General features: G+C 41.5%; 10 protein-coding genes, 1 long non-coding RNA gene and 1 pseudogene across 42 annotated transcripts; 7 read left to right on the top strand and 5 right to left on the bottom strand.

Moving 5' to 3' along the window:
• Positions 1-20,206: 20,206 nt before the first annotated feature.
• Positions 20,207-55,810, top strand: LOC138757943 (uncharacterized). The gene is made up of 5 exons (XM_069926128.1): positions 20,207-20,293; positions 36,325-36,492; positions 54,014-54,113; positions 54,841-54,971; positions 55,074-55,810. Exons 2-5 carry the CDS (start codon positions 36,334-36,336, stop codon positions 55,347-55,349), a joined length of 666 nt encoding a protein of 221 aa, XP_069782229.1. The 5' UTR covers positions 20,207-20,293; positions 36,325-36,333; the 3' UTR covers positions 55,350-55,810.
• Positions 55,811-60,715: 4,905 nt separating this feature from the next.
• Positions 60,716-131,661, top strand: wdr32 (WD repeat domain 32). Of its 2 annotated transcripts, none has more exons than XM_069926127.1 (7): positions 60,716-61,336; positions 61,493-61,606; positions 101,035-101,232; positions 112,646-112,848; positions 118,292-118,378; positions 127,061-127,206; positions 130,909-131,661. In XM_069926127.1, the coding sequence occupies exons 1-7, from the start codon at positions 61,101-61,103 to the stop codon at positions 131,275-131,277; spliced, it is 1,353 nt and encodes a 450-aa protein (XP_069782228.1). In that variant the 5' UTR covers positions 60,716-61,100; the 3' UTR covers positions 131,278-131,661. The 2 variants fall into 2 exon arrangements, with proteins under 2 accessions (XP_069782228.1, XP_069782227.1); XM_069926126.1 differs by having other exon boundaries at positions 60,717-61,336; positions 118,262-118,378.
• On the bottom strand, positions 83,065-137,836 carry LOC138757945 (uncharacterized). The gene is made up of 3 exons (XR_011354002.1): positions 137,299-137,836; positions 96,333-96,384; positions 83,065-83,860 (listed from the first exon to the last, which is right to left on the bottom strand). It is a non-coding gene; the product is annotated as an uncharacterized lncRNA (long non-coding RNA).
• LOC138757941 (diacylglycerol kinase theta) lies at positions 137,435-298,563 on the top strand. Its single transcript, XM_069926125.1, has 23 exons — positions 137,435-137,941; positions 159,804-159,883; positions 164,783-164,885; positions 171,173-171,258; positions 172,892-173,017; positions 186,662-186,815; positions 190,099-190,182; positions 194,407-194,507; positions 212,354-212,571; positions 215,039-215,129; positions 220,882-220,936; positions 230,782-230,843; positions 235,141-235,291; positions 242,739-242,777; positions 244,992-245,107; positions 261,091-261,242; positions 267,650-267,798; positions 274,949-275,130; positions 281,135-281,235; positions 281,959-282,105; positions 283,936-284,047; positions 287,342-287,494; positions 294,972-298,563. Exons 1-23 carry the CDS (start codon positions 137,623-137,625, stop codon positions 295,077-295,079), a joined length of 2,889 nt encoding a protein of 962 aa, XP_069782226.1. The 5' UTR covers positions 137,435-137,622; the 3' UTR covers positions 295,080-298,563.
• Positions 298,564-310,892: 12,329 nt separating this feature from the next.
• slc49a3 (solute carrier family 49 member 3) lies at positions 310,893-335,570 on the bottom strand. The gene is made up of 10 exons (XM_069926124.1): positions 335,387-335,570; positions 331,602-331,760; positions 328,688-328,907; positions 328,018-328,094; positions 327,774-327,911; positions 322,679-322,795; positions 317,569-317,721; positions 316,134-316,291; positions 314,063-314,163; positions 310,893-311,239 (listed from the first exon to the last, which is right to left on the bottom strand). Exons 1-10 carry the CDS (start codon positions 335,483-335,485, stop codon positions 311,100-311,102), a joined length of 1,362 nt encoding a protein of 453 aa, XP_069782225.1. The 5' UTR covers positions 335,486-335,570; the 3' UTR covers positions 310,893-311,099.
• A 4,302-nt stretch (positions 335,571-339,872) lies between these two features.
• Positions 339,873-375,325, bottom strand: LOC138757935 (uncharacterized). 3 transcript variants are annotated; one of them, XM_069926101.1, is made up of 3 exons: positions 375,243-375,325; positions 341,256-344,657; positions 339,873-340,982 (listed from the first exon to the last, which is right to left on the bottom strand). In XM_069926101.1, exons 2-3 carry the CDS (start codon positions 343,195-343,197, stop codon positions 340,948-340,950), a joined length of 1,977 nt encoding a protein of 658 aa, XP_069782202.1. In that variant the 5' UTR covers positions 343,198-344,657; positions 375,243-375,325; the 3' UTR covers positions 339,873-340,947. The 3 variants fall into 3 exon arrangements, with proteins under 3 accessions (XP_069782202.1, XP_069782200.1, XP_069782201.1); XM_069926099.1 differs by lacking the exon at positions 339,873-340,982 and having other exon boundaries at positions 341,013-344,657; XM_069926100.1 differs by lacking the exons at positions 339,873-340,982; positions 375,243-375,325 and adding an exon at positions 368,297-368,616 and having other exon boundaries at positions 341,013-344,657.
• Positions 375,300-543,079, top strand: LOC138757936 (polycomb group RING finger protein 3). Of its 19 annotated transcripts, XR_011353999.1 has the most exons (15): positions 375,304-375,443; positions 438,275-438,361; positions 449,192-449,329; positions 461,348-461,465; positions 465,380-465,476; positions 471,420-471,475; positions 484,520-484,630; positions 490,009-490,097; positions 495,580-495,717; positions 496,331-496,411; positions 508,577-508,754; positions 512,521-512,653; positions 537,887-537,962; positions 540,511-540,604; positions 542,870-543,079. XR_011353999.1 is itself a non-coding variant. In XM_069926104.1 (13 exons), the coding sequence occupies exons 3-13, from the start codon at positions 433,922-433,924 to the stop codon at positions 508,622-508,624; spliced, it is 969 nt and encodes a 322-aa protein (XP_069782205.1). In that variant the 5' UTR covers positions 375,310-375,443; positions 399,736-399,770; positions 433,848-433,921; the 3' UTR covers positions 508,625-512,513. The 19 variants fall into 19 exon arrangements, 16 of the variants coding, with proteins under 16 accessions (XP_069782207.1, XP_069782204.1, XP_069782206.1 ...); XR_011353998.1 differs by lacking the exon at positions 537,887-537,962 and having other exon boundaries at positions 542,870-543,078; XR_011354000.1 differs by lacking the exons at positions 537,887-537,962; positions 540,511-540,604; positions 542,870-543,079 and adding an exon at positions 520,995-524,689.
• On the bottom strand, positions 542,234-633,345 carry LOC138757939 (complexin-1). 5 transcript variants are annotated; one of them, XM_069926121.1, is made up of 5 exons: positions 630,435-630,486; positions 591,183-591,244; positions 588,016-588,128; positions 550,276-550,451; positions 542,234-544,268 (listed from the first exon to the last, which is right to left on the bottom strand). In XM_069926121.1, the coding sequence occupies exons 3-5, from the start codon at positions 588,044-588,046 to the stop codon at positions 544,074-544,076; spliced, it is 402 nt and encodes a 133-aa protein (XP_069782222.1). In that variant the 5' UTR covers positions 588,047-588,128; positions 591,183-591,244; positions 630,435-630,486; the 3' UTR covers positions 542,234-544,073. The 5 variants fall into 5 exon arrangements, with proteins under 5 accessions (XP_069782222.1, XP_069782220.1, XP_069782224.1 ...); XM_069926119.1 differs by lacking the exons at positions 591,183-591,244; positions 630,435-630,486 and adding an exon at positions 633,297-633,345; XM_069926123.1 differs by lacking the exons at positions 591,183-591,244; positions 630,435-630,486 and adding an exon at positions 631,169-631,265.
• LOC138756328 (protein BUD31 homolog) lies at positions 599,371-599,876 on the top strand (annotated as a pseudogene).
• Positions 633,346-662,896: 29,551 nt separating the features above from the next.
• gne (glucosamine (UDP-N-acetyl)-2-epimerase/N-acetylmannosamine kinase) lies at positions 662,897-746,837 on the top strand. 7 transcript variants are annotated; one of them, XM_069926096.1, is made up of 12 exons: positions 662,897-663,192; positions 685,011-685,190; positions 692,496-692,947; positions 702,092-702,244; positions 711,232-711,444; positions 716,000-716,087; positions 718,628-718,838; positions 730,498-730,627; positions 731,753-731,974; positions 740,554-740,736; positions 741,583-741,696; positions 746,354-746,837. In XM_069926096.1, exons 2-12 carry the CDS (start codon positions 685,027-685,029, stop codon positions 746,587-746,589), a joined length of 2,166 nt encoding a protein of 721 aa, XP_069782197.1. In that variant the 5' UTR covers positions 662,897-663,192; positions 685,011-685,026; the 3' UTR covers positions 746,590-746,837. The 7 variants fall into 7 exon arrangements, with proteins under 7 accessions (XP_069782197.1, XP_069782194.1, XP_069782196.1 ...); XM_069926093.1 differs by having other exon boundaries at positions 663,182-663,263; XM_069926095.1 differs by lacking the exon at positions 662,897-663,192 and adding an exon at positions 663,245-663,283.
• A 9,449-nt stretch (positions 746,838-756,286) lies between these two features.
• On the bottom strand, positions 756,287-808,630 carry LOC138757933 (clathrin light chain A-like). The gene is made up of 7 exons (XM_069926090.1): positions 808,613-808,630; positions 808,032-808,182; positions 800,710-800,753; positions 786,900-787,008; positions 785,022-785,133; positions 779,458-779,493; positions 756,287-756,746 (listed from the first exon to the last, which is right to left on the bottom strand). The coding sequence occupies exons 1-7, from the start codon at positions 808,613-808,615 to the stop codon at positions 756,575-756,577; spliced, it is 627 nt and encodes a 208-aa protein (XP_069782191.1). The 5' UTR covers positions 808,616-808,630; the 3' UTR covers positions 756,287-756,574.
• A 23,912-nt stretch (positions 808,631-832,542) lies between these two features.
• nansa (N-acetylneuraminic acid synthase a) lies at positions 832,543-851,541 on the top strand. Its single transcript, XM_069926089.1, has 6 exons — positions 832,543-832,723; positions 844,372-844,587; positions 849,074-849,173; positions 849,246-849,400; positions 849,941-850,207; positions 851,233-851,541. The coding sequence occupies exons 1-6, from the start codon at positions 832,592-832,594 to the stop codon at positions 851,422-851,424; spliced, it is 1,062 nt and encodes a 353-aa protein (XP_069782190.1). The 5' UTR covers positions 832,543-832,591; the 3' UTR covers positions 851,425-851,541.
• Positions 851,542-865,493: the final 13,952 nt, after the last annotated feature.

Here is an 865,493-nt window from a genome sequence, read left to right as displayed (position 1 = left end):
GTGTGTGGGGGGGGTGTGTGTGTGGGGGGGGTGTGTGTGTGGGGGGGGTGTGTGTGTGGGGGGGGTGTGTGTGTGGGGGGGGGGTGTGTGTGTGGGGGGGGTGTGTGTGTGGGGGGGGTGTGTGTGTGGAGTGTGTGTAATCCCCAGGAGGACCAATGACCATCAGGGGTTCAGCCATTTGGTGGGGTGGCTGGAAACCCTGCCATGCTGCTCAATTGTGTCAGCAGAGTGATCCCCTCAGAGAGAAGATAGGGCACCACGTGGTCTCCCTCCTGAGGAATGGAGTCGTGGAAGAGCCCTATGGTTACTGATATCCAACTTAGGCACCAGTGGGTATCACATCCGATTTAAGTAATGAGGATGCCCAGAAAGAGAGGGAGGGAGAATCCCTGCGACATCACTGTTGTGCAGTACAGGAGTCAGTGCAGTCGCCCAGTGCGAGTGACCAGTGTAGAAATGAAAGTCATGGAGGCAGGTTCTAAGCTGATTGAAATGCAGCAGCTGCAAGCAGCTCACTGGTCTGGCTGGTAGCTTGATCCAGGCAAATTCCAAGCCATTGTCCAGTGGGGGGAGGGGAGGGAATCGACACATGGTTGCAGGATGGGTATGTGTGCATGGATGGTGATGACCATGAGAAACTGAGAACTACGACACATGTCCTTCCCACCTCCCCCCCCCCCCCATGTGCCTGAGCCTTTGCAAGCCCTACCAGTGACCACATGGTCCCAGGTCTGCCATGAGGGCTCCCTGCCAACTGTCCAAAATGGGGAGGTAGCTGAAGATGGGGGGACCTTTAGGTGGGCATGTTTGTGAAACTACGGAGTCCCGGACTACTTTGCTAAGGAGCTAACAGGGTGAGGGGACTGATGACCACCAGTGGCCAGGTGAACACCTAGCCATACCATTGCCAAGGCTGTGGGACGAGATGGCCCCCAAAGTCTACCTCTCTCATCGGGAATGGGTAATGACTGCATTCTGGGCCAGGTTCCCTGCCTTCCTAGAATGGGTCCTGCATGGCAAGCCACAGTGACACACCATTGGCGTGGAGACATAGATTGTTAGGGAGAGGACACTGATCGTGGGTATCTACAGGGGTACCTATGAGCACGACTTCCCAGGGAGCACAAAGGTGACTGGTGCCTTGGTGGGCTATTCAGTCACCACCACACACCCCAACTTTACTGGGGTGGTCATCTCCCTCATGGGCTGGCGACCAGGAGAATCGTCCAGGAAGCCATTACCCTCCTGGAGGAATCGGAGTACACTGGAGCGGGGAAGCACCCGCTCAAGTTTGCAGGGCTGAGGGGAAGTTTGGCAACATCACCCTGCTGGTACCTCACAGAGATATGTATGCTCTTTGGAGAGAGCATTGTGAGGGAAAGCCCCATGGGGGTGGAGCTTCCTATGCGCTGCCTTCTCTGACCTAGAGCAGTCTCCCCTCTGGTCCTCCCCCCACCGTAGATGGCCTCTGGCTAATCTATCTTTTGAGCTTTCTCTTCTCGATGTGAGGGTTTAGAAAATGATCATCAAAACAGACTGCTACAACCCCATCACTGATTCCTGCTATCAGCACTAGCTGTTTAATCAGCAACAAGCTGTTGTCACTTATTATGCACAGAACTTTCAAGCAGACATATGACAGTTGTTGCCAATGAAACAACCTCAACAACAACTGCACCTTTTATGCACATTCTGAGTGCGGCTTTAGTAATGGACCTAGTCCTAGTGATTTTTTTTTTCTCTCTCTCTTTAATTGCATCCTGAGCTGTGGTAATGATGTCTTTCAGCATACTCAGGATGTTACACTTTCTAAGTTGCTTGTTACAGATCAATACTACCAAAGAAATATTGTATGTATTTTGTTTCCACTCAACAAAGACAGTGTCCCCACCAGCCCTCCCATTAACAGAAAAAAAATACCTTCAGGAGCTTTTATTTAAAACTACTAATTTGGCCAACTTTCAGTCCTAACTCTTCCTGGCTATCATTACAGGGAACCAACACAGGCATTTATGGCATCCACTTAAAAGGAACATGAGCAGGAACGGCATCCTGGTGTCAGATGATAGTCTGAATAAACAGGGCACTTCCATGAGAATACAGATACACACTAGATGCACGCTTGCCAACTAGTCCCCTGCCTCACCATGGTATAGCACAGCAGGCCTCTGGGGTCTGTGCTGAGAGAGCACCCATATGTGAAGCCAAGAGAGGGCTTTGGCACCTTATGGATGACCTTGCACTGCCAGGTTGCAGATATTAGTGATAAAGGTGCGCACACATTCCAGTTAAGCTGGAGAAATCAGGCCTGCGAGACAGTGAACAGAAAATTTTCATTCTCTTCCCTCCCATCTCACACTGGGGAGCAGTTCCTGCATCATCAGGAACATAACAACCCTGTTTGGATGGGGTTTGGGGGTGGGGGGGGGGTGGGTGGAGCTGGTGAGGCATTGTCATTGAGTTTCATAATGTACCTTGTCCACCTTATGGAAGGCACTTGTGTATAGATCAATCCACTTGATTGCATCATTTTACTTTTATAAGACGTTACATAGAATTTGCTGTCTAGAAATAAGTTATTGTGTTTGTAGTGATTGGTGAGTGATGTAACTTCCAAGGAGTGGAATGTTATATGTGGATTGTGGAGGGTCACGTGACCTCCCTGCCAGAAACTTTTTGGAACTTGCATCTCCTGCCAATCAAGGTTGGACTCCGGCCACCATTAGTGCATACCTTGCCAGTGGCTCATTTAAATTGCTTAGGGTCATCATTAGCTAGATGCCCAGCTCAAAATTGTACAAAACATTGATGCATAGCACATTTGTTTCTCTCTGCCCTATGCAAGGTTGCTACTGTAGACATTGCTGGAAGTTTCATGGGTCAGGTATGCACTACACTCAAGCTGAGCCATAGTACTGAGATAGATCAGTGCTTGCAGAGAGCTGTACTCCCATTGGTACAGGGATCCAGGAGTGTGTGTGCGTGCGCAAGTCCTTGTCCGTAGAGTGTGTTCACAAATGCGAATGTGTAGTGTACAAGCAGTCACTGGTATTGGAGTCCAACCTGAGTCTGATGTGAATGTTTACATAGTTGTTATGTAATGTATCATTTGATGTTCTCCCCTGTTTGTCTATGTGTTCATTAAAGTTGCCTGTGATTGTAACACTCATGTCCAGACTCGTCTCTCTGTGAACCAACCAAACACAACAGTATGCTGTCTTCGCCCAGATTCCACCTGAAGTATCAGCAAATTGGCTTATGTAGAGCCATAGATAAATACAACAATTGGAGTTGGAAAAGGCCCTGATACAAGGTCTCAACCTGAAATTTTGACTTCCATCAGCAAACAATTACAATTTGGATATACAGCACAATAACAGGCCCTTCTGCCCATGAGCCCATGCTGCCCAAATACAGGTACTCCTGACCTATGCTACTTACATTCATCTGCACATATGACTGAATGTTTTTAAAAAAAGAAAAGATATAAAATTTACGAGGTTTATGTTGTAATTCACAAACTATGACAGGAATACAGGGCCTGTAAGAGCCAAAATGTGGTACTTGATAGTTGGCATCCTGGGTTCCATAGGCTGGGTGCAACCATCTGATTCCTGTGCACATGTGCGAGTCTTCAGTTGGTACGTGCGTGAGAGTTAAGGGTGCAAATTCAATATTGTCTATAAATTCAGTATATTCAATAAATGCCCTGATATTGAATTTGCACCCTTAGCTCTCACACATGCGCCAACCAAACTCCAATATGCGCACCCACCACACATCGTGCATGCCCGGGAGGAGTCACGTGATGGAGTAGTGGCTGATCGGGGAACTCCAGCCCTCTCCAGAAAAGTTTTAAAAATAAAACACAGGCACAAACACAAAAATTAAAATAAATTGAAAGTAAAGGTGGGAAGAAAATGGCAGCGAAGAAAGAAAAGTCAAAAGCAACGGGGAGAAGAAAAGACATCGGAAGAAGAAGGTGAAGGCCTTACCTGTTCGAGGAGACCCGCCGCGGAGAGAGAAGCCCGCTCCCTCAGGTCAGTCGAAGTCCCGAGCTCAGGACTACAAAAATGGCTCGCGGAGCCAAGCAAAAGTGTGCAACCGCGCGTGACAAAAAAAACACTGACGGGAGGGGGGACCAGCTGAGGAGTCGATCTCCACAGCTGAGAATGACAGCTACTGCACAACAAGAAGAAGAGAACATAGAAAACAACGAGAACAAGAAAGAAGAGAGTAAAAAGAAATCAAGGAAACAACAGATAATCAACCCAGAGGAAGAAGAAGAACATAGAGAAATGGAAGAAGAAGGGAAGGGCAAGACAATGGATATTTTATTTTTAAAGAATATATGGAATCAGTAAAAGAATGGCAAGATCTAAACCAGATATTAAATAAAATCACAAAAAGCAATATACCAAAAAAACCCAGAGATCTTCCTCCTAAGTAACATAAAAAACAAAGAATTTGGACTTGATTTGGATGGTGCACAAAAAAGATTTGTTATGATAGCCCTAGCTGTAGCAAAAAAATGTATTATGTCAGCCTGGAAATTAGAAGATAACTTGAGAATACAACAATGGTATATAGAAATGAATAAATGTATTCCATTAGAAAAAATAACATGTAATTCAAGAAATAATATTACAATATTTGAACAAATATGGGAGCCATACATGAAACACAATAGAGAAAACCTACCGGGGACATCTATCACCTAAAATGACAGAAGGTGAAGGGAATGAAAAGAATTGACTCAGTGGAATTTCTTGTTTATTTTTATTGAGTGACATTATTTGATGGGTTTAATGTATCTTAGATTCTGAACTTTAAATGAATGGGAGGGGAGGTAGGGAGGGTGGGAGGGGAAGAGGGGGGGGAGAAAATGACATTGTATATATTTGAAAAGGAAAATGTATGTATCTTGATCAATGTGGTTTATAGTGTGAAAAATAAAAAAAATTTAAAAAAAAAGATGGCCATGCCCAGCCTATGGTCCCCAGGATGCCAACTTACAAAATAAGTACGCACATTTTGGCTCTTATGTGCCCTGTATCCCTGCTATAATTTGTCAAATACAACATTTGATTAAAAAGTTTGCTTTAAGACTTCAGTACTGCATGCAGGCAAAATTCTGACTTGTGTCCATTTTGAGATATGGCCGATCCTTCGGTCCCAATTACGGCCGTAAGTCAGGGGAGTACCTGTACTACCCAATTAACCTACAACACCCATACGTTTTGAAGGGTGGGAGGAAGCCCACGCAGACATGGAGAATGTATAAATTTACAGCGCCAGATTTGAACTGGGGTTACTAGAGCTGTAACACCACTGTGCTACTGCCTTGCTAACCATGCCACCCAGATATTGTAGATGTAGGTCCACAACAAAATGTCGCTGGAGCAGAAAAATTAATGGGAGACAAGATGAAGAGGAACTAAATTAATACTTTGCATCAATCTTCACTGTGGAAAACGCAAGCAGTGTGGTTGATGTTGAAGGGTGTCAGGGAGGGGAAGTGATTGCAGTCAAGATCATGAGAGAGAAGGTACTTTGGAAGCTAAATGGTCTTATGGTAGATAAGTTTCCCAGACTGATGGAATGCACCCTCAGGTTCTGAAGAAGGTAGCTGTAGAGATAAAGGAAATACAATGGATGTTACATGTTTAGATTTTCAGAAGACCTTTGACAAAATGCTGAACATAAGACTACTTAACAAGAGCCCATGGTATAGAGCATTGGCTGATTGGCAGGAAGCAGAGAGTCAGAATACAGGGATCATCATCTGGCTGCCAGTTACTGGTGTTCCACAGGGGCCACTTCTTTTTGTGTTGAATATTAATGATTTGGATTATGGAATTAATGGCTTTGTATCAAAGTTTGCAGATGATAATGAAGGTAAATAGAGGAGTGTTTTTTAAAAATATTTTATTTATAATTTTTCAAATTGAAATATTGTCAACAATCCATAATAATAAAAACACACTACATTTTCCAATTATATACAAGCTTCACTGTTGAGTCCAATTTTACCTCCTCCCTTATCCCAATTAATATATCCAGAAACAAAATTAAATAGACAATTACCCTGTAAAGAGAAACAGCAAGAATACATTAGTCCTTGTCCCCTATTCCTGTAGCATTTTCCCTTTACTTTCCAGACATATTAGTGTCTCAAGAACCAAAAAGTAAAACAAAACAATTATATTTAAAAAATTTTATGAAAAAGTAAAAACAAACTCAACAAAAAGACAAAAATCGTAGGATTCGTTGGGACCCCACCACTGGCCTCCAGGTCTTTATATTTTTGTGACTCAACCTAATTAAAATGGATGGATGGATATTCCCCCATTTTCACCCCCCCCCCCGCCCCCCACCAAGGAAGGGGTAGACGGGAACAGACAGAGCGATGAAGCACAAGGGACAGTACTATATCTTTGCACCTATAATAATTTTAAGGAAGGTGTATTATTTCCTCCTTAAGTTATAGGTAATTTTCTCTGGGGAACACAGCTCTGCATTTCTGCATTCCAGCGCACAATGCCTAGATGAGAGTCCAACTTCCAAGTGTTATGAGCCCAGATGACCCCAAAATCCAGCAGCAATGGAAATTCACCAAGACAAATGGTTACTTAATCAAAACTTGCTTTAATTATCTTTTAACATGGAAACAGGATCAAACTTTAACTTGTTACTTGTAACTTAACCCACCTTAACCCCTTCTAATTCTAAGCATAAGTGTATGTAATGTATGTGTAAGTTCAGGAAAGTTCTTTGATTCACAGTCCAATCTCACTTCTCACTCCTCCAAGTTCATTGGTTGCAGGCAATTCTTATACTGTGCACAGAATTTAACATGTATAAAGTTCACCAGGCTTTGGTGCTTGAAAGGTAAATGGTTACTGCTCAGGAAGGTTCTTGTCGGTTTTCAGAGAGATTTGTTGCTCATTGGACACCCACAACTGATTCCTTCTGAACAGCCATTTTAGTCTCTTGCCAAAGAAACTTGCCCCATTAAGGTTTTCCAGATGATAACCTCTTTCTTTCGGTTCACCACAGAGTTCCTTTTTATTTCCCTTATTTCAACTGAAACATTGTGCAGCCAGTCAACTCCACAAGGGCTTTGACCAGGCTGAACTAAGAATTCACAACCTGTCTTCAAAATGGGGTTTTTCCACAAGTTTGCCAGCTTGTCCTGTTCCAGTCCCAGCTGCTGCTGCTGAACTGTGGAACTGAATTCTCTCTCTTGAGAAAAACCACATGACCCTCTTAAAACAGCAAACTGCACTCAGATGGACTGTGGCTCCGGATCTAATCTGAGTACGTTCATCTGTTGCTTTCCAAAACAATAATCCATTACTCCACAGCATGTCCAATTAACACCTACTTGTGAAGTCCTTATAGGCATTCTTCAAAGTTTGTGGAAAGGCACTTGGAGCCTGGACTATTTGGCTTGAGCAGAGTTCTGGCATTTAAATAGGATCTGTTTTGAAGTGTTTGTATATGACCTACACTATCTCCTTTTAAAACATATCTATATACAATATAAAATATAATCTACAATACAAGAAACTGCTATGAACTTCCTGGCCACTGCCAAAACAATCAACACAACTTGGATTTGAAATTTGGACAGCCTCATCATATGTTTTATGTCCATGATGTTTCTCACAGGAACAACTCTGGGTCCTGTGGAAATCCTTTACCTGTGATTTTTTTTCTAGGTCTTGGCCTAGTTCTACCCAAAAGGACCTCACCTTGGTGCGTGACTTGGTTGAGTGTACAAAGGTTCCCATCGCTATGCCTCACCTCAAACTTTGATCTGAAATTTATGACTTAGCCTTGTTCAATTTCTGTGGTGTATCGTACAACTGGTGCAGAAAATTATACTGCACCAGCCTGCATGACACAGGTTTAACTAGGACCTTTTATCAATCTTTACATCTAAGTCTGTCTCCCAACTTTGTCTAGAATTATGAAGGCCCAACTTCAGGTTTTCTGCTTGGAGTAAGGATCAGGTAGTGTTGAAGAAACAGGGAAGCAGCAGAAGGACTAGACAGGTAAGGAGAATGGACAGAGAAATGGCAAATGAAATACAAGCACTCACAACCTGTCTTCCAAATGGGGTTTTTCCATAAGCTTTCCAGCTTGTCCTGTTCCAGTCCTAGCTGCTGCTGCTGGCTATAGTAGTGCAGAACTGAATTCTCTTTCTCTCTCTCTACTTGCAAAACCACATGACCCTCTTAGGACAGCAAGTTCCATTCCAGACATCCTACAGCTCCGACATGTTCTTTCACCTGTTGCCTTTTTGTAATCAACAATCCATTAGTGAAGTCTCTTGGGCACTCTCCAAAGCTTTTGCAAAGGCTAGCATGAGCAGAGCTCCAGTATTTTAAATAAGATCTGTTTTATGTGACCTACACTAAAAAAACTTTCCCCAATTTATCTTCCAAAATCATATCTATATACAATACAAATGCAACATAATCTGTCACAGTATGCACCACAATAAGCCACCCCCAACCCTTTACTGGCACATAATTTGTAATTGACTCCAGCATCATCTGACACGTGACCTGGAGTGCAGCTTGGGTTCGTTCCCAGGGGAAAGAAGACCCAGCTGATCCATGAGTTGCACTCCATATCTCCAGCTGGCCAGAAGGGCTGGCTCAGGTATGTCCAAAATAGGGCAGGTGTTTAAAGGACTCAATGGAAAGATGTGTATTCTTTCACAGGGATCAATACAAGGTATGTGCTCAGTGTGGGTGGTCTCGATCATGATTGGCAAATGTGGTGGCTTCCAAGCAGGTTCCTGCCAGAAGGGTCACATGAGCCTCCACACAACACCTCTCATCACTTTCAGCTTGCTGCTCCCACTGAACAACCTCTGGAGCATTACGTCTTTCAGGCTTAGCTGCTCTTCAGGAGCCATAGCTTTGTTTTGAACAATGTGCTAGAGCTTTGTCTTTAGTCAGCTTTGGTTCATTACTCTCAACACAAGCAGTTCCCTCAATGCTGATCTTGCTGGGCTCCCACTGCTGTTTCATCATTTTCTTAAACAGCATTTGTAAAATCAATCTACTCATTTGACATAAACAAAGTCAACTTTGGAGACAAAGCCTTCCAGTCTCGACATAGGACCAGATGCACTCTCAGTGGCTGCATTCTGGTTCTTTGTTGTTCCCTTACAATTACAAATCATTTGCTTTTTCTGCCAATGGGTGGTTCTTAATTTTGTTCATTGATGCTGCTTGATTTGATGGGTTGTGGGAGACTGGCTCATGCAGACCAGGTATCAGAACAGGATTTGTGAAGGTGCTGAGGGCAGGCGAGGGCCTGGAGTGCTGAAGGCTTCCTGATTGCATTGAAGGTTTAGATCTGGAGCTCGGGTTGCCAATGGTTTGAACTGGAGTCTGTGTGGCTGCAGAGGGGAATCCTTGGACAATGAGTCTGAATCTCACCGACCATCAGTGGAAAAAACCTGTCTGCATTTATTCTGCTATCCACCTCATAATTTTTCTTTTAAAAATATTTTTATTGATTTTAATAAAGAACATACAAACAAATAAGGTACAATTCAATAAAATAATATGGACACTTACACAAACTAAGATATTCTGTATATCACTAACATAAATAAATTGTAAATCATATGCATAATTCATATTCTGAACAGTATATACCTTTTTTTAGAAAAAAAAAACTCTAATAATGCAAAAAAAAGAGAAAGGAAAGGATAAAAATACAAACCCCTTAACTAACCATTTTGCCAGATTCTATATATGATTGATATTAAAAGAAAAATGAACGTTTAAAAAAAATTTAATATAAAGAATTTGAAAAGATACAAGTCAGTCAATTTAATTATATTGGAGTAAAATTATCAAGTAAGATAGTGAATCATAAATGACCCTCAAAACTTCTGGAACCTTGTATCTGAATTATTAATTGAATAACAAATCTTTTCCATGTTCAAACAGGACATGATGTCATGCAACCACTGATCATGAGTAGGCAGGGCAGCATCCTTCCATTTAAGTAAAATCTCATGCCTCACCAAAAGAGAGACAAAAGAAATTGCTCGACTCTGAACCAGAGAATCATTCCCTAGTGTTGTACCGAAGAGGGCTATCATCGGACTCTCATAATTTTAAATACCTCTATCAAATCTCCCCTCATTCTTCTTTGCTCCAGGGAATAAAGTCCTAACCTCTTTAACCTTTCCCTGTGACTCAGTTCCTGAAGTCCAGGCAACCTCCTGATAAATCTTCTCTGGACTCTTTCTATCTTATTGATATCTTTCCTGTAGTTAGGTGACCAAAAATGCATACAATACTCCAAATTTGGCCTCACTAATATCTTATATAACTTTAACAGAACATCCCAACTCCTGTACTTAATACTTTGATTAATGAAGGACAATATGCGTAAAAGCTCTCTTTACAACCCTATCCACCTGTGATACCACTTTCAGGGAATTACTGTACAAATCCGATTATCTGAAATGGACCAGGCCTATGTCGGATTAACTTTTTTTGGAGAATGGTCATTCTTTAAAAAACAGCCCAGTAGCAACAGCAAATCACTTGTATCAATGTTTAAACAACAACAAAAGGAAAGGCCTTTTAAGCATTAAAATGTTTAATTCTCACTAAAAAAAATGGTGGGCACAGCAGATCTCCAACACATTCCCAACACCGCCGCCAATTTCCAGGGAGGCTTCCCAGGCCAGTGGAATACCCAATGGCAAGTTGGCAGGCTCCTGTTCCCCTGATCACCAGAGCACCCAAGCCCGACACCCAAGTCCTGACTCCAAATCCTCCCCTAGGCCTACAGCACACACACACCGGGGATTTCGGTGTGCCTGTGTAGTAGTAGGCTAAGGGGAGGGCTCGGAGTCAGTGTCCAGTGTGCTTAGGAGGAAGGGAGGGAAGGGGAGAAAATGCCACTGAGCCCAAGGTCCTGCTCCTGCTCAGGAGCCCGAAGTCCTGCTCCTGCCAAGGAGTTCGAGGTCCTATTCCTGCCCGGAGCCTGACATCCCCACTCCTGCCCAGGTGGCCATTCTCCTTGATGAAACCGGGGCAAGGGATTCTCTGACCGCTTGCAGATAGGAGACATGCAGTTTGAGAGGGAGAGTTGGAGAGAAAAGTGAATAGAGGAAGGTAAAGAAGAAATGGAAAGAGAGGGGGGGATTAGTTACCTAAAATGAGGACAATTGTTTAAATTTCATGTCAAGTGAATTTTTTTTTTCAACCTGAGTTGTCAGTTCGGCTCCGAAAAAAATTCAGATAAATGACGATTTCTGATTTGCTTTGGATATCCTCATTTATCCAAAATTTTAAAAATCCCAGATCCCTCTGTCCTACTGCACTCCTCAGTACTCTACCATTTACTGTGTATGTCCTTTCTTGATTAATCCTTCCAAAATGCAACACCTCACACTTGTCTGCATTAAATTCCATCTGCCATTTTTCCAGCTGGTCCAGATCCCTCTGCAAGCTTTGAAAACCTTCACTGTCCCCAACACTTCCAATCTTAATGTCATCTGCAAACTTGCTGATCCAATTTACTGCATTATCATCCAGATCATTGATATAGATGACAAACAAGAATGGTCTTAGCACTGATCCCTGAGGCACACCACTAGTCATAGGCCTCCAGTCTGAGAAACAATCATCCGCTACCACTCTCTGACTTCTCTCGTTCAGCCATGAATACCTAGCATCTGAATCCTCCTGACTAACCTCCCATGCCGGGATCTTGTCAAAGGCCTTACTAAAGTGCATGTAGACTACATCCACAGCCTTTCCTTCATCAACTTTCCTGGTAACCTCAAAACTCTACAAGATTGGTTAAACACGACCTACCATGCAAAAACCATGTTGACTATCCCTAATTGCATATCCGATCTCTTAGAACACCCTTCCAATAATTTACCAACTACTGACATCAGGCTCACCAGCCTATAATTTCCAGGGTTACTTTTGGAGCCTTTTTTAAACAAAAGAACAACTTGTGGTACTCTTCATTCCTCTGGCACAACACTCGTGGCTAAGGACATTTAAAATATTTCTGCCAGAGCCCTTGCAATTTCTACACTAGTCTCCCTCAAGGTCCGAGGGAATATCTTGTCAGACCCTAGGGATTTATCCACCCTCATTTGCTTTAAGGCAGCAAGAACGTCATCCTCTTTAATCTGTATAGGTTCCTGACCTCACTGCATGTTTTCCTTACTTCCCACAACTCTGTGCCCTTTTCCTGAATGAATACTGATGGAAAGAAAAACATTTAAGACCTCTCCAATATCTTTTGGCTCCATATAAAGTCAACCACTCTGATCTTCAAGGTGACCAATTTTGTCCCTTATTATCCTTTTACTCTTAATGCACCTGTAGAAACCCTTGGGATTTTCCTTCACATTGTCGGCCAAAGCCACCTTGTGACTTGCTGATTTCTTTCTTGAGGTTTTTCGTGCATTTTTTATACTCCTCAAATACTTAATTTGCTCCATGTTGCTTATACCTGTTATACACCTCTCTCTTTTTCCGAACTAGATCCCCAATATCCCTCAAAAACCAAGGATCCCTATGCCTGCTAATTTTGCCTTTGATCCTGACAGGAACATATAAACTCTGTACTCTCAAAATTTCACCTTTGAAGGCTCTCCACTTACCTCACACATCCTTGCCCGAAAACAATTTATCCCAATCCATGCATTCTAGATCCTTTTTTAATTTCCTCAAAATTGACCTTTCTCCAATTTAGAATCTCTACTCAAGGCCCAGACCTATGCTTCTCCATAATTAACTTGAAACTGGACCCAAAATGTTCCCCTACACATAATTCTGTCATCTGTCCTGTCTCATTCCCCAATAGGAGATGCAGTATTGCACTCTCTGTAGTTGATACCTCTATATATTGATTTAAAAAACTTTTCAGACTACATTTGACAAACTCCAAGCCATCGAGCACTTTTACAGTATGGGTGTGCCAGTCAATATGTGGAAAGTTAAATCTACTATCACAAGCTTATGTTTCCTGCAGCTGTCTGTCTGCTATCTCTCTACAGATTTGCTCCTCCAATTCTCGCTGACTATAATATAACCCCATGAGTGTGGTCATACCTTTCCCATTTCTCAGTTCCACAGTAGAAGAGCCCTTGGTCTATCCTGCCTGAGCACAGCTGTGATATTTTCCCTGACAAGCAATCCCACTCATCCCCCCTGTTCTATTGCATCTAAAGCAATGGAAGCTCAGAACACTGAGCTGTAAATCTTGCCCCACCTGCAACCAAGTTTCACTAATGGCCAGTCATAATTCCATGTGCTAATCCACATTCTAAGCTTATCTGCCTTTCCTACAATACTCCTTGCATTGAAATAGATGCATCTGAGAACATTTCCACTACATTCAACCCATTGACTTCTAACAGCAATTTTAACATAATCTTTTCCCTCCTCCACTCCTCAATCTGCTCTGGCACCCCTCCCCCTGCAAATCTAGTTTAAACCCACAGGAGCAGCACTAGCAAACCTCCTGCAAGGATATTGATCCCCTTCCAGTTCAGGTGCAAACTGTCCCATCAGAACAGGTTCCTCCTTCCCTGGAAAAGAGCCCAATGATCCAGACACCCAAAGGCCTCCCTCCTACACTATGTTTTTAGCCACATGTTAAGCTACATTATCCTCCTATTTTTGACCTCACTAGCATGAGGCACTGGTGGAATCTTGAGATCACTACCCTGGAGCTCCTGTCCTTCAACCTAGTGCATAACTCCCTGAACTCTCCTTGTAGGACCTCCTCACCCTTCCTACCCACGTCATTAGTCTCTACATGGACCACGACATCTAGCTGCTCACCCTCTCTCCTGAGAATGCCATGAACTCGATCTGCGATAGCTCGGACCTAGTACCAGGGAGGCAACGTACCATCTGGGATACTCAATCTCTTCCACAGAACATCTTATCTGACCCCCTAACTATGGAATCCCCTATTACTACAGCTCACTTCTACTTTTCCCTTCCCTTCTTAGTTGAAGGACCAGACTCCGTGCCAGAGACCTGATCTCCATGACGTCCCTGGTAGGTTCCCCCCTCCCCCCCACCAAAATGGTACATTTGTTATTGAGAGCAACAGCCACAGGGATGCACTGCCTGCTTGTTCCCTTTCTCTCTCCTATCATCCATCTACCCTCCTCCTGCCTCCTAGGTGTGATAGTGTCCCTGTAACTCCTGTCTATCACCCCTTCTGCCTCCTGAATGATCCAGAGATCATCCAACTTCAGTTCCAGTTCCTTAACTCAGCTTCTCAGGAGCTGCAGCTGGATGCACTTCTCACAGTGTCTTCAGGCTCCTGTACCTCTTTCCTGGTGGTAGCAGTGAGAAATGGGCATGGCCTGGTGATGAGGCTCCTTAATGATAGAACTGTCTTCTTGATATGCTTGATAGAATGAAGACTCATGCCCTTGATGGCACTGGCTGAGTTTACAACTCTTCCTGTCCCTTGCATTGGCATCTCCATACTAGACAGTGATGAAACCAGTCAGAATGCTCTCCAAGGTACACCTGTGGAAATCTGCAAGAGTCTTTGGTGACATACCAAATATCCTCAAACTTATTACAAAATATAGTCACTGGAGAGCCTTCTTCATGACTGCATCGACATGATGGCCCAGGATAAGATCTTCAGAGATGTTGACACTCAGGAATTAGAAGATTCTACCCTCTCCACTGCTGACCCCTCAATGAGGACTAGTTTGTGTTCTCTTCGTTTCCTTTTCCTGATGTCCACAGTCAGTTCCTTAGTTTTGCTAATGTTGAGTGCAATGTTATTTTTATGACACCACTAAACGAGCTGATCCATTTCACTCCTGTACGCTTTCTCATTGCTGTCTGTGATTCTGCCGACAAACATGGTGTCATCAGCAAATTTGCAGATGGCTTGTGAAGTGTGCCTAGCCACACAGTCATGGGAGTAGAGGGAGAAGAGCAGTGGGCTAAGCACGCACTCTTGAAAGTGCACCTGTGTTGTCGGTGAGGAGGAGATGTTGTTACTGATCCTCACTGATTGTGGTCTTTCAATGATGCAGTCAAGGATCTAATTGTAGAGGGAGGTACAGAGCCCCAGGTTTTGAATCTTATTGACTAGTACTGAGGGGATGATGGTGTTGTAAGCTAAGCTGCATTAAATGAAAAGCAGTCAGATGTACATGTTGCTGTTTTCCAGGTGATCCAGGGCTGAGTAGAGATCCATGATTGCATCTGCTGGGGAACAATTTAGCGAGAGGCAAATTGCAGTGGTTCCAGGAGTTTGGTTAGGAGTTGGCCATAACCAACCTCTCAAAGCATTTCATCACATTAGAGGTGAGTACTACTGGGTGAGAGTCATCAAGGCAGCTCACCTTGTTCTTCTTGGGTACTCGTATGATTGATGGCCATTTTGAAGCAGGTGGATACCTCCGACTACAGCAGAGATTGAGAATATCTATGAATATTCCAGCTCAATAGTTAGCACAGCTTTTCAGTACCCTGCCAGATACATCATCAGGGCCTGACACCTTCCAAGGGTTCACCCTCTTGAAAGAGGTTCTGACATTGTCCTTTGAAACAGATATCGCAGGGTCACCAGCTTCTACAGGGATTGCCACTGGCACAGTTAAATTTTCCTTTTAATAGCAAGCAGCTCATCGGAGAGTGAAGCATCACAGCCATATATGATGTAAGGCTTTGCCATGTGGAATGTAATGGCCTGCAAGCCCTGACTTTGCTGGTGTGTTAATGATTCTGTTTATAAATTCACTCAAAGTTCCTCTTTGCTGTTGGGATAGCATTCCATAGGTCGTATCTGGTCTTCATGTAGAGATCTGGACCATCGGTCTTAAACGCCATCAATCTAGTCCTCAGCACATTGCAAATCCTTTGTCTCATCCATGGCTTTTGGTTGGGGATACTCATGGGCACACACATCCACACTAGTCCTGATGAAGTCAGTGACAGATGTGGGATTTTCATTCAAATTTGAAGATGAATCTCTTTTGCCTCCTGCAATTATCTAGGTCCCTGCACCATCTTTGCCACCAATGCCTGACCCTGCACCCTGATCTTCTCTGCCCCATCTAACTCCCATCTCCGACCAACCCAACCTTACCCCTCATCTTTTCCATGTTACATCCAGAAGCCACTATCTACCTGTACACCTTAGGTACTTCCTTTCTGGTACTTCTGGTCTCATCTCACTGTTGCTGAGCTTTTGTAAAGAGCATTTGAGAAATATGAGAAATAACATCTTGCAATTAAAAATCATCTTCAACAAAGCAAAATATCCCAAGGTACCTCCAGAATCTCAATGAAGCAAAATCTGATCATCAGGATTGATGACAAAAGTCTTGAAGAATAGAGGGGTATAAAAGTAAGAAGCTTAGAAAGGGTATTCCAAAATTTTGCTATAGATTGGCTGATGAACAGCAAGAAAGAAACCAATGGTACATGATCTCATGCTTGCACATTTTTTCCTGATAGTAGAGAGGGGTACTGAAGACATTGTGGCTGGGGTGAGATGTCTTTTAATTTGTTGGCTGTTTTTCCAAGGGGAATGGTTTGTGTAATGGTCCAAATCTTGCACTCAGTGCTCTGGAGTTATGTGCAGAACAGTTCTCGTACCATAGTAATGCACCCTGATAGTATGTTTTCAATGGAGCACCTGTGGAAGTTGTTAATGTATGCTGGTAACAAGCCAAAATTTTTTCAGGCTTCTGAGAAGTCGAGGTGCTGGTTTGCTTTCTTGGCCTTTGTATCGACATGGATAGACCATGGCTTACCCCCAGTAATGCAAAGTTGTCCACCATCTCTACCTCATCACCACTGAGTGAGCTCCACCTCTTCTCCAAAAATCCATAAGCAGCTCTTTGGTTTTGCTGACACTGAGGGAGACATTATTGTCCTGGCACCAAGCCATCATCTCCCTTTTCTACTCTGTTTTATCATGAAGAGATCCTGCCTTCAACAGTGGTGTCATCTGTGAATTTATAGACAGAGTTGGAGCTGGGTTTGGCTGCACAATCATAAGAGTGACTGAGAACTGAGAATATAGCCTTGTGGGCCCCAGTAATGAGGATGATCACAGAGGAAGTGCTGTACCAAACCTCACTGATTGCATTGGAAGTCAATGCATCCAATTGAGGAATGATGCCAAGATCAAAATATGGGAAGAGGCAAAAACCTGCAAACAAAATGGTCTGATGATCGGACAGAATTTATGGAAAGAGAAACAGAAGTAATAATAATTAATAATTTCAACATGCAAATATTACGTTGATTCTCACCCATATTCACCAGCCAACTCATGCTCCATTCTCTCAAGCTTCTGCCCATTTCTTGCCATTTCTGACCATCTATTGCTGTCTAATCCACTGTATTTAAATTTTAAAAATGTAGACATAGAGTACAGTAAACAGACCCATCTGGCCCACAAGCCTATGCTCCCTAATTACTCCCAATCAACCTGTAACCCTATTTCATTCTGAAGAGTGGGAGGAAACCTAAGCACTCGGGGAAAACTCACAGACATGGGGAGAATGTACAAACTTCTTACAGACAGTGGTAGATTTGAACCCAGGATGCTGGCTGTTATATGTGGATTGAGGAGAATCTCGTAGCCTAGTTGGAAGTCGCATCACCTGCCAATCAAGGTTAGGCTCTGCCCACCTATTAGTACATACCTTACTGTTCATTTGAATGATTCAGCGTCATCATTGACCAGACACCCAGTTCAGAACAGTATAAACTCCAACACGTGCAACAGTTCTCCCCTCTTGCTCCCTAGTCCTGACCAGGAATGCTGCTCTAAGTCAGGTCACTTAAATGTGAACATTGCTTGATGAATCATTGGTAAGGTGTGCACTTCGAGCACAACTATTGAGATGCACCTCTGTTGATACAGGGAATCGGGAGTGTGTTTGGAAGTCCCTGTCTGTGTGTGCGTACACGTGCGGGAGAGTGTGGTAGGGTAAGCAGCTACTGGTATCGAGGACCCTTGTGCCTGCTTACACCGATATAGTTTTTGTCTTGTATCATGTAGAAGATACACTGGTATTGGATCGGATAGTTACTTACTATTAAGTAGTAAGAAAGATTAAGTATCGTTTGACATCTTCTCATTTGTTTCCTCTGTATACAATAAAGTTACCTGATTATGACACGTGTCCAGACTCACCTCTCTGTGAACCCACCAAACCAACACTGGGGCTGTAATGTTGTTGCACTGTATTTCGCCACCATTTTGTGCATTGCTCCAGTTTTCCAGCATCTGCACCCATTTTCTGCTCCACTATGAAGTTTCTTCAAGGTCTGCAACTCTAAAGAATTTGCCTCTCCTCTTTGATGAGAGTTCTGCGAGAGCTTCTCCAACTGCTCTTCCTCTATGATCCCTGCTGCCCTATCATCTACTGTCCTCACAGATTGCATGTTCCTCAGCTACTTCCTTCCATCACTTCCAATACATAAACATGGTGGAGAAACTCAGCAGTCTTTTCTGTTTCCCAGTGAACACAGACTGTTGGAGGAACTCAGCAGGTCGGCCAGTATCCATGCAAGGTATCAGACAGCCAATATTTCCAGATTGCAGCAAGAGAGCAACAGCTTGAATAAAAGGGTGTGTGGAGGAAGAGGAATACAAGCTGGCAGGTGTTTGATCAATGTGGGGCCGGAGTGAGCAATAAAGTGAGAAGGTGGTTGGAGGAGAAAGCCTGCAGAAGCTGGAGTTGAGTGCAAAATACAAATGTGCTGGAAAAACTCAGTACATTTACTTCCTGCAAATGAAGTAAAAGGTAAACAATGTTCTGGGCCTTAGCCCTTCATCAGGTAGAATCAAAAACAGACAGGAACCTCTTCAACCAGAAGGCATTAACATTGATTTGTCCAATTTCCATTAACCCCATTCCCCAGGACTCTCTATTTCCCTCTCCCTTGGTCTCCCTTACTTTAGCTACCCAGAGAGCTACTCTCTTCCCCCCTCACCTCAGAGATAGGCTACATCAGCAAGTGTATTAAGGATGTCACCAAGATCAAATGCTTCACAACCAGCACATTTGTCTATTGGACTCAATCCCAGAGTCTGCAAGCTTTCTTCTGCAACCACCTCCTCCCTTCTTTATTCTTCCATCTGGCCCCACATTGACCTAACACCTGCCAGCTTGTATTCCTCTTCCTCCCCACATCCTTTTATTCAAGCTTCTGCTCTCTTGCTGCAGTCCAGAAACATTGGCTGTTTGTTACCTTGTATGGATACTGGCCAACAGTCTGTGTTCACTGGGAGACAGGAAAGTCTGAAGACTTTAAGCCCTTTCAAACTGTCATGTAAAATGGATTAACTGGGCAATTTGCATGGTTAGCGAACCAGTTACATGGTGATTTGAAAGGATCCAACCAAGTCAAGCCGGTCAGAACCCAACCAGGTCCCTGACCTGCCTCAGAGGTGATCAGGGAGCCCAGTAAAACTTAACTGGGTGTCCTGGATGGGTGGTTTGAAAGGGGAAATGACCCAGTTACTCTGGTGATGTCAATATTTGCACGCTCGCATCACATGGAAACCCTTGGCTGAGGTGCCGCTGCAGTGATCGGGGGAGAGTGGGGGGGGGGGGGCCACGATCGGGAGAATGGGGGCTGCGAAGGGGGGAGAGTGGGTGGCCGTGATTGGGGGGGGGGGGGAGGAGAGAAGGCGCTGTCGCGATCAGGAGAGAGAGGCCACTGCCACAAGGGGTGAAAGGCTGCTGCCATGAGGTCGCTGCCGCAGGTTAGAGAGAGGTCGATGCTGTGGAGTGGAGAGAGACCGCTGTCATGGGGGGAGGTTACTGCCGTGGGGAGAGAGTTCACTGCTGCGATCATGGGGAGATGGGGGGGGGGGGGGGTGATGTGCTACTGCTGCGAACGCTGCTCTGGTTCGTGGTGATGGCTCAATGCAGGAGTGCAGATGCAATGGCCGATTTCCTTACTCGTAATCCCCCATGCCATTGGAACTGCTCTGCCTGCGGCAGTTTATGGGTAAGGAAGATGGCCATTGCTACCGCACTGACCCGTTGCCATGAACCAGAGCAGGACGTCGTGGCAGCAACCCCACCTCCACTAAATTCACGGGGGGGGGGGGGGGTGGCGAATTACGGTGAGGAGTGGCAACTGATGGTGGGGGGGGGGGGGGTTGTGACTGACGGAAGTGTCGACTGTCGAGGGTTGCAACTGTTGAGCGGTTGCGACTGACGGAAGTGGCGACTAATGGGGGTGGTGAGGCGGACCGACGGACGGTGAGGAGAGACTGTCTGCCGATAGTTCCAGGGAGTGCTTGTCGCTTTACTCATCGTGGGTGCGCGATCCCCCTAAAATCGCAGGATTGGCAATTTAGCAGGTGCATCCTGCACCCTCGACCCAGTAATCGCACAAGGGTCCCAGGTGGGCTTCTGGGGTGCTGCAGTTTGAAAGGGCATTTTTTATTTGTCGTCATTGTTTAATGCACTACTGTGCTGGAAGCAAAGGTGCATCACCACCGATTCGGGCCTGAGGCCTGGACCCTTCGTCAGGTCCAAGGCGCCACCCCAACCTGACGAAGAGCTTGGGCCCGAGACGTTGGTGACATATTTGACTCCGATGTTCGCTATGGGACCCGCCGAGATCCTCCCAACACTTCTGCATGTTATCGGTTTCCTCGAACGACCAATACTCAACGTCAGCTTCCCGCCCTCAGCGCGGCTCAATCAGAATTCAGATCGACATGAGCGGGTGTTTTTCACGTCCACCGGATGGAGGGGAGGGGGAGTGGGGTGTCACTTCCTGGTGGACTGAAGTGTGTGGAGAAGATGATGTGTGTCATGAGCTGGGACAGGCTCGCTCGCGGTTTGTGGGTAAGTAGCGCCCCGACGGCGGGGTCCAGTTCGCTACCAAACACCAGATGCAGGAAAGCTGCTTCTGGGTTCGTTGCCAGCCAGGGTGAAAACTGGTCCCGAGGGGAAGGGAAAGGAGAGGGGAAGAGGGAGGGGAAGGGGAAGAAGAGGGAGGGAAAGGGGAAGAAGAGGGAGGGAAAGGGGAAGAAGAGGGAGGGGAAGAAGAGGGAGGGGAAGAAGAGGGAGGGGAAGAAGAGGGAGGGGAAGAAGAGGGAGGGGAAGAAGAGGGAGGGGAAGAAGAGGGAGGGGAAGAAGAGGGAGGGGAAGAAGAGGGAGGGGAAGAAGAGGGAGGGGAAGAAGAGGGAGGGGAAGAAGAGGGAGGGGAAGAAGAGGGAGGGGAAGAAGAGGGAGGGGAAGAAGAGGGAGGGGAAGAAGAGGGAGGGGAAGAAGAGGGAGGGGAAGAAGAGGGAGGGGAAGAAGAGGGAGGGGAAGAAGAGGGAGGGGAAGAAGAGGGAGGGGAAGAAGAGGGAGGGGAAGAAGAGGGAGGGGAAGAAGAGGGAGGGGAAGAAGAGGGAGGGGAAGAAGAGGGAGGGGAAGAAGAGGGAGGGGAAGAAGAGGGAGGGGAAGAAGAGGGAGGGGAAGAAGAGGGAGGGGAAGAAGAGGGAGGGGAAGAAGAGGGAGGGGAAGAAGAGGGAGGGGAAGAAGAGGGAGGGGAAGAAGAGGGAGGGGAAGAAGAGGGAGGGGAAGAAGAGGGAGGGGAAGAAGAGGGAGGGGAAGAAGAGGGAGGGGAAGAAGAGGGAGGGGAAGAAGAGGGAGGGGAAGAAGAGGGAGGGGAAGAAGAGGGAGGGGAAGAAGAGGGAGGGGAAGAAGAGGGAGGGGAAGAAGAGGGAGGGGAAGAAGAGGGAGGGGAAGAAGAGGGAGGGGAAGAAGAGGGAGGGGAAGAAGAGGGAGGGGAAGAAGAGGGAGGGGAAGAAGAGGGAGGGGAAGAAGAGGGAGGGGAAGAAGAGGGAGGGGAAGAAGAGGGAGGGGAAGAAGAGGGAGGGGAAGAAGAGGGAGGGGAAGAAGAGGGAGGGGAAGAAGAGGGAGGGGAAGAAGAGGGAGGGGAAGAAGAGGGAGGGGAAGAAGAGGGAGGGGAAGAAGAGGGAGGGGAAGAAGAGGGAGGGGAAGAAGAGGGAGGGGAAGAAGAGGGAGGGGAAGAAGAGGGAGGGGAAGAAGAGGGAGGGGAAGAAGAGGGAGGGGAAGAAGAGGGAGGGGAAGAAGAGGGAGGGGAAGAAGAGGGAGGGGAAGAAGAGGGAGGGGAAGAAGAGGGAGGGGAAGAAGAGGGAGGGGAAGAAGAGGGAGGGGAAGAAGAGGGAGGGGAAGAAGAGGGAGGGGAAGAAGAGGGAGGGGAAGAAGAGGGAGGGGAAGAAGAGGGAGGGGAAGAAGAGGGAGGGGAAGAAGAGGGAGGGGAAGAAGAGGGAGGGGAAGAAGAGGGAGGGGAAGAAGAGGGAGGGGAAGAAGAGGGAGGGGAAGAAGAGGGAGGGGAAGAAGAGGGAGGGGAAGAAGAGGGAGGGGAAACCAAGGCCCAGGTGGGAGATGAGGGCTGGGAAGCGTATTGCAAACAGGAAGGTGGGGAACAGTTCTTCCAAGTCAAGCAACACTTGTGAACCTGCAGGGTTACCTACTGCATCTTGTGCTTCCATTGGGAGATCGCTTTGATGAGCATCTCTGGTCTGTCTGCTGCAACAGTGTGCATCTCCCAGTGGCCACCCTTGTCATTTCCCCACTCCATTCCCTTGTTCATACATCTGTCCATAGTCTCATGCACTGCCAGACTGAATCCACCTGCAAATTCGAGGAACAACATCTCATCTTCCGTCTGGTCACCCTCCAACTGGATGGCATTCACACTGACTTCTCTGCTTTCCCTCAAAGTTTTTTTAGTCCACTCCCTGTGAAGTCTGTGGCAACAGGTCAAATAGGACAAGGAAATCTGATTATATCCACTTGCACACCTTTAGCTCATGAACTGGTATTTCTTTGTGTTGAAGAACCTTGGGAGAAGCAATGAAAATAGCAGGCGAGCAGTATGCTGTCATGGAAACCCATCAAATTAAACCACAATACCTATCTTTAGTATATATGAGCTTCATATCTGTAAATATATTGTACTTATTCCTTAAATTATAAGTAATTTTTTCTAACTGGATAGACTTTTGAATTTCTGCATGTATCCTGTTGACACCCAAACATGAGTCCGACTTCTAAGTAACTTACTTGCCACCGCCAATACTATTTTCACAAACTTTGATTTAGTGAAAATTTCAGTTTCAGGGTTGCCCCTTCCACGTTCCCTAATAAAATAGATCAAGATTTTCTGGGTATGAAATATTAGTGATTTATTCTAATGATTCCTCTACTTTCACCCAAAAAGATCTCATTTTTTGACACATCATCTAGAGTGCAAAAAAACTACCTTTTATACCACACCTAAAACACTTATTTGATAACTCCGATTTTGTTTTATGCAACTTGTATGATGTGATATATAATTGATGTATAAAATTATATTGTACCAATCTATATCGTACATTGATTGTATTGGGCATATAGTCTCTGCACAGATCCATCCATGTTTGTAATACCCAAATCCTGTTCCCATTTCTGTTTAGGTTTATAAAGTCCAGATTTACAGGTTGCTTGTTGTAGGAGAAGGTACATTGCAGAAGTAAATTTCCATACTGTCCCTTGTGTAATAAGAGTTTCCACTTCACTGCATAGGGGTAACAAAATCTTTGATCCTAATTTGTCTCTTAAAAATCTTTTTATTTAAAAATAGCAAAAAAGTATATTTCTAGTTATTCTGTGCTTATGCCTCATTTGAGTAAAGGACATTAATTGTCTTTGTATGTCTTCAATAAGTCTAACTCCTTTTTCGGACCACAATTTCAAGAATTTGTTATCTCACAAAAAAGGTATCAAATTGTTCTGAAACAAACAGGTATAAGATGATCTACCTCCTTTTGTTCCAATTTCCCCAACTATCTTACCCCAGATATCTATTAAATGCTTCAGTAAACATGTATCTTTAATTCCTGTCATCAATTTTGAGTTCCATTTGTAGATGAAGGTTGTAGCTGACTTTTCTCCAATCTTCCCCAGTATTTTAAATAAGATCTGTTTTAAAGTGCTTGTATGTGACCTACTGTAACAAACCTTTCCCAATTTGTCTCCCAAAAACCCATGTATATACTCTGTCACAGTAGATAGCATTGCAATTGTGCCTAACCACACAGGGTGGGGAGTGAGTAGAGAAGTAGGCTAAACACGCACCTTGGGGTGTGCTTTTAATGTTCATCAGAGAGGAGGAGATGTTGTTTCCAATTTGTGCTAACTGGTTTTCTGATAAGGATGTCAAGGAACCTTCCCTTCTTGCTCTGATGGACTGCTCTGTTGCCACAAAAAGGCCTGTCTGCACTAACGTAATGTAATCCCACATTTCCTTTTCACTCTGGTAACACTATGGTAACTGAATATTTATTATCTAATTCATTTAATGTATTTTTTTAAATTAAGTACCTGTTTCGCTCAGCAAATAAAAATGTTAATGCATATGTACATTGTATACTATATATCATAATAAACTCGTCACAACAAAATCTGGGGGAATACAGCAGTGGACTGAGTGAAGCACAAACACAGTTAATTAAGCTTATCTATTTCTCTGCAGCCCCATCATTTCTAGTCTTGACATTGACTACAAGTTTTCAAGCTCCCTCCTGTGTGCTCACTCATCACCCCTTTTTATGCAACCCACTATCATGGCATTTTCAACAGATTTGTAAATGGGTTTTTTTGTCATACTGAGTCATGCAGTCATTGGTGTAAACTAACTAGACCAGGGGACTAAAAACACAGCCCTTTGGTGCTGTGGTTGTGATAGTGATTGTCAAGAGATGTTCTTGCCAAACCTCACTGATTGTGGACTGGAGGTGAGGAAATCCAGGATCCAATTATACCATGGTATTGAGGTCCAAAGTGTTGGAATTTGTTGATCAGTTTTGAGGCGATGATGGTGTTGAATGTCGAACTGTAGTCAATAAAGAGCACCCCATGTATGTGTCATTGCTGTCTTAAGGCATGTGGATTGGTACAATATCAGATCAAATGAATCCATGAGCTCCAACAGTTATCAGAAAGAGGACAAAAGAAAAAGTGCACTTGTCATGGCTTAGAAAATATTTGTGGCTTGCTGTATGTTGGAGAGATGTCTCTTCTAACTGTTTGGAAAGAATGCAGTGTGAGATATTTGGGATGGTTAGAAGAGTGGCTGGCCAACCAGTGGATTGCTCCAACCAGCTGATGAAGGTTAAGGTCATAGAATATCCAGCACAGAAAGGATCCTTCAGCCCAAGTCATCCATGATATCTGTGATGTTTATCAATTTGCTGCTTGTATCACTCTATCTAAGTACCTAGCCAAATGGCTTTGAAACACTGTCTCTTAATACTTCCTCTAGCATTTTTAATATATTAAAAAAAAAACAGCGGTGCTGCCGGGCTGCTGTGAAATTGCGGAGAGCAGAGACAAAGCCCTTACTGCAGTCTAACTGCCGTCGGCCTGTTAAAGGAGTCGACGGTGGTTTATTTAAAAATCCTGTGACTGCGGGATCTGGACCCAAGATGGCAGTCCCTATGTATGGTAGTGGCCATGAGGGGGTTGCAGACAAATAGCAGATTGGCACAGGGCACAAGAAAACAGGGAGACCACCACCCTATGGGATGATAACCATGGCAGATGACCAGTAATGGGCTGTGAAGCTGAAGAACACACAGGTGGCGGACTGTTGGTGACTTGAAGCAAGAAACCCACACAGGCTACATGCGGGCTGCTGGCAACTGCGGTGAAGGGACACACTGGCACTGGCTGAAGGAGTACCAGGTATCAGAACTAGGATGTGAGAGGATGCCAAGTGCATCCTGATTGTGTCAGAGGTTTAGATCTGGATCTTGGGTTTCCAATGCTTTGGGTGAAAGGCTGTGTGTGGCTGTGGGAGCACTGAAGATGAATCCATTGACACTATGATTCTGGGGGCATAATTGTAAATGACATTGGGAAATTTCTGTTGATTATGAATCTTTGTCTGCCTTACAGTAAACAAAAGTAAATTTGATATCCTATTACATTTTCTGTTTTATTACATGCAATAAAATAATCTTGACAACCACAGTAATCTCCCTGATAGTATCAATTAACGATAAGAATGCGGATCATGTGATGCGGTGAGAGTAGAAGGAGGTGGAATCCTAGAGCTCCCAGGTTTTTCAGGAACAAATAATGTAAAAACCTCAAATGAAATACCAAGAAAAGGACATTGGAAGAAACCTACAATAGATAATGACTAAAAAAAAGTAACCGTAAATGAAAACATGAAAAAATCTCCACCGAGGCGAGAGATCCAGTCAGGGATGCCTCGTGGCCAGAAAAATGGCGGGGCTGCCCCAAGGCCCGAGGAGGGAGCTACAGCTTCAATTGAAAGACCCAATAAACAGGGAGGACGAGACTCGGGCGAATATAGTGCTATTGCCTGGCAAGTATACAAAGAAAGATATACTGAAGCCCCTGGAGATGGGGAGAAGCGGAAACGCCAGGTTGGGTGCCCTCGCGGTGTGTGTGAGGCCTGAGAAGAAGTTGGTGGCTGTAATGGGCGGCACTGAAGTGCGTGGGGAGTGGACAGACCCAGGTGGACAAGGTACAGGCCGGTCCAATATAACTTTTTGCACCAGTTTACATAATGCTGCAGAAAATAAACAGATCAAAACCAGAACACTATTTCATTGGCATTTAATTTGTCTCGATCAACGAGACAGGGTTGTCCTCTATCACCAGCTTTGTTTGCTTTGGGAATAGAACCTCTGGCTCAAGCTATAAGGCAAGTTCCTAGCATTAAAGGAATTATAATAGGTGAACAAGAGTACAAAATTAATTTGTTTGCAGATGATGTGTTGATATATTTGACATACCCTAAAGATTCTTTAGAATCTTTGCAAAATTTGTTAAATCAATATGGTATATTTTCAGGTTAAAAAGTAAATTGGGGAAAAAAGTGAAATATTACCTATATCAGATGAAGATTATACAGATTGTAGATGAATTGCTAAATTTCGATGGTGTAATAAAATTAAATAGTGTTTAATAATTAAAAATTAAATATTTAGGAGTTATAGTGAATAGAGAATATCAAGATTTATATAGTTTATATCGTTGTTAAATAAGATTAAAGCTGATTTACATAGATGGAAAGTTTTACCGTTGATTTTAATTGGGAGAGTCAATTGTATAAAAATGAATATATACTTCTGCATACAATATCTTTTTCAGTCTATTCCAAGTATAATACCAAAGAAATTTTTTACGGAATTGACTGAAGTAATTCGACTATTTTTGTGAAAAGCTAAATTGTCAGGAGTTTCTATGCAAAAATTAACATGGCGGTCGGTATTACCACATTTTCAAAATTATTATGAGATGGCACAATTGAAATTTATTAATAGGTTATTTGATACTGAACAACCACCTATGTGGGCAAAAGTTGAACTGGATCAGATTTTTGAAAATTAAATTAGTCATTTTTATTGCTACAAAAATACAAATTTACCTGTATTGCAACATATAATGGATATTTGGTTCAAGTGAGATCAACTTATAGGATCTAAAGGAAAAATTTCAGTAAAATCACTGTTATATCACAATAAATAAATTTTTCTTTAAATAATCTTTATTTGAAAAATTATGAAATGAAAGGAATAAGTATGATACAGGATTGTTTTGAGGCAGGTACATTTTCTACATTTAATAGATTATGAGAGAAGTTTGGTATTTCACCAAATTCTTTTTTTGCTTATTATCAAGTTCGAGATTTTTTTACCAGGTCAAACAAAATTTGAGATGTTAATTGCAGATAAAAGAAATAAGGGGTTTATATCAGATATGTATAGGTTAAAATGGATAAAGTTGATGTATATAAAATGAAGGAGAAATGAGAGAAGGATTTAGATATTTTGTTTTGAGAAGAATGGTCAAATATGTGTGTTGGCAGTGTTACAAAATTACTCAATGTGAGATATATGGTTAATTATAATTTTATACATCAGTTGTATTTAACTCCTGAAAAGTTGAAGAAATATGGATTTAGCTCGACAGATTTGTGTTTTAGATGTGGGGAACAGATAGGTACTTTTATGCAGTCTGTTTGGAGATGTGGAAAAATTTAAACTTTTTGGGGAAAACTTATAAAGTTTTTGAGAGATTTATTTAAAATTGATCTGCAATTGGATCCAATTATGTGTTTATTAGGTTATATGAATATATTAATTGCGAGGTTGCAGATGGACAAATCACAACTGGCTTTTATATGATTAGAGTTAGCAGTAACAAGAAAATATATAGCTATTGCATGGAAAAACTAGTTGAATATACAAAGATAGCATAATGAATTACAATCGTGTTTATATTTGGTAAAAATAATTATAATTTGCAAAATAATAATTTTTTTGTTAAAATGTGGAATTTATATTTAGAATATATGGCCATAGATCTTAAGTAAATGATATGTACAGAGCTGGCATACCAAACAGTTAATATTAAATAACCGGATAAAAAATTCTTTTTTTTAAAGGCTCCGAGGGAGGGGGTTGGGTTGGGAGGGGATAGGTTAGATGATGGGGGGGAGGGGAGTTTTGTTTTCTTTTGTATGTTTTTTTATATTTATAATTTTATATAATCTTTAAATAACATTTTCAAAAAATAAAGAACTCTCAGACGGAGGAGTCACGTGATGGAGTAGTGGCCGGACGGTGAACTCCAGCCCTCTCCAGAAAAGTCGGGAAAAACAAAGGAAAACACAAAGGCACAGAAATAAAAGTTAAAGAAAAGTGAGTATAAAGGTGGAAAGAAGATGGCGACAAAAAAAGAAAAATCGAAAGCAACGGTAAGAAGAGAGGAAGAGAAGACAACGGAGGAAGAAGGAGAAGGCCTTACCTGTTCGAAGAGGCCCGCGGTGGAGAGAGAAACCCGCTCCCTCAGGTCGGTAGATAGTGGACTACAAAAATGGCTCGCTGAGCCGAGTAAAAGTGCGCAACCGCGCATGCAAAAAAACACACTGACGGGAGGGGGGACCAGCTGGGGAGTCGATCTCCACAGCCGGCAACGACACCTGCAGAACACCTGCAGCAAGAAGAGAACACAGAAGACAATGGAAACAAGAAAGAAGAGAAGAAAAGGGCAACAAAGAAACAACAGATGGCCAACCCAGAGGAAGAAGAAGAGGAAGAGTACAGTGAAATAGAAGAAGAAGAGAAAGGCAAGATAAAGGTTGTACTTTCTCTTATTAAAGGATACATGGAGTCATTTAAAGAATGGCAAACACAGGAATTTAATGATTTAAGAAGAAGAATAAACAACACAGAAGAGAAAATGAATAAAATAGATATGACCTTAACAGAAATGGGAAAGAAAATGGACAAGATGGAAGAGCGGGCAGTAGCAGCAGAAATGGAGGTAGAAGACTTAAAAAAGAAATTGGAGGAATCTAATAAAAAAGTGATAAAGACACAAGAACTGTTAGCTCAAAAAATAGATATAATGGAAAATTATAACAGAAGAAATAACATAAAGATAGTGGGCCTTAAGGAAGATGAAGAAGGCAAGAATATGAGGGAGTTTATAAAAGATTGGATCCCTAAGACCCTAGGATGTCCAGAACTACAGCAAGAAATGGAAATAGAAAGGGCACATAGAGCATTGGCCTCTAAACCACAACCACAACAAAAACCAAGATCTATTTTAGTAAAATTCCTAAGATATACTACAAGAGAAAAGGTACTGGAGAAGACAATGGAAAAAGTAAGAGAGGGCAACAAACCACTGGAGTATAAAGGGCAAAAAATCTTCATTTATCCAGATATAAGTTTTGAACTCCTAAAGAAGAGAAAGGAGTTCAATACAGCAAAGGTGATTTTATGGAAGAAAGTGTATAAATTTATACTAAAGCATCCAGCGGTATTGAAAATATTTATTCCAGGACAACAAAACAGACTATTCTCGGACCCAGAAGAAGCACGAAAATTTGCAGAACAATTACAAAAATAGACTGAGGGATGAAGACGGGTAATGAGAGTAAAAATGATCACGATTGATATGTATGTGGGTAAAGAGGTATAAGAGTGAATAGATACAATGTGCATACGTGAATGTATCTGTACTCAGAGGAAAATATAGATAGTATAGACAAGAATTAATAAGGGAAGGTAATGGAATAGAGAGAATAAGGAGGGAATTAAAAGAGTGACCTTTGTTACATATGAAAAGTGAAATCTTTTCTGGGGGGGCTGGGTGGGGGGAAATAGCGGTCACTGCAAAATCAGTTGACGCTTGCGAGTGGATTCGCAAACCCAAATGGAGAGGGGAGATGTGGTTGTCCGACAAGGGATAAAGGACAACTCAGGAGGGGAAGGGGAGATTGGGGATAAAGAAGATATAAATAGGAGAATAAGGAAAATGTTGGATGTTGTAGGAATTTTGTCTTATAAAGAGTTGAAAATAAGAAAACAGAAATGGAAAAGGAGGAAAGGTAATGATGGAAAAACGGAAAGAGAAGATAAACAAAGTATAAAATGGCTACGCTGAACTATATGACTTTAAATATTAATGGAATACATAACCAAATTAAAAGGAAGAAACTACTAAATTTACTGAAAAAGGAAAAAATTGATATAGCATTTGTCCAAGAAACACACTTAACTGAATTGGAGCACAAGAAATTAAAGAGAGATTGGGTAGGACATGTAACAGCAGCATCGTATAATTCAAAAGCAAGAGGAGTGGCTATATTAATTAGTAAAAATGTGCCATTTAAAATAGAAGAGGAAATAATAGATCCAGCAGGGAGATATGTTATGATAAAATGTCAGATATATTCGGAGTTTTGGAATCTACTTAATGTATATTCACCTAACGAAGATCAAAAGTTTATGCAAGATATCTTTTTGAAGGTAGCTAACATGCAAGGGAACATACTAATAGGAGGGGATTTCAACCTGAATTTGGATCCAAATATGGATAAAACGGGGGAAAAAATTAACAGAAAGAACAAAGTAACCAAATTTATAATTAAATCAATGCAAGAAATGAAACTTTTGGATATATGGAGGAAACAAAACCCAAAAGAAAAGGAATACTCATACTACTCGGCTAGACATAAAACATACTCAAGAATAGACCTATTTTTGTTATCAGCTAGTATGCAGGATAGAGTAAGAAAAACAGAATATAAAGCGGGAATACTATCGGACCATTCACCCTTAATATTGACAGTAAAGCTAGAGGACATCCCTCCAAGAATGTATAGATGGAGATTAAACCCCATGCTACTTAAAAGACAGGATTTTAGAGAATTTATTGAAAAACAATTAAAAATGTATTTTGAAGTAAATACGGAATCAGTGGAAGATAAGTTTATACTATGGGATGCAATGAAAGCATTCATTAGAGGGCAAATAATAAGTTATGTAACCAAGATGAAGAAGGACTATAATCAAGAAACAGAGCAATTGGAAAGGGAAATAGTAAACATAGAAAAAAAATTAGCAATGAAGGAAGATACAACTAAAAGAAGAGAAGTGGCGGATAAAAAAAATAAAATATGAAACATTACAAACATATAAGGTAGAGAAGAATATAATGAAGACAAAACAGAAATATTATGAACTGGGTGAAAAAACGCACAAAATCCTAGCATGGCAGCTTAAGACAAAACAAGCTAAGAAAATGGTATTGGCATCAAGGAAAAAAGACAAACAAATTACATATAATCCAAAAGAAATTAAGGAAAACTTTAGAGAATTCTGTGAACAATTATACCGAACTGAAAACGAAGGGAAAGAAGGGAAAATAGATGAATTTTTGACTAAAATTGAACTACCAAAACTACAAATAGAGGAACAAAATAAATTAACAGAACCATTTGGAACAGTAGAAATACAAGAGATAATAAAAAAATTACCAAATAATAAGACACCAGGAGAGGATGGATTTCCAATAGAATTCTACAAAACATTTAAAGACTTATTAATTCCGCCCCTCCTGGATGTAATCAACCAGATTGATGAAACACAAAGCTTACCAGATTCATGTAAAACAGCAATAATTACAGTAATACTAAAACAAGGGAAAGATCCACTCTCACCAGCGTCATATAGACCAATATCTTTGCTAAACACAGATTATAAGATAATAGCTAAACTATTAGCAAACAGATTAGCAGAACAGGTACCGAAAATGGTAAATTTAGACCAAACTGGATTTATCAAAAAAAGACGCACAACAGACAATATTTGTAAATTTATTAACTTAATTCATGCAGTAGAAGGAAATAAAGCACCTGCAGTAGCAGTTGCTTTAGACGCAGAGAAGGCCTTCGACAGAGTAGAATGGAATTATTTGTTCAAAGTATTGCAAAAATTCAGTTTACCGGAGAAGTATATTAATTGGATTAAAGCATTATATAAGGGACCGTTAGCGAAAGTGACAGTAAATGGACATGTATCAAAGCAATTCAACTTAAGCAGGTCAACGCGGCAGGGATGCCCACTATCACCTTTATTGTTTGCGCTAGCTATAGAACCACTAGCAGAATTGATAAGAATAGATAATAATATAAAAGGAATAAAAATAAAAGACAGGGAATATAAAATCAGTCTATTTGCGGATGATGTTATAGTGTACTTAACAGAACCAGAACTATCAATAAAAGAATTATATAAGAAATTGAAGGAATATGGAGAAGTGTCGGGTTACAAGATAAACGTAAATAAAAGTGAAGCAATGCCTATGAATAATGCGGATTTCTCAAAATTTAAGAAGGAATCTCCATTCAGATGGCAAATGCAGGCAATAAGATACCTAGGTGTACAAATAAACAAAAATCTAGGCCAATTATATAAACTCAATTATAATCCACTAATGAAAAAATTACAGGACGATTTAGAGCATTGGAAAGATCTACCACTAACACTGATAGGAAGGATAAACTGTATTAAAATGAACATTTTTCCAAGGATATTATACTTATTTCAGGCACTGCCAATACAACTGACAGAAAAATTCTTCAAAGAGTTAAAGAAAATAATAAGGAAATTTTTATGGAGAGGGGGGAAACCGAGGATAGCACTAGAATTAACAGAATGGTATAAACAAGGAGGCTTACAATTGCCAAACTTCAAAAATTATTATAGAGCCGCACAATTAAGATACCTATCAGACTTTTATCAAACAAGGGAAAAACCAGACTGGACGAGATTAGAATTAGATAAAATAGGGGAAAAGAAACCTGAACACATATTATATAAATGGGATGAAAAATTGGTACAACAGAACTTCTCCAGTATTACATCATCTCCTCAATATTTGGAAGAAGATTCATGTAGAAAGAAATAAAACAAATTATCAATTACCAAAACTAATATTGACGCAAAATAAGCTACTCCCTTTTACAATAGATAACCTTTCCTTTAGAGAATGGGGAAAAAAAAGGGATTAAAAGAATAGAAAATTGTTTTTCAGGAAGTAGATTCTTATCCTTTGAACAAATGAGAGATAAGTACAATATAACTGGAGATACAGCGCTGGCATATTACCAACTGAGATCCTACTTGAAGGATAAATTAGGAAGCAATTTGAGTTTACCAGAGGGAAGTAACCTTGAATATGTGATTACAGATACAATGTTAATCAAAAGATTTATAACAAATATGTATATTAAACTGCAAGAAAAGGAGAATGAGGAAACAAATGGTAAAACTAAACAAAAATGGGAACAAGATTTAAATATAAAGATAAAAAAAGGAAACATGGGAGAAATTATGTTCTGGAACGATGAGAAATACAATAAATACGAGGCTACGTATGATACAATATAATTGGTTACACAGACTATACATTACACCTCAAAAGTTAAATAAATGGGACCCAACAGTATCTGATAGATGTTTTCGATGTAAAAAAAGAAATGGGAACAACAATTCATGCAATCTGGACATGTGAGAGAGTAGAAAAATTTTGGGAAGATCTCAATCAGATATTAAATAAAATAACAGAAAACAATATACCAAAGAATCCAGAGATCTTTCTCCTAAGTAACATAAAAAACAAAGAATTTGGAATTGATTTGGAGGATGCACAAAAAAGATTTGTTAAGATAGCCCTAGCCGTAGCAAAAAAATGTATTATGTCAACCTGGAAATTGGAAGATAATTTGAAAATACAACAATGGTATATAGAAATGAATAAATGTATTCCATTAGAAAAAATAACATAGTTTAAGAAATAATATTGAAATATTCGAACAAATATGGGAGCCTTACATTAAATACAATAGCGAAAACCTACCGGGGACAAACATTACCTAAGTTGATGGAAGAAGGAAAGAAAAGAATGGACTCAGTAGAATTTCTGGTGTATTTTTGTTGAATGACAACATTGTCTGACTGGTTTAATGCAACCTAGATTGTATATCTAAAATGGATGAGAGGGGCGGGGTGGGGGGGGTGGCTTGGGAGGAGGGAGGGGGGGGAGAAAAAGTCACTGTATATGTGTGAAAAAGAAAAAGTGTATATCATGGCTAATGTGATTTATGGTGTGAAAAATAAAAAATTTTTAAAAAAAAGAACTCTCAGACCAATGTTTCAGATGTGGTGTTGCAACCGGGATGTTGGTGCACACAACCTGGTCATGTGCCAAGGTGAGGCCCTTTTGGGTAGATCTGGCCAAGTCCTGGAGAAAATTATAGGCAAGCGATTTCCACAGGACCCAGAGTTGTTCCTGGTGGGAAATATAATGGATGTAAGGCTTACAATGAAGCTGTCCAAATTTCAATTTCAATTTGTGTTAGTTGCATTGGCATTGGCCAGGAAGTGCATTGTGGTAATTTGGAAGTCCGACTCTAGTCTTAATATTGAACGATGAAACAGGGAAATGCAGAGCTGTGTTCCCCTTGAGAAAATAAGTTATAACTTGAGAAACAAATACAGTACCTTTCATAAGATCTGGCAGCCATTCATGCACTGCATTGGTTTCCCCATTCCTTGCTGCAGCTTCCTCTCCCTCGCCCTGATCCTGATCAAGGGAAGTTAGGAATGGACATTGGCCCATAGGCCACCCACTGAGCTGTGAGGATCCCTGTCCTTTGTTATTTATTTTCCTGCTGTTAAAGTCTTGTTGTTGTTGATTGAAGTTTGAGTGAACTGTTTTATTTTACATGTAAATAAAATATTCAAAAAATATTAATGATAAGAATGTGAAGTTCTGCATTTTGAGAGGTTAAATGTAAGAGGAAAGTTTATAGTAATGGGATGTTGCCTGGATGGGAGAGGAGTGGCTACAAGAAGAGGGAGTGCAAACGGATTGTTTCTCTGGAGCTTTGGAGGCCGAGGGGAAACCTCGTCTCGATTTAAGGTGATAAGAGAGAAGATCTGAGGAGATTTACAAGGCAAATTGCTCTTGCACAACCATGGTTCCAGGAACGTGCTGCTGAGGGTGGATAGGTGATGGTCGAAGTAGATATGATGTCAACATTTAAAAGGTTTGACACATAAACAGGCAGGGGTGGAGGAATGTGAACTACATTCAGGCAGACAGGAACAAGATTAATTTTAATTGACATTTTGGTCAACCCACAGTTCCTGTGCTATTTTATGAGCATGAAGAATGGGAGTGACTTATTTTCTATTAAGTATCGACAGCCATTCTTGGCTGTATGATTTTGTGCTGTATCATTCCACGACTCAAAATATGTACTATTTACTTGTTTTGTGAGAGATTCATTTAATAACAGTTTGGGGTTGTGATATTGTCATAGATATGTATTGCTGTAGCCAAACTGCTACTTCGTTTTAAAAAAACTTACACTGCAATAATATTTTAACGTATGGAAGGAGATTATAAATATGAAAGATATATAATAAATAGTCACAGTTACAATAGTATTTAGTATCTGTAACAGCAGCATCAGATTCTGTGCTATTCAACACATTGTTCCATTTTTGCAGCATTTATTCACTGTCCCCAATTCCGAAGTAGCTGTGAAGCAGTCATCTCAGTTTATGCATTGTGATTATAGGCACACATCGAATAATTTCATAGCCATTTTTCAAATTATCTATTTTTATGACACATTTGAAGGCTTTCAGAAATTTCCCATCCTTTGTTGACAACTCTCTAAATTAATAGAGCTGTATATATCTGAAGGACAACAGGTATGACGTTCCTTATTATGTTACAGCCTGTCTTAGAGTCACAATGAGTTCATTCTCCCATTCAATACATCATTCTAAAATCTGACACATTTTTGGGAAGTAGTGTCTTTAAAACTCTGCACTGATCCTGTTGAAATTTTGCTGGCTATATGTTTTTCTCCATTCTAGTCTTTCACAATGGGATCAAGATGGACAAGAGGAAGAACTGTTGCTTGCAAAGTGAAATATAGCATAAAGTCTGGGAACCCTACGCAACCAATCAGTCGATATCCTGTTCCGTACAAAAAGGACCTGCCGTATGATATTGTTGAACTGATGGAAGAGGTGGAAACCAAGGTGGGTTAATTTTTAATGCTACATAGAAATAGGGAGAAACAATTCAGCTCTAATTCCATTCCATCATTCAGTTAGATCACTGAGTTGTAACTTGGGTTAGACTACATTTCACTTCTGGTTATCACATTATAGGGAGAAATGTAGGACCTTTGTGGACATTGGGTCTGCGAAATTGTTGCTTGAATTAGAATGTATGAGCTGGAAGGAGAGGTTGGACAAACAGATAATTTTCACTGAAGCATCAGAGTATATACAATTGCTAGATGCATAGATAGCGTTGGTGTTGATCAACAAACACCATGCTGCGTATCCTGATGCCTTCTCAGTCATTGCTGGAGATCAACCTTGAAGAAGGTCCTCCCAAACTACCTGTGGTGAAACCACAATTGTACGTATTTGTCATATGTAAATTGCATGATCTTTCCTGGTTGACCCTGCTCTCACTGGCCAGCTTGTGACTCCTCCCCTTTCTTCCCCAGAAAGGCTGTCATGCCATACACTTGCCCTAGTTCGAGTCCTGGTCAGTGTGAGGGACCAACACATGGATGCTATCTATCTTTTGCAAATAAAAGCCTTCAGTTTTGGCAACTTTAATTTTTGTGTAATTGATCATGCATCGCTACCACCAGCATGTTTCCTGTAACACTAGGAGATCGGACACTCTCAACCACGGTGACACAACCATCAAGGATACCAACCACACCATTCCACACTTGAACTTTGGAAAGTTGAACCATGCATCTCCTTCCTGCATGCAGATAGAAACTGAAGAGCACTACCAACAGGGAAGACTGCAGAGAGATGATCAGCAGAGGTAGAAAAGTGACTTTGTGACTGTCTGGAATTTAAGGACTTGGTATTGGATCTAAATGAATGTATCACCAACTTTATCACAAAATGTGTGGATGAGTGTGTTCCTACTAAGACTAACTGGATGCATCCTAACCAGAAGCCATAGATAAACCAAGAGATGTGTAAAACCATTTAAGAGAAAATCTGTAGAGTTTAAATAAGGAGATTCAGAGATGTGCAGCAAGACCAGGTGCCTGAAAGCAACAGTTCTGAACCAATCTGGAGTCTCAGGTGTTCAACAGGTATGGCATGACTTCACACTTGCAAAGTGAAAAAAGGCAGTATCATGAACTGTGATGCATCACTTCCAGACGAACACAGGGCCTTCTATGCTTGCATTGAAAGGGAAAACAGTGACAGACTCTAGCAAATCTCCACAGCTCCTGGTGACTCTCCTACTTTCTGCATCCGGCACACATTTTCAGGAGGCTGGATCCTAAAAGCTTCCAGCCCAAATGGGGTGCATGGCTGGGCCCTTAAAACCTATGAGAGCCAACTGGCTGGAGTCTTGGGACATCAATATCATGCTGCAATAGTCAAGATGTCTCCACTTGCTTTTAAAAGATGTCTATTATTTGGATGTACAAGAAGAGCAAGGTGATATGCCTCAATGACTGACAGCCAGAGGCCATGACATCTATCATTCTGAAGTGCTTCAAGAGGTTGGTTATGGAGCACATAAACTCCTGTCACAGGAAGGACCTGAACATTGATTTGCATATTGTCCCAACAGGTCAGTAGTAGATGCCATCTCATTGGACTTTTATTGTGTTAGATTACCAAGATCACAGGAGCACCAACATTCAGCTATTGTTCATTGACTGCAGCTTGGCTTTCACCACCATCCAACCAGAAAAACTCATTGGCAAACTATATGTCACTGTCTGTCCCTCTGCAACTGGATCTTCAGCTTCCTCATTGGTCAGCGTGGAGGAGGTGATGTTGCCATCAACACAGGTGCCCTCCGGAGGAGTCACGTGATGGAGTAGTGGCCGGACGGTGAACTCCAGCCCTCTCCAGAAAAGTCGGAAAAAACAAAGGAAAACACAAAGGCACAGAAATAAAAGTTAAAGAAAAATGAGTATAAAGGTGGAAAGAAGATGGCGACAAAAAAAGAAAAATCGAAATCAACAGTAAGAAGAGAGGAAGAGAAGACAACGAAGGAAGAAGGAGAAGGCCTTACCTGTTTGAAGAGGCCCGCGGTGGAGAGAGAAACCCGCTCCCTCAGATCAGTAAAAATGGGACTACAAAAATGGCTCGCTGAGCCGAGTAAAAGTGCGCAACCGCGCATGAAAAAAAACACACCGACGGGAGAGGTGACCAGCTGGGGAGTCGATCTCCACAGCCGGCAACGACAGCTGCAGAACACCTGCAGCAAGAAGAGAACACAGAAGACAATGGAAACAAGAAAGAAGAGAAGAAAAGGGCAACAAAGAAACAACAGATGGCCAACCCAGAGGAAGAAGAAGAGGAAGAGGAAGAGTACAGTGAAATAGAAGAAAGGGAAAGGCAAGATAAAGGATATACTTTCTCTTATTAAAGGATACATGGAGTCATTTAAAGAATGGCAAACACAGGAATTTAATGATTTAAGAAGAAGAATAAACAACACAGAAGAAAAAATGAATAAAATAGATATGACCTTAACAGAAATAGGAAAGAAAATGGACAAGATGGAAGAGCGGGAAGCAGCAGTAGAAATGGAAGTAGAGGACTTAAAAAAGAAATTAGAGGAATCTAATAAAAAAGCAATAGAGACACAAGAACTGTTAGCTCAGAAAATAGATATAATGGAAAATTATAACAGAAGAAATAACATAAAGATAGTGGGCCTTAAGGAAGATGAAGAAGGCAAGAATATGAGAGAGTTTATAAAAGATTGGATCCCTAGGATCCTAGGATGTCCAGAACTACAGCAAGAAATGGAAATAGAAAGGGCACATAGAGCATTGGCCTTTAAACCACAACCACAACAAAAACCAAGATCTATTTTAGTAAAATTCCTAAGATATACTACAAGAGAAAAGGTACTGGAGAAGACAATGGAAAAAGTAAGAGAGGGCAACAAGCCACTGGAATATAAAGGGCAAAAAATCTTCATTTATCCAGATATAAGTTTTGAACTCCTAAAGAAGAGAAAGGAGTTCAATACAGCAAAAGCGATTTTATGGAAGAAAGGGTATAAATTTATACTAAAGCATCCAGCGGTATTGAAAATATTTATTCCAGGACAACAAAACAGACTATTCTCGGATCCAGAAGAAGCACGAAAATTTGCAGAACAATTACAAAATAGACTGAGGGATGAAGACGTGTAATGAGAGTAGAAATTATCATGATTGATATGTATGTGGGTAAACAGGTATAAGAGTGTATAAGTATAATGTGCATACGTGAATGTATCTGTATTTAGAGGAAAATATAGATAGTATAGACAAGAATTAATAAGGGAAGGTAATGGAATAGAGAGAATAAGGAGGGAATTAAAAGAGTGACCTTTGTTACATATGAAAAGTGAAATCTTTTCTGGGGGGGCTGGGTGGGGGGAAATAGCGGTCACTGCAAAATCAGTTGACGCTTGCGAGTGGATTCGAAACCCAAATGGAGAGGGGAGATGTGGTTGTCCGACAAGGGATAAAGGACAACTCAGGAGGGGAAGGGGAGATTGGGGCTAAAGAAGCTATAAATAGGAGAATAAGGAAAATGTTTGATGTTTTAGGAATGTTGTCTTATAAAGGGTTTAAAATAAGCAAACAGAAATGGAAAAGGAGGAAAGGTAATGATGGAAAAACGGAGAGGGAAGATAAACAAAGTATAAAATGGCTACGTTGAACTATATGACTTTAAATATTAATGGAATACATAACCAAATTAAAAGGAAGAAACTGCTAAATTTACTGAAAAAAGAAAAAATAGATATAGCATTTGTCCAAGAAACACACTTAACTGAATTGGAGCACAAGAAATTAAAGAGAGATTGGGTAGGACATGTAACAGCAGCATCGTATAATTCAAAAGCAAGAGGAGTGGCTATATTAATTAGTAAAAATGTGCCATTTAAAATAGAAGAGGAAATAATAGATCCAGCAGGGAGATATGTAATGATAAAATGTCAGACATATTCGGAGTTTTGGAATCTACTCAATGTATATTCACCTAACGAAGAAGATCAAAAGTTTATGCAAGATATCTTTTTGAAGGTAGCTAATACGCAAGGGAACATACTAATAGGAGGGGATTTCAACCTGAATTTGGATTCAAATATGGATAAAACTGGGAAAAAAATTAACAGAAAGAACAAAGTAACCAAATTTATAATTAAATCAATGCAAGAAATGCAACTTTTGGATATATGGAGGAAACAAAACCCAAAAGAAAAAGAATATTCATATTACTCGGCTAGACATAAAACATACTCAAGAATAGACCTATTTTTGTTATCAGCTAGTATGCAAGATAGAGTAAGAAAAACAGAATATAAAGCTAGAATACTATCGGACCATTCACCCTTAATATTGACACTAAAGCTAGAGGACATCCCTCCAAGAATGTATAGATGGAGATTAAACCCCATGCTACTTAAAAGGCAGGATTTTAGAGAATTTATTGAAAAACAATTAAAAATGTATTTTGAAATAAATATGGAATCAGTGGAAGATAAGTTTATAGTATGGGATGCAATGAAAGCATTCATTAGAGGGCAAATAATAAGTTATGTAACCAAGATGAAGAAGGACTATAATCAGGAAACAGAGCAGTTGGAAAGGGAAATAGTAAATATAGAAAAAAAATTAGCAATGAAGGAAGATACAACCAAAAGAAGAGAATTGGCAGATAAAAAAATAAAATATGAAATATTACAAACATATAAGGTAGAGAAGAATATAATGAAGACAAAACAGAAATATTATGAACTGGGGGGAAAAAACGCACAAAATCCTAGCATGGTAGCTTAAGACAGAACAAGCTAAGAAAATGGTATTGGCATCAAGGAAAAAAGACAAACAAATTACATATAATCCAAAAGAAATTAAGGAAAATTTTAGAGAATTCTATGAACAATTATACCGAACTGAAAACGAAGGGAAAATAGATGAATTTTTGACTAAAATGGAACTACCAAAACTACAAATAGAGGAACAAAATAAATTAACAGAACCATTTGGAACAGTAGAAATACAAGAGATAATAAAAAAATTACCAAATAATAAGACACCAGGAGAGGATGGATTTCCAATAGAATTCTACAAAACATTTAAAGACTTATTAATTCCGCCCCTCCTAGATGTAATCAACCAGATTGATGAAACACAAAGCTTACCAGATTCATGTAAAACAGCAATAATTACAGTAATACTAAAACAAGGGAAAGATCCACTCTCACCAGCGTCATATAGACCAATATCTTTACTAAACACAGATTATAAGATAATAGCTAAACTATTAGCAAACAGATTAGCAGAGCAGGTACTGAAAATGGTAAATTTAGAGCAAACTGGATTTATCAAAAAAAGATGCACAACAGACAATATTTGTAAATTTATTAACTTAATTCATGCAGTAGAAGGAAATGAAGCACCTGCAGTAGCAGTTGCTTTAAACGCAGAGAAGGCCTTCGACAGAGTAGAATGTAATTATTTGTTCAAAGTATTGCAAAAATTCAGTTTACCGGAGAAGTATATTAATTGGATTAAAGCATTATATAAGGGACCGTTAGCGAAAGTGACAGTAAATGGACATGTATCAAAGCAATTTAACTTAAGCAGGTCAACGCGGCAGGGATGCCCACTATCACCTTTATTGTTTGTGTTAGCTATTGAACCACTAGCAGAATTGATAAGAATAGATAATAATATAAAAGGAATAAAAATAAAAGGCAAGGAATATAAAATCAGTCTATTTGCAGATGATGTTATAGTGTACTTAACAGAACCAGAACTATCAATAAAAGAATTATATAAGAAATTGAAGGAATATGGAGAAGTGTCGGGTTACAAGATAAACGTAAATAAAAGTGAAGCAATGCCTATGAATAATGCGGATTTCTCAAAATTTAAGAAGGAATCTCCATTTAGATGGCAAATGCAGGCAATAAGATACCTAGGTGTACAAATAAACAAAAATCTCGGCCAATTATATAAACTCAATTATTATCCACTAATGAAAAAATTACAGGACGATTTAGAGCATTGGAAAGATTTACCACTAACACTAATAGGAAGGATAAACTGTATTAAAATGAACATTTTTCCAAGGATATTATACTTATTTCAGGCATTGCCAATACAACTGACAGAAAAATTCTTCAAAGAGTTAAAGAAAATAATAAGGAAATTTTTATGGAGAGGGGGGAAACCGAGGATAGCACTAGATAAATTAACAGAATGGTATAAACAAGGAGGCTTACAACTGCCAAACTTTAAAAATTATTATAGAGCCGCACAATTAAGATACCTATCAGACTTTTATCAAACAAGGGAAAAACCAGACTGGACGAGATTAGAATTAGATAAAATAGGGGAAAAGATACCTGAACACATATTATATAAATGGGATGAAAAATTAGAACAACATAGAACTTCTGCAGTATTACATCATCTCCTCAATATTTGGAAGAAGATTCATGTAGAAAGAAATAAAACAAATTATCAATTACCAAAACTAATATTGACGCAAAATAAGTTACTCCTTTTTACAATAGATAACCTTTCCTTAAGAGAATGGGGAAAAAAAAGGGATTAAAAGAATAGAAAATTGTTTTTCAGGAAGTAGATTCTTATCCTTGAACAAATGAGAGATAAGTACAATATAACTGGAGATACAGCGCTGGCATATTACCAATTGAGATCCTACTTGAAGGATAAATTAGGAAGCAGTTTGAGTTTGTCAGAGGGAAGTAACCTTGAATATGTGATTACAGATACAATGTTAATCAAAAGATTTATAACAAATATTTATATTAAACTGCAAGAAAAGGAGAATGATGAAACAAATGGTGAAACTAAACAAAAATGGGAACAAGATTTAAATATAAAGATAAAAAAGGATACATGGGAAAAATTATGTTCTGGAACGATGAGAAATACAATAAATACGAGGCTACGTATGATACAATATAACTGGTTACACAGACTATACATTACACCTCAAAAGTTAAATAAATGGGACCCAACAGTATCTGATAGATGTTTTCGATGTAAAAAAGAAATGGGAACAACAATTCATGCAATCTGGACATGTGAGAAAGTAGAAAAATTTTGGGAAGATCTCAATCAGATATTAAATAAAATAACAGAAAACAATATACCAAAGAATCCAGAGATCTTTCTCCTAAATAACATAAAAAACAAAGAATTTGGAATTGATTTGGAGGATGCACAAAAAAGATTTGTTAAGATAGCTCTAGCCGTAGCAAAAAAATGTATTATGTCAACCTGGAAATTGGAAGATAATCTGAAAATACAACAATGGTATATAGAAATGAATAAATGTATTCCATTAGAAAAAATTACATATAGTTTAAGAAATAATATTGAAATATTCGAACAAATATGGGAGCCTTACATTAAATACAATAGCGAAAACCTACCGGGGACAATCATTACCTAAGTTGATGGAAGGAGAAGGAAAGAAAAGAATGGACTCAGTAGAATTTCTGGTGTATTTTTGTTGAATGACAACATTGTCTGACTGGTTTAACGTAATCTAGATTGTATACCTAAAATGGATGGGAGGGGGGTGGGTGGGGAGGTGGCTTGGGAGGAGGGGGGAGAGAGAAAAAAGTCACTGTAAATGTGTGAAAAAGAAAAAGTGTGTATCATGGCTAATGTGATTTATGGTGTGAAAAATAAAAATTTTTTAAAAAACACAGGTGCCCTCCTAAGGCTATGTGCTTGGTTTTCTTCTCTGTTCATTTCTGACTGTGTGGCCATGTTTGACTTCACTCAGTCTACAAATTCACTGATGACACTACCATTGTTGGCTGAATAAAAAGATGAAAAAGAAATTGGACAGGTGCATGGATGAGAAGGTTATGGTCTGGTCCAGGTCAGTGGGACGAGAGAGAAAAATAATTTGGCACATACTAGAAGTGTCTGTTTCTGTGCTGTAATGTTCTGTGGTTCTATGACAAGTCAGAATACAAATAGATATCTTATTGGGCGGTGCTAGAACTACAATCTTGCTCTCAACATCACCAAGGCCAAGAAGCTTATAGTTGATTTTCGGAAGGGGAGGACAAGGGACAATGCACAGTTCGCATTGATGAGACAGAGGTGGAGAGTACCACATTGGAACTTTCAAGTTCTTGAGGGTTCATGTTTCAGAAGACCTGTTCTTGAGCTAGCAATTCAAGGCAAATATGAAGAAATCACACTAATGCTTCTACTTTCTACAAGGTCTCAGGAGATTTGCATGAAATTAAATACTCTATCAAACTTCTACAGGTGCACTATGGAAAATATACTGATGGGTTGTGTCACCATTTGGTTTGGGAATTTGAATGCCCAGGAACACAGAAGGCTCCATAAAGTACCAATTTGAATTAGGTCTATCCATTCATGTCTGCATCCTCAAGAAGCAGATAAATCCCCAGGGCCAGATAATCTACATCCAAGAGTGCTTAAGGAAGTAGCCCAAGAAATAGTGGATGTTTTAGTGATAATTTTTCAAAACTCTTAGATTCTGGATTAGTTCCTGAGGATTGGAGGGTGGCAAACGTAACCTCACTTTTTAAGAAGGGAGGGAGAGAGAAAATGGGAAACGATAGACCAGTTAGCCTGACATCGGTAGTGGGGAAAATGCTAGAGTCAGTTATTAAAGATGCAATGGCAGCACATTTGGAAAGTAGTGATATTATCGGACAGAGTCAATATGGTTTATGAAAGGAAAATCATGTCTGACGAATCTCATTGAATTTTTTGAGGATGTAACTAGTAGAGTGGATAAGGGAAAACCAGTGGATGTGGTATATCTGGACTTTCGGAAGGCTTTTGATAAGGTCCCACACAGGAGATTAATGTACAAACTTAAATCACGTGTAGGAGATATGGTATTGAGGTGGATAGAGAATTGGTTAACAGACAGGAATCAAAGAGTATGAATAAATGGGTTCTTTTCAGAATGGCAGGCAGCAAGGCTCAGTGCTGGGACCACAGTTATTAACAATATATGTCAATGAGGGGAATAGAAAGCAGCCTCTCCAAAATTTGCAGACGACATGAAGCTGGGTGGCAGGGTTAGCTGTGTAGAGGATGCTAAGAGGATGCAGAGTGACTTAGACAAGTTGGCTGCGTGGGCCAGTGCATGGCAGATGCAGTATGGAGAAATGAGAGGTTATCCACTTTGGAGGCAAGAACAGGAGAGAAGATTATTACCTAAATGGTGTTCGATTAGGAAAAGGAGAGATGCAACAAGACCTGGGTGTTGCTGTGCACCGGTCATTGAAAGTGGGCATGCAGGAACAGCAGGCAGTGAAGAAAGTGAAAGGTATGTTGTCATTCATAGTAAGAGGATTCGAGTACAGGAGCAGAGAGCTTCTACTGCAGCTGTACAGGGCCTTGGTGAGACCACACCTAGAGTATTGTGTACAGTTTTGTCTCCCTATCTGAAGAAAGACATCCTTGCCACAGAGAAAGTGTAAAGAAGGTTCACTGGATTGATACTAGGGATGGCAGGACTTTCATATGAAGAAAGGCTGGATCAGCTAGGCTTATACTCACAGGAATTTAGAAGATTGAAGGGGGATCTTATAGAAAAGTATAAAATTTTTAAGGGATTGGATAGGCTTGATGCAGGAAGATTGTTCCTGATTTTGGGTAAAACCAGAACCAGGGGTCACAGGTTAAGGATAAGGGGGAGATCTTTTAGGACTGAGATGAGAAAAAAAAATCTCTTGGGAGAGTGGTGAATCTGTGGAATTCTTTTCCACAAGAAGTAGTTGAAGCTGGTTCTTTATCTATATTTAAGAGAGAGTTAGATTTGGCCCTTGTGGCTAAAGGGATCAGGGAGTATGGGGAGAAGGCAGGTACTGGGTACTGAGTAGACGATCAGCCATGATCAAAATAAATGGCGGTGTAGGCTTGAAGGGCCAAATGGCCTAATCTTGCACCTATTTTCTGTGTTTCTATGTTTAAGACAGCCAACATCATAAAGGACCCCCCCATCACCCCGATCACAACCTCTTCTTAATGCTACTTTTGGTCAGAAGCTTGAAGACACACACCCCTAAGTTCAATAACAGTTTCTTTCCAAGAAGCTGTCAGACTTTTGAACTTCCCTCTGTTATACAAATGAAGAACTGCTCTGACACCACCAAAATGTCTGTACTATTGCTTCGTCAATTTTTTTGCACTGGGAAAACTGAATTTAAAAAAAAATATATTATTGTTTATTTTTAATGCATTTATTTTGGCTCCTCAATAGTCAGCAGGAATTGGAGGAGTAAGTGTGAAGGGTTATCATGAAAAGCTGTCGGAAAAACTTATCCCTGATCTCTCCCCTAAACCTTTCTCACTTCACTTTGTAGCAATGTTCCCTGGTGTTTGCTATTCCTGCCCTGGGAAAAGGGCACTGGCTGTCCACCTTGTCTTTGTCTCTCAGAATCTTGTAGACCTCCATTGTCTCCTCATCCTTCTGTGCTCCAAAGAGAAAAGGCCCAGCTCTGCTAACCTTGTCTCATGACACGTACTTTCAAATCCAGGCAACATCCTGGTTAATCTCTGTACCCTCTCCATTGCTTCCTTATCCTTCCTATATTGAAGTGACTAGAACTGATCACAACACTCTGTGTGGTCTTACCAGAGATTTGTAGAGATGCAGCATGAACTTAATCCCCTATGAATGAACCCAGTGTAGTGAATGTCTGCCAATCTGCCTGTCTCCCCTCTGGCGAGCCCTGCTGTACTAACATTGGCTGTGCATTATCTCTACTGTTAAGAACACTCCCCTTGGATATAACTATATGCATCTATTGTCTTTCATTATTGTACCATGAGTTTCTGCTAATAAAAGCCATGATTATTGTTTGACCACATCCTCTTTGTCTACTTCATCAACTGGCACTTCAATTTTATTAGCAGAAATGGATGCAGCACTCAAGCCAGAATGGCTGATAATCGACCAGTCTGCCCCGAGGGCCAGAGAAATTTTCAACCACTGGATTGTTTGTTTCAATTACTAGATGGCTCGAAACAACGTGGTCGATGAGGCAATACAGTGGGGCCACCTGAACTCTGCTGGGTGAGGTCCCTTTCGCTGTAACGCAAGGAACTAGCACTCTGGCTATAGCCTGGGAACATCTAACTGCTTACTGTGCAGCACCATGTAATGTGGTGCTTGCTCAACACCAGTTGCTGACTGGACGCCAGAAATCCAGGGAAAGTGATGCTCCCTATGCACTGGCTCTCGACTCACTGGCAAATGAATGTGATGTCAGGGCAGATGATGTGCAACAACACCGCAATGCCTTGAAGCTGGATGCTTTAGTCAACGGGATTGACTCCAGTTAATCCGACAGAGGCTGCTGGAGACGGAGCCCTTAACCTACGATCGGGCAGTCACTCTAGCCAAAACTCTGAGAAGTGCCATGCGGTCCAGTGAAACCGAAAAGGAAACATCCAGGAGTGCTGGAACCCTGAAGGAAAGAAAAAGGCGAACTCCTGAAAAATGCTACTTCTGTGATAAGAGCTGGCACCCCAGACAGAAGTGCCTGGCTCGATTTGCTACCTGCAGCTATTGTGGGAAACTCGGCCACTTTGCTAAAGCGTGTAAGGCGAAAAGTACTCCCACTGATAAGAAGAGAAGCACCAAGAAAATGCTTCCTGGAGCTGCAGGAATGGAAGACAACTGTGAAATGGGGAATCTTCAGTCGAGCAGGCTGAATCGACTTCAAGTGAGGGCGAGGTGAGATCCCCTGTGATAGCTCAATTGACTTCAAAGCTTGGGGGTTGTTACGGACTGGAACGGACGACTATGAAGGGGGAGGTGAATGATGAGACTCTTGATTGTCTAATAGATTCAGGGAGTGCTGACAACTACATCCACGAGAGAGTTGCCAGAGCCTTAAATTTGCGGAGATATCCAGCGAACCGAAAAATATCGATGGCTTGTAGTGAACTTACAAAAACTGTACGGGACAAGTGTAAAGTTACTTTAAATTTGCAGGGACATTGCCTGGCTATGTGTGGTTCCTTATTATGCCGGAGCTCTGTGCCCCTGTGGTACTGGGGTTAGATATTCAATCTCAGATGAACAGTGGTGTTAAATTTCAGTGGGCCACTACCCACACTAGCTACTGCAGTCTGTCCAGATTAAAGATCAAAGCTCCCTCCCTTCTCAGTGATTTATCCCCCGAGTGTCGGCCGATTGCCACTAAGAGCCATTCTTACAGCAAAGAGGATTGTGAGTTTATCAAAGCTGAAACCCAGAGATTGCTTAAAGAGGGAGTAATTGAACCTAGTAAGAGTGTGTGGTGAGCCCAGCTGGTAGTTGTGAAAAATCACACTAAGAAATGACTGGCTATTGACTACAGCCAGACAATCAACCGTTACATTAACCTGGATGCCTACCCCCTGCCACGCATCAATGAAATGATTAATCAGATAGCGCAATACAAAGTGTACTCCACTATTGATCTCAAAGCAGCTTACCACCAAATCCCCATTTAAAAAAAAAGACCCTCTACAGCCTTTAAGGCTGATGGAGGGTTATACCAGTTTAAAAGGGTACCTTTTGGAGTCACTAATGGTATGTCAGTGTTTCAGTGGGAACACTGATAAGATTGTTAGGATGTATGAGTTACAGGGAACGTTTCCCTTTCTGGATAATGTCACTAACTGTGGGAAAACACAGGCTGAGCATGACAACAAGTTAAAGAAATTTTGAGCATCAGCTAAAGAACTCAACCTTACATTTAATAAGGGCAAATGTGTGTTCAACGCGACAGAGCTACCCATTCTGGGCTACATTGTCCGAAAGGGCGAAATCCGCCCCGACCCGGAAAGAATGGCCCCCCTTAAGAAGTTACCACCCCCAAACACAGCAAAAGCCCTTAAAAGGTGTATGGGATTCTTTTCCTACTACTGCAAATGGGTTCGGGACTATGCCACAAAGGCACACCCTCTGTTTGACACTAAATCTTTTCCTCTCTCTCCAATGGCCTTGAAGGCTTTCGAGAGAATTAAAGCTGTTATTGCCAAAGCTGCACTCTTGTCCATTGATGAGGATGTCCCATTCCAAATGGAAACTGATATTGTGCCTTGGCAGGAACACTTAATCAAAAGGGCAGACCCCCCTCTCCCGCACGTTACACGGACCTGAACTTAAACATCCTGCCATTGAAAAAGAAGCCCAGGCTATTGAAGCTGTTCGCTACTGGAGACACTTTTGAGTCGGGAGAAAATTTACTCTCGTCACTGATAAGAAATCTGTAGCCTACATATTCAATACTAAACACAAAAGTAAAATCAAGAACGATAAGATGGCACGCGTGTGAATAGAACTCTCAACTTTTAATTATGAGATCCAGTACAGACCGGGCAGGTTAAATGATCCTTCTGACGCATTGTCACAATCTGCTGCTGGTGCTCAGCTGGAAAGGCTAAAAGAGATCCATAGCAGACTGTGCCACCCAGGAGTCACGAGATTCTTCCACTACATAAGGGCTAACAACCTTCCTTACTCTCTGGAAGAAGTCAGGAAACTGACTAAAAGCTCTCCTGTTTGCGCAGAATGCAAACCCCAATACTTCAAAGCTCCAGAGGCCACTCTCATCAAGGCAACCCGACCTTTTGAGAGGATTAGGTTAGATTTTAAAGGGCCATTACCTTCCAACAACAAAAATGTATGTTTCCTTATTGTTATTGACAAATATTCCAGCTTTCCCTTTGCGATACCCTGTCCTGACATCTTGTCAGCATCTGTCATTGTCACTTGACAGAATTTTCAGCATTTTTGGTTTTCCCAATTACATTCACACCGATAGAGGCTCAGCATTCGTGAGCGCTGAACTGCGGCGAGCCCTGCTATGAAAGGGGATTGCCACCAGCCATACCACGAGCTACAACCTGCAGGGCAATGGGCAGGTTGAAAGGTCTAATGCTACAGTCTGGAAGACTGTTAATTTTGCTTTAAAAACACATGGTTACCCTGTTACCCGGTGGCAGGACGTGCTGCCTGAGGCACAACATTCTATTCGGTCTTTATTGTGTACTGCAACAAATCAAACACCTCATAAACGTATGTTTGCCTTTCCTAGGAAATCAGGAACTGTGATGGACTGGCCAGCCTGTTTATCTGAGCCTGGAACCGTGCTGCTGAAGAGCCACGCTCAGGCGCGTAAAGCACTCCCTAGTCCAACCAGTTCAGCTACTGCATACGAACACCATCTGCGCTCATGTTAAATTCCCAGACGGGAGTACTGACACTGCCCCTTCCTCGCACCCCTACTTAGAGGGAGCCTGAAAGGTTGGACTCACACCCCCCCAGCCTGTGACCCCTAGTAAGCTTCAGATGGCCATGCTGAGGCTCCACTGCCTCACGCTAGCGATTCTGGAGCGGGTCCAGAAGCCAGTCCTTCCCACATTACCCGACCCAGGACCTGTACCAAGGTTGCAAGGGAGCTACCTGTTTTGAGACGAAGCACCAGAATTCATAAACAACCTGATAGGTTGCCATATTCATAAAACATCTCATTATATTTTGATTGCTTGCTAGATACTGACATATTTTGGCTGTTAGAGTATCTCAAGGCCAAACATGGTATCCATGTGTCGCTTGCTTCAGTCTTTCCTAGCAGCTGTCTTTTTGATTTTAACCCTTCTTCTGCCAGGGGGGAGACTGTGGTGAATGTCTGCCAAGCTGCCTGTCTCCCCTCTGGCGAGCCTTGCTATACTAACATTGGCTGTGCATTATCTCTACTGTTAAGGACACTCCCCTTGGATATAACTGTATATGCATCTATTGTCTTTCATTATTGTACCATGAGTTTCTGCTAATAAAAGCCATGATTATTGTTTGACCACATTGTCTTTGTCTACTTCATCAACTGGCAATTCACCCAGCATCCCATACGTCTTCTTAACTGTCCTATCAACTTGCTCAGTAACCTTGAGAGATCTAAGGATTTGGACCCTAAGGTCACTCTGTTCCTCCACACTGTAAAGTATCCGACCATTAACTCTGAACTCAGCCTTCTGGTTTCACCTTCCAAAATACATCACCTCACATTTATCCAGATTGAAATCTGGATAGCAGTGGTTATGATCTTTGAGTCCTCTTTGGCCCCAAGGGAGGTGATGGAGGATTGGAGAAATGTATCCCCAGTTTAAAACATGGATAAATCCTGGGAATTATAGACCGATGAGTCTCACGTTGGTGGTGTCCAAATTATTAGAGAGGACTCTTAAGGATCAGATTTATGAGTATTTGGAGAAGCAAGTCTACTCAAGGATAGTCAGCATGGCTTTGTGAAAGGAAGGTCATGCCTCACAAGCCTAACTGAGATTTTTGAGGAGATAACGAAAATAATTGAAGGTCTGACAGTAGATGTGGGCTACATGGATTTTAGTCAGGCATTTGACAAGGTTCCCCATAACAGCCTTGTTCAGAAAACCATGAGGAATGCGACCCATGGCACTTTGGCTGTGTGGATTCAGAATTTACTTGTCTGTAGAAAGCAGAGAGTAGTAGTGGATGGAAATATTTTGCCTGGAGGACAGTGACTAGTGGAGGTCCGTAGGGATATGTTCTGCATCCCCTGCGTTTTTTGAGTTTTATAAATGACCTAGATGAAGAAATGGAAGGATGGGTCAGTAAGTTTTCAGATGATGTGATGGTTGGAAGAGTTATGGATAGTGCTGAAGGTGTCATAGGCTACAAAAGGATATAGACCGGGTGCAGAGTTGGGCAGAAAAATGGCACTACTACTCTCTTCGGTCTATAAATCCCAGGATCTATCCATGTTTTAAACCAGGGATACATTTGCCATTCTCCAATCCTCCGTCACCTCCCTTGGGGCCAAAGAGGACTCAAAGGTCATAACCACTGCCCCAGCTATCTCTTGCCTCACCTCCCACAGCACCTGGGGTATATTGCAGCAAGCCCCAGGGACATCAATTTTAATGTTTTTAAGATGATCCAACACTTCCTCTCCCTTAATCTCAACATTGTCAAGCCTGTTCAGCCCAAAGGTAGCAGTGAGAAGAGATTGTTAGAAGGTCTGATAATGTTAGCTGCCTTCTTGAGGAGGCACCTCACATTGATGGTTTTAAATGAGTGGAAGGTCAAATCCTGTGATTGTCCTGGCTATGTTTCTTGCCTTGTGGAGCTTCTGCATTCCTGGGCACAAATCCCAAATCAGGCTCACAATCAGAATTTTTTTCTCCTGAAGTCACAAAATTCATTGTTTTGTGGCAGCATCACAGTGCAAACATTCATATAAACCACCTTACAAAAATAAATAAAAATAGTACACGAAAAGTCAAAGTGAGGCAGTGTCTTTGGTTCATTGATTATTCAGAATCCAATGGCAGAGAGGAAGAAGCTGTCCTGTGCCACTGAGTGCTTGTCTTTAGGCTCCTGTACCATCTTCATGATGGTAGCAGAGTGAAGAGGGCATGGCCTGGGTGGTGGGGGTCCTTGAAGATAGAAGCTTCTTTGAAGTCACCTCCTCTTGTGGATGTCCTTATTGAAGTCTGGTGCCTGTGATATTGTAGGCCGAGTTAATAACTCTCTGGAGTTTTTTTTTCTTGTCCTGAGAATTAGCACCTCCATGCCAGTCAGTGATACAACCAGCCAGAATGGTCTCCACAGTACACCTGTAGAAGTTTTCGAGTCTTAGGTGACATACCGAATATCCTCAAACACTACAAAGTATAGCCACTGGTGAGCCTTCTTCATGATTGTATTGATAAGAAGGCTCCAGGACAGTTCCTCAGAAATGTTGACTTCCAGGAACTTGAAGTTCTTGACTCTCTCCACTACTCAGCCCTTGATGAGGACTGGACTTGTTCTCCTGACTTCCTCCTGAAGTCAACAATCATCTCCTTGGTTTTGCTAATGTTGATTGCAGTGTACTGGATGTGATGTCATGCCGGTATACTTTCCACAGAGCCCCGTAGATGTTTGATTAAATATTCAGTGACACACCAAATCTCTTATTTCTCCTTTGAAATTTTGATGCATTGGTGTGCCTTGCTCATGGTTGCTTTGATGTGCTGGCTCCAGGAGCTGTCTTCTGGAATGTGGAGACTCAGAAACTTGAAGATTCTCACTCTCACCAACTCCGTCCATTCAATGCAGCCAGGTGTGTGCTTCTTCCTAAAAATCAACAATAAGCTCTTTGGTCTAGGTGATATTGACAGCAAGATTGTTGTTCTGGCACCACCCAACCAGGTTCTTAAACTCAATCCTCTATTCTAACTCATCACCTCCACTTATTCACCAACAAAGGCGGTGTCGTCAGTGTATTTAGTAGATTGAGTTGGAGCCAAACTTGGCTCTGCGCAATCATGAGTGTACATGTTCTATTTGTTTCTCTTGCTCAGGCAGGCATCTTAGTTGGGTGAGTAGGACAAAGGGCCTGTTCTCATGCTGTTCAACACTAATTCTATTTTATTCGACTTTTAAAATGTTTTTAACCTACAGATATCTTCAATATTTTGTTTTACAGGGTGGGTTTTTGCCAAATATATTCAAAGCACTTTCCTATCGGCCTATTGAGTTCAGGGCATTCTTTGCATACTACAATGCTCTCATGAACAAAGGAACAGGTATGATGAAATAATTAAATAACATTCACCAGTAATCAAAAGTTCATGTACCTATTTTTCCCTTGCATTCATGGTTCCTTATCCATTTACTTTGATGCCTGATATTGACAGTCTTCCAATATACAGTATTTGCATTTTCAGCTCTTTACACACTGAGATGACAAAATAGCACGCATGGGTCATGTGGAGAGAGCAGCAATGCACTGAGATGGAAGGGAAGTGGGGTACAAGTCTGCTGGTTCAGCAGTGTGGGTGGATGGTCGCAGAGGAATTCTTAACCAGTACTGTATAGTAATCAGTGGGTTAACAGAACAGGTTATGCAACTGAATTTAATATTTTTAGAAAAATCAAGAACTGCATAACCTATTGAGTATTTTGTTTTAAACTTTCAGTACAATTGTATCTTTTTAGAGAAAACTATCAATAATTGATGTGAAGCGAAGGGAAAAATAGTATTGCATTGGGTACTTTAGCAAAGATCTACGGCAGGTAGGATAGATCTCAATATTGTGTGTGTATAAATATGCCTGTTGTTTGGTGAACTCTCGACCAACAAATGAATGTTTTTTCTTCTTTGTGCCCACTCTGCTGGAACTGATATGGAAATAGTTTAAAACCAGTTAATGTTTTGGAGAAATCTTATGCAGAATTGGAGTGATGAATAAAATTGTGGATAAGAGATGTCTAAATGTTAATCCCCATCTTATGTCATAAATTTGTCTTTAGGGAATCTGAGCAAAGCGGACAGGGAACTCATTATTGTAGCCACAAGTGCAAATAACCATTGCCCCTACTGTGTCATAGCACACAGTGCCATCCATCGCTTATATTCCAAAAATCCAATTCTGGCAGATCAGGTGAGTAATAAAATATTGTATTTGAAATTTTTTTAAAAAATCTGTAAACTTGGCAAGTTGGTGATTTTATTTTCCCTCCCCCCCCCCCCCTTTTCCTTTCAGGTTGTTGTGAACAGGCATTTGGCTGATCTAGACGATCGGCAGCGGGCCATGTTGGATTTTGCTCTTGCTGTGAGCAATGCAGAAAACATCAGTGAAGACCATTTAAAAAATTTGGAGAAACAAGGATTTGACAAAGAGGATGCCTGGGATATTGGTACAATAACAGCTTTCTTTGCAATGTCTAACCGTTTGGCTCACCTCATTGATTTACGTCCAAATGAAGAATTTTATACATTGGGAAGATTGCCTAGTGGTAATGAAAAACAGGAGGGTTAAGACAAAGGAACCTGATTGCCACCTTGTTTCTGATTGCATCCAGATGCTTATTTTGAAAATAGTAAGCAGTATTTAAGTTTGAAATGAAAGTTCTGGAATCCTCATTTTCTAGTTCTCAGGTGTGCAAAATTAGAACTAGAAGCAAATCTTAGAGGAGGTTGTCATGCAAATTTATCCAGGATACCAAATGCGGTCTTTGAAAGTAGAACATAAACCATTGTGATTGTGCATTTATTGAAAAAGAACCAAAGGGAATGGCAGTTAATTGGTGGGATTGAACTCCATTTTGTATTATTTCTTGTACATTTACCAGCATGTAAATTATATCAATTTATCTGGATACCTCTTCCATAATTTCTAATAGAATAGTGAATCTGATGTTCAAGGTGAATCAAACTAATCCATGAATTTATTTCATCCTTCACATAATTGACCCGAATAAATTGCTGTTGGTTTGTTGATTCATGCTTAAGGTAGAACTTTTTTTCAGAAAGTTCTAACCACATGCAATTTTGATTTTATTGGCATTCAAGGAAATTTAATTTATATGAAATTTTAGTGCAACAATTTAATCTGAAATACAATGTGCTGCATTGTTAGACAGAATCAGACACACACAAGGTAAAGAGTGTACAACAGGCTTTAATCCACAAAGACTTCCACAGAGCCAGGCTGGCTGTGGCTGCAGTAACTCTGTGTGAGGCCTCGGGAGGCCGGTGCAGGCTTATATCCCGGAGGGTGATCGACACCTGACCGGGTGGGGCTTGATCCATTCAGGCTGACTGATTGACAGCCGGCCAGGTGTTGTCCTGTCCCCTTACACTCCAGCAGATACAGAGGCTGCCCCCTGCAGAAGGCTGGTGGTGTATCACCACATTCACACCCAGCTTTAAAATTGTCCCGGAGGGGAGGGGGGCAGTTACAAGGAATCGCACCCACTATGTACATACAATATTTACAGGTTGAGATGATTCGGCGGCCGCTGGGTTCTCTGTGACCGTTGTAGGATGGGCTCCTGGTCACTGGTCAGAGGGGAAGGGTGGGGGGCTGGCGGCAGGGGTGTGTGTGGCTGGTATAGTGCCGCATGGAGCGGTGGCCAGCGCGGCCGGGGTTGACGTATGTAGGTCAAATTGGATGGGTGGGGGGGTGGGTTTGTCTCCTAAGGCTGAAGCGGTCCCCTGATGGTCAAGGAGTACCTGCGTGCCCCATAGCTGCCTGGGGACGGGGATGTATGGCCAGTCAGCGTCGTCCTGGGTTGGAGAGTGGCGTGGTGTGGTGGGTGCTCCTGCTAGTGCCAGGTCCCTGGTTGAAACAGTGTCCTCCCTGCCATTGCCAAACCTAATGTAAGCGTAGTTATGGTTTGCATGAAGGAGGAAAACCTGCTCTACCAGGGCTTCAGCCTTGTGTGTCCGTACATGCTTACGCAGAAGCACCAGTCCCGGGGACGTGAGCCATGCTGGGAGTGACATTCCAGTCGTCAACCACCTGGGGATTGAGAACAGACGTTCGTGAGGGGTCTCGTTGGTAGCCATGCACAGCAGTGACAGAATGGCGTAGAGCGCCTCGGGCAGGGTGTCCTTGCAGTTCTCAACGGCCAACCCTTTTGACCTGAGAGCCAGGAGGACTGCCTTCCAGACCACCCTATTCTCATGTTCCACTTGCCTATTGCCTCTCGGATTATAGCTTGTCGTGCGACTGGTTGCGATGCCCCTCGCCATCAGGTACTGGCGCAGCTTGTCGCTCATGAAACTAGACCCCCAGTTGCTGTGGATGAAGGCGGGGTAGCCAAATATGGTGAAAATCTGCCCCAAGGCCCTGATGACGGTGGCCATGGAGGTGTACGGACAAGGGATGGCGAAAGGGAAGCGTGAGTACTCGTCCACTACCATGACGAAGTTGTCATTTCGGTTCGTGGAAGGCAGGGGCCTTTTGAAGGCAAGGGTGACAATCTGCAGGTGGCACTGGAAATCCAGGCCCAGGAGGAGTGCTGCGCAGAGTTTGGGCATGATCAGGAGCCTGAATCCCGTGTAAGTCTCCCCTCCCACCATTATATCGATCAAGCAGGTGGTGGGGTGGACCTTTAACCTTAGGGAGTAGGCCACGCTCAGGTGAATGAAGCTCTCAGTGCTACCACTGTCCAACAGGCACTTTGTTACCTGCCCGTTGACTTGCACGTCCATCATCGAGCGCCTGAGATCGTGGGGGATGACCCTGGTCAGTGTGGTGGCGGCCAGGACCATCTTGGAGTTGGAGTCGTCGCTATCGGAGGGACAGTGAGCGTCGATAGGGCGGTCTGGTCATCGCCCATGTTGACCATGTTGCCATCAGTCGCTGGGTGCAGCATGCAGCAGCTGATGGCAGCTTGAGGCGTGGGGAGTGTTGGTAGGGCGGCCTGGTCATCGCTCGTGTTGACCACGTCATTCTCAATGTCGTCAGGGGCCCTCCGTGTCGGGTGCTGCCTGGTCCAAGATGGCGGTGGCACGTGGGGAGCCACTGCGTGGCTGGCCTCCTTCCCCAGCTGTGTCCGCTGCGCCGGGGGAAGTGACGTCATCACGGCCGGCGGCAGTGGTGTCATTACATCAGCCGGAAGTGACATCACTGTAGTTCTCAGTGAGCGGCGCCGGCAAGGGCGGGGGCTGGTGCAGATGCTCGTGGCACACACAGTGACGGTCGCTGGCAGGGCCGGATGTTGCGCAGTCGAAGTCGGGAAAGGGGGAAGTCGTCGTGGGGACAATGGCACACTTCTGTAAAGTGGCCTTTCTTGCCACATCGGGAACAATACTGGTTCCCAGCTGGGCAGTTTTTTGGCACGATCGTCTATCTGACCCACACCAGGACCCACAGTACTTATAGGGGCGCCAGGCACCTGCCGCAGTGACGTTCTCCCCAGCTCGGCCTGGGATTGCAGCTGCAGTGTGAGTGGGCCGTGAGGGAACCTGGAATCGAAGGCTTTGACGTGCAGGGCTGCTGCTTCCAGGGTTTGGACCACTTCTACAGTCCTGGTTAGGGCATAGATGTTGGCTTCCAGCAGCTTCTGCCGGATGGCCCTTGAATGTAGCCCTCAGACAAAGGCGTCCCAGATCAACCTCTCAACCTCCTCTACATCTACCCCGGGTTCAGCCAGACATATAACCATATATCCATATAACTGTTTACGGCGTGGAAACATGATCAGGTCAACTTTCGTAGGTGTCCCAGGTAAGACTCAGCCGTCTCCCCGGGTTGCTGGGCTCGGGTGTTGAGGAGGTACCTTGCACAGATCACATTCATGGGGGGCTTGTACAAGTTCTCAAGAGTGTCCATTGCACTCTTGTACGTGGAGCAGCCTTTGTTTACCTGGAAGGTGCGGGGACCCAGCTTTGACTGGAGTAGGACCAACCTCTTCCGATCGGAGTCCAGGATGTCGCCCTCGTGTGCCTCGATGATTGGCTCCACTGCGTGCTGCCAGATCTCAAAGTGTGTTTGGGCTTCTGGGTGGCGTGGGTCGACCTCAAAGCTCCCTGCACTCAGGAGTTTTTCCATGGAAGCCGTGGGAAAATTTTGTGGATTAAATTGTGGTGCGCTGTTAGACAGAATCAGACACACACAAGGTAAAGACTGTACAACAGGCCTTAATCCACAAAAACTTCCACAGAGCCAAGGCTGCAGCAACTCTGTGTGAGGCCTCGGGAGACTGGCTCAGGCTTATATCCCAGAGGGTGATTGACACCCGACTGGGTGGGGCTTGATCCATTCAGGCCGACTGATTGACAGCCGGCCAGGTGTTGTCCTGTCCCCTTCAACTCCTGCAGGTACAGAGGTTGCCCCCTGCAGTTGGGCGGTGGTGTACCACCACATACAGGAGCCAGCTAAAAGGGGAAAAATTTTGGAAAAAAAAAATTCCTTTAATGGAACAGAAAATGATAAATTGGGTTCTTTCAATATAACTATGGTGAAAATTATGTAAATAGTAGCATGACGGGAAGATGAACGTGGTGTTTGCAGTGTAAAGGGCTTAAGAAATGTGTTTTTTTTTCCCAAGATGGAATGTTTTGAGTAGATAAATAGTGATAGGTTCTTTGAATTAACACTTTTTCAGTTCAGGTTCTTAAGAAAAGTGGAATGCCTCAAAATCTCTTATGGATAAAATGGCTTCTTGCATGTAGTTGCAGAGAGGTGTGAATTTTTGAAATAAAAATAACCAATGATGGAAGAACTTGAAGATTTGAAAATAATGTTGATGTCAATTTCCATTTAAACCTGAATTGGTATAAACTCATTTGGTGCATTCTGCAATTGATGCTGGCACTGTAATGTACATAACTCAAAGTTGAAGTTTCAGTGCAATGTGTAGAATAAATTAAATAAGTCGTAAATGCAATACCAGCAAAAAGATTCTCATTGTAGTTCGTTTCATTATTTTACATCATAAACTTTTTGAATCGATATGCAGAAGTATGTCTGTTTTGGTTAATCCAAAAAAAGGAGGGGGGCAATCAATTAAAAACATTCCAAAGAAGACATTTCTGGTGCTTTTTGGTTCCTTGTTTGGGGTGGAAAGAAAGGTTATGTTACAGATTTTCTCATAAACTATTCTAAACTGATGTTCAGAACTACTGACACTTGGTTAACAAAACATATTTGGGAGTTGGGCCTGAAGGAAAAGGATGATGGGGGAATGAGGGATTTAGGATGTTGAGGTGGTGCATGGGGTCAAAGGTGGACAGTGGATGTTCAAAAACCCGCTCAGCGGGTTGGGGGGGTGCCTGCCTACCATGATGAACCTCTGTGCACTGCCACTGTCACACTTTCCCCTGCCCCCGATGTAACAGACAAATGCGCTGCTTAGATTGTGTGGAGACTAGTGTCGCTGGTGCTGCAGGTGGTGGTGGGGGGTCACAATACCACATTTGGGGGGGAGGCAATGCCCCCCTTGGCGCTGGCCCTAGTGCGTAGGTAGAAAATGTCTGTCAACACTTTCTCATCTGAGATGGAGACAGAGAAATTAAAAGGGAGTGTGTTGCCAGAGATGATCCAAGTGACTGAGGTCGGGGTGGAAAAGTTGACGAGGTCATTGTGGATGCATGAGGCAGCACCAATATTATCGTCACCGTAGCGGAAGAAAAACTGAGGACGCCTATTTCAACTTTCAGCATGGATCGCGGGAGGTGAAGGGCGATTGACCAATAGGGAAGGTGAGAAGGGAAGGGCGACTAACCAATAGGGAGGGTGAGAGGGGAAAGGCGACTAACCAATAGGGAGGGTGAGAGGGGAAAGGCGACTAACCAATAGGGAGGACGAGAGGGGAAAGACGACTAACCAATAGGGAGGACGAGAGGGGAAAGGCGACTAACCAATAGGGAGGGTGAGGTATGAAGGGGACTGACCAATAGTGAGGGTGAGAAGTAAAGGGCGACTGAGAAGTGGAGACACGAGCTGGTGCCAGACAAAGAGAGGGTAGAGTTTAAGTGTGGGCTTGTTTTTGTGCTCAGTTGAAATTCATCGCCGCCCCGTATCCTTTTACACATCCAGTGTCATTTTGCGGTGAAGGTGAAGTAAAATGGGGTAGAGGAGGGAGATGCAAGGCACAGGCACCGATCGAAGGCAGCGGTCGGGCAACGTGCGCGGAGAGAGAAGCGTGGAATGAGGTGCCACTGACGGACGAACTTCTGGCCACAGGACGTGGAACCTTTGTGGGGGGGGATCGGGACACAGGGAAAGACTGAGGGGAGGACCGGACGTCGGGCGCTTCTGACGGTTGACGACAGCACAATGAGTGCGAAGCCGCGGGTGGGCGGCCGACAACTGGCCCAGCGTGGGCGAGCTGGGGTCTTCTCCTGGCTCAGTAGCCGCTCGATCGGACGCGGCCTTGGGCCGCTGGTGGACCCAAGCCGCGAGGCCTACTGCATCATGACCAGTCTGTACAGCTCGATGAATCCGGCCGATGCGGTGACCCTCGGCACCAAAACCCACGGCGCCGCCTTCAACCTGGAGTACTCGCCCGACGGGTAAGAGTGGCCGCCTACTGGCCGACAGAGCACGCCCGGCCCTGGCTGAGAGCGAACAGCCCGGCCCTCTTCGCTCCAGCTCCTATCCGCCCGCATTCCTGAATGCCATCGATAACTGGAGAATCATTTGGTTTCTTTCCTGGTTATTCTCTGCAGATCAGTGTTGACGGTGGCGTGTGAACAGACAGAAGTTCTTTTGTTTGACCCAGTATCTTCAAAACATATCAAAACTCTGTCTGAAGCTCACGAAGATTGTGTTAATAACATCAGGTCAGTTGGGGATCATTGATATTATAAATGTGCCATTTTTTTTAGCAGTTATGTCTTTTGTGTAAAGCTGTTTCTTGTTAGCATTTGCAATTCAATGCCAAATGTGTTTTTTTTTAATATAAAGCTAGAGAATTATACTTGAGAAATGTTAACGTTGGGCATATACTGGCGATTGTTCATTATTGCTGTGTTGTACTTAGTTTTAATCCAAAATAAGCCACTGTTGCTGCCATGTAAAAGTCTGCTCAAGGCAATTTTAGCAACTGGGTATGAAGATGAATCACCTTGAGAATTTGCTGTATGGAGGAGCAACAGGGAAACAGACTGCAGATGCTGGAATGTTATCCAACAATGAAATGCAGGAGGAACTCAGCAGGGATGGGGTAGAAATGAGCATCCATTACAAATAACAGGCCCTCAAAAGAACCTGGATTATATTTGTTTCCATTCTGTCCCTTGTATGAATGCCATCCCCTTCTCCAAATTCCACTGGAACTGTTTCCAAATTGAGGTCTTTCACTCTTGGACATCTGAAAAGTAGATTTTCCCCTTGCTGTCATTGCTAAAAACCCTTACCTGTATCTCCATTTCTCTTACTTCTGCCCTTACTCTGCCCCCACCCCCCCCATCCTCTCCCTGTGCACTTGCTGCAGGGATTCGTTTTTCAGACTCCCTCATCTGCTCTTCGATCCTCACCTACTCATGCTGTAATCACAGAAAGAGCAAAACTTGTTCCAACATCTTCCTCCCCATCACCTACTCACATCAGTGTACTCTGTGGCCTCTGCATTGATGAGACCAAATGCAGTGTCAGCTTCATTTGCTCTGTTTATGAGTCTGAGCTTAACATCCTCAATCATTCCTATAACAGCATGTCTGCCCTTGGCCTAATCCATTGTCATGGTCTGCCAAACATAAACTTAAGGAACAGCACATTATACTCTTTCTGAATAGCAACAAACCAAATGGCTCGAACTTAGTATTTAAAAAAAATTTGGTAACCCCCATCCCCATCTAGTTCCACTGTTTCCATCTCTACCTAATCTGTAGTTTCTCACTATCTTATTCCACTCCTTCAACCCATCTCTCCATCCTTTAACAACTTTTCTCCTCACACCTCTTGATACTTTCCACATTTTCTTTTCCCACTTTATACATATAATTTTACCCGCGTTCAATTTTAGTGAAAGGGTCTTGAGCCTAAATGTTAACTCAACATGGATGCTGCCTAACCTGCTGAGTTCCTCCAGCAAAATTTTGTTTGTATGAGGTTGGATCACTTGGGATCTAAGATGAGCTAATTGATTGGATTCAAAATTGACTTGGAGGGAAGAGGACTGTCATAGCAAGTTGTTTTTCAGATTGGAGACTTACTACCTGTGGTGTGCTGCAGAGATTGATGCTGGGTCCACTGTTATTTGTCATTGATATTAATGACTTGGATGACAATGTAGATGGCACGTCAGTTAAGTTTGTGGATGACACCAAAATTGGTGGTGTAATGGATAGTAACATGTTGGAAACTTGAGAAAATCAGGGCAGAAGTGAGTGTAATTTCTTTTACTAAGAAGGTGCTTGGGAAGCTGAAAGTGACCTGAACCAGATGGACTACACTCCTAGATTCTGAAAAAGGTAGCAAAAGAGATTGTGAATATATTAGTAGTGTTTTTTTTAATGTTAAAGAATCACTAGACTGGAAAATTCCAAGTGTTACTCAACTCTTTAAGAAGGGGAAAGTGGCAAAAGGTGGAAAATTATAGGCCAGATAGCTGAATCTCTGGTTGGCATTGTTTTAGAGACCATGATTAAGGATAAGGTTTTGGGGTTCTTGAAAGAATAGGATAAAATAGATCAGTCTACTGACAAGATAGGCCAAACCCAGCATGGCTTCCTTCAGGGGAGATCTTGCCTGACAAATCTGTTGAAGTACTTTGAGGGAGTAGCAAGCAGGATAGACAAAGGAGAGTCAGTAGATGCTATTATTTGGATTTTCAGGAGTCCTTTGACAAGGTACTGCACATGAGGCTGCTCATCAAGATAAGAGTTCATGGTATTACTATGGGAAAGGTACGAGCGTGACTGGCAGAAGGAAAAGAGCAGGAATAAAGGGGGCCATTTCTGGCTGGCTGGCTGCAGGTGACTAATAGTGTTCAGAGGGGTCAGTGTTGGGTCTGCTAATTTTCATGTTGATATTAATGATTTGGATGATTGATGGTCAGTGAAAGAGCAGGTAGTGTTGAGGAAACCGGGAGGCTGCAGAATTACATTAATTAGAATGAGCAGAGAAGAGACAAATTAAATACAATGTTGAAAAGTCTATGGTCATGGACTTTGATAGAAAAAAACAGTTTTTTCTAAATGAGGAGAAATTTGTAAATGCCCAGATCCAAAGGAACCTGGGAGTCCTTGTGCAGGAAGCCTGAAGGTAAACTTGCAGGATGAGTCAGTGGTGAAGGAGGCAAATGTAAATGCTGCCATTCATTTGAAGAGGAATAGAATATAAAAACAGGGATGTGATGTTGAGGCCTTTATAAGGCATTGATGAGACCTCACTTGGAATATTGTGAGCAGTTTTGGGCTCCTAAGTGCTGATGATGGAGAGGGTTGAGAGGAGATTTGTAAGGATGATGCTAGGAATTAAAGGGTTATCATTAAGAACATTTGACAGCTTTTGCCCCATACTTATTAGAATTTAGGAGAATGAGAGGAGGGTCTCAATAGCCACTTTTAGGTGTCCCAATGATTACCCGCCTGGAGGTGCGGTTAGCGGAGTTCAGCTGGCATGTTTAGGTGGCCACGGAATGGATGGCTTTCTGGCACCTTAACGTGCCAGCTGACTGCTAGCCGTCCAGCAGTCTGACAGCTCGCCTCCCCACTGCCTGACAGCTCGCCTCCCCACTGCCTGACAGCTCGCCTCCCCACTGCCTGACAGCTCGCCTCCCCACTGCCTGACAGCTCGCCTCCCCACTGCCTGACAGCTCGCCTCCCCACTGCCTGACAGCTCGCCTCCCCACTGCCTGACAGCTCGCCTCCCCACTGCCTGACAGCTCGCCTCCCCACTGCCTGACAGCTCGCCTCCCCACTGCCTGACAGCTCGCCTCCCCACTGCCTGACAGCTCGCCTCCCCACTGCCTGACAGCTCGCCTCCCCACTGCCTGACAGCTCGCCTCCCCACTGCCTGACAGCTCGCCTCCCCACTGCCTGACAGCTCGCCTCCCCACTGCCTGACAGCTCGCCTCCCCACTGCCTGACAGCTCGCCTCCCCACTGCCTGACAGCTCGCCTCCCCACTGCCTGACAGCTCGCCTCCCCACTGCCTGACAGCTCGCCTCCCCACTGCCTGACACCTCGCCTCCCCACTGCCTGACAGCTCGCCTCCCCACTGCCTGACAGCTCGCCTCCCCACTGCCTGACAGCTCGCCTCCCCACTGCCTGACAGCTCGCCTCCCCACTGCCTGACAGCTCGCCTCCCCACTGCCTGACAGCTCGCCTCCCCACTGCCTGACAGCTCGCCTCCCCACTGCCTGACAGCTCGCCTCCCCACTGCCTGACAGCTCGCCTCCCCACTGCCTGACAGCTCGCCTCCCCACTGCCTGACAGCTCGCCTCCCCACTGCCTGACAGCTCGCCTCCCCACTGCCTGACAGCTCGCCTCCCCACTGGCCGCCCCAGCCCCATAGTCCTATGCCAGGGGACTGTCAGGCAGCGGGGAGGGTAGGTGTTGGCAGCGGGGAGGGTAGGTGTTGGCAGCGGGGAGGGTAGGTGTTGGCAGCGGGGAGGGTAGGTGTTGGCAGCGGGGTGGGTAGGTGTTGGCAGCGGGGAGGGTAGGTGTTGGCAGCGGGGAGGGTAGGTGTTGGCAGCGGGGAGGGTAGGTGTTGGCAGCGGGGAGGGTAGGTGTTGGCAGCGGGGTGGGTAGGTGTTGGCAGCGGGGAGGGTAGGTGTTGGCAGCGGGGAGGGTAGGTGTTGGCAGCGGGGAGGGTAGGTGTTGGCAGCGGGGAGGGTAGGTGTTGGCAGCGGGGTGGGTAGGTGTTGGCAGCGGGGTGGTTAGGTGTTGGCAGCAGGTCGCCAGCTGACAGTCAGCCTGCCCACTGCTTGGCACCTGAAGGCTGCTAGCAGCTTTGCCTGAGCTGGTTTCAGCTGCAATGGGGAATACTCCGAGCAGGATATTATACCTACTGGTAAAGGGTAGGGTGAGTAGACCTCGTTTCAAATGGCCACCTGACAGCCGCACAGGAGTATAATGTGCGGCTTTACAGTCGGGTATTGTGGGCATCTGAAAGCAGCTATTGAAACATTTTAAATGTTGAAAGGGATGGACAGAGTAGATGTAGAATGGTTATTTCCCATGATGGGAGGGTGTAGGATGAGGGCACAAGTTTAGGACTGAAGGACTTCTGCTTAGAACAGAGATTCAGAGGAATTTCTTTAGCAAGAGGGTTGCTGAATTTGTTACCATAGGCAGTTGTGCAGGCCAGACCACTGGGTGTATTTAAGGCAGAGATTAATATGTTCTTGATTAACCGGGGCATCAAAGGTAATGGGGAGAAGACTTGGCAGTGGGGCTGAGTGGTTAAATGGCGGGACAGACTCAATAGGCTGAATAATCTATTCTGCTGCTTATAGTCTTAGTTGATGTCTTTGTGGCCACGCTTGTGGATGATATGAGGATGGGTGCAAGGATGGGGTAATATTGAGGAAGCAGGGTGTTTGCAAAGGGTCAGACAGGTTGAGAAATGGGCAAAGTGGCAAATGGAATATGGTTTTGGGAAGTGTGTGTTACGAACTTTGGTAGAAGAAATCAAAATGTAGACTGGGTTGGGCAACCTTTTACCATGTGTGGACCGGATGGTGTGTCAGTGGTTGAACAGTGGGCCACGCTGATGCTACCATAAATGAAATAAATACTGAAACACAGACATTATGTAATGTTTGTTTTCAATTGTCTCTGCTTGAAGTAGGTAATGTACAATGTATGAACATAACTGATGATAATTCATCAAAAAAAATCTGCAGGAAAAAGTTCAAGCAATGTGATCAACTATATTCCTTCCAAAAAATTACAATGATGCATTTCAGGTCAGGGAACGCATCTTCAAATCTGGAAATGCACCAAATAGTCATTAAAATGACACAATTAAAAAAACATAAAAGTCAAAAAGTAGAAAAATTAGTCACATTGAAGACAAAATAACTAACCCAAAACAAGACCCAGCTCAATCTGAGGGAAACTTGATTTCGTTTGTTGTTTGAAAGCATTTCGATATTGGGTGATGTAGATGTTGATACCAATACCAAGGCATCATCTAACCGGGCATTAGTTATTTTTGTTCTCAGATGGTTTTTGGTGTAATTCATTTTTGAGAACAGTTACTCGCACATGCTTGTACTGCCAAACAGACTGACTTGATGCGATGCGACTCTGACTTGATGCAATGCTAATTTGACTGAGTTTAACTTTTTTTTCAGTAGTTGTATTAGCAGGCTGGGTGCACATGGTACTTTTGCATTGAGTCTTAGGCCAGATAAATTTGGATTGTGGGCCGTAGGTTGCCTACTGCTGGTGTAGACTTTTATAAATGGAGAGAATTTAGAAAGTGGAGGCTCACAGGGACTTCAGCAAGATTTTCTAATGCTCAACTTTCTGGTTGAGTCAGTGGTAAGGAAGGCAAATGCAATGTTAGCATTAATTTTGAGAGGACTAGAATATAAAAGCAATGTACCTATCCAAATTTTTCTTGTCATAATTGAGCCTATGTTTACCAATTCAGCTGGCAGCTTATTATATACTCCCATCACTCTGCACAAAGAAGTTATCCATAAAATCGCCTTTAAACTTTCCCTTTTCACGCTTAACTCATGTCCTCCAGATTTTTATCTTTTGTTTTTATGGAAAAAGCCTGCTTGCATTTGCTCTATCTACACCCATCATAATTTTGTATACCTCTATCAAGTCTCTCCTTATTCTTCTACATTCCAGGAAATAAAGCCCTAATCTTTCTCTATAACTCGGTTCTTCAAATCCAGGCAACATCCTGTTCATCTCCTCTGCACTCTTTCAATCTTGTTGATATCCTTCTTGTAGTTAGGTGACTAAAACTGCACACAATGCTCCAAATCTGGTCTCATCAATGTCTTGTAAAATTTCACCATAACATCCCAACTCCAATAGTTTGATATATGAAGACCCATATGCCAAAAGCTCTCTCTGTGACCCTATCTACCTGTGACGCCGCTTTCAGGGGATTGTGTATTTGTATTCCCAGTTCTCTCTGTTCTACCACATTTCTCAGTGCCCAACTATTTACTGTGTATGTCCTACCCTTCAATCCTCTGATACCTATGGCTAAGGATGCATTAAATATATCTACCAGGGACACTGCAATTTCTACACTAGCCTCTTTCAATGTCCAAGGAAATATCTTGTCCAGCCCTGGGGATTTATCCATCCTCATTTGCAAGCACTACCTGTTCGTTAATGCCAAAAACTCTCTATGACCCTATCTACCTCTAATGCCTCACTTCCACAGACTTTGGCAGTTTCCTGAGTAAATACAGATGCAAAAACCATTAAAGATCTCCCCCATCTTATTTGGATCCAAACGTAATTGATCTTCAATAGGACCAATTTTGTCCCTTTCTATCCTTTGGCTTGGCTTCGCGGACGAAGATTTATGGAGGGGGTAAATGTCCACGTCAGCTGCAGGCTCGTTTGTGGCTGACAAGTCCGATGCGGGACAGGCAGACACGGTTGCAGGGGAAAATTGGTTGGTTGGGGTTGGGTGTTGGGTTTTTCCTCCTTTGCCTTTTGTCAGTGAGGTAAAAGCCTGTAAAAGCCTTTTGGATTTTCCCTTTCCTTCACTGCCAAACCAACTTGTGTCTTTAGCCTTCCTAATTTCTTTCTTTTTTTTTGCATTTTTTAATACTCCTCCACTGCCTCATTTGCTCATCTGTTATACACCTCTCTCTCTTAGCCAGATCCCAATATCCAAGGTTCCTCATATCTCCTTTGCTTTTAATCATCTTATTCACTATAGGTCAAGGGGGTAGCCACGGGTATCCGCATGGGCCCCAATTATGCCTGTCTTTTTGGCTATTTGGAGCAATCCATGCTACAAACCTACACAGACGAGGTCCCTCAACTCTTCTTCCACTACATCAATGACTACTTTCATGTACCCATGAAGAGCTTGGTCATTCTCGAGCAACACTCTCCCTTTCCTCGATCTCTCCGTCTCCATCTCAAGAGACAAAATCTCGACAGACACCTCTACAAACCCATAGCTACCTTGACTACACCTCTTCCCATCATCTCACCTGTGAGGATTACATTCTCTCAATTCCTCCAAATCTGTCGCATCTGCACCCTGAATGAAGACTTCCATGGCAGGTCATCAGAGATGTCCTCCTCCTTCAAACAAAGTGGCTTTCCCTCTACCACCATCAACTTGGCACTCACCCGCATATCTTCCATTACTCGCAAATCTGTCCTGGCTCCTTCCGCCCCCACGCGCAACAAGGACAGGATTCTTTGTCCTCACCTACCACTCCACCAGCCTCTGTTTCCAACACATCCTCTTCCACTACTACTAAATGATGCCATCAGTAGATGGATCACTCCCTGTGATTCTCTTGTTCACTCCTCTCTCTCCACCAATCATCCCCTTGGGACCTACCCCTGTGACTGCAGGGCATGCTCCACTTGTGCCCACACGTCCTCCCTCACCACTATTCGGGGCCCCAAACACTCCTTCCAAGAGAAACAACATTTCACTTGTGACTCAGCAGGGTCATCCACTGCATCCAGTGATCCCACTGTGGTCTCCTCTATATCAGAGAAACTGGACGCAGACTGGGTAATCGCTTTGTTGAACGCCTCGGCTCCTTCCGCTGCAAAAGCATGGATCTTCCAGTGATCACCAGTTTCAGTTCCCTTGCTAGCATGTGTGTCCATGGTCTCATGCACTGCCAGACTGAGACTACCCGTAAATTGGAGGAACAACACCTCATCTTCTGACTCGGCACCTTACAACCATGTGGCATCAATATTGACCTCTGGCTTTCGTTAACCTTCCCCATCCCCCTTCCACCACCACTTCCTCTATCGCCTTCCCATAGCTCTATCTCTCCCTTGTGTCTTTCGCACAAATATGATGCTTACCTTGTCTCTTATCATTTACGATTAACACCTTTTGTTGGTCTAGGTTTCTCACCCAGCCAGCATTATTTGAATTTTGAGACTTTCTGAGATCCGGCTTCTGACTTATTCTGCCTGGTTAGCACCCCACTCGCAAAAATAGCTTGAAAAGATCGCACATGGTCAGCGTATTCCTTGAAGAAGGGCTCAGGGCCAAAACATTGGCAATATTATTTTTACCTGCAATGGACGCTGAAACTACCGCTGAGTTCCTCCAGCATTTGGTTATGTTTTTACTAAAATCACAGTATCTTCAGACTTTCGTGTTTCACTTGCCTTTAATCCTGTCATGAACTCACTAACTCTCAACTCTCAAAATTTCACCTTTGAAGGCCTTTCACTTACCATGCACATCCTTGCCAGAAGCAACCTGTCCCAATCTATGCTTTATGGATCCTTTCTCATTTCTTCAAAATTGCGCTTTCTCCAATTTAGAATCTCAACCTGAGGACTAGACCTATCCCTATCTATAATTATCTTGAAACTAATCACATTATGATCGCTGGGCCCAATGTGTTCCCCTACACATACTTCTGCCATCTGTCCTGTCACATTCCTGAATAGGAGATCCGTTATTGCACTCTCTAGTTGTTACCTGGATATATTGATTTCATAAACTTTCCTGAACACATTTGACAAGGTCGAAGCCATCCAGTCCTTTTACAGCATGGGAGTGCCATTCAATATGTGGAAAGCTAAAGTTACCTACCATCATAACTTTGTTTCTTGCAGCTGTTTGCTATGTCCCTACAGATTTGCTTGTCCAATTCTTGCTGACTTGGGTGATCTATAATACAACCCCATTAATGTGATCATGCCTTTCCCATTGCTCAGTTTTACCTGTATAGCCTCAGTAGACAAACCCTCTAGTCCAGGGGTGTCAAACTCAAATTCACAGGGTGCCAAAATTAAAAACTTTGACTAAGTTGTGGGCCAAACTAAATATTTATTGAAAATTTTCAACAATATCTGCATGTTTTCTCTTCTTTCAACATGTGTAATGTTAAACTTTTTCTTATTAAAATAAATGTTTAATAATAGTTTTGGTTAAACTCTTTCCAGAAGAAGCATTAACAAATGAGAAATAAAATATTCAATAAATAATATTTCTCTATAGCCTTTAAGCTCCTTTTAAATGTATTTTTTTTAAAGGCCAACAAGTCAAAAAAATAACAACTTGCTTCAATGACAAACAGGTTTGTCTTTTAAAATGATGAACATATAGTCTCCCTCCCACCTGTCTTGAAAGGTCCTGTTTTCTGTCTTTCGTTTGGCCATTTTTCGTAAGGGGTTTATTACATGTGAGTTGGGCGACAGGTCACAGATGCTAATGAAAGTAAACAGAGGAGGTGGGGGCGATTAGCGGGATGACGGGCCGGCGCCAACGCATTTGCAAAGCATTCTGGGATTTGTAGTATTAGCTGTGCATGCGCTATACTGGCGCGGTGGCCAGTATCATTTGATATGATCTTGCAGGCCAAATATAATTACATTACGGGCCAAATTTGACCCGCGGGCCTGAGTTTGACATGTGTGCTCTAGTCTATTCTGTACGTGTTGTATGGACGGTCATGTGACTTCTCCAGTGGGAACCTGATCAGAAGCCACCACATCTGTCAATCAAGGTCAAGACCACTAATGCTGAGTATTGGTATTGTAATTAGTCTTTTAAAAAAAAAGCACACACATCACTAGGTGCTTTCAAACTGTGTTGTAAAATGGGGTTAACTGGGCAAATTGCCTGGTTAGCACCCCACTCGCAAAATGGCTTGAAAAGATCGCACATGGTCAGCGTATTCCAAAGTCAACTGGGTCCCTGCCCTACTTTGGAAGTAGTCAGGGAACCCAGTTAAACTTACCCAGAATGTGTCAACCAGTGGCTTGAACAGCAAAATGGTTGACCTGGTTACTTGTGTGCTAGCATCACAGGGAAACCCTGTCTGAAGTGTCTGCGGTGATCAGGGGGAGAAAGGGGTTGCTACCAGGTTCCAGGGTGAGGGGGTGAAAGGTCGCTTCTGTGATTGGGGGGGGGTGCCACGAACAGCGGGAGAGGGGTTGGCTGCTGCGGGGGAGAGAGGCGAGGGGTCAGCTGCCGTGGGGGAGAGAGGAGAGAGGTCAGCTGCCACGGGACGGGGGGAGCATGATTGACGGTGGGAGGGAGACTGACAGCTGGTGGGGGGGTGAACGGGAGAGACTATTTTGCGTGACGATATACTGGGGCTATCCCCCCCCTCAGCTTAAAAGGTGCTGGAGGCACCTTTACCCCACTAATCGCACCTGAATCCCAGGAGGGCTACCCGGGTGCTGCAGCTTAAAAACACCTGCTGCTCTGTTAATCGCTTGCCCTATTTTGGGCATACCTAGGCCAGCCCCACTGACCTGCAGGCATGTATAAAACCCAACACGTGGAGCATCTGGCTCTCTTTTCCCTTAGGGAAGAACTTGAACTTCACACCAGGTCACAAACCAGAGCTCCTTATCGTATCCAATTAACACTTTTTGTTGGTCGATATCAAGGTGTGCGTCAGTAATGGATGTGGGGCTTTTGTGATGCATCATTTTACTGTTTCTTAATTAATCTTGGTGCCATACTGTGAGTGAGTGTGATTCCCCGTGACAAATTTCCCTAATGGGAAAATAAAGACTTGTTACAACTAATCAGTATCCAGACTCGTTGCTTCTTGGACCTCTTAAACTTGTTCCTTACACAATACATCTTCCCATATGGATGGCAGAGGGAAGAAGCTGTTTTTGTTCCATTGAATGATTGCCTTCAGGCTCCTGAACCTCCTTCCTGCTGGTCATGGCCTGGGTGGTGAGAGTCCTTGAGGGTAGAGGCTGGTTTTTTTTAAGAACACCACTTCTTGTAAATGTCTCAATAGAGCAAAGACTGATGCCTGTGATGGTGCTGGCTGAGTTCACAACTCTCTGTCGTCTCCTCTGTTGGCACCTCCATACTGGACAGTGTGCAACCAGTCAGAATGTTCTCCATGGTACACCTTTAGAAATTTGCAAGTGTCTTTGATGACGAACCAAATCTCCTCAAACTGGCACGCATTCTTCATGATTGCATCCACATGGATAGATCTTCAAAGATGTTAACACCTAGGCATTTGAAGTGTGACAGAGTATTTAGAGGTGGTTTGGGAGGAATTGTTAGAGCAGCTTGCACACACATTTTAAAACACAGAATTTTTGCAGGACTTTTGCTGAGTGCTTTTTGTAGAAAGCAACAAAGTAGCAATGGCAGCAGCTTGCCTGGGAAAGCATGTGATCTTTGCACTCAGAGAGGTTGGGAGTGAGAGAGAAAGAGACACAGAAATCTGTTCCAGAGGGACAAGCTGCAAACTTTGGAAGGCTGCCTGGTCAAAGGAGAAGACTGGTGGTCTGAAAGGTGACCTGAAAGAAAGAGGATCATCTGAAGGGGTCAAGTTTCGTCAGCAAGACTGATTGAGAAGGAATCAGTTGTTGATGTCCTGGAAAAGGAATCTCTCCCTGAAAACTAGCATGAACCCTCCTGAGAAGTAACCATTTCCCTGTTAAGCACCAAAGATTGGTGAACTTTGTCAGTGCTAACTTCTGTGCACAATACAAGAATTGCCTGCAACCAGTGAAATTGAACTGTGATCCAAAGAACTTTTCTAATCTTAAACATACATTACACACACCTGCGTTTAGTATTAGAGGGGGGATTAAGTTGGTTAAGTTATGTTAAAGTTTAATTCTGTTTTCTTGTTCAAATATAATTAAAAGCTAGTTTTGTTTAAATAACCCTGTGTTATGGTGCATATCTTTTTACTGCTGGTTTTTTGGGTCCTCTGGACTCTGTAACAAAAGTTCTTAATCCTTTCCACTGCTGACCCCCTCGATGAGGACTGGTTGCATTCTCCTGGTTTCCCCTTCCCAAAATCCACAACCAGCTTACTTTTGCTCACATTGAGTGCAATTAGCTGATTGATCTCACTCCTATCTGCTTCCTCATTGCTGCCTGTGATTCTCCCAACGACCATGGTGTCATTGACAAATTTGTAGATGGCATTTGAATTGTGCTGCATTATTGCGTGTCGAGAGTGAGTAGAACAATAGGCTAAGCATGCATCCTTGAGCTCCAGTGTTACCTTGTGGCTCTTGAACTCAACCACCTCCCACTGACTAATGAAGGAAAGCACACCATAAGCCTTCTTAACCACCTATTTAACTTGTGTGGCAGCTTAATTAAAAGTTCTGTGGATTTGGACCCCAATATCCCTCTGTTCCTTCACATTGTAAGGAAACATTGCATTAAACTTGTATTCTGTCTGAAGGTTCGATCTTCCAAAGTGTATCACTTAACATTTTTCGCAATGGAACTCCATATGTTGCTATTCTATCCGACCATGCATTCTGTCTATCTGCTGTTACTGTATAACATTCAACAACCTTCCACATTACCGACAACATTTCCTATCTCTGTGCCATTGGCAAACTTACTCACCCACTTGTCAATTTTCTCATTCAAGTCATTTATATAAATATAAAGATCATGAAGAACAAGAGTCCAAGAACAGATCCCTGTGAAACAGCATTGGCCACTGACCTCCTTCGACTACTATACTCGGCCTTCTGTGGACAAGCAAATACTGAATACATGTAGTTAAGTTTTCATAGATCCCTGCCTAATGACTTTCTGGACAAGCCTACCATGGGGAACCTTGTCAAAAACCTTACTAAAATTTGTGTACACCACTTCCACTGTTTTATCTTCATCAATCTGCTTTATCACCTTGAAAAACTCAATTAGGTTCATGAGGCATGGCCTACTCCTCAGAAATCCAGGCTAACTATTCCTAATAAGACTACTCTAAATGTTTGCAAATTCTGTCCCCATGAATCCTCTCTGATAGTTTGCCTACCATTGACATAAGACTCATTGCTTTTTAGTCCCAGGATTCTCCCTATCTCCTTTCTTGCCATCCTCCAATCTTCTGGTTCCCCTCCTGTGGTTAAGGAGGATGCAAAGATAATTGTCAATGCCCCAGCATTCTCTTCCCTTGCTTCCCATAGTAATCTAGGATATATCTAGCCCTGGGGACTTGTCCATCCTAATGTTTTTCAAAAGTTTCAACACGACCTCTTTCTTAACCTTGACATGTTCCAACACATTATCTTGTTCTATGCTGACATCTTATTCATCAAGGTCTCTCTCCCTGAACACCAAAGTGAAGTATTTATTGATTATCTCCCCTATCTCCTCCATCTTCAGGCATATGTTTCACCCATTATCTCTCAGTAGTCATACTCTCAATTTTGTCATCCTGTTCTTTGCTTGTGTGTAAAAACAGAAATGCTGGAGGAGCTCAGCAGGTCTTGCAGCATCCATTGGAGGTAAAAATGTATAACCAACATTCAGGCCTTACTTTCTTCAAGGAATGAGTATAAAAGCAGTTAGAGGTCTGAATTAAAAGGTGAGGGAGAAGGGAACAATGGGCAGTGGGAGAAGTACAGACCCAACAAATGAGAGGTGTTAATTGAATGTGGTTGGGGCACAGGAGAGAAGAAAGGTGAGAATTGACTGGAGGGAGTGTTTGGCTCTGGAAGCAGGGCTGGGAGTGGGGGGAAGGAAGCAGGAAAGAGAGAGGGAGATGACTGCATTATAATTTTCAAGAGCCCTACCTGCTTTTTGCTTCCTCAGTCTTGTGTATGTTTCCTTCTTTCTCTTGACCAAATTTTCAGTTTTCTTGTCAACCATGGTAAGGTTTGATAAAACATTAAAAAATTTGTTGAGGTTTATAAAATAGGGGCATAATTAAGTTATATAACAATTACCCTTTTTCCAGGGTAGGGAAATTAAAATGAGAGAACTTAGGTTTTAGATGTAAGGTGAAAGATTTAAAAGGGATCTGCAAGGCACTTTCATCACAGAGTGATGGGAACATGGAATGAGCTGCTGGAGGAGGTGATAGAGGCAGACACATTTATAACATTAACAAGTCATTTTGACAAGTATATGATTTGCTGGGATCTGGGATAAACAAGGGTAAATGGAACTAGCTTTGATCAGCTTGGCCAAGTTGGGCCAAAAGGCTCGTTTCTGTGCTGTACATCTAAGTCTATGACACTATGATTGATAGGATGGATATTATTAAGCTGGATAAGGTGCATAAAAGATTTGACAGGACTTTATGGGACTCTGGGGAGGGGTGGGGTGGAGCTCAATTAAGGAGAGAATGATAGTGAGTTTTTTTTTTCCCCTGAAACGAAGAATGCTGACATGTGCTTTAAAACACAAAGTCTGGAGTGGGAAATGTACGTTGAATGGTCACCGTACTTCTTCCAGAGTAGCGGAGTTCAAATCTAGAGAGTATAGGGTTAAGGTAAGAGGGGAAAGATTTATAAGGGTGGAGGGAATATGGAATAACTGTCAGTGGAAGTGGTAGAGGCAGGTACATCCATAATGTTTAAAACTAATTTAGAAGGTACCTAGAAAGGATATGGTCCAAATACAGGCAAATGGGAGTAGATCAGTTTGAAAACCTGGTCAGCATGGAAGAATTGAATCCACAGACCTGTTTCTTTGCTCTCTGGCTACTCTGGTGACCAAATCCAACTCCCTGAGAGGAGTGGGGTTGATAAATCCAAAGCAGAGTAACCACATCCTTTTTCTACCGGCATCCCAGTTAATTGGCCATGCAGTGTCTGGGATAGGAAGTCGTTTGTGCTGTTTCCACTGGGCCACCTTTAACCGGGACATTGACTGCTTTTCTATTGAACACAACTCATCCCTGAGGATAGGAGAGTCTATACCAGGGGTGTCAAACTCAAATTCACGGAGGGCCAAAATTAAAAACTTGGACTAAGTCGAGGGCCGAACTAAATATTTATTGAAAATTTTCAACAACATCTGCATGTTTTCCCTTCTTTCAACATATGTAATGTTAAACTTTTTCTTATTAAAATAAATGTTTAATAATAGTTTTGGATAAACTCTTTCCAGAAGCATTAACAAATGAGAAATAAAATATTCAATAAATAATATTTCTCTATAGAGGATTTGTCAAATGTTGCTAGTGTGCTGTCGAATAGTAAAATCTGAGGGCTATTGAGAATGTGGGAGAATAACATGATTCCTGAAACAATCAAATGGGTGACCGATTGTGGGCATGAACTCTAGCAGGGTTATTTGCCATGCCCTTTTTCCATTGGTACAGATATCCTTTGATTTACACACTTTTCAAGTTTTATGCCTAATGAGCTTGTATCCAGGTGCAGGACCATTTTTAACCAGGAATATATTTATCACTGTGACATAAAACTATTGGAAGATCGTTTTATCCTGAGATTAAAGTTCATAATACTTACTCAGGCCTGTGTGCGGGAGGACGGGGTTTGCGGGCGATCGGGTTGGACAACGACAGTGCGGGGGCATCGGCTCTCGCTGCAGGGCGGCATCTCGGCGGATCAGCAGCCCCGTCACCGTGAGTCGTGGATCGGCCTGCGGCAGGGAGGGGGAGTGGGCAACGGTCCTGGCGAGGTCAGGCCCGAGGCCTCCGGTTCCGGGCGCTGGGAAGCGGCCTTGGCTTCCCCTGACACCGGCCAGGCCCCAAAACCAGAGTCCACGGTGAGACCCTGCAACGTAAACAGAGGAGGTGGGGGCGATTAGCAGGCTGACGCCAATGCATTCTGGGATTTGTTGTATTACTGTGCATGCGCTATACTGGCGCGGCGGCCAGCGGGCCACCTCTAATACATTTTTGAAATTATCTTGCGGGCCAAATATAATTATATCGCGGGCCAAATTTGGCCCGCGGGCCAGGGTTTGACATGTGTGGTCTATACCTTCAACCGGAAATGGATAACTTTCTGCTGTCCTCTTGGCATGCTTGCTGATGCTGTGGATCTGGGAAGGGGTTGATCTGGGAAACCCCAGCGTGCTGATTGTTTTCTTTTTCCACTGGAACCTGACCCAGTAGAAAAGGGGCTAGTGATGGATTGATGGTTAAGAGACTAGAATTGGAGATCTACTGATGGGTTAATGGATTTTGTGCTGAAAGGAGTTACTAAACCATATGTATATAGACTTATATGTATGCAGCTGAGAGACCTATCACTGACAAGGTGTGGTGCCAATTTTCTGAAAATAGAACTTTGCCCTCCACTGGCATTACTGTTGCAGAGAAATGAACAGTTACTTTGTTGCGGCATTGCTCAGTATGGATTGAGTCACTGAGGCAATGTGTAGAGATTGTGTTTGAGACCTGATGTTAGTTCAGTTGGATTAATGGTATGGTTGCTCTTCAGTAATATCTGGAGCCCAGGGTTGCACCTTTTTTGGCTTGGTGATGTGGCCATTGCTGGTGACTGGCAGTGACACTCCATGTGTGGACAGTTTGCCTGTGTCTGGTTTCTGCATCACCCTTTGTTAGATATGATGGAAGTTATTGTACCTTCTCTTTGCTTGCACAGCTTCCCCAACCTGGAGATATCTGGCCATGGAGCTTGGCATATAGAGAAATGTTTGAATTGGGGTGAGCTGTGTAACCAAATGAAAGAGAGGATGATAGAGCAGCTTCCATCAAATGGTAGTGAAAGAGGCAGTAGGATCCAGGAGATCTGTTAATAAATGGATTACCTGGTGCTATTCCCCATTAATGGCTGCATTCACTGTAGCAACAAAGATGTTGCCCTGATTGCTGAGTCTTCGTGCTGAGGGCTGTCTGCCGCAAACCGGCTAAAATGTCAAAAGCATCATGCCGCATGTTGCCTTGTTACTCAACACCAACCCATGTGGCAGTGATATCACTCCTAAATTGCTTTCAGAACTCTTGGTTGCAAATACCTGGCTTGAGTGAATGAGTATCTCTTTTAAAATGCAGTTAACTACGTATCTATGTTCAAACTCGAGCACCACAAGAAATCAGTGTTCTCTGGCGGAATACTAGTGTACACCCCCCCCCCCCCCCCCACCACAGTAAATATAAAGAACTAATCTTGGCCAGACTGTAATTTCAAAATACAATATTGGTGTTGTCTGGTGCAACAGTTATAATTGAAGCTGTTTGACCTTGAAATATTAGTACTCTACTGATATGCTGTATTCCCTCTGGTTGCTGCCTATGTTGAGTCTTTTTAGCATTTTCTGTTTTTAACTTGTATTATATTTAAATTGTTCTGTTTTTCATTTACTTTTGAAGTTTTAGAAGCAGTCAGTGTTGGCATTTGATTTGCTATTAAAATTATTAATGTGTGCTTCAGTGAGTTTTAAAGTTACCTCCTTGGTTCGGAATTAAAGCACTAATTAGTTCAGCCATTTTGCATTTTTGTTGTAAAGAAACAAATTTCAGCATTAGTTTTTCTGTTGAATAGACCGTGATAATGAGCAGTCAACTTGTTTGTTATCCCATTGGAGGACTTGGAGGCAATATTTATATTGTGGGGCGAAGAGGATCCATACATCATATTTCCCCAAAGATACTTTAAAAATGTATATTTGGCATAGAAAATATTCAGACTTCAACCATTTGATTACCAGCCATCATGCTTCTTGTTTATTGTTTTTATTTAATTATGGTCCTATCAAATGCTGTGGGGCAGTTAGATATGTTAATAGTGCTACGCCTTGACTGGTCAAAGTTGAGAATGAACATTTGAGATGATATTGAGAACTTCAGCCAGTATCGGGAATGCATAGAGATCTTGCTAATTCAACAGAATGAACAGACTTGCTCACAAAGCACTCAACACCCTGCCCTGTTGGTCACCATTGCCTCAATTTGTGTCAGTGTCCCACACCAGCCCCTCTATCCAGTGGGAATAAGTCATCCTTGATCTTGAGGGATTGTTTATGAGAAAGCTAATAACTACATGTAAGTTGTTTACATTGTTATGGGTAATCAAGCTATTCCATCAACAATTCTTTTTGCAGGAAGGCTTTTAATCGGCGTATCATGTGTCACATCAAGTGCTTAATATTTCCCACATCTTGCATTCTATCTTTGTACTGCATCTCTCTCTTTCATCTATGCCCATATTGTTTTGCTCTAAATCCTGAGTTTTTTTTAATGCAAAATTGAAGGAAGAATCTTCTTGCCATTGTGTTTTAGTGGTCCTTATAGTATTATTTTCTCACCTCAACTGCATATTTCTTGGATTTATGCAAAAATTCTATAGGTTTAAGAATTCAACTTTTTAATCATCCAATCAAATAGGTAATTCCCATGTGACACTCTGGCCCTTTTTAAGTTCTGCTACTTAAATAATGCCTTGTGGAGGTGCTATATTTAATATGGCAGAACATAAAAATGTTGGAAAGTCAGCAGGTCACTAAGCATCCAAAGAAAGCAAAAAGCAGTCAATGTTTCAGATCTGAGCCCGACATCTGCTGAATTTCTCCGTCACTTTTGTGTCTGCCCTCGGCCCCACCTGTAGATTTCTTGTTTACCTCCAATTAGCTGTATTTAATATATTTTTCTTCTTCCCCTTTTTAGGTTTCCCCATGCAATGCACCATTCACCGTTTGGGAGGGCATGCAGGTGACCTGCTCCTAGGCCTCTGCTGATGTTTCTCTGTAAGTGGCTGCTGGAAGGTGCATGAGAGAGAATATTTTTATTATTATTGTAGCATTCCCTTAGGGAAAGCCACCAAGCATCTCCCCTTTCCTTGATGCAGCCAAATCAAGATCTTGCTGTGTTGAGTGCAGCAGGTGTCAGAGTCCATGCCATGCTCTTCTATGGCACAGTGCATTGCTGCACTAAATATATTAGTACATTTGGACCAGTACCTTGTGATTCAGGGTCCAGTCCTAATTAAAATCCCTCTTGGAAACCTGCAGTTCAGGTGTATACATTTCTTTGCAATACCAATATTCAGGGAACAAAATGCCATGCAAAATTATAGTGTTGGTTATTCATTCAACTGTTTTGAATACAGTGCAGCTTGTGTATGAACCAATATGGAAAGATCACTTTAGTCATTGCATTTTCCTGTGACACTTGATTCTTAACATCCAGAAGTCCATTCATCCATATTTTGAATGAACTTGGTCTTGCCATCCAACATCCCTGGGTGAAGAATGCCATGGATTCACCACCCTGTACATATAAAAAGTTCTCCTAACCTCAGCCCTAAACAGCCTATCCTTAATCTGAAACAATGTTCCTGGTTCTGGATGTTAAAGTTAGTGGCAATATTACTCACTGTCTCGCTCTAAGGATTTTTTTAAGGATACATCTTACAAGACCTATGCTTAAGGTTAGGCAGGGGATGGTGTCTGGAGAGTTTTCTACATGTAGGAGTAGGGTCTGGAATGAGCTGCCAGGAGTAGTAGTGGAAACAATACAGTAGACATGAAATTATAGACCAGTTAGCTTGACTTGAATGGTTGGTAAGATGTTAGAAAAGGACTTCGTTTTGGGGTACTGGAGGCACACTGTAAAATGTTTGCATGACAAACCTGCCGGAATTCTTTGAGAAAATAATTTGAGGGTCAGTCAAGGGAGAGTTAGTGGTTGTTGATTTTCAGTAGGCTTTTGACAAGTTCCCATACCTGAGGCTGCTAAAGAAGATAAGAGCCTGTAGTATTGAGGAAAGATAACAGCAGGGATAGAAGATTGGCAAACTGCCAGGAGTTAGAGAATGATGAGAAAAGGAGCCTTTTCTAGTTGCCTGCTGGTGGCCAATGGTGTTCCACAGGGCTCTGAGCTGGAACTGCTTCTTTACACGTTATATATCAATGATTTGGATGATAGAATTGATGGGTTTATGGCCATGTTTTTGGACAATACAAAGATAGAGTTAAGGAAGCACTAAGTCTGCAGAAGGTCTTGGACAGGTTGGGAATTAAGCAAGGAAATGGTAGATGGAATAAAGTGTGGAGAAGCGTATGATCATGCACTTTGGTGAAAGGAATAAAGGTGCAGATTATCTCCTAAACAGGCAACAAGTTCAGAAATTGGAGCGCAGGGTGTCTTGGCAGTCGTCGTGTCCAGATTCCCTAAATGTTAACTTGGATATAGAGTTGGTGGTAAGGAAGACAAATGCAATGTCATCTTTCAATTTCAGAGTGATGGAATATCAAAGTATAGATGTAAGGTTGAGGCTTTAGAAAGCATCGGTTGGACCACATTTGGAGTATTGTGAGCAGTTTTGGGCTGTAGTATTGAGGAAAGATAAGGAAGGATATGATGCCAATGTAGAGCTTCCAGAGGAGGTTCACAAGAATGATCCCTGCAATGAAATTGTTATCATGTGAATGCATTTGATGGCTCTAGGAGTGAACTCCATGGAGTTTCTAGGAATGAGGGGAATCTCATTGAAATCTACTGAGTATTGAAGGGACGTAGAGAGGATGTTTTCTCTGGTGGTGGAGTCTGGGACTGGAGGGCACAGCCTCAGAATATAAAAACATCCCTTTAGAACAGAGATGAGGAGGAATTTTTTACCCAGAGGGTAGCTAATCTGTCGACACTGTGGAGGCAAAGTCATTGGGTACATATAACACGGAGGTGGAGAGTACACTGTCCCTGCAGGATTCAAGGATGCCACCATTATCCTGGTGATCAAGAGAGTGATGGTAACGACTAAATGACTACCACCCAATAACACTGACCTCTAAGATCATGAAGTGCTTTGAGAAATCTCATCTTCCAGTGACATTGGACCTGTTCCAGTTTGCCTACTATCCAAACTGGTCCACTGTTGACGCTGTAGCTTTAACCCTCTATTCTCTCCTAACCCAGATGGAGAACAATGTCTCGTATGCCATGCTTCAGCTCAGTGTACAACAAGATCATACATCAGAGGCTGGTGGGTAAAATGTCCTTGCTGGGACTCTCCGCAACTAGATTCTAGACTTGTTGACTGAAAAACCACAGTCAGTCCAGGTTGGCAGCAAAATCTCAAATTCCATCATACTGAGCACTGCTGCACCTCAGGGGTGTGCGCTCAGCCTGCTACTGGAAATGTTGCTGACTCATGACTGCACTGCCAGATTCTCTTCCAATAGAATCATCAAGCTTGTGGTTGATACAATAGCTTGCCTCACTAGCAACATTGATGAGTTGTCTTACAGAGAGGAGGTTGAGTGATTCATAAAATGGTGCGAGAACCTGAGTTCAACGTGGAGAAGACAAAAGAGATGATTGTAGTTTACAGAAAGAAATGCTGACAAACTTAGCAAGTCCTGCAATGTTCAATTAAACATGAAAATTTGTAAATGCTGTGAAAATTTGTGGACTTCGAGAGGACAATGGCTGGAAATGCCAGTTGATGAAGTAGACAAAGACGATGTGGTCAAACAATAATCATGGCTTTTATTAGCAGAAACTCATGGTACAATAATGAAAGACAATAGATGCATATACAGTTATATCCAAGGGGAGTGTCCTTAACAGTAGAGATAATGCACAGCCAATGTTAGTACAGCAAGGCTCGCCAGAAGGGAGACCGGCAGCGCTTGGCAGACATTCACCACAGTCTCGCCCCGGCAGAAGAAGGGTTAAAATCAAAAGGACAGCTGCTAGGAAAGACTGAAGCAAGCGATACATGGATACCATGTTTGGCCTTGAGAATACTATAACAGCCAAAATACGCCAGTATCTAGCAAGCAATCGAAATATAATGAGATGTTTTATGAATATGGCAGCCTATCAGGTTGTTTACGAATTCTGGTGCTTCGTCTCAAAATAGGTGGCTCCCTTGCAACCTTGGGAACTGGTACAGGTCCTGGGTTGGGAAATGTGGGAAGGACTGGCTTCTGGACCTGCTCCAGAATCGCCAGCGTGAGGCAGTGGAGCCTCAGCATGGCCATCTGAAAGCTTACTAGGGGTCACAGGCTGGGGGGGTGGGGGGGTGGTGAGTCCAACCTCTCAGGCTCCCTCTGAGTAGGGGTGCGAGGAAGGGGCAAACCAAGTGAGGCCAGATCTCTTAGGGGTACAGTGTCAGTACTCTCGTCTGGGAATTTAACATGAGTGTAGTTGGGGTTAGTATGCAGTAGCTGAACTGGTTGGACTAGGGGTTCTGTTTTACGTGCCCAAGCATGGCTCTTCAGCAGCACGGTTCCAGGCTTGGATAAACAGTTCCTGATTTCCTAGGAAAGGCAAACATACGTTCATGAGTTGTTTGATTTGTTGCAGTACACAATAAAGACCGAATAGAATGTAGTGCCTCAGGCAGCACCTTCTGCCACCGGGTAACAGGGTAACCATGTGTTTTTAAAGCAAGATTAACAGTCTTCCAGACTGTAGCATTAGCCCTTACAACCTGCCCATTGCCCTGCGGATTGTAGCTCGTGGTACGGCTGGTGGCAATCTGCTTTCGTAGCAGGGCTCGCTGCAGTTCGGCACTCATGAATACTGAGCCTCTATTGGTATGAATGTAATTGGGAAAACCAAAAATGCTGAAAATTCAGTCAAGTGACTTAATGACAGACGCTGACCAGACGTCAGGGCAGGGTATCGCAAAGGGAAAGCTGGAATATTTGTCAATTACAGTAAGGAAATATACATTTTTGTTGTTGGAAGGTAATGGCCCTTTAAAATCTAAGGTAATCCTCTCAAAAGGTTGGGTTGCCTTGATGAGAGTGGCTTCTGGAGCTTTGAAGTATTGGGGTTTGCACTCTGCGCAAACAGGACAGCTTTTAGTCAGTTCCTTGATTTCTTCCAGAGAGTAAGGAAGGTTGTTAGCCCTTAGGTAGTGGAAGAATCTCATGACTCCTGGGTGGCACAGTCTGCTATAGATCTCTTTTAGCGCCTCCAGCTGAGCACCAGCAGCAGATTGTGACAATGCGTCAGAGGGATCATTTAACCTGCCCGGTCTGTACTGGATCTCATAATTATAAGTTGAGAATACTATTCGCACGCGTGCCATCTTATCGTTCTTGGTTTTACTTTTGTGTTTAGTACCGAACATGTAGGCTCAGATTTCTGATCAGTGACAAGAGTGAATTTTCAGTTGGCAAGAAAGTATCTCCAGTAGCGAACAGTTTCAATAATAGCCTGGGCTTCTTTTTCAATGGCAGGATGTTTAAGTTCAGGTCTGTGTAACATGCGGGAGAAGAATGCCACAGGTCTGCCCTTTTGATTAAGGGTTCCTGCCAAGGCACAATCTGAAGCATCAGTTTCCACTTGGAATGGGACATCGTCATCAATGGACGAGAGTGCAGCTTTGGCAATATCAGCTTTAATTCTCTCAAAAGCCTTCAAGGCCATTGGAGAGAGAGGAAAAGATTTAGTGTCACACAGAGGGCGTGCCTTCATGACGTAGTCCCAAACCCATTTGCAGTAGTAGGAAAAGAATCCCATACACCTTTTAAGGGCTTTTGCTAAGTTTGGGGGTGGTAACTTCTTAAGGGGGGCCATCCTTTCTGGGTCAGGACAAATTTTGCCCTTGTGGACAATGTAGCCCAGAATGGGTAGCTCTGTCGCATTGAACACACATTTGCTCTCATTAAATGTAAGGTTGAGTTCTTTAGCTGTTGCTCAAAATTTCTTTAACTTGTTGTCGTGCTCAGCCTGTGTTTTCCCACAGATAGCGACATTATCCAGAAAGGGAAACGTACCCTGTAACTCATACGTCCTAACAATCTTATCCATTTCCCTCTGAAACACTGACACACCATTAGTGACTCCAAAAGGTACCCTTTTAAACAGCCTCAAAGGCTGTATTGGGTCATTTCTTTTTTTTTAATGGGGATTTGGTGGTAAGCTGCTTGAGGTCGATAGTGGAGTACACTTTGTTTTGCGCTATCTGATTAATCATTTCATTGTTGCGTGGCAGGGGTAGGCACCCAGGTTAGTGTAACGGTTAATTGTCTGGCTGTAGTCAATAACTAGTCGTTTTTTAGTGTGATTTTTCACAACTACCACCTGGGCTCGCCACGGACTCTTACTGGGTTCAATTACTCCCTCTTTAAGCAATCTCTGGGTCTCAGCTTTGATAAACTCACGATCCTCTTTGCTGTAAGAACGGCTCTTAGTGGCAATCGGCCGACACTCGGGGGATAAATCACTGAAAAGGGAGGGAGCTTTGATCTTTAATGTGGACAGACTGCAGTAACTAGTGTGGGGGATGGTAAGTGTGGGTAGTGGCCCACCAAAATTTAACACTACACTATTCATCTGAGATTGAATATCTAACCCCAGTACCACAGGGGCGCAGAGCTCCGGCATAATAAAGAGCCACACATCAGCCAGGCAATGTCCCTGCAAATTTAAAGCACTTGTCCCGTACATTTTTTGTAAGTTCACTAAAATCCATCAATATCTTTCGGTTCGCTGGATATCTCCGCAAATTTAAGGCTCTGGCAACTCTCGTGGATGTAGCTGTCAGCACTCCCCGAGTCTATTAGACAATCAAGAGTCTCATCATTCACCTTCCCCTTCATAGTCGACTGTTCCAGTCCGTAACATCTCCCCAAGCTTTGGACTCAATTGAGCTATCACAGGGGATCTCACCTCGCCTTCACTTGAAGTCAATTCAGCCTGCTCGTCTGAAGATTCCCCCTTTACACAGTTGTCTTCCATTCCTGCAGCTCCAGAATGCATTTTCTTGGTGCTTCTCTTCTTCTTATCAGTGGGAGTACTTTTCACCTTACACACTTTAACAAAGTGGCCGAGTTTCCCACAATAGCTGCAGATAGCAAATCAAGCCAGGCACTTCTGTCTGGGGTGCCAGCTCTTATCACAGAAGTAGCATTTTTCAAGAGTTCGCCTTTTTCTTTCCTTCGGGGTTCCAGCACTCCTGGATGTTTACTTTTCGGTTTCTTGCATTTCACTGGACCGCATGGCACTTCTCAGGGATTTGACTAGAGTGACTGCCCGATCGTAGGTTAAGGGCTCCGTCTCCAGCAGCCTCTGTCGGATGTAACTGGAGTCAATCCTGTTGACTAAAGCATCCAGCTTCAAGGCATTGTGGTGTTGCACATCGTCTCCCCTGACATCACATTCATTGCCAGTGAGTCGAGAGCCAGTGCATAGGCAGCATCACTTTCCCCGGATTTCTGGCGTCTAGTCAACAGCTGGTGTTGAGCAAACAGCACATTCCGTGGTGCTGCATAGTAACCAGTCAGATGTTCCCAGGCTATAGCCAGAGTGGTAGCTCCTTGCGTTACAGCGAAAGGGACCTCACCCAGCAGAGAGTTCAGGTGGCCCCCTGTATCGCCTCATCGACAACGTTGTTTCGAGCCATGTACTAATCGAAACAAGCAATCCAGTGGTTGAAAATTTCTCTGGCCCTCGGGGCAGACTGGTCGATTATCAGCCATTCTGGCTTGAGTGCTGCATCCATTTCTGCTAATAAAATTGAAGTCCCAGTTGATGAAGTAGACAAAGACGATGTGGTCAAACAATAATCATGGCTTTTATTAGCAGAAACTCATGGTACAATAATGAAGGACAATAGGTGCATATACAGTTATATCCAAGGGGAGTGTCCTTAACAGTAGAGATAATGCACAGCCAATGTTAGTACAGCAGGGCTCGCCAGAGGGGAGACAGGCAGGTTGGCAGACATTCACCACAGGCTGGCCCATTCTCCATTACATATCAATTTCTCTTGTGGAGAGAATGGAGAGCACAAAAGTTGTGAACTTCCTTGGTGTGCACAAAAAGAACGATCTATCCTTGACCCACAACACTTCATTATTCAGGAAGGCGTAACAGCGCCTACACTTCCAAAGGAGGCTATTGGCCTCATCTTGACAACATTTTACAGGAGCACAATTGAGTGTGTCTTGTCTGGCCGTGTCATTATGAGGCATGGTAGCTGTAAAGGATTGGACTGGAAATCAAAGAGAGGATCATCAAAACTGCTGAAAAGATCATTAGGGTCTCCCTTTACTGAGAGCAGTGCTTAAATAAGGTTCAAAGAATTATCGAAGACCCTTCCCATCCAGCACACAGTTCCTTTGATCCACTACCATCAAAATTAAGACTGCCAGGCTAGGCAGTAGCTTCTTCCTGCAAACTGAGATTGATGTACAGTATTCTGTAACTGTAAATCACCCCAAATTATTTAGATATATATCTTAAATTGAATCTTTATGTGAATATAATGTGTGTATGTGTGCATACTTTGGTCTGGAGAAATGTTGTTTTGCCAGGCTTTGTATGAATAATCAGATAATAAACTTGAATTTGAGATAGGTTCTTGATTAGAAAATGAATCAATGGTTAAGAGGAAGAGGCAGAGAATGGGGTTGCAAAGGATAATAAACTAAAGAAATTGTTGAAGGTAGGGTGATAGATGTGGTGTACTAGATTTTAGTAAAGCATTTGGCAGATTCATTCAGAGAATTGTGAGGCATGGAACTGATGGAACCTTGGTTGTGTGCATTCAGAATTGGCTTGCCTCCATAGAGCAGAAATAGTAGAGGTCAGTGACTGGTGGATTTCCACAGGGATCTTCTCTGGAACCACTACTCTTTGTGATTTTTTTTTTTAAATAAATTACCTGGATGAAGAGGTAGAATATTTTGTGGATGTGCAGAAGATTAGGTTAAAACAGAATTATAGACAGGATTCAGAGTTGGGCAGAAAAATGGCAGATGGAATTCAGTTTGGAGAAGTGTGAAGTGATGCATTTTGGAAGGTCAAACTTGGTTAATGGCAGGATTCTTAACAATGTGGAGGGACCTGGAGAAATCTTTGGATTGGAACCTGGAGAAATCTTTGGATTTGGACCCCAAGGGTGCTGTGCAGGTTAAGGGTAGTTAAGAAGGCTTATGGTACGTGGCCTTCATTAGTTAGAGGATTAAGTTTAAAACCTCTATAAAAATTTGGTTAGACCACACTTGTGAAATTTTGTTGCCTCATTACAAGAAGGATGGGGAAACTATGGAGAGGGTGCAAAAGAAATGTGGCTTTTGAGGCAAGGTTAACAGACGGTTTCCTCTTTGGAGTGAAGAAGGATGAGAAGTGACTTACAAGAGGTCTACAAGATTATGAGAGGCATGGAGGGGGTGGACAGCCACCATCTTTTACATAGGGCATCAATAACAAACCCCAGAGGACATCTGTCTAAGGTGATGGGAGGAAAGTTTAGGGGAGACTTCAGGGCATGCTTTTCCACAGAGTGTAGTGTAGCGCTTGACGTCCTGCTTTGCGGAAACTGCCAAAATGTTTGGCCTGGAAGTCAGCCTGAAGAAAACTGAGGTCCTCCATCAGCCAGCTCCCCACCATGACTACCAGCCCCCCCACATCTCCATCGGGCACACAAAACTCAAAACGGTCAACCAGTTTACCTATCTCGGCTGCACCATTTCATCAGATGCAAGGATCAACAATGAGATAGACAACAGACTCGCCAAGGCAAATAGCGCCTTTGGAAGACTACACAAAAGAGTCTGGAAAAACAACCAACTGAAAAACCTCACAAAGATAGGCGTATACAGAGCCGTTGTCATACCCACACTCCTGTTCGGCTCCGAATCATGGGTCCTCTACCGGCACCACCTACGGCTCCTAGAACGCTTCCACCAGCGTTGTCTCCGCTCCATCCTCAACATCCATTGGAGCGCTTACATCCCTAACGTCGAAGTACTCAAGATGGCAGAGGTCGACAGCATCGAGTCCACGCTGCTGAAGATCCAGCTGCGCTGGATGGGTCACGTCTCCAGAATGGAGGACCATCGCCTTCCCAACATCGTGTTATATGGCGAGCTCTCCACTGGCCACCGTGACAGAGGTGCACCAAAGAAAAGGTACAAGGACTGCCTAAAGAAATCTCTTGGTGCCTGCCACATTGACCACCGCCAGTGGGCTGATAACGCCTCAAACCGTGCATCTTGGCGCCTCACAGTTTGGCGGGCAGCAACCTCCTTTGAAGAAGACCGCAGAGCCCACCTCACTGACAAAAGGCAAAGGAGGAAAAACCCAACACCCAACCCCAACCAACCAATTTTCCCTTGCAACCGCTGCAATCGTGTCTGCCTGTCCCGCATCGGACTTGTCAGCCACAAACGAGCCTGCAGCTGACGTGGACTTTTTACCCCCTCCATAAATCTTCGTCCGCGAAGCCAAGCCAAAGAAGAAAGAAGAAGAAGAAGTGGGTGCATTGAATGGTGAGGCAGACTCGATGAACTGAATGGCCAATTCATCTATTTATGTTGTGGTCTTAAGAGAATTCTAGATAAACACATGAAGGAAATAGAAGTATGTGTATCATGTTTGAGGAACAAAGTTTATGTTTTCATTGAACATCATGTTTGGGCAGACATGGGCTGTTGTATTGTTCTATGTTCTTTTTCCTTTTGTTGTCAACTGAATTTCTCTTTGTTTCGGAAACCTGCCATCCCTGGAAGCATTTGTGATGCACAACATTACACTCTCTTCCAATAATAACATTTATTTGGGGAGAGACCAAAGCTATCAAAGAACACAGGAGAATTGGAACAGTTGCTAGCCAGCTGAGCTACCCTGCTATTCCAGTATGATCACGGCTGATCTGTTCCAGGCCTCGACTTTGCTTGTGCTCTCGGTTATTTTCTCTTTTAAAAATGCCATGCTTGGAACTTTTGTAGTGGCACATTTTCTGGGTGTTACTCATAACAATACCCTAATATGCTTCAATTCATTTAAAAAATGCAATCCATTTGTTAAAACAAGTTTTGTTTCGCATGTTGCCCAGGCAAGACAACGAAGATAAGTGTGAGGTGTTACATTTTGGTAGGGCTAAATCAAAAGAGGGCATCCAAGGTGAATGGTTGGGTATTGAAGAGTGCAATAGAACAGAGGGATCTAAGAATAATTCTGCATCACATGTGGTGCAGAAAGCTTATGGTATGTTGGCCTTTATAAATCAGAGCATTAAGTATAGGAGCTGGGATGTTATGTTAAAATTGTATAAGGCATTGATAAGGCATTGGAGTATTTCGTACACTTTTGGTCACCAAAGTATAGGAAAGATATCAACAAATTGGAGCAAGTGTTGAGAAAATTTACTAGAATGTTTCTGGGGTTACAGGGCCTAAGTTATAGGGAAAGGTTAAATGTTAGGTCTTTATTCTTTGGACTGTAGAAGGTTGAGAGGGGACTTGATTGGGGTATTTAAAACAATTAGGGGTATAGTTAGAATTGACATGGAGAGGCTTTTTCCTTTAAGAAAGGGAGAGATACAAACAAGAGGACATGAGTTGAGAGTTAGGAGGCAAAAGTTTAGAGGAAACATGAGGGAGACTTCTTTACTCAGAGTGGTGTGTGTGTGTGTGTGTGCATTGAGCTTCTAGATGAAGTGGCAGAGGCAGACTTGATATCAGCATTTAAGGAGAAATTGGATATGTATATGGATGGGAAAGGAATGGAGGGTTATGGGTTAAGTGTAGATCAGTGGGGTTATTTGGGAGAAAATGTTCAGCATGGTCTAGAAGGCCCAAGTTGGCCTGTTTCTATGGTGCAATCAATATGATTATATGGTCGTGCAATAATATCAAATAATTTAACAAATCGTTTACAAGGGAGGACTTAAAAGAAAAAAATAGCATACCTCCAGTTTTTTATAATTAAATTTTAAATACCTTAATTCCACACTGAGAAAAACCATTAACGTACACTGCTGAAAGCAGACTGGGCATGAAAAATATTTGAAGCATCGAACTAAATTTAATTGATGGATGGTGAGGATATTAAAGTGACAGGGTCATCAATTTCATTCTCATACCAGCATATTGCAAGTGCAGGAACAGATCAGAATTCAAAATTGAAAGTACAGATTCGAACCATCGTAATGTTGAAAACTCATATTAAATTATCCCAGTATAGAAAGAGATAATAAATATGAAGGATAAATAAATATTCACAATTGCAGTTAGTTCAAAATAAATGGTGTTTCAATATTGCTAACAGGTCCTGGGTAGTGAGGGAAGATTCAAGGGCCTGATAGTGGATTAAAAACTGTTCATGAACTTGGAGGTGCTGGACTTCAGGCTTCTGTACCTTTTGCCTAAACGTAGCAGTGAGACTGTGAGCAGGGAGATGGGATCCTTTATTATGTTGGCTGTCTTTTGATGCAACATCTCACGTAGATGTCTTCAATCGATGGAAGGTCAGAGCCCATTTTGGGTTTGAGTACTGTTACAAGCTCAAAGGACCCCACAACCTAGCAGCCATAGACATTCACCAAGACCAGTGGCTTTCAAAATGAAAGTTATTTTCAATCAACTTCAAACATGAAAATAGAATCAAACTTTAACTTAACTCTATTCTATACTAACCCAAATTATCCCCTTCTAATTCTAAGCACATGTGTATGTAATGTATGTGTAAATTCAAGAAAAGTTCTTTGGTTCACAGCTGGTTGCAGGCAATCACCATACTGCCCACAAAATTTAACATGTATGAAGTTCACCAGGCTTGGTGCTTGAAAGGTAAATGTTTACTGCTCAGGAAGATTCTTGAAGGGTTTGCAGAGAGATTTATTGTTCCAGGATTTCCACAACTGAGGTACCACCACTAGTTACCTCAGGGTCTCGCTGATGAAATTTGCCCCATCAAGGTCTTCTAGATGGTAACCTCTTTCTTCAAGGTACCACAGAGTTCCCTTCCTTCCTCTATTTCAAGAGAAACATCAGACAGATAGCACTTCCAGCCATCTACTGCTCTGGAACTTGCTTTCATCAGTTTCAAACAGTTTTTACCTGGATTGCACTTTTCAGTTACTTGTCAGTGTCGCACACACTGACTGACTGAGCTGTTAACTCAACTCTCTCTCTTTTCCAACTGCAACTCCAAACAGAGCATGTGACTCGTGTCTTGCAAAACTCCCACCTTCTCCAGCAAACAACAGGAGTTCTTTCTTATGCTCCATCTGTTGTTATCTTGGGTAGACAATCCAGAATTGGCCTTTCTGTGAGCACTTTGACTCCAGCAAGACAATGGTCAAGCATTTTGACATCAATTCAGTTAACACCTACTTGTGAAATGTGCTTACATTCTCCAGAGATCTTACAATGTGAATTCTTCAGTCTTTCAAATAAAATCTGTTTTAAAATGTGTGTATGTATGTGACCAACTCTAAATCTTATAAATTCTCCACAAATATTAATATTGTTACAGTACATTTGGAACTTTCTGCAGACTTTGCATCCTTGTATACTGGGATATCCATTGAGGTATTACAGGTAATGATTTAGAAATAAAAGATAGGACAGGTACAATCTCTCTGAGGGGGCTATACTGTAAGCCCCACTCTCAATGACTTGAGAAATGGAGGAATAGTTATGTAGTGAATAACAAAAGTCTGCTGATGCTGTGATTGTAGTAAAAAGACAGAAAAACTGGAGGAAATCAGCAGGTCTCGCAGCATACATATGAGGTAAAGATATATAACCAATGCTTCAGGCTGTGCCCTTCTTCAAGGTATGAGTTTTTTTTTAAAAAGCAGGCAGGTACCTGAATTAAAAGGCTGGGGAGAAGAAAAGAAAGGGCAGGGGTAGGAGCACAGACCAACAGGCAAAGAATGATAATTGGACATGGGTAGAAAGATGGGAGGAAAGGTAAGAATTGATCAGGGAAGGGGGTGGCTCTGTGGATGTAGATCTGGAAGAAAGGAGACAAGGAAAAGGAAAGAGAGAGAGAGACACACATACAGAGCTAAAGGAAAGGAGAAATAGGGATAGTAAGGGAGGGTTTGGCTAATGGAAACCGGAGAAGTCGATATTAATGCCATCTAGTTGGAGAGTGCCCTCTTGGAAGATGAGGTGTCCAACCAATTTACAGATGGTGTGACAGAGTATTTAGAGGTGGCTTGGGAGGAATTGTTAGAGCAGCTTGCACACACCCATTTTAAAACAGAATTTTTGCAGGACTTTTGCTGAGTGCATTTTGTAGAAAGCAACAAAGTAGCAATGGCAGCAGCTTGCCTGGGAAAGCATGTGATCTTTGCAGGCTTTGCACTCAGAGAGGTAGGGAGTGAGTGAGAAAGAGACACAGAAATCTGTTCCAGAGGGACAAGCTGGCAAACTTTGGAAGGCTGCCTGGTCAAAGGAGAAGACTGGCAGTCTGAAAGGTGACCTGAAAGAAAGAGGATGATCTGAGGATCATCAAGTTTCGTCAGCAAGACTGATTGAGAAGGAATCAGTTGTTGGTGTCCTGGAAAAGGAATCTCTCTCTGAAAACTAGTAAGAATCTTCCTGAGTGGTAACCATTTCCCTGTTAAGCACCAAAGATTGGTGAACTTTGTCAATGCTAACTTCTGTGCACAGTACAAGAATTGCCTGCAACCAGTGAGATTGAACTGTGATCCAAAGAACTTTTCTAATCTTAAACATACATTATACACACCTGCGTTTAGTGTTAGAGGGGGGATTAAGTTGGTTAAGTTATAAGTTAAAATTTAATTCTGTTTTCTTGTTCAAATATAATTAAAAACTAGTTTTGTTTAAATAACCCTGTGTTATTGTGCATATCTATTGCTGTTTATTTTTGGGGTCCTCTGGACTCCATAACGGTGGAGTCAGTCTGACAGTGCATGAGACCATGGACAGATATGTCAGCAAGAGAATGGAACAGGGAATTTTAAAAGATTGCCTCTGGAAGATCCATGCTATGGCTGCGGTCAATGAAGTGATGTCCAAGTCTGCATCCATTCTCTCCAATGTAGAGGAGACCGCAAAGGGAATACTGGATGCAGTATATTACTCCCACAGATTTACAAATGAAGTGTTGTTTTACTTGAAGGACTATTTGGGACCCCAAATGGTGCTGAGGGAAGAGGTGTGGGCGCAAGCTCGGCAGCTCCTGGCATCACTCGGGTTAGTGCCAAGGGGTGATTGGCAGGAAGAGAGCAGTAGATGAGGGGGTCATGGAAGGAGCATTCCCTACAGATGGCAGAGAGGGGAGGAGAAGGGAAAATGTGTCTGGTGGTGGAAATAGCAGAGGAGAATATGTTGGATGTGGCTGCTGGTGAGGGGGTTGGTGAGACAAGGGGAATCCTGTCCTTGTGTGTGTGGGCGGGGGGTGGGGGTGGGGCAGGGCAAATGCACGGGTAATGGAGGATATGTGTGTGAGGGCCAAGTTGATGGTTGTAGAGAGGAAGCCATGTCTTTTGCTGAAGGACAACTCAGATGATCTTGCATGGAAACATCTCGTCCTGGGAGCAGATGCAACCGAAATGGAGAAATAGAGAGAAAGGAATGGAATCCTTAAAGGGGACAGACTGTGAAGAGGTGTAGCTGTGGGAGTTGTTGGGTTTGTAGAAGATGTCTTTCGAGAGTTCGTCTCCCGAGATGAAGACCGAATGATTGACAAGGGTAGCATTTTGGACACAGTGACCACAATTCCTTGACCTTCAGCATTGCTATAGGAAAGTATTTAATTGGGGAAGGGATAATTCTGCAAGAACGAGAAAATGAACTGTCCTCAGGGAAATGCACAGACGTAATATGGAGGATGTTTAGAGTCCTGAATAGGTTTGCCCTACTGAGACAGGAAAAAGATGGTAGACTAAAAGAATAATGTTTGATAAGCAAGATGGGGCTAGTTGTGAAGAAGGAAGCATGTATAAATTTTAGGATGTAAAAGTCAGGAAGGGCTCATGGGAATTGTATGATATCCAGGAAGGAGCATGAAAGGACTTGAGAGAGCTAGAAGTGGGTGTTGTAAGGGTTTGTGTGAATCCCACAGGTTAAGAACCAGACCAAGTTCGAGGTACAAAGCACATTTATTTTGGGGATGCAGGTGGAGCAACAGGATCAAAATGCTTAATGAACCTAAACACACACACACAATACACAAGGGGTGAATATACACCGGATAATGAGGAAGAAACGACAGAACTGGTGAAATGATGCAAATACACATACAATCAACAGTCAGAATCAAGGTGATACTACGTGCCCCACCCCTTGTCCTGTATGGACACGGCTCTAGCTACCTAACTTTGGGACTTGCCCCAACCCAATGCAAAAGGTGAATCATGCCACGAGGGGTCAAAAAGAGGGAGAACAAAGGGAAGCACGGTCCTTTATAACCCTGCAGCAGGTTTTGGGGGGGCCAATCACTTGGGAGCAGGCTGGGCCCCATTGGCTGCTCTGGCCAATGGCTTGAAGCCAAGTGCAGGGGCTCAACAGGGGTCAGCCCAGGTGATGCACCTGGGCCAATTGGCTAAAGGTCGAGGCTAAGACCAGGCAGGCTGCCTGGACTCCAGCACCTGATAATTTAGATGGACCAATCGTGGGGGTCACCTTGATGCCTTGGGGTGAGTCTGACCTTGAGTGTCCTCCGAATAGGAGTGTGGCAGCGCCACCATGTGGTGGCTACAATCTCTCCATTACAGGGGACAAGTAAGATTAAAGAAAACTCCGAGGTGTTTCGATAACAGCATTGACCATAGCTGAAAAGCAAATAAAGAATACACTCACTTATTTCTTTCAGCACACCATGAAGTTGACTTTCTTTTATTATACACTAGAGACAACATTGCATGCTTCAACTCCCCAAATACCACCCAGCCAAACTCCTCTGACCTTCTCACTACCACGTGGGTCACTGGTGATCCTGACACCCATATACTAACATTTAATGCGCCCACACATGCACGGTATTACTTGCGCACGTCGCATCACTTACATCATCAGCAGCAGCCAACACATCTTCCGACGATGGTAAGACTCTGACAGTTCTACACCAATGAGAAGAACATAAGGATGATTAGAGTGCAGGTTTGATCCATTAGGTTGAAAGGGAGAATGTGTGCCTGGTGGAAGAGGTAAGGGAGGAACTAAGTATATGCAGTATGTTGCCTCAGTGCTTATTAGGTACCTTGATGAATATGAGTTTAGATAGGAAAGAGAGGAAGAGATTTCTGGGGATTTGGCGATGATATTTACGTCCTCTGACAGCAGGAGCGGTACCAGAAAATTGAAGAATGACCAATCCATGTTTAAAAAAGGTAAGAGGGAGAATCCTGGGAATTATAAACCAGTGAGTGTTGCATCAATAATGGGCAAACTATTGGAGATTCTTGGGGATAGGAGTTATGACCATTTAGAAATGCAGTATTTAAGCAGAGGTTCTTGATTAAAGTGAAACACAAAATTTGTAAAAGTTGTAATAACACACCAAAATGCTGGAGGAGCTAAGCTGGTCTTTTCAGCGTTTATGGGAGACAAAGATGTATTACTGACATTTTGGGTCTGTGCCCTTCTTCAAGGATTAAGCCAGAAGCAGGAAATCTCAAAGTCTAAGAATTCAGACAATGGTGGCTGGTGGAGGAATCCAGACCAACAAAAGGTGTTAATTGGATATGATAAGGGACAAGGAAAGAATTTATCATGTACGAAAGGAGACGGAATGGAGAGAGAGATAGGGAAAGGCGACAGGGAAGAAGGTTGGGGGGGGGGGGGCTAGTTTTAACGAAAGCCAGAGGGTATGGATAGGAAGAAAGGTGAGAATTGATCTGGTGGATCTGTGGCTGCAGATCTGGAGGAAAGGAGACCGAGAAAAGGAAAGGAAGAGAGAGAGCTAAAGGAAAGGAGAAATAAGGATAATAGGTGAGGATTGTGGCTTATGGAAAGTGGAGACATCAACGTTAATGTCGTGTGGTTGGAAGGTACCCAGTTGGAAGATGAGGTGTTGTTCCTCCAATTGGCAGGTGATCTCAGTCTGGCAATACATGAGATTATGGACAGACATGCTAACATGGGAATGGGATGGAAAACTGAAATGGGTGGCCACTGGGAGATCCATGCTATTGCGGTGGACAGAGTAGAGGTGCTCAACAAAGCGATCTCCCAGTCTACATCCAGTCTCTCTGATGCAGAGGAGATCAAAATGCAAAAGCGATAAGGTACCAGAGGCAGTACATAGCCCCTGCAGATTCACAAGTGAAATGTTGCTTCACTTGGAAGGACTGTTTGGGGCCCTGACTGGTGGTATGGGTGCAAGTGGAGCATCTCCTGCAGTCACAGGGTAGATCCCAAGGGGACATTTGGTGGGGAGAGTGGAGTGGACGAGGGAGTCATGGAAGGAGAGGTCCCTGCAGAGGAGGGAATATGTGTCTCGTGGTGGGATCATTTAGTCGGTGGCGGAAACGGCAGAGGAGGATGTGTTGGATGCGGAGGCTGGTGGGGTGGTAGGGGAGAACAAGAGAAATCCTGTCCTTGTTACACGTGCGGGCTGTGGGGGTCAGGGTAATGGAGGATATGCGGGTGAGCACTGAATTGATGGTGGTAGAGGGAAAGCCATGTGGTTTGAAGAAGGGCATCTCTAATGATCTGGCATGGAAGTCCTCATCCTGGATGCAGATGCGATGGAGATGGAGGAATTGAGAGAATGAAATGGAATCCTTATAGGGGACAGAGTGGGAAGAGGTGTAGTCGAGGTAGCTGTGGGAGTTGGTGGGTTTATAGAAGATGTCTGTTGAGAGTTGTCTCCCGAGATTGAGACAAGAGAGACTGAGGAAAGGGAGAGTTTTTGCTAGAGATGACCTGAGTGAATTTGAGGTCGGGGTAGAAGTTGGCATCAAAGTGGATGAAGTCAATGAGCTCATCATGAGGCATCACCAAAGGAGTCATTGATGTAGCAGAGGAAGAGTTGAGGGGCCTTGCATGTATTGGCTTTTAGTATGGATTGATCTATGCATCCAACAAAAAGTTAGGCAGTGAAAAGGTTCTTGACTGGCCTGGCCATCAAAGCTTATGGGGAGAAGGCCAGGCAGTGGGGCAAAGTGAGAAATGGATCAGCTCATGATTAAATGGTGGGGCAGACTCAATGGGCTAAATGGCCTATTTCTGTTCCTCTTTTGTGGACATTATTCTCGGGAATAGTATGGTTTTATGGGGGTCAGGTCGTACATCAAGCCTAAAGAAATTGATGAAAGTCAGACAGTGGGTGTGGTGTATGTGGATTTTGGTGAGCCATTTGTCGTGAATCATCAGATCCATGGAACTTTGCTTGACTTCAGAATTGCCTGCTTGCAGAAACCAGAAGGTAGTAGTAGATAGAATGTATTTTGCCTGGAAGTTGGTGACTAGTGATATTTACAGTAATCTGCTCATGGAGCCTTGCTCTTTGTTATACTAAGGTAGGTGTTATGGATCATGTAGAAGGTTGCCATAGGTTACAATGGGATATTATAGACTGCAGAGTTGGGAGGAGAAATGGCAGATGGAGTTCAATATTGATGTCTGAAGTAATCCACTTTGGAAGATAGATGCTGAAGGCAGAGGACATGATTAATGGCTGGAGGAATAGATAGACCTTGGGGGGTGGGGGGTCAAGATCCATGATTCTTTAAGGTTGTGCAAATTCATAGTATGGTTAAGAAGGTGTGTGTTGTGCTGGCATTCACTCAGGGTTTTAGTTCAAGTGTGGTGAGGTAATGTTGCAGCTCTACAAAACTGGTTAGACCACACTTGGAGCGCTTGACGTCCTGCTTTGCGGAAACTGCCAAAATGTTTGACCTGGAAGTCAGCCTGAAGAAAACTGAGGTCCTCCATCAGCCAGCTCCCCACCATGACTACCAGCCCCCCCACATCTCCATCGGGCACACAAAACTCAAAACGGTCAACCAGTTTACCTATCTCGGCTGCACCATTTCATCAGATGCAAGGATCGACAATGAGATAGACAACAGACTCGCCAAGGCAAATAGCGCCTTTGGAAGACTACACAAAAGAGTCTGGAAAAACAACCAACTGAAAAACCTCACAAAGATAAGCGTATACAGAGCCGTTGTCATACCCACACTCCTGTTCGGCTCCGAATCATGGGTCCTCTACCGGCACCACCTACGGCTCCTAGAACGCTTCCACCAGCGTTGTCTCCGCTCCATCCTCAACATCCATTGGAGCGCTCACACCCCTAACGTCGAGGTACTCGAGATGGCAGAGGTCGACAGCATCGAGTCCACGCTGCTGAAGATCCAGCTGCGCTGGATGGGTCACGTCTCCAGAATGGAGGACCATCGCCTTCCCAAGATCGTATTATATGGCGAGCTCTCCACTGGCCACCGTGACAGAGGTGCACCAAAGAAAAGGTACAAGGACTGCCTAAAGAAATCTCTTGGTGCGTGCCACATTGACCACCGCCAGTGGGCTGATAACGCCTCAAACCGTGCATCTTGGCGCCTCACAGTTTGGCGGGCAGCAGCCTCCTTTGAAGAAGACCGCAGAGCCCACCTCACTGACAAAAGGCAAAGGAGGAAAAACCCAACACCCAACCCCAACCAACCAATTTTCCCTTGCAACCGCTGCAATCGTGTCTGCCTGTCCCGCATCGGACTGGTCAGCCACAAACGAGCCTGCAGCTGACGTGGACTTTTTTTACCCCCTCCATAAATCTTCGTCCGCGAAGCCAAGCCAAAGAAAAAAAAAAGTTGCCATATTAGGAAAAATGTAGATGCTTTAGAGAAGGAGCAGAAGAGATTTACCCGGATGTTGCCTGTATTAGAGAATCAATATGAATCAAGGTTAACAAAGATGGGGCTTCATGCTTCCGAGTGACGAAGAATAAGAGGTGACTGAGTTGAGGTTATAAGATTGGGGGGCATAGATAAGGTAGACAGCCAAAAACTTTTTTCCTAGAGTGAGAATAGCAAATACAAGCAGACATCTGTTTAAGGTGAGTGGAAGAAATTTCAGGGAGATGTCAGTGGTAAGGTTTTTACTCAAAGTGGAGGGGGTCATGGAATGTATTGCTGGCGCGGTGGTGGTGGCTGGTGCAATAAGAAACCTTCAAGAGACTTAGGCCAATGGATGAAAGAAGAGAGTTATGGGTGTGAGGTAGGGAAGTGTTAGATTGTCGTGGAGTATGTTTACATAGTTTGGCACAACACCATGGACTGAGGGGCCTGTGCTGTAATGTTCTAAGAAACAGCAGCTGTAGATACGAATAGATCTGGATTCATCACTTTCTGTCCTCCCTTTTCTCCTCATCAATAAAGAATAAGAATTCAAGGAGATTTTACATCCCAAAGGTCATAGAAATTGTATCTTGATTTGTTTCATTACTTTTATTTAGTTAGTGAATGAGAACTTTATCCATATGGTCATGATTTTTTCATACTCACAGAATAGTTATTTCACATATTCGTCACCCACTGTGTAAAAGGCATTAATCTTTTGAAGATTTGTTCTTGAGTTCAAATATGTGTTGTGGAGTTTGTATTTAAAAATGTGATTTTTTTTTGAGTTTATGTTTAAATTTGACAGTGTGCATGCAAAAAATTTGAATGGCTTTTAAATAGATTAAGTTGCTACTACACTATACTCAGATGTTTTTTGTTTTGTGTTTTTTAAGTAAATCAATGTGTTTTATCATTTTCTATTAGGTTTCTTGATAACAGGCTGTTTGCAACTTGTTCTGATGATACGACAGTGGCACTGTGGGATTTACGGAACCTTAACACAAAAGTTTGCACCTTGCATGGCCATACTAGTTGGGTGAAGAATATTGAATATGATACTAATACAAGGCTACTGGTAACATCAGGATTTGATGGAAATGTAATCACGTGGGACACAAACAGGTTGGTCTTTTGCATGCTCTACAATAAAGTTTTGTTTGCTGAGAAAAATCTGTGCATCTTTGAGAGGAGATCTATACCCAAGATGGTGTAAATTAATGGTGTTGTGTCTGATGGCAACTTTTTAGGGAAGTAAACTAATTTTTCGGGGGAAAAAATGGATTTTGCTGAAGATTTCCTTAACTTTTTTTCCCCCCAGAGCCAATATCTTAAAATTTATCACCTCTATTCTGTTGAGGTTAACTGGTGTTGATTTTTCAGTCAGCATTTTTACAATGCAATTTTTTTTCTCTCTGCTGTTTGCAGATGTGTGCATATTGATGTCACATAGCCTGAAGCTGCCATTATTTTGTTTTGGTAATGCTATCAATGGCTTATTTACACCAATGGTACACTCATCCCTTTTTATTTTCCAATGTTCTCATCTAGTTTCTTCCCCCACCCCCATCCCAGATTCTACCACTAGGTTTACCAGGATGTTGCCTGCTTTAGAGGGCATGAGTTATAGGGAGAGATTAGAGAACTTGGGTTGTTATCTCTGGAGCATTGGAAGCTGAGGGGTGACCTGATAGAGCTGCATCAAATCATGAGAGGGATGGATAAGGTGGACAGCAGAAATCCTTTCGACGGTGCAAAAGTGTCACACTTGCATTGAAGGTGAGGGGAAGGAAATTTAAGAAAGATGTATGAGGCAATTTTTTTTTGCACAGAGTGATGGGTGCCTGGGACAGGCTGCCAGGAATAGTGGTGGCTTTTAAGTGGCTTCTAGATAGACATGAATGTGAAAGTCAGAAAGGGATATCCATCAAGTGCAAGCTGCAGATTTTTTTGGGGTTTTTTTTTGCCCGAAAAAGTGGTCCAAAAAATTTGATTATACAAGTTCTATGGTACATTTGAAATGAGAGAGGGAAAATTTTAAGAGATATGTGAGGAATATATTACTTGTTAGTTGGATGAACTGATATTATCCACATTGAATCCATTTGAAATTTTTCAGGTCACCTGCCAGTTGCTTTTAAAGCCACTCATGTTCTCAATCTCTTTCAATTTTTGGATGTTGACAGATTGGAGGACTTTATTAAGGCAATATTGGATTGGCTGACTTTATTTTCTCTTGAGTGAAAGAATTGGAGGAGTGAGATGAGAGCCACAAAGAGGGGAGATAGATACATGGATACAAAGGAAAGCATCAAACAAAAAGCTAATGCTTTTTGTCACCAAGAGTAGTGGGAAATTGGAAGATTGGGAGAACTTCAAAAAGCACCAAAGAACCAGCAAGAAATCAATAAAGAAAGGAAAGATGTGTTACGGAAGTAAACTAATACAAATAGTACCAATTTTTTATTTAATATAAAGCGAAAAGTGGTAGATAAAGTGAATGTTGGTGCTTTGGAAGATGAAAAAGTGTATAGAACGTTACAGTGTAGTACAAGTCCTTCAGCCCATGATGCAATATTCATCACCCACTGCGTAAACGGCATTAATCTTTTGAAGATTTGTTCTTGAGTTCAAATGTTTGTTGTGGAGTTTGTATTTAAAAATGTGATTTTTTTTGTGTTTTATGTTTAAACTCAACAGTGTGCATGCAAAAAATTTGAATGGCTTTTAAATAGATTAAGTTACTGCTACACTATACTCTGAGATGTTTTTTGTTTTGTGTTTTATAAGTAAATTAATGTGTTTTATCGTTTTCTTTTAGGTTTCTTGATAACAGGCTGTTTGCAACTTGTTCTGATGACATGACAATGCCATGAGGCAACCTATGCAAATTTACTTGATAATCTAATCCTTCCTTGTCACATCCATAATCCTCTATTTTTCTGACATCCACATACCTTTCTAGGAGTCTTTTGAGGAGCCTCCATCACCACCCCTGGCAATGCATTCCAGGCACCCACTAGTCTCAATGTTTTTTTAAAAAAAACTTCTTTTGACACTTCTGCTGAACTCTCCTCCACATCTTAAATTGGTGCCCTCTAATATTTGCTATTGTTGCGGGGTGGGGGGGAGGGGGGGTGGAATAGATGCTGCTTTTCCACCCTTTCTCAGCCCCTCATAATCTTGTGTACCTTGATTAAGTCTCCTCTCATTCTTTGTCACACCAAAGAGATAAGCCTGAGATCTGTCAATTTTGCTTGATAAGACATGATCTTCAATCCAGGCAGCATCCTAGTTGATCTCTGCACCCTCTCTAAAGTGTGAACATCCTTCCTGTCATGAAGTAACGAGAACTGAACACCAGTGTGTCTAACCAGAGTCTTATAGAACTGCAACATTACCTCAAAGCTCTTAAACGCAATCCCCGAATAATGAAAGCAAGCACATCACACTACCTAAAATTAATGGGTAATGCAGAAAAAGCCAAGACCTTAAATGACTATTTTGTGATTGTATTCACGGTGGTGGACACATCTAACATGTTAGAGAGATGTTATGGATATGGTGGCAGGTGAGGAGCTCAATATTATCATCATCACTGGAGCGGTAGTGCAGAGTAAACAGTAGGCCTGAAGATACCCAAGTCCCGTGGTCCCAAGGGACTGAAGGAAATGCCAAGTTATAGTAGAAGCATTTGGTAAAAATTACTAATATTCTTTATAGCCTTTGAGTAGGTCCCAGCAAATTGGAAGATAGTAAATGTCACACCACTGTCTGTAATTGGGAAAAGGCTGGAAACTCTCAGGAAGGAAGTGGGACATATGGATAGAAATTGTTCCATCAGGCAAAAGCAACAAGAATTCAGCAAGTACAAGTCATGTTTGACAAACTTGTGAGAATTCTTTGAGGATATAATGAGAGTCGTGGATGTTGTGTACAGTAAGATGCTCATCATCATCAATAAGACAAGGTCCATGGAGTTGGGGGGGGGAAATGTATCAACATGGATTTTTTTTCTTTGGCTTGGCTTCGCGGACGAAGATTTATGGAGGGGGTAAAAAGTCCACGTCAGCTGCAGGCTCGTTTGTGGCTGACCAGTCCGATGCGGGACAGGCAGACACGATTGCAGCGGTTGCAAGGGAAAATTGGTTGGTTGGGGTTGGGTGTTGGGTTTTTCCTCCTTTGCCTTTTGTCAGTGAGGTGGGCTCTGCGGTCTTCTTCAAAGGAGGCTGCTGCCCGCCAAACTGTGAGGCGCCAAGATGCACGGTTTGAGGCGTTATCAGCCCACTGGCGGTGGTCAATGTGGCAGGCACCAAGAGATTTCTTTAGGCAGTCCTTGTACCTTTTCTTTGGTGCACCTCTGTCACGGTGGCCAGTGGAGAGCTCGCCATATAATACGATCTTGGGAAGGCGATGGTCCTCCATTCTGGAGACGTGACCCATCCAGCGCAGCTGGATCTTCAGCAGCGTGGACTCGATGCTGTCGACCTCTGCCATCTCGAGTACCTCGACGTTAGGGGTGTGAGCGCTCCAATGGATGTTGAGGATGGAGCGGAGACAACGCTGGTGGAAGCGTTCTAGGAGCCGTAGGTGGTGCCGGTAGAGGACCCATGATTCGGAGCCGAACAGGAGTGTGGGTATGACAACGGCTCTGTATACGCTTATCTTTGTGAGGTTTTTCAGTTGGTTGTTTTTCCAGACTCTATCCATCAACATGGATAGTGGCTTGGTTAACGGACAGAAAGGATTGAGTTGGGATAAATGGATGTTTTTCTGGTTAGGAATGAATGGTGAATAGAGTGCCGCAGGGCTCCATTCTGGGCCTGCAACTGTTTTCAATATATATCTTAATGATATGGAACAGGGGACCAAATGTAGTTTATCCAAGTTTGCAAATGATTCTTAAGATGAATAGAAAATCAAATTGTGCAGAGGATATGGAGACTTTTTGGAGAGATGGGTGAGTGGGTGAGGGTCTGGCAGATGGAGGACAATGTTGATAAATGTCACCCACTTTGAAAGAAAAAAATAGATCAGATTATTACTTCAGTGAAAGATTGCAGCATGCTGTTGTACAGAGAGACTTGGGAGTGTTTGTGCATGAGTCATAAAAAGTAGTTTTGAAGGTGCACTAGATAATCAAGAAAGCAAATAGAATGTTGTCCTTTGAGGGTTTGTATTTGAGAGCAGCGAAGTTGTGCTGCAACTATACGGCATACTGGTAAAACTGGACTTCCTTACTTTTATTTATTTAAATTTGACATCCAGCATGGTAAACCACCCTTCTGACCCAGGAGCCTGTGAAGGGCAATTGGCAGGAAAAGTAAATAATGTTGTTATTAAAGATGAGGGAAAACAGGGATTAAAAATTGGGAAATCTCTGAAATTCATATATTTTAATGCCAGGAGTATTGTAAAAAAGGTGGATGAGCTGAAGGTGTGGATTGATACTTGGAAGTATGATGTGGTAGCGATTAGTGAGACATGGTTGCAGGAGGGATGTGATTGGCAACGGAATATCCCTGGGTTTCGTTGTTTTAGGTGTGATAGAGTCGGAGGGGCAAGAGGAGGTGGGGTTGCATTGCTTGTCAGGGAAAATATTACAGCGGTGCCTAGGAAGGATAGATTAGAGGGCACATCCACGGAGGCTATTTGGGTGGAACTGAGGAGTAGGAAAGGAGAGGTTACACTTGTAGGGGTGTATTATAGACCACCCGGAGGGGACCGAGACCTAGAGGAGCAAATCTGTAGGGAGATAGTAGATATTTGTGATAAGCATAGGGTTGTAATTATGGGAGATTTTAATTTTCCACATATAGATTGGGAAACACATTCTGTGAAAGGACTGGATGGGTTAGAGTTTGTGAAATGTGTGCAAGATAGTTTTTTACAACAAAATGTAGAGGTGCCAATCAGAGAAGGAGCAGTGTTAGATCTACTGTTGGCAAATAGGATGGGTCAAGTGACGGAGGTTAGTGTTGGCGAGCACTTCGGGTCCAGTGATCATAATGCCATCAGCTTCAATGTCATTATGGAAAGAGAGAAGTCAGGGCCAAGGGTTGAGATTTTTGATTGGGGAAAAGCTAGATTTGAGGAGATGCGAAAGGACTTGCAGGGTGTGCATTGGGACAATTTGTTTTATGGGCAGGATGTAGTAGAGAGATGGAAGTCTTTTAAAGATCAGATTTTGAGAGTGCAAAAGCTTTATGTTCCTGTTAGGTTAAAAGGAGGGGCAAAAGGTTTGAGAGAGCCGTGGTTTTCAAGGAATATTGGAAACTTGGTTCGAAGAAAAAGGGAGGCGTACATTAGATATAAGAAGCATGGAGTTAAGGAGATGTTTGAAAGATGCATTGAATGTAAGAGGAGTCTTAAAAGAGGAATTAGGAAAGCTAAAAGAAGGTACGAGGAAACTATGGCAAGCAGGGTGAAAACTAATCCAAAAGAGTTCTACAAATATGTTAATGGTAAGAGGAAAGCTAGAGACAAAATTGGTCCCTTAGAAAATCAGAGCGGAAAACTGTGTGTGGAGCCTAGAGAAAAGGGGGAGATATTGAACAGTTTCTTTTCTTCGGTATTCACTAAGGAGAAGGATATTGGGAGATGAGATAAAAAAAGCAAATTGGGTAAATATGGGGAATATAGAGATTACAAAAGGTGTAGTTTTAAGGCTTTTGAAGAATATAAAGGTGGATAAGTCTCCGGGACCAGACGGGATCTTCCCCAGGACATTGAGAGAAGTGAAGGAGGAAATAGCAGAGGCTCTGGCAGTAATTTTCCAAATGTCATTAGATATGGGGATAGTGCCGGAGGATTGGTGCATTGCACATGTGGTTCCGTTATTTAAAAAGGGTTCAAGGAGGAAGCCTGGCAACTATCGGCCTGTAAGTTTGACGTCTGTGGTAGGTAAATTAATGGAGAAAATTCTTAGAGATAGTACTTATAAACATCTGGATAGACAGGGTCTGATCAGGAGCACTCAACATGGATTTGTGGGAGGAAGGTCATGTTTGACCAATCTGATTGAATTTTTTGAAGAGGTGACTAGGAATGTGGATGAGGGTAGCGCAGTGGATGTTGTCTATATGGACTTCAGTAAGGCCTTCGATAAGGTACCACATGGAAGGTTAGTTAGGAAGGTGCAGTCTTTAGGTATAAATTTTAAGATAGTCAAATGGATTGAACATTGGCTGAAAGGGAGAGGCCAGAGAGTGGTAGTGGATAATTGTCTGTCAGGTTGGAGGCCGGTGACCAGTGGTGTGCCTCAAGGATCTGTATTGGGCCCATTGTTGTTCGTTATATACATTAATGATCTAGATGATGGGGTGGTAAATTGGATTAGTAAATATGCAGACGATACTAAGATGGGTGGAATAGTGGATAATGAAGAAGGTTTTCAAGGATTGCAGAGGGATTTGGTCTGCTTAGAAAAGTGGGCTGAAAAATGGCAGATGGAATTTAATGCTGATAAGTGTGAGGTGCTTCATTTTGGTAAGAAGAATCAGAATAGGACATACGTGGTAAATGGGAGAGCATTGATGAATACAGAAGAGCAGAAAGATTTAGGAGTAACGGTACATCGTTCCCTGAAGGTAGAAACTCACGTGAGTAGGGTGGTGAAGAAGGCTTTTAGTATGCTGGCCTTTATCAATCATTGCATGGAATATAGGAGTTGGGAGGTGATGTTGAGATTGTATAAGACGTTGGTGCGGCCTAATTTGGAGTTCTGTGTGCAGTTCTGGTCGCCTAATTATAGGAAGGATATAAACAGAGTGGAGAGAGTGCAGAGAAGGTTTACCAGAATGTTACCTGGGTTTAAGCATCTAGAGTATAGGGAGAGATTGGACAGATTAGGTCTTTATTCTTTGGAGCGTAGAAGGTTGAGAGGGGATTTGATAGAAGTATTTAAGATTATGAAAGGGATAGACAGAGTGGATGTGGTTAGACTATTTCCGTTAAGAGGAGGAAAGATTAAAACAAGAGGACATGAGTTAAGAATTAAGGGGCAGAGGTTTAGAGGTAACATGAGGGGGAACTTCTTTACTCAGAGAGTGGTAGCCTTGTGGAATGATCTTCCGGGAGAAATAGTGGCGGCGGAGTCAATTGTATTATTTAAGAAAAGGTTGGACAGGTATATGGATGAGAAGAAGATGGAGGGTTATGGGCATTGTGCAGGGAGGTGGGACTAGAAAGGGGTGTTTGGTTCGGTGCGGACTAGAAGGGCCTAATGGCCTGTTTCCGTGCTGTAATTGTTATGTTATGTTATGTTATCTAAATATACCCAATTAACCCTCAACCCCCCCCTCCCCCCACTCCATACATTTTGAAGGGTGGGAGGAAACCGATTTGCCTGGAGAATGTACAAACTCCATTCTAATCTATCAAACACCTTTACAACATCTAATGATAAAACCATTGCTAAATCAGATTTCTTCTGAGAAATATGAATTAAACTAATTAATTATCTGCAGAATACCATTTTTTAACAAATCAAGATTTATCTAAATGAATTAAATTTGGTAAATGTTTAGTCAACCTATTTGCCAAAACTTTAGCTACAATTTCGTAATCAACATTTAATAACGAAATTGGTCTATAAGATTCAGTCTTTAACAAATCTCTACCTTTCTTAGGTATTACTGTTCTAATTGCATTAGAAAAAGACTCCAGTAAAGGATGAACTTCCATTGCTTGTTTCAATACCTCCATTAATGAAGGTATTAACAAATCTTTAAGTTACTTATAAAATTTAAATGGAAAACCATCTTCACCTGGAGACTTACCATTTTGCATAGCATTAAGAACATTAATAACTTCTTTAGCTGTAAATGGGGAATCTACATCTTCATGATCTTGGCAATTTAAAGAAAGAAGATGAACTTCAGATAAAAAAACTATTAATCTTTACTTCATTCTTGGATTGAGATGTATATAAATTAGAATAAAATTCTCTAAAGGAATCATTTATATCTTCAGGTTTATAAGTAATTTTTGAATTTCTATTAATAACATTAATAGTTCTTGAACTCTGTTCTGTCTTCAATTGCCAAGCCAATACCTTATGAGTGCTCTCCCCCAATTCATAATATTTCTGTCTATATCTCTGAATTAATTACTCTGGTTCTATAAGTCTGTACCAAATTATAATACATTTTCTTATTTATTAAATCTATATTTTTCCTTTCAGACAGGCCTCTTTGCAAATCTTTATTTATTTTTCCAATTTATCTACCTCTTTAAGATCTTTCTTTGGCTTGGCTTCGCGGACGAAGATTTATGGAGGGGGTAAAAAGTCCACGTCAGCTGCAGGCTCGTTTGTGGCTGACAAGTCCGATGCGGTACAGGCAGACACGATTGCAGCGATTGCAGGGGAAAATTGGTTGGTTGGGGTTGGGTGTTGGGTTTTTCCTCCTTTGCCTTTTGTCAGTGAGGTGGGCTCTGCGGTCTTCTTCAAAGGAGGTTGCTGCCCGCCAAACTGTGAGGCGCCAAGATGCACGGTTTGAGGCGTTATCAGCCCACTGGCGGTGGTCAATGTGGCAGGCACCAAGAGATTTCTTTAGGCAGTCCTTGTACCTTTTCTTTGGTGCACCTCTGTCACGGTGGCCAGTGGAGAGCTCGCCATATAACACGATCTTGGGAAGGCGATGGTCCTCCATTTTGGAGACGTGACCCATCCAGCGCAGCTGGATCTTCAGCAGCATGGACTCGATGCTGTCGACCTCTGCCATCTCGAGTACTTCGACGTTAGGGATGTAAGCGCTCCAATGGATGTTGAGGATGGAGCGGAGACAACGCTGGTGGAAGCGTTCTAGGAGCCGTAGGTGGTGCCGGTAGAGGACCCATGATTCGGAGCCGAACAGGAGTGTGGGTATGACAACGGCTCTGTATACGCTTATCTTTGTGAGGTTTTTCAGTTGGTTGTTTTTCCAGACTCTTTTGTGTAGTCTTCCAAAGGCGTTATTTGCCTTGGCGAGTCTGTTGTCTATCTCATTGTCGATCCTTGCATCTGATGAAATGGTGCAGCCGAGATAGGTAAACTGGTTGACCGTTTTGAGTTTTGTGTGCCCGATGGAGATGTGGGGGGGCTGGTAATCATGGTGGGGAGCTGGCTGATGGAGGACCTCAGTTTTCTTCAGGCTGACTTCCAGGCCAAAGATTTTGGCAGTTTCCGCAAAGCAGGACGTCAAGTGCTGAAGAGCTGGCTCTGAATGGGCAACTAAAGCGGCATCGTCTGCAAAGAGTAGTTCACGGACAAGTTTCTCTTGTGTCTTGGTGTGAGCTTGCAGGCGCCTCAGGTTGAAGAGACTGCCATCCGTGCGGTACCGGATGTAAACAGCGTCTTCATTGTTGGGATTATCTTTAAGATAATCTTTCTTAATTTGAGTAGAAAAACGTATTATTTGACTTCCTAAATAAGCTTTTAAAGCATCCCACAAAATAAATTTATTATCAACTGAATCAGTATTACTATCTAAATATTCTTGAATTTGATTTCTTATATAGTTACAAATATCAACATTTCTTAACAACGAAGAATTAAACTTCCGTCTATAAGATGAATTAATATTTTCAGAACCTAAACATGACATCAATAAAGTTGAATGATCTGATAAAATCCTAGCCTTATATTCTGCATGCATAACTTGTCCTTGTAACTGAGCTGAAATTCAAAAGAAATCTATTTTAGAATAAGAGTTAAACCTCAAAGAATAAAATGAATAATCCTTTTCCTTCGAATTTAATTTTCTCCAAATAGCAACTAAATTCAAATCTTTCATCAAAGTTAAAATTTAAAATATTAAAAGTTAAACTTCCATTGGATCCAATGTTATTTTTGTGGGGAAATATTTAAAATGTTTACTTTAAAATTAAGGTTAACTATGTATCAAATTGCATTTTTACGATCAGCTTTAGCTGTTTCAAGGAAATGTGTAGCTATTACAGGTACACAATCCTTTATCCGGACATCTAAAATCCAGAAAGCTTCAAAATCTGGCAAGTGTGGAGAGAGACGGCAGTGCAAGTCGGGCAGGCGTGTGGGGGAGACTGGCAGTGCGAGTCGGGCGGGCATGCGGGAGAGACCGGCAGTGCGAGTCAGGCAGGCATGGGGAAGGGACCGGCAGCGCGAATTGAGCGGGTGAGTCGGAGGGAGATGGCAGCACAACTGAAAGGGGGTGTGGGTGGATACGGCAGCACAATTCAGGTGGGTTTAAATCTGGCTTTCCGAAATCAGGAAAAATCCAAAATTTGGCACTGTCCCCCAAAGGTTCTGGATAAAGGATTTTGTACCAGTACTTGGAAGTCTGATATGGATTTTTGGGGATGCAAAGATGGCATATTGAAATGAGATCTTATATTCCTCTTGAAAAAATAATTTGTAGTTTACAAGTGATAAATACCACTTTTTTTTAAAATATGAACCCCTTGTCTACATGTTGGTTTGAAAATTTAATATCTCAATAGCTCATCCTAGTGATGGATCTCTGTTTATGGCGGTTGATTTGAATTTATATATCTATTTTATAATCTTTTCTTTCTTATGGGTACTTGAGAGGGAGGGATTAGGTTTATATATATATATATATATCTATATATATATATATAGATATATATATATACATATATATATACATATTGTCATACCCACACTCCTGTTCGGCTCCGAATCATGGGTCCTCTACCAGCATCACCTACGGCTCCTAAAACGCTTCCACCAGCATTGTCTCCGCTCCATCCTCAACATTAATTGGAGCGACTTCATCCCTAACGTTGAAGTACTCGGCATGGCAGAGACCGAGAGCATCGAATCCACGCTGCTGAAGATCCAGCTGCGCTGGGTAGGTCACGTCTCCAGAATGGAGGACCATCGCCTTCCCAAGATCGTGTTATATGGCGAGCTCTCCACTGGCCACCATGACAGAAGTGCACCAAAGAAGAGATACAAGGACTGCCTAAAGAAATCTCTTGGTGCCTGCCACATTGACCACCGCCAGTGGACTGATATCGCCCCAAACCATGCATCTTGGCGCCTCACAGTTCGGCGGGCAGCAATCTTCTTTGAAGAAGACCACAGAGCCCACCTCACTGACAAAAGACAAAGGAGGAAAAACCCAACACCCAACCCCAACCAACCAATTTTCCCTTGCAACCGCTGCAACCGTGTCTGCCTGTCCCGCATCGGACTTGTCAGCCACAAACGAGCCTGCAGCTGACGTGGACATTACCCCTCCATAAATCTTCGTCTGCGAAGCCAAGCCAAAGAAAGAAGTCAGTGAATTGAGGGTTATGGGTGGGGGGGGGGGGGGGGGGGAAGGCAGATGGGTGGAGCTGACTCCACGGCCAGATTGGCCATGATCTTACTGAACAGCGGAACAGGCTTGATGGGCCAAATAGCCTACTCCTATTTATTATGTTCTACCTCCTATTCGTTATTCAGTACAGTAAAACCTAGCTCAGTGATGTGACCATTTGCAGTTACAACATTTATTTCTAAAGGCATTAAGTTGATTATTTCTTTCATTTTGTTTTTCTGTTAAAACAGATGCACAGAAGATGGCTGTCCACATAAAAAATTCTTTCACACACGTTATTTGATGAGAATGCGTCTTACACCAGATTGTTCAAAAATGCTGATATCAACGTCATCTGGTTATCTTCTGATTCTTCATGACCTTGATTTAACCCAATCTCTGGAAGTATCTGCTTGTCGTAGTTTGAGAGGAAAACGTTCTGCTTCAAGTACAGGTTCGTTCAGTGAGCATAAAATGTGATACTTGCATAAATATTACGGTATATTCATAGAACCTGATTTTATGAATCAGTAAAATAGCTTTCAAATGTTCTAGATAGACCCATAGAACACTACAGCACTGAAACAGGTCCTTTGGCCCATCTAGTCTGCTTTGTCTCATTGATCTGCTCCTCATGGTCCTCAATACCCTTTCTATCAACGTACCTGTCAAAAATGTTTTTAAATGTAAAAATTGAGCCTACATTCATCACTTCAGCTGGCAGCTTGACCCAGACTTTCACCACTCTGTGTGAACAGGTTCCCTCTCAACTTTCCCCTTCACTCTTAACGCATGTCCCTTGGCTTGTATCTCATTGAACCTCTGGTAAAAGCTTGCTTGTATTTACTATATACACCTCATAATTTCATACACCTCTATCAAATCTCCCCTCATTCTTTCATGCTCTTGGGAATAAAGTCTTAACCTGTTTAACTTTTCCCTGTAACTCAGTTCCTCAAGTCCCAGCAACCTCCTAGTAAATCTCATCTGCACTCTTTCCATCTTATTGATATCTTTCCTGCAGTATTTATTATTGAATAGTGCGCTATGGAAAATGTATTAATTTACAAATCATTTTCACTAAAATTTTCTGTTCTCTGAAGATGTTCAGAGGATGGAAAGGTTGCTGCTGTGGTAAAATTGTTCAGAATTGAAAGGAAGAAACCCTGATGTAGTTTGTGGGAAATTTGATGGGAAAAAGTAGAGAGTCTGAAAGCAGCGTGAGAGCGTACAGTCAGTCAATCTCGGGCAGTCAGTATGGAATTGTGAAAGAAAGGTAGTGACTGACTCCTGAGTCAGGAGAAGTGGCCCCTGTTCATACCAACCATCATGTTTGTCACATTTATCTGCATTAATTTTATATTTGATTCTGCCATGCTCATTTAAGTACTCGTCAAGATGCCTTTTAAATATTGTCAGAGATCCTTCCTCCAATATCTCCTCTGGCAGTTAATTCCATCTATTAACAACTCCAGTTTATCCCTCAGGTCCCCTGTAAACTTCCTCTGTCTCACACACTAATGCTCTCTAATTTTAGCCAAGGAAACAAACACTGGCTATCTCTCTTAGTGATGTCCCCTGTAATTTTGTGCATCTCTATTATGTCACTTCTTAGTCTCATTTTGGTCCAGCGAAAAAAAAATCCAGACTGTTCAGTCTCTCCTTGAACTCAAGCCTTTCAATGCAGACAACATCATTCTGAATAATTTCAGTTTCCTCTCTAACTTAATCAAGTCTTTACTACAGTCTGGTGACCTGAATTTCACACTACAGGAACTCCCCAACTTGCATCCATAATTGGGACTGAAAGATCCGTCGTATCTCAAACTAGATGATAACAACTTTAAGCTTCCTAAATTTGTCGATCAATCTTGGCGAATATTTCCACATTCTGGTCCATGTTTACCTTGTTGGTGTCCTGGGGTCCATAGGCTGGGCGTAGCCATCTTGATTCCTGTGGGCAGGCGCAAGTTTTCAGTTGGCGCATATTGGAGTTTGGTTGGTGTATGCACGAGTTAAGCGTCCTAACGAAATTGAATTGGTGCCCTTAACTCTCGCTCGTGCCAACCAAACTCTATTACGCGAACCTACCGCGCATGCACTAACTGAAAAAACTCATGTATGCGCACAGGAATTAAGATGGCTGTACCCAGCCTACAGACCCCAGGACACCGACTGGCAAGGTAAGTATGCACATTTTGGCTCTTGCATGGCCTGTATCACCCTGTTATAGTTTGTCAAATACAACATAATCTGTGTAAGTTGTATATTTTTTCTTTATTTGAAAAATATTTTCAGTCATGTGTGGATGAACATAAGTCGCTTAGGTAGCAAGTTGAGGAAAACCTGTACTCCTAGTTCAGTTTAGCCAATGTTTTAGAAAACTAACATGATGTCCCAACTCTTGTATTCAGTGATTTGGCTAATGAAGGTAAGCATGTCGTATACCAGTTGTTTTTCAAACTGCCCCCCTAAATTCACATTCCACCTTAAGCAATCCCAAGGTGATATGGGATGGGAAGGGAACGTTGAGAACCTCTGCTCTAGACTCAATTGTTACTGAAATATTTTGCTTGAGAAAAATTGTCATTGGCCCATTTCCTTTGGAATTATGAAACCGTGCACATGAGTCAACTAGGTACGATTAAAACAGTGGTTTTCAAACTTTTTCTTTCCAATCACATATCACTTTAAGTAATCCCTTACTAATTACAGAACACTTATGACATGGGGATTGCTTGGGTAAGGACACAATCGTCCACAGATGTTTTAATAAAGGATCAGTAAGTTTGTCATTGGCAATAAGGTTGGAGGTGTTGTCGATAGTGGGCAAAGTTATTGTAGGTCACAGCCGGATATAGACACGATCCAGAGTTCATCACAGAAGTGGCAGATAGAGTGCAATCTTTAAAAGTGTGAAGTGATGCACTTTTAGAAGACCGAACTTAAAAGCATAATAGTTGGTTGATGGCAGGATTCTTATCATGTGGGCTAACCACTGTAGCCATCAACAACAGTTGGCCAGAATGTTTCTCAAAAACCCACAGGGTGGGCGAGATCGATGGGCCTCCGCACCCCATTGCTGGTGGTAGTAGCATAGTTGTCCCGGGGTGTTAACTTGCCTTTCCACTGGCCTTGATCTCGCCGGGGGTTGTTCGTGGGGCTTGTTGATGTGATTTATGACACCACTGGTGTCCTTCTTCACTCTCCAGAGCATGTCTGCCTGAGCTGTTACCCTTCGAGGATCGCTGACATCCTTGTCCGTGACCAAGAATCGGAGATCCTCAGGCAAATGCTCTGGAAAGATTTGCTCAAAGAGCAAGCAAGGCTTGTGGCAAGCATCTCGCTCATTAAGGCAGATGGGGTCCTATCCCCCAATCTGTCCATGTGCAGCAATTGGGCAGTGTGCTCGCGATGGGAAAGCCCAAAAATGTGTGTTAGTAGCTCTTTGACGTCCATGTATTTGCCTTGCTCCAGAGGCTGCCGTAGGAAATCTTTGACCCTTGTTGCTGTGTTCTGATCGAGGGCACTCACAATGTAAAAGTAGCGGCTGTCGGCAGTGACACCAAAACGTTGGAAGCCTAAGAGAGACCACGTGGATGGTCATCTTTTGGTCCAACTGCCGGTTGGACCTGTCGGGGTCACCAATGTAGTGTACATGCTACGCAAATGTGGAGAAGAACGACACGCACACTAAAGTCTTGGAAAATGAGGCTGGTTTATTGTTCTGGCCATCGCACTTTTCTGGGCCCCACGACATCGGAGTGCTGTCCTAAGATTGGTTGCCATTCCCGCCAAAGTTCCCCATCTTCCCGCCGTGTGGAGGTCACCTGGGATGACAGCCAGTGTCACTCCCAGGTACGTGCGGTCATTGTGTTCATCAGCCATTTTGCGGGCTGGTGCATGTTTTTGCACGTGGGCTGCTGCACGATCCCATGAGTGTTTGACATTTTCACACTGAGTAAAAGATTCTAATGGCCTCCCCTATCTTTGTCTCTCACAATTATATGAGCTTCCATCTGAATCCCTTCCCCACCCCATCCTCTGATGCACCAATAAAAAAAATCAACCCAAGTTTTTCCAACCTCTTTTCGCTCAACAACCTGAGAACCCTCTTCTGCACTCTCTCAAAGGCCTCCACATCCTTCCTCCATTGTGATGATCCTGATTGCACACAAGAGTCAAAATGTGGCTGAGCCAAAGTTTTGCATTTCATGACCCAACTGATGAAGGCAAGCATGCCGTACACCTTCCTTACCATCCAATCTGTTTGTGTTGCCTCATTCTGGGAACAGTGAAACTATCGTACAATCCCTTGGTCATCAGCTTTTCTTTTTTTTTCACATTTCAAGTTTGTTGTCATTTATAGTGAGGCAAGTGAAAGGGTTTGTTTGTTGCTTTATCCAGAGAATCTTGTAGAATAAAACACAGACTATCAAGTAGAGTTACAGAGAGAGAAATCAGTTCAGATGAGGAAGGGCAATATTTTACTCGCTTGTGTGAGGTTTGATAGTCGTGGGAAAGAAACAAATTCTGCTGGTACTTGATTTCACACCTTTGAATCTTTTTCCTGACAGGTGGGTGGATGTGTGGTCAGGGTGGGATGAATTCTTTAGTACATTGGCTGCTTTTCCAAGGCATCGGGAGGTATAGGTGGAGGATTGTGTGATGGTGTGAGCATCAATGCTCTAAGTGCTCTGCAATTTACCATATAAATTATTTGGTGTATTTGACATTCCAAAGTGCAACACGTATTAAACTAGATTAAATACCATATGCTATTTTTCCATTTAAATTTCCAACTGAACTGTATCCTTTGACAAACTTCTGCACTATCCAAACTTCACCAATCTTCATTTGATCATTGTCAATCTCTTGGTCAAATGGGTTTTTCTTGCATTTTATTCCCAACATTTTAAATCTTTGCCTCTTGGTGCTTGAATTCCACTGATGGGAACACTTTCCTTGTTTACTGTATCGAACCTGTCATAATCTTGCACACCTTGATCCTTGCTCCAAATCTAATCCCAATTCCCCCAATTTTATCCTGTAACTAAAATCTCTATATCTTTAACTCTTTTTGACACTGTGAGTCCAACTGAGTTCCTCCAGCATTTTTTTTTAAACTACAATCACAACATCTACAGACTTTCATGTTTCAATTAAATCCCATGTCCCTTTAATCTATCCATAATTGTGGAACAAAACCCATTGAGCCTGAAATAAAATAATTTCCCAACCTTCAAACATTTTGTCAGATTTCTAGCATTTGTAAGGTTTTTTTTTAAATTTTCAATTGCAAGAATGTGTTTCAGACTTGGAAGTATTGAGGAGCAAAGGTCTGGAATAAAAGAAAATGAGGGAGATTTAATTAAAGTGCATGAAATTGTGAGGTACATTGAAAGGGTAAACAGCATTGATGTGATTTTTCTCAACAAAAACATCAGAAATGAGTGGGTATAGATTTAAACCAATGATTGGAGGTTTGAAGCAAGTGGGGAAAAAAAAATAATTTCGCTTAATGAACAGTGAGGGTCTGGAAATCACTCTCTGATGTGATGGTGGAAGCAATAAATCTTCAAAACTAAACAAAACTAGATGAACCTTGAGTTGTAACCTGCAGAATAGGAAGTCAGGTTAACCTGAAGCCCGTGCCTGACAAAAATGGTTCATATGCTTGATGGGACTTGCCAATGGTACTGCATTGTTTTTTATTCATAACACCAGGATTATGTCTATCATGTTTCTCATGTTACATATTTCTCAGATCAACAATCATCGTTTATTAATTTATGAAGTATATCTAAGAAATAAAAGAGGAGACAAATTGGGGACCTGCTATTAAAATGCCTATCTTTTTTCTCTAGATTTGACTTTGTCTTCTTGCAACTTGCCAGGTTTACACTCCCAAAGTCATCAGTCAGGTACAACCTGGAGCTCTGAGAAAAATCCATCACAGTCTTCTGCACTTGCTGATAGAAAAGGTAATAGAATAAATAAGAAGTGAGAAAATATTTGCTATTGTAGGTCCTGTACTGTAAAATATTGATGCTTTTCCAATTATCATTGCAGTTTCACTGCATTGCCTTTCATTGAAAATGTTCCAAGTATCTCTTCTTTGAGTGCATGTTCACATGCCTGAGAGTTGAGATCTGAACCTTAGAGTGGCAGAATGGTGCAGTCAGGTAATGATCTTGATTAACATCTGTCCAGGTGACAGCTTGGTGTCCTTATTGATATTTTCATGTATTTGTCATAGAATAGATAGAATTACTTTAATAGATATAAAGTAATTAATGGAAATATGAGAATATATAAATTTGTAGATGACACTAAACTGGGTGGCAGTGTGAGTTGGATGACTTGGACAGTTAAGTAGAATGGGCAAATCGTTTTGTTCAGCACCTTTGCTCTGTATGCTGCAATACCAGGGTCTCCCAGTGGCCAACCATTTCAATCCTGCAACCAACTCCCATGCTTACATGTCTGTCCTTGGCCTCATGGACTGCTAAACCGAGGGAACCCACAAATTGGTGGAACAACACCTTGTATTCCATTTGGGGACTCTCCAAGCAGATGGTGTCTGTCTCTCCTCCCTCTCTCTCCAGGAGTTGTGATTTCATATTGTCATTCTTGAAGACATTGGTTATGATGGAGCACTTGGAATTGTGCTAGTATGCTGAAAAGGATACAGAAACAATTGACAAAGATGTTACAGGGACTGAAGGGTGTGAGTAGTCAGGAGATGCTAAATAAGCTAGGATTTTTTTTCTTGTCATAGTCTTTTTTTCCCTGGGTAGGGGAGTCGAAAACTGGAGGGCATAAATTTAATGTAAGAGCGGAAAGATTTAAAAGGGGCCTTATATTCATGGAGGTAGTTAAATGTGAAATAAGCTGTCACAGGAAGTGGTAGAGGTGAGTACAATTAAAATATAAAAAAATATTTAGCCATGTACATGGATAGGAAAGGGTTAGAGGGATATGATCTAAATGCAGGCAAATGGCACTAGTTCAGGTAGGCACCTTCGTTGGCATGGACAAGGTGTGTCGAATAGCTTGTTTCTGTGCTGGGAAACTCACCCTATCTACATGGACTGGTTTATCAATATTTAAATCTTATTTAAATTGTGGACATTGCTTAAGGACCCTCGGTATTTAACCTCAAATTGTATGTGGAACTGAACATTTTGTGATCACTACTCCCACAGGGGATTCTTAACCACATCTTTTTTATTAATCTTACCTCATTGCACATTCAACAATTGGGTAGGTGGGAAGAGATTCTGGTTTCTGAGATTCCATGTAATTGTTTATTGCAGGGAGAATTGATTATAAAGTTAATGAGGTTACACAGATTCCAGGTGTGATCTCTTCAGAGTCAGAAATGTACAGCATAGAAACAGGCCAATCACCTCAACATGTCCACACGAAGCAGAAGCCACTAATCCCATCAAGCACTAGGAATGTAGCAGTCTATGCCTCATCTGGACATTTAAATGCTCTCAGCAACTCAACCCAGGTACTTGCCACTCTCTAAGTGAAAAAAGGTCCTCTTATATCCCCTCTGAATCTCTTTTCTTTACCATTAACCCATGCCCACTTCTTTATTTACTTCTGGAGTTTGGAGAGGTTTCCTGCAGTCTACCCTATCTATTTCATTTTTATTATCACATGCACTGAGTTTCTTTTGTAAGCAAGATTCAGGATTACTATTGTCATGTAATACTGTAGAACATGTAATATTCCTCAAAATTGCCCTGCCTGTCACAAGACAAAGTCATCATTAGTGTTGCCCGGAGCCCTTACTGTGTCTCCTCCAACACTCCTATAGCCTCTGCACCCCCACAGACTTCAGTTCAATCCATCAGCAACCTAAGCTCCAGATCCAAACCTCCAGCACAAACAGGAAGTCTTCAGCAGTTGAGGACCCTTTGGGAGCCCTTCTTCCCCTCAGCACCCTCTCGAATCCTGGCTCTAATACATGGTTCCCATGAGCAAGTCTCCAGCAGCCCAAAGCCTGTTTGGGTTTTTCAGCCACTGGGTCCCTTGCTGGTTCACTGCTGTGGTTACCATCCTGCAGTTCAGCTAGTCATTCAATACATTGTACAGCAAGAAAAGCAGTGCAGAATTTTAGAGAGAGATCAGTAAATGCTCAGCAAAGGCAATGAAATTTTGTGTGTATGATGTTCATTCAGTCTGATAATGACAGAACAGAAACTGTCATTGAATCTGGTGGTATGCAATATCACACGTGAATTTTCTTCTGGAAGTTTGGGGGGGGGCGGGGTAGGTGAGGAGAGTGTGGCCAGGGTGGGATGTCTTTTAATGTGTTGGCTACTTTCCCAAGGCAGTAGGAGGTGTGAATCGAGCAATGGGGTTGGGGTGGGATCTGCATTGGTTTGAGATGTACTACCTTCTCTGATCTCTACCCTTTCTCATTGTTCATCAACATTCCTTACTGCCCAACTATTTACTTTGCATGTCCTTCCCCTATTTGATTTCCCATAAAGTATCAGCTTGTTAAAAACTAAATTCCATCTATCAATGGTCTGCAACCTTCCTAACTATTCACATTACCACTGGTTTTTGTCATCAGGAAGGTTAATATTTATATCTCCTCCATTCATGACCAAGCTATTGGTATATATCACAAACAGCAAAGACCCAGCACTGAGCCCTATGGTACATCACATACTCCTAAACAGAAAACACCAATCCACAGCTATTCTCTGCCTCCTATCACCAAAACAATGTTGGAATCCAATTAGCCAGCTGTCTTGGATTCCAAGTACCACTTTTTTTTCTTTTGCATTAACTGTGAATGTGAATTTTTGATCCTTTATTCATGATCTCTTTCTGCACTGCAAATATTTTATGTCTGCTATTGTAGTTGGTGTATCTTATGTACTGGTTTGGCTGCAGCAAGAAAGAATTTTGGTGCATATCTACATTGTTATTGTGTATATTACAATAAACACATTACCTTGTGCACCACCCTACCATATGGACCTTCTCAGGTGACTTTTTAAAGTCCACGTAGACCACATTTACCACTCTGCTTTCATCAATCATTTTGGTGATTCAGGAAAAGGATTGAAAGTTTAGTGGCATAGTTCCAAGATAACAATCTCTCAGTATTATTTGATGAAGGGGATGATTGTTGATTTTAGGAGAAGGGGCAGAGTCCTCACCCTGTCCAAATTAATAATGCTGAAGTTGAAAGAGTAGATATCTTCAGGTTTTTTTTAAATATTTTATTTTTGATTTTCCAAAACTCTTACAAATCCAAACAACACGATTTCTTTCAGCAATAGTACATAACATATAGAGTTTATTCACCCCGCCCCTCCCTCTCACACCCTATTAAAACAAAGACAAGATTACCGAATTTTCACTTATAAATTGGGTAAAAATATTTTTGTATAATGCACACACGCATATAACACATGGGTGTAATATTCTAAATTCTGACTGGCAAAAGCAATTTGCATTTAAATGGGACATTTGACAAAGCACATGCCAGTGTCTGCCACAGTTGATCTCCCACAATTAGCACCCAATCAATTTCCCCCAGAGGTGTCAATCTCCAATTATATAAATGATATCCTGCTGCAACAAATTACAAGCTTTGGAGAGGAATCAGTTGATAGATTGAATGCAGGCTTCATATAACCATTTACGGAGCGGAAACAGACCATGTTGGCCTTTCAGATTTGAGCAGGATTTTAATTCTAATGTTGTCTGAAATCAGAGGAATTTTATATATTAATCTCCTCCCTCATGGATGGGTGCAGTGCTCTAGCCAGAATGTCCTGTTTATAGGAATACCATGAGATTCACTACAAAGAGATATTCCCAAAATCAAAATTTTCCATGCCCACTATAAATTGTGCCCATTCTTTCATTGCCACTATTATATTCTCATACTCACTATAATCTTCCCACACTTGCTATAAATTGCCAGCGTGTCTTTCCCACGGCCGCTATTAATTGTGCACATTCTTTCAATGCTGCTGTTATAGTTCCATGCTCGCTACAAATTGCCGGTTTGACTTTCACGCGCCTGCTATTAATTGTCAGTGTTCTTTTAACATGTAAAAATATTCTCATATAACACACATACGCATGTAATGTGCAGGGCTGGGGGGGGGGGGGGGGGGTACCTGGTTTGTAAAATGCGCATATAAAGTAATACAGTATATAAATTAAACAAATACAATTAACCGAATAGCAATAAAGTCATAAACCCTTAAGGAAACTTGAGAAAAACCCAAAGAGACCTAAAATAAAGAAAAGGAAAAAAAATACAAGAGCACATCATCTGTGCCACGACTTATTGATCTCACTCATTGATCTCAATTATTTCACTACTGGCTCAAATGGTTGTATTTTCTTTATTCAGAAGGGGTATAATTATATCTGCATACCAATGTGTTGCAAATAGGGTTGCCACACCCTAAAAAGTGTCCTATTTCTTCCTTTAATTGAATATGATTTTCTCCAGCGGAATACAACTCTGAATTTCCATATTCCATCGTGTAATATTTAGTTGGGAGTCGGACTTCCACGTGACTGCTGTATGCTTCCTGGCTACTGACGAGGCGACCTTCACAAACTGAATTTGGTATTTGGATGTCTAAAACTAATGTCCATAATGTTTCCCAGAAGGTACAATTCCAGATCCTGTGGAAAATCCACCTTTGTAATTTTTTTCAGAATGCCCCCTATGTCCTCCCAGATCAATTTTAAGTTTATTGGTCTTCCCAGAAGGATCTCATCTTTGTATACAGCGATACCTAAAGAACATTTCCAAAAATTCTGATTTAGATTTATGAAGTTTTTGTGGTGTGAGGTATAGTTGATGCTGGAAATAGTACTGCACCAGTCTGTACCTGTACACATGTCTAACCAGCACCGCTTGTGGTTTGTTGTGCCCAAGTCTGTCTCCCACCTTTCCCTCAATTTGTGTAAGCCTGGCTTCGGGCCCTCACTTTGGTATAGGAGATACATCATAGAGATGAACTTGCGTGCATTCCCCTTTGAATTAGAATCTCCATGTCACTACACATGGTCCTAAATTATCCCTTAAGAATGATCTTAGCTGAAGATAGCAGAAGAAAGTTCTATTAAACAAATCATATAGCTGTTCAGATGATATAAGCTGCTCTTTCTCATAACAATCCTCAATACACCTGATCAAGGTTTCCAGGATCTTATTACCTAAAATCACGGGTATTAATTTGTTCTGGGTCAAGGGCACTTTAGGAGATATCCTCACTTTTATTCCGATACATTGATTTATTTTTTGCCGTGTTTTAATATGAGGTTATCTGTTTTCTTTGATATCAATTTAGTATCCCATTTATAGATAAACTCTCCTGCTATCTTTTTTCCTACTACATTACCACCTCCCTCAAAGAATGAGGTGATGAACCTTGACTGGGCTGCCCAATAATATATTTTTTTAAATCCGGCAATTTTAGACCTTCCGATTTATAATCCCAAGTCGACTTTTCAATAGAAATTCTAGCCATTTCACCATTCCACAAGAACTTTCTGACACATCCATTGAGCATCTTAAAGAAGTCCTGGGGCAATGGAATGGACAAGGACTGAAATAGATATTGTAGTCTTGGTATCACCTTCATTTTAATGTAATTAACTCTGCCCACTAAAGTTATGGGCAGGGTTCTCCATCTACCAAAGTCCTCCTCAATCTTCTGGAACAAAGGGAGATAATTGAATTTATATAAATGACGTAAATTCTTATCTACTTTTATCCCCAAATATTTAATGCCCTCTTGCAGCATTAAGTTGGTATTGTCTATAATCCCCCTTTGCATGATTTCACTCTTATCCAGATTTATCTTATATCCAGAGATCTTGCCATAATCCTCTAGTGTGGACCTCAGCCTGGCCAATTACCCATTTCTCCCCAGGTCAGTCAAATTGATTTTATGCTCCTCCTGACCCACTTTGAACCCCTTTATGTCTGGATCCTGTCAGATGGCTTCTGCCAGTGGTTCAATAGCTAGAATAAATAATGCTGGGGACAGAGGGCATGGCATCCCTGCCTACTGGAGCTACCCAGCAGGAACACTGGAGATATTTCCCCATTTTAATAATTTTAGTTTGGAGTTTATGATAGTGTCCTTAACCAATTGTCCCAATCCAAATCTTTCCAGTACTTTGAATAAGTCCCAATCCAGTCTGTCAAAAGGCCTTCTCTGTGTCCAGAGCTACAGCCATGCCTGAATCTACCTCTGACTGTGCCAGATGCGCAATATTCAGTAATCTACATATATTTTCTGCCGATTGTCTCTTTTGTCCAAATCCATCTTGATCTCGATTTATTAACTTCAGTAAATATTGTGCCGATCTATTGGCCAATGCTTTTGGAATAATTTTATAATCTGCATTCAATAATGAAATAGACCTATTCCACCACCTTCATATTAAGGGGCATTAAAAGATCCTCAAACTCTATAAAATTCAGCAGGGAACCCATCTTTCTCCAGTGACGTTAATCTGCAATAAGCCCAGGGCTTTCTCAGTCTCCTCTCTAGAGGAGGGGGCACTCAGCTCCTCTCGTTCATCTTGATCAAACTTGGTAGTTCCAATGTAAGCAAGGAATTATCTATTTTAGTGGTGTCTTCCACTGAAACTTTTTAAATGTTTAATTTAATCATCTTTGGTTTAGATGAAATCTTGTCTCCCTCCCTTCCCCCCCCCTCCCCCAATTTGAATCTCATTGATTGTTCTTGAGACCTCTTCCACCCTCACCTGCCAAGACTTTTATGGTCCCTTCCCCCCCCACCCCCCCCCCCAACTCATAATACTGTTGATTAGATCTCAGGATCATTTTATTTAATCTTGCATGTTGGCATTGAGTTGTATTTGAGCTTTTTGTTCATTAAATTCCTATATTTATCCTCAGAGCCTGATTTTTTTTTTGTAATTATTTATTGCACTATGAACCATTTCAACCAATATATTTACCAATATGTAAAAGTAGAAGACACATCTTTCAGTGTCATCTTCTTCTCTTCTCTGTATCTGTATATCTTCATCCTTCTTTGATGAGCTGCTTCTGATTCCTTGCTGGGCCTCCAGCTGCTGTGTCTCCTGCTGTTGGGCCTCCCGCTGCAGGCCGACCCACTGCTGGGCCTCCCGCTGCAGGCCGACCCACTGCTGGGCCTCCCGCTGCAGGCCAACCCACTGCTGGGCCCCTGCTGCAGGCCGACCCACTGCTGGGCCTCCTGCCGCAGGTCAACCCCTGCCGGTCGCCCCGTTGCCGCTCATCCTCTTCCCGCCCTTCATTCTCTTTCTCACCACTCTTCTTCTTTCTTGTTTGCTTTCCCCTAGCTGAACGCCCGATACTGGGCGCCTCTCAGCTGGCCACTCCTCAGCTGAGTCCCCCTCCCACCGGCGTTAACCTTTTCTTTTACTTGTGCACTGCGCAACTTTTCTTGGCTCTGAGAGCAATTTTTGAAGTCCGCCGGTCAGGAGGATACCGCTCCTTTGGGAACTCAACAACTTCGGAGATCAGCCGCTCCCCTCCACGGTGGCTCTCTGCTCTGACGTGCAGGTAAGGCCTTCTTCTTTCTTCTCCAGTGATTTTCCTTCTTCCCTTTTCTCTGTTATTTTTACTTTCTCTCTTTTGGGTGCCATCTTCTGTCTCTTCTCTGTAACTTTATCTTTCTCTTCCTGTATTTTATGTTTATTGAGCTCTGTTTTTTCAAACTTTTTTTTTCTCTGGAGAGGTCAGGTTCCACTTGACCAGCCACTACTCCATCATGTGACTCCCCTCCAGAGCCTGATCTTTGATAGTCTTTTTCCAAATCATTTATTTCTTTCATATACCTTTTTAATACCTTTGGTATATCCAATTATCTGGCCCCTTAAATAAGCCTTCAGTGTATCCCATAGTAGGAAACTATTGGCAGAAGAGGCTCAGTTTGTCTTACTTCAAGTTCCTGAAAATAAATATGATCTGACCTGAGCTCAAATGTTGACATGACAGTCAAGCAAGTGCACCAACATCTCTACTATCATTGAAAACTCAGGATGTTCAGTATGTCACCCCTGTACACAACACCTTCTAAAGGTGCACCATCAAAAGGGTGCTGTTCTGGAAGATTAGAAGAAGTTACAGAAGGTAGTGAATACAATTCAGAACATAACACGAGCTTCCCTCCTCTCCAATCACTCCATCTACATCTACTGCGTTGGAGAGGCAGCCAACACATACTGAAGCGCCCATCATACCCCAGACACACTCTCTTTTCCCTCCTCCCATCAGGGAGAAGGCTTGAGTGTGAAAGCACACATTAACAGCCTTGAAGCCGGTTTCTTCCCCACAGCCATCGTCCCTGACCAAACCCTGACAATGTTTTCATGCTGGTATTGATACTAATTAATCTTTTCATTGCAATCCTAGACGTGGTAAGTTGTGCTCTTTCAACAGCAGTATGAATGTTGGAGAAAATTATCAGAGTGTTTGAAGAAGAAACTTTCTTCCTATATGAGGTGTTTTGTGACAAATAAACTTAAAATTGATTTCCTCAAATAACAATTTAATTAGCGAGATGGTTTTGATAAAGTTTCTGTATTGGGAGAATTCTGCATATTGGAAATTTTTTAAATAAAATAATTGTGTTTTACAGTTGGAAGTCCAAGCAATAGTCTTGAAGTTTTAGCACCACAGATTCCTGCAGAAAGAGATCGAGGAAACTGTATTACATCATTACAGCTTCATCCCAAAGGCTGGGCTGCATTAATTCGGTGCACAAGCAACAGTGATGATCAAGAGGTTCGTGGACTAAATGTCAGATGTTTTAATTTGATTAATAGTACATCACAGTCATGTTAGCTGTGTCCAGATTGTGTACAGGTTTCTCTGAGGCCCACCCATAGCAGGTGAGATAGTAGGCTTTGATTCCCAGATTGTGTCATATTATCTGATTCGCCTTCCTGAAGGGTTTGTTCATGCCATATAACCATATAACCACTTAACAGCATAGAACAGGCCAGTTAGACCCTACTAGTCTATGCCATAACAAATCCACACCCTCCTAGTCCCACTGACCAGCATACCGCTCCAGTCCTCTCCTATCCATGTAACTATCCAGTCTTTCCTTAAATGTAACCAATGATCCCGCCTCGACCACGTCTGTCAGAAGCTCATTCCACATCCCCACCACCCTTTGCGTAAAGAAATTTCCCCTCATGTTCCCCTTATAATTTTCCCCCTTCAATCTTAAACCATGCCCTCTAGTTTGAATCTCCCCCACTCAGAAACTGGGAGCTCACAGTCCAGGGGCTGTGATAGCTCACGAGGTGCTTCATCTTTTTCCCTTCAGAAGCATAGAAGGCCTTGAGCTTGTTGGGAAAAGGTATATTGCAGTTAATGATGCTCCACTGCTTTGTGTTATTGGATATGAAGGTGTGCAAGCTCTGCCACACCTATAGAGCATTTGTTTGAGACACTATGTTCAGGAATTGTCTCTGCATTGGTGTCGGCCTTCCAGAGATTGTACCTGGACTTCATGTATTTCTGAATCTTCTGATAAGAATGCTCTTGATTCATCCATGGATTCTGGTTAGGATACATCTGTTAGTCTTAGTAGGGATACACTCAGCCATGGTCTTTCTGATAAAGTTAGTAACCACTGTGGCACATTCATTTAGGCCTATCGCTCTGCTCAAACGTGGTCCAATCTTCTGACTCCAGAGAGTTGCGAAGCCAGTTTTCTGCCTCCCAAGACCATCTCTGTACAGTCTTCACTGCTGGTTCTATGCACTTTTGTTTCTGTCATTTGTGCAGGAAGGAACACAACCAGGTGGTCTGACTTTCCAAATGGAGCAGTAAGCATCTGTGATGGTAGTATCGTTGTGATTGAGAGTATTCGAACCTTTGGCGTTGCAGGAGATGTGCTGGTGGTAGTATGGGAGTACCTTCTTTAAGCTGGCCTGGTTTCAGGTCACTGACATAACTCATGGGCCATTGACTGAAATTTTAGAATCATAGTAGAGGACTGAAATGGGGTCTTTTGGCACACCTCATCCATACTGACTGTGATTGCATCCTCTGGTGATTCAATTTGCCCACATTAAGTCAGTATCTCTCTATACCTTTCCTATTATCTTCAATGCTTGCATCAAAAGATAAAACAACGATATACCCTTGTGAACTCCCACAGGCCCCGGCAAGTCTTTGCTCCCAGTCTCCGAGGCTGTCATGAGCAAAACCTTCAGGAGGTTGAATCCTCAAAGTATCAGGCCCATATGAGACACTGGTTGAAAAAGGCATCTAATATAAAGATCCTGGTCACTTTGGTCACAACCACACTCCTACCTTCAGGTAGAAGGTACAGATGCCTAAATACCAGCACTTCTGGTTTCAGGAATTTTTTTTTTTCCAATGGCTATTTGACTCTTCAACCTTTCCTTGTTCCACTAATCATGGACTGCTCCAACATCACAGACAACTCTTTGCGTTATTGTAATGCCACTGTTTTATTGTGGTAACTATGAATATTTATTAACCTCTTTTTTGTGTATTTGTTATCTTTTTTATTTAATATTTTAATAAATTGTTTTCTTTTCATGAAGTATCTATTTGGCTGTGCCATACAAGAATTTTGGTGCATATGTCCATTGTTCAATGTATATGACAATAAACATTATCATCCAAGTATATAGAACAAGAAATAGGAGCAGGAGAAGGCCGTGTAGCTTATTGATCCTGCCCTGCTTTCTCATAAGATCATGGCTGAACTGGTCATGGACTCGCTCAGTTCCAACAACCTGCCTCTTCCCCTTAACCCTTAATTCCCCTATGATGCTAAAATCTCTGTCTTGAAACCTTTAAGGAGGTTGCCTCTACTCCTTTCTTGGGATGAGAATTCCACAGATCTGTTATTCTCTGGGTAAAACAATTCATTCTTATCTTAATCCTAAATCTACTCCCCTGAATCTTGAGGCTTTGTCCCCAGAAATGTCCAAAATAATTTTAAACATTGTAATTTTATTTGCCTCCACCACCTCCTCTAGCAACTTGCCACTCTGTGAAAATTTGTCCCTCAGATCTCTAAATTTCTCACCTTGAACTGTGCTTCCTAATTTTACACACCCCTTGCCAAGGAAAAAGAATCTGACTATCCTATCTATCCCCCTCCTAATTTTATGAACCTTCATAAGGTCACCCGTCAGTTACAATGAAAATAAATCCGCCTATCCAATATCTCCTTATAACAACAGCCCTGAATTCAAGAACCTGGTGAATCTCTTCTATGCACTCTATTGCTACCAAATCCTTCCGCTGGTGGTGACCAGATAACCACACAATTCTCAAAATGCTGCCTGATCGATGTTTTGTACAGCTGCAACATGGCCCAACTTGTATATTCCATGCCACACCCAAGGAAGGTAATCATACAGATGTCTTTTTCACTATTCATCTGTGTAATCCCTTTCAGAACTATGGACTTGCATCTCAAGGTCTCTGAGATATCACTGCTCCTCAGACAACTCGTTTACAGTATATGTCCTACCAAAATTTGATGTTCAAAGTGTATTACCTCACTTGCCTGGATCAAATTCCATCTGCCACCCTGCCTAACTTTCCATCTGATCTGTGTCTTGTTTTGTTAGATGACGTTCACTATTAATGATTCCACCAGTTTTTGTGTCTTCTGCAGTTTTAATCAAACCACCTACATTATATTATAAAGGACTCTGCACTGATCCTGCAGTACACCACCTGCTTTTTTTTAATTAAAAATTAAGACGTTTATGCCCACGTCAAGTTTAAGTTTACTATCATCGATTGCACAGATACAACCTGATGAAACAGTGTTCTCCGGTCCTCGGTGCAGAACACCAAGACACAACTAGACATAACACATATAAAGACAAACAATACACATGCATGACAAGTATTTCACCTATACAAATAAAAAATATTGTTCTGTAAATATTAGTCTTGGATGGTTAGTGTGAGCGGTTCCTTTGGTCATGCAACAAAACCTAAATAATATTTAGTGAAAGTTTAATAAATGGCAAGTATAATTCCATGAAGGGTTCAATAAGACAGTCACTGCTGCCATCATTTGTTTTATATTTTCAGAACATGTTCAGTTCCTCCAAACTAATCCCACTAACCTACCTCTTCAACCTTTTTCCATTTAATAAGACTTGACTTGTAGCCTACCATTAAATTCCCTTCTTTCCAGCCACTTACTTTGTCTTTTGAAATTCATTTTATTTCAAAATGTTTCCAGTTGGGTTAAAAATTATTGACTTGAAAACTGACAGACGTCTAAAGTATTTCCAGCATATTTCATCTTCAGATTTCTAGCATTGGCAAAGTTCTATTTCAGTCCTTTTTTAGGTTGTTTTAAGAACATGAAAGAGGACCTCCAGATGCTGCCCAACCTACTGAGTGTTTTTCCAGTATTTGTTCTTTTTATTGGAGAAGCCCGGTAATCATTTGTGTTTGTTTTTTAACCAGTGGACTTGCATCTATGAATTTCAAGATGGGCCTCCAGTTCGGACATCCTCTCCTCGTTGCTCTCTTTGCCTCACACACTACATTGAAGAAGCAAACGTGGGCCGTGGTTACATTAAGGAACTCTGCTTCAGTCCAGATGGCCGACTGATTTGTTCACCATTTGGCTATGGAATTCGCTTGTTAGGCTTTGACAGCCATTGCAATGAATTGTGTGATTGCTTACCAAAAGAAGCAATTACATTGCAGGAGATCAGAACTATTTATTCACACAGTGATGTAGTGCTTACAACAAAGTTTTCACCCACTCATTGTCAGCTCGCCTCTGGGTGCCTTAATGGGCAAGTGTATTTATACCAGCCCAAATTTTAAATAACCAGGATTATTTGCAGGTTGCATTGAACACAAATATTCATAATTAGTTTTGATCTGTAATTAGTGAAACATTTTGCAATTGTTTTAAGATATTTGATGTCATCCTTGAATCCAAGTGGCCCTTGGTTTACAGTGCACTACAGTAAACCAGTATTTGTATGTTATGAGACTTAACTGATGGGACAGTTTTTCTGCAGTAACTTCCTGTGAAGAATAGTCATTTTCCAATTTTGAGTGATTTCTAGCTACTGTTAATGTGGAGTTATATCAGCAATTTGGGTAAAATTTGTTAGCTTTGTTACTGTATATATAATCTTGCAAATGCAGTTTGGTTGTTGAATAATAAAATGTGTTAAATAAAAGCATTGGTACAAAATATAATAGATTTGACCTTGCGCTTAATTTCCTGTTTAAATGCAATATTAACCTAAGTATTGACTAACATTTCTACAGTGAGATAATGAACATAAATTATTTAACAGAAGATGCAAATATACTTTCTGAAATATTACAATTTTAAACACTGGTGTTAGAACAGCATGATATCCTTGATATTACCAATTCACATCACAATTGTTATTATATTTTAATAAAGTAATTAGAAAGATCTATACTTCATAATGTCTGTTTTCTTGTATTTGAAGCAAATTTTAATACCAAAGCTTGTGAATATTAATAGTTTTGATGTAGTCTGCATCAAGGACTTGACAAAAGCCAATTGCAAGTACACTGATCCAAAAAGGTAAAAATGGGTGGGATCCATGGTGAATTTTATTGTTTGCATTTAGAATAGAAATGGCCTACAATGTGCCAAACTGTACAAATCTACTCCACAATCAATCTAGTCCTTCCCCACCCTTCACAGTCCATAACCCCCTATTTTTGTTGCACCTATGTACCTATCTAAGAGCCTTAAATGTTCCTATTGCATCAGCCTCAACCACTGCACCTGACAATGTGTTCCACTATTGTGTGTTTATATAAAACAAATAACTACCTCTGACGTCTCCCCTAAACATAAATAGATGTCTTCTGATATAGGCCACTGCCTCCCTGTGAAAAAGGTGCTGTCTATCCACTTTATCTGTGCCATTCATAATCTTTGCACCTCTGTTGGGTTGCCTCTCATCCTCTTGCTCCAAAGTGAAAAGCCCTAACTTCCTCAACCTTTCATTTGAGACATGTTCATCCAGGCAGCATCCTAAATAAATCTCGGCACTCTTTCTAAAGCTTCCCCATCACTCCTATAACAAGGCAACCAGAACTGAACACAATACTCAAGTACGGTCAAATCTGAGTTTTATAGAGCTGCAACATTACCTTACAGTTCTTTAATTCAATCTCCTGACTAATGAAGGCCAGCACACCAAATGCCTCAACTTGCATGGTAACTTCCTGTCCATCAATTCTACTTGCACATCCTTCTGTCACAGAAAAGCAGCCAACAAATTAAAAGACCCATTTCACCCTGATCACATTCCCTTTCCACTTCTTTTAGACAAAAGATGCATGAGTTTGCAAATCAGCACCACCAGATTCAAGAACAGTTCCTTTCCTTCTGTTATCAGGCTCCTGAATGCACTGCCAATAGTCTTTCATTCTACCAAAACACCATAGTGTGAACCTTGTACTCTTTTAATTACGTTTCTCTGTAAGGAACTTGGATTGGTGGATAGCCAACATCTTCTTTCCAGGGTGACAATGGCCAACACAAGAGGACATCTGTTTCAGATGAGTAAAGTTTAGTTAAGGTGCCAGAGTTGTTTTTTTTTTGCACAGAGTGGTGGGTGCCTGGAATGCATTGATGGGGTGGTGGTGGAGACATACAAACTTAGATAGGCACATAGATGTAAAAAAAGTAGAGGATTATAGGTATGACAGCAGGAAAAATTAGATTGCTGTGGAGTAGGTTTCCATAAATTAGCACAAGATTGTGGGGTGAAGAGCCTATAATGTTCTGCAATGTTCTAGGGAGCCACAGAACATTTAAGAGGTGGGGGGGCTGAACAGACTGGAATCCTTAATAAGGAGGACCCAAGATATGTTGGGGGACATGAAAACTGAATGGATTAAACTTTTTGGGGGGAAGGCAAGGAAAGGACCTTACTGCTGCATAGTTATCAAGCAATGAGATTTTTTTCAAAGTTGGAGTCATTTGGAGAAAGCCAAGAATTACCTAGATAAATGTGGAAAGTTAACAATGTTTTTAGAGCATTCTTTGCTTCAACATGATTGTGTTTGACTGACGTGGAACCAGCTTTGGGTGTAAATTGGCTTCCAGGTAGTTTTCCTCTTTTGCCCTATCACCTTCATTTCCAGGGCGGAAAGGTTTTGCTCCCTATTTCTCGTATCCGCAAGTGCCTTCATTTTGCTTCGTTATTGTGATGGATAGCATCTGTCTCCTGCTAGCTTTTATTGAACTTATGTCCTGTTGATAATTTTCCATAAAATTTAAGATGATTTTTGAGCTTACCCTTGCAAGAAGTGCTTTTGTTTTATAATAGTTATTTTTTGTTACTTTCAGAAATATTTACCCACGAGTTCCTCAGCAAAAAAAGAAGCATTAGCAGTATTTGGTGGAATACTTATTGTATGGTTTCATTACATCTCCGCAAAACTCTTCTCTGCCCATGTGTTTGATATGTTTGAATACATTTTCAAATGAAACCCTGAGACCAAGCAAGCTGAAAAAAAATCATTGAGTCTGTACATAAAAAGAAGAAAGATAAATCCTTGGATTATTTCAAAACCCTTTGATATAATTTTGAGAGAAGGCCAATGCTCAAACTGATGATCACTGAAACGTCAGAGAAATTAGAAAAGGGTCTTCTTGCAATATGCAAGATAAGTGATTGATAAAAGTGGAAATGCTCATAACATCACTGAGTCACTTTTTCCTTTAGTGTCCATAATAATATTTGATGACATGAAATTAAATGACAAAGAAACTTTTCAGGCAACTCCTTAGTAATTCTACTTTCCAGTGTCCAAGGGACACTTAAAAACAATTTGTCATTTCATTATAATCCAAGAAATTTTCTTACAATTAGACAAATCCACTCTGCAAGGGAACAATGCTCTTTTGGCTTCTGCCAGATTCTGGAATGGAAATGAGCTGATGGAAGAGATGTTCATCAGAAGGATCCACACAGATACTAAGGGACTTACTATTTTCAAAGAAGTTAAGAATTACAATAAATGAAAACAGTATTCCATTCAAGAACATAGCTGCCGGTGCAACTGATGACGCTGCTTCAATGGTTGGACGATCCAGAGGGTTCACCATGCACCTGAAAAATGTTTTAAGGGAGCCATAGCCAAAAAAAAAGGTTGTCCATCAACTCACTAAGGTTCGGCCATAAGTGCGAATGTCTGAAACACATCAGCCCAACCATGATGCAGCTTTTTACTTTTCTACCCTCTCACCTGTGTTCCTTCCCCTGCCTCTGTTATAGACTTTGGACTATTTTATTTTTGACTGAGGAAAGGACTGAACCTAATGTGGAGGATTTGACAGCTGTTAGGAGCTGTAATAGTGCTGGGCTACCACTTTGACAGCTGTCAAAGTAGAGGAACAACATGCTGGAAGTCAGTGGGCTCGCAGGAGAGCAAGCCTGTGGGTTTTAACCTTTCCACAAATGGGGAGAGCTGGAGGCACACGCTGGACAGTTTAAAAAGCCCAGCGCTCTGGTTTTGAAGAGGTTAGTCAGTGGATTTGACTACAGACAGTCGATCTGACAGTGCATGTTCACCCGGCAGCTTCAGCAAGCCACATGCTGAGGTGCTTTGTTCACGGATGCGAACATTGCCGTCTGGAGCTGTATGTTTCAGTGGGAAAAGGAAGACTGAGCTACTTTGTCCATGGGTGTCAGCACTGTTATCCTGACAGCAGTTTGGGGAACTCTGATCTTCGGAATGTGTGTGGGACTGACTAGTGCCTCTCCTGTCCTCTTTCAAGAGGAAGACTTTGTGTGACAGGAGACATAGGACCACTCATGCCAGGGTGGTCAAAGGAGAAGACTTGTGTGACAGGCCACTTGTTAACCCTAAAGAGGGCTTCGGAGGAGTGAACCTCGTGTGGTGTCTAGGAGGTCAAAATTCCTAGATGAAGGAAGTAAAGGTGGTTGTTGCCACATTCGAAACTCAAGCAAGTCTCATGTTTCCCTTGGGCAAGGAAACCAGCCTGGAGACCAGATCCGTGAGTCGTTCCTTCTTGACTGACAGACTTGACATGACTGACTTGGGGGTTTTGTTTTGGGAATTTTATTGATTTGAGCTTAGTCTGGGGTTTTTTCCCCCACATAAGCTGTATAATAATCTATTGTTCGTATAGAGTTGCCATTAAGGCTGGTGTTCGGGTGTAAAGTTTATTGTTAATTCTATTATTGTTAGTTTGTTAAGAAATTTTGTGTTAAACTTAACCCATTCTTTTATGTGTCTCTCATTTGCTGCTGAGGAGTGTAACACTCTTCCTCTCTTACCTTTTTATTCAGTCACCTGCCTATCTTTTGCTCACACAGGCCTGAAATAGTGGTTCCCTTTTACTTCCAATGGATACTGCGTGCCATGTTGAGAATTGGTATTTAGGGCAGTGGTTGCACTATAGCTAATGTGGCTGCTTTGGCCAAACTCGCTTAACGTAAGAGCCACAAATGATAAATTTCAGATGTTTGACAGCCACGAGCAGGAAAAAATAATGGATTCATGTTTTTACTCTTGCATGCACATTTTGTATAAATATTAAGAAATACATATATGTAATATTTATTCAAGCATGTAGTATCAGTGCTGCACAATTGCTCAGCAAAAGAAGGAGTAAAGCACTCTTTCCGTCCAATAGCCTACAGGTCATCCTTGGGCAAGGTATCGTAACTGCGTAACTTCTCAATCAGGGTCAAGTGAAGCCATGGATTGCAGATAGTGGATGGTTTTTACAAACAGATTCTATAAATAGGAATTTATGGTTGTAAAGTTAAAAACACTGGGCAGATGTATCTGCTGATGAATGGCCAGGGTTACCAGTCCAGTATGGTCACTGCAACTGAAGAAGGCAACAGGAAACCACTTCGGTATTTTTCCCATGTAATGACTTCCCATGAAGTCAACGTCGACTTTGGTCTCAGTTCAAAGATGGAGCCTTCTCCAAAGGAGAACAAGGCAGTCATCAACTACAATTCGGAGGGTGAAGAATGGAGAGACATGATCGCCTATGCCAAACTGCAAGGTACCTGAATGATAATGTAGTTTTTAAATTGCTAATTTGTATTCGTTTCAATAATCAAGTGTGCTCATACCGTATATATTTCTGTAAAAGTTGATTTTTGTGTACCAATTTTTGGGGTAAAATTTAGTCGGTCGATTATTACATGCATGCAACTGAGTCATTCGGATGGGTGAGAGGCCGGGTCATTGGGACCTCGGATGGGCGGGAGGGCAGCACAGGGCATTGGGAGCCGAGGCGAGAGTCCCCGTCGGAGCATCAGGTGCTCGGATGATCGGGCACCCTAGATCACACTTGAACTTCGTTAATTTCACTGCCGGCATCACGGCCAGGTGTGCCCCGATCAGGCGATCGCAAACCGCACCCACTGATTCGACCCTTGTGAGTTCCGGCTTGTACAATTCCTGTCTCATTCATATCAAAGAGCGGCCCAGACAATGTCAAATTGCTTCATGGTTGGAATCATACTCATTCAGGAAAGTGAAAAGTATTTGACCATTCAATTGAATGCAGCAACAGCTACACTGCTACTGAAAGAACACAACCAGATAGATTGAGCTCAGTGAGCAGAACTGATTTATTGCAGGCTGTTGGCCGGACTTCAGCCTGTCGCCATTGTCCAGCGTGAACGTAGACCCCACCGAACCAGTGATCGTGGCCCAGCCCAAGAAGCGAGGTCGCCCAGCTAAAAAGGACATTGGCGCCGGTTCGGGGGGGGGGGGGGGGGCTGTGTGGCGGCACACCACTAGACAGGAGAACCGCTAAAAGACTGAGGTGCTCAGTGATTGATTACTCACTTGCCATGGGATGGCCCGCTACTGATCTGCACGTTTGTGTGTTGCATCCCTAGTGCTGAGTGTTGCGAGTCTCTGCCTCCTTCACCAGTCACAGGAGTTGCTGGCAGGAAACAATCCACTGACACTGACCTTGTCCCACCGCGGGGCCGCTTCTGCTTTAGGTTCACGGGACATCGCGAGCGCGCAGCGGGTGTCCGGCCTCCGCTCGCCGGGAGCGCGCGGGTTTCCTCGGTCTGGAGTGTGCGGCGGCGGGATGCCTGCCTGCCTGCCTGCCTCCGCTCTCCGGGAGTGCGCGGCCCGGGATAACCCTCTGCGCAGGTCCGGATGTCAGCGAGCGGCGCTCCAGGTCAGGGGCGGTGGAGCGGGGCGGTCGCACTGGAGCCCAGGCAACGGGCCGCCCCGCCCGTGGGAAGCACGGCTCGACCAGGACGCAGGCGGATGGCGGAAAGCCGCGCTTCGCTGCCTCGGCTCCAGGGGCCGCAGAGCGGCGGCGGCAGTCCCAACTGCACTCCGCAGGTGGGCCGCGGCCAGGGACGGCTCTTGGGCTACGGCCACCGCCTGAGGAAGGTGACGCTGACCAAGCCCACCTTCTGTCAACACTGCACCGACTTCATCTGGGGACTTGGCGGCTACCAGTGCGACCGTGAGTCCGGTGCTGCAGGGAGACGGATCGAAGGGGCTGTGGCCGGCCGGGTAGCAGGAGGATAGGCCGGGGGTCCGCGGTCGGTAGAAGAGGGTGGGTGAGCAGGGCGGGATAGACCGAGTGTCCGCGGGGCTAGATGCGAGCGGTGGACTAGTCGGGTCGAGTGTCCGTGGGCGTGAAGGGGTAAGGACTGATATTGTGGTCGTTCTGCATCTGGTACCAGTGGCCCTGAGAGCAGAGGAGAATCTCCTCAGTCCAGAGTCAATTGAGATTTAGCCTATGTTAGTTTGGTGCATTGAGAATAATTAAAGGGTTACATGGAAATCCGAGAGGACAAGGAACCAAACGGATCGTTTCCTTGGAGGCAGGTTGAGACTAGCAGTCTGAATTTTCTGTGTTCCCAAAAGAAAAGATAAGACCGCCACTGGTTAAATAAGATTATTTATTACAAACCTTGGAGCATTAATTGTTATTGTAGAAATCTGGCTTGATCAGTTTTTAAAAATATATTTAAATTATCATTTATATCAACATTCCAATTGCGGTGCAGTATTCGTTTGCGTGTATATCTGAGTGATATTGCAGACACTTAGTAGACAGTGAAACGACAAGCAGTTATTTATTTTCTAAGAATAGCTTATTCATCTAACCATGTATATAATTTAATCAAGTTTTTGGATTTGGGTATTTTCCTACAAGCATTTATTGAACAGAGCTAATTGCCCTTGTGAAGGTAACAATGAGCCAATCCTTCATCCACTGCGGTGCTCCTGGTGAAGCTACTCACACAAAATGGTTGAGAGGGATTTAGCAGCAGTGCAGGAATAGAAACATTTCTGTGCGACTTGGAGGGTAACCTGTGGGTGGTGGTGTTTGGTAATGCCATTGGAGGAGCCGAGGATGGTGATTGGTGCACACCTTCATCAGTGGGGTGTGGGTGAGTGTTTTGGTTGGTGAATGATGTGCTAATCAGGCAGGTTGCTTTTTCCTTCACTATTTCAGTTTTTGCATGTTGGAGCTGCGCTCTCAGGCAAAAGTAGAATCAGTGGTGGGCAAACTCTTGGAGAGGATTCTTATGGACAGGATGGTGACTGATGGTGTTCTGGGACCCCTCTTGATATTTTCAGAAATGACTCGGGTTGTCATGCAAGTTGATATTGGCTTACGTTCTGCTGGCCTTCATTTGTTGGGGATTGAGTTCAAGAACCATGAGAAAATGTTGTAGCTCTATAAAACTCTGATTAGACCACACTTGGGATATTGCATTCAGTTCTGATTGTATCATACAGGGAGGCTGTAGATGCCATAGAGGAGATTTACGAGGATGCTGCCTGAATTGGAGAACAATTTTATGAAGCAAAGTTGACAGAGCTAGGGCTTTTTTCATTAGCACAACCCAAGATGAGAGGAGAATTAATAGAGGTATACAAGACTGAGACACATTGATAAGGTGGACAAGCCAGTACTCTTTTCCCAGGGCAGCAATAGCAAATACCAGAGGACGTTTGTTTAAGGTGAGTGGAGGAAGGTTTAGGGAGATGTCAGAGGTATATTTTTTTGCATCTGGAATACATTGCCAGAGGTGATGGTTGAAGCTGATACAATATAGACATTTAAAAGACTCTTGGATGTAAAAAAAAAGTGTTATGTGTGTATTCTAGGGAAGGGTTGGATTATTGAGGAGTAATACACAAATTTACTGGAGAAACTCAGCAGGTCTCCCAGCATCCATAGGAAGTAAAGGGTGGTATCCAATGTTTCGGGTCTGGAACCTTCTTCAGATGTAAGCAAAAACAGGTAAGCGCCTGAATAAAAAGGTTGGGGGAGGAAGTGCCAGTTGATGAAGTCGACAAAGACGATGCAGTCAAACAATATTCATGGCTTTTATTAGCAGAAACTTTTGGTACAATAATGAAAGACAATGGGTCACAGTTATACCCAAGGCAGGTGTCTTTAACGGTAGAGATAATGCACAGCCAATGTTAGTACAGCAAGGCTCGCCAGAGGGGAGACAGGCAGCTTAGCAGAGATTCACCACAGAAGGGCCAAGGGGAAGAGCACAGGCTAACAGGTAAGATGTTATCAGCAGATACACAGATAAAGGTGGGAGAATAGAAGAGAAAGGTGGGGAGCTGAAAGAAAGAGAAAGGGTTAATGAACATTGAAGAAGTTAATATTAACTTCAATCTCCAATTTCTGTTTAACCATCCCCCTTGAGTCTCTTTCCCTATCCAGTTGTTCTGACCAGTGAATTATAAAGTTGAACCATAATCTCCCTGCTTTGGTGTTAAATGGTCTGATGAAAACCATATGCCTTCTTATTCAAGTTATCTAATTTAGTACTACCGTCTAGGATCTTTGAGCCTACACTAGGGTCGCTCTGTTAGATTTTTCAAATCTATCAGGTCCAATTCTCCCTGCCAAACATTGCCAATCTGAGCTTTTTTATTGGCCTCTATTTGGTCCATATCCCTGTCCTTTCCTCCCCTTTTACCTATCTGGATTCACAGCATCAAACAATCCTTTGGCTCACTTCATTCATGCTGATCAAGTTGGCATTCTGGGCTCATCCCATTTGGCAGCATTCAATCAGCATCAGAATTTATTGTCATGAACAAGTCACAAAATTTGTGTTTTTTGCGGCAGCGTCACAGTGCAAACATTCAGATTATGAACCATCTTACAACAATAATATAAAAAAATTTAAATAGTAGTGCACAAAAAGAAAGGCAGTGTCTTTTGTCCATTGATTATCCAGGAATCTGAAGGCAGTGGGGAAGAAGCTGTCCTTGTGCCTCTGAGTGTTCCTCTTTCGGCTCCTGTACCTTTTTCCCTGATGGTAGCAGAATGAAGAGGTCATGGCCTGGGTGGTGGGGGTCTTTGACGATAGAGGCTGCTTTTTTAAGACACTGCCTCATGTAGATGTCTTCAATGGAGTGGAGTTTAGTACCAATGATATCACATGTCGAGTTAACAATCCTCTGGAGATTTTCCTTGTCCTGAGATTTGGTGCCTCCATACCAGACAGTGATGCAATCAGCCAGTATGCTCTCCACGGTACACCTGTAGAATTTTTCAAAAGTCTTCGGTGACATTACCAAATCTCCTCAAGTGCTTCACAAAGTACAGCCACTGGCAAGCCTTCTTTGTGGTTGCATCAACATGGAAGCTCCAGGACACATCCTCGGAGATGTTAACATCCAAGAATTTGAAGTTCTTGATTCTCTCTGCTACTGAGCCCTTGATGAGGATTGGGTCAAGTTCCCCTGACTTTCTCCTGAAGTCCACAAGCATCTCCTTGGTTTTGCTAATGTTGAGCGCAAGGTTGTTGTGACACCACTCAAAGAGGTTCTCTATCTCTCTCCTGTACGCTTCCTCATTGCCTTTGAGTTTCTGCCAACGACTGTGATGTCATTGGCAAACTTGTAGATGGCACTGGAATTGAGCCTGGCCACACAGTAGAGCAGTGTGCTTAGCATGCATCCTTGGGGTGCGCCTGTGTTGATAATCAGTGAGGAGGAGTTGTTGCTTCCAATTTGAACTGACTGTGGTCTTCCAATGAGAAAATAAAGGATCTAGTTGCTGAGGGGGAGAACAGAGGCCCAGAATTTGAAGCTTTCTGACTAGCACTGAGGGAATAGTGGTTTTGAAGGCTGAGCTATAGTTGATAAAGAGCAGCTGTATGTATGAATTGCTGTTTTTGAGGTGTTCCAGAGCTGAGTGGAGAGCCAGCGATATTGTATCTGCTGTGGAGCAATTGTGACAATAAGCGAATTGGAATGGGTCCAGATCTGTGTTTAGGTGCTTGTTAATTCTGCCCATGACCAACCTCTCAAAGCATTTTATCATAGTCTTTATCCTTGTAAATCTTTCCTATACATTTATCTGTCTGAATGTTAACATATCACAAGGTTCTATTGCTTCCCCCAGCAGCTTATTCCTGATGTGGACAACCCTTTGAGTGAAAAGGTTAGTCCTTGGGTAGATTTTAAATCCCTACCCTCTTATCTTAAACCTCTACCATCTAGTTCTGGAATCATCTACCTTGGGAAATTAACTGAGAACATTCACTTTCTGGCTTTTGCACTCGTTTGAATTTAGAAGAATGAGAGAATTCACTGAGACATAAAATTCTGATAGGACTAGACAGGTAAAATGGAGGATGTTGGGGACATCCAGAACAAAGGATAAAAGGTAAGCGATTTAAATCAAAAAACTGCAACATTGTTTAGGCCCTTTGTCTCACAGTTATGATAAACTAAACGATCAATATAAACCTTCACACCCTTACAACCAATAACCATCCATTTTTCTTACATTCCATGTGCCTATCTAAGAGTTCTGTTTCACCAACCTCCTCCACCTGTGATAGATTATAAATATGTTTTTGGGAGATAAATTGGGGCAGGTTTTTTAGTGTAGGTCACATACAAACACTTCAAAACAGATCTCACTTAAAATACTGGAGCTCTCCTCAAGATAGATAGGCCAGCTCCAAGAGCCTTTGCAAAAGCTTTGGAGAGTGCCCAAGAGATTTCACTAATGGATTGTTGTTTTGAAAAGCAACAGATGAAAGAACTCGGAGGAGTAGGTTCAGAGCCCCAGGCTGTCTGGGAGTGCTGCTTGCTGCTCTAAGAGGGTCATGGTTTTTGCAAGCAGAGAGGGAGTCAAACAGGGTTTTATCTGAGAGAAAGAGAATTCTGTTCTGCAGTTTTACTGTTCAGCAGGAGCTGGGACTGGAACAGGGCAAGCTTGTGGAAAACCCCATTTTGCAGACAGGTTGTGAGTTCTTAGTTCAGCCTAGTCAAAGCCCTTGTGGTCCATACAAGAGGAGGGGACTGGCTGCCTAATGTTTCACTTGAAATAAGGGAAACAAAAAGGAACACTGTGGTGACCTGAAAGAAAGAGGTTATCATCTGGAAAACCCTGATGGGGCAAATTTCTTCAGCAAGACACTGACGTGGCTGATTAAAAGGGATCAATTTGTGTCCAGGCACAACAAATCTCTTGGAAAACCAACAAGAACCTTCCTGAGTGGTTGCCATTTACCTTTCAAGCACCAAAGCCTGGTGAACTTCATAAATATTAAATTCTGTGCACAGTATAAGAATTGCCTGGAACCAGTGAACCTGGAGTGAGTGAGAAGTGAGGTTGGATTGTGAATCAAATAACTTTTCTAAACTTCATTACACATTACATACATGTACGCTTAGAATTAGAAGGGGGTTACGTTAGGTTAATTAAGTTAATAGTGATAAGTTAGTTTGATTATGTTTTCATGTTTAAAGATCATTAAAAGCAACTTTTGTTTAAGTAACCATTTGTCTTGGTGAATATCTATTGTTGCTGGGTTTTTGGATCCTCTAGGCTCGTAACACACCACTTTCAGCAATACATTCCAGGCACCCGCCACTCTCTTAAAAAATAAAATGCCCATGACATCTTCCCATAACTTTCCTCTACTCCCCTTAATCTAATGTCCTCTAATGTTGTCTTTGTTGCCCTGGCAAAAAAAAATGCTGGCTGTCTCGCATAATTTTATTCACCTCTATTAGGACTAAGATGAGGATAAACTTTCCACTCAGAGTTAAAAAGATGTAGAACTCCTTACGAGAAAATATTAGCAGTCAGTTCAAAAGGAGTTGTATGTGTTTGTAGCTCGAGATCGAGGGATACAGAAAGTAAGCAGGAAAAAGGCACTGATGTCATGTGATTAGCCATGATGATACTGGATGGTGGAGAAGGGCTGAGTGGCCTTCTGCGCTCGCTTCCTTTGATTCTACAATTTAATGTGTCCTTTTAGCCCTCCTAATTTCCTGTTTCTTTATTATTTCTCAGGACCCTGTCAGATTTCAGCTTTTTCTCATCAGCCGAGGTTCCTGAAATTTGTGGTCTTTGTTTTTTCTCCTCACTGGAATTCAATAGTGCTGAATTCTGACAGTGGGCTTTAGGCAACTCCCACATGACAAATATGCATGTAAGCAGTAACAACTGTTCCCAGTCTACCTCTCCAGCTCCTGCACAACATGGTTTTAATCAGCTTTGCCACCATTTTGCATTTTCCCCCAATGTCTAGTGTCATCATTATCTAGAACTGAAAACGTGTGAAGATCTTTGGCCAGGTTTGGATTATCACCTTGTGTTGATGTTGAAATCCACTTAGAATTATCCTGTAAAACCTATTCCTTCTTTGAAGGTTCTGTGCAAATATAGATTGAGCAAGTGCAGAAGGCAATGTCTTGGAGATGGTGTCATCTAAATCACACAACATGGAAAACAAATCCAATATTATAATTATGAAGAACTCAGTAGGTCACGTAGCATCTACAAGAAGCAAAGGATAACCAACGTTCTGGACCTGAGCCCATACCTTAATTAAGGATTTGGGCCCAAAATGTTGGTTACCCTTTGCTTCCTAAGGCCTGCAGCACGTTTCTATATTGCACTACAATCAACAGCGTCTGCAGACTTTCCTGTTTGACCACATAATTATAATCAGTCTTGCCTCAACTTTTAAAAATTTCACTGGCCTTAACCCAACACACCCATACTTGAAATGATGCAGGTAATCTTTGACAAAGGACACAGACACAAGTTCTGACATATCCATTCTGACACATACAAATACTGTAAATTGTAGAGTTGGGTGTAGCTACCAATTCCATTTTTTTGAATATTTTATTTTTGGTTTTCAAACATATCAAATATACATCTTATACATAAAATAAAATAGTCTGCTTACAGCTTGTACATAAAATGTTAATTTTTTCATAAATATTTATATTAATATAATAACATGTTATTTCATCAAATTGACTCAACCAAACTCAAGTCAGAACAAAATTTTCAACAGTAAACTGCGCACCCCACCCCCTCCCCCCCCCCATCACCCCCTTCCCTTTTACACAAAATATGGATGAATATTATGTTTTTTCCATCCACCGTCAGAGCTTACAATCTAGATTCTGTTAAAAAGATACAAAATCAAGGGAAGACCATGGATTTACAGCAACATTATTGTACTTGTATCCAACATATTTCAAGTATGGTTGCCAGATTTTGAGGAATGTATCATATTTGTTTCTTGTATGTGATCATTTCCATAGGTATACAACTGTCCAATTCTGATATCCATCGTGCCAGAGCAATCAGTGTATTTGACTTCCATGTAACTGCTACACATTTCTTGGCTCCTGCCAATGCAATCTTAGTAAAAGATATTTGAAACTCTGTGAGATTATTGCTAATATCTATAAAATTTCCCAGTTGATATAGTTCCGGATTACCTGGAAAATTAAATCCAGTAATCCTTGTTAAGACCTCTGATATTGTTTGCCAGAAAGGATTAACTTTCGTACATGACCATACAGAGTGGAGAAATGTTCCTTCCTCTATTTTGTATCGAAAAGATTGATATTTCTGCTTTTGATTTGTGTAGTCTTTGTAGGGTCAAATATAATTGTTGCAAAAAATTATATTGCACAAAGCCACACCATGCATTAACAGCCGCGGTACCCCATCTTTACAACATTCAGACCAAGATTGTTCTGCTATATTTTCTGCCAGTTCTGCTTCCCATCTTTCTCTTGATTTATGTGATCCAGGCTTTTACTCTTCTATTTGTAGGGGATAATATATTTGTAGGGTATAATACCCTTCCATAGTGTATGTTCCAATTCATTTATTCACAGAGGGGTCATGTCATTTTCCCCAAATTTCTCTAAGAAAGGCCCTTAACTGCAAATAACAAAGGAAAGTGCTGTTTGGAATTCCATAGAGTTGATTCATTTATATCAGTCCACGATGTGACCCATATATTTAGAGTCCTATTTCCCATTATGATAGGTAGCATCAGATTATTGCATAATGGCGATCTTAATGAAATTCCAGTTTTCCTTCCTATATTATCATTAATATCTTGCCAAATTTTTATCATATAAATCAGTACGGAGTTCGAAGTCTTTTTCCTGATTAATTTTAGGTTTCATTTATAAATAAAATCTTTAATCACTGTTTCATCCATTCCTTGCAATCCCATATGCACCCATTTTTGTAGGTTTGATTCAAAGAAAGATGCCAAAAACTTTAACTATGCAGCCAAATAGTAATTTTTTTAAATCCTAGTTTATAATCCCATGTCAGTTTTTTCCAATGCTATTCTTGGTACGTTATTATTCCATAGAAATTGTCGCAGTAAATTATTTATGTCTTAAAAAAAACATTTTTGGTAGATGCAATGGCATTGACTGGAACAGACATTGAATTCTTGGTATTATCTTCATTTTGATATAATTAGGTCTCCCTATTAACGTTAGGCGCAGGTCCTTCTATTTTTGTAAATCCTGTTCTATTTTTGCCAGCAGGGAGGAGTAATTCAATTTATACAAATTATTCAAAATATTATCAAGCGTAATTCCCAGATATTTAATCCCTTCATTTTTCCATTTGAGTACTCTGCTTGCTTTATATCATTCAAAATCATAATTTGTTAAAGGTAGAATTTCACATTTATCCATATTTATTGTATTCCCTGATACTCTTTCATACTTTGTTAACATTTCCTGTCATTTTTCCAACGATATCCCGGGATCAGATATATACATTAGTATATCATTGGCAAACAAATTTATTTTATGTGGCTCTTGACCGACCTCAAAGGCTTTGATTTCAGGATCGTTTTTGATTATTTCTGCCAGTGGCTCTATCGCCATAACAAATAATGCTGGGGAGAGAGGGCACCCTTGTTTACTTGATCAGCTTAATGGGAACGTTCATGATATTTGACTATTAGTTATTATTTTTGTTTGTGGTTTTTGATATAATGACCTAATTCAGTTAATAAATCCCTGTCCTATACTGAACTTTTCCAATGTTTTGAACAAAAACAGCCATTCAAGTCTGTTGAATGCTTTTTCTGCGTCTAATTATACTGCTACATTAGGATCCTGTCTTGATTGAGCGAAATGCTTTGTAAACAGTCTCGCCAAATTATTTGAGGCTTGTCTGCCTTTAACGAATCCCACTTGATCTGTATGTATCAATTTAGGTAAATATTGTCCTAACCTTTTTGCCAGTGCTTTTGCTATTTTATAATTTGTATTTAATAGAAATCTCTTTTTTTTGGCAACATAGTAATTATTGCCATCGAGATAGAGTCCAGTAATGTCTGTGATTCTACTGCTCGTTCTAGTATGTCCATGAATAACAAGTCCATTAACAAGTGCTTAAATTCTTTGTAAAACTTGAGTGGAGATCCTACTTCGCCTATGTCTTTCTTCGATTGAAGAGTTCCTAATGCTTCCGTTTCCTCCCTCATGAAATTTAAATCCAATTCTTCTCCATCATTATCATTCAATTTCGGGAGCTCCACACGGTCGAAAAATTCCTCTATTTCTGTCTCGTCTCCCGGCGAGTCGGATTTATATAAATTCTTATAATATTGTCTGAATATTTCATTTATTTCTTTCCGGTTATATGTAATTGTATTATTTTCCATCTGCATAGAATTTATAGCTCTTGCTGATTCTGCAGCCTTCAATGGCCCTGCCAATATTTTGTGTGCCCTCTCTCCTAGTTCATAATTTTTGTGTTGGATATTATCTTTTCTACTCTGTATGTTTGTAAAGTGTTATACTGAATTTTCTTATTTTTCATTATTCTTTATTTGTCTTGTTCCCCTGTTCTTTGATATTCCTTTTCTAATTCTCCTATTTCTTTCTCCAATTTATTCACTTTGGCATTAAACTCTTTTTTAATCTTTTTTGTAAATGAAATTATTTGTCCTTGTAAGTATGCCTTAAGGGTATCCCATATCAAAAAGCTGTTGTCAGTTGATCCTAAATTTGTTTCATAAAAAAATTCAATCTGTTGTCTTATAACTTGTTTAAAATCCTCCCTTTTTAATGACATTGTGTTCATTTGCCACCTATACATACTTTTTTGTTTCTCTGGTATTTGTTATTTTAAGGTTAGTGGTGAATGATCTGAGTGAAATCTGGGTAGGTATTCTGTTTTCTCTACTCTATCCTTCAACCTTGACAATAACGAAAACCAGTATATTCTTGTATGTGAATCATGCATTTTAGAATAAAATGAATAGTCTCTTTCCATGCGATTAGATTGCCTCCATACATCCATCAAATTTAAATCTTTCATATATGAAAGAGTTAGCATAGCTGCCTTAGCTCTTGTTACCGTTCTTGCTGACTTATCAAGTATTGGGTCTAGACAAAAATTAAAGTCCCCTCCAATCAACATATTTTGCCTTCCCTCCATTGCTTTTAAAAACACATCCTACATAAAGGCCTCGTCGTCGTAATTTTGAGCATAGGAATTCATCAATGACCATGATTCTGAATAAATGTTGCCATTTATCATTACATAGCTGCCCGCTTGATCTTTTGAAATATCTTCTATGACAATTGGAAAGTTATTGATTAAAATTACCACTCCCCCACTTTTGAATTAAATGATGAAGAAAAGACCTGCCCCACCCACAATCATTTTAGTTTTTCATGTTCTACTTTCATAAGATGTGTTTCTTGGAGAAATACCACATCAGCTTTCAGAATTTTAAGATATGTAAGTATTCCCTTCCCCTTGACCAACCCATTTACACTGTTAACATTATAACTAATGAATTTCAATGTCTTATCCATAGCAACATTTTGTAAATATTGTGCAAATAAATAAATATGTAAACTGTTTCATGATCCTTGCCCTCTCATTAAAAATTGTGCAACCTCCGCTCCAACGTTGATGTAGACAGGATGTCCATGAGGCCCATGAAAAAAGCCTGCAGAAACCTCCAGGGATGAAGGAGGAGAACCCCGCCTTAAAGCGCCATTCTTAAAACTAAACTCCCCTATTGACACCATTACCCTTCTTAAGCCAGAGTTGAACCATGCTGTTACCTTCAGTATCTTTCCATTTTATGAGCTCCCTGAGAGCCATAAATAGGATGAGACTTTGACACTTCTTAATATAATTATGATAACCTTCACAAAAAAAACTGAACTCGGTGCTTAAACTATCTTATTTACATGTTTTTTTTTCTTTTTTTTAACAGTTAATTTTTTTTGTCTTTCTTTTCTCTTCCTCCTCTTCATAATTGTTGAATTAAGTCTTCCACTTCTTTTGTTTTAAAATATCTTCTATTGCCTTCTGAGATTTCCACTCTCAAAGTTGCTGGGTACAACATCACATATCTGAAGTTCTTTTTACGGAGTTGCCTCTTGACCACGTCGAACTCTCTCCTCTTTTGAATTACTCCATTACTGAAATCCTGAAAAAAACAAATCTCTGTATTGTCCCACTTTACTGGAGAGTGAGTATCTCGTGAATGTTTGAATGCAACTTCAGAATTGTCTTTCTGTCTTTGAAGCTTGGTAGCCTTACCAAAACAGGTCGAGGGCAGTCTTTATCCATTCTTCTTGGTCCAAGCGTTCGGTGAGCACGTTCAATGTGGACACGTTCGGCAAGTTCATCAGTGTGAAGGAATTGAGGAATCTTGTTTCAAAGAATTTCACAGCATCTCTGCCTTCTACAACTTCTCTCAGGCCAACTATTCTCACATTGTTTCTCTGACTGAAGTTTTCCATACGATCAATTTTATCTAAAAGGAGCTGCTTGTCTATTGCCCATTGTTCAGCTTGTTTTTTCAGGTCTTCAATCTGTCCATCATGTTTACTGAGATCTTTCTCAGTGCCATCCATTCTTTCGGACAGATCATTTATTGCTTTACCTCTATCCTTCACTGAAGTAATGAGCTCTTTCATGGCATTTTCCACACTCATGAAATGTTGTTCCAGTCCTTCAAATTCTTAGAAAACTGTTTCCAATTCTTGCATTTGTTGAGAGGTCAAGGCAGCTTCCCTCGCACTATCTGTTGAAGCTCCTTTTGTCATTGGTCTTGATTTTTTTTTGCATTTGATCTTCAATACTTCTTATTCATACACATTTTTTTCAAGCAAAAATTCTAGTTTAAGCATTTTTTAGTCGTCTCTTACAATTTTCTCGAGGAGCTTGGAAAAACACGTCCACTAAGCATGGCCATGCCCCCTGCCAATTCCATTTTTAAAGCTGCCAATATTCTCATTCTTCTGGTCATAGAATTTTGTTGTTTTAAACTTAAGAAGAATGAAATGCTGGAAATCTTTGACATTCTCCAAAGAAAACAATTCAGGTTTCTCTAATCTATGCACCATCTTCTGACCGTCTCCAACGCCTCCACATCCTTCCTGTAATGTGATGACCAGAATTGCAGACAATATTCCAAAATGGTCTAACCAGCGGAGAAGATTGGTCCTCAGGAGGAGGAAAGTCAACCATTCTCAATTTCACATCAATCCTTTTGTTGTGGAGAACATAAAGTTCTTTGGTGTCCTTGTAAAGGATGACTTATCCTGGACCCACAACACCTCCTCATCAGAAGGTGTATCTACATGAGGAGAGATTAAGGAGGGTAGGGCTACCGGCTCCTATCTTGACAACTTTTTACAGGATCACAATTGAGAGTGCTTTGTCTGGCAACCTCATTGGTATGGTATTGGTATGGTATGGTAGCTGCAAAGCATCAGACTGGAAGTCAATAGAGTAGATCACTGGGGTCTCCCTTTCCTCTATTGATGATATTTACTGGAATTGTTTAAATAGGGCCCAAAGACTCTTTCTATCCAGGATGTAGTATCTGACCCACTATCCTCAAGGAGGAGGAACAGCAGCATCAAAATCAACACTACCAGGCTGGGAAATAGCTTCTTCCCACTGGTTGTGTGGTTGAGGAACAGTATCCTGTAACTGAATAAATCACCCTAAAATATTTTTATATATTTTAAATTGTATCTTTATGTAATATGCAATTATTATGTACTGTGTATGTGTGTACACTGTGGTCCAGAGAAACACTTTTGCCTAGTTCTGTATGTACAATCAGATGATAATAAACTTGATATATTAGAATATTGTGTTCAATTTTGGTCACCTTATTATAGGAAGAATGCAAAAACTTTGGAGAAGGCACAGAGGAGATTTACCGGGATCTTGCCTGGATTGGAGAACATGTCTTATGAGACAAGGTTAACAGAGCAAAAGCTTTTCTCTTTGGAACAAAGGAGACTGAGAGGTCTCCAGATTATGAGAGGCACAGATAGGGTGGACAGCTAACACCTTTTTTTTTCATGGCGGGGGTTGCAAACACCAGAGGACATCTGTACAAGATGAAAGGTGCCTGGAATGCATTGCAAGGGATAGTGGTGGAGGATGGTACAATAGGGACATTTAAAAGGTTCTTAGGCAAGCCACATAGATGCAAGAAAAGTAAAGGGTTTTGGACGTGAGGTAGGGAAGTTTTAGATTGTTGACTTGGTTTATATAGCTTGGCACAACATCATGGACCGAAAGGCCTGTATTATGTTGTAATGTTCTATATATGTACTAAGTGCTATTTGAGAATTCTTGGTGAATAACCAGTCCATTTTTCCTATCAATCTGTGTGGCAACTTTAAGAGACCTATTGATTGTTCCTCCACACTTTTAAGAATCTTGCCATTAACCATGCACTTAATCTTCAAATTTGACCTTCCAAAAAGCATCATTTCACTTATCCAGATTGAATGCCATCTGGTACTTCTCTGCCCAATTACTCAAAGAATTCCAATAGTTAGACAAGATTTCCCCTGCAAATATCCATGCCAACTTCAACTTGTTTTCCCGTGAGTCTCCAAATACATGGAAAACTCAAACTTATAATGGGGTCTAACATCTTATCAACCACCGAAGTTAGGCAACCCGGCCTATAATTTTCTGTCTTTTGCCTCCCTCCTTTCTTAAAGAGTGGAGGGCCATTTGCAATTTTGCAATCCTTTGGTTACATTCCAGAATCTAGTGAATCCCAAAAAAATCACTGTCAATTCTTCCACAATTTTTTCAAGTCTCTCTTTCAAAACCCTGAAGTGTAGTTCAACTGTTCAAGGTCATTTATCCACTTTCAGACCTTTCAATTTTCCCTACCCCTAATACCAATTACACACACTTCTGCTCTTTGACACTTGAAGTTCTGGCACATTGCTGGTGTTTTCCACAGTGAAGACAGATGCAAAATACTTAAGTTCATCAGCCATTTCTTTCTCCCCCATTATAAACTCTCTAGTGTTGTTTTCCAGTGGTCCAACGAATACCTTTGCCTCTCTTTTGCTCTTTGTGTGCCTAAAGAAGCTTTTCACATCCTCTTTTATCTTGCTGGCTGGATTACTTTTATATTAGATCTTTTCTCTCCTTATTGCCTTTTTTAGTTACCTTCTGTTGGCTTTTAAAAACTTCTCAATAATTTTTGCCATACTGTACTTTTGTTTTTATGCTGTCTTTGACTTCCCTTGTCAGCCACGGCTGCTCCTCATCCTTGAGGTGAATTTGTCCTGTGCCTTCTGAGCTAATCTCAGTAACTTCAGCCACTGATGTTCTACTGGCATCCCTGCTAGTGGCTGCTTCCATTTTCTTTTGGCCATCTTTCTCATACCGCTGTAGTCCCCTTTATTCCACTGTTATACTGACACTTCTGATTTTAGTTTCTCCCACTCAAACTGCAGGGTTAAGTCTATCATGATCACTGCTTCCTTGGGGTTTCTTTACCTTCAGCACCCTTATCAACTCTGGTTCATTACATAATACCAAATTCAGAATGATCATTTCCCTGGTTGGCTCAGCCACAAGTTGTTCTTAAAAAGCTGTCTTGAAGGCACGAGAAGATGCTGAAGAAAGCTCCATGTTTCCTGATAAACAGGCACCCTGCATAACCGTGGCTGAGGTGAGGAAAACCCTATCCAAGGCAGTGGGACCAGACAACATACCTTGTCAGGTACTGAAGGATTGTGCAGACAAATTGACAGAGGTCTTCACGGACGTCTTCAACACCTCACTGCAGCAGTCCATAGTTCCTGCAGGGTTCAAGAAAGCCGCCATCATCCTGGTCATCAGTGCTTCAATGACTACCGCCCTGTGGCACTGACCACCATTGTGAAATGCTTTGTGTGTCTGGTGGTTGAATGCATCAAAGCACACCTCCCAGAGATGCTGGACTCATTTCATTTCACCTGTAGAAGGAACCTATCCACAGATGATGCTTTAGCCTTGCCTCTTCACTCTGTCGTGTCTGGTTGCGTGTCTGCATGTTTTGCACCGGGGACGGAGAACACTGTTTTGTCAGTTTGTACTTGTGCATCAGATGACAATAAACTTGACTTGATTCTAAAAATTCCTTCTCTTGTGATCCAGCACCAACATGGTTGTACCAATCAGCCTGCATATTGAAATCCTGCATGATGACTGTAACATTGCTTTTTATCCATGTCTTCTCTATCTCCCTCTGTAGTTTGCACATGACATCCTGGCTACTGTTTGGAAGCCTGTATACAACTCCCATCAAGGTCTTTTTTACCTTTACAGTTTCTTTACTCTACCCACAAGGATTAGATACCTTCTGATGCAATGTCTCCTCTCTCCAAAGATTTAATCCCACTTTTAACCAGCAGAACCACCCCACCTCCTCTACCTACCTTCATGTCCTTCTGATACACTGTTTCCATGGATATTTAGTTCTCAGCTAAGATTTTTCAACCACAACTCCATGATGGCCACAATGTCATACCTGCCAACTTCAAGTGAATTACCTTATTTCTTGTACTGTGGGCATTTAAGTCCAAGACTTTGGGTGCTGTATTCATCACCCTTTTGTTTGTTTCCAAAGCACAATTATAAACTCTTAATCTTGCCCTTGCAATTTTTCCATATCGCCTGCCGTTCCTTCTCATTTACTTGTGTATTATCTGCTCTAATCACTGCCCTCTTCCCATCCCCCACTTGCCTGCATTGGTTTAGATTCTTCCAAGCCCCTCTCATCCTTGCAATATCCAAGTGTTTCTTAAAGGAAGCTAACGTACCTGCCACTATCTCTTTGTTTGGCAACTCATTCCATATGCGCACCAACCTCAGTCTGAAGAATTGTCCTCTCACATCCATTCTAAATCCCAAGCTCTCACCTTGTAGTTATAATTTTTTAAAAAATTAGATGTATAGCACAGTAAAGGCCCCATGCCACCCCCAAATACAGCAATTAACCTACAATCCCTGAACGTTTTTGAAATGGGAGGGAACTGGAGCATCCAGAACAAACAAACCCATGCAGACATTGGAAGAATAGGACGGCACAGTTGGCATAGTAGTTCGTGTAACACCTTTACAGTGTTTAGTGATCAGGACTGGACCAGCATTGTCTGTAAGGAATTTGTACGTTCTCTCCATGTCTGTGTAGATTTTCTCTGGGGTCTCCGGTTTCCTCCCACCATTCAAAACATAGTGGAGGTGTAGGCTAATGGGGTGTAAATTGGGTGGTATGGACTTGTATGTCTAAATTTTAGCTCCTTACGGACAGTTCTATAATAACACTGAAAACTGTTACATTAACTGTGCCACTCTATCTCACAACATCCGGCACCCCACTTAGGATTCTGGGCTAGATTAAATGCCACTAAGTGAAACTGACTTACCAGAAATCCCAATGATAAGAATGCAACTCGTACAGAAGTACAATTGTTACTGATATTCAGATGCCCCAGAACATTGTTAACTCCTCAAGAGCATTAACTCCCTCATTCCCAAATGTATTCTAGGACAAATCCATTTCTCTCAAAAAATGTAATCCCTGAGGCTTTCTGCTATTCTTGTGCATTCCTTGTCACGCAGATTGTTCCCACTTGGGTTCAGTTCTTTCAGACCACTATTTTTTGCAATGGCATCTCCCAGCTCATTTCTAGAGTATTGCTGATCCTGTTGTGGCTTAGGTTTAAGATCTGCAACCTGAGTGGATCACTTATATATTTAGCCAGATATTTAATAGCACAATGATCAAAATTATTTCCAGAAAGAACAATCTTTAGCAGTATTGTATTTCTATGACCATGGTGTTGATTACTTTGGTCTCCTTGCTTCCCAGTTGGCTATTAGACAAGTCAATGTCAATTAGATATGTATCTCTTAGGTCAGTTTGTTCCTCAGCATCAGACGTTTCTTCAATTGATTTCCTCACAGGAACTGCTGAAAGATGGGGAAAAAAATTTGCAGACTTCTATTTGTTCCTTTTTTTATGTGCTCAATCCTGCGTTTATGAGCAATTATTTTGTAGCCCACACTGCTTCTGGTGGTATGTTGGGCAACCTGCTACCCCTGCCGCCAAGTTGCAGATTACCACCAGGTTCTAAATTCACCTCTCCTTGTTCCTTTTGGCCAGCACAGAATGCACGTGCCCTCATGTATTAGGTACCCAGACTCAAGGAAACATACTGTCACTAGTGACCTTGTTGTGATTTATAGACCTCAATAATATGGGCTTAGTTTTTCTAGTCTCATGATTACTCAGTTTCCCCAATCCAAGCGACAACTTCATAAACCTCTTCTGCACCCTTTCCAACTTTATATCTTACTATATCGACAGACATAATTTCATGTAATCAGCAATCTTAACTTGTCACAAACATCCTTGTTCAAATCGTCACATGAAATGAACTGACTTCATATCATTCTAATCCTTTCTACCTCATAGCCCATACCCCTTTATTTTTCTTACATCCATGTGCCTCTCTAAGAGGCTTTTAAATATTTCATTTGTACCAGCCTCCACCATCACCTCCAGTAATGTATGGCAGATACCCACCACTCTGTGTAAAGATAAAAAAACTCATCCCTGACAAATCCCTAATATGTTCCTATTTGCTATTTTCATCCTGGGAAAAACACGTTGGCTGTCCACTCTATAATCTCTGCCCCTTATAATCTTACATGTTAAAGTCACCCCTCATCACTCCAAAGAGAAGAACCTTAGTTCAGTCAACATTGCTTTATAAAATGTATTCAATCCTGACAACATAATCTCTAAAGCTTCCACATCCTTCCTATAATGAGCCTACCAAAACTCAGCACCCTAATCTGTATGGTCTAACCAGAGTTTTATCAAGCTGCGACATTACCTCGTGCTTGAAGTCGATATTACGGCCAATAAAGACCTGCGCACCATGTGTCGTCTTCTCCACCCTATCAAGTTGCACAACAATTTTGAAGGATTTGGACCCCAAGATTCCTCTTTTCCTCCACACTGCAAAGAATCCTGCCATTAATCATGTACTTTCAAGTTCGACCTTAGAAAGTGCATCACTTCACACTTTTTTGATTGAACTCTATCTGCCACTTTGTCGACCAACTCTACATCTTGTCTGTATCCCACTGTAACCTATGACAACCTTCTGCATGATCTACAACACCTCTTAAATCTTGCATGTTATCTGCAAACTTACTGATCTGCTTTTTCACTTCTTAGTCCATGTTACTAATTAAAATTGCAAAGAGCAAAGGATCCAGAACAGATTCCTGCGGACTGCCACCAGTCACTGACCTCCAGGTAAAATGTGTTCCATCTACTACCAGTCTCTGCCTTCTGTCAATTCTGCATCTAAGCAGCCAAAATCTATAATTCCCAGGATTCTCCCTTGTTGCCTATCTTAAGTACAGTAGCAGTCCAAAAATCCAGATGTCAGAAATCCAGACCATCAGAGAATCTGGATTGTTCGAAAACTCTCAAACTTTTTAAATTTCATAATCTTTTGAATGTGTGCATGCATAGGCACCACAGATGCATGGTGACACAAGCAACCATATTAATTTTCTGTAAAACTGCTCTTTTTGATAAATGAAGCATGCTGTATTTGCTAATGAATAAACTATCAAAATTTACCTGTTCATCTCATTATTCTTCTATAAATTTGAATTTTAAAAGTGCTGCTGAGAATCTGGAAAATCTGAAAATTTGGACTGACTCAATCCCTGAGTAGTCAGGAATTTCAGACTCCTCCTGTGAGGGACTATTCACAAATATCGCTGTCCCTGGTGAACACTGAAGCAACATATTAATTTAGGACACCTTTCCTCCTCCACATTCCCCCCCCCCCCCACCCCTAACTCCTCTACCTCCAGGCACATATTCTCTCCTTTAATCCTGACCAATCATACCCTATTCCAGTCATCCTTCTGTTCTTCACACATGCATAGAACACTTTAGGGTTTTAATTATAAAAAGCGACCTAGTTCCGAATCCTGAGGCATTCCATTGGTCATGGTCCTCCTATCTGTAAATCTTTCCACTACAACCACTCTGTCTCCAATCACAAAACCAAAATTTTATCCAATTGGTTACCTTTCCTCCACTACCATTTGACCGAACCTTCCATATCAACCTACCATGAGGGACCTTATTAAACACTTCATTAAATCAATATAAATTACATAAACTGTGTTGGATTTATCAACCCTCTTTGTCACATCTTCAAAAAATTCTATCATTTGAGAGATATAATTTCCCATGCACATTTCCATGATTTTCTCCTGGCTATCCCCATGTCAATAGATTCTATCTCTCCAGTAGTTTCCCTTCCACTGATGTCAATCTAACAGGTCAGTAGTAATCTGGATTTTCCTTGCAGCCTTTTATAAATAACAGCACCACATTTGCCACCCCCAGTCCTGCAGAACTTATCCTGTCCTTGGCAATGAGCTAAAAATTTCTGTCAAGTCCAACAATTTCCTTCCTGCCTTCCCACAATATTCTAGGATGCACAGGAGATTTATCTAGCTTGTTACTAATACTGCAAACTCCTCTTCATTACTGATGGAGATGTCCCTTAAGCTATATTCCGCTATCTCCCACACTTCACTCTTGCCTACCTGTTCCACTGTAAACACATTCACAAAATATTCATGTGAGCTCTTCCCTTATCTCATCTGGCTATTCACATTGATATTCCTCCTGATCCTTCAGGAGTCATGATCTATTTTCATTCCCTTGCTGAATACAAGTGCAAAAGACTCATTTTCCATTTCCTCTAGCTCCAGCTGTAAATCCCCTACTTTGAATGGACCCACCCTTTTCCAAGCTCATTTCTTGGTCCTAACGTACATAAAAAATACCATGGGATCTTTCTTATCCTTTCTTGTCAAAAAAATTCCATGGCCCCCTTTAACCTTCCCAATATCAAGTTCTTTACTGATTCATTTATATTCTTCAAGATCCTTGTCTGATTTCAGCACCTTAATCTTTACTTTTCCTTTATTTTACCTTTTGCCTCAACTCATAATCTCATAATACAAAATTTATTGACCTGTCTTTTTATCTTTTAATTCCTTTGGGTTCTAATTCAAGATTGTTTACCAGAAAAAGTTTGGATTCCTCCAAAGGCCTTCAGCACCTGACCTCGTCTCAGTCTTGGTCAAAACATAGACAAGAGCTGAAAGTGAGAGTTACTGCTATCAATATCATGGCAGCTTGTGATGGAACCCTGGAGTCAATGGGAGTAGGGAAGCAAATCCTCCATGGGGTGGAATCATCCCTCACAAAGGAATATGGTTGTAATGATTCATGTTAATCTACTCAGCCACAAGATATCACTGCAGGAGTTCCTCAGGGTCGTGTCCTAGACTCAACTGCAGCTGATTCATTGATGACCTTCCTTCAATCGTAAGGTCAGGTATCAGGATGTTTGCTGCTGATTGCACAATGTTCAGCACCATCTGTGACTCCTCAGATAAAGAAACAGTCTACCACCAAAGCTGGACAACATCCGGGTCTGGGTTGATAAGAGGCAAGTAACAATGACACAAGAGGCATCTGGCAATGTCGATAACTAACGAGAATATCCCACTATCACCCCCCTGACATTCAGTGAAATACCATCACTGAATCCCACACTCTCAATACTATGGCATTATCATTAGGATGAAACTGAAATGGAGCATCAATGTACACAATGCAGCCTCAAGAGTAGGTCTGAGGCTAGGAATCCTGTGGGAATAATGCACTTTTTAATTCCCCAAAGTCTGTCCATCAAGAACAAGGTTTAAGTCAGGAGTGTGATGGAATACTCAACATGCCTATATAAGTACAGCTTCAATAACACTCAAGTTCAACAGCGTTCAGAACATAGCAGCTATGAAGGCAACTCAGCACTACCTTCTCAAGAGAAATTAGGAATATGAAATTGAATGAATAAATAAAAGATTCATCGTACACAACCATTCACTGACTCCACCTCAGTGTGTATCATCTACTGGATGCACCTCACCAAGATGTCTTCAAAACCTACCACTTCTCCAGCTGGAATGAGAAGGGCAGCAAAGACATGACACACCACCACCCAGAAGTTGCAGAAGCCATGCACAATCCTAACTTGGAAATATATTGTGTTCCCTACACAGTCGCTGGATCAAGCTCCTGGTCCCTCCCTAACTGCATTGTGGGCATAGCTACACCACATGGACTGCAGTAATTCAAAGGGCAGCTCACCATCCACTTCTCAAAGGCCAATTAGGAATATTCATTTAACTGGTGTCTCAAATTATGAATGCCATATCCCTTGAATGACTGAAAAAGAATCATGATTCTCTTCAGCATTTTTGGTGTTTAATAATTCAGATATACAGCATTTAATTTTTTTTAAAATGTAGACATAACAGCACAATAACAGGCCATTTAAGTCCGTGCCATCCAATTTACACCCAATTAAACTATATCTCGGTCCATTTTTAACAGTGGGAGAAAACCAGAGCCCCTGGGGAAAACCCACACAGACACAGGGAGAATGTACAACTCCTTACAGACAGTGCAGGATTCAAACCCCAGTCTCGATCGCTGGCATTGTAAAGACATTGTGCTAACCACTATGGCAACTGTATCTGCATAACTTTGCTTTTTCATTTGTTTGGTACATGTTTTCTTTTTCAAACTGAGCAGGAATATAGACATTTTCTCTTGCTTTTCATTTCACAGTATGTAATTTCATGTGCCATGAGAAGTGCCTGAAGAATGTGAAGACTCTCTGTTCATGTTTGCTACCAAACCATGTAAAGGTAAGGAAGCCTTTCACCCACTGCACCACGTCGCCCTAAAATGGGGTGACTTTCCAGTAAAGGGTTAAAGTTACAACTGCCCATCTAAATCCCTTTTTACTCATTTTAATACTCCTGCTTCTCTTGGATGCTTCTTCCAGCTAATTTTCTACCCTTGACATTTTCATTTCCAATTGAATGAATGGAGACCTACAAGATTTTGAGAGGCAGAGGTAGGATGGACAGCTAACATCTTTTTCCCAGGGCAATAGTAGCAAACATGAGAGGACATCTGTCTAAGGTGAGGGAAAGAAAGTTTAGGGGCAACATCAGGAGTAAGTTTTATACACAGGAGCCTGGAATGCATTGCCAGGGGTGGTGGTGGAAGGAGGCTGGTACAATATGGACATTGAAAAGACTGTTGGACAGGTATATGGATGCAAGAAAAAGAGGATTATCGGTGTGAGGTGGGGAAAGTTTATATTGTTGAGTTGGTTTGTTTAGGTCAGCACAACATGATGGATCAAAGGGCCTGTAATGTGCTGTTATGTTCTATATTATAATTGCCACCTCAGGTTTCTCCAACCTCCTTGCCTATTCTAACTTTAATTTCCCACCCCAAACACTCAGCTCTCCACACCATCTCCAATGTTACCATTAAATCTGGAGAGAACAGATGTGCTACTGTGGTCTGCTGAACTAACCAGATGTCTGATCTCAAACAGCATGTCAAATCTACCCCATAGACCAAGACCCCACAAACCATCATCATAATGTTATCTCCTAAACCATCGTGGATCTCCTCTCTTCTTACGTCCATTGCTTCCATCCTGATAGTTCCCCAAACATCACCCGTTTCTATCTACTACCCAAAATTCACAAGTAGAACTGTGCTGTTTCTGCCTGCTCTTTCAAACATCCTCAGACCTTGATACCCTTATCCACCCTTACTTGGTCCTTTTCCACCTCTGTCCGTGATATCTCGCGTGCCCTCCACCTTTGTGAAAAATTCAATTCCCTAGCCCCTACTGCTTCATCTTCACCATGAATAGGCAAATATTTCCCATCTTTTTCAAACACTGTTTAGTCTCCCTCTACCAACATTCTTCTCTTGGTGGAACATCACACCATCAATAACTTCTTTTTCGATTCCTCCCATTTTATCCATATCTAGGGTGCAACATTGGCACACGCATGGGCCTGAGCTATGCCTGTTTTTTTGGTAAAGGTTCCATTATTGTCATGTAATACTACATTTAGAATGTAACATACATGAAATTCTTTTAACTTTTTTCTACCGTAAGGCAGACTGAGAGTCGCCACTTTGTCCAGCACCGTTCACATAAACCTACAGCATCTGGTGTTCCTAGGTGGACTCCCCTCCAAGAACTGACCACACTTGAGCTTATTTAGCTTCCGAGATCATCGGCATATTTAGACTATTTGGCTTTTATGATCAATCCATGTTTAAAACCTCATCCAAAGCTACTCCTTAACTCTTTCTCTGCAACATCACTGATTGCATGTGTGCTTCGACCACACTTGGGGTATTGCATGAAGTTCTGTTCCCCTCATTACAGGAGGATGTGGAAGCTTTAGAGAGGGTGCAAAGAAGATTTAACAGGGTGTTTCCTTTTGCCTTTAATGGAGAGCCTGTCTTGTGAAGCAAGGTTTACTGAACTAGGGTTTCCTCTTTGGAGCAATAAAGGATGAGAGGAGACTTTTTTTCCCCCCCAGTGTGACAAGTAACAGAGGACATCTGTTTATTTTGAGTGCTGGAAAGTTTAGGGGAGATGGCAGGTATTTCTTTTTTACACAGAGAGTGATGGGTGCCTTGAATGCCCTGCTGGGGTGGTGATGGAGGCTGATGCAAATGGGATATTTAGATAGGCGCATGGATGTAAGAAAAAATGGTCTTTGCCATCCTGGAAAAAGGGTCCTGGCTGTCTACTCTATGGCTCTCGCGATCTTGTACACTTCTATTAAGACACTTCTTATCCTGTGTGCTCCAGAAGTCTTAGCTTGCTCAACCTATAAGGCATGCTCTCTAATTCAGGTAGCATCCTGATAAATATCCTCTGCATACTCTTCCTATCATGAGGCAATCAGAACTGAACACAATAGTATAGCCTAACTAGAGTTTTATAGATCTGCAGCATTACTTTGTCGCTCTTTTTTTTCCTCCACACTGCAAATAATCCTTCCATTAACTATATATTCGAGCTTCAAGAGCATTACTTCACATATCTGGAATGAACTCACCTGCCACTTCTTTGCCCAACTCTGAATCCTGTCTGCACACCATTGTAACCTGCAATAACCTTCTGCACTATTCACAACACATCCAACCTTTGTTTCATCTGCAAACATACTAACACACCTCTCCATTTCTTTATCCAAGTCATTGATTAAAAATTCTAAAGAGCAGGGGTCCTTGAATTGATCCCTGCAGAAAATCATTTGTTCCTGACATCCAGGTAGAATAGGTTCTATCCACTATCACCTTCTACAAGCAAGCCAATTCTGAAACCACGCAGCTAAATTCCCATAGATCTCATGCCTTGTGATTTTCTAGACATGCCTACTATAGGGTGACCTTGTCGTAGGTTTTCTAAAATTCACCTACAGTATATTCAATGGTCTATCTTCCTTAATATGTTTTGACACCTTGAAAAATCAAATTAGGTTCTTGAAGCATGACTTGCCCTCACAAAGCCATGCTAACTATCCCTAATAAGATGATGCTTCTCCAAATGCTTGTAAATCCTGTTCCAAAGAAACATCTCCAATAGTTTGCCCACCACTGACTTACTAGTCCATAATTCGCAGGATTCTCCCTCTTAACATGAACAAGGGAAACCACATTTGCCTTCCTCTATTTCTCTGGTCCCACTTCTGTGGAAAGGGAGGACACAAAGATCATTGTAAGTGCCCAGCATTTTATTCCTTTGCTTCCAGTAATAACATTAGATTTATCCTGCCCAGCCCTAGTGTTGGAGTGTTCAGAAGCTCCAACACTTTCTTCACCTCAACATGGTCCAGCATATTACCTAGTTTTATACTGACCTCTCATTCATGAAGATCTCTCTCCCTGGTGAACACTGAAGCAAATTATTCATTAAGGACCTCTGCTAACTTCTCCACCTCTTTATTCCTGAGCAGTCCGACCCTTACTCTAGTCATCCTCCTGTAGTACCTGTAGAATATCTTGGTGGGGGGTGGGGTTTCTTAATCCTGCTTGCCAAGGTCTTCTCATGCCCCCTTCCAGCTCTCCTTTCCTAAATTCCTGGCTACCTTGTAATTCTCAAGAGCCCTGACTGATTTTTGCTTCCCAAATCTTAGGCATGCTTCTTTCTTCCTCTTAACCAAACGATCCATCTCTCTTGTCAACCATGATCCCTTTATCCAATTATCTTTTTCCCTATCTCAGTAGGACATATCTGTCCAGAACCCCATGGAAGTGATTTGTAAACAACTTTCACATTTCTGTTGTGCATTTCTGAGAACATTAAAATTTCTGGTCTTGAATAGCTTACCAGTTATTTGAAGAGAGTGACACCACATTCTGAAAGCGCAGCAGCCTAGCATGTAACCAGTCATGTGCTTAGAATTTAGTGTCTTTGAATGAGACCCCCACTTGTTTTTGAAATTCAAGAGAGCGTCATAGAGCTCCAATCCTTGCATCGTAATGTTCACAAATCCAAGAACTAATCTGGTAAGATTATTGTACTATCGCAATTTGGTCTATCCTTCCTTTTTAGGAAGACAATATTCCAGCCACTGTTTCACTAAAGCCTTGTATAACGGCACTAACATATATAGACATACAGCTGAGCACACAGAGTCCACATCAAACATTAGTCTGTCATTCACACAGATTATATTCTAATCTCATTTTATTCTCAACTTTCCGTGACCACTCTTGTCCCACGGATTCTATCACTCACTGGCAAACTCAAGCAATTTACAGTGGCTAATTTAATTGCAAAACTACATACCTTTGGGATGTGGTAGCAAAATAGAGCACCCAGGGAAACTTATGCAGTTACAGGAAGAATATGCAAACTCCACATGACAGCACTAGAGGTGAGGATTGAATCCAGGTCACTAGAGCTATAAGGCAGTGGCTTTACTACTTGCACAATGCATGCTGCTAAGCTCTCTGCCAAGAAGGCAGTGCAGGATAAGTCGCTGATGATATCTAGGAGAGATTTGGAGGCACAAATGGCATCAAGGGGTTGAGGAAGAGAGATGTTAGAAAAGTCTCGGCAGGAAAGGGGATCAGACATGATTGTATTTAATGGTAAATGTATTAATTTATTTCCCCAGACATCTCTGGACTGACTGGCTGTTCTCCCTCGAATGTAGAAGGCTGGGAGATTACCTTTTTGAGGTTTAAAAAATTATGAGCAGCAAATATAGGGCAGATAGTCCATTAGACCATAGCAGAAATAGGTTATTTCAGCCCATCAAGTCTGCCCCACCATTCAAGTTGATCCATTTTCCCACTCAGCCCCACTACTTGGCTTACTCCATAATTTTTATACCTTAGCTAATCAAGATCCTATCAATCTCTCCCTTAAAATCCTAGTCAGAGTCTTCCTCCTCTGATGGGGAAGTCTAAAACCAGAGGGCATAGATTTTGAGGGGAGAAATTTAAAGGATATCTGGGATTGTGGTTCAATGGGCCTGTACTATAATGTTCCATGTTCTTCCTGGAACTTGTTGGTTAGACATGATCCTTGCCTACCGTGATGGGACATCAATGCTACCTATCACCTATCAGCTTGTGCCTGAAAGTTACTTGCTAATCTTTTCTCATCTTCGGGTATCAAATTTCAATATGGCTTGTTTAAGTTTGGATTAGGATCCTTTCTGACATTCACTTTTAATTAAGAACTAATGATCTCATTGTTCCAGGTTCCTGTGGCACACTGCCTTGGAGTTCCTGCTCAGTACAAGAAGAAATTTTGCACAGTCTGTAGAAGACAGTTGGAGGAAAATCCTGCAATACGATGTGAAGGTATGGAAATAATGTTAAGCAATACAATATTTGATGCAGGTCCCATTCTTTTTGATGAGGTGATCAGAACTCAATGCAAGACTCCAGGTTTTGTCTAAGGGTCTTTATCAAGCTGCAACATCGCAGGTCTTAAACTCAATCCCCTGGCGAATGAAGGCCAGCGCGCAATACATGTTCTTATTCACCATATCAACTTGTATGGCAACATTGTGGGATCTATGGACCTGGATGCTACGATCCCTCTGTTCCTCCACACTGTTAAGAATCCTGCCATTAACCATGTACTGCACCTTCACGCTCACCCTTCTAAAACGCATAATTTCACTCATTTCGGGATTGAATGGCATCTGACACTTCTCTGCCTAACTCTGCATCCTGTAGTACCTGATGACAACCTTCTACACTGTCCAAAACACCTCCAAACTTTATATCATTCTGTAACCTTACTGACCCACTCCTCCAATTCCTTAACCAAGTAATTTATAAAATTGTAAAGATCACAATACCTAGAACAGATTTACCTTGAGTCACTGACCTCCAAGCAGAATACTGTAAATATTCGTGTATAATGCAACCCCCCCCCCCACATTTTTGAGGAGAAAAATTTTACGCCCGTGTATAATACGATTGCCTGCCTGAGTTGCGCTGCTGTCTACCACCCCCCCTCAACCTAGTCGCGCTGCTGATAATGAGTGGTTCAAAATGAACCATCATACTACCCACAGAGCTTTAATTCGTTGCATCTCTGGCAGCGTGAGTCGAGCGGGTGGGAGACCGGCAGCACGAGTTGGGTGGGCGGGAGACTGGCAGCATGAGTTGGGCAGGTGGGAGACCGGCAGCGTGACTCGGGTGGGCGAGGGGGGAGAGACATGCCAGCGCGACTTGGGTGGGCGAGGGGGGGAGACCGGCAGCGCGACTTGGGTGGGCGAGGGGTGGAGACCGGCACCGCGACTTGGTCAGTGAATTGAAATCTAGATTTATTTATTCATCATACTAACCACAGCTTTCAATGGTTGCATCTTCAAGTTGCATAGAATTTATCAGCAGCTGACAACACATTGTTAAACCTGGCAGAAAAAAATTTTTTTAAAATTATAACCTCATGTATATTGTGATTTTCCCCCCCAACCCCACCCCTACTTTGAGTTCCAATATCGGTACAAAATCTTTTGCATTATACTCAAATATTTACGGTAAGTTCCATCTACTATTACCCTCTACCTTTTGCAGGTAAACTAATTCCATATCCAAGCACTCAAAATTCCATGGATCTTGTGCCTTAAATCACATAACATTGCATTAGTTACTACATATTAATACAGACATAATGTGATTAGTCATTTATATGTTTTTAAAAAAAAACACAATCTCCCCAGCCACCCCAATAATACCCTCCCTCCTCCCTTCCCCACCTACAAAGAAAGAAAAAGGAGGGCATCATCTACTACAATCACATTTAAACTTTTTGGCTACAGGAATGGTACCACCTATCGGAGCGGACCGAGAAATCAAATTCTAACACCAATAGTTTTCAAGCAAGGGCTCCAAACTTTAGTAAAGAAAAGATATTTATGTCTTAAATTATATGTAATCTTTTCTAAAGGAATACAGGCTTTCATTTCATTATGCCATCTTTTCATACCTAAAACCAAGTCAGATTTCCATGTAATAGCTAAACACTTTTTAGAAATAGCCAGAGACAACCGCAAAAATTCAATTTGGTACATGGTCCATTTCAATCTTTAAGCTATCAACTTAATATCTCCTAATAAAAACAACACTGGATGAAAATGTAAATTTACTTTTAATATCTGTTGCAAAAACAATTTAATTTGCAACGAAAAACTTTTAACCTTAGTTCAGATCCATGTCGAATGAAAAAAAGTACTTAATTCTTAGTCACATGTAAAACATAAATCTGAAGAACTAAGTTGAAAATTTTTCAATTTATACAGAGTCAAATAAAATTGATATAAAAAATTATATAGCACTAATCTATAAGGTACATTTATTACCTTAGTCCTACTATCTTTACACAAATTTCTCCAAACATTTTCAGCAATCTTTCTATCTAAATGTGATTCCCATTTCATTCTTGATTTATGAACATGTGGTTTGGGCATTTTATTTTGTAACAACTCATACATTTCAGAATTTTTTTGAATCGTCTTTAGTAAGTAATAATTCTAAAGAAGATTGTCTAAGTAATTTTAAATCATGACCCAATTTTTCTAATAAAATTTTTTAATCTGATAATAACAAAAAAAGGTATTCAAAAGGATTTGAAATTTATCTTTCATATGATTAAAAGACAAAAATTTCCCTGCTTCAAAGCAATCTTCAATTTTTTTAATTCCCATTTGGTTCCAAACTTTATTCTGATATAAAGGTGTTTTCATTGAGATCTTCCCTTTCCCACCTATCTGATGATCAATTTTATTCCATAGTTCAATTAAATGCTTTAAAATTGGTGGGTCTGCACCAATTAATAATTTTGAATTCCATTTGTAAATAAATTCCATCATAGATTTTCTATCAATTTTGTCCAGCTCTATTTTAGCCCAAACAGAAGATTTTATTGCATCAAACATTGCATTAATAAATTTCATTTGCGCCACTTTATAGTAATTCTGAAAGTGGGAAAGTTATAAACCTCCCAATTCAAATTTCCAAGACAATTTTTCCGAAGATACCCTATTCATCTTTCCTTTCCACAAAAATTTTCGTATAACTAAATTTAAATCCTTAAAGAAATTTTGCGATATTAAACAAGGAATAGACTGAAAAAGATGCTGTACCCTTGGAAAAATATTCATTTTGATACAATTCACTCTCCCCATCAAAATAGTAGGTAAGTCATTCCATCTATTTAAATCTTTTTTTAGTTTTTTTTCAAGTAATGGAACATAATTTAACATATAATTTTTCTAAATTTTTATCAATTCTAATATCTAGATATTTAATCTGATTACTTGTCCACCTAAATTGAGCAACCTCTTTACATCGATCATAATTCCCTTCTACCAATGGCATAACTTAACTTTTATTCCAATTAATTTTATAATCAGATATTATGCCAAAATCTTGCAACTTTTTATACAATACAGCTAAAGAATTCTGTGGATCTGTTATATAAATTAGTACATCATCTGCAAAAAGACTAATTTTATATTCCTCTTTATTTACTGTAATTCCTTTAATTTCAGCTTCTTGTCTTATCAATTATGCTAATAATTCAATTGCTAAAATAAACAATGAGAAGATAAAGGACAACCTTGCCTTGCCGACCTTGTTAAAGGGTTTAAAAACAAGGAAAGTTGTTTGTTAGTAACCACTTTAGCCATTGGACTACTATATAAACCCTTAATCCATTTAATGAATGTTGACCCAAATTGAAACTTTTGTAAAACTTTAAACAAATAGTTCCATTCTAATCTATCAAAAGCCTTTTCTGAATCTAAAGACAAAACTAACACCGGTTTTGTTTATTTTTGAGCGCTATATATTAAACTAATCAGTTTTGCTATATTATCAGCTGAATATCTATTCTTAATAAATCCAGATTGATCTGAATGACCAATTTAGGTAAATATTCATTTATTCTATTTGCCAAAAAGTTAGCTACAATTTTGTAATCAACATTTAATAAAAGATTCTGACTTTAGTAAGTCTTTATCTTTCTGTTATCACTATTATCACTGCATTTGAAAAAAATTCAGGTAAAGAGCATGTTATATTAGCTTGTTTTAATACTTCTATTAATAAAGGCATTAATAAATCTTTTAAAAAAATTTAAAATCCAGATGTAAATCCATCTTCTCCAGGGGATTTCCCATTTTGCATAGAATTCAAAGCTTTGATAACTTCTTTCAATGAAAATGAAGAATCTAAATCTTCTCGCGCTTGACAGTTCAAAGATGCCAATTGAAGCTTATGTAAAACATCCTCAATCTTAACTTCGTTATTTATTGATTCAGAAGAATACAATTTAGTATAGTATTCTTTAAAAGAATCATTTATATTCTTGTGGTTTATAAGTAATTCTAGAGTATTTTTTAACAGCATTAATAATCCTCAATGTTTGCTCTGCTTTCAACTGCCAAGCCAACACTTGGAGCTCTTTCTCCCAGATCATAATATATTTGTTTAGTCCTGTCAATCAGTCTTTCCATCCTATAAGTCTGAATTGAGTTATAATGCATTTTCTTATTTTATAATTCTAACCTCTCTTTCTCTGATGAGTTTTTCTGTAAGTTTTTTCCAAAATTACAATTTCCTTCTCTAATTTATCTACTTCCTGTAAGCACTTCTTAACCTTAGCTGAAAAATTTACTATCTGTCCTCTCAAATAAACTTTTAACGCATTCCAAATAACAAATTTATTATCAACTGATTTAAGATTAGTCTCTAAATATATCTGTATTTGATTCCATATAAAATCACAAAATTCTTCATTTCTTAACAACAACTTTCTGAATGAGTCTACCACAGTGGACCTTGTCAGATCCATTTCTAAAATCCACATACAGCACATTCTCTGCCTTACCTTCATCAATTTTTATTGTCATCACCTCAAAAAACACAAGCTTGTGCAGGACGACCTGCTCTTCTCAAAGCCAGGCTGCCTACCCGAGAAGTCTATTCTTCTCTCAATGCTCGTAAATGTTTCTAAGAGTCCATTCCAATAGTTTGCCCTCCACTACTTAAGACTCACTGGTCTATAATTTCCTGGATTTTCCCTCTCACCTTAAATAAGGGGACTACATTTGTCATTCTCAGTTCCCCTGGTACCTCTCCTGCAGCCAGGGAAAGGATGCAAGGATCATTCCAATAACCTGGAATATATCGCATCTGGTCCTGGGGACTGAACTATCCAAATATTTTTAAGAAGATCCAGCACTTCTTCTTTCTTAACCTTGACATGCTCCAGCACACTACCCTGTCCTCATATTTATTAAGATCCTTCTCCCTGAATCAAAATATTCATTTAGGAATTCTCCTACTTCTTCTGCCTCCAGGCATCTGTTCCCCCTTTTTTGATAATCAGTCCTAACCCCACTCTAGTCATCCTTCTGTTCTTCACATACATGGGGTACAAAATGGGGTTCCTTAATTGTACTTGCTAAGGCCTTCTCATGACCCTTCTAGCTCTCCTAAGTCCTTTCTTAAGTTCCTTCCTGGCTACCTTGTAATTCTTATGAACCCTTCCTGACTTTGCTTCCTAAACCTTATGTATGCTCTTTACTTTTTTCTTGACCAGCTATCCCACCTCTTTTGTCGACCATGGTTCCTTTACCCTATATTAAGTATATTACATTTTATGTATTATTTTTCTTTGGCTTGGCTTCGCGGACGAAGATTTATGGAGGGGGTAAAAAGTCCACGTCAGCTGCAGGCTCGTTTGTGGCTGACCAGTCCGATGCGGGACAGGCAGACACGATTGCAGCGGTTGCAAGGGAAAATTGGTTGGTTGGGGTTGGGTGTTGGGTTTTTCCTCCTTTGCCTTTTGTCAGTGAGGTGGGCTCTGCGGTCTTCTTCAAAGGAGGCTGCTGCCCGCCAAACTGTGAGGCGCCAAGATGCACGGTTTGAGGCGTTATCAGCCCACTGGCGGTGGTATGTATTATAAAGTATCAATAAAATAAAGTATCAATAAAAGGAAATTTGATCATCTTTTCCCTGTCTCAGTGGGAAAAACCCTACCCCACGTAAGTGCTCCCTAAAATTCTTCAAATTTCTGCTGTTCACTTCTTTGAGAACATCTGTTCCTAATTTATTCTCCCTAATTCCTTCCTAATCTGATCGAAATTAGCCCTTCCTCTATTCTGCAAGAAAAGCAGCCAATATCATAAATGATCCCCATCACCCTGGTCACGGCTTTTTCTTGCTGCTGTCTTCAGTCAGAAGGTACAGAATCCTGAAGTCCAGCACCTCGATGTTCAAAATCAGTTTTTATCCAGCAATACTTAGGCTCTTGAAATTACCCGTATAACCTTATTCTAACTATAAACTTATCCAGGACATTTCCAAACCTTTTCCAGTGTAAATTAGAATTGGTCTGCAATTTTAGAAATTCCAACAATTTTGAATCTCTGGGGGAAAAAAAAATCAAAGATAATAGCTGAAATGCAGATGATATTTAAAACTGAATTGATGTAAGATGGAAAATCCATTTGTGACATCGTTGAAATTGAGAGGGAGGGTGCGATATCACATCTGATGATAGAATGTTGTATTTCTTTTATATGTGATTGGCTAATTCATGAAATGTTCTCTTTCTGAATTGACAGTGTGTGAACTACATGTCCATGTTGATTGTAGTCCTTTTGCCTGTAGTGACTGTCGACTGTGTCATCAAGATGGGCATCATGATCGGGTGAGTGAGCGAATTGGCAATTGACATTCCCATGGATTTATTTTATTGATATCAAAAGCAGAGAATTCTTGTTTTTTTATACCTGTAGATAAGTGGCAGGATAGGATAACAGCAGTCATTGATGGAACAGTGTTGGGAAGTGTAAAGATTCATGCCATGCACTTTGCCAGAAGGAATAAAGGCTTAGACTATTTTCTAAATGGAGACAGAATTCAGAAATCAAAGATTCAAAGGGACTGGGGAGTTCTCTTGCAGGGTTCCCTGAAGTTTTAACATGTCTGTTGAGTTGATAACCAGGAAGGAAAAAGCAATGTTCACATTTTTTTTTGAAAATAAAAGCAAGGATGTTATAAAGACTTTGAGGAGTTAGTCAGACCACATTTGATGCATTGTGAGCAGTTATGAGTCCTATGCAAGTATATGCAGGGAATAGATGGATATGTGTCAAATGCAAAAAACAAAGTTTTAGTTTAAATTGGTCATCACATTTGGTGTAGACATCATGGGCCAAAGGGCATATTCCTCTGTTGCATTAGTCCATGTTCTATGACCTTTCGCTGTGGTCCCTTCCCCCTCCCAACCTCCCTTTCACTGTGTTCCCTCCCTCAGTTTGAGCTTTCATTATTGGGAGGATGACAGGAACAGCAGGGAAGTGGATTGCACTGAGGTGAACCAGAAGAAGGGATGAAAGAGTGAGAGGGAAGATGGGAAGTGTTTTGACTGGGCATGGGTGGGGAGGTAAGAAAATATTGGCAGGATTGGAAGTGAGAGAGCTGATTGGCAAGATTGAGAGAGTGTAAGATTTGACTGGTTGGGGTTAGTGTTAAATTTCTAATTTTATAACATTGAGTGACCTAAACCATCACATTTCTTGGTTTAAAATCCACCTTATGTTCTGCTGTCTTGTACTACAATATATTTGTTTTCAGTGCCTTGTGGTCGTCTGGTAAATTAATTGTTTATTTTTAAACCTGTTTACAGGAAATAATCTCATCAAATAAATCTTATACTTTAAGTAGAAATATTGCAAAAAAAATGTCATCAAGCTGAAAAAAGGCAGCTGAAGATTTTGATGTACTGGCTACCTTGACCTGATTTCTCAAAGTGTTCATGAGGGCTTTAAAGATTTTTTTGTGTCAGATAATTGTATTTGAGGAATGATTAGGCTTTTGATATTGCTCATTCATTAAAAATACTTCCAAGTTAACTCTGAACAGGTATTGCAATTGAAGTTCATATCTTATATTAAAAAAATCAGTTACCTGGTTGAGAAATTTAATATGAATTTGCAGTGAGAGAAGAGGGCAGCACGGTAGCATAACGGAAAGCACAACATTATTACAGCACCAGCGACTCAGGTTCAAATCTGGCACTGTCTGTGAGGAGTTTGTACGTTCTCCCCATGTCTGTGTGGGTTTCCGCTGGGTGCTCTGGTTTCCTCTCACCCTTCAAAATGTACACATGTTATAGGTTAATTGGGGTATTTTGGCATTGTGAACTAGTGGGCCGAAAGGGCCTGTTACTGTGCTGTATGTCTATATTTTAAAAAATTAAATATATCTTTCAAAGTGTAAGATTAAAGTCAATTTATTTATTTATTTCATTCTCCCTCCTCCCTTCCCCCTCCCCCCAGGAATCATATCACCACCATTGGAGAGAAGGGAATCTCTCTCCCAGTGCACGCTGTGATGTGTGTAAGAAGTCATGTGGGTCCTCAGAAGTGTTATCTGGCATTCGATGTGAATGGTGTGGGGTAACAGTAAGTAAACAGTTTGATAAGGGGTGATGCTTGGTATTAATTGCTGTAAAATAATGATAAATCCTTGGTACTTACAGCCCTTGGTGTGGTCATGCTGACCGTATAGGTTTACTTGAAAGTATTTCCTTTATTTCCAACATATGCTGAAAATAGGTTGCGCCTTGGTGAGGCATTAAGTTTATTGCCCAAAATTCTTTCTTACTGCAGCTGAACAGATACTCGTAAAGAAAACCTATGATAGCATGGCACAGTAAGTGAAGTGGTTAGCGCAACGCTGTTACAACACCAGCAACTAGGACCGAGGTTCTAATCCCACGCTGTCTGTAAGAAGTTTGTTTGTTCTCCCCGTGTCTGCGTGGGTTTCTCCTGGATGCTTCTGTTTCATCCCACCCTTCAAAATGTACAGGGGTGTAGGTCAATTAGGTGTACAGTTTTTGAGCAGCACGGGCTCATGGGCCCAGAGATCCTGATGCGTGCTGTATGTCTAAATTAAAAAAAAATAAACTAATTGAATTAAATTAAAAGAGACAATAAATACAGTAAAAATCCCCATTATCCAGCATGAACATGGATTATGGATGTCGGAAATGTGAATTTTCTGGTTGACCGAGATTTACTCTTCCAGTGCCTAATTACTACACCTGCATTAAGAATAGACTTCTTAAAAGACAAGTGACAGTGCAAAATGTAAAGTAATTTGAAAAAAAAAACAGTATTGTCTTTAATTATGTAAAGTTCACTTGAATCAAGTAATTCCTGTGTCTTACAAAATTTAAATTTGAACCCCAGATGCTGGCGCTGCAACAGCGTTGCGCTAACCATTATAGCAACTGTACCACCGTCATTATTAACCTATCCCTCCACCAAGTTTACAGAAAAACCTTACTAATATACATAATGCTAATAAAAATAAAGACTCTTACTGGGCAAGGACCAGAAGACACTGGACACTTGCATGGAGGCGAGACGGGTTGCCTTGGTGAAGATGGGTGTAAACATTCAGCCAGTGGAGCGCCCAGTTGTGCCCTGACCCCAAGCAGCTTTTTGAATAAAGTTGCATTAGAATGAACGATGAAGAGCCAGCCAATGCTGCTCGCTGCCATTTCATTCTAATGCAACTTTATTTAAAAAGCTGCTTGGGGTCAGGGCACGACTGGGCGCTCCACTGGCTGAATGTTTGCACCCATCTTCACCAAGGCAACCCGACTCGCCTCCATGCAAGTGTCCTGGTCAGGCCTTCAGTACACCTTTCTTGCGCTGACAACCCAACTCACCTCCACACAAGTGAGGACAGTGAAAGGAATGTATGCGCATTGAGGGGCATTGCAAGTTCAGTGGGGCAAACCTGCACATGTCCAACAAAGTCTCAGCGCTCCCCTAAGGGGTCAATCCGCCCAGTCGTACTTATTTATTTCCTAGATTTTTTTGGCTGGTTGTTTGAGTTTCAGATTGATTGAATTCTGGATAATGGGGATTTTACTGTATTCATAGTAATACTAATGCAAAAAAAGTGACTTGCAGTGGTGCAGACAGTCCAAAATTGATGTGCCAATGGGAAGTGCAAGAGTCTTATTACAATTGGAGAGAAACTGTTCTTAAACCTCAAGGTGCTGGTTTTCAGGTTGGCAGGAGTGAGAAGAGATTGTGACCAGGATGATGGGGGTCCTTAATGAAGTTGGTTGCCTTCTTTATCTGCACCTCACATAGATGTCTGCAATGGATGGGAGATCACATCCTGTTGTGGACTTTATTATGTTTGTTATCCTTCTGTGCTCCTGGGCACTTGAATCCCCAATCAGGCTGTCTTGCAACCAACCAAAATGTCTTGATGTGCTGGCTGGCTCCAGGAAACATCTGATATTTGGACTCCCAGGAACTTGAATTGTCTTGACTTTCTCCACTTCCTTCCCATCAGTGCAGAAAAGCAAATATTCTATTGCCCTCTCTTTCTTAAAATCAACAATATGCTCCTAGGTCTTAGTGACATTGCGAGCAAGATTGTCATTTTAGCACTACCCAACCAGTTCTTTTATTTATTTGTATCATTTAAAAAAATGAATAAAACATTAATCAAATATCCATGTCCAATGATTCAAAAAAAGTATTTTTGTAATTTTTCTCCCCAACCCCCCCCTCCCAAAAGTAAGAAAAAGAAAGAAAGGAAATAAGAAAACACCTACTGTTTTATATACAACAATATTAGCATATACAATCATTGAATATTAATGTGATTTCTAATTAAGAGTGGATAAGGTAGAAGAGGTGGATGGAAAATTATTCATAAAAGCCATATATGGTTTCCAAATACTATAAAAATTTTCAACTCGATTCCTTAAACTATATGTAATTTTTTCTAAAGTTATACAATTTTGCATCTCATCATACCGTCTACTTAATAGGACTTCCTTACCATCTTTCCATGATACCGCTATGCATTTCTTTGCAGTTGCTACAGCAATACTTAAAAGTTTTTCTTGGTATTTATCCAATTTCAATTTTGTATTCTTTTCATATATATCTCCAAGTAAAAATATTCTTGGGTCCTTTTGTATCTTTATCTTCATAATTTGCCCTAATAATAGACTTACTTCATTTCAAAACCTTTCCACTTTTTCACAAGACCATACTGAATGCAAAAAAGCCCCTATTTCCTTCATACATCAAAAACACTTAATTAGAATTAAGTCCATTTAACTTATATGGAGTATAATATAATTGATGAAGAAAATTATATTCAACCACTTGATATCTAACATTTACTATATTCGTAACACTTGACATAATTTAGACCAAATCTCCTCTTGAATTTCTATATTTAAATCTTTATCCCATTGCATTTTTGATCTATATCAATTTTTTTTCTTTGTGGTTTCTTGTAATTTTATATATGTCAGTATACGCTTATCTTGTGAGGTTTTTCAGTTGGTTGTTTTTCCAGACTCTTTTGTGTAGTCTTCCAAAGGCGCTATTTGCCTTGGCGAGTCTGTTGTCTATCTCATTGTCGATCCTTGCATCTGATGAAATGGTGCAGCCGAGATAGGTAAGCTGGTTGACCGTTTTGAGTTTTGTGTGCCCGATGGAGATGTGGGGGGGCTGGTAGTCATGGTGGGGAGCTGGCTGATGGAGGACCTCAGTTTTCTTCAGGCTGACTTCCAGGTCAAACATTTTGGCAGTTTCCGCAAAGCAGGACGTCAAGCGCTGAAGAGCTGGCTCTGAATGGGCAACTAAAGCGGCATCGTCTGCAAAGAGTAGTTCACGGACAAGTTTCTCTTGTGTCTTGGTGTGAGCTTGCAGGCGCCTCAGATTGAAGAGACTGCCATCCGTGCGGTACCGGATGTAAACAGTGTCTTCATTGTTGGGGTCTTTCATGGCTTGGTTCAGCATCATGGCAGAGGTCGACAGCATCGAGTCCATGCTGCTGAAGATCCAGCTGCGCTGGATGGGTCACGTCTCCAGAATGGAGGACCATCGCCTTCCCAAGATCGTGTTATATGGCGAGCTCTCCACTGGCCACCATGACAGAGGTGCACCAAAGAAAAGGTACAAGGACTGCCTAAAGAAATCTCTTGGTGCCTGCCACATTGACCACCGCCAGTGGGCTGATATCACCTCAAACCGTGCATCTTGGCGCCTCACAGTTTGGCGGGCAGCAACCTCCTTTGAAGAAGACCGCAGAGCCCACCTCACTGACAAAAGGCAAAGGAGGAAAAACCCAACACCCAACCCCAACCAACCAATTTTCCCCTGCAGCCGCTGCAACCGTGTCTGCCTGTCCCGCATCGGACTTGTCAGCCACAAACGAGCCTGCAGCTGACGTGGACTTTTACCCCCTCCATAAATCTTCGTCCGCGAAGCCAAGCCAAAGAATATATGTCAGTAATAAATCACTTAACAATAAGTGTATCTGTTATTATTTCTTCAAATTGACTGTTTAGGGAGTCTCAAATCTGCTCACAATTGCTTTTTTAAATAAATTTTTAATTGATAATATACAAAAATTGTATTATTATTATTATTATTTATATTTTAGTTGATCAAAGGTCAGAAAAAAAGATCCTAAGAAGCAATCTTTTATCCTCTGTAACCTTTACTAAACCAATTGTCAAATAAAGAATTATTCAAAGTAAAAGGAAGAAGTTGATTTTATTTCAACAATGTTTTTGGTGATTAATAATTTTTAATTCCTCTCTCAAAATGAATTCTGTCCCATATTTTAATGTATATTTTAATACTGACAGATCTTTAGTTCACTATTTAGTTCTTTAGACTCACTATTCAATTTATACAGAATTTACTCTGGAATAGTTTCACCAATTTTATTCATTTCTATTTGAACCCAAGCTGGTTTTTCACCCCATTGATAACTGAAAGACAAAAATTTCAATTGAGCTGCTTTAAAATAATTCTTAAAATTTGGCAGTCTAAGTCCACCCTGATCAAATTTCCGCATTAATTGTTCTAAACCTATTCTTGACATCTTGCCTTTCCAAAGAAACTCGCATATTATTTTAATCAAACTTTGAAAAAAGGATTCTGGTACATGAATGGATAACGATTGAAATAAATATTGCACTCTTGGAAAAATATTCATTTTAATACAATTCACTTGTCCTATTAATGTTATTGGTAAATCTTTCCATCTTTTCAAATCCTCTCCCAATTTTTTTTAACAACGGCAGATAATTTAACTTAAATAAATTATTTATATTTCTACTAATTTTAATTCCTAAGTATTTAATTGCTTCAATTTGCCATGTAAATTTCGTCAGTCTGTTACATTGAGAGTACTCCATATCCACATAGGCATCACTTCAGTTTTATCAATGTTAACTTTATAACCTGATACTAGCCCATATTCTTTTAATCTCTCATTCAACTTATTTAAATATATTTCTGATCTCGTTAAATATACTATAACATCATCAGCAAATAAACTAATTTTATGCTTATTATTACCTACTTCAAATCCTTTAATTTCATTGTCAATTCTAATTACTTCTGCCAATGGCTCAATCGCTAATGCAAATAAAAAGGGTGATAATGGACAATCTTATCTAGAAGATCTTTCTAGCAAAAAAGGTTGTGATATTTGTTTATTCATAATCACTTTTGCCTTTGGTTGATTATATTATCCAAATTATAAAAGTATTTGGAATCCCAAAAGCATTAAGTGTTTCAAATAAAAAATCCCATTCCAGTCAATCAAATGTTTTTTCTGCATCTAATGCTACCACTACAGCGGGAGTCTTCCTATTTTGAGCTGTATTTATCAAACTTAAAAATTTAACTATATTATCTGCTGCTGTTCTATTTTTAATGAAAACAGTTTGATATAAATTCATTAATTTTGGCAAAAATTCAACTAATCTATTGCCTAACAATTATGATACAATTTTATAGTCTGTATTCAATAATGATATAGGTCTATATGAGGAAGGTTGTAAAAAATCTTTCCCTTCTGAATTACAGTTATTAATGCCGTTTTAATGGATTCTGGTAAATCATGAACCTCTTTCATTTAATCTAATACCTTCATTAATATAGACATTAATAACTCCTTAAACTCTTTATAAAATTCTGGTGAGAAACCATCTTCAACTGGTGCTTTATTATTCTGTAGTGAAATTAGGGTCTCATGGACCTCTATTTCTGAAAAATTCTCAATCTTTTCATCCTCCTTTAACACTGGCAATTTAATTTGTCTCAAATAATCTCTTATTTTGTTATTATCTTTCATAGATTCTGAATGATAAAGTTTTGCATAAAATTCTTTTAAATTATCATTTATTTCCTGTGTTTTATGTTATTTGACCTGATGATTGTTCTAGAGATTTCTTCCATTTTTAATTGCCTTGCTGAAACTTTGAGCCCTTTCACCCAACTCAAAATATTATTGTAGTGATCTCATTATGTCACTCTCCACTATAAGTTTGGACAGTATTGAGTCTTAATTTCTTCAACTCTAGCAATTTTCTCTTCTCCTCATCTTTATGTACTTGAATTTCCTTCTCCAATATCATTATCTCTTTGTCTAATTGAATTACTTCTTTCATATGTTCTTTCTTAATTTTTGAAATATAACTTATTATTTGACCTCTCAAATATGCCTTCATAGAGTCTCATAATATAAACACTTGCAACTGAATCTTTATTACTGTCTATTTTTTTAATCTGTTTCCTCATTTAATCACAAAATTCCCTTTTCTTTAACAAAGTTGTATTTAACCTCCATCTATAACCTACCTTTTTTTCTTCTTCCAATGAAATAGACAAAATTAAAGGTGAATGATCTGATAGGACCTGCACTTGATATTCCACTCTTCGTACTCTATATTGAAATTGTGTAGAAATTAAAAACCTATCAATCCATAAGTATGTTTGAAATCAATAAGAATAAAAGGCATAATGTCTTTCATTTGGATGGATTTTTCTCCAAATATCCACTAAATCCATAACTTTCATTAAATCTATTACCTTATTTTTCACCACTCTCCCGATCTATCTAATTTAGGGTCTAAAAAAAAATTTAAATCTCCTCCCAATGTAACTTTCCCCTTGGCATTTGATAAATTCATAATAACATCTTGCATAAATTTGCCATCATCTACATTTGGCGCATATACATTCATTAAGGTCCAATGTTCCGAATAGATCTGGCAATTTACCATAATGTATCTTCACGCTACATCTATACTAGTATCTGATACTTTAACTGGTAAATTTTTATTAATTAATATTGCTGTGCCTCTAGCCTTAGAATTAAAAGATGATGCTATTACTAACATAACATAACATAACAATTTACAGCACGGAAACAGGCCATTAGGCCCTTCTAGTCCGCACCGAACCAAACACCCCTCTCTAGTCCCACCTCCCTGCACAATGCCCATAACCCTCCATCTTCTTCTCATCCATATACCTGTCCAACTTTTCTTAAATAATACAATTGACTCCGCCGCCACTATTTCTCCCGGAAGCTCATTCCACACGTCTACCACTCTCTGAGTAAAGAAGTTCCCCCTCATGTTACCTCTAAACCTCTGCCCTTTAATTCTTAACTCATGTCCTCTTGTTTTAATCTTTCCTCCTCTTAACGGAAATAGTCTATCCACATCCACTCTGTCTATCCCTTTCATAATCTTAAATACTTCTATCAAATCCCCTCTCAACCTTCTACGCTCCAAAGAATAAAGACCTAATCTGTCCAATCTCTCCCTATACTCTAGATGCTTAAACCCAGGTAACATTCTGGTAAACCTTCTCTGCACTCTCTCCACTCTGTTTATATCCTTCCTATAATTAGGCGACCAGAACTGCACACAGAACTCCAAATTAGGCCGCACCAACGTCTTATACAGTCTCAACATCACCTCCCAACTCTTATATTCCATGCAATGATTGATAAAGGCCAGCATACTAAAAGCCTTCTTCACCACCCTATTCACGTGAGTTTTTACCTTCAGGGAACGATGTACCATTACTCCTAAATCTTTCTGCTCTTCTGTATTCATCAATGCTCTCCCATTTACCACGTATGTCCTGTTCTGATTCTTCTTACCAAAATGAAGCACCTCACACTTATCAGCATTAAATTCCATCTGCCAATTTTCAGCCCACTTTTCTAAGCAGCCCAAATCCCTCTGCAATCCTTGAAAACCTTCTTCATTATCCACTATTCCACCTATCTTAGTATCGTCTGCATATTTACTAATCCAATTTACCACCCCATCATCTAGATCATTAATGTATATAACGAACAACAATGGGCCCAATACAGATCCTTGAGGCACACCACTGGTCACCGGCCTCCAACCTGACAGACAATTATCCACTTCCACTCTCTGGTCTCTCCCTTTCAGCCAATGTTCAATCCATTTGACTATCTCAAAATTTATACCTAAAGACTGGCCCTTCCTAACTAACCTTCCATGTGGTACCTTATTGAAGGCCTTACTGAAGTCCACATAGACAACATTCACTGCGCTACCCTCATTCACATTCCTAGTCACCTCTTCAAAAAATTCAATCAGATTGGTCAAACATGACCTTCCTCCCACAAATCCATGTTGAGTGCTCCTGATCAGACCCTGTCTATCCAGATGTTTATAAGTACTATCTCTAAGAATTTTCTCCATTAATTTACCTACCACAAACGTCAAACTTACAGGCCGATAGTTGCCAGGCTTCCTCCTTGAACCCTTTTTAAATAACGGAACCACATGCGCAATGCGCCAATCCTCCCGCACTATCCCCATATCTAATGACATTTGGAAAATGTCCCTACCCAATCTCTTTTAAGTTTTTCATGTTCCTTTTGTGTCAAATACATTTCCTGTAAAAAAAAAAAGCTATGTCTGTTTTAATTTTTTTCCATATAAACCAAACATTTCTTCCACTTTTATTTCATTCTGAATCCCATGGATATTAATACTAATAAAATTCAGTTTATCTGCCATCTAATCTTGCATAAAATCTAATGCTGTCCAACTTTCCACCTCCATTCCTCTTATATTCAAAATGCTAACTAAATATTTCATGATGGTGTATTAAAGAGAAAGAAAGAAAAGAAACAAAGAAAAAGATAGAAACCCTACTCCTTCCCCCCCCCCCCCCTCCAAGGCATACATTGTTAACACCCCTGATCTGTAGGAGTTGTGATCAAAAACCACTCCCATTCACTAGATTCCCTTGAGGCCAGGCTCATATTGTACTCTCTCTTATGCTTCTAATCTTTTTAATCTCACAATTACAAATTCAATTTTTTCATAGATCTAGCGGGTAAAATCTTTCCTCCCTAATATTCTCTCTCCTTCAAAACTTGTATCATTTCATATATACACTCAACTGCAATCTTTCTGCTCCCTCTCTCTCTTCAGACATCTCTCAGTTCTCGTCTCATTTTCTCAGGCAGCGAATCTTGAAACACTTTCACTTCATTGGGTTCCATAATAAAACTGTTTTTGCCCTTTGGAACAAAAAATTTCAACACTGCTGGATACCTTAAAATAAAAGTGTAGCCTTTTCTCCACAGCACATTTTTAACAGCATTAAATTCTTTTCTTTTTTTCAATAAATCAAAGTTTATATCAGAATAAAAGAAAATCTTATTATCATTATAAATCAATGGTGATTGTCTCTCCTTCGCTTGCTTCGCAGCCAGCTCCAAGATCTTCTCCATAACGAAGTAGTGACCAGTATCGAATGTGGCTTTTGATCTGACTGTGGTTTAGGTCATAATTCTGGATGAGCTCTTTCAATCTCAATATCCCCTTGAAATTTAATTACCCCCAAAGTTTGTGGAATCCAACATTGTAAAAATCTCTTCATATCTTGTCCTTCATTGCCTTCTTGAAGTCCAACAATTTTTATTTTATTTCTTCTGCTGAAATTTTCTAACATCAATTTTTTTAGTTAATTGATCTTTTGTTGCGGCCGCTTCATCTTAAACTTGCTTCATTTGTTTTTTAACATTTTGGATTTCAAATTCATTACCTTTAATTTTTTTATTCCATCACTTCAAATTTTTTGTCCATTTGCGACAGCATTATTTTCAGTTATACTCTCATTGCAATTTTAACTTCCATTGTTAACTGTAGCAAAGATTGCTGGAAAGTATCCATATATTTCTTCATTTCTGTTGTGGATATATAAGACTCTTATTTTCTTCTGTCTTTTGGTCATAACTCTCTGTTCAACATACATTTCTTCTTCCTGCTCCTCTTCTTGATTGCTCGAGCTGGAGACTTCTTGAGCCTTTTTTAAAATTGCCTCCATTTTTTTCTGTGCTTTGCACATGTGCGAGGAGTCGCACATACTCAGAGTCACTTCTTCACTCGTGGCAGGCGACCATTGTCAGGGGAGACCTTGTACAGTGATGTCCAAGGTTTCCCCTGCTCCAGGCTTATCCTCATGGGCACCTACCCTCTGAACAGCTCCAGGATCTTTCTTCAAGGTAGGCCTCTTCTTTATCAACTTCTTTTTCTTGTTCAAGTTCTTGAAAAGTAATAGTCATTTTATCTTTCTTAGATGGCATTCTGTATTATTCTGTAGGCCTTCCAATAACTTTCCTTTCTATTTTCTTTCAACTAACTCAGCCTTTTTGACTGTTTGTAAAGCTTTTTCAGAGAGAATAGAGAAGTTAAGTTTAGCCCCATGTTATCATGTGGCATTCCCCCCAACCAATTCTCGATCTCCATCCTGTAATCTGATTCATCATTTTCTTCTACTAATCCAATGACAGTGGTGTCATCTCAAATTTGAGTATCGATTTGGATCTGATCTTGACTGTGCTGTTAGAGTAGCCACTGTCAATGCCAACTCCTCAAGGTTGATAGGTGGTTTAGAAGGCATATGGTGTGCTGGTCTTCATGAGTCAAGCACTGAGTTCAAGAGCTGTGAGGTAATGTTGCAGCTCTATAAAACTTTGGTTGAACCACTCTTCCATTCTATATTCTGTTCAGTTCTGGTTGCCTCAGTACTGGAAGGATATAGATGCTTCGAGAAGATGAAGAGAAGATTTTCCAGCATGTGACTGGATTGAAGAACATGTCTTGTGAAGCAAAGTTGACAGAGCTAGCGCTTTTTTTTAGAGGAACAAAGGATGAGACATTTCCTCACCAAGGGCCTATACAACTGCAGTAAGACCTTCCTGCTTCTATCTCTCACATGCTGTTTGCTTTCTTCATTGCCCGTGTACCTACCTCCCAATCTTTTTTTAACATTTTAAAAATAATTTTAAAACCACATTCATACATACATATTGAATAAAAGTATACATAAAGAAAATACATGTGTATAAAAAAGAGAAAACCCTCCCACCCCTACCCACTAATCCTAACTAATATAAAAAGAAAAAAAGGAGAATATCAATAAAAAATATTAATTCAATACATATAATAATGGAGTTAAGGGTTACCAGTGGGATGGGCCCTCAAGAGTCTCTTACATCTTCAAACCAAGATGTTGTAAATATGGGCTCCAAACTTTAAAAAAAAAATGATATTTATTATGTAAATTATAAGTTATTTTCTTAAGTCGAATGCATGAATGTAATTCAGCATGCCACTTCTCCATCCCTAAATTCATATCTGATTTCCAAGTAATGACAATGCATTTCCTAGAAACAGCTAAAACCAGTCGTAAAAATTCAACTCGATACATAGTTAATCATAATTTAATACTAACAATTTTAATGTTACCCAACAAAAAGAACATAGGATCCTGTGGGAGTTTAACTTTTACCATTTTCTCTAAATATTTCTACCCGTAACCAGAAAGACTTTACCCTAGAACACTCCCAAGTAGAATGAAATAAGGAACCAACCTCCTGACCACATCTAAAACATAAATCAGACAAATTTAAATTGAACTTATTTAATTTTTCAGGAGATAAATATAATTGATGTAAAAAATTATATTGAACTGATCTATATCTAACATTAATAATTTTCATCATACTTTCTTTACATAATTGTTTCCAATCACTTTCATCTATTCGTCTATTTAAATCAACCTCCCATCTTAAACTTGATTTATGAATTTCTAACTTGGGAGCAAATTTTTGAAGTAATCTATACATCTCTGAAATAAACTTATTTATACCACCTTTACTGACCAATATTTCTAATTCATTCTGCCTAGGTAATATTAAATCATGACCTAACTTATCAACCAAGAAAGCCCTAACTTGATAATAGCAAAAAAAGGTATTATTTGGGACATAAAATTTCTCCTTCATTTGTTGAAAAATCCTGGAATAAATCAAGGCAGACCTGCCTCCGAATCTTCAATAACACCCAGATCTCGTTACACCTCCCATAGTCCTCATTTCTCACCATTCAGACAATCATCTGCCTTCTTATTATTGCTACCTAGTGGATAATCTCAAATTTATTTATGTTATACTGCATCTGCTTCCTCAATCTGTCCAAGTCACCCTGCAGCCTCTTGGATTCTTCCTCACAGCTCACACTGATCCAATGTACAGTTATTTTAAGACTTCGAGAGAATACATTTAATCCCTTCATCCAAGTCATTAATAAATATTATAAATAACTGGAGTCCCAGCACGCAACTTGGGGAACCAAACTAGTAGCAGACTGCCAAACTGAAAAGGTCCCATTTATTACGCTCTTTGCTTCTTGCCTGCCAACCAGGTTTTTTTTAAATCTATGTCAATACATTACATCCTATACTGTGTTCTCTAATTTTGCACACCAATCTATTATCAAAAGCCTTTTGAATCTTCAAATACACCACATTGTGATGAAAGTTTTAGTCTAATTTTAAAACTATATTTCATATATGTATAGAAACTTTTGTAAAAGTTAGTTTTGGGTAGACAGGGCTCATTCACATTTTACAGACACACATTGTTCTTTGCAGCTGTTAGCTGGCTTCAGCATCAAGAAATAGATTAGCATTTTAAACACCATTGACCACAGAAGCCAATTTGAAGAGACAGAACGGATATTGATTGCAGTTGAAGCAAAAGAGATGAAAGGATTTATGATGGTTTTTGAGATACTGAAAACAATGGGTGTTATTTCAGAAGCACTTTTTTTCCCTCGTGAGCAGACATCATGGAGGCATAAGTGGACTTGAATGCTTTTAGCACATCAATGTGAAAAGACAGTATGAAATGATGTCACATACCATTTAAGATGAGAGATATGGAGAAATATATTATAAAATTCAGACATTTTGAATCAGTTTCACAAGGCTAAGACCCTGTGAGACACACACAAGAATTGGAACCTTGTGAAAGACAGTGACCAGAATAAAAGGGGAATACAGAAAATGTGGATTTCAAACTGAAAGCCCGTGTTCTGATTGCTTTTTTGAAAATGAAGAGTGCAGCCTTGTCGTGGAAGAAAACTCCATGAATCTTAAGAAGAAAACTGAAGAAGAAGAAAAACTTGACCTCCTGGAAAGACAGGACTTGTATTATCCTATTCACAGGAGATACAACCTAAGTGGCGTTTAAATAAGTCAGCTCACTGAAGGGCAACTCGTCGAAAGAATTGTGAGTTTAAAGAGGCCTGAATATATGATGTTTCAAAGTGTTTTACAATTATTTGTGATCTGAAAATTTAAGACCTTCAAACAAGACTAAGAAATGATGCTGAAGTTTTAAAAATCGACTTTTTAGGGTTTGGGACTTTAACACTTGTACACGCGCGCACACACTCACTCTCCTATACTTGCGCTTAGTGGGGTTAAATTTAGAGTTTAAGTTAGTGATAAGTAAGAAAAGTCATGTTATTATAGTTTAATAAAAACTATTATTTTGAATTTACCATTATCTGGAGAATTTTCAATTGCTGTGTTCCTTTGTTAGTACTAACAAAGTCTCTCTAGTCCCTAACAAAATTAAGAGGGTTGTTAGTTCATGACAATATCAACTGATTCCCTGTTGCCCATTCCACTGGTTCCATCCTCAAAAAAATCTCTAAGATTTATCCCATGCTATTTCCCTTTGGTAAATCCACACTGACTTGGATTAATCCAGTCACTCCTCTACAAACATGCAGCAATTACATCTTTAACAATTGACTTAATTTTTTTATGCTTTTAAACTTAGCCTGAAAATTTATTATCTATGAAGTGTTAAATAATAAAGGTGTCATCATTCTTTCTGCTTAGGTTCATGCTGATTGCTATAGTGGCCTCACACCAGAATGTAATTTTGGAAGATTACAAAATATGATACTGCCTCCAAATTGTGTACGTGTGGCTGCATGCAATTTCAGCAGGTTCCACTGTTTTCGGTTATCAGAAGGTTCACAGACAGAGCAGAGTAAGTAGGGGAGTGTGAAATGAATTCTTGTTATTTCTGAATTTGGATGATCAGATATATTACCTGATTATATTACCATGTGATACAAATGACTAGAAGGCAAGGATTTCAAAGCTGTACAAAATGTCTGGAGAAACATGAAAACTGCAGATGCTGGAATCTTGAGCAAATAATGTGTAGCATGACAGGTAGCATCCGAGGAGAGAAATGCTCAGTCAACATTTCAGGTTGCAACCCTTTATCGAGACTAAAGTATTGATGAAAGGTCCAGACATGAAACACTGACTGAGCATTTCTCTTCATCGATACTGCCAGACCCACTGGGTCCCTCCAGCATCTTGTTTTTTAATTGTAAAATATGACTGTTCAATAATTTAACACTGGTTGCTTTATGGCCAAAATTATTTTTAAGTGCTGAAATTTGGATTTTAAGAAGATTGAACTTTAGAAGTTATAATATAAGACTTATAAAAGGAGACTGATTCAAAGAATAGTACAGCACAGGAACAGGCCCTTTGGCCCATGTGTCTGTGATGATCCTGATGTCCAAATCAAACTAAAATTCTGTTGTTTTCACCTTATAGATATTCCTCCACCCCCTTCATGTTCCCATTTCCCAAGTCTCTTAAATGCTGCTATTGTATCTGCTTCCACCACAACTCCTGGAGCCTGTTTCAGGCACATATCATCTCACATCTCCTCTGAACATCCACCCCTCTCACCTTCAACATGAGTGTGTGACATTTTGTCTGGGGAAAGATTCTGACTGCCCATTCCATTAATGCCACTCATTATTTTATATGCTTCTGTCAGGTTGCCCCTCAACTTCCTACACTCCAGAGAAAACCAGTTTGTCCAACCTGTCACCATAACTTGTTCCCTCTAAACCTTCAACATTCAGGTAAGGCTCTTATGGACACTGGAAAGAGTACAAAACCTCCTGTAATGGAGAAACAAGAATCGCACACCGTATTCCAAGTGTGACCTAACTGAAATTTTCTGTTGCAACATTACCCCCTTTTATACTCAGGTCATGTCCAATGAAGCCAAGCATACTATAAACCTTCTTTACCACTCTATCTACTTGGATGGCCAGTGTCCATGAGCTATTGTCCTGGACCTTCAGATCCCACTATACATCAATACTCCTCCCTTGCATGCGCCCCCCCCACCTTTTTATTCAACCACCTACCTTGATGAAGGGCTAAAGCCCGAAAATTGGCTACGCTCTCCTCATGTAGATGCTGCATGAGCTGCTGAGCTCCAGCACATTTGTGTCGTACCCTAACACATGACCGTTCTCCACATTATGCTCTCCATCATTGACCATGCCATTCTCCTCAGTAACACTGATGTAAAGTCCTGAATTGAATTTGATTTGTTTCTTTTGTGGCAACCTCTCATACTTTCTTGTAATCAAGATTTTTCTTTCTCAATGCTAATGTTGATATTGTAGCATTAAATCCAGAAATATAAAATATACTCACAGACCAGGTAGCATCTGCTAAGAGAGAAAAACAGCTGAGATACTAAGAGATTGTGTGCAAGACATTAAAAAGGACAATAATTCAGGTATAGAAATAATTTGGAATGCTAACAAAATGTTACTAAAACCATTGAGAAAATATGAATCATGAAAGTCTTCATATGCTCTGATTATAGTGAAAACACAAAATGCAGCAGGCTTTGCACCATCCATAGGAAGTAAACATATGTACATGATGTTTCGGGTCTGAGCCCTTCTTCAAGGTATTTATTACCATAGAGGCTACCACTTTCCGGGAACTATGGACTTGTTCCTCAAGATCCTTAACTTTATTAATACTCACGTTTTTTTTTAACCATTTTTTGTTTACATCCTACCCTTGTTTGCCTTCCCAAGATCACCTCATGTATGTTAGATTTAAATTCCATTTGCCATTGCTCCACCAACCTTTCCTGCTATATTGTTGCCTTAAACACCCTTCCTCACTATCTACAACATTACCCATTTTCATGCTATCTGTAAACTAGCACTCACTTCTAAGTCATTGATACATTAGCACAGAGTCGTCGTGCCAATCCATGTGATGCACCACTAGTCAGACTTCCAATCAGAAAAGCAACCCTCCACTCTGCCTCCCAGCACCATTTTTGATCCAATGTGCCAGCCTGCCCTGGCCTATAACATTCTGGACAGGCCTACTATGCTGGCCTTGTTGAAAGCCTTACTAATGTGCACATAGACAACATCTACTGCACGCTCCTCATCATTATGCTTAATTACATCCTCAGAAAATTCATTCATATATGTGAGGTGGGATTTTCCACGAATAAAGACGTGCTGACTATCATTAATAATCCCTGCCTTTCTAAATGAATATCAATTCTGTGCCTTGGAATTTTTCCAGTAGTTTTCCTACCACTCACAGGCCTACAGTTATCCCTGCTGAAAAGGGATCCACATTGGCTATTCCTGAATCACCCAAAGGTGCTAAAGAGTCTGTTGAAACCCCAGCAATCATCATCTTGTTTTGTTGCAATGGATACTAATTATGAAAGTAGGGATCCTATGCTTTAGTTATACAGTGTAATTGTGTGTCTTCATCCGCCTCTGATGTTGGCCACCTTATCTGAGAAATATTCTGATGAGGGTTTATCAAAATGGATGTAGCGAGTATGTCATTTCTTGTGGGAGAAGGCAGAATCTTGGGTCACCAATTTAAGATTGAGATTAAATGAATATTTTTCTGAGGGTTGGGAGTCTTTGGAATCCTGTTCTTCAGAGACTGATGGAAGCAGTATCTTCAAATGCTTTTAAAACATAAGTGGATTCCTGATAAGCAAGTGGATGAAAGATTACAAGAAGTAGGGCAGGAATCCAGAGATAAAGTTACAATCAGATTAGCTGTGATCTTGTTGAAGGCAGAATTAGTTTGAGGAGCCAAATGGTTCACTTCTGTTTTTAATTCAAATGTTTGCATTTCAGAGCATATGTAGTAATGCATGAAAATTTATATTAAAATTTAGTACATCAATTGTGAGTTAATCTAATGCATTAATGGAATTAATTGACAACTCTATCAATGTCCGAAAAAGAAAAAGTACTTGCTTAGAAAAGTACTGTAATTTGTTGAAATGTGATATTGACTGCTGTGCTTGCTCTGCTTGTATGTATGTGTGTGAGTGTGCAAGCATGCACTTTATGTGTTTGGTATTGTGAGCACGTGACATTTCGCACTGGAGTACTCCTGACGTCCTTTTACTATCAAAGTCTGCTGCTTATGGGAATGTCTTTCCATAGTGGATGAGGACAGTGTTGCCGATGATGATTTGGCTACTGGAAACCATGGATCAAATAAGGATGCCTTGTCCACAACTGATTCAGGTAAATGAATTTGTGGGCACTCAGTCCACACGATTGGTTTTGATTAAATTTTGTGCAATCTGAATAGAACATTGAAGAATATACCACAGTACAGGCTTTTTGGCCCTCAATGCAAAGATTTCCTCTCCGCCTTCAGATTAACTATTTAACTTCAAATTTGGATGGCAATTTATCTCAATTTTCCTTGAGAAATGTTTCAGGATTTAGAGGTCACCTTAGTAATTTTGTAGTTAATTAAGGCCATTTCGGTAATGCATCAGAATATGATCAGACTACCCGCAACTGAACTTTCTGACCAGAAAACTGAACTGCAATGTGGAGTTGATAGCATATTCATACGAGTGATTAGTTCAAACATCCCTGCTAATTACATGATAGCTTGGACTCCTGAGGTCCTGATCTTGTCAATGTATTTGTTACATATGATGCTAAGAAAAATCTGAAGATACTGAATGAAGTAGTGTCATGGGACCAAAAATATCCACCCTGAGGTATTTTAGAACAGACACTTCAGAACTGGGAAGATCTATGGTTCATATTTGGAACAGTACAGGCACTTCCATCCAATGGATGGAGAGCTGAGGGTAAAAAGACAGGGGGAAGGGAGGGGGAAAGGAGAGCTGGTTAACAGAAACTGGGAGTTGATGTTAAGGCCATTTGGCTGAAGAGTGCCCAGACAGAAAATCAGGTGTTGTTCCTCCAATTTACAAGTGGTCTTGGTGGGATAGTGCATAAGGCTTTGGTCAGACGTGTGAGTATAGGAGTGTGAGACACAACTGAAATGGTTGGCTACTGGGAGTTTTTATTACTGGTGCGGACGGAGCGAAGGTGTTCAGCTAAGTGATCTCCCAATCTGCGCCTAGTCTCTCCGATGTAGAGAAGGCCACAAAGGGAGCACCGGATAAAGTAAATCAGCCCTGCAGATAAACAAGTGAAGTGTTGCTTCACTTGAAAGGCCTGTTTGGGGCGCCAGACTAAGGTGAGGAAGGAGGTGAGAGCACAAATGTCGCACCTCTGTGTCCACAGGAGAAGGTACCAGGATGGGGGAATTGGTTGAGAAGGATAAATGCATGAGGGAGTCACGGAGGGAGCAGTCTCTACAGAAGGCAGAGAGGGGAAGATGTGTCTGGTAGTGAGGCCCTGTTGTAATTGCCGTAAATTATGGAGGATAATGTGTTAGATGCGGAGGCTGATGGGGTGTTGGTGAGGACAAGGGAAACCTGTGTTTATTGCATCTGGTGGCAGATGAGCAAAAAATTGAGGATATGTGGGTGAAGGTTGAGTTGATGGTGGCAGAGGGGAAGCTACATTTGTGGAAGAAGGCAGATGTTTCAGAAGATCTAAACTGGAAGACCTCATCTTGGGGACACATGTGGCGGAGATGGAGAAATTGCGAGAAGGGAATAGATTCCTTGCAGGGAATAGAGTGTGAGGAAGTGTAGTTGAGGTAGTTGTGGGAGTTGGTGGGTTTGTAATATATGTCAGTGGAAAGCTTGTCTCCCAAGATGGAGACAGTAAGATCCAAAAAGGAGAGTGTTATCAGAGATGGACTAGTTGAGTTTGAGATTGGGGTGGAAGTTGGCAGCAAAGTGAATGAAGTTGACAAGCTCATCATGGGTGCATGACGTAGTCAGGAAGAGTTGAGGGGCTTTGTCTGTGTAGGTTTGCAGCATGGATTTCTCCACAAAGCCCACAAACAGGCAGCATAGCTGGGACCCATGTGGATACCCATGGCCACTCCTTTGATTTGAGGAAGTCTGAGAAGTTGTTTAGAGCGAGCACAAGTTCTGCCAGGCGGAGGAGAGTGGTGATAGAGGATGACTGGTCGGGTCTCTAGTTCAGAAAGAAGTGAAGTGCTCTAAGACCTTCTGTATGGGGGATGAGGTATAAAAGGATTGGACATCTATCATGAAATGAGGCGGTCTAGTTCAGGGAATTGGAAGTCATTGAAGAGATGGAAGGCATGTGAGGTATCGAGGATGTAGGTGGGGAGATATTGGACCAGCAGAGAAAAGATAGAGTCAAGGTAAGATTAAACTAATTCAGTCAGGAAAAAGCAAGCAGAACCAATGGGTGTAACTGGGTGGTTGGGTTTATGTATCTAGGGTAAAAGATAGAAATGGGTAATGCGGGGATAGGAATCAATGAGTGGTGGAAGCAGATACAATAGCTTTTTTTCCAGACTCTTACAGATATCGTGGCCTGAAAGTTGGGAAGTTTTGTTTGCGGCAATATTTAGTGGTTCTGTTGCTCATTTTGGACATTGTCAGGGCCATTCATCTTCAGAACTCATCACAGATTTGGTACAAATATAAAGAATTGAATTGCAGAGATGAGGCAAAAGAGACGGCCTGTGGCTTAAATGCACATTTCACTTGGGTGGCACCAATGAGCTGGAATAAAGTTGAACCACTAGGAATCAAGGAGAAAAGGGTCCATTGACTATCTTAGACTAAGTGATAGATGTAGTTATTGGAAGGTCAAACATCTGAGGCCATGGCATCATTGCAAGATTCACTTAGGTCAGTACCCTCGACCATTACTTAAATGATGCTTCATCGGTGACCTTTTCTCTGAAGTAGGGGAATTTACTAATGATTGCACTATTTTCAGTACTTTTTGCCACTGCTCAGATACTGAAACAGTCTTATTATGAGCAACTAGATTGGAAAATATTTGACAAGGAGTTCTGCGGTATGGAAACAGACCATTTGGCACAATTTCTCCACACCGAAAAAGTTGTTATTCTAAGCTAGCTACATTTGTCAGCATTTTGCCCATATCTGGTGCAGTCTCAAAGTAGTTTTTATGTTCTCCCTGTGGCCTGCATGGGGTTTTCCTGGGTGCTTCGGTTTCCACCTTTCCTCCAAAACAAATAGGGTTGGTAGGTTACTTGGGGGTAACTAGACAGCATGGGTTTCGATGACCAGAATCTGCTTCTATCATGGTGTAAATCCTGCCCTGGTTCCAGCTATCAAAATGCAACACCTAACTCACCTAACCCTAATTGACCTACATCCCATTTTAATCTAAGATACCATCACCCTTCATTTGACCACTAATTTTTGTGTCATCGACAAACTTGTTAAGCTTGTTACTACATTATCAACCAGTATGTTACTATACATGCAAAAGTACATGAGACTCAGTATTAATCCCTATGGCACACTGCTAGTGACAGGCCTCTGGTCTGAACATGAGACTCAGTATTAATCCCTATGGCACACTGCTAGTGACAGGCCTCTGGTCTGAACATGAGACTCAGTATTAATCCCTATGGCACACTGCTAGTGACAGGCCTCTGGTCTGATTAACAACTACCCTCTGTCTCCTACCATCAAGCCAATGTTTATTCAACCAGGATGTAATCTTCCAGACCAGCATACTATTTAGGACCTTTTCAAAAGTCTTACACACAATGTTTACTTTATCCCCTCACCAATCTTCTTCATTGCCATGTAAATAACTAGTGAGAATGATTTCCCATGCACAAAGCCTTGTTGAACCTATCCACTGCTTCCACTCATGTCATATGCCGGAAATGTACAGTGTTTGTTGGAGGAATGGTTTAATTTTAATATCCTTCCTGTTTCTAAAAAAAAACATATTGTTGTTTAGCAGGGAGTTGACTTTATTAAAGTACAGCTCATGGCTGATGAAACCATCAGAAAACAACTTTTCTGGTTCAGCAGGTGGCTGCAGTTGGCACAGGATATCTAATTGTGGGAAAATTCAGTGTTTATATCTTACTGAATGCTTGGTAATCTTAAAGCTAAAATACTAAACAAATTCACGATGGTGGTAAAAAGATTTTGAATTGGGAAATAATAAAAGATTAGTTGCGGATATCTTGTAGATCAGATACCAGGAAATCTTCATGTTCAAATTTAGATTCAGTTTTAATGTTTTAAATTAGAGGTGGATGTGAATACTCTTGCAGTGATCCACATAGCACAAGATTATGTGAATATTCCTTGGTACCCATGAAGATGCATTTATCCTAAAATGTAATCCAAGAAAAGTGTAACGATAATGGATCATTTAATAATCTTATTTTGTACAAAACTAGGGAATGAGGTGAAATTATGAACTCTTTTGATTTCTCAATACCTGCAGTTTGATTTTATAGCTGAATTTCTTTATGGTATTTCTTCCTATTTAGAAGTCTATTGATAATATTTATGTTAGTTTTACTTTCTTTCTAATGTCATCAATTATTCTCAGGTAAACAGACTTTAAAGATATTTGATGGAAATGACACAGTGAAACGGAATCAATTTCGACTAATTACTGTTCCACGAATTTCAAAAATAGAAGATGCAGTGGTAAGTCGGTTCAAGAATCAAACCTCGACATGAAGGTAAAATTAATGTCACCAATTTTTTTTTAAATTTTTTATTTTTCATACTATAAACCACATTGATCAAGATACATACATTTTTCTTTTCAAATATATAGTGTCATTTTCTCCCCCCCCCTTCCCATCCCACCCTCCCTACCTCCCCTCCCATTCATTTAAAGTTCAGAATCTAAGATACATTAAACCCGTCAAACAATGTTGTCACTCAATAAAAATAAACAAGAAGTTCCACTGAGTCAATTCTTTTCATTTCCTTCTCCTTCTGTCATTTTAGGTGGTAGATGTCCCTGGTAGGTTTTCTCTATTGTGTTTCATGTATTGCTCCCATATTTGTTCAAATATTGTAATATTATTTCTTAAATTATATGTTATTTTTTCTAGTGGAATACATTTATTCATTTCTATATACCATTGTTGAATTCTCAAGTTATCTTCTAATTTTCAGGCTGACATAATACATTTTTTTGCTACAGCTAGGGCTATCCTAACAGATCTTTTTTGTGCACCATCCAAATCAAGTCCAAATTCTTTGATTTTTATGTTATTAGGAGGAAGATCTCTGGGTTTTTTGGTATATTGCTTTTTGTGATTTTATTTAATATCTGGTTTAGATCTTCCCAAAATTTTTTCACTTTCTCACATGTCCAAATTGCATGAATTGTTGTTCCCATTTCCTTTTTACAGCGAAAACATCTGTCAGATACTGTTGGGTCCCATTTATTTAACTTTTGAGGTGTAATGTATAGCCTGTGTATCCAATTATATTGTATCATACGTAACCTCGTGTTTATTGTATTTCTCATAGTTCCAGAGCATTACTTCTCCCATGTTTCATTCTTTATGTTTAGATCTTGTTCCCATTTTTGTTTAGTTTTACCATTTGTTTCCTCATTCTCCTTTTCTTGCAGTTTAATATACATACTTGTTATAAATTTTTTGATTATCATTGTGTCTGTAATCACATATTCAAAATTACTTCCCTCTGGTAACGTCAGACTGCTTCCCAATTTGTCCTTCAAGTAGGATTTCAGTTGGTAGTATGCCAATACTGTATTTTGAGTTATATTATATTTATCCTTCATTTGTTCAAAGGATAGTAATTTATTTCCTGAAAAGCAATTTTCTATTCTTTTGATCCCTTTTTTCTCCCATTCTCTAAAGGAAAGGTTATCCATTGTAAAAGGGATTAGCTGATTTTGCGTCAGTATTAGTTTTGGTAATTGGTCATTTGTTTTATTCCTTTTTACATGAATCTTCTTCCAAATATTGAGCAGATGATGTAATACTGGAGAATTCCTACGTTGTACCAATTTTTCATCCCATTTATATAATATATGTTCAGGTATCTTCTCCCCTATTTTATCTAGTTCTAATCTAGTGCAATCTGGCTTTTCCCTTGTTTGATAAAAATCTGATAGGTATCTTAATTGTGCGGCTCTATAATAACTTTTAAAGTTTGGCAGTTGTAAGCCTCCTTGTTTATACCATTCTGTTAATTTATCTAGTGCTATCCTCAGTTTCCCCCCTTTCCATAAAAATTTCCTTATTATTTTCTTTAACTCCTTGAAGAATTTCTCCGTCAAGTGTATTGGCAATGCCTGAAAAAGGTATTGTATCCTTGGGAAAATATTCATTTTAATACAGTTTATCCTTCCTATTAGTGTTAGTGGTAAGTCTTTCCAATGCTCTAAGTTGTCCTGTAATTTTTTCATTAGTGGATAATAATTGAGTTTATATAGATGGCTAAGGTTTTTATTTGTATACCTAGATATCGTATTGCTTGCATTTGCCATCTGAATGGTGATTCTTTCTTAAATTTTGAGAAATCCACATTATTCATTCGCATTGCTTCACTTTTATTTGTGTTAATCTTGTAACCCGACACTTCTCCATATTCCTTCAATTTCTTATGTAATTCTTTTATTGATATTTCTGGTTCTGTTAAGTATACTATAACGTCATCTGCAAATAAACTGATTTTATATTCCTTGTCTTTTATTTTTATCCCTTTTATTTTATTTTCTGTTCTTATCAATTCTGCTAGTGGTTCTATAGCTAACGCGAACAATAAGGGTGATAGTGGGCATCCCTGCCTTGTTGTTCTGCTTAAGTTAAATTGCTTTGATATATATCCATTTACTGTCACTTTTGCCAATGGCCCCTTATATCCAATTAATCCAATTAATATACTTCTCTGGTAAACTGAATTTTTGTAATACTTTGAATAAATAATTCCATTCTACTCTGTCAAAGGCCTTCTCTGCGTCTAAAGCAACTGCTACTGTTGGAGCTTTATTCCCTTCTACTGCATGAATTAAGTTAGTAAATTTACAAATATTGTCTGTTTTCGTCTTTTTTTAATAAATCCAGTTTGGTCTAGATTTACTATTTTTGGTACATAGTCGGCTAATCTGTTTGCTAATAGTTTAGCTATTATCTTATAATCTGTGTTAAGTAAAGATATTGGTCTATATGATGCTGGTGCGAGTGGATCTCTCCCTGTCTTTGATATTACTGTAATTATTGCTGTTTTGCATGAATCTGGTGAGCTTTGTGTTTTATCAATCTGGTTGATTACTTCACGGAGGGGAGGAATTAATAAATCTTTAAATGTTTTATAGAATTCTATTGGGAATCCATCCTCTCCCGGTGTTTTATTATTTGGTAGTTTTTTTATTATCTCTTGTATTTCTACTATTTCAAATGGTTCTGTTAATTTATTTTGTTCCTCTATTTGTAATTTAGGTAGTTCAATTTTAGTTAAAAATTCATCTATTTTGTCTTCTTTCCCTTCGTTTTCAGTTTGGTATAATTGTTCGTAGAATTCTCTGAAGTTTTCATTCATCTCTGTTGGATTATATGTGATTTGTTTGTCTTTTTTCCTTGATGCCAATACCATTCTCTTAGTTTGTTCTGTCTTAAGCTGCCATGCTAGAATTTTGTGCGTTTTTTCTCCTAGTTCATAATATTTCTGTTTTGTCTTCATTATGTTCTTCTCCACCTTATATGTTTGTAGTGTTTCATATTTTATTTTTTTATCTGCCAATTCTCTTCTTTTCGTTGTGTCTTCCTTCATTGCTAATTCTTTTTCTATTTTTACTATTTCCCTTTCCAACTGCTCTGTTTCCTGATTGTAGTCCTTCTTCATCTTGGTTACATAGCTTATTATTTGCCCTCTGATGAACACTTTCATTGCGTCTCATAGTATAAACTTATCTTTCACTGATTCTGTATTTATTTCAAAGTACATTTTAATTTGTCTTTCAATTAATTCTCTTTTAAGTAGCATGGAGTTTAATCTCCATCTATACATTCTTGTCCTCTAACTCTATTATCAATATCAGGGGTGAGTGGTCCGATAATATTCTAGCTTTATATTCTGTTTTTCTTAATCTGTCTTGCATACGAGCTGATAACAGGAATAGGTCTATTCTTGAGTATGTTTTATGTCTACCCGAATAATATGAATATTCCTTTTCCTTTGGGTGTTGTTTCCTCCATATATCCAAAAGTTGCATTTCTTGCATCGATTTAATTATAAATTTGGTTACTTTGTTCTTTCTGTTAATTTTTTTCCCAGTTTTATCCATGTTTGAATCCAAATTAAGGTTGAAATCCCCACCTATTAGTATGTTCCCTTGCATGTCTGCTATCTTCAAAACAATATCTTGCATAAATTTTTGATCTTCTTTGTTAGGTGAATATACATTGATTAAATTCCAAAGCTCCGAATATATCTGACATTTTATCATTACATATCTCCCTGCTGGATCTATTATTTCCTCTTCTATTTTAATTGGTACATTTTTACTGATTAATATAGCTACTCCTCTGGCTTTTGAATTATATGACGCTGCTGTTATATGTCCTACCCAATCTCTCTTTAATTTCTTGTGCTCCATTTCAGTTAAATGTGTTTCTTGCACGAATGCTATATCAATTTTTTCTTTTTTCAGTAAATTTAGCAGTTTCTTCCTTTTGATTTGGTTATGTATTCCGTTAATATTTAAAGTCATATAGTTCAACGTAGCCATTTCATACTTTGTTTATCTTTCCTTTCCGTTTCCTCATCATCACCTTTCCTTCTTATCCATTTCTGCTTTCTTGTTTTGAACACTTTATAAGACAACATTTCTAAAACATCAAACATTTCTCTTACTCTCCTATCTAAAATTTCTTTAACCCCACTATCCCCTCCCCTTCCTGAGTTGCCCTTTATCCCTTGTCGGGCAACCACATCTCCCCTCTCCATCAGGATTTGCGAATTCACTCGCAAGCGTCAACTGATTTCGCAGTGACCGTGACTCCTCCCCACCCAGCCCCCCAGAGAAAAGATTTCAATTTTCATATATAACAAAGGTCACTCTCTTAATTCCCTCCTTACTTCCTCTCTTCCCCTTATTAATTCTTATCTATACTCTATATATTTTCCTTTAAATACGGATACACTCATGTACACACACACACATACATATAGTTCGTGGTCATTTTTGCTCTCGTTACATGTCTTCATCTCTCTGTCTGTCTTGTAGTTGTTAAATTTTCGTGCTCCTCCGGATCCGAGAATAGTCTGTTTTGCTGCCCTGGAATAACTATTTTAAGTACCGCTGGGTACTTTAGCATAAATTTATATCCTTTTTTCCATAGGATCGCTTTTGCTGTATTAAACTCCTTTCTCTTCTTCAGGAGTTCAAAACTTATGTCTGAATAGAAAAAAAAATTTTGACCTTTGTATTCCAGTGGCTTTTTGTCTTCTCTTATTTTCTTCATTGCTTTCTCCAATATATTTTCTCTCGTTGTATATCTTAGGAATTTTGCTAAAATGGATCTTAGTTTTTGTTGTGGCTGTGGTTTACGGGCTAGTGTTCTGTGTGCCCTTTCTATTTCCATTTCTTCCTGTAATTCTGGTCTTCCTAGGACCCTGGGGATCCAATCTTTTATAAATTCTCTCATATTCTTGCCTTCTTCATCTTCCTTAAGGCCAACTATCTTTATATTATTTCTTCTATTATAATTTTCCATTATATCTATCTTCTGAGCTAACAGCTCTTGTGTCTCTTTAACTTTTTTATTAGATTCTTCTAATTTCTTTTTTAAGTCCTCTACTTCCATTTCTACGGCTGTTTCTCGTTCTTCCATCTTGTCCACTCTTTTTCCTATCTCTGACATGACCATCTCTATTCTATTCATTTTTTCTTCTGCACTTTTAATTCTTCTTTTTATTTCACTAAATTCTTGTAATTGCCATTCTTTTACTGATTTCATATATTCTTTAAAAAAAAATATATCCATTGTCTTACCTTTCCCTTCTTCTTCCATTTCTCTATGTTCTACTTCTTCTTCCTCTGTGTTGGTCATCTGTTGTTTCCTTGTTTTCTTTTTACTCTCTTCTTTCTTGTTCTCGTTGTTTTCTATGTTCTCTTCCTGTTGTTGTGTTGCAGCTGTCATCCTCAGCTGTGGAGATCGACTCCTCAGCTGGTCCCCCCTCCCGTCAGTGTTTTTTTTTTCATGCGCGGTTGCACACTTTTACTTGGCTCCGCGAGCCATTTTTGTAGTCCTGAGCTCGGGACTTCCACTGACCTGAGGGAGCATGCTTCTCTCTCTGCGGCGGGCCTCCTCGGACAGGTAAAGCCTTCACCTTCTTCTTCCGACGTTCCTTCTTCTCTTCTTCCCGTTGCTTTCGACTTTTCTTTCTTCGCTGCCATTTTCTTCCCACCTTTACTTTCACTTAGTTTTAATTTTTATGTTTGTGCCTTTGTGTTTTGTGTGTTTTTTTAAAAACTTTTCCGGAGAGGGCTGGAGTTCCCTGACCGGCCACTACTCCATCACGTGACTCCCCCTACTCCATCACGTGACTCCCCCTACTCCATCACGTGACTCCCCCTACTCCATCACCTGACTCCCCCTACTCCATCACCTGACTCCCCCAATGTCACCATTGATGTACCTTCGTTCATGGGAAATTAGAACAGCTAGGAAGTTGTAGACCAATAAGCTTCACATTAGTGGTGTGGAAGCTATTGGAGAGAAGAGATTGAGATAGGATTTACATACATTTGGAAAGACATAGTCAAGTGAGAGACTTCAGCAAGGCTTTGTGCCAAGCAGGTCTAACAAACAATGACATTTTCATGGGGTTGCAAAGGTGGTGGATGAGGGTGGGTCAGTGAATGTTGATGCTTGGATCCATGGTGAATTGATAGCTTGGTTCAGAATTAACTGGCCTATATCTATTGATATAGGCCAGTTTTTTATTTATATATATATATTGAGGTGGCTCGCCATGCAATAGACAAACTGGCTCACGGGGAGTCGTGGACAAGTCTACAACAGATCTGATTGTGAAAGTTCCAGGTGTTGGGCAAGCCCATATCCTAGTGGTTGATGTCATAAAGGCCCTGGGAGTCACAAGCATATGGATATATATGTGGCCTGGGCATGTATGGCTAGCTGCCATTGGTACTGGTGCACTAAAGTATCTTCATTGTAACTGCTGATGGCAGTAGCAAAATGAATTCTGAGGTGTATAGGAACATCCATAGTAATCAAACTATGAGGTAGAGGTTGTTGTTAGTACACCATTCAGTCAGGTTTACAATCTGCTTCCTGTATGCTGACTCATCACCCCATTTTATACAGTCCACTAATCGCAGATTACATCTGCTTGTTCGATAAAATGCCACCAAACTCATTAGATGGTGCTTCATCAACACCAAGACATTGATCCCAAACATACAGCAAAAACAACAAAGGAGTTTTCAAAGCTAAAAACTGGAAAATTCTTGAATGGCCAAGTCAATCACCCAATCTAAATCTAATAGAGCATGCCTTCCATAAAGATGAAGAGTAAGCTTAAAGAGACGAGCCCCCGAAACAAGCAGGAGTTGAAGATGGCTGTAGTAGAGGCCTGGCAGATCATCACCAGAGAAGATACTTAGCACCTGGTGACATCTTTGAATCGCAGACTTAAAGCAGTCATTGCATGCAAGGGATATGCAACAAAGTACTAAACATGACTTTGTCCCAAGTATTATGGTGCCCTGAAATGAGAGGACTATGTATAAAAAGTCTGTAATTTCAACATGGTCAAATTGAAATATATATAGATAACCTTGAATAAAATCTGAAATGTGCACTTTAATCCCGTGAATTGTTTAATTAAAATTTAAAACTGTGGAGCACAGGGTCAATAAAGGAAAAAAAGTATCTTTGCCCCAAATATTATGGAACACACAAATGACTTGGATGAAGAAGTCGATGGGCGGGTTGGAAAGTTTGCAGATTGTACTAGGATTGGTGATATGTGGGTAGTATAATGGGCTATCAAAGAATACAACATGATAGAGATAAAACGTAGAACTAAAACACTATAGCTCAGTGCAACAGATTATATCATATTTTATATTGTACAGAGGTATGTTTTTGGAAAAGATAGATTGTGGGGGTTTCAGTGTAGGAAACAAACACTTCACAAAACAGAACTCATTTAAAATGCCAGAGCTTTGCTCAAGCCAGACAGTCCGGGTTTCAAGTACCTTTGCAAAAACTTTGAAGAATGCCTATAGAGACTTCACGAGTAGGTGTTAATTGGACATGTTGTGGAGTAATGGATTATTGTTTTGAAAGCAACAGATGAACAGACTAATCTGTCTGGAGAGAGAGAGAGAGGAGAGTGAGAGATTGTAACATCATTTTAAAGACAGTTTGTGAGTTTTCAATTCAGCCTGTTGAAGACTTGTGATCCATACAAGAGGAAATGACTGGCAAGATGTAAAGGGAAACAAAAGGAACTCTGTGGTGACCTGCAGAAGAAGAGGTTATCATTTGGAAAACCTGATGGGGATTGGAGGGAATCAGTTTGTATGTGCCCAACAAGCAAAAAAATCTCTCTCTGAAATCAACAAGTACTTTCCTGAGTGGTAACCAATTATCTTTAAGCATCAGAGCTTGGTGAAAATTCATAAATGTTGAATTGTGCACAGTATAAGAATTTCCTGATATTGGTGAATTTTGAGGAGTAAGAAGTGAGATTGGACTGTGAATCAAAGAAATTTTCTGAGTTTACACACACATTACATACACGTGCGCTTAGAATTAAAAGGGAGTTAAGTTAGATTGTTAATAATAATAATTTAAACTTTGATCTTATTTTATGTTTAAAGAAAATTAAAAACTACTTTTATTTAAGTAACCATTTGTCTTGGTGAATTTCTATTGCTGCTGGGTTTTGGGGTCCTCTGGGCCCGTAACACTCAGGAATTGGCCCTTTGGTTCATATTTCTGTGACAATTGATGCCAATTTATACTAAAATGTTGCAGCCTGACAATACATAAACCTCTACTCCTGGCAGCCCATTCCAGGCATGAACTACTCTATGCTTTAAAAAAAAAGTACTTTTCCTGCACAACACCTTTAAATGCCTACCTGCACCTCCCGCCCAACTTTAAACTCATCCTCTTGTAAACCATATTTTTACCCCAAATGAAAGATTCTGACCATGGACCCAGTCGATGCTCTCCTCCAGACCCCAATTGTTGTGGATTGACACATCTCATCCCCAGCCCTACTCACTTTACAGCTATTTTGGGCTGCATGGTTGGCGTAGCGGTTAGCGCAACACCTTTGCTGCACTAGTGAATTGGGACCAGGGTTCGAATCCCACACTGTCTGTAAGGAGTTTGTGCGTTCTTTCCGTGTCTGCGTGGGTTTTCCCTGGGAGCTCTGGTTTCCTTCCACAGTTCAAAACATACCAGGGGTGTAGATCAATTGGGTGTAAATTGGCCGGCATGGACTCTTGGGCCGAAATGACCTGTTACCATATTGTATATCTAATTTTTTTTTTAATGTTTGTTTAAATTAAAAGAAAAACTATGATGGCTCGGAAGAACAATGCTATTTATAAATTTGCTGATGAAACCACCAAAATGGGCTATATAAAAAGGGGTGATGAGTCAACATACAGGAAGCAGATTGTAAACTAGGCTGAACGGTGCACTAACAACAGCCTCTCCCTCATCATCACCTAAACCAATGAGCTCACTGTAGATTTTAGGAAGGGAAAACCTGAGGTGTACGATCCAGTAATCACTGGGGGATCAGAAGTGGAGAGAGTGAGCAAATTAAAATTCCTGGGGGTCACTAACTCAGAGGTTATTTCCTGAACCAGGCTGTCAAAGTCTTTATCAAACCAGCTGTGGACAAGTGTGTCCCCACCGAATCGTTCAGGGTTTTTCCCAACCAGAACCCTTAGTTGAATAATGAAATCTGGGACCTGCTGAGAGCCAGAACACAGACATTTAAGTCCAGAGATCCAGTTTTTAACCATGCAAGGATGGTAAGAATGGCAAATAAAGGTGACTTGACTTGAGGAGCAGGTACGATCTATGGAAAGTCACCTCCAGGGCAAAATGCAGTTTCAGGATGAAAATGAAGGTCACCCAACAACTATGGCAGGGCCTAAATATAATAACTTGCTGCAAACCAAATGTGGTAGAAGACAGCAAAGCTTCATTCCCAGATGAACTCAAAGACTTCTGCACCAGGTTTGACCACAAGAACAAAGACGAATCACCACTGCACCTCCCATGACCCCTGATGATCCTCTTCTGTCTGTATCTGAGGATGACTTGCGGACTGCCTTCAGGAAAGTGAATCCAAGAAAAGCATAGATCAGGATGTAGTACCTGGCTGAATATCGAAAACCTGTGCTGATCAATTTGCCAATGTTTTCATGGATATCTTCAACATCTCACTCCAGCAGGGCGTGGTGTTCACGAGTTTCAAACAGGCTTCCATCGTGCTGGTGCTCAAGAAGAGTGTGTCAACCTGCCTAAATGATTATCAACCAGTGGCATCCACATCCACAAATGCTCGTTTTGAAGAATATCAGCTCCTGTGTGAGCAGTGACATAGATCCATTCCAATTTTCCAACCACGGGCACAGGTCTACGGTGGATACCATCCCACTGGCTCTACACAAAGTCCTGGAATATTCAAATTCTTGGTTTGCAACAATTCTGAGGATCTGTCCTGGAGCTTCCATGTTGATGCAATTACAAAGAAGGCTCACAAGCAGCTATACTTTGTGAGGTGTCTAAGGAGATTCGGTACTTCACTGAAGACACTCATAAAACTTTACAGGTGTACCCTGGAGAGCATTCTGACTGGTTGCATCACTGCTTGGTATGGAGGTGCCAACTCTCAGGACAAGAATAAATTCGCCGGTTCTTAACTCTGCCTGTGACATCATAGGCACCAGAGTTCATTCCATCGAGGAGATCTACATGAGGTGGTGTCTTAAAAAAGCAGTCTCTATCCTCAAAGACCCCCACCACCCAGGCCATGACCTCTTCGCTCTGCTACCATCAGGGAAAAGGTACAGGATCCTAAAGACGAGCATTCAGCGGCACAAGGACAGCTTCTTCCCCACTGCCATCAGATTCCTGAATAATAATGAACCGAAGACACTGCCTTAAGGTCCTATCTCACTGGCCTGGAGACATCTCCTGGAGACTAACCAGGTCTCCGGGGAGTCGCCGGAAAATTGAACATGTTCGATTTTTCTGGAGACTTTTTCCAGTCTCCAGCAGGTCTCCACGACGCCTCCATCAGTCGCGGCGACTAATCTTGTCCGCGACTGGGGAGACCTCTCCGCGGTGTCGCCGGGACCTCTCTGCGACGTCGCCACAACCTCTCCGCGACGTCGGATACTGAGGAGAGGTCGTGGCGATGCCGCGAAGATGTTTTCCCAGTCACGGACAGCATTAGTCACCGCGACTGATGGAGGCGTCACCTTGGTGAGAACGCAAACCATGTTTTGGTCACCCGAGTTGCTGCGACTGATCTGTTGTGGAGATGTTCCCACCAGTGAGATACTACCTTTACTTTTCGTGCTCTGTTATTGTTTTTATTATTTTTATAGTAATGTTGTAAGACGGTTATTATATGTACGTCTGCTCAGTGATGCTGCTGCAAACACCGAATTTCATGACTTGTTCATGACAATAATTTCTGATTCTGATACATATGTATATAAGGATGCTCTTTCTTGACTAAGTTCAGCATTCATCAAGATCATTCCCTCAAAATTGATCAGTAAAATCCAAGACCTGGACCTCAATACCCCACTGTGTAATTGGATCCTAGATTTCCTCACCTCCAGACAATTAGTGAAGATTGATAAGAACATTTTCACAATCTCCATCAACATTGGAGCACCATAGGGCTATGTTCTTTGCCCCCTGCTCTACTTGTTATACACCAATGACTGTGGCTCACTATGACAATAACACTATTTTCATATTCATTGATGATATCGTGGTAGTGGATTGTAAAAAAAAAGGGGCAATGAGTCAGCATAGAGGAGGGAGATTGAAAACGTGGCTGAATGGTGCACCAACAACAACCTGATACTCAATGTCACCAAAACCAAGGAGCTGATTGTTGACTTCAGGAAGGGAAAAGCAGAAAAATCATTGGGGGTTCAGAGGTGGAAGGGTGAGAAAATTTAAGTTCTTGGGAGTCACTGTCTCAGAGGATCTTTCCTGGAGCCAGCACACTAATGGCACACTAAACATCAACTCCTCTACTTCCTCAAGAGTTTGCAGAGCTTTGCTATAATATCAGAAACCATGGCAAATTTCTATAGATGCATGGTGACTGGCTACATCACAGACTGGTATGGGGACACCAATACCACTGAGCAGAAACGCCTGCAATAGGTAGTGGACACAGCCCAGGACATCAGAGGCAAAACTCTCCCTACCATCGAGAACATCTGCAGGGAATGCTGCTGTCGGAGAGCAGCAGCAATCATAATGGATCCACGCCACCCGGCACACACTCTGTTCTTGCTGCAACCATCAGGAAAGAGGTATAGGTGCCACAAAACTCGCAGCAAAGTTCAGGAACAGCTGCTACCCCTCCACCATCAGACTCTTCCACAACAAACTTAATCAGAGACTCATTTAAGGACTCTTACTGGTGCACTTTATTGGATTTTGTTCTCTCTATATTGCACAGTTTGTTTACATTTATTTATTTGTTCACATGTATGCATAGCTTCTTGAGTACAGTTTTTTTGCACTACCAATCAGTGGTAATTCTGCCTGGCCCCTAGGAAACAGAATCTCAGCACACTAATGTCATCATGAAGAAAACATATCAGCATCTCTACTTCCTCAGGAGTTTGCGGAGATTCAGAATGACATTGGAAACCTTGGCAAACCTCTACAGATGTGTAGTGAAACGTGTACTCATCAGCTACATAAATGCCTGGTATGGGGGGCACCAATACCTCTGAACTGAAAGCCCTGCAAATGGTAGTGGACACAGCCCTGTATGTCACAGTCAAAACTCTCCCCACCATCGAGAAAATATACTTGTAATGCCACCGTGGGAGAGCAACAGCAATCATTAAGGATCCACACCACCCAGCACACACTCTGTTCTTGCAGCTGAATCAAAAAAGAGGACTTGATGCAACAAGACTCGTACCACCAAGTTCAGGAGCACTCTGCCATCAGACTCCTAAACAACAGTCAATCAGATATCCATTTCTGGACTCTTTGCTCATTATTTATCACTGAATATTTATTTTTCTCAGTATTTGCACAGTCATTTTATTTACATTCCTTTCTTTTGTATACAAATCTTTTTTTGAGTACAGTTTACACCACTGATAAGTAGAAATTCTGCCTGACCCACAGGGGAAAAAAAACCTCAGGACTGGTTTAATGTGATGTCATACTTTGAACTTGAAATTTTTAATTTTATGACTTTTGTCAGATCAGCCCTCAGCCTCTGACACCCTAAAGAAAGCAACAGAAGTTTGTTCAGCTCTCCTTGTCAAGTTCAAGTTCTTTATATAGCGCATTTTTTAAAAACTTGCCTTGACCAAAGTGCTATACAAACCAAGGCAAGTGATCGAAACTAGTACAATTATTTACAAAACAAAAGATTAAGATATTATAAATAGACCATAATAGTAGTGAATAGTGCAGCACTATTGAGGTTAGGAATGTGCAAAGGATTCAGATGTTAAAAGCTAATGGCAGTTGAGGGAGGGGGCTAGTTTAATGGTCAGGGAATGCTGTTCCATAGTTTGGGGGCTGTAATCGCGAAGGCCCTGTTTCCTCCTTGTGTGTGCTTAGTGTGCGGAACAGACGGGTGTCCTGTGGTAGCTGATCTGAGCTGCTTGGGAGCAGAGTAGGGCGTAAGCAGATCGGAGATATGGGGGGTGAGGTGAGATCGTTGAGGGCCTTGTATGTAAATAACAGCAGCTTGAAGTCGATTCTGAGCCGCACCAGCAGCAACTGCGGGGAGGGCAGAATTGGGGTGATGTGATCCCTCTTCTTTGCACCTGTCAGGACCCTAGCCTCAGCTTTCTGAACTGACTGGAGGCAGGTTAGGGAGGATTGGCTAATCTCAGTGTATAGCCCAGTGCAGACGTGAGAAGATAAGGGCGCGAATGACCTTTTCAAGATCCTTGAGTGAGAGGTACAGTTTTATTTTAACAATGTGAGGAACTGGAAAAAGCAGGCCTTCACCACGGGTTGACCTGTTGGTCAAATTTGAAGGCCGAGTCGAATAGCACCCCAAAGGATTTAACGTGGGGTTTAATATTACCAAGGGAGTCATGTAACTTTTTGGTGAAATTAGGGAGACCGAATGGGATGATCTCAGGTTTTGTCTCATGAAGTTGGAGGAAATTGCAGCCCCCTCAGCATTTTATGTCTTCCAGACAGTTGGTGAAGTTGGTGATTTTTGACTGGTCATCCTGTTTTAGGGGGAGACAGACCTGGGTGCCATTGGCGTAGCAGTGAAAGGAGATGCCATGATTCTGCATGATGTGGCCAAGGGGGAGCATGTACAGTGAGAAACGAATGGGGTCAAAGATGGATCCTTGCGGAACCCCGCAGGAGAGGGTGGCTGAGGCAGATATGTAGTTGCCCATGTTGACTGTGAAAGCCTTGTCAGTCAGGTAAGATTTGAACCAGCTCAGGGCCACACCATTGATGCCAACCTCCTACTGGAGATGGTCTATCAGAATAACGTGATCAACAGTGTTGAATGCTGCGCTGAGGACTAGGAACATTAGAACAGCAGTTCCACCCAAGTCCATGGTGAGAAGTAGGTCGTTGTATACCCTCAATAAGGCCAACTCCCTGAACATCTTTTTGTAGTGGGATGACCAAAATTACACTCAATACTCTAAGTGCATCCTAATCAGTTTTACATATCTATACCCTGGTCATTTTGTATACCTCTATCAAATTTCCCTTCATTCTCTAACACTCCAGGGAGTAAAGTCTTAACCTACTCAAACTTTCCCTATCATTTAACTCTTTAAGTCTCGGCCACAACCTTGTAAATTTTCTGTGGACTTTCAATATTATTGATATCTTTCCTCTCGGTAGGCAACTAAAGATGTACACAATATTCCAAAAACACTTGGAAAGCTCAACATCTCCCAAAATATAATGTAATGTGCCACTGCACTGGTTCCTTACTCCCATCATGTGGCAACTCACTACAATCACTCTTCTGCAGAAGCCAAGCCACAGCCACTGTCAATTTGGACATGCTGGATCAATCTGACTTCTGATTTTTTTTTTGGAAGGTAAACTAGGCCACAATGTATGTAATGAATAGCAGGGCCCTTTCCCCAGGCTGCAGAAAGTTTCAGAAGAAGGGAGTGTTTACAACTGAGAGAGAGAGACCAAAGAGTACAAGGAGGTATGGTAGTTCTCTGAAAGTGGTGACACAGGTAGACAAGTTGGTGAAGAAGGTGTACAAAATGCTTAATGGGAACTGTTCTGTCCAAGTCCGCAAGAAACTGCAGAGAGCTATGAGCGCAGCTCAGTCCATCACGTAAACTAAACTCCGCTCTGTCAAAACTTCCTGCTGCCTGGGGAAAGCAGCCAAAATATTAAAGGACCCATCCCACCATTCCTATCGGGCAGAAGATGTATGGGTTTCAAAACACGCACCATCAGATTCAAGGCCAGTGTCTTTCCTCCGTTATCCAACTAGTAAAATTATGTTGTCATTGAACTTTTTTTAACTGAATCTTTTCTACTTTCTACAATCTGCACTTGTGTTTTACATGATCTGTTGCACTTAAAGGTAGGCTGAGTTGACAGGATAGCACACAAAACAATTTTCTCACTGTTTCCGGGTGCATGAGGCAGAATTCAATTACCTTCATCAGATAGGGCTTATGTATAATAGTTGGGAAGTGATGTTACAGCTGTACAAGCCATTGGTGAAACCATACTTGGAGTATTGTATGCAGTTCTGGTTACTGTGCTGTAGGAATAATATGATAAAGCTAGAGGTTGTAGATAAGATGCACAAGCATGTTGCCAGGACTGGAAGGCTTGTGTGATGAGTGACTGGAGAAACCGAGACTGATTTTCCTGGTGTGAAGGAAGCTCAAGGGGCGGAACCTTGTAGAAGCTTATAAGATCATGAGATGCACAAGTAAGGGAAATGCTTAAGTCTTTTCCCAAGTTTTGGGGGTGTGGGGTGGGTCTGAAACTAGAAGACAAGTTTAAATTAAGAGGGAAAGGATTTAAAGGTGACATGAGAGGCAAGTATTTTTGCACACAGGGTAATTAATATGTGGAATGAGCTGCCAGAGATAGTGGTAGAGGCAGGAACAATTGCAAAACATTTGGATTGGTTCAGGAATCGGAAAAATTCAGAGGAATATGGGCCAAATAAATCCAAACTGGTTTAGCTGAGGAACATACTTCAGTCAGCGGCTTGGGCTTGACCTGTTTCTGTACAATAATCTTCATGATTCTATCTGGTCAGGTTCAAATTAGCAGCTTCAAAAGCCTTCAGCATGTCCATTACCTTTATCTGACTCTATATTAATGTGCTCACCCCTTCACCAAATGATGTATATGGGACATAGAACAAGACAGCACAGGAACAGGGCCTTTGTCCATGATGTCTGCATTGACCATGATGCCCAAATTAAAGTTAAACTGTTGCTTGCACATGATACATATCTTTCTATTCCCTGTATATTATTGTGTCTATGTAGGTGTCTGTCCTAAATGCTTCTGTTGTGTCTGTTTCCACCTTTACCACCTCCAACTTGTTCCAAGCATATACCACTCTCCGGAAAAAAAATCATCCTGAGCATCCCTTTACAGCTCCATTTTCACCCCAACCCCCCACTTTAAATCATGTTCTCAAGTATGTGACATTTTCAGCATGTGAAAAAGATTCTGACTGTCTACCCTATCTATGCCTATCACCATTTCGTATACCTCTATCAGTTCACCCTTCAGCCTCCAATCCCCATTATCCAAAGCCTCCACATCCTTTCTGTAATGGGGTGACCAGAATTGCAAATAATGATCCCAAGTTTTTATATAGCTGCAACAAGATCTCCTTACCCTTGTACTCAACACCAACCGATGAAGGAAGTCTTACCATTCAACTTTTTTAACCACCCTATTTATGGTACCACTTTCAAGGATCAATGGACGTGGACCCTCAGAGCCCTCCGCATATTGTTGCTTTTAATAATCCTCATATTAAATGTATGTATACTTTCACCTTGTATTTGACTTGCAAAGTGTAACACTTTACCCTTATTCTGATTAAGCTTTTGCCATTTCTCTGCACATCTCTGAAACTGATCCATATTATTTTGTATTCTTCTAGTAGTCCTCGCACTGTTAACCTCACCAAACAGCTTCATCTCCATTCCTCCTAACCCACTAGCTATGTTTTCATCCTACTTATTTAGACATCACAAACAACAGAGGTTTCAATACCGATTCCAATAGAATACCATCAGTTTTGGACTTCAAGCCAGAATAGCACCTTTCCACCAGCACCCTCTGTCTTCCAGAGCCAAGTCAATTCTGAATCCAAACTATCAATTTACTGTTGATCCCATACATCTTTACTAATCAGATCAGCCTACAATGAAGAACCTTATCACATTTTTTATTAAAGTGCATATAGGTAACATCCACTGCCCTACCTTCAATCTTTGTCACTTCCTCAAAAACTTCATCAAATTTGTAAAAATGGCCTGCCCTTACAAAGCAATGCTGACTGTCTATAATCTAACAATGCCTTTCTAAATGTGCACAAGTATCTTCTGCAATAGTTTCCTTCCCACTGATATGAGGCTCAGCAGCTTGTAATTTATTGGATTATCCCCTTTTCCCTTCTTGTTCAAGGGTGGAATATTGGTTGCTGTCCAGTCCTCTAGGACCTTGCCTGTTGCTAGTGTGGATACAAAGATTTTCAACAAAGCCCAACAATCTCATTTCATGTCTCTTTCAATGATCTTGGCCATAGCTCATCAACGTCTTGTGCTCGGTTTTAGATGACTACAAATAACATTTGTGTGGTCTGGAACTTGTTCATTTTCCATGAAGAAATAAAATTAATTTAAATCAAAACTCTTTATGAAGAGTATTATGACCATTGAACTAAGAGTTGGAGAAATCTTTGCAGTTGACATTGGAACCCATTATCCTTGAGGTAGTTCTTTGAAAGAGCTATAACTCTAGTCCCATTCCTCTTATTTCATTGTGTTCATTACTTTATGCTCGTTCAGATATTTCTTCTAATTTATTTTAAAAGTTAAATATGAAAAATTAAATTTCAATGTAATATTTTGGTGGAATAGGTTGATTCTATTGCAAGATTTAGATTTGTACCTGCTTTCAAGCAGCTTTTGTTTTGAAGCTTTGTATCATTGAGACAACAGGAAAAAGAATGAGGGTGTTCTTTACTTTTGGTGTATTGCTAATGTGTTCCTGTGAATTTAACAGGAAGCTGCACTCAGAACGTACTACATTCCAGATGATCCTCAAGATTATGAACTTCAAATTTTAACCCAGGATGCTCTTTTCTGTGATGATACCAACAGAAATGGGAGCAGGGTAGAAAATAAGATGCCAGTATTTCGGGACACCATTCCTGAAGCATGGGTCCTACGTGCAAAGCCAAGTGTGTCTGAAATAGTCAACATTTATCCTGGATGGTTAAAGTAAGTGTTTTTAATCAATGGTCAATGTAACTATGAAATACCTTGGAAGCTATTTATTGTTTTTACTGTACCTGGTTGAATGAAAATGACAGATTAAAAATGGTGACAGATTATATAGATCATACTAAAGGCCCATCGCAGAGGCCTAAAATAACAAGTGAGTTTCTGATGGGCAAGGGGTCAGAAAACATTGTTGCTCCTCATTTGGCCCTGAAATCTCACTTGGATAATTATGACTGTAATCACTGGTCTTCTGTATTGGTGATGCATTGTTGGGTTAGATTTTTTTTGTGTGGCAGTACAACTTTTGTTTGTTCAGAAGACATGATGAAAAGTGCAGATCTTGTGGCCAAAGAATATGAAATTTGTTTGGAAGATCAAGTCATTTTTAAGCATTGGTTCACCTAAAAGGCAATGTTTTTTATAAGCCTCAATGGGAATGTAAAGGAAGTAAAGTGTTAAAAGGGAACTTCTTCACTCGGAAGGTGGTGAGAGGGTGGAAAGAGCTTCCAGTGGAAGTGGCGGATGCAAGTTTAATTTTGACATTTAAGAGAAGATTGGATAAGTACATGATGGGAGGAGTGTGGAGGGCTGTAATCATAAGATTTGGAATAAAGGTATGCCATTTAGCCCATCAAGTCCATTCCTCCATTCCCTCATGAGTGGATCCTTCTTCCACTCAGTCCACTCTCCACCTTCTTCCCATAAACTTTGATACCCTGACTATTCAGATATCTATCAATCGCAGCATTAAAACACCCAACAACCTGACCGTCACAGTTGCCCGTCGTATCAAATTTCAGAGATTCCCCACTCTGGCAAAAAAAAAATTTCTTTGCATCTCTGTTTTAAATGTGTGCCCTCTTGTCCTTGACACCCCTACCATGGAAAACAGCTTTGCCACATCTACTCTGTCCAGGCCTTTCAGCATTAGAAATGTTTCATTTCTTCTGAACTCCAAGGAGTACAGTCCAAGGGCCGTCAAATATTCCTCATATGCTAATCCATTCATTCTTGAGAATCTCTCAACTTCTTCCAATGCCAGCACATCCCTTCTTGAATAAGGAGCCCAAATTGGTTCCGCGTACTCCAAGTGAGGCCTCACCAATGCCTTAGAAAACCTCAACATCACGTCCTCGTTCTTCTATCCTATTTCTCTTATTGTGAACGGCAACATTGCATTTACTTTCTTCATCACCGACTCAACCTGGAGGTCAACCTTAGGGTATCCTGCACGAGGTCTCCCAAATCCCTCTGACCTTCAAATTTTGAAATTTGTCATCAAAATAATAGTCTGCCCTTTTATTCCTCTACCAAAGTGTTTGACCGTACACTTTCCATCATTATATTTCAGTTGACACTTTTTCCTAATCTTTCTATCTCTGCAGCCTCCCGATTTCCTCCTCACTACCTGCCCCTGCACCTATCTTTGTATCATCTGCAAGCTTAGCGACAAAGCCATGAATTCTGCAAAACCAATCATTAACATACAGCATAAAAAGAAGTGAACGCGCACTGACCCCTGCAGAACACCACGGGTAACCGGTAGCCAACCAGAATAGGGTCCCTTTATTCCCACTCTCTTGTTTCCTGCCAATCAGCCAATGCTCTCTCCATGCTAGTAACTTCCCTGTAATTCCATGGGCTCTCATCTTGTTTAAGCAGCCTCATGTGCAGCACCTTGACGAAGACCTTTTGAAAGTACAAATATACAACATCCACTGCATATCCTTTGTCTATCCTGCTTGTGGTTTCCTCAAGAAGTGCTATGGTCCAGGTGCAGGTTGATGGGGCAAGGTGGACATTGAATTGATGAAGGGCCTGTTTCTGTGCTGTAGTGTTTTCTGGTTTGAAGTTGATACAATGGTAAAATTTCTCCCATGCTGAAACTTGTTCTGTTACAAAGACATCCTTGAAGAATTGATATGATTTATCATTAGCAGGAAATTAGCTTGGTTCATATTCCAAAATAAAAACAAAAAGCTGTGGAAACTCAGGAGGTAAAGCAGTGTACTTTACGTAGAAAGATAAAGATACATGACCAACATTTTGGGCTTGAGCCCTTCATCAAGATTTGAGCAAAATGTCGGCAGGTGCCTAAATAAAATGGTGAAGGAAGGGGCAGGGGGAGCAGCACAGTCCAACAGTAATGTTGCCTTCCTTGCTACTCCCGAAACATTGGTTATGTATCTTTATCTTAGCTAAATAAAGTCCACTGTTTGACCTGTTGAGTTTCCCCAGTTTTGTGTTTTTACTTCAACCATGGTGTCTGCAGACTTTGGTGTTTTACTCATATTTCAAATTTATCTTGATTGCAATTGGGAAGAAAGTAGCAAAGTTATTTCAATTTTGTTTTGTCATTATAGCTTCAATTGTGTTTTTGTTATTAATCAATTTTTGTGAAGGTATGTGACTGCAGCTCTTTCTATTTTATGAATGGTTATCTATTAATTCAACTGTGTTTCAGGTTTGGAGTGGCCTATATCTCCATTCCTATAACTACGGAGACAACAGTAAGAGCAATTATCCAGGAAGTGCTTTTACAACTAGGGCGACAGGTTAGTTTTAACTAGAAAAGCTTATGTTTTATATTGGCAATGTAATTGACCCCCCAAGGTATACTTCAGGACTGTTGTAATTGTAGTTCTTTGACTTTGGTGCTTTTTCAATTTGTTTTATGCTATGTTTCTCATGTCTTGGTTCATCCAGTCTCTGCTGACAATGAGTTTCCTTACAATCCACTTCACTCCCCGACCCCCCCCCCCCCCACCCCATACTTCTTGAAACCTATTCTCTCTACATGCTCAACAATTCTTCTCAGATTTTATAGGTTGGCATAATATTGTGGGCTGAAGGGCCTGTGCTGTGCTGAACTGTTCTCTGAGTCTCCTAACTATTATAGCTCACACTCTACAACATATTCAGCAATCATTTAAACAACCATCCAGCACATGTTTGGGATGTGGAAGGAAACTGGAGATTGTGGGGGGAGTCCAGCAGTCACAGAGAACTGGAGATTGTGATCAAACCCAGATCAATGAATAGTGAGATAGTAACCGTGCCCCTATGAAGTCACTGTGGTACTCACTCCTCTCTCTGCCCTTATCCCATCTATAAATTGCAAAAAATCCTGTTCTGTGTTCCTCACTGACACTGGTAGCCGTGATGAAAATTGGGTTTAAAAATTCTAGATTAAATCCAGAACAGGGGACACAGTCTAGGAGAGGAAAATTAAACCTCACTTGATGTGCTGTCCCTTGTAAATAATAAAAGTTAATTTGATGCAAGTAGTTGAGTAATTTTGAGATTTTGCAGTCAGATTCAGAAAATTTGCTTTGATCAAGAAAATGGTAAATTCAGGCTTTTAAATGTCTCAGGAAAAGGAATTGAGCAGCATTGATGGAATAAACTGTGGCAACTGCAACATTAATGATATACCAGTGCCATGCTTTAGATTGTCACATGACTTCTGAATGGGATATAGAGTTGTTGCAGCAACCCTTGGGTGAATATGAGAAATGGCAGTGCTGGAGTTGTTAAGTGCAGTGACTGAGTTTGTGCAGAGGCTTTGGTGTGAGAGGCTTCACCAAGAGGGTTGAGCAGAGTTACTGAAAAGAGAGGTAAGATTGTTTTGTCTTTTCAGACAATGCAGTGGGGATGTCAGTCAGGGCGGAGGGAAACTCCTCCTGCAGGAAGTGGTATGTCAAGTCACCTTTATTTTTTGTTCACACCCTACTACTAACGCAATGCCCAGTGAAAATGAGATAGCATTTCTCCAGGACCATGGAGCAGATTTACATATATAGAAGTTAAATATTAAATCATAATACAGGGTACACGATCCTTTATACGGACATCTAAAATCCGGAAAGCTCCAAAATCTGGCAAGTGGGGAGAGAGGCGGCAGCACAAGTCAGGCAGACGAGGGGGGGAGACCGACAGCGCGAGTTGGGCAGGCGAGGGGGAGAGACCGGCAGTGAGAGTCGAGTGGGCGGGGGGGGAGACCGGCAGTGTGAGTCGAGTGGGCGAGGGGGGGAGACTGGGAGCGCAAGTTGGGCGGGTGGGAGACCAGCAGCATGAGTCAGGAGGGCAAGTGGGGGAGACCGGCAGTACGAGACTGGCGGGTGGGAGACCGGCAGCGCGAGTCGGGCCAGCGAGGAACCGACAGCAGGAGTCGGGCAGTTGAGGGTGGGGGGAGATGGCAGGGCGACTGGAAGGGGGTGGGGGTGGATACAGCAGCACAATGCGGGTGGGCTTAAATCTGGCTTTCTGAAATTTGGAGCACACTGTCCCCCAAGGGTTCCAGATAAAGGATAGTGGACCTGTACAATAAAAATCTATGATATACTAGTACACATAGGAATTGAGGAGCCTAGTGGCTTGGGGAAAAAACTGTTGCACAATCTGGTTGCTTGGGCCCGAATGCTACGGTACCTTCTTCCAGATGGCAGAAGGGAGAAAAGTTTAGAAAGGGGGTATGAGAAGTGCTTCACAATGTTATTTGCCTTCCGCATGCATCATGTGTTGTAGATGTCTGTCATGGTAGGAAGAGAGACCCAATGATTCTTCTCCATTGACTCCACTATCCTCTGCAGGGTCTTGCAGTCTTATGGTCTAAGGTGGTACAGTTTCCAAACCAGGCAGTGATAGAGAATTTTAGTGTTTCTGGAGTCTAAAGCTGCGAGAAATACTTCCAGCTGCAGCTCCATACTTTGAACTCCCGGTCATACGGGAAATCGAGAAGATCATATATAATAGGTACGGTGAGTTCAAACTAAATTAAATTCATAACATATAACCATAAGAAATGTAATCAAAGAAAGGAATGTAAACAAGCTGTGCAAATATAGAAAAATAAATACTCAGCAATAAATGAGCAAAATAAAAGTCCTTAAATGGGGTTCTGAATGTGTCTGTTGTTCAGAGGTAGCAGTGGGAACAGAGTATGTCCTGGGTGGTTTGGGTCCTTGTTGATTACTACTGCTCTTCAACAGCAGTGTTCGCAATAGTGGGAGAGCATGGCTTGTGAAATACTGGGCTGTGTCCACTACCTTTTGCAATGCTTTCCATTCAGAGGTATTGGTGCCCCCATACCAGAGGCTGTGATGCAAGGTCAGCATACTTTCTACTACACATCTTTTTATTTTTTATAAATTTAGATTTAGACATGCAGCACAGTGATGGCCCATTTTGGCCCATGAGTCTGTGCCACTCAATTTACACCCAATTAACCTATACCTGCACCCCTCCCCGGTACGTTTTGAACAGAGGAAAGAAACTGGAGCCCCATGGAAAACACCGGAGACATGGGGAAATGTACCAATTCCTTATAGACAGCGCAAGATTCGAACCCTGGTCTCAATCACTGACGCTGTAAAGGTGTTGTGCTAACTGCTATGCCAACCGTGCCACCCATCTGTAAAGTTTGCCAAAAAGGTTTACAATGCTATACCAAACCTCCACAAACTCTTGATGTGTTTCCTTCATGGTGACATTAGTATGTTGGGTTCAGGAATGGTCTTCTGAGATAGTAACTCCCAGGAATTTAAATTTGCACGCCTTCTCCTGTTATGAGCCCAGAGGACCCCGAAACCCAGCAGCAATAGATATTCACCAAGACAAATGGTTACTTAAACAAAAGTTGCTTTTAATTATCTTTAAACATGAAAACAGGATCAAACTTTAACTTATTACTATTAACTTAACTAACCTAACTTACCTCCTTCTAATTCTAAGCGCATGTATATGTAATGTATATGTAAGTTCAGAAAAGTTCTTCGATTCACAGTCCAATCTCATTCCTCCAAGTTTACTGGTTGCAGGCAATTCTTATACTGTGGTCAGAATTTAACATTTTTATAAAGTTCACCAGGCTTTGGTGCTTGAAAGGTAAATGGTTACCGCTCAGGAAGGTTCTTGTCAGTTTTCAGAGAGAGAGTTGTTGATTGCTGGACACCCACAACTGATTCCTTGTAACTAGCCACTTCAGTGTCTTGCCGAAGAAACTTTCCCCCTCAGGGTTTTGAAAATAATAACCTCTTTCTTTCAGGTCACCACAGAGTTCATTTTTATTTCTCTTATTTCAAGTGAAACATTAGGCAGCCAGTCCTCTCCTCTTGCATGACCACAGGGGCTTTGACTAGGCTGAACTAAGCAGTCACAACCCATCTTCCAAATGGGGTTTTTCCACAAGCTTTCCAGCTTGTCCTTTTCCAGTCCCCGCTGCTGCTGCTGCTGACTGTAACACTGCAGAACTGAATTCTCTCTCTTTCTGAGAAAAAGTCTGTTTTTCTCTCTCTGCTTGCAAAACCACATGACCCTCTTAGAACAGCAAGTTCCACTCCAGACAGCCTGTGGCTCCGACAAGTTCTTATATCTGTTTGCTCTTTTGTAAACAACAATCCATTAGTGAAGTCTCCTGGGCACTCTCCAAAGCCCCCGCAAAGCTCTTGGAGCTGGCCTGACTGGCATGAACTGAGCTCCAGTATTTTAAATAAGATCTGTTGTAAAGTGTTTGTACATGATCTACACTAAAAAACCTGCCCCAATTTATCTCCCAGAAACATATCTATAATCTGTCACACTCCACCTTTAACCCCCCCCAGTGATCACTGGACCATACACCTCTGGGTTTCCCTATCTACTGTGGTGTCATCAGCAAATATGTGTATAATGTAACAATATTAATATTTGGGGAGATTTTATAAGATTTAGAGTAGGTCACATACATACACACATTTTAAAACATCTTATTTGAAAGACTGAAGAATTCATATTGCAAGATCTCTGGAGAATGGAAGCACAAGTAGGTGTTAATTGAACTGACATCATAAAATGCTTGACCATTGTCTTGCTGGAGTCATGCTGTCTATCAGTACCCTTTCTGCAAAATGATCATAGAAAGGTCAATTCTGGATTGTCTACTTAAGATAACAACAGATGGGAGCAGAAGAAAGAACTCCTGTTTGCTGGAGAAGGCGGTGGTTTTGCAAGACATGAGTCACATGCTCTCTTTGGAGTTTCAGTTGGAAGAGAGAAAGAGTTGAGTTAACAGCTCAGTCAGTCAGTGTGTGGGACACTGACAAGTAACTGAAAAATGCAATCCAGGGAAAACTGTTTGAAACTGATGAAAGCAAGTTCCAGAGCAGTAGATCGTTGGAAGTGCTATCTGTGTGATGTTTCTCTTGAAATAGAGGAAGGAATGGAACTCTGTGGTAGCTTGAAGAAAGAGGTTACCATCTAGAAGACCCTGATGGGGCAATTTTCATCAGCGAGACCCTGAGGTGACTAGTGGTGGTACCTCAGTTATGGAAATCCTGGAGCAACAAATATCTCTCTCTGCAAACCCTACAAGAACCTTCCTGAGCGGTAAACATTTACTTTTCAAGCACCAAGTCTGGGTGAACTGTATACATGTTAAATGCTGTGCACAGTATGGTGATTGCCTGCAACCAGAGAACTTGGAAGAAGGAGAAGTGAGATTGAACTGTGAACCAAACATATTTTCTTGAATTTACATACACATTACATACATATGCGCTTAGAATTAGAAGGGGGTTAATTTCGGTTAGTTAAGTATAGAGTTAAGTTAATGTTTGATTCTATTTTCATGTTTGAAGTTGATTAAAAATAACTTTTGTTTTGAAAGCCACTTGTCTTGGTGAATGTCTATTGCTGCTGGGTTCTGGGGTCCTTTGGTCTTGTAAGAATAATGTTGTCATGTGAGTATAGCATTGGGTTAAGAACACAAACCTGTGGTGCTTGAATGCTGATGAAGATTGTGAAGGAGATGTTCTTGCCAATCCACACTGAATGAGGTCTGGAGGTGAGGAATTCCAGGAACCAGTTGCACAGTGGTGTATTGAGGCCTAGGGCTTGGAGTTTGCCGATCAATTTTAAAGGGATGCTGGTGTTAAATGCCAAATTGTAGTCAGTAAAGGCACCCTTCATGTCATCCTTGGATACTGACCATCAAGGTTCATCAGGGGTCATTACAGACTTTAATATTGACCCTAGTGTAATCATTCAGCTCCTCAGCTGAGTTCTTGAATGCCAATCCAAGGTGATACCTTAATGCTCAGGCTGCAGGTATTTGGGTGCCCATCCGGAAAGATAGAGCAAGTAAACAGACATTTCAGGATTCTCCTGAAGCTACAGCTCCTCAGGAACAAATGCACCTCTTTTGATGCTGTTGAAGGGTGGGTGGGGGGGTGGGTGGGAGGTGGGAGGGAATTGATGATACACTTTAGTTCAGAAGCAGATTTACATTTTAGGCTGTGATGTGACTTTTTCATCCATTCTTTTGTGCAGGATGAAAATATTGAAGATTTTCAAGTGGTTGAGGTCTTCATGGGTTGTAAACAGGGTAAGGATTGAACTAAGTTGGATTTTAAAAAATGGAACAAGCTGATGAAGGAGGGGCTGCGTTTCTTAGGTTTTTTTCCCTCTGATTTTTTTTTTCAGCTGTGTGTTGATTTTCTTTTGTCTCTGTGTGTATATATTTACATAGAATATAAAGAGAATAGACAGTGCATTTGGCCCAAACAGCCCATGCCAGCAGTTATGTTCGATTCAATCGCCTTCCATTGATGGGTACAGCCCACCATGTCTATTTCAGTCTTTTAGCCCAGCTGTGCTAATTGCATTTGCCCAGACTGGTTCTGTACTTTTCTCTGTAGTGCCTATTGAAGTGTCTGACTCAAATGTCCTGAAATATCAGACCACTTCCTCTGGTAGTGAGTTCCAGGTATTAACAACTATCCATGCAACAAAACGTTCCCCACATATCTCCTGAAAAGCTCTTTTACCTCACTATAAACCAATGCCAACTTGTTTCTGATGCACTGATCACGCAAAAAACATTCTAACAGTCAATCCTACCTCTGCCTCTCATAATCAGGGATCTGTACTGGGACTCCAGCTGTTCACAATTTACATTAATGATCTGGATGAGGGGATTGGATGTAATATCTCCTAATTTGCATATGACATTAAGCTAGGAGGGGTTGTGTGCACGGAAGAGGGGGTCAGGAAGCTCCAGTGTGATTTGGATAAATTGAGGGACTGGGCAGATACATGGCAAATGCACTACAATGTGGATAAATGTGAGGTAATCCACTTTGGTAATACAAACCGGAGGGCAGATTACTATTTGAATGGCAATAGATTAAGAGATGGGGAAGTGCAGAGAGACCTAGGGGTACTTGTACACCAGTCTCTGAAGGCGAGCATGCAGGTACAGCAGGCGGTTAAAAAGGCAAATGGTATGTTGGCCTTCATATCAAGAGGGTTTGAGTATAGGAACAAGGATACCTTACTGCAGCTGTACAGAGCCTTGGTGAGACCCCACCTGGAGTATTGTGTGCAGTTTTGGTCACCTTATCTAAGGAAGGATGTTCTTGCAATGGAGGGAGTGCAGAGGCGATTCACCAGGCTGATACCTGGAATGGCAGGAATGACTTATGAGGAAAGATTGCGCAAATTGGGATTGTACTCGCTGGAGTTTAGAAGATTGAGAGGGGATCTCATCGAGACATATAAAATTCTGGCAGAATGGATGCAGATGGGATGTTTCCAATGATGGGAAAATCCCGAACCCGGGGCCATGGTTTGAGGATAATAGGCAAACCATTTAGGACCAAGATAAGGACGAATTTCTATACCCAGAGGGTGGTGAATCTGTGGAATTCATTGCCACAGAGAGCAGTGGAGGCAGGTTCATTAAATCTATTTAAGAGGGAATTAGATCTATTTCTTCAGTATAAGGGTATTAAAGGTTACGGAGAGAAGGCGGGGACGGGGTACTGAACTTTAAGATCCGCCATGATCTCGTTGAATGGCGGAGCTGGCTCAAAGGGTCGAATGACCTACTCCTGCTCCTATCTTCTATGTTTCTATGTTTCTAATCTTACACACCTATCATGGTCACCTCTCAGCCTCCTTCACTCCCTGGAAACAAACCAGCTTCTCTGACCTCTGGCATTGAGGCAATCTCATTCAATATTTGGGTGGTTAACCCCCCCAATTGCTATAACACAATTGCCCAAAAGCCTTTCTGCAATATCAGTTCCTCTGATTCCCACTATTTCTCCTGTAGAATGATAACTGGTCTCTTATTCAAATTTCAGCCCATATGGGTCTCATTGTAAGATCCATTCTGGATCTGCTGAGAAGTACTGGTGTTATATTTCCACTGATCATTGACAAGTGCCTTCCCCGTTTCTTTTTGTATTACAGTCTGTCACATCCAAAATTTCTATACTAGACTCTTTGTGCTACTTTTCCCTCAGTCCTTCAGTATGTGTCCCAACTTACATATTTCAAAATTGCTATATTTTTTTTTTAATTTCAGTGTCTAAATTGCTGATGTTAATTATGAATAGTTATGATCTTGTCTCTGATCCTTTTGGAAGATCAGAGTCCATTATCTTCCCCTGTGAAAAGTCACTCCTTAATTTTAAAGTTTCCTGCAGTCTAATATATTTATGCCATTCATACTTTTATATCTTTGGCTTGGCTTCGCGGACGAAGATTTATGGAGGGGGTAAAAAGTCCACGTCAGCTGCAGGCTCGTTTGTGGCTGACCAGTCCGATGCGGGACAGGCAGACACGATTGCAGCGGTTGCAAGGGAAAATTGGTTGGTTGGGGTTGGGTGTTGGGTTTTTCCTCCTTTGCCTTTTGTCAGTGAGGTGGGCTCTGCGGTCTTCTTCAAAGGAGGCTGCTGCCCGCCAAACTGTGAGGCGCCAAGATGCACGGTTTGAGGCGTTATCAGCCCACTGGCGGTGGTCAATGTGGCAGGCACCAAGAGATTTCTTTAGGCAGTCCTTGTACCTTTTCTTTGGTGCACCTCTGTCACGGTGGCCAGTGGAGAGCTCGCCATATAATACGATCTTGGGAAGGCGATGGTCCTCCATTCTGGAGACGTGACCCATCCAGCGCAGCTGGATCTTCAGCAGCGTGGACTCGATGCTGTCGACCTCTGCCATCTCGAGTACCTCGACGTTAGGGGTGTGAGCGCTCCAATGGATGTTGAGGATGGAGCGGAGACAACGCTGGTGGAAGCGTTCTAGGAGCCGTAGGTGGTGCCGGTAGAGGACCCATGATTCGGAGCCGAACAGGAGTGTGGGTATGACAACGGCTCTGTATACGCTTATCTTTGTGAGGTTTTTCAGTTGGTTGTTTTTCCAGACTCTTTTGTGTAGTCTTCCAAAGGCGCTATTTGCCTTGGCGAGTCTGTTGTCTATCTCATTGTCGATCCTTGCATCTGATGAAATGGTGCAGCCGAGATAGGTAAACTGGTTGACCGTTTTGAGTTTTGTGTGCCCGATGGAGATGTGGGGGGGCTGGTAGTCATGGTGGGGAGCTGGCTGATGGAGGACCTCAGTTTTCTTCAGGCTGACTTCCAGGCCAAACATTTTGGCAGTTCAAGCGCTGAATGGGCCCAGATTCTCCAGTCACTGTTCCTAACTGAACTGCTTCATGTCATCATGATTGTGAATCACTTCTCCAGTGCCATCACATCTTTCCTATAGCATGGTCACCAGAACTACATGTCATACTCCAGCTGAGGTTTGATCAAGGTTTTTATAAAGTTGGAGTCTTTATTGCCCCAACTTACAAAAGCCTTCCTAACTATGCTATCTTTTTGTATCGCAGCCTTCAAGGGCTCTTACTTCAAGGTCCCTCTGTTCCTCAATACTCCCATTCATGGTGGTTGTCCCAGCCTTGTGGATTAAACTCAGTGTGCCATATCTCAATCCATTTTGTCATCAAATCAAAATCACTCTATTGGAGAAGACAATTTATCTTCCACACTGTAGGCAACTCCACCAGCCTCTGTGTCATCCCAAATTTACTGATCATGCTTCCCAGATCCTGATCCAAGTCATTTGCGTATGTTACAAACATTGAGGGTTCCAGCACCAATCCCTGTAGGACACCACTAGCACTGACATCCAATCACAAATTGAACATCAGGATGCTCTTTATCAACTACAGTTTGGCATTAAACACCATCATGCCCTCTGTTCCTTATTGCCATGTCAGTTTTGGATCCATTTTACCAACTTGCCCTGAATTTCATGGGCCTTAAACTTTTAACCAATCTCCAATGTGGGATGTAACAAGCAACATAGAAGGTGATGTGGTGGATATAGTGTATATGGATTTCAATAGGGCATTTCATGAAGTTCCCCAAACAAAGCACATTCAAAAAGTATGGAGGCATGGATCCAAGGAGGTCCTGCTTTGTGGATACAGAATTGGCCTGCCCAGACAAGTCAGAGGGTTGTTGTAGGGGGTAAAACACAAAAGTGATTGTAGTTAAAACACACCAAAATGTTCGAGGATTCAGCCGGTCTTTTCAGCATCCATAGGAGACAAGTGATATTGCCAATGTTTCGAACTTAAGCCCTTCTTCAATGAATAAGGTGAATAAGCTAGAAGCAGGAAATCTCAGAATTCAGACAATGTTGGCTGGGGTAAGGATTCTGTCCTACAAAAGGAGTTAATTGGATATGATAAGGTAAGAATTTATCACGTTTGTGTGAAAAGAAACAAAAGGGAGAGACAGAGCTAGGGGAATGTGATGGGGGAGGAGATTTAAACAAAAGCCAGAGAAGTCAATATTAATGCCGTCTGGTTAGAGGGTGCCGTCGGATGATTACGTTTTTTTTCCTCCAATTTGTGGGTGGTCGCAGGCTGACATTGCAGACATGTGTCAGCAAGGGAATAGAATGTTGTAGAGAGGGTTATTGTAGATGGTTTGTATTCTGCATGGCGGTCGGTGACCAGTGGTATTCAGTGGAGATCTGTTTGTAGGACCCCTCATCTTTGTGATTTTTATAAATGACTTGGATGGTGAGGAAGTGGAAGAGTGAGTGACACAAAGTGGCTGGTGTTGTGGATTGTCTGGAGAGATGCCACAGATTACAAATGGGCATTTGATATGATGTAGAGCTGGGTTGAGAGGTGGCAGATGGAATTTAACCCAGAAAAGTGTGAAGTGGTTCATTTCAACAGGTCAAATTTGAGCGCAGAGCACTCTGAGCAATGTGAGCAAACTGAGATATTTTGGAATCTGTGTCCACGAACATTCAAAGCTACTGAATGGAGTAAACCACAAAAGTCTAGCTGCTTGTAATGCTGATGCAAGCGCGCACGCCAGCTTCTGTTCTGGAACGGAAAAGACAGACATGCACTGCCATCTTTGTTCTGACTGCCCCGCTGACCGTGAGTATCAAGTGAGGCTGGTTCATCCCGACAAAGTTGCGTGTTGCTACATAAACCCCCCCCACCCCACCCCACCCCAGAACTGGCACTGGTGGCGTCTTGGCGCTTTGGAGGCCTACCTCTGCACGCTAGCTGCTGTACTTGGATCGGCTGGAGCCGGCTTCAGGAGGTCCAGTGTGAAAAGCTCCTCTCTGTTTCCGATCTCTAAGGCGAAAGTGGAACTCGTTCTGTAGGGATGTTGAAAAGGTGCTCTGTGTCGCCCCACCCCCCCCCACCCCACCTTGTGTACGAAAACACAAGCACAAGACATCATGGGGAACATGAGTGGGGGAGGTGGCCATGCCGTGAGGATGGCGGAGGGGCCAGGGAACCAGTTTCCCATGCATGCAGATGAGTGTGGCTTCTTTGTCTTGGGTTGGTCCAGTGGGGGTCAGAAGGAATTGCCCTGCGACGGTGAGGGCATGGCTATAAAGCAACTCAGCAGTGGAAGCATGCAAGTCGACTTTGGGAGCCATTTTGATTCCCAGGAGCACCCAAGGTAGCTCGTCCAACCAGTTCGGGCCTTTGAGGCACGCCATGAAGGCTGATTTTAGGTCTTGATGGAAGTGTTCCACCAGGTCATTTGCGGGTGGTAGGCAGTCTTATGATGGAGCTCTGTTCCCAGGAGTTTGGACAGTTCGGCCCACAAGGTGGATGTGAACTGTGCACCCCAGTCGATGGTGATGTGAGAGGGGATGCCGAACTAGAAGACCCAGTGGACAGGAAAACCCTTGTGCAAGTGTCAGCTGCCATGTCAGGAAGTTGGATCGCCTCTGGCCAACGGGTGTATTGGTCTATCATCATGAGCATGTAGTGGTAGCCCCGTGAGATGGCCAGTGGGCAAACAATGTCCACGTGGTTATGCTGGAAACGGCGTGAGGCAGGCTCGAACTTCTGGACGAGTGCCTATGTGTGGGTCTGCACCTTCGACGTTTGGCAGTCCGAGCAAACCCGTGCCCATTCCATGACCCTTTTGTGAAGATGAAATGGATGAAAATCATCTGGACCATAGAGCAGGTGGAGGGGTGCGACAAACAGTGTATGTGGTCGAAAACTGCTCTCTGCCACTTCCATGGTACCACTGGCTGGGGGCTTCCTGTGGAGACGTCGTAGAGGATGGTGTTGTTGCTGTCATCTGAAGGCAGGTACTGTAGCTGGAGGCCTGTGAGGGCCGTGTGGAAACAGTTCGTCTCGGGATCTGACTGTTGGTTCCTGGCTAGTTCATAGAAATTGACACCCTGCAACAGTGAGCACAAGGCCAGTCTTGAAAGGGTGTCTGTGACGATGTTGCATTTTCCAGAGAAATACTGAATGGCGGTAGCAAACTCGGAGATATATTACGGGTGTCTTTGTTGCCGAGTGGACTACGGATCCGACACCTTGTGGAAGGTGAAGGTTAACGGTTTGTACTCTGTGTAGATGGTGAAAGCCAGGCCCTCCAGGAAGTAGCAAAAATGGCGAATAGCAAAGTATAGGGCAAGCAGCTCCCTGTCAAAGACGCTGTACTTGCGTTCCAGTGGGTGAAGGTGTTAGCTGAAGAATGCGAGCATCTTCCATGTGTCATCCACCAATTGTTTGAGGACCGCACCCATTGCGTTTCTGGATGCATCGACTGTGAGTGCCATGGGTGCATCTATCCATGGGTGCACTAGCATGGTAACAGCGAAAGTGACAAAGGGTCCAGTGGAGACCCTTGGTGGAGGCGGCACTGGGGATAAACCTCACGAACTCCTGCAAGCCTTTAAGCGTGTCTGGCCTCGGGAACTGGCAGATAGCATCACCTTGTCTGGAAGAGGTACCACTCTGTCTTTGGTGATGTGGTGTCCCAAGTCAATCTGCTCATTGCCGAACTCACACTTTGCAGGGTTGATTGTGAGGCCAAACTGGGCCAGGAGCATGAAAAGCCATCGGAGGTGGACCACGTGTTCCCCTAGTGAGCTGCTGGCGATGAAGATGTCATCTAGGTAAATAAAAAGGAATGGCAGGTCACGCCCACTTCATCCATCAGCCACTGGAATGACTGCGCGGTGTTCTTCAGGCTGAATGGCATCCTGAGGAATTCGAAAAGACTGAACAGGGTGATAATGGCCATCTTCTGCACGTCATCTGGGTGCGGTGCTCTGTGGTGGGGCTGGACTTATGGACAGGCTCGTGATGTGGTCTGATCACTCGATGAACCACTTCGGGGTTTTCACGTTTGGTGCAGTAGAGGACATCGGGTTTTGCTGCAACCTTGTGCGGGTCTCTGAAATCCACGTCGGCGAGCAATAGCCTAACGTATTTGCTCTAAAATGTCTTGCTTGAACATTAGGCAGGGCTTGTGGCCCTCTGCCAGCATGAGTATTTCATCCATTAACGCGGACAACATTCTGTCCCCAAGATCGTCTAAATGTAGGAGTCTGGACGCCCTTTCATATCAGGATAGGCCATATGTGCTGATAAGGAGGTTCTTTAACACTACATATTTACCCTCCTCTGGCGGAGCTTGAATTAGGTCGTCTACGTGAGCAGCGGTCGCCTGGCAAGTGAATTAACGACATAAAAGTATCTCGTTGAATCAGAAGTGATTTGCTTTATCTGGAACTGGGCAGAATTTATTGCCGAACAAAGTACGGGGCCAGTTGGTCTTAAGGTCAGCTGCTTCAACGCTATGGTGCCTACTGCTGCGGGATCCATTTGGTTGAGTCTTCAGGTCATGGAGACTCGTCGGGATCACCACTGTAGTGTGCTGTGAGAGAGCAGTTGAACAGACTGGAGACACAGGTGGCTAGCTTGAATGTCACAGAAGAGTGTTTATGCAAACTTTGCATGCTTGTTATTTTAGGTCAGCAGTCGCACCACACATACGTCCCGTAGCTTGCATCACGCTGACGCAAGCGTGCATGCCAACTTTCGTTCTGGAGCGGAAGAGACTGACACGTGTGGCCATCTTTGTCGCGACTGCCCCACAGACCGCGCATAATAAGCTAGGCCAGTTTGTCCCGACAAAGTTCTGTGTCACTACAAATGTTTCATTTTCACTCAAAGCTACTGCACAGGTTGATAGTGTTGTTTAGAAGGTCCATAATGTGCTGGCCTTCATTAACCGTGGGTTTGAGTTCAAGAACCATGAGGTAATGTTGCAGCTACACAGGACCTTGGTTAGACCCTACTTGGAATATTGTTCAGTTCTGCTCACCTCATTACAGGAAAGATGAGGGTGCAGAGGAGATTTACAAGAATTGGAGAGCACGCCATATGAGGAAAGGTTGGGTGAACTTGGATAAATGGAGGATGAGGGGTATCCTGATAGAGGTGTACAAGATGATGAAAGGCAATAATCGTGTAGATGGCAAGAGGCTTTTTCTGAGGGCAGAAAACTATGGCCACCATAGTTTTAAGGTGCTTGGGAGTAAGTACGGGGGGGATGAAAGAGGTAAGTTTTTTATACAGAGATTGGTGGGTACATGGAATGCGCTGCTGACAAGGATCTTTTAAGAGTCTATTAGGTACATGGAATGGAAAAAAAAATGGAGGATTTTGCAGTAGGGAAGTTCTAGATTGTTTATAGAGTAGGTTATTAGGTCAGCACAACAGTGTGGGCTTAAGGGCCTGTACTGTGCTGTAGATTTCTATATTCTGTATGTGCAGATCAGATCATTGTGCTATTGGAAAGATGTAATTAAACTGGAAAATGTCCAGAAGAATTATCAGGACTTGTGGGCTTAAATTATATGGAGAGGCTTAACATCTTTTCCCCTGGAGTGTCAGAGGATGATATTTTATAAAATAACATATATTTCCAGTTTTTTCTGCCAAAGATCATTTCTTATTTTTGTACATTATATTTCATGAAGAAATTTAACAGATTATTTATTGATTAAAAATAGACGGCTATGTTTCATTGTGTTGAGCACTGGTGAAACCATTGAAACCATACCTGGTGTGCTCAATACAGTATTGATCTCCTTACATAAGGAAGGTTATTAGTAGTTCGGATGGAGCTCAGACCAGTTCTGATAGATTGATGGAGTAGCAGATTGTCTTTTGAAGAAAGCTTGGACTTGCCAGGTTTAAGGTTCCTTTCTTGTCATGTAATAATGCAAAAATAAAATATAGACGATGTATGCCAACTTTTACCTGCCATAAAGGCAAACAAAAAGTCGCCATTAGTCTTGCCTGGCGCACTAACAATAGGAGGAGAAGCAAAGAGAATCTCTTCAGAGGCATTGAGTGTCCGAGGATTCGCCTCCAGTGCTCCTGCAGCCTCAGTGGCAAATTAAGCTCCATCTAAACCTCTGATGCGTTCAGGAAGCTTTCAGTGCTTGAGACCCTTCAGGAGCTTTTCTTGACTTCAGCACCTTCTCCATTCCTGGTTCCTATAAGCTAATCTCCAGCCACCTTCGACCACAGTGCCAACAACTGCATCCTGTGGGGGTCCTTCAGCCACTGATCTCTTTGCTGGTCCACAGCCGTAGTCACCTTCTATGTAGGGTCATCTCCTAGGCTGCTTCTTCTCAATGGGGGCTTGTGCCTGCTGAAGGTTAGATGTGCAAGCATTGTCAAAATGCTTTACATCATGAGGTATCTTGGTGGTTGGATGTTGTGCAAAGCAAATCTTTTCAGAGGGTTACAAGTCTTTGAAGTAGAATTATTAAATATTTTAAAGCAAATGGAAATGGATTCTTAATAAGCACATGGGTGAATGGATACTATGTACAAATTGAAGTAGGTTCATTGAGATCAGATGAGGTCCTACTGAATGATGAAGCATCTTAAGTAGCCAATTACCTATTCCTAAGTCTAACTGAACAATCTACAAAGTGACCAATTTGTGAATTTGATTCCATTTAAGTAACCAAAATAAATATCGGAAAGCAATTGTTATAGTATTGGTAATAGGCATGATTAAGAAGCAGCTTTCTGCACAATCTTTCTTTATTTGCTGTGTTTCTTTTTAGTGCAGAGAATGGTGCTGACTCCGTTTGAGCTGTTGCTTCACAGACTTCAAGACATTAGAAAGGTACCATTTTTATTAATCCTGTGCTTCTACATGTGAATACATATATTCTTCCTCGGTTCAGCGATCGTGACTGCAAACTGGGATCGCTGAACCTGTACTGGGGTTCAAATCCGGCACTGTCTGTAAGGAGTTTGTATGTCCTCCCCAGATCTGCTTGGGTTTTCTCTGGGGGCTCTGGTTTCCTCCCCCCCCCCCCTCCTGTTCAAAACTTTCTGGGGGTGTATGTTAATGGGGTGTAAACTGGGGGCATAGACTCATGGTGCCAAAATGGCCTGTTACTGTGCTGTATATTCAATTTTTTTTTTAAACTGTTTTGCTTCAGATCAGTATCCACCCTTGTGATCTTAGCTTGTCTTTCCAATGCCTAGAAACTGAAAGTTCTGGTGAGATATTGCTGTGGTTCAAAAATTGTTCATCGTAGTAGAAATAAACACAGTACCACAGATGTGGGAAATCTTGGACAGCACAAATGTTCCTTCCCTGATGACTATACCCTTGAGAAGTACATCCAACTGCAACTTCTTTCAAACTATATTAGAAAATTGGAGCTGGAGTTAGATGAAGTCTGGATCATTTGGGAGGCAGGGGAAGAGTTAAGGGGATGTAATCACACCAGTAGCAAGAGGAAGGTAGCTTGGTGACAATCATGAAAGGGAAAAGGAACTGGCAGTCAGTGCAGGGAGCCCCTGTGGCCATTCCCCTCATCACAAATATATCCCTTTGCATACTGCTGAGGGGCATGACCTGTCTGGACAAAGCAGCAGCCAGAGTTATAGCACCATGGTCAGCTGAGCCTCAGAAGGGAAGTTTGGTCAGATAGAACAATAGTTTCAGGGGACTCGATAGGGGAACAGATAGGAGATTCTGCAGCCACAAAAGAGGCTCCAGGATAATGTGTTGCCTTCTGTGTGTTCAAGTACAGGATGCCTCTGAGAAGATGCAGAATTTTCTTTAATGGAGGATGAGCAGCCAAAGGATGTGGTACATATTGGCACCAATGACATAGGCAGGAGTGGGGAAGAGGTCCAACAAAGTAAATTTAGGTAGTTAGGAAAGAGGCTGAAGAACAGGACCTCCAAAATTGTAATCTCAGGATTAAGAGATGTTGCAAGAAATAAAGAGTTCAGGCCGAAACGTTGGTAATATGTCTCCTATCAACACTGAGTTCCTACAGCATTACAATATGATTGTGTTCAATTTGAGATTTAACAAGGAGAAATTAAAATCAAAAGTGTTGGCATATCAATGGGGTGAAGAGAATTACAGTGGCCTGAGAGAGGAACTAGTCAAAGTAGATTGGAAGGAGTTACTGAAGACAGCTGAGCAGCAATAATTGGAGTTTCTACAAGAAATGAGGAAGGTGTAGGATGAATACATAGCAAAAAAGAGGAAATATTTGAATGGAAAGATGTCATAAATGTGGTTGACAAGGGAAGTCAAACCCAAAATAAAAGCAAAAGAGAGGGCAAACAAGTAAGCAAAAATTAATGGGAAGATTGGGATGTTTCGAAAAACTCGCAGAAGGTAACAAAAAACTGAGGGTGACACATGAATGTAGGCTAGCAAATATCAAAGAGGACATAAAAAGCTTCTTCAATTATATAAAGAGTAAAAGAGAGGTGAGAGTAGATATAAGTCCACGAGAAAATGACGCTGGATAAATAATAATGGGAGATGAAATGGCAGAGGAACTAAATAAGTATTTTTCATCAGTCTTCACTGTGGACATTAACAGAGTGCCAGATGTTGAAGGATATCAAGGAAGGGAAGTGTGTGCACTTACTATTTCAAGGGAGAAGGTGCTTAGAAACTCAAGTGGTCTTAGAGTGGATAAATCTCTTGATGGATTGCACCCTTGGGTTCTGAAAGAAATAGTGGTAGAGATTGTGGAGGAATGGATAATAATCTTTCAGGAATAAATAGATTCTGGTATGGTCCCAGAGGACTGGAAAATTGCTGGTTAGCCTGATGTCAGTGGTTGGGAAGAGGATGGAGTCAATTGTCAAGGATGAGGATACAGGGTGCTTGGAGGTACATGACAAGATCGGCCAAAGCCTGCCTGGTTTCCTTCAGGGAAAATCTTGCTTGACAAACCTATTGGAATTCTTTGAAGAAGTGACAAGCAGGCGATATGAAGGTAGGTGAAAGAGTTGGGCGTGTTGAGGAAACAGAGATGATGCAGAAGGACTTAGGTTAGGAGAATGGACAGATGATATTCAGTGTCAGAAAGGTTAAGGTCATGCATCTTGGTTGAAAAAATAAATGAGCTGACTATTTTCTATATGGGAAGAAAATCGAAACTATCCAGATTCAAATGGACCTGGGAGTTCTCATGCAGGATAGTCTGAAGTTTACAACTTTACAAAATGCTATTAGACTATACTTAGAGTACTGTTTACCCTTCTGGTCACCATGGTGTTGGGAGGAAGTGGTTGCACTGGGGAGAATGCAGAGGAGATTCACCAGCATATGGCTTGGATTGGAGGACAGTCATTGAGAAGAGAGACTAGATATGTTGAGTTGTTTTCTCAGAAGTGAAGGATGCTGAATGGTGACCTGATGGAGCAATAAAAGATTATGAGGAGTGTAGATGGTTAAAATATTTTTGCATAGTCAGGATATCAGAAATGTAGGGCAAAGGTTTAAGGTTAGAGGTGGAAGGCTTATTAACTACTTGATATTTGGAACGTGCTTTTAGAGGAGGTAGTGGAATCAGATACAAAGGGACATTTCTACAGAAATGTCTTAATAAACAAAAATTTCCTGCAAAATTCATCTGCATGAGATTCTGAATAGTATACTAGTGTGGACTGAAGTAAGATTCTGAATAGTATACTAGTTTGTCCATGATCAGAAAACAGATTTTGTGTAAACTGATTATTTTCTGTCTTAGTGGCAGTGACGATTGGGGGTCTGCCAGGGCATCAATTTTTCACAATACTTTTGATACTTGCACTTGCTTCAGGGGACCAAGCTTATTGATGATGCAAAGCTGAACGCCAGTATGGTTTATCTGGAGAATGAAGCTCTTCATGGGGATATAGGAAGCTGAATCCACGAGAGCCTAACAAATGTCCAAAAATAGGGAATCATCTTTGGTGGAAAAAGCAGAAATTGTTGTTTTATAAAGGATGAGAGATTGGAAGGTGTGTTCAGAGAGACTTTTGTGCAGTTGTATAGAAGGTTTTGAAATTTAATGCAAACAATTAAGAAGGCAGATGTCAACCATTACAAGTAAAACAATAGTTTTCTGCAATTAATTGGGGCCCTCATGTGATTGCATTTGGAATATTATTTAAAGGCTTGGTATCCCTACTGAAGGGAGGATATACTTTAAACAGAAGCAGTGAGGGAGTAGATGGTCCTATGAGGTTTAGATTCATCGTCATATAGCACAGCAATAGGCCTTTCAGCCCACATGTCCTGCTGACTGGTAGTCTGCACCATTCCCTTTAACTTCCATTAATGGATTATAAGGATTGATGGTTTTGATATAGTAAGAGTACTCCAAGACTGGGGTGACGAGAGGCATAGTCTCAATACAAAAATGGGATATTCATGCAGGATAAGGTGATGAAAAGTCCCCTCACCCAGAGGTTGTGAATCTTTGGAACTCTGAATGAGAAAGTGGAGGTTCAGTCACTGAGTATATTCAAGGAGATGCTGTGTTTTATGGATATTAAGGGAATTGAGGGATGTAAGGTTTGTTCAAGAAACTATTGCTGATGGAAATGATCGGCCATGGATGGTGGAGCAGGCCTAGGGGCCGAATGGCCAACTTCTGTTTGGGTTTCTTCAGTTTTTATGTTCTCATATTCCTCACCACTTGTGGTGAGCTATGCTAAAGCTGTGTAATCGGAGTTGCAGATACTAAGTCTCAGCTATTTAAAAAGCTTGTTTCTCTATGTCCCTTGATGGTTGAATTGATATCCCTATTAAATATTTGTTTTTTTCCACTTACTTTACTACATTAGTTAATCAATGCATGTCTACTTTTTGGTCCATTTTAAAATGTGTGTTTTTTTTAAAGTAGATTTTCATGTGCAGTCAGCATTAGTTATCATATTTATGACCAATTAAATGTTTAATCTGATTCAAATTCAATTTGTCGCCTCTCTACACAATTCATCTGCTTTTTTTCTCAAAAATTCTATTTTTGCCAAAGGTTTGCGCTTTTTCATTGTGAGCAATTCCAACCAACTGGGATCTTCATAATACCTGGTCTTCTGTCTTGATACTGTTTCTTTATTGCACATCACCAGTGACGATGTTGTCTTGATGTCATTGTGTTCTGTAGATCTCTGTTCGTCAAATGAATCAGACACGATTTTATATCACAAAGAAGCAGGACACAGTGGTGCGAGTAAATCTGCTGCTCATGGCCCTTCCACTTCACTTGTCTCAGGACAAGTACTTCTCACTGCTAAGCAGTTACTTAGAGATCAAAAGTAAGTAAAAGAGAGCCACGTGTGTTAAAAGACAAAGGATGATTTCTTTGACTCTTGTGTGTATGGTGGAGTTGTTTGGTGTTGAAAGAGAAAGATGAGAATTGGTTTTTTTGCATCAAATTAGTTTTGAAGATGCAGTTCCTGATGATGTACAGGTCCACAAAATGATGGACAGCTATCTGGCAATGAGCGATAACCTTGTTTAAAGTTAATCTTTTGTAAAAAGTATGAGAAAAATTTAGTTTGCAATGAGATTTGGGGTAGAGAGTTGAGAGGAGATCATTGATTACCTACAAACCACAGTACTGAGTTGAGGCTGACATTCTTTGTCAGGGAGATTGGATCAGATTGAAGTAGTTGAGAGATGAGACATTTGGTATGATTACGTATAGGACAGGACGAACAGAACTTCCCAAAGCTAAACTTTGAAATTGTTCAGGTTATTCCTTTTCAATTTTAGCTAACTGCTTTAGATTTTCATAGTTAAAATAAAAAGAGATTTACAGTATACATAGCTGCCAAGGGTGGTGATCTCTGGAATTGTCTACTATGGAATCTAGATCACGAGGTAGTTTTAGAGGAAGTAGACAGATGTAGTTGATTGGGGAAAGGTTGGTTTAATGATCACCCCTATGCTGCATTTACCACTCTCTGTCAGCACATGTTGGGCTGAAGGGGCTGTACAGGCTGGTAATGTTCCAAATTTTGCAGCTTGTTGAAGACTTAGAGTAGTTCCCAATGCATCCAGTCAGGATACTTTCTATTGTATATTTCTAAAGATTGGTAAGAGATCTCTGGGACAGAGCAGATTTTCTCAGGCTTCTTAGAAAGTAGTCTCTGGTGGACTGACTTGATTGTATCATCAACGTGGTTTGACCAGGAGAGGTTGTTGGTGTCATGTCCTCCTAATAAATTGAAGCTCTCCACTATATCCAGCTCAGCCCTGCTGATGTGTACAAAGACCTGTGCTCCCTTTTTCCTGACGTTGCTGACCAGCTTCTTAGTTTTGATGATAATGAGGAAGAGGTTGTTGTCCTGACACCATATCACCAGATTCTCTATCTCCTTCCTATACTCCATCTCATCATTGTTTGGGGTCAGGCTTACGGCAGTAAGTATTACCTGTAGACTTCTAGATGGAGCAGGGTTTGGGCAAGCAATGTACGAGGAGTACAGTAAGGGGCTAAGTATACAGCCTTGTGGAGTACTGGTGTAGGAAATTGTGGAGGAAATGTAATCCTCACTGTTTGCTGTCGACAGGTCAGAAAGTCATGGAGCATTTGAGAGGTGAGAGGTGCTAAATACAATGTTTTAGTGTATTGGGATTGTTTTTTTTTGAACTGTGGTACTGAAGGCAGAGCTGTGTTTAATAAATGGAAGTGGACTAATTGTGACAGTAGGCAAATTATAGTAGAGTCAACTTTTGGGAGGCTGAATTTAATGTGGGCTAATGCACTTCAAAATGATGGATGTCAGAGCTACTGGTTAATAATCATGGAGACACATTGTATTGCTTTTATTTGGTGGCTCAAACAACCGGGTCCATGTGGATGAGCTGGGCCGAAGGCCCTGTTCCAGTGTTATAATACTGTATGACTCTGTAATGTGGTGAAATAATCTGTATCCCCACTACTTCCCATACAGTGGAGAGAAGATCATTGATGAAGTAGCTTAGGGTAGTGGACCCTGGAGCATTACCTGGGGCAGCAGTGTAAAATTGACCTCCAATGAAAACAATAGTCATCCATTGTGAAATTTCAGAATCAGAATTTATTGTCAAGAACAAGTCACGAAATTCAGTGTTTTGTGGCAGCGTCATAGTGTAAACATTCATATAAACCACTTTACAACAATGTTTTTAAAAATTATCTCTTCTAATGGTCATATGATAAAAACATAAGAAATAGGAGCAAGAGAAGGCCCTAGCTCCCTTGACCTTGTCCAGCATGCAGTTGTTGAAGTCTGTCCCCACTTTAAAATAAACTGTGAACAGAGAACACCAACTGCTTCAAATGAACAACGAGATACAACAGAGTTACAGTAAAGGGATTCTTTACTTCGCCCGTAAAACCATGGTTGGAGAGGCCAGATTACAACCCTCAGTATATGTACATACACTGCAAGCTCTGGAAGTACCTCTCGAAAGAGACAATAAGAAGACACACATTTATACAGTTCATGCAGGGGTGTTGTTAACTAAAACGATTCCATATAAGGAGTTTGTTTTTCACTACTGCCAGCATAATGGCAGACTGAAACTTTGACTCACACTTCCAGCTGCTCTTACATCCTCCATGGCTTTAGCAGCATCAGCAGAACAATTTTTAACTGGTCTTAGCCTCAAAAACTTTAGTCAAGTATCCCACTAGCCAAAGCGTAGCTAACCTCTACACAGTAAGATCACAGATGATGAGTACCTGGACTCAACTTTTACCCCGGATTTCCCCATTGTCTAAGAGTCAATCTATTTTAGCCTAGAATTTAATTAAACACTTGTAGCACGTACTACGGTAGGGCATGAAAGCAAGACACTGACACGAGGTGAGTACAGTCAATACTGACTTTATTGATGGTTTGCCCTGCCTTATATAGGCCCACTTCCGGCGGAAAAGCAATCACCGGCTTACCGGCCGCAGATAGGCCAGCCTTGCCGCCAGTGCTCGTCTGTTTCCCACCGTGCGGCTGACAGCCCATGAATAAAGCTGAGTTAACCAGCATGGCCCTTGCAGGATAACCGTGTTTGGATGACATCTTGTGTGTTAAGACGCCACGGGCCACCACATGATTGAACGCACCATTGTACCCCTAGAATTCTTTCGACAGATAGAATGTCACAATCCAAATCCAGATGTTTTATCTCCTTTGCTCTTTCTGCCACAGGAATAACAGTTCAACTGTGGCTAATCCATTTCATAAGGAAGAAACCTCCTTTATTACAGATCTCCTTTAACTCCTGATAAAGATCTATTGCTTCCTGTTCTGAAACCACTGAAGTGAGACAATCATCAACAAAGGAATTATTTCTGATGATGTTTATAGCTCGAGAACTAAATTGCTCTTCATTATCTTCAGCACATTTCCTGAGATCAAAATTTTCACAACTTGGTGATGAAGTTGCTCCAAATAGATGAACTGTCATTCTGTATTCAATCATTTCTATACTGTAACCTCCATTATGCCACCATAACAATCATAAAAAATCATGATCTTCTGATGGTACTTTCACTTGATGAAACATCGCTTCAGTATCTGCAGCAATTGCAATAGGCTCTGTACAAAATCTTATCAGAACACCTATTAAAATACTGGTTAACTCTGGACCCTGTAGAAGATGAGAATTCAATGAAACTCCTTAAAATGATGCCCCACAATCAAGTACTGCATGTAGTTTCTTCTTTTGTGGATGTTTAACTCCATGATGAGGTAAATGCCATTTTTTTAACCATCTTTGCGTTCCAAGATATCTTCTGATACCTTTTCTACATAACCCTTGGTTATCATGTCCAACATGACATTTGTATATTCCAAAATAAGAGGAGGAATTTCTCTTGAATTTTCTCTTCAAATTCAGCATATGCTGTTCTGCAATTATTTTATCTGGCAGACAAATTTCCCTTTTCTTCAAAGGTAATGCTGTACCGTAATGACCATCAACATGTTTAATAGAATTTCAAACTAAATCCAGAAACTTGTCCTCTTTTGAAGGTTCTTGAATATCTTTGAGACATTATACAATATCTGTTGTTCCCACAGATCCTTAAGTTTTACAACTAAAATTCTGTTGACAATCACGTTCAATGTCTCCTGATCATTATTCATTTTTCCTCCTAATGGTCTGTTAATCATCAATCCAAGCAACGTTCTCACAGCATAAGGTCTGTCATTTTGACTTCTTATTACTTCTAGAGATTCGAGAGCCTTTGGTACATCTAATCCAATTAACATCTCAATCTTAGCATCAATCTAAGGTAAGCAAACATCTTTTAGTTTGATATTATCCTGATATGGAATATTCTCCTTATTCACAGGCATAGTCTTCTGAGTCTACACTCGAGAGATTGCAAAATTCATTGCTATTTTATCAAGCAATCTGTAAACCTGAAACTATATTAGTTTCAATGTTCTTTTCATCATTCATTCTCTTCAATAATATGTGGTCTTTTTCCATGAAGATTAAGTTTATTCATTCATTCAACAGTACAAAATTATACTGTACTTCCTGGATCAAGAAATGCGTAGATCTCAGTATGAAGCTCCTGTTTTTAGTTTTAACCTGCACAGGAACTATTGAGAGGGTTTTGAAACTGGCCCCAGTAAAACTGTTTAAACCAAAGCTGAAGTATTGTCTCTGACTGTGTCTTTAGTCTTGGATTCCAATTGTTTGACTTCCTTTGTTGAGTATGCAGTAACTTGAGATGCTTTAAACTGCATGTATCACAACTGAGTCACTTGTTACAAGTTTTGTTGATGTGTCCTTTACACAAGCAACTAAAACAAAATAATTTTTCTTCAAAAAGGTTAATTTCTCGTCATGCGACTTTTTCTGCAATCGTGAACATCTTTCTAAAGCATGCTTATTTTTGCAATACAAACAGCTTTCCTGAACAGTCTGACCTTCTTTTTCCTTTGTTACCTTGTTCTTTCTTGTACTTGTATCTGAGACAATGATTTAGACTTCTTTACATCTTTAGTAATTATTGAAGTATCCTTAATATTTCCAAATACTGGTACAGTGTTAACATGCACATGCCATTCCAAGAATTGTACAACATCCTCAAAAGTGGCATCCCTTCCGGGAAGCATCTTAAGCTCTGCAACTTTGGTCCTACATAAATCCTTCAGCTTACAAAGCCATTTGTTTCCAATAATCGACAAATTAGCAAGCAAATTCAGCTCTCGCATTGTACACTACTTCCCATTGCGTTACAGCGTCCTGTCAGAAAGAGTGCATGTGCTTGTAAAGCCTTTGTGTTCTCTGATTTTATTGATGACCAAGAAAGAATCTTGTCTCTGTGGGCCCTTGCGATTTTATATTCATCGCCATAATGCTGATGCAATAATTCTTTTGCCCTTTTAAAACCTTGTCCTGGATTCATATATTGGCAACTTTTGACTAACTCCTTCACCTGTCCTCCAAGGTACTGCTCCAGGTAATACCGTCGATCTTTAGCATTTTTAGTATTACTTCAAATGTGATCTTTTTAAAATTTCATGAACGTCAGATATTGTAATATATCTCCATCAAAAACTGGAATTTCCTTCTTGTGTCAACCATATGAACCTTGTTGCTGTGCTAACATTGCAGAGATTTAATTTTGTTTTGCTATGATTAATATTATATTGTTTTGTCCACCATTGCTTGCAGCAGGTTGTCTTAAGGTGAATGGAGAAAATGGATCTTGAACTGGTGCCATAAGTTTAGGACCTTGGCTTGTAAGTGATGGCATTGGTGGAGATCCTTGACTTGTAGGGTTCTAGAACAATATGAAGAGACATCAGTGGTTGAATATGATCAACTCACGTGGTTGAACTTTTTTGAAATACTCATCTTTGGGGAAGATCCTTATATTATGCTCTCTGGAGAGATTGAATGTCGCTGATTTGAGCACCACCAGCGACACCCATGGCTCCTTGCTTGAGTATATTTGTTTATTGTGTTAGTGTTACCCATGGCTCTGCTGGAAATTTAGGTGCTTGCCCTTTGGGTACGTCACTTTGAGTGACAAATCATTTTGAGTGACCTAATGTTTTCACTTCGGCCATATTCATAGCACGTTGTTCCCAAGCTCGTCTTTTTCTCTATTCAATAATCTATTTTGTTCTTCACTCGCCATTTGCTGATTCTTCATTTGAACATCCCTATCCTCTAAAGCATATTTTTTCTCCAACCATTGTTGTTGTGCACAGACAGTAGCCAAGTCTGCGTGCACCTTAGCATGCATAGCTGATATGCTTGAACATGCGAAGCTGTACTTGCTCTAGATGCCTTTGAAGATCTTCCTGAGCTCATAACCTTGGAAATTCTATCATCAGTATTTACATTTGAACTTTCAGATACTGCTGTATGAGTCTCTACCTTCTGCATTTCACTTGGTACAGCCAGTGAGACTGCAACATACATTCATCTGTTCCAGTTCCACTAGCCTTTAATCCAGCTAATGAGGCCTGTAGTGCCTTGACAGAGTCCTCTCCTTGCTTGGTAGTTGAAGCCGTTTCTTCTTGGCTACTGGCTCCAACCAAGTGTTGTTGGTCTGCCTTGCTGGCTCAACTCACAATCAAACAATTCTTTGAGAGGAGCTGTTTGCTCATGGTCTTTAGCCCGACAAGACTTCTTACCCATCTTGAGTTCTTCACACTGCAATCTGGCTTCTCCTTGTTCTTGGGAACTGTAAATAAATTTGTATCTTACTAGAGTTGCTGCGTGGCTGAATTGTCTTTGTATGGCTGCACACAAGCTTTCTTATTTCTGGTTGTTTATTGTTTATAATAACACATTCTGGGCTTCCTGCCAAATCTGCTGGTGAAGCTCTGGCTTATTTTTTTCAAGGTCTCAGGTGTCTGGCCAGACTTTGACTCAATTTCAAACTGTGCAATTCACAGTCAGGTTCTTATAGTCTTCTGTATATTCTATTATTACAGCATAGATGCCTCTTGCTTTAAATTAAGCTGTTAGTTATTTTAGACAAATTTTAAGAGCCTTTCTTCTTAACAAAGTTCAAAATTAATTTTTTCTTTGCTTTGAATCAAAATATAAACAGCACTTTCCTTATTCTAATATATCCTAATTTCAAAGTATCATCATCCAAAAGCATGAGCTACGATATTCTGAATTTCAATCTCCTTAATCCAATAAATCAAACTCTCTGGCTGTTGCTTTATGTAGCTTTAATTCATTGATAAAACAAACATTTTGCATAGCTTTGCATTAAGACTTCCATAACGATGAATAACAAAGCATTTACTGTATAATGATAGAGATATAAAATGTATATAAAGAAGCTCAAACTTTAAAGAGAGACACAGAAAATATAGATAAACAAATTTAAAGAGACAAAAAAATACAAAGAAAAATTTCTCATGCTCACACTTCCTCTACAGCTTGTCAATTAATGAGGAAGTCATTAGTCTGGGCAGATAGTCACTATGGTAACACCACAAACAATATTCTCTTAAAGATACAGGCACAAAATTAACTAAGAGTTAAAAAAAAACACAAGGTTTTAACCTTTACACCTATATTTTGCTCATACCTTCATGAAGGACTCAAGCCCCAAACGTTGGTTATGTATCTTTATCTTTGCTACATAAAGTACTCTGTTTGATGTGCTGAGTTTCTCCAGCATTGTTTTTTTTAACCTTTTTATGACTAGAACTGTTTTTTGAATTCAAAAGTATTAAGTGTGAATCTGTATAAAAACTGAATCGCAGTATTCTGTTTCTTCACCAGGAAATGTGGTATCTCTTAGTTATGTGTATGCAGATCATGGTAAGTTGGCATTTTATTCTAATAACAAAATAGTTTAGGATAAATACAAGTTTTAGTGAAGTTCATATAATGAATTGTAATCAAATACTTATTTATGGTTCCATGAGGGCTAGAATAAAATGTTGAAAATCCATTACCTAATGACTTGGAATCTGGCATGCGAGGTGCCAGTTCCTACACTTCCTTGGAACTCACTATGGGCCCCGTTCCCACATTTCCCTTAAACTCACTCGACCTCCTTCCCATATTCCTCTGGACCTCACTAGCCTCTATTCCCACATTCGCCTGGAACTCACCAGCCCCCGTTCCCACATCCTCGTGGAACTCACCAGACCCTGTTCCTCTATTTCCATGGAACTCACCGGCCTCTGTTCCCACATTCCCCAGAACTCACCAGACCTCATTCCTGCATTCCCGTAGAGCTCTCTAGACCCTGTTCCCACATTCCCCTGAAACTCGCTGGAAGTCCCATTCCCACATTCCCCTGAAAAACACGAGGGCCCCAATTCCTATGCAGTTTTCAGACTCCATGGATCACTGGAAAATGTATTATTTTATTCTGTAATGTCTAAAAATGCTCAAGTGTATTGTGCATTTAACTGACGACATCCAATAGTCTGGAAATCCATCTGCACAGCTCAAGAAATGTTCCAAGAATTCTGGGTCATTGAAGTTTTACTGTGTTGGCAGCAACTGTAGAGGTAGAAACATTTTGTGTCCTGGCTCAGAAGCTAAGAGGATTTAAGTGCTTTGAAGATGAGATTGATTAATGACCATTTTTTATTGAGTGGTAATGGCAGAGTTCTGTTCTCCTTCAGATATTTTGTATAACAACTCGATCCGCACCTTGCTTCTGGTTGTTGACCTTTTCCTACTTCAAACATGATCTGGCTTTTGGTTTTTTTTATACCTTTGAACATTGCAACACGGAAACAGGTTGTTCGGTCCATTTACTCTATACCAAACTATTCTCTCTTGTCCCATCAATCTGTACCTGGACCATACCCCTACACACCCCTCCCATCCTGTACCTAAGCAATCTTCTCTTAAATGTTGAAACCAAACCTCAACTCACCATCTCTGCTGGCAGCTCGATCTGACACTCTCACCTCAATCTGAGTGAACATGTTCCCCTTAAACATTTCACCTTTCACCCTTAACCCATATCCTCTAGTTCATGTTTCACCCAAACTCAGTGGAAATAATCTGCATTTACCCTATCTATATTCCTCATAATTTTATCTACATTTATCAAATCTCCTTTCATTCTCCAATGGTCCATGGGATAGTCCTAAACTATTCAATCTTTCCCTATAACTCAGATCTTTGAGTCCTGGAAACATCCTTTTTAATTTTGTCTTCACTTTTTCAATCTTGCTAATATCTTTCATGTAGGTAGGTGACCAAAACTGTACATAATAAACAAAATTTGGCCTTGCCAGTGTTTTCTCTTCTACCAGGCTCTACATTCCATTTACCATACATGTCCTGCCCTAGTTTGTCCTCCCAAAGTGCAACACTTCTCATGTCTGCATTAAATTCCATCTACTATTTTACCGCCCCTTTTTCCAGCTGGTCCAGGTCTTGGTTCAAGCTTTGAGAGCTTTCCTCGCTGTCCACTATATCCCATATCTTGGTGTCATCTGAAAATTTGCTGATCCAATTAATCACATAATCCAGTTTGATGATATAAATGGCAAAAATAAACCCAAATAATCCAGCACCGATTCCTGAGGCACTCCACTAGGCCTCTAGTTAGAGCAGTGGTTTTCAAACTTTTTCTTTCCACTCACATACCACCTTAAGTAATCCCCATGCCGTAGGTGCTCTGTGATTAGTAAGAGATTGCTTAAAGTGGTATGTGAGTGGAAAGAAAAAGTTAGAGAAACTCTGAATGCTGCATCACCTGCTGATTTTCTCCAGCTCTTGTGTGCATTGGACTCGACTCCAGCATCTGCAGATTTTCTTGTTTAACTCCTCCACAACCATTCTCTAGCTTCTCCCATTAGGCTAATGTCTAAACCCATCCCACAAAGTCAATATCTAATCCAACCTACAATCTGTTGCTTTTGTTCTGGTTTGCACGATGCATTGTCAAGTCTTCACTTTCTATGTTTCCAAAAGAAAGTTGATAATTGAGGAGCTGACTCTGGGGTAGAGACGAGTGTATGAAGTGTTGGATTGGACCTCATTCTAACGTGCACTGTATTTCAGGTGCTGTTGTGTTGGAAATTTCATGCTGCACTGAAGCAGAGAGGATTTATATGCTTGCAAAGGATACCACCATCAATGGCAAACAACTCTCAGCTGTTATAATCCCTGACATTCAGGTAAAATCCAAGGAATCTATTTTAAAATGCTTGCAGAGAAGGGAGGGAGGGAACAGTTGATTCCAAGACAGATGACCTTCATTATCATGTAACAAGAAGTACCATGAATAAAATTCAATATTATCAAGGAGTTGCTATTCAGTCTTATTTATACAGCAAAGCTTCTTTCAGAAAGGAATAGGAAGTATTTACATTTTAGCAGCATCTTTGACATGCCCCAATACACATTACCACAAGTGATTGTATGGTTAAAAACATGGCAAACATAATTCCTACAGCAAATCATGAGAAATATTTTGAGTTTGATTGATTTGAGGGAGAGCTCAGCTTTACTTATCGGAAGGTGGGACCTGATATCTTCCACAACTGACAAATGTAATGTATTTCCTCACTGTTGCCTTCCCACTTGTGTGACCCTCCCTCAGACCTGCACCTCCCATAGTGTGACCCTTCTTCAGTCCTGCACCTCCCATAGTGTGACCCTCCCTTAGTCCCGCCGCTCCCTTAGTATGAACCCGCCCTCAGTACTTCCACAATGACGCTCCTCCTCAGTACTGCCTCTCCCACAGTGTAGCCCTCCCTCAGTTCTCTCCATCCCACAGTGTGACCCCCCTCCCTCAGTAGTATCCCTCCTACAGTGTGATCTCCCTCAGTACTGCCCCTCCTAGTGTGATCCTCCTCAGCACTGCCTCTTATACAGTGACTCCCCCTCAGTACTGCTCCTCCCACCATGTGACCCTCTCAGTACTGCTCCTCCCATAGTGTGACCCCCTCAGTAGCGCCCCTCCCATAGTGTGATCCCCCTCACTACTGCCCACCCACAGTGTTACCTCTTCCCCTCAGAACTATCCCTTCCACCATGTGAACTGAGTGATATTCTTTAATACTGCATTGTGTTTGTTCTTTACCCCCAGTGTTGGCAGAGAATGAGCGATGGTAATTATTTTGTTTTCAGCAAATATATTTGCTTAAGATATCAGAAAATCTGGTCTGTAATGGTCAAGGATGTAAGTAGCTCACTTTAATGTAAGGAATTTTCTGCCTCATAGGAAATGGGACAGCTTTTTGTTTGAACAAGCCAGTACTGAAATATTATGCATGATTAGAGTAGAATCACAATGGATGCCTTTTACCATGAAAGGTCACACAGAGAAAACCTTTTATTTGTGAAAAATCTTTTGTGACAGAAAATTCCAAAGTATTTGTAGTCAATGTATTATTTCATAGTTTTATTTTTGTTTGTGGAAAGTCATTGGATATCTGTTTAAGGCTAGTGGAGGAAAGTTTAGGGGAGGTGTCAGCGGTAGTTTATTTTTTTACCTGCGTACCTGGAATGCACTGCCAGGGTATTGTTTGAGGCTGGTAGAATAGAAACTTTTAAAAGACTCATGGATGTAAAACCAGGCTTGGATCCTTTCCTGCCCCATTTTCTGCATTACTGCTTTCTGTCTTTCTCCACATCACAGAATCAAGGAAAGATTGTTCCTTATCCTCACTTTTCACATAACCAATATTCAAACCTTTAGCAGTCATCCAGTGCAAATTCTGATATCTCCAACATACTACCACTACCAGACAACCACCACTGCTCTTCTCCCATAGCCTTTGTACTGTCAACATAGTGAAGAGATATTCTGGTTCTCTCTTCCAACAGTGCTCACTTTCCTTCTCATACAACCTAATGAATAACTACATGAAGCCCCTTGTTACTTCTTTACTGTCTCCCTTTTCACAGTCCAGGGTCCAAAATCAGGAAGCAATGACTAATTTATTCCTTTTTCTGTTTGGTTTCGTATCATCTCCACTGTGATGTAGTTTCCATAGTTTGGATGCTAAACATAGTTTGGCTGAGTGCCTAGCAAAGCATCTCAGATCAGACTTGCAAACATTCTTATTTATTCCTTCATTTTATGGAATACCGGTATCACTGGGGAGATCATCTTTTGTTGCCCATCCAGATATGCTCTCAAAAAGCAGGCGGTGGCCCATCTTGAACCTCTTCATTCCAGTGAGGTGACTTCCATATGCAGCTGGATGGGAAGTTTATGGATTTAGACCCAGCAGTAATGAAAAGGCAACTAAAGCGGCATCATCTGCAAAGAGTAGTTCACGGACAAGTTTCTCTTGTGTCTTGGTGTGAGCTTGCAGGCGCCTCAGATTGAAGAGACTGCCATCCGTGCGGTACCGGATGTAAACAGCGTCTTCATTGTTGGGGTCTTTCATGGCTTGGTTCAGCATCATGCTGAAGAAGATTGAAAAGAGGGTTGGTGCGAGAACACAGCCTTGCTTCACGCCATTGTTAATGGAGAAGGGTTCAGAGAGCTCATTGCTGTATCTGACCCGACCTTGTTGGTTTTCGTGCAGTTGGATAATCATGTTGAGGAACTTTGGGGGACATCCGATGCGCTCTAGTATTTGCCAAAGCCCTTTCCTGCTCACGGTGTCGAAGGCTTTGGTGAGGTCAACAAAGGTGATGTAGAGTCCTTTGTTTTGTTCTCTGCACTTTTCTTGGAGCTGTCTGAGGGCAAAGACCATGTCAGTGGTTCCTCTGTTTGCGCGAAAGCCGCACTGTGATTCTGGGAGAATATTCTCGGCGACACTAGGTATTATTCTGTTTAGTAGAATCCTAGCGCAGATCTTCAGCGCTTGACATCCTGCTTTGCGGAAACTGCCAAAATGTTTGGCCTGGAAGTCAGCCTGAAGAAAACTGAGGTCCTCCATCAGCCAGCTCCCCACCATGACTACCAGCCCCCCCACATCTCCATCGGGCACACAAAACTCAAAACGGTCAACCAGTTTACCTATCTCGGCTGCACCATTTCATCAGATGCAAGGATCGACAATGAGATAGACAACAGACTCGCCAAGGCAAATAGCGCCTTTGGAAGACTACACAAAAGAGTCTGGAAAAACAACCAACTGAAAAACCTCACAAAGATAAGCGTATACAGAGCCGTTGTCATACCCACACTCCTGTTCGGCTCCGAATCATGGGTCCTCTACCGGCACCACCTACGGCTCCTAGAACGCTTCCACCAGCGTTGTCTCCGCTCCATCCTCAACATCCATTGGAGCGCTCACACCCCTAACGTCGAGGTACTCGAGATGGCAGAGGTCGACAGCATCGAGTCCACGCTGCTGAAGATCCAGCTGCGCTGGATGGGTCACGTCTCCAGAATTGAGGACCATCGCCTTCCCAAGATCGTATTATATGGCGAGCTCTCCACTGGCCACCGTGACAGAGGTGCACCAAAGAAAAGGTACAAGGACTGCCTAAAGAAATCTCTTGGTGCCTGCCACATTGACCACCGCCAGTGGGCTGATAACGCCTCAAACCGTGCATCTTGGCGCCTCACAGTTTGGCGGGCAGCAGCCTCCTTTGAAGAAGACCGCAGAGCCCACCTCACTGACAAAAGGCAAAGGAGGAAAAACCCAACACCCAACCCCAACCAACCAATTTTCCCTTGCAACCGCTGCAATCGTGTCTGCCTGTCCCGCATCGGACTGGTCAGCCACAAACGAGCCTGCAGCTGACGTGGACTTTTTTACCCCCTCCATAAATCTTCGTCCGCGAAGCCAAGCCAAAGAAAAGAAAAAGAAGAAATGAAAAGGCAACATGTATCTAAGTTAAGTTGCTGTGCAGTTTGAAGGGGAACATACAAGCCTGATTGTCCATGTACCCATTATACTTGAGCCTTGATGATGTTGATCACAGGTTTGGAGAGATTTCAGAATAACCAGGCAGTGCATATTTGTAGAATTAGGAGAGCCAGTGGTGGGGGGAATTAAGGTTTTAGGTGTTCAAGCAGACTATTTTTGTGATCCAGGATGCCTGAGGAGGTAGAAGAAACAAATTCAATAGCAACTGAATCTGGCATTCCAAATTCAGTGTACAGTTTAGGTTCCATGGTGAAAGCATCAAGAATGGAAGAAATCGGAGCAGGAATCAACAATCTGGCCCATCAAGCTTGAATGTTGGCTTTGGCACTGAGGCATCAGAAGTTTATGAATTGAAGTGCCATTCTGGTTTTATCTGATAAACTAGTTAATGCAAACCAAAGGAGTGCTACACTGTTGGATGTCCCATCTATTGTATGAAACATTAAAACAAAACTCCATCCCCCCCTTGTGTCGATGGACATTGAAATTGTACCTCAATTTTCTGATGTCAAAATGGGATGAACAACCTCACTAGTTCAGCTTTAGAAAGAACTAAAAAGATTGCAAAATTAATTGGTGGCAAATTAAATCTGCATTATTGAATCTCTTGTGTTGTACTTATTTATCAATTGACTGCAACAGATGTAAAACATTTTCTGTTGATTACTGTAACAGTGAGCAATTTATGGCATTTATTGTTATACATAAAAGTACAATGTACATATGCCTGAAATTCTTTCTTCCTGCAGCCAGACAGTTAAATGAAGTTAAAAAAATAACTCAGAACATTATACATTAAATTAACATACAGAATTGATAATAAACCATCACAATTACAGAGGGGCAAGATAAACAATGGCCTATCATTAGTGCTGACAGGTCTTTTTGTGGTGCTGGAATAGTTTTAGATAGGGCAAAAATAGACAGTTAAGATTCTTATAGCCATTGGAAAAAAAAACTGTCATGAACTGAGAGGTTTCTGTACCTTTTTCCCCAAAGGTAGAAGCAAGAAGAGGTTGTGACCAGGGTGAAAGTGGTCCTTGTGATATTGGCTGCCATCCTGAGCTGGTGCCTTATGTAAATGTCCTCAATGAATGGGATGTCAGAGGGTTTGATGGACTTGACTAGGTTTGCTATTTACTGTGTGTCCGGACATTCAACTTACCAAACCAAACTCTTGCATCCAGTCAGTCTACTTTCCACAATACATTTAAAGAGGTTTAATAGAGTATTCAACAACAAGCAAAGTCTCCTCAGGCTACTGAGAAAGTAGAAGCATTGATGTAATTTCCTCATGCTGGCCTCAATATGCTGACTCCAAGAGATGTCCTCCAACGTGTGGACTCTTAGGAACTTGAAGGTACTACCCCTATCCATCCTCCCTCCCGTCGATGCAGACAAGTGCATGGTCCATCGGCTTTTCCATTCTGAGCTCCTTGATCTTGTTGAATTTAGAGCAAGATTGTTCTGTCTCCTCACAACCAGATTTTCGATCTTCATCCTTCATTCTGACTCATCATTTCCTGTTATTCAGACAACAATGAATTTATAGTTTGCATTGGAGCCAAATTTCTCTATGCAATAGAATAGGAAACAAAGGTGTTCCTGTGCTGATGGTCAGTGCGGAGGTGGTGATGTTGTGATCCGCACTGATTGGGGTCAGCTAATGAGGAAGTCAAGATCCCATTGCAGAAGGAGGAACAGATTCCAAGATCTTTGAGTTTGGCTGGTATGAAGTATGTGGGAATGAGAGTCATTGATTGCAATTGACTGGGAGTTTGATGCATTATTTAAATAGAGACTTGCTTCAAAGAAACATGAATGGAGCATAAAACAGTACATCATAAAAAGAGGCCCTTTGACCATGATGTCAAAAGTTTAAATCCCATTTAACTGCATGTGATTCATATCCCTCCATTCCCTGCCTGTTCATGTGCCTGTCTAAATGCCACATAAACATTGCAATGCTTCCTCTACCTCCCTTGAGGCGCACACACACAACCCTGTGCAAAAAAAAAAACTTTATTTCCTTAGACTTTAAAGCTATGCTCTCCAGTATTTAACATTCTCAACCTGGAAAAAAGACTCCGATTATCTCCCCTGTCAATGCCTCTCATCATTTTAGAAACTGCTAGCAGCTCTCCCCTCCCCTCCCCATACCCCAGAGAAAATATCCCAAGTTTAATCAAACCCTCTTTAAAGCTCATACTCTCCAATCCAGGCAATATCTTGGTGAATCTCTTCTGTACCCTCTCCAAAGCCTCCACATTCTTTCTCTTTGTTGCAGTTGCTTTCACTGTGAAATTGTTACTTGACAATTTTTACTGAGAAAAAAATTAATTACACAATAATATAACAAAACTAGATCAACAAGGCACGTTGGGGAGGAATCACGTGATGGAGTAGTGGCCCGACGGTGAACTCCAGCCCTCTCCAGAAAAGTCGGGAAAAACAAGAGAAAATACAAAGGCACAGAAATACAAGTTAAAGAAAAGTGAGTATAAAGGTGGAAAGAAGATGGAGACAAAGGGAGAAAAATCAAAATCAACGGAAAGAAGAGAGGAAGAGAAGACAACGGAGGAAAAAGGTGAAGGCCTTACCTGTCCGAAGAGGCCCGCTGTGGAGAGAAGACCCCACTACCTCAGGTCGGTAGAAAAAGAACTACAACAATGGCTCACAGAGCCGAGTAAAAGTGCGCAACCGCGCATGAAAAAAAACACACCGACGGGAGGGGGGACCAGCTGGGGAGTCGATCTCCACAGCCGGCAACGACAGCTGCAGAACACCTGCAGCAAGAAGAGACCACAGAAGACAATGGAAACAAGAAAGAAGAGGAGGAAAGGGCAGCAAAGAAACAACAGATGGCCAACCTAGAGGAAGAAGAAGAGGAAGAATACAGTGAAATAGATAAAGGGAAAGGCAAGGTAAAGGATATACTTGCTCTTGTTAGAGGATACATGGAGTCATTTAAAGAATGGCAAACACAGGAATTCAATGATTTAAGAAGAAGAATAAACAACACAGAAAAGAAAATAAATAAAATGGATATGACCTTAACAGAAATGGGGAAAAAAATGGACAAGATGGAAGAGCGGGCAGTAGCAGCAGAAATGGAGGTAGAAGACTTAAAAAAGAAATTGGAGGAATCTAATAAAAAAACTAAAGAGACACAAGAATTACTAGCCCAAAAAATAGATATAATGGAAAATTATAACAGAAGAAATAACATAAAGATAGTGGGCCTTAAGGAAGATGAAGAAGGCAAGAATATGAGGGAGTTTATAAAAGAATGGATCCCTAAGGCCCTAGGATGTCCAGAACTACAGCAAGAAATGGAAATAGAAAGGGCACATAGAGCATTGGCCCCTAAACCACAACCACAACAAAAACCAAGATCTATTGTAGTAAAATTCCTAAGATATACTACAAGAGAAAAGGTACTGGAGAAGACAATGGAAAAAGTAAGAGAGGGCAACAAACCACTGGAGTATAAAGGGCAAAAAATCTTCATTTATCCAGATATAAGCTTTGAACTCCTAAAGAAGAGAAAAGAGTTCAATACAGCAAAAGCGATTTTATGGAAGAAAGGATATAAATTTACACTGAAGCATCCTGCGGTATTGAAAATATTTATTCCAGGACAACAAAACAGACTATTCTCGGATCCAGAAGAAGCACGAAAATTTGCAGAACAATTACAAAAATAGACTGAGGGATGAAGACGGGTAATGAGAGCAAAAATTATCACGATTGATATGTATGTGGGTAAAGACAAAAATAGACTGAGGGATGAAGACGGGTAAGGAGGGTAAAAATGACCACGATTGATATGTATGCGGGTAAAGAGGTATAAGAGTGAATAGAGACAATGGGCATATGTGAAAGTATCTGTAATTAGAGGAAAACATAGAGAGTATAGACAAGAATTAATAAGGGAAGGTAATGGAATAGAGAGAATAAGGAGGGAATTAAAAGAGTGACCTTTGTGACATATAAAAAGCGAAATCTTTTCTGGGGGGGGCTGGGTGGGGGAAAAGAGCGGTCACTGCAAAATCAGTTGACGCTTGCGAGTGGATTCGCAAATCCAAATGGAGAGGGGAGATGTGGTTGTCCGACAAGGGATAAAGGGCAACTCAGGAGGGGAAGGGGAGATTGGGGATAAAGAAGATAGAAATAGGAGAATAAGGAAAATGTTGGATGTTGTAGGAATGTTGTCTGGTAAAGAGTTGAAAATAAGAAAACAGAAATGGAAAAGGAGGAAAGGTAATGATGGAAAAACGGAAAGAGAAGATAAACAAAATATAAAATGGCTACGCTGAACTATATGACTCTAAATATTAATGGAATACATAACCAAATTAAAAGGAAGAAACTACTAAATTTACTGAAAAAGGAAAAAATAGATATAGCATTTGTCCAAGAAACACACTTAACTGAACTGGAGCACAAGAAATTAAAGAGAGATTGGGTAGGACATGTAACAGCAGCATCGTATAATTCAAAAGCAAGAGGAGTGGCTATATTAATTAGCAAAAATGTGCCATTTAAAATAGAAGAGGAAATAATAGATCCAGCAGGGAGATATGTTATGATAAAATGTCAGATATATTCAGAGCTTTGGAATCTACTTAATATATATTCATCTAACGAAGAAGATCAAAAGTTTATGCAAGATATCTTTTTGAAGGTAGCTAATACGCAAGGGAACATACTAATAGGAGGGGATTTCAATCTGAATTTGGATCCAAATATGGATAAAACGGGGAAAAAAATTAACAGGAAGAACAAAGTAACCAAATTTATAATTAAATCAATGCAAGAAATGAAACTTGTGGACATATGGAGGAAACAAAACCCAAAAGAAAAGGAATACTCACACTACTCGACTAGACATAAAACATACTCAAGGATAGACCTATTCCTGTTATCAGCCCACATTCAAGGGAGAGTTAGGAAAACGGAATATAAAGCTAGACTATTATCGGACCACTCACCCCTGTTATTGGCAATAGAGCTAGAGGACATCCCTCCAAGAATGTATAGATGGAGATTAAACCCCATGCTACTTAAAAGACAGGATTTTAGAGAATTTATTGAAAAACAATTAAAAATGTACTTTGAAGTAAATACGGAATCAGTGGAAGATAAGTTTATAATATGGGACGCAATGAAAGCATTCATTAGAGGGCAAATAATAAGTTATGCAACCAAGATGAAGAAGGACTATAATCAGGAAACAGAGCAGTTGGAAAGGGAAATAATAAACATAGAAAAAAAATTAGCAATAAAGGAAGATACAACCAAAAGAAGAGAATTGGCAGATAAAAAAATAAAATATGAAACATTACAAACATATAAGGTGGAGAAGAATATAATGAAGACAAAACAGAAATATTATGAACTAGGTGAAAAAACACACAAAATCTTAGCATGGCAGCTTAAGACAGAGCAAACTAAGAAAATGGTATTGGCAACAAGGAAAAAAGACAAACAAATTACATATAATCCAAAAGAAATTAAGGAAAACTTCAGAGAATTCTATGAACAATTATACCGAACCGAAAACGAAGGGAAAGAAGGGAAAATAGATGAATTTTTGACTAAAATTGAACTACCAAAACTACAAATAGAGGAACAAAATAAATTAACAGAACCATTTGGAACAGTAGAAATACAAGAGATAATAAAAAATTTACCAAATAATAAGACACCAGGAGAGGATGGACTCCCAATAGAATTCTACAAAACATTTAAAGACCTAATAATACCGCCCCTCCTGGATGTAATCAACCAGATTGATGAGACACAAAACTTACCAGATTCATGTAAAACAGCAATAATTACAGTGATACTAAAACAAGGGAAAGATCCACTCTCACCAGCGTCATATAGACCAATATCTCTGCTAAACACAGATTATAAGATAATAGCTAAACTATTAGCGAACAGATTAGCAGAACAGGTACCGAAAATGGTAAATTTAGACCAAACTGGATTTATCAAAAAAAGACGCACAACAGACAATATTTGTAAATTTATTAACTTAATTCATGCAGTAGAAGGAAATAAAGCACCGGCAGTAGCAGTTGCTTTAGACGCAGAGAAGGCCTTCGACAGAGTAGAATGGAATTACTTGTTCAAAGTATTGCAAAAATTCAGTTTACCGGAGAAGTATATTAATTGGATTAAAGCATTATATAAGGGACCGTTAGCGAAAGTGACAGTAAATGGACATGTATCAAAGCAATTTAACTTAAGCAGGTCAACGCGGCAGGGATGCCCACTATCACCATTATTGTTTGCGCTAGCTATAGAACCACTAGCAGAATCGATAAGAAGAGATAATAATATAAAAGGAATAAAAATAAAAGACAGGAAATATAAAATCAGTCTGTTTGCGGATGATGTGATAGTGTACTTAACAGAACCAGAACTATCAATAAAAGAACTATATAAGAAATTGAAGGAATATGGAGAAGTGTCGGGATACAAGATAAACGTAAATAAAAGTGAAGCAATGCCTATGAATAACGCGGATTTCTCAAAATTTAAGGAGGAATCCCCATTCAGATGGCAAACGCAGGCAATAAGATACCTAGGTGTGCAAATAAACAAAAATCTAGGCCAATTATATAAACTCAATTACAATCCACTAATGAAAAAATTACAGGACGATTTAGAGCATTGGAAAGAGCTACCACTAACACTGATAGGAAGGATAAACTGTATTAAAATGAACATTTTTCCAAGGATACTATACTTATTTCAGGCATTGCCAATACAACTGACAGAAAAATTCTTCAAAGAGTTAAAGAAAATAATAAGGAGATTTTTATGGAGAGGGGGGAAACCGAGGATAGCACTAGATAAATTAACAGAATGGTATAAACAAGGAGGCTTACAATTGCCAAACTTCAAAAATTATTATAGAGCCGCACAATTAAGGTACCTATCAGATTTTTATCAAACAAGGGAAAAACCAGACTGGACGAGACTAGAATTAGATAAAATAGGGGAAAAGATACCTGAACACATATTATATAAATGGGACGAAAAATTGGTACAACATAGAACTTCTCCAGTATTACACCATCTCCTCAATATATGGAAGAAGATTCATGTAGAAAGAAATAAAATAAATTACCAAATACCAAAACTAATATTGACGCAAAATAAGCTACTCCCTTTTACAATAGACAACCTTGCCTTTAGAAAATGGGAAAAAAAAGGGATTAAAAGAATAGAAAATGGTTTTTCAGGAAGTAGATTCTTATCCTTTGAACAAATGAGAGATAAGTACAATATAACTGGAGATACAGCGCTGGCATATTACCAACTGAGATCCTACTTGAAAGATAAATTAGGAAGCAACTTGAGTTTACCAGAGGGAAGTAACCTTGAATATGTGATTACAGATACAATGTTAATCAAAAGATTTATAAAAAATATGTATATTAAACTGCAAGAAAAGGAGAATGAGGAAACAAATGGTAAAACTAAACAAAAATGGGAACAAGATTTAAATATAAAGATAAAAAAGGAAACATGGGAGAAGTTATGCTCTGGAACGATGAGAAATACAATAAATACGAGGCTGCGTATGATACAATATAATTGGTTACACAGACTATACATTACACCGCAAAAGTTAAATAAATGGGACCCAACAGTATCTGATAGATGTTTTCGATGTAAAAAAGAAAGGGGAACAACAATTCATGCAATCTGTACATGTGAGAGAGTAGAAAAATTTTGGGATGATCTCAATCAGATATTAAATAAAATAACAGAAAACAATATACCAAAGAATCCAGAGATCTTTCTCCTAAGTAACATAAAAAATAAAGAATTTGGAATTGACTTGGAAGATGCACAAAAAAGATTTGTCAAGATAGCCCTAGCCGTAGCAAAAAAATGTATTATGTCAACCTGGAAATTGGAAGATAATTTGAAAATACAACAATGGTATATAGAAATGAATAAATGTATTCCATTAGAAAAAATAACATATAGTTTAAGAAATAATATTGAAATATTCGAACAAGTATGGGAGCCTTACATTAAATACAATAGCGAAAACCTACCGGGAACAAACATTACCTAAGTTGATGGAAGGAGAAGAAAAGAAAAGAATGGACTCAGTAGAATTTCTGGTGTATTTTTGTTGAATGACAACATTGTCTAACTGAATTAATGCAACCTAGATTGTATACCTAAAATGGATGAGAGGGGGGGGTGGGGGGGGTGGCTTGGGAGGAGGGAGGGGGGAGGGAGAAAAAGTCACTGTAAATGTGTGGAAAAGAAAAAGTGTATATCATGGCTATTGTGATTTATGGTGTGAAAAATAAAAAAGTTAAAAAAAAAAATATAACAAAACTTATTTTGTAAAATTATCAGTGAGAAAATTTAATGTTTTAAATTGAATTTTTTAAATCTAATGACAGATGAGCAGAAGTATTGTTTAACTTAAAATAAAAGCTTGAGAAACATAACAATATGTCTAAATAAATGTTTCAAATTCCAAGGATTCAAACCCCATCTTATCCTCGCTAAATTTGTATTTGATTTTTGAGCTAAAATGTTGCAACATTGTGATTTTTTTTTTCTCTCTGTTCTACCATTTTTTCATTTGTCATCAGCTGCTTTCCCATGAGATGCCTGGTAAGTATTGGTTGCAGAGTAATGAGCTGGATACATCTGCTGTGTCTGCCCTAGACCGTGTGTAGAAAATGTACGTACCTTCTCCTTTACATTTGTCTCAACACAGCAAGCATCTTATCCTCTTTCATTTGTATCAGTTCCATGACCTCACTGTTTGTTTGCCTCACTTCTATAGACTCTGTGTCAATCTCCTGAGTAAATACAGATGCAAAGAAACCATTTACGATTTCCCTGATTTCTTTTGCCTGCATACATAGCAAATCATTCTGATCTTCAAGAGGATCAACTATGTCCCTGACTGACCTTTTGCTCTTAATATTACCTGTGGAATCCCTTAGGATTTTCCTTTAACTTGACTCCCAATCTCGTGTCTTCTTTTGGCCCTCCTAATTTCCTTAACTTTTTTCTTGCATTTTTTTTTAATACTTCTCCAGTACCTGATTTGCTCCTTGTTGCCTATACTACTATACATCTCTTTCTTTTTCTCATCCAGATCCGCAATATCCTATTTGAGAGGACTCTTGGGGACAGAACTTACGAACATTTAGCAAACCATGATCTTCTTAGGGATAGTCAGCATGGCTTTATGAGGAGCAGATTGTCCCTCATGGGCCCAATTGAGTTTTTCGAGAAGATAACGAAAGAAATTAATGATGATAGGGCAGTGTGTGTGACATGTATAGATTCCAATAAGATGTTCCCCCATGGCCACCTCATTCAGGAAGTCATGAGGCATTGGATCCATGGAACCTTGCAGTTGGCATTCTGAATTGACAGCTGCAAAAATAGAGAGTATTTGTAGATAGCATGTATTTTGCCAGGAATTTGGTGACTGATGGGTGGGAGAAGGTGCTCAGAAAGCTGAATGGTCTACAGGTTGATAAGCCACGCAGACAAGATGGATAGCACCTTCAGATTCTGAAAGAAGTAGCGGCGATTGTAGAGGCATTGTTAATGAATAGTAATGAACCTACAGGAATCACAAGATTTAGGTATGGTCCTGGAGGACTAGAAAATCGCAATTGTCACCCTGCTATTCAAAAGGGAGAGAGACAGCAGAAAAGAAATTATAGATCAGTTAGCCTGATGTCAGTCGTTGGGAAGGTGTTGGAGTCGATTGTCAAGGATGACGTTATGGAGAACATGGAGGCACATGATAAGATGGACCAAAGCCAGCATGGTTTCCTGAAGGGAGACTCTTGTTTGACAAACTTATCTGAATTCCTTGAAGAAGTGACAAGCAGACTAGATAAAGGAGATGCAGTGGAAGTCGTGTATTTTGGTTTTTCAGAAGGCCAAGATGCTGCACGGGGGGCTACTTAACAAGATAAGAGCCAATGGTATCACAGGAAGCTTATGAGCATGGATAGAGCATTTGGCTGATTGGCCGGAAGAAGCATCAGAATGCAGGGATCTTATTCTGATCGGTTGTCAGTTGCTAGTGGTGTTTCACAGGGGTCGGCATTGGGGCCATTTCTTTTTTTTTGGCTATTGACGATTTAGATGATGGAATGAATGGCTTTGTGGCCAAGTTTGCAGATGATAATGAAGGTAGTGGAGGAGCAGGTAATGTTGAGGAAACAAGGAAATGGCAGAAGGACTTAAACACTTTAGGAGAATGGGCAGAGAAGTGGCAAATTAAATACAAAATTGGAAAGTGTCCAGTCATGCACTTTGGTACAAAAAGTAAATGGGCAGACAATTTTCTAAATGAGGAGATAAAAACACCCAGATGCAAAAGGATCTGGGAGTCCTTGTCCAGGATAGCCTGAAGGTAAAATTGCAGGTTGAGTCAGCATAGAAGGCGGCAAATGCAGTGCTGACGTTCATTTCAAGAAGAATAAAGTATAAGAGCAGGGATGTGATGTTGAGGCTTTATAAGGCACTGGCGAGATCTTTCAGAGTATTGTGATCAGTTTTGAGCTCTCATTTAAGAATAGATGTGCTGATATTGGAGACGGTTCAGAGGAGGTTCACAAAGTCAGGAATGAAAGGGTTATCATATGAGGAGCGTTTCATAGCTCTTGGCCTTAATTTATTGGAATTTAGGAGAATGAGGGGGGTCTCATTGAAAATTTTCAAATCTTGAAAGGCGTGGGCATAGTAGATGTAGAAAGGTTGTTTCCCTTGGTAGGAGAGTCAAGGACATAACTTAAGGATTAAACAGCATTTTCTTAGAACATGTGTAGTTAATTCTTCAGCCAGGTAGTGGTAAATCTGTGGAATTTGTTGCCACAAGCATTTCTGAAGGCCAGATCATTAGGTATATTTAAGGGGAAGATTGATAGCCAGGGTATCAAAGATTATGGGGAGAAGACTGGGCATGATTAAATGGTGGGGCATATTTTATGGGCTGAATATTTCTGCTCCTATGTTGTATGGTCTTATTCCGTGAGGATATGCTCTGCAATCTCTGATCTTTGATATTTGTAAATGATTTGGATGAAAAAGTGGTTGGATAGTTCAGTATGTTTGCATATGACACAGATTGGAGTTGGATACTGTAAAAGGTTGTTGCAGGTGACAACAGAATGTAGACAGGATGTAGAGTTGGTGGAGAAGTGGCAGATGAAGTTCAATCTGGATAAGTGTGAAGTGATGCACAATGGAAGGTCAAACCTGTGGGCTGAGTTCATGGTATATGGGAGGATTCTTAACCATGGAGGAACAGAGTCATCTTTGTTCAAGTTCATAGATCCCTCAAGGTTTCCGCACAATTGACAGAATGGTTCAGAAGGCATATGTTGTGTTGGCCTTCATTAATAATGACATTGAGTTCAAAAACGGAGAGGTAATATTGCAGATCTATAAAACTCTGTTTAGACCTAATTTGAAGTATTGCATGCAGTTCTAGTTGCCTCATTACAGGAAGGATGTAGAAGCTTTAGAGATCTGTAGAGGAGATTTACCAGGATGTTGCATGGATTAGATATATGTAGACTGTAAGTGATTTTGGATGAAAATGTATTTGGTCTGATTAGTAACTTTGCAGATGACACAAAAATTGGTGGAATTGTGGATAATGAGGAGTTGTCAAAGATTATGGCAGGTATAGATCAGATGCAAATATGGGGAGAGAAATGGGAGATTGTGTTTAATCCAGATTATTGTGAGGTGTTGCATTTTGAGAGGTTAAGTGTGAGGGAAGGATATATAGTAAATGGCAGGAGAATTGATGTACAGAGGGATGTTGGGATGAAAGTTCACTGCTCCCTCAAAGTGGCCGCACCAGTAGACAATGCAATAAGAAGACGTGCTTACCTTCTTCTGTTGAGGCATTGAGAATAAATGTCAACCAGTTATTTGCAGCTGTACTAAACTTTAGTCAAACCACATTAGGAGAATTATGTACTGTTCTGGTCTCCCATTACAGGAGGGTTTTGGAAGGAGTGCAGGAGAGCCTCACAAGGTTATCTGGAATCTGCAGCTGAAGACAGGTCAAGCAGAGTCAGTGGGAGAGAAAGAATGGTCAACCTTTAGTGGCTGTTTTTTTTCCTATTTTACAAATGAGCTCTTCGGTTCAACTTGACCATGCCAACCAAGTTGTCTACCCGAGCGAGCCCCATGAGCCAACATTGGCCTATTATCTCTCAACCTCTATGCGGACTGAGAATTGGTCAATATTTCTGACGCTGTCATCAATAACTTTTTTTTGTTTTCAGGTCTCGCAGCTGCCTCCAGATTCATATCCTCTCCTTTTATTTGTGAATCCAAAAAGTGGGGGATTGAAAGGCCGTGAGCTGCTGTACTGTTTCCGGAAGCTTCTGAATCCTCATCAGGTCTTTGACCTTACAAATGGAGGGCCTTTGTCTGGGTAAAATATCAGTTTGTAACATACTTTTTTCAAACAAGGAATTGTCAGGATTTTCAACTTGGAGTACAAGAATATTTAATTTTAGACATATAGAATGGTAACAGACACATCTGGCCCACGAGCTCGTGCTGTCAAAATACACCAATTAATCTACAACACCTGTACGTTTTGAAAGGTAGGAGAAAACTGGAGCATCTGGAGGAAATCATCAATTTGTCTGGTACAAATTTCTTGCAGACGCTTCCGGATTCGAACCAGGGTCACTGGCGCTGTGATAGCTTTGTGCTAACCATTACGCTAACTGTGCCGCCTTTAAATACAGACATCAGCATAGTAAAGGCCCTTCTAACCCAAGAGCCCATGCTTCCAAAACCCCAATTCATCTACTAATCCAGTAAGTTTTATGAGGGTGGGAGGAAACCCAAGCAGACATGAGAAGAACATACAAACTTCCTACAGACAATGCTGGATTTGAACCGTATCACTGGCATTGTAATAACATTGCGCTAACTGCGCTGCCCAAAATAGGGCTCATCTGGGTTTGTAACCCAGGACCTCTCACACCCAAAGTGAGATTCGTACCCCTAGACCAATGAGCTGATGGAATATTGATTGATCTTGCTTGGAACACCTTATCTACCCACTTGGAGTCCATCTGCTCACTGTGAACCAGAAGTCTACAGATGCAAAATCTGAAGTTAAACACAATGTGCTGGAGGAACTCAGCAGGTTGAGAAACCTCATTGGGGGGGGGGGGGGGAGAGGAATGGTTGACATTTTGCCAGAACCCTTTCTTAAGACCCAAGATGCCAATCTAACTAATCTTATCTGCTTCCACATGGTCCACATCCCTCCATTCACTGTCTGTTCATTGTCTATCCCCGTGACAATTGAATATCACTGTCACACCTGCTTCTACCACCTCCCATGTAGCATAATCCAAGCATCTGCCATTCTCTCTATTTATATTTTAAAAATCCTTTAATGCTATTTTCCTCTCACATTAAACTTATGCCCTTTAGTATCTAACATTTCCATCTGGGAAACATCACATAATTTTATAAATTTCTCTCAGGTCACCCCTCAGGCTCCAAATGCTCCAGAGAAAGCAACCCAAGCTTGTCCAGCTTCTTCTTGTAACTAATGTAGTTGAATCCAGGTAACTTTCTGCACCCTCTCCAAAGCCTCCAAATTCTTTCTGTCATGCGATGACCAAGCACTGCAGCCAATACTCCAAGTATGGCTGAAGTAAAGTTTTACACAGCTGCAACATGACTTTCTTACTTTTGTATTCAAATTAAAGCAAAAATGCTTGATGTCTTTTTCACCACCCCATCTACTTGTCTTGCCACTTGCACCCCCATGATTCCTCTACGTCAATGCTCTTAAAGGTCCTGCTAATTATTGTACACTTTCTCCAGCATTTGATCTCCCAAAATGTGTCACTTCACCCTTGACTGGATAAGACTATAAATGCCATTTTTCTGTCAAATTATAAACTGACCTATATCTTGCTGAATCATTTGACAACCTTCCTCACTCACACATCTCCACCAATTTTCATATTATGTGTAAATTTACTAATTCTTCCCCCCCCCCAACCTATATTATCATTCATGTCAGTAATATATATTATGAAAAATAAAGGTCCTACCACTAATCCTTGAGGAACATCAGTGGTGAAAGACCTCCAGGCACTAAAAAGCCTCTCTGTCATTGCTGTCTGTGTTCAGTGACAAACCCAATTTTTTATCCAATTTATCAACTTGATATATGACAAACTTCAGGATCATCCTTCAGGAGGACTTTGGTCAATTACTTTATTGAAGATCATATAGACATCATCGAATTCCCCACCCTCCAATCACCTCTATCGTTTGTCAGAAAGAGTTCATTGTCATACACAAGTGCAGTGGACATATGCATCAAAATTTTTGTTTGCTGCAGACAAAAACAGGTACAGAAAGAGATAATAAGTATAAAGGATTGAAAGACTAATAAAAAGTTTCAGTTACCATGTCCAAGAAAAAAAAAATGGTGTTTCAGTAGTGCAGACAGGTGTTTTTGTGGTCCCAAAGGTTTATGTTCAAGGCAGTAAGGGGAGGTTCAAGGGCCTGAGAGCTGTTGGATTAAAAACTGTTCTTGAACCTAGAAGTACTGGATATGAGGCTTCTCTATCTTTCTGAATGCAGCATCGAGAAGAGGATATGACCGGGATGGGGGGGGGGGGGGTCCCCTTTATAATGCTGTCTGCCCTCTTATGGCAGCATCTCACATAGCTATTTTCACTGGAGTGGAGGACTGAACCAATGATTGACTTGGCTATGTTTGCTACTTTCTGAAGCTCGTTGGCACCCAAGTTCTGAAACCAGGCTGTAATGCAACCAGTCAGTATATGTTTCACAGTACACCTGTCGAAGTTTCTAAATAATCCAACTTGTAGGAAATGACCTCCCCTGCACAAAGCTGTGCTCACTGTCCCTTACAAATCCTTCCATTTTTAAAAATGTGAGCAAGAATAATAATTTCCCTGACACTAATACAAGGCCCACTGTCCTATGACTTGTTTGTCCCTGTTGCCCTTAAACAAATAAACAGCACTAGCTATTCTCTAGTCTACGGGCACCTCAACCTGAGATCTCTGGTTATGTCCCAACAATCTTCTCCCTTGCTTTCTTCAATAACCAGGGAGAATCTGAACTGTGGACATCACCTTGATATTTTTCAAGCCATCCAACATCTCCTCTTTCTTAATTTCAATATGCCCGAAATATCAACCAAGCTCTCCCTGATATCAAAGCTTTGGCATCTTAGCATTTGCTACACTGCTCTCACTAACCTCCATGAGCTACTCCTTGGTCAATACCAATGCAAAGTACTCATTTAGGACCTAGCCCACTTCCTATGGCTCCACACATAATGCCCTTCCTTTGTCCTCGAGGAGATCTACTTTCCCCTAGCTACCCTAATAAACATGCAAAATGCCTCAGGATTTTCCTTCAACCTACCTGTCAAGGATATTTCATACCACTTTTAGCAATCCTAATTTCTTATTGAAGTTCTTTCCTACTACCTTTAGATTTCTCAAAGTACTTGTCTGATCTCAGCTTGCTAAACCTTATATCTGAATCCTTGTTTTTGTCTAAACTTGCAATATTTCTTGTCACACAAGGTTCCTGCATTTAAATTTAATTTTTAAAAACTTTACAGCACAATAGCAGCCAATTCTGACGACTTAACCCGTGCCGTCCAATTATATCCAATTAACCTACATCTGTGGGAGGAAATTAGAACACCCAGAGAAAACTCACGCAGACACAGGAAGAATGTACAAACTCCTGACAGATAGTGATGGATTCGAGCCCAGATCACAGGTGCTGTAATAACGTTACACTAACCGTGCTGCCCATAGCTTGCTATCTGTATCCTTGATCCTCACTGGAATATACTTGTCCTGAACTCTCTCTCTGCACTCCCAATAAGCTCCCAAATAAATCAATTTTTTAAGTCCATATGAAAATTTCCACCAAACAATGTTGACAACCAGCATTTCCAGCACTGTGATTTGTACACGTGATGACACAGTAATCTGCAGCACACAAGATTTTCATTGCATAACCTGACTTTGAACCATAGAACACTGCAGCACAGAAACCGGCATTACTGTCCATCTAGTCTGTGCAAAATTATTTATTCCACCTAGTCCAAGGACATGCACCCCATCCATGTACCTATCTACATTGCTCGATCTCACAGTTATATGTCAAAATTGAACCCACATCTACCACCTTGGCTGGCAGCTCGTTCCACACTTCCATCACCCTCGAAATGAAAAAGTTCCCCTGAGTGTTCCACTTAAACATTTCATGTTTTACTCTTATCCCACAATCTCTACTTCTTATCTCACCCAACCTCAGTGGAACAGGCTTGTTTGCATTTACCGTATACTCTTTATAATTCATAGCCGTATCAAATCTCCTCTCATTCTCCTATGCTCCAGGGGATAAGGTCATAACCTATTCAACCTTTCCTGATAACTCAGCAACCCTGCTTAGGGCACTACAATTTCTTCATAAGCCTCCCTAAAGGTCCAGGGAATATCTTGTCAGGCCCTGGGATTTATTTTCCTCCAATCAGCAATCACCTCCTCCTCTGCAATCTGTACAGGGTCTATGTCATGACTGCTGTTTTGCCTCACTTCTGTGAATTCAGTGTTTGTCTTTTAAGAAAATACAGATGCAAACATCCCATTTAAGATCTCTCCCATCTCTTGGCTCCATATGTAGCTGACCACTCTGATCTTCAAGAGGACTACTTTTGCCATTTGGCTTCATTTTACTTTTAATATACCGGCATATAAGTCAACCCCCTAAAAATGTAGGTTTTGAGCAATACTCGCTGTATAAGATTACCCCAAGTCTGGCACTTCACTCTGACCAGTGGAGTGATGCTACTAGGCACATTTAATATACTAATTCACAATGTTTTAAAAGAAAATTACCCAGTAAAGCTTTAAATTTTATTAGCATATTTTAAAATAAACCACTGTGGGCTCCATTAACAGGCTATTTAAAGCCTGTACAGAGCTAGACTGGACGGATGGACCCCGTTGAGGAGCACTGAGGCTTCACTATTAAGGTTTGGATTTTTAAATTTGGCATGTGGGAGCGCTGAGACTTCACTGTTTAGGTTCATATTTTATACTTGCCACAGGAGAGTGCTGAGACTTTGCTGTTAAGGTTCAGATTTTATACTTGACATATAAGATGACCCCTGGTTTCGGGGTGACATTTTTAAGGGCCATCTTGTGCACTGGCCCCTAGGAATATCAGATGCTGTTGATTTCTGTGAGGGGCGCTGGACACAGTGGCAACTCTCTGTCTGCCTTTCTGTAGACAAAAGTTAAAGAATTCCATGTCTGTTACATTCTAAATGTAGTATTACGTGACAATAATAGAATCTTTAACTTTGATTGGCATGTACGGTATATGTGGAAGACCTTGGGATTTTCCTCCACCTTGTCTGCATAGCTACCTCATGCCTTTTTAGCCCTCCTGATTTCCTCCTTTCGTGTTTTCTTGCATTTCTTTTATTCAAGTACCTTGTTTGTTCCATGCTGCCTATACCTGTTTTGCATCTCTTCCTCCTCCTCCTTCTTAACCATGGCCTCAATATTTCTCGAAAACCAAGTTTCCTTATACCTGTCACTCTTCCATTTAAATCTGACAGGAACATACAACTCACAAAATTTCCCCTTTGAAGTCCTCCCACGCACATCTTTGCCAGAAAGCAGCCCCTCCCAATCCACATTTGCTCAATCCTTTCAAATTACATCAAAATGACCCTTTCTACAATTTAAGGTGTCAACCTGAGGACCAGACTTAACCCTTTCCACAATATACAGTGGGAATTTCAACAACATAATCAAGTTCAGACATGGATTATTTGCACCCTTTTGAGTTTTTTTTAGGACACACTGGACTCTCTATAAATCTCCATAAATCCATGAGTAATTTTTTTTTATTCTTCGGTTATGATCTCTTATTCCAAAGGGCTCTGCAAGTAGTATGGAGTGAGCCGAATATCAGTTTAGAAATTGCTTAATTTTTTTATAAGAGAGCAGTGTAAGCCTGCATGGAACTGTGGCAACGCCACCTCTGCAGATGCTAGTATCTGGAGCAAAAAAAAGTGCCGGAAGAACTCACCAAGTTGAGCAGCATTAGTGGAGGGAAAGGATGGCTGATGTGTCAGGATGAGTCTGCATCCTGCAGTTGTGCTTTGCTGCATTGAATTCTCTATTATATTGTGAATTCCAAACTGCCACCAGTGGAACAAGAAACAAGATGAAACTATAACAAGTTTTTCATTTCACTATCCTCAAATGAACTTAAACCTATTCCCTTCAAGTAAATTCTGCCTTGTGCCTATCCATTTTTAAACTTGAGACCATGCTGATTTTTCTTGAGACATATAGACTCTTTCCCCTGAGGGCAGGGGAGGTTGGAACAAGAGGGCATAAGTTAAGGGTAAAGGGGCAAAACTTTAGGTGAAATATTAAAGGATGCTTTTTCACTCAGAGAGTGGTGGCAGAATGGAATGATCTTCCAAAAGAGATAGTTGCGGCAGGGTCCCTTCTGTTATTTAAGAGAAGGTTGGTTGTGTACGTGGATGTGAGGGGTTGGAGGGTTATGGATGGAGAGCAGGAGGGGGAAGCTAGTGGAGTTGTTCAAGTGAACTGGCGTGGACTTGAAGGGCCGACATGGCCTGTTTCCACGCCGTAAACAGTTATATGGTGGTTATATGTTACACACCTGCCGATTCTGCCCCTTTGAATTTTAAAATGCTGATGAAATAAGATGCTATATTATTGATAAGCTGCTGACATTCATAAATTTCTTTGTCTCTAGGCTGCATACATTCCGACATGTTCCCTATTTCCGAATACTGGTTTGCGGGGGTGATGGGACAGTTGGTTGGGTTCTGGGTGTGCTGGAAGAGATTCGATGGAAGCTGACCTGCCCAGAACCACCTGTTGCTGTGTTACCCCTCGGAACAGGTGAGGCAGTTGGTAGGAGTGAGTGGAGGAGAAGGAGGAAGTGTTTTGCCTCCCTGGTGAAGGATGTCTCTGAGCAGGCATGGGGCATGTTGAAAGGTGAAGCTACATTGGTTCTAATGACATGGGTAGAAAGTGGTGTTGCAAATTCAGCTTCAGGAGTTAGCTTAAAAGGCAGGACCTGTGGGGTTGTAATTTCAGAAAACTCCCCCTTCCACATAGATATGAGGTTAAAATTAGGAGGATAGTACAGTTAAATATGTGGAAAGAGAGCTAGTGTTTTGGTTCATATCAGTGGAATCACTTCTGGCGTAGATAGGACTTGTATAAGAATGAGGACAATATATTTGCAGAGAGGCTTGCTCGTTACTCAAGAGGGCAGATTTGGCAGACAAATGGGAAGAATAGCAGTGCAAGAAGAAGAGAGGAAGATGCAGAGGATAAATTAAGCAAATTCAGTGGTCAGAGCAGGCAGAGAACATGGGAGGATTGCCAGCCTCAACTGCATTTACTATAATGCAAGGAGCCTGACACCCAAGTCAGATGAGAGTGTGGAACAGCCCTTGAATGATGAGATGGTGGCAATCATGGAAGCATAGCTGAGAGAATGGCAGGACTGGCAATTTAATGTACCCAGAATTAACTTTGCAGATATGTCTTTTAAAAGTTGCAGTTACCTCCACTGTGACCACTTCCTGTGGCAGCTCATTCAAGATCATGTTTATTGTCACATATGCAGATGCAGTGATGGAGGTAGTTTTGTGAGCAATCTAGCTGGCGATTTCATTCACAGTATAAAAATGTAGAGTTACAGAAAGAAATCAGTTGGTATGGAGCAAAGACATCCTAACTTTACTAGTGTGAGGTTCACTCAGGATAACAGTAAGAAAGAAACTGTATTTGAACCTGATGGTGTGTGATATCACACTGATGAACCTTCTTCCTGATGAGAGGTGGGTAAAGAGAACGAGGCTGGGGTGGGATGTCTTTTAAAATGATGGCTTCTTTTCCAAAGTAGTGGGGGGTATAGATGAAGGGGAGGGTATATGTGTGATGGCTCAATCCACTCTCAGAACCCTCTAGAGTTTCTTGCAGTCTTGGGCCAAATGTTCTGGGAAGGGTGAAAGATAAATATCCTTGGATATCAAAGGATAATGAAGATTTCATCAGGAGAAAAAGGAAGTGTGGGCAACTGGGATCGAGGGAGGAATCTGAAGTGTATTGGAGTGAACAAGAAAGAAATTAGGAGGGCAGAAAGGGGGCTGTGGAATGTCCTTGGACAGGGAAGATCAAGGAAAATCCCAAGACTAAAGGAATACACTGTGTGGTACCAGGAGATGTGGGCAAGGACTGAAATGAATACACCTCAGCTATATTCACCAAGGAGAAGGACAGGATGGTAGCAAGTTCACGGAGAGGTTTGTTCATTAATTTGCAGCAAGTCCATGTTAAGAAAGGTGTTTAATATCGAAGGACATATGAGTGTTGATAAACCTTAAGGCAAATAAGATTTATCTCAATGGAAAGTGAGGCAACATAGCTGGGGTCCTGATCACAATTGTTGCATCTTTGTAGCCACAGGGGAGGTACCAAAAGACTGAATGTAGTTTCTTTATTAGAACAGTGGAGATGAGCCAGATAACTGGAGGGCAGCGAGCCTTACTTCAGTTGTATGGAATAATTATTAAAGAAAATAAATGTACATTTGGAAATGCAGAGGCTGTTGGCTTTGTATGTGAGAAATTTGATTGAGTATTTTGAGGAGATGATTAAGTTTACTGAAGCAAGGACAATGGACAACATCTATTTGAATATGAGTAAGGCATTTGACATATTTTCCATGGTAGGCTGGTTCAGAAGATAAGGGAATTGAGAACTAAAAAGAGCTTGCTGATTAGTTCCAAAATTGTCTAGGTGTTAGGAAGCAGAGGGTAGAGCTGGAAGAATGCTTTTCTCTGGAATTTGGTGAAATATGGAACATCATAGGGATCATTGCTGGGACCCATGTTGTTATAACATTTGGATCAGTACATTTGGGGATGACAGAATTGTGAGATCAGGGACGGGCATTTGATATCAAGGTCAAGGTGTTAGCTCTTTTGAAGAACATTAAGATTGATGTTGTGGGATTTGTCCCAGGTTATTGAGAGAGGCAAGACAAGAGTTTGACAGAGATCTTTGTATTCCCTTTAGCCAGAGACAAGGTCCCAGAAGAGCTATTGTTGTTCCTTTGTTTAAGAAGCCAATATGGACAAACCAGGAAATTGAAAGCCATTGGGCGTTACATCAATGGTAGGATAATTATTGGAGAATATTCTTATTGCTAGGATCTACTCAAATTTGGAGAAGCATGGACATATTAGGGATACCATGGCTTTTTGCAGGGAAGTCATACCTTACAAATGATTGAGTTTTTGAGGAGGTGACCAACGTGATTTTTGCTAGGGTAGTAGATGTTGGAGATGTGGACTTTACTGAAACATTCAATATTGTAGGCTGATCCAGAAGATTAAAATAATTGGGTTCAAAGCAAAGTGATGGATTGGATTCAAATATAGCTTGGCTATTGAAGACAGAGTAATGGATGAGGAATTCTGACTGAAGGTCTGTGATCAGTTATGTTCCATGGTGATCAGGGCTTGGACCTTTGTTGTTTGTGATTTTGAATGAAAATATAGGTATGCTGATTAGTAAGTCTGTAAATGACATGAACATTTATGGTGTTGAGGACATCAAGAAAGGTTATCAAAGGATACAGCAGGATATATATTAGCTGAAAATAATGACAGTGAAATGTCAGATGGAGTTTAATCCAGACAAGTGTGGGGTGTTGCTCTTTGAGAGGGCAAATATAAGGAGAACATTACAGAATGTGGCAAGACATTGGCAGCATTGATGTGCAGAGGGATGTTGGGGTGGAAGTCCATAGCTCCCTGAAAGTGGTAGCGCAGTTAGACAGTGAAGTTACAATTCATTCATGCATCAGACTTCCTTCCTTAAAGGACATTATAGAGTGATGAGCTGAACAATATGGGAACAGACTCTTTTGTCCAACTTGTCCACGCTGACCACGTTGTAAACCCAAGTTAGTTCTATTTCCCTGCATTTGGTCATCCAAACCAATTCCATTTGCCCACAGTAGATTCATAAATTTCTATGCTTTGCTTCAAGTGTCTGCCTAAATGTCTCCTAATGTAGTGAATGTATCTTATTCTACCTCCTCCTCTGGTACTAAGATCCACATATCCAACACTTCCTGTGTTTAAAAAAAACTTTCTCCTTAAAAGCCCTTTAAATCTCCATCCTCTAACTCGGTTCTCAACCTTTTTATTTCCTCATACTCCTCCAAACTTTTCCAATACATGTGCCTGTCTAAATATCTTTTAAATGTTCCAATTTTACACACCTCTACCACTTCCTTTGGCAGATTGTTCCACAGAGATTTGCTTTCAATTGGGAAATCTAGGTGAAAAGTTGGGAACTCCTTTTGCACTGCATAAAACTGGTCAGGCCACATTTGGAGTATTGTGTGCAGCTTTGTCATCATCTTTCAGGAAGGATGTGGAGGTTTTGGAGAGGGTGTGGAAGAGGTTCACCGGATTGTGGCCTGATTTAGAAAGTACAAACCGTTAGGAGAGGTCGGAAACTTGCATTATTTCTCTGGAACTTCAGAGGCTGAAGGGTGACTTGATAAGCATTTATAAAATTATGAGATAGTCTTTTTTCTAAGATAGATATGCTACATACTGGAGAGCAAAGGTTCAAGGTCAAAGGGGTGTAACATGAAAGTTTGCAGATGCTGTAAACTTAAGACTTATACAGTTAATGAATTTGTGGTAAAAACACAAATTCTGAAGGAACTCAGCAGATCTTGCAGTATCTGTTTTGAGCCTGAGCCCTTCTACAATGTTTGGGTAAAATCAGGCAGCGTCTGAACAAAAGAAATAGCAGGCAGTGGACTACAGACTAACTAACAAAAAGTAATGGAGAAGAGAAAGGAGGAAGGAAAGGTGAGAATTGATGAGGGAGGGGTGGGTGACTTTGTGAATGCAGAACTGAGGTAAAAGAGACAGGGAGAAAAGGGAGAGATGGAGCCAGAAAAGGAGATGTGGGGTGGGGGACTGGATTTGCTGATGGAAACTGGAGAAGTCAATGTTAATGCCATTCTATTGGAGGCATACATTTTTTAAATAGAGTGGTTGGTGCATTAAAAGTGCTACTGGGGAAGTGGTGCAGATATGAAAGTAATATTGAAGAGGCATTTAGATAGACACCTGAACAGAGAGGGAACATAAGGATAGGACCATGTATGGTTTAAATAGGCATCGTAGACATTGTAGTGTTCTGGGTTCCGCTGTTCTATGATTGATTCTTTTGCCATTAGTGAGGAAGGTATCTAAAGCTACAGCATGATAAAGATCACATATGGAATGTCGGCAGGTGGAATTTAGTTGAGATAAATGTGGAGTGATGTTTTTAGGGAAGTCAGATAAGGATAGGACATATACAGTTAATGGTAGGGCATGAAGTAATGTTAATAGGCAGAGAGATCCAAGGGTTCAAGTTCCTATTTCTGGAAACACGGATAGTAGAGTGGTGAATAGGGCATGCATGCTTTTATAGGTGTTTTTTTAATATAAAGGACTTGGCTGGAGTGTTGTGTGAAATTCTGGTCAACGTACTTGCTTAAAGAGGTTACAGAGAAAGCTCACGAGAATGTTGCCTGATTGGAGGATTTTATGTATGAGGAGAGAATGCAAAGGATGGGCTTGTTTTCCCTGGAGTGGAGTACAGTGAAGGTGACCTGATAAAAGTGTACAAGATTATATGAGGTATAGGTAAGATTGATGTGAGAATTGTTTTACCAGGGGTATCAAAAGTGAGAAAATGTATGTTTAAGTTGTCTAACTTAAGACAACCTATTTCTTTCCACTCACATACCACCTTAAGCAATCCCTTACTCATCAGAGAGCACCAATAACATAGGGATTACTTAAAGTGGCAAGTGAATGGAAATAAAAAAGTTGAGAACCGAGTTAGAGGATGGAGATTTAAAGGGCTTTTAAGGAGATAGTTTTTTTTTTAAACACAGGAAGTGTTGGATATGTGGATCTCAGTGCCAGAGGAGGAGGTAGAATAAGATACATTCACTACATTAGGAGACATTTAGGCAGACACTTGAGGCAAAGCATAGAAATTTATGAATCTACTGTGGGCAAATGGAATTGGTTTGGATGACCAAAAAGGACGGCATGGGTATGGTGGGCCAACGCCCTGTTTCTGTGATGTACAGCTCTCTCTCTGACTCTGCCTGCAGTTAGGCCACAGTTCTGGTGACCACACTACAGGAAGGATGTGAAAACACTTAAAAGTGCAAAAGAGATTGTAGTATGTGATGTCAAGGCTAGAAAATGTTTGTACTGATGATAGATTTGCTGAACTATGTTAATTTTCCTCTGGAAAAAATTGCCCTGATCAGATATATGGTGAAATCTGGAACATAGTCCCTGAACCAGGGACATTCACAACATTTGGGACATGTTCAACAAAGGATGAGAGGCAACTTAAGGGAGCATACAAGGTTATGAGAGCCATAGATAAGGTGGACAGTCAGCACCCTTTTCCCAGAGCAACTATAGCAAATACAAGAGGATATCTGTTTGTGAGTGAAGTAAGTTTAAAGGAGATGTCTGAGCTAGGTTTTTTTTTTACAGAGTGGTGGGTGTCTGGAATGCTTTGCTAGGGGTGGTGGTGGAAGCTGGTACAATAGGGACTTTTAAAAATCTTAGGTGGGCTCATGGATGTAGGAAAAATGGAGGTTGTGAGGGAGGGAAGAGTTAGGTTGGTGGTGAAGTAGGTGTTGTAAGTCGGTACAACATCGTGGGGCATAGGGCCCATGCTGTACTATTCTAAGTATTTTTATAAGAATTTGAAACCAGTGGCAAAAAAGGCTATGAGAGAAGGTAACTTGGAATTGTATTTAACCAATTTGATGGAAGTTTTTTGATGACGCAGCAAATACTGGTTGATATGGTGTATGTAAACTTTCAGAAGATTTATCAGCAAAGTTGAAGCACATAGCATTTTAGGAAGATTTAAAGCATGGAATTGGCTGAATAACAAGCAGCAGTGCATTGAATGGAATGTTTCTTTAACAAACTGTAGGAAAGTGCATGGTGATATAGTGTCGGGACAGAGCATTTTTAAAATCTATGTTAATGTTCAGAACTTAGGTGTTCAACCCTCAGTTTCTACATTTACACATGATATAAAACTCACCTGTATCTATCTGAAGATAATAGGTGATAGGTTGCAGGATGAAATACACAAAAATACTGGAAGAACTCAGCAGGTCTTGCAGTGTCCATCACTGATAAAGATAGATAATCAATGTTTCAGGCCTAGTATACCTTGAAGAAGGGCTCGAGGCGAAATGTTGGTAATATATCTTTACCTCCTATGAACGTTGCGAGATCTGCTGTGTTCCTCCAGCATCTCCATGTTTGTATTACAGTCACATTGACTGCAGACTTTCGTGTTTCACTGCAGCAGGATATATTCAGAGTGATGGAATAGGGGGGCTGTGTGGCCTGCTGAAATATGAGATGTGTTTCCGTAGGAGGAATGAGAAGTAATATATTCTAAAAAGGTTCAGGAGCAGAAGAACAGATGTGCAAGCTACTGTAAATCAAGAAGCAGGTGAACAGATGATAAAAGGCAAGAGGAGTATAAAAGCAGAGATGTGCTAATCCTTGAAGGGGGATCATTTCTGGTTATCAAATTATTGGAATGATGTGAGGGCATAAGATAGGATCCAGAAAAGATTTCTGAGATTGGCTCATAGGATGAGGGTCTATAGTTACCAGGATAGAGGCTGGGTCTATTTTCTTTCAGAAAGAGAAGATTGAGAGGAGATTTGTTGGATGTTTTAAAATAATGAATGGATATTGAGAAGATTTTTCCTTTGATGGAATAGTTGAGGACCAGTTGAGACTGAGAAGAGGAATTGGAAATAATTTGGGTGAATTTTCAAGCTGTTTGTGTACATCATTGTATGTCTATTGAAGCTCGTACAAAATCAGTGATTAAAAAGTAAGCCATTATGATTTTGTAGAAATTTTCTACAATGCTCTTTCAACCTTCTTTTCAAAAGGCAATGACCTGGCAAGAGTGTTGCGCTGGGGACCTGGGTATACCAGTGAGGATCCTTTCTCTATTCTGGTGGCAGTTGATGAGGCAGAAGAGGTTCTTATGGATCGTTGGACAATTCTTCTTGATGGCCATCAGCTTACTGATAGCACAGAAGATGGTGCCCCTGATCTGGAACCACCAAAGGTATTTGTAACAAAAAAATCATTTGAAGAGAAGCTTGTGTATGTCCACATTGTATACTCAAAATTAGAACCATATACCACATCAATTAGCCCTTTGGCCCATCTACTTTGTGCTGAAATGTTCCTAGTCCCAATAACCTGGACCATAACCCTCCATACCCCTCCCATCTGTGTACATTCAAAATTGAGCCCGCATTCATCACTTCAGCTGGCAGCTCATTCACACTCTCTCCATTCTCTGCATTAAGAAGTCCCCCCAAGTGTTTCCATTTTTTTCCTTTCGTCCTTAACTCGTGTCCTCTAGTTCTTGTCTCATCCAATCTCAAGTGAAAAAAGCCTCCTTGCATTTACTTCATGCCCCTCATAATTTTGTATACCTGATCAAATTTCCCCTCTTCTACCCTCCAGGGAATGAAGTCTTAACCTGTTTAACATTTCCCTGCAACAGTTGCTCAAGTTCTGGCAACATCCTTATAAATCTTCCCTGCACTCTTTGAATCTTAATGATGTTTCTCCTGTAGTTAGATGTCCAAAACTGTACACAATACTCCAAATTTGGCCTCGCGTCTTGTGCAACTTTACCATAACATCCCAACTCCTATACTCAGTACTTTGGTATATGAAGTCTAATATGCCAAAAGCTCTCTTTTAGGGTATCTCAATTCCCAGATCCTTGTGTTCTACTGCACTCTTCAGTGCCCTACCATTTACTGTATGATAGGGCATAGAGATCAGAAGTAAGAAAGGCGCATTCATTCTGATAGGATGATACTTTAAAAATTTTAACTTTTTAAATGTATTTACAACACAGTAGAAGCCGATTCTGGCCATTTAAACCTGTGTCGCCCAAATTAACCTATAATCCTGTACGTTTTGGAGGTTGGGAGCTGCTGGGGAAAACCCACACAGGAGAGCGTACAGACAGTGCTGGATTTGAACCCCAGTAGTTGGTGCTGCAATAATGTTGCGCTAACCGCTACACTAATGGTGTCGCTCAAGCCAATTTCAAAATCTCAAGTTTGATTGCATTCTCATAATTCTTTTCTTTGGCTTGGCTTCGCGGACGAAGATTTATGGAGGGGGTAAATGTCCACGTCAGCTGCAGGCTCGTTTGTGACTGACAAGTCCGATGCGGGACAGGCAGACACGGTTGCAGCGGTTGCAAGGGAAAATTGGTTGGTTGGGGTTGGGTTTTTCCTCCTTTGCCTTTTGTCAGTGAGGTGGGCTCTGCGGTCTTCTTCAAAGGAGGTTGCTGCCCGCCAAACTGTGAGGCGCCAAGATGCACGGTTTGAGGCGATATCAGCCCACTGGCGGTGGTCAATGTGGCAGGCACCAAGAGATTTCTTTAGGCAGTCCTTGTAATTATGTGTTCATGAAGCTCCTTGATGCATGGTTTTTAGGAAGAGCATTCATATAATGTCATCTTGACTTTAAACAGCTTGGAGTTTATCTGTAAGGCCATTGCATTCCTACCATTTCAGTGGGTAAGTGCAGAAAGCTCTATTTTTTACAAATTTGCTGACAATATGATAGTAGTGGGCATTATAAAAAGGGGGTGATGATACCTTGGCTGAATCGCATACATACAACATCCTGTCACTCAAAGTCACCAAAACCAAGGAGTTGATTTTCGGAAGGGAAAACTAGAGGTGTATGATCCAGTGATCATTGGGGGATCAGAGGTGGAGAGGGTGAGCAAATGTAAATTCCTGGGAGTCACTATCTCGGAGGACCTTTCCTGGACCCAACATACTAATGACATCATGGAGGAATTATATTGATCGGTAGCACTCACACAAACAGTGATAAAGTGTATTAAAGGGTGGTGTTGAAGCATATCAGCTCCTATCTGAGGGATGGGATCCATTTCAATTTGCAACAGGTCTACGGCAGATGCCATCTCACTGGCTTTACACAAATCCCTGAAATACCTGGACAGCAAAGATGCATTCATCAGGATGCTCTTTATCGGTGACAGTTTGGCACTTAACATCTCAAAGCTGATCAGCAAACTCCATGACCTGGGACTCAACACCCCACTGTGTAATTGGATAATGGATTCCTTCACCTCCAGTCCACAATCAGTGAGGATTGTTAACATCTCCACAATCTCCATCAGTGCTGGAGCACCACAGGGCTGTGTTCTTAGCCCCCTGCTCTACTCAGTTTACACCTATGACTGAGTGGCTCAGTATGACAGTAACACCATCTACAAATTTGCTGACAATACCACAGTAGTGAGTTGTATAAAAAAAAAGGTGATGAATCAGCATACTTGGCTGGCTGGTGCACTAACAACCATCTTGCACACAAGACACCAAAACTAAGGAGCTGATTGTTGACTTCAGGAAGGGAAAACTAGGGGTGGACAATCCAGTGATCATTGGGGGATCAGAGGTGGAGAAGGTGAACAAATTTAAGTTCTTAGGAGTTACTATCTCAGAGAGTCTTTCCTGGACCCAACACTCAAATGGCATCATAATAAAACACATCATCACCTCTACATCCTCAGGCGTTTGTGGAGGTTTGGTATGACACCAGAAACCTTGGTAAATTCTACAGATGTGTGGTGGAAAATATACTGACTGGCTGCAGCACAGTCTCATACTCCTGAGCAGAAAGCCCTCCAAAAGGTAGTGGACACAGCCCAGGACATCACAGGCAAAACCCTCCCCACCTTCAAGAAAATCTATGGGGAACGCTGCTGTTGGAGAGCAGCAGGATTCACACCATTCAGTACACTCTCTGTTCTCACTGCTACTGTCAGGAAAGAAGTATAGGTGCCACAAGACAAGCACCACCAGGTTCAGGAACAGCTGTTACCCCTCCACCATCAGACTCCTCAACAACATACTCAATCGGGACTCAATTAAGGGCTCTTACTTCTGCACTTTATTGATTTTTTTTATTCTCGCTGAATTGCACAGTCAGTTTGTGTACATTTCTTTATTAGTTTGCATGTATATGTTGTGTACAGTTTATTTTTGCGCATTACCAGTAAGCAGTAATTCTGCCTGGCCCACAGGAAAGATAATCTCAGGTGGTTTGTGATATCATCTATATACTCTGACAATAAAATTGAACTTGAAGAAAAAAGCAGTGGTCCGCAGGGATTGATGTTGGAACATGGATGAAAAAGTAGCTGTGTGGATTAGTAAGTGTGCGCATGATGCAAAGATTAGTGGAGTTGAGGGCAGTGTTGAAGACTATGAAAGATTACAACCGACATCAATTAGTTACAGATATAGACAGAAAAAAATGGTCCCCACTCCCCAGGGGCCCGGGCCGGCCCCTCCCTGCTCCTCGCACAGCTATTGTTTGCCAGCCTGTATTATAGAGTCATAGAATCAATGTGGAAACTGCCTACTCAGCCCAAGTCATCCACACCAACCAGAGAGCATGCTTCATATTCTTCCCAATGTTTCCGTATACAGGTAGTCCCCGACTTACGACCATAAAGGGGACCAAAGAATCAATCGTATCTTGGAATGGACACAAGTTGGAATTTTGCCTGCAAAATTTTAAAGCAAACCTAAAGTTTCTTTTCATTGTACATTTGACGATAACAACTTAAAGCTTCCTGAATTTGTTGATCAACCTTGGCGAATCTTTCCACATTCTGGTCCATGCTTACATTGTTAGTTGGCGTTCTAAGGTCCTGGAGTTCGGCCCAACCATCTTGATTCCTGTGCGAGTCTTTGGTTAGTGCATGCGCGAGAATTAAGCGCCCTGACGATACTGAAATTGCATCCTTAAATCTCACGCATGTGCCAACCAAACTTCAATACACAAACCCACCGCGCATGCACCTACCGAAGACTCTACGTTTGCACAGGAATCAAGATGGCCGTCCCCAGCCCCGGGACTCCAGGATTGTGTGTGTGTGTGTGTGTATTATTTTTAATTGGTTGTACGTCCAGATGGCCATAAGTCAGGAACTATCTATTTCTTTTTTACCAGTAACCTTCTTCCAAAAGATACCTGCTGCCAAATATTGCTATTTCTGTTGAAAACACATTGTTGAAAAACACAGTTTACTTGGTGTAGGCAATAAAAAAAGGTCAGTTTTGATATTTTACCTGTGAACTCTACGTGGCCTTCGCATCTGCAACAGACAAAATTTCAGAGGTTATCTGTTTGGAACGGATGAGAGAACAAGTTCTAATGGTCCATTTAGGTGTTGGAGGAGAATGACCTAAACGTTTGACTTGGTATGAGTTGAATCTCTAGATTCAAGATTATTTTTTTGTCATGTCATAAAACAGATGTAATGTTTAAGTGAAATTGCATTTAGTCTGCTGTAAGGCAGACGAAGATTCAGCATCAACAGAAAGTGCCTGCAGTCCTTACAGTCAGAGAAGGAGAACAAAATGAGAGTCCCTTTAGAGTCACTTAGTGTCTGGATTTGCCTCCAGTGCTTGCTCAACCTCTGCAACCACACAGCCTTCAGTCCAAACCATTGGCAACCTAAGCTCATGATCCATACCTTTAACACGATCAAGAAGCTTTCAGCGCCCCAGGCTCTCCCACCCTCGGCACCTTCTCGCATCTCTGATAGCTGGTACCCCTTCTGTTAGTTTTGAGCCAGTCTCCAGCAGTCCACAGCTTGATGGGAGGCCTTTTTCCGCAAATTGCCAGCAGCGTGCATGGGTTCCTTGTCTCAAGATGGTAACCAATCAATCAGTGCAACATCCTGGGACAACCAACTGTATTTATTGACATAATGTTAAATCAGGGAGGCAGGTTAATTTAATTTTGTAATTTTGCTTGTAGGCAACATAATTTCTCAAGTTTTTTGACTTCAAACATCCTTGACTTCCTCATTGGAAGACCACAGCCGGTACGAATTGGAAATGTATCCTCCTCACTGACAATCAACACAGGCACATCTCATGAATGAGTGCTTAGCCCACTGCTCTGCTCATTATGACCCATATCTGTGTGGCTTTGCTTAATTTAAATGCCATTTACAAATTTGCCAATTATACAACAGTCGTCAGCAGAATCACAGACTTCAGTGAGGTAGTGTACAGGGGGTAGATAGATTAGCTAATTTAGTGTGATTCAACAAACCAATAACAAACTTACACTTAAACATTTAAAAACCAAGGAGATGATTGTGGACTTCAGAAAGGGGAAATCAGGAGAACACAAAGCAATCCTCATTGAAGGGTTGCTCAGCCTCAATTTCATATCTCTGAGTATCTGTCCTGGGGCTCCATGTCATTGCAATCATGAAGAAGGCTTGCCAGCGGCTATACTTGGTGAGTAGTTTGAAGAGATTTGGTATGTCACCAAAGGCGCTTGCAAATTTCTTTAGGTGTACTGTGGAGACCATTCTGACTGGTTTTCATCACTGTCTGGTATGGAAATGCCCACACACGGGACAGGAAAAAAAAGCTGTAGAGTTATGATCACGGCCAGCAGGCAATAGTCTCCACTCCATCGAGGACATCTACAAGAGGCAATGTCTGAAGAAAGTAGCTCCCATCCTCAAAGATTCACCACCCTGATCCTCAAGGATTCACTCTGCTACCATCAGGAAGGATGTACAGGAGCCTTAGAATGAACACCTAGAGGCACAAAAACAGCTTCCCCCCCTCTGCGAACAGATTTTTGAATTGACAATGAACCACAGCCACTGATTCACTTTCTTTTATTTTTCCCCTGATCTATTTATTCTTAAATATAATTTTATAGCGATATTTGCACTGTAATCCTGCCACAAAATGATGAATTTCATGACACGTTCATGATAATAAATTCAAATTCTGAAGTTGTGATTGTTTCCAATTGTCAATTTCAAAGTCACCTTGAAAAATGTAACTGAATCAACATAGAAATATAGAGCCGAATAGATTAATTTATTCAATTTAACTCTGATCCAAACAATGAAGAAACAATTGACTGGTTCACTGAGCTTTCATCTAGTGGATGAAATTTAGGGTTGAAGGTGGTGGGGTTCGACTGTCTTTAACTGCAGCATCATGTTTTACTGTTGGCAGATTGTTCAAATGAACAACTATTGTGGAATTGGAATAGATGCAGAACTCAGCCTTGACTTCCATCAAGCAAGGGAAGAAGACCCAGACAAGTTCAGCAGTAGGTTAGTTATCCACTAATTTACAAGTTTTCCTCGGGCAGAATTTTTGTGATGAATCAGCATGCATTGAAAAGCAGCAAAAGGTCAGTGTCAAGGCATGTTTAGTGCCCTGGCCAGTTTAGTCTACAAGTTTAGAAGAGTAAAATGTGAAAGACACAATGAGAAGGAGCTTATTGGGCTGATCGGAGTGTATAACAGAAATAGTGTCTTCCATTACAGGTGCTATACTCTGGTTAATTTTAAGATCATTTGCATTGGGCAGCACGGTTGGTGTAGCAGTTGGCACGCTGCTGATATAGCACCAGCTAATGGAGTTCAACGCTGTAAGGATTCCTATAGTTTGCATGGGTTTGCTCTGGTTTCCTCCCACCCTTCAAAACATATGGGGGTGTAGGTCAATTGGGTGTAATTTAGTGGCACGGACTCGTGGCCGAAAGGGCCTGTTATCCTGCAATATGTCTAAATTTAAACCTAAATAATTTTCCATTATTAAAGTGTACCTTTTATGTGAGAAGATTATGGGTTCAACCTACTTGAAATTCTTGACCATAAAATCTAGGTTAATGTTTCCAGTGCACTACTTAGTGCTGCATGACTGGAAGCAGTGCTGCGAGCACCTCGACATCAGCTGTGAGGAAGCTCTGCGGTGCCAGAATGACTGCACTAAGGGCGATGGCAGATTTCTGTTGCTGTGAATATTGTATATATTTTTATTTTTCACTTCAGGTTTCATAACAAAGGAGTGTATGTAAAAGTTGGGTTGCAGAAGCTTAGCCACACACGGAGTCTACACAAGGATTTAAAGCTTCAGGTGGATGACAGGGAAGTGGAACTTCCAAATATTGAAGGACTCATCTTTCTTAACATTCCTAGGTAACCATTTGGAAATATATCTGATTCATCTTGTTTCTCTATTGTGCTTCACTCCATCCATCTCTAAAGAAAAGACATTGAAGTTAGATTTGCACTTCCCAATTTATTTGATTTTTAAGTATTTTGGTAATGGCCAATATTCTCATAGCATCTCTGGAAACATCTAATGTGTCTGATTGTGTGCAGCTAAATATTGAAGGTGTTTTTATTTTCACGATAAACAGTATTCCTTAGCCACATATGTCATCCCCCTCTCTCTGGTCAATTGGGAGGCTAAATCAAATTGAACCACATTCTCAGCATCCCAGCAGGGCTTGTACTGAATTTCCAATCCTTGCAATCTTCAATGCAGCCTGTGTTCAACTCTGTCACTGTCTCTGTCTCAGTTCATCTTCAAATGTGGCAGCTCTGGCCAGCTCTCAGCTCCAATCCCCATAAAGTCCAACACTTTGCTGCATATACTCACGCTGAATCCATGTCTCCCTGAAAGTGGCAATACAATTGGGTAGGGTGGTGAAAAAGATATATGGTATGTTTGCTTTCATCAGTCAGACACTGAAAGTAGAAGTTGGGAAACTATTTATAAAATTTTAGTTGGCCACATTTGGAATTTTATGTACAATCCTGTTCATGTTCTCGAGCTCCCATTTAGCTTGGCCATATCTTCTGCAGCCTCTTCAGATTCTCCACTGTACTCTCAGTTCTTTTCTGATGCTAGAATAAAATATTTCACATATTTCACTCAGGAGTTTGCAGAGCTTTCTTATGATACCAGAAACCCTGGCAAACTTCTACAGATGTTCAGTTGAAAATGTGCTGATTGACTGCCATACCCTGAGCATACAGCCCTCCAAAAAGTAGTGGACAGACCCCAGGACATCATAGTCAAAACCCTCCTCATCATCAAGAACATCTACAGGGAACATTGCCATTGGAGAGCAGCAGCAATCATAAAGGATCCACACCAGCACACATTCAGTTCTCGCTGCTACCATCAGGAAAGAGGTACAGGTGCCACAAGACTTACACCACCAGATTCAGTTACAGCTGCTACCCCTCCTCCATTAGACTCCTCAACAACAAACTCAATCAGGGACTCATTTATGGGCTCTTGTGCACTTTATTGATTTTTTTGTATTGCACAGTCAGTATGTTTACATTTGCTATCTGTTTACAGTTCTTTATTGGTTTACATGTATGGATTGGCCAACACAAGGATAATGTTCGCCCAATGTTTCTGTGCAGAACATGATACTGAAACCAAACTAAAACTGCTACTTGCAATTGATGGATATCCCTCCATCCTTTTCATGTTCATGTCTGTCTAGAAACATCTTAAACCCAACTATTGATCGCTTCCACACTACTCCTTCAGCCCGTTCCAGGCATCCACTACTCTGTGTAAAATATTTTCCCCACACATCTCCCTTAAACTCCCTCCCTTCACCTTAAACACATGCCCTTTCATGACACTTTTTCCCTGGAGGAATTATTCTGACTGTCCACCCTATCAATGCCCCTCACGATTTGTATAACCTTTACCAGATCTCTCCTCAGCCTCCAACACTACAGAGAAACAACTCTAGTTTGTCAAACGTCTCATTCCTTCTAAATGAGGCAACTGTTCTTTATCCTGGTGAATTAAGTCCACAGCTAACATCTTCCATACCAAAATGTTTGATAGATGGGACTAAATTGAATGTTTTTGCCAAACCATAATCTCTGTTATTTGAATGCACTTTGTAGAATGAATTAATATTGTTTACAACAGAAACTTGTAGAGTGGTATTTTATTTCATTAGTTGGTTAACAAGATGTTTATTTTCACAGCTGGGGATCTGGAGCAGATCTGTGGGGAACGGAGAGTGATGGCCGATTTGACAAACCCCTATTTGATGATGGGATGCTGGAAGTAGTTGGCGTCACTGGTGTAGTTCATATGGTAAACACAAATGTCAAGGACTTGTGTAGAAATTATAACGTTGAATGGCGTTGGGTTGTCACAGGATGAAAAGTCAGATTTATTTACATAACCATTGGAAGTAGTCAAATTGAAAACTCTAAATTTCAAAATTTCCTTCCTTTGATCTCTAATCACTGCTCTTATTCCATCTATAAGTCTGCTGATGACCCCACCGTCGTAGGCCCAACCTCAAACAACTGATGCAACTGGACATTTCTTCAAGTTCTTTGATTCTATGAGATTCCTGACCACTGATATTAGGTTCACTTGAATGTACTCACCAAGCTTTTCCCTGCTGCTCCTCTGAAACAAAGAAACAACATTCTCTACTCCAGTCTTCTGGCACCACACCTGTGGCTAATAAAGATTCAAAAATCTCCATTATGGAGATAATCTCCAGTTATCTCCTCGCTTGCTTCTCAGAAACCCTGGACAGACCCCTGGGAATTTATCGACACTTACAAGTCCCGTAACATCTAACACCTTTTTAATACTGACTAACCAGATTACCCCTCCATGAACTCTCGATCCACATTGGTCCTTCTCTTTGGTGATTACAGATGAGAGGTACTGTATTTATTTCAGACCTTGCCAAATTCCATGTTCCATACCTTTTACCATCCTATCTCCTGTAAGGATTCTATTCCTTTCACCCAGTTCCTCCATCTCCACTGCATCTGCTCCCAGATGAGGAAATCTGAGATGTCATTAATTCAGCCCTCATCTGCACCCTTACTATGTCTTTCTCATCTGCCTTGGACCATCCGCCTTAAACCCCCCCCCCCCCCACCCTCCACTCTGACACATAAAGGCTTATTTGATTGAGATTTAGGAATGTGAGGATGATCACCTTGGTGGGCTTGTACCACAGGTGTCCCTTAGTCAGCAGGAATTAGAGGAGCAGCAAATTGGAGCCTGATGTAAGAGCATTTGAGTGATAGTACTGGGAGATTTAATTTCCCAATGTTGGCTCGAACTACCTTAGTGACGTAGACCCCTTTAAGTGTGCTCAAGAAAGGTTTTTGAGACAGTAAGTAGATGGTCCCACTGATAGGCAATGCTTATCCTTGGGAAATGAAGCTGGTGGAAGAAAGTGGAGTAAAATATGAAAGTCTGTAGACACAGTGATTGAAATAAAAACGCAAGGGAAGCGGTCAAGCAGAAACTGAAGAAGTCAATGTTAATGCCATCCAATTGGAGAGTGGTGCCAGACGGAATATTAGGTGTTGCTGCTCCAATTTACAGGTGACCTAGGCTTGGCAGTGTATATGGCCATGAACTGACATGTTGGCATGGGAGTGGGGCGGAGAATTGAAATGGTTTGCCATTTTTCACAAACTCCCTTCAGAGAAGGTGGAAGAGATGGTGGGGGGAAAACTTTGGGAACAGTGATCAGAATTTTGTATGTTTCAAACTGGTTATGTAAAGTTGGTGAAGTTGATTTAAATTGGTGAAGGGCTGGATTCAGTGGTGTAAGAGGGGATCTAGTGAAAGTCCATTGGGAATGGATGATGTGAGTCAACTCACAGCAGACAAGTGGGAGGCATTTGATGGAGATTTAGTAAGAGCAGGGTTAGAATGTTCTCGTAAGAGGCAAACATAGCAGGAGTTGTAGGTTAATTGGTTGTAATTGGGCGGCAAGGGATCATGGGCCTGATCCTATTGTGTATGTCTAGATTTAAAATAAATTAGAAAACTTGGAATGCAAAGAATATTGGAAGTTTGATCAGGAATAAAAGGAAGCTTATGAGAGGTATAGGCAACTTAGATTGAAGGAATCGCTTGAGGTATATTGGCTGTGCAGGAGAGAGCTTAAGGAAGAAAGTACGGCAGCCATATCTTTCAGAAGTAAGATTAAGGAAAATCTCAAAACATACCTTAAGTATATCAGGAGCAAGAGGGTAGTTAGAGAAAGAATGGGTCCTATTAGGGATCAAAAGGATAATCTATTTGTGGAATTGGAATGAGGGCTTAATTTTGACATTTAAAGACAATTTGGAAAGGTAAATGTTTGGGAGGCGCATGGAGGAAGATGGTCTGGGTTCAGGTCAGCGGAACAAGGCAGAATAATAGTTCAGCACAGATTAGAAGCGTCTGTTTCTGTGCTGCAGTGTGCTATGGTTGTACACAATAGTGCTGGAGAAGCCCAGCAGGTCATGTAGCATTTTTGGAAAGCAAAAGGCAGTCGACATTTGGGGACTGATCCCTTGTACAGGAGTGCTGAAAATCAGGCAGACACCCGAATAAGAATGTGGGAGTGAGTGGAAAGGGGATGAGTACAGACTAGCAGGAGATAGTGGATATAGCTGGGGAGAGGAGAGAGGAGCTAAGGTAAATGGGGAGGGGCAGCTGGCTGAGGGTGGGTGTATAGCAGATATAGTATGGGGTTAATGTACAGGGGGTATAGTACGGGGTGAATGTACGGGGGTGTAGGTAGGGGCTGGGTGTTCAGGGGTTATAGTACAGGGCTGGATGTACAGGGAGTATAGTACAGAGCTTGGTGTATGGGGGTATAGCATGGAATGAGTGTACAGGGGTTATAGTACGGGGTGGGTGTATAGTACGGGGTGAGTGTACAGGGGGTATAGTACAGGGTGGATTTACAGGGGGTATAATGTGGAGTGAGTGTACAGGGGTTATAGTACAGGGCTGGATGTACAGCGAGTATAGTACAGAGCTTGGTGTATGAGGGTATAGTACGGGGTGGGTGTACAAGGGGTATAGTACAGGGTGGATCTTCAGGGGGTATAACACGGAGTGAGTGTACAGGGGTTATAGTATGGGGTGAGTGTACAGGGGGTATAGTATAGGGTGGATTTACAGGAGGTATAATATGGAGTGAGTGTACAGGGGATATAGTACGGGGCTGGGTGTACAGAGGGTATAGTATGGGGTGAGTGTACAGGGGGTATAGTATGGGATAGGATGGGGCTGGGTATACAACTTGCAGTGCACCTGCGTTGAGGATTATTGTAGAAGAGGTGTTGTTCCCAATCCTCACAGACTGGTCTGCAGGTTAGGAAGTTGATCTAGTTAAGGAGGGAGATTGAAGAAATCTTTTACAGGGTTGCATAGTAAAAAGACATTTTCTATTTATGACTTTTCTGACAATAATAGCCAGATATAGTCACAAAAAAGTATGTAATTTCATTTGTTTGAATAATTTGTTTCTATTGTTTGTAGCCAGAATACTGGATATTCAATCTGTTGATCATGATTGAGCAAATTTTCTGTACATCTTCCATGTTAATGTTGTGTCTTCTCCATCTGTAGGGGCAGGTGCAAAGCGGCTTGCGATGTGGGATCCGGATTGCACAGGGCATGTATTTCCGTGTAACTCTGCTGAAGTCCATTCCTGTGCAAGTAGATGGAGAACCCTGGATTCAGTCCCCAGGCCATATTATCATTTCTGCTGCTGGGCCTAAGGTAGGCAAGGCATAATTCATTGTACTATATTATCATATAAACCATGTTACATGTTGACTTTAAAACCCAAACCTATTCTACCCACCCACCTCCCCTCACCCCCCACCTACCCAACCCCCATCCTCACTTCTTTCAAAATTCATTCTCCTTCTCTCAAAATAGGGCCCAACAGAAAAAAAACTTAGGATTAGTATCAAAACAAAAGGGATCTTGTTCCTTTTACCAGATCTAAAAAAATCTGTGTTAATTTCAAAAGCATTAAAAAAAAAAAAAATTGTAACATTACATAAAATCTTTAGTTATATTCATCACAAAAAACTATTATTATTATATTTGTTTCATAACTTTCCTTCTATCCCCAACACATTCCTTTCAAAAACCATTTTCACTTCCTTCAAACATAGGACCCAATATCAACAACACTTCCAAAAAAAAGATATCTCAAGAAAAAAAATTCATAAAATGAAGAAAAAAGAGAAACCCTCCCTTTAGTGTAAATACAAAATTACACCACCCCCCTCTATTTTATGGGTAGTGGGAAAAATCCACCACCAGGCAAAACAATTTTTTTTTAAAAAAGTTAAACATTCTTTTTACAAAAAGATTAATATTAAACAAATACATAGGAAGAAATAATATAATTCAGGTTTAAAGAAGTTCTCTCATTTTCTTTTAATTTACTTCAAAGTTGGTCATTTGTTCACAAAATTTTTTGCTGTTTCAATATCAGTAAAACATTTACTTTGTCCATCTGGCATCATAATTTTCATATTAGCTGGTTGACACACCATAAATCTGTATCCTTTTTTCCAAAGGGTATTCTTCAGTGGATTAAATTCCTTTCTACGCAATATTAGCGCAGCATTTACATCAGGATAAAAAAAATATTTTTTCACCTTCAACTTCCAATGGTTTTCTTTCTCTCTCCTTAACCTTTTTTGCTGCAGCTCTTAATATTTTTCCACAATAATTAAATTCCATGCATCTAATTAATATCGAGTGTGGTTTTGAATTAATTCCTGAATGAGAATAAAGAGATCTATATACTTTCTCAATTTCTATCTTTGCTCCAACATTTTGTACTCCCAGGACATTTGGTAACCATTCTTGAAAGAAGCGGATGGGATTTACCCCCTCCACTCACTCTTTGAGTCCCACTATTTTAATATAATTACGTCTAGTAAAATTTTCTAAAAAATCCATCTACCGATATTTTTGCTTTTTCTGTAGCCCATTCAATTAATTATTTTTTCCACTTTAACCACTCTTTCCATAGTTTCATCCATTTTTTTTTCTTCCACTTCTGTAACTCTCATTTAAAATCCCAATTTCTGTATCTAGTCTGATCACTACTTTTAAAATATGATCCAGTTTCTTGTTAGAATTCTGATCTTTTGATAAAAGTACTTTCATTATATCATCATTAGTATATTTTCCTTTAGTTGGTACTTTAACTTTTTTAACTTGACTCACTGGTTTAACATTTGCCAGTTCATCCACTTCTGTATCAGTCTCCGAATCATCATTTTGGGAGAGAGCTCCTTTTTCTTACTGCTTCCAGTTCTCCTTCATTGTATGCATGCCCATACTCTTCTTCTTCCATAACATCTCGATTCCAACCCCAAATACATTCCATCATTCCTCCTGGGCATCGAGCTATCTGCACAGGAGGCAGAACAAACCACAATCCCCGCCCCCCCCCCCTCCCCCCGGTTTCTTTCTGTAAATAGGCCCTTTTCTGTTGAGAAACTGTGCTTCTCATTGGGAGCTCAAAGTTACTGACAAATGTTGATTTTTTTTCAACATCTTCACAATAAAGATATATTCCTTTTCTTCCTGTTTAAATTATTGTAAATTATTTTATTTTCCTTTTATTTTATAATTACCCGGGAGCTTCAAGAGGGCACCTCCTTCCTCCACTATATCACGTGATGTCTTCCCCCCACCCCCCACACCATTCTTCAACTTAGAATCTCAACCTGAGGACCAGACCTATCCTTCTCCATAATTTTCTTGAAACTTATGATATTATGATCACTAGTTCCAATGTGTTCCTTGACACAGACTTCTATCACCAGCCCTGTCTTGTTCCCAAATTGAGGATCCTGTATTGCACTCTCTCCACTTCAAACCTCTATATTATAGATTTAGAAAACTTACCTGAAGACCTTTGACAAACTCTAAGCCAGCCAGCCCTTTTAGAGTAGAGGAGTCCCAGCCAATATGTAGAAAATTAAAATCACCTACCATTACAACTTTGTTTCTTGCATCTGTCTATTATCTCTCTACAAATTTGCTCCTCCAATTCCTGCTGAGTGGTCTATAATGAAACCCCATTAATGTGGTCATCCCTTTCCCATTCTTCAGTTCCACTCATATAGGCTCAGTAAACGAGTCCCTCTAGTCTGTCCTGCCTGATATTTTCCAACGAGCAATGACATTCCTTCCCCTTTCCTCCTTCCCTCTCTATCACATCTAAACCAACGGAAGCCTGGAACATGGAGCTGCCAGTTCTGCCCCTCCTGCAACCAAGTATCACTAATGGCCACAATGCCATAATTCAATGTGCCATGCTCTAAGCTCGCCTGCCTTTCCCACAATACACCTTGCATTGAAATAGACAAAACTCAGATTATTCCCCTCATGCTCAACCTTCCTATTTCTGAATTTGTCTGCAGACTTAACATCTTTTTACATAGCCACTCCATCTGCTGTGGAGCTCTGGTTCCCATCACCCTGCTACTCTCATTTAAACTTCCCTTAAACAGCACTAGCACCCTTTCCGCCAGTGGGCTGATATCGCCTCAAACCGTGCATCTTGGCGCCTCACAGTTCGGCGGGCAGCAACCTCCTTTGAAGAAGACCGCAGCGCCCACCTCACTGACAAAAGACAAAGGAGGAAAAATCCAACACCCAACCCCAACCAACCAATTTTCTCCTGCAACCGCTGCAACCATGTCTGCCTGTCCCGCATCGGACTTGTCAGCCACAAACGAGCCTGCGGCTGACGTGGACATTTACCCCTCCATAAATCTTTGGCCAAGCCAAAGAAAAAGAGTTCAGATGTAAACTGTCCCGCCAGAACAGACCTCACGTTCCCTGGAGGAGAGCCCAATGATCCAAAATTTTGAAATGTTCCCCCCCCCCCTCCCCCACAATCGCAATGTTAGCCACATATTAATCTCCTATTCCTGGCCTCACTAGTACATGGCATGGGTTTCAACCCTGAGATCAAAAGCTTGGAGGTCCCATCCTTTAACTTAGCACCGAACTCCCTAAACTCGCTCTGCAGTACATCATGACCCTTCCTACCCATATCATTTGCCCTGATGCAGATCACTGCATCTGGCTTCCAAGAATGCTGTGGACTCTATCCAAGATATCCTAACCCTGTCCATCCAGAGACAGCATACTATCTGAGAGTCTCAATCTACAGAACCTCCTATCTATTCCCCTAACCAGGACAAAAACATCACACACTAGAGGACATGCATTTAAGGTGAGGGGAAGAAAGTTTAAGGGAGATACAGAATGGTGGGTACCTGGAACGGGCTGCCAGGAGTAGTGATGGAAGCAGATACTATGAGTGGTTTTTTTTAAAATTTTTTATTTTTCACACTATAAACCATATTGATCAAGATACATACATTTCCTTCTTAAATATATACAGTGTCATTTTCTCCCCCCCTTCCCTCCTCCCCTCCCTCCCTCCCTCACCTCCCCTCCCATTTATTTAAAGTTCAGAATATAAGATACATTAAACACGTCAAACAATGTTGTCACTCAATAAAAATAAACAAGAAATTCCACTGAGTCAGTTCTTTTCATTCTCTTCTCCTTCTGTCATTTTAGGTGGTAGATGTCCACAGTAGGTTTTCTCTATTGTGTTTCATGTATGGCTCCCATATTTGTTCAAATATTGTAATGTTATTTCTTAAATTATATGTTATTTTTTCAAATGGAATACATTTATTCATTTCTATATACCATTGTTGTATTCTCAAGTTATCTTCTAATTTCCAGGCTGACATAATACATTTTTTTGCTACAGCTAGGGCTATCCTAACAGATCTTTTTTGTGCACCATCCAAATCAAGTCCAAATTCTTTGTTTTTTATGTTATTAGGAGGAAGATCTCTGGGTTTTTTGGTATATTGCTTTTTGTGATTTTATTTAATATCTAGTTTAGATCTTCCCAAAATTTTTTCACTTTCTCACATGTCCAAATTGCATGAATTGTTGTTCCCATTTCCTTTTTACAGCGAAAACATCTGTCAGATACTGTTGGGTCCCATTTATTTAACTTTTGACGTGTAATGTATAGCCTGTGTATCCAGTTATATTGTATCATACGTAACCTTGTGTTTATTGTATTTCTCATAGTTCCAGAGCATAACTTCTCCCATGTTTCCTTCTTTATCTTTATGTTTAGATCTTGTTCCCATTTTTGTTTAGTTTTACTATTTGTTTCCTCGTTCACCTTTTCTTGTAGTTTAATATACATGTTTGTTACAAATTTTTTGATTATCATTGTATCTGTAATCACATATTACTTCCCTCTGGTAACCTCAGACTGCTTCCCAATTTGTCCTTCAAGTAGGATTTCAGTTGGTAGTATGCCAACACTGTATCGTGAGTTATATTATATTTATCCTTCATTTGTTCAAAGGATAATAATTTATTTCCCGAAAAACAATTTTCTATTCTTTTGATCCCTTTTTTCTCCCATTCTCTAAAGGAAAGGTTATCTATTGTAAAAGGGATTAGCTGATTTTGTGTAAGTATTAGTTTTGGTAGTTGGTAATTTGTTTTATTCCTTTCTACATGAATCTTCTTCCAAATGTTGAGCAGATGATGCAATACTGGAGAATTCCACATTGTACCAATTTTTCATCCCATTTATATAGAATATGTTCAGGTATCTTCTCCCCTATTTTATCTAGTTCTAATCTAGTCCAATCGGGCTTTTCCCTTGTTTGATAAAAATCTGATAGGTATCTTAATTGTGTGGCTCTATAATAATTTTTAAAGTTTGGTAGTTGTAAGCCTCCTTGTTTATACCATTCTGTTAATTTATCTAGTGCTATCCTCTGTTTCCCCCCTTTCCATAAAAATTTCCTTATTATTTTCTTTAACTCCTTGAAGAATTTCTCTGTTAGGCGTATTGGTAATGACTGAAATAGGTATTGTATCCTTGGGAAAATGTTCATTTTAATACAGTTTATCCTTCCTATCAGTGTTAGTGGTAAGTCTTTCCAATGCTCTAAGTCGTCTTGTAATTTTTTTCATTAATGGATGGTAATTGAGTTTATATAGATGGCCGAGGTTTTTATTTATTTGTATACCTAGGTATCGCATTGCTTGTGTTTGCCATCTAAATGGTGATTCTTTCTTAAACTTTGTGAAATCCGCATAATTCATTGGCATTGCTTCACTTTTATTTGCGTTGATTTTGTACCCCGATACTTCTCCATATTCCTTCAATTTCTTATGTAATTCTTTTATTGATATTTCTGGTTCTGCTAAGTATATTATAATGTCATCTGCAAATAGACTGATTTTATATTCCTTGTCTTTTATTTTTATCCCTTTTATTTTATTTTCTGTTCTTATCAATTCTGCTAGTGGTTCTATGGCTAACGCGAACAATAAGGGAGATAGTGGGCATCCCTGCCTTGTTGATCTGCTTAAGTTAAATTGTTTTGATATATATCCATTTACTGTCACTTTCGCCAATGGCCCCTAATATAATGCTTTAATCCAATTAATATATTTCTCTGGTAAGCTGAATTTTTGTAGTACTTTGAATAAATAATTCCATTCTACTCTGTCAAAGGCCTTCTCTGCGTCTAAAGCAACCGCTACTGTTGGAGTTTTATTTCCTTCTACTGCATGAATTAAGTTAATAAATTTACAGATATTGTCTGTTGTTCGTCTTTTTTTAATAAATCCAGTTTGGTCTAGATTTACTATTTTTGGTACATAGTCGGCTAATCTGTTTGCTAATAGTTTAGCTATTATCTTATAATCTGTGTTAAGTAAAGATATTGGTCTATATGACGCTGGTGCGAGTGGATCTTTCCCTGTCTTTGGTATTACTGTAATTATTGCTGTTTTGCATGAATCTGGTGAGCTTTGTGTTTTATCAATCTGGTTGATTACTTCCAGAAGGGGAGGAATTAGTAAATCTTTAAATGTTTTATAGAATTCTATTGGGAATCCATCCTCTCCTGGTGTTTTATTGTTCGGTAGTTTTTTTTATTATCTCCTGTAATTCTTCTATTTCAAATGGTTTTATTAATTTATTTTGCTCCTCCGTTTGTAATTTCGGTAGTTCAATTTTAGTTAGAAATTCATCTATTTTGTCTTCTTTCCCTTCGTTTTCAGTTTGATATAATTGTTCATAGAATTCTCTGAAGTTTTCAATAATCTCCGTTGGATTATATGTGATTTGCTTGTATTTTTTCCTTAATGCCAATACCATTCTCTTAGTTTGTTCTGTCTTAAGCTGCCATGCTAGAATTTTGTGCGTTTTTTCTCCTAGTTCATAATATTTCTGTTTTGTCTTCATTGTGTTCTTCTCCACCTTATATGTTTGTAGTGTTTCATATTTTATTTTCTTATCTGCCGATTCTCTTCTTTTAGTTGTGTCTTCCTTCATTGCTAATTCTTTTTCTATATTTACTATTTCCCTTTCCAACAGTTCTGTTTCCTGATTATAGTCCTTCTTCATCTTGGTTACATAACTTATTATTTGCCCTCTGATGAACGCTTTCATTGCGTCCCATAGTATAAACTTATCTTTCACTGATTCCGTATTTATTTCAAAGTACATTTTAATTTGTCGTTGAATGAATTCTCTAAAATCCTGTCTTTTAAGTAGCATGGAGTTTAATCTCCATCTATACATTCTTGGTGGGATGTCCTCTAGCTCCATTGCCAATAATAGGGGTGAGTGGTCCGATAATAGTCTAGCTTTATATTCCATTTTCCTAACTCTCCCAGGCAAGTTATATGAAAAAAAATTATTATTGTCCACAAAGTTGCCATAAGCTCAGGCAGTAGATGAGTAGTCCTCCATTGGTTACCCTTTGCTTTCGATAAATGCTGTGTGACCTCCTGAGTTTCTCTATCATTTTTGTGTATTACGCTATAATCCCAGTATCCGTAGACTTTCCTGTTTAACTCGATGATCTTTAAACTTGCATTGGGTCTTGTTATAACAATGCTGGAGGTTGTGGCAGAGGGGTCAGAAAGAAAGTGAGATGGAGCATTAATTAAGGAGGCCAGAGTCACCCCTGGAAATGTCCACTCTTCTCACTGTCATAAGGCCAGACTTGTGTTTGGTTGCTTGACTGAATTGAGCCTGTCCCACAACATTGGGCCAGAAGATTCTGTGAAAGCAAACCACTTGTATTTCACGATGGAAATTCTATTTTGCACTCATTATTGTTTCCTGATTTTTTTTTTGATTCAGGTTCACATGTTGAAAAAATGTAAACAAAAGCAGAGAAAACAACCTGGAGGTTTCAGGGATCCCAAAACAGAAAACATTTCTGCCTCAGAAGTGGCAACAGAAAAATAAAACACTTTTTTCCAGTTTGTATGAAGATTTGGGATGTAAATTGGGAGATTAATTGAGTTTGCAGTAATTTGCTTTGTAATACTTTTTGAGATTTATTTGCCCATTTCCACTGAAAATTTAATGATTGCCGATATCCCAGATCAGTAGTCCCCAAAACGATCACTGGATTAAAAATTAAATGGTTAATATTTTTTGTTCACTGAATGAAAGTTGGAAAGGTTATTGAAATAATTACCAATAAACCCTTTACATATGGACAGTAAGGGGCTCAATCTTTTCCCCCTCTGGAACCTGGTGTGAACTGATAGAAATCACCAACTCTTCTCACTGATTTCTCTGCGACCAACCCCTTAACATACTGTCATATAGTTAACAGACCATCGTTGCTTCTCCCATGTATGAAAAAACATTTCAGAGCGTGAAGAAACTGCAAGATTCTTACAAATCTGCATCATCTTTTGGTGGAACGAGATTCAAAATTTCAAAGATTTATTTCCTTCTGATTGTTTTGTCATTTTGAGCTGATTAAGCCAAATGATTAATTCTTTGTATTTTACTGATTGTATTTATGCTGATCTGTAGTTTATTTTGAAAGTGCAGTATTTGCAGAGAGAAAATAGTTTTAAATTAAAATAATATTTATATGGACAGACATTCAGGGATATATCGTTAACACAGTGATTAGCCTTTCTGCCTACGGCATATTTATGTGATTGGACGTTAAAGCATTTACTGTATAAAAATTGGATTGAATTCATTCTATTCATAACCTTTCAATGCAGCAAAGAGTAAAATCATCAATTATCTCCCAAGTGTGCTGCTTGTCAGCATGTAAGATTTTCCAGAACTAAATGTTGTCCTTAGATATGTAGAGAGTACAAATCAGTTTAAATGTAATCATTCCAACCAGCTATGTGCAAACATTTTGTCTCATTTAAGTATTTTTCAAGTGCTTAATTTTGAAATGTTATAAATTTTGAGCTTGCATGATAACCCATTCTCTACCATTTCAGATATTTTCCCTCATGGTTGATGGCAGGATCTCACAATTTCAATTTTTATAAACACCATTTGGTAATTGCACAAAATCCAAGAAGAGATTTCTGTTCCATTCAAACTTGTTCTGTTACTGACTGAACGAAAACCTTGTATTATGTGAAATCCTCACCATTAGAACTTTACCAATCAGGGGCTTTGCCAGGGAAATCTCTGCCTAGCATTAGTGATATAAGACAACGATTGCTGCTGTTGACGTGGTGTTGGATCCTGAATCAAGTGAACAGCAGGCAAAATGGCATTTTCAAAAGTTGTACTTCGTCTCTGCTCTTTGTGCAAAAGAAAGCCAGTGGGAGAAGCGCACAGGTTGGCTTTCCAGAAAGTGTTTGCAATGTCAGTGTTCCACAGTTTGGTTGCTTCACTTGGAGATGCTTTGAGCATGAATGCACCTTCAACCTGCAGTAGATTTTTAATGTGGTATCTATCACACAATGCAGCCGTGTGTCATTACGGTGCCTTTTTGAGCTCAAAAACTGTCATCATTCCAGCAAATACTAATAAAAACTCTGCAGCTCTCATATTTTTCACTCACTTTAGTCAAGCAATAGGGAACAATGAGAATAGATTTCTGTCTGATGCTCATTGAAAATTTCAGTTATTTATATCACTGAAAGCAGCTTAATCTTTTAAAATTTCATGTTTAATTTTTCTCATAGCTCCTTGTTAATTTGTCATTATTAAAAGCTCCAATAAAATATTTTGTACATAACTCATACAAATGAGCCCCTCTGCTGAAATAAAACAGAAAATGCTCCATAGATGTTGTGAAAGTGCTGAGCATTTTCTGTTTCTGAGTTCCAAATTAAGCAGTACTTTGCGTTTCTTTACTGAGTGTTAATGGAATAGCTACACTGATTGGTAATCTTTTTTTTTAAATTGCTTTACAGTAACTCAAGCAAATATTACAAGAAAATGAGGTGTTCCTTTGTAAATGCAACACATTGTAGTTGGAGTCTGGTGCTTTCACTAAAAGGAAACTTGCAGCCATTGAAAAATGCCAAACTTTCTTGGTCCCAAAATGTTTACATTTAAAAAATTCTAGAGTTCTATTTTGATAATCGTAAAGAATCTTGGAAAACAATATTATTTACATATTTGTGCCTGTTTGATTTGATGGAAATAATTCTATTTTATTATGGTGCCTAAAATTTTGTGGATTGTTAAATGTCACTATTTTCAGTATCTTGGGAATTATATTTGTGTAGTAACTTTAAAAAGGTAGATGCAAATACAAAGGGTTGTGTTTTAGCAGCGAATCTGACCCTTTAACTGAACAAGTGACAGATTGATTTTGTACTCTTGGAGGTTCAGCATTCATAGTTTTTTTTCCCCTGAATAGAAAAGAAAAAATGTTTGATTCTTTAACTGGTCAAACCTGAGTGGTTTTTCTCAGTGTATTAAATAATTTCACAAAAGAATTCTTGATTAGGATCAGATTTGCCTTTTTGTGCATAATTATTGCCAAAATTATTATGATGACACAACCATGAAGCTGCCTAAACTAGATTAGCATAGTTCTATTTCCATGTAAACTGTGCAATAATCCCATTGACCAATGCTGAAGAAGGTTGTTACTCGCTGTTTGTTTCCCAGATGCATCCCAAAACATTGGGTGAAATCTGACAACTTGAAACGCCTGTTTAAGGTATTTGTATCAGGAATTGTTTGCTTTTCCACGAAGGTCCAGCATTAAACAGTGCACATAGTAGAACCTTGGTTTGTCAATTGTAGCTGGTGGGACACACGTTGAGACTGGACATTGTCCTGTGTAGGTCACTTCATAATTGCCAGTAGGTAACTGGTATTGTTTATATATTGTTTTCTTTAAAAGAGGTTATAATCTACCTATCTCTCTCGCCTCCGTAGGATTGGAACCAAATTGCACTCAAAAGATCTACAATCCAAAATATTAAGTGGAACAATTCTTTAATTATATATTGGCAGTTTTCTGTTAGCAAATAATCCTGGCATCAGATGAATTGTTTGTTGTCAGGTTAAAAATTGAGGTATAATTATTGTTTTCTTCGGTTGCTGGAACCTATTTCAACTGTTGATTAGTTAAAAATCAAGCACGAGATGTGTATTTGCTGAACTGGTGGATGAAATATTGTTTACCTCTAATGTCTTTGTGTGTTGTCAATGGGAATGTTTCTTGGATGTCATGTTTTACCCTCAATGTGGATCTTGCGCTGTAAATATTGATCTCACTTTGAAGATTCTCATCATTCCCCCATCTACTGCTCAGAGTTAGAATTTCCATGATCTGATGTTAATTACAGCGATTGTGTATATTTTGAAATTGCAGGTTAAGTGAGTTGCTCGGTGTGGTTAAAGAAATTGCACTGTTACCTATAATCACTTCTTTTGAATGTAATTCTCTGTTCAATGATAAACCCATGGAAAGAATAAAATAAGAAATTTCTTTGAATTTCCATAATTAATTTTTTTTAATAAGATTATAGTTTTAAATGCAAGTTCATCTGTTCCACATGTAGACCTGGAGAAATATGTGGCCTGTTCTAGTTCATGTACAGCAACAGAGCTTGGGCAAGGTCATACTTTCCCAGAATAAGTCCCAGGGATGTAGAAATCCAGTCCTCCCTCTTATAGTTCTTGCATCTTTCCACTACTAACCAATTGAGAACATCTGTTAATAATTTTTCACTAATGTACATGACAAACTTCATTCATCTGTCTTCCTAGTTTAATACTCATTAGTATCTGGCACTGAGTAATGCAGATATAGTATTACTATCTTAGATTAAAGTCATGTTTAAATATCTTATTCCTCTCCTTATTTAATTATGTTGTTCACAACTTCTATTTAACCACCCCTACACTATCCAGCAGCAGCTGAGATATCCCTGATGTTTGCACGAGAAATTAACACAGAATTCAAGGGTCTTAGTCTCACAGAAACAGGCCTTCCAGCTCATAAAAATCTTTATGCCCATCTTCCAGAATGGGTGAGTTACTCAATGAGTTCAACAAAAAGGACAGAGGATCATGAGAGTGATGTGGAGAATGCAGAGGTGTGGGGACAGTTAGAGGTCAAGAGGTAATGCTGTGTCTTTTGAAGAGCATCAAGCAGCCTTGATAAAGATCTTTTTATTTGCATTGGCAACAGATAAGGTCTGAAGACTGTAGAGTTGTTAATATTATTCCTTTGTTCAAAAAGGTAAATAATTTTAATCCAAGAAATTAGAGGCCAGTGAACATCATCAGAGGGAGGGGAGTTATTAGAGAAGATACTCTAGAAAGGCATAGTCAGATCAAGAAGGTGTTGTGAGGGGAATGTCATGTCTTACCAAATTGAGGATTTTTTTTTATAGAGAGAAATGTTGTTATGAGAGTAGGGCAGAGGATGTTGTCTACATGTAAATTTTTGAAGGTGGAAATGCATGGGTTCCATGGTGAGATGACAGGTGATACTGAAAGACTAATTCAGGCCAGAGTTGTGACCAGTGTTGTATGGCAGGAATCAGCGTAGGGATCTGTTATTTATAAATGACTTGAAAAAGTTAGTGGGTGGGTTATATCTGCAGACGACAAAGATTGGTGAAATTATAAACAGTGAAAACAGCTAAAGGATCAAAGAGGAAATATTATCATTAGATATGGGCAGGAAAATAACAGATGGGAGTTTAATCCGGACCAGGGGGTGGTGGTGCACGATGGAAGATCAAAGGCAAGGACAATGTATACAGTTAATGGAAGGGCTCTTAAAAATATTAATGTGCAGAAGGGATCTGTGGGGGGGGGGGGGGTGGTGGGCAGGTCCATAGCTCATTGAAAATGGCCACTTAAGTAGAAAGGGTACTAAAGGCAACAACATGGTGAGCTTGGCTTCATTGGGCAGGGTAAGAGGTACAACAGGATTGAAGAACACGCATTTAAAACAAAAAAAAGGAATTTCTTTAATCAGAGTGGTGAACCTCTGGAACTTGCTATCATGGGTGACTGTAGAGGCCAGGTCACTGTGTTTCTCCCCTGCATCTCACCCCCAGCATTTTGTTCATATTTTGAAGGGTTCAAACCCAAAATGTTGGTAACAGTAGCCTCCATAATGTTTGGGACAAAGGCACTCCTTTATTTGCCCCTATGCTCCATAAGTTTTAAATTTGTAATCTAACAATTTACCTGTAATTTTTAAAGGTCTGCAAACTTGCCTTCTGTAATTACCTGTTGAACTGGTCTTACATAGGCCCTTTTACAGAGAAAAAAAATTATGACTAAAGACAGATTCTCCACCCTCACATTGCTGAACCTACTTCCATAAACGGGTTCCCACTGCAAGCTAGGGGCAGGCTGATGACATCATGAACCTAATACACAGGAGTGCATATTTTAAAACCCCAACTGCATGCGCAGCAGGGAACACATTGGAGGTACATTCTTATCAGCCCTAGAATTCACAGCACCTGCTCTACAGTCGCCATTTTCTGACAGAGGGCTCTTTCCTACTTGGTGCATATGTATGATGTCATGTTGGCAGGCGGCACTATGGCACCAATTGCCCTGCCTCCATCGGCTCCAGAGGATGCAAGGAAGCGACACTGAAGTAGGCTTTCAGGCCTTCTCTATAAAAGGTAAGTGCAGATTTTTCTCTGCTAATGGAGCCGGCCTCAAAGCAGCACCCCTCCAGAAAACTACCCACAGATAAACTCCAACCTGTTCAAAGTCTAGATGAGATTATATGAATGCTCTTCCCAAAAATCATGCATCAAGGAGCTCCTTTAACACACGAGTATGTAACCAAACGTGAGATTGGACTTGTTCTTTAAGCCACCAAATAGATTTGCAAAATATGGAGAAAAATTCAGTGACAGTTTTAAAAGAATCTGATTGGATAAAACAGAATCAAAACACAGCCTTCTCTATACATCAAACAAGTAATCTCTCCATCAAGCAAGTTCATTTGAAGTGCAAATTCATACTGGGTTTCAACATAAAATTCTTAATATGACCACCACTCTGAGATAAGAAACATGCTATGAAGTTGGATGAAAATTCAAGATCAGTATCTCAGGTCTGAAAAAGCTACACAAAAGGTCAGCAAAACAAAAGTCCACTTCAATTTTGCTGACAATGTAGTTTAGATATGCCTTCTGAAAATCCATACACACAAGAGATCCTGTTGCCCACATAGGACCAGGAGTGGGCATTCAACCTACAAAACCTGGCCTGCTGTTCAATAATATGGCTGGCTGGCCTGGTTGTGGACTCAGCTCCACCTGTCTGCCTTTGCCCCATCACCTTGAATTTCCCAACTCTGCAAAAATCTGCCCACATCTTCAATACATTTTAATGAGGCAGCTTCTGCTGCTTCCTTGGGCAGAGAATTCCAGATTCACTATCCACTGGGAGGTCATTCTTATCTGCATCCTAAATCTGGAAGCCACATACGTCCCCAAGTTCTAGCCTCACCCAAGAGTGAAAACAATGCTCTTAAACCATCTTTCAATACACAGAAGTGCTGAAGGAACTCAACAGGTCACGTAGGGAGGGGTCACGTGATGGAGTAGTGGCCAGTAGGGTAAAACCAGCCCTCTCCAGAAAAGAATAAAAGTGAAGAAAATACAAAGTTCAATAAATACAAAATATAAGAAATAAAAGATAAAGTTGCAATGAGAAAGAAAATGGCATCTAAAGTGAAAAAGTAAAAACAACAGGGGAAAAAGTCACCGGAAAAGAAAGGCGGCGGCCTTACCTGAACGAAGGAACAGGGAGCCGTGGTGGCGAAGAACGTCTGTTCTCAGAGGTTGATGCCAGCCCTGCGGAGTCGCGACTTTCAAACTGCAAAAATGGCTCTCTGAGTCAAACAAAGGTGCACAGTGCGCAATCTAAGGTGAAGGAAAACACCGACAGGAGGGGGGCTCAGCTGAGGAGCAGGCAACCACAGCGCGACCAGCGGAGGGATGCCCGACACCAGGGCTCTCAGCTGGAAGATGAGGAAAACAGCAGGAGAGGGAGTGAAGTACCAGGTGAGAAAGAAAGTCGACGGGGTGAACAGAAAGAGGAGCAGCAGCAGGAGGCTCAACAGATGAGCAGCTCAGGAGAGGACCAACAGCAAGAGGCCAAGCAAGAAGAGACTCGACAAAGTGAGACAAGCTACTCATCAGGAAAGTCAGAACAGACAAACACAGGTACAGACAGAAGAGGAAGAAGAAGTCCAAGATCTTCACAGAGAAATAGAAGGTAAAACAGATGGACAGAATATAAAGCTTTTTTTGAAGAACAAATGAGACCATTAAAAAAAATTAAAAGATAAAATGCATTAGAGCTAGTCATGACAGAAATAGGGAAAAGAGTAGAAAATGTGGAAGAACGAGAAACAGCTGTAGAAATGAAAGTGAATGACTTGAGGAAAATTGGAAGAAATTGATTAAAAAAATTAAAGAGACAAGAGTTGTTAGCTCAGAAAATTGGTATGTTGGAAAATTATAGTAGGCGAAACAACATAAAAATAGTGGGTCTAAAGGAAGGTGAAGGCGGCACAGATATGAAGGAATTTATAAAAGAATGGATCCCGAAGGTGTTGGGAATGACATAAATGCAGGAAGGAATGGAAATAGAAAGGGCACACAGAACACTAGCTCTGAAACAACAGACACATCAAAAACCAAGATCCGTTTTCGTAAAATTTTTTGAGATATACGACAAGAGAAAATATACTGGAGAGGGCAAGGAATAAAATTAGAGAAGACAAAAAACCATTGGAATACAAAGGTCAAAAAATATTTTTTTTACCCAGACACAAGTTTTGAACTCTTAAAGAAGAGTAAGGAGTTTAACACAGCAAAATCGATCCTATGGAAAAAAGGTTATAAATTCATGTTAAGACATCCTGCTATTTATCCCCGGGAAGCAAAACAGGCTGTTCTCGGATCCGGAGGAAGCACAGGAATTTGCAGAACGCCTGTAGGACAGAAGGAGAGATGAAGAGATGTAATAAGAATGAAAAATGGCAATAAAATATATATATAAATGTAAAAACAATGTATATGTAAAGAACTAAACAAGGGAAGGAAGGGGGAAAGAAGGGAGAACTTTGTTATATGTGTTAAAAAAAGTTTTCTGGGGGGGTGGGGGGGGGAGATAATAGCCATCACTGCGAAATCAGTTGACGCTTGCGAACATGTTCGCAATCCAAATGGAAAGGGGAGTTGTGGTTGCCTGGCAAGGGATAAGGGGCAACTCAGAGAGGAGGGGGATATTTGGGGTTAAGGGAATATTGGATGTTGTAGTTGTTGGAGTATTTTATGTTTTAAATGTGTTGTCATACATTGAGTTTAAAAAGGGAAAACTGAGATGAAAATGGGGAAAAGGGGGATGGTGGTGGTAAGTTAGTGGAAATGAGGTGTAAACAGGATACAAGATGGCCACGTTGAACTATTTGACTATAAACATTAATTGAATACATAACCAAATTAAAAGGAAGAGGATATTAAATTTACTGAAAAAAAATAGATATAGCATTTGTGCAGGAAACGCATCTAACTGAAGTGGAACATAAATTAAAGAGGGACTGGGTAGGACACGTAGCGGCAGCATCATATAATTCAAAAGCTAGAGGTGTAGCTATATTAATTAATAAAAATGTACCAATTAAAATAGGAGGAAATAATAGATCCAGCAGGGAGGTACGTAATGATAAAGTGTCAGATATATTCAGAATTTTGGAATTTGCTCAATATATATGCAGCTAATGAGTTTATGCAAGATATTTTTTTGAAGATTGTAGATACACAAGGAAATATATTGATAGGTGGGAATTTTAACCTTAATTTGGATCCAATGTTGGATAAAACTGGACAAAAGACTAGCAAAAAGAATAAAGTGGCCAAATTTATGGTTAAATCAATGCAGGAAATTAAACTTATGGATATATGGAGGAGGCAGTACCCAAGAGAGAAGGAATACTCATATTATTCAAGTAGGCATAAAACATACTCAAAGATTGATATGTTTTTGTTGTCAGCCCTTATTCAAGGGAGAGTTAGGAAAACTGAATATAAAGCTAGATTACTATCTGATCATTCACCCCTGTTATTAGCAAAAGAACTGGAGGACATCCCACCAAGAACATATAGATGGAGGTTAAATTCCATGCTACTTAAAAAGGCAGGAATTTAGAGAGTTTATTGAACGCCAAATTAAAACATATTTTGAAATAAATACGGAATCAATGAAAGACAAATTTATATTATGGGACGCAATGAAAACCTTCATTAGAGGGCAGATAATAACTAAGATGAAAAAGGACTACAATCGGGAAATAGAGCATAGAAACATAGAAGATAGGAGCAGGAGTAGGTCATTCAACCCTTCGAGCCTGCTCCGCCATTCAACGAGATCATGGCTGATCTTAAAGTTCAGTACCACGTCCCCGCCTTCTCTCCGTAACCTTTAATACCCTTATACTGAAGAAATAGATCTAATTCCCTCTTAAATATATTTAATGAACCTGCCTCTACTGCCCTCTGTGGCAATGAATTCCACAGATTCACCACCCTCTGGGTAAAGAAAATCCTCCTCATCTCGGTCCTAAATGATTTGCCTATTATCCTCAAACCATGGCCCCGGGTTCTGGATTTTCCCATCCTTGGAAACATCCCATCTGCATCCATTCTGTCCAGTCCTGCCAGAATTTTATATGAAATCTATGAGATCCCCTCTCAATCTTATAAACTCCAGGGAGTACAATCCCAATTTGCGCAATCTTTACTCATAAGTCATTCCTTCCATTCCAGGTATCAGCCTGGTGAATCGCCTCCATTGCAAGAACATCCTTCCTTAGATAAGGTGACCAAAACTGCACACAATACTCCAGGTGTGGTCTCACCAAGGCCCTGTACAGCTGCAGTAAGGTATCCTTGTTCCTATACTCAAACCAGGTGGAAAGGGAAATAGTAAATATAGAAAAGGAACTAGTAAAAAAGGATGATATGACAAAAAAATAAAATACGAAACATTACAATCATACAAGGTGGAGAAGAACATAATGAAAATAAAGCAAAAGTATTATGAACTAGGAAAAAAAAACACATAACATGCTAAAAGAACTGTATTGGCATCAAGAAAAAAGGACAAATAAATTACATATAACCCAACAGAGATTAATGAGAACTTTAAGGAATTTTATGAACAATTATACCAAACTGAGAATGAGGGAAAAGTTGATAAAATGGAAGAGTTTTTAGCTAAAATTGAACTGCCGAAATTGCAAGAAGAGGAACAAACTGATAAAACTATTTGAAATAGAGGAAGTACAGGATATATTAAAAAAAAGCTGCCAAACAATAAAACGCCTGGAGAGGATGGATTCCCAATAGAATTCTATAAAACATTTAAAGAATTATTAATTCCTCCTCTCCTGGAAGTAATGAACCAAATAGAAGAAACACAAAACTTGCCAGATTCATGTAAGACAGCAATAATTACAGCAAAATTATTAGCAAACAGATTGGCCGACTGTGTACCAAAAATAGTAAAACAAGATCAAACTGGATTTATTAAAAAAAGACGAACAGCGGATAATGTCTGTAAATTTATTAATCTAATTCATGCAGTTCAAGGAAATAAGAAGCCAACAGTGGCTGTAGCTTTAGATGCAGAAAAAGCCTTTGACAGAGTAGAATGGAATTATTTATTTAAAGTATTACAGAGGTTCAATCTACCAGAAAAATATATTAATTGGATTAAAGCATTATATAATGGACCATGGCGAAGGTAACAGTAAATGGATATGTATCGAACCAATTTAAATTAAGTAGGTCAAATTGACAGGGATGTCCATTATCCCCCTCACTGTTCGCTTTAGCAATAGAACCATTGGCAGAACTGATAAGAACAGAAAATAAAATAAGAGATAAAAATAAAGGAGAAGGTGTATAAAATTAGTTTATTTGCAGATGACATCATAGTATACTTAATAGAACCAGAAATATCAACAAAAGAACTACATAAGAAATTGAAGGAGTATGGAGAAATATCGGGGTACAAGATCAACGCAAATAAAAGTGAAGTGATGCCAATGAGTAATGCGGATTATACAGAATTTAAAAAAGAATCACCATTTGAATGGCAAACACAAGCAATCCGATACCTAGGTATTAGGTTAGATAATAACTTAAGCTACCTGTACAAACTAAATTATCAGCCACTAATAAAGAAATTGCAGGAAAACTTAGAACATTGGAAAGAATTACCGCTAATGTTGATAGGGAGGGTAAATTGCATTAAAATGAATGTCTTCCCAAGGATACAATACTTATTTCAATCGTTACCAATTCCCTTAACAGAGAAATTCTTTAATGAACTAAGGAAATTCTTGTGGAAAAGGGGGAAACCGAGGATAACGTTAGATAACTTAACGGAGAGGTACAACCAAGGTGGTTTGCAGTTACCAAATTTTAAAAATTATTATACAACAGCACAATTAAGGTATTTATCAGATTTTTACTAGACAAGGGAAAAACCAGACTGGATTAAGATAGAACTAGATAAAATAGGGGAGAAGGTACCAGAAGATATACTTTATAAGTGGGATGAAAAGCTGGTGCAATATAAAAGCTCACCAGTATTGCATCATTTACTTAATAAATGGAAGAAGATCCACTTGGAAATAAAAAAATGAATTACCAAATACCAAAATCCACTAATCCCTTTTACAATAGATAACCTTTCCTTTGGAGAATGGGAGAAAAGAGGGATCAAAATAGAAAATTTTTTGGGAAAATAGTTTATTAACATTTGAACAGTTGAAGTACAAATATGGAATAACTCATGGTACAATGTTTGCATATCATCAACTGAAAGCTTATTTAAAGGATAAATTGGGAAACAGACTGAGATTACCAGAAGGAAGCAGCTTTGAATATGTGATTACAGACACAATCATAATTAAAAGATTTATAACAAACATGTACATTAAGCTGCAAGATAAGGAAAATGATGAAATAAGCTATAAACCCAAACAAAGGTGGAAAAGGATTTAAACATAAAGATAAAAAATGAAACATGGGAAAAGTTATGTTCTGGAACGATGAAGAATATAATAAACACAAGGTTACACATCATACAGTATAATTGGTTGCACAGGTTATATATCACGACCCAAAAGTTTAAAAAAAAAATGGGATTCAACATCAGATAGATGTTTTCGCTGTAAGAAGGAAATGGAAACAACAGTATATGCAATTTCGGCAGATCTAAATCAGATATTAAATAAAATCACAAAAAATAACATACCAAAAAATTCAGAGATCTTTCTTCTAAGTAATGCAAGTATGGAATTAGGCCTCAAATTGGATAAAGTGCAAAAAAGATTTATTATGATAGCCTTAGCAGTAGCAAAAAAATGTATTGCTTAAACCATTGTTTAATGGTTTTATTGTTTTTGCTGAATTGATTTTGGAGGGGGTTATGAAGTGGGGGAGGGAAGGTAGGGGGGGATAAAAGGGGAGAAAATGCCATTGTGTATATTTAATGAGAAATGTTTGTATATATTTTGGTTGATATGGTTCAGTGTGAAAAATAAAAAATTATTTAAAAAAACAGGTCACGCAGCATTCTTTGTGTAGCAAAAATACAAAACCAATGTTTCAGGCCTGAGTCCTCTGTCAAGGTATGAGCAAAAAGTAAGCAGGTGCTGGAATAAAATGATGGGGGGGGGGTGGGGTGGTAGGGGGCCATGGGGAGAAGCACAGGCAAGAAGTCATAGGTAGACAAGCCCGTAAGAGAAAAATGCTGGGAAGGGATAGTTCTCTGAGTGGAGAGAGGAAGGGATGGGGAGCTGGAGGACAAGGAAAAAGAGACAGGAGAGAGTATAAAGGTTAAAATCTTGTGTTTTAAAACTCAGTTAATTTTATGCCTGTCTCTTTAAGAGACTATTGTTTGTCGTGTTACTGAAGTGACTAATGATGTAACATGTCGTAATATCTGCCCAGACAAATGGCTTGCTCATTTATCGACAACATGTAGAGGAAGCATGAGAAATTTTTCTTTGTATTTTTCTTTGTCTCTTTAAATACCATATACATCTCTTTAAAAGCTTCTTTATACATGTTTTATATCTCTATTATACAGTAAATATTTTATTATACAGTAGATAGTTTGTTATTCATTGTTATCGAAGTCTTAATGTGAAGCTATGCAAAATGTTTATTTGTTTTATTAATGAATTGAAACTACATAAAGTAACAGCAACAGCCACAGAGTTTGATTTATTAGATTAAAGGGATAGAAATTTGGAATATCGTAGCTCGCGCTTTTGGAAGATGATACTTTGAAATTAGGATATATTAGAATAAGGAAAGTGTCGTCTATATATAGAGAGGGCTAATGGAAACTGGAGAAGTTGATGTTAATGCCATCTAGTTGGAGAGTGCCCAGATGGAATACAAAGTGTTGTTCCTCCAAGGCCTCATTTTGACCTTGAAGGGTTCAGGCCCGAAACATTGGTTATGTATCTTTGCTACATAAAGAATGCTGCATAACCTGCTAAGTTTCTCCGGCACCTTTGTCTACAGAACTACAATCAGTGTCTGCAAACCTTCTTGTTTAACTCCTTTCTTGCTCATCTTTCACTTTCATAATTTTAGTTATTTCTACAAGGTTTCCTGGTATCACCCCAATAGCCTCAGTCTCTCAATAGACTAACCTCTGGAATCAACTTGATAAACCTGCTCTGCACCATCTCCAAAGGCAGTCTATCTATTCTCAAGGAAGGAAACGAGAACTTCACTCAGTACTCCAAGTGTAGCCTCACCAGTACCCTGTACAGTTTCAGCACAATCTCCCTGCTCTTAAATTCTATCCCTCCAGCCATGGGGCCAACATTCCATTTTCCTTCTTGATTACCTGTTGCACCTGCAAGCCAACCTTTAGTGATTCATGTACAAGCATTCCCAAGTTTCTCCACACAACAGCACACTGTAATTCTTCGCCATTTAAATAATTCTACCTACTGGCAGAAGGAACAGGAGCCCGAAATCCAGCATCTTCAATTTAAGAATTTCCCCCGAACAGCTATCAGGCCCTTGAACCTTTATTACCTTAAACCTAACATTACTTGAAGATCACCACAGAACTGTCTATACTATTGTATTGCTAAACTCAGAATATTTATTAATTTTATTTTCTTTAATCTTTTTTCAATAAAATATCTTCCAATTAAATATTTTACTTGTTCCTCTTCTGCACAATTAAACCAAACTTTCTGACACAAAGATCGCTGTTGTCAAAATGCTCCACAAGGACACTTGCTCTCGTGCAGCATGTTGCACAAAAACCAAATCCAGCACTGGAAATCAACTGGTAAAGTGCAGAATTTTCTCCTCCTTCAGTACTTATTTTATCCTCTATTCAAGTATTAAACATGATAAGATAATATTTTTTAAAACTTTGTTATACCATTAGCATTTATTCTTCAGCATTCAATTAAATTCTCAAACCTCTGCCTTTCTACTGACCCAAGATAAAGTGCATAAATTAGATACAATGCAATTACTTTAATCCAACAAATAGCACTGAAGATCATGAAATATCTATCTGTTTGTGGTGGGAACTGCTGACTAATCCTGAAAGCATTGCAAGAGATGCAGGTTATTAACATCCTACCCACAGCATCTGATGATCCATTTCATTCACCCATGATTCATGCACAGAGATTGGACCAGAGTTTGAAGCCACAATCTTCTGACATAAATATTAGCACAGTTGTTAGTTCCAATCTCTTGATTATCATGAGATGCAAATTTCAATGCAAATGTAAAAGTACCCGCATTTAATTCAGCAAAACTTGTTGACAAATCAGTGAGGAACCCTCCTTGATGTCAACCCAGTTCTTTCTCCCCACTTCCACTGTTTTCTACTGTTTTACATTTTCAAATTCTCCAGTATTCGATTTCTTGTCGAATATTTTGCAGTTATCCTGAAGAGAAATAATGGTCTGCTTTTTGCTCAATTTCAGCATTGAATACTTCTGTTGATGGAACCAGTCTTTCTCTACATCAACATCCACTTCCACAGAGAACCCCCGAGTTTGTGCTCTTAGCATTTCTGTGAGGCTTAATAGAAGGGACACAACTCCTCTCCCCTTCCACCTGAAACCTGTGCATTATTGCCCCATTAACTGTTCCAGGATTTACTGAGAGGTTTGGAATGAGCCTCTTGGTAATTTAAGAGTTGAGTCTAATTCCTATTTTCATTTCTCATTTATTAGTTCCCCAAGGCCCAACTTATTGCTTTTCAAAATTGTATCATTAGGGCTTTTCAGGGTTTTTTTTTCCATCATTGAAAGGTATTTCTTCAACACATTCAACTGTGAACACACAAGGGCCACCTGGTATTATCCAGGGGCTTGCAAATTGCACTCTCCTCAGCCAGATTCCAAACTCGATGCATGATCAATCTCTTCTGCTTGCACAGAGCATTCTCAGGCCCAATCCTAACTATTAAAGGCTACTTTCAAATATTGAAGGGAATTAAATCTGGCTTCATTGCAATACTGTGATAGTACAGATCTATCACCAATGTACATAGTGTATATAGTTACTGTATCTAGACTGTGCTTACAACGATTGGCTGAGAGCTAAGCCACGCCTATTGTCTGGGCCTTAAAGGGTTGTGTCCCTAGCCAGGTCGAATCATTCCAGACTGGTTGGCCACCTGTGAAGAGCTCCTGTCTTTTGCTAATAAAAGCCTTGGTTTGGATCAACAAGTCTTTGATTCTTTCGACGAGCTCTACAAATACGCATTGGATTTTTTTTAATAAAAGAAAACATACAAAGATAAAAATATCTAGGACAAACATACAAAAATTGAAAATTATGGAGTATCCTTCAGGATCCACTTAATACATAAAATCAGTTCAACATTATTCACAAATGTACATCTATTAAAAACATCTCAAAACAATGACTGTACTGGCCTCCTGGAACAGTCCCTATGAATATGCAATCACTGAACTGCACCTCCACCCAAAAGGGGAGAAGTTTGACCATCGTCTTCAGCACTGGCTCGCTTGTACTCCGTATGGAAGAAGATCACAAAACAGCAAGCCTCCAAACTACAGATAGCAGCCATCACCAAGGTTGGAACTATTGCACAGAAAATAATCAGTTAAAGGACCATCTGCAGCAAACCGATGCAAAATATGTAATGAAAGCGCTTCACGTTTGTGTGGCAGGGAGTAAACTTTCAACTTCTGATGACCAAGAACCTCTGATGGAAGTTAGCAAATAAATGAGTTTACCGATTTAACAAGAAAAAGTGTCAAAATGTGCAAGTTAAATGGAAAAATCCAGAAGCTCCCTGCTATCCCATTGATGCCCTGTTCCCACAATGAGATGAATTTGAATTGAATCAAGAAGCCAGCAGGAACTGCAATTACTATGAACAAATCCCAGCAGAAAATATCAAAATTGGTACAGATTACAACTTCACATTTTAACAGCATACACTACTACCCCCTAAACTCCAGGCCCAAAAGGAATGGATTATTTCCTCAGAAAAATAATTCAGTGTTCCAGAAGAGAAAAGTTTCAATGTAACTGGATGCTCAGCCATACTGAACTTGCCTTATGTCAGTCACCACAGAATGTTAACGCTAACAACTCGGCAATTCCACCCCAAGGAGCTTCCTTTTCTTCAGTGAATTCAATCCCTTTGTCACAGATGAACTCAGGCCTCTGCTTATATTTTATGATAAACTTTCAATTTAACCATCAAATGAACTTCATCTGACATTAAACATTCTTGCAAGGTAAAGTCCGTTCAGCCCATAACGTTGTGCCAACCTATGTAAGCCTACTCCACAATAATCTAATTTTCCCTCATAACCCTCTATTTTTATATTATGTGCCTATCGGTCTTTTGAATGACCCTATTGTACCGGCCTCCTCCACCACTACCCCCAGCATTGTATTCCAAGCACCAACCGTACAAAAAAATACACACCTCTGACGCCTCCCCTAAACATCCCTACACTCACCTTAAACAGATGTCCTCTGTTATTTGCTATTGTTGCCCCCAGGAAAAAGGTGCTGGCTGCTCCTCACATTTAAGTCCCTCAATCTTTTATCCCTCGTCACACCTAACATGGCAACATCCTGGTAAACCTCTTCTGCACCCTCTTCAAAGGATCTGCGTTCTTGCTGTAATGAGGTGACCAGAACTGAATGCTATACTTAAAGTGCAGTCTAACCAGAATTTTATAGAGCAACAAAATCACCTCATGGGCGTTGAACAAGATTCCCCAACTAATGAAGGCCAACACACCATATACGTCTTAACCACCTTATCAACTTGCGCAACAACCTTGAGAGATCAAGACCTAAACCTCAAGTCTGTTCCTCCACTTAAGAATCCTGCCATTAACCATTTTAATCTTCTAAAGTGCATCACTTCACTTATCCAGATTAAACTCCATCTGCCACTTCTCCACCCAACTCTGCAACCTGTCTGTCCTGTTGCAATCACCTTTGCGCACTGTCGACATCTCCAACCTTTGTATCAACTGCAAACTTACTAACTCAACCCTCCATTTCTTCATCCAAGTCATTTATATATATTTTAAAAAAAATCACAAAGAGCAGTGAAAACAAGTTGGAAAAGACTTTTGTTTTAAGCAAATTATTTTTGGATTTAAATTTTTTTTTATTTAACTGTTTTACAGGGGGAAAAAATTAATAAAACTAATTAAATATCCATAGCCAATTATACAAAAAAATTACTTTTATATTTTTCTCCCCATCCCCCCCACCCAAAAGTAAAAGAAACACCTAACATTTAATATCCAATATTAGCATATACAATCATTAATTGTTATTAAAAATTACTAATTAAGAAGATTGGATAAGATAGAAGAGGTGGACAGAAAATTATCCATAAAATCCATATGGTTTCCAAATACTATAAAAAAATTTCAACTCGATTCCTTAAACTATACTTAATTTTTTCCAAAGGAATACAATTTTGCATCTCATTATACAATCTACTTAATATCACTTCTCGATCATCTTTCCATGATGTCGTAATACATTTCTTTTCAGTTGCTATTGCAATACTAAAAAAAAATTCTTGGTATTTGTCCAATTTCAATTCTATATCCTGTTCATAAATATCTCCAAGTAAAAATATTCTTGGATCCTTTGGTATCTTTATCTTCATAATTTGCCCTCATAATAAACAAAACACTTATTTGAATAATTAGTTTTGATGATGTTATAGTATATTTAATGAGACCAGAAATATCTTTAAATAGGTTGAATGAGAGATCAAAAGAGTAAGGATAGTATCGGGTTACAAAATGAATGTTGATAAAAGTGAAGTAATGCCTATGGTGGATATGGACTACTCTCAATGTAAAAGACTGACAAAATTTAAATTGAAAAATTAAGCAAAATTAAATACTAGGAATTAAAATTAGTAGAAATACAAGTAATTTGTTTAAACTAAATTATTTGCCATCGTTAAAAAAATTGGAAGAGGATTTGAAAAGATGGAAAGATTTACTAATAACGTTAATACGACAAGTGAATTGTATTAAAGTTAATATTTTTCCAATACAATATTTGTTTCAATCATTGCCCATTCAAGTACCAGAAATTTTCTTTCAAAACTTGAATAATACGCGAATTTCTTTGGAATGATGCCAAGAATTGGCTTAGAAAAATGAATATGGAAATTTGACTAAGACCTGCCAAATTTTAAAAATTATTTATAAGCAGATCAATTGAGGTTTTTGTCCTCCTGTTAATCAATGGGATGAAAAACCAGCTTGGATTCAAATAGAAATGAATAAAATTGGTGAAACTATTCAGGTGTTAATTTTGTATCAATGGAATAATGAGTCGTTTAAAGGAACTAAAGATTTTTCTGTATTTTTAGATTCTTGAGGAGGTGGCAGACAATGCACTAACCTGTCCAATCGAGTGCTGCTCCAACTTGATAAGAACCATTGCTTTTCATTGGCTGAGCCAATCCTGGCAATAGGAGAATAAACAAAGCTCCTTGTAGTTGGCTGTGAAGGACAGAGAGAGGTTAGACCCTGTGTGTAACTGTCATCAGATATGTTTATGAACTGAAATCAGCATGAAGATACATGAAAAGCCATAGCCTAGCAAGCTGCTATTAACGGCTTTGGATTAAAAGCATGGTAACTATCACCCAATTCTCTGACCCAAGACATCACCACTCCACAGATTTTGCTACAGACTCACCAAGGCAAATAGCACCTTTGGAAGACTACACAAAAGAGTCTGGAAAAACAACCAACTGAAAAACCTCACAAAGATAAGCGTATACAGAGCCGTTGTCATACCCACACTCCTGTTCGGCTCCGAATCATGGGTCCTCTACCGGCATCACCTACGGCTCCTAGAACGCTTCCACCATCATTGTCTCCGCTCCATCCTCAACATCCATTGGAGCGCTTTCATCCCTAACGTCGAAGTACTCGAGATGGCAGAGGTCGACAGCATCGAGTCCACGCTGCTGAAGATCCAGCTGTGCTGGGTGGGTCACGTCTCCAGAATGGAGGACCATCGCCTTTTCAAGATCGTGTTAAATGGCGAGCTCTCCACTGGCCACCGTGACAGAGGTGCACCAAAGAAAAGGTACAAGGACTGCCTAAAGAAATCTCTTGGTGCCTGCCACATTGACCACCGCCAGTGGGCTGATATCGCCTCAAACCGTGCATCTTGGCGCCTCACAGTTTGGCGGGCAGCAACCTCCTTTGAAGAAGACCGCAGAGCCCACCTCACTGACAAAAGGCAAAGGAGGAAAAACCCAACACCCAACCCCAACCAACCAATTTTCCCCTGCAGCCGCTGCAACCGTGTCTGCCTGTCCCGCATCGGACTTGTCAGCCACAAACGAGCCTGCAGCTGACGTGGACTTTTTACCCCCTCCATAAATCTTCGTCCGCGAAGCCAAGCCAAAGAATTCAAAATACAGTGAATTGGTTCATAGGTTTGTGGAGAGATGGAATGAAACTCCCCCCCCACCCCCACTTAATTCCCAGAGAGTCTGATACTTTTGTCACAAAGACACCAGTGCAATCTGCTGGATAACAGATGTCCATTGATAATCAAATCAAATGCAAAATCTTCCTTTTCCTTGCAAACCACTACCCACTGATTGGGATTAATTCCAACAAAGGATTTAGTCCATACACAAATAAATGGAATCAGTCGAGAAAGGTAAGATGGGGGAAGGACTGGTTTCCAAACTATGCAATTCTGAACCTACAAATCTCAGATGCTACATGACAAAGGTTTGGTCATTTCAGGTGAAATTCATTGCCTTGGAAAATACAGGACTATGAAAACTGAAATTCAGAAAAAATGCAGATATCAGAAATCCAAAATAACAGAAGATGCTGGAAACACTCAGGCTAAATGCATCTGTGGAAAGAGAAATGGAATCAGTTCTTTGACCTGAAACGCCAACTGCTTCTTTCCATGGGTGCTGCTCAACCACCAACATGGAATAGCCAGCACCAATAAAATGGAAAACAAAAACCTCTATTCAAAAACATAGGGGCACAAAGCATGAAGCACAATATTGGTAAATACCAGAAACATGTTATAGCAAGGTACAGACAAAAAAAAATAATTAAATCAAAGTCAACATCAGAGCGTGAAAGGGGAATCATATTCGGCCAATTCACTGGAGTTCAAAGTTGTACAGCACAGATACAGGCTCTTCTGCCCACCACACCCATGCTCAACTCTCCCATCTACTCCAATTCTATTTGCTACAATAGGTCCATCTCCTTCTCGAATTAGCCTATTTCAGTGCTTTTCTGAATATCTCTTACATGGACTGAATGCATCTGATTCCACCACCTCTTCTGGCAGCAAGTTCCAGATATCATTGTATATCTAAAAAAAATTGCCCCCCTTTCCTTTCTCTCCACACATGCCCATTTATTGGCCAGATACTCTATTTATGTCATAGGAAAAGAAGAACTTTAAAAGGAATTATTACCCAGAGATAAAAACAAGTCCAGTAGAGGTTGCTTCACCGACAGGATATGAGCATTCCACGCAGAGCTCCATGCCCACAGGATAGATGGACAAGCCAAACAACCCAAACAATGAACATACCATGGCTAGAAGAAAAGCCTGCCCCTCCAATCGAGATACCTGAAAGTGCATAATATCATCATGGTCACATTCCCTTCACCAACAGTCCAAACCTACAGAATAGTTAAAATACAAAATTGGCTTGGAGTAAGGATTCAGAGGACAGTAGTGGAGGCCTGCAGCAAGTAGGGTGTTGTAGGGATAATTTCTGGGTCCATTCTGGTTTGTTACCCCTTTTAACGATTTGCAGTTAACATGATAGTAAACAAGTGGATGACACCAAAATTGGTGTTGTGAACATTAAGGATGAATATCAAAGTTTACAATAAGATCTTGATCAGTTGGGAATGTGGGCCAAGGAGTGGCAAATGGAATTTAACTCTGACAAGCATGAGGTTTGTCAAACCAGGGTAGGACTTACAAGATTAATGGTGGAGCAGAAACATCAAGGAGTACAAGAGCACTGTTCCTTGAAAGTGGGAACTCAGGAGGACAGGATAGTGAAGCAAACAATTGGGCCATTTGACTTCTTTGAGTGGGATACAGAGTCCAAAAGTTGGGACATGATGATACAGCTGTAAAATTTGTTTTAGACCACACTTGGGAGTTTGCAGTTCTAGTCACCCAACTATAGGAAGAAGGTCATTGTTGGAAAGGGGATAAAAGAGATGCACCAGAATGTCATGGGCACTGGAGGGCTCTTGATACAAGGCTAGGCTGGGTATTTATTCCCTGGAATGACTTTATAGATGTATATTAAATTATGAGGGGCATGGATAAAGTGAATGCTCACAGTCCCTTTTCCCAATATTGATAATTCCAGAATGAAAGGACATCGGTTTAAGATGAGAGATTTAAATGAGACCTGAAGGACAACTATTTCATTCAGAGTGGCCTGTATCTGGAATGAGCTGTGCGAGGATGCTGTAATTTTGACAGATGTGTAGATAGGAAACGTTTAGAAGGGCAGGGGCCAAATGCAGGCTAATGGGACAGGCCCAGAAGCCAACATGGTCGGCATGGGCGAGTTGGGCTAAAAGGCCAACTATTCGACTTCTGACTGGTTTCTCTCAGTCCCATGTTGCCCACTAACCAGCTGACCTTCATTAGCTCCATCCTCCAAAACCCCAAAGTTTAAATGTTCACTTGTCCCCATGCTTGATTCGTTCCAGTGCATAGCCTGTTGGTCCAATGTCATGTTTCCAGGAACACCAGTGTTTCTCCACAGAACAAGTACAAACGGGTTGGGCCAATCCAGTGGAAAACAAAAGAGGAATAGCTTTCTGCAGATAGTTTATTTATACCAATTGTACTAGAAGCAAAGAGAAAGTGCTTACTTGTGCAAAACCAATGCAGGTCAAAGCAGTGAAACAAAAAAATATTTTGGTGGTTTCCATAAAATTTCTTGTTTTGTCCACATATAATCCAAGAAAGAATGCACCAAAAACCCCAAATGCAATAAACAAAGCTCCACAGAAGCCAGCAAAACTCTGCAACAAAGAGAGAGGATGTTAGACAAAGCACGACAGGAGGTGTCGGAACACCCTTAACACACATGATCAATGTAGCTCAGCTCTTGGTTACTACTAATCCCTGATATTGCCCAACCACCATCCCACATGACATACTAATCCCTAATGCTGTCCAATCAATATCCTACATCATAAGTATCATGACTGTTGAAAGTCATATTCAGAGACTCAAAAAGGGCATTTAGAGAGGGTGATGTTGATGGCTTCATTAGCAAGTTTCTCATTACACAGGAACTCTCCAGGGTAGCCAGAACAAAGGGAAAGCCACAGCTTCCACCACATTCAACAGGGGGGTGTCTTGGGAGAGACCAGAGAATACAGTCAATGTGCCACTGTAACAGCCAGTGGATGGAAAAGAATGAGGGGAGGTTTAATGGAGGTATACAAAATTCAGATGGGTATAGATAAGAGTAAATGGATGCTCAATTTTGACATTGCAGAAAAATTTTGATAGGAACATGAATGGGGAGGGGTGCAGGTCAGTGGGTCTAGGCAGAATAATTTTTCAGCGGACACTAGAAGGGCTGAATGGCCTGTTTCTGTGCTGTTATGCTCCATGGTACAGCCCCAAGCTCCATATTTTCGCACTTACCCAATCAACACCAGCCCCCACAGGCAGCATTTCCACACCAAGCAGTGGACTCGGACCCAAAATATCAGTAACATATCTTTATCTCCTATGGACACTGCGAGACCTGCTAAGTTCTTCAAGCTTTTAATAATTCTACCATTTCCCGGTATCCTATCTCTCACTTGCATGTCAATCTCCTGATGCCATTCACCTATACAAGGACCTGCCAAACAGAACACCTTTGACTTGTGGACAGTAAACACCTCTCAAACATATTTAGCACAAACACAAGAGGTGAAAGGCCTTTTCCTTTGCTTCTACGTTCTAGATCATACCAGACCCCAGAATCTGTGTGACAGCAGAGATATATTATCATGCTGCCCCAATGTCCATCCTATTGGTGCTGGTTCCAGTTGACCATCCTGGTGTGCTAAGTACTGATGGACTGCCCCACCTCCTCCCTTCACATTGATATTGTTATTTGGCATACCAGTCTCAGGCAAATTTTCCAAATTCTATCATACTTAAATAACTTGCTCCCCTCTTACCCAGGATAATTTTCTGTGATACTTCATTAACCACCCCTCAGCCACTGACATGTAACTGGATCTAAAATATCTTGCTTCCTGATCAAGCTCAAACATCTTGTTCAAGGAAATGATCAAGTACACACACATCCTTTATTACTTGCCTTAAGTCCATGATTATGGGATTATTTTTGTGACGAACCCTTATCATTTCTCCCAGGAACATTCCTCCCCATTTTCCTCATCTCTACTTGAGTTGATTCTCAACCTTGGTCTTTTGAACCAAAATCATAAGAATGAAAGAAATAGAAACAGGAGTCACCATCCGGCCCATTGAGTCGGTCCTGCCACGCAATGAGATCATGGCTGATTTGATGATAAGCTCAACTTGCCTTTTCTCCATATCCCTTAATTCCCCTATGTAAAAATCTATCCAACCTTGTCTATCCATCCCATCCTTCATTTCTATCCCAAGGTTTTCCTTTAATGACAAATCCAATCCTTCCTCCTTTTCCATAGTGCCTCTCCTTCCAAATTGGTGACTGTCCTGGATTACTCAGTTGCCACCTCTATAATGGCTATGAAACAACTTGCTGAATGTCCATTGGTGAGCTGGAAAGGGCGCAAAAAAAAAGTCCACAAATATTACTGGAACTAAAGAGCTTGAGCCAAAAAGGAGACTGGGGAGAGAAAGTTGTTGGAGGGACTCAGAAAGCATTCATGGATAGAAATGGTTAGTCAACATTTCAGGTCAGAACCATTTAATAAGTCCAAGGTAGAGTGGGTAAAAATTCCATATACAGGACAGTCACCAATTTGGAAGGAGAGGCACTATGGAAAATGCAGCTGGTGGAGGAGCCCAGAGTGAGAGATAGAAGGGAAATAAAGTTCAAGACTGTCAAGGAGGAATATGATGTGTTATTCATCAAGTTTATATTTGACCTCACCCTGACAATGGATGAGATCAAGAGCAGGCATGTCACTATAGGAATGATTACGGGAATTGCAATGATTGGCTCAGTAAGATCAAGTTTACACTGATAGAGTTCAGATATTCAGTAAATCTTAAACCCAACAGCACGAAGATTGATTTTTCTAAATTTTCTAAAACTACTCCCACAGATTCCATTGTTGATATCTCAGCTTTGCCAACTCCTAAATTCCATTTCTTTCTCTCCAACCCTCCACCACCACCTCGCAAATCATTTTTCTCTTGACCAACTCCCCACACTTTATGTCCTACATCACTTCTGGACCCTTTTCCCAGCTTCTTTCCCCTTTACAGAAAGAATTTTACCAACTCTATCTTAGCCCTGATAAAGATTCTACATTGCCGAGTCCAGACGACAGTTCTCAGACACCTCCTCCTTCTTATCCATTCCACAGGACCCACCACAGCACATCAAGCCACAGTCTTCTCCAACACCATCTCCAACCTCGACACCTCCCTCCCATGGCCTCCAGCCTCATGATTTCCCAGCCCAGCAGTGCCTAATTCTATCTTTTACTCAAGATAATATAAACCCAACCATCCGGGTAGACCCATTGTTTCTACCTACTCTTCCCACACTAAACTAGTTTCAGCTTTCCTTGACTATCTTTTCTCCCTGGTCCAATCCCTCCCCACCTCACATGCCCTCCATCTCTTCAATGACTTCAAATTCCCTGAACTGAACTGCCCTGCCTCATTTTCATGCTTGATGTCCAATCCCTTTATACCTCATTCCCCCATACAGAGGGTCTTGAGGCATTCTGCTTCTTTCCAGACAAGAGACCCGACCAGTTACCCTCTACCACCACCCTTCTCTGCCTGGCAGAACTCGTCTTCACTCCAAGCAAGTTCTTTATCTTGTCTCACTTCTTTCAAATCAAAGGAGCCCGTTTATAAGCTTTGTGGATCAATTCATGCTGCAAGCCTACACAGGCAAGGTACCTCAACTCTTCATCCCCTATACTGATGACTACTTCAGGGCTGCCTCATGCATCCACATCGAGCTCAACAATTTCATTCATTTTGCTGTTAACTTCCAACCTGATTTCAAACTCACCTGGTCCATCTCAGACAACACTCTACCCTTTCTGGATCTCTCTGTCTCCAACTCAGGAAACAAGCTTTCCACATACATATTTTACAAAGCCACCAACTCCCACAACTACCTCGACTATACTTCCTCACACAGAGTTCCCGCAAGTATTCTATTCTCTTCTCACAATTTCTCCATCTCCACATCTGTTCCCAAGAGGAGACCTTCTTGTCCAGATCATCTGAAATAGTCACCTTTTTCCACCACCATCAACTCAACCCTCACTCATATCTACTTCATTTCCTGTTCATCTGTCCTGGCTCCCTCTGCCCTAGTCACAACAGGCACAGAATTTACCTTGTCTTTACCTCCTCATCCAAAACATTAGCCTCAAGTTTTGGCACTTACAACATAATCCCACTTCTAGACCACACCTTCCCCTTTCCTCCTTCCATAGGGACACCTCCCTTCGTGACTCCCTTGTACACTCATCTCTCCCCATCAATTGCCCCCTCGGCACCTTACCCCATGACCACAGGAAGTGCCACACTTGTGCCCACACCTCCTACCTCACCACAGTTTAGGGATCCAAACAGGCCTTTTGAATGAAGCAACACTTCACTTGTGTATCCACAAGAGTGATCTACTGTATCCACTGCTCCCTTTGTGGTCTTCTCTACATCAGAGAGGTTGGGTGCAGATTGGGTGAAATCGCTTTGCCGAGTACCTTCACTCTGCCTACATTAGTGACAGGGACCTCCCAGTGGCCAACCATTTCAATTCTGCATCCAACTCCCATACTCAAATGTCTGTCCATGGCCTCATGTACTATCCCACCAAGACCACCCATAAATTGAAGGAACAACACTTGATTTTCCATCTGGTACTCTCCAGCAGATGGCATTAACATCGACCTGGTTTCTGCCAACCTACTCTCCATCTTCCCTCCCTTCCCCTTGTCTTCTTTCCCTTAGCTCTCCACCCCCTTCCATCTCTATTTACCTAGTCATCCCTCCTCCCTCTGCTTGCTGCTGTGCTCTCCCTCTCCTGCCTTTGGGACCATGCTCCTTCCCCCACCCTTCCCTTTTTGTTCAGATGTCTGCCGACATTTTTCTATACTCTGATGAAGGACTCAAGCCCAAAACGATAGTTATGTATCTTTTTCTCTGCTATATAAAGTACACAGTTTGTCCTGTTGAGTTTCTCCAGTGTTGTTTTTACCAAAAAAATTCATGCATCTGCAGCTTTTGTATTTCTCCCAATAAGCAGGGACTGTTCTCCCTAAAGCACAGGAGACTGAGCAATTATCTTGGAAGTTGATAAAATCACAAGGGCCATCGATAAGGAAAGAGTCAGTCTTTTTCCCCACCCAGGGTAGGAAATTCAAAAACAAGAGGACATGGGTTTAAGGTGAAAGGGTAAGTTTCTCTACAGTGGGGTGGGTATTTGGAATGAGATGACAGAGGAAGTTGTAGAGGCAGGTCTAATTACAACATTTTAAAAAATATCTGGATACTACATGGATCTGAAAGATTAGAGTGATATGGTGACAAATCAGTCAGCACATTGGAACAAAGCAGCTTTCTGTGCTTTACAACTGATGAATTTATCCATCTTGCGATGCACAATGCATTTATAACAAGCTTTCTTTTTTTTTTAAAAAAAAACACTTTTTCCCCCAGACATTACATTTTCTATTCCACAATTTGATACATCTGACCAATGCTCTGCTCACAATTATCCACATTGCTACAGTCCAACGAAAAAAGTATTGTAGTAAATTATAGCCTTACATTTGAGTAGCCCTGGACACACACAATCTGCTGCAAGAGTGCAGAGAAGCATGTAAAAATGCCGATCCCTCCCCCAAAACAGATCATCAGGATCACGTATGCCTTGTTCTTCAGCAACTGCAATTTAAAATCAAAGCACATGTTAGAAAGTCCACAAATCTTCAAGTCATGCTTCACCTGTTTAAACAGATACTGCAGGTTCCGTTATTAATCTCAAAACACATTCACACTTTACTCAGTGTCCCTCCATAAGACACAGATAGCTTATCGTGGCTTCTGCCAAGTATCAGCGTAATTATGTTTAGCAAGTATGTAATAATGGAGCAGAAACTCCATGTGCTAGAACTGCAAGTCATTTTGGGCAATTCAAGTTTCAAGTGTTTCCCATGGTGGGAGAATCTAGGACATGAGGGCACAACTTCAGGATTGAAGGGTATCCACTTAGAACAGAGATGTGGAGGAATTTCTTTAGGCAGAGGGTGGTGAATCTGTGAAATTTGTTGCCATGGGTGGTGGTGAAGGCCAAGTCATTTATGGCAGAGTTTGATAGTTTCATGGTTAGCCAGTGCATCATAAGTTTATGGGGAGAAGGCCAAGCAATGGGGTGGAGTAGGAAAATGGATCAGCTCATGATTGAATGGCAGGGAAGACTCCATGGGCTGCTCCTATGTCTTATGATATGTACCAAAGCTCACAAAAACATGGTTTTGTGATCATCTGAAAATCAATTTAGGAATATAAAGCAGGTGTGGAAAAGCTTACAAGTTGTTAGATTCCAACCTGGCTTTCCCTTAGTACAGGCAGGCTCACATTTTTGACCACCAGTGTTTAAAGAAAATATTTTTACCATCAAATCTGAAAGGCAGTAAAATCAACACAAAGATTTGGCCTCATTGTGTTAAGTGTTGTTCTATAACAAGTTTCAAAGCCTTCAGCATAACAAATAAATGCCAACATCAGAATTTTAGACAATGCATTTGACTCTTGTTCAAATACAAACACAAGGTAAATAACAGGTGATGAACTCGCTCACCACAACTTGACAGGTCAGAACATGAACTTCGTCATTCAGAACACTGACAGTTTAAAATTTATCTATTTAGCTATTCTAAATCCCCAAAGTCCAAAACAGAGCATTGTTTGACCACTCCAAGAATTACTTCTATCATAGTCAGGGCATGTCAGTTGGAAAGGGTGAAAAGCAGGTTCCAAGGCTAGATGCTCTTCCTGAAAGCAATTTTACAAGAGCCTGTTAAGGAACATTTTGCTTTCTAGAACATAATTGTGACATTTTTCTTCAGACTCAAGTTCAGTGTCTATCTCAGTATTGTTTGAACAAATTCCCTTCAATGCACGTCATTGTACAATTGCAGTGCAATATCAGTATGCAGAACACAAACTGTCCAATAGACGAACCAACAGGTGCAATCTATTCTTATTTACTGTACTTTAGAAATACACCTTTGCATTCGAGGCTTACAATTACAATGAGTTCAAATATATTTTAAGAACTCCAATGTGGAAATTGCACTCAAGGAGATCTTTAACATGAACCATGAAACTCGAGTCTGCTCTTTGGCTGCAATGGCTCCATTAGGGGTGACACAATCTCAGATTTATTACAAAGTTATCAGTTGGTCAGCTTCCAGTACAGTGATTCTCTAAATCCATTCCATAGAAACTGCAGCACAGAAACAGGCCCCTCAATCCTTCTAATCTGTGCTATTCCATTATTCTGCTGAGACCCACTGACCTGCACCCAGTCTATATTCCTCCAGATCCCTCCCATCCATTTATGTGCCCAAACTTTTCTTAAATGTCAAATTGAGCCTGCATTCCAATTCCCTGATGACACACAGGTTATCCCTTCTGATTTCTAAGGGGATCCACTGTTTCCCTGGCTACCCTCTCCTGATATACTTATGGAATATTTTGGGATTTTCTTCCAATTATGTTTACCAAAGCAATGACCCGTCTTTCTGCCTCATTTTTTTTTTCTTTCTTAGGTTTCCTCCAGCAGAGTCAATGATTCCTTCGATCCAAGTTACCCATACCTGTCATAGAATTCTTCTTTTTCTGAACAAACCTCTAATATTGTTTGTCCAAGTTGCTATGTTTGCCTCTAACAAGAACATTCTGACCCTGCTCTTACTAAATCTCCATCGTACGCCTCCCATTTGTCTGCTGAGTTGTCTCACATCATCTATTCTCAATTGACTTTCACCAGATCCCTCTCATACTATTAAATCCAGCCCTTCACCAATTCAATTCCTTCTTCTTTCCTTGAAAATAATTTCTTGTGCCAATCCAATTTCCATTTTAAAGGCACAGATGAATTCAGTTTCCACCATCTTTGTGGAGATGCTCCAGAGAATAAGTAATCACTGCCTCTAATCCATGATTAGTTTCTGTCTCTCCCTCCTGGACCAGTCAGGACCTTGGACACCTCTCTCAACTCTCCTTTCAATGGTCTTTGCTAAAAGATCAATCACTGTTTCCACAATCATGTAGCTGTAATCCCTCATCTCAGGAACCACTCCAGTAAATCTTTCTTGAACCCTCGAGGATTTTAATATGCTTTCCAATTGGGGTTCAAAATTCCAATTGTGATTGCACTAATGGTTTGTGTGTATTCAACAATCTCTTTGCTGTACTACTTTATTAACAACTCCAGATTTTAAACATTTTACCAAACACAACATACATTGCCATTTGTTAGCTGAATAACTGGAAAGGAGTCAGAATGCAGTACACACACCATAGACTGTTTCATCTAACCTCAGTGGAAAAAGCCTGCATGCATTTACTCTATCAATACTTCTTATAATTTTATATAGTTCCATCAAATCACCCCTCATTCTCCAACAATGTAGAGAATAAAGTCCTCATCAGTTTAACATACATAGAGGTATTTGGATTGCCAGGGACTGATTAGGAATAGTCAACATAACTTTGTGCGTGGTAGGTTGTGTTTAACAAATCTTTATATAGAGTTTTTCCAAGCTGATTACCAGTGAAGATGAAAGAAAGGCTGGGATGTTGTCTACATGGACTTCATAAGGCCTTTGACAAGGTCCAACATGGGAGGTTAGTCAGGAAGGTTCAAATGCTCGGTATTCATGGGGAAATAGTGAAATGGATTAGACAATGGCTGGATGGGAGAAGCCAAAGAATAGTAGAAGATAATTGCTTCTCAGAGCCTGTGACTAGTGGTGTGCCTCAAGGATTGCTGCTGGGACCATTGTTGTTTGTCGCCTATATCAAGGATCTGGATGATAATGTGGTAAATTGGATCAGCAAGTTTGCAGATGACACTAAGATTGGAGGCGTTGTGGACAGCGAAGAAGGTTTTCAAAGCTTGCAGGGGGTTCTGGACCAGGTGAAAAAATTGGCTGAAAAATGCTAGATGGAATTTTAATGTAAACATGTGTGAAGTGTTGCATTTTGGAAAGACAAACCAAGAAAGGACATTCATGGTAAATAGTAGGGCACTGAAGAGTGCAGTAGAACAGAGGGATCTGGGAATACAGATATGCAATAAGCTGAAAGTGGTATCACAGTGAGAGAGGGTTGTAAAGAGAGCTTTTGGCATATTGGGCTTCATAAATCAAAGTATTAAGTAAAGGAGTTGGGATTTTATGGTAAAGTTGAACAAGACATTGGTGAGGCCAAATTTGGAGTATGTCTTGTGTGCAATTTTGGACACCTAACGACAGGAAAGATCGAAAGAGTGCAGAGAAGATTTACTAGGATGTTGCCCCGACTTCAGGAACTGAGTTAAAGGGAAAGGTTAAACAGGTTAGGACTTTATTCCATGGACCATAGAAGAATGAGGGGAGATTTGACAAATATAGATCAGCTTTTCCATTGAGGGTAGGTGAGATACAAAGCAGAGGACATGGGTTAAGGATGAAAGGGGAAAATTTAGGGGGAAACTTCTTTGCACAAAGAGTAGTGGGTGTGTGGAACGAGCTGCCAGCTGAAGTGGTGAATGCAAGCTTAATTTTAAAATTTAAGAATTTGGACAGATACATGAATGAGAGAGGTATGGAGGATTATGGACTGGGTGCAAGTCAGTAGGATGAGGCAGAAAAATGGATCGGCACAGTCTAGAAGGGCCAAGGGGGCCTGTTCTGTGCCATATTTTCTGATTCTATATTGGTCAGCACGACATCAAGGGCCAATGGGTCTATACTGTGCTGTAATTGGTCTAATTTTGCTTAAAACGCCATATAGGACACACAAAGCCCTTCATCAAGTACAAATAACCACATCAAATGGGTATTGAAAAAGAATCCTATCAAAATATTAACTGATCATTTCTCTCCATGGATGCTGCCTGACCTCCTGAGTCCCTCAAGCTTGTGTTTGAAGCAAATGATTTACTCTTATCCATTCTGCTAGTTACAATCCCAAAACATTTCAAGAGCTTTGTTAAAAATAATGTGCCTTTTCACAAATCCCAATTGAACTTGATCAATCCTGTTAATTTCCAATTGCCCCATCACCAAAATATATTCTTGCATTTCCTTACTTTGGTTAGGTTCAATAGATCCATCGTTCCCAATTTTCGCCCCTCCCCCGGCCAGACCCACAGAGTGGGGTGCTGCAGCCGCATGCTGCTGAGTCAAGCGCCGACTTCGAAGAGCATAGCCTAGCTCAGCCAGCTGTGTAGGTTGCATGGACCCGGTATCAGGTTACTGCATTCAGCTGCCCGCTACAGTATTCTTAATGTTGGCACATTAGTTAGTAATTAAATGCGTCTCAGGAAACCGGAAAATTCACATATCTGACATCCGCTATCCCCACAGGTACCTAATACCAGAGATTTTACTGTATCTCATGTTCTATACTGTTACATAACAATAAATGAATCTTGATCATGTGTTTCAGGACTACAAACATACAGAATGACTTTTTCCACTTCTGGAGGAAGATCATTGACCCAAATCTTTAACAATTGCATATCATTTCAGTTTATAATACTGAGTTTTCTCAAAATGTTCAATTTATTAAAAACTGTCCTGCAAGTATTGTAAATTCATAACTGCAAATACAGGAAACAATCGTGAAACAAGAGCTACTGATTACTTACCATTTTCATTCCTGTGAAAAAAGGTTCAGAGGTGGAGGTGGCAGCACCTGCAGAAGGTGGCGTCGGTGGCACTTTCTCACGGATTCCGATGGTTGTAAGAAAACAGGCAATCACTGCAGGAACTATATAAACTCCCAGCTGCAAACATAACAATGGGCAAGTTCCATAATATAAGTCTTCTAGAATATGGCAAGGTACACTCCAAATAAAATTTCAATATAGTAAGTGTTCGACATGTCCTTACCAACAATGATATTGAAGATGGTTCCTTCATCAGTAGAGGAGAAAGGATATTGGCAAAGAGTACACCCAGTGGATTGGCTAGATTGAAAGGAAGAAACCAAGTCCAATTGTCACATCACCAGTTAATTTCATTCAGAGTTTCTACATCTTGAACTTTCATTGTTAGCAGAACATTCATGCCTGTGAACCAAAATAGGTAAATCACTGAAAACACATTACCCACAAAAATACAGTGCTTTTTGCAGAAGAAACTAAGACAAGCATGCAATATTCAGAGACACATTGGACAGTGTAAACAAAAGATTTTGCTTACATTGTGCAATGGTGGATATGACCAGAGGTTGTAAGAAGAAACATTACGAATCAAATTCAACTAGGAGGCTGAAAGCAAGGAAAAAATTGGAGAAATTGGCTGGAAAGGCAAGTTTGTCCATCTCCAAATCATCCCTTTGACTAATATAAAACCGTAACATCATAACAGATCAAAACTTCACCTTACTAAATCCAAGGATCAATAATCTCCATTATGTTTGAATGAGAAAATGGGACCAGAAGCCTCATCTCTTCATCTGTTTGGTTAATCATAAAATAAAACCCATTGTGAAACACAAACTCAGAACAACCTTTGTTTGAAAGATGTATTGACATTCAATCTAATCCAAACCACTCACCCATTGATGAAATCATGTTTGCTGTAGCTCTTTGTTGTTCTGGAAACCAAAGAGCTGCCAACTTTGTTGGAGCAAATATAACCAAAGGCTGTGCAAATGCACCGAAAGTCTGACCCACCATCAGCAGTGGAAATTTCCAGCTGTCTTTGGGTACGAAGAATGCAACACTCAACAATTGCACTGTACAGCCAGCCAAGTTTAGCCATGAGCTCAGGATCAACTACAGTGCAGAAGATTAGAAGAGATTATTAAACCATTAATTCAGGGTCATTTATTGTTTCTATATTGTATATATTGGAAGACTTGCTTGAACTGATGAACAGAAACCTCACATGATTATGTTTAATATGTATTGGCATGAGTACATTTTTTAAATAAAAGTTCAATCACACTGCCAATTCTGTCAGAAGATTGAATTGTTGATCGAGTCATACAGCAGAGATAAGAGCTTTTTGACCCACCATTTCCATGCCAACCTTTTTGTCTGTCTACACCAAACCAATTTGCCTGCATTAAGGCTGTATACTATTTAAGTGTATTTTAAACAATGTAATTGATTCCCATTCCTCCTCTGGCAGCACAAACCTGACATCAATTATTCAGGTGCCCTTTAAAATTCCTTCCTTTCACCTTAAATCTAGGATCTCTTGTCCATGTTCTTTCCTTACTTGACTTCCCAAAATACCGCTTCACATTTGTTAAATTACGTTTGCCATTGCACCACTCAACTTTCTATCTGATTCATATTCTTGTTTCTTTGGACAACAGTATGGAATAAGCTGCCAGGTGAAGTGATGAATGCGGGCTCAATTTTAACATGCAAGTTTGGACTGGTACATGGATAGGAGGGGATTTGAGGGATATGGACTGAGTGCAGGTCAGTGGGACTAAGCAGAATAAAAGTTTGGCAAAGACTAGAAGGGTCTTGTTTTCTGTGCTGTAATGTTCTATAATTCTAAACTTCCTTGCTATCCACGACACCATCAGTGGTTCTGACAGCTACATACTTCATACTCATACAGAGTACATTCACATCCAAGGGCCCCAGCACCAATCCCTGCAGTACAGTAGGTACAGACTTCCAATCAGAAAAAACACCCTTCTACCACTACTCTCTACCTCCTGACAACAAGCCAATTTTGGACCCATTTACCAGCTTGGCTTGGATTGCATGTGGCTTAATCATCTGTACCAGACCACCATACATGTCCTTGTCCAAGGTGAGCACAAATACATTGGATGTTCTCGCCCCAATCTAAAATACATAATAAAGGCTAGCATTACAGTGCAATATTGTTCAAGGCTGCATAATCAACAATGCTCACTATTGAAATGGGGAGAAAAATGGAAAATACCCAGATCCAAACAGACCTGGGAATCCTTGTTCAGGGTAGCATTAAGGTGAACTTGCAGGTTCAGTTGGTGGTGAAGAAAGTAAATTCATTTCAAAAGGATTAGAATGCAAGAGCAGGGTTGTGGTGTTAAGGCTCACTTTGAGGGTTGTGAGCAGAAAAGATATGATGACATTAAAAAGAGTTCAGAGGACATTCACAAGAATGATTCCAGGAATGAAAGGATTATCGTATGAGAAACATTTGATGGCTCTTGGCCTGCACTTGTTGGAATTTAGAAGAGCAAGGAGGGGAATCTCATTGAAACATTTTGAATGTATAAAAGTTTTCTCCATGGTGGGAGAGTCTCAGATAAGAGGCTACAACTTCAGGATTAAAGGGCATCCGCTAGAGAAATTTGTTTCGCCAGAGGGTGGGAAATCTGTGGAATTTGTTGCCACAGGCAGTTGTTGAGGCCAAGGCACTGGGTGTATTTAAGGCAGAAAGTGATAGGTTCCTGATAAACCAGGGTACAAATGGTTATGTGGAGAAGGCTGGGCAGCGCGTTGAGTGAGAAAGTAGATCAGCTCATGATTACATGGTGGGGCAGACTCCATGGGCTGAACAGCCTATTTCTGCTCCTATATTTCATGGTCTTATAAACCAAGATTCTGCCCAATCAAGCATCAACTTGCACCAAAATGAACCAAATATACAAAGTAGAAGTATATGACCTATACTATAAACAAATCATTTGTCTCACCAAATCCAGTATCATGATTGACCAGGAAGTTACCATTTTGAATTTCTGATTTACACCCTAATTCAACCCTATCCTGAGCTTTGAGTTGGAATTAGGGCTTGAATTCCATTGTTCAATGATATAATGGTAGAGAGCAGAGCATGGATACTGACAAAACATAAAAATAATTACCTCAACTAGTCAAGTCAGCATTGGCAACATTTAGTATTTAGAGCTCAAAAGCTCCAAGGTGCACTCTAACTAGAAAATATGGGGTCTCTCAAAGCAAATCACGTACAGCAAGGCTTTTACATGCTAAATTGTGCATAATACAAAGTAAAAAGCAGCCTGGAAGAATTTAGCAGGCTCAGTCTTGAATGTGAAGTAAACCATTGTTAAGTCTGGATGCTAGTAACCACTTAACTGAAGATATTAGCCGTCAAGTTTTTTATTGCAGTCACTTAAAAACTACTGCTAACTGATGCAACTAGAAACTTATTTAAAACTAAATTTCATCCCAAGTAGCAAAATATTTAAAATTAAATTTACTGTGTCTGGCAGCCATACCTGGATCACATAGGGGCCCAGATAGAGTAATAAAAAGGAACAAGGTTATAAAAGTAACTATTATACATACAAAAACATAGTTTCTCCAAATATACTCCATATACAAAATATAAGCTCCTATGGTGAATGGATCTGTATGTATGGTGTGTGTGGGGGGGGGGGGGGGGGGGGGGGGGAAGAACCATTTTGTTTTTGCTTTGTTTGTGGTGATGCTACTATGTATATTTGGAAAAAAATATCAAAAATAAAATACTCGAAAAAAAATTAAACTTACTGAAGTTTTAAGTCCAAGTGTGTCGAGTATCCACGTTGACCCAAAGCCAAATGGAATACCAACAACAAGGTAGACCATCGATAGCCAATTGACTTGATCCATAGAAATATGGAAATAGCGGGCTATCTGATCTGCCACTGGTGCAAATGTCAGCCAACACTGCAAAGAATGAAAATGGTCACATTATCCTTTCCCAATTGAAAGTGTAAAGAAACTTTCACAATTAATCAGATCTTATAATGAGACATGATTAATCATTTGAAGAACTGGACAGGGCATAGAGCAGGTCAGCACAGAAAAGTAACAGTGTGGAAGGTCACTCAACTTGCGAGTTTATACTAGCTCCATGCAATAGCAAATTACACCCTTGTGTTTTTATTTCATATTCAATCTGCAATGCTCTCATCCACTTACTCAGTTAATTCATATCCCCTAGCCCTTCAGTGTTGTATCATGAACAAACTTGCTCTGTGACATTTGGCCAGGGATCACCATCATGTACATTCCTGCCTTGTCCCTGTTGCCCTTCTTAAATAAAGGTACAACATTAGCTTTCCTCTTGCAGCCAATGAAGTTACAACCAAAAAAAAAATTCTACCAGGACTTCAGCAAACATCTCTCTTGCTTCTTGGGGATTTATCCACCTCTTTGGTCACCAATATATTCTCCCAATCAATTAAAACCACCTTTTTTCTGACACCATTATTGTTTCCTACATTGAAAGACCCAAATTTGTTTTAAACCACACCAATTTCAAACGAAATGTCAAATGCTATAATCTTACAGGGATCATACAAGTAAATCTTCTCAAACTGCTTTCACCTGCATGAACATCCTTGTGCCAGAAGATCAACCACAAAGGTCAAAGAGCTGGTTCAGTGCATAGTGAAGTTATCATAGAATCCATGATTTCTTTTCATTGATGCTTCTCAACTGAGTTTGTCCAGAATTTGTTTTAGTTTTAGATTCCAGCATTGGCAGTATTATTTGTTTTCTATGATTGGAGTTCATGTAGGCAACAACTTCCATTGAACAGGTTTCTCCCCAATACAAGTTTAACATGCAGATTTAAATTTGTTTATTGTCAGAGTACATAGATCACATACCACCCTGAGTTTCTTTTTCCTGCAGGCCAGGCAGAATTTTTACTCATCAGTAGTGTAAACTGTCACCAAGAGAAAGATACATATACAAAAGGAAGAAATTAAAACAAACTGACTGTGCAATACAGAAAAGATAAATACAGTAAAATCCCTTTTATCCAGAATTCAAGCAACTGGCAACCTCAATCGGCAAAAGAAATCACAGAAAATAAATAGGTAAAGAATACGGAATTTAAAACTGGTGCACCTCACCGTTAGTTCTCCAATCATGCCACATACATTCTCAAGCAACTGGAAAATTCACTTATCCGGCATCTATCAATCCCCATAGGTGTCAGATACCAGTGGTTTTACTCTATTCAGTAATAAATAATGTGCAAGTAAGAGTTCTTAAATGGGTCTGATTGAGTCTGTTGATTGTTCAGGAGTCTGATGGTGGAGGGGTAGTGTGACAGAGTATATAGAAATGTTTCTGGGAGATAAATTTGGAAAGGTTTGTTAGAGTTAGTCTCATACAAACACTTTAAAACAAATCTTATTTGGAATACTGGAGCTATGCGAGACATAGTGGCTTCTCACACCTTTTTGCAAGAGCTTTAAGGGGTGCTCAAGAGACTTCACTAATGGATTCTTGTTTACCAAAAAGCAATAGATGAAAGAGAATGCTGGCTCCTTGTCTGCAGGAGATTTACTGTTGTAAGAGGGTCATATGATTTTGCAAGCATAGAGGGTCAAACAGGCTTTCTCTCAGTGAGAGAGAGAGAGAGAGAGAGAGAGAGAGAGAGAGAGAACACAACAGATGTTGCTGGGACTGAAACAGGACAAGCTGGCAAGTTTTTGGAAGACAGCTTAGTCACAGCCCTTGTAGTTCATGCAAGAGGAGAGGGCTGGCTGCATAATGTTTAACTTGGAATAAGAGAAACATTACCTGAAAGAAAGAGGTTATCATCTGGAAAACCCTGATGGGGCAAGTTTCATCAGCAAGACTCTGAGGTGACTGATGGAAGTACATCAGTGGTGGAGATCCTGGAATAACAAATCTCTCTCTGAAAACCGACAAGAACCTTCCTGAGCAGTAACCATTTACCTTTCAAGCACGAAAGCCTGGTGAACTTTATACATGTTAAATTCTGTGCACAGTATAAGAATTGCCTGCAACCAGTGAACTTGGAGGAATGAGAAGTGAGATTGTACTGTGAACCAAAGAACTTTTCTGAACTTACACAGACATTAAATACACGAGCGTTTAGAATTAGAAGGGGGTTACATTTGGTTAACTTAAGTTAATAGTAATAAGTTAAAGTGTGATCCTGTCTTCATGTTTAAAGATAATTAAAAGCAACTTTTGTTTAAGTCACCATTTGTCTTGGTGGATATCTACTGCTGCTGGGTTTATGGGTCCTCTGGGCTCATAACAGTAGCAACTGTTCTTGAACCTGGTAGTACGAGTCTCTTGGCACCTATATATCTTTCTTGATGGCAGCAGTGAGAACAGACTGTTCCAAGGTTCAGCTTTCAATCCACCCCTACGCCCATCTCATTTACATCAACAATGCTCCAATTCATCAAAAATCTATGCTCAGATTGCCAATAATATTTGGTCTTCTCGAACTGGAGAGCAGAAAATATAGCACCATTATTTGAAAAAAGAAAACAGATGAATTTGGAGAAACATTGAAACTTTTTTCAGTGGTATAAGAGCAATTGAAAAATAATAGGAGTGCACAGATGCTGGAATCTGAAGCTGAACAACCTTCCAAAGGAACTTAGCAGGTTGTGAACCACAAGTGGGAGAAACAAACAGTTGATGTTTCAGGCTGAACCTCCATCAAGACCGTGTAGATTAAGAGGTGGTTAGGAATACTGTAGAAGGCAGAAGGAACAAACAAGGCACATTTTTTGTTCAACAACTGTGACTGAGGCCTGGGCTCATATCAATGACTGGACAAGGTGTAAAACCTCTGCTTAATACTACTATAAATTGGAAGAGTTGTGGCCAATCAGCACTCTCCTTCTCCATGTACCACATCCCTGACATATCCAGCATTTCTCATCTTTCTTCCTGCTTTTCTATCTAACTCTTCATTCCTTTACTGATTAGAAATATAGCATCTGCTCCCACAGCTCTTTGAGGAAGAAATTCCAAAGACTTTCCACCACCAGTAAGAAATTCTCATCTTCGCATAAAGGCCACGGACTTTGCGTCTGGTCTCTTCCATAAAAAAAATCCCTTCCACCACCATTCTTGTAAATTTCCATGAATAAAGTCCCTTGCAGGTCAGCCTCTCACATCCAGGAACTTCCTAGTGAAGTTTCTCAGAAATGCATCCAATGAACAAAATCCTTTCACAAACAAGGAGACCAAAATTGTTTCCACTATTCCAGATATAGCCTCACGACTGGCTTGTGCATGCAGTACTTAAAAAGGAACTCTGTGGTTACCTGAAAGAAAGAGGTTATCATCTGGAGAACCTTTAAGGAAGTCCTATTTAAGATTAACATACCATATGCATGTGCGGATATGAGGAGGTTGGGCCACGTATGCCCGAACCAACTCCTTCCACAGGGGCGGGTTCGGGTCGGCTCAGGACCCATCCCTCGCCCCCCTCAGTGCAGACACCCCAGTCGATTCAGTCGGGACTGCCAACATCTCCCTCAGCCCCCACTTCCCCTCGCACGTACCATGGCATTGGAGCAGCCGAGAGCACAGGTCGCGAGCAGGACGAGCCAGCGCCGCCGGTAGGTCCGATAAATGGAAGGGTCTCCAATCGCTGACTCCATCACGGCTGCCACTAGGTATCGACTCGGACACCGACGGAGAGCTCGCCCTGCCCCGCCCACTAATGACCACACGACAACCAATCAGAGAGCAACTGTCCCGTGACTCGCCAGAACGAGGAAATCCCGGATTCGGAACAACAACTCACTCGGATGGACACGCAAAACCCCAGTGGAAAGTTCAGGGCGGCGACACGATCTGATTTATTTCGGCTGCGATTGCCCAACGTACCCGTTCCGGAGCAGTTCGCAATGATTGAGCTCCCCTGTCCCACCGCCACCATCTGCTTGTTCGTGGGTGTCTATGGCAAAACCCCACGATGTCTTCCGCCATGGTAAAACACATGAAGGAGTTAAACAGGAAAGTCTCTGCTCTCCAGACACTGTGATTGTAGTTCAATACTATAAATGCTGGAGAAACTCAGCAGCTAACGCAAGTAAAGGGGAACTCTTCAAAAGTTACTTCTTGTAGACTGCAAACACAAGACGGAAGCTTGAACAACGTCTTGGGCCGGGACTCTGTCCAGCAATTTGGTCAGCTGAGTCGGGCTGAAAGGCCTTTTTCTGAGCTGTAAAACTCTGACTTTGTGATGGTACACCACCAGCCTACTGCAAGGGGCAACCTCTCTACCTGCAGGAGTGTAAGGGAACAGGACAACACCTTGCCGGCTGCCAATCAGTCGGCCTGAAGGGATCAAGCCCCACCCGGTCGGGTGTCAATCACCCTCTGGGCTATAAGCCTACACAGCATCCTGAAGTCTCACTCAGTTACTGCAGCTACAGCAAGCCTGGATCTGTGGAAGTCTTTGTGGATTAAAGCCTGTTGTACAGTCTTTGCCTTGTGTGTGTCTGCTTCTAGCTAACAGTGCACCACAGACTCCATGAAAAAGATTAAAAACCACCATCGCAAAATCAGTGTTACTCCCAGTGCCGCATGTCAGGCTTTAAATAGTAGCAGGCTTTAAATAGAGACTGTGGGAGCACGATCCTGCACCTACAACTGTGTAGTCAAGATCAGCTCCAACCTCATCAATAAATTTACTGATATCATCACCGTTGTTGGTCAAGTAACTGGAAATGAGTTAGAATACAGATCAAGAATCTGGTTGGGTGGTGCCAGAACAAAAACCTTGCTCTAAACATCAGCAAGAACAAAATTCTTATTGTGGACTTTGGGAAGGGAGGTCGAGGGAGCACACACGGCAGTGAAGTTACTGGGAGTCCATACCAGCATATCGAGATCCACCAACACCATTAGTTTCTAAAAACAAGAAGATTTGGCATATTGTCAAATACTCTATCAAACATATTCAAATGCACTGTGAAATGTACTGACTAATTGAAGCGAAGTATACTGACTAATTGCATCACACCCTGGTTTCGTAACTCAAGTGCTCAGGGGCACAGAACGCTGCAGAAAGTGGCCCAAGTCCATCCATCACAGGGTTCAACCTCCCATCCATAGATGATATCTGTGAGGTGCTGCCTCAAGAAGGCAGCCAACATCATAAAGGACCCCCATCCTCTGGTCATCACCCCTTGCTGCTCCCTTCAAGCAGTAGGTACAACAGCAAACAGGCTCTTGACCCTTGTTGTACCATCCTCACTTTAGCCATAAATTCTGGGAGCACCGAAGGATCTGTCTGCATCATTGAAATGCTACTTTTATTCTTGCACTAAATGGAACTGCAAATATCTATCTCTTCTATATTATATTTTTTATGACTTGGCATACTAAGGATTTTTTTAAATCTCAGTGCATCTTACTGCAACAAGTCAACATTTTGGTGCCTCTGTACATTGTACTTGGGTATACAACAGTAATGTCCAATGTTATGGGCCCAGAGGACCCCAAAACCCAGCAGCAATAGAAATTCACCAAGACAAATGGTTACTTAAACAAAAGTTGCTTTTAATTATCTTTAAACATGAACACAGGATCAAACTTTAACTTATTACTATTAACTTAACCACCGAACTTAACCCCCTTCTAATTCTAAGCACATGTGTGTGTAAGTACAGAAAAGTTCTTTGATTCAGTCCAGTCTCACTCCTCCAAGTTCACTGGTTGCAGGCAATTCTTATACTGTGCACAGAATTTAACATTTATAAATTTTATCAGGCTTTAGTGCTTGAAAGGTAAATGGTTATTGCTCAGGAAAATTCTTGTCAGTTTTCAGAGAGAGATTTGTTGCTTGTTGAACACCCACAACTGATTCCTTTTAAATAGCCACTTCAGTGAATTGTTGAAGAAACTTACCCCATCAGGGTTTTTCCAGATGATCATCTTTTTCTTTCAGGTCACCACAGAGTTCCTTTTCTGTTTCCCTTAATTCAAGTGAAACATTATGCAGCCAGCCATCTCCTCTTGTATGGACCACAAGGGCTTTGACCAGACTGAACTAAGAACTCATAAACCATCTTCAAAATGGGATTTTCCACAAGCTTGTCATGTTCCAGTCCCAGTTGCTGCTGCTGAACTGCAGAATTTTCTCTCTCTCTCTCTCTCTCTCTCTCTCTCTCTCAGGGAAAACCACATGACTCTTTTAGAATAGCAAACTGCACTCAGACTGCGGCACTGGACCCATTCTTCTGAGTTCATTCATCTGTTGCTTTCCAAAACCTTAATCCATTACTCCACAGCATGCCCAATTAACACCTACTTGTGAAGTCTCAAGAGGCATTTTTCAAAGTTTTTGCAATGGCACTCAGAGCCTAGACCGTCTGGCTTGAGCAGAGCTCTGGCATTTTAAATGAGAACTGTTTTGAAGTGTTTTGTATCTGTGTGTGACCTAACTAAAACGCCACAATTTATCTCCTTTAAAACATATCTATATTCAATATAACATAATCCATGAGACCATTATCTCCAGTTCTCTCTATTATGGCTATAGAACTGTTAGCAGAAGCAATTTAGTGAGATCCAGACATTAAGGGATTCAAGATCAACCAGGAGATTAATTAATTTGTAGATGAAGGCATAAAAAGAGAAATTAGAGAAGCGTTCAATAAGGAAACAGCTGTCATCATGGTAGACTTTAATTTACATATAGATTGGACTAGCCAAATTAGTAAAAATACTGAGGAGGAGGAATTCCTTGAATGTTTATGGGACAGTTATCTAAACCAATATGTCGAGGAACCAACTCGGGAGCAGGGCATTTTAGACTGGGTATTATGCAACGAAAAGGGGATAATCAGTATAATCTTGTTGTACAAAGCCCTTTGGGTAGGAGCGATCACAATATGATCGAATTCTCACTCGACATGGAGAGTGAAAAAATTAAAACCGAGACTAAGGTCCTGAATTTAAATAAAGGGAATTATGATGGCATTAGACGGGAGTTGAGTAAGATTGATTGGATGGTGTTTATGGGGGGTTGATGGTGGATAGACAATGGAAAGCATTCACAGATCTAATGGAAGAATTGCAGAAATCGTTTATACCGGTTTGGCATAAAAATAAACCAAAAAAGGTGACTCAACCGTGGATAACAAGGGAAATTAGAGACAGCATTAGGTGCAAAGGGAAAGCATATCAATTGGCCAAAAAAAGTACCAAATCCAAAGACTAGGAAAAGTTCAAGATGCAGCAAAGGAGGACAAAGGGATTAATCAAGAGGGCAAAAATAAATTATGAAAGTAAGCTTGCGGCAAACATAAAAAACAACTGCAAAAGCTTTTATAGATATGTCAAGAGGTAAAGATTGGTGAAATCAGAGTAGGTCCCTTGCAGTCAGAATCAGGGGACTATATAATGGGGAATAAGGAAATGGCAGACCAATTAAATTCTTACTTTAGTTCTGTTTTCACAAGAAAGGATACAAATAACCTCCCAAGGATATTGGGAAACACAGAGACTAATGCAAGGGAGGAGCTGAAAGAAATCAGTATCTCTAAGGATACTGATTGGGGAAATTGAAGGGATTGAAGGCCGATAAATCCCAAGGGCCTGATAATCTACATCCTAGGGTACTTAAGGAAGTGGACATTCAGATAGGAGATGCTTTAAGAATTATTTTCCAGAACTCGATAGACTCAGGATCAGCACCCATGGATTGGAGGGTAGCTAATGTTACCCCACTATTTAAAAAGGGGGGTAGAGAAAAAGTGAGGAATTATAGGCCGGTGAGCCTTACATCAGTAGTGGGCAAAATGATGGAATCCATTATTAAGGATGTAATAGCGGAGCATATGACTAGCAGAGAAGGGATCGGACAAAGTCAACATGGATTTACAAAAGGTAAATCGTGCTTGACAAATCTATTGGAATTCTTTGAGATGGTGACAGGTGTCTTGGGTAAACTTATACCTCTCATTTTGTTCATTTAGATTGGTCACAGTGTTTGAGCTACCGAAAGAAAATAGACACACACACTGAGAGCAGTTCAGTTTATACAAATGTTTATTACTAATTCAAAAGCTGATTTCACACTACAATATGCAAGCCCTTCCCAACTATACTTATCAACGCTTGGACTGGTCCCAACTGCCGAAGCGAGGCAACGACTGCACACTTGTAGTAGGTTGTCAGGGCGCTGGTAGCAGCTTCTCCACCTCCCCCGACCGGGACGTTGCTCGGACTCTGGCTGTTCTTCCTTCTTGACAAGGGGTGTTCCCACCCCTCGGAGAGTCTAAACTTCAGCAGCAGGACCACAGGCTTATATACCCCAAAAACAATTAATCATGCGCCTACTCCTTCTAATATCTGTCAGTCAAAATCAAAACTGAACATTACATTCTACAATTTAGAAGATTAATTATTCTGGAACCAGGATGTTATAACTTCCTGGTTTATCTCGTAGATACAAAGACTTATTAAAATTTCTCGAGCAAGACAGGTTGTGACCAATTCGTCAATTTCAGAGTGTTGCATTTGACAACTGCTTTCCCTGGGCCTCACAGTGGAATTCCATTTCAAAGTGTATCTTCAGATAAGTCCCCATGGCTGAGTTTAATTACATCTGCTAGTTCTGAAAGTAAGGTGACCTGCGTGTGGACCCAGTGTCGTCAGTTCCACATAAGCAAAAAGCATCTGGGTACATGGTTTTAATCCTCCATTACATTCCACCCCTTGGTCACAATCTGTCATTTGCGAGGCCTAACCAGTATTTGAGTACAGAGGGAGCGAAAGAAGAGAAATCAAAACAACAATTACAAAGATAAGCAATGATGCGAGCAACCAACGGAGGATAGTGTGGCCCACTCCCCCAAATGTAGCAGTTAGCCATGAGAAAGGATTCCAACCAAGGCTCAAATTATCCTTGTTGGCCACAATACCCAGATACTGGAGCTCACGAACAGATTTTGAAACATGCTGAACAATAACATATTTATATAAGCTGCACTTGAGGCTGGTGACCGAGGACTTCCTTGGTGTAATGCATCGGACCGTGTTTCCCACGGGGAACTCCCTTGGAACGTCCTCGACATTACAAATCCAATTGCTGGCATCAAAGCAGCTGTTAAGCCAGATCACCAGGAGTGTAAAATGGAGAACCTGGAACAAAGAAGCCTGACACATGTCACTCACGATACCATAAGCGTTCAGTGTTTAAACAGACTAAATCATCCTGTCCCTCAATAGCTACCCACCGAGTGTTACCCTGGGCAGGTGTCACTATTTCCCCTTTTACAGGAGGGCCACTACCTGGTGGTGCCACCCATACCTTTTCTCCAACATTCTCTAGTTCGGGGATGGGGGGCAATGACTGTTATTCCTCTGGAATAGGCTGTAATTCAGGAGCGTGAAGAAGTCGGTGGAAAGGTGTACCTTCTTTTAAAGGGCGATGATTCAAATTGTCGACTGCCTGCTGCAGCACATGGCACCATCCCTTCTGGGTCCCCAGTGATGTTAACAAACGAATTTGTTCCTTCAGTAAGCCGTTCATTTGTTCAACTAACCCGGCAGCCTGCGGGTAATAAGGAATATGGTGGACCCATAAAATACCGTTGTCATTTGCCCAATCACAGATTGCTTTCCCGGAGAAGTGCGAGCCATTATCAGAGTGAATCTCCTCTGGAACATCATAACGATAAATCAAATGGTTTAGTCCTTGGATAGTGCTAGCTTGGTCGGCCGTCTTGGTGGGAAAAGTAAAAACCAGGCCCGAAAAGGTGTCAACCATTACTAGGACGTAATATTTACCCATACAGTCTAGCATGGGGCCTATGTAATCAATTTGCCAGACCGCAGCTGAGTGAGCACCCCGTTTTATTTGGCCATGCGGACCAGGTGGAACGGTATGGAACTTCACAAGCCGACATTCTGGGCATGTACGTACGTTCATGCGGACATCATCCTGATGGACGGATAAAGCATGTGTACGGGACCACATAGCTGATCCCTTCTCCCCCAAATGACCACTCTGTTCATGTGCCCATTGAGCCAGGGGGACGGTATCAGCACAGCTGATAGTGGCAAGCTGATCTGCTACTGCATTATGTTGAGCCATGTTAGTCGCCATATTGGTATGGGCATCAACGTAATAAACGGTTATCTCACGATGGTGGGAAGCATCCCACAACAGCTGCCACAACTCTTTGCCCCATACTGGGCGGTCATGTATCATCCAGTTGTTCTTTTGCAAATCAGGCATCCATACCACAAGTCCATTAGCCAAAGCCCAGGAATCAGTAAACAGGCGAAGAGGGTGATCATGGGGATCTAGTGGTAAAGTGACTGCCTTCAACTCATCATACTGACTGGAGCCACCATCCCCCTCCTCCGATAACTGAGTTCCTGACCTGGGATGGTAAGCCACCTGTTCGTGTACGTGGCCCACCCCTTCAGGCCCTCTGGTCGCATGACTCTGAATATACCACTTCCATTTAACAATAGAAGACTGCTGAGCCCGCCCGATCTTTAGATTAGCATCATTAGCCAGGACCCAATTCATTATAGGAAGTGCAGGTCGCAATTGAACATCTGCATCACCTGTCATTCTTTCAGTCTCTAGCAGGGCCCAGTAACAGGCTAGGAACTGTTGTTCAAAAACAGAATAACGAGTGGCAGCCTCGGGCATGGTACGTGACCAGAATCCCAGCGGGACTCGGCGACCCTCTTGTTTCTGCCAGAGGCTCCAGGAGGCCACATCATCAATATAATGGTGAATTGAGAGGGAAGGCGATACTGGAAGGTGGGTGAAGGTATACTGGCGCCCCTTCCAGGTAAAGGCGAACTGATCCTGTGAGTCCTCAGCTATAAGAATACTGAAGAAGGCGTTAGCGAGATCAATGACAGCATACCATGTTCCTGAGTTCCCAGTAGCAATGTTTTCAATAAGGGTGACAATGTCCGGAACTGCTGAAGCAAGTGGTGGGGCATGTTTGTTCAAAAATCGATAATCAACTGTCATTCTCCAGGAGCCGTCCGGCTTCTGGACTGGCCAAACAGGGCTATTAAAGGGCGACGTTGCGGGCCTCACTACCCCTTCTTCTTGCAGAGCATCGATGGTGGCAGTAATCTCTTCCTGCCCCCCAGGGAGACGATATTGTGGAATGCACATTGGTTTCATGGGGGCTGGCACCATCACAGGATCCCACTTAGCCTGACCCACTACTAGTTTTTTTGTAATAGTTCGAATTCCAAATTCAAATCCCCCTTGGCTAATATTAAGGGCCATACCGGCCAACATATTAATACCCAGGATACACTCGTCAGTAGCAGCCACCAGGGCATGTAACCAGACAGGGGAAGGGCTATCACCCACCATGGCACAGACTTTTATTTCCTTTGCCAGGGTGACCGCTCCTCCCAACCCCTCTATTCGAAAGGCCGGTCCAGTCCAGAGGTCGGGATTACCAGGAATCACCGAGTGCTCTGCACCGGTGTCGACCAAAGCCAAGTATTGGCGATCATTACCCCCACCCCAGTGGATTGTTAACGGTATGTAGGGCTGCGGATCCCCGTGTGTGCGCCGTGTCTCGATGGGGTAGACACGGGAATCCTGCCCACACCTTCAGGCTTCAGAAGGGTTCGGGGGCTTCCAGGACCACATGCTATTGTTATCTTTAAGAGCCTGTTTAACCCATTGTTTTACCTCATCATGAATAACTGAAGCAGGAGAAGCCAGCTCGATAGAAGCAGCAGTGGGAGCAGAAAGCACAGCTGGGCCAGGAGGACTCAGCAGCTGGGGATGATGTTCCCCTGCTTTTTGCCTAAATCGATCTCCAATGGCAGCCAGCTCTTTTACAGAGAAATCACGGATCATTGACTCCTTCCGACCCCTGTTCCCACTTTGGCTCACAGGGTCCTCCACCCAGTCTAGGGGAGGAGGTGGAGGCCATCCAACAGAGGGAGTAGGCCATAGAGCATAATCAGGGGTTTGGGTATTTTCCCCTGGGTCCACATGGGAAACCGGGGTATCTATCCCTTCCATCTCTACCCTTACATCATCCCCCCTTCTGTCTGTTTGGGAAATCTGCTGCCTTATAGGGCGGGCGTGAACAGCAGATGGAGAGGGTAGTATGTTAGACACATGCTGAGGAGTATCTGCATTATTACCATTGTCATTCCAGATATTCCCATCCCAATCCTCAATTACATCAGGATCGTCACCATTCCTTATCATGGCATGATTACGATATGGATTGGGTTCTACTTCATGCCTTTCCTTATCTGCACAGAGCTGCTGCCGGAGTTTAATATTACGGCAAATCATTTGGACATGCTTATCTTCCCATTCTTTGGCTCTGTCCTGACTGGTGCGAACAATCTCGCTCATCATGGAACAGCATTGTCGCAGGACTTCTAGCTCCTCCTCTAATTGCTTTCTTTTGCACTGAGATTCTACTTCTCTTTGAATTAATTCTGCTTCACGCTGAACGGAGTGGCGTAATGCTGTGGCCAGCAGCCAAAAACCATTCGTTAGGGTTCCCTTTTTATCAGGAAATTTACTTTCTCGAAGGAGAGTGGCAACCCGCTCTCCCAGAGGTGCACTTGATGAGTCTAACTTCTCATCCCAACTAATGGGTGGTCCCAACAAAGACAGGGTATTGGCCAACATGCCAAACCCATCGTCTTTGGAAGTCCATCCAGGAATCAAGAACTGCTCAGGGCTCACCTGTTTCTTTCGGCGAAACATCTTGAGACCAATCCTGCTCGCAGCGCCAATTGTCTTGGGTAAACTTATACCTCTCATTTTGTTCATTTAGATTGGTCACAGTGTTTGAGCTACCGAAAGAAAATAGACACACACACTGAGAGCAGTTCAGTTTATACAAATGTTTATTACTAATTCAAAAGCTGATTTCACACTACAATATGCAAGCCCTTCCCAACTATACTTATCAACGCTTGGACTGGTCCCAACTGCCGAAGCGAGGCAACGACTGCACACTTGTAGTAGGTTGTCAGGGCGCTGGTAGCAGCTTCTCCACCTCCCCCGACCGGGACGTTGCTCGGACTCTGGCTGTTCTTCCTTCTTGACAAGGGGTGTTCCCACCCCTCGGAGAGTCTAAACTTCAGCAGCAGGACCACAGGCTTATATACCCCAAAAACAATTAATCATGCGCCTACTCCTTCTAATATTTGTCAGTCAAAATCAAAACTGAACATTACATTCTACAATTTAGAAGATTAATTATTCTGGAACCAGGATGTTATAACTTCCTGGTTTATCTCGTAGATACAAAGACTTATTAAAATTTCTCGAGCAAGACAGGTTGTGACCAATTCGTCAATTTCAGAGTGTTGCATTTGACAACTGCTTTCCCTGGGCCTCACAGTGGAATTCCATTTCAAAGTGTATCTTCAGATAAGTCCCCATGGCTGAGTTTAATTACATCTGCTAGTTCTGAAAGTAAGGTGACCTGCGTGTGGACCCAGTGTCGTCAGTTCCACATAAGCAAAAAGCATCTGGGTACATGGTTTTAATCCTCCATTACAACAGGTAAAATAGATGGGGGAGAGCCAGTGGATGTGGTGTACCTGGACTTCCAAAAGGCCTTCGATAAGGTCCCACATAAACGACTGGCATGCAAAATCAAGGCTCATGGGATTGGGGGCAAGGTATTGATGTGGATTGAGAACTGGCTGGCAGATAGAAGACAGAGAGTTGGGATAAACGGCTCATTTTCTGAGTGGCAGGCAGTGACCAGTGGGGTGCCACAGGGATCTGTACTGGGACCCCAGCTGCTCACAATTTACATTAATGATCTGCATGAGGGGATTGGATGTAATATCTCCAAATTTGCAGATGACACTAAGCTAGGAGGGGTTGTGTGCATGGAAGAGGGGGTCAGGAAGCTCCAGTGTGATTTGGATAAATTGGGGGACTGGGCAGATACATGGCAAATGCATGACAATGTGGATAAATGTGAGGTTATCCACTTTGGTAATACAAACCAGAGGGCAGATTACTATTTGAATGGCAATGGATTGGGAGATGGGGAAGTGCAGAGAGACCTAGAGGTTCTTGTGCACCAGTCACTGAAGTCGAGCATGCAGGTACAGCAGGCGGTTAAAAAGGCAAATGGTATGTTGGCCTTCATATCAAGAGGGTTTGTGTATAGGAATAAGGATACCTTACTGCAGCTGTACAGAGCCTTGGTGAGACCACACCTGGAGTATTGTGTGCAGTTTTGGTCACCTTATCTGAGGAAGGATGTTCTTGCAATGGAGGGAGTGCAAAGGCTATTCACCAGGCTGATACCTGGAATGGCAGGAATAACTTATGGGGAAAGATTGTGCAATTTGGGATTGTACTCTCTGGAGTTTAGAAGATTGAGAGGGGATCTCATAGAGACATATAAAATTCTGGCAGGGCTGGATAGAATGGATGCAGAAGTGCTGTTTCCAATGATGGGGGAGTCCAGAACCCAGGGCTATGGTTCGAGGATAATAGGCAAATCATTTAGGACCGAGATGAGGAGGATTTTTTTATTTTATTTATTTATTTATTTTTTTTTTTTTACACACAGAGGGTGGTGAATCTGTGGAATTCATTGCCACGGAGAGCAATAACCATATAACCAGTTACGGAGCGGAAACAGGCCATGTTGGCCTTTCGAGTCCGCACCGGTTTACTGATTTTGTGCGCCCTCTTCAGGCAATGGTCCCCTACTTCTGAGATAAAGAACCACTCATATAAAACAAAGTGCATGGTAATTAGAGGCAGGTTCATTGAATATATTTAAGAGGGAATTAGATATATTTCTTCAGTATAAGGGAATTGGGGGTTATGAAGAGAAGGCGAGGACGGAGTTCTGAATGTTAAGATCAGCCATGATCTCATTGAATGGCGGAACAGGCTCGAAGGGCCGAATGACCTACTCCTGCTCCTATCTTCTATGTTTCTATGTACTGATTTATTTGACAGAACCAGCAACTTCATTACAAAAATTGAACTCAAAACTGGAAGATTGTAGGAAAATCTCAGGTTATAAAATAAATTGGGATAAAAGCAAAATTATGTCGCTTATAGGGGGGGAATTATAGTCAATGTCAAATACTCTATTTAAATGGCTGCTAAATGGGATAAAATATTTAAGGATTAGAATAAATAATAATTTACAGAATCAATAGTAATTAAATTATCTCCCCTTGCTTTAAAAGGTTGAAGAAGATTTGAATAGGTGGATGGCTCTGCCAATAATGTTAGCTGGTGGAGTCAATTGTGTAAAAATTAACATATTTCCAAGAGTACAATATCTCTTTCAGACACTGCCCATACCATTGCCTCAGAGGTTTTACAGGATTTAAGTAAAATGTCAGAAAATTTCTTTGGAAAGGTAAGATGACCATAGAAAAATTAAAATGGAAATATGGGATGGGAGGTTTACAACTCCAAAACTTTAAAAATTATTACTGGGCAGCCCAGATGAAATGTGTCACCTCCCTACTCAAGGGAGGAGACAGGCCTTCACGCTAAAAATAGAACTGCATAAAGTGGGAGAAAGGATAGCAGAGGATTTTGTATATAAATGGGACTCAAAAGTAATATCTGGCGAGAAGGAAGCCCTCTTGTTAAAACACATAAATTTTGGTACAAAATAATTGATCAGATCAGAACCTCAGAATAGGTTCATTCCTTTAACAATGGATAATAAGATTTTGGATACTTGTCCCGGAAAGGGATCTGGTATATTGAGGACTGTGATGAGCAAGGGCAACTTATGCCATTTGGTTGATAAAAAACGAAGTATGGTATTGTTAATAATACAATCTTCTACTATTTTCAGTTAAGAGCTTATTTAAGGAATGAATTGGGCCAAACAATGATTCTACCAAAGGGCAGTGACGTGGAGTCTCTGATTTGAAAGGGAAGCACAAGGAAATTTACTTCACACGGGAACCCCTAAAGTCGAGACAGAGATAAAATCAGACTTAAATATAAGAATTGGTGAACAAAACTGGTCCAATTTATGTTGGGACAGTATGACAAACACAATGAATGTAAGATACAGATTGGTGCAATATAATTTTTTGCACCAATTATAGCCCACACCACAAAAATTAAATAAATTACAATCAAATATTTTGGATCAATGTTTTAGATGTGGTGAGGAGATACAAGAACCTTTTTACATTCAACCTGGTCATGTCCTGAGATCCTACTTGAAGGATAAATTAGGAAGCAGTTTGAGTTTGCCAGAGGGAAGTAACCTTGAATATGTGATTACAGATACAATGTTAATCAAAAGATTTATAACAAATATGTATATTAAACTGCAAGAAAAGGAGAATGAGGAAACAAATGGTAAAACTAAACAAAAATGGGAACAAGATTTAAATATAAAGATAAAAAAGGAAACATGGGAGAAATTATGTTCTGGAACGATGAGAAATACAATAAATACGAGGCTACGTATGGTACAATATAACTGGTTACACAGACTATACATTACACCTCAAAAGTTAAATAAATGGGACCCAACAGTATCTGATAGATGTTTTCGATGTAAAAAAGAAATGGGAACAACAATTCATGCAATCTGGACATGTGAGAAAGTAGAAAAATTTTGGGAAGATCTCAATCAGATATTAAATAAAATAACAGAAAACAATATACCAAAGAATCCAGAGATCTTTCTCCTAAGTAACATAAAAAACAAAGAATTTGGAATTGATTTGGAGGATGCACAAAAAAGATTTGTTAAGATAGCTCTAGCCGTAGCAAAAAAATGTATTATGTCAACCTGGAAATTGGAAGATAATCTGAAAATACAACAATGGTATATAGAAATGAATAAATGTATTCCATTAGAAAAAATTACATATAGTTTAAGAAATAATATTGAAATATTCGAACAAATATGGGAGCCTTACATTAAATACAATAGCGAAAACCTACCGGGGACAATCATTACCTAAGTTGATGGAAGGAGAAGGAAAGAAAAGAATGGACTCAGTAGAATTTCTGGTGTATTTTTGTTGAATGACAACATTGTCTGACTGGTTTAATGTAACCTAGATTGTATACCTAAAATGGATGGGAGGGGGGGTGGGGGGGTGGCTTGAGAGGAGGGAAGGGGGGGGGGGAGAAAAAGTCACTGTATATGTGTGAAAAAGAAAAAGTGTGTATCATGGCTAATGTGATTTATGGTGTGAAAAATAAAAAATTAAAAATAAATTAAAAAAAACCTGGTCATGTCCTAAAGTGACCCTCTTCTGGGTGGATCTGGCGAATTTCCTGGAGAAAATTATTGGAATTCCATTTCCACAGAACCCAGAATGGTTTTTACTGAAGAACATTTTGGGTCTCAGACCTAAATTGAGGCTGTCCAAATACCAAACAGCATTTGTCAAGGTTGTATTAGCAGTGGCCAGGAAATGTACAGCAGTTACTTGGAAGTCTGATTCCCATCTAGGTATAGCTCGTTGGAATGTGGAAATGCATTGTGTGTTCCTCTTGAGAAGATTACCTATAACCTAAGAAATAATTATGGCATGTTTTTAAAAATATGGCAGTCATGTTTACAAAATGTTTGTGCAAATCTTTAGCTGTGCCTCCCCCCCGCCAGCCCTCAAGACCTATGTCAACATCCCCTTAAGATCTAGGTAGGTCGTGGAAATTTGAAGCCTGTGGATTAGACGATAAATCCCCATCAATTCTTCTTTCTTTCTTCTTTTATTTTCTTTTCTTCTTACTTTCTTTTTCCCTTGAGACTTTTTTCTTTACTAATTCTCTTTTTTCTTTTCTTTGGAAGGGTGGGGGGGGTGGTGGGTGGAATGAGTCATCATGTATCGTAGATCACTAGCTCTTTTCTGTATTTAAAATATTTTCCTTTTATGTTGATTACATGTTTGGCTTAAAAAAATTTAATAGGATATTAAAAAAACAGTAAACTCTTATCTTTCATCATCTCATCTCATTTCTGCTACATCTCAGCAAGATCAGTAACAAGATAGATGGTAGTGACAGATCTGTTAACAAGGCCAAATTTAAAATCACTGTATTTGCAAGAAGAGGGGTGAATTAATAATCCAAGAAGCAGATACAATAGTATTACTGAATAGTATAAGAAGCATGGCTGCAGTTGACAAAAGATGGAAGCAACACCTTCAAGGGCAATGTTTTTCAACCTGTGGTCTGTGACATAGGCAAATGTTACTGATATAATAAACAAGTAAATAACGTGGTGTCAGGGGCTTCAGCCAGGAGGCAGGCAGGGGAGTACCCAGCCCACAACCAGCATCTGAAAACATGCTCTTATGTCGATGATTTTGGTTGCAACTCTGCATTTTCCAACTATTTTTGAGTCATTGATAAACTTCCTTACGAACAATGATTCAGCACAGGAGCAGACCCTTTAGCCCACATATCTGCACAAGATGTGATGCCCAAGTTAAAATGCTGCTTGCACATGATGCACATCCATCTATCTCCTGCATATTCATGTGTGCCTATCCAGAAGTCTCTTAAATACTATGATCGTTTCCAGGAGTGCCGTGCTAAATTCTAGGGGCCGAAGCTCACCAAAAATTGTGTCAAGGAGGTCTTGCGGGGTGAAGTCACGAGATGGAGTAGTGACCGGTAAGAAAATACCAGCCCTCTCCAGAAAAGTTAAAAAAAGGTAGAGAAAAAACAAAGTCACTAACACAGAAACCATGACAAATTGAAAGTGAAAGTGTGGAGAAAATGGCAGCGAAGAAAGAAAAACCAAAACCAACGGGAAGAAAAGAAGAAGGAAGGACATCGGAAGAGGAAGGTGAAGGCCTTACGAGGAAGCCCGCCGTGGAGAGAGAAGCCCGCTCCCTGAGGTCAGTGGAAACCCCGAACTCAGGACTAGAAAGATGGCTCACGGAGCCAAACAAAAGTGCGCAACAGCGCATGCGCAAATCCTCACTGAAACAGTGAAACAGACAAGTATAACACGACAGCAAGACTCCCAACAGGAAAACATAGAAGATAACGGGAACAAGAAGGAAGAGAATAAAAAAAGGAAATCAGAGAAACAACAGATGACCAACCCAGAGGAAGAAGACCAACACCAAGACACCTTTAATAAAAATAATAAAAACAAAAATACCCAAAAAAATAAAATAACCCAACAGGAAAACCAGAAGAGACAGAGGTAAAGGACACAGATCCTGGAGTGGACTAAGAAGAAGAGGAGGGAGAACACAGAGAAATGGAAGATGAAGGGAAGGGCAAGTACATGGATATATTTTTTTTTAAAGAATATATGGAAAAAGTAAAAGAATGGCAGTCACAAGAATTCAGTGAAATAAAAAGAAGAATAAAAAGTGCAGAAGAAAAAGTGAATAGATTAGAGGTGATCATGTCAGATATAGGAAAAAGAGTAGACAAGGTGGAAGAATGAGAAACAGCCATAGAAATGGAAGTAGAGGACTTAAAAAAGAAATTAGAAGAATCTGATAAAAAAAGTTAAAGAAACACAGGAGCTGTTAGCTCATAAGATAGATATAATGGAAAATTATAATAGAAGAAACAATATAAAGATAGTGGGCCTTAAGGAAGATGAAGAAGGCAAAAATATGAAAGAATTTATAAAAGAATGGATCCCCAGGGTCCTAGGAAGACCAGAATTACAGGAAGAAATGGAAATAGAAAGGGCACATAGAACATTAGCCCCTAAACCACAACCACAACAAAAACCAAGATCCATTCTAGTAAAATTCCTAAGATATACAACAAGAGAAAATATATTGGAGAAGGCAATGAAAAAAAATAAGAGAAGACAAAAAACCACTGGAATACAAGGGTCAAAAATTTTTTTTCTATCCAGATACAAATTTTGAACTCCTGAAGAAGAGGAAGGAGTTTAATGCAGCAAAAATCACCCTATGGAAAAAAGGTTATAAATTTATGTTAAAATACCCAGCTGTACTTAAAATAGCTATCCTGGGGCTGCAAAGCAAACTATTCTCGGATCCGGAAGAAGCACGAAAATTTGCAGAACAACTACAAAACAGACAGAGAGATGAAGAGATGTAACAAGAACAAAAATGACAACAAATTATATGTATGTGTGTATGTAGGTATATATATATATATATGTATATGTGTGTATGTATCTAAGAAGGGAAGAAAGGAAGTAAGGAGGGAATTAAGAGAGTGACCTTTGTTATATATGAAGATTAAAATCTTTTCTGGGGGGGCTGGGTGGGGAAGAATTACAGTCACTGCGAAATCAGTTGACGCTCGTGAGCGGATTCGCAAATCCAAATGGAGAGGGGAGATGTGGTTGCCCAACAAGGGACAAAGGGCAACTCAGAAAGGGGAGGGACTATTGGGGTTAAAGGAATTTTAGATATGAGAATAGTGGAAATATTTTATGTTTTAGAAATGTTGTCTTATAATGTGTTCAAAGGAAGAAAGCAGAAATGGATAAGAAGGGAAGGTGGTGATGAGGAAACGGAAAGGAAAGATAAACAAAGTATGAAATGACTATGTTGAACTATATGACTTAAAATAATAATGTAATACATAACCAAATCAAAAGGAAGAAACTGTTAAATTTACTGAAAAGATAAAAAATTGATATAGCATTCGTACAAGAAACACATCTAACTGAAGTGGAACACAAGAAATTAAAGAGAGATTGGATAGGACATGTAACAGCAGCATCATATAATTCAAAAGCCAGAGGAGTAGCTATATTAATCAATAAAAATGTACCAATCAAAATAGAAGAGGAAATAATAGATCCTGCAGGGAGATATGTAATGATAAAATGTCAGATATATTCAGAATTTTGAAATTTACTCAATGTATACTCACCTATTGAAGAAGATCAAAAATTTATGCAAGATATCTTTTTGAAGATAGCAGATACGCAAGGGAACATACTAATAGGAGGGGATTTTAACCTTAATTTGGACACAAACATGGATAAAACTGGAAAAAAAAACTAACAGAAAGAACAAAGTAACCCAATTTATAATTAAATCGATGCAAGAAATGCAACTTTTGGATATATGGAGGAAACAACACCCAAAGGAAAAGGAATATTCATATTATTTGGGTAGACACAAAACATACTCAAGGATAGACCTATTCCTGTTATCAGCCCACATACAAAGGAGAGTTAGGAAAACGGAATATAAAGCTAGACTATTATCGGATCACTCACCCCTGTTATTGGCAATAGAGCTAGAGGACATCCCACCAAGAATGTATAGATGGAGATTAAACTCCATGCTACTTAAAAGACAGGATTTTAGAGAATTAATTGAACGACAAATTAAAGTGTACTTTGAAATAAATACGGAATCAGTGAAAGATAAGTTTATACCATGGGATGCAATGAAAGCGTTCATCAGAGGGCAAATAATAAGTTATGTAACTAAGATGAAGAAGGACTACAATCGGGAAACAGAACAGTTGGAAAGGGAAATAACAAATACAGAAAAAGAATTAGCAATAAAGGAAGATACAAGTAAAAGAAGAGAATTGGCAGACAAAAAAATAAAATATGAAACACTACAAACATATAAGGTGGAGAAGAACATAATGAAGACAAAACAGAAATATTATGAACTAGGAGAAAAAACGCACAAAATTTTAGCATGGCAGCTTAAGACAGAACAAACTAAAAGAATGGTATTGGCATTAAGGAAAAAGGACAAACAAATTACACATAATCCAACGGAGATTAATGAAAACTTCAGGGAATTCTACGAACAACTATATCAAACTGAAAACGAAGGGAAAGAAGACAAAATAGATGAATTTCTAACGACAATTGAACTACCGAAATTACAAACAGAGGAGCAAAATAAATTAATAAAACCGTTTGAAATAGAAGAATTACAGGAGACATTAAAAAAACTAACGAACAATAAAACACCAGGAGAAGATGGACTCCCAATAGAATTCTATAAAACATTTAAAGACTTATTAATTCTTCCCCTCCTGGAAGTAATCAACCAGATTGATAAAACACAAAACATACCAGATTCATGCAAAACAGCAATAATTACAGTAATACCAAAGACAGGGAAAGATCCACTAGCACCAGCGTCATATAGACCAATATCTTTATTTAACACAGATTATAAGATAATAGCTAAACTATTAACAAACAGATTGGCAGACTCTGTACCAAATATAGTAAATCTAGACCAAACTGGATTTATTAAAAAAAGACGAATAACGGACAATATCTGTAAATTTATTAACATAATTCATGCAGTAGAAGGAAATAAAACTCCAACAGTAGCGGTTGCTTTAGACGCAGAGAAGGCCTTTGACAGAGTAGAATGGAATTATTTATTCAAAGTACTACAAAAATTCAGCTTACCAGAGAAATATATTAATTGGATTAAAGCATTATATAAGGGGCCATTGGCAAAAGTGACAGTAAATGGATATATATCAAAACAATTTAACTTGAGCAGATCAACAAGGCAGGGATGTCCACTATCTCCCTCACTGTTCGTGTAAGCTATAGAACCACTAGCAAAACTGATAAGAACAGAAAATAAAATAAGAGGGATAAAAATAAAAGAGAAGGAATATAAAATCAGTCTATTTGTAGATGATGTTATAATATACTTAACAGAACCAGAAATATCAATAAAAGAATTACATAAGAAATTGAAGGAATATGGAGAAGTATCGGGGTACAAGATCAACGCAAATAAAAGTGAAGCAATGAATAATGCGGATTTCACAAAGTTTAAGAAAGAATCACCATTTAGATGGCAAACACAAGCAATGCGATACCTAGATATACAACTAAATAAAAATCTCGGCCATCTATATAAACTAAATTATCATCCATTAATGAAAAAATTACAAGACGACTTAGAACATTGGAAAGACTTACCACTAATACTGATAGGAAGGATAAACTGTATTAAAATGAACATTTTCCCAAGGATACAATACCTATTTCAGTCATTACCAATTCACCTAACAGAGAAATTCTTCAAGGAGCTAAAGAAAATAATAAGGAAATTTTTATGGAAAGGGTGGAAACCGAGGATAACACTAGATAAATTAACAGAATGGTACAAACAAGGAGGCTAACAACTACCAAACTTTAAGAATTATTTTTGAGCCGCACAATTAAAATACCTATCAGATTTTTATCAAACAAGGGAAAAACCAGATTGGACCAGATTAGAACTAGATAAAATAGGGGAGCAGATACCTGAACATATACTATATAAATGGGATAAAAAATTGGTGCAACGTAGGAATTCACCGGTATTGCATCATCTGCTCAACATTTGGAAGAAGATTCACATAGCAAGGAATAAAACAAATTACCAACTACCAAAACTAATATTGACGCAAAATCAACTAATCCCGTTCACAATAGATAACCTTTCCTTCAGAGAATGGGAGAGAAAAGGGATCAAAAGAATAGAAAATTATTTTTCGGGAAATAAATTATTATCCTTTGAACAAATGAAGGATAAATATAATATAACTCACGATACAATGTTTGCATACCACCAACTGAAAACCTACTTGAAGGACAAATTGGGAAACAGTATGAGGTTACCAGAAGGAAGCAATTTTGAATATGTGATTACAGACACAATGATAATCAAAAATTTGTAACAAACATGTACATCAAACTGCAAAAAAAAGGAGAACGAGGAAACAAACGGTAAACCTAAACAAAAAATGGGAACAAGATCTAAACATAAAGATAAAGAATGAAACATGGGAAAAGCTATGCTCTGGAAATATGAGAAATACAATAAACAAGAGGTTACGCATGATACAATATAACTGGATACACAGGTTATATATCACACCTCAAAAGTTAAATAAATGGGACCCAACAGTATCAGACAGATGTTTTCGCTGTAAAAAGGAAACGGGAACAACAATTCATGCAGTCTGGACGTGTGAGAAAGTGAAAAAAAATTAAATAAAATCACAGAAAGCAATATACCAAAAAACCCAGAGATCTTCCTCCTAAGTAACATAAAAAACAAAGAATTTGGACTTGATTTGGATGGGGCACAAAAAAGATTTGTTAGGATAGCCCTAGCCGTAGCAAAAAAATGTATTATGGCAGCCTGGAAATTAGAAGATAACTTGAGAATACAAGAATGGTATATAGAAATGAATAAATGTATTCCATTAGAAAAAATAACATATAATTTAAGAAATAACATCACAATATTTGAACAAATATGGGAGCCATACATGAAATACAATAGAGAAATCCTACCATGGACTTCCACCACCTAGAATGACAGAAAGAGAAGACAACGAAAAGAACTGACTCAGTAAAATTTCTTGTTTATTTTTATTAAGTGACAACATTGTTTAACGGGTTTAATATATCTTATAGATTGAACTTCAAATAAATGGGAAAGGGGGTGAGGGAGGGAGGGAAGGGAGGGGGGAAAAGGGGGAGAAAGTGACACTATATATTCAAGAGAAGAAATGTCTGTATGTATCTTGGTCAGAATGGTTTATAGTGTGAAAAATAAAAATAAAAATTTAAAAAAGGAGGTCTTGCGAGACCTGGTCTTGGTGGCTGCCATGTTGTATTTGGCTTTCTATAATTGAAAGCATTGTATGACAAATATTTCATGGTTGCATTTACTAATTATCATAAAATATAATCATCAACAAGTAAAGATCACCTTCCTTATCACTTTCACATTTCAAATACACTATTAGGATGGTCTTAATGCTCAAGCTTGTTGATTCATCAATGAGAACAGAAATTTTCCCATTTATCTGTTTAATATGCTGGTAAATTTTCTTTTTCATATTAATGGAATCGTAATTATCTCTATTGCACTAGTGCAGGAATGCAGTCCAGTTCCAATGTCAGTAAAATTTTTACATTCCAGTAAGCCAAACTGATCAGAGTCTCATTCTGAGCTAAAATGCAGAATAAAAAATTGAACTCCCTGCTTTTGCTCTTTCTCTCTCACCCCACCCCCATTTCTCCCTCCAACACCCCCTCCCCACCTAGCTCTCTCCTCACTCCCTTGAATATTTTCTATTTCACTCATTTAACCATCTTCCTGTAGAATCTTCTTGCTACTTTTGGAGTGACCCAAATTTCAACCCACCAAATGAATATTTTCTGAAGAAACACACTCTCTCCTTTGGCCATCCTCAACATCTCCTGTTCCTCCCCTGGAGCCAGCCAGTGTGGCCCTGGACCTGCCCAGTATACACCTCATCCTCCGCATGCCCCCATATTTTTGACCAGAACCAGTGGTCCCAGTTGTTCGGAACCCATGAACTGATGCTCAGACACTGCACATGTGCAGGATGGGGCAAGAAGTTTGGTGCATTCTGCTCACCTCCATCCTGGGGCTAACCTGCTGAGGAAAGCAAGGCCTTTCCTCATTGGTTCAACATTGGAGGGCTGATGATCCCTCTCCACGCCCGCACATAGCAGCAAAGTTCAGCCACATGGCAACGCGCCGGTGGTGACAGAACCAGCCCAGCCTCAGCTTCCTCTTCCCCTCACTGCCTGTGTCCACCTCCCCTGCCCAGGCTGATGCTCCTCCTCCTCCACCTGGGATTCTCTGCGGGTCAGGCTGTTCCCCATTCTGACGGAGACCCCCACGTCCTGACCTGCTGAGTGCTTACCCTAAAGTGGACAAAGGGGATTCTACTTGAATGAGACATGGATGGGGGGGGGGGGGGGGGTTACGACCGTTCAACCCATTGTGTCCATGCTTGACAAAGAACTCCTTCTCCTTATCCCACCTCCCTCCTCCCCCGATTATAGTGCCCTGCTGGTCGCAATTCTAGGCGAACACATTGAAGTAAACATTTCTCCTCTAATCCATCAACTAAATATTTTCAATGTCTCCCTCTCTGCTGAAAGACAGAAATCCTAGTGATAACAGAAGTGCTGGAGCAGCACTCCAGTGAGCTCTGACAGCACTGCACCCCTGATAGTATTGCTTCCACTACCACTCCTGGTTGCCTGAGATTCCATTCAACAACCACTCACTGTAAAATAATTTCCCCTGCTCAACTCCTTTAAACCACCCCCCCACCCCACCCTAAACATAGTATTTGCCATTTTTGCGCTGGGAAAAGGATTCTGACTCTCAATCCCACCTATGCTTCACATAAATACTAAATACTCCACAGCCTCCTACACTCCAAAGAAAACATTTGTTCAACCTCTCCTCATTGCTCATACACTCTAACCCATGCAGCATGGTGGTAAACCTCTTTCCAAAATGTTCATCTCCTTCCCTTGATGGGGCAACCAGAATTGCACAGTATTCCAAGTGCAGTCTGACCAAAGTTTGATATAGCTGCAACGTGACTTCTTTACTGTTATACTCAGTGCCTTGACCCCTGAAGGCAAGCATACCATATACCTTTGCTCTATCCACTGCAACAGCAAGGATTCCCCCAGTGCCCAATTCCATACCCCCACTGTCATACTGACATGTCTATCCGTGGCCTTATAGGCTGTCAAGTTGAGGCCAGTTGCCAATTGCAGGAACATTTTATGTTCCGTCTTGGCAGTCTCCAACTAGAAAGTACCAATTTCCAGTAACCCCCTCCTTCCATTCTCTAACAATGAAGCCCTGACGAATCAAGAACATCAATATCTCCCATAAATACACTCAATGACTTTGCCTCTACAACCACCTGTGGCAGCAAATTCCACACCTCCCTCTGGCTGAAGAAATTCTTCTGGATCTCTGTTCTAAGAGTACACCCTTCAATCCTGAAGCTTTACCCTTTGTCCTAGACTCTCTCACCATAGGAAACAGCCTTTCTCCATCTACATTGTTCATGCCTTTCAACATTTGACATGTTCAATGCTCCTTCGTTCTCCTAAATTCCAACAAATACAGGCCAAGAGCCATAAAACATTCCTCATAACCCTTTCATCGGAATCATCCTTGTGAACCTCGTCTGAACCTTCTCCGTCAACACATCCTTTCTTAAATGAGGAGCTCAAAACTGCTCACAAAAGTTAACAGGCATGGGGAACCTAGGTCCTATAAAATTGAAGATGTTTTTTTTTGCTCTTACAATTAAATCCAGCACACTACATTCCTTCCTATTTTCTTGCTCTTGCTAAATTTTAACTGGGACAAATTTTAAATCTATTTTTCTGACAAATCAATTGACCCAAATGCCTCCAAAGAATCTGCATCTCCCATGTCCTTGCTCATCCAATTTATCTGTTTCTAGCTTTCTGACCAAAAAATGATCCACATTTCCTGTCATGGAGCTCCTGAGTTTGCCAGCTCTCAATGCAATCCCATGGTCCCACCTCCACATATTTTTTTGTGTAATCTATTCTATCACATGCCCATTCACAACCTTTTCCCACCTCCATTTCTTCCACCAATACAATTATTATTTCTTGATAGATTTCAATGCTTTTGTGATTGATATCAGACCAACTTCAAGTCCTAATTGTTTAAAAATCCCCAACTCCCACAGCTACCTTGACTGCACCTCTTCACAAACCAACTCCCACAACTAAACCTCTTCATATATTGTTCCCAGTAAGGATTCCATTCTCACAATTCCTCCATCTCATCTGCTCCTAAGATGGGATATTCCATGCCAGATCATCAGATATGTCTTTTATACAATGTGGCTTCCGCTCTATAACCATTAACTTGGCCCTCACCCACATGTCATCCATTACCCACACATCTTCCCTGACCCCTCTGCCCCCACACACAAGGACAGTATTCTCCTTGTCCTCACCTACCAACCCACCTGCCTCCGTATCCAACATATCGTCCTCCGCCATTTCTGCCACCTTTTGCACGGTCCCACCATCAGACCCATCTTACCCTGTCTTCTGCAGGGACTGCTCCCTCCATGACTCCCTTGTCCACTCCTCCCTCCCCACCAGTCATCCTCTTGGGACCTACCCCTGTAACCAGAGGGGATGCTCCACTTTTACCCTCACCTCCAACCTCCACCATTTGGGGCCCCAAATTGTCCTTCTAAGTGAAGCAACACCACTTCACTTGTGAATCTGCAGGGGTCATCTACTGTATTTAGTGCTTCCATTGTAGTTTCTTCCACATTAGAGAGACTGGATGCAAACTGGGAAATCGCTTCATTGAGCTCCTTAGCTCTGTCCACCACAATAGTGGGGATCTTCCAATGATGTCATTTCAATTGTCAACTCCATTCCCATGCTGACATGTCTGTTCATAGTCTCATGCACTGCCAGACTGAGACCACCCACAAAAGGGAAGAACAACACCTCATATTCTGTCTTGGCACCCTCCAACTGGATGGTATTAATATCGACTTATTCAGTTTCCGTTAGCCGTCCCTCTCCATCTATCCCTCCTCCTCCTGTCCTTTAGCTCTCTCTCATTCCTTTTCTCACAGAGTGACCCTCTTCCCCAATCAATTATCACCTTTCCTCTCCTGTCCTCCTATCCATGTCCAATTATCACCTTTTGTCAGTTAGTTTGTGTTCCTCCCTTTGCTTCACCCCAGTCTTTTTATTTAGGCACCTGCCTGCTTTTTACTTACCTGCTTGTCTAGTTGAAGAATGGTTCAGGCCCAAAATATTGGTAATATATCTTTATCTCCTATGTGAGACCTGCTGAGTTCCTGCAGTAATTTTGTGTTTTTACTAAAAGTAAAAATTCTTTACTCCAAGCAAGGTTGCATTCAGAGATTCTTCCTGCATACCACAATAAACAAGCCCTCTATTTAGGAAAGGTGGGAATAAAGAAAAGGGGAGAAGAGTTTGTTGTGTGGAATTTTCCAGATATCTTTCAGTGGTTTTCAAGCTTTTTCTTTCCACTCACATATATCTTAAGTAATCCCTTACTAATCACAGAGCTCCTATGGCATAGGAATTACTTAAGGTGGTATGTGAGTGGAAAGAAAAAGTTGGAAGATCACTGCTTTAAATAAATTCATGAGGGACCTGCATCCCAAACTCAGTCTAATGGGAGAATAGCATCAGTATAGATAAACAAAGATTAGCATGGTCATACCACTCTATGTTATACCATTCTATGACACTTCAAATCTTGTGTTACTTCAGAGATTTTCCTCCACCATATAATTAAAACGCAATTTGTCTTTAAAAAAAAAAATGCCTGTTTCAACTATTCAACTTTCTCCAAAAGCACAGAAGCAAAGAACATCATAGTGTTACGAGCCCAAAGGACCCCAAACCCCAGCAGCAATGGACATTCACCAAGACAAGTAATTACTTAAAAAACAGTTGTTTTCAATCATCTTTAAACATGAAAACAGAATCAAACTTTAACTTATCTCTATTTACTTAACTAATCCAAATTAACCCCCTTCTAATTCTAAGCGCACGTGTATGATGTGTGTGTAAATTTAAGAAAAGTTCTTTGGATGCAGGCAATTCTTATACTGTGCACAGAATTTAACATGTATAAAGTTCACCAGGCTTTGTTGCTCGAAAGGTAAATGTTTACTGCTCAGGAAGGTTATTGTAGGGTTTGCAGAGAGAGATATGTTGTTCCAGGATTTCCACAACTGAGATACCACCATTAGTCACCTCAATGTCTCACTGGTGAAACTTGCCCCATCAGGGTTCTCCAGATGATAACTTCTTTCTTTCAGACGACCACAGAGTTCCTTTCTGTTCCTCTTAATCCAAGAGAAACATCAAACAGATAGCACATCCAGCCATCCACCACTTTGGAGCTTTCTGTTTCCAACAAGCTTCTCCTGCTTGTTTCAGCCATCTTTCAGTGTCACACACACACTGGCTGAGAGAGCTTGTTTCACCCTCTCTCTCTCTCTCTCTCTCTCTCTCTCTCTCTCTCTCTCTCTCTCTCTCTCCAACTGAAACTTCTAGAAAGCCCATGTGTCTCTCTCACTTGCAAAACCCCCCACCTTCTTCAGCAAACAACAGGAGTTATCCTTCTTCGTCAAGTGGTTGTCTTAGGTAAACAAAACCCAGGAGTGACCTTTCTGTGAGCACTTTGTAGAAAGGTCAGAAGCCTTGTAAACAGCCAAAGTGTCTCCAGTCCAAACAATAGTCTATTCATTTATGACATCATTTCAATTAGCACCTACCTGTGAAATGTCCATAGCATTCTCCATAGTTTCTGTAAAGTTCACTGAATATGAATTCTTCAGTAATGTGTGTATGTATGTAACCTACTCTAATTTTACCAAATTCTCCCAAATATATATTCCATTACAACAGCACAGAAATAGGCCCTGTGGACTATCTCATCCTTGCCAAATTATTTATTCCTTTCAGCCCCATCACCCAGAGTATAGCCCTCCATACCACTCCTATCTATGTATCCAAATAACTTTTCAATATCAAAATCAAACCCACATTCAGCACCTCCACCTGCAGCTTGTTCCACACTCTCACCACCTCTGAGTTAAGAAGTTCCCCTGAATGTTCCCCCCTCATTCTTGTCTCACCCAACCTCAGTGGAAAAAAACCTGCTGGCATTTACTCTATACCCCTCATAATTTTGTATACCTCTATCAAATCTCCGCTCATTCTCTAACACTCCAGGAAATAAAGTCCTAGTCTATTTAACGTTTACCTGTAACTTAGCTCCCCGAGTCCCAGCAACATCCTTGCAAATTCTCTCTGCATTCTTTCAATATCTTTGACATCTTTCCTGTAGGTAGGAGACAAAATCTGCAAACAATATTCCAAATTTTGCTTTACCAATGTCTTATACAACTATAACAAAACTCCTATACTCAATACTTCGATATGAAGACCAATCTGCCAAAAGATTTCTTTATTACCCTATTTATTTGTGACACCATTTTCAAAAAATTAAGCATCTATATTCAAAGATTGCTCTGTTCTACCCTACTCCTCAGTTCCCTACTGTTTACCATGGAAGTCCTTCTCTGGTTCATCCTCCCAAAGTGCAATACCCCATTCTTGTCTGCATTAAATTCTATTTGCAATTTTGCAGCCCATTTTTCCCACTGGTCCAGATCTCTCTGCAAGCTTCGAGTGCCTTTCTCACTGTCCACTGCATCCCCAATCTTTGTGTCACCTGAAAATTTGCTGATTCACATTATCATCCAGATCATTGCTATTGGTGATAATCAAGGGATGCTGGAGATGCCAATAGCGACTCTTTGTAGGCAGGAGGCAATTTTGTGGAAGGTTACATGTTCTGTACTATTACATGATAATAAAGGAATCTTGAATCTTGACAAACAACAAAGGAACCAGCATTGATCCTTGAGGCACACGACTAGTCACAGGCCTCCAGTCAGAGAGGCAATCACACAACAACTCCCTGGTTCTCCAACAAAATCAATGTCTAATCTAATTTACTAACTCATCCTGAATACCAAGCAACTGAACCTTCTTGACCAATCTCCCATGTGGGATATTGTCAAAGGCCTTGCTACAGTCCATGTAGACAACATCCACAGATTTTCCTTCATCAACTTTCCTGATAACCTCTTGGAAAAACCACCATGTAGAAAGCTATGTTGACTATCGCTCATCAGTCCCTACCTATCCAAGTATTTGTATATCCGGTGTCTTGGGATAACTTCCACCAACCTACCCATTACTTATGTCAGGCTCACCAGCCTATAATTATTCTGATTATTCTTAGATTATTTCTTAAACAACAGAGCAACTTTAGTTATCCTCCAATCCTCCGGCACCTCACACATTGCTAAGGACATTTTAAATACCCCAGCAATGGCCCCTGCAGTTTCTGCACTAGCCTCCCTCAAGGTCCAAGGGAATATCTTATCAGGCCCTGGGGATTTATCCACTCTTATTTCCCTCAAGTCAGAAAGCACCTCCTCTTCTGTAATCTGTATAGGGTCTGTGACTTCAATGATCTTTTGCCTAACATCTATTGACTCCGAGTAAATACAGATGCAAAATTACATTTAGTATTTCCCCCGCCTCTTTGGCTCCATTCATAAATGACTACACTGAGGAACAATTCTGTCACTTGCTATCCTTTTGCTCTTACTATATATTTAGAAGCCCTTGAGATTTTCCTTCACCTTGTTGGCCAAAGCAACCTCACGTTTTCTTTTTGTCCTCCTGATTTGCTTATGTGCTTCTTGCATTTCTTATAGAACATTACAACACAGAAATAGGCCTCTTCGGCCGTTCCAGTTGTGCCAAACCATTTTTTTTTTGCCTAGTCTCACTGATCTGCACCCAGTCCACAGCCCTCCACACCTTTCCCATCCATATACCTGTCCAATATAGGATAGCAAAATAAATAAATAAAGTGCACAAGTTAAAATCCTTTAGTCCCTGATTGAGTTTTTTGTTGAGGAATCTGATGGTAGAGGGGTAGCAGTTGTTCCTGAACATGGTGGTGTGAGTCTTGTGGCATCTATACCTCTTTCCTGATGGCAGCAGTGAGAATATAGCATGTGCTGGATGGTGTGGCTCTTTGATGATTGCTGCGGCCCTCCCATGGCAGAGTTCCCTGTAGATGTACCCAATAGTGGGAAGGGTTTTGCCTGCAATGTCTTGGGCTGAGTTCACTACTTTTCGGAGGGCTTTATGTGCAGTGTTATTGGTGTTCCCATACCAAACCATGATGCAGCAGATCAGTACACTTTCCACTACACATCTGTAGAAATTTGCCAGGTTTTCACAAACTCCTGAGAAAATAGAGGCACTGTCGTGCTTTCTTCATGATGCCATTGGTGTGTTGGGTCCAGGAAAGATCCTCTGAGGTAGTGATTCCCAAGAACCTAAATGTGCTTACCCACTCCACCTCTGATACCACTATAATCACTGGCCTGTATACCTCTGGCTTTCCTTTCCTGAAGTAAAAAACCAGCTCCTTAGTTTTGGTGACATTGAGTGCAAGGTTGTTACTGGTACACCATCTAGCCAAGTTTTCAATCTCCATCCTATATGCAGACTCATCCCTTATCTTTATACAACCCAATAATGTGGTATCATCAACAAATTTATAGATGGTTTTGTTATACCGAGCTACGTAGTCATAGGTATAAAGTGAGTCAAGTAGGTGGCTAAGAACACAGCCCTGTGATGCTCCAGAACTGATGAAGACTGTGGAGAAGTTCTTACCAATCTTCACTGGTCTGGAGGTGAGTAAATCCATGATCCAATTACACAGTGGTGCTAACTCCCAAGTCTTGGAGTTTGCTGATTGAAATAGATGCACCTAAGAACATTTGCACCACATTCGACACATTGACTGCTACCGGATCATGTAATTTTAACATAATCTTTTCCCTCCTCCATTCCATCTGTTCAGGTACTCTGGTTCCCCTCTCCCTGAAATTCTAGTTTAAACCCACTGGAGCAGCACTAGCAAACCTACCCACAAGGATATTCCACCCCCCCCCCTCCCCCCAGTTCAGATGAAATCATCCCATCAAGTCTCACCTTCTCTGGAAGAGAGCCCAATGATCCAGAAACCTGAAACCCTCCTTCCTACACCATGTCTTTAGACACATGTTAAGCTGCATTATCCTCCTATTTTTAACCTCACTAGCACGTGGCATGGGTAGCAATCCTCAGACCACTACCCTGGAGGTCCTGTCCTTCAACCTAGCACCTAACTCCATGAACTCCCCTTGCAGGAGCTCCTCACCCTTCCTACTCATGTCATTGGTCCCTACGTGGACCATGACATCTGGCAGCTCACCCTTCCTCCTGACAATGCCGTGAACTCGATCTGAAATATCTTGGACCCTGGCAACAGGGAGGTAACATACCATCTAGGACACTCATTCTCTTCCACAGATCCTCTTATCTGTCCCCCCAACTATGGAATCCCCTATCACTGCAGCATGCTTCTTCTTCTTCCTTCCCTTCTTAGCCACAGGACCAGACTCCATGCCAGAGACCCAAATCTCCATGGCTTGTCCCTGGTAGGTTGTCTTTCCAACAGTATTCAAAATTATATACTTGTTATTAAGGGGGATGGCTACAGGGGTGCCCTCACTGCCTGCCTGTTCCCTTTCCCTCTCCTGTCACCCATCTACCCTCCTCTCAGGTGTGATAGTGTCCCTGTAACTTCTGTCTATCACCCTCTCTGCCTCCTGAATGATCCAGAGTTCATCCAACTCCAGCTCCAATTCTTTAACTTGGTTTGTCAGGAGCTGCAGATGGATGCACCTCGCAGATGAAATTATCAGATATACTCCTGGCTTCCCTGATGACCCATATTTTGCAAAAAGACCATTCTCTTGCCATTCCCACTGTCTATGATTAGATGAACAAAATGCATGATATCTAAAAAAAACTGCCCTTACCTGTGCCTACCAACTGAATCCTTTTTGTTCCTCGAATAGAGTGGCCCTTTCTGACTTAACTTCGACTATTCCTCACCTCTTACCTGTTCTTGCTGAAGCCTGTTGACCAAAACCCTTACCTCTATGACTCAGCCCACTCTGATGATGATCACTCCCTCCTTTGTCTTCAAATGTTGAATTTGATTGCCCATATGAATTGTTTGATCACATATTTAAAACTGAGGATCATAGGACCAAATAAAGGAAAATAATGTATCTTTGCCCAAAACTTGGAGAGCACTGTAGATAGGGAAAATGTAATTTCTTCATATGAGCTACTGGTTCTGAGGACCGAGGGTACAGGTTTAATGTTTTGGACAACAGACGCAAAATTAAAGGCGAGGAAAAACTGTTTTTAAATCCAGTGTGGTTATGAATTGCAATTCATTGGCTTCAGGGTGGTGGAACAGAATCAATTTCTCAGGTAAAGATGAGGCACAGCTGAGCCATGGATTAAAAAGATAGAAAAGGGACAGAGGCATTGCTATAAAAGATTCGGTCACTGCAAAATTGCTCCAAGCAATTGGAAGCTGTGCCACATAGACAAGCAACAACCTGACATAATTGTACTTACAAAATCATACCATACATTTAATTTTGGACTCTCACATTGTCTGGGATTGTTTCAACGCACTGGCAAGTCCAACTCACCAAAGGTGGCACCACAGTAGTCAACAGTCATTGGAGTTCTCAGCACTTAGTCCAGACAATACAGCTTGACAAATACTTGCAAGGAACTCTCATCCAATTTGCCACCTATTATCCTCCTCAATCAATGCTCAATGTTGATGAACATCAGCGAGAACACAGGACATACTCTAGATATGGAGTTCAACATCCATCACCAAGAGTTGCTCTGTAGTACCTGCACTGACTGACCTGGTTGAGCCCAAACCCACAGCTGCCATATTGGCTCTACACATAGGCTTATCTAGGATATGGCAGGTGGGGCACAAAAACCAGGGCACGCAAATTTCAGGGGCGCCACTATCCTCGCCTTACCCGCCCAATAATGAATCTCAATCCCAGGGCTGCAGTGCTGCCGGGGCTCATTTGAGCGCCTCAGAGCGCCACTCCAGGCTGGCATCTCATTGGGGCAACTCACTCAATGTGAGATGAATGGGCAAAATCGCTGTCTTCATCTTCCTTACCCCACGCAACTAGAACCGCTCTGAGTTTCCCTGGGGCTGGCAGATGTGATGTGCTGCAGTGCGAACAAACAAGCTCAAACTACGAAGGCTGCTCTACAGGTCTTAATTAGCTTAAAACTTGCACACAAGGTTCAGTATCCCTTCTGGCTCCATGTGCTCTACTGCCTATCCAAGGCCAGTGTGACTGGTGCAAGTAGGTGGAGCCAGGCTCCCTGGTTACCTCCCTGCAGGTACAGTGGGTTGCCCCCTGCAGTAGGCAGGCAGCAACGCAGACTGGTGCAGGGAGTCACAGACAGTCCAGTGTTTGTAACACCATAGTAGAACAGTTTCAACTGTGAGGGGGATTATGGGTAAAGAAGGCAAAGACGCCATTTTACCCATTCATCCCGCATTGAGTGGAGCTGTGGCAAGCTTTAGTGATGGATGGCAGAGATGGCCGCGGTCCCTACCGCCTCCGTTTTTGGGCCATGATGGGGGTGACTGCTGTCTGTGCGGGTCAGTGGACAAGGGGGGGGGGGGTGGTGGGTGAGGATCAAAGTGATTGATTGTTGATTGGATTGTTAAGGGGGAATAAATGGGACTACCAAAGGGAATTGGTTCTAGGCAAGCAGCATGGTTGTGAAGGCTGGCCTCCTGTCCTGTGACCCACTCCCCAAACAAGCTTCTGACAGTAACTCACAGGCTGCAGTGACAGGGACCGCCGTTCTTCTCCCCTGTCAGTCTGGACACGAGGCAGAGCGGAGCGCTGCACTCCAGTGCGAGGCAAGGGAGGAGACGGCGAGAGCCCAGGCTCTACACCAGCAACCCTCACCCTCTTTCCTTAATGACGAAACGTCGTCAGTGCCGAGCCCTTATTTACTTTCTATTCACAAAACTCAGGCACCTCTGCAAACACCAAATGTGTGTGTATATATGTGTATATGTTATAGAGGAGGTGGGGGAAATTACATCAATAGACACTTAACACAAAGACATTGCAGCAGCGGCATGAAATACAAGAACAGGCTACTCACCACAATATCAAAGAGCCACACAGGTTGGAGCCGACTGGCGGATGATACACGTTCTTTGCAATCATCCCACAGAGGGGAAGCAGCGATTCACTCACCGGTGAGCGGTTCTGCCTGGCAGTGAGGCGAGGGCTGCGACCGACACGCATGTCCCCATCATGCACTCAAACTGTGCCGCCCAACTCAAGCCGGGGGGGTGGGTGCTCGAACTCAGTCACTGTGCTGAAAAGCCGTACTTCTTGTGCATATGCACACAGATTAAAAACACACATGGCGACAACTTTACAAAAACAACTAATAAAAAACAATGGCAGCAGTTTTCAGCCATGTTTTATCAGGTTTTGAATTTCAATTAAGAGATGAGAGAGTACCCAGCGTTTGTGTCTGTGGTGAATGTTTGCCAAGCTGCCTGTCTTCCCTCTGGCGAGCCTTGTTGTATTAACATTGGCTGTGCATGATCTCTGCTGTTGAGGACACTCCCTTTGGATATAACTGTATATGTATCTATTGTCTTTATTGTACCATGAGTTTCTGCTAATAAAAGTCATGATTATTGTTTGACCACATCGTCTGTCTACTTCATCAACTGGTACTTCAGTGTCATTTTGCTGAGTGGAGAAAGTTTCGTCCTTTTTTCACTGTTGTGCTAACAACTGGTTTTTGAGAAGAGTTTAAAGTTCACGGTTCAAGCCATGTCGGGTTGATATGTTGTGGTGCTGTTGAATCACCACACATGATACGCAACTGATTACACTTTGTTCAAACGGTTGGAGTGCGAAAGTTTTTTTAAACGGGGGTGGGGGGGGGGGTCGATGTCAGTGGCAGCTCTAAGGCACTACTTTACCTAGATATGCAACTGGTTCTATACTACTTGTACCAGTAAATGAACTAAAAGGATGACGACTCGCTCTTCACACTGACAAAATCTCAAATGAATGGTCTATGAAGAATCTGAAATCAAGGACTCTGTTTTCCCCCCACTCATTTCATTGACCAATACTTATTTTTTAATCATTAAAATCCAAATCCTTATTTGCTCCTTCAAGTAATGACAGCAGAAAGTATGTAGATGATGGTGAGAATTTTCTGACATTTTGGATTTGACAGTGAGATGTGGTGGAGTAGATTTGATTGATGCACAACCTATGCTGTGCGAGTTGTCACAAAACTTTCAGTGACATACTGTAGGAAACATCTTCAATCCAGCTTAATGTGCCTCATCACAGGGTTCAGGAGGTGAGTAAGAATAATGAAGGGTGGTAGACATTGTCTGAGCTCGTCTCATCTTTCTAGTCCTTCCCTATCCGTGTCTTTGTCCAAATGCCTTTTCAACACTGTAATCGTATTTTCTTCCAAAGCTTCCACTGGCATCTCATTGCACATATCCACTACCCTCTGTGTGAAAAAGTTGCCTTTTTGACTCCCTCTAAATTTTTCTTCTTTCAAGCTTATGTGCTCTAGTTTTAGTCTCTCCCACCCTAGGAAAATATTATGGCTTTTTACATAATCTATACCTTTCCTGATTTTATAGACTTCTTTAAGGTCAGCCACCGACACTACAGAGAGAAAAGTGCGAGCCTACCCAGTTTCTCCTTGTAACTCAAACCTGCTGCTCCCACTAACATTCTTGCGAATCTTTGTGCACCTTTGTTGCTTAATGACAATCTGCTCAAAAGCTGGACAGCCTACACTGCACAAAGCACTCAAAATTTGGCTCACCAAGTTCTTGTACAGTTGTAACATGATGTTCCAGCTCCTGCACTCAATGACCTGACATGGCATTGTGCAAAACATATATAACCTATGTCTTCACTTTCTAGGAACAATGTACTAGTAGTGCTACATCTCCATGTACAACATTCCCAGGACTTAACCATTTCTTATACATGCTCTGCTATGATTTGACCCATTAATTTATTTACGACTTTATACCTGATACAGCAAGGAGAGTTGTCAACTCCAACATAGATGCAGCCAGAGTGGAAGAACAAGAGTACAATTACAGTTATAATTTTTACAAATCAATTAATAACAAAGCAAGGGCAGCAGGATAGCATTGTTGTGGGGGAAGGAGGTTCATTCAGGAGCCAGATTTCTTTGGGGAAGAAACTATTTGAGCCTGTTGGAGCACTATTTCACACACAAGCTTTCACCCTGATGGAATGAGTCTGGATCTGACAAGTCCTTCAACCTGCTGGGGGAGGGGGGGAGGTTCAGATTTTACATGATATTTTGAGCTACAATTCACCATCTCTTGCAGCTTCTTCCAATTTTAAGTAGAGCAGTTCCTGTCCCACACGGTGATGCAGATGGAAAGTCTGTATTTGATGTTGCTCCTGTCAAAGTGGCACCTTCCAAACCTCAATATGTACCACTGAGGACAAGAGATCTGGATACAAAGGAAGATAAACTCATTCCTCTCCAAGGTTTGGAAATAGACCCATCAACAATGAAGGATAGCAGGATGGCACTGTTGTGGGGGATGTTCCATCTTGTATACGTATTTGTGAGTTATTAGACAACACATGGATGAAGGAAAGGGTTCTTTACTTTAAAGTTGATGTAAACAGCCGAGACTTGACGTGATGGAGTAGTGGCCGGACGGTGAACTCCAGCCCTCTCCAGAAAAGTCGGGAAAAACAAGAGAAAACACAAAGGCACAGAAATAAAAGTTACAGAAAAGTGAGTATAAAGGTGGAAAGAAGATGGCGACAAAAAAAGAAAAGTCGAAAGCAACGGTAAGAAGAGAGGAAGAGAAGACAAAGGAGGAAAAAGGTGAAGGCCTTACCTGTCCGAAGAGGCCCGCTGCGGAGAGAGAAACCCGCTCCCTCAGGTCGGTAAATAATGGACTACAAAAATGGCTCGCAGAGCCGAGCAAAAGTGCGCAACCGTGCATGCGCGAAGTTTCGCGCATGCGCGATGCGAATGAAAAAAAACACACCGACGGGAGGGGGTACCAGCTGGGGAGTCGATCTCCACAGCCGGCAACGACAGCTGCAGAACACCTGCAGCAAGAAGAGACCACAGAAGACAACAGAAACAAGAAAGAAGAAGAGGAAAGGGCACCAAAGAAACAACAGATGGTCAACCCAGAGGAAGAAGAAGAAGAAGAGTATGGGGAAATAGAAGAAGAAAAGATAGGCAAGGTAAAGGATATACTTGCTCTTATTAAAGGATACATGGAGTCATTTAAAGAATGGCAAACACAGGAATTTAAGGATTTAAGAAAAAGAATAAACAACACAGAAGAGAAAATAATTAAAATGGAGATGACCTTAACAGAAATGGGAAAAAAAATGGACAAGATGGAAGAGCGGGCAGTAGCAGCAGAAATGGAGGTAGAAGACTTAAAAAAGAAATTGGAGAAATCTAATAAAAAAACTAAAGAGACACAAGAACTACTAGCTCAAAAAATAGATACAATGGAAAACCATAACAGAAGAAATAACATAAAGATAGTGGGCCTTAAGGAAGATGAAGAAGGCAAGAATATGAGTGAGTTTATAAAAGAGTGGATCCCTAAGACCCTAGGATGTCCAGAACTACAGCATGAAATGGAAATAGAAAGGGCACATAGAGTATTGGCCTCTAAACCACAACCACAACAAAAACCAAGATCTATTGTAGTAAAATTCCTAAGATATACTACAAGAGAAAAGGTACTGGAGAAGACAATGGAAAAAGTAAGAGAGGGCAACAAACCACTGGAGTATAAAGGGCAAAAAATCTTCATTTATCCAGATATAAGTTTTGAACTCCTAAAGAAGAGAAAAGAGTTCAATACAGCAAAGGCGATTTTATGGAAGAAAGGGTATAAATTTATACTAAAGCATCCAGCGGTATTGAAAATATTTATTCCAGGACAACAAAACAGACTATTCTCGGATCCAGAAGAAGCACGAAAATTTGCAGAACAATTACAAAAATAGACTGAGGGAGGAAGACGGGTAATGAGAGCTAAAATGATCACGACTGATATGTATGTGGGTAAAGACAAAAATAGACTGAGGGATGAAGACGGGTAATGAGAGTAAAAATGATCACGATTGAAATGTATGCAGGTAAAGAGGTATAAGAGTGAATAGAGACAATGTGCATACGTGAATGTATCTGTACTTAGAGGAAAATATAGATAGTATAGACAAGAATTAATAAGGGAAGGTAATGGAATAGAGAGAATAAGGAGGGAATTAAAAGAGGGACCTTTGTGACATTTGAAAAGTGAAATCTTTTCTGGGGGAGGCGGGGTGGGGGGAAATAGCGGTCACTGCAAAATCAGTTGACGCTTGCGAGTGGATTCGCAAATCCAAATGGAGAGGGGAGATGTGGTTGTCCGACAAGGGATAAAGGACAACTCAGGAGGTGAAGGGGAGATTGGGGATAAATAAGATAGAAATAGGAGAATAAGGAAAATGTTAGATGTTGTAGGAATGTTGTCTTAGAAAGAGTTGAAAATAAGAACAGTAGAATTTCTGGTGTAATTTTGTTGAATGACAACATTGTCTGACTGGCTTAATGCAACCTAGATTGTATACCTAAAATGGATGAGAGGGGGGGGTGGGGGGGTGGTTTGGGAGGAAAGGGGGGGGGGGAGAAAAAGTCACTGTATATGTGTGAAAATGAAATAGTGTATATCATGGCTAATGTGATTTATGGTGTGAAAAATAAAAAAATTTAAAAAAAAAAAAAAAGTTGATGTAAACAGCCCATGAGGCATACCATGAGGCTGCAAGCCTCTATTACAGATCTTATATACTGCAGTCTCCCACCTTGTGTCAGCCCCCTGCTGGCAGCCAAGTATAATCAAACGGGAGTTATAATCTTTAAGGCACACATGTCAAACTCTGGCCCGCGGGCCAAATTTGGCCCATGATATAATTATATTTGGCCCGCAAGATCATTTCAAAAATGTATTAGAGGTGGCCCGCCCTGCAGCGAGAGCCGATGCTGTTTTTTGGTAATGTCACCCCCACCATCCTCCCCCTTCATTGCACATCCTTCCCCATTGTAACACGAGAAATTGTAACACGAGAAATTGTAACACGAGAAGTCTGTCGATGTCATCAGCCGGCAAGCCGGTTGGAAGGCTCCCCGCACAACCAGTCACTTCTCCCACCTGTCGAGCGGTGCGGTGGATTGGCGAGCGCCTGTGATTTCCTGTCGGCGCGACGGGCATGGCAGGCTGTGCACGGCCCCCGGGGAGCGCAAGCCCCGCGCGACTGGCACCGGACGGCCCTTCCACAGCGCGAGCGCACTTCTCCCGGTCGCCATGGCCTTCAGCGCTTGCACCCGCGCGGACCCCAGGGACGGCTGGTTTGGCCCTGCACGTGAAGAGAGAGATGGTGGCTGTCCGCAAAGGCTGATTGGCAGCGCGCTGGGCCTGAGTGGGTGGGTAAGCAGGGGTGGGCAGAGGGTGTAGGTGAGGAGTAATGGGCAGGGGAAGTTATGGTGGTGCGAGGGGCAGTTAGAGGGAGGGATGAGTAGAAGGAGGGGTGGATAGGGAAGAGGTAAAAGGGGAGGGGCAGGGCGAGTAGGGGTGGGGTGATTAGAGGGTGAGAGACGGGTAGAGGGAGAAACAGGTTGAGGGGAGAGGCAGTAGAGGGGTGTGTATAGGATGGGGTGGGGAGAGGCAGAGCGAGTGGAGTGAGGGGTGAGTAGAGGTTGGGTAAAGGACTGGTCAGGTAGAGGGATGGTGGGTTGAGAGTGAATAGAGGCCTAGAGCCTGAGGAGTGAGCAGGAAATGCTGAGTCAAAATGGACACAGCCTGTGAATGCTGACTACATCTCCACAGGGACCAAATATGTTTCCCTCAGGTCAAGCAAAGGGTGAACTTGAGCTACCTACTCCTGACCTGTAACATTATCCTCCTAAAGTTATATCCTAAAGTTTAACATTACATATGTTGAAAGAAGAGAAAACATGCAGATGTTGTTGAAAATTTTCAATAAATATTTAGTTCGGCCCTCGACTTAGTCCAAGTTTTTAATTTTGGCCCTCCGTGAATTTGAGTTTAACACCCCTGCTTTAAGGCATTGCTACTTGCATTACAACCATGATCGCTATCATTACAGTGGAGGGAGGCTCATTCAGGAGCCTTTCCTCCACCACACTGTGAAAACACGTTCACAGAAAGGACTGCAGCCAAAGTGAAAGTGAGTTGAAATTGCAAACAGATCTTTAGTCCACTGTGGTAGTTTATTTTCACAGCAGACTGCTGATATTCAAGACTGTGGGCCTCCACTGGCTTCTAAAATGCTGGGTAATAATGCTGGCCCTGCCCAAGACATAGCTCATGAAAAACATGCTGTAATCACACCTAAAACTTCTGACAACTTCTACAAATCTGTTTGAGTTCCTCACCATGGAAATTCTCAGCATATCCCGGCCAACTCAATCATCACACTGATCCAAAGTTTACCGAATGGCTTCAAGACAAGCACATCAACTGGCCTTTTATGGAACCCCATCCATGACTTATCACTCACTCCATCCTCATCAACACTTTCACAACACTCCCTACTGCCCTGGCCTCACCCATCTCCTCTGTTCACCTTCATCCTCCTCCCTCACCAGACCTGCCCACTGCACCTTCCAAATCCAAATCACCATCACTCCCCCACCCCTTGGCCTACCCCTACATCCTAACCACTCACTTGCCATCCCACTCCCTCACTTCCTATCACAACCCGACTCTTCCTAATTCTCAACCTGCTCACTCATTCCACTCACAATCATCTCACTCCATCTATCACCTTCCTTCCCTCCACAATTATCTTCCTCTCCATCCATCACCATCTTCCTTCCATCACAATCTCCCTCACTTTCTCCAGTACGATCTTCCTTCCCTCACGATCTCTATTTCCCCCTCCCTTACCATGTCCCCTTCTTCATCACTGTCTCCCCTCCCTCCATCACCATTTCCCCTCCATCACCATTTGCCCTCCCTCACCTCACCAGCTCCGCCTCCGTTTCGCAAGCATGTGCCTTTGTCTGTCGTCGCGCGCGCGCGCATGTGCCATGGTAGGACGCTTGTTCCGACGTCAGTGACGGCGGACCCTGGTGTCGCGGCCTAGTGACGTCAGGGGGAACAGCGAGCGGCTGTCCATCAATGAGTCCGCCGCACCTCAGCCTTCCAGCGCCGCGGAGACAGGTGAGTTCGGGGATCGCGGCCCTCACCTTTCTCGGGTACCGCATCCGAAAAAACACTCACCGGGCCGAAAAAGCTGGGAGTTCTCGTAGCAAATGCCAGCTCCTGGTCCGGGGCCTGGGGCCCGCCGCGGCTGCGGCCCAGGGTGGGGGCCGGGGTTCTGGGATCCTTTGTGCCGCGCTCGGCTCGCTTGCTGGTCGGGGTAGCGCCTCATCCAGGCGGCTTCACTGCCCAGTCAGTCTCTTACCGAGAGCTCGTCAATTTCCCCCAGGTGTGGAGCCGAACTCCAGGAAGAATGTCGAAGTCTTAGATGGGATGCAGTGTGTCTTGTGAGGGACCAAAGTGTTCAGGACCTGGGTTCCTCAGTGTAAATGGGATCAAGAACAGGTTGTTCTAATGAGCCCGCTTCACCATTCAGTAAAGTTATAGTGAAGCTTTAATTGCCCCTGTTTTTTCCCCATCTTGACATCCCTTCATACTTCTAATTTCCAAAAGCCTGTGGATTAGTTTTCAATGCAATCTAAGAATGAACCTCCAACAGCAGTCTGGAGTAGAGAATGCCAAAGAGAAGAAACTTTCATGCTCAGGTGGCCTATGGCTTATTTTAAGACCGTGACCCTGAGTTCCAGATAGTCAAGTGAAATATCCTCCCCATTTTGTTGTGAACCTCTCTAAGATATAATATCTCATTGAAGTTCTCATTCTTCAGGTGCAAGTGCCAGAGTTTTAGTTTGATTTGGGCATTGTGTTTGGCACAGACATGTTGGTTGAATGACATGTTTCTGTATTGTAATGTTCTATGTTCAAAACATTATAATAGAACCCAACTTCCCTTTCTCTGGGAACTGCCATCGCAGGAACCAATATTATGTATCTTTAATGCACTACCTCTGGGAAGTGTATCTTTTAGCTAAGGAGACAAATTGTACAGAATGCTCCAGATTTGATGACATCAAGGTGCTGAATAATCAAGACCAACTTAAACTCAAATACCTTTTCTTTAAAGAAGGGTGACATGTAATTTGTCTGCTTCTCTGGACTTGTGATGCATGTGTTATAACATCCAGGTCCCTTTAAACAGAATTTTTTGATTGTCTTTTTAAATACTCAGCAATTCTGTTCCTTCTACCAACTATCATCATCTATATCATACTGTCATTTTAATGCTTGCTTACATCATCTTAAAACCTCTCATGTCAACATCACTGCGAGAAATGGTCAGAATCAGATTTATTGTCATGGGCATGTCATGAAATTTATTGTTATGCAGCGCAGTATTGTGCATTACAAGTGCAAAATTGTTATAAATTACAATTCTGTAAATACAAGATTTAAAAATAAATAGTGCAAAAAAGTGAGGTAGTGTCTCTAAGTTCATTGTCTGTTCAGAAATCTGATGGCAGAGGGGAAGAAGTTGTTTTTGTATCATTGTGTGCCTGTCTTCAAACTCCTGTACCTCATTCCTGATGATAGCAGTGGGAAAAGGGCAAGGCCTTGGTGGTTAGGATCCTTGATGATGGAGGCTGCTTTCTTGATACACTGCCTCTTAAAGAAGTTCTTATTGGAGTGAAGACTAAATCCCATGATGGTGTTAGTAGAATTCACAACTCTCCGGCCTCTTTCTGTCCTGTGTACTTGCACCTCCGTACCAGAGAATGGTGCAACCAGTCAGAATGCTCTCCTCAGTACACCTGTAGAAATTTAAATTTGCAAGTCTTTAGTGACATACCAAATCTCCACAAACTCCAAATGAAATATAGCTGCTGGTGTACTTTCTTCATGATTGTATCAGCATGGTGGCCCCAGGATGGGTCTTTAGAAATATTGACACCTAGAAATTTGAAGTTCTTTCCCCTATCCATTGCTGACTCCTTAATATGGACTGGTTTGTGTTCTCCAGGTTTCCCCTTTCTGAAGTCCACAATCAATTCCTTAGTTTTGCTAATGTTTAGTGCAAGGTTGTTGTGACACCACTTAACTAGCTGATCTCTCTCCTGCTTACTTCATCATTTTGCAGTAAAGGAAACAAGTCCTTCAGCCTGTACCACCCAATTGATCGATAAATCCCCAGTACATTTGAACAGTGGAAGGAAACGCAGACAAGGGGAGAACATACAAACTCCTTACAGATAGCGTGGGATTTGAACCCTCATCCTGATTGTTGGTGCTGTAACAACGTTTTGCTAACCATGCTGCTTGTATTGTGGATTTCGGCCATAGAAAGCTGTTGAAGCCAGTTCATTATAAAAATTTACTTGATGTGAACTTTAAGGGATCAAGGGGAATGGTGAGAAAACAAGAACAGGGTATTGGTCATATGATCAGCCATGATATTGAATGGTGGAGCTGTCCTAAAGGGTTGAATGGCCAAATACTGCTCCTCTTCTATATGATATACACACCACTCTCTGTGGAAAAAGGTTTTTTTCTGGGTCCTTTTTAAATTCCATCTCCTAAATCTATGTCCTCTATTCCCCTTCCTTGGGGAAAAAGATTATGACTACTTACCTTGACAACATACGTTATGTTTTTATAGATCTCTTCCTTTAACCTCCTATACACAGTCTCAGCCTCTCCTTGTATTTAAAGATCACCAGTCCTGGTAACATTCTTGTGAATCTCTTCTGCACTTTTTCAAGGCTACTGTTATCCTATAGCACTGTGACCAGAACTGTGTACAGTGCTCCAGTTGTGGTCTTACCCATATCTTGTACAACTGTAATATGGCATTCTCAATGCCCTGATCAATGAGAGGAAGCATGCTAAATGCCTTTTCACCACCCTGTCTCCCTGCCAAATTGAGGATATGGATTGAGAATCATGCACTGGCCAACCTGTTGTAGCCTGGCATCCAGGAATACTTTAGTCCCTGCCATCCAGGAATACTTTAGTCCCTGCCATCCAGGAATACTTTAGTCCCTGCCATCCAGGAATACTTTAGTCCCTGCCATCCAGGAATACTTTAGTCCCTGCCATCCAGGAATACTTTAGTCCCTGCCATCCAGGAATACTTTAGCCCCTGCCATCCAGGAATACTTTAGCCCCTGCCATCCAGGAATACTTTAGTCCCTGCCATCCAGGAATACTTTAGTCCCTGCCATCCAGGAATACTTTAGTCCCAGCCATCCAGGAATACTTTAGTCCCTGCCATCCAGGAATACTTTAGTCCCTGCCATCCAGGAATACTTTAGTCCCTGCCATCCAGGAATACTTTAGTCCCTGCCATCCAGGAATATAGTCCCTGCCATCCAGGAATACTTTAGTCCCTGCCATCCAGGAATACTTTAGTCCCTGCCATCCAGGAATACTTTAGTCCCTGCCATCCAGGAATACTTTAGTCCCTGCCATCCAGGAATACTTTAGTCCCTGCCATCCAGGAATACTTTAGTCCCTGCCATCCAGGAATACTTTAGTCCCTGCCATCCAGGAATACTTTAGTCCCTGCCATCCAGGAATACTTTAGTCCCTGCCATCCAGGAATACTTTAGTCCCTGCCATCCAGGAATACTTTAGCCCCTGCCATCCAGGAATACTTTAGCCCCTGCCATCCAGGAATACTTTAGCCCCTGCCATCCAGGAATACTTTAGTCCATTTTTGTTTCCAATCAGCATACTCATTCTATTTTTTATTTCATAAAATTCTTGGTCATTATTTGATCGATGCTAAAGCACACCCATTCTGCAGGCGAACTGCTTTTCAGGCAGTTTTACAAACCTTTCCCCTTTTTTTTTCCACTACCTTTAAATTTTAACTATAATTCCATCTTCTGCTGTGTTTCAGGTCTACCCAAAACAGTTTTAATTTGTGTACTGCAATCTGCCCAGCCAAGATAATTCTACATGCCTAAAATATCCATGTTATTACCATTTAATTGTTCTCTCTTGCATTCTTTTGCTCATCTTCTCAAAGATTGAATACTTTGGACTATTTGGTTTCCAGCTTTAGACATATTGCAATCAAGATTCCTTTATTGTCATGTAATAGTACAGAACATAATATGATACGAAATTGCCTTTTTCCTGCCATAAGGCAAAGAGTCACCATTAGTGTTGCCCCGTGCCTCTTGCAGAACGAGAAAAAGAGAAGCAAAAGAGAGTTGCTTCAGAGTCACTGAGTGTCCGTGGACTCCTGTTCTAACCCACCGGCAACCTGAAATTCCAGGTCCAAACCTGACACAATCAGGAAGCTTTCAGCATCCGAGCCCCTCTGGGAGCACTTCTTCTCAAATCCCAGCTCCAATACCTGGTTCTCATGAGCCAGCCTCCAGCAGCCACAGCCCGTGCAGGCCCCCGATTGGAAGTTGCCTACAGTCTGGGTCCATCCTTTAGCCGCTGAGCCCCTCATTGGTCCGCTGCTGCGCTCACTGTCCTGAAGTATAGTCTCCTCTTCTTCTACTCCTCAACGGGGAGTGTTCTCCCCATTTCTTATGTCCTGCACTGGTCCACAGCTCCCCTGGAGTCTGCAACTGGATAGGACCCTTCACAGTCGATCTTCCAGCGTCACCTGTGGCCTGAAAAATGGAGTCATTTTCTGTAATGGCAATCCATTTACAGTAGTTGTCATTCATGTTGCAGCTGCAGCATGCATTTAGATAGTGCTTTTAAAAGTAACCATGCTCTGACCACATTTCCCAAGGTCTATTTTCTTTATACATTTTTAACATCCATTTCAACATTGTCACCAATTCTCAGTGAAACTTCCTATACTTCGCCAAGATGGTTTAAATCCTCAAGAAGCCCTGGCAGCCCTCTCTTCACCTTGTAGGTAAAGACATTGACCTGGCCTTGTTAAAATGTATCCTGTCAAACTTCTACAGGTCCTGCCTACTTCAGTGCCAAAGCCCTTTCTCTTGGATAATCTCCAATTACACTCATTTGCTGTATCATCCCATTTCTTGATAACCCATGGCACAGGGGACAAAAATAAAAATTAATTTTACAACAGTGCTTATTAACCTTAAATTCAGCATTGTTTGGCTCCAACACAGTTCACAACTCATGGCTCCTTGCCTTATTCCTCCACTCTGCTCTGCAGTCATTGAGCAATATTCTGGACCACAGGGGCAAAATACCAGCTCGGAGCCATATCTACAGCCACAGAAGTTTCTGCTTGCCCCTTATGCTCTCACATTTCCCTCCCTCCTATATAGTTGAGCATGCTGCAATCCTGTGTGGAATAAACAACCCTCACCAGAAAATCAGTGGCCTTCCAATTATCTAGTTATTTTTCCTCGACTCTTGACAGTTACTTCTGATATCTTGCCTGAATACACAAAGTGCAGAAACTCTGCTTTAAATATACAACCTTCAAAGCCCCCAGCAGTGTCCATAACTTCTCTTGTGCCCCAGATTGCAGAATACACTTGACAGAGTTGCTGTTATGCTGCAACTTTAAAGATAACTTAATAACTCGTTGGAAAATAGTCTGCAGCTACAATACTGATAACTTCCCTTCAATATTACTGTGGAATTGTACTTTCAAACCAGTATGAGTGTCACATTGCCACTGCTCACCAGGATATCACAACCATGAAGCGTTAAGAGGTCCAAGCAACACCTGCTAACTCACTTTGTTATTTTAATAAGTTTCCCAAAGAGATATATCTCATTCATGTTGGCAAGTGCTTCAATGAAGTCTATCACCATAAACAGAAAACTTGTATTTACTTGTTTACCATCTCATCTGAAAGGTACAAAGCGAGGAGGATAACATTTCAGAAATTAAATTTCAAAGTAAACTAAGTTTAATTTACCACCGTACTTTAAGCAATTGAGGATTTTGAGTTTACAAGTAAAATCACAAAAGGGTTTGATGGAGTGAATAAAAAGTTTGTATTAGCCCAAGGGGGAGAAGAGGAGAGCATGGAAACAGGTCCTTCAGCCCAACCCATCCGATCCCAACCTATCTACGGTAGTCCCACTTTCTTGCATTTGTGCACATCCCTCCATTCCTTTCCTATCCATGTACTGATGCAAATACCATAAATAACATAATTATATCACCTCCACTACTTCCTCTGAGAGCCTGTTTCGTATACCCACCACCCTTCAGTGGAAAAACTCTTCAGATCCTTTAAATCTGCTTCCTGTGACCTTTAATATATTCCCTCTAATTTTGGACATCCTTAAACAGGGAAAAAGGTTGATTATCTGTCCCATGATTTTATCAGCCTTTGTAGGGTTACCCTGGGATGGTCCTGTGCTTCCAGCCTATCCAGTCTCTCCTTGTAACTAAAGCTTTTCATTCCAGGCAGCATTCAAGTTAAATTTTTGAGTGCTTTATCGCATGCTACTACCACATTCTTTTGAAAGTGTGGTGACTAGAACTACACACAATGTTCCAAGTGTGACCAGTCTAACAGAAACAAGCTGCAAATGCTGGAAGCTTGAGTCAGTCAGTGTTTCAGTGTCCAGACCCAAAATGTTTCTGACTGTTTCTACCCATGGATGCTGCCCAACAATTCTTTGTGACCTCGCAGCAACACAAAGTCCAACTTTTCACAATATCCCTGCCTATCTAAGCAAAACACCTGAGCTACCCTATTCATCAGTGTTGCCATTTTCAGGGAGCTATAAACTTCCACCCTGACATCCATCATCTCAGGTTGGAAGCATCAATGCTTCTAAGGCCACTGCCATTTGCTATCTATATACAGCTAGTATGAGAAGACACAAAATGTATTACTTCATATTCATCTGGATTAAATTCCATGTGCTACTACTCTGCTGAGCCTTTCAGCTGATTTTTATCTCTCAGTCCTTGAGCACCACCAATCTTCATGTTGTCAGTAAACATACTTCAGAGCGCAGATACAATAACAAATGTCCCACAATTGATCCTATGATGCACTTTATTATCAGAACATGCAGCTGCCATAATTCTTGGTCTCTGATCACCAAACCAAGTTTGGATCCAGTTTGCCAGAACACCTCAGATCTCATGTGCTCTCCCTTTGCAGGACATTGTCAATATGCATATTGAAATCTATGTATTACAAGTCCATGTTTCCTTCATCAATTTTCTTAGTAACCACCTCAAAAAATCTGTCAGATTTTTGAGGCAGGATTTCCCATGCACAAAAGCAATCTAACTCCCCCTGAACCGTAACCGTCCCTTCCTTTCCAAGTGATTATAAATCCTGTCCCTAATTTCCACCCCCCCCCCCCCCCCCATTAGCCTAGATAGGCTTTAGTTTCAATCAACTGACCTCCTTGAATATGGGAACAATTTAAGCTATCCTCCAATCTTCAGGAACCACGTTTTGCCAGAAATGAAGCAAAAATCACTGTCAGATAAGATGAGTTTTATGCCCCACATGGTTAGAATTTGGATTGTGCAGCATAGTGGATGTTTGTTCAGTAGCAGGTCAAGATAAATGAATAAAGATTTGAAGAAAAAAAGGGTGGGTGGGATTGAATGGGATCGCTCTTTCAAAGGGTTAGAGAGAGCTAATGGCAAAGGAGGTTGGTTAGGCCATGTATCTTGCCCTTTAATCAAAGAAATTAGAATTTATTGTCATAAACGTGTCATGAAATTCATTGTTTTGCAGCAGCATTTACAGTTGCAAAAATAGCTATAAATTACATTTCTGTAAATACAAGTGCCTAAAAATTGGCTACCTCCAAAAACCGGCACTTTTTTCAGTAGATGACATGACAAGTAAGTAACGTTAATTTCCCATAATAAATTCTCCATATTCAGAAGGAGCCCCCCCCCCCACCAAGTCCCTATCTTCCCCACCCCCCCATGGGTGCCTCTCTTATCTTTAGTGAAAAGATGACTCTTGACACCATCACCCACCCTCCCCACCCCACCCCCCCCCCCCCCCAGCACCTGGTGGGAGAGAAGCAGGTGGCGGCTGGCTCAATGCAGGAGCAATGGCCGTCTTCCTTACCCATAATTCCCCACACACCTAGAACCACTCTGGTGTTGGCAGAGTGGTCCCAGCTGCATGGGGGATTATGGGTAACAAAGATGGCCATGCTCCTGCATTGATCCATTGCCACGATCCAGTGTGGTGCTCTGTAAGCTCTTGGCTCGGCAGCACTGCATCTGTTGCCACATCAGAAGTTAGATGGGAGCAGTTTATGGATGGTGCTGCGCTGCCAGGTTGTGCCTGAGGGCCTGCCGGACGATTGGTGGAGTATCTGAAAGTTGGTGGAGTATCTGAAAGCTGCTGGCACTTGGTTCCATAACCCTAATGTCCTCCTGCAACTCTGCACCTTGTGTACGCCTTTCTGCCTCAGTTGGCCACTGGCTCCGAGCAGCCGACGCTGGCCCGCCTTTTTTGGCTGAGTTCCAAGATCACCCCATCGTCTCCAACCTCAACATGACCGACACGTTGGCCAAGAGCCTCCTGTACAGCACATATCGAACCCTGTGCTCAGCCTGGCCAAGGGCAGCAGCCCTGGGGACTGGGGGAGGCCCAATAGACGGCTGGAGTGGGTGACGGACAGGGGAGGATAGTTGTGAGGTATTTGCTTAAAGGGACCAAAATCAAAATGATTCCAAAATATAGAAGATTCTGAACAACGCCAGGTGCCGACGATTCCGGATAAAAGATTAGACACCTATACACTATTCCAAAAATAAATAAAAATTAGTGCAAAAGAAGAGAAAAGAAAAAAGTGAAGTTGTGTCAGTGGTTCATTGTCCATTCAGATGGCAGAGGGAAGAAGCTGCTTTTGTACTGTTGGGTGTCCATCTTCAGGCTCCTGTACCTCATTCTTAATGATATTAGTAAGAAGAGGGCATGGCCTGGGTGGTGAGGGTCCTTGATGATAGAGGCTGCTTTCTTAAGACACCGACTCTTGTGGATATCCTTAATGGAATGGAGACAAATGCAAATGATGGCGCTGGCTGAGTTCGCAACTCTCTGTAGTCTTTTTCTGTCATGTGCATTGGCACCTCCATACCAGACAATGATGCAACCAGTCAGAATGCTCTCCATGGTACACCTGCAGAAATTCTTGAAAGTCTTTGGTGATGTACCAAATGTCCTCAAACCCTTAATGAAGTATAGCCTCTGCTGTGCCTTCTTCATGATTGCATTGATTTGAAGGCCCCAGGATGGATCTTCAAAGATGTTGATACCCAGGAATTTGAAGTTCATTATCATTTCCACTGCTGACTTCTCAACTGTTGTGTTCTTCCTGCTTCCCCTTCCTAGTGTAAAGTCAGCTCCTTAGTGAACTAACTGATTTATTTCACTCCTATATACTTTCTCATTGCCATGTGTGATTCTGCTGACAACCAAGGTGTAGTCGGCAAATTTGTAGATGGGATACGAATTGTGCCGAGTCACACAGTCATGGATATAGAGAGAGTGGGGTAGTAGGTTAAGCCTTCATCCTTGAGATGTGCCTGTGTTGATTGTCAGTGAGGAGGAGATGTTGTTACTGATCCGCACTGACTGTGATCTTCCGATGAGCAAGTCAAGGTTCCAGTTGCAGAGAGAGGTGTAGAGGCCCAGGTTTTGAAGCTTGCTGACCAGTACTGAGGGGATGATGGTCTCAAAAGCTGAGCTGTAATTGACAAAAAGCAGCCTGTAATAAATATATATATATATATATATATATAGGCTGGCTTGGCTTCGCGGACGAAGATTTATGGAGGGGTAATGTCCACGTCAGCTGCAGGCTCGTTTGTGGCTGACTAGTCCGATGCGGGACAGGCAGACACGGTGGCAGCGGTTGCAAGGGAAAATTGGTTGGTTGGGGTTGGGTGTTGGGTTTTTCCTCCTTTGTCTTTTGTCAGTGAGGTGGGCTCTGCGGTCTTCTTCAAAGGAGGTTGCTGCCCGCCGAACTGTGAGGCGCCAAGATGCACATTTGGAGGCGATATCAGCCCACTGGCGGTGGTCAATGTGGCAGGCACCAAGAGATTTCTTTAGGCAGTCCTTGTACCTCTTCTTTGGTGCACCTCTGTCACGGTGGCCAGTGGAGAGCTCGCCATATAACACGATCTTGGGAAGGTGATGGTCCTCCATTCTGGAGATGTGACCTACCCAGCGCAGTTGGATCTTCAGCAGCGTGGATTCAATGCTGTCGGCCTCTGCCATCTCGAGTACTTCGATGTTGGAGATGAAGTCGGTCCAATGAATGTTGAGGATGGAGCGGAGACAACGCTGGTGGAAGCGTTCTAGGAGCCGTAGGTGATGCCGGTAGAGGACCCATGATTCGGAGCTGAACAGGAGTGTGGGTATGACAACGGCTCTGTATATGCTAATCTTTGTGAGGTTTTTCAGTTGGTTGTTTTTCCAGACTCTTTTGTGTAGTCTTCCAAAGGCGCTATTTGCCTTGGCGAGTCTGTTGTCTATCTCGTTGTCGATCCTTGCATCCGATGAAATGGTGCAGCCGAGATAGGTAAACTGGTTGACCGTTTTGAGTTTTGTGTGCCCGATGGAGATGTGGGGGGGGCCGGTCGTCATGGTGGGAAGCTGGCTGATGGAGGACCACCGTTTTCTTCAGGCTGACTTCCAGGCCAAACGTTTTGGCAGTATCCGCAAAACATTTATATATATGTGTGTTGCTGTTGTCCAGGTGATCCAGAAAGCTAGTGAGATTGCATCTGCTGTGGAGCGATTATGGGAGTAGGTGAATGGCAGTGGGTCCAGGTCTTTACTTAGGAACAAGTTAATTCTGGCTATGCAAACCTCTCAAAGGATTTTATAACAGTAAACGTGAGTGCTACTGGGCAACAGTCATTGATTGAGGCAGCTCACTCTTCTCTATCTGAATCTTGATGCACTTTTGAAGCAGGTGGGACTGCAGCAATGAGATATTGAAAATGTCCGAGAACACTCAAGATAGTTCTGCTTTCCTGTCTTAGCCCTTAGCTCCCAAAGAGCAAAAAAAAAATCTGTATCTAAAAGCCTTGAATACATTAATAATTTTGCCTCCATAGCTTTCTGGGGTTGACAATTCCAAAGATTCATGGCTGTCTGCGATCAGAAACTCCTCACCTCAAACAATTCTTACGAGGCAAGTTTAGCAGAGCTCGGACTTTTCTCTTTGGAATGAAAAAGGATGAAAGAAAACAAGAGGTCTACAAGATTCTGAGATGCATAGAAAAGGAGGACAGCCAGTGCCTTTTTCCCAGAGCAGGAATAGCAAACACCAGAGTACATTTGTACAAAGTGAAAGGAGGAAAGTTGAGGAGTGATATCAAGGGTGAGCTTTTTACACAGAGTTATGGGTGCCTGGAATGCCTCACCAGGGGTAGTGGTGGAGGCTGAAACATCGTCCAGTATACAAACCTGTTCTATTCCGACCTCACCCTGATCAAGGTCAAACAAAGTATTCATTTAGGACCTTCCAATCTTCACTGTCTTCAGGCACATATCGCCTCCTTTATTCTTAAGTAGTCCCACCTTCATGGTAGTCATCCTTCTGTTCTTTGTGTACGCATAGAACATCTTCGAGTTCTCCTTAATCCTACTTGTAAAAGCCTTCTCATGCCCCCTTCGAGCTCTCCTAAGTCCTTTCTTAAGTTCCTTCCTGGCTATCATAATTCTCATGAGACCTTCTTGTTTCCTTTCTAAATCTAATGTATGCTTCCTTCTTAATTAGTTGCCTCACTTGTTTTGTCAACTACGGTTCCATTTTCCTACCACCTTTTCCCTGTCTCAATGGGACAAATGATCCTGAACCTCGGTGCAAGTGGTCCCTAAACATCCTCCACATTACTTCTGTGCTTTCTCCCATCTCTGTCCTCAAGGATCCCCACTACCCATGCCTTGCCCTCTTTACTCTGTTACCATGGGGAAAAAAGTACAGGAGCCTGAAGACGAGCACTCAGTGGCACACAGACAGCTTCTTTCCCCCCGCCGCCCCCCCCCCCCCCCACCCCGACCAACTGCCATCAAATTCCTGAATGATCAGTGAACCAAAGACACTGTCTTACTTTGACATTTCGTGCATTATTTTAATTTATTTTTGACAGGTAGTTATATAAATGTTTGAACTGTGAGGCTGCTGCAAAACAACAAATTTCGTCACCTTTTCATGATAATAAATTCTGATTAACATATGTTCCCAATTTACTCTCCCCAGTTCCTGCCTCATCCCATCATAATTATCTCTTCCCCAATTAAACACTACCATTTTTTGTCATCTTTTATCCTCGTCTATAGATATGCTAAAGTTCCAGAAGTTGTGGCCATGATCACTGAAATGATTCCCCACTGAGAAGTCTGTCACCTGACCAGGTTTATCGCCCAGTGCTAGATCCAGTATGGCCTTTCCTCTAGGCAGCTGGTCCATATACTGTCAGGAATCCTTCTTGGACACATCTTGTGCTTCCTTGTTCTAAATTGCTCCATGGGGAGAAGAATCTTTTCAGCAACTCAAGTCTCCTCAGAATCTTGTAGGTTTCAGTGAATTATCCTCCCATGTTACAACTGTGCAAGACACCAATGAGACAACAAATGCAGTATTGTGTGCGGATCTTATCACCCGCACGTGGGAAGACAACATAAGGGTGCAGGAAAGATTCATGGGTGTATTACTGGCACTGGACAGTTAGAGATACAAGGTAGGCCAAGATTTTTTTGAGATATGTATCAAACATGAGATGTATAGATAGGTAAACAGTCATCGTCTTTTTCACGGTAGGGGAGTTGAAAGTGAGAGGGAACAGAAAAACAGAACATTACAGCACAGTATGGGTCTTTTGACCTACTATGTTGCGCCATTATAAAAAAAACCTACTCCACATCAATCTAACCCTTCCCTCCCTCAGAGCACAACACCCTCAATTTTTCTTTCATCCATGCCTATCTGAGTCTTATAAATGTCCCTATTGTATTAGCCTCCACTACCATCCCCAGCAATGCATTCCAGACACACACTACACTGCATATTTTAAAAAAAAAACACCTCTGACATCTCCCCTAAACTTTCCTGTACTCACCTTAAACAGATGTGCTCTGGTATTGACCATTACTGCTCTGGGGAAAAGGTACTGGCTATCCACCTTATCTGTGCCTCTAATAATCTTGTACCTTTATTAAGTCTTCTCTTATCCTCTGTCACTCCAAAGTAAAAAGCCTCAGCTTACTTAACCTTGCTTCAATTGAGGTAAATCTCCTCTGCATCCTTTTAATGAGGAAACCTGAATTGAACACAATAATCCCTCTTGACTCTTGAACTCAATCCCCCAACTAATGAGGGTAGCATACCATAAGCCTCTTAACCACCCTATCAATGTGCGTGACAACCTTGAGGGATCTTTGAACTTGGTCCTCATCCCTTTGTGGTTCCACATTGTTAAGAATCCCACCATTAGCTACGTACTCTGCCTTCAAGTTCGATCTTACAGAGTGCATCACTTCACACTTTTCCAGATTGAACTCAATCTGCCACTTCTCTGCTCAACTCTATATTCTGTTGTAACCGACAACAGCATTCTACACCATTGACAACATCTCCAACCATCATGTTATCTGAAAATTTATTGACCCACTCCTCCACTTCTTCATTCAAGTCAGTGATAAAAATCACGAAAAACAAGGGTCCCAGAGGCACATCACAAGTCACCACCCTCCAGGCAGAATAGAGTCCATCTACAACCACTCTCTGCCTTCTGTGGGCAAGCCAGTTATGAATTCCTGCAGCCACGTTTCTAGGGGTCCATTGCTTATTAGTTTCTGGATGAAACCATGAGGAATCTTGTTAAACATCTAAAATATGAAACGGCACTGATTTATAACAACTTACAAACAAATAAACAATACATTCACTTGTTTGTTCTAGCACACCATGTCTTTATTAAACACTAGCCACAACAATGCATTCTTTTTCTTTCCAAACACCTCCCAGCTAAACCCATCTGATCTCATTGGACCACTGCCACAAAAGTGATTCTGACATTATCACTCTGTTCCTCCTGCAACTGCCTCCCCTCACCCTCCGAGCCATGCAAGGAGGCAACTGATTGGATCTGTCCCGCTACATAATGGTCTGAAGGGCTGACAGTTCGGCCCCTTCTACAGGCGATGCATGTTACGACTGGCAAGGGTGCAACCAGTCCTCTGATTCTGGGTCTGATGGAAACATGGACTGTCAATGGAAACCATGTCAGCTTTCCTATTCCTGTTGATTACAAAGTCTTTGGGTGGCATCGTAAGACCAGAAAAGGACCATCATAAAGGGTTGAAGTGGTTTGCCAACAGCATCATGTCGAAGAAACACATGTGTACAGTGTTGTAAACCTTTTAGCACATACACTGCAGGTGACACTTTCCGCATTAGAGTAGTTTTGAGTAATCTCGTGTTTTCCCAAAGATGATCAATTTAATTAGCTGGATCAAAGAGCATTGTGTTTGAACTTGGATTCACAAGCTCACCTGGCAAGGTTAACATAGTGCCAAATATCCAAGATGCCAGGAAACCATGGATAAACGTTCGCTTCATGTAGATGCATCACCACCTGCTGTCAATGATGTCTTCAATTGCCGATGGAATTGCTCAACGAGGCTGTTGGCCTGCAGATGATAAGCTGTAGTTCAAATACGGGTAGTGCCCAGAAGATCAATGAGAGCTCAGAACAATGCCGAGTCGAATGGAGACCCTCGATCCATTGTAATAGTGACTGGAACACTGAAGGATGGAATCCACGAAAGCCCTAGCAACTGTCTCCGCAGAGATGTCAGTGAAAGGAATGGCCTCTTGCCACTTGGTAGTCTTCACGCATGAGCAGATAAGTATATCCCTGAGATGGTGGAAGTGGGCCTCCCTAGGTGCACTTGCTGGAAACGGGAATCCAGAGCAACAAAATCCCCAGTCTTGGTGTGTCTGGAGACTTTAGAGCATTGACATGGCAAGTAGATCCTTGCCATAATGCAACATCCTGTTTAACATGAGGCCAGGTAAAGCACTCTGTAACTACTTTGATTGATGCTCTTTTACCAGAATGTGATAGATTGTGGAGAGACATCTCATAACTGCCAGCACAAAAGGCCTAGGCCTTCATGTAGCAAATCTTGAAGATGGAGACCAGAGTTGATCTGGTGATACCAAATTAGATCAGAATTGGTGTGCTGTGCATGAGCCATGCCGGTGAAATTGATGGTGGTAGTTGATTGGAAGCTGTCATTGTCATGCCTGGATAAGGGATAGGCCACGGCATTCACTTTTCCTCGGATGTGCCATATGTACAATGAAAATTGTTAGATGAAATCCAGGTGCCGAATTTCTCTGGGCAAGTAGAGATGTGTGCTTCTAAGTGCAAGAGACTTGTAGTCTGTATAAATGGTAAAAGGATGACCTTTCAATAAAAAGTGGAAATGTTTCCCTGTGAGATAGGTGGCCAAGAGTCCTCGACCAAACATCCTGTAATTTGCCTGAGCCAGTGACAGCTTGGCTGAAACAAAAGGCCAGAGGTTCCCATTGCTAACGGACACATTGTTCTAATACTGCTCTCACAGCACTGATAGATGCATCTGTGGTAAGAGAGAACAAGGCGTTGGGCTTCTGTTGTACAAGAATCATGGGACTCACAAGTGAATACTTTACATTGCTGAAAGCTCACATGGCATCATCTCCCAAATTTAATGGCCTTTTGGACACAGGCTTATCGGATCCTTTTAGTTGTGCAGTAAGGGGTAATAGAGGTGCTGCAGCATTCGGCAGGAATTGGTGATAAAAATTCATCATGACTATAAAACATGGCAATTGGCCAAACATGACAGGTGTAGGAAATTCTCAATCTCTTGCATTTTTGATTCATCAGGCAAAATATTATGTTCTCGACCACCATGATTCCAACCAGGTCGACGGAAGGAATTCCATTGCAAGCCCAAAGCCTGGACCTGTGTAGTCAGTGCTGCCTCTTGCTGTTCCTATGCAATTTTCTTCAATCGAGAAGGTGCTGGTGCTTCACAAGGCGCAGTAAGCAGTCGTTCCAGTTCCATTCCCCTGCTGACTAGGGGAATAAAATAATCCTCTCTTCAATGCAGAGGTCGTGGATATAACAAGATCGACATGATCTTCCTACTGATCGTGAGTGGACATTCAAAAGACACTCACCAAATGCCCTTGAACATGATGAGGTAAACATTGAAGGAACGTCTGTTTCCAAAAATTTCCTTCAACAGGGTCTGTTTCAATTAGCCTGCGCCACCTCCTCAACATCTGTGATGGTTCCTGTCACCTAGGCAATTAGCTCGTAATTGGGCAATACAAGTCTCCCTAGACGGCTGAGTACACTACATAATAGCTGATTTAAGCTTGTTATATGGGAGGTTACCATCTGAATCAACCAAGACATCCTCCACTTCACAGGCAATCTGCTTTGGAAGACGCTCCACAAGTGAACTGCACTTCATCTTCAGACTCCTTGCTCTGAGGACATAGAAGTGTGCTTCAAGAATCGTGAACCATGCTGGTGCATTATTATTAATGGGGGGGGTCATCTTCAGTTTGACCACCTCAACTACTCCAGTCAGAGGATTATCCTCATCACTATTAACTTTAAATTAGAAGGTACTGTGAACTCACTGGGTCGCCACTTGTAACAGCACTGATTTATAATGCTTACAAACAAATAAAAAATATACTCACTTGTTTCTTCCAGCACACCATGAAATCGACTTTCTTTATTAAACACTAGACCAAACCCCTCTTATCATCGCCACTCGAGTGATCCTGACACTATCACTCTGCTCCTCCTGCAAATGCACATGCACTGCCCTACTTTCATCAATTTCTCTATCACCTTTTTTAATATTTTATTTAATTTTTTTATCCATACATGTAATTAATAAACCATTATACAGAACAATAAATATTTAAATTGAAGAGAATTTCATTCATTATATAACCCTTCCCCTCCCATCCCCCCCTCTCTCTCTCTCTCTCTTTCTCTCTCTCTCTCTCTCTCTCTCTCTCTCTCTCTGTGTAAAAAAAAAGATATATAGTAATATAAAATAAGAAAGATAGGATCATGGATTCCTCAGAGTATCAATTCCCAACACACTGGACTTCAACGAAGTTTCTATGATCAATTTAAGGAAGAAGGTTGACATAGGTCTTAGGCTAGAAGAATATTTCAACGTATTTATACTGAGAATTTGCAAATATGGGCTCCAAATTCGTAAAAATATGGCATATTTGTTTCTCAAGTTGTATGTAATTTTCTCTAAAGGAATACAGCTTTGAATTTCTGTATTTCATCTTCCAATACCTAAATGTGAATCCGATTTCCAAGTCACTGCAATACATTTCCTTGCTTATGCTATTTTTAAAAATTTTGTTTGATAAATTGATAAATTCAATTTAGGTCTTGTTCCTTCTATATTCCCCAATAGGAATAAATCTGGGTTTAATAAAAATGCAGTACCTGTAATTTGTTCTAAAAAGTTCCCTAAATCCACCCAAAAAGGTTTTTACCTTGGACCAAGTTGAATGGAAGAAGGTACCTATCTCTTCCCCACATCTAAAACATTGATCTGACAAATCTGATTTCATTCTATTCAGGTTTTGTGGAGTTAAATATAACTGATGTAAAAAATAATTGTACTGAATTTCTTCTTTTCTTTGGCTTGGCTTCGCGGACGAAGATTTATGGAGGGGGTAAAAAGTCCACGTCAGCTGCAGGCTCGTTTGTGGCTGACCAGTCCGATGCGGGACAGGCAGACACGATTGCAGCGGTTGCAAGGGAAAATTGGTTGGTTGGGGTTGGGTGTTGGGTTTTTCCTCCTTTGCCTTTTGTCAGTGAGGTGGGCTCTGCGGTCTTCTTCAAAGGAGGCTGCTGCCCGCCAAACTGTGAGGCGCCAAGATGCACGGTTTGAGGCGTTATCAGCCCACTGGCGGTGGTCAATGTGGCAGGCACCAAGAGATTTCTTTAGGCAGTCCTTGTACCTTTTCTTTGGTGCACCTCTGTCACGGTGGCCAGTGGAGAGCTCGCCATATAATACGATCTTGGGAAGGCGATGGTCCTCCATTCTGGAGACGTGACCCATCCAGCGCAGCTGGATCTTCAGCAGCGTGGACTTGATGCTGTCGACCTCTGCCATCTCGAGTACCTCGACGTTAGGGGTGTGAGCGCTCCAATGGATGTTGAGGATGGAGCGGAGACAACGCTGGTGGAAGCGTTCTAGGAGCCGTAGGTGGTGCCAGTAGAGGACCCATGATTCGGAGCCGAACAGGAGTGTGGGTATGACAACGGCTCTGTATACGCTTATCTTTGTGAGGTTTTTCAGTTGGTTGTTTTTCCAGACTCTTTTGTGTAGTCTTCCAAAGGCGCTATTTGCCTTGGCGAGTCTGTTGTCTATCTCATTGTCGATCCTTGCATCTGATGAAATGGTGCAGCCGAGATAGGTAAACTGGTTGACCGTTTTGAGTTTTGTGTGCCCGATGGAGATGTGGGGGGGCTGGTAGTCATGGTGGGGAGCTGGCTGATGGAGGACCTCAGTTTTCTTCAGGCTGACTTCCAGGCCAAACATTTTGGCAGTTTCCGCAAAGCAGGACGTCAAGCGCTGAAGAGCTGGCTCTGAATGGGCAACTAAAGCGGCATCATCTGCAAAGAGTAGTTCACGGACAAGTTTCTCTTGTGTCTTGGTGTGAGCTTGCAGGCGCCTCAGATTGAAGAGACTGCCATCCGTGCGGTACCGGATGTAAACAGCGTCTTCATTGTACTGAATTTATACCTGATGTTAATACAGTCTTGACAAAGATCTAACCGTCTTTGGTCATCAATTGTAATATTCAAATCTAACTCCCATTTCTATCTAGATTTATGCACTCCTTGTTTAATAGTTCCTATTTCTATTGAAATACTCAGTTAAGCATCATCATCACATACTCTTCCAGAATCATTTTTAAAGCAATAATTACTGTGATACCAAAAACAGAGATCCTTTGAAACCTTCATCATATAGACCTATTTCATTTTGAATGCAGATTATAAGATTCTTGCTAAAATACTGGCAAACAGGATGACTAAATTACTAACTAAATTACTAAATATGGACCAGACAGGCTTTGTAAGGAAAAAAAGAAACAATCAGCAGACTGCATGGCTAGATTATTTAGTATTTTACATTTAGCATGAAAAATAAAAGATTTAGGTATTGCTGTGGCTTAACATGCAGACAAAGCTTTTGATCGATTGAAATAGGGCTTTTTGTTTAAGGCCTTAGACAAATTTTGGTTTGATCAAACTTTTATAAATTGGATTAAGTGACTATATAATGATCCTAAAGCTATGTAGTAACGAATGGACAAATATCTACTCCATTCCAACTGAAGAGATCAAGTGTACACGGATGCTCTTTATCCCCAACTTTTTTTATACTTGGTATAGAGCCATTAGTGGAAGTAATTAGGAGTGATTTAGAAATTAAGGGATTTAAGGTTGGTCAGGAAGAGCATAAAATTAGTTTATTTGCAGATGATGTTTCAATATATTTGACAGAAGCTGAGACTTCCTTACGAAAATTGCACTTTAATTTGGAAGAATATGGTAAGATCTCTGGTTATAAAATAAATTGGGACAAAATTAAAATTATGCCTTTTACAGAAGGAGACTATAGCCATTGTCAAAGGAACACTCAATTTAGAGATTCGTGTAGATAATAATCAAAAAAAATTATACAAATGTAATTATTTGCCATTACTCAAAAAGGTTGAAGAAGATTTTTTTTTAATGGATGACTTTACCTATAATGTTAATAGGAAGGGTTAATTGTATTAAGATGAATATATTCCAAAGAATTCAGTATATTTTTCAAATCTTACCTATGTTATTGCCATAAAAGTTTTTTCAAGAATTAAATAAACATGAGGGAAATTTATTTGGAAAGGTAAAATGTCAAGAGTTTCTATAGAAAGATTAATGTGGAAATATGAATTGGGAGGTCTTCAACTTAACATTAAGAATTATTATCAAGCAGCTCAAATTAGATTTTTTACTTTTTTTTTTGAAGGAGTTAGAAAAGGCAGCATGGGTTAAAATAGAATTGGGTAAAATACACCTTCTTGAAAAATAGAATTGGATAAAATACATATGGCATGATGTGCCCTTCACAAAGACATACTGACTATGTCTACTGAGATTGCTTCTACAAATTCTTATACATCCTGTCCAATAGTTTGCCCACCACTGACACAAGACTCACTGGTCATTAAATCCCAGGATTCTCCTTATTAAATTTCTTGAACAAGGGAACTACATTTGTCATCCTCCAAGCTTGTGTTGCCAACTTGGTCAATGTGGACAAGGAAGGACAAAGGATCTATTTCCCTGCATAAACCTCTAATTTATGTTTCTAAACTCTAAATATGCTAAATGTCATATTTTAAACCCTGTTTACCTGTGTCCCCATCTTTGTGGATCTATGTACCTGTACTCCAGATCCTATGTTCCTCAACACTCCCCAAGGCCCTACCATTTACTGTGTAACTCCTGTCTCATTTAAACTACCAAAATGCAACATCTGGCACTTGTGAAATGTGGCAGTGAGCCCTTTGTTTTTAGTGAGCTGGATTCTGCAATTTATTTTGTGTTCTTTTATTGTTTTCTGTCCTCTGCTAGTTGGACCAACGCTCATGTTCGTAAGATGGATGCAAGTGTAATGTATGATAAACTTATTAAGGTTAACACTCCTGGTCTTGAAGTGATTGAACCAAAACGATTTGGTGCATTTTGGAAAGTGGAAACTATAGAAATAAAGAAATGAAATTGAACTTCGTAACTTTGTAAAATACAAATGGTTTACAAGTGGGAGTATTTTAGCAGACATTTTCTTCTGGTCATGCTTTCAGTGAATTTACAGCCTCTGTTTAATTTGTTGGAATGATTTTTTTCATATCACATATTGCATTGAAGATATTTTAATTTGTGGTCTTGTGGACAGTGTGGAGGAACAGAGATTTTGGTGTCCAGATCTATAGATCCTTCAATGTTCCCATGCAAATTGGTAGGGTGGTTAAGAAGTCATATGAGCGTTCTTGGGGGATTGAATTCAAGAGCCGTGATGTAATGTTGCAGCTCTATAAAGCTCTCATCAGACCACACCTGGAGTTTGCATTTGGTTCTGGTCACCTCATTATGGGAAGGATGTAGATGCTTGGAGAGAGTGCAGGGGAGATTTACCATGATATTACCTGACTTGGAAAATATGTCATATGAAGGAAGGTCGACAGAGCTGGACCTTGTCTCTTTGGAGTGACTTAGAGGTATAGATGTTTATGAGACCCTTCACTCGGGTGCATAGACAGCACCCTTTTGGGGCAACAATAGCAATGATCAGAAGACACCTGTTTAAGTTGAGTGGAGGAAAGTTTGGGGAAGATGTTTCATAACACAGTGATGGGGGCCTGGAATGTTTTGCTGGGGTTGGTGATGGAGGCTGGTATAATAGGATCATTTAAAAGACTTAGATAGGCACATGGATGTAAGAAAATAGGGTTAAAGATGTGAGGTAGGGAAAAATTAGATTGTTGTAGAGATGGTTTCCAATGTATGACATATTGTTGGCTGAAGAGCCAGTACAGTGAAGTAATGTTCTCTGTCCTATATTCTATCTTATCTGAGGTTACAGCAGGATCCTGATGAACTGGGAAATTGGGTCAAGGAATATAAAATGGGATTTAACTTGGGCTAGAGTTGCATGGAATGAGATCAGTTGGTACAGATCAAAGGCAACATAATTGTGTTAGCATTGAGTTCATTCAGGATAACAACAGTTTTAAAAAAACTCCTTGAATCTGATGGTGTATGTTTACATGTTTCTGAATCATCTTCCTGACTAGGGTGGGGCAGAAAGAGGGTGAAGAGAGTGTGGCTAGGGTGAAATTAATCTTTTAGTATGCTTGCTGCTTTCCCAAGGCAGTCAGAGGTTCAGATGGAGTCGATGTTGGGAAGGGGTGTTTGTGTGGTAAGTGGGCCACATATGAAGCATCCTGACAGAATACTTTCAATGGTGTATCAATACAAATTGAGGATCACGTGCAACATACAAAATGTCCTCAGGCTTCTGATGAACTTGACGCTTTAGTGCGCTTTCTTGGCCATCATGTCAATATGAGTGGACCAGGACATGCCATTGGATATGTTAACTCCTGGAACTTAAAGCAGAAGCTCATAGTTCCTGATAGTGGTGGCATTAATATACAAAGGTGTAAAGGACATCTAGCACAAACCTTCAATCGTCAGGGAACTGAGCACTGCAGAAGTGATGTCATTTTACAGCTGACCAAGATGTTGGTCGAACTGCACTTGGAGATGAGTGCACAGTTATAATCACTTAACCATATGAAAGCTTTCATTAAGCAGGAAAGTGGCACGGTTAGTGTAACAGTTACAGCGACAGCAATCAGGGGTTTGAATTCCACACTTCAAGGAGTTTGTATGTTCTCCCTGTGTCTGCGTGGGTTTACCCCGGGGTTGTACCAGGGTTGTAGGTCAATTGGGTGGCATGGACTCATGGGTCAAAAGGGGCTGTTACTATGCTATTATGTTTAAATTTAAAAAAAAAAGGATTCCCAAGAATGTTACCTGGACTGTCTGGCTTTAATTATAAGGAGAGGCTGGAAGAAACTTGGTACAGAGGCTGAGGGAAGACTTTGTGGATGTATATAAAATCATGATGTGCAGAGATTTAAAAAAAGGGAAATAATCATAGTATTTTCCTCAGGGTTGGAAAATCTAAAACTTAAGAGCATAGATTTAAGGTGAGAGGGGAAAGATTTAAAAAGAACCCAAGGGTCGTCGCCTTCACACAGAATGAGTTGCCAAGAAATGGTAGAGGTGGCTACAATGACAACATTTAAAGGTTATGTACCAGGCAGGTACGTGGTGAGAGAAGGTTTAAAGATATGATGGCTGAATCAGGCAAATAGGACGAGCTTGGGTAGACAGCTTGGTTGGGATGAACCTGTTGGCCCGAAGGGCCAATATCCATGCTGTAAAACTCTAGGACTGGAGTTTTGGTGAAGCTGCACTCTGCAGAAGAACATATACAATTTTTTTTAATATAGAGATACAGAACAGTAACTTTCCCACAAGTCTATGCTGCCCAAATACACCCATGTGACCAATTAACCTGCAAATCGCATAAGTCTTTTGAGCATGGGAGGAAAGCGGAGCATCCAGAGGAAACCCACGCAGATACTGGGAGAATGTACAAACTCCTTACAGTCAGCTCCAGATTCAATCCTGGGTCTTTGGTGCCATAATAGTTACACTATCTGTTACCCTTTAAGTTTCTGAATGTCAAAGGTGGGTTGTTAAATTGAACATAGAAGGGTCAGTACAGCACAGAAACAGGCCTTTTGGCCCATGTGTTTTTGCTGAACACGGTCCAAATCCAACTATGGTCCTTTAATTCCCTTTATGTTCATGTCCATCAAGCAGCAAATACTACCATTGCATCTGATTCCACCACTATTCCCGGCAGCTCATTCAGGTCCCCCGCCACTCTGTAAAATATCTGTCCTGCACATCTCTCTTGTGTTTCCTTTCCCTCACCTTAAAATGTGTGACATTTTTGCCCTGGGGAAAATATTCTGGCTATCCTCCCTATCAGTGCACATGATTTTATGCACCTCATTCAGGTCTCCCCTCAGCCAAGAGAAAGCAACCTAAGTTTGTTCTATCTCTCCCCATAACTCATACCCTCTAAACTCGGGGCAGCATCCTTGCAGCCTCTTCTCTCAGTAAATTTGCAGACTACTTCAAAATTAGTCGTGCTTCGGAGAGTGAAGAAGGATATCTAAGTTTACAGAAGGATCTAGATCAATTGTGAAGGTGGGCAATGAAGTGGCAAATGGAAAGCAACTGACAAATGGGAGGTGAAGTCAAACCAGGACAGGGATTTTATATAGTGCCTTCCTGAGAGGGTTGTGGAACAGAAAGACCCTGGGGGTACAGGTGCAGAGTTCCTTGAAAGTGGCAGCTCCGCTGCACATGGTGATGAACAACGTATTTGGCATATTGGCCTACATTAAATGGCTATCCTGTACAAATTTTGGGATCTCGCCCAGCTGTAGGTAGGAAATCAAGTTGGAAAGGGAGCAGAGGATATTCAAGAGGATGTTGCTGGGTAGGGAGAGGTTGGATAGACATGGTCTTTATTCCCTTGAGCATAGGAGGATGAGGGGGGTGATGATATGGAGGTTTATAAGATCATGAGGGGCATAGATAAAATTAATGCTCAACCATGTTGGCATTCTGGGCTCGAACCATTTGCCTGCATGTGGTTAATATTCTTCAAAGCCTTTCAATATAGATAAATCTGTCCAAATGTGTTTTGAACATTGAAATTGTACCTGATTCTGTACCTTCCTTTGGCAGCTCATTCCAGATAAGACCACCTCCTGAATGAAAAGGTATAAAATTTTGAAAAATGGGAAATGTAACATTCAGAAAGAAGGGGAGACTGAAAGCAGGAAACAAAATGCCAATTTCTTAACATGTGTCACAAGGGAAATATTGAAAGGTAATATTGAAGACATGGCTGCCAGGTATTGAGACAAATTCAAGTCATTAGCAAAATGAATGTAGTTTGTGAAATGGATACCATATTTGAACCCTTTATAGGAATTCTTTAAAACAAGGATAACCAGGAGCTAGTGGATCTAATTTAGTGGAACCATAGAACATGACAGCACAGAAACAGGCTATTCTAGTCTGTACCAAACGAATATTCTGACTAATCCCAATGACCTGCATCCAGTCCATAACCCTACGTACTACGTACCCCTCCCTCTATGTATCAGTCCAAGTTTTTCTTAAATGTTAAGTGCATTCACCACTTCAGTTGGTAGCTCATTGCACACTCTCACTACTCTGAACTAATTCCCCTAATGTACCCCTTAAACTTTATCCCTTTCATCCTTAACCCATGTCATATGGTTTGTGTCTCATCTAACCTCAATGGAAAAAGCCTACTCTATTTATACCCCTCATAATTATGTATACCTCTGTCAAATCTCCTCATTATTCTTAACTTCAGGGAATGAAGTACTAACCACTTTAACCTTTCCCTGTAACTCCCTGTTCCTCAAGTACCTGCTATATCCCAGTAAATCTTCTCTTCACTCTGGATATCTTTTCCTGTGTTAGGTGACCAAAATCTATACTCAATACTCCAAATTTGGCTTTACCAATGTCCTTTCCAATTTTATTATAACATCCCAACTGCTATACTCAAAATTTAGATTTATGAAGGCCAATGTGCCAAAAGGTCTCTTTAAAAACCTATCTACCTTGACACCACTTTCAGGGAATTGTGTATCTCTATTCCCAGATCTTTGTTCTACTGCACTCCTCAGTGCCCTATCATTTACCATGCATGTCCTATCTTGGTTTGTCCTTTCAAAATGAAACACCTTCCACCTGTTTACATTAAATTTCATCTGCCATCTGCAGGACAGCTAGCAAAGCAGCAGAGGGGTGAAAGTTTTGGGCTACTCATTTAAGAAACAATGTGCTGATGTTGAGAGAGTTCAGGAGGTTCATAAGGATTGATTCTTGGAATTAAAGGGTTATCCTATGAGGAGCATGTTTGATAGCTCTTAGCCAGTACTCGTTGGAATTTAAGAGAATGGGGAGGGGGGATCTCATAAGAGCAGAGATGTGCTGTTAATGCTTTATAAAACACTGGTGAAACTTCAGAGTGTTATGAGCAGAAAGGATATGATGATATTAGAGAGAGTTCAGAGGACATTCACAAGGATGATTCCAGGAATGAAAGGGTTATCATTTGAGGAATGTTTGATGGCTCTTGACCTGCACTCTTTGGAATTTAGGAGAACAAAGGGGAGAATCTCATTGAGACATTTTGAATGTTGAAAGGCACAAACGAAGTAGATGTAGAAAGGTTGTTTCCCATGGTGGGAGAGTTTTGGACAAAAGGCTACAACTTCAGGATGGAAGAGCATCCACTGAGAAAAGAGATGAAGAGGAATTTATTTTGCAGAGGATGGTTAATCTATGGAATTTGTTGTCACAAGCAGTTGTGGAGGCCAGGACATTGGGTGTATTTAAAGCAGAGATTAATTAATAGGTTCCTGATTAGCCAGGAGATCAAAGATTATGGGGAAAAGGCTGGGCAGTGGGGTTGAATGGGGAAAAAAGATCAGATCATGATTACTTGGTGGGGCAGACTCCATGGGCTGAATAACCTATTTCTGTTCCTATGTCTTGTGTTCTAACTTACCTACCATTGACATCAGGCTCACCAGCCTATAATTTTGTGGGCTGCTCTCTAATCCTCCAACACCTCACCTGTGGCTAAGGACATTTTAAAGGTTCTCAACCTTTTTCTTTCCACTCACATACCACTTTAAGTAATCCCTTACAAATCACAGAGCACCTATGGCATCGAGAATACTTAAAATGGTATGTGAGTGGAAAGGAAAAGAAACACTGTTTTAAATATATCTGCCAGGTTCCCTGTAATTTCTACATTAACCTCCCTCAATGTCTGAGGGAATACCTTGTCAGGACCTGGGGATTTATTCACCCTCATTTGGTTGAGGACAGCAATCACCTCCTCCTCTTTAATCTGTATAGGTTCCATTACCTCACTACTTGTTTTCCTTACTTCTTGGACTCTGTACCAGTTTCCTGAGTAAATATAAATGCAACAAAAAACATTTAAGATCTCCCACACCTCTTTTGACTCCAGACATAGCCAATTACCCCAATCTTCAAGAGAACCAATTTTGTCTCTTACTATCCTTTTACTCTTAATGTACCTGTTGAAGCCCTTGTGATTTTTTTCTTCATCTTCTGTCAAAGCAACCTTGTGTCTTTTAGCCCTCCTGATTTCTTTTGTTTTTTCTTGCATTTTTATACTCCTCAAAGTACCTCATTGCTCTTTGTTGGCTATTTCTGCTCCACATCACTCTTCTTCTAAGCCAGATTCCAATATTTTTCAAAAAACCATGCCTGTTAACTTTGCCTTTAATTCTGATAGAAGCATATAAACTCTGTACTCTCAAAAATACTTACTGAGCACATCCTTGCCAGAAAACATCTTATCTAGCTCGTTTCCATTTCCTCAAAATTGGCCTTTCTCAAATTTAGAATCTCAATCTGAGGACCATATCTAATCTTAATTCATAATTATCTTGAAATTAATGGCATTCTGATTACTGGACCCAAAAAGTTCTCCTGCACATACCCATCACCTGTCCTGTCTTGTTCAGGAATAGGAAATCTTGAATTGCACTCATTATTTGGTAACTCAATATATTGATTTAGAAAGCTTTCCAGAACAAATTTAACAAACTCTTAAGCATCCAGCCCTTTTACAGTATGCAAGTCCCAGTCATTATGTAGAAAGTTAAAATCACTAATATCACAACTTTGTTCCTGCAGCTGTTTGCTAGCTATCTGCAGATTTGCTTCTCCAATTCTCGCTGTCTATTGGGTCGTCATACCTTTCCTGTTCCTCAACTTCACCCATATAGCTTCAGTGGATGAACTATATGAGAATAGCTGTGATATTTCCCCTGATGAGCAATACCACTCCCCCTTTTATCCCTCTGGGACATTAAGTTGCCAGTCCTGCACCTCCTCCAACCAAGTTTCACTAATGCTCACAATATCATAGTTCCACCTGCCAATCCACACTCTAAACTCGTCTGCCTTTCCGATAGTCCTTGCATCAAAATAGAGACACCTGAGAAGATTATTTCTATATGCAGTCTTAACACCATCTTTTCCCTCCTCCACTCCACAATCTGTTCTTACACTCTGGTCCCCATTCCCCTGCAAATCTAGTTTAAACCCCCTGGAACAGCACTCACAAACTTTCCTGCAAAGATTGGTCCTCCTCCAGTTCAGATGCAAACTATCCTGCTGGTACAGATCCCACCTTCCCAGGAAGAGAGCCCAATGATCCAGAAATCTGAAGCCTACCCCACTTTAGCCACATATAAAGCTGCATTATCCTCCCATTTCTAAACTCATTGACATGTCTTTCGGGTGGCAATCCTGAAATCACAACTCTGGAGGTCCTGTCCAACTTTGCACCCAACTCCACAAATACTCTTTCCAGGACCTCGTCACCATTCCTACCCATGTCATTGGTCCACGACATCAAGCTGCTTACACTCCCTTTTGAGAGTGATTTGAAATTGAGATATTCTGGACCTTGGCACCTGGGCCACAAAATACCATCCAAGATTCTCAAACTCTTCCACAGAGCCTTTTATCTCTTTCCCATATTACTGAATCCTCTATTGGTGCAGTCATCTCTTCTTCTTCATTCCCTTCTGACCCACCAGACCAGACTCTGTGCCAGAGACCTGACCACTGTAGCTTGTCCTTCGAAGATCGTCCGCCTCAACAGTATCCAAAATAGTACACATATTAAAGGGAATGGCCTGAGGAGTACCCTGTACTGACTGCTTGTTCCCTTTCCCTTTCCTGACTGTCACCCAGCTACCTTCCTCCTAGGTGTGATTTCATCCCTGTAACTCCTATTCCCTAACACAGTTTGTAAGGAGCTATAGTTGGATGCATTTATCGCAGATTAAATTGTCAACGATACTGCTGGCTTCCCTGACATTCCACATTCTCCAAGAAGGGCATGTCCCTGTCCTGACTGCCATTCCCACTGTTATGAATAGAGAAAAGAAATAAGAAAATCCTGCCCTTAACTGGCTTTTTGGTGAATCCTTTTGTTCTTCGGTATGATTGTTCTTACCGCATCTCCTGCACCACTGTCTCTGCTCGCCGTAACCTCTCGAGCCGAAGTCTCAAAGTACTACAGTGGCCACTCCAACAGTGGTGGTCTCTCCTCTTCAGCTCCTTTTCCCTTTATTGGCTACGGCTAATTAGCCAATGCAGAAATTTTAACAAACCCCTACTTTTCCTGGTGCTTTTTAATGCTGTTCTTGCCATTTCAAAGTCCCACTCTTGCAGTTCCCAATGAGAAAATTTAAAAAAAATCAAATTCCAAAAGGAATGTGACACAAGTTTGGCATCAAAACATTGCAGAAAATATGGCGCGCAGAGTTTGAGGTAACATTGGTATTTGTGGAAATTGAGTCAGCATAAATGTTTATTTTTTTTTCTGGTGATAAAGATGAAATGAGTAGTGTTTCACAGAGATTAGCTGTGGGGACTTGACATCTTATACTTTGTATTGTTAACTTGGGTGAAGGCATTGCTGAATTTGCTGATGTTATGAGATGAATAATTGCAAAATGTTTCTTGTGTTCAGTTCTGGTTGCCTCATTGCAGGAAGGATGTTATGGAGAGGGTGCAGAGGAGGTTTATGAGGTTAATGCCCAAGTTGGAGAAATTATCTTCGGAGGCAAAGTTAATAGAGCTAAGGGTTTTTTTTTTCTTGGGAGCGACAAAGTATGAAAAGTGACTTCATTAGAGGTCTACAAGATTATGAGAGGCATAGATAAGGTGGACAGCCAGCACCTTTTATTCAGGGATGAGAATTGCAAACACCAGAGTATATCTCTACAAGTTGCGGGGTGGAAAGTTTAGGGGAGACATCAGGGGTAAGTTTTTTGTGCAGAGTAGTAGGCGCTTCGAATGCATTGCCAGGGGTGGTGGTGGCTGGTATAATCTTCTTTGGCTTGGCTTCGCGGACGAAGATTTATGGAGGGGGTAAATGTCCACGTCAGCTGCAGGCTCGTCTGTGGCTGACAAGTCCAATGCGGGACAGGCAGACACGGTTGCAGCGGTTGCAGGGGAAAATTGGTTGGTTGGGGTTGGGTGTTGGGTTTTTCCTCCTTTGTCTTTTGTCAGTGAGGTGGGCTCTGCGGTCTTCTTCAAAGGAGGTTGCTGCCCGCCGAACTGTGAGGCGCCAAGATGTACGGTTTGAGGCGATATCAGCCCACTGGCGGTGGTCAATATGGCAGGCACCAAGAGATTTCTTTAGGCAGTCCTTGTACCTCTCTTTGGTGCACCTCTGTCACGGTGGCCAGTGGCGAGCTCACCATATAACACGATCTTGGGAAGGCGATGGTCCTCCATTCTGGAGACGTGACCTACCCAGCGCAGTTGGATCTTCAGCAGCGTGGATTCGATGCTGTCGGCCTCTGCCATCTCGAGTACTTCAATGTTGGAGATGAAGTCGCTCCAATGAATGTTGAGGATGGAGCGGAGACAACGCTGGTGGAAGCGTTCTAGGAGCCGTAGGTGATGCCGGTAGAGGACCCATGATTCGGAGCCGAACAGGAGTGTGGGAATGACAACGGCTCTGTATACGCTAATCTTTGTGAGGTTTTTCAGTTGGTTGTTTTTCCAGACTCTTTTGTGTAGTCTTCCAAAGGCGCTATTTGCCTTGGCGAGTCTGTTGTCTATCTCGTTGTCGATCCTTGCATCCGATGAAATGGTGCAACCGAGATAGGTAAACTGGTTGACTGTTTTGAGTTTTGTGTGCCCGATGGAGATGTTGGGGGGCTGGTAGTCAAGGTGGGGAGCTGGCTGATGGAGGACCTCCGTTTTCTTCAGGCTGACTTCCAGGCCAAACATTTTGGCAGTCTCCGCAAAACAGGACGTCAAGCGCTGAAGAGCTGGCTCTGAATGGGCAACTAACGCGGCATCGTCTGCAAAGAGTAGTTCACGGACAAGTTTCTCTTGTGTCTTGGTGTGAGCTTGCAGGCTCCTCAGATTGAAGAGACTGCCATCCGTGCGGTACCGGATGTAAACAGCGTCTTCATTGTTGAGGTCTTTCATGGCTGAAGAAGATTGAAAAGAGGGTTGGTGCGAGAACACAGCCTTGCTTCACGCCAATGTTAATGGAGAAGGGTTCAGAGGGCTCATTGCTGTATCTGACCCGACCTTGTTGGTTTTCGTGCAGTTGGATAACCATGTTGAGGAACTTTGGTGGGCATCCGATGCACTCTAGTTTTGCCAAAGCCCTTTCCTGCTCACGGTGTCGAAGGCTTTGGTGAGGTCAACAAAGGTGATGTAGAGTCCTTTGTTTTGTTCTCTGCACTTTTCTTGGAGCTGTCTGAGGGCAAAGACCATGTCAGTAGTTCCTCTGTTTGCACGAAAGCCGCACTGTGATTCTGGGAGAATATTCTCCGCGACACTAGGTATTAATCTATTTAGGAGAATCCTAGCGGAGATTTTGCCTGCAATGGAGAGCAGCGTGATTCCACTGTAGTTTGAGCAGTCAGATTTCTCGCCTTTGTTTTTGTACAGGGTGATGATGATGGCATCACGAAGGTCCTGAGACAGTTTTCCTTGGTCCCAACAAAGCTTGAAAATCTCATGCAGTTTGACATGCAGAGTTTTGCCGCCAGCCTTCCAGACCTCTGGGGGGGATTCCATCCATACCTGCTGCTTTGCCACTTTTCAGTTGTTCAATTGCCTTATATGTCTCATGCCGGGTGATGACCTCATCTAGCTCTAGCCTTAGGGGCTGTTGAGGGAGCTGGAGCAGGGCGGAATCTTGGACTGAGCGGTTTCCTCTCACTTCGTCTGACTGCAGGTTTCCAACATTGAACCTCTTTCTGGGGGCTTTACTGTTTCTGGGCTTTGGCTTGAAGTGAAGGTTGAGCTTGCAGCGAACCAGCCGGTGGTCAGTGTGGCATTCCGCGCTGGGCATGACCCTGGTGTGGAGCACATCTCGTTTGGCTGGTATAATAGAGACATTTAAAACACTGTAAGACAGGCATATGGATCCTAGAAAAATGGAGGGTTACGGGTACAAGGTGGGGAATATTTAGTTTGTTGAGTTTGTTTCTAAGGGTCAGCACATCACCATGGGCTGAAGGGCCTGCACTGTGCTGTAATATTTTTCTATGTTCAGACAAAGCTGTGGCATGTTTTTTTTAAATTATTTTTCACACTTTGAACCATATTAACCAAAATACACACAAACATTTCCCTCTTGAATACACAGTGTAATTACACAGTGTAATTTTCTCCCCATTTTCCCCCTTCCCTCCCTCCTTCCCACCCCTCTCCAAACCCATTAAACGTTCAACATATTACAATAAACCCATTAAACAATGTCATCACACAATGAAAATAAGCAAGAAAATTGTGTCATCTACTTTTACACACTGGGTCAGTTCATTTCGTCTTCTCATTCTATCGTTTTAGGGGGTGGAGGTCTGCGGTAGGCCCTCTCTGTTATGTTCCATGTATGGTTCCCAAATTTGTTCAAATAATGTGACTTTATTTTTTAAATTATATGTTATTTTTTCCAATGGAATACATTTATTCATTTCCATGTACCATTGCTGTACTCTCAGGCTCTCTTCTGATTTCCAAGTTGACATTATAAATTTTTTTGCTACCACTAAGGCTATCATAATAAATCTTTTTTGTGCTTCATCCAGTTTGAGGCCTAATTCTTTACTTAGAATATTACTGAGAAGAAAGATCTCTGGATTTTTTGTGATTTTATTTAATATCTGATTTAGATCTTCACAAAACTTTTTCACTTTCTCACATGCCCAAATTGCATGTACTGTTGTTCCCGTTTCCTTCTTACAGCGAAAACATCTATCTGATAATGTTGGATCCCATTTATTTAACTTTTGGGGCATAATATATAGCCTGTGTAACCAATTATATTGTATCATGCGTAACTTCGTGTTTATTATATTTCTCATAGTTCCAGAGCATAGCTTTTCCCATATTTCATTTTTTATCTTTATGTTTAGATCTTGTTCCCACTTTTGTTTCGGTTTATAGCTTATTTCATCATTTTCTTTCTCTTGCAGCTTGATCTACATGTTTGTTATAAATCTTTTAATTATCATTGTGTCTGTAATCACATATTCAAAGCTGCTTCCTTCTGGTATCCTTAGTCTGCTTCCCAGTTTGTCCTTCAAGTAGGTTTTCAGTTGGTGGTATGCAAACATTGTACCGTGAGTTATACCATATTTGTACTTCATTTGTTCAAATGATAATAAATTATTTCCCAAAAAGCAATTTTCTATTCTTATAATCCCTTTTCTCTTTCATTCTCTAAAGGAAAGGTTATCTATTGTGAAAGGGATTAGTTGATTTTGCGTCAATAATAATTTTGGTAGTTGGTAATTTGTTTTTTTCCCTTCTACGTGAATCTTCTTCCAAATGTTGAGCAGATGGTGCAGTACTGGTGAACTTCTATATTGCACCAGTTTTTCATCCCACTTATAAAGTATATTTACTGGTATCTTCTCCCCTATTTTATCTAGCTCTATCCTGGTCCAATCTGGTTTTTCCCTAGTTTGATAAAAATCTGATAGCTATCTTAATTGTGCTGCTCTATAATAAAGTTTGGTAGCTGCAAACCACCTTGTTTGTACCATTCTGTTAATTTATCTAGCGCTATCCTCAGTTTCCCCCCCTTTCCATAAGAATTTCCTTATTATTTTCTTTATCTCATTGAAGAATTTCTCTGTTAAGGGAATTGGTAACGATTGAAATAGGTATTGTATCCTTGGGAAGATGTTCATTTTAATACAATTTACCTTTCCTATCAGTGTTAGTGGTAAATCTTTCCAATGTTCTCAGTCATCTTGTAATTTCTTCATTAATGGGTGATAATTTAATTTGTATAGATGGCCTCGATTATTATCTAGTCTAATACCTAGGTATCGGATTGCTTGTGTTTGCCATTTAAATGGTGATTCTTTTTTAAACTTTGTGAAATTTGCATTATTCATTGGCATTGCTTCACTTTTATTTGTGTTGATCTTGTACCCTGATATTTCTCCATATTTCTTCAATTTCTTATGTAATTCTTTTATTCATAGTTCTGGTTCTATGATGTCATCTGCAAATAGACTGATTTTATATTCCTTCTCTTTTATTTGTATCCCTTTTATTTTATTTTCTGTTCTTATCAGTTCTGCCAATGGTTCTATTGCAAAAGCGAACAGTGAGGGAGATAGTGGACATCCCTGCCAAGTTGACCTGCTTAATTTAAATTGATTCGATATATATTCATTTACTGTCACCTTCGCCATTGGACCCTTATATAATGCTTTAATCCAATTAATATATTTCTCTGGTAGGTTGAACCTCTGTAATACTTTGAATAAATAATTCCATTCTACCCTGTCAAAGGCTTTCTCTGCGTCTAAAGCAACAGCCACTGTTGGAGTCTTATTTCCTTGTACTGCATGCATTAAGTTAATGAACTTACAGACATTGTCCGTCGAAAGTTGTGGCATGTTGTGTATTGTGAGGGAAAAATAAAAATGAAGCACGCTATCTAAATGGTAAGAGATTCCAAACTTCTGAGATGCAGGGGGATCTAAGTATCCTCGTACTTGATTCACCAAAGGCTGCTCTACGGATATAAAGAATGTTACAAAAGCTAATAGATTGCTTCTGTCCAGTCCTGATGCAAGGCCTCAACCTCCCTCTGTGACCATAGATACCTTGAGCACTGAGTTCAGAATCAGGTTTATTGTCATGAACATGTGTCACAAAATGTGTTATTTTGCGGCAGAACAATTGCGCAGAACAAGGTACAAAATTACTATATAAATTACAATTCTATAAATACAAAGTTTAAAAAAAAATTCAGGCAAAAAAAAAGAAAAAATTAGGTCATGTCCATAAGTTCATTTTCCATTCAGAAATCTGATAGCAGAGGGGAATAAACTGTTTTTATAATGTTAGGTATTCTTCTTCTGGCTCCTGTATCTTCTTCCTGATGGTCACGGTAAAAAAAAGGGCATGGTCCTTTTTGAATATTTCTTTTAATAAATATACATATCAAAATTTTCCATTTTCAATATATTTCAATATATATGTGGGTGTGTATAAAAAATCTTTTTCTTACAAAACAAAACACATTTTCCACCCCCTTCACAGTTTTAATCCAAAAATCGTCAGGGCTTACAGTTGGATTTAAAAAAAAAAGAAAATCTTTATTGGGAAGGTCACTTATATTTTTATAATAGTAGCACTTTTTTTTCAAAATTTTATTTATAATTTTACAGACTTGTATTAGCCAGATATTACAGGGAAACAATCCTCCCCTTTTGCAGGTCATTATTTGCCAAGTCCTCTCTTTTTCCTTCCCCCTGCCCCCCCCCATCAAAAATTCTTCACTATCCCTCGCATTGCAGCCCAGGTAAAAGCATAAAAATCAATTATTAAAAATAACAATATAAATGCACGAGGGAAAAAAGCTGGGGGGGTGGGGTGTAGCCACCGGGACTTCCAAATTCTCTTCTCGTTCTCAGTATTTCAGGCCTGTGTGATCCAGTTAATTGCTGTATGCCTATTGAGAAAGACCCTGGGAAGGCGAATCACACCTGCTTTTCAGCTCTGCATCTCAGTGTTCCATCTTGCTGTGCTTAGCTGAGAGTTGGATTTCCAGGTAATCATTATGCATTTCCTGGCCACTGCCAAGGTGACCATCACAAATTGAATTTGGTGTTTGGACAATCTTGGACTCGTGTCCATAATATCCGCCAACAGGAACAGGTCTGGAACCTGAGGATACTCCACCCCTGTAATCTTTTTCAAAATGTTCCCTAATTCTACCCAGAAGGGTCTCACCTTGGGGCATAGCCACAATGAATGCACAAAAGTTCCTGCCTCTATGCCACAACTAAAGCACAACCTTATGCAATTTTTGTGGCATAAGGTATAGCTGGTGCAAAAAATTGTATTGCACCAGCCTATTTCTAGCATTAATAACTGTCTTCATGCTGTCCCGGCAGAAGTCAGACCAGCATGGCTCAGGAATTGTGGTTCCAAGATTTGACTCCCATCTTGCTTTGCTTTATGGAGACCCTGTGTCAGGTTCTCGATTTGGAACAGGAGATAGGTAGCTGAAATGAATTTGTGTGTGATTTCCCCCTTTGAATTAGAGCCTCCATGTCACTGCACAGCGGGAGGGCCAGAGACGGACCTAATTTGTTCCTCACAAAGGTAGCAGAAGAAGGTCTTGTTTGATTTGTCAAATTTGTTTTTTAATTGCTCGAATGACACAAGCTTCCCCTTTTCATAACAGTCCTCAATACACCTGATCCCTTACTGGCACCAGGTGTCCAAGATCGTGTTACCCATAGTCATAGGGATTAATTTGTTCTGGGTTAGGGGCATTTGAGGAGACAACTCGACTTTTAACCTAATAATCTGGTTTATTTTTTGCAATGTTTAGATTATATGCTTTACTATCGGGTTGTGTTTTTTTTGCATTATTCATTTGGTATCTCATTTGTAAATAATTTCTCCTGCTACCTCCTCCCTCACTATGTGTAGACCAATTTGTGTCCAGGAGGGTAAATCATCCCCTTCAAAGAACGAGGCGATAAACCTTGCCTTCGCTGCCGAATAATATTTTTTAAAGTCCAGGAGCCTCCTTCCTCCCAGGCTATAGTCCCAAGTCACTTTCTCCATGAAGACTACAGTTACTTAATTCTTCCACAGGAATTGTCTGACACATCTGCTAAGTGTTTTGAAAAAACTCTGGGACAGCGGTATGGGCAAAGATCGAAAGAGGTATTGTAGCCTTGGCATCACGTTCATTTTAAAGCAGTTAACCCTGCCTATCAATGTGATAGACAGGTGCGTCCACCTGTGTAGGTCCATTATTTCTCAGTAGGGGAAGATCATTAAATTTATATAAATTTTGTAAATTCTTATCTATTCATATTCCCAAATACTTCATCCCCTTTTGTAGGCATTTAAATTTACTCTCCCATTGGTATTTCTCATTCTCCCCTTTTGTTAGCGGCATTATTTCATTCTAATCATAATTGATTTTATATCCTGAGATTTTGCCATAGTCCTCCAGTATAGTCCACAACCTGGTCAGGACCTTGCTGGCTCTGTCAAATATATCAAAACATCAACTGCAAACAAATTTATTTTGTTTTCTTCCTGGCCCACTCTAAACCCTTTGATGCCTGGATCCAAGCGAATGGCTTCCACTGACAGTTCAATAGCCAATATGAATAGAGCAAGGTATAGCTGACAACCCTGTCTACTAGATCTGGTCAGTGGGAAGGCTGGAGTGGTCTGTCCATTAGTGACAACTTTGGCCTTGAATTTGTGGTAGAATGCTTAACCCAATTTATGAATGAATGTTCAAATCCAAATTTTTCCAGCACTTTCACCAAAAAAATCCCACTCCAGTCGATCAAAGGTTTTCTCAGCATCGAGTGACGTGGCTGTACTTGGATCTGCCCTTGACTGGGCCAGGTGTATTATATTAAGTAGCCTACTAATATTGTCTGCCAATTGTCTTTTCTGCACAAACCCCACCTGATCAGGATTTATTAATTTTGGTAGATACCAAGCCAATCTATTTGCCAAAGCTTTAGCTATTATTTTATAATCCGTATTTAAAAGTGAGATTCATCTGTAAGAGGATGGCTTTAGTGGATCCCTATCCTTTTTTTTTAGGAATTACGGTAATTATTGCCATCGAAAAACACTCCAGGAGGGTATGGGACTCAGCCGCCTGTTCCACCACATCCATAAATAGAGGCATAATAGGTCCTTGAATTCTAAATAAAACTGAGGAGGGAACCCATCCTCCTCTGGAGACCTGTTAGTCTGCAGTGAGCTCAATGTTTTTACTATTTCTTCATCTGAGAAGGGAGTATCTAATTCTTCCCACTCCTCAGATTCTAAATTTGACAATTCCAAGTTGGACATGAATTGCTCCATTTTGGCAAAATTCCCCTTCAATTCAGATTTATATAATTGCATATAGAACTGCCTAAACATTTCTTCGGTTTATAAGAGATCCTGTATGGCCCTGTTTCGATTGCATTGATTGTCCTTGCGGTTTCCTCAGCCCTCGGTTGTCAGGACAGTACCTTGTGGGCTCTTTCCCCTAGCTCATAGTACCTTGGCTTAGATCTTAATATTGTTTTTTTTTCCATTTTGTATGTTTGCAAAATGGTGTACTTGAACTTTTCATTTATTAGTGTTCTGTACTTACCCTCAGAGCCTGATATTTGGTCGTCCTTTTCCAATTGAGTTATCTCTTGTTCCAATTCATCGACTTCCCTCATGTGCTCTCTTTTAATTCTTCTAGTATATCCAATTATTTGTCCTCTCAGATAAGCTTTCAATGTATCCCACAGCAGAAATTTATTGGCAGTAGAGGCATAGTTTGTTTTGCAAAACATTTCTATTTGAGCTCTAACATAGCAGCAAAACTCTGTTTTTTTCAATAGCTGAAGGTTATGGTGCTACTTATATGCCATGGCTTGTTTATCTGGCATGGCAATAGTTAAGGTCAAAGGTGAATAATCTGATAATAATCTTGCCTTGTATTCAGTTTCTACAATTCTGCCCTGTAGCTGAACCGCCAAGTCAATTCTGATGTTGAGTTGTGTTGTTTTGAGTAGAAGGAATAATCCCTCTCCCTTGGATGCCATTGTCTCCAAGCATCCACTAGATTTAACTCTTTCATGAAGGCAAGCGTTGCTTTTGCCTCCCTGGTTCTTGTCACTTTCTTGGCTGATTTGTCCATTACCAGATCCAGGCAAAAATGGAAGTCCCCTCCAATTAAGACATTTTCCCACCCTTCCCCAATTGCAAAAAGACATTTTATATAAATTTTCATCATTAAAATTAGGGGTGTATATATTCATGAGTGTCCAGGGTTCAGAATATATTTGACAGTGTACCATTACAAATCAATCTGTTGGGTCTATGACCATGCTTTTAACCTTTACTGGGATATTTTTCCATATTAAAATAGCTACTCCCCTTGCCATGGAGCTAAAGGAGAATGCTATAATTTGTCCCACCCAAGTTCTTTTAAATTTTTGATGTTCTCCTGCAAAAAGGCCACATCCGGCTTCATTTTTTTAACTTGTGCCAAGACTGACTTCCTCTTCACTTTTTCATTTAAGCCATTAATACTGAACCTCAAAAACTTGATTGTTTCATCCATTGACCCAGCTCTTTTCCCTTTGATTCCATCCTTTTATCTCTCTCTCAAAATATTTTACTTTTGCACTTTTGGTCCTGCTGGCCATGTATAAAATAAATCCTGGGAAATTAAGACAGAGTTTAAAAAAAAACCCAAATAAGTAATATATAGTCCTTGCGCCTGCCCCCCCAAAAAAACGCAACCCTCCCTTTCCCCATGTCACCAACTCTAAACTTCTTGATGTCACTGCCCTTCTTATCCTGGGGCGTGCCCATTAGACCCATCTTCAATGCTCACCACCTTCTTAGTCGTTCTGGAGCTCACAATGAAGGTGTTTTTCACCTTTTTTTATGACATTTACTTTTGTTAAACCAAGTATGATATTTGCTTCATTTGTATTTACATTATATACAGCCAACTGCAAACACAGCCTTTAGCCTAGAATTTCTTCTCTCACAGTCTTCCCTTGGGGATTTTTTTTTGGGCGGGAAACAAAGTATTAACATATTTTAATGCCTCTCCAGCCTCAATAAAATATTTCCTCCCTTCCACTTCTGGGAATATTTTCAGGTTTGCTGGGTATAGTAAAGTTGACCCAATTCCCTTGTTTCTTAGCATTTTCCTGACTGAATCAAATTCTTTGTTTTTTAAAGAGCATCGTGGTGACATCTGGATAGAAGAGGACTTTGCCCCTCTCATATTCCACAGCCCCTTTCCCTTGCTTCCCATAAGATTTTTTTCCCTATCCTGGAATGTGGCTAATCTGATGAGAGCAGATCAGGGATTCTGTCCCAGACCTGGCTTTGGAAGAGGAGATCGACTAGCCTTTTCTATTTGGAGCACCACCCCCCCCCCCCCACCCCCGCATTATCTCCCCATTATTTTCAGGATCCATTCCCTAAAGAATGCTATCGGATCCCTCCCTTCTATTTTCTCTTTCACCCCTACAATTTTTGTTATTTCTTTTGCTAAGGTTCTCAAGTGTATCTTATCTATTCCATATTTTTCTTTCTCCTTTGCCTGAGTTTCCCTGTTATTTTCCAATCTCTCCATGTTACCTTTCATCCTTTCCACCCTTTCCTCTACTGTAGTTACCCTTCCTGATAATACTCCTTAGCTTTCTTAACTTCTCCCAGCTCCATTGACAAATCTCTTAAAACATTTTTTATCCTGTTTTCTGAAGCCTCTATTATAGTTTCTATCATCACTTTAATGTTTTTCATGAAAGATTCCAGTCCTTCCTGTCCTCTCTGTTCTGTTTTTTTTCCTCCTGTCTGTCTGCGAAGTCAGGTTGCACATTTCATTTGCGCTGCTACTTCAGGACACCATCGGAGTCATCCCTGCCGTCGCTAGACCATCGCTGCTACGCCCGGGACTCACCCTTCTCCACAGGTAAGGGTAATCCTGTGGTGCTATTTGCACCTTTTCATCCTCTGTTCTTTTGGTGCTGAGCCTTGAAAGCTTGTGCCTTCCTTTGCTCCTCCGTCATTCCCCGTGCTGGTGGCATCTTTGGCCCTCTTCCCCCTCCATGTGTGGGGCTCACCTAGTAGTACAGGTATCATTTCTTCTGCTGTGGTGACCACATTTACCTCTGGGCCTGCCCACCTGCTTAGGTCTGCTTCCTCAGGATCTCGGGGGATGATTTCAGCAGCCCGTCCGGTTGCGGATTGGGTTGCGATTCCATCATCATCTTCTCCTCCCCTGAGTGTTTCAGGCAGGCACTGCCATTTTCACTCATGGCACAGGATCGTTGTGGGGTATTGAGGCAGTCATTTCTTTACCGTTCGTCTTTTCCTTCTTATCCATCACTTTGGCACTTATTTGATTCTTTCGTACTTTCCTTGAATGTTAGGATCTTTTTGGCTCTTTTAAAAACTAATTCACTTGGTTTTCCTTGGAGCTCCATTTTTATATTCCTACCACCTCTTTGAAATCACGTCACCCCCCCCCACCAGACACATCCAATAGAAGCACCTTTTTAATTATATTTTGGCCCCTATATAGTCCAAATATGGTTGCCATATTTTTATAAATATGTCATATTTGTTCTTTAAATTATATGTGATTTCCCTTCTCCCCCCCATGGGGGGGAGAAAACAGAATCTGTTTTCCATTGTGCTATATGTAGAGGGGAGTCAGATTTCCAAGTATTTATAACACATTTCTTAGCCACAGCTAAAGCTATTTTAACAAATGAAATTTAGAATTTAGTTAGTTTATTACTTATTTCAATAAAATTACCCAAAAGATAAAGCTCTAGGTCATCTGTAAAGGCCACCCTGTTATCCCTGTTAATATTTCAGTAATATCCTTCCAAAAAGGTCTCACCTTCACATACGACCACATAGCAAATACAAACATTCCTATTCCACATCTAAAACACATCCCGATATTTCCAATTTTGATTTATGTAATGTCTGTAGTGTGAGGTATAATTAGTGTAGAAAATAATATCTTGCATTTATAATTGACGTCATTGCTATCCAAACACAATCAGACTGGCATCTTTCCATTATTGCAATTCCTAAATCTGACTTCCATCCTCTCTCTCAAACTCTGTAAACCTTGTATTCCATTTTCATTTTGGAGAGCAAAGTATATTTTAGATATAAATTAATGTGTTACCCGGCCAAATTGTTCGTTCCATCTCAGTAATTTCAGGTGGGACCAAGTTTGGTCCCCATCTTCTTCTTAAGAACGATCTTAATTGGAGAAAGCAAAAAAATGTCCCATTAGCTACTCCATATTATCTCTTAATTTTTCAAAAGATTAGAGATCCTTCCATATCGCAATCATCAACATATCTTATTCCTTTGTCATACCATGAATTCAATATTTTGTTACCTTAATTCATAGGCAATAGTACATTTTTACATAATGGTGTTCTCAGTAATATATTTACTTTTTCCCCAAATACATTTATTTATTTCTTGCCATATTCTAATAATGTGTATTAATATCGGATTGTCCTTTTTTTTGTTATTGACTTAACATTTCATTTATAAATAAAGTCCTTCATTGTCTCCTCGTTTATTGATTTCAGGCCCATTCCAATCCACGAAGGGGACTGTTTTCTTCAAAGAAAGATGATAGAAATCTTGCTTGTGCTGATAGATAATCCTTAAAATCTGGAAGTCCTCCCAATTTATTGACCCATGTTGACTTTTCCAGTACAATTCTTAGTACTTTGTTATTCAATAGGAATGATCTCATAGAGTTATGTAATAATTTAAAGATTTTTAGTTTGTACAATAGGCAACGAATGAAAGAGATACTGTAGTCTTGACATTACCTTAATTTTTATACAATTTACCCTTCTGATTAATGTAATTGGCAGATCTTACATTTCTGTAAATCTTTTTCTATTTTTTCTGATGGAGAGGTAAAATTAAGTTTATGCAAATTCTGTTTTTTTAATATCTGACATTATTCCAAAGTATTTAATTCCATCTTTCTTCCATTTAAATCTACTACATTTTTGTATCTTTTATAATCAAAATTTTGCAATGGCATTATCTCACTTTTGTCCATATTTATGTTATATTCCAATATTCTTCCATATTTTTCTAATATTTGTTTGTAATCTTATCAATGATACAGCTGGGTCAGACATATATAATGGCACATCATCATCAAATAAACGAATTTTATGTTCTTCCTGTCAACTTTGAAACCCTTAATATCCAGATCTCTTATAATCTCTGCCAGAGGTTCAATAGCTAGTGTGAATAATGCTGGAGATGAGGGACACCCCTGTCTACTTGATCTACTCAAGGAAAAATATAAATGACATTTGGTTATTAGTTATAATTTTAGCTTATGTCTTATGATGGAGTTTTTATCCAATTTATAAATTTTATACCTACACCAAATTTTTGCAACATTTTATATAAGAAAGACGATTCTCATCGGTCAAATGCCTTCTCTGCATCGAAATAAATAGTTATGTTTGGATTCAACCTTGATTTTGCCTTGTGTATTATATTGAATAATCTACCTAGACAATTTGAAGAACATCTTCCTTTAACACATACCACCTGATCTAGATGTATTAGTTTTGGTAAATACTTGCCCAGTCTGTTGGCTGGTGCCTTTGCTAGAATTTTTATAATCTACATTCAGAAGTGATATTGGTCTGTATGATGAAGTTTTTAATGGGTCTCTACCTTTCTTCAGTAGCACTGTAATTAAAGCATTTGAGAAAGTTTCGGGAAGAGTTTGGGGCTCCACTGCCTTGTCTAACACGTCCATCAACAGAGGTATCAACCTATCTTTAAATTGTCCATAGAACTAAGGACATCTTTTCCCCCAGGACTTATTAGCTTGTAAAGTACCCAGAGCTTTCTCTATTTCTTCTCTTGTGAAATTGCATCTAAGTCATTTTTTTCTCTCTCCTAGTTTAGGAAGTTCAACGTTTGTTAAAGATTTTTCCATCTTGTTTTCATCTCCTACTAATTCTGATTTACATGGTTTCATATAGTATTGTCCATACTTATTGTTTATTTCTTTTTGATTATATGTTATAGTTTTAGCTTCTGTTTCTATAACATTTATCATTCTGGATGACTAGTGGTGATGGTCCTTCATGATAGAGCTACTTTCTTGGGACATCACCCCTTAAAGATGAGCTTTAAGGAGTGATGGCTAATGCCCATAATGGCACTGGCCAAGTTCACAACTCTCTGTGGCCTGTTCCTATCCTGTGCATAGGCACCTCCATACCAGACAGCAATGCAATCAGAATAATCTCAATGTGCACCTATCAAACTTTGCAAGACTTGAGTGACAAACCACATCTCATCAAAGCTCCTAATGAAGTATAATTGCTTGTGTGCCTTCTTCATGATTGCATCAACGTGATGGTCCCAGGATGGGTCTTCAAAGATGTTGATACCTTCAGTCTCTTGTATCACCTGAATATTGCTATTTATCTCCAGTTATATGGGGCACTGTTGAGACCACATTTGGAGGTACAGTATTGTCATCCCAGAAAAAGGAAAAATATTAATGTAGTTCAAAGATTCAGTCAACTGAAATCAGGAATAGTCAGGTTGTTTCATGAGGCGAGGATGTGCAGACTGGGCCTTATCTGTTGGAATTCAGAGCAAGAGGGGACTTCATTGAAACATTTAAAATCTGGAGGAAACTTGGCAGGGTGTACATGAAAAGGATCATTATTGTGGGAAAAAAAGTAGAATCAGGAATAGGTTTTTAAAATTGACATTGGCTATCACTTTTCACTCAGAAATCAGTCTTTGAAGCTCTTTCTCAAACATCAATGGAAGGGGAGTTCTTGATGATTTTTAAAGCAGAGTTGTACAGGTTTCTGATAAGGGATAGTCTGCACAGACAGGTGAATGTGGTACTGGTACAATAAAATCAGCCATGATCCTGTTCTTACCTTGTATCATCTAGCATATTAGAACAGCACCTTTTGATTTGTCTGCTCTATAGGAATGATATGGTCCAAATTCATCCATATGTCAGGAACAATGCTGTCAGGCTCTCCCCACCCCAAGTTTGTTGAAGTGGAAAAAAGATGTTGGTTGTCCACCCTATCTTTGTCTCTCAATCTTGTACACCTTTATTCAGTCATCGCTTATCCTCTGTTGCTACAAAGAGAAAAGTCCAAGCTCACTCAACCTTTCCTCATAAGACATGTTCAGGCCATATTTTGGTAAATATGAATCTCATCTGAACACTCTCTGAAGCTTTCACATCCTACCTATAATGAGGTGACCAGAATTGAATGCAAAACTTTGTGTGATCTAACCCCCAAGATCTCTCTGTATTTCTGCATTAAGAATCCTGCCATTGATCTCATACTCTGTCCTTGTTTGATCTTCTGAAGTGCACGACTTCACACTTAGCTGGATTGAATTCCATCTGTTCCTGTTCTGCTCACCTCTGCATCCTGTCTCTGTCCCATCGTAACCTATGACAACTTTGTGCACTTTCCAAAATACCTCCCTCTCTCATGTCATCAGCAAATTTACTGACCTGCCTGTCCAATCTTTGTCATTTTTAAAACTTACAAAGAGCAAGTGTCCAGAAACCCCTGCTGAATTTCACTAGTCACAACCTCTGGTCCAAATACACTTCCGCAATTACCCTCTGCCTTCAGTAGGCCATCCAATTCCAAATCATTGCAATCAAGATTCTTGATTCCCATGCATTATGACTTCCTGATGATTCTACCATGGCAAGCCTTGTCAAATGATTTACTGAAATCCATATGCAGCACATCCACTGTCTAATCTTCATGAATTTATTTTGTCTCTATTTCAAAGTTCAATTAAGCTTGTGAGACAGGACTTTCCCCTCACAGAGCTATGCTGACTACATTCACTAAGGCTATTCTTCTCCATATGCTTGTAAATCCTGTCTTGAAGAAGCTTTGGTTGACAAAAGACTCATTGGTTTATAATTTCCCGGGATTCTCCCCATCTTCTTTAGGGGAGACACCAGAAGTAGGTGTTTTTTTAACAGAGTGGAGGTGTCTGGAACACATTGCTGGGGGTGGTGATGGAAGCTGATACCATGGGAACATTTAAAAGATTCTTGAATAGATATATGAATGTAAGATGTGATGTGAGAGTGGGAAGAGTTGTGTCGATGTGTTGTTTTACATTGGTTGGCACAACAATAAAGGCCGAAGGACCTGTACTGTGCTGGATTGTTTGATGGTGAATCACTGGTAGAGGTGTGTATTTTTAGGATGGTGGAAAGGGTGCCCATCGAGCAGTTCAACATCTTAAAAAAGAACCAAAGAAATGGACAAGCCTTTGTCCAGATGAATTTTCAACCCTGTTTGGAATCAATTAACCTTGTGTGGTTACAGTTTTTTCAGTTGATTAATTTTAATGCCCAAGAAATATAATGCTCAACTCTCAGCCACAAAATAATCCGCATTGACCTTCTCTTCCTAAAGTGAATGGCACTGCTGGTAATTCAAAGATTACAAGAACAATTTAAGAACATGAGAAACACAAGCCAGGCGTCACTTAGGTCTGCTCTGACATTCAATAAGGTCACGAATGATTGAATTTTGGCCTAAATCCCATTCTTTTCGTATCCCTTCTGACTCCCATTTAGATTGTGTCCATCTTGATTTGGAAAATATTCAATGAATGCACTTCCACAACTCTTGTGGTAGAAAATGTTAAAGATTTACAGCACCCTAAGAAATGATATTTGTCCTTATCCTTGTCTTAAATGATTGCTACCTTTGCTATGCCTCCTTTTTGTATCTAAACTGGAGGGGAACCAATATCCTTGTGGGAACGTTTGCTTTTGTGGTTCTGGGGGTTTGTACGAGAAATGTCTTCTTCTTTGGCTTGGCTTCGCGGACGAAGATTTATGGAGGGGGTAAAAGTCCACGTCAGCTGCAGGCTCGTTTGTGGCTGACAAGTCCGATGCGGGACAGGCAGACACGGTTGCAGCGGCTGCAGGGGAAAATTGGTTGGTTGGGGTTGGGTGTTGGGTTTTTCCTCCTTTGCCTTTTGTCAGTGAGGTGGGCTCTGCGGTCTTCTTCAAAGGAGGTTGCTGCCCGCCAAACTGTGAGGCGCTAAGATGCACGGTTTGAGGCGATATCAGCCCACTGGCGGTGGTCAATGTGGCAGGCACCAAGAGATTTCTTTAGGCAGTCCTTGTACCTTTTCTTTGGTGCACCTCTGTCACGGTGGCCAGTGGAGAGCTCGCCATATAACACGATCTTGGGAAGGCGATGGTCCTCCATTCTGGAGACGTGACCCATCCAGCGCAGCTGGATCTTCAGCAGCGTGGACTCGATGCTGTCGACCTCTGCCATCTCGAGTACTTCGACGTTAGGGATGAAAGCGCTCCGATGGATGTTGAGGATGGAGCGGAGACAACGCTGGTGGAAGCGTTCTAGGAGCCGTAGGTGATGCCGGTAGAGGACCCATGATTTGGAGCCGAATAGGAGTGTGGGTATGACAACGGCTCTGTATACGCTTATCTTTGTGAGGTTTTTCAGTTGGTTGTTTTTCCAGACTCTTTTGTGTAGTCTTCCAAAGGCACTATTTGCCTTGGCGAGTCTGTTGTCTATCTCATTGTCGATCCTTGCATCTGATGAAATGGTGCAGCCGAGATAGGTAAACTGGTTGACCGTTTTGGGTTTTGTGTGCCCAATGGAGATGTGGGGGGGCTGGTAGTCATGGTGGGGAGCTGGCTGATGGAGGACCTCAGTTTTCTTCAGGCTGACTTCCAGGCCAAACATTTTGGCAGTTTTCGCAAAGCAGGACGTCAAGCGCTGAAGAGCTGGCTCTGAATGGGCAACTAAAGCGGCATCGTCTGCAAAGAGTAGTTCACGGACAAGTTTCTCTTGTGTCTTGGTGTGAGCTTGCAGGCGCCTCAGATTGAAGAGACTGCCATCCGTGCGGTACCGGATGTAAACAGCGTCTTCATTGTTGGGGTCTTTCATGGCTTGGTTCAGCATCATGCTGAAGAAGATTGAAAAGAGGGTTGGTGCGAGAAATGTAAAGGGTTGGGAACAAGAGCGCCAGAGCAAATAGTGGAGTGGTTATGGAAAAAGATGTTAAACCTGCTGGCAAAGCTGAGACTTGGTTGCGGGAGAGAACAGGACTGGCAGCTCAGTGTTCATTGGTTCCATTGTTTTAGACTTGATAGAGAGCAAGGGGTAAAAGGGGTTGAGATGGCTTTGCTTGTCAGGGAAACTGGAGAGGACAAACTGGGGGGATTGCCTACTGAGGCTATATGGGTGCAACTGAGGAATGAGAAAAGGATGACCATATTAATGTGATTATTGTATAGGAACCCAATAATAGGAATTAGAGGTGCAAATTTGTGTAGAGATAGCAGACAGTTGCAAGAAGCAAGCCCAGGATAAGATTCATAGCAGGAAGTGACAGCAAGGAACAAATGACGTACTTAAGTATAAGAAATATGAGAAAATACTTAAGGAGGAAATCAGGACGGCTAAAAGAAAGCATGACATTGCTCCAACTAACAAGTTGAAGGAAAATCTCAAGGGGTTCTCAATTCAAGATTTTTTTTGTCTGTAATATTACACGAAATTCCACTTAGTCTGCAGAAAGGCAAAGATTCGCCATCAGGAGAAATTGCAGTCAGAGAAAATGAAGCAAAAGAGAGTGCCTTCAGAGTCACTGAGTGTCCGTGGATTCACCTCCAGCACTCCCATAGCTTCTGCAGCCACACAGACTTCAGTTCAAACCATCAGCAACCTGACCTCCAGATCCAAACCCCTGACACAATCAGGAAACTCAGTGACCTTGGCACCTTCTTACATCCTGGTTCTGATAACTGGTCTGCAGTCTGCAGCCTGGTGTAAGTCCTTTGACTACAAGTTGCCAGCAGTCACCAGGGACATTCTGCTTATCAAATGGGGCTGGGGGGTGGTGTGCAGGTGTTCTCCCTGTTACTAGTGTTACGAGCCCAGAGGACCCATAAACCCAGCAGCAATAGATATTCACCAAGACAAATGGTTACTTAAACAAAAGTTGCTTTTTATTATCTTTAAACATGAAAATAGAATCAAACTTTTAACTTATCACCGTTGACATACTTAACCTAACTTAACCCCCTTCTAGTTCTAAGCGCAAGTGTATGTAATCTGTGTAAGTTCGGAAAAGTTCTTTGGTTCATAGTCCAATCTCACTTCTCATTCCTGCAAGTTCACTGGTTGCAGGCAATTCTTATACTGTGCACAGAATTTAACATGTATAAAGTTCACCAGGCTCTGGTGCTTGAAAGGTGAATGGTTACTGCTCAGGAAGGTTATTGTTGGTTTTCAGAGAGAGTTGTTGTTCCAGGACATCCACAACTGATTTACTTCCATCAGCCACTTCAGTGTCTTGCTGACAAAACTTGCCCCATCAGGGTTCTCCAGATGATGACCTCTTTCTTTCAGGTCACCACAGAGTTCCTTTTGGTTTCTCTTATTCCAAATGAAACATTAAACAGCCAATCCTCTCCTCTTGCATGAACCACAAAGGCTTTGACCAGACTGTCTTGCAAATGGGGCTTTCCACAAGCTTGCCAGCTTGTCATGTTCTTGTCCCAGTTGGCTGTAATACTGTAGAAGTGATCTCTCTCTCTCTCTCTCTCTCTCTCAGAAAGCCTGTTTGACTCCCTCTGCTTACCAAACCACATGACCCTCTTCCAGATAGCAGTGCCTTCAGCATGCTCTTTCATCTGTTGCCTTTGGTAAACAACAATCCATTAGTGAAGTCTTTTGAGCACTCTTCAAAGCTCTTGCAAAAGTTGTGCAGCCGTTATGTCTAGCATGGGGCAAAGCTCCAGCATTTCAAATAAAATCTGTTTTAAAGTGTTTGTATGTGACCTACTCTAACAAACCTTTCCCAATATATCTCCCAAAAACATATCTATTTACTCTGTCACACTAGTGCTCTGTGCCAGTCCTCTGTGCCCCTGAAGTCTGTAACCCCTCGAGGCCACTGCCCAGCACAGGTACTGCCATCATGGGTCCATACCCGTGGTTGCAGGATTTTAAATAAAACACTGTCAACTCCTTTAACAGGCTGTTCAAAGCCTCTATGGAGCCGTCGCCAGTCAGACTGGGTGGTAGGATTGTGCTGTTATGTCAAAGCAAACTCCCTGCTCATCGGTGGTTAGTACAGACTGAAGTAATCTTTCTAAGGTGGATTATCCAGCACTATCCCGCCGCTGCTTGTTGGTGCATCCTGCATGGACTACTTTGCTATATCCTGTGCTGAACCATTGACTGCATGCAAAGTTTCATCATTAGCTGATGGTCTTTATGCCTTTGGTAGATAAAATGCAATGCATAGTCCTACAGAAGTGGGCTCTTTGGCCCTCTGTCCAGACTGACCATCTTTACCAATCCCAAAAAAAGCGCTGCTGCTGGAGTAAAATATATATATTAAGAGCAAAAGGAGAGCAAGGGACAAAATTGGTCCTATTGAAAATCAGAATAGTTACCTGTGCATGGAGCCAAAAGAAATGGGGGAGATCGTGAATGGATTTTTTTGGATCTGTATTTACTTGGGAAATGGAGCAGTCTATAGAAGGGAGGCAGAAGAGCTGTGAGGTCATGGACCTCTGCAGATTACAGAGAAGGAGGTACATGCTGTCCTGAAGCAAATAAGGGGAGATAAATCCCCAGAGCCTGAGAAGATATTCCCTTGGACCTTCATGGAGGCTAGTGTAGAAATTGCAGGGGTCATAGCAGAGGTATTTCCAATATCCTTAGCCACAGGTGAGGTGCTGGAGGTTTGGAGGATAGCTAATGTTGTTCCACTGTTAAGGAAAGGTTGCAAGAATTATCTTGGAATTCATAAAAGGTTGGATCATAAAGAGAGCTTTTGGCACATTGGCCTTCATAAATCAAAGTTTTGAGCATAGGAGTTGGGATGTTATGATGAAGTTGTACAAGACATTGTTTAGGCCAAATTTGGCATTCTGTGCACAGTTTTAGTCATCTCTACAGGAAAGGTGAAGAAAAAATTAACAAGGATATTGTCAGGACTTGAAGACCTGATTTACAGGGAATAGATTATGACTACTCCCTGGAGTATCGTAGAATGAGGGGCGATCTGACAGCAATATATATAATTATGAGGGGTATAGATAGGGTAAATGCAAGAAGGCTTTTTCCACTGAGGAGAACCTCTTAATTTAGGGTGATGAGAGTGTGGAACAATCTGCCAGCGGAAGTGGTGGATGTGGGTTGAATTTTGACATTTGTAAGAATATTGGATAGGCACATGATTGGGAGGGATATGGTCCGGGTACAAGTCGATGGGACCTGGCGAAATAATAGTTTGGCATGGATGAGGTGGGCTAAAGGGCCTGTTTCTGTGCTGCAGTGTTTTTTGCTTTTCTGGTTCTTTTCCTGATGCCCCAACTTGTTTACCCTGTCAATCCCCCCAGAATTTCATAGATTTCAATAAGATCTCGCTTCCTAACTCGAAAATACCCAAAATGCTTAACCTTTCTTCAAATGTCAAGACATTCATCTCAAGAATTATCCTACTGAACTTGCCCTGTGGCGCTTCTAATGCTAACATATCACTACTTCAATATGGACACTAATATTGTACTGTATATGGTTCTCCAGCTGTCTTCATCCCTTAATTAATAAAAAGCAACTTTTGTTTAAGTAATGGATCCCAACTGATCTAACTTTTCATATCAGCCTACCACATAGGACTTTGTCAAAGGCCTTACTAAAGTCAATGTTGTAAATTGGTTGGTTGGGGTTGGGTGTTGGGTTTTCCCTCCTTTGTCTTTTGTCAGTGAGGTGGGCTCTGCGGTCTTCTTCAAAGGAGGTTGCAGCCCGCCGAACTCTGATGCGCCAAGATGCACGGTTGGAGGCGATATCAGCCCACTGGCGGTGGTCAATGTGGCAGGCACCAAAAGATTTCTTTAAGCAGTCCTTGTACCTCTTCTTTGGTGCACTTCTGTCTCGGTGGCCAGTGGAGAGTTCGCCATATAACACGATCTTGGGAAGGCGATGGTCCTCCATTCTGGAGACGTGACCCACCCAGCGCAGTTGGGTCTTCAGCAGCGTGGATTCTATGCTTGCGGATTCTGGCAGCTTGAGTACTTCGATGTTGGTGATGAAGTCATAACGTCCATGTAAACAACGTACGCTGCCCTCCCCTTGTCATTCTTCTTGGTGACCCATTCAAAAAGTTTTTGAGAAACTATTTCCCACATACAAAATTATGCTGACTTTCTCTAATCAGTCCTTGCCTACTTGTCCCTTAGATTCCCTCTAGAAACTCACTCACTGCATTTGTTAGTCACCAGCCTGTAATTCCCTGACTTGTTCTTGCAGCCATCATTAAACAAAGGTACATTAGCCACCTTTCACTCTTCTAGTCCCTCACTCCTGACTAATGATGAAGCAAATTATCATCCCTAGTTCCCACATTGTCAGAAAACATACTTAGCCAGGCCGCAGAGATTTCTCCACCTTAATATGTTTTAAGACTGTTAGCATCACCTCTTTTGTAATTTGGATATGGTCCCAAACATCAGTGCTCATTTGCTACAATTCCTTAGCATCCATGATTGAATTCGCCCATCGTTATTGAATGAAGATCTACCAGGACCAATGCCTGAAGAGGCCGCACAAAATCAGTGAACCGGTGCGGACTCGAAAGGCCAACATGGCCTGTTTCTGCTCCATAAATGGTTATATGGTTATGACCTTCCCCACAGTAAATACAGATGAAAAATATTGATTTAAAACCTCCCCCGTCTTCTGTGGCACCACACATGGATGACCATATTGACCACAAAGAGAACTTTTCTCTTCCTGGTTAATCTTTTGCTCTTATTATGAGCCCAGAGACCCCAAAAACCCAGCAGCAACAGAAATTCATCAAGACAAACGGTTACTTAAACAAAAGTTGCATTTAATTATCTTTAAACATGAAAATAGGATCAAACTTTAACTTATTACTATTAATTTAATTTAACCTCCTTCTAATTCTAAGTGCATGTGTATGTAATGTGTATATAAGTTCAGAAAAGTTCTTTAATTCACAGACCAATCTCACTTCTCACTCCTCCAAGTTCACTGGTTGCAGGCAATTCTTGTACTGTGCACAGAATTTAACATTTTTGAGTTTCACCAGGCTTTGGTGCTTGAAAAATAAATGATTACCACTAAGGATGGTTCTTGTCGGTTTTCAGAGAGTTGTTGCTTGTTGGAAACCCACAACTGATTCCTTTCCGATCAGCCTCTTCAGTGTCTTGCCCCATCAAGGGTTTCCAGATGGGAGGGAGTCACGTGATGGAGTAGTGGCCGGACGGTGAACTCCAGCCCTCTCCAGAAAAGTCGGGAAAAACAAAGGAAAACACAAAGGCACAGAAATAAAAGTTACAGAAAAGTGAGTATAAAGGTGGAAAGAAGATGGCGACAAAAAAAGAAAAATCTAAAACAACGGTAAGAAGAGAGGAAGAGAAGACAAAGGAGGAAAAAGGTGAAGGCCTTACCTGTCCGAAGAGGCCCGCTGCGGAGAGAGAAACCCGCTCCCTCAGGTCGGTAAATAATGGACTACAAAAATGGCTCGCAGAGCCGAGTAAAAGTGCGCAACCGCGCATGCGCGAAGTATCGCGCATGCGCGATGCGAATGAAAAAAAACACACCGACGGGAGGGGGGACCAGCTGGGGAGTCGACCTCCACAGCCGGCAACGACAGCTGCAGAACACCTGCAGCAAGAAGAGACCACAGAAGACAATAGAAACAAGAAAGAAGAGGAGGAAAGGGCACCAAAGAAACAACAGATGGTCAACCCAGAGGAAGAAGAAGAGGAAGAGTACAGGGAAATAGAAGAAGAAAAGAAAGGCAAGGTAAAGGATATACTTGCTCTTATTAAAGGATACATGGAGTCATTTAAAGAATGGCAAACACAGGAATTTAAGGATTTAAGAAAAAGAATAAACAACACAGAAGAGAAAATAAATAAAATGGAGATGACCTTAACAGAAATGGGAAAGAAAATGGACAAGATGGAAGAGCGGGCAGTAGCAGCAGAAATGGAGGTAGAAGACTTAAAAAAGAAATTGGAGAAATCTAATAAAAAAACTAAAGAGACACAAGAACTACTAGCTCAAAAAATAGATACAATGGAAAACCATAACAGAAGAAATAACATAAAGATAGTGGGCCTTAAGGAAGATGAAGAAGGCAAGAATATGAGGGAGTTTATAAAAGAGTGGATCCCTAAGACCCTAGGATGTCCAGAACTACAGCAAGAAATGGAAATAGAAAGGGCACATAGAGTATTGGCCTCTAAACCACAACCACAACAAAAACCAAGATCTATTGTAGTAAAATTCCTAAGATATACTACAAGAGAAAAGGTACTGGAGAAGACAATGGAAAAAGTAAGAGAGGGCAACAAACCACTGGAGTATAAAGGGCAAAAAATCTTCATTTATCCAGATATAAGTTTTGAACTCCTAAAGAAGAGAAAAGAGTTCAATACAGCAAAGGCGATTTTATGGAAGAAAGGGTATAAATTTATACTAAAGCATCCAGCGGTATTGAAAATATTTATTCCAGGACAACAAAACAGACTATTCTCGGATCCAGAAGAAGCACGAAAATTTGCAGAACAATTACAAAAATAGACTGAGGGAGGAAGACGGGTAATGAGAGTTAAAATGATCACAATTGATATGGATGTGGGTAAAGACAAAAATAGACTGAGGGATGAAGACGGGTAATGAGAGTAAAAATGATCACGATTGATATGTATGCGGGTAAAGAGGTATAAGAGTGAATAGAGACAATGAGCATACATGAATGTATCTGTACTTAGAGGAAAATATAGATAGTATAGACAAGAATTAATAAGGGAAGGTAATGGAATAGAGAGAATAAGGAGGGAATTAAAAGAGTGACCTTTGTGACATATGAAAAGTGAAATCTTTTCTGGGGGAGGCGGGGTGGGGGGAAATAGCGGTCACTGCAAAATCAGTTGACGCTTGCGAGTGGATTCGCAAATCCAAATGGAGAGGGGAGATGTGGTTGTCCGACAAGGGATAAAGGACAACTCAGGAGGTGAAGGGGAGATTGGGGATAAATAAGATAGAAATAGGAGAATAAGGAAAATGTTGGATGTTGTAGAAATGTTGTCTTATAAAGAGTTGAAAATAAGAAAACAGAAATGGAAAAGGAGGAAAGGTAATGATGGAAAAACGGAAAGAGAAGATAAACAAAATATAAAAGGGCTACGCTGAACTATATGTCTTTAAATATTAATGGAATACATAACCAAATTAAAAAGGAAGAAACTTCTAAATTTAAATGAATAAATGTATTCCATTAGAAAAAATAACATATAGGTTAAGAAATAATATTGAAATATTCGAACAAGTATAGGAGCCTTACATTAAATACAATAGCGAAAACCTACCGGGGACAAACATTACCTAAGTTGATGGAAGGAGAAGGAAAGAAAAGAATGGACTCAGTAGAATTTCTGGTGTATTTTTGTTGAATGACAACATTGTCTGACTGGCTTAATGCAACCTAGATTGTATACCTAAAATGGATGAGAGGGGGGGTGGGTGGGGGGGTGGCTTGGGAGGAGGGGGGGGGGGGAGAAAAAGTCACTGTATATGTGTGAAAAAGAAATAGTGTATATCATGGCTAATGTGATTTATGGTGTGAAAAATAAAAAAATTTAAAAAAAAAAAAAAAAGGGTTTCCAGATGATAACCTCTTTCTTTCAGGTCACCACAGAGTTCATTTTCTGTTTTCCTTTATTTCAAGTGAAACATTATACAGCCACCATCTCCTCTTCTGTCAAGGGCTTTGACCAAGCTGAACTAATAACTCACAACCTGTCTTCAAAATGGGGGTTTTCCACAAGCTTGCCAGCTTGTCCTGTTCCAGTCCCAGCTGCTGCTGCTGAACTGTAGAACAGAGAAAAAAAACATATGACCCTCTTAGAACAGCCAACTGCACTCAGACAGACTGCAGCTCCGGACCTAATCTTTTGTTCATTCATCTGTTGCTTTCCAAAACAATAATCCATTACTCCACAGCATGTCCAATTAACACCTACAAGTGAAGTCCTTACAGGCATTCTTCAAAGTTTGTGCAAAGGCAGTCGGAGCCTGGACTATCTGTCTTGAGCAGAGCTCCAGCATTTTCACAAGATCACAAGACAAAGGAACCGAAGCAGGCCACTAGGCCCATTGTGTCTGTTCCGTAAATCTACACTAGTTCCAATTTCCAGCCTTTACCCCATTTCCCTTGATGCCCTCACTAATGAGATACTTGTCCATTTCTTGTTTAAATACTCTCAGTGATCTGGCTTCCACTGCTGTTCCGCAGATCCACAACCCTCTGGCTAAAGAAGTTCTTCCTAATCTCTGTTTTATATGGATAACATCTAATTTTCAGACTATGACCCTTGTCCTCGATTCACCCACCAAGGGAAACATCTTACCCGCATCCACCCTATCTAAACCTTTCAAAATACCTCTATGAGATCTCCTCTCATTCTCCTATACTCCAATGAATACAACCCAAGAGCTGCCAAATGTTCCTCATACATTAGCCCTTGCATTCCAGGAATCATCCTAGTAAATCTCCTCTGCACCCTCTCCAACAACATCACATCCTTTCTAAGATAGGGGGTCCAAAACTGCACACAGTACTCTAAATGAGGTCTCACCAGTGCCCCATAGAGCCTCTTTTATACACTATTCTTCTTGAAATGAATACCAACACAGTATTTGCTTTCTTCACTACCAATTTCACCTGGTCATTAACTTTTAGGTTTCCTTGAACGAGGACACCCAAGTCCCTTTGCACATCTGAGGTCTGAATTTTCACTCCATCCAAATAGTATTCTGCCTGTTAATTTCCACTGCCAAAATGTACAACTGTACATTTCTCTATGTTAAATCTCATCTGCCATAATTTTGCCCAGTCTTCTAATCTGTCTATATCCTTCTACAACTTTACAGTTTCTACTACACTTCCTACTCCGCCACCTATCTTGATGTAATCCGCAAATTTGGCCACAAAACCATTTATACCACAATCAAAATCATTAATATAAATTATAAACTGCAGTGGCCCCAATGCCGACCTCTGTGGAACACAACTAGTTACAGGCAGCCATCCAGAACGGGAACCCTTAATTTCAACCCTTTGCTTCCTGCCTATCATCCACTTTTCTATCCAGTTTAATAACTTCCCTGTAATTCCATGGGCCCTCATCTTATTTAGCAGCCTAATATGTGGCACCTTATCGAAAGCCTTTTGAAAATCTAAATAGATAACATCCACAGCCTCTCCTTTGTCTATCCTATGAGATTTCTTCAAAAAACTCTAATAGGTTGGTCAGGCAGGACCTACCCTTTAAAAAACCATGCTGACTTGGACCTATCCTGTCTTGCATCTCTAGGTATTTCATCACCTCATCCCTGAGGATCGACTAATATCTTCCCAACCACTGATGTCAGACTAATCGGTCTATAGTTTCCTTTTTTCTCTCTCTCACCTTTCTTAAACAGCGGAATCACATTTGCGACTTTCCAATCCTCTGGAATTCTTCCAGAGTCTTTTGATTTCTGGAAGATCATCGTCAATGGATCTACAATCTCCAAAGCCACCTCTTTCAAAACCCTTGGATGTACCTCATCCGGCCCGGGATAGTTATCAATCTTTACTCCATTTAGTTTGACTAGCACAATTTCTCTAGTAATCCTGATTTAGTTCCTCTGCCATCTCTTTATAACCCATTACAGCACACATGTCAAACTCAGGCCCGCGGGCCAAATTTGGCCCATGATATAATTATATTTGGCCCGCAAGATCATATCAAATATGTATTAGAGCTGGCCCGCTGGCCACCGCGCCAGTATAGCGCATGCACAGCTAATACTACAAATCCCAGAATGCTTTGCAAATGCATTGGCGTCAGCCCGCTAATCGCCCCCACCTCCTCTCTTTACTTTCATTAGCATCTGTGACCTGTCGCCCAACTCACATGTAATAAACCCCTTACGAAAAATGGCCAAACGAAAGACAGAAAACAGGACCTTTCAAGACAGGTGGGAGGCAAACTCTGACCCCAGAGTTTGATGAACTTGCATCTAAGAAGAGATGCCAAGTATCTGGTTTAGACCCCAGGTGCATCAGAGTAAATCACAGTGTAGCAAGCTAAGCTTGGATTAATATTTTCTTTGGTTAACTTTGGACTGTTCATAGTTGAAAGATTGGATTTTCATTGAAGCAGGTTGTTAATTTTTTGACTTCTTGGCTTGTGAAAAAAAATACATTTAAAAGGAGCTTAAAGGCTATAGAGAAATATTATTTATTGAATATTTTATTTCTCATTTGTTAATGCTTCTTCTGGAAAGAGTTTAACCAAAACTATTATTAAACATTTATTTTAATAAGAAAAAGTTTAACATTACATATGTTGAAAGAAGAGAAAACAAGCAGATGTTGTTGAAAATTTTCAATAAATATTTAGTTTGGCCCACAACTTAGTCCAAGTTTTTAATTTTGGCCCTCTGTGAATTTGAGTTTGACATCCCTCCATTACAGTTTCCCCAGCATCATTCTCTATCAGTCCTAAGTCAACATGTGTTTCTTATTTATTTGAAAAAAAACTTAGTATCGTTTTTTTTTTATATTTTTACCTAATCTCCTTTCATAGCTCATCTTTTCTTTCTGAATGACTTTCTTTATCTCTTTCTGTAATTGTCGAAATGAATCCCAGTCTTTTGATTTCACACTAATTTTAGCTTCCTTGTATGCCCTCACCTTTGCTTTTATCTTAGCCTTCACCTCTTTTGTTAGCCACAATGGTACCATCTTTCCTTGGACAAATTTCTTTTTCCTTGGAATATATCTGTCCTGCAAGCCTTTTATTACTTGCAAAAATATCTTCTAGTCCTGCTCTGATCCTCCAATTAGTTTGCTTTCCCAGTTTACTTGAGATCTGTTTTGAAGTGTTTGTATATGTTCGTGACCTACATTATAAAACCTGCCACAATTTATCTCCTATAAAACATTTATATATAGAATATAAAATATACCATAAACTGTCACACTCTCATCTCTTGGATTTTTCTTTTACTCTCTGCCACGGAATAAAGATCTGAATTCCAGAAGTGAGATGAGTGTTATTGACCTTGATGGCAAGTAAGAGAAATGGCGTAAAAGAATCAAAATGCTTGTAAGTCCTCTCTTGAAGAATCTTCAATTGAGTCCAATCTCCCTCAAAGAATGATTGTTATAGTTGGAGGTCAGACATCCCACTTGAGAACATGACTGCAGAGCTCCTTGAGACAAAATCCTGAACCCAACCACCCTCAGGTGTTGTCACCTTCCATCATCAGGTCATACAAGGGAAAGATGAACCGTGTATAAATGAAACATTTTGCCTCCATGCAGCAAAACCTGCTGATATTGAGATATGTAACATTTGCCCAATGAATGTGATGGGAAGTAACCACATTTAACAAGAGTTTTTAATGTAGGATTTCTGGTGAATTACTTTCCACCATCCATATAGCATGTTAGGTATGTGGTCGTAAACTCTTTTGTGCCACATCCTTTTAGGCATGATCAAGGATAATCTTGGATCTTAGTATAAAAATACTGAATTGGTAGAGAGCAAATTATGACATTATTAGGCAGGAACTAGAGATAGTGAATTGGAAGGAGCTGTTATCAAGCAAGTCTGCAACTGACATTGGAGTTGTTTAAATGCCAACTAATTAGAATTGATATCAGCAATGTTTCAGTGAGGTGGAAGAACTTGGACGGCAAGATGAGAGAACCCATATGATATGAGGTTGTGAATCCTGTCAAAAAGGGGAAGGAAACGCTCAAGATTTATGAAGCTAAAATCAGGCAAGGCCCTGAAACAAATCAAGAATCAAGTAGGACATTAGGAAATCCAAAAGGGACCATGAAATGTCCTTGGTGAGCAGGATTAAAAGAGAATTCCCAAAGTATTTTATACTTGCATTAAAATCAGAAGGATGACTGAGGAAAGGATAGTCTTCAAGGACAAAAGAGGATGTTTGTTCTTGGAGGTGCAGGAAATAAGTGATCTACTAAATGAGTATTGTACTTTGCATTAACCAAGGAGAGGCATATGCAGGATCATTATTGGGAGCAAAGTATGGAGAATGTAAATGTGTTCAGCATTTAGGCATCAAAAAATAGATAGTTCTGGGTCTTTTGAAGATTTTTAAAATAGATAAGTCCCTGGGGCCTGATGGGATATTTTCCAGGTTAATGAAAGTGTCGTGAGGAGATGAGTTGGACTTGACAAAGATCTTTGCATCCTAACAACAGGTGAGTTCCAGGAGGAAACTAGAGAGTAGCCAGCATTGTGCTATGTTTAAGAAGGGAAGTGAGGATAATACAAGCCCTCTTCAAACAATGATAGATAGATCACCTAATTGGGGAGAGGGAGATACCAATGATCCTCTCTACCACTCTTATGTTTCTGTGGATTGTCCTCCAATCCAATGCTCTCCAGCAACTCTATCACACTGTGATATAGCTGGACAGGACACTCTCAGTAGGGCACCTATAAAAAGTTGACAGGATGGTGATCAGTAGCCTTGCCCGGGAATTGCAGTCACTGTTGTGCTTTTCTAACAACTGATAAGATGTGTGTCTGGAATTGGTTGCTTGTTAAATGGACTCCAAGGAACTTGGTGCTCTCTACTCTCTCCACTACCAAGTTTTTAATGTATAGTGGAGGATGGTTGTTCCTCGTCCTCCTGAAGTCCACGATCATCTCCTTCGTCTTGTCTACGTTAACACTCGGGTTGTTATTCTTGCACCATATCACAAGACTTTCCACCTCTTCTCTGTACCACAACTCAACGTTGTTGTTGATGAGACCAACTACTGTCGTGTAATCTGCAACTTGACAACTTTGTTGGAGCTGCATCTGGTGATGCTGTCAGGGCTCAGTAGTGTGATCAGGAGTGGGCTGAGCATATAGTCCTGAGGTGCATCAGTGCTTAGCGTGACAGTGCTTGACATTTTGTTGTTGACCTAGACAGACTCCATTCTTTCTGTTAGGAAGTCTAGACTCCAGTTGCAGAGGGGTGTAGTTGAATCCCAGCAAGGACAGTTCTCCACCAGCCTCTGGGGAATGGTTGTATTAAACACCGAGCTGAAGTCAATGAAAAGCAGCCTGGAGTATGAGGCGTGGTTCTCCACATGGGTTAGGGTGGAATGATCGGACAAGGCAATAGCATCATCATAAGACAGAAGGTAGTGGTGAAAGGGTAATGTACTGCCTGAAGTTCTGTAAGGATTAGTGTTTGGATCCCTTTTGTTTCTTACATAAATGATGGGAAAAAATTAGATGGTTGGATTAGTAATTTTGTAGGGATATTAAGGTTAATGGAGTTGTGATCCATCTAGAGGCCTATCAAAGAATATAAAAGGAAATGGATTATTGTAAATGTGGGCAAGCAAATGGCAAAGTTTAATTTAGACAAGAGTGAGGTGTTGCACTTTGAAAAGTCAAATGCAAATGACCCCATTGGTTCTCTGAAATTAGTAAGGGATTACTTAAGGTGGTATGTGAGTGGGGAGAAAGGTTGAGAACCACTGCTCTAGACCCAATTGATACAGAAATATTTTCCTTGAGAAAAAGTCATTGGCCCATTTCCTTTGAAGTTATGACACCGTGCACATAACGAGTCAGTTAGGTACGATTAAAACAGTGGTTTTCAAATTTTTTTCTTTCCACTCACATACCACCTTAAGTAATCCCTTACTAATCACAGAGCGCCTATGGCATAGGTGGAAAGAAAAAAATTGAAAACCTTTGGTTTAGAGGCTATGAGAGAGGTTGGACAAACTTGGATTGTTTTCTCTGGAGTGTTGGATGCTGAGATGCAACCTGATAGATTTGTGTATAAAATCACGAGAGGCATTGATTGGATGGACAGTCAGAATCTTTGCCCAAGTGTAAAAACTTCACATGGAAGAGAACTGGCTTTTAAGGTGCGGGAATGTGCAGAGTTTAAAGGGGATAAGTGATTTTTCAAAAAAATTTATGAACTAAGTGGTAGTTGTCTAGGACAGGTTGCCTAAGTAGTGGTGGAAGCAGATACAATAGTCATGTTTAAGAGGCTTCCAGATGAACACCTGAATATACAGGGAACAGAAGAATATGGATCACATACTGCAGCAGTTTTAACTTAAATTGGGTGTCATGTTTAGCAAAGATATGTGGGCCAAAGGGCCTGTTTGTGTACTTCACTGTTCCTATGTATGTAAAACAACCCAGGTTTGTTCACTCTCCTTGTTAGCTAAAACACTCCAATCTATAAAACATTCTCATGAATCTCTTTTGCACCCTCTCCAAAGCTTCTACTTTCCTGCATTGTGGCAACTAGAACCGCATATAATACCACAAATGTGGCCTAATGTGACGTCTTGACTTTCATATTCAGCATCCGAACTGATGAAGGCAAGAATGCTTACTACCTTATCTACATGTTACTCTCAGAACATAGAACACACAGCACAGTACAGGCCAACAGTGTTGTACTGACCTAATAACCTACTCAAGCAACTACCTAAAATTTCCCTTCTGAATAATCCTCCATTTTTCTCAGTTCCATGCACCTAATTGTCTTTTAAAAGATCCTTATTCCAGGCACCCCTTGAATTATCTATTTCAGCCCTGGGATGAAGCCTCTGGTCATCCACATGATCAATGCCTCTCATCTAACAGATGACTTTTCATCCTCTGTCATTTCAAGAAGGAAAAAACTAAGTTCACTCAATCTATCCACATTAGGCATGCTCTCCATTTCAGACAACATCCTTGTAAATCTCCTCTGCACCTTTTCTATCGTATCCACATCTCTCCTGTAATGAGGAGACTGGAACTGAACACAATATTCCAGGTGGGGTCTAACCAAGGTCGTGTGTGGCTACAACATTACTCAATCCTACAGTTAATAAAGGCCAACAAACCATATACCTTCTTAATTACACTATCAACCTGTGTAAAAGCATTGAATGTCCTATGGACAAGGATCTCTCAATTTGTCCACACTGCTCAGAATCCTCCCGTAAACATTGTATTCTGCCTTCAGATTTGATCTACCAAAATGAACCAGTTTGCTCTTTTCTGGATTAAACTCCATCTGCCACTTCTCAGCCCAGCTCTGCATCCTATCAGTGTCCTTTTATAATCTCTGGAGCAGAGGTTGATAGGTTCCTGATTATTAAGGGTGTCAAAGGTTATGAGGAAAATGGGGTTGAAAGGAAAAATACATCAGCCATGATTTGAACAGTGGAGCAAACTCAATCAGCTGAATAGCCTAATTCTGCTTCAAAGTCTTATGGTCTTATAGGAGCACCCCTCCACCACTACCCTTATAATAAAGCCATTTGAATCTGAAACTGTCATTACTGAAAGTATCACTTTGTTAGTGATAAATTTAACCTCACCAGAGTCTTTGGACAGTGTACAATGTGTGTGGTACTGTTTATGTTGTAACCTAGACGGAATGTCCTTGTCTTACCTTAGGTGTTTCACTTGACTACTCAAAAGTTCAGATCTACTCCGGCCTCGTCACATGACTACACTGCAGTACTCCGTGTCAGAGCAGCACAGGTGAGTTGAACATCTCTGCGCTTCAAATTCATAGAACATAGAACAATACAGCACAGTACAGGCCCTTCACCCCTCGACATTTTGCCAACCCATATATCCCTTCTTTAAAAAAAGTACTAAACCTTCCCTACTGCATAACCATCTATTTTTCTTTCATCCATGTGTCTGTCTAAGAGTCTCTTAAATGCCCCCATTGTTTCAGCTTCCACCACCATCCCCGGCAAGGCATTCCAGGCACCCACAATTTGTGTATATTTAAAGAAAAACCTACCCCTGATGTCTCCCTTAAACTTCCCTCCCTAACTTTGTACGTATGTTCTCTGTCCTAGGAAACAGGTACTGGCTGTCCACCAGTATGACTCTATGACTCTCATAATCTTGTAGACCTCTATCAAGTCTCTTTTCATCCTTCCTCGCTCCAAAGTGAAAAGTCTCAGCTCCGCTAACCTTGCCTCATAAGACGTTTCCCAATCCAGGCAAACCTGGTAAATCTCCTCTGCACTCTCTTCATAGCTTCCACAATCTATAATGAGGTGACCAGAGCTGAACACAATGCTCCAAGTGTGGTCTTACCAGAGATTTGTAGAGTTGCAACATGACCTCTCTATTCCTGAATTCAATCCTCCTATTAATGAATCCAAGCGTCCCATCGGCCTTCTTAACTATCCTATCAACCTGTGCGGCAACCTTGAGGGATCACTGGATTTGCACCCGAGTCCCTCTGTTCATCCACACTCCTAAATAACTGACCCATTAACTCTGTACTCAGCCTTCTGGATAGTCCTTCCAAAATGCATCACTTCACACATTTAAAAAAAATATATTTTATTTATGATTTTCCAAACTTAAACTCAAATAGTTATCAACATTATCAGCATTGACTACAATTTACAATTATCAATTTTATAGTTTTCTGCAGAGTTCAAGCTCTTTTCATCCCCTTTTCTCCCCACCCCCCACATTCAGCACTTAACTAATCACAGCTACACACAATATTCAAGACACTCACCACAAAGGTAGAAGACATATATCAGGCCTTTATGGGTTTGTCTCACAGGCTGTTTTCTTCTCTCTATTGCTGCTTGGGATGGGATGGAACTTCCTCCTCCTCTCCCCCCCCCCCCCCCCCCCCACCCACCGATTGAGGGATAGATGAGGAAGTTAGGGTGGCGATGTGCAATGGTCCACACTTATGCAGATTGAACTCCATTGGCCACTTTTCTGCCCAACTCTACATCCTGTCTATATCATCCTGTAACCTTTGATAGCCTTCATCTCAATCCACAATTCCTCCAACCTTCATGTCATCTGCAAATTTAATTACCCATCCTTCCGCATCTTCTTCCAGGTCATTTATAAAAATCACAAAGAGCAGGGGTCCCAGAACAAATCGCTGCAGCACTCCACTAGTCACTGACTTCCAGGCAGAATACTTTCCTTCCACTATGACTCTGCTTTCTTCCTACAAGTCGATTATTTATCCATACAGCCAATTTTCTACTGACCCTATGCCTCTTTCTGGATGAGTCTCTCGTGGGGAACCTTGTCAAATGCCTTGCTAAAATCCATGAGACCACATATACTTCCCTACCCTCATCAATTTCTTTTGTGACCTCCTCAAAAAATGTTAGGTACAACCTTCCCTTCACAATCATGACTTGAGTAGACTGTACTTCTCCAAATGCTGCTTTCAGTTCAGTACTGAATTATGGTATTCCGGTAGATGAACAGAAGAATCGAAGGAACAGCTGATAGCAATTTGAGAGAGAAAAAAATTGGTAGATCTTGGGTTTAAAAAAAACTTTGCTGCCTGTTGGCATCGATTCTGTATGTGGAGTGACCTGTTCTGTGCTATATCTCTCTGTGACTGGATGAAATATATACATTGCCCATCTGGCAAAATGTTTTACATTGGTACTCCTTGCCTTGTAACTTAATTTTTTCCACATTTTATGCCAGTGTTCTTTGTCTTTGTGATCCAATAAGCTCAATAGGTTGTCAGGATGAACAAATTCCATTTCTTAAATCAAAGACCTGCGAAATGGCTCCAGGCACCTAGGTTCCAAGGCCAATCGTTCTACTACCCCAGAAATGAGCCCTTCAGCTCATCACTTCCCATCAACATGAATCCCATTTGCCCACATTAAGTCTGTATCCTTTTATGCCTTTCCTCTGAAACATATTATTGATCTGACTCTATCACCTCCTCTGACAGTGAGTTCCAAATACCAGCTTCTCTTAATGTTCAAAACAATCTTTCTCCACAAATCTCCTTTAAAGCTCCTCACTATCTCCCCACATCCTTTCTCACTATCCACCTCATCAAGACCCACAAGCTAACTAATCTTACGTCCTGCAATCGCATCCAAGTTATCTTTAAAATAGAGAATATCTGGAGTCCCGGTTCTTCATTTGAGGAAAGATGTGAATGCATTGGAAGCAGAGAAGATGGTTTGTTTTAGAGGAAGGGTCCAATAGACTAGATTTTATCTGCTGGTGCAGACAAAGAATTGCTGGAGGAACTCAGCAGGTCATATAGTATTCATGGGGAGAAATGGTTAATCAATGGATCTAGTCTCCTTATCAAGATCAGAGAAAAGTGCACGATATTAAGTATTTCAAGGGGGAACAGACTAGTGGAGATGTCTGGAGGTGATAAAGACAGAAGATGTGAGTGGTTGAGAGACAGGTAGAAGGAAAAACATAGAACTGTACAAAACAGGAACAGGCCCTTCATAGTGAAACTCTGCTTGCACCTGATATCTCTTCTTATTCATGTGTCTATCTAGAAGCCTCTGAAACACCACTATTGTAACTGCTTCCACTACTGTTCCAGGCACCCACCACTCTCTCTAAAATATTTGCCCTACACAACTGTTAAATCTCCTCCCCCTCACCTTGTGTGTCCTACAATGAGTGACTCTTTCGCCCTGGGGAAAATATTTGGACTGTCACCCCTATCAATACCTCTCATAATTTTTATACACCTTCGCCTCCTATGCTCTGGGGAAACCACACAAGTTTCTCCAATCTCTCCTGATAACTCGTACATCCAAACCAGCCAATATCCTGATAAACTTCTTCTGCACCCTTTCCAAACCCTCTGCATATTTTCTGTAATGGAGCAACCAGGATTGCACACAGAATTCCAAGTTCAGCCCAACCACAGTTTTATACAGCTATAACATGACCTCCTCACCTTTGTACTTGATGCTCCATGCATTGAAGCCAAGAATCCAATATGGCTTTGTTAACACCCTATCCACTTGTGATGCCACTTTCAGTGAGCTATGGACCTGGACACCCATTAGCCACACCATTAACTGTACACATTCCCCTTACATTTGACTTCCCAAAGCGCAACTTCTCATACTTGTCCAGATTAGACTCCATCTGTCATTTCTCTGCCTATATTTGCAACTAATCTATATCCTGTTATATTCTTTGATAACTCTCTACGCTGTCCAAAACTCCGCCAACTTTTGTATTATCTGCAAAATTACTAACACCCACTACTTTCTCATCAAAGTTATTTTTGCACGTAAGAAACAACAGTCCCAATACTGATCCCTGCAGAATATCACTGATCACTGACCTCAAGCCTGAATAAAAGCCTTCCACCACTACCCTGTCTTCTATGCACCAGCCAGCTTTGTATCCAAACTATCATCTCACTATGGATCCCATGCATCTGCTACTTCTGAATCAACCTACCACAAGGGACCTTGTCAAGTATCTCACTACGTAGACAACATCCACTGCCCTACTTGCAATCATCCATCTTTGTCCGTTCATCAAAAAAATCAACCAGATTGGTAATATATGACCTGCTCCTTACAAGCCATGCTGACTGTCCTTAAGTAAAAACAATACTGGAGAAGCTCAGCAGGTCAAACAGTGTGCTTTATATAGCAAAGATAAAGATACAGAACTGACGTTTGGGGTTATTTTTCAAACCCACTAAAAGACAAGCTATCCACAGACATAATTATAAACCCACAAAAAGATGAGCTCATCAACTTCATTCACTTTGTTGCCAACTTCCAAAGATCTCAAGTTCACCTGGTCCATCTCCAACAACACTCTCCCCTTTCTTGATCTCTGTCTCTATCTTTGGAGACGAGCTTTCCACAGATATGTTTTCACAAACCAACTAATACGGCTGCATCGGAGTTGCATAATGCCCCCGTGATGAGCTCATCAACTTCATTCACTTTGCTGCCAACTTCTGCCCTGATCTCAAATTCAGTTGGTCCATCTCTGACAACGCTCTCCCCTTTTTTGATTGCTCAGTCTGCATCTCAGAAGACAAGTTTTCCACAGACGTATTTTACAAACCCATTAAATTTTCTTCTGACTGTCCTTAATCTGACAATGACTTTCCAAATGTGTACAACTCCTATCCCTAAGTATCCTTTACAATAGTTTCTCTTCCACTGATTTGAGGCTTACAGGCCTACTATTTATTAGATTCTTGTTATTTTTCCTTCTTGAACAAAGATTCAATATTTGCTATTCTGCAGCCTTTTGGACATCTCCTGTCACTAGTCACTAGTGAAGATCCAAAGGTCTTTATCAAGACCCCAGCAATCTCTTCTCTTCTTTCAAAAACCAGGAATATATTCTATCAGGCCCAAGACACTTGGTCCTCAAAAGTCCCACAGTATCTCTTTCCTGATCTCAAAATGCCCTAAAATATCAGAATCAGAATAGTAAGATCGTGTACGTGGTTCATTTAGAAATCTGATGGGAAAGGGGAAGAAGCTGTTCTTTTGCCCCGAGTGCTTGTCTTCAGGCTCCTGGATGGTAGCAGAGTAAAGAGGGCATGGCATGGGTGTTTGGGGCAATGGGGGCAGGGTGGTCCTTGAGGATCGTGGCTGCTTACTTAAGAAACCACCCTTTGAAGATGTTCTCATTGGAGTGAAATCTGGTGCCCATGATGTCGCAAGCTGAGTTAACAACCTTCTGGAGTTTTGGCCCTCTGTACCTGACAGTGATGTAGCCAGGCAGAATGTCTCCATGATACACCTGGACGTGAGCATCTTCCATATTCTGTTCCCTATTAGTAGCCCCTTTCACACTTGCAAGTGATCCCAGGAATTATGGCCAATCGGCTTAAAAGGGTCTCGTGTGGAATGAAAATCGTCTCAACGCTGGCACGAGATTATATCATCCCACGCCAGCAATAGACTGCCTCAACCCTTAGTGTAATCCCCAGCGTCTGCAGATGCCTGTGTTACAAACAGAATGCGATTGCATTCTAGGACAGAAATTACCCAAGTTTTTGTGTGAGTGCAGGAACATGAAGAAAGAAAGGATTAAAATGAAGGTATTAACTTTGCCGTGGGAAAGTCGCAACGGGTGGGGGGTGGGGGTGTTGGGGAGTGAGGAAATAAATAGCAATAGCGGACAATTTTTAGACAGTGTGGGAAAGTTGGTAGTGGTATCGAGCACAATTTATAAAATCCATGGGGAAAAAACGATGGCGGACCAGACTTCCCAGAATGCCGTGCGACAGAGATCCCTCCATGAATGCTCCATGCAATCAGCCATGCTCTTTCTCTGCCACAAGGCATTCTGGGAGGGCAAGTCCTCCATCGCTTTTTCCCCCACAGTATTTATAAATTGTGCACGATAGTGCTACCAACTTTCTCACGCTGTTTAAAAATTGTCTAATATTGCTAGCACTTTCCTATGGACCCTTATAAAGGTTTATGTACATCAGCACAAAAACGAAGGGCTCATATGGTGCTGCACATAAAGCTTAATTATGTTATAATTAAACATGATTAATTTTGTTCAAATATAAAATAATATATTGATCAGGATTTAGTCCAGTCCACCATCGCTTGATACATCTTGATGTCACTAGTAGAAGGTAGAACAGTCCTAACCCCGGATGGCTCCTTGTAAGTGTGAATGCGTTCAGTGTCCCAGTGAAGAGTGGTCAAGTGTGAACAGCAAAAATGCCATTCCTATCCTGGGACACTGAACAGCCGATTTAGTGGGACACATATCCTTCCTGATACAAAGTTCTCATTTGGCACATTACCCAATCAAAGCATAAATTCCCTCCTTTGTCCTTCAGTGGTCCTATCCTCTCCCTTGTCATCCTCTTATTTTTAATGTAAGTATAAAATACCTCAGGATTTTCTTTAATTCTGCTCAGCAAGGACATTTCATGGAACATTTTGGATTTTCTAATGCCCTTCCTGCAAACTTTATATTCCTCCTGGGCCTTGTCTGATTGTAGCTTTCTGCATCTTACATATGCCTCTTTTTCCTTCATTTAAAATTTTTTTTTAAATTTTTCGCTCTATGAACCATATTGACCAAAATACATATAAACCTTTCCCTCTTGAATATACAGTGTCATTTTCTCCCTCCTTCCCACCCCCCTCCCCACCCACTCAACATTCAACATATATGATACATTAAACCCATTAAACAATGTCACCACACAATGAAAATAAACAAGAAAATTGTGTCATCTACTTTTACACATTGAGTCAGTTCATTTCATCTTCTTCTCATTCTGTCATTTTAGGGGATGGAGGTCCGCGGTAGGACTTCTCTGTTGTGTTCCATGTACGGTTCCCAAATTTGTTTGAATACTGTGATGTTATTTCCTTCATGATGAAGTTTATGACCTCTTTCATAATCCAAGGTGCTCTTGCCTTGCCCTCCTTCCTTCCTGCACACTGACATATGCCAGTCCAATACTCTAATTAGTTGGTTTTTAAAACAACTCCCACATATCAGTTGTGGACTTGCCTGATAACAGCTGCTCCCAATTAACTCCCCCTTGCTCCTGTCCGATCATTGGACAGGGGTAAATGATGAAAACTTAGAGGGATGTTTTTTAGATAGGAGTAGGTAAGGAAATGAAAATAGATGGGGTGATGGTCACTTAAAATTAGAAGAATGACTGTCCAGTAGAAATATGGTGTGTTATTCCTTGCCCAGACAATGATCAGGCATGTCATTGTAGGAATGATTGGGAGAGTTAAAATTGTTTGGTACAGTAAGTTCGAGTTTAGATGCAAACGAAGCGTCGATTTTCAGTAAAGTGATCGCCAAATCTGTGATTGGTCTCACCGACGTAGAGGAGGCCTCATGGAATACGCCGAATACAGAGATCAGCTTTGCCTCACCTGAAAGGTCTTGTTTTTGGCACTGGATGGAGACATGGAGACAAATTTTGCCTTTTCTCCAATTAAAGTGGGAAGTGCTTAAAGGGTGGATGGGGGATGGAAGAGCAGACCAGGAAGTCTTGGAGAGATGTATCTCTGTGAAAGGTGGATGGTATGAGAGGCGAAGATATGGGTGGTGGTGGGATCTGCTGAATTGGAGGAAAACATATGGATGTGGAGGATGGTGAATTGAAAGTGAAGAACAGAAGGTCTTTGTCCTTGTTTTGTTGACAGAGGTGAGGGCAGATGTACAAGAAATGCTTGTTTTTCTCTCTCACCTTCTGTCCTATCACCTCTGGGCCCTTCCCCAGCTTCTTTACCCCTTTATATTTGTAATATTATCTCCTTGAAACAAGGCCCAGACTCAAAACGTTGACTGACCGTTTCTTCCCATGGATGAGTTCCTCTTGCAATTCTTTGCTGAAGACTCCAGCATCTGCATCTTTTGTATTTGTCTCTTGTGGCTGCTGGTGTTTAGACATGAAGGAGGAAGCGAGGCAACCAAAGCACGAGATCTAGAGACATCTCAGCAAAATAGATGTGGTGAGGATGTTTCTTGTTTTGGGAAATTACACAACCAGGGTTTGCTGTTTAAATATGAGGTTGCCAATTAAAACAGGGGTAAAGACAAATCTTTTTGTAAAGGTAGTAGAGAGACATTGGAATTCTTCTCAAAGGCAGAGTTAGTTCGATTCTTGATAAATAAGAGATGTAAGTTTATCAGTTATATGACAATGTAACATTGAGGTTATAGTCCGATCAGCTGTGACCATCTAGAATGGCAGAACAAAGATCTAATAGGCCTGCTCCAAATCCTCATTCACAGGAACAGGCCTTTGATCTATATCTGTGCCAATTAAAATGGTGCCAATTTAGTCTGGGCATCCTCCTGCACATGGTCTATCTCCCTCCATTCCTGCCTGTTTAAATATTACTGTCATATATGCTTCTAGTACTTCCTCTAGTACTTCCTTTGGCAGCATGTTACAGGCAGCAACTGCTATCCTTGTTAAAAAAAAAGCCCCATAAATCTCCATATGACTTTCCCTTCTTACCTTCAACCAACGACCTCTAGTATTTGATATTTACACACGGAAAAGTTGTCTATTTATCCTACCTATGCCTTGGTACTTCTGTTAGGTTGCTTCAGAGAGAAGAATCTAAATTTGTCCAACTTCTTGGCTAATGCTCTAATCCTTGTGAATCTCTTCTGCACCTTTTCAAAGGCCTCCACAGCCATCCCATAAGATAGGGACCAGAACTGCACAAAATACTCCTAATATGGCCGTATCAAAGTTTTATATGATTGAATCCACGGCTTTCCTATTTTTAAACTCAACTCCCCCCAACTGATAAAATTTGATGTACTGTATATTTGTGTCTTGTGTTTGTTCACAAGATGCGTTTTTAAGTACAATAACAGGTCTCAATGGCTTCCAACCAATGGCACTGACCTGTAACATTATAAAATGCTTTGAGCGTCTGGTGATGGAATGCATCAAAACACACCTCTCAGACATGCTTGACATATTTCCATTCGCTTTTTGAAGAAACCATTCCACTGATGATGCTATAGCTTTGTCACTTTACTCTGTCCTGACGCACCTGGAGAACGATGCATCATACACCAGGCTGCTGTGCCTTGATTTCAGCTCGGTGTTTCATATGATCATTCCCCAGAGACTGGTGAAAGTGCTGTCCTTGTTCAGACTCAATACCCCTCTCTATAACTGCATCTTAGAGTTCCTAACAGAAAGACCATAGTCTGTCTGGGTTGGAAGCAGAATGTCGAGCACCGTCACGATGAGCACTGGCACACATTAGGGCTGTGTGCTCAGCCTACTCCTGTTCTCACTACCACCCATGACTGCATCACCAAATCCAGCTCCAACAGTGTCATCAAGTTTGTAGATGACACAACAGTCGTTGGCCTAATCCGCAACAACGATGAGTTGCACTACAGAGAAGAAGTGGAAAATCTCATGATATACTGTAAGAATAGCAACCTGAGTCTCAATGTGGACAAAACAAAAGAGATGATCGTTGACTTCAGACAGACCAGGCACGACCACCCTCCACTACACATCCACAACTCTGTAGTGGAGAGCGCATCAAGTTCCTTGGTGTCCACTTAACTAGTGGACACACAACATCTCAGTTGTCAAGAAGGCACAACAGCGACTGCACTTTTTGAGAAGAGGCTACCATCATGTTAATCTTCTACAGAACCTCTATCGAGAGCGTCCTGGCCGCTGCATTGCAGTGTGGTATGGTTGCTGCAGAGAAATGGATCAGAGGTCAATCCACCGAACCATAAGAGTGGCAGAGAGGATCTGTTGGTATCGTTGTCTGCAGAGGGTGCACAAAATTGTTAAGGACCCCTTCCATCCCGCACACATAATCTTTCAGCTGCTCCCATCAGGAAAAATATACAGGAGTATCAGAGCCAGCACCACCAGGCTGAGGAAGAGCTTCTTCCCACGGGCAGTGAGAACGCTGAACGACCAAAGGAACTGCTCACACTAACCATCCGAGACTCTCATATTTATGAAACAATATTTATTTGTATATATGAATACTTGTCCTGCATATGTATTATTTGCCTGTATGTGTGTTATGTTTAGTTTTGTGTCTGCATGTTTTGCACCAAGAACCGGAGAATGCTGTTTTGTCAGGTTGTCCTTGTGTAATCAGATGATAATTGACTTGAAGTAAAGGGACAGTGCTAGAAATTACTTTTCTCATTTGTGGGCTTCAGTCTGAGATATTTCCAAGTTCTCAATCTTGGCCTGAGATCTTATAAATCAGGTCTTATTGAGTTGTAGAGTCCGAGAGGTATATGCCGTGCCAAGGGATGACGTGTGAGAACTAGAAAGTGGTCCACTTTCTCCAGGGTCTTGGTGTGAGCCTTTATTGTTGGATGGGATTGTTATGCAGCCTATTTCCTGTGGATGTGTGTGTAAGGCCCATTGTATACAAGAGAATGATGACAGCTTGAAATTTACTGTCAATGTTTTCTGCATGCTGCTGCAAAGGAGTCTGATGGTGGAGAGGTAGCAGGAGGTCTGGAACAGCTGCTACCCCTCCACCATCAGACTCCTCAAGAACAAACTCAATCAGAGACTCATTTAAGGACACTTACTTGTGTACTTTATTGATTTTCTTTTTCTTCTCTCTGTATTGCACAGTCAGTTTGTTTACATTTGTTATCTGTTTACAGTTCTTTGTTTACATGTTTATGCCGTGTACATTATTTTGTACTACCAATTAGCTGCACCAGAAGGAAAAAGGAATCTCAGGGTTGTATGTGATGCCATGTATATACTTTGACAATAAATCTGAAATCTGAATATAGATACTTTGGGTTGAATGGTTTCCCATTCGCTCTAATGACATTGGACAACAAATTCTTTCAAAAGATTTGCTTTCTGGAAAAAAAAATTGGAGGTGATGATGGACAATCTCAAGCTGAACACAAAGATAATTTCAGATTTATTGTGTCATGAAGGAAGTTTGAGAAACATTAAATTAACTTTTATTGAATTTAGTATGTTTAATCACATAAGGACATTGACACAGTGCATTAGTTCAACTGATTTAAAAATGTTTTGCTGCTAATTTTTGTTTTTGTACTCAGCATCTGATGCTTCTTGTGTCAATGTCCAACAAAGGTCAGCCAGCCCTGATACCACTTTTCCATGGTCGCAATGTCCTGGTGAAACCTTTCTCCATGTTCAACACTGACTGCACCAAGATCAGCAGGGAAGACGTCCAAGTGCGAATGCAGAAAATGAATTTTTAATGACCTGTTGTGAATTGTTTTGTATACTTTAAGCATGTTAAAAATATGACAGGAAATCACAAAAATAAGTTATTTCTTAAAAAAACAGTATGTGATAGGAACATTTTAAGATTAGTTTCGTGATCAGCAACCCAAAGTCGATAAAATAAACCCCAAAAAATTTAGGAAGTAAAATCTTCATTGTCCAGTGTGATTAGCTGTACTTCCCCCAGAAAGTAACATTATGATGAGAAGTATTGGAGCAATTACACCAGCCTTTACTGAGACTAGTTCTGTGGTAAATCTTGGTTAGGATCATGGCTTGCTTTCCATTATGAAAGAAATGAAAGATGGAGATAAATTTGCGTGGTTGGCCAAATTTGAAGAGAGTGTTTCACAGTCTTTCTTGTATGGATTCAAAGGCTTGGTGAAGTTATAAAAGATTGTGTAAATTAACTGGTGTTATTCCTTGGCATTGTCATATGAGGAAGACCACATCACCTGTTCTTTTTGACCAGTGGTTCTCACTCATTCCTCACCCACAGACCACTTTCAGTATTGCTTACCATGACTCACCTATGACAAACTCTCAGACCACCGGTGGTCCACAGACCACAGGTTGAGAGATATTGCTTGAGATGGATGGAATTAAAACATAGGATTGGAGAAGCAACTCTCATCCACTGAAGGCAGACAATTGAAAAGGACCATGACAATAACTTTCCCTGCAGCACACTGCCTGGAGACCCTTCTGCATTTAACACAGTTAGCTGGTTTCATTTCCCGAAGAGGCAGGACTGGTGAGTGTCAGGAGCTGAACTTAGCAGGACGTTTAAAAGGCAAGGTGAGCTCAGAAGGCTTTAAAAGCATTGGGAAAGGTAGGTACTCTTTTAAATTCTCCATTAGCTAATTAGCTGTAGCCAATAAAAAGTGGGAAGTTCAAGCGTCAAGCGGAACAGCCAGTGGGTGAGTGGCGCAGTACAGCATGCTGTTGTGCAGAGGGACTTGGGAGTGCTTGTGCATGAATCGCAAAAAGTTAGGTTGCAGGTGCAGCAGGTTATTAAGAAGGCAAATGGAATGTTGGCCTTCATCACTAGAGGAATTGAATTCAGGAGTAGGGAGGTAATGTTGCAACTGTATAAGGTTCTGGTAAGACCGCACCTGGAGTACTGTGTCCAGTTCTGGTCTCCATATTTGAGGAAGGATATACTGGCTTTGGAGACGGTCCAGAGGAGGTTTACTAGGTTGATCCCTGGGATGAAAGGGTTGACTTATGATGAAAGATTAAATCGTCTTGGATTGTATTCGCTCGAGTTCAGAAGAATGAGAGGAGATCTTATAGAAACATATAGGATTATGAAGGGTATGGATAGGATAGATGTAGGAAGGTTTTTTGAGCTGGCCAGGGAAACTAAAACAAGAGGACACAGTCTCAAGATTCAGGGGAGTAGATTTAGGACAAAGATGAGGAAAAATAGTTTTTCCCAGAGAGTAGTGAATGTTTAGAATTCTCTATCCAGGGAAGTGGTTGAGGCTGCTTCATTAAACATATTTAAAATTCGGTTAGATAATTTTTTACATGATAAAGGAATTAGGGGATATGGGGAGAAGGCAGGTAGGTGGAGTTAGGTCATAAATTAGATAGCCATGATCTTATTGAATGGCAGAGCAGGCTCGATGGGCCATTTTTGACCTACTCCTGTTCCTACTTATGTTCCTATTGGAGTAGGACTTTGAGGCTTTGGCAAGATGAGGCTGAGGAACAGCTTCTTTAAGGTAAACTAAGGTCAGGTAAGATCTTTGCCATTAAACAAAGAATAATTAATGGTGACGGTAGCTAGGGCAGTGGAATGCTCCGAATGTAGGATGTTGTAAGTCTGGGATAGCACAATTGTCCCTGATGACTACATCTTCAAGAGGTGCATCCAGTTACAGCTCCTTGGAGACGGAGTTAAAGAACTGGTGCTGGATGAACTCCAGATCATTCAGGAGGCAGAGCCAGTGATAGACAGGAGCTTCAGGGAGACAAAAGTCAGGAGGCAAGTAGCTGGGTGACTGTTTGGAGAGGGAAGAGGAATAGGCAGACAGTGTAAAGCACCCCTGTGGCCGTTCCCCTCAACAATAAGTATATTGTTTGGATACTGTTTTGGGGGGGAAAGGGGATGATCTACCAGGGACAAGTCGTGGTCATGTCTCTGGCACAGAGTCTGGCCCTTCAACTCAGATGGGAAGTGGGGGGGGAGAAGAGGATAGCAATGATGATTGGGGATTCATTGGTTAGGTGAATAGATAGGAGGTTCTGAGAACAAGATCAAGGTTCTCAGATGGTATGTTGCCTTCCAGGTGCCAGAGTCCTGGACGTCTCTGATGGAGTCCACAGCATTCTCAGGTGGGAGAGTGAGCAGCCAGATGTCTTGGTCCACGTGGGGCCAAATTACATAGATAGGAGTACAGATGAGGGCCTGAGGAGGGAATACAGAGAGTTAAGAAGGAAATTGAAAAACAAGACCTCAAGGGTGGTAATCTCAAGATTGCTACATGTGCCACATGCCAGTGAGAATAGAAATAGGATGTTGTGGCAGATGAATGTGTGGCTGAAGATTTTGTAAAGGGGCTAGGGGTTCAGATTTGTGGATCATTGGGATCTCATCTGGAGAAGGTCTGACCTGTATGAAAATGATGGGCTGCGTCTGAACTGGAAAGGGACTGATATCTTGGCAGGCAGGTTTGCTAGAGCTGTTGGGGAGGGTTTAATCTAGTTTGGCAGGAGTTGGGAACCAGAAAGTGAGTGCAGGGAACAGCGTAGAAAGAAAAAAGCATGATGCAATGTGTTCTGAGTTTGTGAGGAATGATCAACATCCAAGGAAATAGAGGGTTTAAAATGTGTCTATTTCAATACTAGGAGTATTGGGAATAAAGGAGATGAAATTAGAGCGTGGATCAGTACACGGAACTACGATGTTGTAGTCATTACAGAGTCTTGGCTGGCAGATGGGCAGATTGGCTGATGCAAGTACCAGGGATTAATTGTGTTAAAATGAATTGGATGAAAGTAAGGGGGGGAGTAGCATTAAAAGTTAGGGATAGTATCATGGCTGTAGAAAGGGAGGGTGCTGTAGAGGGAGTGCCGACTGATCAGTGTGGGTGGAATTCAGAAATAGGAAGGGAGCAATCACTATACTGGAAGTAGTCTTTAGGCCTCCAAATACTCAAAGAAAAGCAGGTAGATTTTGGAATGGTGCAGGAATTACAGGGTTGTTGTTCTGGGAGACTTCAACTTTCCTTACATTGACTGGCTTTGAGGGATAAATGGGGCTGAATTTGTTAGGTGTGTTTAAGAAGGATTCCTGACACAGTATGTGGACCAGCCAACAAGAGGAAAGGCCATACTGGATCTAATACTGGGCAATGAACCTTGGTCAGGTTGCAGACCTCTTGGGGGAGAGCATTTCGGTGAGAGTGACCACTACTCCCTGAGCTTTAGTATCGCTATGAGAAGGATAAAAGCAGACAGAAAGGGAAAGTGTTTAATTGGGGAAAGGCTAATTATGATAAGATGAGGCAGGAACGAGTGAGAGTAAATTGGAAACAGATGTTCAAGGGTGAAAGTACAGAAGTAACGTGGAGGAAGTTTAGGGACCACTTGCACTGGGTTCAGGACAGGTTTGTCCCACTGAAAAGGGAAAAGGGGGTAGGAAAAGGGAACTGCGGTTGACAAAACAGGTGAAGCAGCTTGTTAAGAGGAAGAAGAAAGCAGACATTATAGATTTAGGAAACAGGAAGGGTTCATGAGAATTACATAGTAGTCAGAAAGGAATTTAAGAAAGGACTTAGGAGAGCTCGAAGTGGGCATGAGAAGGCCTTGGCAAGAAGAATTAAGGATAACCCCAAGGTGTTCTATGCATACATGAAGAATAGAAGGAAGACGAGAATGAAGGTGAGGCCACTTAAGAGGCAATATGTGGCTGGAGGTTGGGGAGGTCCTAAATGAATACTTCAGTATTCACAAACAAAAAGGACATTAATCAGGGTGAGATCAGAATAGAACAGGTTTGTGAGCAGGACAGTGTTGAGATTAAGTAAGAGAAAATATTGGATCTTCTTAAAAACATTAAGATTGATAAGTCCTTGGGGCCAGTCACAATATACCCCAGGATGCTATGGAAAGGGAGGGAAATATAGCTGGGGCATTGGCTAATTGTCGTCCTTGCCCACAGGGGAGGTGTAGGATGATTGGAGGATGGAAAATGTGGTCCCCTTGTTTAAAAATTATAATAGGGAGAATCCTGAGAATTATAGACAAGTCTTACCTCAATGGTGTGCAAACTAATGGAGAGGATTCCTACGGATAGGATCTCTGATCATTTGGAGAAGTGCAGTCTACTCAAGTATAGTCAGTGTGGATTTATGAAGGAAAGGTCAGGCCTCATATTTGAATTTTTTTGAAGAGGTAACAAAAGAAATTAATGAAGGTAGCGTGGTAGATGTGGTCTTCATTGATTTTAGTAAGGTCCCTCATGAGATACCCATTCAGAAAGTCAAGAGTCATGGGATCCACGGAGCCTTGACCGTGGTGTGGATTTAAAAATTGGCTTGGATGTGGAAAGTAGAGTAGTAGTGGACGGAAAGTATTCTGCCTGGAGGTCAGTGACTAGTGGAGTTCTGCGGGGATCTTTTCTGGGACCCCTGCTCTTTGTGATTTTTAAAAAAATAAATGACTGGATGAAGAAGCGGAAGAATGAGTCAGTACGTTTGTGGATGATACGCAGGTTGGATGAGTTGTGGATAGTTCTGAAGGTGGTCGAAGGTCACAAAAGAATGTAGACAGGATGCAGAGTCAGGTGGAAATGTGGTAGATAGAGTTCAGTCCATACGAGTGAGGTGGTGTATAGTGGAAGATCAAAGCCGAAGGCTAAGTACAGGGTTAATGGTCGGATATTTAAAAATGTGGAGGAACAGAGGGACCTTAGGGTCCAAATCCAATCATTTCTCAAGGTTGCTGCACAGGTTGATAGGATAGTTAAGAAAGTTTATGGGATGTTGGGGTTCGTTAATAGGGGGATTGAGTTCAAGAGTCAAGAGGTCATGTTGCATCTCTACAAATCTCTGGTGAGCCCACAGACTATTGTGTTCAGTTCTGGTCACCTCATTATCGGAAGGGCGTGGAATCTCTGGAGAGGGGGCAGTTAAGATTTACCAGCATGTTGCCTGGATTGGAAAATGAGTCTCATGAGGCAAGTTATCAGAACTGGGACTTAGCTCTTTGGAGTGCAGAAGGACATCTACAATGCTGGGGGATATCTCTAAAAGAGAAGGGAGGAAGGTTTGGGGAGACATCAGGGGTAAGTTTTTACAGAGTTGTGGGTGCCTGGAATGTCTACCCTGGGGGTGGTGGTCAAAGCTGTAACATTGGGGGCATTTAAGAGACTTTAAGACAGGCACATGGATGAAAGGAAAATAGAGGGTTATGAGTCAGGAAGGGTTTAGTACTTTTTGGTAGGAAGAGGGCCTCTACTGTGAAGAACATATCATTACAGAATCTCTAAGATCCACTGGTCTTCCCAGATATGGACAATGTGATTAGGGATTTGTGACTGAAAATCTTCACGACTGAGTTTTAGAGCCATTTATGTTTAATTGAGGAAGTGCCCTTGTCGACTTGTTGGCTGGGAGTTGTAACCAGGCTGGTGTATGGCTGGAGCAGGGCGAGGAATGTGTGTACCTGGAGTGGGACTGGGAATGTGAAATATGGATGTAGTCAGGTCGGGCACTGCCTGTGAAGAAAATTTACGTTTTGATTTGATTACCTTTCCAAACATTTCCCAATGTGGCTCGGCATCAAATTATGTTTAACACATTGTGTTGCAATGTTTTGCTACATTTAGAGATGCTATAGAAATGCAAATGATAACATAACAATTACAGCACGGAAACAGGCCATTAGGCCCTTCTAGTCCACACCGAACCAAACACCCCTTTCTAGTCCCACCTCCCTGCACAATGCCCATAACCCTCCATCTTTTTCTCATCCATATACCTGTCCAACCTTTTCTTAAATAATACAATTGACTCCGCCGCCACTATTTCTCCCGGAAGCTCATTCCACACGGCTACCACTCTCTAAGTAAAGAAGTTCCCCCTCATGTTACCTCTAAACCTCTGCCCCTTAATTCTTAACTCATGTCCTCTTGTTTTAATCTTTCCTCCTCTTAACGGAAATAGTCTATCCACATCCACTCTGTCTATCCCTTTCATAATCTTAAATACTTCTATCAAATCCCCTCTCAACCTTCTACGCTCCAAAGAATAAAGACCTAATCTGTCCAATCTCTCCCTAGACTCTAGATGCTTAAACCCAGGTAACATTCTGGTCAACCTTCTCTGCACTCTCTCCACTCTGTTTATATCCTTCCTATAATTAGGCGACCAGAACTGCACACAGAACTCCAAATTAGGCCGCACCAACGTTTTATACAATCTCAACATCACCTCCCAACTCCTATATTCCATGCAATGATTGATAAAGGCCAGCAAATAGTTTGAAGACTCCCAATTCAGAGTATAATCTGAATTTTCCAGTGCATAATTGAAGGAACCAATTACCTTCTGTAAAATGAAGTCCATTCACTGGACTCCAGCATCTGCAGATTTTCATGTTTACCTCCATCTGGTTTACTATTTTTTGTGGCTTATTTTGGTTATTGTATTGTTTTCATTTGCATGTCCTTCTGAAGCAATTTCCCCTCTGTCTGTGTACTTTCCCATCATCTCACAACCTTTCCATTCTAGGTCAGAACCATTTGAATGTCTCACCAGCAGGCAGTGCAGCAACTTTTCTGTTTAATAATACTATTTGATGTTGAGTTTTCACAATCTATACAAATTGTTTTCTTGATTAATATTCATTTGAGTACCCCTACTTCTGTGTTTGTGAGAAAAGATAGAAATTACACTTCAAATGTTGCCTTGTCAGTGAGATTATAACTGTGAGGGATTTTTGAGATTATATGCAGGACATTTTTCCTGTCTTTCCAGCAGTTTTATAATAAAGCTTTGGTAGACAGTACCGGCATGTTGAGGCAAATGTGAAGAAAGCGGACTCATTCCTCTACTTTTAAAAAAAATCTGAGGACATTTGACATGTGGTTGAATATTCTATGAACTTCTGCAGATATACTGTGGAAAGTATACTGGCCTGTTGCCCTGTGGCCTGGCTTGAAAACTTGAGTGAACAGGAGCACAGGGAAGTGGCAAGCCCAGCCAAGTCACCAACCTCCCGTGTATTGAAGACATTGAAATGAACACTGCCTCAAGAAGGCAGCCAATGTCTAATGGTTTGGTCTCCGATGATCATTCTAATCATGAAAGATTTACTATCTACTCCAGATCACTTGTAGGAAACCAATGCTAATGAATTTGTAAGATCCACTAGCTGTTTCTCTACCTGACCCATAAATGCCAGAGGGAAGGATAGATGCCGACAGTTTAAACTAGTGTAAAGTTTAAAAATGTTGCTGCCTGAAGTTGACCCTGACTACATTACCTCAATCATCTCACACAAATTTCCAAATCAACTCTCAAGTTCTCTTGAATTGTCTAAATGTTATTTAGACAAAACACTCCTTTCTTTAATGGGCTGGTTCAATAGCTCTCGTATATATATCTTAGATGTAGTTCATTTAAATCGTGACATTTGATTTCTTTGGGAGTAAACAAAATAGACTGAAAACTCCACCCAACAATGACGACAACAACTAGAACAAAAATTGTTCAAGAGAAGAAGAAAGAAAGATCGGTGTCTACTACTTTAAGAGTTTTGATAATTTGTCACCAAGATTCACAACCAAAAATAAGCTGTTTGCATCTTTGCAATTTTGTCAGGCTAATGCAGGTTTTGAGTTAGGGGAGTTTAAAAGACAAAGGAGGAAAAACCCAACCCCAACCAACCAATTTTCCCCTGCAACCGTGTCTGCCTGTCCCGCATCGGACTTGTCAGCCACAAATGAGCCTGCAGCTGACGTGGACATTTACCCCTCCATAAATCTTCGTCCGCGACGCCAAGCCAAAGAGAGAAGTAAGTCAAATGTATAGATGCATCAAAATCGTCACTTGCTGCAGCCACACAGGTGGATCAATTATAATAGTACAGGTGCTCTTCAACTTACGATGGGGTTACGTTACGGAAAACCCATCTTAAGTCGGAAAAAAAGTACTGCACCTACCATTTTTATAATTAAATTTTGAATACCTTTATCCATTAGCATACACAGCTGAAAGCACACTTGGCATTAAGAATGTTTGAAACATTGAGACTGGGAGCGTGGTTGAGTCAGCATCACAAGAGAGTATGCTGTATGATACTCTAGCGTGATGTTGCCTTTTCCCAGCTTCTCGAGAGAGAGAGAGAGAGAGAGAGAGAGAGAGAGAGTAACATACCACATATTGCAAGCACAGGAACAGATTGGAATTCAAAATTGAAAGAATGGATTCAAACCATTGTAACTTTGAAAAATCATAAGTCGGACCATCATGGGTATGGGAGCACCTGTATACATTAGGTTACCACAATATGGCAAGGCATAAAAAGAGAAAGGGTGGATGGATAAACATTCACAGGTACAATTAATATAAGAAAAAGGAAGAATAAGTAAACAAATCTTTTGGTGGCCCTGGACTAGTTCATAATTAGAGCAGTATGGGGAGGTTCAAAAGCCTGATAGATGTTGGATAAAAACTGTTCTTGAACTGAGACCTTGAACCAGGCTTCTCTCCCTTCTCTCTGAAGGTAGTAGCAAGAAGTTCTGCCCAGGATGATGGGAGTCCTTCATAATATTGGCTGCTTTCTGGAGGCAGTGTCTCACATGGATGTCTTCAATAGATGGGATATCAGTGCCTGTGATGCACTTGGCTAGGTTTGCCAATTTCTGCAGCTTTCCGTGTTGTTGGCATTCAAGTTACCAAACCACACTATGATGTAACGGTATATGTTCCACTGTTCACCGTAGAAGTTTGACAGAGCATGCCTAATGCTTGCCTAATCTCAGATTTTTTAGAAAGAAGAGGCAGTGATGTGCCTTCTTCACAGTGGCCTCAATGTGCTGGTTCCAAGAAAGGTCCTCCATAAAGTGGACTCCCAGGAAATTAGAAATAACCAATGCTTTCCACCACCATACCATCAATGTGCACAGGTACGTAGTCCTTCAGCCTCTCCTTCCTAAAAGCAACGAAAAGTTATTTGTTCTTACTGATGGTGAGAGCATAATTATAGTTCTGGCACAACACCCCTTGATCTCCATCCTTGAGCATGTTCATAATCGCCATTACTCAGAATTAGAATTTATTGTCAAGAACACATCATGAAATTCGGTGTTTTGTGGCAGCGTCATAGTGCAAACATTCATTTTATTGCCATCTTATATAATATTACTATTAAATAAATGAAAATAATAGTGCACAAAAACTAACCTTGGTTCATTGATTATTCAAGAATCTGATGGCAGCAGAGAAGAAGCTGTCCTTGTGGTGTTGAGTGCTCATCTTTCATCTCCTGTACCTTTATCCTGATGGTAGCAGAGTAAAGAGCGCATGGCCTGGGTGGTGGGGGTCTTTGAGGATAGAGGCAACTTTTTTAAGACACCGCCTCATGTAGATTTCTTCGATGGAGTGAAATCTGGTGCCTGTAATGTCACAGGCTGAGTTAACAACCGTCTGGAGTTTATTCTTGTCCTGAGAGTTGGTGCCTCGGTACCAGGCAGAATGCTCTCCATGGTACACCTGTAGAAGTTTGCAAGAGTCTTTGGTGACAAACCAAATCTCCTCAGACACCTCACGAAGTATAGCCACTGGTGAGCCTTCTTTGTGATTACATCAATGTGGAGACTCCAGGACAGATCCTCGGAGATGTTGACACCCAGGAATTTGAAGTTCTTGACCCTCTCCACCACTGAGCTCTCGATGAGGACTGGGTCATGTTCCTCTGACTTCCTCCTCAATTCCACAATCATCTTCTTGGTTTTGCTGACTTTGAGGGCAATGTTGTTGTCGTTACACCATTCAACGAGCTGATCTATCTTCCTCCTGTACTCTTCCTCATTGCTATTTGTGATTCTGCCGATAACTGTGGTGTCATTGGCAAACTTGTAGATAGCTTTGGAATTGTGCCTGGCCACAAAGTCATGGGTGTATAGCAAGTAGAGCAGTGGGCTAAGGACTCATCTTTGGAGTGTACCTGTGTTGATAATCAATGAGGAGGAGACATTGTTTCCAATTAGTACTGACTGTGGTCTTCTGATGAGAAAGTCAAGGATCCAGTTGCAGAGGGGGGTACAGAGGCCTAGAGTTTGTAGCTTCTTAACCAGCACTGAGGGAATAATGGTATTGAAGACCGAGCTGTAGGAGCAGCTGTATGAATGAATTACTGTTTTTGAGGAATTCCAGAACTGAGTGGAGAGCCATTGATGTTGCATCTGTCGTGGAGCAATTATGATGATAGGTGAATTGCGGGGGTCCGGACCTTTACTTAGGGGTATGTGTTAATTCTGGCCATGACCAGCCTCTCAAAGCATTTCATCACAGTAGAAGTTAGAGCTACTGGGTGATAGTCATTGGGGCAGCTCACACTACTCTTCTTGGGTACCGGGATGATTGATGCCCTTTTGAAGCAGGTGGGAACCTCTAACTGCAGCATTGAGAGATTGAAAATGTCTGTGAACACTCCGGCTAGTTGGCACAGATTTTCAGATATGCTGTCAGGGCCTGACCCCTTGCGAGGGTTCACCCTCTTGAATGGTGTTCTAATGTTTCCCTCAGAGACCGATATCGCAGGGTCCTCAGCCTTTTCAGGGATTCTAGTAGGCACTGTTTGGTTCTTCTCAAAACAGGCATAGAAGGAGTTCAGCTCGTCGGGTAATGCAACATCACAGCCATCTATAGTGTTTGCCCTCATTTTGTAGGCTGTAATGACCTGCTTTCCCTGGCATAGCTGGCGTGTATCTGTCTCTGTCTCTAGCTTCCTCCAGAATTGCCACTTTACTTTAAAGATGGCCTTCCGTATGTCGTACCTGGACTTCTTGTAAAGATCCCGATTCCTTGCCTTAAGCGCCCTTATTCTCGCCCTCAGCAGGTTGCAAATGCTCTGATTCATCCAGGGCAACGATTTGACCAACAAGCTTGATGTTGTCAGCAAATTTATTGATCAACATTAATGATGAACTTAGCTACATGATCATGAATAGAACAGGACGGCACTCAAAATGCTGGAGGAACCCAGTGGGTCAGGCAGCAATCGTGGAAGACAAAAGATTGTCACTGTTTTGGGGTTAAACCCTTTGTTTGATCTTTCCATAGATGCTGTCTGATCTGCTATGTTCCTCTAGAATTTTGTGTGTTTCTGCAGTTCCCCAGAATCTGCAGTCAGTCTTGTTTACCAGGTAACTAAACACACTGCCTTGAGGTGCCTGTGTTGATGGTGAATGAGGAGGAACTGATGTTGCCAATCCACACAAATTGGAGTCTGCTGGTGAGGAAGTTGAGGATCAGTTACAGAGTTCAAGTTACTGGAGTTTGATAATGTTTTGCTGGTATGGTGGTGCTAAATTCTAAGCTGCAGTCAATGAACAGCCTGATTTCATGATGGTTTGGGGTTTGTTTTAAGTTTGAGTTTCATCAGATGATTACAGTATTTCAGCCACATGCTGACAGCTTCTGATGGGCTTTTTTGTTTTTACCTGCAGGGTCAGAGTCCCAGACCATATTTGGGCTAAGTGATGTATATAAACCTGATGGATTGGATAAGTTTCCCAAACTAGCAATTCTGCATTGTGCTTTCCAGGCAAGAGTCTGACCTGATTCTTAACTACTGCGAAAAAATTTGACCTTGGTTTATGCAATTGTCTTCCACCATAGGATCATTAAATTTATTCCACATGACCAAATCTTACATTGGGAATGATACCCTGCTGTTACTAATACTGTACATATAACACGATCATTTCCAAAACTTCTTTTTTACAGGGTTCAAAGATGCTGACTAGGAAGATAAAGCTTTGGGACATTAATGCTCACATCACATGTCGACTTTGCAGCGGATATCTGATTGATGCCACCACTGTCACAGAGTGCCTACATACCTGTATGTACCAGAAAAACCTTGCTCAATTTTTAACTTTCTAATTATATTTATTTCAGGCAACCAGCAATTTCAACAAAGTGCATATTTCTCCACACAGTTTGTTTCTTCAATGTTCATCTTTTTGTCTTGTTTAAATTGGCTTCACCTTGGGCAACATGGTTATTGTAGCAGTTAGCGCAATGCTATTGCAGTGCCAATGACCCGGGTTTGAATTTGGCATTGTCTGAAAGGAGTTTATACATTCTCCCCATGTCTGCTTGCATTTTCCCCAGGTGCCCCAGTTTCCTCCCACCCTTCAGTCAAAATTGGGTGACATGGGTTTAAATGGTCAGAATTGGTTTTTACTGTGCTGTAAACAAAAAATAAATTGAAAAATTTTAAAATTTTTTGACTGCCTTCCCAGTGGAAGATGCTTCAGGACATTTGAGTTTGCCTACATTTCTAATTGAAGCCAGCAGATGGAGCTGTTGGGCTCTATGAATCTAGCCCATGGAGGGAAAGCCTCTTTGCTGGTGACTATAGTTTTCATCCACCAAGACCCAACAATGGAGAACTTGATGCTTTTGAACTTCATGCTTTAGTTTTGTTTACATTGGGACATGTTGTGTCTCTATGCAGAATAATATGTAAAAGGATTGTAATTTCTCTTGGTTTTGCTCCATTGAAGGACTCAAGCCCAAAATGTATCTTTATCTTTGCTACATAAAGTACACTGTTTGACCTGCTGAGTTTCTCCAGCATTGTGTTTTTCCTTGTAATTTCTCTTGTTGATTTTTAAATACTTTGAGCTTTTTAACCGCATGAAGTTTAGATTTTTTTCTTATCGTTAAGAAATGAAGCATTGTTTCCCAGTTGGAGACAGAAAAGCCTTCAGATGCTGGAATCGGGAACAAAAAGCAGTCTGCCTGGAGAAACTCAGGGGGTCAAGGAGCATTATTGGTGGGGGGAGGGAGACAGGAGGAATTATTGACATTTTAGTTCAAAGCCCTTCAGTGTCATGGAGTCGCACAGAACAGGGCAGAGAATGTTACAGCACTTCAGCCCATGATGTTGTGCTGTCCGATGGAAACCTACTCCATAGCAATCTAATTTTTCCCTACCTCACCTATAACTCTTGTTCTTATATCCACGCGCCTAATCAGGAGTCTTTTGAATGATCCCATTGTGCCAGCCCCCACCACCAGCCCTGGCAATGCATTCCAGGCACTCACCACTCTCTGCGTCAAAATCCTCTCTCCTAAACTTTCTTCCATTCAATTTAAACTGATCTCTTCTGGTATACACCCCAGGGAAAAGATGCTGTCTGGCCACCCTAGCTAAGCCCCTCATAATCTTATTAAATCACCTCTCATCCTTTGTCTCTCCAAAGAGAAAACCTTGTTTCACATAACATGCTCTCTAATCCAGAAAACATCCTCGTAAAACTCCTTTGCTCCCTCTTCGAAGCATATATATCCTTCTTGTTATGAGGTGACAAAACTAAATGCATACTCCAAGTGTGGTCTAACTAGAGTTTTAAAGAGCTGTAACGTTACCTTGTGGCTTTTGAATGCAATTTCATAACTAATGAGGATCACCTTAATAATATAAACCTTTTTAACTACCCTGTCAACTAGTTCAAATTTATTGACAGAGTATATACATGACATTACATACAACTCTGTGATTCTTTCCCTGTGGGCCAGGCAGAATTTCTAATTACCAGTAACTATAAACTGTACACAAATAAAGAAATGTAAACAAACAGTGCAGAAGTATAAATATTCAGTAATAAATAATGAACAAAGAATGAGTCTCTGAGTATTGTTCAGGAGTCTGATGGCGGAGGGGAAGCAACTTTTCCTGAACCTGATGGTACGAGTCTTGTAGCACCTATATGTCCTTCCTGATGGCAGCAGTGAGAACCAAGCATGTTCTGGGTGTTGTGGACCCTTCATGATTGCTGTACCTCACCGACATTCCATAGAGATATACTTGATGGTGGGGAGAATTTAGGCTGTGATGCATTGGGCTGTCCACTCACTACCTTTCACAGGGTTTTTCATTCCACTCTTGAGGACTTGGCCTCTTCCATCTGATTCCTTTCTTCTTGGCTCTCTGGCATCTGCCAATATTCTGCCCTCATCTGTCGTGTTTCACTTCTGCCTGTTTTACCAATCCCACTCTATCCACTGCCTTCTCTAATACATCTCTGGGGTCTTGATAAAGGGCTTTAGCTCGAAACATCACCAACTCCTTTTCTCTCATTGATGCTATTTTACCTTTTGAGTTCCTCCACCAGATTGGGATTCGATCTGATGCAATGAGATTTGTGACGTTAGAGACCTGGTGTTGGTTGAGTGAGGTTGTCATCCAAAGGTACATTAGAGGAGGTGTCTGAGAGCTGGTATCTGGCCTCTTCAAGGTAGAGGTCATTCGCTAGACCACAGAGATACCACTCTTGTCTGCGGTTTGATAATAAAGTTGGGATTGGTGTGGTGTGCTGTGCAGATAGAGGAGTTGAGGTAAGGCTGGGGAAAGGGAATGGAAAGGTCAAGACAATTAGTGTTGCATTGGAAATTAGAAATGAAAGAGTCAAGAGTGGGTAAAAGACCTGAAAGATGTCCAAGAGGAGGGGGTGTGGTGAAGACATGAAAAGGGACAATCGCTGAGGGGGTGGAGGGTTAGGGAAATCCTTTCCAAAGAAATGATGCAGTGGAGGGCAGAAGAAGAGCAGACCTGAAACCCGCTGAGATGTTCGCACAGGGGCATGAAGGTGAGACCTCTGCTGAAGGCTGACCTCTCTGCATTGGAGAGGGGAGGTCAGGAGAGATGATGAAAACCTGGCAGCGATAGGATTGAAGCCCAATGTGGTATGAAAAGAGTTTGAGGAAAGGAAAAGAAAGGGGCTGGGTGAGTGGCACACTCACAGGGCAGAACAGTGGAGCAGAGTAAGAGTGTCAGGAGTATGAGGTGGGAAGGTTGAGATGAAGGACCAGCAGTTGGGCTGAAATTCGAGTAAATTGCTGCACAACATTGGGAGCTAAGAATTGGATGAGTTTCTGACCCTTGGCAGATGAAATGCTAACTCTATTTTCTTCTCCACAGATGCTGTATAACCTGATGAGCATTTTTAAGCACTTAGTATTTTTATTCTTGGATCACTGGTGATACTATGAAGACTTGTGCTTGATTTTTCTTGATGAAATAATTTGTTGGTTATAACAAGACAGTGCTAACATAACAAGCCAGTCAGACCAGGATTTCCTGGGAATCCCCATTGACAGGAAATTCTCCCATCCTTGATTGAAACAAATCTCTTTCTTTGGCTTGGCTTCGCGGACGAAGATTTATGGAGGGGGGGTAAATGTCCACGTCAGCTGCAGGCTCGTTGGTGGCTGACAAGTCCGATGCGGGACAGGCAGACACGGTTGCAGCGGTTGCAGGGGAAAATTGGTTGGCTGGGGTTGGGTGTAACAGAAAACACTGGAAATCTAAAGAAAAGGAAACAGCCAGCAAACCAGCCGTCATCTATGGAAAGAAAAACAGAAAGAACATTCATCAGAAGCTGCCATCTTCTTGTCTGGCTTGTATCTGATTTCAGGCCCCCTTTCATTTTCATTGTCATGTTGATTCTCACTCCTCCTCTTGAATGCTTTCCTGTATCATGGCCAATTTATCCCTCCTCACTGCAGTCTTTCTTCTTGGCAATACAGCAACAAGCACTTCTTCATAGGGCACCTGTTGATTTTTTTCATGGTTAGCTTTGGCTTCTTCATTCGCGAACATTTCCCCAAGTACTAACTGAGAGGAACTAGTTGTTGTGAATCTCTAAGAGGAAGTTTTATTGCATCAGACTATTTTTGCCAAAATAGTATACAAATGCAAAGAATGTATACATTAAGATATTTGATGGCTTGTCGGTTTGCCTTCAGTCTGTAGGAGCTGCCTTGTGAAATATCTAGAAGAGAACAACACATGTCCTACCTGCAGGATTGTCATTCACCAGAGTCATCCATTACAGTATATTGGGTGAGTAATTATAACCTTTCAAGGTAAAACTACAGAATGAAATGCAAATGCTGAACTTTATTTTTTTTGTATTGTACACTTTTTTAAAAAGATTTTTATTTTTCACACTATGAACCATATTGACCAAAATACACATAAACCTTTCCCTCTTTTTCTCCCCTTCCCCCCCTCCCTTCCCTCCCTCCTTCCCCCCCACCTCCCCACCCACTCAACATTCAACCTATATGATATATTAAACCCATTAAACAATGTCGTCACACAATGAAAATAAACAAGAAATTTGTGTCATCTGCTTTTACACACTGGGTCAGTTTATTTCGTCTTCTTCTCCTTCTGTCATTTTAGGGGATGGAGGTCCGCGGTAGGACTTCTCTGTTGTGTTCCATGTACGGTTCCCAAATTTGTTCGAATACTGTGATGTTATTTCTTAAATTATATGTTATTTTTTTCCCCAATGGAAGTATTGTGCACTTTTAATGTGCGTAAATGCAGGCATATTGTAAATATATATTTTTTGTGATGAGGGATAATGAGGCTTTGATCCGAAGGAATTGGATGTAGGTGATTGTGATTCAATCATGAAATAAGAGTATGCTTCAGGAAAATTAAGAGAGCGAAAAGAAGACAAGAAGTACCTCTGGCAGAGAAAGTTAAGAGGAATGCGGAAAGATTCTGTGGATTCAGTGAAAACAAAAATGTAAGTTGGGAGAGAATAGGTCCCCTTAAAGATCAATGTGATCATCTTTGTGTAGAGCAGCAAACGATGGGCGAGGTCTTAAAAATGATTTATCATCTGTATTTACCAGGGAGAACATAATGGACATCAAGGAATTAAGCAGTGATGTCTTGAAAGTGCTAGCAGGATATTGAGGTGGATAATTCCTTGTGTATCCTAGGACATTGTGTGAAGCTTGGAAATAAATTGCGGGAGCCCTGGCACAGACATTTGTATCACCTTTAGGCATGGGTGAAATACCAAAAGACAGGAGGGAGGCTATATGTGCCTTTATTTAAGAAGGGCTGCATGGAGAAGGCAGGGAACTTAGGCCAGTGAGTCGAACATCAGAAGTGGAAGTGGTCGATGTGCCTGAAATTGGAGGGTGTGTATTTAAGGTGAGAGGGGAAGGATTTAAAAGGTATAAGAGGGGTAACTTTCCATTCTGAGGATGGTGAGTATAAGAAACGAACTTCCAGAGAAAGCTGTAGAGGTGGGTACAATTGAGTCAGTCTAAAAACTTTTAGATAGATAAATGAATGGCAGAAGTTGGGAAGGACGTGTGCCAAACACAGACAAATGAGACAACCTGGTTGGGTGAGTTGAGCCAAAGGGCCTATTTTTGTGTTGTATAACTATAATTTGTGATGTAATTGCAACAGATAAGGATGGTCAATCAATTAAAACAGTGCTGAGAGAAATCTGGTACATAGGTGCAATGATTCTCTGAATCTGCATTGTCAGTGCCAGCTAAAATATCAGCAGTTTGCTCCCTCCTTCCTGTTCTAGGGTACTGAAAAATAAACATAACTGCAACGGATTGAATGAATATTCATGTTTCTAATTGTCCGATTGTGTATAATAACTCTCTGTTAACTAACTCCTGAAACCAAGTCACAAAATCTCGTTAAAAACAATGCTGGAGAAACTCAACAGGTCAAACAGTGAATTTTATGTAGCAAATATAAAGATACATATCAATGTTTCAGGCTTGAACCCTTCATCAAGCCCAAAACATTGGTTATATATCTATCTTTGCTATACATACCTTGATGAAGGGCTTTATATAAAGTACGCTGTTTGACCTGCTGAGTTTCTCCATATTGTTTTTACTTCAATCACTGCATCTGTAGATTTTCATGTTTTTCCACAAAATCTCAGCAAATGTTTTCAACTTTTAAATACTTTTTATTTGCTAATTACCATTATTCTGAAATTTTAAAGTCTATATCTTGAGTTGATTAATTCTGTCATTGGGTCTTTTCTAATTGAATGATTGGAATCCTGGGATGATTTTAACTTCTGGGGATGTCTCTGATTAAAGGGAACAAATCATTTGTGAGCTAGCTCAGTTCAAATTGCAGTTTGTCTTTTCACCTTGTTGAAATGTTCTGTTTCACTCTCCATTTTTCACAACCTCCTCTCTGATGTGTGGCTACTTTTGACCAATTTTCTACCTTATGAGCTAGGCTGGAGGTCGATGATAACTTTCCTTCTCCAGGGTCAGGATCCATGAAATGAATTTTGGGCTTCAACCGCATACAAGAATCATACATGAAGTTGTTTGTGTTCTCCTGACACACTTCTGATGCTATCTATATATCTGACTTTAAAGGAACTACCAGATTCTTCTCTACATCTGAGAGACTGGACTCAGACTGGGAGATTGCTTTGTTCAGCACCTTGGCACTGTCTGCTGCAATAGCGGGAATCTCCCAATGGCAACCTATTTCATTTCCCTGCTCCATTTCCATACCGATATGTCTGTCCATGGTCTCGTGCACTGTCAGACTGAGACCCCCTTGCAAATTGGAGTAACAACACCTCATATTCCATCTCTGTACCCTTCAACCAGATGGCATTATCATCAACTTCTCCAATTTCCATTGCCCCGCCCCTCGTCCCTCCCCTTCCCCATCCCTTCTCCTTTCCTCCAGCTCTGCATTCTCAGAGCCACTCCCTCCACCGATCAATTCTCACCTTTCCTCTCCTGTCTTGTTATCCATATCCAGTTAACACCTGTTGTCTGTTGATCTATGCTCCTCTCCCTGCCTTTTCTTCCATGTCCTTTTATTCAGACGCCTGCTGCTTTATGCTCGTACCTGGAAGAAGGGTTGAGGCCCAAAATGTCAGTTATATATTTACTTCCTATGGACGCTCCAAGACCGATTGAGTTCCTCCAGCATCTCTGAATTTTTACTGCAATCAACATTTACAGACTTTCATGTTTCACTCCCACCAAATTCTGTTTCTAACTTCCTGAACTCCCTCATCCCTATCCCGAAAATATGCATTTGAGTGCCAGTTTTTTTGTTTGACTTTATATTGCGGTTGCATGAGTTAATTCAAATGGCTTTAGAATCTCCCATGGCATCATTGGAAGAAGATAGAGAATTTTCATTTCTGGATCAGCATTTAACCCATAACCTTCTCACTAACATACAATAATGGGTTAGTGTCCCTGTTTATGGGCTGTGGTCTGCACTCCTCGTCATATAAAAAGTATTTTATTGGCAGCAAAGGTTCTTAAAGGCTTGGAAGGTGATATGTATGCGTGTTTTTTATCTGTGGTGGATGTATACCAGCTAAAGTTCTGCACAGTCTATTGGTCATATTGTGGTGTGGTCGCTCTGTTTTAGTGCCAGACTTTCACATTGGTATGTGTGAGGGAAATTGCTCTTGCAGCCACCCAATAAGGTCCTTGTCCAAGGAATATGAAGATACTGGGGTTTATTTACCACAAACATGAATTCAAAGGTCCTTTAAGTGAAGAGAGTGGTTTAGACTTTAATTCGTGTTGTTGGGTTCAAAGTAGGGGTTCACTTCCTGAGGCCTACTTGACTCTTGCTTTATGGATATGGAGTGTCAGATTGTTTGGTTTACAGACCCAGAAAAGGTATGTGTCAAATGGGCAGACCAGTCTCTGGCTTGTATCCAAGGCAATCCAGCCCAATAGTTACAGTTCACCATCTTCAAGCTTTGATTATTCTTCAGTACTGAATGTATTCTGGAATGTCAGAAACATTGGTTAAACAAGGGCAAAAACTCTCAGTAAAAGTGTTTTTTTTTTTAAAAGCTAGAAATCTAAAATAAAAATGGAAATTCTGAAAACCCGTAACCAGTCAGGCAGTATCTCTACAAAAAGAAACCAGTTAATGTTTTGGGTCAAAGATGGAGTCTCTGCCCTGAGAGGTTAACTCTGTTTTCTTTCCACAGATGCTGCTTGACCTGCTGAGGAATGTTTTCAGTATTTTCTGTTTATATTTCAGATGTTACCAAATGCTAGCATAGTTCACTTGATGCCCAAGTGGAAGTAACATCATTCATTAAAACCACAGATGGATAGTCGTGGAGACAACACAGCAACAGGCCCTTTGATCATTTTTACACTAAATCTATCCTAGCCACTTTATTCTCTCCAAATTCCCATCAACTCTCCTTCTCTCTCCCCCACCCCAATTCTAGCTTTCATCTATACACAAGTAGCAACTTACAGTAACTAATTGACCTCCTGGCCCAAGTCACTTTGGAAAACCAGATCACCCTGGAGGAAAATAAACAGTCACTGAAAAAAAAACTCTTGGCCAACAGCCAAGGTCAGGGTTGAATGCAGGCTGCTGGATCTATGAGGTGGTTTATCGTATCCAATTAACACCTTTTGTCTGTTGGTCTGTGCTCTTCCCCCCCCCCCCCCATTCTCTTGCACCCCCCACTCCATTCCTTCCCCAGCCTTTAATCCAGATGCCTGCCTTTTTGTCACTCATCTTCAAAAATGGCTCAGGTCTGAAACGCTGGTAACATATCTTTATCTCCTATAGAAGCTGTGAAACCAGCTGAATTCTTCCAGTTTTTTTTTGTGCTTTGACTACTTGGTATAGCACTGTGTCGCACACTCAAAACATTGCACAAAACTTTACAGTGTGTAACACCTGAAAGTTGCAAGATAAAAGTGACTGAAACAATGGTGGAGCTTCAGGCTGAAGCTCGTGTCGTGAATTCCATTGAATGATTGGAATCCTGGAACATTCGTAGTACAGGTTGTCCCCGACTTACAACCTAAGTGACTTACAACCATCGATACATACAACCGAATTTTAAAGAAAGAAAAAATATAAAAATTGAGCTTTTGGTGTTAAAGTAGGGGCCTATCTATGGAAAATTGCGCCTATGGCAGGGGTGGCCAACCTCTTGCGAGAGCTGGCCTTGGTGGCCACCATTTGATGAACGATAAAACCGATACAGTGAATTTCCGACTCGTGTCCATTTCGAGTTATGACTGGTCGGTCAGAATAGAACATGGTCCTAAGTTGAGGAGCACCTGTATAGTTTAATATTCACAGTATGTGTGGTCTCAGCAATACAGGGAGTCCCCGGGTTACAAATGTCTGACTTATGGATAACTTGTACTTGTGAACAAGTTGTGTCCCCAATTTGTGCATGCATAATGTTACCTCAAAAATGCCCCTTCCGGTGTGCAAGACAGCGATGGAACAAGAGTAAATGCTAACTTTTAATCATGATCTTTTTTCTTTTTTTCCATCTAAACTGTTTTAAGAACTGTTTCTTTAATTTTTTTTTACAGTACTAAGACACACATTTGACTAACTGACACTAAATAAGAACTGTATGTATTTGTTCCAACTTATCTACAAATTTGACTTAAAGACAGACGTAGGAACAGATTTCGTTCGTAGCCCGGAGACTCCCTGTACACAGATCATTTAATCATTGTTACAAACCTGAGCTGTTATATTTCTTTCTTTCTTCTTTACTACCTGCTTAGAATGATTAAATCCAATATAAGAGCAGGTTATTAACGCTTCTTTGAGGGGGATTTCCAATCCCACACTTGCCCTTTTGCTGCAACTGCGTAGTTTTGTCACCTTTACATATTTATATGTGGCTCTTGTATCTGTTTCCAACATGTACTCTTCAGGAGCTTCAGGTTGTAAATGATTTGCTGCATGAAACCAATCCTCCATATTTCCTCCCTGGTTCTTTGGACCATTATCTTTAATCTGTTGCCTCTGGGTACAGACCTTCTATCAGTGGAATCATTTTCTTGCAATTTATACTTCAAGCATGTTTATTAAGTCTCCCATTAACCTTCTCTGTTCTAAGAAATCAATACATAGGTATAATTACCAGTCTATAACCTCTCCGTTTTATTTGGCATGTATGTTGGAAAGTTTAGTGCTTAATTTCTTCATAATTTTTCTTCTTTTAAGCCACGATCGTACAATGCAAGATATTGTCTACAAATTGGTACCTGGTCTCCAAGAAGGTAAGTAATAAAGATTGAATTTCCTCCCAAATTGTGTGTGGCATGTTTCCCAAGGAACCATAGTATGAATGGTGGGTGAGGGGGAGTGAGGAGTGAAGCAGTGGAAAGTAGAGTTTGTGTTCATTGTCATATCATAATTTTCTTTCCTTTGATTCCCTTTTTCCCTGCTCTTCCCCTCTCACTTCCACACTACTCTCTCTAGCTCACTTTGGTTTCTCACAGTTCTTCATCTCTTCCTGTCTTGCACCTCTTCCAGATCTGGGAGAGAAAGCATCCTTCCTCTCAGATGCACCTCATGACACTGTATAACTGCAGAGGTTGCAGTGTGGTACAGATAGTAGAGCTCCTGTCTCCGAGCTCCAGCAGTCTGTGTTCCATCCTGACCTCTTGTCTTCTCTCTGGAGACTGGGTTTTCTCTGCGTGGTCTAGTTTCCTCCACATCCCAAAAATATGTGGGTTGTTTGGTGTATTGGCTCAAGAATGTGGTAAAATCTGAGGGGATTTCAAGGAGATGAAACTGGTTAGGATACGATGAGTGTCAGAATTGGTGCTCGCTTGAGTGAAGAGCCTGTTTCTGTGCTATATGACTCTCTTTAAAATCGCATTCTCCTTTAATCTATCGCAAATATGTAAGGGAAGTGGAATTTTAAAAAAGCAGAAAATTCACTGCATCTCCCAATACATGAAATGACTTACACTCACATACATTTTCTAAACCTTGATCTATGTTAATTCTGAGTTCTTGTCTGCCCCACCTCAATTGTACTTCACTCGAGGAGTCACGTGATGGAGTAGTGGCCGGACGGAGAACTCCAGCCCTCTCCAGAAAAGTCGGGAAAAACAAGAGAAAATACAAAGGCACAGAAATAAAAGTTAAAGAAAAGTGAGTATAAAGGTGGAAAGAAGATGGAGACAAAAGAAGAAAAATCAAAATCAACGGTAAGAAGAGAGGAAGAGAAGACAATGGAGGAAAAAGGTGAAGGCCTTACCTGTCCGAAGAGGCCCGCTGTGGAGAGAGGAGCCCGCTTCCCCAGGTCGGTAGAAAAAGAACTACAACAATGGCTCGCAGAGCCGAGTAAAAGTGCGCAACCGTGCATGCGCGAGGAGTCGCGCATGCGCGATGCGCATGAAAAAAAACACACCGACGGGAGGGGGGACCAGCTGGGGAGTCGATCTCCACAGCCGGCAACGACAGCTGCAGAACACCTGCAGCAAGAAGAGACCACAGAAGACAACAGAAACAAGAAAGAAGAGAAGGAAAGGGCAACAAAGAAACAACAGATGGCCAACCCAGAGGAAGAAGAAGAGGAAGAATACAGTGAAATAGATGAAGGGAAAGGCAAGGTAAAGGATATACTTTCTCATGTTAGAGGATACATGGAGTCATTTAAAGAATGGCAAAAACAGGAATTCAATGATTTAAGAAGAAGAATAAACAACACAGAAGAGAAAGTGAATAAAATAGATATGACCTTAACAGAAATGGGGGAAAAAATGGACAAGATGGAAGAACGGGCAGTAGCAGCAGAAATGGAGGTAGAAGACTTAAAAAAGAAATTGAAGGAATCTAATAAAAAAACTAAAGAGACACAAGAACTACTAGCTCAAAAAATAGATATAATGGAAAATTATAACAGAAGAAATAACATAAAGATAGTGGGCCTTAAGGAAGATGAAGAAGGCAAGAATATGAGGGAGTTTATAAAAGAGTGGATCCCTAAGACCTTAGGATGTCCAGAACTACAGCAAGAAATGGAAATAGAAAGGGCACATAGAGCATTGGCCTCTAAACCACAACAAAAACCAAGATCTATTGTAGTAAAATTCCTAAGATATACTACAAGAGAAAAGGTACTGGAGAAGACAATGGAAAAAGTAAGAGAGGGCAACAAACCACTGGAGTATAAAGGGCAAAAAATCTTCATTTATCCAGATATAAGTTTTGAACTCCTAAAGAAGAGAAAAGAGTTCAATACAGCAAAGGCGATTTTATGGAAGAAAGGGTATAAATTTATACTGAAGCATCCTGCGGTATTGAAAATATTTATTCCAGGACAACAAAACAGACTATTCTCGGATCCAGAAGAAGCACGAAAATTTGCAGAACAATTACAAAAATAGACTGAGGGATGAAGACGGGTAATGAGAGTAAAAATGATCACGACTGATATGTATGTGGGTAAAGATAAAAATAGACTGAGGGATGAAGACGGGTAATGAGGGTAAAAATTACCACGATTGATATGTATGCGGGTAAAGAGGTATAAGAGTGAATAGAGACAATGTCCATACGTGAATGTATCTGTAATTAGAGGAAAATATAGATAGTATAGACAAGAATTAATAAGGGAAGGTAATGGAATAGAGAGAATAAGGAGGGAATTAAAAGAGTGACCTTTGTGACATATGAAAAGTGAAATCTTTTCTGGGGGGGCTGGGTGGGGGAAATAGCGGTCACTGCAAAATCAGTTGACGCTTGCGAGTGGATTCGCAAATCCAAATGGAGAGGGGAGATGTGGTTGTCCGACAAGGGATAAAGGACAACTCAGGAGGGGAAGGGGAGATTGGGGATAAAGAAGATAGAAATAGGAGAATAAGGAAAATGTTGGATGTTGTAGGAATGTTGTAGAGTTGAAAATAAGAAAACAGAAATGGAAAAGGAGGAAAGGTAATGATGGAAAAACGGAAAGAGAAGATAAACAAAATATAAAATGGCTACGCTGAACTATATGACTTTAAATATTAATGGAATACATAACCAAATTAAAAGGAAGAAACTACTAAATTTACTGAAAAAGGAAAAAATAGATATAGCATTTGTCCAAGAAACACACTTAACTGAATTGGAGCACAAGAAATTAAAGAGAGATTGGGTAGGACATGTAACAGCAGCATCGTATAATTCAAAAGCAAGAGGAGTGGCTATATTAATTAGCAAAAATGTGCCATTTAAAATAGAAGAGGAAATAATAGATCCAGCAGGGAGATATGTTATGATAAAATGTCAGATATATTCGGAGCTTTGGAATCTACTTAATATATATTCACCTAACGAAGAAGATCAAAAGTTTATGCAAGATATCTTTTTGAAGGTAGCTAATACGCAAGGGAACATACTAATAGGAGGGGATTTCAAACTGAATTTGGATCCAAATATGGATAAAACGGGGGAAAAAATTAACAGGAAGAACAAAGTAACCAAATTTATAATTAAATCAATGCAAGAAATGAAACTTGTGGACATATGGAGGAAACAAAACCCAAAAGAAAAGGAATACTCATACTACTCGACTAGACATAAAACATACTCAAGAATTGACCTATTTTTGTTATCAGCTAGTATGCAGGATAGAGTAAGAAAAACAGAATATAAAGCGAGAATGCTATCGGACCATTCACCCTTAATACTGACAGTAAAGCTAGAGGACATCCCTCCAAGAATGTATAGATGGAGATTAAACCCCATGCTACTTAAAAGACAGGATTTTAGAGAATTTATTGAAAAACAATTAAAAATGTATTTTGAAGTAAATACAGAATCAGTGGAAGATAAGTTTATACTATGGGACGCAATGAAAGCATTCATTAGAGGGCAAATAATAAGTTATGTAACCAAGATGAAGAAGGACTATAATCAGGAAACAGAGCAGTTGGAAAGGGAAATAGTAAACATAGAAAAAAAATTAGCAATGAAGGAAGATACAACCAAAAGAAGAGAATTGGCGGATAAAAAAATAAAAAATGAAACATTACAAACATATAAGGTGGAGAAGAATATAATGAAGACAAAACAGAAATATTATGAACTAGGTGAAAGAACACAAAATCTTAGCATGGCAGCTTAAGACAGAGCAAACTAAGAAAATGGTATTGGCAACAAGGAAAAAAGACAAACAAATTACATATAATCCAAAAGAAATTAAGGAAAACTTCAGAGAATTCTGTGAACAATTATACCGAACTGAAAACGAAGGGAAAGAAGGGAAAATAGATGAATTTTTGACTAAAATTGAACTACCAAAACTACAAATAGAGGAACAAAATAAATTAACAGAACCATTTGGAACAGTAGAAATACAAGAGATAATAAAAAAATTACCAAATAATAAGACACCAGGAGACTCCCTACCAGATGCATGTAAAACAGCAATAATTACAGTGATACTAAAACAAGGGAAAGATCCACTCTCACCAGCGTCATATAGACCAATATCTTTGCTAAACACAGATTATAAGATAATAGCTAAACTATTAGCAAACAGATTAGCAGAACAGGTACCGAAAATGGTAAATTTAGACCAAACTGGATTTATCAAAAAAAGACGCACAACAGACAATATTTGTAAATTTATTAACTTAATTCATGCAGTAGAAGGAAATAAAGCACCTGCAGTAGCAGTTGCTTTAGACGCAGAGAAGGCCTTCGACAGAGTAGAATGGAATTATTTGTTCAAAGTATTGCAAAAATTCAGTTTACCGGAGAAGTATATTAATTGGATTAAAGCATTATATAAGGGACCGTTAGCAAAAGTGACAGTAAATGGACATGTATCAAAGCAATTTAACTTAAGCAGGTCAACGCGGCAGGGATGCCCACTATCACCGTTATTGTTTGCGCTAGCTATAGAACCACTAGCAGAATTGATAAGAATAGATAATAATATAAAAGGAATAAAAATAAAAGACAGGGAATATAAAATCAGTCTATTTGCGGATGATGTGATAGTGTACTTAACAGAACCAGAACTATCAATAAAAGAATTATATAAGAAATTGAAGGAATATGGAGAAGTGTCGGGATACAAGATAAACGTAAATAAAAGTGAAGCAATGCCTATGAATAACGCGGATTTCTCAAAATTTAAGAAGGAATCCCCATTCAGATGGCAAATGCAGGCAATAAGATACCTAGGTGTACAAATAAACAAAAATCTAGGCCAATTATATAAACTCAATTACAATCCACTAATGAAAAAATTACAGGACGATTTAGAGCATTGGAAAGAGCTACCACTAACACTGATAGGAAGGATAAACTGTATTAAAATGAACATTTTTCCAAGGATACTATACTTATTTCAGGCATTGCCAATACAACTGACAGAAAAATTCTTCAAAGAGTTAAAGAAAATAATAAGGAAATTTTTATGGAGAGGGGGGAAACCGAGGATAGCACTAGATAAATTAACAGAATGGTATAAACAAGGAGGCTTACAATTGCCAAACTTCAAAAATTATTATAGAGCCGCACAATTAAGATACCTATCAGATTTTTATCAAACAAGGGAAAAACCAGACTGGACGAGATTAGAATTAGATAAAATAGGGGAAAAGATACCTGAACACATATTATATAAATGGGACGAAAAATTGGTACAACATAGAACTTCTCCAGTATTACACCATCTCCTCAATATATGGAAGAAGATTCATGTAGAAAGAAATAAAACAAATAATCAATTACCAAAACTAATATTGACGCAAAATAAGCTACTCCCTTTTACAATAGACAACCTTTCTTTTAGAAAATGGGAAAAAAAAGGGATTAAAAGAATAGAAAATTGTTTTTCAGGAAGTAGATTCTTATCCTTTGAACAAATGAGAGTACAATATAACTGGAGATACAGCGCTGGCATATTACCAACTGAGATCCTACTTGAAAGATAAATTAGGAAGCAATTTGAGTTTACCAGAGGGAAGTAACCTTGAATATGTGATTACAGATACAATGTTAATCAAAAGATTTATAACAAATATGTATATTAAACTGCAAGAAAAGGAGAATGAGGAAACAAATGGTAAAACTAAACAAAAATGGGAACAAGATTTAAATATTAAGATAAAAAAGGAAACATGGGAGAAATTATGTTCTGGAACGATGAGAAATACAATAAATACGAGGCTGCGTATGATACAATATAATTGGTTACACAGACTATACATTACACCGCAAAAGTTAAATAAATGGGACCCAACAGTATCTGATAGATGTTTTCGATGTAAAAAAAGAAAGGGGAACAACAATTCATGCAATCTGGACATGTGAGAGAGTAGAAAAATTTTGGGATGATCTCAATCAGATATTAAATAAAATAACAGAAAACAATATACCAAAGAATCCAGAGATCTTTCTCCTAAGTAACATAAAAAATAAAGAATTTGGAATTGACTTGGAGGATGCACAAAAAAGATTTGTTAAGATAGCCCTAGCCGTAGCAAAAAAATGTATTATGTCAACCTGGAAATTGGAAGATAATTTGAAAATACAACAATGGTATATAGAAATGAATAAATGTATCCCATTAGAAAAAATAACATATAGTTTAAGAAATAATATTGAAATATTCGAACAAGTATGGGAGCCTTACATTAAATACAATAGCGAAAACCTACCGGGAACAAACATTACCTAAGTTGATGGAAGGAGAAGAAAAGAAAAGAATGGACTCAGTAGAATTTCTGGTGTATTTTTGTTGAATGACAACATTGTCTGACTGGCTTAATGCAACCTAGATTGTATACCTAAAATGGATGAGAGGGGGGGATGGGGGGGTGGCTTGGGAGGAGGGAGGGGGGGAGAAAAAGTCACTGTATATGTGTGAAAAAGAAAAAGTGTATATCATGGCTAATGTGATTTATGGTGTGAAAAATAAAAAATTTAAAAAAAAAAATTGTACTTCACTCAACATTTAGAAACACGATAATTGTTGAAGGAATAGGCCATTTGGCCCTTCTGATGTGCTGTTCTGACCTCCTCTTTAGGCCTGGTCCAGGATTGTTTTGTTCCCATCTGTCTTGTGTATGTATGCAATACTTTTTTCCTAGCTCCTCCACCACATCTGTCCCCTGGATGAGATCTTCCACTCCAGAATATCTGAAATGTCCTCTTCAAGAAAATGGCCAACACTTCACTTTCATTAATAAAGCTTTTAGCCACATTTCCACTTCACACACCTCCAGTGTCATACTGCCACCCCCCCAGAGAAAATAAAGATGGAGTCCCTTTGGTCCTCACTTTCTACATTACTAGCCTCTGCATCCAGCACGTCAATTCTTCCACCAAGTTCAGCATAATTCCACCAGCATTGCCTCTGTCTCCTCCCCACCACTTACTGCTTTTCACTCTCAATGGCTCCCTGGTCTGCTCTTCCCTCCCCAAACACCCTCCACCTCTCATGTCACCTCCCTCTGTAACCACTAAACTTGGCACGCTTCATTCATCCAGTGGTAGAAACAGACCTTCCAGATTAGACAGAACTTTATCTGCACATCTTCACCCTAATCTACTGCAATCTGAGATCTAATGCCAGGACTGGTGCTGAGACCCCGTTGTTTATCATCTGCATTAACAATTTCTATGACAATATAGTTTGCATGGTTAGTAAGATTGCAGAAGACACAACATTGATGGTATTGAAGAAGGTTGTGCAAGATTACAACACTGTCTCAATCAACAGGCAAAGTGAGCCATGGGATGGCAGATTGAATTTAACATTGCACTTTGATTGGTTAAATCAGAGTTCAAAGTTTAAAATATTATTCTCTTTAAGATTGGTCAAGCTAGTGTCAAAGTTTTTTAAAAATTTTATTTAAAAGTTTTCTATAGATGTAATCATAGCCAAATTTTAAGTGTATAATCAAATATTAATGTCAAATCCATTATAAACCCCAACCCCTTCCCCTAAACAAACCCCAAGAAAAAAGGAAAGAAAAAGAGATGAAATGAAAGGAAGAAAAGACATACAAGAAGAATAAAGAAAAAGTAAATTAACAAGAATAGAAACCTGGTTGCAGAAGTTCTGTCATTAAATATTAATCAAAACCAGAAGTTCCTAAAAGGTATCAAAAACAAGATCTAGATTTAAGGTGACAGAAGGGGATTTTAAAATGGATTTGAGGAGCAAATGTTCTTTACACCCAGGATTGATTTATATCTGGATCTTACTGCCAGAGGAGGTGGAGGAATCCGACACAATCAGTAGGTTTAAGAAACATTTAGACAGTCACTTAAAAAGGCAAGTAATGGAAGGATACTATTCTAAAGCAGACAAATGGTGTCAATGTAATTTTGTGGGTCAAAGGGCATTTTCTGTGTTATACAACTCTATCTTACAATTTGAATTCCATTAAGGTCTTCAATGCCTAGTATCCCCTAAATGAGTACCAGTACTGCTTTGCGGTTAACCACTAGAACTTGGATTGAAATAATAATAGAGTTGGTTAATGCATGCACTGGAAATATTCACAAGATTCAAAAGACCTTTGTCAAAGTAAAAATCATACCTTCATGGATATTATAGTTTTTATAAAAAGTAAGCTTGGTTCAATAATTCCTGTTCTAATTTTAAAACAATATATTTAAAAATTGTCTAGACATACAGGACAGTAACAAGCCCTTCCATCCCCTAAGCCCGTGCTGCCAAAATACCTCAATTAACTTACAACCCCTGTACATTTTTGAAAGATGGGAGGAAACCCAGGAAGAACGTACAAACTCCTTACACCAAGGTGCTGGCACTGTAATAGCATTGCTCTATTTCTATTAGGTGCATTTCTATGCAAATCTTTTTTTTATTTATCATACATATATGAATGCAATTTTTGTATTATAACTGCAAACAATAGACTGAATTATAATGGAAACCAATGAAACAAAATGAAATTTCACTGTCGTCCAATCAAAATATTTTAACAAATTTCATGATTGATTACTTATTAGGGTCATTTCAAAGTTATTCTGAGAAAGAAAAATTATGCCATTATTGTTATTCAATCTCTGCTCCCACTTCTTCGCTAATCATGCTCTCATTAGTTTTGGTTGGTTAACATGAGATAACGTGAGAATGATACTCTTAAAAGGTGATTGTTGTGGTTTTCCTGCAGTCTTTGTGTGGGATGAGGAACACTGTTTCAGTCAATAGTGATGGCATCCCGTAGTCTGGGAAGCAAAGATCAAAGTATCAATGAACAGCAGGAATCGGCCACTTGTTCCCTCTTCCAATCGTAGCTGATCTGATTGTAATTTCAACTTGGCATTCTAGTTTTCCCTTGTTTCACAGGGATCTATCTACATCTGCCTTAAAAGTATCCAAAGATTCTGCTTCCACTATCCTCTCAGGAAGAGTTATAAAGATTGATGACTTGAGTGCATAATTTCAGAAAAAATTGAAAAGCTCCTGTGTCTTAAATGGTAGATTTCTTATTTTTAAAGATGCAGGAGTCTGTTGATGCTGGCATCTAGAACAAAAGTCAAACAACTGGAGGAAAGCAAGTCAGACAGCATCTGTAGGGGTAAGGAGGCAGTCAGGGTTTCAGGTTGAGACTCTGCATTACAACTTGGTGTAAAGGGGAAATAAAGGTGGAGGGGGGCAGGAACTGGCAGACAATGGGTGGTTCCAGGTGAGAAAATGTTGATGGACAAATGGAGGCAGGTAGGTCAGGGGAAAGAAGCTGGGTGACGAGACTGGGTTTGGGATGCGCATGAAGAACCCATGGTTCTCCTATTTCCCTCCTTCCCCTACTGTTCCCCTCTGCCTGCCATCCCTCCCTGATCAGATTCCACTCATCCTTACTTATCAGATTCCATCATCTGCAGCACTCCGTCTCCCAACCTCTCACAATCGTAACCCTTCCCTCCCCCATCTGAATTCACCTGCCTTTCTGCAACTCTTCACTTGGATGTACCTATGTCTCGGGTGGTAATTCTCAACCTTTATTTCCCCCACTTGCAAACCACCTTAAGTAATCCCTTACTAACCACAGAGCACCTCTGGCAAAGGTTGAGAACCACTGGTTGAAAATGAGAGCACAACTTCAGGATTGAAGGGCATCCACTTAGAATTTTTTTTAGCCTCAGGGAGGTGAATCTGTGGAATTTGTTGCCACAGGCGGTTGTGGAGGTCGAGTCATTGGGTGAACTTCAGGCAGAGATTAATAAGTTTTTTAAAATATTTTATTTTAATTTTCATAGACTCATTAAATAAGCATTATAATTTTTTAACATTCATAATACAGAATCTGTATTTATCCACCCCACCTTCGTACAACTGAAAGTACAGTAAATAAATTACATTGATAACAAAATGGAAAAACGACCCATAAATCCCCCCCTCCTCTTTTTCCCCTCCCAGTTTATCTTAACCCCACCCCCAGCACCAATAACCAAGCAATTGGCATCAATCTCGCCCCCGCCCCACACCCCCGCCATTTTGAAACGTGAGATTAATAAGTTCTTGTTTCACCAGGGCATTTAAGGTTTTGGGGTGAAGGCCGGGCAGTGGAACTGAGTGGGAGAACAGATCAGCTCATAATTGAATGATGGGGCAGACTCAATGAGCAGAATAGCTTTTCTTCTCCAATGACTTTATGGTCTTGTGGTCACTTGCCAGTTCCTGCCTCACACCCCACCCACACCTCATTATACTGGGCCTTTTTTTTTAAACGCTCTTTTCCATGTAAAGGATAACTTGGTTGGATAGCACACAAAACAAAGTTTTACACTGCGACTCAGAATGCATGACAATCAATAATTCAATTCAGTCCTGATGCAAAGTCTCAACCTGACACGTCAACACGCTTTCCCTCCACAAATGTTGCTTGAACTGTAAGTTGCTAAAGCTAATTGTGTTTTTCTTCACTCAACTTTTTAGTGGCCCTGAATTTTAAATTTTCCCGCAAGAGGAAACATCCTTGTTATATCCACCATTTCAACCTTTTCAAATTGTTCTCTTTAAGATTGCTAAACACCAGCAAATAAGACAGCTTTCCACATTATAAAACTTGCTTATGACAAATATTAATCTTGCAAATCTCTATAATGCTTCCAATGGATTTTCATCTTCCTAAATTTTACCATGGAATAACTACCCTACTTTTGTATTCAATTCTAGCAATAATGGATATCTTTCTTTGAGTTTTTCTACTTTCCACGGTCACAAACTATCCTGCATCTCAGAGCTTTGTAATTGCTCACGTTTATTACATTTGTGGTTTTTTTTGGTGCTATAATGAACATATTCACAATTTCCCACATTACATTCCATTTTCCAGATAAGAGTTGCTGAATGATATTTCTTGAGAGAAGATAAAGTTCTGATGGGGACAGCATGAGCAGTAGGAATTATTTCCCAGGGTAAAATTATCACACCAGAGGATGTGAATTGAAAATGAGTTGGGAAGGTTTGAGGGAGATGTGTGGGGCAAGTTTTTATTTTATTCAGAGATTGGTAGCTTCCTGGAACAGGCTGCCAGCGATAGTGGTGGAAGCAGATATGGTAGTGTTTTAGTCTTCTAGATGGACATGTGAATATACAGATGGCAGAGGAATATATGTATTCCTGTGCCATCAGCAGGGTGTTAGCTTAATTTGGGCATTAAGACTGGCACAGACAGTTCCTGTTCTGTGGTGTCCTATGTTGTTGACGACAATAACTTTTCACCTGCATAACTCAAGCATTGTGATTATGGCCAGGTTTTTGATCAGGGGGTCAGAGACAGCTCAAACAAGTCCTCATGTTGGAAATAAGAATTTATTTTTAGCTGATGGTCATAAGAAACAGGAGCACAAATACAATCCCTCAAGCTGCTCTACTTTTCAGTAAGTTCTTAGCTGATCCAATCTTGATCTCAATGCCACTTTTCTGCTCTCTCCCCACATACTTCGTTTCACTTGTAGTTAAATAGCTGTCATACCCATTCTTAAATATATTCAGTTACTGCATATCCAGCTCCCTGGGGTACAGAATTTCAGAAAGTCACGATCCTCTGAGAAGTTCTTCTTCATCTTTGTCTGAAACAGATAACCTCTTGTTCTGAAACTGGCCCTTCTTCTAGATATTCCATTTTAGAAAAACATCCACTCAGCATTCTCCCATCACTCCTCACCAGAATCTTGTGTTCCAATAAGATTACTTTTTATTCTTCTAAATTCCAGAGTATAGCCCCATTCTGCTCAACCTTTCTTCACATGTCAACCCTTTGTCCCAGGAGTCATCCAGCGAACTGCATTGTTTCCAATAGAAGTATATTCTTCTTTAAATATGGAGACCACAATTACACACAGTACTCTTGGTACAGATTTCCTAATGCTATGTAAAGTTGTAGAAGCACTTCTTTTATACTTGTGTGGAAATTTCTACTGAGAGTCAAAGACAATTGATGCAGCCTTTTCAATAGATAGCTGAAAGATGTGTTGTCTAAAACTGAATGTCAGACAAGCAAGATAAAGTGTGGAGAAAGTGGAGGCTTTGAGTGTGATGGAGAGTTAAAGTTGGCATTAATAATCTGGGTGTGGAAGATGAGTTCAGAAAAATATTACCAATGGGTAGCATTAATGATACAGGAGAAAGGAAGAATGGCCCAGAGAGCTCAGTTTGTGATGAGGATCCATTAATGTAAGAGTGAACAAATTGGACATGTGCAGTGTTCAAGCAATGCATTCCACATAGAGTAACTAAGTCAGGTGCCAGTGCATCTTTTAAAACTAGAGAATGAGAGGTTCTTGGATTGGAGTTGAGGCCAGCACTGGAAGTACAGGAGTAGTTTAGAATTGCTGAACCACATGTCCTTGAGTATCAGGAAGCTTGTGAAAATCATTTTGATGGATTAATATAAAATATGAATCTAAATTTCTTTGTTTAAAGTATCCTGAAATCAAATTCCAAGATTTGAAAAATGTGACTGCAGCAATTTATTGTAAATATTCAATACAATCAGGAAGAAAATAAACTGTTTTAAATGTGCAGCTTGTATTTTGTGTGCTCCTTGAAGGCATCTTCATGCATCAGAAAGAGATCCATCAGAGGGCGTCTTTGATTGGCAACCATAGAATTGAGTGATTGGAAGTCTTTAGTTGATCATTTGCAAAACGTTTAGAATCTCACAGTGGTTTTATTGTTATGAAATGGAATCTGTCAGCATTATAAACTTGGGGTCATATTTTATTCATATCAAAGAATCTTAACATTTGAGAGGGAAAACAAAATGTTAATCTTGCAATATTCTTTGATCATAATTGGTTAAACATAGATTATTTGTCATTTACAGCGGAGTTAAAAAAACAAAAAGACTTTTATCAGAAACTTGGCCTTGAAATGCCTGGAGAGGTCAAAGGTGAGACGTGTACAGCTAAACAACTGTTCGACCCACTCCATGACGGTTAGTCCCTTTCCTGTCAACTAACCTTTCCTTTTCTAGGACTGTAGCAATGCTTAACTTCACTTGTCTGCTTGTACATTTGTTTTACCTGTGCTGATTGTGTTTAATTTGTCAGGTCAGCTTGACTTGCCTATGTGCTTGAGTACAGGTTAGCAGATCAATGGGAAACTCCTTTTAACAAGAGCAGATTAGTTGTCAAGCTTCGTGGTTGCAGGATAAATTGAAAAAGTGTTGGCCTTGTTGTGAGACCTTACTTTTGAAATGTTGTTGAAAATTAGCTCAAAATTTAAACTCCAACACTAACATCCTATGCATAAATCAATTCCAAACCAACTGGTACAGTATTTGTCATTAAAAGCAGACAGCCAATGCCCAGCATAGTCTTCTCAGTCTTTTCATTTGTTAACATTATGTCAATTCCTTGATTAAACTTCTAGGCTAGACCAATTAAGAATGTCACGCTTACTCCTGGAAGACTATCATTGATGTATTATTCTTGTATTTAATTTGAACAATTTCCCCAGCTGCCAGGGTAGGATTGAAGATTGTCTCTCTGATTCAATGGTCCAAGCCTCTGAATGATCGTCCAAGAATTTAACCATTACTCTCTGTATCATGCTGTCTCAAAAATCTGGCAAACAATTTCCTCCTTAAGTCATTTGATCTGATACATAATCAAAAGTGATGTCATCAGAAAAAGATTTAGCTTTTGATATGAATAAAATTGTTGTCATATTATACCTAATACAGCGAGAAGGGTTCTTCCTCGAACAGTCCAACAGGTCAACTCGAACATTCATGCAGCCATGTAAATTTGAGGGCAAGAGCACAGTTACAGAATATATCATTACAATGAAAGGAAGATCAGTTAGCACTAAGCAAGGGCACCATGAGAGTACTGTGATGGGGTTCATTCAGGAGCCTGATAGCTGCAGGAAAGAAACTATCTTTAAACTTGTTGGTTTGTGCTTTCTCCGTGATGGGAGGAGAAAGGTGAGAGCATGTCCAGGGTGTGATTGGTCTTTCAGTATTTTGGCTGCCTTTCCCAGACAATGGGAGATGTAGATGGAACACATGAAGAGGAGGGAGATTTGTATTATGTTCTGAGCTGCATTAGTCACTTTCGGTTTCTGATCTTGAGCAGAGCAGCTCTCATACCACGCTGTGATATGTCCAGCAAGTATGCTTTTGATGTTGCATCTTTAGAAGTTGTTCAGGGACAATCCAAACTTCCTTAGTCTCATCAATGTGACCAGTCCAGGTCAAGTCATTGGACATGTTTATTCCCTTTGAAATGACTCCATTACTCCATTAAAATAGTTCAAGTAGAAACAACATGAAATTGACAATATTAATTATTTCCACTTGCCACAGAAGGACATCAAACTCCATATGAACATATTAAAAATAGATAATGTGGAAACTCCACCATGATGACAGCATGCCATAGAAGTTAAAACTTGTATAGTAAGTACAGAGCTTGATTCCCTTTCCCATGACTTAGTCCAAAATAAATGATGTGATTCTAATTTTTTTTTTGTTGGTTCTTTGGTCAATCTAGCAATTCCTTCACCAAGCAAAATATTAATTATGACACCTTATATCAGCTTTGCAATTTTCTCTTCCTTTCTCTGAATGAAAAATATATTTTAGCAAAAGCAAGCTGTCAAGCAGTTCCCTTGCAAGGTTGCCCTGCACATTATTTTGAGTTTGTGTATTTTGCATTCCAGATGGAAATGTTCAAAAATGTAATCATTATTTTACTTTGTTAACCATTATCTGAGCTGACTTTAAAGCTTGTAAGTCTCGCAACAAAATCATATATTACTGTCTTGGTGATTCTGCTCGTGTTCAAATTTACTGCTACATGTACCAAGATGTATAGGAGGTTGAGAGAGGATTTTGTTTGATATAAAACCATGAGGGGCATTGATAGGGTGAATAGTCCATTTCCAAGAGTAGGGGATTCGATTCTAAGGTGAGATGCATCCTCTCCATTCTAAGATGAATGGGGGTGCGATTTAGAAGGGATGTGAGGGGACATTTCTATACTCAAAGGGTGGTGGGCTTGTGGAACGAGCTGCCAGACACAGAGGTGGAGGCAGGTACAGAAAGTGGGACTAAAGCATTGTTCTGTGCAGACAAAATGGACCTGCTTCTATGCTGTAAGACTGCATGAATAATCTGTCAGACTGCTTGCAGAAGAACCCTTCTCATTGGACGATAAATAAATATACTTGCTCCATGAGCTTTACCAATGTTCAGTCTCACCAATTCTCCAGTACAATTGATTTTCACTTTTCCTGTAATCCTCTTCCCTATTGCTACTTGGGGCAACTTATGAAGCCTCTTTTCAGTTTTTTCTGTTAGCCACCAATAGATCATTGTTCCCATTTAACTTTTGTGCCTTGAAGGAATATATTTTCCTTTGCAAACTATATATTTTTCTTTAAATGCTTGTCATTGTCTGCCCACACTAGAACATAGAACATTACAGCACAGTGCGTGCTCTTCAGCACACGATGTTGTGCTGATCTGTGTACACTCACCAAATAAAGTACTAAACCTTCCCTAGCTCACACCCATAATCCTCTATTTTTCTTGAATCTATGTGCCTGTCTAAGAGTCTTTTAAATGTTCCTCTTGTTCCAGCCTCCACCACCAACCCTGGCAATGCACTACAGATGCCCACTACTCTCTGTGTAAGGGAAAAAAAACTTGCCCTAAAGTCTCCCTTAAGTTTTCCTCCCCTCACTTTGGACAATATTTGCTACTATCGCCCTGGGTAAAAGGTGCTTGGCTGTCTGCCCTTTCTATGCCTCTCATAATCTGGTAGACCTCTATAAACTCACCTCTCATCATTCCAAAGAGAAAAGCCCTAGCTCTCCTAACCTTGGCTCATAAGACACATTCTCCAATCCAGGTAACATCCTGGTGAATCTCTGCATCCTCTCCATAGTTTCCATGATGAGGCCACAAGATCTGAACACAATATTCCAAGTGTGAACTAACCAGAGTTTTATGGAGCTGCAACATTTTCTCATGGCTCTTGAACTCAATCCCCCGACTAATGAAGGCCAGTATACAGTAAGCCTTCTTGACCACACTATCAACCTGCCTGGCAAATGTTCTGTTCTTCGTACATTCATAGTTTTCATTGTTTTGATGAAAGATCTACTTTCTGATTGAAGGACATCATTTTCAGGCTTGCTGTAAAAATGTTATTGTATTTTACCTTTTTTTGAATGTACAGCACGGTAACGGGCTTTCCAGCCCACGAACCGGAGCTACCCAAATACACCAAACGGAGACACTGAAACTGAATAAACTAATTACAGACCATCTGGATTTGAACTCTTGTTGCTGGCAGTGTAATAGCTTTCAAACTAACTGCTATTAAGACTAAAAAACATAGGAGCAGAAATAGGCTATTCAGCCCATTGTGTCTGCCCTGGTTTTTAATCATGAGCTGATCCATTTTCCCACTCGGCCACAGTGCCCGGTCTTCTCCCTATAACCTTTGGTGCCCTGGCTAATCATGAACTTATCAATTTCTGCCTTAAATACATCCAATCATCCGACCTCCACAGATTCCACAGATTTACCACCCTCGGGCTGAAAAATTTCCTCTGCATTTCTATCACTCTTTTTGGCTGTCCTTCGTCAATGTTCAGCTCTTGGTTTGGATCACTACCCACTTATATTTCCACGATGAAATTAGGTCATACACATTTACTTACACTTGTGCCATTAATTCATCAACCTTGTAGAAATGCTGTGAACATTTAGATATAGCACCTTAATTTTGCCATTTAAAATTTTTTCCACTTTTTTTGTAATTTATTCATCATTTTAATATATTTAACAAGTCAACAATCATACCAAATTTAAAACATCAAGAAAACCCCTCCCTCCACCCCCTCCTCTCTGTATATCTTATTAAACAGAGAAAGAACGAAGAAAAAAAAATCATCCCATTGTCAGTGTGTACAATAAAACATATGGAGACATGATAATGCCACATTTTTAAAATCTTTCCAGATGTCTACTGGCTAGCCAGTAGTAATTGTGACTCTATATTGGTGTCAGTGAGATACCTATATGCTCTAAATAAGGCTGCCAGATTTTTATGTCCCTTCCTGAGATTGTATGTGACCTTTTCAAATGGGATGCAACTATTCATCCATGAGTAGGTGAGTCCCAGACTTCCTGGCCACACACAAGGCAATTTCTGTGAATTTAATTTGAGAATTAGTTAGTAATCTACAAACTGTTCCCCAGAAAATGAAACCCTGGGTTTACTGGGAAGGTGACTCCCTTGATCTTAGTTTGGGTGTCACAGAGGTCATACCAGAAGGGCCTCACTTTTGTGAAAAGCCAGGGAGAATGTAAAAAGGAACCAACTATATACCACACCTAAAACACATCTCTGATAATTCAGGTATACATTGGTGTGCTTTCTGTGGACCAATCTATACCTGGCATTGATAGTAGCCGTCAAACTTCCCTGACACAGATCTGACCATAATTGTTCGTCAATTGTTGTGTCTTGGTCTGACTTCTATCTCACCCTAGACTTATGCAAACCTTGTTTTGAGCTCTCGCTCATCAATAAAAAGTACATTCTAGAAATAAACATATACATTTCCTTTATTGAGTAGTTTCTCCTTTTCATTGAGTCCCAGTAGAGTCATTTAAGGGCCCAAATTGGTCCTAAGGAAGATCACATCTGAAGGTAACAAAAAAGGTCTTATTGGATAAGTCATATTTCTTCTTCAGCTGTTCAAATGACAAGAAAAGTCCTTTTTTGTAACAATACTTCAGACATTGTATCCCTTATGATACCAGGCTTTCAAAATGTTATTGTTCAAATCATGGGTATAAGTTCATTTTATCTTAAAGGTGTCTTCGATGACAATCCTCTTTTCAGTTCAGAGCCTCCACTGGTCACACTACATATTTTAACCAAGTGTTTCAAAATGGGCTTGTCTGTGCTGCTGGCTGTAATCTTAGAATTCCATTAATTTTTCCACTGTTTGACCTAAAAATTTTGGAACTTCAATTGCTCAAACAGCTGTTAAACCAATATATAGAGAGTGTCCATTCCATCTCCGACAAAAGGAAAGAATGTGCAACTGTGCTGGATGAAGACAGTTCTGTACTGTATGAACATAAATATGACTGACAGCAAATCTAAATTGAGCTCATTGTGGGTGGTTTTTGTATGATTCAGTTCATGAAGCAAAAGTCAAGTTCACTGCTTAATTATATATGTTACTTTGCCATAGACGATAAACTGTACCTGAATCTTTGTAGACTTTTGTGCATTCCTTTGTGTTGAATTGCCTGGGCTGACCTTGTTAATGTTATTTTGTTAGGTGAAACAAAGCCAGAAGATGATTCAAATAAACAGAAAATGGAGGACAAGCCTGAGGAAGAACATGATTATCACAGAAATGATGAACAGGTAGCTTAAACCAGATTTTACAAATACTCCTGAAAATATGTAAGGCTGCAGTTTGTATGGAGACATGACAATTATAGATTTTTCACAGTAATATATGCTGTTTAGAAGAATTATGACTTTCATTTCTCCTACATTCCCTCATAAGAATAGTAGCTAACCAGGCCCACAATAACAGAAGAAATAGAAGAAGAATAAGGCTCCTCAAGCCTGTTGTGCTATTCAATAAGATCATGGCTGATCTGGCCTTAGCCTCACCTCCTCAATTTTCAAGATAGAGACTTGTAAAGATTCACAACCTTCTGAAGAACTCTTATATCTGCCTGCTCCTTATTGCACCTATCGGATATTGATTTGACTATCATCCTCTCAGTATCTTCTTTCTCAAGCCTCCTCATATGTTTCAATAAGATAATCTAAAATTGTTCTTCGACATTCAACCTTTCCTCTTCAAACTTTCCTCTTAAGACAACATCTCTATTTCACAACTCAGTCTAGTGAACCACCTTTGAGCTTTCTCTCATGCAAGTATGGCCCTCCGAGAATATGTAGAATATCCAGAGGTGTGGTCTCACTGGTGTACTGAAAGTCACATCCCAACTTGGCATTACCAACCAAGGTGTCTTCCTGAATTCATCCCATTTGCCTCTAAGCTTTTCCATTCCATAGAAACATAAAAAATAGGTGCAGGAGAAGGCCATTTGGCAATTCAATATGATCATGGCTGATCAGTACCCAGTTCCTGCCTTCTCCCCATACCCCCGATCCCCTTAGCCACAAGAGCCAAATTTAACCTATTCTTAAATATTGACAGGGAACCGGCCTCAATTACTTCCTGTGGCAAAGAATTCTACAGATCCACCACTCTCTGAGAGAATATATTTTCCCTCATCTCATTCCTAAAAAACTTCCCCTTTATCCTTAAATTTTGACCCCTGGTTCTAGTTTTTCCCAGCATTGGAAACAACCTTCCTGCATCTAGTCTGTCTAAAACCTTAAGAATTTTATGTTTCTATAAGATCCACCCTCAATCTTCTAAATTCCAGAGAATACAAGCCTAGTCTTTCGAACCTTTCTTCATATGTAAGTCCTTCCATCCCTGTTATTAGTCTAGTGAACCTTCTCTGCACCCAGTCCATGGCGAAGATATCCATCCTCAGATAAGGCGACCAAAACTGCATGCAGTACTCCAGGTGTGGACTTACCAAGGCCCTGTACAGCTGCAGCAGGATCTCCCTACTCCTGTACTCAAATCTTCTCGCTATGAATACCAACATACCATTCACATGTACCTGTCCAAATGAAATTTAAATGTTGTCTTTGAACCTGCCTCTACCACTTCCTCTGGCAGCTCATTCCATGTTCCCACCACTTTCTGTGTGATAAATTTGCCACCTCAGATCCTTTTTAATCTTTTCTACTCTGACCTTCAACCTGCTATCTGGTGTTAGACTTCCCTATTTTGGGAAGAAAGCTAACCTTTACTATGGTCCTTTTTACAACTTTTAAAAAGTTCCCCTTTAGGCTCCTATGCTCCAGCTGAACAATAAATCAGCATGCAGCAAGACTATATTGCATCTGTACTCAATTCCCTTCGCAGTGAAACACATAAGTTTGCAGATGGTATGATTATAGTAAAAAGGCAGAAATGCTGGAGGAAGTCAGCCAGTCCCGCATCGTCCATATGAGGTAAAGATATATAATCAACAATTTGTGCCTGAGCCTGTCTTCAAGGTATGTATTTTTACTCATACCTTGAGGAAGCACTCAGGCCTGAAAAATTGGTAATACAGGTATATCTTAGCCTCCTGTGGATGCTGTGAGACTGTCTAAGTTCCTCCAGCATCTCTGTGTCAATCCCTTTTGCAACAATGCACCATATTTAATGCAAAGTTAGTAATCCTAACTTCAGCTACTGTCTAGGTGGCCTTACTGTATGCTGCCTGTGACCGTGTAGTTTTCCTCCCATATTCCGAGAATATGCTTAATTGGCTCCTGTAATTTACCCCCTTAGTGTAGGTAAGTGGGGTAAAAGGCAAAGGGGAGGTGATGACCATATGTTGCAGGAAAGTAAAGAGTGGGGAATGGTGCTGAGGATCCTTTGCTGGGATGCATTGGGAGGGTGAATGGTGGCCACCTGGGCTGCTCGTATTGGAGCACAACAGCACAGAAACAGGCCCTTTGCCCATCTCATCCATGCCAAACTATTATTCTGCCTCATCCCATAGACCTGGACCAAATCCCTCTATACCCCTCCCATCCTTGTACCATCCAAATGTTTCTTAAATCTCAAAATTGAGCCCACATTCACCACTTCAACTGGGAATTTCGTTTCACACTCTCACCACTCTTTACGTTAGGTTCCCCCAATGTTCCCTTTGATAATCTCACCTTTCACCCTGAACCCATGTCCTCAGGTTCTTGTCTCAATTAACCCCATGGGAAAAGCCTGCTTATATTTACTCTATCTATACCCCTCATAATTTTGTATGCCTCTATCAAATCTCCCCTTATTCTTCTATGCTCCAGGGAATTAAATCCTAACTCTGTTACATGTTCCTATCTAGAAACAGGATGGCAAGAGCTCTTCAAGCATCAGTTGAGATAAATTACTTCCTCCTCATGCAAAGAAGCCCCTTGGTTCTAAATTCTTCAGCCTGAAGAAGCAGCCTCTTAGGATCCATGCTAGTAGTCTGTCAATCCAGACTATTTTACTCATCTCTTTCCTTTAATCTATAGCAAGAAAGCCAACCTCGTACAAACAACACTGCCATTAATATGATCTAATATTAGTAGAGCGTTCACAACATTTCATTCCACAGTGGGCTCCTATCTATGTGGAATAAAATATAAAAGCAGTGCACACTTTCTCCAGGAGGTAGGTTCACCAGGCAACAGGCAGGAACTTCCTCAGTGGATGGAAACATGATGCTTAGAATTTTGATGTGGAAACCAAGGGGTACTGATCTTGGCTGAAGTTGGGGCATGTTGCCATGAACTTGATCATGCATTAACTTGTGGTCTGACTGACATGAGAATGCCTGCTCTGATGGAAATTCACACTTAACCACAGAATACCTTGTGTTTGTGGAGGTGAATGTTAAATATGCTTTGCTGAAGTTCTTCTGTTATCTGAGGTATTTCATCTGACATGCGTAATATTACTGTCTCAATGATATGCATCAAATTACTGCTTATGCAGACTCAGGACGATTTCAGCTTCATGAATCACTAAATCTCATCAAACCCGCATTGCAGCAGGAGAGAATCTCTAGTTGCATAATTTTGAGAATGTCTTACTGAAAATGTGTTTATGTTCAGGATTTCCCAGTTCTCTTTGGTTTCAAATATCAGAAACCCTGGTGTTTTGTTTCTGTAGTTTTTAATATTTTGCCATTCCTTCATTCTGAGTGACTTTCAGTGCAAGCTCCTTTTTTAACAGAGCGCACTCAGATTTTTAACTGTAGACTTGCTGAGGTGCCTTTACATGCTGATGTTGTTTCTATACCTGCCCTAAGCTTGTTTTCATTCTCAGGGGAGTAGGTATTCTCTTTCTGTTCCAATGGCTATTTTTGGATTTAAAGGGATTTCTCCCAGGAATCTGGATTAACACCACCCAGCAACAATTTTGTAATCTGAAGGCGTTGCATTCAACTGCAATTCATTTTCTTTGAGCTTCCTTTGGATAAAAAATGCTGTTACTTTATTTACCCCTAGGCTACCAGAACGCTAGTGAGCTTTTATTAATGTATTTATTGAAACCTAGACTCCTATGTTCATTCTACTGACAGATCTTGTTCCTTTATGCTGCATTTGAAAATAGTGTTTTTTGTTTTACTTTGTTCCACTTAAGATACTTCTGAGCTACATTGTCATATCTTTTGCATCAGCTCTTGAAAACTGGTTTTCATTTTAGTTGTTTTCCTTTTCATCTGGCCCTGGATATTCATGTTCTGTGCAAGTTTACATTGAGAGCATCAGACTTTCATTACCTATGGAATGCTTGACTGATGCAGCATAAGGAGGACAAAGATATAGTCAATATTTCGAGTCAAGATGCTTCACTCCTTCTGAGTCACGGACTAGACCTGAAATTCATCATCCCATTCCACAGATGCTGCACAACCCACCGAATTGCTCTAGCAGTTTGTTTTCCGCTCCTGATTCCAGGATCTGCAGTCCCATTCATTTAATCTACTATTATCCCACTGGAGGCGGCGCTGCTGGACCTATTGTAATGGTAGTGCTGCCAATGGTGTGGACCTGAGGAGACTGAGGAGCAGAGACACAGCACTCCCTCGCAGGGTCCTATTTCCCAGTCTGACTGCCAATAGTTCCGTGCAAGCTTTAAGCAGCCCATTAAAGGAGTCAGTCAATGGTATTTTATTTAAAATCCTGCAACTGCGGGGTCTGGGCCCAACATGGCGGCACCTGTGTTTGGCAGCAGCCTTGAGGGGTTGCAGTCTCCACGGGAGAAGCGTACAGAGCACCAGTAATGGGAGAATACCCGTCGTTGAGAAGGAGAAGCAGAGGAGATGACCCAAGGATGGTGAACGCAGTGATGGACAAGCAAGGGGCTCTTTGGCTGATGGATACACACAGGTGGCGAGCTGTTGGCGACTCAAGGTGAGAACCCCACACAGGCTGTGGGCTGCTGGGGACTTCAGGCCAAAGGACTCACACCAGACTACAGGGAATTCAACTGGCAGCCTTGCAAGTTGATTTCAAACATATACACACCTGGCTCTGAGGACACTGGACCTAAATCTTTGCACACAGTCATGGTGTTCTACAGCATGGGAATGGGCCCATCGTGCCTCTGCTGACCAAGCTAACCCTATTTACCTGTGTTTGGCCCATATGCCTCACAACCTTTCCTTTTGAATGTTGCAATCATCTTTGTCTCTGCACTTGCTTTGGCAGCTCATTCTATGTTTTCATCACGCTACAACCTTAAATCCATGCTCTCGAGATTGAGATTCCTCTACCCTTGGGGAAAAAGGCAATGATTAGTTGTCTTCTTTATGTCTCTAATGATTTTGTACCTCGACAAGGTTCTCCCCTCCAAAATTCAAGGGAGGAAGTCCCAGCCTCTCCTTATTCAAACCTACCATCCAGGCAACCTTCTGATGGACTTGTTTTTTACATCAGTCCAGTTTAATGATATCTTTCCTCCAATTGGATGACCAGAACTGTGCTCAATACTCCATGTGCAGTCTCACCAACATCTTGTTCAGCTGTAACATGACATCTGTGATCCTGTACTCCATGCCCTGACCATTGAAGGCAAGTGAGCCAATACCATAATGGATGGGACAATGCAGGGCACTCTGATACTGGAATACACCCTACCGCAGGTTGAAAGCATTTGGTTGGCTGTTGGTTGATTGTGGAGCTAGAGTTTCCACTATCATGTCAGAAGGGATGGTATTGAGTGAGTTTGTAAATATTATCTGTACTCTATTCTATCTCTTGTTTACTCAAGGTAAGCATCTGTTTGGAATGCAATAGCAGTAAACTGCGTGGCTTGAAGAGGAAATGGATTCGATGTTCAGCTCAGGCTACCGTTCTGCATCTGAAGAAATTTATTGCCAAAAAACTGAATTTAACATCATTTAATGAGGTAATTTTTGAATTTGTGTCTGCTATATTAAAGTTAGAGTGCCCCCTCTTATTTGTGTTTTTAATGTATCTTTGTGAATTATTTGGCTATTATCACCTATTTCCACTTGTCCTTTTGCACACATACTTTCCAATCTAAAAGCATTTTAATGGTATTTAGGGATACGGAAAAAAATGAAAGAATATTGTTTCTGACGGTTGCTGTAATCTCATTGAATGATCTTGTGCTAATTGCCCTTGTTCTACCATATAAATACTCTGTTGATAGAAAATGTCCATCATTGCTTCCCTTTAGCAAGCTGACTCTGCCTCAGCATCCTGGTTACTGGCTGTACTCAGTGGCTCCTCTGCAATACAATAGCGTGATAGTGAAAGAGTGATAGGCACACAACAATATACTGGTTTTGAAAGCACAAACAACACACCCCTCTACTTAGGATTCCTTCATTGACCTTCCTTCATTGATTAGCACTTTAATAAAGTTGCACTCCTTTCCAATTGCTTTGTGTAGCCTCATGTGTAATTACTCATACACTGCAGGATTTGACTTACAAAAGATGTTGCCTTAATGTGTGATTCTGATGTGACTTCTTGCTCCCTTTATTGCCCCATAGTTGGATATTCTATGCAATGAAGAAATACTTGGAAAGGATCACACTTTGAAGTTTGTTGTTGTCACTAGATGGAGATTTAAGGTAAACAGCTATTGCATTCTCTTTGTATACCACTCAATAGCTTCTATATTTTAAATTTTAGCTATTTTTCCATCAGTGGTCCATTATTGATGGATATGATCAATCTGGTTACAAGTTGGTTTTGCATCTTTCATTACCTGACATTAGAATCACCCGCACTGGAGGTAGTTCCTGCACCAGATGGATTCGACTGATCAAAGTAATGAGTTGCAAAACTTTGTGAGTCATGGAGGTTTCAGTTTGATTTGCGCTTTTTGTTAATTAACTCATTCATGGCTAAAGGAATAAATACAGTGAGGAAGAGACTGGAGAGAGAAACAAAGTTGACTCCAATTGTAAGCTGATATGGGGATGAGTGGGTGTGGTGGTGAGGCAGATAGAATCACAGTTATATGGCATAGAAACAGACCTTTCGGCCTCATCTATGCCGACCAAGTTGTCAACCTGAGCTAGTCTCAATTGCCTCTAAACCTTTCCAATCAAAATGTCTTGATAATGTTGCAATGCATCTGCCTCAACCATTTCTTCTGGCAGCTCATCCTTTATGTCAAAAAAGTTTCCCTGCAGGTCCTCTTTAAGTCTTTCCTTTACCATAAATCAGTTGCCACTCACTCTGTCCAGATATTTGATTCTGCTGCATGCCTTTACAATAAAAATGTGTTGACTTTTAGACATAATTTGTTAAACAGGAACACATTCCTGACAATAACCAAAATCAAGTAAAGTAGTTCTGTTGATCTGGTTTGATATTTTAACATCTTGGGATATATTTTAGTATGAAAAGAAATAGCATAATTTCTGATTTGCATTATTATTCAAACCATCGTCTATAGTGCTATGTAGGTCAACAAGAAATCTGCTGGTTCTTGAGTGCAGTGCAGTACACAAAAGTGCTGGAGAAACTCAGCAGGTCACACAGCATCCACAGAAAACAAAAAGTCATGTAGCGTGAATAAAAGCTCTCACGACTGGAGGGAGAGCAAATGCTTTTATTAGCTATTAACTAAGGGTAGGGTTCAACAGTAGTCTTCAGAAGGGTTCTGGGTTTAGGCAGGAAACCAGGGTTATATGGGGGTGGAGCTGGGAGGTGGGGCCAGCCATCAGCACAACACCCTACCAGTGAATCTCAGTTCACTTGCAGGCCGTCAACGTTTCGGGCCCTCCTCAGAAGGCCTGAAACATTGACTGCCAGTCACGTATTTTGTTTTAACTATTAATATTTATTAAAGTATGCTAATTGCCAGTATTGTTGATGTTCATGCCCTAAACTGTGGTCAACACTGAAAATAATTTCTTCATGCCATTAATGAGAAAGCTCATTTGACCAATATTTTGTTGTTTCCTACCACTAGTTCCTCCATCTGCCCCAACTTTGCCATTAGCATGATGGAGATAGTGGCCCTAGGTTTCTCAGTTCGGCTACAGTATACTTCCTCAGATTGGGAGACCAAAGCTGTACACAATAAGAACATAAGAAATAGGAGCACAAGTAAGCCATCCAGCCCATTGATCCTCCTCTACCATGCAATGAGATTATGGATGACCTGTTGATAGACTCATCTCCACCTACCTGCCTTTTCCTCCATATCCCTTAATTCGCTGACTATGTAACAATCTATCTAACCTTGTCTGAAATATATTTGCTGAGGTAGGCTCCACTGCTTCAATGAGCAGTGCATTCCATAGATTCACCACCCTCTGTGAAAAGCAGTCCCTCCGCATCTCTACCCTAAATCTACTACCCTGAATCTTGAGGCTCTGTCCCCTAGTTCTAATCTCCCCGACCAAAGGAAACGATTATCTAACCTCTATCTATTCTATGCTTTTCGTAATTTTATGCTTCTATAAGATTCACTCCCCTTAATTCCATCAAGTACAGTCCCAGACAACTCAATCTCTCTTTTAAGGTGAGAGGAGGGAGGAAAATATTTTACAGAAAGTGGTGTGTGTCTAGAACAAGTTGCCTGGGATAGTTGTGCAAGCAAATTTAATTGTAATGTTTAAGATGTGTTCAGCCCAACTCATCCATTCTGACCTATTTGGTAACCTGAGCTGGACCCTTGTGTTGACCTTTGACGTATACCTCTCTGAACCTTTCCTATCCATATCTTTCAAACTTTATAATTGTACCTATCTCTACTGATTCCTCCTTTGTTCCATAAAGTCACCATTACCCTATTTCTTGGCCGACTTCCCAAGTTGATACAGACCCTGTTGTAATTTCATATACCTTTTTAAGTGTCCATTATACCACTCATTTTGCTGTCACCTTCAAACTTTCTAACCATGCTTGCTATATTGTCATCTAAGTCATTTATATATAAACAATAGGGGATCAGAACTGATCCCTGTGGCACACCATTGGAAACAGGTTTCCAATCTGATTCTTATTGCCAGAACAAATTTGTATCTATTAGGCCAACTGGCCCTGGATTCCTTGTGATGTGGCATTGGGACCAGCCTACCATGCAGGACCTTATCAAACCCTTGCTAAAGTCCATCATCTACTCTCCTGCCTTGTTAACCCTCTTGGTGACATCATTTAAAAAAAAACTCAAATTCATGAGATGCTATTTCGCACACACAAAAACATGCTGGCCATCCTTGCCTTTCCCAATTAGCACTTTAAGAAAGATCTTGCCTTTCCCAATTCTGATGGATTCTGTCTCCTTTATTCCCTCCAGAAATATTCCCACCACTGATGTTAGGTTCACTGGCCTGGCTTGTCCTTGCAGCTCATAAAGGTACAATATATGTCACCCTCCAGTCTTCTAGGTCCTCACTTGTGGCTAACAATGATACATTTAGCTCTGCTAGTATCTCTGCAACTTCTTCTCCAACTTCCCACAATGTCTCAGGATATACTTGGTCCTGCTCTGGAGATTTATCCACCTTAATATGCTTTAAGACTGTTAATACCTCGTTTGTAATATTGATTAGTCTTTCGTCCCTTGTCAAGTTCAAATTTAAATTTTATTTTATTGTCACATGTGCTGAGGTACAGTGAAAAGATTGTTTTTGTCTTATTCTACATATCTATCTATTAGGTATAGCAGAATAATTACAGTTTGAAAGACCAGTTCGAACAGAGTAAGGACAACTTAATTTTACCACCATGAAGTTCGTTTAGCAGTCTGATAGTAGCAAGAAAAGACTGTCCATATGTGTGATTTCATGCTCTTGTATCTTCTCTATGGGAGCAGAGGAATTAATCCTTTTGTACCTTGGCTGTTTCTACAAGGCAGCAGGAGTTGTAGATGGAGTCAATGGAAGGAAGGGATATTTGAGTGATGTAGAAGTCACATTCACAATTTCTTGAAGTTTTTTACTGTCTTGACTGGAGAAGTTCCTGGTGAGCCACCCTGATGGGATGCTTTCAATGGTGCACCTGGAGAAATAGTTAAAGAATTCAGGTTGCATGCCAAATTTCCTCAGGACAGGCCCCAGGAAATGTTTACTCCTCGAAACATAAAGCAGTCTTCTCTCTCATCCTCAGCACCATTGATGCAAAAGAAGGAGCAAGCTCCATTCCTCTTCCAGATGACTATAACCAACTCCTTGGTCTTGCTGAAATTAGGAGAAAGGTTTTTGCCCTTGTCCCTCCACCTCACTTCTATAGTCCAACATTAAAGATAATGCCTACAATGGTGGTATCAGCAGTAAATTTATAGATTGAGTTGGAGAGAAGATTGGGTATGCAGTTGTGGATCAAAGGGACTGTAGTAGGGGCTGAGTCCTCAGCCTTGTGGAGCCCTAGTGTTGAAGATGACTATGAAGGAAGTGCTGTCACAATTTTTACTGAGTGCAGGCAGTGGGATAGGAAATCATGGATCTAGTTGAGACAGGTCATGGAGTGTGGGAATCAATTTCTTGGATATTGTTGAGACAAGCTGCAGTTGTTGGTGGCTTGCGTTCGAAGAACTCATCAAGCTGCAGGTTGCTGAAGACTAGTTCATGGGGACCAGGTATCGGAACCAGGGTTCAAGAGGGTGCTTGAGGGCAAGAAGAGCTCCTGGTGGGACCTCAGAAACTGAAGGATTCCTTATCATTTAGAGATTTGAATAGATCAAATTAGAGGTTTGAATCTGGAGCACAGTTTGATGATGGTTTGAACTGGAGTCTGTGCGGTTGCAGAGGCTGTGGGAATGATGAAGGGTCTCTGAAGGGTCTCTCTTACTTCTCTTTCTCCTATTGTTAGGGGTGCCAGGCTATGCTCATGGTGACTCTTTGTTTGCCTTGCAGCAGACAAAAGTTGAAGAAATATCATGAATGTTACATTTTTAAATGTAAATATTACATGACAATAAAAGGAGCCTTTGTTGAAGATGCTTTAGTTTAATGGGATGACTATCCTTGGTGTCCAGGTGTTCCAGGGCTGAGTGTAGTGCTATTGAAATGGGATCTTCTGTGGACCTGTTGTGGCATTAGGCGAATTGAAGTTGGTTGTGGTTGGATATTAGATTGGAGTTGATGTGAGTCATAACTCACCTCTGAAAGCAATTCCATCCCTCCCCCGCCCCCCCCCCCCCCCCCCCCATTTCCTCCACCACCTATTTCCATCTTCTCATCACTTACATACTTATCTACCTGGGGTTTTTCTCCCTTATCATCTTTTTTAAGCTGTCCTTGATGATTTCATCTGCTCACTATCCCTCCATACATCACTGACCAGCCTCTGTATCTATCCTACCACTCCCTTCCTCACCATCCCTCCCTTACCTGATTCCACCCATCAGCTACCAGCCTCTGTGTCTACTCCCCTCCATCACTATCCTTCCCTTATTTGGATACATCATAACCTAGCTGCCTCTGCACCTACTAGGCCCCTCCCCCCACCACCCCTCAATGACCTGGTTCCACCCATCTTCCTATCAGCCTCTTGTGTCTATTCTACTCTACCCCCTCCTCTGCCCTGCTTCATCTACCTTTATTTCTTTCTACTTTTTATGTTTCCACCTACCCTCCACCAGCCTGTATCAGAATGCTGCCTCCTCACCCATCCACCCCCATCTGCCCATCATCCTCTCAGCTGGTTCCATCCATTACCTACCAACAAGTGAGTCACTTGGTTCCGTGCATTGACACTCTTTTCCCAGGAAGATCTAATATGGGAGCATAGTTTTAAGGTGAGAGAGGAAAGATTTAAAGGGGAGCTGAGGGCACCTTCTCACAGAGCGGTGGGTATTGTTCTGAGCCCAGAGGACCCCAAAACCCAGCAGCAATAGATATTCACCAAGACAAATGGTTACTTAAACAAAAGTTGCTTTTAATTGTCTTTAAACATGAAAACAGAATCACACTTTAACTTATCACGATTGACTTAACTAACCTAACTTAACCCCCTTCTAATTCTAAGCGCACATGTATGTAATGTGTGTGTAAGTTCAGAAAAGTTCTTTGATTCACAGTCCAATCTTACTTCTCATTCCTCCAAGTTCATTGGCTGCAGGCAATTCTTCTACTGTGCACAGAAGTTAACATTTATAAAGTTCACCAAGCTTCGGTGCTTGAAAGGTAAATGGTTACTGCTCAGGGAGGTTCTTGTTGATTTTTATAGAAAGATTTGTTGTTCCAGGACATCCACAACTGATTTACTTCCATCAGCCACTTTATCCCTCAGGGTTCTCCAGATGATAATCCCTTTCTTTCATGTCACCACAAAGTTCCTCCTTGTTTCTCTTATTTCAAGTGAAACATTAGACAGCCAGTCCTCTCCTCTTGCATGAACCACAGAGGCTTTGACTAGGCTTAACTAAGAACTCACAACCCATCTTCCAAATGGGGTTTTCCACAAACATGCCAGCTTGTCCTGTTCCAGTCCCAGCTGCTGTTGCTGACTGTAACACTGTACAAGTGATTTCTCTCTCTCTGAGGGAAAGCCTGTTTGACTCTCTCTGCTTGCAAAACCACATGGCCCTCTGAGAACAGCAAGTTCCCTTCCAGACAATATGCGGCTCCGACAAGCTCTTTCATCTGTTGCCTTTTTGTAAACAACAATCCATTAGTGAAGTCTCTTGAGCACTCTCCAAAACTCTTGCAAAGGCTGTGGGACCAATATGTCTAGCATTAGCAGAGCTCCAGTATTTCAAAGAAGATCTGTTTTAAAGTGTTTGTATGTGACCTACTCTAACAAACCTTTCCCAATATATCTCCCAAAAACACATCTATATAGTCTGTCACAATATGTGGAAGGAGGAACTGGTGGAGGTGGGTGCAACTCCATAATTTAAAAGGCATTTGTATCATCAAGTCAAGTTTATTATCTGTTTCTACAAGTACAATCCGACAAAACAGAGTTCTCCAGTCCTCGGTGAAAAAATATGCAGACATTCAACCAGACATAACACACATTCAGACAAACAATACATATGGAGGACAAATATTTAATCTATAAATATTATTTCATGACTATGAGAACCTCAGATGGATGTTCCTTTAGACGTTCAGCATTCTCACTGTCTGTGGGAAGAAGTTGTTCCTCAGCCTGGGGTTCTAGCACTGATACTCCTGTATCTCTTCCCTGAAGGGAGCAACTGAAAGATGCTGTATACAGGGTGGAAGGGATCAGCAATGATTTTGCACGCCCCCTTCAGACCGATCCAAGTAGATCACAACAATGGGTGGGGGGAGAACCCAGACAGACTGCAGTCTTTCCATTAGGAAGTCCAGGATCCACTTACAGATAGGGGTGTTGAGTCCCAACGAGAACAGCTTCTCCACCAGCCTCTGGGAAATTATTACATTAAACGCTGAGTTGTATGGATACATGGACAGGAAAGGTGTTGAGGGATAAGGGCCAGACCCAGATAAATGAGGCTAGTTTATCTGACAGCTTGTCATCAGCATGGATGAGTTGGGCTGAAGGGCTTATTTCTGTGTTGTACACCTCCATGACTCTATCTCTTTCCCTCCCTTTGCACTCCAGCCATTGTACTCTCAACCAGAAGTATTGACCATCCCTTTGCTTCCTCAAATGTTTTCTGCACCCCTTCTTTTGACTAGAATTAGATGCAATATTGATGTTAACATTTCACCACGATTTGCTTTCTTTGTCTTCTGATACTCTTTATAAAATGTTTAAGATCCTCCATACTGTTTTCACCACTTCCTCACCATATAACCATATACAGCACAGAACAGGCCAGTTTGGCCCTACACCTGCCATGACATCCTTCAAAATTTGACAAGTACATTGCAGCTTTCACAGCCCCTCCTTATCCTTTGGATTAAACTGCCTCTGTTCTTTCTTCTACCACAAAGTACCATTTGGTATCTCTTTGCCTATAGATTATGTCCCCTTAGTGAATTGGAGGAAGGGGGTAAATCAGTGGTAATGGAGTGGCTGGTAGTGGCAACATGAGTCTTTATTCCAAGGGGGAAGATGTGTGAAAGGATAAATTGGGAAAGAGTTAAATGTGGGGTATACCCCTCAGGATACTGCTGAGGGGGGTGACCTATCTTTTTTTTTGAATATTTTATTTTAAATTTTCCATTCATGTAATTGATATATTTTAACATAAGCAAAATTTGATTAGATTTAAAAATTACAATAATTACATGGTCTTTATTTCCCCCCCTCCCACAGATACCTCCCCCCACTAAAATATATATAGTAATAGAAATAGATACAATACATGGTTACATAGAAAATAATTCATAGAAAAAACAAAGAGAAAATAATGTTATTCTGGATGGCACAAAGGATTAGATCACACATTGGGAAGAAGATTATTACATATCTTAAGAGGCTGGAGATGCATTTTTAGATATTTACTTCTAAACTTGTTAGAAAATAGAATATTTATTTCTTAAATTATATATAATTTTCTCCAGAGCTATGCAACTTTGAATTTCCATACTTCATCTAAATGTGCATCTAATTTCCAAGTCACCACAATATACTTTCTTGCCACCACTAACGCAAACTATCTGACCTATCTGAGCAAGATACCAGCCATACCAACAGCACAGTGGTCGGCCCTGATCCTCAGAAGGGAATGGTGAAGTCAAGAGGAGTAATAGTCATGGGGGGGACTCGATAGTCAGGGAGACAGATCGGAGATACTGCATCTGCAAAAGACACTCCAAAATAGTCTTTTGCATCCCTCCAGGATGTCCCTAAGCAGATGCAGCCTATTCTTAAAGGGGAGGGTGACCAGCCAGAGGTCGTAGTGCATATTGGTATGAATGACATAGGCAGGAGTGGGATAGATATCCTGCAAAGAAAGTTTAGGGAATTAGGAAAGAGGCTGAAGAGCAGGACCTCCAATGTGGTCATCTCTGGATTACTCCTGGCCACAAACAGGGAAGTTCAGAACTGAAAGATAGTTCAGACAAATGTGTGGCTGAAGAGATGGTACAGAGAGAAGGGTTTCAAGTTCTTAGATTATTGGAACCTTTTCTGGGGAAGGGGTGACCTGTACAAGTGGAATAGGTTGCACCTGACCTGGAGGGGAACCAATATCCTCGGGGAGGTTTGCTAATTTTTTTTTTTTTCTGAGTGGGGTTGGGGGTGTGATTTAACTAGATTTGTAGTGGGATGGGTACCAGAGTGAAGAAGTAGAGGAAGAGGCAGCTAGCACACATGTAGAGACACCTTGTCAGGAGTTCATGTGGAAGAACAGGAAGTTAGGGTAAAATTGCAGCCATGGGGATGAGTTACAATGCAACAGGGGTACAGGGTCAGGGCTAAAGATTTTGTATTTAAATGCACGAAGCATAAGAAATAAAGTGGATGACCCTGTAGTACAGCTACATATGGGCAGGTATGATGTTGTGGTCATCGTGGAGACGTGGCTAAAGGATGGATGTCATTGGGAGCTGAATGTCGAAGGATGCACAGTATATTGAAAGGAAAGCAGAAGGGATGGTGTGGCTCTCTTAGTAAGGAATAACATTAAATTGTGGCTGCTTGCCTAAGTGCAGTTTGAACCAGCTCAGAAAAATGCAGGTGAACTGCTGATGTCAGTAACTGGGAGGGCTCTGTCTGCGGGACGAACCACAGGCCGGAAGGTGATGTCATTTTCCAACTGGATGTCACTTGAGTCAGACTTCTTTCTCTCGCTGTGACACAGCATGACCACAAAATCATTAGAAAGAGCTGACATAGGAGGAGAAGATATCGAATCATTGTGCGTTAAGTTAAAAGACGGGTAAAAAAAACACTGTGGCAGTTACATACAGACTTCCAAACAGTTGCTGGGATGTGGATGACAAATTACAACAGCAAATAGAAAAGGTGTGTCAGAAGAGCAATGTTATGGTAGTCAAGGGGTTGGGGCTGGATCTCAAGAGAGAGAACTTGTAGAAATGCCTACAACATGGGATTTTAGAGAAGCTTATTGATGAGCCTACTAGAGGATTGGCTGTACTGCATTGGGTGTGGTGTAATGCACCAGAGGTGATTAGAGAACTTAGAGTAAAGGAACCTTTAGGGGGGGAGGCAGTGACCAAATATGATAGAGTTCAATATGAGATTCAACAAGGAGAAACTAAAGACAGAAGTATCATTTTTTTCATTGGACTAAAGGGAATAACAGTGGCATGAGAGTTGATTAAAAGGAGGCACGATCAGGGAAGACAGTAGAGCAGCAATGGACGGAGTTTCTGCGAAAAATTAGGAAGGTGCAGGATAGATACACATCAAAAAAGGGAATATTTGAATGGAAAAATGTCACAACTGTTGCTGACAAGGGAAGCCAAAGCCAATGTAAAAGCAAAAGAGAGGGATACAAGGAATGGGAAAATACTGTGAAGTTTTAAAAACTTGCAGAAAGCAACTTAAAAAAAAACTCATCAAGAAGGAAAAGAAGTAGTATGAAAGTAGGCAGTAAAAATATCAGAGGATACAAAAAGCATGTTCAAGTATATCATGAGTAAAAGAAAGGTGAGAGTAGATAATAGGATCACTAGATATTGACACTAGAGAAATAATAATGAGAGACAAGGAGATGGCAGAGGAACTAAATTAGACTTTTGCATAAGTCTTCACCGTGAAGGACATAAGCAGTATGCTGGGTATCTAAGGATATCAGGCAAGTAAGTTCAGTTACTATTTCAAGGGGAAAAGTGCTCAGAAAACTGAATGGTTAAGGGTGGTTAAGTCTCCTAGACTACATGGATAGCACCCTCTGGTTCTGAAAGAAGTAGCGGTAGAGATTGTGGAGGCATTAGAAATGATCTTCCACAAATCAATAGATTCTGATATGGTCCTGGAGGACTGGAAAATCACAAATGTTACCCCATTATTCAAAAAGGGAAGGAGGCAGCAGAAAGGAAATTATAGACTGACCTTGCATCAGTGGTTGAGAAGATGTTAGAGTCGGTTGTCAAGGATGAAGTTATGGAGTAATTGAAGGTATGTGGCATGATGGGCCAAAGCCAACATGATTTCCTTAAGGGAAAATCTTGCTTGACAAACCTGTTGGAATTCTTTGAAATGTCAAGCAGGCTAGATCAGGGAGATTCCGTGGATGTAACAGATTTGGATTTGGATTTTCATAAGGCATTTGACAAGGTGCAGTACATGAGATTACCAGATAAGATAAGAACCGGAGTATAACAGGAAATATTCTAGCATGAGTAGACTGTTGGCTGATTGGCGGGAAGCAGAGAGTTGGAATACAGAGATCATATTCTGGTTGGCTGCCAGTGATGTTCCACTGGGGTCGGTATTAGGGCTTCTTTTTATGTTGTATATTAATGATTTATATTATGAAATGGATGGCTTTGTGGCCATGTTTGCAGATGATAGGAAGTAAGTGGAGGAGCAGGTAGTGTTGAGGAAACAGGGAGATTGCAGAAGGAATTGGACAGATTAGGAGAATGGGCAGAGAAATGGCAAAGCAACATGCAATGTTGGAGAGTGTATGGTCATGCACTTTGGTAGAAGAAATAAACAGCAGATTATTTTCAAAATGATGAGAAAATTGAACATCCCCAGATGCAAAGGGGCTTGGAAGTCCTCGTGCAGGATAGCCCGATGGCAAACTTGCATGTGGAGACGATGGTGAAGAAAGCAAATGTAATGCAGTCATTCATTTTAAGAGAAATAGAACATAAGAGTAGGGATGTGATGTGAAGGCTTTATAAGGTACTGGTTATACCCCAGTTCAAGTATTGTGAGCAGTTTTGGGCTCCTCCATTCAATAAAGGATGTGCTGCCATTAGAGAAGGTTCAGAAAGACGATTCCGGAAATGCAAGGCTCTCAGCCAGTACTCATTGGTATTTAGGAGAATGAGGGGGATTCTCATTGAAACATTGTGAATGTTGAAAGGCATGGACAGAGTAGATGTTGAAAGATTGTTTCCTGTAGTGGAAGAGTCTAGGACAAAAGGGCACAAATTCTGGATCGAAGAGCATCTGCTTAGAACCTCTGTGGAGGAATTTCTTCAGCCAGAGGTGAATCTGGAATTTTTTGCCACAGGCGGTTGTGGAGGCCAAGTCGTTAGGTGTATTTAAGATGGAAATTGATAGTTTCTTTATTAGTCAGGGCATCAAAGATTGTGGGCAGAAGGCCAGGCAGTGGGGCTGAGTTGGAAAATGGAGCAGCTCATAATTGAAAGGCAGGGCAGACATGCTGGGCCAATTTCTGCTCCTCTGTGGAGGGAAAAACTGGAGAGAAATTGCATTAAGGAGCTAAAAGTTAGAAAGGTTGCAGTCTTGAAAGCTATTGAATAGAATAGGTGTTGGATATAGAATCTTACTGCAGCTCCACTGTGCTGTACGTCCCGTGTTCATTGACATCCAGGTTATCAGAGGCAAGGTTAGCGCAGCGCTATTACAGCGCCAGCAACCCAGGTTCCAATCTGGCACTGTCAGTAAGGAGTTTGTACGTTTTCTCGTGTCTGTGTGGGTTTTCGCTGGTTTCCCTCCACCCTTCAAAATGTACAGGAGTTATAGGTAATTGGAGTATTTGGGCGGCATGGGCTTATAGGCCAGAAGGGCCTGTTATTTTTAAATAAAAAATGTAATTATTTTGTTTCATAAGGGGGTCTATGAACCAGTTCCATAAACTTGTTAATTTCTTCTGGAAGTGAGACAACACTGTAATTATTTAGAAAAGTCTTTTTGCTAAAATGTCTAAATTCAGTAAAATGATGTGATCTATGCTGTATTGTGTAATGCCTGTATCTCTCTCTCTCTCTCTCTCTCTCTCCTCGAAGAAATCGCCACTTCTGCTACATTACAGGCCAAAAATGGACCTGCTATGACATCAAGTTTTATTCCCAGCACAACTTGATAAGGTGCAACTTTTGCAGAGACTATCACCCAGCACTCAGACAATGCATCCATGGATCTAGCATGTAGCACTCACCAGCAAACGTACACGCCAGATCAGAGGTACTGTTCAACTGGGACTGACTCAACAAAAGCCTGCTTCTGTGCTCCCTCTACATGATGTTGGAATCGCTCATGGTTAACTGGGTTTTACAGTCATAATATTATGAAAGGATCAAATGAAATTGCACCAAGACACTTTTTATACCTGGTTTATAAAGAAAGATGCAGTGTCATGACTTTGTGTTTGGCGGCTTTGTTGTTGTGGGCACAAGAAATCTTTTATAGTTTACATTTTGACTTTTGCTTTGGCAACTCTGTGAACCTGCGTGTGATTTGGAAATGTTTTCATGATGCAGTTTATTAAGCTGTGGGTTGCTTTGGCTTTCTTATTTAAATAACCTTTGGAATAACCTTTATAGTTTAAGCTCAAAAATTGTGGATTTGAAGTTGGAAGATTTTTTAAAACATCTTATCAGGCCAAGTTCCTCTGTTCACTGAACAGTAATTAACCATAAATTTGTGACTTTACCGAGACAAGGTTTTCCAGATAAGTCTGCTTTGTTATCACATGGTGTTTCCCCAAAAAAAAACTTTTCTTGCATCAGCAACTGCACCGATACACACCAAAGTCCCACCTCTCAGGAATGAAGTTTCAAAGTTCTCTAACACACTAGTCACATTCTGCTACCTGGCATTGAAGCCACAAAATTTGAAGCTTCAGGTTTGAATACTGCCTAGAAATTGACCCCAGCCTCACAGGAGTATTAAAGCAGGCTCTTCAATTGTTTAAACTCATCAACATGCAATACTGAAAAGACATTTGTGATTACATTTTGCATGTCCAGTGAGCTATAACAGTTGCTGAATAAATATCAAAAGGCAATTTAAATTCTTTTAAACAAGATTGCAATAAAGATATTTCTGAGATTTCTAAATTCGCGTCTTTCAGTGAGATAGGGTGAGTTCAGAATAACATTGCTTTTCTTGTCTATTTGTAGTAGCTATGCACCTTCCTTTGGAATGTCCACTGCTCTCCAACTTTCCAAAAGGATATTCTCAATAGCGGTTCTATATGTTGTTGCATCAGAATAACATCAAATTTATTTTGAAGAATTTGTAAGAAAAGAAGTGTTCACCTGTGTTTTTTTTTAAAAATGTCATTTCCAGTACTTTTATGGGAACATTACCCCTCACCCCAATAGTAATAAATTCCCATTGAAAATAAAGAGGATTTACGATATCGTTGGTGAGGATTAACTTTGGTCTCGCATTGTTCACGGGACATTCTGAAGGATTGTGTATTTATTGAAAATTATTCAATAATTATGTTTAATTCTTGGAATGCGGTGTATTTTGTTTGCACTGTGTACCAGGTTTCTAAGATAAACATTCTCCTTTTTAAAAGGATAGTATAGCATTAGAGTTGTGCATTAATATTACCAGGGCAGAATTATTGTATAGTATTCTTGTAAATATTTTAATGTGTATAACTGACTTCAAAGATGTTGATATGGAATGTCTGACCATTGCAACTGCCTGTACAGTGACTCAGAATATGCTATTTTTGGCAGTGATAAATAACATTTTTAATCAAGGCAGCAAAAAAGTTAACAAAGTTACAGCTTCTATGATTTTTATGACAGATTAAATGAAATATTATTTAAAAGCTGTATCCACTTTAACTTTTGACGAGTTTTAAGGGGTACCACGAGCTTATAAAGAAGGTTTGGTTACGTGGCTTTCGGACAAAATGTTCTCTTGTTTGCTGGAGGAGCAGCATTGACAGAATGAGGAGGCTTTCCCTCTGTGCATGTTGGACAGCAAAGAAACACAATGAAATATTTGTTTATGCTTTCCATTTCATAAATTTCAAATTTGCCAATATTCGAAAGTGGAAGAGTACACAAACAGCACATTTCAGTTTAAACTCTGCATGGTTGGACAAAAAAAAGAGGTTTCTTAAAAATTTTTAAATTCACATAGCATCATCTTTTGTTTTGATTTTGCTCAGGCACAAGCTGATGTCTGAAGAAATTTTACAACAGATTACCAACGGGAATGGAAGTGGATTTAGTCGAAGGAACAGAGCATTTACCAAAGGAAACACCTTTGGTAGAATTATGATGAAGCTTTCTTCTACATGTGCTTCATTGTGGCTCCAGATTCACTGCTGAACCATAGCTCTTGTATAAAGTAGACTGGAGCTCATTGAAACTATAACCTTCCTGTTTAATTTGTGCAAAATATATGCAACATGCTCTCATTTTAGGATTTTTTGTCTCACCAACCACAAAACCAAGAATTTTTAATATACCCCCCAATAGCATAGCAATGCAATCTCTTGCATCAGCCCCAGTATTTCACCTTGTATGTTTTGCCTATCGAAGTCTCTCTTTTGCGGCTTTCCTTGGTGTGAGCAGCTAGTTAATTACAACTCAGAATTAAGATGAACTAAGTAGCAATCTTTTTTTTTCTGGAGATAACATCTTAATTATACAGGTGCTGCTACCAGTCTGTCGACTGTTTCACCAAGCTTGCACCTTGTTGGATCACTTTGGAGAACACTGAATCAGTCACGTAATCACACTAGGACAGATCAGGTTGGCATTTTGTGAAGATTGCTTGGAGGTCTGCCAGCTCATGGCTACAGTACTTGGTGCTGATGCATAAATTACAGAGGTATTAAATTTGATTTTGTAGCTTGGAGTGATGGCATTTAAACCTAACTCAATACTATAAACACTACACCATCTACCTTGAAAGTGATACAGGATTCCTTTCTTTTAGATACATGAAGGGATAATTGTAGTTTTTGTTTGTTGAGGCACATTTAAAATGGTGTTTCTTTTACTGTAGTTCATACACAAACGTGTTGGAGCAGGACGTGCAGCATCCATAATGATATACGGTGTAACCAACATTTCAGGCCTGAGACATTTGTCTGTATATGATCCATTTTGACATTTAGAAGAATAACTTCTAATCAAATGGTGCTTGGAGGATAAGATGAGAGGGCAGTATTTGAAAGGTGTGATTAGTTTTTAAGCATCAGAATGTATAGAATGTGCACTGGGTGCTGAAAGAGGAGATATTTGTTTCCATCAGTGGCAAGAAAGTTTTTTTTAACCATGTTTGTATTATTATTTATGCATTATTGTGACAAGCTTTGATTTAAAAAAAAAGCCCAGATAGTTTGACTGTGTCATTATTAGAACCTACAAATGGGCATACTGTTTAATGTACTCGAGCATTGGTTTAACTGATATGATTGAACAATTCAAACAAAAGATATGAGTGCCTTTAACAAGATTGGGTCCATCTTTTCACAGTCTAGTTGTTGATCCAGTCAGTGCTGATATTACTGCATTGATGCCACCTGTTTTGTATTGGAGCAGTTCTTTGCCAGTTTTAATGTGGAATTTCCCTGTCCTGAAAACATCTGATTTCGACCTTTGTGAAATGTATCATTTCAAACTGTTTTAAGTAAGAAAGCCAAAGTTAAATGATGATAATAAAGCTAAGGAAATCTGAATCCAGTTTTCAGATTTCATTGCTGGGGAAATGTTTGGTGTAACAGTCCAAAATTACAATCCTTAAAACTGTGAAGGTAGGTGTTAACTTTGAGTTAAGTTTCGTTAATATTAATGGATGAGTGGATGATTTAGGGTATGTCCTATTTGTCTGGAATGGGGATATTTTTAAACCTTTAATATTTTCACTTCATCTGTTGTTCAAATGAAAGTGCTATGTGACCTTAGATAAATATAGTCTGACCCATTTGCTCATCCAGATTCTATGTTTACCTATTGCATTGTTTTTGATACAGAAAGCATAGCGTCTCTGTTTGTGTGGGGTTCAGCTTCTGTGTGGTATCAGAACAGAATTATGTATACAGCCTTCTACTCAAACCTGAATCTGTGCTTGTTTATTGGACAATGGAGCCTTTCAAAGACAATATTGTAAGTGGGCCTTTTTTTTTAAAAAATGTTGTCTGCGGCTGAGAATTATTATATACTTTCTAACTTTATTTCCTATTAAGCTTTGCAACTAGAATCTGGTTCATTGTCTTAGTAACACCAGAACAAGTTAAGTTACAATAAGCTTTGCTGTAAATTGGCTACCAATTTAACCTGAACTACTCAGTACGTTTTCTGGCACACTGGTACTGTGAGGTATTCCTGTGGGTTGGGCGCAATATTTAATGCAGTGCTGCAGATTGCATGTGAGTGGGGCAAATGTTTTATCACCTGTGCATTTAGAAATTCATGATCATCAGGGTTTGGATTTCATACCAGATTTAACACTTACTTCAATCTGCTTTTTAAGCGTAATGGCGATATAATATTCTCAACAAACATTGGGAAGGGGAAATATCGTTAAGCCTTTACAGGGCCACAAGAACATTCATAGAGCAGAACTGTTTCTTCAGATTGTGGCTGATGTGTGACTAAACTCGATGCCAACCTTTGTCTATTATTTATAACAAGTAATCAATTACACTGGACAATTAACTTTTTCAAAAGGTTTGCTTCCTGGAAGAAAAATAGGGATTATGATAGACGATTTCAAGCTGAACACAAAAGATCATTTCAGATTTGCTGTATCATGTAGGAAGTTGGAGAAACATTAAATTAACTTTTATTGAATGTAGCATGTTTAATCGCATAATGATGCTGACATACTGTGTTTGTTCAACTGACCTAAAAATGCTTTTCTGCTGATTTTCGTTCGTACTTAGCATCTAATGCCTCTTGTATTAGTGTCCAACATGAGATGGCCAGCAATGATGGATTGCAATTGCCTTGATACCACTTTTCCACAGTCACAATGTCCTGGTGAAACCTTTCACCGTGTTTATCACTGACTGCAACAAGATCATCAGGGAAGAACTCAAAGAGCGAATGCAGAAAAAGAATTTTCAATGACATGTTGCACTTTTTATATGTTTTGTATAGCATGTTAAAAATATGACAGGAAATCACAAAAATAAGTTGTATCTAAAAAAAAAAATTGTTTATGGTAAGACATTTTTATGGTAAATTTCATGATCAGCAGCCCAAAATCCATAAAATACACTCAAAAGTATTCAGGAAGAAAAATCTTAATTGTCCAGTGTTATTATTGGTAACACACAGAGAGCTCTAAATGTTTAACTAAAACCCTTAAATATAAAATTGTTTTTCATGATTTTGCTCCTAAAATCATTTGTTCTATTTTTTAAAAACACAAAATGCTGGAGGAACTCTGCAGGTCTCACAGCGTAGGGATATAATACGGATGTTTTGCCCAAGACTTGCTGAGTTCCTCCAGCATTTTTGCATCACAGCATTTGCAGAGTTCCGTGTCGTGCTTTAGTGAGGGACTCCATAATTCTTGGAACATTTGAGCAAATCATCCTTCAATTTTCTAGTTGGATCCATTTTTCTTTTGACTTGCCCTTGTCATTTAGACGTTATTTCTGGAGCCTTTTAAAATATGCTGTCAAGAATTGTTTGCAACACTCCAGGTGGGGTCGAACCAGGGATTTGGAACGATGTGGCGTTGTTTCTATCTTCTGATCCTCTAGATAGGCCACCATTTCATGAGCATTTTTCATTGTACTTCCTATGACATTTTAATAATTGATCCATTGAGCTTGTCAGACCCTTTGGAGTGCCGCAGTACTCACTTTGTGCAATGTAGAAATTACTGTTTGATCCTTCACTTGTCCAAAGAGGAAGACCTGCATCTAATCCATAGTGTTGCCCACTTAATCTGCCAGATCAATACTATTAGGCATTCCTATCTTCTAGAAGCTCATTTTGACAACATCGATAACATTCACTACTTCAGTCTCAATTCAAAAAAATGGATAGATTCTTCAGGGATTAGCATCCTTTACAAATTCATGCTGGCACTCCCTCAACAGAAGATGTTCAATCCTTCTAAACCTCGATAATATCCTGGTAGTAGATGTTAAGCTAACTGTTGCATAATTCCCTCCTTCTAGTGAAATAATTATACAATATTCAAATGTAAACAAAAAATTCTTAAAGAAAATTTAGATATTTGGCTTCTGAAAAGTTCTAAGTGACTCAAAATCCTGGGTTTGAAACCATCTTCTCTTGATGACTTGTTGTTTGTGCTATGATTTTCCTTATTACTTACTTTTTGTGTCTGTCCCTGATTCACTGTAGTTTCTTTGAAACATCTTCCTTCATTGTAAATATTGATGCAAAATAATTGTTCAGCATCTTTATTATTCTAGACATTAATCTCATCATTTTTATGTAAAAACATTTAAATATTTTTCATATTGGTATCAGTTTTGTGTAAACTTTTGAGAGGCATTTTAGCCTGTTTTTGTCCTGTGTCATTTTGAGCACTCTGTTTGTGAGAATCTGTCAAGATCCAGGAATTTTGGCATTTAAAAGAGAAAATAGATCAGTCATGAGGTGCCCATTACATTTTCAAGCTGATGGTCAAAGCTTGCATAAAATGTAAAACCAATGCCTGTTGACCAGCCAACCCTGTTTTTGTAAGGACTGCCTTGAGGAAATGATTACAAATCGATTGTTATCAACTTGAGTTATTTCACAATTCCTTGTAACAAATATATATTTCTGCTGTGCTACAGAGTTGCTAATGGAAAATACGGCTAATGCTATTACATGTACTATTCTCTGTTTAGGAACCAAAATGCATTAACTACTGCTTTTTATGGACATTAACTTGAAGAAAACATCATTGTGCACCATTTGGACATACAAAGATATTCCAAATTCTATATGACCAAATCCAGCTCTTCCCTCCTCTCCACCCTCTCGCTGCAGGTTCTTTCCTTTCAGAAACTCAGCTAGCTCCTTGTGTCGCTATCAACAGATTCCAGATCTAAATCTTTCTGCCAACAGGAATAGTGTTTTTTTTTAAAGCTTTGTTTAAAGATTTGCAATTATAAAGGTTGAGGTGATTTTAAGTGTAGCCAGATTTTTTATTTTATCAATTTTTAGCCCATTCAGAATATCAGTTGCATCTTTGAGAATCCAGCATAGTCATCGGCCTTGGTAATGTTGGATGTAAAATACTCAGTATGTCATCCGTGCCCTCTGCCAACACAAATTAATTCGTACAGCCATGCTCATGTGCCTAAAGAATATTTTTGGACTGCCTTATTCTGCTCCCTTTTCCTTCCCATGAAAATTTATCCATTTCCCGTCAATTGAGAATTTATCTTGCCTGATTTTGTTCTTTAAGGTTTTATTCTAGTTTGCTCAAGATGATGTCTGTTGTTCGTATCCCTTTGAAGTTGTTCTTTTCCCAAATGACTATCTTTATTGGAGTGATCTAGGTCTTTCTCTGCTGCTAATCCAAACACTAGGATAGTATGGTAAGACCATAAGAGATAGGAGCAGCAATAGGCTATTCAGCTTGCCCCACCATTCCATCATGAGCTTATCCATTTTCCCACTCAGCCCCACAGCATGGCCTTCTACTTAAAACCTTTGATAACTGTTACTGCACTGATATTGCTCCACATGGCTGCTGCATTTCCCAGAACCCAGTCCAGCAATTCCACTTTTAATGGTGGGCCAGAAACACACTCATTGAACTATAGAGCATTACAGTACGTAAAACAGGCCCTTTGGCCCTTCTAGTTGTGCCGAACTATTATTCTGCCTAGACCCACTGACCTGCACCCAATCCATTTCCCTACCATCCATGTAGCTCTCTATATTTTCCTTAAATGTTAAAATTGAGCCCTCATCCATACTCCCACCACTCTCTGTGAAGAAATTCCTTCTAAACATCTCTCCTTTCACTCTTAACCAGTATCCTCTGGTTTGTATCTCACCTATCCTCAATGGAAACATGCATTTACTTACCCTAATTTTATATGTCTCTATCAAATCTCCCCTCATTCTTCTACACTTCAGGGAATAATGTCTTCATCTATTTATAGAATAAATGGCACAAGAATTCTCTTGAACACTCTTCAAAAATTCTTCCCCCTCTTTTCCCCTAATGTTATTGCTCTCTCATTCTATATTAGGATAATAGAGTCCCTCTCTTCTCCACAATCGGAGGCATTGCATACGTGTGCCTGCCCCTGTACAATCCCAATGGAATGCTTCTAAATTTGTGACCATTGAGCAATAGCAGTGGCTTTTTATAATGATGTACCATATAATAAGACGGATAATCCCACCAGCCCAGACCCTCGATAAGGGGAAGAACAGAGCTGTTGTGGCTGTTCTGAAAGGAGATATTTTAAAAACCCATTTGGAAACTGATGATGCACACAAGAATGTTTGCTGAGAACATCTGATCAACATGAAGGAAAAGATATGTTGGCAGTTCATGGTTGATTATGTCACAGTTTGCTGCTTCTACCCCAGCTTCATAGCTGTAAAACCAGCTCCCTCAGTATTCTAAACCTCCGATTATTTTCATTGCATTTGAGTAAATATGCATAGCTGTGTCATTCAATATTTGTGATATGTAATGTCTTTCCTTTGTTACAGTGGAAAAAGATTGTTTGGCCCATCAAGATAATGCTATCCTCTGGCGAACAATTCCATTAGTCTTATTTCTACACTCTCATACAGCATTTCATTATTCTCACTCAAGTATTTCTCCAGTTCACCCCTAGCCCATGAACTCCAGGTCAAACCTACCAATTGAAAAATGAGTGAAAGATCATCTACCTTGTATAGAATCATAGAACACTACAACTCAGAAACAGGTCATTCACCCCATCTAGTCCATATCAAACTATTATTCTGCCTCTTCCCAATGACTTGTACCCACATCATATCCCTCCATACCCCTCCCATCCATGTACTGATCCAAATTTTTCTTAATGTTAAAACTAGCCCACATTCACCACTTCAGCTGGCAGCTCGCTCATCACTCCCACCTTTTTCTTAAAATTTAAAATCTGTCATTTAAAAGCATCCACTTACAAGAAGAGCTTCACTCCAATCACCTCTCTTATGCCATGGTGATCTTGTCAAATCGCCTCGAGCTTCTCAACTGGAAGCATTAATAACCCTAGCTTCTCTACTCTCACCATCTTGCTGACTGCCCCATCCTTGAAAGTAAATTGTTTCGGAAACTTCTCAAGAACCTTTACATTATTCCTAAAATTATTTGTTTTGTGAAACTCAACATAATTTCCCCATTTTTTGAGCTCTGTGCCTTTAATAATGAACTTAAAATCTCCCTTCTTTCATCATCCTGCTCTCAAAGGTGCATGTGCACATGTAGAACTGAGGTACTTGGCCTTCACTGCAATACACAAACATGCTGGAGAAACTTGGGCAGGTCACGCAACATCTATTGGAAGTAAAGGGAAACCGATGTTTCGGGCTGGTGTGAACCTGACAAAAGGACCCAGTCCTGAAACGTTGTTACCATTTGCTGAGTTTCTCCAGCACATTTGTGTATTGCAATCAACCCCAGCATCTGCAGATTTCCTTAATTTCACTTGGCATTCACTCTTATTTTAGCTCATTATATCACTTCACACTTCTCTGGATTAAAATTTGCCCATTCACCTCATCTGTTGCTGTCAGTTTGAAATGCATTACCATCCTTTTCACTATGACCACATTTCCCAGCTTTGTGCTATCTGTACATTTGGAAATGTTCCCCGACATCTCCAGATCCACATCGTTAATATGCCATGAAAAGCAAGTCCTTGCACTCATGAGAAAACAGCCATTCAGCACCATCCTTCATTTGACCATCACTTCTGTATGCTTTCAGCCATTTGTCACGACTGTTAGGTTTAGCATGCTTCATAATAGGAAAAGACAAAGCAGGCTGTTGATTCATTGATACTTTTCTACATTTTAAAATGGTGTTCTAACAAGCATGCATATATCAAAGTGTCCTCACGTCATCAAGTACATGTGATGGCGTCATACCTAACAGTTACAGGCAAATGTGACCCAAAAATGACTAGACTCAGTGGTTTGTTGTCAGTAACTAGGGTAAACTTTCGTCCATACAAGTATTGGTGAAATCTCTTTACTCCAAATATGATGGTTAGTCCTTCCCTTTCTAATTGAACATAATTACGCTCACAAGCGCTTAGTGATCAGGAGGCATATGCCACTGCTTGCTCTCACTTTCCAGCTTTCTCTGAAAGTACTGCCGCAATCCCACTGGTGACGCGTCTAATGCCAGTATCAGTTCTTTGCCAGGATCGTAATAGATTAAGACATGGTTACTGCTCGTTAGTAGCAATTTTAATTTATCCTCGACATGTTTGATTTCTGTGTTCCAGTACCATTTTTGATTTTTCTTCAGCAGTTGATTTAGAGGGCTACATAATGTCCACATATTGGGAATGTTCACTAAACCCAAAAATGATTGTAGTTCAATTGGTGGAGTAAAGTGCTCTCTGTACTGATTCTGTACCTTTTTTGTCCATTTGTATTCCTTCCTCATTGATGTGAACCCCAAATACGTCACTGAGGGTGCCATGAATACACACTTGTCTTGCCATAGACGGACATTCATTTGTTGCAGTCAGTCTAGAACAATTTCCAGGTTGACTAGATGTTCTGCTTCATCCTTACCAGTAATGATGATGTCATCCAAGTAGCAGCCTACCTTGAGTATCTGTAATAGCTTGTCCATGAGCGCTTAGAAAATGGCTGGTGCCGCTGATGTCCCATATGGCATCTGGGTATATGTGAATAATCCCAAATGTGTATTGATAGTTACCAATTTCCGTGAGTCATTATCCAGTTCTATCTGTTGGTAGACTTGTGACAGGTCTAATTTCGTGAACTTTTGTCCTCCATTTAGTGTTTGAAATAATTCTTTGGCTCTTGAAATTAGGTGTTCTGGAATTTGTGATGCTTGATTCATGGTTACTTTGTAATCTCCGCAGATGTGTATTTCTCTGTTTGCTTTACATACTGGCACGATTGGGGTAGCCCAATCAGTGTACTGAATTTTCTCTAATATTCCTTCTTTTTCCAATCTATTTATTTCAAATTCAGTTTTCTCCTTTGTTGCGAAAAGTACGGCTCTGGGTTTGCAAAATTTGGGTTCTGCTTCTGGTTTCAAATGTAACTTGATTCACACGCCTTGTATTTTCCCCAAACCTTTTTCGAATAACGTTTCAAGATTTGAACCAATTTGGGTTCTGTGGTTCATTTTAGGTGTTCATCTTGATTTTCCTTTCTCTTTTGGCTGATTATCATTCCTATCTTCCATCAATCTAATTGAAGGTGGCTTAGCCAATTGCATCTGAGTAACACTAGCCCCTTGGTGTTCATGATGTAGAGGGGTGATTGGTTTAGCTTTTGTTCATTGTACTTAACGTGCACTTTGCATTTCCCGAATACTTGTATTTCTTCCCCAGTAACAGTTTTTAACATAGTATCAGTTGGGATTATCTTTGCATGTGGTAGCAGGTGTTCTTTCATTGTTAGTGGCATCAGGGAAACTGCTGCTTCAGTATCCAATTCCATAGGCACTGGTTTGCTGTTAATTTGGATATCAACATAAAAATTCGGCTCCTTTTGGCCCACTCCACAGATGTGCATGATTTGTTTCTTCTCATCTTTGTCCACTTCAGAGCCATTGTTTTTGTGGTTTCTTCCCTTTCTTTTATGTATTTTATTTTTCTGGAGCTTTGCTTCTTATTATTTTTCTGTTTTATTAGTTGGACATCTCATACTTACCTTTGCACGTGTGGGTTTGAATCCTATCCTCGTTGCTAATCTCGTTTAGCATGCTTCGTAATAGGAAAAGACGTGGCAGGTTGTTGATTCATTGATACTTGTATTCTAAAATGGTGTTCTAACAAGCATGCATATGTGTCGTCACATCATCACGTACATGCGATGGCATCATACCTAACAGATACAGACAAATGTGACCAAAAAGTGACTTCTGTTTTGCTCATCAGTCTTATGTGGAAATTTATCAAACTTCTCTGAAAATACATGGTACTGATATTTACTGCAGTCCTTTGATTAATCTTTATTATTTTATCAAAATATTTTTTTTTAGCTTAGTTAAACACAACTTGTCTTCAACAAATCTTTGCTGGGTATCTTTTACCTTCTCTATGGAATTAATACAAATGGTGGTGGGCTGAATAACCTGTTTCCATGCTCTATAACTCTTGCTAACTTTTATCCCTGGTTATTCCTGAAAACGTCTTCTTCCCGTATTTAAGCTAACTGATTCAAATTATCTGCGAGCCCTTGCATGCCCTTTTGAATGAGCATTCCACTGACACTTTTGAATCTAAAGTACTCATTTGGTATTGTAGTTACACCTCCCTTTTATTTTTAGTGGTCCTTGCCTCTCCCCTGTCATGCAGGAAGCGGATTTTGACTGGTGTTGAAGCCTGGCATGGTGACCAGAAGTAAGTGATAGGATACTTTTATGAAGTGACGAAAATGAGTCTTTTACAGAACCTTGTGTCATTGCAACAGCTTGGTATGCTAAGGTCGATATTTTGGCACAAAATATTTGATTCATATTCTGTAATGCCATCATGTTATTTCATAAAATGAAACATTTCAGAACTGATATGGAAGCTGCAAGTGAATGTTTGCTATTTATTTTTTTTAGGAGGATTGAACATGTGTGAAACACAACAGGTGTTGCTACCTTTGAGTCAGCTTTAAGATCATAAGAAATAGGAGCAGGAATGGGCCATCTGGTCCATTGAGTCTGCTCTGCCATTCAATGAGATTGTGACTGATCTGATTATAGGCTCATTTCCATCTACTTGCTTTTTTCCCCATATCCTTTAATTCCTTTACTATGTAAAAATCTATCCAACCTTATCTTAAATGGGCAGCAAATTCCACAGATTCTCCACCCTTTGGGAAAAGCAGTTCCTTCTCAACTCCATTCTAAATCTACTACCCTGAATTTTGAGGCTATGTCCCCTAGTTTTGGTTTCCCCTACCAATGGAAACGACTTACCTACCTCTATCTTATCTATGCCTTTCATAATTTTATACGTTTTTATAAGAACCTATCTCACTCTTCTAAATTCCACTGAATATAGCCCCAGACCTCAATCTCTCCTCATAAGCCAACCCCCTCAACTCTGGAATCAACTTGGTGAACGTCATCTGCACTGCCTCCAAAGCCAGTAAATCCTTCCTTAAGTGAGGAGACCCCAGAACTGTATGCAGTACTCCAGATGCAGCCTCACTGATACCTTGTACAATTGCAGCATAACTTTCTTAGTCTTAAATTTTATTCCTCTAGTAACAAAAGCCTTCTTGATAGCCTACTACACCTGCAAACCAACCTTTTGTGATTCATGTACAATCATTCCCAAGTCCTTCTGCGCAGCAACATGCAACAATCACTTGTCATTTAAAAAGTATTCTGATCTTCCATTTTTCCTTCCACCTCACATTTGCCAACATTGTACTCTATCTGCCAAACCCTTGCCCACTCACTTAACCTGTCTATAATTCTCTGCAAACTCTCTGTATCCTCTGCACAATTTGCTTTCCTACTCAGTTTAGTGTCATCTGCAAACTATATTATACACTCTGTCCCCTCTTCCAGATCATGTAGGTGTATCGTAACTAGTTGCAGCCTTACCACCAATTGCTGACCAGAAAAACACCCCTGTACCCCAATCCTCTAGTCATGCTAATACGTCACCCCAACTCTATACATCCTTATCTTCTGTATAACACTTTGATTTAATTAGGGTGCCATTCAAAATGATTGGACAAACAATAAACAGTCTCTCCAATAAATTATGCTGTTTGACCTGCTGAATTTCTCCAGCATTGCAAATATCTAGATGTTCACGCAGCATCTGCGACAGAAGAAACAATGAAAGTACTGCAAACAGTTCAAACACCGAGCAGGTTGGGCAGCATCTCCTGAATGAGAAATAGTTAATGTTTTGTGCTCAGGACAATAAGAAATTAGTTAGATTGAGGCTGAATGAGTGAATGTACCAGAGCTGATCCGTGTGATGTTATTGATGACAGGGCTCTGAGACATTCTGAGCAGGGCAGCATCTAAAACCATCCGGTGATGATGATACATCGGTTCTGATTAAACTTGGAGATTTAGATGTTGAGTTGAGAAGGCTGCAAGGTACCTGGAGGAAGATGAGCTGCTCGCACTGCATCTTGTAACCGTATATTAAGGCCACACAGATATGAGGAGTAGGTTGGAGGTTCTTGTGTAGTTTCTTCTCTCTCTCTCTCCCTCCCATTTCTGATGTGTGAAGAATTGGCTCTGTTTCTCTCCCACAGATTGTGGATTTTTTTTTTCCAGCACTTTGTGTTTATTTCAGATTTTAACTCTGAAATTTGCATATATTCACTATTGAAATGCCTGAGATTGGATCCTGGCTGCTGAGGACATTGGGATCATGTTCTCTCAGCATCTGCTGTTAGAGAGACTGGTCTATAGGCACAATCTTGCACTGCAATCCCATGGTGTGGCACCATGGAGACAAAAGCTACGTTACTGTGCCAGGACCTATGCCAATCTGATGGTTCCCGTCATTCCTCTGAGGAGCGAGTGTCGAGTCACAGCAATACTTTCTACACATTGATATTATCACTACCTCCCCAATTTTAACACCCAGTTCTGACACTCATTTGCACATTAAGGAGCTTTATTAACTTGTGCTGAGGTAAGTTGGTTTCATAACAGTTTTGCATAAAACCATGTTATTGTTCAATACAGGTTGTTTGGTGCTAACCATCTGTGCATTTTAGGTTTTAGAGTTGTTATGAAGGCACAAATATTCTATTTTCCTGATGAAATTAGACTATCACATTGCCATGCAGAGCACATCGGTAGCTCGAGAATCCAGTCTGGTGGTTGCAGCTGTAAACGAACCAGCGCCTCCCCAGAAACCTCTTCAGTTCAGTTACTCCAGGCACCCTGCACCATTTGTACCTCATGCAGTGCCACAGATTTGGTTACCTGTTAATATTTGCCAGCTTTGTTGATGGAGTTATTTCTCCATCAGAATAAAGGGGAATTCTGAAGAATGATTTTAGCCCTCGAAGTATCTGCATCTCAGAGAGCAATGCAGAACCATGGATCATGCTTGATTTCCCATTTTTGATGGACAGTGCTGGTGCAGGGACCTCAGATTCTGGGAGTCTCCCTCTTGGTATGTCAGCTCTTAGTTTGCACAACACTTTATCAATGTGTGTCCACCTGGACTTTGCTGCAAGTGAGGGAACTAATGAGATGGTTGAGAACTAAAATGAAGTGTTTCAGCATTTATAGTTAATGAAAACCCAAAAGGGCAGAGTTCATCCTCCCAATGATTCAGGCACTTGCTCTCAGTTCTTGGAAGTCACAGACTTGACATTCTGAAGTGTGCACACAACGATGTCAGTTTCAAATGTTACACTGATTTTGGGTTTAAACTCGTGTGGCTGTGTCAGTCCAGGGATGACCCTGCACTGGTTTGAGGTCATGCATTAGAAAAACAACCATGAAAACAGAAGACTTTATAATGGAACTGCGCTGCTCTGAGAATATTCTGCCATAACCAAGGCTCAGTGTTACTGCAGCAGATGGGTCATGACCCTGCCATCAACTCAGTGATCAACAAACATAGTGAGAATTGGAGTCACATGGTTTCTCAGTATTTTCTGTTATTATTGAGGGGATTCAGCTTAATGAATGAGATGACATCAAGTCTGCATTAACATATCTTTCTTGCTCTAGGTTTGTAACCTACTGTAAAACTAATGGGAAACATCACCTTAAGTAAACTGTAGTTACACGATAAGAAAACCACTCAGGTTTACATCAGAGATCATGTGAACAAATACCTCACTTTATTTCAACAATGGCACCACTCAGTTTATAATAAACTGTTGTGATGAGCTTCAACGTTGTACTCTTCTGCTACTTAAAATGTCTTCTGTAACAAGAATGTTTTGTATTGCTTCATGTAAATTCAACCACTTTTTAGCCCTATAATGTGCAGAATTCTTTTGTTCTGTCATTAAATAAATTATTATATTTGTGAGCGTGTTTGGCTTGTTATCCTATTTATTATAATCAATAATTGTATGCGAATGGAATTGTACTCTTCAGAACAAAGATGGAGCAAATGAAAGGAAAGCATAATTAAGGAGCAAAGGGATATTCTGAACTGCGTGCCTTTTTTAATTGTTTTACAAAACTAAGATCACATCTTCAGAAACAGATTGGTGAACATCTTTTGGCTTTTAATCCTCCTGCCTCTTTCCTACATGTGTATCAATCCACGCTCATCGGTCTTTGTGCAGTACTGAGAAAATGAATGCAGACATTAATGAGGTCTTTGACAAGGTCCTGCATGGGAGGTTTGTGAAGAGGGTTCAGTTGCTCGATATTCAGGATGAGGTATTAAACTGGATTAGATATTGGCTTTGGAGGAGAAGGCAGAGAGTGGAGGAAATTATTGCCTCTCTGGGGGCCTGTGGTGTACTTTAAGGATTGGCACTGGGTCTATTGTTTATCATCTCTATCAATACTCTGGATGATAGTGTGGTCAATTGGATCAGAAAATTTACAGATGACATTAAGATTGGGGGTGTAGTGGACAGTAAGGAAGGCTTTCGAGATTGCAGAAGGATCTTGAAAGCTGAAAATATGGGCTGATAAATGGCAGATGCAATTTAATGTAGAATATGAGGTGTTCCACTTTGAAAGGAAGGACCAGCGTAGGACTTGCATGGTAAACAGGAATTGAGGAGTGTAGTAGAACATGGGGATCTGGGAATACATAATTCATTGAAAGTGATACAATAGGGAGAAAAGATCATAAAGCTTTTGGAACATTGGCCTTCATAAATCAAAGTATTGAGAACAGAAGTTGGGATGTTATATTGATATTGCCATAGGTATTCTGTGATAAAGGGATTGCTTAAGGTGGTATGTGGGTGGAAAGAAAAAGTTTGAAATCCACTGTTTTAGTCATGCCTAATTGACTCGTTATATACATGGTTTCATAACTTCAAAGGAAGTGGACCAATGACAATTTTTCTTAAGCAAAATATTTCAGAAACAATTGGGTCAAGAGCAGTGATTCTCAACCTTCACTTTCCACCCACATACCACCTTAAGCAATCCCTTACTAATCATAAAGCACTGATGGCATAGGGATTACTTAAAGTGGTATGTGAATGGAAGGAAAAAGGTTGAGAACCACTGCTTCAGAATATAGAACAGTACAGTGTAGCTGTAGCAACTGTGTCGCAGTGTGAAATGAAGAACGAGAAAATAACCAGACGTCGAGTAGAAGTTCAGTAAAAGATGTTACACAAACAGTAACCTGCAGCTTTTTAAAACCTCGCACGTTCCCAATGATGTCATCGCATTGTGACGTCATGACATCACTCAGAACTTCCCAAGATGGTTCGATTAAGCCTACATCGGCCCTTTGGCCAACAATGTGTGTCAACCCATTGAAACCTACTCCACTTTGTTAGTTTGTAATGCAGTTATATGTAAATGACTTGGATGAGAATGTAAGTGGTATGATTGGCCTGTTGGCAGACAACATGAAAATTGGCAGAGCTGTGGATAATGAAGAAAGGATACAGAGGGACGTGGATCAGCTGGAAAGTTTGGAAGGGTGGAGGGAAATGGAATTTGTGTGTAGTTCTGGTCAGCCCATTGCAGAAAAGATGTAGAAACTTTGGAAAGGGTTCAGAAGAGATTTACCAAGATGTTGAGCAGCAGAAGAAGCATAAAGGTAATCAGTTGGAGGGTTTGAAATGTATTTATTTCAATCTAAGAAGTATTAAGAATAAGGGAGATAAATTTAGAACATGGATCAGGACATGGAATTACAATGAGGTGGCCATTACAGAGACTTGGTTAACACAAGGACAGGATTGGCTGAATTAGGAACCAGGGTTCAGATGTTTTAAAAGGAATAGGAAGGGAGGTAAGACAGAGGATTTGGTGAGTAGCATTATTAATCAGGGATAATATAGCTGCAGAAAGGGAGGGCATTGTCTACTGAGTCGGAGTGGGTGGAAGTTAGAAACAGGAAGGAAGCAATTAGTGTACTCTGAGTAGTCTATAGGCCCTCAAATAGTTCTCGGGACACTGATTAGTAGGTACGATTGTTGTTATGGGAGACTTCAACTTCCCAAATTCTGACTGCACCTGTAGGCTAGATGGAGCAGAATTTGTCAGGTATGTCCAAGAAAGATTCCTTTTTTAAATAACTTTATTTATAATATAGGTACACGATCCTTTATCCGGAACCCTTGGGGAACAGTGTGTTCCGAATTTTGGATTTTTCCAGATTTTGGAAAGCCTACCCGAATTGTGCTGCCGTATCTACCCCCACCCCAATCCAGTCGCCCGGCCATCTCCCCCAAGCGCCGGTCCCTCGGCCGCCTCCTCCATGTGCCGGTCCCTCAGTTGCCTCCCCCAAGCACCGGCCTCCCCTGAACGCCGACCACCCGGCCGCCTCCCCCAAGCGCTGATCCTTCGGCCGCCTCCCCCAAGCGCTGATCCTTCGGCCGCCTCCCCCAAGCGCTGATCCTTCGGCCACCTCTCCCAAGCACTGATCTCTCCCAAACGTCGACCGCCCGGCCGCCTCCCCCAAGTGCCGGTCCCTCGGCAGCCTCTCCAAGCACCGGCCGCCTTCCCCAAGCACCAGCCGCTTTCCCCAACCGCCAACCGCCCAAGCGCCGACCACCCGGCCGCCTCCCCCAAATGCTGGCCGCCTCCCCCAAGCACCGGTCCTTCGGCCGCCTCCCACAAGCACTGGTCACCTCCCCCAAGCACCGACCTCCTCCCCCAAGCGCCAAACGCCCAGCTGCCTCCCTCAGGTGCTGGACGCCTCTCTCCCCACTTATCAGATTTTGGAGCTTTATGGATTTTAGAAGTCCGGATAAAGGATCGTGTACATGTATATAAAATACAGAAATGTATATTTTAAAAATCCATATTACAATACATTATTCATAAAGTACATAATGATAAATTAGTACTCTACCCCTTCACCCACCCAACCACCCCATTACAAAAAAATCCCAAACTACACCTACCTCTACATAATATTGGAGCCTTTACAAGTATCAATGGTTAAGTTGCAAAAATGAGTGCCTTTTTGTTATAAAAAAAAATAATTAGCATATATTCAAACCCATATATTTTAAGTATGGTTCCCACATTTTAGTAAAAAAAGAATAATTATTATGTAAATTATGTTATTTTTTTCTAAATAAATGCATGATTTCAACTCATTGTGCTATCTTTGAATATTTATCTTGACATCATCTTTCCATATTACCGCAATACATTTTAAAGCTACAGCTAGGACCAAGCGAATGAATCTAATTTGAAATTTATCCAATCCTAATCTCATTTTTAGATTTGTCATAAATCCCAATAAAAAGAATAAAGGATCAACTATAACTAAATATTGTACAAACGTTCTAAAAATTCTCTAATTTTCACCCAAAAACTTTGCACCTTTTCACAAGACCAAACTGAATGTCAAGATGTTCCATGCTGAAAACATAAATCTGAATCCTTAAAACCATATTGTTTCAACTTTCCTGGTGTCAAATATAACTGTAGAAAATTATAGTTAACCTAGTTACAGCATTTTTACCCAATCTTCCTCCAATATAAAAAGTTGTAATTCCTTCTCCCATTTACCTTTTATTTTAAAAACACCAAGTTTATTCATCTTATCTTGGAGCAATGCATACATTTCTGATATAAATCCTTTTTACAAAGTTTCCATAATCAACTTTTCAAACCTAGTCAAATTAAGAAGTTTAAATTCCTGTCTCAAATTTTATTTTTAAAAAAGCTCGCACTTGATAATAAGCAAATATTGAATTCGCTGATATCCCAAATTTCCCTTGCAATTGGGCAAAAGAAAGAAAAACACCCTTCTCGGAACAGTCTCCCACCATTCTAATACCCTTCCATTCCCAATCCTTTAAATATCAACTATCTATCGAAAACGGAACAATCTTATTCTGATAAATAGGGGTCTGAGCAGAAATTTTACCCTTAGTTCCAATCATATGATCTCTCTTATACCAAATTTCCAATAACTGTTTAAGTACATATACATTACAAGTCTTTTAAAAATTTGGTCTCCATTTATATATAAAATAATTAGCATTACTCTCTGATATCTGTGACAATTCAGCTTTAGCCCATTTGTTCACTGTCTGACATTAGATTAATAAATTTAAATTGTGCTGCTTCATAATAATTCTGAAAATTTGGTAACTGCAAGCCGCCTCAAGCAACTTTTACAAAGGGACTCTAGATAATTTACTTTTCCATAAAAACAAATGAATTGAAGCATATAATTCCTTTTTTAAAAAGCCTTTGGTAGAGAACACGGAATAGATTGAAAAAAGATATTGTATATGGGGAAATATTTTAATTTTAATACAATTCACCTGTCCCATCAAAGTCAAAGGTAAATCTTACCACTTCTTAAAATCTGCCTTAAATGTTTTCAATACAGGTATATAATTCAATTAATACAACTGTCGATACTCCCCATTTACTATCGCTCTCAAATACTTTATCTTATCCGACCAATGAAAATGAGTGATCATTTGAAATTGGTAATAATTCACTCTTATCCCAATTAACTTTATATCCAGACATTTTCCCGTACTGTTCCAAACATTTCTGCAAATATACTAAAAATTCTTTGGGATTTGTTAAATATATTAACACATCATCATCAAATAAATTAATTTTATATTCTAATTCTCCTACTCTTATACCTTTAATATTGATATTCTGTCTAATAAATTGAGCCAATGGTTCAATAGCCAAAGCAAATAAAGCTGGAGTTAACGGGCAGCCTTGTCTAGTTGACCTTGATAAATTAAATGATGATGAAATTTGTCCATTTGTCACCACTTTAGCTGAAGAATTATTATATAAAGCTTTTACCCAACCAATAAAAGTGGACCAAATCTAAAATGTTCTAAAACTTTAAAGAAAAAATGCCACTCAACTTGATGAAAAGCCTTTTCAGCATCCAGGGACGCTATTAAATGTAAGTTACGTTGATTTTTTATATCCATTAATTAATGTAACTAATTTAACAATGTTATCAGCTGAATAATGATTTTTAATAAGCCTGCTTGATCTACATCAATCAGTTGTGGCAAATATTTTGCAATTCTGTTTGCCAACACTTTAGCCACAATTTTATAATCTGCATTTAACAGAGAAATCAGTCTATATGACACTACTTTCAAAGGATCTCTATCTTTTTTTGGAATAACTAATCAAAAAGATTCCGGAAGAGAAAATGTTTCAGAAGCTTGTGTAAATACTCGTCAAAATATTGGAAGTAATAAATCGTAAAATTCCTTATAAAACTCCAATATAAATCCATCTTCTCTGGGTGATTTTTCCATTAGGCATAGTTTGTAATACCTTTTTAATTTCGCTTGATTCAATCCAATAAAAGCCTCAGTAATGAACTGTTCATCATCTACATTAGGAGCATAAATATTTAACAATGTCCAAGCTTCAGAAATTTTTTACAATTAACCATCAGTACCCTTCCCTTCTCTAAAACTGATTCCAATATGAAAGGCAATTTTTTATGAATTAAAATAGCAACTCCATGAGCCTTAGAATTAAAGGAAGATGCAATAACCTGTCCAATCCAATCCCTTTTTAATTTTAAATGTTCTTTTTCAGTCAAATGAGTTTCTTATAAAAAAGCTATATCCACTTTCATTTTCTTAATATAAGCCAACACACGCTTCCTTCCTTTTTATCAGATTATACAAACCTTTAACATTAAAAGTTACAAAATTCAAATTAGATATATTAACAACTACAATTCGGGCATGTCACACAAAAAATTCAATATTAAAATAAAGACTCCAGAAAAAAAACTCCTTTTTTTTATATATATATATGTGTGTGTGTGTGTGTGTGATATATATGTAATAAAACCTAAAAACTAAACTAAAACAAAATTATCCCCCCCCCAAAAAAAAACTGCTAGAGCAGTGCCCCCCTCTATTAACCGAGTGTGGTGTTAATACCACCAGTGCTGACGTCTTTGGAAACAACTGGGTAGTCTTCCTCCCCCTGACCAGACTTCACAGTAATTAAATATATAGTCCATTTATGACTCAGATAGAACTTGAGGATCCTCCTCTAAATCCATCAGTTGTTCAGTTTCCAGCTTTTTGTTCCCTTTTCCATTTTCCGTCTTGTCTTTGTTCACCACAGGTTTTGTAGAGAAATATTGAGTCAACTTGAAAACTGGCAAAGAATTAGCAAAAGTTAAAGCATCTTGCGCCTTTTGAAAAAATTGCAACTGAAATTGCCCATAGAATACCTTCAAAATCTCCAGATATCAAAAGGCATATCTATACCCTTTCTTCCACAACACTGCCTTAGCTGGATTAAACTCCTTGCACCTCTCAATAACCTCTTGACTTAAATCTGCATAGAAAAAACCTTAACTATCCTGTACCAAACGAGCTTGCTGAATTACCAAATGTAAAATCATCTCCTGATCTTGATATCTAAGACATCTAATCAATACTGCTCTTGGAGATTGACCTGGGAAAGGTTTCTTTCTTAAGGCACAGTGCGCTCTATCTAATTCTAAACCTTCTGGAAAATATTCAGTCACCAACATATCTGGAATTCAATCCTTAAAAAATCTTGTAGGAGTCGCTCCTTCAATACTCTCTGGAAGACCCACTATTTTAATATTATTTTGATGACTGATTCTCCAATGAGTCAATTTTCTGCAAAAAGTCTCTCTTCTCAACTTGCCATCCAGTAAACGACTCTTCAATTTGATCGACTCTATCTTCAACATTCTTCACTCTCTCTTGAACAACATCAACAGCTGGCAGGTACTACTAACATTTAGTTTCATTGAGGCAATTTCTCCTGACATATCAGATATTCTAACTTTAATGTCAGCCAACTGTTCATCGATACTATGAAAACTGTTTGACATATACTCCATCGTATTGTCATTTTGTTTTGTTAGTTCTTCAAACATTGTCACTACATTGGGGCCTGGTGATGGACTCATTATAATTGGTGACTTGTAAGGTGCCTTTAATGTTCTGGGCCTACCTTCAATCACATTGGCAGCAGCTATTAACAATTCTTGATCTTCCTCATCCAAAAGTTCAATCTGTTTAACTTCTTCCTCATCAGGTATTAAAACCTCTTCTCTGGCCGCCTGGCTGCGGGTCTGGACCCCTCTCCACGCTGGGCTGACCTCATTGGACCCGCAGCCCAGACCCGATCGAGAACTTCACGCACGCATGTATTTGTGCACGTGCCCACAGCACTGCCTGCACGAAAGTGGGTCTCCGTTAACGGCGCATCACTACATTCCAATGTGTCCAAGGATGCAATAACGTGTTCAGGCTTGTGCCCCTAGGGTGCCCCATGATCTGCCACGCGACTGGCTGTGCACGTCGCAGCATCCTCATGAACGTCCTGGACCGACGCCAGTGACATGCCGGCGCCATCTTGCGCCACTCCGCGTACGGAGGATGCCGATGCTCCCCCCCATCCTTGCCAGAGATATACATTGGGATTTCAGCTCCATCGAAAAATGATTCTGAGGCTTCAACTGTCTAGTAGGCCCAGCTTCTTCCATTTTTTCCAACACTTTGAAATACAGTTTTTTTAGATTGCTGTACTTTTCTTTTCTTCCCTCCTTTCATCTTTAGACGCTAAAAAAAACTTTTCCAAATTATTCACACTTTTATTCAGTCCAGTAATTTCGGGTTTTATACAGTCCAATTAGGGAGAGGTGATTTCCCACGTCTTCATCTTATGCCATCTTGCCATGCCCCCTGTCCAAGAAGGTTTCCTGACACAGAATGTGGACTAGCCGACGAGAGGAGAGGTCATTCTGGATCTAGTACTAGATAATGAACCTGGTCAGGTGACAGATTTCTCTGTGGGGGAGCATTTTGGTGACAATAGGCCCTTTCATACAATCAAAAACACGAGTGTTAAGGTGGAGATTCACCTTTACATCAGGAGACTTACCTCCACGATCCCCTCAGGGCAGGGGCAGCTGGCGGGGGCTGTCAGGGCAGAGGCGGCCGTTGGGAGCCATCACGGGGCGGTCTGTGTGGACTGTGACAGCCCTGTCAGCGGTGACATTCCTATCAGCTGCTCCAACACCTCACCAGACCGCCTCACCCTTCGAGCCACTCATCAGCACCAGTGGCTTAATACACAGCAGAGCAATAGCCGTCTTCCCTACCCATAATCCCCCACACAGTTGGAACCGTTCTGGGAAACGCAGTGGTTCCAGCTGCATGGGGGATTATAGGTACAGAAGATAACCATTGCTCTGCCACGTATTTATAACAGGTGGCCTCTCGGCAACAGTTGCCCCACCTACAGCAGCTCCAGACAATGCACTGAGGCGCCGCTCTACATAAAAGCAGCACAGGAACAGATCCTTTGGAGCACCACGTCTGTGGTGAATATAATCTCCAGTCCTTGCCTGTTCATGGGTCAGTCTAAATGCTTCTTAAAAACTAATATTGTATCTGCTTTCACCACCACTTCCCCCGGCAACCTGTTCCAGACACCCACCATTCTCTGCATTAAACAAATGCTTTCCAAATCTCAATTAAATGTTCCTCTCTGACCCTAAACCTATGTCCTCTGTATTTGACATTTCCACCCTGGGAAACAGATTCTGACTGTCCACCCTCTCATTTTTTAAATTTAAATTTACACAAACAGCACGGTGACAGGCCATTTTGGCCCACGAGTCCGTGCCACTCAATTTATACCCAATTAACCTACACCCCCCTACACCCCCAGTCAGAGGAAAACCCACACAGACACAGGGAGAACATACAAACTCCTTACAGACAGCATGGGATTTGAACCCCAGTCCTGATCATTAGCGCAGTAAAGTCATTGCGCTAACCGCTACATTTACCGTGCTGCCTGAATGTTTGATAGAAAACAACCCAATTTTGTCCGACTTCTCTCAACTCATACACTCTAAACCATGCAACGTTCAGAAAACCTCTTCTGTATCCTTTCTAAAGCATTTACATCCTTCCTGTAATGGGGGTGACTAGAATTGCACACAGTATTCCAAGTGTGGTCTAAGCAGTTTTATATCACTGCAATATGAGAAATACTCACTTGGTACTTCAGCCAAATCTTATGGCTCCATATATAGATCACCTCATTGATCTTTAAAAAGCCATATTCCTTCCCCAGTTATTCTCTGGCCTGTAATGTTCTTGTATAACCTCTTTGAATTCTCCTTTACCTTATCTATAAGAGCCATCACATACCTCCTCTTTGCTCTTAAGTGTTCTCTTTAACCTCTATACTCAAGGAATTCACAGCCTATCTGTCTATCCCTGACAAATGCCTCTTTCAGAAATTGATATGTTCTATATTAGCTAGGGTATCAAAGGTTATGGGAAGAAGACTGGGTAGTGGGGCTGAATGGGAAAATGGATCACCTCATGATTAAAAAGTAGGGCAGACAGGATGGACTGAATAGCCTATTTCTGCTCCTATGTCTAATGGACTTCTTTTTGACCAGATTCTCAATATCTTTGGTCATCCAAGGTTCCCTAACCTTTCCAGCCTTGTCCTTCACTCTGACAGGAACCTGGTGTCCATGAACTTTCCCCAGCTCCCTTTCAAAAGCCCCCCTCACTCACTCATTACCTGGAAAAAAACAGCTCTCCCAATCTAACCTTCAAAAAGGCTATTCTAATATCAACAACATTAGCCTTGATCCAATTTAGAATTTGATGATTAATCCTATTTTTTGGATTACTATTTTGACTAATAGATCTATGGTCATTGGTCCCAACATGCTCCTCACTGACGCCCCACTCATTTCCAAACGAAATGTCCAGCGTTGAACCATCTACAAATGGCAGATATGGACCGAGGATGAATGTGTGCCTGGATAGGAGTACCCAGAGATTGGGTGAAGGGACGGGTCTGGATGTTTGGGATGGGGAGGGATTGGACAAATGGGTTGGGACATGTCTGGATCAATAGGTAAACAAGACTAACAGAATTGTCAGTGAATTCTCTCCTGACCTGCTGGAGCTCAGACTTTTGGTCTGTGTTTGGACTAAGGCTACAGTAATATTTGGAGACAACCAGAGGAGGGAGACTGGTATTAGTGTAGATGGAGTAGTGTGGATGGAGTGTTCTCCCAATGACTTTTGTATTCTGACACTAGAGTTTAGAAATCAATTTTTACTATTTCATTGGACTAATGTAGTGGTAATTATCTGGGTTGGATCTGTCGGTCTTCATCAATACGATGTATCTGATCAATTTTTCACAAACTTGAACTATGTGTGGTAGCTGCACTGGAAACTCTTGTTCAATTGGTTCTGGAGCACTAGAGCTGGGTTAGGTCTCTGCCTCTTAAATGATTGAAGATCATGGTGGGGAGTTGGGGAGGGGGCTGATGAGTATCAGCCTTGTCTCTGATCCCCACCCAGGGGCCCACCTTCCTACATCTATCACATTCCTGTGATTGAGTGTTTACATAAAGGCCAGCACGGATGTCTTTTTGCCTGAATAGATGAGACAGGAGTGGGCCATTCAGCCCTTAGAACCAACACCACCATTCATGGTTGATCATCTATAATCAGTACCCCGTTCCTGCCTTCTCCCCATATCCCTTGACTCTGCTCTATCTAACTCTTTCTTGAAAGCTTCCAGAGAACTGCTCTCCACTGTCTTCTGAGGCAGAGCATTCCACAGATCCACAACTCACTGGGTGAAAATTTTTTTCCTCAATTCCGTTCTAATTGGCCTACCCCTTATTCTTAAAATTTGGCCTCTGGTTCTGGACTTCTCCAACATTGAGAACATGATTCCTGCCTCTAGCACGTTTAATCCCTTAATAATCTTGTATGTTTCAATCAGATCCCCTCTCATCCTTTTAACTTCCACTGTATACAAGCCCAGTCTCTCCAATCTTTCAACATATGACAGTCCTGCCATTCTGGGAATTATCCTCATGAACCTATGCTGCATTCCCTCAATTGCAAGAATGTCCTTCCTCAAACTTGGAGACCAAAACTGCACAAACCTTAAAAGGTCTTACCAGAGCCCTGTACAACTGCAGAAGGACCTCCTTGCTCCTACCCTCAACTCCCCTCATTATGAAGGCCAACATGCCATTAACATTTCTTCACTGCCTGCTGTACCTGCATGCTTACTTTCAGTGACTGATGAACAAGGACACCTAGATCTCTTTGTACTTCCCCTTTTCCTAACTTGACACCATTCAGATAGTAATCTGCCTTCCTGTTCTTGCCTCCAAAGTGAATAACCTCACATTTATTCACATTAAACTACATCTTCCCACTTACCCAACCTGTCCAAGTCACCCTGCATTCTCATAACATCCTCCTCACATTTCACACTGCCTCCCAGCTTTGTGTCCTCTACAAATTTGCTAATGTTACTTTTAATCCCTTTATCTGAATCAGTAGTTCTCAACCTTTTTCTTTCCATTCACATACCTATGCCATTGGTGCTCTGTGATTAGTAAGAGATTTTGGTATGTGGGTGGAAAGAAAAAGGTTGAAAACCACTGCTTTAATCGTCCCTAATTGACTCGTTATGTGCACGGTTTCATAACTCCAAAGGAAATGGCCAATGACAATTTTTCTCAAGCAAAATATTTCAGTAAAAATTGGGTCTAGAGCAGTGATTCTCAACCTTCCTTTTCCACTCACATACCACCTTAAGTAATCCCTTACAGTCATTGTTAAGGCCATGCTTTGACTATTGTTTACTGTTTTAGTCTCATGACGTAAGGTGGGGTAGATTTGTCATCTGAGTTCAAAGAAAGATCATGAGATTGATTCCAGGTATGAAATGCATAGGTTGATCAGATTTGAGCAATTTTTAAATATAAGTTTGAAGTTTATTTGACACATTATACCTGGAACAGTGAGAAGGGTTCTTCTCTGGGCAATTTAGCAGGTCAACTCTGGCATTCATACAGCTGTGTAAAGTAGAAGGACCAGAGTGCAGTTACATGGTTTCATGGTTACAGTTACATGGTTAAAGTTACAGTTATAATGGGAGCATTTGTCCCGCATCAGACTTGTCAGCCACAAACGAGCCTGCAGCTGACATGGACATTACCCCTCCATAAATTTTCGTCCGCGAAGCCAAGCCAAAGAATCAATTAGTCCCAAGCAAGGGCAGCATGGGAGCTCTATGGTGGGGATCATTCAGGAGCCCGATGGCTGTAGTGAAGAAACTGTCTTTAAGCTTGTTGATGTGCAGTTTCACACTCATGTGCCTTCTTCCCAATAAAACAAGGGAATAGAGATTGTATCCAGGCTCCTTCAGTATGTTGGCTGTCTTTCCTAGGCAGCGGAAAATGTAGAAGGTGAGTCCTGTATATTCAAGGCAAGTCTGGGGTTTTAGAAGTCAAAGACTCTGCCATTTGAGGAAGAAAGATAATTTGAAGCCAAAATCAGATCAAGCACAATTTCACCGAATAATGGATCAGTTTGTGAAGGAAATGGTCTGTTTCTACTCCCAGTATTTGTATTGATTTCTGCCAAATGTATATTAATGATCAAATATTGAGGCCTAAATGCAGCAAAAGAAATGCCTGAAAAACATTTGTAGTGTGGAGAGCATTATTTGGTGAACCTTTGATTAAAAGGTACAAAGGAACTATGGGCACATGGGGTAGAGTGGATGGTTTGGGCAGTTCAGATGCATAGGCATACGTGTGATTGCATTTGTTCTTTTGACATCAGTAGATGTTCAGTTCATCTCTAGCACAGAAACAAACATGGGTGGCATGGTTAGTGTAGCGGTTAGGCCAACACATTTACAACACCAGCAACCTAGGCTCGAATCTGGTGCTGTCTGTAAGGAGTTTGTACATTCTGTCTGTGTCTGCTTGGGTTTTCTAGTTTCCTCCCATCCTTCAAAGCATAGGGTTTGGAGGCTAATATTGGCCAGAAGGACCTGTTACTGTGCTGTATGGTTTTTTTAAAAATCAGAAACTTCAGGAAACTCTCAAGAGGTCAGGAAGCAAGTATCATTTCAGGACAATGAAGTTTCATCAAGATTAAGAAAGGTTGTCATCTGAGTTGTCAACTCCATGTTTCTCTCCACACGCACTGCCCAACCTGCTGAGTTGCACTGGCATTTTCTTCTGGTTTTTTTCTTTTCAGATTTCCAGCATCATCCGCTGTTTGAAGGAGTGGGTCAGGCCCTGGAAATCCAAAGCACAGGAGAAGAGACAGTGAGGTTTGAAGGTTGACCTAGTGAAAGGTGGCAGAGAAAATGTGCATGAACGAGTCTCACGCTGGTCAGCCCAATATCTCTGGTCAAGTCAGAATATCCAAAGGTTCAAAGGCCAGCTGTGAGAGATCCTTCATCCGAAAAGTTGGCCTAAAGAGGGTGGCACAGTTAGTGTAGCGGTTAACACAACGCCGTAACAGCACTGGCAACTTGGGTTCGAATCTGGCACTGTCTGTAATAAGTTTGTACCTTTTCCCTGTGTCTGCATGGGTTCCCTCCGGTGCTCCAGTTTACCCCCACGGTTTAAAACGTACTGGGGTTGTAGTTCATTTGGGTGTAATTGGATTTCTGAATGTGCAATGAACTACAGGTACTACCTCATTTTCTTTTGCACTAATTTATATATTTTTTAAAAATGAAATTTATCGCAACTTTGCACCCGTAATGCTGCCGCAAAACATAGAATTTTGTGACACGTTCCTGACAATAAATTCTGATTCTGAGGCCTTGCACAGACATGTCGGTATGGGAATGGGGTCTAGGATTGAAATGGGTTGCCACTGGGAGATCCCTCACTCAGCGAAATGATCTCCAGTCTGTATCCAGTCTCTCCTATTTAGAGGACACAACGGGAGCACTGCATGCAGTAGATGATCCCTGCAGATTTACAATGGTGGTGAGGGCAGAGGTGTGGGAGCAAGTGCAGCACCTCCTGCAGTCACAGGGGTAGATGCCAAGGGGGCAATTAGCAGGAAGGGATGAGTGGATGAAGGAGTCACACAGGGAGCAGTTCCTGTGGAAGGCGGAGAGGGGAGAGTGTCTTTTGCTGGGATAGGTGGTAAGTGGTGAAAATGTTAGAGGAAAATGTGTTAGACACGGAGGCTGGTGTGTTGATAGGAATCCTGTCCATACTACATTTCAGGGCAGATGTGCAGGAAATTGAGATGTGGATAAGGGCTGAGTTGATGGTGGGGGAGGGGAAGCCATGTTTTTTTGAAGGAGGAGGACATCTCTTTATTGTGCCTGCCCTCCCATATCCACCTATTACTATGTATACTCATGTAATAGTCAATACAGTGTAAAAGTCTGCTTCAATCTGCTTTTTTCCATGCATCGCACGTAAACGTCAACCCCCCACCCCCACCATTTTTGGCCATGGCCACTGACCCACCTGAGCTCCCAAAGCCCCAACCTCCTGCCCATCCAAACTCCTGACTCCCCAGCCACTTTCCTATCTGAGCTCCTGATGCCCTGAACACCCATCTAAGCTCCCGATACTCAAAATGCAAACTTACCACCCAGTCCCAGCTGCCTGTCCATCCAAGTTCCTGACACTCTGAATGCAGACTTACCACCTGGTCCTGGCCACCATCCCACCCATCTGAGCTCCAAACACCCCAAATTCTGACTTAACACCCAGTTCTGGCTGCCCACCCACCCATCCAAGCTCCCGACACTCCGAATTCAGACTTAACATTCAGTTCCAGCCACCCACCAGCCCATCCAAGCTCCCAAAGCCTCGAACGTCACAGGTACTTACCACAGTCCACTCCCCTATTTCATCCTGTGACAGATGAAGGCCACTAATTCAAATTTAATTTTGGCAAATAAGTCGATGAGAAACAAATTTGAGTGAAATCATTTTATTTTCACTGTGGCTGAACATTACTGTAACTTCTATATGAAGGGCATGCACTGTGACCACAGCTGTTATGTTAACACAATTCTCCTTACATTGCTATTAGAGAGCACACATGCACTTCATGTGAAGCAGGAGAGAATCCTTCACATTACAAAACTCACCAAGTTACACAAAACACACATATAAGCTCTGAACTACCAGTAGGACTTGCCTATAACATTTCAACGGGTAAAACAGATGGTTCAAACGTTTAATGGAAAAAGGTGAGTATAGCATTTGAAAATCGAGCAGACATTCCTATTCAGGTCACACCAACGGTTTGAGCCACAGTGTAACCTTAACTCATATCTGTAAAATGAGGATGTTTCTGTGTAGACACGATGAAAACCAGAACAAGGAACGTTCACACTTAACTGGAAGACTACAGATAACTGGACAAATTCACAAAGAATAATATTGTTAATAGATATATTGCAGTCTCATGTTCAGAGGCTTGGCAACCTTTAATTGCATTTAAACTCTTTGATATTTGGAACACTTGTACTTTTTTATTAGTTTAGAACAATGTTTTTCAAACTTTTTCTTTCCACTTGAATACCACCTTAAGTAATACCTTACTAATCACAGAGCACCTATGGCATAGGGATTACTTAAGAAGGTATGTGAGTGGGAAGAAAAAGTTTGAAAGCCACTGGTTTAGAAGCTGTTTGAAGTAAGTTACTGCAGGGTAATTGAAATGAGGTCAAACAAGAAGGTAATTGAAACCATGTGGTTATTTAATTTGGGAGATCAATGAAGATCACTGTTCTAATTTGGGTTAAATTCATTCGCTTTGGTCTGATGAACCAACACCTACCTGACATTGAGGATGTTGAATGCTGGTTTCAAGTGCATTTATCATCTCATTCCTAGGGGAATTTACTCACAAAACTTTGTCCGAAGCCTAAACACTGGCCAACTGATGCCAGAAACTGCCAGGAGCTTCAGGAATTTCCCAGCCACTAAGGTAATTTTACCACAGCTCTGGGTGGGTATCTGAAGGGATTGGAGTGTCCATGGATATTTGACCCTGTCTCAGAAGTCAGTGATTACCTGGCTTGGGAATGAGATCAGGTGGAATATTATTGCTTTTCTGTCTACCTCAGTCACCAAATCATTACTTTGCACAATGCCCATATATTTATTGTTCAGGACTTCTCGCAGTCTTGGTGATTGTCTGTATAAACATTTGGCAGACCTGTCTTTTTGGACAAAACATTTAAGACTGCCAAGCCTACATTATGGCTTTCTCTGTTGAAATATGTGGTGTTTATAAATCCTTGTCAGAGGAGATTTGCTTTTTATTCTCCTCATTGTGAGTTTTGGCTCCTTTTCCTTGGTGAACTAATCCACCCGGTGATGTGAGTGATGCCAGAACCAATACCTGAGAGAAGCTGCACCCTTCCACAGCGATCGATAGCCACAATGCTTCAACAAAACTCAGGAGCTCGTCTTTCTTTGGTTTAATTGAAATTAAGCAAAAACACATAGGTTTAAAGAATCAAATTTGAACTCTGAGATTTGCATGAGTGATTTTCACTGGTTTTACAAGAGCATGGAATCAGGAAGAGGTAGGGATAAAGTTGAGAAGCACAATGAGTGAGGGAATGGGGTGAGGATAGGGAGGGGGAAGAGAACTCTGGGCAATGTGTGGAAGGGCTAGGGTAGGGAGGAGATGGTGAGCAAGTAGATTAAAGAGATGTCCGCAAGCATTTGCTGATGACAGAATTCAACAATAAGAATGGAACAAATTTTGCACAGACCCAGTGGTTTGGCTTTTTCAAAGGCATGCAGCACATGAGCTCAAAACCTCAAACCTGACACAAAGCTTGGTTTCCCAGAGAGAAATCTGCTCTCCACGGGGTGAAAGGCATGCACTCTACACCATGTGAGAGGTATCAACAACACCATCTCTGCAAAATCTTCCAAATCTATTGGAAAATGGGAAACAATGGGGGGTGGGGGGGGAATGGTCCTCTCCCAATGCGACATCCCTAGACTCAGTCTTGGTCCCATTGGCAGACTATGTTGTCCACATGCCCAGTGCCAGATACCCAAACAGTTCAGGGTTCTGTCGCAAAAAGAGAGTCTCAGGCAGATGGAGGGAAATATCCAAGGATGTGTTCAAAATCTCCTTGAAAATTGTAGCATTCTCACCGGCTCCTGGGAATCTACGCCCTAAAGATGGAAAAGGTGAGAACTGGGAAACCGGTGCAGGCATCGTCCAGATAGAGGCCCTGTGTTGTGAGCAACAGGAGGAGGGACTACCCCCCTCACATTCCCCCTACCCCCTGCCCAGAACTCTTTTCCACACCCAGAATCCTCTCACACCCACCTCATCCACCCTACGCAGAACCACCCCCCAATCCCCCCACCCAGAACCCCCTCACACTCTTCCTCCCTCCCACCCAGAACCCCCTCACACTCTTCCTCCCTCCCACCCAGAACCCCCTCACACTCTTCCTCCCCTACCCAGAACCCCTCACTCCCCCACCCTGCCCAGAGCCTCCTCACTCTCTCCCACCTCTCCGCCCAGAACTCCCACCTCCCTTGCCCAGAACCCCCTCACACTCCACCCGGCCCCCCACCCCTATGCCCAGAACCCCCTTCCTGTCTGATTGTGATGGAGTCCACATACATTGTTAATCTCAAAAACCACCTGAAAACCCACAGTGATCTGCAATCGCAAGAGACAACATGTGAAAGGGATAAAGAGCGACTCTTCATGCCTAACGTCACTGTACAATGAATAGGACCCCTGGGCCTTAACTTCAGCCACTCTCATCAGCAAATCCTGGGAAGTGCTTGCTGTTGGGGCTCAGCATAATGTTGATAAAACCAGGGTGAATAAAAATATTGTGTCAGCTGGCAGCGCTGAGGAAGCACAGTACCCAAGATCTGGTGGGTTCACCTCTAAGGAAGCACAAAACTCCTCAAATGACAAGAATTCTCCACATTACCTGGAAGGTCACAGTGATGGTTTGCATGGGAGATTCCCATATCCAGCAATATGATCTATTTGTCATATCAATTTTAAATGGCTTAATTTTGTATATATTAACTATTTACAATTCTGACAGGTTTTAATACATATTATGGCAAACAAGATACTTAATCTGTGACAAATGGGGGCCTAGCAGAATCCTATAAAAGTTAACTGAGCTGAAATCAATGGGTCGTGGCAGCAAAGATTCCACCCCCATCTTGTTATTGCCTTGTGTCTGTTTTACAGAATGTGATGTTGTGTGTAGAGCTGGGTAAGCCCCACACGCCACCCCCACCCCTCGCCAGTCTATGAGTGGTCTTCGCCTCCATTCCTGTCAACTCTGCAGAACCTGTAGCCTTCTCCTGGAACTTCCCATCGTCACGATGTATTGTGACATTTTGAAAGAACAATTAAAGAATATGGCACAGCTCCAAGAGAATTTCACTACTATAATCCTAATTTTACATTATCAAATGCCCCAAACTTTGATTGGCCACTTAAACTGGCAAAATGTTTGCAATTTAGTGGTGGGAAATTAACCAGTTTTAGCCACATTAATGAGGAACTGCACAGCTTCTCCTTGACGAGACTGCAGTAGTTTTAGTCTATCCATCTCGTGTCTGTTGCTGAGTATCTGGTAGAGTGGTTACCAGCAGATGCATTACTAATGATACTGAGTGAATTCTACTAGCACACATGAGTATCACGCTCATCTTCACAGAGTCTGTTCCTCTGGCTATTGTCCACAGAGTGTTAATCTAACATAACATGCCAATGAACAACCAAGTCTGGAAGTGGCAGCATCGCATTCAAAAACAACACACTTCTGGTGTACAGTTGCATGATGAAAAGCTAAAATCTGGAAATGAAGCTGTGCAGCAATGGGCCAAATACTCAATCCATCCTTAGCCATTTTTGTGTCTTTTTAAAGCCCCTTCAACAGAGCAGGATACAGAATTGGACAGAAATGTGTAAACGACAGACCATTTCATCACAGCCAAAATCCAATTGTTCAACCAGTTCCACCACATTTGAATATTGCCATTGACTGACATCAGAAATCAGGATCAGAGGGTGGAATGGTGGTATTGGTTGTAGGCATTGGCCTGATGCAGTATTTAACCAGTATGATGAATGAATATTGTCTCAAACCCAAATGGAGCCCTATGATCAAACTGATCATATACTGATAAAAAGTTAAGTTTCTTCTTTTCACTATTACATTTGTAGATGTTATTTGACTATAAACATGGCTTATCAGGTGAGGTTATTTCATGTGCTACACAGATTCGTGGTGGACGTCCAGTGCTATGAAGATTCCATGCCACTACACAGGATCTGATGGCCTGTCACACCCTACGGAGGTGGGATGGTGACATTCCCATGTTATAATGAGAATGGTTTACACTGAGCAACAAATCAAGAGTTATTCTGCAGAGAACTGAAATCATTACTTCTTGAACATGTCTTGGAGAGGCCCAGGAAGATATTTCAAGACAGTGTCCAGAATGCTTTCCTCTTCTTCATCCTCATCTCCACAGCCAGTTGGAATGGCTTTTTTGGGCCTTGTCAAGCTCCCCTCAGCCTGAGCTTCCATGGCTGCCATAGCCTCAGCTTCCTTTTCCTCTTTCTTTTTTATTCCGTACTGTGAAAACATAAAAAAGTGAGAACATCAGATCACCTGTCCTGTGTGGTCTGACCCTGGGGTCACCACCCCCACAGTGAGGCCTGACCCTGTGGTCACCAGCGCTGTGTCTTCAGCTGATCTCCATCTAGCGGAATCCCTTGACAACCATCATTGCATGCCACAACATTCATGCTCATACTCTGCAAACTAACTCTTCAGCCGTGTGATAGTACAGATCTATCACCAATGTACATAGTGTATATAGTTACTGTATCTAGACTGTGCTTACAGCGATTGGCTGAGAGCTAAGCCACACCTATTGTTTGGGCCTTAAAGGGTTGTGTCCCTAGCCAGGTCGGATCATTCCGGACTGGTCGGCCACCTGTGAAGAGCTCCGGTCTTTTGCTAATAAAAGCCTTGGTTTGGATCAACAAGTCTTTGGTTCTTTCGACGAGCTCTACAATTTTATTAGCAAAAAGAATTTTTTTTGAAAGGGATGGAGCGTTTAACTCGGCCAGAAAAACTTGTTATCGACCCACAGTCAGCTACATCATTCAAAGCCTTTAACTTCTGGCTGCTGAACTTTGAAAACTTCCTGAGATTCATTCGGGTGGAGGAGGATAACCAGCGTCTAACAGCATTGCTGTCTATGGTGTCCTTGAGAGTCTACGAGAACATCCAGGATGAGACCACTTACACCGCAGCCATAAAGGTACTGAAAGAACTGTATGATCAACCGGTGAACAGAGTTCATGCCCGGCTCATGCTTGCGTCGAGGAAACAACAGCCCGGTGAGTCCAGCAGGGCATATTTACAAGTATTAAAGGCATTGGGCAAGGACTGTAACTGTGTGGACAAAACTGCTGCCGAGATCACTAGCGACCTCGTCCGGGATGCCTATGTGGCCGGGCTCCGATCGAACGAAGTGAGGCTGCGTTTGCTCGAGCAAGGGGTAGAAAAACTAGAGGACGTGGCCCGGATTGCAATCACAATGGAGGATGCAGCCTTAAAGTCCACCGAGCTCTCTAGGGACTGGACCCCTCGTTCTGATGTGAGTAGAGTGCCCTTCTACCCTACCCCTGACGGCCTGTCGGCTGCTGCTACCCTGCCCCGTGCGAACCCGAAATGTTATTTCTGCGGGAGGGACAAGCACAGCAGGTCTCAGTGCCCAGCAAGAAAAGCCAGGTGCCAGAAGTGCCTTAAAAAGGGCCACTTTGCTGCAGTCTGTAGGTCTAAAATGGCCGCCAGCAAACACAGTGCCTCGTGTGAAGCTCAACCGCCACTATCCCATTCAAACTCTTCTTCCCCAGAGCTCTCGTCCAATGAGAGCGAGGGCTCCCCTGCACGGCAACGCCTGACGTCACGGAGACGCCGAACCCGGAAGGGGCAACCCACCGTCGCAACCATGGTGATGGCCCGCCTCTCGCCCCCGTGCGGAACACTTAACACTACCGCCACTGCTGCCGCCGCCACAGCCACCCCCGGGGCCGACGCTATCGCCGCTGTTGCCGCCGCCGCCACAGACACCCCCGGGGCCGACGCTATCGCCGCTGCTGCCGCCGCCACAGCCACCCCCGGGGCCGACGCTATCGCCGCTGCTGCCGCCGCCGCCACAGACACCCCCGGGGCCGACGCTACCGCCGCTGCTGCCGCCGCCACGGACACCTCCGGGGCCGACGCTACAGCCGCTGCTGCCGCCGCCACGGACACCCCCGGGGCCGACGCTACCGCCGCTGCTGCTGCCGCCACAGACACCCCCGCGGCCAACCAGGTGCTCACCCTAGCGTCCATCGCTGACGACCGCCAGGGCCCGACCACCGATCACGAGCAACTACAAACACCACTACTTACCATTCACCCGCCACAACAGCACTTCCGGGAGGTTCTCCAACCTGCTCCTCGAGCGTTGACTACGTCATCCCGTTGCGTGACGTCATCCCGTTGCGTGACGTCATCGCGCAAAACTCGCCTGTCAACTGCTTCAATAACATTAAACCAGCAATGCTCTCATCCCCTCACCAGAGCAATGGAACTGATTAAAGTGCATGGACACTACACCAATTGCTTATTTGACTCTGGGTCAACTGACAGTTTTATCCAGCCAGATCTGGCCCTCCGTTGGGGACTTGACATTATCCCCACTACCCAGAGGATCTCATTAGCGACGAGGTCGCACTCGACTGGGATAAAGGGGTATTGCATCGCCACGCTGGAAGTACAGGGCGTGACGGTCACCCACTTTAAATTATTCGTCCTTCCCCAATTGTGCGCCCCAGTGTTGCTGGGATTAGACTTCCAGTGTCAGTTCCAAACGGTGTCCCTACACTTTGGGGGACCCCACGCCCCCCTCTCGGTCTGCCATCGCCCCACTCCCGAAGCACCCGAGCAACCCGCCCCCGTGCCCCGGGGCCAATCCTGCGGCCTTTCCACACTCCGGATTGCCCCGCCAGCACTCTTCGCAAACCTCACCCCTGGCTGGAAGCCTGTGGCCACCAAAAGTCGGCAATATAGTTACGAAAACAGGCAATTCATTAGGAGTGAGGTGCGTAGATTGCTGGATGAGGGCATCATCGAACCCAGTTCAAGCCCCTGGAGAGCCCAGGTGGTGGTTGTCAAGAATGGGGAAAAACTACGGATGGTGGTCGACTATAGCCAGACCATTAACCGCTTCACACTCCTGGATGCGTACCCCCTGCCACGCATCACGGATGTGGTGAACCAGATCGCCCAGTACCGCATTTTCTCCACTATTGACCTACGTTCGGCCTACCACCAGCTCCCGATCCGCTGCGAGGACCGACCATTCACGGCCTTTGAAGCGAATGGGCGGCTATATCAATTTCTCAGGGTACCATTCGGGGTCACAAATGGTGTCGCGGTCTTCCAGCGGGAAATGGACAGGATGGTGGACCAGAACGGGCTAACCGCTACCTTCCCGTATCTGGACAATATCACCATCTGCGGCCACGACATGCAGGACCATGACGCCAACCTAGACAAATTTCTTCAAACTGCCCGTCAGCTAAACCTGACTTACAATTTGGACAAGTGTGTTTTCCGGACCACACGACTCGCTATTCTAGGTTGTGTGGTGGAAAACGGGATAGTCATGCCAGATCCTGACCGCATGCGTCCCTTAATGGACTTACCCCCCCCACATACCCAGAAAGCTCTCAAACGCTGCCTGGGCCTTTTCTCTTATTACGCCCAATGGGTTCCAAACTACGCCGACAAGGCACGTCCTCTTATCAAGACCACCTCTTTTCCCCTCTCGACCGAAGCCACAGCGGCTTTCGATCGAATCAAATCTGACATCGCTGCTGCGACGCTGCACGCGATCGATGAGTCTGTCCCGTTTCAAGTCGAGAGCGATGCATCCGACTTCGCCCTGGCAGCCACCTTGAACCAGGCCGGTCGGCCTGTAGCCTTCTTCTCCAGAACCCTCCAGGGTCCGGAGAGTAGACACTCCTCGATCGAGAAGGAGGCCCAGGCCATAGTTGAAGCGGTACGTCGTTGGAGACATTACCTCGCTGGGAGGCGCTTTACACTGTTGACTGATCAATGCGCGGTCTCCTTCATGTTCAGCAACACCCAGCGTGGTAAGATAAAAAACGACAAAATCGCCAGATGGAGAATCGAACTCTCCACCTTTAACTATGACATCCTGTACCGGCCTGGTAAGCTCAACGACCCGCCTGACGCGCTCTCCAGGGGGACGTGCGCCAGCATACAGATGGACAGACTACGGAAACTCCATGAGGCGCACTGTCATCCAGGGGTCACTAGGTTTGCTCACTTTGTCAAGGCGCGCAACTTACCCTACACAGTTGAGGAGATCCGCTCCATGACCCGAGCCTGTTCGGTGTGCGCCAAATGCAAGCCCCACTTCTTCCGTCCGGATAACTCCCACGTCATCAAAGCCACCCGCCCCTTCGAGCGTCTTAGCGTAGACTTTAAGGGACCCCTACCGTCGACCAACCGTAATACCTACATCCTTACGGCCATCGACGAATACTCCCGCTTCCCATTCGCTGTGGCCTGCCCAGACACCACTGCCACCTCAGTGATACAGGCCCTTCACAGTATTTTCACCATCTTCGGGTACCCCAATTCCATCCACAGTGATAGGGGGTCCTCATTCATGAGTGCAGAGCTGCAACAGTACCTTCTGGAGTGTGGTATTGCTTCAAGCAGGACCACGAGCTATAACCCACGCGGTAATGGCCAGGTCGAGAGGGAGAATGCCACCATATGGAGAGCGGTTACACTGGCTCTCCGGTCTAAAGGTCTCCCCACCTCTCACTGGCAGGAGGTTCTCACTAGTGCCTTACACTCCATCCGCTCCCTCCTATGTACTGCAACAAATGCCACCCCCCACGAAAGGATGTTCCTTTTCCCGAGGAAATCCGAATCGGGAACCACTGTACCGGCATGGCTCACCGTCCCTGGCCCCGTCCTTTTGCGACGCCACGTCCGGCACTCAAAGAACGACCCCTTGGTCGACCGAGTGACTCTACTCCACGCGAACCCACGTTACGCATACGTGGAGTTCCCAGACGGGCGGGAGGACACTGTTTCGGTGCGGGACCTAGCTCAGGACGCGGTAGACCCAGCAAACCCCCCAACTCCTTATGCTCCAGGCCCCGTGCCGCAACAGAAGGACCAACAGCACCCCAATGACTCGGGCCACCCTGCCGACAAAACGACTGGGGAATTGAGCGACGGAGCAGTCGCACCCGATGAGCCCGCTGGTGACACCACTCCAGCGACCCCAATCCCGGCACCACGGCGGTCACGCCGGATGGTCAGACCCCCTGACCGCTACAGTCCTTGACCTACCCCTTCCTTTTCATTCTCTCCCTCGTTTTTTTTTTTTTTTTTCCCGGGTCAATTCTCCAAGAAGGGGTGAATGTGATAGTACAGATCTATCACCAATGTACATAGTGTATATAGTTACTGTATCTAGACTGTGCTTACAGCGATTGGCTGAGAGCTAAGCCACACCTATTGTTTGGGCCTTAAAGGGTTGTGTCCCTAGCCAGGTCGGATCATTCCGGACTGGTCGGCCACCTGTGAAGAGCTCCGGTCTTTTGCTAATAAAAGCCTTGGTTTGGATCAACAAGTCTTTGGTTCTTTCGACGAGCTCTACAAGCCGATCATCCAAAACACAGTGTTCCCTATCCTGGTCCCTGCAGAATCACTCCTGGTCCCTGTAGAATCAACCCTGCTCTCTGCAGAAACATTCCTGGTCCCTGCAGAATCCCTCTCCCCCAGATTAGATGGGGGAGAGGGATTTTCTAGAGACATATACAATTATGAAAGGAAAATAAAAGATCTACTAAGGGAGTTGTTTTCATTGGTAGGTGGGACATAGCCTCAAGATTCAGGAAGTTGATTTAGTAGAGAGATGAGGAGAAACTGCTTTTCCCACTGAATAATGAACTATGGAATTCTCTGCCCGAGAAAACAGCCTCATTTACAGTATGTGAGACAGGAAAGATTTTTGAAGAACAGGGGAATGAAAGGTTATGGGCAGCTAAGTGGAGCTGTGTCCATGGCCAGATCAGCCCTTCTCTTCCCAAATGGTGGAGCAGACAATGGGCCAGACGGCTGACTCCTGCTCCTCTTTCTTATGCTCCTGTGTGATTTTTTTTTTCATTTAAATTTTATTTACAGCATGGTAGAAGCCAATTCCGGCCATTTCAACCTGTGCCACCCAATTACATCCAAATTAACCTAATTTATAAACATAAAGTTCATTTTTTTAAAAATAAAATTGAATGTCAAAAGGTTTTTTTCTGCAATCCCTAACTGGTGTTCACCAGGTCAGGAGGAGGTGACGGATCAGGATAGAGACGAGGACAAATTCTCCCATGCAGAAAGTGAGCTCCATGGCTATTCGACTGAGATAGTACCTGGAGGTGGGTGACAATACTGGACAGTGTGACAGCCAATGCCTGTCCTTTCTCTAATGGAATGAGTTTTCATGGATATTTTCATCAAGACCAGATGAGAGTGCCATTACCTTGTCACGGATCCCTTGCCGCATCACTTCTCTCTCAGCCTCCATCTTGGCGTATTTTCCTGCCCGTTCTTCCTCGGCCTGGCGCAGTGCCTCTAACCTTTCTTCTTCCTTTTTCTCTGCATCAGGATCCTTCTCTTCATCACCACCTAACATCTTCCCCATGTCCTTGGTTGCTCCTAAAGCAGCAGGAAGGTGGAAGTGAGGTCATTATCATTCTCAGATGCAGGAATAAGTGTTAACTCAGCATCCCATTCCTTGCCATCACCTGCTACTCTCGGCTTGAGTCAGGCCTTGTAATGTTGGAAAGAGCACAGGACAGAGAATCTAACAGCAAGGATTCTGCATCATGAACAAATGTTCTGATTTCTCTCAGGGCTTCTCTTAAGTGGAGGGCCCAGGAAAAATTCCTTTATAATCTCCAATCAGGACCTGCATAATGCCCAGGAGAGAACATTCTGCCCCTTGTTCCTGTGTAATGGACTTCACTGATGCCAGTCACACCTTACAGCGAACTATCTGCTCTTTTACTCCATTATTCATTCCTTTTGGAGCAAGCTCAAATAACATTCAGATGGAAATATATCAAAATGATTGGCTATGAACAAAATTCACTGAGTTAATCTCGACATAAAAACATTAAGGCATGCACGCCACCTCTGTAGTGCAGAAAGCAGCAAGTCACCAGGGTCACTCCATGGGGTATCCAAATAATGAAGAGCAGACCAGATGGCTACTTCAGTGCAGGTTCCATTGGTTCAACATTGCTGGTCACAATCCCAGTCAGGGGCTGTGAGGTTAATTACTACCAGTGATGCAGAGATCCAAGAAAAATAATAAATACGACTAGAAACCACTTCTCCAGCCTTCCTCATACACATGATCAAAATTAAGGAATGTTTTTGGTGGCTCCCTGCATCAGGATGTTGAGGAATTAACCAAAGAACATGGCATGGTGTTAGCACAGTGGTTAGTCCAATGCTGTTGCAGCACCAATGACCTACCTGGGTTTGAATTCAGTGTTGACCGTAGGGAGTTTGTACGTTCTCCTCATTTTTGCATTGGTTTCCGGTTTACTTCCACCCTTCAAAACATACAGGGATTGTAGGTTGGTTGGGTGTAATTGGGCAGCTTGGGCTTGTGGATCGGAAGGGCCTGTTACCGTGCTGCGATATACTGAGCCGTGAGAAAGGAAAACTTCATACTCCTGAGTGTGGTCCCTTAGGGAAGAATTCTTCATGAAGATGGAGTGAAATTGTGGAATGAGAACAACATGTTTAGGTAGTACAGTTGCGATGTCAGTCAGGGCAGAGAGATGCGCCCCCTACATCAGGGAGAAATCCCATGTCCCTGCAATATACGCCTCCTGCAGCTTCTTGCTATCAAAGAGGGAATTGGACCTGGAGTTGTTCGAACTCTGGATCATTACGGAAACTGAAAAGATTATTGATAAAAGTTTCAATGTGGTGTTGACCTCTGGCTAGTGAGGTGACCACTGGGAAGTGTAGGAAGAGTAGAGAGACAGTGCTACTCCGATAAGGAATACAAAGAATGTATCACTGAGGAGCGGACAGCGGGCAGAGAGATTCAGATGCTTGGATCATAAGAATCTCTTCTGGGGTAGAGGTGACTCGAACAAGTTACACCTGAGGTGGAGGAGGACCAATATTTTGGCAGGGAGACTTGTTAGTGACACTTGGGAAGGTTTAAACTAGACTCCAGAGCAGAGATGAGGCAGATGAAAAGTTGGAGCCTAATACTGTACTGAAAGTATACTTGACAGGATAGGCAGTAATTCTGCAGGAAGATGGGACAGATCTACTAGTTAAAGTCCTTAATCGGGGTTCAGCTGATTTTGGAACAAATTGGGCAGGAACTTGCAGAAGTTGATTGGGAATGGATGTTGGTAAGTAAGGTGACAGCTGGAAAGTGGGATGTTATAAAGGTGAGACAGCAAGAGTTCAGGCACGACATGTTTCTGTCAGGGAGAAGGGCAAGGATGGTAATTTGATAGAATCCTGGTTGATAAGTAATATTGAGGATGTGGTCAGAAAAAAGGAGGTTACGTTCGATTTGCCTTGGAGCTGCTTCTACTCATCAAACAGACTCATTGATGAGTATAGGAAATGTGGGGAAGTCAGAAGGGCAAAAAGAGAATATAAGATGGAGCTGGTGGGCTGGATTGCAGAGAATCATGAGATTCTACAGGTATAGTGTTATGAGCCCAGAGGACCCATAAACTCAGCAGCAATAGATATTCACCAAGACAAATGGTTACATAAACAAAAATTGCTTTTAATTATCTTTAAACATGAAAATAAAATCAAACTTTAACTTATGATTGACTTACTTAACCCCCTTCTAATTCTGAGGCCACGTATATGTAATGTGCATAAAAGTTCTTTGGTTCATAGTCCAAACTCACTTTTCATTCCTCCAAGTTCACTGGTTGCAGGCAATTCTTATACTGTGCACAGAATTTAATGTTTATAAAGTTCACCAGGCTTTGGTGCTTGAAAGGTACATGGTTACTGCTCAGGAAGGTTCTTGTCAGTTTTCAGAGAGAGATTTGTTGTTCCAGGACATCCACAAATGATGTACTTCCATCAGCCACTTCAGTGTCTTGCTGACGAAACTTGCTCCTTTAGGGTTCTCCAGATAATTACCTCTTTCTTTCAGGTCACCACAGAGTGTCTTTTTGTTTCTCTTATTCCAAGTGAAACATTAGACAGCCAGTCCTCTCCTCTTGCATAAACCACAAGGGCTTTGACCAGGCCGTCTTCCAAATGGGGTTTTCCACAAGCTTGCCTGTTTGTCCTGTTCCAGTCCAAGCTGCTGTTACTAGCTTTAGCACTGTAGAAGTGATCTCTCTCTCACACACACACACTGAGAAAAAGCCTGTTTGACTCTCTCTGCTTGCAAAACCACATGACCCTCTTAGAACAACTCCAGATAATCTGCAGCTTCAACAAGATCTTTCATCTGTTGCCTTTTGTAAACAACAATCCATTTGTGAAGTCTCTTGGGGATTCTCCAAAGCTCTTGCAAAAGATGTGGAGCCGACATGTCTAGCATGGGGCAGAACTCCAGTATTTCAAATAAGATCTGTTTTAAAGTGTTTGTATGTAACCTACTCTAACAAACCTTTCCCAATTTATTTCCCAAAAACATATCTATATACTCTGTCACAATAGTCAGAGTAAAAGGGTGGTTCGGGAGAGCATTGGTCCCATTAAAGATCAACAGGGCCATTTATTCCTGTGGAGCCACAGGAGATGGGTGGGATTTTGAATGAATATATTTCCTCAGTCTTTCCTGTGGAGAAGATCATGGAAGCCATGGAGAGTTGAGAAAATGAGTAGCGAGATGCTGTACCATATTACAACAGCCAGGGAGGAGGTCTCGGCATTCTCAGAGCATAGTAAAGTGAACAAATCCCCAGGACCTAATGAAGTGTATCCTTCCACCTTGAGGGAAGCTAAGAAGGAATTACATAGGCTGAGTAGTTTTATCATCATTGATCTCAAAAGACTGGAGGGCGGCTAATATTTTGCCATTATTTAAAAGGCCAGTGAATTTGATGTCAATGGTTGGAACATTGCTGGAAGGGATTCTGAAGGAGGAGATCTCCCGACATTTGGACAGGTAGGGACTGATTGGAGATTCCAAATTCCAAATGATCAATTCCCCTCCTACCCCCATCCCTTTCTTTAATCTCAATAGAATTGGGGAGAGTTGGCATCCCTGCCTGACTGGAGACTTGATAGGGAAGTTATTTGTTTCCCACTCATTGATTTGGACTGCACTATGGATGTCCATGTAGAGTAGTTTCATCCATTTCGGGATCTTGGTTGACTACGAGGTGAATACCGAAGCTTGTCAGCTCTTCACCTCTTGGAATTCCTCCCTCGTATCCACCATTGTCGACTGCAGAAGGAGGTGTTGCTGCAAGTCACTCTGGAGTTGGCTCAGTTCCTTCTGCCTCTGTCTTGCTCTCTTCACATCTTTGAGGATAAAAAACCTCTTGATGTTGTCCTTGGTCGCTTCCCATCAGGTTACTGGGGAGTCAAAGAAGGGTTTCTCGGTTCTTCAACCAGTGCACTCTTTCTTTAGTTCCTCTATGTTCTCTGGGGTCAGCAACTTTATGTTCAGCTTCCATGTCCCCCTGACCATCCTCTGGTCCTCCTGTCGATGACAGGAGGTGTGAAGGAGGAAGTGGTCAGAGAAGTACACTGACATAACATCGGTGGTTCTGACCATGACGGCCTTTGACACGTAGATGAAGACTATCTGAGACAGGTTGAGCCGTCCAAACTCGACCATGTGGGCTGCAGCTGCACTCCACCTGTGGGGTTGCTGAAGGTGTCGCACAGCTTTGCATCCTTCACCGTCTCGATCAGGGGTCGGGAGGAACTGTCCAGTATGCTGTCGGCACCACCAGGCTGTCCAGCCGCATCAACAATGCAGTTGAAGTCACCAGCCAGAACAACCGGCCTAGGTGTTGCCAGCAATGGTTACTGGAAGATGAACAGCCTCTCACTTTGCACGGGTGAGGCATACACTTTGATCAACGGGAGCGGGATTCCATGGTTCTTCAGGTCCACCACAAGGAGATGCCCTCCACCCTCCGCCCCCCCACAACCACCTCCTTAACCCTGGTGATTACAAAGTTTCCTCACCACAGCAAGATACCCAGACCAGATCCGTGACAATCGATGATCCTCCTCCTCCCCCCCCACCATAACCGACAACCCATGGGGCCACCATCGCAACCACCTCCCATCATTCCTGAGGTACGGCAGCCCACACTCCTGAATGAACATCACATCTGCCTTGACCTTGGCCAGGTATTGCAAGGCATTTACACATTGTGAGTGCATTTGACACACACCTGTTGAGGGTTGCTATTTTAATCTACATTTTTTATCATGGAGTCTCCAGTTCGCAGTCCCTACAATCCAGTGTCAATCAGCGTAAGCCCTCGTGCACACCATTTTGGTGAAATGCAGCAATGATTTTGAGTTCAGGAAGAATAGGTGATCTTCCTCTGTGTCTCCTTGGGCAATGCTGGTGATGTCACTGGGGGAAGGTCCATCTGTGCTCCTGCTTCTCTGTCACCTGGTTGACATGTATTCTCCTTTTCCTGGATCTGGGGGAGCAACAGCTTCTGCACTGCTCCCGTTCTCCTGGAGGTGGGTGGGGGGTGAGGGGGGGGGGTGGTTGCACATCAGCCTCTGCACTGCTCCTGATCTCCCAGAGCTAGTGGGGGTGGTGTTACAGCTACTGTACTGTTCCCAGTCTCCCGGAGCTGGGAGACAACAGCTTCTGCATTGTCCCGGTCTCCTGGAGCTGGGGTGTGTCAGCCTCTGCACTCCTCCATGTCTCCTGTAGTGGAGAGCTCTATCCAGCTCCTAGTCTCCCGAAGCTGGGTGCTGTACATTCCCTGATCGGGCTTACCCAGCCATTACCCATTGTCCTCCTTTCTTTCCCCTCTGTCCTGGCACTTCCTCTGCCTTCATCAGATGCTCGTGCTGGCTTCATCCTTGGATGATGGGAGATTGCTGGCTTTTGTTTGACAATAGACAATAGGAGCTGGAGTAGGCCATTTGGCCCGTCGGGCCAGCACCGCCATTTTAGATCATGGCTGATCATTACCATCAGTACCCCTTTCCAGCCTTATCCCCATAACCCTTAACTCCGTTACCCACAAGAGTCTTATCTAACTCTCTTTTGAACATAGTCAGCGAATCCGCCTCTACCACCCTCTGTGGCAGAGCATTCCACAGATTCACACTTCTCTGGGTAAAAAAAATGCTTTCTCATCTCCGTCCTAAAGGGCCTACCCTGTATTCTTAAACTATGCCCTCTAGTCCTCATCTCCCTCATCATTGGGAACAAGTAATCAGACTTCACCTTGTCTATCCCCCTGATGATTTTGTATACCTCAATCATGTCCCCCCTCATCCTTCTAAACTCCAATGGATACAAGTCCAGTTTTTCTAGCCTTGCTGCATATGACAACCCTGCCATCCCTGGAACTAACCTTGTAAATCTGCGCTGCACACCTTGACCCTTTTCTTCCCAACCTGATTCTGGGCAGGCAGAGATTCTCGGGTGGAGAGGGCTTTTTGGGGCAGATGGACAGGGATTCTGGGGAAACAGGATTGGCCAATGGTCACAACTGTCACCTTCATGTTGATCTTCCTTGATTTCTATGTCCACCAGTCACATCCCACACTGATGGTGAGCTATTGGGTCCCACCTGCTTTTCATTGGTGCCTCACACCTGGTCTCTGTGCTGGCAGCTGATTTGATACCTCCTCACCCTGACTGCATCAGGCAAGTTGCCAGAAATTTTCCCTAGTACCCTCAGGTAGTCAAGCAACTTCAGAAGGTTACAGAACATTCACTGCAAATCCCTTGACTGTCCTACTTATGATCTCTTCAAAAAATTGCAATAGGTTTGTCAGGTATGATTTTCCTTAAGGAAACCATGCTGACTTGGGCCTATCTTTTCATGCATCTCCAGGTATTCCGTAACCTCATTCTCAACAATCAACTCCAACAGCTTCCCAACCACTGACATCAGGCTTATAGGTTTATAATTTCCTTTCTGCTACCTTGGTCCCTTCTTAAATAGCAGAATGACATTTGCGATTCTCCAGTCCACCAGAACCATGCCAGAATCCATTCATTCCTGGAAGATCATTTCCAATGCCTCCACAATCTCTACATCAGTGGTTTTCAAACTTTTTCTTTCCATAACATATCACTTTAAGTTATCCCTATGCAATAAATGCTCTGTGATTAGTAAATCTCTTGGTGCCTGCCACATTGACCACCGCCAGTGGGCTGATATCACCTCAAACCGTGCATCTTGGCGCCTCACCGTTTGGCGGGCAGCAACCTCCTTTGAAGAAGACCGCAGAGCCCACCTCACTGACAAAAGACAAAGAAGGAAAAACCCAACACCCAACCCCAACCCACCAATTTTCCCCTGCAACCGCTGCAACCATGTCTGCCTGTCCCACATCGGACTTGTCAGCCACAAACGAGCCTGCAGCTGACGTGGACATTTACCCCCTCCATAAATCTTCGTCTGCAAAGCCAAGCCAAAGAAAAAAGAAGACTTAAAGTGGTATGTAAATGGGAAAAAAAGTTTGAAAACCACTATTTTAATTGCCCCTAATTGATTCATTATGTGCACAGTTTCATAATTCCAAAGGAAATGGACCATTGACAATTTTTCTCAAGCAAAATATTTCAGTAATAATTGGTTCTGGAGCAGTGGATCTCAATCTTTATTTCTCCCCACTCACATAGCACCTTAAGTAATCCCTTACTAATCACAGAGCACCTACGGCATGGGGATTACTTAAGGTGCTATGTGAGTGGAAAGAAAAAGTTTGAAAACCACTGCTCTACAGCTGCCTCCTTCAGAACCCAAGGGTGCATTCCATTTAGTCTGGGAGACTTATCTACCCTTTGTCCGTTTAGCTTCCCAAATACCTTCTCTCTCATGATCTTGACTGCACTCACTTCTCTTCCCAGAAAGCCACGTGAGTCCTGTATGCTAGAAATGTCTTCCACAGTAAAGACTAATCCAAAATATTAATTCAGTTTCTTTGCCATCTCCTTGTCTCCCGTGACAATTTCTCCAGCGTTATTTTGTATTGGTCCCCTGTTGACTTTTGTTTCTCTTCTACTCTTTATATTTAAAAAAAAGCTTTTAGTATCCTCTTGATCTTTTCCTTCTTAATCACCTTCTTAGTTGTCTCCTCTAAGTTTTTAAGTTTCCCCGTTCTCTATCTTCCCACTTATTTTTGCTTCCATGTCTGCACTCTCTTTTGCTTTACTTTGGGTTTAACTTCCCTCGTCAGCCACAATTGTCTTATTTTTTCCATTCACAACTTCCTTTCTTTTTAGTATGTGCCTGTCCTGAAATTTTCTAATTTCTCGCAGAAACTCCAGCCATTGCTGATCCGTTCCCCTTCCCCATTAGTGTACTTTTCCAATGGACTTTGGCCAGTTCCTCTTTCATGTGACTGTAATTCCCTTGACTCCACTGAAATACTGACACATTGGCCTCTCCTTTTCAAATTATAAAATGAACTCAATCATATTGTGATTGAAGGATTCCTTCACCTGAAGCTCTCTAATTACCTCTGGTTTATTACACACCATCCAATCCAAAACAGCTGATCCCCTGGTGGGCTCATCAACAAGCTGCTCCAACAAGCCATCCTGTAGACATTCCATGAACTCTCTCTCTCTCTCTCTCTCTCTCTCTCTCTCTCTCGTGATCCCGCATCGATCTGACTTTCCAAATCTATTTTCATGTTATTAAAATCCCCCATGATTATTGTAATGCTGTCCTTCTGCCATGTCTTATCCATTTCCAGTTGCATTTTGTAGTCCACATCTCGACTTCTGCTTGGGGGCCATTAGTATCCTTTTACCTTTACCATTCCTTAACTTAACCCATAAAGACTCTACCTCTTCTGATCCTATGTCCTTTCTTTCCAATGATTTAATATTGTGGCTCACCAGCAAAGCCACGCCACCTCCTCTGCCTACCTGCCTATCTTTCTGATACACATTCAACTCCCACTGATATCCATCCTTTAGCCATGACTCAGTAATGGCCACAACCTCGTACCCTCCAATCTGTGGCAGTACTGCAAGATCATCCACCTTGTTTCTAATTCTGTGTGCATTTAAGTACAGTACATTTCTGATTATCTGGAAAACACTTGACCGAAATTCTCAGTTATCCGAGAACATTTTCGGCAACGACATGATGTCACAAGTTGAAATTTATTTTACCCGCCATGCCCAAGTGGAATTCTGACATACTGTTAGTGACATTTTGAATGCAAAGGAGCACTCATGTCTTCAAGGGTTCTCAAGGTAAGAATTAAACCTTATTTCATGCTTGAGAAACCTTTCCTTGTTCTCTGTTGTTTTATGCTGATGCTACTGGGCTGGGACCCGAACAAGGACCTCAGGCTCTGGGGCAGGTTTGGCGACGGCGATGGGGAGATGTCAGGGATCGGAGTGAGGACCTCAGGCTCCTGCGCAGGTTCAGCGACAGCGGTGGGGAGGTGCCAATACAAGTATTCTGCTGCTTAATCTGGACTGCTTAAGGCCATTTCTCACAAATCCAGAAATGCAGTTTACTGATACACATCTGGTCCTGAGTGTTTCAGATAATCTGAAATGTACTGTGTAATATCTTCAGATTTCCCCATTTGTATTGTTGGACAGGTTTTGATGTGGCTTCAGTGATAAAAAGAGAATATGAAGGACCGTAAAAACTGCCACAATTTTACTGTAAATTCCTTCAACATTGCACATCCCAGGAAATGTGAAGTAACTTCATACACAAGAATTTCACCTTCATACCTTAGCAGAAAAATAAACATGCCTGTGCTGAGAATATTTCATTTAATTTAGTTCAGACATACAACACAGTACAGGTCCTTCCAGTCCACAAGCCCATGCTACCTAAATACCTCAATTAACCTACATTTCCCCCCATCATAAGTTTTGAAGGGTGGGAGCACCCGGAGGAAGCCCACGCAGACACGGGGAGAAAGTACGAACTCCAAACAGACAGCGCTGAATTCGCAACAGTGTTGCACTAATTGCTACGCTAATCATGATGCCCCTGCCTCCTGAGTTCAGCAAAAAAAGAGTATTCTGCATTGTTTAGAACTGGTTCATAAATATCCAGCAATGAACAGTTAAAGTTGTTGCTACAATGGGCTTCATGGTCTCCATTGCTCTAGATCAGCCATTCTCAACCTTTGTTTTGGCTATGGCACCCTTAGGACTCTGCTCAATGTTTATGGGCCCTCCCCCTTCCCTGTGAAGCAGTCATGTTTAGTTGGTTTTATCCATACTTCTCTCCAATCGAGTGCAGCCATGGCCCCCATTAAATGTGCTGTGGGCCCCAGGGAGACTGTATGGCCCATTGAGAATGGCTGCTCTGAATAACAAAACTAGGAGTGGGCAGAATGCTGGCAGATGGAATTTAACCTGAATGAGGACAAGGTGATGCATTTGCGAGGTCAAACAGAGCATTGCCATAGTCAGTACTGAGGAATATTAGTAAACAGAAGAACTTTGGTTCAAACACATAGCCCCCTAAAAGTGATAAGACATGTAGCGTGGGTGGTGAAGAAGGAGTGAGACACACTTGCTTTCTTGTTGAGGCATAGAATATAATTATGGTACTTTACTGAATGCAGGTTAGGCTGCACCTGGGGTGTTGTCGCCATGTGATTGGAAGGATGTGGTTGCGCTGGAGAGAGTGCAGAGGATGTTGCCTGGAATTAAGGAGTTTAGTTATGGGGTGAGATTAGGTTGGCTGGGATTGCTTCCCTGGTGAAAGAGGCTGACCTAATGGAGCTGTATGAGAGGCATAGATAGGATAGAGAGTAAGAATTACTTTTCGGTGGTAGTGGCATCAAAAACAAGAGGGCATAGATTTAAGGTAAGAGGTAGGAAGTTTAAAAGAGTGGTTGATATCTCAAACTTGTAGATATTTTAAATTGAAAAAAAAATAGTCATAACATAGACAAACAGGATTAGAGCAGATGGGCAAAAAGGTCAGCATGGACAAGTTGGGCTGAAGGGCCTGCTTCTGTAATGTACAGCATCATAACTGGCTCTGTGGCAACTGAGGCATCCTCCTGAATGATTCTGATAAAATGTATGGAATCCTTATCATTGTTGGGAATTAGGGAGGACATAATCTCCGTTCCTTGACAAAGAAGGACCAGATTGTTTAATTTGAAGTGTAATTAGCATGGATTTTCTTCTGTTGCATCATAACCTGCTTTAGGAATATATGGCTGCAAAATTTGTTCCAGGGGTGTGGGCTCTGCAGACTGGGCAATCAAATTGAGAAGATGGCGGTCCTTGAGATGAGAGTACACCCACAGTACTGTGAAGGAGGGATCATGGTATTGACTCAGCCACAGTGAAGGTGCAGTGATACATTTCCAAATTGGAGTGGTGTGTGGTATCCCCCATGCTTTAGCCCACTTGGCACCTACACCTGTGACTGCAGGAGTTGCACCACTTATGCCCACACCTCCTCCTTCTCCACCATTTGGAGCCCCAAACAATTCTTCCAATGAATCAACTCTTCACTTGTGAATCGGCAGGGGTCATCTACTGCATCCACGACTCCCTACTACACTGGAGAGATTGGACGCAGACTGGGACATCACTTTGTTGAGCATCTTCGCTCTACCCGCTGTATTAACGTGGATCTTTCAGTGGCCACCCATTTCAATTCCCCACCCTATTCCCTTGTTGACATGTCCACCCATTTCAATTCCCCACCCTATTCCCTTGTTGACATGTCCACCCATTTCAATTCCCCACCCTATTCCCTTGTTGACATGTCCACCCATGGTCCCGTGCACTGCCAGACTGAGATTGGAGGAACAACACCTTATATTCTGCCTGGGTACCCTCCAACCAGATGACATTATCATCGATTTCTCCCGTTTCTGTTAGTTGGCTCTCTCATTTCTACCCCACACCCTCCATGTCTCCTTTCCTGTAGCTCTGTCTGTCTCTCTTCCCTATTCCCTCTGTCTCCTTGACCTTAACTCTGCGTCCACAAAGCCAACATCCGCCCCCTCCCCCTATCAAATCTCTTGTTTAACATTGCACTCACATTAAACTTTCTTTGACATTCACTTTCCTCAAGTTCATTATCTGGCAATCCACTCACATCTGCTTCCTCTGAGGACATTGTGCAGTGGCATTTTGTGCCTGATTTACAAACTGCTTATTCTGAATCTACCCAAAGGCAGGAATCTCTGAATACATTGCCCTGTCTGCGACATAGCGTGTGGCAGATGTTACATGTTTGGAGAGAAGGGAGAGAACACTTATTCACCTGCTCGGTTCCATGCTTGCTGACTGCACTGAGTGTTTTTCAGTCATTAAACTTAGCATTCTCAGCAAACCAACAGATCTGAGGGAGAATCTCTCACATTAATAAAAACACTATTTGGAGAGTAATTATATAACAGGCTGCTTGCAATGTTTCAGGGCTTGTTTTCTCCTCCTTGGCTGAGCAGAACATGAATCATCTATATATGCCACAGAGTCCTGCCCTACAAACCTTGGGAGAGAGTAGTGTTTGGGAACAATGTGCAGTGATTGGCTGGTGAGTTATGTTAGGTCTGCTTTGTTCATGAATGAGTGAGACAAACACCAGGCTGAGTCGAAATCAGGGTTCTTTGTTCTTTATTACCGGATTGTAACACTTGCGACTAACAAGTTAGTCGGAGAATGCATTCTGCCGTTATCAGCAAAATGGTGATTTTTTATACCCTTGGATACATGCTTAGAACATCATCATATCATTACTTGTCCAATGACTAAAACTGTTGCTATCCTTTCCCTGCTAGCTTCCTGCCTCTCAATCCATCAATGTCTCTCTTATCTTGTAAGTACAAGGATGCATTCTGTTACTCCTTAGTACTGGGTGACTCCTTCTCCGGTCCCATCTCATGATGTTTTACCTAACAGGAGTACAAGGACACCTCCCCTTCTTGTTACTGCCCTGTACAGGGTAACTCCCTACACATTCCCATCTCATGATGTTTTACCTTACAGTTAATGGGATTTTTCCCCAAAGCAGTGGTCCAATGAGGACTAGGAAAGGAATGGAGTGAGGGAAGTATGGGCGTCGCAGGGGTCCTGTGGTGTGTTTGCACTGGTGGCCCACCAACACACCGCGAGAGGCTGGGCAGTTCGAGGGGGTGCAACTTTTGGGAAATGTGCTTGGGGGGGTGGTCTGGCTGCTGGCATCTGGGGAGATATTTATTTTTTCTTGGCTTTCAGAATTATAATAAGTTAGTGATAAAAGATGCAAGTGCAATTAAAAATAATATAATGTTGGAAGAGAGGACAGAACATATAATTATAGGCTACCCGAGAATTTTGTTGTTTACAAGCCAAAACACTTTGGCACAAAGAAACGTATTTAGTTAAGATTTTGTTATATACTTTGAACTACATTATTTTATGTAACTAACCTTTTGTGCACACATTAATTTTCTTTGTGCACTCTTGCAAAACGTCTGCGTGTACTCAAAGAGTACAGTAAATGCGGCACCTTTTTTATGTGCTCACTCCCCCTAATATTAGAACTGGCTACACCCCTCCCCAGACCTGACCTGGTCCCAGAACATCTCACAGTGAAAGGCCAACCATTTACCTTCTATGAGAACACCCATCAGTTACATGGAGGAGGTGAAGTTGATGTGAGAAAAATGAAGTATCCTACCATATATAACCATATAACTGTTTACAGCGTGGAAGCAGGCCATATCAGCCCTTCGAATCCATGCCGGTTCACTTGAACAACTCCACTAGTTCCCCCCTCCCACTCTCTGCCCATAACCCTCCAACCCCCTCGTATCCATGTACACATCCAACCTTCTCTTAAATGACAGAAAGGACCCTGCCGCAACTATCTCCTCTGGAAGATCATTCCATTCTGCCACCACTCTCTGAGTGAAGAAGCATCCTCTAACATTTCCCCTAAAGTTTTGCCCCCTTACCTTTAACTTGCGCCCTCTTGTTCCAACCTCCCCTGCCGTCAGGGGAAAGAGTTTATTTACGTCTAGTCTATCTATTCCCTTCATCATTTTAAATACATCTATCAAATCCCCTCTCAACCGTCTATGTTCCAATGAAAAAAGTCCCAGTCTCCTTAATCTTTCTCTGTACTCTAGATGTTGTAAGCCAGGCAACATCCTTGTAAATCTTATCTGCACCCTCTCTACCTTATCTATATCCTTTCTATAATTTGGAGACCAGAACTGAACACAATACTCCAAACCTGGCCTCACCAATGCCTTAAACAGTCGCAGCATCACTTCCCAGCTCCTATACTCTATTATGAAGGACAGCATACCATATGCCTTCTTAACCACCCTATCTACATGGGAATCCACCTTCAAGGAACTCTGTACCATAACTCCAAGATCCCTCTGTTCCTTTGCACATCTCAATGTCCTCCCCTTAACTGCATATGTCCTATTTTGGTTATTTTTTCTGAAATGCAGCACCTCACACTTGTCTACATTAAATTCCATCTGCCATCTTCCAGCCCACTTTTCCAAACAAACCAAATCCTTCTGTAATCCAAGAAAACCTTCCTCACTATCCACCACTCCCCCTATTTTCATATTGTTTGCATATTTGCTTACCCAATTAACCACCCCCCCCTCCAAAGCATTAAATCTAGCACTAATCCCTGAAGGACACCGCTTGTCACAGGCTTCCATCCTCACAGGCAGTTGTCCACCATGGCTCTCTGCTGTCTATCTTCCAGCCACCTCTGAACCCATCTGACTATCTCTCTATTAATCCCTAGTGACTGAGCCTTCCTGCATTCATCATCATTGGAAACCAACAAGCCCCCCACCTCTGTCTGTCCAACCTACTCCCCCCTTGTGCCCCAGCACATCTCCTACCCCAGCAGAGGCCCTGTCACCACGGCCACTGCTGCACATCCATGGCCAGCCCCACACTTGGTCACCATATCACCAGGCTGTATGATGCTCCCTCACACAAGCAGAAACTGAGGAGGGAGAGCCCAGTAATGGAACTCATTCAGGGATGGACCGAGGATGCAGATGACATCCCACATGATAGCCTTGATCAGGCTCAATGCATACACCTGGATGTGTACAGGTGTGGGTGTGGAGAAGATGATGACAGTTTTCCCAGACAGATACCACAGATGAACCGGGATGTTGACTCACTGCTGAAAGCTTGGTCAGAGCCATTCACATCCGGTCAGCTGTCCTTCGACGAGGTTGTTTGAGATGCCGAGAGAGGGTATCACAGAGAGACAACATAATGGACACATGGTGAACATGGCAGGACATGCACACCATTTATGGAGGACAAAGCAAAGCCCAGCAGCAGTCAATGCATCACTCCCCAAGGAGGGGGGGATGCCCACCTCAACTACTCCATCCCTCTGTACCCACAGTCAACTGCTGCAGACATCAGATGGGCCTTCTGAGGGATGAATTTATGGGAAACAACTGGACCAGATGGAGGCCTGGGATGTGTCTGTGCAGATCAACTGGTGGGGGCACTCACAGACATTTTTAATCTCTCCTTGCACTGCCTTAGTCCCCATGTTTCAGGAAGGCCACCATCATACCAGTACTGAAGAACAGGACAGCATCGGGCCCAAATGACCACCCACTGGTGGCTCTAATGTCCATCATCATGGTGGTTCAAGACACAGGTCACGGGTCCCATCAACCCCAGCATTCCAGGCATCCTGACACACTTCAATTTGCCTCCTGGTCAAAACAGGTCTTGGGGAGATGTCCTCTCAGCCTTGGAATGCCTGGACACCAACAACACCAACATCAGACCATTGTCTATGGCCTTCAATACCATAATCCCCTGTAAACTCATTCCCAAACTTTTTGGCCTCAGCACCCCCTCTATAACTAGATCCTTGATTTCGTGTCTAACAGATCACAATGAGGGGAGAAGTTCAGGATCACATTCCATACCAGTGTCCTGCATGGACGTGCACTATACTCCCTATACCTATGACTGTGTTCTCAGGGTGGCATAATTAGCATAGCTATTAATGCAACTCTGTTACAGCGTCAACAATCAGGACCAGGATTCGAATCCTGCGCTGTCTGTAAGGAGTTTGTATGTTTTCCCCGTGTCTGCGTGAGTTTTCCCTGAGGGCTCCAGTTTCCTCCCACCATTCAAAACATACAGGAGATTGTAGGTTTATGGGGTGTAAATTAGCCAACACTGACTCGTGGGCTGTAATGGCTGTTTCCGTGCTATATGTCTAAATTAAAATTTAAATACGGCTCTAATTCCATCTTCATTCACCATGGAGTGGATATCAAATACTGATGAGATGCAAGACAGGAATGATATTGAGTCTAGTGGCCTGGTGCTTTCTTTCTCACCAGCAAGAAGATAAAGAAGCTGATCTGAGGGTTCAGGAAGGGGTAGAGCCCACTCCCCTCTCCACATCAATGGTATTCAATGGAGACAATCCACAGCTTCAAAATCTTGAGAGTAAACATTTCCGTTAACTTGACCTGGAACAACCACATTGATGCAATGGTATAGAAATTATGCAATGCCTCGCATCAACGGTCTAGAAATTATGCAATGCCTCGCATGTCCTCCATGCCCCTCAACAGCTCCAACAGGAGCATCAGTGAAAGAATCCTGTCTGAATGCATCACAGTATGGTACAGGAACTGCTCTATCTGGGATTGTAAGAAGCTGTGGAAAGAACCTTTCTCCTATTCGAAAGGCAGCTAATGTACTGAAGGCCCCATCCCACCCCAGGTGCACTCTCTTCCCTCTCCACCCAATGTGGAGAAGGTTCAAGGGCGTGAAACAATTTCCTCCCCACAGCCATCAGGCTCCTGAATGAACCTCATAACAGGACCTCAGACTGGTCTTGCTCTGTACTAACTGATCACTGGAACACCACACACTTTCATGAGCTCTTGCCCCTCCTCTGCACTGTTATCTGCATGTTAGAGTTGATTTGCTAGATTTCTCGTGAAACAAACCCTCTTACTGTATCAGGTATAATGTGATAATAAACTCAAAACAGGTGAATCAGATAACTAAAACGCAATGTATTAGAAATGATCCTATCTCATTAAGGTAATAAGCTGGACCAAGGGTTTGCTGTGTGCTGAGACTGCAACCTGTGGGTTTATAGGTCTAAAACTGTCCTGAACGAAGGATATCACCAGTTCAGTTACCATGAAGCTCAGTTAGTTGGAGACATCTGACCCCAGTGGGAGTAGAGGTTTAGGAGATGACTGCTAGGAGTCTACAGAGTTGGACAGCCCTTCAGCCCACTGTGTTCCTGCTCTCCTTGTGCCCCGCAAACTAATCCTATTTGTTTACACAAGGACCACACCCTCTGGGTTTTGCCTATTCCAGTGCATTATCGAGTCACCCTTTAACTTTCCAGAAAGTGTTTGATAAGGTGCCGCACAAGAGACTTATCAGTAAGTTACAGGAAAGTGGAGTCCGGGGAAGTATATTGGCCTGGATTGAAAATTGGTTTTCTGACAGGAGGCAGAGAGTCGGGATAAATGGGAGTTTTTCAGGTTGGCAGAGAGTGGTAAGTGGGGTGCCGCAGGGGTCAGTGTTAGGCCCACAACTGTTCATCATTTACATTGATGACTTGGAGGAGGGGACAAAATGTGGTGTAGCCAAGTTTGCGGATGACACCAAATTGAGTGGAAGAGCAAATTGTAATGAGGATGTGGAGAGTCTGCAGAGGGATATAGTTAAGCTGGATGAGTGGGCAAAGGTCTGGCAGATAGAGTCCAATGTTAGTAAGTGTGAGGTTATCCACTTTGGCAAGAAAAATAAAAGAGCTGAATATTATTTAAAGGGTGAAAAACTACAGCCTGCTGTTGTGCAGAGGGACTTGGGAGTGCTTGTGCATGAATCGCAAAAAGTTAGGTTGCAGGTGCAACAGGTTATTAAGAAGGCAAATGGAATGTTGGCCTTCATCGCTAGAGGAATTGAATTCAGGAGTAGGGAGGTAATGTTGCAACTGTATAAGGTACTGGTGAGACCGCACCTGGAGTACTGTGTCCAGTTCTGGTCTCCATATTTGAGGAAGGATATACTGGCTTTGGAGATGGTCCAGAGGAGGTTTACTAGGTTAATCCCTGGGATGAAGGGGTTGAATTATGATGAAAGATTAAATCATCTAGGATTGTATTCGCTCGAGTTCAGAAGAATGAGAGGAGATCTTATAGAAACATATAGGATTATGAAGGGTATGGATAGGATAGATGTAGGAAGGTTTTTTGAGCTGGCCAGGGAAACTAAAACAAGAGGACACAGTCTCAAGATTCGGGGGAGTAGATTTAGGACAGAGATGAGGAAAAATACTTTTTCCCAGAGAGTAGTGAATGTTTGGAATTCTCTAACCAGGGAAGTGGTTGAGGCTGCCTCATTAAACATATTTAAAATTCGGTTAGATAAATTTTTACATGATAGAGGAATTAGGGGATATGGGGAGAAGGCAGGTAGGTCATAAATTAGATCAGCCATGATCGTACTGAATGGCGGAGCAGGCTCGATGGGCCATTTTTGGCCTACTCCTGTTCCTACTTCCTAAGTAACTTCCTTCGCACCAAGGAAAACTGTCCCAGCCTGTCTAGTCTCTTCCCATGACTAGTGTCCTCCAATCCAGGCAACATCCTGGTGAGTCTCCTCTGCACTTTCTCCAGCACAACCACACCCTTTGTATAGAACGGCACGCAGTACTCCAGGAGTGACCTGACATGAAATGCCCACCCCTATATTTTCTTGCGACCATGGAGACAGCAGGAACTGAAATGTCAATTGCTTTCACAGATGTTGCCTGGCCCACTCTACCATGTTGTCTGCCCCTTTTGCCTCGTTCACCACCCTATCACCATATCTGCCACTTTTAGGCACTATGGCTTTGAACCCCAAGTCCTTCTGTTCATCAACATTCCTTAGTTCCCTTTCATTCCCTGCACATGTTCGACCCCTATCTGACTTCAAAACATGCATCACCTCACACAGCAGAGGAGATTACACTGACACTGGTCCTGTTCAACAATCAAGATGCACTGGCTGCTATGAACAAAAGGAGGACTTGGAATAGTCGTACAGAGAGCATCGAGGCACTGTGGCTCACAGGGCTTTCCAAAAGAGGCAGAGAGAGGGTGGAGGCAAGGACCAGTGAAGACAGAGATCAGACCTTGCGGGCCTCACTCTGACAACAGGATCAAGAATCGAATGCAATTTGATCACACATCTGGGTGGAATACTGGTATTCTACACAGTGATTCCATAGAACACTACAGCACAGAAAACAGCCCATTCAGCCCTTCTAGTCTATACTGAAATATTATTCCTCTAGTTCCATGGACCTGCACCCTGTCCATAACCCTCCAGACCTCTCCAACCCATGAATCTATCCAATTTATTCTTAAAACTTAAGAGTGAGCCTGTACTTACCACATCAGATGGCAAGTCGTTCCACACTCCAATCACTCTGAGTGAAGAAATTCCCCCTAATGTATCGCCTAAACCTTTCCCCTTTCACCCTAAAGCCATGTCCTCCCATATTTAACGCTCCCAATCTAAGTGGAAAGAGCCTGCTCACATTTACTCTGTCTATACCCACCCCCATAATTTTGTAAACCTCTATCAAATCTCCCCTCATTCTTCTATGCTCCAAGGAATAAAGTCCTAACCTGTTTAATCTTTCCATGTAACTCAACTTCTGAAGACCTGGCAACATCCTACTAAATCTTCTCTGCACTCTTTCAATCTTACTGATATCCTTCCTGTAGTTTGATGACCAGAACTGCACACAATACTCCAAATTTGGCCTCAACCTCACCATAATATCCCGACTCCTGTACTCAATACTTTGATTTATGAAGACAAAATGCCAAAAGCTTTCTTTACAACCTTGCCCACCTCTGATGCAACTTTCAGGAAATTATGTATCTGTATTCCCAGATCCATTTGTTCCTCAGTGCCCTACCATTTACTATGTATGTCCTACCTTGTTTGTCCTTCCAAAATGCAACACCTTTGCATTAAATTCCATCTGCCATTATCTCGCCCGTTTTCCCATTTGGTCCAGATCCCTCTGCAAGCTTTGAAAACCTTCCTCACTATCCAGAATGCCTCCAATCTTAGTGTTATCAGCAAACTTGCTGATCCAATTCCCATATTATCATCCAGATCATTGATATAGACAACAAACAACAATGGTCCCAGCACAGATCCCTGAGGCACACCACTAATCACGGGCCTCCAGTCTGAGAAGCAATTATCCGCTACCACTCTCTGACTTCTCCTATTCTTCCAATTTCGAATCCAAAATACAGACTCTCCATGGATACCTAGTGTCTGAACCCTCTGAACTAACCTCCTATACCTTGTCAAAAGCCTTACTAAAGTCCGTGTAGACAACATCCACAGCCTTTCCTTCATCTACTTTCTTGATGACCTCTTTAAAAAACTATAAGATTTGTTAAACACAATCTACTACGCACAAAGCCATGCAGCCCTTGGCTGTCCAAATATTAGTATATCCGATCTCTCAGAACACCCTCCAATAATTTACCCACTACTGACGTCAGGCTCTCTGGCTTGTAATTGCTTGGTTTATTTTTGGAGCCACTTTTAACAACGGAATAACAATCCTCTGGTGCTTCACCTGTGGCTAAGGACATATTAAATATTTCTGCCAGGCCACCTCCAGTTTCTACACCAGTCTCCCTCAAGGTCCAAGGGAATATCATGTCAGGCCTGAAGGTTTTACTTACCTTTATTCGCTGTAAGACAGCAAGCTCTTCCTCCTCCTCCTCTTTAATCTCTATGAGTTCCATGCCACTACTACTCATTTCCTGAGTAAAGTCTGATGCAAAAAAAACTGTTTAAGATCTCCCTCATCTCGTGAAACTCCACACATAGATAATACTCTGATCTTCTAGGGGACCAATTTTGTCCCTTACTATCCTTTTACTCTTAATATACTTGTAGAAACCCTTCAGGCTTACCTTCACATTGTTGGCCAAAGCAACTTCATGACTTCTTTTAGCCTTTCTGATTTCTTTCTTGAGGTTTTTCTTGCATTGTTTTTATACTCCTTAAGTACCTCATTTGCTCCATGTTGCCTACACCTTGTTATACACCTCTCTCTTCTTCCGAACCAGATCCCCAATATCCCTCGAAAACCAAGGTTCCCAAAACCTTCTAACCTTGCCCTTGATCCTGACAGGAACATACAAACTCTGTGCTCTCAAAATTTTACCTTTGAAGGTCCTTGGTGTAAAACAACCTATCCCAATTCACACATTCTAGATCCTTTCTCATTTCCTCAAAATTGGCCTTTCTCCAATTTAGAATCTCAATCTGAGGCCCAGACCTATCCTTCTCCATAATTAACTTGAAACTAGATCCTTTCTTATTTCCTCAAAATTGGCCTTTCTCCAATTTAGAATCTCAATCTGAGGCCCAGACCTATCCTTCTCCATAATTAACTTGAAACTAATGGCATTATGATCACTGGATCCAAAATGTTCCCCTACACATACTTCTGTCACTTGTCCTGTCTCATTCCCTAATAGGTGATCCAGTATTCCATTCTCTTTACTTGGTACCTCTATATATTGATTTATATATATATATAACTTTCCTGAACACATTTCACAAACTCCAAGCCATTCAGCCCTTTTACAATTATGGGAGTCCCAGTCAATATGTGGAAAGTTAAAATCTCCTACAATTGGATCCTTGTGTTTCCTGAAACTGTCTGCTATCTCTGTATAGATTTGTTCTTCCAATTCTCATTGACTATTGGGCAGTCTATAATACAACCCCATGAATATGGTCATGCCTTTTTCATTCCTCAGTTCCACCTTATAGCCTCAGTTGTCAAACCCTCTAGTGTGTCCTGCCTGAGCAAAGCTGTGATATTTTCACTGATGAGTAATGCTGTTCCTTCCCCTTTCATACCCCCCTCCCTCCCCCCCCCCCCCCCCCCCACCACCATCCTATCACATGTAAACCTGATCTGAGCTTGGTTTCTCCAGAGTGAGAGAGAACGCATTGTAAATCGAATGCAATACAATAGTTTGGAAGGCAGCCGGGTGGGGTGGTGTCAGGTCCGTTGTTCTCTTGCCATTTTGCATTAGCCCTTTCTCACTCTACCTACTAAATGCCTCACTAATAGTCAGGGTTTTTGCTCTTTATCATCTGCTCTTTCTGAACCAATCTCCCCAAGGCTTTGGTCTTACACATCCTCCTCCCCCACTTGCTGTGAAACCCATAAGCCCTCCACCCTTTTCCCCTAGTCTGAGGAACTGGTTTCTCTTTCTATAGATGCAGCCTGCCTGGCTGAATTCTTTTTCATTTTAGAATCTCCAAGACTTCATCTCTGAATGACTTCTGGTACCATGTGCTCATGAGAAAAGCAATAGGAGAAGAGGTTAGGAAAACGTGGCTGATGGGATGGGAGAGGTGGGGCTTCTGAGTTTGGATTGTTGGGTCTGCTTCTGGGAAAGGTAGGACCTGTACAAGCAGGAAGGGTAACACCTGAAACAGAATGGGTCCAATGTCCCTGCAATGAGATTTGCTTATTCTGTTGGGAAGGATTTAAACTAATTTGATAGAGGAAGGGGATAGAGTGTATGGGCAATAGTTGGAGTGGGGAAAACAGACAGTAAAATATTGCACATGGTAAGCAAAGGAGCACACGTGGGAGAATTGGGTCAACCTTGCATCTATTTTGATTCAAAGGCCCTGACTGATAAGGCAGATGAATTGAGGGTGTTGATATTACTGCCACTGGAGACGTGGTTATAAAGGAGGGTGAGGACCTTACTGCTTCAAGATGCAGAGGCTTCAATATGACAAGGGAGGAAGTAAAAGAGGAGGGAGGGAGGGAGGGAGGGAGGCCAAAGGAACAAGATATTTTCATAACTATATAAAGGACAAGACAGAGCAAGAAACGAGTGGGGTCCATCAGGGGCCCTGGGAGAAATCTGTATAACGAGCCAGAAAATGTGAGCAAGATCTTAACAGGATACTTAGCATCTGTGTTCACTAAAGGAAAGGTGTTATAGTTGGACAGTTCAGCGAGGGGTTGGAGATAGTCCAGAGCATGTTAACACTATACAGCAAGTGTATTATATGTCTCAGCAGGTAGTTAAACCCCTAGGACCTGATAAGATGAACCGAGGCTGCTGTGGAAGACTGGACAGAGATATTTCCTCTTCACTGACTATTGGTGAAGTGCCAAATGAATGATTGCAATTATAGGCCACGTAGTTGTACATGTGACAGAGTATATAGAAATGTTTTGGGGAGATAAGTTGGAAAAGGTTTGTTAGAGTAGGTCACATACAATCACTTTAAAACAGATCTTATTTAAAATACTGGAACTCTGCTAATGCTAAACATGTCGGAGCCTTTGCAAGAGCTTTGGAGAGTGCCCAAGAGACTTCACTAATGGATGTTGGTTACAAAAAGGCAACAGATGAAAGAGCGTGTTGGAGTCGCATATTGTCTGGAGGGGAACTTGCTGTTCTAAGAGGGTCATGTGGTTTTGCAAGCAGAGAAGAGTCAAACAAGTTTTTCTCTCAGTGAGAGAGAGAGAGACAGAGACAGAGACAGAGATCAATTCCACAGTGTTATAACCAGCAGCAGCAGCTGGGACTGGAACAGGACAAGCTGGCAAGCTTGTGGAAAACCCCATTTGGAACACAGGTTGTGAGTTCTTGGTTCAGCCTGGTCAAAGCTCTTGTGGTTCATGAAAGCCGAGAGGACTGGCTGTCTAATGCTTCACTTGGAATAAGAGAAACAAAAAGGCACTCTGTGGTAACCTGAAAGAAAGTGGTATTCATCTGGAAAACCCTGAAGGGGCATGTTTAGTCAGCAAGACACTGAAGTGGCTGATGGAAGTACATTAGTTGTGGATGTCCTGGAACAACAAATCTCTCTCTGAAAACAGACAAGAACCTTCCTGAGCAGTAACCATTTACCTATCAGCACCAAAGCCTGGTGAACTTATAAATGTTAAATTCTGTGCACAGCATAAGAATTGCCTGCAACCAGTGAACTTGGAGGAATGAGAAGTGAGATTGGACTGTGAACCAAATAACTTTTCTGAACTTACACACACATTACATACATGTGTGCTTACAATTAGAAGGAGGTTAAGTTAGGTTAGTTAAGTCAATCGTGATAAGTTAAAGTGTGATTCTGTTTTCATGTTTAAAGATAATTAAAAGCAACTTTTGTTTAAATAACCATTTGTCTTGGTAAATATCTATTACTGCTGGGTTTATGGGTCCTCTGGGCTCGTAACATATGTCAGTGGTGGAAGTTATTGGAAACAATTCTAAGGGACAGGATGAATCAATGCTTGGAAAGGCAGGGATTGATCAAAGCAGGAATTAGTGGCAAATCCTGGAAGACTGATTTGATTAAGATTTTATGACAAAATAAAACACTAGACAAGGTTAGTCGAGTCAAAATTATTAAAATCATATCAGATCCATAGTGAGTTGGTATATACCATATATATGAGTGTAATAGTCAAGTTTTAGGGATCAATTTTTAGAGCTAAATTTGTGGGTCGACTTACATTGGTACTATTTTTGACTGCAGTAGGTAACTGCATTGTTCAAGGCTGTGACCTGGAGGTAAATTAGGAGCTTTGGTAGATGGGTGAACGAGGCAAGCATCTGAGGCTGGGGTGCCAGGGGCTCTGGTGGGCAGGCAGATGAGGTGACGATCTATGGTCAAGGCGCTGAGAGCTTAGGTGAGCGGGCAGCCAAGTTAGGGTCCACGATCAGAGTGTCAGGAGCTTTGATGGGTGAGTGGCAAGATGAGAGTATGCGGTCGAGGCATCGGGCTCTCAGATGGGTGGGCAGTCAGGCCCAAAAATGGGGGGGGGGGGGGGAGGTCAACTTTTACATGGAATATATGGAAAATTGCAATTTTTGGGCCTGAAAAGGTAGGTCAACTTTTACACAGGATCATGTATATATTATGAGTATATACAGTACATAAGGTGAGAGGGGAAAGATTTCAAAAGGATCTAAGGGGCACCTTTTCAATCTTCTTCAGCATGATGCTGAACCAAGCCATGAAAGACCCCAACAATGAAGACGCTGTTTACATCCAGTACCGCACGGATGGCAGTCTCTTCAATCTGAGGCGCCTGCAAGCTCACACCAAGACACAAGAGAAACTTGTCCGTGAACTACTCTTTGCAGACGATGCCGCTTTAGTTGCCCATTCAGAGCCAGCTCTTCAGCGCTTGACGTCCTGCTTTGCGGAAACTGCCAAAGTGTTTGGCCTGGAAGTCAGCCTGAAGAAAACTGAGGTCCTCCATCAGCCAGCTCCCCACCATGAGTACCAGCCCCCCCACATCTCCATCGGGCACACAAAACTCAAAACGGTCAACCAGTTTACCTATCTCGGCTGCACCATTTCATCAGATGCAAGGATCGACAATGAGATAGATAACAGACTCGCCAAGGCAAATAGCGCCTTTGGAAGACTGCACAAAAGAGTCTGGAAAAACAACCAACTGAAAAACCTCACAAAGATAAGCGTATACAGAGCCGTTGTCATACCCACACTCCTGTTCGGCTCCGAATCATGGGTCCTCTACCGGCATCACCTACGGCTGCTAGAACGCTTCCACCAGCGTTGTCTCCGCTCCATCCTCAACATCCATTGGAGCGCTTTCATCCCTAACGTCGAAGTACTCGAGATGGCAGAGGTCGACAGCATCGAGTCCACGCTGTTGAAGATCCAACTGCGTTGGGTAGGTCACGTCTCAACCCCAACCAACCATTTTTCCCCTGCAACCGCTGCAACCGTGTCTGCCTGTCCCGCATCGGACTTGTCAGCCACAAACGAGCCTGCAGCTGACGTGGACTTTTACCCCCTCCATAAATCTTCGTCCGCGAAGCCAAGCCAAAGAAGATACAGTACATAAGGTGAGAGGGGAAAGATTTCAAAAGGATCTAAGGGGCACCTTCTTCACACAAGTTGTGAGTGTGTGGAACAAGCTGCCAAAGGTGATGGTAGAGGCAAGAATAGCTACAATGCTTGCAATGTTTAGGTTGGTTCATTAATGGCATCAGTTCAGAAGGATACGGGCCAAATGCACGCAAACAGAACTAACTGAGGAGGAAGCCTTAGTTGGTGTGGACGAGTTGGGCAGAAGGGTCTTGTTTTTATGATGTATAATCCTCTGACTCTATAAGGAATGCCTCATCAATACACAACAGCTGATGATGAACTCAATGGATGAGCCAGTGACTGGTACCAAATGGGCCACACGTCGCATAGAGCCATAACATTTTCTCATCACCATAGTTCAAGCATTCATTTCATGCCTCCACTGAAATACCATGACCACATCAGCTGTTGAAGGACCGACACAGACTGCAGGATGCAAGGGACTCTCTCATGGAAACGAGGTATTGGAGCCGGGATTCTAGAGGGTGCCAAGGACAAGAAAGGCTCCCGATGGGACTTGGTGATGCCTCCGGTTAAGAAAGAACTAGGCAAAGTCAACCCAAGGAAAGCTGCTGGACTGGATAACGTTCCAGGCAAAGTGCTCTGGTGTGTGTTGTGCGGCTCAGCTAGCAGATCTTCAGCATCTCCCTGAGTAGCGCTGTGGTCCCTGCTTGCTTGAAAGCCACACCATTGCCCTGTACCAAAGAAATCATCTTTGTCCTGCCCCAACAATTACTGCCCTGTCGCACTCACGTCCATCATCATGAAGTGCTTCGAGAGGCTCATTATGGGGTACATCAAGCACCTGCTTCCCAACCTCACTGGACCTCCTGCAGTTTGCATATAGATCCAACTGCTCCACGAACGATACTATCACCACTGCCCCTCATCTATCCCTCATCCATCTGAAAAATAAAGACCCATATGTTCGAATGCTATTATTGACTTCAGTTCGGCATTCAATACAATCACACCTCAATATCTGATAAGGAAGTTGAGGTTACTGGGACTAAACACCTCCCTCTGCAATTGGATTCTTGACTTCCTGACAGGGAGACCTCAAGCAGTCCAAATCGGAAACAGCATCTCCACGACCATCACACTGAGCATGGGGCCCCCACGGCTCCGTGCTTCGTCCATTGCTATTTATTCTGCTGACCCATGACTGTACAGGCAAACACAGATCGAACCACATCATCAAGTTCACTGACAACGTGGCAATGGTGGTGGGCCTTATCAGTAAGAATGAGGAGGCAGCATAGAGACGAAGTGCAGATACTAATTAACTGGTGCAGAGCAAACAACTTATATGAACGTTAACAAAAGAGATGGTTGTCGACTTCAGGAGGGCCTGGGGAAACTACATTCCCCTAACCATTGACGGCTCTACCATTGAGGTCGTCAAGAGTATCAAGTTCTTCAGTGTGCACCTGACGGAGAACCTCTCCTGGACCCTTAACACCAGCCCCATAGCCAAGAAAGCCCAGCAGTGCCTCTACTTCCTGTGAAGGCTGAGGAAAGTCAATCTCTCACCCTCCATCCTCGCTACATTCTGCAGAGCATCCTATGCAATTGTATCACCACCTGGTTTGGAAACTGTACCCCCTTGGACTGCAAGACATTGCAGAGGATAGTGAAGTCAATGGAACCACGTGCTAGCATGAAGGACATCTACTACACTCGATGCAGGCAGAAAGCAAGAAACATTGTGAAAGACTCCATATCTTTGGCTTGGCTTCGCGGACGAAGATTTATGGAGGGGTAAATGTCCACGTCAGCTGCAGGCACGTTTGTGGCTGACAAGTCCGATGCGGGACAGGCAGACACGGTTGCAGCGGTTGCAGGGGAAAATTGGTTGGTTGGGGTTGGGTGTTGGGTTTTTCGTCCTTTGTCTTTTGTCAGTGAGGTGGGCTCTGCGGTCTTCTTCAAAGGAGGTTGCTGCCCGCCGAACTGTGAGGCACCAAGATGCACGGTTTGAGACGATATCAGCCCACTGGCGGTGGTCAATGGGGCAGGCACCAAGAGATTTCTTTAGGCAGTCCTTGTACCTCTTCTTTGGTGTACCTCTGACACGATGGCCAGTGGAGAGCTCGCCATTTAATACGATCTTGGGGAGGCGATGGTCCTCCATTCTGGAGACGTGACCTACCCAACGCAGTTGGATCTTCAACAGCGTGGATTCGATGCTGTCGGCCTCTGCTATCTCGAGTACTTCGATGTTAGGGATGAAGTCGCTCCAATGAATGTTGAGGAAGGAGCGGAGACAACGCTGGTGGAAGCGTTCTAGGAGCTGTAGGTGATGCCGGTAGAGGACCCATGATTCGGAGCCGAACAGGAGTGTGGGTATGACAACGGCTCTGTATACGCTTATCTTTGTGAAGTTTTTCAGTTGGTTGTTTTTCCAGACTCTTTTGTGTAGTCTTTCAAAGGCGCTATTTGCCTTGGCGAGTCTGTTGTCTATCTCATTGTCGATCCTTGCATCTGATGAAATGGTGCAGCCGAGATAGGTAAACTGGTTGACCGTTTTGAGTTTTGTGTGCCCGATGGAGATTTATGGGGGGGCTGGTAGTCATGGTGGGGAGCTGGCTGATGGAGGACCTCAGTTTTCTTCAGGCTGACTTCCAGGCCAAGCATTTTGGCAGTTTCCGTAAAACAGGACGTCAAGCGCTGAAGAGCTGGCTCTGAATGGGCAACTAAAGTGGCATCGTCTGCAAAGAGTAGTTCACGGACAAGTTGCTCTTGTGTCTTGGTGTGAGCTTTCAGGCACCTCAGATTGAAGAGACTGCCATCCGTGCGGTACCGGATGTAAATAGTGTCTTCATTGTTGAGGTCTTTCATGGCTTGGTTCAACATCATGCTGAAGAAGATTGAAAAGAGGGTTGGTGCGAGAATGCAGCCTTGCTTCATGCCATTGTTTATGGAGAAGGGTTCAGAGAGCTCATTGCTGTATCTGACCCGACCTTGTTGGTTTTTTGCACGTAAACTATTCTTCCTTCTGCCGTCTGGCAGGAGGTACCGAAGCACTCAGGCCCTTATGTTTAGAGTGGGAAACAGCTTCCTCCCTCCCCACCCCCCCCCCCACCCAAGCCATCAGGCTCCTGAACTCCCAGTACCGATGTGCATAATGTGCCGTGGACTTTCAGTGTATACATCTCAGTACCTTAATATTTTAATGTGTTAACTTCTTTCCTAACATATCTATGTAAACATGCTCTGTAGACCTGGAGAAGTGCTATCTCGTCCTACTGTGCGAGAATAGTATGAACAATAAATAAAGTTGACTTGTCTTGAGAGCTCAGGTTGCTGATGGATTGAAGAGGGGTCCGTGCAACTGCAGAGGCTGCTAAAGCACTGGAGGCAAATTCATACTCAGTATTTCTGAAAGGACTCTCTTTTGCTTCATTCTCTTATTGTTAGTAGGTAACTGCAATTCTCACGGTGATTCTTCGTTTGCCTTACAGCAGGCAAAAATTGAAGTATATCATGTATATAATATTTTTAATGTATTATTACAGGACAATAAAAGGAACCTTGAACCTTTAAATAGCCTATCAGCAATAGCCTAAAAGCAAATGTAGTCCCCTTGTTTAAAAAGGTAAGAGGTATGTCAGTGGTGAGCAAATAATTGGAGAGGATTCTTAGAGAAAGGATTTATGAGCATTTAGTGAAGTACAGTCTTCTCAGGGATAGTCAGCATCTGCCTCATGAGCCTAATTTAGTTTTTTGAGGAGGTAACAAAAGAAATTGATGAAGGTTGGTTGGTAGATGTGGTGAAAATGGATTTTAGAAAGGCATTTGACAAGGTCCCCCATGGTAGACTCATTCAAAAACTCATGATGCTTTGGAGTTCATGGAAACTTGGCTGTGTGGATTCAGAATGGTATCGCCTGTAGAAAGCAGAGGATAATAGGAGGTGGAACATATTCTGCCTGGAGGTCAGTGACTCATGACATTCCATCGGGATCTGTTCTGGGACTCCTGCATTTTCTGATTTTTATAAATGACCTGGATGAAAATCTAGAGGGATGGAGGTTGGCGGTGTTGTGTATAGTGTAGAAGGTTGTTGAAAGTTACAACAGGATTTCGACAGGATGCAGAATTGGGTGGAAAGTTGGCAGATGCAAGTCAATGCTGAAGCATTTTGGAAGGTCAAACGAAGGTGGAGTACAAGGTTAATGGCAGGATTCTTAACGATCTGGAGGTACAGAGGGATCTTGGAGTCCAAATCCACAGATCTCTCAAGGTTGCTGAGCAGGTTGATAGGATGGTTAAGGAGGCTTATAGTATGCTGGCCTTCATTAGTCAGGGGATTGAGTTCAAGATCTGTGAGTTAATGTTGCAGCTCTATAAAACTCTGGTTAGACCACATTTGGAGTATTGCATACAGTTTTGGTGACCTCATTACCGGAAGGATGTGGAAGCTGTGGAGAGGGTGCAGAGGACATTCACCAGGATGTTCTCTGGATTGGAGAACATGTCTTATGAGGCAAGGTTAACAGAACTAGGGATTTTCTCTTTGGAATGAAGAAGGATGAGAGGTGACTTAATAGAGGTCTAAAAGATTATGAGAGACAGCCATTTATTTTACCCAGGACAAGAGTACCAAATTGCAGAGGGCATCTGTACAAAGTGAAGGGAAGAAAATTTAGGGGAGACATATCAGATAAGTTTTTTACAAAGAGACTAGTTGGTGCCTGGAATGCATTTCCAGGGGTGTTGGTAGAGGCTGGTACAATAAGGATATTAAAAGGCTCATAGGCAGGCCTTTGTATGCAAGATAAATAGAGGAGTATATGTGTGAGGAAGGGCAGGTTTAGATTGTTGCAGAGGTTTAAAGAGGTCGGCATATCATGGATTGAAGGGCCTGTACTGTGCTATAACATTCTGTTCTCTGTAATCTTGGTTAATACTCCCCAGGTGGTTTTACTGTACATATTATTTACATTATTTAAATGTATTATTCTGTAATGTCCCAATATTATCTTCACAACCAAAATCAACCAATCCTTCAGTCTTCCACTTTTCGCAGAAATCAATGGCTCCTGTGAAGCTACTGATTTATTACAAATGCCTCTCTCTGCACTCAGTCAGCGACATTTAATCTAATTCTTTATCGAGGAGTGATTTCTGTTTTATCCTGATGATTTGCTGATCCAAAGACTGACTGTGGAATTAAACTTACTGTGGCAACTCCTGGCATTTTCCTTCAGTCAGCAGTTCTGAGAAGTAAATCAATCAATTCAAACCCAAATAAATCCGGCCGCCAATTAACAGTGCTGGATTAGGCCAGAACAATTCTCACACTGCAGTGGATTCAAAGGAGGGCCATAACAAATCTGCAAGATGCTGGGGTCTAGTGCAGTCCACAAACATTGCTGGAGAATCTCAGCAGGTCACGCAGCAGCCACAGGAAGTAAAAGGTAGTCAACACTTCAGGCCTGGGCCCTGCGTCAGGAATGCAGAAATGCTCAGGCCCAAAACATTGACTACTTTTGCTTTCTCCAGCACTTTTGTGTAATGTTCCTGTAGAGTCAGTATCTGAAGTGAGGGCAAATCTATGAATGATGCCATGAATGGTGCAGAATTTGTGTTCCGTTTGTGTTGAGGGAAGGTCTCCAATGGGCACTCTTCCTTAGACTGCGTTATGTTACGAGCCCAAAGGACCCCAAAACCCAGCAGCAATAGACATTCACCAAGACAAAGTTTTTAAAACAAAAGTTATTTTTAATCAACTTTAAACATGAAAACAGAATCAAACTTTAACTCTATACTTAACTAACCCAAATTAACCCCCTTCTAATTCTAAGCGCACATGTATGATGTGTGTGTAAATTTAAGAAAAGTTCTCTGGATGCTGTCAATTCTTATACTGTGCACAGAATTGAACATATATAAAGTTCACCAGGCTTTGGTGCTCGAAAGGTAAATGTTTACCGCTCAGGAAGGTTCTTGTAGGGTTTGCAGAGATAAATTTGTTGTTAAAGGATTTCCACAACTGAGGTACCACCATTAGTCACCTCAGTGTCTTGCTGATGAAACTTGCCCCATCAGGGTTTTCCAGATGGTAACTTCTTTCTTCAAGCTACCACAGAGTTCCTTTCCTCTTATTCCAAGAGAAACATCAGATAGATAACACTTTCAGCCATCCACCGCTCTGGAACTTTTCATCAGTTTCAACCAGCTTCCTGGCTTGTACTGTTCGGCTGGTTTTCAGTGTCATACATAATAGCTGGGAGGGCTTGTTTTCTCTCCCTCTCTCTCTCTCTTTTCAACTCCAACTGCCAGAAAGCCCACGTGACTCCCTCACTTGCAAAACTCCCACCTTCTTTAGCAAACAACAGGAGTTCTTCTCCTTGGTCAAGACGTTGTCTTAGATAAACAAAACCAAGGAGTGACCTTTCTGTGCACTCTGTCAAAACCCTTGAAAAGAGCTTCCAACAGCCAGAGTGTCTCCAGTCCATTCATTTTATGACATCTGTTCAATCAGCACCTACTTGTGAAATGTGCATCACATTCTCCAGAGATCGTGCAATGTTATTGAATATGAATTCTTCAGTCTTTCAAATAAGATCGGTTTTAAAATGCGTGTATGTATGTAACCCACTCTAAATCTTACCAAATTCCCAAATATTAATAATCCATTACAGTTGCAATGGACAGTCTATTGGTCAGCAATTTTTTTTATTCAGGCACTACCTGCTTTTTCTCAGGCTCAAAACATTGGTTATGTACCTCTTATTGACGCTGAGCCCGGCTGAGTTCCTCCAACAATTTTGTGCTTTTAACTCTCTTCTTTGGCTTGGCTTCGCGGACAAAGATTTATGGAGGGGGTAAATGTCCACGTCAGCTGCAGGCTCGTTTGTGGCTGACAAGTCCGATGCGGGACAGGCAGACACGGTTTCAGCGGTTGCAGGGGAAAATTGGTTGGTTGGGGTTGGGTGTTGGGTTTTTCCTCCTTTGTCTTTTGTCTGCTTCAAAGGAGGTTGCTGCCCGCCGAACTGTGAGGCGCCAAGATGCACGGTTTGAGGCGATATCAGCCCATTGGTGGTGGTCAATGTGGCAGGCACCAAGAGATTTCTTTAGGCAGTCCTCGTACCTCTTCTTTGGTGCACCTCTGTCACGGTGGCCAGTGGAGAGCTCGCCAGATAACACGATCTTGGGATGGCGATGGTCCTCCATTCTGGAGACGTGACCTACCCAGCGCAGTTGGATCTTCAGCAGCGTGGATTCGATGCTGTTGGCCTCTGCCATCTCGAGTACTTCGATGTTAGGGATGAAGTCGCTCCAATGAATGTTGAGGATGGAGCGGAGACAACGCTGGTGGAAGCGTTCTAGGAGCCGTAGGTGATGCCGGTAGAGGACCCATGATTCGGAGGCGAACAGGAGTGTGGGTATGACAACGGCTCTGAATACGCTTATCTTTGTGAGGTTTTTCAGTTGGTTGTTTTTCCAGACTCTTTTGTGTAGTCTTCCAAAGGCGCTATTTGCCTTGGCGAGTCTGTTGTCTATCTCGTTGTCGATCCTTGCATCTGATGAAATGGTGCAGCCGAGATAGGTAAACTGGTTGACTGTTTTGAGTTTTGTGTGCCCGATGGAGATGTGGGGGGGCTGGTAGTCATGGTGGGGAGCTGGCTGATGGATATTAAAATGGCATCGTGCTTTTAACTACAATCACAGCAACTGCAGACTTCTGTGATTCACTCCAACTGGTTTGACTTGTTTTACCAGTGATCTGCATGCAGGAATCAACAACATGTGATCTCCTCTGGTTGAAAGATTCATAAGTTGGAACTTCAGTAGGACTGCTTTTAAGTTGATGTGCTTGAAGACACTTGCAACAATCATGCAGCCATCAGGCTGAGTTGCCGACGCTTCATTGATGTCCTTGTAAAACTCATTCAGTACTTCCCCATCATTTGCAGAAAGAGGAAAATCAATTGCTGTGATCTGTGGCTGTGAATCCCGTTTGGGTAGAAGGGCCTGCTCCTCAGCATTAAGAGCTTTATCTCTGATGAGCAGTGGGCTTTTAACACAGAGATATTAGCACACCAGTCTTTATTTATGTAGATGCACAGTCCCCCTCCACAGGCCTTGCCAGAAGCAGCAGCATTTCTGTCTGCTCGAAGGAAGAAAGGAGAAAATAACCTTCCACTGTGACTGAATCCTCGATTTTCAGAACTGCAGACAAATCATCGAGGATTGGTAAAAGCACCTCCTCCACAATAACTCACACCAGCTGTGAACTCAGCCTCGTATTATACCCCCTGTACACCCACCTTGTACACCTGGCCCCATACTATACACCCTGCACACACACCCCGTACTATACCCCCTGTACACCCACCCTGTACACCCGGCCCCGTACTATACACCCTGCACACACACCCCGTACTATACCCCCTGTGCACCTACCCTGTACACCCGGCCCCATACTATACCCCCTGTACTTCCACCCCGTACTATACCCCCGTACACCCAGCTCCATACTATACCCACTGTACGCCCACCCCGTACTATACCCGCTGTACACCCAGCCTGTACTATATCCCCATACACCCATACTCCCTCTACACCCACCCTACACTATACCCCCTGTACACCCAGCCCATACTGTACCTCCTTTACACCCACCCGTTACTATTCTCCCTGTTCACCTACCCCATACTATACTCCCTGTACACACAGCCCCATGCTATTCTGCCTGTGCACACATGACTGAACAGTCAATTACTACTCTAACTACATTACTGTAGATGACACCACCATCAGCAATAAGAGGCAGTACAGGAAGGGCCAATAGAGTCTAGTAGCACATTCTCAGGACAAAATCGTTTCCCTCTGACAAAGGTGAAGGAGCTGGTCGTGGATGTCAGGAAGCAGCGTTGAGTGCATGTCCTGTAGGTATCATTGAGGTGAGGTCATGGAAAGCTCCAAGATCCTTGGGGTGGACATCACCAACAACCAAACCTTGTCCAACCACGGCCAAGAAAGCACATCTACTCCTCAGTAGCCAAAGGAAATCAGCATATACCCAAGCTCTTGTGTCAAATTAGAAAGATGCAGCATTGAAAGTGGTCAGTCTGGATACATTGATTTGTTACGGGAATTGCTCTGCCCAAGACCACAAGAAACAGCAGAGATTGTAAGTGTAGCTCAGAACATCATGAAAACCAGTCTTTCCTCCATCTATTCCACCTATACCACCTAAAAAGGACCTACCCCACCCTGATCACACTCTCATTTCCCTACTCCAATTGGGCAGAAGATGCATGACTTCAAAAACACCAACCTCCAGATTCAGGGAGAGTTTTATTCCTACAGTCATCAGTCTCTTCAATGACGCACTGTTGTGTGTGGAGGAAAAGTGGTCTCCTTGTCTGTCTGGAATGTGTGTTTTGCCGGTGGTCATGTGTCCTCCAACTGAAACTTATTCGGAAATTACATCACCTGTCAATCAAGGTTGAACTCTGGCCACTCACTGGTAAGAGTCCCTGTTTGTAAGATGTGAACATGTCAAGTATAGGTTTACCATTGTTGGAATCCAAACGAAGTCCAAGGTGAATGTCTACATCGTCGCTTATGTGAATTAGTAATTGTGTACCGTTTAACATTCTCCCGTTGTTTTTCATGTGTTAATAAAAGTTACATGTGATTGTAATACTTGTGTCCAGACTCGTCTCTCTGTGAACCCACCAAACTCTTCCCAACACGACACCCACTCATTGTAATGAAGCCACTATACTGTTTAACTGCCCTTTTCCTTATACCCTGCATCTTGTCCTCATAAGATGGCACCCTGCACTCCGTGACTCACTGTAACACTGCATCCTGTGCTCTGTGACTCATTGTGACTCTGTAACACTGCATCCTTCACTCTGGGTACTATAACGCCGCACCCTGTATTCTGTTGCCCCTTTCAAATTGTAGCACCTGGGTAGCCCTCCTGGGACCCAGGTGCGATTACTGGGGCAAAGGTGCTGGAAGCACCTTTCTAACCGCAGGGGGATCAACCCATTAAATAGCCAACCCAGTGTTTTAAGGGTGATCATGACACATGTCATGCACTCACCGGAAGTATTGCTGGATGCTAGCTGCCCAGTGACACATGCACGCAAGTGCTAACGTCACTGGAATAAGCAGGTCGGCCATTTTCCTTTTCAAATCAGCTGTGGTCAAGACCTAGGCAAGTTTAACTGGGTTCCCTGACTACCTCTGAGGTAGGTCAGGGACTCGGTTGGGTTCCAATGGGATTTACCCAGTTGGACCCTTTTGGCCATGTAACTGATGCACTAGCCATGAAAATTGGGGCAACCAACTGACCAACGGATGGCGGGGGGGGGAGAGAGAGAGAGAGAGAGAGAGAGAGAGGAAGGGAGCAAGCGGGTGGGCAAGCGACCAACGGACGGGGGGAGCTTGCTCTTACTCTTGTGAGTGTATAATGCATCACATTGGGGGCAGGAACTCCCTAAATTGCCAGGATGGGCAAATTCCCTGGAATATGGACTGTGGTGTGAAAGGCCCACGAGGTCCTGCATTCCCAGGAATTTCACCAGGTCCAAGTAGGTTCATCGCTCACCAATGGTGTGAAAAGGCCTTCTGTAACACTACACCCTGCACACTGACTCACTACTGTAACACCGCACCCTGAACTCTGTGACTGGAACACTGCACACTGCACTCTGTGACTGTAACGCTGCACCCTGAACTCTGTGACTGTAATACCGCACCCTGAACTCTGTGACTGTAATACCGCACCCTGCACTCTATGTCTGTAACGCCGTACTGTGAACTCTGTGTCTGTAATGCTGGACCCTGAACTCTGTTACTCTAACGCTGCACCCTGAACTCTGTTACTCTAACGCTGCACCCTGAACTCTGTTACTGTAACACCGTACCCTGCACTTTGTGACTGTAACACCGCACCCTGCACTCTGTGATTGTAATGCTGGACGGACTCTACACTCTGTAGGCGCTTTTAAGTTGCCTTGTAAAATTGGGTTAGCACCCCACTCACAAGGCATCTTGAAAGGGTCCAACCCAGTCAGCATTGCCCAAAGTCAACTGGGTCCATGTCCTACCTCAGAGAAGGTCAGTCAACCCAGTTAAACTTACCCTGACATGTCCACTGGCGGCTTGAGCAGCAAAATGGCTGGCCCGGTTATTCCTGTGATGTCAACACTTGTACGTTGGCATCTCAGGGAAACCCCTGGGTAAAGTGTCTGCAGCGATTGGGGGGGGGGGGGGGAAAGAGAGTGGTCGCTGTCATGGGGCCCTGGGTGGAGGGTGGGGGTGGGAGTGGTCACTGCCGCGAGGGGGAGGGGGGGCTATAATCAGGGGGAGTGAGGTCACTGCCATGGGGGGGAGAGGTCGATGTCGTGTGGAGGGTTGGTGTCACGATCAGCGGGAGTGGGGTCGCTGCGGTAGGGGCTAGAGGAGAGGTGTCAGGGGCAACTGACGGCCGGTGGGGGTGACGGAGATTTACAGATAGTTCCCCTGAGTACGTGCCATGTCACTTACCACAACATCATGGGGGCAGGATCCCCCTTAAATCGTCGGGTTGGGATTTACTGGGGCTACTACTCCCCACCCCCCTCCAGCTTAAAAGGTGCTGGAGGCACCTTTGCCACATTAATTGCATCTGGGTCCCAGGAGAGCTACCTGGGTGCTGCAGCTTAAAAGCAGCTTGTGACTGTAACACTCTCCCCTGCACTCTGTGACTCACTGTAGCGCGCCACCCTGCACTATGACCACTGTAACAAGCACTCTGCACACTGTGACTGCCGATAGCTCCACATCGTGCACTCTGTGACTCACTGTTCTTTGATTTTATTATTGCATCACATTCTCTACTTAATTATGGCCTTAACTGGCCTGGATAGCACACAAACAAGCATTTCACTGTATCTTGGTACATGTGGCAATAAACAATTCAATTTAGATTTAAACCCTATTCATAAAGAAAGGGATTTACTCAAAATGTTATTCTCACAAACTATGAATCCAAAATTATTCAGTTCTCCGTTCAGTGTTTCTCCTGCACCTGGTCCAACCCGTTGCAGAATTTACTCGCTCAGCATTCAGTTTCTTGCATCTGTATCTATGCATTTTGTCTCTCCCCAAGTGCTCACTAACCTCCCAGAGCCTGCTTCATGACAAAGTCCATGGCTTCTTCTGGGGATCTTTTGTGTCTTCAAGTTCAGTTCTTACACGGATGTTACACCAAATGGTTCTTCAAAGCAGGCAACCTGAAAAAGCACAATAAAAGTATGGAGATCAGAACTTTTGCAAATATTTTTCAAATATATTTGAAAGAAAATAGAGAATAAGCAAACTGAAATCTTTAAGAATATTACAACTTCTAACTTCACAGATACTCGTCAGCTATGGCAGAGACTGCAGGCCTTTACATCCTCCAAGGACAAGCCGAACAACATAAATGGCAGTGATACTTCACTACCCGATGAGCTGAACACCTTTTATGCTCATCTTGCAAAGGAGAATTCAACGGTACTAATGATGAGGAGTCACGTGATGGAGTAGTGGCCGGACGGAGAACTCCAGCCCTCTCCAGAAAAGTCGGGAAAAACAAGAGAAAACACAAAGGCACAGAAATAAAAGTTACAGAAAAGTGAGTATAAAGGTGGAAAGAAGATGGCGACAAAAAAAGAAAAATTGAAAGCAACGGTAAGAAGAGAGGAAGAGAAGACAAAGGAGGAAAAAGGTGAAGGCCTTACCTGTCCGAAGAGGCCCGCTGCGGAGAGAGAAACCCGCTCCCTCAGGTCGGTAAATAATGGACTACAAAAATGGCTTGCAGAGCCGAGTAAAAGTGCGCAACAGCGCATGCGCGATACTTCGCGCATGCGCGATGCGAATAAAAAAAAACACACCGACGGGAGGGGGGACCAGCTGGGGAGTCGATCTCCACAGCCGGCAACGACAGCTGCAGAACACCTGCAGCAAGAAGAGACCACAGAAGACAATAGAAACAAGAAAGAAGAGGAGGAAAGGGCAACAAAGAAACAACAGATGGTCAACCCAGAGGAAGAAGAAGAGGAAGAGTATGGTGAAATAGAAGAAGAAAAGAAAGGCAAGGTAAAGGATATACTTGCTCTTATTAAAGGATACATGGAGTCATTTAAAGAATGGCAAACACAGGAATTTAAGGATTTAAGAAAAAGAATAAACAACACAGAAGAGAAAATAAATAAAATGGAGATGACCTTAACAGAAATGGGAAAGAAAATGGACAAGATGGAAGAGCGGGCAGTAGCAGCAGAAATGGAGGTAGAAGACTTAAAAAAGAAATTGGAGAAATCTAATAAAAAAACTAAAGAGACACAAGAACTACTAGCTCAAAAAATAGATACAATGGAAAACCATAACAGAAGAAATAACATAAATATAGTGGGCCTTAAGGAAGATGAAGAAGGCAAGAATATGAGGGAGTTTATAAAAGAGTGGATCCCTAAGACCCTAGGATGTCCAGAACTACAGCAAGAATTGGAAATAGAAAGGGCACATAGAGTATTGGCCTCTAAACCACAACCACAACAAAAACCAAGATCTATTGTAGTAAAATTCCTAAGATATACTACAAGAGAAAAGGTACTGGAGAAGACAATGGAAAAAGTAAGAGAGGGCAACAAACCACTGGAGTATAAAGGGCAAAAAATCTTCATTTATCCAGATATAAGTTTTGAACTCCTAAAGAAGAGAAAAGAGTTCAATACAGCAAAGGCGATTTTATGGAAGAAAGGGTATAAATTTATACTAAAGCATCCAGCGGTATTGAAAATATTTATTCCAGGACAACAAAACAGACTATTCTCGGATCCAGAAGAAGCACGAAAATTTGCAGAACAATTACAAAAATAGACTGAGGGAGGAAGACGGGTAATGAGAGTTAAAATGATCACGATTGATATGTATGTGGGTAAAGACAAAAATAGACTGAGGGATGAAGACGGGTAATGAGAGTAAAAATGATCACGATTGATATGTATGCGGGTAAAGAGGTATAAGAGTGAATAGAGACAATGAGCATACATGAATGTATCTGTACTTAGAGGAAAATATAGGTAGTATAGACAAGAATTAATAAGGGAAGGTAATGGAATAGAGAGAATAAGGAGGGAATTAAAAGAGTGACCTTTGTGACATATGAAAAGTGAAATCTTTTCTGGGGGAGGCGGGGTGGGGGGAAATAGCGGTCACTGCAAAATCCATTGACGCTTGCGAGTGGATTCGCAAATCCAAATGGAGAGGGGAGATGTGGTTGTCCGACAAGGGATAAAGGACAACTCAGGAGGTGAAGGGGAGATTGGGGATAAATAAGATAGAAATAGGAGAATAAGGAAAATGTTGGATGTTGTAGGAATGTTGTCTTATAAAGAGTTGAAAATAAGAAAACAGAAATGGAAAAGGAGGAAAGGTAATGATGGAAAAACGGAAAGAGAAGATAAACAGAATATAAAAGGGCTACGCTGAACTATATGTCTTTAAATATTAATGGAATACATAACCAAATTAAAAGGAAGAAACTACCAAATTTAAATGAATAAATGTATTCCATTAGAAAAAATAACATATTGGTTAAGAAATAATATTGAAATATTCGAACAAGTATAGGAGCCTTACATTAAATACAATAGCGAAAACCTACCGGGGACAAACATTACCTAAGTTGATGGAAGGAGAAGGAAAGAAAAGAATGGACTCAGTAGAATTTCTGGTGTAATTTTGTTGAATGACAACATTGTCTGACTGGCTTAATGCAACCTAGATTGTATACCTAAAATGGATGAGAGGGGGGGGGTGGGGGGGTGGTTTGGGAGGAAAGGGGGGGGGGGGAGAAAAAGTCACTGTATATGTGTGAAAAAGAAATAGTGTATATCATGGCTAATGTGATTTATGGTGTGAAAAATAAAAAAAATTTAAAAAATAAAAAAAAAAACGGTACTAATGATAATCCCTGCAGTAGCTGGTATCCTTATGATATCTGACTCTGAGGCCATCGTCAGAACAGCCTTCAAGAGGCTAAACTCTTAAGGCATCAGGCCCTGATGGAGTACCAGCAGGGTACTGAAAACCTGTTCCAAGCAACTAGCTGGTGAGTTCATGAACATTTTCAATCTTTCATTGCTGCAATCGGAGGTTCCCACCTGCTGCAAAGGGGCATCAATCATACCGATGTCCAAGAAGAGTAGGGTGAGCTGCCTCAATGACTATCACCCAGTAACACTCACATCTACTGTAATGAAATGCTTTTACAGGTTGGTTATGGCCAGAATCAGACCTACTGCAATTTGTCTATCGTCACAATGGCTCCACAGCAGATGCAATCCACTCAGCCCTGGATCACCTGGACAACAGAAACACATACATCAGTCTTCTTTTCATAGATTACAGCTCAGCTTTCAACACCAGCATCCAATCAATATTGGCTAGCCAGCTTCAAAACCTGGGCTCTGCACCTCTCTCTGCAGCTGGATCCTTGACTTCCTCATTGGAAGTCCACAGTCAATATGGATCGGGAACAATGTCTCCTCTCACTGACAATCCACACAGGTGCACCTCAAGGATGTATGCTTAGCCCACTGCTGTACTCACTCTATGCTATTGACTGTGTGGCTTAGCACAAGTCAAATGCCATCTACAAATTTGCTAATGTCGCTCGGTTTTCGGCAGAATCAAAGACGGTAATGAGGAAGGGTAGAGGAATGAAATCAATCAGGGGGTTGAGTGGTACCACCACAACATTAACAACCTTTCACTCAACATGAGCAAAAACTAAGGAAATGATTGTGCGCTTCAGGAGGGGGAAATCAGGAAAACACAAACCAGTCCTCATCTAGGAGTTAGCAGTGGAAAGGGTTAAGAACTTCAAATTCCTGGGTGTTAACATCTCTGAGGATCTGTCCTGGGGCATCATGGAGAAGGCTCACCAGCGGCTACACTTGGTGAGGAATTTGAGGAGATTCGGTAGATCACCAAAGACCCTGCCAAATTTCTCCAGGTGTACCGTGGAGAACATTATAACTGGTTGCATCACACTGACTGGTATGGAGGTGCCAATGTCCAGGACAGAACAGCCCACAGAGAGTTGTGAACTCAGCCAGTGCTATCATGTGTCTTCCCTCCATTAAATACATCTACAAGGGGTGGTGTCTCAAGAAAGCAGCCTCTATCCTCACCACCCAGGCCAAGCCCTCTTTTCACTGCTACCATCAGGAAGGAGGAACAGGAATCTTAAGAACAAATACAGCTTTTTCTCCTCTGCCATCAGATTGCTGAACAGACAACAAACCACAGACATGACCTCACTTTCTCTTCCTTTGCATTAATTTACTTTTTTTTAAAGATGTAATTTATTGCAATATGTGTATCTGTATTGCTGCTGCATTACGACGAATTTCATGACATGTTCACAACAATAAATTCTCATTTCTGATTCTGATTTATCCAATTAGTGGAAATCAAAGGTATTAATGTGAACCTGACCCAGAATGATCCAAGCTTGCCCCAAGGCTCCCCAGAGGAATTGGAGCTGGGTGTGACTGCAGGTATGCAGCAGTCATCTACCACGTGGTAGGACTCAGGGTAGTGAGTGGGGGGGGGGGGGTTGACTGCAGGGTAACACAGCAGTCAGTTGCCATGCCATGGGGTAAAAACCACAGTGGTCAGGAACAAAAGTAACCCTGCAATGACGATGCATCTTTCTGTTAGGCCTGATGCTAAGTCTTCATAAGAACAGGATTCCATATTTTCCTTCTTTAAGCAAGATTCAGCTCCAATCATTCCGGAGATCTCAGCCTAGAATTTGCTAAGTGACAGAGCATGCTCTGGCCATCTGTTGGGGAGAAATCCAAAGGTAGAATATAAAAGCAGGGATGTGATGATGAGGCTTTATAAGATCATTGGGCTATAAGACATAGGAACAGAAATAGGCTGCTCAGCCCATCGAGTCTGCCCCTCCAGTTAATCCTTATCTGATTAATGTTCCCACTCAGCCCCATTGCCCGGCCTTCTCCCCATAACCTTTGATGCCCTGGCTAATCAAGAACCTATTAATTTCTGCCTGTGGAAGAAATTTTATGAAGAAAAAATTGACAGTGCCATTAACATAATTGGCACCGACCTGTGAAAGAAAGTTCCTGCTGACAGCTTTGACATTGACACAAACATAGTTGGCAAACAGTTCATTTTAATATAGCATCTGTTCAGTGAGACACATTATTTAGCAGTGAAGTTGTAACCTTAACCATAGTGAAGGATGTTAACAGTGGTTATTGACCCACTCTTCTTCACATTAGATAAATCTAAGATTTTAATACAAAAAGTATTAAAGTATATGCCCCTTTAGAACGTAGATGAGAAGGAATTTCTTAACCTAGAGGGTGATGAATCTGTGGAATTCATTGCCATGGATGGCTGTGGATGCCAAGTAATTGGGGATGTTTAATGAGGAAGTAGAAATGTTCTTGATCAGGAAGGAAATCAAGGGTTGTGGGAGAAAGCAGGAGAATGGGGTTGAAAAGGATAGAAAATCAGAATAGTGGGGCAGACTTGATGGGCTGAATGGCCTAATTCCACTTCTGTGTCTTATGCCGTTATGGATTTCATTGCCCTGTGAAGAAACATCTGATCTGTTTGGTCCTATAAGGCAGGCCATTCCCCCAGTAGTTGTTGGCTGGTTCTGGACCTCAGGCTGACAGCACCCACACTATCATGGTCATATGGACCCACCACATCCAAGCCAGCTTGTGGGCACCAATCTGTATTAACTAATTTCCCACCACTCGATCCATAGTCTTCTATGTGAATGTAATTTGGCTGGTTATCTGGACATATCTACCTCTGATAAGGGGAAAGTTTCCTGTGATCTATCCTAGCTATGCCCCTCATGATTTTATACATCTCAATCCTGAACCCTCTCAGCCTCCTTTTCTGCTGGGAGAATAGATCGAGCTTTGAAAACATTGAACAGAGAATGATGAACATAGAATATAAAACTCTGAACACAGAACACACAGCACAGGGAGAGACCACATGTGTCAGTGCTGAACACGTTGTCCAAATCAATCTAAAACTCTGCACTTTGTCCCTGATAGATATCCCTCCATCACCTTCATATTCATGAATCTTTCTAGAAACCTCTTAAATGCTACTATAGTATTGGCTTCCACCCCTACTCTTGGAAGCTTGTTCCAGATACCCGCCACTCTCTGTGTAAAGTATTTAAACTTTCTCACTATTTAAAGCCTCTGCATTTTTCCTGTAACAGGGTGACCAGAACTGCACACTTCCAAGTGTAGCCTAACCATAGTTTTATATCACTGCAACATGACTTACTTCTTTTGTACTCACTGCCCCGTCCAATGAAGGCAAGCATACCATATGCCTTCCTTACCACCCTATTTACTTGTGTGGCCACTTTCAAAGAGCTATGGACTTGGACCCCCAAGTCTCTCTGCACATTAATACTTTTGGGAATCCTACCATTAACTCTCGACAACTTGCATTTGGCCTCCCAAAGTACAACATCTCATACCTGTCCAATGGCTGATCCATAGAAGACAGAGGGTCGTGGTGAAAGGCTATTATTTAGGTGGAGGCCTGTGATCAGTGGCGTTCAATTGGGATCGGTGTAGGGACCGACGTTGTTTATAATATAGGTAAATGAGTTAAATGTTAAAGTAGGTCTGTTGTTAATAAGTTTGTAGAGGCCACTAAGATTGGTGGAGTTGTGGAAGGTGTAGGTGGCTATCAAATAATATAAAAGGATATCAATCAGTTGTAGATGTGGGGAGAGAAATGGCAGATAGAGTTCATCACATGTGTTGCATTTTGAAGGTCTAACAGGAATGTTTACAGTTAATGACTTGTCAGGACATTGAGTGTAAAAGTAAGAAGCAATGTAAAACTGTGGTGAGGCAGCAGTTGGAAAACTACGTGCAGTTCTGGTCACCCCATCACAGGAAGGTTGCGGAGGCTTTAGAAAGGGGATAGGTTTTCCAGGATGTTGCCTGGATTATAGGGTATGAGATATGGGGTATAGGAGGTTGAGGGTAGGCATGTCTACAAAGACATGAGATGCATTGATAGAGTGGATTGTCCCCAGGACAAAAATGTCACATACTAAAGGACATGTTGTGGGGAGGTGGGAGGAGGGGGGAGGTGTGTTGGGGGAAGCAGAGTAGGGTTTAATAATGTGCAGGACAAGTGTAAGCTGTAGGGCCTGTTCCTGTGCTCTTATGTCATATTTTCACAAATGATTGGGGAAGGGGTCATAAAAAGTCCAAGTCTGACAATCTGCCTGGAGTTACCAATTCACAAACAGTGATCAGTGGGTATTTGAACAGAGCAAACCCAGTGCCGTGGCCTGCACTTCAAATCCTCCCATTAGTTCCACTTCTGTGCAGTGGATTTCTATAAATAATCATCTTGCATCACATCTCAGAAAACATTCGCCAGGACAGTTTCTAAACCTCAGTCAAATGCTTCCGGAAGGTGACCTTCAAACTGCATCTCATTTCAGCTTTAATGATTCAGTCAGGGGTTTTAGAGCAAAATAAAGGAGACAAAGAGGTTTTCCAGGAAGTTATAGTCATAGCTAATTGACTGAATTTTTTTTCAAATTCAAAAACCTGCAGGTAATCAAAATTTGAAAAAAAGCTACAATAGTCAATGTAATTGAATTTAAAAAAAGACAGTGCAAAAACTTTGATGAGGGAGACTTTAACAAGGAGGTTGAGAGATGACAAGATGAATCAAGGTGAGGTCTTTCCTTTTCTTTCTTTTGACCCAGTACTAGTGTCAGAGATAGAAGTTCAAGTTCAAGATCAAGATTTATGAATGATACAAAAACAGATGGGGATGGTACTGTAAAGGAAACACTGAGTCTGCAGAAGGATTTAGGTTAGAGAATAATCTTCCAGAGGAAATAGTTGAGGCAGAGTCCATTTTTTCATTTGAGGCTGGATATATACATGAATAAGAGGGGGTTAGAGGGTTATGGACGGAGAATAGGTGGGGTATCTTGCGGAATTGTTTGAGTGAACCGGTGTGGACTTGAAGGGCCGAGATGGCCTGTTTCCATGCCATTAACTGTTATATGGTTTATATGGTTAAGATTGGCAGGGCCGGGTTAAGGTATTGTGGGGCCTGTAGCTTTTATTTTAAAGGGGTCCTAAATAGTGCTGGCTGAAGCATGCTCAGTGAGGGGGAAGTGTGATTACGGTACACCAAGTGCCAGTTGGCACATGTGCAATGAGAGGGAAATATTACTGAAATGCCCCCTCCCCCCACCCCGAGACGCTGACCCTACATGTCCATTTGGTAAGTTTGAAATAGTCTTAATTATTCTTAACAAAATGATGCCACCTTTCTCAGATCACCATATATTCAGTAATTACCAGTGGCATATCTAGAGAACATAGTGTCTATGGCCAAGCACTGAATTTGCACTCTCCCCATTAAAACTTACTTACATATTTTGCACTTAAACTGAAATTACACTTATACTGAAATTATGCCTCCCCTTCCCCTCCCCTCTCCTCCCCCCCCCCCCGCTAAGACTTACTTACACATTTTGTTAAAACAAAACTTATTTACGGCAGTGGCCATCTTTGTTACCCATAATCCCCCATGCAGCTAGAACCGCTCTGCATTTCCCTGGTGCTGGCACTGGCAGAGCGGTTTTAGCTGCATGGGGGATTAGGTGTAATGAACACGGCCATTTCTCCCACATTGAGCCATTGCTGTGAGCTGCCGGGGCGGCCCTGAAGCGGGTCGGCAGTTAAATGGGGAGGGAGTGGGCGGACAGACAGTGGGGAGGGGTGGGGGGGCAGACGGCCGGGTCAAGGAGCAAGGGAGTTGTGCAAGGTGAGGACAGTGGCGCCTCCACTTTAAGGTTAGCGATTTTAGCCAGTTATCACCTTTAATCGGGGTTATTAACACAGACTGTCAGTGTGGTATCTCATAGCCGCTGCACAAAGATGAAAGCAAAAATGTTTGTCATGATTCATCATGCATAAACTTGGGGCCCTTGAAACTCTGGGGCCCATAGTATATGCTACTTTCACTACTATGTTAATCCGGCCCTGGAGATTGGGTAAAGAAATGGCAGATTGAATAAAGTGTAGAGAAGTGTTTGATCATGCACTTTGGTGGAAGGAATAAAGGTGTAGACTATTTTCTAAATGGGCAATGTTCAGAAATCAGAGCTGCAGAAGGACTTGGGAGTCCTCATGCAAGATTCTCTAAAGGTTAACGCAGGTAGTGTTGGTGGTGAGGAAGGCAAATGCAATGCTGACATTCCTTTTGAGAGAGTTAGAATATAAAAGCAAAGATATAATGTTGATGGCTTATAAGGCGTTGTGAGCAGTTTTGGGCTCTTGATCTAAGGAAGGATGTCTTGGCAATGGAGAGGGTCAGAGGAGGTTAATGAGAATGATTCCTGGAATGAAAGATTTATCATAAGAGGAGTGAAAGATGAAAGTCTCCAGATGCTGTGTTTGTAGTGAAAACAGAAATGCTGGATGAACTCAGGTCTCACAGTGGTCACATGAGATGAAGATATGTAACCAACATTTCAGGCCTGAGCCCTCCAGAAATATATCTTTACTTTCTATGGATGCTGTGAGACCTGCTGAGTTCCTTCTGTCCTTTCATTGTCATATGGAATGTTTGATGTCTCTGGGTCTTGCTAGAGTTTAGAAGAATTAAGGTCAATCTCATTGAAGCCTATTGAATATTGAAAGGCCTGGATAGAATGGACATGGAGAGGATGTTTCTTATGGTGGGAGAGTCCAGGACCAGAGGGAACACCCTCAGAATACATAAATGTGCCCTTAGAACAGAGATGAGGAGGGACTTCTTTACCCAGAAGAAGGTGAATTTATGGAATTTGTTGACTCGGTTGGCTGTGGAGGCAAGTCATTGGAGATATTTAAGATGGAGGTAGAAAAGTTCTTGATTAGGAAGGGAATTAAGGGTTATGGAGAGAAGGCAGGAGAATGGGTTTAAAAGCATAGCCCTGATGGAATGGTGACCAGATGTGATGGACCAAATGGCCTAATTTCATTCCTATATCTTATAGTCTAAGATTTTCTCTTGGAAAATCAATCAGGTGAAACTAAAAAATAACAACAAGGGCAGCCAATGTTGGCAGGTCTTTGAGAAAATTGATTTCAATTATCAGACCATCTACTGAGAAATTAAAGGATCCTGTCACAAAAGGTCACACAATCAATGTGGAAGTCTAATCTTCAGAGATTGGGAAAGCCAATTGGGAAAGAAAGTTTTGAGTTCCTGGAATGCACCAGATGAGTTTCCTAGTACAATATATATTGTTGGAGGCTACTTATATCATTGAAGTTCATGTTATTGTCACATGTTGTTGTGTGTGGAGGAAATGTGGCCTCCCTACCTGTCTGGAATGTGTGTGTGTTGCGAGTGGTCATGTATCCTCCCCATCTGAAACTTATTCAAAAGTTACATCACCTGTCAATCAAGGTTGGACTCTGGCAACCCATTAGTGCACACCTTGCCATTGGCTAATTTAACTTACCTGTGCTAGAAGCACAGATTAGCACTATATATAACATCAGTGCACAGCACATTTTTACTCTCTACCTTCTGGTCCAAGACTTGGACATCGCTGGAAGTGTTGCGGGTAAAGTGTGCACTAGACTGAAGATGAGCCATAGTATTGTGATAGATCAATACTTGCAGAGAGTCACACCCCTCTTGGTATAGGGAACTGGGTGTAGGTAAGAGTCCCTGTTTGTAGTGTGTATACTCAATTGTATTAGCATGTTGAATATATATTCACTATTGTTGGAGTCTAACCTAGGTCTGAGGTGAATGTTTATATCGTTGCTTAAGTGAAATAGTAATCGAGTACCATTTAACATTCTCCCCTATTTGTCTCCCATGTGTTAATCATGTGTTAAACCATGTGTCCAGAATCATCTCTCTGTGAATCCACAGAACCTGATACTCTTCCCAACACATGTACCATTGTGCAGTGATAAAATTTGTTTTGCAAGCAGTCCAGCTTTACATCTTAGACATAGTACAGCAAGTAAAACACAATACAGAGTGCAGAGTTACAAAGAGAGATCAGTTGGTATGGAGCAACTGATTTAGGAGGCTCTTTCAGGAGCCTGATAATGGCAGGAAAGAAACTGTCCTTGAACTTGCTATTTGCCATTCCTCCATCAACTTTCCCAGTATGTCAGGATCCTGTTACAAGTTTAAACATCTCCCTCACTATGCTACCAATTTGGGTGACATCTGCCCACTTACTAATCATGCCACTTATATTCTGTTCCAAATCATTAATATAGATGCCCAAAAAAAGAGGACCCAGACCAATCCTCGTGGCACATCACTGGTCATAGACCTCTGGAAAACAATCTGAAAATCGCTCTTTGTGTGACGGCACCCAGACGAGCCTGGCTGGTCGGCATCCGAGCAGGAGCCATGCCGAAAGTGAAGTGCAGTCGTAAGCCTCCCCCCAACGGCTGGGAGCTGATCAAGCCCACCCTGGATGAGCTGGATCAGAAGATGAGAGAAGCTGAGACAGCCTCATGAAGGAAAGAGGAAGGTAGAATCACTATGGCTTATCTTCAGACTCCACCACCAACGAACACGTTACATATTTGACCTATTCTACAAGAGAAAGGCAATAAGTAGAGAGCTTTATGACTATTGCATAAGGGAGGGATATGCTGATAAGAATTTAATTGCTAAGTGGAAGAAGCAAGGCTATGAAAACTTGTGCTGCCTCCGTTGTATTCAAACCAGAGACACCAATTTTGGAACAAAGTGCATCTGCAGAGTCCCCAAAAGCAAGCTTGAAGTGGGGAGGATTATTGAGTGCACACACCGTGGATGCAGAGGTTGCTCTGGTTAATTTTTCTTTCCAATTTTTGGATTTTGTGAATTTTAGTCTACATGCCATCAATTTTGCTTCTATTCAAAAATAATGGACCCAAGTAAAATGTACTGTAAATGCTCTAGCTCACTTTCTAACCAACATTCCTTATGGGATGCAGGAAATTACAACTTTTTTTAACATAATTAAATATTCAGGACATGTATCTGACATCATACACAAATTGGTTAGATGGCAAGATTCCCAGGCTGTATCATCCTTTTGTGCAATTTGATCTGGTGTAATGCAGCAATTTTATTTGTCTCTAATTTGTTTGAAAACAACAAATTATTTGGCCCTCAGACTTTTTAAGTTAGTTGATTACTTTGGTGTGGTTAGTTGAATAATATAGTCTAATGCAGATGTAACTATATTATCCAACTGTCATTGAGAGTCCTCTGGGTTTGTCAATAATCCTTTTTGAAACTGCTTATTGAACTGTACTAAAAGTTACTGTGAAATAAATTTTTTCATATCCCAACAAAAAAGAAAACAATCTGAAAACCAAGAGGGCAGCTAACATCATAAAGGACTCCCATCACCCTGGTCACAACTTCTTCTCGCTGCTCCCTTCGGGCAGAAGGTGTAGACACCTGAAGTCTGACACCTTTAGGTTCAAGAACAATTTCTTTCCAACAGCTATCAGGCTCTTGAAGCTCCCTTCATTACACTACTCAAGGACTGCTCCGACACCACTAAAGGACTGTCTGCACAGTTGCAAAGTTACTATTTTAGCAGTGAAACATCTATGAGAATTTATTATCTTTTATTACCTCTTTTTAATTCAATTAACTATACTATTGTAGCGACAAAAGTGGGAACACTATCGTAGTTGTTTGTTTTATAGTTATTCTTTTATAGACTACCTGTTTGGCTGCAGCAACTAAGAATTTCTGTGTAGATGTACATAGTACAATATGTATGACAATAAATTTATTATTGTTCCTTTTCCTTCTTGTCTGCAAAAATTACAGCATCTGGAACTAGAGTTTGTTACCTGTTGGTGATTGGTTTGTAGGTAGGTTAGAAAATGGCAGACATGTTCTCCATTGGCAGAAATGGCCTGAAATGTCTCTTACAGTCAGAGAAAGAGAGGCCATGGATTGGCCTATTGGCCTCCAGCACTACTGGAGCCCCCACAACCTCACAGAGTCCAGACCAAACCATCAGCAGCCCGAGCTCCAGATCCGAATCTCGACACAACCTAGAAACCTTCAGTGGCCTCGGTACCCTCTCGCATCCCAGTTCCAATATCTGGTACCCCTTCAGCCAGTTTCAAGCCAGTCTCCAGCAGTCCACTGCTTAGAGTGAATCCATGGACCGCAGTCTCCAGCAACCCCCAGCCTGTGCAGATTCCTCACCCCGAGTCTCCAGCAGCCCGTCGCCTGTATGTTCTTCAGCTGCAGAACCCCTCACTGGTCCATGCTGTGGACCAGCAGGTTCACGTTGTAACTCAACCTATCAATACTTAGAATTCAGGCACTTGGAGATCTATTAAGATCATGTTCATTATTGGCAGGATTTCAGGTGTGAGAGTGGATGATACAAGGCCATCCAAATCAATGAATGACAAAGCTATATGAAATTTCTACTGATGACGTGCTGCTTTCCACTCCACCCCTGAACTGCTAGGTTGGATGTGGCATTGTTTCTGGAGCACATACTGATCCTGGACAGGATAGTAATCTCTCAGCTGCTGATACTATTTCACCACGATCCATATTATAACAGCTACTCCCTTTGCTTGTAAGCATCTGGCAAGCAGAAAGATTTAAAATTGGAGGCTGCATTGATGTTTGGTTGCAATGTCAGCGACAGACAATGAGGATTATTCCTATTTTGTACTTTATATTCATTCAGCAAATTTAACAAGAAACGGTGGTGAACATGACCATACCAATTTTCATTGTCAATGCAGTGACAAATTTCAGCTCTAAGAGAGAGCTCAGGAGAGCTCCAAATTCTGGTGAAACAAAAACCTGAAGCTTCTATTCTCTGGATTCCCACCCTGCAAATCTTGCAGAGACATAGTCCGTTAGAGATATCAGGGTGTCTCCATGTATCCCTCAAGCCCAGGACCCCCTGGAAGTAGTGTGTGTGGCAATCTGGGAGAGCGAACTGCGATTTTCCCCACTCATCCTGCCAGCCGTTTGCACCTAAAGTTCCAGTTCCAGCCTAAGGGATTCATCACCAACAATCTCTACTCCCCAACTTGAATCGCCATCACCTAATGCAATAAATGACACAGATAAGTGGAAGGACAGTGCAGTTGCAGTGAGCCAATTGGCCTACTTCCAAGTTGAATGATTCTTTGACCTTGGTGTGTCAGAACTGGCTCAGCTGTGATAGAAAGCCAGTGATGTTGATGCCAGAGGAGGTTGAACCCAATGCAGAGTTGGTGGTTCAGTCAAGGACAGGGACAAAAAACATTTACTGTTCACTTAAATAGTTAAACAGGCAAGTCTGCGGATGGAAAGTGCTGGAGAAACTCATTAGGTCACGTTTCCTCTATAGGAAGGAAAGAGTAACCAACATTTCTGGCCTGAGCCCTTTATCAGGTATAAGCAAAATTTCAGATTCATAACATCCGAGATGCCCACCTTCTATAAAAAACATGGTTTCCCCTTGACTGCCATAAACTCAGCCCTTACCTGCATCTCCTTGATTTCCTGCCCTGGCCTCCTCTGCCCCCAGACATGACAGGATATTCTTTGTCCTCACCTACCATCCCACCAGATTCAAGTTCAAGTTTATTATCATCCAATTGTACCAGTGCAACCCGACAAAACAGCATTCTCCGGTCCATGATGTAGAACAGTGCAAACATACATTCAAACATAACATACAGCATAATGAACCTATGTACAAATATTACAATAAATATTATTAATAAATAGTGGAGTCTCAGGAAGTTATTTTAGCAGTTCAACAATCCTTCAGTAGTTTCACTGCCTATGGGAAGAACCTGTTCCTCAGCCTGGTGGTTCTGTATCTCTTTCCCAATGGAAGTAGCTAAACCAGCCTCCACATCCAACATATTATTCTCCACAATTTCCACCACTTACAACATGACCCCACTACTAGACACATCTTCTCCTCCCCTCTCTGCTTTGTACAGGGACCACTCCCACTGTGGCTCCCTCATCCACTTATCCCTTCCCATTAATTGCCCCCTCAGAACCTAACCCTGTGACCGCAGGACATGCAACACTTGCGTCTACAACCCCTCCCTCACCACCATTTTGGGCCCCAAATAATCCTTTAAAGTGAAGCAACTCTTGACTTGTGAATCTGTAGGGCGTCATCTACTACATCCACTGCTCCCGTTGTGGCCTCTTCTACATCAGGGAGACTGAATGCAGACTGGGAGATCGCTTCATTAAGCACCTTCATTCTGTCTGCTCCAATAACAGGGACATCCCAGTGCCCAACGATTTCAATTCCATGCCCCATTCCCACACTGTCACATCTGCCACGGCCTCATGCCCTGACAGGCCAAGGTCACCGGCAAATTAGAGGAAAAACACTTAATATTCTGTCTGGGCTCTCTCCAACCAGACGACATTAACATTGACGTCTCCAGTTTCTATTAAACCTCTCTCCTAAGTCTCCCTCTTTCCCTATCCCTCTGTCTCCTTTCCTCCAGCTCTTTGCCCCTTTCCCTCCCCTCTCCTATCAGAGAGCTACCCTCTATCATCTCATTTCTTTTCTCTTCTACCCTTCGACCTGTATGACTGCTTACCTGTCAGCCTGCTCTCTTCCCATGTCCTTTCCTCCATCCTCTCCCCCTCCCCCCTCCTTCTTATTCAGGGACATGCCTGTTTTTTGCTCAGATGTTGACAAAGGGCTCAGGCCCAAAACATTGGTTACTTTTTACTAGGGTTTCCAGGCACCCCATATATACGGGACATGTCATGTATTCAATGATTTCATCCAATGTCCTGTACTGACTTTATCAGGATGCTTTAAATGTCCTATATTATGATTTTTTTTAAATAAATTGCAAAATTCAGCAGTTTAGATCTATCTGTTTGGAATTTTCAATAATTTTGTTTGTACTACTTGAATTTTACTTCATTAAAACTAAAACGTTAAATAACCCCACTATTACATTAAAGGCAGCAAGCACTTGCGACAAGTAACGAACATGTTTGAAACCGCAGCCAACGAATGAAATGTGTTCATTCGTTGGCTGCAGCCACTGGCCGCCGCCAGCCAGCCTGTTAGTTCAGCATACCGCCTCATAATGCTAGTGTTGAGTGTGTTTTCTCGTTAATGAACGTTCAGAGACTGTCAGTGCAAGGAATGTTATAAGCAAGTTCTGCAAAACAAGGACCTGTTAAAGAGAGCCAGGTCATCAGTGAAATATAATTAAAGGTATGTAATTTAATACATATTTTAATTGGATAAGAAATGAATATTTTGGTAACAGGGTCTCACCTGTGTAAAGTTAACCTGATTAAATTTTTAATTTAATCCAGATGACCGTGTTACCAGTATTTTTTAATATATAAGTTTTTCCCAAGTAGGAATATTATTTTGTCTCATGTACATGCAAATTAGAAATAATTTGAATTTAAATTTAAACAGGGTGGGTCCTGTATTTCTATTTGGTAATCTGGTAACTCTATGCCTTTACTTCCTATTGATGCTGCGTGCCTGTTGAGCTTCTCCTGCACCATTTTGCATTGCATTTAATTTTCACTAACCCGCAAACCAAGAATAAAACCCAATGCAAAACACATCACAACTCCTGAAAATCGATGCTTTTCATTGAAAGAATACCCTTTGGTTCATCCCAATGACAGTGTGAGCAACAAATCAAAGGTGTAAATTTTAAGCAATCACTAAAGATTTAAGAGAAAATAGAAATCATCTCCTCAAAGATAGATCATGGCAAGCATACAGGAAATGGGGGTTGAAGTAATCATCAAGGCTTCAATGCCCAATCAGATCACAGATGGCCCCAGGTTGACTTTCCTGCCTTTTCCCAATAACCACAATATCCAAAAGTGAAACTCCTAGCTCAACGTTCAATGCTAAATCCTGAAAAAATTCCCCTCTTGTTAAATGTTCAACCACAGATCCGTTATCCTTAAACGAATTCTAGGCTTTCTAAGCAGAACGTTCATCACCACACCCATTCTCTGAAGCCCCTGTGCAGTGTGAGACATTTCATGGCATTGGAGGCTACCCTCTGGTCTATTGCCCGCCATTCCAGTGAGCCAGTTGAGAAGTGAAGGCAGTAAAAAGGAAGCCACAACGGCAGGTGGCTCTTGTGCTGGTAGACATGACAAGAGAGAATCAGGAAGATGTTTACAATCCCCATTATTGAGACAAACCTTTTCCTTAAAGTTTAATAAATTATTCTAATTTAAATCCAAGATGGATAATTTTTAATGTCCTTTCATCATATCTCACCTCCAAATTTATGCTGGCCTATCTATGTATGTTTTTCTACAGACAACGTATCCTACTCACGACTCACCCAGACAATATTCCACCATGAGACCTACTTCCCTCCCTCATTTCAACACTCTCTCTGTGACTCTCTTGTCTATTCTTCTATGACCCCATCACTCCACCTGCATTCACCTCTCCCTCCCCCCCTTCCCCCAATCCAGGTATCCAAACATTCAGTCCAGGTAAAACAGCGATCTACTTGCACTTCTTCCATCTGGTGTACTGCATTCAGAGCCCCCTGTGGTCTCCATGACCAGAGAAACCAAATACAGACTGGGCAAATATTTGGTGGAGTGTCTGCGTTAATTTGCAAAAATGACCCAGGGCTTCCTGCAACATTAATTCACCATCCCACTCCCTCCCTGTCCTCTTGTCTAAGGGACAAAATAGTTTCTCTTGAAAAGGCCTTTGATAAGGTCCCATATAGGAGGATGGTCAAGAAGGTTCAGTTGCTTGGTATTCAGGATGAGGTAGTAAATTGGAATAGACTTTGGCTTTGTGAAAAAGTGGTAGTGGACGATTGCTTCTCTGACAGTGGAGCCAAAAGAGATTGGGGAGATCTTAAATGGGTTTTTTGTATCTGTATTGATACACTCTATAGAAGTGAGGCAAAAAAGCAATGGGGTCATGGAACCTGTACAGATTAAAGAGGAGGAGGTGCTTGCTGTATTGATGCAAATAAGGGTGAATAAATCCCCTGGGTGTGACAAGATATCCCGTTGGACCTTGAGAGATACTAGTGTGGAAATTGCAGGGGCCCTGCCAGATACACTTAAAACATCCTTATCCATGGGTTAGATGCTGAAATATTGGAGGATAGATAACGTTCTTATCTACTGGCCACCATTATAGCAACCTTCTATAGGATTTCTATCAAGAGTGTCCTGGCTGGCTGCATCACAGTATGGTTCAGTTGCTGCAGTGAACTGGATCAGAAGTTAATCCACAGGACAGTAAGAGCAACAGAGAGGATCACTGGAGTCTCCCTCACCACCTACCCCCCCCCCCCCCCACCCCCATCTATGTGATCATCTGGGATTGTTGTCTGAAGAAGATGTGCAAAATCATTAAGGACCCCTTCCACATAGCTTCCGACGGTGCAGTTAGCACAACAGCGTTACAGATCCAGTGATCGGGACTGGGTTCCAAATCCTATGCTGCCTGTAAAGAATTTGTACATTTTCCCTGTGTCTGCATGGGTTTTCCTCCCACCCTTCAAAATATACCAGGGGTTGTAGGTTAATTGGGTGTAATTTGGGTGGCATGGGGACGTGGGCTGGAATGGCCTGTATTTCTAAATTTTAAAAAAATAAATTAAAAAAATTAAATATTTCAGCTGCTGCCATTGGTAAAGAGATACAGGAGTATCAGAGCCAGCACCACCAGGCTGAGGAACAGCTTCTTCCCACTGGTAGTATGAATGCTGAATGACCAAAGGAACTGCTCGTACTAGCCATCCGAGACTCTCATATATACAAAACAAAATCTTATTTATTTATTTGTATTTATGAAATACTTGTCCTGCATATGTATTGTTTGTCTGTATGTGTGTTATGCCTTATTGTGTGTCTGCATGTTTTGCACCGAGGACTGCAAAAAGTAGTTTCGTTGGGTTGTACTTGTACAATCAGATGACAATAGACTTGACATAACAGTTAGCACATCACTATTACACCACCAGCCACCCAGGATCAAATCCAGCACTGTCTGGCACAGCAAGTTCTCCCTGTTTCTGAGTGGGTTTCCTTCGTATACTCCGGTTTCCTTCCATCCTCCAAAATGTGTGGAGTTTGTAGGTTAATTGGTGTATTTGTATGACACGGGCCCATTGGCCAGAAGGGCCTGTAAACTTCCCGTGTCTCTAAATTTTTTAATAAAGTCTTCAGGAATAATCCAGGAAATGATCAGCCAGTGAGCCTGAATTTAGTAGTATGTAAGCCATTGGAAGGTGTTCTAAGAGATTGGATATACAACTATTTGGATAGACAGGCACTGATTAGGGATAGTCAACATGACTTTGTGTGTGACAGTTCATGTTTAACCAATCTGATATTTTTGAGGAGTCTACCAGGAATGAAGTAAAGGCTGTAGGTGTTGCCTACATGGACTTTAGTAAGGCCTTTGATAAGGTGCCATATGGGAGGATGGTCAAGAAGGTTCAGTTACTCGGTATCCAGGGTGAGGTAGTAAATTGGAATAGACTTTGGCTTTGTGAAAGAGTGGTAATGGATGATTGCTTCTCTGACAGTGTGCCTCAGGGATCAGTACATTGTTGTTTACCATCTATATTAATGATAATGTGGCAAATTGGATCAGAAAGTTTGCAGATAGCACAAAGATTGGAGGTGTTGTGGACAGTGAGGAAGGTTTTCAAAGCTTGCAGAGGGATCTGGACCAGCTGGAGAAATAACAAGGAAATGGTAGATGGAACTTAACTTAATAACGTATTGCAATTTGGAAGGACAAACCAAGAAAAAGCATACACGGAAAAAGGTAGAGCACTAAGGAGTGCAGTAAAATAGAGGGATATGAGAATAGATACATAATTCCCTGAAAGTGGTGACACAGGTAGATAAGGTCGTAAAGAGAGCTTTTGATACATTAGCCATCATATACCAAAATAATGAGTATAGGAGTTGGGATGTTATGATAAAGTTGTATAAGAAATTGAAGGGGCAAAATTTGGAGTATTGTGTGCAATTTTGGTCACCTAACTGCAGGAATAATATTAACAAGACTAAAAGAGTGCAGAGAAGATTTACTAGGATGTTGTCCACATTTTAGGAACTGAGTTACAGGGAAAGGTTAAACAGATTAGGGCTTTACTTCCTGGAGCATCAGAGAATGAGGGGAGATTTGATAGAGGTTAAAAAATAATGAGGGATATAGATAAATACAGGCAGGCTTTTCCCATGAGGTTGTGTGAGATACAAACCAAATGAAAAATGAGATGTCTAAGGGAAACATTAGGGAAACGTCTTTACTCAGTGGGTAGTGAGAATGTGGAACAAGCTGCCAGTGGATGTGGTGGTGCAGGGTCAATTTTGATATTTAAGAAAATTTTGGATGCAAGGAGTATGGACCTTATGGTCCAGTTGCACATCAGTGGGACTCGCAAAATAACTTCAGCACAGTCTAGATGTTTTGTGCTATTGTGTTCTATGGTTCTGTGGTTCCTACATTGTTCCAAAGAGACCCAACACTGGCAAGGTCGAGCATCATCATCTCATCATCTGTCAGGTCACATCACAGCCTTCCCCCTCAATTCTCTGGCTTTCAACACATGCTCTTTCTTCCTGTTTGCATCAGAACCTTTTCCATCTCCCTTCTGTTTGCTTGCTGTGTGTAGTCTGACCAGAACCACATCAGCAACAGGCTACAATATCTAAAGTACTTTCTCCCTCCAGCCATGTGGCTTCAGACTATAAACAAGTTCTCTTGGGTTTCACCCATATTTTGTTTCCCCCAGATTAACTTTCCCAGACCTAATGGGATTTCCCCTCTGAGGCATTCATGGCTTCTCATTTCACATGGTTTTTTTTTCAGCATTTTCCATGTTTACCCTGCTACCATCTCCTCAACTTGCCATTAACTCATTACAAAGTACTCACAATGTCCCATCATAGACATTCCCTCCCTTCTAATCACCCCTCTTCCCACCTTGTCAAAATCTACTGGCACATCTCTCTTTCCCAGTCTGACCCAAAGTGTTGACTAATTCTTTTTCTTGAATGCTGCCTGACCTGCTGGATCTCCCAGCACCTTCTGTTTTTGTTTCAGATTTCCAACATCTCTATTTTTCCTTACATATCTTTAACAACCATGATTGATTCCACTCTGTCCCCTCTTCCTTGATATTGAATCAATACACAACATCCAGAATTCAAGCAACTGACAAAAAAATTGAGAAAATTAAATTTAAAAATTAAAATACAAAAGAATAAAATAATAGGTAAGAATACGTAAGTTTAAAATTGTAAAAGTAAATGTTCTCTGAAGTAACACATAAACCTTTGATGAAGAAGGGAGCAAATATTCACCCTTGGTTGTGCTTTGATCATAGCAACTGTTTGAATAAAGTGTGAATTAACAATGGTGTTGTTTAGGATCAAGAGCTGGTTGATGCCGCTTGCCGTAGGGTGACTCTCTTAAAATGGATCCTTATCCCTACTTAATAAGAGTCGCTCCAGTTATAGAGGCTTTATCTGTAAACTTGGTGGGGGGGGGGGGGGGGGGAGGGCGGGGGAGTTAATTATCATTTATCTTTCGGACGACTCCATGGATAGGGAGGAACCTGCAGATGCTGTGATGGTTAAATGTTTTCCAAGTATATGACTGAAAATAAAGTAAAATCTTTTCAGTTTGACATCTCCCAGTCTTCAGATCTGCAATTCTTGACAACTCAAAGCTTCAACCTTATCCTTCATTTAAATCCGTTAATTCTCAACAAATATTTCTTATTTCCAAGGGGATGTGTATTTTTTTAAATGTTTGGCTCTTCTCATTCCCTTTCATGTTTTTAATCCAATGTTCTAATCTCCTTCAGGCCCTGTCAGAGAGAACGTTCATCCAGCCACTGCCAAGTTTTATTTACATCTGTTCTCAGTGTCACAATACTCAGTCCAAAACATCTTAAATGACAATTCCACTTCATTGCCTTCAAGAACAATTTTCTGATTTTTGGTTGAAAACTCTCTCTCAAACTGAATGCATAATTCCCTCATGTTATGCTCAGTTTTCCCTGAACAATCCTTTACTAATTGATCTTATTTTTTTCCAGCTAGCCTGATCACTAGAAACTGCAAAGAGTTATGAATGTGGCTCAGTCCAAAACATACAGCTCCCTTCCCCTCCATCTAAAACTTGCACTACCTTGGAAAAGCAGATTCATCCTGTCCTGGTCACACTCTCTTCATCCCCATCTCATCAGGAAGAAGAATTATGAGTGTGAGATCTTGCATCACCACATTCAAGGCAGGTTCTTTCCAGCCATTATTGGACTGCCGAATGAGCCTCATATTAGTAAAATTACTTTGCCGTTGCTCCGTACCAACTGATCTTTCTCTGTAATTCTGTACTTCTTTTCTGAGATTTACTTGCTGTACTATGTATGAGATGTAAAGCTGGGCCACTCGCAAAACAAACTTTATCACTGAACCATAGTGCATATGACAATAACATGAACTTTAATGATATAAGTAGCCTCCAACAACATATTATTCTAGGAAAATCATCTGGTGCATTTCAGGAGCTCATAACTCTCTTTCCCAATTGGTTTTCCAGGTTTATAGTGTGACCTTTTGTTACAGGATCCTTTTGTTTCTCAATTGATGGTCTGATAATTGAAAGTGATTTGCTCAGAGGCCTTCAGGGGATTCCTGCTAACTTTGGCTGGCCTTATTATTCTTTACTTCCACCCAATTGATTTTCCAAGAGAAGACTATTTCTCAATACTGTCCTCACATCAACCTGAATTATAGATAACCATTTCCATTTCCAATCTTCCCAAAGCCAAGCATTAAACAGTTCTCAGCCTTGATCATCTTCAAGGTTCAAGGTTCCTTTTATTGTCACATAATAATATGCTATATACATGATATACTTCAACTTTTCCCTGCCATTTACTGGCTGCTCACAGTAATGTTTATTTGGTCAAACCTATTCAATCTCCACATGCACACGAAAGTCTGCAGACGCACTCTCCAACTGGATGGTATTAACATTGACTTCTTTGGTTTCTGCTAGACCACTCCCTGTTCTCCCTCTCTTCTCCATCCTCTTTCTCCTTTCCTCCAGCTTTCAACCCCCTACCCTCTCCATTCACAGCTACCCCCTGTCCCCTGTTTGCTTGTGTGTCCTCCCTCCCTTATTCACCTATTACCTCCTGCTTGTGGGACTGTGCTCCTCCCTACCATTTTATTCAGGCACCTGTCTAGATTTTGCTCATACCCTAATGAAGGGCTCAAACCTGAAACGTCGTTTATGTGTTTTTATCTTTGCTACATAAAATAAACACAGTCGGACCAGCTGAGTTTTTCCAGCATTGTGTTTTTATTCTGCATGTTTGTTTTCTGATCAGAGTCTTCATCCTATTCTGGGTGAAAATATTTCACCACCATTCACAAAGTAAATCCAGAGAATAGATGAAACACAAACATCTGCAGATGCTGTGATCGTAGTAAAAACACAGAAATGCAGGAGGATCCCAGCAGGTCTCACAGCAACCATAGGAGGTAAAGATATATAATCAATGTTTTGGTCCTGAGCCCTTCTTCAAGATCTTTACCACAGAACAGCTTTGCCAGCATCAATCAACCCAAGCAGTTTCATATGTATTCGTCACAGATCATCAGCCAGCAAAGCATGGAAAGATCAGTGCAAAAGCCTTGTTTTCTGATCAATAGCAAATGGGCACTACTCTAGCCCACAGCAACTATAGGAAACATGTACACATAAATGTAGGAGACGTGGACATGGTTTTATCATGAGCCAAAACCTAGTTGAATTTGTCATTTAAGATTTTTTTTGGACTAAGTATCGTGACATTGGCAATAGTTGTAAAACATTTTATAAAACTATTGTAAAAATATTTGTTAAAAAAGTGCAAGTTGAGAATGAATGTTTCGTGGCATAGTTTTGCAGGGTGCTAAAGGAATTGAATGTGGAGACCAGTCACTTTGTAAACTTTCTCTTTGGCTTGGCTTCGCGGACGAAGATTTATGGAGGGGGTAAAAAGTCCACGTCAGCTGCAGGCTCGTTTGTAAACTTTAACACCCTTGGAACTATCCAAGAGGCTGCAGCGGACCGCTGCCACGTCTCCAGAGAAATGAGCACACTAGTCTAGTCACAGAGCGCGTGCTAGAGGAGCAGTACTGAGAGTGCACTGTCTGCAGGAAGCGGGATCATCCCAAGTTTCAGGCACAACCCCAACACTTTTCTCCCCTTGTCTTGCTGAATTTTATTCTTCATTCGATGTTACAGAAAACAGCATATCTGGTTTACTAAATGGGACTAGTCCATAAGGCAGATGAATTAGGCGAATGGCCAGTTTTGTTCTAGCTGATTCTATGGCCATTTTCACAGAGCTTCTTGAGAGTACTTGCTGTGTACCTGATGGGTTCACTGGCTGATAAGTGCTTTGTGATATTGACATCAAAAAATATCATATAAAAATGCAAGGGGTTACTCTGCAGCAAATCTCTGAATAAACTGTTTTTTTAAAAAAGCAAACTGCCTAATTTGATGTTGAGCCCAGAAATAGAAGTGCATCTAATTGACTTGTGTTAAATGCAAACTTCAATTAGATGTATTATATTGCAACTATTTTGCTTTATACTTAGGCAGCATGCAGACATTGTTTTTTGACTCATTAACATGAATAGTCCATTCTAAAGTAGCATTGAGTTTTTCACTGTTCATTAGAACTATTAAAACAATTAAACTATACTTAAAACAGTTAATAAAATGGACAATAAAATATTAATATATTAATACTTTCAAAAGAACGGTCAAAGAAATTAGCTGGACTAATTTAATTTTTCTTTGCTTCTGAACAGTACAAAAGCAAATTCAAAACTAAACATGTTCATATTAAACACGCAGAAAAAGACCTTGGCTAAAAACTGTTACACTGTAACTCATGGAATTCGAAAACATTTCTAGCTGCTTGCAACTTACATTCATTTTAACCCTTACACGTTAGAAGATGCTTTGCTTATAAATTGAATGCTGTCCAATTCAGTGTGCCCTTTGGGCAAGTTTTATAAATATTTTAGAAGCAAATTCAAAGAATAAACTACATCTTGTTATGCCAAACACACTCTCCAGAAGTTGCTGATGTAATACCAAAAAGACTGCTGATGTCTGCAGATGTCATCTTTCATACTGATGAAGCAATTTTAAAATGGAAATTTCCCTCATATTATTATAACATTTTTAAATGGTCATTGTATATGGGAGAGGAAAGTCACAAAAGGAATGTGTTAGATTGAGTCTATGGTATCCTTAAAAGGGGAGGGGGGAGGCAAGCTGCCAGAAATTATGGTATGTCACCAAAGACCCTTGCAAATTTCTATAGGTGTACTGTGGAGAGCATTCTGACTGGTTGCATTACTATCTGGTGTGAATATGTCAATGCACAGACAGGAAAAGGCTACAGAGGGTTGCAAACTCGGCCAGCACCAGCATCTTCACTCCATTAAGGGCACCTACAGGACGCAGTGTTCATAGGAGGTAAAGATAAATAAGTGACATTTCAGGCCTCAGCCCTTCTTCAAGGTAGACACCTTGATGGGTGTTTACTATAGACCATTAAAGTCACCGGGTGCTAGATAATCAAATATGTCAATATATTGCTGTTGTCTGTCAAAATAGCAAACCTGTTATTGTAGATGGTTTGAACTTCCCTGACATTGGCTGGGAATGCCAACTTGTCAGGAGATTGGATGGAGTGAACTGTGTGTACAGGAGAGATTTCTACAGCGATATAGTGGGACTTGGAAGCTTTGGTGAGGAGAGGCTGAGGAAGCGGTCGGTTGCAGTGCTGGTGTTGGCAGTGACAGCAGCCCCATAAAGAAAAACAGAGCTTCAGTAAGAAGGCACAGGAAAAAGAAAAAGTGTATATCATGGCTATTGTGATTTATGGTGTGAAAAATAAAAAATTAAAAAAAAAAAAGGCACAGGTAAAAACAGGTGAGGTCAGGTAAGGATTTTATTCTTTTTGCCCAGATGAGCAGTGTGAATGGCAGTGTCCCCAATGACTACATCTGGGAGAAATGTATCCAACTGGAGCTCATTACAGTCCGCATTTGGGAACTGGAGCTGGAGTTGGATGAACTCTGGATCATTCAAAAGGCAGAGGGGGTGATAGTCAGAAGTTACTGGGAGGCAGTTACACCTAGGAGGCAGGCAGCTGGGTGACAGTCAGGAGAGGGAAAGGAAGCATGCAGTCAGTGCAGGGTGCCCCTGTGGCCACTCCCTTGAATAACACATGCAGTTTACTGTTTGGATACTCTTAAGGAAAGCATTCTACCAGGGATAAGCCAGTGTTCTGACCTTTGGCACAGAGACTGGCCCCTTGGCTCATAAAGAAAGGGTTCATCATTTTGGTATAAAATTAGGGAATTTCTTCAAAATTTGTTTAAAATTCAAATTTTATTAGATCCCAAAATTTTTTTGTTGGGTTATATTGTTCCATTTATGGGCTTGGAGTTAGATAAGTTTCAGATGGCATTTCTGCATTTAGCATTGACGGTAGCACGTAAATGTGTTGTGACTTCTTGGAAAGACGAAGTTGAGATAAATGTAAATCGTTGGCATAGAGTGTTTTGGAGCAGAGGGTTTTGTGTTCAGGTGCACAGCCCTTTACAAATGGCAGCACAAGTGAAGAGAGTTATTGGAATGCTCACCTTCATTGGTCAGGACATTGAATGCAAGTGTCAGGATGTTATACAAGACGACAATGAGGTCACACTTGGAATATTACACAGTATTTTGGTTGCCTAGCTACAGGAAGGATATTATAAAGTTAGAATTATATAACCCACCCGCCCATTTTGTTTTTTCTCATGTTAGACTTCCCTCAACCATAATCACCTTATTAGCTTTGCATTCTTTCTTCCTGTCCATTGAGCTTCCTCCAAGGTTAATCAGTTATTTTAACAAAGCTGTCTGGAGCATTGAACAACTGACATTTTCAATATTTTCATGCAGAAACAAGTTCTACGAATTTGTTCCTTTGAGACAACTTTGGTTGGCATGGATGGATTGGGACTCATCTGTTACAAAGAAACACACACACTCGCAGCATGGGAGGTTAAGCTCTGAGATTTATTGAGGCTGGAAAGGCTTCTTTTATATAGTTGGAGTTCCCGCCGTTTGTTTGATTGGCTGACATCAGCAGCGTGATAACAATAGCGGGCGGGAACATTCTTGCATGTGAATACCCTTCTTCCCCAGCCTATTATTGAGCTGTTAGCTGGGCAGCTTGGCCAGTGCCACTTTAGGGCTGCTGGTCTTGTACTGCTCCAGCTTTCAACCATGCCGGTTCGCTGTGTTAAGGGACGTATTATACTGCTGTTTACTATTGCACGCGCCGCGCAATGTACTGGCGCAATCTCCACAGTGGCGAGTTGCCACTGTCTCATCATTACTATTGAGAATGAGTTGTTTAGGTAAGAAATGGCTGTTCATTATAGTAATGCTCTACTTTTGCAGAACTATTAGATCTTCTAGAGAAGCATTGGAGAATGTCCAAGCTTGGGTTCTGGGTTCAATTACATCACTTGGTACTCTTGGCATCATTTTTGAAATGAGATGCAATAGAATATTTCTTGTAAGCTTACATTTTAAATTTAGGCATATAGCATGGTTATAGGCCATTTCAGCCCACGAGCCCATGCCACCCAATTACAATCAATTAATCTACTGCTTCATTTTCTCAGTTTGCTTGTAAACACCAACATTTAATATTTATACTATTCCTTCATTATCCATTGATTCTCCATTCATACTTGACTAATCCTGATTTCAAAAGCTTCTTTTCTTTTACATTTCTCTAACATTTTTCATTCCACTTTTTGGTTCTTCTGATCCATCTTCACTCTTGTCTTCACCCTGTATTCAAAACTGATTTACTAAAACATGCACAATTGGCCAGCTGGTCTTCAAGTTTACCCCATGACATGAAGCCAGATCCAAAAATGAGATATCATCTCATGTTCTCATGAGGTAGTTAGAACATAGAAAAATATAACAGCATAATATGGGTCATTCAGCCCACAGTGTTGTGTTGACCTATAACCTAGAATTTCATCACTGCATCACCATCCATTTTTCTCATTTCTGTGTCTCTTAAAAGATCTTATTAGATCTTCAACCCAAGAAGTTCAAAACCTGAATGATCAGTGACCTAAATTATTAACTGTTTTCCAATTAGATGCTGTTGTGATCATTTTGTCCAATGTTGGTCCAGAATTCTAGCATTTGCATTCTTTACTTGCTTTTCAATGTTAATCGATTCCAGTGGATCATCATTTATTTTGTTCTGAGAATTGTGACACTCTCATTACATTTGCTCTTGCTTGCTTTCTGATTACGGTCTCTTTCATCAGCTTGCAGGCAGAATTTTACAAATGACTGATTCTTACATTACTGCAATGTCTATTCTTCAGCTGGGGTTTAGTGATGTTGTGAACAGTTCTGCAGAAATACAATTTTTTTTTGATTGTTAGTTGTTCACTTTGAAAAAAGAGCATTTAATTTTTAAGAGTTAAACAACATTTTTTAGTTTTCACTTGAAAAGTCCACATTTAACCTTTGACCATTCAACAGAAATGTTTTTAGTTTCAACTTTTCAGCTCCAGTGGTTTCTCTACAAGAATTTATTTCCTTTCTTACAGCCCTCCCCCGATTGTAAGTAGGAGGTTACAGTACAGCCACCTCCCAGCTCCCATCTGACAGTGCTCCAGGAGAGATGACTTGCTTCCTGCTCCAGTTCTGTAGATACTGAGGTGGCCTAATGATTCACAAACTCTCCCACGAGTGAGGCAGGAACAGCAAGGCCAGGCAAGCAGAGGTGTGAAGTTTGAGATCTGGTGCACTGATTCATGGAGCTTCACCCAAGACAGTGTTGGAGGCCATTCCCCAGTGCTTTGAAGTTGTTGCTAGGAATATTTCCAAGTCTGAGGGAGTTCAGATGTTCTTCACTGCCGCCCAGTATTCAGTAAGCTTCTTGCTAGTTTTAAGGTCTTGATCTTTATTTCCCCACCCTCCTTCAAAGTTCCATTACCGCCTTTACCGAAAGATGTTTTGCTGGCCTTTTCTCTTGCAACCTTTCGTGAACAAGTTAGAAATAATTTGAAGCTTAGGAGGTTTTAAACAAATGCAAATGCAAGTTGTGTCAGCAAGTTGGGGTGACTTTTTTCCTGGAATGCAGGCAATGCAAGTTGAAGTTTTCCTTTTGCTCTACAGATTAACACCAGTCTAACTAGATTCTTGTTGATAAGCTACAGCATTACAGTATGGAAGAATGAGAAAAGTATTGGGACCATCATACAACCTTGGTTGACACCAATATGCACCAAGACTCAGTCTGCTGTGGCCCTTTAGATTAAGGTTATGGTCTGCACGCTGTCATGCAGATAAAAGATGAAGGCAACTTTCCGTGCAGCTGAACTTGAAAAGAATGCTTCAGCGTCTTTCTCAATTGACAGTTATAGGCTTCTAATAAGTTTTAAAATGTTATTTCAAGCTGTTAGAACCATAGAACATGACAGCACAGAAACAGGCTCTTCAGCCCATCTAGTCCATACCAAACTATTATTCTACCTAGTCCTACTGACCTGCACCCAAACCTTAATCCTCCCTTCTCTTCCCATCCATGTACTTTAAATGTCAAAATTGAGCCCACATTCACTTCTTCAGCTGGCTGCTTGTTCCACACTCTGCATGAAGAGGTTCCCCCAAATAATCCCCCTAACCATCTCACCTTTCACCCTTAACATCCTCCAGTTCTTTTCTCACCCAACCCTAATGGAAAAAACCTACTTGCATTTACTCTATCTATACCCCTCAAAATTTTGTAACCCTCTATCGAATCTCCCCTAATTAGACCTTAGAACATAGAACACTACATGCTATTTGGACCTTGATATTGTGCTGACTAATATAAACCTTCTCAACAAATTAAATCTTCCCTGCCTCACACCCATAACCCTCTATTTTTCCTGCATCCAAGTGCCTATTTAAGAGCCTTTTAAATGTCCCCATTGTACCAGCCTCCACCGCCACTCCTGGCAATGCATTCCAGTCACCCACTACTCTCTGAACAAATTGTAAAAAACCTACTCCTGACGTCTACCCTAAACCTTTCTCCCCTCACCATGTAGAGATGTCCTCTGGTGTTTGCTACTCTCCCCAGGAAAAAGGTGCTGGTTGTCCACCCTATCTATGTCTCTCATAATCTTGTAGTCCTCTATTAAGTACCCTCTCATCCTTCTTCACTCTAAAGAGAATATCCCTAGCTCTGTTGACCTTACCTCATAAGACATTCACCAATCTAGGCACATCCTGGTAAATCTTCTCAACCCTCTTCATAGCTGCCACGTCTTCCTGAAATTAGGCGATCAGAACTGAACTGAATATTCCACGTGTTCTAACCAGGATTTTTTAGAGCTGCAACATTACCTCATGACTCTTGAACTCAATCCCCTGACCAATAAAGGCTATAAGCCTTCTTAAGAACATACATTCTCTGACACTCCAGGGAATAAAGTCCTAATCTCTTTAACCTTCCCTGTAATTCAATTCCTCAAGTCCCAACAACATCTTTGTAAATTTGCTCAGTACTTTTTAAATCTTATTGATATCTTTCCTGTAGTTAGGTGACCAAAACTGCACACAATACTCCAAGTTTGGCCTCATCAATGCCTCATAAGATATCAACATAATACCCCAATTTTTATGCTGAGTACTTTGATTTATGAAGGCCAATGTGCCAAAAGCCTCATTATAATGTGACTTACAGGGAATTATGTGTCTGTATTCCCAGATCTCGCTGGTCTACTACACTTCTCAGTGCTCTGGTGTTTACTATGTATGTCCTACCTTGGTTAATCCTCCCAAAGGACAGTACCTCACACAAAGACCATAAGACTTGTCAACATTAAATTCCATCTGCCATTTTGCAACCCATTTTCCAGCTGGTCCAGATCCCTCCACAGGCTTTGAAAACCTTCCTTACTGTCCATCACACCTTCAATTTTTGACTCATCTGCAAACTTGCTTATCCAGTTTACCACTTATCATCCAGATCATTGATATAAATGACAAACAACAATAGACACAGAACTGAAACACACCATTTGAGACCTTGTCAAAGACTTTACTCTATCCATATAAAGAACATCTACTGCCTTTCCTTCATCAATTTTCCAGGTAACCTCCTCGATAAACTCTATAAGATTGGTTAAATATGACCTATTATGCACAAAGCCATGTTGACATTTTCTAATCTGTCCCTGATCTCTTTGAATACCTTCAAATACTTACTAACAACTAATGTTGAGCTCATCTGCCTATAATTTCCTGGATTATCCTTAGAGCCTTTTTTTTAAAACAAATGGAACAACATGAGCTATCCTCCAATCCTCTGACTCGCAGCTAAGGAGATTTCAAATATTTTTGCTGGGGTCCTGCAATTTCTACATTAGGCTGCCTCATGGTCCAAGGGAATATTTTATCAGGCCCTGTGGATGCCGCTCCTTGTATTTTTCTTGGAGTTTTCACACATGAAGATTGGGTTCTGGATAGACAAAAGACTCAAAATTTGTAGCCCACAGCTGGCTTACAAAATAGCCCAGTGGTTTTCAAACTGCCCCTCTAAACTCACATTCCACCTTAAGCAATCCCTGTGATTGGTAAGGGATTGCTTAAGATGGTACGCGAGTTGGAAGGGAAGGTTGAGAATCACTGCTCTAGACCTAATTGTTATTGAAATATTTTGCTTGAGAAACTTTGTCATTGGCGCATTTCCTTTGGAGTTATGAAACTGTGCACCTAATAAGTCAATTAGATACGATTAAAACAGCGGTTTTCAAACCTTTTTCTTTCTATTCATATACCACCTTAAGCAATCCCTTACTAATCACAGAGCACCTATGGCATAGAGATTTCTCAAGGTGGAATGTGAGTTCAGGGGGGCAGTTTGAAAACCACAGAATAGCTCATTTAAACACTAGTTTAATGCAAATCTGATTGAGTGAAAATTATTTGTTCATATTTTGAAATCTTTTAATAAAGCAAATACAGTAAAACCCCTGGTATCTGGCATCTATGGAGATTGGTAGATGCCAGATAAGTGTATTTTCCAGCTGCTTGAGATTTACTTACACTAATTACACCTGTACTCAGAATAATCAGTTTAAAAGACAAAGACAAAAATACTTTACTGTACTTACACTGAACAAAGTTGACTTACGTGAATATATAAACCTTAAAGCATTTTACTTTATTTTCAGTCACATTCTTTGAAAACATTTATCTATCGCTGCATCTGCAGGTTCCTCCTCCTCCACAGAGCTGTCCAAAAGACAAACAGTAACATTATCGATAATTAACCCCTCCCTCCCCAAAATTTACAGATTAAAGCCTCTGACTGGACGACTCTAAGCAGGGATAAGGAGACACTTTAAGAGAGTCACCCCAATGGTGAGCAGCATCAATCAACTCGTCGTCCTAGGCAACACTTTATTCAATTTGATGCTAAGAGCAAAGTACAACTGAATATTTGCTTTCACCTTCATCAAAGGTTTATGTGTTATATCAGAGAACATTTACTTTTACAATTTTAAATGTACCTTTAAAAAACTTATTATTTTATTCTTATTTATTTTAATTTTTAAATTCATTTTCCTCAATTATTTTGCCAATTGCTTGAGGCTGCTGGTTGCTTGAATTCTGGATACCAGGAGTTTTACTGTATTATAATCACATGGTTCCATTTGCCTTTACCTTCTCATCTTTATACAATTGAGTTGTTATTCTGTTGTAAAAATTCAGTTCTATGCAAAACTATAGAATTTAGTAGAGAAAAGATAAGTACAGTTCAAGTTTATTATCACATGTACCAAGATACAGTGATAGGGGTTGTTTTGCGATGAGACTGGTAGGCAACTCATGCATTGCACAGGTGAGAGACAGTACAGGCGCAGTTACAGAGCAAACACAACATAATTTTACTACTATGGGGTTCATTCAGGAGTTGGATAATGGCAGGAAAGAAATTGTCATTGAACTTGGTGATGTGTTATCTCACACTTGTGAATTTTCTACCTGACTGGAGGTGGGTGGGAAGATAAAGAGTCTTTTTATGTGTCTGTTGATTTTCTAAAGCAGCAGGAGTTATAGATGGAGTTGATGGAGGGGAAGGAACTACAAATAATGGCCTGAAATCCAAGTTTCACAAAATATTGTTAGTTAATCAGATTGGAGGACCTTGTGAAAACTTGGACACAGTTTTGTAAATCCACACGTTTGATGAGTCTTCAGGAGATTTTTCAGACCATGTTTCATCTGATATCAGTCAGATCTAAATGGCATACTCACATTGGACTAAGGGTCAAAACTTAGTACAGGGAGAAAAGAAAAGATTTAAGGTGATTTGTAGGAGGATCAAAACCGAAAATTTACCTTCACTGAAAGCGTAGGGGTCAGGAATTCGGCATCTGGATAATGATGGAAACAAATCCTCCACATTTGGAAAGTAATTGAAGGAGGATCCCTGTGTCCGGTAAGGTTCAGGACTATGAGCAGTTGGACAGTAGGACAAGGTTGAACAGGTCTGTCCTCACCCCTGGCTGAAGCTGCCCGAGTGGCCTTCCCCAATTCTATGTAATGACTGCAAGGGGATGAATATCAGGAGTCGCACAGAGATGCTGCAAAGGTGCTTTGATTCTGCAAACAAAACTGAAGCAGGGAAGAATGAAGCTTTGGGAATAAATGACCAAGATAATGATAATGAGTTTATTGCAAACAAATGCAATGTTCAGATGCACCAGAATTCTTTCTTGGTGCAGCCATGCAGGTATACAAGATGCACCAAAACAATACACAAAGCGCTGGATGAGATGAAGGGCTCTTGCTTTCCATGGATGTGTGACCTGCTGAGGTCCTCCAGCACTTTGTACATTGTTCTCATTTTCCAATATCTGGAGACTCCTTGTTCACCGCAAGATACACCAACTACAGTGGTATAAATTAACTGACCCAGTACAGGTGATAAATATGAATATGATAGATGGATACATAAATATTCACATATAGTAAGTGCAAGAAAAAGTGGTGCTTCAACAGTATAGACGAGTTTTTTGGTGGTCCCAGAGATGTTTGTGGTTTAGATAGTAAGGGATTGGGTAGGATAGAATGCTGCTGGGCAGAAAGATTAGAGATACCTCAAATTGTGACGCTTTTGCTAGAGTAATTGGGACTCATATTTTGGATTAAACCACTTAGGTTGAAGCTCAGAATTTTCAAAATAAAGCATAATTTTCAGTGCAAGTACATGGAGTAAAACTTTCCTGTGTCTGTAGGCTGTGCATGTGGTCTCATTTACCTTCCACAGGTCTTTTACTTGCACAAGCCCAAAATCCATTCATTCATATATACATACGTTATGCACGGATCAAGGTTTAAACAAAATGATTAACCTCTTGAAGGTCAGAAAAGCTGAGCCAAATGTTTTAGGATGGTATTGTCGCAGGACCCAGATCCCAGCATTAGCTCTTATTCCCTGCTGCCTCACTGAAAAAACTTCACGCCACAAAGACTATCGAAGCATGAAATCAGTCCACTGTGTTCATTCATCTGAACCTTCCTAATGATGCCCTTTGTTCAAGCAAGTGCTGAAAATTAAAGAAAGGCCTTGCAATCTGTTCCATAAGTTTGCGGAGAGAATTCTGCATTCCAATTGCTCTGTGTTATTTTACAGTTCTTATTATCAGACAGCATTCAGAAATTGCATCAAGGTTGTGAGTTCTCAACACCAACCTCTCTCAAGCAGAAGCCCTGTCCCAGCTAACAATGAAAGGCATTTCCTTGTGTTTGTCACCAATGAATGCTGAAACATTGATGTAATTTGAGCATTGTTTTGACTGGTGAGACCATGAATGGATATACTGTATCTGTAATCAGATTACAGACAGCATTAACAGATCTTTATTTCTCTTAAAAGTCACCAATTTTATTTTGCATATAATTTGTCACCCGGTACTCATTCCCTTGCAAAGAGAGGAGGTTTTGCCCCTTGTAAGATACTAACTTGCCAATAATGAAAAAACAAAGCAAGTCAGATAAATGATTATTCCCCATAAACTGGCCGAAAGCATCTGATTGGTACCAGAGTCACACTAATACAGTTGTTGACAGAAGGACCCATGTGACAGGAATATAAGGTTCAAAGTCAACATTCCGTCAATATTTTGATTAATGGATCATAATGCCATCAATCCAAACATAAATCCAAGCAAAGGGCTGACAAACCTCAAACATTACTTTGGCAAGTCCAGCCATTCAAATTCTGGCCCTTATATCAGTGGCAGGGAAGTTATTGAAGAAGACCCTCAAGTATAAGATTGACATATATTTGGAAAAGTATGGGCTTGTTTGGGAGAGTCAGCATGGTTTTGTATGGGTGACAAAGGAGATTGATGAGGGTAGGGCAGTGGATGTTGTCTGCATTGACTTTAGTGAGACATTTGCAAGGTTCCTCATGGAAGGCTGATCTAAAGATAGATTCCCTATCATTGAGTTAGATACCATGGAAAAGTACAGCAGAGTACAAGCCCTTCTGCCTACGATGTTGTGCTGACCTATATAAACCTATTCTGAAATTAATCTAACCCTTCCCTCCCTCAAAGTCTGTAACCCCTCCCCAATTTTTCTTGTATCAATGCGCTGAGAAAAATATTTTATATATCACCACTAACCCTGGCAGTGCATTCCAGGTGCCCACCACTCTAGATATAAAAATAAATTACCTCTGATGTCTCCCCTAAACTTTCCTCAGAAGCCCAATAAATTGGATCACTGCATCATTGGCTTGACCATAGAAGTCCGAGGGTAGAGGCTGAGGTGGGTTTCTCTGACTGGAGGTCTGTGACCAGCAGCATTGCAAAGGGGTCGGTGCTGGGACCTCTGCTATTTATATCTATAATGATCTGGTGGATCATTTCAAAGAATCTCATAGTTGTATGTAATGTCTGACAATAAATTTAAACTCTAAACTTCTTTTGAACTTTGGAAATATTGTAGTGGGTTTCTGCTGCTCCTGGCAAGGAGTTCACTGAACCAGTTCTGGGTGCTGTGCTTGACTGCATCGGGACAAATGGAAACCCACTACAACATTGTAATCTAATTAGTTATCATCTAATGATAAAAAGGAAGGAATGTGGTATTAAAGTGAATATTAAAATAATTTAAAGTATTAAAATGAATTAAAACACAAAATGGAAGTATGATGCTTGAAAGATTAAGGGTGTTCCGTGAGTGTGCTACCGACTGGTATGACCTTCTATAGGCACCAGCAGATGGCTTTGGAATGCAAGCAGTGTAAGATAAGGGGAGTGTGTTTTTGCTGAATGTGGAATGTTCTGAAATAACATATTATTCAACCTTAAAACAGGGATCTAGGGGAGGAAGAACAAGAGGTGTTACTTAGCTTATATGTAGAATAATGATGTAATCTTTTAGTTCAACTTGTTTACTCGAGCATATAAAAGTTGATACATCCCTTTGTTTGAGAGACCCCAGGAGACTGCTTTTGAGGCTGAAAGCCGGAAGGGTTCTCCCAGGTTAATTTGGTGTCTAATAAAGAGTTAACTGAACCAGTTCTGTGTGCTATGCTTGATTGTATCGGGAGCAACGGAAACCCACTGCAACAGAAATGCAGGTCTGATTAGTAAGTTTGCAGATGACATGGAAATTGGTGGAATTATAGACAGCAAGGAAAGTTGGGTTTTTTTTTACCCCAGGAAAGTTGTTAAAAGATACACCAGGATATAGATGGATTGGAAATTTGGACAGAGAATTAGTACGTGGTGTTTAATCGAGACAAGTGTGAGATAATATATTTTTGGAAGTCAAATACAAGAGGAAATGTACAGGGTGAACAGTCAGAATCTTTTCCACAGGAAAAAGCATCACACATCAGGGGGAGGAAGTTTAAAGGGATGTGTAGGGCAAAGTGGTTGATGCTTATAATGGTGGAAGAAGGTACAATAGTTATGTTTGACAGGCTCTAGAACGACACATAAATATGAAGGGGATGGAGGGGAATCAATCATGTGGAAGCAGCAGAGATTTTGTTTGATTTGGTCATCATGTTTGGCATAAATATTTGGGCTGAATGGCCTGTACTTACTATGTTCTGTGTAAATGAAGGACCCTGAAAAGCATTAATGTACAGAGGAATCTTGGGGTGCAAGTACTTAGCTTTTCAAAAGTGGCTACAAAGGAAGATAAAAAGGTTAAAAAAAATGGCATAATGAAGGTAACATGCGTTCAATTGTTGAGGAATTGTGATAATCATATTGCAGCTGCATAAAACTCTGGCAGAAACATTTGGAGTGTGATCATGAATCAGGGAAGGATGTGGCAGTGGTTCACCTGGATGGTGCGTGGACTGGTGTGTATTAGCTATAAAGAGAGGTTGGACAAAATTGGATTGTTTTCTTCAGAGTGTTGGAGGCTGAGGAGCAAGCTTGTGTGTATGTAAACTTATGAGAGGCCTAGATAGGGCAGGTAATCAGAGCCCTTTATGAATATGCAAATACAAAACAGGAGAGGGCGTAGGCTTAAAGTGAGTGGGGTAAATTGTAAAGGAGAAGTGTGGGGCAACTCTTTCAGCACAGAAAATATTCAGCACATAGTGGTCGGGGCCTGCAATGTGCTGCCAGGGGAGGTGGTGGAAGAGCTATGGTGCAACATTTATGGGACATTTAGACAGTCACATGATCAGCCAGGGAATGGAGTGATACAGTCCATGTGTAAACAGAGGGATCCATTCAGATTAACGTCCTGATTGATTGAAAGTCCTGTTTCTACACTGCACTGTTCTTTGAGCAATGAATGAAAATAATGATGGCCATTGGGATGGATATTAAAGTGATAAGGTAAGAAACAAAAGTAAATATACATCCGTTTTTCCATCAAAAAAGTATCTAAATGATCATTGATGAACAATGTAATTTTCATGAACACTAAAGTCAGATTTCCTTCCTTTTGAATGTACTCCTTGAGTCAGGTAGTTAATCTACAAATATAATAGATAATGACCAAATGGGACCCTAATGTAAAAGTGATACTAATTCTGGGAAATTCCAAACACAATAATTGAGCAGCTACAGAAGACTGCAGTCTGCAACACACCAGCTCCAGTGAACCACTGAACAAGTTCCCCAGAAAGAGTGGGAAACTAAATATCAGACTCAGGGATCTGGGATCGAATTTACAGTACAGTACAGTACAGGCCAGGCCCTTCAGGCCATGATGTTGTGCTGACCCATGTAAACATACTCCACACCAATCTAATCCTTCCCGACCTCACGCACACAATCATCTTATTTGTATTTCATCCATGTGCCTATCTAAGAGTCTTTTAACCTGCCTCCATTCACCACTGTGTATTAAAAAAAATGCCTCTGACATCTCCCTGAACTTTTCTCCATTCACCTTAGTCAGATATCTTCTGGTATTTGCTATTGTCATCAAGGAAAAAGATGCTGGCTGTCCACCCTAAATAAGCCCCTCAAAGTCTTTTATGAGATGGTGTTCCAGCTGACACAGTCAGCCAGAGAGCTGTAGGTATGTCCCCACATCTCATTCACACAGCCCCCAAACAAAGTGGCATGGATTGCAAGACCTCTGTTTCTGTCTATTACAGAATGGTGCAGATACCCCAGGCTGGGCAGCATTTGTGGGGAAAGGGAAAGAGAGAGAGAGAGAGAGAGAGAGAGAGAGAGAGAGAGAGAGAGTGCTCAGGTGTACATTCACAGGTTCACCTCAACAGGCCCAGAATCAGTCTCGTGGCTGTTAATTACAGACAGTGCTTGGTGCCACAATAAATGTTAACTGCATTGTCTCTCTACAGATGCTGCCAGATCTACTGAGGTGTTTATTTGGTTTGGTTTTTGTCTGGCTTGTGAATCGTTAGAGTTGGGATATAATAATTTCCACCCCTTGCCTCCCAGCGCCATAAGCATGAATTTGCAGTCAGATTTCAGTCTATGCTGGAATCTGAAGTGAAAGAAAAGAGTTGTGGGAACTCAGTGAGTCGGGCAGCATCTAGGAAGGAAATTGGGGGCATGATGAAGGGTCTCCACCACAGCTGCTGCCTGGGCCATTGAGCTCCTTGGCAACAGTGTTTTATATTTCAGGGCCTACTTGACTTTTAACCCATAAATAGAATACAGAATTAATGAAGAGCATATCTGGCTCTGTTTGGCTGAGACAGAGGTAAGATTTGTTAGGCTACAAAAGTGCCTTGAGTTGCAAAGCATTGATGTTACTGTCACACGGTGCAGTGAGATAGATACTGGCCAATTCAGGAGTAAAATCGTTTTCTCCTTGCAAGCAAATGAACTGCTGGGAAGGGCAGCCTGCTTCAAAGACTGCTTGCAGAGGGGGGAAAAAAACTAGAGACTTCAAAATTAATTTCAGAGCGGAAGAGCCTTGCGATGAAAGGCGTGGCCAGTAGGAGAGAAACAGTCGGCAGTGATCCCAGATATTGTGCGGTTGGAGGAGATTGCAGAGATGACGACATTTATTGCTCTACACATTGAACAAGGTGTACATCTACCAAAGTTCTTGTTTGCTGCAGCAGAACGGGTACTTTTAAAGAAAAACTATAATAATAAACTAATTGAATTAAATTGAATTAAGCTTTTTATACCTTCTGCCTGATGGAGGCAGTGAGAAGAGGTTGTGACCAGGGTGGTGGAGAAATGTATGGAGGAATTTGAAAACAATAATAGGGGCACCAGCAAGCTTCAAGGTAGTGTTTGAACAAGAGCCTGAGAGCAGAGTTTTGATTGGCCTGAAGTTAAAGAAGCATGGAACTTGGGGGACAGGTTGGACTAGGCAGGTTGAGAGATAGTAGTGTGTCTTCAACAACAGATGGGCTGCAGCAAACACCAAGTCAGGCAATGCTGAGGAGCAAGAAATTGGAAGGCTTGGTACAGTTATAAATTTAAAATAACTATAGGTATATAGCATGGTAACAGACCCTTTCAGCTCAATAGCCCATGCCACCCAATTACACACAATTCTCCTACAACCTCCTGAACATTTTGAACAGTAAGAGAAAACTGGAGCTCCTGGGGAAAACCCACACAGACACTGGACAACATACAAACTCCTTATAGACAGTGTGGGATTCAAATCCCAGTCCAGATAATTGGCGCTGTAACAGTATTGTGCTCACTGCTACACTAACCATGTTGCATTATATGTGGTCTTAAGTTTATTCTGGAATCAAGAATGATGTTATAGGTGGGAGTCAGACTTGGGCACAACAATCCACGAGAGGTGCTAGTCAGACCTGTGTTGGGACAACATGACAACTATTATTAATGGCAGGAACAGATTGGTGCAATACAATTTTCTGCATCAACTGTACCTCACACAGAATGATGAGGAACTTGTCACCCCAATGGATGTGAAATGGGGGGAGGGGGGGCTGCTCTCTGGATTGTGGTTATGGCACAATTCCCTCAGGAGTGTGGGACTGGGGAGAATTCTCCCTGGAGAATGAGAATGTGGGGAGTTTCTCTGGAGTGTAAAAAATGGGGAATTCTCTCTGGAATGACAATATTCTCCATGGAATGCATGTGAGAAAATTCCCTCTGGTGTGAGAATGGGTAAAATTCTAACCAGAGGGTGGGAATGTGAGAATTTTCTTTGGAGTGTGAAAATTGGGGATCATCTCTGGAGTGTGAGAATTCTGCCTAAAATGCCAGAATTATCTCTGGAGTTTGTGAATGTGGTAGATTCTCTCTGAAGTTTGGAAAGCAGAGATGTCCTCTCTGGACTGAGGGAATGGAGATTTCTCTGGATTCTGGGAACGGGAGATTTCTCTGGATTGTGGGAACGAGAGATTTCTCTGGATTGTGGGAACGAGAGATTTCTCTGGATTGTGGGAACAGAGATTTCTCTGGATTGTGGGAACGGGAGATTTCTCTGGATTGTGGAAATGCGGAGATTTCTCTGGATTGTGGGAATGCGGAGATTTCTCTGGATTGTGGGAAGGAGAGATTTCTCTGGATTGTGAGAAGGAGAGATTTCTCTGGATTGTGGGAACGGGAGATCTCTCTGGCTTGTGGGAACGCGGAGATTTCTCTGGCTTGTGGGAACGCGGAGATTTCTCTGGATTGTGGGAACGCGGAGATTTCTCTGGATTGTGGGAATGCAGAGATTTCTCTGGATTGTGGGATGGGGAGATTTCTCTGGATTGTGGGAACGGGAAATTTCTCTAGAGGGTGGGAAGAGGAATTTTCTATGAAGTGTGGGAACAGTAAAGGCTCCGTCTGCCTTGTTTTTATGCTTGCACTTGACCGAGGATGTTTGGGGCGACGCATTTATCTGCTAGCCTCGAGGGGTGTGAAGGTGAGAAAGTGTTAATGCAGCACGACAGCAACCTAATGTTGGTCCCCAGTGAAACCTTTACACTCGGGATGATCTGCGGCAGCGTGCGTTTGGACTTGGTGCCTCAAGGGCAGGGAGTCAGGATTGCCTCGGAGTTCTTGGAGTTGCGAACCTCATCAGCAGCGGCCGCGTTTGTTTCCGCATCTTGCGCGGTCAGTTCAGACCCGCCTGTTTCACTACTTTGCTGCATCAGCAGATTTCACTCAACACCTTCTGCTGCGTTTCTGCCAAATCTCAATCGCATTTGGCGGGGGCGGAGGATTTGCTTCTCCGCTGGGTTTGAATGTTTGCTGGTGCCTCGGTGCCAATCCCTGTCCACCTCTCTTATGTGTGCTTACACTTTAACAGCACGAACTGAATATTCCCCGTCGCTTCACGTTAAGGAACCCAGTGTCGGAGCGCTCTCGAGTCTCTGTCAGATTACGCTAGATAGCAATGTGACTACAAGGGCAATGAAAGCATCCTCCTCCAATAAGCGCTCTGTGCCACATCCTGTACCGCCGCTCGATGATCACTTGACTCTGCGCCCTTGAACATTTATAGGATTCACCAGAATTCAAGGTCATTAAAACCCAGGGCTGTCTCCTATACCTCTCCCGAGAGATGAACCGGGAGTCAAACGGCAGCAGTTTGGTGCTGAGCCGGTCAAGCACCTTACAAACCCCGTCCTCCCTGGCATACCCGTTGCGACGTGCCGCTGGGACAGACAGACAAGGAGCATGCTTGCCTGCCAGACCTATGCTGTACCGTTGCTGCGCTGTGACCCGGGCCAAGGCTGTCAAGAAACGTGAAATGATTGCCCCCCCCCAAAATGCTGGCCCTCTCCTTGCATTGGGCAGTTCGGCAGTGGCGTGCGCCCGTTCATTGGGATCACATTAAAATGACCACGAGGTAATCGTGTAACTTGCCACCCGCGGCTGGAGGGTGCGCGGGGAGCAGCGCCGACTCTTACCTGGTCCGCTCGCTGAGGATCTGAGTGGGCGCCCGCACGTCCCGTGTCTCGGCAGCACTAAAACATCGCTGCTCTGCACTCTCACTAAAAATAGCTCCCGCCCCATCCCTCCCCCTGCGCCAAACTGCACATGTCCACACTCTACAAACTCCACAAATGACTCCCCCCCGGGCCACAGGGCCAGTGATGTGACAGGTGTGATTGGGAACTTTCCTCCGCAACGCGGTGATTTCGAATGGTCGGCTATCCCACCTCCGTTACATAGCCACAGCGGACAGTCTCCGCACAGCAAGGCGCGATGAGGACAGAGGTTCTGTCACAGATAGTGTCAATTTATCTGCAGAGAATCGTCCTCTGGCAGGTCGATTGGCAGCGGGCCAAGCGACTCACGCCGGCCCAGCCTGGGCTTCCCGCCCAACGAAACAGGCAGGCAGGAGAGCCCCGGTGGGAGCCGATACATTGTGGGTGGGGAGCTGGCGAAAGGTCCCTCACCTGCTCTCTGAGCCTGGAACACGGGGTAGATCCGCCCACCCCGACCTTCTGCTGAAACCCCACGATCTTTTCAGCATTTGCTTCGAATATAATTGGTCCGGAAGAAACCCTGATAATGCAGCGACTCCGACCACCCTCCCCGAGAGACTGGCTCATGGGAACCCGGGATTCGAGAGGCTGCTGAGGGCAAAAGGGACCCTCTGAGGGCCTGCTACACTCGAGGTTTCCTGGTTGATTTGGACCTGGAGTTCGGGTTGTCTGTGCGGCTGCGGAAGCGCTGGAAACACTCGGTGCCTCCGAAGGGACCCTCTCTTGCTCCTCTCTCTTATTGTTGGGGCACCGGGCAATGCACCTGGCGAATTTTTGTTTGCCTTAGGACAGAGAAATATATATTATATATTTAATGTATGATCACGTGACAAGAGTGCGAGGTTGCCGGACCCAACCCGTTCCACTCCATCGGCGACGGAGCGCAGGCGGCGGTGCCGAGCCCGAGCCCCAGGCTCGCAATTCCCGTCCTCCTGCACCCATACGGGTTCCGAGCGGCAGACCTCAGCTTTGGAACAAGCGAGCAGCAGCTCTGCGCTGGGCTGGAAGCGGCGCTCGATGCCGGGGAAACGGTGGGGGCAGTGGGAGAGGACACTGCATTGACCTTGCAGAGATGTGTGGGCAGAGCAGGGAGACCAGACCCCGGGAGCGAACGCCCCGGGACAGGCCGTTCGGCCCACATCCTCTTACAAACCCCGAGCACTGCCGGCCGACAAAACAGCTCAGTGAGGGGCGGGGGATCCACAAGGGCTCAGTGAGGGGAGAATCCACAAGGGCTCAGTGAGAGGGAAAATCCACAAGGGTTCAGTGAGGGGAGGATCCACAAAGGCTCAGTGAGAGGGAGATCCACAAAGGCTCAGTGAGAGGGAAGATCCACAAGGGTTCAGTGAGGGGAGGATCCACAAAGGCTCAGTGAGAGGGGAGATCCACAAGGGTTCAGTGAGAGGGAGGGATCTACAAGGGCTCACTGAGGTGTGGTCTAGTCTGCGGACAGTACACAAGTAGGAGGAGGGGCAGCTGGTGTTGAGGAAGGACTTAGACAGATTCGGAGATTGCCGAAGAAAATTGGTAGATGGAGTACAGTGTAGAGAACTGTATGATCAGACACTTTGGTGGAAAGAATAAAAGTGTAGGCTATTTTCTAAATGGGCAACACATTCAGAAACCCAAGGGGGAAGGACGGGATACCTTGTGTAAGATTCCCTGAAGGTTACCTTTGTTGGTGAGAAAGGCAAATGCAATACTAGCATTCATTTTGAGAGGGACAGAATGTAAAAGCAATGGTATAGTGTTGTGACTTGCTTGTTGGGTGTATTTAAGGCAGAAATTGGTAGGTTCTTGATTATTCAGGGCATTGAAGGTTATGGGGAGAAGGCAAGGCAGTGGTGCTGTGTGGGATCAGCTCATGATTAAATGGCAGGGCTGACTCATGGGGCTGAATAGCCCATCTCTGCTCCTCTGTCTTATGGGTTTAGAAGGCATTGGTCAGACTGCACAGAGCATTGTGCACAGTTTTGGGCTCCTTATCTAAGAGAGGGTCCAGAGGAGGTCAGGAGAAAGATAACCCTTTCATTCTAGGGATCATGAGGAGCATTTGATGGGTCTTGGCCTGTACTTGGAGTTTAGAAGAATGAGTGGTGATTGCGTTTGGATCGAGCAGATGTGCAGAGGATGTTTTGTATGGTGGGTGAGTCTGAGACCAGGGGATACACCCTCAGAATACAGAAATGTCCCCTTAGAACAGAGATGAGGAGGAATTTCTTTACCCAGAGGGCAGTGAATGTGTGGAATTCATTGGCTGCGGAGACCTGGTCATTGGGAATATTTAAGATAAAGGAAGAAAAGTTTTTGATTAGGAAGGGAAACAAGGGTTATGGGAGAAGGGAGGAGAATAGGGTTAAAAAGCATCATGAAATGTTGGGAGCAGACTTGATGGGCCAAATGGCCTAATTCACTCCCATATATTATGGTCTTATCTCATCAGAGGGTGGCATTTGTATGCCGCACCTTTCCACCGCATGTGCCCTCCCCTGTTGAGGCTCCATTCCTGGCCATCCAATGATCAACTTCACTCCGATGTCCAGAATTAGTGCTTTCTTGCGATTAGCTACACTTCACCCCCAGTTCACTTACCACAAGTTCAGCTTCACAGCATCAAGTTATAATAAGCAATTAATGCAGTGACAATGTTAATGCACTGTTTAAATTACACACAGCTGTTATACGATAAATGAAAAAGAAATATGAGCACCAACATCACTGAGAGACCAGTCGGTTCCTCAAATGTGCCACCCACTATTTAAGGGAAGTTTATCAGCTCACCAGAGGCTTAAGAGAACCGGCTCGGGAGGTTCCAAGTGAGGTCATGACGTCACAATGCGATGGTGTCATTTGGAACGTGTGGGGTTTTAAAAGATGCAGCTCACTGTTTGAGTAACGTCTTTTACTGAATTTCGACTCGACAAAGTCTGGTCATTTTATCGTTCTTCATTTCACACTGTGACACAGTTGCTACACTAATGACTGTCCCATCATTCTTGTTACAACAGACCAAATGCCCAAACTCGCTGGCCAATTATTCCCCAATTCCCAATATTCTGAGTTCAGACTTGAACTTGCTGGTCAATGATCCCCAGTTCACTGCCCAATTAAAACATTAATTAGAACCATAAAACATTACAGCATAGAAACAGGCCCTTCAGCCCATCTAGGCTGTGCCAAACTATTTTTCTGCCTAATCCCACTGACCTGCACCCAGTCCATAGCCATCCATACCTCTCCCATCCATGTAGCTGTCCAAATTCTTCTTAAATGTTAAAATTGGGTCCACCTTCACCACTTCAGCTGGAAGCTGGTTTTACTCTCCCACCAATCTCTATGTTAAGAAGTTCCCCCTTATTTTCCCCCTAAACTTTTCCCCTTTCATCCTTAATCCATGTCCTGTTTTATTTTAATCTCACCTATCATCAGTGGAAAAAAGCCTACCCTCATCTACTCTGTCTATACCCCTCATAATTTTAAATACCCCTATCAATTCTCTCCCATTTTCCACGCTCCAGGAAAAAAAGATTCTAACCTGTTTAACCTTTACCTATAACTCAGTTCTTGAATTTAAAGTCTGGGCAACATTGTACAGTCCTGGGGACTTATCAATCCTAAAATTTTTAAGAAGATCTTACCCTCAGCATTTTTGAGCACATAAGCTTGTTCTATACTGACCTCACATTGACCAAGGTCCCTCTGTCTGGTGAGTATATTAGTGTACCACTTTGGATTCCATTGGGAGGGGATGACTACCAGGGCAAAGCTGCAGTGACTGGGTCTCTGGCACTGAGCCTAACCTCGCATTTATCAACATTGTACTCCATCTGCCAGACCCTTGCCCACTCAATCTATCTTTATCTCTGCATACTCTGTGCATTCTAAGTTTTTTAATTTTAAATTTAGAGATACAGCATGGTAACATGCCCTTCTGGCCCACAATCCTAAGCTGCCCAATTGCACCCAATTAACCTACAAGTCCTGGTACATTTGGAAGGGTGAGAGGAAACCAAATGCCCTGGAGAAAACCTATGCAGACACAGGGGAACACAAACTTATTACAGACAGCGCTGGATTGGAACCTGAGCCAGATTCCCATTTTCCAAATAATTGATATGTATGGTGAACAGTTGTGGGCCCTGCACCAACCTCTCCACTCACCACTGATTACCAACCAGAGAAACACCTGTTTATTCTAACTCTCTGCCTTCTATTGGTTAACCAATCCTCTATCCATGCTAATATATACATCCTTATTCTGTGAATGCCTTTTATGCATCTTACTGAGCACCTTCTGGAAACCCAAGTCTACAATATCCTGTTCCCTCCTATCCACTGCACTGGTTATATCCTCAAGAACTCCAGTAAATTTGTCAAATAGGACTTGCTCTTCCTTAATCCATGCTGTGTCTGCCTGAAGTAACAATTTCTCTCCAGGTGTCTTCCTATTTTTTACATAATAATAGCTTCGAGTCTAATCTCTAACCAGATGGATTCAACATTCTACTCCTTGGATTTTACACCCTGATCTCATCCTTAATTAGGAGCATTACCCCACCACCCTTACATTCCTGCCTATCCTTGTGAATAACCTAATAATTTTGGATATTTAATTCTCAATCATCTCTCCCATGCAACCACATTTCTGTAATGACCACTAAATCATACCCCTTTGTTCTGATTTGTGCCACAAATTCAATGACCTTGCTTTTATCTAGTATGCCGGGGGATAAGAGAATAGGGCAGAAAATATATGTATAAATATACAATATACTGAAAATATACTGTGTAGCAATATTGTGTGGATAGGGCAAATTTACAAGCATAAAATTAAGGATTTAACTTGGGGCATAAAATTGAAAAGAGGGATAAATACAGCACTGAAGGTCTTGTATTTAAATGACTGCCATACAAGAAATAAGATTGATGATCTAGTGGTGCAGGTGGAAGTTGGCAAGTCCTGGCTGAAAGAAGATCACAGCTGGGAACTAAATATCCGTGGATACACAATGTAATGGAAGAACAGGAAGGTACGCAAATGAGGTGGGGTGGTTTCGCTGGTTAAAAATAGAATTCAATCTTTGGGGATAGGAGACATTGGATCAGAAGATATAGAATCCCTGTAGGTGGAATTAAGAAGCTGTAAGACATGGGGCCCATTTATGGATGTTATCATAATCTTAAGAATTAAGGTTGTCCTGGAATTTTTGGTGTCTTTGCTACTGTCATATCCTTTGTCCACTCGAGTTCTTTGACAGGGCTGGACATGAAGGGTTTCACAATATGAACTGCAGAGGCTAGAAAGCAGCGATAGAAATTGACCATCCCCACAAATTCCAGGAGTTCTTTGATTGTTTCGGGCCTCGCAAATTTGAGGATGGCTTCCACCTTGCTAGGTAATGGATCAACACCCCAGCTGCTGTCCCAATAACTCAATAGAGGACTGCCCAAATTTGCACTTGGCATGCTTCACAGTTAGCCTGAACTCCTGTAGGCGACAGCAGAGTAAACGTTGATGCTGTAGGTACTCTTTGTGGGATTGGCTGGCGATGAATATGTCATCCAAGTATACGAAAAGGAAATCAATGCCCCACTGCATCCTTCAGTCATTGGAATGTTTGTCCAGCATTTATGAGCCCAAAAGGCATTCTCCAAAATTCAAAGCAGCCGAAAAATGTTATGATGGCAGTCTTGGGCACATCCTCTGGGTTAACAGGTATTTGGTGGTACCCACACACCAAGTCAATTTTAGAAAATATCCTGGCCCCATGAAGATTAGCTGTAAGGTCCTGTATTTTGTGCACAAGGTAGCAGTCTGCAGTGGTAGTGTGGTTGGTGCACCTGTAATCCTCACAAGGTTTCCAGTCTCCTGTGGCTTTGGACACACACCAAGTCAATTTTAGAAAATATCCTGGCCCCATGAAGATTAGCTGTAAGGTCCTGTATTTTGTGCACAAGGTAGCAGTCTGCAGTGGTAGTGTGGTTGGTGCACCTGTAATCCTCACAAGGTTTCCAGTCTCCTGTGGCTTTGGACACTATATGTAGTGGGACAGCCCATAGGCTATCAGAGCTGCGTATGCTTCCAAGTTCCTCCATTTTGTGGAACTCCTGTTTTGCAAGCCGCAATTTGTTGGGAGGCAGGCGGCAGGCTTGGGCATGTAGAGGAGGTCCTTGGGTGAGGATGTCATGTGCAATGCCATATTTGAGTGTGGCAGTGGAGAACTAGGAAGTTACGATGTCTGGAAACTCTGCAAGAAGTTTGGCGAATTCATTGTTTGAGTGCTCCACAGCGTTTAGGTGCGGGGCAGGTAGTTTGGCTGTTCTAAGCCAGAGAATCTGGAATGATGTGGTGTTCACCAACCGGCACCCTTTTAAGTCCACCATCAATGAGTGGGCTCTGAGGAAGTCAGTTTCTAGCAATGGCCAGGACACAGCAGCAAGAATGAACTTCCATGTGAACATATTGTTGCTGAATTTCAGGGGTATAGTCCATGTGCCATATGTACAAATAGAACTGTTATTCACCTCAGTGAGCGCCAGACCTGCACTCTTGGTATGAGAGTCAAAGCCTGAAGGAGAAAGGACACTAACCTCTGCACCCATGTTGACTAGAAATTTGTGCTGGGAGAGTTCATCCCAGATGTAGAGTAGGCTGTTACGGTGGCCAGCCACTGTAGCCATTAGCAACAACTGGCCGTGGCGTTTTCCCAGAAAAGGGGTCAGCCGCGGTGAGCTGTCCATGCTAGCATATTGGAGGAATAGTGCCCATGAGAAAGGGGTAGCAATATGTACTGTGGACGGAACACTGAAGAAATGGCAGACACTCAAGGCAGAATTTGAACGGGATGATGGATAAAAAGGGAAAAAGAGTCAAAAGTAACCAGGTTAAGGTGGGAAATGATGGGGGGAAAGGTAAAGAACAGCAACAACAGGAGAAAAGGTCAGAAAAATAATTGTGGGATCCCAGCTCCATGTTTGGCTTTCTGATGTTGTTTGAAGGAAGCTATTGTGAACAAACTGACAATAATTGGATTTCCCTTCCTCACCACTGTATCCTCCACACATTGGGATCCAAATGCATCTCTTCATTCTGTTCCCCCTTCTGAACCCTCTGTATCTTCTGTACTTTTTGTACCTCCCCTCACTATTCAACATAGTTAATACCCTTCCACATAGGGATGGTGAGGAACTTCCTCCACACCCCACACCCCTCTGTCAGTTTGCCCACACAGTTACAAGGCAATTAAGGTGCAGCCACTTAAGAAGTCAAAAAAGTAGATTCTAGTTCGGGACAATGACCCTACGGGTTGTGCATCTGAGCTGACGGAGTGCTTTATCCCTTACTTTCATACCTCAAGTGACCGTGTCTACTATCTACCAGAACAGCGCTCTAGTTCCACCTACTGGCCATTGTGCATTGCCATGGTGCAAATGACTTTCGGACTCAGACACCCCATTTCTACTGAACGTTCTACATTACATCATTCCTCCTGTGAGAAGCAGAGGTGCCTTCACAGATTTCACTCAAGACAAAAATCGAAAACAAAGAACATTTATTTTACAACAGTGCAAAGTTGGGTGCTTCCCCTTACCCTGGGAATACACACACATACTGGGGCTTACCCAACTTTTTATACATTCTATTTCAGTACAGAGGTACCTCCCCCCTTAACATTCTTCTGCCTCCTGGATTGGTTTAGCATTAGGTAACTCTGCCTACGTGCAGTTTGTGTGCCTTTCTGTGTGTAAACTTGTTTACCAGGAAGTGTCATGTCTTTGTTCTTATTCATAAATCTCAACCCCCAGGACTTGCTAAATCTACTTGCTATAAGACCCCTATTCTATTATATTAACCCTTCCTCACACTCCATTCTTACTCCACCCTTATTCAACCCATCATAATTCATTCCTATTTAGCACTTGCTTGACTTCCCTTATTCCATTATCCCTTCACCCCATCCTAATTCATTCCTATTTAGCATTATCTCTCACAATCCACGCTTAGTAAAACCTCAATCGGGAAGTATTATTTTAAGCTTGGTCTTTTTCCCAGCGAGTGAGTAAACGAACTGCAGCCTCAACATCATCAGACGGAGTTTGGAAAGCATACATCATTTGGGTTGTAGTGACCTGACGAAGGGCCCGTTGAATTAAACACTGTACACAAGGCAGGGAATTATTATGAGGGCTAAAATAAAAAGCCCAGCTGCTATAAGGGCCATGTGTATCCAACTCCAGTCGCTAGTAAAAAGTTTAGTCCACCACATACCGGACCAAGGATGCCAAGTCTGGACCGGGACATAGGAAAGTTTTCGAATTCCTGAAGAAATATTTTTTACTGCCTGGCCATTGTCATCAATCTTCAAGCAACAATTGGTAAGGTTCAATTTTCCACAAACGCCACCCTCAACAGCCAACAAGTAATCGAGGGCCAGGCGATTTTGATAAACTGTAGCATGTATCTGTCATTCTTCAGCCAATAAATCCAAGGCCGTCTATGTTGTTGGAACCAAGGGGTTAAGTAATCATAGAAAATATGCCTATGTACTAATCATTATGTATTCATTAATCCAGTACTATGTAACGTGGCCACCACCTTATCCGATTCCCCAGATGCCAGTGATGCAGATAACTAGGGAATAGTGAATGTCACTGAATTAACAGGACAAGAACTCCAGGAGGTGAAAGACAATAAAGGAATTGACGAAGGGAATACAGAACGATGTATGTAAAGTAAGGGAAACTAGTATGCAACTGGAAAAAACAAATGAGAGAGAGCAAGAACAGACACTTGAGAATGCCTTTTCGGTAGGAATGTCAGAGGATCACTCCATCCCCACTCCTCACAATAGACAACAGGAAGAAGAGGAGGCAATGAGGGGAGGTGACCCAGTGAGTGTACGATGGCAGCGTGAGAGAGGTTGGGACGAGGAAAGTGAGATAGCGAGTGTGAGTGTGGAGAGCGAGGATGAGGAACAGCTGGTCACTATTAGGGGAAGAATGATCACACACAAAAGACAGGGTCAGGGAAGCGCTCGCTCCCATTCGGGATATGAGTTGTGAGGCCGGGAGGAATTACGTCTCCCAGAAAGATATAGACAGATGCTGTTAATTTATAAGGGACCGCAAGTTGGGGAAATGTATCAACCCTTCTCATTCACCGATATGAATTGTGTTTTGGATAAAATGCCACCTCCTACTGAGGGAGGCGGAGCGTGGATGGGAAAGTTCTGCCAACATACGATGGGACATAAGATAGCAATGGGAGACTGGAGGGCATTATTAGGCAAACAGCTTGGGCTGTGGGAAATACAGCAGGTAGAAATGGTCGCAGGAACCACTAGGTGCCCTGATGCCGAACCATTTGCAAAACATGCTACGACACTAGGAGGTGCAATGCGGGAGAAGTTTCCCGTTCGCCCCGGTGTCATGCAGTCCCTGACATTTTCCATTAAGGAGGATGAGGAGATCTCGACTTTTTTATGTCAGTGTAAAGAGAGTTGGACGGATAAAGCCGGAGTACACCCAGCCACAGGACCCTTGCAAACTACACTATTTAGGTCTGCCGTAACGAACGGGTTGCCAGCTATAGTCAGGGAGGCATTAGAGAATAACCCTGATATTCCTGGTTGCTCGTCTGAGCAATGGGAAAAACATTTGACCCATCACATGAAGCGTTATAGGGCTAAGCAAGAGGAGGACAAACAAATTACGGAGTCTGCACAAGTGCAACTCCTTAAGCTTCAATTGGAAGAGGCTAGGAAAAAGGCAAATGAGGCAAAAAAGAATCCCTCAAAGGGTGCGAACCAGATGATTCAGCAGCCACCACAGCCACCACAAGGGAATAATATGAATTGGCACCCGGCCCCAAATTGGGCATCGGGTCCCACCTATGGGGGCAGGACTGGAGGTCCAATGGGGGGGATTCCGAGTAAGAGGGAGAGGTCGGGGTGTTCCACGAGTGCAGCCAGCCGTATGTTTTGGATGTGGTCAACCAGGACACTGGAAGAGAGAGTGCCCCCTAGCATGGGGTCTTCAGGTCAACCCGTGTACACATCTACTGCTACTAAGAGGTATACTTTCCTGAGGTAGGGGGAGAGTACCCAACCTTGCAATGTTGTAAATGTAAATAAATGTTCTTTGTTTTCAACTTTTGTGTCGAGCATATTTTGTGAACGTGAAGGCACTTCTCACAACTGTAAGACAAATTGAGGTTGAATGATTCCAATACAACAAGTGCCACTCCAATCGGGTTCTAAAAAGGTATAGGCCATATTCCCACAAATCCAATATAAACCCTCTGGTGCATATCAATGTGGGATAGTCTGGTTCCAGATCTGCTGAAGCGAGGGGATGCCCCAGTAAGGATTTTCACCTGAACAGTTCCATATGTCACTGGTGTCATTGATACCCTCATGAAGCACACAATCCGAATCTTTTTCCATAGAGAAATACCAGGTAGGGGTTGCAGGATGCCAAGCAGCTTAAGCCATTTACAACTGGAATCCCCCTTATAGTGACGGCCTTCAGCCTTCCAAACGCATTCGTGACCCAGTAGGTGATTTACAAGATGCCAAGTTTTGGGGGGGCATTCAATTTCATTTGTTGTAGCATTAAAGCTTAAAAGTTCCCATATATCCAAAGGCTCACCTTGCTAGGGCCAGGTACCATCTTTAGTTGGCCCTCCGCAAATCCAACAATTCTTCAACCCCAGCAAATCAGCTGTTCGTTGACTTAAATCTACCCATTTATTGTCACCTAACCGGTGAGTAGCAGCTTGTCTGTGAGCATTAGCATATATATCCCCTTTATTCCTACTCCAGGTATAGCCCTGACTAATATTTTGCTTATAATTCTCCCACCATCTTCTTCGTACCGTATTTTTGGCACTTGTCTTTTTAATACCCGTAGAGGCTGGGATGCAAACCCAATCCACTCCCCTAGGACAGTTCTGCTTCCCTGGTCCATGTTGGGATCCTAAATTAAACCATAATAAATAAGGTACCCCAGTATGAATACACTCTATACCTGTGCCCCGTCTGCATTCTAAAGGTAAACTTGTCCATTCTTCAAAGTATCTATCACCTCTGCTGCACCGATTCCAGGAGGACTTTATACATTGTGTACAATTGGATGGTTTCCCAAAAATTGGGAACCAGCAGGAAAACAATACCGTAAATAATAAAAATAACATTACAACAATTTTTGTCGGCGGAGCGTAACTTTCAGACCAGAAGGATGCGAAACTGCATGCCAGGTGGAGGGGATATTATCAACGTCCTTAGTCTGTGGATTAGCACGCTTAATGCGTTGTATGTGAGTCCATCCCTTTTCTTTTGTTCGTACTGCAGTGTCTGTAATCAAAAGTACACAATAAGGGCCGTCCCATATAGGTTCTAGTTTATGGTCTTGCCACGCTTTTACATATACCCAATCACCAGCTTTAATGGAATGAATGGGATAGTCCAGGGGTGGGTTTTGAGCTAATAATCCCTTCTGTTTTAAGTCATATAAAGAAATGGAAACTCCCTGTAAATATTTAGATGTTGGTCATTAGCCTCAGGGGTAGGGCAATCAGTGTGGAATCCCATGTAAAGAAGACTGAACATCATCTCATATGGTGAGACTGCAAGATCCTTACGGGGAGCTGTGCGGATCCTGATTAAAGCTAAGGGTAAGCATTTAATCCAGTTTCCTCATGAAGTTGGGTGAGTTGGTTTTTCAGGGTCTGATTCATCCGCTCGACTCGGCCTGAACTCTGGGGGTGCCATGGGGTATGTAACTGCCAATCTATTCCCAAGATTTTACACACCCCCTGGAGTACCTGAGAGGTAAAATGTGTACCTCGATCTGAATTAATAGTTTGCACAATACCGTAACGTGGAATAATAGCCTTTAGTAATATCCGAATAACGGTGTTAGCATGATCGGGGTCGGGAAAGCCTCAACCCATCGAGTAAAATGATCCACCATTACTAGGAGATATTTATAAACTCCTATCTTGGGCAATTCCATGGTCAATCTGTATTTGTTGAAACGAGCGTACGGCTATATCGCGACCCCCAGGCATTACATAGTGCATTACTTTCTTATTCACTCGCTGACAAATTGGACATCCCTGAGTACTCTGTTTGGCTAAGGTGTATATTCCAGAACAATTAAAGGACCGTACAAAGGCGTCAACAAGTGCCCCAGTGTGTCTGCTGGTGGAGCTGATCAATAATCTGACGAGCCAAGGCTTTATTCAGGACTTGACGTCCCTCTGCTGTCCACCATAACCCATCTGCAGTTCGACGCATTCCCTGGTCTTTCATATAAATCTCTTCCTCCTGTGAGAAGATGGGAGTCTTTTGAATCTCATGTGGGATGGGGAGTAACAGCTGTATCTCTATTATTTTTGTTAGTGTAGCCTGTTTGGCAGCTTCATCTGCCCATCTGTTACCCTGGGCTTCAGGACTGTCAATAATTTGATGGCCTCGTACATGAACTACAGCTATCTCCTCAGGTAACATAAGAGCATCTAAGGATTGAACAATTAAGTTCTCATGGATCAACTTTTGTCCTTTCCCGGTTATCATTCCCCGCTCTTTCCAAATCTTTCCGAAGGTGTGTACTACACCAAAAGCATACTTGGAGTCAGTATAGATTGTGCCCACCTTTCCCTCTAGACCCCGGAGAGATCTACAAAGGGCATACAATTCACAGGATTGGGCCGACCAATGACCTGGAAGACGACCGGCCTCAATCACAACTCCTTCATTCCCGTCCACTACACTATACCCGCTGTAACGAATATCATCAATGCAGCGGGAAGATCCATCAATAAACCATCTTTCACCCTCTCGTAAAGGTTCATCGCTTAAATAATCTCTAATTTTTGTCTGAAAATCTATCACTTCTAAACATACATGCTCTAAATCATTGGGGACAGTATCAGAATCTGGAGAAACCAAGAAGGCGGCTGGATTCTGATCTTTATTTGTAATCAGTGTCAAATCATCCCTATCCATAAGAATTGCTTCATACTTTAAAATTCTGGAATCGGTAAGCCACCTTCCGGCACGTTGTAAAAGAATGGTGCGGACTGTGTGAGGGGTGTGAACTGTCATCAGGGCACCAAATGTAATTTTGCGTCCTTCCTCTACTAGAATGGCAGTGGCCGCAATTGCTTGCACACATTCTGGCCAACCACGACAAACAGGATCTAAACTCTTTGATAGAAAGGCAACTGGTTGTCTAAAGCCTGCTTGCTCTTGTGTTAATACTCCCATGGCCACACCATCTTTCGCATTGGTATATAGGTCAAATGGCTTATTTAAGTTGGGTAAGGCCAAAACTGGGGCATTAGTAAGACGCTGTTTCACCATATCAAAATCTTTAATCTCCCCCTCCGCCCAGATTACAGTTTCATCCCCTAGAGTCGCAAGTTTATCATAAAGAAATTTGACCAGGCTGGAATAATTCTCAATCCAAATCCTACAGTATCCCACCAAATCAAGAAATTTCCTAAGTTCTTGAACATTCTTTGGAAGCGGGATCTGCAAAATACCGCGTATTCTCTCTGGACTTATCTTCCTAATTCCTTGACTAACCAAATGACCTAAGTATTTAACTTTGGATTGAACAAATTGCAACTTTGATTCAGTCACTCTAAGACCCTTATTCCCTAGAAAATTCAAAAAATCAACAGTGTATTGTTTAACCGAATCATACATTTCCCCCGTGATTACTAAATCATCCACATATTGTAATAATTGACAATCCTCTCTCCGAGGGGCCCCATCTAGCACCCGTTCCAAAACCCGGCCAAACAAATTCGGTGACTCCGGAAAACCTTGGGGAAGGACCATCCACCGGCACCGACACTTCCGTCCTGTAAAGGGACCCTCCCACCCAAATGCAAACACGTCCCTACTGTCCACCACCAAAGGGCAGGTTCAGAAGGCATCCTCCAGACCATCCACACCGAATCACCCACCATGGGGGTCATCAACACACAAGGGCCAGGCACAACCGGACAACAGGTGAGAACAACTTTGTTTAACTCTCTCAAATCCCACACCAATCAGCATGTGCCGCCCGGCCTTTGGACAGGTAGAACCGGAGCACCAAGGGTGACATGCAGGGTTCGAGCACACCGTCTTCCACCAACCGATCAACCACTGGCTGCAGCCTCCTTCGGCCAGCCACAGGAATCGGACACTGTCTTTGTCGAACTACCTGGTTGGGGTCCTCCAGAGCAACTTGCAGGGGAGGAACATCCAACCCTCCTCCACTGCCTCCCCTCGCCCATACCCCAGGACCCACCAGTCCCTGATCCTCCTGCGTCAGCACACAAAATTGAACCCCAATACCCGATCCCCGCGGTCTGGCACTGACAGCCAACCGGTCCTGCAAATCACGTCCCAACAAGCAAACCCCAGCTTGGGGAACTAGTAAAACATCCTCTGTCACTATCCCTCCTCCCATTTGTATCTTTACACTCTTTAATTTAGGGATCGCAAAATCTCTCCCCCCCCACCCCCGAAATCATCACCGTCCCTTCTGCTTTAACACCCTCAGGCCGTCGTAAAATACTAGACCGGGCTGCCCCGGAATCCACCAGAAAAGTCATTCTGTCACCGTGGGGTCCCACACCCAAACCTACCAATGGTTCTCCGTGCAGCCCCACGGCATGCATCAGCTGAGAACCGTGATCCCCCTATTCGTAATCTGCCTCCATCAATGCGTAAGGTCGCATCTCCCTGGCCCGCATCGGGCATTCCCTCTTAAAGTGTCCCTCCTTTTTACAATAATAGCATACTAATGCTCCTTTTTCCCAATTTCTGCCAGGGTCTCCACGGGGTACCGGGAACGGTTGCCATCCCCAGAATCCTCCTCTACCCTTACCTCTGTCCTGGTCTCTACTTCCCCTCTCCCGGCGCTCCTCCCAACATCCAGGAGCCGACACATGGTTCCTAACACTTCCTTGCTTTCCATCCACAACTTCCTTTACTGCCTGCATCAAAATCTTAGCCTTTCCTTTCTGTTTTTTTTTCAGACCTCTGGACGTATGCCCTTTGTGCGATCTGCAAAAGCTGTGATAGTCCCTGTTCATGTCAATTCTCCATCTTTTGTAATTTCTTCCTGATATCTAGAGCTGAGTTAGTAACAAAACCCGTCAATACCAACTGTTCACCTGCTGGGGATTCTATATCCAACCCCTCATATTGCTGTATGGCCGCACGTAATCTCGTCAGAAATGCAGAGGGGTCTCCTCGGGACCTTGGGGAACCTCAAATCCCTTCTCAAAGCTCTGTCCCCCTGGAGCAGACTCCTTCATTCCCTCCACTAGATTAACCCTGTACTCATCCATTTGCGTGCAACTATCATTAGTAGTCTATTATAGACATTAATTCATCCCAGGTATATATATTAGGTCCCAAAAATTGATCTAATTGTTCTGCACATTTCTGAGGGTCTTCTACCAGAGAGGTCATTTCCTTTTTAAAATTGCGCACCTCAGTACTAGTCAGAGGCATGTTTACAAATCCGAGACCCTCTCCAACCCCTCCCAAGGGAACCTCCTGTAAAGGTCTCATCCAGTTAGTTTCTGGCTTATCTCCTCTTCTATGATGGTTAGATTCCAGCCCTCTGGGAGATAAATCAAAGAGTCCAGCCTCTTTCTACCAAAGGGCCTCACACTGTTCTTCTGAATGACCCTCACAATCAAAGTCTCCTCCCTCTCGTGTCGATTGAGGCATTAATCTTGCACTCTGTGAGCGAGTCCTCATACCATTCCTCCTTTCTCCTTCTTTCTTTAACTGTGGAGGAGGAGGGGAAGGTAAAGAAGGGTAAAACATAGGGGAAAAAGGGGAATGGGAGCCAGCACAGGGGAAACATAAGGTGGAGGAAGGGAATGTAACACATCCCATCCCTTTATTTCGGGGGCAGAAGGTTCCTCATTCTTCTTATTTGTAAGTTTCTTCTTGTCCAAAATCATCTGATTAGACGATCCACTAAGCCAACAGGCTGCATATTCTCTACTCACGGTATTGTCTCCTTGATTTTGGTAGAGCCAGATGTTCAATGCCTGACACATCCAGTCCTCGTCGGATCTGAACTTTGGCCAATATACCGAACTTCCTTTTATCGGATTCTTAACCCATTCCTGACAACAATACCTGACCATGGTCTGCTTATCCTTCTCACGGGTTTTCCCCACACTCCAATAGTCCTTACGGACTATGTTTCGGTATTTTATCCTCCCGTCCTTCTTTAGGACTTTTTCCCTTGCTACTTCCTCCTCCCATATTGGCAGGAAAATAAATTCCTCTTACCGGAATCCAGTAGCTATTCCTAGCACGCTTCCTTAATGTTCTCCCGTCGTTTGTTCTCAATGCCTCTTCTCGGTTATCACTCGCTTCGTCCACTGACCAGCTACCCGTCGTCTGGGAGTCCAGCTGAATCAGCTGGGGTGCATCTACCCCCATCATCAGGTGCTCTGTCAGTGGAGGGAGTGCGATCCCGGACGAGTTCCCAAGTTGTGAGAAGCAGAGGTGCCTTCACAGATTTCACTCGAGACAAAAATTGAGAACAAAGAACATTTATTTTGCAACAGTGCAAAGTTGGGTGCTTCCCCTTACCCTGGGAATACACACACATACTGGGGCTTACCCAAGACCCCTATTCTATTATACTTGCTTAACCCTTCCTCACACTCCATTCTTACTCAACCCTTATTCAACCCATCATAATTCATTCCTATTTACCACTTGCTTGACTTCCCTTATTCCATTATCCCTTCACCCCATCCTAATTCATTCCTATTTACCACTTGCTTTTCCCATTTTCCATTATCTCTCACACTCCTCATAACGTAAAATAGGTATAAGAAGTAAAATTCCTTTTTTAAAAATACTTTATATTGGATCTTCAGAGACTCATAAAAATTCAAACAACCAACACAATCCTTTTCAACACTCATATAACATACAGAGCCTGTATTTATCTCGTCCCCACACCCCTACCACAAAGCATGCCATCATATAAATTATATAGACTAAAAAAAACTAGTGGGGCAGAAACCTAGGAAAAACAACCAGGATGACTAAGTAACAAAGGGTAAGGAATAAAAAGAAAGAACAAAACACAAATCTAGAAAAGCACACCATTTGCATTATGTCCTACTTCCTTAATTCCACTCATTTTCAAATCAAATCAAATCAAATAGCTTTTTATTGTCATTGTACAAGTTATACAATGAGATTTATGACAGCAGTACAAGGTTACCCATTGTCGATCCTTGCATCTGATGAAATGGTGCAGCCGAGATAGGTAAACTGGTTGACCGTTTTGAGATTTGTGTGCCCGATGGAGATGTGGGGGGGCTGGTAGTCATGGTGGGGGGCTGGCTGATGGAGGACCTCAGTTTTCTTCAGGCTGACTTCCAGGCCAAACATTTTGGCAGTTTCCGCAAAGCAGGACATCAAGCGCTGAAGAGCTGGCTCTGAATGGGCAACTAAAGCGGCATCGTCTGCAAAGAGTAGTTCACGGACAAGTTTCTCTTGTGTCTTGGTGTGAGCTTGCAGGCGCCTCAGATTGAAGAGACTGCCATCCGTGCGGTACCGGATGTAAACAGCGTCTTCATTGTTGGGGTCTTTCATGGCTTGGTTCAGCATCATGCTGAAGAAGATTGAAAAGAGGGTTGGTGCGAGAACACAGCCTTGCTTCACGCCATTGTTAATGGAGAAGGGTTCAGAGAGCTCATTGCTGTATCTGACCCGACCTTGTTGGTTTTCGTGCAGTTGGATAATCATGTTGAGGAACTTTGGGGGACATCCGATGCGCTCTAGTATTTGCCAAAGCCCTTTCCTGCTCACGGTATAGACAACAGACTCGCCAAGGCAAATAACGCCTTTGGAAGACTACACAAAAGAGTCTGGAAAAACAACCAACTGAAAAACCTCACAAAGATAAGCGTATACAGAGCCGTTGTCATACCCACACTCCTGTTCGGCTCCGAATCATGGGTCCTCTACCGGCACCACCTACGGCTCCTAGAACGCTTCCACCAGCGTTGTCTCCGCTCCATCCTCAACATCCATTGGAGCGCTTACATCCCTAACATCGAAGTACTCGAGATGGCAGAGGTCGACAGCATCGAGTCCACGCTGCTGAAGATCCAGCTGCGCTGGATGGGTCACGTCTCCAGAATGGAGGACCATCGCCTTCCCAAGATCGTGTTATATGGCGAGCTCTCCACTGGCCACCGTGACAGAGGTGCACCAAAGAAAAGGTACAAGGACTGCCTAAAGAAATCTCTTGGTGCCTGCCACATTGACCACCGCCAGTGGGCTGATAACGCCTCAAACCGTGCATCTTGGCGCCTCACAGTTTGGCGGGCAGCAACCTCCTTTGAAGAAGACCGCAGAGCCCACCTCACTGACAACAGGCAAAGGAGGAAAAACCCAACACCCAACCCCAACCAACCAATTTTCCCCTGCAACCGCTGCAATCGTGTCTGCCAGTCCCGCATCGGACTTGTCAGCCACAAACGAGCCTGCAGCTGACGTGAACTTTTTACCCCCTCCATAAATCTTCGTCCGTGAAGCCAAGCCAAAGAAGAACAAGGTTACCAATGCAGCGACGCAACCACAGGCAGCACCACAGAAGTTAAATAAAAAATTTAATTTACAGTGGCGTATATGTCCTTTATGTGAATGGAGGGGGGTTGTTGGCTGTATGTATAATAGATGTGGAGGACAGAGAGGGGAATTTGTGGATATGTGTGTTCAGTGTAGTGACAGCCTGTGGGAAAAAGCTGTTTCTGAGTCTGTTTGTTCTTGTCTTGATTGACCTGTCGCGTCTGCCAGAGGGTAGTAGGTCAAACAGATGCAGGGCAGGGTGGGTGGGATCCTTTATTATTGCTTGTGCTCTACTGAGGCAACGAGAGGTGTTGAGATCCTTCAGGGAGGGTAGGGGACATCCTGCTGGGATGGATTATTACAGTGCCCATATTTTGAGGGGGGGGCTAGTCAAATCTGCACCCCAATGTATTTCAAATAGGGTTCCCACACCCTAATGAATGTGTCATATTTCCTCCTTAGATGATATGTGATTTTCTCCAAGAGAGAAATTCTAGGGCTTACCGGGGCTTGGGCCTACTTGGTTTGAGCTGAGAGTTGGAGGAGGCAGCGACTGGAGTTCAGGCGATTATCTGGAGGACGAGGAGCTTGGAGAGAGTGAGGGGGTTAATTGGTCAAGGGCCAATAAAAGGAGGGTAAGGCAGGGGAGTGGCCCAGTGAGTAAGTGGCACAGTCTTTGAGGCTTTGGCTCAAGAGGCTGAGGACAAACGTGTCTGGACTAAAGGTAAGATGGTCATATTTAATTTAATATATATGTTTATTTTTACTTTTGTAAGGTGAGAGGAGAAGGAGGCAAGATGAGTGTGAGGGCAGTTTTCTGCTCTCAGTGTCACATGTGGGAAGTCATGGAGTCTTCACATCTCCCGGACATCTATGTGTGCACAAAGTGTGCTGAACTGCAGCGTCTAAGGGATGAGTCAGGGAACTTGAGATGCAGTTCGATTACCTCTCTCTGGTTAGGGAGAGTGAGACCATCATGGATAAGAGCTATAGGCAGGTAGTCACACCGGGGCCACGGGAAGAGGGGCAGTGGGTTACCGTTAGGAGGAGGAAAGGGAGGGGTCAGGTTCAAGAGAAAGCACCTGAGTCTGAAATCCTAAGTAATCAGTACTCCACCTTGAGTATTGAGGAGGGGGATAGTCAGACTAAGGTGGACAGAAGTGTGGTGTTACCCTCTGTGGCCCAGAAAGGTAGGGATGAGGAAAAGGGCAATAGTTATAGGGGATTTGATGATCAGGAGGACTGACAAGAGGTTTTTGTGGATGCAATAAAGAAAATTGGATGGTGGTTTGCCTCCCTGGTGCCAGGGTCTGGGATGTGACTATAAGCGTCCAGAACATCCTAAAAGGGGAGGGTAAAGAGCCTAAGATCGTGATACATGTAGGTACCAATGATGTTGGAAGGAAGGAGGAAGTGGTCCTGCAGACTGAATATAGGGAGTTTGGTAGGGAGCTTAGAAGAAGGACCACTAAGGGTGTAATCTCTGGATTGCTTCGTGCCACGTGACAGTGAGGGCAGGAATAGAATCAGGTGGAGGTTAAATACGTGGCTAAAGGGGTGGAGTAAAAGACAGGGTTTCAAGTTCTTGGACCATTGGGACATTTTTTGGGGGAGGTGGGACCCATACCGTAATGATGGACTACATCTAAATCCCAGAGGGACAAGTCTCCTAGCAGGGGCATTTGCTAGGGCTGCCAGGGGAGCTTTAAACTAGTATGGTTGGAGACAGGGTTTCAATTTAGGCAGGACAGCAGGGAGAGGGTTTGTAGGCAAAGGAAAGAGGTATATTTAAATAATTTGAGGGTGGAATGGCAGGAAGTAATAAGTAGATGCTATAATGAAAATTGTGAGAATGGTAGAGAGGGTATGATAGGCAGATGGTAGGATGTGGGAGATCTCTGAGATGTATTTATTTGAATGCGAGGAGTGTTGTAAGGAAGTTGGATGAGCTAAAGCTGTGGATTGACATGTGGTATTATGAAGTGGCCATTAGCGAGACGCGGTTGAAGGAGGGTTGTGACTGGCAGTTAAATATTCCAGGATTTGGCTGCTTTAGATGTGACAGAATTGGAGGAGTAAGAGGGGGAGGTGTGGCATTACTTGTCAGGGAAGATATTACAGTGGTGCTGAGGCAAGATAGACTGGAGGGCTCATCGAGGGAGAACTAAAAAATAAGAAGGGTGAGGTTACTATTATAGGGGTATATTATAGGCCTCCAAATGGGGAAAGAGAACTAGAAGAGCATATGTGCAAGGAATAGCTGAAATGTGCAGTAGAAATAGGGTGGTGTTGGTTGGGGATTTCAATTTTCCAAACATAGATTGGGAAACACAGTCAGTGAGAGGACAGGATGGCTTAGAATTTATACAATGTGTTCAGGACTGCTTTTTGCAGCAGTATGTGGAGATGCCCTCTCGAGGGGGAGTAGTGTTAGATCTGTTTGGGAATGAAATAGGCCAGGTGACGGAGGTGAGAGTTGGGGAGAACTTTGAATCCAGAGATCATGGGTCCATTAGCTTTAGCTTAATTATGGAAAGGGATAGGTCGGGTCCAAAGTTAAAGGTCTTCAAGTGGGGGAAGGCCATACATGAAGAAATGAGGATTTTCAGAGAGTTATGTAGGCTGATCTTTTTGCCGGAAAGGATCTAGAGGAAAATTGGAGGGTATTTAAGCATGAGATTTTGAGAGTACAGGATCTTTATGTTCCAGTCCAGCCAAAAGGCAAGACCAAAAGTTCAAGAGAGCCGTGGTTTTCTAGAAAAATTAGAAAGTTGGTTCAGGACAAGAGGGAGGCCTGTGCTAAATATAAGAAACAGAAGATTGATATGTATGAGCATTACTTAGATTGCAGAAAGAACCTTAAGAGGGAAATTAGAAAGGCATAAAGAAGGAATGAGGAGTCCATAGCTAATAAGCTGAAAGTGGATCCTAAAGGGCCTATCTCATTGGCCTGGAGACTAGGTGGCAACTCGAATCTTCGTGACGTCTCCTGGAGACTAGCCAGATCTCCGGGGAGTCATGGGAAATTCAAACATGCTCGATTTTTTGGAGACTTTTTCCAGTCTCCAGTAGGTCTCAGAGAAGTCTCTGCGGCGTCTCCATCAGTTGCGGCAATGTCGCGGAGACTTATTTTGTCCACGACTGGGGAGACATCTCCGCGACATCGCCACGACGTCTCCGAGACCTGCTGGAGACTGGAAAATGTCTCCAAAACATCGAGCATGTTTGTATTTTCTGGTCTCCCGAGTCGCCCGAGTTGCCGCGACTGATCAGTCGTGGCAGTGTCTCTGCCAATGAGATACCAGTGTAAGGGTTTTTACAGATATGTGAACAGTAAAAGGAGAGTTAAGGATAGAGTAGGTCCACTGGATGATGGGTCCAGTGGACTATGTGAGGAACCGTATGAGATGGGAGAGATATTGAACATTTTTTTTTCTCGTCTTTATTCACGAGGGAAAAGGACATTGGGCTATATGAAATAAGTGAGGCAAACGGCTTAGTTATGGAAAGGATAGGGATTAGTAAAGTGAGGGTTTTGGTGCTTCTAGGGTTAATAAAGGTGGATAAGTCACCTGGATTTTCCCCAGGATGTTAAGGGAGGACAGGGAGCAAATAGCAGGGGCTCTGACAGTGATTTTTCAAAGATCAATGGAGGAGGGTGTGGTGCCATGGATTGGAGGGTTGCAAATGTAGTTCCATTGTTTAAAAAAGGCACAAGGTGCAAGGCAAGTAATTATCGGCCAATAGTTTGACTTTGGTGGTGGGGAAAGTTATGGAGGGTATTCTTCGAGAAGATAGTATATACGCATATATACGCGGACAGGAATTGATTAGGGGCACTCATCATGGGTTTGTAAAGGGAAAATCATGTTTTATGAACCTTGTTGAGTATTTTGAGGAGGTGACAAAAAATGGATGAAGGTAGGGCAGTTGATGTAATCTATTTGGATTTTAGAAAGGCTTTTATAAGGTTTTGCATGGAAGGTTAATAAGGAAGATTCAGTCACTAGGGATTAGAAAGACTGAGATGTGTTCAGAGATGGCTGGAAAGATAGACAGCAGAGAGTCATGGTGGACAACTGTGTGTCAGGTTGGAAGCCTGTGACAAGCAGGGTGCCTCAGGGATCAGTGCTGGGTCCTTTGTTGTTTGTCATTTATATTAATGATTTGGAGGAGGGTGTGGTTCACTAGGTAAGCAAATGTGCAGATGATATGAAAATAAGGGGAGTGGTGGATAATGAGGAAGGTTTTCTTGGATTACAGAAGGATTTGGTTTGTTTGGAAGAGTGGGCTGAAAGATAGCAGATGGAATTTAATGTAGACAAGTGCAAGGTGCTGCATTTCATTAAAAAATAGCCAAAATGGGACATATGCAGTTAAGGGGAGGACATTGAGGTACGCAGAGGAATAGAGGGACCTTGGGGTTATGGTACAGAGTTCATTGCAGGTGGGTTCCCAAGTAGACAGGGTGGTTAAGAAAGGATATGGTATGCTGGCCTTCATAAATCATAGTATAGGAGCTGGGAAGTGATGCTGCGGCTGTTTAAGGCTTTGGTGAGGCCAGGTTTGGAGTATTGTGTTTAGTTCTGGTCTCCAAATTTTAGAAAGGATATAGATAAGGTGGAGAGGGTGCAGAGAAGATTTAGAAAGATGTTGCCTGGCTTACAGCATCTCGAGTATGGAGAAAGATTAAGGAGTCTGGGACTTTATTCATTGGAACGTAGACAGCTGAGAGGGGATTTGAAAGAGGTATTTAAAATTATGAAGGGGATAGACTAGACGTAAATAGACTCTTTCCCCTGAGGGCAGGGGAGGTTGGAACAAGAGGGCATAAGTTAAGGGTAAGGGGGAAAAACTTTAGGAGAAATGTTAGAGGATGCTTTTTCACTCAGAGTGGTGGCAGAATGTAATGATCTTCCAGAAGAGATAGATGCAGCAGGGTCCCTTCTGTCATTTAAGAGAAGGTTGGATGTGTACATGATGTAAGGGGGTTGGAGGGTTATAGGTGGAGAGCGGGAGAGGGAGGAGCTAGTGGAGTTGTTCAAGTGAACTGGCTCAGACTTGAAGGGCCGATATGTCCTGTTTCCGTGCTGTAAACGATTATATGGAATGCAATTCTGCATTTGCACATTCCATTGTGTGGTATTTAATTGGGAGTCAGACTTCCATGAAATCATTATACACTTCCCGGCTACTGAGAATGGAACCTTCACGAACTGAATTTGTATTTGGACAATCTAAAACTCACATCCCCAATATTCTCCCAAAAGGTACAACTCCAGATCCTGTGGAAAATCTACCTTTGTAATTTTTTTCAGAATGCCCCCCAGAAGGATCTCACCCTTGTACATAAAGTAAAATTCTTTGGCACCATAACAGACAGGAAGCTGACTGAGGTCAGATTCACTCCAATTGTCCAAACTCCTGCACCACACACCAAAGGAGGAGAGCTTTCCTGGGATTAATTCACTTCTGCAGACAGTGGATCCCCATTGTTACTACCACACTAAATTATTGTTACGTTATGCCTCCTCTTAAGCACCCCTGCAGTATAAATTGACTCCTAGGAATGTGCCACCTTTGAAGCCTTCCCACCCAATTTCTGCCACTGTTAATCAATTATGTATATACTTGCACCCACCCATCGAAAGGAGGGCTTTATGTATGCATAATATTGGAAAGGGAACTCCGTGTGCCATTGGGAAAACCCCCTTGCTAAGTGGACATTTTTCATGTTTGCAACTTGATTTTATTGAGTTTCCGCATGTACATTGCTACAAATATTGTTTGGTAATTGTGGATGTGTTTAGTTAATGGATTGAAGCTATACATACAACCAACATTGACATTTGTAAAAATCTTGCTACGAGAAATTATTCTGCATTATGCAATGTGAAGTTTGGACAATGGTCCGCACTTTGTTCCAGTGCTCCCACCACCCACAAGCAACAGGAATAATGGAATGTGCAAATGGAACTTTAAAATCAAAATTGGCAAAATTTACAGAGGAAATTGGTCTTAATTAGCTAAAAAGTGCTACCTCTGGCAATATTTCAGATGCGGGTTACTCCGCAAATCAAGCCCAGATTATCAGGTGCAGAGATAATCTATGGATGACCATTGCAGACTCCTTGAGGAACTGAGCTCTGTATACCAGTAAAAATAGATTTACTCATGTTGGGAGAAGATGTAAATATTTACAACAACTAACCAAATCTTTGAGTTTTGCATTCATAGATACACCAAGTGCATTGGCCAGAGGACACTAGTGATAAGGAAAAGAGCGATTATCCTCAGATCCAGCCGAGTGAATACATATTGATTTAAGAATTGGGAATGGAAAAAATTGGGGTCACGCTGGAAAGGACATTCAAGGTGGATCCATCTGACAGACTGACACAGGCGGAGACTGAATAAGAACAATGATGTTATTACTTGTGTTTTTGACTGTGGCCCTGGCCATTAGAACTTTACAATCCAAACTGCAGAGAAAGAAACAAGTATTGCATCTTTCTTTCTTATTACTATGGTAATAAGATGAATATCTCTAATTGGATCTGCTCACCTATCCCTAACAATTCTGAGAGAGGAATTCCCTTGCAACCAGTGCCATATTCAGTGTAAAAATCTGTTGCGTGGTATGCGTATTGGGGTAGGACATCCATTGCTACCTGCTTGAAACCCATAGGTACGAGCAAGGTATGTTATAAGATGGTGTACCAAACACTTGGGGAAAAATTGGGAAGAGCACTCCGGAAAATTGTGTATGCTACTTAGTCACCCTGAACCTCATCACCTTTGCCCACAATTACCTGTTCCTGTATAATCACATCCATACATCTCCAACCCTGGTTATTACAAGTATTGGTACAAGGGGCCTGCTTAAGGGACAACTCTGTTAGGAGCAAATTCAGGAAAGGGGTATTCCAGTTGGAATGCCATTAATCAATTTGCCCAGTTTTGATTGGATACGAGGACCACACTGATATGAAATCTCTGACCCTGAGTTAGATGACAGTAACCTTTACTGTACCCTACCCCTGGATGCCAGTCATTTGGACAGGGTCATGCTACCTTGGGTATGTTGTCCCCTACATCCATCATATGCAACATCTGAATGAGCATTCTGCCTGGCCTGGTAGGCACAGAACCAGACATGGAATTTCCACAGTAGAGCAAGTCTTTATGATCATGTTCCCCTTCTACAGTACAGGTAAAGCATCAAAAGAACTCATCTGCCTCACTTTGGTCTTGGAACAGCTAGCCAATGACACAGCTAATGGGTTCCAGGTTACAGGGGATGTGATGAGGCAGATGTCTGCTGAAATGGTTGCCATGAAAACAATGGTGATCCAGAATCGGATGGCATTGGACTTTCTGTTTGCTGACTGTGGAGGTACATGCACTTTTATAGGCCAAGAATGTTGTACATATGTATATCCCAGACAGCTCTGAGAATATTACCAACTTAGTAGAGCACTTGAAACAACATGCGGACAATTTGAAGAAGACCGGGGCTGACGTGCATAATTATTACATCAATCTCATTGGGCAAGGGTTTGGTACACTGGCTTGATAAAGGATTTATCATCTATTCTTCTTGCAATAATGCTTATAGCTGCTTAGATAAACTTGCTTTTGGCCAGCTCTATAATTCAGTTAAAGGTTATCATAGATTGATAAAAGGAGGGAATGAAAATGTGGGTCTTAAAGTAATGAAAAAATGAGGAAAGCAGAGAACACTCCATTGTATGTATTGGTAATTCAGCAAGGTTAAGGCTGATTGTGAAGAACAACAACAACTCCATATTTGGCAAAATCAGTAAAAAAACTATTAAGCATTGGGTAAAGGACATGACCCAGTATAATGAACCCTCAGAAACATCTTAAGAAATGTACTAATATTGAAAAGTCTGTTCATATGTCCTGGAAAGTTGGAAATTTGTATAAATACGCAACTTGTGAGCCACACAGCAGACTTCTTTACGGTGTGAATAGCTGCAGGTGGCAGTGTTTCTTGCTGTAATGGAGTTCCCATGTTTTGCAAAGTAACAACACTTAGCAGCTGTACATACTTGCGTTGGTTCGTCAAGGGTTTGAAGATCCAATTTAACAATGCCTGTGAGGTGGCGAAGAGGTCGAGTGCCCTCCATAATGTTTGGGACGAGTATACAGTGCCCTCCATAACGTTTGGGATGAAAACACTTTTTTCCTTTATTTGCCCCTGTGCGCCATAGTTTTTTATTTATAACCAAACAATCCACATGTAATTAAAGTGCACATTCTAAATTTTATTCAAGGTTATCTATATAAATTTTGGTTGGACAATGTAGAAGTTACAGCATTTTTTAAAACATATTCCCCTCATTTCAGAACACCATAATGTTTGGGACATTTGACTTCACAAGTGTTTGTCAGTACTCAGGTATATTTAATTGCTTCATTTGTGGTGATATAAGAGAGCTAGGCTTGGTTCAAAGCTTTTGATCACCTTTGGAGACTGTAGTTGTCATTTTTCAACATGAGGACCAGAATTGTGCCAATGAAAGTCAAAAAAGCCATTATGAGGTTGAAAAACAGGAATAAAACAGCAAGAGATATTGCCAAAACCTTAGGATTATCAAAATCAACTGTTTGGAACATATTAAGTAGAGCAGATGGGTGAGATCAGTAATCGCAATCCACTGTTGATGACAAAATTCTCATCATAATGAAGAAAAATCTCCAAACATATGGCTGACAGATCAGAAATACTCTTCAGGAGGCAAGTGTGGATAAATTAATGACTACTGTCTGCAAAATACTTCATGAACAGAAATACAGAGATTACAGTGCAAGATACTGCTGTAAGGCAGTGCCAGCAAGATGGTGGTAGGTGGCACTAGGAACTGGCTGTGAAGCTGCCCTGTGTCTGTAAGGAGTGTGTCCCGTTGACTCCAGCTGTTCCGGTCTCTTCCCTGATCCTGGGAAGTAGAGAATGAAAACACAAAAATCTGCAGAAGCCGTGATTATAATAAATACAGAATTGCTGGAGGAACAGAGCTGGTTTCGCAGCATCCATAGGAGGTAAAGATATATTACTTACATTTCAGGCCTGAACACTTCAAAGTATAAGCAAAGAACAGATAAGGTATCAGAATAAAGACTGAAGGGAGAAAGAGGAGACCAGACCAACAAAAGGTGAATATGATGAGGGAAGAGGTGACAATTGATTTTGGCTCTGTCAAAGGAGGCAGAGGGAAAAGGGAAGGAAGAAAGAGGGACAGAACACAAAGGCGACAGTGGGAAGAAGTTGGGGGGGGGGGGGGGGTTGTTAAAAAAACCCAGAGATGTCAATGTTAATGCCATTCGGTTGGAGGGTGCTCAGATGGAAGATGAGGTGTTGTACCTTCAATTTGTGGGTGGTCTCAATCTAGCAGTACATGAGACCATGGACAGACATGTCAGCAAAGGAATGGGATGGGGAATTGAAATGGATGGCCACTGGGAGATCCACACTACTGCAGTGGATATTTGGAGCATAAATATTGCTTAATGTCCATTATTCAGTAAAAAAATCTGACAATTTATTAAAACAAACTGGCCAAATGGGTCCAAAACTATTATATATTTTGATTGGAAGCTTTTTATTTATTAAATTTGCTACTCCTCTAGCTTTTGTGTTAAAATACGACGCTACTACTGTTCCAACCCAGACCCTTTTTAATTTTTGGTGTACCTTTTCAATTAAATGTGTTTCTTGCCAAAAAGCAATATCTACTTTCAACTTTTTAATATATGTCAATACTCTCTTTCTCTTTATTGGGTTTAGAAACCCATTTAAATTTATAATTCATAAACTTTAATCCTTATTGCAAAAATTCTTATATATTCCCCTTTTTCATAATTCTCCTTCGTCAGTCCCCAACTCTTCACCAATCTCTTAAATACAACATAAACATTAAATCCAGTGAAAAAAAAGACTAAAGCCACAAAACAACGCCCACGGTTCGGCAGGAACCAGTCAGCGTGCCTCCGGCTCCTCCGAGTATTTTAAATTTGTTTCTATAATATTTCAAATCACTTCCAGATTTTTTTTTAACCACAAAAATATCACTTTCCGTCTTTATGTGTCCACTCCTTGAGCCAGCTTGACAGGTCGTCCTTCTGCATACTCTTGAGCATGGTCCAAATTCATAAAAAATCTACTTGGCCCTCCTTGAACAAAGACTTTCAAAGTCGCAAGGTAACACAGAATAAAAATGTATCCCTTCTTCCTCAATATATTTTTGACTGAATTAAAACTTTTCCTTCTCTTCAATAACTCGAAGTTTATGTCTGGATAAAAGAAAATTTTATTTCCTCCAAATTTCAGTGCCACTTTTTTTCTTTAGTTTGTTTTGCTGCTAATTCCAAAACTTTTTCCCTCACTTGATAATGAAGAAATTTAACCAAAATAGTTCTTGGTTTTTGACCCGGCTATAGTTTAGGTCTAAGATCCCTATGAGCTCATTCAATCTCAATGCCCCCTTTAAAATACTCTTGACCAAACGTCTGTGGAATCCAACGTTGCAAAAATTGAATAATATAATTTCCTTCAGACAGATGATCTTAATATTATTTCTTCGAATTAAATTTTCCAGTGAGTCCACTTACTCAGATAATTGTTTATTCATCTTCAACACATGGACCATTCCCTCATCTATTTTTCTTGAAAAAATTGATTTTCCATTTTAATGCTTTGAATTTTCTCTTCCAATTCCTGATCCTTTTTCTGCATTTAACCATTTCACATACTTCATTAACTTTAACCTCTGATCTCTTTAATATCAATTCTAAATAACTTTAATTCTTCCATAATCATAAGTAATGTTTCTTGAACTTTAGGGATAATTTTAATTTTCTTCCTTACCCCTTCTAATTCTTCCAACATTTCCTTTGGACCTCCTTCTTCTTCTTTCTCTCCTCCTCCTTCTTCTTCCAGTTCCAGTATTGTCTCATCCTTAGACAGCCCATTGAGCTGCTCAGAGTCTGTCTGGTAGGCCCTGTAAGCCATTCGGACAAGGTCTCCCGTTGTTGTTGACTGCTGATGTGCGACTCCTCGCGCATCCGCAGTCAAGGCGCTCCCCTCTCCGACTTGTCTGGGCATCCCTGTTATCATAGGGATGCTGCAGCTTGCTGGGAGGCGAGCCAGGAGACCCTCTTGTTACAAGCCCAAAGGACCCCAAACCCCAGCAGCAATAGACATTTACCAAGACAAGTGGTTACTTAAACAAAAGTTGTTTTTAATTATCTTTAAACATGAAAACAGAATCAAACTTTAACATCTCTATTCTTAACTAACCCAAATTAACTCCCTTCTCATTCTAAGTGCACATGTATGTAATGTGTGTGTAAATTTCTTTTGTTCACAGTTCAATCTCACTTCTCCTTCTTCCAAGTTCTCTGGTTGCAGGCAATTCTTATACTGTGCACAGAATTTAACATGTATAAAGTTCATCAGGCTTTGGTGCTCGAAAGGTAAATGTTTACCGCTCAGGAAGGTTCTTGTAGGATTTGCAGAGAGATTTGTTGTTCCAGGATTTCCACAACTGAGGTACCACCATTAATCACTTCAATGTCTCGCTGATGAAACTTGCCCCATCAAGATTCTCCAGATGGTAACCTCTTTCTTTCAGGCTATCACAGAGTTCCTATCTGTTCCTCTTATTTCAAGAGAAACATCAGACAGATAGCATTTTCAGCCATCCACTGCTCTGGAACTTTCTGTTTTCAACCAGCTCTTCTTGGTTTGTACTGTTTAGCTGCTTTCAGTGTCCCACACACTCTGGCTGAGAGAGCTTGTTGAACTTGTCTCACCTCTCTCTCTTTCTCTCCAACTGCAAACTCCCAGAAAGCCCTTGTGACTCTCTCACTTGCAAAAACCTCCACCTTCTTCAGCAAACAACAGGAGTCATCCTTCTGCTCCCATCTGTTGTCTTCGATAAACAAAACCCAGGAATGACCTTTCTGTGAACATTCTATAGGTACTTGCAAACAGCCAGTTTGTCTCCTCCAAAACAATGTCTATTCACTTCATGAAGTCACTTCAATTAGCACCTACTTGTAAAATGTGCATAACATTCTCCATAGATCCTGTAATGTTACTGAATTTGAATTCTTAGTATTTCAAATAAGATCTGTTTTAAAATGTGTGTATGTAAGTAATCCACTAATCTTACCAAATTCCTCCAATATTCCTCCATTACACTCTTCACTTGAGGAGGAGGATTCACCATGGGACCTGGCTTCTCCTCAAAAGTAGGTCTTTCTTTTCCTTCTGGCTTTCCTTCTTCCATCTTCTCTATAAGCTCTTCTGCCTATTTATCTTCCTTCGGTGGGATTATTTTTTTGCTTAATTGTTTATAAGTAATTCAGATGAATTTCAAACTTTTGTCTGCTTTTTTACCCCCATTTTTTCCCCCAGAGGAGCCATATTCTTTGTCCTGGTCCTATGTCATCAAGTGGCACCACCCCCCCCCCCCCCAGATCCCACAACTACCTTGATTACACTTCCTCACACCCTGTCAACCCACTAACTCTCACAATTACCTTAACTATGCTCCTCACACACCCTGTCAGCCCTCTAACTCCCACAACTACATTGGCTACACTTCTTCAAACCCTGTCCACTGAAAGGATTCTATTCCGTTTTCTCAATTGCTCTGTCTCTGTTGCATCTGTTCCTGAGATAAGGTCTTCCAGCCAAGATCTTCTGAAATGTCTGCCTTCTTCCACAAACGTGGCTTCCCCTCCACCACCATCAACTCCGCCCTCACCCACATCTCCTCCATTTCCCACTCATCTGCCCTGGCCCCCAGACACAACAAACAAAGAATCCCCCTTGTCCTCAACTACCACCCCACCAGCCTCCACATCCAACACATTATCCTCTGTAATTTCTGTCACTTACCACAAAATCCCACAAATGGACCCATCTTCCCCTCTCCTCCCTGCTTTGCCTTCTGTAGATACCACTCTCTATTCATCCTTCCCCATCAATTAACACACCTCCTCCCCCCACCCACCCACCATGGCACCTTCCCCTGTGGCTACAGGAAGTGCCACACTTTCACCCACATCTCCTCCCTCACCACAGTCTGGCGCCCCAAACAGGCCTTTCAAGTGAAGCAATACTTCACTTGTCTATCAGTAGGACTGAGTCACTGTATCCAGTGCTCCCTTTGTGGCCTTCTCTGTACCAGAGAGACTGGGAGATCACTTCGCTGAGCACCTTGCCTCTGTCCGCTCAAGTGACAGAGACCTCCCAGTAGTCAACCATTTCAGTTCAGTGTCACACTCCCACACCTATTTGTGGCCTTATTTACCAAAAACTTCCTATAAATTGGAGGTACAACACCTGATTTTCAGTCTGGGGACTCTCCAGCCAGATGGCATTAACATCAACTTGACTGGTTTCTGCTGTCTTCACCCCACCACCTTCCATCACTCCTCTTCCCCGCTCCCACCCCCAAACGCTGCCTCCCCATCCTTCCTTCTTGTTGCTGTTTCCTCCCTCCTTTCTCCACCTATTACCTCTTGCTTTTGCGATCACGCCTTTCCCCCCCCCCCCCCCCCCCCATTTTATTCTGACGCTGGTCTTAATGTTTCCCTTCCTTTAGAAAGGGTTTAAGTTTGAAACGTCGGTTATGTATTTTTACCGTTGCTATATAACAGATACTTTTTGACCAACCCCGGCCCGGCCCGGCCCAGTCCGGCCCCGGTCCAGCCCAGCCCAGCTCAGCCCGACCCCGGCCCAGCTCAGTTCAGTCTGACTTCACCACGGCGCAGCCCAGCTGAGACCGACTCGGCCCGATGCAACCAAGCCCAACACAATCTGACCTGACCCGATGCATCCAAACCCGGCCACCGTTGGAACCACCTCCGCTATGAACAACGGGGTTGGCCTCGGCCGCCGGAGAGAACTATGGTCACGCCCCTTGACGTTAGCATCGGAACGTTTGAGGAGGAGGGGGGTTGCGGTCGGGGGAAAGTAATTTGGGTCGGACTGGACAGGAGAGCTGTCGTGGACGGTACGTGACAATGGGAACAGGTCGGGGGAAAGTAATTTGGGTCGGACTGGACAGGAGAGCTGTCGTGGACGGTACGTGACAATGGGAACAGGTCGGTGTATGTGAGCCAGGCTGCCCCGGGGTGGGGTAGAGATGCAAGCTCCATCCCGGGCATGGAGAGAGAAGGTGGTGGGTTCAACTATTGAGGGCGGGGAGTGGGGTGCGTGCGGTCGGGGAGGGTGTGGGGTCAGGAGAAGGAACGGGTATGGGCAGTTCGTGCAAGGCACTCCTGCAGCTGTTCCCCTCAATGATAAGTATACTCTTTTGGATACAGGGGCGGGGAGTTGCTACCTGGTCTCTGGCACACAGTATCGCACTCTGGCTCAGAAGGGATGTGTAGAGCAAAAGAGAGGCATGGTGATTGGTGGCATCAGATTCGTCTCTGATCATGTCTAAGGCATTTCACTCTTTATTTTAGGGGGGTGGGAGGGTTGGACTAATTTTAAGTTAGACTATTAATATTGTGTTACAATTAACGGGGGGGGGGGTTATTTTGTGTAGTTTTCTGATGTTATATTGTAATCATACCTTTTTTAATTTTTTTTCTATTTTTCTTTAAATGTAAATCTCTATTGTATTCATGTTATAAAATTTTAAATAAAGTCTTCATGTCTAAGGCATTGTCAAAAAGAGTGAACTCAGTAGCTTGGAAGGAAACTAAAGAGCAGGACCTCAAGGGTAGTAATCACTGGGTTTGCTGTCTGTCCCATGCAAGCCTAGGAAGTTATGGCAGATGAAAATGTATCTGAAAGAGAGATCACGTGATGCAGTGTTTGGGAAAGGTTTCAGATGTATCCTTGGGATCTCCTCTTGGTAAGGTATGACCTGTACAAAAGGCACAGGATGCTCTTGAACTTGAGCAGGACCAAAATCCTTGCTTGCAGTTTTATTATAGATATTGGGCAGGATTTAAACCAGCTGGGGAGGTGGATGAGAACCAGAGTGTTACATCAGATGATGGAACAGTTGGTGTGAGGAAGGACAGACATTGGATGGAGCATAAATGCAGTCCATTGGATGGGTTCAAATATGTTACAGGAACATTCTCACACCTAGGATGCAGGAGGAGGGTAGATGGGTAACAGTTAATAGAGGGAAAGGAAATGGGCACCCTGTGGCTGTTCCCCTCAATAATAAGTATACGATTTTGGATGCTATAGGGAGGGGAGTGACCTACCAGGCACAAACCACGGAGCTCAGGTCTCTGGCACTGAGTCTGGTCCTGTGGCTAAGAAGGAAAGGGAAGAGAAGAGGAGAGGTGTAGTGATGGGGGATTTCATAGTTAGAGGGACAAATAAGAGGTTCTATGGAAGAGATTGAGTATCCCAGATGGTATGTTGCCTCCCTGGTGCCAGGGTCTGAGATATCTCAGATCAAGTTTATGGGATTTTCAGGAGGGAGGGTGAGTAGCCAGATGTCATAGTCCATATAGGGACAAATAACGTGGATAGAAAAGGTGAAGAGGTCCTCAGGGAGTCAGATGCTAAGTTGAAGGACAGGACCTCCAGGATTGTGATCTCAGGATTGCTACCCATATCATGAGGTTAGAAATAGGAGGATAATGCAGCTTAACATGTGGCTAAAGACATGGTGCAGGAGGGAGGGCTTCAGGTTTCTGAATCATTGGGATCTCTTCCAGGGAAGGTGGGACCTGTTCTGATGAGATGGTTTGCATCTGAACCAGAGGGGGACTAATATCCTTGTGGGAAAGTTTGCTAGTGAGTTAGTGAGTTTAAATTAGATTTGCAGGGGGATGGGAACTAGAGTGCCAGAACAGATAGAGGGGTGGGGGTGGGGGAGAAAGATGATGTGAAAATTGCATGCAGCGTTAAAATTCAACAGATTGCACATGATGGAAATTTTCTAAAGTGCATCTATTTCATTGCAAGGAATATTGTAGGAAAGGCAGATGAGTTTAGAGTGTGGATTGGCACATGGAATTATGACTTTGAATGTGATAGAACAGGGAGGGGGAATAAAAGTGGCTTTGCTCATCAGTAAAAATATCACAGCTGTGCTCAAGCAGGACAGACCAGAGGGCTCATCTACTGAGGCTATATGGGTGGAGCTGAGGAATGGGAAAGGTACAACCACACTCATGGGGTTGTATTATTGAACCGCCCAATAGTCAATGAGAATTGAAAGAGCAAATCTGTAGAGAGATAGCAGATAGCTGCAGGAAACAAGGCTATGATAGAAGGGGATTTTAATTTTCCACATATTGACTGACTCGCATACTGTAAAAGGGCTGGATGGCTTGGAGTTTGTCAAATGTGTTCAGGAAAGTTTTCTAAATCAATGTGTAGAGGTACCAAATCGAGAGAGTTATAATACTGGATCTCCTTTTAGAGAATGAGACAGGACAGTTGACAGAAGTATATGTAGGGGAACATTTTGGGTCCAGTGATCATAAAGCCATTAGTTTCGCTAATTATGGAGAAGGATTGGTCTGGGCCTTGGGTTGAGACTTTAAATTGGAGAAAGGCCAATTTTGAGGAAATGAGAAAGGATCTAGAGTGCGTGGATTGGGAAAAGTTGTTTTCAGGCAAGGATGTGTGAGGTCGGTGGAGGACCTTCAAAGGTGAAATTTTGAGAGTACAAAGTTTGTATGTTCCTGTCAGGATTAAAGGCAAGGTTAACAAGTATAGGGAACCTTGTTTTTGAGGGATAATGGGGATCTGGTTTTAAAGAAGAGAGAAGTGCATAACAGGTATAGACAACTTGGAGCAAATGAGGTACTTGAGGAGTATTAAAAAATACTGCAAGAAAAACTTGAGAGAAATCAGGAAGGTTAAAAAAAGACATGAGATTGCTTTGTCAGACAATGTGAAGGAAAATCCTAAGGGTTTCTAAATGTATGTTAAGAGCAAAAGGATAGTAATGGACAAAATTGGTCCCCTTGAAGATCAGAGTGGTTGGCTTTGTATGGAGCCAAAAGAGATGGAGAGATCTTAAATGTTTATTTTCATCAGTATTCACTCAGGAAATATGTAGTGTCATGGGAAGTAATTAAAACAAGCAGCAAGATCATGGAACTGATATAGACTAAAGAGGAGGAATTTCTTGCTGTCTAAAAGCAAATAAGGATGGATAAATCCCCAGGGCCTGACAAAATATTTTCTTGGACCTTGAGGGGAGCTAATGTAGAAATTGCAAGGGCTCTGGGTGAAATAATTAAAAAGCCCTTAGCCATGGTGTGGTGCCGGAGGATTGGAGGGTAGCTTGCATTGTATAAAAAAAGCTCCAAAAGTAACCCTGGAAATTATAGGCAGGTGAGCCTGATGTCAGTAGTAGGTAAATTACTGGAAAGGTGTTCTAAGAGATCTGATATACAATTATTTAAATGGCAGAAACTGATTAGGGATAATCCACATGACTTTGTGCGTGGTAGGTCATGTTTAACCAATCATAGAGTTTTTTGAGGAGGTTACCACAAAAGTTGATAAAGGTTGTGGATGTTGTCTATATGGATTTAAGCAAGGCCTTTGACAAGGTCCTACATGGGAGGTTAGTCAGGAAGGATCAGATACTCATTATTCATGGTGAAGTAGTAAACTGAATTCGACAATGGTTGGACAGGAGAATCCCAAGAGTAGTGGTGGATAATTGCTTTTAAATTTAAGAATTTGAATAGGTATGTGGATGGGAGAGGTATAGAAGGCTATGGACTGGGTGCAGAACAGTGAGACTAGAAGGGTTGAAGGGGCCTGTTTCTGTTCTGTAGTGTTCTATGTTTAATGCAAGAAATATAAAGAACTAGAGAATGAGTTGTGTGAGGGGTGATAGTGAAAATGTGTATGAGGAGTTGGAGGAGATTGTGGTGGGCCATCATGAATACTTTGCTTCATTATTCACCAGAGAAAACGGCCCTCAAAATTGTGAGGATGACTTGGGGTGGACTTAGATGCTGGAGCATGTTGACATTTATATTAAAAAAAAGAGGATTTGTTGGAGGTTTGGAATAGCATGAAAGTAGATAAGTCATCAGGACTGGACAAGATTTACCCAAGACTTCTTTGGGAAGTGAGTGAGGAGTTTACTGAGCCATTGATGATGATCTTTGCATTGTCACTGGGGTCAGAGGAAGTATTGGAGGACTGCAAATGTTGTTCCCCTGTTCAAGACCAGTGAGTTTTGCTTCAGTGGTGGGCAGGGTGTTGGAAAAGACCTGAGAGATGCAATTACAAGTATTTAGAGAGGCATCATCTGATTAGGGATAGTTAGCATGGCTTCTTCAGGGGAATGTCATGTCTCACAAGCCTGCTTGAATTCTTTGATCATGTAACAAAAAGCATTGAAGATAGAGCAGTGGACTTAATGTATATGCATTTCAGTAAGGCATTTAATAAGGTTCCCCATGAAAGGCTCATTCTGAAGGCATGGAATCCAAGGAGGTGTTGTATCGGTGGATACAGAATTGCTTGCCTAGAGAAAGCAGATGGTTGTGGTAGTTGGTTTGTTTTCTGCATGTAGTTCGGTGACCAGTGGTGTTCTGCAGGGAACTGCTTTGGAACCTCCCTCCTGTCTTGAGTAAACTTTTCCTCTCATTTTGTTCATTTTAGATTGGTCACAGTGTTTGAGCTACCGAAAGAAAATAGACACACACTCCGAGAGCAGTTCAGTTTATACAAATGTTTATTACAAATTCAAAAGCTGATTTCAAACTACAATATGCAAGCCCTTCCCAACTATACTTATCAATGCCTGGACTGGTCCCAACTGCCGAAGCAAGGCAACGACTGCACACTTGTAGTAGGTTGAAAGGGCGCCGGTAGCAGCTTCTCCACCTCCCCCGACCGGGACGTTGGCTGGACTCTAGAAGTTCTTCTTCTTGCTGAGAGATGTTGCCACCTCTCGGAGAGTCTCAAACTTCAGCTGGCTTCTATTACCCAAAAACTGCTTACCCAAGCACCTATTCCCAGCACAGCAAGAAAGAGAAGCGAGCAAGCTAGCATGCTAGGCTTCTATCGAATAACATCATTTTCAGCTTATCACTTTGAATACAATGGTTTATTTTGCATCAAGGCTAGGCCTCTGACAGTCTTTGACCAAAACAAGCAGGAAGATTAAATGTTCTTGGTACACAGATGTCCTTTCATCAGATAACTGCACCTCTGGCCCCTTGGTGGAATTTAGCTTATGTCTGCTGATTCTAAAAAACAAGCAGGTTCTCAGCCTTGCAGAAGCAAAGGCTGCAAAAGTAAAAAAACATGGTTAGAATCTTCCATTACACCTCCTCTTTGTGATATTTAAAAAAAATGAATGAGGAAGTAGAAAGGTATATCTGCAGCTGACATGAAGGTTGGTAGTGTTGTGGATAGTCTGTAAGGTTGCCAGTGATTACGAAGGGATGTTGATAAGATGCTGAGCTGGGCTGAGAAGTGGCAGATGGAGTTTGTCCCAGAAAGGTGCTATGGTTCAAATTTGAAGGCAGGGTACAATGTTATTGGGAGGACCCTGAGCAATATGGGTGAACTGTGACACTCAAAGCTGCTACACAAGTTGATAGTGTTGTTAAAGTGTATGGTGTGATTGCCATCATTAACTTTGGGATTGAGTTCAAGATCTGTGAGGTAATATTGCAGCTATAAAGTTCCTGGTTAGACCCCACTTAGAATCCTGTGATAATTTCTGGTCACCTCATTACAGGAAAGATGTGGATGCTACAGAGAGGTGCGGAGGATATTTTCAAGGATGCTTCTTGGATTGGAGAGCACACCTTATAAGGATAACTTGAGTAAACTTGGTCTTTTCTCCTTGGAGCGATGGAGGATGAGGGGGTGGCCTGATTGTGGTTAACAAGATGATGAGAGGCATTGATTGTGTGGAGGTCCAGAAGCTTTATCCCCTGGTTCTGAAATGGTGCTTTGGAGTAAGTACAGGGGTGTAATGGAAGATTTAAACCGTGTTTCGTACTTTTGCAGTCTTTGCAAGAACCTGCTTGTTGCATATGAATTAGTAGACATTATCTAAATTTACACTATGGGGCCCAGATGCATATGAATCAGTAGACATTATCCAACTTCCACCATGAGGCCCAGAGATGCAGGCAGTTGTCTTTTGTTGGTCGCAGACTGTCAGGAGACCTTGAAGATAATTAAATCATTTGTTCAAAGAGATAAGATCTAAAGTAAACAACTTTTGGGTAATATAAGCCATGGTCCCACTGCTGAAGTTTGAGACTCTCCAAGAGGTGACAACATCTCTCAGTAAGAAGAAGAACTTCAAGATTCCAACCAACGTTCCGGTCCGGGGAGGTGGAGAAGCTGCTACGGCGCCCAGACAACCTACTACAAGTATGCAGTCGTCGCCTCGCTTTGGCAGTTGGGACCAGTCCAGGCATTGATAAGTATAATTGGGAAGGGCTTGCATATTGTAGTGTGAATTCAGCTTTACATTTCGTAATAAAGCCTTGTATAAACTGAACTGCTCTCGGTGTGTGTGTGTGTCTATTTTCTTTCGGTAGCTCAAACACTGTGACCAATCTAAAACGAACAAAATGAGAGGTATAAATTTACCCAAGACAATTGGCGCTGCGAGCAGGGTTGGTCTCAAGATGTTTCGTCGAAAGAAAGAGGTGAGCCCTGAGCAGTTCTTGATTCCAGGATGGACTTCCAAAGATGATGGGTTTGGCATGTTGGCCAATACCCTGTCTTTGTTGGGACCACCCATTAGTTGGGATGAGAAGTTAGACCAATCAAGTGCACCTCTGGGAAAGTGGGTTGCCACTCTCCTTCGAGAAAGTAAATTTCCTGGTAAAAAGGGGATGCTGACGGACGGTTTTTGGCTGCTGGCCACAGCCTTACGCCACTCCGTTCAGCGTGAAGCAGAATTAGTTCAGCGAGAAGTAGAATCTCAGCGTAAGAGAGAGCAACTAGAGGAGGAGCTGGAAACCCTGTGACAACACTGTTCCATGATGAATGAGATTGTTTGCACCAGTCAGGACCGAGCCAAAGAATGGGAGGATGAGCATGTCCAAATGATCTGCCGTAATATTAAACTCCGGCAGCAGCTCTGCAGGTAAAGAAAGGCATGGAGTAGAACCCGATCCACATCGTATTCATGCTATGATGAGGAATGGCGACAATCCTGATGTAATTGATGAATGAGACGGGAATATCTGGAATGATGACCATGGTAATAATGCAGGATGTGCCTAACATACTGCCCTCTCCACCTGCTGTTCACGCCCGCCCCATAAGGCAGCAGACTTCCCAAACAGACGGAAGGGGGGATGATGTAAGGGCAGAGATTGAATGGATAGATATCCTGATCTCCCAAGCGGACCCAGGGGAAAATGCCCAAACCCCTACTTATGCTCAATGGCCCACCCCCTCTACAGGATGGCCTAGGCCTCGTCCTGTCCACTGGGCAAAGGATCGTGTGGGCCAAAGTGGGAGCAGAGGTCAAGAGCAGTCAATGATCCGTGACTTCTCTATAAAGGAGCTGGCTGCCATTGGAGATCGATTTAGGCAAAAGGCGGGAGAAACTCTGGCAGCCTGGCTCCTGTGTGTTTGGGAGCAAGGAGGGGGGTAATGTATATTTAACCCCTGAGGAATTGTTGGGATTAGGAACATTGACTACTGATATCCGGGTCTCTGCTGAGCTGTGGGGTAGAGGAAGAGAGGTGGATTACTTACTTGCCACTCTAGGGGACGCCCTGTTACGAGTATACCCATCACCAGTAGATTGGGATTTACATTTACAGAACAATTGGGGAACCCCAGAGGAGGGTATAGCAGTAATTCGTCAGCAGGCCCTGGCCTCTGCCTTGTATGCAGGGGGTTTGAGGCTGTGGGTACATGGGGGGAGCCCTGATGAAGAGATATTCACAGCTGGAATGCATACCAGATTGGTTCGTTCTGCCCAACCCACTGTATGGGGACTGGTTCTGTCCGAAACTAGCCTGCTAATTGGGCACCCTGTGTCTGAGGCGGTGCACGCCTTATCTGGGTTTCGAGAATTAGAGTTGGGAGGTAAAATCCACTCACGTACAACCCAGGTTAAATCAGACAAGGAGGATGAAAAGAGAGGGGCTGCTGCCAATAACGGACCAACAAGAAAGGACCTTGTTCTAACCTTGTTAAAGTTAGGCGTACCTAAAAGTGATATTGATGGGAAACCTACTGCAGTCCTTTATGCCCTTTATAAGAGAAAGGCAGGGGGAACATCTTCCCCAGCTGTTGATTCCTCCTGGCCCAGCTGTGCCTTCTGCTCCCACTGCTGCTCCCACTGAGCCAGCTTCTCTTGCTCCAGTTATCCATGATGAGATACAACAAATGGTTAAAAAGGCTCTTATGGATAATAGTGGCACGTGGGCCTGGAAGCCCCTGAACCCTACTAAAGCATGAGGGTCTGGGCAGGGCCCCCGTGTCTACTCCATTGAGACACGGCGGATACACGGGGACCCATGGCCCTACATACCGTTAACAGTCCATTGGGTTGCAGTTGGAAAGGGAAATAGTAAACATAGAAAAAAAATTAGCAATGAAGGAAGATACAACTAAAAGAAGAGAATTGGCGGATAAAAAAATAAAATATGAAACATTACAAACATACAAGGTGGAGAAGAATATAATGAAGACAAAACAGAAATATTATGAACTAGGTGAAAAAACACACAAAATCTTAGCATGGCAGCTTAAGACAGAGCAAACTAAGAAAATGGTATTGGCAACAAGGAAAAAAGACAAACAAATTACATATAATCCGAAAGAAATTAAGGAAAACTTCAGAGAATTCTATGAACAATTATACCGAACTGAAAACGAAGGGAAAGAAGGGAAAATAGATGAATTTTTGACTAAAATTGAACTACCAAAACTACAAATAGAGGAACAAAATAAATTAACAGAACCATTTGGAACAGTAGAAATACAAGAGATAATAAAAAAATTACCAAATAATAAGACACCAGGAGAGGATGGACTCCCAATAGAATTCTACAAAACATTTAAAGACCTATTAATACCGCCCCTCCTGGATGTAATCAACCAGATTGATGAGACACAAAACTTACCAGATTCATGTAAAACAGCAATAATTACAGTGATACTAAAACAAGGGAAAGATCCACTCTCACCAGCGTCATATAGACCAATATCTTTGCTAAACACAGATTATAAGATAATAGCTAAACTATTAGCAAACAGATTAGCAGAACAGGTACCGAAAATGGTAAATTTAGACCAAACTGGATTTATCAAAAAAAGACGCACAACAGACAATATTTGTAAATTTATTAACTGAATTCATGCAGTAGAAGGAAATAAAGCACCTGCAGTAGCAGTTGTTTAGACGCAGAGAAGGCCTTCGACAGAGTAGAATGGAATTATTTGTTCAAAGTATTGCAAAAATTCAGTTTACCGGAGAAGTATATTAATTGGATTAAAGCATTATATAAGGGACCGTTAGCGAAAGTGACAGTAAATGGACATGTATCAAAGCAATTTAACTTAAGCAGGTCAACGCGGCAGGGATGCCCACTATCACCGTTATTGTTTGTGCTAGCTATAGAACCACTAGCAGAATTGATAAGAATAGACAATAATATAAAAGGAATAAAAATAAAAGACAGGGAATATAAAATCAGTCTATTTGCGGATGATGTGATAGTGTACTTAACAGAACCAGAACTATCAATAAAAGAATTATATAAGAAATTGAAGGAATATGGAGAAGTGTCGGGATACAAGATAAACGTAAATAAAAGTAAAGCAATGCCTATGAATAACGCGGATTTCACAAAATTTAAGAAGGAATCCCCATTCAGATGGCAAATGCAGGCAATAAGATACCTAGGAGTACAAATAAACAAAAATCTAGGCCAATTATATAAACTCAATTACAATCCACTAATGAAAAAATTACAGGACGATTTAGAGCATTGGAAAGAGCTACCACTAACACTGATAGGAAGGATAAACTGTAATAAAATGAACATTTTTCCAAGGATACTATACTTATTTCAGGCATTGCCAATACAACTGACAGAAAAATTCTTCAAAGAGTTAAAGAAAATAATAAGGAAATTTTTATGGAGAGGGGGGAAACCGAGGATAGCACTAGATAAATTAACAGAATGGTATAAACAAGGAAGCTTACAATTGCCAAACTTCAAAAATTATTATAGAGCCGCACAATTAAGATACCTATCAGATTTTTATCAAACAAGGGAAAAACCAGACTGGACGAGATTAGAATTAGATAAAATAGGGGAAAAGATACCTGAACACATATTATATAAATGGGACGAAAAATTGGTACAACATAGAACTTCTCCAGTATTACACCATCTCCTCAATATTTGGAAAAAGATTCATGTAGAAAGAAATAAAACAAATTATCAATTACCAAAACTAATATTGACGCAAAATAAGCTACTCCCTTTTACAATAGACAACCTTTCCTTTAGAAAATGGGAAAAAAAAGGGATTAAAAGAATAGAAAATTGTTTTTCAGGAAGTAGATTCTTATCCTTTGAACAAATGAGAGATAAGTACAATATAACTGGAGATACAGCGCTGGCATATTACCAACTGAGATCCTACTTGAAGGATAAATTAGGAAGCAATTTGAGTTTACCAGAGGGAAGTAACCTTGAATATGTGATTACAGATACAATGTTAATCAAAAGATTTATAACAAATATGTATATTAAACTGCAAGAAAAGGAGAATAAGGAAACAAATGGTAAAACTAAACAAAAATGGGAACAAGATTTAAATATAAAGATAAAAAAGGAAACATGGGAGAAATTATGTTCTGGAACGATGAGAAACACAATAAATACGAGGCTACGTATGATACAATATAATTGGTTACACAGACTATACATTACACCGCAAAAGTTAAATAAATGGGACCCAACAGTATCTGATAGATGTTTTCGATGTAAAAAAGAAAGGGGAACAACAATTCATGCAATCTGGACATGTGAGAGAGTAGAAAAATTTTGGGATGATCTCAATCAGATATTAAATAAAATAACAGAAAACAATATACCAAAGAATCCAGAGATCTTTCTCCTAAGTAACATAAAAAATAAAGAATTTGGAATTGACTTGGAGGATGCACAAAAAAGATTTGTTAAGATAGCCCTAGCCGTAGCAAAAAAATGTATTATGTCAACCTGGAAATTGGAAGATAATTTGAAAATACAACAATGGTATATAGAAATGAATAAATGTATTCCATTAGAAAAAATAACATATAGTTTAAGAAATAATATTGAAATATTCGAACAAGTATGGGAGCCTTACATTAAATACAATAGCGAAAACCTACCGGGAACAAACATTACCTAAGTTGATGGAAGGAGAAGAGAAGAAAAGAATGGACTCAGTAGAATTTCTGGTGTATTTTTGTTGAATGACAACATTGTCTGACTGGCTTAATGCAACCTAGATTGTATACCTAAAATGGATGAGGGGGGGGGGTTGGGGGGGTGGCTTGGGAGGAGGGAGGGTGGGGGGGAGAAAAGGTCACTGTAGATGTGTGAAAAAGAAAAAGTGTATATCATGGCTAACGTGATTTATGGTGTGAAAAATAAAAAATGTAAAAAAAAAAGTCCATTGGGTTGGGGGTGATGACTGCCAATATTTGGCCTTGGTCGATACCGGTGCAGAGCACTCAGTGATTCTGGGTAACCCTGACCTCTGGACTGGACCATCATTTCAAATAGAGGGGATGGGAGGAGCGATCACCCTGGCGAAGGAAATAAAAGTCCACGCCACGGTGGGTGATGGCCCTTCCCCTATATGGTACAGGGGGAAAGCAAGAAGCAAGGTTTTCCCACAAAGAGTGGTGGATGTATGGAATGCACTGCTGGGAATGGTGATGGGGGCAGGTATAATAGGATCTTTTAAGAGACTATTAGATCGGTACATGGAACTGAGAAATATGGAAGATTATGCAGTTAATAGGTCAGCACATCACAAAAGGCTAAAAGGCCCTTACTGAACTGTACGTTATTGTGTTCTATTTTCTAATAATGGCCACAGACCTGGATCATGGATCAGTACATGGCATTACGATGTTGTGGCCATTACAGAGACTTGGCTGTCAAAAGGGCAGGATTGGCTGATGCCTGTTCCAGTGTTTAGATATTTCAGTACTGCTTTCAGGAACTAATTAGGAATAGTCAACTTGGCTTTGTGCATGGTAAGTCATGTTTAACTAGTTTTAGAATTTTAATTTGATGAGCTTGCCAGAAAAATTTATAAAGGAAAGTCTATGTTGTCTACATGGACTTTAGTAAGGCCTTGGACAGGGTCCTGCATGGGCGGTTGGTCAGGAAGATTCAGTTACTTGATATTCAGGATGAGGTAGTAAACCAGAATAAACATTGGCTTTGTGGGAGAAACCAGAGAATAATGGTAGATTATTGCCTCCTCTATAACTGGAGTCCTGTGATGAGCGGTGTGTCTCAGGATTCAGTGCTTGGTCTATTGTTGTTGATCTGGACCAACTGGAAAAATGGGCTAAAAGATGGCAGATTGAATTTGATGCAGACAAATGTGATGTGTTGAACTTTCGGAGGACTAACCAAGGAAGAACATTCACAGTAAACAGTAGGGCCCTGAAGAATTAAATACAGACATATTTAGACAGCACAGTAACAGGCTCTTCTGCCCATGAGCCTGTGCTCCCCCCCCCCCCCATTAGCCTACAACCCTGTATGTTTTTGAAGGGTCGGAGGAAACCAGAGCACCTGGAAGAAATCCACGCTGATGTGGGGAGAACGTACAAACTCATTATATAAAGCGGCACATTCAAACCTGGGTTGCCAATGCTGTAATAGAACTGCACTAACTGCTACACTAACCGTAGCACACAAGTGTGAGAAGCTGCACTTTTGAATTATTTGAATAAAGTTGTACTAGACATTGGTGAGGCCAAATTTGGTGTATTGTATAGTTTTGGACACCAAACTACAGGAAAGATATCAATAAGATAGAGTGCAGATAAGATTTATAAGGAGGTTAGGATAATATATATTGTTATGTAATATTGCACACAATGCCTTTTGTCTGCCATAAGGCAGACTTGAGGAATTAAGTAACAGGGAAGGTTAAATAGGTTAGGACTTTATTCCCCATAGCCTTGGAGAATGAGGAATTATGATGGCTATAGATGGAGTAAATGCAAGCAGGCTTTTTTGCACCGAGGTTAGATGAGGTTAGAACTAGAGGATGTGGGTTAAGTGAACAGGAAGGGAACTTCTCGCAGAGCGTGAAATGGGAGTGTGGAGCAAGCCATGAGGTGAAGTAGTGAATATGGGCTCGATTATAACATTTAGAAAATATTTGGATATGGGTAGGGAATGGAAGGCTATGGACTGGGTGCAGGTCAATGGAACCAGCCAGGCTAATATTTTGGCACAGGCTAGATGGGCTGAAGGGGCTGTTTCTGTGCTATAGTGTTCTATGATTCTCAGAGAAATGGGTGGGAGAGAGTGGCATTGCTAATCAGGGTTAGTATTACAGCTACAGAAAGGGACGATGTTGTGGAGGGATTGTCTACTGAGACAGTGTGGGTGGTAGTCAGAACCAGAAAGGGAACAGTCGCTCTTTTGGGAGTATTCTCTTGGCCCCCCAAATGACCACCGGGACACTGAAAAGCAGGTAAATAGGCAGATTTTGGATCAGTGCAGTGACAACAGGGTTGTTGTCGTGGAAGACTTCATTTTCCCTAATATTGACTGGTACCTCAAATTAAACAAGGAAGTCTTGAAACGTGAACGTCTACAGATTCTGGGGTACATACAACATCTACAGCTCTGCCCTCATCAACCTTCTTGGTAATTTCTTCAAAAGAACTCAATCAGATTAGTGTTCAACAGAATAAAAATGTTTTAAAAAAAAATTAATGAGGCATGACCTCCCATTCACAAAACCGTGCTGACGGTCTCTAATCAGCCTTTGTCCATTCACATACATGAATATCTTAAGAATGCTCTGTGTTAACTTACCAATCACCGATGTAAGGCTCACTGGCTTTTCCCTGCAGCTTTTCTTCAAGGCAAAACTTCCTGCACCTCATCTGTATTTAATGCAAGATAGAAAACAAGATAATAAATATCAATAGATAGATTCAAAAAATTAGTACAAAAAGTGTGATATTTCAATAGTGCAGACAGATCTTTTGGCCCTGGGGTAGTTTGTGATTAGGATAATACAGGGAGTAATACAACAGCCTGATAGCTGTTGGATAAAAACTGTTTTTGAACCTGAAAGGAGACAGCAAGAAGAGGTTGTGACTTGAGTGATGGGGGTCCTTTATGCTGCTGACTGCCATCTCAGTGTCTAAAGGGCTCCCCGTTATTCTAAATTTGTGCCCTGTATTTACAGAGTTCTAGATGTGGTCCCACCAATGTCATAGATAGTTTTGTATTCTGACCTCTTTGATAAGAGTTCAAATTCAACTAATAAAACAAAGGAGGAGGGAAAATATGAAATATGAAAGTAGGCTAGCAAATAATATCAGAGGATACAAAGCTTTGTCAAGTATGTAAAGAGCAAAAGAGGGATGAGAGTGGATATAGCACTATTAGAAAATGATGCTGGAGGAATAATAATGGGAGTCTAGAAGATGGCAGAGGAACTAAATGAGTATTTTCCACCAGTCTTCACTGTGGAAGACATTAACAGTGTACCAGATATTAAAGGGTATCAGGGAAGGGAAGTGAGTCCAGTTACTATTTTAAGGGAGAAGGTGTTCAGAAATCTGAATGGTCTAAGGCTGGACCAGTCTCCCAGACCAGATTGATTGCATTGCATCCTCAGTTTGAGATTTTGAGGCATTGGTTATGATCTTTCAGGATTCTGGTTTGGAAAATTGCAAATATCACCCCACTGTTCAAAGAGGGAAGGATTAGAAAGGAAATTACAGACTTGTTAGCCTGACATCAGTGTTTGGGAAGATGTTGGATTCAGTTGTCAAGGATGAGGTTATGGAGTATTTGGAGGCATTTGACAAGATAAGCCAAAGCCAACATGGTTTCCTTAAGGGAAAAACTTGCTTGACAAACCAATTTGAATGATTTGAAGAAGATTTGTTATGAGCCCAGAGGACCCCAAAACCCAGCAGCAACAAAAATTCACCAAGACCAATGGTTTCTTAAACAAAAGTTGTTTTTTTATTATCTTTAAGCATGAAAACAGGATCAAACTCTAACTCATTACAATGAACTTACTTAACCCCCTAAGCGTGCGTGTATGTAATGTGTGTGTAAGTTTAGAAAGGTTCTTTGATTCACAGTCCAATCTCACTTCTCATTCCTCCAAGTTCACTGGTTGCAGGCAATTCTTATAGTGCACAGAATTTAACATTTATAAATTTCATCAGGCTCTGGTGATTGAAAGGTAAATGGTTACCGCTCAGGAAGGTTCTTGTCAGTTTTCAGAGAGAGATTTGTTGTTCGCTGAACACAAACTTATTTCTTCTAATCAGCCATGTCAGTGACTTGCCAAAGAAACTTGCCCCCTCAGAGTTTTCCAGATGATGACCTCTTTCTTTCAGGTCACTACAGTGTTCCTTTTTGTTTCTCTTATTTCAAGTGAAATATTAGGCAGCCAGTCCTCTCGACTTGTATGACCACAAGGGCTTTGACCAGGCTGAACTAAGCAGTCACAACCCATCTTCAAAATGGGGTTTTTCCACAAGCTTGCCAGCTGTCCTGTTCCAGCCCCAGCTGCTGCTGCTGAACTGTAGAACTGAATTCTCTCTCTCTGTGGAAACAAAAATCTGTTTTACTCTCTCTACTTGCAAAACCACATGATCCTCTTAGAACAGCAAACTTCCTCAGGCAGCCTGTGGCTCCAGACCTAATCCTCCAAGTTCTTTCATCTGTTGCTTTATAGGCACTCCCCAAAGCTTTTGCAAAGGCACTCGGAGTTGGCCTGTCTGGCTTGAGAAGAGCTCCAGTATTTTAAATGAGATTTGTTTTGAAGTGTTTGTATGAGACCTACACTTAAAAAAAACCTGCCACAATTTATCTCCTTTAAAATATATCTATATACATATAAAATACAACATAATCTGTCACAGATTCAAGATTCAGTTTATTATCATATCAATAAAACAGTGTTATATTTCTGTTTGTCTGCTGCAAGGTAGACAGATTTGCCACTGGCAGTAATTACCTAAGTGACAAGCAGGCTGGATGTTGTGTATTTGGATTTTCAGAAGGCCTTTGACAAGGTGCCACACATGAGACTACTTAATATGATAAGAGCCCATGGTATAACGGGAAACATACTAGTGTGGGTAGAGCATTGGCTGATTGGCAAGATGCAGAGAGTCAGAATACAGGTATATTCTGGTTGGCTGCAGTTGATAATGGCATTTCACAGGGGTTGATGTTGGGGCTGCTTCTTTTCATGTTATAGATTAATGATTTGGATTATGGGATGGATGGCTTTGTGGCCAAGTTTGCAGTTGGTACGAAGGTAGGTGAGGTGGGGAAGCAGGTAGTGTTGAGGAAACAGGGAAGCTGCCGAAGGACTTAGATTAGGAGTAAAAAATGCTGGAGTAACTCAGCAGATCAAACAGTGTCCTTTATATAGCAAAGATAAAGAAAGCAAACCAACATTTCGGACTTGATCCCTTCATCAAGGTATCAGTCAAGACAGGTTAGGAGATGGGCAGAGAAGTAGTAAATGAAATACAATGTCAGAAATGTCATGCACTTTAGTATTAAAAAAATAAATGGGGAGAAAATTGAAATTACCCAGATGCAAAGGGACCTGGGAATCCTCATACAGGATCAGTGAAGGTAAACTTGCATGTTGAGTTGGTGTTGAAGAAGACAAATGCAATGCTGGCATCCATTTCAAGAGGAATAGAATATAAAAGTCGTGAGGTGATGTGGAGGTTTTACAAAGTACACTGGTGAGACCTCACTTGGAGTATCCTCATTTAAGAGAGGATGTGCTGACATTGGACAGGATTCAAAGGAGGTTCACAATGATTATTCCAGGAATGAACATATTATCATATGATGAGTGTTTGACAACTCTTGGCCTGTATTCATTGGAATTTAGGAGAATGGATTGGTGTGGGTGGGGGGGGAAGGAGAGTCTCATTGGAACATTTTGAAGGTTGAAAGGCCTGGAGAGAGCAGATGTAGAAAGGTTGTTTCTCATTATGGGGAGAAGGCTGGAGTGGGAAAATGGTTAGCTCATGATTAAATGATGGGCAGACTTGATGGGCTGAATAACCTATTTCTGCATCAATGTCTTGTGGTCTTATTTATCATTTAATTGTGCAACTAGATGAAACAGTGTTCTCAGGTCCTCAGTGCAACATACTGCAAACATGCATACAGACATAATACATATGCAGACAAATTATACACGTGTACAGTACTTGTATACAACATTAAATGAATATTATTAAATAAATAGTTTTTTTCTTTGGCTTGGCTTCACAGACGAAGATTTATGGAGGGGTAATGTCCACGTCAGCTGCAGGCTCGTTTGTGGCTGACAAGTCCGATGCGGGACAGGCAAACGCGGTTGCAGGGGAAAATTGGTTGGTTGGGGTTGGGTGTTGGGTTTTTCCTCCTTTGTCTTTTGTCAGTGAGGTGGGCTCTGCGGTCTTCTTCCAAGGAGGTTGCTGCCCGCCGAACTGTGAGGCGCCAAGATGCCCTTGTGCTGCAAGCACTCCGGACAGCCACTCAAAAGTGGGACCATCCCTAACTGTCCCAGTGAGCTCCTTTTCCTGGGATTCCTGACTCAGATGGTCTAGAAGCAGTCTTACCTCTTCATCAGACCAGTTACAAGCCTTTTTTGGAGCAATTGTTCAAATGCACTGTTTTCTTGCACTGCTAAAACAAAACAACTGAATCTGCACTAGGCTACCTGCACAATGTGCTTCAAGATTTGCGCCAGGCGTCTCAGGCTGACGACGTCACTGCCAAGTCAGCAGCCTGATCCTTTAACATCCGCTTTCAGCCAGCTGCATTCAGGTGGCTGGGGGAGCCGCTGAGCTGATTATCCCTCTCGGAGGAGGGTTACGTAGCTCACCTCAAGAGCGCCTCCTGCACATCCAGGTGGCCTCAAAACAGCTACATATTGCCTAAACATGCGGCTTTATATGCGGGGCAATTGGCCACCTGCAAGTGCCTAAAGAGAAAAGGAAAAATGGGGATAGGGAAAAGTGGGGAGGCTAATGGAAATTGGAGGTCTATATTAATGCCATCCAGTTTGCGGGGGACAGCTGGGGGAAATATGAGATGTTGTTCCTCCAAGTTGTGTGTGGTTTCACTCCGGCAGTGCATGTTGGCATGGGAATGGGACCGCAAAGTGAAATGGATTGCCACTGGGAGTCCCTATTATTGCTGTTGTTAGAGCTAAGGTGCTGAACGAAGTGAATTCCCAGTCTGTGTTCAGTCTCTCTGATGTAGAAGAGTGCATAACAGGAGCACTGGATGCAGTGGATGACTCCTGTGTTATCACAAGTGAAGTGTCTTCTTTCTTTGGCTTGGCTTCGCGGACGAAGATTTACGGAGGGGGTAAGTGTCCACGTCAGCTGCAGGCTCGTTTGTGGCTGACAAGTCCGATGCGAGACAGGCAGACACGGTTGCAGCGGTTGCAGGGGAAAATTGGTTGGTTGGGGTTGGGTGTTGGGTTTTTCCTCCTGTGCCTTTTGTCAGTGAGGTGGGCTCTGCGGTCTTCTTCAAAGGAGGTTGCTGCCCGCCGAACTGTGAGGCGCCAAGATGCACGGTTTGAGGCGATATCAGCCCACTGGCGGTGGTCAATGGGGTAGGCACCAAGAGATTTCTTTAGGCAGTCCTTGTACCTTTTCTTTGGTGCACCTTTGTCACGGTGGCCAGTGGAGAGCTCGCCATATAACACGATCTTGGGAAGGCGATGGTCCTCCATTCTGGAGACGTGACCCACCCAGCGCAGCTGGATCTTCAGCAGCGTGGACTCGATGCTGTCGACCTCTGCCATCTCGAGTACTTCGACGTTAGGGATGAAAGCGCTCCAATGAATGTTGAGGATGGAGCGGAGACAACACTGGTGGAAGCATTCTAGGAGCCGTAGGTGATGCCGGTAGAGGACCCATGATTCGGAGCCGAACAGGAGTCTGGGTATGACAATGGCTCTGTATATGCTAATCTTTGTGAGGTTTTTCAGTTGGTTGTTTTTCCAGAATCTTTTGTGTAGTCTTCCAAAGGCGCTATTTGCCTTGGCGAGTCTGTTATCTATCTCGTTGTCGATCCTTGCATCGGATGAAATGGTGCAGCCGAGATAGGTAAACTGGTTGACCGTTTTGGGTTTTGTGTGCCCGATGGAGATGTGGGGGGGCTGGTAGTCATGGTGGGGAGCTGGCTGATGGAGGACCTCAGTTTTCTTCAGGCTGACTTCTAGGCCAAACATTTTGGCAGTTTCCGCAAAACAGGACGTCAAGCGCTGAAGAGCTGGCTCTGAATGGGCAACTAAAGCGGCATCGTCTGCAAAGAGTAGTTCACGGACAAGTTTCTCTTGTGTCTTGGTGTGAGCTTGCAGGTGCCTCAGATTGAAGAGACTGCCATCCGTGTGGTACCGGATGTAAACAGCGTCTTCATTGTTGGGGTCTTTCATGGCTTGGTTCAGCATCATGCTGAAGAAGATTGAAAAGAGGATTGGTGCGAGAACACAGCCTTGCTTCATGCCATTGTTAATGGAGAAGGGTTCAGAGAGCTCATTGCTGTATCTGTAGATGTGCTGGTAAAGGAGGATATTGAATCCAACTTGGTGACACTGCCAGAGCTGCTGTAACGGCAGCGCTGCTGCTGGTGCGGACCTGCGGGGATCAAGGAATGGTGATACAGCATTTCTGCAGGGACCAACCACCCAGTCAACTGCCATCAGCTTGGCACAGGCTTTAAACAGCCTGTTAAAGGAGGCAACGGTAGTTTTATTTCAAATCTTGCAACCACAGGGTCTGCGTCCAATATGGTGGTTTCTCTGATTGGCAGCAGGCACGAGGGGCTGCAGATACCAGGGGAACAGGATTGGCACAGAGCACTGGAAATCAGGGAGACCAACCCCATCTGAGAAGGAGAAGCGTGTGGATAGTGACCACAGCCGTGGATCGGTGAGGGGACTCTGCGGCTGAAAGTCCATGTGGCGGGCTGCTGGCAACTTGAGGCAAGGAACCCATATTTGCGGTCCCATTCCCATGCTGGAAAATGCTGTTGGGAGATTTGCGCTGGGCTGCGGCCTGTTGGAGACTGGCTTAAAACCAACTGAAGGGGTACCAAGTATCAGAACTGGGACGCGAAGGGGTGCTGAAGGGTCCCTGACCATGTTAGAGGTTTGGATCTGGAGGTTGAGTTGCCAATTGTTTGGACTGGATTCTGTGTGGCTGCAGAAGTGCTGGAGATGAATCTACAAACACTCAGTGACTCTGGGGAGACTCTCTTTTGCTTCTTTTTCTTTGACTGTAAGAGGCCCTTCAGGCAATTTCTGCCGATGATGAATCTGTCTGCCTTACAGCAGGCAAAAATAATTTTATTGGTTTATTACAATGACACTGAATTTTGAATATTTGGGTGAGGGCTGAGTTGATAATAGGAGTGGGGAAACTAGTCGACCGCTACAAAGAAACACTCATACGCAGTGTGGCAGGTTAAGCTCACTCCTTTATTAGGGCTGGAAAGGCTGCTTTTATACTGTTCAAGTTCCCGCCGTTTTTGCTGATTGACTGAGTCAGCCACATGAATAACAATAGTGGGCGGGAACAGCCTTTCTTCCCCAGCCTGTGAGTTAGCTAGGCAGCTTGACCAATGCCATTCCCCCGCCAGTTTGTTGTCCTGGGAGTCGCTTCAGCAATCTCTGTCCACATCTGCTGCTGCGCGATGTGCCGGCCCGATCTCTGCAATTGCAGGCTGCTACAAAACCACTTTTTTTTGAAGAAGGAGACCATCTATGATGATCTGGCATGGAAGACCTCATCGTGGGTGCAGATGTGTCAGAGAGGGAGGAATTGAGAGAAAGGAATGGAATCCTTACAGGGAACTGGGTGTATGAGACAGAGTCGAGGTAAGTGTGGGAGCTGGTGGGTTTGTAGAAAATATCTGTCAAGTGATTGTTTCCAAGATGGAGACAGAGAAATTGAGAAAGGAGGCAGTGGCAGTGTTGCCAGAGATGGACCAAGTGAATTTGAGGTCAGGGTGCAAGTTGGCAGCAAAGTGGTTAAAGTGCTCATCATGGGTGATTTGGCAACACCAAAGTAGTAGTCACTGATGTGGAGGAAGAATTGAGGCTTCTCGTGTGGATTGTTTCACGTAGCCAACAAAAAGGCAGACATAGACAGGGCCCAGGTGAGTACCTCTTTGAGTTTGAGAAAGTGTGATGAGTCAAAGAGAAGTTATTGAGGATGAGGACAAGTTGTGCCTTGCCTGAGGAGGATGGTGGTAGAGGGAGACTGGTTTGGTCTGTTCTCGAGGAAGAGACAAAGGGCTCTGAGGCCTTTGGTGTGAGGATTGGATGTCCATCATGAAAATAAGTTGGTCGAGTTCCTTTCCATTTCTTTTCCCCTTCCTCAAGCCTACATTAAGCTTTCTGGTCTTGATGACATTGAGTATGAGATTGTTGTTAATACACCATTCAGCCAAGTTTTCAATCTCCCTTCTGATCTTCACTTAAGTTTACATATTTGAAGTATTCATGGGTTTTTGAAAGGAGGAATTAATTCCTTTTAAAATGCCATGTGCATATTGCATTAATAGTTTGCATTTTAGGCTGCAACCTGACAGATTTGTATCCACTTCTGTTTATTTTCAGGAATTCTTCTAAAATCATGGAAAAAGACAGGAACAAGAAGAAGCTGCGGGTCTGTGTTGCCACGTGCAACCGGGCAGATTATTCCAAGCTTGCCCCAATCATGTTTGGCATCAAAGAACAATTTGATGGTTTTGACCTAAAAGTTGTTGTTTTAGGATCTCATTTAATTGATGACTATGGGTGAGTATAAATACATCTGATGAAAATCTAGCTGTTCTGACTTTAGCGGATTTTTCCTGTAACTGCTGACAAATGATCAATGGAAAATACTTAGAAGCATCTCATTCAGAATGGAGTAAGCATGCTAAGGCACTACTGTATTTAAAAGAGCACTTTGAGAAATGGGCTTGATGTAGGAAACACCATTGGATGTTGCTGGTATTTCTTTTATTCCAAAGAAAGATCAGCCAGTTCAGCTTTTGTTGGCTTTTTGGATATTTAAAAAAAAAATTTACCGCACTATAGAAGCCGATTCAAACCATTTTAACCCATGCTGCCCAATTACATCCAAATGAACTTACAACCCCGTATGTTTTGGATGGTGGGAGGAAATCAGAGGACCCAGAGAAGACCCTTGCAGACATGGGGAGAATGTACAAATCTGCTGGATTTGAACCAGAGTCGCTGGTACTGTAATAGTGTCGCTCTAACCGTGCCATTCTTATGTATGTATTTTATTTATTCATGTAAATCACCAAGCTGAAAGAATGCATTAAGCTCGAGGTGCATTATTAAGCAATGCTATTTCTGTATCTTACTTATGAATAAAATGTGTTACATGTTATTTAAATGTAGAAATCCTATTTGGCAGCCGTATAGTAGAACTTTGATCCACTATTCAACCATTTAGTTTGACATCTGGCTTACCAAGTAAGGTTTCCCATGCTCCCTGCTCATGCTGGGGATTTGCAGGTCTCTACGCTCCCCTCGACTTCCTGAAAACTACATGGTAAGCAAATAGCGGGTGAAAAGGTTAATCATGACAATGATCAAATTAGGGTTTCACTATCTTAACATATAGGAAAAACAAAAACATTGTCCCGGTAAGGGCCTCCGTAGCTGCAATAACTCTTCTTTCTCTGATATCTGTCCGAATAGCCATCATGTTCTCCTTGGTTGTACCATCCTCCACCACCTTTGCTGCTCCTCTCCTCCAATAACCTTTGCCTCTCCTGCAGGTGCGGTAACCACCACCTCCTTGGCCTCTGCCATAGACACAACCACTTCTCATGGAGCAAGCTGTCTGAGAATGTGATAGAACTGAGTACAGCAGTAATGTTCAAAAGACATTTGGGCAGGTACATTAGATAGGAAAGAATAGAGTGATGTGGGACAAATGCAGGCAAATGGGACTAGTTTTGTTCGACACTTGGTGCATGGACAAGTTATGACAGGCATGTTTTTGGCTGTCAAACTCCATGATTCTATGGCACTGAGTATGCCTTCTGAGGAAAGCGGCTGAAAAGCAAATAGTATGTGATCAGATCAGTCATACAAACCTCGTGAACGCAACATGGGGAATGGACGTGGAAATGTGCTGGCATAGAGCTAGGAAAATAGATGGGTTTTACAAACCACTCAATGTGAAATGAGTTCATACAGCTTGGAATCAGGCCACTTGACTCAACACATCCTTGCCAACCAAGCAAGTCCCATTTGGCCCACATCTCCCTGAACCTTTTCTATCCATGTATCTGTCTAAATGTTTTTTTGAATGTTACAATGTCCTTGGATCTGCCACTTCCAAGTCTAAGTTTATTATCATCCAACTGTTCACATACAACCCGACAAAACAGCAATTCTCCAGACCACTGGGCACATACATACACAGTACATACTGTGCTCTATGTGATTTTTTTGGACAAAGACTTTTTCTCCTTATTTTCCCCTATGCTCCACAGTTTTAAATTTGTAATCAAAACAATTTACGTGTAATTAAAGTGCACATTCCAGATCTTATTCAAGATTATTTGTATACATTTTGGATTGACGATATATAAATTACAGTTCTTTTTATACAAATTCCCCTTATTTCAGGGCACCATGATGTTTGGGACATTTGTATTTGTAAGTACTCAGGTATGTTTGATACTTCATTTGTGCAGCGATAAGAGAGCTAGGCTTGCTTCTGAGCTTTTGATCACCTTTGGAGTCTGTGGTTGCCATTTTTCAACGTGAGGACCAGAGTTGTGGCAATGAAAGTCAAAGATGTCATTATGAGGCTGACAAACAAGAATAAAACAGTAAGAGATGTCGCCTAAACCTTATGATTACCAAAATCAACAGTTTGGAACATCGTTGAGAAGAAAGAGTGTACTGGTGAGCTCAGTAATCACAAAGGGACTGGTAGGCCAAGGAAGATCTCCACTGCTGAGGAGAGAAGAATTCTCATCCAAATGACAAAAAAAATCCCCAAACACCTGTCTGACAGATCAAAAACACTATTCAGGAGGCAGGAGTGGATATGTCAATGACTACTGTCCACAGAAGATTTCAAGAACAGAAATACAGAAGCTACACTGCAAGATGCAAATCATGGCAAAGGTGGTATGATCTAGATCTTGGACAGTTCTTTTATTGTTCCACGCTTTGATCTTGTTATGACTCAGGTACAAGTTGATCTTGGTGTCATCTGCCCACAAGACCTTTTTCCAGAATTCTGCAGGCTCTTTTAAATACTTCTTAACAAACTGAAATCTGGCCATCCTTTCTGTGATAAACTAGTGGTTTGCATCTTGCAGTGTAGCCTCTATTTCTTTTCATGCAGTATTCTGCAGGCACTAGTCATTGAAATATTCACATCTGCCTCCTGAAGAGTGTTTCTGATCTGTCAGACAGCCATTTGGGGATTTTTCTTCATTATGATGAGATTTCTTCTGTCATCAGCAGTGGAGGGTCTTCCTTGAAATACTAGCCCCTTTGTGATTACTGAGCTCACCATTACAGTCTTTCTTTTTAATGATGGTCTAAACCAACGGTTTTCAAACTGCCGGCTAAACTCAAATTCCACCTTAAGCAATCCCTATGCCATAAGTACTCTGTGAGTAAGGGATTGTGTATGAGTGGGAAGGGAAGGTTGAGAACCATAGCTCTAGACCCAATTGTTACTGAAGTATTTGGCTTGAGAAAAATTGTCATTGGCCCATTTCCTTTGGAGTTATGAAACCTTGCACATAATGAGTCAATTAGGTATGATTGAAACAAAGATTTTCAAACTTTTTCTTCCCACTCACATACCACCTTAAGCAATCCCTTACTAAGCATGGAGCACTTACGGAATAGGAATTGTTTAAGGTGGAATGTGAGTTTGGGGGGGGTGGGAGAGGGCAACTTGAAAACCACTGTTCCAAACTTTGGTAATCCTAAGGTTTGGGTGATATTTCTTACTCTTTTATTCTTGTTTTTCGCCTCTTAATGGCTTCTTTGACTTTCATTGGCACAACTCTGGACATCATGATGAAAAATGGCAACTCCAGACTCCAAAGGTGATCAAAGCTTAGAAGCAAACCTAGCTCTCTTATCCCTGCACCAATTAAGCAATTAAACATACCTGAATACTCACAAACACCTATGAAGCCAAATGTCTCAAACATTATGGTGCCCTGAAATGAGGGAACTATGCATAAAAAGTGCAGTAATTTCTACATGGTCAAACCAAAATATATACAAATAACCTTGAATAAAATCTGGAATGAGCACTTTAATTACATGCGAATTGTTTGATTACAACTGTGGAGCCCAGGGGCAAATGAAAGAAAAAAAAGTGTCTTTGTCCCAAATATTATGGAGGGCACTATATATATATATATATATATATATACATATAAAGATGTAATTTAAATATATAAAAATATATTATGGGATAACTTGCTGTTCATCAATCTCACTGCCTTTGGGACGAAACTGTTTCCCAGCCTGGCAACCATGATGCTCCTGTACCACCTCCCTGGTGGTAGTCGGTCAAAGATACTGTGTGCTGGATAGAAAAGATCCTCAATGATTCTTTGAGCCTTATTTTTTTAAATTTTTAAAATTTTTCACACTATGAACCATACTGACCAAAATACACACAAACATTTCCCTCTTGAATATACACAGTGTCATTCTCTCCCCTTTTCCCCCCTCCCTTCCCCCCCCTCCTTCACCCCCCCCCCACTCACTCAACGTTCAACCTATATGATACATTAAACCCATTAAACAATGTCATCACACAATGAAAATAAACAAGAAATTTGTGTCTTCTACTTTTACATACTGGGTCAGTTCATTTCGTCTTCTCCTTCTGTCATTTTAGGTGGTGGAGGTCCGCGGTAGGACTTCTCTGTTGTGTTCCATGTACGGTTGATTCTTTGAGCCCTTTTTAAGCAAGCACCTGGTAAATGTCATCAATAGGGAAAAGGGAGACCCCAGTTATCTTGGTAATTTTGATGATTCTCAGTATTGACTTCTGCTCTCTGGAGCACACTCCTCATATTCAGCACCTTGTATGTGAAGAAGGTATGCCTCAGGTCCCTTGTATATCTATCCCTTCTCACCTTAAATCTGGGCCCTCTAGTTTTAGATTCCTCTTTCCTGGGAAAATTTGTAAGACCTGATTTATGCCCCCGTAATTTTATAAATTTCCATAAAGTCCCACTTGACTTCCTACACAGAGAGAAAAGTCCCATCTATCCGGCCTCTCCTTGTAACTCAAGCTCTCTAGTTCCTTTAAAGACCTGGTGAATTATTTTCTACAACCTTTCCACTCAATTACCTCTTTCTGACAGCTGGATGACCAAAAGTGCATATCATACTCCAAGTGTGGTCTCACTCACGTTTTGTATAGTTTAAACTTCAGTGGGCTTTGAACAAGCAACTGAGCCATAAGATATAGGAACAGAAATAGGCTATTCAGCCCAATAAGTCTGCCCTGTCATTTAATCATGAGCTGATCTATTTTCACACTCAGCCCTACTGCCCAGCCTTCTCTTCATAACATGTAGTTGATGACTACATTGGTGCTGCCTCATGCACCCGTTATGAGCTTGTCAACTTTATTCACTTTGCTGCTAGCTTTCACCCTGACCTCAAATTCACTTGATCTATCTCCAGTGATACTTCCCTTTCTTGATCTCCATCTCAGGAGACAAACTTTATAAAGACATTTTTTACAAACCTATCAACTCCCACAACTATCTTCATTACACTTCTCACCCAGTCCCCTGTAAGGATTCTATTCCTTTCTCTCAGTTCCTCTGTCTCTAACTCAACTGCTCCCAAGCTGAGGTCTTCCAATCTAGGTCATCTGAGGTCTCCTCCTTCAAAAAACGTGACTTCCCCTCTAATGCCATCAACTTAGCCCTTACCCGCATTCCTCCATTTCCCACATAACTGCCCCTAGATGCAACAATAGCAGGATTCCCCTGGTCCTAACCTACCACCCCACCTCCGCATCCAAAGTATTATCCTCCGCAATTTACGTCACTTACAATATGCTCTCGTTGTTGCCTCTACATTGGTAGAGGCAACAATTTCACTGAGCACCTTTGCTGTGACTTTTCTCCCTGTGTAGGAAGTCAAGTGGGACTTTATGGAAATTTATAAAATTACGGGGGCATAAATCAGGTCTTACAAATTTTCCCAGGATAGAGGAATCTAAAACTAGAGGGCCCAGATTTAAGGTGAGAAGGGATAGATATACAAGGGACCTGAGGCGTACCTTCTTCACATACAAGGTGCTGAATATGAGGAGTGTGCAAACCAGAATCTCCCAGTAGCCAACCATTTAAGTTTTGTGCCCCACTCACACACCGACATCTGTCCATGGCCTCTTGCACTGCCAAACCAGCAGCACCTATATATTGGAGGAGCAACACCTAATATTTAATCTGGACACTCTCCAACCAGATAGCATTAACATCGACCTCTGATATCTCCAACTCTGCCCCATCCCTCTGTCTCCTTTCCTTCAGCTCTCCACCCCTTTCCCTCTCCATTCACAGAGCCATTCTCCCTCTTCCCCCTGTTTGCTGTTGCGCCCTCCCTCCCTTTTGCATGTAGGCCGGTTCTCCTTCTCTACCCTCTCACCATTATTTCAGGTGCCTACCAACATTTTGTTTATACCTTGATGAAGGGCTCAAGTCCAAAATGTTGATTATGTATCTTTTGCTATATAAAGAACACTGTTTGACCTGCTAAGTTTCTCCAGCATTGTGTTCTTACTTCAATCACGGTACCTGAAAATTTTGTGTTTTACTCTCTTCTCCCTATAAGCTTTGATGCCCTGGCCAAGGATCTGGCTTCTACAACTGCCTGTGACAACAAATTCCACAGATTTACCCCTTGCTGACTAAAGATTTGCCTCCACATCTCTGTTTGAAGCCAACACGCTTCAATCCTGAAGTTATGCCGTCTTGTCCTAGACTCTCCCATTTTGGGAAAAAATATTTCTACACATCTACTCTGTCCATGCCTTTCAACATTCAAAATGTTACAATGAGTTTTGCCCTCATTCTCCTAAATTCCAATATCCACGGGCCAAGAGCTATTAAACACTCCTTGAATGATAACCTTTTTTGTTCCCAGAATCATCCTAGTGGACCTCTTCTGAACCCTCTCCAATGTCAGCACATCCTTTCTTCCTTACACTTAAAGGTCAGCCTGCCATATAATATTACAGCACAGAAATCAGGCCCTTCATTTCTTCTAGTCTGTGCTGAACTATTATTCTCTCTGGTCCCACTGACCTGCACCCTTCCATGTATCTGTCCAAACTTTTCTTAAATGTTAAAATTGAGCTCACATTCACTAATTCAGCTGGATTCTATGAGTAAAAAAGATCCCCCAAATGTTACTTCTAAACCTCTTCCCTTTTATCCTTAGCCTTTGTCCTCTGGTTTAAATCTCACCTAAGTCTACTTGCATTCATTCAATCTATAACTATCGTAATTTTAAATACCTCTGTCAAATCTCTCCTCATTCTTCTACGCTCCAGGGAATAAAGTCCTAACCTGTTCAACCTTTCCCTGTAACTCAGTTCCTCAAGTCCCATCAACGTCCTCATAATTTTCTCTGCACTCTTTCAATTTAATTGATATTTTTCCTGTAGTTAGATGCCAAAACTGCACACAATACTCCAAATTTGGCCTCACCAATGTCCTATACAACTTTACCATAACATCACAACTCCTATTCTCAGTACTTTGATTTATGGAGGCTGATATTCCAAAGGCTCTCTTTACAACCCTATCCACCTGTGATGCCACTTTCAGAGAATTGTGTATCTGAATTCCCTCTGTTCTACCATTTACTATGTATGTCCTCTCTTGGTTTGTCCATCCAAACTGCAACACCTCACACGTGTCTGTATTAAATTCCATCTGCCATTTTGCAGCCCATTTTTCAAGCTGGTTCAGATCTCTCTGCAAGCTTTGAAAGCCATCCTCACTGTCCACTACACCTGCAACCTTTATGTCATCTATCACCAAATTATTTTTTTTCTTTCAGAAATACATACCGAATGATTGAACAAGATGATTTTGACATCAACACAAGATTACACACGATTGTCCGCGGTGAAGATGAGGCAGCCATGGTGGAGTCAGTAGGCCTGGCACTGGTGAAGTTGCCGGATGTATTGAACCGATTGAAGCCAGATGTGATGATTGTTCATGGAGACAGGTTTGATGCTTTGGCAGTTGCAACCTCGGCTGCCCTGATGAATATTCGGATCCTGCACATTGAAGGAGGTGAGGTCAGTGGTACAATTGATGACTCGATCCGGCATGCCATCACCAAGCTGGCCCACTACCATGTGTGTTGCACTCGCAGTGCTGAGCAGCATCTGATCGCCATGTGTGAGGAACATGATCGAATTCTGTTAGCCGGCTGTCCATCTTATGACATATTGCTCACAGCGAACTCCAAGGATTACATGAGCATTCTGCGGACTTGGCTGAGTGAGTACTGATGTCTGCAATTGTAGATAAAGTCTTCCCACATCAATATGCTGCCTATTCTAATGAATTGATGAAGTTTGTGGATTTATCTAGGGAGCCTGATAGACAGTTTCTAGAAAGCACTTGCCCATTTTCTAACAAATGATAATGACTGTTGCCCTACCAATAAATAGAAATATTAATTCAGACATTGTAATTTATTTATTTCAATAAAAGAAAACAATAGCATTTTTAAATTTTTCACATCCTTCTGTCTCCCTTAAAATATGAAATGGATTTTGCCATAGAGTTGAAGAGCACAAGATGATCAAGTCTTTCCTATCCATGTTCCTGACTTTTCAAGTTTGCCTCTGGTAGCTTGTTCTGCATATCCACTAGTCTCTTTGGAAAAACGTGCCTCTCAGGTCCTATTTAAATATTTTCTCTCTCCTTAAATCTGTGCCCTCCACTTTTAGATTTCCCTTCCCTGAGAAAAAGACCATGACTATTAAGCCCCTCATGATTTTGTAATGTCCCCCTTCAGTCTCCTACGATCCAGAAAAAGTTCCAGCCTATCCAGTCTCGCGTTATAACTCAAGCTCTCCAGTGTCTGCAACATCCTTCGGCTCCTTTTCCAGCTTAATAATGATGTGCTTCCAATAATTGGGTGACAGTCTGCATGCAAATGTGCAAGTGTGGTCTCACCATCATCTTGTGCATTTGTAATAAGATGTCCTAACTGTACTCAATCAAACAACAAGCTGTTGGAGAGACTCAGTAGGTCAGGCAGTATCCATGGGCAGAAATGTCAGTCAACATTTCATGTCAGGGGATCTTTATCAAGATTAAAATAAAACAGTAGTGATATGAAGAAGGAAAGGAGATGGAGAGGGGCCAAGAGATGATGAGGTATAGGACAGAAATGTGAGGTGGAGAAACAGGAAGAGAGAGGGGAATTAGAGAGAAAAGTAAGAATAACAGTAGGAAGAGAAGAGATGAAATGGTGGAATCAGAGGTGAGGGTTACTTAAAATGAGAAAAATGAATGTTCATGCCATTAGGAAAAATTTTATATGTTGCTTCTTAGGTTCACATTTGGCCTTACCCTGACAAGATAAGGCTGAGGACCGACTTATCAATATGGGACTGGTTGGTCACAGGAAGCACAAGCTTGGGGGTGGCGAGGTGTGATGGCATAGGTTGGAGACATGGAAATATGCCTCTCGGCAGAATGAATTAAAACCCAATTCAGGCTCAAGTTTCTCTCCCTTCTAGAGTCACTTGTGCTACGACGGCAAGAATTGATGTGACTCCAGTGCCACCTCTACGGGGAACTGGTGAAGATGGCGCTGGAGTCCAGAAGACCATCGAAATTCAGACGCCGCAGGGACAACTGTGCATGAGTGCAGATTCGTGCACATCCACCAATTGAACAGCCTGTTTCTCTGTGGGAAACAGCAGAATCAACCAAGACTCTAGTTATTAGGGCCGCTAGTCAAACTCATTTACATCCATTGATTCAAATGGGTATTGAATCAGCTCATTCTTCAAGCGATTCAGATGGACAAAAAGATGATGAACAAGAGACAGAGAGAGAAGAATTGGAGGGACTAGGAGAAGAATATGAAAAAGGAGAAGAATTGGAGGGACTAGGAGAAGAATATGAAAAAGGAGAAGCTTAACTGATCCAAGGGATTCAAACAATGCAGCTTAAGTATCCTGAAGCTGAAATATAAGGTACGAAAGTTCAACAGCAAACTTCTTATTCAACAAATGCAGTTATTGTCTCAACAAATGAATGTACAATTGTTATCTGTCAGATCAGATGCTAAAGCAAAATTTCAATATGTCAAAAGTGAAATGAAAATATTAAAAAAAGAAATGGGAAAATGTATTTAATTTGTTAATAAAGTTAAAATACAAGTTCAGAAAATTGAGGATGATATTGAAGATTATCATTATGAAGTAGAACAATGTGAAGATACAGTAATAAAATGGAAGTTTTTTTATGGCTTGGGATGTGCAAAGGAACTTTTACAGAAGATTGATGTATTGGAAAATCTTAGTTGAAGAAATAATGTGAAGATCGTGGGGTTGCCTGAAGGCCCTAATCCAGTACATTTTTTTCAAAAATGGATTCCAGAAATTCTGGGTCCTGAGAACTTTCCAAATGAACTTTAGCTGGATAGAGCACATGGAGCTAATATATTAAAAAAACATTCCAGGACAAGCGCCATACTCTATTTTGATTAGATGTCTCCATTATCAAGATAAAGAAATGATATTAAGATAAGCAGTTCAAAATGCTCAAAAGCATTGATGGTGGCAAATAATTAGTTTTTTTTAAAATGCGGATTTAAGTATGTCAATTATGAAAAGAAGAAAGAAATTTAATCCTGCAAAATCTGTTCTTTGGAAAAAGGGATATAAATTATTTTTTCAATACCCAGCCACATTTAGTCTTTTCTGGAAAAAATCAATCATGCTTCTTTACAGATGAAGATGAAACTTTGGAGTTTGCAAATTTGCTTCCGAATGTTAAGCAAGATCGACGTATGGATGCACAGAGCCAGACTTCTCAGCAAAATTTGATAGGTCGATTTGAGAGAGAGAAAATTGAATAACAGATAACAGAACAGCAAAAGATAGTGGAGATTTATGATGATCAAGCGAATAAAGATCTCAAAGAAGCTGATAATACTTTTCAATAAACTCTTTGATTAAAGTAGTCTTTATTCTGTCCAGGAAGGTGGATTTTTTGCCTTCTTCCGCAACCACATGCCACTTTGTAGCGAAGGCCACTTTCCGCACTGTAGAGGGAATTAGTACTGATCTTATCAGTACCTTTTTTCTGGTTTTAATATATATATATATATATTTCTTTCTTTCTTTCTCCTTTTTCTTTCTTTTTCTTTTGTCTGGATATGTCAAATTTAATTGTTGGTTTTATGGAGTGGATTCCAATGGAATGGGTGGCGAGAGTTCTCTGATGTTTGGACCTTAAGTAATGGTGGATAAAAATCAATTAAAATTTGTAACTTTTAATATAAATGGTCTTAATAATAAAATTAAGAGGAATAAAAGTTTTGGCATATATTAGAAAGTTGATATTGCTTTTATTTTTACAAGGAACACAATTAACAGAAAAAGAACATCAAAAATTAAAAAGAGATTGGGTTAGTCAAGAGGTAGCTTCTTTGTTTAATTCAAAGCAAGAGGAGTTGCTATTTTGGTTAATAAGAAATTACCTGTTAAGATTCAGTCAGTGGGAGATTTGTTTTGGTAAATTGTCTAATTTATTCAGAAATGTGGAAACTTATTTGCACCTAATGTGGATGATGAGAGATTTATTCATGATTCTTTTATGTATATTGCTGAGGCACACAAGAAGATTTTAATTGGAGAAGATTTTAATTGTTGTCTTGATCCAATTTTGGATAAATCACAGAAATCACTAACTAAGACTAAAACTGTGAAAAGGATCTTGAATTTGATGAAGGATTTAAATTTGATAGATGTTTGGCGAAGGTTGAATCTAAAGGAAAGGGATTATTCTTTTTATTCTTACAGGCATGACTCTTATTCAAGAATAAATATGTTTTTAATGTCGGCACAGTTACAAGCAAGAGTTATGCATGCGGAATATAAAGCTAGAATTTTATCTGATCATTCACCACTTTTGATGTTGTGTATAATTTCTGGAAAAAAAAATTGTTTTATAGGCGGAGATTTAATTCTTCATTGTTGAAAAGAGTAGATTTTTGTAAATTTATAAGAAAACAAATTCAAGAATTTTTAGACATTAATTCTAATTCTGTAGATAATAAATTTATTTTATGGGATGCTTTGAAATCTTATTTAAGAGGTCAGATAATAAGTTATTCAGCAAAAATTAAGAATGATTATGTTAAAGAATTAGATTCTTTGGAGAAAGAAATGGAAAATTTGGAAAAAGATTTGCAAAAAAATGTTTCTGAGGGGGAAAAATGGGAAAATTTAATAAAGAAGAATTTTATTATAATTCAATACAGACTTATAGAAATGAAAAAGTAATTGTGAAAACTAAACAAAGTATTATGAATTGGGGGAAAGAGCACAAAGTTTTGGCTTGGCAATTGAATATTACTTATAAACTCCAACAAATAATTGATTCTTTTAAATATTATTATTTAATCTATATAGATCTCAGTTTGATACAGATGAATTTAAAATTGATAAATTTTTATCTAAGATTAATTTACCTGTTAAGAACAAAAAGATTTAGATGCTCCATTAACGTTAAATTATTGAAGCTCTTAATTCTTTGCAAAGTGGTAAGTCACCAGGACAGGTTGGTTTCCCACCTGAATTTTATAAGAAATTTAAAGATTTATTGATATCTCCTTTTATGGAGGTGTTGAAACAGGCAATGGAAACTCATTCTCTACTGGAGTCTTTTTTAATGCAATTATAACTGTCATACCTGAGAAAGATAAAGATTTGTTGAAAACTGAAGTATATAGGCCAATATCTTTATTAAATGTTGATTATAAAATTATAGCTAAAGCTTTGGTGAATAGAATGGCTAGATATTTACCAAATTTAATTCATATGGATCAAACTGGTTTTGTTAAAAAATGCCATTCTGCTGATAATGTTGCCAGATTGATTAGTTTATTACATATGTCTCAAAAGAAGGGTGATTTAGCAGTAGCAGTAACTTTAGTTGCTGAGAAAGCCTTTGATAGATTAGAATGGAATTATTTATTTAAGGTGTTAGGGCAATTTGGTATTGGATTTGTATATATTAATTGTGTTCAAACTTTATATAAAAATCCCTCTGCTAAAGTTGTAACTAATGGACAAATTTCTTTTGCTTTTCCATTAACTAGATCAAGTAGACAAGGTTGTCCTTTATCTCCTGCTTTGTTTGTTTTGGCAATTGAGCCTTTAGCAGGGTTAATAAGACAAGATTCTAATATAAAGGGTATAAAAGTTAGTCATGAGGAATATAAGATTAATTTATTTGCTGATGATGTTTTGGCTTATATTACAGATCCTATAAGTTCTTTGCATCAACTATATGTAAGATTAGAAGAATATTGTAAAAGATCAGATTAAAAAATTAACTGGGACGAAAGTGAAATTATGCCTTTAGTTAAAGGAGATTATACTCAGTGTAGGAAATCTCCTTGATTTAAGTGGTCAAATGATGGAGATCAATATTTAGGGATTAAAGTTGATAATAATTTAAATAATTTATATAAGTTGAATAATTTACCTTAGTAAAATTAAGAATAATTTTAATAGATGGAATGATTTGCCTATAACTTTAGTAGGTAGAGTTAATTGCATTAAAATGAATATTTTTCCAATGGTTCAGTAATTATTTCAGTCAATTCCTTGTTGGATCCTCAAAAAAAAAGTTTTTAAGATTTAAATTCAAGTATTAGGAAGTTTTTGTGGAAAGGGGAAATGGCGAGAGTTTGTTTGGGAAAAATTGACTTGGAAATTTGAATTAGGAGGTTTGCAACTTCCCCATTTTAAGAATTATTATAGAGCAGCTCAACTTAAATTTATCAAAGGGATTTTTGATTTAGATAAATTTCCAAGTTTTGTTAAAATGGAATCGAGTAAAAATAGAAGATTCTATGCAAGACTTTATTTATAAATGGAATTCAAAATTTTTAATAGGAATTAGAGATATGGCTATTTTAAGACATTTGATTGAATTATGGAATAAAATAAATTATGAGATAGGTTGAAAAGATTTTATATTTTGCAAAATGCCTTTTTATCACAATAGACTTTTTCTATGAATTATCCATTTTTGAAAATTTGGAATGAAATGGAAATTAAGAAAGTAGAGCATTGTTTTGAAGTTAATAAATTTATTACTTTTCAATGAATGAAAGAGAAATTTAATGTCCCAAATAATATTTTTTTTTGTTATTATCAAGTTGGGGTTTTCTTGGAATAAATATTGAATACGAGGAAAAATATTAATTTTAATACAATTTACTCAACCTATTAATGTTAATGGAAGATCCTTCCATTTAATCAAATCCATTTTAATCTTTTTCAATAAAGATACATAATTTAACTTGTATAAAGATTGATAATTTGCATTCACAGTTTATTTCAGTCAATACCGTGTTTACTTTCAAAGGTTTTTTTCCAGGATTTGAATAGGGTGGTGAGGAAATTTTTATGGAAGGGAAAATTAGCTCAAGTAGCTTTACAGAAATTGACATAGAAATACGCATTAGGTGGACTTCAGTTATCTCATTTTCAAAATTACTATGAAGCTGCACAGTTGAAGTTTATTAGTAGAATGATGGATATTAATCAGCCTCCTAGTTGGACTAAGGTGGAGTTAGCTTGTATTTATGAATTTGATGTTCATCAGTTTATATATAAGCGGAATTTGAATTTATTGCAGGGATATGATATGCCGGTATTAAAACATTTGTTAAAGATAATGGTTAAAAGAAATGAGGTTATAGGAACAAAGGGTAAATTATCAATTCAAACTCCGTTATATCAAAATCAGCTTATTCCTTGTTCAATGTTTAAAGGAGGAAAAACCCAACACCCAACCCCAACCAACCAATTTTCCGCTGCAACCGTGTCTGCCTGTCCCGCATCGGACTTGTCAGCCACAAACGAGCCTGCAGCTGACGTGGACATTTACTCCCTCCATAAATCTTTGTCCGCGAAGCGAAGCCAAAGAGAGAGAGAGATTTTCAGGGTATAAAAGTGATTCAGGATTGTTTTGAAGAGGGACAGTTTCTTTCTTTTAATCAATTGAGGGAGAAATTTGATATACCGGTAAATTCTTTATTTGTGTATTATCAACTCAGAGCTTTGATAAGGGATAATTACGGTAAAGAGATGAGTTTACCTAAGTTAACAAAATTTGAATCTTTGATTTCCTTTGTACCAAAGAGAGGTTTTATTTCAGATATATATTGATTGTTACAGGAAACTATGGAAAAACCGAATTTGGAGAAATCTAGAAATAGATAGGAAAGTGATTTAATTTATGTTATACCTCAAGAGGATTGGGAGGTTATGTGTCATGAAGGGGTAACTAAATTGGCTAATGTAAGATATGGTTTGGTTAACTATAATTTTTTGCATCAGTTATATTTGACTCCTGAGAAATTTAAAAAATAAATATTTAATAATTCGGATTCTTGTTTTAGATGTGGGTTAAGTACTGGAACTTTTTTTGCATGCAGTTTGGTCTTGCGATAGGGTAAAACCATTTTGGGAAAAAGTCAGGTTGGTTTTAGAGAAATTATTTAAAATTAAATTATCATTAGATCCAGAGATTTTTTTTGTTGGGTTCTATGGTTTTGTTGATTGGCTTGGGGTTGGATAAGTTTCAAATTGCATTTGTTCGTCTGGCGTTATGCGTAGCAATTACTTGGAAAGACAATGTCGAGATTAATTTACTCCATTGGCATAATGAATTGAGAACTTATATATGTATATATATACGTGTGCGTGGAGAAAATAACATATAATTTACATTATAATTACTCTTTTTTTGTTAAAATGTGGTCATCTTATTTAGAATATATGGGTTTGGAAATATCAAAATATTGTACATGTTTTATGGTTTTTTTTTGGCTCCCCTTGAGGGGGCTGGCTGAGGGGGGGGGAGGGAGGGGGAATTATTATATTGTATAAAAATCTTTTTTTCTGCTGTCGTTATTGATTTTACGATGTTTTTAAAAGTTTATAAATAAAGTTTTAAAAATAAGTTGGGGCTTTCTTGGTTGATAAGTTAGGTCATAATTTAATATTATCTAGGCAGATTGAAATAGAAATAGTGATAAGTAATGAGGGTATAAATAAGTTTATTTCAGAGATGTGTGGAGCTGCCGGCATTAGTTCCAAGTGGTTGAACTCTTTGGAGGTGCGTTGTGTTTCTGCTCTCCTGGGCCTGCACCAGTGTCAATGCCACCATTTTTTTTATCGATCCACTGAATCTTCACTAACAAAATCAGGAAATGCTGGAATCCTCAGCAGATCAGACAGGATCTCAGGAAGAGAAAAAGTTTTGGGTGTTAGACACCAAAGAACTCGGAACTAAGAAAATAAATACGTTGCAGAGAGGGGGGTGGAGAAGACAAAAGGAATATTTGTGATCAGGATGAAGGCAGGGGTTTAATTCCAATTTTATAGCAGTCTGTGACTAGAAAACACGAGGGGATTTCCATTATTTCCCTCATGAACCTGTTCTCCAGTCAACTCTGTAAATATTGGATGTACACAATAAATCTGTAGCCACACAGAAAGAAAGTGCTCAAGGAACACAGCAGGTCAGGCAGCATCCACGGAAGGCAAGTCAATGTTTTGAGCCACAAATTCTTCATCGGTAATAGAAAATATTGGATTGACCAACAAGTAATAAGGTGGGGTGGGAATTAGCACAAGCTGGCAGGTGATGGGTAAATACAGATGATAGGGGGAAGAAAAGAAGAGCTGAGGTAATGAGAAAGGGGCAGCAGACTGAAGAAGATACTTCCTGATAGGAGGGAGGAAGGAAGGAAAGGGGAGCTGGATGAAGGAAGGTATAGGATACAGATAGGTAGGAAGGCTGGCAGAGGAAAAAGAAGAGGAATAGGGCCATGGGGTGAGGGTGGGGTTCTGCTGATGTGAAGTCATTATTGATTCAGTCTGGTTGAAGACTACCTTGCTATTGCCGCAGACAGAATGGAGGAGCTCAATGAAACATTGGAAACAAAACCATTCCTCATCTTGTCAGATTTTCCTTCATTCTCTCCATTCTCCCTCACCCTTTGTACAATTTAAATTAAATTGTTTTTTTTTTCAATTTCCCTGTGTGAATAACTAGTTCCCTGTTCTTGACCTGTGACTGTCGATGTCCATTTCTGAAGAAGCCTACACCCACTAGAAAATGGACTAATCATGTGGTAGTGCTATTTCAAGTTTGTTTTAAATATTTTTATAGAGTTAAATTCTACAATTTTTCACTATTTGTATAAATTTGATGGTTTTAGAAAATATATCAGACTGATACCTACCAAAAAGAGTTAAGTGAATAACTAATTTTTTATTTCCTTATTGTGAAAAATATTCAAAAATCATGAAGAACTGTTTCTGTTTTGCACTTGGAGTGAATTTTACAGTTGTTCAAATTAAATTTTTATAGGTGAAGATGTGAAGTCTCGTGAGTACATTGTGGCTCTACAGCATCCAGTTACCACCAACATTAAGCATTCTGTTAAGATGTTCGAGCTCACAATTGATGCTCTGATAACATTCGGCAAACAAACATTGATCCTTTTTCCCAACGTTGATGCAGGTGAGCTGATATTTCTAAACCACCCAGGTAATTTACAGTTTGGCAGCTCTTGTGTTTGAAGTTGATGACTAGAATTCATCAGTGGCCTAGTAATTCCAAATTAAAGAGAAATACCAAGCAGTCTTATGAATTTTGATCTCGAGTTAAACTTACAAACGTCAGCATCTGCACATTGCAAAGCAAATGAAGTTCAATGGAAAGCCTCAATATCTGCAAATTTGAGTTCATAGAAGGTTGTAAGAGCATATTGGAGAGAAATTTTATCATTCTAGTTTGTGTAAGTTTATTTTGGGTGCTTGGACCATGTAGTCTATAAGGCCATAAAATATAGGAGTAGAAGTATTGAGTCTGTTCTGACATAGGACCAGAATTGTCTATCCCAAGTTCTTGAAATTACAGCTGCCTCAACAACTTTTGCCATTTTGCAGATAAAATTCCTGTTTAAAATTTGGAACAAAAGGAGCACCTATTTTACCTTTATAGCCCATTTAGCACCCAACTTGAAGATGGGTTCTAATTTTGAAAGTAAAATTTGAATCCTCTTTCTGAAATGTATAAATAGGCAAATGATTTCAGTTTACCCCATATCATGAACTGCATTCAAGCCTTGCGTCTTGTCTTTCTGTGCTGTCCTTGTTATTTTGCCTGTGAGGACTTTGTGGGGAACTGAACCTGGTGGGGCGAGTTGGAGGTTTTCAACCAGATGAGTCAGAAAAAGGATATCATTCGAGGAAGGGAGGGATATAATGATGCATGACTGAGCAAAATGACTGAAGGAATACCTGTACATGAAGCTGCAGGGATTTGGAATTTTTGGATTTATTCTCCAACTCTTCTCTCATGTCATCCACTCAACCAAATCATTGGGCATTAGAAAATCACAAGAAGCCATGTGGGAAAGAGGCTTTTGGGATTGGCGAGAGGCAGCTAGTAGTGTTTCAGGAGAACATTTCTTTTAATGTTCAAAATCTGGATGTGCAAGGCAACAGATCAAAATCTGTGGATGATGCAAAGCTTGGAAGTATGGTGAATAATGAATGGCATAGAGTGGGAGGAAACCGGAGCATCCGTGGGAAGCCCTTGCAGTTACAGCGTCAGATTTAAACCCGGGTCATTGGTGCTGAAATAGCATCGCGCTAACCATGCCACCCATTTTTAGTACAAAAGTTGACAGGCAATATAATGTAAAAAATGCACTCCAAGAGGGAATAGAACAATAACATGGGATGTGTACTGTCTGTGTAGAGTTTTCCCTGCAACTGGATGGATTACCCTAGCTGCTCTGGTTTCCTCCCACAAGCCAAAGTCCTATAGGTTTGGAGGTTAATTGGCTGCTATAAACTGTGCTTAGTGGGTAAGTAGGTCAGGGAGTTCAAAGTTCAGATTTATTGTCAAAGTACATGCATGTCATCACATACATCCCTGAGATTCTTTATCCTGTGGGCCAGGCAGAATTTCTTCTTATCAGTAGATGACCAAGTTCTTCCCCGTTATTGAGAGGGAACACCATACCCATATACTCAATTACCGATTTGCCCTGACCCATTCTTGTTGTATGGCTTGGCCCCTCCAAACCAAATCCTAAACACCTTTAGGTAATCATATCTGACTGTGAAGGAGATGGTGAACCAGTCAAGCCAGTTACCGAAGAGGATCGGCTTGCTCTGCTTCCGGTTAACCCTGGCACCCGATGCTGACTCAAACTGGCCACAAATGCTGATCAATCTGCAGACCAATCATGAGTCTGAAAAAAAGACAGGGAGGTCTTGACCTGAGTGCTTCCACTGCCGAGCAATGCCACTCCTCTTATGCTCTCATCCTTCCTGATGGATTCAGCGAAGGGCTCTATGCCCAGACAAATAGGACTGGGGAGAGTAGGCAACCTTGCCTTACTCCAGACTTGATAGGGAACCTATCTGTTTTTCACCCATTGATTTGGGCTGTGCTACACATGTCTGTGTATACTTGTTCTCTAAATACACCATTACCACCCATTGGATCCTGTTGTAGGTGGCAGAAATTGTGGAGAATATGTTGGATGCAAAGCTGGTGGGGTGACAGGTAATGACAAGGGAGCCCTGATCTTGCTGTTATGGGGTGGGGCAGGGGGGGGTGCCGAGATTAGCAGACAGGAAAGGGCCAGAGCAGATGCATGGGAAGTAGAATGAGGGTTGAGTTAATGGCAGTTTATAAAAGGGTGGACAGTTAGAATGTTTTTCCTAGGGCAAAAGTGTTCATAAACAAAATATTGAATACAAGAGTTGGATTGTTATATTGAAGATATACAAGACATTGGTGAAGCCTAATTTGGAGTACTATGTGCAGTTTTGGTCACCTACCTGCAGAAAAGGTATTAATAAGATTGAAAGAGGGTAGAGAAATGTACAAGGATATTGGGAGCTGCTGTATTGACAACACTGCCACTGGTGAGTGGAGAGACAGCACTCCCCCATAGGGTCCTACCACCCAGTTCTACTACTGTCGGCTCTGTACAGGCTTTAAATGACCTGCTAAAGGAGCCGACTGTTTTATTTAAAATCCTGGGACCATGGAGTCTGGGCCCAAGATGTAGGTGCCTGTGTTCAGCAATGGCCTCAAGGGATTGCCGACTCTGGTTGAAGGAATGGACTGGTACAGGGCACTAGTAACAGGAAGAACATCCTCTGTTGAGAAGAAGCAGAGAAGACTGCCAAGGGTTCCTACAGCTGAAGGACACACATAGGCTGCAAATTGTTAGCGACTTGAGGGCAAGGAACCCACACCAGGCTGTGGGTTGCTGGAGACTGGCTCATGGGAACCAAGTATTGGAACCGGGGCTCGAGAGGATGTTGAGGACAAGGAGGGCTCCCGAAGGGTCCTGGGCACTGAAGACTTCCTCTTAGTGTCTGAGGTTTGGCTCTGAGCTCAGGTTGCCAATGGTTTGAATTGAATAGGAGTCTTGTGTAGCTGTGGAAGCACTCAAGGCGAATCTACACACACTCAGTGACTCTGAAAGGATTCTGTTTTGTTTATTTCTTTGACTGTAAAGGGTACCAGACAATGCTAAAGGTTGATTTTTGCCTTATGACAGACTAAATCAATTTTGTGTAATATTACATTTCTGTTTGATTATATGGCAATAACTTGTATCTGATCTGACTGAGCTGAGTTTTAGGGAAAGATTAATTAGGTTAGGACTCTATTTCTTGGAGTTTCATATAATGAAGGGAGATTTTTAAAAAAAAATTATTTTTGTTTTTTGCATAAATAACAATACATATCAAACATTTTCCATTTTCAAGATGTATATATTTTCAATTTTTTATTTTTATAAAACTTTTTCTTACAAAACAAAACACAATAACCCCCCCCCCCCCATCCCAACCTTCTTCACAGTATAAATCTGTACACTGTCAGGGCTTACAATTGAGTTAAAAAAAGAAAATCTCATTGAGGAGATCACCTTTTTAAAAAATTTATATTTGGGCCCCTATATATGGTTGCATTATTTTTATAAATACATCATATCTGTGATTTTTTTTTTCATAGGTATACAACTGTTCATCCCTGTTTTCCATCGTGCTATCTGTAGAGGGGAGTCAGATTTCCAAGAGATTGCAATATGTTTATTAGCCACAGCTAAAGCTATTTTAATAAATGAAATTTGAAATTTAGTTAGTTTGTTACTTATTTCAATGGTGTTGCCCAAAAAATAAAGCCTCCATGAGGCCACCCCTGTTATCCTTGTTAGTATTTCAGTAATATCCTTCCAAAAAGGTCTCACCTTTGCACTTGACGATGTAGCATGTTCAAAAGTTCCTATTTCTGTTCCACATCTAAAACCTATCTCCGATATTTCCAATTTTGATTTATGTAATTTCAGTGGTGTGAGGTATAATTGGTGTAGGAATTATATTGTATTAATCCATATCTTGCATTTGTAATTGTCGACATTCTATCCAAACATCAATTAGACCAGGATCTTTCCATTATTGCAACTCTTAAATCTGACTCCCATCTCTCTCTTGATCTCTGTAAACCTGGATTTGCACTTCATTTTGGTTAACAAAGTACATTTCAGTTATAAATTTAGATGTGTTCTCCAGCCAAATCATTTGTTCCATCTCACTAATTTCAAGTGGGGTCAAGTTTGGTCCCCAACTTTCTCTTAAGCATGATCTTAATTGGAGAAAGCAAAAGAATGTCCCATTAGCTACTCCATACTTATTTCTTAATTGTTCAAAAGACTTAAGAGATATTTCCATATAGCAATCATCAACATATCTTATTCCTTTATCATACCATGAATTCAATATTTTGTTAGCCAGATTCATAGGCAGTAGTACATTTTTACATAATGGTATCTTCAGTGATATACCTGCTTTTCTCCCCAATATATTCATTTATTTGTTGCCATAGTCTAATCATGTGTATTAATATAGGATTATCTGCTTTTTTGTAATTGACTTAATATTCAACTTAAGGCCTTCATTGTCTCCTCTTTTATTGAATTCAGTCCCATTCTATGAGGAAAAAATATTGGATCCTGGTGAATCACATAACTAGAATGTGGATAGGGATTTCAAACTAAATAGTAGGGGGATGGATTCCACAGATTGGAGAACAAAGGATAAAGTAAAAGCAAAAGTTAAAAAGGAGTACAGTAAGAGTAGAGTGTGTAAAAGCCAAGTGCAAAAGTGGTAAATGTAATTGGATATTAAAAGTACAGTGAGTATAAGGGCACTTTATCTGAATTCCTGCAGTATTCAAAACAAGGTCAGTGAACTTGTGATGCAAGTCAGTACAAAGGGGTATGATTTAGTGGCTATTGCAGAAATGTGGTGAAGAATAGAGAGGATTGGGAATAAAATATCCAAGGATATCAGGTAAAATGGAAAGGCAGGCAGGAATATTGTAAGGATATTAAGGATGAGTCAGGGCAGTAGTGAGAGATGATTTAAAATCTGTAGAAAAAGATTAGCACAAAATATAAAAATGTATAGTAAAGGTTTTTTATAATTATATAAAGTGAACTTAGGTCCCTTGGAGAATGAGAAGGGGGAATTGATATTGGGTACTGAGGAAATAGCTGAGGCTTGGAATGACTATTTTGTGTCGGTCTTCATGGTGGAGGACACATCAAACATGTCAGAGACAGAGATTATGGATGCAATTGGAGGTGAGGAACTGGATACAATAGCTATCACGAAAGAGGTAGTGCTGAACAAACTTGTGGGCCTAAAGATGGATAAGTCCCCTGGTCCTGATGGAATGAATTCCAGAGGACTGAAAGAAATGGTAGAAGTTACAGTTGAGGTTTTGGTGATAATTTACCAAAATTCTCTGGACTTGTCCCTGCAGATTGGAAGACAGCAAATGTTGTGCCACTTTTCAAAAAAGAATGTGGGAAAAAGTCAGGTAACTATAGGCCAGTTAGTTTAATATCTGTAGTTGGGAAAATGCTTGAAGCTATCATTAAAGAAGAAATAGTGAGGCATATAGAACAAAATGAATCCATCAGGCAGACAAAGCATGGATTCAGAAAAGGCATGTCCTGTTTGACAAACTTACTAGTGTTCTTTGATGATGTAACAAGTGCAGTAGATGGCAGGAAACAGGTGGATGTTATTTAAAGTAAAATCCCCATTAAATGCAATTCAATCAACTGGAAACACAAACAGCTGGCAAAAACACAAGGAAACAAATAAATAATTCCAATGAATAAGGCTGGGCAGATGAACCCCGCGTAGGAACGATAAGACTTCATGGGACTTGTGATCCTCATGAGTGCATTCTTTCGCTTTCACCACTTGCGTGGAACTGAGCCAGGTTGTCAACGCAAGAAAGGTCTGCTGAGGGCCTGACCGGAACATTTGCATGGAGGTGAGTTGAGTTGCCTTGGTGAACATGGGAGTAAACATTCAGCCAGCAGAGCGCCCCAGTCATGCTCCACCCACAGCAGCTGTTTGAATAAAGTTGCATTGGAATGAAATGCCATGCCGCTCGCCATTGGGGTGACTCCCAAAATTTCTTCCTGTTCCTGCCTAGTAAGATTCTTTATTTTTATTAGTATTGTTTATTAGTAAGGCTTTATCTGTAAACTTGAGGGAGTGAAGGTTAATTATGAAGGTGGCATAGTTAGCGCAGCAGTCAATTCAACACTTCTACAGTGACTGGGGTTTGAATTTAAATTTTGTAAGTTACAGGAATTACCTGTTTAAAGTGAACTTTACATAATTAAAGACCAATACTTTTTTTTTCAAATGACTTTACATTTTGTACTGTCTTTTGAATGGTATGTTCCTAATGCTGATGTATTATTTAGGCATTGGAAGAGTGAGTCTCAGTCAACCAGAAAATTCGCATTTCTGGAATCCGCAATCCCTGTAGGTGCTGGAGAATGGGGATTTTACTGTGCTTGGATATTTAGAAGGCGATCGATAAGGTGTCACATAAAAGACTTATCCATAAGATAAGGATGCAGAGTTGAGGGTGATATATTAGTGTGGATGCAGGATGGTTAACCAATAGAAAGCAGAGAGTTGGGATACTTGGATGTTTTTCTGGTTGACAAACAGTGGTGAGCGATGTGCTGCAGAGATCGGTGCTGAGCCCGCAACTTTTCACAATACACATTAACGATCTGGAAGAGGGGACGGAGTGCAATGTATCTTAAGTTTGCTGATGACGCTAAATTGAGTGGAAAAGCAAATTGTGCAGAGGATATAGATAATCTGCAGAGAGAAATAGATAAGTGAGTGAGCAAGGGTCTGGCAGATAGAGTACAATGTTGGTAAATGCAAGGTCATCCACTTTGGAAGGATAAATGGAAAGCCAGACTATTATTTAAATGCCAAGCAATTGCAGCATATTACTGTACAGGAGGATTTGGGAGTGGTTGTACATGAATTGTATATGGTTTGTTTGCAGGAGTAGTAGGCAATCAAGAAGGCAAATGGAATACCTTCATTGCTTGGGGGATTGAATTTAGGAGCAGGGAGGTTATGTTGCTGCTGTACAAGGCACTAGTGAGGCCACATCTAGAGTACTGAATGCAGTTCTGGTCTTTCTTGAGAAAGGATATGTTGGCTTTGGAAGCACCAGATTGATTCCAGGTATGAAGGTTTAGCCTGTGAGGAGAGATTGCATCATTTGGGACTGTACTCAGTGGAATTCAGAATGTGAAGGCATCTTATAGAAACATATAATACCATAGATAAGATAGAGGAAGGTAAGTTGTTTCTACTGACAGGTGAGACTAGAACTAAGGGACATAGCCTCAAGATTCAGGGTATTAAATTTAGGATGGAGATGAGGATGAACTTCATGAGTGTTGAATCTATGGAATTCTCTGACCATTGAAGCAATGGAAACTACCTCAGTAATTATACTTAAGACAACGTTGGATAGATTTTTACATAGTGGGGAATTAAATGATATGTGGAAAAGGCATTAGGTGGAGATGAACCTATCATCAGATCAGCCATGATCTTATTGAATGGCAGAGCAGACTCAAAAGACCAGATGGCCGATTCCTGCTCCTATTTTATGTTTTTGTGTAACTAGAGTATGTGGGTTAATAGGAGAACATTGGGATAACCTTTTCACTCTGAGATGGTGAGAGCGTGAAATGAGCTGTCAGCAGAGGTGATAGAGGTGAGTTGATTTAAACAATTAAGGGAAGATTAGATAGGTACAAGGATGGGAGAGGTAAGGAGGGTTATGGTCTGGATGCAGCTCAATGGGACTAGGCCAAAAAAAAGTGTGGTACAGACTAGATGGGCCAAAGGACCTATTTCTATGATGTTGTACAGCACTCTCAACAGTGGCCTTAGGGCATGAATAGTGTAGCAGCTAGTGCAACACTATTACAGCGCTAGCGACCTGGATTCAAATCTGCCACTGTCTCTAAGGAGTTTGTTTGATCTGCCCGTGTCTATATGGGTTTCCTCTCAGGACTCCAGTTTCCTCCTACTCTTCAAAACGCACGGGGGTTGTAGGTTAATGGGATATTTGAGCGGCATGAGTTCATGGGCCAGAAGGGCCTGTTACTATTCTCTATGTCTTGATTTAAAATTTTCTTTCACCCAAACCGTTACAGTTTAGGCATAATCTGAAGAGATAATTTTAAAGTTTAGTCTCAGAAAGCTTTTGTGTCAAAGTCTTTACTGCTGTTCAAAAGTTCTCAAACTCACAAATTCTTGTAGATTTGGTTTCAGAGAATTGTTTCTTCATATGAATGATTTCCCTCTTTTGCATGGAGGTTTCAGAACGTGTTTTCTTCCATGATGATTTCACAAACCCTGGCAAGGGTGACATGAAGTGACTGTGAAAATGAACACAGTGAAACTGTCCTCTTTTCAAAGAGACAGCTGAAGTGGCTCTTTTTTTCCCATTAAATTGTGTATCTCCCATGGTCAAGAGAACACGATAAGAACAGTACCTCTCTCACTAGAAGCTACTGCATTTCTGACTTCAGATGTTTCTTGGTGCAATATTAAAGATGTCTTTTCTAGAGTGTCGAAAAGCCTTCTTTGTGTGCACAGATCATGAAGCAAAAGGCTTTTCCTTAAAACATTCATTGTTCCAGGTTTCCAAATTGTTTACTTCTCTGAATTAGCAATCTGAGTTTCTTCAATGAACAATCACTTCTGGTTTTTATTGCCCTGTTTACCAGATGCTTTGACTCCAAAAGACCTGCCATCTCAAAGGATTATGTGTGTGTATCCCTGTGTCCAGCCCATAAAATCCCTTTACTAAAAAAATATATAATTTTTAACCAAAGATTAATAATAGTAATTCCATCACAGGAGACAAGCCAAAACTTGATTGCTTCACAGGGGAGAGGCACATTAACTTTGAACAGAGTCTAAGGAGGGCCATAGCTGAGAAAAGGTTGAGAATGGCTGCCTTGTGTTCTGTCACGAGATGATCCAAATGTTTCATCTGTGAATGTTTCTTATTTTCATTGATAAACTGATCCTATCTATTTTGATTTGTGCTTGTAGGGAGCAAAGAAATGGTGCGAGTGATGAGGAAGAAAGGGATTGAAAAGAATCCAAATTTCCATGCCGTGAAGCACATTCCTTTTGACCAATTTATCCAATTGGTTGCACATGCTGGCTTGATGATTGGTAACAGTAGCTGTGGGGTGCGTGAGGCTGGAGCCTTTGGCACACCTGTCATCAATCTGGGAACACGCCAGACTGGAAGAGAAACAGGTAAGCTCTGGCACAGAACTCACCCAGGACTACAAACACATCTTTGTAAATTCATGAATGCTTCTGCTTATTGAAGAACCTTTCAATGGGATGGAAGCCAATTGTACCTTGAAAGTATTTCATTCCACAAGGCAGTCAGTCATGTTATCATTCCAAATTCAGGGCTTAAACACAAGGGATCTTGATGTGCAGTTCTTTGAAAGTGGCCAAGTGAGAGATAGGGTGGTAAACAAGACATATGGTATGTGTGGTTTCACTGGGCGGAGCACTGAGTATAAAAGTAAGGATGTCTTGTTAGAGCTATAAAATATTTTGGTTAGGCTGCCCATAGAATACTGTGTGCAATTCTGGTGGCCCCTTTACAGGAAGAATGTGCAGACTTTGGAATGGATATGGAAAAGGTTCTCCAAGAGCTATGGGAAGAGATTGGACAAACTTGGGTTGCTTTCTCTTGAGCATAGGAGACTGAGGGCATCCCTGATAGAGGTTTATAAAATCATGAGATGGTGGGCAGGCAGAATCTTTTTCCCAGGGAAAAAGCATCACATGCTAGAGGACATGCATTTAAGATGAGGGGGAGAAAGTTTAAGGGAGATGTGTGGGGTAAATATTTTATGGAGTGGTAGGTACCTGGAACGGGCTGCCAGGAGTAGTGGTGGTGGCAGATACAACAGTAGCATTAAAAGGCTTCAAGATAGATATCCCTCCATCCCCTTCATATTCATGTATCTATCAGGTGCAAGCACCAGAGTGCTAGTTTGAGTTGGGTCTGATACTCGGCACACATGTTGCTGAGTTGTGCTGTTCTCTGTCACCTTCATGTTAGACCAGTTGTTTAACAACATTGGTATTTAAATACCAATGTCATTTCTGTGCATTGCCAGATGAGGTTCATTTCAGACATACACACAGTGATGCACTGTCTGGTCAGCCTGTGACTTCACTGTTTCTGTATCCTATCCAATGGCACAGAAACAAACATAACTCCTGATGTATCATGAAACCCAGAAAGGGGCCAGTCATTTCTTCAGAGAGCAAAAATAAATTATGAAAGTAAACTCGCACAAAATATAAAAATATTGTAAAAGTTTTTTAAAATCATTTTATAAACTAGAAAAGGGTGGCTAAAATTAAAGATGTAAAGGGAATTAACATTGGGTGATGTGCAAATGGCCAAGGCATTGAATTAATATTTTGTGTCGCTCCTAACAGTGGAAGATTCCTTTAACATACCAAAAAGTTAAGGATATGTCTGAGGAAAGATAGCCTCCTTATCTGAGGAAGGATATCCTTGCCTTGGAGGGGATGCAGAGAAGGTTCATTAGGCTGATACCGGGGATGGAGGGACTCGCATATGAAGAAAGGTTGGATAGTCTAGGCTTGTATTCTCTGGAATTTAGAAGATTGAGGGGGGATCTTATAGAAACTTATAAAATTCTTAAAGGTTTAGACAGACTAGGCACAGGAAGGTTGTTTCCAATGCTGGGAAAAACCAGAACTGGGGCTATAGTTTAAGGATAAGGGGGAAGTATTTTAGGACTGAGATGAGGAAAAAATTTCTTCTCTCAGAGAATAGAAAATGTGTAGAATTCTTTGCCACAGGAAGTAGTTGAGGCCAGTTCCCTGTCAAAATTTAAGTTTAGGTTAGATTTGGCCCTTGTAACCAAGGGGATTAGTGGGTATGGGGAGAAAGCAGGAACCGGGTACTGATCAGCCATGATCATAATGAATGGCAGTGTAGGCCTACTCCAAATGGCCTACTCCTACAACTATTTTCTATGTTTATAAGTGAAGCCGTCAATGCAGTCGCTATCAGTAAGTTTCAAATTCCCTTATTGTGCAAAAGTATACAATCTATTACCTTTTCGACTGCCATAAAGTCACACAAAGGCGGCATGAGCTGGTGCTTCCGCCTGTAACTGAAAGAGAAGCAGAGGAGGCATTGACTTTCCACCACCTATTCTTATAACCTCTGCGGATGTATGACCTCCTGTCTTTTCCATCCATGAACCCAAGCTCATTGTTCTGAACCTTTGATATGATCAGGAAACTGCTAACACCTGTGTATCCCAGACCCAATGCCTAGTTCGCATGATCCTGTTTCCTGCAGCCTCATGTGAGTCCTATTGCTTCTGAGCCGCTCGCTGGTCCACTGCTGTGGTTACCTTCCCTATAGGGACTTCTGCCAGGCTACTTCCTCCAGGTAGGAGGAGGGGGGCGATTCCCACTCTGGTGCACTGTGCTGGTCCTCCAGCCTGCAACCCTAGAGGATTTGGCTGTCAAGCATGAGAACTGCCAACTTGAGCAATGAGCTACTGTTGACAGGGCTGACACTTTTTAGTAAAGGGGTAGTGCTGGACAAACGAGTGGGCAAGCAGATTAATAAATCCCCTGATCCTGATGGAAGAAATCACAGGTTACTGAAACAATGGAAGGTTAAGGTACTTTGCTAAAATTCTCTGGACTCTAGGCATGTCCCAATGAGTTGGAAGACAGCGAATGGCACAACACTATTTATAAAAGGATTGAAGTAAAAGACATGTAGCCACAGGCCAGTTGTCAGAAAAATGCTCAAAACTTTCCTTAAGGAGGAAATAATGAGGCATCAGGATGGAAATTGTTCTATCAGACTGGTGCTGCATAGATTCAGGAAGGGCAGATCTTGTTTAACAAATGTATTGACGCTCTAAAGATCTAACGAGTGCAGTGAGGGGTAAATGGATATTTCTTTGGTTGGCAGACAGTGGTAAGCAGAGTGCCACAGGAGTCTATGCTGGACCTGCAACTGTTCACAAGGTACACAAATAATTTGGAAGAGGAGTCTGAGCTGTATACGCATCTAAGTTTGCTAATGACACAAAAATGAGTGGAAAAGCAAATTGTGTAGAGGCTGTGGAGAGTCTGCAGTGAAATGTAAGTGGCCAAGGGTCTAGCAGATAAATTACATTATTGGAAAATGCAAAGTCATTCACTTTGGAGGAAAAAAACTAGTAGATCAGATTATTACAGTAGAACTCCGATTATCTGAAATGATTAGGACTGCACCGGCCATTTAAAAAAAAAAAAAGCCCTGTAGCAACAGCAAATCACTTGTAACAGTGTTTAAACCACAACAAACAACAAGGAAAGGCTTAAAATAATGTTTAATTCTCACCAAAAATGCTGGCTGCCACCTGCAGCCCGAGGTCCCCGCTGCCGCCAGCAGCTCGTCATCCCCGATCAGTATGGCTACAAAAATTTTTTTGATAATTAAGGATTTCTGATTTGTTTCCGATATCCTCATTTATCCAAAATTTAAAACATTGTTTGGATAGTGAGGATTTCGGAGAATCTGATTTCGGATAATTGGAGTTGTACTGTACTTCAATGTTGAAAGATTGCAACATGCTATCGTGCAGAGAGCCTTGGGAGTGCTTGTGCATGAATTGTAAAAGATTGGTTTGTAGGTGCAACAGGTTATCAAGAAGGCAAATGGGATCTTGGCCGTCATTGCTGGATGGATTGAATTTGCGAACAGGGAAGCTCTGCTGTAACTTATTGGTGAGGTGCAGGTAGGCTGCACCTGGAGTTCTTCATGCAGACTGGCTTTGGAGGCAGTGCAGAGGAAATTCATCGTTGATTCTGGAGATGAGGGGGTGAGCCTGCAAAGAGAGATCGAATCACTTGGAACATACTCACTGGAATTTAGAGGGATGAGAGGGGATCTTGTAGAAACATATAATTATGAAGGTGATGGATAAGATGGAGTCAAAAAGTTGTTTCCACTGATAGGTGAGACTATAACTAGGGAACAAAGGCTCAAGATTTGGAGGAAGTAGTTTAGGACCGAGTTGAGGAGGAAATATTTTTCCTAGAGGGTGGTGAATCTGGAATTCTAGGCCAACAGAAGCAGTAGAAGCTACCTCAGTGAATATTTTTAACACACAGATTTTTGCATAGTAGGTGAATTGATGGTGATGGGGAAAAAGGCGGGTGGAGTTGAGTCCAGGACCAAATCAGCCATGAACTTATTGAATGGCGGAACAGGATCGAAAGGTCAGATGGCCATTTCCTGCTCCTGTTTCTTGTGTTCTTCGGGGATCCAAGAAAGTCCAGGTGATGCACGTAGTTGTCTGAGGAATTGGTGGTCAATCAGCTGATGCCTCTGGAAGAGATGGAAGTGGAGAGGCATACATAAGCGCAGAGACAAAGGAAAAAATCAACACTGGTACAGAGCTACGGACAAGGTGCAAGAAGCCTAAAGGAAAGAAAATCCATAAATGGTTAGGAACATCTATAGATATTTGCTACCAGATGTTTTCCTTTCCTCCTCTCTTCTTTAAACATGGTGAGTGGAGATTTCACTTCATGACTCCCTGGTTCACTCTTTCTTCCTCATGTGGAAATATGAGGGAAATTTCAGAGATTGCATCCAGAGGGACCTGGGGTGTTAGAGGATATGCTGCTTGTCAAACATTCATTATCTCCTAATAGTACTAATTGTGTGCCACAGATGTACAAAAATTATTTTCATGTACTTCCAATATTAACGCTACTTTTTCCTCTGCTGGCACAGGTGAAAATGTTCTCCACGTGCGGAGTGCGGACACCCAGAACAAAATACTACATGCTCTCCAGCTCCAGTTTGGGAAATTATTCCCTTGGTATGCTCACAGTTTTATTTTGCAAGACATTCAATGCACCACTGGTTGCTTGTCCCAGGCGCTTGTAGAACTGGATCACCCAGTTCTGCTTCTTCATCAGAGTAGAACTAGGCATTGGCCACCTCTCGTTAACACTGTATTCAACCTCCACTCCGGAAATGGCAGAACGTCACAGCCCAGAAACAGCTCCTGCAGCCCATCTAGTCCGTGTCAAAGTATTTATTCCCTACCATACCCCTACTATCCACGAACCAATCCAATCTTCTGTTAAATGCAAAAGTTGATTCTGAATCCACTATCTCTGCTGGTAGCTCATTCCACACTCTCGCCACCCTCTGAGTAAAGAAGTTCCTTTAATCTTACCCTTTAACGTTTCTCATTTCAACCGCAACCTATGTCCTCTCGTTCTTGTCTCACCCAACCTCAGTGGAAAAAGCCTGCTTGCATTTGCACTGCAGAGAAGCACAACTCAGCTCTTACATTTTAAAAGCTTTATTTAAATTAAATAGTACAATGAATATAATTTAAAGAGCTACCTAATTAATGTTTATAAAAATCAAAGCCTCAGTTTTGCATGCCATACTCTTAATTTCAGTTTGGATGTCTTCCTCTTTGACTCTGAACATGACTTGCGCCCGCACTCAAGAGAAGGATTGTGTTCCTATCTCTATGGATCATCAATGTTTTCTATAGACTCTTGAAACGCCTTTAAAATACATTGGAAATCACAGGTTTTACCACTGATTTACACAATTATCCCTCCCTCACTGTGCTGAAGTAAGCCTGCAAATGGTCATAAATATATTCATTTAATTTGCCCTGCTCATTAATTTCCATACATTTTGAAGTGGAGGAGCTTTGAATTTATAGACATCTTGAAACATATCCACGCTATCAAACACTTAGCTGTGGACAAAAAAATTCAATGCCTCAGAAGTTGTGTGGGAGAGCAGATCAATTAATTGTGCCCTTGGGTTACAACATAAAACAAAAGAGCACATTACAGACCTTTTGGCTCACAAACTTGTGCCAACTTGTATAAACCTATTTAATGAATAACCCCTCTATGTTTCTTATATTCATTAACTAACGACATTTATTTTAAATTGTATCAGTCTCCACCACCAACTATAGAAAATTACAGGTCAGAACCAGGCTCTTTGGGACATCTAGTCCATACTAAACTATGTAATCCCATTGAGTAGTGCACAATACTCCAAATTTGGCCTTACCAATGTCTTGTACAACTTCAAAATAACATCTCAATTCCTGAGCAGGACACAAAAGTGCTGGAGAAACTCAGCAGGTCCCACAATATCCATAGGAAGTAAAAGACCATTGACATTTCAGGCTTGATGGAGGTTGAAAATCATAAATAAAAAGGTGGAGGGGAGAAGGAGAAAGAGGAGGAGCACAGGATAAAGGTAAGAGGTGGATGCAGGTGAGAGGATAGAAGAGAAAGAAGCTGAGAAGTGATAGGGGAGAGGGCTAAAAATGAAAGAAGATGGAAGGGAAGAGGGTGGGGAGTTGGAGGGAGTAAGACAGAAGCGTAGGGAAAGAGAGAGACGAGGGGAGGGGTTTAATGGAAATTGGAGGTTGATAGAGATAGTTAATGATTGTTGAAATGAAATACAAGGTGCTGTCCCTCCAATTTATGAGGGGTCTCAATTTGTCAGCAAGACCATAATACATAGGAGCAGAAATAGGATATTTAGCCCATCAAGTCTGCCCTGCCTTTTAATCATGAGCTAATCTATTTTCCCATTCAGCCCCACTACCCGGTTTTCTCCCCGTAACCTTTGATGCCCCAGCTAATCAAGAACCTATCAATCTCTGCCTTAAATCGGCCCAGTGACAATTGCCTGTGGCAACAAATTCCAGATTTACCATCCTCTGGCTAAAGAGGATCTCTTTTCTAAGTGAACACCCTTCAAACCTGAAGTTGTGCCCTCTTGTCATAGACTCACCCACCATGGAAAACAACCTTTCTATGCCTACTCTGTCTGCCTTTCACCATTCGAAATGTTTCAATGAGATCACCCTTCATTCTGTTAAATTCCAATGAGTACAGGTCAAGAGCTGGCAAACATTCCTCATATGATAACCCTTTCAATTCCCAGAATCATCATTGTGAACCTCACAAGTGGCCATGGACATATGTCAGTGTGGCAATAGTGTGCTGAATTAAAATAGTTTGCAACTGGGAAGTCTTTGCTGTTGCAGCAGACAGAGTGAAGGTGCTTAATGAAACAATCTCTCAGTCTGCTTCTGATGTAGAGGAGGCCACATCGGGAGCATCGGATGCATTAAGTGACCTCAGAAGGTTCTCAGCTGAAGTGTTGTTTCAGATAGTGGTGTGGGAGGAGGTGTAAGTGCAGCACTTCTTGTGGTCATGGGAACTTCCTGTAGACACACCCCTCTTCCAGACACACACAATAGGTCTTTGGTTCTAGATGAGTAACATTATACTAATATTCTTCAACAATCTTATGAAAGTGTCTATAACAAGTTAGTAAAAATGACTATCATTTTGTTTCAAGTTCTAAGATCTATGGTGATGGAAATGCAGTTCCACGGATATTGAAGTTTCTGAAGTCAATAGACATAAATGAACCTTTACAGAAGAAGTTTTGCTTCCCACCAGTGAAAGAGTGCAGCTCGCAGGATATCGACCACATTCTGGAAATTCAGTGTGCTTTAGCTGTTGACTTGGGTGGAACTAATCTGCGCGTGGGTATTGTCAGTATGAAGGTAATAATCCTTTCCTCCTGTTTCAGCAACGTCTTTGTTCTCAGAACACTTTTGTCCATTTGTAGGTTTGGTACTCACTAGATAAAACAGGAGCTCAACCTAATCACCTATATGCCCCTTAATATTAAAAAAAAATTAAAAGTAAACAAACAATACTTAAAAGCTATGAGATGAAGTGAGAGAGAAAAAAAACTTGATTAAAGCCAATTTGAAAGGAGGAAGAGTGAGATTGAGAAATAGAAGGTAACGAAGGGAACTCCAGATATGGGACCTGTTGTCGGGCAGCTGTATTATAGGCTAGAGTTAAGGTGATAGTTCTCTGGGACTGTGGATAATTTTATGGACAAAAAGGCAAAAACATGAAGGTATAAGAATGAAAAATTGGGGAATAGGAGCCAAAATGTCAGGAAGATCAGGTCCCCTCTGCAACTGTATCTGTGACTTCCTGTCTAATAATCTGCAATCAGTGAAGATGGGGAACACCATCTCCTCCATGATTGCACTCAACACTAGCACTCCTCAAGGATGAACTCACTACAGCTGAATACTGTTCCAACTCCATCTTTACAGTCACCAACAACACCACAGTTGTGGACCAGGTATCAAATAATGAGGAGACAGAATACAGGAAGAGATTTAAAGGTTAGTGGCTTGATGCCAAGATAACAACCTCATTGACTTCAGGAGAAGGAGGCAACGTCCTCAACCCGTCCACTTTAATGGTACTAAAGTCAAAAGAGAAGATACCATAGTTTTTAGGAATAAATATCTCCACTGACCTGACATGTGAAAAGCACATCTTGATGAAGTAAGTTCATCAAAGCCTCTACTTTCTTAAAAGACCATAAAAGTTCTGCATGACTTCTCCATGTGCCCCATTGAGAGCAGACTTGCTGGATGGATCCCAACCTGGGACAGGAGCTGCACTGTTCAAGACTGGAAGAACCTTTGAACACTACAGCATAGAAAGCAAGCCATTCGGTCCTTCTAGTCTGTGCCGAAATATCATTTCACTAGTCCCACTGACCTGCACCCATTCCATAACCCTCCAGACCTCTTCCATGTATCTTTCCAATTTATTATTAAAACTCAAGTGAGTCCTCATTTACCATGTCCACACTCCTTAGTGCTCTACCATTTACTGTGTATGTCCTACCTTGGTTTGTCCTTCCAAAATGCAACACTTCACACTTGTCTGCATTAAATTCCATCTGCCATTCTCTGGCCAATTTTTCCAGTTGGGCCAGATCCCTCTACAAGCTTTGAAAGCCTTCCTCACTATTCACAATGCCTCCAATCTTAGTGTCACCAGCAAACTTGTTGATCTAATTTACCACATTATCATCTAAATCATTGATATAGACAACAAACAACAATGGTCCCAACATCAATCCCTCCAGTCTGAGTCTAAGAAGCAATCATCCACAACTACTCTCTGTCTTCTCCCATTCAGCCAATTTCAAATCCAGTTTTCAACCTCTCCATGGATGCCTAGTATCTGAACCTTCTGAACTAACCTCCCATGTGGGGCTTTGTTAAAGGCCTTACTAAAGTCCATATAGACAACATCCACAGGTAGGTCTCAAAGGCAAGGACTCTGAACACAGTTTTGACGTAGGGAAGGATTTTATTTACAGAAGGCAAGTGTGGTAAAATGGCAACTGATGCAGAGTGCACACGCACATACACACACAATGAACTGGTACATACAATGATCAGGGAAAAATAACTATGATGCCCCACCACCCCTTGACTCAGTGTCGGCCCGGCTCTATGCTAATAGAGGGACACTAATTAAACGTTCCCAACCCTTTTAACAGTGCACATCTTACCAACAGTTTCTCCAGCACCCATCCACATTTCTAGGCCTAGAGTGAAACAGGGTGGTCCCACATTGGCAAAGAGAGAGAACAAAGAGCACATGGCACCTTTATAGAGCTGGAGGGACAAGCCCACATCATTTACTGGGGGCCTATAGCTCAATGGCAGGAGGGTTAATCTAATTACAACAGCCAATGGCCCAAGGCTGGAGAGTACAGACCAGGTCATTTACATGTATTCAACAGCAAGGTGTGCACCAAACCTTGATTGGCAGCTGGTGTGTCCTCTGACTAGGTAGGGGGCAGTGCTGTCACATGACAGCCACAACCCTTCCCAATACAGAAGGCTACTTTAACAAATTAAATTTGGCATTTAGTTAGTTTATTGCTTATTTCAATAAAGTTGCTCAAATGTGAGGTTATCCATTTTGGGGGCAATAATAGGAAAGCTAAGTATTATTTAAATGGAGACAAGCTAGGGAGTGGGGAGGTGCAAATGGATCTGGGTGTACTTGTTCACCGGTCACTGAAGGCTAACATGCAGGTTCAGAAAGCTGTGAAGAAGGCAAATGGCATATTGGCTTTCATAAAGAGGGGATTGGAGTATAGGAACAGAGACGCCCTTCTGCAGTTGTACAGGGCCCTGGTGAGACCCCACCTGGAGTATTGCGTCCAGTTCTGGTCTCCAATTTTGAGGAAGGACATACTAGCTATAGAGGGTGTGCAGCGCAGGTTTACAAGGTTAGTTCCAGGGATGGCGGGGTTGACATATGCTGAAAGGCTAGAAAAACTGGACTTGTATCCGATGGAGTTTAGAAGGATGAGGGGGGACATGATTGAGGTATACAAAATTATCAGGGGGATAGACAGGGTGAAGTCGGATTACTTGTTCCCAATGATGGGGGAGACGAGGACTAGAGGGCATAGTTTAAGAATACAGGGTAGGCCCTTTAGGACGGAGATGAGAAAACATTTTTTTACCCAGAGAAGTGTGAATCTGTGGAATGCTCTGCCACAGTGGGTGGTAGAGGCAGATTCACTGGTTATGTTCAAAAGAGAGATAAGACTCTAGTGGGCAAAGGAGTTGAGGGTTATGGGGATAAGACTGGAAAGGGGAACTGATAGTAGTGATCAGCCATGATCTGTAAAATGGCGGTGCTGGCTCGATGGGCCGAAGGGCCTACTCCAGCTCCTATTGTCTATTGTCTATTGTCTAAAAGCTAAAGCTCCAGCTACCTCTATTATCCTTGTTAATATTTCAGTAATATCCTGCCAGAAAGGTCTCACCCTCAAACACGACCATGTAGCATGTAAAAATGTTCCTATATCTGGTGCACACCTAAAACACATCTCGCATATTTCACATTTTGATTTATGTAACTTCTATTGGTGTAGGAAATTATATTGCACTAATCTGTATATTGCATTTATAATTGATGTCATGCTATCCAAACACCATTCAGACCAACATCTTTTCATTATTGCACCACCTCGATCCGACTCCCATCTCTCTCTCGATCTTTGTAAACTTGGTTTTGCACTTTCATTCTTGAGAGCATTGTAAATCTTAGTTATAAATATAGGTGTTTTTTCCCCAGCCAAATTGTTCATTCCATTCCACTAATTTCAATTGAGCCCAAATTTGACCCCCACCTTTCTCTTAGCTGGAGAAAACAAAATAAAGTCGCATTAGCTACTCTATTTATTTCTTAATTATTCAAAAGACACAAGAGATCCCCCCACATAACAGTCATCAATATATCTTATTCCTTTCTTTCTTTTCCAATCTTTTTATTATTATTATAATTTATAAACACATACAGTTCAAAGAGATATGAAAAATACATAGTAAATAATGAATTAATAGAGATATTAAACAATAATATTGCAGAATAAAAATATATCATAAAAATAAAATTTTAGATCAGTTTAGAGTATGAACTATCTCAAAAAAAATGATATAATTAATAAAAATATATAAAAAAAGAGAGAAAAAAAACCCCAAAAAGGAAGAAAAAACAAATCTGAATTAAAAACTTCAAAAAAAACCTACCGATATAGCTAAACCATGCCGATCACTCCGATCTCATCTAACAGCCCAATTATCATACATAATCATAAAAAGAAAACAGAGCCAGATCAACTCACCACAAATGAAAATATTAAATAAATGGTCGCCAGGTTAACTCAAACTTAGAAGGGGATTCATAGACAGAGTTTCTAATTTTCTCTAAATTTAAACATAGTATAGTTTTGGTAAACCATTGGAAAACAGTGGGAGAATTAACCTCTTTCTAATTCAATAGTATAGATCTTCTAGCCATTAATGTAAGAAAAGCAATCATACGATCCGCAGGAAGAGATAAATAAGTCAAATCTATCATAGGTAATCCAAAAATTGCAGTAATGGGATGTGGTTGTAAATCAATATTCAAAACGGTAGATATAATGGAAAAAATTTCCTTCCAATAATTCTGTAAAGAGGGACAGGACCAAAACATATGTGTAAGGGAAGCTATTTCCAATTGACATTTATCACATATAGGATCGATATGAAAATAAAAGCGATGGAGTTTATCTTTAGACATATGAGCTCTATGAACAACTTTAAACTGTATCAGTGAATGTTTTGCACATAGAGAAGAGGAGTTTACCAGTCGCAGAATTTTATTCCAATTTTCATTGGAAATATGAAGGTTGAGTTCTCTTTCCCAATCATTTTTAAACTTTCCAAAAGTCCCAGAATTTATTTTTGTAATTATATTATATAATTTAGATATCACACCTTTTGGAGGGAATTTTGAATATAGTATATCCTCTAAAACAGTCGTAGTCTCCCGATTGGGAAAAGAGGGTAAAGTCGAAACTAAGAAACTCCTAATCTGCAAATATCGAAAGAAATGAGATCTAGGTAAATCATATTTCATGGATAATTGTTCAAATGACATGAAAGAGTTATCCAAGAATAAATCCGAAAAGCATGTTATACCTTTAACTTTCCAGAGTAAATAAGCTTGATCAATTAGAGAGGGATGAAAAAAGAAATTTAGTACAATAGGGGTTTCCAAGATAAAATGACTTAGGCCAAAAAATCTCCAGAATTGAAACCATATATGTAGTGTATGTTTAGCCATTGGACTATCAATTAGTTTATATAGTTTAGTAAGAGTAAAAGGGAGAGCAGCTCCCAAAATAGAACGAATTGAGAAATTTTGTACCAGTTTAATTTCTAAATTTACCTAATGGGGATTTAGAGATAATTCTGAATAATTCAACCAATACCTTAAGTAACTAATATTAATTGCCCAATAATAAATTCTAAAGTTGGGTAATGCCAATCCTCCCTCCAGTTTAGATTTCTGTAAATATTTTTTTCCCTATCTAGGATTCTTGTTTTGCCAGATATATGAAGACAATTTAGAATCGACCTTATCAAAAAAAGATTTAGGAACAAAAATAGGTATAGCTTGGAATATATATAAAAATTTAGGTAAGATCATCATCTTAATAGCATTAATTCGGCCTATCATGGATAGGGATAATGGTGACCAATTGGTAAGTAAACTACCGATCAGGTCCAATAGAGGGAAAAAATTAGTCCTAAACAAATCTTTGTTTTTTAGTATTCTTAATCCCTAAATATATAAAATAGTCTCTAGCTATTTTAAAAGGCAAACTATCATAAATAGGAACCCATCCATTAAAAGGGAATAATTCACTTTTATTTAAGTTCAGTTTATATCCCGAAAAATTACTAAATTGGGCTAATAAAGATAAAACTGCAGGAATAGAATTTTCAGGATTGGAAATATATAGCAATAAATCATCTGCATATAGTGATACTTTATGAATATCCCTGCAACGAATAATACCAGTAATATTGGGTGCTTCTCTGATAGCAATTGCCAAAGGTTCTAAAGCTAAGTTAAATAATAAAGGGCTAAGGGGGCACCCTTGCCTGGTGCCCCGAAATAATCGAAAATATGGCGATCTTTGGGTATTAGTAAAAACCGAGGCAATCTTATTCCTTTGTCATACCATGAATTCTGTTTTTCTTTCAATACACCATTTATTTCTAGCCAGATTCTAATCATATGTATTAATATAGGGTTATCTGTCTTTTTTGTTATTAACTTAACATCTACTTATAAATGAAGTCCTTCACTGTCTCCTCTTATTGAATTCAGTCCCATTCGGATCTAAGAGAGGGGACTGTCTTCTTCAAAGAAGAATGATAAAAATCTTGCTTGTGTTGATAAATAATACTACTTAAATTCCAGAAGCCCAAGTACGTCCAGTTTATGATCCCAAGTTAGCTTTTCCAATAAAATCTTGGCACTTTGTTATTTCATAGGAATTTCCTTATGTAATATTTAATAATTTAAAGAAAATTTTAGGTAGTGCTTAGGCAACAATTTAAAAAGATACCGTGACCGTGGCATTACATTCATTTTAATTCAATTTACTCTTCCACTAGAGTAATTGGCAAGTCTTTCCATTTCTATAATGTAATAAAATTTATGTTCTGTAAATGATTATCTGTTATTATTCCTAAATATTTCATTCCATCCATCTTCCATTTAAATGTATTACCTTTTTGATATCTTTTATAATCAAAATTCTTCAATGTCATTATCTAGCTCTTGTCCATATTTATTTTATAACTTGATATTATTCCATATTTTTCTAATATTGTTTGTAATTTTTTTTCAAGGATTCAGCTGGATCAGACATAAATAATATCAGTAAATAAGCTAATTTTATGTTCTTCCTGTCCAACTTTGAAGCCTTTAATGTCCGGATCTCTCCTTTTAATCTCCACCACTGTCTCAATAGCTAGGATAAAAAGCACGGGACAGAGGACACCCCTGTCTACACGATCTACTCGAGGGGAAAAAAAAACCTCTGACATCTGATTATTAGTTATAATTTAAACCTGTGGTTTATGATAGAGTTTTTATCTAATTTATAAATTTTCTGCCTACATCAAATTTTTTCAATGTTTTAAATAGAAAAGACCATTCTAAACAGTCAACTACTTTTTCTGCATCTAAAGAGATGGTTATGCTTGGATTCAACTTTGATTTTGCTATATGTATTATATAGTCTACCTAGACTATTTGAAGAATGTCTTCCTTTAACAAATCCTATCTGGTCTGTATGTATTAATTTTGGTAGATAATGTCCCAATCTGTTAGCTAGTGCCTTTACCAATATTTTATAATCAACATTAGGTCTATATGATGAAGTTTTTAATTGATCTCTACTTTTCTTCGGTATCACTGTAATTATAGCAGTTGAGAAAGTTTCTGGGAGGGTCTGGGTCTCCACCACCTGGTCCAATACATCCATCTTAAGAGGAATCAATAATTTTTTTAATTGCCCATAGAACTGGGGAGGAAACCCACCCTCCTCCAGAGATTTGTTAGCTTGTAGAGTACCTGAAGCTTTCTCAATATCTTCTCGTGAAAGGAGCATCTAAATCAACTCATTCTCTTTTAATTTTGGAACTTCAACATTTAAAAAAATTCATCCATCTCATTTTAATTTCCTAATTCTAATTTATATAGATTCATATAATAGAATCTAAATTTTTATTATTTTTCTTTATATGTTATAATATTGGCCTATGCTTTTATTGCATTTATCATTCTCAATGACTCCTCTGCCTTTACCTGCCAAGTTGAAACTTTATGTGCCCGCACTCCTAATTCATAATATTTTTGTTTTGTTTTTAATGTAGTTTTTTTCCATTTTATATATTTATAACATGTTATATTTCAGTTTTTTTATTCTCTAATACTCTATATTTTTCTTGAAGTCCTGTTCGCTGATATTCTTTTTCCAATTTTGTTATGTCTTTCTCTAAACTATCCAACTCTGTAGCTTATTCCCTCAAGATTTTTGTATAAGAAATAATTTGTCTTCTTAGATAAGCTTTAAGCATATTGTTACAGAGTCCAGAGGACCCCAAAAACCAGCAGCAATAGATAGGTACCACAACACAAAGGGGTACTTAAACAAAATTAGTTTTTAATTATATATGAACAAGAAAACAGAATTAAACTTTAACTTATTACTATCAACTTACTTACCTACTTAATCCCCTCCCCCCCCCCCCCCCCCCAATACTTAGCGCAGGTGTGTGTAATGGGTAAATAAGCTTAGAAAAGTTCTTTGGATCACAGTCCAATCTCACTGGTTGCAGACAATTCTTGTACTGTGCACAGAAGTTAGCATTAACAAAGTTCACCAGTCTTTGGTGCTTTTCAGGCACATGGATACCACTCATGAGGTTTCTTGCTGGTTTTCAGAGAGAGATTCCTTTTCCAGGACATCCGCAACTGATTCCTTCTCAATCAGTCTTGCTGACAAAACTTGCCCCCTTCAGGGTTCTCCAGATGATCCTCTTTCTTTCAGGTCATCTTTCAGACAGCCAGTTTTCTTCTTTGACCAGGCAGTCTTCCAAAAGTTTGCCAGCTTTGTCCTTCTGGAACTGATTTCTGTCTCCTTTCTCTCTGTTTCACACCCTCCCTCTCTGAGAGCAAAACTGTTCTCCCTGCCTGCAAAAATCACATGCTCTCCCAGGCAAGCTATATGTTGCAACTTTGTTGCTCTTTTTGCTAAAAGCACGCTGCCAAAGTCCTGCAAAAATTCTGTGTTTTTTAAAATGCGTGTGTGCAAGCTGCTCTAGAAATTCCTCCCAAGCCACCTCAAAATACTCTGTCACAGTATCCATATTAAAAAACTATTATCAGTAGAAGAAAGATTCATTTCACAAAATAATTCTATCTGTCTTAATAAACTCATAAAAGTCCTTTTGCCATTTACACACTTTCTTGTTTTTCCATTATCGCAATAGTTATGGCAAATGATCTGATAAAAGTCTCGCCAAATATTCTATTTTTACCACTCTACTTTTTAACTGGGCAGATGTTAAAAATAAATCAGTCCTTTTATGTGAATCATATACTCTTGAGAAGAATGAATAGTCTCTTTCTACAGGGTTAAGCTGCCACCATATATCAAAATAATTTAAATCCTTCATAAATGATTGTTGTTTTTGCAGCTTTTGCCCTTGTTATTGTTTTAGCTGATTTATCCAGACAGAATTTGGATCTAGACAGAAATTGAAATCTCCTTTTCCCTCTGCTGTTTTTAAAAAGACGGCCTTCATAAAGGCTTCACCATCCTATTTTGGTGCATAGATATTCATAAAAGTCCATGATTCTGCATAAATTTTACAATGTGCCATTATAAATCTCCTGGCTTGGTAAGTCAATGACTCTTTTATTATTAATATATTTTTATTAATTAAAATTGCTACTCCTCATGCTTTTGATCCAAATGAAGATGATATTACTTGTCCCACCCATCTTCTTTTTAATTTACTATGTTCCAATTTTGTAAGATACATGTCTTGTAGAAAGACTGTCTGCTTTTAATTTTTTTATAGGTGTGCCAAGACCCACTTCTTCTTCACCATCCTATTTAACCCATTTTCATTAAAACTAATTCTTTCTCTTTGGCTTGGCTTCGCGGACGAAGATTTATGGAGGGGGTAAATGTCCACGTCAGCTCCAGGCTCGTTTGCGGCTGACAAGTCTGATGCGGGACAGGCAGACACGGTTGCAGTGGTTGCAAGGGAAAATTGGTTGGTTGGGGTTGGGTGTTGGGTTTTTCCTCCTTTGTCTTTTGTCAGGGAGGTGGGCTCTGCGGTCTTCTTCAAAGGAGGTTGCTGCCCGCTGAACTGTGAGGCGCCAAGATGCACGGTTTGAGGCAATATCAGCCCACTGGCGGTGGTCAATGTGGCAGGCACTAAGAGATTTCTTTAGGCAGTCCTTGTACCTCTTTATTGGTGCACCTCTGTCTTGGTGGCCAGTGGATAACTAATAAATTTTAACATTCTCTCCATATCGATTTTCAAATAAATATTATTTAACAATAAAACTTTTTAGATTGTTTAAATAATTGTGATCTTTCCCCTTTAAAAAACACATACAGTGTCCCTGCCCTGATGGTGACATAAACAGGAAACCCCAAAAACCCATGAGGGAAAACCTGCAGAATATCTCAAGGAAGAAGAACTTCTCCCTTTAGCACTATATTTTTAAACTTCTCTCCAGGGACCGTTGTCCCCACCTTGCTATTACTTTTTTTTCAAATTTTTGCTCTTTACTGGGCTTTCTGTGAACATTTCAATAAAATTTACTTTTCAACAATAAATACAAGACAGTTTAAAAAAAAAACAACTTTTACTTAGTCCCATTATAAAAGTTCTTCACAGGCTTCTTCTTTGGCAGCATTAGTCTTTTCATAAACCTTGCAAGAAGTCTTCCACCTTGTTCTTAGTCTTGAAAACTAATTACCTTCTTCAACCTCGACCCTCAGAGTCACTGGGTATATCATTGAATATTGTTTTTGGAATATAATTGTCTTTTTAACATAGTCAAACTCCTTCCTTTGCTTAATCAAAGTAGGACTAAAATCTTGAAAAATAAATAGTACTTTTTCATTGTCATTCTCAGGTGGGTTATTATTTTGCTTGGAGTATTCATATGCTGCTCCCAGAATTGTCTCCCATTCCCCGGTAACTCAAAAGTCTTAACAGGACCACTGGCTCTCCAAGGTTTGAGGGTCCGGTGAGTCCTTTCAGTATGTTTTTTTCTCTGAATTTGCCTTCTTCCAACATTCGTGGGATCCATGTTTCAAAGGCGTTCACTGGATCTCTTCCCGCGATTTCTTCTTTCAGCCTGATAATTTGAATATGTTTTGTCTGCTAAAATTCTCCATGTGATCGATCTTGTCCAGCAGGCCTCGTCTGCCCAACTCCTGTTTCTTTGCATCTTTTTCCAAAGCTTTTAACTTATTTTATGTTTTTTTTTACCAAATCCACTTCTGCTTGTTTCACTCTTTCCATTAAGTCTCCAACATTTCTTTCATTTCAGTCATGTATCTCATTGCAGTTTCAATGCCTGCAAATCGATTGCTCAAGTTTTCCATTATCTCCAGAATAGTATTTAGTTCTTGGCCCAACTCCCCAGCTCTCCCAGGTCCACCTGTCCCGAGGCCACTCTTTCAGGCTTTCGCTCAATGTTCCTGGCTGAGTAGAAACTTCCTTAATTTTTGTTCTTGGCTGCCTTCATTTCTTACTATTTGTTTTGTCCATTTTTTTTGTGAAAAAAATTCTTAAGTTTTAGCTTTTAAAGTTTGTCTTTTTGATATTCTTCACGGAGAGCTCGATCAAAACACTTGTATCTAAGTCTTTCGCATGGCCATGCTCTTTCTCCAGTATTTTTGTGTAAACAACAATCACAGTGTTTAACTCTATGTAGTTAAGAGTGGTTAGCGTATAGCTATTACATTGAAAGTGATCCAGATTCGAATCTGGTGTTGACTGTAAGGAGACTACGTTCTCTCCATCTCTGTACTGGGTTTCCGTCCACTCTCAAAAACATAAGGAGGTTAATTGGGGTATTTGGGTGGTGCGGGCTCATGGGCCGGTATGGCCTGTTACTGTGCTATACGTCTTAATTTATAAAGAATAATAACCCGTTAGTGTGTTCACAGAACCTTTCTCACTCAACTAGGTATTTTGTTACCAATATACTTGGGCTTAATTGTTGAGTGAGTCTTTGCCTTGTCACAGAAAGTCAGAGGAGCTGAAAACCATACCTTGCTGCTCTCTTTGTACCAACGGCTTCCCCTAAAATTACCAAGTACAGAACATGTCCTGGTGTTATTTTACATAGGCTAGACTGATTTTACCACTTTGAGCTATGACTAAGTTACCGCAGATTTTGATTAAATTTCATCAATTACATATCCTTTTTTTGTAGGGTGAAATTATTAAAAAATATGTTCAGGCCAATCCCAAAACCTACAATGAAAGGATTGAACTGATTCTGAAGATGTGTACAGAAGTAGCAGCTGAGTCAGTGAATCTGAACTGTCGAATTCTTGGAGTTGGTAAGTTGGGATTTTAGCTATGGAGGGAACCTCCTGTAATGGAAGCAGATGTCTGTTACACGGATTTGTATGTCCCTTGTGTCATTCTCAACTACTGTGTCCTGCATATACAATAATCATTTTGCAAATTTAAGTTGTTATTCAGCAGATACAAGACCTTAAAAAAAATAGGGAGCAGAAATAGGTCATTCAGCCCATCGAGTCAGGCCTGCCATTTAATCATGAGCTGATCAATTTTCCCACTCAGCCCCACTGTCTGGCCTTCTCCATAAGCTTTGATGCCCTGGCTAATCAAGAACCTATCAATCTCTGTGTTAAATATACACAATGAGCTGCCTCCACATCCTTTTGTGGCAACAAATTTCACAGATGTTCCACCCTCTGGCTGAAGAAATTTGTCCACATCTCTGTTCGAACTGGACCCATTTCATCTGGAAGTTATGATGTAGAAGTAGTTCATATTATTGTATTTGGTGGTGATGCAGCAATTAAATTTCTTGACTGGTAATTCATGGTTCAGAACTAACCAAAATGGCCTGTTTCCGTGCTGTAATTTATATATATATATATATATATGTGTGTGTGTGTGTGTGTGTGTGTGTGTGTGTGTGTGTGTGTGTGTGTGTATGTGTGGATATATATATATGAATATATATGTATGTATATATATATATGTGTGTATGTATATATATATATATATATATATGTGTGTGTGTGTGTATGTATATATATATATATGTATATATACATGTGTATATATATGATTTGTGGCAACTCAGGAATTTAATTTCTATTAATAAACAAATTTAAACAAAACCATTTGTCTTCATTAATGATGATCATAAGACACTGGATTTGTGAAAAATATGATCTGGTTCACAAACGTTCAACAGGAGGAAATCTGCTCTGGCCAGCTATGAATCCAGCCTTTCGTTGCTGTTGGATTTATTCAGGAGGTTACTGTTTGCAGAAGTAAGTGATTAACTCGAAATGTTGACTTCTCTGGAATGCTCAAATCTTAGAAAATGAATTTTTTAAAACATTGTACAGTTTCCTCCAACTTGGGCAGAGATGGGTATTATTTTGACTCGTGTCTGATATTTACATCTCTATTTCACTCCTCAGGCATTTCCACAGGAGGACGTGTTGACCCTAATGAAGGAGTTGTACTTCATTCTACCAAGCTCATTCAGGAATGGGTTTCTGTGGATCTCCGGACACCAATCTCAGATGCTCTTCACCTTCCAGTGTGGTTGGACAATGATGGGAATTGTGCTGCTTTAGCAGAGAAAAAATTTGGCCATGGCAAAGGTGTGGACGACTTTGTAGTGGTCATCACGGGTACAGGTGAGCATCAAAGAGTGCCGAGATTTGATAGAGATATGCAAAATTATGAGGGGTACAGATAGAGTAAATGCAAGCAGGCTTTTTTCCACTGACAGTAGGTGAGATACAAACCAGAGGACATGGGTTAAGGTTGAAAGGGGAGATGTTTTGGGAGAACATTAGGGGCAATTTCTTCCCACAGATCGGTAGAAATGTGGAGGAAGATGCCAGTTGAATTTTAACATTGAAGAAAAATTTGCACAGGATGGGAGGGGTTTGGAGGGATATAGCCTGGGTGCTGGTCAGTGGGACAAGGCAAAATAATAGGTCAGGCCCAAGGACCTGTTTTCTGTGCTGTAAAGGTTTGTGGTTTGATGTCAATCAGCCGATGGGTGTTGGCTGAAAGCCAGTGCAAGTAATAAATAGAATTTGGCCATGGTTTCATTTGGCAACTATCAAACGCAGCAGTATACCTCCCAGTAGTATCAACCTGGTTAAGCAAGTCCTCGTTGTAAAGCATCTTTTTGAAAGGAAACAAATTTAATTTGCATACAAACCAGCAACTATTAAAAGCAAAGGACTATAATTTAATTTTTTAAATTAAAAAATGCAGCACTGTAATCGGCCCTTCTGGCCCAAGTTCCTGTGCTGCCAAATTACACTCATTTGACCCCCATACATTTTGAAGGGTGGAAAGAAACTGGAGCACCCAGAGGAATCACACGCAGACACGGGGAGAATGTACAAACTCCATACAGACTGTCCCGGATTTGAACTCTGGTCACTGGGGTTATAACAGCATTGTGTGCTCGCCGTGCCACCCCTTGAACTTGCATTGTCTTGGCAAATGCAAACCTGCAGCGCTATGTCCAGAGCACTTCACTTTTGCCTTCAATGAGAGGTAGATTGCAAAAGCAAAGTATTATTGGGGTGGAAATGTTTGGCAGAATGGTCAGCAGCTGTGGTGAAAGCAGCTAGTTGACTTTTCAAATCAATGACTTTATCAGCCAAAGCACATGTAATATTACAGCACAGTATAGACCTGTCAGCCAATGATGTTGTTCTAGCCTATGTAAACCTACTCCACAACAATTTAATTTTTCCCTAACTCTAACCCATAATCCTCAATTTTTCAGAATCTGGTTTATTGTCATGAACATGTCGTGAAATTTGTTGTTTTGCAACAGTAGCATTGTGCATTATAGGTGCAAAATCGCTATAAATTACAGTTCCATAAATACAATTTTAAAAACAAATAGTGAAAAAGATTTTTAAAAAAGTGTGATAGTGTCTGTGGTTTATTGCCCATTCAGAAATCTGATGAGGAGAGGAAGAAGCTGTGTTTGTGTCAATGGGCATGTGTCTTCAGGCTCCTGTACCTCTTTTCTGATGGTAACAGTGAGAAAAAGGCATGGCCTGGGTCGTGAGTGTCCTTGATAATAGAGGCTGCTGCCTTGAGGCACTGCCTCTTAAAGGTATCCTTAATGGACTGAAGACTATTGCCCATGATGGCGCTGGCTGAGTTTACAACCCTCTGTAGCCTTTTCCTGTCCTGTGCCTGTTCCTGAACCTTCTGGTTCATACCAGAAGGTGATGTAGCCACTCAGAATGCTCTTCATGGTTCACTGTAGAAATTTGCAAGAGCCTTTGGTGAAGAACCAAATTTCCTCAGACTCCAAATGAAAAATAGCCACTGGCAAGCCTTCTTCATGATTACATCAACACGATGGCCCCAGGATAGATCTTCAGAGATGTTGACACCTAGGAATTTGAAGTTACTTACTGCCTCCAGTATTGACCCTTCATTGAGGACTGGTTTGTGTTTTTCTGGCATCCTCTTCCTGAAGTCTTGATGACATAAAGGTTGGTAGTGTTGTGGGTAATCTGGAGGGTTGCCAGAGATTATAAAAGGGGGCATTGATAGGAATACACTGCCAGCAACAGTGGTGGAGACAGTACAGTAGGATCTTTTAAGAGACTATTAGATGGGTACATGAACAGAGGAAAATGAAGGGTGATGTTGTAGGGAAATTCTAGGCAGTTGTTAGAGTAGGTTATTAGGTCAGCGCAGCACTGCGCCGTAAGATTCTATGTTCTATGTTTGATCCCTTCTGTCTACACCTGACATGGGCCTTTGTTTTTTGACCAGTCTTTGGTCCATAACCCTTCACTCTAACAAGAACATCCTGTCCCTGAACTCCCCATCTCTCCTTTCAAAGCTTCCCTCTTGCCTGATGTCCCTTTAATTGCATTAACGAATAGAGAGTAGAAATACTGCAGAGAGCAGGAGTCACAGGATTATGGCTTAATCTCATGTTTCTGAATTCTAAAGTTTTGAGTTGCTTGGGATTGAGACTAACTTCAACATAGCAATGTGTGGTTCATTTTATTCTTGGAGCATTCATTCTTTCCAGAAATATTTCAACAGTATTTTAAAATGTGAAATTAGTTGACTGAAATTGGACCCGAATTGATCATTGAAGAGAAAAGACCAATCAAATTAGTTCAGGTTCTGAATTGATTACAGGAAAATATCCATTGCTCCTCCTGTTTTCCCACTGACCAGCCCTTGTGGAACCATTCCCAGAGGAAAATGTACTTTTTTCATGAAAACTTCAAATGAATTTAATTCAGAATATTCACCAAGATTTTCATTAAATCATGTTATTCCATGTTGTTCTTCAAGTTAGCCCGCCGTCAATTGGCAGTTAGAAAGAATCCAACAATGTAGTGAACGCAACAGGAGGGCCAAAACTATGACCCTCACACTGATGCACTTGCTTCAGTGGCCTTGGACGAGACTAACCAGCACCTTGCCATGGAGTACCAGCAATTTTGGGATGATTAGAGGTGACAGCTCTTGCTACTTGTTCAGGGATGTAAATAGTGGGGCAGCCTGCACAATAGAGGCCAGTGTCATGCCCCTGTTGGGAGAAACCTTTTTGAGGCCCTCCTGACAAGGTCAAGACAAGTCAAATTTATTGTCATCTGAGTTGGCAGGGGGGATGGAACCAGGGTGTTAGGGTTGAAAAGAGGAAAATAGAAAGAAGTCAAAGATACTGTGCAGCAAAAATAATAAAAAGGACAGGCAGGTGAAAAGACAAGATGATTTGCTGTCCAATAGAAATGCAGCAAAATCGGTAACAGATACTAGTCTAAGTGTACTGTACTTAAATGCACATGGAATTAGAAATGAAGTAGATGACCTTGTGCACAGCTACAGATTAAAAGATATGACATTGTGGCCATCACCGAGATATGGCTTAATGATGGTTGTGATTGAGAGCTGAATGTCCAAGGGTACACACTATATAGTAAAGATAGGCAGGTAGGTAAAAGGGGTGGCATGGCCCTGATGGTAAGCAATGATATTAAATCACTCGAAAGAAAGACATAGGGTCAGAAGAGGTAGAATCCTATGGGTTAAGTTAAGAAATGGCAAGGGTAAAAGGACCCTAATAGTAGTTATATACAGTTATGGCAGAGGAAATAAATGAGTATTTTGCAGCAGTCTTCACTGTGGAGGACGTTAGCAATATACTTGATAATCAGAGGTCTCAGGGAATAGAATTAAGTACAGTCAAGATTACTAGAGAGAAAGTGTTTGGTAAATTAAATGGCTGGGTTCTCATTTCTGTGAGGGGCGCTGGACAAAGTGGCGACTCTCTGTCTTCCTTACAGTAGACAAAGTTAAAGAATTTTGTGTATGCTACATTCCAAAAATAATATTAAGTGACAATAATGGAACTTTTACCTTTAAGTCTCCCGGACTGGATGAGATTCACCCACAGGTCTGAAGGAGGTGCCTTTAGAGAATGTGGAGGCATTGGAAATGATTTTCCAGGAATCAATAGACCTTGGCATGTTTCCAGAGAACTGGAAGGTCACAAATGTAGTTCCTTTATTTAAAAAGAAGGGAGGCATCGGTAGTTGGAAAGTTATTGGAGTCTATCCTCAAGGGCGAGGTTATGAAATACCTTGAGGTGCATGATATGATAGGTTCAATTCAGCATGGTTTCATGAAGGGAAGATCCTGTCTGACCAACCTTTTGGAATTTTTTGAGGTAATCTCGAGTAGGATGGACAAGGGAGAGGCTGTGGATGTTGTGTATTTGGATTTTCAAAAGGCCTCCAATAAGGTGCTGCATAAGAGACTGCTTAATAAGATACGAGGTTGCAGAGAGACGAGGACAGCTGAGGAGAGTGGGCAAAGAAATGGCAGATGAGATATGATGTTGAGAAATGTACAGTTCTACATTTTGGAAGAAGGAATAAACAAGCAGATTATTATTTAGATAGGGAGAAAATTCAAAATTCGTAAGTGCATAGGGACTTGCGGGTCACTAAGTTGGATCGGCAGTAAAGTAAGTGAATGCTATGTTGGCATTCATTTCAAGAGGTATAGTGTATAAGAGTAAAGAGGTTTTGATGAGGCTCTATGGCCCACTGGTGAGACCTCATTTGCAGTACTGTGTGCAGTTTTGGGCCCCTTAGAATGGATGTACTGATGTTGGAGAAAGTTCAGAGAAGATGTATGAGGATCATTTCTAGAATGCAAGGGCTAACATATGAGGAGTGTGTATCGGGTCTTGGACTGTATTCATTGGAGTATAGAAAAATGAGAGATCACATAGAAACATTTCAAATGCTTAAAGGAATGAACAGAGTAGATGTGACTAAGATGTTTCCCTTGGTGGGTAAGTACAGGACAAGAGGGTACAGTCTTAGAGGGTGCCCATTTAAAATAGAGATGAGAAGAAATTTCATTAGACAGAGGGTCGTGGATTTGCGGAATTCATTGCCACATACAGCTGTGGAGGCCCGATCATTGGGGGAGTTTAAGGGGAGATTGATAGGTATTGAATTAGTCAGGGTATCAAAGGATATGAGGAAATTGGAACTAGATGTGAGAACAGTTTAGTTCATGGTGGAGGGGCGGAGAAGACCTGATGGGCCGAATGGCCTGCTTCTGTTCCCTTTTTCTTGTGATTGCACAAGTACAACACAACAAAACAGCGTTCTCCGATCCTCAGTACAAAACACACAGACGCGCAACCAGACATAACACACATGCAGACAATCAATACGCATACAGGACAAATATTCATATGGACAAATAAATAAATGAATGTTGCTTTCTAAATATGAGAGTCTCAAATGGTTAGTGTGAGCAGTTCCTTTGGTTGTTCAGCATTCTCACTGCCAGGGGAAGAAGCAGTTCCTCAGCCTGGTGGTGCTGGCTCTGATATTCATGGATCTCTTTCCTGACAGGAGAAGCTGAAAGATGATGTGTGCGGGGTGGAAGAAATCCTCAATGATTTTGCACGTCCTCTTCAGATCGCTATCCCTGGAGATCATATCAATGGGGGGGAGGGGAACTCCTGCAATTCTCTCTGCCACTTTTATGGTACTGAGGATTGACTGGTGATCCTTTTTTATCTGCAGCAACCTCACCATTCTGTGATGCAGCCAACCAGGACCCTCTCAATAGAGCTCCTGCACAAGGTTGACATAATGGCACCTTGAAGTCCATAATCATCTCTTTCATCTTGTCCATGTTGAGACTCAGGTTGTTGCTCTTGCACTATATCATGTGATTTTTCCTCCTCTTCTCTATAGTGCAACTCATCATTGTTGCTGATGAGGCCAACTTCTGATGACACTTTTGAAGCTAGATCTAGTGATGAAGTTGTTTGTCAGTAACATGAAGAAGACTGGGCAGAGCACACAGCACTGAGGTGCGCCAGTGCTCAGCATGAAGTAGCTTGACGTTCTGCTACCAACCCAGAGAGACTGTGATTTTTTTTTCCATTAGGAAGATCAGAATCCAGTTACAGAGAGGGGTGTTGAGTCTCAGCAAAGACAGCTTCTCCACCAGCCTCTGGGGAATTATCATATTAAACGCCAAGCTGAAGTCTGAGGCATCATTCTCCAGGTTGCTCAGGACGCAGTGAAGAGACAAAGCTACAGCATCGTTATGGAACAGTTTCTCCTATATGCAAATTTAAATGTGTCCAGAGTCTCTGGGAGTCACTAGATGCTCTAATCATTTCATAATGGTAAAGGTCAGCGCCACAGAGGGGTAGTCATTGAAGCCTGTTATTGTCACCCTTGATAACTGTCTTTAAAGCTATGGGAACAATGGGCTGCTGCAATGAGATGTTGAAGATGTCTGAGGACCTTCATCAATTGGTCATTGCAGTCCTTCAGGATCCGACCAGGTGCGTTGTCTGGTTCGCTGCCTTGTGTGGGTTAACCTTGTATAGGGTTCTCCTCACCTCGGCTACGGCTGTGCAGGGGGCCTGTTCATCAGGGGAACACTGAGAATTTTCATCTTCAGCCTGTTCTTCTTATCAAATTGTGCTTCGAAGGTGTTCGGTCTTTCCAGAAGGGAGGCGTTATTTTCCAACTTGCAAGGTTGACTTTTGATCTATTATAGTCTTGATCCCTTGCTACATACACCTCAGTGGACACCAGTCATGTTCCCAAGTGCAGCTGTCGTGAGGTGGTGTGACCACATTTCCAACTACTCTCCCCTCTTTTTGCCCTCCATTTTGTCTACCAGGATTGTGCTGAGTAAATCTCTGTCTCTCTGTCTCTCTCTGTCTCTCTCTGTCTCTCTCTGTCTCTCTGTCTCTCTGTCTCTCTCTCTCTCTCTCTCTGAATCTCTCTCTCTCTCTGAATCTCTCTCTCTCTCTCTCTGTCTCTCTCTCTCTCTCTGTCTCTCTCTCTGTCTCTCTCTCTGTCTCTCTCTCTGTCTCTCTCTCTCTGTCTCTCTCTGTCTCTCTCTCTCTGTCTCTCTCTCTCTGTCTCTCTCTCTCTGTCTCTCTCTCTGTCTCTCTCTCTCTCTGTCTCTCTCTGTCTCTGTCTCTCTCTCTCTGTCTCTCTCTGTCTCTGTCTCTGTCTCTCTCTCTCTGTCTCTCTCTCTCTCTTTGTCTCTCTCTCTCTCTGTCTCTCTCTCTCTGTCTCTCTCTCTCTGTCTCTCTCTCTCTCTGTCTCTCTCTCTCTGTCTCTCTCTCTCTCTGTCTCTCTCTGTCTCTCTCTGTCTCTCTCTGTCTCTCTCTGTCTCTCTCTGTCTCTCTCTGTCTCTCTCTGTCTCTCTCTGTCTCTCTCTGTCTCTCTCTGTCTCTCTGTCTCTCTCTCTCTCTCTCTCTCTCTCTCTCATTGTCCACACAACTGGGAGCGCAGAGACTAGTTTTCTTCTCAGAGTTTTTAAAGGGAATTGATTCTCACCTTGACATTCTGGGTAAATTAGCTATAGTCTATTCCTTTGCCTTGTTGACTGACACTCTCTAAGTGCAGCTACAGTGTTGGTGTCTAATAAGCAGCTTTGGCTGAGTAATCTTGCTTCACACCCATCACGCAGCCTCCCCTGCAGAGCTGGGACCAAGGTTAACTGAGAGGACAGTGAACCCTCTAGTTGGGTTGTGCCAGAACAACAACCTTGTTCTCAACATTGGCAGACCAAGGAACTTATTATGGACTATTGGAAGGGGAGGAGGAGAGAGCACACACCTGTCCATATTGATTGGATGGAAGTGGAGAGCATTAGTACCTTCAGTTTCTTGGGATTCCACATATTGGAGAACTATTCCTGGGACAAGCTCATCAAGGCAATCATGAAGAGGGCACAGTAACATTACTTTCTAAGAATCACATTGTTGGATACTCTATCAAACCTACAGGTGCACTGTAGAAAATATACTGACTGGTTATATCACAGTGTTTTTTCATAACTCAATGCCCAGGCTGCAGAAAGTAGCAAATATAGATTAGTCCCTCACAGGCACCAACCTTCTGCTATTTAAAGCATCAATATGAGGAGCTGCCAAAAAGGGTTGCCGACAGCATGAAAGTCCCCCATCATCCTGGTCACAGTCTCTTCTCACTGCTTTCTTGAGGTAAAAAGAACAGAAGACTGAAGTCCAGCATCTCCAATTTCAAGGACCATTTTAATCCAACAGCTCTCTGGCTCTTTAACCTCCCCGTACTACCCTAACCATAAATACTCCATGACCACAAAAGGTCTGTCTGAACTACTGAAACATCCCTTTTTCCAATAATTTACTTATTTATTTTCATTTTGATATTTATTACTTTTTTTTTCAAACTTTCATTTGTGAGAATTTAAATTTTCACATTTGTAGTTGGTATATCTTGTGTATCTGTGCAAGCAAGAATTTTGCTGTATCTGTACATTGTTCTTGTGCAGATGACAGTAAGCCTTCTTTGAATATGGGTCCTGAGATCGGCTAATGTTTGGTTGTAATTTAACTATCTGTGAAAGGTTGGCTACCAATTTCAGAAGTTTGGTGTGTTTAAGGATTTGCAGCCAGAGAGGTGGATGTGAAATTTCAGCATCTGGATCCTATCTCTTCAGCTTTAATTTCTACAGCTGCAATCCACTATAGGACTGGGCCATCTGCCTGTTCCACCGTTCACGTTCGTGGCTGCTGACCTTCCACAGGCACCACTTTCCCCCATGCCCTGGATTCCTTTAAAATCCAGAAATGTGTTGATCTCTATTTTGAACTGTTGTGATTGAAGTTGAAGTTACTTGGGAAATGTGTGATTACTAATAAGGAGCATTGTTCTACCAGGAATCGGAGGGGGAATCATCCACAACAACGAGTTGATTCATGGCAGCATGTTCTGTGCTGCGGAGCTTGGACACATCATGGTGTCTCTGGACGGGCCGGAGTGCACATGTGGCAGCAGGGGTTGTATGGAAGCCTATGCTTCAGGAATTGCATTGCAAAGAGAGGCCAAGAGATTGCATGATGGTAAGTTCCAGACACTTCCAACCAGAACAGCTTTTTAATTTGACAGCAGTTGACCATCGTGGGTTCACATTGGAGCCCAAAAGCTAATCAAGTGGAAAACTTGGAGCAGGAACAAGCTGTGTAAGTGGGTGTCCCTTACATCTTGGACTAGATATAGTTTCAATCTTTTGATTTCCAATAGCAGGATTCTAACCCTATCTCTGGAATGTCCAGAACCCTCAAATATTAAACCGGGGGAAACTAGCATTAAAGTGAAACCAAATACCTAACCTCGGAATTGATGTGGCAAGAAGTAATTTGCATGGAATTTGTTTAGCTCCACCTGAGAGCACTCAAAATTTTTTTCAAAAGTGACTAATTTGATGGTGTCTATGTGCTGCTCTATCCTGGCCACCATGCTTGTCCTACACTCACACTGCGATGCAGATGATCTTTTGGATCACCCTTTTGATTCACGTCTATGGTACAGACACCATAGTCGAGCAGTTTACCTGTGCTGAGATTACGGAAGAACAGGTATGATTGCAACTTCAAGTGTACCCATTGGAAACTGTTGTGAAATGAGTGAACTGCAAAGTGAGGCAAACTCCAAGTTGTTACAATTTCTTTTATTGCCAGGAATGACAGCAGAGTGTGCATATGGGAACCTTTGTAACTTGTTTTGTGTGCATGCTTTGAACTCAAGGATTCAATCATTTGACCCTCATCATCCTGAACTTGGTAGAGGCTAAGTAGAGAACATGGTCTAGCACCTCGTAGAAAACAGTTTCCTTGTGTGATCCATGATGTAGATGCTGTGGATTTGTTGATCCGTCTTACTCAAATATTTCTGTTGTTCCATTTCAGAAGATATGCTTATAATGGATGGAATGTCTAAAGTTGGAAGAATGTGCACTACAATCGACCTCATTCGAGCTGCCAAACTTGGGAATGTCGAGGCTCAAAAGGTCCTCAAAACAGGTAATCAATGCCACACGCTGTAGACAGATCTTTACTGAAGGTGAAGCCTTTGTAGGACGGTGTGTAGATCCACTGCCTCACAGAATTAGAGACGCTGGTTTAGTCCTAAACTTGTACGGTCAGTGTGGAGTCTGCCCGTTCTCCCTGTGACCATGTGGGTTTGCCCCACATCCCAAATTCATTGTTAATTGTCACTGTAAATAGTGTGGAGGTAGAACATGAAAGAGTACAACACAGAAACTACAGGAAATATATCAATAACATTGAAAGAGTGCAGAGAAGATTTACTAGGTTGTTGCTGGGACTTGAGGAACTGAGATAGAGGGAAAGGTTAAACGGGTTAGGATTTTATTCCCTGGAGCGTCGAAGAATGAGAGATTTGATAGAGGTTTGCAAAATTATGATGGGTGTGTATAGATAGAGAAAATGTAAGTAGGGAAAGGGGAACATTATGGGGAATTTCTTCACACAGAGTGGTGGGAGTGTGGAACAAACTGCCATCTGAAGTGGTGAATGTGGGCTCAATTTTAACACAAGGAAAATTTGGACAGGTAATGGTATGGAGGGCTGTGGACTGGGTGCAGGACAGTAGGACTAAGGAGAATAATAGTTTGACACTGACTTGAAGGGCTGTGTACTGTGCTGTAATGTTTTCTGCTTATACAGGGGCAAGCCCTTCGTGCCTGTACTGAATGTGATGTTAAATCTGATATTAATGTGGATAGAGTGAAAATGGGATTAATGTGGGATGGATGGAGCTTGATGGTTAGTGTGGACTCTGAGGCCATTTGAGTGTTTCTGTGCTGGATCTCCCTCTCTCTGACAGCTGAAAGGTGTTCATAGTTTTACAACACAGCCCAACTCATCCATGCCAACCATGTTGTCTACCCAAGCAAGTTGAGATATCGAGGGAGTGTGGCAAAGGGTCACCAGACTGATCCCTGGGATGGCAGGACTGACGGATGGAGAAAGATTGGAGAGACCAGGGTTATACTCACTGGAATTTAGAAGAATGGAAGGTGATCTGATTGAGACAAAATTCTGACAGGACTAAACAGGTTAATGTAGGTAGAATATTCCTGATGTTGCCTGGATTGGGGAACATGTCTTGTGAAGCAAAGTTAGCAGAGCTAGGACTTTTCTATTTACAATGAAGAGGTGATTTAATAGAGGTCCACAAGATAATGAGGGTGGTCAGCCAACACCTTTTCCAGGGGCAAACTTTTCCTGTAGTAAATACCAGAGGACATCTGTTTGGGGTGAAGGGAGGGGGGTTTTGGGAGAGGCATCAGAGTAATTTATTTACACAGAATAGTGGGTACCTGGAATGCATTTCCAGGGGTGGTGGTGGAGGCTGGTACAATAGGGGCATTTAAAAATCTCTTGGACAGATCTGTACTGTTTTGTAATGTTCCATGTTCTATATTTGGAATTCTAAAACAGAGAGGAGAGTCACAGAGGTTTTTGTGGCTAAAGGGATCAGGAGATATGGAGAGAGGCCAGGAATAGGGGACTGAGGTCACATAATCAGCCATGATGGTATTGAATGGTGGAGTAGGCTCAAACGGCTGAATGGCCTTCTGCTCCTTTCTTAAAATATTTTTGTTTAGCATATAAGCATAAATACAAAATTGACAGTTACATAATAATTAATTTGTATACAAGTAAGCATACATGAAAAAAGCCAATAAAAAAAATAAAATGGTATCAATAATTGCTGCAAAAACATTTAAATGAAATTGAAATAATCCATATCACCATGTTAAACCCTTTTATTGAAATAGTGTATAAAATAAGGAAAAAAAAACCTAAAAGCTAAAGCTAACTCTAATCTAACCCATCCCTCTAATCAAAGTTACCTTTTGAATTAATAAAAGAAAAATCAATAATGTGGAACCACTGGCATCCCCCAGAGAACAGGCAATGAATGACCGGAACCGATTCCTTGCTGCTAGGCCATTTCCCCCCCCCCCGTCATCCACCCTCTGTGTCTGCTCCTTTGACATTTTAACATAACATAACAATTACAGCACGGAAACAGGCCATTAGGCCCTTCTAGTCCGCACCGAACCAAACACCCCTTTCTAATCCCACCTCCCTGCACAATGCCCATAACCCTCCATCTTCTTCTCATCCATATACCTGTCCAACCTTTTCTTAAATAATACAATTGACTCCGCCGCCACTATTTCTCCCGGAAGATCATTCCACACAGCTACCACTCTCTGAGTAAAGAAGTTCCCCCTCATGTTACCTCTAAACCTCTGCCCCTTAATTCTTAACTCATGTCCTCTTGTTTTAAACTTTCCTCCTCTTAACGGAAATAATCTATCCACATCCATTCTGTCTATCCCTTTCATAAACTTAAATACTTCTATCAAATCCCCTCTCAACCTTCTACGCTCCAAAGAATAAAGACCCAATCTGTCCAATCTCTCCCCATACTCCAGATGCTTAAACCCAGGCAACATTCTGGTAAACCTTCTCTGCACTCTCTCCACTCTGTTTATATCCTTCCTATAATTAGGCGACCAGAACTGCACACAGAACTCCAAATTAGGCCGCACCAACGTCTTATACAATCTCAACATCACCTCCCAACTCCTATATTCCATGCAATGATTGATAAAGGCCAGCATACTAAAAGCCTTCTTCACCACCCTATTCACGTGAGTTTCTACCTTCAGGGAACGATGTACCGTCACTCCTAAATCTTTCTGCTCTTCTGTATTTCTCAATGCTCTCCCATTTACCACATATGTCCTATTCTGATTCTTCTTACCAAAATGAAGCACCTCACACTTATCAGCATTAAATTCCATCTGCCATTTTTCAGCCCACTTTTCTAAGCAGCCCAAATCCCTCTGCAATCCTTGAAAACCTTCTTCATTATCCACTATTCCACCTATCTTAGTATCGTCTGCATATTTACTAATCCAATTCACCACCCCATCATCTAGATCATTAATGTATATAACGAACAACAATGGGCCCAATACAGATCCTTGAGGCACACCACTGGTCACCGGCCTCCAACCTGACAGACAATTATCCACTACCACTCTCTGGCCTCTCCCTTTCAGCCAATGTTCAATCCATTTGACTATCTCAAAATTTATACCTAAAGTCTGCACCTTCCTAACTAACCTTCCATGTGGTTACTTATCGAAGGCCTTACTGAAGTCCATATAGACAACATCCACTGCGCTACCCTCATCCACATTCCTAGTCACCTCTTCAAAAAATTCAATCAGATTGGTCAAACATGACCTTCCTCCCACAAATCCATGTTGAGTGCTCCTGATCAGACCCTGTCTATCCAGATGTTTATAAGTACTATCTCTAAGAATTTTCTCCATTAATTTACCTACCACAGACGTCAAACTTACAGGCCGATAGTTGCCAGGCTTCCTCCTTGAACCCTTTTTAAATAACGGAACCACATGCGCAATGCGCCAATCCTCCGGCACTATCCCCATATCTAATGACATTTGAAAAATTACCGCCAGAGCCTCTGCTATTTCCAACCTGTATTCATGATAATCTCTTCACCATTCCTTTAAAGCCTCTATGAGCTGTCTCATTTTCATCATTCCCTACTATAATCGCTTCTTCCAACTCCACTGTTTTATTGAAACAGTTCTTTGGGAGGTGCATGGAAATCTCCCCTCATTTCCCAACTTACGACCTGATGACCAGTCTTTGCCTCAGCATTAACCAAAGCCTGCTAACAATCTGCTCAGCTGAGCCCGACGCACCGTGGAAACCAGTGATGGCTCCACTCTCTTTCTTTGTGGCCACTCCTAGTCTCCTCTCAGCATTTCAAAATTATCACTCCTGTTGTGCCTCCCAGGTCTGTTCTTCTGCCCCAGCAACCACTCCCAATCTTGTGGCATCTTTCCAGACAACCACTGCAACACCCATCCATTCACTCCACCCAATACCACAGACAGTCTTTCCAGGTGAAGCAGCAGTTCCCCTGCACCTTCTTCCATCCACTGTCCTATACTCCTTGTTCAATGTGATCTCCTCAACACAGCACAATTGACCGTTTCTCCTGCCCTCTCCACATTGTCCATTCACGAGGTCCAGTACTCCCCGCCCTCTCTACACTGTCCTTACGCAAGCTCCAATACTCCCCGCCCTCTCTACAATGTCCTTACGCAAGCTCAAATACTCCCTGTCCTCTCCACACTGTCCTTACGTGGGCTCCAATACCTCCCTGCCTCTCTACACTGTCCTAAGATGAGCTCCATTACCCTCTGCCCACCACTCGGGCTGCTTCAGTCCCCATGGGCTCAGTCCTGCTAACTGCCCCTATTGTACCAGCCTCCACCACCACCTCTGGAAATGCATTCCAGGTACCCACTATTCTGTGTAAATAAATTACCCTGATGTCTCCCCCAAAACCCCCTCCCTTCACCCCAAACAAATGTCCTCTGGTATTTACTACTGGAAAAGTTTGCCCCAGGAAAAGGTGTTGGCTGTCCACCCTATCTAAGCCTCTCATAATCTTGTGGACCTCTATTAAATCACCTCTTCATTGTAAATAGAAAAGCTGAAGGTAACATTGTTTGAACTGCTGAGACTCCTCGTGGTGTTGCATCATTTGTTTGATTTTTTTTTAACCTGTCTTCACCAATGTTCTCTCTGACAGCTGGTTCTGCCCTTGGGGTTGGCATTGTGAACATTGTGCACACCGTGAACCCTTCTCTGGTAGTACTGTCTGGCGTCCTGGCTGCTCAGTATGAGGAAGATGTGAAGGAGATGATCGCCCAGCGAGCTCTTCCCTCAGCACGGATGGTGAACGTGACCGTCTCCAGCCTGTCGGAACCTGCACTGCTTGGAGCTGCCAGTATGGTTTTGGATTACGCCACACGTCGAACATATTAGATTGGCTAAATTACCCTCTTTCACCTGAGTCACTGTTATTTCTTGGCAGTGGGACTCCTTTGAGGCAGATGTTTGTGTTACTTTATCCATCCCTTCACAGGCTCACCTCCTCATGGATCAGGGCAGAAATATTCCTTGAAAGTTTTCATGTTCCTAATCTACCATTAACTTCAGGTAATTTATGCCAATTACATTTGAAAATAACTCTGTAATGGATCAAACAAAAGCTTTGGATCATTTAACCACAAGGATTGGGTCATTTACTGCTTCCTCTGCCTCATGGTTAAAGGAATTTCCCTTATGGAATAGTGGGAAGCAGACTGGTTAGTATTCGATTTTCCCTTATCCTTAGTTAATCAATAATTAAATTAAGCAATTTGCACTTGAAACCACACAGAAGGAGGCCATTTGGCCTGCAGGGTCCATGCTATTCCCAGTAGAGCAATTCTGTCTGTCCCATTCACATTCCTCACTCCCTCCTGTCCCCATTTCTGGCTGAGTAATTGGTCCCAGTACTTCCACAGGGAGTTGGGATGGCTTGTTTAAACATTGATGAAAGGTCTTGTTCTCTCATGTTTTTGGAGTCTTACAGCACAGACCCTTTGCCCATTGTGTCCATGTTGTCCATCTGCTTGAGCACTTGCTCCATGGTCTCTTGTGACTCGGTGATTCCAGCACTTGTTCGGCGACTTCCACAGTTTGTCATCAGTTTTCCAGGGACCCTCGATAACCTGAACCCTTTTCCCAATGTAAATATCTTGATGAAGGGCTCAAGCCTGAAATGTTGGTTATGTATCTTTATCTTTGCCAGATAAAGTACACTGTTTGACCTGCTCAGTTTTCTCAGCATTGTGTTTTCACTCTTATTTAAATGTAAAACAATGGATTGATTTGGACATCCAAATTTCTCAATGTTCTCTTTCAGTATTTGTGCTATTAGTATGCCATCTTGCCATGTTATTCATTTCTTTGTGTGTGTGTGTGTGTGTGTGTGTGTGTGTGTGTGTGTGTGTGTGCACGCATGTTTCTCCTACTTGTTTTCTATTCAGTAGCCCTGATCTAACTTCTTTCTTTGGCTTGGCTTCGCGGACGAAGATTTATGGAGGGGGTAAAAGTCCACGTCAGCTGCAGGCTCGTTTGTGGCTGACCAGTCCGATGCGGGACAGGCAGACACGGTTGCAGCGGCTGCAGGAGAAAATTGGTTGGTTGGGGTTGGGTGTTGGGTTTTTCCTCCTTTGCCTTTTGTCAGTGAGGTGGGCTCTGCGGTCTTCTTCAAAGGAGGTTGCTGCCCGCCAAATTGTGAGGCGCCAAGATGCACGGTTTGAGGCGATATCAGCCCACTGGCGGTGGTCAATGTGGCAGGCACCAAGAGATTTCTTTAGGCAGTCCTTGTACCTTTTCTTTGGTGCACCTCTGTCACGGTGGCCAGTGGAGAGCTCGCCATATAACACGATCTTGGGAAGGCGATGGTCATCCATTCTGGAGACGTGACCCACCCAGTGCCTATTGTGTGACTCCCTCATCCACTCCTCCCATCCCACTAATCGCCACCTTGGTACCTACACTTGTGACTGCAGCAAGTGCCACATTTCTCTCTCACCATCATTCGGGACCTCAGTCCTTTCAGGTGAAGCAACCCTTCAAATGTGAATCTGCAGAGGTCATCCGCTGCACCTGTTCCTGAAGTGGCTTTGTTGAGCATCTTCGTTCTGTCCACTGCAATAACGGAAACTTCTGATTGATCAACCAAGCCCCTCTCCCATGCCGACATGCCTGCCCGTGGCCTCATGCACTGTCAAGCCAAGGCCACCCATAAATTGGAGGAACAATAACTAATATTACATCTGGGCACTCTCCATTCAGATGGCATTAACATGAACCTCTAGTTTCCCTTGCCCCTTCCCCATCTCTCTATCCCTATCCCTCTGTTCCATTTCCTCCAGCTCCCCATCCCTTCCCAGCATTTTTCTTTTCTGCGCTCCCACCCATATCCACCTGGCCTGAGGGCCTGTGGTCCTTCCCCGGCCCTTTTTCTCTCTTCCCACTCCCTCCAACACTGTTTTACTCAGGTGCCTTTCTGCTTTTTGCTCCTACTTTGAAGAAGGGCTCAGGCATGAAATGTTCTTAAAATATCTTTGCTTCCTATGAACGCTGTGGGACAGCTGAGTTTCTTCAGTACTTTTTGTGTCAAACAACAATCTCAAGGTCCGCAGACTTTCTTCTTTAACTGCTGTCAATTTGTCCCTTGTCAGCCAGTCCCTGGTCCAGTGTCCAGGGCCAGGTGTTCCACTCTGATTTTGTGCCAAAGTGCAGGATGGGATGTCTGACTCATAAGAAACAGGAGCAGATGTCGGCCATTTGGCCCATTGTACCTGCCCCACCATTCAATGGGATAATTTATTTCATTCAATGATCTGGCCGTGGACTCATCTCCACCTTTCCACCTGTTCCCCATAACCCTGAATACCCCAAATATTCAAAATCTGTCTGTGCCTTAAATACATTGTCAGCTTCTGGTGTGAATTGGGGCTGGACCAAAGAGTAAACTACTTGTTGCATATATGAGAGTGTAGATGAACAGTGAGGCCTGCCCAACCACAAACTTGCAGGAGTGGAAGCAATATGGTAGGGGCACAGAGGCCACAAGAAATGAGGAGGCCACTCAGCCCCTCACTGGCCCTGCCAGTCAGTATCATGGCTTATCTACCCAATGCCTCATCTAGGGGCAGTTCCTCATACCCACCAGCACCTCTCTCCCACCCTACCACAAATGCTTGAAGGTCAAGGTGTCACGATTCCCATGAACCACCGCCAGCAACTAGCTTTGCTGAGAGCTGAGTTGTCAGGGACCAAATAAAAATGCAGAACAGTGGTAGTGAGCCTGGCTCTGGTTCCAGGGTCTGAGAAAGTGCAGGGAAGTGCTGTTCAGAGGCTGCTACTTTCTGCATGGGAAATTAAACTGAGGACTGAGCTTTCCCTTCAGCGTTCATTGACCTCTGGGATTTTTAAGGAGCTCCACTTCTCTCAGCTCCTCTTCATTATTTATGCTTGCTTCAGTTCTTCAGAACAGATGAACTGATAATGGGTTTTGTTGAGGAAGTTTGTGGACCACCACTGAAGCAGTCTGGCATCTGCTGAAAGAATGAAAGAAGCCCAAAGCTCTATTTTCCGGAAATCAGTTTTGAAATGGAAGTTAATACTCATTTGTTGCATTCACACATTGTATCTCCAAGATAAAAGTGTAATGTGTGTTGTACAGATTCTGATATAGTTACCTTGGTTGGTTGGCCTTGATTTGCTCACATTCTCCATTCATTGTGTCACGAGCCAGTTTTCATCAGCCTCCACTGCACCTCTCCTGAGGGAGAGATGTTAAGTTAATGTAATAAAAGTGGCAAATAATTAACCGTTGAAATAAAACACTGGAGGGGAAAAAAGTAGATCTGTCAAAGTCTGTAAGCAGATTTGTTTGATGATGATTTTTGTCATGTATATTGTATATAGAACATTAAAACAGAGTACAGGCCCTTTGGCCCATGATATAAACCTAATACTCAACAATCTAATCTTTTCCTCCCTCAAACCCATAACCCTCTACTTTTCTAACATCCAGGTGAAGAGTTTTTCAAATACAGTATCCCTATTGTATCAACCTCCACCACCTCCCCTGGTAATGCAGACCAGGCACCCACCAGTCTATTTATTAAAAAAAAAGTACATTACCACTGGTATCGCCCCTAAACTTTCCTCCCCTTAACTTAAACTGATGCTTTCTGGTATTTTCTGTTGTCATCCCCCAGGAAAAAGGTGCTAGTGTCCACCCTATCTAAGCCTCTCATAATCTTATACACTTCTATTAAGTCACCTCTCATCTTCATCACTCCAAAGAGAAAGGGCCTCGCTCTGTAGCTCTGTCAACCTTGCTTCATGAGGCATGTTTTCCAATCCAGGCAACATCCTGGTGGTGAATCTCCTCTGCACCCTCTTCGGAACTTCCACATCCTTCCAATTGTCTTGGGTAAACTTATACCTCTCATTTTGTTCATTTTAGATTGGTCATAGTATTTGAGCTACCGAAAGAAAATAGACACACACACACACTGAGAGCAGTTCAGTTTATACAAGGCTTTATTACGAAATCTAAAGCTGAATTCACACTACAATATGCAAGCCCTTCCCAATTATACTTATCAATGCCTGGACTGGTCCCAACTGCCAAAGCGAGGCGATAACTGCACACTTGTAGTAGGTTGTTGGGGTGCCGGTAGCAGCTTCTCTACCTCCCTCGTCCGGGACGTTAGCTGCACTCTTGAAGTTCTTCTTCTTGCTGAGAGATGTTGCCACCTCTTGGAGAGTCTCAAACTTCAGCAGTGGGACCATGGCTTATATTACCCAAAAGTTGTTTACTTCAGATCTTATCTCTTTGAACAAATGATTTAATTATCTTCAAGGTCTCCTGACAGTCTGCAACCAACAAAAGAAAACTGCATCTGTGGGCCTCATAGTGGAAGTTGGATAATGTCTACTGATTCAACTGCATCCTGGGCCACATGGTGAAATTTAGGTGTGTCTACTAAATATGCATCCTGGGCCTCATGGTGTAAATTAGATTATGTCTGTTGATTCTTAAAAAACAAACAGGTTCTCAGCCTTGCAGCTGCAGAAGTAAAAAACACAGTTTAAATCTTCCATTACACCTTCCTACAATGAGGCAACCAGAACTAAACACAATACTCCCAAGTGTGATCTAACGAGTTTTACAGAGCTCCAACATTACTTCTTAACGAACATTACATTACTTATCAAACAAATCTGCTTACAGAATTTGACATTTTGAGGCCCTTGAACTCAATCCCCCCGACTAATGAAGGCCAGCATCCATAGGCCTTCTTCACCAACCCATACAATCTTGAGGGATCTGTGGACCTGAATCTCTGTGTCCACCTTTAAGGATCTTGCCATTAACCACATGCTCCACCTTTAATTCTGACTTTCCAAAGTATTCCAGAGTTTCTTCAGCACTTCGTGTGTTGCTTTGGTTTTACAGCATCGACAGTCTCTGGTTTAATGTCTGTCTCTCCCCTGTCAGGTATGTTCTTGAACTGTTGTGAGGCAAACCCAGGCTTTAACATTACTCCTTAGTCAGGCAGTATTTTCCAGACACATTCCCTAATATTCCACATAATCCTTTTGATAAAACCCCATGTTCAGACTTGTCTTCAATGCCATTTGGTTGCAGCTAAAATTTTGATTATACTCTTTCAAAAATGATCTGCATATCCCCCAAAAAGGAAAGAGTACTACTAACCACATGGGTTCACTGTGGAGGCGGCTGCTGGATCATTAAGAAAGTGCACACAGCTTGTCAGGAGCAGGAAAGGCCCAGCCACAGAATGGAACAATTCCCTATCGCCCCCACCCTGGTCCAGAGGAGACCCTAGTGAAGGAGGGCTGGGGGCCCTGGAACACGTCCCTATTGCTCACCCCCTACCCAATCCTGGTTCAAGGGAGGGGCTGCTGAAGGAAGAGGGTGCAGAGGAGATTCACCGGAAGTGAGAATGGAAGAACTTTGGGTAACTGCCTTGTTCTGGTTGTATTGGAGAGGGCTGCTTTCACTCTTATGCTTTCTATTTGAATAGTCTGGCCTACTGGGCATTTCCTGTACATCAGGCTAGGAATACACACAGTCTTCTCATAAGCATGGTTAGCATGGTGGGTAGTGTGACACTATAAAAGCACCAGAAACCCTGGTTCAAATCCTCCACTTTCTGTAAGGAGTTTGTATGTCTGTGTGGGTTTCCTTCGGATGCTCCGGTTTCCCCCCCGACCTTTCAAAACGTTCAGGGGTTTTAGGTTAATTGGGGTATTTGGGCGGCACGTGTCGTGGGACAGGAAGGCCTGTTACCATACTGTATGTCTAAATTAAAAATAAAAAAAAATTAGCCACAAACATTTCACCCTTCCAGTATATTCCCTTTGCTCTGTCCACTGCTCTTCCCGAACTCCACTACATAGTCTAACTCACTTTCACTTCTATCAAAACCAACTTTTTCTGTATTTGTTTCAGATTTTATGTCACTGCAGTTTTTTCCTCTTTTTGTCAAGTCTGCTGGTGTACTCGACATGCATTATTAAAGATTTTTCTTTGTCCCACACTCAGCATCTCAGTCTCTTGTGTCTGCAGCTGACTTCTCCACTGTGAAATCCCACCACAGTGTGGTCATTCTCCTTCTCCCATACTGCTCTCCTCTGTGGTTGCCAAAGTTCTGCTGATTTTTGACCCCTTTGTCTCTACAGTCCTTGGTCCACCTGTCACTTAGTGCCCCCCCCCCCCTCAACACTCACCCTCTCCTCTGCAGCAGCCATCTTTCCTCTCCATTCTCTGTCCTGATGCAGGGCCACCATCCAAAATGTCAATAATTCCTCCACCCTCCCTCATCCACCCACTGAACTGGGGATGCACTGTCTGAGAAGCAAAGATCCTCCCAACAATAGAAAACTATAGACCAAGTGTTGGAAAATGGGATTGGGATGGATATTGAAAAATAATAGAAAATCCTGGAAAACCCCAGTGGTCCAAAAGCAGTTTTAAAAAAGGAGGAACCTTCAATGTTACTGAACCCTCCAACTTACACAGACAGCTTTATCTGTATTTATTATCTCTTTTTAATGTAAGGTTTTTAACATAGTGAATGGTGGGTACCTGGAATGCATTCCCAAGGATGGTGGTGGAGGCTGGTGAGACATTTAAAAGGCTTTTGAATAGGCATATGTGCAGTAGGGAAGATTTAGTTTATTGTGTAGGATGATACAAGTCAGCACAACATCGTAGGCCAAGGGGCCTATACTGTGCTGGAATGTTTACCTGTTTGGCTGCAGCAAGTAAGACTTTTGGTCTTGTGTACATTTTACAGTGTGAATGACAATAAATATAATTAAGAAGCTTAATCTTAATGGTCTTGTTGCTTGAATGCATCTGCAAATTCCCCTTTGTAATCAACACCCACCCCCACATTCTTTGCTGCCTGGACTACTATAGATAAAAACACAAATGCTGGAGGAGCTCAGCAGGCCTCGCAGCATCCATAGGAGGCAAAGATTTATTACTGATGTTTCGGGCCTGAGCCCTTCTTCAAGGTATGAGAAGAAACAGGTAAATGCCTGAATAAAGGAAATGGCAGGGTGAGTGGTATAGGCCAACAGACAAAAGGTGATAATTGGATATGGTGATGAAGCCAGGAGAAAGAAATTATGAGAATTGATAGGGGATGGAGGGTTTGGTTCTATGAATGCAGAACAAGGGTAAAGGAGACAAAAGGAGAAAAGAAGAGAGACAGAGCTACAGGAAAGGAGGAATGGGGGGGGGGGGGAGGGAAAGAGAAGTGCCTGATGGAAACTGGAGGTCTTCATTAATGCCATCTGGTTGGAGGGTTCCCAGACTGATTATGAGGTGTTCTTTCAATTTGTGGGCGATCTTAGGCTGGGTGTGCTTGATCAGTGTTAATCCCATTGGGTTGGACAGGGCCCAACATTACTTCTCCAGTTTCTGCATCAATATAAAATCCTGGAGTGGGCTCATGATGGCATCCGGTGCTCCTGTTGTGGTCTCCTCAACGTTGGAGAGACTGGACTCAGACGGGGAGATCGCTTCATTGAGCTCCTTGGCTCTGTCTGCTGCAATAGCGGGAATCTCCCTGTGGCCACCCATTTCAATTCGTCATCCCATTACCATATTGAATGTCTGTCTATGGTCTTATGCACTGCCAGACTGAGACCACTGCATATTGGAGGAATGACACCTCATCTTCTGACTGGCACTAACATCAACTTCTCCAGTTTCTTTTAACTTGCCCTCATCTTCTTTCCTGTCTCCTTTTCTCTAGCTCTCTCTCTCCTTCTCTTCCCTTTTCCCTGTCTCCTTTCAAAATCAAGAGCAAAAATCACTTCTTAATTTACTCTTGTATCCAATTATCACCTTTTATCTGTGGGTCTGTACTCCTCCCTTGCCATTTACTTTATTCAGACACTGCCTCCTTTTTCTCATACCTTGAGGAAGGGCTCAGGCCTGAAGGATCAGTAATAAATCTTTGCCTCCTATGACACTGCTGGGTTTCTCCAGCATTTCTGTCATTTTTACTACAGTCAGCGTCTGCAGACTTTCGTGTTTCACATCACTTTAAATGTTTTACTCTTTCTGGCACCTAGTTTTCTTTGTTAAGTATTGGTGTGTACTCAGTGGTGGGACCAGATGTAAGGGGCTGAAGGGTTTTTTCTCAGCTGGTCAAATTGACCAAACTTATGTCCTCTAGCCCAGTAAGCCCCAGCCACGGCTGCTCCAGGATACAGAGCCAGTCCTCCTCCCATAAGACATAGGAGCAAAATAGGCTGTTCAGCCCATCGAGTCTGCCCCGCCATTCAGTCATGAGCTGAACCATTTTCCCTGTCAGCCCCACTGCCCGGCCTTCTCCCCATAACCTTTGATGTTTCAGCTAATCAAGAACCTATCAATCTCTATCTTAAACACATCCAATGACTTGGCCTCCACAATCGCCTGTGGCAACAAATTCCACAGATTCACCACCCTCTGGCTGATAAAATTCCTCCGCATCTCTGATCTAAGTGGATAGCCTTCCATCCTAAAGTTGTGCCCTCATGTCCTAGACTCTCCCACCATGGGAAACAACCTTTCTACATCTACTCTATCCATGCCTTTCAACATTCAAAGTGTTTCAATAGATCCATCCTCAATCTTCTAAATTCCAACAGGAACAGGCCAAGAGGTGTCAAAAGTTCCTCATGTAATAACCCTTTCATTCCTGGAATGTAAAACGGTGCGGACTAGAAGGGCCGATATGACCTGTTTCTGTACTGTAAACTGTTATATGGTTATATGGAATGTCCTCTGAACCCTCTCCAATGTCTGCACATCCTTTCTTAAATGAGGAGCTCAAAACTGCTCACAATACTCCAAGTGAGGTCTCACCATGACCTTATAAAGACTCAACACCACATCTCTGCTCTTATATTCTATTCCTCTTGAAATGAATACCAGCACTGCATTTGCCTTCTTCTCTACCAACTCAACCTGCTTGTTTACCTTCAGGTTCTCCTGCACAAGGACTCCCAGGTTCCTTTGTAACTGGGTATTTTCAATTTTCTCCCCATTTAGAAAATAGTCTGCCCATTTATTTCTTTTACTGTACACTTTATAATTAAATTAGAATTAATCTCCCCAAGTTCTTCTGGAGCCCCATCTCTCCCCCATGCACCTCTTCAGTCTTATCCCTTCCCCAGCCACTTCTCCCACTGCCTCACTCACCCCTACTACTTCCTCTCTCCTCAAATGCCCACTCCCACTGCCTCACCCCTCATAAGGCATGTTTTGGGTTGCTCTGGAGAGAGGAACATTGGTGATATCGTTGAATCTCATTACTTTTGAATGAAAGTTAAATTTCGCCCTAGAGCCCTCATTTAGAACCTTCATTCTATGTTCACTTTAATGCTCAATTCAGACAGCCAGAGTGCATCGTTGAGCTTATAGGTCCAGTACTGCTGGAGAGTTATGTGAATGGGCCGAGTACCTGTATCACACTGTTACAGGGAATGGATCCTGATCTCTGACTCAGCAACCACTCTGTGCTAATTTCATTCTGGTTTTCTGGTGGTGAGAAGATTGAAAACTTTACCTCAGACACAGTAAGATTTCAAACACTAAAAGTTTAATCTTGTGTAATGCTAGTTTATAATTCCACTTTAATCCATGAAACATTTCAGTGAGCACAGACCACAAAAAAAACAGCCACTAATCACAAAAAGCACACACTAAATGTCTGGTTTAATTCACATGAATGAGCACAACTCCTGGAGACAACACTCTTTCACCGGACAGCAGCGGAAAACAGAAGCAGATTTCAACAGCAGGCACACCTCCTGCAGTGCCAGGGTGAATTCTCCTTTCAAGAAACTTGGTCTCGATTCCCTGGTTTTACTTCAAAGCCACAGGTACCTGGCTGAGAGACAGGAGAACAGAACGCATCCGGGACACATCTTTGGATGGCTTGCTGGTCTTCGAGTTCAGATCACACAGGTGGAGGACACGTTCCCAGTCAGTCCCTGAGCTGGTCTCCTCAACTTCACCCAATGTAGGGTCCTCAGTCCTGCCAGAAAGTGAAAGGACAGTCATTAAATTTGTCTTCACACCATCACCCTTCCCCAGCTCAGGAGATTCTATTTAAAAGATAGAGACTCTCGGATTTTATGTAGCCTCCCAGGATGCCCATGGCATTCTTGAGACGGATGGTGGGCAGTCAGATGTCGTGGTCCACATTGATACCAATGATGCAGATAGGAAAAGGGATGGGGTCCTGAAGAGTGAATGCAGGGAGTTGGTATTCTTGGAAAAGGAATAAATGGTGATTAAATTGAACATTGTTAAAGAGGGCAGATTTTTGTGATTTTATAAGAAAGCATATTCAGGAGTTTTTAGAAATAAATTTAAATTCCGTTCTTAATAAATTTGTTGTTTGGGATGCATTAAAGGCATATTTAAGAGGATATATAATGTTTTACATTGAAAATTAAGAAAGATTATACCAAAGAGGTTAATCAATTAGAAAGGGAAAGACAGGATTTGGAAAAGGTATTACAAAGAAAACCTTCGGATGAGAAAAGAAAGCAATTATTAAAGAAAATGTTTTATTTTAATGCAATTCAAACCTATAGGACTAACAAATTGATTGATAGAACTAAGCGAAGATATTATGAATTAGGAGAAAGAGCTCATAAAGTTTTAGCTTGGCAGTTAAAAACTGAACAATCTTGTAGAATAATGCTGTTAGGAAGAGTTCAAAGGTGATTACTTATAATCCTAAAGAAATTAAAGATGTTTTAAAAGTTTTCTATTCCAAGTTATATAGATCAGAATTTATTAGCAATGAAGGTAAGATTGATAAATTTCTACCTCAGATAAATTTATCTAGCTTGATATATAAAGATAAGAAAATTTTGGATGCCCCATGAGAAATTAATGAAGTGCTTAGTTCATTACAGAATGGAACATTTCTAGGAGAAGATGGTTTTCTGTCTGAATTTTATAAGTTTAAGGACCTTTTAATACTTCCATTTATGGAGGTGCTAAAGCTGGTGAAGGAATACCATTTTTTACTGGATTCTTTTTCAGTGGCGATCATTACTATTATACCAAAGAAAGATAAAGACTTGTTAAATCCTGTATCTTATCATCCAATATCTTTATTGAATGTAGATTATAAAATTATTGCAAAATTGTTAGCAAATAGATTATCTAAATCTCTGCCTGATTTAATCTGAATAGATCAAGCAAGTTTTATTTTAAAATGATATTCCACGGTCAATATTGCAAGTTAATCAGCTTAATTAATTTAATTCAGAATAGATAGTAGTATTGCAGTAATTTTGGATATGGAAAACCCTTTTGATAGATTGGAATGGAACTTTCCATTCAAAGTATTGGAGAAGTTTGGTATTGGCTCTACATTTATAAATTGGGTTAAAGACATATAAAAATCCTTTGGCAAAAGTTATTACTAATGGACAAATTTCTGCTTCCTTTCCATTAACTAGGTCAAATCAACAAGGTTGTCCTTTTGTCACTGGCTTTATTTACTTTAGCAGTTGAACCTTTAGCTGAACTTATTAGACAAGATTTTAAGATTAAAGGAATTAAAGTGAATCAAGAAGAATATAAAATTAATTTATTTGCTTATGATATTTTGGTTTATTTAACTGATCCTAAAAATATTACAATTACAGATTAGATTGAAAGAATATGGGGAAGTCTCTGGTTATAAAGTTAATTGGGGAAAAAAGTGAGATTATGTCCTCAGATGAGTGATTATACAGATTTTTAAATCGTCACAAAATATTTAGTATTAAATATTTAGGTATTAGATTTGATAATGAATTAAAAATTTGTATACATTTAATTATCTACCTTTGCTTAATAGAATTGTTGCCTATTTTAAAAAGTGGAATAATTTACCTTTGACTTTAATTGGTAGAATGAATTGTGTTAAAATAAATGTTTTCCTAGAATTCAATATATTTTTCAATCAATTCCCATTCCAATTCCTTCAAATATTTTCAAGGATTTAAATACGGCAGTTAGGAAATTTTTATGGGTCTCTTTGGAAAATTTGACGTGGAAGTAGGGGGTTTGCAACTTCCTCATTTTAAGAATTATTATAAAGCAGCTCGATTTAAATTTGTAAATGTATTGTTTAAATGAAGTAGTATTCCAGCTTTGGCATCTGTTGAATTTAATGCCATAGGGGATATGGATCCCCAAGATTTTATTTATAAATGGAATTCTAAATTGTTATTTGGAAATAGGGAATCATTTATTTTGTAACATTTGATTGAGTTGTGGAATAATATTGATAATGAAATTGATATGAAAGGTTTAATATCTAGGAAAATGCCTCTATACCAAAATAGGCTTATTCCTTTTTCAATAGATAACCAATTTTTGAGGATTTGGAGACAGAAGGGTATCAAGAGGATTGAAAATTGTTTTGAGGATAGGAGATTTATAATATTTGAAAGAATGAGGGAAAATATAGTGTACCTGGTAAAACTTTATTTTGTTATTACCAAGTTGAAGCTTTTTTTATTTGGCAAAATAGGGCCTACTTTGATGTTACCTAATCAATCTGAATTAGAATTACTGATTTGTAATACTACTGTAAATTTATTTCAATAATTTATAATTTATTTCAAACTGAGGCCCCCAAAATTGGGGTGAATATATCTAAATTAAAATAGGAAATAGATTTAAATACTCAAATAAATGAAAAAGACTGAACAGAGTTGTGTAAGAAGAATGTGACTACACTTATAAATGTAAGATATAGGTTAGTTCAATATAATATTTTTACATCAATTATATTTGACTCCACAAAAATTAAACAGATTAATTCCTGCCATGTCAGATTTATGTTTTAGATGTAGATCTGAGGTTGGAACTTTTTTTCATTCAATTTGGAAATTCCCTAAAGTTAGACAATTTTGGTTAGGGGTAGGTAATTTTTTTGGAATGAATTATGGGGGTAAAATTCCCAAAGGACCCAACATTACTTTAATTGAGTAATATTTAAGGCTATAAGACCAAAATTAAAATTATATATTTATTAAATTGAATTTGCAGTTTCTAGGAAACGTATAGCAATATCATGGAAATCAGAAATAGATTTAGGCATGGAAAGATGGCATGCAGGACTTTATAGTTGTATAACATTAGAGAAACTTACTTAAAATCTGCAAGATAAATATGTTATTTGGAAAATAAGGACCCCATATTTACAAAATGTTGGTTTGGATGTGTGGTTGGCTCTCTGAAGACCTCACTTCTTGGTAACCTCCAATAGACTTTATTGTACAGGCATAAATGTTTTATTTTCTTGGCATTCTTTGGTTTTTCTTTTCTTTTTCCTTTCTTTAGGGGTGGAGGGGAATTGGGAGGGTGAGTTGAGTGGGATGGGAGGATATATACCACATGTATAACTTATCTGGAAATAATTTACAAGTGTATGTAATGTAATTATTATTGTGGTTAAAAATTTATAAATAAAGGATTCAAAAAATGTAGGGAGTTGGGAAGTATCTCAATGGTGGTAATCTCTGGACTGCTGCCTGTGTCCACATGCTAATGAGGGTAAGAATAGGAAGGTATGTCAGATGAATACATGGTTAAGAAGTGGCACAAGCATTCAGGTTTGTGCATCATTGGGATATTCTCTGGGGAAGGTATATCCTGTTCAATAGGAAAGGGTTGCACCTGAAATTGAGAGGGACCAATATCCTTGCAGGCAAGTTTTCTATAGCTGTTGGGGAGGGTTTAAACTAGCTAGGTAGGGGATAAGAACCAGTGCTAAGTCAGATGATGGATCAGTGGGTGAAAAGGTAGATGCTATGTGTAGTGATACTATAAGGAAGGACAAGCAGTGGATGGAGTGTAAATATAGTCAGTTGGATGGGTTGAAATATGTGTATTTTAACACAAGAATGATAAATATAAGAGAATGGATCATTATGTAGAATTAAGATGTGGCCATTACAGAGACCTGGCTGCTGCAAGGACAGGTGCTTCATGTTCTGAGATTTAGATGTTTGAAAAGTGGTAAAAGGGGGTAAGAGTGGGGTTGCATTACTAATCAGGGATAGTATCACTGCTGTAGAAAGGGCAGATGCTGTAGAGGGAGTGTCTACTGAATCAGTGTGGATGGAAGTTTGAAATAGGAAGGGAGCAATCACTATGGGAGTAGACTGTAGCCCCCCAAATAGCCCTTGGGCCACTGAGGAATAGATAAGTAGGCAAACTTTGGAATGATGCAGAAATTACAAAATTGTCATAACGGGAGACTTCAAAATCGAGGAGGATCTAAATCGATCGATGTCCCTGTCCATTACATTAGTGGGTAGGGTTAACTGTATTAAGATGAATGTGTTGCCAAGACTCCAGTATCTCTTTCAGGCACTGCCCTGGGGATTCTTCAAAAATTTACTTGTGGGAGTGAGAAGATTTCTTATGGAATGAAAAAGTAGCCAGGGTCTCTATGGAAAAATTGATCTGGGATTATAGTCTGGGTGGATTGCGAATGCCAGACTTTAAAAAATACCATTGGACAGCCTGGTTGAGATGCATCACCATCCTTTTCGAGGGGGAAGGTGTACCATCTTGGGGACATATCAACCTGCATGTGATAGGCAAGCAGGTAGCAGAGGACCTTATTTATAAATGGAACTGTACAACTCCCAGAAGGGATTGAACTGGCCATGTGACATCTGTATGTGTTAAGCGTGTGATTCTGGCTTTTAAAACGTTGCGCGGGTGATGAAGAATAAATCCGTTTGATTCACTTTAAAAATGCCTTGTGCAATTATTTCATTGTATCCCACTGCGATTCCAGTGGCCATAATTGATGAGCCTGACAAGTTCAAAAATGTTCAAAAACTGTGGTTCCAACAGGCTGAAGCACAATTTCACCTTCGCAAAGTCAAATTAGACACCACCTGTTACTACCATCTTGTCAGTTCCCTGGACTAGGCCATCGCTAAGAGGGTCGGTGACTTTCTACGGGATCCACCACATACCAGCAAGTATGATGCTTTAAAAGCAGTTTTATTATGTGTATATGGTATGTCCCATAGGGAAAAGGCAGCCAAACTACTACATTTCGATGAGTTGGGACACCGCACCCCTTCAGAACTAATGGATGAAATGCTGTTCCTGGCAGCTGGTGAAAGGCCCAATATGTAATTCGAGCAGCTCTTTTTAGAGCGAATGCCAGATGATATTAGTTTCTTGTTATCCAAGTGTTCATTTGAAGACCCAAGGGCTGTAGCAGCGAAGGCAGACATTCTATGGCTGCCTAAAAAGCACAGCAAGGAAAGACAAGTCTGCACAACCAACCCCTCCGATAATGACTCCATGTCACACCCTAGTGCCTACAAGCAGGCAATGCCCTAAGACACCTTGGCTTGGTATTATTACTGCAGGCATTGGGGAGTAAATGCCCAGGCCAACTGCCAGTAAGGGCTGCAGCAGTTGGTGAGAAACCTGCATGCCTACTGTATGGGACCTGTTGTCCCAGTGAACATTTCTGGTGGACACAGGTTCAGAAGTTAGTGTATTTCCACCCACTGATTTAGACACATGCCATCCTACCCCGACCTGCAACTATGAGCAGTTAACAGTTCCAACATTCTGACCTTTGGCACCAAGAAGATTAAGGTCAAGTTCAAGAATCATCTCTACACTTGGCCATTTATTATAGCAGCAATATCCTGACCTTTGCTTGGTGCAGATTTTCTTCAGGCTCATTCATTCCTCATCAATTTGAAAGGGCATTGGCTAATAGATGGAACTACTTTTCAGACTATTCCTCCACCAGACACCTATACCCCTGCTCTATGCCTCCAAACATTAAGTAAACCAATGGATTAATTCTCCAAGCTGTCGGAAGATTTCCTTGAGATTATTACCCTACAATTTTCTGCCTCCACTGCAAAGTATGGTGTCACTCATCACATTTGTACCAAGGGCCCTCCTATCCATGGAAAAAGTGCACCACTTGCCTCCAGAGAAGCTGCATTTAGCTAAGGAAGAGTTTGCCAAGATTGAGGAACTAGGCATAATTCGTAGGTCCGACAGTCCCTGGGCATCTCCATTACATATTGTCCCAAAACACAACGGAGGTTGGCAACCTTGTAGAGATTACAGGCATCTTAACGACGTTACCATCCCAGACCGTTATCCGATACCTCATATTCAGGATTTCTCGGCTAATTTGCATGGAGTGAAGATCTTCTCCAAAATAGACTTGGTGTATGGCCATCACCAAGTACCAGTAGAGCCAGAAGACATTCCACAAACAGCAATAATTACCCCATTTGGGTTGTTTGAATTTTTACGAATGCCATTTGGATTACAGAATGCTCCTCAATCACTTCAACGGATGATGAACATTTTAGGATATGGTATGAACAATGTCTTCATTTACCTCAACGACATTTTAGTGGCCAGTGCAACTAAGGAAGAACATTTGGAAAATCTTCGTACACTTTTTATTTGTCTTCAAGAGTTTGAACTGACCATCAATCCAGATAAATGCATTTTTGGACAAGAAACAAATTGATTTCTTGGGGCATAGGATTACTCAAGAAGGTGCCATCCAAAGTTGAGGTCATCACCAAATACTCAAGACCTGCTACAATTAAAAACCTTCAGGAATTATTGGGAATGGTAAAATTTTACCACCGGTTTCTTCCAGGAGCAGCTCATATCATGACGCCTCTTTTCAATTTACTGTCCAGAAATGCCAGAACCATCCATTGGACTGAAAAGGGAAACAATGCCTTCTTGAAGACAAAATATTTGCTGGCTTATGCCATTATGGTCAGCTTCTCAGTTTTAAATGTAGCCACCCCACTTTCTACAGACGCTTCCAGTATGGCCATAGGAGGTGAACTTCATCAATAGGTCAACGGGCAATGGAAACCATTAGCGTTCTTCAGCCACCATCTTCGTGAGGCAGAGAAGGACTACAGTGCTTTTCATAAGGAGCTTTTGGCCATTTACTTGTCTATTCAACATTTCTGTTATTTTTTGGAGGGCAGAGATTTTTACTATGTACACCGATCTCAAGCCTCCTTAACATTTGGATTTTCCAAATTTGCAGAGCTCTGATCATCGCGACACCACCAATTATCATTCATTTCACAATTCTCCACAAAACTACTACATATTTCTGGAAAAGATAATGTAGTAGCTGATGCACTTTCCCACTCTGCACCACTTGAGATTTCGTCTATAGATCAAGGTATTGACGATACAGCTTTGGCCATGGCCCAAGAACATGACCATGAGACAAATGCTTATTGGACTGCAATCACAAACCTGCAATTGAAAGATGTCCAGTTTGAAGTTAATGGGAAACTACTCCTCTGTGATATATCAACGGGATACCCACACCCAGTAGTGCCGGCATCATGGAAACATTGAGTATTCAATCCTGTTCGTACAGTTTCTGACAGGTTTGTGTGGCACGGTCTTAAAGAAGATTTTACACAAATAGCAAGGTCCTGCATTTCCTTCCAGAAAGCAAAGGTTCAGTGGCATTCTAAGGCACCACTGCAGTCCTTCCCAGCAGTCTTTCGTCATTTTGCTCATGTCCACGTGGACATTGTTGGTCCACTTCCTGTTTCAAGAGGAATAGATGGATTTACATGGTGGCCCGAGGTCGTGCCTATGGTAGATGCTACTACAAACACCTGTGCTTGGGTGTTCCTCAGTCCCTGGGTGTCTTGTTTCGGATTACCAGCAGATGTTACTTCAGATAGAGGACCACAATTTATTTCCATACTGTTGACAGCCTTGTCTTGCTTGCTCAGTACAACAATTCATCATACAAATGCCTATCATCCCCAGGCTAATGGAATGGTGGAATGATTTCATAGATATCTCATGCCAGCCTTGATTGCTCAGTTAGAAGGCCCAAGTTGGGCCATGGGTATTACTGGGCATTAGAACAACTCCAAAGGAGGACCTTCAAGCTTTATCTGCAGAGCTTGTGTACAGCCCACCGTCGGTGGTCCCAGGGGAGTTCATCCCCTACCATTCCAACTCCAGTGATGATCCTAAAGAACAGTTGAGCAGACTAAGGGAGACTAGGAAAATTGACCCCTATACCACCATCATTGCATGGAGAACACTTTCCTTTGTGCCTGAAGACCTCAAAAAACTGCAAATGTGACTTCGTCCGAATGGGAACACTTGGTCAACCTTTGCAGACAAACTAGGTCGACCTGTATTTTGGACATTGGAGGGAAGGCATAGTCTTTCACTATTGACAGGCTTAGACCAGCTCATGTGGACAAGTCATCCCCCACGGCTGCAGTCAATAGTCTGTTGCAAAGGTCGACCACCTATAAGACAGACAAATGTTTCTGCCAGTTCGGGGAAGGGAGGGCGTGGATCGGCGCTATGGCGGCACAACTCCCAGAAGGCATCAAACCACCCACCTGACATCAGTGCGTGATGACGCTAGCACACGTCGAGCGCATGACTCTGGCTTTTAAAAGGTTGCACACATTATGAAGAGTAAATAAATTTGAATCACTCTAAATCACCTTTTGTGATCATTTTGTCGTGTCCACTGTGATTCCAGTGGCCACAAGATGCTAAATTGTTATCAGGAAAGTAAGGCAGCACCGTATTAAAACAAATAATTCTAATTGGGAATAAAATTAACCAATATGTAGGAACCAAAGGGGGCTGTCTCCAAAAACTCCCCGATTCCAAATAGATTAATACCATTGGTGGATAACAGGATCCGAGACACTTGGCATCATAATGTTATGAGCAGGGGCAGCTAATGTTGTTTGAGCAACTTAGGAATAAGCATAATTTATTAAATAAGACACTGCTACCTTCAAATAAGATTTTTTCTACAGGACAAATTAGGTACAACTACAGCCCTACTACCAATGTGCAGTGACAGAGACCATAATTCAAAGGGGGAGCACACAGAAGTTCATTTTGGCAATGTATTCCTTGCTCCAAATGGAAGGCCCTAAACCAGGCTTTGATAAGTCAAGGCAGAGATGGGAGTCGGACTTAGGAGTAACGAATGATGAACGATGCTGGTCCGACTTGTGTTGGGCCAGCATGACTGCAGTCATCAATGTGAGGTACAGGCTGGTGCAGTCCAATTCTCTACATCAGCTGTACCTGACACCGCAAAAATTGAATAGATCTAAACCAGAATTATCAGACCGATGTTTTAGATGTGGCATTGCGACAGGGACTTTTATGCACGCAACCTGGACACGTACCAAGGTGAGGCCCTTTTGGATGGAACTGGGCCAAGCCCTGGAAAAATCATAGGTAAAGAATTCCCATAGGATCTAGAGCTGTTCCTGTTGGGAAACATAATGGATGCAAGGCTTACAATGAAGCTATCCAAATTTCAAATTCAATTTGTCATGATTGCGCTGGTGGTGGCCAAGAAGTGCATAGCAGTTGCCTGGAAGTCTGACTCCTACTTGAGCATTGAACGTTGGAACACAGAAATGCAGAGCTGTGTTCCTCTGGAGAAAATTACCTACAATCCAAGGAAACAAACAGAACCTTTTTGAAGATCTGGCAACCCTACTTAAACTACATAGGGGCACAACTGTAGTATGGACCATCGTGCCTCACCACTCACCTAATCCACCCCCCAATTGATGGGGGAGCAGAGGGGGTCCATCCCATTCTAACCAGGGAAAGCCACGGAAAAAGGAAGGCAGCCTATGCACTGACTGCTCCGACGCGACAAACCCATAATCCCCCAAATATAAGTTTCATGCCTTTGTTGTGAGTGTTTTGGTTATTGTGTGCAAGTCTAATTGGTCTAGTGTTAAGTGTTCAATGTTGGAGGGGAAGGGTGGAGGGAAGGGTATAAAAAGAAGAGCTTAAACTCTATGAGATGATTTAACAAGTATGGAAGACTACACAAAAGAGTCTGGAAAAACAACCAACTGAAAAACCTCACAAAGATAAGCGTATACAGAGCCGTTGTCATACCCACACTCCTGTTCGGCTCCGAATCATGGGTCCTCTACCGGCACCACCTACGGCTCCTAGAACGCTTCCACCAGCGTTGTCTCCGCTCCATCCTCAACATCCATTGGAGCGCTTACACCCCTAACCTCGAGGTACTCGAGATGGCAGAGGTCGACAGCATGCTGAAGATCCAGCTGCGCTGGATGGGTCACGTCTCCAGAATGGAGGACCATCGCCTTCCCAAGATCGTGTTATATGGCGAGCTCTCCACTGGCCACCGTGACAGAGGTGCACCAAAGAAAAGGTACAAGGACTGCCTAAAGAAATCTCTTGGTGCCTGCCACATTGACCACCGCCAGTGGGCTGATAACGCCTCAAACCGTGCATCTTGGCGCCTCACAGTTTGGCGAGCAGCAACCTCCTTTGAAGAAGACCGCAGAGCCCACCTCACTGACAAAAGGCAAAGGAGGAAAAACCCAACACCCAACCCCAACCAACCAATTTTCCCCTGCAACCGCTGCAATCGTGTCTGCCTGTCCCGCATCGGACTTGTCAGCCACAAACGAGCCTGCAGCTGACGTGGATTTTTTACCCCCTCCATAAATCTTCGTCCGCGAAGCCAAGCCAAAGAATGTAAATAATGCTAATATTGTTGATAATTATATTTTTTTATATCGACAATTGTTGCAGTTTGAGTGAAAAACTATAAATAAAATATTTTTAAAAATTAAAAATGGTAAGTTCTCGGCACAGGGCGAGTTATACCCCAGGTTATTCAGGAGGCAAGAGAAGAGATTGCTGGGGTATTGGCAATGATCTTTGTGTCCTTCCAGACGAGATGCCAAAGGATTAGAGAATGGTAAATGTAGTCACCTTGTTTTAAAAAAAAGTAGTAAAGAGAATCCTGGGAATTATAGACCAGTGATTCTTGCGTCAGTGGACAGGATTTACGTGCATTTAAAGAAATACTGTCTACTCAATGATAGTCAGCCTGGCTTTGAGGGGAAGTTTATGCCTCACAAGCCTGACTGTTTTACAAGGAGGTGACCAAAGAAATTGATGAAGGTAAGTCATGAGATGGCGAGAATATTGTTAGAAAAATTAACATGGAAATATGAATTAGAAGTAGATGGCAAGAATATCATTAGAAAAATTAACATGGAAATGTGAATTAGAAGGATTACAGCTTCCTAATTTTAAGAATTATTATAAGGCAGCACAATTAAGGTTTTTTGTTTCTTTATTTGGGAAAATCTAACCATCATGGGTGGAAATAGAAATAAATAAGATTGGAGAAACTATACCCGAGGAATTTATTTATAAATGGGAACCAAGGTTAATGGCTATTGACAGAGATGCTCCATTATTGAAACATTTGATTAATGTTTGGAATAAAGTCAAGTTAGGAAAATGATGAAACTCTTTTGTCATTAAAAACGCCATTGATTATTCTTCTTTTACTTTTTTTTTCAAAAGATAATCCTTTTTTGAATGTTTGGATTAATAAAGGAATTTCTAAAATAGGAGATTGTTATGAAAATGGTAGATTGATATCATTTGATCAATTAAAAACTAAATATGATATTCAATGTAATATACTTTTTTTGTTATTTTCAATTAAGAGCTTATTTAAGAGAGAAATTAGGATCTGATATGGTTTTAAAAGATCCTACAGATTAAGAACAATTAATTGTTTATGGAATGGTTAAAAAATTTATTTCAATACCATTTATGATGTTGCAAGAAAAAACACTTAAAATTAGGTTTGTTTAAGTCAAAAGAAAAATGGGAACTGCTATCAATAGATCAACAATTTTGGCAAGATTTATGTAAAGACATTATGTCTAATACAATTCATGCAAGATATAGATTACTTCATAATAATTTTTTTACATCAGTTATACATTATGCCTCAGAAATTGAATAGATGGAAATTGAATATATCGGATCAATGTTCTAGACGTGGAGAAGATATTGGTCTTGTTTAAAAGTTAAACCTTTTTTGGATTTCCATTAGTGAGTTTTTACAGCATGTTATAAGTGTTGTTTTTCCGTTAAATTATAAATTATTTTTTATGAGAAATTTTGAGAATATAACTCTTAACAGATTTTCAATTGAAATTTGTTAAATTAGCTTTGGTGATAGCAAGGAAATGTATTGCTGTTACTTGGAAATCACTGACATTTGGAAGATACCATACAGAGATTTAAAGTTGTATTCCTTTAGAAAAAAATTACACATAATTTGAGGGGTAAATATTCTGTATTTTTACAGATTTGGAGCCCTTTTGCCCGAACAATGAGATTAAAATTATAAATAATTCCCTCGAGTCCTCCAGACCAATGAAGTCTTCCCTTAAAATAAATAATTTTTTTTTTTATATCTTTGAATGTCTTCTGAACCAATCCAATTCAATATATAATTATGTTATATATTTTAGCAATTCATTTTTTTTAAGTAGGGATAGGAGGGGTTAGGGTGAGTGGAAGGGATTAGTTGGGGTTTTTATTCTTTTGTAGTTTTTTTCTTTCTTTTGTATATAAATCAACATGTGTTTATGTTTTATAATAAAACCAACAAGGTCGGGTCAGATACAGCAATGAGCTCTCTGAACCCTTCTCCATTAACAATGGCGTGAAGCAAGGCTGTGTTCTCGCACCAACCCTCTTTTCAATCTTCTTCAGCATGATGCTGAACCAAGCCATGAAAGACCCCAACAATGAAGACGCTGTTTACATCCGGTACCGCACGGATGGCAGTCTCTTCAATCTGAGGCGCCTGCAAGCTCACACCAAGACACAAGAGAAACTTGTCCGTGAACTACTCTTTGCAGATGATGCCGCTTTAGTTGCCCATTCAGAGCCAGCTCTTCAGCGCTTGACGTCCTGCTTTGCGGAAACTGCCAAAATGTTTGGCCTGGAAGTCAGCCTGAAGAAAACTGAGGTCCTCCATCAGCCAGCTCCCCACCATGACTACCAGCCCCCCCACATCTCCATCGGGCACACAAAACTCAAAACGGTCAACCAGTTTACCTATCTCGGCTGCACCATTTCATCAGATGCAAGGATCGACAATGAGATAGACAACAGACTCGCCAAGGCAAATAGCGCCTTTGGAAGACTACACAAAAGAGTCTGGAAAAACAACCAACTGAAAAACCTCACAAAGATAAGCGTATACAGAGCCGTTGTCATACCCACACTCCTGTTCGGCTCCGAATCATGGGTCCTCTACCGGCACCACCTACGGCTCCTAGAACGCTTCCACCAGCGTTGTCTCCGCTCCATCCTCAACATCCATTGGAGCGCTTACACCCCTAACCTCGAGGTACTCGAGATGGCAGAGGTCGACAGCATGCTGAAGATCCAGCTGCGCTGGATGGGTCACGTCTCCAGAATGGAGGACCATCGCCTTCCCAAGATCATATTATATGGCGAGCTCTCCACTGGCCACCGTGACAGAGGTGCACCAAAGAAAAGGTACAAGGACTGCCTAAAGAAATCTCTTGGTGCCTGCCACATTGACCACCGCCAGTGGGCTGATAACGCCTCAAACCGTGCATCTTGGCGCCTCACAGTTTGGCGGGCAGCAGCCTCCTTTGAAGAAGACCGCAGAGCCCACCTCACTGACAAAAGGCAAAGGAGGAAAAACCCAACACCCAACCCCAACCAACCAATTTTCCCTTGCAACCGCTGCAATCGTGTCTGCCTGTCCCGCATCGGACTTGTCAACCACAAACGAGCCTGCAGCTGACGTGGACTTTTTACCCCCTCCATAAATCTTCGTCCGCGAAGCAAAGCCAAAGGAATGTGATTTATGATTTTACTAATTGTTATATACGTGTTGATTCTAAATAAAATTTTTAAACAAAGGAGAGGTGGTATCTGGCTAATGACAGCAGCTCCAGAGAGTAAGGCAGTGGACTGGACAAGCTCCCTGTGGCAGATGAGCAGGAAAGGAAAAGGTGTGATGGGGGAGATAGACCGGTGATATCTTCATTACAATCCTTTCAAACACTCATCCCATTCAATTCTTTCCTTCAGAATAATCAGACCTGCACGTGAAGCCCTTGAAAATCCCCTCCTGCCTCAACCAAGAGGTCTCCCAGCCGACCTTAGCATCCCACTGGCCATGGGCACAGTCCCCTGGTGTGACGTCCTGGTGCAGAACATCAGCTCCCATCTACACATTACCCTCCCTGCTGTCTTCATGCCCAATGAACCGGTCACCTCCTGAGTGTCACGGTTCACTTCCCTCACTCCACACCTCCCCCACCTCTACCAGCCCTTACCTCACTCCTCCTCACCTATTGTTAGCCCTCCAACTCAATCTCTTGTTGGGATTCCCATCCCTGGCCATCCCATTTCAGGGTGCCCAGTGAGCAGACAAACATCTCTGAGGATTTGCATGAATCAAGGAGGAGCTTTGCCCTTCTCCTTATTTGACCAAACTAATATACAAGTCCTCTGGTACAGTGAGGCTCAGCGTTAGAGACCTGGGTTCAGTCCCGAGCTCCAGCACTGGCTGTGTGGAGTTTACACACTCTACATGAGTGCGTGGATCCTCCCCCATGTTTTCCCATTTCCTCCCACCCATCCCCCCACCCCACGAAACATGGTTAGAAGCTTCTATGGCCACTGGAGTATGGCGAGTGCAGAAACGAGGAGGAGTCAATGGGAATGTGGGAGAGATATGGGATCAATGTAAATTGGTGACAAGGGCAGCAGGGACTCAGTGGGCCAAAGGGCCTGTGACATTATGACCATGATTTACCCTGCCACTCCCATCTCTCCAGTCTTGCCTTGGAGCTCCATTGAGTCAGAGAAATTCAGCCTCTGCTTCACATGACCAATTATCCCACCGACTCCCATGTCTCTGGGATGTGGGAGGAAACCAGAGCTCTATGGTCACAGGGAGAACCCCATACAGACAGCTCCCAGATGAGATTGAACCCAGGAGTGGAGGATGAGATGCCTCTGACTCCTTACTCACTACTACTGGGACACACACAGGCCAGGAGCCAACAGAACCGCAGCCTGCAAACAGAGCTGAGACTCTACTCTATGGACCCAACCATTCAGTCTCTCAGTGTAGCAAAGTTCAGAGGTGTGAGAGATGAGCAAAAATTGATATAAAAATATGAAGATGAGGAAACTAGTATAGATATATGTGTAATGAATAAAGCCAGTAAGAATAGGATAAGAATAGATATTAGAATGTAGGAAGTAAAGTTAGTCTGAATAAGATAAGGGTCTTCTAGCCCTAGATAGAATTAACAGGTTCTGCATACGTAATTAGTAAGCCCTAGACAGTATTAGCAAGTTCTACATATGAAGAGGTTGTAGCCCTGAGGGTCGGGAAGGTGTAAATTAGAACCAAAGACAGGTTTGTGAATAAGGACAATGAGGATAATGACATGATGAGACACCGACAGGATACCCCCTGGTCCTCCAAGTTCACAGAAACAGCGTAGGCAGGCAGGATTGCCTAATGCCAAACCTATCCAGGAGGCAGAAGAATGTAAGGGGGAGGGTATTCCTATACTGAAATCAACTGTATAAAAGTTGGGTGAGCCCCAGTGTATGTGTGTATTCCCAGGGTAAGGGGAAGCACCCAACTTTGCATTGTTGTATAATAAATGTTCTTTGTTCTCAATTTTTGTCTCGAGCAATTTCTGTGAAGGTTCTTCTGTTTCTAACAAATGGGGCTCGTCCGGGATCCCACTCCCTCCACTGACAGAGTGCCCGACGATGGGGGTAGGTGCACCCCAGCTGATTCAGCTGGACTCACGGACGAAGGGTGACTGGTCAGTGGATGAAGCGAGTGATATCCGAGAAGAGGCATTGAGAACAAACAACGAGAGGACGTTAAGGAAGCGTGCTAGAACTAGCTACTGGATCTCGGTAAGAGAAATTTTCATTACCTGTTAGTATGGGAGGTGTGAGTAGAAAGGAAGAGAGTCCTAAGGAAGGATGGGAGGATCAGATAACCAAGCAAAGTCCATTAGGATTAATGTTATCTGATTGGGGTGCGGGGAGAACCCGTGGGAAAGACAAACTGACCATGGTCAGGTATTGCTGTTTGGAATGGGTTAAAAGTCCGATAAAAGGAAGTTCAGTATATTGGCCAAAGCTCGGATCCGAGGATGACTGGATGCGTCAAACATTGAACATCTGGCTCTATCAAAACCAAAGAGATAATCTTGAGAGCAGGGAATATGCAGCCTGCTGGCTCAGGGGATCGTTTGATCAACTGGTTTTGAATGAAAAGGAATGCAAGGACAAGAAAGATAAGGAACCTTTTGTCCCTGAAACACAAGGATGGGATGTGTTACATTCCCTTCCTCCACCTTATGTTCCTCCTATGCCGGCTCCTATCTTTCCCCCTCCCCTCCTATGCCCTACCCTTTTGCACCTTCCCCTCCTCCCCCACAGCTAGAGAAAAGAGAAGAAAGTAGGGGTGGTATGATGACCCATTCACAAAGTACTCGATTACCACCTCTATTGACAAGAGAGGGAGGCGACTTTAATTCAGAACAGTGTGAGACCCTCCGGGAAGAAAGGGCAGAACCCTTTGATTCATTTCCCGTAGAGCAGGAACCTAGACATAATAAGCCAGAAACTAAATGGATGAGACCTCTGTGGGAAGTTCCCGTGGGAGAGGGTCTCGGTTTCGTAAATGTGCCCCTGACCAGTACAGAGGTGCGTAACTTTAAGAGAGAAATGATCTCCCTGATAGAAGATCCTCAAGGATGTCCTGAACAATTAGATCAATTTTTGGGACCAAATACATATACCTGGGATGAGTTAACATCTATTTTTAAAACATTGTTTACTTTGGATGAGCATGGAATGATTCGCCAGGCAGGGATTAGAGTCTGGGATAGGGAACACCAAGGGGGACCAGAGGCGATACCTGGAGAAGCTAAATTTCCCCTGGCGAAACCAAATTGGGATAAGAATACTAATGATGGTCGCACATTAATGGAAGAATATAGGGTTAATCTGATAAAAGGAATCAAGGAATCTGTCCCAAAGGGACAGAATTTTAAGAAAGCATTTGAGGTTCCCCAAGGTCCTGAGGAGACCCCTCTGCATTTCTGAATAGATTGTGTACGGCCATACAGCAATATGGGGGTCTGGACATAGAATCCCCAGCAGGTGAACAATTAGTATTAACGGGTTTCGTTACGAACTCAGCCCCAGACATTAGAAGGAAATTACAGAAGATTGAGAATTGGCATGAGCAGGGAATAACCCAGCTTCTACAGATCGCACAAAGAGCATTTGTCCAGAGGTCTGAGGATAAGCAGAAAGGAAAGGCTACGATTTTGATGCAGGCAGTCAAGGGAGTCGTGGAGGAACAACAAGGAAAGGGTAGGGACTGTGTGCCAGCTCCTGGCCATTGGGAGGAGAGCCAGGGGTGGGGAAGTAGGGACCAGAGTAGATGGAGGAGTAGAAGAGAATTCCGGGGACGACGACCATTCCCGGGACCCTGTGGAGACCCAGGTAGAAATTGGGAAACAGGAGCATTAGTTTGTTATCATTGTAAAAAGGAGGGACACTTTAAGAGAGAATGCCCAATGCGAGCCAGGGAGACACGATCCTACGCCCTGATGGAAGCAGATTATGAATAGGGGAGTCACAGTTCTCAATCAATACACACCGTGGGGCTGCATGGAGAACCATTGGTAAATTTAAGCATAGGATCCCACAGTGACAAGATGGTATTTTTAGTGGATTCTGGGGCAGCCCGGTCTAGTATTTTACAACCACCCGAGGGTGTTAGGATAGAGGGGACAGTGATAGTTTCGGGAGAAGGAGGAAGAGACTTTACAGTCCCTGTATTAAGAGATGTAAGTATACAAATGGGAGAAAAGGTAATAACAGAGGATATTTTACTAGTTCCCCAAGCTGGAGTTTGTTTGTTAGGACGAGATTTACAGGACCAATTGGCTATCGGCACCAGACCACAGGGATCAGGTATCGGGGTTCAATTGTATGTATTAAGCGAGGAAGATCGAGAACTAATAAATCCTGGAGTATGGGCAGGAAGAGGCAATAGATGAGTGTTAGATATTCTTCCCCTGCAAGTTACTTTAAAAGATTCTGAACAAGTAATTAGGCGAAAACAGTATCCAATTCCTATAGCTGGCCGAAAGGGGCTGCAGCCAGTAATTGACCAGTTGGTGAAAGATGGGATACTCGAACCTTGTATGTCACCTTTTAATACCCCAATTTTACCTGTCCAAAAACCAGACGGTACCTATCGATTAGTGCAGGACTTGAGGGAGCTGAGCAAAATTATTCTCACCCGTCACCCGGTTGTATCTAATCCTTATACAATAATGGGTAAAATCGATCCCCATAGTAAATGGTTTAGTGTGATTGACCTCAAAGATGCTTTCTGGACCTGTCCATTAGCAACAGAGAGCAGAGACATGTTTGCCTTTGAATGGGAAAATCCTTTTACTGGACGTAAGAATCAATACCAGTGGACCGTCCTTCCCCAGGGCTTTACAGAATCACCAAATTTATTCGGTTAGGTCTTAGAACAAATACTAGATGAGGCTCCTCGGAGAGAGAATTGTCAGTTGATACAATATGTTGATGAGTTGTTAATTACAGGAAAAACGTACGAATCAGTTAAACAGTATACTGTTGAACTTTTGAATTTTCTGGAGAATAAGGGTCTTAGGGTGAGCGAATCCAAATTACAATTTGTTCAATCAGAAGTTAAATACTTAGGTCATCTGGTAAGTGAGGGAACTAGGAAAATAAGTCCAGAAAGGATACGTGGTATTCTACAGATTCCCCCTCCCAAGAATGCCCAAGAACTTAGGAAATTCCTTGGTTTAGTGGGATACTGTAGAATCTGGATTGAAAATTATTCTAGCCTGGTCAGATTTCTCTAAGATAAACTCGCGATTCTAGGGGGCGAAGCTGTTGTCTGGACAGAGGAAGAGATTAAAGATTTTAACTTGGTGAAACAGAGCCTTATTAGTGCCCCAGTGTTGGCATTACCCAACCTAAATAAGCCATTTGACCTATATACCAATGCGAAAGGAGGTGTAGCCACCGGAGTACTAACACAAGAGAGGGCAGGCTATAGACAGCCAGTTGCTTTTCTGTCAAAAGTTTTAGACCCTGTTTGTCGTGGTTGGCCAGAATGTGTGCAAGCCATCGCAGTCACTGCTATTTTAGTTGAGGAAGGACGAAAGATTACGTTTGGTGCCCGGATGATAGTTCACACCCCTCACACAGTCCACAATATTCTCTTACAACGTGCTGGAAGGTGGCTCACAGACTCTAGAATTTTAAAGTATGAAGCGATCCTAATGGATAGGGATGATTTGACCCTGATTACGAATAAAGAACACAATCCAGCAGCTTTCTTGGTTTCTCCAAATTCTGACAATACCAAAAATGAATTAGAGCATGTATGTTTAGAGGTAATAGATTTACAGACCAAAATTAGAAAGGATTTAAGTGATGATCCTTTACAGGAGGGTGAAAGGTGGTTTATTGATGGATCTTCCCATTGTATTGATGGCACTCGCTATAGCGGGTATAGTGTAGTGGATGGGAAAGAAGGAGTGGTGATTGAAGCTGGTCGCTTCCCCGGTCATTGGTCAGCACAATCTTGTGAATTGTATGCCCTCTGTAGAGCACTCCAGGGTCTAGAGAACAAGGTGGGTACTATCTACACGGACTCAAAGTACACTTTTGGTGTAGTGCACACCTTTGGGAAGATCTGGAAAGAGCGGGGAATGATAACTGGAAAAGGACAAAAGTTGATCCATGAAAACTTAATTGTCCAATCCCTGGATGCTCTTACATTACCTGAGGAAATAGCGAAGCCATCAAAGTGGTGACAGTCCTGAAGCCCAGGGGAACAGATAGGCAGATGCAGCTGCCAAACAGGCTGCACTCGCAGAGAAAATAGACATGCAGCTGTTACTGCCCACCCCACTAGAGGTTAAAAAGACTCCCATCTTTTCACGGGAAGAGGAGGTTTCTATGAAAGACCAGGGAATGCGTCAAACTGCCGATGGGTTGTTGTGGACGGCAGAAGGACGTCAAGTGCTGAACAAAGCCTTGGCTCGGCAAATTTTTGATCAGATACACCAACAGACACACTGGGGAACACAGGCACTTGTGGATACATTTGTACGGTCCTTTTATTGCTCAGGCATATATACAATAGCCAAACAAAGTACTCGAGGTTGTCCAATCTGTCAGAAAGTAAATAAGAAATCTATGCGGTCGCAATATAGCTGTACGCCTGTTTCAACGGATACAAATTGACTTTACAGAATTACTTAAGATAGGAATTTACAAATACCTCCTGGTGATGGTAGATCATTTCACACGATGGGTTGAGGCTTTCCCGACCCCTAATGATCGTGCCAGCACCGTTATCAGGATACTAATGGAGTCTGTGATTCCATGATATGGTATGATTCAAACCATTGACTCGGATCGAGGTACACATTTTACCTCTCAGGTACTCCAGGGTGTGTGCAAAAGACTGGGAATAGACTGGCAGCTACATACCCCGTGGCACCCCCAAAGCTCACAACGGTCAGGCGGTTAAAGACACTTCTTCAGGAATTCGAAAATCTTCCCATACCCAGGTTCAGACTTGGCAACCTTGGTCCGGTGTGGGATGGACTAGACTTTTTATTGGTAACTGGAGTCTGATACCCACTACCCTTATAGCAGCTGGACTCACTATTCTGTCCATTATGGTGCTCCCCTACCTCAAGACTTGTGTGCAGTATTTGATTCATCGAACCCCTCGTCAGAACATTCTAACCCAAAGGATGTATGTTTCCCTAATTCTGTCTGATGATGCTGAGACTGCAGTTCATTTACTGACCAGCTGGGAAAAAGACCAAGTTTGCAAGTAATACATTCCAGTTGACAAGTCACAAGCATAGCTAAAAGAAAAGCGAGGATTGTGAGAGACGAGTAACACTGATCTAAAAGAAAAGTGAGGATTGTGAGCGATGAGCAAAAACTGATATAAAAATATGAAGATGAGGAAACTAATATAGATATATGTGTAATGAATAAAGCCAGTAACCTCACAAAGATAAGCGTATACAGAGCCGTTGTCATACCCACACTCCTGTTCGGCTCCGAATCATGGGTCCTCTACCGGCACCACCTACGGCTCCTAGAACGCTTCCACCAGCGTTGTCTCCGCTCCATCCTCAACATCCATTGGAACGCTTACATCCCTAACGTCGAAGTACTCGAGATGGCAGAGGTCGACAGCATCGAGTCCACGCTGCTGAAGATCCAGCTGCGCTGGATGGGTCACGTCTCCAGAATGGAGGACCATCGCCTTCCCAAGATCGTGTTATATGGCGAGCTCTCCACTGGCCACCGTGACAGAGGTGCACCAAAGAAAAGGTACAAGGACTGCCTAAAGAAATCTCTTGGTGCCTGCCACATTGACCACCGCCAGTGGGCTGATATCGCCTCAAACCGTGCATCTTGGCGCCTCACAGTTTGGCGGGCAGCAACCTCCTTTGAAGAAGACCGCAGAGCCTACCTCACTGACAAAAGGCAGAGGAGGAAAAACCCAACACCCAACCCCAACCCACCAATTTTCCCCTGCAACCGCTGCAATCGTGTCTGCCTGTCCCGCATCGGACTTGTCAGCCACAAACGAGCCTGCAGCTGACGTGGACTTTTTACCCCCTCCATAAATCTTCGTCCGCGAAGCCAAGCCAAAGAAGAAAGCCAGTAAGAATAGGATAAGAATAGATATTAGAATATAGGAAGTAAAGTTAGTCTGAATAAGATAAGGGTCTCCTAGCCTTTTAGACAGAATCAGCAAGTTCACCAGCATGAATAGATAATAGATAATAGAATGTAGGAAGTAAAGTTTTTGTCTGAATAAGATAAGGGTCTTCTAGCCCTAGATAGAATTAGCAGGTTCTGCATATGTAATTAGTAAGCCCTAGACAGTTAGCAAGTTCTACATATGAAGAGGTTGTAGCCCTGAGGGTCGGGAGGGTGTAAATTAGAACCAAAGACAGGTTTGTGAATAAGGACAATGAGGACAATGACATGATGAGACACTGACAGGATACCCCCTGGTCCTCCAAGTTCACAGAAACAACACGTAGGCAGGCAAGATTGCCTAATGCCAAACCTATCCAGGAGGCAGAAGAATGTAAGGGGGAGGGTATTCCTATACTGAACTCAACTGTATAAAAGTTGGGTGAGCCCCAGTGTATGTGTGTATTCCCAGAGTAAGGGGAAGCACCCAACTTTGCATTGTTGTATAATAAATGTTCTTTGTTCTCAAGTTTTGTCTCAAGCAATTTCTGTGAAGGTACTTCTGTTTCTAACAGAGGGAACTGGGAACTCTGATGTGCCTATGCTCCAATCTGTTCATGGGAACTCATTCTGAGAGGCTTCTGCCTTCTGCTTGACCAGGCGATAGACGCCCCCCCCCCCCCCCCCCCCCACCACTCTGGAGTGGAAAGGAGCTGGTACCTTTTCATCTCTGCCACCCTGTTGAGCTGTTCCCAATTTGCAGAAGTGAGTCATCCTGTTTACCGCAGGGATGGAGAAGAAGCTTTCTTTCTGTGTAAATGTTAATAGGATTGTCACACAGACAGATCACAACTCCCTCTGCTAGCTCACTAGACAGTGCAGCTGAAAAACCATCAAGGAAGTTGGAGGTGGATTCTGTCACTGGATGCTGCGGCACAACCTCTAGCTATAAACTCTGCCCGGCCTGCACCAAGAAGGATTTACTTAACTGTTGTAGGTTGTAGCAGTGCCGCTTGATGTTCGTGCTTCATCGCATGTGGGAAAGAAAGAGAGATCAGAATTACAAAACTGGATGACACATTGTATTTGCAGCATTCTGTGGAGGGGCTAACACTTACCACCACAAATAAAACCACCATTTATTTCATTTCAAACAAGTATTTGGAGAGATGGGGGCTGACTATCAATCAACTCCCACTATCACCCAGAAAAGATCCACCCAGTCTCTTCATTATTACATTTGCAATATCAACAACAAACTTCATGTCTTTAAACAGTCCCTCCAAATCCTGCACCTCTGCATCTCCACTACCCAACTCTGACCATGGACACACAAATATATATTGCAGGCAATTGCCTCCCGTACAAGGCCAGAGACTGGGATTGCTATGGGTTTAATGAGGGGCTGAAGACAACATCCTCTTCATGCACTCTGCAACCCCTGACAGAAAGTAAACAGCTAATTGACACTGATGATCAAAGACCTCAATCAATCACATTTTAACATAGCAGGAGGACTCTTGGCCAATGGGGCCAATGCTGACCCCCACGAGTGTCATTCCCTCTCGTGTCCCTGTAGACCTGGATCTCATTTTCTCTTGCACATACCCAACTCCCCTTTGATTCCTTTCCTGTCAAAGATGGTGCCTGGGGACACAAGTTGAAATTTCTCGACAAAGGAAAAGGGTAGGTTTTACTCAGAGAGCTGTTGCAATCTGAAATTCAAAATCTGATGGATGATGAACTCAGAACCAATCAGTGCCTTCACAAAGGAATTGGACAGGCTTGAAAGATAATGGTTTCAGAGCCCTGGGGAAGTGGAACATTGGCATTTCTTAATTAGGAGCCAGCACACACTTGGTGAACCAAATAGTTTTCTCTGTGTCCCTACAATTCCTTGAACCTTTAGACTCAGAGACCAACTTCAACCTGAGGGGGAAACCAATATATTTTTTCAAACTCTCATCAATAAATTTGATCTAATATTTAAAAATATTCTAGATATTAACAAAAGATAAATCTAAGCACTATTTATTCCATATTCAAGACAAAAAAAAAGGATACAATGAAAAGAGAAGAATGTCAACGAAACAAGGACAAATAATTAAACAAAAGCAAAAAACTACAGATTCTAGAAATCTGAAGTAAAACCAAAAGGTGCTGAAGATATTGGCAGCATCAGTTCTGGTGAAGAGTCGCTGATCTGCCTACCCTGCACGGCACCTTAGAATTTTCTAGTTTGTTTCATGTTCCAGAGCCTTCAGTATTTTGCTTATGAATGGACTGCAGGAAGCATTTGAAAGAATAGAAAAGAGAAAAAAATACATACACATAGCCAATCACGTCAGCAAAGGGTTGTTTGTAGAAAGCCTCGTCTAGAATCCTTGTGGATGAAGGTGGTGGTTTTGTGGCCCACGGATCAGCAGGAAAGAGAGGAAAGTAAAACAGGAGTAAGACACAGACAAAGTATGTTAGTGCATTCTCAGAGAGGGCTGGAAGTTATGGAGGCCTGAGAGGAGGATAAGGAAGTGGAGGTGGCTACATTCTGTGTTCTATGCTGTCTGGGCTCTACTCTACCAGTGTACGAAGGGTGGAGTGAAGCTGCACTGAAGGAGTCATCCACCCCTTATCTTAAGAGGTGCAGAGCTTGAGGGTTTCCCAGCAACATTTACACCAACTCCCAATGGAACCTTGAATTCTCATTCTGGCAGCCTTTCATCACTCAGCTTCCTCACAAGGAGGAGAAGCAGGAACTTGTTCTGCCATTCAGTGGCGATGATTTCCTTTGGAGAACCTTCTCTGCACAAATCCCTCAACCTTAACCACTGCCCAACGAGTGGTTTTCCACTCTCACTCTCTCCCAGCTACTGTCAGTGTGCCCTGGATCAGTGGGACTACCTCTGTTTGGCAAATAGCCAACAATTGTGATCACTGTGTGGCCCACTCCAGTCTCAAAGAACTAACTAAGCCCTTCCAAATCTCTGCCTGCAGATGCTTGTCCTCGTCCCAGGAAATGACAGAGATTCAGCCAGTGCATGGGGTCTAAACGGAGTGACTTTAATCAACCATCCCCTCTCCTTTCAAATTCCTTTTAATATTAACAATTCTAGGATAATAACTTGCGCTGTAACATCTACCTTCAGCAAACAACCCTTCCTAATCTGCTGCAGTTTTGATCCCAGAGCTGATGTTTGTTGCTAAAGCTTCACGAAGCATGGAAACAGATGTTGTATCATTTAGAGCGCGAGGATCATGTGTGGGATAACTATTTGTATATTATAAAAATAATTGATTTAGGAAACTTTAGTTTTTGAGAGTTATTGAAGCCCTGGTTAAGAAGGAGGCGAACAGCAGATATAGACAGTAAGGAGTATGAGAAATTTAAGAAAATAATTAAAAAAGGAGAACTAAAAGGCTTGAGATGTCATGAACCCTATACAGGCAACAGAGGATATTTAAAATGTATTTTCAGAGCCCTGGGGAAGTGGTATTTAAAATGTCCTTAGCCACAGGTAAGGTGCTGGCAGATAGCTCATGTTATTCCACTGTTTGAGAAAGGCTCTAAGATCAACCCAGGAAATGGTAAGCCTGATGTCAGTAGTGGGTAATGTATTGGAAGGTATCTGGATAAACAAGTACTTGGATAGACAGGGGCTTTGTACGTGGTCAGCCATGTTTAGCCAATCTTAAGAGTTTTTTTAGATTACCTGGAAAGTTGATGAAGGAAATGCAGTGGATGTTGTCTACATGAACTTTGGTAAGGCCTCTAACAAGGTCCTGCGTGGGAAGCTGGTCAAGAAGGTTCAGTCGCTTAGTATTCAGGATGAGGTAGTAAATTGAATTAGACATTGGCTTTACAGAAGTCAGAGAGTGGTAGTGGATGTTTGCCTCTCTGTCTGGAGGCCAGTGACTGGTAGTGTGTCTCAAGTGCTGGGTCCATTGTTGTTTATCATCTATATCAATGGCCTGAATGATAATGTGGTAAAATGGATCAGCAAGTTTGCAAATGACACAAAGATTGGAGGTGTAGTGGACAGTGAGAAAGGTTTTACATAGAGAATGAAAGCCAGGTTTTATCCACCTTTTGAGCTCTGAGTTTAAAAAAAAATAAAGGCAGATTGTGGGTGGGGGGGGGTTTCTAGACTTACCCATCTTTGATCTGCCAGGGTAGGTACTCTCAGCAGTGGAGTGTATCAATGCAGTACCTATCTAAAACAGTTGACCCATGTTTCCAGGTCAAAATGGCAAGGGAAGATGACGTTGCAATGTTGGGTGCAGAAAAGGTTCATAGTCCGTAGAGAGCAGAACATGGGACTTTACTAGGTGTATAGTGTGCAAATGTCGGCACTGCCTGCGTGAATCAGATTTGGTGGGTCTGGACACAAGGGTTTGCAATCACACATAGCTGCTATTTACACATAACAATTTGTAGAAGAGCGTGGGAAACTATTACAGGAATTAAACACACGAGTGCTCAATTTATAAAGGAGCATAGGAAAATGTTAAACAGTACACAATTACTGCTCCTATGTTTTATGGTCTTATAAAAGTGTGCTAAAGGGGTGCTGAATGCAATTATCCTTAGCCTGCCCTTGTAACTGCTGATTGAAGTTGGCAGGAAAAGCATATTTCATGCATTAGTTCAGGTTACAATTTGATTACCTATCATATCAACAATGGAACATTTATAGACACTTAATACACTGGCACACATTTGTTGGCAGATAGTTACAGAATGCAAAACCATTCTGTAACCTCAATCTCAGTAGCCATAACAATTGTATTTTTTAGATTTGAATGTATCTGCTTAAATTGCTAAAATCAAACAGAAATAGTCAACCATTTATAAACTTTTCATAGTATTATAACAATTTCCCATGCTCCTTTATAAACTGTATGCATGAGTTTTATTGCTGTTGTGGCAGCCCTTCGCAGCTCCCCCACGGGGCCCCACAAAATGAAGGGCGAACACGTCGATCCAGCATGCTGCACGAGGCCTACAGTGCTGCCCTCTAATTGGCTATAACCAAAAGAGCTCAACTGGCCTATCAGGGAAAGCGGATCACAAACACACCAATCTGTGCTGAGAGGGTTTGACCACACCCCTCAGCTTGAGAATAAGAGCAGGGCTGTGAGCCCAATAAAGCTCAGTGTTAACTACACTCAACTGGGTTCGTGTCATTCTTTCTGGGAACAGTGTGTTCTTTCTGAGCTAACCTGCATGCAGCTATAACTTATCCTGTGCTATCGGCTTTGTAGAGACATAGCTTGTAGCTGCTAGCTACACTGTAAAATTTTCCCACGTTCGTTTATAAACTGTGCATGTGTACTTTATTCTAGTTAACATTTTCCCACGCTTTTATATAATTGTGTTGATAAAAGCTACACGTTATTGCAAACCCTTATGTCCAGACCCACCGAATCTGATTCTTTTCTCAGCACAATGTCACACTAGGCGTTGACACTGTTGTACTACACGTCCCACCTCTTCTGCTTCAGGAAGCTGGCTTGCTGTGTAAAAGGACTCATGGAGCTGGCTTTTTACTGTTCTGTGTGAACAAGCAAGCTGGCATGCATCTGAGGCACATAGATGCACACCCTCCCCAAATAAAAGAAACAATTCATCCCAGCAGGTAAAGGGTTACAAGTATGAAATGGGGAATGTGGCGCAGATGACGTGTGTTTTTGCCCCTATCTGTTTTTATTTAATATCAGAGGTCCTCTAGCTTTGAGGAGGATTGTTGACTTTGTTGGCATTTAAGCGGTTTTTGAATGTTTGTTTTTTTATATTTTGGTATTTGGATAATTTAAGGAATAGGGAGGGGAGGGTGTAAGGAGGAGGAAATAAGGACTCTGTAAATCATATTACATGGAAAGAGAATGTAATATTTTGTTTATTGAATTTGCTAAAGTCTTTGGAAAAATCAAAAATAAGATATTAAAAAAAGTAAAAGGAGCTAAAGATTGCAGATGGATCTGGACCAGCTGGAAAAATGTGGCAGATGGAATTTAATGCGGACAAATGTGAGGTGTGGCACTTTGGAAGGACTAAACAAGGTAGGTCATATGGGGCAAATGGTAGGGCCCTGAAGAGTGCAGTAGGACAGAGGGATCGGACAATACAGATACATAATTCCCTGAAAGTGATGTCACAGGTAGATAGGTTTGTGAAGAGAGCTTTTGGCATATCAAATTATTGAGTATAGGAGTTGGGGTGTTATGGTGAGGTTGTACAAGACAGTGGCAGGAAAGACATCAATAAGATTAAAAGAACGCAGAGAAGATTTACAAGGATGTTGTTGGAATTGAAGAGCCAAGTTCCAGGCAAAGGTTAAACAGGTGGTGGATCTGGGTTTGATTTTGACACTGAAGAATGCAAAGATACATGGATGAGAAGGGGATGGAAGACTATGGTCTGGGTGCATGTCGATGGGACTAGGTGGAATAAATAGTTCAGCATGGACTAGATAGGCTGAAGGATCTGTTTCTGTGCTGTTGAGTTTTTCCATGGTTCTAGAAAAAGTTGCCAAGAGTGTGGGTCTCTGGTGTCTACCTGTTATTGGTTTTCATTTCTTCCATCTGCTCCTCCTGTTGAATATACCAGTCCTCCAACTCTTTCTTGGCCTTCTCTCTCCACTCCAGCTCAGCCTCACGGGAGTTGGCATCTAAGCAATTTAAAAGCAGAGGACAATTTCTTACTTCCAAATGCTCCTGTCGACTGACCAAATTTATTAATTTTAAATGTAGACATTGAGCGCGGTAACAGGCCATTTCGGCCCACGTGTCCATGCCGCCTAATTTACACCCCATTAACCCACGCCACAAGCATGTTTAGAATGGTGGGAGGAAACTGGAGCCTCCGGAGAAAACCCATGCAGACACAGGGAGAAGGTATAAACTCTTTACAGACAGTGCAGGTTAGTTGTCCCAGTATGGTTAAGGTGTACAGGTCCCACCTTCCCCAGAAACAGTCCTAGTGGTCCAGGAAGCCCATTCACTGCCACCAACTATCCAACCTAACCTTCTATTCCTACTTTCACTAACACGTGTCACCTGAACTAATCCAGAGATTACCACCTCTGAGGTCCTTATCTCGGGCTTCCTTTGGAAGACTCTCTGAGTCTTTTTGTTCTGATAGTAGAAATAATGTCAGATTGTTTGATTTCCAAACTTTCTCTGCCTGTTCTGCAACCCCAGCTTCTCCAGACCCCCCATCCCTGATAGAACCTTGTGCTTATAGTATTTTTCCTGCAATCATCAGAGGTCAAAAAATCCTTCTTTCTTCCAGATTTGGACATCAAGCTGGGACCAAACTCAGTGATTTCAGTAAGTTTGTAGAATTTCCTTCTGGCATCATACACACATCAATGAAGCTGAAGGCTGAAAGATTGGAGGTCTAGTGGACAGCGAGGAAAACTTCCAATGCTCACAGAGGGATCTGGACCAGCTGGGGGAAAAAAATGGGCTGAAAAATGGCAGATGGAATTTAATGCAGACAAATGTGAGGTGTTGCACTTTTGAAGGACAAACCAAAGTAGGGCATACATGGTAAATGGTAGGGCCCTGAGGAATGCAGTAGAACAGAGGGATCAGGGAATACAGATACATAATTCCCTGAAAGTGGCATCAAAAAGTAGTAAACGAGAGCTTTTGGCATATTGGCCTTCATAAATCAAGTTGAGTACAAGAGTTGGGAAGGTGAGGTTATACAAGACACTGGTGAGGCCAAATTTGAAGTATTGTGTGCAGTTTTGGTCACCTGACTACAGGAATGATATCAATATAATTGAAAGAGTGCAGAGAAGATTTACTAGGATGTTGCCAGGGGAAGGTTAAGTAAGTTAGGACTTTATTCCCAAGGCCATAGAAGAATGAGGGAAGATTTGATAAAGGTATACAAAATTGTAATGCGTATAGACAAAGTCGGCTCTTTTCACTGAGGTTAGGAGAGATACAAACTAGTGGACATGGCTTAAGGGTGAAAGGGGAAAGGTTTAGGGGGTAACATCAGGGGGAACTTCACACACAGAGTATGGTATGAGCTGCCAGCTGAATTGGTGAATCGGGCTTAATTTTAACATTTAAGAAAAATTTGGATAGGTACATGGATGGGAGGGAAGATGGTCCAGGTGCAGGTCAGTGGAACTAGGCAGAATAATAATCAGCACAGACTAGAAGAGCTGAAGGGCCAGTTTTGGTGCTGTAATGTTCTATGGTTCTATCTGGGTGTTCCTTTAGCAATGAGTATCCCCTCAGAGGGAAGCCTGCAATAACCTGCAGGTCTCTCTGCCCTACTCTAACAGTTCATGCCATTTGTTTTCTGGTGTCTGTCAACGTTGCTTCTTCCAAAGCGCATCTCCTTACACTTCATGGCATTACTTTTATCTGACACATGTCTGATGCTTCATCAGCAACTGATGGATCTGTTTACCCAAAGCCTCCAAGTGCTTGATTTGCTCCTCCCTCCACCTGCGTATGCTGTCCGGCTCCTGGGACAAGCCGTCAGCTTCAGAAATAGCTGCGTAGACATCAGCAACATTCTATCAAAAGAAGAATTAGAATTTTAAACATATCCATCAATTTGCATGTAAGTTTATCCTAATGGTCTATCCATAGTTCATTAATCTAGATTAGGAGTCTCCAAAGAGCTCAATATCGACCCCCAGAGTTTGATGGAACCATCCAAGGGGTGGAAAGGAGGTTGATAAACTGGGGGTGGGGGGTTAGGAGTCGATTTAAAATAGCACCTCCACACCCCCCAACCATCCAGCACAGGGTGTGGGGGAGGCTTACTTGCCATGAACTTTCATGAGCCGCCATCACGCTTCCCCTCCATCACGCAAGCCCCAGCCAGCTGCGCACAGCCTGCATACCCCGAGATATTGCATTCGGCGGCTAAGTGCCCTTTCTGCCCTTATACCCCCAAATGGAGGGCAAATTAATATCCGGCTTGAGGTGGTGCTGGACGGAGAACAGACTGTCCAGCCTAAAACTGGATGTCTGGCCACCCTACTCAGCTCCTCCACTCCTTGCCAGGATTCCATGCCTGGAGATCGATGAGAGACTACGTAGTCCCTGAAGGGATCGACGGTCTAAAAAGTTTGGAGACCCCTGATCTAGATGTTAGTTGTGTACGTGATCAAAGGTCTTGAGACTTTTAGAGCTGCATCCTGGCCTGGTATGGGGACACCAATTCTCCTGGGTGGAAAGCCCTGCAATAGGTAGTGGATACAGTCCAGGATATTACAGGCAAAACCCTCCTCACCATCGAGAACATCTACAGAGAATGCTGCCATCAGAGAGTAGTAGCAAGGATCAAGGATCCACACCACCCAGCACACACTCTGTTCTCACTGCTACCATCAGGAAAGAGATGTAGGTGTCACAAGGCTCACACCACCAGTTTCAGGAACAGCTACTACCCCTCCACCATCAGACACTGCCCAACAACAAACTCAATCAGGGTCTTATTTAAGGACTCTTACTTTTGCACTTTAATGTTTTTTGCCCCTCTGTATTGCATAGATTGTTTACATATCTCCTCAAGTAGTTTTTTTGAAATACCAATAAGTGGTAATTCTGACACTTGCAGGAAATAGAATCTGAGGGTTTTGATTCCATGTATGTACTCTGACAATAAATCTGAAGTTTGGAAAATAACTGGTGCACTCGGCAGGACTGGGAACCCAATGCCTTTCTCGACCAAGAGCTGCTGGGAAATGCTTCAAATGGAATGGAAAGATGGTGATCATAAATGTGCACTGATGCACATGTGGTGGGGGGGGGGGGGGGACACACAACAGTCTGACCTTGGATCCTGCTCCTTAAAACACACACCCACTTCTCAATGCCCTGCATCTTCAGACAGGGTTCACCGTATCCTCACAATGCACAGCCTAAAGGAGTTACATGATATGACATTCACTGACATACCTCTACATCTCTGTGGGACAGCTAAATGGAGAGGGAGAGGCACAACCTCATGACAACTGACATGGGAACACATGCCAGGGGGCTTCATGACTCCACACAAGCTGAGGAAAAGTCCTAACCCGTGAACTTTCTGATAGAAATCTAAAACCATGAAAACATTGACAGTCAGTCCTTTACCCAGGATAGAAAAGTTAACTGCAAGAGAGCATGGGTTTAAGGAGAGAGGGGGAAGGATTAAAGATGTACAGGGTTGGTTTTTTTTGTTTCACACAGACAGTGGTGGGTGGCTGGAACGTGCTGGCATGGATAATGGAAGCAGATATGAGAGTTACGTTTAAGAGGCATTTAGACAGGCTCCGGAGCCACAGTGACCCAATTGTTCATGTCTTTCCAGAAGCTTTAGCATTCTGCAGTTTTGGAAAAGAGAAAACTCAAAAAATTGCAGATGCTGAAACTCAGAAAATTCTGGAACCCCACAGTGGAGAGAAATGATTACACTTTCACCCTACACCCATCACAGACTGAAAGAGGTAGAATTGATGTCTTTTGGAATCTTGCATCTTGCCTTCTCACCATCCACTTACCCAAATCATCTTTCAACTCCAACCTTACTGCTTCCTGCACTTTTAAGTTAAGGCCAAGTGTATCTCATCTTTAGTTTGGGCACATTGCAGCCTTCCACACTCAGTTACAAGTTCTCCAAACAGAGGTTGTCTGGTATACAGCGTGTTCTACGGCCTCGTCACACGACAGTAAAGAAAGGAGTGATTTGTGGGAAGGGACGAGTAGACAAGAAAGCAGAGGGGAAGATGTGTCTGGTGGTGGGATCATGTTGTAGGTGGTGGAAATTGGTGAGGATAATATGCTGAATAGGAGAGGATGAGGGTAATCCTATCCTTGTTGCATCTTGGGACGGAGGGGGCCAAGGGAGATATGCAGGTAATAGAGGAGATGCGGGTGAGGACAGAGCTGATGACAGAAGAAGGGAAGCCACATTTTGGAATGGAATGGAAGATCTCATCCTGGGAGCTGATGCAACACATTATCCTCCGCAATTTCCACTGCCTACACGATCCCAACTCCAGATACATCTTCCCATCTCCTCCTCTTTCTGAATTTATTAGGGACTGCTTGCTCCAGGACTCCCCCATCCCTTCCCAACCATCGCCTACTCGGCACCTACTCCTGTGACCTGAAGAAATGCTCCACTTGCACCAAATAACTCTTCCCTCACCACCCACTTAGCCCCAAACAGTCTCTCCAAGTGAAGCAAGACTTCATGTAAATCTGTGGGAGTCATCAACTGCATCCACTGCTCCCATTGTAGCCTCCTTGACATTGGAGAGACTGAACACACACTGGGAGACCATGTCATTGTGCACCTTCGCTCTGTCTGCTGTAACAAGGACCTCCCAGTGGCCAACCATTTCAAAATCACACCATTATCGCACCAACAGATCTGTCCATGGCCTCATGCACTGCCAAACAGAAGCTCCTGGCAAATTGGAGGTTCAACACCTAATATTCCATCTTGGCAACCTCCAACAAGATAGCATTAACATCAACTTCTCTGGTTTCCATTAACCCATTCCCCAAGTCTCTCTCTTCCCCTAGCCCTCTGCCTCCTTCAACCCCTTTCCCTTCCTCCTAACAGAGAGCTATCATGAGCTGATGGATTATGAGAAATGAGTAAAGAATTGTCTGAAATACAATTTTATAGTTTTGTAATACAGTGTAATTCCCACCCCCCCCCACCCCCTCTCTGCTTTTCCTCTTCTTCCCACGTACCTGTATCCACCTTACCTGTTGGCTTGTGCTCCTTTCCCTCTTCCTCCCTTTGATTCAAGAACCTGCCTATTTTTGTTTATTTCTTATGAAGGGTCCCAGGCCTGAAATGTTGGTCACCCTGTGATGCTGCGTGACCTGCTGAGTTTCTCCAGCAGATTTGTGTATTGCACTTGATCCTAGCATCTGCAGAGATGCTTATTCGACTCTCAATGGTTGCATGATATTATGTCTTACTTAAGTTTGGAGAAAATTAGATATAGCATTAAAGATGTCAAAGTTGAATTTGACAAAGTATTAGGCCCGTTCACGGATTACTATCATAGCTTGAAGATTTAGTTGTGTGAATGCTCTGAGGATTCCCTGTCTGATGTTTGAGAGTCGCGATTCGATTCATATCCATCTACCATATATGCAAATTAACCTTGTTTAGTGGGAGGGGTAAGATTAGTTTGGGGAGTTCTTTTTTTAAATTTCTAGAGAAAATGAGGTTATAGTAGATAATAACAATCACATTATAGAATAGGATGAAGATTTATAGTCTCTATATGGGATTCTTAATTCTATCTTATTATTTTCTGTTTAACATCAGATTTTGAGGTGTTGAGCAAAATATGTTGCCTGATAATTATGGTTTATATTCTGTATTACAATTTATGTTATGTATATACTATGAATTGAATTAAATTATCTAATTAGTTATAAATCATGTACAAAGGGTTTTCTCTATTAAAATCAATAAAAAATATTTTAAAAAGAAAGAACTCTATTAGTTGTCCAGCATGCCAAAGATGTTTTCAATTCCACTGCTAGGGCCTCTGCAATTTCTGCACAAGCCTCGCTCAACATCCAAGGGGATACCTTGTCTGACCCTGGGGATTTATCTATCCTTATTTGCCTCAAGACAGCAAATGCATTCTCCCCTGTAATCTGCATGTCCATGACCTTACTGTTTTGCCTCCCTTCTGTAGATTGTGTCCATCTATATAAATATAGATGAAAAAAATCCATTTAAGATCTGCCCCATCCATACATAGATGACCACTCTGATCTTTAAGAGCTATCCATTAGCTCTTAATACATTTTCAGAAGCTCTTGAGATTTTCCTTCAACTTGCCCACCAGAATCACCTCATCCCTTCTTTTTGCCCACCTGAACTCAACTACCTCATTTGCTCCTTGCTGCCTATACCTGCTGTACACCTCTTTCTTCTCAACCAGGGCTTCAATCTCTCTTGAAAACCAAGGTTCCTTATTCCTGTCAGTCTTGCCTTTAATTCTGAAAGACAATACTCTCAAAATTTCTCTGTTAAAGGTCTCCCACTTACCAAGCACACCTTTGCCAGAAAACAACCTGTCCCAATTCACACTTCCTAGAACCTTTTCTGATTCCATCAAATTGGCCTTTCACCAATTTAAAATCTCAGTCCAAAGACCAGACCTATCATTATCCATAATTATGTTGACACTAATGGCATTATGATCACTCGATCAAAAGACTTCCACTACACATATTTCCTAACAGGAGATCCACTATTGCACTCTCTCTAGTTGGTTCCTCAATATATTAATTTACAAACCTTTCCTGAATACATTTGAAAAACTCTAACATGTCCATCCCTCTTACAGTATGTGAGTCCTGTTAGGTCTGCTTTGTTCATGAATGAGTGAGACAAACACCAGACTGAGTCGAAATCAGGGTTCTTTGTTCTTTATTACCGGATTGTAACACTTGCGACTAACCATGTTAGTCGGAGAATGCATTCTGCCGTTATCAGCAAAATGGTGATTTTTTATACCCTTGGATACATGCTTAGAACATCATCATATCATTACTTGTCCAATGACTAAAACTGTTGCTATCCTTTCCCTGCTAGCTTCCTGCCTCTCAATCCATCAATGTCTTTCTTATCTTGTAAGTACAAGGATGCATTCACATCTTGTTACAGCCCTGTACAGGGTAACTCCTTACACATTCCCATCTCATGATGTTTTACCTAACAGGAGTACAAGGACACCTCCCCTTCTTGTTACAGCCCTGTACAGGGTAACTCCTTACACATTCCCATCTCATGATGTTTTACCTTACAGTCCCGGGCAATAGGTGGAAAATGAAAATCACATACTATTGCAAATTATGTTTTGTGCAACTCTCTACAATTTTACTCCTCCAATTCCTGCTGACTATTGGGAGGTCTATAATATAATCCAATTAATGTGGTCATCTTTTCTCATTCATCAGATCCATCCATAAAGCCTCAGGCAATGGGATCTCCAGTCTGTCTTGACTGAGCACTGCTGTGATATTTTTTTCCTACTAGCTCCCTCTTTTGTCTAAAAAAATGGAACTTTGCACCAGAGATCTGCCAGTCTCAATCACACTGTCACAATTTCATGAGCTCATCCATGCTTAAAAGATCATCAACCTTTCCTACAATACTCCTTGCATTGAAATAGATGCAACTCAGAACATGATTCCCACCATGCTCAATCATTCTACTTCTGTTTTTGTCTGCAAGTTTAATATCATCCTTTCCACAACCACCCCACTATCTGCTCGAAACATCAGTTATGTATCTACCTTTGCAACATAAAGAAGACTCTTTGACCTGTTGAGCTTCTCCAGCATTCTGTGTTTTTACTTCAACCACGGTGTCTACAGATTTTTATGATTTACTTCACTATCTGCACTGGCTCCACCCAACCTCCATTTTAATTTCTGAAGTGACAACTGGTCTAACGCTTGCCAAAAATACATAATACGAGCAGCAGCTCATGAAAAGAGAGAGAGAGAGAGAGAGAGAGAGAGAGAGATCTGTTAGTATTTTGATAGATATTAGGACTTGCTCAAAGGCACAGCTACAAATGGTGGAATGATTAAATTTGGAAAGATCTCAGAATTGGAGTTGAAGGGTAAAGGGTTAAGGATAGGTGAGCAGATTGAAAGATTAAAAAATCTCTATACCACACCTAAATCACAAGACTGGAATTTCAGATTTTAAGCCATATAATTTTTGTGGTGCAAGATATAATTGGTGCATAAAATTGTATTGTACCAATCTATATCTGACATTAATAAATGATGTCATATTATCAGAGCACAATTTTAACCAATATTAATCTTGAATATTTTTCCTCAAGTCCATCTGTTTTGTGCAAGCCTGATTTTGATTTGTGCAAGCCTGGTTTTGGGCTATTGCTTTGCAATAGAAAATACATCTTGGGATACCCTTTTGAATCCTCCATGTCACTACACATTGGCAGAGTCATGGCTGGTCCTAAACTATCTCTAAGAAAACATCTTAATTGAAGATAGCAGAAGAAAGTTCTATTTGACAAATCATATCTATTTTTTTAGCTGTTTAAATGTCAAATTGTCCTTGCTCATAACAATCTTCAAAACATTTGATCCCTTTACGGTGCCAAGTGTCCAGGATATTATTTCCTAATGTCAGTGATATTAACTCATTTTGATACAAGGATGTTTTTGAAGATAAGCCCACTTTTATACCTATACATTTATTAATTTGTTGCCATATCCATATTTTAGAATGGAGTTATCTATCTTTCAAGACAATAATTTAATATTCCATTTGTAAATGGAATACATTCAACCTTTTGGTATGACTTGGTAGAAATTTTGATAAAAATTATAAAAGTGGATTTTCCATTGGAACCATAACTGAATTTATTGAGCAATGTTATGGTTATTGGCACAAAACTATCATAATATCAAATACAGTTCCTGAGGATTGCACTAGCAGTAGTCAGGAGATATATAGCTGTTACACGGAAGGCCGACTCCCGCCTACTTATTAATCACTGGAATATGGAAAAGCAAAGTTGTTCCCCCCGGAAAAGAAATCATAATCTGAGAAAGAAATATGACGTGTTTGTTAAAATATTGCAACCTTATTTGAATCAAACTGACTTAAGGATATAATTAATTTCCTGAAAAGGTTTAAATAATATAGTTAGGTTAATAGCGTTGAATTCCTGAAGATTAAGATATGGACTAATTAATGAAGGCATGCTCAAACACCCCTTTTTTGGACAATTTTTTTTGTTAGCAGTTGAGGGGGGGGGGTGATATTTGATCAATCATGTGAAACTCTGTAATTTTAAAATACTGTTTATATGATATATGTAATAATATTCTATATGAGCCTTGGAAAAATTAAAACAAAATATTCAAAAAAATTAAAAATCTCTTTGAATAGGAGAGATCAAAACTTGCAAAGTCTCCCTCTTGCAAAGTCCTTAAAGATTCCAACAATTGACAGCTCAGGATTTCCTTTTCTAGAGACTTCCCCTGGCAACCTGATGCTGTGAAGAGGTGTGGCCATGAGCGCCGACTAATTTTTTTATATATTTCCCAATTTTGCACTCACTTCTAATTAACAAAACTTGTTAAAGTTAATTTCTAAGGCCATCAATTATTATTAGAAGACATCTCACGCCGAAGAGAGTAGCCAAAGTACCCAAATGTAAAACCGTGAAAGAAAGAGATGAGAAAGAAACTGAGATCGAACAGGATACTCCTTTGATGTTTGGAATGGCTACCACAGTGATTAAAAAGCAGTCAATGGATATTAGCAAAGTTTTTAAAATGTGGCCAAAGAAATCAAAAATAAACTCGACATGGTTTTGGATTCATTACCATAAATAGAAGAACGTCTGATGACATTGGAAGCGGATGGGGATATGATGAACAATCAGCTGGACAAACTTGCGCAACAAAATGAGTCTTTGATTGCTGACAACAGAAAGTTAAAAGCACGAGTAATGAATTTAGAAGGACCGAGTTGTTGAAACAAGGTTCGCATTCTAGGTCTGAAGGAGGCCATTGAAAAGGGTATTACTTATCAAATTGTTCAGTGTTGAAGGGTTGGAAAAGATTTAGTGCTGGAAAGAACACACCGCTCTTTATCTTTGAAGAACACCAGAATATTCCAGATCAGTTATATTACGCTTTTATCACTTTCAAAAATAGGAGTTAACTTTGAGAACGGCTTGTTCAAAGAAATAACTAATTTTTCAAGGACTACGCATCAGACTCATGGAAGATTACTGCTCAGAAGTAGTCGCTTTTCATAGAGCCTACAAGGTAATGGCAGAGTTGTATAAAAATGGTTTCAAACCTGCCTTACTCTGCCTGGCAAGATTAAGGATCACCAATGGAGATCAGAAGATATTTTTGCATTCACCCGAAGAGGCTTGGATGATTGTGAAAAGAGAGATCGTCATGGTGCCAGCAACCTCAAGATGAGTGAACTTTTGCTACTCGAAACTGGACGATTTCAATTTAAAAGAGGGGAGGATATTTTTTCCTCTTCTTCAGTCTTATGAAGAGATAAATATTTATATGATGGAATCACTACATGTTAGTCAATTATATACTAAGAGCATTAGAGGATACCTTTTGGCAGTCTAAATGTTATTATTTCTGTTGATTCTCTGAGTGTATGTGCCAATACTTTTTTTGTTTGTTTTATCTGTAGATGATATACTTGCTTATATTTAAAAGAAAGGGGAACTATTTGGTATGAAAGTGTTTACTAGCAATAGACTGTTTGGTTGTTTAAAAATTTTTCTTCTTAAAATATTTATATATTTTAGCATTAAATGTTGAAAGTGACTAACTGTTGCCAAGTGAGTGGATGTGCACAAAGGATGATTCGGAATATTTTTCAGACACTAGCAGGGACTTATCAATGTCTGGATGATTTTGTTTGGTTTTATTACAGGGAAGAAATATACTACGTGTTCAATTAGGAGCAGTAACAAACAACAGTGGAGGAAATGAGGGTTATAACAGATTTTTTGAGCTGGTCACATTTTCTTTTATGGACTTTCATGTAGGGAAGGGTTGGAAGGGAGGGATTTGTTTAGGTTATCAAGATACAAGGTTGTTATTAACAATTTACTTCTTCATGCTTTTTTTTGCAGCAATAATCTGAAGCTGTGGCCTCCAGAGTAAGGATGAAACATATCCCAATGCATCCATTTACTTTTGCTTTATACTAGAAATTATTTGAACGATGGCACTTATTAAAATTATATCACGGAATGTGAAGGGCCTGAATGGACCCATAAAATGAAGAAAAGTACTTGCTCACATCAAACATTTAAAGGCAGATATTACTTTCTTTCAAGAAATACACATTAAAAAGGCAAATAAAGATAGACCAATGTTCAAATGGGGAGAACAATGCTATCTTTCTTCAGAAGCTAAAATCAGGGGCATCTCCATTCTAATCCAACAAAATGACCCATTTGTATTACACAATAGTACCATAGATAAAATGGGGTGCTATATTATTCTCACTGGGACATTACATAATAAATTGGTTGTTTTTAGCTAATATTTATGCTCCAAATGTGGATGAATCTTTGAAATTATTTTTGCTCTTTTATCTAAATATTCACAAATTTTAGGCAGGGATTTCAACTGCGGTCTAAGCATGGTGTTAGACCATTCTTCAGAAAGGCTAATCCCTCTAAATCAGCTTTGGCAATACAGCCCTTTTTATCTAACATGGGAATGTCAGATATACGGAGATTTTTGAATCCCACTAGTAGATTACTCTTTTTTCTCAAAAATGCATTGTATTTATACCAGGATAGACCAGTTTTAATTGATAATCAACTGATTAATATGACTAGAACATGTGAATATCAAGGAATAGTTATATCAGATCATGCTCAGTAATTTTAAATTTGGAGTTTCAAAGTATTCTAAGTACTAAAAAACAGTGGCAATTTAATACTATATTACTTAGAGCAAACAGTTTTTGACATTTTTTTTTAAATAAAATCAGATTCAATTTTTTCTTGATTTTAATGCAACCCCAGAGGTTTCCAATTCAATAGTCTGGAACTCAATGAAAGCCTACTTACGTGGTCAATTTATTTCATATACAACAAATATAGTATAAACAAAAAAAAAACCAGGATAGAAAGAAAGGATTTGATCAATCTGATGAAATGGACTGATCTACAATTTGCCCAAAATAAAGACGCAAAATTATTTAAGAGAAGAACTGAATTCAAAACTAAATTTGATCTACTTTCCGCTCATCCAATTGAACAACAGATATTGAGAACTAAAAGTCAATTTTACATCCATGGAGAGAAATCTGGTAAATTGGTAGCCAATCAATTGAAAAGTATTTCAGTTAAAAAGCAAATTAATAGGATATGTCTCCCTGAGACAACCCTCAATCACTCTAAAATAAATTACAATTTTAGATATTTCTATTTTAAACTTTACTCTTCTGAAGTTAACAATGAATATGATCTGGTGAATGATTTCTTAGATCATTTGGACATTCTGATGATATCTCAGGAAAACCAACAAAGCATGGAGGATCCAATTTCACAAGAGGAACCCCCAAAAACAATATTTTCTTTACATCTCTGGGTCCAGATGGATTTCCATTAGAGTTTTATAAATTATTTTCTAAACAACTTACTCTGCAATTAAGCTTAGTACTAAATTATTCATTTCGAGAAAGGAAACTACCTCCTTCTTCCAGTGAGACTCCTATCTCTGTCATTTTTTTTAAAAAGGGAAAGATCTAAATGATTGTGCATCCTATAAACCGATTTCTTTACTCAATGTGGACATGAAGATTTTATCAAAATTTTTAGCATATAGAGAACATTCTACCAAGAATAATAAATTTAGACCAAATGGGTTTTAATCAAAAATATATATCTTACCATAATATTTATAGATTAATGAATATTATATATTCTCCTTCTTCCTATCCTAATGAATGTATTCTTTCCTTAGACGCTGAAAAAGCATTTGATAGAGTAGAATGGCAATATCTATTTGCCATTTTATTAAAACTTAATTTTGGACCAGATTTTATTCAATGGATAAAACATTTATATGCATTTCCAATAGCATCAATTCATACTAATTGTCAACAATCAAAGTTTTTAAAATTACAATGAGGCACAAGACAGGGTTGCCCCTTAAGCCCCCTGCTTTTTGATCTAGTGGTTGAGCCATTAGCTGTTGCTTTACAAGCAAATGAAGAGTTTAGAGGATTGTTTAGAGGACCTATTGAACATAGGTTATCTTTATATGCATATGAACTTTTATTTTTTTGTGTCCACTCCAGAGGTATCTATACTAAAGATATTGTCGTTAGTAAATTTGCAGGTTATAAACTTAATCTACACAAGAGCCATTTACCACTAAAGGGCTCACTTAATTTAATTATTCATCCAAAATATAAGCATAAACCATACAACAGTTAATGGCATGGAAACAGGCCATCTCGGCCCTTCAAGTCCACACCGGTTCAGTCAAACAACTCCGCAAGACACCCCACCTATTCTCCATGCATAACCCTCTTACCCCCTCTTATTCATGTATATATCCAGCCTCAAATGAAAGAATTGACTCTGCCTCAACTATTTCCTCCGGAAGATTATTCCATTCAGCCACCACTCTCTGATAGTGAAAGAACAATTTAAATATCAAGGTATCATGATATCTAAGAATTTTAAAAACCTCTAAAGAAAACTTTGCAGTTTTATTTAATCAGACTAAAAAAAACTACTCTCTGGATGGTCACCACTTTCTTTAACTATGGTGGGTCGTATTAACTCATTTAAAATTAATATTTTACCAAAATGTTTATATTTATTTCAGTCATTACCAACATTTATTTCTAAGACTTTTTTTGACACATTGGAATCAAGATTAAGTAAAAGTTATCTCCAGAATACAAGAAATGACCGAGGGCTGTCATTACCCAATTTTAGATTTTACTACTGGGCTATGAACATAAGGAATATGTTGTTTCAGTTTGACATTAGTGATGTCTGTCTCAATTGGATTGAAATCCCTTAAGAATACTTCCTTGTGGGCGGTATTGGGTTCACCTTTACCACTCTCTATTCCAAAATTAACAAAGAATTTAATAATGAGACATAGACTGAAGATTTGAAGTCAATTCAGGAGTTTTTTTTGGAATTTTGGGATTTATATTTACTCGTCCTATTCTATTTAACCATCTATTTCAACCTGCCATTTTAGATGCAAGCTATGAAGGATGGAATCGGCTAAGAATTAAAACTTTCAAGGATCTTCTTATCCAACAAAATTTTGCATCTTTACAACAACTGATTATGAAATTTAATCTGCCAAATAGACACTTTTTTTTGGGTATTATCAAATTAGACATAGTATTTGTTCTAAACTTTCAGTATTTTAACATCTTCTGCATCCGAATTTCATAGATGAATTTTTTGAATTACAATTTGTACATAAAGGTATAATATCCAAATTCTATTATAAAATATTGAATCTAAAAACAGTCTCTTTAATCAGGATCAAAATTGAATGGGAGATTGATCTTAACATGTCTCTTTCAAAAGAAGATTGGATTTCAACTTTGGCCCTGATCCCTGTGCACTAGGCACAGTTTGATTAAATTTAAAGAGGTGCATAGAGTACACTTTTCTAAAGTTAAGATCACTCAAATTTACCCAAATATTGACTCAATGTGTGACAAATGTAAAAGTTTTGAAGCCCCTTTGATACACATGTTCTGGTTTTGTCCCAGTTTGGAAGAATATTGGACTGATATTTTCATAACCTTTTCAGCCATCTTTGGGATCAATCTAGAAAGAACCATGTCCATTAATGGCAATGTTTGGCTTCTCCAGAGATCTAAATCTAAATTTAACATCTACAAGGTCTTATCATTTTCTATATTCTGGCCAGAAGAGAAATATTGCTAAAATGGAAAGAGGACTTTCCACTCACCCATAGACAATTGTTACTGTATATCATGTCCTTTCTAAGTATGGAAAAAAAAAAATCAGACATAATGTCAAGATTAAGATCTCTTTTTATAAGACTTGAGGTCCATTTATGGCTTATTTTCACAATTGGAATGATCAAGGCGCAGGGATGCAGTAAATGGGCACTTTTGCTCGCATCTCCAGAGGCCATTGCTCAATTTCAAGTCTGCTTAGAATACTAATTTCAACCTTGGTTGGTGGCTGGGGTCAGATTATCAGAACCAACTTTTTTCTTCAGATTTTTTTCTTCTTATACAACACATGGATTGAAATATGTCCATGTATTATTATTTCTATATGATATCAATTTAAATGTATATTTAACTTATAATATATTCAGAATATATTTGTTTCATGATAAAACTCAATAAAAATAATTTTTAAAGGATTTCCTTTACTAAATAACAAAGGCCTATTCCGCCTTTCCTGATGCAAACCACCTCAGCTCTCAACTTATTTCTGTGAGTGCAATGCGATGAGAAACTCAGCAGAAATTTTGTGCATTGCATTCCAATCACAGCATCTGCAGTCTTTCCCGTTTAACTCATTTCTGTCAGGGATTTTAGTCTGAAGTTCAGGGATGCAGTGTCTCTGCAGACAAAGCTTTTCTGCTAAGAGAATGAGATCTCACCCTCATATTAGTTTTCAATCACCATCAAGATTCAACATATAGAAGGGCAGGAAATTGCAACATACCTGGCTGGTGTCTCCATTAACAGCGTCTGCTGCATCAGTTTCCTCTGCAAAAAACAGAAGAACCATGAAAACTAAAAGAACTCTCATCACCTATGATCAATGTGTGGGTGTGCTGATCACTGCATTTTCTCCAGAAGTCACAAGAATGAGTTTACCAATCCTAATGTCAGAGAGCTCTTCTGTGAAGGCCATTCTTTGCTCACAATGTGGCCTCTTGCACACTGGAGAAACCATATGAAATTCTGCTGAGTGGATCGTTGACCACCCCTGCCTGGCCAGCAGGCTATTTCCATAATTCTCCTTTACTTCCCATTCCCATCACCTCACAGCTTCAGCAGTTCCTCATGTGACTGAATCCCCTGCTTTTAGTGCCCCCCCATCCCCCCCACCCCCAGACAGGCCAATGGTGATTACAGCCTCTACATCACCCCAAACATTTCCTGCTTCTCTGCCATTGAAAACAAAGGTGTACGTCCATGAAATGAGTGTTGGAGAAAGGGCCAGTCACCCAATCTCATTGACTCAAGAACATCTTGGCTGATCGGACTGTTATCACATGAAGATGAAACGTTTTATTAATAGAACATTGCAGCATAGTACAGGCCTTTCAGCCCACAATATTACACTGACATATGGAAACCTACTCCACGGCCATCTCATGCTTCCCTACCTCACAGCCATAACCCTCAATTTTTCTTATATCCTTCTGCCTGTCCAAGAACAGTGGTGGATTAACTACCACCCAGGCACTAGACTGAGTTTTAGTAAGGCCCCCCCCACCCGATCTCATATTCCCAACGCCCTTTGGCCCCCACCCTTTGTCCGACCCTGTGATTATGGTAAAACACAGAAATCCTGGAGGAACTCAGCCGGTCTCGTAGCATTTGCAGGAAGTAAAGATACCTTGAACAGGCCCAAAACGTCCATAGAACTGCTTCAGCTTCTACAGGCACTGTGAGACATGCTGAATTCCTCTACATTTACAACTCAATTACAAATGAGAGTTCAGCTTCTCCCTTTCATTTTGCTGAGATTTCATTCAAAACAATTTATAAATTACAGGTTTACTAAAACAGACTAAATATCCCTGCAGCGAAGGAACAAATTAGGCTTTCATTTATTAATAAAACTTGATTATTCAAAATCACAGAACAATGATGATTAAAACCAGACATATTGTTCAAACAATCACTACCACCTTTGGCTGCATTATTTGAAGAGAAATCACTGATATAGTTTAATATTATATAAATTCAACAATGAATTTAATGTGCAAACTTTTTTGCTGATCCTACCAATTTCAATGAAATGTTAAAGTGGTGGGCACCCCCGCCCCACCGGGCAGGGGGAGGTCGATGTCCCACCGGGCAGGGGGAGTTCATCATCCCCTGTCCTGCTCAGGCCAGGTGGACAACCACAGAAACCCACCACAGCCCTGGGGGCAGACACAGGGAGGAAGGGCCGCAAATGTCCCACCAGGTATGGCGCATCATTCCTCCAGTACTTCTGTATATATGCATGCTCTTCTCCAACCTGCAACAATGTGGTCCATTTCTGCTACTTTACAAGTAGTTTCGATGCCTCAATGATTTCGTTAGCACAACAGAAAAGAATTACCCGGCTGACTCACTTGCCCAGAACATTTCATCTACTGGGAGGCTACCTGAAATTTTTAATGAAATCAAACAAACACAAAGGATGAAGGAGAATAATAAACCTCATTATTTTTGTTCAGTCAGTTTAATCAGACCATAATGCGTTGGGACCCCTTACCTTTCGGGATCCTAGGCTTCAGCCAACTAAGTCTAATGGTTAATCCACCACTTTCCAAGTTCCTCTTGTAGCAGCTTCCATCACCACCCCCACGCGAGATCTAAAAAACTTACCTCTGATAAACTGCCCTAAATTTTATTTATTTTTTCTGACAGCTCCAGGGCTCTCTGTACTTGGGCAGACAACAAAGCCTTCCGAATTCATGCCCCTTCTTATTATACCTTCTCAAATTCTGACCACTTTGCTCTGCCTCCCTCAGCTCGCAAAAGACAACTTTAATCAAGTCAAGTTTATTATATAACCATATAAACATATAACATTTTACAGTATGGAAACAGGCCATACCAGCCCTTCTAGTCTGTACCGATTTACATGAAACTCCATTAGTTCTACTTACCCACTCCCTTGCCCATAACCCTCCAACTGCCTCACATCCATGTACTCATCTAACCTCCTCTTAAATGATAGAATTGACCCTGCTGCAACTACCTCTTCTGGAAGATCATTCCACTCAGCCACCACTCTGAGTGAAGAAGCATCCTCTTATATTACTCCTAAAGTTTTGCCCCCTAACCCTTAACTTATGACCCCTTGTTCCAATCTCCCCTACCCTCAGGGGAAAGAGTCTATTCACATCTACTCTATCTATTCCCTTCATAATTTTAAATACCTCTATCAAATCCCCTCTCAACCTTCATCTGATTGTAAAAGTATAACCTGATGAAACAGCACTCTCCAATCCTCAATGCAAAACCAGATATAACACACATACAGACAAACCATCCCATGTGGGATGAGTCTTTATATAGACAAATAAATAAAAATATTGTTTCGTGAATATGAGAGTGGTGGATGAATGGAATAATCTTCCAGAGGAAATAGTTGAGGCAGAGTCAATTCTTTCATTTGAGGCTGGATATATACATGAATAAGAGGGGGTTAGAGGGTTATGGACGGAGAATAGATGGGGTGTCTTGCGGAGTTGTTTGAGTGAACCGGTGTGGACTTGAAGGGCCGAGATGGCCTGCTTCCATGCCATTAACTGTTATATGAGAGTCTTGAATGGATAATGTGAGCAGTTTCTTTGGTCGTTCAGCATTTTCACTGCCTATGGGAATAAGCAGTTCTCCAGCCTAGTGGTGCTCGCACTGATACTCTTGCATCTCTTTCTCAATGGGAGCAGCTGAAAGATGCTGTGTGCATGCCTCTTCAGACAGCCATCTCAGGAGAGCTCATTGATTGGGGTGGGGGTATGGGGGGGGGGGTGGTGAGGGAGACTCCAGTGATCCTCTTTGCCAAATTTATGGTCCTGTGGATTGACCTTCCATCCATTTCTTTGCAGCAACCATTCCACACTGGGCCTTTTCACACTGCAGTGTAAAATGAGGATTCCTGGGAAATTTTCCTGGGATTCCTCCCGTGAACCTATGGTGTGAAAAGGTCAGCCCAGGAATGAGGTAGGGCCATGGCCTTGGGAAATTTTCCCAAACCACCCTCTCTCTGTGATGTGAAAAAGCAAATGGCCGAGCAGGGGAAGCCTTGTGATGTCAGCGTTTGCACGCTGCATCATGAAGGCATTTAAAATTAAAAGATACATACCCCCTGTCAACAGCAGGCCACTTGGGCACGCCGCGACAGCAGTAATTGCGGAATGAAGGCCAGCCTTGTGAACCTTAATCACTCCCACAGCTGGATTTCCCAGAGTGGTTCCAGCTGTGTGAAGGATTATGGGAAACAAAGACTGCCATTGAGCTGCCGTCGTGACATGCCAAAGTTTGGGGGGGGGGTGGGGGGCGGAAAGCGAGCGAGCAACTGATGGATGGAGAATGAATTTACTTTTACTCCTGTGAGTGCATAATGTACCATTAGTTGGGGGCGGGACATCCCCCCCCCAAATTGCCAGGAATTTAGACCCGGTGTGAAAGGACCAGGAGGTCCTGAATTCCCGGGATTTTCACCAGGAAAAGTAGGCTCCCCTGCGGTGTGAAAACAACTACTGTGATGTAGCCAGCCAGGATGCTCTTGATAGAGCTCCTATAAAAGGTTGACATAATGGTGATCAGTAGCCTTGCCTGCTTCAGCTTCAGTCTTCTCAGGAAGTGCAGTCACTATGGTGCCTTCCTTACAAGTGAGGAGATGCTGAGGGTCCATGATAGGTCACTAAAATTAAGTGAACTCCAAGGAACTCTCAACTACAGAGTTGCTGATAGGTAGTGGAGGGTGATCATTTCTAGTCCCCCCTGAAGTTCACAATCATCTTCTTTGTCTTGTCCATGTTGAGACTCAGACTGTTACTCTCACACTATTTCACAAGATTTTCCACCTCTTCTCTGTTGTGAGACTCATCATTGTTGCTGATAAGGTCAACTACTGGTGTGTCATCTGCAAACCTGAACTGTATCTAGCGATGCAGTTGTGGGTCAGTAGTCTAAACAAGAGCGGAGCCCTAAGATGTGGCAGTGCTCAGCCTCAACGTTCTGCTACTGTCCTGTGGCCTTTCCATTAGCAAGTCCAGAATCCAGTTACAGGGAGGGGTATTGAGTCCCAGCAAGGACAGCTTCTCCACCAGCAACTGGGGAATGATCATATTAAACAACAAGCTGAAGTCAATGAACAGCGGCCTGGCATATGAGGTGTCGTTCTCCGGGTGCATCAGGATGGAATGAAGTGACGAGTCTATAGCATATAGTGGAACGGTTTCTTCTATAGGTGGATTGAAATGGGCCCAGCATCTCTGGAAGGTGTGCTATGATGCGTTCCATCACTAGACGCTCGAGGCATTTCAAAATAGTGGAGTTCAGTACCACAGTCATTGAGACCTGTAATTGTTGCCCTCAAAAATATAATACAGGCAAAAATGACACATTGGTCACATGGTAAACATACAGAGGAAAAGGTGAGATTATAGGCCGATGAGCCCAACTTCAGTGGTTGGTAAGATTCTGCAGTCCATAATTAAGGATGAGATTTCAGGGTACGGAAAAGCACAAAATAAAATAGTCCAAAATCCACTGTTTCCTCCTGGTGAGATCTTGCCTGACAAATCTGCTGGAATTCTTTGAGGGAGTAATGAGCAGGACAGACAGAGGGTCAGTGGATGTAGTTTACTTGGATTTTCAGAAGTCCTTTGGCAAAGTATCAAAGATGAGGCTACTGAACAAAATAGGAGTGCATGGCTTTTACAGGAAAGGTACCAGCATGGATAGGATACATTTTATAGCATAGCACAAGCCCTTCAGCCCACAATGTTGTGCTAAGCCAGATGATCTCAGGATGAGAGGGCTAATGTATGAGAGGCATTTGATGGCTCTGGACATATACTCACTGGAGTTTAGAAGGACGAGGGGGATCTCACTGAAACACTTCAAATTTTGAAAGGGTTGGAGAGAGTGGGTGTGGAGAAGATGTTTCCAGCAATGGGAGAATTTAGCATGAGAGGGCACAGCCTCAGAATGAAAGGACGTCCCTTTAAAACAGAGAGAAGAAATTTCTTCAGCCAGAGGTTGGTCAATCTGTGGAATTTGTTGCCACAGACAGCAGTTAAGTGCAAGTTTTTGTGTGGATTTATAGTGGAGGTTGACAGGTTCTTAATAAGAGTGTCAAAGGTTATGCAGAGAAGGCAGGCAATGGGATTGAGAGGAAAAATACATCAGCCAATAATTTGAATGGTTGAGCAGACTCTATGGGTTGAACAGCCTAATTCTGCTCCTCCCTTCAATGTTCGAATGGAACAGAGATCTATTCTAATCCTTCCACAATACCCTACAACCATTTCATGAAGCATGATCAGTTTACAGGCTGTGGATAAACCACAGCAACAACAAACTTAGAAAAATATTACAAGATGCTTCAAAGGATTGTTATGAAAAACAAGCAGACTGACCTGCTTCTCACGGAGTTTAGTCTGCAGATGTTTCACCATCACAGGAATCATTATTCTGTTAGTAAAACTAAGTAAATTCCAAACTAGAAATGCTAAATTCTTTCAGTACGACAATTAGAAATCAAATAAGATTAACATTTTGAATATAAAGTGGATTATGGGAGATTATTTGCTCCGATAAGACAGAGCTGCTGCTGGGCTATGCTATGGGAAGGTTAACAAAAAATCTGCAGGCAACTAAAGTGAGAAGCAGGGGAAGATGAGCCTGATTTTTAAAAGCATCCATTACCCTGTCAAAGCCAGGAATTTACAGGGAAGCTGCCAGGTTAGTTAGACAGCCTTGACTCGGAGAGCCCCTGCTTCCTTTTGCACTCTACCTCCAGGCAACCAGTGATGAGCACCTCCATTGAAAAATGGTGTCAGCACACTGCCTCCAATAAGGGGAAGGGCACAACAGGGTGAGAATGGCTGCTGGCACAGACCAGTGGAGATGTGGATGGCCCCTCAATCCTGGCAGTGGGGAGGGGTTGGGTGGGAACGCAGACCCCTGCAGGTGGGTGGGGTGTAGGTGGGCATCTACCCCTGTAGGTGGGGGGGCGCACCCCACAGATGGAGAGTTGGATGGGCGCAGATCCCAGCAGGTGGAGGGGGTTGGGTGGGGGTGGATCTCAGGAGGTGGAGAGAGTTGAGTGGGCGTGGATCCCAGCAGGTGGAGAGGGTTGGGTGGGCACAAATCCCCACAGGTAGGGGGGGATTGGATGGGCGCGGACCCCCGCAGGTAGGGGGGACTGGGTTGGCGCGGACCCTTGCAGGTGGGAGGACTAGGTTGGTGCAAACCCTTGCAGGTAGGGGGAATAGGGTGGGCACAGACACCCGCAGGTAGGGGGAATAGGGTGGGCACAGACACCCGCAGGTAGGGGGAATAGGGTGGGCACAGACACCCGCAGGTAGGGGGAATAGGGTGGGCACAGACACCCGCAGGTAGGGGGAATAGGGTGGGCACAGACACCCGCAGGTAGGGGGAATAGGGTGGGCACAGACACCCGCAGGTAGGGGGAATAGGGTGGGCACAGACACCCGCAGGTAGGGGGAATAGGGTGGGCACAGACACCCGCAGGTAGGGGGAATAGGGTGGGCACAGACCCCCGCAGGTAGGGGGAATAGGGTGGACACAGACCCCCGCAGGTAGGGGGAATAGGGTGGGCACAGACCCCCGCAGGTAGAGGGGACTGGGTTGGCGCGGACCCTTGCAGGTGGGAGGACTAGGTTGGTGCAAACCCTTACAGGTAGGGGGAATAGGGTGGGCACAGACCCCCGCAGGTAAGGAGGACTGGGTTGGTGCTGACCCTCGCAGGTAGGGGGGGGGAATAGGGTGGGTGCAGACCCCTGCAAGTAGGGAGGGATTAGGTGGGCGCGGACACCCGCAGGTGGGGAGGGACTGGGTGGGAGCAGACTGCAGATAGGGGAGCATTGGGTGGGCGCAGACCGCTGCAGGTAGTGGGGCATTGGGTGGGCACCGGCATTGACCCCCCTCCCCCCCCCCATCCTATCTGTTGGAGCTGGAACATGCTCCATTCCCCCTCTCTCCGATCCGTGGACCGGTCTTCTTCCACCGACTCGCTCTGCTCCGGGACCCTGGTAACAGAGCGGGCAGGGACACACTCACCTCCGTCTGCTTGCCTGTTGGTGCCCTGGGCCGCCTCGCATTCTCCCTGTCCCTCCATACCCGGGCTGAGGAAGAAGTCGGCCGCATCCTCAGCCCCGGGAGCGGCGGCGCTTCCTCCGTCCATGTCCTCGGCGCTGGTCACGCCCGGAGGCTGCAGAGAGACGGGGGTGGGGGGGAGGCGGGGGGCCGAGAAGAGTGGATGGAGAGGCAGATATGGGGTGGGGGGAATAGAGAGAAAGGGAAAGGGAGAATGGTTGCAGCAGCCGAATCAACCCAGCGCAAAACCCACAGCAGCGAGCGAGTCCGCGCAGAAGCTCCAGCGCCTGCCGTGCAACGGCGGCCGGGGAACGAGCCAAGAACCCCGCCCATGGCCCCCAACCCCGACCACACTCCTACCCATCTCACCCTCCATCAACACTGTGATTCCTAAAACCCCAACCAACTTATCATCACCGCTCGTCACACCCACCCCCAACACCCAAAAGCACCCACCCCAACCCTACCCCAGTCATCACCACACATCACAACCATCCATCACCCACAATCCTGCCCAACACCACCTTCATTATCACTCCACACACCATCTGACCTCACCCATCACCACCTGACTCTACCCATCACCATCCGACACCATGCATCTTCACCCAGCCCCAACACCACCCATCCCATCACCACCTGACCCCACACATCACCTCCAACCACCACTGATCAGCCCTGACCCCACCCATCACCCACTGACCTCACCCATCACCACCCAACCCCATCCCACTCATCACCATCCACTCCACCATCATCCTGACCTGACCCATCCCCACCCATAACCATCTGCCCCCACCCAACCCATCCCCACTGGGCCACACCCATCACTATCCAACCCCACCGAACACCCTCACCCCCACCCATCACCATCTGACCCCACCCCCACTCATCACCACCCATCACATCCAACCCAATCCATCACTCCCAGCCTTCATTGTGGGTGGGATTGGGAACACATAAGAAGGTTGGATCTGGAACACTCACTGTGGGGTTGACATGGACAGGATGGACAAAAGGCCTGCTTTGGTGTTGAATGACCCTGCCATTCACCTGGCCCCATCCATCACCACCTGACCCCAGTCCCACCCCTCACCCCCGATCCCGCCCAACACCACCTTCATCATCACTCCCACCCATCACCATCTGACCCCACCCATCATCACCTGACTCTACCCATCACCATCCGATACTATGCACCTTCATCCAGCCCCAACCCCACCCCATCCCATCACCACCTGGCCCCACCTGACTCCACCCATCACCTCTAACCACCACTCATCAGCCCTGACCCCACCCATCACCCACTAACCTCACCCATCACCACCCAACACCAATCCCACTCATCACCATCCACTCATCACTATCCAACCCCACCAATCCCCACCACTCCCACCCATCACCATCTGACCCCACACATCAGCACCCAACCCCACTCCCACTCATCACCACCCAACCACACCCATCACCACCCAACATCGTGGAGTCAGATGTAATCTGCCGGAGGTGAAACTGCACTTTCACCTGCCCGAACCAAGTGCGTGTGGTGATGGATCCAGAAGGGGGGAAGTTTCATCGCCACTGCGTTGACTGCTGCCAATTCCATGTTTGTGAGGCCAGAAAAATGTCTGGACTTGCCAGGGTCACCAATGTAGCTACAGCTACAAGCACTGAAACACACCAAAGGACACAGTGGGGTTTCAGATGACATGATTTATTTGCCCTTTAAGAGCAGTGGGAACTCCGCCCTTTCCAGTGGTAACATCACCACACTGCCCCAGGTGCGTACCATGGCCTGAGCCACGAGGTACTGAGAAATTCCTGACGGTGCCATCTTCCTGCGGCTGCCCCGCCACCACGGAGATACTTGCAGAGGCCAGTTTGCCATGAGAGATATGCGCCGCCACACTACATTTAATAATGAAATAGGCCTATAAGATGGTTTCAAGGGGTATCTTTTTTTTAGGAATCACTCAAATTATTGCCATCAAAAAAGATTCTGGAAGTGTAGAAATTTGTGAAGCTTGATCTAATACGCATAAATATAGGAATTAATAAGTCTTTAAATTCTTTATTAAATCCAGATGGGAAACCATCTTCTCCTGGAAATTTATTACTATGTAAGGAGTTCATTGCTTCTCTTACTTCTACCTCAGTAAATGATATATCATGTTCAGTTTGTTCTTCTAAACTTAACCTAGGCAATATTATCTGTGATAAATAATCATTCATTGTAGTTTCATCCCCTAAAGATTCCAAAGCATATAATTTCATATAAAAATTCCTAAAAGATTCATTTATTTCTTGAGGTTTATATCTAATTAAGTTAGTGCCCTTTTTAATTGCATTAATTATTGTTAAAGTTTGTTTCACTCTTAATTGCCAAGCCAGAACTTTATGCGATCTCTCTCCAAATTCATTCTAATAATAGTTTTCTCAGACCTATAAGTTTGTATTGTATCATAAGGAAGCTTTTATTAATCAATTGTCCACGTTTATCTTCAGAAACCAAATTTTGAAGGTCTTTTTCCAAAACTGTAATTTTACTTCTTTCATATGGTAAAACACAGGATTCTGTTGACATCGTGGTTAAGTAAAAAAGCACATAAATGCTGGAGAAACTCTGCAGGTCAAACAGTCCCTTTATGTTGCAAAGGTGAAGATACATCACCAATGTTTCAGGCTGGAGCCCTTCATCAATGTGTTGGGGAACATGAGAGATCTTCGAACAAGAGGGGGAAGGGGGATGGAAGGTGGTGAGGGTGGGAGATGATAGGTGGGGGGGGGGGAAAAACACCGTGGGGGAGGGGGAGGAGTCTAGGCTAAGTGGAGAGAGAAAGGAAGTAGGAACTAGAATAACTAGTTTAAGGGGGAGGAGTCTAGGCTAAGTGGAGAGAGAAAGGAAGTAGGAACTAGAATAACTAGTTTAAGGGGGGAAGAGGTTAAAAAAAACAAGCTGATTAGTGGAATGCAGTGAACTCAATGTTCATGCCCTGGGGTTGGAGTGGGCTCAGACCAAAAATGGGGTGTGGTTCCTCTAGTCTGCAGGTGGTCAGGGTGGGGTAGTGTGAAAGGCCATGGACAGACATGTGAGCTTGAGAGTGTGACTCAGAATTGAAATGGTTGGCTCTGGGGAGGTTGCTTTTATTGTGGATGGAAAGGAGGTGCTGGGCAAAGCGATCTCCTAATCTGTGATCGGTCTTTCCGATGTACAGAAGGCCACAGAGTGTGCTCTGGATGCAGTAAATGAGATCTTTGGAGATATAGGTGAAGTGTTCTTCACCTGAAAGCTTAGTTTGGGACCTCGGACTGTGGTGAGAGAGGAGGTGTTGGTGCAGGTATAACACCTCCTACGACCAAAGTGGAATGTGCCGGGGAAGGGCGATGAGTGGGGAGGGAAGAATGCACAAGGGAGTCATAGAGGGAAGAGTCCCTACAGAAGGTTGAGAGAGAAGGAAAAATGTGTCTGGTGGTGGGGTCCTGTATGTGATAGTATTGGATCCTATCACCTCTGTATATATTTGTAAATAGTGCTAATGATTGGCTGAGAGCCATAGCCACACCTACTGGCCAGGTCATAAAGGGCCGCACCTAACCAGATCTAGGTCAGTCTGGACTGGTTGACCTCGATGTACTACGCTCCAGTCTTTTGGTAATAAAAGCTTTGGTTTGAATCTACAAGTCTTTGAGTCATTCAACGCGCTACAATTTTATTACCAAAAACTTTCAAAGGATGGAGTGAATGCTGCAACCAGAACGCCTCAGCATTGACCCGCAGTCATCTACTGCTCAGAGTGATTTCAGGCACTGGGTGAGGTGTTTGAGGAATATCTGCAGCGCTCAGACCCCGTTGTGGAGGAAATCGCTGATAAAGTGTTGGTTCTGATGTCAATGGTGTCCACGAGGGTCTATGAAAACATCCAGGACGCGACCTCCTATACAGCAGCCATGAATGTGCTAAAAAGACTATATGAACAACCTGTGAATAAAGTAGATGCCAGACACATGCTGGCAACCAGAAGACAGCAGCCGGGTGAGTCCTACAGACCCTACCTGCAGGCACTAAGGTTACTGGGCAGAGCATGTGGATGCACCAATAAAACTGTGCCCGGGATCATTGATGACCTCATACAGGATGCTTACGTGGCTGGGATTTGGTCTAATGAAGTGAAGCAATGATTGCTGGAGCACGGGGGAAACAGCCTTGTGGAGACTGTACAGATTGCAGAAACGATGGAGGCTGCAGCCCTAATCATGGATGCCTACACACAGGGCTGGGACACCGTTACGATGTGAGTAGAATGCCTGCTTTTAATTCAGCTTCCCCACACCCCATTGATGGCCTTGCCACCACCATGCTACCCAATGTGGCCCCAAAGTATTACTTCTGCGGGATGGAGAAACACAGTCGATCCCTGTGCCCTGGGAGGAAGGCCCGGTCTCAGAAGTGCAAAAGAATCGCCATTTTGCAAAAGTCTGCCAGTCCAAGATGGTCACCGCCAAGCACAGTGCCTCATGTGAAACCCATCCGCCTTCCCCAGATTCAAACTGCTCAACCTCAGAACTCTCATCCACTGAGAGTGAGGAACTGATTGCACGGCAATGCTTGACGTCATGACACAAGCACTGCACGCAGAAGGTGCTACCCTCGCAGCGCTCCACCCTCACTGCTGTGACACTGCACCCCGACAGACTGCTTGCACCACGCGTGCAGCCACTACCGCCACTCGTCGCTGACTTACTGGCGCCACAACTCTCCACGTTGGCCCCCTCCAACTGGGTCTCTGCATTGGCAGACCCCAACAGACTGTCCACTCCGATTACCGCGCAAGTGTAGCAATGCATGACGTCATCATGCCAGCCTCAAAGAAACCAACATGGGCAGCTCTGCTGGAGACACCAACACAGGCAGCTCTGCTCCCTGCATCATTTGCTGCATTTGTGACACTGAATCAAAGCCAACCACATCCCTTAGCTAGGGCCATGGAAACCATCAAGGTGAACAATCAATATGCTAACTGCCTTTTTGATTCAGGTTCGACGGAGAACTTCATTCACCCAGACCTGGTCCAACGACGTGCACTTGCAGTCTATTCGACTGACCAGAAAATTTTGCTGGCCACAAGAGCCCACTCAACAGGCATCAAGGGGTATTTTGTGGTGACTTTGAAAGTTCAGGCATCAGATTTATGGATTTTAAGTTACTAGTCCTGCCACAAATGTATGCTCCTGTATTGTTGGCGTTGGATTTTCAATGCCATTTTAAATCGCTGTCACTACATTACGGGGGGTCCCAATGCCTCGCTCTCTCTCTGCCACCACCACTTCACCCTGGATACCTCCTGCCAGCGACAGCCCATGCCAGTCCCTGCACCCCGAATCATGCGCTCCATTTGTAGTCTCTCCACTCTCCGAGTCGCACCTCCAGCACTCTTCGCCAACCTCACTCCTGGCTGGAAACAGATTGCCACCAAAAGCCGGCAGTACAGCTTCAGGGACAGGAAATTCATTAAAAGTGAGGTGCGCAGACTGCTGGATGAGGGCATCATTGAGCCCAGTGCAAGTCCCTGGAGGGTGCAGGTAGTGGTCGTGAAGAATGGGGAGAAGCTGTGGATGGTGGTTGACTACAGCCAAACAGTCAACCGCTTCACGTTCTTAGATGCTTACCCACTCCCGCGAATCATGGACGTGGTGAATCAGATTGCCCAATATTGTGTTTTCCACCATCGACCTTCGATCAGCCTACCACCAACTCCCAATCCATCTGGAGGACCACCCCTTCATGGCCTTCGAAGCAGACGGGTGCTTGTACCAATTCCTCAGAGTCCCCTTTTGTGTCACTAATGGAGTCGTGGTCTTCCAGCAGGAAATGGACAGGATGGTAGACCAGAACAGGCTAACAACTACATTCCCATATCTGGATAATGTAACCATCTGTGGCCATGACCCGCAAGACCACAATGTCAACCTTGAGAGATTCTTCCATGAAAAGGCTGAACCTAACCTATAACTTTGAGAAGTGTGTGTTCTGAACCACTCGCTTTGCAATTCTACTATAGACCTTGTATATGAAGCAGACCAGAGCTACAGTCTAGCCTTCCAGGTTAGTATTGCAGAGAGACAAGACCTCTTAGGGTACATGTTAGTTTATTAAAGCTGTCTTATACTGGCACTGCTGGTGTGGTTATTGTCAGTACATAATCCTTTTTAATATTGGATGTAAAACATAATTTGCCCTTGCAAATATGCTTTTAAAGGATCCCATGTAATAAATTTATCACTTATTGAATTCAAATTTGTGTCACAAAATATTCTAATATGATTTCAAACAAAATTACAAAAATCTTTCCTTTTCAACAACAAAGCATTTAATTTTCACTGTAGTGAAGTGGGATTCACTAGAACTGTGCTGTACTGATGACTGGTACCGCCTCCTGGCTCCTCCCCCGGGGCCTATATATGGCCCTTGTTTTCCGTCTAAATCTAGAACCCCTCTGAAGTCTGTTCATGAACCATACCTGTGTTGTAAGCTAATAAAAGTGTTAGTTCTCCCTCAAGTCGAGTGTGAGCTTTTATCTATGCTACAATTTTATTAGCTTATAAACAAGGATGGAGGTATTGCTCAAGCCCAGTATATTGCTATTAGACCCCTAGTCTCCCGACGCGGCTGAGGAGTTCACATATTGGCTAGACTGCTTCCAGACCTACCTGAACACGACCATGGACATCTTCCACACAGACAAGCACTGGAGGTCGGCACTCATCTTAAGGGTAGGGTCGAAGGGGTACGTAGTCGTCCAAGACTGCCTGACGTACGAGGGCGCCATCGAGGTGCTGAAAGCTCACTACATGAAGGCCCAAAATGAGGTCCTAGTGAGGCACCGGCTTGCCCTATGCCGCCAATGACCCGGAAAGTCGATTGACAACTACCTGCTGGATTTGCAGACGCTGGCTAAGAAGAGCAGGTATGAGGCCACTTCGGGCCGCAGCCAGGAAGATGAACAGATCTGGGACACCCTAGTCGCAGGGGTCCACTCGAGGTACGTGAATCAGGAGCTGCTCGAGATGGGAAAGAAGGACCTCGCTAGCTATGCTGAGCTGGCCAAATCACTGGAACAGGCCAGTTTCAAGAATGACGACCTGGAGGCCAGCGAACACGCGCTCTTGGGTGAGCACCTCCAAGGACCGGCGGCCCCCGCTCTAATGGCTGCCGCTTCCTGAGCCTGGGAGTGCTTTTTCTGCAGCAAGGACAGCACCCCTGCGCCCGCTGCCCACCCAAAGACTCGGCATGTTTCAGCTGTGGGAAGAGAGGACATTGGGTGAGGGTCTGCCGCACGAAGGGAGGTCCAGGGAAGTCCACAGCCTGTACTGCTCCTGGGTCTGATTCCAGCCCTAAACCGTCTGCCCCGGACTCGCCCGAGATCGCCTGCTGTGCAACCCACCGCCTATGGGACCGGTGCATAAAGGCTTGCCGACCATCTTGCAGAAGCCCAATTTTAAATTCAGCGCCATCATCATCTTCAGAGGAGGAAGGAGGGCAGCCATCTTGCCGTGCCACAAGGTCAGCACCATCTTACCTGCACAGGTTGACTCAGGATGGAGGGGGCCACTCGAGGGAAGAACATGATGTCTCCGGCAACCTGGAATCGCTGGTCCTCGACCAGAATAGACCTCACCAGCTCAGCAACATGATGGTGATGGTGAAGATAAATGGACATTCGACCAAATGCCTGATTGACACAGACTCCACAGAAAGTTTCATAGACTCACAGTCTGTGCAAAAATATCGATGTACTCTTCTAATTACCAAATCTTCCTAGCGTCCCAGTCCCATTATGTGCGTGTACAAAAACATTGTATAGTTCATCTGTCATTTGAAGGGGGGGGGGGAATCTTGTAAATTTCACATGTACATTTTAGATGAATTGTATGATCCATTATTGTTGTGTTTGGACTTCCTGTGTCACCTTAAAAGCATGTCCTTGGAGTTTTCTGGTCCCCTTCCTCTGGTAACAGTTCGGAATGGAAGGCCCTCAAAACCAGGACCCACTTGTAGCTTCTCCACGCTGAACATCAACCCCCCCCGCCCCTACTGTACCCAAACCTGTCTGCCGACTGTAAGCCCATTGCCACCAAGAGCAGGAGGTACAGTGCGACGGATGGGGAGTTTATAAAGACAGAGACCCAGTGCCTGCTGGAGGAGGGGATCATTGAATCCAGCACCAGCCCGTGGGGATCGCAAATGGTGGTGTTAAAGGGAGAAAACAAGTTCAGGTCAGTGATTGACTATAGCCAAACAAATAACAGATACACACTCCTTGAAACATGCCCCCTCCCTCGCATTTCGAATATGGTGAATGATATTGCGCAGTATCGGGTTTATTCGACAATCGACCTGAAAGCTGCATATTACCAGCAGCCAATCCATTCTGAGGAACACCCATACACAGCATTTGAAGCTATCAGTCGACTCTGTCAGTTCGGGAGGGTCCCTTCGGCCGAAGCTCAGACAGCTTTTAATTACCTCCGAAGTTACATTGTGAAATCCATGCACATGGTAGATGAGAATGTACCTTTCCAAGTAGAAAGTGACGCTTCGGACATAGCCCTGGCAGCTACTCTCAATCAGGCGGGCAGGCCGGTTGCCTTTTTCTCACGGATGCTTCAAGGCCATGAGTTCCGGAACTCGTCTGTGGAAAAGGAGGCTCAGGCCATTGTAGAAGCCATAAGGCACTGGAGGTACTACCTGGCTGGTGGAAGATTTACACTCCTCACGGACCATTTATGTTCAGCAATGCTAAGGGGGGAAAAACCAAGAATGTCAAAATTGCTAGGTGGAGGATTGAACTCTCCACCTACAGTTTTGACATCGCCTACCAGCCAGGGGCCCTTTAAGACCCTCCAGATGCCTTGTCCAGGAGATGCTGTGCTTCCGCACACACTGGTCAACTGTGGACCATAAACAATGAGCTCTGCCATCCAGGGATCATCCGCGTGGCTCATTTTGTCAAGTCCCGCAATTTGCCCTACTCAATAGAAGACATCAGGGAAATGATCAGGTTATGCCAGGTCTGCACTGAGTGCAAGTCACACTTTCTTTCGCCCCGCAAAAGTGCATTGATTAAATCATCCAGGCCCTTCGAATGGCTCAGGATTGATTTTAAGGGACCTCTCACCTCCACAAATGGGGAATACCTATTTTCTCTTGGTTATCGATGAGTACTCCCGCTTCCCATTTGCCCAGACACATCCGTCTCATTTATTATAAGGCCCTAGACTCTACTTTCACCTTGTTCAGGTATCCTGGCTATATTCATAGCGATCAGGGCTCAGCCTTCATGAGCAACAAGCTGCATCAGTACCTGCTGGTGAAGGGCCTCGCATCTAGCAGGACTACGAGTTACAACCCCCAGGGGAATGGACAGGTTTAAAAAGAGAATGCCACGATCTGGAAGGCTGTTAAACTTACCCTGATGCAAAAAGGCCTTCCAGGCTTGCGCTGGCAGATGTCCTTCCCCATCGTGCTCCACTCAATTCGATCACTACTCTGCACTGCGACCAATGCTACTCCTCATGAGCTCATGTTTATATTCAACAGAAGGTTGGCATCAGGGACCTCACTCCCAGCCTGGCTCACTAGTCCTGGTCTGGTCCTTCTTAAGAAGCATGTTTGGAGAAGCAAGACCGACCCCCCTGGTGGAAATGGTGAAATTGCTCCATGCCAACCCAAAGTACGCCTATGTGGAATACCCGGATGGCAGGGAGGACGCCGTCTCCATCAGGGACATGGCACTTTCCAGAACTGAGGATCTTTTGCCTCAGGTGCTCCACGAGCTACCAAGCTTTTTCTCCCCACCCCCACCCAGGGCCTCAGGGGACCTGGTTCAGAAGGAGAGTGAACCCCTCTCTATTGTCAAACCAGAGCCCCAGCCCACTACCCTTCCATCACAGGTAGACCAAGAGACTCAAGGAGCCCAAGGCCCCCAGTGCTAAGGTGTTCCAACAGGATCTCCAGACCCCCATACCACCTGAATCTGTAAATATATTGTAAATATTTATCTTCTGTGTCCATTACCAGATTCTGATCTTTGTTCTCTTCATCCACAGACCCTTAATTCTGAAGGAAGTGGCGAATGTAGTGAACTGGGATTCACTAGAAGTGTGCTATACTAATGACCTGTCCCTTCTCCCAGCTCCTCCCCTGGGGGCCCATATATAACTCTGGTTTCCTGCCTAATCCCAGATCCCCTCTGAAGCCTGTTCATGAACCCTACCTGTGTTGTAAGCTAATAAAAGTGTTAGTCCTCCCTCCAATTGAGTGTGAGCTTTTATCTATGCTACACACCTATACATTGACTTGTCGTTATCAGGCATTTCCATAGTTATTATCATAAGCGAATGATCAGATAGAATCCTCGGTTAATAATCCACTTTAAAAATCCTAGTTTGTATTTGAGCCGAAACCCAAAATAAGTCAATTCTAGAATAAGAATCAAACTTACTAGAATAAAATGTATAATCTTTCTTTCTAGGATGGATTCTTCTCCATATATCAATCAAATTCAAATCTCTCATCAAAGCTTTCTTTCTCGTTGTTACTTGAATAGATCTATGTAACAAGGGATCTAAACAAAAATTTAAATCTCCTATTAAAATATTTTCATGTGCCTCTGCTAAATTAAAAAAAAATATTTTGAATAAATTTCTAATCATCAATATTTGGAGCATACAAATTCAAAAATGTCCATATTTCCAAGAATATTTGACATATCTACTTTACACATTACATATCTACTTGCAGGGTCTGCAATAATATTTTGAACCTTAATGGAAGAATTTTTAATCAAAATTGCTACCCCTCTTGTTTTAGAATTAAATGAAGATGACAGCATTCAGAGAATGGGCTAAAGGCCTGCTTCCATGCTCTCTGGGCCCTAAGGAGTTGGCCATCCAGCCTTGTCAGGTCCTGCATTCAGATCATGGTTGAATTTATCTCACAGCGCCATTTTCCTGCTGCTATATCCTGACTCCTTTCTCACTCACAAATCCATAAATCCCTATTTTGAATGTAGTGAATGAGTCTCCAGGACAGAAAATTCCAGAGATTTACCAACCTACTGCATTAAGAAATTGCACATCATCTCAGTTAATAAAAGACCTACCCTTATTCTGAAACATTTTCTTTTGGTCCTAGAATTATTAGCCAGTGGAAAAACCCTCCTTGTATATAGTCTGCTAAGCCCTTTAAAAATGTTTTGGGCTGGAAGAGATCACCTCCTGTTCTTCTAGTTCCAGTCTACTCAAAAAAACAAACTGCTGGAGATACTCCCACTGGCTTCCTCCAATAGTTCTGATCCAGAAGCTAGCAGCTCCAGTCTTGTGACTCCAGTCTGTTCAATCACTCCTGGGACTGCTCATTGAATTGCCTCTAAATTCATTGAAGCAGACAATTATAAGCAGTCTTGATGGAGTGGAAGCAGGGAGGACGTTTCCCCTGGCTATGGAGTCTAGAGCAAGAGTTAGTCCAAAAATAAGGGATCAAAGTGGTTTGAAGTTTGATAAGGAGACATTTCTTCACCTATAGAAGGTGAATCTTCTGAATCAAGGTGGTGAATTCTCTTCCCTGGAGGGCTGTGGTGACTCAGTCATTAACTGCAATCAAAGCAGAGATTGTTAGATCTCTGGATCTTACATAACATAGGGGTAAATACCGTTTACAAATTCACTGATGATACGATGGTAATGGGTTGTATAAAAAGGGGCAATGAGTCAGGATATAGGAGGGAGATTAAAAATTTGGCTGAATAGTGCAACAACAACCTCACATTCAATGTCACCAAAACCGAGGAGCTGATCATTTCAGGAAGGGAAAATCAGATGAGTACAATCCAATGATCATTGAGGGATCAGAGAAGAGAGTGAGCAAATTTAAATTCATGGGAGTCATTATCTCAGAGGATCTTTCCTAGACCCAACACACTAATGACATCGTGAATAAAGCACATCAACACCTCTATTTCCTCAGGTGTTTGCAGAGGTTTGGCAAATTTTCACAGATACGTGAATTGGGAAAGTGTGATGACCAGCTACATTAGGGTCTGGACACCAATACCCCTGAGCAGAAAGCCCTGCTAAAGGTAGTGGATACAGCCCAGGAAATCACAGGCAAAAGTCTCCCACCACCGAAAACATTTACATCGTCATTGTGAGCAGCAGCAATCATCAAAGTCACGCTCTGTTCTCACTGCTACCATCAGGAAAGAGGTATAGGTGCCACAAGACTCACACCTCCAGGTTCAGGAACAGCTGCTACCCCTCCACCATCAGACTCCTCAACAACAAACTCAATCAGGGCCTCATTTAAGGAGTCTTACTTGTGCACATTGTGGATATTTTTTTCTCTATATTGTACAGTCAGTTTGTTTACATTTCTTTATTTGTTGAACTATGTACATATCTTCTTGAGTAGTTTTTTGCACAACCAATAAGTGGTAATTCTGCCTGGCCCACAGAAAAACAATTTCAGGGTTGTATGTGATGTCATTCATGTACTCCAACAATAAATCTGAAATCTGAAAGCAGGATAGAACTGTGGAAGTGCAAACAGTGAAACAAACCCATCAATTGAATACCAGTCCAGCCTAGTTCTCTGGTCTGTCTATCCATTCTGTAACTCTCCACCCATACTCCCCCTTGATTCTCCCCAGTTTTTCCTCTTCCCTCCCCCACCAACATCTCTCCTCCTAGCCCACATTCAATCTCCCATTTCCATCTACTAAAACCTGTCCATCTAGTTGTTCCCCTTCACCCAAACTCTCCCCTATCCCCTATCCTCCCCCTGATCTCCCCTCCTCACTGCAGTCTCCCCCCAGGTCTACCCCCTCGCCTTGGTCTTCCCCCTTTCTCCTCTTCCCCATCTCACTGTATTTTTACCCATAACCTCAGTCTCCTTCCCCTCATCCCATTTCTCACCCCTCTCTCACCCCCTCTGTCTTCCCTCTCACACTCACTCCCTCTCTCCCTCCCATTCCTTCCCCCTCTCTTTACCTCCACATCCCCTCTTCTCCCTCTCTCTCCCTCCCCTCTTGTCCTCTCCTCTCCTCCCTTCCCTCTTCCTCCTCTGCCTCACGCTCCACCTTGCAGCTATGCCTGCCTTTTTGTTGGCTACATGGAGAAATTCAAGCTACAAGCCCACACAGGAAAGCCCCCTCAACTCTTCCTCTGCTACACTGACAACTACTTTGGTGCTGCCTCATGTACTCAAAGATGAGCTCGTTGACTTTATCCACTTTGCTCCCAACTTGACTTTAAATTCACTTGGTTCACCTCGAGCAACACTCTCCCTTTCCTCAATCTCTCTGTCTCCATCTCAGTCAATCCCCCATTTCCATCTCCCAACACCTGTCAATCCAGTTGTTCCCTTTCACCCAAACTCTCCCCTACCCCCACTGGTCTTCCATCCTCATTGCAGTTTCAAACATGCAACAGACATCCTCAACAAACCTACCAATTCCCACAACTACTTAACTACATCTCTTCTCACCCTGCCCCCTGTAAGGATTCCATTCCATTCTCTCAATTCCTCCATCTCTGTTGCATCTGCATCCAGGATGAGGACTTTCAAACCAGACCATCTAAGATGTCCTCCTTCTTCAAACAAAGTGGTTTTTCCTCTCCCACCATCAATGGCACTCACCTACATATCCTCCATTAACCACACATCTGCCCTTGTTCACTCCTTCCTCTTGTGACAGAGTATATAGATATGTTTTTGGGAGATAAATTGGGAAAGGTTTGTTAGAGTTAGACATATTGGGGCCTCAGAGCTTTGAAGAGTGCTCAAGAGTCTTCACTAATGGATTGTTGCTTACAAAAGGCAACAGATGAAATATTTTGCTGGAGCTGCAGATTGTCTGGAAGAGAACTTGTTGTTCTAGGGAAGTCATGTAGTTTTGCAAACAGGCTTTCTCTTAGAGAGAGAGAGAAGAGGGATAAAGAGAGAGAGAAATGGAGATCACTTGCACAGTGTTACAGCTAGCAAAAGTAACTGGGACTGGAACACGACAAGCTGGCAAGTTTTTGGAAGACGGCCTGGTCAAAGCCCTTGTGGTTCATGGAAGAGGAGACAACTTGGAATAAGTGAAACAAAAAGGAACTCTGTGGTGACCTGAAAGAAAGAGACTATCTTTTGGAGAACCCCAACGGGGCAAGTTTAGTCAGCAAGACATTGAGATGACTGATGGAAGTACATCAGTAGTGGATGTCTCGGAACAACAAATCTCTCTCTAAAAACTGACAAGAACCTTCCTGAGCGGTAACCATTTACCTTTCAAGCACCAAAGCCTGGTGAACTTTATTAATGTTAAATTCTGTGCACAGTATAAGAATTGCCTGCAACCAGTGAACTTGGAGGAATGAAAAGTAAGATTGGACTGTGAACCAAAAAACTTTTCTGAACTTACACACACTCACATTACTTACATGTCCACTTAGAATAAGAAGGGGGTTAAGTAAGTCAATAGTGATAAGTTAAAGTTTGATTTTACTTTCATGTTTAAAGATAGTTAAAAGCAACTTTTGTTTAAGTAACCATTTGTCATGGTGAATATCTATTGCTTCTGGGTTTTGGGGTCCTCTGGGCTCGTAACACACCCCACTAATTGTCCCCTTGATAGCTACACCTGTGACCCCAGAAGATGCTCCCCCTTCCTCACCACCATTGGGGACCCCAAACAGTCCTTACAAGTTGTAACTTTTTATTTATCGCACTATGAACCATGTCAACCAAAATATGTACAATTTTTTCTCAATAAATATACACAGTGACATTTTCCCTCTTTTCTCTCCACTTCCCTCCCCCTCCAAACCAATAAATATTAAACATATAAAATACAATAAAACAACATCTTCGCACAAAAGAAAAACAAAAAAGAAAGACCTGTCGCCTACTTTTACACATTAAATCTGATCGTGCTTATCTTCTTATCACTTTAGGAGATGGCGGTCCAAAGCCAGCATTTTCTGTTATATTTCATATATGGTTCCCAAATTTGTTCAAACATGTTCATTTGTCTTTTAAATTATACATAATTTTTTCCAATGGAATACACATATTCATTTCCATGTACCATTGTTGTATTTTCAGGTTTTCCAGGTTGACATTATACATTTTTTTGCTACTGCTAGGACTATCATAATGAATCTTTTTTGGGCTCTATCCAATTTGAGACTTAGTTCTTTACCTCTTATTTAAAAGAAAAATTTCTGGATTTTTTGGTATGTTGTTTTTTTGTGATTTTGTTTAACATCTGACTTGGCTCTTCCCAGAAAGTATTCACTCTGCGTGTATTGTTGTTCCAATGGAAGCATCTATCCGATATTGTTAGGTCACACTCTTTTAATTTCTTTTTTTTTGTAACTCTTTATTTATTGCACTATGAACCATATCAACCAAAATATTTACAGATGCATCTCTTTAAATATACACAGTGACATTTTCTCTTTTTACTCTTTTAATTTCTGAGGGGTGATATATAACCTGTGTAACCAATTATATTGTATTATACATAGCCTTGTGTTTATTGTGTTCTTCATAGCTCCAGAACATAACTCTTCCCATGTTTCGCTCTTTATCTTTATGTTTAAATCCTTTTCCTAGCTTTGCTTAGGTTTGTACCTTATTTCATCATTTTCCTTAATGTATATGTTTGTTATAAATCTTTTAATTATCATTGTGTCTGTAATTACATATTCAAAGCTGCTTCCTTCTGGTAGTCTCAATCTGCTTCCCAATTTGTCCTTAAAATAAGCCTTCAATTGATGATATGCAAACATTGTACCGTGAGTTATTCTGTATTTGTCCTTCAACTGTTCAAATGTTAATAAATTATTTCCCAAAAAACAATTTTCTATTCTCTTGATTCCTTTTCTCTCCCATTCTCTAGAATATAAGTTGACTATTGTAAAAGGGATTAGTGGATTTTGCATCAATAGCATTTTTAGTATTTGGTAATTTATCTTTTTCTTTCTACATGTATCTTCTTCCATATTTTAAGTAAATGATGAGTGAGTTGTTATATTGCACCAGCTTTTCATCCCATTTATGAAGGATATACTCTGGTACCTTTTCTCCTATTTTATCTAGTTCTATCCTAGTCCAATCCGGGTTTTCTCCCATCCGGTAAAAATCTGATAAGTACATTAATTGCGCAGCTCTGTAATAGTTTTTGAAGTTTGGTAATTGCAATCCATCTTGTTTATATCTCTCTGTTAATTTGTCCAGCGCTACCCTCGATTTTTTTCCCTTTCCATAAGAACTTCCTTGTTATTCTCCTTAGTTCTACAAAAAATTTCTCTCTTAAAGGAATTGGTAACGTGTGGGGGGGGGGGGGGGGGTGCGTGGCAAGATGTCGTAGAACCAAGTCGTGGGTTCTGTCTCTCCCTGGAAGGCCTAATTAATACCTGAGTTATATAAACTGTTTAAAACTTCATTAAATGCATTATTGCATTATTAAGTGCTGGGGCTGCAAGAAATGAAGAAAGGAAAAGGTCAGAAGCAGAAGAAATTAGTTATTAAAGTTGTTGGAAAAAATGAAAAACCTGGGTCTACTGAGCAGAAGAAGCATCAGGATCAATTAAGCATGGAATCCAAGTCATAGAGGTGGATCAACTTGAAAGATCGATGTCCCTGAGGATCTGACTGATCAAAGATGGCGCCAACATCAGCCAGGATGCCCATGGAAGCAGCGCCGTCAGCGTGGCTAGGGGGGTGAGCCGAGCGGGGTCGCGCAAGGGAGTGGGTGGGATAGCATAGCGCTGTAGGCAGCGCGTCAGTGTGTGCCAACGTGCCTGTGAGTGCCCGCTATTACGCAATGAGCCCAATGAGCATGCGCCCAACATTGCGTTTCCATGAGGTCCTGGATCAATTTCGTGCTGCAGGGGGCCCTGCTCCACATCGAGCTGACGATGTCAGCCCGATGTTGGATAGAGTTCAAACGCGCAGCATGGTGACTAGAGAGGATATTCTGGTACCTGAAGATGAGGAAGAAGAACAAATTGAATATCTGGATGAAGAAGATCAAGAGTTGTTATTGATGGCAGTTGAAGCAGTGGAAGGTAGGCCCAGAACTACAAAAATGGCTTCTCCTTTTAAATCTGTTACTTCACCTACTTCTAATCCTTCACCTGGATCTGATGTGGTTATAATGTTTGAGGAGTTAACAAAACAGAATGAAAATATTATCTTTTCTAACCACTGGCTTTCATAATGTTGATGAACAATTTGTGGATGTGAAAAGTAAAATATCAGATGTGCATGGAGAAATTGCAGCTAGGAAAGAAGATCTTAATAAATATTTGATTGTGGTGGATGAAGTACAGGAAAGATGCAAGAATGTGGAAGACAGAATGGATCAAGTGGAAGAATTAGTATCTGGATGGGATATGCAAACGAATTTGTTTAAGCAAAAAATTGATTCTTTGGAAAATCAAAGTTGAAGGAATAATGTAAAGTTTGTTGGACTTCCAGAGGACTTTGTAGGTCAAGATCCTACGAATTTTTTTCGTAAATGGATTCCAGAAATATTAGGGGTAGAAACGTTTTCTGATGGATTGGAATTGGATAGGGCTCATCGAGCGTTAAGATGAAAACCTTTTCCAGGACAACCTCCAAGAGCAGTTTTAATTAGATGTTTAAGATATCAAGATCGGGAGATAATTTTGCGTCTTGCGGTGCAGAATCCAGATCCGAATCCAATAATGGTTCAAGGTAGTAGAGTTTTCTTTTACGCAGATTTAAGTCAGGAGGTTATTCAGCGGCATCAGGAGTTTAATCAAGCTACGACGGTGTTGTGGAAGAAGGGTAACAGGTTGACATTTAGATATCCAGCTGTCCTCAAACTCTTTTATGGGCCATCTCAATTTCAATTTTTTGAGAAAGCTCAAGATGCTTTAACCTTTGCTAATTCTTTACCAGATAATAAGCTGAGTTTTGATCTTCCCAAGAAGCCAGCAGTCAACGTTCCTAAAATCAAGAATGGAAATAGGAGTGAACTGCAGAAGATGGAGATGCTACAGCTGATTGATGTGGTGGAAGATATTATAAAGCTGTCTGGACAATAATTTTATGATTTTTTTTCAATTTTCTTTTAGAAGTCTCGCCAGGGAGAGGCAGATGACCTGCTGAATTCAAAGTCATCTGCCACTAGTGGTATCAACCACACCTGGTCGATGAGGGGTACTGCTTAGCAGTTTGGGGGACAGGAGAGGAATTTTTGTGTTTGTATTTCTGGTTGTTGGGTTAGTAAGTAAGGGAGGGAGTTTTTGTTGTTTTTATTTCTTTTCGTTTGGGGATTTTTATTAGTTCTAGAGGAGGAGCTGGTTTTAATTGTAAGACTTAATTTTGTTGAGTGTCACTCTATAGGTGATAATGAACAATTTGAATTTTGTGACATTTAATGTTAAGGGGTTAAATCAAAAAGTTGAAGGTGGATATAGCATTTTTGTAAGAAACTCATTTAACTGAGAAGGAACATTTGAAATTGAAAAGAGATTGGGTAGGGCATGTGATTGCTTCATCTTTTAATTCTAAGGCCAGAGGAGTAACTATTTTGGTAAATAAGAAAGTACTGTTTATTTTGGATTCTTTTTTTGTTAATGCTGGTAGGATTTTGGTGGTGAATTGCAAAATTTTTTTGGAAGCTTGGACTTTGATGAACATTTATGTGCCAAATGAGGACAATGAAGTATTTATTACAGATACTTTTTAAAATTTGAACCAATCCAATGGAAATATTTTAGTGGGAGGGGACTTTAATTGTTGTTTAGATCCTTTGTTGGATAAATCTCCAGACTCTGAAGATAACTAAAATTGCAATGAGAATTATCAAGGTAATGAAGGATTTAAATTGGGTGGAAATATGGAGAAAATTGAATCCTACTGAAAAAGATTATTCTTTTTATTCTGCATGGCATAATTCATTTTCTAGAATTGATTTATTTTTAGTTTCAGCTCAATTGCAAGGTAGATTTATACAAGCAGAGTATAAATGTAGAACACTGGTCACTCATTGTTGTTGGCTTCTTGTTTGGGCACTGAGAAGGTAGGAAATATTTATTGTTGGAGATTTAATGAGATGTTATTAAAAAGACCTGAGTTTATTAAATATATTAGAGAACAAATTACTTTTTATTTACAAATGAATCAAGATTCAGTTCAGAGTAAATTTGTTTTATGGGATGCTTTAAAAGCATATTTGAGGGATCAGATCATTAGTTATACAGCTAGAATTAAAAAACAATATTTGATTGAAAGTCAGAATTTGGAAAAAGAAATTGAAATAATTTCAGAAGAATTCTACTGAAGATAATAAGATACATTTAACTAAGTTAAAATTACAAAATAATACTTTGCAATCATATAAATATGAAAAAAATGATTCAAAGATCAAAAGAGCATTATTATGAGTTAGATGGAAGAGCACATAAGGTTTTTGCTTGGCAATTAAAATGGAACAAGTGTCAAGAACGATTAATCCAATTAGGAAAGATTCAGAGATTATTTATAAACCTCAGGAAATTAATGAGGAATTTTTTAGATTTTATAATGAACTTTATACATCTGAAAATAGACAAAATACTGAGCAAATTGATTTGTTTTGGGCTAATTTGAATTTGCCATCATTGACTGGGAAGGATATTAATGACTTAGATAGTCCTTTTACAGAATTTGAATTAAAGGAAGCACTGCAATCAATGCTGGGAGGAAAGTCCTCGGGTGAAGATGGGTTTACAGCAGAATTTTATAAAAAATTTAATGACTTGTTGTTTCAGGTTTATATGGAAGTTTTGAAACAGGCAACTGAGATGGGTTCATTATCAGAATCGTTTTCGAGGGCGTTGATTACTGTTATTCCAAAGAAAGATAGAGATCCATTAAAAGTGTCTTCTTACTGACCAATATCGTTATTAAATGTAGTTTATAATATTGTTGCAAAAGTATTAGCTAATAGATTGGCTAATTATTTGCCAAAATTAGTCAAAATTAGCCAAGCTGGATTTATAAAAGGTTGATATTCAGTTGATAATGTCACTATATTGATTTCTATAATTAATGCTGCTTGACAACAAGCTAATCAACCAATGATAGTGGCATTGAATGTGGAAAAGGCTTTTGATAGGGTTGAGTGGAAATTTTTATTTAAGGTTTTAGAAAAATTTCAATTTGGACTCTTTACTACTTGGGTTAAAGCTTTATATATTAATCCTACAGCACAAATAATGATGAATGGTCTGATTTCATCGGCTTTTATATGATCTCGATCAACTAGACAAGGTTATCCTCTTTCACCAGCATTATTTGCTTTGGTAAATGAACCTTTAGCTCAAGCTATTAGGAAAAATGTGGATATTAAAGGTATCAAAGTAGGTGAACAAGAGTATAAGATTAATTTGTTTGCTGATGATGTTTTAATATATTTTACATATCCTAAAGAATCTTTGAGGGTGCTGTAAAATTTATTAAATCAGTATGGTATATTGTCAGGTTATAAAGTTAACTGAGAGAAGAGTGAAATATTGCCAATATCAGATGAGGATTATTTAGATTGTAGACAGATTACTAAATTTAAATGGTCTGATAAGATTAAATATTTAGGAGTTATAGTTAATAAAGAATATCAAGACATATATTTTGAATTATATATCTTTGTTGAACAAGATTAAACTTGATTTACAGAAATGGAAAGATTTGCCATTAACTTTAATTGGGAGAGTAAATTGTATAAAAATGAATATCCTCGTATACAATATCTTTTTCAATCCATTCCATGTGTGATACCAAAGAAAATTTTTAAAGAATTAAATAAAGTAATTTGGTTATTTTTATGGAAGAGTAAATTGTCTAGGGTTTCTATGAATAAATTATTATGAAGCGGCACAGTTGAAATTCATTAATAGGTTGTTTGATGTTCAACAATCACATGTCTGGGCTAAAGTTGAATTGGATCAAATTTCTGAATAAGAAATGAGTCAATTTATTTATAAATGGAATCCTTTATTGTTACAAAAATATAAATGACCAGTACTAAGACATATATTGGATATTTGGTATAAGCAGGATCAACTTATAAGTTCTAAAGGGAAAATTTCGATTAAATCACTGTTGTATCAGAATAAACTAATACCATTTTCTTTAAATAATCTGTATTTGAAAAATTGGGAACTGAAAGAAATTAGTATTATACAAGATTGTTTTGAGGTGGGTAAATTTTCTACATTTAATAGATTACAAGAGAAATTTGGTATTTCTGCAAATTCTATTTTTGCTTATTATCAAGTTCAAGATTTTCTGCGAACACAATTTGATAAGGATTTAATTTTACCAAGTCAATCAAAGTTTGAGATTTTAATGGTTGATAAGGAAATGAAAGGATTTATATTGGATATGTATAGGTTGTTGCAAGAAAAATGGATAAAGTTGAGTTATATAGGACAAAAGGGAAATGGGAGAAAGATTTAGATATTGAATTGTCTTGGGAGGAATGGTCAAATATGAATACTGATAGTGTTACAAAATTAATTAACATGAGATACAGTATGGTTAATTATAATTTTATTCATCAATTATATTTGACTCCTGAGAAGTTGAAGAAATATGGATTTAGTTTAACAGATTTGTGTTTTAGATGTGGAGAAAAGACAGGTACTTTTATGCATTGTGTATGGAAAGTTAAATCCTTTTGGGAAAAATTTATTACATTTTTGAGAGATTTATTTACAAATGATTTGTAAATGATCCAATGATGTGTTTATTGGGTTATATGAATGCTGTTACTTCGGGATTGGCTGATGAGCCACAATTGCCATTTTTTGCAGTTAGTGTTACCGGATGCAAGAAAATGCATAGCGATAACTTGGAAAAATGATGTGGAATTGAATATACAAAGATGGCATAATGAACTGCAATCGTGTTTATTTGGAAAAAATAACTTATAATTTGCAAAATAATTATTCTTTTTTTGTTAAAATGGAGTTTATGTTTGGATTGTATGGCTACTGGTAAAAGTTATGTAAAGAGTTGGCACGTTGATTAATTAATTTTAAATGTATAATTTTTTGTAAGGCTCCAAGGGGTGGGGGAGAGAGTTAAGATAGTGTAGCTAGTAGAGGGAGGGAGGGGGTGGGGGGGATATTACCATTATTTTTCATATTTTGTTTTTTTCTTTTATTTTTTTATATATCTGTATTTTTGTATCATTTTATTTTCTTTCTTTGTAATAATTTATAAAATTCTTAAAATTTTCAAAAGGGAATTGGTAATGTTTGAAATAAGTATTGTACCTGTGGGAATACGTTCATTTTAATGCAATTCACCCTCCCTATCAATGTTAGCGGTAATTCTTTCCAATTTTCCAAGTCTTCCTGTATTTTCCTTATTAATGGCTGATAATTTAGTTTGTACAAGTGGTTTAGGTTATTGTCTATCCTGATACCAAGATACTGTATCGCTTGTGATTGCCATTTAAAAGGAGATTCTTTTTTGAGTTCTATATAGTCCACATTACTCATTGTTATCACTTCACTTTTATTTCTGTTGATCTTGTACCCAGATATTTCTCCATGCTCCTTCAATTTCTTGAGTAACTCTTTTATTGATCTCTCTGGTTCTGCTAGGTATACTATGATGTTGTCTGCGAACAGACTGATTTTATACTCATTCTCCTTTATTTTTATCCCTTTTATTTTATTTTCCTTTCTTATCAGCTCTGCCAATGGTTCTATTGCCAAGGCGAACAATGAGAACAATGGGATCCCTGCCTAGTTGATCTGCTTAATTTGAACTGGCTCAATACATATCCATTTACCACTACTTTTGCCAATGGCCCATTATATAATGCCCTAATCCAATTAATATATTTTTCTGGCAGATTACATTTCTGTAACACTTTAAATAAGTAGTTCCACTCTACCCTGTCAAAGGCTTTTTCTTCATCTAACGCAACCACCACTGTTGGTCTTTTATTCCCTCGAGCTGCATGAATTAAATTAATAAATTTACAAACATTGTCTGCTGTTCGTCTTTTCTTGACAAATCCATTTTGGTCTTGATTTACTAATTTTGGTACATAGTCGGTCAATCTGTTTGCTAATAATTTTGCTATTATCTTATGATCTGCGTTTAGTAAGGAAATTGGTCTGTATGATGCTGGTGTTAATGGATCCTTCCCCGTCTTTGGTATTACTGTGATTATTGCTGTCTTGCATGATTCTGGTAAGTTTTGTGTTTCTTCCACCTGATTCATTACTTCCAGGAGGGGTGGGATTAATAACTCTTTAAATGTTTTATAAAATTCTATTGGAAATCCATCCTCCCCTGGTGTTTTATTGTTTAGTTGCTTTCATAATATGTCCTGTACTTCCTCTATTTCAAATGGAGGATCAGTTTACTTTGATCCTCTACTTGCAGTTGCAGCAATTCGATTTTAGCTAAGAACTCATCTATTTTATCATTTTTTCCTTCATTCTCGGTTTGGTAGAGTTGCTTATAAAATTCTTTAAAGTTTCCATTGATCTCTATTGGGTTGTATGTGATTTGTTTATCCTTTTTCCATGTCGCCAATATGGTTCTTTTAGCTTGCTCTGTTTTAAGTTGCTAGGCCAATATTTTATGTGTTTTTTTTCTCCCAATTCATAATGCCTTTGTTTAACAGTCCTTACAAGTGAAGTAACATTTCACTTGTGAATCTGCAGGGGTCATCCTCTGCATCCAAGGCTCTCATTGTGATTTCCTCTACATCAGAGGGACTGGACGCAGACTGGGAGATCGCTTTGGGGAGCACCTCAGCTCTGCTCACCGGAACAGCATGGATCTCCCAGTGGCCACCCAGTTCAATGTACCATCCCATTCCCTTGCTGACATGTCTGCCCATGGTCTGCACTGCTAGATTGAGACCACCTGCAAATTGGAGGACCAACACCGCATCTTTCGATTGGGCACCCTTCAACCGGATGGTATTAATATGGACTTCCTCAGCTTTTGTTCACCCCCCCTCCCCTTCACTTCTTCCCCCAGCTCTGTCTCTCTCCCTTTCCTGTGTCTCTCTTTGCATAGACATAATCAATTCTCACCTCTCCCCTGATCATCCCCAATTAATACGATTTGTTGGTCTGAATTCCTCCCCGATCCTGCATGGTCTGCATTCTGAGATTTCCTGGGGTTTCTTTTGCTCTTTCTGCTTAGCGGGCTCAGACCCAACAAGGGCAATATATCTTTGTCTCCTATAGACGCTGAAAGACCAGTCGAGTTCCTCCAGCATTTCGCTGTGTTTTTGACGTTTCACTGACCCACGAACTCGGAAGGCGTTTTGCAGGGTGGGAGAAAGCACGAGCGCCTGGCCCTGCGTCACCACGCAGACACGCAGCGAACGTGCAAGCTTCTGACAGACAGCCCCTGGATTGGCTGGCGCTGTCAGTGCCGCGCAGGCGTGGTGGAACGCGACTCCTTCCCTCACCCGACCCGAGCCGTGATGTTGCAGCAGTTCGATCTGTGCCCTGGCCGGCCCATTGGTGGCGACCACCCTTGCTTCATCATCGCCGAGATCGGCCAGAACCACCAGGGCAACCTGGATATCGCCAAGAAGATGATCCGCGTGGCCAAGGTGGGGCGCCGTGCCAGGGCTCCGGCGCGGATGGGGACCCAGGGGGAGGGAGCCCAGGTCCGGCGGGGACAAGGATCGCGATGCATTGTCGGGGCTCTCCGGGATGACCGCTCTGCTCCGCTTCCAAATGCCTCGAGTCCCAGGCACTTGGTGTCCGGTGTCTTAGACACTGAACGACAGCACTACGGGATAATTCCCTCTTTATTGCACGGAGCATTCATTAAGACACTGCCCATCCCTCGCTCCTTGCACGCATCACACCCTTCTGGACTGACTTCAGGTCCGCCTGTGTAGTCACTCACTTAAGCATTCTTTAGATTTTCCAGTTTCATACCCCTTTTTCTTGTTTCATACTCTCTTTATTTTCCTAATCTTTTAATTTTACCCTGGTGGTTTATCTAGGCTTTCCCGAACTTTTTGTTTCATTAAATTTGTCTGACATTAGATTTCTTTCATCGTAGCCTTGCCTTGTCGACACGCAGCGAACGTGCAAGCTTCTGACAGACAGCACCTGGATTGGCTGGCGCTGTCAGTGCCGCGCAGGCGTGGTGGAATTGGGTGGAATATGTAATTGCTAAATACAGCATTTAAAAAAAATTGCTACTTAACTAATTAGTTTTAACTCTATCAAATGGTTTAGATAATGCAATTTCTAGCATTGCCATTTGCTCTTTGCCGTAGTGTTTGCTGACTTCAATTAAGTAGCTTACTGGTTTTTGGTGAAAATCAAAAACTGCAGATAATGAAAATCTGAAATAAGGTCTGTGAATGCCAGAATCACTCAGTGGGATTGTCCTTTCATCTCTTCCCCATATTGGGACCGAGAAATTCCCTACCCATCTAGTCTGTGGCCTACAGCACCATTACAACTAAGCGTACTGCAGACTGGGTGCCTCTTTATTTTTCTCTCTCTCCATGTGTAAAACCTGACCTGCCTCAGAGCACACCTTCCAGCTAACTGTAATTTTTAGTCATTTGATCTTGCACTATCAGAGAAATTTCCTTGGTTCTACCTCTCCCCATCCTTCATTATGTACTTAAAACCAACTGACCTTATCGTTAGCTGTTTGTCCACAGATGCTTCCTGACATATTGATATTTTAATAATTCTCATCCTTTTTTGCTTCCAAGTTCAAGTACAACTGATTGCATAAGTACAACCCCTCGAAACAGCATTCTCCAGACCTTTTTTTAAAATTTTTTATTTTTCACACCATAAACCACATTGACCATGATACATACATTTTCCTTTTCAAATATATACAGTGCCATTTTCTCCCCCCCCTCCTCCCATCCCACCCTCCCTACCCCCCCATCCATTTAAAGTACAAAATCTAAGATACATTAAACCAGTCAAACAATGTTGTCATTCAATAAAAATAAACAAGAAATTCCACTGAATCAATTCTTTTCATTTCCTTCTCCTTTCGTTAATTTAGGTAGTGAATGTCCCCGGTAGGTTTTCTCTATTGTGTTTCATGTAAGGCTCCCATATTTGTTCAAATATTTCAATATTATTTCTTAAACTATATGTTATTTTTTCTAATGGAATACATTTATTCATTTCTATATACCATTGTTGTATTTTCAAATTATCTTCCAATTTCCAGGTTGACATAATACATTTTTTTGCTACGGCTAGAGCTATCTTAACAAATCTTTTTGTGCACCATCCAAATCAATTCCAAATTCTTTGTTTTTTATGTTACTTAGGAGGAAGATCTCTGGATTTTTTGGTATATTGTTTTCTGTAATTTTATTTAATATTTGATTGAGATCTTCCCAAAATTTTTCTACTTTCTCACATGTCCAGATTGCATGAATTATTGTTCCCATTTCTTTTTTACATCGAAAACATCTGTCAGATACTGTTGGGTCCCATTTATTTAACTTTTGAGGTGTAATGTATAGCCTGTGTATCCAGTTATATTGTATCATACGTAACCTCGTATTTATTGTATTTCTCATCGTTCCAGAACATAATTTCTCCCATGTTTCCTTTTTTATCTTTATATTTAAATCTTGTTCCCATTTTTGTTTAGTTTTACCATTTGTTTCCTCATTCTCCTTTTCTTGCAGTTTAATATACATATTTGTTATAAATCTTTTGATTATCATTGTATCTGTAATCACATATTCAAAGTTACTTCCCTCTGGTAACCTCAGACTGCTTCCTAATTTGTCCTTCAAGTAGGATCTCAATTGGTAATATGCCAGCACCGTATCTTGAGTTATATTGTATTTATCTTTCATTTGTTCAAAGGATAATAATCTATTTCCTGAAAAACAATTTTCTATTCTTTTGATCCCTTTTTTCTCCCATTCTCTAAAGGAAAGGTTATCAACTGATTTTGTAGTGACCGTAACTCCTCCCCACCCAGCCCCCCCCAGAAAAGATTTCAATTTTCATATGTAACAAAGGTCACTCTTTTAATTCCCTCCTTATTCCCTCTATTCCCTTTCCCTCCCTTATTAATTCTTGTCTATACTCTATATATTTTCCTTTAAATATGGATACATTCATGTATCTTTGGCTTGGCTTCGCGGACGAAGATTTATGGAGGGGGTAAAAAGTCCACGTCAGCTGCAGGCTCGTTTGTGACTGACAAGTCCGATGCGGGACAGGCAGACACGATTGCAGCGGTTGCAAGGGAAAATTGGTTGGTTGGGGTTGGGTGTTGGGTTTTTCCTCCTTTGCCTTTTGTCAGTGAGGTGGGCTCTGCGGTCTTCTTCAAAGGAGGTTGCTGCCCGCCAAACTGTGAGGCGCCAAGATGCACGGTTTGAGGCGTTATCAGCCCACTGGCGGTGGTCAATGTGGCAGGCACCAAGAGATTTCTTTAGGCAGTCCTTGTACCTTTTCTTTGGTGCACCTCTGTCACGGTGGCCAGTGGAGAGCTCGCCATATAACACGATCTTGGGAAGGCGATGGTCCTCCATTCTGGAGACGTGACCCATCCAGCGCAGCTGGATCTTCAGCAGCGTGGACTCGATGCTGTCGACCTCTGCCATCTCGAGTACTTCGACGTTAGGGGTGTAAGCGCTCCAATGGATGTTGAGGATGGAGCGGAGACAACGCTGGTGGAAGCGTTCTAGGAGCCGTAGGTGGTGCCGGTAGAGGACCCATGATTCGGAGCCGAACAGGAGTGTGGGTACGACAACGGCTCTGTATACGCTTATCTTTGTGAGGTTTGTCAGTTGGTTGTTTTTCCAGTCTCTTTTGTGTAGTCTTCCAAAGGCGCTATTTGCCTTGGCGAGTCTGTTGTCTATCTCATTGTCGATCCTTGCATCTGATGAAATGGTGCAGCCGAGATAGGTAAACTGGTTGACCGTTTTGAGTTTTGTGTGCCCGATGGAGATGTGGGGGGGCTGGTAGTCATGGTGGGGAGCTGGCTGATGGAGGACCTCAGTTTTCTTCAGGCTGACTTCCAGGCCAAACATTTTGGCAGTTTCTGCAAAGCAGGACGTCAAGCGCTGAAGAGCTGGCTCTGAATGGGCAACTAAAGCGGCATCATCTGCAAAGAGTAGTTCACGGACAGGTTTCTCTTGTGTCTTGGTGTGAGCTTGCAGGCGCCTCAGATTGAAGAGACTGCCATCCGTGCGGTACCGGATGTAAACAGCGTCTTCATTGTTGGGGTCTTTCATGGCTTGGTTCAGCATCATGCTGAAGAAGATTGAAAAGAGGGTTGGTGCGAGAACACAGCCTTGCTTCACGCCATTGTTAATGGAGAAGGGTTCAGAGAGCTCATTGCTGTATCTGACCCGACCTTGTTGGTTTTCGTGCAGTTGGATAATCATGTTGAGGAACTTTGGGGGACATCCGATGCGCTCTAGTATTTGCCAAAGCCCTTTCCTGCTCACGGTGTCGAAGGCTTTGGTGAGGTCAACAAAGGTGATGTAAAGTCCTTTGTTTTGTTCTCTGCACTTTTCTTGGAGCTGTCTGAGGGCAAAGACCATGTCAGTGGTTCCTCTGTTGTATACACACTATATATATATACACACACATATACCCCTTTATACACATACATATAGTTCATGGTCATTTTTACTCTCATTACGTGTCTTGATCTCTCTGCTTGTTTTGTAGTTGTTCTGCAAATTTCCTTGCTTCCGCTGGATCCGAGAATAGTCTGTTTTGTTGCCCTGGAATAACTATTTTAAGTACCGCTGGGTACTTTAACATAAATTTATATCCTTTTTTCCATAAGATCGTTTTTGCTGAATTGAACTCCTTCCTCTTCTTCAGGAGTTCAAAACTTATGTCTGGATAGAAAAAAATTTTTTGACCTTTATATTCCAGTGGCTTTTTGTCTTCTCTTACTTTCTTCATTGCTTTCTCCAATATACTTTCTCTTGTTGTATATCTTAAGAATTTTACCAAAATGGATCTTGGTTTTTGCTGCGGTTGTGGTTTCGGGGCTAAAGTTCTATATGCCCTCTCTATTTCCATTTCTTCCTGTAATTCTGGTCTTCCTAGGACCCTGGGGATCCAATCTTTTATAAATTCTCTCATATTCTTGCCTTCTTCATCTTCCTTAAGGCCCACTATCTTTATATAATTTCTTCTATTATAGTTTTCTATTATATCTATCTTCTGAGCTAACAGCTCATGTGCCTCTTTAACTTTTTTATTAGATTCTTCTAATTTCTCTTTTAATTCCTCTACTTCCATTTCTACAATTATTTCTCGTTCTTCCATATTTTCCACTCTTTTTCCTATCTCTGACATGGCCATTTCTATTTTATTCATTTTTTCTTCTGCATTCTTAATTCTTCTTTTTATCTCATTAAATTCTTGTAATTGCCATTCTTTCACTGATTCCATATATTCTTTAAAAAAAGATACATCCATTGTCTTGCCTTTCTCTTCTTCTTCCATTTCTTTCTGTTCTTCTTCTTCCTCTGGGTTGACCACCTGTTGTTTCCTTGTTTTCTTTTTACCCTCTTCTTTCTTGTTGTCGTTATTGTCTGTGTTCTGCACCTGCTGCTGTGCTGCAGGTGTCTCTCTCAGCTGTGGAGATCGACTCCTCAGCTGTTCCCCCCTCCAGTCAGTGTGTTTTTTTTCATGCGCGGTTGCGCACTTTTACTCGGCTCTGTGAGCCATTTTTGTAGTCCCGAGCCCAGGACTTCCACTGACCTGAGGGAGCGGGCTTCTCTCTCTGCGGCGGGCCTCTTCGGACAGGTAAGGCCTTCACCTTCTTCTTCCGACATTCTTTCTTCCTCTTTTCTTCCCGTTGTTTTCGACTTTTCTCTCTTCGCTGCCATTTTCTTCTCACCTTTATTTTTACTTTATTATAAATTTTAATCTTGTACCTTTGTGCTTTGTGTGTTTTTTTTAAACTTTTCGGGAGAGGGCTGGAATTCCCTGACCGGCCACTACTCCATCACGTGACTCCTCCCCATTCTCCAGACCTTGAGGAAAACATTGTTACAAGCCCAGAGGACCCCAAAACCCAGTACCAATAGATATTCGCCAAGACAAATGGTTACTTAAACAAAAGGTGCATTTAATTATCTTTAAACATGAAAACAGGATCATACTCTAACTTATCACTTAACCTAACTTAACCCCCTTTTAATTCTAAGCACATATATATGTGAGGTGTGTGTAAATTTAGAAAGTTCTTTAATTCACAGCCCAATCTCACTTCTCACTCCTCGAAGTTCACTGGTTGCAAACAATTCTTATATTGTGCACAGAATGTAACATTTATGAATTTCACCAGGCTTTGGTGGTTACTGCTCAAGAAGGTTCTTGTCAGTTTTCAGAGAGAGATTTGTTGTTTGCTGAACACAAACTGATCCCTTTTAATCAGCCACATCAGTGTCTTGTTGAAGAAACTTACCCCATTAGGGTTTTCCAGATGATAACCTCTTTCTTTCAGGTCACCACAGAGTTCCTTTATGTTTCTCTTATTTCAAGACCTCTCCTCTTGTATGGGCCATAAGGGCTTTGAACAGGCTGAACTAAGAACTCACAATGTGTCTTCAAAATGGGGTTTTTCCACAAGCTTGCCAGCTTGTCCTGTTCCAGTTCCAGTTGCTGCTGCTGAACTGTAAAAACTCCAGAACTGAATTCTCTCTCTCACACTCAGAAAAGCTTGTTTTACTCTCTCTCTGCTTGCACAGTGTAAGGTAAAACATCATGAGATGGGAATGTGTAAGGAGTTACCCTGTACAGGGCTGTAACAAGAAGGGGAGGTGTCCTTGTACTCCTGTTAGGTTAAACATCATGAGATGGGAATGTGCAGGGCTGTAACAAGATGTGAATGCATCCTTGTACTTACAAGATAAGAGAGACATTGATGGATTGAGAGGCAGGAAGCTAGCAGGGAAAGGATAGCAACAGTTTTAGTCATTGGACAAGTAATGATATGATGATGTTCTAAGCACATATCCAAGGGTATAAAAAATCACCATTTTGCTGATAACGGCAGAATGCATTCTCCGACTAACATGGTTAGTCGCAAGTGTTACAATCCGGTAATAAAGAACAAAGAACCCTGATTTCGACTCAGCCTGGTGTTTGTCTCACTCATTCATGAACAAAGCAGACCTAACAACAGCAAACTGCACTCAGTCTGCAGCTCCAATGAGTTCTTTCATCTGTTGCTTTTCAAAACAACAATCCATTAGTGAAGTCTCTATATGCACTCCCCAAAGCTTTTGCAAAGGCATTCAGAGTCGGCCTGTCTCGCTGGGGCAGAGATCCAGTATTTTAAATGACATCTCTTTTTAAGTGTTTGCATGTGACCTACACTAAAACCTGTCACACTTTATTTCCCCAAAACATATCTATTTACAATATAAACACAACATATTCTGTCACAACATGCAGACACCCAATTAGACATAACACACACCACTATATATGCAGGACAAATATAAATAATCTAAAAATAAATAAATATTGTTTAACCACCCAAGACGACTATTTATTAATGTGAGCTGTTCATTTAATCATTCAGCATTCTCACTACCTGTGGGAAGAAGGTGTTTCTCAGCCTGATGGTACTGGTTCTGATACACCTATATTTCTTTCTTGATGGGAGTAGCTGAAAGGTGCTGTGTGCAGAGAGGAAGGGGTTCTCAATGATCTTGTGTGCCCTCTTCAGACAACGATCCCGGTAGATCTTATTGATGGTGAGGGAGAGAGACTGCAGTGTTTCTCTCTGCCAGTTATAGTCCTGTAGATTGACCTCCAATCCACTTCTCTGCAGCAACTGTAGTACACTGATGCAGCTGGCCAGGATGTTCTCAATAGAGTTCCTGTAGAAGGTTGGTCGGGGGAGACAAATCCAGGCGGCCGAGGGACCGCGGTTGGCGAAGACTGCTGAGGGATCACGGCTGGGGGAGATGGTCGGGCGTCCGAGGGACCGACGGTTGGGGGAGAGTGCTGGGCGGCCGAGGGACCGGCGGTCGGGGGAGGTGGCTGAGGGACTGAAGTTGGGGGAGGTGGCTGAGGGACCGGCAGTTGGGGAGACAGCTGGGCGACTGCTGGGGGTGGATACGGCAGCACAAACATCGGGTGGGCTTTCCGAATTCCAGAAACATCCAAAATTCGGAACACGCTGTTCCCCCAAGGGTTCTGGATAAAGGATCGTGTACCTGTACTTCCACCTCTTCTCTGTAGTGTGACTTATTGTTGCTGATGAAACCAGTTACTGTTGTTTCATCTGCAATCTTGATGACATTGTTGGAGCTGGATCTGGTGATGCAATCGTGGATCAGTAGCACAGGGCTGTCTTCATTGAGGCCTGATACTTTGATACCAGGATGATTGTGGCTGTCTTGAAATCCACAGTGACGATGGACTGGTGCAGTGAGGGGTTGAAGATGCCCATCAATTGGTCTGTGCAGTCCCTAAGTACTTGACCAGGTATTTTTTTCAGGTCCCCCCACCTCGTGTGGGTTCATCTTGGATAGGGTTCTCTTCACCTTGGCCGCAGCTATGCAGGAGGCTTGTTCATCAGGGGGGTCGTGTAGCTTTCTTTGGCATCAACCTGTTTTCTCATCAAACTGCGCATAATGTTCAGTCTGTCTGGAAGGAAGATATCATTGTCTTTGACTTCCAAGGTTGTTTTGTGGTCTGTTATAATTTTGATCCCTTGCCACATGTGCCTTGTGTAGCCAGTGTTGCACAACTGTCTATGCGTACCCACGCTTTGCCTTCCGGATTGCACAGGAGAGTTCAGCCCTGGCTGATCTTAGTGTCGTCTTGTCTCCTGTCTTGAAGATAGCAACACGAGCTCTGAGAAGAGCCCAGACCTCTGCAGCCAACCATAGTTTCTGGTTAGCTCTGGGTTGTGAAGCATTTGATGTTGGTGATATTTTCAATTCACTTGCTAATGTGGCCAGTCACCTAGCTCGTGTACTCCTCTATGTTTACGTGACTGTTGTAGGTGACCGTCTCCCTGTAGCAACTCCAGTCCATGGTCTCAAAGCAGTCTTGCAGCCTCCTTTCCTGACTCTCCAAGTTTATGATCTCTGAGCATTCTGATGTCTTGAAACTGCATTTGCACCAACAGCAACCTCGCCCTCAATGTCACCAAAACCAAGGAGCTAAATGTTGAAGAATGGGAAACCAGAGGTGTATGATCTGGTGATTATTGGGGGATCAGAGGTGGAGAGGGTGAGCAAATTTCTTGGGAGTCACTATCTCAGAGGATCTTTCTTGGAGCCATCATACTAATGGCACCATGAAGAAAGCCTTTCGGTGCCTCTACTTCCTCTGGAGTTTGTGGAGGTTTGGTATGACATTGGAAATCCTGGCAAATTTCTACATGTTGGTGGAATGTGTGCTGACCAGCTACATCATGGTCTGGTGTGGGGACACCAATACCTTTGAGCATCAAGCCCTGCAAAAGGTGCCGCACAATTAAGATACCTATCAGATTTTTATCAAACAAGGGAAAAGCCAGATTGGACTAGATTAGAACTAGATAAAATAGGGGAGAAGATACCTGAACATATATTATATAAATGGGATGAAAAATTGGTACAACGTAGGAATTATCCAGTATTACATCATCTGCTCAATATTTGGAAGAAGATTCGTGTAGAAAGGAATAAAACAAATTACCAACTACCAAAACTAATACTGACGCAAAATCAGCTAATCCCTTTTACAATAGATAACCTTTCCTTTAGAGAATGGGAGAAAAAAGGGATCAAAAGAATAGAAAATTGTTTTTCGGGAAATAAATTATTATTCTTTAAACAAATGAAGGATAAATATAATATAACTCACGATACAGTGTTAGCATACTACCAACTGAAATCCTACTTGAAGGACAAATTGGGAAGCAGTCTGAGGTTACCAGAGGGAAGTAATATGTGATTACAGACACAATGATAATCAAAAAATTTGTAACAAACATGTATATTAAACTACAAGAAAAGGAGAATGAGGAAACAAATGGTAAAACTAAACAAAAATTGGAACAAGATCTAAACATAAAGATAAAGAATGAAACATGGGAGAGGTTACGTATGATACAATATAACTGGATACTCAGGCTATACATTACACCTCAAAAGTTAAATAAATGGGACTCAACAGTATCTGACAGATGTTTTCGCTGTAAAAAGGAAATGGGAACAACAATTCATGCAATTTGGACATGTGAGAAAGTGAAAAAATTTTGGGAAGATCTAAACCAGATATTAAATAAAATCACAAAAAGCAATATACCAAAAAACCCAGAGATCTTCCTCCTAAGTAACATAAAAAACAAATAATTTGGACTCAATTTGGATGGTGCACAAAAAAGATTTGTTATGATAGCCCTAGCTGTAGCAAAAAAATGTATTATGTCAGCCTGGAAATTAGAAGATAATTTGAGAATACAACAATGGTATATAGAAATGAATAAATGTATTCCGTTAGAAAAAATAACATACAATTTAAGAAATAACATTATAATATTTGAACAAATATGGGAGCCATACATGAAACATAATAGAGAAAACCTACTGTGGACATTACCACCTAAAATGACAGAAGGAGAAGAGAATGAAAAGAACTGACTCAGTGGAATTTCTTGTTTATTTTTATTGAGTGACAACATTGTTTGACGGGTTTAATGTATCTTATTTTCTGAACTTTAAATAAATGGGAGGGGAGGTAGGGAGGGAGGGAGGGGAGGAGGGTGGGGGGAGAAAATGACACTATATATTTGAGAAGGAAAATGTATGTATCTTGATCTATATGGTTTATAGTGTGAAAAATAAAAAATGTAAAAAAAAAGCCCTGCAAAAGGTAGTCACAGCCCAGGATATTACAGGCAAAACCCTTCCCACCACCGAGAAACTTACAGGGAACACTGGCGTTGGAGAGCAGCAGCAATCATCAAGGATCCACACTACCCAGCACATGCTTTGTTCTTGCTGCTGCCATCAGGAAAGAGGTATAGGTGCCACAAGACTCACATCACCAGGTTCAGAATCAGCTGCTACCCCTCCACCATCAGACTTCTCAGCAGTCAGGGACTTGATGGTACTGGTTCTGATACTTTTGCATTTTATTTTTTCCCCTCTCTGAATTGAAGTTTGTTTACTTTTCTTTATTTGTTTACGTATATGCTGTGTACAGTTTTTTTTTGCACTGCCAGTAAGTGGTAATTCTGCCTCGCCTGCAGGAAAAGGAATCTCGGGGTTATATGTGATGTCACACATGTACTCTGACAATAAATCTGAAATCTGAATCTGCTAATTCTAGTCTCTTGCTCACTTTATGTGTCTGACTATTATAGATGTAATCCATGACCCTGTGAATAGCACAGTTTCCTTTCAGAATTGGTTCTGCACTGCTCTGCTCCAAGCTCTCCAGTGAAGGAGTGCTGCCTAGTTAGGTGACATTTTCTGGACTGGGTGTGGAAGTTGATTCAAGATTCCTTTATTGTCATGTAATAGTACCGAACAAGTATTATTACACAAAATTGCCTTCTACTGGCAAAGAGTCACCATTAATGTTGCCCAGTGCCCCTTAGAGTAAGAGAGAAAGAGAATCCCTTTGGAGTCACTGAACATCCATGTATTCGCCTTGAGTGCTTCCGCAGCCTCTGCAGCTACACAGATCTCTGTTCGGTCCATTGACATTCTGATCTCCAGATCCAAACCTCTTAACACGAACAGGAAGCCTTCAGTGCCTGAGGCCCCTTGGGAGCCCTTCTTGCCCTCAGCACCCTCTCGAATCCCGGCTCCAATACCTGGTTCCCATGAGCCAGTGTCCAGCAGCCTACGTAGGTCCCCCAACTGCGTTACCCACAGCCTGTGTGGGTCCCCCAACCGCATGTCACCACCAGTCTGTGTGGGTTCCCCAACCGCAAGTCTCTGTTAGTCTGTGGTCCCTTCAGCCACTGGTCCGCTACTGTGGTCACCCATCTTGATTGAAGAGATCCAGTGTACTATTCTGAAGAGCAGAGAAGATCTCTGTACTTGAGCCAACATTATTCTCTTATCAGTCCCATTGATTAACTGATGTTTCACCATGAGATGACAATTGTACTTTTGTCTTCAGGGCTTTGGAATATCTAGTAAATGTCCTGAAGTGCTGTATAAATGCACACCTTTTGCTAGTTTAACCAGAGATTGAAATTTTATGTTTGTGGCTTTTTTTGTTGTTAATCTGTGTTGTTTATTTCCTTTAGGAATGTGGGGCAGATTGTGCTAAATTTCAGAAGAGTGAGTTGGAGTACAAATTTAATAAGGCAGCTCTGGCGAAGCCATACCTGTCCCAGCACTCCTGGGGATCTACATATGGTGATCACAAACGCCACCTGGAATTCACTCATGAACAATACAGGGAGCTGTCAAAATTTGCACAAGAAATTGGCATCTTTTTCACAGCATCTGGTATGGATGAGGTGGGTACCGACCCTGCGTTTCTATCAACTAGTTTGTTCCTGGTTTGTGACCCCATGTGGTGATTATGGGCAGAGCCTGGGGTCCACACTGGTTATCCCCATAGTCTCCTGTAGCCCCTTTCCCTGAAATGCCCATCCTGTTCACTGTGCCAAGTGAATGTAAACTGGGCACCTTTTGAAGTGGTCCAGTTACTGGTTGCCTGCCTGCCGGACCATGTATACAGTGTTTTAGATGCTGCATGGTATTGAACTTTCTTGCCCTGTTATAGGTGACCCTTTCTTTTCTTCCCCAACCCCCCATAACATAGAGGAGGGGGGGGGAATTGTTTGTGTTATTAGAAAATTGTCCTTTCGAGATGTTGTAGCACAAAGTCATGTTATTTGTGTTCTTGTCAAGAAGTGCAAATTGAAGATAATTATTTATTTACTTTTATAACATAACAATTACAGCACGGAAACAGGCCATTAGGCCCTTCTAGTCCGCACCGAACCAAACACCCCTTTCTAGCCCCACCTCCCTGCACAATGCCCATAACCCTCCATCTTCTTCTCATCCATATACCTGTCCAACCTTTTCTTAAATAATACAATTGACTCTGCCGCCACTATTTCTCCCGGAAGATCATTCCACACGGCTACCACTCTCTGAGTAAAGAAGTTCCCCCTCATGTTACCTCTAAACCTCTGCCCCTTAATTCTTAACTCATGTCCTCTTGTTTTAATCTTTCCTCCTCTTAACGGAAATAGTCTATCCACATCCAATCTGTCTATCCCTTTCATAATCTTAAATACTTCTATCAAATCCCCTCTCAACCTTCTACGCTCCAAAGAATAAAGACCTAATCTGTCCAATCTCTCCCTATACTCTAGATGCTTAAACCCAGGTAACATTCTGCTAAACCTTCTCTGCACTCTCTCCACTCTGTTTATATCCTTCCTATAATTAGGCGACCAGAACTGCACACAGAACTCCAAATTAGGCCGCACCAACGTCTTATACAATCTCAACATCACCTCCCAACTCCTATATTCCATGCAATGATTGATAAAGGCCAGCATACTAAAAGCCTTCTTCACCACCCTATTCACGTGAGTTTCTACCTTCAGGGAACGATGTACCGTTACTCCTAAATCTTTCTGCTCTTCTGTATTCCTCAATGCTCTCCCATTTACCACATATGTCCTATTCTGATTCTTCTTACCAAAATGAAGCAGCTCACACTTATCAGCATTAAATTCCATCTGCCATTTTTCAGCCCACTTTTCTAAGCAGCCCAAATCCCTCTGCAATCCTTGAAAACCTTCTTCATTATCCACTATTCCACCTATCTTAGTATCGTCTGCATATTTACTAATCCAATTTACCACCCCATCATCTAGATCATTAATGTATATAACGAACAACAATGGGCCCAATACAAATCCTTGAGGCACACCACTGGTCACCGGCCTCCAACCTGACAGACAATTATCCACTACCACTCTCTGGCCTCTCCCTTTCAGCCAATGTTCAATCCATTTGACTATCTTAAAATTTATACCTAAAGACTGCACCTTCCTAACTAACCTTCCATGTGGTACCTTATCGAAGGCCTTACTGAATTCCATATAGACAAAATCCACTGCGCTACCCTCATCCACATTCCTAGTCACCTCTTCAAAAAATTCAATCAGATTGGTCAAACATGACCTTCCTCCCACAAATCCATGTTGAGTGCTCCTGATCAGATCCTGTCTATCCAGATGTTTATAAGTACTATCTCTAAGAATTTTCTCCATTAATTTACCTACCACAGACGTCAAACTTACAGGCCGATAGTTGCCAGGCTTCCTCCTTGAACCCTTTTTAAATAACGGAACCACATGCGCAATGCGCCAATCCTCCGGCACTATCCCCATATCTAATGACATTTGGAAAATTACCGCCAGAGCCTCTGCTATTTCCTCCTTCACTTCTCTCAATGTCCTGGGGAAGATCCCGTCTGGTCCCGGAGACTTATCCACCTTTATATTCTTCAAAAGCCTTAAAACTACACCTTTTGTAATCTCTATATTCCCCATATTTACCCAATTTGCTTTTTTTTATCTCATATCTCCCAATATCCTTCTCCTTAGTGAATACCGAAGAAAAGAAACTGTTCAATATCTCCCCCATTTCTCTAGGCTCCACACACAGTTTTCCGCTCTGATTTTCTAAGGGACCAATTTTGTCTCTAGCTTTCCTCTTACCATTTTCCCACATAAATTTTGTGAAAGTGTTCTGTATCACAAAATTTTGGATTATGAATTCTGTACGGGGGTATTTCTGTGGTCTGAATGCTGTAGCACATAACCATATAACCATTTACGGAGCGGAAACAGGCCATGTCGGCCTTTCAACTCCGCACCAGTTCACTAGAACAACTCCACTAGCTCAAACCTCCCGCTCACCGCCACGTGATGTTCAGGTTGAAATTTTTTGATGCATTGATAAACATATCCATGTTTTCTGAATTGCCCCACATTCTGTGGCTTCTGCTGCCGCCTTGAACCAGCTACTTGGATGGTGGTGGACCTTCTGGAACTGAATACCTGGCTCCTGGAGTGCACCAGGATCCCTGAGGTAGAGTCAGACTTCCCTCTCCGTCACCCAGCTGTGGTAGTGATAGGATGGAGGTATAGTGTTACAATACAGAAGCAGCCCACCACACCCATGCATGCTATCCTCCACTAATAATTATGATCTTCCTACACCTTGCTGATTCAAGGGCTTATCTAGATACTTCAAGGTTGCGAGAGTCTCTGCCTCCACTATCCCTCAAGCAGGCCATTCCAGACCTGAATGAGAAAGTTCTTCCTTGGGTCTCTTCCGAACCCCTAGATTGAATTTAATGGGGCAAGAGCGAGGTGCTGCACCTTGGTGAGTTGAACTAGGGTAAAAGTTGCACGGCAAATAGCAGGGTTCTTCACAATGATGTAGAGCAGAGAGTCTTCAGAGTACAGGTACATGGTTTGATGAAAGTAGCAATATGGAGGTTTGGAGAGCCTGCCTTCACGAGTCAGTGCAGCGAATAGAGGAGCAGGAACACCATGTTACAGCTGTGCAAGATGTTGGGAGTGTTGTGCGCGGTTAGAGCATAGAACAGTACAGCACAGGAGCAGGCCCTTCGATCCACGGTGTCTGTGACAATCATGATACCCAAGTGAAACTCTATCTCTGCTGCTTTCAGATGATCCATGTCCCACTATCACTTCCAAATTCATGTGACGCCTCATAAACATGACTATTGTATCTGCTTCCACCACTATTCATGGCAGCCCATTCCAGGGCACCTACCACTCTGTGTACAAAAAAAACTTGCTCGCACATCATCTTTAAACTTTGCTCTGTCTGCATTAAAAAGGCGAGGATTCCCACATTTCAATTCCGTGCCCCATTCCTACCCTTGCTGGTCCATGGCCTCATGCATTGCCAAACCAAGGCTACCCAAAAACTGGAGAAGCAAAACCAAATATTCCGCCTGGGCACTCTCCAACTGAATTGCATTAACATTAACTTCTCCGGTTTCTGCTGGACCACTCTCCATTCTCCCTCTCTTCCCTATCCCTTTATCTTCTTTCCTCAAGCTTTCCATCCCCTTTCCTCTCCATTCGAGAGCTATCCCCTCCCCATCACCTTATTTTCTCTCTCGTCCCCTCCCACTCATATTCACCTATGATCTCTTGCCTGGGGGCCTGTACTTCCCCTCCACCCCCGCACCCCCCCGGCAATCCCCCATCATTTTATTCTGTGAAGGGCTCAGGTCTGCTACATAGAACATTGTGTGACTTACTGAGTTTCTCCAACATTTTTGTATAAACCACCTGTACAATCACAGCATCTGCAGAGTTTCTTTTTAACTTCTTTAAACTTTATTTTCCTTTAGTGCATGACATTTTTGCCCAGGTAAAAAAGGTTCTGTCCACCCTATCAATATCTATCAGGAATCCCCTTAGCATCCAACACTCCAGAGAAAAAAAACCCAAGTCTGTCCATAATTCTAACCAGGCAATATTCTGTGATAAAGAAGTTAAACAGGAATATCTGCAGATGCTGTGATTGTAACTTAATTCACAACCTCCCTGCAATTGTGCAACCATAATTCCATGCAAACCTTTAACTGAGGCTTAACCAAAGTTTTCTATAGATCATGCTTTTACTAGCTGATTGATATCACCCAATCAATGGTACCAGTTTTTGTGTCATTTGAAAACTTGCTGACCATGTCTCTTTCATTTGTTTTTAAATCGCTGACATGTATGATAAACAGTGAGGGTCCAAGCACTGATCCTTGTTGTTCACCACTTCTAATTACAGAGATGCAGATCCAGCAGTGAAGAAGTCCTAGCCAGATCCCTGTGCTACCCCACAGATCACAGGTTTTACTCACAAACCAGCCCACCAGTGAAAGGAGTGAGCTTCCTGTTGACTCTGAGTGAAGAGTAAAGTGAACTTTTTGTCTTTTAGATGGCAGTAGAATTCCTTCATGAGCTAAATGTGCCTTTCTTGAAAGTGGGTTCCGGTGACACCTCTAATTTTCCATACCTAGAGAAAGCTGCCAGGAAAGGTGAGTGTGAAATGCTAATTCCCCCAGCTGCCCTTAGTTCCCACTGTGCCGACTCATTTCTCTTGGTTACAGGGCGCCCGATGGTTATTTCCAGTGGGATGCAAAGCATGGCAATCATGAGGAAGGTTTACCAAACCATGAAATCCACCAAAACCAAGTTCTGCTTTCTTCAGTGCACCAGTGCCTACCCACTGGAACCGAAGGATGTTCATCTGCGTGTTATCACTGTTAGTATAAACCCCACAGGTGATCCCACCATGACTGACAACTGGTGTTCTTCGTATTCTTGCCTCCCCATAATTTTTACAATCATTGTCAAGCAGTTACAGCTCAGAAACAGGCCTTTTGGCTCATTGCTGTACAGAACCATCCTTCCACACCTTGCTCACTGTCTGGCTCCTCCTTTCCTTGACTCCCACTTCCCCTTTCTCTGACACTTTGCTCTTTCCCTTCTTGCTCTTCTCTGCTACTCCGCCACCCCCCCCACCCCCATCCATGGCTACAATCTCTGCCCCTTCACTATTCATCAACATTCCAGGGATTGATTGTCCTTCAGTGTCTCCCACTGACACTTGTGACACCATCCTCCACTCAGTGCTTTTGTCCCACCTAGAATCTGAGCTCAGTTTCTTGGTTCTTGATGCCTGGCTCTGCGGCTTGGACAAAGTTGGAATGGAGTCAATATTTCACTGATTCCAGGCCAAGGGAGATGTTAGCCAGCTACACAGGGTTGTTAACCTTTCTTATTGACTTCATGATCCCTCCAGGAATATCAGAAGGAATTTCCGGACATTCCCATTGGATACTCTGGCCATGAAACTGGAATAGCGATAAGCATTGCAGCAGTTGCTCTGGGAGCCAAGGTGTTGGAGCGACACTTGACATTGGACAAGACGTGGAAGGGCAGTGACCACCAAGCCTCTCTGGAGCCCGATGAGCTACGAGATCTGGTGTGCTCTATCCGCACAGTGGAGACGGCCCTGGGCTCTCCCCTCAAACACTTCTTGCCCTGTGAGACAACCTGCCACAATAAGGTATCCCAGGCATCAGCTGCCTTTGGCTTTCTTATTGTGTTAAGTGAAGACGATTGGATTATTCCTATATTGTCATACTCTCAAAAAGTGATCAGGGTTAAAGAATTCCCATCTTTGTGGAAAACCTTGGCACCCGTGTAATGTTTGGCGTGAACTATGAAATGAGAGTTTATTGTCATGTGCCTGAGGACAATGTACAGATGCACAGATATTCTTAACTGCTGCTGCCACACAGGTGTGCACAATACATCAACTACACTTGAATAAATTAAATTATCACAAGATGATGGGAGCAGAAGTAGGCTATTCATTTCATCGAGTTTGCAACACCATTCCATCATGATCTGATCTGTTTTTCCACTCAGGCCCACTCCCTGGCCCCATAACCTTTGATACCCTGACTATTCAAATTTCTATCAATATCTGCCTTAAATAATCCCAATGACCTGATTCCATAGCTTGCCCATGACAGTTCTTCCACATCTCTGTTTTAAATGTGTACCCTTTGTAACACGCATCGAAAGAACCAAAGACTTGTTGATCCAAACCAAGGCTTTTATTAACTTTTCACAAGTAGGTCGACCAGTCCAGAATGACCTGGTCTGGCTAGGAGCAATCCTTTATGACCTGCCAGTAGGTGTGGCTACACTCTCAGCCAATCACAGTCATCCTACACTACCATCTGTACAGATACACATTGGTGATAGAATCTGTACTATCACACCCTTCAATCCTGAAGTTGTTCCCTCTTGTCCTAGACTCGTCTACCATGAGAAATAACTTTGCCACATTTTCTCTGCCCAGGCCTTGCAATATTCAAAATACTTCTATGAAGGGACCTCCAAAAAATTAATTCCAGGAATCATTCTTGTGAATCTTCTCTGAACCCTGGTGCCATGAAATAGAAAGATAAAGAATATAAAAAGTCAGAAAGATAAATATTCAGTTGTTTCCTGTGCAAATGTAGTTCTCCCTGAATGGTCATTCTTCAAAACAGTTCCTACTTCTCTCTCTCTCTTCTGCAGCTGGGGAAGTCGGTTGTGGCCAAGGTGGATATTCCAGTGGGAACAGTCCTGACCCTGGACATGATGACTGTGAAGGTGGCAGTGCCCAAAGGTGTTGAACCGAGCAACATTTTCAACCTGGTTGGAAAACAAGTTACAGCAAACATAGGTGCGGATGAAACCATCACTGATGACCTCGTCGGAAAGCCCTAAGGTTACATGGAGGCAATCGATGCTTAAATGAAGCAAGGTAGAATTGTGCCATGACTGGGTTTTAAATTAATAAACAAATTGTTAAATAAATTAAATAAAATCCAAGTGCTGCATCAAGCATTGTGGTGAATTCCATTAGTGACCATCTTAATCAAAAGCATTTATAGATGTGGATAAGGTAGGATATTCTTACATCAAATTGTCCTTGAAGTAGTGGTGGAGTGGCTGTAGCCCTGGTGAAGATGTTCCTTTAGTGCTGGTTTAGAAGGAACATTCTAGGACTTAAACACAGCTACAACAAAGAGCCCATGATAGCAAGTTAAGTTTGTTGTCATCTGATTGTACAAGTACAGCCTGACAAAACAGCATTCTCCAGTCGTCGGTGCTAAAACATGCATACATACAACCAGACATAGCACACATACAGACAAATAATACATATGCAACACAAGTATTTTATCTATATAAATAAATATTGTTTTGAATACATGAGTCTCGAATGGTTAGTGTGAGGAGTTTGTTTGGTCGTTCAGCATTCTCACTGCCTTTGGGAAGAAGCTGTTCCTCAGCCTGGTGGTGCTGGCTCTGATACTCCTGTATCTCTTCCCTGATGGGAGTAGCTGAAAGATGCTGTTTGCAGGGTAGAAGGGGTCCTCAATGATTTTGTGAATCCTCTTCAGACAACGATCCTGGTAGATCACATTGATGGGGGGGGGGTGGGGGGGGGCGATGGGGGAAGGGAAACTCCAGTGATCCTCTCTGCTACTCTTATGGACCAGTGGATTGACCTCCTATCTATTTCTCTGCAGTAACCATACCACACTGATGCAGTTGGTCAGGATGCAAGTTAGAGCTCCTAGAGAAGGTTGACGTAATAGTGGTTGGTAGCCTTGCCTGCTTCAATCTTCTCAGGAAGTACAGTTGCTGTTGCACCTTCCTGACAAGAGAAGAGATAATGAGTGTCCATGGTAGGTCACTAGTTAAATGAACTCCAAGGAACTTAGTTCTCTTCACTCTACAACATAGTTGTTGATGTGTAGTGTAAGGTTGTTTCTAGTCTTCCTGAAATTCATGATCATCTCCTTCGTCTTGTCCACATTGAGACTCAGGTTGTTACTCTCACACCATTTCACTAGATCTTCCACCTCTCCTCTGTAGTGTGACTGCTGATGAAGCCAACTACAGTTGAGTCATCTGCAAGCTTTTTTTAAAAATTTTTTATTTTTCACACCATAAATCACGTTAGCCATGATATACACTTTTTCTTTTTCACACATATACAGTGACTTTTTCTCCCCCCCCCCACCCCCCCTCTCATCCATTTTAGGTATACAATCTAGGTTGCATTAAGCCAGTCAGACAATGTTGTCATTCAACAAAAATACACCAGAAATTCTACTGAGTCCATTCTTTTCTTTTCTTCTCCTTCCATCAACTTAGGTAATGTTTGTTCCCGGTAGGTTTTCGCTATTGTATTTAATGTAAGGCTCCCATACTTGTTCGAATATTTCAATATTATTTCTTAAACTATATGTTATTTTTTCTAATGGGATACATTTATTCATTTCTATATACCATTGTTGTATTTTCAAATTATCTTCCAATTTCCAGGTTGACATAATACATTTTTTTGCTACGGCTAGGGCTATCTTAACAAATCTTTTTTGTGCATCCTCCAAGTCAATTCCAAATTCTTTATTTTTTATGTTACTTAGGAGAAAGATCTCTGGATTCTTTGGTATATTGTTTTCTGTTATTTTATTTAATATCTGATTGAGATCATCCCAAAATTTTTCTACTCTCTCACATGTCCAGATTGCATGAATTGTTGTTCCCATTTCTTTTTTACATCGAAAACATCTATCAGATACTGTTGGGTCCCATTTATTTAACTTTTGCGGTGTAATGTATAGTCTGTGTAACCAATTATATTGTATCATACGTAGCCTCGTATTTATTGTATTTCTCATCGTTCCAGAACATAATTTCTCCCATGTTTCCTTTTTTATCTTTATATTTAAATCTTGTTCCCATTTTTGTTTAGTTTTACCATTTGTTTCCTCATTCTCCTTTTCTTGCAGTTTAATATACATATTTGTTATATATCTTTTGATTAACATTGTATCTGTAATCACATATTCAAGGTTACTTCCCTCTGGTAAACTCAAATTGCTTCCTAATTTCTCTTTCAAGTAGGATCTCAGTTGGTAATATGCCAGCGCTGTATCTCCAGTTATATTGTACTTATCTCTCATTTGTTCAAAGGATAAGAATCTACTTCCTGAAAAACAATTTTCTATTCTTTTAATCCCGTTTTTTTCCCATTTTCTAAAGGAAAGGTTGTCTATTGTAAAAGGGAGTAGCTTATTTTGCATCAATATTAGTTTTGGTAATTGATAATTTGTTTTATTTCTTTCTACATGAATCTTCTTCCAAATATTGAGGAGATGATGTAATACTGGAGAAGTTCTATGTTGTACCAATTTTTCGTCCCATTTATATAATATGTGTTCAGGTATCTTTTCCCCTATTTTATCTAATTCTAATCTCGTCCAGTCTGGTTTTTCCCTTGTTTGATAAAAATCTGATAGGTATCTTAATTGTGCGGCTCTATAATAATTTTTGAAGTTTGGCAATTGTAAGCCTCCTTGTTTATACCATTCTGTTAATTTATCTAGTGCTATCCTCGGTTTCCCCCCTCTCCATAAAAATTTCCTTATTATTTTCTTTAACTCTTTGAAGAATTTTTCTGTCAGTTGTATTGGCAATGCCTGAAATAAGTATAGTATCCTTGGAAAAATGTTCATTTTAATACAGTTTATCCTTCCTATCAGTGTTAGTGGTAGCTCTTTCCAATGCTCTAAATCGTCCTGTAATTTTTTCATTAGTGGATTGTAATTGAGTTTATATAATTGGCCTAGATTTTTGTTTATTTGTACACCTAGGTATCTTATTGCCTGCATTTGCCATCTGAATGGGGATTCCTTCTTAAATTTTGAGAAATCCGCGTTATTCATAGGCATTGCTTCACTTTTATTTACGTTTATCTTGTATCCCGACACTTCTCCATATTCCTTCAATTTCTTATATAATTCTTTTATTGATAGTTCTGGTTCTGTTAAGTACACTATCACATCATCCGCAAATAGACTGATTTTATATTCCCTGTCTTTTATTTTTATTCCTTTTATATTATTATCTATTCTTATAAATTCTGCTAGTGGTTCTATAGCTAGCGCAAACAATAACGGTGATAGTGGGCATCCCTGCCGCGTTGACCTGCTTAAGTTAAATTGCTTTGATACATGTCCATTTACTGTCACTTTTGCTAACGGTCCCTTATATAATGCTTTAATCCAATTAATATACTTCTCCGGTAAACTGAATTTTTGCAATACTTTGAACAAATAATTCCATTCTACTCTGTCGAAGGCCTTCTCTGCGTCTAAAGCAACTGCTACTGCAGGTGCTTTATTTCCTTCTACTGCATGAATTAAGTTAATAAATTTACAAATATTGTCTGTTGTGCGTCTTTTTTTGATAAATCCAGTTTGGTCTAAATTTACCATTTTCGGTACCTGTTCTGTTAATCTGTTTGCTAATAGTTTAGCTATTATCTTATAATCTGTGTTTAGCAAAAATATTGGTCTATATGACGCTGGTGAGAGTGGATCTTTCCCTTGTTTTAGTATCACTGTAATTATTGCTGTTTTACATGAATCTGGTAAGTTTTGTGTCTCATCAATCTGGTTGATTACATATGTGCGGTATTAATAAGTCTTTAAATGTTTTGTAGAATTCTATTGGGAGTCCATCCTCTCCTGGTGTCTTATTATTTGGTAATTTTTTTATTATCTCTTGTATTTCTACTGTTCCAAATGGTTCTGTTAATTTATTTTGTTCCTCTATTTGTAGTTTTGGTAGTTCAATTTTAGTCAAAAATTCCTCTATTTTCCCTTCTTTCCCTTCGTTTTCAGTTCGGTATAATTGTTCATAGAATTCTCTAAAGTTTTCCTTAATTCCTTTTGGATTATATGTAATTTGTTTGTCTTTTTTCCTTGTTGCCAATACCAATTTCTTAGTTTGCTCTGTCTTAAGCTGCCATGCTAAGATTTTGTGTGTCTTTTCACCTAGTTCATAATATTTCTGTTTTGTCTTCATTATATTCTTCTCTACCTTATATGTTTGTAATGTTTCATATTTTATTTTTTTATCCGCCAATTCTCTTCTTTTAGTTGTATCCTCCTTCATTGCTAATTTTTTTTCTATGTTTACTATTTCCCTTTCCAACTGCTCTGTTTCCTGATTATAGTCCTTCTTCATCTTGGTTACATAACTTATTATTTGCCCTCTAATGAATGCTTTCATTGCGTCCCATAGTATAAACTTATCTTCCACTGATTCCGTATTTACTTCAAAATACATTTTTAATTGTTTTTCAATAAATTCTCTAAGATCCTGTCTTTTAAGTAGCATGGGGTTTAATCTCCATCTATACATTCTTGGAGGGATGTCCTCTAGCTTTACTGTCAGTATTAAGGGTGAATGGTCCGATAGCATTCTCGCTTTATATTCTGTTTTTCTTACTCTATCCTGCATACTAGCTGATAACAAAAATAGGTCTATTCTTGAGTATGTTTTATGTCTAGTCGAGTAGTATGAGTATTCCTTTTCTTTTGGGTTTTGTTTCCTCCATATGTCCACAAGTTTCATTTCTTGCATTGATTTAATTATAAATTTGGTTACTTTGTTCTTCCTGTTAATTTTTTTCCCCGTTTTATCCATATTTGGATCCAAATTCAGATTGAAATCCCCTCCTATTAGTATGTTCCCTTGCGTATTAGCTACCTTCAAAAAGATATCTTGCATAAACTTTTGATCTTCTTCTTTAGGTGAATATATATTAAGTAGATTCCAAAGCTCCGAATATATCTGACATTTTATCATAACATATCTCCCTGCTGGATCTATTATTTCCTCTTCTATTTTAAATGGCACATTTTTGCTAATTAATATAGCCACTCCTCTTGCTTTTGAATTATACGATGCTGCTGTTACATGTCCTACCCAATCTCTCTTTAATTTCTTGTACTCCAATTCAGTTAAGTGTGTTTCTTGGACAAATGCTATATCTATTTTTTCCTTTTTCAGTAAATTTAGTAGTTTCTTCCTTTTAATTTGGTTATGTATTCCATTAATATTTAAAGTCATATAGTTCAGCGTAGCCATTTTATATTTTGTTTATCTTCTCTTTCCGTTTTTCCATCATTACCTTTCCTCCTTTTCCATTTCTGTTTTCTTATTTTCAACTCTTTATAAGACAACATTCCTACAACATCCAACATTTTCCTTATTCTCCTATTTCTATCTTCTTTATCCCCAATCTCCCCTTCCCCTCCTGAGTTGTCCTTTATCCCTTGTCGGACAACCACATCTCCCCTCTCCATTTGGATTTGCGAATCCACTCGCAAGCGTCAACTGATTTTGCAGTGACCGCTATTTTCCACCACCCAGCCCCCCCCAGAAAAGATTTCACTTTTCATATGTCACAAAGGTCACTCTTTTAATTCCCTCCTTATTCTCTCTATTCCATTACCTTCCCTTATTAATTCTTGTCTATACTATCTATATTTTCCTCTAATTACCGATACATTCACGTATGCACATTGTCTCTATTCACTCTTATACCTCTTTACCCGCATACATATCAATCGTGGTCATTTTTACTCTCATTACCCGTCTTCATCCCTCAGTCTATTTTTGTCTTTACCCACATACATATCAATCGTGATCATTTTTACTCTCATTACCCGTCTTCATCCCTCAGTCTATTTTTGTAATTGTTCTGCAAATTTTCGTGCTTCTTCTGGATCCGAGAATAGTCTGTTTTGTTGTCCTGGAATAAATATTTTCAATACCGCTGGATGCTTCAGTATAAATTTATACCCTTTCTTCCATAAAATCACCTTTGCTGTATTGAACTCTTTTCTCTTCTTTAGGAGTTCAAAACTTATATCTGGATAAATGAAGATTTTTTGCCCTTTATACTCCAGTGGTTTGTTGCCCTCTCTTACTTTTTCCATTGTCTTCTCCAGAACCTTTTCTCTTGTAGTATATCTTTGGAATTTTACTACAATAGCATTGGCCTCTATGTGCCCTTTCTATTTCCATTTCTTGCTGTAGTTCTGGACATCCTAGGGTCTTAGGGATTCATTCTTTTATAAACTCCCTCATATTCTTGCCTTCTTCATCTTCCTTAAGGCCCACTATCTTTATGTTATTTCTTCTGTTATAATTTTCCATTATATCTATTTTTTGAGCTAGTAGTTCTTGTGTCTTTTTAGTTTTTTTATTAGATTCCTCCAATTTCTTTTTTAAGTCTTTACCTCCATTTCTGCTGCTACTGCCCGTTCTTCCATCTTGTCCATTTTTTTCCCCATTTCTGTTAAGGTCATATCTATTTTATTCACTTTCTCTTTTGTGTTGTTTATTCTTCTTCTTAAATCATTGAATTCCTGTGTTTGCCATTCTTTAAATGACTCCATGTATCCTCTAACAAGAGAAAGTATATCATTTACCTTGCCTTTCCCTTCATCTATTTCACTGCATTCTTCCTCTGGGTTGGCCATCTGTTGTTTCTTTGTTGCCCTTTCCTTCTCTTCTTTCTTGTTTTCATTGTTTTCTGTGGTCTCTTCTTGCTGCAGGTGTTCTGCAGCTGTCGTTGCCGGCTGTGGAGATCGACTCCCCAGCTGGTCCCCCCTCCCGTCGGTGTGTTTTTTTCATGCGCGGTTGCGCACTTTTACTCGGCTCTGCGAGCCATTGTTGTAGTTCTATTTCTACCGACCTGAGGAAGCGGGCTTCTCTCTCCACAGCGGGCCTCTTCGGACAGGTAAGGCCTTCTCTTTCTTCCTCCGTTGTCTTCTCTTCCTCTCTTCTTACCGTTGATTTTGATTTTTCTTTTTTTGTCGCCATCTTCTTTCCACCTTTATACTCACTTTTCTTTAACTTTTATTTCTGTGCCTTTGTATTTTCTCTTGTTTTTCCCGACTTTTCTGGAGAGGGCTGGAGTTCACCGTCCGGCCACTACTCCATCACGTGACTCCCTTCAGTCATCTGCAAGCTTGATGATACTTGGGGCTGGATCTGGTGATGCAGTTGTAGATCAGTAGTGTGAACAGGAGCGGGCTAAGCATACAGTCCTGAGGTGCACCATTGCTCAGCTTGATGGTGCTCGATATTCTGTTACCAACCTGGACAGACTATGATCTTTCTGTTAGAAAGTCCAGGATCCAGTTACACAGAGAGGTGTTGATTCCCAATGAAGACAGCACCTTCACCAGCCTCTGGGGAATAATCATATTGAACGCCAAGCTGAAGTCAATGAACCTGGTGTATGAGGCATTGTTCTCCAGATAGGCCAGGACAGAGTGAAGCGACAAGGTTACTGCATCGTCTGTGGAACGGTTTCTTCTACAGGGAAATTGAAATGGAGCCAGCAGCCCTGGGAGGTGTGTTTTGCTGCATTCCATCACCAGATGATCAAAGCATTTCATAATGGAGGCCAGTGCCACAGGGCAGCAGTCATTGAGGCCTGTTATTATTGGCCTCTTGGGTACCAGGATGATGATGGCTGTCTTGAATCCTGCAGGAACAAAGGATTGCTGCAATGAGGTGTTGAAGATGTCCGTGAAGACCTCCGTCAATTGGTTTGTGCAGTCCTTCAGGTATGTTGTCTGGTCTCACAGCCTTGTGTGGGTTCACCTTGGATAGGATTCTCCTCACAGTGGCTACACAGTGGGTGGGGGGGGGGGGGTGACCATTCATCAGGGGGACACTGAGCTTTTTTTTGACTTCATCCTGTTATTCTCATCAATCCATGCATAGAAGGTGTTCAGACTGTCCAGAAGGGAGGTGTCATTGTCCTTAATTTGCCAGTGTTATTGGATCTTCTGTGCATACCCTCGCTCTGCCTTCCGGATTGCATGGGGGAGTTAAGCCATGGCTGATCTTAGTGCCATCCTACCTCTTGTCCTGAAGGCAGCACCTCGAGCTCTGAGAAGGGTGCAGAGTTCTACATCTATCCATGCTTTCTGGTTAGCCCTGGTTATGAAGCATTTGATCTCAGTGACATCCTCAATGCACTTGCTGATGTCACTGAGCTCATGTGCTCCTCTGTGTTTACATAACCATTGCAGGTAGCCACTTCTTGTTCACCTATTTTAATTCCCTTAATATTAATATCCTGTCTTATCGTTTGAGCCAATGGTTCTATAACTAATGCAAATAAGGCTGGTGATAAAGGACAGCCCTGTCTGGTTGATCAAATGCAGGTGAAACCTGTTCATTCATCACCACCTGGGCAGAAGGGTTGGTATATAATGCCTTCACTCAACCAATAAAGAGTGGTCCAAATTTAAATCTTTCTAACACTTAAAAAAATTCCACTTAACACGGTCAAAAGCTTTTTCTGCATCTAGTGCTACTATCATTGGTTGGTTGAGTGGCCATCTTGAAGCATTCATTATTGTAATCAATTTAGTAATATTATCAGCTGAATATCTATTCTTAATAAAAAACTGCTTGATCCACATGTACTAATTGTGGTAGAAAATTAGCCAATCTGTTCACTAATACCTTGGCTACAATATTATAATCCACATTCAATAAAGATATTGGTCTATATGAAGCCACTTTTAATGGATCTCTATCCTTCTTTGGAATGACTGTTATTAACACCCTTGAAAATGACTGAAAATAAACACGTCTCTTGCTTGCCAAAATACTTCTGTACATACAGGAAACAACAAGCCATAAATTTCTTTATAGAACTCCATTGTAAATCCATCTTCTGGAGATTTCCCACTAGGCACGGATTGCAATGCCTCCTTAAGCTCTAAATTCCTTGATATCTTTTTCATTTAACAAAGGTAAGTTTAAATTAGCCAAAAAAGATTCAATCTGTTCAACATCCTGAATCCCTCCCAGATGTGTATAAATCCTGGTAAAATGTACAAAATTCATCATTAATTTCCTGGGGTTTATATGTCATCGTTGAGTTTGTCTTGACTGCATTGATCATCTTAGACACTTGTTCAGTCTTTTAACTGCAAGGCTAGGACCTCTCTCCTAATTTGTAATAATGTTTCGATCTTTGAATCATTTTCTCATACTTACAGGTTTGCAAAGTATTGTAACGTATTTTCAATTTAGATAATTGTACCTTATTATCTTCAGTCAAACTCTTCTGAAATTTTCTAACACCGCTATTTTTCTCTAAATTCTGACTTTCAGCCAAATACTGTTTCTTTACCCTCGCTGTATAACTAATAACCTGTTGTTGGCCTCCGCCTGCATGAAGCAAGGGTGCGTTCTCGCACCAACCCTCTTTTCAATCTTCTTCAGCATGATGCTGAAACAAGCCATGAAAGACCTCAACAATGAAGACGCTGTTTACATCCGGTACCGCACGGATGGCAGTCTCTTCAATCTGAGGCGCCTGCAAGCTCACACCAAGACACAAGAGAAACTTGTCCGTGAACTACTCTTTGCAGACGATGCCACTTTAGTTGCCCTTTCAGAGCCAGCTCTTCAGCGCTTGACGTCCTGTTTTGCGGAAACTGCCAAAATGTTTGGCCTGGAAGTCAGCCTGAAGAAAACTGAGGTCCTCCATCATCCAGCTCCCCACCATGACTACCAGCCCCCCCCCTACATCTCCATCGGGCACACAAAACTCAAAACGGTCAACCAGTTTACCTATCTCGGCTGCACCATTTCATCGGATGCAAGGATCGACAATGAGATAGACAACAGACTCGCCAAGGCAAATAGCGCCTTTGGAAGACTACACAAAAGAGTGGAAAAACAACCAATTGAAAAACCTCACAAAGATTAGTGTATACAGAGCCGTTGTCATACCCACACTCCTGTTCGGCTCTGAATCATGGGTCCTCTACCGGCATGACCTACGGCTCCTAGAACGCTTCCACCAGCGTTGTCTCCGCTCCATCCTCAACATTCATTGGAGAGACTTCATCACCAACATCGAAGTAATCGAGATGGCAGAGGCCGACAGCATCGAATCCACGCTGCTGAAGATCCAACTGCGCTGGGTAGGTTATGTCTCCAGAATGCAGGACCATTGCCTTCCCAAGATTGTGTAATATGGCGAGCTCTCCACTGGCCACCGAGACAGAGGTGCACCAAAGAAGAGGTACAAGGACTGCCTAAAGAAATCTCTTGGTGCCTGCCACATTGACCACCGCCAGTGGGCTGATATCTCCTCAAACCGTGCATCTTGGCGCCTCACAGTTCGGCGGGCAGCAACCTCCTTTGAAGAAGACCGTAGAGCCCACCTCACTGACAAAAGACAAAGGAGGGAAAACCGAACACCCAACCCCAACCAACCAATTTTCCCTTGCAACTGCTGCAACCGTGTCCCGCATCAGACTTGTCAGCCACAAACGAGCCTGCAGCTGACGTGGACATTACCCCTCCATTAATCTTTGTCTGCGAAGCCAAGCCAAAGAAGAATAACTAATAATCTGACCCCTTAAGTACGCCTTTAAAGCATCCCATAAAATAAGTTTACTCTGTACTGAGCCTTTGTTTGTTTCCAAGAAAAAACTAATCTGATCTCTAACATATTCAATAAATTCAGGATTCTTTAATAACATTTCATTAAATCTCCAACGGTAACTAGTTTTTACCACTTCAAGACCAATGCATGATATTAATAGTAATGAATGATCAGACAGAATCATACTCTTATATTCAGCATGAGTAATTCTACTTTGCAATTGTACCGATACCAAAAATAAATCAATTCTCGAAAAGGAATCATGGTGGGCAGAATAGAATGAAAAATCTTCTGTCAGATTTAACCATCTCCATATTTCCATTAAATTTAAATTTTTCAGCAACTCAGTTATTCTTTTAGCCATTTTAGGTTTTTTTTCACAATTTTTGGAGATTTATCCAATAATGGATCCAAATCACAATTGAAATCCCCTCCTACCAAAATATTCTTATTCGATTGATTCAGATTCAAAAATGTATCTGTTACAAATGCTACATCATCTTCATTTGGTGCAGACACATTCATCAGGGTCCAAGCTTCTGAAAAAACCTTCAACTCTCTACCTGCATTGGCAGAAAAAGATTCCAAAATAAAAGGCACTTTTTTATGTATCAAAATTGTTACCCCTCTAGCCTTGGAGTTAATAGATGATGCTATCACATGACCTATCCAATCCCACTTCAGTTTCAAATGTTCTTTCTCGGTCAAATGAATTTCTTGTAAAAATGCAATATCCACCTTCATCTTCTTAATATAGTCCAATACTAGTTTCTGTTTTATCGGATGGTTAAGCCCTTTAACGTTAAATGTCACAAAATTCAAATTATTCATTGTTTCCTTTAGAGTGGCACCCAGCACAGCTCTATGTGCTCGATCTAATTCCAACCCCTTTGGGAATGCTTCTTCTCCCAACATTCCTGGGATCCATTTCTGAAAAAATTTCACTGGATCCGTTCCTTCTATATCCTCTGGTAAACCTACTATCTTGACATTGTTACATTGACTTTGATTTTCCAATGAGTCAATCTTCTTCAAAAATTCTCATTTCTGTACGTCCCAACCAGTAATAGAATGTTCAACATAGTACATCCTTTCAGTATATCTCTCCACCTTATTACAATCATAAAATGCCTATTTATTTAAATTCATGTTGCACCGTATCTACCATTCTCAAACATTTATTAACATCCATTTTAATTGCAGACACTTCATATATATATATTAGCCATTTTTCCTCTCAACTCAGCAAATTGGGTCTTTTATCTAACTCAAGTAACCTTGAGTTACTTGCACAGCCATATTGTCCATTCTCCTCATAAAATCTTCTATTAAAGGTACTGTAATTTTACCTTCAGCACCTGAAGTTTTAAAAGTTTGTAATTGAATGGGTTTATACCTTTGAGGCCGACCTTATATAATTCTGGCCTGCTGGTAGAATTGCTTCTTCCTCTTCTTCTTCGAATGTTGTCAGCATATCCTCCTCTTCCTGTTCAACGGAGACCATCTCGACCCAACCCACTTGGCTGCGGGTCTGGACCCCCCCCCCCCCCCCACCAACCTGAGCCAACTTCGTCGGCCCGGTGGAGGCCGGTCACTCTCGCAGCCTGGGCCCGGTCAGGTGTGGTGTGCATGCGCGGTTTCTCGTGCACACCCAGATTAGCTAGGGCTCAGAGGCAAATATCCTCCAACCCTTGACGCCGCCAGCCATGCACACGTGTTTGCACTCACAATCAGGCACTCACACTCGCGCTCTCTGGCCTCATCGAGAGCACATCGGGTGTCGCGCTCTCACCCCCCCCCCCCCCCCCACTCTGCAAGCAGACTCACCACACTGGCACCATCTTGCGTCCCTGAATGCAACGAGGGCACCAGTGTAACAATCAGCTTCATCTGCAGAGGCTTCTGCTGCTTTGGGGCTTCTCCAGTTGACTCCTGTGGATCCTTCTGGAAGGTAGGCTTCAATTCCTCTACACTTTTAAAGTTTAATTTCTTCACCAGTTGACCTCTCATTTTCTTCATTATTGCTATATACAAAGTTTAAACCGCTTCAGAAAAAGTTTTAGGTGTGCTGAATAAATATCTTTATAATTCGGCCATTAATTATTCAGCTGGGGAGAGGTGGTTCCACACGTCTTCTTCCTACGCCATCTTGCCACGCCCCCTTTAACAGTGCTATATGATGGTTTCAGCAACAAAGCATCTTTGAGCCTGACAGTGCACAATTGTTAGGTATCTGAAGAGTCAGGGTATCAAAGGTCATGGGGATGTGGCAAGGGCTGAGTGGAAGAATGGATCAGTTCGTGATAGAATGGCGGAGAAGACTCAATGGCCTATTTCTGCTTCTATACCTCATGATCTTGTGGTTTAACTTCACATTTTTGAATATTCTCCCTGATGTGAGGAGGGAGAAGATAATGTGTGTGGTGGGATTGGTCCTTCAGTGTCTTGTCTGGTTTTCCTAGGCAGTAGGAGGTAGAGATGGGAGGGAATTTGTATGATCCTCTGAGATGCACTTATCTTGCTATCTGAATCAGTGATGTTTTCATAAGGATCATGGGAATATGAGGAAGTTTAAATGGAATAATGCAATATAACATCATGGTAAATAGAGAATTACTATTGGCTGCTGCTGTTCTGTGACAATGTATCAGCACGGTTAGAAATTTTGCAGGTGACACAAAAAATAGTGGTATAGTGAACAGTGAAGAAGAAACTTATCTAAGATTACAAAGAAATCCAGATGAACTGGGAAAATGGAGCAGGGAATGGCAGATGGAATTTAACTTGGACAAATGTGAGGTGCTGCAATTTGGTAGGTAAAACCAGGTCAGGACTTGCAAGATAAATGGTAGAGCCTGAAAGGTATTGTATGGGTTCCATGAAAGTGGTGACAGAGGTGTTTGGCACACTGGCCTTCATCGGTCAGGGCATTGAATACAGGGGTGGAGACATCATGTTGCACTGTACAAGACATTGGTGAGACCACACTTGGAGCATTGTGTGCAGTTCTGCTCACCCAGCTATAGGAAGAATGCCATTAAGCTGCAAAGACTGCAGAAAAGATACATAAGAATACTACTTTAAGTAGATGCTTGAATTATAAGGAGAGGATTTATAGGCTGAGACCTTCATCCATGGAGCATAGGAGGCTGAGAGGGGACCCCATTGAGGTTTATAACATCATGAAGGGCAAAGATAAGGTAGTCAGCCTTTTTTCCAGAGCAAGTGAACTTAAAGCTAGAGGACAATAGATTTCAGGTAAGAGGGAAAGATTTAAAATGGACCTGAGCAGTACCTTCTTCACAGACTGATGTGTGTGTTGTAGATCGAACTGCCAGTTTGTCCATCTTTCCCCATAACTCATATCCACTAAACCAGGCAACATCCTTATAACCTTATTTTGCACCCTTTCCAAAGCCCCCACATCCTTCCTATCACAGGGTGACCAAAATTGCATTTTCTCACTGCAGTTGAACCAAAGTTTTATACTTCA

The sequence above is a fragment of the Narcine bancroftii genome, chromosome 3, assembly GCF_036971445.1.
Source record: "Narcine bancroftii isolate sNarBan1 chromosome 3, sNarBan1.hap1, whole genome shotgun sequence".
NCBI lineage: Eukaryota > Metazoa > Chordata > Chondrichthyes > Torpediniformes > Narcinidae > Narcine > Narcine bancroftii.
This window is presented reverse-complemented; position numbering and strand designations above follow the sequence as displayed.

Bases quoted from the DNA above. Each gene is read 5' to 3' on its own strand.
- LOC138757943 (XM_069926128.1), top strand. From the start codon at position 36,334: ATGGGATCAAGATGGACAAGAGGAAGAACTGTTGCTTGCAAAGTGAAA. The intron at 36,493-54,013 runs GTGGGTTAATTT...TTTGTTTTACAG, and splicing joins TGGAAGAGGTGGAAACCAAG to GGTGGGTTTTTGCCAAATAT. The intron at 54,972-55,073 runs GTGAGTAATAAA...TTTTCCTTTCAG, and splicing joins ATCCAATTCTGGCAGATCAG to GTTGTTGTGAACAGGCATTT.
- wdr32 (XM_069926126.1), top strand. From the start codon at position 61,101: ATGAGTGCGAAGCCGCGGGTGGGCGGCCGACAACTGGCCCAGCGTGGG. The intron at 61,337-61,492 runs GTAAGAGTGGCC...TATTCTCTGCAG, and splicing joins CTGGAGTACTCGCCCGACGG to ATCAGTGTTGACGGTGGCGT. The intron at 112,849-118,261 runs GTTCGTTCAGTG...TTTTTTCTCTAG, and splicing joins ACGTTCTGCTTCAAGTACAG to ATTTGACTTTGTCTTCTTGC.
- LOC138757941 (XM_069926125.1), top strand. From the start codon at position 137,623: ATGTCAGCGAGCGGCGCTCCAGGTCAGGGGCGGTGGAGCGGGGCGGTC. The intron at 173,018-186,661 runs GTAAGTAAACAG...CTTTCTGCTTAG, and splicing joins GTGAATGGTGTGGGGTAACA to GTTCATGCTGATTGCTATAG. The intron at 282,106-283,935 runs GTAACCATTTGG...TTATTTTCACAG, and splicing joins ATCTTTCTTAACATTCCTAG to CTGGGGATCTGGAGCAGATC.
- slc49a3 (XM_069926124.1), bottom strand. From the start codon at position 335,485: ATGGAGTCAGCGATTGGAGACCCTTCCATTTATCGGACCTACCGGCGG. The intron at 317,722-322,678 runs GTAAGGCTATAA...TCTTTGTTGCAG, and splicing joins GTGTCCAGGGCTACTCAAAT to AGTTTTGCTGGCTTCTGTGG. The intron at 311,240-314,062 runs GTTAGTGCATTG...TCTGTGCAATAG, and splicing joins AGCAGCACTCGATTGGACAG to TTCCAACCTTGGTGATGGCT.
- LOC138757935 (XM_069926099.1), bottom strand. From the start codon at position 343,197: ATGGTGGGTGATAGCCCTTCCCCTGTCTGGTTACATGCCCTGGTGGCT.
- LOC138757936 (XM_069926102.1), top strand. From the start codon at position 375,402: ATGAGTCCGCCGCACCTCAGCCTTCCAGCGCCGCGGAGACAG. The intron at 490,098-495,579 runs GTAGCTTAAACC...TGTTTACTCAAG, and splicing joins ATCACAGAAATGATGAACAG to GTAAGCATCTGTTTGGAATG. The intron at 496,412-508,576 runs GTAAACAGCTAT...CTCTCCTCGAAG, and splicing joins TCACTAGATGGAGATTTAAG to AAATCGCCACTTCTGCTACA.
- LOC138757939 (XM_069926119.1), bottom strand. From the start codon at position 588,046: ATGGACTTTGTCATGAAGCAGGCTCTGGGAG. The intron at 550,452-588,015 runs GTTAGTGAGCAC...CTGCTGCTTTAG, and splicing joins CATGAAGCAGGCTCTGGGAG to GAGCAACCAAGGACATGGGG. The intron at 544,269-550,275 runs GTAATGGCACTC...ATGTTTTCACAG, and splicing joins GGCAAGGGATCCGTGACAAG to TACGGAATAAAAAAGAAAGA.
- gne (XM_069926096.1), top strand. From the start codon at position 685,027: ATGGAAAAAGACAGGAACAAGAAGAAGCTGCGGGTCTGTGTTGCCACG. The intron at 685,191-692,495 runs GTGAGTATAAAT...TTTTTCTTTCAG, and splicing joins CATTTAATTGATGACTATGG to AAATACATACCGAATGATTG. The intron at 702,245-711,231 runs GTGAGCTGATAT...TTGTGCTTGTAG, and splicing joins TTTTCCCAACGTTGATGCAG to GGAGCAAAGAAATGGTGCGA.
- LOC138757933 (XM_069926090.1), bottom strand. The intron at 800,754-808,031 runs GTGAGTGTGTCC...TGTTTTTTGCAG, and splicing joins CAACAGGCAAGCAGACGGAG to AGGAAACTGATGCAGCAGAC. The intron at 785,134-786,899 runs GTAAACAGATCC...TAAATTGCTTAG, and splicing joins CAAGCACTTGGAGGCTTTGG to ATGCCAACTCCCGTGAGGCT.
- nansa (XM_069926089.1), top strand. From the start codon at position 832,592: ATGTTGCAGCAGTTCGATCTGTGCCCTGGCCGGCCCATTGGTGGCGAC. The intron at 832,724-844,371 runs GTGGGGCGCCGT...TATTTCCTTTAG, and splicing joins AGATGATCCGCGTGGCCAAG to GAATGTGGGGCAGATTGTGC. The intron at 849,174-849,245 runs GTGAGTGTGAAA...TCTTGGTTACAG, and splicing joins AGAGAAAGCTGCCAGGAAAG to GGCGCCCGATGGTTATTTCC.